The following is a 1,136,160-nucleotide window of genomic DNA, read 5'->3' as shown; positions in this document are numbered from 1 at the left end:
CAAGCTAAATAGGTTGTGCTTTTTGTCTTACAATGTATAGCTTGTTTTCCCAGCCTTAAATGTTCCTTATGGCTCTTTTCTGGATCCTGTCTAATTTTATTGTCTTTCATGGACATTGAGAACTGGACGTGATATGCCAGAAGCAATCACACTAATGCCAAATGCAGAGGTTATGTAATATCCCTATTTATACATCTGAAACCAGCATATTTGCCATTTTGCTTGTGCTGCTGCACTGAGAAGTCATATTTGCTTGATTATCGATCACAGTCAATCCTATGGCACAGTTAGCTGCCGGATAAATACACCCTACATTCTTTATTCCTAAGCATACACCTTATATTCTTTTTTGTTGAAATATGTACTATTTGTTTGAGACAAGGCAGTTAAGCTGTCCAGATCCTGGAACTGGATTCTCTATTATTTACTACTCTCCCTACCTCCATGTCTTTTGCAAATTTTACCAATGACAATTTTGTATTTTCTTCCAAATGGCTGGTAAACATAGTGTAGAGCCAAGCAGTGGTGTCTGCACAGTTCTAGTAGACACACCGTAATGTACTTCCACATTTATAGTATGCCTAGAGATCTGTCTGCTTTCTCATATGAGTTGGTGGGGTGGTCAACAGCAGACTGTGTATGGTATCCTGTCTTGTGTTTTATCTGATAAAATAGATTTGCTAAACATTCAGTGTGAATTTTTTTCTGAATTTTCAATATTTTGAAAACTGAATTGCCTTTTTTTTTTTTAATTTTTTTTATTTTATCACTTCACTATAGCAGAAAATTCTTGTTTTCAAAAAGGAAAAAAAGCAATCAAAACCACTGGGGTAATTGCTTTGTGTGCTTTTTTTTTTCAACACTTCTTTCAATGCTTGTGGAAAAGAGCAGTGGGATCTCCACTCCAAAGCATCTGCGTGCATCAGCTGGCACACATTAGTAAATGTCAGCTCTGAAATGCTTTCAGAATCAGTTAAAAAACATATGAAGCAACCTGTCAAGCTGTCACAGATGAGGCAGATTGAATGGCAACCCATCAAGGATCTGGGTACTGGGGTTTGTTTAAGAGCGAATGAGATTAAGACTTCTTCACGCACTCACTCCCTCACTTCCCCCAGCATTAGGCTCCCAAGCTGTCAACCTCGGTCCCCAGCAGGGAGGTCACTGCCGATCCAGTACGGTTGGGCAGAAAGTCATGTAGGCTCCTGCTGTGCTGCTGCTGGCAGTTACCTCCTTAGGTGTCACTGGCTAAGGATGCTGGGCATCCCCCGGCACTCACCTCCACTCAGCTCTCTGATCTCCAGGATCTTCCCCCAATTCCAGGATGTTTCCTTCAGTCAGGATCTTCACCTGCTCTTTTCCAGGCCCTGGCTTTCCCAACCTGAATAGTCTGTGTGCAGAAGCAGGATGTGTAATCAGCCTCTTAAGTGGTCTCATGTCCCTTCATCAATTGGAGCATTCAGGCCGTGCCACCTGTGTTTAGACCAGGTGTTATCAACATTTACAACTGTCCCTCATGCCAGTTGCAACTAGCAAGTAGCAGGCTTCTGCTTGGGAGTGTAAAGTTGAGTTTTGGACACCTACTTGCATACACACATGCATCTAATTATCTGCTGCCAGCTAGCATTCACAGCTAAGCTATTTTTTCATCCATGGCACAAGCAAGATTGTTTTTGTGATTCAGAAGTACTGTCATGACTCATAGGCCCTTTTGATATGCAAGTACAAGGCTTTAAATAGTACACTGTGACAGAAAGACAGAGCAGGCAAAGTGGCTTGTCTCCTTTGAGAATCTTGGTCCCTGGTAAGTCACACTCATTCACTTTAAGTGTTAAACTGCTGTATTTTTGTAGTTTTTTGGATTAGCTACAACAAAGAGAAAAAAATCTAAGCCTTTTTAAGAGGCAGTTAGTTTATGCAAATCAAATGGGCTCCTGTTTCTCAGTTCTCCACACAGTCAAGAGCTACAGAAAACAGCCAAGGCACCTGCAACGGATTCTCAGTGAGTCCTTCATCGTCTGGGGGAAGAGCAGCTTTGTCGTACCGCCTTGTCAGTGCAAGAGAAATGAATGTCTGGAATACAGGCAAGTACCAGCCAAAAGTACTGTTTCTGCTCCGGCTGTCTTATTTGAAAATGAGGACTTCTACTCTTTGACTCTACAGCCACAGTAGTTTTGATGTGTCCCTACCCTGCAGCTCCCAAGGCAGACACCAGCAGAAAGACCTGCTGGGCTGAGGGAGAAGAAAAGAAACTCCCATACATTCCCAGGAGAAGTTCTGTAACTCCCACAGTATCAGCACTAATTTCTAGTTTTGTTCTTAAAATGGATGTTAGAGAAAATACTTCACTCTACTTTTTGCTTTTTAACTGTTTTTTTCGAGATATTTAGGTAAAACATCAGCTGCTAAAAAGCGAGAGTGAGACAAAGAGCTCATAGCTGTTTTGCAGCAACTATATGCCTCCCAAGAAGCCTCCCAAGGGCACATACATGACATCACAGGTCATGTATGTGTATCATTCTTCAGTGGAGACTCTGGTAGATGGATTCCAGGATAAAGTCAGAGAGATTTCAAAGCTATAATGTAACTGGACTCCGGTATTGCAGCAATGGTTCACGAGAAGGAGAACCGTCTTCACCATGTGGAAGTGGATTGCCAATATCCAGGGAGAATCCCAAGTAGCTACTGATAACTAGTTAGTGGTCTGGGATCAAGAGATGTGTGGTAAATTCTGGTTTTCTAGGCAACACATAGTATGTTTCAGAGGCATTTGCACAGCATAGCCAGTGTGCCAGGGGACACTGAGAGACTAAAGAAGTTAGCTGTGTTTGGACTATTCCAGAGCCATGTGCTAGCAAACCCTAGAGCACTTTAAACAGGAATTACTATGCTCCAGTAATGCCAGATCTGGTGTGTCACACCAGAGGAATCATGCAGAAATGTAAAATAGTTTCATGAGCCTCTCAGCTACCCCTGTTGATCACTCCATACAAGTGGTGGTCCTCCCCAGACTCTGACCTCAAAGTATGCTTTATTGTTGCGGAAGTTAGGTCCTATGTACATTTGGGAATCTTGAAGCATGCTGGAGCTGGCTGATCTGAAATAATGAGTAATGATTTTGAAATGATTACTGTTATACCTCCTGATTTTACCTTAGCTATGTAACTGCAAAATTGATTTTTTAAAATGTATTCACTTTTAATGAAGGTTGACCTGCACGGGGAGCCTAATTTGCATCATTGACTGCACAGCTGAACAGTGAAGTTGGAACCGAAAAAGCCAGGCTACATTGCCACAGGCAAACTACAAAAGAAGTGGTCAGTTGAGGATGTTTTTAATCACAAAACAAAACTGGGTGTTACATTTGTCTGTACTTTTGGCAGTAAAATAGAGTAGAAATACACGATTTTGTGTGTATTAAACCTTTCTTTTATTACTAATAGGGACCCATTTATTTCTCCAGAGAGAAGATTCATAAGGAATGTTTATATTGTGAAACAACCTTGTACAGTGAAGAAGTTAACCAGAAAAGCCACCTTGTACTTCACTTTCTAGGCAACTTAATTGAACTAGTTTTGAGATTGAGCAGATAGATACCTTTTCTAATAACCTGTAATGGTTAAAGATTAAGCAACTGATTAGCTGAAGATTATGTTAACACTAACAGCAACCTCAGTTCACATGCCTTAAACAAAAATAGCAACACCCACCAGTATTCGTTAACTCCTCACCAATGAATACTTTCATTCACTTCCCACATGCAGCCACCCACTCTTTTCATAACTCATTCCTTTAAATCATGCTCAGATGCACCAGATTAAATACAGTCTTGAGGTTTTTTAAGAGTGATAACACATTATATACTTTCACAGTGAAAGTGTGTCTGCTAACAAAATATACAGTTTCACAGGGGGTGTAGCCAAGCTTGCACATGCAAGTCTAATTAGTGCTTTTGGGCCTGTTTTTTTCCCTATTTTCTGATTTAAACTTCTGAAATTATAGTTTTCACTTAGCAACAATTCTTTTTCTTGTCCCTGCCCAATCTCCACTGAGTGCTTGCTTTCGCCTCCAAAAAAGAGAGAGTTTTAATAGCTTTCTGCTTAACAGACTGCCAACTGAAGTATAAAAAGTTACAGAGAGGTGGTTTCAGTGTGGAGGATGTGAAACAGCTTACTATACTAGCCCTGTGACTCCTGTCACTAAAGTATTTTGTTAAAGGACTTATGAGGTTTCTACGTAAAAACTTGAAAGTTTAGTTTTACCTCAGCAAGTGAGTTCAAGGACTGTGTAGGGAGACAAAACTGAGGTCACCCTGCCCCTTATGATGGAGTGGCCTCCGCAATTAGTTGTTCTTTCAGCTAGTTCTTTCAGCTAATAAGTTGTTCTTTCATAATCACTGTTCCCTTGGACTCAAAAGCTACAGCAGCTTCTTCCATGTCAAAATCTGGCTTCAGATCACATGCCTGTTCCCTAAGCCATTTCCAGGCCTTAATTACAACACTCTGTGGTTGGATGAAATTTAGATTAAGAATCTGGGTTTTCAGTAACTTGAGGGCAAGAAGGGAAGGGAGAAGAGAAAAAGCTCTTCACTTCTTTCACATCCAAGCTAAATGCTTCATTTCCCACTCGAAGTTCCATCTCACTTCTACAGATGCTGTCCTAGTTTCGGCTGGGATGGAGTTAATTTGCTTCCTAGTAGCTTGTATGGCGTTCTGCTTTGGGTTCAGTATGAGAAGAACATGGATGTTGATAAAACATGGATGTGTTCAGTTGTTGCTAAGTAGTGTTTAGACTAAGTGAAGGATTTTTCAGCTTCTCATGCCCAGCCAGCAAGAAGGCTGGAGGGGCACAAGAAGTTGGTATGGGACACAGCCAGGACAGCTGACCCAAACTGGCCAAAGGGATATTCCATACCATGTGACGTCATGGCCAGTATATAAACTGGGGGGAGTTGGGCAGGGAGGGATCGCTGCTTGGGAACAAACTGGGCATTGGTCAGCAGCTGGTGAGCAACTGCATTGTGCATCACTTGTTTTGTATATTCCAATCCTTTTATTATTATTATTGTCATTTTATTGCTGTTATTACTATCATTATTAGCTTCTTCCTTTCTGTTCTACTAAGCTGTTCTTATCTTAACCCACAAGTTTTACTTTTTTTCCGATTCTCTCCCCCATCCCACTGGGTGGGGGGGAAGTGAGTGAGCAGCTGCATGGTGCTTAGTTGCTGGCTGGGGTTAAACCATGACAGATGCATAGGTAGATATTTGAGCAACTGACTGATTTTATATTTGAAAGACAGTGCTTGAGAGATTAGGGACTGCTTTCTGCATTAGGAAATCTCGCTAGAATTACTGAGTATGTCATGTGTGTTTCCATACCATTCTTCTACTTCACACTAACATAATTTTTGGTGTGTTTTTTATTTAGCTAGCTATTTGGGAGGTATGATTAAATTTTAATTTCAGTTCTTAATAATGGGGAATGTTAGTCCTTCTCTTATATCAGTTCATAAAAAGAGATAATTTTCATGGCTATACTGAATTTTCCTTCCAACGACCCTCAGTGTTGCATATATACTAGACTGACACTCACAGGCCACCTTGCCTCATAGATCGGTGCTTAATGGAGCTGAGCTGACTCCCACCAGTTGAAAACGAGGCCTTGTATTTCCAATCAATCATCCTGAAGACTCACCGAACACTAAAGGATGCACATATATTCAAGAATCTAAAATATCATTTTAGTTCTTTCCTTTTGGATCTTTGTCTTCCTTAACAAACCAATGTGTTTTATTGAATCATGATGTTGCAGCTTTTATTCAATATAAAGAAATAATGGGAAAGCACTTTGCCTTTTACTGTCTGTAACTATATGGAAATGAGAGTGGCTAGTGCTGCTACTAGGATGGCACATATTGACTATTCCATAGAATGATCATTCATTGTATCCAGGGAAACTCAGTAGAAAGTAGCAAAAGAGACATTCTGCATAATATGAACCCTAAGCGTTCATACATTATGCAAGTATTTCATCAGCCTACATAACACTGCCTGCATACAAAAGTATAAAAAGCAGCAAAAAGTAAAAGAACCTTTCTGTTGAATAAAAAAAAGAGTCAGGTGATCTTCTGTGTAGTCTTGGGAGTTACAAGAAGTTAGCATTGCTTCATACTTTCCAACCATCTAACCTCTAATAAGAGTAAGCATTTCACAGCAGAAGTAAACATTATATAGCTCCATTTGTGTTTACTTCAGTAGAACTCCTTGTTTATTTCTGCACAATGTAAATTCCTCAGATTAAGAGTTTTACTGAGAATCTTTCTCCTGCAGCAACAAATACAATCGAGGAGAGATGCTATAAGGCAATAAAAGCATTTGGTACTGGCATGAAATCATCTCAGTGCAGTGTTCGCTGGTGCTCAGGCAGTCACCATTTCAATGGAGCCATGACTAGTTAATCCCAATGGCTTAGTCTTCTCTCCTTCCCATTTTTAATAGTATTGATTGCTTCAATCAAAGATCATGACTTCAAGAGAGACAGCTCCAGAACCTGCTCTTTTCATTAGTGTCAGCTGTACTGAGGACTGCAGGCAGAAGAGCTCCAGGACTCTTGCTGCAAAGAAGGCACAAAATAGGGGTGAACATTGATATTTCACCAAATGAAGGGCTTCTCTCCTTGCATCAGAGCCCATACGAACCAACCTCTCCTACACCACTGTTTTTGAGCTGTTCACCTGCTGAATTACTTTGAAAAGCTGAGCTGACTCTGCTGTGTGTTTGCAAGGCTGGCTTAGGCATATGTTGGTAACTGGTTAAGCCAGTAGGACTCGATACATGAAAGTTATGACCCTTTCAATCACTGCTCCCACCAAGGCACATTTCAATTATTGCACTGTGTTTGAAGTAGCACAATTCATGTCATTATTAAGGAACAGACAGAGGGATTAACTCATAAAGTTAGGAACCTTGTCATACTGCACAGTCAATGAAAAATTGCAGTTAAGTGCTTAAAGACAGATACTTGCCATTGTCTGTTACATCCTAGGGTAGCTTTGTACTTATTTTAAACTGGAAACAGTAAGCTTCTTCCTAATATATCTACAGTTAACATCATCCCAGGCTAAATTCTGTAATCATTTAAAGATTTATTATATTTATGGTAATATAGCAGCAGGAAGGACCTCCTCAGCCACTGAGATCAGCCATCTGATAACACCTCACAAAGTCCCATAAATCAATGCAATATCAATTTGCATCTTAAAGCTAGCCGGGATTTCTGTCCTGGCTCTTGTGAGGTGGTAGCTGTTCCAGACTCTCTTTTCTGTAATGGAAAGGATTTGTCTAGCCTAAATGTATTTATGGGTATCTCATAGGTCAGATGAGAAAGGTCTCTTAGTTTATGGATGAAGTAAAATACAGATAAAAATATATTCTTTCCATGCACCAGCAGGTTTGGAAGCAGACTGATTCCTGTTAAGGGTCAGTTATGATTTAGGGTTTTTTTCTGTTTGTGCAACACTAAAACTGTAGTTAGGTGTCCCAGCTATTATTACTGCTTGCTTTCTACAGGTTTCCAAATTTAAACATTTCTATCAAAACTCACACATTTTTTATTTGCTTTAATTTTTATGAAGGGAACAGTAACAGAGATCTGAATGCTTCCAAAACATGGTATCAGGATACAGAGACTCTGTAATTCTAGGCTTTTAATAGCATGTATTACTCCCTGAAGGAAGCATGGTGTAGGAAGGGTTTTTTGGCCTCAGCCTCCATGATTATGGATGCCATATACTGTCAGCACTTGAGAGGCTACAGTCAAGGGCAGACTAGGGGAGCTTTCATTGCTACTGGTCCTGTGGTGAAGAAATAGATTCATGAACTGTAAAATAACCATGGCAGCTCAGTACTGCCTATGTGTGTGGTGTATTTATTCATCTTAGCTTTTGTTCGTAGGCAATATGTGTTTTCCTAAAGCTTTATTAAATAAATGACTTCTATGTGCTGGAAGAAAACATATTTCACTATTTTTTTCTAAGTTTGCTGTTTACTGAAGCACTAAGAGGCTAGATGAAAGCAGATAAGGCTTGTAAGGATGAAAAGGGCAGCATAATTTCAGATCATGCATTCAGAGACTGCACTAAGTCTGTTTTATGCTGCTGCCCTCAGAGGCACAGTGCTGTGGCTGCAGATGTGCGATGGGCTTTCCATCTGTTTTATCCTTCTGGTTTGTTCAGGGGCCAAAGGCACATAACCAGGTTCTACTTTTATTTGTTTAACAGCCAAAACAAAAAATAGTTACAGCTGCTAACATAATAAACAAACATAGATGCAGAGTGGACATAAAGGCATTTTGTTTGACCAGCAGTGTGTGTCCCCATGACACTGATGACTGAATAAAAGCTGAGATTAACTAGTCAGATTTAAATAAATAGTTCTCACAAGGACATATAAATAATCCCCTAAGGAAATGTTACCAAAGCTCCCAAAAGATTTCCATTTTCTGCATATGCACAAATCCATCATTTCAGATTCAGGCAGTTCAAACAGAGGTTGTGGTCTGAAGAGCTGCTCAGTGGTCTGGCTTTGCAGTTTATAGCTTTCAGGTTCAAGGCAGCAATGCCCTTCTTTCAATAGGTAGCAGTGGTTATCAGTCCATAACAAACTCTTTCATGGTTTATTCTTATTTATACATCACACTAACCAGAAGCTTGAACGAGAAATGGGGAAGGGGCTGAGAAAGTACATAATGGACAGAATGGAGTTGAAATCCCCTTTATAAATGTAGTGGCTGTGCCCATGTTAATCAGTAGAGACAATCTCATCCCATGGTGCTTCTGCTGAGTAGACTCCCATCCTGCTCCAAGTACCAGGATCTCCAGAGTGGTCTAAGGCTCATACCTCCTGAGGAACAGTTGTGCACAGCACATCTGCAGTGTAAGCCCATTGTCAAAATCTGCCCCAGCTGTGGTTGCAATGATAGCCCAGTTTTGTAAATACTCAGCAGGCAGTCTATCTTTTCCTGAAATAAAGCAGCTCAGTCTGCTGCACCAGCCTTGAAGTTATTATGCCTGGCCCCCTCAGATGTAGGATGATGCCTTTAGCACTGCTGTTTGCTTTGGCTGACCTGTGCCTGTGCTCCTTTCGATCAAAGCATCAACCGTGTCTTTTGCCAATTCCAAGCTGAACATGGATACCTGACTTTCTTCTCAGATATTTTTTAACTGCTGTGTTGGTCATTGAAACTGAAGATGAAAACAGAGGACATACAGAAGAATGGTGAAAAAGTAGGCAACTCTTACTTGCAGGACTGGGTACTTTTGCTCCTGTGGGAAAGAGTGCAGTCTCATTGTAGTCATATGTTTGAGTTAATGCCTAGGCTGCAGTGGTACTGCACGATTTAGGGTAAAACATGATGCGCTGTCCTTCAAGGAAGACCATTACTCAATAGTTTCACTATCTAGGCCTGGTTACTTTGTATAAATGATGCAGGCTTTACCAGAGATTAGACCCTTGAAGAAGGAACTAAAGGCTGATAAAAAGGAAACATCCTGCCCCAAAAGGCACCAAAGGCTGGATGGCTGCCAAAGAAGTATGAACTGGGGGAAAGGTAAAAGTGGCAGGGGGAGATTGCAACCTCCGACCCAATTTAAGACCTGAAAGTCTTATCCCCACACACACAGTCCTTGAGCATGCGCTGTAGAATACAAGAACACTGTACGTCAAATTCGGAGCAGAGAAAACCTTAGCCCAATAGAGATGGTGGCAGATAAGCAACTACCAATAATGATTTTGGGGAAGGACTTTGGAAACTAAGTGGGTGAATCTAAAAGTGTATAAATTGCTTGCTTGTTTAACTGTAGGGTATGCTAGCTTTGTGGAATTACCACCTAGCACCCTCCTTTGCGCAAATATGAAGTAAGTAATGTCTCTCGGGTGTGAGTGATTGTTGGCCCGTTGCACACAAGGTGACGAATCTGCTTTTCAGACAACATCATGACTGGGGCTTTTGCATTTAACATGGTAGTTAAAATCCTAACCATGGGACGGGGCATTTCTCAGAACATGGAAGCTGCAGACAACCTGTTAAGATGATGGGATCTTAGGAAATTCAGGTTGGAAGGGACCTCAGGAATGTCCAACTGTCTGCTTAAAGCAGGGACACCAGTGAGATCAGATTTTATCAGGGTTTCACCCAGCTGGGGCATGAACCTCCCCACAGGCTGGAGATGGACCAACCTCCCTGAGCCCTGGCTTCACCGCTGGGCCAGCCCTTGTCCCACAGCCTCTCCTTGCAGGGTAAAAGCTCCAGCCCCATCATCTCAGTGGCCTCCCCTCACTTCTCACCAGTTTGTCAGCATCATTCCTGGGTTAGGGACACAAACTGGAGGCAGTACCTAGGTGGGGGCTGTCAGGTGCTGAGTAGAGGGGACAGTCCCTGCCCTCCCCTGGCTCTCTGTGCCGTGTCCTGCTCACACCAGCCTCCAGCCAGCATCCAACCCATCAGCTGCCACGCTGTGAGCCCACTACCCAACCAAGTCCTCACTCGTCAATGTGTCCTCCCTCCCAGACCACAATGTCACAGCCCAGGATATTGGGGGAGACAGTGCCAAAAGCCTGGCTAAAGCGGAGGTAGGTGGCATCCGCTGCTTTCCTCTTGTCCCCATGATTTTGTCACAGAAGGCAGTCAGGTGGGTCAGGCACGATTTACCCTTGGTAAATCCTTGCTGACTGCTCCTCGTTGCTGTCTTCTCCCTGCTGTGCCCAGACGTGGGCTTCAGGAGGTCTCACTCCTTGCTTTTACCCAGGACTGACTGGAGGCCAGCTGGCCTATGGTTGCTCAGGGTGGCTTTTCCCTTTTTTGAAGGCAGGTGTGACACTTGCCTTTCTGCAGTTGTTGTGGACTGTCACAACCTGTGCTGGACAGACCAGGGAGGGGTTGTGGTGAGTTCAAAATTCCCTTGGGCTAAATTAAGGTGAAGTGACACCAAACTATCAGTTAAACGTTTTATTTATGGCAGAAGCACCTAAACCTGGAAGGCGTAATAGTAGGTGGCATGGTTTCTACTGAAACGTCTACAAAGGTACGGATGGGAAAGAGAAGAAAAAAGAGAGGAAAACAAGAAAAGGAAAGAGAGAGAAATAACACCACCCTTGGATCCTGCGATGAAGTTAACAGTCAATGACGCTGACAGTCATGGTAATCCTCTGGGCGTGTGCAGGAATCCTTGTGTCAGCATCTTTTATAGCCCAATTCCCACCTTTTCTCACGTCAATCACACCCCTCTTGGTTTTCTGTGCACTGCCCCTAAGGACTTATGTAACTCTTGATTTTCTGCACAGGCACCATTGGGGGGTGATGGTTGCAAAGGGTCCCTCGGGTGGCCGTGACCCCCTTCCTCAAATAAATGTTCTCTGACCTCTGGCCATACATGGCAAGCTCCCCCGCTCAGCATGCCCGCACCCAGAACCGCGCATCCTCTGGCACAGCATGCCCTCCTCCTGCCCTGTTGCTGCCAACCGGCTTCTCACCTGCAGATTCCCCCATTGTTACGCAGGGCTCACCCTGCCATAATGTTTGAGACATTAACTCTTTTAGTCCCTCACACCATGCCATGGCTCAGACATTGTCTATATAATCTTCATCCAGGGTGGTGATTGAGGGAGAGAACATGTACAAAACTTCAAACACTACAAAACTTCAAACAGTACAGAACAGTATAAAACTTTGAACAGTACAACAATATAAAACTTTAAACAATGCTATAGGGTTACTGTGATGCTTCAAGGTCTTTGGCCATCATGATTCATGCATACTGGACAGAAGGAGAGAAGAGACAAGAAAGAGAAGAGATGACACGGGTAATCACACAGTGAGTAATAGCTATGCCAATCAAAACATGAAACCAATAACCAGTGTTAGTCCTATTTTTATTAACCATGCCCCCCTTCCCATGAGTCCCAGGGATTGTAGGATGGTTTGTAACCAAGAGCTCAGGGTCCACCCATCAAACCAGTCTTTCGACTGCATTGCTCGGAAAAGCTTTCCGGTCTGCTTCGACACCTCTTTCATCTTCTTCCATGCTTCCTCTATGGTGGTAGTTGTGTTATGTGTGGTGATGCAACATTCTCCGTTGGTAAGATTTAACATTCCACGTACTCCTTGCTCTTTTAACAGTAACATATCTAAAGCTAGTCTATTTTGTAAAGCCATTTTAGACACCTGTTGGATTTGTATATTCCTTTCCCTGAAGGCATAATTGGTCTAATTGCTTAAGACATGTACTTGCCAGGTCAGGTTTTCTAACACAAATTGGTGTCTTTTGAGGGTCACATACAGGGTAAATATATTTTCTAACATTAGACATGTTGTCATGCCCCAGGTATATTAGTAGGGGATTTGGACTCTATTCACTGCCAATTCAGGTTGTGCCTTAGGTCCCTCACTTTCTTGACCCTTCTGTGTTGCAGGGACATTGAGAATTGGAACACCTTGGAAGGGCATATTGTAGGAACTCCCACTCCACACCATAATCTGGCATGTTGTCTTATGTTAAGATGGGAATATAATTTTCCATTAGAGCACCCCCATAATGTCCCTTGTGGGGCAGGTTACCATGCTGTACAACATTGGTATATCATCTCTGGGTATCCAGGTACCCTGTAGTTCACCATCCCACATCCTTCGGTGTTCTGGACCATGGCTTATGGGAATACTGCACCTAATTGCAGTTCCTCCCATTCTCCAGGTCCTGTTACACCTCTTGTCTGAATTTCGGAAGCCCGGGAAGGGTATCCCCAGCAAGTACACATATCTCATATGAGGGTTTGGAGTTCAGGAATATACCATGTTTTAGTGGGATTTCCTGTGCCAGTGGTACAATTCAGGATTGTGGTACAGTTCATTAACAGGGAGTTTCCTGGGCAGGGAGTCTCAACATATTTCTCATCAACGGGTTTATCGGGATCAGTGACTCCATACGTTACACGTTTGATAGACCAGGTCCACTCATATCTGGTTCTATTAATTTTACCATATTCTTGGCCTGGGTGATATGGAATCTGTATACACCACATAGGGGACCACTTAACTGTATAATGGTGTTCAAAAGGTTCCGTTTCAGGAGGTGGAGGCCAACAGGGGATTTGGGTACACGATATTCTGTGGGGGTTCATACAGTGAGTCCAGCCTCACCACTTTCCTGACAGGTTATGTATGTTTATCAATAGGAGAAGGAGATATTGGCAATTTAAACGGGGCCTCCAACTTAGGGAGTACTGGATTATTCTCCTTCCATCTCTTACATATGTTGTTCCAAAGATCACTCCAATTTGCTGGAAGAGGAAATACCAGGTTACTCATATTCCATCTATTGCATGTTTTATTCCAAAGGTCAGTCCAATTTATTGGGGAATTTGATAAAATGCATCTCAGTTCACCCTCCAGACCCCATTGAAATAAAAAGCATTGTTAATTTGACTCTCAAATGGAGCTTTCACCCTGCCCCAAGTACAATTGGTGATACAATTATTAATGGCCATATGCGGTTTTCTTTCCAACGGCTTGTAGAGGTTAAGGTTAATCATAGAAAAGCCAATACCTTCTCCTGAAGGAGATTGGGACACAGATTCCTTGGTTAGTATGGTTCCAGATACACACAAAACCCTGCATTAGTTCCCAGGCAAGATTTGGAGACTTGTTTCCTCTTCCCTTACCAAGGATGGCAAGGGTGAGGAAGAGTGTTTTCCAAAGCATTGTGCATGGTTATAACATACAAAAACAATAAAGAAAACTATACAAATGAGGCAAACAATCACTAAGGGTAACAATATAAACATAGGGTTCATGAAGGCTCCTGTGATGACCTGCAGATACACAGAACAAGGACAAAGCAGGTTTTTAAAAGGTAGTACAATCCATCTAGTATTGATTTGGTGATATCTTCCATGGGCGTTGGTGGCTATCCAGGCATAAAGGCATTCAGCAGAGTTTTTAGGATTAAGGGTACTTCCCATACTGTTGGTAAGTAAGTCTACCAAACAGGTTGTCCAGGATAGTGGAGTGGTTTTACCGAATCCTTTGTTTCCCTCTTCCCCGGGAGTGGGGGGGGGGGGGACAAAATGCGGTGAGCCTGGGACATCCATTTACTGCCCAGCGACTGTTCACCTTCGCTAAGGCATCAGGGAGCCCTGCAGTCCATCTGGAATCATGGGGCCTAAGGATATGCTTTAGCAACCCATTTGTCCTCTCCACTATCCCATTAGCTTGAGGCTAGCAGGGGGTGTGCAATACCCATTGTATTCCTTCATCCTTTGCCCATTCCTGCATTACTACCACCCCGGCAGGAAAGTGGCTACCGTTGTCTGATTGGATCAGCTGGGGTTTAGGCAGATAACTAAACCATAGCTTCAATCCTTTCACTGTGTTGTCCGCAGTTGCTCTTGCAACAGCTGCCACTTGGATAAGTCCCAATACCACGTCCAACCCGACAAGAACATATTGCTTCCCATCTTGACTTCTTGAAGGGTCCTGTATAATCAATTTGCCAAGTCTCCCAGAGTCCCTTCCTGTCTCGTAGGTGGAGAGGGGGTTCTTTTAAAGGATGTCTTTCTAGCTGGGTCTGGCACTGACTACAAGCAGCAATGATCGTATTACACAGTTCCCAAGTAACAGGCCAACCTCTGCCACCAGCTTCTTTGAAAAGATGTCTAAACACTGAATGACCACGCTTCACATGCAAACATTATAAGAGGTGTCTCCATTTTTCCTCTTCAGCTCCTGCCGCCATCCTAGCTAAGTGAGTTAGTGAGTCTACCTGATTACTCCAGATGTATGCTGGGTGATTCCCCCCTTGGTGTGCAGCTACCCATCCCACCAAGAAAGTTACCTGTTTAGCAATACTCAAAATCTCCTCCCATTTTTCTCTTTGCCACACAGGTACCTTGTTAACCTCCCACTCATTCTATGCCCAGAAGGGGAGTCACTCAGTGCAGCCTTTAAACACTGCATACGAATCTGTATAAATGAGGACTGGTTCTCTGTTCTCAGCTTCCCTTTTTATCACACTCCAAACTGCTATCAACTCACCTACCTGGGCACTTCCCTCACCTACTGTTACAATTCAGTCCACTGAATCAACATGCAGGGCTACTACTTGGTACTTCCAGATCTTTCCCTCTCTTTTAGAAGATGCATTGGTGAACCACACATTTTTTTTAGATGAGATTCAAATGGAGAGGCAGATTTTATATACAAGGAAGGAAGTTCTTGAGTTAGTTGGTTGTCAGGCGGTTATTGTATTTGGAGTGGTTTAGGTGCTCCCTCTATTTGGCATGTGTGACAATAATGATCTAGCTGCACATACAATTTCCTTACGGTTTCTTGCTGTGCGACTCCTATAGGGGGTAGGGTTCCAACCAATATTGGTTTTAAACCTTAAAAGGCTCTCTCAGGATAACTGGTTGTTGCCGTATAACTTTTTCCACCTCTTGCAAATCTATGTTGACCACAAAGAGGCCCTTTTCCCAAACTGTGTATTGTTTCTCTGCATCTTTAAAGCTACGTGAATAGAATCCGATAGGCCAAGTCAGGCCTTCGGGTCCGCACTGCCACATATGTACTGATAGCCCATGGATTGCAAAACCCTGTTCAATGCAGAGTGGGTCTGTTGGATGAATTGGCCCCAAGGCCTGATATACCCCAGCTTCAAAAAAATTAGCAATTTTAAGGCTTCTTCATGGACCAGGGTCCAATCCCAAGATACCCTTTTGCATATTAGATCATACAGGGGTCAGGCTATGATAGAGAAGTCGGGGATGTGTTTCCACCAAAACACCAACAGGCCTAAGGCATGTTGGAGTTCTTTCTTATTTGCAGGCATTTTCACTAGTTCAAGGGTGGTCAAGGTTTCAGGGGGAATGCACACTGTCCCACCCCTCTACCAGCTGCCCAGGAACTTGACTTCTGAAGAGCGGAGCTGTACCATGTCTGCCAGAATCTGGAGCTCTAAACTCTCCAGGTGAGTAATTATTTTCATTTGGATCTGTCCTACTACAGGGCCGCCAATCAATATATCATCAATATGTTGATATACCTTAACTCCCTCCTCTGGAGTAATCCAGGCTAGCTCCTGTGCCAGTGCATAGTAAGCAATGGTTAGTGAGTGGCAATATCACTGAGGAAGACATGTAATATTAGATGTATCCCTTCCCAGCTAAAAGCAAAGTGATCCCTATCCGCTTCCTGCAAGGGGACCATAAAAAACATGTCTTTCATGTCAATCGTTGCTAGGATCTGGTGGGCTCGTTCTTGTATTGTTCCAATCAGCTCAGCCATGTTAGGCACCACAGCTCCTAAAAGGGACCTGTATTAGCATTCAAGCACCGATAGTTGATTGTTAACCACCATTTTCCATTTGGTTTGCAGTCTGGCCACACTGGAGAATTATGAGGGGAGTGGGTTGGGACAATTATTCCCTATTCCCATAGCTCAGTTATTACAGGGGAAATCCCCTCTCTTGCCCCTAATGGCAAGGCATAAGGTTTCACATTGACTGTTTTTGAAGGTGGGAGTGCAGGCACCAACTGCAAAAGCCTCACTGAAGCCTTAGGGAGTCTGAACTTCCATTCCCTCCCCTTGGAGTCTATCCGTGCTCTCCCTTTCAATAAGTCGAGCCCCAGAATGTTTGTTGTTAAGGTCCCCAGTATCATAATGACCTCTGTTACAGTCTTGTCTCCAGGCAACAAGCACTAAACTCAAGCTGTTGGCTGCGGCTGAGAGTTTCCAAATACATCAGTTACCCAATCTGTTTCTGGTCAACAGCTATGCCTTTGTGGTTGGCAACATCCTGTCAAAGTGCTGACATTTGAGACCCAGTATCTACCAAAAATGTGACTGAGGTCTTAAAGGGGCAGAGGGGAAAGTTAATTAACAGGTCCCATTTATCTCTTTCTGTGAGCCTTCTCAAATGGACCCACTGGCCGTCCCCCGGCTCACTTGCTGGGGATGGTGGAGGGGTTTTCCTGACTTGGGGATGTCCAAATCAATCAATTCAGCCTCCTAAGGAGCAGACAAGGTTATGTTTCTGGCTTCCTGGGATAAGGGAGAAAGGTCTATAAAGTTTGAGGGAGATAGGGCTGCTTTTCTTTTGTCCCAGCCTTTCTTTACCAGACCTTCCAGGTTGGGAGTTGGCAAGCCATCCGTCACCTCCCTGGGGATTCCCTTTGAGATACCCTCTGTCCACAGTGTATATCTTCTATTATCGGGAGGCCATGTTGGCTTCGTCAGAGGAAGGGGTCAAAAATTGTATGCGGATCTAGCTTTTGTTTCTCCATTCCCTTCCACCTTAAGGTCCACTTTGGATTTTGTCTCTCCCTGACCGGTGAAACCCATCCATCTCCCATAATTAATCAACTCCTGTGCTACTTCTCCCCATGTCATCTCCGGAGGCGCCTCCCCTTCTTCAGGATTGGGTGCTCTTAAGTGATCTTGTAATTGCACCGCATATAATTTCAAGGCATTGAGCAGTCCCCTTATAAGAGGATGCAGCCTTTTGGGGTCTGCCACATATTGCATGGGGGAGGGCTGTTGCAGAACCAGGAATCGATCATGCATCAACTGGAGACATGTGGCTTTTTGTACGTTCTCTAAAATGTGACCCGCCGTAGGCACTTTAATTGAGAAAGGGTCTCCCCTTTCCATAGGATCCAGTCCACACACCCAATATGCTGCTCTTTGGGTCAGGGACCAGGGCTCTTTATCGTCATTCATAGTTAGAAAAACCCCTGATCTCCAATATGCTCTTGCCTTGTCCACGCTTAGCAGGATACAGTTGCCCCCAGTAAGGGATACTCTCCACACATACTCAGTTTCTGTTTCTCAGGGTCCCCGGGAATATTTTTGCTGAATTTTAGCCAAATCAGTGGGGGAATAGGGGACAATATAGGTGGTAACTTGTTGGGCTCCTCCTTGACCACAGTCTCAGTCTTAATCAAAGGTTGCACCATGGGTTCCCCCCTCCCAAGAGAAAATACTTCCCTTATATGTCCTAGGTCTTCAAAAGTGTATGATTTTGATTCCTTTCCCGCATCAGTCTGCATCCACATTTTCTACACCAATCAAGGAGCGGGTTTCATTGCTCCGTTAATAGCCTTTCCAGCTCCAAAGCCTCTGTCAAAGCAGTATGTAGTCTCTGGTTAGTCACTTGCTCGGTGGTGAGTTGATCAGAGAGGCTCCTTGTCTCATTTTCCAACTGCTCCTCCAAAGCCTTCACTAAATCTTGAAGGGATTTTATCATCTCCCCTTCTCCTTGTTGGGCCACACCTTTGTCCCGTTGTGCTGCTGTTGTCCAAAAAACGGATTCGCCACCTGGTGTGCAACGGGCAAATAGTCACTCACACAGGAGAGACATTATTTACTTCATATTTGCGCAAAGGAGGGTGTGGGAGCAGCTCAGAACACCTGGCATTTGTTTTCAAGAATGACCTTCCCTTTCCCACAAAGGGAACTTTTGATAGCAAGGGTTTGGGAAAGAGTCAGGGAGCATTTACAAATGCGAAAAACTTTGGCCTTTGGTGTATCAGAAAATTTAATTATGACATGGAGATTTATTTATGCTGCGCTGGTGCATTTACAGCCGGCAGTGAAAATCATACCAATACAGCCTGATACTGCTTTTGAGGAGACAGTCTGTAAGCAGGCCGCTAATGAGCAGGATTCTAATTCTGATAATAATTCTTTTTTATCAGGCAGGGTGGACTCTGAAAAAGAGCCGGATTTATATCCCTCATTATCTCCACCACGGCCTGCACTAACACCGTTAATGCACACACCCCACCGGCAGGCAGGCAGCGGGCGGGCAGCAGGGGCTCTGCGGGGTCACCGACCCTCACCACCGCATACACGTCCCCGCCGCCCCGCCGCTGCCTCCCGCCGCTTTCGCACCCGCTTCACCGCTGCCGCCTGCCGCGGCCGCCGCACCTTCACCATCGCTGCCTCCCGCGGCCTCTGCGTCCGCCATGGCCGCCGCTGTGCTGCCGCCGTCCCCTACCCACCCACCCCAATCGCCTGGTGCTCCCTCTCCAGGGTTTGCAGTACTTAAAACAGAACCTGGCTTTGCTGCACTGCCTGTATCTCCTTCTCCTGCTAATCCCTCTAGTTCTGTGCCTCTGTCTAATCCTGTGGCTCCTGCTTTACAGCAGTGCGGAGAAAACATTATAGTGCCTTCAGCTCCGCCTTTACCAGACTTTGATACTAAATGTGACAATTCACTTAATGATTTGGGAAAAAATACACATAGCTTGATGCAACGCTGTCGAGAAAAAGCTCTACGGCGAGGTGATACCATGTTCACTTTTCCTGTTATATACAAACCCCATACTCCACCACAGCATGATGGTTTACCTTATGAAATGATAAAAGAATTACGGAAATCAATTCGTGAAAATGGGTTACACAATTCATTTACAATGGGACTAGTGGAAGCAATTGAAGGAACTTATACTATGACTCCTTGGGACTGGAAATTGCTTATGAAAACGGTGTTGACTTCTGCTCAGTATTCTGTATGGCAATTAGAATACAATGATTTGTCAGTGAAACAAATTAGGGACAACTTGAAATCAGGGATAGCTATAGATCAAAACATGTTATGAGGAACAGGCCCTTACATTACACCTCAGGCACAAGCAGCTTTGCCAAAACAAGTTTTCGATCAAGCTACTCATATTGCAATCATGGCTATACGATGTGTACCCGAAACTGGGCAAAGTACCACTTCATTTGCCTCTATACGACAGGGCTCTCAGAAACCTTATGTATCTTTTACTGATTGCCTTCAAGCCACGATAACACGGCAGGTAGAAAATCAGGAAGCTGCAAAAGCATTATTATTTCAATTGGCTTATGAGAATGCAAATACAGACTGTCAGGCTGCACTGAAATCAGTTAAAGGAAGAGCTACTGACATTGGGCAGTGTATTAAGATATGTCAAAATATAGGGACAGAAACTCATAGAGCTAACATGTTAGCTGCTGCACTGTCACAGCAACTAAATGTTAATCAAGTTACTGTGAAATGTTTTGAGTGTGGAAAATTGGGACATATGGCTAAGCAATGTCCTAAACGACAAAAATCCAAACGTGATAAACCTGTAAATCACTTCTGCCCTCATTGTAGTAAAGGATATCATTGGGCGAATCAACAGAAATCGAGATTTGACAAAGAAGGTAATCTCTTCCAGGGAAACTACAGGAGGGGTGCGAGACCCGGTGCCCCGCAAACCAACAGGGTCTGGAATTCAGTGGAGGCACCACTAACCGATGGGACTGCTACACAAACAGGCAGCACGCAAGAACCATCTATGATGACCTCCAGCCCGCAACTACAGGGAGTGCCGGGCTGGATTTGGCAACAGCAGCCGACCTCTCAATAAAAGAACAGAGAATTTATATTGTGGGGACTGCAATATTCGGACCTTTGCCTGATGGCATGTTAGGATTAATAATTGGATGATCTAGTGCTACGACACAGGGAGTAATTGTATACCCTGGAGTTATTGATTCACATTATCAAGGGGAAATTATAATCATGCTAGCTTCAATGCAAATTCCATGTATAATTCCGGCAAACACAAAAATAGCTCAATTAATATTGCTTCCTTGTTGGGTACCTCAAACCATGCAAAATAATCGAGGCGATGGTAGCTTTGATAGCACTGGGAGTCCTTTTGTATTGTGGTCACAGGAAATAACACAGCAACAGCCGATTTTAAAATTGCAAATTGAGGGTAGATGGTTTTGGGGATTGCTAGATACCGGAGCAGACGTTTCTATAATATCAAAAAAGGACTGGCCAACTTCGTGGCCATTGCAAATAGTTCTTTCTACAATTGTTGGTATAGGAGGCACTCGACAGCCCATGCGAAGTGCCAAACTTTTGTCAGTAAAGGGGCCTGAGAAGCATGAAGCATGGATTCAGCCTTATGTACTTGATTCATCTGTAAATTTGTGGGGCAGAGATTTATTGAAACAATGGCACATTACCCTAACCACAGTCAATTCAAATTTATCCTAAGGGTCACTGATGTAAAACCCCTGCTCAAACTTATGTGGCTAACCTCTGCGCCTGTTTGGGTCGATCAGTGGCCGTTAAAAGGGGGCAAATTGATACAAGCACATAAATTAATTCAAAAGCAGTTGCAGCAAGGACACATTGTCACTTCAGCTAGTCCATGGAATACACTGATTTTTGTTATTCCAAAAAAGTCAGGAAAATGGAGATTACAGGATTTACGAGCGATAAATGCAGTGTTACAACCTATGGGGATTACCCAGCCGGGAATGCCAAATCCTGCAATGATCTCTAAAGAGTGGGAATTACAAGTAATTGATTTAAAAGACTGCTTCTTCACGATTCCTTTACATCCTGATGATTGTGCACATTTTGCCTTTTCAGTGCCTAGTGTAAATAACGCCGAGCCTATGCAGCGTTATCAGTGGACAGTGCTACCTCAGGGCATGATGAATAGTCCTGCTCTGTGTCAGATAGTAGTTGCTGCGGCTATTCAATCGAGCCGAGATGCATTTCCAAATGCTATAATATATCATTATATAGATGATATTTTAATTGCAACAGAAACAACACAGTATTTGGAAAGTGTTGTGCAACATCTTGTAAATTCTTTGCATACCTTTGCACTTCAAATTGCTACAGAAAAAATTCAGAAGATGCCGCCCTGGAAATATTTAGGGTGGATTCTTACAGAAAGAACAGTACAGCCTCAATCATTAAAGTTGCAGACAGATATACGAACTCTGAACGATGCTCAAAAATTATTAGGAACAATAAACTGGGTACGACCCATGTTAGGTATAACCACAGAGGAGTTAAGTAATCTCTTTAACATTCTGAGAGGTGATCCTGATTTAACATCACCACGAATTTTAACTCCAGCTGCCAAGGAAGAGTTAAATTTAGTTTCACAAAAGATATCTACATTACAAGCCTATAGAAGGGACTTAACTTTACCTGTTGATGTGTATGTCATACAAGGTCCAAAACAACCTCTTGCTATTATAGGGCAACATGATAAAGTCGCTCAGAAAATTTTATATTTGCAATGGGTGTTTCTCTCTAACACTTTAAAGAAAACTATTACACAGCCTTTAGAAATGATTGTGACTGTGGTACAAAAAGCACGGTCATGTATTCAGTGTCTCATCGGTTTTGATCCAGATACCTTGTATCTTCCTTTTTCAAAACAAGATTTTGATTACCTTTTTGTTCAATCACAATCACTGCAAATCGCATTGGCCGACTTCGCAAACAAAATTTCTTTCTCACTGCCTAAATGTAAGTTACTGCAAAACCTTCACACATTAAACATCAAACCACAGACAATAGTATCAGATACTCCTATTGTTAATGCTCATTTTGTAGATGGCTCTGGAAAAACTGGACAAGGTGTAGTTGCCTGGCTAGATAATGGACTATGGCACACATCTGTTGTTCTGTTACAAGGTTCCACACAGCGTGTGGAATTACAGGCTGTTTTACATGCTTTAGCTTTATTTCCATCGGAACCACTCAATATTGTTTCTGATTCAGAATATGTCGTACGTGTTGTACAGCGATTACCAGGATCTTACTTAAAGGAGATAAATGATGAAGACTTATTCAACAACTTTTTGGAATTGCAAACTCTTTTAAATAAAAGAGCTTATCCTTTGTTTATTTGTCACATTAGGTCGCACACTGTGCTGCCAGGACCTTTGACTAAAGGCAATGCCATGGCTGACTCTTTTACTGTTGGCACAGTGCAATTCCACTCTGCTGTAGCCTCTCATTCCTTTTTTCACCAAAATGCTGCAGCATTGCAAAAGATGTTTAATTTGACAAAAGCACAGGCTAAAGATACAATTTGTTCTTGTCCAGATTGTCAAAGAGTTGCTTCTGATGCAGTGAGCATTGGAGTTAACCCACATGGTTTACACTCTAATGCCATTTGGCAAAGTGATGTTACACATGTATCTGCCTTCGGCTCCTTGAAATTTGTGCATGTTTCTATTGATACCTTTTCCTCTTATATTTGTGCTACTGCTTATTCTGGAGAAAGGGCACGTGATGTTCAACGACATGGTCAGAATGCTTTGCAATTATGGGGGTTCCTCAAACCATTAAAACTGACAACGGTCCAGGGTATGTAGCTAAATCTACTCAATTATTTTTGCAACAGTGGCAGGTATCCCATGTGACAGGAATTCCACATTCACCTACTGGACAAGCAATAATTGAGTGTGCGCATCATGCTTTAAAGTCCATGTTGCATAAACAAAAAAGGGGGAATATGCCACCACAAGAACAGCTAGATAATGCTGTTTACTTTGAATTTTTTAAATCGCTCACCAGACTTAATGGCCAGCACAGTGATAGATAGGCATTTTAAAACTCCTGATTCTATTTCACACAGACCTAAAGTACTGTATAAAGATCCTTTTAGTGGACCTGGTTGGAATGGACCTGTGGAACTAATCACCTGGGGGCAAGGGTATGCTTGTGTTCTTCTTCCCACAGGAACCAAGTGGATTCCAGCTAAACACGTGAAGCCATATCATGACCTGGCGAAACCACTCGGACAACCAAATCCCACAGATCAAGACTCTAAATTTGAAGGAGAAGAGACAAATGAGGAGGAAGCAGCACATCAAGAATGAAAAAGCTATCACACAGGGACATTTGAAGAGAATGCAAAAACAAGCTAGGGTGATGATGCAACGTGTATCCTACTCCAAAGAATACCTTTTTTTAGCATACCTGGCAATAGTGGCCAGCAACAGTATTGTAAGAATTCTGATCTTTTTTCTTTGTGGGGTCACTGTGGCTCAGGTGCAGCATTTTTATTGGGCCCATGGAGGTGTTATAACGGTGACTATATAAAAAACCATTCCTTGTACAAGTTTGAACCTGACACAGAATCACAAAGATTTGGTGATGATATGTACTTCACATCCTTATGTTTTTGTAGCAGCTCAATTTCTAGATATCGCTTTACATAACCATGCTTTTGAAACTAATCTGAATTAACCTTGGTATTTTAGCTGGTTTACTCATAAGAATATATCTGAATTAAGTCTTACAGTAATCATGCCAATATGATGTCATGCTGAATTGTGGATCCCTGTAAATATGACCAAATCATGGGAAAGGGGATAAGGGTTAAGTCAAATATCAAGGCTTTTAAAGCGGACAATTAGTCACCCAAAACAATTTATAGGATGGCTCATTGCCTTTATGATATCAGCTATCATTATTGCAGCTACTGCCACCGTTGCTACCACGGCGCTTGTGAAATCCATTCAGACTGCTCACACAGTAGCTAATATATTAAAAAATGTTACATCTGAAATGAATACCCAGGTACAAATTGATCAACAATACTAGCATGATTGGACTCTTTAGAAGCAGTGGTAACTTGGCTTGGACTGTATTGGGTTTGTGTGGCAAGGTTTTGGTAGCGGGGGGTTACAGGGGTAGCTTCTGTGGGGGCTGCTGGAGGTTTTCCCCTGTATCTGACAGAGCCAATGACAGCTGGCTCTAAGACGGACCTGCTGCTGGCCGAAGTGGAGCTGATCAGTGATAGTGGTAGCACCTCTGTGCACTAAAAAAAAAAAAAAAAAGGAGAGAGAGAGGAAGAGACAGAAAAAAATAATAAAAACAAACAGCTGGAGAGGGGGAAGAGAAATGCGGTTGTGGAACACACAGAAATGGCAGCTGAAGAGTGAGAACATGTAAGAGAAATAACCCCGCAGACACCAAGGTCAGTGAAGAAGGAGGGGGAGGAGATGCTTCAGGCACCGGAGCAGAGATTCCTCTGCAGCCCGTGGGGAAGACCATGGTGAGACAGGCTGTCCCCCTGCAGCCCAGGGAGGTCCACAGTGGAGCAGATATCCACGTGCAGTCCGTGGAGGACCCCATGCCAGAGCAGGTGGGTGCCCGAAGGAGGCTGTGACTCCGTGGGAAGCCTGCGCTGGAGCAGGATCCTGGCAGGACCTGCAGAACTGTGGAGAGAGAAGCCCACAGAGCAGGTTTTCTGGCAGGACCTATGACCCCGTGGGGGACCCACGCTGGAGCAGTGTGCTCCTGAAGGACTGCACGCCGCAGAAAGGACCCATGCTGAAGATCTTCATGGAGGACTGTCTCCCGTGGGAGAGATCCCATGCTGGAACAGGGGAAGAGTGTGATGAGTGCTGCCACTGAGGAGGATGAAGTGACAGAGATAATGTGTGATGAACTGACCGCAAGCCTCATTTCCCGTTCCCCTGTCCAGCTGTGGAGGAGAGAGTGATAGAATAGCTATGGTGGGTGCCTGGTGTCCAGCCAGGATCAACCCATCACATAGAGATAGACAGACTGCATTATAAAAATAGAATGAAATTACATTGCGATTGGGAATTTCAAAAACAAGGGCTCTGTGTAACTCCTTGTCCTGGGTTCAGCTGGGATAGAGTTAATTTTTACAGGAACCTGGGAGGTGGGGGGAGGGCATAGCCAGGGCAGCTGACCTGAACTAGCCAAGGAGCTATTCCATACCATGTCACATCATGCTCAGTATATAAATGGGGAGCGGGCCGGGGGGAGGGCTCGGGACTTTCGGTGGCGGAGCATCGGGTTCCGGGCGGTGAGCAGTTGCACTGTGCATCACTCTTTTTGTATATTCTTTCATTAGTACCGTTGTTGTTGTTGTAACCTTTTTTTTTGTGTTGTCCCAGTAAACTGCCCTTATCTCAACCCTTGAGGTTCCAGGTTTTTTTTTTCTTTTCTCTCCTCCGTCTCCTCCCTATCCCACCGGAGGGGGGCGGGAGGAGTGAGCGAGCGGCTGCGTGGTCCTTTGTTACCGGCTGGGCTGAAACCACGACACTCCTTTACAAGGGAATGAAAGTGTATGTGATTGGAATTAGGTGAAGGCGCATTTGCAAGGTGCATTTGCTACTAATATTGCAGGACAGATCTAAAGCCTTGCACAGATATTACAAGATCAAATGGGAAATATACAAAATTAGCAGAATAAGGTGTTTTTCAAAGAATTCTCTAATGGTGTTAAATGCTTAAATCCAAAAACATAGTTTGAAGGTTTAAATTTGTGTATCTGAATTTGTATCGCTATTGGAGGGTTATTAATCATTTGTGTGTTTTCAGCAATCAGAATCATCTGAGGAGCAGTACAAGGATTGTGTTGGTTCGAAGCTAAAGTCCTCGCTGCCTTCCTTGTGAATCTGATGTTCCTAAACAAAAAACGGGGAGATGTGGGAGCAGCTCGGAACACCCGGCATTTGTTTTCAAGAATGACCGTTAGAATTTGTTGTGCTGCATGTTTGCCAAGCCTTTGAAGAACTAGTTTCACAAGGTCAGGTTGGAGGATGGCCTTGTGTAGGCCTGGGAAGATGTGGCTGAAGACAGTCACGAGTATGTCTATGGAACGTTTTTATCTTTAACTGTTCTGAGGACTGGCAAACATCCCAGCTGGGCCAGATATGCGCTCCTGTGTTAGTAGTATTGGCTGTATGCCGTTAGTACTTTCTAGATCTTTGTTGAAACATATATAAGTTGGATTCTTTTGTGAAATAAAGGGAATCTTGCACAGAGAGCTTGAGCGCTTGATTGAGTCTCCGCAGAGGGTGCTAGGTGGTAATTCCACAAAGCTAGCATACCCTACAGTTAAACAAGCAAGCAATTTATACACTTTTAGATTCACCCACTTAGTTTCCAAAGTCCTTCCCCAAAATCATTATTGGTAGTCGCTTATCTGCCACCATCTCTATTGGGCTAAGGTTTTCTCTGCTCCGAATTTGACGTACAGTGTTCTTGTATTCTACAGTGCATGCTCAAGGAGTGTGTGTGGGGATAAGACTTTCAGGTCTTAAATTGGGTCGGAGGTTGCAATCTCCCCCTGCCACTTTTACCTTTCCCCCAGTTCATACTTCTTTGGCAGCCATCCAGCCTTTGGTGCCTTTTGGGGCAGGATGTTTCCTTTTTATCAGCCTTTAGTTCCTTCTTCAAGGGTCTAATCTCTGGTAAAGCCTGCATCATTTATACAAAGTAACCAGGCCTAGATAGTGAAACTATTGAGTAATGGTCTTCCTTGAAGGACAGCGCATCATGTTTTACCCTAAATTGTGCAGTATCACCACAGTTAGTTAGGCCATAACTCAAATATATGACTACACTGCCAACACAGCGGCTCCTAAAACCACACAAACCAATGCCTTCCCTTTTCCCTGCTTCAACCTTCATTCCTTAGCCAAAATGAGAATTCTGTCTGCTACAGCTTGCAGATCATGCTAATTTTTATGGGCCCAGCTCATACCAGGGGGAGAGGGCTGGGCATTGTAGCCCTCTAATCTCTCCAGGAGAGGGGTACAATCTATGGTCAGACCTCCCAAGGGGGCTATAATTAACACATAATTACAGAGATCAGATCCCTTTATTAGTTCTTTGAAGACTATCTCCCTTTGTGTATGACTCCTCTCAGAGAGGGGCCACAGTAAAGTCCGGGTCCCTGTGATCACTTTAGTGACACTGAAGGAATCCTGCCGACTATGCCAAAAATGTCACAACCCATCCTGGACACACGAGGGAGGGGTCGTGGTAAATTCAGAATTGCCTTGGGCTAAATTAAGGTGAAGGGACACCAAACGATCGGTTAAATGTTTTATTTATGGCAGAAGCAACCTAAACCTGGAAGGCATAATAGTAGGCAGCATGGTTTCTATTGAAACGTCTACAAAGGTACGGATGAGCAAGAGAAGAAAAAAGAGAGGAAAACACGAAAAGGAAAGAGAGAGATATCACCACCATTGAATCCCGCAATAAAGTTAACAGTCGATAACTCTGACAGTGCTGGTAATCCTCCAGTGACGGGTGATGGGCACTGTGAGAGACTGAAAAACTTAATGTCTCAAACATTGCAGTGGGGCAAGTTCTGCATAATGGCAAACTCTGCATAACAACAAACCCTGCATAGCAAGGAGCCAAAGGGAGGCCATGCAGTATGGGAGGGTGCGCAGTTCCCTCTTCTGACATGCTGAGTGGGGCAGCTCACTGTGCAGGGCCAAAGGTCAAAGAAGGGTCTTACCTGCAGGGAGGGAGAAGTTACTCCCAAACAACCCCCAAGCCCACTGACCCATTTCCCAAAGGTTCTGGAAGCACAAACACTTGACACCTAATTAGCCGAATGAGTTCAAGTGCATCCCTGAAGGAAGGGCAAGGAGATGATAAAAGGACACAAACTGAAGCCCCACCTGCGTATGCCCTCCAGAACCAGACCCTTAAGCTTACAAGACCAACGCTGGACCCAGGACTGGTGAAATCTTTCTCTTTTCTCTCTCTCTCTGTCATTCGTTTTTCCCATAATCCCTACACCTCATGCCTTTAGACATAAACTGCTGACCAAGTCTGGGACTAGGAGTGGATCCAGCCGCCCCTGGGCTCCTCTCTGAGGAGTCTAGAAAGCAAGGGGGTCTGCTCTGGACCTCATGACTCAGCAGGAGGGATCTCCTTATTGTCTTCCCTGAACTGATCCCCAAATAAGCAAGACTTGTAGTATATGTGTGGTGACAAATGATTAGCATGTGTTACAAAGGTTATTGACGTAGTTTCATGCCAATTCTTGTTGTGAGTGAATAAAAGTTGAGTTTTGTGAGTTAAAGGGTCCTGGTGTTGTTTCACCTTAATCCTGACCTAGGAATTGGCGAACCTGAGTTGTTGTCCTAAGAAATTGGCATGTGACATTTTAATTGGCATCATGGACAGGATTCCCTGAGTCAAGGAGGATCTGATGGGAATACCGATGATCCACCTGATTTACAGGCAGGGAGAGTTGGGAAGTGACTTTGCTATTGACTGGGAGAAGTCCAAGCACTGGCAAGCCATGGCTGCCTGGGAAATGCCGGACCTTGACTGCTTTCCCCTTTCTGAAAAACTGGATGAATATAAAGCATGTCCGACCCCACTGGGGATGATATGGGCTCACAATATTTGGCATGATCCTAAATCGGTGGCAGAAAGCATTATGGTATTAGCAAAAGAGCAAAAATGGAGACCGGGAAAAGGAAAGGCAATGGCATATGGGGTGTTGGGAGCCGCTCTAATGGCAGCCCAAAAACATAGGAGTGTAAACAAATCTGCTGAGAAAGAAAACATAAAATCTCTCCAAGACTTGGTGATAGAGCTGCAAAATCAATTGGTGGAACAAACGGCTGGAAGGAAAAGAGCAGAGACCGTGTTAGATGTGGAATGCAAGGCAAATCACGAACTTTGTACCGATCTGTGTGACTTACTAGATAGGGAGAAAATTCTGTGTGAGGCGCTTAAGGACCAGAGCCGAGCTAGCAACTCTGATTCCAGAAGTGAGTCTGGTTTTCTGTCCCTAGCAAAGAGAGATGAACAAGAGTCCCAAAACCCAAAAAAACTTTACCCTTTAAAATGTTTGGAAGAGTGTTGGAAAACCTTACCTCTTAAGGAAGGTAAAGCAGTATTATGCCCTTTGATAAAAACTGAGATAACAGATGCTGGGGAGGAAGATGAAGAGACTGTGCTAAAACAGATACCGTACTCAGCCTTGGACTTGTCTAAGTTCCAGGAAAAGTTTAGCCTCTTAGTGAAGGAGAATGAGACTGAATACGTCTGGAGGGTATCGCTGACAGGGGGTGACCAAATCATGCTATTGGAGGACAAAGCCTAAGGATATTGGGACCTGGGTTTTTTTCTCACAGTAGATCACCCTAGAGAACCCTGGTCACTGACCCAAAGGGCAACTTATTGGGCAGGAGGTTTAAACCCTCTGAAAGAGGAGATCTGATCAGTATTGATACCCCCAATATTGATCACTTAACTGAAAGTATCCAAAAAACCACCTGTATCCAACTTATGCATCATAGATGATTAATCCGGAGAGAGTCATCCCCGATGCTATTAGTAGCCGATCCCAACTAAATGACCCCGCTTGTAAGGGGCTTGCCAGTCTCCCTAAAATTATATGCAATTCAGTTGCAAGACCAAGTAAGGGACGCCCTGACTCCACAAGCAGGAAATCCTGCATGCCGAGAACAGGCAGAGCCCTAACCTCGGGGAGGCCGCCCAGGAATTAATTAATGATGGAAGGAGAATGGGAGTAATTGGAGGAACTGGTGAACAACGGGCAGTGGTACAGAGAATAGAACCAAGAGAACAACCACCCCACCTGAGAAATCAGGGAGTCAGGAGGAATTTATTATGGGCTGAAGGAATTGAGAGGGGAATTCCCTGAGATTTAATGGAGGGGATGCCCACCATGGCACTGGAGAAGCTTGTCTGCACATGGAAGGGAAAGCAGGGAATACCCTCAAAAGAAGGACCACCTACTTGAGATATTACTAGGGCAGAACCTAAAGCGAGCCTGCAGAAAAAAACTCCCTCAGCCCCAGAGGGAGATGTAATTGACCTGAAGTTGGGAAATGAGATGCGCTGTCCCCAGCAAGTGAGCTGGGGGATGGTGGGTGGGTCTATATAAGCAGGCTCACAGAAAACAACCAAGGGGATTTAATGGTTACTTTCCCCCTTGGTCCCCTTAAAACGCCCGTCACCTTCTTAGTAGGTACCGGGGCTCAAATGTCAGCACTTCGACAAGATGTTGCCGACCACAAAGGCATAGCTGCTGACAAGAAACAGATATGGGTAACCGATGTATTTGGAACCTCTCAGCCCCAGGCAACTGCTCAAGTTAAGTGCTGGTTGCCAGGAGATGAGACTGCAACAGAAACTATAATGATATTGGGACCACTACCAACTAACATTTTGGGACTAGATTTGCTGCAAGGATGAGCCTGGATAGACTCGAGAGGAAGAGAGTGGGTGTTTGGTCTCCCCACCGTGTCTGTACAACTATTACAGCCTGCACCTGAACTACCCCTTTCTAATATTGTTAATGTCAAACCTCACCCGCTCCCCTCAGGGGTGAGAGAAGGGATCACTTCAGTGATAGCTGAATTACAGGAGCAAGGAATAGTTGTCCCCACACACTCACCTTGTAATTCCCTGGTGTGGCCAGTCCACAAACCCAACAGAAATTGGCGCTTGACCATTGACTATTGATGCCTGAATGCCAACACAGGCCCCTTGACAGCTGCGGTGCCTAACATAGCTGAGCTAATTGCGACCACACAAGAACAAGCCCATCAAATTTTAGCAACTATCAACGTAAAAGATATGTTCTCTATGGTCCCTTTGCAGGAAGCAGACTGAGACCGCTTTGCTTTTACATAGGAAGGCGTGCAATTCACTTTTATTTTTCTCCCCCAGGGGTATCGGCACTCACCAGCAATGGCTTATTATGCATTGGCTCAAGAGCTTGCCAAACTCACTCCTGCAGAAGGGGTTGAGGTATACCAGTGTATTGATGATGTATTGATTGGTGGCCCTGATATCAAAGTAGTGGGACAGACCCAAGCAGAGATAATTACTCAGAAGAATTAGGACTCCAAATTCCAGATGAAAAGATACAACTCCCATCTTGCGAGGCAAAGTTCCTGGGTATCTGGTGGAGGGGAGGAACAGTGTGCATTCCCCCCAAAACCTTAACTACCCTCGAATGGGTTAAAATGCCTGGAAATAAGAGGGAACTACAACACGCCCTACATTTGCTAGTATTCTGGAGGAAACATATTCCCAATTTCTCTATCATAGCCCGGCCCCTCTATGACTTAACACGCAAAAGGGCTGCTTGGGACAGGACCCCCATTCACGAGGAAGCTCTGAAGCTGTTAATCTGTGGGGTCTTAGGGCCAATACACCCAACAGATCCACTCCACATCGAGTGGGGTTTTGCATTTCATGGACTGTCCATACATATGTGGCAATGCGGACCAGAGGATCCAACATCACCTATCGGGTTTTACTCCTGCAGTTTCCACTAACCTGGACAACCTGTTCTGGTAGATTTACCTACTGTAGGGGAAGTACCTATGACATTGAAAACCCCTTTGAACTTGTATGCATGGATAGCAACCGATGCACATGGAAAAGGCCACCGAATCCACAGGTGATGGATAATACCCTTGTTTTAATCTATGAACCGCTTTATATTTGTACTTTGTAGAACCAAAGAGAAACAGAGAAAGACTGTGAGGGACCCACGTTAGTCCTGACTATATTAATTGTTATTTGTCGTATCAGTTTATTGTTATTTGCAATTTTTGTCTGTTATTATAGGGAAAAGATTCTCCAGATTTAGCTTGGAATTTGATTCAAGGTTTTATGCACCTCTGGAATGACACCAATCAAGGTGTTTGTATAGCATTACCAAAATCTGTCGACGAAGGAGTTCAGTTTGGCCTCATTAATCTAAACATCACCAATCTTGTGAAAAGGAGTCTTGTCTCTGGTAATACTTTATGTAAACCAAACTACTCCTGGAACAATGCTTCTGGGGGACCTTTCATGGCTCTAAAACTGCCCTCTGACAATTCAAAGATTTATCTTCTACCCTGAGGAAGAAGCCTTGAATCTCATGATTTATGGAAAAGTGAATGTTGGGAATGGAAAAATGGGTGGAACCGAAGTAGTGCTTGTAATTTTACTGGGGAAAAATGTTATTGGGAATCTTGAAGCATATGGATTTTTTTTTTCTTAGGAGACACCAATTTGTCCTGGAAAATATAATGTGGCAAATGCATGTTTTATCCAACTGGACACATTATGCATTTGGAGAACTTAACACCCAAGTTCAACAAGTGTCAAAAATGATCCTTTGAAGCAGATTAGTATTGGATACATTGTTGTTAATAGAACATGGGTTATGTGGGATGTTGAATCTAACTGATGGGGAATGTTGTATCACCATCCATAATGTCTCCACTTCAACTGAAGAAGCCCGAGCCAAGACGAGAAAGGTTACAGACAAGACTGGAGAACTTTTCCAAGCAATGCAACCAAGAGACTGGTGTAACAGAGGATCATTGCTGACCTCTTTCCTAATGTCCATGGGACTCACGGGGTGGGGAAAATAGCTTGTTAACATTGGACTCATGTTGTTATGCAGATTTTTGTTCTTAATGCTTGGCCTTGCAATTGTAAGATGTATGACTACCCACTTGCTTTCCTCTACTTCTTCTCTTTCTGTCCTTCTGTCTGATACGTGAAGATTACTACCGTGGAGGAAGAAGATCTCTACAACTCAGTCCAGTCAAATGTTTGAGCCACAGGGTGGTGCGAGAGAGTGAAAGAGTTAGTGTCTCAAACATTGCAGTGGGGCAAGTTCTGCATGATGGCAAACTCTGTATAACAAACTCTGCATAGCAAGGAACCGAACCTCAGGTGAGAGGTTGGTCAGAAACAGGGCACAGAGGGTGTGCTGGAGGGTGCGCAGTTCCCTCTTCTGATATGCTGAGTGGAGCAGCCCACCATGGCCAAAGATCAAATAATGATCATGCCTGCAGGGAGGGAGAAGTTACTCCCCAAACAACCCCCAAGCCCACTGACCCATTTCCCAAAGGTTCTGGAAGCACAAACAGCACATGACACCTAATTAGCCGAATGAGTTCAAGTGCATCCCTGAAGGAAGGGCAAGGAGATGATAAAAGGACACAAACTGAAGCCCCACCTGCGCACGCCCTCTGGAACCAGACCCCTTGGCTGGCAGGACCAACGCTGGACCCAGGACTGGTGAAATCTTTCTCTTTTCTCTCTCTCTCTGTCTCTCTTTTTTTCCCATAATCCCTACACCTCATGCCTTTAGACATAAACTGCTGACCATGTCTGGGACTAGGAGTGGATCCAGCCACCCCTGGGCTCCTCTCTGAGACGGAGTCTAGAAAGCAAGGGGGTCTGCTCTGAACCTTGTGACTCAACAGCAATTGATCCCCAGATAAGCAAGGCTTGTAATATATGTTTGGTGACATATGGTTAGCATGTGTTACACAGGTTATTGACGTAGTTTCATGCCAATTCTTGTTGTGAGTGAATAAAAGTTGAGTTTTGTGAGTTAAAGGATCCCTGATGTCATTTCCCCTTAATCCTGACCTAGGAATTGGCAAACCTGAGTCATCATCCTGAGAAACTGGGATGTGACAGACGCAAGCAGGACTCCTCCTGTTGGCATCTTTTATAGCCCAGTTCCCACTTTTTCTCACGTCAATCACGCCCCTCTTGGTTTTCTGTGCACTGCCCCTAAGGACTTATGTAACTCTTGATTTTCTGCACAGGCACCATTGGGGGGTGATGGTTGCAAAGGGTCCCTCGGGTGGCCGTGACCCCCTTCCTCAAATAAATGTTCTCTGACCTCTGGCCATACATGGCGAGCTCCCCCGCTCAGCATGCCCGCACCCAGAACCGCGCATCCTCTGGCACAGCATGCCCTCCTCCTGCCCTGTTGCTGCCAACCGGCTTCTCACCTGCAGATCCCCCCATTGTTACGCAGGGCTCACCCTGCCATAATGTTTGAGACATTAATTCTTTTAGTCTCTCACAGGGACCTCCCTGATCTCCACAACCTTTGAGACCTGATGGAGAGTGGCTGCACAAGGGCATCAGCTACCTCCCGCAGCACCCTGGGGTGCATCCTGACAGGTCCTAGGAACATGCATGAGTTGAGTGCTCCTGCGTGATCCTTGACTCAGCCATCATCCCTAGCTGGTAGCTCCTCTCCTTGAGCCCCATCACTAAGCACAGAGGCCTGGCAGACATTGCTGGTGATGACAAAGAAGGTGGTGATGACTGGTCTTATCTGTGTCTGCTGTCACTAAACCATAGAATCATAGAATCATTTAGGTTGGAAAAGACCTTCAAGATCATCAAGTCCAACCATCAACCATGCCCACTAAACCATGTCCCAACGTGCCTTGGCTACACGCTTTTTGAATACCTCCAGGGATGGTGACTCAACCACTTCTCTGGGCAGCCTGTTCCAAAAATCACCCACCCTGTCCTGCAATGTGCCCACATTTTCCTTGGCCAGCCTTTTTTGAATAATGTAGCAGTAGAAGTTCTTGCTGCCCTTCACATCCCTTGTAAATCTCAGCTCCAGCTGTATTTTGCCTTCCATGACACTGTCTCTACATCCCTGGGCAGTGTTTCTTGATTCCTCCTGTGTATCCAGTCCTTGTGCCCTCCTGTACACTGCCTTTTCGTGTTGGAGCTGTGCCATGACTTTCTTGCTTTGCCAAGCTGGCCTCCAGATACGTCTCCTTGTTTTCCTGAGGATGGACCATTCTTGCACTTGGACAATGTTATCCCTAAAGGCCAACCAGCTTTGCTGGGGTCCTTTCACCTTCAGAGCTGCCTCCTATGAGATCCCACCTACAAGTCCTTTGAATAAGGCAAAGTTTTTGTGCTTCAAGTCCAGGGTCTGTGAGCTGATGATCACCTTCCCTTATATGGAAAAAATGTGCTATTCATTTTAGACATGCTTGAGCCCTTTTTAAAGGCTGGACCAGTGATTGTAACTCCAAAAGAATGTCATCTTCAAAACACTTAGCAGTTTTCTGTTCCTGGAAGGAAAGAAGAACACAATCTGTTTCTAAAGAATTATTTTTTGTTTGTTCATTTTTCCTATAAAACCACACCAATTTTCAATTAAAAGCATGAGAAAGGAGAACAGCTATGCAGAACATTAAACATTATCACTACGTAAACTCAAACTGGAAAATATATGTGCGTGCATTTGTCCTCCACCAAGAACTTTCTGTGAAACAAACAATCAACTAAATTCCTATTATCTCAGCTGAGTTTGTCTAGGAAATAAATGTGTGCTTCACGCTTTCTGCAGTGTTTGAAGTGATATAGCAGTTGGTTAGGTAGTACTAATTTCCCAGAACTGAGTAAGGCACATTGAATACAGATAATTTGTCAGCATGACATTTCTGACATTATTCTCCCTCATTTTATTTTAACACAGAAGAGGGTTGCATTTTCTACTTTATTGCTGAGCATACAAATGTAAATATAATCATTGAATCACTTGGTATTTTTATTTTTTTATCTATATGCACATGACAGGAGTTGCCCCATCACATGGAGTTCACTAGACGTACAGGAGTTGAAAAAGACAGTCATCTGAAAAGGGCGATTTTCCTAGAATGTTTCTTTACTGAGCATGACTTGAGGTAAAACAGGCAAAATTTCTTAATTCATAAGCTTTATATAAACTTAATTTGGAATGACACTGAAAATTTTGCACAGGGCAAGGCTGAGAATTCAAATAATATACATTTTGGTTTTTGGTTTTGTTTGGTTGTGTTTTTTTTTTTAAAGGGACAGTGCTGTGTGGCCATTCACAATGCGTGTTTTACACTTTCCATCATGAAGCCGTACATGCCAAAGATCCATCCATCCATCCATCCATCCATCCATCCATCCCATCATGTCAGATTCTGTTTCTCTTCCTTGATCCAGAGCTCATGTGTCCAGATATCTGTATACTACTCCTGCTGCTTGGAGATCAAGCAAAAAGTCTTTTTTTTCCGATTCTAGCAAATACCTTTGAGAAGTGGCACCTCTCCCCTGTCCAGAGTTTTAGGAATAGGAATGCTCTTACAGCAATTGGCATTTGGCTTGTTTAGGGTAGAGATGGCAGAAATGGGTTCTTTCCACAGCAGCTCAGAGCAGCTAACAAGGTCACAGAGTTGTCACACTGTGTAGCCCTGCAGCACAGTATTGCCATTGCTAGTTACAGGCCTTATGCTTTGCACTGAATTTGCAGGGCCTCAGGGCTGAGGCTTGTCAGGCTTGTGCTGTCTAAACTAGTTTTGACCTGCAGCTTTGTTTTACTTGGCTTAGCTGTGAAAGCAATTTCTCTCACTGACTGGGTGCTAATGATCAATCTGTTTTACTTGTGTGTAGTACAACCATATTCTTAGATAGATAGCACTAACAAGCAGTTATTCTATGCAGAATGGGATATTTACACCTCTGACATAATGATGTAACACAGAGAAGACCAAGTCTGGTGCAGCAGCAGAGGCCTGAAGAAGCAGAGATGCACGATATGGCACAGAGGAGTACAGGCATGGGGTGATGAGAGGTTGGGCACAGGCTTGGCACTGGAGAGAGACCCCACAGCTATAAACAACTCTCCTGTGATCAGTTAAAGAAATGCAGACCCAGAGCCGGCCAGAACTGGTTTTAGAGGTAACAAAGAGAAAAAATAAATGGCAACTAACATATGCAGTGGGCACCATATATAGTAAATTTGGATGTAGCGTGACGCTACAGACCACTGAAGAGGAAGGTGTGAAAAAAAAATCATGTTAGCAAATGTATACAAGTGGCCTCAAGTGGGTGCTGGGGAGAGAAAGAAGAAACCAGCAACCTGCAGCATCAACATGATTTTCCTCCCAAAGCACCCAGGGGGCCGACAGCTTCTGGTATTGTCCTTTTTAGGAGTCCAAAGCCACTGACTTTAAGATGCAGGGGAACAATGGGAAGGTGAGCATAACACCAGGAAAAAGGGGATAGGAACTATAGAATGTGTGTGTTTCAACTTTAATTTTATTATTACTGAGACTTTTCATACAGAAGTAATTCAACTGCCATATTATTCTTTCATTTTCTGTAATAATTAGATCCTTTTTTTCTGGCTTTACTTGTATATAAAATATGATTCCTCTCTCCCATAAATGAAATTTTAAGCATAATGCTGCACCAGCTCCCAGGGCACAGAGAACTGAGACATCACAGAGGGACAGGGTGCTGGTTGCAGCAGGGGCGCAGCAGACCCTGGGGTCTTTGCTGAAGGCAGTGCTGCAATGGTGGTGATGGGGTTGGTGGTGATGGGGTCTGTGGTGATGTCCCTGACAGGGGCCAGAGTGACGAGCCACCACACGTCAGCAGCCTCCAGCCAGTCATAAGGTAACTTTTGACCTTCTTCAGTTTTTGGAAGCACTGTCAGAAAAAGTCCTAATAAATCAGAAGGTTTGCTGTACAAGACCAAGTTGTAAGTACAGTCTTATTATTCAGAAAAAGCTACAGTTAGACCAATTGGACTGATTACCAGCACTTCTGATACCAGCATTTTTAAAGTCATCTGCAAGGTTAAATTGTAATAACAATGTAACCATTGTAATCATGATAGTGTTTAATATTCTATTAGTTCTGTGAAGGATTTGAATACTAGCATGCATAACACTGGAAAATAAATATGTAAGGGCAGCTAAAACAAGCTGCAAAAAACAATATTTGTGGGAGGGAGGTTTGTTCCTCAGATATTCCCTGTGGTAATATTTATCTTGGGTCCCTGGTGTATTAAAGCATAAAGACCATTGTGAGGACATAAACAACGGGCTGATATAGCGGTTAACCACCTGTTGTGTAATTTGTATTTTGGTGGTGTTGCAACTAATATTATTAGGTGTCTGTGGATGGCTGTGATGGGAGCAGGCAAACCTCAAAACTTCCAACATTTTTTTATTTATGTTCAACAACTAAGCAATCTGTTAGCAGCTAAAAATCATTCATTAATCACATGTATTAGTCAGGCCTCATGTATACCATACCAGATGTCTGATGCTCCTTTTCTAGCTCTGATGTTCACAGTCTTGGTTGGCTTTAGGTCTGTGAGGCCATGATGGCCAGGATCAAGGCCTCTTTGATGAAAGAAAAGAGAAACAAAGTTGGCTGGTTTGGCCCAAAGAATTATTTCCTCCTTTTGTAGATTAAAACCAGTCCATTGTGGCCCTTCCAGACAGGTCTTATGGGTTTGCCAGAAGGGTGTTACACATTAGGTGGCCGTTATCTGGTTCCTTCTGATAGTTGCACACTGGATGTCATTGCCTTAGTTCTCCTGTTTTTAAGCAACTATACCAAGCACACAAACCTTACAAAAACTATAAGTTCTTGCTCTGCATCAGTCAGTCTTTTGACATGCGTGGCTGCAAGGCAAACAGAACAAAGTCACTGACAGGTCTTGGTTCTGTAAGAGAGGCTAGTGTTTCCATTTCATTAATAAAGCATGTTAAGCCATGCATAGTTTTCAGCTGCAGTAAGGCTATGACTTAAAAGAATTTCAAACAAGTCCAGATCCAACCTCAGAAAAAATACAGCTTTGTCTAATTTGGAGCTTATTTGATGGTCAAGATATTCCACAGAAAGGGAAAGAATAAAGGCCCTCTGTCCCACCAAAAACGTCCCCCCCGAAATCTCCCACACCCTAGATTCAGAAGAATTTGGTGAAACATTAGATAGAACGGAAACATGAAGAGTGTGCAACTAGAATCTAGCTCATGTTTTCTGTGTTCACATCTTTTTTCTCTGACTCATCCCTTTAAGTATATTCTCATTAACCAGCCATGCATGTTTAGTAGAGAAAAAAATACTCTCATTAATTCAAAGACTAGTGTAATTTTTAAATTTTTTTTAACACAAATTTTGTCTTTGTAGCTCAAGGAGTGTGGTAAAAAAATAAAGTTTCCACTTCTTAGAAAAAGGTATTATTATACTTCTCAAAAATTACTTCAGCTTTGTTCAAATGGAACAGCAAGACTTCAGTAAAACACATATTTGGTTTCCACACAAAAGGACTGGAACAGGCTAGAGGATTTAAAATGTTAAGCACTTTAACATTTTTTTAAATTATAGGAATTTGTTTAGATGTCTTTTGACAGGTAGCATACAACGGAAATTATAAATAGTATTTATGTCATTTATTACAATGTATTTGTGAATTGCAAGGACTAAACCAACATTGTCACCTCCAAAGCAATATGCATTATAAACCAAAACAAGGAAATGACTTTTCAGACAAATGGCCTCTCTCACCTGGTGACTTAAATTCTGTTAAAGCTCAGTGATGAGTGCTTCAGGGGAAAGCTTAGTCAGTCAAGAAGTGAACCATCAGGCAGCAGCAAGTGTTTGAAGAGATTATCCTCAGCTTGGGGCTGGTAGGGTTTGTCATACTCCCCAAAGAATGAGCTCAGTTTATATCCTTTATTTTTATCCCAGCTCGTGCATCTCCAGTTTTACTCCACACCAGTCTTGGGCATAGGCAAGGACAGGTGGTCACCTAGCCTCACCCACTTTCGCTGCCTGCCCACCAAAACCAGCACTGTGTTCACAACAAACATGGGGAAGCAAGGAGAACTCTTCTCCTTCTTTATCCTGACTGGCCTCCAAAACCACAATGACCTCCCCACCGTCCTTTCTTCCACTGCTACAAAATTCAGTTTACATTGGCCAACAATGAAGGAAGGATAATTTGTTGTGTTCCTGTTACTTAGAACAACAAAATACAATTTTTATCAAGTCCAGATAATCTCTGTATTTCTGCAAGCATTGTGTGGGGTTCACCACTCCTTCAGGAAAAGATCTTGTAGCTAGCAGCACCCTTCCTCTGTTTCTCATCCTCCACCAAAATGCAGTAATATGGCACTCTGTCCACCTCTGGTGTTAATCCAGTCACAGCCCTATGGAGACAAACCATTCCAGTTTTAAAAGAAAATCTGGATTACAGCAACAGGCAGCCTCAACTTCCATTTTGCAGTCACAGTCCAGCAGATATTTAAAATGCAAGCTCCCTCCTTGGCTGAGACTTTGTTCAAGGAAGTATAGTTGAGTGAATTTTTGTCCTTTTTAAAAAAGGCTGTACAGAAACTGCTTGACGAAATGTGTTGTACAGATATACAACAAAATCACTATAGGACCTCTGTTCCAACCTTGTCCTCAAGGTTTTTTTCTTACCTTTCAGAATAATTGTATAGCAAAGGTTGTTAAAGACCAGGAGGCTTCTTTGCAAAATGATTTTGGAAAATGGTGTCATGACAATCTGATAATTCAGTTTCTTCTTTCTGACAAGGCTTTCTGAGATAAGAGAGATTTTCAGATCAGCCAACTGCAACTGAAAAAATAAGAGTATGTTTGGTGTTGAGTATAAAAGCAATTTTATGCAAAAGCCCTTCTTTACACTTCCAAGAGGTATGCAATTCATAGAAGCAAGGAAAAATAAAAGGAAGATACTTTCCCACAGGCTGACCTCAGCTGTCATAATGATCCTAGACCAGCTAACCAGGTAGCACGGTTGCTGCTTTAATTTTGTTAAAAGTGTCACGTGAAGTTATGTATCTGAGTGCACTTCCTGTAAACAGAGCTTTTCACTAGCAGATGTCCCTTTATTGTAAGGACCATTTACAGACATATATATTAAAGGTAATCAAGGTCATCTATACATGAGATATAGCACTCTTTATACTTTTGTAATGGGGCAAAAGAAGTGGAGATCAGTCCGTGATCTTTTGTGGAGTGAACATGCACAGTCCACACTGATGTGCACACTGTAAACCTCAGAAGTACAAAAAAAGAACTTTTAGGGGATTAATTGTCAGTGTTAGGCATGATTCCTCACTGGACAAGCAAACCCAGTATGCACCTCCAAGTGAAGCGAGATGGTTCCCCTTGCTGGGGAGAGGTTGCTGGGGGTGGTTGTTGGTGGTAGCAGAGCTGTGCCTCGATCAGGCTGGGCTGTGAGGGGCCAAATGTCCGCGTCCTGCCTCCCTCTGGGCATCACCTCTCTCCTGGCTTTCCCAAGCTGGACTTCCCAGCACATTGGTGATCCTGGAAATGCTTCTTGGGTCAGGTACAAACCTGCTGAGCACCAGCCGACCCCATGTTTCAGAAGTGAGCTGGACAGCTTGAATGGGTGCACCAGTGAGCTTCATGTGTTGAGGAACCAGCACACCCTGGGCTCCCCAGTCATATGTGTGCTTTTGAAAGTCTCATCTTGCATGTGGAGAACGTCCTTTGGACTTCTTCTGCAGCTTTTTTCCAGTTTGCCATCAGAATTGCCATGTAGATATGAGATTAGAGATAATCTGCTGCATGATACAATGACTGAAGTTTGAAGTGCAGATGAATTATAAGAAGCTTTGCTATTAGCATCACGTTATGGAGCAGTGGAGTTATTTTGGCAAGGTAATTCCTTTTGCAGGGTGAGGGAGGGAGTAAAGCTATGAGAAATGACAATTTCAGAGTCTGTGCAGAAATTAAACTTTTGCAGTCACCATGGTTACTTTCTTCTAAGACAGAAACAGGGAGGGAATACATAATTTATTTCTTGAAACTGGCCTGCCCCACTGAAACTATATTGCATTCCAGGTTGGCCCCACTTCAGTAAAACTGTTCAAAGGAATGGGCCTGCACTAGATGTGAAACACCACTGGCATTAACTAGAGTGTTCCTGCATGTTGCAAACACTAGTCCTAAAAGAGAGGAACTGATAGCAGGGGCAAACAAAAATGAACTGACCAAGTCAAGGCTTTTTTTTTTTTTTTAAGGTGGCACAAAAATAGATTTTATTTTTTTTAGAAGGTGAAATTAGATTCCAGTTGATTGTCTGCACAAGGCCAAGACGACTATTTACACTTTTAAATCAAGTTGTTTGTCATGCATGGAATGTTTCCTAGGCCTTCTGTATCGATGTGATGTTCTTGTAGCTGTCTTCTGTATCAGAAAAAAAATTGCTAGTAAGGAAGTTAGTGTCTGAAAATTAAAATTAAGATAATATTAATGAAAACAGTTCTGTTTTTGTTAATTTTTAGCTACTAGCCAAAAGAAGGACTTTCTTTCTGTCTTCTTGGCCACTTGCTTAAATTCTCATCAACTCACTTCTAATTAGGAAGGAAAAGAGCTGGTAGTTCTGGGAGAGGATTTTTCTTCCACCTTTATTCTGCTTGAATGTAGGAAATTCTTCAACTCTGATTCTTCAATAGCTGCTTAATTAACTGGGAAATACCTATCTAAAAATTAAATCTTCACTGAAAGTTTCAGCCAACTCATGCAAGCAGCAGTAACTCCATATTGTAGTTGCATCATCAGCCTATGTATGTGCCGTTTGGGTACCTTGCCATTATAAATGTGGCACGCACTTAATACTAAACAACGTTGTCACCTTGCTATGTATTTTCTTACTTAACTAAGAAACAATCTAGAGAGAGGAACACAGTTTTCTTTTACTATTTCCTATCTGATCAACTATGTTAGACAAGCAATTTAATGCTAGACCATGTTGGCAATAGGCAGGGTCTGGCTGCACAAAATGACACAAGGCTAAAAATGTAAGTCCAGGTCTGTAGAGAGACATATTATCTTTTATTAGAAATTTTTATTAAAATTCATCAAATGACCAATACAAATGTCTGTCATTTGATACAAAGTCCTCCTGTTACATCTTATTTTATGTAAACCAGCAAGAGCTTGCAGAGAGAAATGATTTTCCTATGTTACATTCAATTCATAATGCATCTCTTTACAAAACACAACTTGCTCTATCTTCATGCACTTAAGGTAACAACATTTTGTTCCATATGCAGTTTACTTATGTGATGGCCTGTGCCCTTTACTGCAGTGCCATTTGCAACACAAGAAAAACTGTGGATCAATTTCAAATATTCCTTGAAAAAAATCTGCTTTCAACATTTAATAGAGACCTTGCCACTGCCTTATCCATTTTAAAAAGCACTAGGAATATGCCTACTTAGAATATCTGATAGGACACTATTAGATTTATTCTGTGATAACAAATATTATTTTTACATCATTTCATTATTAATAATTTTATTAGTACATTTGATATTAATACTAGCACTAAATCAGAACTGCATTGTGAAAGCTGTAGCTTTCATGTGAATTTTCATTTCATGCTTTTGATTTGGCCTTTAATTATAAATGCTTGCATCATAATTCATGGTACAAACATGATGACATCATCAGTTATGATTGGGACGGAACACCTGATTTTGACACTTTTATGATTTCCATTAAGTAAAGGAAGAGCTCTTGACAGCTGAGCATTGCTGGTGTAACTAATGCAGTCACCACATTTACTGCAGTCAAGGCAAGTGATTCATGAGCTGAATTGTGAACAAAAATGAACTTTTTGCCTGCTATATCTCCCCTACAAAGTCAAACAATAAAAAAATGTAACATTTGTTTTAAGCAAGTCTTAGACTTTACCTATAATAGTTCAACTGTAAATACTTTTCAACAGAGAACAGCACTGATGCCCACCTCCACTGTGATGTTATAAATATAGAAATACTGTTCTGCTGTTACCATAGAAATTGTTTAAGATCACAACAAAAGATTATTGGTGAATGTAGGGAAGATTTAACTGATGCTGTTAAATTTCATCTATGCTGCTCTCAGTGCACAAAATACCTTCAGAAGCAAAAAAAAAGTCAAGCCTCTGTCCATAGAGAGTGTCCTAACAGGGGACCTAGGGATTGTCATGACAATGTAAAGTTGTGTAGACTGTGGCCATTGGATAGCACATGGGGGTGTGAGGAAGTCTGGTCAGCAACAGGAGGGATGTCCTCCCTTTTGGAAATCTTTGGTGCTGCCACTCCCCGAGAAAGGGCTAGAAAAGCAAAAGCATAGCTGGAAAGGGCTAGAAAAACAGAAGCATGGCTGATAGCCACCTCATCCACAAGTCTTACACCATTGGAAGATGGGTCCTTCAGCTCAACTTCCCTGACATTTGGGTCAGAGAATTTGCTTCAGGGATGAACAGGAATTACATTAGTTTGTTGGGTTGGGAAGAGTTTTACCTCAAAATCTACCTCATTTGAGAGTTGAGACCTCCTCTAGAACAATAACCTTTCCACCGAGAAAACTTCACATCAGATATATATACTGATATAACAGCTTTTCAAAGTAGTTTCTGTGTGACCAGTTTGGATAAACAAGGTTGTTACTATTTGTGAGCAAATACCCTTGTGAATCATCACATTATAGTAAGACTCCACCTGCCCATGAGGTCTTCTCAGCAGAAGCAAGTTTTGTTCTAAGTATCTACAACTGCATAAGGCTTCATAGTCAAAATCACCATTAGAACAATAGAAATTTAAAAATGCCAGCTCCAGAGACCGCTAGATTTAGTAGCAAAACTCCTATTGATTTTTATACAGTCTGGGTTTGACCCAAGATAAACAATTCCATAATTCTCAGAAAACCCTTCAGTACTTCCAGAACAAAAATCTTATGCAGTGCTGCTCTGTGAAGTACTATGCAGACCTTTAATACTAACTAAAACAATATGCTGGTGTGGATTTGAATGCTCTTTTGCACGTGGCTAACTGCCAGAGACCACCGCTCAGAGTAAGAAATGAATTGTGAAAGGAATAAAAAAGGAGCCCTGTTTTCAGCAGTGGCCAGTAAGTAGTTTCCAGATTTCTATTCCCAAGTACTTATGATTCTAATTTGTCCTGCTCATGACCACCCTCATATTTGAACTTCTCCAGAGCACACACATACGTGAAGTGATCCAGGAACCTCCAAAAGAGGAAAAGACAAACTACCTGCTCTCCACAAACTCAGATGTCACTCTTTTATTCCAAATAACCAAATCCTAAACATCTAGCACCTTATAGGTACTTTTTTCCAGAGTCTTCAAATACCTGACTAATGAAGAAGACATTGATTTTTTTTTAAATACAGGTTAAGATCTTTCTTTCAAGAAAAGAGTTGCTTATCATACATTTTACCCTTTAGTGAATACGGCAACTAACTTCTAGTGAAAGGCTAACATTTTGTCAGAGTGATGCATATGGATCTCAATGTGTATGCTCATAAATTTTCTTACAAATTTGTTCAGTCTGTGCCTAAAAAGGTCTGTATTAACAATTTTACAATAATTTACATTTTTGGCACTCAGACCTGGGATTGCTGTAACACTGAGACAATTCAGAAGGCAAACTCAGTATATAAATGTACTGGGTCTGGCTGGGACGGGGTTGACTTTCTCCACAGCAGCCCATACGGTGCCACGCTTTTCAGTTGTGACCAAAACTGTGTTGACAGCACACCCGTGTTTTGGCTGTTGCTGGACAGTGTGCTCACACAGAGTACACGCTCTTTCTCTTTCACACTCTGCCCCCATCAAGAAGTAAGCCAGGGGTGGGCAAAAGGCTGGGAGGGGACACAGCCAGGACAGCTGACCCGAACTGTCCAAAGGGATACCCCATACCATATGGTGTCAAGCTCAGCAATAAAAGCTGAGGGAAAGGAGAAGGGGGGACGTTTGACGGCATTTGTCTTCTCAAGTAACTGTTACACATGACAAAGCCCTGCTCTCCAAGGAGCAGCTAAACATCTGCCTGCCCATGGGAAGTGGTGAGTGATTTCCTCTTTCTGCTTTGCTTGCGTGTGCAGATTTTACTGTCTCTGTTAAGCTGTCATTATCTCGATCCACAAGTCTCGTTGCCTTCCTTCTGCCTTCTGCCATGCTGCTGAGGAGGGGAGCAAGCTAGCAGCTGTGGGCTCTTAGCCAAGGCTGGCCCACCACGGTAAATGAGTGGGTGCCTGTTGAGGTGGAATTCAACACAGGAAGCCAAACTAACTCTTTTTCATCCGCTCATGTTCTCGGCTAACTGAAGAGTAAAAATTTCATTGGCCCTGACACACACCTACTTTGAGGCCCTGTCAACTAGCAGCTCAGAGGTGCTCCTGAGAAGCTGCTGCTGAAAAAAGTGTTCTGGGTGAAATGTCATTTGGTGGCAACATTTTTCATTTTCAGGCTTCTTTCTCTCTCAGCCACTCTACACCAGTTTTCCAAGACTTCTGAGGAAATTCACAAACTGAGCTTAATGTATCAATGTGTAATTGTTTCTTTGGTGTGATTGATACCTGGTTTGTGCAGTGCTGCGGTTTTTTAATTTGCATGACGTGGGGCCAGAGTACTGAATGAGCATGTTAGCACTGAAAATTCAGTATTTGCCTACTTCTGGTATTGCAGCTGCAGGTGTGGAGGCCAGGCTGGGAAGCACAGCCTTTTAAGCTTTCCCTAAAAGCAGACTCCAGATTAAAAGCAGAATTCCCAGCTCAGGTGTCTGCCATTGATCCCAGCCTCCTCTCCGGAGCAGCTTGCTGGATGTGTGTAGATCACCAGGTCGCAGCTCGCTGGACAGATCAGAGAGAGCCGCATCCCTGTGAGACAAAATCTGCCCAGCCAGCTCCGGGGTGTGAAAGCAAAACACCTTCGAGATACCCAGCCTGGAGGCCTGAGATCGCTGGTGGGTTTTAAAGCCATCATCACCACGCAGTATGAAGCCAACGTCCAAGCCAACTTTTTCACTTTGTTACAGTGACACCTGGTGTCCTAAGGGAGCTCTTTCGAGAGAGAAACGTGAGGACGTCAGTCAAAGCAGCACGAGAAAGGCTGGCATCTTTGCTCAACCATTCGCCGTAAGGCACCGGCAAGCAAATGTGCCGATTTTTGGACACAAGGTTTTTTTCAGCACTGTTTTCTTTGTTCCACATTCTTTAAGTAAAAAAATGAACTAGCGCCCTTTTTTTTTTTTTTTTTTTTGATTCTTAGTCTATATGAGGTTGTATCTTTCATTTGTACATTGTGTGTAGAAGTCAGATGGTGGGCAGCAAAATCAGATGGGTAAGGCACTGGAGTAGGATGTAAGAGTTTTGGGTTCTGCTGCTAGTCTCTTGCTGACCTTCTAGCTCCTGTGACCTCATGCATCTACCCTAATTGATTTATGCAGTATGCTCTGTAACAGCAACTGCTGCACAGATCTGGGGCCCTTCTCTATAATGGAGTAGCAAAGCACTGCTATGAATCAAAACACACAAAAAATCTCCAACCCTCAGTCAAAATAAGTCAAACATGAAGTCCAGTGGACACCCTTGATGTTGCATCTGTTAGGGAAGAGGTATTTAGCCACTGATATAGTTTACTGAAGATCAGTAAATGAAGTTTCCTTGTAACACTACTTACCTTTAGGAAAAAGTACAGCATTCCCAGTTGCAGAATAACACGACTTGGCGGTCTTGTTAAAGCAGTAGCTTTGTGTGGAACAGAGCTATGCGCGATAATGTAACTAATGGTAAACATAGCTTTAATATGAAAAAAACCCTCATCAAAAAGCCCATCAAATTACAGAGGTAAAGTGGTGATAAGTCTGTATTTTGTCACTGAAGATCTAGCTTCAGTTCCAGGAACAGGATTCTTAATCTGAATTATACTTTTTAGGTAACTTCCGTTTAGGCCCCAGGAGAACAAGTACATTACTGAATAGTTACTGTCCATTACTAAGTTTCATTTAAATTACAAGGGGGCAATAGACACTAACTTGTTGTCAGGCTAATTATTGTAAAGTTGTAGCTTTACTATTGGGATTAATTTCCATGCACATTACAGTGACAGCTGGAGACTGTGAAGATGAAGAGAGGCAGTTGCAGGCTGTGTGAACCTCTGTATTTCCATACTCACAAGCTCGGTGCCGTGTTTATTTTGGCTAGAAGCTTTTTCTTCTCCCCCCAAATGGCATTTTGGACAGACCTGGCTTGGGCACCCTGCCTGACACCTTCAGATATTTGGCAGAGACCCTTCTCTCCATTTAAAGACTAGAGGCATATACACTACCCTCCCTTTTGAGCCGCACACTCTGTTCTCATTAATGGCAAGCAGGAACAATGTGCATAACAATGCACACTTTCAGTTCCAGCCTCTATAGTAGAGAGGGGTCTGGACTGCCACATGCACGGAGTGGCAGGCGACAAGAATGCCCAAGGGCATGCACTTCTGCAGTGCGCTGGGTGAGTGCTATTGTGCCTTTTTTGTCACAGCCAGTCAGCCGCTAACGTGATTTTTGGAAGTAACATAGACAGCCATCGTCTTCATTTGACATCCACAGACCTTAGAGAGAAGTTCAGTCATGAGGATGTGAAAGGAGGAACTAGTTGAATGTGGTGATCCAAAACTTCTTTCTTGATGCAGAGAGATCATAATGTCAGGACTACTTACACCCAAATGCGACCCAAGCTAATATAAAAAATGGAAAGAGTAGAAAACTTTCTGCTGAAACACAGTAAAAACAATAGCTCTGAAGTTCCAGTCAATGCATAGTTTTGAGATGGCTTAATCCTTCATGTAACACTTTCCTAAAATAGGAAGATTTTGGCATAACAGGATCAGTCTTTCTAGACATTTATGCCAAATTCCTCATGGTCTTTTCAGAGCATAGGATTACAATTTTATAACATAAAGAATATATGATGTCTTTTCTCCAAATAATGCAGGTACAAGCTTGTTCTGTTCTGGTAAGTTCCGTCACTAACTTATTACAAGAAAGACTGAGCCACTACTGAAGAGTTATTATCATTTGAGCATGAGATATTAGCCATTCCCAGAGAAAGACTTTTAAAATCTCTGTCATGTAAGCAGTAGTAAATCTGCTGTTCCTAAAGGAATAGATGTAGTCTGATTTTATGGGTTTTCTTTTTCCTTGGAAATGGAAGGTTTGGGATTATTCCGCATTTCTGTACTATAATAAAAAATACCCTAGGGCCCTTTTATCCTTTTCCTCAATACCTGCAGCTTCATTTCATTTTATGTACATCTCACAAACATCACCACTTCGAAGCAAGCAGTTTGTTTTATGGTTCTGGTGTCAGAACTGGGAACTCCTACTGGGTGGCTGCTACTGGGAATAACCCAGAGTGATCTATTGTTGCTGTCAGTCAGAGGCTATATCAGCTCTCATTCAAGCTAGCAAATTCTATCATGCAGAACCACACTGTGGCACAAAGATAGAAAATAACCCAAAAAGGAATAAAATAGTCAGGAGGCTGAGTAAGGTCTATGAGAAAAAAAAAAACAAAACTGTTACACATGTAGCTTGCAATTACTGATTTAATAAATGCTACAAGTTTCACTGCTGCTACATATACTAATATGTAAACTATGGATACTCTTTACAGAATTTTTTTACACATTATGTCACCCTTGCTCACACAGGATTTAGGAAACAGCATGCCAAGTGCAAGGACCATAGCTGTGACAAACTTCAGACTCAGAAATGCAAGCTGTCCTAAAGAGAGATTTCAAGTGAGTGCTGCCATTCAGGAACATGCATAATCCATATTTTTTTTGTACAAAAACATGGTCTCCTACGTTGCAGTTTTAAGAAAAATATTACAATATTTGGTACTGCTTTCAAAGCGCTTTTAGTTAGGAGACTACACCAGACCCTTTTAATTTGGGTTTCTAAAGCTGTATCAAAGGCAAATGCAAGTACAAATGCTACACATACCTGAAATTCAGGTCAAATCTTAATGTGTTGGATGTGGTCTTCAGCCTCTGTTTTCAGATCCTCAAATTCAGGCTTCTTATTGATGACTGAATTATGAGTCCTATCCCTATTATTACAAATAGTTGTTTTCTCACTGACTTCAGCAGAAGAAAAGATAACTCCCATATGATTTCATCTTAACTATTTTAGAGGCTCCAACAGGAAAATCTGCTACCTGAAATACGCCAAATATTTCTAGTCTGTTACAGGTGATTTGTCTGAGAATGTGTTAGCAGTCCCTAGACAGAGCTACCTCACTTCAAATACCAGTGTATTTTCAACTGTTTTGAGGTTTAGGAACCCTACTTTATACACGCACTGTATGTGATGAGAGCATGTATGTATGCAGAGCACATACTTTCTTTTTCATATACAGCTCTGTTTTTTAATAGCTTTCAGATAAAAGGTAGGCAGCAGAATGAAGTAAATCAGATGCTGACAGTGTGCATGTCTCTCCATGCTACTTAGAAACCTTTCTACATTTACTCCGTAAGTCAGCCTGATGTTTCCTATAAGCAGGGGTAGTTCTGCATTTTCTACCAGCATCTGTTTACTTGTGAGAACTCCTGAACAAAGAAAACACATATAATTGTAGGGCTAGAGGGTTACAAGGTGGCTCACATTTGATTACCTGCTATATTTTCCTCTCTTTTCCTTACTAATGCTATGATTTGCATCTCAGCATCCAATTACATGCCCATTATAGGGAGAAAACAAGCCACCCTTTTCCTAATTAACCAATAGTCCTGTAAACCTTCAGAGGCTGTTATTATTTTAGTACTTTAGAGGAATATATATTAATCAGTAGCTAAGTCAAGAATGGAAGAGCCCAGCCCATGCAAAACCATAAGTAAATCATTGGGCAATGTTTTTTGTACCGCCTGATACTTCAAAACATTTGATGATAGGATGTCTCAGAGATGCCTGCAAACTTTGACAGAGAAGATCATTATGGAATTATGCTAGAAGGCAGCTCTGTGTCCATACCGGACTCTCCTCATACTGCAATGAATCCAGATTGTCCTAACAAATCCTTATATATAGGAATTCAGTTTTCTGGAAACCTGTACAAGTCAACAATGACAAGTTCTGACAGCTCAAGCCTATGATAAACATTTCCCCTTGTGAAGTAAGAATCATCTTGCGCGCCTGCCTTACACATACTGACAGTCCATTATCTAATTAATTACTGTCAGTGTTGAGTCACAGTAAATGAGAATTGGTAACACTCCTAAGGACAATCAGTTAACAGGAATCCAACTGTGTCAGCAGCATCACTGCATCACCTTTATCCTTCGGATGACTAATTATTAGCATCTACCATTCTCTTCTTCAGTAACGTACTCATTAAAGACCCACAAGGTTCAGTTAAATTCCTGAAACCCCCGATCAGTCACCCTAGGTAGATCGTTTAAACTGCATCTCAATACCCTGCAGGCATGGTGGTACTATTATTTCCCCTCTTCTGAAGTTTAGAAACACAAATTCATTATTCTTTAAAAACTCTAAAGATTCTTCCTCTTATGCAACTACCCTAAAGATTTTCTCAGAAATCTCTTTGATGACTTTTGATCTCCTTCCTTTTTTATTTTCCCATCTATATATGAATTTACTGAGGAGCGGTCCTGCCCCTGCAGAATCTTCTGTTCAACAAGTTCTTCACAAAAAACCCCACCTTAAAATTCAGAACTATTACTTAACTGTCTTAGAAAAATAGTATCTTACTGTAATTCCAAATATGTTCTAACTTCAGTCAAAATTAAACAAAACTAAAATTGTTCCTTTTATTGCTGTTAGAGGTGTCTTCAGTAAAATACAAATTCCTTTTTCCTGTAATAGCAAATGTGCCCAGACTCCAAATTAGCAATTGTGCAAGCTGACTCACAACCACCATCGTACATGGTTTTAGTTGCAGCAATCATTTCAGCAGTGTATGTTTTAACTGCAGTCATGACTAAAGGACAGAACACTTGCCAGAACTAAAAGCTGTCTTCAGAGAGGTTGGACTAACACCAGCCAGCCACCACTGCAGCTGTGCTTGCTCACAGCAGTTTCATCAACTGTAGTATCAACTGCCCACCTGAACTCCAAACAGAGCATTAGTTGTGTGACATGAAGACGCTAACTTCAGAGAACTTTCACTAACATTTGTGTTTTGTTGCTACACGTTGCTCATCTGTGTGGCACTGCTCTTCCCCAGCACTGACAGCTTGTGTCACCACTTTGAGAGCCCTTCCCCTGATTTTCTCATTATACAGCTCCTGCCAGTTCCATGACATGTTTTCCTATCATTTCAGGATTTCCTCTCACCTTTGGGCAAAGGGCTAGGCCATTACCTAATTTTTCCAAGTGGAAGAACATTTCCCATACGTATGTAATTTTCAAAAGCCAAGTTCACTTTTGATGACACTCATGGTTTCCCCTTCAGAGACCCTTCCTGAAGCTAACTCCAGATTACTTATTAACTCTCTCTACCCCACCAACACAGTGTTCTGCAGTGTGTAGGGGGGATATTCCTTGTCCACTCTGTCTTTATCAACGCTAGTGGGCAGGACAACAGGCAATGTCACACTAAGTCAGACATCGCTGCTGTCCTGTTGGGAGGACTTATCTGTCAACGCCAACATGACCTTCAGACCAATTTCCAGTCACTTCTAAACACAGCAGACAACCTCCTTTTCTGTCACTAAGCACCTCTTGGTGCTTTGCAGCTTCACTGACTTTTCCAAGACAAACCATTTCCCTTCTACAATTTTAAACTTCTGAATTTCTTGTTTTGTATTAGTTGCAGTTAAGTGAAAAAAACAGTATGTTTAATCACAAGACTAGTGGTTTAGCTTACAAACAACGTATTTATAGAGTGGGTGGAGAAAGAAGATGGGTTGTTTGGGTCATCAGTCCTAGTCCTTTATGACTGCAAACAACTATGTAATAAGAATATCACCCAAACACTCAGTAAACTTTAGACTTTGTCTCAGTGAAAAGCCACAAAAGTCACAATGCATCATGGGAACAGAGAAGACCAGTAGAATGTTTTTCAATAGTTTACTGCTAGTGGTTATCACAAAATACTTAGCAAAAATCTACCTGTGCAAAAGATGTAGATGGGACAGAAAAATTAAAATAACCTTAGGGAATCAAATTATTCAACAACACAAGGGCAGCACAGAAAAGGAAAAACAAAAAAGAAAAAAAAGAAAAAACAAGCAGATTACTAGTCCTTAAAGACCATTACAAAAGCATGTTTTAGATATTAAGATACAAACTTAGAAATAGTTTAGAAAAGTTGAAAGGGTGTTATAATGTACAATACAAAAGTGAAAGACATATCTAAATAAATGATAGTAAAAGAAAAAGCTCATTCTTAAGGCCTTATGTGTAGTGACAAGCACCTACACAGTTAAGAAAAAACAGTAAGAGCTCACTCTTCCATGACTGATTACAAGAATTTTGCTGTTGCCTGTTACTGTCGATACTAAAGTTGTCCTTTAAATCAGAAGTTTCTAGGCTATTGAGAGCTGCATGTCTTAGTACTCCACATCCTGGTAACTAGATTTTCTTTAAAGTTAAGGTCAAGTACAGCAGCCCCAGGGTAGCTATCTCCACCCAAAGGATAAAGTTTCAGTATTTCCCCCACTGGGGGTAGGGGTGTATCTGTATGTAATAATCCCAGAGCTGAAGTCCCTCACAATTCACTTGAAGAAGGTAGTTCGGGAATCAAATTTTTTGATGCCCACTACTGCAAATCAGGCAGAACACTAAAGCAGATGTGTAGCTGTTATGCAGTTAGTAAAAACGGCATAGTATATTGTCATAGGTTAAACCATTTAATTACTAGGAAGTACTTCTTCAGCTTTATTTATAGAGGTAGCAGACAGTACAGAAGAAATCAAACCATCCTGAGTCCCATAAAAGATAGTTAACTGCAAATTCAGTTAAGTTCTTCCTAGAGCTTAAATCTACATTGAAATAACCCCCAGAAAGAACTGCAAGTAGGAAGAGAGTAACTATATAAGCATCACTACACTACAGAAGTGTTTTCGCATCTGAGCAAACTACATTAGATCTTCAGTCAAAGGAAAAGGAAGTGACACCTGTTACAAGAATCTAAAACGTCTTCAGTTTTTTTCTTTTAAAAACATTGGGAATAACAAGGTCACAAATTTGTAATGTGTAATTCTATATGGTAAATAAGCATTAACTGCTCATGAACTGTATTGGTGATGGCATTTAGGCCCTCTTTTTTCACACAGAAAAGAAACAACAGGCATAAGGGTAATTAACATTTGGTATTTTGTCCCTGTTTGTAAACTCACTGACAGAAGTTGCAAATTCTTCCTTCAGCAAACTGTTGGTTTAGCTCTTCCTTTTTATGACAAGACTCTGTATTTATTCTAGACTTTCATGTAGCTTTCCAAGTGGCAATACAACAGTCGCATAATATTGAATTTGGAACAATTAGAAAAAGGGGCTTTACTCCAGAGAAGCAGGAAGTTGTTACATGTATGCAAGAAGTAACTATGCTTAAAGACTCAATTTCTGAATCTTTCCACAAGCAATTCTGCTCTTAATACAAAAAAATATTTATTTATACAAAACCCCGCAAAAGCTTCATAATACATAGTGCCAACATTTATATGCAAGGACCTTAGGTGTCAAAACACATTTTCAGAGCAGTTTAAGGCAAACATTGGTTCACCACTTTTGAATACGTGTAGTCTCTCATATAAACTCAACCTTTTAGATCTCTGTCCTTTCAAAATTCATACTTTTAAATCGTTCTTCAAGCACATCAGAATCTTCACCACTGTCTGTACTACTGACATTTGTATCAAAATCCAGCCCATCCTCCAATCCACTGCTCTCTTGGCTGTTTTTAGTAGTCACACTCTGAGTTCTGTCTTGTCCTTTATCAATCCTGCAGAAGGAAAGAGGATGTTATCACCACCCACGTTTGGAATTTATTTTGCTTTTAAACAAGAATGCGATGGAAGGTAGAATATTCTACCAGGGATGGAAGGGGGTAGGAGGTGGGGAGGAGGAGGAGATGGACAATAACCTAAAGTTAATTTCATGTTGAATAGGAAAGATATAAAACATAGTAAAGGAAAAAGGGTCTGTGAAGAAAAAAGAAAAAAAAAAATGAACAGTTTGACCAACTAGGCAACTGCTGGCCAGTTGTCACAAACTAGTAAATTAATGCAGGATGCTCGATAAAGAAAGAACTCTAGTAAAAGAATAAAAGACCTAAAAGCCTGCTAAATATATTGCAGTAACTTTGCTCAATATCAGCCCTTGTTTAGTTTTTCTGTTCACTAGTAACTGAATCATCAAATGACAGACAAAATTCAAACAGTAAATTGACTTATGCATATTTTAATGGTGCTCTATACCGAAATCCATTTTGAAGTGCTTTGTTCCTAAGGAAGATATGCAATTTATCCTTCAGTATTAAAATAAAACGTCTTATCCAAGACTTTTTTTGGTCCAGCCCCACTAACATCACCAGGCATTTTACCCCTAGTTTCAGCAGAAGAAAGGGTAATGACTCCTACTGATTTCTGTCAGGATTATTCAGAATATGGCATAAAGTACAGCTTCTTGACAGTTTCCAAACAAGCTCTACTAAAAGGGAAAGAAACAGTGCAGTACTGAAACTATGTAACCTACGAGCTACTTACGGAATTACTATTTCTTCTTCTTTTCCACATTTAGCACAAACTTCTAGTTTACCAGCACATGGTCGACAAATAATATGGTAAGGATCTTTTACAGTCTTCTGGAGACACTTCACACTGTGAAGAGAAAGAAAACATGATTAAAAAAATATTTGTGGACAGGTATTAAACATTCTGTGTTCAAAGACAATATAGACATACTCTTCAAAAGAGGAACAACATGTTATAGGCCAGTTTCATATGAAACAACTGGTGTTTTAACAAGCAGCACTTTCAAAATCATTGCCTGTCTTCCCTCTCCTTTAAGTTTTTCAGGAAGGATTATTAAAACAAGAACTGAAGAAGAAACTTAAACTCATGGATTTTTATATTTGAAGTGACAAAAGAAACTTTTCCATTCATTTCAGTAGGTAGTTTTACTTTAAAAGCTACATAACTTCTTCTGGTTTAATGATAAAAGCAAATAAGAATATGGTATAAAAAGGTGCATGCACTTTACAAATAAAAAACTGTCAATTCAAACACTACAATGTCTTCCTCCTGAACTTCTCAAGAGTACAAACAAAGCCAGTGCTGGACTTTGCTTTCTATGAACACAAACCTGCATGGAACTGTATTCTGAACAAACCCAACCTAATTATGTAGAGGTTTCTGGCTATTCTTTTTCAAGATATGATAAAACTCTGTAGATTAATTCATTTATAAAATGCTATGGCTCAACATTTGGCTGGTATTTCTAAAGCCTTGTACTTTTGGAGAACAGAACCGGAACTATATATCCCACATAATGCAGCTGTCCTAAAAGTCATTCCTTCTTGGTTCCTCAGGCACTCAAAAGTCTGTCAGGAAAGATTTAACATACAGTTCTGAACAGTGGATTTGCAGACTTGGCTAAAACAGGCTGAAGAAAAATACCAGGTGTTTTTGCATGCCTTGTAAGGAGAGATGCACTAACTAGCATCTAGCGAAACAGAATCTTTACTTGCTTTCTCAAATCCCATTCTTAAGCGCTATCACCTTCTCCCTACTCTCTTCATCTAGACTCTGCTGAGCTTTCATTATTAGGATATGCATAGCCAATTCGTTAAGAAGCTGTAATATCACAAAAATTGCTGTAGGACACATTTGACAAAAGCAAAGTCTAAACTGCCTAGTGTTCCTGGTCTTCCCTCTCCCCCAGGAAAAATCTACAGTTAGATGTCACTGGAAATACCCACTTAGTTTTTTGGTTTTTTTTTTTTTTTTTTCTTTCTTCTATGTTCAATTGCATTAGTATTAAAAAAAGTCTACAGCTCTTCCCACCCATGTCACATCAAACAGGGGTACTATCAATGCAAGGTTGATAAGACTTTTTTTTTCTTTAAATAGTTTAATTTGTAATAATTAAGTACTTGAAATAAAAGTAAAGTAGGGATAACTTGTAGTTGTACTAACAATCATAATTTTGAAGATGTTAAAAAACTAGAAATAAGTTCAGGTACAGAGAAGTCCTCCATTCCCATTGTCTGTGACGTGAAGAATTCCTTTTTTTTTCCATATATTCACATTTTTAATGTCTATAATGTGTTTACTTTGCCTGGAAGCTTCACCCATTAAAAATCTTCATAGTCATGTCCCTTCAGAACAGCAGCCCACTCAGCCATTTTACTGCTGTAGGAGGCTGGGCTAGAAACCACCACCTGTAGAGTTAGAACGGTCTGCAGCCCAATTTACTTGTTCAAAAATATGATGAAAAAGATCACATATTCTGTCATAAACAGCTGCCCCACACTGCCACTTTTTCTATTTCCAATGCTCCTCTGATTTACAAGCTTTTTTTCCTTTGTGGGCAGGCAGAGAAGAAGCAAAAGAACCAGATCCACCACATGATTTGTTACAGCTCATTACTTTTAAACAGGATGCACATAGTCATTTGAGAAAGAGTTAAAAAAAGGCAAATCCCAACTTCACCTGTGGTGAACAGAACCCAGAATGTTTACTTTGAGAACCAGTAAGACTTCTACCTAAGCAAATTTTTTTTTTTTTTACATGAAAGGGTGAAATTGTTTACTAAAACCCAAATATTTGTTGCATATGGTTTCATATTAGAAAGTAAAACTTCTCACAAGTGGCGGATATAGTACGAACAAACATTCCTTCCCTTTCAACCTACTGAAAACCAAAATAAAATACACCATCATTCAGGGAACTGCACACATACATTTACATAACCTCTTCAAGCAGTTCATAAGTATTTCAGAAGTATGTAACTGAGAACAACCCAGAGATGCAGAACAAACTACTGTGACAAACGTGGCTATATCATACACCACAGCCCAGCTGTAGTTCTTTGAGTTCAACATTTCACTGTTGAAACACTGGCTGTGTCTGCAGCCATAGAGGTAAGGACCTCTGCAGCTGAGCAAGTAAGAAGGAAGCAGAGAGTATCCACTTCCGAAAATTAACGTATCACAAACCTATAAATATTTTTTACGATATTTAACACCTTTGTTATGTACTTATCCAAAAACACCTAGTACAGAACTGTATGCAAACAATGCTAAACATTTAATATACAAAAAGAGAGAACATGCTAAGAGGTAAGGAAATGCATGTATTGCAAACATTTTGTAGGAATTGAGGCCTCAGTAATGCTGACAGCAGTGTTGCTGGTAAGTTTTGATGTGACACAAAATTAAAGCCTTCCTCTCCTCATTTCTCTAACAACAGATTTTCATAGCAGAAAATCACGTTACAACTGGTTCATGTTTGACTTTTTGTTCAGGAGGACACACTGACAGTTTTGTAAACTTCTAGGTCCACAACTCAAACATTTTAACAGCGAAAAGAGAAGCAGTTGCTTTACCATTGTGTTTTCTTTTCAAAAGTTTAAGATAAAAGACTAATGAATTAGAAAACTAACATTGCATATATATTGCCATTGCAGACTCCACATTTGAAGGATGTCATATAGCAGCAGCTACTATTTGTGAGTTTCCAAAACTAGAATATTTTCCAAAAAGTTCACAAACTACATTATCACTGAATAACACAAAGTACCTACTCACCATTTTTTAGGTTTTGATAGTAGTTTGTACTTGCTGAATTTTACCCGCCACTCCAAGATACCTTTGCAATGCTGACACACTCCATCATGAAGCTTAGCATTTATTTTCTGGATAAATAAATAAAAATTAAAATAAGTATACACTGAAGATTTGCTACTTTTATGAGCATAATCTTGCTTAGAAAGCATTTCCACCCATCATGTGATTAATACAGTATTTAGAAAGATATTTGTTTGATATTAACATAAGCATTTAATATACATTTATTGCTAGTAATTTTCTTCAGTGGAAAGAGTGCTGAGGTAGTCTTTTACTTCGAGGTAGTCTTCATTCTTATTATAATAATTTTAATATTGTTAGTACTAGTACTTATTTATTATATTTTATTATTTTATCTCTAGACATTTTACAAAACAGATAAGTAGAAATGAACCCTGAAATACACAGGTTTTGTCCAAAAAAGACAACTCGCAAGACTTAACATTTAATTTCTTACTGTTCAAGCTACCATTATACTACATACTTTACGTAAGTAGGTTCAGGATTTTTCCTTAGATCACAGTAAAGTAGAGTCCACACATTATTTGCAGTCAAACCATTCAGAGTCTCTTTCATTGTAAATTTCCTTTATGAAAAAGTAATACATTTTTGCTCCCAAGTATCTAAGATAAAATCCTCAAAATGGTCATTTTAACTACAGCATATTTTCAAGACAATGCAAAGTTTACCTTAAGATCTTCAACAACATTTCGTGTTTAGTTTGCTGAGGAATACGAAATGTCAACTGGCCAGTACTATTTGCACAAGAGAAGTTATTCTGAGATGGGAAGTTGTAGCAAACCACAGTTACCTCAAATAACAAGCAACATACACTTGTACATTCAACCTACTTTTATTTCTTCTCTATCTAAAAATGCCAGCAGTAACTTTATCTATCATATGGTTGTGTGTATTCATTCAGAGCTTTAAAAATAGAAATTTCATGATAAAAAAAATGCATAGCCAAAAAAAAATTCTACTGTGCCTTTTTTAAGGCAGCTTAAAAATGGCTACCATACCAAAATTACATGATTGACCTGCTCTAAACCACATCTGTTTCTTACAATACCTAAAAGTTCATTGGAATAGATTCTGCAGTAATTGGGATTAGAGCTTATGTTACACTTTTATAAATAAACTGAAGTTATGCTATGCATACAGTAGCTTCTGAAGTAATCTCCTGTTTTTATGAGCCACAAGAGATTCTTACTACTCCACAAAGTTCTACTTCAATACACTAGACAAAAGAACAACCCTAGCTTTAAAAATACAGTATTTTACTCTATTCCGAAAAATATATGTGGCAGAGGAAATGCTATTTACGAGTGAGACTATACTATGGGACTTGTCTTCAGTTGTTTCCATTTTTACTAAACTTCAACCATTCAGTATGAGTTTTCCCACGGTGTGGTTTACTGAAGGTGTGGTGCTTTTAGACTGGTTCGGTTAAAAGACAGTAATTTTTTTTAAAAATGAAAGAATACAGACTTGACATGTTGAAACAAACAAACAACCAACGTTTTGCACAATGCTTGGATATTGAATACAGAAAGCGGTGGTTCTCATGTCAGCTATGCATTATGAGTTAAATTTTCCAACACAAACATTTGGCTAATGTGAAGACTTTCTGAGAGAAAATCATTGGTAGATTCTCAGCAGATATCTGTAAAAGGGCTGGCAATTCAAACTGCTGTCAGCACTGACCATGTTCATTCTTTCAAAATTCATGCAATATGAAGATAAGCCTTCTGCTCAGTGCTTGACTAGCACAAAGTAAGGCTCCAAGTAGTATAGCCTGAATAAACTTCTAATAACCTGCAAATTAGCCTCAACTTCCCAGTTCCCCATCTTACTCTCCTGATTTGCATTAATTAGTAATGCAGAACGGGAGAAAGACAAAAACGCTGTAATTTGTATTCCTAGCTGTCCTTTATTGTGATCAACTATTTTTAGTATTGCTAAGGGAGAACCCAATAAACGTCAAAAGATTGCAATAGTTTAAGCTGAACACAGCTGCTTGTCTTTCCAAAGGGAGTTAGCTTCCTCGCTGAAAACTATCTCGTTTCCAATAATATGTCCTGACATCACGGCTGGGGACAGAAGCCCTGTTACTAAGTGATGCAGGGACAGGCTCAGCAATGCATAACATACTTGGAATGCAAAAGGCCATGCTCAGGACTGCATGTGGCATAAAAAGTGCAGAACAAAACAGGAACTACTTTCACCTCTCATGTGAAGGAAATCCAAAGTTTGTCAAACATGCAGCCTATTACAAATTCTGCTAAACATTTGCTATGGAACAAGGAAATATGCATAATTATTATTAATGGAGCTTTATAAAGCTCTTCCCCCTCCCAATATGCTTATCAGCTGGCTCCAGAATACACAACAATCATGCGGTGATGAATTTCTTTTTTTTGTTTTTTTTTATCAGACCAACGAAAACGCAGACCATCCCAAATTCCAAAGATGCCTTTTCATGTTACTCACAGTATAGATCTTTGCATGAAAATACCACTTCATAGCAAGGCCAAGAGACTAGTCATGTGGCATAAAGACTATATTACTCAGCCTTCTTCACCTTTGCTTCGAACAACAAAGCCCTGCATCTTATCTGATGCCCTCATCCCAAAGATTAGTCCTCCCTCTATATTAACACATTGTTTCACCACTGAAAAAGGTATTTAGAAAATAAGTAACACACAAGAAGCTCTAAAGTAAAGTAAAATAAGGTCAATGTAATGCAATTGCATGGCAACAATCACATTATCTGCATAAAGGCAATGAATCTCTATCAGAGCTGGTCTGTGTATTAAGATTACTTCTACACAGTCACCTTTGAACTGTTCCATCTTCTTGGTGTGATCAGTGACACTTCAAATATCCAGTGCAAAGATAAAGATTAAGAACATCGACCAAAATGCTGCCTAAGAGTCTTCTGACACCAAGTTAGATTGTAGCTATGGAGATCACATTTAAGTGTAACTTAAGATTCTGATTGAGGCATAAAGATGCCTGGACTTTTCAACCTAGTCACCTGTAGGACCATAAATCTTAACACAGCAACTCAAAGAAACCACCTGGTATCTGCTCAGAAGGTAACAATTGGAAGAAAGATGACAGCTTTTAAGTTCTCATTTCCTCCTTCTAACAGGCAAACATACAGCACAGTCTCTCCCTCCCCTTCAGCAATTTCCGGTATTTTTTACTCAATGTTGGCACTTCAAGTATGGGGTGGTGCAGTTAATCATTGGCTCAGCACATGTGAATATGAGAGAGACTATGACTCTACAATCCTACCAGGCTGTTGATTTAGAAAGTCAATACAGAATGATGGATTGATGTAAAGCAAGCAAGCAGGGAGATTTACAGAGTTTAACCTTGACTTGTGTTTGCCTTCTAAGTTTATTTTGCTCAGAAAAAATGACCGATATTTAAATGTTACTATCACTAAAACAAGTTGATCATTTACTGTCATTCTATACACTAAATTCAACATTTCCTTTGACCAAAAAAGAGTATCGTATCACTTTCAAAGGCAACACTGACTTCAAGAAGCAAAGCAAGCTGCCCCTAATTAAAGATTTGGATAAGCAGTTTTTTTCAGATTTTTGAAATCACCAAAGAACATGTGAAAGTAAGTTCTGCTAACAAACTGGAAGAGAAACTTTCCTGGTATTTCAGTTCCCAGTCAGAATGGGGAAGTTATTAGTTAAATCAAAGAAATCCCTCTGCTGCTTACTTTTCCTATTAATATAAATTTTTTAATATATTTCGTACATTGTTTAAACTTTCACATATTTGTACTTTTTTTCCTTTTGCCCACTTAATAGCTTGCTTTCCTTTAAGGGTACAAAAAAACCAACCACCCACACAAAGACCTGAACAAGGCTTGTCAACTTCATTATTCCCTTCCAACTTTTCTAACCAGCTTTTATGCAGGTAGTTAGCTCTCACACACAAAAAGGTGGTAGTGCTTACAGTCTGAAATTGATTTCTTGGTGTGAGAACTATTCTGACAGGTTAGTTTCTGTTTCTGTCACAGCAGCTTCTCTCTCTATTTTTTTTTTAACGCTCATTTCCCTGTTTTATTCAATAGCTCTTTCCTCTTTTCTTTTGCCATTCTTCCCTCCAAGGACAAGTGCAACTCATCCAGTGCTTACAGTATCTCTATATATTCTCCAAAGAAAATACAGTTATGCAATACAGACATACATAAACAGTCTTAAAGTATACAGTCACAAAATATTCCATGTGCATATTATATACACAGTCAGGTCAACTGCATTAATGAAACAGCATCCTCTGTACGCTCACGTAACCCAATATTAAATCATTTAACAACCCACCAAAAGCAGTTCAGAATGTATTAAACACATGCACCTACACCTACTAACTTGGCACACAAAATAATCCCTAGCTTAAGCTAGCATTAAAGCACTCAGAAGTAAGATGTAATGATGGGGTTTCAAAGAAGCCTCACTGTCTGTTTGGAAGTTTCTAATTATGTGTGAACCTATGGGTATTTTGATTTACTCTACTGAAAGCAGACTCCTACTACCAAGCACACATCAGTGGTCTACTCTGCTGTAAATTAATGCAATGTCAATGCCATGCATAATCTTCCTTGTCAGGAGCACAGGTGATACTGCCTCCAATCAACAAGGCTGAATGCAGCATTTCTGAATGACTACACTTGTCAGAAAAACAAAATTCCACAGGATCTCCAGCACATGACTACAAAGCAGTTAAGAGTAGGTCAGTGCAGACTAACAAATGTGAAACTGTGATACAAGACATCAGCTTTTCAGGGTTCTAATACACATTTCACAGCCTGAAATCAAGTCCACCAAAGAGCTTCACCTGCTCACATACTATATCAGTATTACTTCAAATTCCATTTTCTGCACAGATATTTTCTCATCTCTTTCTAAAGAGACGCACTTTTAACATTTTAACCAAAGCCTTAAAGTCTTCCTTACATCCATTTTCGTTACATATGGATGGCTACCTAAGCTAGCATTTAAGGCCCTGCCGTGTTTTATTGCTATGGACTTTAAAACACATGAAATCACAAGCTTTCTCTAAGCCCAATTCCAAATGGCCCTCCTGGAGATCAAGATGTATAGCTTCTTTCAGGTGAGTGACCATAGATTTGAAAACATGCAAGTAACCTGCAAGAGAACGTACACACTTGGAAGGACTGACAGTCAGCTCCCACCCTCTTCCCCACAAAGAACTGAACACACACGCTTGCTCTCTCCCCTCCACTGGGGTTAGGTTAGAGTCCATAATAGATGTTATGCTTGCTCCTCTTCTCCCTACGTGAAAGGTTATAACCCAGGCCTGAATGCAGTTCTGAATCCAGAATAACAGGGGTGGCTAGAGAGTAGACTTTAGCCTACCAAGCTACTCTATGTTGCCGCAAGAACAGAAACTAACCAAACTCCAACACTGTTACCTGACAATTCTAGTTGGCTACTGGTTTATCTGCATCTCCCCTCTGAGCTTGAAGTCACAACCATGTGACTCAGCATTTAAGTTCTGTATTCACCTGTTCTGTTCCTACTGCCTTCGCATAGTCTTGACCAGTGTATCCACCAAAACAAGTTATTTATCCATACAGACAGCTGAAGAAGCAGCTGACATAAACACTATGGTAAAGCTGAGGTTCAGAGTTAATAACCTCTGAAATTTAGGGAAATGTGGATTATCATCTGGGGCGTACTTAATGAGAGGAAAGAAATGGAGAAACAGATCAGTCATTTGGGTGTAAATATGAATCACTTTGTGGTTTACCATCTTATTACAATGGAGTCCTAAATGTTCTCATTGAATGTTATTTACTTTCATCTCTAGAACTACTCCAGTTTCCATGTTGACTTATGTAATATACTTTACATAAAATGTATATTCATATAACATAATGTATATTCATCAGCTCAGTGCCACAAACAGCTGTTCTGGAATATACTATGTAAAGCAAGCACCCATAAACAAATTCCAGGATTCAATAACTAACAGCACAGTGCGTCTTACCCTGTCCGGCTCTTCCTTCTTCAGTTCATCCTAGGATGCAAGCTTTCCCAGCACTGTTGTAGGCAGTTACCCAAATACAGTAAAGAGGCAGTGTATTTTGCCGCAACCAGCCTATCCCAGAGTAATGCTCTAGTAAAGACTGATCATTAGAGGAAAGACGGATCTTTCAGCATGTTCTGCAAGTAATCAGATCTATGGTCTTTAAGATTGGAAAATGGATGTTAAGGTCCCTGTCAGACAGAGAGCACAAAAACTTTCAAAAAAACACAGAACAATTGGATAATGACTGCCAGCAGGGAAAAGTCAAAAGATTATTAGATCAATTTTTTCTGCAGATACTGTTTCACTGAAAGAAGCAACAATAACACTGCAAGTAACACCTCAACTCCACCCACAGTACAACCCAAAGCTACAGTAGTTAATATTCAACATTGCTAATGCAGTGTGCAAATGCAGCAGGATAAAAACTTTAAGCTAAAAAGCATTCTGCAGCCTTTCAAGATAATATTGCATTGGACAGTGTGTAACAGTAGTCAAAGATAGGCCGAATACCTAAAAAAAAAAATAAAAAAAATTAGCAGTGATTTACAGGAGATCCACCCTCTTTCAAGCAGTGCTGTGCAGTCTTCTGATCTCCTGAGCCAGTGATCAGAAAAGGCGTTCTTCCTTTCCACCTCACTCCTGTATCAGTCCCTGCGGTCAAATTGCTACTGTTTCTTCAGTTCCCCCATCACACCTTGAACGTCTGTAGCACATCTGATCATTCAGGACTACACAGAACAGATGCAAGACTGTCATCACTGAGCATAGTCTGTATCTGAACTATGACGTTAATCACTACTTAATCTTTGTTAGTCTAACTTCTTTTCAAATTTCTCAAATAGCAGAATCAGGCCTAGTCATCATTATAAAGACACCTGTGTATCCCTTAGCACTAGAATTTGTACATGACAATATGCCAAAAGAAAAATGCATCCTTTCCGTTTACCGTGCATTATCTAATCCTGTAATAGGAAGCACCTTCTTCAAGCTTCTTCCCTGTGTTCAACCATCTCCATGAACTGGCAGGCACAGAGAGAAAAGAAATCATTAGCTTGAAACAGAAAGGAAAAAGACAGGGTCCCATATCACAGTTCATGCCCACAGTGAATCTTGGCTACATTCAAAAGCTTTTAAAAAAAAATTATTTATTTGAGTGCATGGTACTGTGTAGCCAGTTCTATATGATATAAAATATTAAAAAAGGGAAGAAAAACAGCCACGAGAGTATTAAAGTGACTACTTTACACTTTACAGTTACAAAACTGAAGTCAGAATTCAGTTTCTCTTCAAAGACTTTTATGGTAGACAAACTCTCTAGGATATTTTTGTGTGTCTGTACGTGTAGAGGCCAGACAGGAAAATACTCTCCTATCAGGGATCATGCAGTGACTCACACAATAAATAACAGTGGCGCTACCTAGAGCCCCAGGAAAGCAGCCTGTTCAACTTGCAGAACCAGTCCTACAATATCTTAAAAAAAACCAAAAAACCCACCAAACTCAAAAAAAACCCACAAAAAAACCCCCAGACCTCCCTCTTTGGTGCCATTCTTTAACTTACTACTTTCTTCTCCTCCTCTCAGTTCTTTTTGACAACCCACTCAGGTTCAGCTAGATATTGACATAACAGCAACAGCACCAGATAAGCCTCTTCTAGAATGCTCATCTTGTGTTTTGTTTTACTCAACTCTTCCAGTTTAGCTTGTAAGAGAAAACATCCCACTTTTGTGTTGATACTGCTCAGGTACGCTGCTTGGTCTTCATGCTCTCCAGCGCTGCTATTATGTTACCACAACTACAAGTATAGAGCACGTTCCAAGAATACATGGTAAACCATTATCTTTTCCTTGCTTAGAAACAAAAAGGGACAACAATGGTCTTTTGTAACAAGTGTGAAAATATCAAACCATGATAACGTGTGTAGCAAAGGCATTGATAAAACAGCTGAAGACACCTTTCTATGTAACTACTCGGAAGGGCCCTCCAAGATTTTTTTTTTTAAAGCCTTAAAGCAAACACGAGTCTTTTTTAAGTCGTCTAAAAAGTATGTAAAGTGAAACTTGATATTTATATGGCTGACGAGGGGAGTTGTTCAAAATTAATTCTCAAAACGTGAAGATGTCTGAAGGAAGTCATAGTCACAAACTGAGTAGACCAAACACCTTTCAAGAAGGCACACGGAAACACTGCAGGGAAGGTTTACTTACTGCACAAAAGTAAATGCTTTATTTCAGTCTTCCTCTTAATAATTCTTTGGCTTAACGAGGGCCTTTCGTGTCATAAATACGACTCGGGTGTCACACACCGTGTTTGCTTACGCAGCCGCCTAAGACGGGCCGGGTGACAGCTGACTGAAGCGGCTCGTTACGGATTACTCCCTTGACACCGCCGGGAACCTTTTGGACAGACCCGCGCTGTCCAGAACGGGCTAAAAACGAGGAGGTTTCTCGGCTCCCACTGCCGCAGGGCTTTGCGATCCCGCAGCTCTCCAAGACCGCCCGGCAGAAGACCGCCCCGGGACAGGCCGTCCCCTCCCAGGCGTCCGTGCGCCCAGCAGGCCGCACGGCCTCCTCTTCACGCTTTCGGCCCCAAACGCCGCCAAACCCGCTCCGCCGCCGCGTCTCCCCGCCCGCCGGCGACGCACCCGCGCCCACCGGGCAGCGAGCTGCCCTGCGCGGCCCGGCCCGGCCCGGCCCGGCGCTCTGCCGGGAGGGGAAGGCCCGCCCCGCCGCCGGGGTCCGCCCCGCCGCTCACCTTGCGGCGGGCGCTGGTGTCGTACTTGTCGTTCCTGAAGGCGCGCGCGTTCTGGTAGCGCTGGGGCCGCGTGCGCGACACGTTCCCCTTCTCCGAGCTCATCCCCCGGGCAACCGCCGCTGCCGGCGACACTTGCCCCGGAACTGCTCCGCGGCCCCTCTCCTCCCCTCCGCCCCTGCCCCGGCCACGCCGTCTCGCCATTGGCCCGGAGCCGGCGTCCGCATCCGCCCTCCGCGCACGGCGGTTCGCTGCCTCTTCCCTGCTGCCCGCCCACCCGCGTTCAGGCGGAGCCTCAGTGGCCGGAGCGGCTCTGCGGGCTGCGCCCCCATTGGTGCGCTGCGGCCGGCGGCCGGTCCCGCCCCGCCGCTGCTTCGGCCGCTCCGGCAGCCGCTCGATCCGATGCAGTCGCGAGGCGAGGCGAAGCCGCCGCCGCCGCTTCTCCTCCCGTAGGCCGCGCGTTCTCTGCCGCGGAGGGCGGCTGCGGAGCTGCGGGCGCCGACCGGGGGCCGGGGCGCTGACAGCCGCCCGCCGCCGCCGTCGCGCCGTTACTCAGCACAACCGGCACCCCTCCCCCGCCGGCCCGGCGTTCGAGCGGCGGCAGTTGGGGAAGCGCGGGGCCGCGCGCGCCGCCGCGCGGAGCGCCCGGTGCAGGTAGGGGCTCACCTCCCTTCACACACACCCCCCCCCCCCCCCCCCCACGGCAGCGCCGGAGCCGGGGCGGGCGAGTTGCGGTGATGAGGGGGGGTGGTGGGGAAGCAGCCGGGGCGGCCCCGGCTGGGCGCCAGCGGCGGGGTGGCGGCTCGAGGATCCGCCCCGCCGGCTGTGGCGGCGAGCTGACCCCTCGGCAGGCCCGGGCGTTTTCTCTCCCCTCTGCACCTGCCCCCCCGCCGCCCTTCTCCCCCCGCTCCGGGGCTGCGGCGTGGGGCGGGAGGGACGACCGCGGCAGGCACCGGCTTTTCCTCCGCGAGGGAGGCGGCAGTTCGGCTCTCCGACCCGAACCGGGCAAGGGCGGGGGGGGGGGGGGAGGTTGGCGGCGGCCGCCCCCGCCCGCCTGCCTCCCGTCTGCGGGCTCGGGGGCCTCTGCCCCGCCGCCCGGGGTTCTGCGGGCGGGCCGCGGACGCCTTTGTTCGGGAAGCGGGCGCTCCGGCTGTGGAAACGCGTGTGAAGCTCTGGCTTGTAGCGGGTCCAAACGATGCCTCCGCGCCAGTGTTGCTGACTGACTTTTGCGAAGTCCTCTTTAGGTGGGGACACCTGAAGAGTTGACTCAATTCTCGCGAGCCTGATTTAAGGTGGTACTTCAGCTTTTGCTGTTGACGACTGGGGGTGGGAGTGGCGCCGGCCTTAAAATCGCTCTCGGATATTACTAATTTAAAAGCTTAAAGTATTTGGCTAGAAGGCAGCGAGGAAAAAAAACAGAGGACTGCAGAAGCCCAGGCGGTGCCACCGGAACGCAGGCCGGCTTCAAGAGCGTTGCTGCCTGTCAGGGCTCGGCCGAGCGGTGCAGTGAAGCACCGGGCTGGCGCGGCCGCGAAGCGGGAGAGGGGTCTCCAGCGCCGGGCCGGGCTCAGGCGGCTTCAGCGGGGCACCTCCGTGGAGCCGAGTCTTGCTGGGAGCGTGCAAAACATGATGTAATCCGGCTTAATCCCGCAGTTGTCTGCCTGGGACCTTTCGCGGGTCGGTTTGATCTTCGGCCGAGGAGGGAGGGCGAGATGTTTCACTTAGCGTTCCCTGTGTTCCCTTTCTCTTTTCAGCCGTGCCGTTGGGTTTTGAGGTATACAAAGTAACCAGCAGCAGCGGGTCTCGGTGCAAGTTAAGCTTTATAAAACTACTAGAACTCGTGACACGGGTAAAGCTGTTTATTTCTTTAAAAATCGCATTAACCAAAATGAAGTTTTGGTCCCGCTGGGCTTCTCTGTTTTTATGTAGGTTTCTTTGCTCTTTGAAAACTACCTTAAAGAGTTTCTTCACGGTATTTCTTGGTGTGGCTTTTTCATTATTGGACAGACTTCCTCCGTGTTCTTTTCCGGACCTACTGTTTATTCTTTCATAATAATTCTGTTAGTTTAAGCCTTTTATATAATACTTAATCAGACACTGATGATTTTTTTTTTCCCCATTAAACATTTTGTTGCTTTAACTGTTGAAGTAGTTGGAGGATGTTCATACCCTCCTCTTCCATTTTTAATACAATGCAGATGTTGAAATAAATACGAGTGCTTCAGTAGTGGCTTGAACTTGAGTTTTCGTTGCATTGTGCTCAATGAAAAAGGGTGAGGAGAAACTACTTTAGAGTTTCTTATTTCAGCAGTATATAATGAAAAATAATGATTTAAAAAAACAAAACAAAACACCCAAACAACAACCGAACAAAAAAACCCCAACAGTTTGAATATCTTGCCTGTTACAGTTAGAGCACCACTAAAATTTACAAACCAGCAGCTGTATTTACGAGTTTGACTTTGTTCTTGTGATTAGTTCCTATGAAATAGGTAATTTGATTTAAATACACAATTGGAATAATTTATATTTAATGTAAATATAAGATTTCTAGATAAGTGTTTGTAAGTGTTGGGCTTTTGAGGCTAATACATAGTGAAGTACTCAAAGATGTGAATAAAAGGAGCCACTCTCTTGTTATGATTTGCAGAGGGAGGACAGGAATAATTGCTTACATGAAAGAGCTACATTTGTGTTATCCTAGGAATCGCAAGATAAATATTTGAGGTGTTCTTTCAGACTAGATAGACTTTCCCCCCCTCTTCTGTCAGCCTTAATGAAAAGGGTAATTGCCAAAGGCTGGATTGAAATTACTGCCTGTGGGCAGTTTTTCATTTGTCGCTTTCTATGTTACTTTTTTATTCATAAGAGAGTTAAAGAGATAAATATAATAAAATGATCTGGCCTTCCTTTTAAAAGCTATCCCAGAAGGGGTGGGTGATGCCACTTGGGTCTGTTTTATTTTTTAGCCTTTCTTGGTGCAATAGTAGGTTTAGCACTTTTTCCACAGTTTCTTCCGCAGAATTTTCCTACTTAATTTATATGAAAAATGCAGTATAATTTTAAAGGAGACAAATATTTCTCTTATTATGTTCTTTCTCTCGCTAGTAATTTTACTAGCATTAGGAGCTGTGTTTGCAGAACAGCACTGGCTTCTTTTAGTAGTACTGAAATGACATAGAAGGTGAAATAGTCATGTTGTTGGGATGTGTTGATTTCTGTGTCTGATGATGCTACTGTAATGAGCACAGAGATTTACATCATACATGCTCAGAAGGTGTTAGACTATAACTTAGGTATTCACAACATATCTTAGGCGAATGAGTCCCATTAAAGTTATTCATCTGTACTTGTGGAACTGTATGCTTAAGGTAATTTGTGGTCAGTGTTGGTTTTGCTCCAGTTTCAGTAAGAGTCCAGAAAAAGCATACATCAAGCCCATTTGTTATTAGAGTGACTTTTTTAAATGCAACTTCACTTGCGATACCTTGTTCACATTCCATGAATTATATTTTAGACTTAATAAAATAGTTGGTCTCTTAAGACTATTGATCTCTGAATCTTTTACCAAGAGTGGGTGATGCTAAATGAAGGGGGATTTGTGACTTTTCTTTTCACTTTTACCATAATAATTTCTGGCTGGATGAATCATTAGAAAATCATGTTACATGTTTTCTAACATTAAGGACACTAAAAAAACCACTAGTAGAGGGGTAGCATTAAGTTTAATCCCTCAATGAAGTATCTGAGCAGTATACCTTTTGAGGAGAGAGAATGCCTGTTTAGTTGAAGTTAAATTATGACATCTGGTGGATAACTACTAGGCTGAAATGCTGATTCAGTTGAACTTTTAAACAGTGATATCAGAATTACTCTATACACCCTGGGGACACTCTCACATCCTGGTTCCATTCCAGATCCGGAGGTTAAGAACACGCTCATGTGAATACAATGAATGACAAACCAGTTCCAGTATAATGGAAACATTGTTTGCATTTAGTTAAAGGTATCCTCCTGAGGGAGTTCAGTAGGTGTTTTGTCGGATTTGTTCAGTTAGTGATGCTAGGGAGCTGCTGTTTTGCTTGGGTCTTCCGAGTGAAGAAAGTGTTCGTTTTAAAGGAAGGAGTTGTTGCTAGCTGTGATTTAGATGGAGAACAACTATGGAATCAGAATCTTTAGTTTCAGTAGACAGTTTCCATTGGATTAAATGAGCATTATATAAAGTCTAATTACAGTCTAGTATAGGGGAGAAATAATACTTTAGCCATGGTCTTCAGCATAAGTTATTTGCCATATGTGGCAACAGCCCATTTTTAGCACATTTAAGCTATCTTGAGGCACAGTACCACCTCAGCTGATTAACTGTGGTTACTCCAGTACAGCCCTGTGTGTGAATTCCACAGGCCAGCTTCCAGTCTTCTGAAACGACTTTTACAAATAGCAAATATATTCTAAGTGAGATCATACTTGTAGTGTTGCTGGGCTGTTTATAGTTATAAATAATGTAAACTCTTGTTTTAATTCTTTCTGACAAGTGGACTGAGAAGCAAGTAAGAAATTCTGTAGTTATTGTCATATGCTGGAATAGAGTGCAATCTGCTGTTCCTGGGCAGAACAGGCTATTTATACCTCACTTTTGGACGTATGTATTCTTCTAAATTTTTCACATAAAATAATATTCCCCCCCTCCCCCAAATAAGTTGTGGCATCTAGCTTTGGCCTTCAGCTTTACTGAAAAGGTGGGAAAACTTACTCAGAAAAGATCGGTTTAATAGTGCCTGATAGAAGTGTGGTTGAATGCTGGGTCATAAGCACTTCTTGCAAAAAAAGCCTGTTGAGACATCACAGCAGTTTCTCTGAGTTGTGAACGTGAACTAAGCAAGCTGTAAGAGAAGTAAAGAAGGGAAAAAAGTATTGAGTTTTTCCTGTGCATAAAGCAGCCCAAGCCTTTTGCCAATCGCTAGACCTCTTCCATAGAGGTCTTCCACTTCTTATCCTACTTGCAGGTTAAAATTAAAATTAATGGCCAAATAACCTCACCTGACAGGGAACAGATGAGCTACTCCATATTGGAGTGACTACTTGTGCTGATTACATAAATTCATGAGGTTGTTGTTTCGTTCGCTGGCAGAAATATGGTCATTTATTGTGGATCTTCATTTGAGAGACAATCTACCTTTTTATGGGAGGTGACCAGTACACCCCTCCTGCCATCTCCTCTAAATTGGTAGTGTTGGTCACCCATATCTAAAAGCCTGTGATTTCTCTCTATTCTGAAGAAAACCAGAGTCTCAGGGTGAAAGCACTCGGCTGTAGCAGCCTTGGCAAAAAAAAAATGGGGTTTTGCGCCCTACAAAGAGGAGTAGTATTCCAAGAATGCTCATGCTGTTTATGGGACTGTCTTGCTGTGCCTGTGTTTGCTACTCTGCAAGTATACACTGTGTAACATTGTATTCAGTATGCATTCACACTCTACCACAGGGAAGAGACCATTCACGCATCCAAAATACAGGTAGCTGTTCTGTGATGTATATTCAACAGTTCTTACAGCAGTGTCCTTGAAGCTTTTCTGAAGAGAGATTTATACAGGCATGAAAACTATGCTTGTGTTACAAGTTAGAGGACAAACTTTGAAATATGATCTAAATATCACCAAGTATTATAGTTAGCAGTAAGATTTTATTGTTGGATTACCCAAGTATTTCTGAAATAACATGGGACTGTGGACATCAGAAATCAGCTTGTTTTGTTCCCATTTGTAAACTTGGATCTAGCAGTCAAAGCTGGTACATGAAACTGTAGGAGTGTTTCTGTTCGCAGTGACCTGGCAGGAACTGAGCTTGAGACCTGTAGGTAGGTTTGGGATGGAGAAGTTGTTTAAGTTGAGGTGAAATGTCAGATGCCTCAACACAAGGGAAGTAGTGTAAATGCTTATCTTAGGTGTGCTGGTTTCTAGCAGGGCTCTTAGTAGATTTCATCACTCTTCCTACCTCTGAGAAAAAGTATTGTCACAGCAAAGGATTTTTTTCCCCCTCCCTTCTTGCTGCTGTAAATTAAGATGACACAATGCCTGCTTTTCAGGGCAACTATATCTTTACCTAGCTTGCTTTAGGTGTATGTGTGTTTACTTTTTTTTTTTCCTCCCCCACTCTGTTAACCAATGCTTTGAATTGGTAGTATAGATTATATTGATTTGCCAAATATCTGTGACAGAGCATTTGGTTTGGGATGGTTTTGTTAAAGCACAGAATAAAAATAGTCATATCACTAATATAATCCCAATTCCTATGTGCAATACAGGAAACCTTAGCTAATAATTTCTTTGAAAGGTTTCAAAACATTTATGTGGATTTATGTGCTCAGCCAATATGTGGAGCAAGGAAGAGTTTGTGGCTGGATTTTAGTGTACAGATGGTCTACAGTGTTTGCTAAGCCAGCAGAAGCATCTTGGTTTGCCTTCTAAGTTTTGACCTTCATGCACCTTTCATACTGCTGAAACTGCTTGCAGGAGCGCATAACTCATGACTGCAATACATATTCTCCATATTTCGGAAACACTGTAGTGATTTTTGGCTGCAGAGGTCTGCATAGCCTTGGTATCCTGCAAATGCTGCAACATATTTTAATCATTCTTTATAATGTGTACACTTCTTTTAGTGGCTTAAGATGAGGGACTTCATTTCCTCCAAAGAAACTCCAAAACTCGTGCTTGTTCTCTCCTGGGTAATCATATTTTAGTTTTAATATCTGGCAGAGCTTTAGAGCCATCGCTTTTTTTAATAATATGCTCATTCTAAAGTAGCTAATAATATCAAATAAGCTATTATATAGAAATTCACATATATATGTTTAAATCTATGTTTGTTAAATGTTTCCACTAAAATTATGTATCATTTTCTAGAGAGTTATGTTTGTGTTTTCCATGGGTTTCTTTTTTCTTTTTTTGTGTAAGATTGTAACTAGAAACTGATACCATTCTCTCTTCCTGTTTCAGACTAGAAGATGAATAATCTTTCCTTTAGTGAACTGTGTTGCCTGTTCTGTTGTCCACCATGCCCAGGGAAAATTGCCTCCAAACTGGCATTCCTACCTCCTGATCCCACGTACACACTGATGTGCGATGAGAGTGGTAGTCGCTGGACTTTACATCTCTCAGAGCGAGCAGACTGGCAATATTCTTCTAGAGAAAAAGATGCCATTGAGTGCTTCATGACTAGAACAAGTAAAGGTAACAGGATTGCCTGTATGTTTGTGCGTTGCTCGCCTAACGCCAAGTATACTTTGCTCTTCTCACATGGAAATGCTGTTGACCTAGGTCAGATGAGTAGCTTTTACATAGGACTGGGTTCACGGATTAATTGCAACATATTCTCATATGATTATTCTGGATATGGTGCAAGTTCTGGGAAGCCAACAGAGAAGAATCTGTATGCTGACATTGATGCTGCTTGGGTGGCTCTTAGGACAAGGTAAGACATTAGTTGCCAATTTTCTTTTACAGCGTGCTTTTCAAATGGTTGTACTTAATCTGCATTGGTAGTTTAAACAGAAATGCTGTATTTTAGGATTAATTGATTCATATCCAAGCTGACTGGTGGTGCATTATGCTGAAGGCTTTGTCAGTATTGAGCAAGATCAGTATATAGTCCTGATATACTAGAAAAATTGAAATGGGGTGAAATTTAATAAGGTATGTTTCAGTCTTGAATGATTAGAAGATAATCCTTATTGTCACAGTTTGAGATCTTCTAGCTGGAGATCTCAGAAGATAGGAAGAACCTGTAATAATTGATTCCCCAGTAACTGAGCCACTGGTGTGATGTGGGTGAGAAAATGCAGGTTGTTTTTTCAGATAATTTCATCAACTACTTTTTTTGTAGGGAGGGGCAATGGAAAAGCTGCTATAAGAGAACATGGTGAGACTCTGTTTGGACTTCTGTGTGGTGTTCAGACCACCTTTGTTTCAGAATTCAGACCAGCAGATACAGCATTTCCAAAGATAGCTTTCTATATAAAACAAGAAGATGTTTTTATCTTTGCAAAATATGATGTGTGGGAAAGGTTGTAATTGATCTGTGTAAATACATTATGGTGGGAACAAAAACTAGGAATTTGAACCAGTGGTGTTATCTCAAATAGATTAAAACTGGACAAGGGAAAAAAAAAACCAAATTGGAAGGATGTTGTTTCAACAATTTCTGTGTTCTAAGCCTCTGGTTTTAGGGAGATAAAATAGTAAGATGAAAGACTCTGGAGGCATTCTCTGATACAGGTAAGAATCCTAGGCACCAAGTAAACACAGTACTGAATACCCATTTCTTAAATTTGGAAGCATTTTTCACCGTGGTTTGTTCCATTTAGAGCAATATTGTTGTGTTACAAGTACCCAAACTACAAAAGGATTATTTTTTGAAATACTTTGCGATCATAAGAATATATGTTCACCAAAACCCCTCCCATCACATTGTGTATTTTGCACCAAAAATCTGTGAAAAACTGAATTTAATATAGAGCAGCATGTTATGGTTTGATCATTGCAACTTGAGCATACTGTTTAATGATATAATATCAGGGATGTGACTTAGTGTAAGGCCATGTGTAAAGACTCTTTAAATCCTGGAGCCTGGTAGTTGTTGCAGTGAATTTAGAACTTGATCAATGTAATATTAACTATTTTCCTATTTCTTTGGAGTGGATTATCATTTTTTCAGTGTTTTAAATACACATTGTCTTGCGGGTTTTTTTACATTATAACAAAGGTGTGATACTTCTTTTTAAAGCAGCATACTTTATTCATACTAAAGTAGGGGGAACGCTTATTATCATAAACCTCATACAACCGCAGGGGACAGGTATTCAGCCTCACGTGTCCAAAACCATGTGTACCATGTTGTTAGATTAGGTTTTGGCATTTCTTCTGATTACAGTAGAAAGCTGAGATATAACTAGACATCCGTTCTGTAAGCCAAGAGCTGCAACAGGTGCACTGGTGACTGTGATTTGTAGTTGACTGGTGATCTGGAAGATAGCCATTTGGTGAAATACCCAGTGACATTGACCAAAAACATAATATGGTTTGTGAACAAAGTGGAAGACAGCCTCAATTCTTTAAATGTACCAGAAAATGGAAGAGAACTAGATGGTGAAACTTAATCATTTGTTTATGTCAGTTTACAGGCTCAGTTTTATGAACTAATTTGTAATTATTGTCTCTTCCTCCCCCTGATGAATTTCTGATTGAAAACTTAAAAGAAAATGTGACCGCAACTTGAATTCTCACCTCCATTCTTGAACAATGCATGGTTTATCTTCCCTAGTCAAATAGGATTGTTCATTATAATATCATATCTGAACATGCCCTTTGCTGAACAGACATTGTTGGGGGGAACTCTAAATACATACTACATCTATCTGCTTTTCCCTCTTCCATTCACGAATGACCTCAGCTCAGTTCCATTTGCTGTCTGCATTTATTTTTTTTGTGTCAAAAGCTCCTTTAGAAATACATAATTCTGTAGAGCTTGGATTGGTCTGCCCAAATTGTGGATTTCACGAACTGAATTTTTTCCGTTGCTTAAAAAGTGGTTGGTATTACTAGTTTCCACTGTGGTACTTTCAGCAGCTTTCCAATTGGCAGACCTGGTCTTGTCCTTGTATCAGAATGCTGAATGTAGCAGGGAGAAGCTGAGTACATGACTCTGGATATACTGGCTCACACACTTTGGTTACCAGTGTATGGTATTCTCTTGAGCCCTGAGACAGTGCTAAGCTGTGTTTAAATACTTGATGAATATCTGGACCAAAACGGAGCCTTTGAGCAGTTGCTCCAGCATTGATTCACTTTTCTAGCATAGCCTGTTCGTCAGTTTTACACTGGCACCATCATTAACATTTTATAGTGTAAGTATTCTGCAAAAACAAATTCATTCAGTGGATTGTTTGCAGGATAGATGTAAGTATAGCTCTAACTCCTTTGAAATGCATGTTGATGGAAGGAGAGAAGAAAGGGATCCTAGACTTTTAAACTGTGCCTCACGGTTTGTGATGGGACAAAGAGAAGAATGGAGAAATTACCTGTGTTGGAGGTTGATCACAGCCACCCACAGCTCCCTGCATGCCTTGTTCTGAGAAATGGTATCACAGAACCCAGCATTAAAAGGTGTTTCTGGGGTAATTGAAATGCCTATGTGGACTTCATTCTACAGTCAACACAGCTGCTTGTGGTAGAGATGTGTTAGCGTGTTAAGTTTTGTATCTTGGAACGACAGTCCAGATGGTCATCTGCAAATTGGCACAACTGTCCAGTGGGGACTGGACACTTGGGGTGAAATAGTCTGGAACTGGTACTGAGGGTGATGGTGAGGTTGGTCCAACACCACTTTCTTAAAAGTGGTTATTGTAAGGGTGTGTGAATATTATCATTCATGTAAATGAATACAGAAAGCTGATTTGGCAGCAGATGAGAAGAGGTAAACAGCAGATGCAGATTCTGAATTATGTCCCTATTCTTTAACTGCTTTGAGTATTTTAATAGGAAGCAGTGGCTGTCCATGTGGATGCTGACTGTGGAAGAAGGCAAGGTGATTCGCTGCCATCATGTTTGGGAAAGTTGCACATTATTGCATATTCATGTGCATGGGACTACATAAAAGCTGCAAGTGAGGACATTCTTTTTTCTGTCTGTCATAGCTACAAAGTGTTGAAATGCCAGTAGTCATTTTGGGATACGCCTATTTTCTGCTGCGCTGGTCTCTGAAGGACTTTGATGACACCCTAGCAAGGGTGGAAAGGTTTAACCAGCCCCAGGCAAATGCAGGGCAAGTGGTGCTCATTCAGAAACCTGAAGACTTGTTGGAGTTGCCTCATGACTAGATCTACCTTTAAGAAGCCAAAGAGCCTTTTCATTGTTGCTTATCATGGACTGTATAATAATTGAAAAATTGAAGGGTAGATCTCACCATCAGCCTGGTATGTCAAAGTGGACTGCATGTCCATAATTTGAACATCCAAATATAGGAATAATATCAAATCTATTTGGATATTGGCTGAAAGTGTTCTTTTGAGAATTCACAAATTAGGGGTTTTTTTTTCATTCAAAGCCGGGGGGGGGGGCGGTGCTAGAAGATAAGGTGCCTTAACTTTGAATATTTGGAGAGAAATTGAGCTTTACTTAAATTGGTAGGGAAAAGTAGCTCAATTTATCCATGAAGAGAAATCTTGCCAATAAAACAAATGTACCAGTAGCATTGTAAGGTTTAGAAAATGCTAAACCGTCACGAGAGGCAGAGGAGGTGCAGTTCGTTGATTACGACATTTGTGGTCAATGGACTTGCCTCTCATAAAACATAGTTCCCTTTTATTCTAGTGTGGCAGGTTGACCCTGGCTGGACGCCAGGTGCCCACCAAAGCTGTTCTATCACTCCCCCCTCCTGAGCTGGACAGGGGAGAGAAAATATAACAAAGGGCTTGTAGGTTGAGATAAGGACAGGAGAGATCACTCACCAATCACCGTCATGGACAAAACAGATTCAGCTTGGGGAAAATTAACTCAATTTATTGCCAATCAACCGGAGTAGGGTAATGAGAAATGAAACCAAATCTCAGAACACCTTCCCTCCACCCCTCCCAGGCACAGCTTCACTCCTGGATTCTCTACCTACCCCCCGCAGCGGTGCATGGGCTCAGGGAATGGGGGTTATGGTCAGTTCATCACACATTATCTCTGCTGTTTCATCCTCCTCAGGGGCAGGACTCATCACACTCTTCCCCTGCTCAAGCGTGAGCTCCTCTCTCCACAGATCCGCAGGTCCTGCCAGGACCCTGCTCCAGCACAGTCTTCCCATGGGGTCACAGCCTCCTTCAGGCACCCACGTGCTCCGGCGTGGGGTCCTCCACGGGCTGCAGGTGGATATCTGCTCCACTGTGGACCTCCATGGGCCGCAGGGGGACAGCCTGCCTCACCATGGTCTTCCCCACGGGCTGCAAGGGGAATCTCTGCTCTGGTGCCTGGAGCACCTCCTCCCCTTCCTTCTTCACTGACCTGGGGGTCTGCAGGGCTGTTTCTCTCACGTATTCTCACTCCTCTCTCTGGCTGTGGTTTCTGTGTGCCCTGCAACTTTTTTTCCTTCTTATATATGTTATCACAGAGGCACTACCACTATCGCTGATGGGCTCGGCCTTGGCCAGCAGCGGGTCCATCTGAGAGCCGGCTGGCATTGGCTCTGTCGGACACAGGGGAAGCTTCCAGCAGCTTCTCACAGAAGCCACCCTTGTAACCCCCCCACCCCAAACCTTGCCACACAAAGCCAATACATCTAGCAATGATACATGTTGTATACACAAGAAGGGGAATGTGCATCTGAGTTGAGGAAGAGCTGTACGCTCATGAATTTTATTCATGGCCTGGAATGTTGATAGTTAAAGGTGTGGAGGATGTTCATGCCCTTCATGTTCTGCAATTTGCAGCTGTAATTTCATGTGTTATGTGCATGGTGACAAAAGGTTCTGAAATGTGCATTGAAAATTCCCTCAGGATGTTCCCCCTTGTTCCATGTGCCTCAAGCACTGCTGTCAGTTAAATGCGTGTGTTGCAACAGCTTCACAAACAGCAGCCTCACTAGAGCATCTATTGCACCTCTTCATTAGTGTGAGCCTGAGAGATACTATTGAAAATGTACCCTTATAAGGTTTATCTTACTGATACTTTATTTTATTATTGTAAAGTGAGCAAGTCTTCTAGATTAACAGCAGTAGTTCAGAAGGAAAAAGATAAATTGCTTTCTGTCTCCCTTAGGTATATCAAGGGCAAAATGGCAGGTACTCACTCGTAAGAGCCTGGAAGTATAGTATGGTAATTTCAGCTGGTATTTGATTGTTAAAGGGAACTGAAGCTTAAAAAAAAAAACCAAACCAAAACCCACTCGTTACAGCCAGACATGCATTTTGTACTTTGCATATTGCACATCATGGTAATGTGATGTATATCCAATGAAAGTATATAATATGATGAATATCCAATGTAAGTGATGTATATCCAATTAAAGTGTTCAAGGTAAGGTCAGACAGGGCTCTGAGCAACCTGGTGAGTGAAAGAGGTCCCTGCCTGTGGCAGGGGCTGGACTAGATCATCTTCCAACCCAGACTGTTCTATGATTCTATGAAAAGAAAAAAAAGGAGGGAGGGGCGGAAAAGAGGTGGACTGCCACTAAGATAAGCGTTTAGTAAAGGTCTTGTTACAGAGACAGAAATATAAAGGAAACAGTGAAAGAGTTTGTGCTACAGCACATTGTAAAAGTTTGTCACAAAGGGAAAAAAATATTTCATTGCTGTTTAGCAGTTCTTCTTTTCCTGCCAGAAGCTGAGAAGATCAGGCAGGAGTGTTCAGGGTTGCGTCTTTGACAAGAGAACAGCTATCATCTGATCAGCATATGTAGGCTCACAGAAGAGCATACTGGCTTTGCTAATCGCCCTGTGTTAGCTTGGGCCCTGATTCTAGGGAGTGGGCTGATGTTACAGTTACAACAATTTATTGGCTTGCTCCTTCCTTTAACCCACCAGTGGCACGTCATTTCTTGCCTGGCCCTGAAGACAGCCAGCACAAAGGAGCAGAAAAGTAGTTGCTCCCCTTCTCCCAGAAGAGATTAGTTTAGTTTCCTAAACTAGTTGGTGAAGCCCAATGAAGGGCAACATGTCACTGAAGATGCAAACAGGAAAGTGGTTCTCTCCTGTTCTGTAATAGCTTAGCTTTGTAGTGACATTAACCTGTACCTTTAGTGTGGTGATAGGGCAGAAGTTTGTGAGTGCTCAGGCACTCTGTGTGGATGCTAGCAAGCTTATGTCAACAGACGTATGTTTAGTTCTAAGTAAAAACTGCTCTTCAAGTTCCATGTGCTTTCCAGGCATGTAGCCCTTAGGTGCATGAACATAAAGGATGAATCAGCTGTTAAAAAGAATTGAAATCTCAGTTGCTGTGGGAAGGTGAAAAATGTTGTGGGCAGCCTTTGAACTCCGGAAAGTATCTATCTAAATTTCATGCCAGATTCAGTCCAGAATAACTTGTCCCTGAGGAAGAGCGCTTTCTCTGAGAAGGTACATCTATGCACAGCTACTTTTAAGATTTTTGTACCAAGGTCCTTTCTGGTGATTATGGCTTAAAAAAACCAAAACAAAACACATAAACCTCCCCCATTACCAGGACCAACAAACTGAAGGCCTGTGTATTCTGATACAAGTTATCTAAGATTACTTGTGTAGACAGTAGTGTTTACATTACTCCTATAATCAACATAATGAGCTTTCAAAGATATCAACAGTTTTTACAGCATGTCTTTGAGCTCTTGTCACCAGAACAGCTACTTACTGCACATGGCTCTGTCACATTCCCTTTCCTCAGGATGGCCTGTAATTCTAAGGGACTAATTAAGAGAACAATATTACTGCCACTTTTTCTTGATCTGACACTTCCTCATTTGGGAGACCAGGTGTGTAGTCAACTAATGATTTTCTACCAAACTTCTTGGCTTTTACCTGGAGTTTACAGGACTGTCAAAAGGAGGAGTAGACACATTTTATGACTATGGAACTTACCAAAAGTTATCTTTTCAAGAATTCTTCCATTATAGATTGGGAAGTGATACTTCTGGGAGAGAGGCACTGAGGGACAGTTGGGCTCTTCCTTTTTCCCAAACTTCTCAGAAGCCTGTTAAAGAGGAGAGGGGAGACTGGAGACAGACACAGCAGATGCTATTCTTTGGTTTGCAAGCTTCTTGTTTTGGGGTTTTGGTTTTTGCCTTTTTTTTTTTTCCTTTGTCCAAGCCAGAATATTCAAAAGTCTGCTTTGAATCACCATTTCTGGTGATTGGCCTCGCTATTTCAGTTTCCAGACTGCAAAACAAATAGTTTCTGGTGAGTGCTGTGAAGGCAATCTGTTTGGCTGTGGTGGAGAAAGGATTACTTTAATCCAAATATAGTAAATGCTTTTCTTGGATTGCTTCTTTTAGCCAATCTTTAGCTATCTTTAGGCTGAAGGATTTGGATTAAAAAAAAGGGGGAAGAATAATGAGAAGAGGAGAATATATGCTCCAAAATGTACTTCTAAGTTTTGCTTTAAATTTCTGTGCAATGGCCTGCATCTTGTAAAACTCAATACCTGAGGAAATGTGAATGTGATAATTTGCTAGGTTTTTTATTTGAAAACTATGTTATGTCATAATTTGCTGTGCAAACTCCATGCCATACTAATGATGCAAAGTGTCGGGTATTAATTTAAACTTTGTTCAAATTATATGAAAGGGATAGAAGGCCATACTGTACTTTCAGAATGGATAAATGTGATTTGACTTATTCTGAATTGGGAGATTAGTTGTAAAAGGATAGGTGCTGGGCTGCTGTCAGGTGTTTCAGAAGAGATACAGAAATAGTGAAGACCTTACATTTGTTTCAGTTTCAAAGCTTTAATTCGTAGTATTTTTGTGTGTTGGAATTTTGAGAAAATCTTTGTTAATCAGAATGTTTGAATTTTTTTATTCTCTGAGAACCGTTGTGAGGTGGAGGGCTTGCCTGTAGTTCCAGGCTGATGATTGAGTCTTAGTGTTTTAGAACTCTTAATTTGATTATGATCCTAGAAACTTCCTAGGAAATGCTGATAGTAATTAAGTAGTGATGATACAGATAGATTCTATGAATGTATCTGTGCTGATACTTTTACTGCTTTTATGTTTCACTCTAGCAGAACACAATTTAAAATAAATAGATGAATAGTTAAATAGACAATGTTAGCTGTGTATAGTGGACTTTAGCCCCAATTTAGAGAGCTTATTGGGGTGTCTAATGAGGTCTGCTAGTGATACTTACATTTCAGTAATACTTAAATGTGATTTTGTTTTTCTTGCCATCTTCCTAGATTTTTTTTTTTAAGTTAACTGTTTATTATGTACCGATGTTACACACAGGACATATTTTCTGGCTTATTGAAAATTACTTGTGAGTTTTGGGGTTTTGTTGGTTGGTAATTTAAATGTCTTGGTACATGTGAAACATCTTTTTTCCTAATGTTCCTGATTTTGAGGCTTTTGGACTTTACTGATTTTAGTATATAGTGACCTATACAGTTATTTAGCCATATTTATAAAATACTGGACAATTTTTCATTACTGCTGTTTCGCTGGCTTTACTGGAGGTATGCAAAATGTACTAATTTGGTAACTCCTTTGTGGGTATGGGTGTTGTTACCTAGCTTTGACAGGAAAGATGCATTCATTTATTGTTGAAGAGGTAATGGTTGCACTTTACTTTAACTGTAAATAGTTGATTGTCAGTCCTTTTAGGATTATAGTCATAGTCAGTTGGCAAACATTACACTTGCCTCATGCTGTTCCATATTGGTGTTAGGCTAGTCTGCTCTAACTTGGAAAGCTGAACAAGTTTCTGATAATACATGAGAACAATGTTTGATTTCTTTTTTTTTTTGGTTTTTTGTAATGCAATGCAGTATCTCCTCCTATGTAAGGTACTTCCTTTCCCACATAAGTTAAACAAAGGTACTCAGATAAATATAATTTGCAGTCTGAACCTGTACTAAGAGTACTTTGTTGGTATAGATCAGTGTATCAGCAGCTCACTTCTGCCATGGGCACAGTTCTTGCCAGCATAACATTCTGTTTAGAGGCTTTTCCACTGTTACTTGGGAGCCAGCTGCTCTTTGTATCCACAGTAATGCAAAAACATGTTAGATCTGACTTGTGTAAGTGTTAACTAGATGTTTCATGACTCTTTTGTTTACCTCAGTTAATTACAGGAAAAAAAATGAGTGTTTTCAACTTACTAGGAGGGAGACTTAATTTTGTAATGCTTATTGGGCTGTCTTAATTGTGGGTTAGGCTGGGTATTCCCTGTGCTAGCTTGCATGTCAAACCAACCATGATAAGAAAGAAGAATCTTAGCTACTACATAGAGTGCATAATATTCAGACCACTGTCTGTGTGGGCATGCTTTAGGTCCCACTAAATTGCTGAGCAATGTTACCAGCTTGCAGTTTTTATCAGGTATCAGAAGAGTGAAGCCAACCAAATTTTTGCAGATTTGACTATGCTCTACTTGATAACCGTAGAGCTAGGAAGGGTCTAATCAGTGTTCTGTTGTAGGTCCACTAGAGCTACCAGTAAAGGCGTTCAGCCAGTATACAAGTCACAACTGCATTCACAAATCCATATTTTAAAAAAACCAAACATATTTCAGTATCATTCAGGCTTAAGGCAAAAAAATTACTGCAAATACAGAGTAAATAATTGTCCCTTTAAGTCAGGTGTGTTATAGAATATACTTGCTTGTTCTTCTAACAGCTCCTGTTTCATAGTTTATACTCTTCAGGAAATTTTTGTCTTCAGAAATGCTTTTTTTGCCTTGCTGTGTAGTTGCAGTTTTGTCTGGTTCTCTTTATATACCAGTTTTGTTAACATATTTAATTTTCTAGGTACGGAATCCGCCCTGAAAATGTGATTATATATGGCCAGAGTATAGGAACAGTACCATCTGTGGATCTTGCTGCTAGGTATGAAAGTGCTGCTGTAATTCTTCATTCTCCACTGACCTCAGGAATGCGAGTAGCTTTTCCTGATACAAAGAAGACCTATTGCTTTGATGCATTCCCAAAGTAAGTTGTAGGATTTTTTTATTCTACATACATTTTTCTCTATTACAGAAGTTTTAGACAAGGGAAACAAGTAATACAGCAAATTCTCTAAAATTTCTTTCAAAGGTTTAAAAAAACAGTTGGAGAAAAATCAGAGTGAATAACAACAATGAGGAACATTTGATTTGAAGGAGTTTATAGAACTTTGTAAATCTAGGTTTTTCACATCTCTAATCATTTCAGTGGGTCTGGAATGTTAATGTGAAATCTATTAAAGAAGTGATTAGTTTTCCTATATGTAACCCCTAATACCACTAATTCTAACAAGCAGTTCTAGTCCAATGACTTGTTAATCTGGGTAACTGAACAAAGTCTTTTGTGTATTTCTGAAAGTAGCAAAGGCTGGAAAACTAAGTAGACCTTTAACTGAAGAAAATTTGTCATGTATTTCAGAACTGTGCCACTAGTTGGCCCTTACAAACTGGTACACTTGTCTCAAAGAATTGTATTTTGAGCATCTAACTTCAAAGACTTTTTTTCCTCAAAGATGGTCAAACTTTAAATGCTAAAATTCTTTCACTTCTGACAAGCACTTTTTTACTGAAAAACTCTGAAGTAATATTTTCATCACTCCAGTGACTTTGATTTTTTTTTTTTTAAGTGAATGTGGTAATGAATACCACTTTTAGATGGATTGCTTTGTTATCCAATCCTAATAGTTTCCAGTAGTTTTTTTTCCTTTCTGTGTGGCTTTACATGCACTACTGTAATGGCTTCCAGGGTGTTGATAAGATCTAATTTTCTAATGATTTAAACAACTTCAGAGTTAAATTGTTAAAACTACAATGTGTAATTAAAAAGTGAAATTAACAGTCTGGTCCTTGAAAAAGATTTAATAAAGCTCACTGTGTTCATAGATACAATCTTTTTCTTACAGCATTGACAAAATTTCTAAAATAACATCTCCTGTGTTAATAATCCATGGGACTGAAGATGAAGTAATTGACTTTTCACATGGCCTAGCATTATTTGAGCGTTGCCAGAGACCTGTAGAACCACTGTGGGTAGAAGGAGCAGGCCATAATGATGTGGAACTCTATGGACAGTACCTTGAAAGGTTAAAACAGTTTGTGTCACAGGAACTGGTGAACTTGTAATTTTCTTTGTATATTTACATGCTTTTGCATTTCACTGCGGAACTGCACACCTTGATAAATACATAACATAAAACCTGAAAGTTGTGTTTTCAAATCATCCTGGTTGCCTTCATTAAATGTACAGGTAATGATTTGTCAACATAATTAATGAAGGTTTTAATGCCAGTATTATAAACTGGAATTACATGATCATGCAGTCAAGCTTGGAAGTTCATATTACTTTGTGTGAGGTTTTTCTTTTCTTAGATGTACAAAAAAAAAATCACAAGGAGTACTGTATGAAATTTTAATTATATAAAGTCAAATGCTGTAAAAGTTGCCAAATGCTTTAGCATATCAAAAACAAGTTTATAAATATTTTTTAAACATCTCAAAATGTACTGTGACTTACTCTGTTGCACAGGTGTAAATTAAAAACCAGACTTCTAAGCAGTTGTTCTGTAAAAATGTAATAGCCATGAAATCTGAGCAAATACTAACGTATCTAATAAGAATAGACAGTCACTGGAAATGACCCATGCCCTGTTATAGGGGGATGGAGTCAAAATAGATCTGTTTTTCCATATTTTTCATATCTTTTGTGCTTAGTTTACTTTAGTTCTTTTGTTCTTGTGTTGCCCCTTACCTTTCAGGTCAAACAAATTTACCCACTCATCTTCTCAGCAGTCCTAATCTTGCCAAAATAATGCCACAAGTTATCATTGTTGTAACGTAAATATCACTCACATGATTACTACTTAGGCCACTAAGTACTTCTTTGAAATCGGTAAGACTTTTAGAACCTAGACGGCTTTGTGGACAACCTAGTTATAAGCATTGATTGCATAGAGATGCAATATTTCATCAAAAGAACCTGGAAGTTCATCCAACTCTGTAATAAACAATTTGCAAGTTTGCAGTTATCTGATCAGGCTCTACTTTTGGATGTTTAGTGTAAAAGCTTGTTGGTTTTTTTGAGTATTGTATGGAAATTTTATTACTCACGCCTGGGTGGGGTGGGGGGAGGGGCAAGAAAAGAATGTTGACATTTTTCTATTAACTCATAGTAAAATAAACTTTGTAAGCTGCCTTTCCCTTGAATGCATTTTGCGTGAATAAAACTGAAAAATAAACTTAATTATATGTAGCCTATTTGTAAACAAAGTAATATTCCAACAATACACACTGTGCTTCTAATTTAAAGGCCTTATGTAGTTTAATTGTTCTGCTTGTTTTTTGTGATTGAGACTATTGTATACTTAAATGTAACTTCAAGTATTGTGAAAACTTTGATTAAGATGTGTTGATTAACAGTAAACAATATTCCATAAACTTGCTGTTCTTCCTTTGTTTTTTTAAAAGAAATAGCAACGGTTGCTTGCGATATCAAAAAATAAGCAACTCCCCATTTACTCTATGAAATCTGAGAACTAAAGCAGTAACCCATTGTTACCAATTGTTGGCACATTTCTTTATCAGCAGCTAAGCTACTGTTCTGATCACCCTTCCATCCCCATGCCTTATCTTACTTCTTTCTGCTGTTCAGCATACAGGTTTTCTGCTGCAGAGCTACTTATAAACATTCTTCTGTAATGAATTCAAATTTAGCTTTCTTTGAAATCATCAGTGACATCTTGCCTTGTGCTCTTTGGTTTGGTAAATGAATAGAAAGAAATTTGAATTTGTTCTCCAGCAATTGGGTTCTTGTTTGTCTTTGTGATCAAGTATGCTTCAGTGTGTTCTGAACTTCAGAGTAGTATTCAGGCACAATAATATTAGACTTGAAGATTTTCATCCTAATCCAAGATTTTGCAACTGGAAGTGTGCTTAAATAGATATGTAACTCAGCTTTATTACATCATACTGTATACACAGTTTGATTTAATTTTCTTACTACCTTCCAGCCACTATCTCTGATTTAGATGGAAATTGTTACCATTAGGTATTTAAGTGCTTTCTTTGTGATGAATGAAGTCCGTTTTGAGTGTCCTCTTCAGAAATTCACAAATAAAGAATGCAGAACTGCAGCGGTAAGTGATACAGACTGGCTGATAGTACTGCACATGGCAGGCAAATGATCAACTGTCATCACAAGAACTATCAGATTGTGCTAGGGAATATTATGGCACCCTGTAATTGAAAAGACAGAAAAGGTGGCATAGCGGTTTTGCTGCTTTTGTTTGTGTTTTGTTGAAGCAGAACAAAAGGCCTGACTAACAGAGTTTTGTCTTCAGCAGATGCAGCTGTGCTGGATTACACTGGTGAGTAAGGGTTCTGATCTCTTTGGGACCACTTATGCATGGTTAATTATTGCCAGTTTGTTCTGATTTGTATTTTACACCTAGATTTTTCAGATTAGTTGTTTGTTGAAGGAATTAAAATTGGTTTTAGGAACAGCCTAACTTGTGTTAAGAATCATATTATGGCAACAGACTTGTTACTGACATAAAGCAACTCTGAACTATTGGAGCTGGGAGGAAAACATTTGACGTGGTTGTCTTGTCCTTAAATCATCATTTTGGTGAATTTGACAATGGGCTGTTGTTTTATGTTATAAATGCAATTGTCTCATGATAAATAAGAGTTGATTCAGCATTCATTAACAAGACAATATCTGTATTTTAGGGAAAAAGAAAAGAGCATTTTATGAACCACGTGGTCTGATTCCTTCTTTTTTTTTTTCTTTGAGACAAATATTTGATAGTAAACTGTCTTTTTCAGTTCTGGAAACCTTGGCAAATCAACTTTAAAATGAACTTCATTTATGTAAAATATGAGATCACCTTCTGAAGGTGGGGTCTTTTGGAACATGTTTTGCTGTCTTACATTCCTACACACATTAATGTGTACATTAAAAAAAAAAAAACCACCACCTCCCTCCTCTCTACTGTCTGCTTGTGGCAGCAAAGAATTCTAGTGTATGTTCAATTACCTACTCTTATTGACTGATTTCAAACTTGCTTTTCTTTTTCAAGCTTTTTTTTTAGTGAAAAAAAATTTGCATGTTTACTCTTGGGCTCTTTTAATTGGATGACATTGTGCAGCAGGGCTAGCTACTTGGTACCTTTTACTATGGAATATTCCAGGTCCTACAGATACAAATTCTTCTCACTATACAGTAGGCATTGTTAATATATTAAAGAAAAAAATGACAAAAATAGCATTTCTGAACCAGTGGAAAAAGCATCCTGTGTAAGTAGGGGTCTGATCACTTGAAAGCAGCTTTGCAGAAAAAGAGTTGGGCACCCTGCTGGACAAAAAGCCAACCATGAGCCAGCAGTGCAACCTTACGGCAAAGACAACCAACAGCATCCTGGGCTGCATTAAGCAGAGACTTGCCAGCAGGTCAAGGGAGGTGGTCGTTCCCATCCACTCACCACTGCGAGCGGAGGCACATCTGGAGTGCTGAGTCCAGTTCTGGGCTCTCCAGTCTAAGGAAGACATGGATGTACTGGAGCAAGTCCAGTGCAGGGCCACTGCTACGATTGAAGGACTGGAGCATCTGTCATAGGAAGAGAGATTGAGAGAGCTGGGGCTGTTCAGCCTGGAGAAGAAAAGGTTTGGGAGGATCTTTCACCATGTGTGTGAGTATCTGATGGAAGAAGGGAGTGGAGAGAGCTAGACTTTCCCCAGTAGTGCCCACTGAGAGGACAAGAGGCAATGTGCACACACTGAAAGACAGGAAATCTAATCTGAATACCAGAAAACAACTTTTTTTTTTCTGTGAGGGTGGTCAAACACTGGAACCAACTGTGGAGGTGCCATCTTTACAGATATTCAGAACCCAGCTGAGCACAGCCCTGAGGAACCTGCTGTAGCTGACCCTGCTCTGAGTACAAGAGTTGGACTAGATGATCTCAAGGGGTCCCTTTCAACCTCAGCCATTCTGTGGTTTTGTGAATTATGGCATGCAAATCCTTTAGATGGTTACCACTACACATATTTTTGTGCCATCACTGTACACCAGCTCAGAAGTGGAGACTATTGAGTTACAAGAATTATCTTAATTTAGTGCTCCCTACTTTTGATGGGTTATTTTTCAGCAACAGAAAGCAACAAAAAGTCTGCTACGGAAAAAGCTCTTTATCTCTTCATCCTGAGACTATCACTGTTCGATGTGCTGTTGCTGAGACTGACTGTAATACCAAAATTTATACCTCAGGCAGTGTCATCAGAGAACATATTGCTACCCTACTACAAAAGGAAGATTGAAAAGCTAGATGTAAAGTATAGGTATGTTATCCTGAAAAGAGAAAAAGTACCTGAAAGATGTCTTAAACATTCTCAAAAGTGGGAATGTTGCATTCACAACTATTATCCTATGTGCTTGGCAAGCAGCAGAGGAGACTGAATGGAGATAGGGTTAGTTTGGGTTGTTTTAATAAAATTAGTTAATAAAGCTTGTTCTACTTCACTTGAATAGTGTTTGTAAAACAAAAATGAGATGTTGTTTATATTGTCATTGGGCAGGGGGGTTCATGAGCTACTAACTGTGCATCAGGCTTGCTCCCCTTCACTTAAACAGTTCACATAACATTTGACTGTTTCCAATTGTTAAAAGTTAGTGTGAAAACCCATTGAGCTTAAGTAGCACCAGATTGAAATTTCAGCATGAAATAGTCTTAGAATGCTAACATATGGAACTTCTTAACCAATTTGTGTTGAGAGAATACTAATTGTAAAACAGCCATAGAAAGAAACAATGTTTCCCTGTGAAGAAATTCCATTGTATAATGATAATAATAAATACTATAGTATACTTTCTTCCTTTTTTTTTTTTTTTTTTTTTATTTTTCATGTAAGACCTCTTGATCTTTCTGTGAAAGGAGGTAAAATTCTGGTGTATTTCTAATAAAATGGCAAGGAAAATGCTTGAGGACTAAGAGGATAGTGTAAAAGAAATGTTCTTAAAAACTGATTATTCTGCCACCGAGGAAGGGGACAACCTTAAAAAAAGTATCTCAGCATCAACTTTTCCCTAGAGGTATTAGTAAGGTATCTTAGTCTGATAATATATTTCAAAATAAATAGAAAACCTCAAAAGGGTTTTGTCGCCTAGAAGAGGTTTTGTGGTTGGTACATGAGGCATTATACAAATGGTTGTAACTTTAATGTTTCATTTTCAAATTTTTTTTGCTTACAGAGGGCACATAGTTTTCTAAGCTTCAGCACTGAAGAGAAGACATGGAGGAGATATTACTGAAAATGAAATAGTCAATTTACCTTCCTATTATGCTAGAAGCTATGCGCATCTCAAGTAGGTAGCTGTGCCTTGTCTCCTCCTAGAGCATAGGGTATACCTGTATGAATGGCATCAGGCTTTCATACTGGGACATTTTTTTCTTTCAATACCACAAAGCCACAAATGTTTTTGCCCTAAGTTTTCTTCTGGAGTCAGGTAAGTAGTGGATTTACTGTGTTGTTCTAAAACAGAATTATACCAGGTATCCAAATAAGACTGAAGCTAGAACAGCATTTTAAGTAATCTGATCAGTAACTCATCTAGTACCTCGAAGACATGTGACGGCAGTGCAAATCTTTCTCAAGCATATTAAGCATTGCAAAGGTCCTTGGTTGGGCAAGTCACCTCCTTTTAAAGATCACAGTCTAAGTACACTTTAAATGTAAAAGAGTTGTAGGCCATCCTAAGGAGAGCAAGGAGATTGTGGACTCAAAATCACCAGCAGCTTTGTTAGAGCATTACTGATTTGGAGTTACATATGTTGCATTGTGATTTTGCCCCAGATCTTGATTAAAATAAGTTTGCTAGGTCCATTTGCTAGATGCTGCACAGTACTTGGAACAGAACTGCGCTGGTCACTGGTTTGAAATGGCTTCCCAGGATGGTGCTATTTTGTTATGTTAATGGCAATGTTTTTATTCCTTAGAAGCATACTGACAAAAGATTTGGGTAATAAAACCTAAGTGCTGACAAGAGGCATTGTGGTTTTCAGACCTTTCTGCTACCCAAGATGACATGTGATGGTGCTAAATATATAGTTTACTTCTTTATTTAGTATTTGGCCAACTCTTGTAGTATGCTGTACAAAGAAGGGCAAAGTATTGCATGGTTTACTTACCAGAATTTCGTTTGCATTGTAATATCAGTTATAGTTAGCAACAAGCTTGAATAAAAGCCGCTACTTGTCAGAGGTTTTGTGGCCACTCAAGTGGTGTAACACAGACCTTATGCTTGTAGCCAGAACAGGAGGATAGACGAAGAATACAGTCTTGAAAAGTTGTATGAATTCCTGTTCTGCTGTAGTGGTAGAACCCAGCACTCCCAGTTTGCCCATCATAGCATGTGTGTAATAGATAACCTGTTATTTATGATTCCTAAACAAAAAGAATTGGAGTCATTCTAAAAGTTAGGATGGTATGTAGGCTGTATTTTATGTGTTTCTCTGTAGTCACAAAGGCTAATGGGTTCTGTTTTAAGTGAAAGTTGAGATTCACTTGTCAGTAGGTAGAGCTCATCAGAGACATGAAATATCATAAGGCGTGATAAAAGCATGAGGACTGGCAAATCTGAATGTGCAGTCCTGGAGGCATCTCCAGAATAATGCAGATAAGGTAAATGTTAAATCTAAGCCATGATAATTTCAGATTGTGCTGTTACAATGCATTATTGTTATGCTAGGTTTTCACTTAGTAACAGCAAGGAGATGCATTTTACATAAGGCATTGTTCATGAATAACAAAAGCACATTGTATTTGTCCATGACACTCTGATCTGTGACATTTATGCTTGCTTTCTACAGAAATTTTCATGAACAGATTTGTTTATATGGATGTTTGGGGAATAGTTACTCTAAAAAAAACCAATCATATATGAACAAGAGTGTTCATATGTGAACAAAGTATTGTGATTCATTTCTGGTGATTTTCTTCATCAGTGTTCAACAGCTGTTCTGGGTCAATTTGTCTCTCCCTTTCTGTGTGGTATGTGAGGACTTGGCCACCCATGAGAATGTATGTGTTTACCTGTAATTTTGTTGTTCTTTTATTTAAAATTTATCACTTGTTCTGAACTGTAATTAGTACTGTGTGACTTCAGTGAACAATTGGATTTTATAAATAACCAGGAATCATTAAGGTATAGGTGTGTGTTTAAGTATTTGATTAATATTTTTAAATATACACATTTTCATATATCACTGTCAGTGCACAGAAGACTCTGTTAGATATAAAGCTGTTGTATAATTGTATAGTTTCTTTGGAATCAATTGTGTGATCATTTATGGTAGCCAAGGATTTGATTCTTATTCATAGTGAATGATTTAACTGGCTGCAGTGCTTTTCTGTGCTTCCTTTTTATAGTTCATACGGTTGTTTTCCTGTTACATAGGTCTAATTAAAGAAGCAATGTAGTTATGATAATGGGAGCTGATCCACTCCATTAGGTTTCCATGAAACATACAGATGTCTGTTTCCACATCTAAATTTTACATTATTGCGGCTTTCTGCACTATGTAGACTGCATGTAGAGCAACAGCATATGGGTGCACAATAAAGTTTTTACTTAAGCAAACGAATGAATTTCTTATATGTCAGTTTTTCTGCAATAACCCTGTGACCTTACTCACAATAAATGCAGGATTACTTATGCTTCTTTCCTTGAATTGTATCTCACTTACACATGGGTCAGAACATGCAAACAAATTAGCAACTAATGCACAGTAAATGCTTTCCTTGCAGTAAATTCTCTTAAAAAGTGCCCAAGTGTGTCAGATAAGTTGTCCATCTGTCCCAGTATTCTGTCTGCAACAGTGATAGTTGGAGATGCTATTTAGGAAGAGCTTGCAGACCTGGGTACTCTCAGTTGTCAGATCTTCTCATATTCCACTGGCATCCTAAATTACAGAACTAGAAATGTTAAAGGGTACATCTAAACCTATGCCCTGTAATACCTGTTTATCTTTTGTATGCAAATTTGTTTATCCCCTTTTTGAACTTCTTGATACTGTTGTTCCATGGCTACAAATCCAAGAATTTAATTACTCACGCTAAAAGAATTATTTTCTTTTTTCTGTTTTAAATCCGTCTCCTAAAAATTTCACTCCTATATGAGTGTCCTCCATTTTGTGTTTGCAGCATTTGGTGAACAGTTCTGCCATCATCTTATGTGTCTTATCCATCTTACCCCTAGCGGATTTCACTCCATTTTTCTTTGTAAAGCAGGTGCTCCATCTCCTTAATCATATTAGTTCTCCTCTGCTATGTCCTGTTCGAGAAGCACTAATAAGAGTGCACTGGAACTCTGCACAAAGGAACTGCATTACTGAAACCATGTGCACATGCTTTCAAATAATCTGATAAAGAAGGAAGACCCAAAGCATATAAATACACAATTTTAGCACGTTATACATTTAGGATCAATACTTCTATAGACATATTTTTATTTACTTTTGAGACCATTAGAAAAGGAGATGACATTTATGGAATGTGGGTGCTGATACAGTTCTGCAATAGAATCATTCAGAAAAAACGTTGGAAGGAAGTATGTCAGAAAAGGAAAACATTCTCTCCAAAGCACCTAGATTTTTTTAACACAGTTAAAGCAGTAGAACCATGTATCGGCATATATTTTGAGGACTAATTTAAATATTAATCTTTAACTTGTTAGTAAAGGTATCTGATATGTACTGTAATACTTTCACATGATATTTTTGACCAAAGGTGTGCATATACATTGATAATTCCTGTAGTGACCCTTTCTTTTAATTCTACGAATTTTTCTAAGAAAAAAAAGAACATTAAGTGCCTTAGTATCTACATTAATATTTTTTGGCTTATGCTTCACTGTAACTGATAACTTCTTATGCCATTGTGTATGTTGAAACATGTAGGGTAATTACTTTCTGAAAATTGCAGCAGCAGGGAAACAACTCAATAAATAGTCTCAGAGTTCAAAGGCTTTTGAACACAAAGTTGCATGTTGCCAGGCATCGTATTGTAATGACTGCTGCTGTTAACAATACTGGAATTGAAGTAATGTGCTCTGGTGTGTAAACGCCACCTGCGAATAGAGGAAGTCTTTCCTTGAGTTTAGATTGTCTTGTTCTTTAGCTATGGCTCTCAGATGCACACACGCCCCTTTCTCGCTGCAGATTCTTACCTGCTCCCTTTTTTCACCATTGCACGCTGTCTAGCTGTCCCTGCGCTAGTCTCAGTGCTTCACAAGCCAGTACATCCTGCCAGAAATCTTCCAACCGGCTGCCAGAAGCGGATGAGGCTCCACTCACTGCATGCCGTATTCTGCATTTCAGTGGCGTAGAGGACCTCAGACAGGAAGGGACTTGTTGCAGCAAATGGTCAGCTATTCCTGCTTTCATAAGGGAAGGTTTGTTGCCAAGGGAAGCGGTAGCCGGAAGGCTAGAGGAAGCAGAACACTACAAAGGCATGTCTGTACTCCCAAGTATTTCTCTTCCGTCTTGTTACAGGAAAAGAAAATAACAGGAAAGAGAGGATGTAGAAAATATAAAGTCCCACTGGGTAAAAAGAAAAAAGATTAAGGTTGGGGGTGGGGGGGAAGGAAATAGGCAATGGGAAGGCCCAAAGATGGGTCTGCAAATCAGATAAAAGGGGCTTGTGGTTATGAAGAGGAGGGCAAAAAAAGTAGAATGATACAGAAAAAGGGGATATGCTGGGAGGATGGAGAGATTATGACAGAACTAAGCAAAATGAGAAAAAGGAAAAATGAGAAGAAAAAGACAAAAGGAGCTAAGAGCTTTTGGCTTTATAAAATAAAACATTTTGAAACAAAAATGTAACTAATCCAGATGGGAGTGGAGAACTTAATAGATGGAGAAGTGCCAAATATAATGAAAAACAGAGGGGAAGAAGAAAAATGGAAAAATAAAAGGAAGTGGAAGGGGGGGGTGTGGGAAACACCCTACAAATTTACTTCTTTTTTTCCAATTCCTGTGTTTTGCCATATGTCCTTGGAGAATCAGTTTTTCTGATAAAAGAATTTTAAGTGTAATGATGGCACATCCTCTACTTTTATTTGTTGATACCATTTACTGTACCAGTGGGCTAGGCCAGGGGTTTCCAAATGTTTTTTGATCACACACCTCTATCAGTAAAACATTTTTGAGCACACACCCCTAATAGATTTATATTTATTTATTTATAAATTATATATATGTACTATTGTACTAATATATTATGTACATTATAAAACATATACAAAAATAGAAATTTAAAAAAGGATGAGATAAAGATGAAACAAACACTATTTAAAAAATATTTTATTTATTAATGGTAAAAAACATATTCCTGCACCCCAGTGGATTGTCTTGCACACACCCTGGGGTGTACTACCCCCCCCCCCCCCCCAACCACACACACTGGGTTAGACCCTGGCGCAATGTCTAAAGCTTCGTCATGAGCTCTCTCCAAAACTATTGCTGACATTTCTGATGGCCTTGGTGATATCACAAGGTGCAGAGCTGTCTTGGCTCTTTGTAGCAGTGGAATCTAAGTGTTTCCAGTACTGCACAGGAACAAGTCCTGATATAGCTAGTTAGTACAGTAAAAATCAAATAGATGGTTATTCAGTCTCGCCACAGTTGAATTTTCTAGGTTCTTGTCACCTTATTTTTACCAGCTACAAGGACGAAAATTACAGTTTTCAAAAAAATTCACATCTTACTGAAGGCAGTGGCCATGTCTTTAGAAGTTTCTTGTCCTGCTGTAACCAAATTAGAACTAAAAGTGTTTGCTAAAGACATTGAGAATTTTATTCTCTTCAAAGTCTTTTTTTTTTTCCCCTAAGCTTCTTCTCAAAGTAGGATCAGTAAACTAAAGTGAGTTGTGTAAGTCTGACTTAGACCTGCAATCATGCTTTCAGCTGCACAGATAAGATTAGACTAACTGTGTCAGGGGTAACTTTATTTACATGTGTTGACTCTTAATTTTCGAATGTATTTAATGTACCGTATTAATGTGACATTCAAAACTTCAGTAATAAATCATACCGGGCATTCTTGAGAAGGGTAAGTCTGCAAACACCTGCCTTCGTTTTGTCATCTTCCCATGTGCTTTCCTGTGGAAATTCATATAACAAAGGTTATGGGAAGGTAACAGCTGTAAGAAGATAAGCAGAGACTTCTATTTAAATAATATTTCTTTATTTCTGTTTAACAACATATACATTTAATGTTTATAAAATTCATTTTCGTAGGCCTCGAAACAGCAATTTCAAGCGGTAACAAAAGGCAAATGTTGATAGTGAAACAAAAGCATGCTACAACAATGGATTATTTGAAGGTATTTTTAGATTAGATTACAACTGAACGTTTTCTACCTTTCTTTATGCCCTCTGCTAACATATACCTGAATTACCAGATGTTAATATATTTAACATGCTAGGCTGAAGAATCTTTGTTACAGGCAGATTAGCTGATACAGTCTTCAGCTCAATGGAAAGACTCTCTGAGTGCTGTAAGAATGTAGGAATTTACGCCAGCAAGAAAATTGGCAAATGATTACCCTCTTTAGATGAATTTATACTTATGTTTCAAATATATACTTGCAGTATAGTGTTTTTTTCTGACTTCCTTGTCATTTTACATGTTTTCTTGAAAGAGTCCATCAATACTATTGACCTTCCTTGTTAATGACTTAAGGACCAGAATGGGTAGATCCCCAAAAGATGTGTTTAATCTTTCTGGGCTTGGCCTTTCTGCTTAGAATATTGAATAAGACAGTAATTGTTACAAAACAGACATCAGTTTGCATAGAAATGGACTGAGAAGATTGCTTGTCTTCAGCATGCTTCCCCACAATGGCATCAGGCAATTCCTCTGAGCTTTGTTTTTAACTCACTTTATAAACACAAATCCATCATTATTTTCATCTGCTGGGGTACGGGTTGAAGTTGACTCAAAGATAAAAGGGTCTGTATCCTGTTAGCTGTCTGCTCCCCTTTAAGTACTATTTAATGACTGTACTGTTTGTGAGACAATACTGGCAGAATGATAGGAAGACAATAGTGCATTGTGAAATAGCAATGATATTATCAATAAGATAATTTAAAAAAAAAAAATCCTATAGAGCTGTGTGTAGATAGTGTGTCTGGGATTTAGTTCCAAATAGAATGCATTCTGTAAAGTTTTATAAGAGATCTGTTTCCCTGAGGATGTTTATGAGTCTTTTCAACAAGGAAGAACTAGTGAACTCAAGCCCAGCCCAATCCGGTATATTAAAAACATATGTTGGACCACAACAAGTCCTGAGTTCATCCCTCTGCCTCAAGACAAACTAACCCAAGCCTGGTCCTTTTGATTTACCTCCTGCGTTTTGAACCTGCAAAGGGCAAACAAGAGATATTGCCAAGCTCTAGCTTCAAAACAGAAGCTAAAAATACTTCATTTTTAAAAGAAAGCTTAGATTCTGATGTAACCATAGCATTCTAGAGAGAATAGAGAGTCTAGAGACTGAAAGGCAAATATTTAATTAAACTTCAAGCTAATGAAAGAGGCATGGGAGCTGACAACACCAGAAATGCTTGTTTGCACTTTTCTTTATGTGCTGCTACTTGCAGGACCAATTCTGAGATTCTGCATGCTGGGCCTTGAGGGGCCAAGGACAGGTGCCTAAGGTTGTAACTGATGGGTACCTTGGGGTGTGTGACAGGGGAGATAACAGCTTTGGCCTCTGTAGTTCTACGACTTCTCCAAGTTAAGGCCATTTGTAATCCAGAGGGGATTTCAGTGCTGCCACTGGAAGACCAAATATGTTGCTAAGTGTCAGCCAGACATCAGATGTAGTGGTCTCATGCTTTAGATTTGCCTGGTCCATAGTAAGATGCAGCTTTTCCATTTCTAGTATTATCTGAATGTTTAAAAGAGCCTTAAGCTATGAGGAACTTCGTCCTAAGCTTCTGTTCCTTCCAGTTCCTGTGCAAAGTCTAGGAATCATCATCTTTTCCAGGGCTGTCTTATTCTTTGGCCATGTTCAAGTCCAAGGGAAACAAAAATGGCCTTCACCTGACAGTTCTGTTCAGATGTTAAATATTTCTCTAACTTAAGTTCTAGCTTAAGAGTAGTCCAAAGAAAGGAACAGGCTTCCTGTGAAATTTCAGGTGTTGTCAACTGCATATGAAAAAGTCAGCATTTTACTGACAAAGTAAGAAAGAGAAAGCTTGTAGCTGTCTGCCTTCCTCATTGAGGAAACATTTGAAAATTTGGCTAGTGAAAGGGACATCGTTTATACCAGGATGGAAGTAAAATTCTTTTAAAGGGAGGAAGAAACTTCGTTCTCCAGGCAAGCAATTTCAGATAGCAACTATCTGTTCCACTCCAGGTTTGAATTGGAATATGGCACTAACCAACAGTGATGGGGAGTTATCAGCCATACTAACATTTTTTTTCCAATCCCAAGTATAGCAATTACTAATATTTCCCTTTAAAATGTGATTACTGAGCTTCAGGATTAGCACCCATGAGACATATGGGAGCCATTCACATCTCATGCCTTTTGTTGTACCAATCAGCAATCTCTGTCATTAAGTTCATACGCAGTCCGTATTTTGAAACTTAATTGTAGAGCTGCAGGATTTCCAAGGCAGATATTAAGATTGCCTGAATATATTTGTGTAGTATCTCACAAGAAACTCAAAGACACTGAATTGTAAATTCATCAAATAAAATAACATCCCTACTAGTCATTCGCTAGTCATTACTAGCGAATAATCCTTTAGACTTGTATCTAGTAACTTGTCACTGAGTATTTGCTATACAGGATACATGGATCAGGTAGTGTTGCTTCAAATTTAACGATATTCTATGAGAAAAGATCTGAAATAACAGTATGCAAAGACATTTGTGTCCATTATCTCATTTTAATTCATTATCTCTACATCAAGTCAATGTTTTGCATTGAGGAGGATGTTTTAAAAGTGATTTCTGTACTGTCTGGCTTTCAGACAATTTATGATTTATTGTCACATTTCTGTGATACTGAAAATGTGTTCTCTTTCCCTGGTTACTTGTGACAGATAATACAAATAGTGAAGCCGACTAGAGGTAAGCTGTTATCAAAAGTGCAAAATAAACAGGGAAAAGCCTTTTTAAAATTCTTTGAATTCAAATGACACACCACAAAGATGAAGCTACTATATAATTGTGGTGGGTTGATCTTGGCTGGCCGGCAGTGCCCACCCAGCCACTCTCTCACTCCCCCTCCTTAACAGGATGGATGAGAAAAAATATGATGAAAGGCTCGTGGGTCAAGAAAAGGACAGGGAGATCACCCAGCAATTAACCATCACTGGCAAAACAGACTCAGCTTGGGGAAACAAATTTGATTTATTGCCAATGAAATCGGAGTAGGATATTGAGAAATAAAACCAAATCTTAAAAACACCTTCCCCTCACCAATCCCTTCTTCCCAGGCTCAACTTCACTCCCGAATTCTCTACCCCCTCCTCCCTAGCAGTGCAGAGGGACAGGGAATGGGGGTTGTGGTCAGTTCATCACATGTTGTTTTTGCTGCTCCTTCCTCCTCACACTCTTCCTCTGCTCCAGCATGGGGTCCCTCCCATGGGAGACAGTTCTCCATGAACTTCTCCAACATGAGTCCTTCCCATGGGCTGCAGTTCTTCACAAACTGCTCCAGCATGGGTCCCTTCCGTGGGCTGCAGTCCTTCAGGCCCAGACTGCTCCAGCGTGGGTCCCCTGCGGGGTCACAAGTCCTGCCAGCAAACCTGCTCCAGCATGGGCTTCTCTCTCCACGGGTCCACAGGTCCTGCCAGAAGCCTGCTCCAGCATGGGCTTCCCACAGGGTCACAGCCTCCTTCGGGCATCCACCTGCTCTGTCGTGGGGTCCTCCACGGGCTGCAGGTGGATATCTGCTCCACCGTGGACCTCCACGGGCTGCAGGGGGACAGCCTGCCTCACTATGGTCTTCATTACCACGGGCTGCAGGGGAATCTCTGCTCTGGTGCCTGGAGCACCTCCTCCCCCTCCTTCTTCACTGACCTGGGGGTCTGCAGGGCTGTTTCTCTTAACATGTTATCATTCCTCTCTGTGGCTGCAGTTTCTGTGCCGCCACAACTTTTTTTCCTTCTTAAATCTGTTCTCCCAGAGGCACTACCACTGTCACTGATGGGCTCGGCCTTGGCCAGCGGCGGTTACAACTTGGAGCTGGGTGGCCTTGGCTCTGTTGGACATGGGGGAAGCTTCCGGCAGCTTCTCACAGAAGCCACACCTGCAGCCCCCACCCCCTAAATAAAACCCTTGCCACACAAAGCCAATACAATAATTTACACATAGGATTTGTTTTATATCTCCTGAAAGGTGTATGAGTTGAAACAGTAATGTCAAAAGTGTTAGATGTTGGATAACTGAAATTAAGTAAAATAACAAATGTCCCGATAATCTCTATAACTGTGTAATAAACAATTCTTTGTGCATAGCAAAAGATTGGATCTAAAAGCATCTGTAGCTTTGGGAAACAACACTATCCCACTCCTTGCCTTTTTGGTTAGCAGGACTGTGAATGTCTAAGGGTTTTTGTTCCAATTGCTGAACACTTCAAGGAGAGTACACAAATTTTCCCAATCTCAGACAGCTTCTTGTTCTGACCACTCCTGCTCAAGAACACCTCCTTTTCTGAAACTGTAAGTAGCTCTCATCATATGCATTTAACTATTTGTTTACCAAGTTCAACTCTTGACTCCTTTGTTCTTAATACCTTATGATTAGAGCATGAATCTTATTCATGTACAGGTGGAGGTTTAGTCCAAAGCCTGCATGAAGCTCATCTCTGCAGCAGAGGCCAATGGGAAGTTGCTGCATTGCTTAGGCCTCGCCTGAGTTTTAGTCTGAACCCATGGAAAGCTTTAATCATTGTATTAGCTCAGCACCATTGGTGATTCCTTATGCTTGTAAACAATGTAAATATATGGTAGGAAACACCATGCTTCATGGAAAATGTTGGCCAAATGAGTCTTGTAGACAGGCTGTGTGCTACATAAAGCCAGCAGGACCCTTTCTGTTCAATGTCTGTTCCTGTGCAGTAAAGGCTTGGTTGTGTCGGGGTTTTTGTAGACCTCCAACCGTAGCATTGTTTTTCCCAGGGCTTGGTTTAAATTACAGCGAAGTTTTTCATCTCCGTAAAGTCTGTGCCCTGTCTAATTCAGACATGGAGAAAATGACTTTGATAGATCTTATGCTATCTGTATGCTCAGCTTGACGTTTCAGCTGAGAATTCATTGTCTAAGAAAACTTTGCTGTCTGAGTTTTGGACATATTACATACAAACATGAAGTACGTTCCTCGCTGTAGTCTTTTTTTTTTTTTTTTTGGTCCTCTTGCTCCATGCAGCTTGCTCCATGGAATTTTGTGGAGGTAGGACTTAACAATAAGATGTTGGTGTCAGTCCAACACGTACATCTGGCTTGCTTAGTAAATGTGCTTCTACTGCAATAAAATAGGCAATAGGGGAAGGGAGTGGAACGAAAAAGCAAAAGAGAAACAATAGGCTGGTAGCAAGAGAACTTGAAGGAAATTTAAGGGGTCAGCAGAAAACTTTCCTGATCTAGTGGTATCTAGCCTTGAGCGTATAAAGAATGGCAAGCTTACACCGAGAACACTGTCTTGCCTTGAGCATGTTATATACTTTATTAGGTATTTTTCCTGTTTTTTTCCCCCCTCATTGTTTATCTAAAATTAAATGACAGCATTTGAGAAGACAACAGGGAAGTGATGTTCTATTTTCTTAAAAGATCTGTTGTGTTTTAAAGGTTATCATTTTTGTATTGTTCATATTTTGTAACTGACACAGAACAGGAGCATGCAATTAATCTGAAGGGCAGTTCCTCCTTAAAAACTTCTTGATCTGATTGTGGTAGCATATGGCACTTACAAGTTGTTGGGAAATCTTAAGTAAAGTTTATGAACAAGTTTATAAAGTTTATGGGCTCTGAACAGTTACTGCTCAGAAATAAGGTCTTGGCATTACAATTAATACTACTAAGCAAATATTGGCTCAATATTCAGTGGTGGCTGACAAAGAAAGAAGGCTTTAGAGATGGTTTGGGAGAGAAGAGAAGAGAAGAGAAGAGAAGAGAAGAGAAGAGAAGAGAAGAGAAGAGAAGAGAGAAGAGAAAGCAGATTTTTTAATCCAGGGTGCCCATATTCTGGAGCCTACTGCAATTCTGGTTCTGTCATCTTTAAAAAACGGTGCAGCAAAATTGGCAAAAGAACAGTAAAGATGGCGAGATATGAAACAGCTTCCATGTAAGGGACAAAGAAATATATTTTGTTAATATGTTTAGATTGGAAAAGAGAAGATTGGAAGAATGTGATGGAGTGGCATGGAGAAGGTGAATAAGGAATGACTGTTTCTTTCAACTTAAGAACTAGGGGTATTGTATGAAATGAGTAAGTGGAAGCTCCAAACCCAACAGAAAGAGGTACTTCTTCTTACAAGAAGCAGTTATGCTGCAAAACTCGTCACAGGATGCCATGGATGCTAGGAACTTATGTGAGTTCAGAAAGCAACAGATTATTTTAACAGAAGCTGGTAAAAAGAAGTATATCAATGGTGACACAGAGCTGCAAATCGTTGGAAGATGGGGAAGTAGTCCACCAAGTGCTGATGTATGTTTACTTAACATTTTTTTTTATACTCGTGTCATCTCTTGTCATCAGCTACTGATGGAAACAGGCTACTTTAATAGATGAATGTCTGCTCTGGTATAAGGATTCCTATTTTAATACCACTTTATGTTTTTTTAAAGAAACAGATCTGCAAAGCCAGTAATGGTCACTGTGCTTTCACCTCAAGCTCTTGTTTTAGGAACTCACTTTGAAAAAGTGACATGATTTTTAGGATTATTAAGTATCTCAACCTGAACTTCCAGTTGTTTAAGGTGATACATGTTCTGCAGCACTGCAAATGCACCTCTGAGAATCAAAGGATTCATTTCTGATGGGCAAACAAATACTTCTTGTTTTTACATTTGGCTGTCATTCATATGAGACACTTCAATTCCTGTTTTTGTAAAAAACAAAAGGTCAGGATGATATCCTATGCAGGGAACCCAGCAGATAACTTTTCCTGTAACAGTGATTAGCCTTTGTATTTGTTCTTTCCCAAAAGGAAGAAGGTTCAGTCAGCCATTTGGTGACACACTGTGTTGACAGAGAACTGAAAATTTACTGGAAACAACCCCCTTCAGTTTAACGTATGCATATGATTGCTTTGGTACAAAACAAGGTAAGCAACATAACTGCCTTATTCTACACTATTACTTAAAAGTGTGTCATATGTTTTTTCACTGAATTTTAGAGAAGTTTTTAAAAGAGTATGATTTTGAGGACGATGGTCTGAATGTGTCTCAGAGTTGAGAGCCCAAAGTTTTGTACAAAGATTTGCATTAGCAAATCATCTTGTGCAAGAAATGTGTCTTGCAGTGTTTGATGGAAAGTTCTGTTCCAAACTTGGATTTAATGCCACAGAAATAAATGTTACCTTGGAGTCCTAAGGTTGTAATTTACCTGTTACATTTTCAAAAAGACATAAAAAGTATTCCTACCTGTGTATGTTCTTGGAAGAAGTGAGTTACCAGCAAATACAGGTTTTCAGCACTTTTCACATCTGTTTTTGGCAACAATCTAGAAGCATTATAGCTTTGTTCTTTTTCCAGAGGTATTTATTAATGCTTTTTAATTATGTAATATTCCTGAACAGTTCTACTTGTGAAAATATTTATATTGTCTCTTCAATCAGATATGTAATAAATAACCATAAAAGCAAAGCACTTAAAATGCATTTCTCTACAGTGGAAGTCAGACTCCCTGTCTTTTTCCAAGATTAAAACAACACAATTTTGTAATGTATCTGGCTTACTTGTATATATCTGCTAATGTGAATACAGATCAGAAATCTGTGGTTTAAGCTCCGCTCTTCTTGTAAATTTCATAGAGTCTTAACCAAAATCATGCTCTGTTAAGATAAAAATAAAGAGCAAAAAATTCAGGACATAAATTTGTTGCATAGAACTATTATGTGCATAATTTTAAAGCAATTGCACCAAGCACATGAGGTGAAACACAAATGATCATAGCTATTTCAAATAGTCTCAACTAAAGTCTGGCAAGCAATTTGTAGGAAATTATGTTTTTAACAATTTTTAGTCTGCCTTATGGATTGTGGGATGTCTCACAATCTGTTGTATATCAAAAATTTCTGACAGATGTGTAAAGGTCTGTAGACTGTGGCTTTTCACTTACGAGCACAGCACTCCAAACTCAACTCTCACGGGATTGACTAGCCTAATAGTTTATGTGGTTACATATTGTTTATGTTTCTTAACCAAACAAGCAAATAGGACCAATAGTCCTTATGGTTATGCTTCTGGTAACTCATTTAGCAGTTTCCATCAATATTTCCATTAAATGCAAGCCAAATTTACTATTACAGTTTGCTAGTAAAATTGGCATAAATGTCAATCCAATTCATATTAAAATAAATGTTGAAGTGACTTGGAAGGTGGACACCACTCAAGGGAAGCCTTCCCAAGGAAAAAGTATTTAAATACAGAGGACAATCACAATCACATGTTTTTAATAATATTGAACTAAAATGTAAACACAGTGAGGAAATATCTGTGTTTCTTAATGTGAGTGGATGGATTGGTTTGGTAGGGAATTGTGACTTTTATTCCGATGATATTAAAAATTAATGCAATATGAATTTGTTGCGTTTTGTCTTTCATCGAACTGCACTTTAGGAGAAGTATAAAAGGCAAAACACAGCTTCCTTGTACCCATATTTGCAGGGGATGGGGGGTGTTCTTTTTTTTCTTTTTCCTTTTGTCTCAGTTATCTGCTCCCCTTCATGCTTTCCATCTATGTATATCTGGTTCCTCACAGTTACCCCATTCTCATTTGCTCATTGTATTTATTTTCAACTATTCTTTTAGAAACCAAATTTATGAATCCTCCTTTCAACCTTCAGTGCAGCATATACTCCCTTTATTAACAGGAATTTTGAAATTATTTTGCTGATTCACTGTCAGTGACTAATTACAGAGGAGAAAATCTAAAAGGCACTAAAAATTTATCAGTTTTTGGTGTTGGGTTTCAGCGATTTCTCATCTTTATATGACTAGAATCTTGAAATTCTGACATGTTTCTCTGCTGTAAAATTTTTGGTAACAGCCAAAGTGAGGGGGGAGAATGAAAGGTAGGATTTGGGCAGAACTCAGTAACGGGTCATTAGAGGAAGCTTTAGGGAAGTTGGTGAAATCCTTGAAGCACCCAGAGCAGTCTTGAGGCCACATGTCTCCTGTCAGCATCGCTGATTTAAAAGACTTTTTGTGTAAGATAGGTAAGGACTGAACCCAGACTTCTGAACTCTTGAGTGAATGCATTTGCCACATAACACAGGGTTTTGTTGTTTGCTTTTAATGTTTTTAATTTCAGTAATAATAAATTAATTCTCTAACAACTTTTTTCACACTTTTTCGTAGACTCACAAAAAGCAAATGAGTTGTATGTGGTTTTGTTTTGACATGCATAAAGAAAAAGGCATGATCCTTTAATGGGCAAGGGAAGACAGTACACTGAAACTGTTCCCTACTAAAACCTGGTTACAAGTTCTCTCCACACTTCCCCCGTATGCATTTCAAACTCTTGTCTTCTGCCTTAAACTGTTCTTATATTTTGTTAACTGCTGTTAACTTTGGTTGAAGCACAGTATGTCAAAGTAGGAACAGGCTTTTACCAAGAGCAAATCTCCCCTCAGCCTAGGCAGCCTTTGCATTATTTCAGGAATTTAACTTTTTTTTGCCACTTGGTGTGTTAGACTCCCAGAGAGGTAACTAAAAATCCATGTGTGTAGTATGATAATTTAAAACACAGCTACTATATGGAAAAGGTATTACCACAGACTACCTGGGACATATGCCAGAAAGGCTTAAATAAGGAAAGAAATAGACCAACAGTAAGATTTTCTAAATTGCAAGGATCTGGATGGGAATTCAGAGAATAGGACATAATGATATACTTACCACTGTCCCCCCTGTCTCCTAGTACCTCTTTTTGTTAAGAACGACAAAAGTTGGCTTCCTTCTCACTTATTTTGAAATAATCATCAGCCCATAGTGACTGCATCAATGACCTCTTTCAAACCTATCTTTTGCTATTTTTAAATTTTGGGTTATACATTCAGCCAAGGTTTTGTCTGCTTAAACCTGAAGCAGTATGACGAAAGAAGTCATACCAGATGGAGATGTGATGCTTTAGTGCACCATTTGGGTTTGATTCAGAGATTTCAAATACTCAGGTAATCGTAAAGTCCAATCTTTCTCATACTTACTGGGTTTAGGGATTGTTTTATTCAAATGTATCCATCACTTTAAAAAATTATAGTTGTTGGGTGATAATTCCATTCTATAAGAGATCTAGTGTTTATACAGCTGCCAGGTACTTGTGATTTGCCTAAGACTGACAAATGTGCATTGTGTGTGTTGTCTAAAACACACACACACACGCACACACACACACACATATGCATACCTTTATAATACAATATATTTAGCTTCAGACTACTTAAAGTATGTAGAAGTGTTTCTACTTTATGCCCCCATACAGTAGTACCAGCAAGCAAACATCTAGCAAGGTATCACTGAAATGAGGTCTTTGCAGGCTTGCGACTGGGAATGTTGATAAGCAGCCTGTGTTTCTTCATTCTGTATACAAGTATATAAAAAGAAAATACTTTCTGTTCCTGGACTCCTATCTTTCCAGAGCGTAAGCAGTGCTTTGTGTTAATGAAAAACAAAAGAGTAACACAAGAGTAAAATTTCAAGAGTTACACATTTGAAGAGTTTAGTTCTATTACTTAATGAGAACAGAAAACATATCCATCTGGCAAAATCACCTTTACAGATATTTCTTGTGGAAGTGCTGCATTAAGTGAAAATAATTTCTCAAAGGAGAGGAAAGGCTTAACCCTGAATAATTTACGGAGTACAGGGATTTCCACAAATTAAACTGCATGAACGTTTTGTTACAATTGGCATTCCTGAGGAATAATTCAGCATTATTTTTTATACGGGATTATATGATGTAGGATCATTGAAAGAGTGTTTTGATGTTAAAAAAACAACTTTCAGAAGGTCAGACGCATACTAAAAACAGTGCATACAGTAAAAACAGTACACCTACTACTTATCTGCTACAGTTTCACTGTACATGAATACAATTTGCCCATCCAGACAACTGAATTAATAATTGGGCATGCGTGTTCCATGGACAAACATAATATTACTAGTGTAAAATGGATGTCCAGTGCCATGCTGATTTTTTTTTTTTTTAAACTGGGCATTTTTTTCAGCTGAAAAGTTTGAATTTCACATTCAACAACGGTAAACTACCTTCAATTTGATTTCAGCCAAAGTCATTGGCAAATGTAAATATTCAGTTTGCATGTGCATTTGTCAAAATGAGGCAAAGATTTACAATCACACGTGTTAGAAGGATTGTGCTCCTGGGCATTCAAAAAAAATTAAGCTAAAGAAGGAATAGAAACACAGAGCCGTGATCAAAGTGAAGACGAAACAGCCTTATTCATACACCTAAGGGCTTCCTTCACTGTGGTTTAGTGAGAAGGGCAAGTTAGGAACTGTCTCAACCCCTTTTGTGTCTATACAGACAAATCTCTGTCTTAAGTATTACTCTAAATCTCAGTCCTGAAAACTATGGCCTGAAGCTCAAGTTGTGCAGTGGAGCTGCAGTCACAGTCACTGCTTGAGTTAGCGCAGCTGCTCATTCCATCATGGTCCCTGCATTCGGAAACTGCTGTTTTGCAGTGTGGTGGTTTGCAGTTGTACCACCCTGAACGCTGCAGTCCTACTGATACAGTGCAAGCGAAGGATCCTCGTGTAATCTCCAAGATTTCAGACTAATTGAAATTGATTTGCAGTTTATTATTTAGTCACTAGATGTCTCCATGTGCTGTAAGCAAACAGAGTCTACGCTTACCGGTAAACAAAGAAGAAATCCCTAGAACTAAAGTTACGTGGGGCAGTGTTTATAGGAATATAAATGAGTTATCACTTCGTTTCCAGCTGTCTGGAATTTTCCCAAAGAAATAATTCTGTTGGAAAACTGGCTGTATTTCCCGAACCATTTCACTGAAAGCATCTCGAATCTGATAAGGGCGCTTTTTTTTTTTTTTTGCAATGAGTTTGGCCCAACCTCGATGCACTGGAAACGGTGGGAGGTCCCAAACTTAAGAGAAGCCCGTTGTCAGATCTACATCAAAGCTGACAGCCTGGGAGGGTGAGGTGCCCTGGAGCTGTGTGTCCCCAGCAAAGGTAAGTCCTGGAACTTCACAGTCCCGCTGAGTTTCTAAACCAGATCGACGTACTTTGCTGTGGAACAGCTGCAGGGTCTGGCTCCTTAAAATTCAGAACATTTTTGGGTTTAGTTTGATTTTACTGGAAATCAGACTTTAAAAAAAATCCCAGAAAGCGGAATCAGATTTTCCTCCCAGGTCAGAGGCTGCCCGGGCTACGACTCTGGTAAGTAACCGTATTCTCTATTCCCTTTCAGCCCAGTGAGCCTCGATGTAATGATAATCGCCTCGTACCTTTCTGCTTTTTACTCGTGTTGCCTCTGACGCAGTTTGCTTGTCTGTCCCCGCTGCCGTTGCGGAGACGGCACGTTGTGTCCGTCTCCCCGGGGGCTCCGTTACCTGCTCCCCCACGTACACGCGGACCTCTTGTACCTCCCCTGGCAGCAGCCGTGCGCTTCTGTTGTGGATTTTTTATTTATTTTTTATTTTTAAATCGGACACGGGCATCTAACGCTGTCTTTGGTATTTCAGCGGTAATTCAGCTTTTTTCCACCTCGCCCGGAAGAGAGCCGTGGGTCAGGGCCGGGGTGCAAAGTGCCCCCACGCCTCCTCCCTCCCCCAGCCCCAGCCCCGGGTGCTGCAGGAGGCGGCGCCCGGTCCCTTCCCTGTGGGCAGAAGGGCCGGGGCTGCTGCCGTCCCGCCGGGCCGGGCCGGGCCGGGCCGGGCCGGGCCGGGCCGGGCCGGGCCGGGCCGGGCCGGGCCGGGCCGGGCCGGGCCGGACCATGCAGCTCCACGTCCGGGCCGGGCAGCGCGGCGCCAGCCGGAGCAAGGAGCGGAGCGGAGCGAGGCGGGGCGGTCCCGGCTGGGGGCGGGGCGGGCGGTCCCGCTCCTCCTCCGGCGCGGGGGCGTGGGGTGGCGGCGGGGCGCAGCCGCCTCCTTTCGGGGCCGGGGATCGTCGCCCCGGGGCGGGGGGGGGGGGGTGGGTGTGTGTGGGCTGCGGCCGCTGCCAATTGCGTAAGGGCGGCAGCCGGGGCGGGGAGCGGCGGGAGGTGGCGAGAAGCCGGGTGGCTTCCCGCCGTGTCCGGGGCGGGGAACGCCATGCCGCCGCCCTGAGCGCGCCGCCGCGCCGGGCCCAGGTGAGTGCGCGCCCGGCCGGGGACGGCGGCGGGGCGGGACGGGACGGGGCTGCCGGCGCGGGCGAGCCGCCGGGGAGCGGGCCGGCCTGCCGCGGCTGCCCGGCCGGCCGCTGCGGCACCGGCCTCTTTTGTTCCCGGGGCCGGAGGGAGGGGAGGGGAGGAGGAGGGGAGGAGGAGAGGAGAGGAGAGGAGGGAGCGGGGACGGCGGCGGCGGCCGCAGGCGGCGGGGCGGGGAGGGCCGGGCCGGCGGCGGGCGCAGCCGCGGCTGCTCGGAGCCGCCTGCTCCGCCCGGGGCCGTGCGAGCGCGTCCGGGGGCTGGGCGCGGAAGCGCCGTGTGTCTGTCCGTGTGTCCCCGGCGTGTGTCCGTCCCCGGTGCCTCCCGCCTGGCCGGCAGGTGCGGGCTCCGCGCCCCTCCGCGGGGTCCGGTGGCAGGTGCCGCGGCGGGGTCGTGCTGGCAGGGTTTCGTCGCTTTTGTGAGCGCTCCTGGCCAGATGCTCCCGGAATCACGCTGGGGAGCGAGGCTAGGCTCAGACCGTTGCCCCGGCAGTGACTCCGCTAGTCCGGACCTGTCCTGGTAGGCACCCCCGCGTGCCTGGGTTATTAGGGATTGCCTTTCCTGTGCCTGATAACCAGCAGCCTACTTTACTTGCCCAGAGGCATGGAAAAAACAGAGTGGGAGCTGCGTATCTCGACCCTTCTAATAAAAGAGAGTGTGTGGTGAAGAATGCGCTACCTTTGTGCTACATTGCAGCTTGGATGAGGGGTGTGTGCTGAAGATACTGCCCTTGTTTGTATTTTAAAAGTGAATTAGCGGCACGGATTCTTTAAAGGGGAAGAGATTTTTGTATTCCCGAGTAGCTATAAAAATGAAGTAGTGCCTGGGGCTCCACAAAGACGGTGCAATAAGAAGATGAAGCAGTACTTCACATTTTTTGAGTGGCATCAGTCAAGTTTTGATGAATCACAGAACAAGATTTGTAACAGCTTATCTACATTACTGATGTGAAATGGCCCATGGGTAGCAGTAGGGAGGAGGGGAGGTTCATCTTTGTTCTTAGGAGTCAGTAGCTCTCGGAGGTGCTTTGTCTACGTGGATCCTGTGCAGTGCCTGCACGAATGTGAAGTCTTCTGCCAGATCACGTTTGTTGGGCCTGCTCCTCTTGCTCTCTCCCTACTAATACAGCATCCAGCGGAGTATATGCCAGGGGCTGGAGCTGGGCAAAGTGTCCAGAAGAATAACAGTTTTATGTAAAGCGCAAGTAATGCTTGCAGCTACAAAAGAATTCAGGATGAAAAAGAAGAAAAAGGGGGGAGGGAGACAAGAGGACTGCTGTGAGGTCCTTGGTAAAGTGAGATTGCAGAAGTGACCTCTGAAATTTAGCATCTGATCTGAATGGTAGGCGTGGTGTATGCTGTTTTGAGATGCGGATAGATATGTTTTTCAGTGCCGAATTGTAGGGTTTTTTAAGTATGAACATTAACACTTTAGCCCCACAGTATTTTGTGGGGAAAGTGGTGGTGAGGGTTGGCTGGAAGCTTTTAACCTGTTCATCAGACTTCCTGCTTAATTGGTGGAGACACTAAGCAGTAGAGGATGGTGACCCCTGTGTGGAAAAACTGTTGTTTTCAGCAGGCCCTGTAAAATCTACTAAAGGTTTCCCAGCTGTAACTGATCCCATGACTGGAAGAGTTACCATTTGGTGGCACAGTTCACGTTTCTTCCCAGTTGACAAATGAGGGGGTCGGGCAGGGGAACAAAAAGGTTGTTTTTCCTCTAAGGCGTGAATATAAAGATAGGTATGGGACAAGGAGATCTACTAGTCCTAGAAGCCTGAAGAACAAACTGTGGGACTTCCTCAGTTATTTTACAGCTTCATTTTTTTTTTTAATTTTTTTTTTTTAATTCTCAGTTGATACATATTTGAATAACTTGGACTTGAAGGGAGGTTAGGGGGTTTTATTTCCTTGAGTAATGATAGGGTGCAGTGGGACAGGTGCTTTTCAGTCTGATTTAAATACTTGAAAACAACATTCTTATTGCCAAATAGATGCCTACATACCTCGGACAATCTGGACTAGAAACATTGTTTAATTACAGATAACTTATTAATTTGCTTTTAATACCAAGCACAGTCATTAACTTCCTTTATCATGTGTCCAGTACATGCAGAAAAATCTTTAATAAACAGTTTTAGCATACTATTTTTGTGCATTTTCAGGTAAGCCAGTTCAGCTTCTTGCTGTGGAAGTCTTGTTTGCAGAAAATGAGCAGTGTTCTGCAGGTCGTTATTTTTCCTCCATGTGAGGAAAGAAAGATGGGTATTAGAAATGTCAAGGATGTTACTCAGTGACTCATTTATGTTCATGTTACCTGTTGAGTATGAGGAGCCCTTTGCTTTTTTCCCCCTGGGAAGGCACTGACCTGCCTCTCTGCTAGAGTCAGAGCTCCACGTCCTGTTTGTTCTGCCTTGCACAGGAGCTGGGGCGGAGGGGGAACCTGTTCCCCAGTGTTTGCTGGTGCCTGATGCTACACTACAGCCTCCACAGCTGTAGAGGAACACCCCTGTTACCCCCACCCACAGCTAAAGGTGCTCCTCAGCTGACGGGCCACATCATGCATCTCTGCAAGGAAGCTTGTTCCACAGTGCTTGCGGCGACTCTGTTCTTCACCTTCTGCGTGCTTGCACCAGTGATTTAAACACTGCTGATGGAAATTAGTGGGGAAAATATAGTCCAGTAAATCTCACTTTCTGTAGGAGCATAGTCTGAAGTACACCGGTAAAGTTCATTCTTTGCATTAGCAAGGCAGTTCTATAAAATCACCTGAAGTATACATCAAAACATGATTAAAATCTGTATTGTAAATTACACTTTCTTGTTTGGAATCCAATCATGATTAGACTTGATCCATTCTCAGCTTATTTTAACTAAAAAGTATTTAACTACTGACTTAACGGAGATGTTTTTGGCAAGACAAATGGGAGTGAATTGTTTGTAGATGTGGGTGTAGAAACGTACAGAAATATTTTCTTGGAATAGTAATACTGAGAAAGGAAGTGGTAAGGGAGTAGAAAACTACATACCTTGAAGAAAGATGTGAGGGAGAGAAGTGATGTATTTGCCAATTTGGAAAGGAAATACTGAAGACATTAAAGAGTGCATACTTTAGAACTTGTAACTGATTTTATTCCTTTGTTGTGAAGTAGGTTAACAAAAGAGAATGTACAAGTAGCTTTTCTATCTTTTTGGTGCATGGGATTAAGGAAAAAAAAACCAACAACCTAACAACACGAAAGAGTAGTGCAGTCATGCAAAATGACTAGCTATACCTGGCAGGATATTGCAGGGCTTGGCTGTTGGGTGCAAAGTTCTTGGAGTTTCCTAGAAAGGAATTTACCACAGTAATCCAAAATATGAATGGAGCCACTAGCTCAGCAGAATGCATTACTTAATGGTGGATTAGAAGGTTTTGTTTTGCTTTTTGAAGACTTGCTTCTGTTTTGAGATATCCCAAATATGCTGTTTGTGATTTTTATAAAAGGGAAATGATGGAAGATGTTTTTTTCTTTTCTAAAATTGTGCAAGAGTTTTATGCCGTGTAAGTTAAATCACTGTATGTTATTCACCAGGCTTTCGACTCGCATAGTTCTGTGATTCCTGTGATACCTTAGGGCCATTGGGGATGTTGGCATTCATACAGTCAAGTTATCCTGCGTTAGCTTAGCTGTAGAAACTTTTCACAAGACTCTTACTTTTAAGGCTTTCTGCTCTCACTGTTTTTGCTGGTATGTGCCCTGCCGTTCTGCTGGAGGCTACCGATCCTACAGCAAAATGAAAACTGCTCCTATGTTTCAGCTACTGTGTGTTGGTCCAGCACGTTAATTTAGGCCATCAGGTAAAGGTGTATTTTGTGCTGATAATGTCAACAGACAATTGCAGTGGCTGAGCTGAGGGGGGATTTGGCCCTTAAAGGAGGTGGTGATTTTTGGAAAAGTGGCAGCAGAAGACAACAGCTAAAAGAGATCTTAAAGCACAGTAGAAGAATGGCCACATCCTATCAGACAAAGTGTCCATCCAGACCATTACCCAGTGTCTGACAGTGATGAGTAATAGATGTCTGGTAAAGAGACTACATAGTGATACTTCTGCTTCCAGCCTCCAACAGCCTACAGTTCAAGGACTTCCTAAGCTGGAGGCAGTATTATTTATGCAACAATCCTCTACTGACTTCTGTTCTGTGACCTTGTTGCTGTTTGAACCTACATAAATTCTTGAAGTCCATAGCATCCAGCACTGAGTCAAGTTCAGAAACCTCTTTATGTCTGCTTTTTTTTTTTTTTCCCTTGGAAGAGACATGAACAGTCATTTGCATTCTCAGCACTACTTCTGACTGTATGGACCTGTGTCATATATCCTCTCTGTTAGAAATCCTTATCCAGGATGAAGAATCCTTTAGGGGTTCAAACACCTAAGAGTTGCTGATGTCACAGCTGTTTGCTCAGTGGATATGAATTGGAGCCCTTAGCTTAATTATCTTTTAATGCAAACTCATTTAACTTGGCTCATGCAAATGAAAGACAACTCTAAAAGAATGTAGGTGTGCAGCTAGCAACTCAGCTTCTCAGGCAGCATTGCTTTCTTTGTGGCTGATTGACAGCTAAAAACTGTAGAGACAATCCTTCAAGTAAGCAGAATAAGGGGTGGCGTATTATTTACTGAAATTTGAGTTGGACTGAAAAAAGTTATAAGGATTTGAGGGCTTTACCTGAGAGGAAAACCAGGATAGGTAAAAAGAACCACGATGAAGAAGAAAGAAATGCATATACTGATATGGAAGAGAGTATGTTATGCTACTGATTTGTGCTTTAAATATAATTTAAATATGACAAACTACTGATTATTACGTGATTCTATCAATACACTCAGGAGTTTCTTGGAGTATTTATGCTTATGCCTGTTGACTAAAGCTAAATATGGGATCTGACTCTTGCCCACTGTCTGTTACATTCTGTACTGTCATATATGCTTATAATCTATGAGATCTCTTCTTATTTAGTAAGAAGAAAAGAGGTATCTAATCTCGCCTTCCTCCTCTTGAATGGATTGCAGGCCAGATCTCTGTTTCATCAGTGATTCAAGGTAGTGCCAGAACTGAACTTCAGTTCTCCGAAGTGTGTTACCATTAAGTGAGTCCTAAGCTGTAGCTGTTTTGGATGGGATTTGTGTTCTTCTAGGGACTGCATCTGTAGGTACCACTTCTTCTTATCATCAATATGAGAAGTAGTTTAAAAAATTTTTTTTCCTGTTTTTATTCTTTTTTTTCCCTACCATCTTCTTCAGCTTCTCTAAGATGAATGCTGCAAATCCGTTATTTTCACGTGGAAGCTGTTGACTTAAACAGAGCTATTTATTTGGTTAAAAGTAGGCTTGTACTCAGATGCACTGCTGATCTGAGGGAGACCACAGTGTTCTGTAAACTAACCCTCACAATGTCCCTGTGAGGCTAGTGACCATTTTTTTTCTCATGTTACAGGCTTGGGGCCCAAACAAGCTGTGACTCATGCAGCAAACTAATGGCAGATGCGTGATGAAAATGCAAGTTTCCACTCTTGATCTCTTATGCAAGTTATTAAATCTTTCGTTTCTGCAAATGAGAGAAACAGTAAAAATTATTCCATTTGTGTTGCCTATTTCAGCACACGTGCTGCATTTCCTGGTGTGCTCTCTTGGATCCTCTGTACTTAAGTCATTGGTCACTTCACCTGTATGCAAAGAAACAAATGGTGTCTGAATAATTTCCTCAAGCAGAACATGCTATTGTTTTAACAATGAATGAAAACCAGAATAGAGTTCCACAATTTCTTAAGTGACTTATAAAGAATAACTGTGTCAAAAAGAAACAAAGGGGAAAAAATTTGAAGTCACGGAAAGTGTCAGGCATCATTGTAGATACACAGACAACAGTTGGATACTGTGGCTTCTGGCTTATGTTTCTTTATTTCAATGGGCAAGATCCAAAGATGTTACAAACATATTAGAGCAGACTGAAAATAGCAGTGTCTTGAGGTCAGTTCAGAACACTTGAATGCTTGCAGGATAATGTTTGGTGTCCAGGAATTGGAAAAGACCAACATGTCCCTGCAGTTTCTGCAGTAAGCCACATCTCTGCAGAAGAACTATGAAAATACCTAAATTTTGTACATGAACTTTCTGAAAAGTTGGATTTTTTCATCTGCTGCATCAAATGCTTTCCTGACAATTATGTAAGTGAAACCAAGGGACCACTGCAGAGCTCATTCACACAAACTGTGGGTGAAGGACAAAAGCCCAGTTGTCACTGGAGAGGGGAAACATGTTCCTTGTGGAAAACCCCACTTTGCTTGTGATCTTTCAGCCTCATCCTTAATGGAGATCTACCAAATGCCTTCAGAAGAGGCTAGGAACTAAATTCATGGCTCTCCAGTATGCTGGAAGCCATGAACCCGAGAGTGGGTTTGCTTGACGTGCTGTTATTTCATACTTGTTCCCACAGACAAACTTATATTACACAGACTACAAATTACCCATCTTCTCTTGGGAAGCAATCTTCTCACCATCTTCTCCCCTCCCACCCCAGTGTCCTTTCTAATCCATAGATAATAACTATATTGTTTCATATATTGCCTAAACATATGTAATTAAACTTCCCCTACTTCTATATAAGTTTGAAATTTGCTTCTGACCTGGAGAGAGACTTGTGTGCTCAAAAGATTTCATTAGACCAGCTGATGAAGATTACTTCTACCTACAGACCTTGTTTTATACTGTAAATATTATGCATGCTTGCGCTTCTGTCTCTTGATCTGTGGTACTTTGCAAAGACTTGTTTTAGGAAATGTGGTCCTCAGCTCAAGTAGTTTCCACTGGTTGTGTATCATGCAATTTCATGCGTTTTCTGTGTGCCAAAAAATTCAGTAAAAATTAATAGTTGCTACACAGGAAATTCAGAAAATCTGGTGCAGTATAACTTATTTTGGACAAAGTTTTATAATTCTCACTGTGTTTGTATCTCTCTCACTGACTGTTGCTGTTTGTCCTCTGATTTTCTTCTGAAACTGCTGGGCAAGGTGGTGGCATGCACCAAACAGCATATGTGATGGAATATGTCTAGAGTTTTTACACTTTTTTTAAGTCAGCTGGGATTTTTTAGGCTGTTATAAACATTGTTGTGATTTCCAACAGTTATTTAACGGTGTTAATGTGGTTTACTGTGCACATATTCTTTCCAACTTTTGCACGCGTGGGTGGAAAAGTAGGTTCCTACAAACATGCTGTCTATTATCATAGTGAATAGGTATAATTTCGAAACAAGGTAGTGGAAGAAAATGTAGAACCAGACAGGAAAGCATGTGGGCACCCCATGTGTCCACTGGGAACCATTAATTTTCTTAATGGTGAGGTTAAGATTTGTTGAACTGGGGACTTCTAAGGCACTTTAAACGTTGTCCTGAAGTTAGTATCTCCGCTGTAGTTGACCAGCTTGGAGGCTTGTGAAGGTGTGCATGTCATACTTAAGGAGTTTGCTTTACACTACTTTCTGCTCAGTAACTGTAGCTACTTAGGAGCTTTTAATACTGACTTCTTGTCCCTTTCCCTTGTCTTTTGGGTTTCTCACTGCCCTTTGATCTCATACCAGACAAGTGCCTGTGCCAGGAAAGCAGCAGTAGCCAATGTGGTGCTGTATTGCATGGGGAAATATTTTTCTTGATGTGTGTGGTTTTCCCCCACCCTTCCTCAGTCTTTTCCTTACTGGCAATTATGTACTCTGAGATTAAATGGTGTGGTAATAGGTCAGCACTACGGCTGGTGGTGTTTGATAACCCAGAGCAACAGAAGTAGGGTTTCTTCTAGTATCTCTTGTTTTATTTTTAAGACCTCTGAACTATGCATCCTTAAAATATGCTTTAAGGGAAGCATTAATTTCTTTGCACTGTATGGAAGTAAGCATATTTTGTTTACAAAGTTTTGAGAAGGTGCAAGGGTGCAGGAATTTTCTGGTGCATTTGACATGTTTTGTTATACTAAGCATTTGACAGGGGAAAAATGTGAAAGATCTTGGTATATTTCTCGTGTTTTGGGTGGTGTCAGGTGATGTTTTGAATTGCCTCATGAAAGAATCTGATTCCTTTCCAGGAAACCAGCCCCAAACTGAGTAACAGATAAGCATGCTGCTTGCTTATGAGCACACGCTTGCATCTCAGGAGGTTCAGGTGTTATCCCTTGGTTGTACAGTGCATGTGTGTTTTTAGTTTCTGCCAGTATGGAACAATGTGGGCTTGTATGAGTGGGTAGTAGTGGCGCAAGTTAAAAGTGATGAAGGAGTACGTGAGGAGACTGGAGATGTTCAGCTTGTTAGTGACTCATTGCTGTCTGCCTGCTGGGGTTTGCTGTCCACGCAGCTCAGATGCTCTGTTGGCAGAGGCAGACTTGCAGGTAATCACTGTTTTTACTTAGATGCTGTGCAAAATAAACTTTGTTTTTTTAAGGTGGTTTAAGCTGAGTTGGCTGATGTGATGAGTATGAGAAGTACTTGCTTGCTTATGTTGCAGGAAGGGGTGCATAAGCAGAAATCTGAATTGTGTGGAGTAGCCCTGCTCTTGCAAAAGAGTAAGATGCAAGTAGTGTAGCCTTCCCAGACAGGTGGTAACAAGTACATAGTGGGCTGAAGCATCTGAGGTGCTCTAGCTGAATCCATGTGTTGGAAGCATCCCTGGTGCTGGTGGGCTGGAAGCACATACTTACATGTGGCCCTGACTAAAAGCTGTGGTGAATAATGGATTTGAAAATACTGCATAATATCCTGTTGAAGGCTGAAGGGCGAGAAATTAGGGAATACTCACATAGCAGCCTGCCTGAATGACATGGTAAATAACAGATTTGTACAGATTGAATGCTGTATGACTCTGTTAGGTAAGGTAATTGGTTGTATATTGTGCAAGAACTTGACTTTTACTGAAATTACTCTGAAGAAATCTGCAAAGTAAAGTACAATTATAAAAGTGGTGGTGTTCTTGTCTAGCACTGCACCATCAGGAGGAAGAGATGCCCAGATCATGAGCTCTTTTAGGAGACCTCATACTTCTGTGGGTTTAGGAGATCCTGGTGACTGGAGCCAGTCTTCTCTGTTGTTTTTAGCTGCAAATGTTCTCTTGGGGTCTTTGATCTCAGCTTTTTTGCCTTTTTAAAGGAACACAGTATAGGCACAGGTCAAAGGGAAATGGCAAACCTTGGGTGGAGAAAGAAAAAGCGTTACATGGAAAAATTCAGGTGCATGGGAACTTACAAGGAAATGTGGTACTTAAATAGTTAAACAGATTTCCACCCCACCCCCCCACCTCCCGCATGTTACTCAAACTATATTTGTGCAACCAAATAACCGCACTCTCTAGGGCATAACTGGCCATATAGCCAATTACTACACTTACATTTGCATGGTGCTATCTGAAGACTTACACAGAGTGGAAATAAACAAGTCAATAATTTCAATCAGATTAGCAATGTGTCTTAATTTTAAAGAAAAGCCAGTGGTTGCTCCACAGGATAGAAAAAATCCTTCTTTCAGCCAGAGAATTTCAAATAACACAGGAGGAGGGAAGGAAGTATTGAAATTGTTACTCCTGTTGTAATGGAAAACTATATAGTAAATCTTTTGAATGTGCTAAGTATCTCCGTATGGCTTTGTTTCATTATTTTTATTTTGTAATGGGTAAGACAGTGGTTCTGCAGTCTCTTTTCCACCTGTCCTTGGGGTGACTTGTGTTTGTGCTTGAGTGGGACAGTTGGAAAACTTTTACAGTTTGCAAAACAAGGCTTGCAAACAATGCTTTGTACAAAACAAAATATGCCTCAAATATGACACAAGTGTTTTTGATGTCTGTTGTAATGAATGACTTTTTTCTTTAAAGGTCTAACAGTACTTTGAGGCCTTAGTAGGCAAAATTGTGGTAAAATTATTTTGTAAAAGAAAGTTAACTTTTGCTTAACCATTGTGGATTTAGTTGATGTAGCTGAGCAATTAACAAACTTACTAACTCTTCATATCACATTACAATGAACACTCTGTAGTCATTTTGTCAGTGTGATAGATCAATGCCGTATCTAAAAACTTTTTAACCAAGTTTAAGGAGTTGGGGGTCCAAACCATAAAAAAAAGTCAATGCTGGATCAGATTTCTTTGAATTTTCAGTCAAAAAGATACTGAAGTATTTGTTTCAGCTAGACAAACTGCCTTTGGATTAGTTGAAAAGCTTCTCTACTCAGCTTTTAACACCACTTCTAAAACATAGAAATGATTGAGTTTTCACTGCTGAAAGATGACTAGTTGATTGTAAAAGCACATGTGGTGAAATCAAGCTGTTGTGCAGTGCTCATAACACATTGGGCAGTTAAGTCTGAGAGCAGAGGATTAGATTTGGGAAATAGTTTTTTAAAGAACAGAAAGGAGAATGGTGAAAATCAGTTTGCTACAACGAACAGGTGCGAGAAACTGCTGGAGGACTTGGCATAATTTTTGCACTCTGGGATGGCTACTCCAGTTAATATTTCAGTGCCTTTATCGTCATTGTGCATACATCTGGAGATGCATTGTCTCCCATGAAACGGTAATCCAGCCTGTTCAATAATAGCAACTCTTGCCTTGAAACAGTGGAGTATCAGATTTTGCGGCGTGCAAGACAAAAGGCTCCTTTGCTACTTCTCAGAATAAGATTACAGTTGTCACGTTTCTCCTTCACCAGTGTGCCTGGCACTTCAGAGTATAGCTCAGACTTCCCTTTGTTAATGGAAGAGAAAGAGGATCTTTATGCTATTCTGTTATGGGTAGTTTTTTATTTTAGTAATTCATCTGCTATTTAATACACATGACTTCTGCCTAAATCCCCTTCAGGATTTAGTTTAGAAAGTTAGGTTTCAGTTAACTGAAACTTGAGCAGCCTTCTCAAAAAATCCATCCCAAAGAAATTTTAATAAAAAAAAAAATAAATAAAATCATGCCAGCTTGGTGAATACTCCATACGATACAACACAGTTGACCAGAAAGCCTGAGAAAATGGTCAAATGCAGTTTTGCATCTCTTAAAGGAAACCAGAAAAGCATGGTGGGTTAGAACTGTTGGTGAGGACAGGCCAGGCAGTAATGTTTTTGGTAAGCTTTCCTCATTGGTTGCTTCAGAAAAAGGTGGAAACAATACTAATAACTGAAATAAAAGTAGCACTCGCTTCTGGGTGATAGGTGCAGAGATCTGGAGCAGTCATGTTGCTTCCAGGCTTTGTGTCCAAACCCAGGCATCTCAGCAACAAGAAAAAACATGAGGTTTGCTGAACAAGATGCAGATGACTTTCTTACAGGACCATTCCTGATGCATCTTTACTAGCAACCAAATCTTGCTGTGAGTAAATTGAGAGTTTGTGGGTTCTATATGCCTCAGCTAATTAAAAGTGTTGACTAAGTTGCATCAGTGTGAACGTAAATAAAGTAGTGTTTGGTAGTTTACATATTAAATTTAAATGCTTTTTACTGCTTCCAGTGTGGGAGGAAGTCTTGTCTCTTTCAGCTTCTTTTCCATATAGGAAAACAATGAGGAGTTTGTTCAGCCTCTGCAGTGCAGAAGAAATACATTTAGGCATTCTTTGCATAACTGTGGGGAAGAAGGGGTTGCTAGCTTTCTCATTGTTCAGGTCGTTTCTTAATCACATAATAGAAGTTAACTGTGAAAACACTCTGTGAAAAATACCTAGTGGAACTGCAAAGAAATAGTCTGTGCTGTACTGTGTTCCCGTACCAGATGCTTTTGAGTTTAATTTTGTTGAAGATATATATACAGTATTGTTTCAAGCTGTTACACCATGGCAAATGACCAGTAGCAACTGAGTGACTGATACTTTGTACATAGCCACAGTTTCAGTGGCTCTTCTTCTTAAGAAGGCATGTGGCTTAAAATTGCATTTTCGTTTGTTTGTTTCTTTTTTTCTTTTATGCATTGTACTCTGTATTCTGAAAGCCTGTTATTTTTTCCCTGTCTGTGTCCGTGTTCCAGTGACTTTATAACATGCAAGACACTGATGCCAGGGGGAGCTCCCCTGCTTTCCTCCGGCCTCAGAACGGGAGCAGTCACAGGTCTTCTGGGTACATCCCGGGGAGAATTGCCCCTCTCCGTCCCCCGCCACCTTTGCAGAGCCATGCTGCAGCTGAATTTACCTCTGCGAGACAAGAAGCCCGGACAAGACTCCCATCCTTACCAGTGGATCAGCACCGCCGCCAGGCAGAAGCCAACAGGCACAAAAATACTCTCATTTGCTTTGCCATTTCTAGCCTTTCACTTTTTGTTGCACTGGGGATTTTTTTGGGAATAGCTTCAAAATATGCTCCAGATGGTAAGTTCTTTTGCAAACAAGATCATCCTAGAGTTACGGTCCCTGGGAACCCAATTGAATAATTCAGCATCAGGATTTGTGTTAAAAGTTAAATGCAAAAATAGAACGCTTACTGCAGTTTTAACATGGAGGCAAGCAGTGTGTGGGCACTAAGATTGGCTCTTTTTTCTGTTATCAGTGTCATTTTTATGTTTTTACTGTGAATGATTTGATTTACTTACATGAAGCAAAAAGGCATAGCAGTAAATAAAGACTACTGGTGAGAGGGAAAGAAGCATGAATGTTGTATAAGTGTAATTATTTTTGTCTGCAGAAGAAGCTGTCTGGTATGCTCACAAATTGCAGACAAAATTAAATCCTGTCTGTTTAAGCAGTAACTAAGGAAAGTAGTAGAACAATGTTCGAGTAAAATAATTTTAAAATTTGCAAGAATTTATACCGACAGTATGTGTTTGCTTTGTTTCTACACAAATTGGGCAGGGACCTTTTCGATCTATTAGCGCTGATTTTTTTTAGCTCATCTTAGAAAACTGGGCAACTTTCATGGAATTTGGAAAATGTCTCAAATGTGTCCGTGGTTATAAAGCATAAACAGGTGATGTGATTAACTGCTGATTGCTGAGTATACATCCCTCTGGCCAAATACTGCTAGGAGTTGCTGTAAGGTGCAGTTGCTAAAGGTTGTTAGTATAGTTTGGAGCATGGGTTGGTGTTTTGTTTTGGTTTTTTTGAGGCAGAAGTCAGGTTTCTAAAAGCTAAACAGGGTTTTGAATTGAAACTGTTGGCTGTTGTAACACAGCAGACTTAGACTCCTCAGTGGCTTTTGGCAGTAAGTCAAAAGATTCAGTTTCCAAAGTCAGTGCAACACAGGCTAAATAAACTAGATAATCAACTGAAGATTTCAGATGACAGTGCAAAATGAATGCACACATCTGACCGGAGCACTCTTGGTGGTGGCTTGCTGAGATTTCTTCTTGGGTGATGTCACTGAGTTTTCCTAATAATAATGAAGGAAAACAAATAAACAAAAAAAACCTGAGGGAGTAATAAATGGAAAGTTACTGCTATGTTGCGATCCAGATCACTGGTAACGGGTACATATCTGCAGTAAGTACTTTGGTTACAGCCAAGTTCAAGAGAAGGCTGAACGGTGACTGAGGGAGTTGACTCTGAGAAGTACTTTGCAGGGGGGAAAAACCTTTCTGCTTTGATACCAAGATTTTAACTTCTAATTAACTAAAAGTTGTAGATTTTGATGATGGTTTTAGTAGAAGTATGGTGTTATCGTGTGCTGTGGGATACATAAAATAATATGCTTTATGCTTTAAAAGCCAGTAATGTGAAGGAGATGGCCTGCCTTTTTTAAAAATGTTAAGTGGTTTTGGAATGGTTTTGCTTCATCTGCCGTAGCTCATTCCAGAGGCATTCAGTTGTGTGGATTTATTGCACTGAATGCATGGTCAGCACGTGGTTGATGGATCACTGCGGATACTGAGGATGTTGCAGGAAGAGTTGCTGTGATTTAGTAGACAGGCTTTTTTTTTGTCTACAGTAATGACTTACATAAGGGCTAAGGAGTAACCTAAGGTTGTGACTGCTTTCCTTCAACATCCCACTGCTTCTCGATGGAAGTCCAGGCCAGTTTTCAGTACTAATTGTTGCATTGTGTCTTTCTGAAGTTCCCTTCCATTATCCTTTAAAAAAATGAACATGCACCCATAGAATCCTTTGGAAACCCTCTGTGGTGGTTTAAGCCCAGCTGGCAACAAAACACCATGAGGCCACTTGCTCACTCCCTCCTCCCCCCTGGTGGGTTGGGAAGGAGAAAATATAAAGAAAAGCTCGTGAGTTGGCACAAGGACAGGGAGGGATCACTCACCACTTATGGTCACAGGCAAAAGACAGGCTCAACTTGAGGAAAAAACAAAATCAATTTAACTTACTACCAATCAAATCAAAAGAAGGATAATGAGAAGTAAAACCAAATCTTAAAACACCTGCCCCCACCTCTCCTTCCTTCCCAGCTCAGCTTCACTCCCTGTTTTCTATAAACCCCCCCTTCCCCCCCCCCAGCAGTGCAGGTGGACGGGGAATGGGGGTTGGGGTCAGTTCATCACATGTTGTCTCTGCTGCTCCTTCCTCCTCAGGGGGAGGACTCATCACTCTTCCCCTGCTCCAGTGTGGGTCCCTTCCCATAGGAGACAGTCCTTCACAAACTTCTCCAACACTGAGTCCTTCCCATGGGCTGCAGTCCTTCAGGCACAGACTGCTCCAGCGCGGGCTTTCCCATGAAGTCATGGCCATCTTGGGGGCATCCCCCTGCTCCGGTGTGGGGTCCTCCCCGGGCTGCAGGTGGGCACCTGCTCCCCCGCTCACCTCCATGGGCTGGGGGGGACAGCCTGCCGTCTCACCACGGGCTGCAGGGGCATCCCCTCCGCCGGTGCTCCTCCTCCCCTCCTTCTGCACTGGCCTCGGTGTCTGCAGAGGGGTTCCTCTCACATTCTGATCCCCCTACTCACTGCAGGTTCCCTGTCTTAAATCTGTTCTACCAGAGGCGCTGCCACCGTCGCTGATGGGCTCGGCCTGGGCCAGAGGTGGGTCTGACTTGGAGCTGGGGAAGCTTCTAGCAGCTTCTCACAGGAGCCACCCCTGCAGCCCCTCCCTCACTACCAAAACCCCACCACACAAACCCGGTACACCCTGATGCAAGAGAAACTCCTACAGGCACCAAGGAAAGTCTGGCCGAAATTTTAATCTTGCAGTATTGTTGCAGCAACTCCCCCAAAGTTTCCTGACAGGCTGGAAGGTTAATATGCTCAGCTCCAACCTAGCACATGTGGTACTGCAGCCAAGGATACCAGTTCCAGCTAGGTGTGTTCTTCTTAAGGGCTAATTGGAAATCCATATTGTCAGTACTTGTAATGGCTGTTTAAAAGGCAGTGAAGGGAATGTGAGACTTAGTAGTAATTGTGTGTAAATCCTAAACCTCCAGCATACCTTCCCCAAAGGGAAAATGATACTTGTCTGCATTTCTGTTCCTGCCTGTCAGCTGGTTTCTTTTTTCCTCCTTGCTTTTATCTTCCTGTCATCATCTTTTTTTCTAAGGAGTCCTGAACACTGGAGTGCAGGGAGAGCACTGGAAATGTGATTTCCTTCCCCATTTCCAGGGGCTTGTGCTGCAGGGACAGGATGACAAGTTGGGGAGGTTTTCAGGGAAAAGTTCTGCTTGGCCTTTGCAGCTCTTGGCTGGAGCTTGCCCAGGGTAAACAGGATCCTCAGAAAATTCAGCTGCCAAACTGTGATAAACTTCTGCTGAGCATGATATAACACTGATAACTTTTTCCCAGAGGCCTTAAAAAAACTCTAGACTTGGTGGCTAAGCAGGTAGAAAGCAAGTATTTAACTACATATTGAGAACTGTTTCCTGCCTTTTCTCCTGCCAAATTTCATATCCTTGCTCCAGCACATGGAAGGTTCTAGAATTATTTTTTTTTTTTGGCAGGGTGGGTTTTTGTGAGGTGGTTCCCCCCACACACCACCATTTGCAAAAACATCACTTCCTCCCCCCTTCTCAATTAGAAGCAACTAAACCTGAAGGAGAGCTGACCCATTTTTATAAAAATGCTCTGAAGCAGAGGCTTGACTTGAAAAATTTTCAACATGGGTGGTTAAATTTGGCAAGGCCATAGCTACCTAACGTTTTCTAGTCTGTGTTTCTGTTTTCATTTAACCTTAACTGTAGAGGCAATGACTGGTCTGTAAAATCTAATCGGTAATTTTGGAGGTAACATATGGTGCAGTACTAAATATTTGATGTTTCCCTGCACCCCACTGCAATTGCTAAGGGAGAATTTCAAAATACTTTTGCTGGGCACATCTGATCTGCTTGCCAAAAAGTTGATTCACTGTGCTTCAGAAGCATGATTGCAATACAGGAGTGTCTGCTTCTGATGCTGATGGCTTCCTTGCTGGATTGTAATGTACAATAGATTTAATTTTTTTTTTTGAGTTATTGTGCTATCCCTCTTCTTTCTGACTCAACATTAAAGCTTACAGTTATTAGATCTTCTGTGAATCATGCTAAGCAGAAATCATCAGGTTGCTGACTCATGATTTCCTCACATTGCCCTTTGCTACCAGCCAGGAAATATGTGTTTCTTCACACAGTGCTTTTGTGTGTGTGGTGTCTGCAGGAAGGGGTTTAGTGACTCTGCATGAGTCAGGCAATAGGCTTGCATTTATCTGGTGAGTGCTCAGCAGTCTTGCTGATCGCAATGCTTCTTGCTTTTTGGCTTTCCCTCAGGTGTTGAATTTCATTTCCTAAATGCTGTCTTCTTAGGATCGCTCCAAAATATTTTCTTTTGTTTTCATTTTTATATTACTACTTGGATGCCTTTTGCCCTTATGCAGTTCTGCTGTTTTTTTCCCACTGGTAGTCAAATCTTGGTTTATGTGGGTTTCCTGAGTTGGAAAGGATTTGAATTGTGGAGAGTAACACCAAAGGAAAAACACTTCTGTCAGCAAAACTAAGGCTGGCTTGTGTTAAACTTCTGGATAGGTTTTAACTTTCTTTAGGTTTTGCAAGAATGGGTTATTGCTAATAGCTTTTTAGCCCCAAAGTTGCATTGCAGATGTGTGGGTGTTTTTCTCCAGAAGGTAAGATGTGAAAAGGCTATTTGGACTGTTACTCTCAGTTGGGCTGCTAACCTGTTTATTTTGGCATCTTTCTGGTTGTCTTTTGCTTAAGAAAAATATTTTCAGTCTGACTTTACTTTTGGTAAGAAAATCCAAGGAATATACTTCCCTTTTCTGTTTTTGTAGCATGTCTATGCTGCTGCATTACTCAGCTGCTTGATGTGCTGAAGATGTGTGTGTTGTAAATACTACATTGCTGTAACTTCATCTGAAATCACACAACCCTGTCACTTCTTGCTGGTGTTTCTCCTTTTCTGGCCTCGTAGTATGGTGTTATTGCCTGTGTAGAGCCTGACCTTCAGCAGGGTTTCAGCAAGGATTGCATCTGTCTCTGCTCTTGTGTGGTTTGTAGCCTGATATATAAGCTGACTTCCTAAGGAGTACAAACTGTGAATTTAGACCCAGATATCTTGTCTCCCAGGAAACTGCTCAAACCAGTAAGGCTTTATACTAAATATACTAAGGATGTCTTGTCCCTCTTTATTCCTTACCTGCAAACCTACACTGAAAGAAGTGATTTGAATGCTTAAAAGCAAGAAAGGATCAGCCTTTCTCACCCAGGGAGAGACCTTGAGGGCGGTGAGATATTTAGATGCTTTACAACCATGTTAGTTGGCCTAGGTAGCTGGCCTAGGACATCCAGTGCTCGGTGTGACTGCTGTGGATCTGAGTGCTTCCCACTTACCTTTCCTCATCTACTGCAGTTGATACAGAAAATCTCAAAAAAATCAGATGGGGTTTGAAAGTATGTATTGTCAACAGTGTATGTTGACAGTTCAGTCTGTGATCATCAGTAGTTTAATTCAGTATAAGAATGCCTTCCTGCCCTTGAGAGTTTAGCCACCTTTCAGGTATCTTTTTGGCTGCTTGAATGAATACAAACAGTAGAATCAGTGGCTGCAGTATTGTAATTACAGATGAAGGTGGGAATCCTTTGTGGGTGACTGACTCTGCCTTGCTCGTGTTCATCCTAATGCTGCCTTGATTGATGATGCTTGTTTTTTTAAAAGCTGAATTTCACATTGTATTGCAGAGAATTGTCCCGATCAGAATCCTCGTCTTAAAAACTGGAGCCCTGGAAAAGATCCTGAAAAGAGAGTTTTTGTCAAAAAAGGGGATTTGTTTCGTCTGAACTCAGACGCTACAGTACACTCTATAGTTATACAGGATGGAGGTATGAAATGGCAAGATGAACATCATGCTTCAGTTTACTGTATAGTTTTTACTTCTGTGATTGCATGAAAAATGTGTTGGAATTTTATGTTGCAGCTTATTGACCAGTTCCCCTGCTTTTGCTTTTCAGCCTGCTACCAGGCCAGGAATATCATTAAAAAGATGAATGAACACTGCAGAGTCTTTTCAGTGGAGCATTAATGTGGTTTTCTGTAGGATATAGTAAAACAAGACTTGTGTAGTAGCCTTCCTTGTACAAGATCTGATTGTCTTCTGATAATGGCAGAAAAAATTAGGAATAAACCGACCACAGTCTTAGAAAGAGAAATCACAATTGGTAGGAATTACTTTCCCAAATATTCTTAAACATATATGACAGCATAACAGCTTAATTAATGGGTGTGGAAAATAAATCCGTAATTCATCTGTTGTTCTTATTTAAGAACTTGAGTCTTTGAGTCTATCTGAATTCTGCTTTGATGTACAGAAATATATTTTTTCCTTTAGGGTTACTTGTTTTTGGTGATGATAAAGAAGGTTCTAAAAATATTACCTTGAGAACTCGATTTATCCTGATAAAGGATGGTGGAATGCTTCATGTTGGAGCAGAGAAATGCCGCTATAAATCCAAAGCAACTATTATTTTGTATGGAAAGTCAAACGAAGGTGCTGATATGCCAGAATTTGGCAAAAAATTTATTGGCGTGGGCCCTGAAGGAACGCTGGAGTTGCATGGGCACCAGAAGTTATCATGGACTCTTCTGTCAAAGACTATGTATTTCTCAGGGCTGGCCTATGGTCATTATACATTTAAAAAGAATTTTTCCCGAGGACTAAATGTGAGAGTGATCGATCAGGACACAGCAGAGATTTTGGAAGTGCTGAAGTTTGATACACATGAATTTTCAGAAGAAAGCTTGAAGCTCCAGAACTTACTGAAAAATGGAAGTCCTGGTCGCATTGTTGCTATTGCTGTAGGAGATTCAGCTGCTAAAAATCTACTGGAGGAAACCAGAGTGACTATTCAAAATCTTCTGGGAAGTAAGTTTGTCAGAGGATTGAGTTACAGGTAAATAATTTATTTTCCCTTTTATGCTGAGTAAAGATTATATACAGATTCTGCTGCCTTTGGAGAATTCATTAAACTTTGACAGTGTCTGTTCTTAAAGTCTTCAGAGGATTCTCGGTGTTGTATGTAGTACTGCAGTAGTAGTATTCAGTGCGCAGTATTTTGATAGTGCAGAGACTGATAGTTACAGGTATCAGTGTGGTAGACTTTATTACGTACTTGTAATTGCCCTCTTCACTGTTCTTTACAGAAGTTAAAACTGGGTGCAGTGAGGAATTTTTTTTCTCATTCAAACACACAGATAGAAACCAGTTGCTAGGTGAGGCTTTTAATGCATATGACTTTGTCTGGAGGAGCAAGGAATGCCAAGCTAGAAACTTGAGTACAGGGAAGGGATGCTAATCCTGTATATCAAGCAATGTCTTATTCATACCTGTGCATTGTTGAGATGAAAGTACATTACCCCTCCACTGATTTTGCAAGGGAACTGGCCTTTAAAAATATTTTGTTACTGAAGTACACTTGCAAGGTGTTTCTGTATCTTTTGACCATTCTTTTCAGTTGGTCAGAGTTTGGATGGTGGACAGTAGAAGAGGTATAATAGGAATTACTAAAGCAGGAAACTTCAACTGCTGAGCCATGCATTTAGTAGTGGCAAATGACTTTTTGCAGTGCATGTTCTGAACTTGGCTTTGTGCTGCACAGGGTTAGCAATACAAGTGAAAGGGATACCAAGTCTCCTAACCTGTTTCTATTTTCCAAGAAATCGGTCGTTTAGTTTTTCCATTCTATTCTTACCCCTCGCTATCCCCCCAGCATCTGGATTCCAGTTAGTTTCCTCCCTCTGCTTTGGCAGGGGCGGGCTGGGGCGTCAGTCAGGATGGCATGTTCTGACCTCAGTTCCCATCAGGAGCACATTTGTGTCAGAGGCTGTGTAAGCATGTGGTCATGGGATGGCAAGTGCTTGCAGCACTCCCTCTGAAGCAGTTCGGTCAGGAGTGCTGAGAACTGGATGTCCTGTAATAGGTACCGCCTCCTGAAAGCAGGGAAGCCCATGTGGTGGTTGTTCAGGTCATTGGCCTGGCCTGGAGGTGTGGATTTCTCGTGTTCGTCTCTGCCCATGACCTCCATGCCGGTTTGTCTGAAATGAAGAACTTCTTCAGCTTGCGGCTGGGAAGAAGCAGCCTTTCTTCCTTCTCTGCTGAACTGATTCTTGTCTGTTTACATTAGTCGGTAGAGGCCCTGTAAGCACATAAAATTGTCTTGTTCTGCTGTGGAAGGCAGGCAAGAAGCTCTCCCTGAGGGCTTACTGAGGAAAAGCAGGGTTGTTTTGTTAAACCTGTAAAGCTAGTGAAGGAGACTTCAGCATGGAGGTGAATAACTCCGTTACATCCCTCTCCCCTTCTGCGTCTTTCTGCAAAACAGCATGCATTAAAGTACCTTGATATTTATTTTAAATGTTCGTCTGTGAAATGTTCAGCTTGTTTGCTGCTGCTGCTGAAAAGCTGGCCCACTATGTACTATTCCTATGAACAGACTAACACTAAACAGTTTCATTTGGCCTTTTAATCCCAATCAGTAAGAACATCGTGAGGGGACTGAAATAAAGGCAACTGGATTGAAGGTGGTTTTAATATCTGCCTTTGAACCAATCATTAGCAACAGACTACAGTCCAGCTAGCTGACACTGTTTTCATTTGGTGTGAATGATTCAACTCTAATGATGCAAAGTTGTTCGGCTTTTTAATAGATGATCTCGACTGCTTCCTTTGCACACGTAATTATGGCATTACAGAGCAGTACAGGGCAGCAAAATAGTCTTGTTTTTTGAACTTGGTGGTAGCTTTCTGTGGCATGTGGTTTGTTTTTCATTTCCAAAAACTTGGATGCATTGAGCAGAACTGTAGGAAGGGGGAAGTACATCCAGGACAGTTTCCTGCTCTACTCCGGTGCTCAGCCAAGTAGGTGTCCAGCTGAGGGACAGCACTAGCAAGGGGGAAAAGCAAAAATCCTTGGTCTCAGCCTTCAAAAACATTGGTGATCCCTCGTGCAAAGGTTGTGTAGCAGTATGCCATTCCTTTTCTGGGCCTGAGCATCTTGAAAGATTCAAAAGGTATTGCCCGTCCAGTACAGTGATCACCAGCGGCTGGTGCCGGCAGTGTCCATCCCTCCCGGCCCGATGCACACGCGGTCTCCTGGGACTCCTGACCACCGCTCCGGGACGCTGCTTGCCGCGGTGCCGTGATGGCAGCGGGCTGCGGCAGGAATGCTGGCACTGGCTCCTAGTCGTCCTGTGCCCTGGTAAAGCTGCTTGGAAGTAGGATCCTGTATCGCGTCTGTTGCTCATCTCTTGCGATTTGCCTTTGGAAAAAGTGTATCTTGTTGGATGTTGCACCAAAAATGTATCTGAAAGTCTTCTCTATTAAGAGGTCTTGTATTTGCCAGTTTGTATATAGGACATCCAATTATTTTAAACTATGTTTCGTTTCAATGAGGTATGCCCATTTTTCTTCTGCATTTTGAAGCTGCATTTTAAAATTAATTTCGAAGATCAGGCAAAAGAATTATTTATGACTTCTGTGCTCCTTGTCTTGTCCTTTACCTGTTTGTGAAGAATTTGTTAAGGACCATTATATTTAAACATTTACTTTTGTTTTTCACAGGCAAGCCTGGGCTTTCGTTGGTGTCATAGGTGGTGGAAATTCTTCCTGTAACGAATCAGTGAGAAACTATGAAAATCACAGCACTGGTGGGAAAGCTCTTGCTCAGAAAGAGTTTTTCACAGTGGATGGTCAGAAGTTTGTTGTGAGAGCTTACAGTGAATGGAATGATGGTAGGGAAGCATTTTGTGAAACGTGCAGTTGGGGAAGAAGTAAAAAATATTGTATATGCTTTTTTTCACTAGAACTGTTGGTTGCAATTTAGATTTCTGAGTGCTGCTCCAAGTTTTTTGTTTTTTCTATGGATGAAGTATGAGGACACAGTTCTCTAGTACAACCTGTTTTCTCAGTCTGTTTGTATACAGTATGTGAACAGCATAACCCTGACAGTCTTCATTTTTAGTATATTTAGATAGAGATAAGGGGTCTTACAAAAGGCTGAAACAGACTTTTTCCTTTTCTATTAGTAATTTGTCAGTCATGTGTATTTTAAATGTAAGCATCCAAGCTGGTGATTATGATCCTAAAAAGAAAGCTTGGTAGAAGCTAAGAGAAATGTCTTATTCTTGTTACAATCTTCTGTTGCTGTTTGATGCCAAACTTTAGGCAGCTTTTCTCATACCAAGTTGAATCTGTGGTATAAAGAGCCTGGAAGACCTACCACTTATTTGCTTTTATCCTTTATTTGTTTTTATATTTAAGGTATCTTTGATCTGAGTTTTGCTTTTTATGCCCAGTCAACTTTTTCTGTTTGTAGAATTACTAAGCAATATTGTATTTGCCTCGGAAGAATTTTTTTAAGGTAGCTGGATATTTATTTATTAATTGAGCTATTTGATACTACTCCTTTACTGTTCATTACAGCCCATGAAAGTGTATAGACTTATTTAAAAAAAAAAATTCCACCAGAATCATCTTTTACTTGCTGGTACTGTAGAGTTAGGGTCAAGAGTAAGCAAGAGTTGCTGAACTTGTGCAAATCCATCACAAGGCAGTGAAATAGCATGTGTGTGTAATTTAGCCTGCCAAATTGTTTTATTAGTTGTGAATAAAAAGGAAAGTCCCCCTGCTTTGTTTTGCCAGGTCCTTGATTACATCTGTAGAGTTTTAAATGGTGGAAAAATGTCACTTGAAACAAGTAGAGGTAGCTGGACCTACAAATTGTTGCCATATGATATTAGTTTAAAAAAAAAAAAAAAAGCATACATTTTTTTTTTTCCTGTCACTGTTAGTTCCATCTTTTCTGTTTGTTTTATTTGAGATCCACCAAATAAGCAAGCCGTAATGGTATCTCACACTGGCAAGTTTCAGAGCAGAATTGTACTTTAGAGGGCTTTGGAGCTTGTGAAATCTCATACATTTCTTATTTGTATCGTCTTGGAGATAGTTTCATATAAAGGTGAATATAATCTTATATTGTGTTTACTTTTTTTTTTGTTTAAATTAGGTGTCCCAATTTCAGGCTTCCAGGTGGAAGCAATAGGTGGAGTCATACTGAATCTTCTGGACGATGTTAGTAGTTGGGAGCCTGGAGACCGGATTGTGGTCGCAAGCACAGACTATTCAATGTATCAGACAGAGGAATTCACCCTCCTTCCCTGCCCAGAGTGTACCAAGCATCAGGTCAAAGTCAGAGGTATGAGAGCAGTCAACACGTGAAGAATTTGTGTGAAATATGTATACATGGTAGTACACCCTGGACAGTCCCTTTCAGTGGGAGCAGTAAAGAACAGCCTGTTCACCCATCTCTGTATTGCTTTGTTGCTGTATACAGGAATGTGTGCTTATCTTTGCTATAAAATTGCTCTGTGTCATGTCAGGTCTGCCTCACAGCTTACCATCCTGACTTTCCTTTCTCCTTTCTTCCCAGGCTTATTGAATGCTTTTGGTTTTTTCCAAGAGGATTATGCTTGTTCTCCTTTCTTGGCTCCTTTCTGTCTTTTCACTAGTTCTCTTTATACGTGCTTGAATGGCTGTTGTGGTGATTACCATTTCCTTTTCCTTTAGTGCCCTTTCCATCTTTTGAAGTGTTATCATTATACCTTTTTCTGTTGTTATTAAAAAAAGGAGAAAGGAAAAAAAAAAGCGCGATGAAAAAAGAAAATGGCAATCTTCGAACCTGTCTCTTCTTTTTTTTTTTTTTTTTTCCTTTTCCTCAGTTCCCCCTCCACCCCCCACCAGCAAAATGATTATGAAATAAGTGGCACTTTCAAGCATCTGCTCACACAGGATATCCCTGAGTAGTTGCAATCTGTTTTTCCTTTGGGCGTGATGTGCGCAAAATGGTCATGCGTGTTGTTGTCCGTTTCCTTTTTTTATTATCTGAGTCATTCTGCTCGACTTCAGAAGAGCCTCCTGTGGGACTGGCTCCCTGGTTCTGCCGGCGTCTGTGTTTTCTTTCTGCCGCTCTGTGCCAGCACCCTCCTGCCTGGTGGTTCACCAGCCTCAGACCTTGAGCTTCCCCTCTTGCTCCCTTCTGGTGGGCTGCAGTGTCCATTTGTAGCACAACCTAACTAGTGTTATTTTGCAGTGTTTGCAGCAGCTGATTGGTGCTCTTGAGGATCTGGTTTTGTGCCATTCACCTCTGTACTCTGTATGAGACTTCCTCTTCTTCAAACCACTCTTCTCTTTCTCCGTTCTCAGAAGTTTTCTGTGAACGCCCTCAAACTTTCCTGTTCCCCCGTTTCTTGACTGCCAGTTTGTACGTCCACTTTGCAGTGCAGTTTGCATCCCACAGCATTCGTTAGCATGGGTCAGATATGTTTTACTGCATTGTGAAGTCCCAGTTACGGAAAAAGTGTATCTAAGTTCACCTTATTATACATCAGAGAATACCAAGGTGGGTGAAGCTGCAGAGATGACTTAGTGCCGTTGAGCATGACACTTCCTGGGCTTTGTTCTTAAATGTCTCACGCTATGTATGTTACTGAGCACAGTATTTCAAAGAGCAAGCTTAATGTGAAGGCTGCAGTATGAAGTTTAAGAAGGTTTTTGTCACCACTGAATAGTGTATGTGCAAGCTCTGTTTCATCTCGGAAATCATGTACTGTGAAAAAGCAGCTCTTTTTAAAGGATTAAAAAAAAAAATTTATTTATTTACAATATGGCGTAGAATAAAAAATCTTGGCTTTTTTTTTTGGAAAATAAATGCCATCTGAACTATATATATATATATATATACACATACCTTCTAAAGATGTTGAAGGAGATGAACTGGCCCATTTTGTTGTTGTTTTTTTCCACCCCCAGTATCAAGTTTCCTTTGTCATAGTAACAGGTACTGTTTAAAAAATCCCCAAACCACCCTATATATTTGTTCCACAAAGAATGAATTTTCTGTGGAATGGCAAACTTGACATGCTGAAGAACTCACCATCTTTTGAAATTATTTCTTGTATTTTTTGCTAGGTTTTTAGCTATTTTGGCCCCTTGTAGTAGGAAAACTAAAAAGTATTGTTTTGTAGGAGGCCTAGTTGCTCTTCTTCACTTGATCTATGCATGCTAGTCAAATATAGGGAAAAACTATAAGTAAGCCTTCAAGCAGAGGAGCCCAGTCCCATTTACAGATATCTGTTGTCTTTTTAAATCCTCAACAGCAGGTACAGAGTTAATACCAGTCTTGGTTCTGCTTCATATTGCGGTAATGACCAGTTTAGGCTTGTATCCTTTTGTAAGCTTTGAAGGGACAGTCACAGTCTGTATTCAGGGAATCAATAAGTTGGGGGGGGGATATTTTTAAAAAATAAATGCATAAATACATTTTTTTGAGGCTTACAGGACCAGATAATTTTCTCAGTTTGTACAGACAAATAAATTGATTGTTTCTTTGAAGAACTGTGTAAAAACAGAGTATCTTGTTTTCCCTAATTTTAGTTTGTGTCTTCAGAATAGCTATCTGGGAAACAGCAAATTTAGTTAGGAAAGCAAATCCTTTTTTCTTTCAGAGGGGGATGAATACAGTATTTTCTAAAGGTGTTTTGGCCTCATTTTCAGTTCTAATTTTTCTTCAGAACAGATCAAGCAGTCAGCGTCTTTTTGCTTTTAAAGGAAATCTGCATCTATGTTTCATTAAAAGTTTTCTACATACATTGGATTAATTTAAACTTTTCTTTCTTCTTTACCCATTCTGTTCACAGACTATTGGACTGAAATAAGATGCACTTGCAAATAAAATGTTGGGGTTTGTTTAGGACTAGTTGTCTTACAAAAATGATAAATACGTAGACAGCACTTTGTTTTAGAAGGAAACGTGGAGTAGCATGCTTGACTTACCATCCTGCAAGATGCTTAGCTATCACTTGAGTCATCCGCAGTCTGGAAGGGGGGAATTTTCTTGGTGTTAGCTGGGTTAATGTTTATTGTCTAACAATTGCCTGCTTTTTGTGTGCCTTGGCATAAGAAAAGCTAAGAGCTTACAGCATGTTAAGGTATCAGAATGCATGGGTTTTGTTGCTACAATTAGTTTGCTTCTATAAAATAAGTTGAGTTTGTTTTTAATCAATAAAAACTCTTTTTTTTTTTTTAATTTTTTTTCCTCCTCCCCTTCAAAACTGGACAGAAAATCCTCAGTTTCCTCATGTAGGAGAAGTTATTGATGGAGTGGACATGAGGGCAGAAGTCGGAGTTCTTACGAGGAACATCTTAATCAAGGGGGAGACAGAAAATAGCTGCTATCGTGAAAAGGAGTGTCAGTTCTTCAATTATGATACATTTGGTGGACATATCAAGGTCTGAAAAACATTTTAAAGTAGCTTTCTGTCATGTAGAGGCATATTGAGGACAAAACAATTAATGCTAAACTTGGAGGGATTTGAAAACTTAAAGAATGTCAATTCATACAGTTGCTTTGCGTAGAAATGACTTCGTTCTCGTCTTTCCCGCAATTAGATTTAACTCATCAAGACTTAGTCTGCAGAATTGGAGGAAGGGATATCAATGCCTGAAATGTATAGAAGTATCCAGCACACATTGCAATGTTGTATGGCAGAGATTAAACCTTACAAGTGACGTCCATGTATGTGCACCCTGTAATATTACAGAATAAAGTTTGATCTCCCTTTTCTCTGTCTTCCCTCCTTTCACTGCCTTTCTCCCTTCCCAAGTGATAAGTATTGAATCCTAGAGATCTGCCTCATCTGAAATTGGGCACTAGAGAGGCATGGAGAGGAAAGAAACTGAGTTGGACCATGGTGGTTTTTTATTTATATTTTTTTAAAATTTGAAAGCACTAAGGTGATGTAGAGGAAACTGCTTCTAATTTCTTGTATTACCGTAAATATAAAGAAAACTGAGGGAAAGTAATATTATAGAAACTAATAATTAAACTCGTATTCACTTACGTTTTTACATGAAAGGATTGAACAGCAGTGTATCAGCTCTTCACTGATGCTGCAGAAGTTTGAGGCCTTGTATTTTAAATGCAAATGTATTTGTGCTCATTATGTGCTGGTCACAGTTTAAGTCTCTCTAGTATATTTGGATGCAGATTTTAATTTTACAGTAGTGAACATAATGGTGGGAAAGAAAAGATGCCCTTTCCCTACTGTGTGGCAGCTTTTGTTTTGTGGAAGAGAAGTAGGTGGGCTCAAGATACTCTTTTGTGTTTAAGATAATGTAATGAAAGAAGATAATGACAAGCTGTGCATCTTGCAAAGCGTGACCTTGATTGCCACAATAGCGCAAATACAGCAGACCCCTCAGATGTCTGGAAGATATAACAGAAAACAAACATTTTGAGTCATCAAAGTTGTTAAACGGTTCCCAGGAGACTGTTCAGAGTAGCTGTGTCTGCTGCCAAACCTAGACTTCAGCACTAAAACCATTTTCAGCTTATGTTAATCTTGCGTGCTCAAGCAGAGGGAGCCTAGGCACTAGCAAATGTTAATGGCCTCAGGGGTTTTGATCATCCTGGATTTTCTACTGGTCACTGGGACAGTAGCATAAAGGAGGCTTAGTGGCAGTGAGGAGAGGTGTTAGTTTGTATTTTTATGACTGCATTAGTGCTTTCAAATGTTAAGAGTTGGAGATCTCAGGGATGCCTGGTTTTGACCATCCCTCTGTATTTTAGGCATACAAATCTTAGGAGTGCAATTAGAGGAGGGGAAAAAAAAGTTCATATTACTAATTTCCCTAGAGGACAAAGTACATAATGAAAAAGGTTATTGATAAATACACAGTACAGATAAGTTAATGAAATAACAAAAAAGGTTTTTTTCTCAGCTTAGCTCCTTACAGTTTAGGTGTTGCAGTTGCTTTCCGTTTTCATAGCAGGTTAGGTGGAAGAAAATGCTTCTGCTTTTGTGTGATACTGGTACAGCCCCATGATGTTTTTACTTTGTATTAAGTAGTGTTACTGTGAAGTTACATGATTCTGAAGGCAGTTTCCTATCTTCCTAAATAAAGAAGCTCCTCTGGAGTGCTGTGTCCCGTTTTGTATTCCCATTGCAAAGATGTAGATGCACTGGGGTGTGCCCAGTGGAGGTGGTGTGTGGGAGTATGTGATGATGAGTGAGGAGCAGCTGAGAGAAGAAGGCTTGTTTGGTGTGGGGAAGGTGAAGAGGCAAGATTTTGTTGCTGTCTTCAGGCACTGGGGAGGGTTCAGAGAAGCCAGAGCAGTTCTTGGATGTGCATGGTGATAGGACAAGAGGCAATGGGACCAAGCTTCAACAAGGCAAATTCTGCTTAGATGCCAGGAAAATGAAAGGAAAGAACCAATAGACATTACATGAGCATCTCTGTGGCTGGAGATATTCCTTGGGCAACATGCTGAGCAGCTGTCTTTAAGCTGACCCTGTGCTGAGCTGGCAATTGGACCAGCTATCTCAACAGGTTACTTTGAATCTGTATTATTCTGTGATTTTTATTCAACTAAGCCTGTCCCAGGTGGGCTGCACTGGTACATCTTCAGTATAGATGGGCCGTGACATAGGTGACTTCTGTTTATTTGGACAGTACATGGTTATATGTAAAGAATATTTAATGTGCCAGCTGGTAAAGACCAAACAGTAAAGTGTGGGAACGTGTCTGGTGAAAATTACTTTGGTTTAGCCACATGGAGATTTAGCTTTTACACTTACTTATGAATACTGTTTTGTAAGGCGGGATATAGAGCAAAACATTATCAATTGTTCTAACTTTTACTGTGTTGGCCTATGGTAACTGTACATCTAACTTCTGTACCTCTGGTATAGATGATGTATTAACTTAGATTTCCATTGGTTAAAAAACAAATAGTTCATTATTCATTCTGAACTTCTCATAATATTTTTTAGATTTTGAAGAATTTTACATCTGTTCATCTCTCCTATGTGGAATTGAAGCAAATGGGCCAGCAGCAGATTGGAAGTTACCCTGTTCACTTTCACCTTTGTGGGGATGTGGATGAAAAAGGAGGTTATAGTTTTAAGACTTACCTGGAAGGGCTTTCCATTCATCACTGTTTTTCCAGATGTGTGACTGTTCATGCAACTAATGGCTTGCTGGTAGGTGCAAGGAGAGTAAAACATACCGTGTTGAAATAAATGTTATAAAGAGCATTTAGGGCAAAAATAGTCTCCTCCCTTCTTCAAGTTTAATGCTCAGCAGTGTTTTTTCATTGCAAGAAATAAATGAACAAGTGCAAACACTAACTTGTTTTTAACAGATCTCACCATTCTGTTTTTGCAGAATCTTCCAGGCAGCTAAGCTCTCCAGACATAGTAGTGTGTTTGTAAGGGATAAATAAAACTGTATGCTTGAATCAACTAAACTGCTGATACTGAAGCTTCACTCTGCAGCTGTGCCAAGACAGTAAAACTAGATGGTACTTGTCAAATAAATCTCAGTTAATGCTATTGCTACTGACATAATGAACTTGTATTTCTGCAGATAAAGGACACTATTGGCTATGACACACTAGGTCACTGTTTCTTCACAGAAGATGGCATCGAGCAGAGGAATACTTTGTTCCACAACCTTGGGCTAGTCACGAAACCAGGCACTCTTCTTCCTACAGATAGAAACAGCACCATGTGTATTGGTATTAGGGATAAAGTGTATGGAAGTTATGTCCCAGTGCCAGCAACAGACTGCATGTGAGTATTTCATGGTGAAAAAGTAAAACCAAACCAGCTGCAGCAGTTAAACTGCTGATGTTCTCTTGACAATACACAGATGGGAACATTTTTATGTATAATTTAATAAATGCAGACACCTTAAATGTACTTCCCATAGTATTGGCATTAAAAAAAAAAAAAGAGTTAGTGTTTAGTCTTTTACTAAAGAGAAAAAATAAGTTGTTTTGTAGGAAGATTGTTGTTTCTTGTGGTACTTTTTTTAAGGCCGCATCTTTACTTCTCTGTAAAGGCATGCACATTCTCAGATTGTCACTGCTAGTTTTTCTGCATACTACTAATCTTTTGTAGAAGCTTATTAAAACAGTTTATTATTGCATGGAGTATCTGAACAACATTAAATAAAATACTGTGCATTGAACTAAAAGAAGAAGCATTTTTGACTTCTAAATGTGGAAAGGGTTGTGATTTTTATTTCATATGTGAAGTAGTGACTTCAGACATCAACTTAGCTTTTTCTCATGTGCTTGTTGTGAAGGGGAGATATTTCTGTAGGTGCTAGCGCTTTTCCATAACAACTTCTTTCTGAATAATGTTTCAGGGCAGTTTCGACATTCTGGATTTCTCATCCCAACAATCATCTTATAAATAATGCAGCAGCAGGTTCACAGGTGAGGTGTATGGATGTAATTCAACACAAACCATTCATGCCACTGGTATTTGTAAAATCTGTAACATTTACACTGCCAAAAATACATACTTTTTTCTTTGTTATATATGAATATGTTCTTTTGGCAGCATGTTGGCATTACAAGTGCAGGGTTTGTCTAGGTGTGCATTTAAGAGATGCCAAAAATCTTTGTTCTGGCTGGAACAGAGGAGATCTCTTCCTCTTTATAGTTAATAGACCTGACAACAGTGTCAATGTGTGTATGTAGAAATAAATCCTTTTATTTCCAAAGAACTAGTGCATTTCATATTAAAGCTTTTGTATTTTCTGTAGGTTGTCATGAGCTTACTGTGTACTGCTTTGCAAAATTTGTCTTCATAGCTATAGTCATAGGAATGAAAAATTACTACAAAAAAATGTTCGTTGTATAAGAAACAACTAAAACACTTTTATTGTCAGTAGTTAGTCATTTGCTTCCTATCAGTTACTGCTGATATTTTTTTTACTTGATGTGAACCTTGTATTAGTGCAAATCTCTTGTCAAACAGCTGCTTGTGAAGTAAAGCTGAACTACTCAGTACGTGTTGTGGAGGAGGGGGCTGGAGTCTGTTCTACATTGGATGAGAGGCTGAGATGTGCATGGTTTTGAGTGGATTTTTCCGAAGAGATCAGTGGGAATGGGAAACAGGAAAGATTTTTGTTGTTGTTGCAAAGGCTCCAGTGCTGGAAGTAGAATATGAGTGTGTGTCAGTGTATTCTTAGGCACATAATAAACTGTTATTAATAGAACAGGATTCAAAATATTTAAATGGGTTGAAATATCTAGAGTATAAAAAAAATTTAGAAAATTTTGTTCTGCCTTTTGTGTGGTCTGACTTTTTTTTTTTTTTTTTTTTGATGAAGTTTTCTAGGTGACTGTCTACTGCTAGGAAGGGTCTGGACACAGTTATCGAACCAATTCTTCTCTTCCCAATGCAATGTCTTTCCATTTTGCCTGCTTTATATAATACTCCTTTACCTTGTTTTAGCATTGCAGGCTAAGTTAAAGGAAGCGGATTCCTTGATCTGGTGTTTAAAACCTGCAAGGTCTCTTTCTGCCTCTGTAGTGTATCCCAGTAAATGACACTTCATTCTGTTACTGGAATGTGTATGGTCAGAGCAAGCATTTGTGCATGTTATGAAGTTTTGCCACTCTGATATACCTCCCTTGCATGCATGTAAACACATCAGTATAAAGGGACTACAGCTTACTATGTTTCAGAAGGAGAATACTTCAACTTTGTTGATACAAACTCTGCACTGTAGAGCTTTTGCTGGTATAAACTATAACAATTCATAAACAAATAAAATAATTCCACTGCCCCTCCCCCCCAGCTCCTTCATTACACAATGAAGCCTTTTGTAAGGGTGTATCAAGCAATAGATGTTTCTTTTGTTTGAGCTGTATATGAGAAGGGGGAAAAAAAACCTTTTTCATTTTTCTGAATGCTTGCAAGTGCTTAAGGAGCTTTTAAGTTTATTAAACTTTTTTCCATGCATCAGGATGTGTTTTGGCTAAAAATTACTTGAGTCTGCCAAGCAGAGAGCTGTATTTAATTATATGTGAAGTAAGATTTTGGCATTTTTATTAATGGAACATCCACATTTGCTTTGGAATTGTTAATCACCAGAAATGTCAAAGTGTGTCATCATTACGGATGGGAATATGTTACTGAGAAGCAGAATTTCCAGGACTGTTTGGAAAATGAGTATGTTCTCAGAATGAAATGCATGAAATCTTTTAAGCCAGAGTGAACTGGCTTTATCCACATTTCTTGAACAGGAGGATGATGGCTATTTTTCATGAGATGGAACACTCAGTGTGCAGTTGTTTCTTTAGCTACTGTTTAACCCTTTAATATGCCTTATGCAATAATTTTTTTTTTTATTTTACAGACCCACAGAGCGTGTGGTCAGGCAAAATTTTTCACATTTGTAGGTATCTGGTATGCAGGTGCTGTCATAGTGCCACCTCTTGTGAACCCAGATGTGGTTGAAAGGGGAACTTTTGGGGGTCTCATTTAGCAGATAAATCCAGCTTCTTTAAGAGGAGCGATGTTGAAGAAGTGGAGAAAATGAACAGATGCTGAAATTATTACTGCATATTATTGGCACAGTGCTCTGAACTGGCCAGACTTCTTGGTGTGCTTTTTTCCCTTCTGAAAGCTCTTGTGGGTTTTTTGGCTGTGTCATTAAATTCTGATGTGAGCAGAGATGAACAAACCTTAGTCGGACTGTAAGAGTAAGGAGGAGAGGAAGGATTTTGAGTATTTTACTGTAAATGACATGATTTAGTAGTAAACAAAGGAAAATCCAGTGTGTGTGATGAAATATAACTGAAATGCGAAAATTATATTAACTCTGACACTTTTCTGGTTTGAAATATTAGAGGATCTTAAATGTGTAGTGTTTCATGGCTTCACTGAGAAGGAAAACACTTTTTAGTGTATATTATTAACTACATTATAGCCTTATTTGCAAACTTCTACTTTCTCACTGGGCAGTTATTTGGAGACTTTATTTTGAAAAATGTATTCCATTGTGCACGGTTGGTTTGGGCTGTGTTCTTACTCACTTTCTTACTTAAAATATCCAAGTTCAACTTAGCATACACTTACTTTGTGATTAGATACATGAGCACTGATGGTAGTATCAGACTCACTTATAAGTAATGTCATTCTCTCCTTACTTGCAGGATGCTGGAATATGGTATTTGTTCCACAGGGTTGCTACAGGAGATTCTCATAGTTTAGCCATTGAAACCAAGTCAGAGCTTACACCCCTAGGAATCTTCTATAATAACAGGGTTCATTCTAATTTTAAGGTAAGGTATTATCTGAGTAAAAGAAAGTGAAGTTCTTTATTTGTAACTACTCTATTTTAGGACTTGTCTGTTTACATTTTAAGCTGGTTGGGTGATGGATTCATGCTGTGTTCAAACTGCGTGATTCTATCTAGTATTGTAGAATGGTCTATAATCAGCGTGTGTATAGTTTCTTGCTACATTTTGAGTATTCACTGTGTTCAATATCCTCATAAGGCATAAACAACTAAAATCAATTAATACCTCTAGTGAAATACATTTTCTCAGAAGTAGCATTTCACATGCTACTCTTTTACTGCTGGCATTGTTTTATACTCTGAAGAAAGCTGAGCCTTGAAGCATCAAGTTTATTACAGTTGTGATTCATGTAATAGCTTCCTCGAATAGCTGTGACTTGTTTTCCTGAGTCTCTAAGGTGCAGTAACTCAGGTGTTTGCACATGGTGGCACAGTCTCTGCTAGAGATTAAGCTTCCAGGTTGCCTTCAGGAGCCCAGCCGTTGGCAGCAGGTTTTTTTGTTAGAGGCTTCTCACCCTAGATGCAGGCATTCAGTATTGTTTTATTAATGTGACTTTATCTTTTCCACATTCAGCTAAGTGAAATTAAGTCCTTAAATTAATGATTTCATTTGAAATCTAGCTGCTTTGTGTCTCTCTGTATGCATGTGTATGTATGTGTGTGTGTATATATGTGTGTGTGTGTGTGTATATAAAATACAATGACATTTACAAAGCCACTTAATAGTTATTTGTGTTTGAAATTTACCTAATAAAGTTCAGGATCACTATTGCATTGTTTTTTACCATGTGAAACTGATTTTACTTGACAGTTGGGTGTCTGGGGTACCAAGAAATGATGCACTGTTTTATAGAAATTGTGTTAGTGGTGTGTTTGGAACTCTAGGGCATTTGTTCAGATTGGGATTAAAACATACTGAATACAAAAGCACATTGTAAAGAAAAAAGTGTTTCAGCTGGGTGGCTTGTATTACCTTTAAACAAGGGTAGCAGTTTGTGTGCTAAAATTCCGTGTTAAAAGAGCAAATTCCAGTAGCAGGTCTGAGGATCTGCTCATGTAGGAGCACTCAATTGTAATCATAATTTGGATCGGAGGTGAAAGTAGCTGCAGGTATTTGTGTATGTAATTCAGACTAAATAACACAAATGCTTCCTTCTGCTTGTATTTTCTCAAATAAATTATTTCATACTGCATTATTGAGTTTCAAGTTGATAATTGCTTGGGCAAAAATCAGCTTCAATGGTGAAGGTCATTTAGTTTTAAAGTGAAATACACAGCATTTTTCACAGTGGTATTTATTTCTTTTAATTTTTTTCCATTTGTGAGAATATTTTGAATTCAACACAAGATTGGCTTGCAGATTTTCCAGAACAGCATCTGGAAATAAGTGTAAAACCTCAAATAGTTAGATGTTGTGAAAGAAATCTGAAATTACTTTAATGATTTTCCATTACTTTTTTTTTTTAAACCCAGGCAATTCTTTTCCTCTGCCCAAATTATCATAGACAGATGCTATTTTTCCCTTAGACAATATGTCAATTAAGGCCAAACTGGAAGTTCTTACAGTTTCTAATACATATGCTGATTGCAGTGTAAAGTTTAACTTTTAGAAATTTAATGTTTACTCTATCTTTAGGTTTGGATGGTATGAATTTTCTTTCCTTGCTTGTTTCAGGCTGGTTTGTTCATTGATAAGGGTGTTAAAACAACTAATGCTAGCGTTGATGATCCCAGAGAATATCTTTGTTTGGACAACAATGCAAGGTAAAGGATATTGTCTTTCAAGTGAGTGAAAAATGTCAAAGTTTTGAGATAGCTCTTACATTCACGTGAGGAAAAACATTTTTAAAACAATGTAATTGTTTATAAATAATAACTAAACAATAAGTACATATATATTCTTTTCTCTCATTTGTTCATCCGTTTTGGGAAAAACAGCATGGTGTGCCTTAAAAGAGTTGTCTGTTTCTTCTGAGCCCTTACTTAGGGTAGTTTTCAGCCTCTTAGAAGACATCATTTTAAACATGCTCTACTGTCATGCTTGAAGCTTCTGGAATTGCTGCTAAAAGTAGAGTCTTACTTTAAAATCTGCTCCTCTGATTTATGACTTGGTTTTAAATAGTTTTTAGAAAAAGGCTTTTAGCAGAGCTAAGTAATACTTCCACTTGCCTTTCTTACTGCTGAGTGCTTCCTGCTGTACCTTCTAGACTTGGAGATCATAGCTCAGTGGTACAGTTTTACTGAAGGCTATTTGCAGAGATAGTACAATCAAACACATTTTCTTTAGTTTACAAAGTGAGAGAAAATAACAGAGAGTCTAGGAAAATTCCAGGTTATACTGTGCCTGGTTAGTCTTGTCCTGAACTTCAAATAAAATAGCCTGAGATAGTGGTCAAATGTCAATATTGGATAACTGTATCTGTCAACATTTTATTGTGACAAATAATTATTAAGACAGAAATATAGTTTGTAATATTATCTTTATTTCTGATTGACCTGTGTTTAGGATGAGGATAGTTAAGTGATAGTTGCAGATGCAGAGAGGAAGTTCCCAGTTTTGGTGATACTTTGGTGATACTTGATACTTCATGATTTGGAAATGAACTTGCTAGTTTGAACTTTTGACAGAAAGCCCATATAACCCTTGTGGATTACCTCAGTGATAAGAGGTAGTCAAGAGGAACATATGAGGGAGTAGAACATATCCTGTAGTGTGTTGACAGGGCATCAACACAGGATGCAAGAAACTCAGTGCATGAGACGGGGTTCCTGTTTCACAGCAGCCAAAGAAGTAACAAGGCACTCTGTAACTACATGAAGCCACTAATCATTGTACATGGAACCAAACTGGAGGGGTTTAAATGTTAATTGAGGAGCCTGAGACTGTCAAAAACAAACATTCACCCATTCTCCCCTTCCTCCCCTGGGGTAGGTAGGGCAGATCCAAATTAGAGAACAAGGTCATCAGTTTAAGGGGCATATATATCTTCACCTGCTCAAGATGCATTTTTGTAATATTTTTTTAATCTACTATTTTTTCTTTGCGATCTTGGGGATAATCAAGTGAAAGCTTCCACTAGTCTTTAATTAGGCTGTCTAAAATAGATTCCAGCCATAACTTATCATACGAGACCATCTTGGTAGCAATGCAGAGTGTCTGGGTTGGAATAGAAAAATATCTCAGGTGTGCTCAAAGAAGGAGCACCCCGCAACATCAGAAGAGTTTGAAAGATTTGAAGGAGCAGGTAGACAAACCTCCAGCCTTTTTTGTATAGTGCACATCCACCCTGTGTATCCTTCCAAGGAGCTTTAATTCCCTCCATCAAACTTTCACATTAATGCTGCAATACAAGTGGGGAGGGAATACTTTGGGGAGGGCAAAAAGAAAAAGCAAGGGGATAAAAGGAGGTGAGATGCAGCTAAAGAAACTCAGGGAGATTGAGCAAAAAGCCTGTGAGAGTTACTGGAAAAGAGAAGTTTTATGTTCCTGCTTCATCATACCCTGAAAACAGTTTTCTAGAAATGGAGAGCTAGAGATGCACCTGGTTTTGGCTTCTGTCATTCCAAACATGAAGCAGAGTGGATTTTGCCCATCAGGTTTGACCATGAGCATTTATCTTTCAGCCTCTCTTAGCCCAACATATATGATACATGTAAAACAAACAGTATTCTTATATTGAGTGTTTGGGTTTTTGTCTGTCCCAGGTTTCGACCTCATCAAGATGCAGACCCTGAAAAGCCCCGAGTTGCTGCCCTGATTGACAGATTAATCTCTTTCAAAAACAATGATCATGGGGCCTGGGTCAGGGGAGGGGATATCCTCATTCAAAACTCTGGGTAGGTATCCAGAAGCAAACAGCTGCATGTTGTTAAGAATTTTCCCATGAAGCTTTGTTTATGAAAGTGCATTACAACAGGGTTATAAAAGAAGATTGTTGCCTAACTCGGGGAACTTCTCGATAGCTTGAACTGTTTTCACACCATCCTACTACTTTAAATGAAACAAGTTTATATGTGATTAGATGAGAACCTGCCTTAAATAGCAAAAAGAAACTATGTAATAAAAAGAAGTCTAAAAGTTGGTAGAGACAGTAAATTTGTACTGAGGTATCTATGGTTTCCCTGAAGTTCTCATGTTCCTGCTTAAAATACATAGAAAATTACTTGATTTTTTTTTTTAACAGCAACATTTTAATAAGAGTTAAGTGTGTGGTGGTTCTAAATTCCATTAATAGAAAAATTCAGGCTTTCTTCAGTGCATAGCAGGATGTGCTCTTACAGTAGCTCATTGTAGGATAATCCAGAAAACATGTCTGAAGCTTTGAACTTTCTTTTAGGTTTGCAGACAATGGAATAGGTTTGACATTTGCTAGGTGAGTACTTTATGTTAATCACTTCTGGGTTTTTTTTCTTGCCTAGAAGCTTAGAAAATAATATCCAACTATTAAATTAATAGGTATACTTTCATAAGGCTTTAGTTTCATTTTTGGGCCCCTTTCTATTTCCAGTGGTGCGGATAATATTATAAAGGCTCTAGACTGACACAGCTGCCAAACCTTGCACTTTAATTCAACCTGTGCTTGGTTTACACCACGATTTGCTGCCTTTTCACCAGAAGGGTTATGTTTATCCAGGTATTTTTGGCATTGTATGATTCCTTAGGCAGTTTCAATTTTCTACCTGAACAGCTGAAAGTAAATAATGGAAAAGAAACGGTATGAACATTTAGAGGGGGCAGAGTTTCTTTCTACTAAGAAAGAATCAAGTAACTTTAGTAAGCCAAATTGCTGCCATTTATGTTATGACAGACTGGTTCTAGGATTGCAAAAGTGGGCTGTAAAAGAAAGAGTGCTGCACTACAAAGAGAGGGAGAAAATTTAATGCTCAGCTCTTTGCTGGCATTTCGAACAGCCTATAATACTGTTAATGGTTAAACTTATTGTTCTATATATTGTAAATGAAGTATAGACTGCTCTGCTTTAGGAGGACTGTTACAGAAGTAAAAGTAGGACTATGCCTCGGTGGGTTCATCTGCTGGAGAGTCTTGGCTAAAAGCTTATCTCTGACATTGTTTTGATAGTGATGGGAGCTTCCCAAATGATGAAGGTGCCAGCCAGGAAGTATCTGAGTCGCTGTTCATAGGTGAGAGCAAGAATTATGGGTTTCCAGGTGGCCAAAATAAATACGCGGGAACTGGAGGAATAGACAGCAAGGCACGCACTCTGCCTAGAAATCGGTAAGTATGTTATGAGTGAAGGAAGTAGAAATGATACAAGAAAAACGTTCTCTGTATCAGATGTAAACACTCTTCTTGCTTGAGCTGTGAGAGATTAGGACTCTATTGAAGGTGATACTCTTTTTAACACTGTGTGTGAAGCTGTGTCACTCACCTTTTGGTGCATCAGTTTTCATCTGATGCTACCACAGGTCACTTTTCTGTAGAGGTTTAAGTTATCCTACTTTAATGAAACCTTAGTCTTCAACATTTGGGCCTGAAGGAAAAAGAAAAAGCTTTCAGGTGAAGGATTTCAGGGGTCAGTTTAGGACTAGAGACTAGAGTCTGTGACAAATCCCAATCTATGACCATGATCCTTTTCTTTTCGCTCTGGCTTGCTGTGATGCTAGTTTAACATAGTGCTAAGTCCTAGTCTTGCCACGGAATAGGAAAGAAGGGTGAGGTAGGTCTAAGCCACCCTGGTTTTTTGCTGCTTAGCCATTTAGAGGGAAGAAGTTAATGTGGCAGTGATATATGAGGTATTCAGTCTAGTTGAGCAGAATCACAGAACAGTTGAAGTTGGAAGGGACCTCTGGAGGTCATCTTGTCCAACTCCCCTGCTCAAGCAGGGCCACCTAAAGCTGGTTGTGCAGGACTATGTTCAGGCAGCTTTAGAATATCTCCAAGGATGGAGACTCCACAACGTCCCTGGGTAACCTGTCCCAGTGCTCAGTCACCTTCACAGTGAAAAGGTTTCTCCTTACGTTTAGGAGGAACCTCCTCTTTTTCAACTTGTGCCCATTGCCTCTGGTCCTGTCACTGGGCACCGCTGGAAACAGCCTGGCTCCATCTTCTTTGCACCCTCCCTTCAGAGATCCCTGTACATTGATGAGATTCCTGCCTGAGCCTTCTCTGCTCTAGGCTGAACAGTCTGAGGTCTCCCAATGTTTCCTCCTATGGGAGGTGGTCCAGTCACTCAGTCATCTTTGTGGCCTGTCACTGGACTCTCGCCAATAGCTTCACGTCTGTCTTGTATGGGGGACAAGCACTCTAGGTGTGGCTTCACGGGTGCTGAATACATGGGATGAATACACCTCGATCTGTTGGCATCACTTCTCCCAGTGCAGCCCAGGATACCATTTGCCTCTCTGCGGCAAGGGCACATTGTTGGCTTATGCTCAACTTGGTTTCCACCAGGACCCATATGTCCTTTTTACTGGCACTTAGGGTTGTTCCTCCCTAGGTACATGACTTTGCAGTCCACCATGTTGAACTTCATGAGGTTCCCATCTGCCTTTTTCTCCAGTCTGTTGAGGTCTATCTGGATGGCAGCACAACCCTTTGGTATATCAGCTATTCCTTGCAGTTTTATGGCCTCTGTAAACTTACTGAGAGTATACTCAGACCCATCGTCCAGCTCACTAATAAGGATGTTGAACAAGACTGGGCCCAGTGTTGACCCTTGGGGTGTACCACTAGTTACTGGTCTCCAAGCAGATTTCATGCCACCACCCTCTGGGCCCAGCCATTCAGCTACTTTTCAGTCCACCTCACTGTCCTTTCATCCAACCCATACTTCATGAGGATGCTACAGGGGACAGTGTCAAAAACCTTACTGAAGTTTAGATAGACCATGTTCACTGTTCTCTCCTCAGCTACCAGGCCAGTTGTTTCATCACAGAAGTTTATCAAGTTGGTCAAACTTGACTGCTCCTTGGTGAATCCATGCTGATTACTCCTGATGACTTTCTTGTTCTTCATGTGCCTTGAAATGGTTTTCAGGATTAGCTGCTCCATCACCTTCCAGGAGATCAATCTGAGGCTTGAGGTTCCTTCTTGAAGTGACATTTGTTTTCTTCCAGTCTACGGGCATTTCTTCAGTTGCCATGATCAATCAAAGAGCAAGTGGTATTATTCTCCTGCTGTATTTCTCATATTGGGAACGGGGCACATTTGTGAATGAACAGTGAAACAGGAAAATTCTAACAGGAAAACTCAGAAGAGTGAGGGATTTTTTGACTCATTAGATAAGTGCAGAAAAAAGATTTCCTTTACTAGGATCTAACGTGCAAGTCATTCTCTTAATGTTGCTTTCGTGATTCCTCTGAGAGAAGATGTATTTATGACACAGATTCAGGCTTATCATGGGTTTTGTTACAGGATGCTACAAATATTTGCTTGCATTAACAGGACATTTCCGATCAGAGGCTTTCAAATTTATGATGGACCAATTCACCTTACCAAGTGCACCTTCAAAAACTTTGTGCCAACTCCAGACAGATTTACCAGTGCAGTTGGATTCTTGATGAAAAATCCATGGCAGATGACACCAAAAAACAACATTTCTCTTGTGAAGTTTGGTCCAAACGTAAGTTTATTACAAGTTTTCTGTTATTCTTGCAAATGCCTTTCTTTTCTTCTTGCTGTATTTAAAATAAACATCCAAGGGCCCTAGGTCATCTTTTCCACACATCCCTATTCCAGAGTTTCTGTCTTGGTTGGAAGTCACCCAAGGTCTATCCTTTGTCTCCCAAGCAAAAAAAAAATACCAAAGGAGATGTAGGATATATTGCAATAATGATCTATTTCATGGCTAATGGTAAAACTGAAAGGAGATTTTTATAAGGTTCAGTATATCTTTAGTAATGAATTTTCAGTTGCAAATACTAACACTGTTCAGAAGCAAGAGCTGGCCTCAGCCTATTACTAAAAATCACAATGTCTCTTTTGCAAGATTCCACAATCCTTGCCATAAGTTTTTTAATCAACTTTGTCTAATTCCTGTGTTTCTGCAGGTGTGCAAGTGTTAGTCTGTGCTTTGCCTGGGGAAAAAAAATAAATATTTTAATTGTTGTTGCCAGGTTTCTTTGAAGGCCTTCTTTGGAAAACCTGGTCCCTGGTTTGATGAAGGGGATCTGGATGGTGACAAGAACTCAATATTCCATGATCTGGATGGTTCAGTGACTGACTACAAGGATACCTACGTGGGCAGAATGGATAACTACTTGATTCAACACCCCAAATGCATTAATATTACAGAATGGAGTGGAGTGGTTTGCAGTGGGACCTATGCGCAGGCTAGTACTCTTGTAGCTTTCTGTTTGGGGCACGTCTATAATATGAACAATTTATGAGGGCAGGGGGAGTGTAAGAACTACAAAGTTACCTATCTTTGGATTTAAAAATTCTTTGACATTTTAGAAAATAGTTCTATGCATATTACACTTTTCAGCCAGTTGTGTGTATTGTGTTCCCTTCAGCATACACACTGGGAGTACAGTATTAGGTGCTGCAAGGTAAAACCAAATGTGCATGCATGCCAGGAGTTCCATGTTGCAGCCCCACCTGCTAGAAAATTTTTGTGTTGGAGATGTTTTCTTCCATTGGAGTGCTCTCTGTCTTTTTTTCACAGAGTGGGTTTTAGGAGGCGCTTTTTTTTTTTTTCAGTGGAGATGTTAAATACCAACTCCTGAATACAAGTCTCATACAGGTCTGATTCCCATTCTGGTTCCTGTTCAAAATGAGTTTGGCCAAGTACCATAGCTGATTCTATATATATTTTTTTCCCCTCCCTCCCCTTTTTTTGTCTGTAAAATGGGCAAAATCTACAATAAGTTTCTCAAATAGGGCTCTTCTTCAGGAGATATTTGTGTATTGCTTAACTCAGAACATCAAGTTGCAGTGTTTTCACTAATAATGTACTGATTATTCTTCACTATTTCATTTCCTTTTGTACAGTGTCCAAATCTTTCCTCTTTCTTTTCGTCCTCCTTAATATCATATAGGTTTATGTCCAAACCTGGAATGGACAGAATCTTTCCATGACTATTGTACGAGATGAGTACCCAGCCAATCCCATGGTTCTTCGAGGTATTAATCAGAGAGCTGTCTTTCAACAATACCAGCCAGTAGTGATGCTCCAAAAGGGCTACACAATACATTGGAATGGAAAAGCTCCAAATGTCACCTACCTTTATCTCATTAACTTCAACAAGTATGTTTACTTTCTTTGATGTCATTGATCCATAAGGCAATACTGAAGTAATGTCCTGCAGAATTAGCATGCATGAGAGTTTGCAACCATCAGTAAGATGAGATCTTGGGTTGGTTTTTTTCATAATTACAAATAATAAAGTAGGAAAAACAAGAGATTATGCAATAGACCTGCACCTAAAGTAAGCTTGTGTCCAGTAGTGTCTTTAAGGAAGATCCTTCAGAGAAGAAAATTTACAAGTAGTGAAGTTGAGCAGAATTGGAGTTGAGTAGTTCAGCATACTTGATTTTGTTGTCGGATAAACTTAGTAAATATAGTATAAAAAGTATAAAATCAAACATATCCTGAGAGTATCAAAGTTACTATAACATTTAATGAAACACTTTGTGAAGGGAAGAAAGATCTTCTGGTTGAGGGTTTGGGAGCTTTTTGTGTTCCTGTTAATTGTTTTTTGAGTGATCTGTTTGCTGTGTATTGTCATCTAAACTGTTCCTACAGCAAATCATACGCTTTATTTTTTTTTTCAGGAATGACTGGATTCGTGTTGGTCTTTGTTATCAACCAAATACAGATTTTGCTATAGTACTGGAAACCTTTCAAAGGCGGTCATCTGCTCTGTCCAGCAAGGTAGAGCGCTACATGCCTGTATCTTCAATGATGGAGCTTGAAAAGAATCGATCAGACAAGAAGTTCTACTTTGACAACAGTACCGGGTAACTCCTTGTAACTTGACCCTATTGGAAGGTGTTTAATCTTAAAATGTCCAGTTCGATAGTGTTAAAAACTGATTGAGACACCTGCATAAGAGGAAATCTGTTGTGAAGGAGCCCAAAGCCTATTTGAAAGAATACTTGGTGTGACTTTGAATCTCCAAAATACAGTGGTTGTCATTGAAATACTTTTCCAAGAGCGTCACAGTTGCCACAGATATTTCCTACCCCATGCCTGGGGAAAATGTGGTACAGAATCATAGCATCATAGAATTGTTTAGGTTGGAAAAAGCCTTTGAGATCATCAAGTCCAACCATCAACCCAACACCACCATGCCCACTAAACCATGTACTGAAGTGCCCTGTCTATGTGTTTTCTGAACACCTCCAGGGATGGTGACACCACCACTTCCCTGGACAGCCTGTTCCAATGCCTGACAACCCTTTCAGTAAAGAAATTTTTCCTAATATCCAATCGAAACCTCCCCTGGCGCAACCTGAGGCCATTTCCTCTCATCCTATCACTAGTTACTTGATAGAAGAGACCAGCACCCACCTCACTACAACCTCCTTTCAGGTAGCTGTAGAGAGCGATAAGGTCTCCCCTCAGCTTCCTTTTCTCCAGGCTGAACAACCCCAATTCCCTCGGCTGTTCCTCATCAGACTTGTGCTCCAGGCCCCTCACCAGCTTCGTTGCCCTTCTCTGGACATGCTCCAGCACCTCAGTGTCTTTCCTGTAGTGAGGGGCCCAAAACTGAACACAGTATTTGAGATGCGGCCTCACCAGTGCCGAGTACAGGGTGATGATCACCCGCCCGCTCCTGCTGGCCACACTGTTTCTGATACAGGCCGGGGTGCTATTGGCCTTCTTGGCCACCTGGGCACTCTGGTGGCTCATGTTCAGCCAGCTGTTGACAAATACCACCAGGTCTTTTTCTGGCGGACAGCTTTCCAGCCACTCTTCCCCAAGCTTGTAGCATTGCATGGAGTTGTTGTGACCCAAGTGCAGGACACTTGGCTGTGTTGAACCTTGTACAACTGGCCTTGGCCCATCGATCCAGCCTGTCTGGATCCCTCTGTAAAGCCTTCCTACCCTCGAGCAGATCAACCCTCCCTCCCAACTTGGTGTCATCCGCAAGCTTGCAGGAAGTAACCTCTAAGTCCTCAAACAAAATTTAAACTGAAATTTAACTGAAATGTTAAACTGAAAATCCTAGAAATTTCCAAGAAGTTGTCTGTTCCAAGAACATTTTAAGAATATATTTCTGAAAATCCTAATCTGTTTTCAGCCTTCTTGAAAGTACTTAAAAGACCTAGTCTGTCTTTCTTTCAAAAGTACTTCTGACAGAGGCCACTGAGATCCTTCTGAGAGGTTTAAGATACGGTCAACTTTGAGTAAAACAAGTCCTACATACATCACTTGTGTGTACTGCAAATGTTGATCTTTAATTTATAGTTTTTTCTCTTACTTATGTTGTTCTCTTATCAGCTACTTTGTAATACTGTCTGCAGGTGAATGTAGCTTTTGAAAAGATTTATGTTTCTTTTGTCTAAGAGCTACAGTGATAACAGTCAAATATATAACAGAAGAATTACCAATCTCTGTGTGCTGTGAACATTAATGACCACTACCCCCTAAATTGCATTTCCAGGCATTTGCAACAGTGCAACTGCAGTGCCCTGTGCTGGTGGCCGAAGCTGAATATCAGTTACTGCTGGGTATCTGCAAAGATCTGTGATCAAAGAAAACATTTATGCTCTGCAGTTTGGGTTTTGTTTCCTGCAAGCCGCTGATTTGAGGAGTGGCTCTTCTTTTCAAAGCATATGCATTCATAATGATGTCCCCTTTAATTGTTGGGAATTTCAGATATGCCAGTAGATACTTCCTAACTCTAGTAAACTCTAAATATTTTGAAAAAGTTTGAACAATAGTGCAGAAGTGAATACTGTAGTTTCTCTGCTTCTGAAAATCATGAAATACAGCTGTTTTTAAGGTTTAACATAAATATCTATCTTTCCAGCAATTGATCTAGATTCTTTTTCCCCCCCTTTTGTGTAGATTACTGTTTTTATTTCTTCAAGCCAAATATAATAGGGATGGTCACAGTTATTGCTCATCTCAGGGATGTGAAAGGATCAAGATTGTGACCAAAGATTCAGCAAAAGGCATCAGTAACTGCATGGCAAAAGCTTACCCAAAGTACTACCAAGGACCAACCGTCATAAAGCGGATGCCAGTAAAAACTACTGTACCATGTACAAAATGCGGCACAACTCAGGTAAAATAAAATAAGCAAAAACGTTCATGAACTGTATACTCGGGGTTGCTGTCTCCTAGCTTTCAAGTAGAATTTCAGTCTTTCTGTCCAGAATGCTGCACCTACCAGTTTGCAATAGTCACATTGTTAATCTCCTGTACGCTAGAAGGCAGGGAGTCCCTTGTAGCACAAAGGTTTCAGGTTTTGTTCTTTGAAAAATACTGCTTCACCTCTGACTCGTGAGTGCTACAGAAAAGGGACATAGTTAGATCTGATGTCTTCTGCTACGGTATTATCTGTACTCCATGTAGGATCACTTTGCTGCAGAGATCTATATGCTATTGGCCAAACTTCTCTCTTCTTTTTTGGGTCTTTGCTTATTAGCATGAACTTGAAATTGCATTATCCATTTTAGCTATACAAGCTGAGAAAAATTCTGAAAGCAAGGAGGAAAATAAAAGGAATATACTTCATGATATTTATTAGCATTGCTAGTACCGTAAATAATGCCACTGACAAATGGATGCATTTGCTATGGAGCATGGGCGACCTCTTGTAAATTGACTGGCATGATAGAGTGTTTAAGATGCATGGATATGTGTATTTAACATGTTTCATTTGATATCCAGATGGTATTCACCAGTGATCCTCACAAAAACTACCTCCTTGTGCAGATTAATTCAACTGGTAAAAAAGAGTTAAGCAGAGGTCAGCAAGCATTTATTTCTGTAAGTATTCTTTAGGGTTTTCTTCTATCTTTCTCTTTAGCAGTTTGTATTACACCAGTTATACAACTCTACACAATGCTGACCTCACTTTTCTTTACTTGAATGAAAAGAGTTGGTTTATAGTTTAAAAACCAAACAGTCAAAAAGCTGATGTTTTAACCACAGAAAACGAGGCTTCAAAGCTCCATTTTGTTTTTAAATCCTTCCCTTCTGGAGAGAAAATTGTACTAGTAAGGGAGAGTGTGAAATCTTCAGATCTGGATGGATATACATTTACTGATGGCTGCTTTTGGAAAAAAAAAAATACAAACCAAGAAAAACCCCAACCAAACAACCTGTTAGTTAAATCCATGTTGTTGAAACTGGTTTTGTGCTAACAGATTGGTGAGTTAATGGTATGAGTTATTCAAGCCATTAAGCTTTACTAAACTCCTTCAAAATAGCAATTACTTGAGAATCCATAGAGATTTTTGTATTTGTTCTGATGCAGGCCTGATAAGCCTAGTGATGTGATACTGTATAAAAAAGTAGTTTACTTCAACTTTTCTGTTTGGATGCTGAAGGAGACTTGCACATGCTGCTGAAATAGCATTTGCAGACAACCTCATACCACAAAGCTTAAAGTCTGTATGTGGCTTACATTCTGCAATGTCAGTGCGTTAGCTTGGTTGAAATAATAAAACTGTTGAGTTATTTGAACAAATGGTACAAGAGCAGTGTAACCTAGCAGCTGCAAACTTCTATGGGAATGTGTGTGCCACATCAAAAGCAGTAAGAGTGCTCTGCAGGAAGAAACTGGGCTGGAACTGGGCTGCTGCAGAGACAGATTAACTGTATTATTGCCAAAAAGTGCAGGTGGTTCAGTATCTGTGTTTTACCTTCCCAAAGCAGGAGCAATGAGGTAGTAAGTCACCTGAAATGTATGATCTCCCCGTAGAAGCCAGGGACTGGAGGCTCCCATGCAATTTCAGAAGTCCCACTGAACGCCTCCCCTCAAGGCAGAAAATAAAAAGGTGCTAGGGAGAAGCAAGTATTTGTAAGGAAATTAATACACCACTGTGTCTAAACTAGGTGAAGATTAACACTGAGTGGAGCAGAATCGCTGTTGGATTCATACTAACTTTAAGAAAGAAAAAGTTCTTTTCTCTTTTTCTGCTCCCATTTAGGTCAATGACACTATGTTTTCCTTCAAGGATAATGGTATACTTATTGTTGTAGTTGATGCCTGCATCGGCACAGTGTCGGGAAACAGATTATTTTCTGGAGTAGACATTAAGCATGTAGATGGGTATTTAACATCTGGAATTCCACAAAGGTACGTGTAATGACCATTTATTTCCAGTATGTTGTGTGAGCTGTAGCTCTGCTCTCTAACAAGGATTTAAACGGTACCTATACATGAGCACTGAAAGTGAGCAAAACATACATCTAAGTTGAGGGGAAAGGAGAAACATAGGAGCATTTTAACAGACAATTTAGCCTTATTTGAGAAAACAAAGCAACTCAAATTTTGAACACTTAAAATTTTCCACTGTTGCCTTTCACCTCAAAAAGATACTTTTTTTTTTAACTAAACTTCATGTAATAACACTTCTTTGTTTAAAACAAGAATAACTTTTTGTTTAATAAGGTCACTTAAGGACACTGACAAGAACTATGTGACAAGGTACCATACTGTTCTTCCCCCTATCTAGGGAGAAAATTTATCATTAAAGAAAGATTAAAAGTTACTGTTAGAAAAATCAGCATTCTAACATTATAATTTTGGATCAATATCTAAACTTGATTTTTTGATACAAAATATTAAACTATATTTAAATAACACTTTCCAATGATTTTGAAGTTAAATTTAAAAAAATTTAAAAGAAAAATTCTAGGTGGGTGCTTTTCCAGGTACTGCTTTCAGAGAGGGTTAACTGCTTCCATGTCATGAAATGACATGCCAAGAGTACTCTTAAGCAAGTGGACTGTGAGGCCAACTAGCTGAAAAAGCATGTAGCAGAATATTAAGAAAACTTTGTGTTTATAACAGCTGCTGTCTCTGCACCATTTCTGCTGCAGGTCTATTGTTCTACTGAGCACAAGAGGTGATGTAGCAATTCCTAATAATTTATCAGAAGCCTTAATGTCCCTGGGGACAGCCAAACCGCCTTATCTTCAGAGCAACGGTTGGTGGAATTTTTGCACATTTCTTTGACACCGCCTTGGTCTGTGTGTTTATGTTGGCATGATGGGTTTCTCATGGGGTGTGTGAAAAGGATGCAGCTGGCGGAGGATGGTTGCCAGTTTGCACTGGTGTGGGCTGCTGCGTTTCAGCCCTTGCTGAGACGAGGGGTAGGCGGCCCTTCAGCAGCTGGGGCAGAAAACCCTTCCTGTTGCCCCAAAGGGTGTTGTGTGAAGCTTGTTGCAAGCAGAGAAGTGACTAGCAGTTCTTCGTGCTTGTGGATTACAGAAAAAGAGCCCCGGGCTTTTTTCCCCAAAGCCTGTATTTTGTGACTTACCCAGCGAATCTATTTTTAAACAATGTCCTGTGTAAGGCTACTATTTCTTGTTCTAACCAAATTTGAAGGTAGAGATGAGAAGCTGTCAGTGTTTTGAGGGATGATCACTTTATAGTCCACATGGGGTAGCTCTAGTCCGTTCAGGGCCTTGGCACAAGTTCTGTCTGAGAAAGCAGGTTTTGTAACTGTCCGGATAGCTGTGTTCTCAAATTAAGATTTTAGAGTATTTAATACCGAATATTGAAAAAAGAAATTGCAAATCAGTATTTCCTTGCGAGGTGCATGTGAAGCTGAGAGTGGATTAATGTCCTGAATAATCTGGGGGGAGAATTTCAGAGAGGCGTGCCATTCCCTTCCCAACCAGTCCTGTGTTGTGCTTGGACGGGCTTGGCTGGTTTGGTAACACTGAGCTGTTTTTGTCACAGGAAGCCTGGCCTTTCTGGGCTTCAGAGGAAGCTTTAAGCCATCCTGGATTAAGCTGTTTACTGGTCCTGCTGGGCATGGGCTTGTTCAGATAGAAAAGTATATCCCTTTACAACTGGAAGAGTATGGCTGTGCCAGAGCAATCAAAAGCCGACGGAAAGACTTCGAGCTTCTGAAGAAGGCTACACAATCTCATTAAAGACTAAGATGTACATAAAAGCTGGGGCAAAAAAAATGTGAACTAACTTATTTTTTAATTTATGGCATTTTAAACTATATTGTTATCCAAGTAAATCATGTTATTGTCTGACAGATGTTTGCCAGCATTGACCGCTTGAATGCCAATCTGTGCACCTTCTAGTTGTACAAAATATTAAAGAATTTATTAGTATTTGTATAAACAGGTTTCAGAGATTTTTCAGATGTTGGTATTTACTGTAAACAAGTTCCTTCTGTTTAATACTCCTTTTGTATGTAAGAGGGTGTTCATAAAAGCCTTAAATTTTTGGTAGCAGGTGTTGGGGTGCATCTTGGATTACTTGAAAGATTAACATTAAAGTCTCCATAAACAGCTTGAATTGGTCATAACTTATGCATTTTCCCTCAGCTGTTAGGTGTTTTCCTGAGGGTTTATTTAGCAGTCAGCTCAGTAACATTCTCAATCTGCTTTCTAATGTGTTAAAAACCAGTTTCCCTACACATGCAGCAGACTCAAGCGGTTTTAACTGCAGTAAAATTTTTGCTTTGCTGTATGAAAGGTGGAGAGATGGGATTCAAAGAACCAGCCCGGGGCTGGGTAAGGATTGTGTACCATCTAATAGAGTTTAACAAGGCTATGTGTACCAGCATGGCATACAGAGCAGAAAATTACCACCGTTCTTTGGCGTCACTGTTTACTATTCACCCCTAAATATACAGGTGTCTGTAAGAGTTACTTCAGTTAACAGTCTGGGTGTTGAGGCTGCAGTCTTGTGTACAGCTTGACTTCAGCTTTTTCTTTTAAAGCTTTTAGCCAGAAAGGCAAAGCTGAGATTGTTATTTTCAATCTGTAATGAAATTAGGCTTCTACTGTTGCAGTGATTTTTTTTTTTTTTAATGTTTGTTTTTTTTTTTTTCTTAAGGCTATCCCAGCTTTAAGTGAATGGAAAGTGCTCTCAGTTCATTCAGGCATGTTGTATCTTTTGCCTTAACTTTGATTCTTTTAATATACTCATGTTGCTAGTTCTTATTGATTTTATGTTGGGTCTGTTTGATTTCTTTTGGTTTTGTTGTAAGTATCTTTTGCACACTTTCTGCAGATGGCGTGAAAATAATTTAGAAGAACTGAGGCACACCAGCCCTTTTTCAGGATCCTAGTCTTTGAAATTAAATTTCAGAGACTGTAAAGATGCATTTCATAATAGGGAACAATAGGTGCCATAGAGCTAAAATGTAACCATAGTTCTAATAAAACTGACATAGTTCCTTCTTCTTGTATATGTTCTCATTCATTCTAGCTGGTATAATATGTCTATCATTCAGAGATGCATTGTGCTTTGAATTCAAAATGGAGTGGCTGTTGGAAATGAACTATATGCCTGTCTTCTCCAAAGAAGTTGAAAAACTGTGGGGATTTTTTTTGTGCTTTAAAGGAGAGGCGGCACAGTAGCAGACCTATTATTCTGTTCAAATAAATATGCTACCTCAGTGCTACAATTAAACTGCCTGGTCTAGTGTAGTTTCCTAAGTGGGAGGGGAAAGGAGCACAACACAAGAGATGAAGTTAACAAATAGATAACTGATGTTAATTTTATGTAAAACCAAGCCAAATGGATGATTGTGTATTTTGCAGTTGTTTTTATGCACAGTTCTCTTATAATGTTAAAAAAAAAAAAAAAGGCATTTTGTTAGGGGGAAATGTGGTAAATCTTTAAGACTAGCTATGATGTTGGTGTTGCTAATGCAGGGCAATGTGATTTAAATGCTCTGAGTGCAGTAGTGATAGTGTTTGGGGATTAAAGTGGTTTTAAGACTTCCTCTGTTCTGTGGGTCATGCTCAGCAGAGAAATACCAATGAGGTAGTGACCTACAGGCTTGTGAAGTTGGCCATTATTTATGAGGTTCTGCTGTTCTAAGCCATCTTGTAAAAATTGTACTTGGAAGTGTAAAGGGTATTCTGATGTGGGGCTTACTGATGGACAATTGGATGTGAAGTTGAAGTGTTGTCTTTTGTGTAAATTTAAACACTTGATAAATAGCATAAATAAATTTTTACATCTGACAAGGCAATAAAATCTTGGGTCTCTTCTGTTCTTGTATCGAGTAATTTTGTAATGTGTGTTATGTGAATGCTAGAAACTATTTTATTTCAAACACCAATAGACTTGTGAAGTTTATGGAGCATATCCTACCCTCCATTCAGAGACAAGTTAGGAAAGGAAAGGAGACACTAATGGTGACTGAAGTTATGGGCCCGTCTCCAACGTCTGTCATCTTAAAGTCTGTCTGAGCTGCTGAGTGTAGAGTCATTTCAGCTTGGTGGGGGCCAGTGCAGTGTTGTTACCTACTCAGGGGCATCTTACCCACATCTGTAACTACTTGGTGGGGGAGTAAAGAAGATAGAGGCTGGCTATTCTCAATAGTGCCCAGTGGCACAGGGCAAGAGGCAGTGGGCACGCATTGAAATGCAGGCAATTCCACATAAACAGAAGAAAAACTTAGGTCAAGCACTGGAACTGATTGCCAGAGAGGCTGCAGAGTCTTCTTCTGTGGAGGAGCATCTGTAGCTGACCCTGTTTTGAGACACATCGTGTCCTGGGGCCATCTCCAGAGGTGGCTGCCAGCCTGGGTGCCACTGTGGTTGTGTGCAGTTAAAATTACCAAAGTATATAGCCTCTCTTTTCCAAGCACTCCAGCTGCTGCAGCCTGCAAGGTCTGAGCCATGCACTTTTCACCTCATGCCTGAAACGCAGTGAGATCTTAAAAATGAGGCATCTCTGCCACAAACCTAGTCCAAAAGGCATTGTAATTGCCTCTTCATGGTCAGGCTTTGTGTACAAATAGATTGATTTCCATTCCTTGCTCAAATGGTACCATTCTGCAGTAAAAAATTTAAAAACTCACCAGGCTAGAGAAAGGAAGGCAAGTTTAAAGCTTTAATGTAATGTGTTAGAGCTTTTTAAGGCACATCTGGGCTCATGTTCTTACTCCACAGGTTGTTTTTGCATTTTATTTTTTAATTGTTATAATGTTTTAAAAACAACAACAAAGAAACAACAAGAGAATAAATCAACTACTTGGAGCAGGGATCAGATTAAGTGTACTATGAATAAGGCACTCTCTCTGGCTAAAGGCACTACTGAAAATCCACTGTATGAGGGGTTGGAGACCCATCTCTAAAGAGCTGGGATGATGGCAAAGACATGCTTTAGGAAAAGCTAGACTTAATTCTGCATATTGTGGGACTGCAGTGACAGCTGAGGCCCTGGATAACTTCTGACCCCGGACATTAAACTAAGTTTTATGGTTCAGGGCAAGTCCTGTGATTTCCTCTGCTTTCCCTCAACTCCTTTTAACATTATGTAGGAAGGATGTACATCTGAGGATAGTCACTAAGTTCTGATTGAAAAGCCCAGTCCACCAGGTTTGATGACAGCTGTATCATATGGTGCAGTGGTCAATGAAGGTCAAAAGGGTATGTCACAGCTATATTTAAGAGGATCCTGGTGTCATCCTAGTGTCCAAACATCTATGAAGTGCAAAGAAAAGCAGTAAATTCTGAACTTTGAAATTGCATTTATGTGAGCTTTTCCCAGCAATTACTTTTCCACACTAGCAGTTATGGGAAGATTCTGTCCTTCCTAGAGTTCACAAGCATATTTTTTTCTAATGCCTTCTTTTTTTCCCGTGTCTTGTGCTATTTAAAATTCTAAAATAATACTCAGTTTTGAAGTATATGTCGTGGTTTAACCCCAGCCAGCAACTAAACACCACGCAGCCGCTCACTCACTCCCCCCCACCCAGTGGGATGGGGGAGAAAATTGGGAAAAGAAGCAAAACCGGTGGGTTGAGATAAGAACAGTTTAATAGAACAGAAAAGAAGAAACTAATAATGATAACACTAATAAAATGACAACAGCAATAATGAAAGGATTGGAATGTACAAATGATGTGCAGTGCAATTGCTCACCACCCGCCGACTGACACCCAGCCAGTCTCTGAGCGGTGATTCCCTGCCCCCACTTCCCAGTTCCTATACTAGATGTGACGTCACATGGTATGGAATACCCCGTTGGCCAGTTTGGGTCAGGTGCCCTGGCTGTGTCCTGTGCCAACTTCTTGTGCCCCTCCAGCTTTCTCGCTGGCTGGGCATGAGAAGCTGAAAAATCCTTGACATTAGTCTAAACACTACTGAGCAACAACTGAAGACATCAGTGTTACCAACATTCTTCACATACTGAACTCAAAACATAGCACTGTACCAGCTACTAGGAAGACAGTTAACTCTATCCCAGCTGAAACCAGGCCACCTTTGGCTTGAGGGAATTTATGAGCTTTTTAATTATATGGCCTGGGAGTACTAAAATTTTGCATATTAAATTGTATTAACAATTGTAACTTGCTAAAAAGAAAAAGGCTTGTCTGGCCATTGACTTGGATGACTGGGAATGATGGGATTGGCAAGTCATAGAAGTCCACCGCTCCTTTTTCATGTGATGAAACTGAAAAATAAAGAGATTTTGGATACAATAGGAGCAATTTTGGGAGAGAGCATTCTGGGGATCTCCTGAGATCAGCCTAGCCTTTTCTGATATGTCACCTTGTGCCTGCTCTTGTGTCCTTCCCTTAACCCATACTGAATAAATTCGGAGAGATTTGTGCTTTTCTTGAAAGGTTTGTGGTTTTTGTGTTTGGTGTAGTAGTGAGAAATTGTCTTGGTTAGATCACAGAGAAATTTCAAAGTAATCAGTCTCTAAAAACTTTGTCCTTAAAGGCCAACTTTTTCACTTTTCTGATTTCTATTGTATTTAAAAATACAAAGCAGACTTAATTGCTGTGCCTGGGAGGCAAATTCTTTGTTACATCTTTGTCCAAGTTGAATGGGGTGACAGCTGAATATCCTGATTTATAATTTTTTTTCTGAGGAAATGTTCTTAGAATATGCAATGGCCTGTCTTAATATATAATTTATTCTAAATGGAACATAAAGTGGTATTTTAAGATTATTTTATTGTGTGCAACTTTATAAGTAGTAATGCTGTACTAGAACTGCTATAGACAATTATAAACACAACTATCTTTCCTGTGAAGCATTTCCAGTGATGTTTTCAGCGGATACACAAGGATCAGTTCAGGGTATGTTTTGTGTAATTGGTAGCTTTTAGGGATGGATCTCAGATGATAACGTGTCTTTTTAGTATCTATGAGGTTCTTCAGCAGAAGATGGTTTACTCCATCTGCAGGGTGTGAACTATGATCTAATAGTTTTCTTCCATCTCTGGTGCAAATGACTGGCACATGTTCTCAGTAATAACAGACAACACCACAGTTATCTGTGGTCTCATTTCTATTTCTGAGAAATGATTCTATGATGAGCATCACTCAGTAGCATATATTGCACATTCCTGCTTTTTAATAGTTTTATGGCAGCATGTTCTGGGTTAAATTTTTCTTTTTAATATTCCTGTATTGATAACAGATTTTTCTGTCCTTCACAGCAATGAAGTGCAAAGTATTAGAAGATATGAGTATGTATACTCACATGAATCATAGCAGCATGCACATTTGCCATTGGGTTCCTTCTGCTAGCTAGCAGACAAATGTGAGTTCATGTCAGGTGTTAATAGTTGGACATGGAAGAAAACAAATGAAGGTTCAAGAAAAATTTGTTAGCTGTCTCTTTTCCCTATAAGCCATATACACCTTTCTCTTTTTGCTTTGTAGGGACAGGGTTCTCCTCACCACTTCCCTTTCAGTCTGTAAGGGCTGTGATGCTGCTCTGGTTAAGTATTTTGTTGCCATAGAATTTTCCATTTCTGATATTCCCAATGTTTTGCTGCCTGTGGATTTTTCTGAGTAATTGTCCAACCTTCTTCTCCATTAACTCTATTTCCAAAGCATCTCAGGGAGTGAGTTGGACCCACCCTTTTAGTTTACCCAGGCTGACTTGAGTTTCAAAATGTAATCTGTTTTAACAAAGTCATTAGCCAAAATACACTTCTTCTGTTAAATTCTCTTGTCCCGTGACACATTGTAGCAACATGTTCAAGATCAGATAGATGCATGGAAATACCTTTTGCAAATAAGCATCAGGTGTGAGGACACTGCCCGTGTCAAACTGAAGGGATTAACAGCACAGAACTTGTGTGAAAATGTTGATCTCCACTGCCTGTTTTTGTGTGCAGTGTTTCTTGCTGAGCATTAAACAGGCCCTTTGTAATCTGGGAGTCAGGGTGGGTTTGAATTCTTCCATAGCTGTCTTGTTGAATGAGCCAGATTAAATGCTTTATGCTCCAGAGTATAGATTAGAATGAGTACCAATGTGAAACTTACAAATGTTGATATCCACTCTTTATAGGAATATTTGGCTGGTTTTTTTCATATGATACTTCAGTTTCATTACTTTCACACTTAAGTCACTGTGCACTCTTCCCTCCCCCTTCCCCCCCCACCCCAGGCAGTCCTACACAAACTCCATGACATCATTGTTAATAGTGACATACAAGCCAGTTTCTAAAATGAAGCTAATAGATTAAGTTCACACTAATAAGCACATGCCTAGCAGTTACTGATTATACAAGATGTAAATCAGGGTCTTAAGTGAACTGCTGTTTCTAGATTTATATGTGTTTAAGATATGAGTGTGTAAATAACTGTATTAATATATTCCCCAAAGTATATCCTAAAATTACAAAAATATTTTTGTGTGTGAACAGTTCCCCTCTTTGCCTGTGAAAGCCTGGTGTTCAGGATCTATGAAAGGGTAAATAACATTGCAAATTGCCAGCAATCTATACTGAAGTTGTTAAGGAAGGTTGTTGCTGGAGGGCCCCAGGACACAAAGTCTCAACACAGAGCTTAATAGGGAAGCAAATGCTCTGTTACCAGCACAGTGTGTTCTAAGTTTGAGTCAAAGTCACGTTTTCCCTCTCACAGGTGGCTATACATACACTAAAACCAATATGTGAACCCATATCTATAGTTAATCAAATTCTGATACAGCACTTAAAAGACTCAAAGACTGTGTCTTGCTTGTAAACATTAAGAATTCTCAGAAATGTTACACAAAAGTAATAAAGTTGAACAGAGACATGCCATTTGTTAGAGTATACCGGTGATGTGAAAGTACAAAGGAAGTTGACATTTCTTATTAAGCAGAGACACAACAATATAGATGCAGGCAAATCCTTGATTTCTAAAGATAGTCATTACCATTGACATCTTTGTAGTTTTTTGAAGTTATCATCCCATAAATGGTTAACCTGTGAATAATCAGCTACATGAGCTTAAGGTCATAGGAACAAGTGTTTGAATGTAAGTGTGGTTTTTTGTTCATGAGAATTGTTGCAGAAGTAATGTGGCAACTTCTACCTAAAGAGTGTTTAATTCTGCTTTTCATTTTGTAGTCTGTTAACTCTTGCTTTAACTTCTACTTCTTGCAAACTAAGTTTGTATATTGGATCTGTAAAGCTCCTCCTTACACAATTAATGAACCCAACTACATGCAGAGGAGCCATCAGTGAGATTTTTGAGACAACAAAACCCAACAAAACTCTTTCCCAATGTAACAGGGGGTAGGGAGGAGTGTGAGTTTTTTGTGTGTTCACCGACTCTTTTGCAGATTTGTCTGCATCTTCCCTAGCATTGATACCTTTGCAGCAGCATGGCTTATTTTTCATGTGAGACAGATAAGATGCATGGATACAATTGTACCTCTTTTTTTGGAAGATGGGAAGCCAATTATACTGGTATCAAGAAAATGCAGTCCATATGTACATATGTAATGCGTTAGCAATGGGGTACGCAGATCACCAGGGCTGGTTTTGAAATCCAAGGCAGTAATTATATATATATAAACAGTTTAATTTCCAGCCAAGTAGCCAAAGCTCATCCAGAAAGCTTCTTTCATTGGGTGTGTAGAGACTGTCCCAGAGAAAATGTGGAGGGATCACACATCACCCAGAAAGAGAGCTAATTCATCATGCAAGAGGACAAGTTTAGGAAAGAAACGTCTGTACATGCTGGTATGATTTTTCTTTTTCAGATAAAGTTTGTCACAAACAGGAATGGGTTCCTGTGCAGGAAATGGCTCTTCTGTAAAAGTGGACAGGGAACAGAGTGTATTAGGCCAAGGCAGTGGCAGAGCAAACAAAACAAGTACAGCAGCTACTGATTTCCTTCCTCTGTCATGCCACAGCACAATTCATTGCAGAGCTGTAGAGAAGCAATTACTCCAGCTTTCAACGCAGTTGTCACCTCTGATTCAGATAGAGAGTAATGCATGCTCTCATCCTAAGAGATACTTAGATCAAAAGGTACTAGCTATGGAAAAACAAATGCAGACAGCTGAATATATTTGCTATCAGAATAAATTTCCCTGAGATATTACCAGAAAAAGGGAAGTTCTCCTGTAAAGGAAATTGTTCAAGAAAACATTAGCAGGAGGCTTTACAGTGCTTCAGCTGAAGGAAGTTACATTTTTGTACCTCCAGTTAGCTAACGCTCATGAAGCAAGAAGCGCTATGATTTTACAAGCACTGCCAACAGATGCAGAAAAAGCCCTTCCATGCATATTGTGGTCTCGCACTCAGAGTAAACATACGTAAGCTCCCACAAGAGAAGCAGAGGTGTCACACCTGCCTGGCCAGAGCCAGCAGCCAGTGTGAGAAAGGATGTGGCTGAGCAGCTCAGAAATAAAAGAGAATCTGTAGCCAAATATTTGAAACATTTTGGAGTGAGGCTTCTTGAAGCACAACTTTTCTTGAGCCTTTCAGGAGCATTAACTACTACAGGGTGTGTCAGACCCTGGGAGGCTTGTGCTTATTTGCCAAAGGTGGTTTTGGTGTGTCTCAGTTACAGCCTGTAATGGTGAGCTGATGGGAGCCAGGCCAGGAGCAGCAGTCACTTGCTGGGGTGTTTGCAGCTCCAGTGTGCTTGGGCCCAGAAGAGGCAGTGCCATATGGCAGGGATCTTGTATTGCTTTACTACCTGGCACCTGTCCAGCAGATATTGCATCCTCTTAACAAGATCTCCCCGTCAGGCAAAGCAACAAAGAAAGGCTTGCCATCACATTAACTGATTAAGGTGAATAATAAAAAGGGGGTCACTTTAATTAATGGGTTAATGTGAGCCTCTAAATTGAAATCTCAATGGAGGGAATTAGAATAACCTCTGGGTGAACTTAGTTGGAGCTATCTGCTGCGCTTCGCATTAAGAAACATAAAGTGTGGGCTGTTGTGAGCACAGATGAAAGAGTATCTTGGGTGGGAGCACTGGGGAAATAAAGAAAGGATTAAAAGAGACAACACAAATTACTGAAGAAGGGATTTTTCTTGCCTCTTAGCTCCCACTCCATCTTGAGCATTAAATTCCAGATGTTCCCCACTGAAAATCTCCAACAGATGTCCATCTTCAAACAAAAACCTGTGAGTAGGCTGTTGAGTAAAATCTGAGGCTGTCTCTCAGCATGACTGAGGATCATGGTTTAATCAACCAGTAAACATTCTCAGATAGCTCTGCCATAGCTCTTTTGCCATTTTACATTGTAATTAAAAATACAACAACAAAACCTGAGAAGAAGTTACCTCGAATAAAATACAGCAACAGTGCATTGGAGACTAGGAGAAATTGAACTCAGTTGGGAGGTAGGAGTCTGGTTTTCTTAGCTAGATTTTTTTTCTTTTAAACCTATGCTCCCATCAAAGTAACAGCATGGCAATAAAGATACCTTCAGTCTTTCAATATCAGATTTAAAGGTACAGATGGAGACAGAGGACGGCAACTGCATTGGGCTATTTGGTGCCAGCCGATAATTGCAATAGCAGCCTGCTCAAAAAATGCTGTAGCAGACCCTGCAGAGTTGTTTATTCCTAACTCACTGCCTATATATCTTCTTTAAACACTGTGCAGGGGCTCAGACCCCATGTATTTCCTGGCACAGCATATCAGAAGGGGCCATTTCCACCTCTGTCATCTGAGTCCTTTCTTCCTTGCCTGTTCCAGAGTTCTTCCTCCCCAATCAGTTTTTCTCCAGATGTCGAATGTCTAAAGCTCATTAGTCAACATTACTACAGCCTTAAACATCCATTAGATGTTCTTCTCTCTCCTGTTCTTAGTCATCATGGTTTTCCACACCCATTAAGAAAAAAGGCAGTCAGCAAAATGATATTTATTATTAACCCTTCCTCTTCCAATGGAAGGGTGAGGTTAAACGCTAACTCAGTATGGATACAATCTAGAGAACATTGACAAAAATCAAGTTTTTGGACTTTCTACTGTGTATTGTGAAAGACTGTCACCAGTTTACCATTTTCTTCCTCTATCTATGTAAGAGAAAGACATTTCCACTAGCGTTTATCTCTGCATCAGTAATGTCAGCAATGCTTTCTGAGTTTTTTGTCTTGAGCCATGCTGCATAGTTTACCTAGCAGAGCAACAAAGCTGGAATCAAAATGGTTCCCAACTACATTACTGTGAAGGGAAAGCCTAAGGTCCCAAATAGCATTTCAAAACTGTTTTTATCATTTATATGTTGAATAGGAATTATGTTATTCTTATGCCAGTTTTTTGGTTTGTTTTTTTTAACATTGTTTATTTTTTCATTTAGGGCTTTATATTTCAGCAGAGGGCACTGTGACCTTACTTAGAACTCAATCTGTTAATTGGGCCACTTGAGCATGGGAAAAAATTATACCATTTTTCCTCAGCATCAGTCCTTAAATCACAGAATTTTATATGCAGGATTTACTTATTCTCCATTTTAATCACTGTCTCATGATTGTGGCTAAAAGACTGGAAGTAAATAAGAAAAACCACTTCATGGAATTAATATATTTAAAAAAACCCTCTCCTTACTTTTCTATAGGGGACAATTAGCTGAATAAAGGCTTGGACTTTTTTCCTCTAGGGTGACACAGTTTCCCACACTACAACCCCAGTTGTAGGCATTTTAACAAAGACTTTACAGCAGCTGCTATACCAGAGGATAACAAAAAAAACCCCTCAAAACTCCCAGGTCTCACTGATGTGTACAAGTCACTGAAGCACAACCTGCTGTTCTGTGCATTACCACCCACAAAGGGCAAAAGCACCAAACCCACCTCCACTGCAATTAAACCTGGGGGAGGCTGGGACAGACTGTAAGATTGACATCCCTGCTTTCCTCTGGGAGCTGAGCCTGTGCTGCAAGCCTCAGCCAGCCACTGGCTTCCTTTTGGGCTCAGCTCTTGCATTTTTGCACCAGCACATTGGCTTCTGAGGCTTGTTTTAAATCTCAACCTCTGAGTAGGTAGGCACCAGAAATTCACTGAAATGAGGAAGAAGTGAGGAAAGAAGAAGGAGGAAGAGGGTCTCTGCCTCCTGTCTCCCCACCAGGCTGGGGCGTCCAGCGTTAACACGGCTTGCTCTGCTGTGGAACATTTCATGATGAGCATCTCACAGCTACGACGGGACGTGCAGTTAGGAGCAGCAGAGGTAGCATGAGGTGGTGCCCTGTGGTGGGGTGAGGCCGTTAGCAGTGCCCGCTGCCAGTCAGCAGTGTGCCCTTCCTTGAACCAGAGATATACCAACCACCGCCTCTCTGGTGTTGTGGGGCTGGCTGCGTGGTTGTCCCCACTTTGACAAATGGTGTGAGCTGAACAACTACTGTGTGAATAGGAAGCAAAGGTGTTGCTGCCAGTTGCACTTTTACTGATGTGATTTATTCAGCTGCTGCACAGAAAATGCCAGTAAAAGGGTAGTAATAGAAAGAGATCTTTCACGTGAGGCAGTTTAGATAACTGATAATATGCCCTAAAAGATAAATCAGTCATTCTTTCAGGGGTGGGTGTGTGTATTTGTAGCTATTAACAATGAAAAGATGAAGTCAGAAGAAAGAAAAGAGACTAATATAGGCTAGTAAACCCATCCTTTAAATTTTCTGCATTGAGTGGATTCTATCCAAAACTTTCAGCTGCTATTTTATCCAAAGGTGGTATTTGTATTCCTCATAGATCATACATAACTTGGCAGGAGGTGCAATGGTTGCTTTGAGCTTCCCAGCCAGGAAAGCTTATTTAAGATATCTCCATTTGGTTTTGATGGTAGCATATGTCTGAGGAAAAACAATTTGTTTTCTAAGAATGACCCACTTCTTTCCTTCCCTCTCTGGGATTAAACATGCTGGTTTTGCAAAGCAGAAATATAAGCACCACTGAATTGTGCTTTAGATTGCAGGATTATAGTCCTGGGTACTAAGGGGTGCTGTGATGCTAGACACCTATTATCTTCTGTGACCTGTGACCTGCTCCGTATAGTTGACCAGCTGGTGTTGGTTGTGATCCATTTACACACTCCTTGTACCAAAAGACCTCTGGGAACGTGAGGCTCCTTGTGGTTTACAGACATCTAATGCCAATGCTGGAAACAGGTAACACAAAAAGGGGATTTTCCTGTGGGCAACATGGTAGAGTGCTGCCGTGCTGGAGTCAAATGTCCTGAGAGTTATTTTGAGCCCCATGGGCATGCAACATACTCGACAAGCACAATAGTTATGCATCATCTGTAGCCAAAAGTTTGTGGCAAAATTGCCCACCACCTTGTTGACAAGCTGTCCTACTAGATGCTGTCAGCAGGATCCCTCTAATGAGACAACTATTTCTTCACAATGCATTAAATAACAGATCTACCTGCACATAAAAGCTATATGCCACACAACAGTGACCTCTAGCTAATTATTGTTCCTGTTCCACCCACTGCACCCACAGGAAGAGTTGCAGCAGTTCAATTTCTCTGACCTTCTCTATGTCTTTGATTTTTGGGTGAACTTGACAGCTGAAGCTAATAGAGATGCACTGTGACAATGTGAAAACAATTTCTTGGGTTTTGCTTCTGTTTTTCATTTGACATGTTACCACTCTTGCTGCTTTCAGAAGATTGATGGGTTTCACTGCATAGCTCCATTTGCCTGGTACAGTCCCCTGCTGCCCCCCCAGCAATAACCTCTGTGGCCACTCTGGACAGGATGGCAAAATCAAGCAACTTCAAAACTATACTGACCCCAGCATTGGTTCGTGATTCTAAATGATGCAGTTCCCATCACATCCAAAAGCCTCTCTGCTGTGTCTTGTGAGTCTGTAGGTAGTGCTGGTTCCTAAGAAAGCAGTCTTGCCTCTGTACCCTGAACACTTACAATATAACTGCCACTTAATCTTTCAATTATTTTTTGTCTTGTGAAATATACAAAGAAATACTACCTACCACACTGCCTTTTACTTGCCACCCCCAGGCCTGTATAAAATGGGAGGCATGGAAAATAAGGTTAGATGTTTAACTCTTTAAGGAAGTTTTAAATGATTTAACATTATGGTGAGAAGAAAGAGGAAAAAAGAAACACTGTGCACCTGTACTGGCTTGAAAAGGAACAGGTGATGACAACAGTGATGAGAACAAACCATGGCATGACTGGCATAAACCCTTCCCTTCACGTCAAGATGGAATATACATAACCAAGGTGTCATTTTTATCTATGAATTTCTCAAAAAAAAAAAAAATTTTCACTTGAGTTCTAATAATTTGTAGCAAATCCATTGCAACAGAAACAAGTTAGAAGTCCAGTCTGCCAGTGCAAAGAGCATTTCGGTCATTTAAGATCATCACCTTGCATTTGTTGTAGGTTCAATTGCAAATTGCACCCATGAAAGCACAGCCATGCCCCGTCAAGCTTCAGCAGTTGCAGAAAAAACTGATTTTGGTGTAATGGCATTTCACGGAGGTGTGTCTGAGAGGAGGAAGTGGTGTAAGAGGGGAACAAGAGTGAAGATGAGCGGCTGTGGTGCAGAGCAGGTGCTGGAGACATGGGAAACACGTGCACGAGGTTGGGTGGCCCCACCAGCTGCAGGAGTGGTCAGGAGGCCACAAGCAGGAGCTGGGGGAAACACAGCATTGCTCACAGTGGCCATGGGCAACTGGAGCTGGCGGTGGAGCTGGCTCTCCCAGGGCCAGAGCAGGGGGTCCAGGTGCCCCTGAGGCAGGAGCACCCCGTGTCCGACCAGATACCCATGAGACCTCCCCTCAGCTGCACGCTTGTTGCACACTTCTGCTGTGGCCATTGGCCAACAAAGGAGCGGTGAGCTCCCACGGGGCAGAAGAGAGGGCGAGAAGACTACAGTGGGGATGTCAGGAAAGGGAAAGATGGTCTGGTTCATCATTAGCTCCTCATCAGCTCCGCTGCCACGTCTCTTCATTTCCTTACATACTCCTCCTGCAAAGGCAGCATCTCTCCCAGTGTCCATATCAATTACACGAATTATGCTGATGACTCTGAATATACTCATTAATTTAAACCATCAATCCTATTTGATTCTTTCCTTGCAAAAGGTTTAAATGGCTCCTTCAGGGCTTAATGTTCTTCCCTTTACAAATATTGCAGACTCTGTGATCATGGTTTGGTTTTGATTTAAAAGTAATGCAAGGGTGTTATTAGATTGTGATTATTTATTTTGTAATTACTTTTGCCTAATTTAGATCTGATAGCGGTGAAAGTGATTCCCCTCACACTCAACATTGGCTGTGGTATCTCATTACAATTTGTGCACAAATCCAGCAATTCTTGCTGATTTCTTTCTGGTCTCCCCCTTCTCCCAATCACTAATACAGTTCTGCAGATTTTTGATTAGCTCACTCAGCAGTATTTCTCGTAACAGATTTTTGTAACATCAACTGCTGTGTACACACACGGAGTCTAGCTATTAGAAACTCTCTGGATGACAACACATACATTTCATGTTGTAATATAAAGGGAGCTAGCTGAAAATTGGATACCTGTTTTCTGAATGCTGAGATGCTAGCAAATGTTTCCAGGCGCTGGATGTTGTGATTTAATGTGACTTAATTCTCCGAGCAGAGGTTTGCTTCTCATAGTCTAAGCAGGGTACAAGGCAATCAAGGCTTTATGCAAATTTGTTGAATAGGAGCACTGGTTAAAGAGAAGCGTCTTCTCTGTGCTGAGGCTTGGAAACTTTGACCTGAAGAGTGGCATGGTAAGGAGAGTAAAGTCTTGAGTCAGCCCAACAGCAGCTGCTTACAAAAGTATGTCCTTCAAACCCACTAGTTTACACTCTAAGCACATGTTTAACCCAGCAGGCAACACTGTATTATAAACGCTCTCAAACACAGTTTAGAGCCAAGAGCAGCAGACTATGTTTACCTCAAGACCTAGCTTTGTTACGCTGCAATGCTGATGGCATGAAGGTCTCCAGGCATATTCACATAGAATCACACAACATCTCAAGTTAGAGAGGACCATAAGGATCAAGCCCAACTCCCTGCTCCTCACAGGACTACCTAAAACTAAACCATATGACTAAGACTGTTGTCCAGATGCTCCTTGAACACTGACAGGCTTGGTGCCGTGACCACTTCCCTGGGGAGACCGTTCCAGTGACCCTGTTTAGTACTACCAGGATCTGATGAAGTGATGGCATTTTGAAAAAGCCTTTCTGTGGGAAAGGCATCCATTTTGGCATGTGCTGCTTTGTAACAACTCTATTTCTCAATTAGGTGTTCTTGCTTTGCAATTGCTGGTTTTATATTGCAGCAAGAGTTTTGATGGTTGCTTTTACCAGGTGAGAACTCTTAGAGACGTAGTTATTACAATACAAATATTTTTAAACATGTTATTTTCTGCAGGCAAGAGATACTGTTCAGATACTGAGATATTGTCCCCAAGACAGAGTAAAAATGGGTGCAAATGGATAGATCTTTAACAATACAAATACTTGCGAGATCCTGGAGGTAACTTTGGCTCTTAGTGCTCACATGCAGCATGCACTACAGCTGCTCTTTTAGGCCCTCATTTGCTCAAGTTAAAGTATCATCAAATTAATGAAATTAATCTCCCTTTCGTGGGAGATAATTACATGAAAGGTTTTGTATCCAAACTCTCATTTCTTCCTCTTGTTGGTGCAGAAAGCTTTTATCTGTTTAGCTCAATCCTCATTTATCACATATCATATTGACGAGGAAACTTCCTTTCCTGAAAAATAAACTTTTCTGTCACATAGCTCTGTGTCAAGTAAATGAATCTCAAATGGAGATTTTGGGGAAAAAATGTTTTGAAGCAAGATTTATTTTTTCATCAAATAGCTTCAAGCTATTCAAGTTAACCATGCATGTCACAATTCAACTGCCCCTGTTTATGTTGGACTTCCTAAGTAATTGGATTTTTCTTATCACGATTTAGTTCTGGGGAATTTACAGAGCAAATAATTTTTCCTTTTTTCCTTCTTTGTTTTGATTCTTGTCTCTGTAGTATTTATCTTTTTTGTTGTTGTTGTTGTTCCTTTCTCCTTGTTTTGCAAAAGTTACCTAGACACAAAACAGACTTGTACAAAAAGAGTGCGTTCTATGCCTAAAAGCAGACCTACAGGCAAAAGTGCTGGATTGAAATTGTGCAGGTATTTGCAATAGATAAGTATTGCGAAGGAGTGGCATCAGTAGCCCACCTGGACTAGCATTCTGCTAATCCGCTAATCTAATTTATTCAGCCGCAGAATTGATGGAAGCCCCTGCTTTGATCCTTGAATAAGAAAAGGGAGATGAGGCTCAAACCAGAAGCAGTTTATCGGCTGAGCACCCTTTGTTCCTCACTGATTTCCATGGATGCCAGAGGCAGACAGCCCTGTGGGTTTTAATGGCAGTGGCCCCATAACTGCCCCCTTTTCCCTCTGACACTGGTGCTGCTTTGCTGCTCCGCACCTGGGGCTTTCTTGTCTGCAACCCCACAGCCGCTTTCTGCTCACAGATCCGTACCCTTTCACCCAGGCTGCGGGGACATTGTTTCCCAGAGCCGCTGGTGCAGTATTTTTCCCACGGTGTTCCCACGCCGCTGTTGATACGCTGTCGGCCTTGCACATGCCCACTCCCATGCGGTTGTTACGGCAGGCTCTCATGGGAAGTGGTTGCCAATGGCATAAGATTCATTCCCCCCTTTCCCTACCCTGCAGCTGCAGCTCTGGTTTTCATTTGGAGACACAGTAATGTGCCTGCACAAAGCTCAGCAGCCAGCCAGGCGTGAAGCACTGGCCCACACCAGAGCATGCTCCTGCCAGCGGTAACAGCATAAGCACCAACAGCCAGCAGGGACTTCAGGCAGGTCCTGATGAAAACCTGTAGTGTTAATATGGGACAGTGTTTTGAGGTATATCATCTGCTGAATGAAAAAGGACACCTACACCTGGGAGGATTTTCCTCTGAGGACACCCCATCACTTTCTTCTCTCTCCCGCCCCGCCTTTGCAAATTGTGTAATTTTTCTCTGTAAGTAACTTTTGACTATTAGAGTTGATAAATGTCACCAGCTACAGACCCCGCTCACAAATCTTTGTGCCTGGGAATCTGTCCCAACACATTTTGTGCAACAACTTTCTCCCACTGCTGTGAATTGTGAAGACCATTTTTGTGAGAGGCCTTACTTAAACTTTGTAAGAGTTTATATATATATATATTTGTACGGCATGCTTAGCAGTCCTGAGCCTGGAAAAGAAATAAAGGGTTTTGAAACAAAATAAGCCACATGCATCAGAAAGCTGTCATATTCAAACTCATTACCTAAATGACATGCTGGGCTGCTGCCACCAATGGCTAGATTTAACATGATAGCCTTGTGTTAAAGCTTCTGCTCTCTGTCCTATCAGGGACCACAGGTACAGCTATCTTATCCACTCCTTCCTGCTCCTGTCTACCTCTCAGAGTGCTTCAGTGAAGAAGGAGCAAAGAGATTATTCAACATTCCATTAATGGCCTGACTGAAAAATAGAGATTTTCCTTTATGCCTTCCAGTAAATATTCCAATATATTTTTCTCTGATGATTATCTGCTCTTCCCTCTCCTCACCGACTACATGCAAACAAGAAAACTGTGCTCCCTGTAAGCCTTTTGCTCTAGTGTGAAGCCTGTTTTGGCATAATCATTTTTCCTGTGAGTTGGCATATCACACATTCATAAATCAGCCTTAAGAAAACACAAACTAATGAACTTCAGGATGTTCTGTAATGGTGCATGCCAGCATCTTGTAAGAAAAACATTTGATGTCAAATGCAAAAATACTGGTGAAGATATGGTTCTTTCATGATTCTGTCAGTTTGTGAAGACCTGTGCAAAAGTGAAATGTTTTGATTGATGAAGGTCGTGCTCACATGGGCCCACTGAAAAAATTTGCACATGTAGTTGTGATGCAGCACCTACCACATTTGCCAACTGTTAAAGAAGTTTCACTGTTTTCACAGTTGAAGTTCATGCCTGACTTTAGGGCTTTTTTGCTCGCTCCAACATATGTAGACATGTTAGAAAGGCAGACAAGTTTAGGGTAAAAGGGACCTCCAGTCCTTGTATATGCTGTAAGTCTCACTGAAGTCTTCTTGGCTTTAAGAGAAGGGTAAAGAAACATCTTAGTGCTGTCTACAAACACTTAATGGCCCAGTTGGAGAAATTCCCTTTAGATATTAGGAAAAATCTTTTCTGTAAGGGTGGTCTGGGGTCAAGTTGTGTGGACGGTTCATGGTATCTCCACCCTTGAAGCTGTTACAGATGTGATAAGCCTTGAGCAAGCTGCTCAAACCAGCCCTGACTGAGCAGAGATTTGGACTAGAGATCTCCTGGGTTCCCTCCAGCCTTCCAACTTCTATCCTGTAATCATATCAGCCCTCTGTTTCCTCTTCTTTTTACCACACTGAACCAACACTCTTCCTTCCACCCCTCCTTGTATGCCAGGTGCTCCTGCCCTGTAACCACATCAGTGACCTCCACTGCTCATTTATGGACATCTCCCTCATGCCGGGGAGCCCCAGGCTCCCTTCCCTCAACCTGATGCCTGCATTCCTGCTAATGCTGCCCAGTATGTGCTGGGCCTGTACTGGAGCAATTAATCTCAATACCACTTAGATATCTCCCAGGATGCAAAACATGCAGTGCTTTTATTTGTACTAGTGAAACTCTTTGCTATTCAATAATAAAAATGGTAATTCTGGTTTGAATTTTGGAAGGCTCATCTTAATTTTTCTTGGTTGGAGTATAACAGCCTGGTTTTATATAAATGAAAAAATACACACACACAGACACACAGGGCACACACACACACATATATGTCTGACTGTTCAGTCTTCTTCCCTCAAGTACAAACATATGCCTTAAAAGTATTGCAGGTGCAGCTATGGAAACCCCTTGAAAACTTGGCATCTTGTGCTGAAATTATTGAACTATCATTCTAGATAATCTGAACATGTCTATATTGCAGAATACTTAAACTATACAGCTCAACACAGTCTTCTGGCTCAGTCTTATACCTATTTTAGAAGCCGATAATATAATTTGAGATCTTGTGTGAAGACAGCAGAGTAGCATATGCATGACAGTCTCCATTTGGCCTAATCTTAAACTAGACTTAAAACTTTACCTCAGCAAAAACAGTAGGACCATGTATTCAAGGATGGAAGTAGAAGTCAAAATTTTGCAAATTATTTTTTCTAATAGTTTTTAAATAGCAAGAATTGCTACCTTGCACGTGACTTTTAGAACATTTCACTGAATGAAGTGATCAGATGAGATTTGTAGGTATTATTAACTCTTATGTGGACCCACGCCTTGGCTATGTGGTATAAGGTTGAAGTATAAATATGAAATCAGAGTTATATTAGCAGTCTAATTCCTCTATGGATAAACTTTCTTTATTTGCTTTGGTTTATTTTTCTCTCTCTTTGAAAGAAATTCAACACCATCTGGAAAGCTGCATGCACTATTTCACCATTAGCATCCACTGTCTTGTTTTTGTTTTACTGTAATATGCTGATAATTGCAGTTGCATCATATGCACAAAAAAGTTTTGGTTTCCTGAAGATATCAACTGTAAGAAAGTAAATAGTGGAAATGGTACAGCCAGAGTAGTCTAGATATGTGAGTGAGGCAAAGCTTGTGGAGAACAAAAAGGTGTTTGCTGTCTTTCAGGAAAGCATTGGTTACCTGGAGAGTAAAAGTTCTCTTCCTCCAGAGGTACTCTTCGAATAGGAAATCATGTAATTTCATTTGTATTTCTTTAAGAAACAGTGTCCCCTGTGTTTTGCTACCTGGTAAATTCTGTCTAGGCTATGAGGATTTTAAATAGAATGTTCTTTTCTGGTTTTATTTTATTTTATTTTATTTTATTTTATTTTATTTTTTACTTTCATTTAATTTATTTTTAATTTAATGTAGTTTAATTTTACCTTTAATGTTAACCATGGTGCTTTCCTTTTGTCTCAAGGTATGAGTTAACTAATTTTAGGTCTGAAGCAGGTAGCCTTGCCTACTCAGCGCCTTCATGGGGGCTTTCCTAGCTGCTCATCTCTCTGTCCCCACCTGAATCCTTATTTTCCCATTGCTCTGTTTGGTCCAGCTCCTTCTCCTGTCTCTGGCAGCAACCCTCCATGGTCCCCCTAACCCGTCATCCCAGTCCACATCTCATCCCTGCTGAGCTGGACCCTGTTCTTGCACCTGCCTGGGACCATGGCCCCAGGCCCTCGGCATGTCTCCTCTGGAGGGGATGGGAGGTCCTGCAGCGCAGTCTGCACCCCTTCACACTGCACCACCTCCCTCCCATCACTTTGCTCACACCCTCTAATGATGGTTTGCTTTCTGCATGGCTCCAGAGATTTGGTCTGGCTTCCTAGTCTGGGCTTTCCACCTGGCATGCTTAGTGAGTTTTCTTACTTCAACTTTTTAGCTCTGCTTTGATGTTACAGTAGCCATCTTAAGTAATTTTGTGGGTGGCAGGAGAAAGGTTCTATGATTGCTGTGGAAAAAAAAAGTGGCAGTTTGAAAATAAATTTAGTATAAAATAGAAACATCCTAAGAGAAATGTCTGATACACTTCTCTATGCATTAAAACATTTCTGGATTTACAGTATTTTTACACAGAATATTCTGCGGCAGATCCTTATTGCAGCTCCAACTGTTTGTCCTCTTCTGTCAGCTGATTTTTGATGCAAAACACCTGTGTTTTCATCAGCATCATTTAGTTTTCTCTTTTGTGGCTTTATTTTGTATTAGCTACAGTGCCAGAAACATCCTCTAGCCTGTGACTAGACTCTGGAGAAGGCTGAACTGCTTCCAAACTGTAATTAGACCTCACTCCTCTTTAATCATTTAATCAGAAGAACTCACAAATGTAGAAGAAATGGTGTAAATATTTCTATGCATAACATGGTCATGAAACAGCTGATCTCTCATTGTGCTAGTTTATTCTCAGATTTTCACTACTAGAGGGTACAAACATGAGAGAAATACAGCATGGAACTCTCAGAGGCCACAGATTCTGACATGCTGTTAAATAAATGACAGTGATCTTCATAACCTTTATTAGTATATATGCAGAGTGAATCAGATACCTTCTGCTCAATCACAGACTGTCTTTTCCAAGTCCTCTATAGCCATAAAATATTTCTGCAGTGGGAGGGAAGGTTCTTAAAAATGTACAAAACTGATTGATGTGGTACAGAAACAGGTAGGTACCCATAATTAGTGTACAGAATTATGTTTGAGATGTTATTAAGTAGTTATGAAGGACTCATTCCCTTCTTGTTAAATGCTTGCTTAGACAGACTGAGTAGCAGCTTAATTTGTTAATGAATCCATTATCAACTAGGTCATTCCTTCTATCTCCAAATATTAATTTGAAGCTTAAATGAAAAAACTGCATTAATATTTTGGCAATAAGTGTCCTCTCATTTCTAAGATTGAGAAACATTGCCCTAAGAACAGGTGAGCAATAAGACATCTGCGTTCTGGGATTTCTTGAGCGATGCTCCCCCCTAATGCAAGCCCCTCTGGAAGCTTTCACCGTCCTGCACACTGGTGGTGGGTTAGGACAGCTGCTCTGCTTGTCTCAGCCATGGATCGTATCCTCCTTCTGCCACTGAACAGCAACCTGTAGAATTTGAAAATGCTGTGATATCTTTCTGTAGGTCTGGATAAAAGAGCCTGTATGTGAGCGCCATTGAAAAATAACATGCCATCTAGCTGGCTCCTTAAATCTCGGTCCAGACTTGTCTCTGGTTGAAGGATAAATTTTAAATGTGTTATCAAAACAAGATGAGAAGTGCTTTGCAAATGAATTTCTGATTTTAAAAGAATGGAAAAAAGTGAAAGGTTGTGAGTGACTCATGTTGCCTATCTAAGGGATTTTTATTTCCTGCCAGTTACATAGTTGGCAAAATGAAATATGTGAGCCATACAAAGGTCTGGCTCTGTTCAGAAGTGACAACAGAAGTTACCTTTCCAGGGTAAAAGGAGAGAGCACCCCAGGTAGGTTTTCTTGGCCAACACTAGCTATTATGTTTTTAATCTTTTAATATGCACATTTTGTTTGAAGAATTTAAAATTACTTTATAAAGAAACACTACTCCCATGCTAGTGCTGGGAACAAAAATCATTCCTATAGTCACAAAATGCATCAGTAGTAGAGTCCTTAGTGTAGTTAGGTCTTGTGCACCTCTTCTCCAGTTGAAAGCACTGACAACTTAAGGAAGTCCTGTTTTTAAGAAAAATATTAGCTTAACTGAAATTCAGAACTGCCTTAAGCAATTCCATATTTTTTAAAAATTATTTTAAAAAATATTCCCTAGTTCCCTTTATACAAGGTAAAATTCCCAGTACAAAGTGAAGCACCCATTTTTTCTCACCTGCCAAACAGCTCAAGGCACCAACCATTTTCAGTCTCTTTTTGAAAGTGTTTTGTGTGGTGAATCATCCACAAGACTACCAGGTTGATCATTTTTATTACCTAATTTATTACTTTGATTATTTTGTTTGCTTACTCTGATAATACCAAAATCAACTATTGTTCAGACAAGCCTTGGTGATAGGTGAAGGAAAGTTTATATATGAAGTTGGGATACAGAGTGCAAGCGATTGCTATGCATGTTATATAAATAATTGGTTCAGCTCTCTTATTTCTATGGGGAACAGGTTGTGCAATAAATGCCCTTTAATACTCAAGTACATGAAATACAGTCGAAGTATGTTGGTTTAGTTTCTACAATATGGGTACTCTGTTCTGCATGTTTACAAATGTACCAAACATAACAATCTTTAGGACTTAAAAATTACATATCTTATTTACAGTTCTGTACCCAAATAACTAACTCTTAATCCACCCTTTCTACATGTGTAATTATTATTCCCCTTCACTTAACTGATGGAGAACTGGAAGCAAAGAAGTAAGTGTGTAATGATTTTCTCCATAAAACACAAACTTAGGTTTGTTGCAGGCTGAGGATGGGACTTCTGAATCCCTGACCCTGGGCTGCTCTTCAGCAGCACATGCTGTCCCGTGTCTCCAGACAAGTTCTTCTGCAATAATTGAAACTCATAGACCAGAATACTGTTCTGAGGACAGGACTAGCAGTTTCACGCAACGTGCACAGATGGCATTGCCTTCCCATATGGCAATACGAATGATGGTTGAAGAAACAGTTCAGCTGACATTAGCTATGAAAGAAGCCAGGCCCTCTGGCTGCGGAGGGTGGTTGGTGCCTTGCAGCAGTGAACCCCAGCTCTTTGATCTTTCACACTCACCCGTGGCTCTGAGCGCAACCAACCTTGGGCAAGGCTCCTAGGAAAACAGAGGGAATGCATATCGGCTGGTCTACACACGGATTTGGGGATATGTTTATGTTGATTTAGAAAGGTTTGTAGCTCTTTGACTTGCATCAGTAAATTTATATTACCATCATGTGGCTTTCCAACACGATGGGTGATTGTTAAGATTCTCTGTTGGAAAATAAAATACGGAACATTGGCTAGCTAAAGAATTCCTCCTGCCTGCTGTTCTTCTGTTTGCCTAAGATTGCTGCAACTTTTTATGAAAAGGGACACACCTTTAAAGTAAATCTCAGCTGGAATATTTTTACTAACCTTAAAGAAAGGAAGGGACAGGGTGGCAGCCTGAAGTTTTCACTGAAATTAACACAGGTGCAAGCACGTGTTAAGGGAAAGGCAGTTTAAGGCCATGTGCGGAAGAAGCACTCTGCATTTAATCAATCTATCAGTTTCTTCCATGGAGGTCAGAAAAAAGACTCAAAAATGCATTTTTCTTTGCCATACTTCTGTATTTTTTTAATAAGGAGAACTTGCAGGCTAGAACAATACAAAGGTTTTGTTGTTTAGATAGCTAAGGAAATTGGCAAAGCTTAAAGATGATCCAAAATTATCAGCATTCCCCAGCTGTCAGCCAGCAGGGCAGGTAAAATAACCAAATGTCAATAATGCAGTGCTGGTTTTTAAAACCATAATAAAGCCTTGATCTTTCAGTACATCTGTTATGCATTTTCTGTGTCATCTCAAAGTGTTCAGTGTAGGATAGAGAGCTATCTCCCTCCTGGTGAAGAATGAACACTAGGCAGAGATTGTGAGATGGCACGCTGAAGTGGCTTGACAACCTCAAGCCAAAGACACAGGGATGGGGAAAGGCGTATGTGAATATTGATATGATTTTCTTTGAACTTGAGATATTAAATTGTCAAGCTGGGATGCAATCTAAGTGTAAAAAAACCCCCTAAATCCTTCTCACTTCTCTGTCAACAACATCACCAACACCTTTGCAACCCCCAGGAAGACTGGTGGGTTATACCTTTTATAAAATTGTGTTACTGTAAAAAAACCAACCAAACAAACAAAAAAACCCCCAACAAAATCATTGCTTGTATTCATTCAAGATTAAATGCGAGGATATCTCCTGTTTAATTTTGAACCTCTCCAAAACTTAGTTGCAATTCTAAGTCTCACTTCTCTGCTCAGCCTTTTCTCCATAAAAGCCTGTCCAGCTGGCACTTTCCGTTCTTTTAAACTAGGGAAGTTTCAGTTTTTGCCACGTCTTCAATGTGCAACTATGCTACCTCATCTGAACACTCAACCCCATTTTTCTCTGTGTAGTTACCCTGAGCAGGAAGCTGGAAAAATTGTAATATTTTTAACTTTGGAAATAAAATTAATTTCAGCTCGATTATTTTATAGTTACCTTTTTTGCCAAGCTTTAGATGTCATAAGATAGCATCTTTTGGCTCAGAGGCTGGCCAGGCCTTGCCTTCAAGACTTATCTGCTTTTAGAACAGCAAAGATAAAAGAAGAGAAGAGGATATTCATAACATCTAAATTAATTTCTGCTTTGCTGATGGGTAATTTAAATCTTGTGCTCTCCTGTGACAGGGGTTTTGCTTTTTTTTTTCATTGTAGATATGAGCTATATGCCATTTGCAAAGTCTCAGCTAGGTGTGTCTGTTAGAAACAGAGATTTGATATGAAAGTAGGTGTTTCTGGACAGAAACTGTTTGTGTTTCAGCTTTGTGGCTCCATAGAGGAGCCTATGTCACATCTTAAAGCTATCATCTTAAATGAAAGGTATTTATTCTGTTTAACCTATAAAATTAAAATTTTTCTTTGTTATTTTCACTAGTAGTTGAAATTGCCAACTATCCCTGTAACATTTAACTCATAAAAACATCTTTCTGTATGCAATCATACTTTATACAGCATCAAATGACTTTTACCTGCATTAGGTTAATCTTATGTTTCTTGTGTCTTTTTTAACATTTATGAGTGTTCCTAGAACAGTGTCTGCCATGTGGAAAGTACTGCTGAATTTTAGGCTTGCCAGAGAAAGTAGTTTTGACCTAATTCAATCATAACAGGGTTGCAGTGTATGACTTTCAGTCACACACTACCTCTGATGAACTTCAGAACTCGGCTGTATGGTGGAGAAAGTGAAATTTATATATTAAAACTTCCCAAGAGTAACAGGCAAAGCCAAAAGCCCTTGTCTTTTTTATCTCTGGAGGCCTGAAGGAAAAACTGGCATTCCAGAATCATCAATACAGTTCACCATGGGGGCAAGAAACCGTGATGTGGACAAACAGTGTGCAACAGCTTTCACTTGCCTCCCTTTACCCACATGGTGTCTTCCAGCAAGCATAAGGGTCCTGCAGAAATTCTCCTTGTGACTATAACTGTGTTTCCAGCTCCTGCTCTACTATGGCCCAGCAGTCTGCAAACACTGAAGTGGCTGCAGACACTTGGCTGTCTTCGTACAGGAGCCATTTTTTCCCATCTTTTATATTTCTTAGCTGGAAAAGATCTTTGCCTTTTTTTTTTCTGTTTTGTTTTTGTTTTCAAATGTGTCGAGAGTTGATGTGATTGGTTATAATTCATAAATTAAGCAGAGCTGCAAATCATACCTATGGGTTGGAAGTGTTAAATACAGCTTTGCGTAAATATCAGAGACTCCTTACGGGGAGCTGACTTTTGATGTTCGACTGAGCAGAAATGGTCACAAGAGATTCCAAAGTGCAAGCAGTTTACTGAAGGAAACACAGCATGTTAAATGTTAAACAAAGAAGTTAGGCAGAAAATACACAATCAAACGGGAACTGTTAATAAGAATAGCCAAACTGCAGACAAGATACAAGTATTACAGCAGAATCAAATCCGAGGGAACAGGTGGGCTTGTGCTAATCCCAGAGTTTTGGGTATGCTTGCATTTCATCTGTGCACTGCAGTGGGGCTGTTCAGTAATTACTGCCAATATTGTGATACTGATGAATACTGTAATCCCAAACAGGCCCAACATGTCAGTGGTATATAAAGGGTTGCCAGCTCCCCTCCCAAGGTTGTTATGCTATGCTGTGTTTGATCTTTTGGGCAGAGAAGATGATAGCTACAAAACCTCTGTCTTTAGAATCCAGGAGTGTGAAATCTTCAACAGCTACACGGGAAAACTTGTTACTCTCAAGGCGCTCCTGCAGCTAATGAATATACATAGAGAGGAAGAAAAAAAAAGACAGAAAAGAGGCAGACCTGGCAAGTGTTTTATTTGCAGTAAATAAGAAAATCTTCACAATTTTGTTTTAGTGTCACCATGAGCAGAAAAATGTGGCAAACTACAAGTCCAGTTTGAGATGAGGAGAAAGAGCCCCAAACCGATTATTTCAGACACCAGTCAGAACAAAGTGGGTTTACACTATTACCTATGGGTCCTGCTCAGCTTCAGTTAAAATAATAGATGTCATTTTTCAATGCAAAAATATTTTTTTTCAAAATATACTCTGACTTTTCCTCTTCTGTTGACCTTGTTTCTTACAAAAACTGTCTTGAATGCTCCTTTCCTGCACATCTTTATGTTCCTACTAGACTTTGAGGGAGAGAGTTTAACTTTCAGATGAAAGTGGCTTCTTGATTTTTCCACCATCCATATATCCAGAAGGTAACACATTTTCCCTCTGGGGAGGAAAAAAGTATGCAAAGAAATATGAAGACTGCTATTAGCATAATCTTTTTAGATTAGAGCAGACAAAGTCTGTCAGTACAATCACTTCACAAGACTGTAATACATCCAGTGAGTCCTTCCCTTTGAAAATGCTCAGTATGGACTCTGGGCTTGGCAGAACTTAATCTGGAGGCACAAACCCTTCTCTGAATGCCCCTCCCCAAGATAGCATGCAATTTCACCAGTTTAGACATCTCCAACTGTGAAACTGTATATTTGCCGCTTAATCTGAAAAGGGCTCAGCAGCTTCTGGTAGGATCCTTCTGTGCTGCTGCTTCATGTCTTTATCATGTGTTTAGCACCTCTGCTTCTTCACGGGTAACATTTTCTGACCCCTTTGGTTATCCCTGTTCACACCTGTCCTTGCTTCCTGTGGCTGGGTGATGTTTACATCCTGAAACTTTATTTTCTGTCCTCTCCCCTCTGACTCCCACTAGTCTGCACTCACATTGGCCTTCTCTTGCCTTTGGATGTGCCCAGTCTCTGTCAGGCTGTGGTAACAAATCCAGGTAACAGGCATTCCTGTAATTAATCAGTCTGCATGGTCCTCCCAGTGCTGAGGAAGAAACAGGGGGGTTAGTTTATACTGCAGCAGTAAATTCATTGAGCTATTTCCTTGGAAACTAGGGGGCAGGAAGCAAGGAAGGCGGATGAGGTAGTGGTGGCAGGTTAAGCTCGCGGGGGGCAATTCACAGATTTGCATTTTATCTCTGAGGTTCCAGTGATTCCTTCTTCATATGAACTATCAGATGGGATTAAAAAGAGATAGGATAAATAATGCATGGTGTTATTGGCTGAAAATATATTGCTAAAATTCACTTCAAACAGCATACTCTATTATACTGTTAGATTTTCAGAGCTCTTCCATTAGTGCACATTTAAACATGTAATATTTTCCAATTAAATGTGTTGGTAGGAATTATTCATTTTAATAATTAAAGCATTTCCAGAGCTCCCTGAAGAGTGTTACCATGGAGGATTGGACCCTCTGCTGGGAACACTCACAGCATGCTAGTGTACAGTATAGGCCAGCTGCTTAATGTCAGTCGTGCAGAAGCATGAAATCCAATCCTGAGGCACATTAGCGCTGGTTGCATGTATCTGTCCCTTCTGTGGCTGTGTCAAAGTTAGTTTTTTGAGGTAGCTTTTGAATTCTGGGGCTTATGGAGCCTGCTGCTTGAGCACCCTGAGACAGGCTGCAAAGCTGCCTGTCTCCCATTGCACATTATGGTGATGGCTTCCTCATATCTTTGGTCCTCTTAGCTTGTTCATCAAGGACAAAAGTTAACGCTTTTATGCTCCGATTATTTGCCTTGTCTGTCTTTTGGAAGACTGCTAGTCCAGACCATTGACAAGCTGGCATTGCCCCTCCTTCCACTAACCCACGTCCTTGGCATGGTCCTCTTCTTTAACGATCAGAAATTAAAGACATCTGCTCCTTGTGGATATTGAAAATCCCATGGCACACTCTGGAGAGGAGGGTTTGATGTGGCATCCTTGGCCAATATTCCACTTTCCCACTGCCATGCAGTGCATTGGCTGGCTACCAGTTGGCTTGTGTGGCTGTCACCTCCCACTAGAGATGGCTGATGCTCTGTGTCTTTGTGTGGGCACATGAAATGAGACAGACAGACTGCAAAGTGCTTTAGAGACAAGAGGTATGATACCAAATTAAGCTTCACTACCATCAGAAGATGTCCAGTCCATATTCAAAGATGCAACCCCCAGACTAAGTTGAACAAAAGGAAACCTGGCCAACAAGTGAGTCACAGGGGCCATGTATCCTTCCAACATCATAAAACTGTTTCTGTTTTTATTTGGTGTAAATAAAGAAGGAAGAGGAGCAGGGAACTGGTTAAGATGCTCTGTTCTTCCAGGCAAGCAGAGAAACCTGAGGGAAGATAATTTTTTTCTTTTAGCTAAGCCAAACAATTAAACCAATAAAATAATTTAAAAGAGGCAAAGTGCCACAGGAACAGCTGTCAACAAAATAATTTTATTGTTATTACAGATCTCCTTGCACTACATATTTCCTTATCTACAGAAAGAGAAATTGGATCAGTTAGCAGTACTGATACCTCTTAAAAATGTGACAACAATCCAGACCTCCTACATTGTCCTAGTGAATCAATATGCTGTGAAATATTCAAAGGTTTTCTTGATCTGATTTTCAATGTTTATTTCATACCCTTATATCCTTGGAATGCTTACAAATAAAATTCACAGTTTGTGTTCTTCGGGCTGTGATTTGGAGATGTATGAAAGTTTATCAACAGTTTGTGGGGAAATATCAAAGCTAAAATATTTCTGAATAAGTTGGCTTAAAGAAATTCCTTGGCTTTGAAAAAATCCTTAGAAAAAGAGTTCTGAAACCAGCATAACCCGACTGGCAAGAACTGAGAGAATTTTTCATCTTGAAAATATCAACTAATTATATAAAACAAGCTGAAATCTAGACAAAACATTCAGGGCAATAGTTTAGCCATTCCATTAACAACCAGAAACCAAAGTCTTGCCTGAATTTGGAATAGACTCTTTTGAGAGGCTTGGAAGTTCACAACAGACAGGAAGATAATTTCCTGCCTGCATATAATACTTAGTAGCATACATTTTTATTCACTTGAGGGGGGGGAGAAATGTCTTTCTGCTAGAAAGAACTTCCTTTCAAGGACAAATAAATTTCATTGGTCCTTCTTTTCTGATGCCTCTTTTTTTCCCTGGAGAGTCAAAATATGGAGTTAGATGAACTGCTTACTGGTGGGATTTGGAATGCTAAACTACCTTCTCCTGTATTATAACTGATCACTTAGGTGCACACATTATGTGGGTAGAAGTGTGATTATTTGTTTTTGTATCTAACCAGAGCCACTGGGATATATGGGTTATTCTACAGTCAGTACTAGCTTCAAATCTTGCCCTATTTGTGCCCCAAAGCTGGCTGACAGGAGTTAGCAGTGTGCCGCTGCAGCAGGCAAGGCAAATCAAATCCTGGGCTGCATCCTCAGGGGCATTACTAGCAGAGACAGAGATGTGATCATCCCACTCTACTCAGCAATTGTCAGGCTGCACCTGGAGTACCGGGTTCAGTGCTGGTCCCCACTATTCAAGAAAGACTGGAGAAGGTCAAAGGAGACCTATGAAGATGATCAGAGCACTGGAGAACCTGCCCTTTGAGGAAAGATTGAAGGAGTTAGTTCTCTTCTCCCTGGAGAAGAGAAGGCTTGGGGGACCACATCACAGTAATCCAGTACTTAAAGGGTGAATACAAAGAGGATGGAGGCTCTCTGTTCACAAGGAGCCACATGGAGAAGGCAAGGGGCAACTGGTACAAGTGGCACTGGGAGAAGTTTCATCTCGACATAAGAAAGACATTTTTCACAGTGAGAACAATCAATCACTGGGACAAGCTCCCCAGGGACATAGTAGAGTCCCCATCACTGGAGGTTTTCAAGATGCAACTGGACAGGGTGCTCGATGATCTCATCTAGGCTCCCTTTCCCACAAAAGGTTGGATCAGATGATCTTTCAAGGTCCCTTCCCACCTGGACTGTTGTGTGATTCCATGATTCCACAGTACCAGAGAAACCTTAAACAGTCAAAAAAATTTGTTTAGATAAATCCACTCATTTTTTTGTTTATTTTATATGTATCAAGCTCACAACTTCCTCTAGAATGTTATCTTTTCTTTAAATCATTCCAAAGTTACTTGAGTGTGCAGAAATAAAAATAAGTTTTATAATCAGCCTGATGTCTGTGAGACACCAAATGCAGCTAGACTCATTTACTCAACATCTTCACTAACGGTAGCCTGCATCGGGCTCTGGATCTGCTCCTCTGTAGCCTGAATAAGTGCGGTCTGTACCTGATCCTCTCTTGAATGTTTCTTTGCCAAAGAAGTGACTGTCCATAATTTTACATAAAAAGGTGCGTTTACCTGCATTTCATTATCACTTGGTAACCTTACGAAACTGACTCTGGGAAGTGTTGGCAATTAATTCTTCATGTTCTTTGTGTTCCTTAACTTATCACTGGCATTATCTGATGAAAACAGATTGAGCTTAGTAGCATTGAACTAAGTAACAGACTGTAAAACTGGCTTAAAATAATTCTAATTTAGAATTATTTCTATTGCTAAAATGACATTGCACTCACAGGTGAGAGTAGTGCAAGCAGCTCATGTCACTTATATGTTGCAGCTTTAGCCCTGAACACTGATTTGCACAATTGATTTCCATCTTCTCAGTGACTTGTCTAGCTGTGCAGTTTGTAGCAGGAAGCTCATTCAAGACACATCTGTTAAACTGTGATGGAACTGGAACAAGCAAGTCAAACTAGGGGTAAAAAGAAGCAATCGCTTTGTAAGTTTTATAAGAGATAATCCATGAAGCTGTTTTACTTGTTTGATCTTCTCTGCTTTTACACCCTGAATGCTGCAGCCTGCTTCAGACCTGCCTCTTACAACAACATTTCACACTGATGCCTCCAAACTGATGAAGCAAGGCCACAGATGCTTGGTCGTCTTGTCAGCCTCTTTTCTAATGAGTGAGCACGAAAGTGGCCCCATGACAGAAGAGTCCAGACTAACATCACTTAGGCAGCCAAGTGTTGCTAAAAAGTGTGGTACAGGAGAAGAAAAGAGAGACATAAATGGCCCTGGCCAGTGGGCAGCTCAGAGCTGACTAGCTGAGTAAAACACAGCGGCGATCTCCTAGCCATGGCTGGAAACCAGAGCAGGATAACTAACCGTTGCCTTCTTCACAGTCCAGGGGTTTACTTCTGATACACCTCACAGACCAAGATGGTTAAATCTAAAATCAGATCCTCATCCGTCCGTTTTAATGAGGAGCCCCTGCTGCGATTTCCCCAGCTGTCAGCATATGATCTTCTGGCACCGCATCCTCCCCCTGTGCCTGTCATGGCCACGGTCTACTTCTCCCAGCTAAACATGCTCTAGGCTGTCCCCGCAGCTGGGACAGGAGGGATTTCAGTGCCTCTTGGCTCAGACATCAGCAGGTTAGATTGGAAAGGCTGACAAGGTTAATAACCCTCCAACCTCTACCTGGGAAGACCTAACTGTTTGAGAAGTTGCTCCTGATCCTCTGAAGTTCACAGCACAGCATATAAAGGCAAACCAGCACTAGTTTCACTGCTTCTGCCTTAATCCATCATAGCATAAACTACAGCCATAGGGCCATTTCTGATCCCATAGGAACTCCCTATATCTAGCACTGCTTTTGTAAGCCCAAAGCTTGCAAATGCTGTTGGTTTATAGTTAATTCTTCAGGCACATGAAGGTGCATAGACTGTGACTAGACAAACATAGACAGTAAACATGCTTAGCAGCTGATAACAAACTCAAATATTTGGCAAAACTATGTATGTCCCTACAAACATTGTGCTTATCTGAGTTTCTCCACCACTCTTGGAGATAGGTTAGAGTCCCCTGTGGAGTCCAGGATGTCCAGGATCCCCAGTCCTACAAGGGGTTTCTTCATGAAGGTGAGGAGTCTTAGTTTCTCTCTTTACCTCCTCCACTTTCCAGTAATTTTCTTTCTGCAATCAGTCACACAATTAAAAAAGAGCTCTGTACTGGGTAAGCACCTTTCTTCCTCAATTCATTATGACTTCCTAGCTTATAAGACTGATATTAGTACCTCAAGCTTTGCCTAACTTAAAAAAAAAAAAAAAAAAATCATTATTTTGGACACCACTTTTTCTTCAGGGTCTACCTGTCCTGTTTTCGCGAGATTCACCTCAGTGGGAGCCTTTCAAAAGCGTGAGTCTGCACAGTCACAGCTTGTGTGAATGCCCTTGCGTGGGAGAAGTTAAAGGTGAGAAGTTTGCGTTCTGACCGAAACAAACTTAAGGACCTACTGCATCAAACAGAAGTTCTGAGCAGTCCAGTAAGAGACCCTTAATGCCACTGCACACTTCTTTCATTCTCTTTCACAATCAGAAAGATGACAGTGGCACCATTTGTTGGCCAGTAAGGACACCAAATACCTTTGAAAGTATTAATACTTTCAGGTGGGGGAAATGGAGAGAAGGGAGACAACTGCTCACACTAACCAAGAAAACTTGGCCTGCTTGCCAGCTTTGAGTCTCAAGCAAAAAACCTCTGAAGTTTGTGAAGTTTGGCTGTGAAGGCTTTGAACTGTGTTGTCAGGTGGCTGCCAGAGCTGGTTTGGGAGGTGAGAGGAGCAAGCAAGAGGTGTTTGTCCAATTAGAGAGCTGAAACACATTTTTATAATGCCCTTCTCTTCCTGGTATCTTCCCTGTAGCCAACGAGATAAGTAGACTATATATAGCCTTTACTTACACCTTTCCCCAACTTTGCAGTTCAGATCTGACCTGTTTCTTCTCCACTCACCTCCCGCTCCACCCACCTCCAACTGGCTACCAATCTGTGACATTTTTTGCTCATTTGTTACAGTTGTGCAGGCTGGCCCTGCTGTGCATGGAAAAACAAACTGGCTCATTTCCTCTCTGCCTTTCTACCCCATATGCACAGCATCAACACGGGGCTCTCTCAAACTATATTACTATAGCAACTGGTCTCAGATGTCTCTCAGATCTATTGTTTCAGCAAAAGCATTCAATACTGTATAAAAGGTTTTCAGCTGGATGTATTAATCTTTTCCACTTGACCTTATTGCCAGTTTTGCTCCTGAAAAAAAAAAAAAGTTCAGAATTAGAGAATCAATAAAGTCATTGGGCACCTGGTAACAACCACAAGATAAATATATCAATAAACAATAAAAAAAGAATTAGCATCTTTTACTTTCAAATTCTTACTTCAGGTGAGATGTTTCACTTCCATTTTCAGTGTTCAAAAATCAAACAAATTCTAGCAAACCTTTTCAAAGCAACATTTCATTGGCAATAATTGTACAAGCTATGACAAAGATGACTCAGGTTTAAGAATTCAGCTTGGTTTTTTTATTCCGAGTCAGCTACTCAGCCTAATCTTATGGATATTTAGTTATGTGATTATGATGAATGATTCTTTGAGCACATGAGGATTAAGCAAAACCATGTGTTTGTAGATCCAAGTCTAATATGTGATTTTGGAAAAATCTTTCTTAATGCGCTTATTGTAAATCAAATGCTTCTGACTGTAGTTGAGTATCTAATAAGATTATTTCAAGCTTTTGCACTCATGGCAGTGGTGGCTCCAAGGCTTTTTAGCTGGTGAAGGTCTCAAAAGAAAATGTCGTAGTAGACTTGAATGTATGTATGCACATTTACGTACCAAGCAGAGTTTTAAGAGAACAGTGTTGTACAACACAAGAACAGCATAGGTTTGTAAAAATGGTAGTGTAAAGCAGCTTGTAACTTACTCCTATATACACAAGGAGTCAATCATCATCCTGGCAAGCTCAAGAATAGGAGCAAAGTCCACAGAGAAATACTGTGTATGTCTATGGCTGCTTGAAAAGGGTCATAAATAATTAAAAAAACATATGGAGGGAGGTACGTTACATGCCATCTCCTTGTCATATGTTACCTCTGTTGTGTTATGCTGCCACTGCATGTCACTCCTAAGACAGCTGCAGTGAACTATTTTAGCAAGGTTTATGAAGTTCTGGTGGAGTTACCCTGCTGCTTGCAAGGAAAAAGCCACCCTCATTAAAAGCAAAATAATTTTGATTTCTACACAAGAGCAACTATTCATTGTATTATGTTGTTATAATTTAAATCTAGAGAAGACCTAATGGCAGTCTATGCTTTGTTTCTGGAGTTTACCGTGTCACTTTCTTTCACATTAAATTTCAGTGGCTACACTACAGTTTGGCCATTCTCATTATTATTTTGTGTTTTATACTCCAAACCAAACAATTTAAAACTCATCCCACCAAAAAAATGAAGTGTAAAACCAACCTTCTAAAAACCCTAAAATGTTTTAAAATTTTTCACTGCACTACATACATACAAGAGAAAACTATTTCTTAAATAGTAACATGTTCACAAAATGTTTGAAACCCAGTGTAAGAGACTGTAAGAGACTGTGTTGGACTATATTTGTCTCGACTTTGCTGACCATTTGCCAGCCTCAGCATCCTGTTACTGACACCCAGACATTGCTGCATAACTGAAGGAGAAGAACATCATAAATAACACAATTCATTTTCCTCCATTGCCACAACTTAGAAAACTTTAAGTTGTAAAGAGCAAGCATTTTGACAGGACAACTAAATTCTTAGCATTCATTGATTTTAGACATATTTAGGGTGGTAGAGGCAATCTACGTTTTTACATCGTAAGTTTCTAAGCTTGTACTGTAGCTTTACATCTAATGAAAAAATCTTCATTATTTAGTTTTTCTTACCAATCCTCCTATCTTTTGTTTTAAAATAAACTAGATTGTAGTTGTTCTTCTCTCCAGGATGAAATCTGGAGAAAGGTCTGACTCACACCTGCTGTTTTATCCGCATGTTATCTTAGCTGTCAAAACCTTCATTGGAAGCAAATAATATGAGTGAGTTGAAGAGGATAAAGGCCCTTGTATCTTTCCAAGATAATGTCTTTCATTCCTTTCTTTTTTGCTCAAAAATAATGTGATTTAGAAATTTTTTACTTTTTACTGTAAAAAAGTAAAAGTGTCTGCAAATAGAGAAAAAATGAAGGATTTGACTTTCTTAACATTTGACCAAAAAAAAAAAAAAAAGATGGCAATGTAGTTGAAATGCAGAAAAAGTCTGGATGTTTGGTATCTGGAATAAATTTTTTTTCATAGCTGGCATACAGTTTGGCATGAAAACTCTCTCTATATGGTACATGTCAGACCTCAGTTCAAAGCCCTCTACACATTGAACAGCAAAATACCCCAAAACAGCACTGCCTAAAGCTAGTCAGTAAGAAAATACCAATATAAACAAGGACTTCCATTAGAGCTTCCAGATGTTACACTCAAGGATGCAGAGAGTTGTCTACACATGCTCCAGAAGAAATTCTTGAATGGACCTGGTCCTGGTATCCTGTTTTTTCAAGGCAAAAAAATAAGACTAACTTAAAGATGCAGAAAGTAGTGCTTGGGTCTCGATGTATGTAATAGTGTCTAGAATTTCCTTAAAACCAGAGGGCACTGGTTCAGCTCCTTTCTTTGCTGTGGAGATCCGCACGTGGAAATCCACCTGTGTATGAATGGATGCTGCCTGCTGGGGTGGGCAGACCAGTGGTAGGCGCCTGTAGGAACCCAGGGACAGGCAAGAGGAGCTGGGAGCCTTACATCCCACTGGGAATAGCCTCAGGAAATGTTCAAGGTCTGCTGGGACCAGGGATAGTCTGCAAGAACAGGCCTTACGCAGGGAGCAGGCAACAAGACTGTCTCCTGCAAGGAAGGAACTCTGCTCCCCATTTCGGAGATTCCTAACATTTTTGGTCATTAAGTAGCCATTGGACAACAAATGCATGTTGTAGCATATATAACAAGCCTTTATGTGGGGATCAGAACCTGTACACCCTCCAGGACACTTGAGCTCCCTGTTGCACTGGTGTACCATCCTTGGTTTCTCTCAGTCCCACATGAATCTTGACTCATGCATCGCAATGACACAGTTGGGGTGACTGCTGTGAGGGAAGTTTTAGATCCTCTGGAGCAGAAGAAGGAACCAAATTTGGCTTTGTCACGTAACAGGTGACCCTGCTAATTGATGGATCTGTTTTCCTCCTTGCCAGCCCTTGGTGACCACTTTAAATGCGAGCACGTTTGTCAGTGTGTTCTGAACAGACAAAGGTCTTGCTAAAAGGTATTTATATACAGTCCGAGGTATAGCTTGCCTAACAGGGAGCATTGCTAAGGAAGCTAAGGCAGGAATGCTTCTGGCTGAATATCACAGTCAGGCCTATGCATGAAACCTGTACCTGAGGTTCTTGTAGCTTCCTAGTATCTAGAAGGCTTTAAGGCTAAAATAAAAATGGAGTCATTTAAGGAACTTTGTCAAGTTTTAGAGAGTTGCAGAGAAAAGAATCACAGGTCTGAGTTTACTGAGTCACTGAACTTCGTCATATTTGATAAACTAAAATTTAAAAAAATCACATATAATTTATGGTAAAAATTCTCATCCTTATTATTGTTTCTGCTCAGAGTATTATTTTTTACTTCACCAGTAAGTTGTTCAATATTCTGAGACTTGTCCAAAGTCACACTGAGGAAAGCTTTAGTAACACAATACAACTTTGTTCTTCTTCTGCTAATAGTAACTTGAAGTTTCTTAAAGCTCCTTTGCCTGCTTACAAAGAGGTGAAACAATCTGATGAGCATGCTGCTTTTGAGGGCAATAAGCAATACTTGAAAGCAGAGCTCAGGCTGTAGGGGTGCTTTGTCTGGTAGCCTGTGACCCTCAAGATGTTAGAAAACAGCATCTTCTCAGTCCCCATGCGACATGGGCAAAGCTGATTCACTACAGCCTTTATTTATTCAGCCATAAATAAGTAAAGTGAATTGTTAAGTAACCACCAACTGTTTTATTGTAGTTTGCCATTAGTGTGAAAGGTTTGCCAATTTATGCATCTAGCAAGTAATGATACCTACTAGGAAAAGGGGAAGCCTTTCTCCCAAGGGAAAACTCCTATCCCTTCCTGAATTCAACATGACTCCATAAACAGCAGAAAAATAATCTATAAATAGACCCAATGAACCATGTGCCACAATGCCTTTCACACCAGCTTTAGTAATCATGACCAGTGTCATTCATAGATTGTTTTAAGAACCAGCTGGGATAATTATCACTTGGCTTTGAATCCAGCATTAGTACTAGAATTAGGAAATTGATCATTTTATCTCAGGTGATAGGTGGCAAAACTTCCTTCCTCCCCAGGTATCGATTGCCTCCACAGTTGAAAAAACACCAGAGCTTACTGCAAGAGACAGCATGAGGTGTACAGTGATGAGTCTTCCTTTGTGCTCCCCAGCTCAACAGGCAGCAATGTCAGAGGAGAGGAGATCAGCTAAAGCCAGTGACAGGAACCTGCGGCAATAACAACATGCAAGAACTCTTAAACTGCTGTGAGGGCTGACTCTTCTCCCTCCACCCCTGCTTTTTCCGCCTCCCTGCTGTAGAAATGCACCAGCGTTGCACTCTGCTGATAGACTTGAACCTGTCGCATCTCCTACATCTCCCAGAATGAGGGAAAGGCAGCTGGATTCATAGCAGTTCATCTGCAGAGAGTTGGCTGCCCAAATGAAGAATAAACAGGCGAATTTGGTGAGTTTCCCATTCTATTTAAATGTATTGAAATGAAGTAAGACTTTTGTTGGTGGCGATTTTTTTAAAAAGTTAATTTCAGATATTGGGATTGCTCTTTCCTAAGTCTGTGGAGGCTGTCATGGCTGGGAAATTCTGGAAAGGAAATTTACTTTAATAGCTCACTTTGAGATCAGGTGCACTGTGGAGTAGAATGACTGCAAAGCCACAACTGCCTGAAAATATCAATCTTCCTGGCTGATGCAGCATCAGGGTACCGGAGATGTTGTATCTTACAGTGATAAGCTGTTTCCAGATTTGTTGTTCCAGGAAAGGCAAACAAAATGATGAATGCAGAAAGGTTTCAAATCTCTTAAATAAATTGACACTGTCCATGGAAGGAAAAAGATGAAGTTCGAAACTACCACACAGTTTAATGTAATATAACTTTGTTAATTAATTCATAATGCTTAAATAATAAATACAAAATAAACAAAAGTTACATTTTTTAAGCTATGAAAGAACATTAGTGTCTTGCCTTCTCTATCCTGATTGTTGAATGTTTAATTCACGTACACAGAGTGTATACACAGAGTGCGCGCCGTTTTGGTCTTTGCTACGTGTAGAATTTTTCTACTTTTTCAGTAACATTTGTTGTATGGTATAGGAAGTATCCAGTAGACAAAATGACAGCTTGCTTCTGCACCCTGTTCTGTAAGCAATATGCAAATGCCTTTCAAGGGCCGATACTTAACTCTGTTGAGAACTTTGAACAAGTGATATTGGTTTTGGATACGAGTGACATGTTTTCATTTGGGATTTTGCTTTGTTACTGCTTTGGACCTCAAAGTTTAATAGTCTAAAGACACTAATTTGTTTTATGTGCAATAATTATTTTTATGTAATTTAGGTGATAAAATCATAGACATTTTCTTGCTCTGTGAAATGTATTTTAAATGTAACATATTCATGTATGACTAAAACTATACAAATAAAAGGAATTTTCCCACAGAAGGCTAATTTGGAAAGGGTTTCCAACTATGGTAAGTGATCTTAGTACTTCTTAAAAGATAGACTGTGATTTGGTTTGTCTTGCTTCCTGTGCTTTCCATACTATGACTTTAACAGAACTCTTGGTTTAGAGGCTCTGCTGAGTGAGGTAAGTGCTGAAAGCTGTTGCCTGACAGTGGCGTTACAGGTGGGGGCAGAAGGAGCCATCTTTGCACAGAGTAGGGGCTGGACAAGAGGAAAAAAAATATTATATGGAACTACCATCACAGTCCTCTGGCACAGGAGGGCGAGGACCTGCATTTTAGGTTTGTGGCTCGCTGTAGACATTCAGGTTCTTTTATTGACAGCATTAAGACCTGTCTATAGATGGCTGGATATTATAACATTCTCATTATTGGGAGAAGGGACAGATGAAATGTAAAATAAATTCTCTGGGTCTTTTCCACTTCTATATCAGGTTTTAGAGCACAAATATTTTGAGAAGCAAGTGGAGGGAGTACCATGTCTGACACTGTGTGCAGTGTCAGAGGCAGAGATGTAGAGTCTCTCACATTATAAAGCATACCAAGGGAGCTGAAGACATCCAGGAGTATTTCCCCAGCAAGTGAAAAGCATGAGAGCTTAGTTACTGCTTCTGAAGGATTCTTAAAAATACGTGTTGTTTATGTTGTTCGCTACACTGCTCTAAGTCTCTTTGAAAAATATATGGGGAGAAAGACTTGGGGAGAACTCAGGACTGGACCATGAAATGGTCTGTAGTCTCTGGATCCCAAACATACTTCTGTAGTAGCTTAAAATTATATATAAAATGTATTTTAAGCATCTTATTTTTTTGTAGTTCAATGATAGAAGAGAACTATTTTTCTAATCTCACTCCCTCCATGCAATTATAAACATACAAGTACCCTTTGAAGGTTGCTGGCTTTTCATAATGTTGTCTTGTGGAGATCTTCTGATATGCTTTTTGTATATTTTTGTACTTTCCTCTTTTAATGCAAAGAGTTGCACAAACCCAAGGTATCTGGAGATTTTTAAGGTCCTCTTCCTGCTGATCTCAGTACCGTATTGTTCTCCACAGCAATACTAACTGTTATGTCACAAATGGTGAAGGGGGCAATAATCAACAGGAGATTATCACTAAAAAAATAAACATAAGTTCACATGAGAACAAAATAATACTAAAAAAGGAGGAGAAAATTAAAAAACAATGTTGTCCGATAGCAGGAATTCTTCTGAAGGGTGAGATTCCTTTCCGAAAGGCATCAGTACATTTTAAAATGACTAGGAATGTAATTTAGAAGATTTCATATATCATAAAGATTAAAGGACTAATTGTTTGCATGTTTTGCTTCTAGACATTGAAAATGAAAGTTCAGCTGTGCAATGGCATGGTCCCCATGTTGTTTTTTTATCGCAAAAAGAGCAGATGTAGTCACTACCTGTACTACTATATTTTTGAAGATCAGTAGTACAGTACAACATTAGTCTGAACATTAGCAACCCAATCTTCATGCATACACACAGAAACATATTGAAAACTACTGTTGTTGTTTAAAGTGTATGTCTTGGAAAAAGCCCCCCTGACGGTATTGTAACAATATTGGCTGAGAATACCATTTAAAGACTGTTGTTGCATGACATCTCTTCTCCAAGAAGATGAAATGTCAAGGTTGGCCAGGGAGGACGAAGTTTCCCTAGGTGGCTCTGGAAAAGCCTTCCTGTGACCAGCAAAAAAGAGCAAAGAAGCATAGGGTTTTCAGCATCATGCATCTTTGAAGTAGCTTTCCACTGAGTGAATGAAGAGCTTTGGTCTCTTAGAGTCTGATTCTGTTGGTGTCCTCCAGCTCCATCCCTGTCCCAGACTCACCAGCTCACATCAGTGGGTGAAGGTTCTGCTTCAGGACAGCACCCAGCATGGTACCTGAAGAAGCACGTTTTCAGAACAGTCAGGCCAAAAATCACGTGTGAATTAGACATCACAACAATTTCCATTCACAGATTTCAGACGGATGGGTGCCTTTCTGAATCAGTACCAGACGGATCATTTTCCAGACTGTGGGCATAGCAGCCCACTTGCTTGCAGTGATTGTTAACACTGCCATTTACTATCCATCTGGGTATCAATCTGCTCTATTTTCTGACACTGAGCTCTGCTGGCCAAAGGATTGCCTCCCTGCTTTCGGAGTGCTCCAGAGGTTGGTGCTGTTGCTGATGAGGTCTGCTGCATGGATCTTCAGTGCATACCATATCATATCTCACTGGAAAATAAATGCTCTACCAACAGGCTGATTCATTGCCTAGGCAGGAGACGTAATATGCTGGTGTCTGGGTCAGCAGAAGTTTATTATAACTGAAAACCAGCTGTGGTGATGGGTATGTGTGTGTGGCATGGGGGTTGTTAGTTGTCTTGAAAAGCAGGTGTGAAGTCTTCATGGCATGCAATAGCTTCTCCTCACTTTTGCCAGGAATGGCTGGTTGCTGATGGCATTGCTGCTTGAGCAAAACTGTGCTCACAGAATCAGTTCGAGAGTTACATTTATAGTGCTGATCATGAATTTGCTTTCGTGTGATCATTAATTATCTTCAGTATGAATAGCACACAGAGTCACAGGGGAGAACATAAACACTTTGGAAGACACTGGTCTGAAAGAAAGAAGGGAAGCAGCCTTCATGGAGGGCCAGGGGCCAGGTGTTTTGTCTGAAGCTAAGGCAGATGCAGGTGAATTTGGTTTGCCTTAAATGAGCCCTTCTCTTAAAAGATCATGTGCATGGAAGGCTTGAAATATATTTTGGGGACTGGATACTTTCTATGGAAGAAATGCATATTTGCTAAGTTTTTCTGATAAAATTCAAGTAAAAAACATCCTCTAGTTATCATTTTAAATAGGATGGGTTCTCTTGTGACAGATGGTTACTCTACCATGATTTCAGGTGTGCTACATGAACACGGTGATGGTGTCCTGCTGAACTGGAGACTGCATCCAAGTTTGAGGAGTTAGAGACAGTTAGAGCAAACGGTTCTAGAGATGAAGTTGCAAAGCTTTTCCCTCTCTAAATAAATAAAATTTCTACAGTGCAGTATCTCTTAATGAGTTCAAAATGAAGAACTGAAGTGTCTAACATGCAAATCATTCCTTTCTTTTTTCTCATGTTGTTCTCCTTAATTTCTTACAGCAAAATGTTTAAGATTCCCACAAACATCGAAAGAGGTTATAAGGTTAATGAGGCTGTTGTCTAATTACACTGCCAGGCCTTTGATTCCTGATGCTAGTGATGCTGAGGCTTTCCTGAAGACAGGGCTTTTTTTGGCTGGTGCTTGCAAATAGTTACAATCGTGACATGTACCGTGTGAACTGTGAGCATCCAGGGAGCTGAGCTGCCAGGCTTGCCCTGAACCTCCACCGCACTCTAGGCTGCAGGACAGAGTCACAGCTAGCTCAGATGTTCATGATCTGGCTTTGCCCTCTGGTGGTCCCCTCTCGAAAAATTCCCTGGGCTCGAGAGAGGAAAAGGCTTCAGAGGCTCAAAAGATCTGAGGAAATGGCAGGCTTGTGTGATGAATGTAATAGTAAAGATTAAAAGAAGAGAAGGTCTTGCAGACGTCAAGACTGCAGAGGCCAAGGAGGATGCCGAGGAAGAGTTTGAGACAGGAACGTTCAGTGCACCTCCATCCAGGCAAGCCTAACAAGAAGGAGTTTTGCTAACATGTGGTTCCTCACTGCTCCGAGCAATGCTTTGACATGACCAATGCTTACAACTGAAAAAAACAAACACTGGTTTATTAAAGCTTAGTTCCTTACCTGGTTATGAGGACATACTCCAAGGAGACCCTCCTGTATCTCAGTAATAGGGAGAACTTTTGGGAACTGGGAACTTTATCAGAGGCATCCTCTCACAGGCCTTCAGAAAGCTGCCAGTAACACTAAGGGACTTTCATAAAGTGTGGCTGGCCTTTCATTTAACAGGCAGAAGCATTCTGAGGGGAGGCAATTGCTTGATTTTTACCACCTGGGCAGTTTATGTGCTGGCAGTCTTACATGTGTGGGAATAAAACCTCTGCTTCTCCACTTGAAAAAGTAACTAGCAGCTATTTATTAGCCTTTAAGGGAGAGAAATGCTCATCTGAGAATATGCTTGAGATGTAAATCAGGTGCCAAGCAGCAACTAGAATAAAGAATGGTGTGTTGCATTTTGAGAAGAATGGCTGTCACAGGTAATATCAAAAAAATGTGCACAATTTGAATGTCTAGATGTAGCTTTATTTGATGTTTTTGCTGCTTTTCATGCTACTTTAAATGAGTGAGCAAAGAGGTGAATCTTTTTCAGAGAAAATGTGGGGTCTTTTTCTCCTTAATAAAAGATCTTTTCATTTGGAGGAAAAAAGTTCAGAATAGTCATTGTTATATCTAGTCATATAAAAAGGCAAACCAGATCCTCCCTTTTTACTTGTTTTAGCATTCACAAGCAGAAAGCTGCCAGTTAAATGAAAATCAATGTCCTTACAGTGGATATGCAAATTTAGGGCTAATCTGTTCAATAATTCATTGTGGAAAGATCACACAGGGAAACAGCTACTGATAAATGACTAAATAAAGTCTGGCGCATGGCACGAGAGTATGTATTTGGCCAGGAATCCCAGTAGGACAATTTTACGTCACTTTCTGAAATAGCCTGGGTATAGGAGACAGACGATGGGTCTTAGTCTTGTCATGCTTGGACATCGTATTTGTCATATCCTTTAACATGTCTAACTGATCTCTCAGTTTGGGTAGTCGTTACATATATCTTTCAAAGAAAAGAGCAATAAAATAATCGTTCCTACCATCCATATGACCACATGGTCCATAAACCTCCCTTCTTGCAAGCACTTGTTTTCTCTCCTGTGTTCTGGATCCCGACTTTAATTATTTAAGCCTTGTAAAGCACTGTGCTCTGTGGAAATGGACAGTACAGTTTTGTTAGTCTGTTTCACCTGAAACTGCTCCAAGCATCCCTACAATAAGAAAATGTTGTCCTGTGAAAGATGTCAAAGCACGAATAAAAAGCCAAAAGCCAAAATGCTCTGGAAAGCATTCCCCTCACACAGATCAGCTGCTTGTTGTTTTTACACCAGTGATGACAAGTTTCTGGGTACCCAACATGATGCTGTCCATTCCATTGTAGCAGGGTCCTAGAGATATTTTGTACCCATGGTAGGAGAAGGAATAATTGAAAAACTGAAATATACATATTTGTGAATATTTTTAAGTCAAATAAGATCTTTCTTGTTCTCCACTTCAATTTTGCTGGTTTCCTCTTTAGAAACAAAAGAAAAATTACTTCTCTTCTATCCCAGTGTAAAGGATCCACATTGTAATTGGTTCTGATTCCAACATTCAAATTTTTGTCATTCCATTTTAGTAAACAGTTTTTTTTCTTAACAAAACCATGCCTGTATTGCCCTGAAATAAACCATTACTAGAGAAATAATGCATATTATCAGAGCTGCTATATCAGTTATCATCTATATTTTTGGCAAAAATTGTTTGCACACTTAAATGTTAAAATTTTCAGGTTTATTAAATTAAAAAACTGCACAAAAGGGTAACTGACTTCTTTAGATAGTCCATTCAAAACATAGCCTCTATTGTTTTCAGTCAATTAAATTCTAAATGCTACTCACTTTAAAAACATGCTTTTCCCAGTTGTTGAAGACGAATAAGCAATGCACTTCTCATTCTTTTTCTTTTTATCTTCCTTAAACTTTTATGTTTTTATACAGGTATTTTTCTCCTTAAAAGGATAAAGGAGTATGAAGATGATCAGTAACTGCATGAATCTAGGCTTCCAAAACAGACACTAACTCTGGATTTCTAAAGTTAGGTGGTAGGAATATCACATATTCTATACTACATGGAGCACTAGCTTTGTTAGCTACTGTTTATGCAATTCACTTTAAAATAAAAAAATAGCTGTTTCTAATGACTCTTTGATAGCACTTCAGTTTTCTCAGTAGGTGTCTTTAAAACCTGTATTAACAGTAGAGAGCTTTGTGAGTATTGACAAGAAAGACTTTCCATGTCTAGTGTACAGCATCTAAAACCACGTAGAAATACTTGTGAAAAAGCTGACAAATGGGTAAATGAGACAAAATGGAATAAGTAGAAAATAAGAAAAGATGGAATAAAGATATGAATTGGTAATAAGCTGTTCACATTTTGATGCCTGAGCTGTTGGAGGGATTCAAGAATTAAAATGTGGTGAAAATTGTAGTAAGGAAAATGGCTTTGACAGGCATTTGAGTAGATGTGGGCAAGAAGGTGGGGAAGAAAGAAAATTGAGACTGACAGTGAGACCTGCAAGACCCAGGCAAAGAGACACAAGGCAGCCTTCTGCACTGTTTGGGTACCAACAGCTTCTGCAAACACTTAGGTAATTGTGATTTGGGTTGGAAGGCCAAGTTTCATTCCCTCCCTTCTGCTGCAAATGCCTGCACCTTCTGTCTGACTGTAAAATCCCTTGCCTTTTTCTTTAGCCCTCTACTTCTTCCCACTTATGCTGGTTGCTGTACAAAATAGGCAGGAATAATAAATTCTGTAGTAGAGTCACTTAAGCTTACTGACCATTTCCATATTATAGTTTAAATCAACATCCAGCATATTTTTCCAAAGTATCCAAATTAAGAAGAAATATCATCACAGTTCCTTGCTATTGAAACATACTTGCTGAAGATTTGACAAGCATATTATGGCTCAGCTGTTTGATCACAGACAATTGTAATGAGATTATGGGTTGGCATTTATGTCGCGCGTAATGGCAATCTGATCACTAAATCTGTCTCCGAGAATCTGATGTAAAGTGTTATCAGGCTTCTTAGATATCCTAACACATGTAAATCTTTTTGTCCTGATACGACTCTTATTTTGTGCAGCTTACCCATTTATATCCTACCTCTAATGTAGGGTATAAAAAAATCTAGTCTATGAAGTATTACCAGTGTTCTGGACAACTCTGAACCTTTAACTTCAGGATACTTCTGCTAATCAAAGATTTTACTAATTCAAAATGGTCACATGAGCAACCTGGAAAAGACTTTGGCCTGATATAAGCCTGTTGATTACAATAGTTTAGCCATATTTCAGTTTGAGATGGCTTCAGTCCAACATAAGACTGCATGGATGATAATATTGAGAAGATTATTTACAGTTCCTAAACAGGAAATGTCCTAAACAGGAAAGGCTGACACAGAACTCAGTTAGTCACACTAGCTTACTTAAGTACCGTAAACTCTTCATATTTTGTACTTTGGGAATTTTTCTTTTAATGTCAATATCATGCCCTTAAAAACAATCCTTTCAGTTTGAAACCAAAGAGCAGTAGAACAGCCTAAATTTATTTTTGGTGACTTGGGAGTAGGGACAAAATTGTAACTGAGGAATACTCCACCAAGGAGTGGATAACTAGCTCTAGGGGTGTCTGAACCTGCACGTCTGACTGGTTTGGCTACATAGCCATATTGCTCCTGGGCCTGTGGAGACTTGGCTCTCCCCAAGCCCACTTTCCTGCCAAAACTGGCCAAGACCTGTGTTCCAGATGCCCAAGGACCAGACAGGTCTCATTCAGTTAGTCCTCAAAGTAGTCCTCACGCAGACTTGTATGATTAAAGCCTTCCCAAAATATATTGTTCTTGAGTAAATTTTCTTATGAGATGTGATCACTAAAGAAGGGGTTGCTCTGCTCAGCACCACCAGTCATGGCTGGAGTGTTTGCTCTGCCCAGGCTGACATGGCTCGTGGCTTGAGCACCACCTGTGACCCCTGGGAGAGCCCCACTCAATGATCTGGAGGTTGGTTTGAGCAGGGACAAGCCCTGCCTCTTCTTTACAGCTGTGGCCCTGTGCAGAGGGAAGGGCTGGGTTCATAGGGTGCAGGATGTCCTCAGGTGGGTTTTCCCTCCTACCTGAGTGCCTTATCTTAGAGATCTCTGTGCTTTCCTGCATGATGTTTTATCCACAGTTCCACAGTTCTCTGCCTCCATATAGAGGTGCACAATTTTTTTGCATATTTTCTCTTTAATATCCTGGTACAAACTGTTTTATGATCAGGGAACCAACTCTGCCTTCAAGCAGAATGTGTTCAATAAAACAAAGCTGGCTCTTTCAAATGCATGTGCTATGCGCTGTCTTCATCTTACTTGTAATAACCTAAAAAACCTAGCAGGTGCAATACTGCTATTAGCTTCATAAAATCCTTGTCACAGAGGCTCTGGCGTACATTCTGAATTAGACACCTAAGTGGATTTTAGAGCATTAAGCCTTTTGTAACTCATTAACCTGTTAAACAAATCCCAGATGCAATAGAGCAACTTTCGACAAATCTAAGCTATTTCCTCTTCAGGCAAAATGAAGATCTAAAAATCATACACTTTTGAGTTTGTGAATTTGGGGAAGAGACAATTCTCTTTGTTAATGTTAAGGATTCTGTGAACTACATCAAATTGTGATGTAGTATTAATGTGTTATGATGCGAGCATAGCTGTTTGTGTGTCTACAAAGTATGTAGATGACAATAACACGTAAATCCCCTTTGGCATGGACCGAAATCTAGTAATCAAAACAGAGGATGAAAAATAAGTGTATGGCTAGGCAACGTATTATCCACTACTCTATGCTTTAATTAGAGCTAACTATTCAAACTGGAAAGTTTCAGCTGTGGTGCCATAAACCTACATCATAATAATAATAAACCTAGCCATATTAAATTTCCCAATCTCTATGGCAATGAGCTCTGTGATTTAAACTGTAAGCATTCAATTGCTTGTAGGTAAGTAAAGCACAATAAAATACAGGGAAATGCTGTTAAAAGAAACTTTTTCCTGTAGGTATTGGGATTTTCTTTCATAACTTCTACAGTGAGTGCAATTGTAAAGAATAGCAAGAGAGCTTATTTAACTCTGTGATTTAAGAGGGACAGACTTTGGTCCTTCATACAATTTGCTGTAGCATTTGGGCAAGGTTTTTAGAATTTTAGTCAAAGTTTCTCCATCTTCCTACTGAACAACCATCTTGCAGGCAGATTGCTTTCCAAGTTGTATTACCAGAAGAAGTTTGGTTAAGAGAGTTTGGACCTAAGCTCAATTTATGTTGCATAATGCACCAAAAAGTACTTGCATCTTTTCTGGTATGGCTTTTTTTTCCAAACCAGAAATTTAGACATTCTCAAAACTGAACATTTGGGGATAAAGAACTTTCTTGTAAATTGACACTGGGCATGTAATTTATATAGCAGGTTTTCTGCCCTCATGCTGATGAATAACAAAGAGAATGTAGTTGTGCAATTTCTTTTTGCTTTAAAACAAACGTGGCTTTGGAAAATATTTACATACCTTACTGCTATCTGTTAAACTTGTCTGGAACTTGTGGGTTTGGCTGGGGTTTTTTCCTCCCCTTTTCTCCTTTTCAGCTCCCAACAAGCAGCAGTAAGCTCGTCAGTGGTGGTTAATAGAGCAATGTTACTGCTGCTTTTGCAGAGCCCAGATGAAACCAACAATCTTGCAGCATGCTCCAGCAGTCAAATTTTCCTCTTTCTGACATCCTGCTGGCAGAAGGGAACTGCAAGTGACTCTTTCACATCAGAAATGAAGAAAAAAAGGTGGAAAGGTTTGCCTTGATTTTGTGATTTGAAATGGTAGAAACAGATGTTAAGGTGAAAGGTCTTCTCTCCTACCTGCAGCCACCACCCCAAAAGCATGTGGTGTTTCACATGAGTTACTGGGTCAGGCTTAACGCATTAATGTGGCTGACTCCCTGAGCAATTCCTAGGAGTGGAGAGGATGTGGGTGTCATGGAAACAGCAATTGTCCAGGGATGGCAGGGAGTTCAGAGCACCAGTAGAACCATCTACAGGTGTATCCATCTACAGATCTTAATGCAGGTAAGGGTTTATATAGAGGCATCTGTTTCATTAACCATTGTGATAATCAGTACCATTTTAATATTACATGGCTAATTCATGTAATTCATATTACATTATTTTGAAATGACAAAACGAGTGTTAAATCACTATATATCATCTGTAACAACTGTTAAGTATACCACCTAGAATATGAATACCACATACATGCAAAATCCAGGAAGAAGATACCACAAAAATATCATTTTGTCTAATAGATAGGATGACTTTTTTCTCAGTTTTCTCCTACTTTGTTAGAGTTATTCTGCCAATGTGGAAAGGAAAGCTATGTCTGGAGCCTTTCACCAGCTCCTCATCCTCCAGCAGTCTCACACAGCATTGATCAGTCAACACAACTTCTGTCCTTGCTTTCCTGTGTAGAGTCTCTCGGGTCACTTCTTCTCATAGCACTAAGCTTCATGCAGTTGCCTTACAGAAACAGACAAAATGATACATTTATTTTTATTTTCTAGATGACTCTATATTAATGCTAGCATTGAGGCAGAGATAGAAATGAAGACGAAATGTACTTTTCTAACAGAACTGTGTGCTGTTATTGGGAGCTTTCTTCAGGCTGGAAGTGCCCATTCCCCACCCTGAGGGACAGCTGCCTCATCCACCACCTAGGAGCACTGGGGTAGCAGGGCATCACCTGCTCACCCTTCACCTTGGTAGAAAGCAGGCAACAGGGTTTAGCAGAGAAGGTGTAACAGAAAACAGGACTTTCAGATGGTAGAGCTGACTTTATCCCTTTCTCCCTGGGGGAGATGAAGCTTTCGGGCACCTGCAAGTGGGTGCAGCTTGTCTCTGCCGTGCTGCAATTTCATACACTGAGAATTGGAATTGAGAAGGAAAAAGGCTGTGGGGGATCTGCCTGTCCCTCTGCACCCCTACCCTCAACTCGCTTCTTTGCTCTTTAGAGCCCAATCTTGGTACATGAGGATGAAGTAAGCAAAGAAGTGGGGAACAGCAAAAAGTTGATTAAATAGTTGTCAGGTAACTTTTAGTAAATTCTTACCCTGTGTGCCGCCCAGGGACCTCTCACTAAAGAAAAATATATATAAAATGAGTTCATTATAATCAGAGGTTCAAGTAGGCAAAGTTCTAGCACAGGAAAGGGTTTGGCCCATTGGTGATTTTCTGCCCAGAATCAAAGTACATGTATTCTTAAAAGGTAAAAAAAAAAAAAAAAAAAGGTGTTCAGTAGCTAAAGACCCTTTTGCCAAATACATATCATGTCACTCATTTGTACCATAGATACTTACAGAACGTTGACTCCCTGCTCCCGGACTTGTTAGGATGGTATGTCATTAATGTAGTTCCTCTCCTGCTTCTATTCCCTTCTTCTGAGAGCTGTCCATTTGCTGCTGATTGGAGATAATGGGGAGAGAGACTTGCATTTTCCACTGACACATATTTCCTGGATCATTATTCTCTTTGTTAGCAACAGTTCTATTTCTCATTTAATGACCCAATTCATTGTTTACTTTCCAGGCACCCTTGCTTAGGAAGAAACCTTGTGGGTGTGTTATGTGCTCTAGTCTTTCTTAGATCCAGTATTTTTGTTAACTTCTCACTTAGCACAGAGTTTAATCTGCTCATCAAAACAGTGAATAACTAGAGTTCCCTCTCCTTTTCCCAGGAGAGGTAAGGAGAGGGGAAGAGGCATCCTCTGGCATGAAAAGGAAGAACATCTTGCCTCTGTTACAGGCTGGCAGATCTGTGGTTGACAGGTTTCCATTTACTGTCACGTACTTTAAGAATCACAAAGAAAATCACTGCTATAACATCAAAGGCCTGACTGAGCCCAGAAATGCTGGGGTGGCCCTCTAGAAAAACTTGTCCTGTCTGTCCCTGTAACACAGCACTGAATCTCAAAGTACCTGTCTACATGTGCCATACATCATGGCCCTCAATGCTTCACATCAAAGAGTTGATCCTGGCATTTGTGCCTCCATAGCTGCTGTCAGGCATTTGAGTTGTGGTTACTGTCAGCTGGTGTGTGCTTACAGGCAATCATCTGATGTGTCCTAGTCTCTTTGTGGGCTTAGCCTGGCCCATGGTAAGAGAGGTTAAAGCTGAATCAAATTGCCTTATATTTATCATACCCTGTAGCTGGGCATACAGGCACTTACTAGAAGCCAGCTTCATTAACTATGACAAACAGATCACGTGCTGAAATTCAGCCTAAGAACGTGCCCCGAGGAGGTAAATTGGGACTTAGTTTCTTGATTTCCTTCCACAGTGAATTCTGGTTTCTGCTGCTGCGGTTTGAAAAGATATGGAATTACTAGAATCTTGCTTAAAAAAAGCAGGCAACGTTTCCAGTGTAAAGACATTGGCATATTGCATCCTTCTACTCTCTTACTTGAATGGCCTTACAAATAACATTTTTGTTGTTCAGTGAAGTAGCCAGTATCTCTTTTAAGTTCTGGAGCTCTGGGCTCCCTTGTGTAAATCTAACATTAAACCATTGTTCACTTCTATTCAAACTGTGCAGCAGCGCACTAACCGATGTTTTATTGAAGGGATACTAAAATACCCATTTGGCCTTTTTGTCCAAAGGCACTAGCTGTGATTCCCCTTTTCTATGTAGTATATCACTGTTAATTTGCCAGTTGACTGTATCCTTCCCCTCTGTGTTCTGAGTGCAAAGAAATCACAGTTCTGCACTGGGTGTATGTCACGATGTACAAGACAGTTATCTTTGCTATCATTTAATTCTTGTGTCTTCTGAACACTCTTTTAAGCTAGGTATTACATATGGTTCTCCTCACCTGAAACTGCAAGTTTACCCTGTTACAACACAACCTTTTTAGACCCTTTGCTTCATTCTTTTGCTCCTGCCCTAATTACTGTAATATCCACATTTAACTTGCATGCAAGGTTATATGATCAGCCACATAATTTTCTTTTTAGTCTTTCAACAGTTATAAGATTGGGCCTGTCTGACTGTGTGCATGAGAATAATCTGTGCTGGAGGTCTAGAAAATATAATTGTATGTAGTTGCTATGGTAAAGCTCTTACTAATGAAAAGTTGGGGGGAGGGGTTGTAAAAACTGTCATTTTTTCCAGAGTTCGTCTTTTTGGATGAAGGGACTCTTCAGGTTAGGATTTGCTCAGCTATTTGAATTATCTGGATTTTTTATATTCTAAATCAATTTTAATGTTGTGGGACAAGTCAATATATACATTTAATGCTAGTGAATATAACTTACCTACATTTTTCAACATCCTTGTTTTCATGCCAATGGAAGGAGAACTGTCTCAGTAAACTCAGTACAGCTGCTGCTCAGTTTCCCCAACACATCTTTTTCAGCCTTTTTTTTTCCTGAAAGGTGCTCACTGGCAAGAGAGATGGGATGTAGCTTTTCATGTCTTATGCACCACCATGAGGAAAACAGTTCACCAGAGGGTCATTAAATTTTCAAGATTTGCAACATGGAAAGATAATCTTTAAAAGCAACCGGTTTGGAAAGAGACCAGCCTGAAACAGCTTCATTCCCCTGAAGGCTGATCCAGGTGTAAATGTCCCCTACAGAAGGTGGCCCAAGGAAGGCAGCAACACTCAATGCAACCCTGTGAGAAACTTTTCTCTCAACCAGGAAATATCAAAGCAGACACAGTGGATTTTTTCCTTAAATGTGGTGTTCATCTCTGTGGCAACTGGCATTGTCATACTGTATTTTCCTGAAGATGCTAAGGGAGTTTCTTAGGTAATCTTAGTCATACTAAGATTCCCCCTTGCCTCTGTGTTTCTCGGTGGGTAAAAGCTCTTAGTTTCTTCCAGGAAGGATTTCTGTCCTCCAGCTCCTAACCCTGGATGATAGGTAGGGAGGGCACTGATGACATAAATGTTACTTTCTGCTTTAAATCAAGACAAGATTTATTTCACCCCCTTTCCTGTTGAAGTCCTTGCAAATGAAGGCAGACATCTTACAAGAGCAAAGCATTAAGTATGCAAAATCTTGGGGGATTTAAATAGGAAATTGAGATTTTGTGTTCTGTGTGTCTAAAAAAATGTTTGAGTAATGAACAAAAAATATTGACTGGAGCTGTGCTGAAGGCTTCCAAATGAGAAGGATTAAGTACCCATGTCTTAAATTAGAATAGCTCAGTCATTGCAAGACATTTCCCATGTTGAGTACAATTTAAGCCTGGCCTGAAAAGTTGTACGTTTGAGGCCCATTCCTACCACCTTAGAGAATGCCCCTTGCCGATGTCAGTCACACCCTGCACTCCCACTAGAGGCTTAACTTCAACCAGCCCCTGATGTAGAAATGAAGGTCCTGCACTGGAGAACCTTCCTGTAGTCACAGAAATGTGAGACTAGAAGAGATCTGGGCCATAAAAATCTCATAATTTGTTCTTGCAGGCAGCTTGTTCTATGTCATTTCAGAATAGGTCCCGGAGAGTTTAAGCAACAAAATACTTCTATGTAAATGACCTGCTTTCCAGACAAGCAAATTTGTGTGTGGGATGTCCTAGCCACAACCTCTCTTTGCTCCAGCAAGGGATTGCAGGAATTATATCCTTTATATTAAACTTGCTGAAAAGAGAAGCCAGAAGTTAGTCTGACTAGAAGACACGATATGGTGCCTCTTACTGTGGCATTTGACCTCTAAAGTGGCTTTGGGAAAGTGTGGGAAATTTTCACATTTACCAGAGCGAGTTAATCTTAGCAGCCACACTGCCTCATTTTGCACCAGTAAACAGGCTCTGCAGAAGAAACATAGCACAAGTCATCAGGGCTGGATTTTTTTCACCACTTGTTTTTCAGCTGTGAGCCTAAAGATGCCAATACGTATGCAATTTCTGTTTAGTTTAGCTCTTTTGATCATTCTTTTTTTTTCCCTTTCTGTACCTGCGGGAAGGATAATCTCAGTTAGAAACAGTAAAAGTAAGAAGGCAGTACTCTAATAGGAATCAATCTGTGCAAACACAAAGGAAAAATACATGTCTTCTGGTCTCTTTATTCCATATGATATTTATTAGTTGTGGAGAATACTGGTGTGAGTCTTTGCATGGGTGGTTATATTACACAGAACTTCTTGAATACTCTGTCATCCTGTATTTTCCTTTTGTGTGTGTATCTTTCCACTTTTTTTCTTTCCTTTTGGACTGAAGTCAGTAAACTGTCTTCACGCTATATTGGTGAAGTTAATTTTCTACTGAATTAACTAATAAAAATAAAAAGATTGTATTTGTTGCAGAACAAGGAGGAACACAACAGTCTTGAAATGATTAAAAAAGCTCATAAATCCAATTTTAACACTCCTGAGAGCAGCTGGTACTTCATCCCTACATACCTTCTGCACATTGAACAGCTGTAGAAGACACCTGGAGATTTGTCAATTTTGGAATATCTTTGCCTGCACAACAAACATTGGCTCAGATATACTTTGGTTCATATCAAGATCTCCAGTACGTTCAATAACACAGAAACCTCCCATAACACTTAGTCATAAAAGTCTTAAATTTCTCCTATTTTTTGCATGTCTTGCAATTCCAACCAGGTTTACGTACTTCTAAAAAATGCCTCGTATTAGTAAGCCACCCTCAACTGATACCAATAAATATGTAGAGTACAGAGTTTTTTGCATTACTCCTTCAGCATACTTAAGGATGCCACAAGGAATCATTGCAGTCTGCATGAAGAGACTGTCTTCCGCATGTCCAGCATACCAACATCATTCATGTTGCTTTTTGTGAAATGGCAGTCTTGTTCTCAGTACTTTTATTTTACTGTTGTTTTACCTGAGATCCCAGGCTTCTCTGATGTAAGGCACCTTCTTCTTTCACTGGAGTGAAAAAACATTTTTTGCTCCTGTGGTTTAGGCCTTGACTCCTGGTGAAGTTATTCTTGTGAGCGATGATGTCCAAATGTTCTTGGTGCAAACCTCTTCATGCCCTCCACTGGGGCACAGTGAGTCTGTCCTTACTTCAGTTCACTTGTTCCTTTCTGTTTAAAACATCTAGGGATGCAGAATGTACTACTCTCTTTTTTTAATTTTCTACACACTCCCCCCCTTTCTTTTTCCAGTATAACTCTTCAGAGGTTTCTTGGTTTGGAAAAGTTTATGGAAACTGCTTCAAAACTCCTTCCTTCTTCAAAACAAAAATGGAACATATTCATGTTCAAGATAAATGAGAATTTTAGTGTAAGCAATTTAGATTTTTTTTCTTTAACTTCCAAAATGCAGTGGGAGCCATTAAGTTAAGAAAATATTGCTAGACTGTGGGTTTTACATTAAATGAATTATGTAGTGCTTGACACATTGACAGAGAATTTAGGAAGTAGGCTTTCCAATGTGTCTAGGAAAATATCTCCTGAACTTTAGCCTAGAAGCATGTCAAAAGGTTTTGATTTATTACTGTAATATGTCTGAATTAGATTTTTAAATTATTTCTTCTGAAAGTTATAAACAAAACCTATTTTATGCATAGTCTTTAAATAGCTTAGCATTTCTGGATACTGAGTCTGCTGCAGCAGCACAACCAGAAAAATAATGTGTTTGAATGACTTTGTTTTGCTTAAGTATATAGAACAAATGTTTTCACAGAAAATAACCTGGGGTTTTGTGTTTGGTTTTTTTTTACTTTTTGAGGCCTTCAGCAGGCTCTCAGATCATCGTCATAATTTGTTATATGGGGAGTGCTGGGGACCAGAAGAGGTCAAACTAAGCTATTTGCTTTTCATGCTACCATTACTTCCTGGAATTGCTCATCTGCAGGATCATAAACAGATGTTATGCATAACAAAAGCAGGTGGCTAATTAAAAAAATACTGTAGAAGGTGTTAGGGAGCTATGCAAATCAATGCAGTATTAAGAATCTGTTAATTTTTTTTTTTTTTGCCTGATGTCCAATTAATGCATACTTTTTATTGGTAAATTTTTATTTGTACTTAGAAGGATCATTCAGTAAAATTAAAATCAGGCTTATGACCCTGGAACAAGGGATTTTTCAAAAATAACATCTGCGATATGTATTCCAGCATCAGTGCATGCCGGCATGGCCTGACCACAACCTCTCCTCCTTATTTTGGCAAGAAATTGCAGGAATTATGCCCTGTATATCCCCACAACCTCTATAATTACAATGGACTGGTATACTGGCCATGCACTGGATGTGTAGGGCTACTAAACTACCAGTAACACAGTATTAATCAGCAATACCTGTAATTAATTTTCACTTGTATCTATTGATGCATATGTACACAATCTTTTTGGTCATTAATAATTTCAGAAACCTCTAATATCCCTTTCAGAACAAATATCCATTTCACTTCCCTTCTTTTATGATGGGAATTCTGGGGAATACAAGACTCCTTAAAGTCTAAAAAAGATCATTTTCCTCACCCCTACCCACCATGTCTTTATGACAGCTCTTCTCTGGCATACCCTTTTTCTCCTTGTCTCATGTAAGATCCTTTTGACTTGTCTTCTTTTTTCTTTTGGTTTATCTTCCTTTCTTTCTTTTATCTCCCCATCTTTTCCCCCATCCCCCCAAGCTCACTATTTTCTCAAAAAACTAAGCTAAAATAGCATTGTCTTCCTGAATTTTGTCACACCACCCCCACCCCACCACACACACACAGCCCTTCTTGTTACAGTAGACTTAATACAAGATCAGACCTAAAAGAACTCAGCCTCACTGTAATCCCTTTAAATGATCAGCACCTGTTTATAACATCTGAATGTTTATAATAAGTTCTCCTGAGATGTTACTGGTTCTGGTGTCTTTTTTGAAAAAGAATAACCTAGGTAATGAATTTTATTTGCTATATTTTTTACTCTGATACTCTCTGGAAGAAAACCCTCACACTGTACGTTTATAGCTCCATACCTGTAAAAGCAAAGAGTTGCTATGAAGTGTGGCCATGCTCCCATTATTCGACCCTCTACCAGAAGCTCTTGCTCCAGCTTCATTTTATGTACATTGAACCAGATCCTTACACTGCTATGGACCGCTCATTTTAAACACTGAAATTACTTGGCTGAGTGAGGTAAGTTACAGCATAAAGAAAGACGACTCTTTTTTTAGTCTCTAAAGTGAAGGACTGTGGCGCAGATTCTGTCCCCTCTGTCTTGTTGCTTCTAATCCAAATCTCCAGCTGGCTCCAGGGACTTTTGGACTCTGAGCAATACTTTCTCATTGTCAACCAATCTTTAAGATTTATGCATACATGTTGCAGGAAAAGTAGTGCAATATAACTCAGAGTGAAAGCCTTTGGGAGGAAAATGTCATACTTGTTTATAAAATCTTTAAGCAAGTTGGTTTTATGCATTCACACTTGTTCTTTCATGGTCTTCATGCACTCGCTCATTCACTCACACATGCACATACTCACAAGCACCAAGATATATGTGTCCAAGTGAACATGCAGATGTTTCCATTCATACCTACTGCATTCATACACCAACTTTAATATTTCTGTTAAAAACCTCTACAGCATCAAAAGGTGAAGTATTTGGAAAAAAAAAGTCTGGAATACTTTGCTTAACTGTCTTTCTTTTGTATAGTCTATATCTTAAAAATAGGTAAAAAATCGTACATCTACATTTCAGTGTAACAAATATGTCTGCTGTAAAATCAAAGCCACTTCAGTAGAAAAGAAGAAGGTGATAGCAATCATTCTTTTGTCGATATAAATCATCAGTCATTTTGAGTATCACATTAAATGACATAGCAATACCAAATCTGGGAAAGAATTAATCTGCTAAAAGAACTTGGGGTACCATGGTACCTGGTAATATTTCCAGAATTCACAAGTTACAGTTGGAGTTAAAAAGATATCTATCACTAGTTATGGAAAATATCTTGTATAGGCTAATGAGATAAAGCATAAGAAGTCCATTGTTTTATTTTTCATCCCAGTCCTAAGAAAATCTTCTATCTACTTGCTTAAGACTAAGAAAAATCTTTTTACTTGAAAGACTAACAACTTTTGACTGCAGTGTTAACGCTTCATAGTTTAAGGCCTACATATAGAATATTAATTGGAAGCAGCCCCTGTAGGTCCTTTCCCCACTTTGAAGTGTGCATAAAATACTGTTTTCTTCTACTGATTAGTTAAATTCCCTCAAAGTGCTATAAGCAGAGGAATTAATACAATAATGTTAGTGGTTCTATTTTGCAAAAGTTTGTAAGGGTTCAAGTGCTTATCTGTTTACACATGTATATAGTTTATACACATGAATATAGTTTATATAGTTTACACATGTATATACTCCAGAGGTAAACTCATTCAAGCCCAGCAAATAATTTTTGTATTCTGGGACTGTATCTAATAACACTACTACAGAATACACTGTATAGGACTAGCTTGCTCATCTAAAATGTTGGTGGTGTGAAAATCAAACCTTTAATAGCTGGCATTTACATACTTCCTGTGGCAGTACTTATGTATTCAGCAGCACTTCCTGAAGCAAACGTGTAGCTTCAACAAAAATCACTGGCAGTTCTACTGACTTTGAAGTTCAATATGGGTCCAAGTGCTTTGCTGCATTAAGATCTTAATTTTATTTTGAAGAAAGTATTATGATGTTCAACTCAATAAAAGTCATAGTCTTTATGTATGTGAATAATACATAAATTATTAAGTTCCCAATTGCCAGGTGTCAGAAGTAAAAATTAGATTAAAAGATCACTAAATTCCTCTTATATAAATTTAATGGCTAATGCTGGCTGGACCATTTCAATATTGATCCTCTTCACAGCTTCTCTTCTGTAAGGACTGATGCATGGTAGCAAGATGAAGCAGTTCTGGGGTCACTGCCATTCCATCTTGGCCTTAAGTCTGGCAGAGGGGCTAGAAGAATTAAGGCAAACCAACAGTGATGGATAAAGATTATGATGATTTTATCTAGAAAGGGGAATTACTAACTTTTGTGGGTGAGACAGACCAGTTCTATCTATCAGATAAACATAGACATCATTCAAGCTGTGGACCCATCAGTGTTAGGAGGTTTTCTGTGAAAAATGGCAGCATGGTGGCTCTCACAAGGAATTATCTTTTAGAAATAAAGTGAGGAAAAAAATCTTACAGGTTTACCAAGCTTTCCAGAACTTTTGCACTGAATGCCTATACTCTTTCCTTAAATAAATAAAAAGGGCATTTCAGAGGCCACAGAGCTGCTGTCCACTGTACAGGAATATCTGATAAATTAATTAAAAAATATTGTCCCTTTCTGTTTCCCTGGAAGCTTTTCTTCTTTACTTGCAAATTGTTTTCGGGGGGGGGGGGGGCGGGTTCATCCCCTGCTACTTAAGCGTTTGTATGACAGATTCCTATAGAGAGAACAGATCAGTGAATTAGTTATGATTTGGGGCATTAATAGTCTAACAGGGAAATGGAGATGGAAAATCAGAGCAAGGACTCAATTTTTTCTGATCTGAATGGATTTATCTTGACATCCCTTCTATTCCCCTCAGTGTTTCAGTGTTTTATCCCTGACAGCCAACCGTATAGTCAATGAAGCTCCTTTACTCGCAATTTAAGTCACAAATACTTCAGCAATCCAAAATTGTCACAGGATGGAGTCCAGTGTTGTCACTTGTTTAAGGCTAATATGTGTCCCAAAACTTTGCACACATTTACTAATATGTAATTACTATAGTGGGGTGTAAAAGCAAAAGAGATAAACTTGCACAGGAATGTCTTAGTTTGCTATAATTTTTTAATTGAGAGGAATTAATTGAAAGATTGCATGTAGCAGTAGGATGAAAACTACTCCTGACAGATGCAAAAGCTATTTTTTTTCTATCTTTCATGTTGGGCATATGCTAAACTAGTATACCTGTTTTTTAGTGAACAATAAGGAGCCATTAAAATATATGCTGAGGAAAACCACTCCATTTTTAAATACTGACCTAAGTTTTTAAAGCCATGTAACAGTACTGAGATTATTCTAACTATACTGTTGTGCCTTACTTGGTGACTGAAGGGCTAAATACTGTGGACTTGTATTAGCACAAAATTGTTGTTTAAGGCTAGCATTGTCATTCATGCTGGATTGTGAAAATGTGATTTAATAAAATGACTGTGTAAAGATAAATTGTAGTTCTCAAAGTAAGTGCAGTTTTTGAAACTGTAACTCCCCTTATTCTCTTCAAGTTTTACACGGATGAAGAAAAGTTACTGATAGCTGTATCCAACAATATAGCCCAACCTGTGATGCAGACCAGGGTACTTAGCAGATATTTGTAACCAGGTCTTTATAACTGCTAATGGAATGCTTTTATCAGTGTCTTCTTTGTTTCATCTCTTGCTATATTGATTTCTTTATTTGTCTCCATTAATTGACAGTTGCATATTTTTAACAAAAGCATAAATATTGTGAGAATGACATGGTGTTTCCTAAGCACTTGATATTTTGACACCATGGGTCCCAAGAGGAACATTGCTTCCAAATTTTTATATATCTTGAACTGTTAGAGCTCCTCTCCTGAAGGCAGAATGAGCATCTGTGCTTTCTCTGTAGAGTAACTTTACAAAACATTGTTCACTTCTCACGTTACAGGCAAGTTTCACGGTCTAGGCACAAATATGTTGTGTCGTCAAATGTTCTCTTTATCCTGTATTACCAAGTGCTAAATGTGCCTTGAAATGAATATTCAATTTAACATTTCTGTAAAAAATAGGCTAAATTCCAAGTTGAGCAATTCTTTGTTTTGTTCTGAATTTGCTGCCTGTGTTTTGCATAAGATAAACAACAGTCTTAGCAAAAATACTGTACAGTATTTGTTCTTGCTGGCTGCTCTCTAAGGTATTATAAATGTTTCTGACAATGTTGTTGTGGAGACTGTGACCTTTTGAAGTGAACAGACGGGAGAAAGAAAAACTGAACGTAATTAAAACTTAAAAGTTGAAAGTTTGATCTTCCAGTCTGTGCTCAAAATGACTTCCCTCTGTAGTGGAAGTTCAGCTTGAATAAACACTACACTAAGGGCTTCTAAGAAACCATAAGAATTGTGCCTTTGTTTGTCCTGTCATACTTTAATGAGGTGTCCAGGCATGTTTTAGAAAGAGATATCATTATAATCACCAGTATTTTTCTATACTGCTTCTTCCAGTAGTGAGCCAAAAACCAAACTGTCTGTTTGTAGTGTCCACCTGTCTAAACACTCCAAGGCGAGAATGATCAGGTGGCTAGGGCATCAGACAGAATTAAGAGGATACAAGTTAACATCACCTGGTTCAGTTTTAAAGTTGGTGTGACAAACAGGAGGTCACTTTAACTCTGTTTTTCAGACATAAATCGCCAACAGTTCTTTTCTCTTTAGTCCACTATGCTACGATGATGACTCAGGTAAACATAAGGATATAAAGTTCATTTTCTAGTGATCCAGTGTAACAAAGCTCTACCTTCACATCTTTCACATTGCGTGGAAGAAAAAAATAAAACTGTTTTAAACCAATGCTTAGTTTGTTTTGAAATAAGAAGCCTGTTCTTATTTAGATTATAGGGGTTTTTTTCTGTCAATGACACAAGCAGTATTTAAGGTAAAAGATTTCATCTATAACCTTCAAAACACAGAGACTGCTGTAGCTTTGTGCTTTAGAAAATAAATTTTACTGTGGTAATTACCAAGAATTTCAACAGAGATATCTTTATTACCTAAATTCTAATATTTCAGACATTTTGGTGGCCCAGTCAGAGTATGAATTCTAAGCGAGTTTCAGGTCTGGTTTTGTTGCCTGACCTATTGGAAAAGTGAATTATAATCTTCATTCATTGTGCAAGCAGTTAAGACTGGTCACTTTTTCTTTCAAAATCAAAGCTGTGTTGTGTTGGAGTCCTACCTCTCTCAGAGGGTGTTATGGCTGAACTAAACAAGCATTTGTAAGTATCCACCAAAGAATATTGGTATTGGCTTTGATTTATCTGTCTCCACAAAATTGGAAGGTATAAAAAAAGAAAAAAAAATAACTGTGTTAGGCAATACAAACAATAAGCAGCAACTGTAGTACAGAATTTCTGAAAAAGACTCCTGCAGGCTTTGATTCTGGTGTATTTAACTCTCCTAATCAAAGCTCTATAAACTGGAGAATGGAAAAAGTCTTCCATAATGCAGGTGATAAAAAGCAGACGTGTATGACCCACTCCTAGCAGCAGATACATGAAAGAAACTATAATATTGTTCCCATTTTAAGAGAAGTTAATAATTTACATCAGCTCTTGGATTATTATTTTTTCTTTTTCTGAAGAAGGAGGAAACTTTGTAAGGAATTGCTTTTTTCTAAAAGAAAAAAAAAAAGTTTGGCAGAGAACTTCTTTGCCTTTGAAAACCTGTATTTTTATGTTATGACCCACACTTTGAAAGGAGAATTCACAGACAACCTTTCTGCCCCTCTGCAATTTTGTAATATCCTTGAAGTAATTACTTCCATGAAAAGCTAATCAAAGAAAATATATAAACTTTGTTTATGTCTTTTCAAGGAGTTGGCAGAGTTTATGAAATAGTTGCATAATTTTGTGGAGCTTGAGGTAGTCATGAAAGGCCTGGGAATGAAAGCCCTGCAGATATTTCATACTTGTGATCTACTTGTGATGTAAGATCTTACAAAATGTTTGTACTGTAAAATAAAAAAGGATTTTCCTTTGTCGAACTTCATGACGCTTCTACCAGCTTATTTCTCCAACCTGTCCAGATCCCTATGAATAGCAGCACTGCCTTCCCCTCAGGTATCTACTACTTTCCCCCAATGTGGTATCATTTATGAACTTGCTGAGACCAGACTCCATCTCTGTCATTAAAAAGATTAAACAGTATTGATAGTATTGATCCTGGAAGGATGCTACTAGTAACCAGCCACCAGTTGGACTTTGTACGGTACTTTATGCTGATCATAACCCTTTGAGCCTAATGGTTCAGCAGTTTGTCGTCCATCTTATTATCCACTAATACAGTCCATATCTTAGCAGTTTTGCTAGAAGGGTGCTATGGGAAACCATATAAAAGGCTTTCCTGTAGTCAAGCTATGCAACATCCACTGCTCTTCCCCCGTCCCCAGAGTCAGTTCTCTCATCACAAAAGGCAATCAGGTCAGTGAGGCTTGATTCCTCTATGGTAGAAGTATGCTAGCTATTCCTAACCATCACCTTGTTCTGCGTGATCCTGGAAATGGCTTTCAGGAGTATTTGCTCCATACTTTCCCGGGGATTGAGGTTAAATTCACTAGTCTGCAGCACCCCAGGTCTTCTTCACATCTCCTGAATACGGGTATGATGTTTGACTTTTTTTTTCCCCTGTCATCAGAAGCCTCCCCTGATTGCCATGACGCTTCAAAGGTGATTGAGAGTGGCCTCACATATTGACATCAGCCAGCTCTCCCAGCACCCTTGGATGCACCCCATGAAGTCCCATGGACTGGTGCGTGTCCAGTGGATTAAGCATGCCTTTACTGTGGGCAGTACCTCACTCTTACAGACTCTGCTATACGTGCATCTTAACTTCTGTAATTCTGCAATGAAAGACAGAAAACAAGAACAAATAAGCAAAGAGTTTTCTCCACTTCCAAATGTATGAATGTCACCACACATTCTTAATTATTAATCCATAGTGCATTTTTATTTCAACAAAGCTATTTCAGCTAAATTATTTCCCAAATCTTTCTGACAATAACTTTAAATATTTATAATATTAACCTTGTTTATAGTTAGGTTTTAGAGGGAAAGCACAACTAAGGAAATTACTACGAAGTAGAACTAGACACTTTAACTGGCATCCTTCCTTCATTTTAAGGAAGGTAGCCAAAGAAAACAGGCCATCTGTCCTCCTCTGGTTTCACCACCCAGCTTTTGAACCTATTGACCAGTTTCACCCAACTGGAAAAAAAAAATGGCAAAAGTCTGATTGATAGTTAGTTAAATTCCCATAAACCTCACAAAACAAACAAAAAATTGTGCTTATATTAAGTAGAGAGATACAAATAAGCAGTAAGAAATCAGAGATTTTACACTGGCCAGCTGGGTGCTGACAAGCTATCCGTGTTCACCTAGCCGCAGGTAAGTCGAAACATGTTCATTGCACAAGGAGCCTGCCACAGATTAGAGTAGCTAGTAATAGGTTTGTCACTTCACCTGAACATAGAGCAACTTAATAGATAATAACAAATTGCTCCTCTTTGGTCTTTCGTAATGTCATAAAAACAAAATTAAACATTCTATAGACTTCTGCCCCAAACTGCCCAGCACTATTTTCCGTATGGACTTTATTTTTCCACTCTTTTTGCATTTGTTTGTGGTAGTTTAGGTCTGTGCTAACCTTTGATCTGCTCAAGTTTCTGCTTGCTTGGTTGTAGTACACAACACATTGTATACCAGACCCCAGGTAATAGGCCTATTATGTCTGATGATGACTAGCAGAAACTTGCAAGCTTATTTGTGAAGTTGCTGAAGCAGCTGAAAAATAGATGTTACATCCTAGGGTAAGCACAATCAATACCCAAATTATTTCCAATGACTGTATGTTATAAAGAGTTAGTTTTAAGAGGTAACAAAGTATACAAATGCTGTGTTTTGGAATATTGCTCCACTGAAAGATTAAAATCCTCTCATATCTTCAAAAGTGAGTGTCTTTTCACAGTTGCTTTCATAATTCATACACATATATAGAATAATTAGTTACAAGTGTTTTCTACGTGTACAGATTCTGAGGATAAATGAAGGGACCAAACTCATCCCAGACTTTGTTTCCGTTAACATCAAAGACCGGATGAAGCATTTGCCATTCACTGGGAAAAGCCCACTTCTCCTCTCTCCCAGTCTTAGTCTCTTTCCAGTTTCTACTTCCCTCTCCATGGACCTAGGATGCAATTTCAGCAGTGGCACCATAGCCTGCATCTACGTTACACTCATGTCATCTTGGTGCTGCTCGCTGCTGCGTCTTGGCTTCATTTTCCGTCAGAGAACATGGAGGGGAGAGCCTGCTCTTTAGGGCCTCTTGCTCCTCAACTGCTTCCAGGAGGTAGGCAGTCTTCTCATGGCAGGCACAATCAACTGAGAAACTCCTACACCTGTAGCTCCCAGGATAACATCCGGGCAAATTGCATTCCTCTGCCCTCCAGCAGACTCATAAGCACTCACCAGAAGCAACAGCATGATCTTTTCTCTCATGAGTCTGAGGGAAAAGCAGAACTAATTTCAAGCCCCTGTCCCAAAAGTCAGTTGCCTGTGCCCTACAACATCATAGCAATGATAGACCTGCAAAGATGACAGTCCCAAGGAGGACTCTCAATACCCCTGGCAACACCATGCTGCTGTGATAGCAATCTCACTCTGCCTAAAGCAGATACATATATATAAACAAACACAAATCCATTCTTCACTAAAAGGAAGGGGACACCAAAAACTGTTCTCAGAAACGCAGCAAGGAATAGTACATATTTACACACTGTTTATGATTGCTTTTCTTTTTTACTTCTTATATCCCAAGTACATCACAACTGTGAAATATGCACAGGGCCTTCATTCTCAGGCCTTTGATCATGACAGAGGGATCCATGGCTACAGAGGGTGGAAGCAAGGACAGTTAGCCTGGGAGGAATACAGAGAAATTGCCTGAGCAGCTAGGGATCAAGTCAGGAAAGCTAAAGCCTTGATAGAATTACAGCTGGCCAGGGACATCAAGGGCAACAAGAAAAGCTTCTACAGGTAGATAAAAGGATGATAAAAAGTGATAAAAGGAAGACTAGGGAAAATGTGGGCCCTCTCCAGAAGGAAACAGGAGACCTGGTTACCCAGGAAATGGAGAAGGCTGAGCTACTCTTTGAGTTTTTTGCCTCAGTCTTCACCGGCAAGTGCTCCAGCCACACCGCCCAAGTCACAGAAGGCAAAGGCAGGGACTGGGAGAATGAAGAACGGCCCACTGTAAGAGAAGATCAGGTTTGAAATCAACTGAGGAACCTGAAAGTGCACAAGTCCATGGGACCTGATGAGATGCATCCACGGATCCTGGTGGATGAATTGGCTAAGCCACTATCCATTATATCTGAGAAGTCATGGCAGTTGGGGGAAGTTCCTACTGACTGGAAAATGGGAAGCATAACCCCCATTTTTAAAAAGGGAAAAAAGGAAGACCTGGGGAACTACAGGCCAGAGTCAGTCTCACCTCTGTGCCTGGCAAGATCATGGAGCGGATCCTCCTGGAATCTATGCTAAGGCACATGGAAAATAAGTAGGTGATTGGTGACAGCCAACATGGCTTCACTAAGAGCAAATCACGCTTGACAAATTTGGTGGCCTTCTACAATGGAGTTACAGCATTGGTGGATAAGGGAAGAGCAACTGACATCACCTACCTGGACTTGTGCAAAGCATTTGACACTGTCCCACAAGACATCCTTGTCTCTAAATTGGAGAGACCTGGATTTGACAGATGGACCAACCGGTGGATAAGGAACTGGCTGGATGGTCGTATCCAAAGAGTTGCAGTCAATGGCTTGATGTTCCAGTGGAAACCAGTGACAAGTGGTGTTCCTCAGGGGTTGGTATTGGGACCGGTGCTGTTTAACATCCTTGTCAGGAACATGGACAGTGGGATTGAGTGCAGCCTAAGCAAGTCTGCTGACGACACCAAGCAATGTGGTGTGGTTGACACACTGGAGGGAAGGGATGCTGTCCAGAGGGACCTTGAGGCTTGAGAGGTGGGCCCGTGAGAACTTCATGAAGTTCAACAAGGCCAAGTGCAAGGTCCTGCACATGGGTCGGGGCAATCCCAAGCACAAATACAGGCTGGGTGATGAGTGGATTGAGAGGAGCCCTGTGGAGAAGGACATGGGGGTATTGGTTGACAAGAAGCTCAACATGATCCCCCAGTGTGCTCTTGCAGCCCAGAAAGCCAACCGTATTCTGGGCTGCATCAAATGAAGCATGACCAGCAGGTCGAAGGAGGTGATTCTCCTCCTCTACTCCACTCTCGTGAGACACCACCTGGAGTACTGCGTTCAGCTCTCGGGCCTCCAACATAAGAAGGACACAGACCTGTTGGATTGAGTCCAGAGGAGGGCCATGAAGATGGTCAGAGGGCTGGAGCACCTTTCCTATGAGGACAGACTGAGAGAGTTGGGGTTGTTCAGCCTGGAGAAGGCTCCAGGGAGACCTTATAGCAGCCTTCCAGTACCTAAAGCGGGCCTACAAGAAAGCCAGAGAGGGACTTTTTACAAGGGCACGTAGTGATAGGACAAGGGGTGATGGCTTTAAACTGAAAGAGGGTAGGTTTAGGTTAGACATAAGGGAGAAGTTCTTTACTGTGAGGGTGGTGAGACACTGGCACAGGTTGACCAGAGCAGTTGTGGATGCCCCATCCCTGGAAGTGTTCAAGGCCAGGTTGGATGGGGCTTTGAGCAACCTGGTCTAGTGGAAGGTGTCCCTGCCCATGGCAGGGGGGGTTGGAACTAGATGCTTTTTAAGGTCGCTTCCGACCCAAACCATTCTATGATTCTATGACATCCTTTCCAGATTCAATGCCAGTTGGTCACTGGCTTTCTTAATGTCATCCCTGTGTGCTAGGACAATAACTCTGTATTCCTCCTAGACTACCTGTCCCAGCTTTCACCTTCTGTATACTTTTACATTTGAGTTTTGCCCGGATCTCCTTGTTCATCCACGTAGGCCTCCTGGTCTTTTTGCCCGACTTCCTTGTTCATTGGGATGGACCGCTCTTGAGCTTGGACGAGGTGATCCTTGAATATCAGCCATCTCTCTTGGACCCCTCTTTGCTTAAGGTCCTTATCCTATGGGACTCTTTCAAGTATATCCATGGAGAGGTCAAAGTCTGCTTATGCCTGGCTGTGGTGTTCCTCCAGCAGATAACTGGGGTGGTTGAAGCTCCCCTGTGAGGACCAGGGCCTGTAAATGTGAGGCTACATCTAGATGTCTGTAGAAGGCCTCAGCCACACGACTGATGAGAAGAGACTGGGAGAATAATAGGTTTGTTCAGACTTAAGGACAGAGCCTACAGGGAGTCTTAGTTGTTGCCTCCAACTGCTGAATGGGAAGGTGTAGAGAAGATGGAGCCAGTCTGTCCTTGAAGGTGTATGGTGAAGCGAGAAGTGGAAACAAACGCAAGTGGGAACATGAGAAATTCCAATCAGCTTTAAGGAAAAGCTTTTTCACTGAGACCATGCTTAAGCACTGAAACGTTGCCCAGAGAAGCTACGAAATCTTCAGTTCTGGGTTTTTTCGAGATCTGACTGGACAAAGCCCCGAGCAAGCTGATCTAAGTGGAACTCCTTTAAGCAGAGGGTTGGACCAGGTGACTTCCAGTGGCCCCTAACAACATAAGTTACTCCATAGCTTCTGTCTTGCTAATGCAAAGTGAAATGAAAACATTTCATAGGCCCTGAATGACTGCTTCCACACCTCTGCGTAGTTCAAACTTGTCCCAAACAGTTCAGTGGGTCTTGGACTCTGTTAGGCTAGAAGATTTAAACCAAGCAAATGCAGCCCTGTCACCACCTACTGACATGCCTTCTTGTAATTCTTGATAAATACTTGAACGTACTTATAAACGACTGTGAAGAACAAACATGTAGGTGGAATGAGAAAGGCTGAAATAAGGATATCAGGCTACTGTATACATAACATGTGGTCATGTCCTTCTCTGCTCAAGATGAAAATACTTTCTTGCCAGGCAGAGTATGCCTGATTAAAGCTGTAAGAGCAATGTTTACAAGCGTACAAGGAATAAACATATGGTGTGTATAATATAAATATTAGGAACCAATCCTGTGTAGGTGGTTATTAAACATACATGTTGCATTAAATCCTGTCAGACCATGTAACAAATTGAAACTTACTGTTATAATGGTTTATACAAAAGGTGACTGGCACTTAGATCGTCAGGTTCAGGTGAATTGTGGACTGAAATAAGAAGAAAGCAACTGTTTTCTGTGCTGAAACTTCAGCCTTAACATCTGAAAAGAAACAATATTTTCACATCTATTGACATGTGAATTGCTTTTCACAAAATTTGACCTTCTGATGTTACTCAAATGACTGTGTTGTGTATTAGACTTACTGAAGCTTAAATTGCTCTTGGCTATGATTTTGTTCTATTTTAGTTTGAAGTTTAAGAACATTTAGTTTAGTTTAAGAACATTTCCTTGCTTTTCGGTTGTATCTTACATGGTACTGTGAGCTGAATAAGTAGTCTGTGTAACTGTCTGTGTAACTAAAGTGGTGAAGGCAGCAAACTTCATATTCCAGCTGCCAAAGCTGGAATATGAAGACTATTGACAAATCAGTAAGACTACTGACAAAACAGTAGCACAAATACTTTTGTATCCTGTCCATGAATTCCTTTAGAGATTCTTATTCCCCACCCTCCCAACAAGACTCCTTAAGAGCACGTCTTCTGGGTTTTATGTAATCTGAGTTTTTAAAAACTAACTTGCTTACACGTTTTTGTGGGATTTGAAAATCATTAGATTCCTCTAATGGGTAATTAAACACTGGTGTTGGGAAATTTGATAGTTATGACTAGCAGATAGAGGAGACATCAGAGGAGTTGATCTATAGAAGTCATTAAAAATGGTACAGCTAATTGACTTAATCACCAAAGCTGACCAAATGCTGAAGTGCCTCAGTGGGGAATAAATGAAGCTAAAAGCAGTCATGAGAATAGTTCACCCAAATAAAGTAACTTGCTATAGTTACAGGTGTTGGAAGGAAAAGACCCTGCAGATAATGTCTATCTCCACTGAAAGGAAGGTACTCAATCAGCCTGGAGTCTGATTAGGGGTGTGGAGGGCATTAGACTACCTAATGCCATAACAAAATCCTTAGACATTAGCTTCCAATCTATATTTAATAGAGAATTTAACATGTTCTTTGGAAAGTCTGACCCATCTTTCTTGCTTATTATTACAGCATTAGGTACACTGTGAGGAAAACATATCCTTTCATAAATCATTTTAAGTACTGTGGTTATAACTAGAATAATGTTATTCATTACAATGTCATATCATCTTTTTAAAATAAAAAGTTCAACTACTCGAGAGAGCAGTATACATTTGACTTTTTCAGTAAAACTGTCTTCTAAGAAATCTTTATAAGAAGGGTTAAATCGTAAGTACAAGTCAATGGTTTAATGCCTGCAAAACACTCACTGTATTTTTAATGATCCCTGAAAAAGTGTCTATCTAGATTTTTTTTTTTTTTTACATGGCTCTGTAGAACAAGATGAAATGTTTACCTTGTAATGCTGTTGCCTGAGCTTGTACACCAACACGCTGACTAGTCATCTTGTTAGTTCAGCCGTGGGGACTTGAGCATCCTCTCACCTCGTTAAGAAAAATCAGCAGTGAGCTTGGAGAGCAGAGGAGAGGCAGCTTTCCTCTGTGGCACCGCACCAGTGCCCTGTGCTCAGCACGCACAGCTGATGAACCTCATGTGCCTGTTCCTGAAGTGCCTGGTAGGGCATATTGAATCCCGGATCGTGACCAGGGCCACAGGACACCCTTCCAGTAGTAGCAGGGAGACTGTTAATTCCAGAGATGCTGCCCGTTGAATTTAAGACAGACAAGCAGGCCCCCCAAAGGTGTGCCCTACCAACAGGTACCATGCCGCCTTTTGCTTCTGACTTGGTGTTTCCCTCCTCCTAAGTGTAAACGGGAGGGAAAAATGCCGGACTTAATGTGGAAGCTGCGCACCTGTAAGCAGGGTTGGACTTTAAGGACCATGTTTTATTATGGGGAAACTACTAATTTAGTTCCGTAGAACTACTGATGTAGCCTAATGAGAAGCCTCCTGGCAAGATTTTGGCAAGATCTAGACACCGAAGTGAACAGGTATTGTGACCTGCCACCTTTGAGCACAGCATAGCTACCTGCCCTTTTCACTTACCGTGCCGGTTCCCCAGTTCACGCCCGGCACCTTCTTCGGCTCGCGCCCGAGATTAAACCCCTAATTTTGCTGTGGGACATGACAAGCTTTAATTGCCACCAAGCACACCACGCTTGCCCCGTCACCCCCCCGCCCCGGGCGGGTGTCCCCCACCACCCCTCCCGCAACCGGGCGCCCCTCCCTCCTCCCCTCCCCACCCCGCTCACCGCCCCCGCGGAACACGCGCCGCCCCCCCCCCCCCCCCCCCGCCGTCACGGGGGCTCCCCCCGGGCAGTCACCGCCCCGCCCCAGCCCGCCTCCCCTGCCCCCCCCGCCGCCCCCCGCGGTGTCTCGGCAGCATCGTTAAAACTAGGGGCGGCGCGGAGAGGCGCGGGGCGAGCAGCGGGGCCCGGCGGCGCCGCGGGCCATGGGGCAGAGGCGGCGGAGCCCCGGGGCGGCGGAGCGGGGCTGTGGCGCCGAGGGGGCGGCGGGCGGCGGCCGCGGGCGGCTGGCGGAGTCCTGGCGGCGGCTGAGCTCCCGGCGCGGCTCCGCCAAGCGCGGCGGACCCTCCGCGCCCGCGCCGCCGGTGAGTGCCCGCGACCGGCACCGCGACCGCGACCGGGACCGGGGCTCCTCCGTCCGGGCACCGCGTGGATCCGGGTGCCGGGTGGGGGTGGTGTTAAGAAACCTGTTGCACTCCGGGAGGAAGAATCCCCCTTCCTTTGCGCTGCGTCTGACTTTGCAGCTGCAGCAGGTGCACGTCTCCGGTTTTGCCGTCGGTCTGTGTGCGTGTGTGCCCGTGTGTGTTTCGCGGCGACGCTGCGGGCGGCGGCGGGGAGAGCAGCGGCGCGGCTCCCGGAGCCGGCTGTGGCCGCAGCGAAGTCGCGACGTGAGCCCTGTGCTTGCGTTGTGCAGCTGAGAGGGAGGTGGCAGATACGGAAAGCCAAAGATTCGAAGGCAGGTGGACTGAAAACATGCGCATGGGAACCAGAGGTTTTCTTCTTGGGAAGGTGTCTTGCTTGGTGGTGTGTCTGCCTTCAGCCAGCTCGGTGGGATGTGTCAGTCTTTGAGGTGGATGGACAGACATCTTGATGAAGATGCACACCACAGCATAGGTGGCATGTCAGGAAAATGAGCATCTTGGCAAGATATACGCGGAAACTGAGGGATCAAACTGAGTATTCAAGTAGAAGAAATGAGTGACATTTATTAGAGTGCTTGGCGGCCTTTTTCCTCAGGATCAGAACCCTAGTGCAAGGTGCTGAACAAACATGTACAAACAAAGATTTTGGATGAACTGCTCACTGTCCAAGTACAACCTCAGTCCTCGTGAGCTTAGAAACGATGTTGTGTGTTCTTACCAAAAGCTGACTCACTGAGGTCTGGGCTGATACGCCTTCTTCAACAGATCAAATGTATTGTTTCAAAAAGAGGCATAAATTTATAAGCTTTTGAGCCGGGGGGAAGATGCCCACAGGTTGAATGCCAATTGGGGAAATAACATAAGGGTGAAGAGACCTACGGTAGAAAGGATGCCATGGCAACAAGAAAGCATCAGAGAAACTAACAATATTCTCTTATGGAGGGGGAAGAGCATTGCATTCATCCGTACCACACTGTAGATTAAGATACTGTAATTGAGGGTTTGGGTTTTTTTCAGAAATCACTAGCTTCTCTTTGCAGTAGGTGCCTTAAATTTAATTCCCAGGTAAGGGTTCTATCACCAGAACTCATCAGAAAAATGCACAATGCAGTTGAGGATTGGGGGTTTTTTGTAGGGCTTGTTGAGTTTCTGTTGTTCTAAACAAAGTGGTTCTTGTGCCTTACAGCAGAAATGAATTCTTACTCTAGGCAGAAGCCTGAATGAGATTCAGATTGCAAGCGTTTGGCCAGAATTGAAAGTCTGTATTAGTCTTTGATTTTTTCTTTACATTTCCAGAATCTTTCTGAATGGATGAGCAACTTCGTCCTGTTTTCTTCTCTAAAGCAGTACTAAAGTGGTGTATTTATACTAGTGGATTTACATTATGCTTAAACTACTAAATTCCATAAATTGCAGGACAGACGGGAATGGTTGATTCTCAATGTTTTTGTTTGTTTGTTTGTTTTAGTTTGTGTTAGTTTTTTTATAAAACACTTTTTTGTAAATGGGTAGCTATTAGGTTTTGTTTTCTTCATTTACACACTTCTCTTTTTTTATAAGGGACCATCGGATTTCTGAAATCACATTTCGCTAAGGATAATTCAATTGGGATCATTTTCCAAAGCAACACTAGAACATACTAATCCTTAAGACATTTCACACCACCACCTTTCTTCTCCTTCTCCCTTGCCCCCAAACAATCCCTGAAAAAAAGTGTAAGATTTAAACCCTTTTAGTATTAGCATTATAGCCTCCCCGCCAGCCTGGCCTCCCTGATTGTGTTTTTCTTGTAGTAACTTCTATTTGCTTGGCACAGTTTACTTTTTAAAGGTTGTCACTGGTCTGAGGAGGACTTTTGGGGGGTCAGTGCTGAAGTAGGAGGCTGGCACAAGTGACACTGTGCACGGGTATTTTTTTGCTTTTGGTTCTTCCCTAATCTTGTCTTAATACCAGTAAGGGCTATAAAGGTATGGGGTCTCAGATGATTTCTGTGCCTTTTTAACTAAGAAAGGCTAGTTTTGGTCGGTGTTGTTAATCATCTGGAAACTAGCCAGGATACATGGACTTGCTTTCTTTCGCTCCTTAAGCAGGCTAGGATAACAGCGTTTTGTAATGTGCCTTACGGGAAAGGCTGCTACTGTGTGCAGGCAGTTTTGGATAGGTGAAAGGTGGTGTGGGTAATCCTTCAGCACCTTCTTGAAAACTTAGAATATCACTTCTTTAGAGCAGTCTCTGGGGTTTAACCTCTGTGACAAACTTAACTCTTTAAAATTGAGGTTTATTCAAAAGAAAATGTAGAGTAACCTGGGTGGTGTGTGTGTGTTTGTTTTGCATAAAGGTTTTCATCTGAGTTTCTTGCAAAGCCATTTAGGTAGGTGTCCTTGTTGTGCAAGAAAAGGAAAATTCTGTATTTTGAGGAACTAATTTCCTCCCTATTAAGGCTTGCTTTAGATTTTATGTCAAATGCAGAAGTTTTAAATTAGTAATTGCACATTGTGGTTAGTAGTGAGAATAGCTATGTTATTTCTCTGCATCCTTCTCATCAGGTACTGTCTACCAATATCTGAATTTTCTAACCTTCCTTTTCTTCATGATTGTAGAAATTGCTGATCCTAATGCTCCACCGTTATTCAATGAAAAATTAACAAGTAATAATCCTAAAAGGTGACTTTTGTTTTATTTCTTTGTTAATTTCCGAAGAATAATTTGTACTCTTATTTCTTCACCAAAACAGTTTTTTTATTTTATTTAGCTTGTTTTGATATTAGTCCTTGAGTGATAGGAAGGGAGTTGTTTTATTGGCAGGAGCTGAGGAAGAGAAGGATCTTTGAGATAGAAAAGGGTTGCAAGAGATAACACTGGCTAGATCACACATGTGGCTGCCTCTAAACAATCTCTAACTTCAAAGCTGTTATCTTTTTTTATGGTGTACTGACCCCAGTTACATTTTGAGTAAGGGGGTTACGTATTGAGGAACTAAAGTACAGCTATTGCTTTGGAAATGAAGCTTTTTCTGCTGTTTTCCTCTCTCCATCATATGCTTGTGTAACTCTGGTAACGGAAAGCTGAGTGGACCCCTCCTGCTCAAATTGATGGAAGTTTTGCCATTCAAAACAAGAAGTCGTGTTTTGGATCATGTTAAATTTCTGCACATAAAGAGGAACGTAGTGCTTCTTTCTACCAAGATCTTGAGTGTCATTTGTACTTATGGCCTCTGAATTATGTGAGTTTTTCAAGCCGTTTTAACCAGGGGCTGGACAGTATAGTGTTCCAGTTCAGTAAAAAAGGAGCTAAATGGCTATTCTGCTGTACAGTTTCTGATTACAGCAACTCTTTTTCTTTATTGTTCAAAGATAATAGGTTTTTCTTATTGTTTTTGAGCTGAATTTTCCCACAGGATATTTACAGTAGCTCAGAAACACAATCACAAGTGAGAAATGTACAAACACATGAAATATAACTTTTCTATTTTGCTGTGGCATCAGTGAAATTACAACTGTGAACCAGGTCGTTCGTCCTGTCCTGGAGACTGAAAATCAGATGGACTGAGTACAAATGCACTGAATACAAAAGATTGGCAGGGAGAAATCAGCTACCTTACGGCAGACCTGAGCTATAGTTACACGTGTATGTGGTTGCGGAACAGTATATGTATAGTAGCTGTCACCCAGTGAGTGAAGAGCTGGATTTCAGAGTGACTTGTGGAGCAGATTAGGGGGCCTCGAACAAAACCTAGCTTGCCCTCTGAGTTCCACATTTGTGAATTTAAGAAATCAGTTGCCATTTTCTCTTTCTCACTTATTGTGGGAAAAACATCTTTGCCAAGAGGCTGGCCAGCCTGGTGAGGAGACTTAAACTGGGAGTGACATGGGAGAGAGATTACAGCTGAGAGTTAAGTGAGAAAATGGTGGGGCGAGGGCAGAAAGCAAAAGTGCAGGGTAGGGGTAACAAGGCAGAGCTCTGGCATGTTAAAACAGGACAAAAGGACACCCACCTGCAGGGTGTGTGCACAGCTGTGCACTGCCTGGGAGTTGAGCAGGAGGAACGAGAGCTCAGCATGTGGTCATAGAGCTGCAGCATCGCTGGGATGCCGGTGACGTGGCACAGCTCATGTGGCTGGAGTGCTGTGATGGATGGAGATGAGCCCTTCAGCAGAGACAGGCAGACCAGAGGAGGAAGGGGACTGCCCTTCATGTGAAGGAGCAGCTCAGATGTGTGGGGGCTCAGGTCCGGCTAACAGCTTGTGGGTCAGGGTCAGAGGAGAGGTTGCTAAGCGTGACACTGTGGTAGGATGTGTTACAGACAACTGACCAAAGTAAGGAAGTAGATGAAGCTTTCTCTGAAAAATCTGAAGAAGACTTTGTGTCACAGACCCTCATCCTCAATGGGAACTTTAATGTGTCAGGACAGTAGCCATCCAGGAGGGTGTCAAGGATAACTTCTTGTTATCGAATGGTTCTCCAGTCCTCGTACAGCACACCGTGCAGACTCTGACCGTAGAAAGGCTGACCCATTTTGCTCATTCAAGCTATTACAGGATTTTCTTCCAAGGAGACAACTCTATTTGTCTTTTCTGCTGGTGTCGTGGTTTAGGCCCAGCGGGCAACTAAGCACCACGTGGCCGCTTGCTCACTCCTCCCTGCCACAGTGGGATGGAGAGGAGAATTTGAAGAAAAAGGTAAAAACTCATGGGTTGAGATAGGGACAATTTAATAGGACAACACAATGAGAGAAGGAATAATAATGCTGCTAATAAAAGAATATACGAAGCGAGTGATGCACAATGCAGTTGCTCACCACTCAGAATCTGATGTCCAGCCTGTTCCTATCCCACAATCCCTCCTCCCCATGGGCAGCTCCCCCAGTTTATATGCTAAGCATGACATCATAGGGTATCGAATATCCCCTTGGCTAGTTTGGGTCACATCTCCTGGCTGTGCCCCCTCCCAGATCCTTGTGAAAATTAATTCTATCCCAGCTGAACCCAGGACATAATCCGCCCCTTATTCTATACCATCTATGTCATGCCCAGATCCTACACTTTCCAATTAATCACCACCAGTTTTCCTGTCTTTTATATACGTATATATATGCACACACACACACACACACACAGAGATATCATTCCTGCAGTCTATGGGCCATCTCTCTAACGTGTCCATTGAGTTCATTTAATCCATGACTTTGGGGCTCCATCTGTCATAACAGTCTTTCAGGGCAGGCGAGATGGTGTGTGGTGTTGGATTGTTGCATGCTGCATCCAGAGCTTGCAGCTGTTGTGTTTGGTGTAGCCCATGCCCATGGTTGGGGTTGAAGTTGTCAGTCTTGAGGAAGTTGCTGGGTGCCAGTTGCTGAAGCCAGTTCAAGTTCCATCACTGCTGCACTTTGCTTGGTTTCATGAAAGTCCATCCTTCATTGATTTGGGTGATTCTTACTGTAATACCATTGATATGGCATATCACAACTGTAGTAGTGATGCCATACAGTGGCAGGGTTATTTAGTAATTAACATCATACAATTTAATTCACTGGCTATTCTCACCCAAAATCAAATCCCCTTGAGGTAGACAACAGACTTCGCCATCCTTCTGCATCACCAACCAAGTACACCCAGGTCCTTGAGCAAAAGCAGTCCTGCGGATGGGTTTGTCTTTGCCTGAGGCAGGACTAACCCAGACTGTCTTTCTTGCCTGACATATTCTTCATGTGCACTACGGGGACTTCATCCCCTTCTACGGTATGTGGAAGTTTTAATTGGGCAGGGCCAGCTTGATTGACAGATCCTCTAGGGTTGACTAACTGGCTGGCTTTTGCTAAATGTGTATCCCAATGTTTGAAGGTCCCACCCCGCATTGCTCTCAGTGTAGTCTTTAACAGTCCATTGTATCGTTCAATTTTCCCGGAGCCTGGTGCATGATCGGGGATGTGATATACCCAATCAATGCCATGCTCTTTAGCTCAGGTGTCTGAGGTTGTTTCAGAAATGAGTCCCTTTGTCTGACACAATTCTTTCTGGGGTACCATGTCACTGTAAGACTTGTTTTTCAAGGCCCAGGACAGTGTTCCGGGTGGTGGCATGGGGCATGGGATATGTGTCCAGCTATCTGGTGGTTGCTTCCACCGTTGTAAGCACATGGTGCTTGCCTTGGCAGGTTTGTGGGAGTATTATATAGTCAATCTGCTAGGCCTCCCCATATTTATATTTCAGCCATCATGCTCCATACCACAGGGTCTTTAACCACTTGGCTTGCTTAATTCCAGCACATTTTTCACAATCATGGATAACCTGTGTGACAGAATCCACGGTCAAGTCCAACCCTCAGTCATGAGCCCATCTATATGTTGCATCTCTTCCTTGATGGCCTGAGGTGTCATGGGCCCACCTAACTATAAATAATTCACCCTTACGTTTCCAGTCCAGATGCACCTGAGACACTTCAATCTTGGCAGCCTGATCTACCTGTTAGTTGTTTTGATGTTCTTCAGTGGCCTGACTCTTGGGTATGTGGGCATCTATGTGACGTACTTTTACCACTAGCTTCTCTAGCTGGGCAGCAATATCTTGCCACAGCGCGGCAGCCCAGATGGGTTTGCCTCTGCGCTGCCAGTTGCTCTGCTTCCATTGCTGTAACCACCCCCACAGGGCATTTGCCACCATCCATGAGTCAGTACAGAGACAGAGCACTGGCCACTTTTCTCTTTCAGCGATGTCTAACGCTAACTGGATGGCTTTCACCTCTGCAAACTGACTCGATTCACCTTCTCCTTCAGCAGTTTCTGCGACTTGTCATGTAGGACTCCATACAGCAGCCTTCCACCTCCAGCACTTCCCCACAATGTGACAGGACCCATCAGTGAACAGGGCATATTGCCTCTCATTTTCTGGCAGTTTATTATAAGTGGGGCCTCTTCAGCACACGTCACCTCCTCCTCTGGCAATATTCCAAAATTTTTGCCTTCTGGCCAGTCCGTGATCACTTCCAAAATTCCTGGTCAGCTGGGGTTTCCTATGCGAGCTCGTTGTGTGATCAGCGCGACCCACTTACTCCACGTGGCATCAGTTGCGTGATGTGTAGAGGAGACCGTCCCTTTGAGCATCCAGCCCAGCACAGGCAGTCCGGGTGCTAAGAGGAGCTGTGCTTCAGTACCAACCACATCTGAGGAAGCTCGTACTCCTTCATATGCTGCCAATATCTCTTTTTCAGTTGCGGTATAGCGAGCCTCGGATCCTCTGTATCCCCGACTCCAAAAACCCAGGGCTTGGCCTCAGGTCTCCCGCAGTGCTTTCTGCCAGAGGCTCCAGGTAGGGCCATTCTCCCCGGCTGCAGTGTAGAGCACATTTTTAACATTTTGTCCTGCCCTGTCCTAGCCCTGGCCCAAGGGCTACTGCATGAACAATCTCCCGTTTAATTTGTTCCAAGGCTTGTTGTTGCTCAGGGCCTACCATTTAAAATTGTTCTTCTTCTGAGTCATTTGATAGAAAGGGCTTACAATTGGACTGCAATTTGGAATATGCATCCTCCAAAACCCCACAATGCCTAAGAAAGCCTGTGTTTCACTTTTGCTAGTCAGTGGAGACATAGCTGCTATTTTGTTGATCGCAACCTTTGGGATCTGATGATGCCTGTCTTGCCATTTTATTCCTAAAAACTGGGTCTCCTGTGCAGGTCCCTTGACCTTACTTCGTTTTATGTCAAAACCGGCCTTCAGAAGGATTTGGATTATTTTCTTCCCTTTCTTAAAAACTTCTTCTGCTGTGTTGCCTCGTATGATGAGGTCATCAATGTATTACAGGTGTTCTGGAGCTTCACCCTGTTCCAGTGCAGCCTGGATCAGTCCATGGCAAATGGTGGGGCTGTGTTTCCACCCCTGGGGTGGTCGATTCCAGGTGTACTGGACACCCCTCCAAGTGAAAGCAAACTGTGGCCGGCACTCTGCTGCCAAAGGGATTGAGAAAAATGCATTAACAGTATCAGTTGTGGTGTACCACTTGGCTGCCTTCGACTCCCATTCATATCGAAGTTCTAGCACGTCCGGCACAGCAGCGCTCAGCGGTGGCGTGACTTCATTCAGGCCACGATAATCTACTGTTAGTCTCCACTCTCCATTAGATTTTCGCACTGGCCATATGGGACTATTAAAGGGTGAGTGAGTTTTGCTCATCATCCCTTGGCTCTCCAGTTGACGAATCAACTTATGGGTGGGACTCAGGGAGGCTCGATTGGTGCAATATTGCTGCAGGTGCACTGTTGTGGTAGCAATTGGCATCTGTTGTTCTTAAACACTCAGCAACCCCACAACAGAAGGGTCCTCAGAGAGACTGGGCAAGGTGGATAGCTGTTCAATTTCCTCCATCTCGAAGGCCCACCGGTACCCTTTTGGGTCCTTGAAATACCCTCTCCTGAGATAGTCTGTGCCAAGTATGCATGGGGCCTCTAGGCCAGTCACAATGGGGTGTTTCTGCCACTCATTCCCAGTTAAGACTCCAGCTTCCAGTACAGTTAGCTGTTCGGATCTCCCTGTCACTCCAGAAATAGAGATGGGTTCTGCCCCTTTACAACTTAATGGCATTAGGGTACATTGTGCACCGGTCGGCACTAGAGCCTTATACTCCTCCTGTGGGTCTGATGTGCCAGGCCATCGGATCCACACAGTCCAGTAAACCTGGTTGTCCCTCTCCTCCACCCGGCTGGAGGCAGGGCACCTCTAATCCTGGTCATAGTATTCATTACTCACTTTTTGTAAGCAGGAATCAGAAGTCCCTTCTAGAGGATCAGAAGTGAGATCAGCCCTTCTACGCTGTCTGGGGAACTGCCTGCTGGAAACTGGAGCAGCATTTTTCCTGGAGGAATCCCCTTTTGTGATTGTTTTTCCTTCCAACTCACATACCAATGTCTCTAGGGTTGAGGTGGGTTTTCCATCTCACTCCCTCATGTCCTCCCTGTGGTCATGGAGGTAAAACCACAGGGTACCCTGTTGTGTGTACCTTCTATCTTCTTTCTCAAGGAGAGGAATGCTTACTGCTAATAGCTGAGATACAGGCCCATACAGGTGGGAGGCACAACTTATCCTTCAATCAGGAACTCTCGGGACAGTTCCTTGGCTAGCACGTCTGGCAGTTTTTCCACAGCTGAGACACAGGCCTGTAGGGAGGAAGAGAGACTTCCTTCATATTGCCAGAGTTGGACAGCCACTTCATCCACTGTCTGTCCCTTGCCACCTTTCCGGGACATTACTGCCAATGAGTTGGCATATGACAGTGATGCATTTTGTAGAAACTTCCTCCACATGGGTTGTGTGCATTGGACTTCATCAGGATCTGTGGGTAACTGCTCATTATCTGGATCATTATAAATTAGCATGGCTAATTCCCTCAGGTACTGGATACCTCTCTCTGTGGTGGTCCACTTGCCTGGATGACATGTAACACCTTCCTTGAAGGGGTACCTTTCATTCATGCCTGACAGAAGTTGCCTCCAGAGGCTGAGGGCTTGTGTCTTTTTTCCAATTGCCTTGTCAATGCCCCCTTCCCTAGACAGGAATCCCAGCTGCTTGGCTTCCCTACCCTCTAATTCCAAGCTACTGGCCCCATTATCCCAGTATCGGAGCAGCCAGGTAACAATGTGCTCGCCTGGGTGGCAGCTGGAATCCTTTCACATACCCTGCAGCTCACCCAGGGATAGGGATCGGTTGATTATCTCTGGTTCTGCCTCTTCCTCTTGTTCTCGTGATCACCCTGGTTCATCTTCATCCCTCGCTAAGTGAACTGATTTCTCCATGTATTTCTTCTTCTGTATGGGGGTGACTGATACCAGCACAGGTTGATTCTCTGGTTCAGCTGCAGTGCCTGTCATGGAGATTAGAGTAGCTGCGGTGCTTGTCGGTCTGTTTTCCCTCCCTTCCCCCTGAGGGTGCTGTATAATATTGAGCAGTGTTTGGCAGATACTGGCCAGGGCCCAGCACAGTGCAGTAAGCTGTGCCTCTTTGGAATAGCCACAGCATTTTCCTTTCAAATATTCCATCACTTTATCAGGGTCCTGTAGTTGTTCAGGAGTGAAGCTCCAAACCGTTGGAGGTGAAAAGTTCTCTAGATACCTGCCCATGTTCACCCACATGCCATGCCACCCATGACTATCCAGCCTTGGGGCAGATCTCTGGGTGGTATTCTTAAAAAAAAAATTTGTAACCCTAAACAAGACCTGAAACACATTCAGGAGACAGAGCAATAATAGCATGCTGGCTTGAACATCCCAAGGATATTAAAAATTCACAAAAGTTGTCGTAATTAGCTTGAAGAAGAAAAGGAAGCTGAAAGAGCAGGAGAAGGTATCCCCTGTTGTCTTCCCCATAGACTGGGTGCAATTACTAATAAATTCTGAGAGCAGCTGCCTGAGGTACAGGCATGACAACAGTGCTGCATACAAATACCACCTTAACCTTATGACCAGTGATGTAATCATATCATAAGTTGATATTACCCAGTACAGCAAAATGATAGTCCTGATCCCTCTCCCAGAGCTGATAAATATTGCTGCAGAGAATACATAGTGCATATATAAGGATTTACATAATGCCACCATGTGAACAAATAAGCCAACATTGTGACCAGTGACTATTTAACTAGTATAAGAAATGCTTATAACAAATTTGTTTTGACAGACTCTGGTCAGATCTGTCTTTATCTCAACCCTTCAGGCCCCACGTTGGGCGCCAAAAAGGACTGTCATGGTTTAACCCCAGCTGGCAACTAAGCAACATGTGGCTGCTCTCTCACTCCTCCCATGGTGGAATGAGGGAGATAATTGGAAGGGTCAAAATGAGAAAACTCATGAGTTGAGATAAGGATAATTTAATAGGACAACACAAGGAGAGAAGGAATAATAATAACAGTAATACTAATAAAAGGATATAAGAAGCGAGTGATGTACAATGCAATTGCTCACCACCTGGAACCCGATGCCCAGCCTGTTCCCATGCTGTGATCCCTCCTCTCCCTTGGCCAGCTTCCTCAGTTTATATACTGAGCATGACATGGTATGGAGTATCCCCTTGGCTAGTTAGGGTCAGCTATGCTGGCTGTGCTTGCTCCCAGCTTCTTCTGAAAATTAACTCTATTCCAGCTGAACCCAGGACAGCTGGCAAGCAGAAACAATGTTCTCATGAGAACTTCTTCCTGCACTTTTAGATGAAGGCAAGGCAGTGCAGGTGGTGTGATTGCTGGTGACAAGTGGGAGCTGCCCACAGGGTCCTCTCTTAAAATTAGTTGCCCGAGTTTGTCCTGTGGCCAAGGAATTTGTGCAGCACAGCACAGCCTGAAGGCCAAGTCATATGTGCATTGCAGCAGAGCATGGGCCAGGGTGTACTCAGGGATCATGCAGGAGCACTCAACTCACACATGTCCCTGGGACCTGTCAGGGGGCACCCCAAGGTGCTGAGGAAGGTAGCTGATGTCCTTGTGCAGCTGCTCTCCATCAGCTCATGGAGATCGGGAGGTCCCCAACAACTGGAGAAAGGCAAATGTCACACCTGCCTTCACAAAAGGGCAAAAGCCACCCTGAGGAACCACAGGCCAGCTGGTCTCCCGTCAGTCCCGGGTAAAAGCAAGGAGTGAGACCTCCTGAAGCCCACATCCGGGCACAGCAGGGAGAAGACAGCAACAGGGAGCAGTCAGCAAGGATTTACCAAGGGTAAATCATGCCTGACCCATCTGACTGCCTTCTGCGACAAAATCATGGGGACAAGAGGAGAGCAGCGGATGCCACCTACCTCCGCTCTAGCCAGGCTTTCGGCACTGTCTCCCCCAATATTCTTGTACCTGGGCTCTGACATTATGGTCTGGGAGGGAGGACACATTGATGGGTGAGGACCCATTTGGATGATGGGCTCACAGGGTGGTGTTTTGGGTCGGGTGCTGCCTAGAGGCCAGTGTCAAGCAGGGTCCCTCAGGGTCTGTTCAGCATCTCCACCAGTGACACAGAGGAGGGGATGGGGGTCAGTGCAGCCCTGGGGAGGGGCAGCTCTGGGGCATGGCCCTGGGCGCTGGTGGGCAGTGAGCTGAGCCGGGGCCACCCATGTGCCCGGGCAACAATGAGGGCCAGCGGTGCCTGTGGTGGTGTGAGCAGGACATGGCCCGAGAGCCAGGGGAGGGCAGGGACTGTGCCCTCTGCTTGGTCCTTGTCACACCCTGTCTAGGTACCGCCTCCAGTTGGGGTCCCCAACACACAAACAACACTGACAAACTGGTGGGAGGTGAGGGGAGGCCACCGAGACGGTGGGGCTGGAGCCCTTGCCCTGTGAGGAGAGGCTGCAGGACCAGCGCTGGTTCAGCTGGAAGAAGCAATGGCTTTGGGGGCACCCAACAGCATCCCTGGCACTGATGGGAGGGCATGGAGGAGATGGAGCCGGGGTCTTCACAGTGCTGTGTGGTGGGAGGGTGAGAGGCAGCAGCACAGGTGAAACATGGGAAACTCAGGCTGGAGATAAGAAGCCTTCTCCCCAGGAGGACAGCCCAGCGGTGGAGCCAGGACCTGGGGAGGTGCACTGTCTCCATCCTTGGAGGTTTCATGCCCTGACTGGGTGAAGGCCTGAGCAGCCTGGTCTGACCCCCCAACTCAGCCAGCTCCCGACAGGGGCTGGGACTGGAGACCTCCCTAGATCCTTGCCAGCCTGAGTTACCCTGGGATTGTGTAAATCAACATTAAAAAGTTCTTTGAGAATTAATTTACAAGATGCACAATAGCACACCTAGTAACTCTTGTCTATAATCTCAATAACATCTTGAAAACTTAGAAGTCTACCAACAGTGGTTATCAGAAGCGAAAACACACTTCTTAAGAAAAACAAAAATAGTAGTTCTAGCCGGGGCAGGGACTGGTAAAATAATCTGATAATATTGTGAAATGGAAAGTAACACTTTGCCTGGCCATTCTCCCTCCTGCAGGGAGGGTGCACCCCTCTCCCCTGCAGACCCCCTGCCCAGCCCCAGCTCCTTGCTGCCTCCTCCGGCTAGAGCAGTTAGCTCACAGGAGCTATCTAAAGGCAGGTGTCTGTTACATTTGAATGTAATACTTTTCTGATGATTTCATTGTCCAGAAAGTGTAGCAATAAAAGATCCAGTAAAATTGGAAACCAGAAATCTCTGTCAGCAGGGTGACTGGCAGCTGAGGCGAGGGCTTGGGTGGATGAAGCCTATGAGAGGTACTTGCGCAGGTTGCAGGTCACACGTTGTGCTGCTGTAGGACTCACATTATCAGACGAGTTGTAATGAATTTTACTTCTGATCTGTTTTTACCATCTTTGAAGAAAATATTTGTTTTTATCATGAATTTTTTAAAGTTCTTGGTAGTTGAAGAGAGCATAACTAATTCTCTGCACAAATACTTTGTCATGTATGACAAATCAGACATTTTGTCTAGCTTTTATTTAACTGCTCTTTTTTCTTCATTTTGGCATCTATAAAATGGGTTTTTAAACTATTATAAAGTGGAGTGTTTTGGGGTTTTTTTAGTTTGTTTCTGTGGATGAACAACACTTTTTCTGACTGCTTATTTGGATAGATTAATAACAAAGCCAAGAACGATGGATATTTATACTTCAGATTAAATGCAGTTTCCTGCACCAAAACGTGAGGTTGCTTTGTTAAGAATCTGTCCTGAATGTATTGTCTCATGTGTCCCTGCAGTGGGCTTCCAGTGAGGAAACCTGTCAAGAAACTTCTTATAATAGACCAGTCCTATATACTTGTCTGGACAGCCATCTTGAGTTTGCTCTTTTACCAGTGTGAAAAAAAAAAAATTATATTCTGTGCATTACTTCTTTGGTGCATGTGTGGATTAGTCTGTTAAGTAGTGTGACAGCTGGATTTTTAAAAGTTAATAATTCAATATGATTTTAGGGATCATGTTTTTATCATAACTGTCCCGAGGAAAATGTTTTTGCCTGCCTGTAACCATTCTTATGGTTCTCTGTTGTGTGGACTGAGTTCTGTATGATACTGGAAAAACATCCATAATCCTCCATTATTAGTATGAAGTGACATTGAAATTGCTACATTTTGTGCTGAAGGGAAAGTTTCAGACTTTGGATTTAAATAATTCTGGAAGATGCTTATATTAGGCAATCCTCAGAAGTCCCCTCCATGTAAATTATTCTATGACTGTAGCTTTTGAGAGTAGTACTCTGTACCTGGTAGAGCAGAGTTTGGCGTAACTGACTGCAGTCATATGTGATGCAAGTCACTGCAGAGCTAGGATGTGATTTTTAGCACAGAAGATGAGAAAAACAGGAAAAAAACCCCTAAACCCAAACAAAGAGGGAAACAAATTCTCATTAAAATGATAAAATAGAACAATAGTTCCATTTCTACAATTCTCATCTGTTTGTCTCCTCTGAAAAGGCATCAGGGGTTATTATATTGAAGACATTGTGTCTAAGAAAATACCAAGGACTGAAGTTACCTTGCTGTTTTTCTTTCTTTCTTGTGGAGATAATAATAATTATTTATTAATGTACAGCCTATTCTGTATCTGAAATCAAAGTACATGTATTTCAAAAGGAGGTGCAAGTTTAATTAGAATGATAGTGTCAAACAATGGGCAGAATTTAAAAATTATTAATAATTGGGAATTTCTGACTTTATCTCATTTGCTTCTTTGGGGCCTGATAATTTTTAAGTGGTGGCTGGCCTTCCTTTTTAATAAAAGATTAATTTCAAACTGAATACCCAGAATCAACAGAAATCTTTTAAAATCTTGAGCACTTCTAATTGTATGCTGTGGATAAACTGGTAGTCTGTGAGTGGGTGATGTAGAGATACTGTCGTCCCTGACCATCCCGCAAAAAGCCAAAACAGGCCCCTGAAGGCTTGCTTTCCTATAGGACCTTTTATCTATTGTCCATTCTGCAAACTTCCTCAGGTCTTGCCTGAAAATACTGGATTTCATTAAAAAGACAAAAAAGTTTTAAATTACAAACAATAATTTAGGAGTAAGGAAAAGGAAACCAAGTGATGTGGGGAGATAAGAAATCCCTAGACCTCTGACTAGGACCATGAAAACTTGTATTTAGATTAGGAGGCACTTTTACCTTCCACAGTGTCTTTTGCAGGTGAGATCTCTGTGGTTTTTTGATCTGTGTGGTATTTTTTTTTTAATATTTTTTTTCACCATAGGAAGCAACTACTTCACTTCAACAATCCTGTCACATTTCAAAGTGAAAATATTGAAAAAAAAGTCTTGTTCTTTTCGAGTACAAGTAGTTTTTTTCTGTTCTTATGTTCTTTTGGCTTTTAGAGAACGTATTTGCTTTAATGACATAATGGAAGTGTTGTGTAAAGAATACACCAAGTAGGCGATGTCCTGTTGCAACTTTTTGAAGTTTGCAGTGAATTGCAGAGAAACTGTCTTGTTAGAAAACCCTGTGAATCACAGCGACTGCAGAGGTGCAAGGAGAAAAAAATAAAATATCATTTCTAAGTAAACAAGCAAATTAAAACTGTCTGTACTTATTGCCAGACTTTCAGTGCTTGCTCTCTGGAAATAAAGTGCAATGAGAAAAAGTATCTGATGGTAATGTGCTAATTTATCGCAGCTATTTATTCTGTCTTTAGTTCTCATTATTCCCCCTGAATGGTAATAACATGATATTTACTGTCACTATTTTTTCAGCATTTTACTCATATATTTAATTATCTTGTTATGAACACACATCAGATGATAGTTTTTATATTTAGTGGCTGAGCTGAGTTGGTTTATAGACCAGGTCAGGAAAAATTTAGATCTTATGAAGATAGGTGAAGCTTCAGTGATGTCAGAGTATTTATGCTCAATCCTATTATACATTTAAGATCAAGAATAAATGAATGGAGAAATATGTATGTATATATTTATATGTATATATGTTTCTCAACTTACTGGAAAATGATTTCCAAATCTAAAACCAAGAAAGGCAGAGGAAGTTCCTGGGAGCAGATGTCTGTGTTAGGCTTTACAAATGGTACCCTATTTCAAGTCACTCATGACATTAATGTTGAAATATTGTTCTATCCATAGAAGGAGCATTAGCAGTGTTAACTAAGGGTTGAATTGCACAAGCTCCTTCTTTGTAGTTATCATCATCTGCACATTTAAAAAAATTAAAGACCCAGTTTGCATTGACTGACAGGTCTTACGCATCCATGTACATGCTCTGAAAATTCAGCTATGGAACAATAAAGTCTGTGAACTTCATGCTCTTTTGGGGGGGGTTGCTTTCAAAGCTATGAAAACTAAAGGCTAAAGGTGGACCTTCTTTATGAACAAGCAGAGGTGACTGTAATAATTCTGTGGACCTAATAGCCTAGTATTGCCATTCTCTGACTCCAAGTATAGACGTCCATTAGTATTCCTTGCTCCTCCAGAATGTGTCCTTATGCTGACCTACAGAATATTCTGGCACAGGGCTCTTAGGTTCATGTTGGGTTGTTATTCTTTTGAGTGAATAAGGTCATTTGGGAAGGTGAAGATAGGTCCTTGTACCCACCCTGATACCTTCTTCACTGGACTAGGTGGTGTGCTGAAGATGCTAATAAGATCTTCTCTCTATTTTAAGAGTAGAACTAAGGAGAATCTAGCCTGGAATGTTGCAATTACTTTCTTGTTGGAAAAGCTGAAGCAGACTGTAATAGGTTTCAGTATTTGCTCTCATTTTTTCTTTTTGTTTTGAAGACAGTTATTATGGAGGGCCCAAATCTGCAGTAACTACTTCTTCAACGTAAGCCAACCTTTGTTGTTAAAGGATTCCCGGGCACCAGAAGTTCTTCACGGTCAGGTGTGCTCTAGGGAATTGTATTAGTGGTTCGTCAAGAGAAGGGGATACAAAAAAAGGGAATGAAACAGAAAAGGAAATGTGGCCACTGTGCATGACTGGATGACTTAGAATTTCCAAAGGATCTAGTGCGAAGCTTTGGGTCTCAAAACATTGTCAAAAAGTTGTCATAGTCAATGAGCAAGTCTGTAGTAATATCAAAAGTTGTGAATGAAGCTTGGAGACAAGCGGAAAGCTATGAGGCCACAAGGCAGGCATGAGAGAAAGGTTTTAATGAGCTTAGCAGTGAAGGTAGATGCAGTGAGGTCCACCTCACAAAGGTGAGCATATTTGTTCTCCCACTCTATCAAAATTGTGACAGGGCTGGATTTGATTCAATGTAACTGTTCTGGAGATGATGACCTTTGGATTTTAGATGTGCATCTTGGTTTGAAGAAAATATTTCCCTTTGGATTTTAGATGTGCATCTTGGTTTGAAGAAAATATTTCCCTTATGTTTAGGTTATTTTAATACCTAAAAAAGCTAATATTAAAAGACAGTTATCAATCATTTACAGTGGCAACGGAAGAACACAGATATTGTGTTGCATGAAAACACAATTTAATCAGAAATCAAGCTTTCAGCCTGTGTGGACCAGGACTACAAAGGCTCAAATTCATTCCTGACACAATGCATTTGAAGATGGTGGAACGTGCCCTCATGCTGAGCGTATAAAACCTTTAAATACAAGAATGTAAAAGTCTAGGGATACAAGAAAGCTTTTAAAAGGTCACAGTCTTAAAATTAATTCATACAAGTCATTAAGAAGGCAAGCCCCTTAGTTATGATTGTTCTCTGTCAGTAGATTTGACAACCTTACTAAAACTCACTGATGGTTATTTCTCTGAGGTACTGAGAGGGCAAAGATGTCCTATTTCATACTGTTGCATCAATTGAATTATGATGCAAGTAGAGCAGTAATGATTTGTCCCTGTGTCAGTGCTGGAGTGTGACTGTATAGATGCCAGTTCACATTCCAAATAGGGTGGCACTACTCAGCCTGCAGAATGAGTTGGTGAAAATCTAAGCTGAGTAACTATGTAAATGCAGAATACAATATGTGGATCGTAATGTACAACGTTCTTAAATGATGGTGCAGTAGAAAGCAGTGGTTTCATTAACTGAGACACAGTGCTATTGATCACGTGACTTTTCTGCAGTAGTTAACAGAGGGTACAAACAGCAAAATACTGAAATTACTCACAGAAGGATATTACTCAAAACCTAATCAATGAATGTCCTTCTGTTACTATTAATAGTTTCTCAAATAAGGGATTAATTTTGAGTCAGTAAAGAAGCACACTTATGATTTTGGTTCATCAAGTGGTTTTCTCATTGTTATGAACAAGATGCTTCTAGGCTACAGAGATGCTGGTTTGGATTTTGTTTCAGTACAGACGCAAGTTCCTCACTGCACACCAAATAAACAATGGCTGTGAGATATAAATTAAGCATAAGTCTCTACTTGCGTCTCTGTAATCTAATGACTGCTGCATTGCAGTCTGGTTGTGGTACCTCAATGGGAAAGCCATGGCAAAGTGGCAACTGTACAAAAGTGTCTGTTAAAGCAGAAATTTGCCTTAGCTATTTCTTCTGTTTTTTAAAAGGGGAAAAGGGTAACAAGCAACATCCTCACTGGTACGTACTGTTGGAGGGGTTTCTCATTTGAAGAGAAACTTTGAACCCTTTAAAGATCCCTATGTGCTATGAGTTAATTTGGCTTAAGAAAAAATGCAGTTTACCCAGCTTCTGTAGATTGCTCTTTGCACTCACCAAAATATCCTTATGCTTCTCTTTGCCCATCATAAACACCTCTTTGTCCCACTTTTCCTGTTTCATCAGGTGTGGGACTGTCTAAACCTCCCCCAGTCCAGTCTCCCTTTTTAGGAGTTAATTGTATCTAAAGATGTCAGATTTTTCTTGGAAGTCAGCGGTTTATCTGTGTGTGTCTTCCCTGGACTGTCCTTTTTGCGTGTGTTAACTGTTCTGTTCTTTCCCTCAGAGACTTTCTGCAACACTGCGACTACCATCTCTGTGCATATTTTTCTCTTCCCACTCCAATTTTTATATATATATATATGTGTGTGTGTGTGTGTGTGTGTGTGTGTGTATATATGTAAAGTCTTTTTGAAAGTTGAGTCATAGGGATGTGTTTATATTGCACTATTTTTGGAGAATGAGCAGAAGTATTATTATACTGAAAAGCATTGGTGGGCTCATCCCACCTTTTCATTGGGTGTTAGATCTACAGACAAGTACAGGATGCTTGAAGTGATGATTCTGCACCGCGGTTGATTCCGTATCTCCTACCCACTATTTTTCTTTTGGTTCCCACAGCCTTTCCTCCTTTGTTTTGTCTTCTAAGAAACAGCAGTGTAGTTAATGTTATGATGCCCAGACTGTTACCTGACTCAGAAAGAGTCAGGTGAGTTGGAGCATGGGCTGGAGCTTAAGAGTTGTCTCAGACCCAGCCTGCTACAGTTGAAACGGCTAGTAAAAATATCTGGTACTCCTGTAGATAGTCAGGGGTCTTGTGACATGAAACAAAGCACTTAATGTTGAAACTAGAGGCAAGGCTTAACAAAGGTGCCTGTCCAAATATGGGTGTCTGTTTGGCTTTTTCTTTTTCTTTTTCTCTTTAAACTTCTGGGAAAGGTTAAAAGAATATCATGGCAAATTTGTATAAGGACATTTCCTAGACCATTTTCTGATACCTGGACAGAGACTGAGATAGTCTTTGATAGACTTAGTCTTGTAACTCATTTTATTTAATGTTATGATTTTGAGGGTAATCTTTAGTCTCATGCTTCAAATATCAGGTATATGCCATTTGCATGAAGGTTAAAATATTTTTAATTTCCTGGAGGCAGTGACTCTAAAAAAAAATGAAAACATGCCATGTTATAAGAGTATTTTTCTTCACTTAATAATATGGCACTAGAAAACTATAGCTAATTGTGGCCTCTGTGCTAATGACCTTGCTGAGTATGATGTTGTCATCATAGGCAGCTAGGGAGATCACAGTTTATTGGTAGCGGTTGGGGTGTGTGTTCCACTAACAGCTGCATATCTCATTGCAGAATGTGTCCTGATGGAAGGAACGCTTCAAGTCAAATTAAGAAAGTTGAAGTTATTTCACTTTTCCAGTAATCTGACTAGATGAGATGCCAATACCTTTATAATCAGATCTAGTACACTGGGAATAGGGTCTCAAATTCATTGTGTGAAAATCCATAAGCATTTTCTTAATTCAATTTATTAATGCCAGAACTTCAGCTGCTGTAATTGCCAGGCCTCTGGATTTTGATGTTCCCCTTAACTAGAAATCACTGTTTTGCTGTCAGATAGGGAAGGAGGTGATAAGTCTCAAATTTTATGAGGAAAATCAGCTGTTAAAATGTTGATTCTGCTGGAATCAACTGTTGTACTGCTAGTGTGATACATGTGTATTCATGCACACAACATTCTTAACATTGGTGTTAAAGGGCTGGCAATAGCTACACAGCTGATTCAGTGCCTGATGAAGTGGATATGGAAAGCATAGCTAACACTTATCTGGGCACTGTAAATAAGTCCTCCACTTGCCTCCACCTGCCCTTGTTCAGTGGGCTTTGTTGATTTTTCTGGTATTTTCTAGATATCCCACAGCTGTATTTCCAAATGTACTGTTGAGTGTTCAGAAATCCAGGTATGTCTGGTGTACATGTGCAGGTAAGAAATCTAGCACATACACAGTACATCTGATATGTCTAGAAAACAAGAGTTTGCAAAGCTGGCTTGTGCACGTGTGGTATGTCTGACTTCTGATGCACTTGGACTGCTCTGGGCTTGCACACATGCGGTATATAATGCATCAACTGTTTTCTTCTGAAAAATTCACAGTCCAGGACAGGACTTTGTCACAAAAGCTGTAGCTGAATTAATGAATTAACTAAGGAACTAATCCACATAGAGGATTCCCAGATTTCTACATAGAAGAGTTTGTCCTAAACACAGTCCCCCGTATTACTGTGGTTTTAAAGCAGACTCTTCTATCATGGTGTGGCATTGGCAAAGCCTTACTACTTTAAGAAATGGAATATGATCTTTATAGATTATCCAGAGTTAGTTGTCAGTTTGGGTGGAATTTTTTTCAAAAGGAAGCCGTAGAGGTGAAAGAGCAAGGCTTCATTTTGAGATGAGCTTGTGTACAAATACAACTATTTTTTAAAATTTTATTTTAGATAACTGTATAAGACCTCTGCATTTCATAAAATACGAGTATTGCACAGTTGAAAAAAGTGCTACTATGACTTTCTCATACATGCAAGCAATGAAGTAAAATGTTTTCACAGGTGCAGTAGGGAACCTAGTGAATTTCTAAGTGTACTTGGACAAGATAATAGTATATTTATGTGGAATTTAAAGGAAAAAGGAAGAAAAATCTAAACTTTGTTCAAAAACTTACTGTGTTTTGTTCTTGACATTTTCACCTCTGATGGATACAATTGCTTTTCACATTTAAATAAAATCTTTGTGTAGTTATCAGCATACTTTTAGACACGGATGTTGTCCATCTTCTTACATAGAGAGAACCAAGTGCATACACTTCCCAGGATATTGGAGAAATACTCAAAATACCTGAAATACAGATAAATGGTAATGTCACAAAGGTATGTGTTTGAAAGTGTTTTAAGACAATATGCTAAGTAACCTGGCATAGCAGTGATTTGCAAATAATTAAGAAATATATGGAGGTCAAATTGTGTCCTGGTAGTAAGAAATTCTTTCATCACACAGTGTCTTTCAAAACTGAACATCTTCTTTGTTTATATCAGAATTATGCCACTAAGAAACCTCTGTTATGACTGATGATGTTTAAGAATCAACAGTGCTGAAGTCTGGAAAGATATAGTTCTCACTGAAGAAGGAACCTTTTGTTCTTTCCCAAACTGAATTTTAAGTAGCGACTTGGTATATTAAGAAATACATCCTATTGTTTACTCTCAAACTCCTGGAGGCCTGATGGTGATATGGAAGAAATAGGACATTTTAAAAGTCTCTTCCAAAAAACAAAGAGTTTTTTTAAGCCCTGTTGCAGTGATGTAGGCAACCTGAGCCTGTTCTTTTGATTTCTTAAGACTTGCTCTGAGAGATAAGAGTTACAGTCATAATTTCAGTTAGTTTAAAGATCAAGACAAGCACCATTCACTATTTTCAAGTTGCTTTTAGAATGTTTTTGTGCAGATGACCATTTGCTTTTTCTTTGTCTGCTTCAGCATGGTACCAGGAATGTGAGAGGTCCGAAGTTCTGGCCTAATCATTTGCCTTGTGTCAGTGCAAGAGAAGTCAGAATTGAATTGCTAAATTGTTACCTCCACAGTAGTAAGATGAAACTGGGAAAGGGAATAATCATCGGAGTATATTTTAAAACATAAAAATCCAAAGAGGATTTTTGTGGAGTTCTTAAACAGTCAGTACATTTGAAGTGTGTAGATGTTTGTTGTGGTTTAACCCCAGCTGGCAACTAAGCACCACGCAGCTGCTCACTCACTTCCTCCCACCAAGTGGGATGGGTGAGAAAGTAAGAAAAAACGTAAAAGTTGTAGGTGGAGATAAAGACAGTTTAATAGGAGAGAAATTAAGAAAATAATAATAATGTTGATGATGATGATAATAATAGCAATACAACAACAATAATAAAAGAATTAGAATATACAAAAGAAGTGATGCACGATGCAATTGCTCGCTACTCACTGACCACCCAGTTAGTTCCTGAGCAGCAATCTGCCCCTCCTGGCCAGCTCCCCCCAGTTTATATACTGGGCATGACGTCACATGGTGTGGAATACCACTTTGGCCAGTTTGCGTCAGCTGCCCTGGCTGTGTCCCCTCCCAACTTCTTGTGCCCCTCCAGCCTTCTTGCTGGCTGGGCATGAGAAGCTGAAATATCCTTGACTTAGTATAAACACTACTTAGCAACAACTGAAAACATCAGTGTTATCAATATTATTCTCGTACTAAATCCAAAACATAACACTATACCAGCTACTAGGAAGACAATTAACTCTATCTCAGCTGAAACCAGGACAATGGTACAGAAGTATATAGGACTCCATTAAAAAGAAGTGCTTAAATAAAAAGTCTCTCTTGATATATACTGTTGTTAGTATTTCATTTGTAGCCTTAGAAGTATTTATTACAGAATTCTCCATCAGCAAATGCCTGGAAGCTGTCAGCGAATGCCAACAACAGAAGGAAAAAAAAATCCAATAAATCTGTTCTGAACATACAGTTAGGTCTGCCCTTTAAAAAAAAGTACTATAGCTTTTGGGAGAGAAAAGAAACATAAAAAATTAATCTTTTTGAAGGGCATGTCTCATCACCATTCTTTTGTCTCTGAACAAAGAGGACTGAAATTTTTGTTTAACATCTTCATGCTTAGGCTTGACATATTGTGGGATGTGTCTGGAGAACATTAGCAATAAAATATTGAAAACTTTCATTACTGTTGTAGAGAAACACACAGTTTAGACATGTATAAATGTGTACAGCCTACAGTCTACCTATTGCAGCAAGTGGATTTAGAAACAAAAATTTTATAGTAAAAAAAGGACTCAATGCATTAAGTCAAATATTTAGACTCTTCAATTCTGAATCAGAGTTCTTTATTTTAGAATGAATCTTACTTAAGTGTGTGCAGTGCAAAAGTGTAAATCTGATTGCTTTTGCATATCACATAGAAATTTCCATTCAAGTGTAATTCCATTTGACAGTATCACATGAGAACTGATTAACAAGCATAGACATACAAGGTTAGGTTACAGCCTTGTCATGGTTTAACCCCAGCCAGCAACTAAGCACCACACAGCTGCTCACTCACTCCCCCCCACCCAGTGGGATGGGGGAGAAAATCGGGAAAAAAGTAAAACTCATGGGTTGAGATAAGAGCAGTTTAATAGAACAGAAAGGAAGAAACTAATAATGATAGTAATAACAATAATAAAATGACAATAATAATAATAATAAAAGGATTGGAATATGCAAAACAAGTGATGCACAATGCAATTGCTCATCACCCACTGACCAACGCCCTGTTAGTTCACAAGCAGTGATCTGCCCCGCCCTCCCACCAACTCCCCCCAGTTTATATACTTGACATGACATCACATGGTATGGAATACCACTTTGGCCAGTTTGGGTCAGCTGTCCTGGCTGTGTCCCCTCCCAACTTCTTGTGCCCTCCAGCCTTCTTGCTGGCTGGGCATGAGAAGCTGAAATATCCTTGACTTAGTCTAAACACTGCTTAGCAACAACTGAAAACATCAGTATGTTAGCAACATATACTCATACTGAACCCAAAACATAACATTATACCAGCTACTAGGAAGAAAATTAACTCCATCGCAGATGAAACCAGGACAAGCCTGTAGTAATAAATCATTTTGTTTCAGCCTTGTTGGAGAAAACATTCTGCCTGCAAGTAAGTCTTGAACAGAGCCCTCAGAAAGAGGACAGAAGCTCAAGATGGTCTGGCTAATCTGCATGGTGGAACAAGTATTAGTCTTCTGGGTTTCAAGGGACCCCATGTGCAGAATACAATTTCAAAGGCTTTTGCCTATCATTTTTTCTGAATGGTTTGCTCTTAAGAGTACTTGACAGGTGCTGGAGTTCCACAGAGCTTCATTATGTTTTCTACTAGGCTGGAGGTTGTTTTCTCAGATGATAATGACTGATTTCATGAAGTTCTGTGTGTGGCCATGGCAACTTTTGATTTAACGTGAATAGCATGGGCTATTGCTTGTGTGCTGTCATCTTCACAAAGTCTTCCTGCCATGACACTTGAAGAATTCTGATTCTTCTTTAGTTGCATACTTAGTGTGATACTACAAGTTAGTTGCTTGCTTTTGCTCAACCAGGATGGTATATGAAAGTGAAGTGTAAGACTGGTATGTTGGTGACCAGGCAATTCATAATATGACCTAAACACTCAGAAGACAGAAATCCAAAAATTACTTGCCATTTCTGGATTTGGTTATACTTTATTTTCTAATATAGTTATACTATGTGACTATACAGTCTACATTGTATAAAACTTCCCTTTGTCATATATACTAATCCTGGCATCGTGTTAGGCATGTGTATCCTTGAATGCCTGGAGCTGTTCTAGATATCCCAAGAGAACGAGGGCTGATGCACAGGAGTGTGAGAGAAATGCAGTCTAGACTTCTCACTTGGTCTTGGGTGCATCCAATAACAATCTAGAGGTAACTTACTTCTTAGAAAATTTCTTATCATTTCCCAGTTCACATATAACTGTGCAATCAAGCTTTTGCAAATTTGTAGCTGTTTGTCCTTTTAACAGCTACTCTGTGATTCAGCTTAGGCTCAAAAGCTCACTTGCACAAGCATGTTTCGGCCTGTTTGGAAGCTTAATTGAATGCCTGTTATGATTATAGATGTCCTTCAGAAGCCTGCTAGAGGAGATCAGCTACTGAGAGCTTGTTTAATGTGGACAAATCCTGAACTAATTCCAGTGTTGACTTGTATAAGAAAAAGCTATAGTTTTATGAAGGTGTTAACAGAAATATTGCTGACTTGATTTCAGTTCCTGTGAAAACAAAAATTTTAAGCAATATGGTTTTTTTCCCATTTTTAACATTTGAGACTGGCATCGCCTCTTTCCTTGTCAAAACTTAAGTTCCACAGTTCAAATATGAAATCAAAGGGGACCGGCTTTCATTCTGAAGGCTGTTTATGCCCTTATGCTTGTTGGCCCAGTGGTCTGCCTTGAAACCAACAGGGGACCAGCATTCATTGGAAGCATGGAAGGTATCTTCTGCATTGCTCTATCTACTTCCTGCCTTGAAACCAACAGGGGACCAGCATTCATTGGAAGCATGGAAGGTGTCTTCTGCATTGCTCTATCTACTTCCTCCTTATTTTAAGTACTACATTATGACCATTCCTTAAGTGTATTGATAATCACTTTAAAAGCAGCTCAGTATTTTGCTTGAAGTGGTTAGCAATTATTATCCTCAGTTCTAGTCTAAATTTATTCATGGCCTTGTTGACCTATTCTTGTTTCAATGTCAGCCTTTAGATGAGATAAGGTTTATCCTGTTGGTGTTATCAGTAAGTGACAGCTGGAAGTTAATTTAGCTCTCCTCTTCAAACATCTTTCTCCCTCAACAGCCCTTCTCTGTGCTTACTCTACAAGAAGCAAATCTTTTTTTCTTTTTGTTAAACATAAATGGTTAAAGACTACAGGTTACTGCTACAGAATTCCAAAATTAATTTATCTCCTGGAAGTGTATTTCCTGATACATCCTAGGACTTGGTCGCATATAGTCTTACCATGTAATCCCCCTTGTCATTTAACAACTGTTGAGTGTATGATCTTGCCTTTTGTACTATGAAATGATCTTGCTTCTGTTGGCTTACGTGGATAAGTCATCCAGGTATTTGTGTGTGTGTCTAGTGGTGCTTTCCAAAAATTCTGTCATTGACAAGTGTGACTGCTGTTACTGGAACAGTTTTTTACGTTAAGGCAAATAATGAAGCTGTGGAATAAGACTGGCCTCCAGAATGATAGCAGAGGAAATATGCTGCTAACCTCCCTCTTTGTCTGATGCATTTTTATTCTTAACCACCCTTTCATGTGGTTGTTTTGACTTTCTTTAACAATTTAATTCTCCTGTAGCTTATCTAATCTCTTGCTATGTGGCAGCATATCAAATGTTTTATTACAGTCAAAAGAGATAAAATTTACTACACTTCCCCTTCGTTCAGAAATCTGGCTCTTTTTATCTAAGGAGGCTGTTTGGTCCATCTGACATGCTCTGTTTTTGCCAAATTTCCTCAAATTTTTGGTCCTAAACATGATGGAAACAACCTGTGCAACTGTATAGAAAAGGCAGGGAGGTTTTTTGTTGTTTTTTTTTTCTTGGTTTTGGGGAGGAGGGTTTGGGAGGCCCAGGGGAGCAAATATGTGGACTAATACACTAACAGCTAACAGCACTGCTGATGGAGTTTAGTCCTGCACTTAAAAGGATGAGAAGTGTAACTTTATTAAAGGAAAGAACCAGGGAGACCAAAACAAGAATGAAGTATGGCATTTATGTTCTTCAAGCAGCGTTTTGATTGCCATTTGCATTAAAGTGTCTACAGACTCCCACATATGTGTATCTTTTCTCTTAAGTCTTCTGCTTCCACTGAAACAAGTTATAATTAAAAAGTAGTCTTGAAACCTGACATATATTTGGCTTGAATAAACAGTGACATTACATAAAATGCCAGACTTTTTGTAAAGGCAGACACTGTCATTTGTGATACAAGTTTGACAACTTAGTTGAATCTTCGTACTGAAACAAAGGCAGTAAGTACTGAATATATTTGACAAATAAATTCTGCTAGCAGAATTTGTCTTCTGGGGAGATCGTGCTTTGTGTTCTCCTCTCTGTGTATGTGAGGGCTCCTGGAAAGATAGCAGTGTCATTCTCGTCAGGGAGACAGAAACGAAGTTTGTAGTGGGAGAAGATGAAAGAGCCCAAATTGGAAGAGCTGAACCTTTCGTGTGGCAAAGGAGGTCTATGTGCACGAGGTAAACAGAGGAGTCTTGCAAGAGGATTATGACAATGCATGAATAACATCAAATGTAAAGTATATGGCCAAGGCCTTGATATGTTGATCTGAACAACATGGACCCACCTTGAAATGAATTGTGTGATGTGATTTAGATGCTGCAGAGGACACTGTGTGATACCTTTGAGGGACCACTGTATATCCCTAAAGCCATTTCCACAGACCAGTCACTCACAGCTGACAGTAATTTTTTTAAAAGTTTTAGTGCTAACCAGGAGCCCTAGACTTACCAGAGGTGTGTAATTTTTTTTTTGCTCTGTGTCCTGATAAGAAGGTTGGGCACATCAGAATTGTGTAGCCAGATGCAATCTGTTTTAGCCATAGTTCCTCTTCCTTACTGAAGAGTGATAACCATTTGAAGGTAACTTATATTTTATTTTTATGTGATGCTTCAAAGTCTCCATAAAAAGGCAAGGAATGTCCAAATGACAAGTATAAAAATCAGTTAGTCTGTTTGTACTCCATATACGCATGGCAAACAGTATAATTTACAGGTTTTGCCCTCACTAAAACTACCTTGTATTGCCAGAGGGGAGAAAGCAAAGGAACGACTTCACTGCTGTTGACTGGGCAGGACATTGCACATACCTGTGCAGCTCTTGCAGCTGGTGGTAGGACCTTCCATTTCAGGAAATTGCCTAGTTGAGCTCTTGCTGAAGTTAAACCAAAATTTTTTCCAGGTTCTATTCCCTGAGTGGAATATAGTCTAGATCTTTGCTTCCTCATGGTCACCCCAGCCATACTGATAACAATCACAGATAAAAACTACAGTTTGTACGATTGCATTATTTTCCCTGTTTCTTGCAGATGTTTGCCCTTATGCTGCTGTCATAAATTTCCTCATTAGGGCTCAAGTTCTCTTTTCTAACCAAGAGTACAGTAATGATTTTGACCACTGTGTAGAAACACTTCTACAAAACTTCTACATGAGGATTTTTAAACTAAGCAGGCTTTAACAGAAAAGCTTGTCAGAGGTTATTCTCTCTCTGACTTTTTCACTGCATTGTTACCACTGTATCATTTGTGGAAGATTGGTGAGCAAAATTCTTTCAGAAAAATATCTAACCCAAACTATTTATCTTAAAACCTTTCTCCCTCTTACATCTTTTCCTTAGCCTAGCAATATGCTCTTCCAAAGGGCATTTCATACTTTTAATGAAACAGTAAATAGAATTGAACTGATTTAATGGATGGAATGAGCAAAGGGCTGAAACAGTATGAAGTAGTGCATGAAAGTGTAATCTAATCAAGCTGAGAAAAGACTAAGATTCTTGTTTCAAAAGCTTCTATGCTTACTAAAGGCCTACTTACTGTACAGGAGCTTTTAAAAATTTATATTACAATTGTAATTGTGATGCATGTGCATTGTGTTTTGTTATACACATCAAGCTACTGTATAATTCGGAGTAAAGATTTCAAAGGTTAGGGCACTCCCAATGTTGCCTAAGCTTCCTTTCTGCACCTACTTACAGTCATAAAATGTAGTCAATAAAAAATTACTATATAATTAAGTATTGTTGCATACTTAGCTTTAATGTTTGTGCTAGAAAGTAAATCTGTTGCACAGTGTTTTGTGCAAGAGTGTTTAGAAGCAGTGTTGCTAAACTGCTTATAAACAATACGGTAGCACTGTTCTCCAGAGCAGAAGATCCCTGCTGAGGACTAATACAAGGAGAAAGCTCATCAGTGCATTATGTGGTTTAATTTAACCATCTGTATTACCTTGGCATTAGAAGTAATGTTTATCTGACTTTACAGCTGATTTCAGGAAGCTCAGCTGCCAAGATGCAAAGTTTAAAGTAATCAGTAGGAAGGCAAAATAATCCTCTAGATAAGGAATGAAGAGCAAAGTCTGGGAAAACATTCTTCCAATCCTGTCACAAAATAAAGTTGATGTTCCAACACTGGAAAATATCAAAGGCAATTCAAGTATTGTTTTTTAAAAATGATCCAGTTACTCCTACTACACAATCCTTTGAAAATAACTTCTGAAAACTAGTTGCACCTGTGTATTTACAGAAAAAACCAACAAACCAAAACAATGAAGAAACATAGCTGACGGTTAAAGCTATAGTATAGAAAGAAGTATAGACTAGGCTACCTTGCGTGGGCAGTTTCTCCAAGGAGCGAAGTGGTGGTGGTGTAACAATGTTGTGGTAATATTGCAGCTATTTTGAAGAATATGGGAGAGGAGGTGGGGTTTTGTGGTGTTTTCTTGTCTTACCCCCAATTATTAAATACCAACTTTGCTTTCTGGAGTATGAGAGTATGCGTTATTTATGTAACAGAGTGGGCAAAAATTCAAAAGATTTAAAAGGCTGACACCCTTCCAGGAAAAGATGAGAATCCTGACATGGAGCAGACGCCTTGATTAATTTTTTCCTACAAAACTGTAGACTTCATTGATTGAAGTTTTTAAACCTTATACAGTTTGGCAGTAGTGGTGATTTGGCATACATCTTACAGGTCTGTGGGTTTGTTTTTTTTCCAGGGCTTAATCTTTATATCCATAAAGGGATATCAATAATGCACACACGTATCCACTCATTCCAAAAAAAGCATTTTAGAAATATATTCATAGGTTGCATATATGATATGGATTACTTAACCATATCAAAGCCAAGGGGAAGAGGCTTAGTTATTTGCATTTCCTGCATCGTGCATTCTTCCTTGTGATTTCCTCAGCCGGATCAGATCAGCCAGAGTCCTTGGGATCGTTAGTCCTCCACTCAGCACATGGCAAGACGGAAATGACGGCATGATTTTCAGCACTATAGCTCACAATCACAGATGTGTTTAGACAGTCCTGTCTGTCATTTGTACTTATGTGAACAGATTGGGCCCCTGAAAGTTTCTGCACTTCGTTCTGCAAGCTGGCACTCCAGAAGCCAAACCCTTCTTCATAAATGGATGTGCTGTTTTCCCCATGAAGAATTTGTTGGAGGGTTACTCTGAGCTGTGCCGCAGTGACCTGTGCTTGAGCATGGGCTTCCGCTGCTGACAGCTCAGGAATCTCGGAAGGTATTAATGGAGATAACAGGCCCCTTTGAGCATTTTTTATGAACTTGTTCTACTTATGGCATAATGAGATTCTGTTCCTAGTCTTTTCTGCTGTGTCACATCTTAAACCACAGGACTCGCAATAAGGGTGGGGAAGACAGGCGTTGTTTTAGGCTAATACAACTAGACTAGAGCTGTTTTCTTGCCTGAAGAAGAAGTTCTCTGTTCACTGACTGTTTTTTATAGCTTCTACATAATGGAAATTAGATTTTGAGAGCATTCCCTAGACTTGGTATGAGAAATTGTGTCATTTTAAAGCCAGAATTTTTCATCTTGTGGGGAGCTAGATAAACTCCTTGAATAAATTGGGCTGCTCTTGAGGCCCCAGCCAACTTCACTGTGACTTAAGCTTTCAGAATACTGAACTTCTCTTTCTAATATGCTCCATAATTAAGAGTTTGCAGAAGGACCCTCAAAAGATTTATCTAGAAACACTACATCAATTTATACCAAGTTAGCCTTTCTTACAGTGTACATAGGTGTAAAATGGAGGAATCTCTTTCTACCTTTATATAAAGTATAAAATTGGAGCTGACAAGAAACAATGGCTGGGTACCATCTTGTGCTTATTGTAGCTCTTTAATTTTAGTATTCTTACTGAATACTATGGGGCCAGCTTGCTCTCATAAGAAGTCAACATTTCCCTGGGCCAAAGTTTCATCTTATTCTAGAACTCTTTGACCGAATACAGCCCCTGACTTAGTTTGTGGAAGCTGATTCAGTGAAATGGCTAAGGAAACAATTTTGGTTCCTTTTCATCAAAAAGTAATGATGAAATGGCAACAAAGTCATCGTGAGAGATCCCACAGCCGCAGTGGTGTTGAAACTGGCAGGCAGCTCTGGGGATTGCTCAGTCCAACCCTTGGCTCAGAGCAGGGTCAGCTGCAGCAGGTTGCTTAGAACCATGCCCATTTAATTCTGAATATCTCCAAGGACAGACACACCACAATACTTCTCTGGGCAAGTTGTGCCAGTGCATAACCACCATCACAACTGAAAAGATTTTTCCTTCTTTTTAAGTGGGATTTCCTGTATTTCAATGTATGCCCATTGCCTCTTGCCCTGTCACTGAGAACCGCTGAGAAGAGCCTTGCTCCCTATTCTTTTCTTTCCCCATCAGGTATTTATATTCTATACATGGATAAGATCCCCCTGAGCTTTCTCTCCTTCAGACCCAGCCTTCTCAGCGTTTCCTCATATGACACATGCTCTAAGCCTTTCACCATCTTCATGGCCCTTCGCTGGACTCTCTTCAGTGGCTCCATGTCTCTCCTGTAGGGGGGAGCCCAGAAATGGACACAGCACTCCAGATGTGGCCTCACCAGTGCTGAGTAGAGGCAAAGGATCACCTCCCTTCACTTGCTGGCAATGGTCTTCCTAGTGCACTCAGGATGCCCTTGGTCTTTGCTGCAACAGCACGTTGCTGACTGTTGGTCAGCTTTGTTGTCCACCACGACCCCTGGGCCTTTTCTGACAAGACACATTTGCATTGGTCAGACCCCAGCCTGTACTGGAGCCTGGAGTTGTTCCTCCCCAGGGACGGGACTTGGCATTTGCCTTTGTTGAACTAAATAAGGTTCCTGTCAACCCATTTCTCCAGCCTGTCAAGGTCCCTCTGAATGGCAGCACACCCATTTGGTCTGTCAGCTGCTGCTCCCATGTTTGTGTCATCTGCAAATCTAATGACAAACAGGTCTATGCAGAAAAACCTATTTGTCTTGCTGGAAATTACTGTATGAAGACAACTTTATTTGCTTTTTCAAAATGCTTCAAAACTTTTCTATTTATGATGTTCCTAATCTGATTCTGCGAATTGATTTTGTCAGTATCTTCAGCTCTGGCTGTTGGATGCTATTGCATTCCATGCTGAGAAGGACAAATCCTCCTTCCACTGTCAGCTAAGAAGTCTTTGAATATATAATTGAAATGGTCAATTAACATCTGAAATTGCTAATGATATTTGGAGGATCCAGGAGACTGATTGTCTGATCAGATCTGCCTGATATCAGATCTGCCTCATAACTGAGCTCTCAGAGACTATAGGTTACAGGTTAGGAAGGAGGTATGACCTCTGTGGTCAGTAGCATGCCAGTGTGTTGCCTTCTTTCTGGGATTTGCTTGCTTGTTAAAATGTATCAAGCTGCATGAAATAGCTAGACTTTTTTTCCTTGAAACAGGTCTTCATTCACAATTACGTGGAATGAAAACATTTGATATGAATGTGATTTGAATACTTTTTTTTTTTTAAGTAAACAGTGGAACAACCCTTAATCATCTGTAAGATACACAATAAAATGAAATAAAAAAGGAAGGGAACATTTGCTTGTGGTACATCTTTAAATGTATTCAAATATGTGGTTTTGCACAATGGATATTCTGGTTTTTTTATATTGCTCATGCAAGAGGAAATGAGGAAAAATGAGTAAACATATCTTGCAATAGTTTACACTAGAAGAGTATGTTGGAATTCAGTTTGAGAGGTTTTTAATAAAATGTTTCTTAGTGGCCTGTATTTCTTCTTAGGAGTCGAAGTCTGCAACTCTTCATTTCAAATTAGCAATTCTAAACCAATTCAAATAACTTGCTGTGAAATGCTGTTGGAAATGCTTGGGATGTGCTTCAGGAAGTCTTTAGGTTACATCCTTCCTTTCTGTTCAAGATGAGAGCTATTGTATTATGAGTTTTCATTCTTTGAAAATCAAAGTGAGATTCTAACACTTGGTGATTCTAATTCCTGGTGAGGAAGAGAAAATAATATACTGGGTTGAATAGCATTATTTTACACAAGTGTATGTGAAATTAGTCTAGGCAATTTTAAAGTAAATCCTGCTATTTAAATTACCTTTTTGTTGTGTTGATCTTTGATTTCAGGATTCTTTCAAAGCTAAACGAAAATGCCTGAAAACCTCCAGCTAGTTTTATGATCAGTGTTTGCCTGCCTGCACAGCATGGCATTTTAATTACAGACACTTTGCAAATTCACTATAAAATGAAGTAGGATTTTACATATAACCAGTACTGCAGAACTGATGTTAGCTTTCCAACAAAGCAGGCCCGTCTGGTCTCTGGCCATCGCTGTGTGCTGCAGCCAGTCTGCAGCGAAGGCTGTTACTGAAGTTACAATCTAGCTGAAGGCCAGCATAACTCTACTGCTGGATAACAGCACCCCCCTCCAAGGGGGACCCCCAAGGGAGCACCGCAACCTTCACCCCTTCCCTGTGTTCTCCTGCTCTTCAGACATCTTTGAGGAAACATCTCAACTTCATAGGGAGCGTCGCTATGCAACTCCTGAGAAATCTGGGGAATGAAAAAATAAACAAAATGTCTTAATGAGCCCAAACAAAATGTACTAAACTGCAAGTATTTCTTGAAGCTTTCTGTTTATCAGCAGGTATTGGCAACTTGTGACTTCAAATATTTAGCCCCGTATTTAGGACATATTTAAGTATTGTTGTTTGACTTTGTTGATAGCTCTTCAGTACACAGGGTAAAAATGGCGAAAGCTTCCAGCTGTGAGTATTGGAACAAAGGAAGGAGAAATACAGCAGTGCAAGCAGGGTGAAGGTTAGATACTGTAATAGGCAGGAGCTTGTAGCCCAGCTGTATGTCTGCGCTGTAAGGGAGAGAGGAGGAATTGGGAAAAATAAAATTGTGGCTGTATGGAGTTGCAGGTAACCACTTAGTGGGTGAAGGAAAGTTTCTCAAGTTTAAAAATTACAGTTGTAGAATCTTTTTTTTTTTTTTTTTTCCTCTGGCAATATACAGATGTCATTGTTGCAAAGATTTTTTTAGTGGAAGATCTGAGATATGCATGGACTCCATGGTCATGTGTGATCCTGACTTGAGATAAGTTAGAATTGCAAATGTGATTCCAAAATAATCATTGCAGTGCCCTTTCTATCTAGCAAAAGGGTCAAGATATTTGTATTATAATCCCCCAAAGAACATTATTGTCATGAAGTTAGTCATGAAATTACGTCTCTGGCTTTAGAAGCAGTACTCAGAATTACAAGCAATTCACTGGAATCTGTGGGGAGGGGGGGGAGAAGAATAACTTTCAAATCCATTGCTGTTTTATGCAGCATATTTTTCATAAAGGTAAAAGCAAATATTTTTCTAGTAGTGTTATGGTTGTATTATGATGTTTAAGATAACTTTTTTATACCCTGTAAACCAGATACACTTACCTTTAGGAGGTACCTGTTTTATTCTGCTTTTATAAAGACATTATTGCAAGACAAAATTACAATGTCGGTGAAGATGTTATACATTTTAATGAAATAAGCCTAATGCTGCAGAACATGTAAATCATTGCAAAGTGTATGTAAATTGAGAGAACCATTTGCAGCCTACCAAATTTCCCCTCAAAATTAAGCAAATGGGTCAGTGAAGATGATGGACAGGTTTTCTGTGCGTTAATGAAGTGGAGAAAGTAAAAAGTGGCAAATGTGTTCTTCCGTAATACAATAAAGGTGGCTGGTGCCATCTTCTGGAGATGGCAATGATGATTCAGAGCACCTAGGATTCTAGACTGAAAAACATGGGGGTTTTAAATGCAGTTCAGAACGTTTCAAACAAAAAACGTATTAGCTACAAAGCATGGAGAGAAGACATTGTGCAGCTCAGTAGCACTTGCTCTATCTGGGACATTTAGGGTGCTTTTCCACTGCTGGTTTTCTATTTTTTGGCAGCCCTGACTCAAGATATCTAGAAGTGTTCATCTCTTTTTCACACAAAACAATCTGGTGTAAGTTATCTAACATTTTACACTAAATGCCTGGGGTTCTTAATTTTTCCTTTGTACATGTATCAGTGCTGTGGTGCCAGAGCAGTGGCCTAGGCTAGTTTTCCTGGGAGCATCCTAGCCATAGAGCTGTTGGTGTGTAGAAGTGTGTGCGTGAAAAGCCATATGGGACCAGGACCCCTTCTGCTCTGTGAGATCACCGGCAGGTTTTGTTGTTCCTGGCTAGTTCTGCTTTCACTGCTGTTGGACAGCTGCCCATTTGCTCAACTGTATCCTCAGTCAGCAAATTTGTTCAAGGGAAATGATGCCACATTTTCCTTTAAAAAAACCATGTCCTGATCCATATTTAAATGCTGCAGTTTATTAATCTTTCTTTCATTCTGTCACTTCTTTGACAGCTGAGAGGGAGCTTGTCTGCACAGTACAGTTGTGAACCTTTTGTAACAGGGTCATGTTACTTCTGTAATTCAGGCCTGCTACTTGCGTAAAAGGGTTTAGAAAACAAAGCAAAACAAACACCACAAAACAACAGAGAAAGACTGTAGAGAATGTGGCTCTAAATCTTGGGTTTTTTTACAATCAGAGTGGAAGACTAGTAATTTTCTAGTCTTATTTCAGGCTTCACTGTTTAATTAAGCCTAATTTTTCAAAGTTACTGCTTTCTTACAATTTAATGATCCTATCTTCACTTCTCACAGTGGTTTTGAGAGGCAGACCTTAGGGTCTTGATGGGGAAGCTACTGTGCTTGGCTTTTAGAGGAGGTACAGAGTGACAGGTGATGATGCAACTTCAAAGCATGGTAACTAGCAGAGAATGTTTATTTTGGTTTATGTGCAAGTGCTGCACAGAAATGCACCCAATGGTTAATACCGAAGTAAAATAATAGATGGACGCATGGTTTTTTTCTAGAGAGCATTAGCCACCTAGATGCTTGTGTGGGTTTGGGTTTGGTTTTTTTTTTTTCTATTTCAAATTAATATGTAGCAGAGAAAATCAATTGTCTGCTTGCTGTCTTCCCTTCAGTGTTGCTGTGGTAGGATACTGCTGTGTTGTGTTGGTTACTAGAAAGCTATTTAAATATGGCCCAGAATATCTTACACAAGTTACAACAGGGATCCCACAATTACTCTTTTATTTTGTAATACGCTAGTATGTGACTGGTAATGTGAAGATAGTTGTTGCTAATCACTTTTCTAAGCACAGTGGCGTATCTTTTTTCCCCCTAGAATACTGTGTGGGTACCCTGTCCTTAATCTGGTCTTCTCGGCTTATGTTAATGGTTGCATAGAGCAGTATAGCTGAAAACCCCCATGTTCATTGTTAATAAAAGCATAAAAGTCCCAGTAATACAGCTCAACTACACATAGCTTGGTGACACTGTATCATCTCCCATAATGTAGGCTGATTCAGCTGTAGGGTGCTGAATGAAAGTTAAATGCACCTAATATTATTTCATTTAAAACCGTGTTCATATTTATTTGTCACTTTCTCAAAGGGTATTTTTTCTTCAGGTGTCACTGTTATTCCTGAAAGATTGTATTATGCAATGATGTAGAAATTAAGTAAAAGGCATTGGATAAAAACACTTCCAATTTAAATACATGGGAAAAAAAAATTGCTGTTCTAATGTGAAACACGGAGAAGTAGAAAATAAAACTTATTACTGGTATGTTGAATATGGAGAAGAAAAGTTCAGATGTCATCCATGGTTGAGCAAAATTCAGAGAAACTATTAATTAAAAAATCCCCAACCAACCCTCAGTTATAATTTAATATTCTCAAGGGAACACCAGGATGGCTGAGGTCACTTTTAAAATATAAATTCTATCAATTTGAAGAAGAAACATATCATTAGCACAGAAAAATGTCTCAGTCTTGTAAAGTGCTGAGTACCTCCTGATGTTTGCTTAGGATCAGCTTCAGTAAGAGATGATGTTGTGTATACGTGTACATATATACATATATATCATTTTTGCAGTGTGAAGCCCGTATGGAAAGCCATTTATAAGTGACATTAAACACATACAGGCTGAGGAATGTGGAAGAAATACCCTCCTAAGAAGTGCTGAGCATGTTCAACCTCCAGTGGGTAGATTTTATAAAACTGGATTGCACTTTAATGTTTAATGCTACAGGTGGTTGAAGATAATATAAATAATATTGAGGTGGTTGAAAACAGCATATCCTTTTGGCAATATGAAGGAGAGGTGAAAAGGCCGTTTCTTTCCTTTGTTTTCTGAGGGAGAGATGAGACCCCAAAGTGCTCATTGACTGTAATGTTATCGTGTGCTCAGATAGTAATGACTCTGTAAACTAATTTGTGTGAGATTGTGGTATAATCAGAAATATAATCATATATGATTAAATGACTATAGTATAATTCAAAGCTACTGAAAGCTCAACAGTGTATGAGGAAAATATGAAAAATTACTTTGCTTAATGATTGCTTTGCCAGCTGCTACAAATCCTCTGTATGCAAGATACTTTCACGTCAGATGACAAGTCCAAGTTGCTTCATTGTCTGTTGATAAGTATATATGCATAGAGGAGTGTCTCCTCTGTGCAGCCATACCAGGAAGTTGTTCTAATTGCTCTCTGAAAACTTTCCATTAAAAGACATCATTAATTGTATAGTCAGAATATACTGAAGTATTTTTCTGGTAAATAGTGCTTGTGTAATACAGTACAATTATATAAAAATATACATGCACACAATATATATTTATTAAAAGCACACAACTTTCCTGCATATTTAAATTGCTTAAGCTAGTTTTTTCTTTTTATTTGCATCTTCAGAGAAAAATATCACATTCTTCTGAAAATATATATTCAGTTTAATTATAAATGTAGTAATTACAGTGTTTAATTCTCAGCAGCATTTGGTGTTTTATTTAAGAATACTTGCAACTGGGAAATTGGTCCTACTGCTCATCAGTAAAAACTGTTCATTTTATTTATTTGCCCCAGTGCAGTCTGCTTAGGTTAAAATAACAGGTTAATTCTTTATTGTGGCAATCTGACATTCTGGGGAGGCTTTGTGCATCATGTCATCAGTTTGTTTCTCAGGTCTGTAACATGAGAAGTTTACTTATTGCACATGCTAATTCTGGTCTTTTCCTCAGAAATACTGCCAAATTTTTTGCCTATTGCTTTCAGCAGTTCATCTTCTGTCTTTCGTTACCCTCACCCTTCTGACTTGCTCAGATTGCAGATCATTCCTGTTTTACTGTTCAAATGTAGTTTAACTGCTTAAAGAGTTTTGTTTGATAATATTTGTCACTATTCCTTTTTAATTAAATTAAGCACCTTCAATGTCATGCACAAGTTTTTCTAATTTACTGTCTCACTTGGTTACTTTCTATCATCCTTGCTCTGGCCTCTTTACATCATTAATGAGGATTTAACAAGCTGTTTCTGTTTTCCCCACAAATGTTTCCCTGCCTCTGTCTATGACAACAATATGTTAAATGTTCTTCCTAAGTTAGTTTAGCAGGATAGTCTTCAAGCTTTCAGACTTAACTGTAGTCTTTTCTCCATCTGGATCCTTTTAAATACATAGAAATCAATGCCTACTTTTATTGATTTAGTTAACGTGGCTCTTTCTTTTATTCTACCATTTCTCAGATTTTTCTCTGAGCATATGTTCTGTGGGGAAGGACAAATTAACCCTCTAGTATTTGTACAATATTTGGTACTCTGGAGTTTTAAAAATAAATATGTGCTTGGCAGTGCCCGCACATACAAGAGAAATCTGGCACCGAGCACCTACAGTTTGATTAAATCAATTTTTTATTTTGCCCTAAAGTATGCAGGGACATGAGGCACATAAAAATGGAAGTAATATAGTCAGGATATAATACTGACAGTCACTAAGTTAGCAATGCTGCCCTCAAGCAAGTGTTGCAACAGACGTGTGTTTAAAGTCATACTTTTACAAAGACAGTTTCTTGTCATAAAACTCTGGTTGAAAATCGTGAGTACATCCATTAAAACTATGAGAGTAATCCATGGAGTTGTTATAGCTGTCTAACAGAGATCACTGTTGAATCAAAAAAGCTGAAATGGATGAATATTTTTTTTTTTTTTTAGCTTTTCTGATTTCACTTTCAAATAGTATTTTGGGCATGTAGGAGTAGATATTCTAATATGAATGCTACATGTAGAATATTTTATTGATTTCTAGATTAGTTCTACTTTGGGGAAGGTCTTTAGGTCTGAGAAAAATAGACAATACTGAGGATGGGACTTTTTAATTAATTTCCAGCATCTTTGTAATACTAAAAGAAGTTAAGAATTCCCTTGTAGGAGAGGAAATCCCTGCTCTGTCAGAGGCTGCAGCTCATGTTCCTGCATCAAAGCAGCACATCGGGATATGGTCAACAGGATTCAAGACCAAGAGAAAATGCAGATGCTGTCTTGGGTTGGCCTAGGTTCATGAAGTATGTATGTTGTCAACTACTGCAGATGGTGGGCCAAGCTCAGAAAAGCTAAGATGAAGTGGACTTTATGAACAGACAGGGAAATTTAGTATTTCAAAGGCCACACTCTGGAGTGTTTAAAAATTAATTCTCAAAGATTACGCAATATCATTTCATATTTCAAATTTATCTTTTTCTTTTAATGTCCTTTGCTTTTTAGCAGGAGCAGAGTATCTGAATTCCATGATGAATCTTCATTCTTGTGGCATATGTCATTTCAATTGGAAATATTGACACAGCAAATATGCACAACTCGAAAACAGTTAGAGCAAAAATATCTATTAAATATCTTGAAAGTCGACAGTAGTTTTCATTCCTATATAACACAAGTTGCCACATCTCAATGAAAGTAGCAGAAAGAGAACTTCCTGATGCTCTTTTGTTAGCTTTTGGTCATTTATGCTCCAGTAGCCCCTGAGTGTAATAATAATCAGAAAAAAACCCCAAAACTCAGTAGAACAAATGTGGGAGAAAAAAGCTGATGCACAGGAAAAAAAAAAGATAATTTTAATACAGACATCTGTGTGGTGCATGTTTAAGTGATGAAGCCAGTGAAAGGGAAGCACCTATTTTCAGTGATGTTTTTGCAAAGGTAGGATATAGTTGAGAATGGGCCATCTAATTACTAGAACAGGACTGAATACTGTTCAGTAGTTAAGGTAAAAACAAGTAGCATCTTCCAGCAGGGGAAAAATAACAGGTTTGTTTTTGATCTTTTAGCCCTAAAATATGAACAGATAAGTTGCAATCAAGAAACGTGTTGGGTTTTGTACTGCTTATCAACACATTTGTTAAAATCAGTGGTGACTTTAATAAATACATTCAGGTGATGTGCATATTCTTAGATTAAAAGAGTGTTCAGTAAGTCATGAGCTTTTTGAAAGCTAATATGGGGCTAATTGTAAGATGAAGATAGGAGTGAAAGATCATTTCTATGAACTTTCTTGTCATGTCTAGCATAGGAAATATGCTAGGAAGTGCTCCCTTAGGCACTGATGGGTATTTAACCTACTGTTTAAATGTCACTGCTTGGCTGATGGTCTTGTTGCTTCCCCTCCTTAAAGGCAGGAGCAGTGTCTGTTCGTAGCTCTAGGAGCAATAATTAACATTAATTGGTGAGTCATATAACATTCTGCTGCAAGAAATAAAAGAGAGACTTATCTCTTCTGCCGCTTGAATTCTCACTCTCTAAGTATTTCCAAAGTTAATCTTTCTAATAGATCAGTGCAAGCACCCCTGTCCTGTTAATGCAGATTTTAGCTAAATTTTGTGAATCTCCATGAATCTCCAAGAAGCCTTTGTTACCATGAAGAAGTACTTTTCCTGTTCTCACCCATCTAGCACACCTCTGGCACAGCAGAGGGGAACCTTCACTGAACAACCACTTACGCAGGAGGTAATTTGAGACGATTGTGAGAGTCCACGCTGGTTTACAAGTGTATGACTATTATCCCAAAGTTATTGGAAGGTTTAACCTTTCATGTATGTTTAAGAACCTTTTTTTCCTCTGGCTGAAGTGTTATGAAGGTGTAGTGGATTGCAGCAGCATATTCAAAGTCCTGATTAATTAAGACTATTTAAAAGGAAAAATTGTGACTGTTGGCTAAATTCATGTTACAAAACTGTCCTACAGATATTGTGTCTTCTGCATGTCCAAGTTTTTAATCAGTCTCTATGTAACAACTCAGTTTTGTTATTTTTTACTTCTCAGGTGATACCATAATTTAATTGCAATTACAAGCATCTACTTAGAATCTGCTATCCCTACTTTCCCTACTTCTAAAAAATTACTTGTGTTCCTGCCATCTCTTTGCTATATTTCTGCTATGTCTAGTCTTAGTTACATAAAAATCTCTATAACTTTTAAAAAATTGAAGATAGTTATCCTTTTGATTGCTGTTACTTCTCAAATACGTTGCTTTTGATGTACCAGTACATTTGACTTAGTGAATTCTTAAAATAGTCTTGCATCACAGGCAGAAGGGAACAAAAATGAGGAATTATGTAAACAAAGGACGTGCTAGGCTGCAGATTAGGCTAGCATGCTCTTAATTAGCTCTATTAAAAACTGTTGTGAAGGCCTTCTGAAAGAAAACGCTGACCTATGTAGACTGAGATAACCTATGCAGTTGATCTAGTTTTTTCCTCTCCTATACGACACACGCTTGCAGGACAGTAGAAGTTTGTGGAGACAGTGCTCTTCTCAGCAGTGACTTTCCAGTATCTGAAACTTGGTGGATGTTTGCTGCTTCAGATATGTGTAACACGGATGGGGTATGTCATTCCTTGCTTAACTGAGCCGGATGGCTGTGGAGCTTTCTGACTGCTTCAGACTTCTGTGTACTTCCTCCTGTAATCTGTCACCAGTCTCCAGCTTCACTTGGCAGTGGCAAACAGCTGACATTTTTCTCTCTTTGTGCAAAACTTGTCAAAAGTAGGTGACATTACTGTTAAGATGTAAACCGACAGTCCTGAAGTTAGACTTTTTCAGGGAAGAGATTTTATGTGCTAATCTAAACTTTGAAGCTAAAAGAATAAAAATTTAATTTTGTTACTACCAGCAAAAAAAGCTGGATGCACTGTTTTGGTCAAGGGGGGAACAGCAAAGGGAGCTGTATCAATGAAGCTGGATTTTGAAGTCACAGGAATTTAATTCACTTCTCCCTTTCTTCCCCTTGTTTCTTTGGTGAGTAAAAATAACTATTTGAAAACTTCTGACCCTGACAGTCTTGGGTACAAGTAGAGCCTAAACACTGAGAACTAATACATATATTTGTCCTCCTTCCCATATAATGGGGTTTTATGTAACAAAAGATAGGTAAAATGGGCTGTATTTGGCATCTTGAGAATGTCTTTGGCTCTCTCTGGTGTTTTCTATACTCACTCATAGTTATTGAGTAAGTTATTCCTGATATACAGCTGATCACAAGCTTTTTTTTTTCCCCACAAAAATCATCCGTTAGCAGATGTCTTCCTTATTTGTGTATCTCCATTTTATTTGTTTTTGCATGAACAAACAAATGCACAATTACACAGACATCTAAAAGATATATTGTAAAAATGAAATCTTGTAATATTTGGGTTCTTTTGTGGCTCAGATCTTTTCTATAATAAGAAATAGTTTGATGTGTCAGAGCAGTGGTCCCTCTGTCTCAGTAGCCTGTTTCTGTCAGTGGCAGTAGAAACGGCTGGTTAGAGAGAAACCACAAGCATAGCCATACTCTCCAGTGTCATCAAGTGCATCTTTTGCATCCATAGCTGTCACGATTTTGTAAGCCCCAGGTGTGCTCTCCTCAGCTTTCTCCTTTCTAAACAGAGCAGTCTGACCCTCTTCCATCTCTCCTAATAGGGCAGCAATTCTGTCCCCTTGATCAGTCGCTTTTTTCTGAACCTTTTCTGACTCTGCTATCACTCTTCTTGAGATTCAAAGACTGGAATTGCATGCAGTACTCAAGATAAGAGCAAAGTGTGTTTTTTTAGTGACAAAAATAATGTTTCATTTCTGTTCTGGTCAGCTGTTCTGACCAGCTGAAGGTCACGTTTACATGTCTATTGCTGAAAGTCATTAGCAATATTTTTACTAAGAACCACTGTCAAAGGTTGGTTCCACCTCCACCTGAGACTGGATGATAAACATTGCTTCTTTTTGTGGGACATGTGCTTCTATATTTTTTTTTTAAAAGCCCCTGAAAGAAGAGTGAAATTATTAGCTCAATGAGGGATGTGTATCTCCATGGAAAAAAAATGTTCTATTTCATCAGGCCCAATATTGCCCAGAAGAAATGAAAATGAAAACTACAAAATGACCTGCTATTTCAGTTGTCTCAGTAAAAGCATGGCTCAGCTAGCAGAGCAGTTCATGCGTTTGCTCAGGAGAGTGGGAGAAGTCTCTAACTTTACTGAACTCTGTCATTCAGTGCCTGTAATATCTGTACTTTAAAATCTTGTTTTACAAAAAAAGCAAAATGCTCTTTGCCTGGTCTCTGAATGTCGTCATCTGTTTCTTTATGAGCATGATGGAGCTCCAGAAGGTGAGGGCTGATTTTAGGGCATTGAGCCCACAATTGAATACAGTTGTATACTAAAAGCTATTGTGTACAGCATACTAAAATGGGATTTAAAAGGGCTTAGAATTATCTTTGCTTTTTCTACATTGCAAGTAGAATTGATGGAAGTACATTTTTAGTGAAGAAGGAGATAAACTTGCATTTCTATAGTCTGATTTCTAGAAATACTCTCATAATACAATATATGTTATTATGGAATTATATTAGGTTTATGTGAAATGCACTCTGGGTTTCAGTAACATTTAAACTTCAAAATAATTGTTTTTTTCCAACATTTAATTGTGTTCTACACTGCCAGATTTTTTTCTCCGAAAGATTTCTCAAATGAAATATGACACCACTCACTGATACTGTGATCTTTCTGCAAGTCAAGCATGAGGCATTTTTTGAACAGATAAATACTGTTTTTAAATACGAAGCTTAAAATGATTCACATCTGTGAAAAATCTTTTAATTGAGTGGTCTACTCCTATTTTATACTATGCAGAACATTCTGGGGGCTTATCACAGTAAGAGGGGATAGTGATTGAATTTTAGAGAAAAAAAGCATATTGAAAAGAAGAATGAGCAAAAATAGACAATTTAGGATACAAATTAAGACAGCAAACCTATTGGTGATGGATTGTGAAGACAGAGTGGCAGTATTTCCCTACATTTTGCATCCTGAAAATACTGTTCTAGTATATAGGGTTTTTTCTTTTTAAGAATTTTGATGAAAAACAATTCCTCAGAAGGAATTTTGGTAATGTTTTAATCACTGTATTATTTTCTTATCAGAGATTTAAAAAAAAAAACAAAACAACTCCAAACTTAGATTTTTCTGGGACATGCCTTATGCCACAAATGTGTGGACTAAGAAATCTGTATTTTGTCACTTGCACACTCCTTATAACAAGGAGTTGAGCTTTATTCTAAAGCATGCAACTTACTGGAAAGAACTGTTTAACCCCTGTAAGCATATATAAATTTATTGAGACTAATAGACCTGTAAATTTATTAAGACTAAGAGACCTGTGAGGTGGCACATGTTTAGTGATGCTAAAAGTAAGTTTTTGTAATGAAGTAGTCATTGTTTGAGACTTTTAGTGACTTGAGTATCTTGAGTTGCCTGTTGGTTTTCTTAGTGCAGCTGATAGAGTGGGAAGGGTGATACAGGATGTGCTGCCCTGGGACTTCATGTCCGTTTCTTGGCACGTGTTGTAAAGAACCAGCATGAACAGGAAAAAATCATGGCAAGCCAGGGGAATTAAAGGCCTGTGCAAGAAAGGGGGGAGGTGTGGCTTCCCAAAGAAAACATAAAACTGCAGGAAACAAGCATGAAAGTGGTGGTCATAGTTACGGCAGTGGTGTCTTCTGATTGTCACTCAGTTCTTCTGAAAGGTGCCATGGCCTGACACTGCCTGCAGCTAGCAGTGCTTGGCAAGAAGCACCCCTGTCTCTCCCAAGACCATATGTATTTGTCTTAGGAATGCCCCTTAAGTTTTTAAACAAGTGTTGGCTGTTTTATTGCAGCTCTCATGCTTACATACCTTTCCTGTCCTTTGTCATGGCTGTGATGTAAAGAATTAAAAACACAGGGTTTAATTCTTCCTCAGTAATTTTGTAGATATCTAGGTAGAAGAAACTTGACTATGACTCCCCAGGCAACCTGATCTAGCCTTAAAGCTAGCCTTGCTTTGAGCGGGAGGTTGGACTGGGTGGTCAGTGTCTTCAAACCTAAATGAAATATGGGTTATATCATTCCATAAGCCGTATAACTAAGTAATTTGAAAGAGGTCAGACTGTCCAAAATTGTGTTCTGCATACAAGAAAAAGCAAGAACTTGGATCTTAAGAGCACTTTAGAATTTGTGTCTGAATTCACCAGAAGAAGGTGGTGAAATCCAGTCATCTAATTTAAAGTTGCAAAGGAATTTTGTAGAAGCCCACAGCTGGAGAAGGTCATATACAAAACAAGCTGGCAAGTGTATGTGTCCATGTGTGCATGTGTGTGTGTGTGTGTGTGTGTGTGTGTGTGTTCAATTTCTAGCTCTAGAGTTACTTTCAGTATGCTCTTGTATTATATGTATGTAAGACAAGAGTAAATTACTGATACTGTATCATGCTAGTTTTTCTTATATTATCTTGTGGCTTGCCGAGAGAGAGGAAACTCCTGCTGCTAATATTTGCCTGTGTTACAGTGGCTTAGAGCAGTCATTGTTTATGTAAGTAAGCGTTAATACTTTGATAGCTCTCTCTAATAGAATTTGGCTTATAAAAATATCATTAGTTTGGACTAAATGAGAGCTAGACTGTTAACTCTTTGTAAATTTATAATTAAGTGCTTGATCAGTATTAAATGTTAAAACATTAAGAGATGTATTTGGTCTATCACATTCTGTTAATTATTTAAACTGTGATCTATTAATCTAAGTATCAATATCCTACCTAGAGACTGACTGTTCTGGAAGTTTGTCTAGTCAAATAGACAGATAGATACAATCTAATATCATCTGAAAAATTGAATTTGGATGGTTTGGGACTCTAAATACACTTGCCATGAACTTATTCTATTAGCAGCAATTGGTGTAGCTAAATTTTCACATTATCTTTCTGGGATAAAATAGGGTTTTGTCCCTCTGGGTACAGTTGATTATTTGTTCAATACATGCCTTGCTTTCTTGTCTTAGTATTCTGAAGATGTAGAATAGTCACGTAGTAACTATTTCTACCAGTTCTATTTCTAGGTTCTGCTTTTTTTTTTTGAGATGAAGTTTATCTGTAGATAGGTACATCTACAACTTTAGGTGGAGTAGGCAAGAGACTGGCTGAAGCTCAGGGGATATGTCTACAGGAAAAAAGATGTTTGAAGGCCTGTCTGTGCTCTAGACTTCACTCAGGTAAGGAGACCAATGGACCTCCTTGACTTGACCTCCTCCTCCTGTTCCAGGTCAGAAGTCCTGAACTCCCCGTGCTGGTACCTCACTGGTCTATTGTTAGCTCTAGAGTATCGTAACTACAACTTGTCACTTCTAGCACAATTTTATGTGCTTCCCTTGTACTGTTTTGTAGTATGGACTCAACTGCTGAGCAGAACAGCAAGTTCAACTGACCAGTCTGAACTTCCAGCAGACAGGTCCCATGTAGAGTATCTGGCTACATAGGAACTATAAGTCCTGTAGGATAGGAATTGGTCTTAACCAAGCAACCAGCCAGCCAGCCAGTTTAACCAACCAAATTCATCTTAATATTGTCTGTGTCTTTATTTTGTCAGAAAGGTGGTTGTCTTGGCATCTTGTTGAAGCTTGTGTTTTATAGACAAATGCTGGGATATATGGGATCACGAAACCTTCTATTCTAACTCTTTAGTTTGAGGTCCAAACTTACTAAACTCGGATGCTTAATTGCACATTAAATGCAAAAAGAGGCTGTAATGATGATTTGTTTTAAAATCAGCTAATTTTCAGGATGTTCAGAGTGTGTCTGTGTGTGTGTAAACTGTATAATCTCCTGTTGTGTGCATTATAAATTATTATGTAAAAAGCAAAAAAGATTGATATAAACTCATTCAGATCTGAACAAGATGAAGTTCAATTGCTTTCAATGGTGCAAATCAGCAAGTGAGTGAAAAACAAGTGTCCAAGGCTTTTACAAATACAGATTTATACACTCCAGAGTCAAGCTGCTATTCTGCTCTCTCTGGACAGGAGCTCTCCCTTAATGAAGGCCTCTTGGGCGTGGAACGAATAGAGTAGTTATGTGGCAGTGTTGAATTATTATGAAAAACCCCAAACAGTAATACTTGATGGATAAATATTTTTTTGATATCAAAAAACTGTTTGCATGTTTGCAAGAAATTACCACAACCAATTTCTTTATCCTGTGTCTCAAGATGCTACTTGTGCTCTGCAGTGGAGGGAAGAGGTGATATATGGGTGGCAGGCTTCAATGTATTAGGAGGAAGGGAAAGGGATACAGGGATGCCCTGTGTGAACCTTTGAAGTATCCACATCCTCCCATCCTATAACAAGACAAAGGGATATAGATCTTATCCTAAATTCTTGCAGAATTTTGGGGAGAGGCTTTGTATGGGATTTAGAGTAATTTAGAGTAATTTTAGAGAAAGACAAACCAAGTTAACATGCTTTATTACAGCAGAATTGTATGTCTGCAAAAGAGGCAGTGAGGTCTTATGAAGGATGAGACCTAACTGTCAACAGTAAAATCTTATTGTATTGGCTTATTCCAGGGCAGTCTAGCAGATTCATCTTTAAAAGAGCAACTTTACAGTAAGGTGTTGTCTTATTAGCTAAGATTATGGGTTACATGCTGATAACCAGACAAAAAGTTTCTTTTGTGCAGTGAAAGAAACACTTGTCTGTGCTGGAAGAAAAATGTGTATGGGGTTTTCTTCTCAGTCTTCTTGGTTGTGTAGTGTAATGATTCCTTTGAAGTCCAAAATGTTTTGTTTTCTGGATGACAGCTGTTTCTATAGCAGCTGGTAGTGATATTGTAAATGTTTTGTGCTAGATTTTCTGATGTAGAATCAGACACATATGCAGAAATCCTCCCCCCACTGAACCGAATTGAAAGTTCAGTTCAAATTAAATTTATCATTCATAATCTTAAATTATAGAAACACTTAATTCTGACAGCCTTTAAACATTCTTTGTTTTCATGTGGCTTTTAAAAAAATATCACATAACCCCCCAAATGAAGGAAAATTTTTCATTTTGGGTTAAATAAAGGATTTCTGGTAAATGGAAGGCATACTGTTTGTACTTCACCACTCAACTCTCAGGCAATTCAGGGGTCAATGACAGACCTGTGAAATCTGTTACCTTCAACATATTTTGTCTCATACTTTGTCCAAAGCAGTCACGAATGTGACTATTATCTATCCATCTATTATCTATCCATACTTACATGACTTTACTCACTTCCTGCTGAATTCACTTCTTTCTTTTCATTTTTTCAAAGAAATAATGTAGTCCCATGATGTGCAAGTTAAGTCTGAGGAAAATGCAGAATTTGTCTTCATCTGAAGTCAATAACGGATAACAGAATTAATACCTTGTGGGAAGTCAGTTGAGGAAGAGATACATGCTCACCTAAGCAGTGTTTTGAATTCTTTCTCCAGAATCTGTGTTTTGAGATGCAGGGTTAATTAGAACTGTATGAAGAGCATGTAGTGGAACATCCTGAAATCAATTAGTATTTCAGTAATGGGTTATGAAGCAGGAAATGTTAAAAATGGATGCTTTTCACACCTGTGAAGTGCCGCAGAGTGCAGAATACTGAAGACTAATAATTCAAAAGTGAGCTGAAGAGCTGTGAAAATTAATGTGCCCGCATAGTATATGCCCATAGCATAGAGGTAAGCCTTTAGGATATTCATTGCTGTGATGATAAGCATTCGAAAACACACAAAACCTGACTATTTCAGTTGTTTTTTAAAAAATGCAAAAGACCTAATTAACTGAGTTAAAAATCAGTGTACTGTATTTACAGTGAATTCGTATTGTTCACAGCCTGTGGCTGCTGAAGGGATGATGTCTAGCTGTGAAGACTAAATCAAGAAGCCTGAGAACTATTTCAATAAAATGAGTCTTCAACTTCATTGGAAGCACACCAGATTGCACTTTGCTACCCTAGAGCCACTGAGGTCTTTAAGTTTATTTAAAAAGTGAATTTCTTGTAAAGTCCATATAGCTGCATAACATTCAAACAAAACACTTCCTGATGGTAGTTAATACTGAGTTACAGCACATAAACACTCATGAAGGAACATTAACTCCAGGGTGATAATTTGCTATAATTTAAGTCTCCAGTCTTTGTAAATAAGCAAATTAGTCTTTCTTGAGAAACCTCATTTCTTTATCATCCATGTAAATTTTGTATGCAAATATCTGCAAGCTAAAAGCAGCTGGACAATTACCTTTTTAATCTCATACATAAATGCTTGGTGTTGTGCTACAGATGGTGCATTTGTCATGTGGTAAACAAATGCCAGTGTGATTAGGGTTTTACAAACTTTAGAAAACTTCTGTTTTGTGGTAAATATGTTGATAATGCTGTTAATGTTCTTTCTAGCTGCATTTAAAGTTAAGTCTGAGGCAGATCCCACTACATTGCTGTATTCTGCAAGACTGGTAGAGTGAGGTAAGTGCTGCTAGGCCATGGTGCCATTGCACACTGCATGCTCCGTCTTACAGCTGGAAAGAAGGGGACCCTTACTGCACTTGATGCAACGCTTAGGGCTGCAAATAGAGTAGGATTTGAGAAATTACATTATCAAGATCCAATGTATTGTTGGACTCTCATTCACAGACTGGAGAGGGGACTGCTGTCCTTGCAAACTTTGTTTTACCTCTATTTAACTGTAACTTGTGGGCCAGTCCCAAAGTGAGAATAGTGTTGATGGGATAGGTTCTAGAGCTTAAAATAAATATTAACAGGTTTTCCCTATATAAGTATTTCATGTGTTTTGAGTACAGTTTTTCTGTCCTACCTAGAGTAGTAGTCCACATACTTTCCAGCTTCTGGTTTTGATTTTTCCTTACACTTCAGCAAAGAGATGATACGATGATCAGATTGAAGTGCTCAAGTCAGACAAAAGGGCAACAATATCAATATTAATTCTATACATCAAGAAAAATGGAAGTAAAGTTTTGAATGATATGTTTGAAATGGATTTTTCCACAATATAGAAAATCTTGAACGTGAGAAGCCATTAATTTGTTAGAAGTTCTTATTTAATGTAATAATTATCCAGATACCAAACTTTTACTGTGTTTTGAGTTGGCTTCAAATTTTTTCTTCCTTACTGTTTGCTCTTGTGGTTGTTTTGTGGAATTCAATGTTTTCAGAAGAGAAGGAGAGTGATTTTCTAAGTATTTTATGATTTTAAATTCTCCCTTGACTCCAGATTGCATAATTCATATAATTCGAAAGAAAGTGAAATCCCTGCTCTAAAGGAGTATAACCTAAAGTGTAAATTTCTTGTATTTGAGTAATTCTTTGATACAAATTTGAAACTAGAGATTACATTGTGAAAAGTGCAAATGTGTGTGTCTTTTTGGTAAATTGCATAAAATTTTCATTTGGAGAATTTTAATTTCTACTAATATAACTGATGTGTGCCTTCATTATATTCATTGCCATTGTTGTGGATTGACATCCTTATAATGTACTGAATAATTAGGCTTTGAATCACAAATTACCAGTATTCGAGAGAGTACTTTTTACAGTAATGTTTTTTAGTAGTTTTAGCTGAAAACTTCAAGCAATATTTTCCCTACAAAGCATCTTTTAGATAGAAGATTTACCCTCTTAATCATTCTGGTAATGTATTCCTTAGATAATCTCTTGTAGAATGCTTTGACAATGTACATATATTCCGTGGCTATCTGCCCTTAGGGGTGTAGACTCTTACAGTCCATAAATAAAAACCAAACAACCCTGCTACCCCCAAAACAACTTTTCCTGATAGCCAGACTATCCATTCATAGGCTGACTCAATTTATTTTCCTGTGTAATACGTACTACTAAAGACATGGTTTTGTATACATAATCCACATTGTAATGAAATCCAAATTACTGAGATCATTTTGCACTGAAAGTGCAATTATCTAATCTTCTAATTGTCATTTTGTCAGAAGATTGGTGGGTGTAAATATGACTCAGCATTTTGGGATTGTGTTTTACTGGTTTCTAGTATCATTCTAGATCATGTTTGACCAAACTTGATGCATGAACTTCTGATGTGCAGAGATGTATATACGCGCACCCTTAATTGTTGACAGTGGAAACAACAGCATGTATTTGGCCTGACATCTCTGCTTGCTTTAGTTGATCGTAATATTACTATGTTATTAACCTGAGAGTTTATACTGAAGTTGAATACCAAAGATTTAAATAGAAGAAAATGTATCACCATGTGAAGGTGCACCAGGGTGAGCTGGAGCCAAATGCTGTCATCCTGTGGATAAAAATAGCTGGGTTAAAGATGCTGGCCTTTCCTGAGTCTTCACATTATCACCACTACAAGCTGTCACCTAAAGCGACTGTAATTCTAAACTATACTGTCCCATCCCCACAACAATTTTAATAAGAAATAGTCAAAAAAGAGATTGTGCTAATGCTTCTCTTTTTTACAGAATGTTTTATTCTGGTTAATTTTCTATATATGTAATCCTCACAAAAGAGTTCTACACGCTGAAACTCAGTAAAGGTTGGGTGAAGTGCCACCACATTATATCTGTTACTAATGTCAAAACTTTCTTTTGTTGCATCTAGTTTGTAATCCTGAGCAAAATGGATTGAGTTCAGGGGTGTTCTGTCATCTTAATACTGACTGCCCCTACAAATGCATACTCAGACTAGAGATTACTGTTTATATATGTCTTCTATCATGGACCTGTGATGACCTTAAATAAATTATACATGAAATTATACATATACTGTCAAATGTATCTAAGGACAAAATGAAACGCTTTCATGCCCTGGTGACTTACACAGAGATGGTTTGTGTTTACACACAGAGGAGCCAGACCTGTCTTTCCACAGAATGTATTTTTGAGCTCCCAGATTCTCTGCCTTCTTTCCGACTTTAAGCTGGTCAGGGATAAGAGGAAAGGCAGCATTTGAGTGGCCCTTTTTCTTTGGAAGAAAATGAAATGTGAAGGAACTAGGCTGTTACATTCCTCTGGAAACTGGGAAAAAACTGACACTTGGTAGACATACCTAGGAAAGGATGGGAAATCTCATTTTGGACAGCTTCTCTCTGTCCACCTGATGTCTCACATGGTGACAAGGAGAGGTCAGTCTCATAAATTGCACAGTGATTATTGCTATCATTAGGTACTGTGGCAAATTCTTGTTGCAAAAGTTGTTGGAGAGCTCAGAGGTTAACTATTGAAAAAGTGTCAGGAGAATATAACTAACTTTTCCTTTTCAAAAAGAGGTACAACTTTCTTAACTCCAGCAATTTGTATACAGTCTTTTGTAAATCTTGATATATGAAAATTATTTATGCTTTGGGAATGTTTTTCTTTTGGCTGATTAATGGTGCAAATTTTAAGTACTTCAGAGGCTTGATGAGCATGTTAAATACTAGAGCAACCCCCTTAAGTCCTAGCCATTCCTTATGCTGCTGTGGAGCATTACATCTTGTGCTTCAGGATCTAGTAACCTCCATATACATCTGTTCTTGGTGTGCTTGTGGACACTGTTCTTGCTTTTACTGTTGCAGTGACTGTATTGTATCTCCTTCCCACACCTTGTTTCAATGTATAATCCTTCAAGATTATGTAATGAACACACACGTGCCCTTTTCTTGAAATCTTGAAAAGGATGTTTATTTGGTCTTTTTTTCATGCTGAGCATCTCAGAGATTCATTTTAATGCAGCCCTCTCTTTGTTTAGACTTCTTTTTTTTTTACTTTAATTTCTGTTTTACCTATGCCATGCCATTTTACTGTAAAATGCAACTGTAAAATTATATATTTATTTATACATTTCCAACTGGGGACACAATCTTAAGGGCCTTTCCTTCAGGTGGAGAATTTTAATAGAAATTAATTTATTCCTCTGAGCTGAGCCATCATGCAGGGTGCAGTTAGGCGTCTTGGCCCACTGGTTCATCATCCGTTAGATTTCTGAAAATCTGTTTGTGCTAATGTCTTGCTTTCTTGAATAAGTCCTATTATCTTCTTTACATGTTGTGTACTGCTTTAAAATAAGAAGTTAGTCAACATAATTTTTTCTGGTGCTGTAATTCAGTTTATAAGCCTTTGAAAAAAAAATTTAGATTTCAAGATGTTTGCAATAAAACCCTTTTTAAAATCTTTGTAGTCAACTTACCTGTGTCTAGTATATTTTTCTACAAGTGGTAAAAACTTAAATGATTGAATGCTAATAATTTGGTAGGAATGATGTATACACTCAGAGTTAGCCTGATATTTTTATGTGTGTAAATATTTTATGATTAAGTTGCCATCTCTCTTGATATATGATGATATAAGATGATAATGTCATCTTAAGGGAAAAAATGTGTTGTGTATTTAAATGGATAGGCTATATAGACTGAAAATTGGAAGAAAAATGTATCTTTGGCTTGGTGCTGAAATGCACCCACTTAGAAAATACAGACTCGAGCTAATATATTTCACTTTTATCTTAAAAAGAAGTCATTGAGTGAGGTACTTAAATTCAAGTATGTGCATTTCCCTGTGAGCCACAACACCTGTATTGACACTCACCTACTTTGCAGGGTACAACAGCTTCAGTGGGGTTTTCACAGTGCCCCACTCCAGAGGTTTCTAGACAGAAAAGGTTCTTCCGACATAGGTTCAGGTCCCATTGGTTTTCCTGTCCCCTTGTGCCGTTACATAGCAATACAGTTTCAGCTCCACTGGGGTGAGCACTTCTCTCCACTGTGGTTTAGAGCAGAGCAGCTCATGGCCAGCTCCAGGCTGGTATTGAGGGTAGGTTCATTTGTATGCCACTTTATGACCATGACAAATGCCCTTCAGAAATCACTTTTTCCTATGGTGTTTCTTTCCAATGCTGACATATTGAGGAGGTTTGTAGATCACGCACTTGGGACCCTGGCAGGTTTTTAACTGTTCCCCACTGTGTTGTAACTGAGGGAGCTGTATTCGTAGGGCACACGGCTGTCAAATTTTGTAGTCAGTTGAAATCTTGTCTCTTTTTTATGTAGCTCATCTCTACTGAGTCAATCAGAACTAGCCACACAATGCTTCCCCTGCTGCCAGTTGCACAGAGTGTGCAATAATCCGTGAAATAACTGTTGTGTTAAAGTTAGTAATTTAAAACCAAAAATGCATCCAGCTGATGTAGATCTTCTCCCCCTTTGTCCTGCATCATAAACATTTGAGAGGTCACATACATATCAGAATGGAAATGAGAGATTTAAATAATTTCTGTTTAGAATTGCTCAACATCTTTGAGAACTTAAAAAGATTTCCAAACCAGAAAAGGGAATTTAGATGGGTTGTGATACAAATTTTGGTTTTGTAAGGTAAAATGTACTTGTTTCCTAAATAGATTTACTGAGGGAATGTGTTGTTTTTCAGTAAGCTTTACTCTTATCAGAAACAAAAGAAAAGACTCATCTTACCTTGTACTTCCAGCCTAAGATAGGATTATTTAGCTGATATGGTATGATTACGTTTTATGCATTTGATACTTCTGATGTGCTATAAGTGGTTTCTCCTAGAACATAGGCTTATCCATATCTATTCCTCAGTCAATAATTGCTGTTGATGATCTGAGAAAATCCAGCTGTGATTTTAAGGAGTGTAATGCCCTTCCCTCTTGTCTCTTTTCAGCTAACAAATTTAAAACTTTTAGCTGGGTTTGGTTCTTGAGATGTCAGATTAAGTTCCACATTGATGACAACTAGGTATTACAGCCTGAAGAGGGGTTAGGGAAAACAAATTGTACAAGGCCAGGAGAGACACTGAATGAGCAGAAAATAATCTTGTTTCAAAGAGCTCACTCTAGTTCCTGGATGGGATTTGCTGGTTTAAGTATCATCCATAAAGTCTGAAGCTAGTGGAGCTGAGGAGTTACAGGTATATTAAAACTGCATGAGTACTAAATGAAGAGAAAATCCAAACTCTTTTATCAATGTGTAATAGAATTAAACATCCTGAAATGTATGCTGCAGCATCATTTTTCTCCAATTACATGTTACAGTTTGTAGAAACCCTTCATGAAAAATGAAAAAAAGTGGGTTTTGAGCTGATTTCTGTCTAGTATTGAATAGCTGAAGGAAACAAAACATGGAGAGAATTTGTAAAATCAGAAGAATTTTATTTCCTTAAGGTAGATTCTTGTGAATATAAGGTAGATTCTTGTAAATATATTAGTATAGCAAGAGTTATTACCCAGCATGTAAGGTTGGGATATACACACCAGTTAAGTTTTCATTTGGGACCACCAAAGCTAGACCTATAAACCTTTGTCTCAAGATAAATAACGAAGCCCTATTTGAGGCAGAGGATTCATTAGCTACATATGGACTAATAATTAACAAGGAGGAAATAGATATCTAGAAACAAACAGAAAAAACCTTACAGTATTTCTAGTCATAAAAAATCATACTTTAATTATAAATTAACGCAATATTCTCTTTGTGAGCTTACAGACACACTAACAGAATAACTCTGAGAGCAGTAACCTCATTCATTTAGCTCTTGAAACATAGATAGCATTATTTAGGAATTTTACAGCTAGAGAGAATCTTTTAGCAAACAAATTAAACTTGTTAAATATTAAAAAGAAGAAAGTCTTTGAATGATTATTATATAGTCACCATGGAGGCAGATACGATTTGCTACCTCTACGTGGCAGAATTGGAAGAATTAAGGATTTATTGGACAGAACAGTCAAGTGCATGCAAACATACTTTGGAAGAGGTACCAGAACCCTTCCAGCCCAGATCAGAGGTTTAGAGAACTGTGCTCGTTCCTGCTGTCTTCAAATAAAGTCATTCTTTGTATATAAGCAAAAGTAAAAAGCCTGTGGATCAAAACAACTTAGCTGTTCATATTCCTAGAACTTATCTCTGTCATCATTCCCCTTTTCCTTTTCTTTTTTTTTTTTTTGTTTGTGATGAGTTCTGCAGTGCTGACAATGTAATCCACTCTGAAGATTTTTGCAGACTTAGATAGATTTAGGTAATCTTTCAGCAAATTAATTGTTTTAAGCTAATAAATTTGAACTAACCACAATATAGCAGTTTTACAATATGGCTGCATTTGATGGAGTTTAATTATAATTGCATCTTGAGAGCTACAGCTGCTGTATTTCATATATTAATAGAAATTATGAGGAACTAATTAATAGAAGTATACTCACAGGTGGAAACTTATATATAAACAGAAAAGCCTTTCTGATGTGTCACAGCTTCTCTTCCAAGAATAGCACTCCACAAACATTTTGAATGATGAACAAAATTTTCAGCAATCGTATCTGGATAATAATTTATTTTTTTATTTATTTTTTTTTTATTCTCTGAGGGACATGGCTTGGGAACATGAGTGCTAAATTTTATGAGAGGAGGAATTTCTTCTTACATATTGCATAGTACTGTCTGGATTGAGGTAGCATGAAGAGAGATAACAAAACAAGAAAGAGTAATTTTACCAAACAATAATGTAATTTTTATTATTTGAAGGGAAAATAGAGATGTTGTAATATTTACCTCCAAGAGCTAAATTTTTTAGTTAAAATTGCCAATCATCAAGATACAAATGAGTAAGTTGAAGATGCTGCTTTACTATGTTTTCGTCTTGATGACGTGCTAGCCTCTGGTGTGACTCCCAGCTATTTGCATTAACCTGAGACATTTACACAGCCACATGCACCATCTATTCCACTTGGTGAAGCATCTGTCACTCCCTGAGCTCATCTGTCACTCATCTGTCACTCACACTATTTTCTAGTGTAAACTAGAAAGTAGGATTTGTTATGTTTCAATATCAGGGAATGTGCAATCACAGTGTAGAGCAACCAGCAGGCACAGCAGTCTAAATGTGCCTAACAGCGCTCTCAAGTGTTTTCCTCTGAGACCTCTGCACATATATACCATACTATTTTCATCCCCTCTTGTTGTTTCAGACTTGCAAATGATCTGAATTAGTATTCCTGTGACCCCAGTGGTGTCACTGTTTTTGCTTTCTGGTTTTGAAACTACGTAGCAGTGGGCTGGTGCTAAGACTCTCTCTCATAGTTACAGCCATATATGAACACAAGAGAGTCTTAATGAAATGAATAATTTCCACTGTTAATACCAAAAATAAATTGAAACTGTGCAAAGTTGAGTCTAAATATCCGCAGAGCAATTGTGGGATTGAGTTGCCTGGATGAATTTACATGGAGAAGATAAAGGATTGACATAACTGATCAACTTGGAGTCTACTGGTTGTTAAACAGGATGGCATTTCCTGCCACCTGTGTCAGATGAACACCCCATTTTAGCATGGGCTTCACTGAGATGGGTTTGAGTTCAGAACCCTGGATATCTGCCGTAATATGGTTCTTTCTACCCTGAACCACCATGGTCAAACTCAGCAAGAGTATGGGGACTGATGGCTCTTACCTAGGAGAGAAACCAGCTTCAGTAAATGGCCGCATTTCTTGGAAGAACAATTGACGCTTTTCAAACTCAAGTAATGGACTCATCTTACACTGGAAATACTAGATTGATGCCTTGGTTAGGAAGAATATTTTAATTGGTTCAAAGCCTGTAATAATAGTTCTGTCTTCAACTGATAAGTTAATAAATATGATTCTTATTTTGTCTACACTCTACTTTTTCCTTCCATACTAGATTACTGTAAAAGCAGCAGATAAATAAAAGTGGGAAAATGCAAACCATTGGCTTAGAATATGTGGATAAGCTGGCATTTTTAAACTGAATTTTTATCTCAGAAAAGAAGTATGTGTTGCAAATTACATCCAAAATCTGTGTTATCACAAATGACGTTTACTGACATCTTACAGCTTTATTTAGGTGTTCTGCAACTGATGTAACAATAGACTTCTGACAGATGCTGGTTTGCCTTAAAGCCCAATTGGCTATATAACCCATCAGTAACTGCACTAGTAGGAAACAGCAAAAGAACATTTCACCTGCACTGAAACTAGCTTAATTTCTGGAATGGCTTGTTATCATCCGCCCGTCTTGAAGGCTAAGAACAGTTGCTTGTCACAGTGGTCCATGAAGGTCTATGAAATAAAATAAAATGCAGAATCTTTTCCATTTCATATTCAGGCATAAGGAGCCTGGGCATGTAATTTAGGCCCCCAAACTTGACGGGATGTGAGTATCCTTCATTGTGTCCCAACAAGTCTCTCTGGTACTCAGACTTCTGTCTCTACTGCTTTTTACAGGCAAATGTAATGAAACAGTGGGACAAGTCAGCACTGTACTCTCATAGGTATACAGGTCACACAGGTACTAGGTGGCTTACTGAGTGGTGAATGCACAAGGATTTAAACATTATTCTGCCTATTGGTGTTGGGGGTGTTGACCATTTCTTTTGTTGCCTGGATTTGGAAATTTGATAACCTATGTAACTTAAATTTCTACATCTTCAGATATTAAAGCAGAAGCAGTCCAAAATCTGTTGTTTATGGGCCCCATCTACAGATATGCTTTAGGCGTGCATACTTTGTGCAAAATGAAATTCATAATGCTGTAGATGTACTGATTTTGTCATAAATGATAATTTTAGTTGTCTGGGAAAATCTCAGGGTGAAGTAGTACCATTTTCTATGGGACTGTGTCCTCTAAGGGTGAAAAATGGTGATGATGTATATTACAATCAAGTGAGGGAGAAAGCATATTATCTAATGTATGTACTTCTTAGCCAGCTGCCTGAAGGTACATGGATGCATTTTCCTTTGATAGTTTTGTATTTATTACTTGTATAAGCAATTACTGTGACTATGACTGAAAGACGTTTATTTCCCTACTTTTTTTCAGTTTATTTCTTCATGCATTTCAGAGAACAGCACAGTATAACAACAGCCACACTTCTTCATTTAATTTCCACTTGTCCAAGAGCATCTAGTCTAAAAAGCATAAAAGTAAAGTCAAGACACTGCAAGCACTGGTGTGTACTGTGAGGAAGAAAACGGGGAAAAGCATGCAGTTGCTTTATGCTGCATGCCTCTCCTAAAACTCTTGTAACAGCAGTCAGGGATAACCAAAGCATCATGAATGTGTCCAACCTTAGCCTTACCCTGTATCTCTCTCTCTCTCTCTCCCCCCCCCCCCCCCCCCCCAAGCAATTCTATTGGAAGTTAGCAATTAGTAAGATAACAGTTTTCAAAGTTACTTATTTAAAACGACAAAGTTCTGTGGGTTTTGGTACGTTAGAGCAGATAAGCAGTACATGATTGACTTTAACTTTTGGCTGAATGGCTTGGTCAGTGTTTATGGCACAGACGAAGTAAGACTTGGAATTTAACCACAGATTTCAGTGCAAAGAATTTATCTTCACCCATTCCTTGAAGACACATTGTAATGGAAATTAGGAAAAACTCTTTCCTGGGGATATCTCAAGATAAATAGAAGCAGTTGACTGGACTTCAAATCCCAAGGAATCAATTATCTCACCACAATGTGAAACCCTATTGCCCCTTCCTGCTTAATCTCAGTGGATATTTTAAATTGCAACTTTGCTATTTTGTTTTTGGCCCTTTTTGTGCCTCACTTGTCACTTGTTAGTTCCATTCGCAGAGCACAGCAATACCATTAGTGTCAAAGAACTCTGTTCCTTTGGTTGCTGAAGTAAATTAGTTTGCAGTCAAAGCTAGAGCGTGACACCTAACCTCTGTTAAAGCCTTAGCTGAAATAAAGAGGAATTTTACTGAAATCTTGAGATTAGACCATATATGTAGTGCAAAACGTATTTAATCTACAGCCATCAAATAAGGCATTTTGTTTTTAATGACATGACAGATTACTAATGTGCTGTGAGATTTGTATTATGATGTGTAAGAGGTGCTTATTGGCTAGAAGCTTGTTGCTCATTAGTAAATATTTTCATTATCAATTGAATCTAGATGATATGTTATTACAGTTCTGTTTTTATTTCCTTGAATATTGTGTGCAGGCACTTGCTGCGCATCTGCTTCCTTTCTGATGAAAACATAATTATGTGTTACTCAGCAAATATCTAGAGTATAAGAAAAGCATGACAAATGACTAGACAGTTAGTATTCCAGCATTTTGAATTATGTATTCCCAGGCAGCAATGGCAGAAGATATCTTAAAGACATCTTATTAAAATTTCAGGTGAAACCTAGCCAATGGTCTGAACACTTACAATAACATGAGAGAAATTGCACGGGGTGCTTGACCTTAATCAAGCTCTGCATGTTTATTTGCATTTTGAGTGTGGAAATGCAGTATATTTTTCTCAACAGAATATATGTTTTCAGGTTTTAGACATCTATCAACAAATGTCACCTCACTGTAGCAGGTGTTTCTACTTAACTAGAACAACTTTTTATTAGGATAGGGACAGAAGAGTTTTCAGTTTTCTCTATTACAGACCTAAAGGTAATAGTGTTTTCTAGAAGGATGGTAGAATATTGCATAATTGCTGACATCTAGCTGCCTTTTTTCCCCAGGTGTGGAGTTAAAGAGTTGCTGATTTGCATAAGAGCTGTGGGGTAATTATAATCAGAGAATTATAGAATGGTTTGGGTTGGAAGGGACCTTTAAAGCTCATCTAGTCCAACCCCCCTGCCATGGCCAGGGACATCCATCTTTCACTAGGTCGGGTTGCTCAAAGCCCTGTCCAGCCTGACCTTGAAGACTTCCAGGGATGGGGCATCCACAACTTTTCTGGGCAACCTGTTCCAGTGTCTCACCACCCTCATCATAAAAAAAGTCTTCCATATGTCCAATCTAAATCTACCACCCCTCAGTTTAAAGCTGTTTCCCCTTGTCCTGTCACTACAGGCCTCGGTAAATGTCTTTGTCTTTCTTTTAAGCCACCTTTATATACTGATATGCCACTGTATGTCTCCTCAGAGCTTTCTCTTCTCGAGGCTGAACAATCCCAACTCTCTCAGTCTGTCCTCGTAGGAGAGGTGTTCCAGCCCTCTGATAATTTTCATGGCCCTCCTCTGGACCTGCTCTAACAGGTCCATGTCTTTCTTGCACTAGGGACTCCAGAGCTGGATGCAGTACTCCAGGTGGCGTCTCACGACGGCAGAGTAGAGGGGGAGAATCACTTCTCTCAACCTGCTGGCCATGCTTTTTTTTTTTTGTTGTTGGTTGTTTGTTTGTGCAGCTCAGGATACGGCTAGCTTTCTGGGCTGCAAATGCACATTGCTGGGTCATATCTGATTTTTCATCTACCAGTACCCCCAAGTCCTTCTCTGCAGGGCTGCTCTCAATCCATTCATTCGCCAGTCTGTATGGATACTGGTGATTACTCTGACCCAGGTGCAGGACCTTGCACTTAGCCTTGTTGAACTTCATGAGGGTCACATGGGCCCTCTTTTCAAACCTGTCAAAGTCCCTCCAATGGCATCCCTTTCCTCAAGCTTATCAACTGCACCACTCAGCTTGATGTCATCCGCAAACTTGCTGAAGGTGCACTCAATCCCATTGTCAATGTAACTGATGAAGATATTAAAAAGTATTTGTCCCAGTATGAACCCTTGAGGGATGCCACTCATTACTGGTTTCCATTTGCACATTGAGCCACTGACTGTAACTCTTTGCATGCTGCCACCCAGCCAGTTCCTTACACATCTAATAGTCCATCCGTCATATCCATATCTCTCCAATTTAGCAGCAAGAATGTTGTGTGGGACCATGTTAGAGGCCCTACAGAAGTCCAGGTAGATGATAGCAGTTGCTCTTCCCTTGTCCACTGATGCAGTCACTCCATTGTAGAAGGCAATTAGGTTAGTCAGGCACAGTTTGCCCTTGGTGAAGCCATGTTGACTTTCTCTAATCACCTCCATCTTCCATATGTTTCAACATATCTTACAGCAGGATCTGTTCCATGATCTTACCAGGCCTTGAGGAGAGTCTGACTAGTCAGTAGTTCTGAGGGTCCTTCTTTTTACCCTTTTTAAAAATAGGTGCAATACTCCTTTTTCTCCAGCCACTTGGGACTTTGTCTGACTGCTATGACTTTTCAAATACGATAGAGAGTGGCTTAGCAACTAAATCTGCCAGTTCACTCAGAACCCTGAGATGCATCTGATCAAGTCCTATGGACTTATGTATGTTCAGGTTCTTCAGGTCTTGAACCTGATCTTCTCCTATGATGGAGGGACTTCATTCTCCCGGTCCCTCCCTTGAGGTACAGGGGCTTGAGACATGTGGTGAGAGATTGCAAATGAAAACTGAGGCAAGAAGATTGTTGAGTACCTCAGCCTTCTCCATGTCAGTTGTCACCAGATTTCCTGTCTTACTTAATCAGGGGGATAACATTTTCTTTAGTCTTCCTTTTCTGGCCAACATACCTGTAGAAACCCTTATTACTCTTAATGCACATGAGATTATTTCTCTGTACTCTTACTTGCAAGTGACCATTTGCCAGGCAGATATAAAAAGAATATAAACACTCTGTTAGAATCCCTTTGTTTGAAAATCTTAGGGCAGGATGCTCGAAAGAGTTAGTATCAGGTTTTCTTACTAATAATTTGGATTTTCTTATCATATAACACACTTCAATATACATTTCAACAATAATGCAATAATTTCCAGTGAAAAGTGAAGATATGTTAGCTTGCCTTCTACATATATGGATGAAAAAATTCACCACAGATATCAAAGATGAATCAGCACAGACTTCTTAGCTGTCTTTGAAGACATACATCAAGTAATGGGATCCCTTTGCATGCTGTCACTCTAACAGTCACTGGGAAAGACTTATTCTGACAGTTTCACAGCAATAGCTGTGTTTTAGAGTGCAGCAAGAGAAATACTTTAAGTGTTTGTGCTCTAAGTGTAAGGGATTCTCAGACATGAGAACTGACTTGACTTTCCTTTTACTAGCAGACATTATAAAACTCCCCTTATATTATTAAATCCTTTAGACAATTTTTTTTTTTTCTGGTTTTGCTGCTTCTTCTCCAAGAAGCAATGGTGAATGGATGTGGTATGTGAAGTATGTGGTGATTTTACTGCCTTTGAGGACATCATCTTTGTTCTGCTGTGTCATCCCTGTGAGAGGTTAATCATCCCTAAGCTAAGTGTTTAACAAATAATTTTATTTAAGAAAATATTTTTGTAAGTTTTGTGGGATGGGGTGTTATTTTTTTAACAACACTGATATGCTTTAAAAAGTTCTTATTTGTTATGCACTAGATTTTATCTTACATTGCTCTCTGGACATGATCATTTGGTAGTGCTGTAATTAAACAAAAGGGTTAAGAATGGAAAGTCTGCTCCTGTTGTGAAGGCTTTTAGGTTGGTTTTGGGTCATGCAGTCTTAAATAAAGATAATCATGAACAGAATTTGATTCCTTTTACTTTTTCTCTAATTAGCTAAAATCTTTGTTGTTATATTTGTAAAGTTTAACATTTAATATTGTGATAGTAACAGTAATAATGATTAGTGATGGACAAATGAAGAGCATAGATAAGTACTGGTCATCTGTTAGTAAGCTAATACTCAGAATTACCCACTAGTGCACTAGAATAATTCCCTTGAATTAACTAGTCAGACATTAGCATTAAGTGGTGATCCCAGTTAATTTAAGAAATATTCTTCTAATTATTATTAGAAAAAAACTTTCAAATCCAAAAGAAATAATCCACTTTCTTCTGCACACTATTGCCTACCAGAGATACACGAGCTCACTTTATTATCTGGTTCTCAAAATAAAGTCTGACTATATTATAGTAAAATTCAGTTCGTTGGTGATGTGCTATTGTTTCCAGCCAGTAAAAACCTGGATTTAACTGAAGAAAAGATGAAAATGTTTCCCAGAGGCATTTGAAAATTTGTGTTGTTTTTCTGTGTATTGCATAACTTTAGTATTTGTCGTGGTTTAAGCCCAGATGGTAACAAAGCACCACAAGGCCACTCGCTTGCTCCTCCCCCCCTGGCCCTGGTGGGATGAGGAGAAAATATAAAGAAAGGCTCATGGGTAGAGACAAGGACAGGGAGGGATCACTCACCACTTATGGTCATGGGCAAAGGACAGGCTCAACTTGGGGAAGAAACAAAATCCGTTTACTTTACTCCCAATCCAATCAAAGCAAGGATAACGAGAAGTAAAACCAAACCTTAGAACACCTTCCCCCTGCCCCTCCCTCCTTCCCAGCTCAACTCCACTCCCGGTTTTCTCTACCTCCTCCCCTGGCAGCGCAGGGGGATGGGGAACGGGGGTTGGGGTCAGTTCATCACACGTTGTCTCTGCTGCTCCTTCCTCCTCAGGGGCAGGACTCCTCACTCTTCCCCTGCTCCACCGTGGGTCCCTCCCATGGGAGACAGTTCTCCACAAACTGCTCCAGTGTGGGTCCTTCCCATGGGCTGCAGTCCTTCAGGCACAGACTGCTCCAGCACAGGCTTTCCCATGGAGTTCATGGCATCCCCCTGCTCCGGCGTGGGCTGCTCTCTCCCCAGGCTGCAGGTGGGCATCTGCTCCCCCGCTCCCTTCCATGGGCTGGAGGGGGACAGCCTGCCGTCCCACCACGGGCTGCAGGGGCATCCCCTCCGCCGGCGTTCCTCCTCCCCTCCTTCCTCACTGACCTTGGTGTCTGCAGAGGGGTTCCTCTCACATTCCAATCCCCCTACTCACTGCAGGTTCCCCTTCTTAAATCTGTTCTCCCAGAAGCGCTACCACTGTCCTGGATGGGCTCGGCCTGGGCCAGAGGCGGGTCCCACTTGGAGCCAGGGAAGCTTCTAGAAGCTTCTCACAGGAGCCACCCCTGTGGCCCCCTCCCCCACTGCCAAAGACCCTGCCACACAGACCCAAAACAATATTGCACATAACTGTGTGTTGCTTCTTCAGGAATGATGACAAAAATGTACAGTGCCTGTTTGCCTCTTTGGTTTTTTAAAATTTAATTTAATTATTTTATTTGTTATCTTTGCATATACTGACAGATCTAAAAATCACTTCAGCAGTGAAATTGTTTTGGAACTGGAAAACCTTTTGGTCATACTTAGTGGTGTGACAAACCCGAAACTATAGGATCCAGGATGAAAAAGATGATGCTTTTCTCTTTCCTCGTGCTGTGTCACAGAGTAGCACCATTAAATGAGACAAGTCCTGCTCAAAGCCTGGGGTAGAAAACAGAACATTTTAAAGTGGTTAGGGAGAAAATTCTGAGCATCTAGTCTGTTCATTTAGGTTTGGGGTTTAATGCTTTTCTGAAGTAAAGTGATAGGCAGAGTTGTATGCTAAGGCACATCTGAAATAAGAAGCTATACCATGGACTGACATGATCTGAAGTTACCAGGTTTAAGACCAAGGTGAAGTACAGTTTTTCACTGTTTTTATCTAGTTCTGTTCTTAAAAACTCAGCTGAAAACATTACAATAGTAGAAAATAACTGCATTTTTCTTCATCACAAGAACAGGTTTTACAGCTGTTCTAACTTCTGATTCCCTCCCAGAATTATTTGGGAAACCTGCCCCAACTGGTGAGTGAATTAAGGGAAGGACAAGGCAGTTTCGAGAGTCAGATTTGGGGTTTGGTTTTGTTTGGTTGTTTTTTTGTTGTTTTTGTGGGGCTGGTTTAGTCTTTTAAAATGAAGATTTTATCACATATTTCCTTTACTGATCCAGAATCCCTTTATTCAGCTTATGTTTTAATTACAATTCTCTCATGGTAGCAGTTAAATAAGACTTCTATCTGTTGTCCTTAAAAAATATTTTTTTTCCGTGAGAAAGTCCTCATGAACTTTTACAAATGGCACTTGGAAAAGACATTTGCTTTCTCCAAAAAGAAATTGACAATAACAACAAAAAAATCAGAGTAATGACAAGGAATTTTGTGTGTGTAGTGATTTCATATATCTAACAAGGAAGTTGAATGCCCTGTTTGGCATAAATATTCCTTATATGGGGACTGTAGAGCTGTTTGTAACTTAATGTCATTATAAACAGCTCTTCCAAAGCTTGATGCTTCACTGTTTACACAGGAGGGTGACTGTGGCAGCTGATGAGAATCTAACTGGTAATGCTCTTCTTTTATATATTTTGGAACCAAAAAATGGTTTAGTTTGGGCATGATATGGTCCAAGCTCCCATTCAAATTTGGGTCAATTCTGAAAGTTGGATGGAATTACTCGTGGCTGTGGAGTTTATGCTCAACAGCTTCATTTCCAAGCAAAATATTAATATCCTCATATTAAATTAATTCTAAAATGGTGGTATTAGAGGAACCTGAGATACTACATAGCATTGTGTGAGAATAATGACATGAACACAAATAAATAAATGTTTCATCTTAGTGTGGTCTTATAGTAAGACTTGGATGATTGGATTTCATGAGGATTACTGATATGGATGCTCAATGAGGGAAAGAGGCTGTATAAGCTATGAAAGTTGCTGCTTATCTGCAGTTCCTTTTTAAAGTTCTGTAACTATGTTGCAATTTTATGGCCAGGAGAGAAAACCTGCAATAATATGTTTTGTGATTACTATGTATCAGATTTTTATTTTATGACAGACCAATTGTATCAGGTGCGATTAGAGACTGATCTACCCTGGAGAATATTTGGAGAGAATAAAAGGACACATAAAGCCTATAAGGACAATTCCTCATTGTGCTTTCTAGACTCCAATTGTTTGCAGCTTAGGAATTTCTTTATATGTATAATAATTTAGGGAATTTGTATAGAATATTTCTGAATTTTAGTGTTAAATATGAGTTTTCTATATGCATCTCTGCTAGACTTAAAGTTCCACTTGTATGTGCAATTTGATTGTGTTTGTGTTATTCTTGTACTTCATAATGGCAATAAAATCCCTCCATTTTTAATGGAGTTTTTTGAAGTAGGTGTTTAAATCTGTATTATCTTTTTTAAAAAATTATTTTTTAAGAAAGAACTCTTTTAATTAGTATTAGTCTCTTCTAATATGTTTTGGTAGGTATGTATCCATCATTACTTTGCTGAGATGTTCAAAACCTCTCTTGACAGAAGGGAAAGGAGTAAATGCCAGGAGCTGTTGCATTCATGAGACTGTTTTTACTATCTTAAGCTGCAAGGAACTGGCCTCTGTATGTGAGGCAAGATCTGCCTCTTTGAATGTACACTGGCTGCCAAGTACCCCAAAATAGTGATGAATTAACCTGAAAGCTATTGTGTCTTCTGGGCTCTTGATTTCATTTTTGTGTTTGAAGTGGTGGTGTTCTTGAATAAATTTACATGTTTTATGTGGAACACTCTTGTACCCTGAAGAAATTCAACCCATAAACCAATACGCTTCAGAGAATTTTGATCACAAATGAGATGTTTAGTGGGCTTCAGAGAGGAATGAGTTTCCAGCAAGCTTGGACATTCAGTATTTTGATGTCCTTATAATGTCTGGAAAGTGCCCACTGGGATAAGCAAAGTTTGAGACATGATTCTGTCATTTTCATTTCATTTGATTGACAGCTGTTCTTTTTTTTTTTTTTTTTTGGTTATGTTATGCTTTAGTATAACTGGATACTGCACATTTTCCTTCTGAATTAGGGAATTGGATGTACATTTCCACCGCATGTGCTAGCAAAACAATCCTTGTAGTAATGTTTGCAATGAATATAGGGCAGGGGGGCAGGAGAAGCTGCATTTGCTGAAGGCTTCCATGATGCTGCTTTCTGTATCTGCCTCAGGAAGCTTGTTCTTGATGCTTTTCCCTTTCCAGCCATTTCTGTGCCCTCTGTGTTTTAGTAACTGCTTGCTTGGAGTTTCTCTTCTCTGACTCCATACTAAACTTCCCTGTCTATTCTGGTACTTAAGAACTGGCCCATCTGCATTGGTATGTTCATCACCAAACTTCAAAATCAGCGCAATTTGTCTGCTTGGGCTGTCAGCCACCTTCAGCCCAGGAGGCCTTGTGCCTCTCCTGGCTTGCTTTCCAGAGCTCTGACCCATCTTCATACACCTGATGACTCTCAAAACATTTTGTCTGTATGACCTTTTTCTCCCCAGGTGACTACCATGGGTCCCCACCTCTGCTGCCTCTCTCAGAAACTGTTTGAAAACAGTAAGTTCCTTTCCATGCCTGCATTTTAGTAAATCTCTCCCCAGAGCTTACAACTTTGACCACTAGCACAAAGAGACAGAAGTGTTTTCTTAAAAATAGCCTTGTAAATCACCCCATTGGTTTTTCCTTCACTTTACAGTAGGCAAAACTTATTTCTGTAATATTCAGCTGTCCTTTTCTGAACTCTCAAAATTTATTTCACCCTTCAAGAGATCTTCCTTCCTGTACCTACCATGAAACTCACATCATTTGACCTCTAGAGACAGTTTAGGATTAAGTAATCCCAGCTGCAGTGCAGTTGTAACTTTTTCATGGCATGATGTTGTGTCTGGGATGCAGTACATTGAATCAAAACCCTGGCACTAGCACTATGCAATCTCATTCTTTTTTTCCTTTATATGATGATTTAGACTCTTCCAATGATATTTCTGGACACATTTTCTTATGTAAGCATACCAACTGCTTTTTAACAGTTCATAAAGAAAATGTTTGGTTTTTTAAAAATGTAGAAATTGTTTTTAAAGGCTGTATAAAACTGATTGAGGAACCAGTTTCTTCATCTTTTTTATGAAAATGGGCTACAGAGTTTTACGAGTTTCTTTTGTGGTTGAATTACTTCCTCAAGAAGGTGTCTATCCAAGAAAAAAAGTTCTTTCTTAAAAATTTAAGACATGCAGTGCATACTTGTTCTAACTCTCTTACTGACAGCTAAGAATTATACTGCAGCCAGAATATTTTAAATTTCCTTTTCTGTTTTAAAACAACAGGAGAGCACCTTTCATATAGAACATTGATTTTCTATTGGAGTCATAGCAAGAAACTTGTGGGATTCTGTTTATGACTCGAGTGTTTCCAAGCAGATTCTAATCTGTGAATGTAGTGCATTTTGTATGTTGTTAATTTGCCTTTATCATGAATGGAGCTAGAGACATCTAGTGGTAATTCTACAGAGCTGAAACTTGCGCTTATCAATTACCAAAATAGCACTGCAAACAGCATATGCAAAATACCATAATATCAAAATTAGCATTGACAAAATAACTAGGATTTTTACTTTTGTTGTGAATGAACGGATTTATTCCATTCTGTATTGGGTCTGGCTAAGATGGAGTTAATACTCCCCATAGCAGGGAATAATGAAAAGTTGCAGATTTTTTTGACTTACCTTGAAAATAACTGGATGTGCAGACATTACCTCAGGTCTCAAACAGCACACGTGTTAATTTCTTCATTTTATTTCCAGCAATACAATACAAATCACTTCACAGAAGAAAATAATCATGTATTAATAACTTACCAAACGTGTCAGCTGCATGCACATTCATGTTGCGAGTCAGTGTAACCTGCTTTTGCCTTAGCAGTGCTCATGTTCATGGTCCTCTCCTGGCCACTTCAGGGCAGACTGTATCATAAGAGTCCCACTGCACACATCTTCATTTTCTCCCCATGACTGAGGGAATGTCTGTAAAGACAGGTTTTGTAATCTGTCTGCTAGAATAAAGCCATTTATTTCCTGAAATGCTTGGAACTTCTGCTTTATCCAACCATTACCAGTCATAATGCTGCAAGGAAAACCTGTACTCCCAGTCATTTTGCAAAGTGATCAGCTCCTCTTTGGCATTGCCATATATATCAACTCTTAAGAGAAATAATGTGATTCCTGTAGTATAGACAACTGTGGGTCATAAGTACTCAGAAATTATTTTCATGAGTTTGACTAACCAAAAATGTAGTTTTCTGTGCTTTCAAAGTCTCTGTGTATGTAAGATAGTTGCAGACAAGATGCATGTACTATCTTCAGCTGGACAGTGGCTGGAGAGGAGGCGACAAGCATGAATTGTTTAAGGGGAAATTATGTTTGGGTATTAGTAAAAGACCTTTGCCATGAAAACAATTAAACACTGGAATAGGTTGCTGTCACCTCAGCCAACTCTCCACGTGGCAATTAGAAAGCCACTGGGTGTGGTAGGACAGATGGGAACATTTTGGCAACAAAATCCATGTTTATTTGTAGGGCAGCTCTGACTATTAAAAATGCCCACATAAGTGCTTCCTTTTAGTGTACCTGTTGGCACTACTGCTTCATTTCTAAAGTATCTTAGCACATAAAGGGCTGCTTTGTGAGATTAAAGATAGGTCTTTATCCAAGTTTTGCAAACAAGGAAAAGTGAATCGCGGCCTTCAGGTGGTGGCTTGTAGTTCTGTGATTCTGGTTAACTTTAACTGTCATCCAGAAATTGTCTCTGTTTTACACTAGTATAAAAAAAATCAAGGAACACTGGACTTCCTATGAAGTGCTGAGACAGCTCTCCCTGATGATGGAGAGGAAAGAGTATTGTCCTTTGTTTTGCTAGAATGAAAACCGGCCAATTAAATTCTGCTTTGCTCATTGTCCTTTTCCCACTTTTTTGGTCCAAGATAATACTACTTGCCCTTTAATTCCTTAGAACTCTGTAATTTTTGGGAAAAAAAAACCCACCAAAATTAAGGGCCCCTTTGTGAATTTAGAGATACTATCAGCTCGCTTTCTTGTATCTACTACTTGGACATGCTAATCCAAATGAAAGAGATACAATTTCTCTTTTGCAGTTCAAATGTTCATTACCTTACAACCTTCCACTGTGAGATTTCCTTCCACTAACAGGGAATATTCTAGAGAGAAATAGTAATTTTCCTGCTGCTTACATTAATTTCTTAATCATAACCTTAACCAACTCTGTTCAGCATCAGTCCTTCATTAGCAATCTTACTGTATTGCTGAAGATTCTTGTGACTTCATTACTATCAACAGTGTTTTGCCATTTTTTTAGGAACTGGTGGCTGCTAGCTTATGGCTTCCCAGCTCAAAAGCAGGTCTGATATAAAGACTGCTGACAAGATCAGATGCTGAAGCTGGATCTAGTAATACGTTTGCTTTTATAACCAGCCAGCGAAACCACCAAGAATGAAAAATACTGCTTGGTGGCGCTTCCTCAGCAGGCACATTTCTTTATGTGATTTAGTATGACTGTTTCACTAGGTAGGCAACAATGCATAAAACTTTTTTTTTTTTAAGAGAAAAAAACCATGGTATTATCTGAAATTTGATGGTGCCTATGGCAACACAGTGGTCTGCACATTTTGAACGATCTGTTGCTGTCTACTGTGTTTTCTAGCTGAAGAGTTTAATAGTAATCCAGTTATAAAATGGACATGGGAGCTGCTGGGCACATATGACCCGGAGTTCTTCTGGTGTTCAATTTGATAACCAAAATTTTATCTGTTTTCCTGCACATCTATCGTCAGCTGCAGAAATTCCATACAGACTTACAGATGTTTGTTATTTTTTAATGATCAGCTTAGCAATATTGCCTATTTACTGAATTCTCTCCTGTATTTTTATTTTCTCAGTTCCCTGGAAAGCTGCCCTGTGCTTAGAAGAGTAATATTTTCTGTCTTGCAACCCTCATGAATAGTTGCTTATAACTAGTGAGACATGGAAAGTTTTTATTACCTCTCTCAACCTTCTAGAAGTCTTTGGGTATATGCCATTTGGCATGGTGTATCCATGTATCAGTTTGTCTGGACAGCCCTTCTCTTCATTGATGAACTGGATGTATTTCCTTCAATTAGCTTCTCAGTAACCTTCCTTAACTGACAATATAAACCTTTGTGAAGACATTGACCTTACAGAGCCTTCTTATTTCCAGTGTTTTCTGTAAAATACCTTCTTTGTTTCAGCACAACATTTATTTGAATTCCAGCTTTTGCTCTTTAATTTTATTCAACTTTGGGGTTGCTATTTTCTGGAGTTTGAGGACTAGTTTTTTCCTGAGACTTCAAAAATTTCTACAGGGAGGCTACAGATGAAAATCCAGAAAGAAAATCCAGGCCCTAAGGATACTGCTGTAATCCACTTGTTCATTCCTTGCTTTGCTTCTAGTTATTACATTGTGGTTTATCTTTGATAGAATCTATTGTCAGAGAATGTTCTCACATCAATACTACTATACTCTGATCCAATTGCCTCTTTACGGTGTCATTAAAATATGATTTTAACATTTGGGTTTAAATTATATTCTTCTATGGTAAGCTATAATTAGCACTAAGATTTAAGTGATTTACAAGGCTTAAAACAAAAAGAAAAAAAATGTTCTGCTGCAAAAGGGTGGGTTTATTTCTTCAATTTTTGTGCAGATGGTGCAACAGATGTCTGCTGTCAATAACTTCTAAACTTGTAATTCTGCTTTGAAGTTTTTTACATATGTAGATAAATATGCAAACAGCTTTGCAATTTTTTGGCACAACTTGTATTAGGGAAGGACACTAATTATACAGGAAAGGTGAAAGCTGCTTTATGTTTATAAATTATTTTTGCTGCTACTTTACATCTCACTGACTAATTTAGTAGAAGTAGAGTCAGCTTGCCTGAAACATCACTGGAAGGTTGAATGCCATGGCAAAATATTCCGGGAACATTTTAAAACCAGTCTGACAAAGCTTTCTTCAGAGATTGGAAAAGACTGTTTTCCATTCACCAAACAGGTTCCCCATGATGTGATTTTTGCCATCTGATGTGGTGGTGCAGCTCAGACTGGAGCTCCAAATTCCAAATATATTTCAATTTGTTCTTTTTCATAAATGACTAGTTCTGGTAAATATAGTTCAGTTTTGCACATCCTGTAGGTTGGATAAATCTTATTTAGTAAATCAGTATGGTTCCCTGTAGGCGTTATGGTACCTGTGTTGGCAGGTGGGACTTCCCACGTGCGTCCTTTGTGCCGGAGGAGGTGGGCACCCGTCAGCAGCCCAGTAGAGATCCATCTGCTGTCTATACCCTAGCCCTGTCAGCCCTGTGCAACCCTGCAACCAGGGGGATAGCATACCCCCCAAACATAAACACAAATACTTTCACCTTAAAAATACTTTATTTAGTTAAAATCACAATTGTTCAGCTTTCTTCTAGGCCTAGATTCTCAAAAAATTTGTTGTGCATGAGCTTGCCTAAGCACAGGTGGTGCCACTGAACTTGAAGATTACTTAGACATTTAAAGGTAGGTGTCTGGATTTGTAAATTTTTGTAAGTTCAGAACTAACCCTTTTTTGCTAAACTGTTTTCTTTTTTGGTATTTCATTAGTGATTTTTATAGCACGAATGTGACTCTTGCCTCCAGAATTTACTCTCTACATGTAGAACAATCTCAACAAGTAAGTGTAGGGGAAAAAGCCTACAGGTCAATACAGAAGGCTTCAGGATCCTGTGAGAGCATCACTGGGTAGGGTATGAGACTGCTTCTTTGGTGCTTTAAGAGAAAGCATTGTGGAAGTCACAGGAGACAATAGTATAAAGGACACAGTAGTGAAGGGAATAGGTGGTGAATGACTATGAAACTGGAGACAAGTATTTAGCAAATGGGAGCAAAAAGAGTAGTTGTAAGGTCAAAGCTGCATGCTCCAAAAAAAAGAATACTTGAACAACATTTCAAACATAATCAAGCCAACAATCCAGTCAGTAAGTAAATACATCTTTCTTCGTTTGATGAAGCTTTGGTAAATTGCTGATGTTACTTGTAAGCTGTTCTTAAACTAGAAGTGTAAGACATATGGAAATTTTCATTACTATCAGGTCTCTTCTTATTTGACAATAAACTAGAGCTGTCCAGAGGACAGTGATTTTATTTGATGAAACTTTACCATTTTCTTCAAGTAAGAAACGCCAAAGTATGAATTGGTGACTGAAGAATTTTTCACTTTCTTCGTAGATGACATTTGTAGAATCTGTTTCAATCATTATCATTATGTATATGTAAAGAAAAAGTATTTTCCCAAAAAGAGATTGAAATTTTTTCCTGATTTTTCCTCTTCTTTTTTCTTATTTCTTTTTTTAATTTTCTCTGCTTTCTCCAGCATAATGCTTTGGAAATGCTGCAGGTGTTGTATAAAGGATCTCAACTTTGAAAATTAAGTCATCCCTTTTTAAAAAAATAAAATTCTTTGTAACTCTACAATAAATAAAAGCTTTAGAAGTGGATATATGTTTCAGGAGTTGGCACAAGTTTGCATATGAAGCTGTATTGAAGAGTTATGCAGACAAATGCTTTGATGTTATGCTAAAGATGAAAATAAGAAAAAAATCAATTACAATATAAGCATATAAAGATGTCAGAAAAGACCTTCTCTTTCCTTTGAATTTACTCTTACAAAGAGACAATGCTGCCCTGCATTGTCATAAAATTATATGCTGAAAGAAGATATTTCTTCACATTTTTCCATGAAAAATTATTGAAGTAAATTGGGAAGATGCAGAAATTTCTATGCTATGTCATTATTACCTTTTTAAGCCGTGGTACCATGTGTACTCATTGTCTCTACAACTAATCTTTGAAAATTTTTCTTGAAACATTGGTTCTGAAAAAATGTGCATCTGACTATATATGGGTAATAAACAGAGAAAATTTCATTCTTCATAAAGGTAATAATGCCTAGACTGTAATACCTTCTTGTTAGCATCATTAGTTAAGAGCATTTTTTGCTAGGGATGCTACCCAAACACAAAGCTGCCCTGTGAGATAGATATATATATATGTATGTTAAAAATATGAATTGTAGTTGGACTTGGGACACTGCTGCCCAGGCACATAATTTGTTCTTAATATTTCAAAGTGCATTTCTGATCTTCACCTTCCTGCCTGGTTACATTCTAAGTGAAGTCACTAGTAAAAAGACTTTTTCTTGAAGTATACCTTACCATCTGTCAGTAATTGTCTGGTGAATCTTCTGAAAACTGTGTATATTTGCAAATGATTTTCAAGCCAAAACAACTCACAGTGCATTATTTTATTTATTGATGTTCTACCATGCACCTTACTCAGTATATAGTGTCAGTTCTTTGCGTGCAGTAATACTTTTACTGATTTCAGCAGATTTTTGCCAACTCATCCTACTTTATAAACTGTTTTATTGTATGTGCATAATGAAAAACAGTCACATTAACTTTTGTATGTGATTTTTTTTTTTTTTAGTTAGCAAAGCATTTTTATATGCTTTTCCCAGCATGATTCCTATCTATCTCTGTTTTTTTTTTTCAAAGGGAAGGTTTAGTCAGATATTTTTCATCTTCCAAGAAATCTTTTAAAGCTGGGGTGTCCTTCCTCTTAGATAAGCATAGTTACAAAGAGAAATAAATGATCCTAAAATGGAGGAGGAGCTTTTTTGCATAGTGGTATGTAATGCTCAGAAAGTTTTAAACGTAGTATCTTCAGAAGACCACAGTTGTACATACTAAATACTGTAATGTCTTTCATCATTCATAAGCAGGATGATATGACCAGAGATACTCCTTTCCTTAGCAGGTGGATTCCCTTAAGTGGATGCAATTGTAGTTGCTACTGGGGAGCTCCTGTGGCTGAGCCTTCCTGGTTGAAGCTCAGAGGTGGGGTGATACTCAAGTCAGTGCTCCCAGAAATTAATTTCTAAAGGAATAAGAGACATGACAAAGGGAGATTTAATTTGCAGGTCTCTGACAACCTTGGTAAATCTAGGCCATAAAAAAAAGAAAAATGTTGAAGTGAGACATTTCAGGAAAACATACAAATAAAAAGTAGGGAAAGAAGGAAACAAAACCAGGAGGACCTTCTGGAGGAGGTGTTTGCTATATACTCAACTTTTCACTGCTCTGTTAGTGGACCTACAACTAGTCAAGAAATTGAACTTTTAGTCTCACAATGTGCATGAGTCCTACCAGTATTAATATTTTTTTCTAATAGAGTAGACTTACAAGCAGTTATGCTCAAAGTTAATAAAGTCACATGCTAAAATAAGTTTGATAGAGGATCTGCGAGTCAGCAGGAGACCTCCTGTGTTAAGCTGCGTAAATGATACTTTCCCTTGTGGACTTTGCAGATACAATGTGGTAATGAACTTGGGGTACAGCTCCTAGGAAGGCTTCTCCAGAAACTAGATTTTTCTTTCCCCAAATGGCTCAAAATGTTTCTGCATTTTAAGAGAAAACTTTTAATTTAGCATAGTTTCAGTATTTCTGTGACATACCACAAGAACCTCATTACCTGCCCATGCAAAACCTACAAATCAAGAAATTGCACTGTTGTGTCCTTACCAAACATGATGTCAGATAAACTTTTTCTGGAACTTCATGTTCCATCATGCCACCTATTTCCAGACATTAGATGTCCATGTTGTTTATTTTAAGTTTTAGGGAAGAGAATAATATCCAGGAGTAATCAGAACTGATTTTTCTGTAGTTTGCTGTGGGTCGCAGGGACTGTGTACAAATGCTTAGGAACTGCTTGTGCTGATATGCAGTACATTTCAAAAATAAGTTGCAATTTTTCTTTTTCTTCAGAACATATTTAAAGTAGATCGTATTTATATTGTTTTTGAATGGATGGTTAATACTAACTTTTATGAAGCACATATACTTTTTAAAAATCAGTACTATGCCTAGTTTAATGGCATGCAAGCTGGGGGGGGTGGTGGTGTCATTTTTTTCAAGTGTATTGTATAAAGAAGAGAAATGTTCAGAAATCTTCTGACCCAAGTTCTGTCAAAACCTGCTGATTTCTTGAGTGAAACATTTTTGGAAACATTGATTTTGATATGCTGCTATTGAAATATAATCTGTTTTCCAAGAGAAAGCCGCTTTGCAGCATGTGTGTCTGGTTGACTCAGGGATAGCAGTATTTGAGCAACCGTCTTGACATAATCACACCTCATTGAATGTTCTGGAGTTGGTGGCTCCATCATTTTCATTTTCTTGACCTGTGACCTCTCCCAGCTGCAGAATCAAACTCTAAAGTCCTCGAAGCTCCCGGAGAGCTGCAAAATCTTGAGAATTGCTTCTCAGCCATCATCTTTAGGTTTTGTTTGCAGTGTGTTTGCAGTGATGGCTTTGAGGATACTTTGTTGAAAAGTTTTGTGACACTTGAAGCAGCAGGCAGGGAAACTTGCTGTTCTCCTGCTGGTCTCTCCCACTACTTTCTCCCTTCCTTATCCAATTTGGAAACTCCCCCCACCCACAATGGTGCTGTGACTAAGGACACTAAAGAAAACTTCTGACTGTGAAGTGTTCAGCCCATTCTGAAACCTTTTCAGAGCAGTGGCTAAGAAAAAGAAGGTAAAACCTCCCTCAGTCCTACACTGAAGGTGCTGGTTCCCAGTTCTCATTCTTACAGTGACTGTTTAACACTGATCTCATCTGTTTTATCTGCATCATTCCCACTGGTTATGTGTCAGTATGCTCGTCGCAGTTACTGTATATTAATAGTATGTAAAATTCCACATAAGGCCCAAATCAACGAGTGCATTCAGGGAGGATTTTTTTAGAAAGTAGTTTATACAGGTATGCCACTTAAAGAAAAGAGAAGGAGCCTTTCCCACACGAGGGTCAATAGAGGAATGGATGGGAGCGATCTCTTTGCAAGAGAGGCTTTGGGTACTTGTCATTGAGGTTTTAGAGATGTTGAGCAGGCAATGCAGTGGGAACCATCCCAAATGTGCCCATACGTAGACGAGTCAACCATTCTACCATGTCAGTTGAGAACGATACCAAGTCCCCATCAAAGCAATACGCAGCATGACATTACTATTTCTATTTTTTAATGCACATGTATTTGTAGGCCTATCTTCATCTTAGATACAGTCATTTTTATTATTTTCTTCAGCAGAAATAGGCTTAAAATTGAGATTTATGCCCACACAGAAAACCAATCTGATGGAAGAGTGATAGACTTTCCCTGGGCACCTCTGTTAGCAGAAAATGTTAAATGAAAAATTAAAAGGTTTGAAATTTTGTTTTTATCTCCTATTACACTGAAATCAGGGTGTAAAGAAGGTGAAAGGAGGACCCACTTGAAATAAAACAAAGCACTGAAATGCTTTTTTGTGTGTGTCTGAGTGAAATAAATGGTTAGGATAAATATATGTAAAATTGAAAGCTGCTTTTGTTCATAAATGTTAGTAGATACATGGATTTAAAGAAGTTGTAACAAGCTGTTTCAACATATGAGCAAAATCTAATGTTTCATACCTATATATTTTAGTTGCACTAAATTATGCAGAGTAAATCTAAATTCATTTTAAGTGCATATATAATTACTTACAATGTAAGACTAACAGTAAGTGGCAGAGTATTGGACAATTCAGGTATCAGAACATTTAAAAGCTAGAATGTGAATTGAATACTGTAGAGAATATATTTAGCTTTGCAGTAAAGACACAACCTAAACTTTTGACAGCAGAACACAACAGTAATACAGCTGGCCAAAAATTTCAAAGAATAATGTTAAAAAGGAAAAACATGTTGGAGTATATATTACATAATACTGTGTCACCAGTACTTATAGTGAATTTTTTTTAAAGTGCAGTCCTTGAGATACTCTGATTTTAAAAATATTTTAATTAATTTTAATTTTAAAAATTTAATTAATTTTCCTGTCAGAGAATTAATAATCTTTGACTTTATGAAAGTGAAGATAATTTATCTTTTTGCACTCTACATAATCCGACTGAAATCATGAACAGAAAGTATTTTATTTATTGCACTGTACAGAGCAATTTATAGCAGTTGAATGTAGTATAGTCAAGCACAAAAATATGTAGGCTTAATGCAGGGTAACAGTCATAAAAATAAAAGATCATATGCTTCTACTAAGAATGCCAATACCTTTCTGCCTACCTACCTACTTTGCTAAATCTTAGGAGGAGGTAGTCACAGGTCATAACTGCAGCAACTGTTTTCATCCATTTAAAATGGCAGTAATAGTTGAGACACAAACACCCATGGAAAGTATATTTTATGGCTAGGAAGGCTAGCTACAGAGAATAACCTTTATTTCTGGACAGCACTACTTATTTTATTTTATCACTGAAGAAAAAATCCTTATGCCAAGAGATGGAGAAATTGAAAATACACTTTTGCCTAGTGCTAAAAATAAGTTGCACAACAACCACCTTATTATTACACAACCGCCACCTTATTATGAAGTTTTAAGATCCCAAAGCCATTATTTTAAATTTTCTTTTTTATTTCTTTAAGCACTTCTTGTAAGAGAAATATGAACAGAGAGGCATGGAGACTTTACTGATAATCATCCAACAAATACATGTGATTGTAGGATAGGATCATAGGATAATTAAGATTGACAGTGACTTCAGGAGTCCTCCGCCTCCAGTCCAACCGCCAGCTCAAACCATATAAGGCAAACCTATCTTAAGGTGTAGTCCAATATAAGAATAAGCTAAGGCTTGGAAACATTTCTTCCTCTCCTTTTTTGGAAGAAGAAGAAAACTCCTTCATTAGGTTTAGAAAATGCTTCAGAAGCATAATCAGCACTTAGCTTTTACTAGTTATTTTGAATGATATTAATAATTCTTACCTACGAATAGCAAGAAATATAATCAGTGCTTAAAAACAAAGTGTATGTTACTGAATGGCTGTATTGAAGATCTTCTTTGTTTGCTATTACAGTTCTAATTGTTGAGCATACTAGGAAATGACAGTATTCCTCTACTCAAGATTAAAAAAAGGCATTGGTGAATGAGTCTTCTCATACAATGCTTGCATTGTTTTCCCTGTGTCTTACTAATCTTTTTATGTTACTTAAGAAACATATTACCAAATACAGAATAAGCAATTAGTAGAAACTAAAAGAAGGAAGAGTTCTTAACTGCTTGTATACAGATTTCTTTCTTTATAGCCAGAGGAACTTTTTGAAGAATTTCCTAGGAGTGGAAATACAAGGAGCAACAATACTTTTTCCTGAAGGTAAAAAAGTATGTCCATGTTACTAAGTGACTCTTTTCCTTTTGCAGTCTGCATTATTTATTGGTTTTAGTACACCCATCCAAACAGGAGTTGAATCACAAAACTATATGCTGTTAAAAATGAAGAAGTTTATTTATTAGAATTACATTAATTAATTCCATTCTGTGTTAAATTCAGTTAACTATATTTGTAGGGATATTTCTGCATGTCTAAGAATCATACAAATTTTTGAAAATGAACCCTTCTGCCATAAACATTGATCTTTTTTTGTCCCTGGATTATTCCCACTATTTCAATAACTTTCAACAACTTTTTTCCTTTTACCAACTTCTTATTACCTTCCACAAAGATACTTTCATTTGTGCAATGATGTCCCCTGTTAGATCTTGAGCATCTGCTGATAAGTAAACAGTTAAGTTCCTGTGAAAGACATATGGTAAAACCAAGCAAGCAACAACCATTTGATGCCTGACCATACTGGATTTCTGATTGGTTGGTGGTGGGCTTTTGGGGAAGTGGAAATTAGAGATGGATTGTGTGGGTTGTTTGTTTGTTTGTTTGTTTGTTTTCCACAAGACCCTTATTGTAGTTGCCTCTCATTCCCTCTTTCTCTCCTGTTCCCCCACCCAACAGAAGCCATGGGCTGAAAACAGGTCCCTGGATTTCTCTTTTTATTCTGGCTGGGAAACAGCCTGTATGCCATTAGCCAAGTGCGTCACTTGTCTGCTTTTGCATTTTTTTAAATCTTTTTTGTGTCTCATTCAGTATAAATGTAGAGATAATGTATTTCATTTCTGTTGTCCTAAATTTTTACAGTGAGGTTGTACCATTTCTTAGCTTGAAGAATTAGCATCAGAAAATGCACCTAGGTTTCCTGCAAGATTTGGCATGTACAAAACTCCAAATGTCTGACTCATATGACTATTCTGTAAATAATATTTATCCGGGTACAATACAACTTTTTGTTGCACCAGCAGCTTCTAAGGTGATGTTTCTAAGTATTAATCTCTTTTATGTGCTTGTGTCCTGTAAGGTTGAGGTTGAAGGATAACTTAGACTGCTTAAGAACTGCTAACTCTTTTTTTATAGTTGGCAGAGGCCATGCTCAAGAAAATAGGTTTACTGAGATGAGGGAAGTGAATATAGAAGACTTTTTATTTTTTCTGAACAACTATGACAGAATAGTGCTGAGAGTAGGAAAAATGAAAACACTGAAAAATACCTGAATCTTTAATGCCATCACAATTCACTCAACACAACATGGTCTTGATTGAGTAACCAGTATTGCATTAAGATGTATGGTTTCAGACTCTACTTTTTTGTAAGTGCAACTTTTTTGTAAGTGCTAGTTCTGTTAACTTCTATTAACTTCTGCAGCAACTTTTTTTTTTTTTAATATTTCAGGATACTGACATTAGCAATTCAATTTCCTGTAAAACTAAAAAAGTGTGTAAGGATCAGTTCAGCAGCAACTAAAACAACATTACCAGAGAAGTAGCTATTTAGCAACAATGCACAGTAGCTTAGGAAATGTAGAAGAAAATTTGACTAAGGCTATTCAAAATACTGATTCTTCCTTTAAAAGTGAATTCACTGGTTGCAGTTGCATGGATTACTGTATTGCCTGCAACATACACACGTTACTGTATTGCATAGAAATCTATAACATTTTGTCAAACATCCACTGGTATTTTAGTCATCGTCCTCATTTTGGCTGGGATAGAGTTAATTTTCTTTCTAGTAGCTGGTATAGTGTTATGTTTTGGATTTAGTATAAGAATAATGTTGATAACACAGTGATGTTTTCAGTTGTTGCTCAGTAGTGTTTAGACTATCATCTGAAGGATTTTCCAGCTTCTCGTGCCCAGCCAGCAAGAAGACTGGAGGGGCACAAGAAGCTGGGAGGGGACACAACCAAGACAGCTGACCCAAACTGGCCAAAGGGGTATTCCATACCATGTGACGTCACGTCCAGTATATAAACTGAGGGGAGTTGTCCTGGGGGGATCACTGCTCGGGAACTACCTGGGCATTAGTTGATGAGTGGTGAGCAATTGCATTGTGCATCACTTGTTTTGTGTATTCCAATCCTTTTATTATTATTATTATTATTATTATCATCATCATCATCATCATCATCATCATCATTATAATTATTTTCTTCCTTTTCTGTCCTATTAAACTGTCTTTATCTCAACCCATGAGTTTTACTTTTTTTTTTCTATTCTTTCCCCCATCCCGGTGTTGGGGCAGGGAGAAGCGGCTGCATGGTGTTTAGTTGCCAGCTGGGGTTAAACCATGAAGTCATAAAATTGAACATTCAAATATTCATTCAATTAGTATCTCTCTTCAAGATCTTATGATCATATGATAAAAATAATCTTTTAGTGGATCCTGAAAAACATATCTATGTTAAAAGTGATTTTTCAAAATCCTTTCCTTCCATGTAATGCAAATGCTTTTATTCTGATTCCTAAACATTTGTAACACTGTCTCTTAATACACTGGTGAAATAGCATTAATCTTCATAAAGGTATTATATAGTGCAAATAATTTCTTTCTCATTTTTGGTCCACATATAAAAACTTAAGCACCGCTTGACACTATGTAGTTCTGTTCTTTTAAAAAGTTGAAGTTGTAAATAGAAGATAGATCCTTCAGGCTACTTTCCCATGTTAGTCACTCATGAGAATTTTTTGTGTGTGTGTCTTAAAGGTTTTTTTATTCTGCTGTTGCTTTTAAAACTTTTCAGCAACATAATTACCAATTACTTTCAATACCCAAGATACTTTTTCCAAAGAATCACAAGATGAATGATTACTGTGAATAATATTTTGCAGAAAAAGCAGTAATACTGAATGAAAAAACAGTGGAATTGGGGCATAACCTTCTCCAGCTTTTGCATAAGGAAAATTCAAAGTCAGCTTTTTCTTAATTCATACTGAAGTAATATGCACACTCAATTTGCATATGAGAGACGGGTGGGTGTTACATGTTAGGCAGAAAGAACAATTTGTTCTGTTATCATGCAAATTGAATTTTGCTTTTTGTCAAAATGCTTCACAACCAGATTTTATCTGCCTATTCTAAGTCTTGGTAAGCAAAAAATACACCCACTCTCTGCTAAACTTTTCCCAAGATTTTTAGGATATTTACCCCCTCACATACTCTGCCCTTTCTAATGCATTGTCTGTGTGTTGCACTTTGTGGCAAAAATATCTTTGCCTGGTAATGAATTGTGGATAGCTGGATAACAACACTAAGTAGTGGAAGATTTTAAGAAGGCACCTAATATTTACTTAAGGAAAATTATACAGGTATTACAATTTACTGTATGGGAATATATTTAGAACTATCAGTAGTACTGAATGATTCTTACTATATCAATTTTCTTGGTATTTTAACTTCCAAATTCACAACTACAGAAATGAAATTAAGCTTCTTCATCTGGTAAATACATTTAATGTACTTTGACTCTCAAACTGGAGTTCAGGAGTGGAGCTAGTCAGAACAACTTTGGAAATATTTTGCCATTTTTACATTTTCCCCTGAAAACAACAATGCATCACATTCTGGTAAAATTAACATTTGGAGTGAAAAGGATTGGAAAAATAGTCCTGATGATGCCCAGTTTAACGTGTTTAAATGTCCCAGTTTAACAGTTTAATGTAACAAGTTTAGAAACTATTTTTTATATAAAACTATTTTTTTAATAAGGTATTTTTTCATAGAAAAGTGGGAGTTTTTCTTAGTGAATAGTTTGCAGTAAATTAACTCAGAGTTACCCTGTGCACTCTCTGGGCTGAGTTAGAGGATGGACTCAAGAGTATAGACTAATCTGTATAGTTCTTTGGAAAAAATAAAGTACACTTGATTTGATGTAAAAAACCCAAACAAAGTGACGAACCCAAATGTGACAACATTAGTTTGTCATACTACTATGACTTTAAATTCTAAGAAAAATTTCTCTAAATTAATACCACCTAGGCTTGAACATTTCTTTAAATAAAAAGATAAATAGTTCAATATAAAGAACAGTCACCTCTGCTGCCTTTACAGTGTTTCTCAATACAGTCAGGAAACAATATGGCACAGCTGATGTTCAGATAACTATCTTATTTACATATAGTTTGACCTTTTATTAATAAATGTTGCTCTGACAGACTGGGGCAACTTCCACACTCAAAGACTGGCCCACACAAATGCTTTTAGATGATGGATGGGGTCTGGCATCAAGTTGCTTTAGCAATCTTTTAATGCATTTAACGTGTTTAATATAGCTAAGAATTTTTTACCTGTGAAATCATGCTGCAGGGTGCACTTCCAGTTAGATACACAGATTCTTAAGTCCTGTAATTAAGCATTTATATTAAAGATGACCCCCTTACAAAAGGACTGTATTTTTATAGGACTGTTATTCTACAATAGTGATTGATTTATTTGAATAATACAGGTTCAAAATTCCTATAATACTAGTTGTATAGAACTCTGTGTGTTTAAGCTAGCTAAAGTTTAATTAAACAAAAACCTGTTACTGTAATGGAGCCATTGTTTGACACAGGTAGTTAGGGGTGGCCAAACAGTATATCCTAACTGTATGACATGCTGTGTTTGTGTTAAAAACTACATCCCCCCCCCCCCCCCCGCTTTTTTCATCCTCCCCACCCCTGCTACTCTTTTGTTCTTACTCTGATCTTTTTCTCCATTGTTTTTTGGGTTTTGGTTGTTTGGGGGTTTTTTTCTGTATTTCCTGCATTTATTATATATTCAGTTTGTCCTAGGCTAAATTCAAATGGAAAAAATCTGTGCATGTGTATGAGTACTATTCTTTCAGAGTGAACATCAATGACTGATTGGTTATCTGTTATTCTCCAGTCTGTTTATCTTATTATTATTTTTTAACAAGAAAATGTTCTTACTCCTATGCTTTTACAAGCTTACACCTAAGGCTGGAACTGCATGACTCCTCCAGGACTTGGTTCATAAATCAACTGCTGTTGTTTCCATCTCACATATTTCAAAATGAGATTCAGTGCACCTGCAGAGCTGAAGTCTGGGTCTTTTCAGCACTGGGTCATTGGGGACTGCTGCCAGTGATGCCACATCTCTGAGCAAGAAAGTATAGCCTTCCTTATTACAATTTACTTCTTTATTTGCACAGCACTTCAGCCACGTAATGTCTTGAACCAACACTATAATTCTTACTGATGTTAAACCAGATGTTCAGTTCAGAGATGTAGTGGTTGATACATGTACATAATTTGTACAAAATATAAAAAACCTAAAAGCAAACACAGAAGCTAGCACTTTCTTCTTCAGTTAATATTTATCTTAACTGAATAATGCTTTTCAGAGTACCTTGGTACTTGACTAAAGATTTTTCAAAATGTGAGCCCTCATTCTTTGTTTCTCTAGGATGAGTATCTGCAAGGTCTTTTTTGTATTGGCATACAATGTAATTCATATTGATATTTGTCACATGAAGTAACGGAGATCTAGGTCCTGTCTCCTGATGGAGCTTTTTAAAAGTTTTTTTTCTCCTTTCCCTCCTTTGCATCTGGGGAGCTTTCTTTGAGCATGGTATTCTTGGAATCTGCAATACCTGCATTGCATTAATTCAGCCTGATCTCTTCCCTTTTAAGGCTTTTTTCAGAAACCAGAGTCAAAGATATGCAACAGAAGAAATAATATGCAAGAAATAATATGAAAAAGCTGCCCCCAGTTACTGAATTCATATTTTAATATAATCGATTGCAAGCGATGTACAATGGCTGTTTCAAACTTCATTTATGAGACTACTCACTCTTATTAATACAACAAAATTGTGATGAGTGTCCAGCTATATTGCTATGTTGGATGGGAAAATAATATGACTCTGCAGAAGTGTAATTTATCCAATATACCAATCCATAGAGTATTTTTAATAGGGATTCTAAAGCCTCCTGTAACTTGCATTCTACAATAATGCTTTTGGTTTAAAATCCATAGGATTCACAAACCAAGTAAGTTACCTTTAAATGGCTTGTATGACACTTAGCTTTACAAGCAATACTAATTTAAAAGCCATTGGGATAATAGAAGTGTATTCATAATTTCTTCATTATTTTTGCTTTAAAATAATTTTTGTAAGTAATAGATATTCAGAATTACTAATAATAGTGGATGATGTGCTATGCCATGTTTTTAAATAAAAAAGAAATGATACAACAGAATTAGCAAGATGTATTTTAAGTCATACGGTCGATTAACTTGTATTTGAGTTAAATTTAAAAGTAACATTATTAAAACATTATTTTTCAGTTGTTTTTGAAACTTGTTCTACCGATTCGATATCTTACACCGCTAGATGTCATTGTAGTTGAATCCTACTCCCAGTTTTATGTTAACTCCGTGCTGCCTTCAGCCACTGGATGGCATCTTTTAATTGTTTTCAAGTACAAGGCTTTTTAATAAACTGATTTACCCAAAGCAGATTATTTTGAATGCTTCATTTAATGCTTCAGTGCCTCTAAAAGCCTATGTTCTCTTTGCAGACAAAAACTTATATGGATGTCTGAATTTTAGATCTTTAATGGAGTCTGGAAAGATAATACTCAAAAGAGAACTGGGAAGATGTACATTTCAGTAGTTGTACAATAGTCTTGCTTGAGGAGTGCTGCAGTTTCTGTGAGGGTTAGGGACATTGTGGTCTGAAGAATTCTTTCGGCCTCATCAGAGAAATTTCAGGTTTATTGAAAAGAGCATGCAGTGTACTGTGCTTAGTATGGTGTTGAAAAGCATCTGTATACTTGCTTATTTGGCATTTACCTAGCATAGTAAGTGTAATAAAACTTCTTTTAGTACTTGGACAGGTAAGAAGGCTTAGGCTCTTATACAAGTATAACCTTTCAGCAACACAAGTGTTTCATAAACCATTGAGAGTTTGGTTTTGTTGAAGTGTCTAGGGTTTTTCCAGGGTGGGTCTCATTTTTTTTCCTTCACTTGTCTTCACTTCCCTGATCTCCTGCAAGCTCACCTCTGGCCTGGCACCAACAAGCTGACCAGGGTAGCAAGACTCCAAAGCCTCGCTCCCACGGCCCCAGCTGCCCGGAGAGATGAGATCTCTTGCCTCCAGCTCTGGGTGGGACATTTTGGCCTATCTGCATGGGTAGGTGTGCCGTCAGTGCCAAATGTGAGTCACCTGCAGTGAGAGATGGTTGGCGTCCTTGGCATCTGCAAGCAAAGCCCGTCTGTGCGAAGGGTGGGGAGGGAGGCTATGCTATCTCCTTCCTCCCTCGAGAGGCAGCAAGGCGTCTTCCTCCCTTGCCCTGGTTTCCCTGCTAATCTATGCTGCTAGCTTGTGTGTTTGGCCGTAAATTAAGCCTATGCATAGCTGGATGGAGATTTGTCACATTGCACAATGGATCCTTCCTGGGCATCTTGTGCTGCAGGGGCAGCTTTACAAGTGCTTCTGCTTCCCCAAAATTGGAGGCAGATGGCCATTGGGGCTCCTCTTGGAGACCCATGAGCACAGGCCATTACGCTAATGGGCTGTGACTCCCAACAAAGGTGTACAAGAGGGGTGTGCACTGCTTTTATCTCAAAGCTCAGCTCTGCTTGCAGAGCTATTTTTATAATACACTCTTGTTAAAATACCATTTTATTGGTTGTTTAATATTACATCAGAGCAATTTTAAAGCCCATTGAGATAGGAGAAGATAGTGCTTAGGTCTTCACACAGATTTTAACAAGCCCCGTGGGCTGCAGTACTAAATTCAGTATAGCTATTTTAAATTAAAAGTCACAGAATCTATTGGTTATACCTCTGTATTTACTTCATGTACCTGCAGGGGAGTGCAAAGACCTCTTCCTCCAAAGAAGGAAGTTCAACTTATCACTTGCCTTCACATATACATTTTTCTAAGTGTACTTTTAAAATGTCTCCATGATATTAAGAAATTTCATCTCCAGTGTGAAATTAATCTTCCTGTGAAGTTCATGTTGATATCTACTAAAGGTGGGTGTTTGTCCTAATTAAGTAATAGTGTAAAAAGTGTCATATGCACTTTGCTTTTGGAGACCTTTCTTACATACAAAATGAATTAATAGAAGCAGGGATAAAGCTTACAGACTGCTGTAAATTGGCACAGGTCTGTATTCCATTAGCTTTTTTACACTTGAGTAAGCCCAAAACACTTGATGTTTTTTAGCCTACATTGTTGTGTCAAGTGTCTTCAGGTCTACCTGTATGTGTGGTGCATTAAGCTAGCCAGGGCTCCAAAATTCAAAAATAACTGGAAAAAAACCCCACCCTATCTTTGTGGGCTGGAAGTCTAGTGTAAGACATTGGTGGCTGATCACCTGCCTTTGAAAAACAAAGCAAAGCAAACTCCTTTTGGCTACTTAGTAAGATATACTTTAACCCATGATCACACCCCTGGTTCTGGAAACCAGGTATTTTTTCCACAGAGTAATCACTACCTTGACTTCCTTTGCCTAAGAGTTAAAGTGCAACCTATTCTGCAATGATTTGCCTGTTACATCTAGAAGCACAGGAATGCAGTTCACCTTAATTATTGACAAGAACACATCAGTATACTTAATGGGAGAGGTATGAAACTGTCAAGTGCATCCCTTCACGTTTGAACAGCAAACATAATTGGGAATACCTGAGGAAACCAGAGGAATATTATGAAGCCTCAGTGGAACACTTTCAAGTAAAAAAGTTTCAATAAATTGAGTGCATTAATTAATGAAAGGTTAAACGAGCAGACTGCATCAGCAGTTCAGTCACTGATCATTATAGTCATAATGATAAAATTACAGTGACTTAATCCAATAATTTATACAGTGTAGTATCTACAGCACTTCCAATTTACAAATAACGGAACAAGAGTTTGCTAATCCAATCTCATATTAAATCTAAAGTGATTTACTTTATTTCAGGCTGTTTGCTGTCTTCATTGTGAAGCATTTTGTACCATGACCTGGCAATTTTCTCTGTGGAGGGAAGGACTCCTTAACTTTTCTTCCTGTGTTCCATTTTTTCATGCCCACTAGCTGCCCCTCCAGCGCCAGCTGTGGCTTCTATCCCTGCTCATGGACCTCTCTGCAGCAATAGTCACAAGTAGTGTTGCACTGGGCAATCACCAAGAATTACCCTGCTGAATCTTCTAGTTCTTGTTCTCCTGTTCCTCCTGGCTGCATTGCTGTTGCACCCGAGGACACTGTTCCCATTGTGGGAGGTACTGTGTACAGCAAAGAGCCTTTGCTGCGAAGTCCAAGGTGTTCCTGTTTGTTTCTTTGACATTACCAAGGTGCCTTTAGAGTCATATAAGCTCTCAATAACAAACTCTTTTTCTACTGCTGATGACTCTTCAGCACAGGTAATTTCAGCTAGGTAATTTCAGCCTGCTGTTTTTTCTGTTCCTTCCCGTATTTCTAAAATGCTTGTTTGTACCCAATAAAATTGTCTATATTTGTTTCACTGCCAATTTTAGATGGTAGGTTTCTTTTTTGGAGATTGAATTAAGATTTCAGGAAGAAATGCTGACTTTCCAAATAAAGTCAGAAGGGGCCAGAATTTTACCTGTTCTGCTTTATTTTTACTAGCTAGTAAAAAAACTGTTAAGCACAATGGAAAAATAACACTTTTGTTGAGACAGAGGTTTCAGTCAGTGAATTGAACTTACTCCATATTTGAATTGTCTGTGAAAGTCCATTTCCTGGTGTACATATACTTTTTTTTTTTCCCAGCTATTCTGCAACTGCTCTACTATTTTGCCATAAAGAGAAATACAGAGGTCATATGTGAGGGAAAAGACCGGCTATATTTAAAATCTGGGGGTTTAAAAGATGGGCTTAGCCTTCCTGAACTCTCCTGCTTTCTAAGAGTTTTGAGGAAATTTTAAGGATGTAAAGCATACTCTTACTCCTTCAGGAAACCTTTAGATAAACTGAATTCCCATCCACTTTGCAGGATTAGGAAGCATAAGGATTTTTAATACAATCTGACAATGGAAAGTATGAATCATAGGAAGTATATAAATAAAAATGAACACTTCAGTTTTCATTGAGAAGTTAATTAAGAGCTCCATATGAAAAAAGGAAAAAGAAAAGAAATATGGCTCAACCCATTGTGTAAGACGTGATGTTTAAAGGTCAGAAAAATAGCTTTATTGCAGTAAGTTTTTATGTGTAGTCCCTGCTTTCAATTGTTATCATGCTGTTTGATGTGCCTCACACAGGACTGCAGCAAATCAGTGTCTTTATGAACCCAGTGTGTTGCCATACTGAATTATACTCTAGAAAGCAGTGGATGTAGGGAGCTTTCAAGCAGCCTTTACTGTTCTGCCATGTTCTCAAGCACTAATTCATAACAAGACACCATGAATGTATTCCATCAAATTTGATTTTATCATGCTCAAACATGTTTGCTGTTATAACCTTGAAGTGTTTCTTCATGTCAGTCGTAACTGACAGGTGCTGTCATGTTAAAACAGAACCAAAAATACTTTTGCTAAACAAATAGGACACACAAAACCAGTTCTGCCAGATTTTTAACAGTATCTGTGATATATAAAGATCCAACTATTGCTGTAAGTTATGTAGGAATGATTACTTATTGTTTTCTACTGCCTTTCAGAGGAAAAAAATCCATGATCTTTATCTGCTAACTAATAATTGAGAAACTAGGGAATTAAGTTCTCTTTAAAATATGCAGAGAGGAAAGTGTATCATTTGCATTAGTCTTTCATGTCTACTATGACTTAAATATTAAGCGACAACATGATGGTAAAAAAACCCAAACAAGCCACACTGAGAAACTGATTGCAGTTTATTCATTCAGCTAGGTTGTGCTCCATATATCAGAAGGTCTTTTTAAAGAGAAAGACATTGAAACATACTCAGATGAGTATCTTGCTAGGCAATTCTTTTACTACATTTGTAGACTTCCTCTGTTTAATGACTTACTCTGTTTTAAATTCACTGAAAGCATCTTTACACAAAATCTGCATAAGTTAAGCTATAGGAGTCTTAAACTTGCTGGCCATTAAGAGAGTGCCTGTTTGCAGAAAGGTGTTTCCTCTCTGAAATCAAAAGGCTTTCTTAGATGCATACATTGTCTGACTGCATTTATGTTTTTAGGACCAGGGCCTAAAAGTGTAAGCTAAGCAGCCTGGGTCAGCATTGTTACTTTATAGTAATGACTGTCACGTATTGAAGGGCTTTGTGTGACAGTGCTTAGGGTCAGAAAAGCACAATCCCTCTTCCAAAGATCTTTTAGCTTAATATGTAAGGCCTGGCTTTAGTGCACCTTATAGTTCTGTAGTGAACCTTACAGGTGCCTTGAGCTGGTTGTTTTTTTACAGGATTCTTTTGCAAGCATTGGCTGCCTTCTTTTTAGGAATTTCATATATTTGATGCATTCCTGACATGTATAGACTTTTTTGCCACATAAATACATTTTGTTGCAATACTGAAAAGGTGATGTTTGTATGACGCTTCAAGGATGTGTGCTGAAGCTTTGCTTCAGTATTGGCAACTGTCACGATTTGTGGGTAAATGCTTTCAAAACCAGTGACGGAATTTACTTCATACAGACTGTTTTGAATAGTTGCTCTCATGAGGTTGGGGAAATGTCTGTTTCCATTGAGCACTTAGCTTTCTGATTCCTTAATTTAACTGCAGTGCAGGTTTTATGCATTTATAATGCAGTTAAAAATAGAGGAGCAAGAACTAATGTTGTAAGAGTGATATATGCATGCAAACACTGTACCATCTCAACTAAGAACTAAAATAACATGTCAAAAATAGGTATTGTTTCTTGTGGAGGACTTTCCCCCCCCATGCTAGAATATAGAGTGACATTAAAGACCAGAGAGATGCTATACCATGCTGTCATGTCAGAAAGCTCAATCCAGCCACTCCTCAAAGAGGAAAGTTAGGAGGTGATTTGATCCGTGTCAGCACACACTTGGTAAAATGACATTATATTCTAACAGGCAAGAATACCAGGAGTCGTGGATGGAAGACAGCAAGTTTTAATCTAAAAAAAGCACATTCTCGCAACAACCACAGCACTGTCCATTGCAAAAGATAAGAGTTGCTAGAAGCTACAGTTTGCTGGCAATTTTTCAACCAGAATTAGGGTTTTGTCATATATGGATTTCCATGCAGCGCTGATCCATTCATGAAAGTGCTGCTGTTTATCCACATGGGAAATTCAATTGAATGACCCTTTCTGACATTTATAGACCCAGTATGAGTCTATCTGCACAGCAAGGTATTTGTGCAATGCTTGTTGATTTCATTTAGTTGCACTTAAACTGACTATCATTGCCCACTTTTCCCTCTAGATGGGATTCAACTTTATTTGCCAAGATGTTTATTCACTGGCATGACTTGTTTACTTCTCATGTTTTTATGGGAGTTCATAAGCAATAGGTTTGTGTTGAGGAAAGCCACTGTACCCATGATGCAGTAGGACCAGACCCTGCTATGTACTGAGAGAGGCTGAGCACTACTTCTGCTGTGAGTATCACATTCACATTCAACACTGGGAGGATAGTCAGGTGTCTTGTGTTGCATGAAAACCCACATCAACCCACAGGGCAGAGAATTGGTGAAAGAGTTTGTAGAGCAACAGTCAAGCACCTGTAGACACACTTTTAGCTGGAACAATTGCCTTTACAGATACTGTTACTCAAGACGTCTTATGCTTTCATGGATAGAAAATATAATTTTACAAGGCAATAAAAATACTCATTTTTTAGAAACCCAGCCTGAATGCATTTTTTAAAAATATGTGGATGGAGACAAATTCTAAGCTAAACAAAAGATAATCCTCAGTGATTTCAGCACCATTTGTTTAGAAGAAACAATATGGGTAGTGTAAGAATTTGAGTTTGAATGGATACTATTGCAATGTAAGACATCTTTAAGCTACTCAGAAATTCCCTTCTGTATTAGTTTTCTGGATCTTTATCATTAGGATTGTACTGGGCATTTATTTTAATAATGCATATTTTGTGCGTGGTTGTCATGTTGTTCATAAATATTTATGGACAAGTTTTTGCTGTAGTACAGATCGAAAATTGTTCAGACTTGCAGGTGAAATTTTGGGAGTTGAGCCAATATGTGAAGGGATTCTAAGTGGATGTTTTGATGTGCAATTAAGGGTAGAAAGACACTTGCGATTCCGATTTTATTTTCAGGAAGGTTCTGATTTTATTTTCATTTTTATTTTCTGAACCTTAGAGAAGATCAGGGCTGAAGAAAACTACAACAGATAACTTATGGGAAATATAAAATTGTAATGGATGTGTCCAAGTTGCATGAAACAATTCAGCTTAGTTGTTAAATATGCTACTGCATTTGCTGAGAAAACTGCATTTTCCTGGCCCTTTTCAGTGGCTAAAGTAATCTACCAGCATTATTTATTTATGTGCAAGAATGACAGAATCATCCTATTAGCAATTCCAAACTACAGGAAAGCATTTTTTTGAAAAATAAACTCATGCTTCTCCTCAAGTTTCATAAATACTTAAGGGATGTGGCTAGTTTAATGAACTCATTATCTGTTTTGGCTCATGCTTTTACTTTTGCATTTTTTAAAGAATATTTACTGCAACTTTTCACTCTGAAGATACTGGAAACTATTTTTATTAAGGCAAAAAAAAGAGAAAAAAACATATATTCCACCCTTCCCCAAATATTTTGCATGTGGAAATTTGTCTCCTCATGCATAATGCACTGAGTTTCTGGTTACTAAAAGATGAACTATGGAGGATTTGCCTAAGTTTTCTAAAAGCACAAACTCTTTGCATACCTCCAACACCTTGCAATAAGCTGGATTTATATAAGCATCTGTATTCTAGTCAGAAGTTTTATGTCTCCTTTAGCTACTGAAACTTGTTAATTCTTTTTCAGTTGCCACTAAGATTTTATTTTCAGAACAGTTATGTAATTCAAACCCAAGAAATTGATACATTGTGAGATCTTAGAATTGAATTTACTGATGCAAAGTATTGGTGACTGAAATGCTAAATGAATACTGTTTCTGTGTAGTGTGTATGTTTAACACATACTGATTGTTCTCAACTTGAAAATTGTTAGTGTTCTCATATGGCAAATTATTGTCAAGGTTATTCCAAGTATAATATGATATCAGGATTTTTCTGTTGCTCGTAATCAGAAAAGCGGAAATGCGGAAGTGGTTTGGAAGATTTGGGGATTCAAGCTCCTGTACAAAATACTGAATTTCTTATCTTTCCTATTGCTACACTTCTTGCCAACATGAACTGCTCTATGACTATCATAAAGCACTTTGTTAAAGAACCATACAATTTTTATTAATTTCATGCGGCTTATGTGTGGAAAAAATGGGCATGTTACTAGGGGCTAGGTGAACAGGGAAACGTCTCTCAAAGTATTTTAAGATTCTTCATAACTGTGTCTGACAGTGCATCATGATTTGTCTTTCTGTTTTTCTTTTTGCAGTAATATATTTGATGCTTGCATCTATTGCGGGAATGAGATGATGCTGAGTAGGCTATTAATGTTTTATAAATTAGTTTTAAAAAAATCACACTCATGCTTTTCTAGCACTCTCTGGATCCCTCTGATGGCATGCTGTTCCGAAATTTTATTGGAGATTAAAGTACTGGCGGTGTGAGTGAGAAAAAGGCTGTGGAGTTAAAAAAGAAAAACAAACACCCAAACATCCCTTTTACATCACATAAATTAAATTCATTTTTCATATTGTTCTGCCAGTCATTATAAAATTATTTTTATTGTCTTTTCAGCTAGAACACTAGGGCAATATTAGTTATCTAGGAGAAAATTGAGAAAATATAAGAAGAACTGTATAGAAGCTTTTTTATAATAGAATTAATTTCATCTCAGACTTTAGGTAGAGCACATCAGTAAAGCCTGATTTCCCCAGCGTGATTTCTGTATAGTCCTTAAACACATTTCTCTCTCAACTCCTAAGATAACATAGGACTAGTGTGATACAGTGACCCTGTCCAGTGATCATATTTGGGGGTATTAAGGTTCTGATTTAATGCTACTTTACTGACTTAATGGTGCTATATGAGATGTACATCTTTTTCAGTGGAAGAAGGGAAATGATGCAATGCAGAGATGTATCCCATCTACAGTCTTCACAGAAACATGGTACACTCTGAACTTTGCTCCACAGAGTTTCTCTCATGAATCAAGAAACTCTGCCAGGATCTTAGTGGGTAGATGCATACTCCTTTATTATACATTCAACTGATTTACAGATGTACCCCATTTTGACATCAGCTTAGGAAATCTTTTGCTTCACGTTTCTAAGAGAATTACTGGAGACAAAGATTGCATTCACAGCCAGCCATGAGTTTCCACTTGGTGGGTGTTTGCTTTTGTGCCAGCAGGATGTTTGTGGCACTCTACAAATCAATTTTGAATGACAGACCACTGAGTGAAGGAACTTGGTAGTCTCAAAATAAAGTGATGCTTTGTCTAAGGAAAAGCTGAGCATGGGATGAATGTGGTGTGAGCATCTGTATGTACTCCCCAAGTATCACTGTTACCAGGATAGTCAGAACATTTCAGGTCACTTTTGCATTCTATTTGCAAATTAAATAAAAGGTGAAATAAATACAAGCAGCTTACTAGAAAAAGTCTATGATAGTGGAGAAGAGCTGAGAAGCTCCTAAGCAAGAATTGGAACAATATTCTTGTCTCCATGTTATTTGGATGGATACAATTAGACTGTTCACCTGTCTTTCTCCTGATGTACAATAATACTTTGAGCTAGAAAATGTGTTCTTGATACTCTGGAGAGTGTTCAGAGATCCAAAAAATCATGGTGTGGCCGGATTCCCTCTTCAGATCACTGCAAAGCTACCTTTTTTGGAGGAGTACATTTCATGGATAATTGTCCTTATTGTAAACTTAGGATGAACTTTTGTAATCCTTTTGATCCACGTACCCATGGGTTGCTACCACAAGTGATTACAGTATAATGTTTTAAGTAAGTAAGAAAATACTGCACTGAAAGCTGCAGTTTTGCAATTAGAACTGCTGTTATCCATCCTCTTGTCTTAAATGAAGCAGTACTAAATCTTGTTATTGATCTTTATGTTGAAAACAAAATCTCTTTTTTTTTCTCTACTAATTTTTCCCCACTTTCGTTTATACATGAATTTGAGTTTCAAAGTTTAGTGACTCATTATGAATCAATTTTGCTAGCGATCTCAAACTTATTTGGATTGTACATAACTGGCTCTTTCCATCTCTAATGAATTGTTCTTCTCCGCTACAGTGACCAATTCTGTATGGCAGGAAGGATGGGCTTTAATGCAGTGCTGACATAGAAAACTAAAACAGGACTATGAGCTTTCCTCTCTGCAGTGAGCTCTGAGAGTGTAAAGATTAATTGTGCCCTGTCTTCTGGATCACAATGGGATTTAGTCTTCCTGGCAGGCAAGCGGACTTGATAGGAGAATTAACAATATATGGGAATGGGGGCTTCAGTATTATGCCTTGTTTTGCTTCTTTCTTTTTGCATTTCCTGACTTTCTTCCCCACTTGTTTGGTTTTCTTTCTATTTCTTTTTTTTTGCAGCTTTATGTCAGTATGACCTTTCCTAGCTTTCTGCTCTTAGTTTGTTGTGTTTGTATTAAGTTATGCCTAAAATCATCCTTCATAGATCTTGATGTTAGCCATTCAAATACATTCCAACAGGTTGTTATTTCTACCTTCTGTCATGAATGGAGTGATGCACTTCACTTGTAAGAAAGAAGTAGCAGTACGTTTATTGATATAAAACAGCAATTTAACAAAGCTTGATAATAAATGCAACAGTGATTTAACAAGATTTGATGGCAAGGTACACTTGATAATTTACGGCATAGAGGACAGGGTCAGACAAAACTGTCAGGGAGACCCTCCGGTTGAGTCGCAAGGTTCAGAATGGACCCCCTTGTCAGAGAGGAGTCTAGGTGCGCCTGGATCCAGACTCAGTTCCAGACTTGTTCAACTGTTTATGTCTGAAGGATTATATGTGCACAATCGATCCTTGATATCACTTAGCTAAGATTTCAAAGTTTCAGCGTGCTTATTTCCAATTCACTTACCAAGTATCTGATGCCATAAAGATTCTCTCAACCTTGAGGAGTAACCTTGAGAGGTGTCCCTACTCGAGGGGAGATCCTGGCGTGCAGCCTGCTGTCATGCAGGAGAGGTCAACGGGCCCTGGGCTGTTGACTATTTATGGAGTAAGATAATTAACTTACAGTTGTATTTATATACTTTCTTAGTTTCTTCCAAATTTGGCTTGCATTGACCAGGTATGGTTAGGTGGGTGCATTGTTCAAATTAGCCCTTGGATATTTTATTGTTGTCTGTCTCCCCTGAATCCTCTTTGAGCTAGGTGCAGCCATCATGACCAAACGCATCTATTATAATCACCACTGGTGGTTATCGCTTGATCAGGATTATGGGAAATACAGGTCAGGTTTTTGGGGGGTGGGGAGAGCACACTGCCACACCCTGCCCCACCCAAAACCCCAGAAATTGAAGTGAAATGTATTGAAGTTATAATGATGAGTGAAAATATGAAGTGAATGAGTGAAATAATAAAGTGAAGTTGGAAAAAAAAATATTATTTCTTGGAAAAAGGGAAACCTAAAGTATTAGTGGGACAACCACAGTTAGATCAGGTACCATGGAAGAGGAGAGCTGTAAGGAGTTATTTCAAGAATGCAATAAAGAAGCTTTAGAGTTGTTAGGGACAAGATGCATCCATTTTTGCAAGGCAGCATAGAAGAAAAAACTGTCCAAAAAATTATTAAATGGGGAATGAAGTCTAGTGTCTTGATTTAGGCAGATCAACAGATCAAAGTGTGGTAAGTTTATGCATTAGGCACTGATTGCCTGTGAGGTGACCAGCACACAAGAAGCAGAAGGTTTCACTATGGTAGAGATAATCTACCCTCCCACTAGACATTCAAAATACTAGTACCTCCTCTTTAATTTCTTTTAAGACTCAGAAGCACAGTTCTGTGGCATTTTACTTGTTTATCAAAACCGAGAGTTTCTCTGAAGGGTTTAATAGTAACATTGAACCCCGTTTTTACTAAATATATTTTGCTATATCTACTGAAAATAATGTATATTATGTAGCCTATATTTTTGCTGTCACATAAAAATCTTTTATCATTCCTGAGTGCAAAGCTGATATATAGGTTGTAAAAAGGGACGTGTGTTGCATTCATATTCTAACTTTTCAGGTCAGGTGCAGCTAACAGGTAAATAAATAGTATAGATTTCTTTTGATTTTACCCAATATTGTATAAAATCTCAGCTCCCATAAAGGTTGTGAAATGAGCTGAAAAATGGTATCTGAAGTGTAAAAGATCAGGAAAAAATTATTACTTTAAAGAGATCGAGTTAGTGGGCTCTGTAAAAAAAAGAAAAAGAAAAAAAGAAGCTAGTAAGAAGTAAAATATTGGCAGACATATTTCTTCCTAAAAAGATCATTCTGAAGCAAAACTGAGCAGATTTAGACTTTTGAGCCTTAGCTTTTTGGGCATGGATGGAAGTGGTTAACCCCCTCACTGTGGAAGAGGTGGTGCTGTCATGAGCATAACAATGTTATGCTGTGTTTAAGGTACTACTAAGGGATGGGAGGGTGCCAGGGTCTGAAAGCCTTGTTGGTGTGAGAAAGGCAAAGCTAGTCTTGAGCTGGAGGTAGTTGAAGCAAATGAAGTTGTGGAAGCCAAACTTCAAGCTCCCAAGTTCCAGACTGACTTGTGATGGACAGTGGGTGTGGTGGTGTCTTTGCCAAAGGATGTGTTGGCTAGAAATTTCCATAGAGTCAAGGAGAGATGAGAGAGAATAGTGGAATAAAATATTTAAAGAGGGCATGTTAAATAATCTCCAGCTCAGAAGACTGCTGAACTCAACAGCAAAAAGAGCATGGAAAGATACTTATGGGAAAGGCCATAAATGCTGACTTTTCCTGGGGTCTCCAAATCTCCCAATGAGAAAAGAATGTTGGGCTAAATAGTGTGAGTCAGCACGGCTATTTTTAGGGAGGTGTATAGGTTTAGGGAAGCAGAAGTCTGAAACTCTCAGCCCCACTGCTGCGTAAGGTTGCTTGTAATGTTGTATGCTAGAGACTTTCCAGTCCCAAATTCTTTGTCCTTTATTAAAGAATATATGCAATGTTTCATTTACAGATTATTGCTGTCTGCTCTTGCAAGCTCCCTCAAGATGCTACGAAGCTTCTCATGTCTCTTCTGCTCTATGCAAAGACTTATGTTGTATTCCTTGTTTGGGGTTTTAAAATCTGCCACCTATACTCCTATGATCAGAAAATTTGACTGAAGGTGCTTGAGTGTTTTGAGACAGTGAGGGGTCCAAAGGAGAGGGAGAAAGTGAGCTGTAATGACAGAGAGGTGAAGAGGTTAGAGGACACTGTAGTGGAAATAGCAAGGAAGACAGGAAACAATACTGTAACATGCTTGAAGTTATTTGCCTTTTGCTCTTCTAGTAGGACTCTGAAGAGCCTACAAATTGGTTAGACTTTCCAAATGAAAGTGATAAAGAAATGAAAAGCTGTTAAAAAAAGAAGAAAATAACAGGGAATAAAGGTGCTGAATGTCTGCAATTGCCAGTTCACTTAGGACTTGTTATTCTTGTTTGTAGAGGTGTTCTGAAATATTTTTTTAATTCAAGGAACTTCTTCAGGTAAGACCCCTCTGCCAGTAGTTATGAAGGATGCCTGCCCTTCATTAGTATAAAATGTGAAATTCCTCAGTTTGCTTTATTTTCAGGTTTGGTTTTCTCACATGTGTTCAGCTATGTTTTCTCTAAGAAAGGGAAAGGGACAACGACTCTGATGAAGGACTATGTAAGGCTAAAATACTGGGCACAGTAAGAATAGGCTCAACTTTTAAATTCAGTTGCTCATGATGTAGCTTTACCAGTGACTCTGTTATAAGGGACGCATTTTGTAAATTACCTGTCTGATACAGATTCAAGTCAAACAGGTCTCCCTCTTAGTGGGTTATGGATAATGTAGGAAGCAGCAGACATTTTTACTGTCTTGACAAGTATTTCATATGCTAAAAGCTTTTCTTTGCTAATGAAACCTCTCTGTATTTTAGTCTTCTGTTATTTCTGACCATTATGTCTCCCTTCTCCTTTCTGATCCCTGAGTAATAATCTTTGCATTATAGCAAAGTTGCCCTGCATTTACAGTCCTCCTAGGAGAGCCTTTGGAGCTTCCTATTTTTAATGTTTAAAAAATATATAGTAGCGTCTGAGTATTGTCATTTCCGTTATAAGTCATGGGAGACATATCAGACAGCTGTGTTTACACATTCAAATTGCAGTTTAAAGTCTGAGACTTAAGGTAATCCTTCTCATCTAATCAGATACTTATTCCAGCAAGAATGAAAACCGTAGAACTGTTTACTTGTTATCATTATTATTTCAGTAGGTATATCTACAGCAATAAAGTAGGTTAGGAATTTTTTGATGAAATATCTTTTGGGCAGACTGAAAATTTTCAGTTAATTTAAACCAAGACTGAATTTTGGTTTGACTACACTAGGTTCAAGAAAACATTTTTCATAAATGGCTGCTTTAGTCAAAGGAAAAGTAGAGATCTGAAACCCCAGAGCTGTCAATGGTCAGCTAATGGCTGAAGTGTTCACTGTAGATGCACGAGATCAAGCCGATGTTTCTGTTTTGCCTGATTTACTGCAGGATCTTGAGATTGCATTTTCAGCTTTGCAGATTGCTGTTCTGGTCAACAGAGTATAATGATAGCCTAGTATCAGCCTTTTACTGTCTTGATGAATATTTCACAATTAACCAAAGAGGAAACACTCCAAACAGAGATAATGACAGGAGTTAAGGGAAGAAGAAAATCACAATAACTAACTCACTATAGGCAAGGGACAATCAGCTGGTATCTGAAAGACCGAAGTAAATATCTTTTCAATAATTTTGACGAAAATACTGAAATGTTTTGATCCTGTCTTGATATGGAATCCAAATGGGCTTTTCTTTGTGTTTCATTTTAGTGGATTTTTTTTTTTTGTCTGGATCCTGATAGCCTATAGTACAACTTTTATTTTAGCTAGCCATTGAAATACAGTATTAATGTATATATTTAATGGGATACTTTAACAGATGTAAGATATCCCTCAGTTTTCACGTTGACTGAACGATGCATTTATGGTGAATGATTGTTACTGGTACTTTCAGCCCCTTAAAATACGTCTCAGTATTGATGTACAACTTCATTGGATAGATTGTAGTGACCCTATTATATAGCTACAGTATTTTGAATAATAAATCCTTTGTCCGGTGGCTCACAGGTTGATTCTTAAATAGTGTGATAACGAGTAATGAGAGATTAAAGGATAAATACAGAATTTTGAATTAATTTTATGCTGTGCACTATCCACCTTCCTTTGTGTCCTTCCACGTAAAAGGTGTGAATTAAAAAAAAGTGGAAATAATGTGTCTTAAGATGCAAAAACATTTTGTTTAACATGTCCACTTTCCTAACCTGCTTTTTTCAAATAATAGAAAAAAATAAAATGCATCAATTTTTGTAAGCAATTTTCACAACCAAGAAACAACTAGTCAGCAGGTGTTTGAGAAGTAACCAAAATCTAGGATATGCTTAGGGTTGAGAAAAAAAATTTTTTGCATGTATCTCTCCCTCCTTTTGTTATTGCTCTCCCATGAAATTTTAATTCAGGCTGCTCCTATGTCTCATACTCCCTCCATCCCACCTCACACCTAGAGGAGGTGACAACCAGATAATGCTTTCTGCTTCAGAAGTTTAGCTGGTTATATTTTATTTTGCCAAAACCCAAATATTGAAAGCAAATATTGATAAATGATGGGGAAAAAAAAAAAGATGCCTATTGGTTTGCCCTAAGGATTTTTTTTTTTAACTATATAATATTTTCTGAATAACATAATTTGAAATGGTTTTACTCTGTTGTTTTTTCAGCCTAAACCAAAAACGTAAACCAGGAAAAAGCAGTTAGGCATGCACAGGTTAGAATTTTGAGAGACCTTTCCAAGAATTTAATGTCAAAATTGCTCTTAAGTTCAATTACTAAACTCATCCAAGAAATATATAATTAATGTATTCCTAGAAGTTTGTCCTTAAACTGCATTTGTTCAAAAGAAGTAAGAAGAGCAGCAGCAGCAGGAGCAGCCCTGGATTTCAGAGCAAATAAACCAAGCACAAGGAAGCTGCTTGCAGCCTTATTTTCAAATATGCTGAATATACAGCTGCAGCTCCTAGTGCTTTAGAGCCTGGATGTGAGGTTGCAGCTGAAAATCAGGCTGTAAATGAACTCCAGAACCAAAAGGGCAAATAGTGTTCACAAACTCTTATTTTCTGTTTTAGCAGGCATTGATATTGTTCTACTAATTTTTTAACATACTGCTTTAATTAACAGTTTTTCCTGAGGCCTCCTGTTCAAGTACTTATTTTTGCTACATTTACATTGACAGAAGGTAATGTTTTTCTCAAGCTGAAGTAGAAAAGGCTACTGTGCATAAGTAGCAAATGTCTTTCTCAAGTGTCAAAAACAAACCCCCAAGTGCTAGGGATGTGTGAAAGATGTTTCTTTTTATCAGCTCAGACTAAGCATGTCACTAGTTTCACAGTGAAGCAGGGCACTGTGGAAAAGGATGCACTTCTAGTAGACATGAAGTCAGACAGAAGCTTTCAGTAATTGCAAATGATATTTATATAATTTTGAGCTTAACACAACAGAGCTTGGGGATATAGCTGATGCATGCAGGTTAAGTGGACATGTTAATTGAATATTATTACCTGTTTTCCAGGAAAACACATCTGATCTGAGGCTATACTAGCATCAGTCAGGTTCAAGTGTTTTCAAAATACTTGGTGTTAATAGCATCCTGTCACCCAAAAGGAATTATTCTCAGTTTGATAAGGACCCAGCTAAGACAAGGTTTGAAGATAGTTATAAAAAAAAGTAACTACTCATTTCCATGTAAGAGACACTCTTACTTTAAGCATGAAGAACCAAGTCCTAAGCACTTGGAGCATCTCAGGTAAAAACCTATTTGGAGTTGGCTTAGACTATATAGGATAAATAATCTCTCCTTCACCTAGTAATAATCTATTACTCAGAGGTCTTGTAAAAAATTTGGCTTTTAAATTATTCTTTGCCTAGATTTCTCAAACACAGCACTAGGATGGAAGTATTATTAAGGTACTGTTCAGAGTTTAACAACAAGAAAAATCTTTCAAGTAAACACATGGATTTTCAGGTTAAGGTGATGTGAATGGAGAGCATGGGGAACTACCACACACTTAGAGAAGTCTGGATGTTGTGGTGCCTCATACTAAAAAGCTACTGCTGAAATCAGATTTCTTTGTGATGATGCTAGTTTAATTTATACTTGCATAAAAGTTGTTGAAGAACTGGAATCACTGATGGGTGTTCATGAATATATCTTGAGTGCAATGAAATTGGTGTCATGCTTTTGAAATAGTGCATGCAAATGTCATGGAAGTAGTAGAGAACTACTGAGACTTGCTTAATCCAGAGTAGTGATGGAAAGGGTAAAACCGTCCAGTATGACCCAAGAGACAAGTTCATTGCCAGCTAAACCATAACAGAGTTTAGCTTGCACTGGATGGTCTTCCACAGATGGAAAGCCCTGCCAGCAGCCAGAAGGCAATTCCTTTTTGGTTTATACGGTAGAGAAAGTTATTTCAGATTTGCAGAGTACAGAATGAAGCAGAGGCAGCAAAAAATTCTTCAAATATTCCTTGTTAGTATTAAGTAAACTGATTTAATTTCATGCTAAATTGCAATGGAATATGAATAGCACTCCAAGATGATGTATCTGTGATCTATCAAGCAGTTACAAGTACACAATTAGTGCTCTGCAGTTATTTGGACACTACTAGTTTCCAGTGACATTGATGGGTCATATGCTGCTTTCGTAAGGATTGGCAAAACCACCATTTTTCAGAGGTTTCCCTTTCTGAGTTCTTGCTGGAGTTGTATTTCAATCTGGCAGATCTTTTGAACTTTCTGTTTGTAACTTGACATATGTTTCTAGTAAAATAACTACTGACAGTGTATCTGTTTTCTGACCAAAATGATTCTCAGCACCTTTTAGTTCTGTAGAGTTCGTGTGGTAATGGAAGAAAGCCCTCAACCAGTTTGTAAGGTAGCTAGACTTGGAAAAAATTGTGATTGTGAGAGGCCAAATAAAAGAAAAAAGTTCCTGGATTTTTTTTTTTTTTAAGTTACTGCCTAGGTTTTCAGAAAAATCATCTTTTTATTTACAAACAAGAAGGTTTAATATGAGAGTCTTTAAAGGAACACATATTTGAAACAATGGCACTTTTTCATTAACTTTTCATACTGTAACTGTGTCCACGAAGCACTGTGACTATGACAGTAGTGATGATGGGAAAACTGCATAGGTTGTGAAATATACTGAAATATGGAATCCAGGTTGCACTATAGAGTAACATATGTCAAAAATATTTCTAGAGGGACCTGAGAAAAGTGTAATCTAAACTTTGAGAAAAGCATAGGTTAGTTTTAGATAACGGCACTGCTTAAGACCACATAGATATAAAAAATAGTGAATTAATTCTAGGGATTTCAATTCTAAATTTTCATTGGGTGCCTTGATTTGTGTGCCAGTCATAAATTAACATGTTATAATCTCTGAAGTAATTCAGGATTCAGGAATGAATATAGATTGCTGCAAAGTAGTTGATTAAATTAGGAAAGTGGAACTTGCTAACTGTGCAGCAAACACCAAAACTCACATGTATTCACCATGAAGCCCCTAAAGAAGGAAAAAGGCATGTTCATAGATGTAGCATACAAAACCAATCATTTAAAAAAAACCCACAAAAACAAACCAAGAAAGCACGTGGAAAATATCTGGAGTTTTTTGAGGGCTGCACAGAACTCATTCTTGGGACCAACCACCTCAGTGGTGTTGTTGCAGCAAACACTTGAGAGACATTGTAAGAGATTCATGAAGTTTCATAAATGTCTCATAGGAAAAAAGCTCAGCATACCATTGCAGGCATTAGAAGCAGGAAAAAAGGTACAACACTAGGTCATCTAGGCTAACTACGTTTTTATTAACTTCCTTGTGAGACTACCCATATTTTGATGTAATTCACTGTCCAAGTGTCCACTTGATAATTAGTGAGTTTTTACATTTTTAAACCTCATCACATTTCTCCTGGTTAATTTGAATTTATTTCTAAAAAAGTCTTGCTTATGTTTTATGCCTCTTTCACCCCCCAAAAAAGAAAACAACCCAGCAACCAAATAGTCTTTCTCAGACAAGTATACATATTGAAGTTTCAATTCTGTTATCATTGAATAAGGGGAGATTAAACAAGTTGATCAGGAGAGATTAAAGGACTTTATATAGAACAGTGTGTGGATTTGCGTTATCACATTGGAGCTCAAACTCTTCAAAGTTACTGCATGTTCTTATGTGAAATACAAGACCAAAATAAAAGAGTGAAATCATAGCTTTCCCAGTAGTGCACAAGACCTTTAAAGCAGTCATCATGCAGGCAGCAGGAACTTTCACTCATGGAGATATTGATTTTCCCTTAAGATCCATAAATGTTTGATCACACGAATAGAATTCATTTTCATTTCAAACCTGAATGACACCTGCTCATGGCTGTAATCTGGCTACTTTCCATGCTGCTGCGGCATCTCTGAGCTGCCAGTCCATTTCCAAACCAGTGAGGGAGAAATGGTTCGGCCGCAAGAAAACTCCATAAAGCTGGAGGCTCCTGACACACTGCATGTAATCCAGGACAGACAGGTCAAGCTTTGAATTACAGCACAGACACAGGAAATCTACCCACAGGAAATTATTATTCATTCGTGTAGTAGTAGTAGTAGTAGTAGTATCAAGGGAAGCTCATTAGGAATCTGGGTCGGTTGTCGTAGGAACAGTATGCGTAACGATTTTTAGAAGATAGAAAACACTTTAAATCATATCAAAGGAAGATGAGCTTAGTGATACGTGATATGAGGGCTGCTTATTGGTTGCATCCCTGTTTTCCAGGGTGTTTTCAAAGAGAATTTAGGAACTATGCTTTCCTCTACTCTGCCAGAGAATACCAGGGTAAGAAGTAAAGGGATAGAATAAGGAAGTACAGAGAAGACTTCTGTGTGGGAGCCACACATCTCAGTAAAGGTGCCTGGCACTCAGGTGGAATGGAAAAAAATGCTGAAATGTTTTTGGAGGCACTGGGGCTACTTCAGCGCCTATTTAGCATAGTACCATGTTTTTCCTTCTTGCTGGTCCACTTGTTGCATTTAGAGACCCACCTGGCTGGTTTTCAAAGGTCTGAATAACACATGCTGCCAAGTCCAAAATGAAATGGAAAAATGCCCTGAGTGAAAGATGGGTACAGTTTAAAACCTTCATCTAATTTGGAAGTCTCCCCAAAATGTCATGGCATTGGGTGCTGGGATCTTTTACTCTGCAGGAAAATGGCCCTAGTAGCAGTAGTCAACAGCTGGTTCTGATGCTATTGTGCTTAGGTGGGTTTTCAGTTCAAACTAAGAAGGGTAAGTGAAATGGCATTATAAATACTTTAGGAATTTATCTCTAATAAAGCATATTTGTATAACAATCTGAACAATAAGCTTTTGAATATAAGTGAGGTTAAAAAATGGAGACAGAGTGGATCAAAGTACTTGTGTCTAAGAGGGCAGTCAAAAATTTCTGAAGGCTAAGCTGAATGTCTGGTGAGAGACTAACTCTGGTTCAGACTGGGATAAAACATCCAGTGAGAGGCCTTTGTTAAGAAAAACAAACAAACAAACAAACAAAAAATAACCCACAGCATTTTACCAAGCAGGTCCTTTGACATGTTTCAAAGCATGGACTGGTCGTGTCTGCTTGATACTGTATGTGCTATAGAGTGCTACAAGCCAAAATCTGAATGAGAGCTCAGTTGGACACCACAATAGCAGTACATGAAAACAGACAGACTGAGTCAATCATGGCCTTTGGGCAAGTCAAGCTCATTTGGAAACAGATGCAAGAACTTAAATGGATTATATCACTTTTGGGATTTGGTGGCACCAGCAGGCTCTGCACAGCGTATAGAAAGAGCACAGTATGGTTAAAGTCATCATCAACATCTCTGCCACCTCTCTGGTTTAGGAAGAGACCAGAGACAACATTGAATTATGAACTGTGCAAGGAGACTTGTGCCAAAATCAACCATCACCTGAGACTGCTGCTCTGAAAAACTGACTGTGGGAGGCAATCCTGATGCATGGGTTTTGAGAATTGGAAAAAACATCATTAGGTGAACTTTACCAAAAGGGATTAAAATAAAAAAAAAGTGTGTTAATATACCAAATTAGATGATGAGGTATTATTTAGGGATTTTTTTCCCATTATTATTATTTAAGGATGGAGCAGTGTTTAGAAGAAAGTGACTATAAAGCATGTATAGATGGCAAGCTGCTAATCTGAATGTTATTAGCAACTTCTGTTATATTTTGAGGTTAGTTACATAGAAGGAAGGAACACAGGGAAATATAAAAATCCTCTTTACAGGCCTTTTGTATGGAATTATTTTCCCTTTGTTAATTGCCTGGTACATTTCCCTCGAACATTGCGATTTGCCATCTGCCCCTGCATAATGTGCCTGCTTGTTGCTGTCTTTAAATAGTCACATTTCCTACAGGTTCTTATCCCAGCGAGCTTCAGAAATGCAGAATCAGGGTTTACTTACAAGCCCATTGGGAGAAACTTTAGCAGAAGATATCATACGACAATAAACCAAGTACTTATAGGCTAAATTACATTCTTTCCTTGCAAAGTATGACAAGGCAAAGAATTGTATGTAAAAGTTGCTTTATTTCATGTGGTCTTTTTTCCCCTCTGACTTCTGACCCTTTGAATAACAATGAATGCTGCACAGAGCACAAATCTGTGGAAACTAATCAAGCCTATGCTCTGGGCAGCCACAGGAACAGATGAGAAAGCCATTGAAAAATTGCTAGCATTTCTACACTTCAAAAGTTCAGGCTAAAGGTGATGTGAACTAGAAATGTATATTATTTAGAAGACAGATTTTCATTGTGCTTTTATGATTAATTAGAACACACTATTGCAGCTTTTCTGCTCTGCTTGTGCTAAACTGAAAGCTAGAAGTACTTAAGTATTACAATATTTTTGTTACATATAAAAGCTGTGTCATTACTAATAATATAATTTTGTAGCATATGAACTATCTTTTTCTAAGGTATAATTTGCAATTCCTCTGTAAACTCTAATCCAGGTGAATTATACTTTTGGGTAAAAAGCCCCAATGCATTTATTAAAATTTTCTTGTAAAGATGTAATGTATCTTAACACAGTCTCTGAAAGCTTTCAGTCTCAGGTCTTTTTTGTTTCTAGTGATCTTTATACCCAGAAGAACTGTCTTCCACAAACATTATATTACAATATGATAGGTAGATACAGAGAGCTGTGGATTTTAAAATGTACATAGGCATTATCAATACTATATAGGGCAGGAGTTTGCATGACTTGCCTACTGTTAGGTAGTGGCAAGCATCTAATTTATGTGTGGGGAAAACCTCAAAAAAACTATTTTTCCCGTGCTAGAAAACACACCTTTCTTTCCTCATTGACCATAGAAAGAACCAGGGTGACTAGCTGAGATGTGGTGCCCAGCTGATGTTATTGTTAATGTCCCATTCTTACTTACTTTCTTAACTTAATTTTTATGTAAGTTGCCGCTTTGTTGCTTTGTTATCTATCCCTCAGCTGAAAACAGTGTCTAGGACAGCATTAGGGAGAAATACAGTATACTTCTGCCCTGTTGTTACTCTCACTGCTGCTACTTGTGCTGCTAACAGAAAGAAGATACTGGATTACATGGAACAATATATGAACTACTGTGGCCATTCATAAATAGGTGGTCTTGCCTACTAAGTTTGTTTTTTCCTATTTTTAACCTTTCTTTTTTTAGCCTGGGCATTCTGTAATCATCTGTTTTGTAAATATTTTCTAAAGGTGAATTTTCAAATAGTGAAAAATGTTTGGCAGTCATTATTTATTTATGTGGTACAACCTTGGTAGTGGGAACACTTAAAATGAAATGTTTTTAGTGATATATTTCTGACATAACATCAGTATCATTTCTTCATCCTATAGTTCTAATATAAATTGCTCTTAATGTCTGCACTTTGCTATAATCCCTTTGAGTTTTTAGCCAGTGCCACCATGCCAGTGTGTACAAAATGTATACATTTTAATAAAATTTATTAGAAAAAGAGTAGCAAGGAGCTTTAAAACCCACCCTGCCTTTATTTTCTGATATCTGTGAGATTTTCAAGCCCTCCCAGATTAATTCTCTACCTAGGTTAGAGAGATATGTATTTGTTAAACAATAATATTGTCATGTTTGTGGTAGTTTCTCATTAGACACTCCTTTAGTGCCATGTTTACTGCATCAGAGTAATGTAAGATATTCTGGGATGTTATTTCTCCCTGTCAGTATATGTAACCAATATTAAGGATCCTTCTACATCTTAACTAAGATCTTTAAGGGGTACAACTCCATTGCCTTTTGTTTACTTTTACAGTTCTACTTGGCAGGACATTGTTAACTTCTTTATCCTCTGAATTATTCATTTCCTACCTGTTATTGGATTGTTGGATTTTTTTACAACAAAAAGTAACAGAAAAATATTTTTAAAGTATAGGAAGTGTAACTAAATCTAGAAAAACCAGACACTCACAGGCATCTGCAGTATCTGAAATGAAATGTAGACAGAGGAACTGAGAATTTTGAATAACCAGCTTTAACGAGATCTTCAACTTGTTGCTGAAATGAATGTTTCCCTGAAACTACTATCTTACAAATTTTTCAGTGGCCAGCTAGACTAGGTTGAGTCAAGAAGAGGAGAAAAACATGTAAGTTGTAGAGAGACAGGGCTGATTCTCTGCTTTTCATGATCCAAGACGGAGCCTCCTACTCATTCCACATAAATTAAATTTCCTAACCAGACATAAACTTTTTGCTCCTAAATGAGCCATAGTGGTTGTAATTGTTTACAAGAAAAGGAAACTTGGTAGCTTTCCCAAATCTGTGTTTTGATTTGTGATAAATGTATTTGTTTTTTACTGTGACAACCCTTAGTAGGCTTCAGTGTCCTGGTAAAATGGTGCTGTTAATGCCTTTTCTCTGACATTCTCTAAAAATAATTTGCTTGTCCTTTGCTACCTGCATACATGATCTGAATCATGTTGGTGTGAATTGTGACTGCATCTTGTCTTAGCCATGTGATTGGCCTTTTGATGTCCTCCAAAGTTTGCCAGCTTAGCTCTCACTGTTCATCTTCCGAAAAAGACTCCAACACACCAGGAAACACAACACAAACACTGAACAGCAGAGTTAAAGAGCAGCCCTGCAGATGTGTGCTCTGGCAAAATGCCAGTTCAGGACAAAGTACCTGTACCCAGAAGTCTGTCTGTCTGTAGTTTTCAAGGCAAAAACTCTTGTGAGAGGTAACTCCCTCTTACAAGAACAGCAACACTGGTGGGAAAAAATGGTCAGTCCTTTAGGCACATTTCGTAGACACATGACTTCACCTACATTCTTTTTGACATGCCATTAGTCTCAGAAATCTCCTAAAGGATATTCATTTAGGGTAGGTGGCTATACTGTACTCAGAGGAACATGTGTTATGTCTACTACACTGTCACTTTGCTCCATCTTGGTTTGGGCCACGAGAGTCAGGCAAACTGAAGACAAAGGCAGCAGTGGAGCTTAGCGCCGATACTTCTGCTAGGGTTGCAATATTGCTAGTCTCTGTTCTGAAGGCTGGTGGTAAGTACCTAAGTCTTTATAAAAGTCCCACATATTAAGTGATACATAGCTGCTTGCAGTAAACCTAAGTTTGCAGCCTAAGTTATCCCACTAAGGAGCCAGGGGTTGTGGTGTGTTCATGTTACACAGAAGGAAGAGTGCAGTCGTTGCGTTAATGATTTTTAAGTTGCTGCTAGAAGCAGGTCAACCTTCTGATTTATCTATGAACACATTGGATGTGCTAGTAAAAAAATACATTATCTTCCGCCTTCTTATCTCAATACTGCTATCCCCAGTTGATTGTAGCTTATTACATGCAGATATAAAGTGAGTGTACTTATGAAATTCAATGCTCAGTCACTCGCATTGTTCTCACTCTGCAGTTTTTCTGGCAATTTGCATGAAAAGTCAGACTCAGTTGTAAAAGGTGAGTGGAAGAAGGTGTCAGTTTTAATTTTTAATTAAAAAACCCCTAAATGGTGCTGAAAGCTGAGAATGGCTTAAAATTGCATTGTTTCTAATGAAAGATGGCAATTTTATATATAATTCAAAATATTTTCTGTAACTTTGTTGCTGACTGATGCTATGTTACCATACAGCAATACTAAATTCTGGTAGAAAGTAATTACATTTTATGGTGTATATGAACAGCCATAGCTTAGATCCCTCTAAATTACATGACCAAAGTTATTTTAATGAAACTGCATATTCTAGCCTTCATTGGCACCTATCTCTTGCTCTCAGAAGAAGCAGCTAATAAATACATGAAGTATATAAAGCATAAGGAAGTGCAAATATTTTTACTTAGGATCAGATTCAGCTGTTAACTCCTCCTAAGGCTGCAGTATATGGTGTTCATAGTGGGCTTAGCTATGTATGATAGATTTTCTACTAGATTTGTATTCCTCCATCAGGAACTATGCTTTTCTGCCAGACTTTTATTCTGCCTTGGAGAAGAATTTATGCACAGCTGCTTGCTGATAAACTTTTCTCCATTAGAAGCTATTTTCTTGGTACTGATCCTTCCTCACATTCCCTAAGTCTCCACACCTCCTGTTAAAGCATTAAAGAGCCTAACAAAGTGGTATACAAAAAGTCATTGCCAAACAGTCGAAGCAGCTACAAATAACCTTCAATCTAACCAGCAAAGCCATGAAAAATTAATCTCTAAGCCAAAGAACATCTAGCCTCACTACTCCTCTCTTTAAAGGGATTCAGCACAGAATGTGCACCAGAAATCTAACTTCATTCCCCTCCTTAAAAGGTGCTTGTTCATGAGTCCTTGCATTTTTAGGTGCACACCTTTACTTTCACAGCACAAGTTGTTAATCCAAACTGGGTACGTAGAATGAAAATGCATGAGGAAAGGAGGAAAATTTGAACTGGCAGGTTCTGAGGAAGACTCTTTGACATAAGCCAGATGTGGTAAAATGCCTCCAATGTGCAGGATGGTAATAAGGGTATATTGTTGGTGACTTACTCCTTTGTTTTTTCACTTTCAGTGTCTTGCAACAAGGTATACATAGACACCTGTCTGTTCCTAGAGTAACATATCATTTATTAATACTTGCATTGTATAACAAATTATATCACACACTACGCCCAGCCGCTGACAGCTCCTCTGGTGTGTGCTTCTGGTGGTGAATGCTTTTATAGCTGCTCCAGAAGGAACAGGGTTGTGGTGTTTTCATGTTTGCTTGCTATTTTAGCTGCCTGTCAAAACTTTTTGAAAGAGCCCTTGCAAGAAATGGGAGAAATGAGCTTTTTATCTTGGGCAGTTACAGTATGACTTCATGAGATAAAGCTATTACTGTCACCTTGGACACTGTCCTTGCTATATTTAAAAGCCTTGCCTCAGATGTTGGAGATCTTCAAAAAATTGTAGCAATTCTGTTGCCTGGAAAGTTAGAGGAAAGCTAAACACGGTCACTGTTTATTGTAGAGTCATGTGCATGGAAAAAAGTGCGTTTATTGTATAGACCAAGAAGCTCTGTGATTAAAAATGCTCTTGGGGATTTGTGCTCCTTTAAGCAATATCACATGAAACATGGGCTGCAGATGCATCATTTATCATTGTTGTTTCTAAACAAACAGACAGGATGAGACAATACTGTGCTTCAGACATGACTTAAATTTTGCTACCTCAGTATTTTTTTTAGAGTAATAATGAATATAGCTGAAGCAACAGATACGGTGTCGGAAAAACAGGCTGGACATTTTGTGAGAGAATTCTTGCAAGAGTATTTTAACTGCCTGCTAAAACACCTCTTTTAAAATGAGGGGAAAACCCATCAGCATAAACAGCTTATGTCATGGTATTGTGTAGATGTAGTGTAATTTGTTAATCTTTTTCATAGCTTGCTGAATAATTTTATTTGGAAGGCTAATTCAACATGGTCAGGGACTTGGGCTATTGCAGTTCAAGCCATGCCAACACAGGCTTCAGTGAGTTGACATGTGCAGATGTTCCCACTGCATAGCCTAATGGGACTACTCATATGCCTTGCACTACTTGTGCACAACTATTTGCAGAATGGGGGCTTTTATCTGCCCCTCAGCATACTTAGGCATTCAGACCACTATGGTTTCAATTTAATGAGTGCTTCCACTTCCCTTTAAATGCTGAAGAGAAATGGGTGCAGCTAAAAATTAATTTCTACTGCCTAGACATGAATACTGTAGACAACTCACTGTTCCTCACAGAAGAAATGTTGAGGGTTTGTTTCTCTTTTTTGTTTTCTTTAACAATAAATGAAGATAAAATATTTTATCATTATTCTAAGTATTATTATAATTTTATTTTTACAGTCCTCTCATGCCTTCTTCAGTGTTCATTTAACAATCGTTCATCCAGTGATTAAAAAAATGAACTTTGAACTGTATAGAATTCAACAATACTCTAAAGTTCACTATTCATGGACATTTCTGCATATCCTTTCCATATGACATGCTAGGCTAATGTAATCCTCCTACAATACTTAAGAAATTGTCAAATAAGCATTTCATTAAATAGATCAGTGAGTCCTCTTGGTTAAAACCATAGACTTAGGCCTAAATCCTTCTCATGGTGTGAGATTCTGCATGGAGTGACAGGATGGTTTGATTGTAACAGAAACAGTATTCTTGAATCATACGAAAGTCTGAGATAGTAATTTATTGCTCAAAATTAAAATAAAAAATGGTTGTTTTAGTTTTCTTTGAAAAAGAAATAGTAAAACTTTGAATCTTCTAGAAATCTTTATCGTGTGTTTTAAGTTTTCATTTTAATGATTTTTTTATATTTTTCTTTTAATTGTTCTAATTTGTGGTTATTTTGTTATTGTTTTACAATACACCAGTGAAAGTAGCACATTTTATGACAGGTATTATATTCTGACTTTACATAAGGCATATTAAAACTCAGAATTACTGCTTTATTGATGACCTTAATGCTCATGTACCATGATATATTAAAAAATGAAAACAATTTAATAACAGCATTTAGTGGGAAAGGATACCTTAAAATTTTGCTGATGTTGAATTCTAAGTAACGTTTCCACTTTTTAAACTTTTTTGCAGAAAAAAAAATTAATTAAATAATACAATACAGAAAAAACAGCTTAACAGAAGACAAAGTTCTGAGGTTGATTTTTTTATTTAAATGATGTGATTGGTTTATAATGCATGCTACAAAAAGGGGAAAGGTTTTCTAAGCAGTACAATAGAGTCTGGGGTTTGTATAAAGGTTTCATACTTCACAAAAGACGTAGTTACTAACTTGATGTGTAGGGTACCCTTTCTGCCAGTTTTTGTCTGTTTAGAAACAATTTAGGTTGCCAATATAGCATATGCTTTAGCATGCTTAGTAATATGCTTTGTGCTAGGCATGGTTGTGTTTTATGGTTTCTTGGTGGATTTTTTTAATGAAGCTAAGCTGTGTAACACCACTGCTTGATGCTCTCATATATGCATTCTTAAAATGTCTCCTTCACCATGGAATAATACTGGTGTTTGTGCAGCCTTTTTCCAGCATGAGCTTTCAAATTATACTATAAGTACTGATTAATTAACCTTTATGTGCAGAAGGGCATCACACTGGGAAGTTAGATCCTGGGAAGGATCAAAGAGCCACAGAGATGATAAACCCTTTGAGTGTCACACAGCCGATTCCAGAAGCTAAATGCTGAACACAGGGTATTCTGCTTTTGAATGCTGCAAGTGTGCTGTGAAGGGCTGTGCAAAAATGAGTGGCTTTTAAAGCAGATCACTTAAACAACTGTTGTTTTAATTTATCTTTATCTTCATGTTCATCTTCCTTTCTTCAGTGAAGAAGAGAAAGAAATGTAGAAGGTGGGGGGAGCTAGCAGGGATGTATTTGCGTGCTGTATGAGGAGAAATTTCAGAAAATTAGTGTGATGAGGCTTGTAGCACAGAGCCACAGATATCAGCAACAGGATTGGATGTCAAGTTGTGACCTCCCTGAGTCTGTCCCCCGCCCCGTAAACCTGCTCGTGTTTCAATACGCCCATGCAGCTTGTTGCTTTTCCCTGCTTCCTTATGCTTCTTGTCTACTGTTTCAGCTTCTACCAAGTTCTAAAGCTGATAATGAACTCCAAGCACATCACTCTTGAAAAAAATTAACAAGAAAGAATTTAAGCATTTGGATGATCTGTTTTCTTTGTTTCCTATCTCTTGTCTTTCTCATAAACACATGACTCTGCAGTCATATCTGAAAGAACTGACGGTGGGGCGGTATGAAAGGTAGAGAACTGCTTGCACGTGAGGAAGAATGTTGGGAAAATTGGGTAAATCTCTTTTGGTTGTGGCTGGTCATAAGATGCTGCTCAGCAGGAATTTGAGAAGCAGGGCCACAGGGAAGGAATTCCTTTTAAGTACAAAGAATGACAACAGTAGAGAAGGTGCCCTATGGAAGTTGTGCTATGATTGGATATTTGGTGAAGATTTACCCTGAGGAAATAAAGAGATTTTATTAGAGAAGAAAAATTCATTTGCAGAGGTTTCTTGGTGTTTATTTGTATTGTGTCAGTCGTCCAAATTATATTACGATAAAAAGAAGCCAAACTGACCCAATGAAGTCATGAGATAAGAAAAATGTTTTGGAAAACAATGTGATTTGTTAAAAATATGAAGAAAATATTTTAATATTTCCAAAAGTCTCTGTATTCTCTTTCTGTGTTCTTCATCTTTTCAATCTGTTCTGGATATAACATTTAATTTTATAATTTGTTTTCTAAATATCTTGGGTAAGCCTTTCTATAAAATTAATCATTCAAATTAGGACTCCCTGTCATATTTGTTGTTGGGTGCTCTTGCCCAGTAACACCCTCTTGAAACGTTTAGCATCAGCAAGGCATTAATTCTTACTAGCACTTCCTTTAAATAAATCTCTTGATGGTGTACTTGTAGCTATTTGTTTCGTCATGTAGGACACTAAATTCAGCTTTGTGCGTAATCCAATTTAACAGTACCTATAATGAGCCTAATGTAGTCGCAGATTGAAATAGATACCTTTCTATGACTTCATTCAGTTCTCGGCCAGAATAAATCTCTGGAAAGAATTCAAAAACACAGGCAAATCAAAAAGTCATTCATCTTATATGCATTATTGCTTAAGCTGAAATATATGTGGAAGGAAAGAAGAACACAATGTGTTTGCAATTACTTGATATTATAAATGCTAAGGAAAATATTTTTGTTCAATTTTCCATGTGCTAGAGATGCTGTAGTCATGATGGTCTAAGAAATAAAGCTCTGTAGGAGAAAAGCAATGTATTTAATTAGATAAGTTTTTTTTTCCTTTGGAGGAGCAAAGTTCCCTGATGAGATGAAAGGATTCTAAGTTTGAAGACTTATCATCTAATTTTTCTGAAACAGTGTACAGTTAGTTGAGTGAAAAAGATAGCACCTTTCCCTATATCCTTTCTTAGTTTTTCATTAGTCTGTGTTTTTTCATTTGTCAATGTGTTTTGATCTATAGCTAATACACACACAGTTTGTTTAGAGATAATTATTGATAACATTCAGAATTCATGCATTCAAGCATGAACAACCGATTTTTTTAGCAAAACACAAAATGGCAATATTCTGGGGGCAGGTTGGAGGGGGGTAGTGCAGATTGTCAGTCTGCATTGATTGTCAGTCAATGAAACAATAACTCTTGTTGAATGTCTGCTTCAAAAATTAATGTTAAAACATACCTACTTATACTCACCTGATTTCAACAAACAAGTGAACAGAAGTTTGGCCACAGGAACCAAAGTCAGAAAATGTTTATTTGTTTGATTTACAGTCATTCTGATTAAAAATCTCTGTCTGAAGGGCAATTTCAATGTGTTACTGAGGAGATGGCTGAGGAATATCACAATTTTAAGCCTAGTCTAGTAGTGAAATATTTTCAGTTGGTTCAGAGGTGTAGCCTTTATTTGTACAGAAACATTTGAGAAGTAAAAGGTAGTGACTTAATATCTGAGATACATTTGATCCATTTGATGCTCGTCATTTGATGAACAATAGTGTCCCTGGTGAATACTCACTTTCACTTCTCTGTGGCCATTTCTTAGCCAAGCAGTCAGGTTGTCTGATACAGTATTAGCCATGGGAAGTTACTGAGAGTGGATAACACCATTGTTGCATTGACAGTAATCCTCCTTAATTTCAGCATTCAGAGAGAAATACCACTACATTAGAGCTGTTAGTAACTGTGGATAATAATAGATACATATCTAACTATGCAGTTAAAACTGAAAACATCCGATAAACTATATTTAGCATCACAAGCATACTATAATCTCCAAAATAAAGGTAGAAGATAATGTTTAAATCCCCAAATCCAATATCCTCTTCTGTTCATAAATAAAAGATGTCAGAACAATAATTTCAATCAATATTGAATTCTAACACAGTTGGGGAATGCTAGAAAGCATATGGGTTATGCTCTGAAAAATAATATGCAAAGCTGCTTATCTCTTGCCTCAGAATTTGAAGTGTTTCCCTCTGCAGGGACTCCGCTTGCTCTCTCCAGATCAGGAGGGCTTTCTTGCAGATGTCTGCAGTACCAGTGTGGAGAAACAAACTAAGAAAATTTCATTGGGATTATGGTATTCTTACAGAAACACAAACAATGCCAAAATGTATTTTTAGCTCTTCAAAATATCACTGTTAAACTTCATTAGGGAATAATAACAGTAGCCTGTGTTTATCCCAGGTAAATCTTGCATAATCCGCAAGGTATTGTGCATGTTGCAAACCATGGAAATGCACTGAATGTTTCCTGATGTCTGTTTCCAATCTATCTCCACAGAAAGAAGAGTAGGACAACCTCAGGCATTTAAATTAGGGACTAAGCAAAACAGGGAGGCAAAAAGAGGCTTAGAGAAGGCAAGAAAATCAGATGGTATAGATAGAGATTCATTATGGATGATTGAACGTTCTAAATAATTTCAGCTGTGAACAGATTTCAGTGCCATCTGACACCTACAGTAATAGTTCTCCCTCTATATAAAAAATGTGGAAGTGCATTTACTTCTAGCTCCAGCAGATGAAATCACTGCAGTTAGGCTGATATTGCATTGCTCACAATGATTTTTTTTCTTTCTAACCAAGTATGTTTATTTAGCTTTAAAAACTATTTTTCCCCTGCAGAAAAGAACACCTGCATTATTCAGCTTCATACTTTAAGATTAAATGCATCAGGTTTTATTTACAGCAAAGCATTAGGGGGACTTTTTGTGTTATTAGAATTTCTTCCATGTATTCTGTCAGCATAAAAGTATGTACATCTGTGTTTCAAGCAAATGTGGTACCTGGTACCTCAGAGTAAGCCCATGACTTCATACAAAGATTAGAGGGAAAAAATTTATTCACCTTCTTACTGGGATGGTAAGACACCTTATAAAAGGCTGTACAAAATGTACAGAAGACTTGGTGTTTGTTGTTCTCCTTTTACATCTAAATCTATTAAAATTGTAAAGCATTTGTTATGACATGAGTGTAATTTTTTCCAAAATGTTTATACAAATAATTTAATTTTGAGAAAAATAATGTCAAATATGAAATATAAAGCATTCAAATATGTTTTTCTTCCACACAAGGAGTTATTCCCACATAGCTGAAATAATGCATGCAAACAACAGTTTTCATGAAGTTTAAATAAAAAAAAATGCCTGAGGAAACTTATGTAGGATCCTGGTTAGCTTACTCAGTATTTAGACCTAAGAGATTATTAGATGGCCATATAAATAAGTATATTGCTCAAGTGCATTCTTCACTGCCTACCACCAGTATAACATGGCCAGTTTTGGCTGGGAGGAAGCCCTGTACCTGGTATTGTTGTACAATACAACTTTTCATTTTGGAATTTTATTATAATTCTGTGGAGCCTACCTATGTTGCTTCCTCTCTTTATTCTTTTTCTTACCTTTATATTACCAGACTGTTTAATCAATTTTGTTGTTTATCTGATGGTGGTGGGGAAATATTAGGCTTTGACTTTTGTTTTTAGTGAGGCAAGTAGAGAGTAGAGCCTTCTTTACAGTCGTCTTCATATAAGAAGACATTCCACTGTAATTTGGGCATTAAGTCCTATAGCTTCATAAAAGGAAAATAGAGCAAAATAAGAGTGCAGAGAGAACAGAAAATATAACAACAGAGAAATCTTGAGATGGGTATCAGAGAGCTGCATGTGCCTCTTACTACTTTGTCATACTGTAGATAGTTATAAGTAGTACATACATTTTTCACTGAGCAGAGCTTGGAAACCACAGAGACACACAATATAAAGTTTTTCAGAACAGACAGTAAAATGTTATTTCTAGCTGGAATAAACCAGAAGTGTTAACAGTTGCAGAAATAAAATTCTTTTGTGCTATGGGATCTATTAATCTTTTACTTTTTTCCTCTTGCAAATTCAGGTTCAACTTACGACAGCAATACAAGAGAGAGAAGGAGGTATCTTTAAAAATCTAATTATCAGTATGGCATCTATTGTAGAAATGACAAGATTGTCACATTGTTAGAAGGAAATCCATGTATAATGTTCAAGTATAAGCAGCTTATTGCAAAAGTTATGTTCACAAGACATAATGGAAAAACATGAACAGCTAAAGAGTGTCAGCTTTAAAAACTGAAGCATGGATTGCTCTAGGATGCTGTTACCATTCTCCCAGGCTGCTTTGTCTTCCCAGTGTCAGTTTGGGTTTCAAGCTCATGCTGCAGCACTCTTCCCTATCCACCAGGGAATGCAGACAATGCTTGAGATGGATTGGAACTGCCTTGCTGAGGCTGGCAGAGAGCTGTCAAGTTGGAAGTTGGCAAAATGCTGCAAGGTGCCCTGAGGAAAAGCACTCATCCACAGCCTTTCTTTTTGAACCGACTGCTGCCATATTTCTATCCCACCACTCCCATGAAAACAGGGTCCAATGTACAGGAATTGCAGTGGGGTTTACATTTGTGTTGTGCTTACGTGCGACTTTTACCTAAATAATTATGGTAGCCCTAATGTCTGCCCACTGTACCGTTAAAATCTGAAACAGTGGCTTGTACTTTTCTTATTGGTAAGCAGAGAGTCTCAGCGAAACGTGGAGTGTCATGCCAGGATAGCTTCTAAAAATCATCCAGTGACTGCCTTCTGTTCACTGGTGTCAATTTGTAAATCTTCTGTTGTGCAAAGAGATCTCTTTATCCTTTATGTAGACTGCAGCAACACAATGTGTGGGCAGTGCAATGTTCCCTGACTTCAGAAGTTAGTGTTTGGGTTCTAGTGTGAGCCAGTATTGGTAAGATGTCACTAATTAAAGTGAAAATTTAAGCTTCTCAAAGGCTGTAGAGAAAACTCATGACCTCTGGTTCAGCCTTGTTTCTCTTATATACCCTGTTCACGTCTAACAAAAGTTCTTACTCCTTTCAGGAACATTCCTTCCCACATGTTATGCAGGAACAAAAGTAGCAATAAGCTACCTCGCACTGATTTTGCAAGGTATTGATTTAAACAATAAACCTAATGAGGTCCTATCTTTCTGTGGGCGAAAATGCCAGAAGTCATGCCAGTGGGACTCTGGGGTCATTTTTACTACCATACTAGTAAATTACGTAGCCACTCCCTACTCTTTCAAGATGCAGAGGCAAATTTACCATGGCATGCTTCACTGGGAGAAAGGAGCACAGAGCCTTCCTCTCTAGGTAGGGTTTTGTCACAAATAGTCTGTACAACTGCAGTCCAGAATGGCCAAGAGATGTTTCCCCCAGTCCTACCTTGGAGTCGGTCATGCAGGCTTTGGGATAGTCCAGAATCCTTTGTGAGTCCTTTGGCTTCATCAGTTAGCATCTGCTCTGAAGGGCACCAGCAGAAGTCTGGTTTTTTATCAGTGTCTCCAATTGACTAAGGGACTAACCAATGATTAGTGTTTGTATTGAGGATGTTTTCTTAAGATAATGAAATAATCCTTTATAAAATAGACTTTGTGCCAAAATACTATCTTCTATCCATCCTTTTAATCATCCATGTATTCTATCAAGCTTGTGAGCAGTTTTCGTAATCAGGGAAATAAAATTCATGTTTCACAGGGCTCAACATCTGAAGGACCTTAAGTAAATACCTTGCTATATCCTGAAATCTGAATGTTCTTCTTTATGGATATTTGCAATGTGTTTTTACTTCTGTTTTTCAGAGTAACTCAGGTGTTTCAAGAGCCACAAGGGTGACACTGCTTAAGTCAGCCTTTTAGCCATGGCAGTCTGTCTCCAAAGGAAAGAAAGTTAAACATATCAATTATTAAATGCTTTCAGATAGATTCTTCTTAAAAAATTTAAAGGAAATGTAGGTGGTCTAGACCTGGCAAAATAAGAAATGGCCTTCAAACAAAATGCTAGCTGAACTAGAAACAGAGAGAAAATTTTCCTTATATGAAGGAATTTCAAAGGAGAGTGTTGATTTCTTCACACCTTGCTAGAAAAAATTGTATTTCTATATAGCTGCAGGTAATCTATATAGACAAAAGTCTATATAGATGTCTATCAAAGACAAAGTTAAACAAATGAAGTGAATCATTGTTGCAGAATAAAACTGTTTAAAGCTATCTTCTGAAGCCCTCTTAGGCTGCTTTATCAATGTAAATAATGAGGTCATAAAATCAACCAATGCAGTGTTCTTCCCTTCTAATTTTTTGTTTGTGCGCCATTTCTCTGGCAGTGTTATTAGATATTCTGCGGGCTGCCTCAGCCCCAGAGATCAGGAGAGAAAGACAACAGAAGTGCTCTCAGATTTCAGTTTCATGTTAGTGTTCCTAAATTATTTTATTCCCTTCTATTCAGGCACCAAAAAAAAAAAAGGAAAAAACAAAGTAGACACCAAATAGAATTCTATTAAATTATGATGCAAGTTCATTTTCTGTTACTAAGCACAAATGAAAATAGAATAAGGGCTGAGCCTACTAGCATTTCTTTGTTCTTCATTTGTGTGTGATGTGCCAGAATTAGGCTAGGTTTTTAACAAAGAATAAGAAAACATTCCTGTTATATCTTTCAGATGGCCAATGAAAAGGAAATGATGGAGTGGTGAGGCTTGCATACAACTTGCTGTTTTCCCTTTTTAAAAATTTCTTTTGATTCACTTATTTTGACAACTCTTGCTCGAGGGCAAGGATATAAATGCCCAAAAGAGAGATAAAATGGCTTGTTAATTACACTTTTGGAGCTGAAATATGAAATGATACAGTATGGATTCAAAATAGTGAAGATTCTAAGTGGTAGATTCCCAGTGATCCAATTTTCTCAAATACAATTTCTTTTGTAGACATTTTCATTGCACAATGTCAGACACCTTTCAGATGTCAGTCTATTACCCGCTTAGTTTCCCTTTTACTTGTACTGTATTTATATTATTCACTTTCTCGGGCATTGATTTGTAGAACAAGAATAATTTTGTAGAAAAAAGCAAATGAATAGATGAATCCAATGACACTTTTCTCATGCTTGCATATGCAAATGCTAATTAATACTTTATAAGTCATATCCAGTGAAGCCTGACATCTCCAATGGGTTGGAAAATCCTGCCACTCACTTTGTGAGTTTGGGAGGGGAGGATTCTAATGGGAAAGATCCAGTTTAGCAAGCTTACACATTCAATGTGCAACTATGCCTTCAAGAGTTAAAAGGAACAAAGTGCCTGTGCACTTCTTACAGAGATGTTAAATACCTGAGAATCTGTACACCAGCTTTTCACCCTTTGAAAAACCCAGCCTACACAATTAGTACTATGCTCGCTTTTCAAAGAACTGTTAGCACACATTCTATCTAATTTCATTAATTTTATTCACGTCTATTTGCAACATTTGCTAGATAGAAAATTCAGTCGTTTATGTGAGTATACAAAACGTTGAAAATACTATTAATTGGATACTGAAATGTTTCAAACAGTTAAGTTTTTCTTCAGTCCTTGCACTTGTCCATACTACTAACCAGCATGAATTAGTGAAACATGTTTGGCATGAATGCATGTATCAAAAAATCAAACTTCCTAGGGGCATTTCCAGTTTGTTTTAATGGATATAAAGTATATATATCTCTCCACAGGCCATATATATAAAACAAACTCTCTCTGAACCTTTCTAGTTGTTGCTTCTGTGGAACTTGTAAAGCATATGCACAATAAATTCCTTCCTTCCATTGTGAAGGCTTACAGGCCTATATTTATATGAATAAAGCTATTTTTGTGCTAGTGCAACGCCAGTGTTGCTGTAATAACTACCAGTCTAACGGAAACAGCGAATAAGGAGTGTCTGGACAGCACTCTTAGTCATATGATTTAGTTTTAGGTAGTCCTGTGAGGAGCAAGGAGTTGGACTCAATGATCCTTATGGGTCCCTTCCAACTTGAGATATTGTACAATTCTATAATTCAATGAATATACCAATGTGAGGTGCAGAATTATGTGGGAGAAGGGAACATTTTTCTTGGTTCAGGCATGCTTGTTACTTCCCACAAGTAACTTCTGTGTCTCTATTTCTCTTCACTGTGTCAATGCCAAACTAGGAGGAAGAAGCTGAGGAGAAGCTGTAGGATAGTGCAGCAGTTTGTGGTCATCCTGTGGCATCCAATTCACCCCGTGCTGTGTGACATACTTATTGCTGTGTAGCTATGCAGTTTGTGCACACACACACACACACACAAGCGCATGTAAATAACATCAGACAAGATACCATGAAGTCTTAACAAGGTTTGCCTTGCTAAAGTAGCAGTGCTTCCATCTTACTGCAGGTCAGGTAGCCATTAGTCTCAAGACTTAAAAAGCTTTCAAGTCCTGTAACACAGGCTTAAAAGGTGTCTTCAGCTGCCTTACACATCTGACAGTGTCAATGCAGCTGCAGTACGTTTGGATGGCCAATGATTCAGAAACTGCAGAAGGCAAAATACTCCATCAAATAAAGGAGTTACAGACCTCTGATAGTAGAGGACCAGACTTAATGACCCAAAAGGTCATTTCTGGGTTGGTATGATGTGCTCCTGTTATGAAGGCAAAGATCCCTTTCTGTAGCACATCCTGCCAGCAGCTCTCTTTATGAAGTGGTAAAGAAATACAAAGGTTTCTGCAAATGGTAGCTATGGTAATATGGCATGGAGAAGGAAGCATTCTCTTAAGTAGTGAAGTATAAAGCTATTTTAGGTTTTGGGGGTCACAGTCTTAAAGCCCACCCAGGTAGCAGTAGGAGACTCCTGGAGATCACAGGACAAAGATGGTGTATGCTGTCTCTCAGAGACATACTGCCAGCAATAAGTATTCCCATATTCTGTACTGTTTTAAGCTCCTCAGTAGATGCAGTCTGTATTGCTTCCTCTGATCTGAAGAGTCTTTTAAAAGCCACAATTTTACTAGCAGGTTTGGATGCAAATATTCACGTTACCATGCTTCTTTCAGAATTATTTTAGTTCTAATTTATATTCTGTTAATAATGACATGTTTTACAGTGTTTATTTTTAACAAGTCAGTGCTATGATAATTGTCTAGGTGTTGGACCAAGGAGAGCGAGGCCTTACACGTACAAATGGTGTTATGTTGTGCAACATGTCGTCTATAAATTGTAACTCCCCAAAGAAATGGAGTATAGCACACAAATGTTAGAAGCTTGATTATTACCATATTGACTCATCAAATTAAGACAGATTTCACAAGCTGCTGAAGGAGACCTGGGCAAACTGAAAATGTGCTTTCCTTCCAAACTGCAAATATAGAGGGATATATAATTATAGATGCTCTGAACTGTGTTGCTCCTTCTAAGTCTTTTCTAATGCCTATTGAAATAAAAGGGAGTACTCCCCCAGCTTCAACAAGCTTTAGGTTTGGCCTTTGGTTATCTTCTTTTTGGTTGTGTTCTGAAATGATGTAATCATCAGCTGTGGGATGTAGGGTAAGATGCTGTAAATTCTTCTTAATTGCATTTTAAAAAAGAAAATAGTTTCTTCTGCAGAACTTCCTTTTCACTAGATATCTCATAATTAGTAACAAATTATCTCTGCTTTTGCAGTGTTTTATTTAGATTCCATTTTTAGTTTAAATTAACCTTTTCAAATGTTTGTGATGCTGAAAGTTAATATACATGTGCTGCACGACATTTACTATAAAGACGTATCTTTTTCTTTACAGTTTTTCCCCACTTTTTTACAGAGTTCAGGCTTTTCCATGTTATTCATTCAAAGTTATTAAACCTCACAGTAAGGCTTTTTAGGTATCTCCACAACAACCGACCTCTTGGCCAAGTCATTGGGATTGCATAAGTATTTTTAAGGACTCTATTCTGGAGGGTGCTGCTGATACAGAAAGGCTAGATGAGTTCAGTGGGAGACTGGACAATGCTCACAGAACAGAAGCTACCTTCAGGTTTGCTAAGGACTTACAAACCACCTCAAATCCAGGAAGCTGTAAATGTATGGGTGCTAGGACACCATCACCCCTCACCATTGTATGTGTGCATTTGCCCTATTCTTACACTCTTCCATAGGCACTGCCTTTAGCAAGTGTTGGAGACTGGATACTTTGGTCTGACTGTCTTTCTGTTCTGATGTTCATGTCTGTATGCACATCAATGTGATCTCCACACAATCTGTAATGCCAATCTTTGATTTTGTAAAAAAATCCCACTTTTCAGTTGTCATCCTTTAAATTTGACACACTCTGTATCACACTAGTCTCAGAGTGTTGTAGAGTTTGTAGAGCGCATGTTCACACTGGTGTTATTTAAAGATGCCTGCTCAAGATATGGAGTAGGAAGATAGTGCATAATCAAGCTGATTATTTAGCATAGTCATATTATTTTGATACTTTAAATGGCTTCTATCAATGAACATATTGCAACATTAATTAATTGGACAATTTGTCTTTCAGATGTGACAGCAGGGTGGAGTTATGGAAAAAAAATTATGTCAGAAAAATTGAGAAAAGAAAAAAAAACTTATGCCTGAGTGACATTTCTCTGAATTATATCGGGTTGTCTGAAAGTTTTAACACAGGGCTGTGCTGACATACAATTTGTACTGAGTACAAATGGAAAGAATGTGAGTAAACATTTTTACAGATATCATATGATTTTCATAAAAGATAGGAAGAGTTATTCCAGTACATTCATGTATTGTAGTTAATTTTTCTTAGTGGTCTTCTAATCAGACACCACTTACTTTCCTTCCATAGCAATCTCATATGTGTTGCACGTTCTTCTCTTTTAAATCTGTTTCATTGTGTTATTCACAAATAATCTTGTGATAAGAAGAGAATAAAAGGGAGAAAACCAAGCAGCAACAGTGCAAAGAGTACAAAAATGCTGAGAAAGTTGCTCAGTAAATACATCATCCTTGTTTTAAATCAATTTCTCTGGCAAGAGTAGTCCTAAAATGGTACAACCTTCTTTTCTGTCTGAAAGATTTAAATCTTACTTGGCTATCAAGGTGATATCAGAAATTTTTCTCAAACTAAGGTAAGTTCCTCTAAAGCTTGGTTATTGAACACTTCAGAGAAAAAGCTCCACCAGTTGTCTGTTAGATATAATCCTTTCTTAGTGAGAAATTGCTTTTACATTTATTTTAATAAGTTGCTAATTGCAAGAAGGCAGTTAAAGGAAAAGTTAGAGTACATAAATGATGTAACAAAGGTGCGTTACGATTCAGCAAGGAAAAACCTACTTTTTAAGAAGTATCCACCTCCCTAAGGTTGCCTGACTGTGGTAGCTGTCACACTCATGGCAGAAATTTCCCAAGCTTGCTGTTAATGCAACTTGCAAATAAAATTTAATGCCACTGGCCACTGCAAATCTTAGAACTTTACTGTAACACTGACACTTGAGATGTTTTTACTACTACACAGTGTTGTTTAGTCTGCTGGTATAGGTGCCACAGTTTCCCATTGTTTGTAGTCTGTAATGGAATTGTAACCTACAGTTCCATCAAACAGTGGAAGAGAAGGACTTGGAAAATTTAATTCCCTCTGTAAGCAAAAAGCTCTTAAGCTTCCTTCATTTTTGTTCTTTTAAATCAGCATACTGCTTGGTGGGTTTTTTTGCTTAAATATTGATATGGCTAGAAAATTCTAGACCTTTTAAAGGCAAGTTGGTACAACAGTCAAGGTTATGCATCCCGAAATGTTTGTTTATAAGGGTTATCATATCATGGCTAATAACAGCCTCTTCTATGTCAGTCCCATGGTCCACCCACGCCATTTGTCTATCATCTCTGACATTGGCCATTAGGGAAGACTGAGAACAGGACAACCATACAGTGAAAGTTATTAAGGACACTCTCCAGCATCCAGCATTTTGGCACAAAGCCATTCAGACCTAGAGGTATTCCCTCTGTATTTAACAGATGTAGATGGACTTTTTCTTTCCCCCAAAAATTTCTTCTGATATCCTAGTGACTTCTATGTATCTGTGATGTCCTGGGATGAAGCATTCCACACTAAATACAGGCTATGCAGAGGAGCAGGTTTTTTGTTTATTTTGTACCAGCTAGTTTTCTTTAATGTCTCTTAGTTCTTGTAAAAAAAACCAAAAAACTGAACAATTGTTTCCTGTTCACTTTTGCTATTCCATTTGCAATTTTATGTCTTTCTATCATACCTGTTCTGCTTATCTCTTTCTCATGGTAATGACTCCTTGTCAGCTTAATCATTCGAATTTATACTTACAATTATCAATGTCACCTTCCTCAGAACTTTTCCAGTCTGTATACTGTTTTAAGATGAAGAATCAAACCCTATGCAATGGTGAAGGTGAAATGTGCTACGGATTTATATAGTAGAAAATATCTGTGCTGTTAAGCTTTTTCCTTTCCTAATAAATCCTAGCATCTGAATTGCTTTTTTTTCTCTCTGCTGAGCTCTGAGATTATATTCTCAGGGAACTATCTATTATAGTCCTGAAATCTCATTTTTAAGTAGTAAAAGCCACCTCAGAGACTATTATTAGGTATATAAAATTAGTATTGGTGTTTATTTGCATGCATTACTTTGTCAGTATGAAAGTTCATCATTTTACCAGTAATTCAGTCTTGGAAGGTTTTTCTGCCTTTCTTCATGTTAGGGCATCATCTTTAATTTTGCTGCCTAATAGCACATACCAGTAAATTTTGTCACTCACTATTTTTCACTTTTATAGGGCATTCATAAATCTGGTGAATACCATGAGACCAAAACATACTGTGGAACTTTGCTGACCTTTAGTGCAAAAACTTGCCTTTCAACTCAGTTCTTTGTTTCCAGTAGTGTTTAGCTGCTAGTTTTCCATTTAAGCTTTCCTGGTTTAGTTTCTTTAAGGGTTTGTAGTACAAAACCTCTCTAAAGTGCCTTTTGAAAACTCAGATAAGCTGTATCAACCCCACCTTCTTTGTCCATGTGCATATCAAATATCTTGAAGAAATCTTTTGTTTGCAAGGAAAGTCCTTTCTTCAGAAAACTGTGTTGATGGTTTTACTGTATCTGTGTTTCCACTTATTCTGTTCTAAAGTAGTTTGTCTCACAAATGTGTGAGGCTTTCTGGCCTTTTCTTCCCTGAATCTTTTCCTGAACCCTGTAAAATTTTTACCATCAGATTTGACGCCTTCAAATTTTTCTGATGTCATGCAGTTTCAAGCCAGATGAACTTAAGTTGAATGTAATCTGTCTGTAGTGTTATATTATTGTTCATTTTGTTAATGCATTTTCTATTTCATTTGACTTCACTTTAAAGCAGAGGGAATTCCTCAGAAAGGATTCCAACATGAGAAATCTCCTTCTGCTGTCCATGGTGAACACAGCTATGAAAAATTTGTTTGCTTTCTGTTATAACCTTACCTTCTCTGGGAGATCTTTTATGTTCTGTCAGTCTCTATTTGAGAAGCACTTGCAGAGGGTATAAACATATATATATACACACATATATGCATATTTAAGCACATTAAGGAGGAGGAAGTGTGCCAGGGAGTTTGTAAAGCCAGCAGACTTCCTCCTCCTTAATGTGCTTAAATATGCATATACATATATATATGGCGGGGGGGGGGGGTATGTTTATACCCTCTGCAAGTGCTTCTCAAATTCTCTTTTTGGTGGCTGGTGGTTTTAACCTGCCAGAGCTTGTAATCTTTTTTATTACACTTCCTTAAACATGACTTTGGCTTTTTAAAGATGCCTTCTTATTTCTAACATCGTCTTTTATCCTGTAGTGCCATATAGACTTTATTTCGGTCTGCCTAAAATCTTTCTGGGCAGGTGCTAGGCATTTGACCCAAGTTGCTAATAAATACTTTCTGTGCTGTCTTCAAACATTTTTCTCTTTTACTTGTTCTTCATTGCTTCTTTTTAGAGAGTTTCCTCTATAAAGCATGACCATAATGAAGTTGTTGGCTTTTTTTACCTCAATCAAAGTGTACTTTTGACACCTTTGGGAAGCTTTTCAGTAGAAACATTTTGAATAATGTCCTGTGTGCTACTCAGGATAGCTGTTTCTCTCCCAGGTTCCCTCTATAATTCTGCCTCAGCATTAGGATTTGTTTTTGTAAGGACTGAATCTAATTAGAGGTAGTCACAGTCTTCTGTTGTTACCATGTTTCTTGCCCTCCCAGACACACTGATCTCCCTAAACAAGTCACAGTCACTGTTCCTATCTTGGTAAGACAATAATAAGATTGTATATGCAAAAAGTTACTTTGCTTATCTTAATTTTACAGAGATAGAATTAATGTTGCCATCACAATTTATTTCACTTGCAATAATTTAAAATCTAAATCTAAAAAATTAGATTTCAGGACATAATTGGTTCCATCTATCCAGATATCAATGATCCACTAAGCCAAAATAGGCCATAGTTGGGAAATTTAAGTAGGCTCAAAATTCTACTTTTAGCACATTTCTTGTATTCCTATTTATGAAACATTAAATACACATTACTATTTAAACATGTCTTCAGTAGTATTTTATTACTGGTTAATAGCTCACATGCTGAAATATATGTACCTGCCGGTCATTTATCTTATGGGTAAACAACACAGAGAAATGCTTGTAAAGGTCACTGTATTGAAATGGTGACAGACCACAGCATTCATTCTGCTGGTTCTGTGCTTTTCTCCTGAACAGCATGTTCACAGTGGAGTCTGACTTTGCTTCACATGTTCCCATTCTTCTGCACAGCGATACAGCAAAACTAGTTCAGCCATTGCCGCTAATTTACCACATAAGGATCTTGCATTTTGCTGCTGGTGATCACTTCTGGTTAATGTAAGAATCATACCCCTCCTCACATCCATGAATTTCTCAGCTGTTAAGTCCTTACCTGTAAAATACAACTGAGAGATAAAATGGAGGTGTGAATCTAGCAAGGTGAAGGCATCTTGTGAGTGGGCACATACTGCTAATGCAGACAGCTGGATTACAGAGGCAAAGTCACTTCAGAGGACATGCTCTAATAGTTACGCCAGACATGGGCTATACTAATACAGCGAGTGGTGTGTGGGAATGAGTTTTGCTGAGAGGAGGTACAGCTTATGTGCCAGGAGTGGTCTGTAACTCCCAAGGAGCTGCAGAGCCAAATGATAATCATTCCAAAACTGTTTAGTTCTTAGGTAGCTATTTCAGTATGAACAGCTGTTCCTTGTTTGAAAACATGAAACACCATATATAAGGCAAACCCCCACTTTTTATGAAACACCCTCAGTGACTATTTGAGAGTAGCAAACAAAAGAAGCTCCACAATGATAATCAGTCAGTTAGGGCTCAGATGTGAATAAAATCATCAATATTATTTTTCACTATATATATTTTTAATGAACTAGTGCTTAATTGTAATGTTAAATTTATAGGCTCCCACTTAGACTTATTTACCCTAATTCCTCTCCTCAGAAAATTCAAAATGCATATAATCCTCACTGGTCTTTATTACCTGATCACTATTTAATAAACCATAGCGATCTCTGATATTAAAAACTCTGAAAGGTCTTAGTGTGGCTGCATTGATCCTTTTTTAATCCAGGTCTGCCAGGAGAGTGGTTTGTAGACCTAGTGTGTAAGGCATAAGCAGAAGTTCTACTGTGTGGCTATTTATACATTTCACAGCAATCTCTTAAGAGTGTTGCTGCCTTCACCATTCCTGTCCTGGGTAAGTATTTGCATGCTCTTTACCTCCCAGTTATAATGCACTATGGAAAAGGATTTATTTACTGGATTCATTTCCTTTCCTTATCTGTTGCATACAGTTGCTGCGCAAAGCTAACCAGTCATTCATATCCTATGGATAAGTCTATCTTTCAGTGAAAGGGGATGTGAGATGATGAAATAGGGCTTTAAAAGAATTTTAAATCGACATTGCCAAATTTTGTAATTTTTCAGGATGAAAAACATTGTATAAACATAAATTTACAGTCAGTAAAGAGCCACTGTCAATTAAAAATTCTACCATCCTTTTTTTTCCTAAAGAGGCCGTTTAAGTACCTAGAGTTGCTGTTGTCATGGTTTAACCCCAGCCAGCAACTAAGCACCATGCAGCCGCTCACTCACTTCCCCCCACCCAGTGGGATGGGGGAGAGAATTGGAAAAAAATGTGGGTTGAGATAAGAACAGTTTAATAGAACAGAAAGGAAGTAACTAATAATGATAATAATAACAATACTAAAATGACAATAATAATAATAATAACAACAATAATAATAATAATAATAATAGGACTGGAATATACAAAACAAGTGATGCACAATGCAATTGCTCACCACTCGCCAACCAATGCCCAGTTAGTTCCCAAACAGCGATCCCTCCCAGCCCCACTCCCCCCAGTTTCTATACTAGATGTGATGTCACGTGGTATGGAATACCCCTTTGGCCAATTTGGGTCAGCTGCCCTGGCAGTGTCCTGTGCCAACTTCTTGTGCCCCTCCAGCCTTCTTGCTGGCTGGGCATGAGAAACTGAAAAATCCTTGACTTTTAGTCTAAACATTACTTGGCAACAACTGAAAACATCAGTGTGTTATCAACATTCTTCTCATACTGAACCCAAAACATAACACTATACCAGCTACTAGGAAGAAAATTAACTCTATCCCAGCTGAAACCAGGACAGCTGTAAACCAAACCTAACCAAACCAAGCCAAGCCAAGTCAAGCCAAACCAAACGCAAAAATGTTCTTATGTAAAACACTTACTTCATGAGTAGAAATGGACTTTGTAAAGTCTACCAGTTACAAAACATGGGTTTAGTTTGTAAAACAAGAACAACCAGGGCTTCGCTGGTGTGAATATACCTGACTGTATCTCATCTTAGAACTTATGGTCCTGTAATGGCAAGAGGCACACTACTCCAGGACTCAGATATCATTGCTGTGAGCCAAGGAGTATTTGTTTGTCTCCAAACGTTCATCCACAGACTCTGAGGGTGTGAAAAGACTTAGCTCTTCTCTGAATAAACTGTCAGCTTCATAAATAGGAATAGATTTGTTCTTCAAGACTGGAGCATGTACCTCTTCCTGATCAGGAAGAAGTAGTTGGCGCCTCCTTCAAAAATGGGAAGAAGCCTCATGTTCACAGGCCTTGGTCCTCATGAGAGACTTGGATCACACTGATATCTGCTGGAGGGGCAGCACAGCAAGCACGAGTGATCCAGGAGGTTTCTGTAGTGCTTTGATGACAACTTGATGACAGAATTAATCAAGGAGCCAAAGAGCTCCCCTCTTTATGAAGAGCTCCCCTCTTTGTGAAGAGCTCCATTCTGCTGAACCTCATACTTACAAACAAGGAAAGACTGGTCAAGGATGTGAAGGTCAGGGTCAACCATGGCTGCAGTGACCATGAGATCATGGAGTTCAGGATCCCAAGAGAAGTGGAAAAAGCAAAAAGCAGGATCACAACCCCGGGCTTCAGGAGCACACAGTTTGCCCTCTTCAGGGACCTGCTTGGAAGATTCCTATGGGAAATGGTCTTGGAGGGAAGAAGGGTACAGGAGAGCGGATTGATTTTCAAGGTGATCCACCCCCACGATCAAGAATGGTCTGCTCCTGACAAGCTGCAAATCAAGCAGGAGGCCTACATGGATAAACAAGTTGCTCCTGACAAAACTAGAGCATAAAAAAGAAGTGCACAAGAGGTAGAAGTAGGGTCAGGTGGCCCAGGAGGAATTCAGAGACACATTCTGAGCATGCAGGGATGGGGATGGGGTTAAGAAAGCCAAAGTCCACTTGGAGTTGAATCTGGTGAAGAAACTGAAGGGTAACAAAAAAGACTTTTATGGGTATATCAGCAAAAAATAAAGAATAGGAAAGGTGTGGGCCCATTGGTGAATGGGGCAGGGAACCTGGTGGCACAGGACTTGGGGAAAAACAATGCACTTGGTGCTCCTTTGCTTTAGTTTTTGCTGGTAAGACTTGCTTTCGGGAACCCAAGGCCACGGAGACCAGTGGGAAGGTCCAGAGGAAGGAAGATTTACCTTAGTGGAGAAGGATCAGGGAGCATTTAAACAGATTTGACACACACAAGTCCATGGGCACTGATGGAATGCACCTGCAAGTGCTGAGGGAGTTGGCTGATACAATTGTGAGACTTATGTGGATGCAGCCCTGGGTAACCTGCTGACCCTGCTCTGTGCCTGTGTTAAGTATGCAATACTCAGGTGTTCTAGGTGCACTCAATTCCTGCTTAGTCATAACAGTGAGTGAGCATTTTGGAGGATTAATTGTTCATTAAAAAAATCATGATTTTGAAGAGGGTTTGGGGTTTTTTTTTCCCATTATTGGCTGATCAAATGATCAAATAACTTGACCAGTTGATCAAATAGACATAGGAAATTTTTCTTTGAAGTATTAATCAATGGCTTTTAAATTTTTCTTTTTGTCAATTCTAATTATATTACTTTCATATTGTTCCTGAAATGTGTGCTTAATGATATCCCCAAAGTAGCTGTATGATTTAGCAATATTCTATTTGGTTTCATGAAAGGTATCCCAAATGCTTAAAAACACAAGCTAATGAGTACAATGCTATGCCTGAAAAAGGTCTTTTTTCCTTCTCTAATTACAGTCACTTAGTGGCATTTCAAGTAGAGCCAGATGTAACTTCACTGAGTTCGTCTTTCCAACTCAGATGAACATGGAAAAGCGGCACCAAGGCAGAAGACTAGGCTCTGAAATTTGTATTAATAACACTTATTTCCACTTTACATTTTGTTGTGGCCAGCCCTTGTCATGTGACATTGTTCAAGCTTGCTTCATAAGAACTGTTACACAGGAACCATAATTTAAAGTGGTCTTTGAAAAAGTGTAACACTCAAGGTAATTTTTTCTTGTTACTAAAGCAGTGCAAAAGAAAGCTCTTCATTTGGTGTGTAGAGGGTAACTGTAGACAGGAGATATAATCGTAACTTCATGGTATCTAAATGTTGAAACAAGACACTGATTTTCCACTCCTCCATGTACCATTGCTTGACATTCTCTTTAACCAACACCAGAGGAAACCCATCAAATAAGCTTGCTTAATAGTTTCAGTTAATGCATTTAAATTGCACAGAATTTTATGTAGCATCACACTTGCATGGCATGGCATCTGTTCTAGGTTTTAACCCGCATAAGTGTTTACACATGATGGCCTTTGAGCCATTGCTATCAGCCCAAAACCAATATATGTCGAATGTGCTGGTTGATGGGCATATGTTAGGTAATATGTCTAATGGGCCACAAATTAATTTTCATGGATAAACATTGGATATCAAAGGAGTAGATTGTTTACCCAGTTGTGCTAAACCTACCATCTAAAATATGAAGAATAAAAGTTGCATAAACATGTTCTAAAATTTTCCTGCCTTTCTATATGTTTTTCGTACAGGCTCCTTAGGAAGGATGACCGTTTCATTGTAGGTACATGTGTCTAGTTCAGCCAAGTTGGGGCAGAACAGGACATAGGACTCTTGAGATTGTCTCTTTGCACATGTATGAAGTAGCAGCATTCTCAAGACTTTTAGTTAAAATGCAGTATCATTCTCTGGTAAACCAGTCACTCAAGTGCCTTCTGTTATACACCGTGGGAGCTATTACATATTTGCACATTACAAAATTTCAGGAGAGATTAGTAATGCTGATGGCTCTTGATTGAGGGATTTCATTTCTGCTGCACATTTTCTGCTGTTCCATGGAGAACTGAAAGAAGCTGAAGGCAGACTCAAGTTTGTACTATATTAGTTAAGTTGGAAAGTGTTGAGTAGTGTCAATAAATGACATTTCATTAAATAAAATGTAGTAACTGTAGGCTGTAGAAACTAATGTACTGTAATATGCCAAGAAAAAGAAATTCAGTGAATGTTTTATATGTTTATAATGATGTTTTGGTACAGAATCCTTCCCATAAAAGTAGTATCTTTGCCTATTTAAGGCTCTTACAGTACTACTGTTGCATGAATTGCATGAACTGTGACCACAAATATTTACACAGGTGACTAAAATTACGTTTCGCTTATCCAGAAAATTAGTCCTCAGGTTGCCTTAACGCAGCTAGATAAAAGAGCAAAGGGGCTACCAAGACCCCTTGGTTTTTATGTTGCATATCGAGGCCATTGTTCCAGATAAGAAGAGGGAGCCATAGAGTTATATTTCCCACCCATCAGAAAATGAGGGAGGAGACAACAGGCCACAAAAGGACATAGTTGAGCAGCTGGGGACACATGCAGGGTAAATGTCCCTCTCACCTGCTGGTTCTGCTTCAGGAGCATGGGCTAAAAGCTCATGCCATCCCAGTATCAGCCTAACCTCTGTTATTTTTCTGTGGTCATAAGAGAAGTTTACAAAGCATGGCTCATGGCTGGGTTGCAGTCCTTGTATTCTGTGTATGGGGCTTACAGAGGAACATTGTGTTGCTGCATTTTATGGAGGTGTTGAATTTCACTTCAATCTTGTTGGGCAGCCCTCAGCTAGGTACCTCTCCACTGGGGATCCCCATGAACAGAATCCCCAAAGCCCCAGTGTGGGTCTAGAAATAATGAATACACCCAGTGCCAGGCTGCATGGCAGTGTGTCACCCAAGCATTGCATCACTGATATCAAGAACTTTTTCTCTCAATAGAGAGTTCAAGGGAAGACTCTGTTATGAGCTGGTCTGCTTTTTTGCTTTCCTGGCTCGCAGTCTAAAGCAGTGGGCTCTGCTCAGAACAATTTTCATAGAGGCTGTATGTGTTGTTAACAGCACTTGAATTCTTAGCTGCATATTAAACAGTATTGAAATTTTTGTATATCTCTCTTCCCTCAAAGTCTCTTTCCAAGGTAGATAATACTTTTGTTTGACAGCAAAATGTTAGGGAAGTCACTGATACTCATTTTGGAAAATCTCATGAAGTATCTTCTCGCTGTTTCCATTTTGTACTTGGAAATTGCCTACTGTGTTAATCTATTATAAATAATATACTAAGCCTCTCAAGTCACATGCCAAAAGGAAGTATGTGTAAGAGAAATGCAATTTTAGTAACGCTCAGTATAGTGGAAGCAGGCCCTTTTCCCTAGGTAAGAGAGAAAAAAAAATAGGTTGCCTGTGCCCAAAGCAGTCCAGATGGAATCCCAGTAGGCAGCATACTAGTGTAAATGGAAGGAGTTTTATTTATTTCAGGCTATGTATGCTTCACATTTCTGTTATGTTTCTTTGCTTTCCCAACTATGGCATGCTAATATTCAATTACTAAGTCTTCAGGGATTTTTTTAATTTCCAGTGTGCTTTGTCACAAAGAGCTTCTACATTCTCCTTGTATTAGAAATATGTTTACTTTATGACAAGACTGCACAATGCTTTTGTTTTCCTGTATGCTTCAATATAGTTGAAATATTACATATTATGCCAAATAAAATGCCTTAGGTAGCAAACCATCTTATCTTGTTACATTCTTTAAAGCAATTTATGTAAGCTGTGCTGTAACAACTTTCTGGAGCTCAAAATATAAATCTAGGTTGTCATGGATACACGCATGAGAAGGCTTTCTTTGTAAATATGTTATGAGTCTGACAGTTTATTTTTAGTACATAAAAGTAGATTTTTTTTTTTTTTACAAGATGTAGTATATAACTAGTGTCATTATTGGTTACTCTGATTGCACTTAAATACGATTTCTTTTTCTTTCTGTTCATCATCTCACAATATTTTTTAAACATTGAGGTTTATGTGGATGCCAAAATGGCTGATGAGAGCCCTGGGCTTTTCTCTCACCTGTTTGACCCTTCTTTGTACCAAGTATGCCTGAAGTGAAATTTGTATATTGCTTACCACCAGTTAGAAAGTTAGGCTTTTTTATCTAGCACACAGCCCAACAGTGCTTTCGGGTCTGAAGGTATTTCAGCTGGCATTTTTCTCTCCCAGTAGTTAAACTGGATACAGTAATTATAACATGTAGCTGGATAAGCTAAATAATTCATGGACCTTTCAAGTCTGTAGATACCTTGTGGTATCATATGTTCTATTTTGCTCCCCCTCCTCTGCTACATCAGTAGTGCAAAAGGCAATGCCCTAGTATGTGATTTTCTATTAGTGGTGATTATAAAACAGAAAGTTAGAAACCTGTGATAAAAACTGATAAACCTGTGATAAAAAAAAAAAATTAGGGAAATAAATTGCTGAGAATAGTTCACATTAATAAAATAAAAGCATACTAAACAAATGATGCTTTTAACACTTTTGATCTGTAGATTTTTATAGAACACCAAACAGAGGAGATGCTAGTTTAGAGCACTCAAACTGGATGTGTCTTGATAGAAAATAAAACAAAATAAAACAAAGCAAATCTTCAAAGAGTATAAATGGAGGATTTCCATAGAATAAGCACAAAAAATTAACAATTATTTAGAAAATCACATTTCTTCCAAGAGTACATAAATGTTAATCTCCTGCTTGCTGCATGAACTGTGGTGGAAAACCAGATTGTATTTAGAATTTCTGCAGTTCTTTTCATGGAAACATTATGTTAACTAAAAATCTATGAAAAATACCATATATGAAAATATACTCCCAAGAGCTGACTTGTTTGAAGTTTGTATCAAACATCAATTAATTTTGAAAAACAGGTATCAAAGGAGTTGATGCAAATACTTGTACTGAAGTTCATTATTATTTTCCAGAAGGCTTTTCTCCCCCAAATTTCTAACTTGCTTATATTTTTCCAGCTTCAATAGTCAGTTTTCAGTTTTTTCTCCTCTGAATTAGCTCAACAGCTGTAGTAAAATATACATAAATCATACCTATAGATGCTCTGTTCCATTAAGAATCAGAAAGTCTTTTTTATGAGTCTGAAAAATAATTCATGACTTGTGTCCTAAATATAACAGATACTTTATACGTTACACAATAGAGGCATAAAGTCTAGTGCCAACAAACCGGGAAGAATCTGTTTGCTTGCCTTCTGGGACTAAGGCATAAATCACAAAGCCAAAATTTCTGACCTAGCATATTAAGAAAGTGATAAAAACATGAAAGAGAGGGTGAAATCACATAGTCCTGGAGAGAATCTGTCATTTGTTAAGGTTGCCAGCATTACCATTGTTTGATGAAACAGAACATGGGATTACTACATTAGGAAATTGCTGTCTCTCAAATTTATTGTCAGGTTCTAGTGGTAGAGAAAGGGCCTAAAATACAATATACAAGTACTGTCTTTGCTTGTGACTTGAAAATCTTACTAATAAGGATTCATAAGTAGGAGTAGAATTAGTAGAATTGTACAAAACATGAGAGTCTGTCCTGGTTTCAGCTGGGATACAGTTAACTGTCTTCCTAGTAGCTGGTACGGTGCTATGTTTTGAGTTCAGTATGCGAAGAACGTTGATAACACACTGATGTTTTCAGTTGTTGCTCAGTAGTGTTTAGACTAAAGTCAAGGATTTTTCAGCTTCTCATGCCCAGCCAGCGAGAAAGCTGGAGGGGCACAAGAAGTTGGCACAGGACACAGCCAGGGCACCTGACCCAAACTGGCCAATGGTGTATTCCATACCATGTGACGTCCCATCCAGTATAGGAACGGGGAAGTGGGGGGCAGGGATTCACCGCTCGGGGACTGGCTGGGTGTTGGTTGGTGGGTGGTGAGCAATTGCACTGCGCATCATTTGTACATTCCAATCCTTTCATTATTACTGTTGTCATTTTATTAGTGTTATCATTATCATTATTAGTTTCTTCTTTTCTGTTCTATTAAACCGTTCTTATCTCAACCCAGGGTTTTGCTTCTTTTCCTGATTTTCTCCCCCATCCCACTGGGTGGGGGGGAAGTGAGTGAGCGGCTGCGTGGTGTTTAGTTGCTGGCTGGGGTTAAAGCAATTTAAAAATAAAAGTGCTTTAAATATAACTATGCTATGCCTGTTGGGTGTTACAAGACAGTCTAGAATGAGGACATTAACCTGACAAAGACTTGCTAGGTATGCCAAAAAAGCTCCTCCAGAAAAGCCTTCCAGCAGCTCTATATTGCCAGTGGGATCTGTCCATTTAGTGTTGGTACGAGTGATTACAGTTTCGTAGTAGTGATAGGGGAGCCATGACCACAGTGCAGTGTTACAAAATGCATGCTTAAAGGCTATTGCAGAGACCAATTGCATAACTCAGTGACACTTTTAAGAAAAATAATCCTCTTTCCTTTTCTTTTGCTCTTTTCCTGCTCCTGCGGATTCTGCTGTTGCTACGTCTGAATAGTTACATGTATTCTCTTTGGAGATGTGGAAAAGTATGGGCAGCTTGTCTACTTAAATAAATGAGTAGTTAGTCTGTCATGAGTATTAGTACAGTTGTGCTCTACCAAAAAAGATAGATTCTTCTGCAGTGCAGTTTTATATTCCAGTTCCACTCTGCTGTCTGGTTTAAGAGTTTAGACCTGCTTGAATAGGGGAGTATTGTTGCTACTCCCTTAGTATGAGAGTTCACAAACAAATATTTTAAAATATTAAATATTAATAAAATATTAAAATTTAATACCCCCCCGAAGTAATACAGTTTGGGCAGGCATTTTTGGAGTATGAGTGATGCCTTTTCAAATGGACTGATTTAATTAATCTATAAACTGTGAAACATATGTGATATAATTTAAAAATAACTATGAGGATTTAGTTTCTGATTTCCTAATTTCCTTTTGAGCAAGGAACTAAACTATGCTTTGCATCTGAGCAGGAAAAAGGGTTTAAATCATATAAAACAACAACAACAGAAGTGATTTAAAAAAGACAAGCAGAGTTTTTTCTGTCTTTCCAAGAAAAAAATTACTGGAAAATGTTTCCTCCTGATGAGCAATTTTCTTCAGTAATTTCCCAGGTATCTACAGTCACAGGACTTCAGAAATATATAATTTACATGCAATATCAGAATCCAGTAAAAAATTGCCTGTAGTATAAGACACTATGAGATGAGGTCATTTCTAATGGTGGTATATGTGCTTGGTAGGTTTGAGTCTTCTGTCAGAGCTTGCATTTTTAATAAGTCAGTGCAGACCATTTCTCTAATTTCTACAGGCATCTGCCTTGGTGCCTTCGAACAGCATCCCCAGGAAGTGGTTAGGCAAGTGCAAACTGAGACTACAGTTTGATACAATTGATGCTTTTTTTACTGTTGCCCTCATCTGGCACTTTGCATGTCACCCATCTGTTGTGTCTGGGTAGGAAACTAGATTACTGTCTCTGGAGGGCATTAACTACTTTTCCTACAGCTTTGATCAGTGATCAGTTTAAAAGGCTCCAAACTTTTATTTTGTCCCCAGTGTGCCACTGAATGCAAATACATAATAAATACAATAGACACTATGGAAAACACCCGTATCGCACCATCCGGATTTTGTTGCTGTCCAGATGTGCCCATAATTGTCCCAGTGAAAATGTAGGTGTAAAATTGCAGCTGTTTGTGAGCCCAGGATATAACAAGAAAGTATGTGGACTTGGTATGTGACTTTAAAAATAAAATGAAATAAAACCTGTAAAGTGCTAAAAATAGACTTGATTAAGGTGGTCACTTTGCAAGTGTATTTTAAAGTAGACCACAGGAGTCATTTATACGTATTTGAAAAGAAAAGTGTGGTTTTGAATAATACTTTTTGTTGCACAACTTCGTCCAGCTTTTGCCTTTTGTTTAATTTCATGAAGACCCCAATCTTACACTTTTCCTTGTGTTATTCTTTAAAATAAAACCAGATATTGCTCAGGGGATGCAGAGGATCAGCAGCTCTGTCAGTTATCTTCCCATTGACTGGTAGAAGACTGCTGCTCAAAATGTGAGAGGAAAAAATACTTACAACTCTTGTGCAAGCTTTATTTTCCACTGAGTCTGAAACTTCTGTGAAGGATTTCCTAATAAAAATTCAAGTATAAAGTTAGTTAATTCGTAGCACCTGTGTAACAAACATAATTTTAGCTCTTTAGCAAGGACTTTTTGCTGTTAGTTGCCAGCACTACACTGGTTTGTGTTAAATTGATTTGACAACCTTCCTGCAGCTGCTTCTGTGGTGCTGCCTGCTGTGTCTATTTGTTCTGGGCCTTCAGTCACTGGGGTGTTTCCTCGCAAGTGTGAGGCTGCCCTAATATGGTCTTTTCAGTTTTGGCGAGTGAACCATTCACTAGCAGACACCCTTCACCATAAGCACTTGGTGGCCAGATTAGTTCCTTAAACTGATAAAATACTGGTACACAGCTAACTGAGCAGCTGGGGAAAGTACTAAAAGCAGCGCAGGATTAGCTGTCTGCACTGATGTGTGCTGAAGGTGATAAAAATCTGGTGGAAGGGAATTGTCAGGAAAGAATCGTGGGAGAGAATCAGAAGGGTAAAAGGGAGAAAACTCATGGGTTGAGATAAAGACAGTTTAATAGGTAAAGCAAAAGCCGTGCGCAGAAACAAAACAAAACAAAACAAGGAATTCATTCACCACTTCCTACCGGAAGGCAGGTGTTCAGCCGTCTCCAGGAAAGCAGAGCTCCATCACATGTGATGGTTAGTCGGGAAGACAAACGCCATCACTCTCAATGTCCCCCCCTTCCTTCTACTTCCCCCAGCTTTATATGCTGAGCATGACGTCATATGGTCTGGAATATCCCTTTGGTCAGCTGGGGTCAGCTGTCCCAGCTGTGTCCCCTTGCAGCCTCTTGTGCCCCCCAGCCTCCTCACTGGTGGGGTGGGGTGAGAAGCAGGAAAGACCTTGACTCTGTGTAAGCACTGCTCAGCAATAATGAAAACATCCCTGTATTATCAACATGGTTTTCAGCACAAATCCAAAACATAGCCCGATACTAGCTACTATGAAGAAAATTATCCCAGCCCAAACCAGCACACTCAGTTAAGTTGATATCTGAGCTGCAACCGATAGAGAAAATGAGGTTACAAGTCAAAACTGAGAAAGCATTATCACGAAGTTAAAGAGTGCAGGTAAGAACATGATGGCTAAGATGGAGAGAAACTTTTAGCATAAACAGAAATCTGAATGTTTGAGCAGCCTAATTTCTGTTGTATGCCGTAGAGGTTACAGAACTAACAGCCTGCCTACACTTGAAAGTCAATTTAAATTAAGATAGATTTTAATTTAAAATGCAGTATTTGTCTCTAAGTAACAATCAAACATGGACATTTCTAGTCCCAAAATAAAAGTATTATATGCCTATGTGTTTTAATCCCTTTCAAAGATAAACCCTAAAAGGCTGCAAACTGCGATTAAAGAGGAATGTGTGGAGAAATACACCATTCAAGGATACTGCTTCAACAGTTAAGGGCAGGCAGATTTACAAGTACCCAGAGAGCAACTGAAGATAAAATGGTGCAAATTATCAGGACTTTCTGCCAGTAGCTGCAGAAGTGAAACCACAAGTAAATGGTGAAGGCTGCTTGTGACATACCTGCTCAAACTTCCATTTTCTGTATGTATAGTCTGACTTTAAGCCTGCACCTCCACTTGGTTATTTTGGAACTGCGAACAATCTAACAGGGTCTCTAGGCAAATACCTGACAAAGAAGCATTGGGTGTATCTGCACTGCCCAGATCACTTGCTGTCTCACAAAACCACTTCCCCTGGTTCTCTGCAGTAGCTGTGTGCTGTGGTACCCCCGAGATCTCTTGTGGTAGCCCTGCTAGGTGCTTTCCCAGGCAAAAGCCAGACGCAGATCAGTTAAAGGTGACCTCAGGGTGGTAGTGAGTAGGCATATAAAATATTTTAATCATATTTGATAGTCATCACACACCTATAAAACTTAAGATAACAGAAGGAATACCCTTTATTCTGGCTTTTCAGTCAGTTGCCAAAAGCCATAACTTATGGCTACATACAATATCATTTATGTATGTGCTTGAAACCGTCTACAGAATTGCCTGCATCTAGGACAAATTATTTAATTAACATTTAATAAGCATATAGACATTACATTAATATGCGTGTCTGTGTCTAGGGGAGAGGGAGTAATGGATATGAGCATGTGGCAGAAGACATGTGAAATACCTTAGCAAAGATAATAGCAGGAGAAGCTACCTCAGGCATGCTGTGAATAGAAAAGATGCAAGACCAGTGGAGAAATTTTATAAATTAATTATCAGTTGAGTTAAGCTTCAAGAAAATCTGGGTCCATTAAGATGTTATGGCAGGCATAAAATTAAGCATAGTTTATCCAAACTTGTAACATATACTTATCTTTCTATTCTCTGAATTTTTGCAAGAAATCACATAAAATGAAGGTAAATTAATTGAAATACGAGTGTGTTCAAAAAAATGCTATTGCTGTTGTAAATATAGGCTTCTGTTCATTGATGTACTCTTCAATATTGTTTAGCTTACAGACCTGTGAAGTGACTGGGTAGTAAGATGACTGATACTTCTTGACTATACCTGTGAAATGTTTTGTTAGCCCTGACTTTTAAATAAGAGCTTCTGAATTACTTTTTTTTCTATTGCCATCCCGCCATTTCCTTCACAAACCTAGGAGATGGCCAAACGGTGTTATGAGAGCTACCACCTCTGCTTCAGCCTGCCTCTGTAGTAATCCCATGATGAGCAGTGCAAGCAAAGGGGCACAAAGGTAGCTCTATTTTCTCTGGTATTTGCTACCCCACTGGGCAGTGCAAGCCCTTGGGGAAGCAGGAAAGGTGTCCCAAGAGCAAGGAAGCCTTGGTAAAGTGGCCCTATAGCTGCACCGTGGGGAAGATGTATCTTTCTTCTCACATCTGTTGATGTATACGGGAAAAACAGGTGTGCTATCATGGGATGATTGTCCCCAGTTAGGCAGCACAAAAGAGGTTGCTTTCTACAATGCTGACCAATACATCTTTGTGGTTTCCTTGTCCTGCCCTTTCTGCTTTTCATTTACTCAGCGTCTCTTATTTCATAAAGGAATTGTTAACTGGGCAGGATCGGAGAGCAGTGGCTGGGTTTGTACTCCATAATACCTTTTTGTTAAATGTTTGCTGTCAGGTTCAAAATGTTGGACATTACTGGTGTGCTGAGAGTCATCTGGATGTTAATAGGCATCTCAGCAATTTTTCATTCTGTAGCATTCCCAGAGGTGTTAAAGTTTACTGTATCAGAGCTTTCTAAGTGTAGGATGATTATCACATTAGATGGCAGGAATCTACAAAGAGGTGTTCTTAAAAATGCTTTCCATGAACAGGTTTAAGAAGAATAGAAATCTCTCTGTATTGCAGGAAGCAATGGAATTTCTCTTCTATTTGCTATGCCTTCCTGTGGTATCAAAGGTGGTCCTTGGCAAGAGACAAAGAACTAGATGTGAATACTGATGGTGCAGTGAGTATGCTTCAGGGACGAAGTGTTTTAATATGAAAGTGGCAGCTCTGTCTTTTAGCTTTAGTAAAGCAGGAACTTAAATCCTAGTGGGATTGCCACATCTTTGCATCTCCTAATAGGCCTCAGATTGTAGAAGAGCTGAGCTGAGCTCTTGATTTTTCCAGCAGGATAGAATAAGAGATTAAAATGCTGATTTTTTCACTGAAGTGATAAAAAGCCCCACAAACCAAACAAAAAAATCTCACTAATCTTTCACTGTATTTTTTAACCATTGTTGTCAGCATCTCTTTAAAAAAATCTTTTCAGAATTTTGCTTCTTTGCTTCCTAACCCTTCACCATTTACACTTACCAAAACTTAATAAGACAAAGAAATCTCCTTGCTTGACTTTTCTCAAATATATGCACAAGAGCCTCAAAATCACTGCAGTATTGCTTATGGGTAAGAGACATACATTAAAGTTAAAATGAATTAAAATGAAGGCCAAGCAGGGATTATACGATCTATCCAAAGGCACCCAAGGATTTTGTGGTGGAAGTGAAGCTCCCATGTCATGGTAATGCCCCATCTGTCAGAGCTTCCTTGCTGCCACTGACAGAAGTTAGTATTCTTGCGCTCACTTTCTGCAAATACAAATGACTAGGCGAGGCACAAGGCCATGGAAAACAGGCCTGTGAAAGAAGGTTGGTGTGTATTCAACCCTGCAGCACATAACAGCTCTTGTCCCTAAGGTCCTGTTTGCAGAAGAAGGCAATGATAGAGCTCATCTCAAAGACAGGAAGCTCTGTGGAAGCTAGAAGATACATTGGGCTCACTATTTTTAGTTTATTAAAGCTGTCTGTTATGTTTCCTTATTGTCTTCAGCTCTCCAGCCTCCTCTGAGATTTGTTACTCCACTCATTGAAAAGAAGGGCAGCATGCTATGATTCCTCTGTCTTCTTTGTCCCTAGCACATAGGGTGAACATTTTGGTTTATGGCAGATGCTTAATACAAAACAGATGTGAAAGGGTCAAGGTAATGATGAGTCTGGTACCTTCCCAAGGAACTCTTTCCAGATCTTCAAGGGTAAAGAAAAGTTATCAGCATGGCTTGGGGGGTGGGGGACAGGGGAAAGGCATGATCTTGGGAGTGTTGGGAGTCCTTGTTTCTGATTTGTTTTAATCTTTTACTTTCTTTTTACTATGAACCCTAAGAGCTTAATCATTGTGTATTATTACCTTTGTAACAGACCAAAATTATCATGTCGCACATGTTTTAAGGTGCATGCTATTTAAAGTCAGAATTATTTTTCTCTACCTACTTAATTTTGCTTCTTTAATGGAGCCTTAGAAAAGTAGTTTCAGAAAATCTTATTTATTTACTCACGTTCCATTTCACTATCAACAGCAAGGGGTTTTTTTCCTCCTTTTATAACACAAATACATTCAGAGCTCAAGCAAGAAAGCATTTAAATATGTATAATTTAAACTAGCTGCCCAGTCATAACCAGAATTCATCTGCACAAATTTTGTCACAAGGGAATCTCCTGGTGTTCTACCCGTTCTGTTCCACAGACAACCGATGATCTCATCTCTGCACCTTTGAAGTTTTATAATTTTGCCATGTACAGTGGGGCGGAACATGTGAGAGAGCTCTTCTGGTGCGTAGTCAGCCTTGTACTGTGTTCTGGGACATTATATTCTGGGCAGAAGAATTTTTTTTCCAACACTGAGGTTGAATAAGAACACTTATACAATTCTTGAGAGGGTACAGTGAGGAGGAGCTGCTGGTATGCATATATTCAAAAGAAGCAGAAAGGTACTGGGCTTCAACCTCAATGCACACGGTCTCCTTCTACATGGACCACAAGATACAGGCTTTGGAGAATATAAAAGTATGTACAAGGGCAAGACTTCCTTTGGACAAGAAGACTGGGTGTCATGAAATGGAGTAGTTTGGACTGCTTAAAGAATCACCTTCAAGGGTATTAGCGAAAATTATTTAATAGGAGTTTATACAAGTGTGACTTCACAGAATTTGATGGCAAGGTTCACTCTATTACTTAATACATGGATGAAATGTACACAGGAAAATTAAGTTAGAATCAAACTAAAATCATGTATACAGAGACCATAGTTGCAATAAGGTAAAAAAGAAACATACAAAGGAAAATTGAGTTAGAATTGATTTCTTGTGATTTGTACAGAGATCAGGAATGTAAAAAGGTAGGGGAGACCCTCCTGTTGAGTCACGAGGTTCAGAGAAGACCCCCTTGCTTTCTAAACTCCTGTCGGAGCTTAAGTGCGGCTGGATCAACTCCTAGTCCCAGACTTGGGCAACAGTTTATGTGTAAAGGGGTTATAATAGCAGCCTGAGATTTATTCACAGTTGAATAAAATTCATGACAGTGACTTATGTATAGATTAATATACTTGCTATAGATATTCAGGTTAGTACACACACACATGCACAAAGACACTAAGAGATATACATATAAGCAAGTAAAAGAGGTACACCTGTTAAAAACTCCCCTCGAGTTCAATGAAACTATTCATGTCAAATGGTTCGGCATCCTTCTCAATGGGCGTAGGGTTGAGCCTCAAGGAGCAAAGAGTATCAGCCCAGGTCCTATCAGCTTTTGGCGGCAGACCTCCGATATTCGCAAACTGAAGAGTTTGCGAGCTCTGAGAGGCATCCCACTCAGAGTGAGATGCTGGCTGCAGCCCACTGCAGTCCAGGAGAGCTCAAAGGGTCTCACTTAGTACCGCTGTTTATGGGTTCAGGAGATGATTGGCTTTACTCATCAGCAAATTACTGGGATTCCAGTAGCACTGGTACCATTTCACATGCGTCATGATTCAGATAAGGAAGGCTCAAATGCTGTCAGAGAATGACTTAAAACTCAGATACGGGATGGTCCAAGGCTGTCAAGAGAGGACTGAGATCTGTCTCAAGGTTGTCAGGAAATGACTAATTATCCCTACTCCCGTAGCCAGCCTCCGCCAGGCAACAGGAGTCTTTAGTACGGTCAGTGCAGCTCCCTGTGTTAGCCACGCAAGAGTTCCTGGTATGGTCAAGGGACGCTTAACCGCCCAACTCATTACACTTATGCTAAGGCCTAGCGAGACTTCCCGAGTTTGTAGATCGGCTCAGAGAGAGGGGGAAATGCACCACCACACTGGGGCGTAAACACCAATCCTTACCCTCCTCTACTGGGTTAACTTCAGTGTTTTTAGGATCCTCTGTTTACCTTGGAGGATCTGATGGTACTGACTGAGGTACTGAGTTTCTCTATTCTCCCCAGAGTTGTCTGTCCTTAAACAAACTTTAAAAAGCAAACCAGAAGTATTGTTTCATGTTAGAGAGTTTTAGATTTGCGACCCTACTGCAAACCATTATAGACAGTAATATGTAAACCAGGCAGATTAGGATAGCCTCATGGAAACAATATTCTTCATCTCTTTCCCCTCATTTGGAGAATTTTTCAGCTTTTGCTGATGAATGTAGACACAATAATAAGAATAAATCATAAATAGAGGAGAAAAATATGTGCACTATGGTGATTAAAAGGAAATACGAAAATAGCAGATCAGTGAAATCTAGCCAAGTAAATTGAACGTGTGTCTTCTAACCTGAGTTAGGAGAGATTTGAACTTTACTGAGAGGTGGCTGTTTTCCTCCATAATCTCAGTAAAAAACTGGTCATTGCTGGCAAAATGAAAAATTCCCATTGCTTTATAGAATGCTTGCTTTTGCACTTTCTAACTAACTCTTCCCTCATGTAATAATCTTCATCCCCTCCAAAAAAATAGCGGGGGGGGGGGGAGGTATTTCTCCTTTAGCTGGAGATCTGGCATGAAGAGTATCTTCATTGGCTGGGAAAGCCAGTTACTGCCCCCAATGGAAACACGCTTTGCTACACTTGAATTGCCCCGGCACTACTACTTCATGTGTTTGCATGCCTTTAAAAGAATTATTGTGCACATAGACTTAATACTAACAAAATGAGCTGAATTCTGAACTTGATTTGGGTTCCATCCCCCCCGAATGTGCATGTTAACACTCATACTCTTACCTTACAGCTTCTAACCGCTGCCCCTTGCCGCCAGCGCACCCAAACTGTGCCATATCAGTGAAACTATGCTTTCTAGGTCCATTGTATCAAGAGTGAATTAATTTTTTCCCCTCTCGATCTTCGCTGTCTGAGCACTGGCCCCTCCCCTCATGCCGGCTCCCCTCTCCTCGCAACGCTTTGGGAAAGAAAGTGCAAGTACCCCTCCGCTTGTTTTATTTAACTTGTCTCCTTTCTGCCCTGGTTTTCGCCCAGGGAAGCGGAGGAGCGGGGCGGATAGCTCCGCTTGCCCGGGCGAGGCTAACCTGGCTGTTCTCCGAGGAGGGCAAGAGGGAGAGAGCCGGAGCTGCAGGAGCAGGAGCCGGAGCAGGAGCAGAAGCAGCAGCAGGAGGAGCAGCAGCAGGAGCAGGAGGAGCAGGAGCAGCAGCAGGAGCAGCAGCAGGAGCAGCAGCAGCAGCAGCTCCCACTGCAGCCTCTTTTTTTATGCGGGCTGCCCCTTTCCGCGCAGCCAGTGCAGCCTGCCCTCGGCAGCGGGCTGATCGCCTCCCTTCAGCCACATTTGGTATGCATGAGCACTGCCGTTCCCACGCAGAGGGCCGCTTTCTTAAGGAGGCTCGGCGGCTGGAGCCGCGCCGCCCGCCCAGCCCAGCCCTCTGCCCGCGCCGGGCCAGTCCTGCCCTGCGGCACGGCGGGCGCGGCGGGCGGGATGCGCGTGGGGCGCCCGCGCCCCGGCGGGCGGTGTCGGCGGTAGGCGCTGCCAGGTCTGCGGCCGGTCGCCCCGTGGGATTTGGCGGAGGGTCATGAATCAGACCGATGCTCCCCGGCCACTCAACTGGACCATCCGGAAGCTGTGCCATGCCGCCTTCCTCCCCTCCGTCCGGCTTCTGAAGGTACGGTGGCGGGACTGCGGCGGGAAGCGGCGGCGGCGGCGGCTGCCGCTCGGCACCTGCCCCTCGGCACCTGCCCGGGCGCGCCGAGGCGCTGTTGCTGGAAAGTCGATTCGGAAATAGTCCCGGCTTTACTATTGATTAGGTCCCCTGCTGCCGTGGGAGCCCCTTGCGAGCACCTGGAGGTGCCACGGCCGCGTGTCTGCGCTCCGGTTCGGCACGTTCAGCTGTAGAGAAGGGTCTGCGAGGGGGCTGGAAGGGGAGCGAGGGGTGGTGGATGTCACCCGTGCTTCTATTCGCCTTCTCTTGGAAAAAGCAAGCTGTGAACTTCTAGGCGTGAAGAAGGCGTCGGTTTCCACGGTGCGTTCCTTTGTGAGCAGCCCTCTGCTCTCTGTTCTTTGGGCTTACCTAGTCCCCAGGAAACAAACACCCGAAGGTCCAGTACTACTCGGACCGGACCAACTGGCGAGTGGAACAGTATGTGAGCGGACAAAGGTTGGCTGGGTTCGTTGGACGCTGTCGATGGGAACAGGGTCAGTTTAAAGGACTGGCAGTGCAGACAGCATCAGTGAAACTTTCCGATGATGATTTTTTGTTTGTTTGTTTGTTTGTTTAAATGGAGCGGCACGCTTTTGAAGGTGTTTTTAAATGTCCTTCCCTAGGAGATAATTATTAACTATTTGAAAAAATTACCTGGGATTATAGGCAGTGGAGGGCTCTTAATCTCGGCACGCAGATTACCACTACTACTGCGTCTCCCACTGAAGCCGGTTTAGAGGCATCCGTAACTGGAAAACAAAATACCTTGAATCAACTTTTTGACCAAAAAAAGGTTATGTTAAAAGTCTTCTTTGTTCTTGGAACTTCTTAATCAGATTATACAATGAAAATCTAAACAGTATAGTCAGGTCCCTTCAGGCTTCTGCACCTGTAATACGTTTTACACAAAGCTGGATTCATGACACTAATCATCTCAGTTTATTTTAGTACTTGATAGTTTGGCTTTGAAATTAATAGGCAGCAAGGTAAAACATGGCTACCCTAACAGTGTATTAGAAGGTAATGTTTGATACAACCATTTGATTTTGTGTGGGTAGCTTTGAAATTAGGTCAGTCCTCACTAATGTAACACACTTGAACAGTAGCGTAGTGTATGATAGTGCACTTAGCAGACATATATTGCATGTAGAGTTATTATATGTATGATGCACATGTGACCATACTGTGTTTCTTAACAGGTATTTGTCACATCCTCACAGGAAGGGGCTACCCTAGAAAAATGTTTCTGTTTCCAAACCAGATTTATGGCTTCTAGGAGGTACATTGTGAGCAGCTCCAAAGAACAGAAGAAAGATAAAACTTAGATTGCTGAAAAACCAAAATGCAACTAAATACAGAACAAATCAGAAAGTGGTGTTGATTCTCTCACAAAGGCTTCCCCACCACCACCCCAGAAGCACACATTAGAATATCCGTATTCTACAAGCTAGATACATTTAGGAAAACATAATTTTCCTGAGGTGTGAGAACTCAGATGGGGGGAATTTTAATATCATTCTCAGTATCAGGAAAAAAAAAAAAAGTCTGCAATTATTTCTTTTTTGGCAGGCAAATGTTGCCCCCTGTGTATGGCTTCTCTTCACTGCACATTTTAAGGGTGAACGTTGCAATTAATTATTAAAAAAGCTGACTAACAATGATTTTCTGAAGCTACAGCTATAACCTTTTAGGGCCAGATAGGGAGCGAACCCTGCAGAGTTAACAAGAGCAGGGCAAATAACCAGAGATAAGCAACCTCTGCACGGAGGGGTGTGTGAGGTGTGGGAGAGACCACAGCAAAGGAGGTGAGACTCTGGCACCTTCCTGTGCTGATGAGCAGAGCTGGTTGATGGGAGAAGGAAATGCGTATATCAGCATCTTCAAGGCTCCCAATCAGCTTAAAATTTTCCTTCCAATATATACTTCTTATCTTTGTCTTTTATTTTTTAACATGTTCAAAGCAAGTGATTCACATAAGAGCAGTGTCCCATTGTCCTAATTCCCCGAAAGGTAATATAGGCAACCTGGAGGTATTCTGCTGTCATGAAGAGCTATTAAGGAAAGAGTGTGATAACAGCAGCATTAAATTACCAGATGAGCAGTATAAATATTTTCCTGTTTTTCCTCAGGGAATTTGAAAATTTTTCTGTATACAAATTCACACATCAGAAGGGTATCTGTATTCTTTTATCTTTTGTGTCTTTCTCCAAAAAATAAAGAAGAAATCCTTTTTTTTTTTTTTTTCTAAATGAAGGGTGCTCCTGTAAATCCACAAACATTGGACAGGCAAGTGCAATAATCTAGGCTCATTTTTTAATTGCCCAGTTTCCAAATGGATTAAATGGTCTTAAGGGCTAATGCAATATTGTTTCTCAGGAGACATCCAGTAGACCCCTTTTTATACAGCCTTTCTGTGCAGAGAATGCCCTCAATAACAGAATAAACTTTGCAACAACTGATATGTAATGGCACATTTTTATTATCTGCTTTATCTATGGTTGCCAAACTCTATTTCAATGTACACTGTAGCTTTATTAAGAGTAAGAGAATATAAAGTATCGCTGCGTCTTTGTCATTTCCATGCTTTATTTTAGTCTACCAGAACAAAACAACTAAATTACACCATTAAGTTCAAGGATACACCTTTGCCTTTGCCTGAACTTGTAAGAATGAGAGATAGCAGAGATTTCCTGTTTTACACATGAAAAAATCACTGTGGCATGACCTGGACCTTGGTAATAAACAGAATGAACTTTTTAATTAATTCCATATCTTCTCAATGAGAAGTTTAAAGTTCTTATCCTGTGGATATAATTTTAAGTGTAGCATCACTGCTTTCACACTGATGGATCTACATAAACATTGGAATCTAGGACTTGGATGGACACCTCTCACTTTGTATTACTCACTAACAAATCTACAGGATTCTCTTGAAATGACTGGTTATAAATAAATAATAAAAGGTGTTACTCCACAGGTAGGCTATGCTCTTATTCCATTCTGTTGAAATGGTGTGCAGCGGTCAGTTGCCTGAACTGACATTTGATACGGCTTTGGCCACAGTGGTCTCATTTGATTTAAGTAAACTAGGATCATTTGCAGATACCGTGCAGCTTTGTTCCCTCTGCTTTTCTTCCAGGCGTGTGTTCCTGTTCTAACTCACTTCACTAATACCCTCATGTTTAGGTATGGTTTTATAATCCTATTTTCTCAGTTTTTCATTTTCTAACAGGCACATAGAGTACTAGGAGCTGTATTTGAAGTACAAATTGAAACAAATTATTGGAGAACATTTTTATTACTTGTGTCATCAGCTCATCCTTCACAGCTCCCATTTTTCCCCCCTAATAAATATTTCCTGTAGTATGTTCCACGCTGGTACTTTTTGTAGTTGTTTCAATATGCTTAAACACACGCTAACGCACTGTCTAATGCCTTCCCATCTGAAGTAAGAGGATTAAGAAGTGCCTTGAGGGTGCAGAGAGGGTGGCTTTGTGCAGAGTGGGGAACTGTCATTCTCCTGAGACAGTCAGGTTAGTTTCCAGAAGTGGGTTTCCAGCAGTGACTTGTCCAGCTTCTGTTTCTCTACCTGAGTTCTGAAGCTTGTTTCTTTGTATGTTTGGCCAAGGTCTTCTTACCTTGATACTTTTTAATTTCTTTTAAGGAAGGGCTAATATTAGTGGCAAGGAGTCCTGATCCACTTTCTGCCATTGTGTATGTAAGAGCTATTGTTCCAGTTGCAGAAAGCTCTCTTAGACACACTTCTTTTTGTTTTGCGGTGGAAGAGAGTTTCTGAGTCTCCACATGTCAGAAGAAGAGATTGCCTCCCAGGAAAGGAAGCCAAGTCCAAATGGCACAATTTAGAGAAAACAGACATTTTAGAACAATGTTCTATGGTCTTAAAAAATTAATGACTGACATCATACTAAACACTTCACTCAGAGGACCCTGTGCCGTCGGAGTGACTACAGATGTTGAACTTCTGCTTGGGACAGGTATGATACATGCCATGGGACCAAGGAATGAGCAATATACTAAAAAAAACAACTGAACTGAGAGTAGACAGAGGACTGAAAAATAAAAGGTCTCTAATGTGCAATAAGCGTGACACCACAGATTTAGAGACATGCATATGTAGAAGTACTGTACTAAACTTTTGGAAAGCAATAAATTACCCAGTCTGTTTTTTCTTAATAAGACTACTAAAATTTTTTTATAATGAATTTGAATTGCATGTCAGTAAGTAGACTTGGAAGGCAGAAACTTTGGAAGGGCCAGAGGAGGGGAAACAGAGTGAGTCAGAAGAAACGCTGGAGAAAATGTTTTGGCTCATTTTTCCCAGCATACGACTGAGTGAAAATGCCTGCTCAGCTCTACCAAAAAAATACACAGAACATTTACCTAACCTGGGCAACATCCTAATCTAGTTCCAGGAACTCCCGGAAACTTAAAGAGATCAGACACTAAATTTCTTACCAAACGAGAAACTAGATGTTATTTTTGCTAATTATTTTTATTTGATTGCCCTACCAAGAATGCAAAAGGTAACCCAAGAGAAAACTAAAAAGCTAAAAAATGGTTCATTAGAATGAGACACAGTCTTTTAAGTGTGACAATATATACACATGAAATTCTGGCTGGGCTGAAATAAGTGAAATAAAAGTGTGGACAATATTTCTCCTGCTACAGCAAGTCTGGTTATATCCATAAAAAAGGTTTCTACAGGAATAAAGACTGGGAAACATGTGGCAGGCTTCATTAAGGCACATGGTGAAATACCGCACTGTTCAACAGCTTAAATCAGCTAAAATCTCATTGCTATTTGATTACCAAATGCAACTTTATTTCAGGATACTTTTAAAAAATCTCATTTGGTAAACTAAATGAAAAATTTTCTTCTCCACAATGGTGGAAGAATGAAATATGTTCTTCATAAAACAATAAGTATTTATGCTTCTGAACCCTCTACTGTGAGAAAAAGTGACTGTAAGAGAGAAGAAAGCTATATCTTTTGGAGCTGATTTTATTCCTCACTTGGATTTGAAAAAAAGGTTATTGGACTGATAGAATAGTCCTATAACTCAGGGAAGATACTTCTGATAAATAATTTTTAAAATTACTTGTAAGTGGATTTGTGTGCTATAATCATGAGATAGTAATGTTAGATTGTGTTATGGTCTTCAGAAATGGAAGTGTAAGCTTTTTATGCTATTTTGTTCACTATCAGTGAGAAAATGAGGAGAAATCTAGACACAAAGACAGTCAAAATGTGTAGAGTTTTTTCTCTTAGCAAGTCTTTTCATGTCCAGTTGGCAGTGGGGTCTTCTGGTTTTTCACTGTTTAATAGTTAAGAATTGATTCTGATTATTATTTTAGTTGATTTACCATACCCACCTTTCAAACTGCAATAAAATGAGAGGGCAGGTTTACTAAGTCTGGATTGAAAAAATGAGATACTTGAAACAAATCCTAATGCATACTGTTATCATTAGTGAGCTGGCGCACTAAATGTTTCTGGAAGTAATATGCACATTACCGACAGTAAAATGAGGGTAGTAATTTACCTGTGCCTGCACTCAGCTGCTTACTGACTTAAATTGTAGTAACGAACGAGCCACCGCTATGATTCCTTCAGGAGGGTCTGATGCATTCTGGGAAATGATGACAGTTCAGCCCATAAGATAAGACTGGTTAGAACACAGGCATGTAGAAAATACCAGTCAATGTAACTATTTTCTTGTAAATAGGCTAATAGAGAAAGTAGTCACACCTGTTGGTATGGTGGTGTCGTGGTTTAACCCCAGTCAGCAACTAAACACCACGCAGCTGCTCACTCACTCCCCCCCACCCAGTGGGATGGGGGAGAAAATTGGGAAAAGAAGCAAAACCCGTGGGTTGAGATAAGAACGGTTTAATAGAACAGAAAAGAAGAAACTAATAATGATAATGATAACACTAATAAAATGACAACAGCAATAATGAAAGGATTGGAATGTACAAATGATGCGCAGTGCAATTGCTTGCCACCCGCCAACCGACACCCAGCCAGTCCCCCCGAGTGGCGATTCCCCACCCCCCACTCCCCCGTTCCTATACTAGATGTGACGTCACATGGTATGGAATACCCCGTTGGCCAGTTTGGGTCAGGTGCCCTGGCTGTGTCCTGTGCTAACTTCTTGTGCCCCTCCAGCTTTCTCGCTGGCTGGGCATGAGAAGCTGAAAAATCCTTGACTTTAGTCTAAACACTACTGAGCAACAACTGAAAACATCAGTGTTATCAACATTCTTCGCATACTGAACTCAAAACATAGCACTGTACCAGCTACTAGGAAGACAGTTAACTCTATCCCAGCTGAAACCAGGACAGGTGGGATGCTGTATATGGTATGAACGACAGGTGAGTTTTAAGAGTGCATATAAGTTCTGTTTAGAGAGAAATTATTTGATAAACAAACTTCTGTTTTCCTGCCAGAGAGGTCATAGTTGTGTCTATTACAGTTGTAATAGATGTCGCATGGTTTTGATTCGAATTCACAGATTTTCTGGGTGCATTATTTGTTTAGCAGCCCAAAAGCCATGTTACCAGCGAAGAGAAAGATTCTGCTTTCTGTTGCATGTTCTGCTCCTGTGCCATCAGTTTCATTATTTAGGGATGGCAGGAAAGAGACCTGGCTAGGGTACTGCTGTGTCTTTGCAGTCTCCTGCTTTATCATCAAGAAAGTAATTTAACACCCCAAATCAGGGTAGCAACATGTGTCGCAATGTAGCTTCATGGCACCTTTGCACAGGTATGCTTGCATTACTGCTGCTCAACTGTTAGCTGTGCCTCTAGTACTTTACTTTTTATAACGAAGTAACAGCAGCGTGGTGAAGACATTTTGCAGCTGGGGTTGAAGAACTGCTAATATGCCTTTGCGGAGTTGCAAATTCCCAAAAGCTGCTTATTTCTTGAAGTCATGCTTCTCACCAACGGTGAGATGAGCTTATCCTTCTCACATGGCAACTGGGCGTGTTCACGTGTAAGGAGTTTCTGACAGATTATGTCAGTTCATTTCTTCTGAAAGTGAAGGAAATGGGGAAGCTAATAATGATTTTTCCTTTTTTATACACAGAAGCAGTCACTTTGTGAGGTTAATTCTTTGGTGCAGTGTACATTTTTAATGTGATCTAAGGTGAATCAGAGCTTGTTAGCAGTTTCCTTATTGACTGAATCTTTTCCATGAATATGACTCAGGTTGGTGACCACTGGCTTGGAAGTGGTGTAGCAGCAAATCAGTCTCCACAACAAGAAATATTATCCCAATTAAGAAAAAAGAAAGGGAGAGATCAAAACAAAAAGCCTAGCAGTAGAAGTCATGTTTCCATGCGATAGCCTACATGTAAAAGAGATTAGACATTAGACACATCAGTGCCATTTTGAAGGAGGAGGCTGTAGGCTGCTAATTTCAGGTGGAGGGAAAAATGGTTTTGACTTTCAGGTTGGGAAAGGCTGTGTGAATGCAAAGTTTCTTCTTTTAAACCAGGGAATTTTAGAAAAAAAATGGCTTTTCTTTCTAGGTATGTCACCACCATGTGAGTGCTTTTCAAAAAGAAGTGATAGAAAAGGTAATATTAAATTTTCAGTCTTGATGCAGCAGCTAAGATACAAAAATACCTGGTTGTTTTAAAGTAAGGATCCTGCAATGGCTACAGGTTTTTATCCTCTTGCACGTCAATATTATTTTGCAGCGTTTTTCCTAAGTCCAGCTGTTTCATTAGTGTCTTTACCTTCGTCTTAGAAAATAACGTGGGGTTTTGCCGCCTTCTATGCAGCATGGCCAGCGGGCTACAGTGATGGAGGTGAGGTATCAGAGAAGTCATCCAGGTTTGTCCACATTTCCTGCACACAGAAGGACTTGGCTCATAAATGATCTCTGCTTCCCATAAGGCTCAGTCTTTTCAGATTTGAATACTTACAGGAGGTAGCAAGTGGCTTCAACTCCCACTGGCTTTTGCAAGAATTGATAATATATGAAACACCTATCAGAAAGTACATGCAAGTTTCCTAATTTGTGACTGCACGAGAGATGCTTTATGGTCTCGTTTCCAGAGAAATTAAAAAAAAAAAAAAAAGGCATTTTTTATGTATATTAACAGACTAGAAAAACATTAAGGCTGGTTCTGAACAGACACTTGTTTTAAAAATAATTGTAAAATGCTACTAAGTACAGAAGTCATCCAAGCAAGAGGCTATAAATACAATGATGCTTAATGTGTTAGTGGAATCCTGTATTAACAGCACAAAATTTTAATGTTGTTCTGCAATACTGTTCCTTATGTTTGAAAGTGTGCTATGTGAAAAATTCAGAGCACAGGACCATAAAGTGAAGCTGAGTGGTTTTATTCCACCTGAATTGCTAACAAGACTATGCTACAGTGTAAAAAGGAATGCCCTTGGGGCTCTCTGGAAATTTTTGTCAAAGCTGGTAATAAAGCATGAAATAAAATCACTTCATCGAAAATATCTTTCATCCCCCAAATAATATGATGACATGAAACAGTCTGACAAAGCGCTTTTAGCAGTGTCAAGGAAGATACTGGAGAAGATGTCAGGATTCTTATAATGTAATTAAAACAATCATCAGGCTGATTTTACATTAGTGAGAAGGTGATTGAGTGAACATTGTGTTGAACATTGTCTTTCAGTTGCCTTTTTCTTCACCTGTTGTTAATAGATGCAGAGGGCAGATGTAGTAACTTACTAAGCCATCATAATTAAGAATTTAAGGACGATGCATCACATTATTTTGTTATGGACAGATGCCATTTTTTGAACTTTATGGTTTATTGAATCAGCATGGCATGTTGCTGCCGGATCTGTTGTAATGCAGTATCACACCTCAGTTTCCCAGTGTGATGGCTCGATGTGCATCTTTGCATACAGCTAGAAAGAGAGACTAAAACTACAACTGGGTAAACTAATTACAGGATACCTTGAGGACTTCCCAGACTGACTTTTCTATGATTGTATGTTGAATTTTCTAAGTTTTCTGAATTGCAGAAGGCATTTTCCAAATACATTCTTGTTCAACTTTTGGGTTTGGTACAAATTACTAGGTGGTGTCTTATGCAGGAGGCTGTATTTGATGAACAGTGTTTCTGGCTGCAAATTCTGTGTTATCACATTAAAACTGTGAAGATCTGCACAACATAGCCATAGTACTACTGCTTTTCTCAGTTTTTTTTCCTACATTTCTGCACACCTCCCGGCTGGCCCTTTTCCTGAACTGCATCACTCAAAGCAGTCTTCTCACATTTAGCCTGTACTCACAGAAGCAATAGTGGTGCCAGGTTACGATGGCAATAATGATAACAAATAATTTGCTACATGCAGTCCAATGACTGAGCCATCCAAGGAAGGGATCAACTCCCTGTGCCTGAAGGACAGGTAGATCAGGCATTAAGATTGCCCAAAATGCTCATTAAGAAGAGCACGGCAGTAGGTAAAGGTAACCCTTTGGTTTTGGATGTGATGGCTGTAATTTTTGTATTGTCTTTGATATATCTGGTTGCAAAGTAATACTGCTTGGAAGCAAAATACTTTTTAAAATTATTGAGTTCAAATCCAACTTTGTCTTAAAAAAGAATATATTGATTTTTTAGAGCTCCTACACTTACCTTCTCCTGTGAGAACAGGGTAAATTGGGATACATTGTGAAAAGAGACCCCCAAGAGTTGTTTACTCTATCCTGTCACTAGCAGGACTACTTCAATATGCATAATTTCTTACAGGTGTTTGTCTAAGTTCCTAAAGCCATAACCCTCATAGGCAACCTTTTACAGTGACCCTATCTGTGCCATTGGAAATATTTTTCTGTGGTGTCTGCCTGGGTCTTTCCTGCTGCACTTGAAGTCTATGATTTCTTGTTTTGCCCACTATGAGCAGAAGGGACAGATGTGCTTAAAAATTCTTGTGTTGTGTTTGGAAATTGGCAAGTTTAATAGATCTGCTCATGACATATGGCTCTTTGTCATCTTCCAACATGGATTATTAGATTATTTATTCCACTGATTCCTCCACAGAAGTTAGACTGAGATTCCCTTGCTGCTTGCTTTTTTCTTTCTTTCTCTAGCCTTCAGGTGTCTTACTGGAAAGGCCAGCAGGGACATGAGGGAATTCTACTCAATCTTCCATGCTAATCCTAGCTCTGTAAACTGGGGAAGGGTTGATAAGGAAACAGAAGGTATCACAACCCTCCTTCATTTCTGTCTCCTGAAGAGACTAAATAACATTTCTCTTAAATTGCCTACAAAGTCTTTCTGATTTAACTGACTTTACAAGAACGTGAGGTGACTAACAACTATCAGTCTTCAGGGAGAGCTTTGCGGGGGCACAATCACTTTCCGTTTGCATGGTAAAAATATTCTTTCTATTTCTTTGCATAGTAATAAAACCAGTGCTTTTTTAATGGTCGCATTAGCAAAGAAATTTTAAAACTTAATGTGAGGGACAGCAGCACAGTACTTACTAAGACACTGATCTTCAAGCATATATGCTACCTTTATTACATACAAATGAGGAAATTTAATGTTTCTGTGCATTTCTCTGGAATAAAAAGGTGATTTTGATCCTTATAACACAAATTTAGGGTGGGGGAGGGAGAACAAGAAAGGTTTTCAGAGATATCCTAGTGGGAAATTAAATGTGATCAGGTTATTTTATCTTGATATATGTGATTATTTAAGAATAATTTAAAGATAAAGATCTATCAAGCCAAAAATATCCTGTGCAGTTTCTTATTAATGGTAACTGTGGGAGCTTTTGCTTATTCACAATGGGAATAGTAAATTTTTCAGAGGATTGCTTCCCCTTAGAAGCTTCAGACTGCTATTACTAACATTCATTACTAACACCCAAGGATGAGGTTTTTTCTTTTGGTTACTTTTATTTCTTAAGTAGTGCAAATTTCCAGTTTTATTTAATGTTCAAAAATTCCCCAGTGTTACTAAGATGTCCCATGAGGAAATGGATGTCTGCAGAGTTAGAACAAATGAGAAGAACTACTTGTCCACCCAATATTGCAGTCTGCCAGGGATGTGACTACAATAGGAGGTCTTTAAGTACTGAAACTGAGCAAACTGTTTGCATCAAATTATCTGACAAATGTAGCATCTCAGTGCCATGAAATGTGTTAGCACAGATAGTTTTCATTAATTTATTTAGGTCTCATCTGAAATCAAGTTGAATCAATGGAGACACTTGCACAGATTTTTACGGGGCGTGACCCTTATTTGCCAGATCACAGAGCTTGAAGCTTTAAGCAGAAACACTGCAATAGTCCAGGATATGTATAATGTACATTATGTTATTTTGATTCAAGACTGGGCACGTGTTCAGGTATCTCTGCTGCAAATAGTTGTGTGCATAACTGATGCTGCAAATTTTTTCCATATCAAATCCCAAGTCTACTCTCCCCTTAAAGTAAATGAGGAGGGCAAAAAGCTGAAGTAAACTACTTAATATGATTAAATAAATATGAGTAGCTGCGGAGAAGTGTGTGGAACATTTATTAATTAAATTGATTAGCAGCAAAACATAGAAAAAAACGCTTTTTAATTTTCTTTGAGCAATGAGGATATGCTCACTATCCATGGCAGTTCTAGCCCTCGTTTGCATTGACGCAATCACAAAATGACATTTTATTACACTTAAACCACATTAATGGTGGAGTGTTTTCTCCTAGTGCTTTAGAATTGCATAGTGAAGTATTCTACTTTAGCTCATCTTGTGGAATATGCTTTATTTGAGTACCAGTGTGATCACTTAACATGACATTGCTTCAAGCCTTGATAACTGGATTCTTCGTGATAGTCATCCCAACCCTAATTCTACTCTTACCACTTGTTAGTAAATGCTCATTTTGAAAGGCAGAGGTCATTTCATGTCAGAAAGCATTTCTCCCCAATGGTGGTTTAAGCTTGGCTCATGTGGCAGTTGGACCCCAGTTCTGGGACACACTCTCTTCCTTGGCCTTAGCCAAAGCAAGGTTAATACTGCAACACCATCTGAACTAGGTTGGCATGTGTCTCTTCTCCCATATAATTTCTTCCTCATGTCAAAAGGCCATTGCATGCACTGGATGTATATGTATAGTCTAGAAAAAGGTCTCTTGCAAATGAAAAATCTGAGTTTGGAAGCATCTGTTATGTATCATAAAGAGCAAAACTAGCATTAACATCCTCAAAGTTGCTTTTTATGTCTTATTTTTGTGTACTCAGAATTAATATCCCTTGACTCTAGATTGATTTTTCAGAAACCGCTGAGGGAACATTCTCTGGAAATAACTGTCCCAATACAACCAGAACAACCCATTATCTTGTTTCCTGAAGCTGGAGAACTCAAAATTGCTAAGATGAAGGACTTACAATGTGTCTCTATCAAACCTGCTCCATTACAATTTTAGCTTTTTCTGGATTTCCTGTTCTGTGCTTCTGTGATGCAATAGGCTATGACTGAATTTCATGTCGAGGTCTTCCTCAGATACTCAAATTAGCTGTCATTAAAACACTTGCTTCCTGCTGTGGGTGCTTTCAACTTTTCACTGAAGGCCACAGGCAGCATAACATAATGCACTTGTTTCGGTGCAAAAAAGAAAGATTCAGTAAGGAATGAGATACCCATAATTAATTCAGGTAGTTGATATGTGATCTGAATACTCTGTGAATACATAAATGCTAAAACACATCATGCTTAAAGCAGCAATTATTATTACATCCCACTTGTTTGGATTACGTACATATTAGTAGATCTCTGCTCATACTAGATTTTTTTCAAATTCCATTCATAAAAATGATTTGTTTAAAAATGAAAAATTGAAGTAAGATAGCAACAGAAGTGATTCATCTCCTCTATTTGTGAGACCACATCTGAGTGCTGTGTCCAGTTCTGGGCTCCACAGAACAAGAAGCATATGGACATGTTGGAGTGAGTGTGGTGGAGGCCACTAAACTGGTCAGGGAGTTTTGCACATGACATGCAAGAGAGAGCTGGGTTTGTTCAACCACAGGAAGGGAAGGTGGAGGAAAAATCCTATTTCTGACTTTCTATACCTAAAAGCAGGGTACAGAGGAGATGAAGCCAGAGGTTTTTCATAGATGCAGAGTGTCAGGACAAGGGTAATGGAAACAAGTCACCATAAGGGTGTTTAGGCACTGAAAGAGGTTGTCTGGAGAGGCTGTAGAGTTTCTGTCATTGGAGATGCTTGAAATTGAGCTGTATGGAGCCTGAGCAGTCTGATCTAACTGGAGCTGTTTCACGAATTGTGTTTACCTGATTTGATATAGTTTGCAAAATGGAGCAAAGACTGTTAATCTTCAAAGCAAATGTCCTTGGTTTTGCAGGTGTCTCTTCTGTTTTAAATGTGAGCAGAGATATATTTTTAAACACTTCCTTAAGCTGTGCAGAACAGTACTGCAGCTGCTAGGCTGTTATCACAGGAGCTTCTTGAATTCAGGAGTTGTCAGAAGAGTCTTCTGATGTTACTCTCAATGCTTGGTGACAGCAGTATATCAAGGGTGAAAGGTGACAAACTTTGTATGTATTCTATGGAAGTGGAACAGAGTGCTTTCTAGGTACACATTACATTGCAATTATGTTCTGTAGTTGGTTTTGCTGTAGCAGCTTTGCAGCTGAGTGTCTCACAAATTTGTTTGGAAGGCTGATTGTATCACAATTGTAGAAACTGATTTACAGCAACAGGCAGCTTTCAGAAAGTTGAGACAGCCATTGTGTCTCTGACTCTTAGTGTGCTAGCGGATGAGCTAGCAATTTATATCAGCTACATGCTGTCAAGCTGTTTGTTATCTGTGACCTACTTCATTTCAAACTGAATATTTACTTGTTTATGCACAGTTATGCACAGTGGGGCTATCAGTCATTTCTTTGGCAGGACTTGTTTTGATAAGTCTTTATGAATAGGGCTAGGTACCACTGACAGCTATGGTGGAGGAAGCATCCCAAAACATCCTGAAGCAGGGTTTTGTCTTCAGGCGCTGGCTATCTCCTTCCCAGAGAGATGCACAAGGATCCTGATTTTCAGTTAACGATGAGGTTGTGCTGCTCCAACCATGCCCACAAGGATGATAGGAAAATGGTGTGCAGGATGAGGAAGGACAAAGTGTCTGGGGTCTCCTGTGTTATGGATACCCTTTGGATGATCTTGCTATCTACAGCAGAGGCAGTCGTTGATGTGGGGTACGGCTGGGTAGAAACTGGGGCCTTCTGGGCAAACTGAGAGGCCACAAAGTTGTGGAAGCCAAGTCTGACAGAGGCCTCAGCCTCTGGGGCAGGTTAGCCCTGGTCATCTCAACAGGAATGGCCTCAGTTAGCCCTAAGCTGCAGTGGGCTCACTGCCCCACACTCAGTTTCCACAGAGAGCTTCATGATTTGTATGGTAAACCATGGCCATGGACACAAAGCCACAGTCTCCAGAGAACTACTCCAGGGCTGTGCATGAGGATTTGCAGACAGGGATTGCTTTGGGGGCAGGAGGTGTTACAGAAACTTGAAGGAATGTGACCTGCGTCTGTCCAAACCCTGAGAAGCTGGAGAAAAGAGGTCACAGAGGAGGACTGCATGGAAAGATGGTTTCAGGCTCGGCAGGGCAATCAGAGCTCAAGGCCTTGGACAAACACTCGCATGGGGATGCAATAGTGATCGAAATTAAATTATTTTTTTTTTTTTTTTTTTAAGGAGGTGGGAAGAACAGAGAGACCACTGAGAGGGGCTGTGGAAGACTTTCCAGTCCCACTTGAATCAATGGGTCATTCTGAGTGTTTGCTTTGTAAAAGAACTTAAAGCAATCTAGTAAACTAAATGTTTCATTAATTCCCTGCTATCTTTCCCATTTTCTTTAGATAAGCAACTTAAACACCATTATTTGTACAGGTTTATTGTAGATGTACACTCAGTTGAAGCATGTTTTGGTAAAAAAAGCTTTTTAAAATCTGAATTGTATTTTACAAAGAATTTTCACTTAGAATAAATATATAGTAGAATACTGTTTATAAATAAATATTCCCACTTGCAGAGTATGCTGATATGACCAAATTTTCAGGGTAAACCACTAAACAGCCATCAGACTATGGCTTTTTCTCAAGAAACTGCGCCGTATTAGAAGCATTGATACTAATATGGAAGGTAAAAGCAAAAGTTTTTCTACTTTAGTGAAAATACAGGTTCAGGATTTTCCCTGCACTCTCAACCTCACTGTTCTTTTTCAAAGGAAAATGTGTATGATATCTTTCTGAAAATCTTAAGAATTGTTCCTTCAGTATTGGTATTGGGGCTGATACCCATTAGTTGCTGTTTGTAGGGCAGGCCTTTCTTTTTCTGATTGTTACATGTTCCATCGCCTGAAATAGTTTTCTCTTAAGCCTACTATATATTAATAAACCAGTGCTTGTGGAGGAATCACTCAACTCTAGGTGAGCTCGATGTATTCATATATATGCTCATACATGTCCTCATAGTCGTAGTGCTAGCTATGACTTTGCATCTTAGAATGATTGTGGGTACAGTTTGAAGAAGGCTATTTCATGTATGAGATCAAAAGTATAGCTGTTAGTCTTGTCTTATAAGGAAAATAAAATCTGTATCCACCAAAGGCATGTTTGCACAGCAGAGGGAACAAGAAGTCTTCAGAAGTCTCCACCCTGTTCATAGCTCTGTATTGAGATACTGAAACTCAAACCTTCTGACTCAAGATGGTTTCAGATGCTCTGGAAGAATTATCTCCCTTTCCTCTTCCTTCTGTGTTCCCAGGAATTGTCAGAGGCTGTTTTCCTTTCTTCTCCTCTCCTTGAAAGATAAGCTAGTGACTGTACCCGAAAGCGAAGTATCAACTGACAGTTCTTCTGAAGGATCCGTGAGGATCCTTTCTGAAGTACTGTAGTAGCAACACCTGCATGTCTTTCCAAAGCTAGAAGATCTAGTCAGATAATTCCACTTCTGAAGCATGGAAGATTAATCACCTGTTAAGGTTATGCAGCTATATCCAGCCAGATGACATGTGAGTTATTCACCAGTTATTCACTGGGCCTTGGGCATCCATGACGCTTTGAGCGCTGCTGTTTCTTCCCTTTGGCATATGAAAAAGGGTTTTGTGAGGATTGGAAGTGCTTTAATTAGAACTAATTCAGCTAAATATAGAGATCTACGATATACTTAAGGTCAGATCATATGATTTCTTTTCCAAATGGCTTTGAATTCTTTAAAAATATTAAAAATGGATCTCTTTTTGTAAAAAAAAAACATTTTCTCGACAGGAGCTGGAAACAAAAACTCATTGCAGTGAATCAGAAGGATGGTTTCCTCCTCCGTATTTGCATGACAACAGATTTAGAGAAATATTGTTTTTCTTAGTAAATATATGGTCTGTTGAATGACAAAATATAGCAGTTCTAGAACAATTAAAGTAAAATAAAATTATTAGATTTTTAAGTTACTGTTTGGCTCATTCAGTGTGTTTAAATATGATGTGCTCTATAGTCATTATTTCCATTGACAACTAGATGCCTAAGAAACATCATATTCACTTCAATATTTTACAAACCCATGTTTGGATTTGTACTCAGGAAAAGTAGTAGGACCCCAGAACAGTTCCTTCTCAGTTTGTGATGCTTTCACATTATATGAGCCAACATATTTAAGACTGATTAATTGACCAAGAAATCTTCAAAGAGAACTCAAAGGAAGAAAGAAGGTAGCATTAATGATTCAATAGGTGATTCTTTGGGTTGTGAGCCAGTGAGCTGAACGAATACTTCAATATAGTGTTAGATGGACTGTATAGCTTTTTTTGATGGAACGTAAAAAATAAGCTTCAACTCGTTCATGTACCCACAGTTACGTCTCGGGCAAATTTACTCTTTTGCATATTACCTATATAATTTGGGGTGGGCATGTATTTGTCAGCTTTGAATGACCTGTATTTCATTGGTAAGAAAGTTTACCTAATCATCTGCATATTCCAGCCCAGACCTAATGCTTTCTTGTGACAGAACACATGGTTTGCACAGATAATTTGTTCTTTGTTCAGGGTTTTTAAAATTTATTTATTTTTTTTAACCTTCACAGTGAAAGGTGGTAAATGTAAGTAACTGTCTCCAAGGCCATGCAGAAGGAAGATATAAATAAAGTATTTATGAGGTATGAATCTCTAGCTAAGAAAATGAAGAGTTTCTGAGGTAGCTACCTTACAATTTTTTTTTTAAATGTGAAAATTAGGTACATACTAATGAAACCTTTATTAAATTAAAATTGTCATGGGAATGTAAGAGCAATAATAATAATAATATTCTGCCTGTTCTTAATCTTTGCAGCAATCGCACAATGACACATGTAACTGAGCTGAATAAAATAAGATGCCGTGTTTTCCATACCCAGTATCTGTGCATAAACAAACAAATGAAAAGCAGTCTAAACAAAATGAACTTAACTTAAACTCTAATTTTGTCCTAATCTTGTAACTGCTGCAAGCAATTACCTCTTAAAGGAAACAGAATTAAGAGAAAACCTTGTAACACTCTTCAGAATAACTTTTTATTAGGAAATGGTTACACTACCCCAATAAACATATTAATAACTGGATATTGAGTACTCGTCTCTTTGTCTTACCTCCAAGTCCTGAGGGACTTCACTGAGGTACATAGACAGACAGCATGGAGACTTGTTGTATCAGAGAACATAACATTGTTCTAAGTTGCAACCTTGGCTGGTTTTGGCTCAAGTGGTAGCATGTCATCTTTGTCTATTTTATGGTCCTTGCAGCTTTCCAGTCTGGATCCATGTAATTGCAAAACAGAAATTAGGTGAAATTAAGCCCAGAATTCTGTCTCTATCCTCTTGTAGACTCTGGGTTACCTCTACCTATGAAACAAACATTTTGCTCTGGTGCTGGAATATGAAGCTATAAAATGAACTATGTTGTAAAAAAATGAATGGTGATTTGAAAATAAACTCCAAGGACAGTTTCAAGGCTAACACCAAAGTAGGTAATTTAAAAAAAAAATAGATAATGCAATGCATAACAAGTTATATATTGATTGCTTTTCTTTGTGCCTGTATACATAACACAAATGATAGTATTTACTCAAAAATATAAAACAACAATGCATTTCTTAAAAAGCAGATAGTGATAACAACAGAATAAACTAAACAAACCAAAACACCTGGTAGTACCTAAGTTTGGCACATATTTGAATTCTTTTAATTAATTCATGCACTTCAAAAGATTTTTATCCAAATTAAGTATACCCCGTCATTTGCTGTAAATGATGATGTCTGCTTCAGAATGCTGAAGTATAAGGATTGCAGACAAAAATTAAGGTAAAATAGTAAGCCTGCAAGAGAAGAGATTAGAAGGGTGATGCTGAATTAAATATGATACCTCTATAAATACCACGGCATACGTTCTTCATATGGTAAATCTACACTGCACATTCAAATTTACTCTATTCATATGGTAATCTATCATACCCAGATTTTCCAGCTGCAGAATAGGAAATGTTTCCCAAGCTGCAAGATTGATTTTTACAAAGTAGATTCAGCTTTCATTTCTTATTGTGAGATTGATTATTTTTGCTTGATGTAGGTCATTTGTATAAGTATGTACAGTATTTTTGTTACTTATTCAGTTGTCTGAATTTTCATAAGGTAATAATGTACCAACAAAAATCATGAAGATGTTCATTTTTTTTCTCCTTTGTGTATTAGTCTACAAATTTCACTTGTTTGTGATACATTGCTGTGGAGATAAGGAAGCTGTCTTTATTCAGAGTACTATTGTTAGTCTGATGCATTTGTATGCTATCTTCAAACATGTCTGCATCTGGCAATATTCCAGATCAAAATCATAAATTCTGTGGAGATGATCAGAGAAGGTGCTTGTACAGACTACACTAAGGCCACACTCAAATGGCACTAATTTTTCAGTCCCTGTACCTGGATTATACACAGTTCTGCTAAGATGTAGTGTCTTATTTTATAGAATTTATGTGATCTATTCTTGTGTATTTATATGCAAATAATTTATGACCAACTGAAAACTGTCACTTTGAGCTACTAGTGAAAAATGTCTCTCTCATGAGTCTGCTATGCATTATTTTACAGGAAATGTGGTATCATATTTCCTTAGTGGATTTCCAACATTCTTATCTGTTTGGTGCGTTAAAGTATATATAGCATTGAATTCACTTCAGTTGTGATTGTTACTTGGGTGTTGAAAGTAGCAAAGACAAAAAGGCTTCCATGAACCTTTCATGATGTGAAACTCAATTTTTGAGAGTGATACAATTTTTTTTGGTTCTCTTTTGAATAAGTCTAGTCCAAATATAGTGCTACTGATCTCAACTGGCAAGGTTTGTAGGTCTTTGGTTATTCATGCACTTCGTTTGTAAGATACATGCTTCTGCTCAAATCAGTTGGCAGCCCCAGCTGTGTTAATTGCACACTGTTCTGGAGGCTGGCAATGATTCCAGCTCATTGGGTTGCATATAGCATATGAAGACACAGTTGACTTCTTTATTAACACCTTATGGACCATCATGAGACATCCCTTGAAGAAACTCATTTTTGTTTGATTGTCTTGCCTAAAACACCACAATGTGAAGATTTATGACATCCGTTGACAGCTGACTTCTGCCTTTGTTACAAGAATGCAAATCTCTGCAAATCCACAAATTTCTATTGTACAGGACATTTGCTTTTGTGTGGAATGGTTTACTTTTATAGAGCATCTTTTCCATCTGGATGACTTGTCTTTTCAGGTTACATGCACTTTGTTGCACATTCACAGTTTGCATTTTTTCCCTGTAATGCCTGTAAATCAGGCATTCCTGGTTGTCTGCTGTGTAACATGAGAGCTTAAGGGAGATTTTTGTCCGTGGCATGACATCATAGTTTATTTGCAATAGAAATGTAGTTATTTGTTCAGATCATCATTTGTCTGTGAGACTTACTTCTTTTGGCTTTGATTTCCAAGTATTAATATTCAACTACTTAACCAGCATTAGGTTGTTTTGTAGACATATGTTGGATATGATGAGCTGCATTTGAGTATAAAATGTTTGACTGCTTCTTCTGCACATGGAGTGTATATTCTGTTTATCTTTTCTGGCACTTTTTTTTTTCTTTTGATATTCTTCTAGCATGTAGCTTTTTGTTGTTACAGTCCTCAGTAGACCTGAACAGAAAAGAATTTCCTTATCCTGCCAGAAGCATTGAGATTTCATAAATTCTTTCCTACTCCAGAATAAAACCTGAGAGTGCTACCCCTTCCCTTGGTGACTCCTGAGACATATAGGAAACCTCAGTTCAAAAGGTCGTCTAGTCAGTAATAAAGTATTATATCATCTTTCTTTATTGTGTATTCCAATAAGTAACTACTGGTAAATTCCTGCAGATTGTCCAGGTGGGGTGTTAGTAAATTGTCTTTTATTTAATTAAGTAATTTTTTCTTCATTATAATTAAAACATGATGCATTTTTAGGATAAATTTTCTTTTTATTTAAAAATAATTTATTTTATTTATTTATTTATTTTAAATTATATAATTCACTGAGCAGTTTAAACATCTGTGCTGGTTTGGGCTGGGATAGAGATAATTTTATTCATAGTAGCTAGCATGGGATTGTGTTTTGGATTTGTGCTGAAAACCATGTTGATAATACAGGGATGTTTTCATTATTGCGGAGCAGTGATTACACAGAGTCAGGCCTTTTCTGCTTCTCACCCCACCCCACCAGCAAGGAGGCTGGGGGGCACAAGAGGCTGCAAGGGGACACAGCTGGGACAGCTGACCCCAGCTGACCAAAGGGATATTCCAGACCATATGACGTCATGCTCAGCATATAAAGCTGGGGGAAGTAGAAGGAAGGGGGGGACGTTGAGAGTGATGGCGTTTGTCTTCCTGACTAACCATCACATGTGATGGAGCTCTGCTTTCCTGGAGATGGCTGAACACCTGCCTTCCGGTAGGAAGTGGTGAATGAATTCCTTGTTTTGCTTTGCTTGTACTCAGGGCTTTTGCTTTACCTATTAAACTCTCTTTATCTCAGCCCACGAGTTTTCTCAATTTTACCCCTCTGATTCTCTCCCCATCCCACTGTGAGGGACGTGAGTGAGCAGCTGCATGGTGCTTGGTTGCTGGCTGGGATTAAACCACGACACCATCAGTTAGGAAAAAAGCACCATAAAATATTAAATACTTCGAATGCCTTTTTTTTTTTTTTCAATTTGAGATTAATTTATATTTCCAGAACTACTTCCCTTTTAGGGGATCTTTAGCAATTTGCAAAAACTAAATTAAATTTTCATTTATTAAATGCAAATTAAGAATTACTAAATTATGGTAAGTCAGTACTTTAGGGCCCAGTTCAGCTTAGGCAGAGCAGAGAGACCAGGCCACAGGAATTTGCAGGCATATTACTCAAGCCTTGTACGTGACATAGGCTGCTTATTTTTTCTGTCACACAGATTCTGTGCCCACTCTCATCTTGATCAGCATTTGTTTCCTATTCCACAAAGAGCAAAGGAACAAAACATTCAATGTCACCTGAAGAGGATTTAGTTGATTCTTTCAGATCAGATAACTGTATTTTCAACCTCTATGGAGAAACAACTTTTTAAATTAGGGACTATCTTATTTCCTTTTTTTTTTTTAATCCCCTCACAAGTGCTCTACATCTAGCCCTACCTGCTCTTCTGTTTTGAAACTGGTATCTGAGAATGTCTCCCAGATGCCCGTGACAACTTATTTTGTAGCACTGAGCCAGCAGCTTCTCTCAGTCTTTAAAAAGGACAATGCATTTTGTTTGTATGTCTCTCCAACGGATCAACAGGATGTCTTTTGCAAGAATAAAAGGGAAAATGACAGAAGTAGATTTTGGAAGATGGTAGGATTTGGTTCAAAGCCCAGTGATTTATGTTTGAAAAAATACATAATATAGCTCATTCCCCTTTTCCAGCTTTCCTTTATAATAACACCTGACTTTAAGCCAGATCATTTGAATCTGGGAAAAGCTAATGGCTGTTGAAAGGGGAGGACCCTTCCTGCTTCTTCAATGCCATCTGCTTTTTCCCCACCAGCTCTCTTTTGCCAGTATCAGCATTCATGTGGCCACATCTTGAGCAGGGTAGCAACAGATCCAGCTCAGAAAGATCGCCACTTTTATCAGCACAAGGGGAAGCAATGGGAGTGAGCTACTTGGGACAAGAGAAAAGTGTGATCATCCTTTTGGGATTTTTGCTAGAATAAAGTAGCAAAGTAACCACAGCTTTAACGGATGTCTTTTCATGGCAGACTATTCAGATTTCTTTTGAAAGCATATTTGTTCAGTACAGTGAGTGCTTGATACTAGCTCCTTCCTTCCTTCATATGATCCTTTGCACTTCAGGTTTTTTTCTGTTTCTGCAGGCATCGGTGAAAATCACATGCTTTCTCTCTACCAAGGATGCAAATTCAGTCTGCATTATTAGCATTTTGGATACCCTGTATATGATCATTTCCCTTTAGTGGCAAAGCAGCCCAGTATATTCTTGCTTTCTCCTCCCTCCTTACCACTATACTCATATTAGCACTGAAATACTCTGGGCGATGCATTTGCAATGAATTATTGCATTTCTTGAGCCTTTAAGTTCTTCTGGCTGTGCGCGACATGCCTTAGATTACCACCAGCAGCATGCAATAATTTCCAGCCAAATTTATTCTTTTCATGTCTTATTATCTAAATGAGTTATATTCCATTGACTGTATACATAATTGTCTAAGAAACTATTTCATGATCCGTGCCTGAAAATTTCTGTATTCTAATAATGTGCATTTTGATTTGGGGCTTTTTTACTCCTTAGCTTTCTTCCTGAGCAGCAGCAGTCAGAAGTGATGTTGACGGGGTCAGTGGGCACATTGCTATGGTTGCCCTTATTTGTTCATTGTGTCAGTACTACTCATCAGTCCCTGTTTTTTTAAGTTTTGACCTGACTTTTAGATGCTTCTCAAAACATAAACCCTAATAGGCCAGATTGTTCACTGTCTCACATCAGTCTTGCACAGCTAGCAAGTCAAAAACACTTGGTGTTGGTATTTGTATACAGTGCAGCTCCATGACCAATACATTTAAACAACTGAATTTTAAACCAGTGAATTTTTGCACAAGATTTCTTTTGACCTTTCTTCTTTCAACTGTTTTTATTTACTTTGAGTACAAAAGGTGGGTGGATACATATACATATATACTGTGCAGTTTGCCTATATGCAAGTTCAATACGTAAATGCAATTCATTCTCTATGTGTTTTATCAGTAGTGAAAATGTCATTGCCAAGAAAACTAAGACTGGATAAGCAATGAAAAACAGATGCTTCTCTCTCTCCTTAAATCATCTTAAGGATCAACAGCAGTGCTGGTATACACAAGTAAGCATATGGCAGATGTTACCATGATTTTGTTAGAGCAGTTAATACTAAGACATCACTGTCTTAAAAGGTCCTGGACACAAATAATTGTTTCAAAGAGAAAGAAATAGAAAGACAGGTGTATCTACAATAATGGCTTTATTTCCATATGGTTTGCAGTGAATTTTGTTTTCTTTCAGATAGGAGTTTTTACCTTTGATACTATTCCCTTCTTTCTCTTCTATACTCAGTAAATCTTCTTGTTTAAAAAACAAAGACACTCTTCACTAAATCTATATGAATTTGCACAAGCCATTTACAAATACTGGTAAATATTTCTTCACTGTGCTGCTGCAATACATGGCATTTTATCTTTCTGTGCCCTTTTTGAAAAAGTATAGCCTAAGGACCTGAGGCCCCTAAACAAACCTGAAGGTGATCAGTGCGTTTTTCTATATTCTCACAGGAGCAGGGAAATTACAGTGTAGCCCAGTGTTAGAAAGTACGGACAAGGAGATAGATTACTCCTCTGTGTCCATGAGTAAGCTACCTAGTCAGAAGGAAGTATAAGTGTGCAGGCACAATTTTCTGTGTGGTGCTAGCAAAATAAGAATTCTGTAAATCCTGAATTCTTGGTAGGAAAGATGCTAGCCACTGGCAAATGCTTCTTTTTTTCCCAAGAAAGGAGCATTTGGAGCCCTCCTTACTCCATTTCTGACCTTGAGGAGTGAGGGGAGAGATCTCTGTCTGAAAAAACTCAAAGTCCTGGGGAAGAGAGGGAGTGATTAAGGACAGTCTTGCAGTTCATACCCAGGAATGCCACAAAGCTGAATACTTTGGGAATTCTGTAAGTTTTGAAGGCTGGGTTTTGCAGGCAGACATCCAGATGCAGTTCTGCATGCTAGCTGTGTTTTTTTAAACACTGACATGGTAAAAATGCATGAAGACTACAACTCAGCAGGATGTTGTTGTGACAGGCATTGTACAAATATAATACACGAATGAGGCTAAAATTATTGCAGTGAAAGCATCAAGAAAGAAACAGAGAGATCAATGCAGAAATTGGGTGTTTGTATAACCCATACCACAAGCTGTGTCACAGAGCAGCACAGCGAAACCCTGCTGCTTCCCCTACTTTGTTGAAAGAGTTGGTGATTTCTGGCTCTCTGGGGGAGCTGTACTTGGTTACTATGAAACTTGGAACCAGCTGTAGAGCTGATTCACTTGAAAGTACCATAGCAAGGGTTTGTCACAAAATAAGGACATTATACCTTAATTTTAATATCTTGCAATGCTTAAACTGTATTTTAATGCTCAGTGTATTAGTACGGGTCCAGCTTTAACAGTTGTTACTGTTACTGTGTTGTTACATGTTATGAAAATATTTATTAAAATATTTTGTTTAGTATCTGTTGTGTCCAGTTATGCTGTCTCTATATATTTTAAATCCTGTGAGGGACAGCTTCTTTGTAAGTTCATGATCTTGATGGTCTTGAAGTCAATTTATCCTATTACCTACAGAGAGATTTCCTCTTCCACAGGATAGTAATAATTTTAGGCTCTCTGCCAAGTTATTTGTCTTCTTTTCAGAATATAGATTTTTTTCTGCTGAACTAACTTCTCTTGTAACTATGGTGTATCTACAGACAGTGGGAAGAAAGAAAAATGTTCTCAGAACAGTCTGGTATTTGAACTTGTTGAGTCTGTGTTCTCCAATCTTTCCTGGTGAAGGCTCTTTTCTTTGAATCCTGTCAAACTTCCTATAATGTTGATGTTTACGGGAGTTTGACATCTCATGTTAGGCAGTCTCATGTGAATAGTCTTTTTTGATAAGAAAGTGTAATATCTTTTCTATTGCCATCTTTCACAAGTAGCTACTCTTTCTTGTAAGTGGATGAGCAAGTTACAGAAGTGCTAGATGGCAGAAGAAAGACTTGTGCCTCAGGGAGGATATAACCTGGAAGTAAACGAAATAGTGGTGTGTTTCACCTACTGGACGATAGAATTATTGTGTGTCTTTTCTGAGAAGAAAAAAGTGTTGATTTGGTATTTAATATGTTCAAGTCTTTATCAATTTGTAGCACTGACTTTGAAAAGTAAATACAGTGTTAGCGTATACAGGTGTTATCACTGAATGTCATTGTGTTACCTGATGAGAACAGCCCAAGTATTTTGAATATTTGGATATCAGCTTATCAAACAACTAGAAACCAAGATTTGAAGATCTTTTGTTTTGTGTGTGCAGAATATGTAGAACCAGATTTAAAATACAGCTTAGATGAATTATACTGAAAGAAGTGTACCCAAATTATGATATTATTTTTTGGTTGAATAGGTAGTTAATGGCTCCATTTCCAATAATTATTCCTTTGAGATCAAATGAGGCTAGAATAGTTTTCATAGATCTCAGCTATAATGAAAACCATGCAAAATATCCATTGTAATAAACTGATATCTCATTTAAAAGGTCATCTATCTCTTTCTGCATGGCAAAAAGGCTGTAGCCAGTAGTCCTTAAGGAAAAATCATCTCTCCCCTCCCCCCAAATTTGACAGTACTTATTTATATCTATCGAGTTGCTCAGATCTCATGTATGTTTATAACAAATCAGAGATGAAATGGTTATCCTTCACATACATGTACTATGTAGTAACAATATAAACGAGCATAAACCAGTCATAATCTACCCATGTCAAATTCAAACATAGCAAGCAGCTGTGCTTCAACTGTAGCTTCAAACATAGCAAGCAGCAAAACCCTCAAAATATCAGCATTGTCCCCAAAAAGCATTATCAGTGAGTTAAAAGCACTGGGAACCTCTGCAACAGTCTGCAGAGATTCACCAGGGTTGGCTGGAAGCAAATTTTTGTTTTCCTCCATTGAAATGCTATTGGCTTCACCAGATACAAGAAAGAAGGTAAAGCAAACTGAGAGCAGTTTCCTTCCTCTGAGGCTTCTCTCTCCATTGTCATTGCTCTAGTTAAATAACAAAACATAGTACTATAGTCTCAGAGTGGCAAAGTCTGGGTTATCTAGACAACTTTCTGCTACTATTATTTACTGTGATTCCACATCATTCTTATATATGTGGAGATTTTATCATTGTTGCACGTATCAGGACCTCTGTTTGCATGTTTGGTGAAGCGGCATCCTTTTTAACACTGGTCTTAGAACTGAACTGCGACTTTCTCTAGGGAGATGTCTAAGAGTACCTGTAAATTTATTATAAAGGAAGTCCTTGCTTTCTAGTTTCATGGTATAAAATGAAGGTTTCTCAGAACTACATTCAATTTTGAAAGTCATGAAAAGGATAAAAAATATACTACTCTTGTTAAAAAGTAGCATATTATGACATCTTTTTGGCACCTACAGCTTACCTATTACAACACATTAATTTGACAACACTAGCACTATGTCAAGAATTTGAGGCAAATTTCCTACAAATATAAGTATGAGTTTATTCCAGGAGTCAGCTAAGTATTTTACTGTTCATATACTTACAGGTCCATGAAGTGGTATTTTAATATATGCTCTTTAATTAGCATTTTGAGCAGCACACAGTTTCCAGCAATATTGAAGTTATTATTTTATTAGCATTTTTTAAGACAGTCTTTCTGGTGATAGTTTGGCTTGAAGCCAGAGCAAAAGGACTTCCTGAGAATAGAGGTTGTATTACCTACATTGCTGTATTTCTTCAGTGATGATGCTGGTTATTTGTGGTCAGGGAAGACATGCACATGGCTATCTTTTGAGCTACTTTATAAATACAAAATTTGGTTTAAAAGAGAAATTTCAGTTTAAGTGTATGAACATGAAAACTGACTCTCTACCAGAACACCTTTGTTTTTGTGGAAATGAAGAAAAATTATAAAAAAAAAAAAAAACAAACCAACAGTGCATAACTAGTTTTCAGAATAAAAAAGGGATTGCTTCTCATTTTCTACTGCAAGAGAACTGCAATTTTTAGATAGGTCACAAGTCTTCTAATTTTTATTTATTTATTTAAATTACTGTGTGCTAGAAAGAGATAAAGGAAAAAGAGTCATTGATAAGATACCAAATAGCTGAATAAAAACTTCACATGGAGTTTTGTTAACAGGAGGGTGTTTCGGGCCAAAGCAAATGCTAGTCTCATGATTATTCAAAGGTCTCTCTCAATTATTCTTGCTGTATCTGTTCCACATTGCATAGAAGTCATCATTATTGAACCAGGACTTAGAGCTCTTACTTGTAAAGGTGGCTTACTGCCGTATCCATCTACGGATATGTCAGGAGCTGAGATGGTCGCAGAGAGGAAGGCAGGCAGCTTCCAGAAAAGTCATGTGCAATCTACTAGTTATACTATATAGAAATCTTCCGTAAACTGAAAATCCCCTCTTCCCTATTGGTCATCTTCCCTAACCTATCCATTTTTCCCATATATGAACCACTGCCACTGTAGTAGTGAAGAATGCTGATTGTTGAGGAAAGAAGCTATTTAAATGGAAAATAAAGGAAAACTCCACTCATTATATGCCATGAATTATTCCTTCTGTATGCACAAATCTTTCTGTTTCCATCTATCAAAAGAAACTATTTTTATTTAAGTGACTTGTATCCTGTATTATAAATCTGCCTGCTCATTAAACTCAGGCAGAATTACAGTGGAATTTAATACAGCAGTAGCTATTAATAATCCTCAAAATTTAGCCCTTAGTATTATCCCAGCTAATGCCTACCAGACAGAATAATGATATTTTTACAATATTAAAAAGTTGTAAAACATTATCTCAGTGCTATTCATTCTAAGAACCTCATCTGTGAAATATCCAGAGTCTTTCCACCCCTGTTCTGCTCAAACGTGTGTTCACATCTTCCATGAAGATGTGAAGAATGATAGGATTTTGCAAACACAACCAGATACAGTGTGCTGTACTGTGAACAGCTGTACTAAATCCAGGAGGTCTAGGGTTTCAGTGGAGCCAAAAGCCAGACTACAGCTGTTAAGACCATAAATGATCAAACTTGTCATTGGAATTGTTTCACTTTGTACAAATATTCATTTGCTGTGGTATGTTAGGGTGACAGGAACAGTGTTTAAGTAAGGATGCCAAAAGACAGACCCTGACATCTCTTTCTGACTTAGATGGGAGGTACCTTTGCTCTTCTGAAAAAGTCTTGGGTTAAAAAAAAAGAATGAAGTTATGAAATCTGGGACCATCAAAAGAAGACAGCATGCAAGTGGTAAGGAAAAAAAAAGTCAAGGATTATATTTAAAAGGAGGAGTTGAGGGGAAACTGCAGGAAAGGCAAGGCATTGGAATCCAAGTGAAAGACCTAAGCAGCCTTTTGTCTCTGTCATGGGTACAGGGAAGAAAAAGTAAACATGTAAGTCAGTATTGTGAGGAGAACATATTGACCATTAGCTCTCTTCCAGCTGTAGAAGAAGTTCCAAGGAAAGCTAGGCTAAAAATTCCTTTAAAGGTCTGGTTTTTGAAGCTTCCTTGGTCCTCTATTATAGAAATTCTTGCTTCCCCTCCTGCTTCCCTTTCCTTCACTCAAAATCTAATGAGGATTTCATTTCTCACAGAATTTAATAAAGGTAGTGCCTGTTATAAATATGTATATTAGAGAAAGTTAGGGTACTTTATAAAAATTACAGGCACAGAAATCTTGGTGATTTGGTTCCCAACTGGAAAAAAAAAAAAAAAGTAATAAATATTTCAAAGACACATAGAAACAGGAAAGATAGTATAAATGTTAGTTTCATGAGAGAAAATTAAATCCAGAGCCAATGTATAAAAAGCAGATGGAATTAGAAATGAACAATGCACTGCATTCATACAGTGAACTTCGTGTAAATGTATGCATCTCTCATGATCTGTCATAGCATGCAAAGCATATAGCAGCTGGCAATCCTGGAACACATCCCTTAGTCAGCCCACCTCATTTCTGCTGATCTCACCCATATCATCTTCTTCTTTTTTTTTTTTTTAATTTTTTTTTTTGAGGGGGGGAAGACAAGCTGTGTTGTGTAAATATTTTACAATGTTTCATTCTCATTCTTTCATGGCATTCTGAATAACACATACAAAGATTCTGTGCATCTTCACAAAATACACTTTGTACCTTCATTCCTTTCCTCTGTCTCCAAAAATCTTTCTCTTCAGACAAAATCTTCTGTCTCATTTATCATCATGGACTCCAAAAAGAATATATCTTGTGTACAGAACGCTTCAGAGAGAGAGGCTCTCACAAGTGTTATGACATTTGAAATATTGCTTGAAATATCAATTTCCATTAAAAAAATGCAATACTAAGCACTAATTGACTTACAGGCCAGACTGTGGCTTGAAGGCTGCAGGTTGTGCATATATATGTGCGTGAGATGGCTTGATAGCTTATTGCTACCTGGTGTCCTTGGTGGACTCTCCAGTAGTATTCTTCCCCTCACACCAAATGCACATGCACTGGAGTAACACCTCCATCTCAGCTGCTGAAAGGGTGCTGCCTTCTGGAAGACCAGCTTTGCTTAGCTGCTCCGGGAGGGAGAGGACATTGCCCTATTTTAAACTCCTTTTTTTCACTTTTGGGGAAACTGGTACCTTATCCACTAGGATGCAATTGTTGTTTATAACTTACGGTATTTATTCAGCCAGCAGCACAGGCTGAATACCCCTTGCACAGGATTTGAGGGAAGTGAAAGAACTGTGTATATCATCTCCTTTTATGCATCTGCAAGAGCCAGGCTCAACTGGATTACAACATCTCTGAAGCATAGAGTACCCAGAGGATTGCTAGTGCTGCAGGTAGCAACTCATCAATGACAATTTTTGTACACATTTCCAGGAATGACTGTTTAGGGTATAAATATCTTGGAGAGTTGTTCATAAATGTCCTACATTTTCCTTTCTTTCATTTTTCTAAAATATGTGGCCCAGCTGTTTGCAAAGTGTATCATGCTGAAAGTTTGGAGCAGGGAGTGAAAGTACAGTACAAATGTCCTAAACAGACTTGGGCATAAAGAGGCTTAAGTTTCTGAGATCTCTTAAGCTGATGATGTTAATCCTATGTGTTTGGTAACGCTAATGTATAGTTTCTCTTCCTGTGAGCACAGTTTGTGTTTGTGAAATTTTTCCTAAATATTGAAATGTATTGTGAGTCTGAAAAGAGAAAGAGAGGTACAATTTGTTACGCGTTAAGGTAGTCTAAAGTGTCATAAAGCAAAAACATGTTCCAAACAGCATCCTCTCTCTGACAGTGACTAATGCTTCCTCCTTTATACAAATGCTCAAAGTATCCTATAGAAGATATTTATGGAAAAGTTTCAGCTTTACCCTGAGCAGTAAATGTTTGGCATATTTGCAGAAGCATAAGCGTGGGCATGCAATCCCATCTAATGTAACTGTGAACAGTAGCAATATTTTGAATTATGTCTAATCCTAATTTAGTTCCTATTTTCCATATTATGTGGAAGTAAATCCTTTTGGTTGATTATTCCCCAAGTTAGTTTCCTTTTACTGGATTTAAATTTCACCGAATATCCCTGTGTTTTTCCAGTTTTCACTTACAATTCATGATCTTCAGAAGCATTTATCTTAATCTCCTCTTCAAAACAAATAGTTCTAATGTTCAGTCCTTCATATACAAAATATGTCTTTTCCATGCTTAGTTCATCAGGTATACCATAATCGGGTATTTTAGCATACAGTGAGAACCCTAAATGAAACTGAAACAGTGAGCCACCTGTGTTGAAACTGCATCCTTAAAGTCATCCTTCACTATCCAGCCAACACAACTACTTTTCTTTATAGAATTAACTAATCTTCTCATGCATGTTCATCTGAGTAACTAGGATTTCTTACAAAGCTAGCTGGTTTTTTTTTGGGGGGGGGGGGTTGATTTATAGCTGTGCTGTACTTTGGTAATGATGCAGATTTGCTCCAGATACAGTTCAGCAATTCTTCTACCGTCTAGCTGAAGGTAGGACTCAAGTCATCCCTTACTGAGGTGAGTAGATTGATCTTTAGTAAGTTTTACTTATGAAAGTTACCTCTGTGACCACTGTTTCTTCCGCACGAGAGGTTTTAGAGCCAGATCCACAAAGTTCTTGCAACAAGGCTGCAAAATGCAGCCAAACCACTTATGAAGTGTCATTGCTCCTTCCTGCACATGCACTTAGATGAGTGAAATGTGTTATGCATAAAGTGTTTCTGTGTATTTACTTGTAAAACGGGGACCCTTCTTTTCTCTCCCCTAGTGTGGGCCACCATCAGAAGTAGTGGGGAGGTACTTTCTGGCTTGGAAACACAGGAGACACATGTTTCCCTCCCTTCTCTGCCTGCCAGGGCAATTGCATTTGCATGATTTCCCTGAGCTCCCTACCAGCAGCTCCTACTCCAATTTCATCTTGCAGTCAACAGCCTTCTCCTCCTCGGGGAGTGTAGCCCTGGCAGCAGGGGCTGCTCAGAGGAGATAGGCACGTGTCTCTGTCCTGTCCCCAGCTGGCTCTGGGGGCCCTGGAGACCCCACTGCTGGCTCCCCCACTGCTGCCAGAGCAAAAGGCAGGCAGTAGCTGCCAGCACAGCTGCCCTCTGTTCCCAGGAGAGACACCCTTCCAATGGGACTCCTGAGCGCACATCTTGCCAACGCTGTTAGTCAGGACCCAATTTTTTCATAACGCTCTCTCCCCCACACTTTTAAAAATAAATAATAATTTAAAAATCCAACTGTGTGTGTGTAACATTGTGGATGTAGCTGTTTGAGGTGGATGTTCAAATAACATCTGCCCCCCCCCAGTCAGTGTTTCTGTTTTGTTTATCTTCTGTCAGGGTAGCCCACGAGGACATTAGCAGAGACAGTGCTGGAGACACAGCTCTTAAGCCTGTCACTTTCTGTGTCAGTGGAAGCTACATTGAAGGGACTTGTCAGAGGAGAGCTAGCTCTGCGAATTAGTTTGTAACAGTTGGCTGCTTCAGAGAAAGGGAATTTTCTTCATTGCCAGATCCCACCTCATCAATATTGTATTGCTTTCGCTCTCCCTGGGTAGCCAGAGTAAGCATAGTACATCTCTGCCCATTTGCACAGCACATCAGAGAGCTTTAGTGTCATTATACTGCCTAGAATGGAAGTGGCATTAAAAAGGCTTTAGAAAGTGGTTCTCCTGTATCTTTTTAATGTTCTTGCACTGGAAGGAATGATTGCAATTAGTAATAGATAACATTAAGTGGAAAGTAAGAACTAATTTGCTTCTTTCCCCTGAAATAAATTAAAGGGGTTTTGTGTCTGAAAGAAGAACCATATGCAATTGAAATAACTGCAAAAGCTTACAAAATTTAAGTACTTCTCAATTATATTTTAATACCTTGTGGGTCGTTCAAGTATGCTCACTATATGAATAAAATAATATGTTTTGCCTATAGTTTATGTATATGTTTTGTTTGCTGCGTGTGGTAGTATCTTTTTACATGTAGATGAAGCACGTATTTAACAACTTGTTTCACATCTGTACACCACAGCTGTTTTTAGACCAGAAGAGAGAGCAGATCTTGTGTCTCTCTGGATTACTAGTTTCTATGACAGCAGAAATGGAGATAATGAATTTGGAGGATCTGGGTTTCTTTTAAAATTTGCTTTTGTAGTCCCTTCCAAAACTGCTGTGTTTTACTGCAAGGGGTAGGTGGCAATGACCTCTATGGAATTATGTAGAAGAAGAAAGGAAATCAAAGCTGATGATTACCTTAAGAGATTATTCAGATTCTCTGTCCTTATTAACAAAGCAGCAGTTCATGTAATCTATCTGAAATATTCTATACATTTTCAGCACCTGAATTATTTTAAATAGTACTCTAGGGATTGGAAAAGATGATGTTGATTGGATATTATTCTTTAATCCTACCACTGACTAAGGACACAGAGGAGAAAAAATATCACTCTTTGTCCGTCCTCTTAGGCATTTCTCTCTCTCTCTCTCTTTTTTTTTTTTTTTTTTTTTTAGCTACAATGTATTTGCTTGTGTTTAAATACAGTGGAATGTTGCTGTCATGGGAAACCTGGAAACTGTGTCTGATTCAGCTTGCATTTCCCTTGCTTTGAGCATGCTCTTCCTCCTTTAAACAGGCTACTATATAGTGTTATTGGCTGCTTCTTGCTTCTTTACAAAACTTAGTCCTGGTACCAAGACAAGGAATGTAACTGTTAGTCTTTAGAAATCATGTGAAAGAAAGCAAACAACCAGGTCAATACAGTTATGAATCTTAAAAAATGGAATTATGCACAATTGGGAGTACAGTTAACCATTTGAACCAAATTGATATTTGTAACATATCTTGCATAAGGAAACAAATTATTTTTGTGATTATAGATTATGTTTATTCTAATATGTGTATCTTCATATGGCAGATAACTTTCAAGACTTTCACCTTTAAAACAGGGCAAAATACTGAACAGAAATAATGTTACCACCTCAAAGTCCAGTGTATGTTTGCACAAAAGTCTCCACATTTTTCACTTATATGTGCTGGTCTAGCTAATTGTATTAGTCTTCTCTACAGATTTTGCCTTTCAGGATTATTTTTTTTTCCAGGAAGTAAAAACTTGGATTGCCTGTGGTTAGTGTTGCTCCAGAACCATCTGGATGGCTGAGCCAGGCCCATGCAGCACTAACCATGCCCTCCCAACCTTACTGCTGTTGCTGTAGGCGTGCTGGCTTGTGCCTAGTGCATGGGAGGGACATGTCCCCATTCCTGTTCTGGAAGAGCCAGAGAGCAAATTTCTGCCTCCCTCAAGCTTCTTCTGTGCACTGTGCATGCATGGGTTTCAAACTGTCTGGTGACAAACACCCTGAATGTCAGACATGTAGCAGGTCTTTTCCCTTCATCTGTTTCCAGTGCTATTTGGAGAAAGTCCACCAATATTTGAATTGCTGCCTTCTTCCAAGGCCACAGACTTTTTTCTTTTCATCTGTCTGGATGCATGTGTGTGAGGAAGGTTATCTCTACCTAACATCTGGAACATAATGAGAAAGATGTTCTTCACTGTTGTAGACATCTGGAGGTCATCTGGTCCAGCCTTCTGATAAGCAAGACAAATTTCAAAGTTAGGTCAGATTGCTCAGCTGAGTTGTGAAAATATTCAAAGATGGATATACTGCAACCTGCTTGGGCAGCCTATCCCAGTATGGACTACCCCAACAAGACTTTTTACCTATGGGCATTTGGCATTGTGCTTATTGCAACTTGCAACCACTGTCTCTTGTCCCTTCACTGTGTCACTGAGCAAACTTGGACACCATCTTTTCTACAAGTCCCTTTATGTAGTGGAATTCAGCAATTATCTCCCACCCTTAACTTTCTCTAGCCTGAATAAACCAATTCCCTTATCTGCTCTTCATATGTCATATGCTCCTGTAATGAGCTTTTTGTCTTCCTCCTTACACTGAAATTACCTCAGTGATGCAGATTAATGTGAATCCCTTGTTACTACTGTTTTAGCTAGCAAAAGCAAAACTGTCATAAGGAAACATCCTTTACATAACCAGTAATAATTCAGATTCTAAAAAGAAAAAACCTGACCCTTTTGTTTTCTTCATTTTCCTTACAGTTTTCAGCTTGTGTCGTCTTCATTATGGCTATATGTAGTTGCCATCTCTGACCACCCAGCTTCATAAGGTCTATCACCATATCATTCAGTCTTGTTCTACCTGTGATACTTGTGTCACCTAAAATCCCCACAGAATCCGGCTGAATGTCTGGCACAGAAAAAAGACGTGAGCAGCTTCTGTGGATCAACATCCCCTAAGGCTTCTTCTCTTGAGCACAGGAGTAATGGCAGAGCCTTCTGGATCAGTTTATTGGTACAACTACTATTTACTGTATTCTTTACAGTTTTCATAATGATCCAGTGCCAAATCTGCCTAAGGCAATGACCTGGCTCACCTTTGAATTGTGAGTAGCCTACACATACAGTCACTCATGGAAGTGTGTTAACTGTAATTAATAAGGCACTCGTACTGAGTGGACCATACAGAAATCTACCAAAAAGCTTACATCCAACTTCATTTAATTGACTTTGAATTTGGACAAAGGAAACCAGGCCAAGAACAGCCAGCTGCTCCTTACGATATACATGTAAGTACTGTCCTGAGCTTTCAACTTTTTATCAGTTTCTAGAGCATATGGAAGGAAAAGTGGTGTTTCTGTGGATTTCATCATTTTCCCAGGTTATAAACACTCTTACAAGGTAGCCACCAGTGAAGCATTTTATTGCTAGATTGTAATTTATAGCAGTGAGAAGAACAAAAAGAAAAATACTGGGAGCAGCAGCTTCTGTCTCAAATTCAGTTTGGAGCATTACAGAACTTCCCCTACTTCCCCCAACAGCCAAGTTCTGCCCAGCTTCTTCCTGTCTGATTTCCTCGCTCATTGTACTTATAAGTCAGTTTTAAACAAAATTAATAGCCTTTGAATGTGGGGTGGGTGTGTGTAAGTATTATGCCATATAAAACATGGTATTTCTGTATGCGTGTGTGTATATGTATATATACATATATATAAAAAACATTGCAACAAGCAGACTGCATTAGTGGCTGGGTATGGAACATAGCAAAGTACCAAACACAATTTTCTTGCTTTCCTTATCTTTCCCTTACCTCCCATGACCCAGAAAGCTGCAGAAGTCACTTAGGGCTAGGTGTACCAACACAAAGCACCATGGTTTGGCTGCTTGTCTAATTTGTCTTAAAGTAGCATTGAATAAAATACCTTCATCCCCAAGCTACAGTCAGTCTCTCTCTCTCATGCTTGTGCATACACAAATTTGTTGATCACATTGGTCATAATCACAGTCCCAACCAGAACTGTTGAATTCATTATTCCACCCATAAAGAAAAAAACCCAAGCTTTTGGATTTTGGAGGTTTCTCCCACTAGACTCAGTTGTCCAGGATGACTTAGCTGCCTATACAAAATTTGTGACAGCAGAAATTCAGTTCAATGTCTATGCCTAACAGAGATGCTGTTCCTTCTTGAATTTGCAAACAGTGGTAGAAAAAAAGGAGGATTTTTTTCACATTGGCTGGCCACATGACATTTGTCGTATTTTTTAACTCTGAAAGAAGGTGCTCTTATGGCAAAAAAATGGAGCATAAAGACTTGAGCTGTGTCTAAGTTGATTTTTTATTAGCTTTTCAGCTGAAATGATCTAGCTCAATAGACTTAATGCAGTTGAAAATGAACCATTTCCCTGTTCTAAACAAGATCTTAAATATGAACCAAAAGTATCACAATAAAGTACTGAAAGTTGTTGTTCTCCTAGTAAACATTAACAGCTGAACTTACTTCCTTCTATAATGCTGTTTAAAACCAGAGAAGGGGAAAAATTCCTTTAATAGATGATAGATATTTTTCCAGTGATGAATCAGGAGAACATATATTGTTTATTTGCCAAGCATGAACAATGTAGTCAATGTTGCATAAGGCATAAAAGCAGTCTGTGCCTCAAAGAACATTTTAATCTGACAACAAAGATGTTGAGTAGGCAAAACATGCCAGGGTCCCCAGCAGTAGATAATTGGTATTTTTAGTCAAATTTGTAATTAATATAATTTATTCATTGTTTCTGGGCTCAGTTGAAAAGGTGTTGACTAAATACTCACTGAGACAAGAGTCCATTTACTAAGCTATATGAAAACATACTTAATATGAGAAGTGGTTAGTGTAATTTCATCTGGTGTCAAGCAGATCAATGAGTGACTGAACTAATTCTTTGAAATTACTTGCTTTACTCAAAGCACAAGATAATTCTTTGTACATGAAGAGGGAATGGTATTCCCTACTGGAAACAGCAATTGTATTGAATGTGAGCTGTTGCTGTTACAGATTTCAGCCGTACCTTCTTGCTACTACTTTCCCTTTCCCTGCACTCCATGGGACTAACAATATTCAGTATCTGAAGTCAAGGGGACTACCTGTAGGCTTCCTGTGGATACAGATGTTTGGGATATGAATCCAGAACATAAGAGGTGAGCTGCCTTCTCTTGAGCTGCATTCTCTTGAGCTGTATTCTCTGTGCACAGCAAACAGCAGCTCGCTCTCTACCTGCCTTGAAAATCTAGGCTCTGTCAGGCAGAGGTGCAGAGCCCTTGCAGCTGCACTCAAGGGAAAAGAATGTTTTAAATAGCAAAGCTCTCTCCATGATGTGAAGTGTTCTAAAAATACCCGTAGTGTTTGCTCATTTGGGTGCCCGAAATTAGAATGTATGTTGGCATGAATCTGTCTCTGGCAGACAGAGAATGCAACTGCTGATTTCACAAGTCTTGTGAAAATATCTGTGAAGCTCTCAGACATCAGCAAAGATAGATGCAAAAAATCATTAGCATAGCCTGTTTCTCCATTTATAGTCTTATGCAAGAGAGGAGAAAATGGGTATCTACTGATTTTCCTAAACAGTTCTTGTACATACAACTCAAAAATAGCTCTGGGCTAAAAGGCTGAATTTCCCTGTAACTGGAATTTACTGAGGATTATTTTTAAAATTCCATTACAGTTTTTTGATAAAAAATTACTCATTGTATTTTCCTACTGATGTACTGAAAGTTATCCTCAGCTGCAGGTGTAAAAATGTCCTATGTCTTTCTCTCTTGAAACTTCTGGGACTCTAAGGATTAGGAGTGAGAGAAGTAGCTTCAGAAAGAGACTGAAAACCCGCAGCAAGTAGTGGCTGACAGGGCTGGGGCAGAGCCTCTGAAATGATAGCAAGGTGCTGCCAGTGCAGCTTCCCAGTGCTTGCGCTGAGAGAATGGGGTGGTGGAGGGGGACCTGGATTACCACTTCAGATTAAAAAAAAATCAGAAATAGTAAGAGTATCAGGAAGCCGGACTGGGTTATATCCACCCCACCAAGACTAAGAAAAAATTTTTTTACATATATGTGAGTACTATTCTGGGTTCTCATCTTCCTCTCCTAGCCAGGACTCATGCCACAGTGATACTGCCGTGATGGTGGGAGAGTTTAAGTTTCATCCAGTGTGAAAGAGGCAGCACTGTGGTAGTGCAAACACGTGAGTGATTGGTATTGAGTGGGATGATAACCATGTGCATACGTCTTATCGTGAATGCATGAAACTTGATGGATCCCGTATTGGCCACTGGATTTTGTAACGTAATACAGGAGTTCACCTGCAGGACAAGTAAATTATTCTGTTTCAGTAGTGGAAATGCAGCCTCCTTATTGCCATGCCAGAATCCTGGCATTCTCCACGTGGGAAAGGGGGAGTGCTTAATATGCTAATGATGTGTACTTCGTTTCCAATTTTATTCTTTTTGTAGCTTCTTATGATGAAGATGATTGTAATAATGAATTTTTCCTTTGAGTAAAATGTTGCTCTTGGCAGGTTTTTATTTGATATTTTTAAATGATTGGTGTTCTTTGGAGTAAAAGAAAACAGGAAAAGTAGAGAGACAAATTTAATGCCGTGTAGAGAAACCAACATGGGCTTTTTCTTCCTGAACATAAGAGATACTACAAATTACCCTTCAGAAATAACAAAAATATCTTCCAAAAGGGACTTTTAAAATAAGAAATATCTTTGCTTAAACATTGTGCAGTTTACTTGAAGTACTTCGCTTCATGTGAAGCCATTCTTCATTACATTCTTGATAGGATTAAAATCAGCTGTAAGCAACAGTATTATTTAATTAATTAGATTTTATTTTAAGAGCTGAACTAACATAGTTTTGGTTGGAAAGCCAACACTTGTGAATTAAAGTCTTTATACATCCTGTGATCCTGCTGCTTTTCCAATTCTGTTTTCATGCCTACTACTAGCATCAAGTAAATAAGCATAAACATAAAATCAATATAGCCTGTTTAGAAGCTGGCAGTGAAAAATATATAATTCGCTAAATACAAATGTACTTGTGTGTAGAACCAGCAAATGTATTTTAAATCTCCTCCAATAGCCATTACAGTAATTTCTGAATCCAGCTTAGCAGTTCTGTTCATGTCACTTGTCATTTTATTGCTTGCATTTTAACACAGTGAGGAGCTTTCTGACGATCTGTTTATGACTTTTTTATTTCCTCAATGGGTAGGTGTGTAATATTTATTTAAATGAAATTTCATGGTGCCAACCACAACCATTAAATTTTTGAAGTGCAACATATGGCAAATTCCAGCTTCTGCTCAGAGATGGGAGGTACAGTGAACAACATTAGCAAATAGAAGATGGCACATATGCAGGTATTTTTATTTATGATAGACAGTTATCCAACACAAACTTTGGTTTCAGTTAGAAGGACATGAGCAGTATTTAGCACTCAGATTCCCTTTATTTCAATAAAGTAGTGTATTTATATGGAACAGATACGGTGTCTTCAGAACTGACACACAAGTTTAATGGAAAGCTGTGGTGTGTCCAGTGCAGAAGCCACACGGAAAGTTTGGGGTTGATGCATCTCTAAACCATCCTTGTGTCTGAGTAATCTGCTTGACACTGCAGCAGAGGCATAAACCAACAAGGTTTGGAGCCAGTTTGGAGTAATCCTAATGGTTTCTATAGGTATAACTGTGTCAAGGTATCTCGTGCTGCAGATCTACAAGGAAAGGGAAATGGGATGAGTGCTTTGGAATGCTTGATTTGACTGTTGGCATTGGCTCAGGAAATTAGAACTAGAGGCAAATAATTAATCTCAGGGTTGAGGACTGGGCCCTGAGCATCACGTCACAAATCAGGCTGGTCAGCAACCTCAGTCCCTCTGCAGGCAATCAGAAAAGGCAAATATTTTTCCAGCTAGTTTGTTTTTCCCTTTCTGTTCTCCAAGTGGGTTTGCTCCCTCTCTGTTCAAAAACCAGTCAGATGGAGGCAGTTTACTTCTGTGTATGTATTAGTCATCATGTTGCAAAGACTCTTCTTGTTTGTGCCTTGTTTGGCAATGTTTTTCAAGTTCTCCACTTGTTGGGATCCTGTAGGAGCTAGGAAACACAGAAGAAGGCAGTAAACGCACCATCTGTGGCAGTACCCTGCAGACCCTACTGTTTCTTCCTTCATAGATCATAAGGAATTGTTCTTTGGTTTGCTTTTTCTGTTATTGTTGCTTCCAGTGTTGAATTAGTGAGCAAACCTCATTGCCCAGGAGTTTGAATCTCACTGCCATAATTTACATGTGTTCTCAATGGAAACATGCCATTATAGTAAGTCTCTGCTGTTCAGTGCTTTGGCTGATTTTAGGAAAAACAAGCTGTTCAAACTGTTAGTGATAAACAGACCATTCAACCACTTGGTGCTTTTGCGTACATATATTTTTATAGGTAAGATATTTGCATGTATCGAGTGCAATGAAGGTACTAGGTAAGGCAATGTCAGCCAGCAGACTGCTTACTAATGTTGCATAGGAAATGCTCAATAAGCAGTCAGTTTAGACGCATAATAGGATTTCTGTTCTTTGAGAGAAGAGGAAGTGAGTAAAGAGGAAATGGAGAAGTTCAAATTACTGAGCTTTTGATTCACAGAGTAAGACCAGTGTGGGTAGGATATATTAATGCTTTCATTTCAGGTCCAGCTTTGAGACATTGCTGTCAGAAAAATAGGGCTGGTAGTATTTTGGAAAGAAAATTCAATAAAATTTTCTCTTGAAATGAGAAATACAAGGTAACACACTGTTATATTATGGCTTTGGTATTTCTGTATATTGGGTCAGCCACAAAAGGAATAGTCAGTTCCACCTGTTTCACTTAACCTCTGGCTTCCTGCCAGAGGTTAAGTTTTCACGGTTGTAGTTGCAATGAGTTTGATCACTTACCCTACACAAGGTTACTGATGGACTGGGATGTTTAACCCAGCCATTGTCACAGTTGAATGATACTTGCAGTGCGTTTGCTAGGAAAGACTTGGTCATATTTTAGGCCATTGTTACTGTTAACTGCACTTTGTTCAACCTGTTTGCTATAAGCAGGAAGTAAGAGAAGATACTGTCCAAGGACAATGTTGACTCTTTGGGAAGGTACTACCAGCATTAGAGTTTTGTCTTTATAGCTGGTACATCTGTTAATGCTCCTAAATGACCTGTGAGATTTCAACATAAAGAACAACAGTTAAGCAGTTGTGGCTTCACGTCCATTCTTTTTGCTTATTGATAATAAGGCTTTTCTTGCGTGCAGGAAGCAGGAAGTGGGAAGCTCTGTGATTCTAACAGACTACTGCTGCTGAAGTTAATTTGTCCATAAATGTCTGCAGTACCTTCAAAAACCTTTTCCATTTTACAATATCAAAGCTAAGGCTGAGAGAAAGCCAGAGGAGAAAGTTGTCTTCATGGACATTTTCCAGAGCCAGATCAGGCCCTATGATGAGTTGCTCCCACAGCAGTTGCTGGCACGTAGATCACTGCCATACACACACACTGACACACAGAATAGGCTCCCCTCACCCAGGGGAAGAGTTAGAAATGGGGTTTAATGAGAAGACAAGGCACGCTGCACTGATGAGGCACAGTACACATCAGCGGAGTGTACTGACCAGCCCTGTTTGCACATGAATGGTCCCTTTTATCCCCTTTTTTGTCTGTGCTTATGCCTCCTCCATGCTCATTCCTCCTCAAACCACCATGATCCCTCCTGGTTCTTCCCCTGAACATCCCATAATAAGTCTAGTACAAGCACAAAAGGCTCTTCCCAGCAAAATGAGCCCCATGGCTCTGTTGGCCATAGCCCTGTGGTCTATGTGAGGATGCAGGCTCAGTGGGCCCCAGCCAGGATCGCTACTGGTGCTGGCTGCTCTCCTGCTGTCACTCAGGGAGCCCAGCCAGTGGCTCCTGGAGGCGTGACCAGGGATCTCCACCTGCTCTTCCCTTGCCCTCTTTGTGTTTGTGGAGACCAGCCTCTAATAGCATAGCCCAACAACAAGGAGAAAGGAAATCTGGATTCTTTAGAAAAAGTCAATTCCATGCAACACCCGGATCAATAATGGACAACTAGCATGCAAGGTGCTCTAAAAATGTTGTGAGAACTAGGGCTTGAAGTAGCAAGGAGGAAAGAGCGATGTAGTTCCTGATACTGGAAGGCAGAAGTGGACTGGCTCCTGGTTAGGGATCACCTGCTGCTGATTAGCAATCCTTGGCTTTCCTGAAACAGAGGTCCCCTTCCTCATGTCACCTCATGTTACTATGGGAAGTCACTCTAGAAAATTTCTCAGAGAAGTTCTCCAATATTTCATAAGAAGACCTAGGTAAATCTCAAAACATTCTATATTGGCATTGTGACTGTTAGGTTTTCAACACAATCCAATGAAGTGACTGAAATAAAATGATGTCAAAGTGAGAAAATTGAATATGATACAGATTTTGATTTTCAATACTCTTTTCCATCAGATCTAAAAAAATTAGCATAATTCCATAAAACATTTTACTTCTAACTGTAAATATTTACACTTCTTAAAACTGGGAATCTCTTCTGTCCAAAACTGTATGTTATTTATAACATAGTACGGTATAATATAATGCAATATAATACCATATTATTATAAAAATTATATTTATTTTCTTGATTATGTATGTATTGGTCAGTATTTTCACAGTGCTTCTCAGCCCCAGATCTACTGTTTTATTAGTTCTTGGCACCTCCTAGCGATAAAAAGAGAGTGGTTTCATTTTACTGGTGTTTTGCAGGTTGGGAAACTGAGACAAAATCCAGGAATAACTTAAGTGAGATTATTCAGGGATTTGCTGGCAGAGCAGCAGTTTCAGCCTCCAGTCATCTCTCTGAAGGTCCAGCCATTCTGCATCTTGGATACAGTGATAGGAACCCCCCAAATTTCCAGTTGCCAGAAACACACTGTTAATGTAACCAGGTTTAAGTCAAGAGTGACATCCAGTGGTCAGACCCATGTTATTTCCAAGGCTCTCTTTTCATTCCTCTGGCCAAGCACCAGTAATTTAAGAATAAACTAGATTAATTTAGCCCCTCCTTTTTTTTTCTGAGCATCTTCTGTGGAAAGACAGATTTTGAAAAATGTGCACTGCTCAAAAAAATGTTCAATGGATTAGGTCCATGAATCCATTTTGTCATGAGGACTTCTTTAAAATTCCTTGGTTGCAATTATTGCTTTGTCTCTGCTGATCATAATTTATAGATTGTATTTTTGGATTGATGGTCAAAGCCTCACAGTGCTAAGACCCTTTTACTGGATGTCTCAGACCTGCTGAAAGCTTGCAGAATGAGATGGGTGAGTGTGTGTCTGTGCGTCTTTTTGTGCATAGTCCAGTACTCCTACTGATCTTTGTCTCTGACGCTTCACTTTTTCCATTTTATTATACACTTTGGGAGCAAAAAATTCACCTAGAGAAGACTGAAACATGTGACCAGAAGTGACCACATACGTCAATAAATCCACTTTGCTGTGGGCAAGCATTCTGTCTAATCCCTTTCAAGAATGCCTCACAGAACGGGCAGCCACAAAGAAAGAAGAGAAATATAGTTATGTCAGACAGGCTTTTTACTCCTCTAGATATCATTAGATACTTCTGCTTTCTTTTACTCAGATCCAGTCATTGGCATGTGTATCTCCTAAGATCTCAGTGTTTTTCCCTTATCAGAATGAGAAAATCTCCACAGATCACATACATAGCAAAACAAGTTCATCAAATAATGCTAAAATCAGGCAGGTGTGGGGGGACACACTACATGGCAGGTGACGGGACTTAGGATAAATGCTGTGTTACACATTGATAGTAATCTTTTATCTCTAGGGAGCAAACTGATGACTGAAAATGTATATGGTAAGAGAGGAAAGTGTTATAGAAGTAAAAAATAGGGATTCTGGTATTTTTAGAGCAAGACTAAAGCTGGCATTAACCCTCCCAATGGAATATCACCAACCTGTGTATTTGAAAAGAAGTTCTACGTGCTTTTTTCTTTCATTCTAAATATGAGTTACACTTCACACTTTTTTATTCTATACCACAGTTGCTAATAAGTGTGTAAATTATTGCCTGTTACCAGGCTGACCCCACAAACTCAACTGATAAGTATTCCTGTTACAAAAAGTATTGGGCAAGTTAATAATTCACTTAGTTTCTAATCAATTAACATGAGGTCAGTCAATGAACCATGTCTGGACTAAAAGATAACTGAGCCATATGCTTTAAATGGGCTATTTTATTTTAGCAATTAAGTACCTGGGCTGAAGTGGAATTACATTTCAGAGAGGTGACATGAGTGTGTTTATTTAGCCCACACTGCCTTTTGTTGAGCTGTACTTTTATATTATATTCTATCTCACAATGAATTGCAAACCAGAATCTTCTTTCTTAGGAATAAAAAAACAAAACAAAGCATTGGTACTGAAGTAATAAGGTATTTTGTCTGTAGAAAAATTATTTTGAATTTTTTTATTATTATTATTAGAAAAGAGCTCTTCTAATGGAATTGCCATATCAATTTGTATTAAGATAGAGGTATCTCTATTTAAAACATTACTTTATTTAAAAACATACTGTTTCAATTAGGTATATGGAAAGGCATTCTGCTAGGTAACACTAGCAGATAAATATAATAAATTTAATTTTTACAGTAGTAGTGAAGTCAAACTCTTCATAAAAGCAGAGGCCTAAGCTTGGATATCCAAGTTACTAAACGTACCTAAATTCATACTCAGAGGGTGCAGTTAAGGGATTTGTTTAGTTTATTTTTGTTTCTTATAGTTTGGGGGGGGGGGGGTGTTGGTTGTTGCACATTTTAAGAATTTGTTTCAACTTAATTCAAAGTAATTTATTTTTGTTGATCTTCAGAACAGCTGGAGGGGTAATTTGCCTTTCCTGCTTTGGGTGAGTTGCCTTTTTAGAGAGGCAAGCACTGGCTAGGGTAAATGCATTTTGAATTTTATATTTGTATACCTATTGGTTTATTAATTTTTTTAGTGTTTTCTGCTGGATCACAATGGTGATAATAAAAATTACTGCCTTATGTATGGGTGCATTAAAACATTTGATCCATTTTTCTAGGCATGCTTTAGCAGTTATTTCCTTTTACATGCATGCCTAGAAAAATCAGTGGCCTTGTTTTCAAAGGGGACTAATGCCCTCAGGAAAGTACTTTATGACAAAAACAGCAGACTAAAATTGTTTTTTGTAAGTTAAAAAACATCACATGGTATGCACTGATTATTATTTCTGGCTGCAAAACCCAATCTAGTCTTCAAGACTAAAATTTTTTGCTCATTGCATTTTGTGGCAAAATAGTCATGTTTCATGTAAGGTAGTAATAATGTAAGCCTAATAACTGCAATGACAGAAATGTAGTGTTGCATGCGATATTCTGTGATCAAAGAGAACCTTTTATCCCCCAAAATGTCAGGGCATTTCACAAACTAGGTATGTACTGAGGCTATATTCATCACTGAAAGGGGAAGATACACATCATCTGTCATTACTAGCACATATCAAAAGCCAACTCACCAAAACTAGGCAAAACACGCAGGCCCTAGTCACTGAGGGTGGTGGCAGAAAGTTACCTTGAGTGGCATGTTGCAATGCGGTTGCAAAGAGAGGAAGAAAGTGGTGATATTTGACTTAGGAGTGCTAAGTAAATTCTCCTTTGTAGTAAAAATATAATACAGATTTTTAATATTTGGGATGAGTAGATACAGGATGTCATGTGAAAATTTTTTGTCTGGTGAGACTGCAGAACTTGCTATGATTAATGAAAGTAAAGCAATGAATTATGTACAGCGTGAACTCAGCATTCCACAGACTGAATATCATGCATTGAAAATCACTGGGATATATTCAAAGCCTTCCTTTCCAGAGCTGACATTATCTTTCACCATTGATCAGAGAGGCTTAAAAATTCAAACTGAAACACACATAAATAATTGCACACACCTCCTTGGTGAACAAGTTGTTCTTGCTTTCACAGACAGCAATCCAGGCAAAGCTTATATTTTAAGGTACCCCTCACTTGACTTGGTATCGCAGAATCAAGGACAGAAGGCAAAGTGTAACTGTGTGGACATGCAATGTTTCCCTTCCTGCTCCTGAAAGTCCTTGTGTAGGTTCAGCGTTCCACTTTTTTTGTTCAAGCCTCAACAGGACAGAACATCCCCCTCCCTATTAGCTTATTCACTCCCTCACTAGTTCCATGTTTGCCTGCCTGGAGTCCTCGTGCAACTGTCTTCTCCAATACATTTCTAGTAAAGGTTAACTTTACAGTTAATTTTACTTCTCCAGTGACATTCTAGTCTCCCTTCTGCTTCCCAAACCATACTCCAGTGGCTTAACAGAGATAGCTATAATATGCTATTTCCTTTTCTTTATTATATGCCTGAAAGTGGTTTGGGTTGTGTTTGTGGGAGGAACTGCTCTCACTAGTGTAGAGATGCTGGTTTCTTAAGGCTCAAATCAGTTAAGTCATGAGTTTATATAAAAGTGGAGGAGGGGGAAAGGGGTGACTGCATGTTGGGTCAGCTTACGTTGTACAACTAGCTGCCTCCTGTATAATGTACAGGAACTGTCCGGGTGAGATCCTTCAAGGGACTTTGAGGCAACTGGCACTCTGCACTATGCAATCATACTTGCATGCATTGCACCTTACAATAGGAATTTAGCAAGGAGATATAAAATAATCACCCATTTATTTGGAGCATAATGAAATATTGTTATAATCTAGCTGTATCGGGTTTGCGTGGCAAGGTTTTGGTAGCAGGGGTGTTACAGGGGCGGCTTCTGTGAGAGGATGCCAGAAGCTTCCCCCATGTCCAATAGAGCCAAGGCCAGCCAGCTCTAAGATGGACCCGCTGCCAGCCAAGGCCGAGCCCATCAGTGACAGTGGTAGTGCCTCTGGGATAACAGATTTAAGAAGGGGAAAAACTGCTGCAGAACAGCAGCTGAAAGAAAGGAGTGAGAACATGTAAGAGAAACAACTCTTGCAGACCCCAAGGTCACTGAAGAAGGAGGGGGAGGAGGTGCTCCAGGCACGTGAGCAGAGATTCCCCTGCAGCCCGTGGGGAAGACCATGGTGAGGCAGGCTGTCCCCCTGCAGCCCATGGAGGTCCACAGTGGAGCAGATATCCACCTGCAGCCCATGGAGGACCCCATGCCAGAGCAGGTGGGTGCCCGAAGGAGGCTGTGAGCCCGTGGGAAGCCTGTGCTGGAGCAGGCTCCTGGCAGGACCTGGGACCCCATGGAGAGAGGAGCCCACGCTAGAGCAGGTTTGCTGGCAGGACTTGTGACCCCATGGAAGGACCCCACGCTGGAGCAGGGGAAGAGTGATGAGTCCTGCCCCTGAGGAGGATGGAGTGGCAGAGACAACGAGTGATGAACTGACCCCAACCCCCATTCCCCGTCCCCCTGCGCTGCTGGAGGGAGGAGGTAGAGAGAAACGGGAGTGGAGTTGAGCCGGGAAGGAGGGAGAGGTGGGGGAAGGTGTTTTTAAGACTTGGTTTTATTTCTCATTACCATGCTCTGATTTGATTGGCAATAAATTAAATTAATTTTCCCCAAGCTTTTTTGCCCATGATGGTAATTGGTGAGTGATCTTCTTGTCCTTATCTTGACCCATGAGCTCTTTGTTATATTTTCTCTCCCCTGTCCAGCTGAGGAGGAGAGTGATAGAGCAGCTTTGGTGGGCACCTGGCATCCAGCCAGGGTCAACCCACCACACTAGCAAAGAAGAAAAACAGTGCACCTGTTCCTGACACATTCCTGGTATTATGTTGCTGAAAGCCTTGGATAGATGCCTACTCTTCTCCCAAGCAGAAGTTAATTCTTTTTAGTCTGGGCTTATGTTAACATAACTGGAGATAAGAAAGCCAATCACTGCATTTGCTAATTAGTTCCTCCATACAATTAAAGGAGAATCAAATTTTAGGAGCATAATTAGTTGTTAAATAAACAAACACAGTTCCATTCTTAAATAGTTAATAAGGGTTAGTATTAGCTTTCAGAAAATCAGAGGTATGGTTTTGAGGTTTCTTAGTTACCTTATCCCTCAAATACGCATATGTCAGTCATATTTTGTGTAGACAGATGAACAATGAAGGCAGAGAAGAGGCATAATCAAAGATTGTAGTTCTTGTGACATAGAGAACGAACTAGAGACAGTGCATAGTTTTGTCCCACTCATTAATTTGATGTAATTGGTTACAACGAATTAAAGAAAACTCACTACAATAGCGTCTTCCATCTATAATGACTTATTCAATGTGGTAAGTGTGCATCCACCTTTTAAAAAAATTACCAGTTTTCAAGGAAAGTCTTATCACAGTTATCAAAAGACTTCCAACAGTTCTGTTGTAAAATTATTTCCTTTCCTAAATAGTATTTCTACTGTAAATCTCTGAGTAACATCAAGAGGGTAAGCAGTGCTTAGTCAAATTGAAAATTAAGAGATGTGATTGGTACTGAAAAGAAGATTAGTCTGGTGATATTGCAGATGTCTGAAGTGTTGCATTTCATGTACAGAAAAATAAATGACCTCTCTTGCTTCTGGTTTAATCATTTTAGTTCCATCTGAAATAACACTATGTTATTTGCTCTGGTGATACTACGCTGACCTTATTGTGCCTCCTATTATTTACCAGTTTTATTTTAGCTCTAGTACTGGACATTAGCACAGAACATGGTTTCTCTGGACATAGGTAGCTCATCAGTGAATACAAATCAGTGTGACTCTATTGAAGTTGATCTGATCCTGCTTTACTCTTCTCAGAATCAGTTTTACACTGGCAATCTTAGAGTTTTATCACAAGCAGTAGGCAGTCTCCCAAGGTCCTGTAACCTCATGAACTCTCTGATATCACAATATCAAAGCAAGAACACACCATGGAATGATTACACCATTACTGGCTAATGTTTTACCCTTCTCAGTTGTGGTCAGGCTTATCTCATCCTTTCATGTGAGCACAAGGCCTCTTTGATATCTCTTCCATATTTGTAACCCATCAGTGCACAGATGTGCAACTACTGAAGCTAGATGCAAATAAGTACTGAGATGCTTGTTAAAGCAGGAGCAAAAATGCAATACTAAAGGAAAAAGTAAAGAATACAGAATGAAGTTAAATAGATCAGTTCAGGCACAGAGAAGCACATATTGTATATGAAAGCCACTTTTTCCTTTCTCTTTTAAAATAATTACGAAGATATCTGTAAGGCACTTTTGTGTAAAATAAGTTGGAAATTTTAATGTTTCAGTTTTAAAACATTTTCACTTGAGCTTACAGGTAAAGTGATCATGTTTTAATGGGGGAACTATTTCGTATTTCCTTTGTCCCAATTAATTTTAATTTTATTCAAAACATTCCTTAACAAAATTTGTTCTATGGAATATAAAAATAAGAGTAATAAATACATTCTAAATTAACGTGAGCAAGAAAAAGTTTCAACTTTTATCCATATACAAATCAGGGTATGCATGTGATACTTTTTTAAATTGCACTCCTATGACTAGTACAGACTGATTTGTTGTTGTTTTCCATGTATCATACAATATGTACAGCTGTGTGCACAGACATATATATGAATATTCCTTTACACATTTAAGAAAAACTCAGAAAGTATTTATATGACTTGTCACCTCTCCTGCCTTGTCCTCATTTTGGCTGGGATAGAGTTAATTTTCTTCTTAGTAGCTGATACAGTGCTGTGTTTGGGATTTAGCATGACAGTAATGTTGACAACACACTGATGTTTTAGTTGTTGCTAGGGATCACTCAACCTAAGTTCAGGATTTCTCAGTTTCCCATGCTCTGCCAGCAAGCAGGTGCACAAGAAGCTGAGAGGGAGCATAGCCAGGAGACCTGACCCAAACTAGCCAAAGGGATATTCCATACCATAGAACGTTATGTTCAGTATATAAACTGGGGGGAGTTGGCTGGGAGGGGCGAATCACTGCTTGGGCATCTGTCAGCGGGTGGTGAGCAATTGCATTGTGCATCACTTCTCTTCTCTTGCATTTTGGTTTTGGTTGGTTGGGGTTTTTTTAAATTATATTCCTTTTCATTACTATTCTTATTATATTTTATTATTATTATTGTTAGTATTACATTTTATTTTACTTTAGTTACTAAATTGTTCTTATCTCAACCCACAAGTTTTACTTTTTTTCTCGATTGCCCTCCCCATCCCACTGGGAGTGGGGAGGAGTGAGTGAGCGGCTGCATGGTGCCTGGGTGCTGGCTAGACTTAAACCAGGACATGCCTCAGCATTTGTAATTTAGATAATTAACTAATTACATTAATTTTACTTGTCCCCTCATGAAGATTAATCATTCCTAACATTTGAAACTGAATAATAATGTTTAACTAAAAATTATGCTTTCTGTTGTCATCATTTCATTCAGTTTATCAGTTATTTAAATGCTTTGCTTGATGTTTGAGGAAATCCAACATTTTAGTAATGAATAAAGTACTGTTGCTCAGTTTATGCAGATACATTATTTTAGTGAGAATTGTTTGAAAAAATTGCTTTCAGTTTTTGATCTGTATAGGTTTACATACGGAAGCTATTTTTGTGCTAATACCTGAAGTATGGGCCAGCTCTTTTTGAGGCTTTTTCAACATTGCAGGTGAGATATCGATGAGATATTTGATTCTTACACTGATCCCCTTAAAATAAGTCATAAGATTAGCCCCAGCTGGAGGAGGAAAGTTCTCATCCCTGTCCGTGGGTGACCACCAGCTGGCAGCAACAGCAGTGAGTATCAACTTCCAGCCTGCCTGGCTTTCAAACTGGAGGAAGAAATGAGCCAGCCCTGGCTTTGTGACCCCGAAGGCTTGATTTGAGGGTGCTGTGATTGACAGTCAAAGCTGTTCATAATTTGAATGAGGGACTAATTAGTACCAAATCCAAGCACTGATCCAGGGCTAACACATCGTATGATCACACCTGTAATGGTACAGCTTCTGGTGGCACTGAAGCAGAATTCAAAGCACATCAGTGACGTTGTTGAAGCTGTTTCCCCTCTAATTTAAAATGTTTTATTTGGCAGAGTTTTCAGATTCTTCAGGCTATTTTATGTATAAATTCTTGCAGTAGGGTTGTCGCCTACTGCATCAGAACCCACTGATAGTGCCAAATTTCTGGTGCATATATTTTATTTTGCTAAAAGCACCAAAGTTATTTCTTACAGAAGCGATGGATTTGTATTTTATGCTTTCAAGAGTACTGGCTGTCCTTAACCAGCTCACTGATGAGTTGAATGACATGAGTGAGAAGTTTTGAACCGATAAGAAGTTTTGAACCAAGAACAAAGTTGTTAGTTGACTCAGAAAAGTACTGATATAGCTTCTGTTAGATGCATTACCTGAAATGTCTGTAGCACGTATATAAATGGCTTGTTACTTTGGCGAGAAAAAGTGTTGTCCTTACAGTGATTGTTAGAGTGCCTGCATGGAAACCAACAGCAGACATCTCAGCTGAAGAGCCCTCTTCTCTATGTATTTTTTTTCCTTTCTTTCTTTCCAGAATATTTTTGGATTACAGAAGCATTTTGAATGTGTGTGTATTGATGGATCTTTAGAAATCTGTGTGTTACCATTTTCGTTACTTTCTGAGGTGTGAAGGAAGCTTAATCCTTTCTGGAAACAATTTTGTGATGCAGTCTGGAGATATCATCATCCTAATAGTACAGTCTGTTTAGCAAATACCATGTTGGCAAATTAAGGTGTTCTTGAAAAGCTACAGTGCTAGACAGGAAGCTGCACTTGCAGAAACAAATAAAAATGAGAACATGAGGCTATTCACCCACCTCACCACTAATTCACTCTCTGTGATTTGTCTTCTATCATCTGCCCCTTGTTTTCTGTTCAGTTTTCTGAACTCCTCTTTTTTACTGAAGAGGGCATCTGTAAGAAATCAGTGACCCTCCTTCAAAAAAACCCTCTAGCTATTTCTTAGCTATTCTTAGCTTATTCTTAGCTATTTTGGACCTCAGAACTAATTATTACCAGGTGGAAAGGCTTTTAGGAGTAGTTCAAGTCCAAGCCTCTCTTGGACTTCAATAGATACTTCAACATGAGGACATCACACTTAAGGGACTGGACACTGTCCTGCAGCTTACAGTGTGTTGTAGCAACTTCTCCAGATGAAATAGACAAAGAAACTCTAAGCAATAAGATGATATGCAAAACTGAGTTAGAGCTAAAAAACTGTGTTTGCACATCACAGTCCATGAATCCCAGTAAGTTGAAAAAGAAAATGAGACCTTTGTGCAGAAAGCTTGTGGGCAAAGACACAACTGGCATCAAGATCTCTTGATTTCTGCTTCAGTGTGATAATTGGCAGAGCTATAAAACCTTTGAATGTCTGCAGAAAGGATGTTCTGTGTGAGAATGATAAGCAGCAGTAGATGCAAAAGGAAAATATATTAAAAGTAGGGCAACTCTAAAATTATTTTCTTCTATATACCCCTCAAGCTTATGGTAGACAGCAGTTTAAAGGGTCAGTCACCAGCATCTTCCACAGCAGTGTGTTTTAGATACTTTGCTTAGAGACATTGATGGTCTCTTTCATTAAATTATCATTTTATTCATCTTTTAACTCATCCATCTTTAATTAATTCCTTTAGCACACTGTATCAATGTGTTTCACAGTTTAAATAATACTCTAGCTGAAAGAGATTTTTTGTTTTTACACTTGCAGCAAAATACTTAATTTCTAACTGCTTTTATGAGAAATAGGGAATTACATTCCCTGGGCCCTCTCAACTGTATTTATAATAAGTTTTTTAGAATCATAGAATCATAGAATCATTTCGGTTGGAAAAGACCTTCAAGATCATCGAGTCCAACCATCAACCATGCCCACTAAACCATGTCCTGAAGTACCCCGTCTACTCACTTTTTGAATACCTCCAGGGATGGTGACTCAACCACTTCCCTGGGCAGCCTATTCCAATGTCTGACAACCCTCTCAGTAAAAAGTTTTTCCTAATGTCTAACCTAAATGTCCCTTGCCGCAACTTGAGGCCATAAATTTTTTATCTTATTTTCTGTCCCTTCCCCCCTTTATTTGTCTCAGGTGGAAATGCCTTGTCCCTTACACTATGTAGTACTATAAAAGTATTTCATACCTGTAATCATCTTTGTTGTCATTCTCTATTTTTTCTTAATTATCCTATATCCTTCTTAAAATCAACTAACTAGAGCTATATAACTTATTATGTTTTGTTCTCAAATCCTTTCCCAATAATTTGTAAGGTTCTGTTTGACTTTCTGATGACGCTTGGTGCTGAAATGATATTTTCCAGGAATTATCCATGACAATTTCAAGATCTTTTCCTAAAGGGAATGGCTGAGTCAGAAGCCATACTTGTGCTTTTCCCCTTGGTGTTACTGTGTACTTTCTGTATTACATTTACCATTTTATGGCCAATTTATTCAGTGTTATGGGAAGTCTGTATTTCCTAGTTGCCGTTAGGAATTGTGTTCTAAATAATTCTGTGTTGTATAGCATCCCCTTTTCAGGTCATTTTCCAGTATGCTAAACTGTTCACAGTGCCTGTAACCTTTCCCATATTGTGATGTCTGCTTCATGGCTCAGCACTGCTGAATGTGGAGGGTGTCTTCCATCACACGACATCTTTGTTTCCTTAGGAGGCTTTGCAACAGACTTTTTACAACTACCTACAATATTCCTAGACACTATAAGCTCACCCACCTGCTCATTGAATCTGTCACAGAACTCCACCATATTTTGGAGACATTTTTATCTACAAAGCTGTATTGACTTCTCTCCGATACCGTTCCTTTATCCTTTTGCTTTCTGTATTTCATCATTATAGTTTCTACTAGTTGCTTTGGTAGAGATCCCAAACACACCAGTCTGACTTTTTCATATCATTTCCAGATGTGATTTTGCAACCTTCTGTTGATAAAACCTTGCCGACTGCCCTAGGCCAGGATTTTACTCAGTGGTCATTAGGTCAGAGAGGCTGAAGGTACCAATTAATAACATTTCAGAAATACATTCAGATATGGTATGTGTGAGATGTTTGTTTCAGTAAACTAATGATTGATGATTTCTCTCCTTTGGCCGTCTTAGCTGTCAGTTCTGTTTCATGAATTATTGTTACACCAAATGCCACAGTAGCCAACAACTGACACTCTGCACCTGCTTCTCAATCTGACACATGGATGTTTGAGATTAAAAAAAAAATATGAAGAACAAGTTCAAATTAGAATGTTCCCTGGTTTTTTAGTATCAGCAATATTTTGCATTGAAACATTTGGCTCATGAACAGACAGGAGATAACGTAAAGATAAGAGCATTCCCAGAAGGTTAGAATACAACTTGTTAATGAAGGAAGCAGCAGTATGCGTGTTATGTGGGATTATCTTTAAATATTACCATAACAAAGTTCAAAGGCTTTGCAGAAATTCAGTTAATCTTCCTTAAATTACTTTGCAGTTCTAGGTGTTTGATAATAACACCCACAGCATGTCAAATGCTTACTGTAAATGCACAACCAACTTTTCAGCTATAGATACTGCAGATTTTATTTGCAGTTAGGAAAGTTCTCAAATACATTTCTTCAAAACTATGAATAATATTTTGTTTTCATGGCATTTGTCTACATGTGTGTATTTCGCACTTACTAGTAGCAAATATACAAAGTGAGTGGCTGCATCTTCTTCAATTAATTTTAGCAGGAACAGAGCCAGGTCCTGAAATTGGAAGGCATCATCCCTGATTTTAGGTAAAACTTGAAAATTTTGTTCCTTATGTTTGTGGGCAGAAGACTGAAGAATGCTTGTCAAATCTATAATCTTCTCAGTATCAGGACCAAGGCTTTTCTCAGAGAAGGATTATTAACTTTACAATGTGCTGCAGTTAACACTTACGAATTATACTGTGGCCCTTCTCAATTTGACTAACTAACAGGGGATGTTGGGTTGTCTCCATGATGTCTGACAACTAATTCTAGAGAATGCTTTTCTTTAGGAAGACTTACAGAGAGCAAAAGGGAGTGTACATATCACAGGAGAGGGCTGTTAAGTGGTTGTCCTGTTCTTTGGAAGTAACTCCTGTTATGACATCTTATATAATCAGCATAGATTTCTACATAGAAAATAGCGTTTTACAAAAATCCAGAATAACTTTAATTCTTATAAATATAGAAGCTAACTATTTATCTGTTAATTTTATTTCAGACAATACTTGATAAACATTCTGATTTCAGGTTTATCTTGTAGTAGCTTGTTTTACATTTTTATAATGATTTTTAAGAGACCTTGTTCTTACATCTGTCTCAATTTAAGGTATAGTACTCCTTTGCTTCTTTGCACTCTTACTCTCAAGAATCACCTACTGTAGTATAGTTTACTCTGTTGCTACATGAATCCAAAATTCAAGATGTGTAGGACTGTCTGCTACAGCTTATGGGGCCACTGTGTTATGGTGGTGCTTCCGTTTCTGTACTGGCTTCTAAATGCTTTAATGATAGAGCTTAAATGTAGAAAGCCCTAACTGTTTTTGAGCCCTGGGTCCTAGAAAACAACCTGTCTCTTCACGTGATCCCAATGCAGTTTCAGTCAGTATAGAGATGGATCAATTTCCACTTCTCATTTGAAAGAAAAGAATAAAGGGTCAGTGCCTCCAAGGTCTCTGAGTTTACACTGCTTCCAGGGGACTTCAGGTATAAAAACTGTCAAGGCACTTCAGCAAAAGTTATCCTTTCTCCCTTACTGGTGCAAGCATTATTTGAGGTGGCTCAGTTGCATCAGATGTCTAACTGATACAATTTTATCCTGTTCTCAGCTCAAGCCTTTAACATCACATCTGACAGTAGGTATCAAGCCTAGTTCAGCACTCTTTATGAGATCAGTCAGGCCAAACCATCTATGGGAAGATTCTTTGTAGCTGGGGAGTGGGGATTTTGTGCTCTGGCCTGACAGGTGGGTATGTGGCTCTCCCTTTGGACATGCACGAAGTAACGAATCTAACCTGTATTAGGTCAGATAGAGATGGGAGACGGAGCATATGTCTAGAATATAGCAAGCTCTGTATGGGGCAGCCCTTTCCAGCAGTGGAGAGTTGCTGTTCGATCTTTTGCTTCTGATCAACCCATACATTTGCAGCTCAGCAGAAGAGTCCTCAGATCTCCTAGCCTATTGAGGCACGACTTTCCCTTGAAGTATGCAAATGAATAGTTATATACAGGAAATTCATTTAGGCATTCACAATAATTTATTAACATCCAGATTGCAAAATTCATGCTTTCAATCCTACAGCGCGTACAATCTTTCCCAGCAGAACATATTTAGTTAACTAGACTGAAGATATTTTTCTAGGTGGAAGTAATAACAACCCCTTACCTTTTAGCAAATAAATTTTTAATAGGAGCACAGCATATAGTGACACAATGTGTTAGTGCATTCACGTCTCATCTGAGAAGATGAGAGTTTGTAGTTCAGACCATTGAACAAAATGAATTTAGGGAGTGTTACCTTTATCTTAAGTCAGTTGCTAGGTTTGAGTGTTTCATAGTATTTCAAGGACATTTCAAGAGGTGATTCAAGGCAGATGCTCAGTGCAGCTTTAGTTATTTAGGTAATTAGCTTACTTCTTACAAGGACTGAGGATGCGATGATGGAAGACTGTGCCCTTTCAACACCCATTTATGTCATAAAACCAACAGAGAGCAGTAAATAAATCTGAAGTTCTAGCAATGTTTGCCAAAGGAAAACCTTAAGATTGGTACCAGAAATTGCAATTCATGTGGCCTGGCAACCTTCCTATATAAACTTACATAGCACCCACCTGTACTGCTTTTGGTGTCAGAAATGATTGACTTTTCCATCACTTATATGAACAATTAATTCTTTTACAGAACACAAGTGAATTTCAGATTTCTTCCCAAATACTTTCATGTAATATGTACTGGAAGATTTATGATAAATTTTGCAAGATATTAAACCAGTAACTCCATTTGTTTACAGACAGAGACTTCAGAGGTAAATTCAGATCATTCTAACGTTATCTTCAGGGGATCATGTCAAGGCTCACGTCTTGCCTAATGTTATGAATGTAGAGATAGTATTTGAATGGTTTTATGCACCCTTTAATATATGTATGTGAATAACGATTGAAATAATCAGAGGTATAATCTGTGTCGTTATGCCAAAAAAACCCCCAAAAACCTGTAATGGCACATCTCATATAGCTCTGCTTTTAGAAAAGCATATAGAAATGTAGAGCTGTGCCAAATACTACCAATTTTATTGATGACATTAAATTTTATTGGAAGCTGTTGATCAGCATATGTTTTTACTTGGACTTGTCTAAATTTTTTTTGCAATTATTATTTTGTTTAAATTTTCTCCAGACCTAGCACGAAAGTTTTGAAATTCAAGTTTGATACAGAATCAGTCATCACCATAGTTCATTAATTCTCTCTGTCTTTAGTGTCTGGCACGGAACACAGCTTATATATATAGGAGTTAATTTACATTTCTTTCTGTTGATAGAGGATAATTTTACTTAACCATCATATTTAATTTATTGTGAAAGTACATGAGTTTTTATTGTTTGATCTCCAGCTGTAACAGACAAGCTCATTGACTGTTTCAATACAATTCAGATCCAAAGCCAAAGTTTCAGTGCAGCTGCAATACTACTGCTGAACACTTCTCCATCATTAATAATTCTCTTTTATTTTGAACTCATTTGTTTAAGAAAATACTGATAATAAACTGACCTTGCTGATGAACAGTCTGGTGATAAATGAACAGAATAGATACATTTTACTGCCAGAGACATTGAATCTGTTATCAACAAATTAATTGAAAGGTGGTAAACCCAAAGAAAATAGGAAGTGATTCCCAGAAGTCCCTGCGATGGCATAGAGCTTGGCTGTTCCCATCACTGTGCTGCCAAAGAATATTATGTTTTGAACTGTAAATAGGTAAATTGTATCTTGAGCTTTGATATGGTATGTGGACTCACCGCCCTAGTTTAGAATACTTAAAACTTTACAAACCATATACCAGCTTCAGAAAATCTTACCTGACTTCTCTTTGTTTTACGCTTTTCCATGAACTTGTCAGAAGAGAATATGCTAAAATTGCTGTTTGTGAAGTCCATGTGCTGTGTATAAGTGAGATCTGTTATACAGGGAAGTGTTTTGAAAAACAGTAAATTTAAAAGCTGTGGAGCATTTAAAGAAAATTAAGAATTATAGCCCAAACCTCACTAGTTCTTTGTAGACCTGTAAAACAGTAAGTGCTGTTTTGCTTTATTTGTCCTTGGATACTTTGAAAGCACTTTATAGATTACTTCCTTGGGGGGGAAGAGTGGAGAGCCAGGTATAAAGGCCTGTGTAAAGCCAGAGAGACAATGCTACAGTATTTCTCTGGGAATTAACAGAGAGTAAAAACAGCCAAAGATTAATCTGATAACAATGTCCTTAGAGTCTATGTAACTTAAACATATCATCAAAGTAGATTTTTCAAAAGTACAAAAAGGTAGGAATTTTTTATTTATTTATTTATTTTTAATAAATTGCACACAGGTAAAGATAGGAAGAATATTCTGTAGAAGATACAGAGTATGCAGCATGGGTGATATACTTTCTGGGTAAACCAGAGAACCTCTTTTCCTTACATTTTCTAAGGGCTTAAAGCTTTATAGATCTATACCCTCAGAATTCAGTGCTGTAGCTTTCACCTATCCCAGAAGTTCCATTAAAATCTAATGATGTGAACAAGTAATGTGATATCTATCCATGAAAAAATGCTAAACGTTTTTTTAAAAGGTAAGTCTTATGGTGGGTGGTCTGATAAAGTGCAATTAGGTAAAAAATACCAGTAAATGTATATGTCTTGATTGTACCAGTACAGTGACTGAGCTTCTACAAAAATATGACACCTAAATAGGTAATTGTTCATGTGAATGCATATTCACTGAACTAAAGGAGATTTATTTGCATAGATAACATGACTCATGTACACATGTCCATGAAAGTGTAAATAGGAAACAACAATACTATCATGCAGAAAGATTTAATGTAACACTTCTGACCACTTTCTAAGTAGAAAGATCTCTCCTTCAGTCGCGTGGAAGACTTTTACACTTTATCACAGCAAATCGTTCCCTCAGTAATGAAAACTACCAACTCCAAAAAAGAACTTATCTTATTAAAATAGTTACATTCTAAAATTTCATAAAGTATGAGATATTTCTTACTTTCTCAGCATCTCTGTTTGAGCCCACTAAATATACGGAGGTTTCTCTGAATATTAAGTATCACCTTCTTGCTAGCTAGAACTGAAATATCTGTGACATTGAGGCAGGCATTACCTTTACAATAAATTATTTAAGACCTTGAATTCTGTTATAACGTATACTGGAATTTGAAATTTTCTGGATAATATGAGTCATGTTCAGAGATTATATAAAGTCATGTGAACATAGTATTTTTAGTCCAAAATACTTTGGCTGTGGAAGAAAACCCCAAACATTTTTTTTAGACCTATCTTGCTCTCTGTTCTTTCTTCCAGTCTCAGTACTTTTGCTGACTTTTCTTACAGTATGCTTTCTGCTTGTGTGAAGACCATTTACACAAGCATTGCCCTGTGCTAACCGTAATTCACTTATGGTTCTTCCATGTTGTTGAAATGAAGTTGAAAATCAAAGAAACCAGTAGTAGATCAAAGTTTTTGGAAATATATATTTTGCTGGAGTGTAGGTAATGACTTGTAACTGCTGTTGCATAAAATGAGCTGGCTTGTTCAAGTTTCTCCTAAAGTCAGCATTGGTAAGCAACATATAAACCATTACTTTAGATTTTCATGTCCCATGGATTGATTTGGAAACATTTTGAAAAATTGACAGAGTTAATTAAAAAGAACTTATTTTGTCTTTATGAAATACTGACAGAAAGCCCAGCAAACATCTTTCCAAATTGTCACCAGGATCTGTCCAAACAGTATGATAAATGTCAAGTTTCAATCAAAAGTAAATGATTCTGTCCTGTAGAGACAGTAACTGAGCTGATGAGATTCATGTTATTTTATATGCCATGTACAGACAGGCTCAGGGAGTAAGTAGCTATTGTGGATATTTAAAATGGCCAGAAATTCTGGCTAACTGCTCTTCCCATTTTAATGTAAGAGTGTCTACCTGGCATGTTCATTTTTAAGGATGGTAGAGTAGAATTTCAAACTTTGTATCTTAAGTTTTACATACCTAAGGGTTTTCTTGAAAGAGCACAGAAGCTCTTTTGTCCTGCTTTGAATGTACTCATATGCTTTTAGATGTCTTTGCAAGTTTAGGTTTACCCATTCTCTTCTCTTGCAAGATTCATTTTTTGCCCACTTGGAGTAAACTCTGGCATCATTCTCACTTACTTCCACTATAAAACATGTCTGACAACTGAACTGACACCTCCAAACAAATTTCACACACTGTAGGTAGAGCTTGCTAGCCTTCTATGACCTGTAGTTTAGGAGTCGGATTTTGGTGGTGCTATCTGCACAGAGTAGGACTGAGAAATTGAAAAGTCAGGTTTCTTTCAATATTTATAACTTTTCTGCCTAGCAGCAGTGATGAATAAAGGTCCTTTGCAGATCCAATTTTTAGGTAGATTGGTTATCTTACAAACTGAACTGTTCTCTTCTAGAACACTTTTTTCCAGTAAGACTGCCTGGAAGATGTTAATATTGAACTAATAGAAGTTGCAAGGAGGCTGTGTGTTACTTATATAGGGTGCATAGAATCATAGAATGGTTTGGGTTGGAAAGGACCTTCAAAGATCATCTAGTCCAACCCACCTGCTATGGACAGGGACATCTTTCACTAGATCAAGTTGAAGATATGAAGAATAACTCTTTTTCTCTGCCTGTGCTAAAGTTAATGTCCTGTAATCTCTGGTTATTCCAAATGAAAAATTATAAACATAGGACTATGATAAAGAGAGGTTGCCTTTCAAAATGTTAGTATTTATAAATATAATTAAAATCCATGCAAATTCTGTGATACCTAGAGAACTTAGATCCACAGAAATCTTTTCCAGCCACTACTGTCCCGTGCATCCCTCCGTACAGGATCATACCCAGGGCAGTGTTTGTCAAGTGTGGAGCTAAATGTCTCTAGTGACCATTGTTGCATCTGTTTCCCTGTGCAGCTTTTAGGATGTTCTCTGAAAATCTTGCTTTGAGTTGCTAAGTTTGATCTTGTTATGAATAGTCTGAAAAAAAGCCCTGCATTTTGAGCTTTCTTCAGTATGTTGGCATATCTGCATGTGTTCTGACTCACTCCAAACTGTGATGCTGACAGATCATCACTCGTTTTAGCTTTTCAGGTACCAGTCATGTCAGTATAATTTTTTTCATGATGAAAACCTGAACTGTTTGACTTTCATGATAAAAAAAAAGATATGTACTTCAATAATGATGAACCATTTTAGATTACACTTTACTTTTCATACTTGTTTGCTATTTGGGATTGACAATATTTTACTTGGACAGACTGGAAACAATGAACAAAATGGCTGCCATGTCGAGGAAAGAAATGTAATAGTTTTATGTTTAGAAAATAAGTAGCATCAGACTTTTCAAGCTATGTGTGCAAAAATACTCTGAAAACAATACAGGAATGTGAGAAGAGCAAGGGGAATGTAACCTACCAGCCCTATCTTCACATGAAAAGAAATCATGTTATTCACAGAAGAAATCAAAACAGTTAAGTAATTTTACTAATGCTGTTCTTAAATCTGTGTATGTGCCAAAAACGCTTTGAAGCTTTCAATGTAGACTATAGGTGCAGGGTTTAACTGAACATTCAAGCTCAGAGAAGGTCATTGTGGGTTGGATATGTCCACTCTTTTATTAATAAACACCTTTCTGAAACAGAGGAGAGATTTGGAGGTAACCAGGTCAACCTCTTGGAGTTGTTCAGATAACTTTCAGCACTTATTTTCTTCTGCTCTGACTGTGGGAAAAGTTGGAGATGGTTACTGTGGTACTCTAGGACTTATTCTGGGAGATCAGGTGGATGTTATTAACCAAATAAAGAGGCTTTTTCAAAAAGAGGGGAAACAAAGAGGGATTGCTTAGAGGTGACTTGCTGGCTGGTGATTCCAAGATTTAAGGGAAATGTTCTTTTCTGTATGTTTGTGGTTGCTTCTTCCTGCTGAAAGCTGGGGGGTAACATCTGGGAAGTGGTCCTAAAAACTTAATATAGCCTTACAGTTACCTCTTTTTTGCATATTTCTCAGGAAAAACAGAAAGGAAGTAGAAATGTTCTGAATTTCCTTTGTGATGCCTAATGATGCCTCTCCAGTAGTAGACCTGAACCTTTTGGAGAGAACCTCACGATCATCCCCATTTACCATGGTTGACCCCATCCTAGAAGGATCTCAGAGAACACCATAACAATTTCTTTCACGTGAAACTAAACAGGAAAGTGCATGACAGGAGTATGCATGTTGTGCTTCAACTTCTACTGGCCATTCACTCCGTGGGAGAAGACTAGGTCAAGTTCAAAGTTAAACCCTCCTAAAAACATAAGTTGTGGACCCTCAGCACCTTTTCACTTGACTGATCTTCTCCTATGGGCTAATACTTGCTATTGTAGACATTGCCTAACTTTACTAGCTGCACAAATTTCAGGACTCATACTAAAGCAAGTTACTTAGAAATTAAGAAATTATCTTAATATAAATTAATAATATCCTTAATATTGTTTCTTAAACAAACATAATACCACTAGAAATCATAAAACTTATACTAAAACAAATAACATTCCTCACAAATGCTTTTTTAAAGAAATGTTGATTCTACTCTGTTCTTCCCTCTGATTTTGCTCATTCAGAGGTGTCTGTAAATTCTTCCAGAATGCAGATTTTTTCAACTTTTGGTCCATGCATAAAAACAATGCAAGCTTCTGGACACATTGAGATTAGCAGGAAGAATGGAACATTTTCAGCTCTGCCAATACAGCACATGCAGCCCAGATAACTATAATTGAAAGTCATTAAAGTCTGAAGGTCTTGAGCCAGCAAGCATAAAACTAGTAACTTTGCCATATTCTAATGATTGCAGAATTGATTTTCCTTCTTTTTTTTTAAGATGAAACCCAGTACACTCTGCAGTCACCTTCCATGGAAAGCACGGGTGCATGCCACTTCTGAAAATCAGGTATTAAGTGTACATCTGATGGCAAGAATCCTGCCCCATCATCTTATATTGCATCTGTTCTGGCACAAGTCAAGACCTGACTGACAAGAGGTTTGATAAATCACCCTCCAGTCCCCAGTAGGGCACTGTAGATGTTTATGCTTGCATTGTCTGTATTACACTTCTGACAGCTGGGGTTAGAGATCACTCTTGAAAGTTGTCATGCCCTTTTTTTGCCATGAAAAAGAAACTTACTCAAGCTCTGTCTCCCTTTTTCCACTCTTTGTTGTAGTAGATGGTGTTCAGTCTATTTTTACCATTATCCACTTAACTCTGGCCCTTGAGACATCTGATTGAAAAGACAATGACAATGCGAAGAGAGATAGCTACTGATGATAAAAAGTAAACGGATCATTTTGCCACTCCATCACTGATTTTCAAATCTCTAATACTTGGAAGCCTTTTGGGATCCCCTCTGGAACACTTCCCACCACAGTGCATTTCTTGAGGGAGGGAAATGGGGTAATTCTGTTAAAAGAGCTGTCAGTTTGATAGAGGGGAAACAGACATTGTATATGTAATGAAGGTATAAACTATTTTGGCACAAAATTGTAGCACTTTCAGAATAGTCTACATTTTGTGCAATTGTAAGCCTCTGAGGAGTGCTTTTTAATGCTTTATTGTTGTTAGATAACTTTGAGTTGTTTTGAGAGAGGGATATCTGCATTTTGAGGTAACCCCATTTTGTTTCTTTAATTTTTCTCTCCCTGTGGACATTTGTTCCATTATTGGAACAGCATCATTTAAACAAGTGTTTCTGCAAGCATTAAAACCAGTTTCCCAGATTTGCTGGTCTTTGGTGACTGACTTTGGTGTTTAAAATGAGGGAAAAATTTAATTCAAACTTTTCCTGTTTTGGGGGCATTCTTTGTCTTTTTTCCTTCTTCCACATGGACCCACTGTGCCACATAATATATATGCTGCTTCTGCATTTTTCCTACAGTTGCCAACATCTATGGGGTCACTTCTTTCTTCCCTACAGGCTATTTTAGGACTTTGCTTCTCTATGACCTCTTTTATCCTGACCAGTTTGGATAAACTCGGTGAGCTGGGTCAAAAGTTGTGGATGTAGGGAACAGAAAATGACTATGTAAGTCTAGAAGCGAAGCTAAAAATAGGAAAAACACTTGCCTGACTTGCTTTACTTTCCAGTCTCTGGCAGGCCTGGGTCTGAAACTAATGGAAATTTTGTAATGAGACAATTCAGGAGTTTTTAACAAAATCCACTCAGCAGTAAGTCACATACCAGTTGCAGGTCTATTGAAATGCTTTCTGCCACATTTCCATTAGGAATTTCATCATATTTTTGCATTTGAGGCCCTGGAGACAAGAAAGATGCTGAGAAATACTGAATTTCCCACAGGAATGCAGAACATCTTACATCTGAGATGGTGACCAGGTTTAGGCAAAATTTATTTTGGCTCCATGTCCATACTGGAGACCATTGTAAAATTAATGGTTATTGACTTCATGTACTCTGTATCTGAATTTTACTGAGGTTATGATATTGAACCCTGTACCTTATGCTGAGCTTAGAAACCAGTTTCAGAGTCAACAGGATCTGAGGATTTGGCAAAAAAAAATAGATAAAGAGAAGGGAAAGTCATTACGATGACAGATTCTGGGACTGAGAGTTCCTGTGAGATAAAGTTAGATCTAAAGGGTAGCCACACAGTCAAATGAAATTGTTGCCTCAAACAAATATATGCATAGCTAAATATATGCCTTGAGGACATACAAAAATAAAATTGAAAATGAAGACACAGTTCTAAGCCTGTGGAAAAGGAGAATCAGTAATGCAGTTGTTTTGGGTGAATGGTTAAAGTCCAGGCAATACCCTAGCAAATGAAAAACTAAACTCTCTTAAAATAAACTCAAGTACTCAATCAAGGTATCTGTCAGCCTCCTGAAACAGAGAAATTGGAGTTTGCAGGTCAGTCAAGGTATCTGTCAGCCTCCTGAAACAGAGAAATTGGAGTTTGCAGGATGGAAGGATGGAGGACACTGAATCCCATTTGTTCTTTGTCAATGGATGCAAATGAAGTTTTCCTACCACCTTGGGTCTTAATGTCTTATTCAGGTGGCAGTAAGGCATTCAGGAGTGCTCTTTGCTTCCTTCAGTATCTCTGCCAGCAATTATCCTGTTTGCAAGTATTCTTGTATGCATTCGACCAAAAAGTGAGCAAGAGAGACCAAATTCGGTGGTTACAGTGAATCCACCTAGAAGATGAGTGTCTGACTGCAGCGAACACCTATGTGTCTGAGAATACAAGGTTAACAAGAGCCTAGAGTACCTGATCCCATAGTACCCTAGGACTAATAAATAACAAATTTAGATTCAAATTTCCTTAGGCTGGGGAGGGAATTGAAGTTGGGTTGTTCATTTAGAGAAGTGAAGTGGCTTTACATCTGTCATCTCCTTCTCTACAATTTGAAATAAAGACTCGATGTAGACTTTGATAAAACAGAGCAAGGGAACAAAATTTACCAGTTTTCTTGCTAACTCCATGGATGCTCCCAAGAGTCATTGCCTTCAGAACAGCAGCTGGATGTTCATTGTGCTGAATCAAGTATAATGAGAATAGAAACTGTATGTACTGCTCTAGCAATTCCTCTGGGAACACCCTTGAGACATTCTCAGCCCAGTAATCTCTTGCAGAAGGAATGAAATTGAATCTGTCAGTTCTGTTTACATACTTATGAAAAGAGGCTTTAATTGTTGCTTGATTAGATTAACATTTTACTTACAGTACTTACATGCACAGAATTTCAGGTTATCTGTACTCTAAAAGAAAAATTCTCACTTACTCAGTGGTGGAATGCGTTAATACCTACCTGACATTTACTTTCCCCTACTCCTTTTGTAGTCTTTTACTGTTCATTCAGTGTACATTACCTGGTGAATTATTTTCAAGGAACAATACCTTGTGAAGGGCTACGTTGTATTTGGTTAGCAGGGTATACTATAAATGATGATAATTTCCTGGAAACTTCTGTAATATTTGGTGTTAGTACCTTGAAGTAATGCTTCTGGTAAAATTGATGGTGTAAAACAGTGTTGGTTAAACTGAAACCAAGCCTGTTCTGCCTGCAGTGTAGCTGTTAATTACAGCATTGCATACACCATGCCATCAGAAAAACTCTTTCTTTCAAATCAACTTTTGTGAACCCATTTAAATTTAATTGCTACAGAAATTGTAACTGTAGGTGGATGCTTAAGGAAATAGCAGAAGCCAGATTTTTTTTTTTTTTATTCTAGTGCATGTAGTATGTTGTAGAGATTTGCCTGTTGCAGGATTAATTTTATTTTTAAGGGGCTTATAATTCTTTTATAAAAATGAGCTTGGTGTTGAAGATGGGCCAGACCAATTCTACTACTGAGAAAATTCTTTATGAAGCTGAACTAAGATGATTCATTATGTGCCTTAAATAAAAGGTCAGTATTGCAAATTCAGTGAAATGGCAACAAGTCTTCACTTTGCCATACAAAATCCTTGAGTCCCATACTGGAAGTTTCACAGATGTCTGCAACTTGGTTGAAAGAACATCTGAAGAGAGACACTTTTGCAAAGTCCTGCTTTGAAAAGTTGGTGTTCTATGCTTGTATTTTTAATTCTAGAAAAACGAACAATAGCAAAGCACTCAAATAGAAAGAACAGTGTCACTACAAGACACTAATTCATTTAGCTCCAGGCAAAAAGCATTTCAACAGAAGACGGGGTTTTAAGCAAATGTTATATTTAATTCATACCTTTGGTTGTGCTCCTAAGTCCCAGTTTCCTTTCCCTGACAACAGTGTAAATTAAGAATGACTTGACTGAAATCCACTGAGTTTCACAGACACAAATAAAAGAAAATCTGACTGGATAATGATTATTCATAATAAATAAGTTTAATACATAAGCTATTAAAGCTGATTAAAAGTGGAAGCTGTAAAAGGATATTTTTGCAAATAATTACTGCATTTTTAATTCAAAAAGAAGACATTAAATAGTCTTACTGTTGTTTTTTTTTTTCTTCTTCCCCATCTTGTCATTGAAGGAAGAAAAACAAGGAATGAAAAAGGGCTAGCAAAAGAGAGAATCAGAATTCAAAATAATTCGCTTCTTTCTTCTGAAGTCTGAGGAAGAAATTTCCCCTACTGATACTGTTGGGTTTTTTCTGTTTTCAGTGAAAGGCTGTTGATGCTTGTATTTAGTTCCAATAAGGGCTACTAGTCACGATGGATGAACTGTTCTCAATTCATCTGCGCTGGCCCATCTTTCTGTTTTTCCTTGCCAGGCAGTTTCTCAAGGTATCCACTTGTGAGTTTGTAAGACACAAATGCATATGGATGATACTGTTTACATACTCTCTGTGAAATGTATATACCAATGCACATATTAGAAATTTAGAATTGAATGCAAGTAGCTTATTTTTAGTATACATGTAGCCTCTAAGAAAAGCATTACTGGGCATTATTGTACGTAAACATTTTTATCTACCTAATGTATCCCAAAATTGTTCCCAGATTTGCACTGTGGATTTACATGTCAGAAGTATTTGTAAATTTCTGAGAATCTAAGTGAATAGATTTAAAAGAATTAGCCATCATATAATCTTGGTCTGAATGTTTCTTTTTGCAATTGGAAGGATGGGTTTAAAGTATTTTGGGAGGACAGGGAAATGGGAAGAAATATGTATTTAAAAACTATAAGGAAGGATTGCACATGATGTTTTAAGTATCCTGAGGAAAAAATTATGAAACTTCACAAATATTATTTACCTACCAATATAAAATATGAAACTTCACAAATATTATTTAACTACCAGTATAAAATAACTGAATACTATTTAGCTAAGTGGATAAAGCTTACGAGAGAGAGGAATGAAACATTATGATTAAGACTGTGTATAGGAGAGTCATCAAGAAAGAGAAATACAAGTTTTGGACATTATCTGTGACTTTTCTGTTACCGTCTTTTGCAACAGTGCTTGTGAGACAATACTCATTGAATTTTATTTGCTGTTGTCTTGTATCCACGTCTCTTCATTTGAGTACAAAAGTGGAAGTAAAAACTACAAAATCAGATCACCAGTATGTTGTACTAGCTTTCCATTTGCAAAAGTAACTACATGAAATGTTAGGCAACTGACGGATTCCCTCTTTGTTTTTGAAAGGATATGCTGCTGGTCTGGCAGGAGGGGGAGAAGAAGAGGGACTTGTTGTCTGTTTTGGACAAGGACCATTCCCTGAAGTCATGTTCAACACGTACTATTTAAATCCAGAATCTAGAAAAAAGTTAATTCACCTTTCTCATCTCTAGAGCATTTATTTTCTTTTGATGAACTCTTCTGCAGTGGGCTAGAGGGAAGAGAAGGCTCGGAGTGTCTTCACTGGTGGGATTCATTAGTAGGATGACTTTTCCAAGTTTGGTAGGTGGCAGGAACATTGTGACATTCTGTCTTAACACTGGAAGAAAAGTCCTGTGTTCCTCTTCATGTGTGGGAAGTGACTGTATTACTATAAATTTATTTTAGACAAACTAAGGAGAAAAATTGCAGTTTCTTAGAGGGAAAGGAGCATGGTGTGATGTGCTGTGTCACACTTCTGTGCCATGTTGTCATCCACTCCCCAGAGGACTCCCGTAACTGCCCTGCCTTGCCAGCATGACAAGAGGTTCTCTATTTAAGGATGCTGTGGGTAGGAATGAGAGCAAGACCTCTTTACATGCTTACATCTTTATAATACTCTTCAGGAAGTATAATTTGGAAAAATAGAAATCCAGGAAGGATGCAAGCAGTCTCCAAAGTTTTCTTTAACTAACTGATGAACTGAAAGGACATCAGAAGTTCAGCATTCATTCTGAAAGCTAACTTTCCTTGCTTTCTCTTTGAGATTTGATTTCAATTCTGTTAGAAGAGGTTTATCTACTGGATTAGATTGCAGAGCCAAAACTTCCCAGTGTTGTATTACATGCACACATAGAAAGGAAATGGAAAGATGTTGAATTCAAGACTTTTGTTTTCATAAACACTGCAGTGCAAGCCAAAACAGTGATTTTTTTTTTTTTTTCCCTATGAAGCTGTAAAAATGTATTTTTTGAACTTTGATGAATTTGAAAAATCCATCAAATGTCTCTTTGTAAGTCAGGGACAGTGAGTTTCTGTAATTACCCACAAGGACTCACTACATGAAAGGTCTCTGTTTTTCCTAACCATAGTAATAGGCCTGTCAGACAACTGCAAAATGTGGCAACCACTGGTGTCTTGAGCTCTTGGCCATCCAAATTTGAAACAATATCAACCCAAAATAATACCTATTTGAGATAATACAACCCCTAGAAACTTTGTAAAGGTGTATAACACACTTTGTAAAGGGATAGTGATGCCCTCTGAAAAATATTTTCTAAACTCTAGGCTTGATGCTTTCAAGTTCTGCACATATGTCTGTGGTTGTACATGAATGCAGAAATAAAGATGTCTCAAACAACTTGAAGTTCAAGACATCTTCTTCAGATGCTTTGGCATCAAAGTTGTCCAGGAAGATCTGCTGCACAAATCCAATTAGAGAAATGTTGTTAAAAAACCATAATATATAATATATATTTTGAAGAATTCTTAAGTTTTGAGAGGGTCTCTTGATATATTTCTTAATCAGTCAATGCTTGTTTTCTGCTGGTATGTTTATACAAAAGTGAGTCTATATAAACATGCCCAGCACTTTTTACAAGAAACTTCGTGAATCCTATTTTATTTTTTGGAAGAATGTCTGCATATATGTATCCTTAAAAAAAAAGGCACAATTTTATGTAATGGTATATATTTATATATAATACATGCTCTTATGTTCTTGAAAAAATGGTACAGAGAGAAAAAATACCTGAGATGAAAATCTGATAGCTCACAAAGCACTGAAGTTGCACAGCAGCCAAGACATAATGTAGTCTCCAATTCACCCCAATGGTATCACATGAATCACAGAATGGTTGAGGTTGGAAGGGATCTCTGGAGATCATCTGGTGCAATGCCCCTGCTCAGTGAGGGCCATATCCAGCTGGCTTTTGAATATCTCTAAAGAGGATGACTCTATAACTTCCCTGGACATCCTGTTATAGTGCTCGGTCACCCTCACAGTAAAGAAGTGTTTCCCGGTGTTCGGAGGGAAGCTTCTGTGTTTCAGTTTGTTCCCATTGCCTATTGTCACTGGGCACCACCTGGCTCCATCTTCTTTACACCCTCCCTTCAGGCATTTTATATACATTAATAAGATCCTCCCTGAGCCTTCTCTTCTCCAGGCTAAATAGTCACAGCTCTCTCAGTCTTTCCTCACAGGAGAGATGCTCCAGTCCACCATCTTAGTGGCCCTTCACTGAACTCTCTTCAGTGTGTCCATGTCTCTCTTGTACTAGGGAGACCAGAACTAGACACAGGACTCCAGGTGTGACCTCACCAGTGCTGAGTAGAGGGGAAGGATCACCTCCCTCGACCTGCTGGCAACACTCCTCCTTATGCAGCACAGGATACCATTAGCTTTTGTTACTGCAATGGCACATTGCTAGTTCATGTTCAACTTGATGTCCCCCAGGACACCCTGGGACATTTTCTGCAAAGCTACTTTCCAGCTGGTTAACCCCCAGCCTCTGCTGGTGCCTGGGGTTATTCTTCCCCAGGTGCAGGACTTGGCACTTCCCCTTGTTGAACTGCATGAAGTTCCTGTCTGCTCCTTTCTCAAGCCTGTTGAGGTCACTCTGGGCGGCAGAACAACCCTCTGGTGTATCAAGCACTCCTCCCATTTTTGTACTGTCTACAAATTTTCTGGGGGCACACTTGGTCCCATTATCTTAGTGGCCCCTCACTGGACTCTCTCCAGTATGTTCTTGTCTCTCTTGTACTGTACTGAGGAGCTCAGAACTGGACACAGGACTCCAGGTGTGTCCTCACCAGTGCTGAGTAGAGAGGAGGGATCACTTCTCTTGACCTGCTGGCAAGACACTCCAAATGCAGCCCAAGATATCATTAGTCTTCTTTGCAGCAAGGGCATATTGTAGGCTCATGGTCAGCTTGGTTTCCACCAGCACCCTCAGGGCCTTTTCTATAAAGCTCCTTCCCAGCATATACTGGTGCATGGTGTAGTGTGTAGGACTTGGTACTTCTCTTTGCTGAACTTCATAAGCTTCTGTCAGCCCATTTCTCCAGCCTGTCAGAGTCCATCTGGATAGCAGCATGACCATCTGGTGTATCAGTCACTCCTCCCAGTTTTGTGTCATCATCAAACTTGCTGAGGGTATACTCAGCCCCATCATCCAGATCATTAATGAGGATGTTGAGCAGGACTGGACACAGTATTGATCGTGGGGTACACCACTAGTTACTGACCTACAACTAGACTTCATGCCGCTGATCACCACACTCTAGGCCCAGCCATTCAGTCAATTTTCAATCCACCTCACTGGATTGCTCCTCTGCTCCTCCAGCCCGTACTTCATCAGTTTCTCTATGAGGATCTTATCGGAGACAGCTTCGGAAGCCTTACTGAAATCTAGCTAGGCAATATCCACTGCTCTCCCCGCATCTGCCAGGCCAGTCATTTCATGAGAGAAGTGTATTAAGTTGGTCAAGCATGACTTCCCCTTGGTGAGTCATGTTGGCTACTCCTGATCATCTTCATGTCCTTAATGTGCCTGGAAATGGCTTCCAGGATTAGCTGCTCCATCACCTCCCCAGGGACTGAGGTGAGGCGAGGCTGACCAGCCTATTCTTCCCCGGCCAGATCTCCTTCTTGCCCTTCCTGTAAATAGGAGTGATATTTGCTTTTCTCAGGTACTTCTCCCAATGACCATGATTGATCAAAGATTATTGAGAGTGGCCTCAACAAGGACATCAACCGGCTCCCTTAGCATTCGTGAGTGCATCCCATCAGTGCCCATGGACTTATGTGTGACCACTTTGCTTAAGCATTTATTCGCTGACCTGATCCTCTTCCACCAAAGGCATCTCTCCGTTTCTCCAGATTTTCACCCTTGTCTCTTGGACCTGGGAAGCCTGAAGGCCGGTCTTGCTAGTAAAGACTGAGATGAAGTAGGTATTCAGTACCTTAGCCTTTTCCATGTCCTGTGTCACCAGGGCACCTGCCTCATTCAGCAATGGGCCCACATTTTCCCAAGCCTTCCGAGTCACCTATGTACTTATAGGATCCTTGCTTGTTGCCTTTGACTTCTGTCATGGTTTAACCCCAGCCATCAACTAAGCACCACGCACTCACCCAGTGGGATGGGGGAGAGAATCAGAAAAAAGAAGTAAAAGTCGTGGGTTGAGATAAAAACACTTTAACAGAACAGAGAAGAATAAAATGATAATAACAATAATAAAATGACAATAATAATAATAATAAAAGGATTGGAATATACAAGTGATACACAATGCAATTGCTCACCACTCACTGACCAATGCCCAGTTAGTTCCCGAGCAGTGATCTCTCCCAGGCCAACTCCCCCCAGTTTAGATACTGGGCATGACATCACATGGTATGGAATACCCCATTAGCCGGTTTGGGTCAGCTGCCCTGGCTGTGTACCCTCCCAACTTCTTGTGCCCCTCCAGCCTTCTTGCTGGCTGGGCACGACAAGCTGAAAAATCCTTGACTTAGTATAACCACAGCTTAACAACAAGTGAAAACATCAGTGTGTTATCAACATTCTTCTCATACTGAACCCAAAACATAACACTATACCAGCTACTAAGAAGACAATTAACTCTCTCCCAGCCAAAACCAGGACAACATCCCATCCCAGTTACAGCTGAGTTTTGGCTTTCCTAACCTCATCTCTGGATGCTCAGGTGATGTCTCTGCATTCCTCCCAGAATGTCTCCATACACTTTAAATAGCTGTTTCCCCGTGCCTATTCTTTATTTGTCCATATGGAGACTATGAAGAATAACGCAAACCTGACTAAAACACAGCCTCTCTGTATCATGAATACTGACTCAGTGGTGAGTGGAACACCCCCTCCTTCATGCTGTAAATTTTCTGCCATCTGCAACACATAGATGGCACTTCAAATGTATTTACATATTCTTGCAGAATACAGTAACCCTCAAAAATATGTTATTAGGTGTACATATTAAAAAGGTGGTTAACTGGTTGCTCTTAATTTCTGTATTTTGGTACATTTGATTTAGATACCCAAGAGAACAGAAAGTGATTTTAGTATGGATTTGAGCTTATTTGAGCTTTCACATCAGTGAAAGACTATTGCACAGTGTTGTACCATCAGGATGATATGTGAGATGATGTATTTTGACACTCCTGTTTCTCTCAGAAATAACTGATGTTGCTTTCTCGAGGGGGAGCATACACTGCTCTGCATCAGTATTTTTGTATGTCTTGATGTACTTATTTTAAGTGGCAGTCTGCTCACCAGTCCTCTGGTGGTAGGTCACATGTTTACTCTGAGATTACAGATAGTTCATTTATGTCTGGCCTTTTAATTGTTTTCATGCAGTCTGTATAACTGTTTTTCTCCTTCATGTCACTGTCAGCAGTGTAGACCATTTTATTATTTGATACTCTACCCAAAACATGCAGAAGGTGCTGGAACCATATTAGGAACTGATTTGGAAAGAAAATCACTGTGATGCAGGAATGTATACTGAGTTTATGATAGGAAAATATGATATCAGAAGGCTTTATCCTGAAGAAGTAAAATGGTAGCCATAAAATGTTCTTTAAATTATGCTCTGATGTATATTGTAGCATTTTTTATAAGACAGGTTGTAACTCTCACAGTGGTTGTGCTCAATTTGTTTAATAATCAGACAGCTCTAGTAGCAGAAGGTTTTTATTTTTAATTTAAAAAACATGTGCTTGGGGCACAAGTCTCAGTCAGTCCAGGGATCTGGTCATAATTACTTAGGAAGTCTTTTACAGAAAGACAGCAGTAATTCCAGACTATTTGACAAGCAGGTTTCACTGAAGCAACATGCATTTATGTAATGCACTGTGTCTTGTCATGGTTCTGGAGAGCCGTTTACTACCAATTGTAAACTGCTTTGCAGGGGTTCCTGTTATGGGCAGTCGTAGTCATAGCAGAGGACTGCATGGTGTTTAGACCAGGTCTGTGATTTACTCATCATGACAGGTGATCCCATTACTCACAAGGCTAGAACAAATACCAGACCGCCTCTCTACTGACTCCCTCCATGTGCTGCTCTTCTTGGCTCATTTATTAGGAAATACTTCTGGGCTGCCACAGACATCATTCTTCTAGACTGTCTCTTTACAGGGTGGCCTTTTCAAAGCAGAAGAGAAGGCTTCACTGGGATGGAAGCTGCAGAAAGCAAGTGTTAGAGTTGTGTATTTTGATAGGCTTAGGTGGGGTTTTCTTCCATCAGTTTGTAAAAGGATAACTAGGACTTCTCTGATCTTGTAGGTGTAAATAAGACCTTAGGTTTAACTGCTTGCTGGTTCATGTTTCACCTCTGAATCTGTCCTCTCTTGTTCTGGTTCTTTTCTTTGAGATTATATTGTATTTATCATATTCTAATTCAGTTTCCACTAAAGTATCAAATGTAAAGATATGGTGAAATAAGACTGAAACTTGACCTTTGCGCGGCACCTGAATTCCGGTAGAACTCAACCTGCTGTTTCTCCTGCCTGTCCTCTTCCGCTGTCTTGCCTGAGATAAGTCAGTGTCATTTTCACAGAGGTAGCATTACTGTGAATGTGAATATTGTTGGCTCTGAACAAGAAATGGTGATGTTAAATACTGATTTGTGGCAGGCTGGTATCTTGATGAAAAGCACACTCCCAGAATTCAAAGAAAAATCTCATCATCATCAAAGGTTCAGGCTGTAAGTTCCAGGCTCTATCAGGGAAAAGTGTTTATATTCAAGGACTGATGTGGACAGCTGTACCTGTTACTAAAGAACTGTGATGCCATAAAATGAAGTCTGTCTTTATGTACTTTTGGCTGTAGGTCTGCCCACAAAAAAATATTTATAAGGAATAGCTGATGACTGACTTTTCTGCAAAAATTAGTGAGCAATTATAGCTGACAGTAAACAGGCAATTCCAGACTGTCAGATCTCTGCTTGGGTATTTTCAGTGCTGGAGTGTGCTGCTGCCTGTTTCTTTAGTTGTCCTTTTCCATATATGACTGTGGTTGAGGCACTGTTTCACTTGTGGTGGCATCTCCTCCTGCTCTTTTGGGGAATATGAGAGATAATCCAGCATCACCCTACTACCAATTTCTAGATTGAAAGGACTGAATTAACTTGCTGAAATCTCAGCTATGGTAGTCTGCTTCCTCAGGAAGACTGGACACATAATTCTCTCTTCTTTTAAAATTTCATGAACATCACTGCAGATAGCGCTCTGGGCACTGTTGCAGTCTGATTATCTCAGAGCTTTCTGAATTTTCCATCCGTCTGCTTAACTTTATGATGCACCAAATTCTTGATCTAAACCAAAAGTTGTGTTTGAGGTCTGTTTGCTTTATTTCTTTACAAGCTGTTGAAACATCTTTAGCGTTTGTGTACATTTGGTAATTACTCTACTTTCTGTCCTGCTTCTGTAATATCTGTAAGTATACCAGATGTGAGATGTGCTTTTAGAGGAGGTGTGTAAAAAAAGCTTCTGTTTCTGGAATGCTCAGCGCATGCGTGGCCTGCTAGACTCATTGGCCCTCGCATGTGTGCTGTTGGTGTCATTAGCAGATTGCATATTTTAAGTCCCAAGAAGCACTAACCAGGGAGTGAAAACATTGTACGTGACAAACTTTAAACGTTATGCCCTAATTTCTCTGTGATGGATTATCTTGCTTTTCCAGCATTGGATGAGAGGGTAGAACTAGCTCTAGAACTCAAACAGCGTATGTTTTGAAGCACTCACAATCCTTTTATATCATGTGTATTTTTTTGTTCTATTTTAAGTTCCCAGCGGCCTTTACTCTCTAACCCCCACTCAAGTTTTGTCTGTGCTTAAATGTGGAGGTAAATCTCCTACTGAGCAGCATGTCTTCATGAGATCTTTCTAAATCAACAAAGAAATGATGGAAAACAGGGAATACGATATAAAAGAGAAGTTAATGATTTTTGTTGCATCTGTTTTTCTGGTGATGAGTCAGGAGCAATTAAGTGAGAGATCAGAATGTCCCAGAGCACAAAAAACCTGATATTAGTATGAGCAATCTTTTACTGAACTTTTTCAGGTAAAATTTTCATTTTTCTTCCTTAAACATCTGAAGATTCCTTTAATCAATACACACTTCATTTTTCTTTATAAAGAATGTAATACTCAAAGGGATAGAGGGGCATGGTGGGAGGGACAAAATTCCAGCCTGTACTTACTGAGGATAAAGATGTATTTCTAGTTAACAGAGTGTGAGGTTTTTCTCTCCGATGATATTTGGGGCTGCTTATTGACTTTGACCTCAAAACAATTTTTCTCCCCTATGTTAGTGTAAGAGATACCAGGACTGAATCCCGTCAGCTAATAATAAGAAAAAAATGCAGAATTGTGACCTCTAGGGAAGGACAGTTTTGATAGTTGGTGGAGGATTGCTTGGTTTGGGGTTTTTTTCTTGGTTGTTTTGGGTTTTGATTTTTTTCTTTTTATGAAGTGATATAGCAGGCAGAAATTGCCAAACTTGAAGTCATTCAGGAAAAGGAGGCTTGAAATACAGGATAGAGGAGAGTGGCTCCTTCAGCTTAAAAAACAAATGTTTGGGAAAGTACCTGTAAATGTAGTTGAATAAACAGGGGAAAGGATGAACTACTCAATCCAGCAATAGTTATGGCTATTGACAGAGAAACAAATGGTATAAAAGCAGACCAATAATAAATGTATGTTAGGAGGGGGGAAAAAGTTCCCTGACCTTGCCAGCAGCAATATTGTGAAACAGCCTTACAATGAGAATTGTAGATGTGAAAGACCATGCTCGTCTAAGGACACATCCCATTGTACAGTAAGGGGATTATGTGATATGATGTCTGTGATAGGTATACAGGGCCTAGGAACAACTGGATGCTTCAGTCACCGAGTCCTGTTCCCTGTTGTGTCAGCAAACACATGCATCACTGGGTTACTGGAGATATTCACTGGTTTATCCTCAAATGGCCAGAAAAGGATCAGATGGGTTTTTGGATTCCCTTCTCAAACATGCAGGAAATGATACTGGCCAGTTTGCTTAAAGCTGGCTGCTGAGGCTTTTCCAAGCATTGATCGTAACCAGATGTGCAGTTTTGAAGGGGCTCCACTAATTAGGCTGTGACTCCTTCAGCAACCAGCTGGTCTGCAAAGCCAGCCAGCAGTTTTCTAGATCACTGTTTCCCAAGGTAGTCAGAAAAGTGTTAGTTCTTGGAGTAGCTGTAGTTAGACCTTTTTAGAGGGGAGGGAATTTTGTTTATTTGTTTTTACTTTGTGATCAATGAGTTTGTGTAGCAAGAGTAAGAATTCATAATTCTTAAATAGTTTTGTCTGAATGACTTTGGATCAGTGCTCTGCAATCCCTTGGGAACAATTTTGTTTAATTGGATTGAAGATGACACCAAATGCCTGCAGCTCCCTCCATGCTGTAGTCAAGAGTCCTTATTACTCAGTTACATGCTTTTACATTCATTTTCTGTTAACTCTTCTTCTTCCATCCACCACACATCTGCCTCCACTCATTTCTGCATTTTTTTCAAGAGCTTCTGATATTCTGCTTGGAATTTCTCTTGCAGATTTGTGGTCTTAAAATCCATTTCTTTTATAGTTGACTTTTCTTCAGTTCGATTGTATATCTTCATGGTAGGTCACCATTTTAACTGTACAAACTAAGGCAGTCTGTTTAATCAAATTTCAGTCTTAAAAACTAAGGCATCTACAGCCATGAAGATTTTACATACTCCATCGACAGGTTTAGTGAATGTCTCCCTCTATGGGCTCTGCTGACAGGGCAAGTAGTAGCCTGCTAATTACTGATTTTTGTGGCTTGAAGGTTTGGGGCTTGGCTTAGTTCCACTTGTTGGCTGCAATGTCTGTGTACTCAGTTCATCACAATTCTTTTTTTTTCCTCCTTTAAGGTATAAGTATTTCTCATTGCCAAATGCATAAATTTGGACTGAAAATAGTAAAAATATGGTTGTCTGTTTTCCATGAATACCTATAAAAATCTTGTGTTGTAGTCATGTGTCTTCTCTTTTTTTATAACACCCTGGACAAAAAAAAAAAATCACAACACTTGCATAAGTTTGAAAAAGTGTCTTTGCTTTTGAGCATTAACCTTTTAATTCACTCTTTGTGCTCCAGTTTTTGCATTTACACCAAAATAAGAGATCCTTGAAGTCTCTTACAACATAGCTGGGTATTCTTTGGGCTTTTTTAGTTTTAAATCTTTTTCTTATAGCTGCATCTCTTCTAAGGCTTTTTCTGCACCATTCTTCATTTAGCAAATGTCATCAGGCTAGACAGTCAGAAATCGAAATAATCTGTGACATTGCTAAGATATTACACAATCCTGTTTAGCCTTGCTCCTCTTGTTTTTTTCCATTCCTGTCATCCTCTGCTTCTTGTATGTGTGCATGGGCTATTTAAACTGCATTCTCAGAGGGGGAAATCTCTTCTTTATTCATAAGGCTCCTTGTGTTTTGCTGGTGCTATGTAAGCTTTACATAGTACCAATATCTAGCCATGATAAAAATCTGCTGTAGTGAATATGAAAAATAACTTTAGAAATAAAAATTCTAACTTTTTTTTTTCTTTACAGTGCATTCTGCTTTTATTCCACTTTACCCATTGACCAAAGAGGAAATTGTTTTGGTGTCTATAATACCACAAAAGATCCCTAATGGAATTGCATAAGCAAGTGTATGTCTTTAAAAGACTTGTTTACAGAAATTCCTAACCATAAGCATACACTAAAGTTCATTCTTTGAATAAATTCAGAGAATTTATCAGTTATGTGGAGTCTAAAATTAAATTGAAAGTGATCAAAACAGAGAGGTAAAAAAGAGTTCTTGTATCTCATGAGGTCTAGCTAGGATGTTTTAAAGCATGTATGCTATCTCATATACAGAAAAAAAAAAAAAAAATTACTTTTTTGCTATTCATGGAAATTTCTTTTTCTCCTGCTAGTTGTGATCTGTAGATAATCTTGTTCCTTACTCTTATCCTTACTCCTTAATATGTAATTTTTTCATTCTTTTCTTAAGCAAAACATGTTTTGAAGACCAGTTCAACAAGTGCCAGCTTACCTGACATTTTCTGAGCTTGTATCTAGAAATTGCCTTATATTCACCTTTGGATCCTCTCCATTCCCATAACTCCTCTGTCCTTAAACAAAAGACAGTGGAAATTCTCTGTCAAACTTCCTCACACATCTTTCCAGTGATTTTATCTAAATAATTCATCTATGAGCATCCAATAGCCTAATCAGATACCTTTGCAAAATCTCCCCCTTTGATTGACCTCATGTGATATACATGTTCCTCCTAATATAAACGTAACATTTTCATTTGAAGTCTACCCATAATCACAAAAGGCCCATGTCAGGCACTTTCTCATGTTCCCTGAGAAGTGGCTTCAGGTGATACTCTTTCTAAAGCACACCCAATTTTGCACTTTGCTTTCTGCAGTCTCAATTTAGGGGCCAATGATACAGTACTTTTGAACAATATTCAAAAGATCCTTTTTTTGCAGTATCTTTACTTTAGCAGTAGGTCGCACTGGTTTTCCCTGTTTTACTGCTGAAAGTAGATTGATGTGCCATTAAAAGCAGCTGAATAATTTACATGCACTAATAATGTATAAGCCAGGCAGCCATCTTAGGGAGAACTCTGAAACAGGAGAGAGATGGCATATACAACAAAATACTGCTTTTTCACAGGGAAAAAACAAACAAACAAAGAAAACCACCACAACAACAAAACAAACAAACAAACCCCAGAATTTCACACATTTGTAGAGAACAATAAGCCGCACATTCCCAGTGCAGTCTATTACAGATCACACGGATAATCTCAAACTGGCTGTTCTCTCCCTGCACTCACAGCCATGCTCTTCCAAAAGTAAAATACAGATATGCACATCTAATCAGAACACAGCTTTTAAGACTGTAGTATTATTAAAAAAAAATTCCCTTTGATGACAGTTCACACCAATAAAATAGGTTTCAAGAAAGAAATAGGTACATTGATGTCCTGTCAGATGAGTAAGTGATTTTTTTTGTTTAAATAGTGCACAATTGGCTACTTTCTGGTCTTATATAATAAAATGATCCACTGCTTCCTAGTAATTCTTGTATCAGAAGTAGGAGGCAAGTTTGCTTTTTAGATTATTTTGAAGGCCAGACTTCTATTGTGTTGAATCTAATATCCAAAACTTTAATTTTGTTTGAATGAATTTTCACAAAAGGCATTATCTGATCAGAGTCTGTTTCAAACTCTGCTTCTACACTTTATTTCTATGGCAATATTGATAATTAATTAGTTACTGTTGGAAACCTGACAGGGAAGAAACTAAGGAATTTATGCAGTTTCTTTTTCAATTGTGCCACCTATTACTGTGCTACCTAGTAAAATTGCAATTAAATATAATTTGAAGAGTTCATCACATTGTAAATTTTGACCGAGTCCTCTAGCAGTTTATTTGTGACAAATTGTTTCTTTGTTCAAATGATTCTATTTTTAACCAAACGTTCTTCTGTTAACATGTCTGTTCTGTTAGCATATGAAAGACCAATGTGTAGAGTTGAAAAATGTTATGAGGGAAGGTAATTTACTTTTTTTAAGCAACCTAAGTGTGGGAAAATATTCTAGTATCTCAGCCTATTAGCAGACATATCTTCTCCATTCCAGCCACTGCATATTGTACAGGCTTGTGGCTAAATGCCAGGGCGAGCTGTAGTGCTCACAGAGAGCTTGCAACACCTGAATGACATTTTGGCCTTGCTGAAGCAAGGACCAACTTGTTGGAAGCTGAGACATCACAGGACATCTGCATGTAGAGTTTGCATGGGGTTTTGAGGTGGCAGCAAAGTTAGAGAGGGGATATTTTGAAAATCAGCTGGTTCTTGGCATCTCCGTGCATTTACAGGAAGCCTACAGGAAGAAACATATGTGCACAGCCTGCACAAGAGCCATGTCATACAGACTGTCCTTCGTGAGCTTGGGAGCTCTTGTGTCTACAGGCAGCTGGCATGGAACCAAAGGAAATTAGCTGTGGCTAGTGTTATATAAGCAAATCCTTAAATAGGTTGCAACTCCTGCAGTGGCTCCTGCTTTCTTCTGGCTGGTCACGTTGTTAACAGGGGAAAGGAAGTGTTGCCAGAACATCTCTGGATCGTGTTAGAGCTGAATTCAGAGGCAAGAGGCTCCAGAGAGCAGCCGTTTATCAGAGGGAGCCGAGTAGTCCCCTGCTCCCTCTTCTGGCTGCTGCATTGAACGTTATTCCTAAAAATCAGGCCACCACTGCTTATTTAAGATGAGAAATCATTATGTGCAAGACGAAGCATACATCTGTTAACAACTCCCAAAAGTATTTCTGTCAAGAATCATCAAACTTCCGTATTTTACAAATGCTGTTTTTCTTACCAGCCTTAAGCAACTAGTGATACGAAGCCTTCAAGTATAAAGAATCAAATGCTGGAGAATCTTTTACAGACTTTTTACACCATTTACTTAGAGAATCCCGCTTTGCCTTTTTTGGGGGCTCACATGATTTTTGATGTAAAATATACAGACTTCATGTATCATTTTGGTTTCTGTTCTTGAGTATTTGGTAACATTTCTGTATTCCTGTTAAGTGTTATGTTGAAAATTGTTTTCTGAATTTCTTCTACATTCCTGAGTCATTTAGAATTCCAGATGAATGTGGCAGCTCAAATATGCATCAGGGTAATGAACCTTTCCGTGATGATTTGATGTCAAACCTGTTAGTTTAAGCCTTTGGGATGCTAATTAGTGGGGCCAACTAACATAAACAAGCAAAGGTTTTGTGGCTTTTCCTTACTGTGCCATCTGAGAGGGGACATAAGACAGCAAATGAAGAGAGCAGGGAGGCTGAAAAATTGTAAAAGAATATGAAGGAATAGGAACCCCTGTTTGGAATATAGCCTTTTACGACATGCACAAAATCAGTGGTGTTCATCCAATTTAACATAATCACTCTGGATGTTTGTGTACATGAAAGTGAATCCATAAAGCCTCAGGGTGTTTCAAAGAGGAAGATAGAAGGTACTGACAAAGCCAAATATAGAAGTTGGTTGAGGAGAGCTGAGATCAGGAAATAGTATTCCAGTTCTTCAGCAGAGTTTGCACTGCTTCTAGTATTTTGACATCACCATTACTCTGAATAGTCAGGTCCTTCTTGTGGCCCAGTGAGAGATGGACATATGTATACCATATACAGACCACTCTGATCCCTTTTTTGCTATAGTTTTCAAGCTTTGGGTCTTTCACCCTTACCCCACAACCTGCTCAGGTTAGCATATTATACAGCATATATCCTTTTGTCTTTCTAATTATATTTTCTAGAAAATAGCATATCTACACTTCACTTTTCATTAACTTCAGCTGTTAAAACTACTGAGAAATCAGCAGACAAAACTGCAGTATATTGTCTTAACCAATTCTGGTATCAAAAGTAAGGAAGTTTTGATTTTTTCACTGAAAGGAATTATCCCAAATACATTAAACTGATAGATATGGATCTAAGTATGGACTCTAAAAGAAATTTGCCAGGATAGTTACTGCACAAAAGCACTTTGGAAAACTAAAATCTGTGATATAGAAAATAGTTTCTATTATTAAATTTGAACACTGTGTGAACTATAGATTGTTAAAGACTATCAAACCTCCAAAGAACTGACAGATAAGTCAATATTAAGAAATATTTAGTATACATCAGTCATTTAGAATTTGGGGATTATTCATGAACATATTTAACAATGCTGATGACAATATACCCAGGAAAAATCAATGCAGCAGAGTTTAAAAAGAAAGCTGCTATCACAGGCATTTATCGATATAGTACAGATGTAAGTGGGATGCACTTAGAAACAAATGGAACAGACAATACCTCACTGAAGATGAGGAATTGTTAGTGGTTTTACTGCAAGCCTCTAATCTTAATTCAAAAGACTTATTTAGAGCATCTGAGGCTGTTGGTAATTAAGTATATTTAATATTTAATTGTAAATAAAGTCTTTTGTGTGTAGAAATTAAACACATTTTATCACATCCACAAACAGTATGCAAAGGACATAGTATGTACAATATTAATGAAAAATGAACATTAAAGATTTAGCTTTCCCAGTGATAAATGTACTTCTAAGAAAAGCTGGGGGAAGTGGCATGATTTCAGCAAAATAGACTGCCTTCTATAGAAGGAAAAAGGAAAGTTATGAACAAAAAATTCTATGGAGAAAAATAAAAGCAAATCAAAAAGATCAGTACAATCAAAAATGGTCATTTCCCTCCAAAATGACTGTTTTCTCCAAGATTTAGAGATACAGTTACTTGTCTAAGGGCTCTTCAATAGTTTGTTTAAATTTTTTTCGTGATAAACACTACATAATGTAAGATCTTGTACTGAATAAGCAAGTGTTTAAAAGTCAATATTTAAAAGCATACTGCATTGTATTAAGCTGATGAAATTTAATTAACTCAAATGAAAGCATCATTAATTTCATCAAAAATTTTTCTAAAAAAAATGTTTACATTGAACATCATTTATTATTATTGTTATTTTTCTGAGCAGAATAAAGAAAAAAACTGACTTTGTATCAAGGAAATTATTCCATTGGACTTGAGATGACATATGTTATTGCTGGCAATAGAAAGGCAAAGCAAAGTAAAGGCTGGGACCACCCTTCTTGCCTGTCTGGTTGTTGGATTATTTATTCAGGACACGGGAAACAGAAGTCAACATTGGTTTAGTTTGTCTAAATAATTAAGTGCTTCTTGGAGTCAGAAGTGTAACTCTGGTGTCCCATTACTATCCCCCTTGAAAACTGTCCAATGTTTCAGAAAGCCATTCTGTTTGTTATTATTATCTGTTTCAGCAGGTCAAATTTTATACCAGAGAAATAGGTGCATTTGCTATTCGGTGTATTTTATTTGAGGGATAGAGGAACGAGAACTTTTTTCCAAAATTTTAGTCCCACTTTGCATCCATGACTAACGAAGTACTAAATACTAAGGGCAAGAGGAAAGATACTGGACTGCTGGTGAAAGTACTCTCTGGGCATTAGCAGCACTGGATTCCCCTTCTCTGCATCAGCGAATGTTTGCATATGCAGAGAGGAGTCCTGTCAGCCAGAAAGGATGGGAGAACACTGCTCCTAAACACGCTGGTGGTTAGCAGTCCTTCTCTGGAAGGTGGGAAATGTAATTCACCAAATTCACCTGCAGCCTACATTTCCGTTTTTGAGTAAATATCATGATCAGACTCAAAAGTTGCTGAAAAATCACTTTTGCTATAGAACAGTATTAATAATGTTTCAATATCTGTTCTTCTCTGTATCTACCACCATGTCTTGCTTTTTTGTTGTTTTTGGGAAGGCTTTCTTTTAAGCATCCTAGCCCTTCATTCCATGAAGAATGTGTTGATCGTATTAATTATTTTATGGTCTATTTTTATTTTAGCAGGGGTTTTAAGTGTATGTTAATATTTATTTTTCTAGACATATACAAAATCACCACAGGGACATATACAGTGTATTGAAAATTTTCTTAATTACAGAAGTATTTTATAATATGTTAATTCAAAATTATTGTAGCCCTAAGTTAGCCAGGGAATTAGCTAAGTCATTAATTATTGGTTAGCTAACACTGAAAATCACAGATAACTAGTGGATCAGTACAGAATAATGCTATGTGAGGTTTCCTTAGGTGTAATCCCCCCTTACACCAAAAGACTAAGCAGATTTAAGTGTCTTATCCCAGAATATATTCTGTTTACTCAGAGTTCACTTCAGTGAAAATATAAAGAAAAAAGAAAATTCAAAACTGAATTTATTATTCTTCAGATATTCTATTTTAAATATAAATGTTTTTAAACTGTATTATACAGAAGTCTATGAACCTGTCTACTGCAATTGGTTTTGCAATCTTGCCTCAGACTCATTAGCAGCATAGCAGGGGTTTGGATTCTGAATTCTGTATCTCTGCCATCCAGTCACAATAACAATGATATGATAAATTCCATGTATCTGCAAACTGCAAGAGCAGTTGGTGAAGTAATATTGACTCACTTGCAACTCCTTTTTCACAAAATGCTCCTTTATAGGGTAATTCTGTCTTGTAAGGAGAGTTCCCACTTTGTCTTGTAGAAGTCTTTATTGAAGAAGTTAATCTTGTCCTGAAATTATTTGGAAAATGTAGTTACTAAAGTGCATGCTTTAGATGATTTTATATCTGTAATCTTGTTTGTCCAGAAAAAAAAATTTCCTTTCAATTTTTTCAAGGTTTACACACACACCACACACTTTCTGACAAATCACTATTATAACAGCCTATGCTTCTTTGTCAGAAATATTGATCTACTTATTTCTCCTGCACTATACTTTCACATGGATGGAGTTCCATAATACAGGTTTCACATGTATGCTCATTTCTGACTTAGAAATTTCATATGCACTTTTCTGTTTCTGTGTAACTGCACCTGTGCAACGTGCAGTGGAAGCTGTAACATGGGGCATGCAAAGGAACAACTGCTTTACTTACTCTTTTAATGGAAGTGTCTTCCATTACCCCTAATTCTGGCAAAACTTCTGGTTCACTTTCCTAATGTAGAAAAGCTTGCACTCCTTAAAATTCAGAATCACACACTTGGAACTAGTGTGATAGAGCTTGTCTCATTCTTAACTGGTTGGCTGCACGGAGTGCTGTGGGCACCTGTCTCTCAGTCAGTGTGCGTGCAGATCAAGTACTACATTCTGGCAAAGAAGGGTTTCTGCCTGGATATAAGAAATCTTCATTCCTGTTTCCCTACAACGATTTTTATCCCTATCCTAACATCTTCATATTATAATTCCATAAGAGGTTAAGTAAATTCTGAAATACCTTTCATTAAAAAAAAATGTATTTGCATTAGTGTTACAAGTGTACTTGTGGTGGGTTGACCTTGGCTGGACAGCAGGTGCCCACCAAAGCCACTCTATCACTCCCCTTCCTCAGCTGGACAGGGGGAGAAAAAATACAATGAAAGGCTCAAGGGTCAAGATAAGGACAGGGGGAGATATCACTCAGCAATTACCATCACGGGCAAAACAGACTCAACTAAGGGAAATTAATTTAATTTATTACCAATCAAATCAGATTAGGGTAATAAGAAATAAAACCAGATCTTAAAACACCTTCCCCCTACCACTCCCTTCTTCCTAGGCAGAACTTCACTCCCAAATTGTCTACCTCCTCCCCCTGAGCAGCACAGGGGGACAGGGAATGGGGGTTGCAGGCAGTTCATCACACGTTGTCTCTGCTGCTCCTTCCTCCTCGCACTCTTCCCCTGCTCTAGTGTGGGGTCCCTCCCACTGGAGACAGTCGTCCATGAACTTCTCCAATGTAAGTCCTTCCCACAGGCTGCAGTCCTTCATGAACTGCTCCAGTGTGTGTCATTTCCACATGTCCTTTCCACAGGGTGCAGTCCTTCAGGCACAGACTACTCCAGCGTGGGTCCCTCATGGGGTCACAAGTCCTGCCAGAAAACCCGCTCCAGCGTGGGCTCCTCCCTCCATGGGGTCATGGGTCCTGCCAGGAGCCTGCTCCAGCACAGGCTTCCCACAGGGTCACAGCCTCCTTCGGGCATCCACCTGCTCCGGCGTGGGGTCCTCCACGGACTGCAGGTGGATATCTGCTCCACCGTGGAGCTCCATGGACTGCAGGGGGACAGCCTGCCTCACCATGGTCTTCATCACCATGGGCTGCAGGGGAATCTCTGCTCCGGCGCCTGGAGCACCTCCTCCCCCTCCTTCTTCACTGACCTTGGTTTCTGCAGGGCTGTTTCTCTCAACATGTTCTCTCTCCGGCTGCAGTTTCTGTTGCACAGCAATTTTTTTCCCCTTCTTAAATATGTTATCCCAGAGGTGCTACCACTGTCACTGATGGGCTTGGTCTTGGCCAGTGGCAGGTCCATCTTGGAGCTGGCCGGCCTTGGCTCTATTGGACATGGGGGAAGCTTGTGGTGTCTTCTCACAGAAGCCACCCCATCAGCCCTGCCGCTACAGAAGCCTTGCCACAGAAACCCAGTACAGTATTGCTGAATTATTTTGTTTTCCCAAATGCATTTTTTAGTTTCTCAAGTATTATTCAAATATTGATCACTACCATGGTGCTTAGTTTATGTTTGTACCTGGTATAGGTTGTTGTTTGTATGGAAGTAAAATTGAAAATTTTGAATTGATAATTTTTATATTAAGTTTTGGTATTGCAGCTGCTGTAGGACCTAGTTTCTGGGATGCAGTTGGAACTTCTCTGTGTATAGTCAGTATAGGAAAGCTCAAAATCAGGCCTTAATGTGTAAGCATGAAAAACCTGTAAAATTTTTGTGCAGTAATATTTCTTTGCAGATTTTGAAAATTAGTTATAAATCTGGTTCTGTAGAAAAATACTAAAGGCAGCAAATACATCATTTCAACAGAGAAACACGTCATAGATAGCTGAGTGGTGGTTTGTATAGAAAGGTTTGAAGAAAGAGTAGGCAACTTTTGTGTTGGTTAGATTGCAAGGGGAGAACACTGAAAGAAAAGGAAGAGCTGTATCAGTTGTCAGGAGGTAGACACAGAATTTTTTTCTTTCCAGAAAAAACCTATGTCATACTCTACCAATCTTCAAATGCTAAGAGTTTTCCCCGGGAACAGACCAGCTATATAAGATGTTAAATCTGAGACAGGAAGGGACATAGATTGAAAGTGATGCATCATTGAAAAAAATCACCAACTTGTAGCATAGAACTGTCTTAGAAACAAGCTTAGTGTGTTTCAGTAAGTTCAGGATGCAAGAGTCTAGTCCAGCTACCATAAGCAGGATCATGCAACACCCCTCAATGCTATAAAATCATGTTTTGACTTACTATCCCACCTTCAGAGCACAGCAGTTTTGATGCTTTCTGAGAAAAATCCAGTGTGTTGTCTGCAATGAAGCATCAAGGGAGAGAGTGCAAGAAAATAATAAGCACTGGGCAAATGCTCTTGGGTGTCTCTCATACGTGGCTGGGTGGAATATTATTCTTTTGGGGGCAGAGAATTGCAGAATGGCTGTTGTTTCTTCTCAAAAATTCTGGCAAGAGCAGAGTATGATTAGGTAACAAATTAAAGTCTTTCTGTTGTGAGCATGCAGAAATCCCGATCAGTTACAGGTTATCCTTGAATTAGAGTAAGCAGTCCTGTGTAGCATGGCCAAACTACAGGTCCTTATCCAGAAGTAACTGTTGGCAAGAAGCAAGCTCATTTCTACTTATCAAGTATGTTGCTTTATTTCACTGTTTAAAATCTCAAATTTTTCTGGTATACTAACTGCTTTAATTACCAAACAACTACCACAAATGTACGATCATAAATATAAAAACAAGTCTTTGAATGCCTTTGAATCTGTCATGTAGTTTCAGTGGCTTTCTGTGTCTTGTTCTGCCGTATATTTTCTTTGTAAATTATGTATCTCATTACTCTGCAGAAAAATATTTCTAGTTTGAAAAATAAGCAAGGCAAATAAGTATTTTTGCTGGAAAAATGATAACCATGTGTTATACTCCAGTTATACCACCTGGCCTATAGATATTTTAGTGGTAAGTATTAGAAGGTTAATACCTTGATCAGTGATCACTCACCCTCCAATAACCTATTCAGGTTTTGGCCAGATTAATTTTTGTTCTGGCATCTCTGCTGCCATTGAAATCAGTACTGACAGTTTGATTTAACTGGAAGGAGTCTTTTGATTATTTAGGAGAACGTAGTGGGAACAAGCCAGATGCAGAAGAAATGCAGCACATAAAAAAGAAAAAAAGAAGAAAAAAAAAGAAAATTACGTAATTCTCCAGGTACCTCACAAAACAGACACAGCCAAGCTTATGTAACTCAAAGACTTTCTTCTGTTGGCAAAAGGTTGCACAGTTATTTAAAATTCACCAACTTCTAAACCAGCATTTCCCTTTTTATACTATTTTGTGGCAAGTCCCCCTTCTATTTTTAGCATCTGAAAGTGGTGTTTGAGTATTTTTTGCAACAGCTGTGTTTTGTTAAGGTAGAGGTGAATTTCCCTTTAGGTCAAATAGTGCCTAAAACTGGAATATGTTTATCAGAAGGTTCCTACAGAAAATCTACTAAGTGTCATCAATGTGTACAAGCACATATTTTGATGTGCCGTAGCCATCAAAAAGCTACAGTTTCTGGGCTTGGTACTGAGTTTCAATTCCATGTATGTCACTGAGGTGAGAGCTGAATGCATTGAATGAGGTACAGGTCTGAATCTTTTTATTGCATGCTATATAATGTAGGTAGTGATTCAGTTAGTAAAAAGCTAACAGTGTTTTCTCAGGCCACTTTTAACAAAAATGCCTGTCTGAGCTGTGATATAAACAGACATAAATTAATAAATGCTGTTACCTCCAGGATAACAGGCAAAAAAGCACTTAAACTTAAAAAATTGGGGGAAAAAATTGTATGAGAGTGGATAGGAAGTAAATATAGTAGATAATGTGAATTGCATATTTCAGAATGAAAGCTCACTAGGCAAATCATGGCATTAAAGGGTCTGAGCTTTCCTTTAACTAGTACTGAGTTAATAAAAATTGTATTGATCTAGCTGTGTGTTGGAAAACTGACGAAACAAGATGCCATACTGAAAGGAAGCAAGATACAATTTTAAAGTAATCCAGGTAAGATGGTTCTGCATGAAAGAGAAGAGAATTCTTTTATTTGGCTTCATCTTCTGCTGTGCTACCTCAGTAAGCAAAAACAACGTCCAAACTGAAGCTTAAGAAATATGAACTACTGTACATATTTGCTGTGCTCTGAGCAAGAGTTCACTTGAGCAAGGGGAAATAAATGTTTTCAGAAACAGTCTAGAAAACTGAAGCTGGTTCTTCTCCTCATGCTTTATGTGAAGTCTATTGAAGTCCTAAAAAGAATCACATTGACTTGAATTGCTTTAATTCCTGCCTTTACTGTTCAGATGGTCTGGTACATACAGAAAACCAACTGCAGTTAGCCTGGGTTCTGGGTAGTCTCTCCATGGGAAGTTAACCATAGAAATCCTGCTGTAATGATAGAGTAGTTTTAGCAACAAAGCTGGCTTAAAAATAACATAACAGTGGATGCTGGACCATGAAATGTGGTAAAGAACAGTTTTGGAGTATAAGGAAGTATCTTAACGTGGTGCTGGTGCTGAATATCTCATGGTTCAACCATGGCCTCATAATAACTGCTTGGTAAAATCTGTGAAACTGTTTAAAAATTAAATGAATGCAGTAGAAAAGTTAACCTGTCCTGCTTTCTGCATAAGCAGAAGCACCATTGCTCTGAGTCTAACTTGATTATTAGACATCTCTGGAAAACATCTGCTGTGTTTCAGTCATGTTAAAACACTAAGGCTTCTTTTATCAGAGTCTGCAATAGTAGGCTTAGATGTACGGCATATTGTATACTGCTATTATTAGGACTTTCAATGGATTCTGACATACACAGTCATCATATATTCTTTGATCATCTACAGCATTTGGGAAGCTGCCCTAGTGTACCACTTTCTTTTTTCTTTTTTTTTTTAACTTTCCTCTAGCAATTTTCCTTTCCTCATGTAGGGTAAATTTCTCTACTTAAAATCATCACTGGAGTTGGAGAAAAATTTGGAATTTGCATTCTAGGAAAGCTTCAATACTTAAACATTTTAGAGAGTCTGTGGTCTCCAAAGAAGCAGAAAAACCATGAAAGTCTCAGGAGGAAAAGGAACTGAAAAGTTTGGTTTAGAATTCATGTGAAATATAAAGAAACCAAAACAATTGTGTTTTTTTAAATTTTCACATTCTTACTTTCTTGGACCCAGCTCAAATAAGGATTTTGTGCCTTCCAGGTGTCAATTTTGATACACCTAAAGTATGTATTGCAGTTTAGGCATCCAGTTCAAGTCCAAGTAGCTGAAGAACTAAATTGGGAGTGAGAAGAAAGATCTACTCTGAATCACAGATTACCCTTTCTTTATAATATCAAATGTTCTTGGGTAGGTGGAATTCAGAACTATTACTTTCAGCTGTGCTGAACCCCCTAGAGTTGTTTTTGAAGACTGGTTTCTCAATCAGCTGAACTAATTTTCTTTAAACTGTTCTATTTACCTCAAGAAGCAATTTTTTTTTTTTTTTTTATGAAAATGTATTTATGATTTGCTGGGAGAGCTTGCCTCATGCAATCAAAAGGAATTGCTTGAATTTTCCTGTCCTCACTGTTCAAAGATGTAGTATGTCCTTGCCCCAGCTAAGGGTGATTTTCCTTCCACTGTAATTCCTATTGTTCTCAGCAGGAAAAAATGCTTCTTTGTATTTTCTCATTGCTCAGTGAGACTACGTTATTTTAGAAAAGTGTGTCTTACTTGTAAGACCCTGATAGAATCTATGCAGTTTGTGCCTGCTTTTTAGTCTTGCTAGGTATATATGCCAAAAAACATTTTATTCTTTCTCTAGTGCTTTTTTAGTGTTTGACAGCTCATAGTGTTCTAGTAAATGCCTAGTGATATCTGACACTGCTGTTTTCACAATGTATTTCTTAAATATAGCATAGTCAGATTACCTTTGGAAAATATTTGGTAATTTGTTTATGACTGTAAACATCCACTGACTTCTACAATTTAAGAAAAATCTGCATTCATAGGGGGAGTTCTGCCTGGCAGCCTTGAGCATTGTTTCTCAAACAATTAGAAAGTGTGAAATCCCTTCATGAAGCTGCATGCATAAACAAGGAGGCAGGCCTGTTCTGGAAGTCAAAGTGACTTGCACACAGTTTTATTATAAAATCCAATACTAGCACTGTAGTGCCATCTGCTGAAAAGTAGTGAGGACCCACTGGTACGTGAGTAGAGTTTTCCAAATGCCTCTTTCTATCTTGGATGGCAAATTCTCACTTCCCTCATACTTCTCTCCTTATCTACAATTATCACTATCATTTTGTCTTAACTTTTATTTTTCTTCTTATACTGAATCTCATCAGGCTTGTCAATAATAAAACCATTTCTGCTGCAGTGTTGTCACTTCTGTGGTGTTTATATAGTAAAGCCAGGAAAGTTAAGACAGGGACTAAAAATATTTCATATTAATCAGCCAGAAAAGTTTTTCCGTAACTTCATTGTGCTCTGAGATCCCAAACACAGATTTAGAAGGAAATGAACAATGTAAATTACGGGTGGTTTCTGTTTTTAGGATCCCTAGTTTTGTTGTCTAATACCACCACTGTGGGTTTCTTGCTTGGGTTGGTTTGGTTGTGGGGTTTTTTTGTCTATGCTACATGAAAGCACTACCTCAAACAAAAGGTCTGTATCCAGTTTTTGCATAATCAGGTTTTGCTACCCATTTCTTTGCAACTGGCCTCAGCTACCTCTCCTCCAAACAATATAGCTACAGCCTGAAAGGAGAGCACACAATGCAACATCAGGAATGGTGGAGCAAGTCTGGGTATGGGCTCTGCCCTTCTGACAGAGCAGGGGCTGCCGTCCTCCCTTTGAATAGCCTCTTTGTCAGGGAGGTGGCAAAAACCATTACCAGTGGATGTTGGGTGGCATAGCTCTAACGGTGTCTCTAAGGCATGATTTTTAGCGGATTCCCAAAACTTAATGATAGCTTCGGTCCTGTGGGAGCAGCTTTGGGTCTCATTTACTCAGAGCTTCGAAAGCCGTTTTAGCAAAGGGATTCCTGGCATTGTTCTCACTTGTCGTGACACCTGACATGATACTCTTTTCAACAAGATAGCTTTTTCTTAATCAGTAGCTAGAAAAGTGCTGAAAGTAGACTTTAGGTTGATGAATAATGTTGTCAATGGCTGCAGAGAAACAGAGTAAAGAGAAGTATGTGCTTATAACAAAATGCTGGGTGATATATTTAAATACTAATGAGGGAAACTGAAGGTCTTAAGAGATACGAAAAGGCAGTGCTTTTGCTACTCATAACATGACACTCTTAATCTCCGGTTAGTCATAGTGGTTTGTTTCCGTCTGTATCAGTTCAAATAAATACACATGTAAGGAAAACAGCACCACAAGTCACTGTCAAAGAGGAACATAAGGCTAGAAGTTTCACTTTACTGGGAAAAATACCTTTATGCCTCTTTGATAACAGAAATTAAACCAATAGATTTTCAAGACTTTTACATCTGTAAACTTTTTTGATTAAATGTAATAGTGTCAAAGCAGAGGATAAATCATAGCAAGAACATTAGTATAGAACGCAATAAAATATAAAAAGCATCCAAAATGACAGTAGCGGTTACAAGTCTGATGGCCAAATACGTGTCTTCTAGGGCCAGAAAACAATGTTCTATCTATTTTGCTGTAATAATAATACTCATTTGAAGGTAGAAATTCTCCTTCAGTATATGGGCAACGAGCAAGATCATTGATAAAACATACTCGTCTCTTCTAAGGGTCTGAATGAAGACTAGAGGCACAGTGGTACAGAAAGTCACAAACAACAGAAAGTAATTATAAAGCTGGATCAATAACTGTAGTGGAGATGGTTCCCTTGCGGTACTTTTTATACATGCTGATGCCTTATGGAAGGGCACATTCCATGTGAAACAGACTCAGCCTCTTTGTCAAAGGTGCCTTTATGGCTCAGTTTGACTGAGAATCATGTTCTGATTTCATAGTAGTTTGCAAGTTCCAGATCTTGGTTTTAATCTGTTTTGTACTGGGAGAAATATATTTTGTTTCCATAAACATAGTAAGCAGATGCTTGCATCAACCCTAGTCATGAAGGTCGTGGTTCCTGTGGTAAGCAGTGCATGTTCACGTCCTTTCCCTCTCTGATTTGAGAGACAGGAGGTAATGAAGGCAGAGAAAGCTGTGGGCCTTCCTCTCACCCATCCCTTGGTGAATTCACGTCAGGTCAGCCAGATTCCAGGTCACCTTTTTGTACTGTTACTTGCAAAGCTGGAGATTTCTTCTCACACTTTGCCAGCAAAAGTTGCCAAATATATCCATGAACCATTATAGCATTGTCTCAAAATATTTTGCCAGAATGACATGGCTAATTTTAATGGCTATGTCAGCAGATGGTCACTGTCATTTATTTTGTTTTCAGAGCCTAGTATTTTTGTGGTGCTGGTTAAAATGGCTTGCCTGCTGTTCAGTTGTTTGCATTGGAATAATACTTCATTTTGCTGCTCAGGGATCCATAAAAATGAATCGTTGGAAAGAATTTGTGTCACATCAATAGGGTCCTTATGTAAACTCCCAAAGTTTTTCTAACTCAGCCTTCTCAAGCAAAGTGGTAAGCCCAGCTTACTAACTTGGTCACTAACAACTTAATAAACAACTAAGAAAAAGGAACAGTCCAAAAATCCAAACTTGATATGCTACATATCCCATTCAGCTGGAATTGATTAAACAATAAATTTAATCTAATTAAATTACCATCCAATTAATAAAGAAAAAAATGGTTCCATCAGAGAAGAGACTGTCCTTTTTAGCTTCAGACCCTAATATTAGGGTGGCCAAGTTTACAAAATGCCCTCCCACTACTCAAGAGCCATAATTTTAACAGCAGTTGAAAAGGGCTTAGGTGAGAGTGGTAATACTTGATGGGTCAAAATGTTTATTTGTATGAAGATGTCATGACCAGTTTTGGTAAAATACATTTAGAAACTTTTCTAGCTAACTACTAATGTTTGATCCTTGCTTACTTTGTATGCAGATACATATACTTTGCTTAGTAAACTTACCAAGTCCATTTTCTGAGCATTCAGCTGGTGAAGAATTTTTTATGACATTTTCTTAATGAGAAAAGTGCTTGCTCATAACTGGTAAATGATGTGACTGCTTTCTAGAAGCAAGACATATACGGAGTTGTTCTTTCTGTGTTTTTTCAGTTGCCATCCTTATGTGGCTTCACTTTTCAGGCACATTATGCTTGTGACTTTAAAATCCATGTTGTGCTACATGGTCAGTAAGGGACCTCTGTGTCCTGACATTGAGTATGGATAACTTCAAAATAAAGGGAAACAAGGGTTGTTCATTTCAATTTCATAGGTATTTTCTAATTTCGGTTTTTAGTTTCTTTTCAAGTTTTAAATTTTAGTTTGCTATGACCTGTGAACTTCTTATATCAGTTCCATTTTGTTTTCTTCTCCTTTTAGTCAGCCATTTCTGATGTCTGTAAGAATGCGTATTTTGCTCAGGAAAGAACAGTGCTGCTAAGTATTTGCAGCAAAATATGTAACATAAAAATTACTATTGGCACTGTTAGCTGTGGAAATAAAACAGCTGAGATTAGAAATATATTTGTTAATTAATGATTTTGCTTACAAGATGGCTCAAATATTTTCATCTGGCCACTATAATCAGAAGCAAAATACTTGATTATGTTCTGAAATACATTTCAGGTTTGAGATGCTTGTGTTTATTTGTGTGTTTAGAGAAGCATTTGGATTGATTTTCTTCTAAAAACATGTGATTTCTTATGGACACACACAGCTTTATGTCTCTAGCAACCTTGTGTACTTGTCCTCCAGAAAATAATTTAGTCCTCAGTAGCAATATAGGTAACTTGAGATGTCTGTTGTGAAGGAGAGGTGTTTGATACAGGTAAAGAAATTTTGCTGGAACTAAAATAAAATTTACATGCTGTGCATCTCAAATCTGAAATGTGTTGCCAAGTGAGATCTACCTATCCCAACTGAATAAAAATAGCTGTGATAGAGTGACAATAAATACATTGTTAATTATGAAATTTTATTAATTTACTGAATGTTGCTGTATCATCAGTTGTTCAAAAAATAATTTAATTTAAGAGAGTAATAAAACTAGAATTGACTTAAACTTTTTAAGATGGTCAAGAAAACAATTAACATAAACAGATGTGCATACATACTGTTCTACACATTTTAATTAAAATACTGTACACAGAATTAAATCTGGGACACTGAGTAGGAAAAGGCAAAAGTTTTAAAATTATTTTTGTATTTGGCTTCTGTTTGTCTGTCTGTTTGAATAGGCAATTTAAAATAACTAAAGAAAATGTTGCATCATCATGGGACTACTGAGCAGGGAGATCTTCCTGAGATATGTCTCTACTAGAGCTATATCTACATTAGAAAGTAATGTGGTACACTATTGCAATTGGTGCTGAGATCCTGCATGAATGTGACATGCACTTTGGACACTTTACTTCAGCCACACTTTAGACATGCAGGTACTGCTTTGGCCCTGGGACATCGAACAATCAACAGTGGGTTCAAAGCTTTCAGATGTAGAGCAGCATAGCTGAAACCTTTTGCCAAGAGCCAGTGCCTTGACTTTGCTACTCTTGATGAAATTTTGGGAGGTTGCTTATATCCATCTGTGTTCAAGAAAGTTGCCATCACACTGGTGGGGAAACCTTGGAACTCTTGGACTGTGCAAGTCAATGGCTAGCAAGTTCAGGGTGGTCTGAAGGTAAGAACATGGCTATTGTTATGCAGGCCTTGGGAGAGCACCAAGGAAAATCTAGGGACATCTCTGCTGCCTGTGCTGGAAGTACTCGTGATGCCTGTGTTGTTCTTTAACAACTGTGTTGTTCTTTCTGTGTTTGCTGGCTTTAAAAGAGGATGCTGACACCTCCTCTCTGTGCAGGATCATCTGGAGAATGTGGCTGCCCACCTATGTTATGGCAATACTACATGATCCAACTGCGCCTTTGGTTTGTGAGTGAATACCCAAACCATGGTGTGCTTATACCAAAAGGTCTGTTCAAGATAGCTACAGCAGGGGCATATCTCCAGAGTGTGGCTACTGTCCCAGATCATCAGTTCAGTGATCTTCCTTTTCTTGAATTTTGTTGGTCATTTATCCTCTTCTTGCATGGTATTGCCACCAGATTACCTGCTATCAGAGAAGCCTGAGACCTTTTGACACCTGTTTATGAACTTTGTTGTTTCCTTGGGGCCACAGACTGCATCAAGCTGTATCTTTTAGGAGGCCAAAGGGACTGATATTGCCATCACAAAAATATTAGGAAAAGAAAAATCAATAAAAACAATAGGATGGCAATAGATGAGTTGTGGGGATGGCAAGAGAAGGTAGACTAGGCACGTAAAGCAGGAGAATTGACATATTTGTACATTCCTGAGACCCTGGCCTTACAAGGGCCTTGAGATGGTATAGATAATCATATGAAATATGAAATAACCGGTGCAGTATGGGTTGTTACACATACACAAAGCAATGCTACCTGTTTGTTGTGGCAGTGGATGGTTTAAAGACCGTCTGTTGGCACACCCACTGTGTATTATGTCCTGGGGGACTTCATGATGGTACAGCCCACTCATCAGCCCTGTGTCCCCACTTCAGGATGGCACGCATTCAGAAACCACAGAGAAAAGGTCTTCCCATTTAGTTTCTTCCAAAAGGAATCTAATTCATACCCACTGAAACTTGTTCACAAGCCAAACTAGTGAGGGAAGTAATATAGGGATTCACTTCAGAAACTCACTACCAGTCTAAATGCTAATGTTGTCACAGTGTATGTCTCAAAATAAGGAAACTTCTGCTGTCTTTTGTGTTTGATTAGTGACTTTTGAGAAGAAGAGAATGTTTGATTGGGGGTTTGTTTGTAAAGCTAGCCTTGAATAATGCAAATTTCGAGAAAAATCAACAATGTATTTTTAAATTTAATAATCAGATGGTGTTTTATAGCCATTTTCCACACTAAAAGAGGCTGGAGGCTGGCTGGTTTTTAGTGAAAGCTAAAATAAAATGTGGCATTGGTAGGATTTCAAATGAATTGATGAGGGTACTCTTCCATTGGCATCATGAGGCCCCAAAGGCTGTCTCGGTTGAAAATGGTAACAGTATGGGAGGAAAGTTATTTTTCCAGCTGTCATACTCTTAATATTCTTGCTTATGAACTCAGAGATCCAATATTGTTATTCATCCATCGGTAATGTACTGAAATCATGTTATTTAATATTTGTATTTTGCTTTTCATCTCCAGAAAAAGGCTATGTTTTGCAGTCTCAATGAGGAAGTAGAAAAGAGCTATTGTAAAGGAGAAATTGCATTTCCCCTCTTGTCTGCCCTGGAAGATACTGCTTTTTTAATACTCAGACAAAGGAAGAATAGGGATGCTATGACTGGGAATTGACCCATATTTAAATTCATCAGGGTAAACTTACATGAAAATGTGTGGTACTTAGCATAGTGGATCTCCACCGCTCTACTGGTAATGCAGCTGTTTAGTGGTGTAGAAGGTGCTTGGTTAAATAAACAGAAATTCAGAATTTAAATTCTGCTTTAGCAGAATTGTCTCCTCTTTGCTAAAAAATATATAATTATTAATGACTTGCATTCTTCAAAACTGAGTATTACAAATTCCTCATACATCTTTCTGGCAGTGAGATAAAAGTTATAACTATTAGCAACATAAAATCCACAGCTGAACTCCTTTATGCTTTCTGCAGAATGTTTGATGGGGTTTTATTTTTGCCTGATGTAGTCTCTAAATTGTCTTATACTTTGGAAAAGTGGATACGAACAGTTCCACTCATGGCTGTCTTGTGAAAGTTCAGGACTCATTATTTTAAATAACTGAAAGTAAGATGACATCCTGTAATTTGAGAGAAAAGGGAAAGACTATCACTGAGCAGAGTAGTGATCAGAACCCACCTCTCGTTTAGGCTCTGGGATACCCTTCTCCAGACCCCCCCCCCCTTTTTTTTAGATGGTGCTGATTTGTCACGTACATATAAAGACTGTAATCCCCACAACCAAACTTGTCAGTCATTCTCTACCATAATAATGTGCTGAGATTTTAAAAAGTCTGGTGATGAGTAGAATCTCATTTAAGCAACAAAGAAAACTCAGATAATTGTTTCAAGTGCAGAGCTCTGCTACACTGCAGACTATATCCAAGTCCTCCACATTGTCCAGGTTCAGTGACCTAGAAACAAGAACTCCAGTACTAACAGAGAAACTTGAAATGTCAGGAGTTTCTATATAGGGAATGCAAGGGAGTAATGGCATAGAGCTTTTCACATGTAGCTTGACACTTACATTTTGCTTCCTTTAAAGGATGTCCAGCAAAAAAATTTTTTTTTTTTTTTTAATTCTCTCTAAGGAGTCATCTAGTAAGGAGCAGCTTTATAAGGGCAAACTGAAAGAAGGTATTAAAGTACAGTAAATGGGCAGTTTTGAGGTTTCTTATGTAATAATATACATTTCTCTGTTTTAATGCCCCAGGCTTAAAGCTGGCTTTTATTCCCAGTAAGCATTGGAAGAGAAAGCTTATGAAAATTGCTGACCTGTAGTTCAGATGTCTTGACTCTACATATTTGCATGCTGTAATAAAAAGGCTGATTCAACTCATGCTGATGCATCCAAGCTAGCTATCTGCTAATATGAGTGCTGAAGTTAAACCAGCACAAAGGTTAGCATGCTTTAGGGCTTGAGTGTTTTGTCAGGCTCAGTTTTGCAGCTCACGCTTTACTTTGGTTATAGTGACTACGTGACTATTAATATCTGAGTTTGCAAACTTGAATCTTGCTTTGTACTTCTGCCTGCTGTCAGGCATTTGGCTGTGGTAACACCATACCCCTAAAATGATTCATGGTGGAGTACCCTTACACTCCTGACAACCACTGCCCGTACCTCAGTCAAAGCATTGTCCCTATATTGCTCCTTCCACCACAATCCAACAGTGAACATTTCTTCCTTGCAAAGAACCACCATGGATATGTTTCTGAGGCTGTAATGAGTGCCAAAGCCTACAGGCTGCTCTTTATTCCAAGACATTTGGTCTTGCAGAGTTTTCTGCATCATGTCAGGATGATTTCTTGCTTTATCCAGAGAGGTGGTGGCATACAATCAGTGATGTCTGCAAAAGGATACAGTGAGGTGCATTGTGGATACTCAGCACGTCCACCAGAATAATCATGGGCTCAAAGAAAAGAAAGATAAAGGAAAAGAAAAAAAATAACTACATGTCCTGAAGTCTTCTTTAAATTATAACTGTTCTTACTGTGCTACACAGTTTTCTTCACATCGACAGATGAGAAGCTCTGTTTACTAGAGTAACCATTGCCTGTGATGGCATAGAAGAGCTCTTATCACCCTGTAAACTGTATCACACCTTTATCACATCAGCAGTTATATCTATGCAAATCAGTGACAGTCACCACAAAGCCTGAATGTTCCACACACCCTATGCAACTGACCCAGGCTGATGAAATAGAGACACTTTGCAGAGTAAGCACCAGTGAACCAAAATTAAGGAAAAACATTTGCTTTTTATGGAATCACAGACTAGGAAAGGTTGGAAGGGACCTCTGGACATCTTAAGGTCTTTTATAGTATAAGAGAGCTGAGCTAATTAGGAATCCAAGGCCAAACTGTGGGATAAATGAGGGCCAGTTAGAAATAAACTGTATGGATGGATGAGACTGAGTGTTTATGGGGGTGAATGTCTGTAACAACCAACAATTGTCAGACATACAGAGACTGGCAAGAAAGCAAGGTGCAATCAAAAGAAATTGAAGAAGCTGAGATATATCTGAGAGAGGCTTTGGGAGACAGATTTGTGGCTCAAAACAGGCTATGGCTGTTAGCAAAGAAGTCAGATTACAAGCTAACATTTTTATAATAGAGCATCAGTGGAAATAGGTGGAAACTGAGTTCTAATATTAATTTTGGTGCTGCCAGTGCAACCTTGTCTTCCCACTACTGCACCTTTGCTTGAGTTTCCGCTTACTCACTGTCTAGACTAGTCTGAGCTTTGAGTTCCCGTATTTCTATGTGAAGTGCCAGCAACAACTGGATTCTGAGTTCAGATGGTGGTCCTATGACTTAGTGCAATATAAATTATTAATAATTCAATTAATATTGCATAACTAAATTCATACGCTTTAGACACTATGCTTCCTGTCTATGAGGCTTTCAAGTAATAGTATCCCCAGCTTACTGAAAAACAAATGGAAGCAGGGAGACAAGCTGGTTTGCTCAGTGTAGCATAAGAAATCAGTCAACAAAACTGGTTCCCAGCACTATTATGTGAGTGGCAAGTGGCATAGATGTGCTTTTCAGAAGGTACTGCTTCTTGTATGTTCCCTCCTTGACAAGGCTGCTTTAATTTTGATACAGTCTAAAAAGAGCTACAAAAGTTTCTTCTCCTTTTTTTCTACTCTTCTACTTTGTTGATTCTTAAATTATTCATTACTTTCAGGTGGAAAATAGTACCTGTAGGACCAAATATCACTGAACCAATGTCATAGACCATCTTCTGCTTTCACGACTATATTATAGATGATGATGATGACTAGAGTGTTACTTGTTTTAAAGTATGATTTGAAAAGTACACAGTTAAAGCAAAATAAAACAGCTCTTATGAGTTTTTTTCTTCCACAATTTCTCATATTTGGGTGTCAGTTTCAGAACTAAAGGAAAATTACTGTAGATGATACAAGGTATTATTATTAACCACCTTATTTTTATCACTCCAAATTCCAAATGCTATTTGCAAACTGTTATGTTTGTTTGGCTCTTATCATTGCAGAGACCAAGTAAGGAAGGCACTGAATAGTTTCATGCCACTAGGGTTTATTAGATGCTTTCCTAAACTGTTATTTATGATGCATGTATGTTTTGCTGTTATCTACTGATGTGTCTATAAATGGAATCTGCAAATTGAAAGTACAAAGGAAGGTGAAGCATTCTCAGCTCACTAAGCACACTGGCAGGGAAGGAGAGAAGGAGTAAGAGTCAGGTATATATGAAATCCTCATATACAGTTTTCAGTTTGTTTTTTTTTTAAAAAAGTAGTATATTGATTAGGCAACAAAGGCAGTACTATTTTATATACGAGATGGACACAATCTTAATTTTTTCCAGTGCTGTGGCCATGGTCTTCAGAATGCTGCTGATTATTGAAGCAGCAATTACTCATAATTTTCAACACTAAAGCAGGAAATTACAGATTCACTCAATATAACAGTGCCAGTGTTTCAATAGCAACTAATGATAGACTTTGTTCACTTAGCAAATTCAAGAAATGAAAGATATTTCAAGGGAACAATTTTGTGATTTTTTCCATGAGAAAGGATTTATAGAGCAAAGATGGGGAATGCATTTGTGCTATACAGTATGACTTCAGGTTGTGAAAATCTAATAAAACCAACTACAGCTTAAAACTTGATAATATTTTCCCCATCTGCAGTTTAAATAATGGCTTTTATCATTTGGGGGGTGTTTTTTCGGAAAATGATTAGTCTTGAAGGAGATTCCAGTGTCTGTACCAAAATGGTACCACAAACTTAAAGATTGGGTGGGGGAAATCTTTCCTTGGTTTCCAGTTGCTCCTTCTACTTTTATACTCTTTTGGCTGATAGAAGCCATTCAGTTTCCACTTTCTTCAACTTATGATGGTGTGACAGGAGGGCACTTTGCTGGTGATGAAGTAAGAGAGGTTATTTGTAAGGGTGAAAGTGCTTGCAGACCTGACAATGTTTGTTAGGTGTCAAATCATGAATGATTTGCAGAAGTGTCAATGATACACTACTACCAGAAAGTAAACTTCCTGTGAATAAAACGGTCTGGAAACAGATGGTGAAATTGCCACTGAACAGCCAAGGAAATTCTTCCAGAAAGCTACTGGATTTTTTTGTTGGTGGTGGTTTTTTTAATATAGCCTGTAAAAAAATCTTGAGTGTTTTTTTTCAATAGCATCAGTTCTGGGTCTTCTGTCTCTTTGCCAAAATAAATCCAGAGGCAAAGTTTTTGTTTGAAGATAGTCCACTAAACCACTATCATCATCTGTCAAATATGTCCTCCAGATATATTTTGATACCATCTAGGAATTAGTTGAGGTTGGAGAAAGAGTTTACAGTAATTGATACTTATTCTTTGTAAAAAGTGAGATTTATATTGTAGTTCTTGCTGTATGTGTATTTATCTCAGGATAAAAAGTAGGTAATGGTAAAGAAAAGATATCTAAACTACTGTTAACCACAGAGATACATGTGGGGTGGGACTTACTGAAATGATGGGAACAACCCCATTTAGTATTTGTCTTTGTTGTTGCCGCCATTAAATCCTATGTTTCAAGCTAACAGTGAGTTACGAATTACAGAGTCTGTGGCAGCAAGCTGCTGAACTTCCGGAAGACTCAAACCTCTAGCCCTTTCAGTAGTCCAGACTGCTGGAAATACAGATTTTTGCCTTTGCTAAGGATGAGCAAAAGTGTCTTCGGTGGTTCCTAGTAACTAGGAAATTACTTTTGCAGTTAAAGGAGCGTGCAGTGTCTTTTATATTCTTTGGATAAGGAACGCACTACAAAGCATAAACTGATAATGAAGACACATCCTTTAGTCAGTCTAAAGAGTGGGCCAAACCCTTTTCTGGTGAGCCTCCTGGCTGCAGGTGAAACTTCTGGAACTGCAGTTCTGGCAGACCGGTATTGACCAAGTCTGGAACTGAGGGCAAGATGGTCCCTGCCTGCGGGAAGCAGGTAAGCAGCCATAGATGTTGTCCCACAAGCGGGGTTCCGTACCCACTGTGCAGTAAGCCAATCATACACACAGAGCTGAAATATTTATTTATTTCATGTCTGTGCAGAGACAGGTGCCAGGTTAGTAAAAAGACGCCTAAATTTACATTCTTTGGTTAGTAGTTACCCTCTCATCTACTATTGGCCAGTTATATTTAAATTAGCCTGGCTTGCTATGTAAATTAACACACATGATCCTTGCAGGTGGTGGTGAGGGGCAAGTTCTTCCAGCCTGGAATTGAGTTAGAAGTCGTGATCTCGGCCTGCCACCTTTACCTTTCCCCCTGTTCATGCTGCTTTGGCAATTGTCCGGCCTTCGGGGCCTTCTGGGGCAGGATGTTTCCTTAGTTCCCTCTTCAAGGGCATAGTCATTGGCAAAGCCTGCATCGTTTATACAAAGTAATCAGGCTTGCATAGTGAAGCTATCGAGTTATGGTCCTTCTTAAAGGACAGTGCATCATGTTTAACCCTGAATTGAGCAGTATCACCACAGCTAGGCAGTAGCTTCAACATATGACTAGAGACCAGTTGCTTTGAGGTGCCAGTCCAAGCTGGGGGGGGGGGGGGGGGAGGTGATGCTGAGCTGAGCTGAGCTGAGATAAAAGGAGGAGGGCAGTTTATCTTCCCAGCTAAGAGCAGCAGTGGGAGTGGAGCTATCTGGGGGTTGTTTTCATGATTAATTTTGCCAAAGGGAACCACCCTGCCTCAAGCATGGCAGGCTAGCAGCCTAATTGTATTAAGACTATAAATAGACTGGAACTGAGGAGGATATTCTAAATTTTGAGTGATGGATGTAGTTTAATAATCAGAGTATGCTAATAATTCAACACAACATAATACAAATGGTGATGCCACAATTTGTGTTTACAAAACGTGTTTAAACTACTTTAAGTTACCCTATCTTACTACAGTCTTATTTCTTCAAGTAAAGCCTTCTACAAGATACTTTTGAAAGTAAGATGCCTTTACAAGTGTATCTGCTTTTTATGCAGTATATGCACTTCATTACATGTATTTGACATAGTGTATTTGCTGGGTTGCATCAAACCCAATAGCTATCTTTGTGCATATCCCTTAAGAGATCAAGGACTACTTGTCCATGGAAATTCTGCTTGACAAACAAGTGACAGTTACCTTTTGAATTTGAAGATTTTTTTGTAATTGATCATCTTCGTTAATGCAGTACTCCTCTACTGCAGTGCAATAGAAACTGTCACAAATATAGCACTGCCCTGTGCCTAAATGAGGTCTGCCTCCCCAGTCATGTTAGGTAGGCATAAAGATTCTGAATGCATCTGCACCATTGTCGTGGTTTAACCCCAGCCAGCAATGAAGCATCATGCGGCCGCTTGCTCACTCCCCCCCCCCCCCAGTGGGATGCGGAGGAGAATCAGGGAAGAAAGTAAAACTCATGGGTTGAGATAAGAACACTTTAATAACTAAACTAAACTAAACTATAATAACAACAATAATAACAATAATACAAATATAATAACAATAATAATAATTGTAATGAAAAGGAATATAACAAAAAAGAGATCAATTAGACCCAAGAGAAGACAAGTGATGCACAATGCAATTGCTCACCACCTGCTGACAGATGCCAGAGCAGTGATCTGCCCCTCCCAGCCAACACCTCCCAGTTTATATACTGAGCATGACATTCTATGGTATGGAATATCCCTTTGGCTAGTTCGGGTCAGCTCTCCTGGCTGTGCTCCGTCCCAGCTTCTTGTGCACCTGCTCACTGGCAGAGCATGGGAAACTGAGAAATCCTGAACTTAGGACAAGCACTACTTAGCAACAACTAAAATGTCAGTGTCTTAGCAACATTATTCTCACACTAAATCCCAAACACAGCACTGTATCAGCTACTAAGAAGAAAATTAACTCTATCCCAGCCAAAACCAGGACAGTGAGTTAGGAGGCTTCACTGAATATCTAATAGGTCAGAAACCAAAGCTTTAGCTAATGACTGGCATGGAGGATGGTGGTACACCATGAGTGCTGAATAAGACTATGACTTGAGCAGCAAGCCAGCTCTATGTCGTCGCTAACCCACAAGGATTCTTTTGCCTCCAAGCTTCCTTTCAGGATTCTCAACTTTCAGGATTCTCAACTTTCATATGAACCTCTTTGCTCTTCCACATTGAAATCATTAGGCCAGAGGTATTTAAATATGCTGTGATTCTATCACATGTGAAGGGCTATAAAGAATATCATCTGCCAGAGATGCTGCCTCAGCTATCAACAGCTTCCAACATACGCCATGGAAAGCAAGCATACATACAAGCACGGCTATGCAGGCCTGGGTTGGAAGTCCATAATAACATCAGACCAACACTGATGATATGAAATGACAGGAGAGCCAAACCAGCAAAAAGAACAGTGTTCATGTATGACAGTAATGGAGTGTTACTCTGGAAAGCGAGCTACCTTCTTACAAACATACCTCCCTCCTTGCATATGTTTTTGTGGAGGAGAACATACCTTCCTTAAAGCAGAGCGGTTATGGCGTGATGTTAGTAACTACTAGTTTTTAACAGTAGATATTTCCTAAGGTGATAAATATAGACCTTGGTATCTTTAACCTTCAGTCCTGACACAGGCAAGACTCTTACCAGTGACTGTGTGACTGTGTAGTTAAACATGAATAAGGATTTTTGGATTAGGCAGCGAACAGAATCAACTATTTGAAGCATATGAAGGAAGTGGAGTGTTTCTCCTATAACATGTAAAAGAAGGTGAATAAGTTTGCTGCATTATTAGGGCTTCTTTAACCAACAGTCTTCCAACTGCCTTTCTTGGCCTCCTTTGGCCACTTTACAGGTTTTAACTTTGCACACATGAAAACAGATAGCAAACCAAGGGTCTGTTTTTCTCAGCAAAAAGCTAAAGGACTGAATGCATCTTGTGCTCTGGTTGTTTCTCTTTTACATTCTGTTGGTGAAGGAGTTGTACGTCCAATAAGTTTAAAATCCATGGCTGGAGTAACTTGGTGCATAAGAGCTTGTGCTCAGTGTTTCAGTCGGAAGCCAAGATTCATGAACAATCTTTAAAGACTCTTATTAGGTCAATCTAATTCTCCTGCATGAAAGGACAATCCTTCTAGGTGAGGACATTTCCAAATCGGATAAATCATTTTCTGAAAAATATGTCTGTGCTCGTTATTACTAAAATTTCAGTTATTCTGAAAACTATTTTCTGTCTTATCTTTAAGCAGAGAAAGGACATCTTTAAAAGCACCCTTAAAGAAAATTTGTGTTTAGTACTATTCAGCTAATTTTTTCCATTAGTTTTACATAACATTTGTCCTGTCTCTTTCCTTTTTCTGTTCTATAAAATTTAAAATAAATCAGACATAATGTGCTGTCTGTTCCATTACAGTGTATAACCAAAATGTTCAGAATTGCAAATTAGATATTTGCACTGGATATTTACATTCATCCTTTGCTATTCCCCATAATTTGTCAGCATTTTAATAAAGCTGGATGCTCTGATTATTTTCCCTGAGATACTGTTTCAGGCTCCCTGCTTATTTAGGAAGGGGAAGAGCTGAAAACTATTTTGGTAGTCAGATTTATTTGATGCAATTGTGTAATACTTCTTATCCATCACAGTTTGTCTTTAATTGCTGCCAGGCTTACAGTCTGACAAACCATAGGTTTGCTCTGCTTTTGCTGGCAAGGTAGCTCTTTCCATCTGCAGTATTTGACTGTTCCATTGTGGAGATAGAAACTGAACAGTGTATTTCCATGGGAAAATTACTGTGATGCAGTTGTTCTTCCAGCTTTTACCAGGGATGGTGTTTCAAGTAGAGTTGGAGGGGTTCGGCTAGATTAATCCCCTTCAGAAAAAATCTTCTGTTTTGGTCAACATAATTACAATCTTTAACAATGAACAATTAGAGGATCTAAGCTCAGTAGTCAAATAAGGCTTAGAGTGATCCAGCATTATGCAAGTGAACCAAATTCAGCCTTCAAAGCATACATATCACCCACTTAAACAAAGCACCCACAGGTATACCTGTGGGAGCTAGTCATACATTAGAGGACAGAAGCTGACCATTTGGTGTTCAACTCGATCAACTGATTAGAGTGCCAATTTACAGGTTGACAGAGCAAGTTAGAAAAGAGCGGAACAGATGCAGAATGAGAAGAGTGAGAAGAGGAGCTAGGTAGTGCAACCTAATAAAAGCAAGTAAAGGGAAAGCAAGAGAGACACTGAAAATTATCCAGGTAAAGATGAAGCACGATCTATTATTACAGGGAGGGGAATGAATGAAAACCAGGATGAGGGAAAAATGTTAATAAAAAATACATTAAAGAGAAGGCTAACTTGAGAAGGCTACTTTATAATAAAGTATATCAAGCAGTATTCCAGTCCAGTTTCTCTAAACTGCAGAACCATGTGGTCAGTGGGGAATCACCAAAGCATTGGTATTTTTCAGGCTTGTGGCTGGGCAAGTTGGTGTAGGGTCAGATTTAGATTTTGTAGCAATGCTTTGGCAGATCTGTTCTGGAAGAGCTAAAGTAAGGATGCCTATTTGTTTCCCTATGTGTCTTACTTTTTCACTTTTTATTACAGTTTAATTGTTCAGTATAAATAATAGTTTTCCTATGGCATTAAATTATCCTGCTGTCTAGGAAAAGTACTTGTTTCCCTCCTTTCAAATGATGTATTTGTCTCTTGTTAAAACTAATTAGTGCATTTTAAAAGCTGAAAGAATTTATGAAATCCAAGACTGTATTTATAGTATTGTTTAATGACTCTGGCAGACTGAGGCCTTAATTCAGGAAAGCATCTCTATTTGGAAAAGTATTTAGGTAAAATTCATGGTATTGTTGAAGCTTAGATTTAAGAAAATATGACTATCGAATTTCAGTATGTATACAAATGCTCTGCCGAATCGAGGCCTAAGAAACAGGCTGTGAGAACTGTCTTTGACTAAACAGAAATTTTTTTTACTTTTAAAGGAGAAACTACAAGCCCATGTGTTCTGCCAAAGATGAGACAAGAAAGCAATCTGTATGTCTGGCATATGGAATAGCAGTCCCCCCACGTCTTCTGCATTTTCACTGGAGATGAAAGCTTGTCTCAACAGGGAGACTCCAACCCAGTGTTTGTGTGATGACTTAGCTGTGTCACATGGGGAGAAGTCAGAGCTGAAATCCTAGTTCCATAGCACATGGAGTGGCTACAACACCTATGTATTTCAGTGGGAATGGAGATCATTCAGCATTTTCCAGTCCAGGATCTCTAGGATAACAAAAGCAATGACCCTCCAACTAATCTCCAGTATTATTTAGTGTTTACATCAATATTACATGCTGCATAAATTTGACTCTTACATTTTATGAGCTTCATAATTACTGCTAGTGGACTATAGCAAAATTCACTTAATGTTCTCACTTTCAGATACACAGAGCTTTCTGAAGTCTGCGCCAGAGATAATTAAAGAATGGTACAAATGACAGTCTCTGAGGCTTTGAAAATATCTGTGGGAAATAAGCTGTTCAGTTGTTCTTTACTGCCATAATGTATTAGAAGTGACATTACTAAAAATGGGCTCATCTTTCTGGTCCAATAGACCAATTGAGGCATTCACATTTTGCAACCCATGATTGCACAATTGTTGGCATCACTTCTCCCTTTAGAGTGGCTTTGTAGAAAGCCCTATAATATTATGTGAAGCTTTTTAATATCTGTGTTTCACAAGGAAAACACCTGTGAAGATGTTGAGAGTGAGTAAGAAGGTTAAGTTAAGGGATGTACATGTATTTGAGACATACAAAAAGAAGTAATTTTGACACGCTGCTTACTCTAACCAAGTTAAAGGCAAAATTGCAGTTGGTGAAAAAGAGATCAGCAGCAAAAATAATATCACTGACTTCTAGAGGTCTTGATTTGAGTTTGGCTTAATGATTGTTACTTAGATGTCTAAAATTATCCTTCTGGAGTGACTGTTTGTTTACATTTTGCTGCTTAAGATCTTTTCCTCTTATTAGCTGTTTTGAAGGCAATCATTTAGCAAAAAGAGATCCCTGGTTCACTAAGACACTTAAGCATTTAAAATAGCCCTACATTCAGAAATTCTGCATGTTCCTTTTAGCTATCATAGTATTGATTAAAAAGAAAGCTGCTGGCATCCTATATCTGCATGCACAGTACCAAAACTATCTTTGCAAGGCTGACCAATTCCGTACTTCCAAGCTAGTTATACATCTGTTTGATCAATATCTATCTATCATAATCCAATTAGGTTTTCTAGAAGTGTACTCCATAGTCTCCATTAATTATTATATTTTGCAGCTTTTAAAAAGAAAATCTATTATCTTCATTAGAGTTTTTCAATTGCTGGCTGATTTTTTTCCTATTTCCTCTTAATTTTTCTTTAACACAATCACAATGTCTCACAATAATTTGCTTCATTTATGGCAGAGTTTATTTTAAATAATCTTGTGATATAGGGAGAGGAACATGAGTGTAAAAGATAAAAATGTTTACAACATAATCTCCACTATTTGCCTAACTTACCTAGTCCTTGTTTCTGATGTAGTTCAAGATGGAGGTTCCTGTTCACCTGTTGGGCAATAGTATTAGTCATTTTGTCAGTGGTAAACTGTAACTCAGATCTCCACTGAAGCTAGAAAAGCAGCAAACATGAGTTTTGCACTCATGACAATTTATTTCACAAGCCTGAAGTTGGGACTATATACATTAGATAAAGAATCCTGCTGTCAGTGAATTTTAAACAAAATTGCTAATATTATTTCTCAGCTTAAATTCTAACTTCCTTCTTTTTCTCAAAAGGCCAGTGCTCCCACCTAGAATAAGTTTTTAAGTTTTGTGGTGAAAATTTCAACTATCAGCAGAACAGTCTTAAAAGTCACACAATTTTTTTTCAGTGTGTAAGTAAGACTGTTAAAATAAGATAAATAGCAGGACTGTGTTATGCAACCTGTAGTGAGTCCATGAGGCACTGGTGATAAAATGGAGACAAGTTAATTGCAATACATTACTGAAATTATTCATACATAACTCTGTAAAAACATCACTAAACCAGACTTTTCCTGTAAGGGATGCATTTGTTATGATTTCAGATGAGATCTTGAAGTAGCAGATCATGTCACTGTAATTGCATTAGTGTCAGTTTTTTCAGAAATGATTTGCAGTACAGTTCATTTGTAGTAAAAGAAATTGATGTGTCCTGTGGCTTATTTGATAAATTACTATAGGATGGAGGAGACTGGTGGAGGGAAATAGGGGGAAGCAAAAAGGACTTGGTATCTATTAAAGTCTTATGTGCTATTATATTAATCTCAATGCACAGTATAAGTCAACTGAACCCATTTATCTAAATTTGCATAGCTGAGCAGAAATATCAGGGATGGACAAAGCATAATCATTTCACAAATTTGCTAAACAAATGTAGACTGTATGAGGTCAGATTATATTACTCCATTTGCACAAAGACATCAGATACCTTCCTTTTCCAATATGGGAGGTACTCTACCCTCAGGTTGGGTCCTGTGACCAGCAGGTCCCTGTTGGGCATGGCACAACAGGGCACAACAGGGCACAACTGTCTGCCATGCACTTACATGTTGTGTGGAATCGAGAAGTGGGAAAAAGGACAGAAACCACGCTGCACAACTTGAAAAAAACTCTTCCTTCTTCTCCCTTAACCCTAGCAATGTGCTGAATTAGCTGTATCAACTGCAGAATCTTTACTACAACATACTGATTCTCCACAAATTTTCTGTGTGAAGTCTGGCTTTCTAAAGGACCAGCACAGAAGGAAGTCTTTGGACAACTTTTTTTTTTACTTTTTTTATTTGTTGTTGCTGGCTGCTTTTTATATGCTGCTTTTAAAATGTTAAGGGAAACAAAGCTAATTTTAAGAATACAGATGTGATTTCCAGAAAACTCAGTAGTGGATTTGGAATTTGTTGATTGTAGCAGAAACATATACTTACAAAAAGCTGAACTAAAACTTCAGAGATAAAGCATCCCAAATATTTTGCTGCTTGAAATATTGTACCATGTTCAGGAGAGGATTCATGTTTATTTTTCATCATCCTAAACCAACAAAGTTGATTTCAGTTCCAGAAATGGTTACAGACACATGGTGTTCAAGTTGCCCTCTTGCAGGGTTTTCCCCTATTCCCCTTGGATCTTTGTGGCAATGTGTTGAAAGTGTGCTAATGTGTTTACTGCACACCCTGGAAGTGAGATTCCAGCAATTATGGAACACAGGGCCAGCCTTGACACACGTAGAGTCCCAGGGGGAAAAGGCATTTACGCCATTATTAAATAAGCAATAAAGGTCTAAAAATAACCTTGAGTTTTCTCCCTTGACACAAATACAACGAGGTCATTAATTTCTGACTGCAGTTAGAATAAATGCATACAGCCTTTTTTTCTTTCTTCTTTTTTTTTTTTTTTTTGTTCCCCCCAAGCACATTACCTGAAAGGCACTACATAAAGACTGCATAAACCATTCATGTTGTAACTAGGGCCTGGAATATTTAATACAGCAGGAAGACCATTGTAGATTTGGTTACAAAGAAAATTAATTTTGCAAGATATTAAGCCTGTCTGGGCAAACAGTTGTCTCTTGTGCGTTTTGGATCAAATTCACCTTTGATGTAAGCATACACATCTCACTTCAGTCAACAGAGATTGAAACTGAATTTGACTCACTATGTTTAGATCCAGATGCCAGTCATTTATACATTTAGTCACAAAAGAAAACCTGTGATTGAAGACTGAGGATAGCTTTTCAGTCTTTTGATAGATGCTAATTACAAAGCTGTGCTTGTTTTGGAAACTGGCGCTAGCAGTTTCCTCTCCATGTTTTCTAATTATCAGTGAACTGATGTCTAACGTTTTTTAAACTTTTCATATTGTGCTTAGATTCAAATCATTATATGAAACATTTTTAAAATGCAGTGAAATGGATAACTAGTACAACAGAAAAATATTAGCTGTTTAACATAGTTGAGGCTATTGCCTGAAGCTGTCACGACTTACTTATTACTAAGTATAAATTTCATATTTAGTTTCAAGCTTAAAGAAACTGAAATACGTCTGAAATCAAGAAATGGTAGACTCCTGCCTTCCTTGTGCATTGAAATCTGTGACAATTAGTGTTTTGGGAATGCAAAGTTGGATCATCTATGGTTAAATATGTATGCAATAAATATGCAAAACCCAAAATATTTCATGATGTTCACAAGCATACCGTGTGCTGCCATATAGGTAATGCTCTGGCAACCATTTCCTACTAGGAAAGCCCTTCTCAGGCTTTTAACTAAACATTTGTTGGTGGGAATGAGGTCAGTGATAGATTTTTCTATGTTTGGAGATGCTACATGCCTTGAAGACTTTATACTAAATATCTCATCACCTTCCATGCCACTCATACCTGTACTGTCGCCTTTTACACTCCTTCAAAATCACAGGATCATAGATACTTACTTAAAATAGTACTTCTCAAGCTGTGGGTTATAGTCTTGAAAAAGTTGTGGAGACTTCAGTGAAGGTCATGTTGGTCTAAGTCTTAAGTCCTTTTAGATATAAAATTAATGAACTTTTATGTTGACTTACTGGTATCAGCAGTTGAGCTCCTCCAAGGACAATAATAAAAAGCTACAAAATTGGCTGCAAATGCTTGAGATAGCTAGGGAATGGATAGCTACCTTTAATTTCTGACAGCAGCTAAACTCTGTAATGCAGAGTTATGTATCAACACCTGCAGATAGTAATCACAGCCTTGATCTTCCTCCTCTCTATGCCGCAAACACCCCATATAAATTATAACCACAGATCCTCAGCCTGCTGAAGTCGATAACAAGGTATTCTCCCTGATAACAGAATCAACTAATTCTATTAAACAGCAACAGCCCTTACAGAGGTATGCAAAATGTGCTTTCTGAATATTGACAGAATATTTCAGCGTGAAACAGCGTACTTTGTATTAACAAGCCCAGCTCATCAAAATTTTTAAATTTACATCAGAATCAAGATTCTTCAGTTTTGAAAATGTGGGGTGGGGTGTATATTTTCTTTTTCTTTTTTTTTTAAATAATGTATGGGTTTTTTTCTGAGGGAATAAATCCCTAAGTGTCTAATTACTAATAAAATCCCATTCAGTAATGACAAAGGTAAACAAGTATGGTAGGGAGATTCTTCTCCAAATCTGTCATATTTGGTACTTTCATGGTTTGCTTTTTGCATTCATTTCCATTAAGGAGAATCAGGTAGACTATGCTTAATTTTAAGACTCAGGCATCCTGGTATCTGAGACTTGTACTGAACATTGGTAGGTTTGTATCTACACAGAGAAGGTTAAGTTACAAAGCCTAAGTATTTAAAAATCTGCAAGTTACTGGATTCAAGGACAGTGTAACTACAGATAAAACTTAGAAGTGGTAAATCTTAAATGAATGATAGCAGAGTTGATTTATAATTATGGAGTGAGGGCATAGGCATTTAATCATGTCTTGCCTTTGAAAAGGTTCAGATTAAACAAAACTCTGTCACACTACTGGGGGAATTGTTCTTTCTCCATTGTTGCAGTGAGAGATAAGTTGAATTTATGGGTAATAATAAGACATAAATCTGCATAAAGCTTGCTTTAAAGTATACCATGGGACACACGGTTTGTTATTAAAAAACTCATAGCTGATCTTATTTTTTTCCTATACTGACACAGGGAAAATGCTTAACAAAAATATAAATGAGCTTCCAGATCTTCGCTGACTCAGTTTGGAAAGCTCACAACAGTGGCAAAAGGTAGCCAGCATTAGGTAACTTTCTGGTTGCAGCTGAGAAAGAAATGAGGCATTTAGGAAAGAGAATCAATTCCAAAGGCAGCTGCCAAAGAGAGGGTGGAAGTAGGTTTCATGGTTGTGATGTTCACTGTCCTCTGCAGCACAGAATTATTCCCACTGAAACAGCAGCTATGGAGTGTATGGGAACTGGTGACCCAGGATTTCCTGAGGAAAGATTTAAAAGAAAATAACAGGATTTTTTGCTTTGCTTTCCAGAGATGAGCTCCATCCCACCTTAGCAGAAAGATATTCTGGGGGATGCTCTGCTTTTGTGCTTTGAGCCAAAAGATTTTCCCATGGAAGATCCCTCTGGCACATTTACTGATTTGTCTCTTTTTCAGGTATTGGAAACAGGGCATTTTCTAAGTCATACATATGTGTATAGGGCCACCATTCAGTTTAGCCCAGAACTCTCATAAGTAACACCTATTTTGTACTAACAGAACTAACCTTTTCTCAAGCTGCTGTCACAGGGAAAGTCTGCTTGATGGTGATCTCCAAAAATGCCAGTACTGGATCCTTCCCTTGTTTTGGTGTCTTCAGCTCTGTTAGCTAATATGTTAATATTACAATATGTGCTTTGCGGTAAAAACTTCAAGACATCACCAAAAAGATAAACTGAGAACACATTGTTCTTATTGCAAATGTTATGTTACAGAACAACAAGTCTGTTGCATGTATCTCTTTGTAAAATATCCTCCTTTCCTCTTTGTTTCTCTATACTTTCCCACAACATTTGAATGGCTTTTACAGTTGAAGTCTGACACTAATGAGGAAGCTGTAGGGGAAATAGAGTAATAACACCTTGAATTAAATATTCAGAAACTTCAGATATATTGTGATAGTTTTCAAATCCTGTGACATCCTTTCATTTTTTATTCTGTGTTGTGGTTATTTAACTTTTGCAATTTTTTTCCCCTGTAAAAAGTAGTTTTCGTATCTTTTATCTAGCTAGCTGTCTGCATAAGAATGTAATGTAACAAGCCAGGTGATCCTGTGAGTATTGCTAGACATTTAGAGCAAAAAGCAGCTCTGCTCTGAGCCTGTAGCTTCCTGGTTTTAAACTTACTGAAGTCCTGTGACTGTGGAGATCTTAAGGTTTTGGTTTGTATGATATAAACATAAGAAATCCAAGTTTATAACATAGAATCCAGCTATCTGTGTAGAAAAGAAAGGCTGAAATGAAGAAAACTGTGAACTATTCTTCCAAAGCATCGTAGCTGCTATTTTACATACTCTTCATGTGGATAAGCAAAATGTCCAGCAGCATTCAGACTCTTAAAAAATGCAATTTAGTGAAAAGACACACATAAAATTCCAGAGTCTTGATGAAGTGACTTCACAAGAGGATAACCCAGAGATGAGCATTTGTCATAAGCAGAGCTTGTGCTTCTTTTCAAGCATATGTGTCTGATTTGAGCTTCATTCATTCTGTAAATCTGTGGTCTTCAGCAGGTTGCATAAGATGAGCCACTACACTCATTTTTAGTTGTAATATGTCCTGTAGCAGATCGTCTTCTGGAGATGAAGTAGCAGACATATTAGGGCTGTTAACTCCACTTTACTATATATGAGTATTATCTGGAGAGACCCAAGGAAGCTCCATTAGAAAGCACTAAATTCAATAACCAAAGCCTGATACGTAATAGCATTTCCAGCATTGAGATAAAATCACACAAGTTCAGGGCCAAATTAACCTCTGCATTTCATTGATGCTATATGTTTTCAGTGGCTTTGCATGTCAGAAACTAAAAGTAAAGTTTGGCCAAATGCGGTCCTTACCTAATGTTATTTCAAAAGATGAAACTAAAATTTGGATACTCCTAAGTTCCCCTCTGAAATTTGCTTAAGTCATCTCTACTACAATGTTTATTTCCTGCTCTACTGTCTGGCTAAAAATAGTGCAAAATGTCATTAATTCCTAGTACAAATTTTTTATTATTATTTTTAGTTATACTTGGTGTGAAGTGTCTCATTTATGGAATATAGACTAAACTGTTCTTAGAGTAAATAATGAACCTCTGTGCTGGTAAACCTACCTTGCCATAACAAGGTTACTTATTTCAAATTATTTTGGCTATGGGAAACATAACAGTACAACAGCAGCAATAGTAATAAATTAAGTGTACTTATTAATTTTTTCTCCAAGCTGGTAATGAACAGCTTTCACCTTAACCAGAATCCTTCTGTGCTGCAGCCAGTATGGTTGTATAGACTATATATCTGTTGTATGCAGCCACCACCGCAACTTTATTCCACTCTTACAAGTTTGCAAAGCTAGCTAGAGCTCTGCGTTGAAAAAGCAATCAGAGGTATCCCTCTGTGACTCTGACCTGAGCCTTTCCTCACTGTGCCTTTTACTTTATCAGGAATTCTTCAGCTGGGCAAAAACAGGAGTCATTTTTTTACCACATCTCTCTCATAGAAACAGAGGTATTTTTCCAGGTGTTTTAGATACTGTTGCTTTTGGTGAGTTATTTTCTTTCTCTTAATCCTCTTTTCCAAGTCCTGCTAAGGATTAGTTTTTATCTTTAAACAAAGCATTTCCAGTGTAAATCAGTCACAGACTAAAACAGACAGTATATTAAAATTCACATGACCTATTATTTTTAATTGAGACCTAAATTATCATTCCCTGAGAAGTCAACAGTGAAAAATAATGGGGCAGACATCTTCATTTAGAATCTAAGATTTTCTAAATAATCCTTTAATAAATTAGTCTTCAGTGACTCAGTGACACTCAATGAGTCACTGACTGCGGTGGGTACAAGATTATTCCTTAAATTTTTGTAATCTTTCTTAATATTGCTGTTCAACTGAGAATAAAGTAGTCAGATAAAAAAACTATTTACAGAAACCCTTAGGAAAACAATTAAATTTAAAATAAGAATTAAAGATGTTCCAGCACATTTTTTTTTCTGTTTTTTCTTTCCTAATGACAGAAAACAGTGCCAGATTTTAGTCATACATTTTGTAAGACATTCTTAGTGGTGGCCTTAATTTATTCCTTTTAAAAATTAAATCAATCCAAGAAAGTGCTAGTGTGGTCAACTTAGTTTCTGTTTGCTGAACCATAAGCAGCTCTGTAAATTAGAAAACTGTCAGTTTAAAACATGAAAACTAAAAGCTCTATAGCAATTGTCACTATCAGTAGCCCAATGGAAAAGGTAATCATTTCATTCAGTGTTATTTTTTTGTGTAAGAGAACAACAAATTAAAACAACTAATCCACTTCACTGAACGATATTTAGCAGAGCTCAGAGGCTTCAATTAACCACAGTTTAATAAAGGTACTAATCTGTATTAAATGAAATCTTTCAAGGGCTCACATTGAAACAATGCATAAGTAGTAATCAGCAAGTCCTGATAGAGGGGCCTGCTGGGGCAAATAGCTGGAATGTGCTGTGTGATCAAATTCCAGGGGATTTAAACCCAACAAAAAAAGAGAAATTACACAAGCCTTTTTTAAGTAAAATGTGTTTGGTTTTTTTTTCCCTGTCACTAGATTTTAATATCCAGCATATTCAAAACTGCATATTCTAAAAACAAATTACATTAAAATCCTTATTTCAAAGACAAGTCAAAACAAGAAAGTAATATAAAGCTGCTTACATGCCCTCTCCATGAATGACCCCTGTCATACAACTTCGCAAATAGTAAGACTACGCTCCTCAACTAGTTTTTTTCCATCTCTGTACTATGAGTATTCACTAAACTCAGAAGCTCTAATTAGCTGCAATTTGTGTGTTTAATTCCTTCCAGAATCCTCTGGAACATTGCAAGCTGCACTCAACATACAGTGCTGGAGAGCAGCAGTGATTTTTATCCTCAGTCGTATGTACATTTGTGTGTATGTAGAACTGAACAACCTTGTAGATTTCAAGATGATTAATATTAGCACTGTATTGTCTTTTAACAGACAATATCTGATTTGTATTAATGTAATGAAAGGGCCCTACCATCTTGCTTTCCAAAGTAGTTTCAGCACAAGGAATAAGGGTCTTCAGGCATGATTGTGTTCTGATTTCTGCCACTGCAGATCTTAGTGCAAGTCTCATAGCAGGCAAAAGTGAAAAACATCTTAACAAAACAAAACCCCCAAAAACAATTGAAGTGCCTAATAGAAATGTTCACATCAACCACACTGCGTCTAGGGACTGCAGTTCCAATTTTGTGATCAGTGGATGAACAGACTGCCTCGTTTGGCCAGTCTTGTCTGACCCCTCAGCAACACTGAACTCCACCTTAGTCTTTGTGGGGTGACAGGGTGGAAATTTTATTTCCCATACAAGTGGTGTTAATGTTTTACGCTATATGGTCTAAGCTATGTCTTACATCACAACTCCACTTTCTCTCCTATACCTTTCCAAGTAAAAACAGCCATGTGTGACTACCCGGACTGAGCAGCTGATAGCACAAGTCATAGCAACACTTATTTCCTTGAGCCTACAGCTTGCAACTGAGGTCAAGAGTGGTTTAAGGAAGTCATTTAGTCTTTATGAGGGAGAAGGAAGAGGGATTGACTAGTCTATGTAAAAAATTTCAATACTTCTTAGAAAGTTGTTCCACAAAACGTGTTTATTCACGTGAAAATATTTCACTAGGTACTGGAGGAAAAAACAGAGGATAAGATCTACCAAAAGTAGAGACAGCTCTGTTCTTGCTGTCTTCATGTTCAGATGCCTTCACCGTGGCTTGCCAGGCTGTTTTCTGTAACGGTGCAAAAGTTGTAAGCTTAATTCTCTGCAGGGGGCTATCATCCACCAACAGCCCTTATCACAACTATTCATTTCAAATTTGGGGGGAGAAAGAGATACAGGGCCCAATCGCAGAGGGTGAGATTATTGGGTGATGAAGGTTTACAACATTTTGCCCATGAGTCAGTCTCTTTCCAAGGCTTCACCTAGTGTATTCATACTTGCTGTTTATTTCTGGATTGGTGTAAGGGAGATTCCCCCACCCCAATTGTGTTTTATGCTTCAGGAGATAGACATATGTATATACACACGTGTATATATACAGTTGCAAGAATATTGCATGTAAGGAACCATGCAATGGAAGTATCATTTTCTTGGTGAGACCAGTTCTGGCGGCTGGTACAGGAAACTAGTACACAGAGTCAGCTCACTGTTGTAGCTAAAAGCACAAGGAAGTATGGTAGAAATATGAAAGCATGGGGCTTGTTTTCCTCATTGCTAGGCTCCAGTCCTTCAAATTTTCCAAAGTCATGACACTGTGGGTTGCCCACAAAGAAGAATTTGCAGGATTTGAGATTTAATGAGGCCCACCCAGTTTAACTATAACATTGTAATCCTAATATTAATTCAAGGATTAGAAACGAGACTGTAGGACTGGCTTAATAGTCTTGTTAAGTCAAAACCAGAATAAGCTGAAAGAAGGCCTTTCAGTAAAACTTTCAAACATCAAGCAAAGCTAAATCCATAAATTAAAATAGGATGGAAAACCCAGTGAAATATTTGCTATTATATATAATGTAGGTCACAATTATGTGTTGATACACATCATGGTTAATAAGATTAAATTCTGGTATAGATCACCCTTAAAGTTATATATTACACAAGAATTTAAAATTAAAATCCTGCTTGAGTTTTTGTATCATGTCTTTGCTTGAGGAATTCAGCAGATCGAACCAAGTTTCAAACTTCCTGAGACTAAGGTACTAGCTGATTTTTTTTTCAACAGTCCTTTTAAAGTAAGACCCTCTGTTCAGAACAAGAAACACTAGAAGCACCTACTTAATTTATATTTCCTGTGATTTTCTTCTTTTCTTGGTCTGTGATTTAATAAGAAATTCTGTCTCAAAGCTATTCTTTTCCTTCTACTTTGACCCTGAAGAAAAGTCATGAAACTTTATAACATCGTATTTGGTGATTGTTCATTTGTTATTAAAGAATACTATGTGTTTACTTCTGTTTAAGCCACATGGTTAGGACGAAACATCAGGGAGAAAACAAGAATAATGGACTCATGTGTGCAAAAAGAAAAAAAAGCCTGCTAAGACTTTTAGTACACGCATCTTGGAAAAAAATGTGTGTGCTTTTACAGTCATACTTGAGTCACAGAACAGTTGGAACTATATGACAAAAATATCTTGCATCATGCACTTATCTACTATTGGGCTCAAAATTTAAGTGATAGAATTATGCAGTTTTTAATTTTATCCGTGTGAAATTTTTCAGAACGTTATAGGGGTCTTCTATTAAATAGTCTGACTGCTTTCATCTGAAAAGGGGGAAGAGTTAGCACTAGTCACAGTGATCTTTATTTTAATTGAAGTTGGATCAGTATAGACTGTTGACAGAAAGAAGGAAAAAAACAATGTTTTATTGCCAACGGGAGTAAAGGAGCAGTGATCAACACTGGAGAATACAACCTGGATGAAAAATATTGCAGTGTGACAAAGGTCTTCAAGTTCTCAAGTGTAGTTATGATTCTAACTGAGTCAAAAATACTAGAAAGGTAATGAAAATTCCTTGGCGTAAAAAAAATAATGCCTTGTCTCTTGACCCTGACAGATATTTGCATGACATGGAATTCTTATGGGCTAAATAAGATCAGAAAACTATAAATATGCTGCTAGTTTTTGCATGACTGATTTTTGCATTGATGCAGCAATATAGGTCACAAAATAATATGTGATCTGAACATTTTTTTAAAAAATATTGAATTACATAGTGCTATAAACATTTGGTGAAGAAATATACCTAAGAACAGAGGTACGAAATCTTTGTAGTTGTACAAGGGACTGTCTAACTATTTCAGATTTGCTGAACTATGACATTCTAAATATGCTGCTTGCATCATTACACAATTAACACGCTTCCTCCGTGACAGCACTGTATGTTCAAAGCATAAGCAAAGTGCATAAAAACAGTTTCTTGTACTGTTCACAATATCTGAATCAGGGTTTATCTGACAGTGTTTCAAATTGATCATTCACTCCAACGGCTTCATAAATGCTCATATTCCCTGATGTTTTCAACTTCTTCACACAGTTATGCAAATGTGTTGTAGGCATTCCAATAAAACCATGTTTTTATAAGGAAAAATTATCTAGAAGGTATTACTACAATCCTGATTAATTCAGGAATTTAATCAAGTTATACTTCAGTTGTGTTTTTCTCATTCATTTATTCCTGGACTGAAACATTGCATTAGGTGGACAATTGAAACTTGGGTATTGTTTTTCAGGAAAATCAAATGTCAACAATCTCTGGGTACTTAACAGGAAAAAAAAAAGCTAACTATACAGCTAAACCTAGATTATACTAATGCCAAAATATTATAATGCCAAAATCCCCAGGAAATAAAATACTGTAATGCCAAACTTTGTAGAAGTGTTTCTAAAAGAAATTTAACTGTTACTGCAGGGAGCAAGTTTCCATTCTCAGAAACAGGTTTGTAAGAGCCACACTTCAGATTTGCTATGTGTTTGATAAGCAACTGGCCACAAGATGTTTTTAATGAATAAAAGATTTTTCTGCCTCCTGCCCTCCCTAACAACAAAAGCCACTAAGGGTTGCATGGGAGAAGATCTATCAAGAAACATAGGACTTTCTCTGATATTTTCCATTGCATTGTGAGAGACAAGGCAGAGAAGAATGGTCTGCACTGGGAGGAGAGGAATAGCTGTTTGTGCAGTGTTATGGAAGGATCCAGACCTTCCAAATTGGGGTTTTGGAGGAAAGAGCTGCCACTCTCCTGGCTGTAGGAGTCACTGTGGAGGCTGGAGGGCTGCTCTTTCTTCCCTGCCCACCTCAGTGGTGCTTCCAGCTTCTTCCTGGAAGTGCGTCTTCTCGCTTTGCTGTGACCAGACACAGGCAGGTACATGCAACAAAAGTGAAAAGAAAGCATTTACCTTTTGTAATGCATTATATGTCTGAATGCTTTCCCGTTCCCACATAGTGCAAATGTCAAAGTAATAGCTGTGACTTGGATGTAAGTTCTTAAGCCTAAAATCCTGTCTTTACTTCCTCCATCCACTTTCATGTTTGGTGAAAGGCAACTGTGAGTCAATGTCAAAATATCCATTTTGACCTAATCTGCTGAGAAGTATTTTCCTTAGTTCTATTTGACATCAGTGTCAAGGCTTGCTAGCATTTTATTTGGTTTGGTTTCCAGTGGTATGTCACTGGCATCATTTATTAAACTCTTCCCTTTATGGAAGAGTTACCTAAAGTAGTACATTTGGTTTCAGATCAACATTATCACTGAAATCAAAGTACACAACAGATCACATAATAAAAACAGACATCTGAAACAAAAAAAAATATTGGAACTGTTCTTTATAATGCCATTTGAGTGGCAAATTAGAGAGAACAATATTGTTGTAACTTCATTCAGAATATGTCCACCATCTCTTCACAAGTTGTATATAAAGAAGCTAATGTTGAAAGCACTGTTGTCAATGCCACAATTTGGCTATCAGACCCTAAATGATACATGAGGCTTGACACATGCCTAAAATGTATCTCTCTGTTATTTGATGTTTCCTAGGGCAGAAATCAGTAAAATCTGGTTCATAAAGTACTGGTAAAAGAAAAGTAAGAAATGCAGGTTGTAGGACAGAAAATGAAATAGCTACATACATATAGGATCTGTGCACTTTAGTACCCATATTTTGTTCAATAAAGTTGACAAAAGTGGTCTGCAAGGGTACCCCCCCCTACCTTCCAGCACAGTCTGCACACACTGATGAATCTGACACAAAGGGAGTTACAAGAATAGCTCAGACATCATGGTTGACATTTTACCAAAATCTGGGAACCAAGTTCTCCATCTGGCATGGTGTGTTTACAGCCTGGAACCCATGTTTTAGTCCCATGTTTTGGTGTGGTTAGTGCTCTAAATGGTTTCCAATACCAGTGCTAATTGTGGATTTCCGTGCATGGTGGGTGCAGTGATCATCTGTTTTCTGTACAGGACTTTGTGTGATATCCAGGAAAATCTTTTAAAAAGTTAATAACCTCTGTTGGTAATACCTCATCACAGTGGAGGACATGCCTTGCAGCTGTGCTGTAAACATAAATTCCATAGGTTCTGCCATATTGTTCTCCAGACTAGAGCGGGATTAAGCTAGTGCCAGAGTTCAGTGAATTAGAGTAAACCACGGTTTGTTGACGATTGCTGTCCCATGATAATGGTTTCTCAGAAAGTCTGTGCTGAGTGTTGTAGTCATTTCAGCCCTCTGGGGATGTCTGCTGTGCACTAGAGCTTTGGAGTCTTAATGTGATTCAAGCAGTGTGTTTTCTGTCTCTTTCCCACGCCCGTCTCTGGTGTCTGTTCATATACCTAAAGACTTTCTTTTTTTTTAACCAGAACTGGACATAAAAGGTGAAGGAACTACAAAATTGCTTTCATGTTGACAGGTTCATCATGCCAGATTTCCCATAAAAAGAAGCTATATTAATAAGTGTTGTGGCTCTTGAAAATTTTGGCCAGTTTTTCTTTCTTAGTGAAAGTGATTGATGCAAGTCTTCTGTGCTATCTTTGGACTGTTACAATGCCCTGTCTTGTGAACTAGTCATCTATAATTACTGCTCCCACATTCTTCTGTCCCCCTCCATCCCAATAGTGATCACTTGATTTGACAGCAGTTTGCAATTTTATATAACGAATTAAGAAAATCTTCACAAAATGGTCTCTTTATGAGGCTGTTAACAGAGACATTTGGAAAAATAGGCATGAAACTTGCATTATTAGTGAAAAAAGGGGGGAGAAAAGACATGCCTATTTAGGGGAATCATCTACTATAGGCAAGTTTCTTTCAATTTATGCTTTGGAATTCCAATGCAATTTTGTATCTCACCAGTTTCTAGTTACTTCTTAATGTGTTAAATATTTTGATCTGCCCTTACGTATCCTGAAATGTATCTTTTGCAGTTTCTTTCCTTGCAGAAGTCTCTGCCCCGCTACTTCTGCAGTGAAGATCCAGTACTCCACACAGTTGTACTTTAAGACAGAAATGAGAAACTTGGACAGGCGGTCCCAGTTTATGTCTAACCAGCTTAAATATCTCAAAAAATGTCACATTAGTCCAGCACATCTCATAGCAAACTTACAGGCCTGGCTTTGTTTTGTCTTTAAAATGCAGGCCATATAAATAAATTTCCACTGGAGAATTAAAACACATGAGTATCAACCTGAAATATTTCCATAATATTTTATCCCTCCTTCATATGAGATGTTCGTATGTCAGATTGGGCTACATACAAAGAATAGGCATATTTAGAATTTTTTCTGAGCCTATAAAAAACTACAGCCATGAAGACTTGACAGAAAGAATACGTTTCCAGGTCTCTATTGGTTGCAGCTGAAGTCAACTTAAAATTATTAGTCCAAAGAGATAATAAGTTTTAGACTGCGTTCTTAAATCTCCCTACCTGATTTGAAACTGGTTTAATTTTTTCTAAGTTAATAATGCAAATTCCACTTGACCCTATCTGCTTAATGATGTGACATAATCAGAAATCATAACATGTTTCATTCCAATATATGCAACTTGGGCACTATGATTATCAGCAGTGCTGTTAGTTTATTCCATATCAAACAACTGACCTCATCAGATTCGAATAATAAGCGCTCATATATTCAAAATCACATAGTTCCAAAATGCCAACAAAAAAAAGAATTAAGAATTTCCCCTTATGACACAGAAAACCTAAACATCACAGCTACACCAGACTGTGCTGCCAGGGTGAGAGATGCTTCTCCCTGGACTTTTTTGTCCTGTGTCTATTTGGTAACAGTGTTTGTGCAGGGAGCAGGGGTGGCTGTTCCTTCTGCCAGGAGCCCAACTGGTACTCCCTCTTGCTATGCCAAGCAAAACAGAAGAGGGGAGTTATCAACAGGACAGTGTAGAGGAGGCAGCATCGTGCTTGCACTTGGTTTGGTGAATGAAGGTAGTTTCAAACAGGATGACACATAGGAGGTACTTAGATGCAAGGAGTCTCCAGGAGAAGAGAAGGGGCAAGATGGTGAAGAAGCACAGATGAGTGTAGAGAGGGAAAAGGATGTTGCCCTGCCCAAAAGAAACATCCTCTGGTGTTTTGCCTTCTGGGTGTTTCAGTGGGCAGACTGAATTTTTCCTTTCTTCAGCTATGGGAGGCTTCCTTTCTTTTGCATCTGAGAAAATGATGAGTTTGGCTCAGCAGAAGAAGAGGAAGACAAAAGAGCTGTTCAGCAGTGTTGTCTCATCTCTTATAACTGCCTCTTCTCTTGTTCCATTTCTCCAAAACAGTGTCTGGAGGAAGGCTAGAGGGTGGTAAAACCAGGACCTCAACCAAGGCATTCTAGCAAAGGATGCCTGTGGGGCTGCATTACACAGGGGGCTCAAGAGGGACTTGTGAATAACTGCAGGGCTGGAAGATGAGATGAAATGTGAACAGTGGCGTATAATTGGTCCATTTGAATGTTTAGGCTTGGGGAACATCTGTAATCCCCATTCCTTCAGGCCCTTTCATACAATTATGTACACTTTAATTTTCATTGCTTCATCAACTCAGCACCTACACAGTGGCTAGTAAAACCACCTCATTCTAATGAAAGAACAGACAATGTTATAGCTGTCATACATTCGTGGGGTAGAGTGAGCACTTTAGAAATCAAGTAGTTCAGACCAAAACTAGATTCAGTGCAAAACTCCTACATGTGCATTTTAACCTCACAATTTTTTATTAGAGAGCAATGAGATCTGTCTTATTGTGAAGGTTATTTTCTTTCCTTAATTTGAGGAGTCAGGAATAATTTTACACTTTTTTAGAAGCCAAAAACAGGTTGACTGGTTTAAAAGATAAATAGTCTGCCAGCGCTGAATGGCAGAAAAACATTTCCTGTATATTCTACTTTCTAGTTATGTATGTGCACCTATAGACTTCTGTGATACCATGTTTCATTATGATTTGCTAAGCTACATTTGACATAAATTAGAACTTCATATAGGTGTACTGCTGTTCTGTCAGATTTTGATTAAAACAGCTTGATTTTTATGGCAGTTCTTTATGATTAGTATTATAAATTCTTTACTATGCTGGAGTGAAATATTGGGGTTATGCTAGATACTTCTGTGAAATCATTACCACAGTGGCCAGCTGTGGTGGTCAAGAAAACCAAATCAATTTTATATAGGAATTATTAGGAAAGGAATAGATACCAAAACAGTGAATGTCTGCTTGTCACAATAACAATCTGTAGTTCACCTTGGGTGCACAGTTCTGGTTCTTCCCAGAAGGAAGGATAAAATTAACTGGAAATGTTTGGAGAAGGGCAGCAAGGATGATAAAAGGTAACAAATGGTTTCTGTGTGTGGAAATACTTGGTAAATGGTTAATCTGGGAAAAAAAAAATATTAAGAATGTATCTTGAAAACCATGACTAGTATGAAGAGGATGGACAGGAACTGACTGTTCACTGCCTCTCAGTAATAAATATCATGGGAAAGTATGAGAAGTCACATTCAAAACAAACAGAAGGAACTGATTCCCCTTCCAGCAGGGAGAAGGATGATAAGGATGCTGAAAGTTTGCATGAAATCAGCAGGCAAGTTTGTGGAGGAAAGCCCACGGAGGGTTACAGAACACGTAGAAATCACAGCAATGCAGAAAGTCCATGAGCAGAAAATAGTTGCTAGCTGGGAAACTATTAGGAAAAAGCATTACATATATTTGACATGTTTTCCCTTTTCTCTAGCACCTATTTATGGCACTTGTAGAGACAGAGTAGTGGGCTAGATGAACCCATCATCTGATCAAGTAGGGCTTTCTTGATCAAAAAGGTTTATTTACTTATTCAAACAACTTTAACCTCACAGCAGATTTGGTGAAATCATAAATATTTCTCTAAAGAAACATCATGAATGAAGTCAATAGGCTTAATTCTTCCCTTTATATGCCAGTACCCATAAGAAGGAAATAGGGGAACTTTTTGAAATTGTTCTTTACAATATATCCTTTACTTTAATAAGTTTTTCTTTAAAATTTTCCCCTTCACTTCTGCTGATTTTGAGGGAGTCTGTAGGAGCCTGGATGTCTACACTAATTCTTGGATCTAATTGTTCTCCCTGGTTCTTTTTGAAATGTCTGTTAATCTTTCCAGTTAATTTATCAATAGCATGGATAATAATGACTGGTCACATATGCTTGGTCTATATAATGTTCTGAAAATATATAAAGCATAAATACAAATTTGCATAGCAGCATTAAGAGAGACATAAAATTTTCATTTCCATTACCTTGCAGTAAGAAAAATGTCAGATATAATGCTTAAAATCATAAAGTATTGAGTGAAAAGTTCCTGATTATGTTTAAATGACTCTATTTCTTCTATGTACAGTATAAAATTTACATCTAGTAAACAATGCTAACAGATAAATTCTGTAACATACTGTAGTAATAAATGACTGCATTCTATGCCCTCCTACTCTGTAGTGAATACATCTTGATTTTCAAGACAATTCAACATTGTTCTTGGGACAACTCTGATGATAAAGTGGTTGGGAAATCAGTTAGAAAAGAACAAAATGTACAGAAGTACAGCTCTAATGGGTAAAGGCCTGATGGCCCGTCTCTACGATGCTACCGGTAATAAACACCTGTTAGAAAATGAAACATTTTGGGATAGTCTAATGATCCCTACGTTAATGTCCAGACAGGTCAATTCCTAATGCTTCAAGCAAGAAATAAAAGTGCTTATAATGCTTATAACCAGGCAACGGTGAAAGGAAGGGTAGAAATTTGGCTTGAGCACACCTAGTAATTGAGGTTATATAGAAGCATTGCCATCCTTTGTACTAATCTAGCTATAGAAGTTTACAGATGCAGGGTCTTTACTCAGAGACAGTGGGATTTGCAAAAGTGCCCATTTGATTGAGGCACACTAATCGCATCAGCTTGCAATAGCACTGATGCGGTTCAGTCACCAGATGCTCCTGCAAATCCTAGCTGTAATTTGCTTCAGTAATACTCCATTGCCTGTCCAGCTTCTCTGCCCCACTGCAAGGTAGAGAAAGGCTTTTTAACAACACTTCTCTTGCCTCAATGAAACCTGTCTTATAACCTGGTTACTTGTTGGAGATAAATAAAGTTGGGAAGCAGAGGGTTAGAACTGCCTCAGTCCTGCTCTGCCACTGAAATTGCAGGTTTCTACAGTTGTCACTCTTGGTGCTCTTTTTAAAATAATGTTTATTCAGAGGTCAGCAGTTGTTAAGCATCCCAGCTACATAGCATGTTAAAGTTTGACAGAATTTATCTTCCTGAAAAATTTCTATTCTTGATTAATTTCTTATATTTGCTGTCCTCTTTTATGAGGAGTCAGTACTGCTAACTGCTGTTTGAAAGTTCGTTTCATTAACAGTGAGCTGGGTTGAAAATTTAAATAATGTGTATGTTTGTAACATTAAATGTGCAGCATTCACTTCTCTGAAAGCACTATTTTGCAGTTGCACAATGTTGAAAAAAACAGCTCTCTGCTTATTTGCTGTTTCTTATTACTCCTCAAAATACAGAAGTATCTATGGTACTGGTAATTTCATTGCCAGAGACTTATAACATTAATGCATCTTTAAATGAACTATGGCAAAGACAGTTATAATTTCCTGCAGCATCAGTGGTATATGCCAACTCTACCTAAGTCTCTATCTATAAAACATCCTTCACACTGCCACCAGGTAACATATGTGAATGAGTATAACCGTTGTTGCTTGTGTTGATTTCTTAAGACAAAAGGTGTGGCTTCTGCCCCAGGTTACTTTGCAAGCTGAAACCTGAATGCAGGAACAATCTCCAGAATCTTGTCAAGGCCAAGTACTGAAGTTTCACTTCAAAGTCAGATTTGGATTTTTACTCAATTATCTCAATCATGTGAAATCTTTCCTTTCCTCCCCTCACTCTTTCTCCACCCTCTCAACCAAACCAAATTCCCTTGTGTTAAAATGCCAGCAGACTTTTCCTGCTGACTCCTCAGTCATATACTTTACCTCATTGAGCTGTTTACCAGCTGCTCTCTTGACCCTGCAACTTTCTCTACCTTCGCTGTTCACCACAGACCACCTTTGGTCTGTTCCTGTGCTAAAGAGATCTCAAGATGTGCACATGGTCTCTGTTGCTCTGAACTGTGTGGTAGAGAAATCTCACAGGTCGTAGCTTTGCTGGAACAGAGTGTGTATATATATGCATACAGAGTGTGTATATGTACATACTTCATATATACATTACATACAAAATACATGTATGTATTTTACACAAAAAACTCAGGGAACTAAGAGAGAAAAAAATATCTCATGGATTAGCCAGTCTAGCAGACGCTTCTCAACATGTGTATAAGAAGTTTAGAACTTGATGCATATGCTCAGCCTTGCCCATCCTGGGCCCATCAAAGCTAATGTACATGCAGAATAGTTTAGTGCTTGTGTATTCATCAGTGCCAAGGGTGGACAGAATGTTTTCCATGCATTAAATGCAGGCTTATTGAAAAGTAAAGGAGGGTATGCATGCATATGTAGAAGTAGAGAGAAATTAATCCAAACTTGGCAGGGGGGAGGAAGAGTAAAAGTATTTTATACTTGGAAAACACTTGAAGTAAGTAATTGAACACATATAATTGCTATGTACTAAAAAAATCTAAGTGTTGTTCATATCAAAAGGTTGTTCTTCAGTGTTGATATCAAGAGGGTACAGTAAAGAAGTAGTCCCCAAATTTGTAAACATTCAAGTTGTGTTTTATGTTACTAACTTTTAATTAAGCTGAAAACAATGCAGCTGCTTGTCTGTGAAAGACAAAGGTTTATGTTTATGACTTTCTGAAAAGTTACATTCACTACAGTACAGCAACTGTGGTGAGAAAGAGTGAAAAACTCCAGCTTCTCTGGAAAAGTGCCATTGTTGATTAATTGCAACATATTTCAACTGTGTATAGATTTCTCACAGTTACCCAATAAACACACTGGTTTCATTCTTCGGAGACTAACAATCTCTCTTGTGAGCTCAGGTTCATTCCAGTTTAGTACACTGTTTCTTTTAAAGGATTTGTTTTCCGGGGTTGAACTTAAGAACTCAGAGCACCCTATCACACTTTCACAAGCTCTCTCTCTAATGAGGAAAGAAGAGGGAGGAAAAAAAGCTTGTCAAGGCTTGTGCCAGTTAAATCCAAGCTCTCAGGGGATTTGTTTTTCTTTTGGCGTCAGATTAGATGTTCAAACCAAGCGGTATTGTGGGGCTGCGGTTGAGTGTCCACCAAACCCTTAATGAGGCTAATCCCACAGCAGCATATTCCAAGCAGCTAATGGGTGCAAGGGCTTCGTTGACTCTCACATCTCTGCGCTGCGGATGGACCGAGTGCCTTGTTCGGGGGGCGGTCGCAAACGTGTTATTAGTGATGACCAGCAGCAGGGAAACACGGACAGCATAGTTTGCTCTGGGACAGACTAAAACGCCAAGTTTGATGCTCAGGTAAAGAAGAAGGAGAAAAAATGTTCTTGGTGGGATTTTGCAGCTAGGTTGATAAAGAGGGAGACTTAACCTGGAAATCTAAGCTATGAGTAAACTAAATCCAAGGATAAGTATGGCATGTACTTTAGGAATTCACTGTGGACTTCACATTGTCTTATGAATTAATACTGAAGGAGTAATTATGAAATAAGAGAAGAGAAGATAAGCTTCTTGCTCTATTATTCCTGAAAATACTTTGCTATACTTTTCTAAACTTTTTACTACTTTATTAATTCACATTATAAAGAAGACTTTAATGCAGACTGTTTTGTTATGAATGTGTTGATTTCCTCAAGTTATTCTAATTTTGTTATGAAGACTCTATGGCAAGTAACATAATTTATTATAACTCTGAACCCTGTATTTGATTGCAAATCATCTCTGTCACAGAAGGATAACTGGCACAGGGCAGTGAAAACAGATGTTTTTACTTTGGAAGGACAAGGAATTATGAAATGAGTAAATAGTGTATTGTGGCATTATGACTCTGTTGGGTAGGATAGTATATTGTTTGAGATCTAAAAGCTGGGAAGTCTTTTTTCCTGATGTGAATAAAGGACTTTTTAAATCAGACTATTATTTTTTCAATATTACATTTGAAGAAGTATGATGAAAATTCAAATGCAAATTTTTATATTTAACGCAGCTGGGTTTCTTTTCTACTTGCAAAGACAGTATGAAAAAGAGTAGGAAAACAAATTTTAGATGTCAGTTTCTTGGTGTTTGAAAGCCTGCTTGTATACCTAAAGAAAAATTTTTCAGTGAAGTACTTGTTCTGGCACCTTTTTCTATTGGATCTTGAGGTTTAGAGAAATTGAATTAGTGGCCATCTCCAGAAAAGACACATTAGGTCTATGTAGTAAGTGAATTCACCAAGGTAAATTGTTTGCAGAAGAGTATGCAAAATTTATGAAATTTAATGAAGGATATTTTTAAGGAGTCTTGGCAACATGAATGATAATCATATGCTATGTAAGCTCTGGAATAGGAGCTGGTTTTGGATGCCAGGAAGAAAAGTTGGTTTATAAAATCTTTTCATGCTTTCTAGAGAAGATAAAGGGTATTGCAGGCATGTATTTAGTGGTAAAGCAAGCAAGCATGAAGATAAAACTGGCATTATTCTATAAGTGCTCCTTTTTTGTCAAAAATTTACTATATATATATACACGACAAAGGGGATTTATAAATCTGCAGCTTTGTATCAGTGTGCGTCTTCTTAAGGCAATATGGAAAGCTTGTGTACTATTGGAGGTTGAAGGGGAGAAATTTCAAGCATGTGAGGTCCATACAGTAAAGTATGTAATTTCAAATGTTAGCATTGCAATACATGAATAATAATTGTAACTTCCTTTCTTTCTCTACAAAACTCAACAAAAAGAAAAACCCTAATTTTCCCACCTAGTGTAGCTTCAAAAGTACTGCAGTAAAAGGATCGAATGAAGTTTGTAAAGTTCACTCTGGATGCCTTGACAGTTCTAGAAAGTTAGTTTATAAAAAGCCTTTCTTTGCCTGAAAAGACTACTAAATTGAGAAATTATTCAAGATGCACTAGACTTCTAAGCTGATTTGACTGTATAATATACAATGTTGTGATGATGATGGTAAGTATTATTATTATTATTGCCTGCATCATAGGCTTGTAAGCATTTAGAAGTTATAATATATTAGAACTTCAAGGTAGTCCATCCTATGTAAAGTAAAACTTTTTTTTAGATTTTCAGAATTAGTATTTAACTGTCCTTTGCTTAAACATGAAACAAACCTTGCCCCACATTCTGTAATATATCAACTGTTTGCTACAGTAAGTACAGTACAGTAAGTACTTACTACAGTAAGTAAAAGTTTTAATGCTTTTAATAGACTTTTCTTTTTCCTGACTGTAAAAGTCATGTTAGGGTGTCTGCCACTCCTACAAAATATGAAGTCTAGCAGATTTTTCAAATAAAAATGCAAGTAGAGCAAAGATAAATTATTGTAACATGAGTGACCACTAGATCCAATAAGTTATTATCTTCTGTGAAAAAGGCAAAAGAATAACTTTTTATGTACTGAGAGTGATAAGTAATGAATGTAGCTAGAAATTCTTATTATGGTATTTTATGCTAGTAACATTCATTGACTCCAAGAAATTTCCCCAGTTCACAATGATTTTCAAAAGTCCCAGAAACACAGCTTTCTGGGTTTAAACATGAAAAACAGGATGCAGACTGAGTTGACAAAAAGCTAACATTAGATAGTTAGTAAGGTAACATTAGTTAGTAAAGGTAATACTTAGATAGGTTACTATCTAACCTCACATAGTAAGAGGTAACTTTAGTCAGTTAGGTAATGTTATAAAGACATTTTTGTATTTTCTCTTTTTATAGAGGTAAGATGCTCAGATTTCCTTTCAGTTATCTAAAGCTCATTTTGCATTATTTAACTCTCAGGTAACTTTTTCATAGTTCACAGTTTATTGTTCTGTCTATGCTGTGCAATTAAATAGGTAATTTTAATATTTAAATACATTTTATAAAATTTTTCTGTTTGAAATTAATTTTTAAAGGAAAGTTTCAACTCATCTCCTTATTAAATGAAAAAATTGAATTCTTTCTGGGGGAGTCTTTTAGAGAGCTTCCTAGAATTCGTATTATATGGAGTGAGGACTGTCTAGATAATTAAAAGGATTTCAGAGCTCTGAAAGTCTGTTGTTTTTTTCCTTTCCTACCCATCTATCTTTCTTTTAAAAAAGGTCTCTTGTGTATCTGAAAATTAAGACTACGCTGATGGAAGTTACTTGTTTTCCTGTGAATACGTGGGGGAAGATCTTGAATGTTATGAACAGGCATAGTTTCATTGAACTCAGTCAGTTTTAGAGGTTACATCAGCTAGTGATCTGACCCTTAATGTATCAGAGTTTTTTGTGTCTCATTTCAGAAACAGATCTTCCTTCTTTTTTTTTTCGTTAAGATGCCCACATATGAAACTGTATTTTCTGTCTCCATGTTAAACAGCACTTTCAGTACTTATATTAAAAAGTGCATTGGAATCACGGTGTTGTAAGTTTTATGGTGAGATTTTTTTTTCTAGTTTCTGAGATTATTTTTCTTTAATTAGAGCTGACTTAGTTGTATCACTAAAATAGAAATAGGGGTTTTTAAGTATTTTTAATGAATAGGTGTGTTTTTTCTCTCCATGCAGAAAGCTTTAGAGTTTGAATTAATTCTTCTCCGGTGATTCCTGCTATGAGAATACAGGTGACAGCATCAAAGTCATCTGGCTAGTGAATATGAACATAATCTTAAGAGCTTGTGTTGGGTGCTTAGCTGTAGAAGGGAACCATAGTTCTAATGGAAAATGCTTTTTGCAAAATGTGCGCTGCGTATCTGCAAAGTCAGTGAAGTTTTCTTTTGTGTTTGAAGTTTCTCTTCAGTTGTACTGTAAGTTGTGTTTAATAAGCAAATAGAGCTCACGGCATTTCCTTTCTCTTTTTTAGGCACAGAAATCATGGATAGAAAGAGCATTTTACAAGAGAGAATGTGTTCATATCATACCCAGCACCAAAGACCCCCATAGGTAATTGCATACTACTTGTATGAAAAATGAAAGTCAATTACAAGAAAATGTCTATATATGTGTGTGCATACATATGTATATGGATATAAATAGTTTGTAAGGACTTATTTGATCAGAAGGTGGTTGAATTATATCTGGAGTGGTGGATTCCTCTAGGCACTATTTGTTTACAATTCAAAACTTACTTCATCCAAAAAAAAAGATAAATCAAAAGTGGATCAGCATCGATGTTTAAGTTCCTTATCTCTTTAGTTCAATATTCAGTGCCTTGAATATTTACCTAAACTGGATGCATGATACACAATACTGTCAAAAGAAAATAATTGCAGTGAACTACCAATTTAAAATATGTGCTAGTCCATGCAAAAGCTGATTATTTAGCCTGATGTCATCTGAAAACAGTAGAAAATGTTCTTTAAGTTCATTTTGTACATATTTAGAACAAAGCATGATTTTCTTAAAATACAGGAGAGTCCAAAGTAAACAAGATCATAGAAAGAAAAGGTTATATCTGTACTGTGTTGCTTCCACAAGTAGAGGCTTCAGATAGCAGGAAACTGGTCAGCAGAGTTGAAAAGGGTTTTTTTGGAAGATTTGTAGGCTATTTAGGATTGTTCCCCTGTTTGGTTTATGTATGCACATGACTCAAGTTTTCCATTTGTTTAATGTCATAGGTGTTGCTGTGGACGTCTAATAGGACAACATGTTGGACTGACTCCAAGCATCTCCATTATTCAGAATGAGAAAAATGAAAGCAGGCTCACTCGCAATGACATCCAGTCGGAGAAGTGGTCCATCAGCAAGCACACGCAGCTCAGCCCGACGGACGCTTTTGGAACCATTGAGTTCCAAGGAGGAGGCCACTCCAATAAAGCCATGGTAACCATGTTTTTCTCTTAGATAAATAATGCTGCTAGCTCAAAAAAGGCATTCACAAAGAATGAACAACATTCTTTCTTAACTTCATTTTAAAGTATTATTTAGTGTAAGACCGTAACATATGTTTTTATGTATCATGTCCCAAAGAATTGGTGAACATAATTAACTGTAAAAGCTGGAGTGCAGTGTAAGAGGGGCTACCTTTATGAAGACTGAAGACATGCTAAAGTGCTGCTATCTCAATTTACTTCCAGTGGCTAGCCATCCCTCTTTTTCTGAATAACTTTAGAATTCAACTGTGGTATCCAATTGCTGAGTGTGTGTGCAGGTCTGACAAATTTGAAATATACCAACTTTCTTTTAATATTCCTCCAGACATATATCAGAGGATAGACCAGTTAGACTTATTGGTTCATCATTCAATGAAACAAGAGGCCCAGTGAGTGTCTAAGCTAGGAACTGGGAAATCCCTATTCTGCTACAGATTTCCTTGAGCAAGTCACTTAACCATAATACAATGCTATGGAGCAATACCAAAGTATATTAATCAGAAGGCATTGCTCCACTAAGTTGGAGAGGTGTTTCCAGCACACACACTAACCCATGCATGTATTTCTTCTATGTGGCATTACATGAAAGGAAGAATCTCTCTGGCTCTATCTAAACTGCAGAACCTGGGACTTTGGGAATGAAAGATGAGTATGTACCTAGCACATTGCAGCCAAGACACTGCTTTGGGCAGCAGTGAAGGCAGAAGGAGGACTCCTGGGTGCTCTGCAGAATAACCTGCCCAGCAACCCAGTACCATCTTCTTTGCCTGAATTCTTCCCAACAGGTTTCTCAGATCTGTCATGGTACTAGATGGATTAGAGACAATGAAGAGCTCAGGTACTATGCTAGCAAGAGCCAGATATTTTCCTCAGATGGATACATAGGTGCTGGAGATGGAATGATTACTTGAGAGGATGGTTCCGTTCACCCAGATGGATGTCTTCTTTTGGCAGAAACCAGAAGATGCTGTTGCACCAAGAAACCGATAGAAAATTAGGTCATTTCTCTGAGAGTATCACAGATGCCTTGTGTTCAGTTGATAACCAGTCACCTAAAAATCTGCAAGACCATTGCTGGAGAGAGACTCTGATTCAGTAAATAACATTTGTTTGGTGTGAATAAATTGACACCTCCTTCAGCACTGAAATGAACCAAACCGTGCTGTTGGTATCTTCACAAGGAGTGGGAACAAATCAGAATGCTTTTCACCAAAACTGAGAAAGATTCAAGAGATATAGTAACCATCATGTTATTAACCATATATGGATATTTTGCATTAAATCTGTCTTTATGAGAAAGGGTAATCAGTACAGCTTTTTGACTGATGTCCTTGGAGATCACTATAAAGCAATAAATGGCCCTGCCCAGACAAGAAGTAATCTTGGGCAGCCCAAGAAATGATGAAGGGTTTAGGGAAGCTGTTGATACCAATTTCTTTAAAGGAATTCTGGTATTTGTTGGTGTTCTGGTGTGTTGGCACAGTGCCATAAGAGAACAGGAGATGCTCTGAGGTATATGCTGTGTGCTCAAAGAAATATACTTGAAGTGGAACTGTGGAGATAAAATTGGAAGTCAAGATGAAGGAAAGAAAAATCCTGTCACACAGTGCAGTCAGGAATGAAATCATGAAGGGTTTAGAAAAAAGAAGACAAAAAGGGGTTAAAAATCTGAGAGAACTAAATAACAAGTGAAAATTTAGGGATGAATACAGGCAAAACATTTATTGCTGGAAAAATTCTAGATTTGTTTTGACAGTACTAGAATCGGGAGGGTAGTTGTATCTGCCATCTATTTGTTGTCATTAAACCCCACCCAAAACATGGGAACAACCAAATTCTTCATGAATTAAATAAGTCTATAAAAGCTCCAGAAATTCAGTCATCCCACTAGTGGGAGAAGTGCTTCAAATTAAACAATTCACTAAGTATCTCTTTAATGGTTGTCCTGCTTTGTTACCACCAATGAGAAAAACATCTTTCATATGACAAATAAGGAAGTTTGCATAACCAGTAATCGTGCATTTTTTTAAATGGAAACAAAATTAAGAGCTTTGTTATACTATGGTGCGTTTGTCACTGAAAACAGTATGAAGGTGTCCTCATGGTCACATTTCCAGCCCCAAATGTTGTTTTACGGTTTGTTTGTTGTTTGTTCTTTTCTAAAAATATGCTGCTTAGTTATTTTCTAGCTACTGGATGAGAAATATCACTATAGCATACAAGCTGATTTTTGCTGGCAATCACGGTAGGTTAATATCATGCCTATTGGCTAATAGAATAACCCTATAAAGCAGCAAGATATAGCAAGCTGACCAGCATCAAGGAAAGCCTCAGTGGAAGAATTGAGCATAAAATTCACCACCTGTTCCTTACTTTATATATTGAAATGGACGCCCACTCATGAATATTATTAAGCAGGGGAAACACAGAATGGAGTAGTATTATCTGGGTCTGCACTAACAGCAAAACGGGTAAATTTTTCTGAATCAGGCTACAAGGAATGAGATGGGGTTTATTAATGGAAACCGTAACCTTAGATTTATAATTGGGGAAACTGGTAGTTAATTAATGGAACAGATTAGTGCATGTAAGACTGACAGATAATTATTTCCTCCATTGGAAGTAACATAATTAGATTTTAATAATATATATACAAATTTGCTAGTAAATGTATGTATACTTTGCATGCATATTTGCAAGTTACAAGTGCAGTGATATAATATTATATCAGTTGCCACCAGACAATTAACAGTGGCATCTTTAGCTGTGGAAATGAAAATTACACTGATATTACAATAGAACACGTGGATTTGGAAAAAAACAGAAAAGATTATGTAGGTTTACGCATTGCCAATAGAACTGACTGTGCCATTAATTTCATTTCCATAGCTACGTAGAATAAAAATTCTCAAACAGCATGAATTTTGCTAATACCATTGAGTTGTTAAAGTATCTTCAGTGGGTCTACACTAAACTACTTAAATCAATAATGTGAACAGCTGAAGGTGCAGCAGATTGTATAGAAACATATAGCCAAGATTAGAACAGATAGGTTAACAAGATCAGTTACTAAAGAGGCCTTTTTTTCAGTCTTCATGTAACCACAGATGATCCTGCACGACTGTGGTTTTTAGATCTCTATCTATCATGTTTTCTTTACAAGTGGCTCATCTTGTTAATGTTTAAGAAACACATTGAACAGTTTTGCTGTTCACATTTACACTGTTTTTATGGCAGCTTTTCAATTTTGACAACTGTAAAAAAAAATACGTAAACTTTATTAAGAGCTTTTGCAATAAATCAGTGGATTAAAAAAAGGTAGGAAAATTAATAAAATGTGATCTGTTTATATCAGTTGGCTTTTAGTAGTTTAAGAAATAACATGGATGAGTTCATGTAACTATATACTGGCAATTTATTACCCTAACTATAAGAACAATTATGAAACTAATGTGAGTGATTCCATTCGAATTATGAGCAATATTCTGAACAATTTCAAAATAGATTCTTGTCATTAGTGGACCAATTAAGCCAATCTTGCTGTGATGCATTTTGCACTGAACTCATGACCAAACTAAACCAATATTTTTAATTTACTATCTGCCTTTCCGCACACAAAAAAAGCCCTTAACATTCTTTCATTAATTGGTGTGCCTGGATTCCATATCAACCTTTTTTAAAAGACCACTCTTCACAACATTGAAATTGCTTTGATCATGGTTTTTCAAGCTTAGGTGGAAAATGGCTGTTTGAAAAGCTTTAGTGAATTAAATACATTCCTCCTAATTGAGTGCATCCAATGATACATTTAATATGCACAATAAAAAGCTAACATGTTTGCAGCTGTAGATGAAATAAAGTTTACTTCAGTGTTTTAAGCTTACCGTTTCTTATGGTGCGTGGAAACATGAAAGAACATCAATAGAATTCCAATGTACACAACCAGTTTCTTAGACTTTCTAAAATTCAGATCCTCAAAACATCATACTTTATTGAGGATATTTGTAAATCAGCCATATAAAAAGGTATCTTTCTGCTTTTAAAATATATTGAGTTTTATCAAAACTATGTAAAAAGGATCTTAAAAGCCATCAGTGCTTTTGAGGGAAAAGAGACTTAATCCTGTAATTTGCATAAACCATGAAAAAGGCAGCAAACATTGTTTTTGTTATAGTAAATTAATACTTAAAGAACATTTACAGAATTTAAAAGATGGTGTCCTACATGGAGAAAAAGGGGAAATAACACAGAACAACATCTATTCAAAGCCCATTAAAATCAATGAGCGTCCTTCCACTGTTTAACAGAACTGGGATGATGTGTTAAGATGTTAAGAAGAATAATAACTTACAAGGAACCCGTCCGGTTTCAGTCTAAGTGACAGTTTTTCTGTTTAATTTAGTGAGAATTATATCAGGCCTATTTTGTATGTGAAAATCACACTTTGAGGGAATCAGTCTTTACCTTGAAGAAGTGTCTGCAGTGACGGAATATTATTTAAGGTAGGTGAAATAGCCACCCAGTACCTGCATGCATCAAAGAGAACTAAAGGAGCAACTTTAGACTGAAGATCACAAACTGTTCTCTGAAGAGATTTTCTTTGAAGACATACAACAAAATTCTGAATCTTTCTATTTTATTCACTGAGACTCTCATCTGCAGTCATTCACCACATACTTTAAAGAGACAGCTGTGCTTGAGTAACAGATTAGTAATTTTACCACTTAGGAACTTTGACTTTTGCCCTAGGAGATTGGAGTCCAACTTGCAAGCATCTGTTTGTTTGACTGATGATGGGCACAGTTATTTTTCAGGAAACCACTTGATAAAAAGGTGAAACAACTATTGGTGTCAAATGGCATCCTTGCTGACTACTTCTGTGCTAGTTTAGGGATCAGATGGGCATGACAGCTTGAACCTGATGATTTACCATTTCACAGTGTTATGCTGATGTCAGTCAGGTCAGTCCGTGGGTTTTTTGGTTCAAAACTGTACTTTTGCTTCCTATCTTGCCCTGGTCTGCTGACAGATAACAACTGAAGTCTTGCATCCTATCCATACCCCACTCCATAAAGAAGGGATTAAATCATTTGCCATTAGAACTGATCATTTCTACAGCTGACAGATACACCAGACATAGAATTTCAGGGTAACAGAGCAGTGGTTTAGCTTAGATTTACATTTAAATTTGAAATCTGCCTCTGGAGGCTATAGCAAAAGAATTCAGGAATAGCAGAAATACTCATTAAGATTCTAAACAAAAACTGAAAAGGCTGAATATTCTGCTACAAGATTGAAAGAAATGAATTTTTAATATGAACAAAAATGGCCTTATAAGTGTTTATTCATAATTTAATGCATACTTTGAAAGTGATGACAAAAGAATTCTCTTGTACTTACTAGTTAACATGTTAAGTAATGGCAAAAGAGTAATCCCAAGCATATCAAACTGAAAATGGCCTCTGTAAGAGCAAAAATGAATCAGACAGTCAAAAAAATTAAGGTCTATGCACAGAAGAAAAATCATGTTTGTTGCCATTGCCCTGCTCAAAAAACTTCTAAACCAGTAAAGCTTATCCATGATGATTTAAATTTTAATTTATGTGAAAAAAACTTTCAGATTTATTTTCGCTTACATTTCCTCTTTATAAAGCAAAATGAATTCTTATCATAGAGGGGATTTGCCTGCAGTATAAAGAACAAGCAGTTGTTTGTAATAAAAGTTGTCTACTTTTCAAATAAATGTAAGAAAATATTTCTTCTTTGTGATTCACTATTTAGATTTATATTTATTGAAATTCAGAGGTCTTAGTGGATAAGAAAATGAAAGAGATTTTTGCCAGTTAATACATAGGCTTAAGAAGATAGTGAAGTCACACATTCTGGGGTATAAAACAATGCTAAAGAATAAAAAAAATGGTCACTGGCTGAATTAGATAATACATATCTAATGTCATTTCTGCCTTCATCTTAATATCATCCTGGATGATGCAGTGGCCTCTGTTTTCAACAAGTTCGTATGGCCATTACTAATATGAATTAATTATCTTCTTAAAACTCCCAGTCCTTCTTCACCAAAAACCAGAGTAAGGTACCAGTGATCCCAAAACATAATCTCCATAGTTTGACCAGCAGAGGATTCATATAGGCCCCTTGAAGGATGTTGTCTATCTATTAGTGCCTGTGGTGTTAACAAGGCATTGCCCTTTGCAACCTCAGCTCTCTCTAAGGGCAGAGCAAAGGGAATAAGGATCAATCTCCTTACAACCCCTCTGATGTCTTAAAACTTTGACAGCCCTCGAATTCTAATCAAAATTATTAGCTTCACCATCTGGTGAGTGGGATCAGGTGCCATGCAAGATTTTCTCAGCACTGATACAGAAAATTGAATGGGTAGCTACTGAGAATGCAGTTCTTGTATGTATAAGCTCAAGGGTACATTATGCTCTTGTCAGACATGAATATTGTATGTTCTTTGTCCATTAGCTGTTATGAATTTGCCTGGCTGCTGCAGAGAACATTACTGATGCACTGGAGTGAATGTGCATTCCAAAGTTCTTGCTCAGCTTTCAGTTTGGCTGTGACCCCTTGCTTTCCTGTAACTATTTGCCCAAATGGACTTCTGCTTCCGGAAATGTTAAGAATAGTTGTTCACTGTGCAACAACCCATTCTTGCAAAGAAACCTGTCTATTAGCAATTTCTTCTGGAAAAAGTCCTCATTTCTTGCTCAACTAGAAAGAAGTCCACTTTACTGTCATATGATTTACTAAAAAAGAACAACATTTTGGCAAGAAATACTGATTAGACATGTTAAAAAGGGACAAAATTATTACATAGTATATGTGGATATTATACTACCTGGTATGTTACAATAAATAAGTTAGAACTAGGCATTCCTCTGACTGAAAGCAAGGGACCCTGTGTTATACACCTGATGGCTGTGCTGACAACCTGTCAAGGGAAAGCCTGCTGAAGTAACTCTATATGCGTTGGTTCAATCAGAAGTTTGATAGATAACTGGCTTTCTATAACCTGTTTTATTCAGTTAAGAAGGTCCTTCCAGATCTTACCAGCTATAGAAAGAATTTTATCCTCTTACGGCCCGTTTCTGCTATGCAACTAGAATTCAAAAAAGTATCATCTGCCCTGTCACGGGCTTTGTGAAACCCTTCATACATCAGCAACAGAAAGAGCAGGAGAAACAGCCTAGAGAGCCAGGCTTGTCAGAAAGGGACAGGTATGTGTATGACATGGTAGTGCTGTAGAAATTTTGAAGACAGTTGTTATCTTTGAGCACACGCAGATGGGCATGACCTCCCTTGGGGCAAAATGCTGCAGATGTAGCACAGAAGAGCCAAGAGCTGGAAGTGTGTAAATGAGTTTCAAAGCACTTTTAGGGTCTTGTGCCCTGTTAGGCAAATTCATGAATCTATACAAATCAGTCTGTAAGTTATTCGTTCATGTGAAAAGTACCTGCTTAGTAGCCTTGCTCAGTTTAAGCTTATGTGTGCTTGCACAACCGAGCTTGTTTCTGTTAGTCCTACCTTTTGAGAGTTTGATTTTATTAACTTGAAAATAAGATACAAGTGAGCGCACAGTTGTGAGTGACTACCTAGGTCATCTTTGGCAGACCACTTAAATTTTTCTCCAGTTTTTGCAGCCATAGAGTAAAGACATTTATCTTTCAAGCCTTGCTAAGCATATTGAAACAATTAATGACTTAATGTCCTAAATAAAGGAAAATTGCCCAGCCTGTGAATTGCAAGTGTTCCATTATTCCTAGTTTCCTAGTTTTCTAACTTTCAAAAAATCATCAAGTTAGCAATTAGTTAGTGCTTTTGTCATAAAGGTTGCCTTTTTTCAGTGATCTATTGGGCATAGATCGTATGTATTAGGAACCAGTGAGTATAACCAATCTTTTTTTCTCTACTACTGCTCTTATTTCTGCAGTATGTACGTGTGTCTTTTGACACAAAGCCTGACCTTCTTCTGCATCTGATGACCAAAGAGTGGCAGCTTGAGCTCCCTAAACTTCTCATCTCTGTGCACGGGGGCCTTCAGAATTTTGAACTTCAGCCAAAACTCAAGCAAGTCTTTGGAAAAGGCCTCATTAAGGCTGCTATGACAACTGGAGCGTGGATATTCACTGGAGGAGTAAACACAGGTAACAGCAATTGAAATGAAAGCACAGTGGCATCTAGGAGATTTCATCACAGAAAAAAAATTAGGACTGATGAGATTAAGAAGCCACTCCATGTTTTATTTTATTAGTGTTGGCTGTACTATGTGCAAACAAGAAAATGCCAAGTTCATACCAGCCTGGCAGCTACCAGGGAATAAAAGATTTGCTAAAGCATGAAAAGCACACTGGGGAGCTGAAAATAAAGCCTCCTCTGAGGCAATTATATTAGTATATTGCCAGTGAAGACTTTATAAGATCAACACTAAGCTACAGGGAGGGACTACTAACCAGAAACCGAAGTCAAACTCTTATTACATAAAATGGAAAACATTTTCATCCAGAAAAGACCTTTATTTTATCTTATAAGATGATCTGAAGTATGAAAGGAAAAACGTTTCTGTTTTGTGGACATGGTGGTAAACTTTATTGTGAATAAGTGTCACTTTTTCCTTTCTTGTAGACAGCTTGACCTAATTTTTTTCTATTACCCCTGCAGCAAGAGCAATAACATTGCCATTTCTATTCGAAGTTCAGAACATCTAGAACACACCATATGGGTTTCCTAATGACCCAAGATAACAGCTGGCCCAGCTCTGCTGGGAGATGGCATGTAGGTTTTGGGAATAAGCTGCAAAACATAGTTCTCCAGATAAAAAATGTTGGGCAGTGGCTTCCCAGTTACCCTTCCTGAATGAGGCAGAAAGGAGGAGACAGTCAGGGGAAAGTCAAAGAGTTCTGCTAGAGATAAATGCAAAAAGCTTTAACCTAGGACATGTACTTGTAAATTCTTACATCACTGTCATTTGCTGCAGTAACAAAGCTATAATTTATTACTCTAGTAATCCCACAGAGTGTGTCCTCTTACTGTTTATGGAGAACTTTGTAATCACTCTATCATGCATTAATTTTAGTGCATTGTGGATCAAATCCTACATATTTGAATATGAATGCTTAATAGGAGTCTTAGACTTTTTAGTTTCCAGAGCACATCAAATTTAAAACAATATTCAATTTTATCACAGCAGCAATATAAATAGCAAAGAAGAGGCATAGCTTCTGGAGTGTTAGATAAATAGACAGACTCACATGTATGTAATATCCCCCACATCTCTGCAGATCAAGGAAAAAAAATCAGGTTAAATGTTGACCTGTGTACTGTGATGATAATAGTTACGTTATTTGCCAGATACTTTTGTAGTGACGATGGCAAAGACAGATATAAATTTTAAGTTAAAAGCACATTAGAAAACTGTAGATATTGTACACTCATTGCAGTGGATTACCACAGGAACTGTAGGAATCAAACTACAGAAATTTTGTAAAGAAGGACTGACTATAACATTTGCATTTGGTAAGTGCATGGCTGCTTCATACCAGTTTTCAAATCATCATAGTTACAAATGCCAAAACAATACAAATGAACCAGGAAAGTCAACATAATTACTGTTGAAAAGGATTTTTTTTCCTGCATCAAAAAATTACCTAGACAAAACAATGAAGTTCATGTTGCTGTGTATTATTTTAAAAACATAATCCAGAAGCAGTTCTGCATTATCAGTTAACTCTCATTGCTGTTTTGATTTCTGGAGCAAAGCAGTTGATTGCTCCAGGGCTAGGTTTTCAAACTGTGTAGATGAAAATTAAGTGTCTTATCTCTATGTGAAATTGTACAAATTGAGAATTTCTGAGTACAGTCTGTTCTGTTGATGATGGATTTTTAAATCAGACTTCTCTTAAGGAAAAGTATAATTGAAAAATCCTGAAATACCGCTGTTGGATTGAGAATCAGTGATGTGACAAGGATGATGCATACCTGGCTATAACCATGACTGTTAAATGACTTAAACAAGTTGTTCTGAATATTCATGTCATGCTGAAAGTTGATTATTCTACATAACAGAAGTTTTTGCAGTCTGGATGGATTTACCGCTTTGAATCCTTTGGGTTGCTGGATCACAGCTTAATTCATAGCTGATTGCAGGTACAGGGGTTTTTTTTCATTTTCCACCACAGGAAGGAAATTAGACTCCAAGACTCAGAGGATTTGTTAGGTTGTGGGGGTTTTTCTTACATGGTTCATTTACAGTGCAGAAAAACTATGGCTAAAATCACATCTATTGTGTGACTGTTGCAATTCCAATCCAGTCATCTTGAAATTGTGGATTCTGAACAAGAAGCAAACACAGAAACTGAGTAACAGATAACAACCACAGTAAATCCACAGGTCTGCTTCAGTGCAGCCACATCATAAAAAGTTATTGATACACAGGTAAAGAAACTATTTTATGAAAAGGAGGGAGGAATGGCACTTGTCCTCTGCACAGAGATCCACAGAAACATGGATAAAGCTGGCCTAAAGCATACAAGGAGCGTTACCAGAAAGCACGTGGAAGAGAGCTGGGGAGCAGTCATTCTCTCTGTACTAATTTCTGTTTTCTCACTGATCCCCAGCGGGTTTTCTAATATTCTGCTGGAAGCTATCTCAGGTGACTGAATTTGTTCAGAAAGAATGGTAGAATATCTCACCACAGAGTAGTGTAATGATGTTTTCACATTGCTGTCCTTTATTCAGACAGAAGGGAACATTTGTGTGCAAGCTACACTTTTGGGGGGACTTGGTGGGGCAGTAATTCCTGTGCTTCTTTCTATGCTTGGGAAGGATACAAATGCTTGCATGCACATATGTTTGTGAATACAAGTGCAGATAAACAAGTTACAGTCAGCTGTCAACATTTCCATTCTTATTTCTAGAGCTGTATAGTTTTTTTTCTTGCTACTTAATATTTTTTAAATTTCATAAAATGGACTTACAGTATTACTGTAATAATAATAATAGGAATATATTCATAGCTGTACTTAATTGTAGGTATATGCATAGGTGTTCCCTAAAAAAGAATTCTATACTAAATCCATACCATAATGAATAAAAAGGACATAATTATGAATTTCTATTTTATGCTGTTTCTTTCCCAGGAGTCATTCGGCATGTTGGAGATGCACTGAAAGATCACGCCTCAAAATCTCGAGGGAAGATCTGCACCATCGGTATAGCTCCCTGGGGGATTGTGGAAAATCAAGAGGATCTGATTGGCAAAGATGTAAGCCCTATATAGACATAGATCAACTCCAATTTATATAAATATTCCGGTTATTTTTCCTTTCCTCTCCATCCCTCACTTAACAATTCCTCATAGAACTAATGTCTGCAGCAAAGAATCAATACATACACAGGATTTCCATTATGGTTGATAGCAGTTTTGACAGGGCAACCATATAAATTCCTGCACTGTACGTTCCTTAAAAATAAATGATAAAGAAATTTCATTAAATGCTAGTTTCATCCTTAGAACACTATGAACCCTGAAAAGTGCCTAAGAAAACACTGATTGCAAAGCTTGAAGTCTGGTTTATTTTGAAACAATACTATGATGCATTGCTTAAATTCAGAATTGCAGACTGTCCCCCTTATAATACATTCCATCCTATATGTTTTTATTACTGCAACTGTGAAGAGTCTTATAAGTGTATTGGACATGAGATCAGACCTCAAAGAATCATTGCTTCAGTCACCTTCTGAAGGGCAGAGTAGGTGTCTCTTGTATTCTTTCATATCACTCTTCTCTTTTAAACCTATACTGTCACTCAGAAAGATTAAACCCCCAATTTTAAATACATGAATAGTTTACTTACACTGGTTATGTGTTACCTGAAGTTTTTTGTGAGCCCTTTTTTTACCTCACCTCTGGTCCACACCCAAGCAATCTGCCTGAGAATCAGCTAGCTTTGAGTAGAGAAGAGATATAGTCTTCATTCTGCCTAATGAACATTTTTCTTGCCTACATTACTCTAAACTATTCTTCTCTGTATGTTTGTCCATTAGCAAGTTGGGGAGGGGAAGAAGATTCAATTATCAGTTAGGTCAGAAGGAATTACAATGAGTATGAAGAAATCGATCCAACTGGAATTCATTGCAATTCACTATTAACGTATAGCCATTAGGGGGAATTGTACTAGCATGGGGTTTTGTACTCTAATACCACCAGCACTTGTATAATAGAGTTACCAATACATACAAACAAGCAGGATGGGACTCTGCAGCAGTAATTCTGAGCCACTAATGAACTCTTCTGAGATGCACTGTATAAGGTGACTAGCAGAAACAGCTAATCACAAAGACAAGGTGCGTCTTGCTAAAGAAGTGTAATGTACACTTCAATTTCAAATATGTAGTCTTTACGGACAGTGCATGCAGTTCTGGAAGCGTTCTAAGAAGAAAGCAGGCAAGAAAGGACATCAAATTAGTCATGAATTTTGAGCCGTCGTTATTCCTGAATTAGTTATTTCCACCTGTTGGAAACTTACCTACCTCTGTTCTCAGCTAGTCACCACCTGTTAAAGAGGCTCTGGAGCCTTCTTCCCCAGAAAGAGCTAAAGAAAGAAGTTGGTTTCCGAGCTGTTCCAGCTAACTGGAACAGCCCTCCCTGATTTCTTATTTCTTTAAGAGACTTTTTCCTCTAAATATGCTTCAAATTTAACAGGAAACCAAGAAGTTGTATGTTAATTTTAAAAAAAAGCTTGCTGGTATATCAAAAAAGGTTAATACTTAGTCTGATCATAAGACAGAAAGTGACAAAAGTTTAAAAAACAGTAAAGACAGCAAATTTGTGTAAAGTCTTCCTTTAATGCAGCCACAGTTATATCACTAAGATTACAATTACAGGGTCATCACTAAGGACAAATAGTTCCCAAATGTATCTGTGACAGACAAAATTGAAACTTTTCTTCCAAACCTCCTGGCCCCTAATATTTTCATAAAATGATTGGTCAATGGCATGATGCAATGGTGAAGCACTTAGGTTTTATCCATCTCTAATGCACATGTAATGATACTGCTTTATGCTTACCGATATTGAATTTCATATTCCATTTTATTGCCTAGTGAGGCTGCTTTATGAAGACTTTCTTTAACTCTTCATAGTCCACTGAAATATCTGTAAGCTTTTCACACTCTCATTAACCCCAAATCCCTTACAACTGTAGTAGGCCACTTATATCACTAAATCATCTTAGTAACACTCAGTCTTTGCAAAATTAACTTTTCCTTCTTACTGTTTTCAATCCCTTCCCCTCAGCTTTCCCCAGTTACTAATCCCTCAAAGGACTTTCCCTCTTACCCAATGTGTGCAGTTTCTTTAGAATCATTTGGTGAGGAAGCTTTTTGAAAATCAAAGCGTTGTATTGACTGGCTCATTAGAGGTGAATGCTGTGAAATGAACCAAGAAGGGGAAATATAAATAGTACCATAAGCATGTAAAATGCATCATCATTAAGCAAGAAACAAAGGCCACAAAGGATTATGCGGGAGGGGGAAAGTCAACCAATAGTAAAAGGCCTGTTGAACTCCGGCATCAATGTGGCTTTATGCCTATATGCACTATGTCTAGTTAAATTATGATCAGAACTGAGGAGTTGTCAAAACATACCCTTCCAGCACCAAATGGATACAGAAAATTGTCTCAGTCATCGCATTTGGGGAGGGGGGGGAGAGGAGGGGAGTTATTGCCATTGCACATGCCCCAGTGCATGTTGCCTCCCTGTGCCTTGTGGTAAGTCTGGCGTGCTCAGCAGAGCTGTGCGTCTTCCAATGCTCCAGCCCTTGCTTGGCCTGTATGGATCTTGAAGTCATAGCCGAAGTGTTTTATTACATTTACCAGTCCATCCAAATCAGTCAGCTCTTGGGAATACAAAGGGCTTTCCTCAGACCCATAATGAGAACTGGCCAAGTTAAGAAAATTATTACTGTTGTTTGCTATTTGTTATACTGTGATGGTTAAAGATCCCTAAGAGACTTGTCTCACTCCAGTACTGTAAAAGCAATATAGCAGAAAATAGTGCCCCTCTTAACACACTTAGATTCTATTTTAAAAACAAAGTGTACAAGGGAAGGGTAGTTAGTTGCCTTATGTCCAATTTTCTGACAGAAGACTGAGAAAGTAAGGTGGCTTACTCAGTCTTGTAAAAAACTCGGATTATAAACAAGTTTCTCCTACATACAGAGCCATTCTTCTTTTTAAAAGAGTGCCCTTTCTGAGCCTTTGGAGCATGCATGTCTTTCCATTTGGAGACTGTTCAGTCCTCAATTGGGTTTAATTCTTAGTCACCTCAGTAGGAACAGTGCCTGGATTACAAAGAGAATACTGATTTTAGTACTTGCCTTTTGCTCAATGAAATCATTCAAATAAGTTTCATTTTTAGTCCAAAGAAGCTAGTATTTGAGACTTAAATCAAAATATGGTTTTATTGTGTGACCCAGTGAAAAGGACGTTTCCAGCATACTGTGATACGTCGTTGATCAGTCAAGATGCTGTAGTATATAACCAAATAACTTAAATAGAATTCTTTTTAGTAATGAAAGTTATAAGGGGGGGGGGGGGGGGGGGAAACACTTTTTTACTGAACTAATTGAAACTAAAATAGAGCTTCTGTGCTGCTGTGCTGAATCACTACAAAACCCATGACACCCACTCTTCCATGCCTGCTATAAAAATCCTTCCATATGTGGATCCAGCAGGTTGACTTAAGGAGAAATTCCTAAATTCTCTCCAAATTTCTTGGGTTTTATTTGTCTCCCTTAGAGTACTGTTACAGCCGTGGATTATAGTCTGTTTCCCTCCCTGTGTTACTTCTTTGATCTTTCAGTTACGCTCAACAACTAGAGTATGGCAAAACTGAAGCTCAGCAGAAATTTTGGAAAAAGTAAAATACTCATTCTTTTTAACAAGGCTTTAGTCAGTAAAAAGGAGGCAATAGTGGTCGGCTTTTATCATTTAATGCAGCAGAATGCACAACCCAAAACATACGCCAACTTTGTAGACTTGTGCATAAACAGATAAAAGTGCTACATAAAAGCAAAATATATTATCAGAAGGAAAACTACTTTCTCACAGCAAATTTATATCTATATAATAAAAGTATATTTATTATACAAATATAGATAACATTATATATACTATAATATATAATATAATATTTTTATATATCATATATGTTATATATTTTTTTAGTCTTTATATATATATACCCCTTTCGTGGACTCTGTGTTCCAGAATAAATTACATTTTTTACTTCCTAGAACTCAAATGTTGAAAGCACAATTGTTGCAGTTGTAGATGTTCTTTATGGACTTCACTAATAACAGATACCTGTTCTTTTGTACTGCTCAGAATATTCAGAAAAAATAAATTTTATAAAACTGAAGCAATGAATATACTGCTAGTTGAAACCTACTCTCCTATGCAGCTGAAATCATAAAAACAAGGAGCAAATATTTTCCCATTTTATATAAAAGCTAAATTTGTATGGTACTAAACATAAGTTGAATACAAACATCCTTAGATACTTCTTTTGTTAAAAAATAATGCCTGGCTTTGTCAGTCTGTTTCTAGATAATGCTTCTGATCTATTAAAGACTGCAGTTTCAGAGTAACCAATTTTTATATTAGTGCAGTTGCTGAATTTTATAACTATAACTGAAGGTAACAACATGTCATCAACAAAGTTTTCTCCAGGATACTCAAATGGTACTCACAGCAGAGCTCTTCAGTCTTGCTCTACCTGCTCAGTTATATCTTCAGCTTTTTTCAGTGTTGATTTGGATGGTGGAACAGGGAGGAAATTTAAAAGCTGGAAGGTTGTATGCACTTTGGAGGGCAGGGTCACAACAGAGAGGTTAGAAGTCAGCCTGTCATGGAGCGGGTGCTAGCATGAACTTCCCAAAATCCCTGGACAATAACAGACTAGACAACTTCTTCAGGAAAGTTGGGGACCTTCCATGTTTTAATGGGTCACCAGGTAGTCATTAATATTTAACAATTCAATTACATCATAACTCAGTGCTGTTTCAGAAGGATGAGTATTATGCTGAAATTTAGTACCAGGACTGATATATGACCTTGGGAATCATTCATTGTTATGGCACGGGGCACACATGAGGCCAATGTCTAGTTATAAGACAAGTCAAGGAAGAGCAAACAGGAGGTGCAGAAAACATAACCAATGAGGAAAGCTTACAGCTTAAAGAACTGGAATTGTTTGCTATATATTACAGCTGAACTAACTGAGAAAGGCTTATTTTCATCAACACACCAAGTCCTGCCCACTCTCTTCTCCCTGATCCCATCAGTAAATGCTTTGTTATAAAGGACTTCGCTCTGTCAGTACAAAGTCCCTTTCATTTTCAGAATACCACCTACCTCCCTGTGATTGCCAAAGATTATCCAAACCAGAAAAACTGTGCATTCAAGAATTAGCTTTGCCTTAGAATTAGGGTCTCCTTACCATTCATGTATATGAAAAAAAATCATATAGCGGTCAAGCTTGATAGGTATGTGGCCAGAACTCAGCACTTTAAACCACGGTCTTTAAAACATGTTCTGGTGAGTATTGTCAGAAAGACCAGCATTCATATTACCTGCTCTGTGTGTGTATACCAGACAACAGGTACATCAGATTGTCAAGATGGGCTACATGTTTCCTTTTCATTCTTTCATAGTAATCTGAAAAATGTTAGCTTATAGCATGAGACTACTTCCTTCTGTCTCTCATACTTCTTTGTTTTGACAGCGTCAGAAAGATTATGTTTTGATTTAATTGTTTTCTGCAGGTTTCAGAAAAACGATAAAAGTTACAAATCTCAGGCAACTAATTAGTAAGTGTATATTACCTTATTGTCGTTGGATTTGTTGTTACCAATTTTGACTTGGGTTTGGTAGATACTTTGCAGTTATCATTCCAGAAGTATGTTATTCTTTGAGAATAAATTGAATTGCTAGGGGGAAAAAAATTACAAATAACCATCAATAGTTCACAAGTTTGTTTCACTGTAACTTTTATCCAGTGTCAAAGTATCAGACCCCCCTTGCAGGCTGCATCAGGAAATAATTATTACTCTAAGGAAAGGCATAAGGAAAAGAGATTCAGCTCTCTTATCGCTAACTACAAGGTGGGAAGCATGCCTGGGGCAAAGCTGGGGACTGGCATATTTGTAGCATATATGGAGAATTTGGACCATGATGCTTCCAGGATCCTTTAAATTAAACCAGCAACTACTCTATTCCCTGGTGTACCCCAGTGAGGCTGCAGAGAAGGCTTAATTTGAACAACAGCTACTACTTTTTGAGAAGCAAAGCACGCATCTCTTTCTTTCTCCTGCGCTACTCTGAACACAGTAGGTTTATTGTAAGTTCTTTCACCTTTCACCTAGCCTTCACCTAGACTGCTCAGGTCCATGTGTTGGATCACATGGCACATGCATGCTCATTGTCCATGGTGAGTTACCCTGAGCGATTTTTCTAGTGCTGTCCCTACGCTGAGTGTCATATGCCCACAGGGAATGTAAACAGAGTGTAACAGTGCTTTTAATTCAAGCTTGCTGCCACCTCAGGATGCAAAGGCAACTAACTGCTCTGGTTAGCCCACCACCTCGCCTATTGACAGAATGCCCTCAGCCCGTGCAGCCTTAGTACTGCTTCACAGCATGGCTGCTGTCGCATTCATTAACCTATATTTAGAGGGGTTGTCTTGAGCATAAGTGCTTCCTTTCAACTCTGCAGAGGAAGATGCGAGACGACATTATTCCCTCTTCTCAATGCAGAAGGAGGATAAGAAAACATTGCAGTCAAAGTTTCCCCAACCTTTTAACTTGCCTGTAAAATGTAAGGGATTGAAAAGAACAGAGGAATGGGAAGTGTAAGAGTGAGAAATTGAAAATCTGCTAAGCGTTGTGTAAAAGCAATTCACCTCAAGGAAATAGCCTCAAAGCCTAGGATTTTCCTGCCTTCCTGAAGATTTTGCTTATCCTTTAATCAGGAAAAGAGTCTGACTGTGTGGTTTGTGCAATTTATTATTTTAAAAAAGTATTTCAGCTGTTGAACTGTGCATGCTGTGAACAGCTCAATTGAAAATAATTTTATTCTCATTTTCACATCTATAAAATTTATTAATCATAAGATTCACCTTGTAGCTAAACAGCAGACACAGAATGAAAGGGAAGACTTCTAAACTGCCCTGCAGCAGCATTACTAAGTCAATGTGTGGAGGCTTTGGTGCTGCAACTTATTAGAACTGCAGATCAAGCTGTCACCATTACACAGTTTTGAGCTGTGGCTCTCAGGGACAAAGCACAAGCTGTCAGCAGAATTGCATGCGCAGCAGCTCGTAGTCATACAATGAAAGGGCAGCTCAAGTCATTACTCTTCTATCAGATCTTGCTGGCCTGTGCTTGCTATGTATTAAGAGGTGGGGCAAGTACCAGTTTAAAATACCTGTAACTGTTTTAGTTTGATTTTATTTGATTCTTAGGCATGTGAGGAAGAACCTTCTTTTTCTTTCTGACTGTGGCATGGGACGCATGGTTTCTGTGTCTGTAGAAGCTAGTTAATGAACATGTTCTAGCAGTATATTGCTGTTTGTTAAGCTATATGTGCTGGTAGAATAAATGTTTTATGAATGGGGCACCAAAAGAAACAGTACAAGAGAAACTTGAGCCAAAGCTGTCACCTATTCTCACAGTGGAGTGCACTGCCTTGCTGCTGGCCAGCTGCCCTCTTGGTCTTCTCAGACCTATTTCCTCCCTTTTGCAGGATGAACAGCTTACAGAAGTAGGCTCTGTGTGACAGCTTATAATAGCAAAAGAAGTCAGTGGCTTTCCCCTTGCCATCCAAGGGTTCACCAAAGTGCTGCAAGCATTCACAAGTGAAAATAATAGAGAGAGATATCTCTGGCCAAAGTATTACCAACACATATTATTTATAAAGAATTACATCTCAGTTAGAGAGCTCTTTAGACTAAAAAAAAGGGGAGCGAAGCCTAGGAAGAAATTAATAAGTTAATATATTTCTGTCTGCAAGTATTTTTGCCAAAACTTGAGTGTACACTTTTGTGCATTAAAAAGCAGAAGATCTTGTTAGATTTCCAAAGTGAACAGTGCCAGAGCTGTGAAGAAAATTCCTTGCAGATGAACTATAGCCCAGCTGAGTTTTGTAAGTCATTTCAGCATTTCTTCAGCTAGGACTTCATTTTACAAATTTTCAGGAGTTTTGTCTTTCCAAAAAGACAAGACATATGTAAACAATACAGTGAATAATATTTCTAGGAATTGTCTTTGAATGATCAGCCAGGATCCCTTGACACAGCACAAATTCTTTTGCCACATCAGTGCAGTCTTAGATATGTCACTGGAGACCCACCGAAGTAGCTGACAGCCAAATGTGGCCCAGTGCTATTATTTGGTCTGTCTGGAGGCTATGAGTCAGATAACTGCAACAATTTACTCTGCAGAAGAGTTTCTCCTGACAAAAACAAATCAGCTGAAGTGTAGCAAACTCCCCATTGAATGGAAACTTTCTAAAGCTGTTGTGAACACAAGCAACTGCCTTTGTACTATGCTAAGAATGGGCCAACAGTTTTTTCCAAGGAAACTGTAAATGTGGTGTAATATCATGTGTGTGTGTGTGTGTGTGTGTGTGTAGTCACACAGACCTTTGGAGGACTGACTGTTAGATGGACTTAACACTGAAACAGTGGCCATTGATGCTGCTGAAACAGATTACCATGGAAAACCCTTTAAGCAGTGTCTGCGTCTAAAAGGTCAGTGTTTGCAAAAGGTGGCCACAAGAGGTGGTTTAAATGCTAAGATTATTTTGTAATTTACACATAGAACACAGCAGTGCTCGAGTGCAATACTTCAAAAAGTTTTGATTTTTTTCTTTCATATCATCTTGTCAGCTGGTATCTTATAACTGATTCAAAGGGTCTTTTCTGTTTAGTACTTTTTTTTCCTCTGTCTCTAAAATGCAGGTGGTCCGACCATACCAGACGATGTCCAATCCCATGAGTAAGTTGACAGTGCTCAACAGTATGCATTCTCATTTTATTTTGGCTGACAATGGCACTACTGGTAAATATGGAGCAGAGGTGAAACTTCGTAGACAGCTGGAAAAGCACATTTCACTTCAGAAGATAAATACAAGTGAGTAACATTTTGCTTGGTTTTTCTTATAATTGCAATATATCAAAGACACTATGAGTTTAAATAGGCAATAAGATCTGTATATTTTGGGGAGTAGTTCTACTGTCTAAAATGGTGAGCATGAGCTAATAAAAGCAAATAATGGTGAACAAAGATAATAAAATTTGACTTGGGGTAAGGGTACAGGACAAAGAGCTGAATTTGTTTCTGATAAGGTTCGAACAATATTTGTCAAGGCTCTTCAGGTTCAAGTCTTTGGTACCCCCATCTCCTTAAAACTGCATACAGTTCTGGTCCCCTTTGTTCTGTAAAGAATACAGTGGAGTTAGTAAAGGTAGAGGAAAGGGTGACAAAAAGTAAGGGAGACCTTTTTATGATAAAGACTTTGCAGGTTGGAAGAGAGATGACTGAGGTGTATAGAAGTATATAAAATCCTGCATGGTTGCAGGAAAGATGACTGAACAAGTCAAGCAGTCCCAGAGCCATTGATATTTAGAGGCAGAGAGAGTATCCCATAGAAGTGTTACTACATGTTTGCGCTATGTTTATTAGTTTTTCCTAGGCCGCTGTCATTAGCCACAGCCAGAGGCAGAATATGAGGTTAGATGGTCCTTTCACCTCATCTTTTACAATCATGATGATACATTCCACATCATGATCAGACTAAAGCCCCAGTTTTTCCCTCAAAGTTATAATTTTTTTTTCTTTTATAATCATGTACCACTTTCCTATGTAAAATGAAAAGCAAATAGTCACCTAAGTAAGCTTGGATAAAATAAAAGATGATATTTCAGTATGACTGTTTCTGTAGTGTACAGATGCTTAATTTAGATGGGGTGTTAATTTCTTTCTAGATATTTTGGATTTTTTTTTTCTTCTGTTTACAATAATTTATTTTTTAGAAACTTGGTGCTATCAAAAGAAAAAAGGATCAGCTCTAGAAATTGAACCTAGCCCATATATAGGGAAGAAATCTTCCTTTGGACATTAGCCAGGCAGGAATTCTTTTAGTCTCACAAACAAACCTCAGTGTTGTACCTGCATAAGCTACCTTTAGGAATAAAAACAGAACTCTTTTCAAAAGTGCTCATATGCCCAGCCTTTCTGCTGACAACTGTCTATAAACATGCAATTTTGAGGCCAGGAACAGTGACAGTTTTTGTGATATAGACACTTGAAACTGGAATGAGACTAGGAAACACATTTAAGCTCTCAGACATCAGATGATAATGAATTACAGGCAGGCCCGATGGGGTGAACATAAACTAGCGTGTTGGTCGTGCTTGATAAAGCTTTCTATATGATGAGTATAGTCTGTGCTTAAATTAAAGTGGTGTGCTACTTATACTTTTCAACACCAATGCGTGAACTACATGTACTGCAGGCTTATTGTTTTTACAGTATCAGAGTATATATTGCTTTTTCTCAGAGACCAGTGTGTAGGTATGCACAAATGTGGTGCATCCTAAGCAGTGTGTGCATGCCTATGTGTTTCCTTAGCAGATGGAGATAGTACGATATAATCCTAGGTTGATGTCCTGGTTTCAGCTGGGATAGTTAGTTGTCTTCCTAATAGCTGGTATAGTGCTATGTTTTTGGTATGAGAAGAATGTTGATAACACTGATGTTTTCAGTTGTTGCTAAGTAATGTTTAGTCTAAAGTCAAGTTTTTCAGCTTCTCATGCCCAGCCAGCAAGAAGGCTGGAGGGGCACAAAAAGTTGGGAGGGGACACAGCCAGGACAGCTCACCCAAACTGGCCAAAGGGGTATTCCATACCATGTGATGTTACATCGCCGCTTGGAGACTAAATAGGCATCAATCAGCGGGTGGTGAGCAATTGCATTGTGCATCACTTGTATATTCCAATCCTTTTATTATTACTATTGTCATTTTATTAGTATTATTATTATTAGTTTCTTCTGTTCTATTAAACCGTTCTTATCTTAACCCATGAGTTTTACTTCTTTTCCTGATTCTCTCCCCCATCCCCCTGAGGGGGGCGGGGGGCAGGGGAAGTGAGTGAGCGGCTGCATGGTGCTTAGCTGCTGCCTGGGGTTAAACCACAACAGTTGACCAGCAACAAAAATCCACATTTGAGAATGACATATGGTGTAAGCAAATTGTAGAAAACTGTGCCATAAATAATAATTATTTTGAGGACTTTTATAAGAAAAATGTGAGCTTTTGCAGTTTACAGCACAACATTGCGTTGGGGAAATCTTTGTGTCAAAAACTTAATCTCTTTAGAGAGATTTAACTTAATTCAGGTTTGGACAAGAGGTTTATCTGTTGAAAAGTGATTGACAGATGAACCTCCAAACTGTGGTGGTTCAAGTCACATGCTTGCCTGACCTCTTCAAACACCTACAAAAAATGAAGGATTTCTCTTCTTTGGTTTCTCTCTGCAGACCCTGCCCCACCACCCAGGAGCATGTATCTTCCTTTTCCCTTTTCTCTGTGACAGAGTACCTCTATCATTTCACCTCTCCCTCCCAAATCTCTCTTTCTCTTATAAACACAAAAGCACTTGGGTCTCACAACATTTCTTCAAAACAGAAATGTGAGAGAACTGTTAAGAAGGAAGTTGCTGGTAAGATTTGTACGTCTTGGTCCAGTGACATCCCGAATGTTTCTGCCACATTTTGTTTTCCTTTGTTTAAAAGAAGGTGACTGAGTCCTACCCAGCCTCTAGTTAATAGAAAGGTAACCATATGGATGAGAGAAGGACCACCTGCCTTGTTGGGTCAGCCAAACAGATGGCCACTTTCCGATGCCTTTCCTTACCCTCATTCCTAGCATAACACTGGAGTTCCTTGGCCCTGTACATGCAGGGACACTGTTGCAAAGGGATCGTCATCCAAAGAGGCGTGTGTGCAGCCATGCATATGTGTCCTTACTTACCATTTTCCAGTAGTAAGCATGTGGAGTGGGGAAAAACGCTGACAGCATCAGACTTTTGTTTGCTGTAGAGTCAGGAAAAGGTACAATTTCTAGTTAATCACCAAACAAAAGAGCAGAGGGCTAGAAAACAGAACAGATTTAGGAACTAATAAACAGTTGGTAACTTCGTTTTTCACAGCCTGTCCCTGGACAATAGTGCTGAAAGCAGATTTATTCTTATTTTTAAGCCTGCCTGGCATTTACATGCTTGACTTGTCATTTCTTCTTATTTACTTTGCTTAAACTGTATCTTTCTCCAGAGCAGTGATAGCTCTCCTGGATGTTTGGGATCACACACTATTCACAAAGGAAAACTTCGAGCTTGCGCTCACCTATTAAAGACACAGAAAATGGTATTCTCTTCAAATAGATTAGGACAGTGGCAGTCTCTTTTATAAAATTTAAGATTAAATCAGGTTGTTTAAGTACGCCAGATAATTCTGAAAGACTCAGCTGTTTTTGTTCCTAATACAGCATCACTCTCAGTCATTCAACAGTATGTAATTTCCTGAATGAATGTTCTATTAAATAATAATAATAAAGAGCTTGCCTTAAGCCCCTATGAAGACTAGAGAAAAGATTTCATTGAATATGCTGTTTCCACTTTACCTCTTTAGCTTTTACCACTTCCATAGGTCTTATTTTGTCCACAGCAAATATTCAGGAATTAAAAAGTGCTTTCCAGGCAAGCAGAGGTACAGCTGCGTTTGTGGGTCAGTCTGAGGCTGCAGGTTCAGGACAGAGTCACTCAGTTGTGCATTTAGCTTGAGGTCAATTTGATGCTTGAATGCTCAGGACTGGTCTTTCTTATTTTCACAAATGAAGACTATTTTAACACAGCCCAGCAACCATCTCTTGCAGTAAGCTACAAGTTGTCTCAAACTCTTAAAGTTTCAAAGTGTATCATTTTGTGGTAAGAAATGTTGACAGTAAGATGAACTTTTCTAAAACTGTTTCAAGATCAAAAGGAAATATTGAAGGTGATCTGATTGGAAATGTTTCTGGTTTCCAATTCACACAAACATTTGAGTCCTAGACCTTTTGCAGGAATTTAAAGGCAGGGAGATCACCTTAAGATGTGCTCTGGAAGGAAGGAAAAATATCTTTGTGACCATCTCTGCCATATGATTTAGTTGTACAGCATTGCATGGATAATTTGACAGCTCATGTAAAAATTTTTACACTGAAATGTGGAGTTAAATCAATTTTAGTTCATCCTATTCCAGAAATATTGCATTAATGAGCAGAAAGTTTTCATGACAAATGTACTGAGATTTTAAATGCAATAAAATCTCCCAGCTCAAAAGGTGCAATTTTTCAGAGATACAGTAAGTGGACTGCAGCTGTGCTTCCAGCTATGATGCTGCACTTATACTGTTTCTTGTCATGCAGGGATCTGCAGCACGTCAGGCTGACATAATTCACTGCTGCCAGTTTACTGATTTCTGATTCACTGCTTCTGGAAGGGCTCATAATACTAAACTCTGTCTCACTGCCTTGAACGCAAGAGGGTTCACAGCTATTTGTAGACTGATAGGTCTCATATGGGCTGGAACAGACTGCTGAAGGCTCCCAGTCTGAGTATCCTCTCAAAGTGGACTATTGTCAATGCTAGCTAAGCTTGTCCATAGCTTTGTTTAGCCAAGTCTGAAAACCTCCAATAATTGATATTCAACCATCTATATGGGCTCCAGCAAAATGTTTGGAAACTTTCCCCACCATCAGTGTCTGATCTGGACCTGCTATTTGTGGCTATTTTCCCTTCACAGGGCCTGGCCCTAGTAAGAAGAGTACAGCTCTAACACCTCTTTAACACTCCTGCAGATAGTTGTAGGCAGGTATTAGATTACTCCTTAGACTTCTTTTCAAAAGATTAAACAAGGTCTGCTGTTTCAAACTCTCCTCTTCAGACGTATGCTCTAGGCTACTATATAGCTTAACTGTTTTTCTCTGTATGCTCACCAGTTTCTTCTTATCATCCTTGAACTGGACAGCCCAAAGCTGAATACAGTACTTCAGATGCAGCCCCACTAGTGATGAACAGAGTGGGGGTGGGATAAAAACTCACACCTGAGACACTCCTTTAACATAGAACAAGGGCATGGTTTGCCTTATGTGCACTGAGAGCATGCTGTTGGATCACATTCAGATTGACATCAACAGGTCCGTGACATAAGGATCTAGTTACCTGATTAGAACAAAAGCTGCAAGTTTTATTCTGAACAGTCAAGTAATTTACCTTGTTGGAATCCTTTTCCAAGAATGAACACAGAAAAATTGCAATTTATGTGGGATTTTTCATGTTTGGACTTCATTTTCAAAAAATCACACAATTTCTTATTGTCTTTGAGCCCTGAAATAACTTTCAGTTTAAAAAAAATGTGGCCTAATTGACTATCTTTATAAGGATAACTAAAAGTCATTAGGCATTCATCTTCAAGAGATAGTCTGCCATGATATTGTAGACCTAGCATTTAATCATTCTTTTTCTAAAATTCTTGTGCATCCCTCAAGCTCCTCTCATCTACAGTATTCCCTGATTAAAGTCATTCTAAAGACTTATGTTTCTACACACAATTTTATTCAGAAGGAATAGGGATCAACATATCCTCTAAAATGTTGAGAATTTCTTTTCTTTTCTAGAATCCCATACACAATACATTTCCTCCTCCCTCTGATGCCTGGGAAGTCTTCTTCACATTGTAGATTTTTTGTCCCCTTTGCAGCTGCTTTTTCCCAAATATTGTATACTTACACCTTCTTTCCAATGAGTCACAATAATGCAAAGAAATGTTTAAGAAGAAACTGTTTAAAATAAAAGAGGTAGAACAATTTTCACCAGAAAACTGGTATTGGCATTGAATTAGAAATTTTATGATCCTGCAAGACATGAAAGTGCAGCTAGTCTTTTTTTTCCCATCCTGGGAAAATAGTAGTGGCCAGTAGAGAAAGAGAACTTTATCTATCACCAAACAGATTACGTAATCTATAAACAGAGAAAGGAAAGAAATGAAGCATCTAATTACTATAGATGACCTATTGAGAATTCTCCAATTATGACATTCCTAGACGCTAACAAAGCATTTCTGTGAAGTGTGCTGGAATGGCCTGGTCATTTGCTAAGATGTACATCATTACCACTTCTGCAGAACATTGCTGAGTAACACAATAGGTACAACAGTCTTGCCTCAAACCAGAAACACAAAAGAAATCTGTCTACAAAACGTGCGTTGGAAGTTACAAGTCGTAAAATATTCATTCCTGCCCCTCCACAGATGGTTAGATTAGAATAATTGCCAATGTAGTAACTCAGCTGATAGGTCTAATCTGAGGACTGTTAATCAGTTTCAGGCAGTCACTTCAATAGATTGACATGCTGTGGGTTTCACCCATTTTGTCATTAGCCAGAACAATGCTTTCTCATTAACAAGTGTGGTCTAGAATTACTTCATATTATATAAAAATACCCTTTACCAGTACTTACAGAATCTTCAAAAATCCTACCTAAAGTTTCCCCCTTTTGGCTGAGCACTCATGTTTGCATTTTTACAATATGCAGTTCATTCCTCCTGTTTGCATCAAGGCCTTCAGTTCATGGCATATAGTTGTTCCTATTAACTGAATTGTTACTACTAACTTAAATATTCTCAAATCCTTAAAGAGTTTATAGCATGATTGCCAAGCACTTCCATCACAAATGCCTATGTTCTTTCATATGAATGATCTTACTGGAGCAGTGGAGAAAGACAAGGGTACAAATTATTTACATACATAAGATGATCGCATGTAGCTTGTATAAAAGTTTTTAATTTGAATTTAAAAGGTTGTGAATTAATTAGGAATGTTGTAAGTTTTTCTTCAGAAGAACATGTATCATTATCTGTCAGCAGCATCAGAATCTGGACACGACACAACACGACATGACGCGATGCATAGCATAGCATGCACTTACAGCATGTTCTTCTGTGTGCATAGCTATTTTAGGAAACATGCAATCATTTTCTTTGTCTTGCATGCATCAGCACATATATATCAGTAATATAATTTGTGTTTGGCATGTGTTAGAAAGGAGTAATGTGCTTTCAGTAGCAGTTAGAAGGGCAGAATAAGCTTTTGTGTGATACCTGCAAATCTGACAAATGGCCCTGAAAACATATTTATCATGTGCTAATGACATTTTTATTTTAAATCCAGACATCTTTCTTATATTGAAAGCTTCATCTACCAAAAGATTTAAGTCTTGGTCAGAATACTGCCAGAATTTTCTGTTCTCTGCAACTATCTGACAGAAATTTTACATCCTCAAAATTTGCTTTGGAAATAGGTGAAGTCCAACCAGCAAGGCAGTGGTATTCAAATTGGGGTTAACAGATGGATTAAAATGTAAAAAGATCTAATGTTTGCTCTAGTGATTTAAAAAGGCTCATTTACTTGTCAGCTTGGACTACTTAGATTTCTGCCATTTTATAGGATGAGACATAACCTCAGAAGGAAAGAGTAGTGATGAGGCAAAAGGACTTCACTATCATGAGGAATGAAGATAACAAGGATATATAATGTCACCTAGACAGCAGGAGTCCAGCCTTTGCTGATGGGGGGGAAGACATTTTTCACTATGAAATCTCTTTATTCTTCATAAAACTAGCTACCAGCTTCTTCTTCAGGAATAGTTATGCAAAAAAAAACAAAGCCCTTTTTGAGATTTTTAACAATTCTTTTTCCAGAAGGCCCAAAAATAAGATAAAAATGAGGATATGTAACCAAAGACATACTTGAAACCAGAATGTTAAGCCAGAAGACATACAGGCAATGCATGTTTAATTGCAATTAGACACCTTCAAAAAATCTGAATGTTTTGAGTAGTTTGGTTTATTTTGTATCTTTTATAAACTTCTTTAAAAAACACAATCTTTAGCCTTTTTGAAGCTTACAGATCCAGAAAATGGACAAAATTATTTCTTCTTCAAAGCCAAATGTGGGCTACAGATCAAAAGGCATTCATCTGCATGCAGCTGGCCACCCTTCTGGAATAGGCAGACTGTGTCACAAGGCTTTGAAGAACAAGGTGTACATTTATGTTAAAGCTAAATGACCATCTATGTTAAAGTTGCCACAACAGATGTATATAGTGAGCCTCAACACTACTTTTCATCTCCCACTCTGTGCTGCAGCACTAACATCTTAAGTGCTATCTACATTGTGCTTCATCTTCTGTGCACCGTGTGAAAACAATAGAAATAAATACTTATTCTGTACTGCAGTTTTATTGAGGGCTGGCGCTTTGTCCTCTTTCCTAGAAACTTTAGAGATCTCATTCTTTTGGTTTTTATTTCCCTCAAAAAAGGGGGAAAAAAACCCAACAAACCTCTGTGTATTTTGCCCAAGAATCATTCTGCACTGCTCAGTCATTTCCACAAACTGAAGCATGTTGGTATATCTTAGAAAGATTACCACACCGAATCCTTAGGTGGTATAGGTCCACCTTGTGATACTCTTACTCTTCTTCTGATTAGTACGTTACTGGAAGAATTGTCTCCTAGACCACATAGGGCTTCATATGGAATATTAGTATTCATTATCAATCTGCCCTTGTTCTTATTTTAAAAATGCTGTTTGGTGCTGAAGGTTTGCTCTACCTCTATGGTATGCTTTTTGAAAACAAACAGACCACAGGCATTGGTACCTGTGTCCTTGTATTTAATCTTTCTTCTTTATAGAGTTGGTGAATATAGTTGAGTTTTGGTAGGCCTATGAGAAAAAGTTACCTTTGAGTAAGGAATTGATGGATAAAGTCAGGTGATTTGATTGGGTAGAGAAGGCAATTTGGACAGGGTAATATGTCGACAATATCTGTTCATGTGACCCGTGGACTTCCCTTTGTCATCCTATGCCTGAGAATATATGAAGGGGGCTGGGAAGGCAAAGGGACGTTCAACTGTCATCACTGGCATCTTCTCTGACCATTGCACCATCATCAAATGCATTGGAATTCTCATTTGTTTCAGATTTTTCCTTCATATTCTGTGCAGCCCTAGATGCATTTTCATAACTACGTAGCTGGGAAGATGTAGGTAGGCTTCCTTCTAGGAGAGGAAGCCTGCTGCAGGTTTGACTCCTGTGAAATCTAAGTAAAACTCAGAACAGTTTGAAGCTTGACTCATTTCAGATTTTGTAAGAGATCAAAACTTGTGCCTTTTTCATCAAAAGCATCATGATATTGGTGGATCAGACACTGGAGACAAAAATATCATCTCAGAAAGGGCTGAGAAAGCACACGCAGATTAAAAATTGTTCTTGAAGCACAGATAAATACACAGTTGATTGAATGCAAGTGGATCCATAAATTCCTCTCCTGGACTTGACTTTCAACAGATAAGTTTATTGAAAACATATGTGTTTTAATATGATTGATATACAAGAAAAAAAACACAGGTCATTTCAGCTCTATAATGTTTGGACATTTTAGGTTTATTGAATTTACTATAAAAATCAGAGCAAAGCCATAAAACTAACAAACAGAGATCATTTTAGGGTCAATCCTTTTTAGCAAAATTTCTGCTGTTCTGTGTCTCACCTGTTGTTGTTTTCTAGAACAGGTGAGAAAGGAGGGATGATTTTCTGAGATAATATAGTGTCCAATATGTTGACAAATATGCAATATATAACAAGGAAAAGCTCCTCAATATGTAATTTGAGGCAGTGTAAAAGTCGGTTATGTTACTGTGATAACTTTCTAAACTGCTGGCTACAATATGTGGTACCGCTCACATCCAAAGGGAACCAGGGAAAGTACCAAGCAAATTTAGACAGAACATGAAAATTACTGAAATTGTAGTTGCTTCTGAGTCTTTTAGGCCGTTACCTACAGCTGATGAGCTCCAAGAAGAGCGAAACCAGTTAGGTCCTGTAGTACTGGCCTAATAAACAGTTGACTTCTAGGACAGATAGGCTAAGTTTTGACTGAAATCCATAAAGGTTCTTGTGTGCATGTCTTTGAACTTGAAGTGCCAGCCTTGACCAATATATTGCCATCCTGTAGAAAGTAACTAAGTGGGCTGTTACTGGTTTGTGAGGCTCACAAACCCCAGGCTTTAGTCTTACATAGACTCTTCCCGTGTCTTGCCTGTTCTGAGGACTCTCTAAACTTTGTCCTTTTGCAAAGACAGGTATGAAAAGCAAAAGAAGGTATCACAAATTTTTCATCATTTTTTTCTTGTTACCATTCTTGATGTCCTTTGGAGAAGTTTTTAGGATCAGTCCAATATTAAATGAAGATATGGTCCATGTGTCAGGTCCACAGATTTGTCTGTCAATGCCACATCTGTTAGGATGGCAGATACATCACTAGCTAGATTTAGACAGGTAAGGAAGGAGCACTGAACAAATAAAAATGAGAGTGAAAGTACTGAGATGAAGCAGAAGAGAAAGCAGAAGAGGCTGAGACAAATGAAATGCAATCATACTCTTAGTAAAGAGGAGAATTAAAAATAGAGGAGATAAAAGAGACTTATGGATTAAACACAAGGAGACAGAGAGGAAGTGAAGGTGTTATTGGGATACCAAAAAGGAAACTAGAAAGATGAGAAAGCAGAATGGAAGTGACCACAACAACGGGAACAAAGAGAATGAATGCAAACTACAAAGGAAGCAATAAAGCTGAACAAAATAAAATTTATAGTAGTAATTTTAAAATGTGGTTGGGAAGCACGAAGAAGAAAAAGGAATTATAGCAAAGGAGATTCGATGAGCCTATGGCAGAAGAAAAGTCAAAAAATAAATTGAAAAGCAAAAATAAGTCCAGTGGTTGTGAGCTTTCCTTTATTAGTAGTGGTTCTGTGTCATTCTGTTACACATAATCCATTAGTTCTGTGAATTTGAGAAAGACAGCAAATATTCTTAGAATATGTTTTATTGGCTTACCAAGTCACTTTGATTTCTCTAGACATAGGGCATGTAATAAGCCTCCAAACAAGTGGAAGTTCCACTTAATTTATGAAAATAGAAAACTGTTAGAGTTGTTCAGAAGAGGATAGAATGAGTTTGGGCTGCTTTTTTTTTTTTAATGTGTAAGTTTCTTTGGTCATATTACTGAACAGTCCTTTCAAGGATTACAATATCTGTCTCATCTTTGCTATATCTGGAATAAGTAGTAACTGGTTCTGCTCTGGGGAAGGTGCTGGAGATAAGGGGTGAGGAAAAGGGAGAGCTGACTGTAAGAAGTGCGGCTATGTGAAATTGAGTTTCAACCAGTGGTGGCATCTAGGATATGTTCCTGTCTCTCTGGGTAGTAAGAGCCAGCATCCCTCTCCATCATCCTGTGAAGGCAAGCTACATTCCCTTTTTTCCAGTCATGTTCACTTAGTAGTTAATAATGTAATTGTTCTGATGGTAAGCATACTGTGGCTGTGATTTGCAGAGCTGGGGGAAGCAAATCTATTGCGTGTGCAGGTGATCTTATCTATTTGATACTGATATTGATATTTTAGCCAAAATTGTCTCATACACATCAGGAGGTGTTTCTAAAAGGGCCTGAAGGCTGAAAACAATAGCCTGAAAAAAACCAAGCTGTAATGTTATTTCAGCGTAACCTAATAGGAAGGATCTGGATTATTTCAGGATGTTCTCTGTTATGACTTAGCCTTTCTGAGCTAGTTGGGACTTGGGACCATAGGCAGTACTACATAGATGTCCAGAGGTGAAGCAGACACATTTGTGTGGGCAAACTTTTTAAAGACTGTTGTAAATCCAATACCATTTTAAATCTATGTAAGTAGCACTTACCCTGTGGTTAGACACACTCTATTAACCGAAGAGCAGTATCTGTTGACTCTGTATTACTGTAAGGCAAATATTAGTTCAGAAACTTAAAATTACTTTCCTCAAACTTTTAAGCTCATGGTGGGTGGACTTTCACTTATTAAAATTCCAGAGCATATTTAATTGTTTATCCGTTCTGTCTAAGTACTTCTCACTGGGATATCCAAGTGCCAGGCAAACACTTGGACCAAAATGCTTCTGAAAGCCACAGATTTTATGTGGTGTGTTTCTTTCAGCCTTTGCTGATGCAACATGTTACTGCATACTCTGTTAGCCTCATGAAATATAGCAATGGCCTGGAATTTTGGCTTTTAAAACAGACTTCTTGAGCTAAGGACTTTCTTTGGTTTTCTTTAAGTTCCCAGAACCCCCAAGTTCCAACTTGAGTTTCAAGACACCATAAGCCTCAAACTCTGCAAAAAACTCAGAAAGAAATGCTATTTTGCCCTGTTACAAATATGAATGATTAATGCTTATTAGTTGATTTCCACTCAAAAATCATAGTTCATCTCACCTATTTAGGTTAAAACTAAGATCAGATTTGATCAAAATGTAGTTCAAAACTGTCAGAGCTTGTAAGGACATGAGCATTTTTGTTGAGCTTCACAACACTTTATCAGTCTTCCATTGACAGTTAAATGGGGTTTTCCACTAAATGCCACAGATAAACAATCCTTGGATTAGAAAGTCCTGAACTGTAACCTCATCTTTTGAATAAATAACCTTTACCTGGTAACCACATCATCTGTTTGATGCAGTTAAGGATTTGATACACTGGCACTTGCTTTTGGATTAGAGGCCCACATGTGCAGGGTAGTTCTGGTGTTTCTATTCCTGGTTAGTAGAATTACATGTATAAATTTGTAATTTCATGAAATTTTTATTCATTTTTCATTTTGATTTAGTAAATATTTATCCACATGGTATTCAAATGCAGCGTAGTTTTGTTTCAATTGTTACATATCCAAAATATCTGTAACAATCAAAGAAAACCAAACCAAGATATACCCGTTAGAATTTACCAAATTAAAGTGAGTATCAAGATACCTGTTGGTAATAGAGTTATAGTAAATGTGTTGAGTGCCTTTGTGTTAAGATTAAATAAACCTCTGAACCCAAGTTTTACTTCAAGACCAAGGTGCTAAAAACTTGTATTTATGAATTTTCTTGCCATTTTAAAAATGTGTATCTACAAAGTTTCTTGTTTTGATCATCACATCATACAGTTCTGTTTGAATGTAGATGAGGGATATCATGTCTGTAAGGGGAGGGATGATTACGTTCAGTATGCTAAAAGAAATCTTATTCTTACTTGTTTTACCATGCTGGCCATTTGCCTTTACATTTATCGTTACAGTCAACTAACACTTCAGCCAGCTATCCACCACAGTCTGAGCCCTTAAATGATAGATTAGGCTGCAACCAGGGGTGTGATTGGGTCATACCTCAGAGCAACACAAGTACTTGCTGGCTACAAGAGCAGCAATCTGTCAGGGAAGAGAGGGGGACCAGCACAGGGCTTGTGAAACAACCCTGGAGCTCTGGTAGTTTTTAACACTAGAGGTACGGATAGCACAAAGTTCCTGAAGTCGTATGTGCAAAGGAAGCTGTGGTGCGGATTAACAGGCACTTAGTTAAAAGAGAAAAGGTCAGAGAGAATTTTTTCTTAATATCTTTGGAAAAACCTGGTGATTCATTCCTTATAATAAAGGAGCATTTTCTATCAGCTGGAACAACATTAAAAAAAAAAAACACCCACCCCTAAAATTTTCTCCATAAAGCAGACTAGGAAGGCAGGAAAATCTGGAAGAAACAGAGGTCCTCTTTATGTAAATTGTATGTGACAGGAAAAGTTTAAAATTATCTAGCTTTGCATGCAAATTAATTTTACTTCTGCACGTGAAAGGATATAAAGGCTTCACTTTCAGGAAACCTATGGGGCATTTGTGCTAAAGAACCTGTGCAAAATGGTCTATATACATGCCTTTGAGTGCACTGTGCAGCTGCAAACACTTGCAGGCACACTAACTTGTATATACCTGTTATTTTATATTTTTAGACATCTATTTTATGACTGTATTTGTCAACCACTAAGAGAGCATTGAATTTACCCCTTACAAAAGCCATTGTCCTAAAAGAATTTTGCAGGTAGAAAGGTAGCTGTTGCCCAAAAATGGTAGAACTTTTGCAGGACATACACAAGTTAGAGGCCTGAAACAAATCTAAAGCCTGTTATAGCAGCTTTCTACTGCTAAAAGTCCATTATCTCATTATATCAGATAAGCACGTGACAACCTGTGATGTGATGGCCAATGGAGAAACCTGCTAATTTATGTATCCCACCATCCACAGTACATCTAGGTCCAGGAAAGTTTAGTAACCTGTGGACCTGCAGGGTGGTGCTGTGCAAAACTATAGAGGCCCCTTGATCATGCAAATATACCTGCTTGTTTCCACACTGCACAGATGAACAGTGTGTGCCTCATTAAGAAAAGACTTTGAGATGTCAGACTGACTGCACATGCACTGTGTGTAGGTTTGTGGCAGCTTGCCATCCTCACCCTTTGGACAGTTTGGACTCACTGGCTATGTCCACAGTGACTCTGTCTTATGTGCACTGTAAGCCTTAAGTTCTTCCACTGCATCCAGCTTCTGGAGAACTTGCTCTACAGCTGCACCTTGTGTGGGAGACAAGACATAGATTTCCAGCTGTATGCCACTTCTGTGCCAACTGGTGTGCACTAACTCCTCCAGTGGGACAGCCATGGGCTCCAGCATCCCAAACAAATCCAAATAATTACCAAATTCTTCAGCCAAAATTTCCAGGTAGAAAAGGAAAATTAATGTAGGGGAACCCACACCAACACGTCTGACCTGATGAAGGAGCAAAGGTCGTCAGCAGGAAATCAGCTCAGATGCACCTACCACCACCCAGTGTTAAGATGCAGAAATTAAGAGACATTTCTGTCAGGGATAGTGAACAAGAGCCTCTCAGCTTTATTTGCACTGATCTCAGGAGTCAACTTAGAAATAGTACACAACATACTGATATGTCCCGGTTACTTTTATAAGCACATTTAAAAACATGAGTAGTAAACACATTTTATAGTAAATAAGGCATTTTATTCACTTGTTGGTCTATAAAAAAAAGCGTAACTCATGTTTAGCTCTTCATAAAAAGAATTAGTAATTATTTATAAGACAGTTATAGATTATTTATAAATATACTCATAGTATAAAATATTCATGTTTTTCCAAGAACCGGGAAAACAAAGTAGGGCTTCTGCAAAGCATGGTAGATTTTTTAAAATCCCTTTTCACGCAGCACAGACCTTATGCAGTTTTTCATTGCTTCCATTTCCAAATTCATTCATTTCTAGTTTATTGTTTTAACTTACATATTGATGCAGTACTGCTGTGTCAAGGGGAAAATGGGATTACTTTTCTGTATAGTAACATTAAAGCCTACAAGTTGCCACTGGTGCACATCAGGACAAATGTTCTGGTATGTACATACCTTCCTGGAATCACAATTGCCGGAAAGTCTCTCACAGGCTCTGTTGCTGGCCACAAAGGCAATAACACAGTAATGAAGCTTTAAGTTGACTGTATAAATCTTTCGTAGAATATTGCAGTCTAATTTACAATATTGCACCAACAATATCCACAATAGCTGACACTATGAAACACTGAGCAATCTAGTCTACGCTGCAAAAATCTATGCTTATTGAAATGCTCCAAATACAAGTTATTGTTTTAGAAATTAAGATAGTGATGAGCCTCAGAGAACTGATTTTAACTCTGAGGTCTTTGGTACTATTTCTTCTTCTTTTTTGGATGAATCATTATTTAAAATGAAAATAAAACCACTGTTTTGTCTGTATTCTATTGGTTAAGTCAGGAGAGACTACATGTCTTTTCGCATTTATAGTGGGAACGCTGACTTCAGTATGTGAGATGGAGACCTCATTAAATGAGAAATAGTAATATGCAAGTTTGTATGAGATGTTTCACACATACCTGCTCTTGAATACAAGCTGAATATTTCCTTTGAAAATCTGAGAAAAAAAGTATCTCTGGCTTATGAACTATTTTCAATAACACAGAATAAAAATTCTGAGACCATTCTTAAGTAGGAAGACCTTTGATTTTGGGATCAGACCTTTACCATCTTGAAACATAGGTGTAGTTAACCAAGTGACAAACCTCACAGTGATAACACAATAGTCAGCATTCCCAGCTATTCTCAAATCCGCAGATATACTGCTAGATAAGGTTTCTCCGTCTTCCAAAAGGAAAACGAAAGAGATCTGCTGAAACCAAAGCTTATCCTAGAAATGCTGAAAAAACAATAAACTGAGTAAATTTAAAAATAAAACCTCAATGTAACTATCAGATGGATGGAAAACACCATAATTTTTTAGGTTTTAGGATGAGTCTTTCTCTACAGAGAATATAAAAAAAACTGAGTAACATGTCATTTTCTGCCTTCTAAGAAACTGAAAAGGTATCTAGATCTTTGAGAATGAATTGGTCTTTTTCTATGTTTGGAAAACAACACCAGTGATTGAGAGTCTTTCCTGATAGTAATAATAATAATGCATTGTCCTGTACTGAGAAGGGTTATCTGCAATTTCAGAATGGACAACATTTCAGTGGAGTGTATTACTGCTACTCTCTTCCCAGTTAATAAAATGTGAAATACACAGTTTCTAAGGTTGTATACTTCTAGAGTACTTAGTGAATACACCAGTGTTGTTGGAGATAGCCCTGCAAGATGAGTGCTCTGCTTAGTTTGGCCAAGACTAGGGCAATTTTGTGGTAAATTCCACAAAAAACATGAAGGGAAAACTTCTACCTTGTTGATTTATGGGACTGTCCCTTTTAATGCATGGCACAAAGTTCCCAGCTTCTGGATGTGTGCTAGGAGACAGCAACCCCGGTACTGTAGTCCAGTTTTTCATCAGCATGGTTTTGTTTCTGTATTGCCTCCTTTCTGACAATCTCAAGCAAGAAACTTGATGACCTTGGCTTTATAAGGAATGTATTACCTTCAGATTTAGCATCTCACCTCCCAGCCTGACTTTCTTCTGAATGGAGTGGCTGAAACAAGAGGCTCCCTGTGGATATATCAGGCACCTCCAGCCCCTTCTTTGCAAACTATTGTATAATGTGCATGTGCAAGCTGAAATAATGCTTTTGCAGAGAATTCCTGACTCTTGCATTTCTAAGGAGATACAGAGATCTAGAATGAAAAATATTTTGATTACCGGTTAAAGAGAAGTCCATCAGCTACCTTTTTCCCAAAGTCAGAGGTTCTGTCTTATTGGCATCACATGCCAATATTTTTCAAATTGGTCCGGTGTTACAGTAAAATGAGGCATGGTCAGTTCTCAGTTTCATAGATGGAAAATTGTTAGCAAATGCAGTGTTAATATCTCATCAGGAATAGTCAGTCAATGTCTTCCTACCCGCTGAAATTTTTCCACAGACCCTCTGCATTCATTTCCAAATTCCTAATATTTAGTGACAAATATGCATCCAGGATTTTTTGTATCAAACCATGTAAAAGTTTAATTCAAATCTGCTCTGTGTTTTGCCTGAGAGTTATTGAGATGTAGATTTCGCTGGTATAAGTAGCTAAGCTTTTATTCTGAAATAAATATAATGTCACAAATAATTTAAATGTGATTGGGAACATCATAGAAAACTGAGAATGTGATAATTCCCACTTACCTTCTTTTTCAAATTTTAAGATACTCAAGCAGACATGACTTTTTTTCCCCATGTCTATGGGCTTCCTTTCACACACTGTGGATATCATCACTGCTCATAAATTAATAATCACAAATCTGGAAAAGCTCATAACATTAGGATTCAGATAACGGTAGTCTAGAGAGCTGTCCTTAAAGCCAGAAGTGGTTATATCCTGAAGAAGTATCAACAAAGTATTATTAACTGATTTTAAAATATTATATCTAATTCTAGAAATGTACTTTCTAATTTTCCCTCCAAACTAAAGAAACAATATATTTTTCCAAACCAAAATTATTTATGGAGAACAATGAAAATTACAAAGAAAAAAATTCTATTTGCTGAAACTCAGGGAGGATTTCCGAAAGGAAAATGAGATGTAGAAATCAAGTTTGTATTTTAAATCTTTTCTGCTTCACAAGAAAATCTACCAGAATAATGGAAAGAGTTGCATTTCAATCTCGAACTTAATCATATATGATAAATTAAGGTTCACATGAGCTTTTTTTTTTAAAACTCAAGGCTACAAAGTTTCATTGAAGAGTGGATTTGGAGAGAAGTTGTTTTGTTTTACTAGCCTCAAATTAGAGGATTGTTTTCATGCTGGATGTGTTTCCACAGAATCAGGGAAGAGAAAAAATGCCATCTGGTTAACAACAGTGAAACATAACAGGAACACTTGCAGAGAACTGTTATATGCCATGCAACTGGTGTGACTATAGTAGTTTAAAAAAATTTTAAAAAAAGTAAAAGAAAAGAATGCAAGAGGAATTTTAAAAATGCTTTCAAATGGCCAATTCATTGGCCCAAAAGGGCAAAAATAGTTCAGCTGTATAGACTAACCATCATTATTTGTATTATTAGAATTACATAGCTGATCAATATCCAGCAGAACACACCGAGACCGAAAAAACTTCCAGTAGACTGAAGGAACCTGCTTTAGGAACAGTTTGACATACATAAAGTGGCTGCATCTATAATGATTTTTGAGTGTCACTCCAAACTCAGAAAGTTTTTCCCTTTTAGTCTTACTAGAAGGCTGTGAAGACTTCACTCCTCTGATAGCCAGAAATCTTCTGAACTCCATCTAAAACTATTGACGGCCAATGTGCTGTATGTCATGGGGATATTCAGACATACTGTCTTTCACCCTTCCATTTGCTAAGGTAGATGAGCCAAACTCATCAAATCTTGTCTCATAAGATGGGGTCTTGATTCCCCATATACTCCTTTTGGCTTTTTCCTCCATTTGTTCCAGTTTGTTCTTTTTGAACATGGGTGAGCATAGCTGCAGACAGTAGCTGTGGAATTTCATGAGTGGCTTGCACAATGGCACAGATGTGCCCATATTTCCTACTGAAAATGCTTTGCTGGGTGTATTCCAGGGTCATACCTGCCTTCTTCATAGCCTTTCTACACCAAAGACTCAGTTGTCCTGTGATTAGCTGGATCACACTTTTCTTTTTTCTAGTATTTCCTCCTAATAAGTTCCCAGTTTACAGCAGAATTTATTAATCACCAAGTAAATGACTTTGCATCTTGCAGTGTGAACTTTCTCCATTTCTATTACTCAATCCTTAATGTTATCCAGACCCAATTTGACTCATTACTCAGAACGCTGCTGAATATTATTTTATTAGCAGATGTCAGTACCAGCTCTACTTCTTGTTTTGCAGCCATTAATAATAATGATAGGATCAGGGTAAGTTCTTCAAGAAACTCCATTAGTACTACAGTTCTGTATACAACTCTACTCATTAGTTAATCATAAACTTTCAAATCTGTGCACTTATATTCACCTTTGCTAACAATTTCATATATGGCATTTAGCAAATACTTTACAAAAGACCACCATCAGCCATCAGGCTTTTAAACACACCACTGGGGGGAGGGGTGTCCATAATGAAATAAAATGGGCCCTACCAGTCAGTTTCCCGAGGAAAATACTACACTGCCAAAGAGGAATGCTGATATAAGATTTCAGCCAGCTGTGGGCTTCCTAGTCAGAGTTCATTTTAGATCTGCTCTGTGATCAGTCTTTTGAGCAAGGAGGACTGAAACAAAAACAGTGAAGGGAAATCTTTATTCAACTACCACAGCAGAACTAAAAATGCTAGAAGGATTGGCTATACAGTGTAGTATAAAGAAAAGCTACACAACAAGCAGCAAGTACTGATAGAAAGTTCAAAAGACTTGATAACATTACATTAGCCAGATCACAGAAACTAAGTGATAAAATATCTCCTTCCAATTCTGCATTAAAATTTTAACTGATGAGAGTCTCAGCCACCATGTGATTATGTTGGGAAGTATCATAAAGAAAAATATTCTGCACCAAGAATTTCATTTTCATTCATCTTCTGATAGCAATTGTCTTACCAAAAAAAAAAAATATTCTTGTACTAGACATAACTATAAACAACATTTCTTTCATCACCTAGTTGCAAAGGAAAACCTGGGCAGACTTGTGACGTGAGGTTCTCTGCTGCATGCTCAACTGCAACCAGTTGTATCGTATTACATGTATTGATATAGGAATAAAATCGTATTATCTATAAGATTCTCAGAAAAAATGGGATTTTATTGCTAATATCTAGAATGGACTTTTAAGGGATGCAATTTTAAGCATGATTAAAATGAATGTAGGTAAACAACGCAAATTTGCCAAACAAAATTCATCTTTAGCTTAAATCCCTTAAAATTAATGGAAGTACATGTGGGACAGGTTAACCCATCAGACTTATAATGCACTCTTCTTAAGCAAAGTTCTTAATTTTCCTCTCTCATTTAACTCCATTCCCCAAAACTGCTTTTCTGCTAAGACCTTTGAAAAAGAACTTAACCACCAAAAGAACTTAATGATTAGGTAGAGCAGCAATTCAGGGAAGTCCTTAATATTAATAAAAAATTTAATGAGTGAGCTCTGTGAAAATCATCTTGTTCATCACCTTGTCATATTCTACCCTTCTTACTCTCTTTCATTAGCCTGAATTTTATAACTCTGCTTATAATTTTCTTAACATAAATAAATACTATGCACTTTACTTAAGTCATGTATTAAAAGAGCCACAAACTGACAGTAGATACAGCCATAACAAAGCATGATGAATGTCTCTCCAGGAAATACAATGTTTGCTTGTGAAGTGGTTCAGGAAGTGCTTACAATATTTTGCTGTTGTATATAAGAGCTGGGTTTTTTTCTTTTTTAAAGAACAGTTCACTTCATTTTTTGACAGTAATTCAAATCCTTAAAAATTTTTGTGACTATCAAAATTCATTTGATTTGTGAATGTTTCTAGAAGGTCTAACCAGATCTAATGTTCTAGTCTCATAGGCTTACCTTTGGTTCTGTGGACTGAACGCCCTCTGAATAGAAACCTGAGGCAGTCATGTCAAAACTTGTTGTTGCCTGCCCTCATGCAACTTTTCCCAACCCAGATATTAACAGTTTTGGGGCACTCTTTTTATTTTTCAGTGAAACATCAAAATTTTGTGCAGAATGCATATAGTTTTTCTTAGGAAAAGCTAGTTTAAAAGGAAATTTTTTTTCTTTTCACAAAACAATGCTAATAGAAAATATTCGACTAGTTCTACTGCCTGAATCCTTTTGAATGTCCCAGTCTCAACTGGTCAAGAAGTGACAACCATAAAAGCTTTTTCAGTCATGTTAACACCAGCCTGGTGTCAGGTTGCCTTTCTCTAAATCCATAAGACTTTACTGGCAAAGTCTGTGCTACAACTTTTGCAGAGGGCTCCCATCTACTTGTACCACAAGTATTGAAAATGAAGATGTCCCTCCTCTGGTTCAGCACTAGTTCAGCTTGCTCTGGAGCAATGTCCCCAGTGTGAGGTCTGCAAATCAAGGAATATGCTGCAAAATTTGGAGATAATTCAGGGAAAAACTGTGAGACTGACTAGAATTGGAAAACAAGTATTGCATTGACTCATAAGAGAATATGTTTGGTTTATCAAAGAGAAGGTTAAAGGGCTGTCCAGAGGCAACCTTAAAATGCATCTAATACAGCAACAAAAATATCAAAGGGGCTATTTTAAAACAGCAAGCAAAGCTACTGGAAGACCCAATGACTGAAAACTGACACCATGCAAAATCTAGATTACAAGCAAGCTACAAAGTCATGTCTCTGAACATGTTAGGAAGAATTGTGGTAGCTTCTCCATGCTTTCAAACCAAGATTTTATCTTTTAAAAAATTCATGGTCTGTTTCAACCATAATTATTGTATTTAAAACAGAAGACAATTCTAGAAAATCCTGGTTTATGCAGTGGAACCAACAAGATGACTACACGTGTCCCTTCTGTCCTTAAAATCTATGATTTTCCAAATGCCATTTTCTCTAACATAACACTGTACAGTCACAATGCAGTAATTTCAGTCTAATTTTTTTTTTCTGTCTTCTGTTATGTTTTGTTTCCTTTGCTGGCTTTGCAATTTTTTGTTCCTTTTCTTTTTTGTTTGGGTTTTTTTGTTTGTTTCTTCCTTTTACTCCAGGAATTGGTCAAGGGGTTCCAGTGGTGGCCCTCATTGTGGAAGGAGGTCCCAATGTTATCTCCATCGTTCTGGAGTACCTGCGAGACACTCCTCCTGTTCCTGTTGTGATATGCGATGGCAGTGGCCGGGCATCTGACATCCTTGCCTTTGGTCACAAATACTCTGAAGAAGGAGGGTAAGTCATTTCCTAGTGTGTGTTCTTTCTCCATCCACAGGTTCAATTTGGTGGTAAGAGAGAGACCAGGAAATTATTAGCAATACACTGCAAAAGCAATACCTTCCTCACATGGCTGTTTCCATCATCTGTACAGGTGAAATATTGAATACATCCAGAACACAAAAAAGGGGAGAGTTAAAGCAACACTAAGGAAAGTCTACAGAATAAAACAGTGGTGTAGAAACTGTATCATATGGTTACTTGCCATGACATGTTAATACCTTGACAAGTACAATGTATGGTATCTTGCAGTTGCAGGTCAAGGGATTCAGTCAAAGGGCGTGGGGAATTATTTTCACTGGCTTAGGTATGCTATGTCATTATAATATAGTGTACTGCTGTCTTCAGGTTTCATTTAGCCCTATATGTTCATATAAGCTAGTTTGTATTCACCTTGCTTATTGGGCATGATTCTGCACACCTATATTCACACATGACTGCTGGTGCACTGATCTGTTTGCACTGTCCCCCCTTTCTCTGCAGACTCGAGGTGAGGCAGGGATAGTATTTAACTTTTATTATAGAACATTCAAGTGTGGCTTTGTTGATTCAGGCTGTAAGCATGCTTTGCAAGTTCCAAAGCACATATTATTACTGAATGCCCAAATCTTTAATGTTCTTTGTTCTTCTTTACCCCCAAAAGATATTTAAACAACCATAGAATCACAGAACAGTTGAGGTTGGAAGGGACTTCTAGAAATCATCTGGTCCAACACCCCTGCTCAAGCAGGGCCACCTACAGCCGGTTGCCCAGGATCATGTCCAGATGGCTTTTGAATATCTCCAAGGATGGAAACTCTACAAGCTCTCTGGGCAAACTCTGCCAGTGCTCAGTTACCTACGCAGTAAAAAAGTATTTCCTGATGTTCAGAGGGAACCTCCTGTGTTTCAGCTTGTGCCCACTGCCACTAGCCCTGCCACTGGACACCACTGAAGAGAGTCTGGCCCCATCTTCTTTACACCCTTCCTTCAGATATTTATATACATTGATGAGAACCTCTCTGAGCCTTCTCTTCTCCAGGCTGAACAGTCCCAGCTCCCTCAGCCTTTCCTCATACATGAGGTGATCCAGTCCCTTCAACATCTTAGTGGCCCATCGCTGAATGCTCTCCAGTATGTCCATGTCTCTTTTGTACTGGGGAACCCAGAACTGGACACAGGACTCCAGGTGTGACCTCCCCAGTGCTGAGGAGAGAAGGATCACCTGCCTCAACCTGCTGGCAGTGCTCTTCCTAATGCAGCCCAGGATAGCATTAGTACTTTGTTGTTGCAGTGGCACATTGCTGGCTCATGTTCAGCTTGGTGTCCACCAGGACCCCCAGGTCCTTTTCTGCCAAGCATCTTTCCTGCTGGGATGCTCTTAGGATGTACTGATACATGGGTTTGTTCCTCCCCAGGTGCAGGACTTTGCATTTCCCCTTGTTGAACTTCACAAAGTTCCTGTCAGCCCATTTCTCCAGCCTGTCAAGGTCCATCTGCCAAGGTCCATCTGCCAGAGGGCAGCACAACCCGCTGGCATATCAGCCACTCCTCCCAGTTTTATATCATCAGCAAACTTGCAGCGGGTACACTCAGCCCCATCTTCCAGATCATTAATGAGGATGTTGAGCAGGACTGGATCCAGTATTGGTCCCTGGAATACACCACTAGTTGCTGGCCTCCAACTAGACTTCATACTGCTAATCACAACCCTCTGGGTCCAGCCATTCATCCAGTTTTCAATTCACCTCACTGTCTGCTCCTCCAGCCCATACTTCAACACCTTCTGTGAGGATCTTATGGGAGACAGTGTCAAAGGCCTCACTGAAGTCTACCTAGAAAATATCCACTGCTTGCTCCTCATCTACCAAACCTGTTATTTCATCACAGACAGTGATCAGATTATCAAGGACGACTTTTCCTTGGTGAATCCATGGTGACGACTCCTGATCAACTTCATGTGCCTGGATATGGTTTCCTGGATTAGCTGCTCCATCACCTCCCCAGGGATCAAGGGGAGGTTGACCAGCCTGCATTTCCCTGGGTTCTCCTTCTTGCTCTTCTTGAAGATCCTGTGACCACTGTTTTTCTCTTGTCCTCATGCAGTTCTTCCAGTTGTCATGATTGTTTAAAGATTATGGGGTGGCCTGGCAATGATATCACCCAGCTCCCTCAGCATTTGTGAGTCCATCCCATCAGGGTCCATGGACTTATGTATGTCTGGTTCGTTTCAGTATTCCTTGACCTGATCCTCTTCTACCAAGGGTATGACTTCCTTCCTCCAGAATTTCCCCCCTGGTCTCTGGGGCCTGGAATTGAAGAAGGCACTCAGTTCTTTGGCCATTTCCATGTCCTATGTCACCAGGTCCTCTGCCCCATTCATTGAGCCTGTAGGAGGTGATACTTGAATATTAACCAGCTTTCCTGGGCCCCTCTTCCCTCTGGGTCTTACCCTGTAGGCCTCATCCAAGCACCAAGCAGATCCCCAAAGAAGCTAAAGTCTGCTCTCCTGGAGTTCAGGGCTGTGATCTTGCTTTTTGCCTTCTCCTTCCTCTCAGAATCTTGAACTCCACCAACCTCTGGTCACTGCAGCCAAGGCTGCCTTTGACCTTCACATCCCCATTGAGTCCCTCTTTGTTGGTGCATATGAGGTCCAGCAGAGCACCTCTCATTGGCTGCTCTGTCACTTGGGTCAGGAAGTTCTTGTCAATGCACTCCAGGAACCTCCAGGATTGCTTATACCCTGCTGTGTTGCCCCTCCAGCACATACATCAGTGGTGTTGATTCTCCATAAGGATGAGGGCCTGTGAACATGAGGCTGCTCCTAGCTGTCTGTGGAGGGCCTCATCCACTTGTTCTTCCTGGTCATGCAGCCTATAGCAGACACCTAGTACAATGTCACTCTTACCTGTCTTCTCTTTAAGCCTAACTCATAAACTCTCAGTTGGCTCATCATCCATCCCCAGGCAGAGCTCCATGCACTCCAGCTGTTCTCACACAAAGGGCAACTCCAACTCCTCATCTTCCCAGCCTGTCTTTCCTAAGAGCTTGCATCCCACTGTTGCAACACGTCCAGTCATGGGAGCCACCCACCATGTTTCTGTGATCCCAACAAGATTGTAGCCCTACAACTGCACACAGATCTAACTCATTATGTTTATTTCCCATACTGTGCACATTAGTATACAGGCACTTTAGAGAGGCACCCCGCCATACTGATTTCCCAGAAAGGGCTTTGGGGATTTCTCCATAACGGTGCCCTGTAAGCACTTTCTTGCTTCCATAAAAATGGTGGAGGTGAACTCGCTTAAGCCCCTTTTTGTTGATTTTGTGATCCCTTCCCATCATGTCACTCCTGGCTCTTTGCTCATCAGCCCTGTGTATCACAGTCTTACAGGGCTGCTGGTGACTCTCTCTCCCTCCCCCAGCATTCCTATTTTAAAGGCTTTCTTACCAGGTCAGCCATTTCAGCAAAGGTAACTTTGCCCTGCTTAGCGAGGTTGATCCCATCTCTCACAAGCAGACAGTGATCTGCAAACATGGTCCCATATCCATAGAACGCTGTCACCAGCACCAGCTCTTCAGCCAGCTACTGACCTGTATTATCAGTGTCCTTCTCCCCACACCCTTTCCTCTGACTAGCAAGATTGAGGTGAAAACACCACCTGGGCTCCTTGGTCTTGCATGGGTTAGGGTCAGGTGATGTAGATCCTTTCCTTGAAGGCACATGTGGCTCCTCTTCAACTTTGAGAGCAGTAAACCTATTTTGTAGTTGTAAGCTACAGGTGGGGCAGGAGCCTTACTCTTGGTGTCAGCAGTCACCAGCTTTCGTCCTTTGCCTTCTCCAGAGGTTACACTTAAATACTAGGTGTGTACACTGCCTGCACCTCTATTGCAGTTGGGGTCCAGGGTTCTTCAACCTGTTGCATCTCAGAGAAGATCCTGTCTACCTCCTTTCCATCTTCTCTGATGCCGTGTAACCCGCTCACTTCCTTCCATAACTACTATGTTTGGTGGCATAGCTCCTTCAAGACAGCAGACCTACAGGAAAGAAGGCCATCTCTCTTGGCATCAAAGATAAACCCTTCAGCTTGGGACTTGGAGAACTGCATCCACCACCCAGAGCTCCACCTGCATCCAAGCTTCTGCTCTGGCAGGAGCAGCTACTCCAGCACCTGCCACAAAAATTACCCTATGGCATGTCACCACCATACCCAAGACTTTTTACACTGGAAAAAATTCAGCTGAGGCCACCTTCTTTACACCCTCTTGCACAAGCTGCTGCATCTGTTGGCTGTAGTCTTGGCCTGGTTCTTGTATAGGCCTCTCTCATGCACCTGCTAATGGGTGCTTGACCCTCCCTAATAAGGGGTCGGTTGCAAATAAGGTTACAGGTACCCTGGGTCAAGGGCTGTTCATCATGCTCATTAGAAAATGCTGGAGCTTTCTCAGGCCCATAACCTGGCTGCCCTTACCTCATCCTTAGGCACCCTCAGAAGGTTTCCAGGTGTTCTCAATGATTGTGGACCTTGTCCCCAGAAGCTCCCAAGCAGAACCCATAGTCTGCTGCTCGGAGTAGGAAATAACAAATAAGGGAGGATTTAATAATTTGAGAACAAAACATAAAAGTGGAACCAAAACCCCCTCAGAGTCTTATAACTAAGAGCTATTTCATGCTTTTTGTCTAAGTAGCTGCAGTAATCTTCCCATCAGGATTCACTGGGAAGGGACTCTTGTGTGTGTGTTAGAATATGCGAAGATACATATTCACACCTACAACAGAGTTATGCAAATAATAAAACATAAATCTATCAACATTGAGCTCTAGAACAATCACTATTATGTTTTTTAAAAATAAATGTAATCATGAACTTGCTCAACCTAAAACTCCTACTGGGGATAAGATAGTTTTCCACAAATACTTAAATCCAGTTTATATTCAGGTTCATACATAGTCCAGTGCTGCATCTGGGATAGATCTGAATGTGCCAGGTTTCATCTGAATCTTTGAGAAGTTGTTTCTCTGGTTTTAGTGATCTCACTGTTAACACATTTAACATAACCATACTCAAACATGGTTTATCCCTTTGTTTGCTATGTACCTATACAGTTTCCATCTATTTTGTCTGTGTTCTGATGACATAATGAAAAAGAATACAGCAGAAGAGAATAAATGCAGTTTATTTCAATATATAAAGGGGGCTTATAAGAAAGATAAAGAGAGATTTTTTACAAGGGCCTGTAGTGACAGAACAAGGGGCAATGGTTTTAAATTGAAAGAGGATAGCTTTAGTTGGGCGTAAGGAAGAAATTCTTCATGATAAGGGTGGTAAGACACTGGAACAGGTTGTCCAGAGAAGCTGTGGATGCCCCATCCCTGGAAGTGTTCAATGCCAAGTTGGATGGGATTTTGAGCAACCTGACCTTGTGAAAGATGTCCCTGCCCACGGCAAGGGGTTGGACTAGATGATCTTTAAATCTCCTTTCCAACCAAAACCATTCTATGATTCCATGATTCTATTTCATCATCACAAACTCCAGCGTGTAAGAAAGGCCAGTGATAGAATCACTAGAGGCAGAACAAGCAAGTCATTTCTTGCCTGCAACTCTCAAGTCTGGCTTTGTGAAATCTATTGCTCTCCCTTTCTATGGGTCTTCTTTCTGTGGTGGTGCCATTCCAGGTGGTGCCTGCAATATTATCAAATAGCATAATTTTTTTTCGGGGTTTTTTTTTTTCCTGTTCACCTTGCACTAAATAGAATGCACAAACTGAATTTTGTAAAGCTAGCTAGTGGGAATTTCTGTTTGTTCACCCTGCTTCAGAAAACATCAGTCTAAAATGCAATGATATTTTGAAGAATACCACAAGTCAAACAACAATATTATTTATATTCATAAAAATATTTTAGCCAAATACATTAGACTTCAGATACAAATTGGGTACTTTTCACCCTCTGTAACCTACTTTTGAATAGTACTTAGCAATATGAGGAGAATACTGAACGATTGGCACATTAACAGTTCAGCTACTAGCTTTTTATTTTGGATGGAATCTAAGTAGGTTATACAAAACTGTGTCTATTAGATTTTAAATCAATGTAGCACATCCAAATTGCATGCAGAATTTAATTCTGCAGTCCACTGTGCAATCAGACTGTAAAGTTAAAAACCTATTTTAATTCTGGCTGCTGGCTGTGAATCAGGGTCTTCGCCAAGACACAGCATATCTTCCAACTGCTATGCACTGGATATCTGATCTGAATAATTCAAAAACCACATCATTCATGGCAGCAACAGACTCAGCACTTGCATGTTGGTATTATCAAGCTGTTTTTTCAGTGTCTTAAATTCTCACTCATTGCAGACCAATATGGATTCATTTTCTACATATAAGAATGTGTGGATATGTGTACTTAGCACTGATGTGATTTTTTAAGTTTATTTGGAAGTTTGTTTCCAGGGGGAAAAGAACTATATTTGGAGGTGAATGAGGACAAAATATAGCTCTCTGCTTGCGTTTCGATCAGTGTGGTGCCAATCCATCCTCTCAGAGACATCCTTAAGAATGTTGGACAATTGTGTATCTGCCCAACAGGTCCTTTTGTATTGGGTTTCACAGAATTGTGATGTGCCTGCCTTCCCTCCTCATTATTTATTCTTCCTAATTGATTTCACATAGTAGAAAAAGGAATGATTTTTTATATTAATCAAGGTGCAGTACCCCTTTGCAGTGTCAATGTATGTGCATCCTTGAAAAGACAAGAGACAAGAAGCTCGAATCTTCCTTGTTTTAAGGCCTGATTATAGGCTTTCCTCATGAAAGGAAAGTCCATACCTGGACTTATGCAAAGCATTTGACACTGTCCCACACGACATCCTTGTCTCTAAACTGGAGAGACATGGATTTGACGGATGGACCACTCAGTGGATAAGGAATTGGCCGGATGGTCCACACTCAAAGAGTTGTGCTCAACAGCTCGATGTTCAAGTGGAAACCAGTGACAAGTGTCATTCCTCAGGGGCCAGTATTGGGACCAGCACTGTTTAACATCTTTGTCGGCGACATGGACAGTGGGATTGAACGCACCCTCAGCAAGTTTGCCAATGACACCCAGCTGTGTGGTGCAGTTGACACGCTGGAGAGAAGGGATGCCATCCAGAGGGACCTTGAGGCTTGAGAGGTGGGCCCGTGAGAACCTCATGAAGTTCAACAAGGCCAAGTGCAAGGTCCTGCACATGGGTTAGGGCAATCCCAAGCGCAAACACAGACTGGGCGGAGAATGGATTAAGAGCAGCCCTGAGGAGAAGGACTTGCGGGTGTTGGTTGTCAAGAAGCTCAACATGATACAGCTATGTGTGCTTGCAGCCCAGAAGGCCAACCGTATCCTGGGCTGCATCAAAAGAAGCATGGCCAGCACGTTGAGAGAGGTGATTCTGCCCCTCTACTCTGCTCTTCTGAGACCCCACTGGAGTACTGCATTCAGCTCTGGGACCCCCAACATAAGAAGGCTGTGGACCTGTTGGAGCGAGTCCAGAGGAGGGTCATGAAGATGATCAGAGGGCTGGAGCACCTCTCCTATGAGGACTGGCTGAGACGGTTGGGGTTATTCAGCCTGCAGAAGAGAAGACACCAAGGAGACCTTATAGCAGCTTTCCAGTACCTAAAGGAGGCCTACAAGAAAGCTGGAGAGGGACTTCTTACAAGGGCATGTAGTGATAGGACAAGGAGTAATGGCTTTAAACTGAAAGAGGGTAGGTTTATATTAGGTGTAAGGAAGAAGTTATGCACTGTGAGGGTGGTGAGGCACGGGGACAGGCTGCCCAGAGAGGTTGTAGATGCTCCATCCCTGCAAGTGTTTAAGGCCAGGTTGGATGGGGAAGGTCAGAAGGAATGGTGAAGCATACTTTGAAGTAAAGATGTCATTGGAGGTAAATCATTTTCGAGGCCTCAGTATCTCATCCATCTCATTGAAGTTCCAGGGGGAAGGCAAGGCAGATGTGCAGCTTCCCACTGAGCTGAGGTTTCAGCATTACGAGTATCAGATATGCAGGATTAATGCAGGTAGTTTTTTTTAAGTGTGCCATAACTTTAATATCAGGGACTACATATTACCTTGGTCTGAAAAGTTTTGAACAGAGCGTTAAGAATGTACAAGGTGCCTACCTTTCGCTACAATCAAATAAAATTCTCAGTAGTAAGCTGAGTAAGTTCCCCGTACCTTTTATGTCTTAATGACAAACAGGCTATGTACACAGGACAATCTAAATGAGAAGGTGGTTTAAATATAACCTTCCCGATGTGGTAAACTGGAAGAATTATTTGGCTGCTCATCACTGTTGGCGCTAATTTAAAGGTCAGGTTCTCCAGGCTCTGAAACACTTAATTGCTCATTTCCTTTAAAAGTTGAAAATGTGTTGAACAGCATTAAGGGGTAAGAATATGAGATCGATCATAAACACCCAAATCTAGTCCCTACTAAGCCCTAAGTGAATATCCTAGTTGTTAAAAACTCCCCTCCATATAAAGCCAAAGTATTTTTGACTGTATAATCAAGGATGCCTTCTCATTTCATTGTCTTGCATAAAAGCACAAACTGGAAGTAAAACTGTAAAATGCAACTATTTATAGGATCATTCAGTAGTTTTTAATCCTCAGAGATTTTTTTTAATTAAATGCTGAATTTAAAATGAGAAAAATGAAACACTAGGTTAAAACTATGTCACTTTTTAGACAAATATTTCCTTACAGAATGAGAAATTACTTGCAATATTTGAATGCAGTCTCCAAGCTGAGTTTATTATAGCATATTAACTACTCCATCAGTTCTACTCCTGCAAGCTTGAGACCCTTAAGGAATTCAATTCAATGCCATAAAAATTTACTTCTTGCCTAGTGTTCACAAGGAAACATAAAACATTCTTTGTGCTTTAAATGGCCACCCTCACATGAGAATCATTAAAGATTGCCTTTGGATTGATCTGTCTCTGCATCCACTGTGGCATAGATTTTTGGCTTCATAACTGAAGTATATTACTTAAATTGCTTTTTTTCTAATAGGGAAAGTATAGGGATTTTTTACTTCGAGCAAAAGGGATCATAATGTAGGTATGATGTGGGTCTTTTGATCATGGGTACTATCACATCTGAATTATTTTGTAAGATTGTTTTCAGATTGCATATTTTGACATCATTACTTTTCTCTTGTAACAACGTACTTTGGAAATCAAAAGCTGGATAGAAGGTCATTTCTTTGTTGAAATACAACCATCTCTCTTTTGGTGATGGGGCAACCATTTAATAAACATAGTCAGGGAAAAATGGTGCAGAAGAACAACCACCAGTGAAGAGCTGCAAGTAAAGCTGATTTCTCATAAAAGCACCCAGAAATCACCCCTGTTTGAATAGAACAAAGGAATAATTACATTTATTTTCTGTCTTTTCTCATAACAATTCTATGCAAAATGTGTGGATTTTAAAAGTACGAGAAATTCAGTCAGTCCCACCGAGTTGCACAACTGTGTCTTATTTGTAATTCCAACAGAAGAAAATACCAGCAGAGCCTCTGGTCATGTTTCTTACATATGGTGTGATTGTCTCAAGTGCAAAGCATAATTAAAACATAAAATCCCCTAAGCTTCCCATAAAGGAGGACAAGGAATAGTTTTCACATCACACTGATATTTTATGGTTATATTTTCTTCATCCTGAATAAAAAGAATAATTAAAAAAAAAAAGAGTTCACAAATTAAAAGTTAGAAACAGATTATGTGCAGTTCATTGGAGTGTTTCATTTAGAGAATTTCAAAGCATTTTTATGTTTAAAAAAATCTATATTGAATCTGCATTTTGAAATTGGGTTAGAGCATAATATTTGTAAATTTCTAGTACATCGTACAACACCAGTACTAAAAATCTCTGGAGAAAAAAAGATGAAATAATTTAGGGAACTGGCTATGGGCCAGATCTTTCAAATACTCTCCAACGTTCACTACAAAATCATAGGCCATGAGTTTGAAAGACTGTAATGTTATTAAGTGGAATGTCTATTATGTCCTCAAATATTAGGCATGACTTCAAAAAAAATTTCTTTCTGAGGAGCAAGGATGTCAAACTGCTGTAATCTTTCTCTTCTGCATTGGCCAAAGCAATGAAGGGAGTTCTGCTCTGCTGTTTAATCTTCCAGCATATCTTGGACAGAAATAGCATGTCACTTTACTTTGTCAATTCAGTGTTTTCAAGTGGCCTCTCCTGATGGATACAAGACATCTTTCTCCCTTTTTCCCATAGTAAGGCCATACAGGTCAGTTCTGATAATCTGATGCATCAAGACTAATGTTGGCATCTTCTTAAAAAAAAAAAATTACTCTTAGCAACAATTATGAGTAGATTTGTTTTCTGAAACTAAATGTAGATTTATATAGTTCTACTTTAGATGCCAGATTTTGGACAGTAGGTATCTAAATTCCATCAGTAATCTAGCTCCTCTGAAGGAAAAAAAAGTTGGATACCTGGACTAGTAGGAAAACGAGCTTATCTTAGGTATTTAGGGAATGAAAGAACAGGTTTGAACTATCTGAGGAATTGTCATTTTGTTAAATTGTCGTTTTGTAGGACATTTCATTTAGGCAGGAGCGAGTTACCTGCTGTATTGCTTCCATGGCAAATTAAGTGGAAGTCAGGGAATCATGCCATCAAAATGCCCCAAACAGGACTTTATTGGTATGTTGCAAAATATTTTCTGAACTGAAGCCTAGCAGAAAGTTGATAAAAATACTATCTTCATCTGGCACTATTCAGTTTTCATAGGGTGGGAGTATGCTGACTCTGAAGGAAGTCATAATCACAAAGTTTCAGTCTGGTAAAGTGGGCAGTTTTATGCCTATGGAGGTTCATTCACATGAGGTTCACAATTCAGGACAGAGGCTGCTGAATATCGTGTTCCCAAGTTAGTGGCCGAGAATCTCCTGTGTTCTAGGTTATAACTCTAATCACAAGACTCAAGGAGCCATCTCTTTTCCCCAAAATCTAAAATTAGGAATCTGTGATTTCAAAAAATGTGTGCTAAAGTTGTATGTGTAACAAATGCGTTTGTCTTTGCATAGTGGATAAATCATCATTCCACCTGCAAGTCCCACTTATTTTGCTCACAGCAGTCTGTGAAGTTACTTATTTTACATGCATTGGATTTGGTGTATGCATCATAGATTTAGCCTTTAATTGCCTGGCACAGTCTGTATTTGTCCCAGCTGGGTTACACAATTGGGAACTTTGATCTGATACCTTCTAACATTTATAGATTCCTAAAGAGTAAATCTGGTATGTCTTGATATGACTGATTTCAGTTCACACAAAGCTTAGCTCGGTTATGATTACTTTATGAGGGAGCTTGCTATTACTGTTTCTATTTCTGATTACAATCACTTCAAGTTTTTAATCTCACAAAGACATTGAACAGGCTTGCTGTAGAATTGCAGACCAATGAGATGTTAAAAAAAAAGTACTTAGACTAGAAAACTGCATAAATCAAATTATGACAACAGGAAGTTTCTGAGCAGTGGTGCTTCAACAGATGTGTACCCCTGTAGTTAGGGAACCACTTCTTGATACTTTAAAAAAAAAAAAACCTCCATATCTTTCACATGGAGTGTGCTTTACATGCTGTTTGAACTTATGATATGATATGCTTTCTGATAGCTTTAATTCAGGAAAGGAAAGTGATGGCTGCTTACAAAGCCTCGGGACTTAATTCTGCTTTCACTCAATGCTTACAAAAGCAAATTTCTCATGCTTTCTGTGTGTGTTAGCCTGAGAGAGAGCCAATTTCTGAAATGAAATTTCAGGTTTGGATACTACAGGTTTTTTAAGGAAAATTAAATTATGGTGAGAAAACAGGATGGTTTTCATCCCAGGATCTTTGGAAATGTTTTCTGAAGTTCTGTAATTTCAGATTCTTCCAATTCCATGTATTTTTTCATAAGTGTCATATACTTTTCATACTGTTTCATGCACTTCACTTTCATGTATCATTTCCAAAGGAAATTAGAGCTTTATTTAAATCTTAGATTCTCCAGTTGATGTTTTTAGGAAACTTGTTCTTGGTGATTAACCCCTTTTTTCATTCTTAGTTTGAAGGATGGAAAATTGCATAGTTCTGAACCACTTATATTTACGGTGATAGCACCATTTTGTTAAGAACAGCCTTCCTGATTAAATCAAATTTCCAACTGATATTTTTTCAAAGACCCTAAAAAATGGGCTTCAGAATTTCTATCGTATATGACCTACTAATCTGCAACTCAAAGTATGTTGGTGCTCTTCAGGGTGTCAGCCTTTCCAAGTTGATTCTCTTTACCATGGAGTGAATCTACATTTCTGCCTGTGCTCTGACATTTTGTTCCATGTTCCCATGTGCTTGCACCATCCTTGCTTCTATACAGGAGGTCAGGTAATTTTTTTTATAATCCTCTGCTGTCAGCTCTCATTGCTGCCCACCAAGAGGGCTGGAGGTTTTAACTCATCGTATGTTGCCTTTTTGTGAGGGAAGCAAGTCACAATGCAGGGAAGGAGTGCTTACACAGTGAGTGAGCAGTAAGTGCAGTGTTGTCACCTCTCCAGTATCCCAGGAAAAAGTACATCTGGGGCCATACTGCTCCTCGATGAAAAGAGGAAGTGCAGAGGTAGACTCTCCATTCAAGAGGAGTCTGTAATAAAGTAGAAGACAACAGGAGGAGCCAGGCATAGAAAGAACAGAGATCCACAGTGTGGTCTAAAACCCCATGTAAACTCATTTTAATCCAAACACATTGACATATGCCTTACAAGCTTCTTTGTGAAGTGGAAGTCCTACACAACAGGGATATTTACAATCAAAGTCAAATTTAGAGTAGAGAACATATGCACTCCATATGTCAGGCCTTCTATATTCTCCTATGCACCTCTATACTTCTTTCCCATTCCCATTCATTGTCTCTTCTAAAGACATGTTTGCTGTAGGTATAAAGACTAGATAGTTACATCGTATTTGAAATTCAATTGCATAATTAATATCCTGCAGTCTCATTTGGGCTTCCTTACTGCAGAGAAGTACAGGCAACTTTAAACAATAGTGTGAAATAAACAGGGGTTTGGTCATTGTTCTCCCAAAGCAGCTGCCATAAGCTAACAATGACTTAGATACTGTGCTGCTTCTGATAATTCTTTGCAGTTGCTGCAGGGCTAAATCTTGTTTATCTTCTGTCATAAAATGAGTCATGAAGATTCTCTGATTTTCATTCCCCAGATGATCAACAATGACTTATCATGTAAAACATTCTGACTCAGCTAATTTAAAACACTCAGTTACAATTTTTAAGTGAGAAAACTGGTATAGTGTAGAAGCTTTCATACATCAAAAGATACATGTTCTAAATTAGAGCCCACTGTTTTGTAAGACATTAAGAACAGCAATGTTTCATCCAGAACAGTCTTGAGGAATAGGCTTCTTGATATCAAGGGGTAAGGTTCAGGTACTAATATTCCATGTAATATTACTATTTATTTCTGCTGTTGGGACACTTTTTGCAAGTACTAACATTAACACAGAGGAGGAATATAAAAATGGTTACTATTTAAACTCCTGGAAGATCAGTATGAACAAAAGCAAAATGGTTTCTTCAGGTGGACTTAGAAACAGAGAATTTTTTTCGTTTGTTTTCTTGCCTGGTCCTGTGCAGCATCCATAAGGTGAGTTGAAACTGTTGGGATATTCTAGCTAAAATCAAAAAAACTGACAACACAAATGCTCCCAATTTCATAAAATGAACCATGAGTTGAATTCTGCTAACTCACTGATAGGAAGAGGCCTTCATTTCACCTAGAAATGTGGGTCTCCCTCAAATCCAGACTGCCAATGCAGTTCTTGTTTTTGTTACGAAATCCCACAGAGCTGATGGTTTGAATGACCTTCTGTCATGCAGTATGTGGGAACTGAAATAAAAACTTTGGAGATGAGGGACCCCAACATGATCAATGTGTTTTTCTAGAACAGTGTTTTTCAATTTGTCTGTGATGGTTTCAGCAATTCATGTCCTTCAAACCTGTCCAAAATAACCTGCAGTGATTTGTTGTCTAGCTCATTTGTTTGACCCTTGGCTGAAGTTGGAATGTTCCCTCAAGTCTGTTTTTCTACTTTATTGTTTCTTTTTGAATTTCAGACTTATCAATGAGTCTTTGAGGGACCAGTTGCTGGTTACCATACAGAAGACTTTCACATATACCCGAACCCAGGCACAGCACCTCTTCATTATCCTCATGGAGTGCATGAAGAAGAAGGAGCTGGTAAGTTCACACTTCCGTTAGAGGCAAAGAGAGAGCTCAATGCGTTGTTTTGATCAAGTCTTTCAGGTCCTTGTTGAATGATTTCACAAATCTGATCACTGTGATCCAGACTCTAAAAGGATATTGTATCATGCTGACTTTTGTTTGCTCTAATCTATATTTTCTCATTTAAAGTGATTAATCCAACAGATCTGTTCCCTTTGTAAATTCCTCTACATTTCCTTTGACAGGACAAAATCCAGCTAGTAGAGTATGGATATTACTACTTTTCAGCCATCCTCAGGCATATCATGATTAAAATTCCACCTCATTCAACTACAGAAAACCTCAGAAGAAAGCGTAATTGTTTATCTGTCACTTGGATCATATTTTAAAGATGCTGTAGAGTTGCACAAGGATCACTAGGACTATTATTTTATTGTGAAGATGTGTGACAGGAAAAGAAAACAGCTTGTCCCCAAGGCTTCTATTCTGCAGTGGCAATGCTGTCCCTTTAACAGATACTTATACTTGATTGAAGAACACAAGATCATTCAACAATTTCTTGGAGCTCCATGAGGCTGCTTTTGCAGAAGCATTTTTGAAGCAAAATCACATTGTAAAAAACTTGGGATTCAATTCCAGGGATTTTTATTTCTTAAAAACTGACGGAATAGACATGCTTCCATTTTGTAACTTAATCTTTCTTCTAAGCTTTGTTTTCGGTTCATCTTGCAGCTTCCTGGAATTCCAAGCTGATAGCAGTCTGCAACACTTTGTGTAGAGTAACACTCAAGAGGAAAGATTGACTCAGTTGTTTTACAGAATTTTCATTTTCTGAAACTGTTTGAGGTTTTTGTGACTTCGTCCTCTGCAGTGCCTTTTAATTTTAGTTGAAAATATGGCACACAGTAATTAATACCACTGGAGGGGAACGGGGAAAAATGGTTAGGAAGTGTTAAAAAAAAGGCTGCCTTTCTAGACAGAGCTGTGCAAAATGGAAGATATTTCTTTGTATGGTTTAACTTGCCAAAAGTGCAGTGTTCTCTTCAGTAACCAGCAGTTCATGCATCCATCAAAAAGTGGTCAGCCTTCCTCATGCATAACTAATCATTTACATGTACCACAATCACCTGGCATGTACCTTGGACAATGGCAGAGAGAAGAGGATCCCAAGGACAACTTTTCAGGGAAGACATGGCAGCAGATCCACTATGCCGTTGCAATGTAGGTTGTTGATGGAACTGGACGTACAGCAGTCCCTGCTGCCTTCTTCCTCCCACAATCAGAATTCAAACTGTTTAGCAGACTTTAAACACCCTTAGCTATTCACAAGCAGTCAGTGTAGCCCATAAGGTATAGACTAGTCATGCCTTCCCTAGGTGAACTACATCAAGATAGAGTTCTTTCTTCTTTTTCTTTTTTTTTCCTCCAAAATCTCCTTTGTATTAAAGACTCTCAGAGAAATATATCGTGCTACAGAAATACTTTTCATATCCATTTATGATTGTCATGATGCACCATGACCTCCACAGCGCTTGAGTTTGCTTTACATGTGTAGTACATGTGTGCCTCAGTCTACCTTAATGTTGAATTTGCTGTAACATTTCTTATCAATGATTAGCAGAGAGAACCTCCTTAGGGAAACAGCATTAATTCTTTTATGCCCGTTTCTGTTAATGTAATAATAAAGTAATAGTAATAGTAATAATATGTATATATAGGACCTACTTGTGAACCAGTGTTCTGCATGCAAACATAAAAAACATACTTAATTATAGAAAATGGAAGAAAGGAATGAGGAAGAGAGGGGAAAGAGAGGGAGAACAAAAGGGAGGGAGCAAGGGGGAGGCAGGAAGGCAGAAAGGTAGGAAGGAACAAAGAATACAAACTAGAGGTAGATGTTGAATTATCAAGACTGGAAAAATGCAATTTTGGATTGTTCCAGACATCTAAATCCAGAACTGGAAGAAACTCTGCTACTGCAAAGTTAACTGTGAAGCTTTTGTCTGCAGTATTCACATCAAGATTTTTATTCCAAGCAAGACTGTGCATTTGTTACAAGTTTCTTTGCAAACGTGTAACCTCTGTCACCACTGACATTCTTTACCTGCACATCTTGTGAAGAGCTATTAGCCAGGAGATAGTTTGCCAAAATTAGGTGTTCTGAATTTGAATTTGTAACACTAACCCAACCATATATAAAAAGAATACATTAAAACAATTGTTTCTCTTTGGTACCTCAGTTGTACTGAGAGTGTTAATTTTAACAGTGGTATACTAGAAAGATTTTATGTCTGAGGTGTGGTTGCTAGGCTAATGGTGTCCTTTAAGACTCATAACCTTGTACATGAATGTAAAAGAAAGGTGATACTCATAATGATGAAGATAGCATTACCAGAGGAGATGAATGACCTTGGAGGTGTGAAGCATTCCGAGGAGCGAGTGGTGACTTCACTGGTTCTACAAAGCCAGATGTTCCATATTTCTATATCTGTCCCACCTCTTGTCCTTCCTCAGGCTTGACCTTCTGATCTAGTTGTGCATAAGACAAAACAGCTGATGAACTGACTTCATCATTAGTCTGATCTCTCCTCTCCCTAAAGAAACAAATAAAAGGAAAATGCAAAAGATTGTCTCAGAGAAATCATCAGCAGCCAAATTTATCATGCCTGTTTTCCCTAAGTTCGTGCTCAGTGTGCCTGACTGTCTGACTTAGTGGCTGCTGAATTCATAGGGAACAAAGTAGACAGTGTAAGAGAGGCTTGTCATATTACAGTGTGCAGCTAAACAATTACGTGCAAACAGGCAGGAAGATGCTCTTCTAGTAAAGTACATAAATGCAGATGAATCACAGATGTGGAGAGAGAAAATAAAATGCAAGTTAATCTCTTGAAAGGAATAAAAAGCTATATTTTAAATAATTTTTCCTACTCTACCTACTTAGAATGTGTAAAAAGACTGGCATTTCTTTTATAAATTTGACATAAGTGTGGTGGCCAGGGAAAAAGCATAATCATAACAAAGATTATTCCCCTCACAGAACACCAGATTTTTCAAGTTCTGACATTTTGGACTTCACTCTTAAAGAATGGTCTGTGAATTGTATGCCCAGGGACCATCATTATTATGGTGTGCAATGTTCCATTTATTTGATAAAGTGTAAGTTCATTTGTTGAATAAAATCTGAGTACACAAGCTGGATAATAAGGTGAGACCATAGCAGAGGAAAGATCTAAGTCTGTTAGGTTTGCAAGACAGAGTAAATTCCACTTCTCAATTTAATGAGTGGTTTTTATTAAATCATAAGCTTAGCTGTGTTGATACTGCAAGCATCAGACTTTATATTCAGAAATGTATTTGGACTAAGGTGCTTAATGAGGTCTATGTATAAAAAGCCATTTAAAATTAAGTAGACTATATAGGTCTGTATATATAACTGTAGATTACAAGGGTAGGAGAGTGTTTTGTATATAATTCATGGTGAGTCTCTACTGTCATATTTACCTAGAATTCTTTAAAAAAGTTTATGCTAAGAAGTTCCTAAAATAGGACCATGAAGGCCCACCAAAGCTAAGTGGGCAGGAGGCAGTATTGTAAAGTCCAGTCCACACTTCTTTTCAAAAAGCACCATGAACATTTTTTCTACATGTTCTCATCTCCTGCATGCAGCTCATGAGAAGCTAAAACAGCCCATTTGATTATACCTTGCCTGCCAGTAAAAAAAAAAAAGAAATTGAGGGGGAATTTAAGAAAAGAAAGAATTTTTTGCTTAGGACATTTGCATTCCATATCAATTAGTCCAAAGCTACAATAAGATGGAATTCCATAAATGGAAAAAAAAAAAAAAAGATAAGTAGAATGAGGCAGTCTTCAAGGATGTTTTTTGATCTTTCATTCTTTTGTGGCTACCTCGCTGATCTCAGAATACAAAGAGCAGGTGAGGGCACTGCCTGAGGACTCATTCTGGCAGGGATAATTCCTACTGGAGCCCCAGCTTGGCCCGAGAGTCAAGTGGCAGCAAGGAAGGGAATCCCTCAGATAGCAGGCTAGGAGAGTTCACTTCAGATAGTCACTAAAAACACGTTGTGTTGGGTTACAGTTCAGAAATCTGCTTCCAACTCTGCAAAGGAGTATTTATTTCTGTCTCAGTAAATAAATTAACCTTATTATTTTCCCTGAAAGACAGTAATTTTAGTGTTTGAGTTTTCTGACAAATACAGGCTGCTCCATTCTTTTAGGAGTACTTAATCATTTCACAGCTTAGACTGTCATGTTGCAGGAGTGCTTTGTTCACAAATCACAATGTGAATTTCTCAGAAGCCAGGATGCCTTTTCCAACAAGCTGTGTGGATCCATCTGTGGAGCTTCATTGGGCAGGCACTGGGAAAGGCCACTTTGGCAAGCCAGAAAGTTCCATGTCCCTGAAAACAGCCACACCTTGTTGCAGTGAGATACATTTGTCATAAAACTAATGCTTGCAAAATTGTGCTTTGAGAGTGAATAGGCCTAATCTTATATCCATTTAATAGAAAAGGCATTTGCCATGAATCAGGATAGGTCCAGTCTGAGTACCTTACTAATCAAAAAATGGCACATTAACACCCACAATAAAGACTGTGTACTGCCTGCTGGTTAAGTTTGTTTTCTTATTACTACCATAACCATTTTCTGCTAGATTTGTTTCCTTGAATATTTGAAGGTTCAGTTACTACAATAAGCAAACCATTAGTGCCACTGCCTACTGCTGCATTACAAGAAGGGTTTGCAGGACAAAGAGCGTATGGATGGTGGGCACAGGTTTGTGTGCATCCATGAATTCCTGGAACTCATTTCCACATGGAGACAACAGATACAATTTAATCAGTTTCTTGCTAAAAGAGAAACATTAAAATCCCATCTCTATCTCATGTCAGTGAGTAATGGATATTTTTTACTTGCCTCTCCTTTTCTTTGTTATTCCTGTATGGTCGCTGTGACAAACATAATGGCTGCTTGGGCATAGTGTTCTACATTGTGTGTTTTTCTTTCAAACAGACGGATCCCAATTGTCTAGAAAAGCACAGTGCATGAGCAGGCTGTGTTGCAAGGCTAACATTCATACATCAATATTATCTTACTAATGCAGGGCTTTGACTCAGCTTATTGGTTACTTACCCAAAGTACTGGGAAGCTGTTGAGTGATTTAGCAGTTTCTTTCTATTTGGACTATGATTAAGACTTATTCCTCCTCAGTGGTTTCAGTTTTGTCTGACTGAAAAGGCTGGAGCAAACCTGTCCATGTTTCTGGAAGAGTTTATACTGGTAAGAGCTTGTCTTGATCATATACTGGCTGCAAAAAACATAGTGCTTTTCAGCTGGATGTGCAGGATCAGTGAATTTGTATGCTAATTAAACACCATCTGCAACAGTTTATTAGCATACACATAGATATATTCTGAATTAAATATTAGCTAAATCAGATGGACTTTTAAGAATTTACCAGCATATTGTCACTTCATTTGTTTGGCCCTTCCCAAAGATTATAAAGTTCATTCAGATCCATTTTTTAAAAGAAATTTGGCTTCAAAAACAAATAAATTATTTCAGCTAAGTGCTGATGGAATCTTTTTTATAGAGGAGGCAGAAGAGGGCTTGGTGACTTCTCAAGCAGTAAAAATCAACTGTAGTTCCTGCAGAAGTATAGTTGCTGTGAACAGCCTGTAATTTGGCAGTAGAGATCTGGTGCAGGAAAGCATCATGTAACTACTGGCCTGCTGGCTGCTGAAACAACTTGTCTCTCCCTTGGAAACACTCTGTGAGATTTCCAGCATAAAGTGTACAGATGCTAATTAGTCCTCTGCGTCCAAATGAAGGTACCAGTCCTCTTCAGCAGTGACTGTAGCAAGTCTCCTAATTTTTTCATGAAGGTTAAATCTCCTACCCAGTCAATGCAAATCAATAGGATTAGTCTAGAACGTAGGCCCTACCTTTGTAAGTAAGCATTAAGATGATGATTACAGGGTAGTTTTAAATTCTGCAAACTTCATTTGATTTCTTTTGCTGAAGAGATAAAACCATATTTGGTTTTCTTCTGCTGCTAAGAAGTCAGATGAAGTTAGCTGGGCTTTGCCACTGACTCCATAGAGAATGAGATCTAATCCTTAAAACTGGGGTTTTCATTTCAGTAATTCAGAGAACAAGTTCCACAAGCAAAGCAGCTATATACATTACGGAGGAAAAAAAAAAAAAAAAAAGAAAAGAAAAGAAGAGAAAAGAAAAGACAAAGGCAGCTGTTGTATTACACTGAAGCCCTGAAAAGCTTTTGATCCTACCAGCTGCTTTTCAACTGCTGTCAGATGAGGTAGGGCTTCTGCTAACAAAGCACAAGAATGTCAGACCTACCATTGAAGCAAAAGTGTGCAATTTAGGCAGTTATTTGGTCCATCCTGAACCTCTGCTGTGCCATCTTCAGCAGAAGTCTGTAAAGACCAACATTTCTTTTGTTGCTTACATTCAGTAAGTAGACATTTTCTGTTTTATTTGGTTCATGCTGCCGCACAATTATCGCAGATGGAGTCACCTAGTAGATACTAATGCAACTTGCTACAAATCTCTTCTCTTCCTACATATTCTGTGATTAAAATTGCAGCTACAGGTATTAAATTTAGAATGTTTCTTTTCCCTCTAAAAATATAAACTTGTGAAAATATCCATTACCCCACTTACACTATTAACAAGTAATTCTGGGAAATGCACACTGAATCGTTATACAGCTCTGCAATTGTCCCAGTAATGAAAGTGAAGGCAAAACAGTCCTGTGTGGTACAGCAACTTCCACATTAGATAATACAGACCAATTTTTGCAATCCAGGGAATTGGAAGTGTTCAATGCCATTTATAAACTCCACAACACTGTTCAGAACCCTTTCTTAGTCCCTGGCTCTTTTGTGTCTTGGGAGTTGTAATTTCTTTTGCCTTTCTTAGAAAATATACTTACTCTTTCTGTGGCTTCAGATGGGGCATTGAGACCTATTAATTACTGCTATAATGTCTTAGTCATAGACAAGGAGCTTACTGTATGAGATGCAGGTTCTGTGTAGATACACCAGTAACTGCAAATTTACAGTCTTATAGGAATACCTTACACTAAGTGAGCTGCCTTTTCCACGTATTACCTACTCAGTCTCACCGCAAACCAGCTAGGACACTAATGGTTTGTGGCTGGTTTTGCTGTTTGGTTTCTGTCTGTTATCATGATGTTGTTAACCTAAATACAGAATAGGCATATGCCTGCATCATCTATAGCAAAGCAACCTGGGATCCATGTACTGTCAGACTATTTGAAAATATGTTGCAAAGCCAAACTAGAAATTGAAGTTTAAGATGGAGCAAGAGTCTCCAATACTGTTGCCACCCAACCAAGTCACCATACTTCCTTTTAAGGTCAGCATTTTCAGTTCGGATTAGAAGACATACGTGTGCACGTAAGTCCTGCAGACAGCATCGTTTAGGGCAATGACTTGCAAGGCATAATTTTTCAGTATATACAGCAGTGGGAATGACCAAACTGAATTGTTCTTCTCTTAAAGTAACAGAATATTAGGTCTATCCACCTCAGTGATGAGGTTTTTACATCACTCTTGGCTTTGCTATTAAACTTTGCCTTGAAAAAAATTCAGGTTTACATTGCTTAGTATCCATGAGCAAGAGATGGTTACAGGTTAGATTATCTCACTAGAAGCCCAGAATGACATTAGCTTGCTTGGCTGTTTTTCACAGAAATTGTCCTACCCAGGACTGTTAGTTTAGCAGGAGAGCAGAGACATTGCAGATCCAAGGTTAGGTGCCAAAAGGAGCCTATTTATTCAAGAGTAAAACTGTCTAAGACTGTGATTTGCTGACAGTTCTTAGTTTCCCAGAATGAGCTAACAGGGCTTGTGTGGGGACACCCACTCACATAAAGACCAGAAATAACTGAGACTCTAAATATAAAACAAAGCTCAAACGTTATGCACACAGGTCTTACTCAGAAGGTCAGACACACACATAGAAGTTGACTCTAACCCCTCTAGTCCATGGTATGGGTGCCTGCTCATCTGTCAGAAGAAGAGAGCTTTCTGGAAGAAATACCCATTTGATGGGGTTACATGGCAGCTAAAATCTCCTTTAAAAGCATTTTATTCAGGCTTCTCCTCAGTATGTGCTGGAACCCATACATGATTCTTATATCATCAGTGGATCAATGTTTGTGGATAATAGCTGCTTTGGGACCAGTGGGGTTAATAAACTCCTGTATATTAGGTTTCAATTGGTCTTAACTCCTATTACTTGGGATTCAGATGTCAGAGCCTTCCAGGTGATAAAACTTCATTATTTCATTCACTGTACTACTCGTGTCCCTTTCTACCTATTTAAGTCACCTTCTGTTTTCAGAAGAAAATCTATACAGGTAGTGTCTTGTCAATACTTCCAAGAACCCCCTCTACAGTAGAAGAGATGGAGGAAGTGAACTACATCACATTTACTCCACATTTCTTTCCTGAATCAGAGTGATGGAAGAGCTCGGATTACAGCAATGTTTGAATGAAAATGCTTATCTCATCACCCAAAACCATTTCTCTCTTTGTGGCTGTTCTTAACCAGTTCCAAGTCTACATAGAAACACATTTATGTTTATCATCACAGTCTGTTGATGTGCACAGCTCAGTGATTTGAAGGACATCATCTAAATTCTATTCCCTTGCTTATATGCTTTGTGACTTACAATTTATATTTACTCATGTTTCTTCAACTTTAAAATCAGGACTGGAATTTCACTGCCTGAATAGAGTCATAAATGGCTTAATGCAGCAACAGCATGAAACCTGTTGTATAAGGGAAAAGGATTGTTTTCAGTGTTATTACTACCAAAACTTGGGTTTGGTCGTTTATTCCATGGGAAAATATGCATATTCCATTCCAAAATGTTGACAGTGCTGTAAGGCTTAAAAAGTATGAGTACATTATAAAATATAAAGTTTTTTACATGGGACAGAGCTGTGAGATTTCCGTAGCCTTTTCTCTTCAGTCATTAAGGGGTTGACACAGCTGCCTCAGTCTGGAACAAAAGCTACCAATTACAGCAGAAGCCAAACATTTGCAGTAATTTCTGTCAAATTATTTTCTGTGCACCTAGATGGCTCCTCAGTTGCAGAATTCCTGCCTTTCTTATAAGCACTGATTTTTTTGTTTGTTCGCTGATTCTTACCAGACAATGAGTCTGTGGCAAATTATTGAATCAAAGAAAAATGTGAAGTGTTGCGGTGCTGCCACAGTACAAAAGGAGATGTAAAATTTAAAAACTTTACAACCAACATTCAAACTTCTGCCTTCATATCTGCTCCCTCTTATTTACTCATTTGGAATTCTCTTTCTTACTCCTCAGAATAGCAGACCACCTAATTTAGGTTTTCCCTAAACATAATTCTGTGTAATCTTTCTATTCCCGAATTTCCTCTTATTTGGCCATCCCCTTTCTTCTGCAGTATTATCCATTGACTCACCTGCTCACTTTGATCTTTGTTATGCCTGTACATCAAGCAGCTTTTCCCCTGAGTTAAACAGGATTATTCATTGCAAGAAAAAAGGAAATGCTTTCCATCTTATCAGAACCATTTTGAGGCTTTGCATAACTGACCTCCTTTAATGTTTTGTTTTATCAAACTCTCATTTTTCTTTTCAGGGTAATTTTCGTCTGAAATATTCAGGTAGGCCTAGCTAAATTATAAATGTCAACATGTACTCTGGAAGGAATTGCCTATTTTGCTGGACCAACATGTGCTCTCAAATAGGAGAGCTTCAGGTTGTATTCGCAATTGCATCTGCTTTCTTGTAGAAAAGGGAGATGTTTTTTCTGACTTATGTAACTGAGATGCATACAAACAATTAGTGTGTCTGTCAGAGGTGAGATTTAAAGACATTAAAATATTTTCTGGAGATAGCAGGAAAAAAAATCATTTTGAATGAATTTTAAATCATCGTATATTTTCTCCTGACGTCATAGTAAAATGATGGTGAGAAACAACTCCATCTCTAAAAGCATGAATAATTGGCAGCATTCTTAAGATGCTATGAATACAGTATGTAAAGGGAGCACTCCTGGCTGCTTTCTCTGGTACCTTTCATCACTGGTACCTTGTTTTTTTCCTCTGTCTTCAGCTATCCATGGTCTAGTCAGCAGGCACTGTCAATCTGAGGTGCAGAGAATTATTTTTCTTCTTCATCTCTCATCTCCTTCATGACAGAGGGTAAAACGCCTTTCTGTGCAGGTGTGCACTGCATTCTCCCTGCTGATTTGGTGGTATTTCCTCTCTCTCCAAACAAATATAAGCTAAAAATCTGAATATATTTCAGCTCACTCTTCATAGTCTGAAGTGGTTGAGGTTAACCTTACTGTAAAAAAAGAAATGTTCACATGTAATAGAATAATTTAGAAATATTAAGTACAGCCTGGTGCTGCATCACTATTCAAATTCAATCCTGGGCCCTTATACTGGCCTTAAACAGAAGAAGCTCTTCCATCTCTGTGGAGTTTTCAGAGTAAGTCCTAGAAAAAGTTGTGTGGTGGGAGGGAAGGACTCACTTTTTGGTTAGAAAAAGCATTAAAAGAGGAACTGAATATGCTGGTAGTTGGGAAGAATTGTTATGTCCCCTGATTAATTTCACTGTTTTAAACTATTTCAGAACAGGTTTTTTACATTAATACCCATCCTATGACCTGGCAAATTTGCAGTTAATGATGGCTGTGGCTGCTGGCCCTACCTATTGCTCTTGCTTCTCATTCTAGCGGTAGAAACAACTTCATCCGTGTAGTGTACAAGGCTGTTCACAGCTACAGTAGTAGCTCATACTGATGAAGATTTATCATTTATATATCCAGCTATGCCTGAATATGATAAACTGTGACACAGCTGTGCTGACTTAGAGAGGACTTTATAAAGCAAAACAAACAAATTTTGATGTCAAGGAATTTCCTGCAGGTCTACGTGACTTCCTCATCAGGGGACGAGCACTGCTTCTGTCTGTCTTCTGCACAAGTCCTACCCTCTCCACACACAATAGGTCTGCTTCACCGAGATTAGTAAAGGGCAGAAATAGGAACAGTTATTGAAGAACTGGGCAAGGGAACAAGTTGTAAGAATACCGAAATTTTATGATTAGAACCCATTACAACTCCTTACAACCTGTCCTTGCCCTCCTAAGTATCTCAGTGCTCCTGCCACTTCAGGGGTTGTCTTACCTATGAATTAATTTGCTTTCTGTTTGACCACACCTTTTCTCCTCAGCATCTATTTGACATATCCTCTTCTTAGCTGGTCCTCTGATTTGGCAGCTGCCATTAAGGAGACCGCATGTACACATCTGCATATGGACAGCTGTGATTTGTATTTCTAAGGTAACCCAGCATTTACATGCATAGAGAACTTGGGAAATCCTAAGTGGCCATGTAACATCTGTGTCTCTCAGTGTGTGAATAATTTCTGAAAGTCTGTTTGGTATTCACTGCTCTCAGGTAAGACAGTATAACCTGACTTTGCCTATAGAAGTGCAATGCAGTATCAGTGTGAAGGCAGGAAAACAACAGAATGCATCATATTAGGTTAAACAGACCCTGCTGAACCAGAAACTATGTAGAGGAAAGAGAAAGGGAAACAAAAAGTAATCTGTCAAACAAGAATGGAGCCGGTGCTAAACAGAAAGCAGAGCTGTTTTAAAATGAGTGCTTTTGATAGGGTCTAAGGTCAGATAATCTCTTTCCCCTGCTCCCCACCACCTTGCTTTCTATCCTGCTGCTTTTTTTTCTTTTCTCCATCTCTTTGGGTTTTTATTTGCTTTCTACTTGCTCTGCCTGAAAACTAGGTTTCTACCCTGCTGGACTGTAATTATTGCTGGCAAGTGTAACAGTGTGCTGCAATCATTGTGCTTGCAGAGAAGGTCTGTTTTGGCTCAGTGATTTCCTAGCGCATTTTCCTAGGAAGCATTAGGACACAGCTAGGTTTTTTTCCTGGAAGTTAATCCTGTTCACATTAGGATATTTCAGTAAAATTGCCATGATGTAGAGGGAAGACCTTTCCAGTCTGGGGGGGCCAGGCCCCAAGTGTCTTTTCCTGCTTTTAAGGGCAAACCTCCTGCATTTCACTCAGGCAGGTTTTGTGGAGGCAAATGAGAGGTACCTTTGTGACACAAGGGTTTGACTGGTGGGTCCCAATCACCTCCTCCTGACAGGAGCCCAACAGAGCTGGTGGTCCTTGCCCAGCTGCCCCCAGAATTGGAAGTAGTTGCTATCATCTACTGTATTTTGCAAGTAGATCACTATGGGCATATCAAAAGAAATCCAGACATTAGAGTTACATTTAGCAAGAATCTGGATGCCTGTTAACACCAGTTTTGCAGTTTGTGCAGTTGGTGCAACCTTTATTGGTGACTCAGAGGCATTTTTGCTTGTCTGTTTCAGGTGTGTTTTCATCTGAAGATTTAGCTTGCACTCCAGTGCAGTGCAATGCAGTTATATTTGTAAAGAAGAGAAGTATATTTTAAAAAAGCTTGCTGTTGGAAGTCATAGTTTTTCACTGAGGTGCCTCAGGCAATTACTTGAAAAAGTCATTTCAAGCCAATAAATAGTGTGAACACTGAGGAAAGAAAAGAGGAAATTGAAAAAAGACCAACCTAAAAATACCCAAGGTAGTGGCAGAGGAACAGAAAAAACTGTTCTTTTAAAATAATTGAGTTTAACATCAACAATTGAAACTGCCAGCTACAAAGAAGTAATAATGTGGCCCAAATCCCTGGGAGAAAAAAAGAGTACTTGATTTTTGGATTTTTTTCTTCTTCAAACGTAAATCGGTTTTTGGCTCAAAAGAAATAGCTGAGTAGGGCAAATGGTAGTTTTTCTCTCTAACAGAATTTCGTTATGCTCAGAAAAATAGTAAACCATTCTATAGATACAGTTTGAATCAGATCAGCATAAAGAATATTTCTCAGTTTAAACTAATCTTCCCTTTTTCACAGCAACCCAAAAGAATGGCTAGTGGTAGTCTGGCTAACACTGCAACTCTTACCCCTTGTTTTCTTTTGAGAGGGTAAGCAAGTCTTAAGCATGTATTACTTTTTAACCCCAACTTCTTGGGGTTTATTTTTTTATAATTACATATCCTGGGTGTCATATGCATACCTTACTAGGTTGGTTTTTTTCCTTTTATTTTTTCACTGACGTTGTACAGAGGCTAGGACTCAACAATAGGATTAAACATGACTACAGTAGGTCTTTTAAAAGGTGAATGGCTCTTAGGCACTGTCTCTTCATTTAAAGACGACTCTTTTTTTCTTAGTAATGAGTTATTAAGTGGGTTTCTAAGTCTTTAATTTACTGTTATTTTTGTATCTCAGTGGCAGACATTCATCCAGCAAGAGGTAGCTGGGAATAGACTTTACTGACCTAGATATTTTCCTTTAGCACAGCAGTTCTATATACATCAGTGCACTAGCATCTGTAGCCTATTTTAAAAGCGCTCTAGTCAATGTCCTATTTTAACAGCACTGATGCATTGTTTCTCCGTTCTCTGCAGTGATTTACCCACCAGAGTACCTGTAAATGGCAACTAGCAAGATGTCAGATACATTAATGATTCTTGAAACTATATAAGTATATTGCAAACATAAAATTCTCACCTGTTAATTGGGGGAAAGAAATCACCAGAAGAACAGGTCTCCAGCAGGACAGACAGATAGGGTTTTTGAGACCTAGAGATATTGAACATTTTGAAGTGTAAAGTCTGCATAAATACTTTAGGATGTGTCCCTATTTCCTCACACCTCTGACTAAAAAAATTAAAGGATGCTGGAAAAACTACAAAGACGTTATAAGTAAAGAAGTAAATCCACAGTTTATGAACAATTGCTGTCTCCTCATAACTGTACTCATAAAATGCAGAAACAAAATTCATGCTTTCTTTCTGGAAAGATCAAGGGAGTCTTTAGCACAAGGCACTAGGATCTCATCCAACACCAAATTGTATGGTTTTCTGCCTCTCTCAGTGCTTTACAAAGCTTGTTTATATTCTCTTTTTATCCACATTTAAATGTGACAGAAAAACAGAAAGGGGCCACATTTGGGGATGCATTTCCAGCGGAAGTTGTGAAAAAAAGCAGGGTGAATGTGCAGCCCTCTTCATTAAAGAATCATTCAAGCACATCAGCAGCCTAACATAAAGCTGTATTGGATAAGCAATACAGGTCTGCTCAACGTGCTCAGGTTCCTCACAGGCTGCTAGTCTGGGACTCAAAACATAGCAGCAGTATTCCTCCAGTCCCGCTGCCTTGTCCCTGGATCATAAATGGTTACTGAAGGAGCGCAAAAGCTGCAGCTATGTGGTTTGATAATGATCTGGCTTTGCCAGGTAAAGTAGAAGTGATGATGATACAAATGGTTCAGCAGCCAACATGCTGCAGCTTTAAGCCTCATCTTCCAAAATTCATTCTGCAGAGCCATGTGCGCTGAAATATTTTTATTTAGCCATTTAAAAGAAAATGTCACTATACTCAAATACCTCTGACACCCAATCATGAAAGCAACCAACACATCTGGCAAAGATACAAGGTGAACAAGTTATACCTGAAGAATCCTACAGATCAGGACTAAGATTTTAGCAACAGAGATAAAGATTTTATCAACAATGTGACAAAGTTGGCTTCTCACCTAATTACACTGCAGTCCTATTATAAAACCTCCTCTTTGTGAATGAACAAAAACATTGGTCAAGGTTTAGGGCAATAGTGGAAAGAAGAAACAATATCTTCCCAAAACCATGGGAAACCATGACAGGGCAAAGACCTGCCTATGAGGTCCAGATTGATAAAAGCTGTTTCACCAAGTTGGGAGGCAACAGTTCAAAGGATCACTAGCTGTGAAAAGTTTCTCTAACAAACCTGCATGAGTAAGTGTAGTAAGGTGCTGCAAGTTATGCAAAATCATCTTCAGGACCTGTGACAGGAGAGTGTCTCAGGAGAAGAGTCAGAGATCACTCAGACAGATCTGATCTAGTAGTTAGTTTATTGAGTGCTAAGCAGTAAATTTGGGTATGTAAAATATTTAAGTAAGGACAGATGGATTGGCGGTCAATACTCTACTATTTACTACACTTAAAGTTAGTAAGGGATACAAAGATTGTCGCGTAAGCTTATTATACATATCTTAAATGTTATGTTCTTGCTAGAAATGTCACTTACCAACCCATCAATGCCTGGTGTCAGGTAAGGGATCTCTCAGTCTCGAGGGGTAATCCTGAGAGGCATCCCTACTCAAGGGGAGATCACTGCCACGCAGCCAGCTGCTGTGGAGGGAGACCTCAACGGACCCTGATGGCTGCAGATATTTATAGTGTAAAGTCATATTTTCTGCCGTGTTAATGCAGTTTCAGCCGCTTATCAGCCCAGTCTCCAGCCAAACTGGGTTTTGGCGGTTTGGTGCCAAGTTCTCAGTGATAGCCTCACACAATAGGATTAACTTCAGTTGGGCCTACTTGCTGAACATCTGCCTGGACCAAAGTTCAGTTAGCTCAAACAGGAGGAGTGCATCTGTCACAGAGGGAAAGCAGCAATGGATAGTTACAGTTAACCTAAACCATAAGGAGAGGCTGAGCATATCTGTTTACCAACTTAAAAGATGTTGTGCATTCAGAACAGGCACAAGTCCACAGTATCAGCTGAGTCTTTGAGCTACTAAACTTGCAGCAGTTTGAAATGGAGTATGATATTTTGCTTTGGTTCTGTCTAAAATTCTAGTTCAGTCTCAGGCATGACCCCCAAAATGATAATAATTGTGGTATGAGTCTGAGCACTCTTTCCATTTCCATCTTCTTTCCCAAATATTTATCTTCTTTTTCTTTAGTTTACTACTTGAATTACACTAGACCTCTTAAAACTAATAATAAAGTAACAGTTACTGTGGAAATACAGCTTTTTTTATTCTAATGTAACTAAATTACAAGTTGTATTTTATTTTGAATATAGCAGCAATTTGTTCTGCTGAAGTGGGTTTATTTTTCTGAGGTATGCAAGGAAGAGGGATGAAAGAGAGGTTGGAAATTTAGGGTTAACTGTGGCCCAACACATGCAAAGTGCTTCCCTTAGTTTTCCTGTGGTGACAAGCTGTTCAGTGCTTGCAATTTATATGATGCCTTTTAATTAAGCTGGGAGTTCACTGAGCATGTGTTTAGTTTGAGATGTACTTCATTCTTCTGCTGAACTGTTGTTCAGTATTTTCAGTCCCCAATGTGCAGACTGCTTCATCTTTGGCATTAAAGAAGAAGGGCATTTTGCTGGGTGGTGGTGTCACCAAGCCCAGTGATGCAAAGAAGACATCTGCTTGCCAGGCTGTCACACTTCCCTTTAGGGCTACTGAGATGCCTGTGGCTGCAGAAATTGCGTAGGAAATTGCAAAGTGTTGTGAGGATGTTATGATCAGACTGTTATGTGGCAATACTGTATTCACCCACTTATTGTCAGCACCTGCAGGGCTACCCATGAGAAGGGAGATGTCCCTCTTTCCCACTGGGTAAGGGAGGAAGGCTTTCTCTTCCTTCTGCCTTCTCATCTGCCTGCTTGTCTGCTAACCTCTGTGGCACAGTTTGTCGTCTGTGGCATGGGAAGCACATCATGAGCATGTACAGTAGAGGGGCTGATCTCATCAGCTCACATTTTTATTGTGTTTTGAGATGAAATGTACATAGAAATATGTATTTCTACCCACATTACCTGTGCGCTACAGATCAGAGGAGCAGATTGCCTGTCCTGCAGGGAAAGCTTCCTTGCCAGTCATTGAAGAGATAAGAAAAACATTAGGAAAAACACCTTTACCAAGAGGGTGTTCAAACCCTGGAGCAGGCTTCCTAGAGAGGTCATTGATGCCCCATGCTTGTCAGTGTTTAAGAGGCATTTGACAATGCTCTTAATAATATGCTTTAACTTTTGGTCAGCCCTGAAGTGGTCAGGCAGTTGGAAGAGGTGATCGTTGTAGGTCCCTTACAACTGGAAGTATTCTGTTCTGTTCTATTCTATTCTATTCTATTCTATTCTATTCTATTCTATTCTATTCTATTCTAAAACTTGCGGTATAGGGATAGACTTCAATTGGTTTGCCAGAAACATCTGTAGATGCCAGGGGGAGAGAAAATAGATGGTAAAAATAACTTTTGCAGCATTTATGCTTTGTCTGAGGACCACTTTGAAGGGTCAAACTAAGTCTAATTTGAAAACAGTCTACTTTAACTGGGGAGGACACCTAACATAAATGCTTTCTCACATTAGTTGTTTTAAGCATTATCTAAATCAATTGACTAATTGAGCTAAGCCAGTTTCCTATTACTTCATCCAGTCTGCCTTTTCAGTCTCTAGCATGCTGTACTACTGTTAGTGATACCAAAGTCTCTTACCTCCCTTTAAACCCCCCAGAGCTCTAGGGTCAAGTGAAAGTAGAATAGGTGCTACAGGAGGACTGCGCTGGATTTCTTGGGATACACTCTGCAGGGCTATTTCAGCTGGCAAACTGAAGCTTGTCATCAAAGTGTTGTCTTAGTCTTGACTACTTTATATATCTCCCTTCCCCATCATGGTACACTGTTCTTTGTGCCCTGGTGTTTGCTGATCTCTATCCCAGATGCTGTTGCAGTTCAGTGGTGCTGTATGAGTACGAATCTAGGAATGTGGGGACAACATATGCTGCTGAATATGAGTGTAAAATATGTTTACATAATTCCTAATGAAAGATACCACTTAATTAAAAAAAAAAAAATAAGGTAGGCTGTACTGGCAAAAGGAAAAAGAAAAACAGATAACAGGTATTCATATCAAAATTATGACATAGGTTTCATTAGTAAAGGAAAGGCACTAATAAAAAGCTGCAGTCTCAGTTGCTTCACAAGAAGCAGAGGCCGAAGAGCAGCTATTTCCATGGCAACAAAAGGAGCGAGGGGATTTACACTTCTATATGTTTCAGTACAGTCTTAACCAAGAGTGAAACTGGCTTGAAAGAACAGCCCCACCATATTAATTCTTATTCTTTATGAATTCTGTATCTCACCTCACTGCCTCAAAGCTTATATCTTATAGTGATAGGTCACTGACAACACATAGCTAAAGATGTTTCTGGACCTGTTAGAAGCCTAATTCTTAGATTATTTATCTAACTTTCTGCTGTATAAAATCACGAGTTTGAATAGGTTGCTAATTTCAGTTGAAAATATTTATTCAGTGCCATATGCCATAAATTAGGTTCACAGCGTATAACACACCTAATTCCTCCTACTAATGTATTGGGAACACTAAATCTAATGTTACTCTAATACAAGAACGTTCCTTCATCTCTAATCTCACCCTGTAAGTATCACTGAAGACTTTTGTTCCATATGCTCATTAAAACAATTTCTATCTTTAGCAAATTTCATCTCACAAAAAATACTGCGTGTTAATCCTATCTAATAAGCTTAAAATAAAATGTGTAAAGTAAGATCATCTTGCAGCCATCAGGATGTTTTGAGATCCAAATTGTGCTGTCCTGATGCAGTTTCTCTTTAGAAAATTTATCCTGCTTTAAATAATGGTATTGTCTTTTAACATTTCAGATCACAGTATTTCGCATGGGATCAGAAGGACACCAAGATATTGATTTAGCTATCCTGACAGCATTACTAAAAGGTAATGGAGTTTCACTCCACAGTGAGTCTGTATCAATCCAAATGGATTAACTCTGTGTCTCTGCTGTGCTGAAACCTGCATTTATTGACAATATCTACTGTATCAAGATGGTAAATTTATACCATGAAATTGAAGTATACTTTTTGCTCTAACTGCTTTATACAAATCAGCTCTTTCTTTAATGTTTAAATAGCTACTGTTTTTCCTTTCTGAATTTTTATTCTCCACCCACAATCGCTAATGCATCACAAGAAACATCAGTGGTGAGACCCCCCACTGGTTACTTGAGAAGATTAGTACTCACAAGAAGACAGCCAAATATCTTCTCAGACTTAGATTGCCTTTGTGGCTAGTAGAACATCCAGAAGGAGGTTATCTCCCTTTAGATAAAACTGGCACTATTGTCAAAGTAAAATGTTATCTGTAGTCATTCTGTAGTGATGACTTCAGCAAGGCCTTTGACACTGTCTCTCATGGCATACTCCTTGAGAAACTGGCGTCTCGTGGCCTGGATAAGTGCACTCTTCACTGGGTGAAAAACTGGCTGGATGGCCGAGCCCAGAGGGTAGTGGTGAATGGGGTGAAATCCAGTTGGCGGCAGGTCACAAGTGGTGTTCCCCAGGCCTCAGTGTTGGGGCCCGTTCTGTTTAATATCTTTATTGATGATTTGGATGAGGGGATTGAGTGCACCCTCAGCAAGTTTGCAGGTGACACCAAGTTGGGAGGCAGGGTCGATCTGCTTGAGGGTAGGGAGGCTCTACAAAGAGATCTGGACAGGCTGGATCGATGGGCTGAGGCCAACCGTATGAAGTTCAACAAAGCCAAGTGCCGGGTCCTGCACTTCGGTCACGGCAACCCCATGCAGCGCTACAGGCTTGGGGAAGAGTGGCTGGAAAGCTGCCCGGCAGAGAAAGACCTGGGGGTGCTGCTTGGCAGCTGGCTGAATATGAGCCAGCAGTGTGCCCAGGTGGCCAAGAAGGCCAACGGCATCCTGGTCTGTATCAGAAATAGTGTGGCCAGCAGGAGCAGGGAGGTGATTGTTCCCCTGTACTCGGCACTGGTGAGGCCGCACCTCGAGTACTGTGTTCAGTTTTGGGCCCCTCACTACAGGAAAGACATGGAGGTGCTGGAGCATGTTCAGAGGAGGGCAACCAAGTTGGTGAGGGGCCTGGAGCACAAGTCTTGTGAGGAGCAGCTGAGGGATCTGGGGCTGTTCAGTCTAGAAAAGAGGAGGCTGAGGGGAGACCTTATCACTCTCTGCAACTACCTGAAAGGGGGTTGTAGTGAGGTGGGTGTTGGTCTCTTCTGTCAGGTGGCTGGAGATAGGACAAGAGGAAATGGCCTCAAGTTGAGGCAAGGGAGATTTAGGTTAGATATTAGGAAAAATTTTTTTACTGAGAGGGTTGTCAAACATTGGAATGTGGTTGAGTCACCATCCCTGGAGATATTCAAAAAGCGAGTGGACAGGGTACTCCAGGACATGGTTTAGGGGGCATGGTTAATGGTTGGACTCAATGATCTTGAAGGTCTTTTCCAACTGAAATGATTCTATGATTCTATGATTCTATGATTCTAGGAAAGTCTGGTAACTGCGTGGGATTCCTTCCAGCCTCTACTGACAGAGCTAGGAACTCAACTATTGGGGTGGTAGGGGTTTTAATCTTAAATTTCACAGGTCACTAAATCTTTCTAAGCCATTACATGTTACACTTACACTCTTAAAAGATTGTCTTACAATAAATCTGCTGTTGCTACTGCTCATTATAAACCCTGATCTTGCAGACACACCATTTATCTTGGCTCCCTTCAAAATATGATATTATCAGGTAATTTAATATCTGCTTGCAAATACAGAAACAGGTGGGACTTTAAAGGCTCTGAAGCACTTGTACTTACCCAGTGAAGGATTACTTACCTAAGCAAGGGCTGGGAGGTTCTAACACTCCATTTATATGGTATTTCCTCAAATGGAATTTTCACAAATTGCATATATCAATCACTATGGTCATCTTGCTGCTGTCTGGACTGTTTTGTGCTATTTAGTACAGGCCATACTGATTTTAAAAACAGAGAATAAGACATACAAAACTATTTTAAACAGCAATCAGAGAAACATTAGGGAATGGACTTCCAAAGGTGACTGGGGAAAGTTATGCTTCATGAGGCTCTTCAGCAGTTGTCATCATGCTATTGTCACCCCTACATCTGAATAAGAGGGTACCTAATGCCATGTGGCATGAATTTGAGTCATAACAAAAAAATTAATAGATTTACTGGGTATTCAAAAGGTAATGGGAATTATTCTTGCTTGTTCCAGGGCTCAGTTTTCTTCTCAGTTTCTTCCTGTGCAGGCTCAAAGGGTTGGATGAAGAAGAAAGAGGCCTGAGAAACTTTCACCTAACCAAAAGTGCAAAATAATATTTTACCTTTTACACAATTATTAATCCCATTTCAAAAATGTTACTTCAAACATTTAAAACAAAAGTCTGAACAGGAGGAGTAAACAAGCACTAGCCAGTTCAAAACTATGATTGCAAGCTGATAGCTACCAGCCAAGGAATAAGCTGGAATTATTTTGCTCCAGTAGCTTCTGTTTCTTTAGGCTTCTGTAGTATTGCTTTCTCCACTTCTTCTGCTCAGTTCGATCAAGATACCAGTTGTTTGTCCTGCAGGTAACATGACTATTTTGCTGCTACCCTGAGGTAACAAGTTTAGCCATCTGCATAATTATGTCAAGGCATTTTGGACGTCTTCACAGAGAAGCAATATAAATCAAGGTGAAGAAAGGAAAAGGAAATTAATTCAAAGTAAGGAACGAGAATTACATCCATCACCAAATTCCTCTTTTCTATCCTTAGGATATATTTTAACTGCAGATTTCATTTTTATCTTAAATATAACTGGATCATTCATTATCCTCAGTGTAAAGTGTATTCTCTTCACATTTGTTCTTAAGACAATCACTGAAACTACTGCTCTTGGTTTCTATTAGTAAGATACATATTGCCTTAAAGTTGTGATTCCACTTTTTCTAGGTATATTTTTGCAAGGTCTGAATCCTAACATAGATCACTGGAGTCTTTTACCACCTTGAAAGCTGCCTCTTGGAAGCTGAAGAAAATAAATCATAGGCCTTGGAGGGATTGTCTTCTGTTTGAAAAGTTCTTTTGCAGTATTTACATGAGCAACTGTACAATGTTTGCAGTCTGGGTATACAAGTAGTCTTCTCTGATCTGGAATATCCATTTTGCAAGTGCCTAATTGGTCCTGTCATCTCCTTCGTAAAATAAAATTACCTTCCTTCTTCGTAATAGTAGTGCAAGACATTGTAGTGAACTTCTCTTAGCTCAGAAGATGCCTGGATCTGTGTAAGTGATTATCTGACATCTCGTTTCATGTTTGCCTGACAATCTTGATTTGGTAATCTGCTGATGGCAGCAGCACTTGTGTCTTGCTCAAGAGCCAGAGGAACTAAAACTTAACACCTCATCCTCCCTACTCCTCAGGAGTTTCTGATTATGAAGGTGCTCAATGAAGATTAGATTTATCAGATGCCTCTTGTTCATCTGAGCTCTCTGATCACAGGGAATGAAAGTCCACATAACTTTTTAATCAATGTGTGCAAAGATGAGATCTCTTGTCTTAGGCAAGTCAGTTGTCCTTATTCATACCATGTCTTTGTACAAAGGTTCTGGCCCACCCTGAAAGAAATACTGCCTTTCTGTAAATATACCCCATCAGACTGATGGATACTTGGGTTTTTCATCAAATCAAGAAATCTAAGGTAGCAATGCTGAACGACTCACCAATTGATTTACTAGTAAGCAGATCTGAAGACTGTCTGGATTATCTTGACATTCTTAAATTTAGATTCAGGAATTAATCTCTTTCACCTCTTCAGCACTGTGTGAAAAGGGAGCAGAGAAAAGTATGAAACTGGTGAGTGATTATTGGTTACTTTTTCTCAGTCTTACTGACAAGGATTTTGTAGTTCTTGCTCTCCAGTATTCAAGACACATACCAACTAATTACCAATCCCACCCTGGTGTGAGTGATTTGTTCAGGGAGTAGGAGGAGGGCAAGGACTGGGAAACACGAAGTATCATTCCCTGCTTGCTGTGTAAAATCTGCGATGAGCTAGTCTCTTTTTAAACATACATCAGGCACACTGCCAATGCAGGAACTCTCCTGGACGGGATATTCCACAAGCCCCAAACCCTGCACTGAATATCAGAGATTATTTCTTTGTTTGTTTTCATGAGTCACTTGTTTAATCTTGTCAGCAGAGCTATCTTTCTTGGAAGTGGTCTCCAATAAACTAGGGAATGGCATCCAAACTGGTTATCAATTTACATTGCAAGGATGTCACAACAGCATATGGCTTGTGAATTCCTTTTTTTTTTTAATTTTGAGAGACATGCAAATGTGAGAAGTAAGTTTCCAATTGCATGAATTTGTAGCAAGTAAATTTATTGATACAGTTTAACTGTTTCTGCTCTCTTAACTTGAACAGTTGGAACTCAAACAGTAATGGATTTTGTCCTTTTGCAGCTGCTAATTGAGCAGAAGGCATATGACAGGGAAGTTAAAGACAACATATGGAGATTTTCTAAAATATAATTGTTTTGAAGTGGCGTCAAAGATCCTAGTTCACGAAACTGTTGCAATGTCTGGAGCGTACTAGCAGCACCAGCCATGTTTCAGCTGGTGCTCCAGAAGCCTTCACAGTGCAATTGTTAGCATTGGGAAAGAGGTGCTGTGTGATATATGCATGTTGTAATATTACTGCCATGTAACCCTCTGAGATAAACCTTGTTAGGCTAATGCAGATCTGATGTCTCTGCATACTTTCCAGCCTGTGAATAAGTCATGATTCATGCTCACTGAACAGACATCATGTAGTGTCAGATGGTCCTGGAAGCCAGTGTGATGGTCTGCCAACCATGAAATCACTGACACAGAAGAATTTCAGAATTAGGCCGTATATCTGGTTACTGCCCTTATAGTTGTTGTTGCTATCAGCTTTGTTATTGTCAGTTGATTTGCTAAATGCCAGGAAGATGCTTGTAGCAAATGCAGTGGAAACACAGCCTTTTCACCAAAGAGCTGCTGAAACAGAAGACAACATAGGACCTGCTGAGATGCAGAGCAGAAAGTTATTTTGGATTGCTATTTTCCCTAATCTAATTCTTTTCTTTAAATGATGATTCAGATAGGATGCTGACATGCTTAGAAGAGCTGTGGAAATGAGTCTCCAACAACAATTTCTGTCTAGATAGATCAGGTTTGTGTCATTTCAGCTTTCCAGATTCCTGAGCACTAAGTATCATAGACTATCCCAGAGAATTCTTTAGAGGTTTACATTGATCACAGTAAAATTTAGCCAGTATATAAAAGCCCATAGTCTATCTCTTCAGTAATCTGGGATCCTGCAAGGGCACAACACTCATTGTCTGATGTGTACCATGGCTCACCTAGGATAGAGAGTCAAGTTTATGGTCCCAGACTTTATCATCAAGGAGTATTGCATTTTTGGTCCAAGATATTGGATAGACCATCTGACTTTTTACCAGAAGAATCTATGCAAGATATCCAAACACTCCTGGATGGCTGCCTAAAAGCATAAAGTTAACGTCTGCAGGAACTAACAGCTGTCCCAGATCTCCTTCTTGTTCATTCAATTTCATACCATCCTTGCATTGTCCTCTATACCCAGCAATACCTATACTGAAATAAAATACTGCCAAATCAATGCATTGCATCCCAAATGCAACTTTTCTTCTAGAAGCAGATGAAAGAAAGGAATAGTCCCACTGCAGACATTAGTCATATTGTCTTAAAACATTCTTTTGAGGAACATATCTCATACTCAGCCAGACACCAGGATACTAAGTAAATATCGCATAGACATTAGTCATATTGCCTAAAACACTATCTAAAGCAGTAAATATGCTACGTTAATTAAAATAATACAACACAACTAAGCAGCAAATCTGTTCATGAGACAAGGTGAAAGAGAAATATAGGGAGAGGAGATGCTAATTTCTCACCACTGACAGTGTTAAGGGCCTAAGAAGTGGTTCCAGTGTGATCCCTGTATTGAGTTGATCAGAGCTGTAGGTTATTAACTTTACCTTATTTTTTGATTTCCCAAATATCCTTTGGCTTTGATTTGGGTACATTGCAGTGACGCTCACAAGTCGGATGAGTCCTCAGAAAGATCACTTTTTGGATTCTTCTTACTGACTCAAATCCATGCTCTGTGGCACCAAATGCAATCAAGGAAATGGTTGAAAGGAGATGGTATCTTAAGAAAGCCCACCTCACATTTGTTTTAGGGAGTTTTTCTTACATTAGTGGAATTACTTTTGCTTCTTAGAACTGGACAGAATACCTCCTGAAATAGCCTGAATACTTTCTTTTTCATTTGAGTCAAAAGCCATCAGTCCATCCTGGAATAAAATTGATTAAATGGCATCCGCAGTCCATATGTTGCTCTGTACAAACTTTTATAGCTTTTCTTTTCCTTCTCCTCTTGTGTAACACCAGCGTAATCCACATTCACCTGAAAACCACATAGGGAAGACAGGAAAGAGGATAAGGGTGCAAGGGCTTTCCAGCAACAAACCTCACTCTGGGACTAGCCATCCCACTGTGTGCATCAGAGTCCCAGCATGCAGACTTGTAGTGCCCAGTCTACACCCTAGCTGCTGCACTCGTTTGGACCTGAAGTACAAAAACCCCTTGAGAAACCATACATTTCCTTCAACCGCCACTTGTCTGCAGTGCTCTGCAAGACAGTGAAATGAACCGTTACGGTAACAAGCACTGAGAAGAGTATCATCTCCAGGACTGCACATGGACCCACAGGAAAACTTGTCCACTGCTGACAGCCTTAAACACCATGGCGGGAGTTGGGAAGGACAGAGGTTGGACCATGGCTTGCTTTCCCCTTTGCTCAGTATTTGGAGCGTGCTCGATAAGCATGAGCAAAGAAGACAATTCTGATGAACTGCTGGGCTTGGGGGCTTTTCTGGAAATGCAGCCACCACCTCGTGCCCCATGCCAGTTGCTGTTTCACATGATCAATGCACCAGAAGGTCCTGTATTCATCCAGCAGCCAGGTCATTCCAAAACATGAAAAGGCCCAGGAATACTAGGTCACTTGACAGAAACTGGAGAAGACTCCTTGCTAGGGGTCAGAAGGTGTTCACCTGGAGCCTCTATGATTTGGCTTGAGTTTTGGCTGAAGTGGGGGGCAGTCAAAGTAACCCACTTCCTTCCCCAAGTCCATCTGATCCACTCTTGATGCAAAATGGTTTCTATCCCAGCTGAACCCCTGGCTACCCAGACTGTAGGCTGCAGTCAGTTTAGGAAAATCAGGCGGTGGAGCTCCCCCATCACATGTGCAAAACGGTGCCAGGCTGCAGGATTGCCATCACTGCCCCTGGGTTTGGAAGTTCAACCATGTACCTCCTCCTCCTTCACTCACGAGACGGCTTGCCCGAGCACCTGCCGAAGATCTCGCTTCTCCTGCAGGCACATGGATGGGAAGGAGGAGATCCAATGACATTTTGAGAGGATCTGTTGTTTGCTTCAGAAAGGGGGAAAACATTATTTGCTCTCAGTACTTAATTTACACTGTCATACCCACCATGGGTATTTTTTGTTCTGTTTTTATAAATAAAACTGTAACAGCATTTTTGCCCTTCCCGAAGGTAAATATTTTCTGTTCTTGAATGTTGCAGGTTGGTTGTGTAAGAAAGTCAGAAAAGTTCAGATGTCATTGGCATCCCCCATGAGGTGTCTTGTGAGAGCTTTTGTCTGTGTTGTAGTATATAGCAATGAGAAACAGTGTCTTATGCAAAGGGGTGTTCCTGGTACTTCTTAGTCACAGAAAGGTCTTTTACTGTTTTCATTGTTTTTTCTTCTTTTCTTCATTTCTTTCTATCATGCTGCTCCTGCATCACCTACCTTTTTTATCAGAGCTCATTTCTGCAATAAAATGAAAGTGATCTGCATGATCTACAGTCCACCATCTCCCAAATAATTGCTGTAGATATTGCCAAGTATTTGGCAAAGTTTCATGGCAGTGAACTGACTGCAAAGTTAAGAGTTATAAAATTAAACTGTAGGCTAAGCTTCCCAAAGGTCTGCTGAACTGATCCTTCACAGAGAATTGCAGCAGCCAGTTTGTTACACTTCATGTTTTCTGTGCCTCCAATTTCAGAGTCCACTTTCAACTGGAACAGTGCGTGATTTTGAATAGTACTGAAATGGAGACAGAAATGCATTGAAGTAATGAAAATCTCTTGTTTGTCCTCGCTCCATGATATCAGTATAAGAATTGATAAAGACCAGAAAACAGTGGAGGTATGAGGCCTTTAAAAAATGAGCCTTTATACAATCACCTAATTACTGCAAGCAGCTATGTAGTTGAAAGTTGAAGGGCTCTTTATTTATTTGGTTGATCAGTTCTTTTGGGCCAATTCTCCCTGTGACACTGAAGAACAAATACCGTTTTATTATTACAAATCAGCTAATAACCATTAAATCCTTAGTGAAATATTAAAAAGGCACAGCAGGGCAGGAATGTCCCTCTGCATCCATTAAAAATACAGAGAAAAACATAGCCCCCTTTCCAAAAAAACAACTGCAGACCTATCTTACCATCTGCATAGTTTCTTATTCAATTTGAATATATTATACCTTGACACCAGCTTTATAGCATGCTTTGTTACGTGAATATTGCATATGTGAAGGGAAATTCGTCCCACCAAGACCCCTCAGTACAAATAGGTAGAGGAGAAATTCCTTTTCTTGTACAGTATCCCCACCTTATCAGGTGGGAATGCATAGAAGATGTGCATAAAATGCATGACTATTGAAATCGGTGGGGTCTGTGTGAGTTGAGCCTGTTTGTAATTGCTAGATGTACATGTGTGTGTATGTGTGCGCTCGTGCGCATATGTGTGTGTGTATTCCTGCAGCTGGATCAGTATCCCTCCTGGCTTCTGCTCCTGCTTCCTGTACAAGAGGAGGGAAACCAGTTCACCCCAATCTGCCAATACCATGTGTACCTACTGTATTTCTCAAGGGGGATGTGAGGAAATGGTTAATGTTTACAAGACAATCTGAGAATGATGGATTCAGATTTGAGAACCGCTATTTTATTACAGAGGCAATGGAAGGTTTGGTTTTGTTTCAATATGAGATCAGTGGCAGAAATGACATGTGGACATCTGTGAGACTTTTGACAAAGAGGAATTACCATGGTGGTCTGTTGACTGAGTCTAAAGTATGTCTTGTTTCTTTTTCCTCCTCCTCCTGTCCCTGCACCCCTGTCTGTATACACAGGAGCTAACGCATCTGCTCCCGACCAGCTGAGCCTAGCATTAGCCTGGAACAGAGTAGACATCGCCCGCAGTCAGATCTTTATTTACGGGCAACAGTGGCCGGTACAGTATATATACAGCATCTTCTACTGAAAACACTTTAAACCCTACACAACATTAAATCCGTTCTGTTGGCGGCGGTGGTTTTAAGAGAGTTTAAAATATACTGAGTCATGCTCCCAGCCAAACACAAAGTTCCCATTCACAGCTACTGCAGGCAAGCACGGTTACAGAGGTGTTAGTATGTTCTCTTGTTCAAGGAAATGGTGACATCTAGCGATGCTTTAACACTGAGAGACCACACCTTTAAAAAAACGGGAAGCAGCGTTTCTATGCTATCAAGCAATGATTCTGCAAGCTGAGAAAAACAAGTATCTATTAACAGCCATGTTGCAATGTTAGGCTATAAATTAAAGGAAAGGCAAAACTTCTTTTTGCTCTTCAAGCAATATACTTTTATATACAATACTGAATTTGATGATGATCAGACATCAAAAACATGCTACACAAATGTTGGAGGTCATCAAGTGGACCACGAGAGCCGATCAGCAATGTTACTACAGAAGTCCTGTGGCTCCAGACCTGAGCTGGTGTTAATTTCTTGCCCAGTGCTGCTCTGCATCAACCTGCCTGCTTCACTTCTGCCCCATCCTATGCTCCAGCTGCCAACTGTGGGGACAGGCTCCCTGGCCAACACCATTCCCCTGTGGGGCACAGTGGGCAGAACTTCTCTGCAGGAGTGGGAGGGCTGTAAATAGAGAAGTTATTGAATGCTGTGTGAGGCAGAGGAGCAGTAGTCAGTTCCCAGCTTGTGGTGCAGTTTTTACAGTGGTGTAAGGCACCCAGAAAAAACCAGAAGGTCTCTGTCCCTGTAGCTCCTTAAAGCCCACCATATCTTCGTTTGGAAGGTTTAATTGGATCACAATATTCATTACTGTGACACTTGATTTGTCACTGTCATGATAATTTCATGTGCTATCATTACATGAGCATTTACAACTCCCCGTGGAAAAATTATAACAGAAGCAAAAGCTTCTGTTTAAATATGCTTGCTTTAAATGTAGTTTCTGGAGCTTGCTGCCCCTTAAAGCTAGTTTCACAAATCCTTGCATTCTCAGTTATGAAGTGAACAGGACTATACTTTATCTTGTCTTCAATACTGGGCATAAGTATGCATCAAAACATAGGAGGGTTTTTAATGGTACAAAGCTGTCCTTATGGTTATTGCTCCATCACCACATTATAGCAAAAATTTGCATAAATGCTGCAAGCTGCAATCATTTTGCAAGCTAAAAGCTGGAAGTATGAGATTATTTCTCATCCTTCTAACTCTCCCCAGCCTGCAAGAGATAGAAAAGGAGAGATTTTTGTGTAAGAAGACTTCTTGCATTTGGCCCTTCAAAAAAATGCTAATTGTGAAGCTATTTCTGCTTCCTGGGTGTCAAAGTTTCCCTTAGTTTCCACACCACGAACAGAGGAAAAAGCTAGTAAAGGCAGAGTTAAAGTGAGTGTGTGTATACATAACAAATATACCCAATATAAATAAAATGTTTGTCAGGAGAACAAGACATAAAGATAATAATGAAATGGTGAATGGTGTGGAGGTGTGGTCACCAGTTACCTGGGTTCCAGTTCCTTGGTCCTAATCTGGATTTCCTAGAGTATGTTAACATTCTGACACTCATTTTTTAAATGCTGCCCTGAATCAGAGAAACTGATATAGACTAAAACTGTGATTATCCCATTCTAAGCTTAGAAGAGCAACCCTCAGAATTTTGTCAGGATTCACCTGCTTATGCCAGGGTGACTGGACCAGCCAGATACAGCCTGTGATGCCTAGGAACAACCTGAATTAATCGCTTGCTTTGCAGGTGGGCTCCCTTGAGCAAGCAATGCTGGATGCACTGGTGTTGGACAGAGTGGATTTTGTGAAATTACTCATAGAAAATGGAGTAAGCATGCATCGTTTTCTCACCATCTCCCGGCTAGAGGAATTGTACAATACGGTAGGGCCAACCTAAGGCAAATTTTCTATCTCTATATTCATTGTTCTAGCTTCCACTCATATTACAATGACATGACGATGCACAAGGCACCAACACCTGCTGTGGAGATTTGGAAGTCCACATTGTCTCTTAGCTTTGTCTCTTATGTAATGGAACACACTGTGTCTTGCCCACCTAATCTGCTGTACAGATTTTGTAAAACATGCATTAAGCCCCACACAGTGCCAGCTGATTTCTGGTCATTGTAATTCCAATATGATAGACCTGAGATTTAGACAGATGGCACTGTCTGGAAGACAGTAACTGGCAAGTTAGGACCTGTAGGATTGTGATACATGACTTCTGACAGTATAAGCCCTCACAGTTTCAGAAAAATCTTGCAACTGTTAATCAAACTCAGCCACTAGAAAACAAATAGAAGCAAACTTCTTCGGATAATATTCTGAATTTAAAGGTGAAATCTGATGATTTCAGGAGGCCTGTTACAGTGAAGCGCTTTCCCCATGTTCTTACCAAATGTTCCAAAAAATGATAGTTTTGACTTTTAAAAGCCTGTTTGCAAATTCTATATCTTTGCTTTTAAAATGAACATAAAACTGCACAGGTTCAAATTGCTTCCAAGTTCTCAACTGCAAAACATTCACATCATTATTGCCTACTGAGATAAACAAGTAAGTTCAAATTGCTTAAGTGGTATGGAAAAAATCTTAAAGCATTGTCTAGTTCTTAGGATTGCTAGTTCTGTCTGTTGGAGAGAGGTTGTGACATAGTGCATAGCCCTTTTCAAAAAAGGGGGGTTTTGCCAGTACTTTTCAAAGCCCAGCTGCCATACTGGGCTGTTATCCAGAGATGTTTCACACTGATGGTGACCAGAATTCAGTCTTTCAAAAATATCGGATATGAAAAGAATTCATTAAATTTGTGCAAAATATAGAGGAACAGGTATCCATGCCACCCTTGAGACAGATTCCCATCTGATCTTTGATGGGCTTAAACTTTGCCTATCAACTAGCATCTATGTATTAAGAACAGGCTTTCTTGATAAGCATTGTAGTGCTTGTACCAAAGCCAGTTTTTACAGGGAGTAAGTCTGAGGAAAGTCTTCAGTTCTACAGCTAAAAGAAGGCCTTTTTGAACAAATTTATTGTACACTATAAAAATCACCATAAATTATTCATACAAGAGTTCCAAAAGACCCAGACTATGAAATGCCTGAACTACCAATTATGATATATGACCTAATGCATCCATGATAGCCTTAGCACCAACAAAAATACAAGGCCAGTTAAAAAGTACCAAATTTCAACATAAGCCCTGAGAGTGACCTGGGAAGCTACAAACCAGTGAATCTGACTTCTGCCATGGCAAATTTGTAAAAGTACAACAAAGAATAGGATTAATACACAAGGGATCAATTTTATGTCAAGAAAGAGTTTACCCAGCTTCTGTAGGAAAATGTTAAGCCTTAGAAATCTATTACCGTTTCTGAATTCAACAGGCAGGAGAATAAGGATGTTGCACTTGGTCTGCCTGTTTTTGCAAAACCTGTTTGACAATATTTGAAAACCTCAAAGGTTATTAAAGAAATTTAGCTGTCATGGCATAGAAGATAAAGGGCACTTGTGGTTTAAAAACTACTTGAAAGATAGAAAACAGAGAGTCGGAATACATGGTCTGTTCTCACCACAAAAGGACATTATGACCAGGGTCATCCAAGACCCTGTCCTGGGACCACTGCTGTTCAGCCCGTTTAGAGGTGATCTGAAAAATAGTAACTACAGAAGGGACAATGTTTGCAGGTGATTTAGCATCACTCAGGGTAGGCAAATCTGAAGCACCATATGAAGAATCACAGGAAAGTCTCATCATGCTCAGTGATGGGGTTACATAAAATTAAGTGTTAGCAAGTGCAGAGCAATGTATATATGGAGACACTGACTCTGCACATATACAGTGGTCTCATCTATCATCAGTTACAGCCAAGGACACCTCCCATAAAAGTCTCTTAAAATATCAGCAACAGTCAAAAACACAACAGAAAAGAAAGTACTTCTCCACATAACATATAATTGAAATTGTGGGAGTCTGCTGCAGAATGTTTTGCGTGTGTCGCGGTTTAACCCCAGCCAGCAGCTAAGCACCACGCAGCCGCTCACTCACTCCCCCCCCACCCAGTGGGATGGGGGAGAAAATCAGGAAGAGAAGTAAAACTTGTGGGTTGAGATAAGAACAGTTTAATAGAACAGAAAAGAAGAAAATAATAATGATAATGATAACACTAATAAAATGACAACAGCAATAATAAAAGGATTGGAATGTACAAGTGATGCGCAGTGCAATTGCTCACCACCCACCAACCAACACCCAGATAGTCCCCAAGCGGCGATTCCCTGCCCCCACTCCCCAGTTCCTATACTAGATGTGACGTCACATGGTATGGAATACACCGTTGGCCAGTTTGGGTCAGGTGCCCTGGCTGTGTCCTGTGCCAACTTCTCGTGCCCCTCCAGCTTTCTCGCTGGCTGGGCATGAGAAGCTGAAAAATCCTTGACTTTAGTCTAAACACTACTTAGCAACAACTGAAAACATCAGTGTTATCAACATTCTTCCATACTGAACTCAAAACATAGCACTGTACCAGCTACTAGGAAGACAGTTAACTCTATCCCAGCTGAAACCAGGACAGCATGTCAGGTGGAGTCAAAAGAAGATTGGACAAAATCACAGACAGCATGCTGGTAGTGGCTTTCAGGTGAGACAGCCTAGATGCAATGTCAGGTTCAGGGCCTCTCTGAGCCACCAACAGAGGAAGTGGAGATCCTTACTTCAGGAAGGGTGACACTTAAGCAGCTCTTTTATCTTCCACTCTCTCCCAGAGGCTGTGCATATTGTGCTGGGCTCCTGCTTTGCCTAAGCCAGGAGCCTAATCTGGTATATAGGACCTTAGTTTTCACCCAGTAGGCAGTTCCTGTGGTTTTCTTACTGAAGGGTTTTGTACAAAAGAGAAGTCAGGTGAAATAATGCTCTTGTAATTGATTTTTTTTTTTTATTGATAACACTGTACAATTGAAGTGCTGTCAGTTGCCTGATTTTTAAACTTCTAACGTGAGAAAGCAATTTCAGCATTTACATCTTGCAGGTCTTTGAACAATGCAAAACTATTTTATTCTTCTTTATTTGTTCTTTGCAGAGACATGGACCATCCAACACTCTGTATCATCTAGTCAGGGATGTCAAAAAGGTAAGAGTCCAATAGACGGTAGGTTGGAGATAATGCTATGATTGCTTTTTGGAGCTAGATACAATCTCTGTTTTGCATGAGCTTTCAGTCAAAGCCTTCTCCTTCCCCTGCCATTACAGAATGTCCTGTTTGTATGTACCGAATATGAACTTTCTGCATACAAAGCACAAGTAGCAAGTTATTTGGCTTGCTTTCTCTGTGGTTTTAGATGCCTGGGTAATAGTGCTTCTGCTAGCATATTGTAGGCTCTTACATACCATGTGGATTTATGCTGTTATCTGTATTTTTCCATACCTGCAACTACTGTCAAAGCTAATTTCCATGTTGTTAGTTTACTTCTGAGCCTGTAAAATAGCCCTTATCCTTGTGCTGGATCCTCATTTGGTGAAACAGTTCCTCGTTCTGTGTTGTGTGGTATATTGTCGCCATCTTCCTCAGCAGAAATATACAAAAAGTAGTGCAACTTTCCCCTGCCCCCTTATGAAGTTAATTTCGAGTATCTTGATTATAAAGAGCCATTAGGAGGGCAAGACAGAAACACAGAAAGGTATAGTGACAGGAAGGAGATAACAAATGCCTTTAGGAATGTGTTCAGGATTAGAAGAGTTAACAGGAGCAGCAATGAATGAAAATCCTTTATCCTCTAAATATATGGATGAAGTAAGGAGATTGAGTCTGCAACTGACCTCATTAGCTTGAATATTCTCCGAAAGCATGTGCAGATTGCAACCTTGCACATTATGTAAGTCAGACCTCAAGGGCAGCGTACTTGAGAAAGGAGATTTCTGTACATGGGAGTAGATAGAAAACTGAAAAAGAAATGGAGATTTTTTTGTATGAGCACAGGTTTTGCTGGTTTCTTCTGTCACTGACAGCTGAGCAGAACCAAAGGCAACTAGGGGAGAGCAGTGGCAATCCTTGATATATCATCTTTCTGTTAAATAATGCTACAGAATAACCAATAGTTATGTTTAGGGAGGTTCTGGTGGTTTTCTTTGGTTAGTGTGTTATGTGGCATCATCATTGTTCAATTATATATAGTACATTAAGTGACCATTGCAAAGCGTGACATGCGTACAGAAGAAACTGAAACTGTTCTTATGCACAAATCCCCTTGGATGGAGCAGAGTAAAGCTAGAATGCATTTAGTCTGGCTACTTTTCTTGAAGCCCAAGTTACCAGGATATATTTTTTACTAAATATGCATGTATTTATGTGCCTATAAGGGTTTGAAACAAACATCATCTGTCTTCTTACTTTAAAATATATTCCTTTTCAAACTCCTTCTTTTCCCCAGTATCACCTTTCCAAGCCGTCCTTCAAAGGCATTGCAGTTTGTATGTTGAATGACTAAATAATATAAATATCTTTTCCTGAGTCCCTAACAAAAGATGTATTTTTAAAGGAGCTCTTGAAAAAAAGGCATCAAAATAGGCAAAGATGATCAGTACTCATAGGTGTATATTGATAGACATTGGCATAAGCAACTTACACTATATTTAATTACATTATTTGTTAAATGTTATGAGGTGGTCATTTTTCCATAAATTCATCTTTCTTTCCTCTGTCCATATCTAAAGTCTCTAGTAATTCCCACTACATGAAGTCAATGTGTACTCTTATTAGAATATAGTTAAGGGCTTTAAAAACAAACAGCCTGGTGCAGTCCTCTAGCACCTTAATCAGAAAACTGCACCTCTGGGGCTGTATTTCTCATCTTGTCAGTGATGAGGAATGACTGTGCTTCACTCTCAGAACAATGACAGCTCACCATAGCCCTGCAATCTGAGCAGATCCCCTACCAGTCAACCAAGCTGTAAATCAGTCAGCAGATGTGACAACAGTTTAAATGGAAACACCTCCTTGGAAATAACTTCTTCATGGACAACACTGTTTGACAGTTAAGTGGCCCACTGTGCATGAAAACCAGACCACACTGCTGATGCTAGGTTTTTGAGTTTATATGTATTTTGAGGCCACATACCTAACCTCTCAGATTTAATTACAGTATCACAAAATATAAATACAAAAAACACAGTATGTCACCTTAAGACAACAGTTAAGGGATATGCATACTCTGTGCTTTTTATGCATACCTCCCAGTTTTAAAACCTGCGCTATTTACAAGGGTGTATGCTATAAAAAGTTATTTACATCTGCATCATTGTGAATTCTCAAACAGAAAATGGATGCTTACAAATCATAGAAGCATTATTTAATTTACTACTATTGTATTACATAGCTGTATAAATCACTGGGAGGGGTTTTTTGTTTGAAAGACCACCCTGCCTGCTTAACAAAGGAAAGAATTTGAACAACAGAAGTCACATTACCACATCCTGTTTGTGGCGGCTTACAGACACACATGTGTGCACACACACGGGTGCACAAACATTGAAGACAACAATTTATTTTCTCTTCAAATTTCCAAATATCACTCTGAAGACTGTTAGCCTGGGCAGAATATTGTAAAGGCCTGGAGACACAGTCTTAAAGAATTTACAGTAATCAGAGTGCACTTAAGTTCTGTATATATTAACAAGACAAAGCACTTCTTAATGACTCTCTGCTTTAGAGACAACCATGCTCATCTCTCTTTTCAATCCTCTCCATTCCATAACTACATACGGGGACAAATCTGCCTTCATCATTTGCATGATGGCCTTTTTGACATCTCCTGAGAAGCGCACAGAATTTGACATACAGGGTCGACTTGCTTCCCTAAACCGTCGACTTGCTTCCCTAAACCGTACAAACCGATGCATCCAGTCTAAGCAGGAAGAAACAGTGGCCATGCTTGACATCCTGTCTGTAAGTGGAAGTTGCCCTCTACAGGTTATTTTTTAAAAAATCCTTCCTTGGCTCAACTAGCTAATGAAGATCAGTGGAAATCAGCAGATTAATTTTTTCTTTAATCCAAAAATTGTATATAATCAATATATCTTAATCCCACTCTGGGGTGATACAAGTTTTCAAAGGTCTTTATTTTGGACTGCCAATGTATGTTTACATTTCCAGAGAACTAATAAGCAATATACAGAATTTTGAAACTATTATTTTTTCCTCAGCATGCAACATCAGAGGCTTGGTACCTGTTGAATATAAAAATGCACATGAAGTGAAAAAATACTATAATTGATTAGCTACAGTTTACAGTTGAAGTTTCTTCAGGAAAAGAATAATGCATTAGCACTGAAGACTTGTCCCAACATTAGAAGGTTATTTGATTATTAACTGAGCTACCTATCATACCTGAAAGTCAAACCTTCTCCTCTGTCATTCCTGACCACCTTGGTTGTACTAGAATTAGCCCATCCAAATTTTTGCTGTTCTTGGAGTGGTTCTGGCCCACTTGCACCACTGTGCTTCATTTACAAGCAGACTCACCACTACCAGGGTAGTTCAAGGTGTCTGCTGATATAGCAAGTGCTTTGGCAGATGTGTAGCTCCCCTCACAAGGATGGTCCACTTGGCTTTACTAGGGCTGATCACTTTGGAAAAGTAACTGTGTGTTAAGTGTGGAGCCATACATATGTTTATGTCTATAAAATGTGTATTTCTGCTGTGAATTTGTGATTTTTCTTTAGTAAAGTGTTTCAGTATTATCTGGGAGGTTTAGATGCATCTTTTATTAAAGCTACTCTAATGGAAATTTTTTATCTAAATCCCTTTATGAAATCTTAGAAATCAGAAGAACTATATCAAGAAACTCACTCTTTCTGACACATGCAGCACCCTGATGCCTGTTCTGCTTTCTTAATTGCTCAATTATTTTTTGCCACTTAATAATATCAAAGCATTCAGTGTTAGTGTCTTACATTAAGACAGCAGGAGTCTGTTGAAGAACTACAACTCTGTCTTGTAGCTACAACTCCCACTTCTGCCAGTGCCTTCATCCTTGTCCTAGTAAAACTGTCATTGCCTTAAGCATTCTGGAGAGAGAAGAACATTTGGGGGAAAAACCAAACAAACAAACAAAACTTAGCAGGATTTAATTTTTAGATTTACGTTATTTTTCTTTAAACAGTTCAGAATAAAAATGACCAGGTTCAAATAAACTAAGCTAATATGCATTCCTGCAAACGATAGTGATTCCCCCGCCCATCAGATTGGCTAAGAGCAGGAAGAGTGCAAAAGTATATGCTAAGGGACATTACTGAAAGACAATTGGCAGCTCACCTTTTGCCACTAAATTTTCTTCATCTTCTGTCCCTTTGAATCCCAGCCCATTCCTAGGCATGGTACACCACAGCACTACCTCCCTCTCTCCTTCCTCAACCTTTCAGCACACTGTTTGTACTGTGGTGAGCAGGGAGGGAAATTTTCTGGCTGAAGTAGAAGAAGAAGGAGGATCTTTGCATCCATTTCATCTCTTCTGCAGAACCAGTTGCCTTCTGTTCTCCATTAGTGTTTCTCTGCTCTGAATCTAATAAGCACATCTGCAGAGAAGCCAGACAGGTATCTGCAGACGCAGATATTTCCAGCCAGACATGGTGGTCATAAAATTGTTCCATGTGAATTACTAACCTTCTTTGGATGACCACATAAAAAGAGCTACCGGCTAACAGTAATCTGTGCTGTACATCATTATAGAAAATGTGATTATTTTATTACAGTACACTGAAAAAATTTGAAGCTAACAATTACAATTTCCTGGTCCTTCTGCAATGTTGACTATACAAGTTAATTTTTTACTAGAGTAATTTTCTCTTTTTCTTGCAGTTCACGAAAGGGTTATTTACCTCTCTTTCCACCTTTAGTTTGTAGTCCCACCTCTTGCACAATGACATACAGGACAGAGACGGTTCTGTAAATCTGCAGGGTTCTTAATGAGATCCCTAGATCTGGGTGACCTATTCACAATTTGCTGAATCATGCCTTCTTTTCTGGTAGGGAACTGCTCACTGAACCATAAACTGTTATCCGAACAATTCAGAGGCAGTGATTTAGAGAAGGAGGCAAACTTTCATTTGGGGCATTCCCTTCCCCTTAGCCCTTTCCTCCTGTAAAGGAATCAGAGTTTTCCTTGTGGAGTCCCCAGGGGGGAATAGAAGAACAGAAGAGCAGATGTGCCCACGCTGGGGTTTTGTTCTTCCATCGCCAGAGACCCCCAAGAACATTTCACCAGCACATCCATGAGACCAGCCCACCCTGAAGTTCTGGCCTGCTAGGTGTCACATCAGACTTACTGCTACTGGACAATAGAAGTGCCCAGTTAACTCAAAGGCAGACTCAGATTCATACGCAGTAAGAGACAATCAGTTACTGAGATCTTTCTTCATAGCTTTGCAAGCCGTAAGTATTGGAGAACTCATACCCTTAGTGTTGCCATTTTCAGGCTTGACAGTGAAGAGGAGAAAGATATGTGCAAGGGAGTTCACAAAGTGAGGGCAGTAAGATGTGGATGTATTTATCATTCTTTTCCCTTCAAAATAAAAGGTGCATGCTGAAGACATTGTGTATATACATTATATTTAACAAAGGATAAGAAAGGAAAAGAAACGGAAGAGCAAGAATGCAGATGTCTTTTCCAGGATCCTGCTAATGACCCTTGCCAAAAGCACAGTTCACCTCTTGGGAGACAATCTCCCTGGCACTGCCAGCAACGAGGTAGCAAGATTACTGTGCTTAGAGGGGCTTTCAGTAAAATATGTTGGGATTTCAAGGAAGGACCATCTAGGAAAATTGCTAGGCCTCTAGTTTTTCTTCTTGAACAAAACTCCAAAGAATTAGCCACAGATATTTTGTTTATTAAAACTTTCATACATACAGATGCTTTCCTCATACTAGGTGTGGAATTTCAGCAAAGATATGTGTTTATTTGTACATAACCCCAAGAACAAATGCCAACAGACTCTCCTTGCCTCTAGTAACCAGCAATAACAATAACACATGCACTGCCTAAGTGCTCTAGAGTAGACAACACAGCTCTTTTCCCCCCTGCCCTTCCTTTCCTGGAACATGGGAAGGAAACACTGCAGGATGGGAAAATCACATGCAGGAGCTGGTTCCATGTGAACAAATGATATTGCATGATGTCACTTCACCATGCCTTGGCAGTGCAGATGAGGCAGTCCAAAGAGATGCCAGCAGAGACGTGAGATGCCAGGATGAGAGTTGTGGGGGACAGATAGTGCAGAAAAGGTGCTATCTTGCAGGACTAGAGTCCAGCAACTGTGCCTGACCTTTCAAGTGTGCTGATCCTCGTGCTTTTTGTTCTGCAGTCGTGTTCCTTGTTTCCTCAGCTGAAGAATATGAGTACTGTGTACTGACATTATCTTCTGTTACTTCCAACAAGTTCTTCACCTTCTTATTTAACTTATGTCTTCTTTCCAAGCGAGAATATCCAGGTTTCGGTTGGATCTATTTTAAGGTGAATTAATTAACCAGCATAATAATACATTCCTGTTTTTAACTATTTAATTTGTTTTATTCTAACATCATTATAAAGTGTATTTAACAATGCCAGTAATAAGCATTTCCTCCTCTCCCACCATCCTCCTTATTTTCTTTGCAGGGAAACTTACCTCCTGATTATCGCATAAGTCTGATTGATATTGGATTGGTCATAGAGTACCTGATGGGAGGAGCATATCGCTGCAATTACACCCGAAAGCGGTTCAGAACACTGTACCACAATTTATTTGGGCCCAAGAGGGTAAGGAGCAAGTTATTTGCCATCTGAATGACTGCACCCGCTGGCAGGGCTTGCCATAGCTTCTTAGATGGTTCCACACTGGGGGGATCCACATGCACACACTATTCAGTCTACAGATTCATTTCCATTCTGTACCCAGCAGCTATTTCACCATAACACACCACAATCCAGCCACTGATACAAGCTACAATTTTTATCAATTTAATGAAAAAATTATTGGGTTCTGCTGCCCTGGTGAGACCAGGACATAAAACAGTCTCCTCTGGCTCTACAATCTGTAATTAGACAAGTCTCTTGACCTGTACCAATAATACCATAAGTACCTGAGTTAGACTTGAAAAAAATTGTGTTTTGATAGACGCATTTCCTATCTCATGGTTCATCTTCTTCATTGTGGCCTGAAGGTATCAGGGCAAAGAAATCCATAACTCAAAATTGGCTTTGGCTGGGTGTGGCTCCAGCAGAGTCAGTGGGCTCATGGCAAAACCACCGTTCAGTATTTTTGTGGTTTCCATGTTTGATAGATTACAATTCTATTAATCCAAAGTAAGTTTACTACCTTCCCAAAACAAAAGATATTTATTGACATCCATAATGCCACCAACCCAATCCAGTGTGAAGAAAAATCAGCTCAACGGCTCCCAATAAGATTTGTAGTTCATTCTTTGCCTATTTTTACCTCGCGTTTTCATTTCCTGTCTCAGTTCAGATTTTAGCAATACACACCATTGAATATTGTTCTAAGTGGCTATAAAGAGCAACAGCTCTGTGAAATGATTACAGCCAAACACCTGAAATGGGTTTGTTTGTTTCTCTACACTTTCTTTCTTCACTTTTGAGAGGAAAGGTAGTAATTGTAGCTGCTGGGAGACACTTTCTTCTCTTAGTCACTCAATCAAGAAAAGCGTTTGAGTAGCTATTTCACAGATACTGAACCAACATACAGAGTGGGTCCACAGCAGTCAAAAAAAGTGTGCCAGGGGAATGGCCAAAATACTGATGTACTCCAGAGAAATCCATTCATGCCTTAGCAGTAATTCCTCTCTCTTTTCCACTAGCACAGCCACAAACCAGCTGCAATTTGTACCTGAATCCAAATGTATGCCTTCTGTTGTATGTTTTGGTGAAATAGGGTCAAACTCAAGGTTGAATTAAATATAAATGTGTAATTATTTGATTGATGTATATATGTATATTATATTACATTACATTGCATTACATCTATATTACCTATATTATATACTCTATGTTAGATACTCTACATTATATGTTATACATCACATGTTACATACTTACACATGTATGTATGTGTAGAAATATAGTTGTGATTATTCATCACCATTCTGGGAGAAATAACATTTTTCTAACTTTTTTGTACAGCCAAAAGCCCTGAAACTGTTGGGAATGGAGGTAGGCAACCTGTGATAAATCTTAATGTCTCTTCCTTTTTTGACAAATATAAGCTCTATCAAGATAAAGTTTAAATCACTGTAATGAAGGGACCAATAGTTGTTTTCAAGTTTTCTATGAGAAATGTGCAACACAAATTGTATTTTTCATCCAGATGACTTGTTTACACAAGGGCCAAATTAAGAAACATTTCTTAATAAAACTCCAGCGGAGAGAAAAGAAGGCTCTGCCGCCTCTATGCATCATTTTTCTTTTCATGAAGATTAAACAAAATGTTTCAGTCTGTCAGACCAAACAGAATTTCAGTCAGATAACTATATAACTTTAAAATGTGTCAGAGAAATTAAGCAGTTGCAGAGAATGATGTGGAAATCTTTACAAAGGCCAAATTTCTATATCAGTTTTGTTAACACTTTTGGCTACCCCAATGCTTCAAGGAGATAGTATTATTTTCTTGTTTGTTTATTTTATACAACAACTTTCATTATGCTGTCCACAGATGCAGCACAGAATAGGTCAGCTCATGTGGTAAAAGCAGTAGGCTAAAATGGGAAGGAAACTAAAGGTGATAGAAACAACAAAGAGATGGAGAAAGAAGGGATAAACAAGGGATACAAAGGCACAATGGGAGTGAAAAAAGGATATTCCTACTCTTGTGAGAAGATGAAGGGAGAAAACACAAGAATAAGCAGAGAGGGAGTCTTCAGCTGACCAGAACATCCCCTGGATATGTACTTTCTGGAGGTGGAATGAGGCAGATGCATTCCAACAGATGTTATATTTGGAGTGAACTCTTAGCTTTATTTTAATGGTGGCTTTTCCAAACTTATTCTGGATATTGTGTGATTGTGCTCTATGTTCTTAGGGAGAAAGAACAGTTCAGAGTGATAGTCCAAAGCTCTTTTTCCCTGTGTTTAGGTATGGGGTTACTGACTTCTTAATTACAGTGCATGGACCAATACCTTTTTCATCATTTTTCTATGTTAAATATTTTGTCCAAAAAAGATGAAGGGTCTGACCTGCAGGGAATGTGTTTGATATCTCAGGTACTGACTCCAATGCATTGTGTGAATTGATTCAGTTCCTGCACTGGTGAAAAAAATTTCTCTACAATTCTCACAGGATGATGTTCCTTTGCGGCGAGGGAGGAAAACAACAAAAAAAAGAGAAGAGGAAGTTGATATTGATTTGGATGACCCTGAGATCAATCATTTCCCTTTCCCGTTCCATGAGCTGATGGTGTGGGCTGTGCTGATGAAGCGTCAGAAGATGGCCCTCTTCTTTTGGCAGCATGGGGAAGAGGCTATGGCTAAAGCACTGGTGGCCTGTAAACTCTGCAAAGCCATGGCCCACGAAGCATCAGAAAATGACATGGTGGATGACATATCCCAAGAGCTGAACCATAATTCCAGGTGAATTTTCTTTCATGTACACTTTCCTGGGTTAAAAAAAAAAAAAAAAAGGAGAGAGGCTGCTGAACCTCCCTGAAATTTGCTTATCCGTACCTCACTTTCATTTCTAACTTATTGGGAAAATGCAGTCCCTTTAAAGTCTAAATAACTTTTAAACAATCTGTCTGCCAGAGAAGCAGAGCTGTTAGCAGTATAACTTCTGAAATAAGAAGGTGTCAAGAAGGCAATGGAATATCTATATTGTCTACGTGTTCCCCCTGAGGCCTCAAGAGTCAGGCTGCAACCTTTCTCTGTGCTTTTTCAAGACATTCTGTTCATCCCAAGCAGAACAATTGTTGAAATCCTTACGAACATAATATTCAGGCAGTAGTTTTAATTAGCAAGAACTTATGCTTAGGTGAGCAAGCCAAGATACTAGATTCCATAATAATCTTTCTTGATGTTAAAAGTCTGAGACACAGAATTTTAAAAAGGGTATTGGACATTCATTGTTCCAGGAGACTTGACCATGAAGCCATGGGCAAACAGCACAGAAGCAATCCTCTAAGCTGCAGATAACCAGAGGATTTCAACTAGAAAATGTCAGGGGGGTGGGCAGGCAGGTGGGAGCAGACAGCTGGTAGCTGTGGGTGCTCATCAGTGCTAAGTCGGGGCACTTATTTATATGCCTACCATTAGCCACTCACATTTGAAAATGTGGGTTTCCATATGTACAGTCAACATCACGATTTGCATGATGGAAGGTGATGCACCCCCTTGCAGAGACTGTCAGTTGCAGAGGGGTGTTTTCTGCAGCAGGCTGCTTGGGCTAGTGGGAATGAACGAATATCCCTCTGTTGCAGGGACTTCGGACAGTTGGCGGTGGAACTGTTGGACCAGTCATACAAGCAGGATGAGCAACTGGCAATGAAACTGCTGACCTACGAGCTGAAGAACTGGAGCAACGCCACATGCCTGCAGCTTGCAGTGGCAGCCAAGCACAGGGACTTCATTGCTCATACTTGCAGCCAAATGCTGCTCACAGACATGTGGATGGGTCGTCTGCGGATGCGTAAAAATTCTGGCCTAAAGGTCAGCACTGTTTTAAAATAAAATTAACAGTCAGAGAAGTTCTAATAGATGGTGACGGGGCTTACAATAAATCAGTAATAACTAGCTCAGTTAACCATATTTCAGGTGCTTATTTGTAGTGACATTAAGCAGGGTATATTCTTCCTGTGTTCAGTTTTTCAGCAGGGAGTTTATCACAAACCCAAGTTCAAAGGACGTTACTTAGTTTTTTCACCACCTTTCTCAAAGCCTCCTCTGGCATCAGTGAGACTTAGCAGAATAAGAATTGAGCCAGGAGATTAGTATGTCACCCTGCCTGGATACTTGAGGAGTTAGACAAGGTTTTTAAAGATAAATAAAGAAAAAGGATGTGTAAGTGAATTAACCGCTAGTGAAAGGTGCTGATCCGACAAACTTCCCCAGAACTGGTCACAGCAAGCAGTACCAATTTTCTTGCAATCCCCTGCCAATATTCCTGATGACTGACCTGAAGGGACCACCTTAGAGGATCTAGAGGACAATTCAATTTTCTACAATTAGCAAAACTGCTAACAGAGCAAGGTGAATTCTGGGAGGTGAATGTGTGTCCGTGGGCTTGCATCTTTCACCTTCAACAAAGTACCCACCAGTCAGTACATAACCAGGAACTGCCTTTTCCAGATGACTGAGAAATATTTTCAGTGAAGGGATTCTCTCTCCTGCATTAATCATGTGCGTGAAAAGTCATTAACTGCTCAGTTGTTTTGCTGTGTGAAAAGATGTTCACTAAGAGCGAGAACACTTATGGGTATGTGTATCGGTATTGTACTGGGTCTCATCCAGTGACAGTGATGAATGAGAATAAGTGGCTGATAGCATTGTCATCATCCTCCTGCAGGAGCTGTGTGTAAATATTGTTCAGCTTACAGATAGAAAGCATTCTCACATTTGGAGACATCTTTACTACCTATTTTTCTGACTCAACTCACAGGCCCATCGCCCTTCAGAGGGACTCCTGCCTTGTTCACTGCTTGGCTTTGCAAATAGTCAACCTGAGTAGACTGGGATCAGTGCAGCAACTCATTTCCCACTGCATGCTTTCTTCTTTGCAGCATGTATCTCTTAAGCCATAAAACAGACCTTTCTTTCACAATGAATAACTGAAGGTAACAGACTCTGTTTCCCTTCAGCTTCTTGTAACATCAGGGCTTCACAAGCATCCTTTACTCAGTTTCTCATTTGTGTTTTATTTCACTGAAGCTCATTAGCAGGGCCTGTTTAAAGCTAAAGCAGGCTACAAGCTACAGGAGCAAGAGGCAGCATGGCAAAGAAATAAATTTGCAAGCATGAGTCATGGATTATTTCCCATGAACAATTTTCTCCCATTGAAACTGGCAAATAGCAAGAAGGCTGAATGTAGTTCTTTAGAGTCTTGCTGGGGATGTATAGCACCAATGGGAGGGGGAGAGGAAATTGTTAATCCTGCCTGTCCTTAAAAATAGCCTCTCTGGGAAGCCGGGTCTGCCCGTAACCCCCTCTCCCTGGATACATCCTTTTGCAACAAGCTGAGTGCAGGAGCAGTGCAGGCAGCCTGATGCTCAGCTCTTCTCAGGCTGGGCACAGTGTTCATATACACTAACTTCTCCTGACTGCGGTACTTCGGATGGTTTCAACAGCAACACATGCTGCTGTCAATATGAGCACAAGCAGTCACCCTCCCTGACCTGCCAACAAGCTAACTATCTGGTTTCATTGTCACTTGGGGAGAGATTTATAACAAAATCATCTTCCATGAGATTACAGCAAAACCAGGAAAAGCTACTGTTCTTGTGAATACAGACAGGCCACTTCTTTTTGTATTATTATGATATCTCTTCAGTTATACTACTGAGTTAACCCCAAGCATCGTTCATTGCATATATCCACACAAGGTAATTTTAATGGTTTCTGCACTGCCACATCATAAGAGAGGGAAGGCAGAAAAGAAAGAGTTGGCATTAATGTGAACATTACACAGCTGCCAGGTTACTGAACCAAAATCTAAGGGAACCACATAACTGAGCACATCAGCATTTGCTATTGCGGTCTTTGCCTTATCTCCTCAGATCCACACACTCATGCCTTGACTACCTGGGTGCATTAAGTATGGACACAGAGAGCGTGAGACCTATTAACCCTATCTGTAGAAATTAATACTGCTTCTCTGTCACTTACACTGATATTGTCTATTATGTAAAATGCAGAAATTTGCAGGTCTGAACACCCCCATGGTCCCACCTGCCATTGACCTTATGTAATAGTTTGTAAATATATTTTGGTAGGTAATAATACCCATCTGGTGAGCAAGCAGATGAAATATTCAAGAGAGGCAAATAGCCATGACACTCACAGCAATACTAGTGGAAGTTACGTGCTTTGTTTCACTACAGAACTCTGATAACATTACCCCAAGTGACAAATACTCTATTGTGATAGAAACTCACATGCATGCATATCTTTCTTTCCCTAAATGTCCTGAGGGAGTTGTTCCATTTGATAATAAGTAACCATCATGACTGTAATCTGTTTACTGTGATGGTTATTGTTATTATTATTGCTTTAGGTAATTCTAGGAATTCTACTTCCTCCTTCAATCCTCAGCTTGGAGTTCAAGAACAAGGATGATATGCCTTACATGTCTCAGGCCAATGAGATCCATCTTCAAGAGAAGGAGCCAGAGGAACCAGAGAAGCCAGTGAAAGAAAAAGAGGAGGAAGACATGGAACTCACTGTAAGTGCCGACCATAAATCACCAGCCTCAGTGCTGTCAATTTGTTATTCCCACCTCTGTGGGCATTGCAGGCTGTCTAATGGCTAAATTTAACAGATGATAGGATACCACTCTTTACACACCCCTCTCCTCAGTGAGACTAAGACCAGACAACTTGGCATCATTGTGTCTCGATGTTGCAGCAGTGCATGGTGATGCCGAAGCATCATGTTGTGATGTAATATCCTCATATTTTGATTCAATTTGATGCCACGATGTCTGAAATAAATTGATGAGATTTCAGAATTGAATGCACTCAGCCATGATAGATGAGTGGGCCTCTCTCTCTGGTAGAAAAGAAGCTCACTAAATCTTCCTTTGAGTGGAAATGCCCAAAGATTCATAGAAGCTAGAGATTTTTTTTTTCTTTTGGTTAACCTATTTAAAGGGCAAGTAAGTGTCCAAACAGGCAAGAAAAATGATGAACAATGTTTTTTGAAATTATTTATGAATTTGTGGTCATTGCTTCTCACACATACACACATGCAGTTTTTAATCCACTGAAGACATTAGCAAGCAGCTAGACAGCTCAGCCCTTGCTAAGAGCTTCTGCAGCTCAGCAGAATTGTGTAAAGAAGGACTTGTCTGTATTAGTAACATAGCCTTAGAGAAATAATTTGCACCACAAAAAGAATCAAATAGCTAAAGCTCTGAAAACTATACAAGTCACTTAATTCCAGTCTCTTGTTCTCAGACTTGTCTGACATTTTTTAATTTGGGAAATTATCATATGAGCTATCAGACCTGTCTTAGCTTAATTTGGCTTGCTTTGGTTTGGATTTGATTGTGGTGTCTTTGAAAGGCTTAAAACTCAACCCCAGTTGGTCAAGGTCAGGATAGAGGCATAGAAGTAAAAGGGATTTTCCTGGTAAATTTTAAAAAAAAAAAAAAAAACCAGACTGTTTCCCACAGGCAAACAGCAGGAGCTGCCCACAGGACCCCGTCTGCAGGCAGGCAGAAGGACCTGCTTACAGGACCCAATATGCAGGCAAGCCGAAGGAGCATCCCACAAGACTCACCTACAGGACCCGTTTGCAGGCAAGAACCTGGCCGTTGGGAAGGACCAGAAGCCAGAATAGCAGCAATGGGCCATTCTCTGCTCATTAGCTATGAATTGTAATGTACTATTCCTGGCTTCTGATCCACTTATGAAGTGCCTGTTCAAATCAAATAAGCACTTTGCAAGCTGCCTTTTTCTGGGCAATGGGGAGAAATTTGGGGAGGAAGTCATTTCCATCTCTCTGCAGTTATCCCAGCTCCTGGTTTCTTGTCTACAATACTGTGCTTCCTTTTTACCTTCTGAATCCTGCTACAAGGAAGTGATGTGTGAACTGGATCTGCTTTTTCAGATGAGTTCTTAGATGTTCCCTCCCTTCTCCCTTCCATGTGCTGACAGTCTATTGCTCTTTCCTGTCATTGACTCTGCCCTTAACTCCTTCAAATTTGATGCATCATTCTAGTGAAGTTTCAGACACTTACAGCCTTTTCTGTCAAATAAGAACTGTTTCTGTGAAGTCCAGCAAGTTTAGAAACAATAACTTTGGTACACTACTGCTGACTTAATATTTCTGCATATAATATATACTGTGCTTTAGGACTTCTAACACAGCTTCTTCATTCAGGTGCCCTTCAGTGGTGAGGAGAGATCATTTGCTAGCAAAGACACCTTTGCTTATATTTCTGTGGTTAGATGCCATAGCCAGTTATATTTAGTCACCTTCAGGCACCATGTCAGGGAGAGTGCTCCTGCCTGACGTTTTAAATATAGGAAAATACTTTAGATTGAAGTTTTATGCTTTCCAGCCTTAGTCAAATGGTGTGGCATAAGTTAGGCCAGGCCTCTTCTCCACTGCCGAGAGGATGCCTGCAAGACTGTTCGGGAAGTGCCTTTGTTAAGTTTCCCTTTAGTCACATTTATATTAAGGATACATTATTCATAGTTCACTGAGCTTAATAATCAATTGTGATGTGATATCACAAATGTTTAATCAATTGCTGAACTCTGGCTCAATAGATCGGTCACTCACCCTAACCATAGCTTGCGACTATTGTATTCAGAATGACCTGCGTATTTTTCTCCACATTTTTTCCTTTCAGGCCAAATGAATAAATTACTACAGTTTTCTCTAATTCATTTACTTAATTGGCACATGATTGTTTAAAATATTTTCAAAATTTTTCCATTGTTTGTGTTTCTGAGCTTTGTTCAGCTTACAGCTTAAACAAACAAAATTGATAAACTAAAAATAATTTTGGTCACCTCAAAAGTAAATTTCTGGCAAACAATGTATCATCCAAACAATCTGCCTAACTCTATTTCTAATCATTCCCAGTGAATACTTCTCAAGTCTCTGTATTCCTATAATATTATGCCCGTATGCATTTTTATAAAAGTACTGCTAAGATAAAGAGATCACATCTAGTCAAGGTCTGTTCATTGATTTCTTATGAAGTCTTGTGTGTCCTGCACAGCTAAGCTCAAGTGACTAATGATAGGCCAGGAGAGCCAGTTTCTTCCTCTGGGCAACCCCACGCATTCTCACATCCTCTGAAAAAAGAAAAAGGAGGGTAATAGTCGTAGGCGACTCCCTCTTAAGGGGGACAGAGGGCGCAATATGCAGACCTGACCCATCCCACAGAGAAGTCTGCTGCCTCCCTGGGGCCCGGGTAAAAGACACTACCAAGAAACTCCCTGGTCTGGTTCAGACCTCTGATTATTACCCATTGCTGGTTGTGCAGGTTGGCAGTGATGAGATTGCAGAGAGGAATCCAAAGGCAATCAAAAGGGATTTCAGGGCACCGGGACGATTAGTAGAAAGATCGGGAGCACAGGTAGTGTTTTCCTCAATCCCTTCAGTGGCAGGGAAATACACTGAAAGGAACAGGAAAACACACCTGATTAATACATGGCTCAGAGGCTGGTGCCATAGGTGGAATTTTGGGTTTTTTGATCATGGGGAGGCTTACACAGCACCAGGCTTGCTAGTGACAGATGGTGTCCAGCTATCTCAAAGGGGTAAAAGAATCCTTGCTCATGAGATGGCAGGGCTCATAGAAAGGGCTTTAAACTAGGTTCGAAGGGAGTAAGGGATAAAACTAGGTGCACCAGAGATGAGCCTGGGGGCTGCGTGCCGATGTTAGGGGTGGATTCGATGACCCAGCTCAAATGCATCTATGCCAACGCACGCAGCATGGGCAATAAACAGGAGGAGCTGGAAGCCATTGTGCAGCAGGATAGATATGACTTAGTCACCATCACGGAAACATGGTGGGATGAATCCCATGACTGGAGTGCTGCAATGGATGGCTACAAGCTCTTCAGAAGGGATAGGCAAGGTAGAAGAGATGGTGGGGTGGCTCTCCAATTTAGGGAAAGTTTTGACTGTACAGAGCTACACGATTCTGATGACAAGGTGGAGCGCTTATGGGAGAGGATGAGAGGGAAAGCCAATAAGACAGATATTGTGCTGGGAGTCTGTTACAGACTGCCCGACCAGGTTGAAGAGATGGATGAATCGTTCTACAAGCAGCTGGCAGTAGTCTCAGAATCGTGTGCCCTTGTACTTGTGGGGGACTTTAACTTTCCAGACATCTGCTGGAAATACAACACAGCAGTGAGTAAACAATCTAGGAAGTTCCTGGAGTGTGTGGAAGATAACTTCTTGACACAGCTGGTGGGTGAGCCAACCAGGGGAGGAGCCTTACTAGATCTGTTGTTTACAAACAGGGAAGGATTGGTGGGAGGTGTGATGGTCGGAGGCCATCTTGGGCTTAGTGACCATGAAATGATAGAATTTTCAATTCTTGGTGAGGCAAAGAAGGTGGTCAGCAAAACCACCACTATGGACTTCCGGAGGGCTAACTTTGGCGTCTTCAAGGCACTGGTTGAGAGAGTCCCTTGGGAGACGGTCCTGAAGTGCAAAGGGGTCCAGGAGGGATGGACATTCTTTAAAAAGGAAATCTCAATGGCTCAGGACCAGGCTATTCCCATGTGCCGCAAGTCGAACCGCCGAGGAAAACAACTGGCCTGGCTGAATGGGGAGCTTTTGCTAGGACTTAAGAAAAAAAGGAGAGTTTATCATCTCTGGAGGAAAGGGCAGGCAACTTGGGAGGAGTACAGGTATCTTGTTAGATCATACAGAGAGAAAATTAGAAAGGCGAAAGCTCAGCTAGAACTAAATCTGGCCACTATCGTAAGGGACAACAAAAAATGTTTTTACAAATATGTTAACAGTAAAAAGAATCCCAAGGAGAATATCTTTCCTTTAATGGATACAGAAGGGAACGTAGCAACCAGAGATGAGGAAAAGGCCGAGGTACTTAATGCCTTCTTTGCCTCAGTCTTTAATAGTGAGTCCAGTCATCCTCAGGGTACTCCACCCCATGAGCTGGAAGGTAAGGATGAAAAGCATAACATACCCCCCTTAATCCAGGAGGAATTAGTTAGGGACCTGCTACGCCATCTGGACACTCACAAATCTATGGGACCTGATGGGATCCATCCAAGAGTACTGAGGGAACTGGCAGAGGTCCTTGCCAAGCCACTCTCCATCATCTATCAGCGTTCCTGGTCAACAGGGGAGGTCCCAGAGGACTGGAGGCTTGCCAATGTGACTCCCATTTATAAGAAGGGTCGGAGGGAGGATCCAGGGAACTACAGGCCTGTCAGCCTGACCTCGGTACCAGGGAAGATTATGGAATGATTTGTCTTGAAAGCACTCACATGGCAACTCCAGGATAGGAGGGGGATCAGGCCCAGTCAGCATGGGTTTACGAAAGGCAGGTCCTGCTTGACCAACCTGATCTGCTTCTATGACCAGGTGACCTACCTAGTGGATGAGGGAAAGGCTGTGGATGTTATTTTCCTAGACTTCAACAAGGCCTTTGACACTGTGTCTCATGGCATACTCCTTGAGAAGCTGGCGTCTCGTGGCCTGGATAAGTGCACTATTCACTGGGTGAAAAACTGGCTGGATGGCCGAGCCCAGAGGGTTGTGGTGAATGGGGTGAAATCCCGTTGGCGGCAGGTCACAAGTGGTGTTCCCCAGGCCTCGGTGTTGGGGCCCGTTCTGTTTAATATCTTTATTGATGATTTGGATGAGGGGATTGAGTGCACCCTCAGCAAGTTTGCAGGCGACACCAAGTTGGGAGGCAGGGTTGATCTGCTTGAGGGTAGGGAGGCTCTACAAAGAGATCTGGACAGGCTGGATCGATGGGCTGAGGCCAATCGTATGAAGTTCAACAAAGCCAAGTGCCGGGTCCTGCACTTCGGTCACGGCAACTCCACGCAGCGCTACAGGCTTGGGGAAGAGTGGCTGGAAAGCTGCCCAGCAGAGAAAGACCTGGGGGTGCTGCTTGGCAGCCGGCTGAATATGAGCCAGCAGTGTGCCCAGGTGGCCAAGAAGGCCAACAGCATCCTGGTCTGTATCAGGAACAGTGTGGCCAGCAGGAGCAGGGAGGTGGTTGTTCCCCTGTACTGGGCACTGGTGAGGCCGCACCTCGAGTACTGTGTTCAGTTTTGGGCCCCTCACTACAGGAAAGACATGGAGGTGCTGGAGCATGTTCAGAGGAGGGCAACCAAGTTGGTGAGGGGCCTGGAGCACAAGTCTTGTGAGGAGCAGCTGAGGGATCTGGGGCTGTTCAGTCTAGAAAAGAGGAGGCTGAGGGGAGACCTTATCACTCTCTGCAATTACCTGAAAGGGGGTTGTAGTGAGGTGGGTGCTGGTCTCTTCTGTCAGGTGGCTGGAGATAGGACAAGAGGAAATGGCCTCAAGTTGAGGCAAGGGAGATTTAGGTTAGATATTAGGAAAAATTTTTTTACTGAGAGGGTTGTCAAACATTGGAATGTGGTTGAGTCACCATCCCTGGAGATATTCAAAAAGCGAGTGGACAGGGTACTCCAGGACATGGTTTAGGGGGCATGGTTAATGGTTGGACTCAATGATCTTGAAGGTCTTTTCCAACTGAAATGATTCTATGATTCTATGACTTCCCTTGGGCAGAGTAGATAACGTACAGGGCCACAGTGATTTTTTTTGTGTTATTTTACACCTTATTTGCACCAAATAATATGATCACAGACTACAGCAGCAGTGAAGTAAGTCTCCACATGGGTGCATCTGCATGCAAGTATGTATTTGGTTTATGTTCCTCTCAAAGGATCTGGTGGGTAGCTGAACATTTGGATATACTATAAAGATATAGTGTTTATTCACTGTAAACTACTTGTTACTCACACCTGCTTTTAACTTTATAACAGATATATGTGAGTGCTGGGCACACATTTCTTTAACACCTAGATGCTAAGCAACAGACTTTCCTTGTAGCAGCTACTCACAAAAACATGCCTGAATACTGCTCTCATCACCACTCCCTCAGCACCAAGGAATTTACCACAATTTATGCATGAAGCTGCCAGTCATTAATCCTAAATATTAGGCATAGAGGAGTAGGAGGAGTAGAAGGGCACTAAAGTCTAAAGGCCAGGGACATTTTTTTATTTGTACAATGTCCTGATCGGGGCCTTAATTAGTTGCTGACTTTTAGGTCAGTCAGAAACCCTCGCTGTCTACCCTTCTCCCAAAATAACACTGACTGTGGAAGCCATAACTAGAAACATCCTTATCCCTATCCAGTGCCTTATTGTTTGGGTATTAGAGTTCCCCAGTAAATGGTCTTATTTCAGAACACAGAGTAACTCATCTAAGTCCTTTAGAAGATGTTTCAGTTGATTTGCTCATTTTGTTCTAATTTTCCACATCAAACAGGAAGTTTGGACTTCCGTGGGCATCACTAAGAGTCTGAGTTAGGACTTTTCAGCAGCAGCAAAGCTAGCTGTGTTGGCCTCTGGGCTCACATTATCTCACGTGTAATATGTACACATAGCCTTTTCTCCATGGCAAGAACTAACCAAATAGTATACCGCTAAAAATACAGTTCTTAAGATGGCAAAGGTTGAAGACTAGTGTCCTCATGCCCCTGGCCCATCTCACCCACCCTGCTAGGGGACAGTTCTCGCAGCATTTCACATGCCAGCAGCAAGGCACCTCTTCAGCTCATCTGGAAAACAGCAGTGGGAGACACTGTGGGAGGTCATAAGGCAGAAGTGCTGGCCCTCTTCATGGGGAGGGTTTTCCCTCTGTTTCTCCAAGGGTTTTGGAAACCTCGCTTACTGCCACTACACACCTGCCCTGGCACTCTCCATGTCCTTCGCTATACTCAGCAGCCAGGATGACTGAGCTCCCAGTACTTTAGGCCTGCTCCTCTGTATTCACCTTAAAGAACCACTGAGCACATGCAAAACCCATTTTTACACACCTGTAACTCAAAGGCGTTAAACATTTTTTCCTACCAGTATTTCAATGCAGAGAACGGTAACCCTAGAACTACCATGGAGGTAGCATTTCTATACATAGTGTAGAATGCAGTGGGGTATGCAGAGAGAGGTATAGTACATCCACCCAGCTATGTACCATTTCCACAGCAGTTCTGTGTGAATAGGGGGTAAGTCTATATGTAGCATGTAGATGTCACTAGGGATAAAATTTGAAGCGCCTATGGTCATTCTAGCAGGACTGAAATTCCTGTTATTTAATTATAAAACAGATAAATATATTACAGGATCATTAGCCTATATTAATGCAAAAATGCACAACCCAAAACTGTCCTGGTTCCCTATCAGTGGATGGTCCTCAATTACATAAAACAAAATCTGGCCAAAAAAAAAAAAAAAACCAAACAGAATCCTGATTAGAAACTCCATGTAAAAACTGTGCGCACATCAATCCCCTCAGGCTAAAATGATGCAGTTGTACTGTACTTCACAATGTAGTTGAGCTGCTGTCGGGCTTACCTTGCATGACTCATGGTGAATCATGGACAAAATTGTGTATTAGAGAAAGAGATGCCGCCCACGCAGAGCAGCGTCTTGAGTTATTCCCACACTATTGCTTCCCCCTCCAAGTGAAAACACATTTGTTCACATTCGGCATTGCAGCTATTCTGTCAACACAGTCACTTAGGTTATTTCTGTATGTTTCTAATGGGGAGGCTTTTCAATTTGTTAATACTGTGATATAATTAACAGTCAGGGACATCAGGTTAAATCTAATCCCCAGCCATCTCAGACCAATTCCCCATCTGTAGCATGGGGGAGGGGAGAGGTTAGTATTATATGATACAATTAATTCAAAAATAATTATAACAGGATAAAATTACAGCATCATTATCAACAAGAAGGCAACAGCAAACAGGAAGTCGGCATCCATGAGCTAAAGCATAAATCCAGGTACTGAAAGAGCATTATCCTAAAAACATCCACAACTCACTGATTCCAGTGAGAGCTAGGGGTGTCTCAGAATTAGCAAATTTATAAAATTGTGAAGGTTTTAAACTCTGTAAAATAATCCCTTTCACTAAAGCACGGCACTGTTCATTTGTTAAAGCTGCCAGCATTCATTTTCGCTCTGCTGCACAGTTCTTGAGCACCAGAGGACAGCAGAGACAAAGTCTTGGGAAAAGCTACAGAAAACTCTGTAGCACCAGATGGCAGCTTTCTCTAAAACAGTGTCAGGAGGTAGAGAGAAGCAAAGAAATTAGTACCTTCTTGGCTATAGTTTTCCCAAAGCATTCAGATCATATTCCACTTTCTTTCCCAAATAAACAACCCCTGATATAGATCAGGGAATCGCTCTGGTTTTTTTAGACTTCAGGTAACGATACCTGGGATTCTGTGAAGGTTGTGTAATCTCTGCTACTATAGCTATATTCAGTAAATCTCATGTTCTTGCAGACTACCTGCTCATCTAACAAGAGCCCTTCTCTCTGCTTAACAGCCGCTTCATCTTTTTCCTTTTTTATGAATTTTTTTATGGAATTTTAAGGGGTTTTATGTGCTCTGTGAGAATCAACAGCAGGTATATTTAATTTTTTAATATGCATTGTTTCATCTACATTTATGGCAGTGAACTTAGAAATCTGCAGGCATAAAAAGGTAAAGGAAATAGGTAACTTCATCAAAGCAGGCTACAGTTTTAAGAGGATCTCAGCAGGTTAATTTCAGTGCAGTATACTTGTGTCCCAAATCTTTGTTCTGTTTTATTAAAAACATGCAGGGCAACATCTGTGCATAGTCAAATTCAAGAATATAAGGGACCATGTGAAAAGTAATAATACCAGAGGAAAAAAACTAGCTGCGTAAAAGAAATGAAAGAGAAATATTACACAGGAGCCATCTAGGACCATACATGGTCCTAATAAAGTTACAAATATCTATACTGACTGAAAGAAAAAAAAATTTGGTCATCAGTTTATCATTACAAATTACTGTTTTGCAGGACCAAAGACCTATATGAATAGCTCCACATGAGGCCTAGAAAAAAGAAGAAAAGGAACGATTGTGATTTTCACTTTTAAATATATGAGAAGTGCATCTCCTGTTCCTGCAGGGCACTAGAACCGGATCAAATAGCTCACCTGAAGCTGATTTGTTAAGTATTTGCTGAACAACCTGTTGAATCAGAGAGCACATAGATAGATAAATGAAGGACCTCTTTATTGAGAGACAGCATGTCTGGCATCTAATTGTTCTATTTAGGGACTTAGTTTTCCATGTTTTTAAGTTGCAGATGAGAACAACGTTACCTTCAGGGTTGGTGAAAGTTTGCTTCGGTTAACATAAAAGTACGAAAATGCTTTGACCTACTTGTAGAAAAACATAGAAGCATTTAAATACAGGCATCATTGTGCAATCCCTGCATACTTAGCTAGGACAGTTGTATCTCAATTCTTGCAATTGCTTTCATGCGCAGGAGTGCTACAATCTATAGGTGCTGCCACAAACTAAATAGCAAGAACTTGCTCAGGGCACAGTGACCTAAAACCCATTCTTAGTCTCCTATTCACAAAAGAATTGTTTCAGAAAGAACATTTAACAGATCGCACCGTACTCATACAAAGGAACACTTTCTTTTAAGCATCAACTTCAGTGAATATATAGTTTAGTCACTCCTTCCACCTCTCTGCCACTGACCATGAAGTTAAGAGTAAACAAAATAATACCATCTTTTGCCTGTTAGGTTTGCACTGATAGCTGAGAACTTCTTAAGTATGTGTTCCTGGAGCTCAGTGTCGCTCTTCAGTGAGTCTGAATTGCAATGGTAACAGTGAGATCACGCCTAACAGAGGCAGTGCATGAGCAGTCTGGAACTTCATTATGGAAGAAGCTACAGTCATGTAGAAGGATCTTTCAATCCAAGGCCTTAATGCTGCAGTGAACTCTACTAGTCAGTCCTCTACATCCATGTGAAGTTCACTGCGGGATCATCGCCGGTGACAGATCCGGTGATCAACATAAAAAGAGTCACTGGCTTCTTTGCTTCCAGTCCAGCAACTGCCAACGCATCGTTCCCCTTGTTGTTCTCTCTCAGTCTCTGCCTTAAGAACTTCTCTTTATTTAAACCCAAAACTTAACTGTTTTCTGTCTGCGTCTGTTTATTGTACAGAACCACAACCACAAAAAGCTGTTGTCAGGTAAAAATTTTGCTGTCCATACAGCAAAAAGAAGAAATGTTCTCTACATCTCATTTTTCATTCACTAGTCAAGGATTTCACACTGGTGCTGACAGTTGCTGCCAAAGCATTGCTTTTTTGGTTTACACAGAATTAAACAGCAGCTTCCCTGCAAAAAAAGATAATCTGAGAACAAAATATTTTACACCTAGCTATGGTCACCTGGTTTTGTCTAAAAATCAGGAAATCAGAGTTTTGAATAGTTTCCTTTTGAAATTTCAAAAAATAGCTTAATTTGTCTTTCACAAAGAAAGAAACACAAAAATGTCCTTTCTTGTAGGCAATGCTGGGACGAGGTAATGGAGAGTCCTCAAGAAAGAAAGAGGAAGAGGAAGTTCAGAGCAGGCACAGACTGATCCCTGTTGGAAGAAAGATTTATGAGTTCTACAATGCTCCCATTGTTAAATTTTGGTTTTACACAGTAAGAAACCTTTCCTGTTATATTACTACCGTTTGGACAAATATTGAGATTGGATTAAGGTCATCTTGTGTGTTTCATTGAAAGTCTGCATCTGCGTGCATTGGAGGGCTTACCTGTAAATAGTTTAATAAAAATCTTTTGTGGAAGTCAGCTAGCACTTGCAAACCCGTCTAAGACTTTTAAAGACTACTATTTGATTCAGGAAGTTAATGGTTAAAATCTGAATGACTGTGTATGTTTTTCTTCAAATGCAACAATAAGCAGCAGTTTGCTGCAGTCAGTGCTCCCAAGGAATTCGCTGTAGGAGAATTCCCAATAGGAGAGCTCCCAATAGTAAGCCCAATGGGAGGCTGGGCTGAATCAGGATATCGAATTGTATCATAATTAATGAAAATAAGAAGCAGATAGAGCACATCTTTTCTTAGAACATTTTTTCTTTGTTCTGACTAGTCTGCAGAGTGTCTCTCAGAGAAAGTGTTTGTGTAAGTACCCACAAGATAACATTTTTCAGGGATGAATTATGCCAAATCAGTATAATATTCTTGTGTTTTAAAGAAACAGACCTTGCAGGTGGAGCAGAAAAAAACATTATGTCATATATTTTTACTTAAGTAAGACAGTGTCAAAAACTTTACAGGGTATTCTCACAGATAAATTAATAACTGCTATATTAAAGTTACTATGTGGATACAAAGCTTTTTGCAATTAGTCCTCAAGAGTAGATATTAATTATTCACTATCAAGCTGGTGGCAGAGATTAGAAAGGATTCCATTCGGGTTTCTCCTACATCAGGTGTTATCTGATATTTTCATTCAAAACTGGCATGATGGAGGAGAGATTAGTTATTAAATTTGCAAATTGCACTAGAACGTAGAAGGATGAGATCAAAAAGTAAAACGAACACAGAAAGTAATCCTTTCAGTCTCCTTGGCTGGAAAATTCTATCCCAGTTCAGCTTCTGCATCATGTGACAAGTATGGACTCGTCTGAAGGACACAAAAAAGAACAAGAAAAATGTCTCAAGAGGTCTGTAAAACATAACTTAACAGGAAGGATTTAAGGAAGTGAGGTTGTTTTCTCTGGAAGAAAGAAGTCTGCAGAAGGAATGTAATAGTCTTCAAATAGGTGTAAGTAGCTGCAGAGAGGAACAAAATGGAATGATCTCCAAATCCTTGCTGAATAGGACAGGAAGTAATGGTTTAAATTGCAGCAATGCAGTTCCAGGTAAGATGTTAGGAAACAGTTTCTAACTGCTCTCAAAAGTACTGTCATAAACTGTGTAAGGAGATGGTAGATTTTCCATTATTAGTCTTATCTTATCAAAACATATGTCCACTATGGTACACTGTAATTAATCCTGCCTCAGCACCATGGAATTGGCCAGATGATTTCAGGTGTTCCCTCCCAGTTACATTTTCCATCATTCTGCTGAATGCACAGCAAATCACAAAGAACACATACTTCTGTAGATGACTTCTTATAAGAAAAATGCCTTGCTGAGATCCAGGCAATACGTCTACAGACACCACGAGCAGCTCACATGAGCAGAGACTAAACTGTGGTGGACAGCTTATGCAGGCAAATAGCTCCAGCTTGGCAACTTGAAGTAACTACTTGCTGAACTGTGTGGCGATTGAACATTAATCAGGCTGATGAGTCTAGAAACTGCTCATCAGCAGCCTAGTCTCATTATCAATTGCAGTATGTATTATGCACAACCAGAAAAGTCTTTACACTGTAAACAGAAAGAAGCATCCTGGCTCTCCCTGTTAGTTCAATTCTGAAATGGGAGAAAAAGATCAATATTGCATTTCCATTTAGACCTGTTCCTACAGTTTTATGTCCTGAGGCAGGTCTCAGTCAAGGTCATTTATTAAAGCTGGATCTTGGCTACACTGAACTTGAAGAGCAAATTAAGGTGGTTTCTGGCTGCAGTGCTTCACCAGTTGGGTACATTGAGAAGCTCCTGGAAACTAAAAGCAAAACAACTTGCAGATGGGGGTTAAAATTGAACAGCCTACCACACTTTTTACAAGCACATAGGCAGAAATATTAATCATAGATTTCAAAAGAAATCCTCCAAATTTTACATTCCACACTCCAAAATGCGAGAAAAGTGACTATACTTATGGCTATTGTATGCCATTTAAAATAATTTTGATTATTCTGTATCTACCTATCTGCTATTACTCTATAGCTATATCCACCTTCATTCTTAAAATACACAAGAGTGGGTTGAATATGGGGATGTTAGAGTAAGTAACATTTTGGCTCAGCAGACAAGCCAAAATAAACAGCTTTTTCTCAACAAAAAAAATTTAGCTTTTCTCTCTGGACATGCAGTAGTTTCAAATATCAACTACTCTGTTCTGTTTTGTGGCTGTTGCATTGAAAACCATGACTCAAAGGTTTCATCTCACAGATTGCTTGAGGAGAAGATGGCCTTCTCCTTTTAACTACTGGCTTTAGGCTGAGATGCTAGCGGGATATAAGAGGCCACATTTCTACCTGTTCTGAGAAGGAACAGCTGCAGAGGGAATTGAACCCTGAGTAGGAGTCATCTTCTTCTAAACATCAAAATAGCTTTGCCCTAAGTTTTGCATTTTGGGACCACTTCACTTTATGATCATTTAATTATTGCAATGAGTGAGGAAAGGGGAGGGTAGTCTCCCTCTTGAAGCACTCTCCTGCTGGTACAATTTCCAGGTTTGTCCCATGCCGTAATAAGTATTTGAGTATTTTCTACAGAATGGGTCAGCATCCATAGGAGGGCAGGGAGAAACCCACCCTAGAAACTTCTTAGCAGGTATTCCTCTCCTTCATTTCTCCAGGTACTGCCCTCAAGGGTGAAAATGGCAGCCCCTGGCTCTTTGTCAAGCCATGTAAAAGAGAGAAAAAGAGGGTTCAGCTACTTTTGTAGTAGCACTTTCAAAGAACCTTGACTACCAGCATGGGCAGCTGTACTGAGGTTTGAACACAGTATGGGATCAGGACATCCTCCTGGAAGGCAGGAGCAAATTATAGGTCTGGGAAGGGAGAAGAAGGGTGTCACTCACTACCTGAAGGGCTTGTTTCTTGGGTTAAAGTGTTGCAGTTTCAGCATCATTTTATTCTTAAAGAAAGAGGCTTTTTTTCTTTTTTTTTTTTGCCAAGCAAAAATTTTCAGCAATTTTCAGTAAATTTAAATTGTCAAAAAAAACCCAAAACAAACCTAAACCCAAAAAACCCAACACTTCAAAAGAAAACCAAGAAGAAGCAAAAACCCCTAGTTACACTGAGGGTCTTGCACTTTCTGTCACCTTTGTAACCTTAATGTCCCTATTCTTTTGCCATACTAACTGCAAATGCTCATCAAAGGCTGCTGAGTCAGATGAAATTAATAAGATTTGCTGATAATTAATAATCAATAAGATCTAAGAGGAGATGTGTTAGGTGACAGTATCACCTGTCTTTTTGCACTGTAGTAGAAGGTGTTATTTCAGCTAGGGAGGTGTGCATCCAGTTCTGCCTGCCCAGACAGAGTTTCTGCTGACTCAGCTGGCATCCTAGATGCTGACCTAAGTCAATATTGCTCTCTATTTCCTTTAGGAGTGTTAAGGGAAGACTAGTCTCTAGACCTGAGCATTGCAATCCACCATCATGCACAAATGAGATCATTTCCTCCTCTGTTTTATGTAGACAAGAAGCAGTGGTTCAACTGGCTGTCTTCTCCGTACTGATAGTTACGGCCAATGTAAAGAATTCTCTCGAGTGTCCTTCAAACCAGCAAATGGAAGAAAAGCCAGAACCCTGTGGCTTTTACACAGAGCAGAAGTTATGTTCTCTTACAAATACAACAGGACTATAAATCCTGTTCTGTGAGATGCTGAACACTGAAATAATCCTGCCCAAAAGTCTCAAGCCCCTCTGTGGTTGTTTCATCGTAAGTCTGACACCAAGTACACAATAGTTGTGAGTAACATGGAGTTGAGACAGAAAAACTGTATTGAAATACAGATGTATGGAATAAGCTTTCTGCCACAACGACTAAAATGTTCATGCACAGAACTGAATCATCTTTTCTCTGATTTAAATTTGGCTTAACATGCATTTTCTTGTAGGGCTGCTATTTGAAAGGCAAAGTAGACAGGGAGTTGGATTCTGGACACCACAGACCCCCGCCACAGCCATTCGCCCTTGCTGCAGCCCATGCTCCAGTGTGACACTCGGGATTCTCTGTTTTATGAACTTGATGATGCAATTGCCTGTCTTGTCTTTTTTTGACTGACCATTTCATTACATTCAGCATGTAGAAAGAAAGGAAAAAGAAACTAAAAATGTAATCCATACTTTCCACTGTATCAAAAATTAGACCAGAAGGTAGATGTATTAGAGAAGGAAAAGCCAACCAGTTATACATAAAAACTTGCAAAAAATATAAGGCAAATGAATGCATGGCTATGCCTGGCTACTTGCTGCCGCAATGTGAGTAGGAGTAGCAGTGTTTTGGGGAGGAATCATAGGATAGGTTAAGTCAGTACTATGCTTGGTAGGAAGACCTCTAGCAACACCTCGGACCTTCTGGGCTCCAGGCAAGGACTGTGCAAAAAGTATTTGGAATGCCAGAGTCAGCCTAGGCTAGGTGAACAGGGAGAAAAAGCACAGAGGAGGGATGTTAGAGGAGTAAAGGGTGTTAGAAGCAGATAAGGGAGAAATCTTCACCCAGGTAACTTACTTTGGTCATTGGCATAGTGGTATCAGAGCTCCCGTCACTGTGGGATGATCCAGGGGGACTGCATTAACACAATTTTGTTGGGGAGGCAGACATAGTTGGAGGAGAGGATGGGTGTGCATGTATTTTGCAGATTCCACACTGTATGTGATTTAATATGAGCTTTTTCAGACAACCCAGAACACTGTCTGTTTGTTCTTCTGTCTGTTTAATTCTGGTTACAGTGAAATTAGGAATATCAAATCATACCCAAGAAACTGGCTCAGTCATATAGATATAGCGACTGTTGATACTCATTTTGTTTCTTTACAGCTGGCATATATAGGCTACTTGATGCTCTTCAATTATATAGTGTTAGTGAAGATGGATCGCTGGCCATCTACACAGGAGTGGATTGTCATCTCATACATTTTCACTCTGGGAATAGAGAAGATGAGAGAGGTAAAATCACCCCAACCAAGAAAGACAGAATAAAAAAGAAATAAGTGTGGGTTTTTTCATTTTAATATCTGTTTTTATTATTTGTCTTAGGACAATTTTTTATGAATGGGCTTATCATAAAATTGCTTGTTCTTTGCAGAAAAGCAGATGGATTGTTAGAAACACAGCATGAAAAAAATCTTTCTTCCTCCATTTTGAAGTCACGAATCTCTCTCTTTCTCGTTCTCCCACGGAATTTCTCTGTTCAGATTTCTATGATGCACGTTTAATAGCATTCACAAGTATGGGGCGGTCTTCTGACATATCTTAAAGTTTGGCTATATTCCTTGAAATGTGGCTCAGAAACTGAAGTATTTTTCAGGGAGAGGAAAAGGAGGTACACTATAACAGAATGGACAAGGAGACATGGTGATAGCATGACAACCGAGAAGCCTATGTTTGAATCCCCACCCTACCCCAAATAGAGTTCATTCAAAATTTACAGCTGTTCTGTCTGTCCAAGTATCTCCTGCAAAGGCTTTAAATAAAACCAGCCATAACTGGGGGAAAATTTAGATCCACATTGAATACTGCAGCACATTTCTAACAGGATTTCCCCCTTTTAATCTTGAAAATTTTTGCTGATTATGTCAAGCAATAGCATGCATCTCCCTAAAGATGCTAAAGCAGACACGTAGAGCAAAGACAGAGCATTTAAGGTGGCACACGGTCTATAGGCAGAGTGATCTGCCATCCCCTGCATCTCATGGTCTCTCCTACTTGCAGCTACTGCTGTGCCCTTTTCACTTGGCCAAATGCACTTTTATTCCACAATGACACCAGAGGCCAAATTCAGCCATGATGTGAGTGGGTGTGAGTCCCGTTGACCTCAGCTGAAACAGCACATTTGTACCCCTGGGCTGAATTTGTTACCATCTACATTCGTATTTTCTGCAGCACATGCTTTTGAGGACTAGACTAAAAATGGTCTTGCAACAGTCACTTAGATTTCAAAGGCAGATTTCAAACACTGTATGGTAAACTCTACATTATAAATAAAAAGAACAGAGGAAAAGATACTACTTGTGGGGCCTATAATGAGTGTAGTTCAATAACCAAAAGAAAAAGGAGAACAGTGGCAGTAGCCACATGAGGACTCTGCAACACTGGTGGAGACAAAGCACCGCTGGCTTAGTAGGTGGGAAGCTGTTGGCAGGAATTGTGTGCGCCATTTTTGTCTAATCATTCACCCCAAGTTGTCCTTTCCACAACAGTTTATCAAGAACATTTGTCGTAATGGATTTCTAAGCAGATGTTGGAGATTGTTCACAGAAGAGGAGACTAAAATTCATTCTGAAAATGAATTATAAGGAAATTATAAGAATGGCGTTCATCTTTTTAAGGAACTGTATGAGTCTGCTCAAATGTTCGCAGGCTAAATATAGAAAATTAAAACAAACAGCTTATTAACTCACTAAAAGCTAGGAATTATTCATAGAAATCACTTGAGGAATAGTTTCAACAGTAATTCAGGAAAACAATCAAGTCTCCCAAACTATCTTGCAAATAGAATGATGATAAATTTATAAGGTAAGATTAATTATTTTTGTGAATTATATCCTCAGCTGTAGAACTTAATTTCCACAACGGGTCCAAGTAGTAGCTAGTATCTCTGTGGATTAAATGCTAAATCCAGATCTTTATGCTTATTAATCATTTATTGACAGTTTGATACACATTTTAGAATAATTTTCTTTAAATTTACAGCTTCTTTAAATGTGAATTTTCCGGTGAGATATCCTTTTATATTTCTCCTTCTATTCCAAGACTCTAAGTAGGGTCAATAAATTTGAAAACAAAAAGGTAAACGTATATTTCTTCTGATTTCGTGGGGATTTTAGAGCAAGAGGGGTTTTCGTCCTTTTAAGTATCTTGCACATAGATACAGGCTAAGAATGGCTGAAATAGAAGATTTCACAAAAAAATCAGAGAGTACATGAGATATTTATATGATAGGAGTCTATCAGCTTTGCTTTCAGCCTGTGTGGCATGTATCTGTTTACTATAGATTTCTTCAAGCTTAAATTAAGACAGCTCAGCTCCTTTCCTCTCCATGTCCTCTGTCCTTCAGATATTGATGTCAGAGCCCGGGAAACTGTTACAGAAAGTAAAAGTTTGGCTCCAGGAGTACTGGAACGTTACTGATCTCATAGCTATCCTCCTGTTCTCCGTCGGGATGGTGCTCCGTCTGCAAGATCTGCCACTCCGGAGCGATGGCCGAGTGATATACTGTGTTAACATCATTTACTGGTATATACGGTTATTAGACATCTTTGGAGTAAACAAGTATTTAGGACCATACGTTATGATGATTGGGAAAATGGTAAGAGAAGTTGATGTACTTGTTCTATGTTTTACCAGCATGTTCTTCACTCAATGTCTTCAGCCAATGATATCACTGCAGGTTTATCTGTATTTTTTTTACACATTAGCATTTTCATGTAAGCTAGAAATCAGTGCCTTATTGAATCAAAACCTCAGCATAGACCCCCAAAATTGAGGATTAGACTCTCCCTGTTCTGTTAGATGATGTATTGCTTGTCTTTCTCTGAGATCTCTCTTCAGCAGCAAAGCCATCCATCCTACACCTCTTTGCCCCATTTGCAGAAAATACAAAGGATGCTAATACTCAACTAGTTGTAAAGGAGGTAGTTTGTTATGGTAAAAAAAAATGTGTTTGGTACCTTGAGACTCTCAAAGAAAGTATGTTGTAATAGGCATGGTATGTTCAAAACTATAATGGTTATGATTAAGACTGTGACCTTTTTATAGTTTGCTCCATATCGATATGTTCTTCCATCTTTCCTGTTTGGGTGTGTCCTTGCGAGATGAGAAATCCATTTGCATAACTGCAGCTTCTGTCCCCTGGCCACATCACATGTACGCAACATGGCAGGAGTATGAATAGTTTATGTAATAGTAAATGCATACAGGAGGCATGCATAGCCAGACCATCTATATCATGCACAGTCATCCCTAGGAGTTGCACCTGCTTGCTCCAGGCTGCAATGGGCTCCCTTGTGTATTTTTGTTTAAATCACATGTCCATCTACCTCCTTGGGCTCTGTCTTTTTCATTTCATGGTCTTGCAAGTACCATTCAGTACTATGGAGAACAGCAAGCTTGTTGTACATATTTCTCCAGAGTAAGCCCATCACAGCTATTGAGTTCCTCAACAGACCAGATTTAACACCTGAGGTTTTATCCTGAGCTTCTATTGTGAGTAAGTTTTAGACTCAGGAGGAAAAAGATTACTCTTTCCACCTTTCCAATGTTAAGGAACTTTCTCTTCACCTGCTTCTACATTGTATCCAACAAAATAGCTGTAATAGGTTTTACCTCTGGGCACGGCAAACAAATATGCAAGTGAAATTAAGAAAGGGGCAGGAACGGGCTTGAGCAGTTTAAAAGCAATGGGCTAAAGTGAAGGTGAAGATAGGAGAAGGAAGCTGAATGGCCAAGTTTATTATTATCTACTAATTTCAGTAACAGGATATGCTTATTATAACGTGCTTGTCTGATCTCTGCACAGTGATAGACTTACTCCCCTTTTATTCGGGAATGAAATGAAATCACTGTGGCATGTCAAGAGAGTCAGAGGTATATCAGTTCCCTTACTGTGTGGGAATGTCTACATTTTCTTAGCTTCTCTGCAAATAAAAAGGGGGAAATGGAGCCAGCTTGTTTATAAAACTGCAGGTTTATACCAACAGTTCCTCATTTTATCACTTTTTTGAATAAGTGACTAATGAGTTTTTCAGAATGATTGAAAAGGCCATTGCCATATTAAAATAGCAATTGTAATTTGATTCTACAGGCCAAAGGGCCTGATACAATGCCCATTAGAGTCAGTGGAAACTCACCCATGTATTTCACTGGATTTCAGACAAGCTACTGAGGTTTTAGAAAGCTACCCAAGTAAAGGAGGGAAAAGCTAATACGCAGCTTGAATAGAGAATAGAACTGAAAATTTTATTTCTCGCAACATGACGTCAAACCTGTGTGATTCCTGATCAAAAACACTGGAAGCATTTAAGAAATTGTCTTAATTTGCCACGAAATATTCATTGTTTATTTGCTTGCATGACATTTTAAAATAGGTGTTATATTACATCATACCATGTTCTATATTTCTACCTGAAACAAAGTTTCATTGGAAAAGAAAGGAGGAACCAGGTTTCATCTCAAATTCCTTCCCTAAAAGCAGTAAGAACTAAATGTAATTATGCAGCTTTTCCATTTCAGGATGCTCTCTGAGGTACAATGATCTAGAATTCCTCTTCAATCAGGTTTTCTTGAGAGATTAATGCTCGGAATAACATAGGAATGTTGGTGATTTACTTATCTGTTTTTTAATTCGTTAGGCATTTATTTTCCTCTCTCATGTCTCCAGGTGGTTTTTTTTCCTTTCCCGCATTTTTTATCAACCTCAAGATAAAAAGATTTTGGTTTCCCCTGTTTTTTTTTCACTTGTCCCCAGTTCCTTCTTTGCAGCTTCTTGAGTGTCTCCTACTAGAGCCCTGCCCTACAGGTGTCTTCGAGATACAGCCCCTCTCTCAGTAAATATGAGAATATCCTTTTCTGTTTGCTCCTCTGTATCCCTCTCTTTTCTCTGTTAGATATTTTCCCAGTGTTACTTTGACCTCTGGTCTCTCTCCTTGTGCTTTAAAACTGAAGAACCCCCGCAGCAGTGCCAGATCCATGTGCTGCAAATGGATCTCTTCCTCCAGCTCTTCTTATGAGCAACCCTGCTCTTGAGCTGCAGCAGGTCCCCCATGGAGCGATAAGGCAACCAGGTGAGGTGCAGGTTAGTTGCATGCCTGCCTTGCAGGGAAGGCAAAATGTAGCTGAGCCAGAAAATACAGAGACTGAAGGGATTAAAACTCACAGGTTTAGAGGAGTTTTGGGTTGAGTTTTGGCCAGAGACAAAAGTTACATCCAAAGCTGTGAAAAACAGCTCTGTTGTAAAAAGCCTTAAAACTAAAGACCTATAAGTAAACCTGTAACTAAAGGTTTTAAAGGGATCTTACCAGGGACTTTACAGGACTCCCATGTTTTTTCACATTCATTTTGGGTTATAAAGCGTCTCTGCTCTACCTGCTTGATGCCCATTGCTCTGCTCTCTGGAGGGTCTTTTCTAGAACAGCTCCTCTTCTAATCTTCAGCCTCTCTGCAGCACCTCTTAGGATTGCTGTCCCACTTTTTCCAGGAACATTTTAAATGGGTAGGCACTGTTTGCAAGCACTAATTAAACTTGTGCATATGCTAATCAGGCCTTCAACAATGGAGAAGAATTGAGCTGAGTGCCTGTGTTACGTTCTTTTTTTTTTTTTTTAAATATGTCCTTTGTCATACTCCCCCTCCAACCTGATTTCTAGTCCAGCCAGTATCACAGCTTTCCTTTCTCACTGGTTACCACCATGGTGTCCCTTATGTTGCAGTAACAGGCTGTTCTGCCACACGTTACTCCTTATGTTAGATGCAGCCTCCTTCCTTTGCTCCACGACAATGACTACCACTGAATAAAATAATCGATGTCAGCCCTTTTTTTTTTGGTACAGTTGCCACTAGCTGCCTATAAACAATACATCATCTCGTGACCTTTGCCCAGACCAGGCTGCTCATTCCAGTGAACCTATATTCTTGTTCAGGCAACTGGTGCGACCGGATGGTATCTTGTATTTTCAAGCATATTCATAACATTTAAATTGTTCTTAAAAGCAACACTAGGTAAAACCAAGGACACAATAATACTGCTTCACTTCTTTGAAAATGAAAATTGTTATGCATAAAACTGAGAATGGCTTTTCAAAATTTGATTTTGAAAATTCTGTTTCTAAGCTTTGCAAACTTTTTTGCAGCATATGATAGTAGGAATATGGACAAATACACTCCTCTAATTCTTGTCCCTTCTCTCTCTCTTTTCCTGTCATTACATTCAGATGATAGACATGATGTACTTTGTCATCATCATGTTGGTGGTTCTGATGAGCTTTGGTGTCGCAAGACAGGCTATTCTCTTTCCCAATGAGGAGCCTTCGTGGAAGCTGGCGAAAAACATTTTTTACATGCCTTATTGGATGATCTATGGGGAGGTGTTTGCAGACCAGATAGACCGTAAGCAAGTTTATGATTCTCATACTACAAAGCCAGGTATCCAACTTTGATCAGAAGATGTCCTATTAGATCATGTGTGTATGCTCAATAAATGGCTCAGGATAGAGGAACTTCTTCATCACAGAGAATGGTCACAAAAATATTTTTTCAGCTAATATTGGGGTGTCAGTTTCAGAACATGCTTCTGGCATCACTTCACAATTATTTAACCAGAAATCTGTAATGTTAAATTACCTTGCATATAAAGAACGTTTTAAATGGTTCCTTTTTACCAGTTGGGTGACAAGGATACCCTCCCAGGTATCCACCATGAGTTCGCTGATACAATTGGGACATGAAAAGTCACTTCTTTTTTTCTCATCAATTGGTTTGATTTTAGACCTAAATACTTTTTACCTAACTTCATACTGAGCATCAGGTCCAATCATACTGGGTTAGACTTTCAGCTCCTGCACTTCATGAGGATCTAATCCAATGTGTTTTCTTTTCTCTGTTACCTACTGACTGCCACCACCTTTATGCTAAACCATGTGATGCAATTCTTTGGAGACAGTAGATCCATTATTAGAATTTTGCTTTATTTATTTATTGGAAGGCAAGACTGTGCTCACATCAGTGCAAACAGAATGAAAGCCAGTATTTCGTATACTCTCTCCTCAGGATTCATTTGGCTGGTGATCAGGAAAATGCCAGTCTTCTATTTAAATTAAACCTCCTGGTGCTACCTGGTGTATTATGCCAAAGGAGAGGGGTGATCATGTGAAATGATGTGGTAGATGAACAAGCTAAGAATCACAAACAATGTATCTTTAGCAAATACTAACATGCAACTGATTTTCATCATTCCTACTTAAATATGTGTAAGCCTTGGCAGCATTTATAAGTGAGTATCTTTTCCAGTGGCAGATGGCCTCCATTAAAGCTCTGTTTAGGATATTCCTTTTTATCCTATGTACCACCTTAGGAAAGGGCAGTGTTTTCATAATTTATCTTCTGCTTTTTCAGTACTGACCAAGTTTGAATGGAAAAAAGGTGTTGATTTTTCCTGAGCTGGTTAAGGGAATAAATTTATCTATATCACCAAAAATGCACCCAACTTAACAGAGTTTCAGATGGACAGAAGTATATGTATCACATGGCAGATATTTCAGCAGTTCCATGTTCATTTCTTCTTCCTGGTTAGCACAGAATCATTACTGTGGGTGCAGATGAAACCTCTTTTTTATGTTTACTTCTCTACTTTGTTTTCAGAGGCAGGATGGCATGTAAGGAAATAAAGGAAATACCTAAAATCACAAAGCTTCTCACTGAATTTAGCTTTTTACCTGATTTCCTCATTTTTATCCTTTTTCCTTTTCTTTTCTTTTTAAAAATTCATTTCATTCCAAAGGCATAATAGCTGGGGGTATAATACTTCATCTTACTCCAGAAGCATAAGAGAGGGATAAAGGTTTATCCCATTAAACTATGACTTCCTTCCACAAGCAGAATTCTGTCTGTCCCTCTACAAATGGCCATTTATTGATATTGTACTAAGTAACTACCATACTGCAACAAACATGGCAATTGGCTGAATAAAAAGTTCCTGGTATTTTTTTTAATGAAGTGCTGATTATAGTTTAGAACCTGAAACCTGAGAAACTAAAATGTCTTTGAATGAAGCATGGTTTTTAAGTGTGAAAAGAGGGTGGCAGGCTCCATAGCCTTGCATAAGGATTTGGTCATAGTCTTGTGTGTTATTCAGAAGCCCAACATTTAAACCTTGCAAAAAGATGCAGCATAATTACTTCTGAGGCTTAGGAAAAGCAAAATTCCTGATGGTTTCAACTCCAGCTGTAAGTGTAGACATGTTGTTGTTCTGCCTAGGTCAAGGAAACTAGGAGTTGCAGCAAAAGTGGTCATGCCAAAATGAAAAGCAGCACCTAGTTCCTCCTTCCTGAAAGACAGATGATGCAGGGAATTAGAATCTGCCACTCTTTCAGCACACAATATGTGCAATACATCACGTCTGTCTGAAGCTTGGTTGTCTCAAAAATGTTACCTCTGGAATAGACTGGGAGCACAAGCAAATGTTTAGTGATGTTGTTATACAATCAAAATTACCTGATTGGCACCCAAAAGGTTTTACTAATATACTTACATTTTTTCACTATTTGGAAATTTGTTGTTATGTATATTTTCCAAGTTGTTCTAAGCTAAATCAGCCGCTGTATTCATGTTAGAGTACTACAGTATTTGTACTTTCTCAAATAAGATAAACATGTTCTAAAATTGTTATGCTACATCTAAACTGCAATTGGACTTTATTGCTTGGAGCAGATTTTTTTATTAGTATTATTTTAGAATACGAAAAGGGTTTCTTTGTGGTTTTCTTTATTTTTGGTGTTTAATATTGCTGTTATTTGCAAGCTTAGGATTCAGCAAAAGTGCTGATCTTGGAAGCGCATATACATCTGATCCACACTCCTAGAGATTAACCTAGTGTCTGGGAAATGTACAAAATAGTATGCTACTCTAAAATTTCTAACTTACTTTTCTTTTCTTTTTTTCATTTTCTGTCGATTTGTGAAGCATGTCATTAAGGCTGACCAGATACAATGTCTGGATCCATCTCATCAGCTGGCAGCCTGTCCATCCAGTGGATCTATTCTGATTTTTATCTCAACACACTGCACTGTTAAAACACTAGCTAAATGCCTCACTCTAAAATAATGCATATCATATACATTTACATTTTTTACCCATAATTTCTGTATTCATTTCATTAACATATGTTAACTGGAGTGTGCATTAGTGTCCTGTTGGCATGTGATCTCATCTTCAACTCAAAAGTGGGGACAGAATTGTATCCTCACTTCTGGGAGTATGAATACACTATTCAGTGGTGTCGTTTATTATCAGTGATGAACATAAATACTACAATCCTACAAATAACTGACTATCAACCAATTGTAAAGGGGGGGGGAAGCAGAGTAAATCTTTCAGAACTGTGTTCAAATTTTCAGGTAAATTCAACGAAAAGAGCAAAACCAGACTCAAAGTAGTTGCGCTCAGGCTGACAGTTCATCACAGCCATGTTAGCTGGGGGAGGAAGGGAGATCCAGGTCAGGGAAACAGTGATGGTATATGCAACAGTCTTACTTTTAGGCTGCCTTTCCTAACCCAGCTGAGCCTTGTGCTGGTCGACGGGATCCATGGGGCAGCAGCCAGCCACTTAGCTGCTTTAGTGAATGCCTGTCCGGAAGGAAACCTACAAATGCTGTGAAATCTCTCCCTCAGTTCACCTCACTTACTTTGGCACTATTGCTGGCAATTTTAGCCAAAAAATTCACAACACAGTTGTCACATGCAAAGCTATCTGTCCTTCCAGAATACTATGGATACAGAAGTATATAAGAAATACTGAAGAGGAAAGGATTATTCAGGGAGTGAGTTTGCTTGGTAAAAAATGTAGATAGATGACATAAATGGCAACTTGAGAAATGGCAATCACCTGTAAAAAATTAGCAGCAGACCTCACATTTTCCTATATTCAGAAAGCAAGGCAACAGAGAGTGCTGTTAGCCAACACGGGTTTGGGTTTTTTGGTTTGGGCTGTTTTTCAGATTTGCCTGGTGTCTCACATGTCAGATTTGCATCTGGATTTTCTTTCCAGCTGACAGTATTTCAAGTGCCATTTGGAATCTGAAGATCAGTCTGAGTTATGTTTGTTCCGTGTGCCTACTCCCTTATTGGAAAAACCTACATAGTTTAAGAGAAAAAGATGAGGCCTCCTTCTCTTTCACTCGTACTGGAGGAATGCCAAGTAACCAGAATGCAGTGGTTTCAGAAGATGAGAGATGATTATACACAGGGTTTAACTATCCAATGAACTTAAGAGGAAAATATAATTACTACAAAAGACTTTTTAAAAATTCTTTACATTTCTTAGTCTGCTAGATTAATTTATTTTTTAAAGTTCTTGAAGGTTTCTTAGTATAAATGAAAATTTTATACTAAATTCTATACAATCTTACAGGTTTCATGCTTTTCATGTGTCTGTAGGAGCTTCCTGTAAGGGCTGTCATTTGCATGGATCATTCTGGAATTTGAACAAACAGAGCAGCTTTGCACAAAACAGAATAAATCATACTTGTGTTTTCTTTTGCCCTTTTTTTCCCTTTTTTTTTCCTGTATTGCAGATCTGCAGCACAGACAATATTTTTAGCATTGTTAGACAAAGGCAGGGGATAAAATTGTGCACAGCCTAAACACCATTTTGAAAGTCTCTCTGGCCTGAGTTGCAGTAGTGTTCCCCTTCCTAGCACTCCTCTGAGGTTATAGTTTGGGTTCTGTTTGGTTGGATACTTTTAATGGGCGCAGAGACGGGGGGAGGAGAGAGAAAGAACTAGGGAGAACAAGAAAAATACAGGGATTTACTATGAATTATGATTAAAATACCAGCAGATTGGAGAGACACTTCAAAGTCATTATTTATGTGGCTGAGGGCAAGAAGCAACATGTAAGGTCACAATGCTGTAGTTAAAGCAACTTTTTTGAAGTAATGAGACACTGTTCAGTTCCCTGGATGTTTCTGCTGATGAACAAAGCAGCGGTGTGAGATTCAGAGTTCCCAGAGTTCAGTATTTTCTCTGTCAGTGAAGAAGTGGACAGCCCAAGGCAGCTCGCTTAGCCTTTTCTCAATATTTACCAGGCTGGCAAGCTGGTAACATTGCTTAGACATTTCATTAAAAAATTATAAAATGCTTTCACATCCTTTAGGTTAAGTGCAGATCAAAATTGTAAGGTACCTATATGCTCATAAACAGGGTGATGAAAGTGCATTTAAAATGTCCAGACTTGAATTTAAAAAAAAGATGGGTTGGTTTGTTCGTTAATATGCACTTATTCGTTTCCTTATTCTTTAGAATTGTGATCATATGAACCCATTCCACAGTTTCTTGTGATTTTAAACAAATCAACTTGTATTGTGAAAGTGGTATCCATTTTTATATAAGAAGTTTTCATCAAAGGCAAAAGCTATTTTGTAACAAAGCTGTTCAGCTATGCACTTTCCTCTCTCCACTATTTCCCACAACTACTTTGGAAGGATGCAGCTGGGGGAAAAGTCATGACACAGAAATTTGCGAACGTTGTTTCCCAAGCTCTCTACCCGATACACAGTAAAAATGAGCAGTGCCCATGTCATGACAGTAATTACAGCAGGGAAACAAATTCTTCCCGAGTTCTGCTGCTGCTTTAGGCCTGGAACACACAGAAGCATGGGTTACTGCTGTTTGCTTTGTAGCTATTCGCTGGCCAGGAAAGAGGAAGGGTTAGGTATGTAGCAGGAAAGGCGCATACAGGAAACTGTAAACGGGAGCCAGGAAGGAAAAATAAGCATGGGAGGAGATTGGGAAAAAGGAAACAAGAGATGCAAAAAATATGTACATCCACAGATGTCAGAATGCAATATTTGAAAGCTGAGTGAAGTTGCATGTAATTGAAATTAAAACTCCAGCCATTTATTATTTTCTAAAGCCTGAGTTCAGGACTTACTTAATGTCTGACCTTTATCCAATGGCCTGTAGGTATCAGACTGATTGGGTTTTTCAGTTACCTGAAATAGGCATATAGTTATACTAACAGAATTTGCTTCAGCAAAACATTTCACTAGAATTAAGTACTTTCTGTGTTCTTTGTTAAAGCAAGTCTGTAATGTAAAAAGATGAGTATGTTTTCATACATGTTAAAATTGTGCTTTGAAAAACTTTGTTATCGTGGTGTGTTACTGCACATACTACAAAAATTACTGTATTTCTCCAAACATAATTAAAATGGTCAAACCATGTTACACATGAAAGGCAGGTGCGGTTCCCTCAGGGACAAGGCACAATACTCAGCAAGTGAAAGCTTTGGCTTTAGGTAAAGCGTAGCGTTACAACAGTGGGAGCCCCAGGACACCGACACTGATCAAATGGGGACCCGACACAGTGGAGCCCTGCTCGGGAGTGAAGCTCAAGGGAAAGCACCACAGGGGTGGATAATAAGACTTGCACTGCTTAACATATCATGCATATGCACTGTCCTGTTACATTCATTAGCAAACTCGCTGATGTAATGGAGATGCTGTTGTCCGAATTCTGGGATCTGCAGCTGGCCTTCACGTTGGTGCCCCTGTGGGGGTATGTGCAGGTGAGGGGAAAGTGAACTACCCCAGCTTACTGTAACAAGGAGATAAGACGTGCCTGGGACTCGACATACTCAGATGGGAGAGGTGAACTGTCCTGGGTTACCATAACAAAGTCTTCTCAAAGCCTACAAACAGAATTCTGATTTCTTAAATGTAAACAAGTACTTCATTATCTAAAAATAATACCATTGCTAGTTTTAGCCTCCTGCCAGAGTCCTCTGTCTTTTTTCACACAGAGAAATTTCTGTTTCTGGTTTCCTGGGAGTAACTATTTTAAACAAAGAGTTTATTTAGTAGTGGAAAAAAAATCCTTTAAAATTAATGTTACAGTTTAAAGATGAAGAAGATGTGCAGTGGAACACAGGCTTCTGCATTTTGGACACACATCATACATTTTCTCATGCAGATGAAGATGGGAAGATTAAGTGGTGGCTTAGTTCTCTGTAAAGTAAGGCATGAGTTTAGTATTCCCTTGTTATTTAAAAACTGTTCCCGCAACAGATTGTGCAAAGAGAAAAACATCTGCAAACCTTCAGGACAAGCTGAACATGTATGCACGTATAGAATAGACTATGGAAACTTGTCTTTTTAGGAAGTCTAAGTTGGCCGTCACTGTGTGGCATAAACCAACAGGGATGCATTAATGGTATTCTAAATACTCTATTGTAGGCAAATAAAGCTGGATAAATAATTTTTGGTCTTGGTAGTTGTCAAAGCTGATCTTTTTTTAGATTAAATTATCTTTTTTTTAACAGAAAAAATGCGATAATAAAACCGTAACCAGACTTTGAGCTGAGTTTTTTTATCTCATTGATCTGAGGGTTAAAATATGCTTTTCACCAATTTCTCTCATTGCTACAAAAGACATTATTTCTTCTGTTCTTCAGCACACAAAAGGACAACAGGTTTCATCAACAGATAGCATGATTGTTTTGTTACTGGTGAAATCATGATGGGTTTCAGTACTGTGCTGTGTTGGACTTTGTAGCTCTGAATCAACATGTGAGCAAGTTAATGTTTCCACACAAACAGAAATGTAAGTCTCACATTGAGTGCTGGTACCAAGAGGTATTGAATGTCCCAGTTGCTGCTGGGTGAAGGTTGAGTGCACATAGCCCCGCACTCACAGCAGCTCACAGATGGCATTTTGAATGTATAAATGAAACCACTGCTTGGATCAGTGCGGGAAGCATGAAATCCACACTAACTTAAAACGATCTGCAAGGTGATGCTTTCTGAGAAATAAAGAATTGCGTACACTCAGCCTGTTCCACTAATAAAATGTATTTTTGGTTTTTGTAAGTAGCAAGGACTAGTGACACCATGAGTCCAGACACAACAGAGCTGCTTGTAAAAGTAGTATTGCTTGTATTTGGCTTTGCCATTTCTTTTTCTGTGAGTTGAATATTTTGGGAGAGTTCTTTTTTGAAGTTGATATATCATGTATTCTTCTGCCCCGTATGGCTATGATATTTCTATATGTAATAGCCTAACAGTTATATGTAGTGGCCAAAATCAAGTACCCAAATCACACATAATACCATATGATTACCAGTAGAGACAACCACAGTTGAATCCCCTGCTCTGTGAACCAAATTCAGAAGGGCCTTTTTGAGAAGAATAGTTTTTATTGGAAATCATGGATTTGTTGACAGAGGGTGAAATTTTACAAAACATACGGCATTGGCAAACTTTGTTTTCTGTGAAGTCAGTGGGAAACTCACTGATACAAGCAGGAATGAGCCAGTGCTGAGCACTTTGAAAATTCCTCAAACTTTGTTGGGGATGAGGGGAAGCTAGCTGTAGTGCTGCACAAAATTTACTAAGATGGTTTGTATATGTAAGCTGCTGCTTCAGTTATTTTCTTGAAGAGCTCATTACAGAGGTACTTAAGACCACTAGGATTGAGGCTAGAAAGACAAAAACTGACCCATGCTTGCAAATGTAGATCACCCACCACAGCACATGAAGGCATGTAAAAAAATAAGCAAGGAAAACTATTTCACAGTGTTTTCTCTCCCCTTGCTTCAGTTCTACAACATTAATACTGGGAACGTTTTTGTTCCAAAGCATTTGGGGAAGAAACAGGTGGCAACTCTGCTGCCTACATGTCTCTTTACCTGGTACAGTAAAGACTTGATAATCTCCCCCACTGTTTCTAGGCATGCAGTCAAAAGTCCTTAATAGCAGAGGGTCATTATGAGTATGTCCTAGAGGGGCTTGGGGCAGTGCAATGCACAGCAATAAATGTCTACTCTTTAATTTACTTTCATTTACTTCTTTTTCCTTATGCTATTTATCACATCCCTCTCCATCAATCAAAAAAGACCAAGCTTTCACCATTAAAAAAAAAAATACATAAGCTTTTTTGCAGGATTAAACATTGTGATCGTTTTATTTGCACAGCCGCTAATTACTACCAGAACAGCATGATATTTTAGCTGTATGCAACCAGGCAGCTTACTCACAACAGGCATGTCTCCTGCAATTTCTGAGGGGAATATCTTGATATTCATGGCAAATACCACACAATAACAAGAACTGCAGCTTGTAAAATCTGTGATAGCAAGTGCAGATTTCTTGGGGGGAGCATCAATGCCACTGTTATTTGGAAGATATTGTTTTGGCAGGCAGGCCTTTATAAATATTTAAATATTTATGTAAAAAGCAATGAAAAAATAAGATTCATTCCCATTTTGCCTTGTTTTGCATTTTTGTTCCCAGCTCCTTGTGGTCAAAATGAAACCAGAGAAGATGGCAAAATAATCCAGCTACCTCCCTGCAAGACAGGAGCATGGATTGTTCCTGCCATCATGGCCTGTTACCTCTTGGTTGCAAACATCCTTTTGGTGAACCTCCTCATTGCTGTTTTCAAGTGAGTGACACATTGCAAATTATGGACTTGGTGGGGATGGACATTATACACAGCCTAAGAAGGCTGCTAAGCTGAAGACTTTGGCTGAGACCCATTTTCAGAGGATGTGAGGGTGAGAGGGAAAGAGGCATTAGCTTGTCTCCAGGGAATGAAGGAAATGCCAAGTTCTTCACATTGTCTCATTTCCAAGGAGAGACACCCAATGGGAATCAGGGAAGAGAAGCCAAAAATATATAAAGTTCAGTTGTGGCATCATTCACTCCCGATATGGAAAACAAGAATAAAAATACTTTCCTGTCTTGTTGGATTGTTGTAAGAATCAGAGCAGATGTACACAGTAGTAAGATACTTTGAAATGGCTGACTGCAACTGTGCTTTGCTGAAGCATGAACTTATTAATTTCTTTTGTTCTTCTTTTTTGCGACAAGGAAACATTTGCCACTTTTAGTGAAATGTGTCTAATTAAGGTGTTGTCATATTATCTTCAGCAAAGTACCCAAAACCATTTCAATCTGATGTTATTTTCCTTTTCTTGCCTTCTAGCAATACATTTTTTGAAGTCAAATCCATATCCAACCAAGTATGGAAGTTTCAAAGATATCAGCTGATCATGACATTTCATGAAAGACCTGTTCTCCCACCGCCTCTGATCATTTTCAGCCATATGACTATGATATTCCAACACCTCTGCTGCAGATGGCGGAAGCATGAAAGCGACCCAGATGAGAGAGACTATGGATTAAGTAAGCCTTAGACAATTTACAGAGTGGGACTTTCCAATGCCCTTGGTAATATCTAGTGTTTGACATGAATGAAGGCTAAGTCCAGCACCTTGGTAACATTTCCAACAGAGACCTACTTTTAACTGCAAAAATCTTACCAGAATCATTTAGTTTCACCTGCACTGCCCAACCCTTAGTTTTCCTCAGAGCATTAATGGGAAAAGCATTAATGCCTATGTTTTTCTGGGATTTTGGGGGGTTGTTCCTGCCTTTGTTCCTTTAAAGCAAGGGGGTTTGTTTTGCTGTTGCTAGAGGTCTATTATTGCTGAAAATTCTTCTTACAGTCCATCGCACTTCCAGATCTCAGTTTTATTTCTGAAAATACAAGAGCATTCCTACTTTTTGAGCAAACAGCACACACTTGCCCCCAACGCACTTTTTGCCTAGATAAGCTGAAAGATGGTGAGAAGTAATTATTTTGTAGATACATGTTCTCTCCTTGACACTGACTCAAACTGGAGGAGTAGTTTCTCCAGACGCTTTTAATACAAACTCCCATAAGCAAGATGGAAAACCTGCCAGATTATTTTGATAACATTTTCTCTCCTCTTCCCTATCTAGTTCTTCAAAGTAGGAGATCTCCACCTCCCCCAGTGTATATGCCAGAGGCGGGGAGCTAAGGGATGTGCATCTCTCCCCAACATTAGCCCATGCCACAGCCCACTCCTCTGTGAGGAGGGAGCTGGAGCCATGTGGTGGCACTGGAAATGGAAGTGCAACCTGTCTGCTCTCCTCCCACTCACATCACACTGCCTGCCACAGCCTTTGCTGCTGCCTGCAGATATCAGCTCTTGCCATGTCAGATAGACCCTCTGTACTCTCAGACTCTTTTCCTAGCAGTCTGCTAATTTGAGTGTATTTGTATTAGGTTACAGGTGGGCTTTGGCTCCCACCATCTCTCCAGGACCTGTCCAACAGCTGTGTTTAGATCTCATGCAATCAAAACACATTCATGTTTGCTCAGCATTTGCCCGCTTAAGTGTTTCTGTCTCCAGAATCATATATAATTGAAGCCACTAATTTGGTAATTAGCTGCATCTATCTGCTTTCATACCAAAGTGCCAGGTAAATTCGAAGCCTGCTTTTGAAAGTTTAGCCCATGAATTCCACAATAAGAAGAATGTAGTTAATTTCACATGTTAATTGTGGGCACATATTTAGCTAACGGTCACAAGACCATTCCAGGTGCCTTTAGAAGGCCTTGAACAGAATAAACAAGAAGACAAAAAAAGAAAGATGCCAATTAGAAGAACACAGGTGCGCATTCCACGATAAAGGGAACTTGGCACGAAGAACCTCAATTCGGCAGTTTATCTTGACCAGTTAGACTGAGACAAGTTTCGCATGTTTTAGTTAGTATAACCAATTACGTCTTATGTTTATGCGTGTGTACAGTGTTGATATAACCAAACATTAAGTGTAACTAGGCGCGTGGACAACATGTGAATAATGTGTGTAACCAATAGTAAAATAGCTAAACGCATGTACAGATGTAACCAATGTATAAAATGATGTCTGATGCTCTAGTAAAGGGTCTTCAACTATGATCATATTGATCTGTCGTTGAGTCCATTATTATGCTCCCGCAGTTAATCTTTCCCAAATTCACATTTTTCCATTGTTTCCACAGAACTTTTTATAACTGAGGATGAATTGAAAAAAGTCCATGATTTTGAAGAGCAGTGCATAGAAGAATATTTTAGAGAAAAGGATGACAGATTCAATTCCTCCAATGACGAAAGAATCCGTGTCACTTCAGAAAGGTGCACTTTTTTTGTTTGTTCTCTCATAAGTTGATCTGGAAATGTGTTTCTGTTGCCGTTCTCACCCTTCTTTTCTTTTTCTTGAAAAGGGAAACATTTGAGGTATTTTTTTAATAATTCTTAACTAAAAAGTAGAGTGATAAAAGGTGGTGAATTTCTTTTCTCTGTTTTTCTTTTTTGCTATAGTAAATGTTCCTCAAAGTTTTGAAAATGTGAATCTTTTAACCAGTTGTATTAGAACACAACTGATGTAGTGAGAAACATAAATTATTCTTGCCTTTCAGTTCTTAAAGCAGAACTTTAGGGCACAAGTGGTCAGAACACAATGGGAGAGTACATGAGAGTTCCTCAATGAAAATTATGGCTTTAGCCCTGACCTTCTAGACATTCAGATAAAGAGCGAGCCCTGTTGCAGGATGGCCTTGCTAGGTAAGCTAGTTTCATTGACAGCAACAGGGATCTTGCCATTAATTTAAAAGGAACTAGACATTTCACCTACAGCAATGAAATGCACAGAGGACAAAGGTAATACATTAATTTAGTGGAAGTTGCCACTTTTCAAATTCATCAGTTCTAAAAATTCATAAATCTGTTCATCTGCTGTGGTGCTTATATGCTTTCAACACACCGCAGCTGAGCAACAAAGTTTTGAGGACAGAGTTTGTTGTTTGATTCTTAGCACTGTTACCAATAAATATTTTAGGGCAATATCCTGTCAGATATTCATAAAACTTATGAATCACTGAATACTCCATTCCCTGAATACTCCACTTTAATTTGAATAACAGAGGTCAGGTGAGTTGTTATTGTAATCAATTACACAGATACAACGCTCTTCTCCTTATACATAATCTTCTAGCACTGCCCCTCATGCAGCTATGACTAAAATATGTTTTCTGTAGGCAAGGAAACACACTTTTAATTTGGCTTTGAAACAAATCTATCCCAGAGCAGGATTAGCAGATATGATACCCTTTACTCATCTGCATTACTGAAAACAGCACTCCTAAAACACGTATTGTAGAAAAGGATATTAGAGGGGAAGTGTGGTAAGGCATGGAATGGCTTCCTCGTAAAGAATGGCCAAGTAATCTAGCTCTACTTGGTCTGGAAGAGACAAATGGGGAATTAAATGATAGAGGTCTGTATAATTATGAGTGCAAGAAAAGGGTGAGTAGAAATCAGTTGTTTGCTGTTTCTCCCATAACAAGATATAGGGGAGCAACAGATTAATCTAGCAGGAGCCCAGGTTCAAAACAAACAAAAATAGATTATTTTTTCATGCAGTAAGTAGTGGAACAGAGCAAATTCTTGAAAGCTGATGAGGTATGAAACAAGCTGATGATGTCAGCTAAAAGTCTACATGGTTTCAAACAGAGACTAGACAAGTTTATGGAAGGGACTGCTAAATACATAGAGATCATATTGAGCCCATGAATTTCCTGAGCAGAAAATGTCTAGAGACTGGAGAATATAAGGGGGGAAGAATTACATATGCTTCAAATTAAGATAGTGGGCTAATTCAATCTGTGGTCCAACTGAGTACTGGTTTTTCTTGTGTTCTCATAGTCCAGTGGTCAGAGAACTAACCTGAAAATCATAGATGCAGGTTCAAATCTCTGTTCAGGCATAGCTTTCCTTTTGGTAGCCAAGGAAAGAAGAGGTGTGTTTGAAGCCTCTGTAAATAAGAAGTAATCCAGCTGAGACCTCCCCTACATTAGACTTGTGCTCTAAGTCCTTGGAAATGAATCTATAACAGTCTGCCTTTGTACACTTTGCTAGCCCTGTTTTATAGGAAAAGAGCCCTTATCTCTATTTTAAATGAATGGCTTAAAGCACCTCATTCCAGAAGAGTTCACAATTATGAATCCTAAATGAAGACAAGTACCTGACCCCCACAGAGAAATAGTTCTTAAAAATCCATTTACCGTAGCCAATAGTGTACTGTGGAAACCAGCTGTGTAAGGGAGACCCAGGTACAATCCTATAGGGTACAGAGGCCACTCCTGGACCCAAGCACACTACTAGGACTTGCAGCAAGGAAATCACAGGTGAATGCAGTTCTCATTTCATAATATCTCTTCTCTCCTTGACAAACCAACTGCAATGCTCTACCACAGAAGGCAAGTGCAAATACTTCAAAGATCTGAGAAATACTTTAAAGATGTTTGAGGAATCAGGGCTATGTAGGTATCTTAAATAACACGTTTTACAAACTGGATGCCCAAGTCTGTCATTTTGCCTGCCAGTTATGGACAGGAAAGTATCCCTTGAAGTGTTCTTAAACAGCAAAATTCTTTTTCCTAACCTGTGGAACATTCAAATATTTAAAATCCAGATTTGCACTTTATGGTTTCTATATACAGATGTCTTTGTACGATTAACAAGATGTAAAGCAAAGAAAACAGAGAAGATGCAGGACTATGAAGTTTGTCTTCCAGTGTAGTAGTAGACCAAGTACGTTAGCATGTAGTAGTAGACCAAGCACAATACCTACATTATAGCCATGAGATATCAGCTTAACCCAATTAACTCAGCTTTACATAGTGTAAAATTGAACCAGAAAGCCCTGCAAATATCAGTGAAGTTCCCCCTGAAGACAGTCCATTTGCAGGAAGCTGAGAATGCTGTAAGGCTCAAGAAGGAAGGGCTGGGACAAGCCTGCTCACTGCCTTCCCTCTCCTCCATGCATCTGTGATACGCTCACCTCTTGCTTGAGCAGCTCCTACTTGCAGCTGCATTTATCAGAGTGCTCCAGGTCCTGCTTGGAGGAAGAACAGCTGCACACCATAGGTGCAAAGCACAGTACACCTGGAAGGAGGGAGTCGGGGGCTAGCACTGGAAGGAAAACCAGAGATGGGAACCGAGTCTTGCTTTGAGGTTCAGTCTAGGTGGGTCCCAGAAGCAGATAAGGAGCTCAGGAAAACAAAAGAACAAGAAATCCTGTTTCTTGCTGCATTGACCTGGGTGTAAATGAATGATTTCAGCTAAGCGGTCAGTGGCTGTGCTGGGTCAGGACCACAGCGTCTTGTCTGACTCACCTACAACAAGCCGCAGTTTATACCATCACCTTGGAATAGTCCACCCTGACATCCTGTGGGGCCTGTCTTGGTTCAGCAATCACCTCACTTGTAACAAAGAACACCACAGAGGTGTCCAGATCTGGTGTCACCACACAGAATCTCTCCTTTACCTGATCCTTTCACATTCAGAAATTAAAAGCATGAAACGACACTTAATGTTTGTCCTTCCCTCACCCCAGGTACTAAGTACCTTGAAGGTGTAGCTCACTAGCTAGGATCTCACACAGGCACATGGAAGTAGCAGCAGGTTAGTGACACACATCAGAGGAAGTGATTGACTAAGCGGAAAAATACAAAGCAGTACAAAGCTGTAAGGTGTTTCCCTTAACTGCATTTACTAGGCAAATCTTGGTGAATCTCCTGGAGACCCGTAAGGAAAGCAAAGTTGGACAAATTCACTTCATTGAATCACTACTTTTCCTGGAGAGCCTTCCTTTCCAATCACTATGAAACTTTCAGCGGCACATTTTGACCAGCACAGAGACATGCGTAATATGATCAAAAAAGACTGCACTACTTTTCTTGATCTGGCATGAAGCCACTAAAGCAATCTCTTCAGTAGGCATTTTTTCCACCTGGACAGGTTTCGACCCTTTCAAACCCCATGCAAAACCTCTTGTTGATTCCAAACGGAGCAGGGTCACATCCTAGCAATATTTAAAGAGCAGATAAGCTGGTTGGAGTAGATCTTATTATGTCATCCTTGGTACTATATGGTGTCCATTACTACAGCACCTTAATGCTTTATAGTCTGCAGTGCAATTGCACTAACAGCATCCATGTGAATGAAGACATAGTTATTATCTTGATTTCACAGATGGCAGGCTGAAGTGCACAGAAATAGGTTTAGGTTGGTAAAAGGGCCACTACTGAGCCTACCAGATCCGGCCACACGTGCAGAGTGACATTAGGAAAGGTCTGTGAATCCAGTGGCAAATCTGTGGTCACAAGGAGTTAAGTGGTCTTAGGCTCCAGATGGGAACACAGCCAGGACAAGCCAACGTCCTTAGCCTGCAGAAACCACCACACCTGGGAAAACTGGCTGGCCGCTTGCATCAGCAATGCTTTATCAAAAGATGTCAGGCAAAGTACCAGTAGCCTGTTACAGGCCTGGGAACTGCTACATTTTATTTAAATAAAACCATTCCCCAGTTGCCTATAACAAGCAGGGTGGATGCCCCTGTAAGTGACTTTCAGTGTCTATAGTCTTTCTGGCAGTTGAAAAGGATTTTGAAGTATAAATGATGCCTTAAAAAAGGACATAGGTCCACAAAAGGAGTTGTGAACCTAATTCTAGCATTCAATTAAGAGGCCTACTTCTAAAAAGAGTGCCTTACTCTCATTAAATCATTACTTCAATTAAAATATTGATGAACAGATATGCAAAGGTTAAAAATAAATATAATCAAAATGAGTGCCAGCAAAAGCCATCATCTCCCAAATCATAATTAAAAAGGCTTATCACAGGTAATATAAAATCTTTGCCAGGTTCCCAGTTCTGACCTTTTATTTTTTTCCTGGTTACTGAATATTGTCCTCAGTCAACGTTTGTTTCACTGTTAGAAAGTTTTGAGATTCAGCAGAACACACTTGATGCACATTTTACACGTAGCTGCCTCCTTTTCTGTTCTCATTCCCATCTGCTAGGATGGCTTGGCACCTTCTCATACGCTGGATAAATCTTGCTGTAAGGAAAAGCACAGGTGCAATGGAGGCATCATGCATGGATATTGTGATATTTGCCAAAAGGTATCTCCAATGCAGATAGGAAAAAATCCAAAGCAAAACTTGGGCATTCTTATCTTGAAATAGTGTTTTCATTCAAAACTGTTCCTGAAGGAAATACAGGTCTAGCTGTCTATTCACTGAGTGCAAGATCATCCAACAATATGGGAAAATAGAAAATTTCACTTATTAAAACATTTTAAGGACTAGGTTTTGACTGTATTTCTCCAGAACATATCCTCTTCTGTCCACAGTGTTTGGCTGATATGATTTTATCATGTTTATAGTAGGATTACTCACAGACCATGGTGCTGTTCTGTGTGATGAATGATTGCAGAACTGAGCATCAAATTAATGTAAGAGAATATCACTAATTAAAATAATAATATTTGTTAAAAAATCTGGGAGTGGCCATATGCAATATATATTTTAAAAGGTGACTATTCAGCTAATAGCTTTGGGTTTGGAGATCATCATCACTCAAGCTTTCTTTTTGTGAATAAAATTATATAGCCAGGGCCCATCCAGTGTAAATACATGTATGTACTTCTCAGTTATCTATGCGCATCTCTGGTTACCCCTGGTTTCTGAAGCCAGACTGCACTATCCCTATCTTGTTGAGTTTCTATATAAATTTCCTACTACTATCAATGCAATCAATCACATCTGTGATTACTTCCATAGCAACCAACAAACCATATAACTCAAAATTGTCTCTTCATCTTGGCCAGCAATACCACCAGTGTTAGACTCTCTGCCTCTGGCAGTAGCTAATAGATCATATTCAGCGAAGGCAGGACAAATACATGAAGGTATGACTCTAGGTTCCTCCTGGGATGCATTAGTTGTGTTCATTAGCATTGCTTAGCCCTCACATGAATGCAGGATGCAAAACTAATCTCACTATAGACAGTTCTGCTAACATTCCAGATACAAATATGTAACGAAGTGCAATAATTCAACTGGCTATGTTTGTATTAAACATTATTTCACTTGTGTACATCTCTCAAAGCAAGAAAAAAAAAGAAAAAAAAATATCTAAGACTATCCAGTTAGCTTCACAGAATGTTATAAATTCATTCCAGTTCTTGGGTAACTGTTGCTGGGGTGAATTTTTTTTGTTGGTTGTAATCTAAGCACCCTCAAGTAAAATCCAGGAGATTTCTCAAATTGTTCCATATGTCTGACAGCCCTAAAATTGTGATGTTATATCTGTTCATGATCTTGGAGCAGTTGTTACAAAATATGAATGTGTGACGAGGCACTCAATTATTAGCTGATAAAAATTTCAAAAGTATAATTATTTTTATAAAATAGCAGTTCAGATAACTAATAACATGAGGGAAAATTTAACAGCTTCCCATATAAACTGCTCACTCACTATGGAATTATATCCTGTGCTTGCAATAATATTAATCTGTTTTGTTGGAGAAGTTGGTAAAACTAGAGGTAGACTGGTGCCTAAATGATAAGAAGATGAGTAGAATGAGATTCTTTGAAACTGCTGGTTCATTTCTTAGCAGTGACTACTTGTTCATTCATCTATTGAAATCTGATGACTGCGATACAGTTACTGCTTCACATTTGATTTGCTGTGTTTGTGCTCTCAAAACTCATGATCTTCAACAGAAAAAGCCCATATTTCACAAGAATGTGAGACTTGCTGTAGGGAGTGGTGTCACACTCCTCCCTCTCCTCTCTTGTACGGGCAGGTCGCTGTTGCTCATCACCACAAGCTAGTCAGACCTCAGTGTTTCACCAGCTAACGTTCTGTGCACTAATTAACAAGGCATTAATGCTGCCCAATACTCATTCACTGCTAAAATCTGGTTTCCTTCTGGGCAAGTAAGAGTGTTTATGGTGTTGCCAGTTCCAGTTCACTTGTCCTGTTGGAAATTCAATTAGCAGTATTAGATGATGATATTTATCTCACCAGAAATCCTGGCTATGATTGACAGGGCACCTATTAGCTTCTGAGCATGAATTGCACTAACAGGCAGAGAGCAAGAGACTTGTGAAGAGAAAAGTGTGGAAATCCTGCCATTTGGTGTTTGTCACTTCTCTGTTCATTTTTCAGTGTCTACAGGAATGGGGAAAACCAGAACTATAACCTTAAAAATCAGACAAATGTAGCTATATAAATGTGTTGCTTTTAATACTTCTTTGGCAGATAATGGAGGTCCCTGCTCTACCCTTGGGACTACAACTAGAGAAAAAAATTATGATAAGAAATTTCATATCTGCTAAAGGCAATTTCATTGTGTAAAATTAGAGGACTCCATGTAAATCCTTCAGTAGAGATGTTGTAGAAGCCAGAAAACTGAAATGGTTGAAAGCCACAGGCATAAATTAGTACACAATTCACCTTAAAGTCAAAAACATTTTAAAATGAGACAGAACAGTGTAGAACAGAAATACTGAAGTTTAAATTAGGATCACACATTCAATTATTACCTATTAATACCTTAATATAACTTTTTATTTATATATATAATGATAGGTAGCTAATAAATAACTTTAAAATCCATCATTTCAATCCCTAAACTATTACACAGACTACCCAAAGCACAATCACAGTAATGGAGCAATCTTAGTGTGTGTACCCTATCGTAGGCTGTATTTGGTTTGATCAGTGTTCTCCTCCCTGCAGTTTTTATGCATACTTTACTTGATAATACCTACATCAATACAATAGCCGATACATTTTTTTTTCTATGTATGTGAGCTAAAAATTAATCAGAGGACAAAGAGACTTTCTCCTTAGGTCCACATAGCACTAGCTGGTGTAAATCTGGGGCGAACACCGGAAGAAAAAATGGGATGTTACCCACCTTCTATGGCATATTGACCATTTTCATTACTTCATTTAGTTCTGCAGTTAACTGTGGTGGTCCTGCCTGTGGCACAACTGGGGACAATGTCATGTGGTGTCTGCTCTAAGCGTTATTCATTCATAACAATCTAATTAGAAGTTTTGTCAGCAGAAAGGCAGCAAATCATAGTAACATTTCTGTAATAACCCCTGTCCCTGGGATAGGGCACCCCCAAAACCCCCTCTATGTTATGCAGCAGACACCCCTGGTTTAACCCACTGGAGCAGTTTCATGAGCAAGTAGTATTTGTTTGCTAAACCTCTTTTAGCAGGGTTTTGAAGCAGATGAGGTGGTATAGACTGGCTTTGAATTTTAAGGCCTCTTTGTTCCCATTTGTTTTGGTGACCTATTAGGTGAACACCACTGCTTTGTAGAAATTAACCTGTTTAATTCTTCCCTTTTTAAGGGTAGAGAACATGGCCATGCGACTGGAAGAAGTAAATGAGCGAGAGCACTGCATGAAGGCCTCTCTGCAGACCGTTGACATCAGGCTTGCTCAGCTGGAAGATATGATGGGACGAATGGTGACCGCCTTAGAAAAACTGACCGGCATAGAGAGAGGTGAGACAACCAAGATACGATCCAGGACTTCATCTGACTGTACTGATGCAGCCTACATTGTGAGGCAGAGTAGCTTCAATAGTCAGGAAGGAAATACTTACAAGCTTCAAGAGAGCATAGATCCCACAGGAGAGGAGTCCATGTCCCCAACTTCTCCTACAATCACACCCCGCATGCGAAGCCACTCTTTCTATGCAACAAATATGAAGGACAAGTGTGGGCTGGAAAAGTTTGAAAGCATTTTTAAGGAAAGATCTCCAAGCCTGCATCGGGCTATCAGTTCCCACTCGATAGCAAAAGAAGGAAAGGTTCCTTTAGCCCCCACCAGCACGTTGTCAATTGCCCCAGACTCCAGAAGGCCTTCATCTTGTATAGACATCTACGTTTCTGCCATGGATGAGATGCACTCTGACACAGAGCCTCTCGACAGCTCCATAAATATTCTTGGTACCGGAGATGCAGCTCTGCAGGCTCACATAGCCTCTTCCATTTTAGCTAACAGTGCATACGTTAGCAGTACACCTGGTGAAAAAATTTCTGGCAGGAGTCTTGATTACGAGGAAACCTCTGGAATAGAAACAAGAGCATTTTCTTCAGACTATTCACAAATCACAGATTGCCAAATCCCCTGGGATTCAGACCCTCCCTTGTATCACACTTTAGAGCGATCTAAAAGCAGTCGTTATCTGGCTACAACTCCATTTATTCTGGAGGAAACGCCAATTGTGAAATCTCACAGTTTTATGTTCTCTCCATCTCGAAGTTACTTCAGCAGTCTTGGTGTCCCAGTCAAAACAGCAGAGTACACAAGTATTACAGACTGCATAGACACGAGGTGTGTGAGCGCTCCCCAGGCCATCGCAGAGAGGGCCAGTTTCCCTGGAAGTCTTGGGGGAAAAGTGGAGGACTTGGGATGCTGCCACCCAGAGAGAGAAGCTGAACTAAGCCACCCAAGCTCTGATCATGAGGATGTTGAGTCCAAAGACAAGAAGGGGATCCTGTTACCTCCTCAAGACGGCAATGCTACAAGAACTCTGGCCAACAGCATCCCACTTCCAAAAATAGAGCGGGCCAACAGCTACTCTGCGGAGGAGTCCAACACGTTGTATGCGCAGCACACACGGAAGAGCTACTCTATCAGTGACAAACTTGACAGACAGCGAAACACAACAGGCCTGCGAAACCCCTTCCAGAGGAGTAAGTCTTCAAGGCCAGAGAGCAGAGGGGACAACCTGTCCATGAGGAGACTGTCAAGAACGGGAGCCTTCCGCAGCTTTGAAAGCAAGCACAGCTAGGCCTAGACAAAGCTCACCAGCAGTCTAAGGGTCATCTGCTCTCCAGTCCATTTTTCTTAGCAGAATTAAAAAAAAAAACTCACGTCACCCCTTGTCAACTCCAGTTGGCATTAGCCACCGGTCAAGGGAGCACATTGTCAGTCTCAGCATGGCCCACTGAGTTACTGCATCTTGACCCAGTTGACATTTGCACTTAAGGAAAAAGGGAGGGATGAAAGCTTTGCAAAGACTTCAGTAAACAACAGGAATAACAAGCCCCCTTTATGAAGTCACAAGAAAAAAATGAGTAGGTTCAGAAATCTGCCTTTTATTAGAAGGCATCCTAAGATCTTTGATCATTATTCAAGTTTTTAGGATGCAGGAATTAACTGGCAAAAAGAGATGTACAAATTAGATGTTCTAAACTTCAATCACGACTTCTTTTTCATCTGTTTCACTGTTGTGATGACTGATGAAAAGCATTTGTTATTTCTGTAGGAACTGGCAGCAAACAAACCTAAAGTCTCCCAAATCCCTTGCATCCCACACTTGTGGAAATGAAGAAAGATGAACAAGATAACAACCACAACGTTCACTTGTCTTTTTTTGTATCAGCTTCTAGTGCCACAAAAAGTTTATATTTTCAAGAGCAGAAAGAGAAATGAAATGCCTTTTGTACTGCAAAACAGTAAATGGAGGAAGAATTTATGTTAAAATATCAGGTGATTTCCTGTATAAAACAGGCATTCTAGATTCTAGCACAGCTGAGCACGCTCAGGATGAATGTAATTAAAAGTGGAATAGTATATATTTATTTTTTTACCACATTTGTCAACAATATGTTGTCTCACTAAATCAAAGGATGTGATGGAACAGTAAGAACAGGGTAATGAGAGCAGAGCACAGTAATATTGTCAGGTTCTCACTGCTCCATGTCATTACGTATACAAACTGGGGAGATTTATCCACCAGGCTGCTACCAGGGTCTTCTTGCTGTTCCACTTCAGCTGCCAATTTTTCACATCATTCCCTCACCTAAAAATATACACCTTTTTTTTTTTTCCATGAGGACATGGCCGTATTTGAACATTTCAAAATATACAAGATTTATCAAGCAGTCTGAATCCAGATTAATGCAATTAATTAGACTGAAGTTGCTTAAGGGAAAGTGTTCTTGGCAGAGGACTGGAAAACACTAAAAAGTACATGTGCTTTCAAGGTAAGTTAACCAAAGTGAAACTGCAGGTTTCTGTAAACAGCAAAAGCCATCGGTTGCGACTAGGCTTCCACCGTTCAGCAGCATATCTCACAATGTGCATTTTAGTAGGAGAAAGTATATCTGAACGGTAGTGCAGTCACAGGCTTTGGTTGAAGACAGTCATAACTCCACTGACCCCACCCATGTTCCAAGGGTCCACAATGTCAACCAGAGTTTCAAACTTCTCATGAGAAGATATCACAGTGGTCACAGGTAGAAGGGTATGCAGAAGATAGGAAAAGGGTGGAGAAGTATAAACTGCAACTGGATCAAAATTTCACATCCTTTATGAAGGCACAACTTTAAAGCTTGTAAAGATTTGAAGCTAGTGCTATTAAAAATTAAAACGTCTCTACAATGACCAACACCTGTGTAGAACCAGCTCCTTTTTGTTATCAAAAATGAACACATGCGAGTGGGGTACATACTTCCCATTATTTAAATGGGAATTATCTTCCAAATCTCTAAGGCAGCTTTGAAAATGCAGGCTGACGTTTTCTCACTGGGATCTCACCCTGGGAGACTCTGAGCACTGTACGAGAGCTAAGTCTGAAAGGCAACAAACCCAGACATAAAAATTATCATCAGCCTCAAGAAAAGAGGCAAAGAAGGTGAAAACATTTAGGTACTGAGTCACTACGTGGGAAAGTTCAGGAAATAAAGAAATGCAGCATGGGGACTTTAAGCACAATGTGTTTCATACTTCCTGGACCAACGTGTTCCTTGCTTTCTTCTATTTGATCAGGCTTTCAATGAGCTAAATTCCACCAAGACACCGTGTTTATGCAATTGCCTTGCAGTCCATGTGCAGCGTTACGGTCACATGGCAACACCGAGAAAGGTCAAAAACCTTTCTGTGCATTATGAAGCATGCTTGTGACAGGCTGATTGTTGAACAATAGCAAAACGCCCAGGGGCAAAGGAACTGGTGTTTAACAATCTGCTTCAAATGTGCCAACTTTTGTTAGCAGCCTTTTCCTAAGGCTTCTCCAAATCTATCTATCCTTGGTGAGTAGAGGGGGATATTCTCACTTTGTTTTCTTTGCTACTTTTAAGAATGTCTGCTAAAACTGTTCGTGGACTCTTCCACCTTCACCATATTACTGGCCTGCTCTAGAGGAACTTCAGATTCATTAGAAATTCCTCAACAGCGCTTAGTGAATTAAGGCATAGGGCTGTCCTCTGGGGTAGATTTCATTGCTTAGTTTGTCAGGGTAAAGGAATTTGCCAAACCCAGAAGCTGTATAAATGTTTAGAATACAGCACTTTATTGATCTGGAGCACACATTCCAGGTAAAATGAAACAGGACACTTTATTTACCTCTTAAAATTTGCCATTATATATAAAATGTAAATTCAGATGTTAAAAGTGTGATTGCAAGATGTCAGAACACTACTTTTCCTGAATGTTTCCCATTTATTCTACAATGTGGTGTCTATAGAATATATTATGATGGATGTTAGATTATTTTATCTTCACTTGTTTTTTACACATTGCATCAAACTGCTCCGTTTTGAATTTGATGGTAAAACACCCATTCCTTGCAATGGGACCAGATTTCCCACTCCTGATATTATGACCATTTAGTGAGAGTAGAAGTTTTATCATCCATCATCATGTAGCTATAGCATGTGCCATATGACATATTCTGTATCAAAGGATAGCTTATGAAATATATATACACACATATATACATATCTCCCATATATAAACCAGTATAGTTGTGACATGTGGTAATATTAGTGAACGTTACAGGACAGTTTTAATATCACATTATAAGGTCTTGTTTGTAAATCTGTAACATTCAATAAAATAGCACATGTTGCATCAAGCATTAAGTTCCACTATCCAATTATTAGCTTACATATGGAATATGCATTTCTGGTCACAGTGTGTAAGTATGGTATGTTTCACACATTTCTCTGTATAGCTCCACATAAATGTCTGTATGAGCTGATGTATAAACCTCTAATGAGCCACTGTGGGCTGTGACAGGTGAGTTGTGATAGTGTGAAAGATGAACTGGCATGTTATGCAAAAGATTATAAGATAAATGAACTTTAATAATATTTTGAAACTCAACTGAACTTAGCTGTTTGTTTACATATGCTGGCCGACTGAGGAAGCGGTGTACAGTATTTTATAAATATTTTCCTATAGTAATCTGTTCTGTTGTTTCCAGTTTAAGTGACGCTATTCTACAGTTGGGGTATACACTTGTCCTAGGTATTGGATTATAGCACATTATTGTTTCACAATAACAGTGTGATATGACTGAAGTAGTTTCTCTTCCTTACAGTCCAGTCTTTTTTTGTGTCAGTGAAAATGCATGCATTGTTCCATGAGTTTCTTTGGACTACTATGAAATGTAACATTTTGCTATTGCCTGCCTGTAAAGATGAATCCAGTTAGGAATGAATTCAAGCTTTTGGATGTTTACATTATTTCCATTATGTTTGATCTTTAGCAAAGTAAGTGATTTTTTTATTATTTTTAAATGACAATTGTATTTTATGAAATTGAAATATTCAACACAAAATGCAAACCTACAGCAGTGCTCAGACATTTGGCTCTCTCTTTTTTTGGAAGAGATAAGGTGCTACATTATTGTTCTTAGCACAAGTGCCAGTTAACAAATGGCAGTGAGGGGATAATTTGAAAATACAATGAAAAACCAAAACATCCATTCATCCACATAAGGAAATCCCTCTGGGTTCCAGATATAGATTGCTTTTTTTCATTTTCCATTTATAGATTTTTTGGTAAAAAAACTGATTTGTACCTTTTGTGGAATGGATAGCCTTTTGTCAGGGGATAAATATCTTAGTTAGGTATATTTTTTGTATGAGAAGATAATGATTTGTTTCTTAGAAACTGTCAGTGCATGGAAAATGCAGCTACACAAATAACTGCTAAAAAAAAGTGCTGGTAGCAGCACACAGCCTTAGTCCAATGACTGCAGTCAGAGCAAACAAGCATCTGTCCTGAGAGCAGAAGTTATCAAAGGTATTAGCTTAGAGTGAGCCAGTGAAACAAAATTCTCTGTAAACTCATGGTGCAAATTTTCAAAACAAGCATAAATGTCTTGTTATGTTGCTCAGGTTATATACATAAGAGGATCTGATCATCACCAGAAGGGAAAATGTGAGCTGGTCATTCCTGGATTTCCCTAGGAATACTTAAGTAGTTGTGATGTCTCTCCCCTACTTAAAAATAATAGTATATTTGCATTTTTGCACAAATATGCACCATTGTTTCAACAGAGGCCACATTCTCAGTTCTGTTAAAAGATAGCAGGTATACATCATCTTCTTCAAAAGAAAGGGGTAAGCTTCCTAGCATCAATTTTCCTTCATGCACCTCAAACAACAGCACAGTCCAAACCGGGCAGAAGTGAAGCGTTGGGGGTGTCTGCTTACCTAATGAAACCCCTCATTCCTCTAGATGGTATTCACTGGCCTTGCCACACATTGGCATAAAAGCAGTAGTGTTGAATGTGGAAGGAGTGAGTTTCTGCCCCACAGTGAGTTATCCTGCTTCATAGCCAGTCACAGGGTGAACACTACAGGTCACACAGGCTTCTCTTCTCCGAGACTGACTACGATTATGGTCTTACTGATGCTGGTGCAAATCTGCAGAAAATCCACTGATTTTAGTGGAGTACTCTGACTTTTGTCAGAGGATGGATTTATTCTGCATTTCTAACTGTGTATTACTTTGAGTCATGGCACACATTATCCTAAATCATCATCAAGTGGGAAGTCTAATGACTGAGCCATTGAGCCAGACTGGTTGTGAAACAGCCTCTGACCTTTTAATTTTTGCTGTATGCTTTCAGATCTCTTGTAGAGCCACACAGTACTTATTTCAAAAAGCTATTAGGAAGAAATGTTTGATTATGAAATTGCTGCTGTTTCTGCTGCAGGGAAGTGATAACTCTTGTTTATTTTAGTATTTGGTAGGGAGGGGGAAGGGACAGAAGTGGGAATTGGCTGTGAAATACAATTTTATGCCTGCACAAGAGTAAATTGCATTAAAGTTATATCCTTCTTCCACCACTGCAGTTGTTGTACATGAGGAGAGTCTATATGCTGCTACTGCTGTCTGGAACAGTGTTTGCAATATACTATACTAATAGCTATTTAGTCATTTATTATTTGGGCTATCATTTGTAAGTGTATAACAATCATTTATAAAGGGAGAAAAATGATTAAAATGTCATTTTAAACAAATTCCTACTAATATGAAGCTTTTCAAGTATGATTTGTCTAAATGTATATCACTAGGGAAAACGGTCCTTTCTAAAGGTCTACTGGATTCACAATGCACTTTTAGACTGTGTTTAGATACGTAATAAAAAGCAGAAGTTGGCAATTACTACAGTAGAACTTTCTGAAATTTCTGTAACAATTGTTTTGCAATAAAAAAAGAGATGTAGTTCAAAACATCTGTTCTTACCGGAGCATTTATTTATGGTCATTCGCTTTCAAAGCAATAAAGCAATTATGCTATGGCAGCTGCTTTTCTCTAAGGTCTCTCACTGCTCTAGTTCTAACTTTACAGCTTTAAAGAAAACCAAAGGGTTTACACTATTGTGCACAGACATTTTGAATATTGTAAATTATTACCACCTCTGAGATCAGGTGTGATTCAGGTGTCCCTTATTCTTGCCAATGTCAGATCCCAGTTTGAACCACAACAGACATACTTGTTGGTGTGTTAATTTAAAAGGAGAGAATAGTTTCTTTTATTTGTAGCTACCATTTCAGCAAGGGGGGAAACATAAGCATTGATTGCAAATGTTCTCTAAATTGCTTCCACATAGACTGGAAGAATCATGCTCCTTTGTGTGGCAGTGTCCCCAGATGGGTGGCATTGCTGGCTCTTGTAGCTAAAGAAGGTTCATTAAAAACAAAGGGCACCAACTAATGCTCTAGTACCTATGACCTCCTCTGAACTGGTATCTTACCTTCCTCAAGAAAGAAGTCATTGTCTATTCATGCAGCTACAACCAGCTCTGATACTTCCTCACAAAAATGCTGAAAAAAAGGCACTGACTCAAAATAAGCCAAGGTCAGGAGCTGCTGCCTCCACAAATCAGCCTTCTCTGAGATAATAACATCTTTTAGCTAAATGCAAAAGAAACACAGGAAAAAAATATCCAATTGAATAAGAAAGACATCAGATACTCAGAACAGTTCTGCACAGATCAGTCACACTTCAGGAGAGGAATGATTTAGAGAGGTGTTTTTTATTTCAGATTTCTGAGAAGAAAATGTTAAATTCCTTAATCAGATTTTATCTAATCCATTCTTAGGGGCTGCCATTCAGTGAAGACTATGGGAGCTTTGAAGCTTTAAAAAAAGAATTAAAAAAAAAAAATCCATGTCAGACAGTTGTCATTATGCTTCTTTCCAGGTAACACTGTATTTCTGGTCTCCCTGGGATTTTTCACAGTTAACAAACTTCACCTAAACTCAGCCAGTTAGTAAGTGCTGGAAAAAAGCAACATCACCAGCCTTGATTTTCATTCCCATGAGCTGCAATCTTGTAGCCTTTAGGGCAGTGGTCTAGTCTCTTTTAATCTCATTAATGCATAATGGCAAAGAACTCCATTTAACGTTGACCATGGCAGCCAACCCTGATTCATTATCCCATGGCTGAATACAGCAAGAACTTACAGTTACGGTAACACTCACTGTCTTTGCCTATCAAGCTCGAATTTCACCCTGTTTATATTTGTGGAACAACATAAAACTTATAAAACCCCAGGATTTCATTATTTTGAAATTTTCAAATAACTGATTGCAGGCATAAACATTGTATATTTGGATTATACTGTTGGGGGGCAATAATGACAAGCATTATCTGAGAGAAGGTTACTGCAGTGTGTTTATGTGATATGACAATAGTAGCCCATGAACAGTTACAGTCATCCCACTGCAGATGATACAGGCTACTGTTGTAGAGAACTATGGGTGGAAAAAGAACACCTATGAGAGGAACTGCCTTTGTTAGTCTAGATTTCAAAACAAGAAGTTCGACAGCTGTACAGACAGTTGGAGAGACTGAAATGCTCCTACCACCTTCTAAAACTTAACTTTTTTTGCTACACCTTTCCTCACTTAAATGCGTAGCCAAATGTTAAAGAGTCACATGCACACCACTGAATCAGCCTGTGGAGGTGATAGAATTGTCCTCACAAAATATTCCAGTGTTTTTTGTTCACAGTGAGCAAGATGAGAATTTTTTAACAACCTTGGAAAAATAATATATCAAGGCTCTCAGGACATTACTGAAAATGTTAACACATGATCTTGTTTTTTCCTTTATTTGAAAGATGACAAAAAATTCAACTACCAATCTAGCATGTCACTATTCACTAAGGAAAATCTTTAAACTAAAATTGCGTCTTTAGCAAAAAATCAATCTTCAGGAAACATCCGTAAAATCTGAGCAGATTGCCTTCACCTCCACCCCAGTTCAGCTATGTCAGAGAGGAGCAGCAGCCACTGTGGGAAGTACACAGCAATGCAGGGACATTCCCTTTCCTCACTGTGCAGAGGCATAGCTAGGGCCTACATTACCACCACAGCCCTTTAAACATTTATCTGAAACTTTTGTATACTTATTTGCTTTCTCAATAAGTCTAGAAAGTAAACTAAGCCTACCTTAGTCCAAACATAATCTCTTCTAAAATGTCTGGGTATTTTCAGGCAATAAGGCACTATGGACATTTACGGAGAAACAAGTTCTCCTTAACAGTAGCTGATCCTACTCACTGACCACTGATGATGATAAAAAATTTCAACCGTCTCCATTTTGTTTAAGATGATGGAGGAAACGGTAATTTGCAGCACCTCTGCAGTTTCAGAGTGGGGCCCTAGCCCTAGGGTAAGTTGGGCTGTCCTTACTCTAGCTCTGTGTAAGGCACGCATCAATTTGCCCACACCGGCATCAGGGATGAGTGAAGCCATACTCTTGGGGGATGGACAGGTCCACTAGGTCTATTAACTTCAGCTTTGAGTTGGCAGGAGAAAATGGCACAGCCGATAGAGGGAGGAAGGAAGGACATGGGCAGTTGATCACCAGTTTAGTCAAGACAGGCTTGACAGTAACGTTGGGGACAGAATTATCTGTATCCCCATTCTCTTGTGTTCATTCCTTCCTGAGATGTGGTGGAACTATGTCAGCACCTGTGCTATAACATATAGTTCTACCCTAGGTAAGTCCAAACAATACATTGCAGTCCAAGATACAGATCAAGGGTGGGATTGCAAAAAATCCTGAGTTCTTTAGGCTTACAAACCCCATAGTAAAATAATATATAAATAAGTAAAATAAAGTGCAGATCCTTATATACTTAAGCAACATACACAAGAGATTTTAGCGGCATGTTGGAGTATTCATCTCAAGTAATCACTGGAGCACAAAGCTGATCCCTGAGTCTCCCCTCTGCAAGACAAGCACAGGAAGCTGCTGTCTTTAAACCCATAATTTCTTCCCCTTGTCTCCAAGAAAGTGCACACATTCATGTCCTGCAGATAAGGCAAAGCAGATAAGGAGCTAATTTATGGATCCAAACAAGGTTTAATGTGAGGCAGACACTATAGGTTCAGTTTTGCTGAGAACTTAGTCCTGGGTGCACCAGGAAGTTAGGTACAAAGTTTTTAAGTTCAGAAGAAGTTGCACAAAATAATTGTACATTAAAACATATTAACAGAAGACTACTAACATGAGTTGCTGTTCTGTTGAAACTTAGCACTGGAATTTCTCTTTTAAATAAGCATTTTCCAAAAGATATACTACAATACAATACAAAATAATGCACAGTATGCATTATTTGTTAAAACTGTTCTGATAATGCTTTCATGTGTAAGAAAGGACCAAGAACTTTACCTTGCCTCTACTAAAAGGGAGACATTTAATAACTGCTCTTTTCTATTCTGGTGGAATTAACCCTACAATCAAAATGTCTTAATAGAAGTTACAATCTAAGATAATTGAGGGAAACCACTTGTTCTTTGCACTGGATGCTGAGATAGACAGGTACAGAAACTAGCAACACGCTTAACCCAGGGAAGGCTGGGCTTATATGGTGCTGTACAAGTTCTGGTTCCCACACCCCTGTGTCCATGGGACTCCCCTCCTTTCCAGATACATTCAGAGTCAATCACTGTGCCTCACAATGTGACATTAAGGGCAGAGCTGGCTGACCTGCCAGGTTAGTACAAAGCAATCAGAACCTCTCTACCATACTGAGCAGATCCTAGGATCCCAGTTACATTTTTGGTAACATGGGACATTAAGTACTGCCATCTGTGAATTTAGGTGACCTCCTGATTTGAAAGGGGGGTGTCACTTAGCCCTACCTATACCTGAAGTTCTTTATGCTGAAAGCCAGAGGCATTCAAAAGCTGAATGGAGGAGGGATACTGGAAAACACGTGTTCTGCACTGTAGGGAAACCCAGGATTTCAAACCTTTCCCCTTGGGCGCCTGTCCTCCCGCCGGCGAGGGTGAGGCTCAGCCCCCGCAGGCGGGCGATGCTCGGGCTGCACTTGCGTGGCGTGGGGAGCTCTGCCTCCAGCCTGAGCTGCCGCCGCCCGCGCCCTGCACCCCCCGGACCGTTTGCTCTCCCTTGCACATCGTTACGCCGGTTTTATGACATGATGTCATTCTTGTCAAAGTGGCCGCTGGATGTCACTGTTTCATCTCCGAGAGACAGCCACACAGACACACGTCACCGGCCCGAAATGAGGGAACTGGGGTCCTTAAGGACAAAAAAGCCAGAGCTACCCAGCCTGCCCCGGGACAGTGGTTTGAAGCATCCCTTATTGAAAGAACAGGTGATACAGGAGCACCAGGCAGGCCCCCTGCTATAACAGAGGTGACACTGCAGCCCTGAGATTGATGACTGAACCACAGTGAATCTTGGTTGAGATATACTAGCAATTAAGGATCATGAACACCAGCAGGCTGAGGTGGGAAGCCCTCTGAAGTAAATTCTTGGGACTCTAGATAGACTTTAGACTCTCAGGTGGATAGACCTATCACTACGTAAAGCAAGAGGCTTTGGAGGAAAAAGTGGAGTGCCTGATCTATTTGCATTACCCATGATCATCACAATTTTTCTAACTCCAGGATGAAAGGTATTGCATAAATAACATAACTGCTTATGTGGAAACCACCTTCAATTTGAAACTTAATTATATATGGGAATGGTAATATTATTTTCTCCATAGGGAAACATCATGAAATCTTGAACATGTTTTAATTGTTCAGAATTTTGCTGAACATTGCAGTCTTTAAGGCTGAAATTTTCTGGGCTGATTCCCGGTTGGAGGTAAGTGTAACCAGGGAAACCAAATGAAAGTTTTGTCCATGCTAAAATCATAATAATAATACTCATATTTGAATTTTACATGCATACACTAACATAAATGAGCAGAAATTTTTTTATTTTAGCAGCTAAAACCCATGGAGATTTCATAGAATCATAGAATATCTCGAGTTGGAGAGGAGCCATAAGGATCATCGAGTCCACACATGGTACACACAAAGAACTGATGAGGACTTACTTACACCTGCAGCACTGGTATATGGTAGGTCATTTTTGGACCACCTATCAAAAGTAGAAACAGGAGGTTTCTCACTCCAGTCCTTTATTAAATTATCTCCCATAACAGAAATCTGCGTAGCAGATACACGGGTTTCCAACTTGCTGGTGAATCTTCCTGCTTGCAGGCTGCAGTTGAGCATTCGAAGTTTGGAAGCACTAGACTAAGAGTAGGTCCTACAACCTTGATTTGTTGCTCTGGAGTGCAAGATGTAAAAATTTCACACAGTTGTACACCAGCCAAGCCACAAAACCCTCACCAGCAAAGGCCTGCCCTGGCTTTAAACTGGGCCTGGGCACAGAAAGCCTGAAAAGCAAAAGGTTGTCTGTATGAAAAGTTTTTTTCCATCAAGGGACTTTGGGACATCTGCTGAGACAGGGAGCCACAGAAGATGTTTACTGACCATGCACTAGGCAACTGACATCTATCTTGCACTGTGGCGCACAGTCACACACTGTCCTTGGGGCTTGTTAATTAGAAAACAACATTTTTGAAGAACAACAAGGTGATACGATAATTGTGTCCTTCTCATTCTCTGACTTTTTGGTACCACTCTCTTGCGTGCTATAGGGCTGAGCACTTGGGGTGGATGGAATTCAGTGGGAGCTGCTCTCTGAGCAACTCAGGAGGACTACAAAGATGTCATGAGGTTATGCAGGGAGAAAATACCAAAACTCCTGAGAAAGCAGACCCTTAATCAGGACTTAAATCTCCCAACAGGGCATTTCTCTGCCCGTCCTTCTGCTCCCATCAGAGAAAGTGTGTTTATACTATATCCACCCTTCAGGACCAAGAACCCTTCTTTTTACAATATTCATCCAGGACATAGAAAAATTGGGTACAATCCCTCCTCTAAGTCAAATTTGTCTAGGTCAAATCCCTCTCTCCCACCTCCCCAGAGAGCAACTAATCACTTTTCCATCTGTGAGTATTCTTGGGCAAACCACTCTCAGTCAGGAGACTGTCTGAAGCTGTTCATTGAGCCAGAGCGCTCCAAAGTCCAGAGCAAAGCTATGCTAAGGCATTCCCCTGGTGCAGTTTGAAGAGTCTGAGACAGAGAAGAGATTGTAAAATGTGGGAAATCTTTCAAAGTTCAGAGTGCTTTTTATACGCTGTATAATAGAAGGGGACACCAATGACATAACCAGCTGTTTCTCCTGCTCCCTGTTTTATTACACATGTTCTGAGTTGGCCTATTTTAAGCCTCTTGGGCTTGGAAAGCAAAAGAAAAAGGCAGAGGGGGAAAAACCTGTTTAATGATTCCTTAACGGACTTCATATATCAGCCAAGCTCCTGGCTGTCTGGGAAAATCATGCATAGAAGGTACTGAGTACGTCTCCCCCAAGAGACTTTGGGAAAACACAGGCATTTATGAACTTTAGGCACCTACTGCATTAGGCAACAGCTAGGCAGATTTATCGATCTATCTAACTTGTGTGCATAGATGTTTCAAATGGCGATGATAGTACATTGTTTTGAAGATCCAGTGCTAAATCACACTCTCCTTCAGTTCCATGTCTGCCAACAGAAGCATTGCACAGGAGAAAGGACTGAAAATGGTGAAGATTAGTATTAAAGATTTTAATCCCCTACTGTGGCAATACCACACCTTCAACCAGTCTATTAATCTGGAATTTGGGAGGGGTCTTCTGCTACTATCTTTCTATTCATATCTATTTAATGCAGTGCAAAAGCTGAACCACAGGAAAACTTGACTACTGCATCCACCCAAGCAGCTGAGCTATCACAAGACTCCCAGGTTTGTTTCTCTCATGGCTCTGAGCAGCACAGGACCACCATGCAATACATCTGCTTCTGCATCCAGAAAAAAAGAAGACTGCCCAGGACTGCAAAGAAATCCTGGCAATTCCTAGCTGCCAGTCTATTCTTCTGAAACCTTTATAGGCAGGCCTAAGTCTAGCTCACTCCATTTTACAGCAGGGAGTTGGATAGCCTAAAAGATGTCAGCTCCTCTGCTTCACATTTAGAGGCTTCCTCAAATATAAATTAGTCAAAGCAGAGAACCAACTGTCAAAGCTCTTCTACTCAATACGCTTTCATGTCTTTCTCCTTTTGCAATCAAAATATTAAAAAATAGCAGTAAATGAACATTCAGGAACATTAAGCAAGCAACACCTGTTACGCTGCTGTGAACAAGTTCATGTTCCCACTGTGGTGAATAGAACAGCCACAGCTAAATGGAAATGGGAGCAGAACATGTGCATTCATGCCAGGAGTCACTTAGCACTATGGATATACAAATAACAAATAAATTTCACTGAAAGTGGCCACCTGACAGGTACACAGAGATCAAAATCAATCTAATCAAAATCAATCACTACCTAAATAAAACTTTCATAAATAAACTTGTCACAAACAATTGCCTTCACATACAATTGCCTTCACATAGCAAAAGAAACAACAGTATTTGTGCTTTCTGAACAGAGTATCAAAAATGGAAATGGAAGTAGAAACAGATACTCTGAAGACCAAAGTCTCACCTTGGTTAAGCTCAAACTGGTCAACTGTCTGCTCCATTGAAGCAACCAAGTTACTCAAATTGGGCACTTAAGTAACTAGCAGCAAAACTCAGCACAACAAATTAAATCAACCTGACCAGCAGTGCACAGTGTGACCAGTGATGTTGGCTCTCTGTTCCAAATAAAGGAGCATCTAAACTCACATGAGTAAGAGCTGCCTCAAATTTTTCTTAACAGGATGTATCAACCTTACTTTTCTTATGGCTTTCTACAAAAAACTCATTTCAGCCCACTTCTCATATATGCTGGTGGTTCATAAACCGTGTGGGCTGCAATGATTCATCAGAATTCAGACAGTAGCTACATACAAGGCTTTATCTTCTTTCAATAAGGCAGGCCAACTTAACAGCCCTGAACTTCCGTGTAAAAGCTATTGTTAGAGTATCAGTGCAAAACATTGCCCAGCTGCCAGCACTACAGTCCCAGTAATGGGGCTGAAAGAAAAGGATTTATAATTATCTTTTATTCCAGTTATAGCTGCACAGTACAGGCATATATTTCTGTTACTGCCATTATTATTGATAGCCACATTTCCAAAGCTAACATCAGTCTCCTAAGGCCCACCTGTGCCCACGAATGATAGCGATTCATAGCTGATGATTAGTCAGAGCTGTAATCAATGAAAAGTTAAGGGTAAAAGTCCCTTCACTCCCCCTTTCAGTCAGCATTTTCAAGTGATTTCCCCAGCCAAATCTTGGAAATAAAAGAACTAGAACATTTACCTGTTGACCAGCCCACTGCTGCCACACATACACAGATGGTACAATAAGCCAAACAGCAACTCATGAGGCCAACATGGATGTGCAGGGTGAACTCTGCTAGCCAGCTGCCACCTTTTCTCCTGGCAGCTTGAGATGACACAGGAGATGAGGGGGTGGAGGGTCTCTGATTAGGCAGCCTTTAGGTGAAATTGCAGCTGTAGCTAAGCACTGTACAACACTAGAATAATTTCAGCTCAGTATAGCAATGCTTAGAAACAAGAGCCATAACTATCCACTTAAGACATGTTCCAGCCACCCAGCTCCCAGCAAGGAACGGTTCAGTCATCCCAGAGTAATGGCTCACTGGCTATGCAGGGAGTAGTGCATGGCACAGAGACACTAAGGTGCTGTAGGGTGCAAGAAGACTTTTGTTATGGTAACCCAGGACAGTTCACCTCTCCCATCTGAGTATGTCGAGTCCCAGGCACGTCTTATCTCCTTGTTACAGTAAGCTGGGGTAGTTCACTTTCCCCTCACCTGCACATACCCCCACAGGGGCACCAACGTGAAGGCCAGCTGCAGATCCCAGAATTCGGACAACAGCATCTCCATTACATCAGCGAGTTTGCTAATGAATGTAACAGGACAGTGCATATGCATGATATGTTAAGCAGTGCAAGTCTTATTATCCACCCCTGTGGTGCTTTCCCTTGAGCTTCACTCCCGAGCAGGGCTCCACTGTGTCGGGTCCCCATTTGATCAGTGTCGGTGTCCTGGGGCTCCCACTGTTGTAACGCTACGCTTTACCTAAAGCCAAAGCTTTCACTTGCTGAGTATTGTGCCTTGTCCCTGAGGGATCCGCACCTGCCTTTTGCTCATAGCAGGTGCGATTAAGCAAGCTGGGGGGCTTCAACAGGTGAGTCTCTGAGGAGTTCACAGGCCATTTGCTATAAGCTGTATGATCACTGCTGTCCTAAATGAGGGCATAACATAAACTACCATTCTCTTTCCGTGGGGAAGTGCCTCTGAGAAAAAAAGAGCAGCTTCCAAACCCAAGGCCCAGAGGCAGAAATGCATATCTGTCACAGAAGGGCTAAGCACTTGCTAAGGAGGATGCTTTAATAAGCACCCTAAACTTGTAGGTATACCCTGAGATTAGAGCTTTTAGCTGTGATTAGAGTCCCATTGCTTCAGTTACCTATCTTTGGGTCACAGGCAATCTTTGCAGCTCGTTTCTTACCATGCTGTTGATTAAGATGCATTCATTTGTTCCAGAGCCACTAACATGAACCACCACTTGTAGTCCACCACAGGGCCTCAGTAAGCCGATTGTCGATTGCCTTTCTTGGCACAGATTTACTTGGATTTTGGTGCACAGAAGGAGCACAGTTGTGTTGAGTGTTTCATAGGCCATTAACAATGTTGTAACTGTTGTCATCTGCACCGGTATCTGGTATGGGTATGGTCATGTGAGTTTTTTGAGCTTTGTACCTTTTTCTGTACAGATGGTGGATTATGAACACCAGCTGAAAGGGTCATACCACTCTCAGATCTCACCATTCTTCTCTGCAACTTTCCATCTTCATGTTAGAAAAACATTCTACAGTGCACTCAACCTGGACCTCCTCCCTCTCCCCTAAAATTATTGACATGTTCATGCATTTCTGTGGGCTTCTTACCTGCATTTGTACACACCCCTCCCCCCACCCAAAAAAAACCCAAAAGTTAAATAGTGTGATAAAATTGATCCTACAGCTTGAAAACTTTGACTTTATTTTTCTAAAAAAGCAATGGAAAATGGGCAAATAACTAAAACACAGGAAGAGCAATGTCCTACAAGTAAATAAAAAATTCTCAAGTAAGCTTTGCATGATTATAACTTTTGAGGTAATTTTTGGCCAATATTTTTTATTAACACAGTAATTTATTTTTATGAAGTTCACCTCTGTTAGCAAACCGTACATGGACTAGTATTATTTTTTTCAGAATCACTCTCTGTTTGAACGATCTGTCAAATATCTGCAAAATGCTTGCTTACTTAATTTTTTACTATTTGCAAGCAGCTCGTTCTCTCTGACCAGATAATAAAAGAACAGGACATTTTAGATTCTCTGACAAACTGGAGTATATCCAAATCCTTTTCTGGGAAATTAATTCTTGCACTTATGAATTTGAAGCATGTTTTGTAAAAGAATCTGCAACTAGCACTTGAAACTGCTGCTTCAATTAAGGCTTCAGGGAGAATCCACTTCTAACAAAATACACAGGCTTTTAGGTGGCAGGAGAAAGCCAGTCTTCTCCCCACTCAGGTCTAGGAAATCAGAAGTTAATATTTCTACTTCTATTTAATTAGACTGTGACTCAGGATCAGATATTTGAAGCTGTTTAGCACCTAATTCTTCATGGGTAGTTTAACATGAAAATACTCTAAAAGCTGAGCTTTCCTCCTTCAGCCAAATAGTCTTTTTGTAATTGAGTTATTGAGGTTATTCAAAAGGGTCACAGACTCAGCCACAGTAAGTTACTCAAACTGTAAACAGATATTTATTGACATTCTTCAGCTATCTGTCTAGCTCACTATGGGATCAGCACAATAAGCCTGTTTTAATACAAGCAGTTCAATGGTTCCTACACAGCCTTCAAGTCTTTCAAAACTGTGAGCAGTATAATGAACACTAGACTTTCTTTCATTGTATTTTGAAGGTATAGGGAACTCTAGTTACAACCTTCAGTTTCTCTGTATCCTACATTAAAAAGCATTACTAAAGTTGCAAGGCCCTAAAAAGTTAACAATCAAAAGGTTATCTATGCATTCCCTTTCTGCACAAAATAGATGTATTTACATATTCAAATACTATTCCCTCTCCCCCCCACCACCTACCCATAGGATTGGTTTAAATTAATAAGCAGCTATGCTGTTTTCTCATCAGTCCCGACACATCTTTCTCAGACTGCTCTTGGAGATCAACTTGTAATTTCATTATAACTTTTTCTGTGATAGTCATTGTTAAAATATCAAGTGGTTTTGCATATTTATGAATTAATTTATTTCCACAACAACTTTGACATGATTAAGTGATGATAATCTCAGTTTACAAAAGGGTCTGTAATTGTGGAAACCCAATTTGAAAAACTTGTCATCCAAACTTCTAGCATATTTTACACTGAATGTTATCCATTTCAGGTATTCTTGGTGGCTTTTTCTACAGCTGTAAACATATATTGCCTTTGCAAATGGCCTCAGGTCAGGTGTCTGGAAAAAGAGGGAGATTTGGTGACTGAAAATTTTAATTGAAATGACTTAACCAAAACCATCAGTGCTTTGCGGCAGAAACAGGGACAGACCCCAGTCCTTCAGAGAAAGACTTCTCCATCAGATTTTCTTTCTTTTTCCTGGAATCCCCTGTCTCATTCATGACCACTGACTGCAAGTTTTCCACAGGGAGGTACTTTGTGACAGAAAATGTCCTTTTAGAAAAATCAAATATTTTTTAGGACGTAGAAGAACTACAGAAGCAAAACCAGTCCTTCTTCAACAGCCCACCCAAAACCAGACAATTTTCCTCCCTGTCTGAGCATGCTGACATCTGTCTGCTCAGCTGCCATGGCTGAGATCCGCCCCCTCCAGCCTTCTTCACCTGCTCATGAGCCAGGCAGGGGAAGGGAGGCTTCACAGTCCCCTGTCTAATGGCACCAGGGCTGGAAGGGCCTTGTCATCATCAGTTTGTGCCTGTGTCAAATTAAGTGTCAAAATTAAACTCAGGCATCCAGGAAGCCAAAACTATATTTCTGTTCCCTGATAACTAAATTATTCTTACAAAAAAAAAAAAAAAAGAAAAAGAAAAAAATCTAATACCCATTTGAGAAGAAAATTTTCTAAAAAAACCACACCAAAATCCAAATGCATTTTTCCCCACATGAGGGCTTGTTAGATACTAAGCAACTTTTTTCTGACTTCGGAAAGAAATGAAATCTGACTCCTGCAGACAAAAGCCTCCTTTGCTGCAACACCTCTTACTCACCCCCAAAGCAATTCCACCCTGCGCACAGACTAAGGCAAAATCCTGTGGATGGTATATAAAAATATAATCAAAGACTGCTGACCACACAGACCTCAGGGGTCTAACTGAGGTGATATGGGCACCTCCGGGTGTAGCCTTTCTCAACTTGTGAATGTGCAACTTCGGAAGATTAATATGAATAGTTTGGGACACCTATATTATTTGCATTTTTCTTAAAGGAAGAAAACAAGCCACCCACTCACCCCTGCCAGATATTCCTCTTGTGTAATCATACTGGACCATAGCAGAGATGGAGCTTGCAGCATTGCAGCTTTGTGCTTGAATTAAAGGAGTGACTGGTGTCACCTCCAGGAGGGGGTGCCAGGCCTTCTCCTTTCACAAGCAGCCACAGACAGGCTACCAGCTCACCACCACCAGTCCCCCCATGGCTGCCCTTGCCCAGCTCCCAGCCCCACCTCTCTCCTCCACTGCACACCGTTCACCCTTGTCCCTACATCCTGCCTCTAGGACATCAAGGAAGTCCGGGCAGCTGCAAGATGGTCCTCTGAGCAGTAGTTCTGTTTCCAAGTCTCAAGCAATTTGCTTCAGTTGCTAGAAAGTGAAGGCTCTCCATGTTGCCAAAAACATGAAAGGGAATACGCCTAAAAGGTCTCTTTCTTACCTTTAACTTCGCATCAGTTACATTTCACTTCTCTTCAGCAGTACTAATCCTGGCTTACCCTCAGATAAAAAGAGACCAGAATTAGGCCAGTGTTTTAATTTGTGTGATATACAGACTCTAAAAGGAGATCAACAACTCAAAGTCTAGTTTTTGAACAACAGGAATTAATTTTGAAGACTTTCAGTAGCTCCTGAGTGCCTCTCACTCCTGCACTGCTGTGAAAGACCCACATAAAAGCCAACACACTACTCTGAGGGAAAAGTCAAAGGGAAATTAATCTAGATGCTACACCTAACACAGAAATGTTAACAAAGCAATGCAGCTGCTGTTGCAACTGAAAGAACCTTGTCTTTTATCTGCAGCAATATGGAAAACTATGTCAGAAAGAAAAATCTGACTTTCAAGTTGATTGTGACCTCTTTAATTTATGACCTGGTTTTAAAATTATAGCCTGTCCTGAAAGCATCTGGTCTTATCCGTCAGCACAACTGGGGGCTGCATTCTTCTCTGGTTACTGCTGTACAAAATTATAAACTTCTGTAGGAAGCACCACAGTGGATAGGGAGAGAGTTTAACTCCAGACCTTCTAACCAAGCCATAACCTAGCAAACTCCAAAATCCAAATGGCCACAGTGGACAACAACCCATTGGACTGAGTCACCTTTGCCTCACTGCTGATGCAGACTCTCAGCCATGACCAACAATCAGAAGAGAGAAACATACGTTGTGGATATAACTGCACAGACATGACTGCCATCCTCTCCTCTAGGGAACACATTTGTTCACTATTTCTCCAGTCAGCCTCCCTCATATGCTGCTTTTCATGCCTGGGAAGGACTCCCAAGGGTTCTCATTACTCTACCAGAAGTCCTTTAAAGTCCTGTGCAAGGCTCAATGCCTACAGAAAACTCATCGGTCAGGTTGCTGATGGGGTGGTCTGGTGCTGTCGAGTTGCTTCCTTCTACTTGTCTCGCTGTTTCCTACGCTCCCTTATAACATAGGCTTGTAAAATTCAAGTCATTTCTTAGCCGGTACCTACACAGCAGCCGGCACAGTGAGGTCCTTCTCCTTACCTTGGGCTCCTCGCCTCTGTGCTGACACAAGCACGGAGTAGCTACAGCATCACTGCTTCACCCAGCGAGGTGGCTGTGAGCAGCAAGAGCCTGGGATGCAGCTGAGTCTCTCCCCCAAGAGGACTCTGCAGGCAGCGCAAGCCCATGCAGTGTTTATTATCCACAATTGGGGCAAATGACGTGGTATCTTATTTTTGTCTTCGTGTGGTATTTGAAATTGACAGGGATTTGACCTGGTATCTTATTTTTGTCTTCGTGTGGTATTTGAAATTGACAGGGATTCCTCTTGTCCCTGTTTGTCAGCTCTCAGAGGAATTTAGTACAAACGGTCCAGTTCAAGCGGTACTGGAGAAACCCGGGAGTTTAAAAAAGCGGCTTTGGCAGCAACACAAAAAAGAATACCCAAATGTATCAAAGTTAGGCATAAATCCATTAAGCATCCTGTTCTTTTTCAAGCGTACTTTGTCACTTGCTCTGTTTACTGAGTATATCTGGTTCATAAAAGAGCTTTGTCTATTGTAGGGCATGACTATTGCAGAGGTCTTAATGACTCTTCTTTGTTGTTGGAAAAAAACACAAAATTTGTTTCATTTTCAGGGACAAGCATCCTTTTATCTGCAACTGCAAATGATTATAAAGTTATTGGACTGCACTACATAGCAGGAGAAAAATGGCCAGTTAGTCTTCTGCCTTCCATTCACAGCTTTTGTGAGGCTGCCATAAAAATGTCCTCAAAAAACGTGGTGGTACCTTCCACCTAGTCTCACTGTAAAGGAATGATACAAATCTAGTAGCCAGACTTGTAAACTATTACTACTTTAACATCTGGCTTGGCCAAACTAATTCTAAAATATATTAAAACTTCTCCTGTGTGATCTATAGCCAAAAGAGATTTTGATAAAAAAAAAATAGTTCCAGGTGGTTGGAACATGATTTTTTACATATATGACTTTGCTAAATAAGTCAAAGATTGTAATCACCCATAGTCAAACATCTTTAGTTCAAAGTTCACGCAATGCTACAGATACACGGCAGTGCTTGTAAGAATTCATAAGCTGACTAACTCACGGCCAGAGATTTCAAAACCAGGCATCTAAATTCACATTCAGACATTTGAGCGAGTTCCCTGATTTCCAACACCTGCTGCACCACCACCACTAGCAGCTCCTACCGGTTCTGCTGCACCCTCTTCTCAGGATGAAGAACTCCTCACAAGAAAATTCTGCCCTGCCAGACTTGTTAAGTCTGGTTTCACATACATTTCACAGAATATACGTTATATATTCAACAAATCTGGCAGAGATTAGAAGTGCCCCTATAGTCATATCCAGGAGTTCAAAAAAAACAATGATAAATGTATTCAGATGAAAACACTTGTGTCAGAAAATCTGCCAAGAAAATGTTACTTAATAGGGGGTTTTAGAGTACAGTTTGCACTTTTCAGGCCATCAGTGATAGCAAGAGAAGCCTACTTAGATGTTTCATCACAAAATTCTAAGCTAATGTAACTTTTAAATACAAATACAACCATTCTAAAATAGGGTTACAAGCTCTGATGCTTTAGTAGTACTGATCTGTCACTGTAAACATACATAACAGTTTGAAAATCAATAAATGTATGAGTCAAGAAATTCAACACAAAAGTTCAGAAAAACAGCCTTTGCTCTGATACATACTCTGCTACCTTCATCACTGAGTACACAAGTATCCCTAAAATACTCATGTATTCTCAAATCACAGATTACATTCCCAATATGAGTCATATCTTCTGCATGTGAAAAAGCTACCCAAAAGTAGGCCCACCTCCAACTTGTCTCCTTTTAAACAAGCAAAAATCAAAGTACTCTTTCTTGGCAACCAGATCTGTCAGGAGATGACTGTCCTCAGCCTCTAGTGACTTCCCCATCCTACCAGAAACTTCCATAGCCATTCCCACATATAGCCACAGGTCTGCAAAACCCATCCACAACACACCATTGCAATACATCCTAAGATGGGATGTTTGCCTTCCCACTCCAGACTAGAAAGATATTTTGTTTAATTCATTTACCCTTTTCAATGAGCTCCCACCACTTCCATCCAAGTAAATGAAAGCTGTTGAACCAGAAAGAGGGAGAAATCAAAGTTCATCAAACTGCCAAACTCAAAGCCAGCCTCGCAGATTTCTGAACTGGATCCCAAACCAGACATGCATTTTCTAAGTTAGTAGCTAGCAACATCCCACAAAAGTAGGTATTCTTTCAGCATTTTGAGCTTAAAGGTTCAAATAACACGAGTACAACCTTCGATCTCAAATCTTACAAAACCAGTCCACAAGCTTGGAGTGCAGTAGAATCCAGGTTCCCTCTGGAGTCTCTAACCTTTAGCTTCTAACACAGGCACTAAACCCAGTTCCAAATGTATTTGGGGATCAGAACTTGAACCCTACTTTTGTTTCTGTTCTCCAACTGTAACTTGGCCATGGGTACATTTGTGCATCATGCTTCCTCGGAGTGAAATGCCGTAATGCTGCTCAGCCTCCTGATGCAAGTGTGCTACTTATTCAAATGACAGATCACAAAAGAAGTTTGTCTGTCTTCTGGAAAAAAAGGAGAAGACTTCAGCCAGACCTATATGCTGTCATTAAGGCTAAAGATCTTATGCTAAAGCTAAGGCCTAGGGATGACTGTAGGGAATGGATGCAAGAGCTGGAACAGTTCTGAATAAGCAACAGTAACGAGGATTAGTGAACCATTCTGACAGGTTAATTACACCAGAAGCTTTCATAAAGTCATCACCTATAGTCTCTCAAAAAACACATAGTGAGAGAGAGAGAGATGCAGCTCTTCTACACCTATATATAGAATATGTGTGTGCACATATATGTATGTGTATACGCATATATATTTAACATCTTAATACACTTTTTGTGGTTCCAATGCATACAATCCCTGTTACAGAAATAAAATTTCTTACTGTCATGTATTCGGGGAACTTGTTTCTTTGGTTCTTCCACACAAAACTCAAGGTGGAGAGGGAAGAGCTGTAGATAGCTATCAATGCCTCACTTGTCCCTACAGCAGACAAGGTTTCAAAGGATGGAAAAGCCAGGAGAAGGGGTGGAGAACACCATTATTGATGAAAGTGCTGGACCCCCACCAGGAAGGAGGCAGGAGATCACAGACCAGACCTATGCTGGGGGAGGAAGGACACAGCGCTCTCATCTTCAGGTTGCATCAAAGGAGACCGCACTGTGCACTTCTCTAGCATTTCCAGCATCTGAGTTCACCCTGACCACAATGCCTCTGTCTGGGGACTGCTGACAATATACAGCTGCTTCCTCCCCAGATGCAGATGAAAGCCTCACTTCTGAAACAGAAAAGAATTATGACCTTTTCATTATTTTACATCTGTGGACCTGCAGATAGAAACAGGAGGCAAGATCAGGCATTGATCATCTACCCTTTTCTGCAAATCTCACTCCTGTCTGGTTATTTTTTATTTATGCTGTAATACATGGAAGGCAGCATCGCCCTCTCCCTCCCTCACCGATCTGGAGAGCATCAGTTGTCATCATGATAATGAAGACTAACTCGCAAGTCATTGCCTACCCTGCGAGCTCTACCTCCAACAGGGCAGAGAGCAATGCAACCACTGAAGAGGTGCTCAGCCCACCCGGCTGGAGGCCCTGCCACTGGAAAAACAGCTTGTTGTAAGCCATCATTATCAACTGAGCTGATAACTCCCTCTGCCTTGTACAGTAACCTTAGTCCATGGTAGACACTGGGGCTATTCTCTTTTTGTGCCAACTTAGTAATGCACAGTCCCAAAAACAACTGAAAATGGAGAAAATAAAGTTGTGTGCAACTTCCAGCGTGGAAGGGAACTTTACAAAATTGCTGGAAATAGTTACACCATTTCCCATTATTGCCCAATAAAGTGGTACTGAAAGAAAATCATTCAGAATGAGATCTTCCACACTGCTGCATGCAGCAAGCCCAGAGCTATTGGAGACCTACAATCCACTCCCATAGGTGCACAAAGAAAATGGCAAACTGCTAGAAAGGATTATTCTAAAAAATTTGAGACTTCTGCTGCCCATGGAAAAAAATTCACTTGGAGAAGGAACATTTTCTTTGTAAGATCCAGGTGCCACATCACCCTAATGAATAAGACTAAGTCCTCTGAATTTGAACAGCTATCAGATGGAGTAATTAGGGATTAAATTAGTTTGTGGTGTAGCCAGTGGTCAGGCCAAAGCAAAATTATTGTGACAAATGATTCTCTGAAGAACATTAGATCTTTGCAGGGTTTGTGGAAATTGAGATTCTAAGGGGAAGGCATTAGTGAGTGTTGGTAAAACTGAGCCTGTACAGTTATATGTGCACAGAAGAACATGAAGGCAGAGCAGAGGAGTAAAGAAATGTGCCATCTCCTTGCACAGATGTGAAAGCAATCTCTCTGATGAAAAAAAAAAAAAAAAAGCTTATTGCAAATGGCAGGAATACCATGAACCTAATAAAACAACTGTTTTGCAAGGGCATAACCCTATTTTCAAAAACAACAAAGAAGCACACAAAATAAATTAAAATGTAAATAAATCCCAAAATACAGTTACATATATGTAGCTAGAGGGCAAGTCATGAAGTAAAAACATGTCATTCCTAATGATACAAAAAGAGAATTCTGTGTCAGAGTAAAAGCTGAACTTCCTGGAGACCGGTGGCTCCAAACACAACATTACCACAGTCACGATCTAGACGGACACACATCACGTAATTTTAGAATGGAAATCCCAGCTTGTTTCACACAGTGGTGTAAAAAGCTGCAAAAAACCCTAAACTCTCAGTCTTCGTGCCAAGTCTGCAGCTCTGTTACCACACACTGCCCTGCTCTGCAATGCATGGAGAACGAGGAAGCTTTCATAAAAGCCAGGAAGCTGTGTTAGGAGCCAGGCAAGTAAGATTAATTAGAAAACACTGAAAAGACAGGTGTGTCTTAAACCATGCCTTTTTGTCCAGGGCTTAGATTCAATACTGCCTAGTACTAGAAACCCAAATTTACGGCCTGCAGGCCAGTGTGTCTCATCAAAGAGCCTTATCCAGCCCACAGAGTCATTCCAAGCAGGAATGCATGCATAAGATAGGAAAAAAGGCTGTCCCACCTCTGTTCACCATACCTCTAGCTCCTCTCTACCCCACACCCTGTGGTCTGTGGGCTCAGTCAGATTACTGACCCAATCCAGTAGAATAACAACCCAGAGAAGACCACTTTTCAGAAAGATCAACTCCCTGGTCCAAATCAGCTGCACAGATGCTAGAGCAGGAGTTCGTGCACATTCAGAGGAGGGAGAACAAGGCTGTTGTTTTTTTGGAACGTCCAGGACGCAGCTCAGGTTCAAGTGACCACTGGCACAAAAAGCCCAAACGACTTCCTGGAGCACTGTGCTTCTGGAGTACCTGCAGACTTGACCTATCCGCCTCCCCATGAATTTACCATGCTCTGCTGCTCAGGTTATGGTAACTGTCCGTAATCCTGGCCCACAGCCTACAAAAAGTAGCTTATCCCTTTTTCTCAGAAAGGAAGCCACTTTGGATTGCTTTTGGATGGGTCTTACATAGTTATGGCACAGCAGCCTTGCAAAGCATGTGGAAAGAGGACTAAAGTAGCTCTCAAGGGCTGTGGATAAGATAAAGCGCACAAGGCTGTGAAACAGACACATCAACTGGTAAGAAGCAGGGGTCAGTGCAGTGCTAGGTGCCAAAAGGCTGGGCAGCTACCAGATAAAGGACAAAAACCAGAGGGAGAAGAGTACCAATGGGACATGGGACAAGGACAAGGGATATCTTGTGGTGCAAAGAGAACAAGGAAAACAGATGTGTCCCAACAAGGGACTGGACTGGAAGTCCCCTTCTCTAGCAGGCAAGGAACACGTGAGGCAGGGCCAGCAGGCACTCCCCACCCACGCATAGCCCTGTGGCCTGTAACAAGGCTACACAGCCCCCAGCGTCTTAACCCACCCCGGTGTCCCTCCTCTCTGCCTACCCTCCTCCCAATCCATGGGGTACTTCAGCTCCCAGTGCACTGCTGGGGACCAGCTGGCAAAGGGCACAAATCAGACCAAAAGGGTGCTGCATGTCCACCCCCTTTTGGACCAAGGCCTGGAGCAAGTGCTACCTGAGAGGTTGCTCTTGCACTGTCTGGACGCATCTGCCAGGAGGCAACCTGCACAATTTTTAAAGGGGGCATGGTATAACCTTCCTCATGGAAGGGAATGAACTCCAGAGTGAGAGTGGTGGATCCGTTTTCTGCACATTTTCACATTTGAGAAGCAAAAGTCTTATCTTATATTTGGGACAATACAGTAGTAAAACAAGGGAGAAAAGGTTCTTGCTCACTGGAGGTGAACCACAGACTACAAGAGGGTGCAACATTTAGCTATTGAACAGGCTGCAAAACATATTCTTGAAGGATTTGATGAGGTGCTTAATGGACTGGAACACACCAAGGATATAACACATCGTAGTGATATAAATCCTAGTTTGCTACCTAAAAAATACATGCAGATGGCATCCAGTCAGCACTGAGAAATAAATTAGAAGTCAATTAAACTGGACTGGCTGGTGAGATTAGCTACTGTGAAGAATACAAAGACATTGAGTGAGTGGGTTAACCCTATGATCTCCATAATGAAACAAAATTAGAGAGAGGCAGAAAGTCTTTCAAAAGCTGTGAACGTGTGAGGTTTGCATGAAATATAGGAAATTATACAAAAGAGCTACCAAAATCTGCAGAGATTCCTGATCCATTTTGATCCAAGATTGGCACAGAACTGATTGCACTGAACAAGGAAAACGCCTAAGTGTGCTGCTAATCCAGACGCTTCTTTTAATAAAGCTTTTACAGAGAGAACCCATAGTAATGCAGTGCCAAGGAATGTGCCAGTGATGCCAAGGCACCTGTGTTCCCAAGCCTGCTGACGTGTTTACCTGCTGCAGGCTGAAACTGCTTGATCTGTTCCTCAACACCTTTCACGGGGTGTTTTGGTCCTGACAGCCCCACGCTGCCTTGCCTGAGAACTGCAACACAGTGGCATAAAAATTCTGAGAGCCACCAGCTCTGAAGACATACTCTTAAAAAAAAAAAAAAAGCTGGTGCAGTGAGGTGTTCGTCAAACCTTTGGCCTTTTCTTTCTCAGGTGGGGTCAGCGGCACTTTTAGTTTCCTTTGGGAAAGGAACTGAAGTGTAACGTTCAGGGCGGGGGGGGGGAGACAAAAGGAACAGTACTTGTTTAACAATGACAGGCAAAGAAACAACAGTGCCATAAATCTATTTCTGTAAAGCAGGTTTGCCGTGTCTTTTTCTCCATCTTTTCTCAAAGTATGTTTGTTTAGGGATGCTGAGCACAGTTTTTTGTTTGCCCCCCCCCCTTTTTTTTAACCCCCAAAAAACAACCAACGACCCCAACCCAACCCACCCTAAGCACTTACGATGAAGGGAACCCTTTGGGAACTTCCTTTCCTCCACCCCTCCCGCTTTTCTTACGCTCCGTCTCTCTCCCCGCCCACCCGGGCTGTATCTGCGCGCTCCCCGGAGCAACCCGGGCTGGGGAAGTTCAGTCCCAGTTCAGGGGCGGGCTGGGAACATACTGTACTCGGCACGGCAGTCAGGGAGGCTGTAAAACACCCTCTACAACGTGATCGTAGCAGCGGCAGCAGGGAGCGGGGAGGGCGGCAGCGTCCGAGCTGCCCGCAGCGCGCCCGGCGTGGGGCCGCTCCCGCGTCCCGCACACCGGCGTGCCCCAGCTCCGCCGAGCCTCCCCCTTCCCCACCTACCGTGTGAACACCGAGACTTTCCCCCCCCTCACTTTAAAACGGGGGGTGGGGGGGTGTCCTTTCCTTCTCCACCCCCACCCCCCCAGGCGAGTTTAATTATAGCAAAAGTTACTTCCAAGGAAACGATCCTGCCCTTCCCGCTTCCCTGTTCCCTCCGGGCCAGGGACTGGAGAAAGTGGGTTTGGGTGTCACCAGCAGCCTGAACTCAGAGACCGCAGCCTGGATCCATCACTGACTTCGCCCTCCCCCGGCCCCCCCTGCACAGAGCTGCGGGTTTCACTGGAGCCAACCAAGCCCTGCTATATCTTTCATGGGGCAAGAGCCCATGTGTGTCGTCAGGCCTCCTCCCCGGGAATGCAAAGTGTGGCCTGCTAATCTCGCAACCCATTAGCTATTTAAAAGGATCAATAATGGGAAAGTATACATTTTGGGCTGGATTTGCCAAGCGGCGGCTGCCATGGGAGTAGTAAAGGAGGGTATTGATTGAAGGGATGTTTTCAGCTATGTGTGGATGTCCTCTGCTGACCTGTATATGTAAATTACAGTGATTCATTACTTCAGCAGTCACTGGATCTTCTTATGCTTTAAATACAGAAAAGTGAGACTTGTACTATACTCTCATCATCTAATCTGGCTTTTTTTCCTGTTTCTGAAGAAATGCAGAGAACTGCAAAAGCCACAAGCCTTCCACATATATAAGAGCACTGAGGCTGATTCTTGCATGATAACCTGTAATGAAACCTGGGTACGAAAAAAGTATGAGTTCTTACAAAAAAAAAAAGAACTCAACACTAACAAACCCCAACTATTCTCTTCTGACAGTTGGTTCCTAGCGTAAGGGAATGTCAACAAAATGAAAGCAAAGGTCACCAGAGTGAAGGCTGAGAGGGAGGAAAGGCCATGAAGCAGGAATGCTGCTTGTCTTTAATAATGGAGATAATAATTGGAGGCTAAAGGTGCCTGATAGGGGAACGCAGGCAGGAGTCGGGAGTCTGCAGAGAGAGACACAGCCCAGGCCACTGTGTCATGGGGATCCCTGTACGGAAGCAGGCTCAGGCAATGCGTAGTACCACGCTGCAGGCTGGCAGCTGCAGGGCACAGGGACACTTTCCAAGGTGTGTGTTGAAAAGTTTGTGGTACTTACTGTCTTTTCGATCTTACCGTGCCTGCCTGTAAGCAGCTTCCTTGTTGGCTAGTTAATGGAGCGTGCTGGCAGACAAAGTTATCTCCAGCTTTACCTTAGACTTACCAGTCATTGGCAGGTTAAAAAAAAGCAAACATTACTCATTCCTAGTATTTCCTTCTCTAACAAAAATACATCTCTGGCCCAAACACGTTATTTCTTCATTCCTCTCCTCCAGGACTGAACTTCTGGCTCGTTGGTGCATGAGCTTCAGAAAGGGTGGAGAGAAACTTTGAAATGAATCATGAAATTTACAGCCAAAAGAAAATACACAAAGTCCAACTGCATAGCTCAAATGTTGGCTTTCTCGTTGAGTGAACAGGCCTCGGCCATTGTTACCATTTTATTGTATGTGCATTATTTTTCCATTGTGCTGTTTTTATAACTGCAGTGCTGGAAGCTGAAAACAACTGGATTCCCACAGAGTCAGATAGGAGATTGCAAGGAAACCGAGAGTTTACTATTTTCTACAAAACTGTGCAGAATTTTTGTATAACTTCCAGTACACGTTCCTTCCATTTTTTTGTATGTTTGTTCCATGTTTCATCTGACATCATCATTTATTTTAAACTGTCAACCTTTTTCCCCCTCACTGACTGTCATCTGTCTCCACCAATTTCTGCAAATATACAAAAAGACTTTGATCATTTTAAGATGGAAAAATATTCCTCCTCAACTCATCAGTGCTTCCCTCCTTAACTGAATGGATTAAAGTCTCTATGCATATTGCCAATGCATTAGTATCCAATTATTCATAATTAATTTCTGGGTGTAACTATGTTTTTATTTCAGCTTCAAAGGAATTATTTCACAAGGCTTTTTTCTGTATCTTTTATTTTTTGTAGTTAATATGCTGCCCCAATTCTACAGGCAGTGGTGAAATGCAAAGAGGGTTTTCTAAACATTTATGTATTGGCAAAAAAATGTGGTGAACATGAAAGACAAGCACTTACTCTTAAAATGCTTTCAGTTGTTGCTTTCACATAAGATAAATTTAGAGACCGATACCTACCATACTATAGCAAACCTTCTACATCACATATGTGTGTGCACACAACACACACGCAGAGACACATATTTTCCTTGAACATGCATGGTGACTAGAATAGCTTTTGCAGTGCTGCAAACAGAAAACAAATTTATGGCCTATGGAAGATCAACAAGGTCTCTTTATCCACATTCTTTTTTCAACCAGAAGTATCACTATTTAAAACTTAACAGGAAGCAGCCTATACCTCTCAGGGAGGATTTTGTGAGTCTCTGTGTTTCATCAGTTTCATCTTCTAATTCTGGCTTTTAATTCCAATGGTTCCCAAAACATTTGATATGCTACATGCTGTACTGTTGTTTCCTTAAATCCTAATGCTGAGCTTTGAAGACACAGGCAAAGCTGTTGCATAATTAGCACTCACCCTGAAATGCAGCTGAAAGAATTTGCCAGGCTAGAAACTGCAAGGTGCTAATATATATGTGTAGCTAAACAATGCTATTACAAAGGGGAAAGGCGATGATAGCACAGCATAGTAAACGAAAGGGAATGTAAGAGGCTGAATCACAGAGAATGCTGAAAGTGAGCAAGGGTGTTTGAACTTGTTGTGGCTTGAAACAGCAGATTAGTGGAGAAACTCAAGAGCGAACTGAATTGTTCAGAAGTATGCTTGCACTATCATGTGTTGAATGGACTGGGGCTGGAGAAAAGGGGCAAGAAAGGAGAAAAATGTGGTGGTTGCCCACAAAGCAACATTAGGACTTGTGTCAAAGCATTAGCAATAAAAGCAAATGTTGAGATTGGAGAATGCCCATTCCTTTCCTCTGAGAGGTGAGGCCAAACATTTCAACTTGCCTTTCATCCAGCAAAAGAGAAGAGGAAGAATACCTTCTTCTCAAGCATCTTAACTTATCTGTGTCATTTCCAGACTTCCATCTATAACGCTTTGTTTAAACAGTTTATTCTTGAAGAGTTTCCTTTCCTGATGGTGGGGTATAATCCTCCATTTTCCCTATGACATGACTGAGCTCGCAGACACAAGATCTCTTCTTTTGGCAGTCTGTTACTATAGAGACAAATTAAAAGAAGCACGTACATCTATCATGTCACAGTGCTACAGAACACCCCCTGGTGCCAACAGCAGAACAAAGGAAAGGTATAGCTGGTGTTCTCCCCAGCATAGATATATGTGGTTATAGCAGGTACTCCAAAACAAGAATAACCTTTATCGATCTGCGTTTTCCAATGGGACTAGATGCAGCCACAATGGTGAAGGGGGACGCTGTGCAATGGTACAGCCTTTAAAGATGAAAATCAGTCACAATCTAAATGGTGGGGAGGACTGTACAGATGCACAGGTACTGTCTGGTAGCACAAGAACGTGCGCTGTACTACTCGGTGCTAATAAGGGGGTTGAGTTAGGTTTAAAGTCCCCTTAAAACCATAGCTTGGCTGATTCTTTCTCTCATGATATCCATGCTGAGCTAATAAGGTATTAATAAGCAGTTTGCTGAGATCCTTTAGCCTTCTCTATCAGTAAATCTGCCTTCTCACCCACTATTTTTTTTTTTCCCTATTATGAACTAATGGTTTCTCAGAACAACTATGTCTCTTCCTCTTGGAATACGAATGCTGAAGAATAAGTCTTGAGCAATTGATGTTAACTTATTATGATCTTTTTTTACTTTAATGTTCATACTGCAGACAGGAAGGACATATCTGACAAGCTTCCTGCAATGGGGTCAGTAAGCATATCCAAATACTAATCCACTCTGATATTGTCAGGGGCAATGACTTATTACAGGGTGAACCTGCTACCTCTCACCAAATCCACAGCCCTTGGTGGCACTGAGTGGTAGAAGAAAGTCTGTCTTGATTTCTCTGTGAGTGACTGAACAGCCCCAAGTGATCCATGTTTTTGTATTAAATCAGAACAGGGGTCAACAGGCTTCTCTCTCCCAGCACCACAGAGTAAAAGGTCTAAATATGAGGGCACAGGGAAATAAAGTGTCCATCTTAGTGTCAGCTCAGATTAAGAAAGAATGATAGACCACAGTTTAGCCACCCACATAAAATTATATTCACTGCAACTTGCACTTCTTATATCCTAGTAAGAAATTACAAAAAGACCAATTACACCAAAAGAATATGATGTAGAGTACAACGCATGCTCAGAGACATATTTCAGTTTGCCTTCTCCTCTGTGTTTATTTATTTTTGTGCACAGGGAGATACCCTGGCCTAGACACTACTCTTGCTCAGCAATTGCCTTGATCCTTAAAAGCTGTAGGAATTTGTTCAGCCACATGCTAAAAACATGGTAGGAGTTAGCTTTGATTTCTTCTCTTTTGTTTAGGGAGATTCATTCTTAGCATGTGCCTGCCACGGGAGTAAAAGTAAGCACATGAATGCTGCCACAGCAGCTACAAACTCCCCTTGCTGTTTTGCAGTGACTGTGCCAGAACAGTTTGCAGTCAAAGATTTATGAATAGTGGAGTATGGAGGCATGCACACATACACACACGTGTGTGCTTGTATGTGTATGTCTGTGTACACATGCAGAAATATGATATGCAGGTCAGAAATACTAAGCTGTTTTTAACCCTCCTGTTAGCACCACCTCGTCACATACAGTCCCAACCATATAAATGCATGGCATTCCCACTTCCTCACCTTTCCTGCTACAGACTGGGGCTGTGTCTGCCCCAACAGAAAGAAAATGGCAATTACCAGTCTTCTTCCTGTATATTATAAAGCATGCAGAGAAATAGTATGTATACTCTTCTTTTTTTTTTTTTTTACTTTTTTTAGTAGGTATTGTGAAGAGAGTCATCTGGAATATTCACACAAATCAAATTCCTTTTGTAGTTTTCACACAAGCCCAATTGCTTGGGATTTGTCTAACTGGCTAGTTTCCATAACCTTGCAATATTTCCCAGCCATCATGTCAAAAGGTTTTCCTCCATAAGATGCCATAGCTGCATATGGACATAAGTCGGGCACAAGTTCAAAATCCATCAAATTTAAGATTTACTGAAGGAATAAGATATTCTGGTCATATAGAAGAAAAAAAATTAAATCATTTAATTGAGAAGTGAAATAGAATTATTTGACTATAGGAAACAGCTCTAAATCTTCTGATGAGGCACGCTATATTTGGTCTGTTTGGACATACAGGAAGCTTGCCAGCTACATTGCCTGCAGATACCCAGGCTGTTACCAATAAAACTTCAGTCATTTCAGTTGGGAGATGGTAGTGAGAGGAGTACCTTGTAATTAAGCTTTTTTTTTTTTCTCTTAGGTTTCTGCAACATATAGGCCAAACACAGCACTTCCTGCACAACTGAAAGCAAAAGGGGTTAAGAGTATGTGAGATTTTTAGGCTCTCTGCCACATATTAAAAACAAACTCTACAGACATACAGTTATGTGAAAAGTTTATGTATTTTACAAGCATAGTAACCATATACAAATAGCCAAAATATTTGGTGGCTTAGGTCTTAGGTCACAACCACTTTATCTCACTTATTTATAATATAATAAATCCTATTGTTTATCATTTCCAGCCGTGTTGAGTAAGCAGCAATAGAGAACAGGGTTTCTGTTCATCAGCCAACATCCACACATAAAGTGTGGATGAAACAAAGATAAAGTACTAATTAGTTTGTATTTCCTTTTTCAAATATAAATCCTTTGCTAGAGAAGAGCAATGCTTTCGAACAGTTGTAACACTTGTTTCACAGTAACAAATGGCAGTTTATAGACCTTGCTGTCAGCACAAAGCTTTGTGCATATCAAACACCCCAGTCTTCTTCAGCAGCTGTGAAAACTCGTCCTCAGGTCTGGTTTCACAGTCTCATCAAAAGCTTCATTATTAGGCTGCTATCTTAAAAAAGGAGTGGTAGAATGAAGCGGCATGGATGTACACACACCAGGCTGTAGGCATGGAAAACATGGTGGGGGTGGGGGGGAGCATCAGAAATTTGGGAGTTAAAAAGTAGCTCTCTCCCCTACCAAAAGCAGACCAGCAGTGCTGCAGAACCGGCCCTATGCAGATGTCAGAAAAGAGGAGTGTTAAAACAACTTCAACTTTAAAAACACATACATGTTTTTAATAAAAAGCATTCTCTAGCAATACCTGTTTGACCAGATCTCATCAGCTGAGTCACGATGGGTCTGACCAGCAGTCAGACAAAAGAGTTCCAGAGAATAAGGAGATGCTTCAGAAAAATAAATAAGTCAAAAGGTAGCATTGTTCCACATTGGTCAGAATGAAACTGGTGGGAATTAGAAATTATAGAGTTAGGAAATGCTGTTCAGCTGTCATTGCAGAGAAACTCATGTCCGTATGAGGTAGCTAAAAAGTTGCCATTGTACTTTTCAGAAAGAAAGGTTGGAAGTTGAAATCTCCTGTTCAAATTCCAACATAAATAATTACACTCTGGATATTTCTGCAGCTTCATAAAAAGCATTCCTCAGTTCTTGCCCTACATTTTTGTGCTGTTTGAGAATTGACTTTTCTTCATTCCTGTGAGGAAGTAGTTCCTTTCAGAAAAGGATGAAATGATGATTCCCATGCCTTGCTCTTCAAATATTTGGAGATTCCTCAGGCGGGCACAATACAGAATGAATATCATGATCATCTGCTAACTCTCTTGGCACTCCAAGATGAAGTTACCCGGTCTTAAGTATCTGTTTACCTGGGTTGCCTGTCAGAGACCCAGGGGATGCTGGACTGTAAAGATCTTTATTTTCCAAATGCAAATTGCAAATAGCTTTGGGTCAGGGATACAACACATACTGACAAATTTTTTGGCACCACCTATATAAAATAAGTTGGCAGTGCATACTCAAACCCTATTAGCCACTAGGCAGATTCCTCCTGCTTTCTCATAGTTCTTTCTTTTACTGAGTTTTGTTAGAAAATAAAAATGTCTGCTTGAAACAGCAGAAGACTGACTCTTTTAATAATTCCATAAATCATCCACTTACCAGGAACAGTATTGTGGATGTAACAGAGTTCATCTGGAGGGTTACTTCACTTTCAAAGACCATCTCTAGATCACCAGAAAAAAAGTAACTTGTTAGAAACTGAAGTTCACTGTCTGCTGACACTCCAAGACACTGTACCTTTTCAAAAAGAAAAAAGAGAACTGATACTAAATAGCTGTATCAGTTTTTAAGGTTCCATTAATTGCTTATTTTGATAGGTCAGTTAGCATCAGTCACTGAAGCAAAACGTTGTTTCAAAAGTACATTAATTTATGGTAGTTATGTGCCTATCTAACCTCTTCCAAAAAGTGTAAGACTTCATCTTCTTATTGATTCCAATCAGAATGCCCTAGTGACTAACTGAATACCTCAGGGGATTAATTTGGAGAAGTAGGCCCTGTTTTACATTTGTCATAGGAGATTTTTTCACTATACACTGTTTGTGAAAAACAACAACAACAAACCCGAGAGTGATGTTTTTTGTTTGTATCATCTAAAAATAAATTGTACTGCATGTCCGTTATGCAATACTGAAAAAAGGATGATAACGTGAGATACTCGGCATCTTAAGTCTATTCTAAGTATTGTCTTGTGTTTTTACAAAGCTACAAATCATTCTGGACAGCAGTGAAAACATCAGCCACACACAGAACTTAGTAGGACAAACAGCTCAAGTCCATGGAAAGATATCAAGTTATCAACAGACATTGTGACTACAGAAAAGCTGCTCAGGGATGTATATGCCAGCTTTTAAGAGAATTCTTGAGTGAGACGTTCACAAAGGGGGGACATTAACCACTGCTCTGAGGCTGTGCATTCCTGCATGCCGAAAGAAGCTGGAGGGCACTCTATGTGTAATTTAGATCTCCACTACCATAATCCAGATAAGGCAGGTAGTGTTTGCAATTGTTCCAGTATTCACCACTCATGCAAAGAGAAATATTGGCTTGAACTGGTATGATACTTTGTCAGAGTGTTTCTACACCTTTTACATTCTTGGAAGACAGATTACTCCACAATGAAATAATATGAAATAATAAATGTGGCAAACACTTTGAAACTATCTAACTGAGAACAAAGGTTATAATGACAACTGAAAGTTGTGGGTTTTTTTTAAATCATCTTTATGAGAACAGTGGATTGCAATCCCAAAAAGCCCAAGGTTTGTATCTCAATAGAGTAAGTAATATGAAGTAAAGATACTACACAATCTTCTATACACAAGCTTCTCAATGGCAACTGTGTGCACTCTCAGGGTCTGTAACAACTAGTGAAGATAAAATGCAATTTACATCTGCTGGAAAGAATGAACTCTTTCTGTATTCTTGCTAATCTCAATACCTATTCCATGAAGTGCATTTATTTTATAAGCTGAGAGGGGAAGAAGATAATTAGGGAAATTCCAACAAGTACCTTCAGCAACCTGAGAAACAGATAAAATTAGCTCTCATATGGTGTCCTTATTGGCACCTGCTGAGCATATTGTTCTCTGTGGATCTTCACTGGTACAACAGATTGAAAGTCAGCAAAGGCTTATACGTAAAAAAGGAAGAAAAGTCTTTGTGTTGGTCTTCTTTACAGGTACAGTAAAAAAGATGGGAATTATGAGTTCCTGCTCCTTTTTTTTTTTTTTCTCACTTTGGAAATAGTGGCTGCAGTAGAACAACATAGGCAGTGAAATCAACAGCTGTGATTCTTCACATGCACAGGGAGTAGGCTTCCCAAAGTTGTATGTACATGTAAATCTACATAAATGCACATTTAATCACTTTTCCTGCCTTTCATAGTTGGGTGACTCCTGGGAGGAAAAATCAAGATGTACTCATTTCTGCAGAAATACCAAGACTTCTTTTGTTATCACGTAATAGCCAATGCTGCTTTAGGAGAAATAGAGTAGTAAATATTTACTTGCTTGATGAAATGAATGCTGAAATTCTCAAAACAGCTGCTGGTGTAAACATCAACAGGTAAATTGAATTTCCGTTCACAGTCTCACACAAAATACGGCATGATGGTTATTAAGAGGAACAGCATAGTCTATTAATGTTATTTCTATGGGTAAATGTTTACTGAAGTTGACCTTCATTATTTGATCTTATATTGAATTCTAAGCAGGACAAGTTGTGGGTCTGAACAAAGCTCTTGGCAGATTCAGCGTCATGGGCAATAAGCTCCTTGTACGTGTAACTACTGGGTGGAGCTAAACAACCATTGTGTACCACAAAGTACCACTTGCTGTATGCAGATGACTACTTAATTAGCAAGCTAGGTCATTTAGATTAATGTTTATAAAGAAGTTTATGTGCAATGCTGGCAGCAGCCAAGTGCTAATTTTATTATAATTCTGTTCTTACAAATAGTGGAAGCGTACTTAAATGTCTTTGGGCTTTAGGATGCTGGAATCCAAACTAGACAGGCAAAATGTATGTTTGCATTACAGGTCGTTAGAAAACATTTGATATTTTCAATTTGTGTAACTGCTTCTGGCTGGTGTGACTTGTCCAGGAACATACTAAATATAACTGGACTTCTGATTCACATACATTTGTGAGGGGAGGTTCTCAGCCAGAGTAAAGCTGGAACATAAAAAGCAGAGTTTTCCAGGTTCTGCTAAGTCAGGTGAAGGGACCTTCATGCAATAGACAAAATCAAGAAAGCCTAAATAATAGACTTGTTCTGTCTCTCCGCAACTCCTTCAAAGAATAAGAAAGGATATTTCTTACTAGCTTTGTATTTGCAGCAGCAATAGTTGCTCCTTGAACAGTGTTAGTGAGACAATAACTTTTCACAGAGAAAGTTGGTTTAGAAGACAAAGCTAGCCGCGATGCTAGAAGTACTGTCTGATTCATCCTGCAAAGTTCTCTTGCAGCTGTCTCGTTAAGGTGCTTCATTTGAAAATTAAACCTCTGCAGCTGTTACACAAAGTTAAACTATTTGGTTTTGAATGTCAGCACCATTATTTGTATAGTCTAAGGCCACCAGGAACTTCGTGTTTTCACCGGTACAGCCTTTCTAAGATTTGTTCTTTGTGTATCTTGAAGAAGAGGTAGACAAATTGGTTTAGAGTCAGCTAGACCCACCCAACATTGGCCTGGCTACTCGTCTGAGTGACAAAACTTACCTGAAATGCCTAATAGTGCATTGCTAATCTTGAAGTCCAACACTGACCTCACTGAGCTCTGAACCTGCAGCAAGACGTGTCATTTGTCTGATTCAGCGTTGGTATTTGTAACACAAAAAAAGTAGCACTCACCTAAATGCTATGAGTACTAATTACTGTTGTCACTAGGTTTCAAACAAGTGAAATATGTATAAATAGCTGCACAGATATATAAATAGCTGCATTAAAAAGAAGGAATACACATTCATAAGAGAATCACATCCTTCCCCAGTTTCTCGCTTCAGAAATCAAGCACCTTTTAGATCATCTGGTTGTCCAAGTCCTTGGACATAGAATTAAATTCAGCTAACTGACATCTTGGTTAATCTTCTTCCCTTTCTCCTTACAGTTTTTTCTCTACATACTGAATTATGCAAGTCTGCAATGCCAACATGCATGATGATCCACCATGGTAAAGCCACACACAAAAAGTACACAATTGAACATGGAGCCTGCATTACATTTGTGTCAGCAGAGATCCTCCGCTATTACAGGCACCAGTATTTCGGAAGATTAGGTGGAAATTATTTGGGAGCTGTAAGGGGGGTAAAAAAAAAGAAAAAGATATCTCTGGTGCAGATAGCGATATAACTGCCGTGACAGCTTTCTCACTCCTGAACCTTTGCGTTGGCAGGAATCTGCTTTGCCCATTACTGAGGGAACGGTGAGAAGTCTCATGCTATGTATGCAACAATATCTGTGTGCTCTTCATGGAGGTGTGGGGGTCAGAGCTCTGAGGTGGGCACTTGAGGTTCCATACTCAGTGGGAGAGAAGAGCTGGGTAACTCAGGCTATGCCATGCAACCTTGCTCCAGCACTGCCCATGCTCTCTCTTTGCTGCAAGGGCACACTGCTGGCTTGTGTTCGACTTGGTGTCCACCAGGACCCCCAGCCTCTTACTGCAAAGTTGCTTTCCAGATACTTATTTTGTCTGCAAAGAATTTTTGCTGATGAAGAATTAAACTTCCCAAGGAAAACTCTCACAACTGAACTGCGTAATGCCACCAGCAGTGGCTATTACAACATTATTGTAAATTTAGTTGCCAGTACTCTTGGAGTTACAGCATCCAGCATGGCTTCCCAGCACTATAGTTGAGAAAGCTACAAAGCCAGCCTGTGCTAATGCTTCAGGACTCCCACCGCTAGGGGATTTGCAGGAGTAGCAACACAGTGGTGGGAGATTGCAAAAGATCCTTGTTTCCTGAGGAGAATCGTCCAGGGAGAAAAACACAGATATCTTCAATTTCAGCTAGAACACTAGGAAAGTCTAATGTAAAGTCAGACAACAGGCACTCCGTCCCCCTCCAACACCTCTTGTTTCTGATGAAAAACACCATTAAAGAGGAGGGAAAGGAGATAAATTTCTGCACGCCACTGGAAACCAAATACTGTATTGGAAAACATATGAAAAATAACTTTGACCTTCAGGATATACAACACAAGCATTCCCCAAGTTGTTCTCCTGCTTCTAGCCCTCCCTAAAACCTTCTTGTCAGGAGCTGTTGTCATGCAGAAAATCTTGAATGATTAAGATAAAGGAGAATAACCTGCTATATTAGCTTTGCAGAAAATGAACACTTTCAGCAACTGTGCATGCACTGGGTCCAGGAGCCGTGGTGAAATGCGAGGGGTCTTGACACAGTGGTAGAGGACAGCTGTTGCATTACTGCAGCAGCAAGGTGACTCCTCACCTCTTGGTATTGTCTCAGTTTTGGTGGTGGGTTGATGTGGTACGGCCTCAATTTTTCTGATGGGTTAATGTGATTAACTCAGTTCTGGCGAGGGGTTAATGTGACACGGTCTCAGTTCTGGCGAGGGGTCGACGTGACATCATCTCAGTTTGAAGGCCGTTCAGTGATGGGTTCGGGCGGCTCGAGCAACGGAAACTCCAAACCCATTCCGGTGCCCCTGCAGAGAAATGCCACCTTTTCCCAAAATAAATCCACCGCGCCCAGCAAAGGAAGCCACAAACGCATAGAGGTACAGAGGCCAGGAGCTTCCCGGTTTTAGGAAGTGGGATAAAGCGGGGGGGGACGGGGACGACACCAGCGGGTGGGCAGGGCACCGCCGGCTCCGGGGCCAGCGGGCCGGCAGGCCGAAAGGAGGCGGACATGTTAGCGGAGGCGGCCGCCCTGGCTGCAGCACGGCGGGGGCGGGCGGGCGGGCGTAAGATGGAGGCGGCGGGCGGGCGGGCGCGGCGGCGGAGGGCATCCGAGGTGAAGCGGGGCGGGGCCAGCGGCGGGCATGTCCGTCCCCCTCCCGGGGAGGACGAGGAGGAGGAGGAGGAGGAGGAGGAGCAGGAGGATGGGCTGTGGCTGGAGTTGGGGCCGGGGGCTCTCCGCCGCGCACGCATAGGGGCGGCCACTCCTCTATTAATAACCCGCAGCAGCCCGGCCCGGTGGTTGTAATACCCGTTCCCCGCCCCCCCTTCCCCCCCCCCCCAAAACTTTTACGCACCCCCCACCCCTAAACTGTGCTCCCGCAGGCTGCCAAACCCGGCGCCCCCGGCTCCCCGCCTGCGGTCTGATGCTACGCTTCTGCCACCCCCCCCCCCAAAACAAACAAACAAAATAATAATTAAACATATATCTTGTATATTTTTACTTAAATATATATGTATTGTATTTATTATATATGTGTACGTAATAGACATATGTGTATATATGTAATAATGTATCTACAATAGGTATATATTTAATGTATATAATACATAAAAATATAGAAAGATATGTGTATATATTTAGATAAATATTATATATTATGTGTCATGTGTTATATGTTATATATTACATATATATTACATATATACTTATTTTATATACATACATCTAAATTGTATCTATGTATAAAATAATATAATTTTCATATATATATATATATATATATATAGGTGGCAGTAGCCGCGGCGAGCGTTCAGAAGGATGACGCCGCGGGCTTGCAGGGGCCTCCCCGCGGTGCAAAAAAAAAAAAAAAAAAATACTCATAATGAAAAAAAAAAAAACCAAACCACCCCCCCCAAACAAACAAACAAACAAAAACCCGATAAAATAAAATGCACGGAGAAGAAAACAGCCGCAAAGCCCCTGGTGCGCGTTGTCACCGCGGCAGCGGGTGCGGAGGCCGGGGGGGGGGGGGGCGGCGGGGTGCGGGGGGGGGTGGTTGTTTCCACGCGGCTCACGTGGGTCGGTCGCGGGCGGGGCCGGGGGGGTCGGGGGGAGGCGGTCCCGGCACCCCCGATCTAGGGCAGTTTGTTCAACTGCGGTAACGGGAGCTCGATGTTCCCGCAGCGCGGGGATTTCTGAGAACTGGGGCTGTGTCCTCAGATGAACCCGGCTGCCTGCTTTCCCCTGCCTGCACCGGAGCCTTAAAGAGGCGATGTCGACCAAAAGGTGGGACCACCCCTTGCCGGCGCCGCACGTACGCCTGCAGCCCGCAGTGCGGAGCGGGGCTGCGGGCAGCTCGGGGAGGAGGGGGGTGCGGGCAGCGCTGCCCGGCCACCCCTCCGACCGGAGTCGGAGAGGTCCCGGGTCTCCAGCTCCGGTCGGAGGGGTCGAGCTGAGGTCTGTGACCGACCATCTCCATCCCACCATCTCCATCCTCGAAGACCTTCATGCCTTCCTTGAAAGCACATGGACTGCGCTTCAGCTCGTTGCGTTTCCATCCCTCTCCTTCTTCTTTTTTTTTTTTTCCCACCTGTATCGCGGCACCCCTTCCCCACGACAGCCTTCCACAGAGCTGCCACGAACTGGCTCTTGCTGTCGCATCAGTGTTAATTAGGAAGTTGCAAAGGCCTTGCACACAAAGGCGCTCAACAAACTCACCTGATGACTCTGCGCTCCCTGACGGAAATGACAAAACCTATTTTCACCTGCTATAGCGGTACAAATCCTGAGAATGCAGGCACTGGGATGTTTTTTCTGGATCAGTTTATGAAAAGAGTGTGAACCATTGAGTCAAGTGGAATCCCATCCTTTAAACCTAGCCATAAACTGAAGCTGATCCCCCATCCACATTCCCCATGTGCGTTAGGTGCTGGCTCTGCCACCAGTTCGTTTTCACTTGGGTGTCTTCGCTGCAGGAGAAGGTAGACGTTCCCAAATTAACTTTAGTCTAGCTTTCTACTTTTGAACTTGAGACTCACACACCCATACGCGCACTGAAGGATGGTGTCTGATGCAGGCTGTAAAATCCATCTGGGATCCTGGGTGTATACTCAAGCAGCTAGCCCACGCTGAGTTCAATGCTGCCATGGCTACACCACTACCAGTACCCAAACCGAGTTTAAATCCAGATCCCTGATGCCCACGTGGGCTGTAATTTCATTGAGGCATAGACATCCTCTGGGTAGTTACCACCTGTGGAGGTAAACCCCAGGAGGGAGGAGTTGTCCTTCTTTCTGAGGTTCAGGATCAGCAGAATTTGTCACAGTTAAGGACATGAGCTGCAATTCAGGAGATGCTAGAAGGAGCTCAAGAGCGAGACCCGCGATCAATCCCGCTGTGCAGAATATGGACAGAATTAGACCACAAGAAGCTAAAGGGTACGAATGGAGAAGCACTAGATCTCCAAGTAGCAAGTGGTTTGCCACACTGAGTAATAAACAGGAAGGGAACGCCTTCCCCAATACAGCTCTGTATCCACAGCACTTGTTTGTAAAGAAAGTTGAATTTGAGACGCTAATCCTCATACTCCTGGATTTTGAAGCCAGAAGTGTCTTCTGTCAGTAGCCTTCTACTGCTTAGCTGGTTTTAAAATGGAAGGCCAGTTTGCTAGTGTAAAAACTAGTTTCAGCATACTTGCTGCGTCTTGCAAGCCTCTATATGGCAACCAGCTGTGCTGACTCCTGTTTTCCCCTTCTGATCTACAAAAGCCAAATTACTGTTACCTCAGGTGGCTTTATAAAGCAACTGTTTGTCTGCTCTGTGTGTTCAGTGACTGAGATGGATTTCTTCAAAAGGTTAAAACACTTCCTTCCTACTGTACCAGGCTTCGCAATGGATAGTTGCTGTTGTCTGATGGAAGAGGCTGCCATATTTCCCTGATGATATATGCGGACAATCTGGGCAACACATAGGTATAAAAGATACCACGTATGTGTAAAATACTTTACAACGTGTTCATAATTATATGACTGCTGAATTACCATTCTGTAATGCTCCCAGAATATCAATCACTTAACGGATCTTCAGCATGGCCACAGGCTTTAAGAACACAGGTCAGCAAACAGGCCATTTATCTTGGCATTTAATTTCAGCCATTTCTAACCATTGATCAGTACTCAGCATCTTGTCAAATCATATGGAGCTTATGCCACACGTAGTTTCAAGGGCCCTGGAGAATGAAAAAAGTCAAAGCATAAACTGGAGTAACGCTTGGAGCCTCTGGCCTTCAAAATACTAGCAAATATTAATAGAGAAGCAGGATGGATTTCTTTATTTTGTCTTGGCAGGAAGACAGCGTCAGAGAAGAAACTTCTGTGCTCTGTAGAAGAGCCCACGGAAGGCAACTGAACAAGGTTTGAAGCAGAACAACCAACTCCTGCCGGCACTTATGCGCCCACTTTCTCCTCAAAAGAAAGTCTCTTCAGTCACAGTGGCACTAAAGGTCATTTACACAGAGAGGCTTTTGGAGCACAAAAACTTGAGGGCTCCCACAGATCGCAGGTCTCTCCAAGCACGCCTGCCATGCGCTTGCATGTCATCTTCATCCTCCAGAAAAAGGGTCCAGTGTTTTAGGCACAGGGTCAGAGTGCAGGAGATTTGCGAGGTGTGGAGAACAGGAGAGCTGGCCTTGTTTTTACTCTAGAAAACTTATGCTTTTGAAAACAGAAGACATTTTTGAAAGCCTCAAAGATAGTAAATAGCTATTCTTCCTCCGCAGCCTCCCTTCTCTCAGAGAACCTGTGTGCATCACTCAGGTAAGAAAAGCGTAAGCGCCGCGGGAAGGATGGCCTTCTCCTTCACGTGCACAGAAACACACAGACTTGTCCTCCCTCTCCTTCTCCGCAGGCGCTTGAATCTCACTTCTCATTTCCCTCTTTGCCACTTCCCCCGGCAATGTCTCCCTGCCCTCCCCTCAAACATGAGCCCCCAGCTGTGACCTAAGCCCCCACCGTGCCTTTCTCATTTGCCTGGGGGTCACCGTCTTCCTTGCTTACGCCCCCCCGTAAATGCTCCTGTGTGTGCGTCTTTCCTCTGGCTCAGAGAACAAGCAGATGCCTCAAAAACACCCACTGACAAACCTCCTCCTCGACAACAGCGGAGTAGCTGCCCCTGGGAAGGGGCGGCCAGATGTGCTATGTTCCTGTACCTGGGGACCATGGAGGGGGAGGCAAACATCTGCCCACCAAGAGCTGCTTTGGAGCTGTAAACAGCGGGTTGAATTTGGACTGCAGGCTTTGGCAAGCGAGTGCCATTTGGTGACGAAGGCGCCCAAGGTGTCAGGGCTATATCAAAGTGCTGTAGTGGTTTTAAGCTATTATCTCTACAAGCTACGATAATCATCCTTGATTAGCCTAGGTACTGTAAAAAATTAGCTTTGCTGTGAATTAAAAATTGAGCTATGGATTAAATGGTTGCTCTGCAACCAAATCAAAATGTTATCATCATCACAGTCAAATCCAAGTTACAGCCCCTATCATCTGGATCATCTGGAGACAAAGGAGTTTGCAAACACAATCCCGTTCCCCAGCATGTTTGTGCTGTTGTTCAGAAAGTAGCCACGGTCATTTTGATACTGTCTCCAAGTATAAAATTCCACTGGCATCACTTCATAAGTGTCGTTTGGACCTAATTAGTTTGGAGTCTTGGAGCTTTGGACTGCTACATACATCAAAATGAAAGGTGTTATTTTGTCTTTAATAGGCAATGTATTCTTGGAGGCATACAGGAATTCTTTTGAAAGCTCAGTATGCTTCCTCATTATGGAGATGGCCACAGATTATTTTCTAGCCTTTAAACTATCTGCCAAGAGTTATCTCAAATCAAAAAAACCTAGCAAACAAAAAAAAGTTTGGGATTTTTTTTCTTGGTTTTTTTTCTAACACCGCCCTCTCTGAACTGTACAAATTAATGTAAGAGGTATGTAACGGAGGATTTGTTAATGTGATGATTAGCCTTGAATTAGTCAAGTCATCTTCTGAGAAGCAACTTCCGTGTCACTGAAAGGTGGGTGATGACATCTCCTAGCGGGAACTTTGGATCGTGGCAGCCAAAGAAGTTCTGAAAGTGCTGTGCAAAAAGCTGACGAACGGGCAACTTGAAGCTACATCCCGCACACCCAGATTAATGAACCAGGGTGGCAGCTTTCTGTGGAAAATGCTATTGCCCCTCTGAAGGGATGAGAAAGTTGCAGCCACAGGTACGAAAAAGCTGTATTTATCAACAGTGTTAGCAGTACAGGAACGACAACCCGTTCTGTTCCTCCTTCCCATCAGATCTGGAGACTACGGCCTCCTTTTCTGCCTGATGGCTTGTAAGGACTGGAGGCCAATGGTCAGCTGGGGAAAAATGCTCAGAGAACAGGGAGAAAGTTACTTTCATCCCTTGATGGCTGCCTCACTAGGTATTTGTGCTCTATTTGTGTTTTCTATTTATCTTCATCACCCTACAGATGATCCAGTTACAGATGGAGCCACTAGTTCGTTTGGGTTGTTGAGTGGGGTTTTTTTCCCCAGCTATGATATGCAGTATTGTTTCAGCCTTATACCAATTATCCATGGCAAAGGATTATCATTGCCCGAGGTCATACCTAGAGATTTAGTGTGCTAGCGTACAAAATGGCTGACAGCTACTCATCTTTATTTCCTGCAGGAAGAGAGCAACACGGACTCATTTCTGCAGCCGCTTCCCCACCATTTCCACATTCAGTTAAAGAGACTGATAGCAATCCATAAAGCTCTTTACTGTTTGGGCGCTGTCTGGTTTTGCAAGGAAGGATGGGCTGCTGCTGAGGACAGGGAGGTTCAGTTAGGGATGCTGGGCTGCCGCGGCTCAGCCTTGTCGGGCTGCGGCTCACGAAAGGAGAGTGAAACTCCTCAGTCCCACAGGAGTGTGCTTCCCCAGCTGTACGACAGTGTCCGAGGCACCCTGGTTCTACTTCGGCTAACGCTGGGTACAGGCCTATGTACGTTATTCCAACGGCCGAGTCCTTCCCCGTTACGCTCCCTCCTGACGCTCGCAAAACAGCAAAATGTGCAAACTAACGTACCATGCATCTCAGTGCTGCCCGTTTATGAGTGATGGCAACGTCTTTCCCTTTTGTTAAATGGTGCTTCATCCAGAAAATAAAATAAGTTTTTGCTCTCCTCCCACAGCGTGCAGGTCAGCTAACCTTCGCAACACCTCTGTACCTTCGCTGGAGCAAGAAGTGGGGGGGCGGGAGATACGTTATTTGGGTGGAGATGGTGGGTTTTCTGGGTTCGTTTGAGCTGGGTGGTGGGGAAATGTCTCGAACCTGCCATAGCTCTCTGCTCGCTAACCGGCCCGCGCCGGCAGCGCAGCGGCACGAGCTCTCTGTGAGGAAACGCAACGTTCCTCCGGTGGTGGCTACCACAGGGGCAGGCGGGCTCTCCGGTCACGGCTGCCCACCGAACGGCGGCCCTGTCGGCGGGACCGCGGTTGGGGGGGGGCTGGAGGGTCTCCCTCTGCACCCCCCCCCCCCCCCGTTTTCACCGAACGTGAGGAAACTGTGTGTCTCGGCGATGACGTTGCGACGATGAAATCTATAACGGCACCCGGTTTCTCCGGGGGGGGGGGGGGGGGCGCTTCGCAGGGCCGCCGGGCTCCCCCTTCCCGCACAGGGCCGGTCCTCCCGCCGTCTGCCCGCAGGGCCCGGGGAGCCCCGTTCCGAGGCCGGGCGGGCACCGTCGTCCCGCGGGACAGGGGCGCCGGTTCCGGTTCGCGCCTCCCTCGGTCACCGAAACACCGCTCGGGAGGGGCCTTCCCGAGCCGCCCCACCCGCCGGGCTCGGGCTCCGGCTCGGGCTCTGGCTCCTGCTCCGGCACCGGCTCCGGCTCCAGCAGGGACACGCGCTGCCCCTCCGCTCCCCGCGCAGCTGTGGGCGGGCCGGGGCGGGTCGCGGGCGCCCGCCGCGTTTGCAAGTGTTGCGCACCCGTCGGAACCTCGCGCTGATTGGCGGGGGCCTCGCCAGTGACATCAGCCGGCTCACTTTCCATTGGCCGGCCGGTTGCTGGGACCGTAGGGCTTCCAGGGAGGCACTTAACCCGCTCGGCGCCGCGCGGCCGCGCGGCCCCGCCGCCCCGGCCCGCCCCTGCCCCGCCGGCCCGCGGCGGCGGCGGCCGCCGAGGAGCGGAGGCGGCCGGCGGGGCGGTGCGCCCCCGGGGGCGGGGCGGGGCGGGGCGGTGCGTCGGCCCGCCCCCGCCCCGCTCCGGCGGCGCCCTTTTAAGCGGGCGCGGCGGGGCGCCCGGAGTAGCACGCGGCCTGGGGAGGGAGCGCGGGGATTGGCGAGGCGGCCGCCCGGAGGACACACCCCCCCTGGAAAAGGAGCGCTGTGAGTGGCGGGGGGAGAAGGTAAACAGAGCCGGCCGGCCCTGCCCGCTGACCAATCGGGGGGGCGGGAGGGGGGTCCGAAACTGACGTGATGGGACTCGGCGCGGCCGTCCCCGGGCAGGAGCACGCGGGCGGCGCGCGGCGTGGGGGGCGCGGCGGCGGCGCGGCGGGCGGTCTCCTCTCCCCCGGCCCCCGCGCCGGACCCGGGCCGGCCGCGCGGGCGGCGGGCGGCGCTCCCCCCCGCCGGCTGCGCGCCGCCCCCGGGGGGCGGCGGTGAGGGACCTGCCCGGCGCCCCGCTATTTATCTCCCCCCCCCCGCCCCCCCCCGCCCCCTTCTCTTCCCCGCCGCCGCTCTTCCCCGCGCCGCAGAGATCCCGCGCCACGGGCGGGCCATGGCTGGCGGCGGCGCGGCCGGCCCGGCGGGCGCGCACTGAGGGTGCCCAGAGCCCCCCGCCGTCGGGGCGCGGCCGCACCATGTCGGCCGTCGCCTACGTGGACTTCGTGGCGGCGCAGTGCCTGGTCTCCATCTCTAACCGCTCCGCCGTGCCCGAGGCAGCGCGGCTGAAGATGCCCGGCGAAGGGGAGGCGGCCCGGGAGCTGCGCGACCCCCGCGACGCCTGGAAGGACTACTGCGCTCTGCTGGCCATCGCCAAGAGCCTGCTGGAGCTGAACAAGTACCGGCCGCTGCCCGCCCCCTCCGTCTGCAGCGACAGCGTGGAGAGCCCCGACGAGGACGCGGCCTCCGACAGCGACGCGGCCACCGAGCCGGGCTCCAGCCCGCCCCGCAGCCCGCCGCCGGGGCCGCCCCCCCGCCTGCGCGCCGCCGGGGCCGCCCCCAAGGGGAAGCTGGCGGCCGAGAAGCGGCACAAGTGCCCCTACAGCGGCTGCGGCAAGGTCTACGGCAAGTCATCCCACCTCAAGGCGCACTACCGTGTGCACACAGGTCAGCGGCGGCGGCGGCGGGAGCCGAGGCGGGGGGAGGCGGGAGGGAGCGAGCGCTTGTCCTCGGGTGAACCCGGCCGGCGGCGCGCCCGGCGGCGCCGCGCGCCTCTGCCGCCCTGCCTTTCCGCTTTGGGGTTGGTTTTTTCTTTTTTTTTTTTTTTTTTTTCCGCTTTCTCCTTAAACACTCCCCCCCGCCCCCCTCCCCGCTTTTTTTTTTGTTTTTTCCCCACCCTCCCTCCCCCCTTTTCTTCCTCCCCCCTTTTCTTCCTCCCCCCTTTTCTTCCTCCCCCCTTTTCTTCCTCCCCCCTTTTCTTCCTCCCCCCTTTTCTTCCTCCCCCCTTTTCTTCCTCCCCCCTTTTCTTCCTCTCCCTTCCCTCCCCGCCGCGGTGCCGCACTGGCGGCCCGGGTCCGGCGGGAGCGGGCAGCCGCCCCGGGCGGGGCTGCGGCAGCGCCTCCCGCCGCGCCCGGCCTGCTGCCCGCCCGGCCGGGAGCCCGCCCGGCCCCCGCCGGCAGCGCGGGGCGGGCGGCAGCTGCCGGCCGCCGGGGAGCGGAGTGAACTTCGGCGTGGCCGGCCGGGGCGGCCGCGCCGGGGGACGCCGAGCCCCCCTCGGGGCATCGGTGCGGTAAACCGCCGGGAATCGCGTCTTCCGCCCCGTGGTGAAGGCGGGCGAGCGCCTTGCACCGGGGCAGGACGTGGCACGTATTCCCCGACGGAGCCAGGGCCAGGACAGCCCGCCGCTGCTCCTGCCCGCCACTGCTCCTGCCCTCGGAACCCGCGTTCCGCTCCCCCCGCCGCGCGGCCGGCGTTTGCGGAGCCTTCTCCGAGCTCTGCTGCGTGGCGGGGGAGCCGGGCGGCCCGGGGCCGGGGTGGCGGAGCGCGGCGGAGCCGGGGGTGGGCGGAGGCGCCCGCCTCGCAGCGCGGCGAGCCGCACCTCCGGGTTTTGCTGGCACGCCCCCCCCGCCCCAGCCCCCCGGCAGCCGAAGGACCCGAGGGGCCGGAGGGGCAAACTTGCGATGGTCGTCCCCTAAAAAACCGGCGTCGGCCCCAGGCAGGGGCTGCCGGTGGAGCAGACCGCCGCCGGGGAGCCGGCTGACGCTCTAAGCCGTGCCAGCGCTGCCCCCGGCGCGGCTCCTCCGGCCGGGGGAGATGCGGGCGCCCTCCGCAGGTGACCGGCCCCTGCGCCGCCCAGCTTGTCCCTGGCCGTATCGGTTATCGCGACCCAGCTTCGGCGTGGGCCACGGGGGCTTCATTCATAAGGCTGCCCGCGCCCCGGCCCCGGCCCTCGCCCGGGCGCTTCGGAGGGTGGGGCAACATGGAAACCTACGGATGAAAAATATCTGCTGCCGCAATTGGCATTTCCTCCGGCTCTGCCTAAGCGCTAAGGGGACAGCAACGGCAGACTTTTCTGTTTGTCTGTGTGTTTTTAAGCCCCCTAGTGCAAGCGGCTGAATAAAAAAGCTTGTGCGTGTCTGAGTTGCAGTTGGGGTCACGGCGCAGTATGCGGGGCTGCTTAAAAATTGCTCTAAATTAAAGGGTTGTGCGCAAGCACGGGAAGGAGTGGGTCAAAGGAGACGAACGCTGCCAACACTTAATTTCAAGTGCTTCGCATCTGTTGATGGCAGTTCTTTTCTGGATTTTGTCTGTTGGCAGTGACGGTAAGTGGTGAAGTACAAAACGAGTTTATCACCCAAGGAATGTACCACAAGGCATTGCTGTAGTGTTTAAGGTAGCCTGGGTAGGGCACAGCCACACCTGAGCTCCAGCTAAGCTTCTGTTGCTCTGGCTTGCTTGTGTGCCTAGGTGTACATGCTCTGTAGAGGAGGAGACCCGGCGCTGGTTGCCTACCTGTGCCCTGCTGGCAGATCTGCTGGGCATTTAGCTCGAGAGATCGGGGGGGGGGAGGAGGATTACTGGATGTGGCTCAGCCGTGAGCTCTGTCGTTGGACAGTTAAGACTGTCTCTGTGAGCCGGGAAAGAGGATGGTCAGTGGTGACCCTGTACTGACCTCAGGACCGGTGCCAAGGATTGTTGTGTTACCGGCTCAAAGACTGCAGCTCTGATGCTTTTTTGGAGGCCAAATGTAACTGATGCCTTGCAAAATGTTGGCTGATAAGTGACAAAGAAAATGCATTAGCATCATTTCCACTTAATACCCCATGCTCAGAGATCCACCCCGATATGGGAACGAAAATAGACATCGACTGGGATAGCGTTCTGGGTGATGACATGTAAATTAATGTACTGTACGACCCACACGGGTTGCTGTAAGCAGTAGTGTTATAATAAGTACCTCCTGAAGTGGCGTGAGGTTTAGCATGTGCTGCTCACAAGTGGGTGGCCTTAGCTCCAAGTATGAGAAGTTTGACTCAGACGTGCTGATGTACCGTCACGGTAGTTCTGTGTGATTAAAACCACTACAGACATCTAGCAGTAATGAACTTTCAGAGCTTCCTAATGTGAACAGTTAATTGTAGGTAGCTGAAATGCTAAACGATACTGCCGATGTTAATTATTTTTATAGATGGCAGAACAATTCCTTAGCAACAGTGGGATTCAGTGGGACCTCTGGAGTTATTCATAACTGCGTATTGCAGAGCGTTAATGTTCCCTCCTTAGTACCGTTTCCTTTCCTTTCTTTTTTCCCCAGGTAATTTCTCTGTCATATATCTGAGCCCCTTGAATTGCTTTCATCTACCTGCCATTTTTCATCGGGCCACCAACTGGGTTTCTTACTGCTGTGTAGCCTTTAGTGGAAGTAGGCACGCAGCCACCAGTAGAAGCTTCCTGGTCTTAAATTTTTAATATAAAATCCCAGTCTCTCTATCTTGTAAAATGGATTTCCACTCACACCCGTGAGCTTGCTTGTAGCCACAGCTCTCTTTACTCACAGATACTAACCAAGCAAATTGGAAAGCTCTGAATACTGCTCTGTGTAATGTGTAATGGTGGGAACCTAAAAACTTACCAGGTCGTCTGGTAAGCTAATGCAAAGCAAGAAATGAAATACCAACTAAAGGTAGAAGAGTAGAAGACCAGAACCTTGATGCTCAGAGGTTAGAGGTCTGTATCTTATTAATGATTCTTTAAACTTGTTAGTTCAAAGGCATTCCGTATTTCAGAGACTAAAAATATCTGTATAACTGCTTGAAGTTTGGACCTTTGATGATGACTCTAGTTCAATTTCCAGAAGACCCAAAATAGCTATCCATCAGAAATTGTCTTCTGCGATGATCTTAACCGAAAAAGGTCAGCGAGTGTCATTGCGCATCCTACTTGTGCAAACAGCCCCCTTGCTTGTGCTGCCAATCCCACTGAACTCAGCCTGACTTAGTAGATTAGGATTTGTGGGAGGAAGCCAAGGAAGTCTGAACTCTGCCCCTTCCTGGGGGGATAGTCCTTTCATTCCTCGCCAGGCCCCTGGTGTTTCTGCGATACAATCAGGCCCTTCTTCATTCTGTCATGTATGTGTACCTACATTGAAAACATATTAACTTGCAAAGGCCCAGGGATACAAGGAGAAGTGTATCACTGAAACTGAGCTATTGCCTCCCCTGTCCCTTCACTACCATCCAAAAGTAACTTGGCATTTATTGTTTAAGCTCTGGTGTCTTGAGCAGGAAGAGCGTTACAGGTAAGGTTGTTCTGCGTGAGCTGTTTCCAGTAGCATCTCTGAGGTGCATGGCACTTGGTGTAGGAGAGAAAAGACTGCTTTATCCCCGAAGGCTCGCAAGCCAAAAGCTGTTTGTCGGGAAGGCAGGCGGAGGGATAGCTGTACAACATGACCACAACTTAGGTTTCGCCATCCCTTGTGGGATGGTGTTGTGGGAGTATAGGACAGACAAATGCTGGTGAAGTTTGGCGGTGGCAGGAGAGATTGAGTGGTGTGTCTGCTTGGGATTCTTGAGCATTGAGATGGCATGACCAAGTCTTGAACACTTTCCCTTCAGAGTGTAGAAGGCAGCCCAGAAGCATTGGCAAGACACACACGAGACCAGAGCCCTGGAAGTGGTGCAGTGGTCAGGAGAAGGCGAGGGACTCAGCTGACCAAGCAAGTGACAAGCAACAGCAGCTATGCAGGGAGTTACTTTGAAAATGCACAGGCTTCTCTAAATAGGTAGTTTTAGAGATTTGATTATGGCTGGTAATGCGTAGGGTTATTGCTAGCCTCAAAGATGCTGTGGGGTGGGGGGAGCAGCTTAACAGAGAGGGATGTGCAGGCTGGGGGGTTTCCAGGGAAAGTAAAGGCATATGCGAGTAAACAAGCAATCTCAGTCAGAAGGCCTGGGCCGGGAGTGTGGATCAAAGGGCAAGATACCGATGGGGAGAAGGAGAGAAACTGGTGGAAGAAACAAACTTTAAGAAATGTGCGCTTGCTATGATGGTGTGAATACAAGCCAGTTAAAGGGCATGTGGCCACTGAGAGCAGATCCTCCTGGTCAGGAAAGAGGGACAGAGAAGGTACTGTAAAGCTAGTTTGTGAGGTGCCTCCTCCTACAGGACCTGTAGGAGTTTACTTGCCTGGGGAGGCAAATCCCAGATGCTTCTCAACACGTGGTGCTGCAGATCAATGGGAAGTTCATGTCTGTATCAGGTACCCTGAATTAAGAGGTTAGACACTGTGATGGGTTGACCCTGGCTGGATGCCAGGTGCCCACCAAAGCTGCTCTATCACTCTCCTCCTCAGCTGGACAGGGGAGAGAAGATATAACAAAAGGCTCATGGATCGAGATAAGGACAGGGAGAGATTACTCATCCAATTACTCTCATGGGCAAAACAGACTCAACTTAGGGAAAATTGATTTATTGCCAGTCAACCAGAGTAGGGTAATGAGAAGTAAAACAAAATCTTAAAACACTTCCCCCCCACCCCTCCCTTCTTCCTGGGTACAGCTTCACTCCTGAATTCTCTACCTACCCCCCACAGCAGCACAGGGGGACAGGGAATGGGGATTGTGGTCGGTTCATCACACGTTGTCTCTGCTGCTTCATCCTCTTCAGGGGCAGGACTCATCACACTCTTCCCCTGCTCCAGCGTGGGGTCCTCCACGGGCTGCAGGTGGATATCTGCTCCGCCGTGGACCTCCCTGGGCTGCAGGGGGACAGCCTGCCTCACCATGGTCTTCCCCACGGGCTGCAGGGGAATCTCTGCTCCGGCGCCTGGAGCACCTCCTCCCCCTCCTTCTTCACTGACCTGGGGGTCTGCAGGGCTGTTTCTCCTGCATATTCTCATTCCTCTCTTTCGGCTGCTGTTCTGCAGCAGTTTTTTTTCCCTTTCTTAAATATGTTATCCCAGAGGTGCTACCACTGTTGCCAATGGGCTTGGCCTTGGCCAGCAGCAGGTCTGTCTTGGAGCCAGCTGGCCTTGGCTCTATTGGACATGGGGGAAGCCTCTGGCATCTTCTCACAGAAGCCACCCACCCCTGTTGCCCCCCCAGTACCAAAACCTTGCCACACAAACCTAATACAGACACACAAAAACCAAATGGGTGAGAAGTTCTCCCTCTTCAGCTAGGCTTTTCAGCCAACTGTATCCTTGTGTAGACCGGGTCCGAACAATACCAGGAGTTTTGTTACATTAGGCAGCTGCTGCAGCCTTGAGCTCTCCTGGCATTTGGCTCTCACCGGTGTTTGGTAGCAGGGCTGTAGGCAGAGGCGTGGACCTGTAGGTTGGCGGTCTGCACAGTGAAGCTGAGGAGCATTTCTGGTGGAAAGGAAAGATAAGTGCTGCAGCTGCCTAGTACTGCAATCTAGATACCACAGCGTTGATCCAGCCCCCGCATCAGTTTGGTTTTGACTGTGCTGCTTTGTTTTTTGTGTTCTAGATTATCACTAGCTCAACAGACTGTACAGATGTTGATATGTTGACAAGCCTCTGGTCACCGGGAGCTTTTTTGGGTATTTTGTGGGAGTATAATCTGAAATTTAGCATTTTAAGCCCCTCTTATCCAGCTTATGTGATGTTATTTTGCCAGATCCTTTAGAGTAAGACTGAAGAGCAGAAAATGGAGCCAGCAGGACATTTTTTCCTAAATTCAGACCTCCATCTGAAACACCTGTTCTCAAGGGTTAATGCAAATGTGCAAATTGCTGGAGTTCTAATGAGCATGTTTCCAGGTCTGGGAGAAGCACGATCATACTGACTGGAAGCCTTGCCAGCTGAGTAAGGTAGGCAAAAGTCCTCCAGATTAAGTTCAATTTTGCCTGACTCCTTGTTTTCTTTTTTTTTCTCCTAAAAAATAAAAACTTTAAGCAGGTGTATGTGTCACAGTGGGAAAGCACTCCAGAAAGGTTTGTATGTTAATTGAGTCAACGTAAAGAAGTGCACATGTAGGACAGAACCAGTGAGCAGCCATCACCCATAAGAGTGTGACTCCTGTTTCTAGATGGATGTATTGAAAATACAGCTTTACCGAGTTCCTGCACACTGTTGTGCTGTGGCACTGAAGACTGTGTGGTGGGTGTCACCTGCTCTTGCTAGCTTTTGTGTCTTGCAGCCCCAGCTGTTAGGATCCCTGCAGGAATGATCGTTCCCCTTCGTCAGCTGCTGTGCTGTTGGGCAGCTGGCTGCCACTTGTGGCTTTGCACAGCTCCCAGACCTGCAGCTGGAAGAGCAGGGAGGGGCCAAGTTAAGATGGAACAGCTAGAGTCTGAGGTAATGATGGCAAAGCACACTTCAGATACTGTTTACTTTTGGTAGCATAGTTCACCATCTATATTCAAGTAACGATGACTGTGAATAGCCTGAGAGCACTCTATAAATACCTTAAACTTGAGGGAAGAGTCTGCTGAAATGCTGTCTAATAAATTCGTAGTGAAATAACAAAAGCTGTATTATCTTTCTGAATGCACATAAAATTGCATTCGTCCTTCCCCTGTCAAAGCTGTTTCCCCTTAGCGAGCATTTAATCATTCAGACAGGGCAGGAGTTTAAACCCAGTGCTCTTCGATCCCAGGTAAGTGCCCTAAGCATCAGGCTAGGAGTCAGTCTCTCTCCACTGCTTGGTTAATATTTAAGTATTACTGCAAAACGGAGGAAGTTCAAATGGAGATAAGATAGGAAAGGAGAAGAGGTAGGAACTTGTCCCATGTACTCAAGAGTGTACTGCTGAGGGCACTCCTGTCAGCTATGAAAGTGTAGATTTAACTCTCTGGTGAGGTTTGGAGGGGTCTCTCCCAGGTAGCTTCCTTGTCTGATATATATGTATATATTTATAAAAGGAGGCACAGTCCCTCAAAGAAAGCCTTTTGTAAGGCAGGCAGGGAGGGTTGTGATGTTGTGATCTGGCACAGAAGCTGTAAGGATATCCCTTGCATCTGATGCTGTGTCACCAGGGGGTAACAGCAAGACTGGGTCTTGCTGGGATTTAGGCTCTCAGCAGTGGTCGGTTTTCGCAGGTGGTTTTGCATCTGGTCTTTTGAAAGAGACTGAAACACCTGCATGTGCAAGCAGCTGTTGAGTGGTGGTTTTGAGGATGTCAGAGCAGTCTAAATAGTTGCTGAAAGCAGCATTTTAACACCTGAATTATCCTCTGGTTTTTAGTCCTCGGTGCTGGCAGAATAAACCCCTTGCTGCATCCCATCCATCTGTTGCCTATCCCGTAGGCAGTGTCTGTTTGATCTGTTGCCAGACCGGATGGCCACAGATTAGGTGTTGCAGAAACCCTTGGTTTAGGCACATGGTACCTAGCATCCTCACCGCTGATCTCGCTCTGTGCTGTTTCGCAGTGGCATCTGTACTTTGTGGTTGCCACGTGTTTTAATGATCTGGTTTTGGAATATCTCGGAAGAGGAAAAAGGCTGTTTGAAAGGCCTCTGGTCTCTCTGCCCTGAAGTGGATGCAGAGATGTCTGTAAGATCCATCTTCACCAGAGTATCTTGCGTGTGGACACTAAGACAAAATCCAGTGTCCCACAGGAAATTGCTCATTCAGGGTGTGTGGGGCAAGGACCGCACTGGGGGGGAAAAGTGAGAGACCTCTGAGATAGCAGCTATTCTGCAGCAAGGAAGATAGCCTGCCTTTTTTTTTTTTTTTGCCTCTTGCAATAAGCTGGACCATGTTCTTGACATCCACATGTAGAACCTGTCGTACTTCATGAGACACTCAAGAGTGGTGGCTGAGTGGGATCACAGGAAAAAAAAAAAAAAGAAATGCTTATCAGTGTCATCTCTAAGTCCAGGATTGTGGTTCAGGACCAGTTATTCCTAGAGTACGAAGATTTCTCTGGAAATTTCAAGCTCCAGCAGCCACAGAGGTACAGGAGGATCTTGGAAGATGAAGGTGGGGATTAGATTCTCTCATCTGAACTATAAAGAGCTGGTTATGCCCATCCTGTTTTACTAAGTAGTTTTGCTCTCGCCTGGTGGCAAGGGGTTTTGCTCTTCGGGCTTTCTGTATTTGTGTGCTTTCCCTTCTCCCTCTTTCCCGTCAGCTGCTTCAGGTTTCTGGCAGGAGGGGTCAGCCTTGCTGCAGTCCAGCCCAGCTGGGCTGCGGGGTAGGTGCCGCAGGCAGGGTGGACGTCCCTGGAGCAGGAGTTAACTGGCTAGCTGTGCCATGTCAGCAGCTGGGCAGAGTGTGGGAGCTACGTGCAGACACCACATCCCAGAAGACAAACGCTGAACCATTTTTCAGTTTTGATACTCAAGATAGTTGCTGCTATGAATACTAGGCAGCACAGTCCTACCATGCACTTGGTGGTCTCATCTTTAATAACATAGGTCAGTCAGGGGTGTCTAATGAGGTATCCATTCACGCAGCTGTAGCTACAGTCCATTTGGCTTTCTAGTTAATGTGTGAAGCAGCGTCATTAGCATCATTTGATGGCAGACTGTTGTGTGTTAGCTAGTACTGATGCCAGACTCTGGACTCATGGCTGTATCCAACCTCACTTCTGTGAAGACAGTGTGAGCCTAGCAAACTGTTCATCTTGGCCAGACTTTCGTCCAAACCAACAGCAACCTCTGAGTATCTTCTGTAAAGCCAGTGCTCAAGCAATTTTAGTAATTAACCTGAAAGTTCATTCCACTACAGAAGTTCAGTGTGCTCCAGGCCTAGTGCATGTCCTGTTACACACCAAGAAATTGCCAAAGTGTGTGATCATAAACTTTGTCTTCAGCTTTTTCAAACACAGTCTTCCCCCGCCCAGAAAAAAAAGTGACTCAGAACTTCTCTATCCCGTGTTTGTCCAAACAAATTCATCTTTGTTAAAGCCACCACAAACTGCAGCTCCTAACTTCGGTCATCCACATCTAAAGCAGCAATTTGTAGTGAGGAAAGAGATGATGAATCGGGATACTAGTACTACCTGTGCCATTAACGAGTCTGCTAATGCCCACTCTGTATTCTTTTTCAGAAACCCTTGCTGCACAAGACTACAATGTGGGAAAATCCAGAATGTCCCAGGATAGGGCAAAAAAGCTAAGTAATTTACTGTCTATTCAGAATAAAATGGAAATGGAGTAAAATAAAGTGGACCTGCCTCAGGTCACACAAAGCAGCTTGGATACTGAGTTTAAACTCACAGAGAAAGAAGAAACTAACCATTTGTGGTAGAGGGTGAGGAGAAGGAACAGGGAGAAAAGGTCAGGTGAAGCAAGAGAGCAAAGATTGAAAGGACGTGCAATGGCCTTTATATCCATATGGGATTTACAGCAAGCCAGGGCTGCAGGAGTTCTTCAGACTCCAGAGAAGACCTGTGAAGAGCCACCATTAGCTTGTGCTCAGCACAAACTGTATCTCCCACTACATTCCTGGTGGCACACAGGAAAAAGAATGGGAATTCTGCAGATGCAGCTAGTCCTATAACCTGTAAATCAGTTTCTGTTTCACTTGTTACTTCTGTAAGCTGCCCTGGATATATGTATATCTTTTTAAAGAAAATTATTTACATCTTGTATCTCTTGTGTTCAGATCCTATCACACATATTTTTAAGGTATTGTGATACACCATTGGCCATTCCTTCATCTCTTGATGGAAATCCCATCTAAGGCATGTCTTAAAACGTAAGTAGCATACTGACGCCAAAGGAAACAGTCTGTAATAGTACCCTGTTTTGATGGTTCATTCTGCTCGTTTTAAGCTTTAGCATTACTACTCCCAAAACTAAAGGGGAAAAATCATATGGAAAAAGTGTTTCTTGACTGAGACATGATACAGAAATCCACTCTCTCCAGATGGAGGCAGCACTAGCTTGCTTTGCAGCTCAGTGGGTCATTGTAGCCGGGCTGCATAGAGTTGCCAGACCTATTTGCTCGGTGGACTGACTCTTCCACAAATACCTCTGCTGCTTTCAAAAAGTGTGTCAAATGCAACCAGCAAATCTAGTGACCAGCTTTGCTGAATGGACAATCGTCACATGTCATCCAGCATCTGTACCTTGCCTTAGAAGCCTCCTGGACGCACACTGCACCCCTCCTCTGCACCTACTAAGTCTGTTGTGGAAGCACCGTCCCTCTGGGCTGGCGTCATCCGTTGTTACAGCTTTGTGACTGAGGGGAGCAGCAGATCTTCAGGCTCGGAGACAACCCCTGAGGGCCTGGAAAAGCTTCCCCCCCCTCCCTTGTCTCTCTGCTCTGAGAAGTCTGGAGTTTCATGTGCCCTGGTGCCGGGGATTATGCCTGGCCTACTTTCATATACGTGCTTCCAAAGTGGCTGTGACAGCCTCCGTGGGCTTGTATTGCTGAGGCGGTGAAGCTGTTCTCTGCTACTGTACCTGGGGGCTCGGTGGTGGGCGGCAGGTGCCGCTGGTAGCTCTGGTACGTCCGAGGGAGCGCAGCCGCTCATCTCCAGCAGTGGTCTCTGCTGCATTTGCCATCCCGGTACACGGCGGCTCTTCCCGCCAGTAGCAGGGCATGCCTCTGCCATGCCAGGCTCCCCGTGGCCTCCAGCACACTCCCTGCACCAAGCTCCAGGCTGGTTCCCTGGGGAGCGCAGTGCCAAACATACACAAGGGATCCTGACCGAACCCTGCCTTTCCCCAAAGCTCTGTGGTTACGCTGCATAACCTAAAAGCACTTTCCCCTGGCAGGTGAAATGGGAGCGTGGGGTAGCCATGGTGGAGGTCGCGTGACTCCCATCGCGTTTCTGAGGGAATTCCAGTAACCAGGCTCTATTTTGTCTTCCTGTCCGCAATTCTGGGAAGCAGGGACAGGGGGAAGCCCAGTTTCTTGAGGGCTACTTAGGGCCAGATTCAAGATGATGCTTTTAGGCAGCCGGGCTGGATACTACTGCGCCTAAGATGTAGGTGCTGCACCCCAAAGACTGTGATCCTTGTTTTCCAGCCTAGGCACCTGGTCTCCCTGTAGTACAGTTAGGCACTTATGTGGGCTGAAGAGCTGTCCTGAGGTAGAGGTTTGGAAATACGGCTTCTGGGGGTGGGGCCGGATGCTTGAGCTGCTCCCACTGCTCTGGGGCGTAAGTGCCTGACATAGAGCCATATACTAGGTGCCTCCACACATGCAAGATACATAGCACTTCTCCCACGTTCCCGGGGGGGAGCTAGAAGGCTGTTCTGCACCTCCCACTGCTGCCTGCTTCTGGGAGCTGTGACAGAAACCGTGAGATAGATAGCAAAAGAGCAGCGCAAGTGAAATGCTTGCTTCAGATGCCGAGGGTGGGCGCCGGGCAGGGCAAAGCCAGGGGAGGATGGTGGGCACTGATGCAAGTGCTCTGTGCAGCTTATGGTGCTGCTCAGCCATGTAGCTGCAGTTGTGGCCTTCATGCCTGTGTAAGCCTATGTACTGTTTTAATTAATTTCTTTTAAGCAGGCGATGGTTGTTCAGAAGGACTTCCAACCATGTCTAAAAGCATACAGCAGGGAGCCAAGAAACCTGTTTATAAAAAAAAAAATAGCCCCGGGTCAGGATGGCTGGCAGCTGTGCCTCCACTGAGCTCGGGCACCAGGCTGGACTGGCTCCCTCTGCATCCTTCTCCCCTCACCGAGGACCAGCATCACTGCGAGGTGAGGAGGGAGAGCGCAGGGGAAGCAGCCGTGCTGTGGCTGCCCGAGAGGCTGCTGTAACCTGCGTGGTCCTGCCTGTCTGGCTGCGGTTCTACTGCACGCTGATCAGTCTGGGATGGAGCAGCCGCCTGTCCGGGAGCACCGTATAGTTAGGAGCCTAAACTGCGAAAATGGCTGCATTATTTAAAAGAGGCTCACTAGGGCTTTCAGGGCCCGTGGTGTAGCCTGTGGTGTAGCTACATCTCGACGTACTTGGTCTGTCCTCAACCTCCTTGGTCTTTTGGATGCTACCAGTCACATCCCCCAGCGCCCTTTCTTCTCTATACAGCTCTGCCGCGCTTTCTGCTGCTGGTTTTCCTCCTGGTGTCTGAGCTGTTTATTCAAGGCTTTATTTAGCCTTTTGTTACTGCTGTTGTGTCTGGAGGGGACTCCAGGGCACACTTTCTTGTAAATGACTCCTCTTTTTACAGTCCGTAAGTGTAAAGCGAGCTCACCTGTTGTGCCGATCTTCACAGTACCAAGAAATACTGGAGTTCTTGAGTTTCTTTCCAACTCTTTGAAGCTGGAAAACTCCTGGGATAGTTTTTATGTTTCATGGTTGACTATAAATAGCTGTCACATAGCTGTCATTTATATTCCCTGCAGGAGACTTAAGAAAGGGAATTGAGGCATCAAACTGCAACGGTGCATGATTTCTGTGACTCAAAGCTTTTGTGTGGACTTAAATGCCTTTGATTTCCATCTGTGCCGTGGACTAGGGTCAGCCTTGCCGGTCAGGAGGTGTTGGGTCTGTGCCCGTAGGCAAAGCCTGTGCAACCCGCAGAGGTGAGCTGCAGGGATGCGGTGTGCCAGGAAGATTACAGTAAGTGCTGTTCAATCCTTACACCCTTGTTTTTAAAAGCAAAGGTGCGGTGTGGTTTAGGTGAAGATGTCTGGTTTGGTTCTTCACTATCATAGCAAACGTTTATACTGATAGAGCTGTGAATAATGAAGTAGTTTTTCTGTCTTCAAACCAGCCATCTAAGCGGCTGAGGAGAGAGCTATACTCTGTGGAGCAGCTTGGATTTCTAGGGGAAGAGAGGAGAGGGGGGCATGGGACTTCTCCCTGCAGCAAAGCGGTTTTACTCTATGTGTTTGCAGCCCCAAGGCTGCACCGCTCTCCCCAGTCCCTCCCCGCTCAGTTCTCCCCCAGCTGGAATGACTTGTCCTAGGTGAGAGATTTTTTTTGGCTTCTTTTATAATGGTTACAAATTATTTTATTCAGCAGAATGGAAGTGTCAGAGGAATAATACTGGCACTCCGTTCCCAAACCGCCGTAGTGAGCCCGACGTGAAAAATGTACAGGCACAGGCAGAGCTCATCTGTTGTTTTGACAGTCTTCGGGGTCATGCAAGGTTCTGCACCGGAGTGCGAGTTTCCTGTGGTTGGAGGGGGTTTTGGCTTCTGCTAGAGGTGAGACTGAAACCTGATGAAGCGAGTCATCAACAACTCCGCAGATGCTGGCACCACGGCAGGAAACAAAAGCAGCTTTTTCCCCTCAGCAGCATGTTCCCTGGCTCCTCGGCAAAGATGGTACGTGCCGGCCTGCATTACCCCTGCCCCCCTAAATCTCTTCTCATCGTTTCCTCCCCGCAGGCGAGCGACCATTCCCCTGCACATGGCCTGACTGCCTTAAAAAGTTCTCCCGCTCCGATGAGCTCACCCGGCACTACCGAACCCACACCGGCGAGAAACAGTTTCGGTGCCCCCTCTGCGAGAAGCGGTTCATGCGGAGCGACCACCTGACGAAGCACGCCCGCCGCCACACCGAGTTTCACCCCAGCATGATCAAGCGATCCAGAAAGTGCAGCTCCAGCAGCTCCTTGTGAAGGCAGGGCTGGCCTGGGGAGGGGAGCGGGGGAGAGGCGAGCTGCGGCGAGGATGCAGGCAGCGGTGCTGGTTGCCCTCGCCGTCTGAAAGCACACATAGCCAACATTTAAAAAAAAAAAAATTTAAAATAAAAAGTATTCCATGCCCCTCTCCCCGTACTCCACCTCCCCACCCTGCGCTGGGAAGAGCGGTCTGGAGCAAGTGGGCTGCGGGGTGAGAGGAGGGAAGGGATGGCCAGCAAGAGGAGGTGGTCACCTCTGATGTAAAGCATTGATGCTGGTGTACATACGTCTGACTGCCATGGTCTGGCCTATGCCACCACAGTAGCGTGACCCCAAGGTCTTTGTGATTGCCGTGTCATGAACGTGTTTCGTTGAACAGTGTAATGCTGCTTGTATTTAGAGTTTGTCAAGTAAAACCGCTTTCCAAGTCACATAAATAACTCTCAGATAGAAACTCCATAGCACATTGTAGAAGTGGGTTTACTTCTGTCTTGGAACTATCCTGCATTTAAAAAGACTGTTAAGAGAAACATTACGTATGTTACTAATAGCGTCTGATTGATATACTGAGATAAGGTGAATTTATACTCAAGAAGGCCCATTAAGTAAAAGGGTCTTTTTATCTTTTCTTTGTATTAACTATACTTTTGAATACAAGCTGCACTTTTCCAGTAAAAACATGTATAATTCAAGAAGATACTTAAAGCAAAAAACCCCCACAACAGCTCAGTCATTTTCTGACCATATGTGTATTTAGCTCTGTTATTCACTTTTACCTGGAAAAATACAAATCAGCCTAGATAATGTGGTGGGGGTGTGGGAGCAGAAGCATATGTCTCTCAGTTGATCCTATACTTTTAATCTGTCAATAAATACAGTACTGTACTATAGAAATGCCACTAACAGTGCTTTATTCTGCTGTGTTTTGTTTGAATGGATGCATAACAGCAGCTACCATCTTTATAAACTGCTGCTTTTTTAAAGGCTTTTTCTCTTCCTACACTTGCCTTAAAGATTTATTGTTTTCATACCCTTGCCTAACTCCTGCGGCATCCTATGGGAGTTGTGTGTGCTTACAGAGAGAGTAGACCTTTGCTTAAGAGCACTCTGCTAATGGAAACAGCTGAAGTTACTGTAAGGAGCACTTTGGAAGGGCTCCTGTATCTCTTGATCGCTGTTTCTGTAGAGTATGGGGGAAAACCATGAGCTAATTGGAAATACAGCACGGAGGGTGTGTTGCAATACTCCTTATGACATAAGCTTCTCTTGGTACTTTGTGTTGTACCTGTATCATGCATGGCACATCGAACACTGATAAAGGCAATATTACTTTTATTTTTAAAATATTTTATGCTCTTTAAGACGAGCAAAACAATCACTGAAGGAAAGCTTTAAGTCGTGGTCATTAGCTGAGTATTTCTTTTTTTATGTTAAAAGCATGAACTGTAAGAGGTTATTGGTGATTTTTTTTTTTTCCCTCCCCAGCTGCATAAAGGGGGGAGAATTCTGTTTACACGTTATATTTTGCAGAAACATTCTTCTCCTGTTCAGTTTTTACCCCTTCCTCCAGAAGAGGAACGGGAGGTGCAGCCCTACTATAGAGATTTAGGGCCAAATTCATCTCATGAGTAATCACACTGAAACCCAAAGTGTTTCCACTGCAGATGAATTTAGGTCATCTTGTAAAATTCTGTACATAAAAAAATCTTGTTAGTACACCTGCAATTACAGTATCTTACTGTTTTACCTGATAAAAAGCTTGCTTCCTAGAAATGAAAATAAAAAAATTAGAGAGTTTTAGAGTGTTTTCTTCTACGGTTGTATTAGTCTTTCAGCATTAGAAATCAGTTTGCATATAGTGTTTTTACCTGTGTAGTTCATGATAAATTCCGTCTATGTGAAGAGAACTGCTTTTAAGGCATTGGGGATATTGAGCAGTCTGTGGAATAAAAAGGGATGTGTTTTCTTCAGTGAAGACATCAGGAAACCAAACACACTTTCTACCTCTGTTTCAGCTTTTTGAAACATTTATTTAGAAACCAAACTTTTAATTTCTGGTGTCCAAATTGAGTCGTAGAGACATACGTTCTTCCTAATAAAAATAGGTAGCCTTGGTGTTTCTTTTGATCTAGAAATATAGAAAGTGTTCTCCTTACCAGTACTATTAATGCTGCCTTGTTGAGTAGGGTCAGGGCCACGTGTAGCCTGGTGAGATTCAAAGGCACATGCACATTCATCTTCATTCTTCTCTTTGAAGAGCACGCAAAATTTTGAGTCTGTCCTGCAGTCTGGATTGTTGCCATTTTGTAGGACAAACACAGCACTTGGAGAATTAGGGCCTGATCCTGTGAAATACAAGACACCCTCACATCCTATCAACCACAATGCAAAGCCACAGCTGATAAGCAGCTCCTAAATCAGTACGTAGATGTTTTGGTCACTTAGCTACCAGGATTAACCTATACATAGAAGTCAACGGCCAGATTTATGGTTTCCATCTTGTGTATTTGGGGTAGAATGCACATTTAAGGAAACGTCATTCCTGCAAAGGCTGAAAGAACGAATAGGCAGGGGGTCCTTTGGTCCATGGGACAATGGGATGTACAGGCACATGTGATCATTGCATGTGACAAGATCCTGTTTCTGAAAAAAACCCTTCCTAAATGGTAACCCATTTGCTGTAACATATGCTGTATTTCAGCACTGGACAGATGGGATTAATGTGATCATTAACCACTAAGAGAATACATTGGGAATAATCGGGTTTGGAGATTTTGTTTTATTGTTTTGTTCATTTGGGGTTTGGGTTTTTTTTCTTTTGGTAAAAGCAAACAATGGCTCTAACGCATATAACAAACTGCAGGTTAGTTCTTTGCATCTTGAAGGTAAGTTTTGAAGAGTGTTGCAAGTGTTGGAAAAGAAAAGGAATATCAGGTTCTCTAATACCGTATGTATTTGTACTATTTTGGAAATACTTAATAGTGCTGCAGTTAGGACAGCTCCTCTCCTTGGTTAAGAAAGTCCTTTACTATGGAGAAGTCATGGCTTTAAAGGTATAGCTATATAACATATTTTGGTTTTGAACAGTTTTTCATGACCTGTATTACAGATCCTTTTCAGTTTGCAGATGGACTTAGCCCAGCATACACCAGACTGGACACATACTTCAAAATGCTGTTTTACAGAGTAGTGTGATCTGTAACACTGTAAAGTACCAACTTCCAACAGTTCAATCAGTTTTATTTTTGTACAGTATTCGTATCCTTTATAAATTATTTTGCTGTCCTGTTTTTTAAATCACATGAAATTGTAAAAAAAAGAAAAGGAAAAAAAAAGTAGGCATAGATGTTTTTGTACATATGTATATATATTGTCCAAATAAAGAAAAAAGGAATTAAAAAAAAAAGTTGTTTTGAATGGTGGGAGTCAAGCAGTGGTCATGTAAACCAGTCTGAATGATTATGAAGAAAATACTGCTGCACACGATGAAATCTATGAGTTGAGTGGTGTATGAACCAGCTTCAAAGGTCTTGGCGTTGCTAGTCATTATTTAGCCTGGGTCTTGTTTCTCTACTTTTCCTGGGTGTTTTCACAGGTATTCCTTCTGCTGCTACTGCAGGGAGACAGAGACACAACTTGCAGTGGGGTAAATGTGTCCCCTCACCAGCATGCTCCAGCTCCAAGGAAGTCTCTCTCCTGTTGCTCAGTGGCTTTTGAGCTCAGACTGGTGCTGTCCCTCAAGCTAGTGATGCTTCACCCTGCACAGCCACACTGCTGCCTTGAGATTTCCATGGGTTTGGAGGGATTGCTGGCATAAGGAGAAAAAAACCATCCGCTCAGCCTCTGAAGGAGGGAAAGGCAAGGAAACCCATGCCAAAAAGCTCACTGACATTTACCATCCGTGACATTACGGTTGCTGAAAGCAACTACTTACACGAGCTAACTTAACCTGGTACATGGGAATGGTGCTAGGGTGTGACTGCAAGATAAGATCCCGGACTGAAAGGAACGTGTAATCCTCCAGCAATGCAGGCAGAGATGGAGGGGTAGAAGTGTGCCGTCTGCATCAAGAACAAAACTTGTAAGCAGCATCCAAATTTGATGCTGAGTTGGAGTTTTCTGCCGTCTGGTAGGATGGCCAAAGGACAGATACAACAAACTCAGCATAGAGTTTTCTTTTTTTAGCTTGTCATTGATTTTATGAATAAGGGACACAGGGCTGTGGCATTGGCCTCACTCCCGTGCGATCCCATCATAAAGGACTTTCCATAAATTTATCATTCTTCACCTTAAACCCTTTAATATTTGTCTTTAGTGCTCTAATTGGAACAGCTATCAAAATCTTCCTAGTGTATAGAAAGCCTTAGCCTTAGGAGGATGTTTCCAGCCATTGAGATCTAATACACTCTGCAGAATAGTCTTGCCAGGAGTGATGTAAATTTTGGCTGGAATAGGTATGACATGTGAAGACTGGGTGCATCTCAGTGGATGCTGGCAGCCTTCAACAGTGACATGGGGCGGTGTGACCCTGAACACAGAACAACTGATTCAGAGAGCACAATTTCTACAAGGTGAATTTTCATTTCTTCTGTCTGCTGAGGACAGAAGAAAGGAAACATGCCATAAAATGACATAAAAGTCTAGTTAAATGCCTGCAGCATGGTTCAGAAAGCCGCATGCAAGGGTGGCTTTCTGAACCTGCCTGCTAGGGTGACTAGAATGACTTTCACCTCCATGGGAGTCTAAAACAATCTTGTTCTGCACTCACTTCAGGGCTAAGTAGTGAGTGAGGTTTCCCTTCTGCATCAGAGCTCCGTAACAACCGCTACATTCTCAATGGCTTTTGCTTTGGAAACAAAATCTCTTCCAGGTTGAGCACTTCACACCCCCCAGCCACACCTGACAAATTACATCAACAATAAATTAACACAAAGTCACAATTTTCAAACAATGTACTTACCCAAGTCCTCTTTAAGGGACTGCCTTAAAGCAGGGGGGAAGCTTTCCCAATGGCAAGAATTCTGCAGCTACCATGCTTTCAGTGCCATGCTCTCCTCAACTGAGAAAATCCCTGTCCCCTAAAATACCTCCTCAAACACTTCCATGGGTATTACAGAAATCTTCCCATTTCAAAAAGGGGAGGTCTTGACTGGCATCAGTTCTAATCCTTAATAGACACTTGTCTCTCTGTTATTACACACTGCATTTTTCCAGTTCATGTATCTCTGTATGGAGCTCATGTGTGCCTTTCGGGATGAGAGACAGTAGATTCCCTATTGCTTTCAGCTTGTATTTTTGAAGTTGCTACGACCGTTACTGTTTTTTACTGGCTTGTGGCCCACAGTTGAAAACTGATAGACAACCTATTGCTTTTCATATCAAAAGCCATCAGTCTCAGTTTTGGTATTGTCTGTTGCCTCTTAGGCCATGTAATGCTGATCAAAGCAACACCTGGATGTCTGCACAGCTGAACACAAGGTACAAAGAAGTGGAGCTTGTAAACCACAGGACTAGGAGAAAGAATCACTGCGTAGATAAGGACAGCTTACCATCCCAAGATCCAAGGAAGCCCTATGGGAATTCAGAATGCATGGAGAAAGAAACGAAAAAGCACAGACAATATCAGAGCCCTCCTGACATTGTGCTAAAAAGGTGTACAGGAAAGCCTTGGGCTCTCTAAATGGTCTTTTCTTCCTCTTCTGGCTAATGGGCAGAGGCCAGAAAGACAGCAGCAGACATTTCAGGAGACGTAGGTGTAGGTTACATCAGAGCTCCCTGGAGAGAGCTTGTATAGTGGTTTGGGCTCTTCTGCTGTTAACCATTGCTTCAGTGGCCTTGAATAATGTTTCCAAGTAGAAAAGACTTTTGAGAGCCTATGAAAAGCCATGCATAACTGCTCTGTCAAAAAACACAAGGCCAGGGAAAACCACAATTGTGTTATTAGTCTGTGCAATGCTGTTGGTAAATCACTGCCTTTGTTTTACTGGATTACAGAAAGACAATCCAGCCCTTACCTAGAGGCTGAGCTACATTCAGCTCTTATGTCCAATGAACCCTTTTTTTCAGGGATGTAATTTTTTAACTGAAACATTTCAAGGGGGACAAGCTCACTGTAAACTCCTTCAAACTGAAATAAAGGAGATTCTCCCAATATAACTCACTCCAATAATTTTTCATGAGCCTACTGATTTCTGACATACTGGTGCTTGAGGAACTGCATACACGCTGAAGGCTGTACCACTTTAATTATACTGGCATCAAACCAGTATATTTTATACAGCAAAGTGTATTTTAAATACTACAAAAGTTCTGACCAAAAAAAATCCTTCATGAACAGCAAAATTGGGCTCAGAAGCAGACAAAAAGTGGATCCAGGTTCCTCAGCCACTGGGCCCATGGAAAACTGCAACATTAGTGGCTTTTCACATGAACAGATCTGTCAGCATTGTTGCAGCAGTGCAGAGTGGTGCTGATACTGTTGGTGGTGTCTGAGAGCAAGTCCCTTTGCACTCCTTGTGCCATTCATCTGCTTTGGATTTAATCTGTGCTTGTAATTCTTCGGGAAACCAACAACAAAAAAACCCCAACCAACCAAAAAAACCTTTGTTGTCCATGAAAAAGCTATTACATAACCCAAACTGAGGTAAATCAGTGTTCGTGGATTGCAGTCAAAATCAAGCTGCGTAATGTTGACAGTCTACAGCTTTGGTTATAAACTGGAGAAGGGGGAATCGGAGTCTTTGGCCTTTGAAATTACATGATCCCGATTACCTTAAAGCATGTATTCACTTTGAGCCATCCATATTGCATGTTACCTGTGCCATCTTCTGCTCCCTGTTCTTTTCCAAGCCTCCTTGATACCTTCTGCCACCATCTTCTCAGTTATCATCTGTTCCCTCCTCCTTGCTTCTAACAAAAAGAGCTTTGCCCACTATGGTGCATGGCTCCCTATCCCCATGAATTTTGTCATTCCTTTCCAGCTTACTTGCCATGTTCTCATCTCCATGCTTCCCAAAGAGGTTTTCAGTCTGTGAGCAGATGCCTTGCTCTTCTGTGAATACACACTGGGCCTATTTGCCAAGATTTCATGTAGCTCCAGGTGCAATAGTTGATACAAATAATTAGCAATACTAAACTCTAGCTAGTGGCATGCATAATGTCATGTTTTGAGACTAACATACACTGTTGTGGGTTAACCCCAGGCAGCAGCTCAGCCCCAGACAGCCACTCACTCACTCTCCCCCAGTGGGATGGGTCAGAAAATCAGAAGGGTAAAAGTGGGAAAACGCCCGGGTTGAGATAAAGACAGTTTAATAGCTAAAGCAAAAGCCATGTGCACAAGCAAGGCAAAACAAGGAATTTGTTCACTACTTCCCACCAGCAGGCAGGTGTTCAGCCATTTCTCCAGAAAAGCAGGGCTCCACCACCACACATAGCAGTTACTTGGGAAGACATAACTCCAAATGTCCCCCCCTTCCTCCTTCCTCCCCCAGCTTTTACTGCTGAGCATGATGTCATATGACATGGAATACCCCTTTGGTCAGTTGGGGTCAGCTATGTCCCCTCCCAGCGGGTAAACTTCTTGTGCTGGTGGGCAGTGTGAGAAACAGGAAAGGACTTGATGCTGTGCAGGCACTGCTCAGCAATAGCTAAAGCATCTCGTATGTTACCAACGGTGTTCTAGCCACAACCCCAAAACATAGCCCCATACAAACTACTATGAAGAAAACTAACTCTATCCCAGCCCAAACCAGTACAACTGTCAAAAAAACATTGGCTTAGTGGGGGTAATAGATCAACAGGAGGAAGACTGGACAACTGGGGAATTACTTTCAGAGCGACTAGGGAGCAGAAGAATAGTGGAGAAAAGCTGGTGGAATTTGGTGGAAAGCACAGAGATGGAACGACTGGCAGGGGACTGCACCACTGGGAAAGAGCTGAGCCACAGGAAAGGATGTCAGCAGGTAGGCTGCTACAGTGCTGGTTATCACCTCTTTCACCTTCTGCCTCTGCTGTTGCTACTTGCCGTTATTTTTCTGTGCTTTCCCTGCTGGCTTTCAACACTGCCACAGTGGTGCCTGAAAAGCTTTCAATGGCTAAACACATCTGGTCCCTGCACTCACCTCTCCTCTCCCTGTTTAACAGCTCAGCCTTGTCAATGGCTAAAGTTAGCACTGAAGTAAAATGAAGAATAGTAACTACTAAATCACCCCCTGCATACAAAACACTGCCTTTCATCCACACTGTCCTAATATGCAAAGGACAGCTGGATCACTGAGCCTCATAGAAGCGTGGCTTTTGGCAAGCCTAGTCTGTGGGTCCAACAGCAGAGAAACATTCCTGTGATTTTCAGACGTTCAGGCTGGGACAGGGGGAGGATTTTTCTTGGAGCGGAGGTGGATTTAATTCCCTTTCCCATCTCCTTCCTCTCCAAATTATGATGTACTGAATCCTGGTTTTATTCTTAATTAGCAAGGTGCTGGGGAAAAAAAAATGCTTCTGTAACAAAAAGTTCTAGGAAAATTTATTTTGGACATTGTGTTTCAGTGAGTCAGAACTGAAGAGAGTAATTCTGGCTCAGAGTTATTTGCAGTGAAGCTAGAGTGCCAAGGTTCCCCCTCGCTTCCCGTGATGTAGCTCTCCTGCCAGACACCTCCCATCAGATATTGTGCCAATCAAATCAGAAGAAACTACAGCGTACCTTTCAAGAAGCAGGCCAAATAAAGACAAGAGTGAGGACAGGGAAATGATGCGTGCAACATCAAAACACCTTCCATAAAATGACAATACATCTTGATGCAGAGTTACTAGGTATTGCTGAGCCAACATAGCCCTTCTCAGCGTGGTGCTCCTTTCCCAGCACAGGTGGTGCTGAAGGTTGTGGGGTGCAGTGACAAGAAAAGGAATTATGCACTGTGTGGGACCATCCCTTAGGCAACCCCTGGGGACAGCCTGTTCAGCTTAGCTGAACACTAACTTAGGTGAACACTGAGCATCTTGAATTATGGACCTCCTTCTCACATCCTTCCCTCCCTCAGGTAAACCCCACTATCCAAAGCCTAAGCATGGACAGCATAGACAGCATCAGACAACATGTTAATGTTATGCAAGTGTTTGTAAAATAGAATGACAGATTTCACATCTTACATATCTGCTCTAACACTTTGCTTTCAAGAAGACACCATGGAATGGCATGGGAATTGGACAAGGAGGATGAAAATTAAGGCCTATTAGTAAGAGATGTTCAGAAAATTAAGCAGCCTTGCAGTGCAAGGGAACAAGCAGGTAACTGCAGGCTCATGGAAGAAACCCAAGTCAGTTTCCACAATCCATAGGAAACAGTGTTTGAATATCATCCAGAAGCTTCTAGAAAGTAAGCATCAGCCAGAGAGCTTAGTAACAAGAGGGGGCATCTTGGCATGAACCATACACAAGAGCCTCCAGTAGCGTTTAAGTAAAATTTGCCATCAGGCCTGGAGCAGGTGCCTATCCTGGCCTCTAAAGAGCACCTACCACACTTTTCAGTAAGCATCCTGCAGCCCAGACCAGCTCTGTGTGTTTCATCAACTCTCACTAACTCCAAAGCCTGGAGAATAGATGTTCCCAGTCAGCGACAGCCTTAACAGGCCTCATTTATTTTACTTCTAATAAAAGTCCAAGTTTCATGTAAGCATGTCGAAAGCACTGTAGCTGTGCAAGGGTCCCCCTCATTCTAATTTGCTGCTTCATCCAGCCAAGCAATCACTCCTAGTTAACAATAATGTACATGCACCAGTGCGATTTACAGTCACAAAATACAGTTAAAGGTGATTTATAAGTGCTTGTCAGTATTTGGTTTCTCAAGATCTTTTTATGTCTCACAGCAAGTCACAATTTCCATGCTGCTTCTCTCTGTCTCAATACATGAGCAGACACAGATGTTTGTCAGAACTGCAGATGGTGGTGGAAGAGGATCTTTGCCATAGTCTTCAGCTGGTCTAAACAACAGGGAAAAGTACCTATTTTTGGAGAAAGCTCAATTTATACTTCAGCTGTCAGGACTATTTAGGGTCTTTCCACTTCTACATTTTTGAGAGGTCCTGCCTAGTCAGCAGGAAAAGTTGGATACTACATGTATATTTAACCTAAACTCCCCCTTTTCACCCCCTGCTCAAAGTTACAGTGAAATTCATTCCACGGGTTTTTATAGCCAGAATCCCCGAGGAGCTGAATAGAAGTAGCAAAGCATGAGGAACAGCAAGAAAGCTGGCAGCACGGAAGGGGCCTATATGCGGGTAAGGAATGCTAAATAACACTGTAGCTACACTGAGCAACTCGGTGTGGATTTTGATGACTGAATAGACTATCCAGTTCAAAAGACCTCCTTTTAAGCCAGAAGGTCTCTGTATGTGGACAGGATGCACCTGTCACACAAATTAGCAGGTTACTAATGGGAATGTGTGTGGGAGGCACACAGTCATGTTGTATACCCCATCTGCAAATAGCAATGGCTGCTTTTATATATCAAGTTTGTTTCACGGTTCCTTTTTTGAAGGCTTTAGCTAGCAGAGCTGCTGGATAGTGAGGCTCTGTAGATCAGAAACATGACAGTGGTACGGTTTTGCAGCTCATTACACTGTCTGGGGTAAGTTAATATGAATGACAGTGTCATATTAAGATTGTAGCCAGACAGGTCGAAATCAGGACCTCTGGTCAATAGTTGACAGACCTCCAAGGAAAAAGCAAACACCCACAAGGCCATCATTCTCTTCACTTGTGCAGTGTGGCAGGCACGTATCCAGAAGACGTAATTTTTGAGATGGGATCTGACGTGCCATCCTCTTGCAATAAGTCAGACTTACATTTCATACCTCAGCCTGAAACATGAGAAAGGAATTGAACTCTAGGAAGAAATCCCATGACATTCTAAGATGACAGCATTAAGAATAGCTAGTCAGTGTTGTCTAGCCACAGAAAAACTCAGTCCTGACACATGTTCATGTAAGTAGTTTCACTTATTTAGACACTGAACACAAACTGCACTTTTCAGATAGTGATCCTCAGAAACTAAACAGAATGTGTTTCCATTCAATTAAAAAAAAATTAAGCATAAAGAACCCAAGTATTTTGAAGATCAAAGAACACATTTAAAACCCAGATCTTGCAATAGCGTGGGCAGATAAGCCTGAAGCCTCAATTAGTCGAGGACACTCTCCTGGCCCACTCAATCCTGGAACTACAGCCCAAGTTTCCACTCTTTTAGTTCTTCTGTCAAATATTTGCGTATGGACGCTAATCCTCACAGAACTTATTCCAGGAACTCATTTCACAGTCAGACAGACCTCCATTGATCAACAGCGGCCTGCAATATAAGAATGTGTAGTTCTCTATTCCCTTAAAGGCTCATCTATTCAAAACAAGAATTACAGTACTTAACTTCTAATACCCGAAACCTTTCAGATCCTAGCTTAATTCTGCAGTGGGTTATTTTATTTCTAACATTCTAACATAAAAAGCCTGACACTATCAATTCTATTGGCTAAGTTCATTGACAGGATGCTGCTAAGAAAAACTCCCACTCAAAATCAATCGGACACAAAATTTTCTGTAAAATTCTATTGAAGGCTACTCCTCCTGTGAAAACAAGGATACTGCGTATTTTCAGATGGTGTCCTGGGACTCAATCACTTTTACATACATTTTACATACCTATCAGTTTCCATTTCTTTACAAATCATACTCTTCACAATTCAGTATTAATTTTTTTTATAGTTAACTAAATAACTGGCGCTTTATTTTAGGTATTCAGTATTCTGTTGAGAACATCTACTTTCAAATGCTTAACAGCCATGGCCAAAATCCCACCAATGAATTTTATGGCTATCTGTTGAAAATCCACTGCATATACAATCACTCCAGTGCAGCTGAACCCTTGTAAAAAGCTGTCATGACCCGGGCTGGATAGACCATGGAGTCGTGTTAAATTCGGAATTACCTCGGGCTAAATTAAGGTGAAACGACACCAATTAAACGTTTTATTCGTGGCAGAAGCAACCTGAACTTGAGAGGCCTTAACAGTAGGTGCGCCGGTTTCTCACAACAGGAATTGGCATGGAACTGCCTCAGTAACCTGTGGTAATCATACACATCAGTTCAGGGAAGACAATAAGGAGATCCCTCCCGCTGAGTCACAAGGTTCAGAGTGGACCCCCTTGCTTTCTAGACTCCTTCTCAGAGAGGAGCCCAGGGGTGGCTGGATCCGCTCCTACTCCCAGGCTTGGTCAGCTGTTTTATGTCTTAAAGGGATGAGGTCTGGGGGTTATGGAAAAGGAAAGAGAAAGGGAGAACAAGACAGAGACAAAAAGGAAAAGAGAAAGATTTCACTGGCCCTGGGTCCAGCGTTGGTCCCATCAGCCAAGGGGTCCCGTTCCGCAGAGGGCACGCACCTGGGGCTTCAGCTTGTGTCCTTTTATCATCTCCTAGCCCCTACTTCGGATGGGCACTAGAACTCATTAGGCTAATTAGGTGTCATGCATGGTTTGTGAGCCTTTGGGCTTGGGGGTCGATTGGGGGGGTAACTTCCCCTTCCCTGCAGACCTGAGCTGCCCTGCCCAGCATGTCAGAACAGCAGGTCAGAACAGGGAGCTGTGCACCCTCCGGCAGGACCTCCCCCTCCTGCTGCTGATGTCCAGTGCTGATGGGCTTCTTTTCACCTGTGGTTCCTTGCTGTGCAGGGTTTGTTGTTATGCAGAGTTCTTCGTTAAGCAGAACTTGCCCCACCACAATGTTTGAGACATTAACTCTTTCAGTCTCTCACAAAAGCCTCCTGATTTTAACTTACATGTGAAATCAGCAGGACTATTTATCACCAAAAAACATATCAAGTTTCACTTGAAAAAAAAAACCAACAGAAAGTTATATATTGCTTAGTTTTACTTCTGCAAGCTAACTAGTTCATTGTTTCAAAAAAACCTGGCTCTTTGTCAGTCTCCTTGCTGAGAGAGACTTGCTAGAAAAATAAAGACCTTATCCTTCCAGGAATAGAGAATGGAACATTAGCTCAAAAATAATAAATAACAATAATAAAGTATATTACTCTAACAATAACATATTCTTTATATTAACTTCAGGTATATTTTCACAAAAACCCCAAAACCCCCAAGCACAGCTACTTACAAACCATTCCCTTCCTACACATCATCTTCTTCATTCATTCTAAAAGTTTCCATTTCAATAGGAAAAGTTTGGAGAACATGCATAACTGTGTTAGGGGAACACTATTTACCAGAAGCAAATTCCAGTTTTTGGAAAAACAAACACAAACAAACCAACCCCGCCGACACAGAAGTAGTCCAATATAACCTAGAAGCATTAACTGTACTTCTGATGCTACATTACTGACAAAACAGCAAAATACAAGAAAATTCCATTTTATTTAGAACTACTACTGAGAAAAAGTAGGCTCTTTGGTGAAAGAGGCCACTTTGAAACATCTGAAACAAAATAATGTGCTTCAAATCTGTTACACTTTTATACCTTTTAAGAACCAAAGTTCTTAATCATCAATTTTTTGCAGGTTCTCATCCTTCACAATTTCTGAAGTCTTGAAAGCCAGATGTTCTAAAAAGTTCTAGAAAACCATTATATATTTTTTATATATATAAATATACGTATGTATCACTGTTCATCCATCCTTCCAAGTCGCCGCCGCCGCCTACAGAAAGACTTTAAGTTCCATTTGTTTGCCTCCAACATAAAAGGTCCATTGTAGACAAACAACACCGTCATCTTGTCATTGTAAGTGAGATTCTGCAGGAGCTGGTGAAAAACACAAAAACCAAAGTCAAAATAGCTAGAAGACATGTTCCCCATTATCTAAAAAAGGTGAAGGAGGTCTGCATAAAGCCTTAGATCTCAAAAGGTCAATATAGCAGGATTATAACCTTTTTGACAGATGATGCGTATTTATTCCTAGAAATTCCCCAAAGACACTCCTCATTCTTCAGGCAATTTCCATGCTTCACTATTCCTACTACAAGAAAATGTTCATATCTAATCTGTATCTTCTTGTTGCAAATGAGGTCATTACTCTTTTGCCATATCCACAATGGGCAGAGAGTATTGGCTGTTTTTCTTTTTTGCCAGGGGAGGGCAGGAGGTGGAGTTAACTTGGGCACAATTATTACATCTCTCTTCAGCCTCGTGCTCCTCTGAACTAAGCAATTTCCATTAGCGGAAACTCAAAACTGTCAAAATTTCTTAAAAGTTGCACTGCTGTCTTCTGGAGTAACTCCAGCCACTGTACTACTTTTCCAAAGTGTAACAGCCAAAACCGGACACTTACCATAGTCCATATCTTGTCAGGCGCAAGCCCAGCAGACTGATACATGTCATGGAAGCTGTAGGGTTATCTGCAGTGCTCAGGATGACTTTTAGCAATTTACTTGCAACTGACATTCAACTTGTCACCCAGAGTAAGTTCTCTCTCCCCAGTCATTTTGGCATTTATGCCTTTGACCAGATGCTGCTGTTGATTTTTCACACTTAAATACCAAGTCCTATGCTTGTTCTGTGCTGAAATGCATCCTGTTTTCAAATAAAGTTACCTAATCTAAGATTGTTTTGAATTCTAATCTTGCTCTACAGCAAAGAAGCATTCACTCCCAACATGGTGATTATTTGCATATTTAATAAATATAATCTGTTTCAGCATAGATTAATATTGAAAATACTGATTTTTCAAACCCAAGACTCATCTACTCATTCTGACAGTGAATCACAACTATTCAGAATACAATTTTCCTAATCAACTCTACTGCATATTAATCTATATCCCTTCCCCTCTGTAGCTTGCTTAAAAATACAGCTGGGAAAAGTGTCAACATACTGAAAAAAAACCATGGTAACAGTTTTTCCTGTATCCACTGGATACATACACAGAACTTAGCTTAGTATGACAATTTGTCATACTGTCTAGTATGTGATTACATACTTGCTTTATAGTAAGTGATGACATATAGTGTAGGCTCAGGAACTGCAGGTGAGCCGCTGGCACAGCAGAGTCTGGCTCTCTCCTCAGCCTGCTCTGTACTGCCTTTTAATTACCCTCTGATGCAGCCCACTCAAACCATCTCATTGGCTAAAACCTTTACATGAAGTGCTACCTCAATAATGTCCTTTGTAGTAGGCCATTACAACTTCACCGTGTCAACTGTGGTGACCACCTACTTGCAGTTGAGCAGGGAGCGGGGGAGAGAGAGAGAAGAAGAAAGAAATACCTTCAGCCACCTCTTCGTAACGCCTTCTCTCGCTGCTGAAAGTGGTGCAACACATTCCTTAAATGGAGGGGTTTTTTTTTACGCCTCTGAAATTTCTTACTTCTGCTGTCTCATTTTTACTCTGATTTTTCTGGTTAGCTCTGCACGCTCAATTTTCTGCCTTCTCTATTCTTAGTATTTGACAATGAGCTCAGCTTCTAAAACAGACTCTGAACCCTAGACTATCATCTTCTACAGTTCCTCATATGTGGGAAGTATTATAGTTAGTAGAGCTATCTCTATCCTTTCAACATCCAAACCGCTCTCCTGTTTCTTGAAGTAGGAGAGAGCACAGAAAGGCAGATCCAATGAGAGAAATTGCAAGAAGACAAAAGGGGACAGATAACACACAGAACAAAAATGAAGTAATGTGGACAGGAAATGACCAAACTGTGTGGAGGTAAGTAGACTGCAAGATCAGAAGGAACAACATGCATCACTGTCCTCCTATTTTCAGTCAGGTAAACGCTGTAGGTGGCTTTTCTCAGGTCCTTCAACTGCTATTTGCAGAAAAGAGTAGCACACACCAGCCAGATTTTCTAAAATACAGTGAAGTATGGGATGCAGGAGAACTGGTATCTTAATAAAAAGCATACAGCCCGTTACTGAATACTTGCCTTCTTGGTCTACAAGTAACCTTTCTTGGTTCAACCTGTCTTGGATCAAGTTGAACATAACATTAGTCTGTGTTAAAGGCGCAGGTGAACAGCCACCCTACTTACTAGTCCTTTCAAGCCACAGCATCACATCACTGTGTCACCTAGTAAGTCAGTTATAATTTTTTTTATTTTAACAGAAGAGCACAATTAAGCACTGGTCATTCTTCACTGAAAAGCCCTCTTTAAGACATTCTCCATGGAGTGTAGCACTGACCTTTCCTGAGCTTCTAAGTCTCAGATTATTACTTGAATAGTTTTCCCCCATTAATATGGGACTCCTCTAGTTCTTTTGACATCAGCAGCACTAGCCTGTTCCAGTATCATTATCCGACTTGTTTGGAAGTTGGTCTCTGCTACAATCCCAATTCTGTGTGAGCTAGAGGCATTACATTTGACAGGTTTGTTACATGGTATCCCTATGCACTGGTAGTTAACTTGTGATACTTCCACAGAGGCCACAATTCCAGAATATGTTTAGGAAAAGATGAGCCTTGGTGTAAGTTGTCTGAATTCCTGCCAGGACTGTCCTTAAAATGGACAAATTCTCTCACAGTAATATTAAGTATAATTATTTAAGTTCTTAGGTAAACCAGAGACAGGTTGTACAGTGTATACAGGATTATTATCACACAAAACTCAACTCTCCTACACATTAAACTTTCAATTTCATTTTATGCCACATACCTTTGGTGTAATAAAGAAGTACTGAGATGTGCTTTCTTTACAAGCAGTTTTCACAACCATTTCAAAAACTCTTCTCTCGTTCATTGGATCCATTCCCTAAAAGAAAAAAGAAAAAAAAAGTACGTTCTCTCCGCTATATCATAAGCATCTGTATAGTAAGAGGTTATATACTGCACTATTGATCCTCACCTGATTTATTTCATCTACAACCCTGAAAGGACATCTGTTGAGTTCCTGTAGAGCCATCAGGTACAACATAGTGGAAACACTTTTCTCACCTCCACTCTGATGATATGGAGTCAATTCACGAAGTTCAGTGCTACGGTGGAATTTGACTCTAATGCGAATCCCGTACTTATCGTACTCCTCCTATAAAAGCCAGTATCTGTTAAATTCAGTTTCTCTGTACTACAACTTATTTGATAATGACATGCAAATTAAAGGAAAATTATGTCAAGTGTTCTACAGGGGTCTACAAACTACTCAGGTTCAACTTAAGATATTAATTCAGTTTCATATATTTTCCTTAACTCTGATCTATTCTTGTTAGATGGGAGAATTTTCAATACCACTCCCTCCCCACGACAATGACTTGTTAATTTCTGAATCCCTGGTAAGAAAGACTTCATACATATCAAGAACACTGACAAGAAAAAAAGTTCTTGGCTAGGAAAAGGGAAGCAGTGTCCCTATAAATTCCATTCATCGGAAAAAATGCATTATGGTACAAGATGCCATCAACTTGAACAGTGGGGTGATAGGGTGTGCGTGTGTGTAGGTTAAGACCCCATCTGAACCTCTTCAAGCGCAAGCAGTCTAATAAAATCCTTCACTTTTCCTCCACTAGAAGATTGAGATACAAAACCCCTACAAAATCCAAGACAACAATTTGCCTTTCATACTCAGTCAGGAAAACCACACGTGACGATTCCAACCCTGGCCTTTTCTTTAACAGAAAACCGACACTTGTCAGCAGTCTGAGTCAATGATGTATAGGTGTGGGAACAACAGATGTGGTTCAAAAGAAGGCCCATGCAAAGAAATACATTCATGATTCGCGGAAGAAAAGAAATCTTTGGAGTACTTGCTAGTATTTCTGAAGTTCAGGTAAACTCAGTGCAGGGATGGGAATGCAATCCCCAGTGCAGAAAGCCCACGCTGATTGCTTACCGTTTGGTCTACATAAAACACAATCTTTATATGCGCCTAACAAGTTAATGAGAGCTACAGGGAAGATTCAAAAGTTTAAGGAATCCGAGTTCCAAGAGGTCTATCCGTATTCACTGTGGAAGCATAAATCCTGTACTTGGAGGTCATCGACTCATGTTCTTCTGATAACACAATTGTAATGCTTAGGGTAAAACAAAGGAGTGGAGGTGATTCCTGATGGTTACTCACAGAATACTTCTAGATTTAGAAAGGATAGTTGTGGCAAAGAGACAATGAGAAGCCCATCCCATAGAAGCTGGCACATGCCAGTTTGGTTCAGATTGCCACATACCACAGTCATCAAAAAGCATATGAACCTGGGTGACCTGGCAGAGCAGAGTCCCACTGGAGGGCTGGCTTTTATGAAGAACAAGGTCTAGAAGCCACCATGAAGTAAATAAGCCATACCATCTTAAAGTCTTAAAACTGCCTTAAGGAACTTCAAGTCTGTGGGAATAATTTTCAGCTTCTTTGCTACCTTCAGGTCTTGCTTTGGGAAGAGTAATGTACATACCAAATAGCATCTAACACTGGAGAGGATCTATCAAATCCTCTCAAATCAGCTAATGTGCTAAATCAGAAGAACAAGCCATCTTTTGGTGTTCCTGGTGTTTTACTACACCTGCAGGCAGACAAACATCCTCAGGACTGGAAAGTGCAAGGTCTTACACTGGTATTTACTTTCATGTACTACAAACCTCTGGTGCTTCTGGTGTACCAGTATTATAGAAACATGAACTGTGAATCCTTGAGGCTGAGGCAAATGCATACACACTTTAGGAAAGAATGAAGGTGACCTGACGTAGTTATAAACTCACATTTGCTAAGTGCCAACTTTTTCCAATTTTGATGACCGTCACCATTCTCACCCTCGATGTTTTCCCTGCTGGCAACAGGTTGGCACTTTCAAAGATAAACTGAAGACCTGCCTTGAGAAGGAGTGTTATATGACCATGACAGACACACCAGAACAAAGCAATGCTTAATGCAACTAAAACTATTTGCAAGCTGATTTTGGTTACCATTTCATTCTCCCCCACTATGGAAGAAATTTCTTCTTTGGCATTTAATGCAGCTTATCAGAAGAATAATTAGCTTCTTGGATTTGCAGATTGTAGTTTGATAGCCATGCCTCAATCAGGAACCTAAGAAGGAAAATCATGGGGCATGCTTTCAAAACAAATGAATGTTGCTGCACTGACCTTTCTGGAAGTGGTATTTTGCTAAGGGGAGCTAATAAGACATTATCCTAGTCAGTGAAGATAACAGCACCATAGCTTAGATGAACTTTCTCCATTTTAGTAGGATTTGGTACTTGATTGTCAGGATCAATCTCAACAGACCCACTAGTCTGGTTGCTTATGACCAGGAATACTTAGCATAGCGGAGTGAAAAAATACCCTTAAGTTCACAATTTAGTTCCTGTTTCTTCTCTAACAGATACTTGCAGAGCTTTTACTAAACTCTTTGGAAAGGGATGGAGCTGTGCGACATCAAGAACACAACGACTTCATGTAAGGAGAAATAAACAGGACCTAAGGCCTCTAAGCCCACTGTACTTTCAGATGCATTGGCACAGACTGAAACTAGGCTTGGAGAAGTGTACAAGCTACAATCTGGCAAAACCTCCAGTAAAAAAGACCCACCCTCCAGCACAGCCGCAATGGCATCAGAAAGTCAGGCCTTTGTTGCCTGACTACTGGGAATGCCAGTTCATGTAACTGACAGATATTCCAGGACCTGTCAAGAATGATGCTCAAAACTCCCTGTGGGGAATCGAGGAAGGTGAGGGTTATCACTACTAGCACTCTGAATTCTGGTTACCAAGTGCTACCAAGGAAAGTTAGAACATTCACCAAGGTTTCTGCTAGGATGTCAAGGAAGAACCTAGTGAAGTGTTTCATACAGTAGGTACTATCACCAAGGACACCATCAGATCTCACGGTTCCTGCAGGGCAGGCTAACAGAGGCTTGAACTTCACTGTCACAGGAATATTTCTAACAAAGATAATTCTGCCTCAAGTGTCTCTCTTTTGATAGCTGCAGGTCAGGGCAAAATAGTCTCCTGCAGAGAAGAAGGGTAAGGAATCCCAGCTCTGGAACAGACCATTCACCTCTCTGTATTACAGGCATTGATTGCTTGACAAGAAAGTTTTAGTCATTGGCCCAGTACCACTAGCTAATCTCTTAAACTATTTGTGACATCTTTGCAAGAGAAAAGCAAGACCTTCCAAAGAACATATTCGGAAAGACAGTTCAGACTTCCTTTGCTTTTAAATTGCTTTACTGTTTTTCTGTGTACTCTCTCACAACTTACTATTAAATAAAAGATAGTACTTGTGTAATATAGATCCGATTCTGTAGGGAGCTATCAAAAGAACTGAAAAGTCCATGTTTTAATGTCCTAGTGTTTTATAATACTAGTTTCTATGTAAACCTTTTAATGCAGTTCATATAAAGAGCCTTGTCAGTCACTATTCTGCCCCTGATAATAACTACCACTTCAAATACTTTAAGAAAAGCTGCTTGAGTAATTTACAACAGCAAAATAATGTTTAAAGTGTCAACTTCCACTATTATGGAATCTATGCACTACATATGAGAGTCTTAAAATCATCATTACAGAGATCAATTTAAAACAAAATACCTAATTTCTCTTCAGCCCATTGCACTGAGTATTTCTCCCCAAGGTACTATTGATGCTTTAAACTCTTCATCAGAGGTAAAAACCTGCCTATAAATGTTACTGAGGGCATAACAGGCTGGGCCAAATGATCGCTACTTCCAAAACAGACAAAATGCCAGCAGACTTGAGTAGCAACTACATGTAGAACCAACTCAATACAATACAATAATAGTAGATTTAGATTTATCATCTAAATGATAATAGAATAGCACAAATTAGCTAAAAATGGAGAATTCAATCACTAACTTAATAAATCTGAGTTACAGCTAAAGTAAATAAAATGCTTCTAACCGAGCCCTGTAAGTTGGAAAAAGCTTCCAAAAGTCAGTGAGTTGAAGTCCTATGCATCTGGACAAAGACTCATTTTCCTTTAATCAGACTGATAAGTCAGTTCTAGCACAAAAAAAGTGTGTTCATCAGTAAAAGTTCAGGGTTTCTTTTAAAAGAACATCTTTCCTACAATCCAAATGGCAACTTGCAATTTTTTCTCTAGCAATATACAAGCAAAAGATGATGCACGAAAATGTTATTCTTCCGTATGAAAAATAAATCATACCTCATTTTCCACATGAAGATCAACTTCACCAACACACTGCATAGAACTAAAGAAATTACTGAACTTCCCATTAATTTGCTCAATCAGCTTTTTCAAGGGGTTTAGCCACCTTTCTTTGACCTAGAAGAAGACATATCCATGTAAAACCATTTTTAATAACTGAATTTTCCTTTAGAGATAGCTTTTAGATTCAAAAATATCATAATTACAGAAGCTAACAGCTCAGTTTACACTCAAGACAACTTGGAATGTTACTCTCTATTTCTGTATATACATTCTATTCTAATAAAGACATACTGCTATGATACAGAAGTCATAATTTCAGCTATTACCTGTGAAATGTTTTGCTTATAGTTATCCAATTCCTTTTTCTTTTCCTCTAGATATTCTGTCAACTGCTGTATTTCTTCTATCTGCTTATTGTATTCTTCAACAACCTGCCATAATAAAAAAACACCAAGCAGTCAACAAAATGTTTGCCAATTCTGACCTTGACTGTAAAAATACCACACTGCACTGATTCTGTTCAAACACAATTATATAGATTATTGCACTGGACACTGAACAAGACACCTTCCTAGCTGTAAAGCAAAGAACTGGATAGCATTGCTTATTTCAGGATACTGCAACTTTTGGTTTTTTTTAAAGGCACAGAACACACTGTTCTTTCAGAAGAACCTACTTAAAATTCTAATAGATGCAGAATCTGGCATTTACAGCACATTGTTCCTGCTGTCTAGCTTCTTATACTAAGAGATCTAGCACAGAGTGGGAAGTGAATACAATACGGGTGGAGGGGGAGGAATGGAGGGCGGAGGGAAAGCAGTGAACATACCGAAGCATTCAGGCCTGTGAAACAGGAGGCCCTGGTTTTCTCTTCATTCAGAAAAGCATCAATTTCCTCCAACGTGGTAGGAAGAGCCTGAAAAGCCTACAAGAGAAAGGATGCACATGTTACACAGCAATGTTAATGAAGGACTCAAGTTCGCTAAAAAGAAATTGAATAAGCCATAAAATATTCTACTACTATTAATCAGGATGTCACACATTCAAAATTTAACACAGGAAGATTCCCTCACAAACTGTTCTGGACAAAAAAGGCTGGAAGTGCTACTACATAACAAAGACTCACAATTAATTGCTCCTTAGTTGCCTACCTTGTGCAGGTACGGATGCTCACAGACTTGGTATAAGCCAGGGGCTATGCTAGTTAAGCCATGCAAATACTTCTAGAGGCTGGGAAGACCTCCAGGTAAGTAGGCTGGCCCAGATTTCAGTTCTTTTGCGTTGCTCCATCAGAGCAAGATGCTAGAAAAATATGGCCTCTAATTATTTCTATGAACAAAAGACTATGGATTATAATTGAAATTTCAGATCAAATTTTCACTCCTCTGTGCATAAAACAAAGTGATATAGGATATCCCAGCACTATTTAAAGGTGCTTTAAAAGGTTAAGTGACAATATATGAGTCAACAGTAACAGAAGTACACATGATCCTTTACTGGTAGCCTTCTAATAAAAAATATGTAATATTCTTTGCTGGAGAAGTTAGAATGGTGTACATCATCCGAAATTTAAGAGATATGTGGAGATTTGTTTTTGTACATACAGTTTGAAATTCTTTTGGAAGACGTTGATCCGGACTGAGTTTGCAGACCTGTTGAGCTTTTTTCAGCAATTCCTTGCAGTTCTCTGTAAGAAGTCGCTTCCTCTCATCCAGTTCACAAAATCGTTGCTGTGAGAAAAGATATTAAAGATATTAAAATACACTTTTTTTTTTTTTAACTTTATTATAAATTTCCAGAGGTGACACTAGCACACTGGCAACAAACAACACCCGAATCAGGGAATGTAGGTGAAATCAGACTGCTTAAAGATCGAAAAATCTTTGTTTCAACACACAGAACTCATTCTGCCTCTCTGCTCAGAGTCAACAGATGCCAAAGTAAACTGATCAAAAGCCTGTTTTTGTAATATAGCTAAATTTATTTTCTCTCAACTAGAGGACTGTGCATGTAGATTCAATATATGCCTCAAAATAGGCTATTTTACAGGAAATCCCCTATAAGCCAAAACACAACTACTGTGAGCCTTCTTTTTAGCTCCCATTTAACTGTATTTATCTGCTTAGGAGAACATGGTGGACATGATGTACACCAAATGGTATTTTAGCTGAAATTTTACAGAGTAAACATAATTACACTATCAGAAGTACTTCCTTTGCTGTTTCATATCCTACCTCTCTAATACAGCCAGCAAAATACAAAATGGAAACACACATGATTTTTAAACTAGTGCTGAAAAATAAGTGAAAAGCAGGTACCATTTCTGGTTTTGAACAGTGGTCTCAAGGCTAAACTCTTTGGAACTTACTACAGGTAAGTGGCCAGCCCAGCCCTGTGACTTTCACAATACAATGTTACCACAACAGTAGTTAAAATACAATACACAAAATATGATACCTTCATGAAACACTAAGCTAAAGATTATCTCAAATAAGCATTGTTCAGGCAAAAAACTTGGGAAGCCTTAAGTGTCTCCTCCCCTCTGTCCCCAGAAATCTCACTCACCTATCTCTACACGCATGGTCCCTACCACAGGTCTGCTGCTTCCAAATGCTGAGCTGACAGTGCTTGGGAGTAACTGCTTGCTGCTGTCTCCCGGCTCAGGTAAGCACCCAACTGCAGATAGCTGGGAACTGCCAACCACTTAGAAGTGAAAAGGAGTATACCAAGATACTGGAGCTTTTAATCCAAGTTATTTTACTACACATCTGCTCAGTGATTACACATGCAATATATCATTCTAACAGACAGTTACACCATGGGAATACACTGTTTTCATTTCTTTTAGAGGCACAAAATTCTAACTCAAAATCCATACACACAGTATTTTGCTTCAGAACTTTCTTCTGACAGTTTGGGAAGTTTAATTATGTTCCTATATTTGGGAGAGCTTTATCTTCTCAATTTTTGTTGTTGTGTATTTCAGTTAAATATGGGAGCCCTCCAGTGGCACAAAAATTTTGAAGTGTTCATTTGGAGATTATACAGTTAGATAAATGTTTGTTCTACATTTTTAAAATACAGGACACAGACAAAAAAAAAAAAGGACTTTTTTAGATTTTATTTTATTCCCCCCCCCCTCCACTTCATAAAGTCTATTGTAGAGAAGGAGGGAAATGTCACATGGGGGCAAGAAGGACTGGCATTACAGCTATACAGATAAAACAGCAGTAAGTGGAGGATGGCCCTCCTTTTGGTTACAGCCAAGATCTTATGTCATTCTGAATTAGCACAACTAAAACTGTACACCACAATGCTTATGTTGCATTACGTATCTGCATATGCCCTGTAATACATTCAATAAACAATTTTTTAGGAACATTTTAGAAAGTTCTAAATTAAAACTGGACTGTATTTTGGATCCGAGAAATTTAAAAGCCAACTGGCTTCACCTGAAATATGTTTGACCTCATGATAATGAAGGCAAAAGATCCAGCGAAAGCAACACACCCGTACTTTTTTATACAACAAACACGAATTTTATACTTATGCGTTTGACCATTTCCAGAGCCAAAGTCAATTCTGAATCATCTGAAGTGGGGAATCTCAGCTCTCAATGGTACATAAAGCTGAAAACCTGCAGAGCTGCATGAAGCAGGATTTTAAGCTGATCTCTAGGCACTGAAAATCTGAAATAGATTCAACGTTGAATATGCCTGACCCAAGCCTAAGGCAAGTGAAATTCTTCAGGGTGTGAAAAGGAAAATACATGTTTGGGCAGAGGAAAACCTCAGCATTCAGCAGGAAGACTGGGAAGCAATAGACTTTTGATGTGGTTATGAAGCATGTACTAGAATAAATGCACTGACAGTTCAACAACAAGGTTAAGTCTCAATTTTCATTCAGCTTTACCAGTTGATTGTCATGGCCGCAGGCTAAATAAAAGTTAGATAAATATAAATATATGATAATACACAAGTTTTGACTCCTTCTCCCTCCTATATATTCAAAATTGCATGGCAATGTTAAGGTTCCTGTTGATTTCCTGAAGATGCCTCAATAAAACCATCTAGATAAAAAAGTAACTCTAAGTAGAAGGAAATTACTGTTCTGAACACAGATGCTACCATGAAAAATCATAGCCTAGACAGAGCTTTAAAATCGTTTCAGCCAACAGCATAAGAACCAACTTGGAAAGAGCTTTATCTGGGAAAGTTCCGTACTAGTGCGGGGCTGCAATTACAGCTTCCTGAAAGGCATCTACCAAACAGCAGAAACCATTTATATTCTATATGCACAAGCAGTTTGTATTCTGTTGTGGTCATCAGTATTGCAACTGGTTTTGTGCAAAATAAGAAGCTGGTTAAAGAAAATACAGTTACCAGTAGCCAATGTTTTCTCATGAATTAGTGTTTGCATGCATGCTTGGTGACAGCATTTAATTATTTGAAATTTGGAAATTTATACATAAAAAAACAATCTGCATTTTCTTAAAACTTAGCTTAAGGAGCAAATGCTATGGTGTACATACTGAGTATTAATATCAATTATTTAAACAAATTTACACCAAATGAACCTGAAAATTAACAAGCTATCAAAGCAAGACAATTAGGCAAGACTCTTTGAAACAACCATCATAAACATGCAGGCAACTGTGCCAATTATCTAATGAGCAGATGGGGCTAACAATCCTCCCTAATGTTCAGTATGGGTCACAAACACATTTGCTTCTTAGGCTCATTAAATAAATTAAATACAAGGAGTTGTCAAAATAACAGTAAGGTTCCCACTTGAACTGCAATGACAAAACACAAATCCCAGAAATCTGTTGTTGCTAGCTTGACTTGTTCGAAAACATGTACTTTTTGGCCTTTCCACCTAAGCAGTTAAAAAAACCCTACACCGTAAAGCAACAAACATGCTGCTGTCTCCACAGTATCCCAGTGCCAAGACCTCACAAAAGGAACATATGTGATCTTCTCTTAGATGGACTAAGTGGGGTTTGTGTTTGCTTCAAATCTTAATCAGATACTTACTCAGGTATTATAAAAACTCAAGCTTGCTTGACAAATAAACACCATGAGTAAGCACTAAGTATTAACAAAGTTTTGCAGCTTCTTTGGCTGATACCCACCATTCCGATTTTAACGAATGCATCACAACTTGCACATGACCCACAAAAATGTCTGATGATTAAACAGAGAATTAATGGTCCCATAATTGTAACATTTAGGCTCCAATTTAGTTCATGACACAGCTTTTGTACAACATACTTATTTCTATTCCTGTTTGGCTTCCTCCTTTTTCAGGTTTATTTATTTTATAAAAACAGGCACCAACTGTTTGCAAGACTTCCTCGAGGTGTTGCAATGGCATCCTCACAGGCAGCTTTGGAGCAAGACTACCTTAACACAGTACTGCTGTAGAAAAAAATTTATCACAGCCAAAGCCACTAAGAAGTTAGAGGGAAGGGCCAATTTAAAGATACTATGTCAAATTACACTTAGAGATGAAGCTGAGAAATACTGAGTCTTCCCCATGAAAGTGCATCTCTTAAGGCTGAAAATAAGAAATAACACTGAGTGTACAACATACATCATTCATGGGGCAATACAGGAAAGAGGACTTCTAAAAAAACAGGCTAAAGACTTAATTCAAAGATTCAACATGCAGTAGTATATGGGGAAGCGTGGCTTTGGACTTCCATGTACATGAAAACTTAAGATGCACTTGAATACTCAGAATAGTTTTCCTCTGGAGCAGTTAGACTTCTCAAAATTCTAATCACTGGGATTACTGATTTTACGGGTTTTTTTCTGTTTTAATGTTCCTAGAACCAACCAGCCAAAATACAAGCTCTGATATGATTCCCTCTACTTCTGTGGTTGAATGTACCCCAGTAATGACTAATAGGACCTCAGCTGACGCAAACACGTCTTCACTACGGAAGGAAGCAATTTTTGTTTAACCAAGAATTATCAGAACATTTAGCTTACAAGTCCTCTCTACTGATCTGATCAGACATCTACCTATGCACCAGCCCAAGCTACTCTATAAATGATGACAAAGGTGGGGACAGAGAGAACTAAAAACATTAAATAAATTTCCCAGTGATGATACACACTACTCACATGAGGTTCACAGCTTTGTAATACATTCTTACTCCTTACTGAGCTCCAGCAATGAAGCGATTTGCACTGGATTTTGATAAAGTCTGAATAACAGCTGCATCATGTGAGAGAACTGATGAAATAGTGATTTTCCAAGTATCACGCTGGACTTGCCTCTGTCTTCAAGTTACTTTTTGCTCCTTTTAGGAGGTTCTCCTCTTCCTAATTTTCTGCAAGTGATGACACCTATAACCTCAAGTGGTTTTCTGAGTACATACCAAGGCCATTCTTTCTGGAAGCGCATATCCATCCAAAATAACTATCACCTACCTTTTGAACTGCTTTCCAATTTAACAGCACTTTTTTTTTTTTGTGGATCAGATTGAATTAGCAGTAGGTTATAGTTAACCTAACTCTTGCAAGATAAGGAAAAAACTTCCCATCCTCTACTTCGACAGTTTTTTCCCTAGTACATCGAAAGACCGTACTACTACACAAATACAAAAATTGAGTTCTATGCACCAATCCATGAGAGGTCACAGCATCCTCTGCTCTTTGAAAAGAGTACTTGTCTTTGGAACTAATCCCTCTAAGACAGCCTTTTAACCTGAACACAGCATAGCTTCCTAATATGATCAATACAATGACCATTTATCCTCCTTTCTGTCCCCCAAAAAAGGCATTTAATTACAGTAGGAGGAAATAAGCTATGAAAGAAAGGTAAAACAGCTCTGCTCTACTCTGACACAGTACTTTCTGGTTCATCTTGAGCTTACATCTCCCATGTGGGTTGGGGCTATTTGTCTGTGACAGACTCAGAAGAAAAACAATACTTCCAAATAACAGCTAGCCTTTTTACACACACTATGCATTATAATAAAAAGATCCAGAACATGATGACTGTTCAGCACATTTTCACAGACGCTTAGCTGTCTTAATTGAGGAAGGCAAAGCTCCTATTCAGCTTTAAATGAAGAGGCTGAAGTCAAACTACAGAAATCAAGACTAAATATTTAGTAGTATCAATATCCATTTCTAAACCAGACACAGAAGTATCCTTTTCTACACCATAAAGGCTTCCACAGAAGAAGTTTTCATAGTAGATATCCCAGTATTCATAGCAATGGTTACCTCTGCAGCTCTCAGCTGTACGCTTCCTTCATTACACTCTGATTCTAGTCTGTTCTTCTCAGCAGCCACTGTAGTGCTCTGAAGGACCAAATCTGCTTTGAGGATGTTCAGTGATATGCAATTCTACATAGGAAAACAGAAAAATGTTATTTTTTTCCAGAAGAGACTCAAAACTGATATAATGACTATCAGGCTTTAGAAACTATCCATTTTTTAGTCATAGCACACCATCTCACACTGTGTTCAGCTCTTCAACACTGCTGTCTGTCAAACAAAATGAAGAAGAAAGGTGACTTACTGGTGACCCAAACTCTTCAAGATGTATAGTCCCCATGTACTTTTAATCTGTAAGCATACACATATCACTTGCAACCAAACAATTTTACACCAGAAAAGCACATTCTCTTTCCCTACAGCATATACTCGTGTGTGAAATGTGAGAAAAGACAAAGCCATCTGAATTCTTTCTTGGAAACAGAATGAAACAGGTAGATTTTGGTGGACTTCTTAAGTCACACACAGAGATGGAAAAAGGCCAAAAAATAAACACATAAGATATATGCCTCTCTCACTGACAATGCAACATGACTGACCGGATGTACAGTGACTCTGGTGTCTTGTGTCTTAACTGGAACAGCATATGACAACAGAAGGAGGCTCTATTTTGGAAGTTTCGTAACAGGCTTTAGTGATCCCCAGAACCTGGTTTGACAACTTTGACATTAAAGTGGTTGCTTCTTTAAGTGAATCAGCCTCAGGAATGGTCTTGAGGCTTCAAAATTGGCAATATATTCTTGACTGTGCAAAGCCTAGCTTCAAACCTCAAATTATGGGGCACTGAGAACACCAGTTTACCTTTTTTTTTTTTTTGTGATGGTCATATAAATACAAATGAATCCTCTCTCTTAATGAAAGGGAGGACAAGGTTCCAACTGTAGACCTAGTGGACCTACGGGATGAAGTTTTGAGATCATAACAGTGAGCCAAGGTCTGAGATCTTTACTATTGTCATTTCAACACAAAGTTTCTACAGTGTCAACTTGGACATACAAATAAGTTTATTTGTTTCCAACCCACTTAAACAGTTTTAAAACAATTATTAGAGAAGTAAACTGAAAAAAAAAAGTCATAACGAAAGGAGATGAAAAATGGAAAGAGTTAAGATTATTCAAAGACAACAGCACAAAGAGAACTACGTGCAAAAGCAGTGCCAGAATCTGAAACAGTGGAACAAAGCTGGTTCTGTCAAGTGGTTGTAAAGTATTGATGTGTACTAGGTTATGTGCCAGGTACGCTCTGCCTTGTGTATTTGTGTAAATATACATGCAGCCTGTCACTCTAGTTAACTGTTCTACACAAGCCCCAGAACTCTTAAAAAAGTAGATCATATTGCCACCACACAAACACATACAAATCCTATACATGTTTTAAATTTCCTTTTGTGGCAGAAGTGAATATGTCTGAAACATATGACTACCTAAGTTTTTATCACTTTAATAGCCTACAGCTAGTATAAGTACAAAACATATTGAAGAAAGTACATAGACTGCCATGAACTTGGATGCATTCACGAAGTTTTGTTTCGGGATGACCAGAAATGTATGGATTTCAACAATTTTGATAAAACATATAACGAAACATCCTTCTTGTATCTGACTGTCTTCCTCTCTTCAGTATGTACTAGCATATATTTCCTACAGCACACAAAGTGTGAAAATTAAGCTGATACATAACTGAAATAAATCCCTTTTGTAATCAATAACTATTTAAGGCAAATACTATCCATCCCCCCCTACACCCCTGGTATACTGAGAAATAGACAGTATGTGTCAAATCTGTTTTCCTATGCTAGGTGAAAAAGAGATTAAGACACTCCTTCAGGCAGGTCATACAGCAGTCAGTAAACAACTTTGGCTGCACTTTACAACAGCAACACACTTGGACAGTTTACACGGTGGGAAATGGGCATCAAATACAAAAATCAAAAGCATATTCTAGAAATTCCTGTTTTAAATACAGAGCATTTGCACAAGTTTTGAGAAGAGTTACTTTTCAGTACTGTTATTACCTGCACAAGTTCTGTAAAGTAATCTACAGCCTAAGCAACCCTTTTAAGATGGCAGGTGTCTTCTGCCATTCTTTGGCATTTTCAAAATTGCTTTGGCTAATTGACCAAAAGGTGATGTCTGAAACACTCCAACTGTTGCAGTCCATGCCTACCAACAAACAGAAACAGCCCACCCATTTGGAGTGTTTTTTTCTTTGTTATATAAATACCAGCAACTGAAATGTACTGAAATCAGGCTCACTTCAAAGGTAGTACCCAATTCTTCCCAGGGGTAAGCAAGAACACATTTCAACATTAGTAAGGCATGGCAAAGGAACAACATACATGCTCAAAGTGGTTGCAAGAACGACACCATTTCTTGATGAGTGCAAAAGCACAAGCAGACTCCCTTGGAACCAAAAGTAACTGTTTCTTGTTTCTTAGTTATTAAAAAAAAACCCTAAGAAAATTCACCTTGTGGCAGCTCCCATTATTAGGGCTTACAGGCTAAGCTAAAGCAACAATTAAGTCCAGACTGTTTTCTTCTTTTTTGAGTTAAAGAAAACCTCATGACATTGGAGCCTGAGAGTTGAGTACCTCTCCCATCCTAGCCCTCTTCCACAAACACGGATCCTTACAGTTTCAGGCCAATTTTTCACATGACTAACGACTACTTTTTTTTTTTTTCCCCAATAAAACAACAAAAACAAAGGGTGAATATGAACTAGGCTGGAAGGAACAGTTCATAGAATTATGTGCTGTTCTGAAAATGTACAGGCTGAAATGGTTACAGAGTTCATTCCCAGTTCATTCCTGTATTTACTGAATGAGACCATGGGTTGTAAGACTTCAGTCGCTGAGAGTCTAAATCAATGCAAGCAAATGATCTACAAATCAAATCAACGACAGATGAACAAGTTCAAGTTCATAAAAGCTTCAAAAGATGTTTACCCTGAAGCAAGTTAGCTCATAAACATTTACAGTAACACATCCAAATATTGCATACCTCCTACTTAAGTTACAAGAACTGGACTTTTCACAATAGTGGAACCACACAAGTTAAAAATACATACCTTTATGTGATGCATTAGTTCAGTAACAAGCCTTGCTTTTTGGGTATTTATTTCTTTGATCTTTACATTTGCCTGTTGATATTCGTCCTCTAGGCTGATAGCATCTTCTTCCAGCTGTCTTAAACTATGGGGGGGGAATCAATATTTGATTAATTTTGATTAGAAATAAACTGTACAAAAATTCTTAATCTTGGTGATGAACCAATAGTTAGCAAGAATAGGAATTTGTATACTTAAACATTCCGGACATTAGAGGCATTCCCAATCTATGCACTTTAAACCTAAGAAATTCAAAAGACAAAGAATCCATAATTAAAGAAACTTTCATTTTGGCTACTAAGAGCACCACTCCGCAACCATACTCCTTTACTGCTGTACATTTCAGATTTAAAAAAAAAAAAAAAAAAAAATCAGTGTAAGAATTGACATTTTTCTTCTGCTGCTAGTTCCATGCAACAATACAACATAGGAGAGTTCAGCAGGTTTGCTTAACTCTTTTTATGTGTACTAGTAAAAAAACTTGTGTCCTCAACCTTCATATGAAATAATCATGATGTTTAGTGAGCTGCAAAGCATTTGGAGATCTTCAAAAACGGCCAAACAGGCCAAGAGGATGATCCAGGAAACTAGAAACCAACAATTCTTACTTTGACCCCTGGGAAAATTGTGGAGCAAGTCCCCTCAGAAAATAATTCTAGGGGCATAAGGGAAAAGGTGATAACATTTACCAAGGTACATCATACTTGATGAACCTAATCATAAAACAACTGGATGACAGGAGATCAAGTGGTTGCCATTTACCTCAAGCTCACCTGCACACCCAAAAAGGAGAGACAATAGCAAGTGGGGGAAGCCCAAATAATAGCCTACCCCAGCCACCCCCAGGCCCATCACAGGAGCCATCAGCCCATGAAATGCCCATCTCCACAAGCCCAGAGGGGCACAGGGGCACACTAGCAGGCGGGAACTCAAATTAAGCATGCAGAGGAAGGGACACCCTGTCCCAGGACAGCCTCAGCATCAGTGTCCAGGTGTGAAACCCAACAAGGTAAGTCACCACCACAGCTCCCTCTGGACTGAGGAGTGCTGTTCCCTGGGGGTATAGGAGACATTATGGGATACAGCAGAAAAGCATTTTGTGACTGCGCAGGACTTACTATTGGATATTCAGGAGAGAAAACAAATGCAGGGAAAGGGAGGGATCTAGATGACTTGGAGAGGAACAAGTGTGGGAAAATGGAGGGATATGGGGATAAAAGGGACAATTACATGTAAACAGCTGGCTGGTCATTATGGTTGTCCAGCCATGCCCAGTTGGCACACTCTCTTCTTACTCAATTCCATTTTTCACTTTTTTCCTAGGTGAGGGACTCTATTCAGCATTCATGTGTGTGTATGGGAGTCTGAGTGTAAGCAGCTATAGTCAGATCACAAGTCAGAGGACAGGGCCTGCCAGTCTGTGGTGCCAGCAACTGGAGACCAGAGTGAGTACACTTAAGTGACAGCCACTGGAGTGGGACCACAGGTCAGAGGCCAAGTGTCCATGGTGCCAGCATCTGGTACAAGTGCAGGTACATGTTTGATCCCTAGCCAAGACCAAGCCAGACTAGCTGGCAAGTAGGTAAAGTGGCCTGGGAGCCAAGGGGGTATGTGTGTCACTAATGGTGAGACCACAGGAAGAGATGGCTATTGGAGGGACCAGGGTAGTCCAGCCTGGCTGCCAGAAACCATGAGATCTGCTGTCTCTAGGGGTAAGACCTGCTGGCATGTGTATGTATTTAAGGGTAAGATGACAGGGGTACTGGCTACTGGGGGGGGTCTAGGGGAGTCATGGCTACGTCTGCACATTTGTATGCCTGTGTGTCTCTGAAGGCAAGACCACAGAGTTAACTACTGGGAGACCAGGGACTCCCAGCCAGTTCTGCATGTGCAAGCACATGCGTGAGTGAGGCAGCCTGTACAGGTAACAGGAGCAGGGCTGCAGCCTCAGTGGTTTGCATATCCAAGTACCAGCAAATGGGGAGACTGAGGTCCAGCAGCAGCTACTGTGTAGACTCAGTGTCTGGACCCAGCTGCTGATGGGATCCACATTGCCCCTATATATACATAGGTTTCACTAAGGGAGCCCCATCCCCTAGGAAGCGTAGGAACATGATGAGGGCACTGGTGCTGTGTTTGTCCAATTGCCCTGTGTGTCCATCTGCGCTGTATATGAATATGTACATAGGTGCTGTTTAGACATGTTCACACAGAGCACATCTACTGGGTAGACAGGCCCAGCTTCACTACTGGTTGCACTTGGGAGCATTAAGTTGCATCAGCCCCACCTTCCTCTCAGGCTGCTGGATCCACACCCATTCCCCTAACTTTCTCAATGCTGTCTCCCACAATATTGTTGTACTCAAGTTGGAAGACTGCAGTCTGGATGGATGGAAGACTACACAGGTAAAAAAAAACGTGGTTGGATGGTCAGGCTCAGAGGGTCATGGTTAGTCTGTTGTATTCTGCCTGGAGGCCAGTATCAAGTGGGGTCCCACAGGATTAAGTTCTGGGACGTGTCCTGTTTAACATCCCCGCCAGTGACACTGAGGAGCAGACAGAGGGCATTCTCAAGTTTTCAGACTACACTAAACTGGGGGGTGCAACAGGCCTGCTGTTCTGAGGGGTCTGCTGAGGCTGGAGGAGGGTGTCCACAGAAGACTCATGAGATTCAGCAGTAACATATGCTGAGTTCTGCCCTTGGGAAGAAAGTGGCTCTGGCAGTGATACAGGCTTGGGAGAAGGATACTGCCTGCCGAGAAGCTCTGCAGGGAATGACCTGAGGTATTGGTGGACAATGAGCTGAGCATAAGCCATCAGTGCACCCTGGCAGCAACAAGGTCCCCCAGCATCCTTGGCTGTATGAATGGAAGCACAGGCAGGTAGAGAGTGATTCTTCCTCTTTGTTCAGCACTGCACCCAGTTGTGCCTCCTGCGCCAAACATCAACAAACTAGAACAAACTTGGAAAGCAAATAAGATGGTCAGGGGCTACAGCACAGGCCCCGCAAGGACAGGATGAGGGTGCTCAGCTTGCTCACCCTAGACAAGAGAGAGCTTCAGGACACCTAATAGCAAGCCCCCATTATTCTTCCCACAAGGAAGCCACTGACAGGATGAAACCAGGCTCTTATAAGAGGTGCATAGTAGAAGGATGACAGACAGTGGACATAAGTTGAAACAAGAAAAATCCAGACTAGATGTCAGTAGAAACCTTTTCCCCATAAGGACAGTCCAACCGTGGAACAGGATGTCCAAACAAGTTGTGCAATCTCCATGGAGACTTTCAAGATGCAGTGGGATACAGCCCTGAAAACCTGGTCTGAATTCAGTGTTGACCTTGCTCGGAGAACATGGCTGGACTACAGACTACATGAAGTCCCTTCCAACCTAAGTGATTCTGTCACTGTGTATTACTTTCAAAATTATATCTAGCTTTATTCAGATAGTCATATCAATTAGAAACATGAATATTTGAAAATAGTTATAGTCACTGCAAGGATTATTTATATAATTTCTATCTCTACACAAAGATACTAATTTTTTTGTATAATGTGGATAACAGCCTTGTCTGTAGTTGTGTTAGGATTCTTACCCCTATTCAAAATTAAGAGAGTGTAATTATTTTTTCAAAGGGAAGGATTTAATCAATATTTGTTTAGGTAAAGGGTCCACCTCCTGCCTTCAAACTGTATTCTGTATTCTAGTAAAACACCATGACAATACATGTATCCCTAATGAGAAACCTGAGAGCAATACTTGGCTTTGGGGCTAAGCTCACATCCACACTGTTTAAAGCTGCTTCTTTTCAGGCAACCTGGACACTTGAGACTATACAGCAGTTGATTCTGGTCCCTCTAACATCCCTGAAGCCCTATTTTTCTTTTTTTTTTTCCCCTCTCAACACTCTTTTCAGTTTAATGTACCATAAGTAATGCAGAAGTGACTGAGCAGCTGCATGGTGCTTAGTTGCTGGCTGGGGTTAAACCACAACACATGCCCAGGTTCTCCGCTATGACAAAGCAGTAAGAGAAGAACTAATTGCAGAGGCCCACAAAACCAGAAAATACATTAAGACAAATGCTGTGGACAGTCAGGGTCCAACTCAACCCCTGACATGCTTACTTAGTACCATTTACGTCCATTATGGTATTAACTAGATAAGTGCTACCAAGACAGAAGACGATGGTAATATTTGAGTAAATGAGTGCAATGACCTCTCACTGGAATCCCACAAATTTTTTACATTGTCACATCGTTTCTCAATTACTGTCTTAATCTCCATTTCTAAACACCTTCTTTGTCTTGATTATCACCTGTGTCTGATGCTCAACTACTGGTTGCTTTGTAAGTGTAAAAGCACACTGCAGTAAGAGGAAGCTGAAATACCTTTGTTACTAAAATTGTTCAAGTTTTATAGATAATATGGCTTGTTTCCTACCTATCATACTTCACACCAATTTTTGATTCCAACTGTCTCCTCCTGTTTCCTCTCTCTAAAAGCTCCTTCTTCTGTTGCCTGAGCTCGTTGTCTCTGTGTTCCAGATGTTTCTGTCTCTCAAACAATGTAGTCAAATGCATATCCAATGACTTTAGTGTGTTATTAATGTCCTGAAATAAAAGAAAACACACCACTAGCATTATTACTGCAAACATACCATACTAACGCATGCAAGTAGGCTATGCTTATTGCACAATAAAATGGGTAGTAGTTCACATCATATGCAGCACAGAAATAAATTCCTACCCGTTGCTCGTTTTCCAACTGCCTTCTTTCATCTGTGTCCACTGAACTCGTGAGGAACTGTGCTTCCCTCAGGGATGTGTTAGTAGAGAAGGTTAAGTTTGTATAAGCAGATACTTTAACAATGTATTTTTCTTCTGCTGTGTATATTTGCCTAAGTTTGGTTTCTTGTATGACCTAAAAACCACACAAAAATATTAATCTGACAAAAGCATTACTTAAGGCAATGTTTTTCAGAACAAGGAATAAACTAGCTAAAATCCACAGTAAAGAACTTCAGCTTATGCAAGACTCTGACTTGTTAACAAGCCCTTGCAAAAAGATGATGCTAAGTTTAATGCATCATTATACTTATAATTCAGACCGGTCAGCAAAGAACTGTTAAAATACTGTCAAACAGAGTATGTTACCATCACCAGTTAAACAAGTTCTGATTATTCTGATATTACAGATAGACGCTGGAAAAGCCTGTTAACATTTGTACTGCATCATGAACGAGGATTGTACTTGCTGTAGATGCATAACATGCAAATGCAGCCTGTGTACCAAAGAACCAAAAGTGCTTAAGAAATTAACAGATGAAACCATAAGGTGAGCTGTAATGCATAAACTTCAGTGAACCAAATGTATCTGTAGGAAAAAAAGAGGCATAAAAATACTACAGTTACTATTTTTAAATGACTTATATCAAAAAGGATATTACAAATAACCAAAGATTTACCATAATGCAAGGTAGAATAGTACTTCAAAAGGATATAAAATGTTCAGTAAATGAGGAACAGCAAAAAACCTCCACAGGACAATGTAAATTTGACTAAAGATTTTTTCAGTTTACATACACAGCACCAGCAATATTGTTGATTTCATTCCTGGACACTGAAAACCATGTTTACTTCACTTTACAGCTCAGACTGTGGCTGATGACATTTCCATCCTAGTCCTCCTTCCACATGCTCAGCTCTATGAAACAGGTCTCCTTTAAAAGTAAAGATTTCTCTGGCATGTGTGAAACAAAATGTTGCAAACAATGCATCTCTCAATGAAAAATAATAAAAACAAAGAAAAAAACTTTACACAACTGAACTGAGAAAGTGCCATGTGCAACACATTCATAATAGTGGCTCATCTTTGCCCCTAGACCAGTGATTTTTCACTTGCTGCCCACAGAGCTCTGGAAAGGAGGGAGTACCTAAGGAGTAATTCTGACTGGTTTACAAAAAATGTAACTCAAAGACCTATTATATAGGTAATCTGCTTCATCAGGCAATAACAAAGTGGTGAAGGAATTGCAGTTTAAAGACAAAAATTCTTAGAAAAAACATTAAGAGAAGAGCTTTTCATCTAGGACTCCCTCCACTTTTACTTTCCTCTTCCTCATTCTTAAGAGCCTCAGAAACATAGAAAATAGGAAGGAACAACAGCTATCCCAATAAAACAGGAATTGTTCTCAATTCACAGAGCCTGTTCCCCAAGTTTCTCAAAAAAGCAATTCTTACGGTTCTCAGAGAGCCCAAAGTACTCTTCCAAATTCAAAGAAGAGTTCCCTCTCTGTACAAGATAGACAACAGCTGTCCAGCATAGACAGAAAAGTGAAAAAGGATTTAAGTTGAAAATTGTCATGTGTGTTACCCATCATAATCCAGCAATGATAGGCTTGCAAAAACCCATGAAAGACTAAGGTAGGAAGGTTACTGCTAGTGGGAGCTCTTAGCCTATTTCTAAGAATCCAAAAGGTTTATATACTATTTATCACATCAATTCTGACTGAAGCTATACAGCTGTATTTGCCAGAAACTGAACATCTTAACGTATTTAAAAAAAAAAAAAGCAGCTTCTAATTGTTGCTTTAAGCATGACAGGTCAGCATTGTCATGTACTATTAACTGTTTGATTAAAATTTTGCCCAGAATATCTCGGGCGCTTAAAGTAGAAGTTATTATAATAAAACAACTTCATATAACTGACTTGGAACAGTATGCAGGTGAAAGATACATTTAACTTTCTGTGAAGTACTGCACTAGACTGACTGGATTTGTTAAAATGTCTTGCAATATGTTTGTGTATAATGAACGGTTCTCACTTCTAAAGGCCAAATAAAAGGCTAAAGCAATTTTTTGCTTTCTCCACATGAACTTGCCAAAGAATTTCTGAAATAAAACTCAGGTGTGTTTGTGGAATTTAGGCCATCTCACCCTTTCAATCATGTTTCTGGTCTTCTCTGTTCCCACAGGTACATCATGAACATGGTACTGGGAGCAAAGATAACTCATCACAGGATGAGGAGCATCAAATAACTCTCGTAAATATGAGAAAAATCCGTATCGGCTGAAGAGGAGAAAAAAACCATGCATCAGAAATAAAATTTGGCAGGTAAGCAAGCTGAAGTTACTGAAGAGTCAGAAACAAACCCTGCTAACCCAGAACAAACTTGACGAAAATTTTATTTGCATAGAAAATTCTAATATATAGCAACAACACCAAAACATTGTATTTGAAACCTTTTCCCACTGATATAATGTGATACATACTGCAGTTCTTCAATAGGTCTCGAAGGGAGGCTTTCAGCACATGATTCAGCAGGTGCACATACAGCATTCACTCTTAGTTTCTGATGATCACGCATCTAAATATAGATTATTTGGTAAAAAAGAGCAGAAAAATTCACTAGATGAAAATCAAGTATTTATTCTTGGTTCACAGAATTAGAATTATTTTAAACTGACAAGCTCTGGAGAAACCCCCAAAAATCCACTCTGGCTCAGGCATGACTGAGTTCTCTAAAAGCCAAGCTCAGGTAATGTCTCTCCATGAAAACACCATTCATTAGAGAAAATAAAAGCAAAGAAAGAAATCCAGAGCCAGGTGCTCATCTAAATAGCGGAGCTGGATGTAACAAGAAAGCCCCCTCTTTCAGGCTGTATGGCTACTTTGCACAGATAATGGCAGACCACTGGCTACAGAGACTCTGAAAAGCCTGATGCTAACAGGGCAGAAAAGATTGAGGATACAAATTAAAGATCAGTTTAGCTGGTTAAAGCAGCCTTGCACTGGGTTCCACAACCATAGAGGCAAGATAAGCTCCCAGAACCTCAGATATCACCACTACTGTTCACGTATATAAAACTTAGTAGCTTCTGTGAAGGGCAGATACATCTTCAAAAATTGCAGGAGAGTTTGTCATTAATCACACTATTCTGTGGACAGTAGTTGGGAAGCATTATGACAGTTAATGCCATACCCTGTGGCTTTTTCCTCCTGCATCATCTGTCTGACTCTCAAAGGGAACAATCTCATTATCTCTCCAGGGAACAGCAGTATTAAGAAAATATAAGCTTGATTTGCTGCTCGGACTACTGTGTTCTCACAAAAGATGCCCTCTCGCCTCTTCGGTCAGGAGGCACTGGAAAAGCTCAGTACTAAATTTGTAGCTTCCTGCTCTTGCCATTTTCTTGTACACAGTATTTTCTCCTCAGTGATTGTCAATGAAGACAAAAGTTATTCCTAAAAAGAAATATTTTCTTAATATTCCTGCATCCCTTCAGTTGGTCTAGGCGTTAAAAAAATCTTACTCCGAAGAAAACCTTTGAATACTTTGTATTAGCTATTGTGCTGATCTTGCCAATCTGAACTTAATAAATACAGACTTACTTGGTAGACTCCAAAGTTTAGGGCTCCTACATCAGTATTTAATCAATTTTTAAAATTGGTGCCTACTTGCCTCCACAAGAAAGTTTTCCATATCTTCTTGACTCTCAAAAACAAAAGCCCTCATGTCATTGGATGAAATGTGATTTTCAACATATTTAGCATGTCTATTGTCTTTCATATTGATCTGATAAAGAAAGGTAGTGAGAAAGTGACTTAATACAAGTGGGCTTAACACACACCCCAAAAAAACATTTTAAGCATTCAGATGATATCCTCCATTTAATGAAAACAATGTTTAAATGTCTTTAGAGCCATATTCCCTGCCTTTCTGCAACCAATTATCTTGGGATGAAACCTACAGTAACTCACATGTCATTGTGTTTAGTTTTTAGCCATCCATAACCTTTCACAGTATTCCTGGAGCTATTACTGTCTCTACCATACCACCTCCTCCTCTTCTGCTCCACCCTAGCCTTACAATTGCAACCACCACCATCTCATGTCTAATGGCTCTGCTCCAGTACTACTAAAGGTATCTCACTGTTTATAAACAATTGACCTAAGGAATCAAAATCAGAAAATGCCACACTCCACGAATTATTCATATGCAGTTCCCTTTGATTTGGACACAGTGAGTATCACTGAATACAAGTACAGAATTGTGAAGCCCTAGAAAGACAGAGATTCACAGATTCATTGAATTCTCTTTGAATTCCTAAAAAAAAAAAAAAAATCCACGTTTAAGATCGATGAAGCTTTTCATATGCGAATGAAATGTTAATGTCAGAATTCTTCAGTAACTTTCGCTAGTAATGAGACATTATGTCACCATATGTGACATACAAAGGCAAAACTACACATACCTACACAGTTTAATAACCTCAAGTTAGCCAAAGGCTGGGTACACTTACCAGCAATTTGAGAGCCAGAATTTATAAGTACGTGAGACTAACTTACATTCTATCAAAGAAAACAAATTCAGACATTAGTGGATGTTACAGAGGTTAATGAGGCCTTAAAGTAAAAGCAAAGGCATCCCGTCGAGGCATTTGTAAAATGGGCTAGATGTGGGCTTCTGGGAAGAATTGGAAGTTCTGGTAATAACAAGATATACTTGGTATTTATACTAAACAAAAGGAATTTTGAACAGTTGTAGCACAAAAAGTAAGAATTGGTATACAAATATTCAACATTCAACTAATTTAAATTGTAGCAATACACTATTAAAATAAGCTTGCAATTCTGAAAAGAAAGAGGAGTGCACTGGAGTTTTTCATCCTCTTCACATTACATGGAGCACATATTGCAAGAGGCTGGGATAATGGTGGAGGAATGCACTAGAAAACCAATAGTCTCTTTGAAAATTTAGCCCTGCTATTCCTAGCCAGTACAGTGTCCGTCAAACCAAAACACAAAACAAAACTAGGGATAGATTAGGTGTTTCTATGTCTGTAGCTGGCTGTGCAAAGCAAACCACAAAAACATCTGGGGATCACAGTGACATGTTGTAACAGTTGCTGAGCAGGTTGTGCTATAAGGGGAGGTATTCAATTGTAACTACCACTGCTTTTTTAAGCAGCAAATAAGAAGTACTTAATTCTAAATAATTGGATGTACTTTAGAGGAAATCTGCAATGGGCACCTTAATAAAGGACTGCTCCTTGAGGAGGGAAGGTGAAGGAACCACCCCATTTTACTCAATGTTGATTATTACTACATTGCCTACAGAATTAAAATTACAAATAGTTCACCATGCTAATGTATCCTGCGTGTAACTGGCAGCTCATTTCAAGATGTGTGTAGAAAGTCTTAAAGTCATTCTCTAAGTCTTGCAAGGCAAAAATAAACTAAACGTTAACTGGTTAGAGTAACATGCAAGTAAATTTTCTTACTTCAAGCATCATGGGTTCACAAACTTTTTTTTTAAACTTGTCTTTGTTGTTTCTTAGCCACGTAAGAGCAGAGTGTGTGTCTCGGAATTTCCCTTTAAGATTCTCTTCCTTCATATTCATTATATTATTAAGTTGTCCAAGGCGATCAGTTATTCCTGTAATTTAAGACAGTTTTGTAAATAGAGACCATAGCAAGTACACACTAGTATTTTCCACTATTTATTGACTATGCTACTCCAGCAATAAGGCTGTTAGATTATAAGAATTAAGGGTTTCTCTTCCCACGATCAAGATACTGCTTATTCAAAAGAAATCTTAAGGACTATTAAAACTTAAAAATCTGAAATAAAACGAAGACTTACCCAAAGGATAACAAAATGCGGTAGTGCAGTAAAAACACAGGAATTTAGTCCTAAAATACCTCTCTTCAATACTTCTACTACCTTTGTATTTAAAACAAAAAACATCCCAAGAGGAAAGAGGTAGTGGGACTAGCAACATGAAATCTGAGTGTTATTTCACGCTTGCAGATAACACAATGTGTGACAATAGACTGTGTGCAAAAGCATTTGCTATTCAGGAGAAACAGAGTTTGAATACTTTCTGTGTTTCTCAAGGTAAACATAGTGTCTCCTTCCCTAGGTCACTTGGTCTCTCTATACCTCAGTTTCTTCTTGGATTCTATGACAAGTTAAGTGCCAGTCAGACAGGTACATGCAAATGTACTACACTCATCAAGGAATATATACAACCTTACCCATCAAGCTAATTTTTAAATTTTGTTTCTTAGAAAGAACTAATTGTAAATCCTAGGCTAGTATAAAGAAATTTACTATAACTAAGGTTAGCTCAAGTTCATCTAGAAAAGACAAAAGCAGCATCAGTAGCTAATATACTGCCAAAGAGATAATTTTAAACACTGCATCTTCAAAGCAAACTGCTTTTGCTTCAGGTTTTTTTTTGTATCCTGCTAACAATATACACCTTCATTTAATAACAGAAAAAAAATGAAACTGGCAAAGCAGTCTCCTTACCCAGAGATCTGAGGAAACTAATTTTTTGGAACGCTAGTTTTAAGGTCAACTGCCACTTTTGAATCTTCTTGTTCTTTCTATTCTGAAAGCAGTTTCTGTTACTTTTAATAAAACTGATAACAGACAAAAGGACTGCTACACATGTAAGATACACATGAGGTAAACATTTGAGGTCTCAAATTATTTCACTACTATGACGCTTGAGGTAAACAGCTCAAATTATTTCACTACAGCAGGACAACAAGCAGATTCCATACAAACAGTCATAAAAAAAGAAAAAAACCCCAACAAACAAAAACCCAAGTAACTTACTTTTCTCTTCCCTCTTTTGGTTCATTTTCTCTGCTGTTAGATCACTGATATCACTATCAATATTTGCCCTTTCTTCTTGCAATTTTTTCAGCTCATTATTAACAGCATCAGTTTGTGGCTGAAGATCTGCAGAGACTGCCATTGTACTGAGCTCATTCTTCCACTCCTCTATCATCTTCTGAGTGTTGTGTATTTTCACTTGTCTGTCCATTTCTTCATCTTTTTTCATTCTCAAAGCTTGATGAACTTCCTCAACCTAAGAATTTTGAGGTATTTCCAACATTAAAGGAGTTTAGTATAAAAAAACCTGTGACAAATAACCAGGATATCTGTGCAACTGCTATTAAATGCTGATGTAACAATGGACTAAAACCGTAAGAGTCTGTTAGAATTCCAATATCCCTATGACAGTTGAAGAACTGGCAAGATTTTGTTAAGATTTAGGAACATTTAAGCAAAAATACAATCAAGCCTTTAAATAAAATTTTGAAGTTCCTTTATTTTTACAAAAGCAGAAGCTTAAAGCTTAAGAGCTTCCTTAACACATTTAAAAGTTAGTCTAAGATTGCATAAAACCTATACCACAAACACAATGTGCAACATTGACTCTGCACCCTTATATATTTAATTTATACACTTCTTTACCAAGTGCTTAGGTGAAGTTCTGTAACTGTTTTACAACATACCTCTGCGTTTTCTTTTTTAAAAATGCTGGACATATACACTTAACAGAAGCAATAACCCTAGAGCCTCTCTCAGAGTATGTGAGGGCATGTTTAATGCTGAGTCCATTAGCGTAATACAGAGGCTGTAGCTTTTAAAGGAAAGCCTGTAATATATAGTATATATACACATTGTCTATTCCTAAGTTTGTTGCATCAAGGTAACTGATTTTATGTAGCATACACTTGTCCCTTAGTAATACCTGTTTGACTAACAGGCATTTTAAAGATTCATTGTGTACTGCAACGAGTGAGGTGTGCAGGCACTTGCAGCCTCTTCAGAGAAATTTCCCTCTCTGCTAAATGACGAGAAGACAAAAAAACCCCCCATATCTGTGTTTTACTGCAGAATTTAAGTAGCAGCATTCCGCCTGAACGCAGCATATACTATAGCTAGTACTGAATTAATAAATTAGCAAAAAACCACCAAAAAAGTCACAAATATCAAGACTCTTACTTGTTTATCTTTCATCTCCAAAGCATCTTGTTTCTGTTTACATTTCTGAGAAATGTCTTTAATTTCAGCTGCCTGCATACAATGAAATATTTCAATTAGATAGTAATAAATTCAGTTATATTTGTAACAAGCAGTCATATTTTAAAGACCATTCTGTATATGCATAACTTAAGCATTTATTCCACGTTACTGACAAAGTCATACTCACCAGCTTCTTATTATTCTTACTTGTATCTGTAACATGTTTATTTTCAGCAATTTGTGAAGAACTGAATAATGGCATATGAACTGTTCACAACCATTCAGCTATAGATCTGCAAATCCAGGCATGACAGACAGAGGAAGTCTCCTAACCTAATCTAAAATTAGAATAACTCCATCCCTGATTTCAATAAAAATGTTACATTCAGATCCTTGCACTTACAAAATGTTCTCACCTCTTTTTCCAAACTGACTTTGCCAAGGAAAGCTTATACTTAGAGCAAGAAAGGCATAAGTTCCTAGGCACAGGACAGCCAAAACAGAATTTGTCAAAATCATCCTGCCTCTGAAGTGCATTGTGCTAAAGCTATATTCTAGGCAGCTGAGCTTGACAACTCTTCGGCTCATGTGTAGGCACCCTTGTCTACTCTTTCTCTATCCTTCTCAGCTTCTACAGAGTTGTAGAATAATATAGGTCAGAAGGGACTTCTGGGCATCACCCAGTCCAATACCTTGCTCAAAGCAGGTCTCACTAAGTCAGGTTGCCCAGGCACTTGCACAGGTGAGTCCTGAACACAGTGGAATTGTACTATGCTTTCTCTACAAAATTACTTCCGCCTTTCCTGAACCCTCAAGGCTGGAAACAGTGCAAGCAGAATACTGGAAGACTGCAGAAGGACGGAAGGACTGTAAATAAATTCCAGTGCAGACATGGAAACAAACACACACAGCACTCTCCCTGGAAGAAATGTCTTCCTACGAACTGAGTTACACTGAAAACGCTAAGATGCATCAAGAACGGAGAAAATAAAACTACGCAGGATCTTTTCCCTCCCACAACCTGACAGATGCACAAAAACTTAAGACCCTGACTCTACAGCTGTTTGCATGAAGGCAACTTGGAACAATACATCTTGGTCTCACAGTTGACTGCTACGCAGTACTGATTCTGTGATGCTCTCTCCAAAGACCTCAGGCAGGCACTCTGAAGCGGAAGCTCTCTCCCAGGAAACTAATGCAAAATATTCACAAAACCATTCTGAAGGCTCTGAAAATCAGGACACTAGTAAGTAGCTGGAATTCAATTTTTCAATTATCATTACATTTTCAGTTGTTATATTTATATATACCTACCATACAGAACAGATTAAAAACTGTAATTGTCTTTATGGTTTTCAAGGTACAACCACAACACACTGCTTTATATTGCCAAATATTGCTAAAAAAATTGCATTGTACAGTCCACTCTGTTCAAATGCCTTTGAAGAGCCTAAAGCGGAAACTATTCTAGGCTTCTCTCACACAATTTCATCAACCGCTTCCTACAAAATGGGCCAATTTCTTTTCTTCAGAATCTACACATCTTACACACCCAAAGCACAAAACTTTACTAGGAATTCTTAGTCTAACCAAATCCTTAAAAGGGTTTAAACACAGAGAGAGACAAGAGAAATAGTTATGCAGTGTCTCCATACATTAATTTCTTCCCAGATTTAGCTCTGCCTTTACTTCCAGTCCAGCTCCTTCCAGGCAAAATCTGTAACACCTTTCCTGGCTTTTTACCAACAAAGTGCAAACAAGATATAATGAAGAGGTGGTTTATCTCTGTTCTCACATACATATCCTCAAGCCAAGAGCAAGATCTCAAGAAGCAGTCAGGATTACAGTTATTTGATAATGGATATAAGCCTGGACCAAAGGGCCTGAAGACAATTATGTTCCCTCCAGGTCTGTGTGTCCAAAATAGGGAGGACTTAAAATGCCTTCCCTTACCACCAAATTGAAATTTGACTTGAAAAAAACAACTTTTGGGCCAAAAATACAGTTATACTGTTTTTATAATTAATCAAACTTCTGCTGGCTTACAGCATAATGGTGTGAAGTGCTCACCAAATGCTTGCATCTATAAAGATAAAATTCTAAGTTACAATAAATTCAAGCAGTATCTACAAAAAAGTGAAGAACTAATGAAGAAGGAGCAATTTAAGCAATTTTAAGGTATGGTACTTAAAAGCCTTGAGGCTTTGCCTTAGGTCAAAACTATCTCCTGACAGTGCAAGCAGCACTGATTCTCCTTTAAAAAAACGTCATTTTCACAGCCCAACTAAGAAGGTATGTGGGAGGGAAATGGATTTCAGTACCCAAAAAAGAGCTACTGTCAAAAGTTCAAAAAGTAGCAATACATTTCTAACATCTTGTTAACTTGCCTGATGTCATACAAATTATTCATGCCGTAACCAGCTATATAATATATTCCCTTAAGCCTTCTTCCACAATTTTGGACTCTATGGGGGCTGGGCTTCTTCAAGACGGAATATTAATCATTCAAATTAGACTTGGACATATCATTTAACATCAGAACCAAAACTCAGGTTTGAAAATGTCTTATAATATTATATAAAACATAGTACCAGCTACACATTACCATCAAAATAGTGGTAAATAATCACTGGAAAGCAGAATTAGAATATCTCAGTAAGTCTTACATTTTCTAAATTATTTATTTCAATTATTATTACAATTCTAAATTATTTATTTCAAATGTAGCAGCCTTCCTTCTTCCCATCTTTTTGGCTTCTGGAATATTGTAGAACAAAATGCACCTAATTCATTCTCTGGGCCCAAATTAAACACCACTTCAGCATACAGCTAACCTTGCGAACGTTTAATGTGTGAAAGCCTTACTCCACAAGTTTAGATTGAGCAGAAAAACATGTGGATTTGAGATTGAGTCGATCAGCTAGTACATTCCTCCAATTTTTCTTTCACAGTTCTGTAGCAAATAGCCTATGTTGAGCATGTCAACCTGCAAGTTGAAACTAAAATGCTCATTGTTTTGCCCTAGGTTTCCCATACAAACAGAGTATAACTCATATAAAGAAGATAACCTTTACAGAATATAGCATAATACTTCTAAGATTTGTGATAGCAGTGGTTCAGTAGAATTTTTTCCTGTTTGAAAAAATATATTAGGATAACATTAATAAAAATGAAAGATATGAGTAAAACCTAGCAAGATAATACCAAGTGGTGAAAACTAAGCTTAGCAGTTCACAAGCATAAAGGCACTTACTGTATTATGAAAATTAATTTCAAACTTCCAGCTGTTAACTTTCCTCTAAGGAAGTACACTTACTCTTAAACAACAAAAGAACCCAACCACACCCAAAAAAGCCCACTTCAATAGAACTGCAACATTTTTAAACATTTAGGTATTTTTAATCACAGCATAATAAACTCTTGCAGTACTGTGGAGCACAAAATTAAAAGGATACATTTAGTAAAGGTCTTTCTTAATAATAATAATAATAATAATAATAACAACAACAACAACAACAACAACAATAATAATAATAATAATGTACTTGGGTGTAGTATTGTCTGGTACAGTTTATATCACAACAAAAACAGAAGTGGTGTGAACAAGTGTCTGTCGTTTTAGTTTGTCTGGTCTTTCTGGTTTGTTTGTGGGGTTGGTTTTTTTTGGGGGGGGGGGGGTTGGTCTTTGTTTGTTTAAAGAAAGCACACGGACAGTGTATTAGCTCACAGTGCACTAAATGCCACTGAAGTTTCACACCCTGATTCTACAAGATGCTTCATGACAGCAGTCCTCTACAGATGTCACACGTGTCTCCACAGCAAGTCCTTTGATCTGATCAGTCATCTTCAAAGAGAACTCACTGCAGCAAACATTCTCATGTTATCATTTAACTTTGGTTATCCATTAAAAATTTGTGCAGCCTATGCATACAATGACTTACACAGCCTGAATAGTCCATGATAGTTAAAATCCTGCAGAGAATTACAGTACTTTCCTATTTGTAATACAGAAATAGTAATTTCCCATATCTCCAGAGAGTGAGCAGCTATTAAAAAAACAGTTAGTAAGCTGTAAGGCATAGGTAGGTTTACCATTAAATTCTCATATGCATAAAAGTATTCACAGCTGATGGAGGGTTACCATCTAATGAAAAAATTATACCCTACTTATGGAATTAGGTTAAATATTAGAGGAACGCTTTCAGGCTAGAAAAGTTGTAATTTAACTTAACTTAACCACCCAAACTGGCTACATTTTAAGAAGATAAACAGAGCATCCACAAACCCAAACTACAGAACAGATGAACACAGGCAACTAATTCAAGGTAAGGATTTAACTCAGGGAAACTGTAACATTATATCCCTGAAGATTTTGAAGGTTCTGTGACGAGAATATAAAATTTGTGTGCTCTTATAATACCAAGAGAATGGACTTTCGGAGTTGCTACTGAAGGTTTACTAAGAAACGTATTCCTTGAGTTTTACTGCTTTTAAAGGAACAGAGACATGGAGAAGGCAGTGAGAACCAAGGGCACCAGTACTTCAGAAAAACTTGTTCTGAAACCCATCATTATGGCACATCAGAAGAGATTATTGCTTTACACTTTACAAAACTGAACACAGACCACCTGAAATATTACATACGTTAGCTGAGAACTTAAAACACCTACCTTATCTCTGATTTTCATATCCAGATTCTTAAAATATTCTTCAGTTTCTTGGATTTTTTTTTTCACTGGGAACTGCATTTCTTTCAGATTCTTCAGTTCTTCCTTGGCTTGGTCTCGGCTTTGTTTCACTTCCTCATGCTGCTGACGAACATTTTCATATTCCTTGGAGGAATTGAAAGTAAAATAATTAAAGATTTTCATCTTCTATTCTGGTATTTTATACTGCCCTAACATTTTATTTAATTGTACATCAGTCTTAGGAGAAAAATATCATTCAGAAGCTAGTATTAGAGCAACTACTTAAGTAATCCTCCTGTTACTAGTCACTGTGACTAGGAGATGTAGGGATCATTCAGTCCCCAGTGAACAAGAACACACATTTAATAGTTCTTAAATAATATCCAATTCAAGTAGCAGAAGAAATGACCAATTTGTCTGCAATTACCTTGCTTCTAAATCCATCTGGGATCGGTGTGGAAAAAGTAATTCTTTAGCCCCTTCTGTCCATAGTTTGGGCACTTCTTAGGCAGAAGACCCCAAGCTAAGGAGCAAGTCACCACAGAAAACTTCAGGAGAAAGAAAAGGAAGGAGCTGGACAGATCATCAGAGCCAGTAACAGACATAACCCTGAAGTAAACCAAGGAGAGAGACAGAGCGGAACAGAATTTTGGAAAACAAACAAAAACCCCAACATACACCACGAATACCAGCTATCTAGGGAGCTGCACTGGAGATGCATCCCTGAGAAGAAAGAGATGGTAAGCAGTGTGGTGACCAAGAACCTCCACTTCAAGAAGGTGGGAATGTGGGGGAGAACGTAGGCTGAAGGACTGATTACTAGTGAACTTTTGTGTGTTATGCTCTCTGGAGAAAAAACAAACAAACAAACAAACAAACAAACAAAGACACATACCCCCCAACCCCCAACCAAAAAAAACCCAACCAAAAAAAACCCCAAACCCCCCAAAAAACCAAACCCAAACAAACAAACAAAAAAACCCCCGAACCAAACAAATGGAAAAAAAAAAGAAAAAAGAACATGACATTCTATGATTGTTAAGGGTTCATGAGAAAAAAAGATACTCAGAGGACCAGGAGGACAAGTAGATACATGTACGTGGGGGTCCAGAGGAAGAGAAAGCTGTTGGATTTGGCAGGCATTAAAGCAAGCCCCTGGTTTAGAGCATATGCCTGGATTATTCCAAGCTTTGGAGCATTAAAAAAATAATAAACAAAGATAGCCTGCAACCTCTATCTGTAAAAGCTAACTTTGCTTTATCTGCTACCACTTTTTCCTACTTAGTTAATTACCCTGCTTGTAAACCACACATGATTAATCACAAATAAATCAACTTAGGGTATTAAATCCAAATTCTTTCTTCATAGTACCTTTTTCATAAAGCTAAAAAGTATTTAAGAAAGTTGCTGTAATTCTATGATGTGGAGTACAATCAGTAGTCACCATTACAAAGTTACGCAAGCAAAGCAATTATACTTCCATTCCACTTAGCTGATAGAATAAGCTTAAAATTTAGCTCTGCTCTAAATAAGGTATTATATTTTAAGGTTGAAGCAAATGCACATACAATTACACCTCATTTCTTCAGACACAAAGTACAGGCAAGTTTCCCCAGAAATTCTCATGAAACGGTTTTTATACAGCAAATCCCTTTAACCCTTCAAGACACTTTGGTAACCTTTAAGCAAATAACCTTGATGCTTGTAATTATGCACTTAGCTTCCAAAGGATTTCAGCCCTCCCAAGAGATATTTGTGCCTGAACTATATAACAAATCTTTTCTCAGTTGTGAATGGAAGAGGAGGAAAAGAAGAATGGACACGGCTTGGTCTAAACACATTTTCAGAAGTATGTGTTTTCAGGACATTTGCAGCAGGAGGAACTGCACCTCCTGCTGCTATACTACCTTAAAACAGTATACCTTAGTGTATACCGTACTACCTTAAGCTTAAGCTGGGAGGGGTAAGAAACCCCTTTTCTTTAAGGCCCTACAAAAGAAGGACTATCTATGTCAAAAAAACTGTAGCTCCTTAAATCTGCTCACTGATTGTAATGACACGATCATTTGATGGAAGTCCCATTAAAGTACACACAAGATCATAAAATGTCCCTTAAATCCTTGAGTCCAAATCTTTAATGTTGTAGTCCTAGGATCCATTTTATGGAATTCAAAACAGATGCTGAAAAGCCTATTAGACACAGACATATATAAAAGTGGTGTATAATTCTCCACATACAGAAGCAGCTGGCACTGACTAGAAAAAACACTTGACTAGAGAAGTGTTCCTCAGGTGAAAAGCAGTGGAGTCTTCAGAATAAAAACGCAGTTCTACAGTGGTCAAATAGTAAACCAAGTTCAGCAGTAGACTTCCTGTTTGCCACTAGGATCGAGAGATAATCTAGTGTCACATTTCAGTTGACTTGTTTTCAGGCTGCCTGTCTTCTCCATTTCATAACATACTGCAGTGTTTATACATCTGCCTCCTGGCTGATTTGAAGGCTGACCTAGCTATTCTGTTTTGTTACAGAGGCAATTCTAAAGAGATAGGTATGTTTGGTCTACAAGTAGAAACCTACCTTTTGGGGAGGATTGTGGAGGGGGAAGATGCACAGAAGGAAGAGTAAACTCCGGTACTACTCTCAACTTTGGTGAACCCAATTTTAAGACATCAAAAATGTTTATTCTTAGGATTAAATAGTGCTAGAACAGATGACAAAGAAATATGCCCTTGTAAGAGAATGTGTTTCTTCTCTTAGAGAGAGCTTGATATTTGCGATATAGGAGAATACCAAAAGATCTATCCGAAGGATTTGACAAACCACAAAATAGCAATGATCTTACACACTGAAGATCACAATGGAACGTGAAATTTTGTTGCAGCCTGTAAATCAAATATCTTCTACGTAGTAAAAAAATTATGTTGATGACTCTTGACTTCAACTGTAGATTATCCACAGGCAACTGACTTCTGGTAAACAATCTGGTACACACTACTTATTCTGTACTACAAATCAGAACTTCACACAGGTGTCAAAACACACTGTTGTTTCTACGGATTCAGTGGCCAAAAAGTTAAATTTCTCACAATTGAGTGCACCCACCAAAAGTATTTAATACACTCTGCAATGCAAACTGCCTAGAAGACAGCAGTGAAAGAGTATGGTGTGAAGAACTCTGTCTAAATTTGCTTAAGAAACGTGTAACTAACAGCAACGTTCTCAAACTTATGGAAGGCAACTTAACTGACAGCAGGTAAGATTCCTAACTTAGTTTCCCTCCCACAAGTTTCTGACCAGCCTTCAGAGTTCTGTATCTGCAAATATTTTATAGTAGAGAACAATCAGTATCAGTCTACATTAACTACGCAAGACCTACACCTCTCCTAATAAAGTAACTCTCTCTTCTTGTTTATTAAACCAGGCTAATGCACATGTAGTAGGAAAAACCTGCATCATTCAGCAAGTGCGGAAGTCCAATCCTAATGGCACAGAGCGTACAGCCCACCTCCTTCGCACCTACCACCATCCATTTATTTCAAATACTGCTCCTATACCCCTCTGTGCTGCTAGCACAGAGGTGTGAAGGCAGTGATGGTACATGCCCTGAATCTAGTTGCTCTTCAGGATACAAGGGACATAAAGTTCTTTGTATACCCATGTGAGGCTTTGTTATCTGCAAAATTGCAACAAAATACCTTGCAAAAGTTTTCTGCATCCTCCACAAATATTACATGTAAGTTTTCATAAGTTGTGTATCCGTATTTCATGAATTCTGTAATGCTTGCAAACAAGGCAAACAATGTATTGCTTCAATATAGTAAAATCCACGTCAGCTTAAACTGTTTAGACTAATTTAATCTGATTGACCATTCAACATTAAACTAAACTACAATCATCAGTGCTGTTCAGAAAGTCCTGTTTTGCTTTGTATAAATGACCTGTCCTTGACTCTAGACTCTTCTAAATTTGTTTAAAATTTCCATCTCTCCAAATGCCAACATTTTTGAGATTGGCAACCTATATTCACCATGATTTATGTCATGCACACCAAACCTCAATTAATAAATAAAATTAGCAAAGGGGGAAGGCAACCTGTAAAAAAAAAAAAAACCAACAACAAACTTGTTCTGTAGAAGAAAAAAGTTACAGCTGGAAGAAGCAATTGGAACTGGCTAGGCACTTGAATTAAGCCAGTTGTGTCAGCAAGGAATAAAAGGAGTACTGCTCTTGGCCCATATTGCTGGCTTTCCTAAATGGGCAGTATCTAAGTTACTTCTTCAGCAACTTCTTCAGCTGAGCTACATAGGCAAGCAAACCTCTGATCAAAGCTAGGCCAAGAACAGTATTTCAAGACCTGGCCTGTTTGCACCAAGCAACTGTAATGATGTTCAAGTTACTCTGGTCAAACTTCTTTTAAAGAAACTTTTGGCATATTTCTAATATTTCAGTATCAGGAAAAATGGGTTGGGTAAGAAAAAAACTGAAAAGAAAATAAAAACTTACCACCCAAGGCCTTTTCCTCTCAAGCATCTCAATTAAGTCTAGATGGCGCTTGCGCTCATGGTATCTCTCAACATCTTGCTTGTATCGTTCAACCCTCTGTCTCATTTTCTCCAAAGAGTTAGTTTTGTCTCTGAACAAGTTCTGTAAGAATATAAATTTTCATGTTTTACAGTATCTACTTTGTGAAAACACTTTTCAGAAATAGTCCACACCTCAACTGTACATTAAGCAGAAATCTAACACTAGGGAGGTCATTTTAGTACAGTAGTAGAGGGGAACAACCCAACTACGAATAGTTGTACAGCTTTTTCAAGTATGTTTATCACATAGTTTCTGTGAAAACAAATCTAATTTAAACGGAAATCTTAATCTGAAGAAAATACTTTAATTTTTAAAAATACATTTCCTCAGGAAGTTATTGCCTACACCTCAAGCCTCTATTAATCTAGACATTTCTAAACCACTATAACTGGGTTTGATAAATACAAGGAGCAAAAATGCTTGTGAAGTATCTTGCAGAGATCTCTAACAGAAACATTAAGGTTGGTATTTGAATGTAGTGTGTGTGAGTGGAAATGCATGCGTGCGCACAAGCACAAGAAGAAACAGCAGAACAAAGGAGTAAAAGAATGGCCTGTTTGGCTAATGACAGACACTGTTCCCATAACACTGTTCCCAAGACACTATTCCCAGCAAGGGACACATTATTTCTGCAAAGATTACTAAGCCTGCGCTCTGGTAACATCACAGTACAACTAAGTGTAAGGGAAAGACCCTGCGTCCTAAAAGCACAATGGCAACAAGGTTGCAGCTTATTGCATACACTATCCCTTTTCCTCTTTGTTAATATTCCAAACCAGAAAAAACAGGTAGCAGGCAACAACTTGTCCATAATTTATGGAAGTTGAAGTCAGGAAGATTAAAGCAAAAGACCACCCTGTAACAGCTGATGACTTGTAAAAGATCTGTCCAGAAAAGATGTTACCAGTCAAGAATCCCAAAGAAGTTACAAGTACTTGACAACAGGCATCCCTTGTCCTCTGCATCCAGACCGCTTGCTCATGTGTCTTCATGATAATGAGCATGTGGGTGTCAGAGTGAATGAATTCTGAGAAGGGTAAAATCAACTTACTGCAGACTTTGTAAATAAAGATCACCACCTAATTCTCTAAGATCTCACATTAAATTTTATTATGCTAATTTCCCTATAGTCACTGCTCTCTCTAATGTGCTTGTTTACCTCCAGTTCTCTTTCCTTTTCCCTAAAGTTTTTCAGTTCACAGTGAAATTGGTACATTTCTGGAGGACCGACAGATTTTTCAGTGGCTTCAAGCAACTCAATCTTACTCAGTTTTGCAAATTCTCCAACTCTGTCCTACAAAATAAAAAAAGTTACAGAAATACAGTATTAGTTAGAACAGTGCAATACAGTAATACTGGATTTAAATACCGCAACTTCTCGTGACTATCACCTGACTTACAGTTCTATGCCAGATAGCTCTGGCACAGTTAAGCATAGGATGATCATCTTGTAGCAACCAAACCCTCCTAAACATTTGTAAGATTTGATATATGGTTTTCTTGGAGCTGTTCCGGAATGATTCAAGCTTAAACCTTAGCTGTTCTTGGCTGCTTGGCAGCTTTTGAGGGTAGCCGTTGAGGACATGGATTGGTTCATTATTTTTGAATTGGCTATCGTTCTTCTGAACAAGACAGTTTAGTACAATTAAAGCTTTTATTCCACTGTATTCTTAATATTGGTTCTCAGGCTGCTGAGGCTACACCTTCCCAGTATAAATACTATGATCAACTAAAAAATTAAGCAATGTAGAAGATAATATTAAGGCTGGCAGCCAAGGGCATCAGGAAGCATTGCTGCTGTCCAAGGCAGCAGAAGAGCTCAAAACTCACCGAGGCGATCAGCTCCAGTGCCGGCACGTTCCGCAGCGGAGCATGGGATCATGGCGTACAGGGGGGTGTCTTGAGCAGGGGAAACCCCCAGAGAGCAAGGAGACCTGCCAGCTCTCAGGAGGGAGAGCTGCTGATGAGGCGTGGGGGGGGCCAGGACTAACGGCCATCGCCCCCAACTCCCACCAAGGGCAGCCCACCACCAGAGCAGGTGAACAGGGCCTGGCCCAGCAGCTGGCGCAGGAGGGCGCCTCGTCAAAGGAGGGCATTCCACCGGACGAGTGGAGAGGCTTGAAGTCCACACAACCCAGCAGCCAGGCACCGTTCTGTGACCACCTGCGCAGGCCACGGGCACCCATCCTACCTGACCCTCAAGGCGGAATGGTGGGCACTCACCCGACAGCAAAGGCTGCAGCTCTGGCTGGGGGGTCTGCACCATCTACCCCAGTGGTGGCTGATGCCTCAACCCAGACGGAGCTGCTGGAGGGAGAGGCTGCAGTGCAGACCTCAGACTGCAGGAAGTGCCTAGACCTTTCTCCTGGGGCAGGGACAGGCAGCAGACCTGCCTGCAAAAGGTGTACCCACGTGGAGGACCTCCTGCAGCAGGTGGCTAAGCTGCAGTAGGCAGTGAGAAGGCTGTGTAACATTAGGGAGGCTCAGAAGGGCTTAGATAGCTGGTTCCAAGTGCAGTCTGCAGGGGACCCACAGCCCACGGCCAAACAGCCAAAAACTCCCCCACCAGCACACACACAGAAGGGAGGGGGGCCAATAATGCACAAGAAGGGAAGCCTGCAACGGCAAAGACCAGCAGGAGGAAGGGACTTCTACTGAAGCCTGAGATGCCCTTGCAGAACCCCTTCACCGCTCTGCAGACTGAAGAGGAAAGACCCATCACATCAGGAGAGACGTTGGAGCTGAGTAAGGCAGACCGATCTGCTCCCCGTGTAACAACCAGCACAATTAAGAAAAGGCGACGGGTGATAGTAGTAGGCGACTCTCTTGTGAGAGGTACAAAGGCACCCATCTGCCAACCCGACGCACTCTCTAGAGGGGTGTGCTGCTTACCGGCGGCTCCTATCAGGGATGTCACCGAGAGACTACGAAGCCTCCTACAGTACACCGACTACTATCGGCTGCTGTTGTTTCACGTGGGCACCAGTGATACAGCTAGGAACCGTCTGAGGAGTATCAAGGATTACAGAGCCCTGGGAGCAGCCGTAAGGGACTCTGGAGCACAGGTAGTTTTTTCCTCCATCCTCCCAGTCAAAGGGCAGGGGTTTGAAAGGGCCAGTCAAATCTAGTGAATCAACAAATGGTTATGGGACTGGTGCCACAGCCAGGGGTTCAGCTACTTAGACCATAAGACTCACTTTGAGAAACCTGGTCTACTGGGGGCTCCAGAGGGGGTCCATCTGCCAGAGAAGGAGAAGAGCATCTTCAGCCATAGGTTTGCCAAGCTGGTGGAGGGCTTTAAACTAAAGTTGCCAGGGGAGGGGAACTCAATCCATCCCACTCCTACCAGTTTGACACCAGTGCCAGCAATAGATGCCCAGAGACTGGAGAGGGATCACACGTCAGCAGTAGAGCACCTGAAGAGCAGCACAAAGAAATTCCAGCCACTCCAGCAAGTCAGCTTCATCGGGGGCCCAACTTAAATGCCTCTATGCAAACGCACATAGCATGGCAAATAAATAAGAGGAGTTAGAGGCATGCACACACATGCAGGACTATGATCTTACTGGTATCATGGAGACCTGGTGGGATGGCTCTATGACTGGAGTGTTGGAATGGAAGGATACAGGCTCTTTAGGAAGGACAGGCAGGGGAGACAAGGAGGGGGTGTTACTCTCTGTCAATGACCAGCCGGAGTGCATGGAGTTCTGCCTGGGGATGGACAAGGAGCCAACAGAGAGCTTATGGGTCAGGACTAAAGGGAGGGCAGGGACAGGTGACATTATTGTGGGGGTCTGCTACAGGCCACCCGACCAGGAAGACCAAGCAGATGAACATAGACACATAGGAGCAGCCTCACGTTCATAAGGTCTGGTCCTCATGGGAGACCTCAACCACCCCAATATCCGTTGGAGGGACAACACAGCAGGGCATAAGCAATCCAGGAGGTTCCTGGAATGCATTGATGATAACTTCCTTCTCCAAGTGATGGAGGAGCCAACAAGGAGAGGTGCTATGCTGGACCTTGTTCTCACCAACAAGGAGGGGCTGGTAGGGAATGTGAAGCTGAAGGGCAGCCTTAGCTGCAGTGACCATGAAATAGGAGAGTACAAGATCCTTAGGGCAGCGAGAAGGGCATGCAGCAAGCTTACTACCCTGGACTTCAGGAGGCTAGACTTTTGCCTCTTCAGGGACCTGCCCGGTAGAGTACCATGGGATAAAGCCCTGGAGGGAAGAGGGGCCCAAGAAACCTGGTTAATATTCAAGGATCACTTCCTGCAAGCTCAGGAGTGATGCATCTCAACAAAGAGGAAGTCACGCAAAAAGCACCAGGAGGCCTGCATGGATGAACAAGGAGCTCCTGGACAAACTCAAACACAAAAAGGAAGCCTACAGAGGGTGGAAGCAAGGACAGGTAGCCTGGGAGGAATACAGAGAAATTGCCTGAGCAGCCAGGGATCAGGTTAGGAAAGCTAAAGCCCTGATAGAATTACAGCTGGCCAGGGATGTTAAGGGCAACAAGAAAAGCTTCTACAGGTAGACAGAAGCACGATAAAAAGTGATAAAAGGAAGACTAGGAAAAATGTGGGCCCTCTCCAGAAGGAAACGGGAGACCTGGACCTCCAGGAAATGGAGAAGGCTGAGCTACTCTTTGACTTTTTTGCCTCAGTCTTCACTGGCAAGTGCTCCAGCCACACCGCCCAAGTCACAGAACGCAAAGGCAGGGACTGGGAGAATGAAGAACAGCCCACTGTAAGAGATCAGGTTTGAAACCATCTGAGGAACCTGAAAGTGCACAAGTCCATGGGACCTGATGAGATGCACCCATGGATCCTGGTGGATGAAGTGGCTAAGCCACTATGCATTATATTTGAGAAGTCATTGCAGTTGAGGGAAGTTCCCACTGACTGGAAAAGGGGAAACATAACCCCCATTTTTAAAAAGGGAAAAAAAGAAGACCTGGGGAACTACAGGCCAGGCAGTCTCACTTCTGTGCCCAGCAAGATCATGGAACAGATCCTCCTGAAAACTATGCTAAGTCACATGGAAAATAAGGAGGTGATTGGTGACAGCCACCATGGCTTCATTAAGGGCAAATCGTGCCCCACAAATCTGGTGGCCTTTTATGATGGGGTTACAGCATTGGTGGGTAAAGAAAGAGCAACTGACGACATCTACCTGGACTTGTGCAAAGCATGTGACACTGTCCTGCATGACATCCTTATCTCTAAATTAGAGAGACATGGATTTGACGGATGGACCAATCGGTGGATAAGGAATTGGCTGGATGGTCGCACTCAAAGAGTTGCGGTCAATGGCTTGATGTCCAAGTGGAGAGTAGTGATGACTGGCGTTGCTCAGGGGTCAGTATTGGGACTGGTGCCATTTTAACATCTTTGTCAGCAACATGGACAGCGGGATTGAGTGCACCCTCAGCAAGTTTGCTGACGACACCAAGCTCTGTGGTGCGGTCGACATGCTGGAGGGAAGGGATGCCATCCAGAGGGACCTTGACAGGCTTGAGCCGCGGGCCCGTGTCAACCTCATGAAGTTCAACAAGGCCAAGTGCAAGGTCCTGCACATGGGTCAGGGCAATACCAAGCATAAATACAGGCTGGGTGGAGAATGGGTTGAGAGCAGCCCTGAGGAAAAGAACTTGGGGGTGTTGGTTGACAAGAAGCTCACATGATCCAGCAATGTGCGCTTGCAGCCCAGAAAGCCAACCGCATCCCGGGCTGCATCAAAAGAAGTGTGACCAGCAGGTCAAGGGAGGTGATTCTCCCCCTCTACTCTGCTCTCATCAAGATCCCACCTGGAGTACTGCATTCAGCTCTGGGGCCCCCAAAATAAGAAGGACATGGACCTGTTGGAACAAGTCCAGAGGAGGGCCATGAAGATGATCAGAGGGCTGGGGCACCGTTCCTATGAGGACAGGCTGAGAGAGTTGGGGTTGTTCAGCTTGGAGAAGAGAAGGCTCCAGGGAAACCTTATAGCAGTCAGCAGTCTTCCAGTACATAAAGGGGGCCTACAAGAAAGCTGGAGGGGGACTTTTTACAAGGGCATGTAGTGATACGACAAGGGGTGATGGCTTTAAACTGAAAGAGGGTAGGTTTAGATTAGATGTAAGGAAGAAGTTCTTTACTGTGAGGGTGGTGAGGCACTGGCACAGGTTGCCCGGAGAGGCTGTGGATGCCCCATCCCTGGAAGTGTTCAAGGCCAGGTTGGATGGGGCTTTGAGCAACCTGGTCTAGTGGAAGGTGTCCCTGCCTATGGCGGGGGGGGTTGGAACTAGATGATCTTTAAGGTCCCTTCCAACCCAAACCATCGCATGATTCTGTGAAAACCAAGACTGGAGTGAAAGGTATGCTTGCCATTGCTACAGTGGCAGAGAGCAAATAAATGAAAACTTTCAACACAGTAATATTCACTGAACTGACATTTATGTACTAAAGAAAAAAAAGCTGTTTTAAATACAAAAGTTATGTTGGCAGAGTATGCAGAAAGTTCTACTTTAAACAAATATTGTGATTATGTAAATGAAAAAAAATCCAAACAACCCAGAATATTTGTTTCCTCATTATTAGCTTTCTAAATTCTAGTGTTTTTCAGCATGCTTTCTTGAATGCACTTCTCCTTGAATAGAACAATAAACCCATGGTTGGCTAGGCTCTGGTAACGTTTCCTTTTACTGCCACCCCTTACGATCCATGTGAACTGGGAAGGTCTTAGTAAGGAACCCGCCATAACTTTTTTTTAAGGTGCAATTGTGAGGCAACTTAGTTATCTGCACAGAAATCCCGACATAGCTGAGCATGGATTCAGATATGGAAACTGCTTGTAGTATTTGTTAATCTTCTCTCTCCTTTAGGATGTATTTTCCGTCAGGATGATTTTACTCTTACGTAATTTGATCTTAAGTATTTTTAACTCCTACACTACATTCAAGAATCTGTTGAGCCACAGACATTACCAAAAAGGCTCTACTAGCAATCTCTGCTGCAACTGTAGAGTCATTTAGTAGGACTGCTTTTTGCTTTTTGGAGAAAGAAATCCAGACAACTCTTCCCCTTCTATAAGATCTCAAGATCTTATAAAAATTTCCCTGCAGATTTTTTGTTTAAGAACATCCCTACAGCAGCACAGACAAGACAGAGAGATACCACTGCTAGTGCTGCTACTCAAACACCAACATGGGGAACATCAGCAGCTTTCCTTTCAGTGTCAGCTGACAGCATGTACAAAACTGTCACACAGTGCCTCCTTTCTTTCAGCATCACACCAGTATGGCTACCTCATCCCTCTTCATTCTTTGTGCTGTCCTGTTAAATCGCTGAAGTGCTACAAAAGCTACGCAGCAACAAAACACTCTCAAAACACAGCACTCCATTTGTAGCCACTGCCTTTCAAAATTCCTTCATACCTGAGGAAGAAACTGGCACAAATTGTCCACCTGGATGTTTAAGGCTGCAATCTGCTCTTCTACTGTTTTCAGGGTTGTTGGTTTTCTGTTGATAAACCATGTTGATGTGTTGTTCACCACTTGAATCTCACGTGTGATAATGATGTTGTCAGGTGTCTTAGCCCTGATCAATAAAAAGATGTGTCTACACTTTTGAGAATATACAAAGGTTACCAAGTGCCAAAATATGTTAAGAGTTACGGTATTAAAACTTTTAACATAAATTAACTGCACAGTAGCAGCACATTCACATTTTATGCTTCAGAAAATGTCCAGTACTTCAGTGATGAATTAATCTCACATGGAAAACATCAAGAATATCTGCAAATCTTAACTCAGAGGAAGTTATTTATATAAATGACATACTCGTGCTGAATGTGGGGGCTGGAACCAGATGATCTTTAAGGTCCCTTCCAACTCAAACCATTCTATGGCTCTATATATGAACCATTTAAAAGTTGTTACAGATGAGAATAGTTTACATAAAAGTGTACTTTTTTATATGACATTTATAGTAAGTTTTAAAATCTGTATGCAGGAGGTGCACAGTAACACTATGCCTTTAAAGTAAAAAATATTAGTGTACAGAACTACATCTATAGTGTATATACATATATACTTTCTATTTGGGATTAAAAATAGTATCGTACAGTATGAAAAATACTAATTTGTTTTCATTTTCTGCTTTTAAAGAACAGCAAGGATGCATCAGTTGGCCACTTAGTTCTCTAGCTCAATACTTACCTTCAAAAATTTAGTCTGGTTAAGATGCATCAATAATAAATGAGCAATGAGACAGTCATAAACTCTTGAAATTTTGGTCACCATTTTGATTCAGAAATTGTCTAGTGTCTGTTCAGTCAGCATATTGTTAAACATGGAGGATAAGGGCTCATAACAGTTTGGAGTCTGTGTACCTCAGGAGACTTAAGAATAGAGGTCAAAGTAGAAGTGAGTAATTCAACAGCTTCCAGTGTTTGCAATAAATGCCATAGGGATATGAGCCTACTTCTTGAAGACTGTATGATTATTTCCTCACAAGTATCCACTACCTTATTTTAATATACCAGAATCCCTTCAAAAGACCTACAAAGCCATGCTCCTTTCTTTCATCAAATTAAGGACTTCTTAGTACTATAACTCTTGATTTTAGTTACAATCCAACAGCCAAATTCAATCAAGAGAGTGCATGCTTATAGAACTCAAATTTTAAAATTTCTGTCAAAAAGCAATCTTCTGCATCATTGGTCTCTCACCCTAGATGTTGCATTTAAATATCTTCTACCAATTAGACAAAGAACTGAATTACATTGCAACCACTACAGTAAAAATGCTAAGTCTTCACATACTGCAAGTCTCTCTTCAGACTTTCAAGTAGCATCGGGATGTATCTATGTTGAAACAATCACACCATCTACCTGAAAGACATCCTACCTCCTGACCCATTGCCTGGCCACTCTCCAAAGAATGTCTTGCTTGATCACTCCCATAAGAACAAAAGTGCATAAGATTTTTTCAAAGACCTGTTCCAGTATATCTTTTTTCCTTAACACAATCTTTTTATACAACCTGGTCAGGGTGGCCAACTGTTATACAAATTAACTTAGGCTCTGAATCAGTTGATTAGTTCTATGTTATATTTAGCTCAGGACAACAGATCAGGTCAAGGCTTATCAAAACCACCTATGCTGTTGCAGCTTCATGTTAAGATCTCCACAAAACCCACGCATTTAGGAACTCTACTAGGACAGTCACTCTTTAGTTGGCAAAAAAAAAACACTTATAGGAAGCATGTAATATTGCCCTGTGACCACAAGTTACTGATGGAATTTTACAGAGCAAGTCCAAATGACTTTCAGTTGCTCTGTTTTGCAAAAGCTTACCTAGAAGACTGCATTAGCTGGAATTAGTCGGATCTACTTTTTTTTTTTCTTCTTTTGTTTCAGTATGTGATGTTTTCAGTAAGAATGTGGAGGACCCCCTCATATCAGCATTATAAGTATAAGAAAGTGAAGGCAGAACATTTGGTTTTAAAATTTAAGACTTTTTTTTTTTTTATTATCTTTAGAAATAATTTCCAACCACTACGTCATGATGGTTGTACTGACTCTATCAGAATCATCTGAACCTTAAATGTAATCAAGTGATAAAACACACCATATACATCAATCTTTATCTATATATTCTTTGTACATCGAAACAAGGTAAAATGCTTCAGAAAGCGAAACAAAGACCAGCCATCACTGCTTATTTCTTGCATGGTAATTATTTAACCTTAAAATTTTGAAGTCTGGGTAAAAAAAAAAAGAAAAAAGTAAATCACCAGCTTAAAGACAGACCTCTGTACACCAGATTTTTTTTCACAACTTTATGAATGACTGTGTGGGGAAATAATCTAATTAAAAATGCATGAGGAAATACATTTTATTACTTACAGTTCAACTTCTACTACACCTTTCAAGCACCCCTGCTTTACGAAGAGACCAACCTACAAAATTAATTATAGAAGTTATTACTGCAAAATAACAGTGTATTAAAATGTAATCTCTTACAAAAATATCTATTTGCATAATAGAGTTGCTGTAATGGGATATTTTATTGAAAACTCACAATTAAAAACTAAAATTTATTTTGGATAAGTATTACTTAAAAATAAAGGAAGACACTATTATCTTCCTCATCAACTAGCAGCATTAGAACTTCCTCCACAAGTTAACAATTTCTGGTCAATTTCAACCTTCAAAACTGAACAAATTATAACCAACAGATCCACAGAGACAAGAATTTCTCATGAATTCAGGGAACAAAGGCAATACAAATGAAAGACATTGCCAAATATCTGTACTAATAGAACTGCAAATTCTAACAGTATAAAAATACATAAACATGAAAACCCAATAAAAATACCAACATACAGTGCTGCCATGCAGTCAATTTCCATACTTATATTTGCTCAAGACTGAGCTGCAACCAGAGAATATGTACAAACATTTAGGTATCCAGATTCAGTGCTCCAAAGGTTTACTGAAATATATTCCATCCAACCAGAATATCCAAGAAAGCAAGGGCAAAACTTAAAAATTTGACAATACAAACTTCCTATTGTAATGTCAACACATGATCTCTTGGGATCAAAAAATGAAAATAATAGTAGAACAACCCAAAACAATCCAACTTCCATTTAAATCAAAGATCAATGGCTCCATGCTTTTAGATAAATTCTCAGACACACTAAGGATATATGTTATTTCTACAGGTTCTGTACACTTGGAAATTTAAGTTAGACTTTTTTTTTTTTTTCCTCCTTCAGTTGGTATTTCTGATCAAATGTTATTTATGCATTAGGTGGCATTTCCGTTCCCCACTATGGAGGCTTAGACATCTTCAAATATAACCTCTAGTCTGCTCAGGTTCCAGTACAATTTAGGTGCTTCCATTCCATAATTCAGCCAAGACAAGTAGTTAAGTAAGACAAAACCCCTTTGGTAAAAGCCTTCATCTCTGGACCAGGTTATTCTACAATTTGGACACCTTTTTATAAAAATAAAGCAAATCAAGGAAGACAGTCTTTTTCCCCCTCCTCTGCTGAGCAGGGCTTTTAATGAAATTCAGATTAAACATGAAAAATACGAAAGTTCATAGTTACCTTATCAGCTCGCCCTATGAAAGAAGGTTTTCCAGCCAGTCCCAGGCAGATAGCACAAACAATGCTTGACTTTCCTGTTCCATTAGCACCTACAATCATGTTCAGGTTGGGTCCTGGACGTACTTCACACGTGTCATATGTTCTGAAAATCACAGTAATTTTTTGAACCTTACAAACAGTATGTCACCTTAAAAAAAATTTACTTGCTTAAAAACACTTTATGATTATGTTAAATGAGACAGATAATTTTATCAAATCTAGACTCAATCCTCCAATACTGTTTTGTAAGAAAATGTCAGAGTGAAAACTAACACTACAATAGAACACTGTGGAATACATTCCTACCAGCCAGAGTACTTAGAACAACTTTCTTCATAACAAATGGTTATAAAGAATGAAATCCAACCACATAATGACAATTTTTATTGACCTTAGTAGGAAATCATATTATTTTACATATTTAAAAAAAAAAAAAAAGAAAGAAAATTGACTGAATTCAGTCAAGTCTGTTACATTTAATTCCAGCTGCACCGCAGTCACAGAAGGAGATTCCACTCATCTAACCTGTACAATGTACTTGGGTCTTAAGCTCTGCAAGAATTCTGTGGAACTCCGTATTGGTACATCACTGCAGTAGCTTTCTTGAGTTACAACAACCTAAAACGTTAGCCTGTTATCACTGATTTTTTTTTAAATTGTATTAGACATCTTTCATCATGTGCATCCAGCATGCCTAGTGCAATAGCAACTACAGAAAGTGACCAAGCCCCAGCATGCAAATTCAAGACAAACAACTAATGTTGGTATGATCAGTAAGATCCCAAATTCGTAATGAACTTCACCATTTGATGTTCTGTTCCCGCACTGTACCAAACACACAGAGGGAAACTGAGACACTAACACCAAGGAAGAAACAGAAAGCAGTTAATGGTAACACAGTAACATAATCCACGTACTTCTGGAAGAGAAGGTATTTGAACCCTTGATGCTGAGGCTTAAACTACTATATTTGAAGCTTCATTTAGATCTGTAGCGTGACCCGTGAACTACGCTACTCAGAACTGTTTTCAAGGCTGACATGGAGCTATCAGCATACCAGTCACAAGAAAATGGCCTGAAAACTTCTACTAGCAACTGCAGACAGAACAGTATTCCCAATACAGAGAGGCTGGAGAAAGCACATACAAAAGATAACACCAAGGCCAGTCCTTGCTGCCCTGTGAACATCTCCTGCACTCTCCCCTCCTCCACTGCTTGACAATCAGCTAACTGGGAGAAAAAAATGCATGCAGAAGCTGACATGGACAACAGGAACCACCACCTTAGGGGATGAAGGGCCGACACGACCACCACTGGGGAACGCAGCCCCACGGAAGCGACACTGCACTAGGAACCTACAGGATTCGTAATCCACAAAGCAGGTCCTCCCCGCTCTCAGCGAGGCATCACCTTCCGAGGAAAAAACGTTTCACACACTCCGTCTTCCAACCCCAACTCGCCTCGGTATCCAAGGCCTTAATAATGCCCCCTGTTAACCGAGCGTGACTCCTCGCTCCGTGCACCACGGCGGAGAACGACAGCGGCGAGCGCGTCCCTGCCTCGCCAGCCCGCTGCTCCAGGTCTGGCCTTCCTGTCTTAACTGCCAGCTCCCGAGCCCCGCACCCACTTTAAAACGGGACTGAGAGGGGGAAGGAAGCCGAAGCCGCCCAAGCGAGCCACCGACCTCTGAGGCGGCAAGGAGTTCACGGCCAATGGCCGCCGCTCGGCCGCCGCTACCTGGGAGGAGAAAGCGCCCACCGCTCACTCACAGAAAGTTCTCCATTAAGACCCTGACGATGGAGCCCTCGACGAATTGGGGGCGCGCCGCAGAGCTCCTCACCGCCCGCTGGCTGCCGCCGTCGTCGAGCTGACAGGCGCCCAGACTCCATTTCCCCGCCGCCGCCATCTTCCCCCCCCTCAACCCCCCGGCAGCGAGGACGTGCCCGCGCCTCGCTCTCATTGGCGGGAGGGAAACGGCGGGCAGGTGAGGAGCGCGCTCATTGGCAGACGGGGCGGGACTAAATCGCGATGAAGCTTTGTATTGGCTTGCAGCCTGTCGTGCTGGTGCCCATTGGTCGGAGGAGAGCGGGGTGCTGAGGGGGCCCGGGAAAGAAGCTTGGGGCGTTGCTTTTGGTTCCAGAGAAGGAGGGGGGAGGCGGCGGGCCCTGGCCGTGCTCCCCAGTGCTGAGGCAGCCGCGCGGCCTGAGGCGTAGCTTTGGCCCCTCCTGGCCGGCGGGAGAGATCCCTTCCCGCCTCGTGGGCCCGGAGCTCCCGGTCGGTGCTGCGGCGGGAGGGCGGCGACTCCCGGCCGGCGTGCCCCGCGGTGGGGTGGCGCGGGCCGTGAAGGGCCGGGCGCTGCGCGGAGGGAAGGTGCCAATGCCTGCGCCGGGCCCCCGCAGGCGGCCTCCCACCCGTGCTCACCCCTCGGAAGAGGGGCGACCGGCACCGGGGACCGTCTTTAGTGTGCTTCCCGGAGGCCGCTGCCCGGAGCGGGGTGGGAGGGGGTTGGGCAGGCCTCGGGGCTGCGGGCCCCGGCCCCTTCGGCTGTCACCGCCAGCTGCCGGCCTTTCCCCGGCGGCGGGGCAGCGTAACGCGGCGCGGGAGAGTGGTGGTGGCGGCTTTCCCACGAGGTGGCAGCACAGGCGAGCAGTTGGGCGGCCAGTGCTTCGGAGGTATCCCCCTTCCGTACTGGGGACAGGCTTGGGTTCCGGGCGAGCGAACTCTGCTTTCATACTCCAGCACCTGTCTGGGTTTGCTTACTTTTTCTTAATTTTTGGCAAAGCAACAGAAAAAAACATTTTTTACATGTGTTACTTCAGAGATCAGGACGTCTGTAGGAAGGATAGGTGTCCTTCAGAAGTGATCCTAGAGGAATGCGTGTATGTGAGATTTTGGCACCTTGACTGCAGGGCCATCACCAGTGGTGTTGCAGGTGCCTTACTTTTGCCACATGCTTTTATCTTTTCTCTCTTCCTGCTGCAGCACAAGGCCTCATAACTAGCCAAAGCTTTTATGAGGGACCAGGGGGCTGATTAAGACTGCTGAAAGACAGAGAAAAACTGCTTGTGCTTAAGTGGAACTAGGTGAAGGAATTGACATGTAACTAGAGTGATTTGTCCTATAAAGTTTACAAGTTTTTCCAGTATGAACCAGATACTTGGCATGTGGAGGCTTGCAAGGCCACTTGTACCTAAGCAGCTGTATCTGTAATACCCTGCAAAGACCAAGACTGCCATGGTAAAGACAACAGTATCTTTGGGTGGGGATGTAGCAGAATTGGGATCAACAAGAAAAAATTTAAGGCAGGTTGCCTCTTTGAGGGTAATTTAGGTAGATGAAGAGAGGTACAAGGGCAGTGAAAAGGTTGTTCCAGATACAGGGAAAAAATGGGGAAAGAAAGATTAAGAACCATTAAAGAATGAAAGGGACTTCTGCTCCAACAGTATTGAGTGCAGATGCCCACACATAGTAATGAAGGTGACCTGCATGTCCAAGCCCACCAGGACATCAGGCAGCTGCTTTGGATAACCCACTGAACTCTCTACCAGGTCCAGGTCCAGGAGACCTGGTGCAGAATGATAAAGAAGCATAGAAATGAACCCTAGTACTATGTGGTATGGAGGGGAAAGAATAATGAAATTGAAAGTATGTCATTCATATGATTTGTGAGAATAGCTTTGTAATGGCTGCGTAATAGAGTGCGAAATCGTATCATTGTAAATTAGTAACACTGGTGTGTCTATTAGTTAATTAGAATATTACTTGATTTATTAGTTGGTAATGTTTTATTTGATCAATAAAAATTGTAGTCTCTGAAATCAGTTATGTCTCAAGCTTGCAGACCAAAAGGGTAGAGTTAGACTCATTAAGTAACCAACCAAAAGAGAAGGAGGTGGTAGATTAAGAAACCATTTCAACATATTCCCACTACAGACTGCTGAAGAGATCCATTTTCCCCAGAATTTGTCAGGAGCATTTTCCAGGATCTGGTGAGTATGGATGCTGATAAGAGCTGGAAAAAAGGAGATGGCGAAGGCTGCAAAGTAGGCCAGGCTTGGACCAGGAGGAGTTCTTGAAAGAAGAGAGGGAGGTTGTAAAAGCTAATACAGAACATAAGAGCAGCAAGATGTAACATAGTACTATAGCAGTGAGCAAAGGAACATAGCAGGGTATGCAGTTGGCAAAGAGACCAAAATGCTGATATTCAGAAAAACCATATGCACAGAAAGGTGCAGGAGGTGGACAGGAGAACAACAGAGGAGGGATGGGAAGAAAACAGCAAGGTTAATACAGATCAAACTTAGGTAAAGGAGTATTGAAAGTTTATTCATTCATACTTGAGCAACTAAGAAACTTGAAATCACAAACTGAAATGTTTTTCCAAAGTAAATGTTAAAATTAAGTAAATTTCACATTTGACACTGTCCTAGTTTCAGCTGGGATAGAGTTAACTGTCTTCCTAGTAGCTGGTACGGTGCTATGTTTTGAGTTCAGTATGTGAAGAATGTTGATAACACCGATGTCTTCAGTTGTTGCTCAGTAGTGTTTAGACTAATGTCAAGGTTTTTTCAGCTTCTCATGCCCAGCCAGCGAGAAAGCTGGAGGGGCACAAGAAGTTGGCACAGGACACAGCCAGGGCACCTGACCCAAACTGGCCAACGGTGTATTCCATACCATGTGACGTCCCATCTAGTATAGGAACGGGGAAGTGGGGGTGGGGAATCGCCGCTCGGGGACTGACTGGGTGTCGGTCGGCGGGTGGTGAGCAATTGCACTGCGCATCATTTGTACATTCCAATCCTTTCATTATTGCTGTTGTCATTTTATTAGTGTTATCATTATCATTATTAGTTTCTTCTTTTCTGTTCTATTAAACCGTTCTTATCTCAACCCGCGGGTTTTGCTTCTTTTTCCCGATTTTCTCCCCCATCCCACCGGGTGGGGGGGAAGTGAGTGAGCGGCTGCATGGTGCTTAGTTGCTGGCTGGGGTTAAACCACGACAGACACCTAGTGTTTTGTTTGAGGTAGGACGAGACTGATGTTTTCTCTTTGACAAAATGTGAGGGTTAGAACCTCTTGACTCTGTCATGTTGCAGGAAAAGTGTGCTCTCTTCAGCCTTTTACCTTATACAGCGGTCCTTTCAGAGCAGTGGGTCTCTCGAGTGTGGGCAGTCACACTTGTGAGCTGTGTTCAGATCGAGGTAGATAAAATGCCAGGTCTTTTAGTGCTCATCTTGTGCTGTCTTAGTGAAGCTTCATGACTGTAAAGTTGGATTTCTGTTAGGTTTATTTTGGTGTGACACAATAGTCAGCCAGAATACAGTTTCATTTGCATTAGCATAAAGCTAGAATAACAATGATATTTTATGTTGTTATTCTGGTTTTCCATTAGTGTAACTAACTGAGATCTGATTTGGCCCTCTTTTTGGAAATTAATAAGCATAATGACAAAATGTCAACTAATGGAAAATATTTAAAGAATAAAGAGTATTAAACAAGAGGGCAGTAAAAGGGCTTTTCTTCTGATGCCAGGACAAGTTCAGTCCCACTCCAGCACAAAGCTGTATTTAGAGCAATCAAATACAAGCGTGTAAGTGTTTGGGGTGTTACAGCTGCTTTTGAAGGTTTCTTTTTAATTTCCATTTTATGGACTGTGCCACAGCTGGGATCAAAGCAATTACTTGTAGGTTCTCCAGTAGCTTTTGAAGAAATTTTCAGACAGTAAACAGGCCTAGTACAGCATGCCTCAGAACTGTGCTTTGCCCTGCTGTGGTCCCTGTACAGCTACTGCAGCAGTGAGAAAGGAACAAATAGTAAATAAAAATTGATCCAGGGCAGAAGTTAGTTGCACAGGGAGTTTCCTATCTGGACAGAGCTGATGGAATGTTTTTTATCTCACCATAAAACTGAAGTTTGCCAGTGGAGAAATCTTAATGCACCTTCCCTAGTTTTCAGATGTTTTGCAGCCATTCTTTCAATAGTCTGTGAATTTCCTATTCTATAAACCGATATTCAGCAGGCACTAAAGTAATTTAAAGCCTCCTTTGAAATTCTCCTTCTGTTCTTTAATTCCTGCAGGAAGAAATGGGTGTAAAGGTGCTGTTGTTCCCTACTGAAGGAAGAACTTAGGCTTTTTTTGCAGTCAGCACAGTGCTACATGCCCTATGGATAAATACTACCCTCAGCGAACTGACAAAATCATTGCACTGGTGAGGTGCCTAGAGAACGCTCAGTGAGAGCGAAATAGAGTACTTTGCTTATGTTCTTATTAATAATTTGATCTGAATGTTGATACCAAAGCATACGCTTTACAGATAGTGACTCTTAGGCAACAGCCCATTGTTTCTGGTTGCTTTCATTTTCAGAATAATAGCAAGAGTGATGTGTTCAGAACCAGCTGCCAATGGGGACTGTAGGTAGCTAGGATAGACAGTTAAGATGTCAATTCCTTTTTGCTCTTCCTCAATTTCTAGGAAATAATAAACTGCTTCCATCTGTGTGGTCAAACAAACATGTTAGTACTGAATGTATTTAACTGAACAAGCTCTTCAATTGTTTGTGTCATCAAAATGAAAACTTACTAAAGATGCAAGTGGCTAGATTGTCCCAGGTACTGTTGATCCTTATACACCATTAGGAGAAATGTGTACTTGTTCTGAAAGGAGAAGAGGCTATTCCCCCTTTTCAGGGCTCACATCCTGCAGCAACATCTTGAATGTGGTGGCTGTTAAGAATAATTTCTATGGGTCAATACAGGAACTTCTTGCAGCAGATCAGATGATTGCTTTTTGTCAGCTATCTTAGGTGATGTGACCCACACATTTCATTCTCTTCATACACAAAATACTGAATTCAGGCTACTATATTAGGTTCAGTTGTTTCTCATTACACCAGTCACTATAAAGTCTAGAGCAGAACAATAAGATGATTTTCAAAGTTACATTTTATTAGGAAGTTATCATAATTTCAAAACAAAACCTTACACACAAACACATAAAATCTTAAAAATTAACAAGTTTCCTATTAATATAAATGCAAGGCATCTGTAGTTGGGTAAAGTGTAAGTACATTCCTTGTGAGTGTACAAATTGATTAAAAAAAATCCCCAAGACTTGTAAGCCAGAAAACATACAGCTTTGAAGCATTTCATTTAATACAGTCCAAAATGTCAGCAGCTTACACTGAATTATGCTGGAACTCTAAAAGTGAGTTTGTTATTGGCAAGGATGACAAATATATTTGTTATAGTAAATGAATACAAAACCACAAAAAATTGCCAGCAGAGTGTTAAGAGTTTCCCAGAGAGATTTGTCAAGAATAATTGCACTTAACCTGTAGGCTATTACTAGTAGCTAATACTATTTTCTTTATTATTTCAAAATATTTATAATTTCCTTAACAAAAATCCATTCTGTACCCAACACAAAACATTCACTGAATGCAGATTTAAGATAACACAATATTGGATTTTAATTGTGCACCCTTACTTTCCTCTTTTTAACTATATACCAGAAAGGTTAAAAAAAAAAAAAAAAAAAAAAGAAAGCATTAAAATGACTGCTCTGTGCAAAATGGGAAGCCTTTATATAATAACTGATATATCATGCAAAAGAGAAAAAAAAACAGTCTAAGAAGCCCTGAGTCAATAATTTCATTGCAAAGGCAAGGAACATGAGTGCTCTGAGTTCTTCCTATATATCGGTGCATATTCAAACCAGTCCAGTATTTACTTAAAAAATATTTTAAAATAGGCAGTTTGTGCAGTTTCTCACACACAAATCTTCTACGCACTTCATTCCTTTCAGCAGACTGTATTTAATACTCAATTTCGTTTAAGCTGTCAGGATAGCCTGATGAGAATTGAATTTCTTCCACTTCTAGAATACAAAGAAGGGGGAAATACTGTAATTATTTGTATTTTTACCATACAAAAGAATGCATAAGACAGAATGTAATTACCATGCTGGATTTAAATGGGACCACCACAGCATCTTTACTAGTCCAGATTCTGAGCATGGTCTCGCATCTTATTAGAACACAAAAATTCTGCACTAACCAAGCAGCATGATACTAAATTCAGATCCATTCAGTGGGGATTCAAGCGAAGAAGTTATCACCTACCTCATTACTAAAAGCACTGTGAATTGCTAGGCTTAAACTTACCTAAACAGGGTCCTGCCTGGAACAGAATATCATCAATAGCAGTGTCACTTCTCATTGACACACCACGGATTGCCTCAAAAATAATCTGTAAAGGTAAGACACAGCTTTTCATGAATCCCACAGGAGGAAGGACTGAAAAAATATAATACCCATGCAGTCTATTCAAGGATCTAGTGTGTCTTGAAAGCCTGCTTCTTGGAAAGAAACTTCTATGCTCCATCAGTGGACGGATTGCCCTGGTCAGAGAATTTGGGTGTGTGCTATGCCAAAGGAAGCAAATCTGTTCTCACAATTTGTTAAGAAATTGCTGTGTGTTATAGACCACCGATAAGTTTTCTCTAGTGATGTGACATTTCTATCTTGTTTTTCAGCCCAAATGTGTCGCAGTGTGTTGCCCATATGCAAGCAAGACTTGAGGGGGAAAAAAAGCATTACAATATTATGTTATGGTCTTACTGATGAAGCTAAACTTGCTTTTCAGTAAAAGGTATCCCCCCCACCCCACCCCAATTAATTTTCAGGCTCTTAAGGCACACAACAGCTTTCGTGAGTGATCTGTGCAGTTTTGTGCCCAGTGCTGTTTCAGTCAATAGCAATTTCAGCTTCCTCTTTGACAGAGAAACTAAAGCAGGCTTTATCTCTGGCAATATTGAAATGATGGCACTGTTGAAACCAAAGGCAGAGTTCTGGCTTTGCATCATTCCTTGCCTTTGGTGCCACCTTAGAAAGACTATCCTGCAAGAAGCAGCCGTTTTATCACAGCTTAGTGGTTATGTCAAATCTAGACAGGGCTTTAGACAGCTGAAGGAAAAGAAATTGCACAAGTGATCTAAATAAAAATTACCACTACTGACAAGAAATGATGGGAAAACAGCATTTAAATACTTTTTTTAAAATTTTGAATTAATGAACTATTTTCATACTTGCAACCTATTAATGTCTTCAATAATTCCCTCCCTACCTTCATTTGTAAGAAATTACATGTTACTTCAGCTTGTTCAGGTGTCCATTCAATGCTCTCTACATTTTAACATTTTAATTTTTTTTTTATACAACCCAAAACGTGGATTCTAGCACATAGTTCAGTTCAATATTCCATTTTGACTGCTTTCTGTTTGTTTTTTCTTACCTGGTAGTTTCTATCGCTTTCATATTCTATCAGTCCCCTTAACCATGAGATGCTTTGTTCCCCTGTCCTCCTCCACAAAGGAATCTCTTCATCATCACCTTCCTTTTTTAGATAAACACTTAATAATCCAGTCCCAGCTCCATACATGTGATAGAAAAATGTCAAGCACTGTTTTCCAGTTCCTCTTAGTGATCTTGAAACTAGGTATGCTCTCTGTCCGTAGACCATGTTGGATGCCTCTATATACATGTAGTATCCTTAAAAAGATATACAAGCAAATATTAGCAAAGTAGAATACATTCTCTCAGCATGTTCATTATGGTCAACATGCTCATTATATAAAAAACTATGATTGAAACTATTTTGATACAGATATTTATGCTGTAGACTCTTGTATTTGTGAACTATAATATTTGTGATATTGTAATAATTTTGTAGTATAATAATGGTAATATTTGTGAATGCTAATATAAGAACACTTAAAAACTTGTTTATATCTGATGAAATACATAGCAACAGAAAGGAATACAAAATCACAGCTGTTCATAAACCAGGAATGCACTCTGACATTGGTCCATTAGTTGGAATTCAGAGACAGCTGCATGTACATCTGAGGGTACAGTTTATGCAATGTTTGGAGCTGACGCTATTAACAAAGCAAATGAATTGAAATACCTCTTTTAAATCACATATGACATCAACAATATTTTTCTTTCTGTGATCAAGACGTGAAGACACAAGTGAGGAAAACTAGACTCTCTAGAATCCATGAATGAATGAAAGATTGTCATGAACTCTAATCTGTGGAAAAATTAGTCATTAATTGGTGGCAGGCAAATTACACATCCCCCCACCCCCAATCCATCATTCCATTATTTCCAGTTGGAGGAAACTGAGGTGTGTCAGAAGACTGAGGAGCATCCCCACCTCATCCCGTCTGCTGCTGCATGTGGCAGCTGTTCTGTGGCTTGAGATGATGTACACTCTGCCAGCAGGCAGCAAACTCAGATTTTGCAGCAGCTCTTCATGCAGTCCCACTGCTCCCTTTTTGTGGTGTTGGAGAAAACAAGTTGCCCTTCTGCCACCACAAGTCCTGGCACTGAGATCGCCCTCAGGGGGAGAGGGGATTCCTAATGATCAGTGAGGCAGGAGAAAAGCTGACAGTGGAAAGAGCAGCCAGTGGATGCTCAGAGTGTCCCTCATGATACCCAGAATCCTATTATCTACACAAACCCATGCTGAAGACATCCCTTCTGACCTGGGTTGTAGTTTGGTGGTGAGCAGCAGTAGAGAAAAAAGGTGAAAAGGAAAATTATGTACAGCTGTAGGTCTGTAAAGAAAAGATAATTTCATACAGTGTGTTGGAGAATTCCCAAGGCTACTTACATGAAACTTAGTGCAAGCCATTGCGGGAATTTTGATGTTCACAATGCTTAAACGTTCCTTGAGTTACAAATCAAAGCCTACAGCTCATACTACAGTTTAATAAAATAACCTGCCTTTAGTTCTAAGGCCTGAATCATATTATAAACTTGTTGGAAAGACTAGATCAGCTCTTGGTTTTGTGAATTCAAATCTATGCATTTCTCAGCACATCTTGCTGCAAAGAGATGTGTGAAATAAGGAATAAACATTGTTGTCAGAGGCCAGGCTTAAAAGATTCTCTTGCTTCACCAGTTCTAAAGTTGAGCCATCAGCCTCAGATCTCAGAATCAGAAGCCTCAGATATTAGTGATCTACATAAACTGAAAATAGGTCTAAAGACAGTTTCTGCCTTAGAGATCAAGAAAATTGTGCTAACAGCCCATTCCTGTTCTTGAGTAAGAAACTCTTAAGTGTTGCTTCTACTATAAGGAGATGGTTATTGTCCTTGGAAACACAAGAGCTGGGACATATAGAGTATTTGAAAGAGGAAGAATAAAATATATTGTCTAGGGAATAACTGGGGGGAGGGGGGAAGGCATCAAAACAAGCTGAATGTTAAATCCTTTTATGGAGTTGAGTTTGGTTACCTACCAAAACAACCAGCAACTTTAATGTGATGTAGTCCTTTTGGATTATATTTTGTAGAAAAAGAACGGTCCGCCAGACAATACAGAGATGGTGTACAGATGCTTCTCCAAGAGTCTCACCCACATTTCAAAATAAAAATTCTCAAATGAACTTTAAAAACCGTTAGGAAAAATTCTCACTTATTTTAAAGCTGGTGGTCACATGTCTAGTTGATGCAGAAGAACTGGAGAGCATGGGTAACAAAGACTTACAGACAGTACGTCATCTAATTCACTCTAATGTCATCTAATTTTTAAATTGAAAAGGGACAAGAATTTCAATATTCCCCTTTGAAAGTCATTCCACAGTACAAAGGTATCATTATTGGGAAAATGTTCTTGATTTGTAGATAGCCTACGTTTTCCAGTTAGATAACTTAGCCAATAGTTCTGGTCAGAATATGGTCAGATTTGTAAGTAATGTTTCTAGGTTTTATTTCATAACACGTAAGAGAAGTTTTAAGCTTTAAAACTTACTTATCTCTGAAGGCTATTCATGTTTCTACCCAGAATCAGTACTGTTTAGAATTAACAATGGAAGAATATAATTTCATGGTGATCTGAAATTTCAAGCCAAAGAGAAACATTCCCATCTGCATTCTCAATTCCACAAGTAGGATATTGGCCATACAGTCCCCCACACCATGAATTTACGTCTCTCTAGTCAATTTCCATACCTTGCTGAAGATGCAGCTATTACAGAAATTTTACCAGGAGATAGGGAAGGGAAATTTTGCTGAACATGCACAAAGACATCTTTTTAGATAAAGAGATCAGAAACAAGACAAAACATTTGTTATTTTATTAACTAGAAGCATTTGTTATTTTGTTAACTAGAAACAAAAGGGTTTTCCAGAGTCACTTGAATTAAGTTTGCATAGAGCAAGACTTCATATGCACAGCTGAAATAACTATGCTTGATGATGCTTAATGTGGTTTACACTCAATCACAGCTGACAGAATAATAATAGCTTTTGGTGAGCCTTTTGAGGAGGCCAACTGCTTTTGTAATCCAGTTAAAATTTTTAACAGACTGGATAGATGGCTACTGTGAATAAGCCAGCTTGTCTGCAGCTGACTTTATAACTTGTTGAATGAATGCCAGCCACTGTGAAGGAGGGCAAATCCAAAGGCCCCAAAAGCCTTCTTAGACCTATGTAAGCATTTAAAGTTCACAAGCCTTAGGGCAGTTTCATCCATTATACTAAGTCAGTGGAGTTGTTACTGAGGTCCTCTGCAGGAACATGAGCACCCAACGCAGTGATGCACTTCGTCATTTCCAAAAGTCAACAGGTACTGCCCCTGGTGTGGGGGCAATTCTGATGCAGTTTTCTGTGCGCTCGCTCATGCTAATGGGGGCCCCTCTTGCCTAAATACTTTATATTACACCAACGAGGTTATGGAGGAGATTTTCAAGATAAAAGGTCTGTGGGACCTCTTTTATTATCCATGTTTTCTTCTAAGTTTGAACAGGAAGGTGTTTATGCAAGAAGAGATCCCAACCACTTGTTTGCCTTTTAGTTTCACAGAATATTCCCATAACCTAGGGGTTTGGAAGAAGGCTTTTCCATGGGGTTTGGAGAGTCATTGTATTGGGTTTGTGTGGTAAGGTTTTGGTAGCGGCAGGGTTACAGGGGTGGCTTCTGGGAGAAGACACCAGAAACTTCCCCATGTCTGACAGAGCCAAGGCCAGCTGGCTCCAAGATGGACCTGCCGCCAGCCAAGGCCGAGCCCATCAGCGATAGTGGTAGTGCCTCTGGGATAACATATTTAAGAAGGGGAAAAAAAAGTTGCTGCAGCACAGAAACTGCAGCTGGAGAGAGGAGTGAGAATGTGTAAGAGAAACAGCCCTGCAGACCCCCAGGTCAGTGAAGAAGGAGGGGGAGGAGGTGCTCCAGGCACCAGAGCAGAGATTCCCCTGCAGCCCGTGGGGAAGACCATGGTGAGGCAGGCTGTCCCCCTGCAGCCCAGGGAGGTCCACGGTGGAGCAGATATCCACCTGCAGCCTGTGGAGGACCCCACACCAGAGCAGGTGGGTGCCTGAAGGAGGCTGTGACCCCATGGGAAGACTGTGCTGGAGCAGGGTCCTGGCAGGACCTGTGGACCCGTGGAGAGAGGAGCCCATGCTGGAGCAGGTTTTCTGTCAGGCATCATGACCTCATGGGGGACCCACGCTGGAGCAGTTTGTGTCTGAAGGACTGCACCCCATGGAAGGGACCCACGCTGGAGCAGTTCATGAAGAACTGCAGCCCGTGGGAAGGACCCACGTTGGAGAGTTCTTGGAGAACTGTCTCCCGTGGGAGGACCCCACGCTGGAGCAGGGGAAGAATGTGATGAGTCCTGCCCCTGAGGAGGATGAAGTGGCAGAGACAACGTGTGATGAACTGACCACAACCTCCATTCCCCGTCCCCCTGTGCCGCTGGGGTGGGGTGGGGGGTAGGTAGAGAACCCAGGAGTTAAGCTGTGCCTGGGAAGAAGGGAGGGGTGGAGGGAAGGTGTTTTGAGATTTGGTTTTATTTCTTATTACCCTACTCTGCTTGACTGGCAATAAATTAAGTTAATTTTCCCCAAGTTGAGTCTGTTTTGCCCATGGTGGTAATTGGTGAGTGATCTCCCTGTCCTTATCTCGACCCACAAGCCCTTTGTTATATTTTCTCTCCCCTGTCCAGCTGAGGGGAGGGGGAGTGATAGAATGGCTTTGGTGAGCACCTGCTGTCCAGCCAGGGTTTACCCACCACAGTCAACCTGTCCTTTTTTCTCCCAAAGGAAAGGTCTACTTTAGGACACAAAGACCGAATTACCCACTTGGTCTGCAGGTAATTCAGATTAAACATCACATTCTCAAAACCATCTGTGGGTCCCTAAGAAACGTGTTTACTTCGTTTGATTAATAACTGTTCTGAAGAGAAAAGTAAAAACTTGGTCTGTGTTCTAGGTTATCATTTCAAAGTACTTTTTATTAACTATCGATCTCTGTTCTGGAAGTTCAATGTGGAGCTTAACTCACCTACCCCAGTAGTGTGGTCTCCTTTCGGTCCGGTGTAAGAAGTGGGAGTTGGACCCCTCCTTCTGTGCCAACTCCCACGACCTCTCTTCTTCTGGGTAAACACACACTCATCTTTTTCAAAAGTACACTCTCCAGGATTGGGCAGCAATAGATCTGTAAGGAGAGGACACTGTTTAAAACTGCAAATATATTAGACAGGTACAGGGAGAGATTACACAAGGTATGTATTGCATTCACTCACCTGCTGAAACCACATATCTATCTAGCAATACTTACAGTAGTCATAAGGTTATAAAAGCTAGCTTCAAACTGATGTACAAAATTTAATTTCATTTTCTTCACAGCTTTGGGGAAATCTGTGCCCTAGTCTGGCTCACTAACATATGCTAATATTCTTTAAAGCATCTCGTGCAGTTTATTATCTCATCATAGCTCTTACTCTGTCCACAATGGGCTCTACCAGTGTAATTTTCTCCACTACTGTGGCACCCCAAGCAGTTTAATGAGCTCCGGCATGTACAACATGCATATTAAATGAGTATTGTCAAAGATTGGCATTTCTGTAATCTGAAATCAAACGCCACATTTAGCTCTCCTATGTTGCCTTGGCACCATATTCTAATACTGCATACAACAGACCACAGAGCTGCAATTACTAGAGTATTTTCATTATTTCAGTTCTATTAGATGATGCAGAAGACAAAAGGTTGACAATTCAGCTGCTTGCCAGGAAGCTTCTGTCAGCTCTTCTGCTATAATCTGAATCTGTAGTTCAGAAGGAGACACTCTGAGCTGCTTTCACCTTTTGAAAAGGAGGAAGCCTTGTTGCCTCACATACTCTGGGGCATTTTTCGAGCATTTTTTTGCTGCCGTCAGTGACAAGTCCCAGTATGACTATATACCAAAGTGTCAGTTCTGCACCTTTGGTTCCTTTTCAAATTACTTAGGAACTACAGAAAGGCAAAACAGACAATTGTTGGAAATACTTTAGAAAAATGGCATCTTGTTTTATACGTGTGACTTCTCTCTGTTCTGTAATGGTTAGCTGCCTGAATGCATGAAATCCAATCAAAAGAGGTCATTAAATAGTTATTATTACATGGAAATATAAATGGTACGGTAGATCAGCCTCATCACCATTTCAAAGGCATGGCTTTATTCTGAAGAAGAATGGGTTTATAGATTGTGCCCATCTCATAAGAATGGTTTCTAAATTAGGATACAATCATTGCATTGTCAAACCTCAAAAAGCCCCAGAAGAAGGAGTTTGGGTGAGTTCGGAGAGGTTAGCCTGTGCATGTCAGAGCGTAAAGTCTCAGTCAAAAACATTCAGTTCCTCTCACTACAGGAGAGAGAGTTAGACTCATTAGTCTTCATCACAGAACTGCAACTCCGATAAGGGATTGTGTCTTTGCCTTGCACAACTGTACTTCTGGACTTAAAAGAATAATGCTGTGTTTTGAAAATACTGCTTTTCGGTCCATTTCTGGTTTCCTAAAAGCCATTTGAAAACTACTTTCCCCTCACCTGGACTGTTTTGGTTTTTTTAAATTGTAGTTCCCCAAAAGGAATGCTCATCTATATACAACTGCACTGGAGTCAGTGGAGTTAATTAGGAGTTAGCTGGTTCTGCTGTGAACAAAAACTGGCCCTTGCTGTATGTATGCTACTGCAAAGATAGAATTTATGCAATATTTATTGGAAAGAGAAAAGAAAAGAAACCACGGTGGGATGAAGGCAGCTGTAGGATGGGCTTGGAAAATGAAGGTATGCGATGAACTCTTACTAAAAAGGGTAGGAGCTGTTGGACGACAAATATACATGGTCTTACCAGCAGCCTGGCAGCTTCCCAGGCTGAATGATATATCATCCAGTGCTACAAGTCCACAGTCCCAGAAGCTTTTACACCAGCTGACAAAGACAACCTGCAATACATGAAGGAAGTTTCAAGTATCTAACAAAAGCCAGCACTGTTAAGTGTATGGAAATTTAGATTTTTCCACATGCGCTAATAATTTTGACGTCTATAGAACAGAAATGATGAATCCACTTTGTTTTGGCACATATTAACACTGCCAGTGACTGAAATTTCAAATCCAGTGGGTTTTAGATGTATGTTTTCATTCAATAGCAAGTGTTTTCTCACTTTTATAGGCAAATGATGTATCTCAGTATGTAGTTTCCATTTTATTAGGAGAGCGTGTATTTTTTAGTGTATGAGAAAACATGACTCACTGAGGTTGTGGTTTTTCCCCCCCAAAAACCAACATGAACAGCTCAAATGTCCTCAGCTATCTTATCCTTACAACCAGGAGGTTTTATCCATGGAAAAATAAATTTGAACGAGTAATGCAGAGTGATAGCCAAGAGAAATGGCTGTGGCAAAAAAAACGAAGAACAATAGAGATGAGATGAAACTACTGCATAAAATGGAATTATTCAGAAATGACACAAGGCCGTGATATCACAGAGCAGGAGGCTAGAAATGCTAAGCATCATTCACAGTGTTCATCTGGGTTTACGAAGATAAGAATAGCTTCCAAGATGTTTTATTTGACTACACATTAATTCTGCCATAGAAAATACAAGTCACTCATGAGATGACAAAATAAAATGTAAAGAAACTGTAAGAATCCCAGCTGCCTTTCTCCCAAGGCTGACAGAGGTATGTTCGAATTACAGAAGACACAGTAAGGTTTATTTTGTGAAAATACTGCTGGCAGTTTTCTTTGCCTAACTACTGCAAACTATCTGTCTGACCATTGGGGTTATGACCAAAATTTGGGAGGAGCTTTTCAAAACAATTCCTTTGTGATGAGGTCTGAGCTAGTGACCAGAGACGGATGAGTGCCACTTCTAACAGTTTAGTATTCTGGAACAACTGTAAACACCTCAGTTACATATTTGAGGTTAAATGCTGACTGACAGTTTCATGTGGATACAAAAAGGTTGTTAAAAGTCGTGCATGCATTATTTAATATGTCCTCTTTTAACAGGCTCGGTAACATCTTCAATATGGTCATTATACTGGATTTTGCTAGATTGCTTTGCTACGTAGTATTTTTTTACCCATCTGCTTATAAAACAGCCTGAGATGTAACTACACTTAAACCTTTGAGGAATGTATGGGTTATGCTGCTCAAGATGGAGCAATTTTCAAAACCATTTTCCATTCAGTGCTACCAATCCTGGTAATAGTGATTATCTGTCTTGTAAACTGTTACAGGTATGGACTTGAGGAGTGCCCCTGCACAGCGTGCACAACTGCTCAGTGTATCGTGGCCAAAAACTGGCCTTTTTTTTTTTCCTGTAGAGCTGCTCTCTTAGCCTTAAGGCTTAACAGGACAAAAATTGTTTCCTACTTTGTAAGTTCATTCTCAAGAAACAGGCACAATCTATTAAAAAATGGTAGCATCTCTTGGAATAAAGCATACAATAAATACTGATGTTGGGTGGACGTCATTCACCAGACTTTTAATAAATGCATTCTGGTGAACATTTGTAATAAACTAAAGACATATTATAGTCCTAAACCCAAGAATCTTCAGAAAACCACACATGAAAGGGTGAGGTCAGTCCTCGTTTTGTGAAACAACATTTCCACACTGTGGAATCATGTTGTAAGTCATGTTTTCCTATTGACATCACTGGGAGCAGGATCAAGTTCTTTATTCTTAAATTGCAATAATTTGTTCCATACAAGGTATGTAATTACCCACTGGATCCTGCAGAAAGCCCTCTATTTCAAAAGCATCGCAACAATAACTCTTGGTCTCTCAAAGGCCACTGAACCAGTCGCCTTTGTACAGTCAAAGGATTGATCTGTTTCGGTGACACTTGCAAACTTGTTCAGCTTTGTCATCTGTAGCTTTAGCATTACTAATTCTCCACTTGCTTTTTGTGGCATTGAGTGACATGCTGCCATGAGCAGCCTTTATAATTGCATGGGCATGGGGGAGCTTGTGCTTGGGAATTTGGAGTTTCCAGTATTAGCTACAGCAAATGTACTGAAATAGTTCATTGTCCCCTTGGCTTATTTTGTTGCTATATTCTTGATTTAGTTTTAAGCAACGGGGTAGAAGATATTTTTATTCACAGGTCAAATTTATTCACTCTTCTTTTTGTCCTAAATGTCCCTTTTTTGTCATGAAGGGACATCTTTGACTATTTGAACTTTACCTACCAAAATTGTATCAATTTGGATTTACTCAGCTACTCATCACCCTATGTCAGCTCTCTGAATCCTTTCTACAGTCTCGATAGGACTAATCTCATGATGCTTTACATTTGTTCTTGTTTTGAATTAAAGTATTTCCTAGGTCAATTCTTCCAAAAGAAATTTTTATGAAGTTATCTCATGCTTTGGAGAAGAGAATAGGGCAATCTTTCTGCTCAGCTCACACCTTCTTCATAAAACATGACAGATGAACAACATACTAATTGTTTTAAACTAGGTAACAAATCTTCCTGGACTTGCATGCTATCTTGGAGGCTAAATTAAAACCATTATCAAATGCAGGCAGTTGTTGCCTGTGTTACTGAAAAATAAAACATATTTTCCTCTCATGTCTCTTTTTGTTCCAATAACAGGACACAGCCAGGGCATTAGTTTCCTTCCAAACCATTGCCCTGATTTCTGGAAGCTGGTTTGTTTCTTTTCCAGTGCTTAATCAATGTTCCTGGCCTGCAGTCTCAAAGTATCAATAATCAGTTCTTAGCATTTATCCTGGATTATATCAGTAATGAGCAACACCAAAGGAGAACAGCTGGTAGAGCAAGCAGGGTTTGACTTCTCCCAGGACACGCTGTTGGGTTGTGCTGCAGACACTGAGTGAAGTAGAAGGGACTTCTCATCCTTAGCACTCTGCATCTCTACAAATGAGTTAAAATGCATGCATATGAAGTTTACCTGCTTTTGGAGGAGAAAAAAGAGTAGGACATGCAGTAGCGTACCTCCAGTGTAAGGAAGAACTAATAGGGAAACTTGTAAAAGGAGGTCTGGAGGAAGCTGGACTGAGAACAGGAGACAAGGAGAGAAGATGCCCCCAGATCCCTGTGGATTCTGTGTATTTTCTTTCCTACTTGTTTATCCCAGAAAGTATAGCTCTTGCTCAATTAGAGAGCCAGACCAACTAAACAAAAGAAAAACTGTGACAGCAGCCAGATCTGGTGACTTAAAAGCAAGCTATGCCTCTGCAGCAAAGTAATTCACCCAATTCCATCCTAGTGAATATTCCTAGGTTTAAACTACATACTGTATATTGGTGTAGACACAAAACTCAGTCTGTTGCTTACACACGCATATTTTGGTTCAATGTCTTAAAGGAGAAAGGCAGTTATAGTGGAGTTTGAGGTGGGTTTTTTGTGAGAAGCAACTGCTGTAGCTTCCATACAGTGACATAAAACTCAGTATTATGAAATCCAAAAGTAATTCCAGCACCAGAAACAAAAGTGTGACATGACACAAAGAAGCAGTCAAGATGTTTTCACAAAACCGGGAGCCTGACTTTTCAGTCAGTTACACTAGTACACAGCCATATAAGCGGGTAAGCCAGTGACTCATCACCAGCACAGGGAATGGGAGGACCACTCTGATTGTCCCAGGGCTATTCAATACAAATGTTATCAGTGTAGACCAAATTACTTTTATCTAGCTTAATTAAACTACATTTTAAATGGCTTGGTTTTCTTTGTCTTAAACAGTCAGAAACTCATTTATCAAGAATCCAAGTAAGCTATTAAGCCAAAATTAGAATGCCTGCAAGCTTCTGTCATTTAAAATAAAATGATTTAAAATGGCACTTGCCAGGCAAGTTCAATTTCTTGCCATGTAAATACAATGAGCTTCTGCAGGAAAAATAACGGATTATGAAATCTTCTACATAGATAATTGGATAACATTGGTAATAAGCTTGTGACATTTGAACAAATATTTTTTAAAATCTTTCCTGTCCAAGGGTAAATGGGTTGCAGAAACAAACAATGAAAGAGAAACATAAAGTTAACAGAACAACCTAGGGCCACAGGCTGTTAATGCTACAACTGTACTCACTGGATTGCACGGTCTAGTAGAGAATACTGCCTGTACAGAAATGTATACAGGACACCGATATCCTCAGCTGTCCCCCAGGGCCCTCCTAGATTTCCAGAAATCTGCTATTATGGCTCTATCTTCTTTTCAGTGAAACAGTTTCCTTAGTTCTTTTTATAAGAGGGAAAGGTTCTTGCCTTTAGACTTAGGAGACTTGTCAGATGATGTGGCATTGTAATATCACAATATTAAGTACCCAGAACAAAAACTGAGCAAAAAAAGGAAGTGTCAGTTAAATATCACAGATACCAAAATGAGGTATGTAATATTTCATGCAAGATATCTCCTTGCTTAGCTACTGTGAAGATGCAGGCCACTTAAGTCATACTTTCTAACCTGAATAAATTTTAGTTTCCAGTATGTTGTTTCCATAACAGTATATCAAACACCACAAGACAGTGGCGTTCACATTTTGCAAGCACTAATCCTACTATTTTCAGACCCTAACCTTCTTATTGTAAATTGGCATTTCCAGTGGCTGTTCTTTAAGAAGTTTCTTGCTTTAGAGGTGAGAGATGGAAGGACAGAAGGGCCATACTATAAAACTGCAGCCCATTCCAACCTCTTTAGGTTGCATACCTTATCGTGGGAAGACTGATCAAGGGTCACGTCAGAACAGTACCAAAAAGCTCCTTTATTTGACACAAGTGAGGGTTTTTCAGAGGAGGAGGAGGGGATGAGGACTAGGACGTCTCCTCTCCTCCACTTGGTATTTGAGTGGAGAACTGTGTCGTTTATACTTGTTCACAGGGATCTAGGACGTCATCATATATCCAAGATTGCTTTAGTCATTTACCTATGACTTCAGTGGGCAAGCAGGAGACACAAATTTCTCAGCAGCAAAGACAAATGCTAGAATAATTTAATATTGAGCATCATCACAGTGATGATGTGAGAACAAAGGTCCAAAGACACTCCTACCAAGCCCTAGGAAGGCAGGGGGGTAATAATGGATGTTTAGGGACAGCAGTACAAGAAACAAATCAACCATAAAGCTATTTGTGCCATTATATTTTGTTCAGCCCCCAGAGAGTTGAAGAACTTGCTGAACTGGAGGTCACACCTGTACCACTGTGTTTATGGTCACTGTGAGGTCTGTTTTCCATGAATTTGCCTAATCCCTTTTTAAATGGATGTATACTATTAGCTTCCACAGCATCCTGCAGCAAAGGATTTCAGTGTTTAGTCATTCCCAAGAAAGTCCTCCCTTTTGTTTGTTTTAAAACGTGTAAATATTGAAGTGCAACACTCAGTCATTTGATTCTGCTTTCTCACAACTGCAACTAAAATTAGTTACAGAGGATGGGTGAAAACAAACAGAGGAACTCAAGGAGAGTGAGGAAAAAAAAAATCAGAGAGGAAGAAAAGTACATTGAAAGAATTAAAACCCAAGAAATGCTGCCACAACGACTCTGATGGAAGTAGGGTGGGCTGTTACGATGTCAGCTACCTTTCTGAGGATTTGTTTTTGAACCCCAGGGAGGTATTCAAGCACTACAGTGCTAGGTAACATTGCAAAAACTTGCATGAATGGATAAACAACATCAAATGTTTGCTTTTGAAAACCTGAGCTTCAGAATGGTGAACCAAATCTAGCAGAAATGAACAGAATGGATGTAAATAGACCCAACTGCACTCAAACCTTCATTTTAATCTAGGCATTTGAACTTTCCTGTGAAGTTGCATAAAAGAAATACCTTTCCATGGCAGCATATACACACAAACACACACAGAGTATCAAAATGCAGATACTTGCTCCACGGTGCATGTGAGCATCTCCAGGTTACATATGGCATATGTGAATTTTTCTTTCTTTTCTTTTAGCTCTGACATTTTTCTGCCATGTATTGGCCTGCAAGATCAGTTTCAGTACATTCAATCAGATCAAAAGACTCCACATATTTCAGACTCAGATTTTTATGCTGCCCTTTAAGAGGCTTATAGAACAAAGCATGAAGGGTTTCATTTATTTTTAAAAATGTTAGGAGGGTTTTTTTTTATTTCTACCTTCCCACATTTATTCCCCAGGCACTACAGAGTATAAAAACAATACTGTATGTGTATAGGATCATAGGTACTTACACTATCTAAAAGAGAGAGTGCCTAAAGTACAAATTGAGAAATCAGGATTTTAAGTTTCCTGCCTTCTTGCTAGCATTATATAGCATATGTATTTGCAGTATGTACACATATATACATATATATCTATATGTATAAACATTTATGACTTGCTTAGCTGGATCATACCCACCTAACCTTTTCAACATGGTATTTTCAAAGTGTCATATTAAAGCCTGTTGGCCAGCTTCATGTTTCCTGCTCATAGAACTCAAGCCAACAATCCATGCCAGACTGCAGTTAGCTAATTGAAAAAGAACTTGCAAAAACCATTACACAAACCAAGAGATGAAAATCTGAGCCTTTTTATTGTCCTGATGCAAACAAGTATGTTACCAAAATTAAAACACATCAGACAGATTTTGTATTGTTTTCAAAGCCTTGGGAGTAGGATTCATAGTAGAAGAAAGATGAAGGACATAGGTAATCAGGTATTTTAGAACAATTGTTTTCCGGCTGCAAAATCGTTATGACCTTCGGGACTCCCTGGCCAAAGCAGCATTACAACTGCCTTACTGACTTCACTAGCCATTAAGGAACTGGCAGGAGACTGTTTACTGTTTCCACAGGCACTGACCCTATCTACAAGTACACCGAGTAACCAAGAAGTTGATCAGCCAAACTACTGTGCATGCCTACAACTTCTTATCATCCAAGTCTAGACATAATGCATCTCAGAAAACAATATGATGGGCACATCAGCCACCACATCTGTATTAGAGGAAAGGTGGTAGCCCTACCTTATTTTGAGACCACCTCACTCCATTAAAAAACTGGTTTTCACTTGCTTGTAACATTGCCAAGATGCAATGATTTCAGCTCAGACTTTCCATGCTGGGTCCTTGCTTCAGGCTTGTTTTGGAAGACTTAAGCCAAAACAGTTCCATCATTTCCGAGAACAAGGCTAGGAAAAAAGGTTTTATTTTGCCCCTATTTAAAAAATTCTTTGAAAAGCTTGGGCACTCCTAGGCTTTGGAGTCAGAACATGAAAAGTGTCAGGGTTTGGTCTTTGTGCCAGAACTGTGCTTTCTGTCAAGTCATTAGTTTTTGAAAACCTAAAATTTGTAAGAACTCAGACAAGCAGGGCAAACAGTCTGGGACATGGACAGGATTATAGGGAAAAAAATTGGACTGTCCAGAGCTGAGGAGTAAGATAGGGAATGGGGCGGGGGGGATGACAGGGAAGGGAGGGGGTGTGCAGAATTGCTGCCTACAGGGCAGGATAGAGAAGACAAAGATGCATCAGTGAGGAGGCAAAAGACACAAGGACAGGTTGGAGGAGACAGGACAAGAAAGGTCAAGCTTCAGCGAGGTTGTTTCTCTCATGTTTCTTTATACTGCCTCTCCCTCCAGAGACTGAAGTGTAATCCCTGACTTGCTGGTTCCCACCACTCCTTGCTGTCAGGCGAAACATGCTCTGATGCACCTCTATCTCTGGCCTACAATGAAGACAGCTGCTGAAATGAGTGTTCCTTGTCAGCTATTTCACTAGGTCCTAGGCAGACATATCTTTACAGATAACTAACCTAAGTGTTTATACAATGCTTTATACACAGTGCTCCTTTATTTCCTTCTGTTGGCTTGGAAAAGAAGAAACAAATAAAATAAAGCACTAAAGGACCTTTTAAATTATTAAGGTTGAAGAGTTGGGCATGAGATTGCACGGAAAAGCCAGAATTGGGTTCACTGTTCAACTTCATTCAAGCCTGCCTGTGAATATTACAAGCAGACATCTGGTAACTACACCAGTTTTTCACCCTTGCCTTATGGCAAGCAGACACACACTTAAACTTTGGCATCATTTGTCTTTCACATGCTACCTTCTCAGCTGTAAACATATCTTGATATACTTTTCCATAATAACATGCTTCAGGACTTCACCCGTTGTCTTCCATCTACTATTTGTCTAAGGAAAACTTTATAAACTGATGATGTATATACACAGCCATCGTGAAAACCATAAAAACGTTATACAAAGTTCAGCACATTATAGCTTGCGCATGATTTATTATGTACCAATGGCTTCTATTACATATGCAAAACTGAAAATTAATCCCTACTCTAAACCTAATTTAATTTTCCAATCCAGGAAAAAAGACAGTGTGAGAGAATAGGTTTAAAACAAGGGTAAGGTAGAACTTCACACCCCACCTCACCGCCAAATACATAGTTATTTGGCTAAGGGGCGTTTGAATTATGATATGCTGAACACATGCCAAGTTCTCTAAAGCTCAATAAATCTCACTTTTTGTGATACTTGAGAAATGCCTCCTCAACAGAATCATTTTGCAACTTGTTTCCATGGGAAAGAAGGCTTTCCCATCACAAGACCTGAAGGACCCACTGAAGGGTTTTGAGAATTGCCAGAGGCCAACAAACCCTCCTGCTGCAGAGCACAGGGTTTCTTCCCTGCTGCAGACCTTCGGGCTCAGAAGCAGTGAGGATATTCCCTTGACTTCTTTATTTTCCTCTGTGCTGCTTTCCCCATCTGTTACTGCCTACAGACAGACTGGTAACTACAGACATGAAAGCTGCAATTCATGAAAAGATTTCCATCCCAGGCAAGCTTCTTCACAAGTGTTTTAGATATACTAATTTCTAGGAAAACATAAAAATAGTTCCTCATAAATTCATATTGGAAAAGATTTTCCATGTAAATGTCAGATGCTAAAAAATCTGCCACCTACAAGGCTGTAAACCATTTTTAACAGTCATGCTCAGCTGTCATCACTACTCATACAGTGTATTACGTTACACAAGCTACTGAACCTTTTTGGAATTAATAAAGAAATACGTAAACAGGAGATGGCAAAAGTATGTTATAAGCTTGCCTTTTTAACCAATACCTTTTCATGATTTAAAAAAAAGAGAAAAATACTTTTCTGCAAGTATTTTGGGATGATAATATGAGAGACTTTTCTATCATGCACTTGCTGGGCAGTAATAAAATTATTTTTTCTATATCAGTTGAAAGGGAATTAGAAATTCTGTTATGTTTAATGCATTAAAAAACATACATAAAAATCACATCAATTTTTTAAGGTATCAGATCTCCGAGAGAAAACACTAGCCAACAATTAGGACTGAAATTCTCAGCGTAAATTTCCCTTTTAACACCGTTAGGCAACTTTTTTTCTGGTCAATTTTTTCTTTTACAGGGTATTTACTTCAAAGAAAACCACTTTTTTTTTTTTTCCAGAAAAGTTAAACTCAATAACTACTGCCATTTGAAAAATTACTTTATAGTGGGGAAAATGCTTAAGATGTTTGTCTGTAATTTAGAAATACTTGAGTTACAAGACAAGCTTTCATTCATATGTTCACAGTACTACTGCACTCTGAAAAAAAGCTGGATTTATCTCAGTGTCATGAGGTAGCGATCCATCTGGTCCTCCTTAGATGACCCACAGATAGTGAAAACCCATTACAGCAATCAGGATAACTGCAGAAGTAGCACCTACACAAATTTGTGTAAAAGTCAGTCCTTGTGAAAAGAGTGGAGCTGAGGAATAACAGCAGCTTGAGGACTTACTCAAGAGGTGATGTGAAATATTTTGTTATTCTTATTAACTTGCTGAGATAATGAAGTGACCTGTCCAACCAGACATTGCAAATACTTCAAGTCCATTCCTCTAATTACACTGACTTCTGGTTTTGTATTTTAACCCAGTGGTTGAGTTTAGGAAAATAGGATCAGCTCCCCATTTTGACCAGAACTTACCCGTACTGACTTCTTAGATTAATTAAAATCTGTAACTGAGTACAGTGATGAGAATCACGTAGGAAACAAACAAACAAAAAAGACTGAACGTGGAGCCTGCTGAGAAACCAAAACACAACCAGCTCTCATTAGAGCTCCTCAAGTGAAATCTCCACAAATAGTGCGACTACAGTTGAGGACACCAGAGCAACACTGCCCCATTTCTGGTAGGAAGCCCCTTTATCAGGGCTCCCATGGGAGCCAGGCTCTGAAGAAATACTCCACTCCCCACTGTACTGCCTGGGGAACTCTATTTCACTTTGCAGGTATAACTCACTTAGGATTACAGATAACAAAGAACTTTGGGAGGAGAAGGCAAGGAAAATCTCCATCCAGAATTCAGCAGATTTGAAGAGCTGGCTCTTACCTTGCAAGGCATAGGCTTTTTGAAGGAGATTTCAGCTTGAGTCCAAACTCCCTTTGGAGAGTCCAAGACAGACCAGATTTTCTCTTGAACAACATGATTCTCCTCAAAGATATAAACAGCAAGAGTGCCACTCATTTTGAAAAACCCATATAAGGCATAATAAAAACGCAGACAAAACTGCAAGTTTCCTGGCAGGGTCGGGCCATACAGACGTCCAAGGTACCCAGGCTGTGATGTAAACTTTGTGTTCGCCAACAAGTAATAACCTGCAAGACAGTGCAATTATTGAGTACTTCTAATACACAGTTAGCACAGCTGATTTGCTATTAAAGCAGCTTCCATTATTGCATCAGGCTTTGGTTATAAAAACAGTTGCTACTGGCAGGAAACAGATTATCACACTCTGTTTGAAAGGAAACAAGAATTTTTCTAAAAGCATCCCAGCTACTTCAAGCTAAACTGGCACATGGCTAAGTTACCAGAAATAAGCACTTTTCAAATTTACAGTGAAAAATTCTCTGGCCTGCTGGCCTCACTGGAAACCTGGTACCACTCCAAGACTGAAGAATGAAGGATGGGGCACAAGGCCTATTATTGCCTGCATCAAGTGTAAAGAGGTGAGAGTTTTGCACATATGATTAAGAACCATGAATACTCTACACAGAGATGTGTGAGTTTCAGAATTTATTATCAGGCCTTTCACTACGTGGCTTCACTACACAACATTTCACATTTTTCCCTTAAAAATACCAACTATTGTAATCCTGGAAGAGCTAAGAGCCCACCATTCCTCTGTATTAAAAGCAATGTGTTAAGCTACTATTGTATTTGCTTGCATATTTTTGTGGAATCTTCCCTTCAGTGACTACAGATCAGTATAGTGAAGATGATAGTCTGATTTACGGCCTTGAGTGACTATTCAATAGGTGACTTTCCCCCTTTACATGTGGGGAGGCACAGCCAGAGTCCCAGATAGGACAGAACAGTGTACACTGATTTTTAATGGCAGGGAGTTGCAGTGAGGCAATCTAAACAGTGTGCTGATGACATTATTTAACAGAGTGAACAATGATACAACAGGTTAACCTTTATATCCAGTTTGACTCTTCTAGTGAAAAGGAATTTTGATTTACCAAATCCCGTAGTGTGATCTCCTGCTCTATACACATTACGCTTCACTTTCACTCTGCTCCATCCTGGGCCATCTTTGTGATCCTGGTAAAAATTACACAGATCTTCCTCAAAATTGCAGCCTGCCTCAGCAGGATTGAAAGGAGGTCCTAAAAGACAGATGCATATGTTCTGTTAGGAAGAGCACATTATAATAAGCATAGGTATTTGAAGCACAAGGATGCCAAAAAATACTCTATTTCATCTTTCTTTGCATTACAGAAGATAAGCATGTGCAAAGATATTACGCATACATTCTGCAAAGTCACAATGATATCAAACTATCAATTTTCTATAGCAAGTGGGCGTTACTTTCTTACATTTTTGCTAGAGCTGGGAGGAAACCTCCTTCACAGTCCCTATAAAATATAAATAAGCTACAGATATTAAGAGAAGATTCCTCCTTCAGGACATAATGCACAAAGACATTCATATGATTTGTTTTCACCCTCCTCCTTCATTCAAAAGATATTTGGACAAAATAAGCATGAGTGTGCGTATGTGCACACATGGGTGTGATATTTTCATTTCAGTTTCCAAGGGGATAACCTTCTAACATCAACATTTAATATTCTTTTAAAGAACACTTTTTAAAAAACCCTTTTGTAGTCATGTATAACGTGTGTGCACATGCATGCCGTAAGTGTGTAAGTCAAATAGCTTTCGGTTCATGTACCGCCTCATGGCTACTGACCTCTGGAGCTATGCCTCACTCATTTTAGCACTGCAGCAAAGAAAGCTGAATTATTTATAGTGAAGTTGATTAAAAGCTAAGCTAAGCTCCCCAGCCCTGCTGATGGCTCCCTCTTGACCTGCGATGTGGAATTCATGGGTCAGGATTTGCTTTAGTCTGAAAAAATCCTGCTGGTGAATGGGTGCTTTTAAGTAAAACATTTCTACTTCTTCAAAGCCTCATCAGTTACTCATACCAGGTGCTGGGGGAAGGAGGGGCACAACCCAAAGCCATCATGCAATTTTTGGCTATGTCAGGAGTCAGGACCCTGTGAGCATCACTCTACGGCAGCATGCACGACCCTTCTGCATGGAGGCTAAGAGGGGCTTCCTGGCAACGGCAGGGATGCAGGTGATCAGCTTCAGGAGAAGGAAAATCTTGGCATTGGAGAGATGCCTGTGGTCTTTTCAGCCTCAAATAAGCCAGATCTAAGCACTGCCCGTGTCTCTTTCTCTGCCTACAGAGAAAAAGGAGGCAGCCCTGGCCTCCCTCCACTGCTTTCCTAGCTAAAGCAAACACAGTTGGAGCAATACCAGGTCCATGCAGCATTAATGATTCACCCTTTAGTGAGAAAGTTTAATACTCTGGTACCTTTTCCCTCAGTTTGGCTAACATTGAGACCTTTGTTGACACAAACTTCCAGAAAAATAAGGAAAAAACTTAATGCTGTTATATACACTGCTGTGGCTGACTATAAGAATGAAGATCTCTTGCCTTTTAACATCTCTACACAAAACAACTGAAGACGGAAATAGGACATAAGTCTGAAGGATTAACCAGCTTTGTTGTAGTTCAACAAAATATAAAGCAAATGATTGGCATTCATTTCTCAACAGAAAAAAAACCCTGAAACTTCAAAATCAGAGTTAGTAGGCAAAGCTCTAGCTGAACCTATCAAATTTACTGGTCAGAGTAGATCTGAACATGGGCCATGGTAGCAAGACTAAATCAAGGTTAGGGCAGAAAATACTATAAAATTTATCCCATACCTCAACACATATAAGCCATCTGAAAATTAAAATGGAAAACACAGATGAGCACACAGCTCCATTCCATGGCGTACTGCAAACATAACTCAGGACTTTTGTTGCAAAACAAAGCAAAACCAGAACAGGCATTGAGGAGTTAATGAAACTACTAGATTTACTCAGCCAAGAGTCATGGATTAGTAACATATCTGGAATCTACCTCCTATTGATACTTGAGCAGTGCAGGTAAAGCTAGCAGAGAATCCAAGCAGATACAAAAGGGCAAAAACTCTCTTTCTCCTTGATCACTTCAAAACATTAGCCAAAAATTCAAACCTGAGACTAAAAGAATGGATGGACTCAGTGGGAAACCACTAATCTACTTTTGCCTATGGCTTAGTGTTATAGTAAAACCCAAGCAACCAGTACACAGCTATTTAAAAGGCTGCATTCACAAATGATGAAGTCCTTTGTCCCAAGTGCCTCTACAGCAGAGGTCACGTGGATTCAGCTGACTTCTGCTGCTGTGAAAACCTAACAAAATCCTGACAGACACGCCACTCTGAGATGAATAATACCTCCTGGAAGAGTGAAGACAGGAAAGTAAGGCTCCTGTTTTGGCTCTGAAGAACACCTCAGGGCATGTGGCACGGAAGAAGATATTCCCTACATTGGCAATAATGAAAAGCCCAGGACATTTTCTTCCTCATACCATTACACCTGGGGAAATCCCCCTCCCTTTCCATGGCAGGCCTGCAAGTGGTAACTTGTTCAAAAGCTGGGGTGATGTAAATAAAGCATTCAGTCCAGTGCTCCCGTTGCAGATCCCTGGGGCAAGGTCTTTGGAGAGGAAGCATTAAGGACTGGTTTCTGGATCAAACAAATGGCATTAGTGTTTATCTGCTGTTTTGTTGCCAGGAGGAAGAGGAGCCCAATTGTGCTGGTCCGAGGAGAAGGTAGCATCTGCACATCACTACCAAATATTCCAAGTACTGACAGATGGTTCAGAGGGGCAAAGCAAAGAGGGAAAACAAGGAAGGTAAATAGCAATAAGAACTCATACCTGTCTGATTGCTGCAGTAAACCGGAGAGAAAGAAATGTCATCAAGGGCAACATAACCTCCCTTGGCACTATTGAAAGCAACTTCAAATATTACCTGGAAATTATAATTGTTTGTTATTCATCTACCATATACACAACAATAATTTTGGTACACATCTTCATATTACAAAATTCTGATCAGATGTCCCAGACAGACTCCAGGGCACCTCAGATAGCACTGCAGGTGTTAAGACAAATTAAATTATATCACTTATTAGGGATATACATCAGAGCCTGACCCTGGCACCAGATCTTTGCCCACTCAAGGTCAAGGGAAAATCAAGGGGAACATAGCTCTTCTGCTGCTTTATGAAGCATCAGTTTTAAAGATGCAGTAAGGCTACTGTCATGATACCTTACAAAGTCAGTATTCAGGGTCATCAGTCTGTATTGACTAGAACTCCAAAGCTGCCTAATTATTACTGTATCTAGAATCTAGCTGGATCAAGAGCTAAAACCAAACTGTATGGATTACTCTGCTGTTACAATATTAATTTTTACTGTTTTCTCTAAACATCCTCAGACACTGAAACCCATGCTTTGGCATCAGCTGGCAGGGAAGATATCCTTTAAAAATTTAATTAAGGTAAGAACCAAAAAGCTATTGCTGTGTTTTGTTTACCACAAAAATCAAACAATGTTTGTACTTAGCCATTCCCAGTGGACATCACTTCCTCAAGTAAGTGGAGGACAGTCTATAACTCTTGAGGAAGTGTCTTAAAATTTCTCTTAAAAGTAACAAAGCTCTGAGTTACAGGAAAACTTTGAGAAAAGGTCTGAATCACAAGGCAACCCCAGGGACAAAACAAGGATATAAGGACAGATGCTTCCAGAGCGAGATCCTGTTCAGTGAAAGCAATGCCTGTGATGTCTCGCCTAGGGATGGGAGCCAAACTAGGAGAGCTGTGAAAGAATCCCAAGCGATCTCCTTTAGCCAGATGAAACAAAGAGGAAGACCTTCTTGAAGCAACAGAAGAAATTATATGAAAGGTTTAATCTTATTTCTATAAAGCGATCTCTAAAATAGTGACTCTGTTGGATTACATAAAAATTCCTGGAACAGAATAAAGGCCCATCTAGCCCAGTGTCTTCTTTCCAACAGAGGTCACCTGCAGAAAGAACTTAAGACAATGACAAGTTATCAGTTCTTCCTCCCTCACATTGCATTCCTGATGGATTCTTTCTTTCCCATTAATTTGTCTAATAGGTTTTTTAACTGATCAGAATAATGGTATCCACAGTATGCTGTGGAATCGAGTTCTACAGTTATGTGATGTAGGAAAAAATTGTCCCTTTGTTTTATTTTAAAACAGATACCTGGTAATTAAGAATTTGGAACAGCAACATAAACTATGAGAAAAAGGGAACGGTTAATCTTTTCTGTGTCATTCACGATTTTTATGAACCTCTACCATATTCTACTTCAGTCACTTTTTCTACAGGCTGAAAAGTGTTATTTCATTAACATAACTTCTCCATACTTTTGATTATCCCCATCTCCCTTTTGTAGTTCTAGGATATTCTTTTTTAACTGAAAGGGTTGGAGCTGCATACTCTGCTGAACACAGGGTTACCCTGTGCATTCATCCAGTGGTACAACATCCTCTGTTTTGCTATTTATTCCAGTATAGTTTCCAACATTCCAGATGGTTTTATGAATGCCACTAAGAACTGAGAGGATATTTTCACAAAACTAACCACAGTAATGCCAAGCTCATTAATTAATTTCCATCTATAGTGCTAGGACTGTTTTTTCCCTTGCATGTTACTTTATAAATAAGTAATTCACTTTTACTTATCATTCAGTATTATGAGACCTTATCAGACCTAATCTCCTTTCCCATACCATTTTAAGTCTGACAATTCAAGTGGATGACTTGGTCAATGACTTTACAGAGTATAAAAGGACTATGTAACATCTGATGAAAATTAGCTTTACCCCTAATAATTCCTGAAAATCTGCAGGCTTACAGTGAATTAAAAAAAATAACTTATGTGGAGTTAAAGCAAGTAGAATGAAAGCTGATTTATTTGTAATCCTAGTATTAGAAGTATATATATATATAGGTATAAAGTGTGTGTGTATATATATATAAAAATCACATATATATGTATAAAATATATATCATATATTTGTATACATGTAAGTATATATGTGTATATACAATATATAAACACTGTTTATTTCAATCTTCTGATATTTATATATGTATTATATATAAGAATATGTATTTTACATATATATAAAGATACAATGTATATATGCATGTATGTATATATACTATACATACACACACACATTTTTATACATATGTATGTGTGTGTATGTATCTTTTTTAATACATACATATATATATATAAAATGTATATTCTAAGATTTGGCATTTTTTTCAGTAAACACTAAGGAATAAAGCATTCAATTTCTTTCTGATACTCTTGAAATTAATTATAGTAACCATAGGAGCTGATTTTCACACCTAAGGACTACTGTACTACTAGGACCCAAGTTTGGACTCTTATCTTGTGAAAGCACAGAAAGACTGAATTGCAGGGTTGTACAAGGTAGAGAATAGAGCTCGAATATTTTTAAAATTTTTATTCTGTAGTGGGAGGCATGCATTATTTTATGGTACTCAGCATCCTCAAAAATGGATCATCGAGTCACAGAAATATGGGACTGAGAGAGCATCAACATTATTTAGTAGGAACTGAAAGACCTCACATTTGTAGGACTCTACAACCTCCCAAGGTATTCTGATCAAGCACTTCACCACCTGACTTGATCTTTGCTGAAAATCAAGCACCAGTATGGAAGGTGGTACCTCCCTGACACTTATACAGTGGGCAAAGGAAACAACAGATCACCAGCATCTTTATAACCATCTTTCAGATACTGGACAGCCACTGCCATGTTCCTGACTTAGCCTGAGTCAGCACTGTTGTCTGATGCAACCTGAAGTCGTAGCTGGACTGTACAGGAACGATTGCTTTACCTCCATGGGGTATGGCGCATTGAAGTCAACTTCTGCCAGCGCCCAGTCCGCGCTCAGTGCACTGTCTGTTTTCCAGATCTCTTCATAAAAGCCACTCGTGTCTCTCAAGTAAACGGTAAAAACAATGCTACTCTCCTGCTTAAGTTGATAATAAAAAGATAAGCAGCCAGACATTGGGGCTGTGGTCTTCGGTGAGATTAGCTGGGCCACTTCCTGAAAATGTTTGACGTAAATAGAGTCCACATACATGTAGTGACCTAAAAGTATAAAAGAAACTTGGTATAAGGACAGTCATTAATGAACACCACTTACAAGAAGTATCAGGAGATGGGCAGGGACTAGACATGTATCTCTACAACAAGGACAACAATGGTTGATTCCTAGGAAATTTTAGGAATTCTAAGAGATTTTTTTTTTTCCCCTTTCCTCCTATGTACAACCCAAGTTGTTTGGCTAAGATACCACTGGCAAAAACAGTCAGTCTCAGCTCTTTCTTAAGTCTTTACTCAAGACCTTTATATTCAAGAAAGTAAAAACTCTCTGAATTTTGAGAGCCATTCATAAATGGAAAAATGTGTTACAACTGAGTGAATACCCTGCCTCCCAACAGCTCAGTATAGTATTTAGTCTTTTTCCAAGTGCAACTTTTACTGAGGCAACCCAAATAAATGAACAAGACTGTAAATAAGCCGTGTGTTTCCTCACATTTTCCTCACATGAACACTCAGCAGTTCATTTAATATATCAAATGAATTGGCAAATAACCTTTATTCTGCACATTTCATTGTTTGTATAATTCTGCTTGGTCTATCTAGGATTTGGTTTCTAAATGTTTTATCTTTACTGAATAGACTGGGTTTTTGTAAAATCCTTAAAAAAGACTTTTGGGAGATGTTAATAAACAGAAAAATGCATTACAGATGAGTAGACTCCCTCCCCCTCAACAGCCAGTATGACCTGCAGGATTTTCAAAGGGTACAGCTTCTCAGACTTCGATTTTGGGAGAGCTATCTCGATTTAAATGGGACACATCCACCTGCATGGATATGCTGTGCATGTGTAGTTTTTCTTCTTCTACAGTTCCAGAAACACAGCATCAAACAGTATCAGTTGATGAACGGAAAAATGGTTCTTCACAAGTAGAAAACTTAGAGGAGAATGAAGTGTCAAACTGACAGACTACTTCAGCATGGACACTGCAAACTGTGCCATTAGGTTTGTATCTACACCACTACGTTAATTAGCCAATAGTGTTCTCAAACATGGAGATGTCACTTCTTGCTTCACTCCAGTGGAAGGAGGGGAAAGGGCTTGCTTGGCTGTAGTCTCCTCCAGCCTGCCCACTGCCGGGGGACTGGTGACTCTTCAGCGGTACTTGCCTGAAAAGTTCTGGGCTTCATTTTTGCTTTGCAGTTCTACCACACTTCATTGCTTAATTATGATCTCCTTAGCTGATGCACCTTTGTAGCACAATTCTTGCAAAAAGAAGGCTCTTCTGTGACTTTTGGCTTCTTGGGGTCTTCTCAGTCAATGGGCAGCAGTGAGGGTTTGGTGTGAAAAAGAAACACTGTGGCTACAAGAAAACAGATCCCTCCCAGTTGGTGATGTTTCCTATCACATACAGTACTTTATTTAATAGGTAGAGCCACTGTCTGCTGTTGAAGTTGTGGTGAATTAAACTTCCATCAAAATTTCACCAGCATTTAGGTGCCGTGGGGTGATGCAGGGCTGGACTGACACTCTGCACTCAACTCACACAATTGTGAAATAAATAAAAAGACACAGCAGTGTGAGTTAAGGAAAGAGGATCAACCCTGCTTTTCATGACACAATTCCCTGCACCATCACAAGCGTCACGTTGTCTGAGACGCACAGTGTGCTGCAGCAGCCAGATCTCCTGACCATCACCTGCTGTGATACTTCATGCAACACTACATCAAAGGCTAAGCTATCCCCCAACCCTTCTCTATGACTATGTAAAACGTTCTCCTCTCAACAAGGTGGCCAGGACAAGTATTTCACACATGGAAGGTGCTGAAAATCCTCTAAGTCTTTACAGCATTCTGCCTCCAACGGACTGTATTAACAGCACCACATTTGACTGAAACAAACAAAACTCCGAAACTGTGCAATTTAACCTGAGATTCTCCAAACATGTTTCAATCCCTTAGCTTTCCTACTCAACTTTCCTAATAGCCACTGGAAGGAAAACCCCTGCCATATGTACAGAGCAGCAGTACAAGATTTTAAAGCTTACTGTGGCCCATACTTTCAGAATCCACAGAAAGATCAATTTTCACCCTCTCTGTCCAAAATTTTATCCTTATTTTGAGTAATTTTGAAGCATAGCATAACAACTTTATTATAGAGCTTACAGGAAACTTCGTGTGAACTTCTGAAAATTCCCCCCATCTTTTTCTAATCCCTTTTTTCACATAAGTAATTCTTACCCCACCCAGTGCCAGGAGAAAAGAAACAACTCACATCATAATTTGCAGTATAAGAGTCACACGTGGATCAGAGACTCAAATTTTCCACTATAGTTCTGTTCTACATTTGTTGCTTACCCAGTTCACTGTTAAGTGTGTGGTCTTTGGGCAGGATAGACTGAGAATTGCGAATGTTCCCTCCACCAACAAACCAGTTGACATTGGGGTTCCAGCGGTTCACAAAGCCACAAAGATGATTTTCTTCAAAGTCACATTCTGCAATTGCAGACATCACCAGCTGAGTGCACACATTTCATTACAGAAACTGGAAGAGAAGCTGTGGCTAAGCACTGGCATTGTTTTACATATGGCAGTGCAGATAACACCTGTATTTATAAAACTGGAAGCATCAATTAACAGCTTATAATAAATGGAAGCAAACTTAGCCACAATTTTTGATCAATTTCTGATAAAATTTTCCTTTCTATCCTGTTCGGTCCACTCTATCTTTTCATTATTTGGCAATATAGGGCTGCTGTAATTTAGAATCAAATAAAATTAATGTAAAATATACCACTTTGTAGTATTCAATAGTCAGAGCAGAACTTCCACTTATAAATCAGGCATGGCTAGAAGTGAAGCAGGAGTAGTGTTTCATAGCAGTAATGAGACTGCTGTGTTTCCTTCACAGAGTCCAAGTATTGTGACACTTCGGTTGGACTCCACCAGAACTCCCTAGAAATGCAAAGGTCTCCCAGCCACTGAAATTTTTGAACTTCATTAGCTGTTTTTGGCAAATGTCATGAGCAAATAGCTGTAAGTGTAAATACCAACAGAGTTTTGACTCTGCAGCCTGGAAGATGTCACTGTAAGGAAACATGAGCAGGCAGACAGCAGAAATAATGTCACAGCTGTTACTTTTAATATTTGCAGCCATCTAGTTTTGTGAAAATATAACACTTGTTCCTGCTTGAACAATAAATAGCTTTAGAATGAATTATTGTATGTGAAATGGCTACATATATCCCAGAGATGGGTGAATAAAAACACATATTAGTGTGTGCAACCTTAGCTTAAAAAATATCTATATCGAATATGGCAGCCTACTTCTCAATGAGGAAAAAGCCATTGTCTTTCTTCTAAACTCAGACCTTTAATTTAGTTTTAAAACTTCCAACAAGGCATTTCTTTCTCTGCAGAGAATATGAGAGCTGAGCAGACAGTACTTACCAATACAATATCCAGGAGTTATTTTAATTTCAAAAACTGCTATACTGGCAGATTTATCTTGTCTCATTTCACCTTCCAGTACAATCTGCAGAATATAAACCAAACTGTGAATTTCAGGGTTTCAGTATTTCCGTTATCACCCTGGACATTCAAACAGGATAAACAGGAGAACAAATTAAATATATGTGGGGGGCTCATCACCCTTACAATCAGGAGAGGTGCTTTTGCTGGAAGAGCGTGGCAGAATGCATTAAAGATGGAGTCAGTGCCCTTCCTCGAGCACATGAGGCACACTGAAGGACAGTGAGGCAAGGCCAAAAAATCCCACACTTCACATAAGAGTACAGGTCTCCAGATTCCTCAGCTGTGGCTATACAGGATGTTATCATGAAGGACGCGATGTGGCGGGGTTTGGATAGAAGTACCCAGCTTCCGACTCCTCCCAGAAGGACGCAGAGGACAGGGAGGAAGGAGGGCAGCTGCAGACCCGGAATCTGGGAGGTCCCGTATCTGCTACGGGATGCCAGCAGCCCCGTGGGGCTGCCGTGAGGAGCGGTACCCTCGCCGCACGGCTCAGCCGGCCGCCCCTTCCCGTGGGCCGTGCCACACGTTTCCTGGGAAGAGCACCGACTGCCTGGCTCAGGGCAGCTCAGCATACTGATTTTAGGGACAGAGGGGTCGACTGACTCACACCCTGCCAGCCCTAGAGGTGAAAGCCAAGAATAGGGCCCGAAAAGCGGTCCGCGTGCACCAGAAAGCCTGTGGCATCTTCCAAAAGCAGGCTTACCTTGTACTTCTTTGTGCTGTTTGTTAAATCTAAGCTAGCTATGAGCCAGCTGTCTGAAGGCTCCTCGGCTGACCACAGCAAACGATCAAAGCTCTCTCCTTCCTGCCTCAGGTACAGGTTGAGCCTGGCAGGATCAGGTGAAGTCTCTGAAGTCGTTGCTATCTGATAAATCAGTCTGACACAGCTCCACTCCTCAGAGTACAGCTCAGGGCTGGACAGCACTGCTTTCTCACCCTCATAAGATGTATCCACAGAAATGTAATGTCCTGGGAACAGACACGCATCAGAATAACAGATGTCAGAGGCTTTGCTTTTGCATTCCTGGATAAAAGTACTTATTTATCAAGGACTAGTTGTTCTGGGGCTAGGTCAGGAGATTCAGACCGCCACTCATTCGTTAAGCAAGCCATTAAACCTTTTGATATCCCACCATACCCACACAAACATCACTTCACTTGTCTCGCAGCATTTTTAATGACAATTTTTAAATTATTTTAAATCTTCAGAGAAAGATGTTATATCAGTGTAAAGCAGATTATTAAGTAAGTATTGCCCTCCAGAACTGATAGCCGTGGACAGACAATTTGATTGACAAGATAATTTACACAGGCAGGAATATGCTGCAGGACTATTTAGTTGTTTTACAGATCAGAACTTTCTAACTTCATTTCTACACTTTAAATTTTAAAACAATACATAAAAAACACATCACAGCCAAAAACTTCTGAAGCATTTCTGGTTTCAAAGATGACGACTAGAAAGACACTCGTAAGTAGTAAAACTAACATGTACAAATCTGCTGATTCAAAAAAGTGCTAAATGTAAAGCTACATTTAAACACACCAGCACTCTCAATGGGATTATTTCAAAATTACTCTCTGGACAGATATTTTAGGAACAGGGCCTAAAACATAACCTTCTCTACAAAAACAAAAGAAAGGATGCGATGACAAGCTAAAAATGCACAAGGAGGCAAAAAAAACCAAACAAAAGCCAAAGGAACAATATGGAGAAAAAGGAGGCATCAATAAATAAATCACAGCAAAACAGAAGCCTGGTCCTAGAGACTTTACTAACACATCAAAACTAAGATCAGCAGAGTAAAATGGGATACGGGAGTCACAGAAACCTGGAATGCAATGACAGAAACAAGTAAAACAGACAGACAAAGAAAATTTAAAAACCAAACCAAAACGAAACAACAGAACAACAAAACAAGCTAGGGCATCCATGTCTGAAATATCATCCCATAGATGATCTGGAAAATGATCTTCCTTACCTAGTGGCAATATACATCAGACAAAACCCATTCCTGATACTGATTCTCAGCAGCTAGGCTGCAAGCAAGAGTTGGAAGAGCTATCAGGGACTGTGCCAAGTCAGTCCTTCACCCAGCAGCACATCACACCTATCCTCTTTAGCCCCCCCAGAGCATACATTTTTTCTTCTTTAACCTCGTTTCACTTGACCGCAGAGCCTGTTCTCAGTTTCCACACATATGTAAGCACTTGCTTAACTTGACATACTCTCCCCTCCCAAATCCTGCCTGAACCCTCCAACTCTACCAAGCCACCCTGGGGCTGCTTCCTAGGAGCTCTCCTATTGCCCTTTCACAAGTATTCTCTCCAATGCGAACAACATCACCTGCATGGACAGTCACTGGCTCCCCAAAGCAAAGAGCAGGTACAGATCTTGTCTATGAGGTTCCCAAAGTCCTCTCCCATACCCTACCTCCGGCAAGATGCCAGGAGCAGGCAGCAGCTCTGACAACACCTGATTCCTTGGACAGCGCATGTTACAGCATCCCACTGCATCTGCTCCCTCTCCCACCTGCAGACACTGTGCACAGCAACCCATTTGTACTGTACATTTTTGTTTAACAGATGTAAGATAAATGGTTGCTGCTTGCTAAGGGGGTAGATGCAGCCCTAAGCAGTGTAAGGGGCTGTGTAAAGACAGAAAAGCTGCATTTTCTTTCCCTTTTTAGGGAATGGAATTTTTTTTGCCTCTTACCGTAATTTCTCTTTATATCTACTGTGTCTGGTTTTAGTCTCTTGAAGGAATATAAAAAATCACTGGTTAAGTACAAGTAACTTGTTACTGCAGCAGCATATGAAAGAAAAATAAACACAGGAATAAATATTTTAAAATAGGCACCTAATGCGCCTGCCAAATACTTAATCTGCCACTTTGTAAAATGTGAGCGCATAAAACATCCATTTGCAAACTGGTATCAAGTTAGTTCACAAGAGTTAGCAGGCACAGCCTTTTTTTGCTGGCATGTTCTAGTCCAAGTTATGCATGTTTTTTCACATGCATGGAGGGTAGAAGGAAATCACCAAGGCTCTATCACAAGTTGAATGCTTCTCACACATTTGTTTTTAACTTATGTAAGTGGCAATATCCAGTTCAGGTGAATAATCTGTGGGTTTAGGCTAGTCTGAATTTGGATCATTTTGCTTACAAAGAAACCTACAATTCAGAATCCATGCCTGGCAATTTCAGTGTAGATTTCAGCCCTATTTCTCTCTGCAATTCATGAGAAACCTCACAGGAAACTGAGCCTTCTTATAATATTCGGGGGTTTTTTTGATTTTGGTTTTTTTTTTTTTTCAGAAATAAATTAGTGTCAACATAGGAAAACACATTCACATGAAGACCTCAAATTACCAGCTATGAGGCTTAAATGACCGCCTGGCTTTAAGACTTAATTACAAGTAGATTAAGGTTCTTCTACAAAAACAGTGATTTAAAAGAAAACCTCTTAGATGTTCCAGTTGGGATGATTATGTTACTACAAACTTGACTCTGCGTTCTCTGTTTGCTGTACACTTGCTCTCATTTGGTCTGATTCCCCACTGATATAACAGCAAAGATCATGAACTCTCTTTTTAATTGGGGTTTTTGGGGGTTGCTTTTTTAATAATTTGACCTATTTGTTGAGTCTCCAGAAACAGAGTGTTCTCACCCCAAACCCGCTAGTCATTTTAGCATGTTCTGGAAGTTTAAATGTGTGATTGGCTCCACTAAAATCAATGGGAGCACTGATAGAGAGCTTTATGTGTAAGTTTAAATGCTTTGCTAATCAGGATCAGGGAGCCTGGCACTTTGCAGTATCGAGCACAGAAAATGCTAATGTTAAACTTCTTTCAAATGAATGCTGGCATTGACTAAATGGCCTTTATACTAAACTGTATTTCAGTAATAGCAACGACATGTGCTATTGCGGCAGAAAGGAAGGTCTCACAATGCAGACCTCAAGGACTGACACAGAGTAATTGTTAGAGCAAATCAATGCGAGGAGAGGGTTCCTTGGAGTAAAGAAGCAGACAACTTTCCACACTTGTTTGTGGGAGTAAACAGAAGGATATTTAGCAGTCTGTGGAGAATCTGATGAATGCACAGTGCTGTAGCCTGAAATCTCTCATTAAAAATACAACATACAGCTTCACTTCGCAGCATGCCACACCATTTTTTTTCCTCAAAATGCTCCTCATCTTCCAAATGCCAATAGCACTTAATTTATAGCAGTCATTCAGAAGTTATCAAGAGAGGGCTACTCCTCAGAATCACAGGAAAGCAAAAGAGAGGTAGTCACAAAATGCTAGGAAAAGCCTGATGACAGAAACACAAGCATACAATTTCTGGCAATCACTTGCTCAGGGGGTAGATGCAGCCTCAAACAGTGTAAGGGGCTGTGCAAATACAGGAATGCTGCACTCGCTTTCCACTTTTAGGGAATGGCATGGTTTTTTGCCATTATGGTGAAGGCACCATACAAGCTTCTTCACAGACAACAAAAGCCAGGGACTGCTAACTACTTTTGATTACTAATAGCAGTTCCCTGGTGAAGGCAAACACCTACAGCCAGGGGAAGAGATGTGAGAAAGGGGACTCTCAGATGTATTTACTACTCAGTCTGGAAAGTAATGAACTTTTTACCCACATTCCTATAATGACTTTTTACCTACTGTGTAACTTCACTGTCATCTCCTTGACAGCTGAATCAAACTGTACAGGACCAAGCATGTGTTCATTTTACATTCCTCCACTTCCAAGTAAAATATTGAGCCCAGGGGGGATTAGGACCCAGTGTTTCAAACCTATCCCTCCTCAATGCAACTATGCATTGTGGCCGTAAAACTCACAAAACGAGACCCTTAAAATCTGCCTGTGTGCATGTCTCTCATTTTGCTGCTCTAATAAGCAGTTCCATACACAGTCTCTCTCAATTACAGTTGGTGATACATTGACTCTATGAGTCATTCACCCAAATTTTCCAAATCTATATTTAATTTTTTTTATTCACTTACCACATAGGCATGAATACATCAGTCAGCAGTAATTGTATCAATGGCTTAGGGAAAGGGGGGGTTGAGATCAGCAATACTACTTTTTCCCCAAAAGAGTGCAGAAGCTACACTGATTGCTTTCTCTGTACATAACACAAGATAAAATGCCAGACACTAGCTAATAAATTAAACCAAATTCCATTGACAAAATGAAGAAAAAGCAACTGGGATAACTAAAATCACCAGTTAGCTTTTCAATGATATATTTCCTCTGTAAAAATTTAGAAGGGTAACCACAGACATGTTAGACCCTTTGTAGGGTTTATATCAGACACAGCTGTTCACTAAGTTCAGCAACAGTGCAGCTTTACAAAAAAACCTGCATATAAGCAGTAAACTCCAAGAGAAACAGTATTAAGGAAATATGAAGCAGAAAAAGTTTGGGAATTTACATTTGATTAGGCATTCAATTATACGGAAAATTTGTGAGAAATGTCTTAAAGTTGCCAGTTATATTTGTATTTTCTCTGTACTTCCCATACAGAAACAGGAAAGAATATTACCAGGGTTTCTTAGGACAAAAATTGATCTACTGATGCCTTGTCTGGAATCTCAGTGTCTGGATTTCGGGCCATGGCTTTAGGGGTTTGTTTTTGAAATATTGTACTGCCAAAAAAAAAAAAAAAAAGGCAGCCAAGCAGTTCATTTTTTAGGACATATTAAGCCTTCTCACATCTCCAGGAAAAGTTAGTTAAAAATATTAATGATACAGCCAGTGAGACATCATTTTGCAAATGAAGTTTGCACATGGAGGCTATCCCTGTGTACAAACAAGGTTTAGATGAAGGTTCAGAGTTTGTGTTAAGAACACAGAAACTCTACCAGCTACCTCATATGAGATTTTGGGTGAACCTAGGAGAAGGCTTGTGGCATGGGATAGGAAAGCTTCAGACTCACCACTCCACTTTTCATTCAATTTCTTTTCAGTAGAAAGCAAACTTTTCAACTAAAGTGGACATTTTTTGCTAATAATTTGTCTTGAAAAACAGAACTGTGTGGATCAATGTTAAAATTGTCCTACCTATGAAAAGTTGAGGTTTTCTGAAGAAAATTCTTCTTCTAATCAGGAACAGTCACCATGCATTTTGGTAAGGCTTTTTGGAGGGATGAGGAAGAGTTGGAGCGTGAGGTGGGTTTTTTCCAAATTTTTTTAGGCAGTGTCTTGGAAGAGCAAAAAAATTGCACAAGCAAGTGACTTTTGAATTGGAGGGAAAAGTTTTGCCCTACAATTCCATGAAGAAAGTAAAAGATAGCCCCAAACTGATCAAACACACAAAAGCCTGCACAAATATTTCAGCTGGGCCTGCAATATTGTGCTGGGATTAGAAAATCACCTTGAACTGCAACTATAGTGGCGATTTTTAACGAGAAGTCAAACAAATGCAGTTTGGAATACTTTAAGTAATCTTCGACCTACAAGCAGAGTGCTGTTATCGGAGCCGGAGGTCTTTGCAGCAAGTTTTGCTCCATGTAGCCTTAAAAGCTAGGCAGCATCATGGTAGTGGGCACCGAGCCTGAGCCCCAGCTCCCTGTGCGAGATACTGTGGTGCAGCTCCCAGCTGGCTGCAGGCTTCCCCTTGCTGCCCTCGCCTGCCTGCCACAGGGCAGGTCCCCTCTGGGCAGCCTTGGCCACAGGGTCACCAAACCTGACGCGCATCAAGAGCCATCAAGAGCCACCAAGACCTCTTGTGCGAGCAAGGTCTCTCAGTAGCAGCAGTACATCCCAGGCAGCTGGAGAAAGCATCGCCTCTTGCCACCACTGCTGGCCTTGAGGAGGAGGTCTGTCCATCACCCAGGCCCCTGGGGGGTCTGCCCCATGCCCCCCTCACCAGCCTGATCTGGCAGACAGGGAAGTGCAGCAACAGTGGTCCACCCTTGCGAGAGCTGGTGTTGAACACTTCCCCTTGGCCCCCGGGAGACCTGGGGCAGCAGGTTCTCCCCCGGACGGACAGATGCATGCACAACGTGCACGGGGCTGAGCAACAAAGCCTGGCCATGTTACTCGGTAGAAGGTAGAGACTCGGTCCGAAAACATCCAGGGTGGTGCCGTGATTAAAGCTACTTGAGCCCACAGGCCATAACTGGTGTTTTCATTCCCATCAAGCTGCAGATGACTTTATTTCTGGTAAGCCGTTAGATTCACACCAGAAGAACTGCACAGTACACACTAGGACCAATTAGTCTTGTCATCATAGGAAAAAACTTTTTGGTCTTCAAACCTCCTTGTCTCCTCTGTGGTTTCTTAAAAGCAGCTCTGTGAAAATAGCTGAGGGATGGAGAAGCAGGAGGTGCTCTGTGCTTGTCTGCAGTGACTGACATGCACTGCTACTGTCAAGGCTCTTCCTCCTTTTGCATGTCTACAGGGGCACCTCAAGCCTAAAGCTGTCACCTTTCTGCAGCAAAAGCCTGTGGTGCTGCCTGGCCGCTGCCAGCCGCCCAAACCCCCCTCACTGCCCAGGCAGGGAGGGCACCTGAGGACCCCACTAAATCTGCCCCTGTGCTACTCAGCTTCTTCAGGGGGAACAATGGGGTTTCCAGGCAACTTTCCCAAAGCTGAGTAATATTTATTGAAAACAAAAGCATTTTGTAGAAAAGGACAGCCTCAGGCGATGAACACACAGGCAGTTCATCCAGGCAGTCAGGCACCTTCCCTCTGCTGGATGGACAGCCCTGGCAACAGGAGCTCCCCCAGCAGCTTTCTCTCTTACGCTCACCTTACTTCACAAACAGAGTCTCCCTTCAGGGACTGAGATTTATCATTTGACCCTTTGCCGTGGCCACCAGACCGGGCCAGAGGGCTCACGTTTCCCAACATAGGGGATGGATCTTCAAAGGCTCCTTTCCCAGCGGAGGGCTTGGATTAACTACCAGCTCCACCTCCTGCCCTGTCCTTCGCTCCCCGAGAAAGTTCAGAAATACAGCTGCTAGCAAGCTTGTCAAAAGCCACAGAAGTCGTACAATTAGCCCCAAAACACCCTGTGACTGCGGCATCTGGTCACAGCTACTAGCACACTGGCAAAGCCTTCCAGCCTCGAGCCGTCTGCATGCCTGTGGAAGTCTTGCAAAGGTCCAGCTTGCGCTGCTGTTTTCTGTTTCTGATTTAGAGGAGTTGCTCCACCGCACTGGGGACACTTGAACTTGTAAGAGCTTTTTGGCAACAACCAGGTCCTCTCCTTCCTCTCCCTCTGGAAGTCCCAAGATCCTTACATCAGGCACCAATTACCCCAGATCTTCTGTTTGTTCCAAACACAAGCATGTGGGTTTGTTTTCTTTCACAATGACCTCACAGATTTTTGTACACTTTGCAAGTTTTCTTTCTGCTTTTTCCAACCAACCCATCAGTCCCAGTGAGATGTTGTTCAGACTACTCAGTTCTCCTTTTCACACTGTTCATTACATAATTTTGACAACTTTTTATCTGCTGACACAAAGGCTGCCAGGTTCTTCTCTGTTATCTCTGGTTTTCCTTGCAATAGCTCTTTCAAAAAGCCATCTCTGTCATTTCTATTAGCTGCTGTACTTGAGCAGGGCATAGGTAAGATTTGGAGACACAAGATTCTCTGTTGTGAATTTCTGAATCGGAAATCATTCAGAAAAGCCTTTTCTTTATTCTTTGGCATCCTAAATCAGTTTCCATTGTCCCCTATGCACAGGGAATATTACAGATAAAAAACAGATAAAGTAGAAATCATCAGGCATCCATTTGTTCACAGTGCTCATCTCTTTCATCACTAGCTTTATCCCTTTGCTAAATCATGTTTCCACCAGGATCAAGCACACAGGCAAAAGCACTGTGATAGCTCTTCCAGCACAGCTGCTTGTCCTGGCAGAGTGCAACACTGGGCTGTCCTCCTTCAGTAAAAGAATATGAAATTTCACTCTTAGAGTATTCACTTGTATTATGTTGTCTATTTACTTTGTTCACTGCTCCTTCCATTTACTTCTGCAGATGAACATGATGTGATGTGGTGGAGTATGCCTGTAACATACTATGAGCTCTGCTTTGTATTTGTGCTGAGCACGTCTCAGCTGGCCCAAGGCAAACCTACCCATCCGCAGTCTACACAGCTTTGGCACTTTTTCGAAGAAAAATCCATCAGATTTGCAACCCCGTCCAAACAGTTGGCCCACACCCCACAGGGAAACCAACACATGGAAGTTGGTGAGCCAGACCATAAGACCCGGGACTTCTTGTGTTTTAAGAGGGCGGGTTTCTGGGCCATGCTTCTCCTCGGACCAGAGTGACAAGCACAACCATGGGGAGTAAGAGTTTGAGAAGAAAGAGATACTCCAACCCAAGCAACCTCCGATTTGATTGCCTCATGTCAGGATTTCCATTAATCTGGAAGATCATGCTTTTGCGCTTCAAAAGCAAAGACTTCTTGGTTGAGAAACTTCCTTGGTATGCTCCAAAGGGGTTAAACTAAAAGCCCATGTTGCTCACCGTCTAAGCAAAATTCTGAAGCAAACCTGCACTCAGCCAGGGAAGTGGGAAGACTCTGCTCACAGCAAGCAGTGGCCCCAGGAGGGAGAGGACACGTGAGCCTCAGAGCCGGCGTGAGCAGGAACAAAAGTCTGCCCAGCAAGACTTGGCTTAGGTGCACGAGGGAGCAGGGTCATGGTGTGCAGGGGGGTCCTGGGCCAGGCTGCAACACTGCCCTTGGGGGAAGAAAAAAACCTCAACCGGTAGCCTTCTGGAGTGCATCTGCAAACCACAGGGGTGCACGCAGTGAAAGATTATAAATGCAAAACTTTTCTACTGCATGGATCTGCTCTCTCTGCATCTGCCAAATCACTTAGCCTACTGCATTACCCTGAAAACCAGCACATCTGCCTAAATGCTTGTCTGTCTCTCCCAGCTACATCAGATCAACTAATAATATGTAACCTTTGCCCACAAGCCTTGTCCCTCTAAGGAAAGTTATAAATGTGCTTGGCCTACATAAATTACACTTACTCTGATACTCACCTGGGCCCTAGGTCCTACACAGACTGAAAAAATACTTGAAATATTTATTTGGTTTCACTGGCTTCAGAAATTGAACTCCTGTGAGTTCAGTTTACTGCTTTCCGTAAGCTTGGTGGTTTTATCCTCTTTTTTTATACCACGGTTGCTAGGATGACTGGCAGGCTCATGGTGGGCTGGTCAGTGATCTCTCATCACAAGATACGAGCTGCTAACAGACAAAGTACATATTTATATCTATGTCCTGAAATAGCTGGCCACAGAAAGTGCTTACAGGTGAGCTAGTCAGATCCTGACGGGTGCTAGTAGTAATGTGGTAGAAGGTCACCTGAGGGAGTCAGCCTAGTCACACCATCAGTTTCCACAAGCTGTTGGAGGTCACTGTCTAGTAACTAGTTTATTATCCGCTTCTGCTGTGGCAGCTCGTTAGCTGCTGCTGTGTTTACTCAATGGCCGCTCTCAAGTAATCCACTCTAAGCAAGAAAGCAGCCACAGTGACTCATCTTCTGCCCCAGCAAGCTTCATCCTGGACCAGGAACATGCAATGGTGAAGATTCAGCATCTGCAACCACAAAACCTGCAGCCAAGGAACACATCTATTGATGTTGAACATCACAACCACCAGGACCATGGCTAATGTTTCCTGGAGCTCTGCAAAACTGCATCCAGCAGTTAGCCACTTCAAAGGTCAACACTGGCAGCTTCAATTTACTAGGGATGCTTCTAGGCTTGCAGTCCTGTACATCATTCCTACCTGGCATGCGGCTGGTAGCAACTGAGGATGTGTATGAGTGTGTACACACAGACTGAGCCAAAATCCACAAAATTGGAGAATGCGGTTTTTCAAGGATTTATCAAAACAGCCCCAAGTTAGATAACTGTAATATCCAGAACATCTCACATTTTAGGGGAATGGAAAGTAGTTGTACATTTAATCCTGAAATCTACATTTGCCATCTGAGCTTTAAGTATAACCTGTTGTACTGTCACATTCATTAGGTATTGAATGCCCTATGTTCAGAGATATTTGCCAAATGATTTTTCATTCAAGTATAATGCATCCAGCTTCCTGTCTCTTCCCTTTATGCAGAAAGTACACTTCAAATTATACATATGGTAGAGTGCATCCATCAGAAGTTGAGCACAGGGGCTCTGGTCATAACGCTACTCCTGCAAGGGAGCTCCTTTCAGCAGACGTTCAATGATCGACTTCTGGCTGAGTACCCTTAAACAGAAACTGTTAAAACTGGCAAAATTAAACAAGAGGTTAATTTCACAGCCCAGGAAGCCTGGAATTCAACCTATCAAGACAACTTTGAGCTTTGTTTTTTCTTCTTCAATTGTTACTCTCTATCCCTTTTTGTTGAGTGGACAATTTTAAAAATACAAAATGCTACAAATCAAAAGGCAGGAATGAAAGCTTGTTCTGTTTTTTTCCCAGAAACTTGCATGTACTTATTAACCCCAGACTGACTTTCCAGTTTTTACAGGGATTACAGAAAATTGCACATTGATAAATTTACCACTGGTCTCAAAATTTAGAAGATCCCAAAGTATTTTACAGGATGCTGTGGGCCTCTGTGGGGAGGGGCTGATGCCCGGTGGCTCCCTCCCCTCTGCCTCAGTAGTTGCAGTCTCTAGTACCACTGGAAGGAGATTCAGCTGCAGAGCTTCAGCTCCAAGCAAGACATTTGGACTACGCAAAATTTCGTTTGTAAGGATCACTTGTTATCAAAAGCAAAAGACACCTCCTTGTGCAAACTTCAGTCTAAGGAAACAGGAAGAAATGGATGTCAATGAATGTTATGAATGTTTAGGCATTTAGGAGATTTAGGGACCAGTATTTTGCTTTCTACAAGGTATCTAATTGCTGTCTGTAATCAACAGAGTTTTGATACATTGTAGCTTCCCCAGGCTTTGTGTTTTAATTAAAACAGCCAGTCAAATTCTTCTTTGGGACTGAGTCCAAGTCAGGGAACCACATTATACATCTGAATTCATTCAGGCCATTGGATGTCACCCAGAATATGCACAGGGCTCTGCCATCTGTCTGGCCCCGTCCAGTCTTCATGTGTCTGTCACGCCGTGGTGGCCTCTCTGCTTCCCCTCGCTAGGCAATGGTCAACAAACAAATTCCTTCAGGCTGCCCCTTCACATGCTCCCCAGCTGCCCAGGGACACTTGTCATTGCAGATGTTCAGACTTTATGCTTAACACAGGCCCCAAATGTTTCAATTTTTTTCTAGATAACTTTGAAAGTCAAAAGCTAGTGAAAGTTCTGGCAAATTTTAGCACTTACTGCAACGTCATTCCAGTGAATATCCAGTATTATTCCCAGGCATTTGCTTGCAAGGGCATTTAGCATACCCTGGTTGAGCTGTAAGACACATTTATCAAGACAGAAACAGCGCTTGAGATATAAACTGGTCATTGGAAAAAATCTGTCAATCTGACCCTGCCAGTTCATGACACTGTTTCCTTCAGGATATCCTCACTGACTCCCATTTCACTGCCAAAGTAAGTAAAACCCTGTCAAAACTTTCCAAAGTAATAGAGGTTTTGGGCACTCATTAGATTTACTTTTTTTCCTCCCTAACAGATTATTAAGGCTGTTAGGCCTCATTCTACCTACTTTACATCCTAAATATCCTAGGTGATCACATGGAAGTTAATGAAGTTTAGGTAAATCCGTAAAACACCATTTAGATTAACTTACCTTAGTGCACTTGGGCTGCCAAATCTCACCGGGCACTTAACACTACCCACAGGTAACGGTTCCCTTGCAAATGTGTGCCCTGATTTATTGCTCGGAATGTAATCAAAGGACCCCCAAAGGCCCCAGCAGATCCAACCCCGCGTCCTCCCAGCTGGCTGTTAGTACCCAACAGTGGTTACAGATGGATGCTCACGGAAGAATTAAGTGTAAAACAAGCACATTGAGATCCTCCTCCCTGTGCCCTCCCAGTCCCTGCTGCCATTTTTCAGCGCGGAGGACTGCCTGAGCTGGTTGTGGTTATCAACTGTGTCAACAGATGAGCCCAACTGAGCAGCATGTGCCTCATACTTATTCTAAATAAAAAGAAACTATGCAGAAAATAAACCCTGCAGAAATAACTTTGCTCTATCTGCCAAGCTTTGTGTGGTCTTTCTAAAAACAATCCGTGTCCAGTTTTTCTGAGAAAGCCTTTTAGTGCCATATTATTTGCCATGAAGTACAGTTCAGAAGTTATTTGAGACACGGCAAATGCTGGAACGCTCAAAGGTGTTACCAAAGTTCATACAGTGTCAACGAACACGTTGAGCACTGGTCCCAACACATTTTCTGTGTGTTTACAGCTTCCCCAGGAACAGTGAATTCTCTAACGGAAAAGTATTTTCTGCAAACATGCAGCCTTTGGGGGGAAATCGGAGCCAGGAGCTCGCGCCGAGCGCACGGGAGCGCTCCCACACGCCGCCCTCCCAGCTCGGCAGCGCCGGCTGGAGTCCTGGCGTGCCTGGCTGGCCACTGGCAGTGACTCACTGCTTTGTTTCTGGTGTCAAGAGATGGATTTTTCAAGTCTCAAATTGTCCCAGCAGCTGATTTCACCAGTTTTGCCTGTTACCCTGCAGAGTCAGAAACTTGTGCTGCCTGCAGAGAAAGCTTGTTGTTTACGGAAGAAATTTGCAGTTGTACTCGCCCAAGAAGTATCAGTGGGCATCTTTGGGATTACAGAGGCAATTAAGTCCATATTAAATGTTAACAAGTGATTAGACTAGCTCCACAAGCTTTATTTTGGGTTCAAATCTCACACATATGCTGCCCATCTTTTAAAAGTGAAGGTGTAGTATTGTCTTTTCCAGCCTCTGCTCCAAGCTATAAACTCAAATAGCATTGACAGCTGCTCCACAACTCACACACACGAGATATTTGCCATGAAACATGTTACCAGTGCAACTTTCTGACATGGTCCCCAGCCTCTCCCTTTACTGTGGAGCAGGAGAAAGACCCATTTCCACAGCACAGAGAGGGTGAAACTCCCAGAGCTGCTGCTCCTCCTCCACACCTCAAAAGCTGAGAGTAAACTAGGCCACAAGAGTAGCTTCTTGCCAAGTTTTATCTTGGAAAACAAGCAAAATATTTATGACTGTTGGGAACTTGGAAAAAAAAGAGACAACTTTTCAATGCATGATACTGAAATAACCCAAAGTTTTGAGCCAGTATTCCTATAACTACAGTGCTCTGAGGGAGGAAAACATAAGGTCTCACACACCAGTCTTCAAAAGTCTGATCTCTAATGCTACTAAGAAGCTGATCCAAGCCGACCTAGTATACGACAACCATCTAAGGCCAAAAATCTTCACATTCAAAATTTAGGAAAATGTAATTTCACAAGATCACTGCAAACCAGAACTTTGCTATATAGATTTTATTTTTTCGTTTAAAAAAGAAAAATACTAACGAAGGGGGGTATCAATAGAATACATCGTGCAAATACGTAAATAAATTTTCTGTATATTTTTAAGAAGCAAAAAAGCACACAATGCTTTAGAGAGCAAGGGATACAGCATGCAACACAAAGAAAGCAACCAAACAGGGATATTCATATATGTGGTTATTTCCTCGTTTTTAAAAAAGTGCTCTATTTTATTTTCTTTTCCACAGGGTTTTTTTATCCATGCTGGCTTTTTAAAAATCTGCTTTAAAAAACAAATCAAAGCCTGCAATTTCTTTTACATTTTGCAAATAAAGGAATTGTTTCTTTGTCATGCTTCCGACTCTTGAGGCAAAGTATAGGAGCATTAACGGTCAGGAAACTGGCCTCAAGAAATGCCCGTGGTTGTCCTTGCAACCCTCTGGGGAGGAAAATGGCTCTGTTTCCCAGCTGTTCTCAGACCCATGAACCAAGCTGTTTCAGGAGAATATAGGCTGATTCCAGCAGTGGAAGCATACAACGAATTTTAAACCTGCTTTCCTCCTTTACATCTCTGTGCCACGTGCAGCCCAGTCAGGAGAAGATTAAACCCACAGAGCCTTACTGAAAACAGACCTAACTGGGTAGCTCAACCTCTGCTCAGCTATTTCATGAGAGAACAAACCTGAGTTACTTCTTTGTATCTCCCTCCGTAAGTAATTCAGTAGTATATGAGGGCTTAAATTCTGCATCAGATATGAAAGTGGAAAGAAAATGATATCAACTAAAAGTTTGTTTAATCATGGCCTGAGGGATTGCCAATGGACCATTGGATAGAAATTATAAGCACAAGCTAAATTATCTCTTATATTAAGCAAAACCTGTGGCTGCCTGCCAGATGATGAAAAATAACTATATGGTAGAGGCCCGCAGATGGGCAGGTCAGTGACAGGCAGAAGGCTGGCAGCTACCAAAACCTGCTGCACCTAACATTTGTTCTTTGGCATGGAGGAAATCTGTCACAAGAAGCAGCTGGCAACCTTACTGGGACAGGAAAGGAGTCCTCCGGTGCAGGATCTGAGGCAGACATGTGCATTCCCTACTGACTAATTTTCGTGGTTAAAACTGATGAAGACACTCCCCATCACGCACTCACCTACAGAACACCGTGCACAGGCTTGCTATTGCTGGTGTGACCCACACACTGCACAAATGCGCTGTCTTTTGTCAGGCTCATTACCTGCTTTACTCATTTGCTCAATCTCCAGGACATCCAAAATCCCTAACATCAGAATTTCCTTCTGGGCACATTTTCCCTCTGCAATTTATATCCTTTCTTTTCAGGGAAGAAGTGTACATAGACATTTGATGGGACAATGAAATAGTTTAGTAAGTCTTTCTTATTGAAAAGCAACTGTGGTCCACTTTTTCAAGATGCTTACCCTTCTGGTGGGAGTTCCTGGTTATATCAAAACAAATGTGAGATAAACCAAACTCGGCACACTTTGACAGTGTCCGGTTAACATTATTATTTATTCTGCAGAAGCAATGATGAAGGAGATTCCCATTGTAGCACCATGGCTTGAATTCAGCCTCAGGGGGCCTTTTAATAAACATTAATTGAAAAGGGAAAGCATACTTTCTGCTCCAGAAGACCTGAAACTTTGCATTCAGTTTGTATATGGTCATATTGTGTCTTAGTACAAGTGTTGCCATAGAATTACCACATATGGAAACCTGGGCAACAGATCATGCAAACAGACATAACCCTAATAATGAAGTATGTGAACAAACAGAAAGCAAATTCCAATGCAACCAAACTGTACTCATCAGACAGACCTGTTGTAGTATATTTCTATACCAGCTATGAAAGAAACATGGTAGCATAGCTGAATATAAAAAAGAGGTTCAATAAAATTCAGAGCCTGGTCAAGATGAGTCAAATATTTATTATGATATTCAAAACTACCAGCCATTTGTTAACCTCAGAAAATTGTCAGATATTGATAACAATCTTTGATATGAGGGATATGGATTTGATGGATGGATGACTCAATGGATAAGGAATTGGCCAGATGCCCACATCCAAAGAGTTACAGTCAACAGCTCAATGTCCAAATGGAAAACAGTAATGAGTGGTATCCCTCAAGGGTCCACACCGGGATCAATACTACTTAATATCTTCGTCAATGACATAGACAGTGGGATTGAGTGCGCCTTCAGCAAATTTGCAGATGACACCAAGGTAAGTGGTGCCATTGATTCACGTGAGGGAAGGGATGCCATTCAGAGGGACCTTGACAGGCTTGAGAGGTGGGCCTGTGCAAACCTCATGAAGTCCAACAAGGTCAAGTGCAAGGTCCTGCACTGGGGTCAGGGCAACCCCCAGTATCAGTACAGACTGGGGGATGAATGGATTGAGAGCAGCCCTGCAGAGAAGGACTTGGGGGTACTAGTGGATGAAAAGATGGACCTGAGCCGGCAATGTGCGCTCGCAGCCCAGAAAGCCAACCCTATCCTGGGCTGCATCAAAAGAAGCATGGCCAGCAAGTCAAGGGAGCTGTTTCTGCCCCTCTACTCCACTCTGGTGAGAGCCCACCTAGAGTACTGTGTCCAGTTCTGGGTCCCCAGCACAAGAATGACATGGACCTGTTGGAGCAAGTCCAGAGGAGGGCCATGAAAATGATCAGAGAGGGCTGGAGCACCTCTCCTACGAGGACAGACTGAGAGAGTTGGGGTTGTTCAGCCTGGAGAAGAGAAGGTTCCAGGGACACCTTATTGCAGCCTTTCAATATATAAGGGGGTCTTATAAGAAAGATGGAGAGAGACTTTTTACCAGGGCCTCCAGTGACAGGACAAGGAGCAGTGGTTTTAAACTGAAAGAGGGTAGATTTAGGTTGGACATAAGGAAGAAACTTTTTATGATGAGGGTGGTGAGACACTGGAACAGGTTGCCCAGAGAGGCTGTGGATGCCCCATACCTGGAAATGTTCAAGGTCAGGTTGGATGGGGCTTTGAGCAACCTAATCTAGTGAAAGATGTCCCGGCCCATGGCAGGTGGGGTGGAACTAGATGATCTTTGAAGATTCGTTCCAACCCAAAGCATTCTACAATTCTATGATATTAAATATGAATGCAATTGTGGAATAAGTTGGTGGGATAGGAGGATAAAGCAATTAGTACAGAGTACTTCATTACAGTTGGTATTTCAAAATCAATTAATTTAATCAATATTAGTTGAAAACTAAAAATATGTCATCACTGAAGATAACAGCAAAGTCAATTATTTGGACTAATACCTTTGTAATCAGTTTGATTTAAATCTGACCACGGAATAAGTTAATGTGCTCACTTCCAGAATAACAGCCTGAAGCTGAACAACCCGTCTAATGCTCGTTTCTGATGCTTACTGAAGTTGTCACAGAGCAGGTCCATCTTCCCTCACAGCTTATTGCTCTTTGGTTATGGGTGCTTGCAGACATGTTGCTGACATGAAGCTGTTATTATCAGCTACAGATGATGGGCAGCAGAAGCAGTTGGGATAGAGGGCTCGGTATTTCCTAGTTTTTATAATTCTGTCAGCTTTCTGGGAAAATTTTAAGGTTTGTTGTTTGACAATTCACCTCCATGAAATGTTGGAAGAGCTAAAGAGGTTGAAAAGCAGAGCCACGACTCCAGGTTAAGGATAAAAATTCCATGGTACATATCAATTCCTATTTGACCTGGACTCCTTCAACAGCTCTCTCTTAACAGATTTACTGTGGTCTAACCATCTAGTGCCTTCATGACTTGAGACTTGAGTGACAATCTCTGTCACTCTAGACTCTCATCCATGTCCTTGCAGGGCTGTATTTCTTGTAGCCTTCAGGTAGTTCTGTGGCTAACAGTGACTACAGGAGCACTAACAGAAACCCTGCAGCAGACTTCCCCTGTACATCATGCATCCTCCTCGGCAACATGTCAGTAGAGTCACCAGTAAAATGTACAGACCCACTGTGCACGTACAGCCTGCAAACATCTCTCTCCAGAAGACCTTACAGGCTGCCTTCTTCTATCAGGCTAGAGCGATGCATTATTATAAGGACCCTTCAGACTGCCACCCTTCCCTCTCAGGGAATTTCCTGCAGTACAATACAGGTCATACACACCAGGATGGTACAATCACCAAATTAGAAAAGGCCTCAAGAGGGAGGTTTAGCTAGTATGGATGTCCAGCAGGAAACAATTCCACTTTCCAGCAAGTTTCAAAGATTAAGTATTTTTTTCTCTTTTCACAGAATCATTTGAATATTTTCAAACCATGGACTAATATTGAAACTTCTACTGCTCCAGGCTTCAATTGGAGCTTCTCCTTTCTCTCTCACTTTCTCTATCTCTCTCGAGTAGCAAACAGAGATACCTAAGCCAACAAGTGGGTGCCACATGCAATCTTGCAGTAAGCAGCTAAGTTATTTATTTCTCTTAAGAATAGTGGACTAACTTGCAGGTTGACTAAAGGTATAGCAGTGAAATTCCCTTCTAGATGCATAACTAACAGAAAACACAAAATGGTCTACCAAAAAGAAACAGCACAAAAGCTAAGCAACTCTGGAAAGGCTAACTAACATAAAAAGATCTAGCTGACCCAGCACAGGAAAAAATTATTGGAGTCCTCTGCTAGTAAGGGGTGATTGATCACGTAACTCTATTTTTGGCTTCAACATCCACCAGCTGTGAAGTGTACTCCAAATTAATGAGTGCTTTTTCATATAAAAACAAACACTGCTTACAGCTCTTTGCTTTTTACCTGTATGTTGTGGTCTAAACTGCACATACCACTCATCTTATTTCCATATATGACAACTTAACTGTGCAAAGTTCTCTATTCTTTTTCAAACAAACTACAGTTACTGCCCTAATAACTCTCCAGTTTGACACTTAGTTTAAAATAAGCACTGGAAGTGGCTATATTTAGAGAACAATCTGGTATTGGTATATATCCTCTCATGTTTCCACTTAAGCACACAAGAATATTCTTGGCCACAAAGAAATCCCTCTGCAAAAGGCCTTCTAAGAATTAAAATGCAAAGCAATGACTATATAGGAACTAGTAAAGATTCATGTGTTTGAACTCCTCCTGTTTGTTACTAAACTTCAACTAATCTTATACAAAGTAACAGCGTAGATTAGCATTGCCTAGCTATATGTATGCATATTTAAAATATTACAGATCACCCTACTTGAAATGCTATAAGCAACAGCTTAAAATGAAGAATTCATAAAACTACATGTAAGTTTTCAAGGATATATATGAAGATGTTAATAACTGGTTTGCTGACAGTAAGTACTGTGAAGCTGAATATGCAACTGCAGATGCAGATGCTAAGCATACCAGTGTACTGACAGAGACTTGTAAGCAGACTTTATTCTGCATACTGACAGATTTTATCATTGTTTGTGCCCTGGATGTTATCATGTCTCCAAGGCACATCTCTAAGGGAAAAAAATCAAGTAAATCCAGTTTTCTTAAACATATTTATTGTTGCTATATTGGACACACTTTTAAAATCCAGGTACCAGGATGCTTGTATTTGCAGTTTTCATTTGTGTATGTGTATGTACTCTAGCACTCTAGGCAGCCTTTACTTTCCTTTATGAGAACTTAGGAATTTAAACAATCACAAATTAGTTTACACTTAAGAAACATTGATCTTCTGATTACTGGGAAGGCTCTGAATTTGTTCACAGCTATGGGAGTATACTGCTGCTCAAAGCCTGAGCCATACTAAAAGCTCCTCATTTTCTTGCTGCCTGTATTGAGTAAATTTTCTACTGAGCTTTTAAGGATGGCACCGAACTGTAGGGCTCTATAACAGAAAATTACTCACTGTAGAGTAGAGGCAAGATATAAAACCAACAGCATTATCCCAGCTCTGCTACAGATTCTCACTGTTGTTCTGCCATAATCATACAGGACAAAATTGGCTATCACCTGATGCTTGGGTACTCATGATTTTCCTGGGATAAAAAAGGTCTCAGCAAGATTGTGAAGCATGGTGTGACACATGGAAACATGTCTCCAAGTCTCTGGTCTTCTGGTTCCAGCCCCTGCTTAAAGCTTGTAAGTTTTTGTGACTGCTTGCCACAAGCGTGTACATGTTTAAGGCAGGAAATACACTTCTCTGTACACTAGGCACCTAGCATATGGGGGAAGGAGAGAAGAAGGGATTTGCTAAAAGCAGACAAAAGTAATAAATACTGGTAAAGAACTGCAAGTCAGCTTGGCGATACATGGCTTGGGGTAATTAAGGCCTCTATTTCCCAAACAGATGCAAGGCAGACAGCACAGACATCTAGGTCTGTTTCATCAATTGCCTGAACCTATTCTGATGAGCTGAGTGCAACTCAGAGTCCATATCCATTCATTTGTCCACCTCCCTGCTGACTCCACTAAACAATGATGCCAATTACTGTCAACTCTGTTGTATGGCCTTAAATGAACTCAACTCACTTTGGCTAAACATCTGTGAGATGGTACTTTCAGTCAACGACATTCATTTGCAGAATGATCTGCCAAGGGTGATTAGCTGGAGCAGAACTATTTTGCTAAAGTTTCTTCGGGATAACAACCATGTGTAACACAGCACATACCAAAGACAGTAAGTCTTCAAATGGAAACTACTAAAAAAGTAGGAAATTATGAGGAACAGACCCTTTTGCAAAATGCATCAGTGTGCTATGCCTTAACTTATCTGTTTCCCATGAAGTCTTGCAGCCATAAGCATTAGAAAACCTTAGCTACATGATAATCAAGCCCCCAAAATACCAGTAAGGAACAAGTTCTCCATATCCTGTTAACAATAATTAAGAGATCCTTTATCTAACAGGGGACCTACAACTAACTCCCATTTCTTCTCTTGAATGAGGGTGCAGAGATTTCATCTATACATACACATAAATGGACTCAGACATGTATACATACATGTGACTACTCTGTTTGATTCTTACCTTAAAAAGTACCAGAAATTCTCATGTTCTTCATTGCGGGTAGAGATCTCTCTGAAAGACCACTGCAGTAGGGCTTTTCTTAGCTTTCAGTCAAAAACATGAAGATACCACAGAATCACAGGATGGTTGAGGTTGGAAGAGACCTCTGGAGGTCTTCTGGTCCAACCCTTTTGCTCAAGCAGAGCCACCTAGAACCAGCCGCCCAGGACCATGTCCAGATGGCTTTTGAATAGCTCCAAGGATGGAGACTCCACCACCTCCCAGCCACCCTCACAGTGAAAAAGTGTTTCTTGATGTTCAGAGGGAACCTCCTGTGTTTCAGTTTGTGCCTGTTGCCTCTGGTCTTGTCACTGGGCACCAATGAAAAGAGCTTGGCTCCGTCCTCTTTGCACCCTCCTTTCAGGTATTTATATTTATTTATACAAGATCCCACTCGAGCCTTCTTTTCTCCAGGCTGAACAGTCCCGGCTCTTGCAGCCTTTCCTCATAGGAGAGATGCTCCAGTCTCTTCATCATCTTCATGAGACTTCATTGGGCTCTTTCCAGTATGTCCATATGTCTCTCATACTGGGGAGGCCAGAACTGGACACAGAACTCCAGAGAGGGTTTAACTAGTGCTGAACAGAGGGGAAGGATCACCTCTCTTGACCTGCTGGCAACACTCCTCCTAATGCAGCCCAGGACACCATTAGCCACCTTTGCCACAAGGGCACATTGCTGGCTCATGTTCAACGTGGTACCCACCAGGACCCCCAGGTCCTTTTCTGCCAAGCTGCTTTCTAAATAGGCAGCTCCCAGCGTACGTTCTGGCACAGGGTTGTTCTTCCCCAGGTGCAGGACTTTGCACTTCTCCTTGTTGAACTTCATGAGGTTCCTGACAGCCCATTTCTCCAGCCTGCTGACGTATCTCTGGAGGCCAGCATGACCCTCCCATGCATCAGTCACCCCTCTCAGTTTTGTATCATCATTAAACTTGCTGAGGGTATCCTCCACCCCATCATCCAGGTCATTAATAAGGATGTTGAACAGGATCGGACCCAGTATTGACCCCTAGGGTACACCACTAGTGACTGGCCTCCAACCAGACTATGTTACAGCGATCACCACCCTCAGGTCTGGGCCCAACCATTCAGCCAGTTTTCAATCCTCACCTCACCTCTGCTCATCCAGCCCATACTTCATCAGCTTTTCTACAAGGATCTTACAGGTATAGAAAGTCAAACAAACAAAAAAACCCAAACAGAACTTCCAGGCATGTGAAATGTAAATAGGTGCTAAAAGTATTGAAAATGTTTCAAATTAAGACTAGAAGTACTCTTTCCTTGTTCTTCAGCTTCTTATTGCTTATAATGCTACAGCCTCAGCAGCTAAGTTTCCAGTTAGTTCTCCAGCAAGAGAAGCCTAGACTTTGTATTTCTAAACTGATCTCAGCTAAGGTGCCTTTAAGCACTAAAGAGGCAAGAGACAAATTAATTTTTTCCCCTTTCAAAACAGTTTTTAAGTACGCCTTTGGGCATTTCTACTGTCCACCTGCAGCACACATGCAGTGAGAAAGCAGCCATGCCACAGGACAGCTCTACTCCTGTACCACCCACACCGTGGCTGCAACTCATGTTGCCTTCCCCATGAGCAACATGAGTTGCCTTGCCTTCCCAGAGCAGCTACACCTCAAAGAATATAGTCTTGCAAATATCAATAGTAATAAAACCAATAATAATAATAATAATGATAGTAATAATAATAACTGTTGCCTCAGAAAGATTTTTAAATACAGAACACATTGGTTAAGCTCATTAGTTCTGACCTCCTTTATGAGAGGGGACATGCCCCTTTCTTCAAAGGAAAATAAAACAGATTTTCCTATTGTATTTCCCTCCATTCAGATTTTCTAGATGAAGTCCTTAACACCCAACACTCTTTAACTCAGAACTGACTTTGCCTTACAGCTACCTAAGAGTATATGAGGCTAGCCTGGATTCTCATAGCCAGGCACCAACCTCATTATCTAACCCTGGAATGAAGAGACAGCCAATCAAATGATGTTTGCATCCTTTCTGTATTTCACAGTTCCCTATTCCAGACAGAGTACTTATCCCACCTGCTGACACCAGCCTTCTTCACGGAGCTTCTCAAGCCATGTTCATGATAGTTACTGAAAAGCAAAAAAACGTGCTCCAGGCTGGAAGAAACATGGTTCAGCAAACGTAAAACAGGTCTATGAAAGGAGATATATTTTCATTGCAAGATCTACAAATGAATCACTGAGTGACATTGGACAATTTAGTTTACCCATCTATACATCAGCTGAGGATTTCTACCGCAAGTAAAAAGTGCTTTGTGGAGCACTTAGAGCTTTACTGAAGGAAAGTGTTTGCATAGTTAATCTAAACTTTGCTCTTAGATACAGTGCATGAAAACATGATCTTTAATGTTATTATCAGAAAAAAGGGAAATCTTCTACTTATTCAGAGAGCAGGTAGGACTGTCTGGCTTCCTTACCCTCCAGGTATGACTTTTTGCCACAAATGGATCTGCTCCAAAGCTGAATGCAATAGCATTTCCCTAGACACCACTGTCACACAGAAGCCTACTTCGACCTTTATTCAACCATGAGTGCTAGACAAGGCACCAGTCTTACAGTAGTAATTAATTGATTGTTATGATGTAACACCAAAAAAAAAGAGAATCTGAAAAATGGAGAATTACTTCCTTCGATAACTTTGCATCTCACTATGGTTTTGTATACAACAGCTATAATCTGCCCTTCCATTTCTGTAGCTCTTCCTGCATTTTTTATAAGAAATACAGTTTGTGGCCCAGCAAATCTGAAGAAACTCATTAAGTCATAACAGAGCCTCCTTAAGTATTTTAATGGTTTGCTGCTTGAAAACTGAAGACTCTATTTCCTAAAAGACTTTGGCTGATATTTCAAATGGAAATCTAATTACCATGATTCATGGATATTTTCATACTAGGACTTGCAAGGCTTTCAGAACAGAGCAAAGTGTTAGTAACATGAAGCTGATACTTTATCAGAGAATGCATCTATTTAAAACAACCTTCAAAGTACACCAACACAATTACTCAGACTACTGGAGTTGTCTAATATACTGACCTCGGGCCACGTTTGTCAAAAGAAAATGCATTGGAGGAACAGCCATATAGTGTGTAAGAAACACTCTGTTAATCAAAGAGCATTTATAAAGTGATGGGCACTATACTGTTCTGTAAAATTGTAGGAATCTTTGGCTAGATTATCGTATGAAGGACTATAATAATCAGACTTGAATTTCTGGCTGCCTAGGACCACAGGGAAGGACGGGCCAAAAGATGCTTACTCTTTCAAATGGGGGTAATAAAATATGTTCAAATGATATAAAGGCTTCCAAGCAATAAAAGCATTGTATGAAGTTACATGGATGCCTATGCTGGCTTTTTATCTGGCCTTCTGTAACATTACTGCTACAAAGTAATATTAAGACAGTAAAAACTGAAAGATTAAAGGAAAATATCTCCTTTTTTTTAAAGCATATTTTCTTCAGATGTAACAGTAGGAGGTTTAACCCCATTTGATAAGTTTAATCAGTCAACTAATTACAGTGTTGCCTGTACTGCTCTTGCACATGGTGGCTGGGTATGAAAAATCTCGGAAGGTAGTATAATGGAAGAACCACAAAAAAAAGGGGGAACACAAGACAACTAATTGTAACTGGTTTTGGCTTATTTTTTCAATAAGCTTTCAAAGATTTCCACTTGATAGCATCCTATATAATAAGACTATTAGGGCATTTTCAGTCTGATTCTATTACAACTCTGAACAGTCTGTACCATATGCAAGGTGAACAAGTCTTTTTTATTAGTAGAAATGCTTCTGAAGTGTCCGTGGTTACCATTCAGCACAAGCACAAGCTTATTTTTCCTCACTACAGGTCTTGACCCACATTAGATCTCAACCGAAATTTATACTCAAAATTGACAGTGTTGAAAACACCATTCCTTCCCTCCAAAAAAATGAACTGGCAAATGATTGGCTCTCCCCTTCATTTTCAAAATGCTTGTACTTGTAGTGTAATAAGCATAATGACCACAAAGTACTGCCTGTCAGCAGTTTTACTTATACAAAAACTCACACCATGCATGCACCCTGAAATTCCTAAAAAGAAACTTTAATTCGATTCATTTAAGTCTTTCATTTTTTCAGAAAACTGAAAATATTTCTAGCTGTTTTCAGCAAGTGATTTTGCATGTTTGTACTTGTATTTTAGCAAACTTTGACAATATTTGCAAGGTCAGTATTCGTCCTGTTTATAACAGAAGCTGAAAACGTATTATTTAACCTCCTATTAATGGAGAAGATAACAGTACAAAGCTAGACTGATTTACTAATCCTGGGCCCTACCCACCTCCATCACAGCCAGCCACAGCAGCTGGGATTTCAGGCAGGAAGCCATACCTCACCCTCCAGCTTTCGACTGAGACATGCCCAGATCCCTGCAGCCTTTCCAGCAGACTCTGGGAATACAGTCACCTTGTGTACATGTGCAAGCTGCAGTGGTGTGACCATAGTCTCTCTGGGTAGGCTGTGCAACCAACACGCGCAGTTGCATCGTAAATTAAAGCTAGCCCAGGTTATGTCCCAATTAAGCTGAAGGCTCATATTGAGTGGCTGCTACACAGATGCCCAGATAGTTTTTCATGTAAACATGCAGCATTTTGAAATGTGAGGCTGCAATATAATTTTTACTAAGTGTGGTTTACAGTGCTGTATCAGTGGTAGAGAATCATACAAGTTGCTTCACCCTACTAATGAGTAACAAACCTTGTTACCTGGAGGGAATCAGTTTTTTTCTAGGTTACATGCAAGTTACTTGTTCGACTGAGGTGATTTGGCCTCCATCACCACTCTCAAACACCCTTTTGCCCTCCTACAGCTTTTAATTTTTTTTTCAAATTCTAGCGGCAAATTATCTACTTTCAGTTGCTTTCATGCAAAACAAAGTCCAGCCTATTGTCAGGAGTTGCAGGTATATTCGGTAAAAATGAATTTCATAACAGCCGTCGTCCCTCTCTTGTGGCCAGCCTCCATGGCTCAGTGTAAAATACACTAAAATAGCTTGTTGACTCTCTAAGCACTGAATCACTAACAGCTGTATGTGAAAATACAGTTCTGAGAATGTTACTGTCCTGTGGAGGAGAGGAATGCTTTGAAACTCATCTCTCACGCAGTGACTCACCGATAACAATTTAGGATTCCTTTGTTCTCCTGCTGCAAATGGAAAGCCAAGACTTATCAAAAGTGTCATGCACAGGCAGCTGCTGCTGAGGCCCTCCATGAACATAAAGTGCTCTTGGCCGTCTTTGCACAAGACCTGCCTCTGAAGATGAGCAAAAAGTATGCTAATAACTGTAATTTGGGCATAGTTCAATAAAAATGCTATTGCCTAGAAGCCTAGGACAGAAGTTATACCTGAGCAAGCAAAAATGTCAGATTTCCTACTGGTATCAGCAAGACAAGGGAGAGGCTGGAGCAAGGCGGAATGCTACTCACACATGGTACTATTAAGTTGCTGGTGACAGACTGAACAAGAAAATAGCAAGAATAAATGAGCTGCTAACACAAGAGTAGTGGCTCAGTAGCCAAAGTGGAGTGTACAGGAGAAATGGTACCAGAGGTGAAGGAGAAATAAGAAGAGCACAAAAGTCTAAGTGTACCAGAACTATGTGAGAGTCAGCCTTTTTTTTTTTTTTTTCCCCTGGGAGTGATTAGGAAGGACAGCTGTCACTCCAAATTATGCAATTATTTTGACCAGGAAGACAAACATTTTAATTATCAGGTCAAGGCAAAATAGACCATGTGCCACTTTTAATGGCTTCTCAATTCCATCAAATGGCATTCGGTGCAGAGATGTCCAGACTACAGGTTTGGGAGACCCAAACCAATACGCTCTTATGGCAGGGTGGATTTGTCAGCTGAAAACCTTGCCAGCAAGCGAGCATTGTGGTATGCCGGCCTGGTTCTGCTGCAGGTAGGTACAAGCCGGTGCAAGTCTCCGTGAATTACCCTCTATTTTGCTCCCGATTACACAGTTATCACAAACATGTGAGACCACTTGTCTCATCTTAGGGTTGTACAAAGCCAGCAATGTTATACCTTTTTTACATTTTCAAATTGCTTACTTTCCTATGTACAGGAAGTACTGCAGTTAGATGGAAAAAAACCTGAGACTACAGATGTGCCAATCTATCTGCCAGTAGGTTTGTAACTGAGCACAACACAGCACACGTCAGATATGAACTGCGCTTGCTGTGCAACAAAATTTAGGATCACCAGTGATTACCTGTTTCATACTCTGCATATTACAACCAAATGATGTGGCATTCAAGATGAGAGCGCTGAGGTCAAAAGAGGTCAGTTTTAAGTCATATGGCACAGCTATAAATACAATCTATTTAAATGGTATGCAGGCCAGGTTTAGATTTAAGATTCCTTACGCTGCTGCTCTCACGCCTGACTTATCTGATGGCCTGGGATGGCTGTCCTGTCTCTTGAAATTATCTTCCATCTTAAAACCATTTGAAAGTATAGCTATATGATAAGTATGTCCCAAAAGACAGACTTCAGTTTCCTGACTCTGTTGTTAGTGATGTTGCTTGCTTACCTCCTCACCATAACCTGTTACCTGACCTTGAGTGTACCACAGAAACAGAGTCTTGGACTAATGCAGCAAAAAGTAGGCATGTTTTAAGGAGAAGACTATTTTTAGATATATTGTAATTTATTACATCACTCTTCTGAATGAAATCTATTTCTTTTTAAGGATGAGTCTCCCTCAGAATACTGCAGAAAGAGAAAACATTATTAAAGAACTCTGAAATGCATACTATTAAAATATATCCCAGTAGACATGAGATTTGAAGTAATACACCCTTGCAGAATTTTAGAAGGAAAGCAACACACAGGAAAATATGCATTTAAAGGTGCCAATGATCATATGAGAGCCAGATGCACATGGCTGTATCAACTACCACTTACAGCTTTAGCAGTTCAGTGCCACATAGCTCATTATAGAAGATCAACATGGAAAGTTGCTTGACATCACTCCACAGAAGAGCAAAGGTGATAAGGAGACAAGTGTACAAAACCCATTGCCACTACCACTAAAATAGCTTCAAGTCCACTGCAACTGGCAGTGCACGGGCACATTTAACAATGATCACTTGCTTTTTGGAGCACATTGCTAATATAAATAACCTCTCTTCCCTGTAGCTTGCAGGGGTAGTAAGACAAATTTCTTATCTAATGCTTAAATCCAGGCAAGCAGATACAGCACAGCAAACTCCATTAGTGCAAATTTGAGCTGACAGCCCAAATACACATTATTTGTAGCTCTATTAAACTGGTCTTTGTTAAAATGAAGGGAGATTGAGAACAAAACATACCCACAGGCACACAAAATGCTGTACAGATATTCTTGGCAAAAATGTAAACATTGTCCCGAGTCACAGAAAAGACGTGCCATAGTTATTGTGTCTAATGAAATTTATCTATAATAATGCTATGAGCAGGATGTTCTTACAGTCATGTTATGGCTGCCTCTGTGCTGGAGAGGGCTGGGAGGAAAGCTAAAAATGCCAAAATCCAACCCCGCAGAATGGCTGCAACTGACGTAAGGCTGTGTTTCCTACTGCCATTTCAAGTGGGTCTACATGGCTTTATTTGTTACGCTACTCAGGATTACTGCCTATTACATACAGCATCTTCCTTTGTTTTAAAGTTTGTTTTACACTTACAAAGCACGTGTCCTCTGAAATAAATGCACAATTTGGTTAAACAAAATCTCAAGATTATTTGATGAAATCCTATCATACAAAGTTTGACAGTATGTATTAGAATTAACCAGGTCCTTCCCTTGCAACACATACACTGCTGACACAGAAGTAAATTCTTGTGGAAACTGGCCATTATAGACCTGCGAAGCTTTCTGCCCCAACTTAGCTGGGCATAAACTCATGCTAAATATACCTGTTGGTGTTAGTGGTAAGCAACATGGTATTCAAGCTCCTCAACTATCTCTAAATACCACAGTAGTGATGAATATAGATCTGCTTTCCGAATTTCTCATCCATTAGTTGGGTCCAAGGAGTTTGATCTTTGTCTTATATTCTGTACCTGGATTTTTTAAAATAAATTATCTGTTCAGAGGCATCACGAATGCAAAAATATTTATGGGAGCATGCCTACACCTCTGAGTTAAAATAGACCATTGACAAATTGGTTTATGTGCACTAGCAAATCACTTAAAGCTTGAAGATCTTATGACTGGTCCATTGATCACACACAAATTCATCTGTTGCTCATCAGATTTCAGAACCAGGATTACGTGATGAAGCCCTTTTCCTGAGCAACAACATTGCTGTGTTTCCTGTGTAGCTGGTATCCTACAAACACCCACTTCATAAAGCACATCACATTTGCATGGGATTTCCCAGCTTACACTGAAAACAGAACTGGCACATTAGGAAACATGCTGCCTCAAGCATGATGCTGTATTTACCCAGCCTGGGCCATGACGTCAGCTGGGTGCGCTTCTCAGCCACAGGTAAGCTCGCAAGAAATTTACATCCTCAGCTGTTTCTGTATTTTACATTTTTCTTTGCATGGTGTTTGTCTGCTAAAAATCATCGCAATTCTAAAATGCAAAGACTGAGTTAGCCGATGACTGACTCAAAAAGCTGACAGTTAAAAAGAGCACCTTGACGTTTATAATTGAAAGTCCTACTCCTGAATTCAGAGCCATGTGAGAGAGCTTGAGGCTTACAGAGGGTTTCAGTGAAGCAGAAGTTTATGGGAGCACAGGTCCACTGCACAGTTATTACAGTAAAACGACTGATTTATTTCTTGTGTAGCTGATATCCTACAAACACCCGCTTCATTAGGGCCTGATTTGCCAGTCTTGAGTAAAGCAGTGAAGAGTGAAACAGCTATCTGTTTCAGCATTGACTATTCTGGTTTGATCTTCCTTTTGCACTTGACAATAGTTTTACTGATATTTTGAACACACAAAAAAAATCTCTTATTCCAGAACTAACAGAATACTCAAGGGAAGCCAGAGACATTTTAAAAAGCAGTTGGACCTTAGAAACCTATTGGTTTAAGTGGGAATGCATAGCTGTAAACAAAAGCAAAATTTAGCCTCACACTTCCTTTCTGTGCCTGGCCCTTCAGAAGATATTGGCTTCCGTAGCAACCAGGCAAAAAACTTTCAAGTATGGAGTGGAAATTTCTGGGCAGGATTTTAGTTATATTCAAATCATCTTGACAGTCTGGCACAACACCACACTACTGAGAGATTTATAAGATGAAAGAACTTGCACTGCAAGTCAGATAATCCCTGTAAGAGATTTGCTGTATATAACTCTATATTACAAATCATATTTTAAAATAATAAAACAATTTTGAAGCAATGCAAGAAGTGGAACAATTCAAAGCTAAGCCACCACTCCCATCCTTCACCTCTCCACTGTCTCAGTAAATCACCACATGTACATACAGTGACCTGCAAATACCAGGGTCCAGCGCTGCGAAAAGGAACATGGTTTTACTAGACGAAAGACTAAAAGAGCATCTAAGGAAGACTGGCTTTGCACACCTGCTACACAGATTTGGATGAACTATTTTCAACTAGATTTAGTTATGATTCTATGAATGTATTTCTGAGGAGGCTAATACCTTGTGTGCCAAATGTTCACACGGAACGACTTACAGTGATTAAATTACAGACTGCAGAAAAAAGGTTTATAATGGAAATGCTGACAGAACTATGCCTATTAAGAGAGCTGGTATACCACATATTCTCCCAGAGTATAAGTTTAGTTATATATCTCCAAAAAACAAGATCTACAATGACAGAAGCTGTGTAGCCACTGGTATGCTTATGGTCACATAGAAAAATCAAACTACAACAACAAAAACAGTGTTCTGTGGGCCAAAAAAAAAGGTAGGCTGCTGCTGATCCAAATCTCTGATCAAATTTCCCAGTTTCTTGAAGCACTGTGGCATGGATGTGCACAACGTGATGCACATCCATTTCTGCAGGTATTAACTCCCAGCATCTCACAGTCCCTTGGACCTGAATCAATACCACTACCATGTGGCTCCCCGTTAATCACAAGGAGGAAGTGCTCCTTCCAAGACAGGTGGCTTAAAAGGGCATGATGTTAAGAGGCATAGCTGGGAAAGCAGAGATGGTTACTAAATTTCCACCAGTATCTTCAAAACATGCGGGAAAATCTATGTATATTTAAATTAAAAAAAAGAAGAAGAGAAAAAGCAATTATTTTAATCATGACATCCTCACAGCCTTTTCTAAGTTAGCATTCTTTATACATTCTCAAACCCTAATGATTAATCTAAAAATGAACAATTCAGGTGACTTTGCATATGTGAGAACTGGGTATCAATCAGGAAAAAAAAAAAAAGCTTCATTATCAATGAAGTGACAAGTGGAATGACAAAACTGGACTAGCCACCTTTGAACGGAGCACTGATGAGGGGTAGTGAGGGGTGTCTATTTCTGTCTGTACTCACCTCTGGATTATTCTGGGCACCTCTTTTAGAGCTTAAAAACTTTGAAAACTCATAGTCCCTTTTACTGTGTGAGCACAACTTTCACTTTATGAATGACGTTGTGGCCAAACATAACCAAAACTAAATTATTTTATTACCCAGTTATAACCATATTGTATTTATTTTTGTTTAGGCTTTGGTTTGTTCATATTGATTCTGTCAAAAACGGGAGCCTACACTAAAAACTTACCAAGTAAGAGTTACAGTTGCATGGAAACTCTGTACAGTGAATGGATTTTGTACCCTCTTCCAATGACAGTCAGTCTCAGTAAAGTCTAATACAACTTATGAAAAACTAAGAGCCTATGTTTTTCGTGTTGAACTGTAGATACCACAAACTGGAGAAAAGTCTTCACTGAACATGTTGTAAGGATACTCTTCACAAAGATCGTCTCCTGCCCTGAAAATGCATGCACCCCTAGAGTACAGCCCAAAATATATTTAGAAAAAACAACAGTGCAGCTTAATGGGAATTTGACAGGTGTGTTTCTTCTAGGAAGAGGACAAGTTACCTACAGCAGGTTTGATAAAAGTCACCTTTTCCCAGCAAAAAGTGAAAGAAACAGGAGGGCGGTTTCCGAGGCTTCCTGCAGAAACCTGCGGCGAGACCCGTGCCTGGGGGCTGCGGAGGGGAAACGGACGCCTCCCCGCAGCCCCTGCAGACCGATCAGCTGTCAGGGGACTGACACCCGGAGACCGAAACTGCGCACGGGAGGGATCCGACGGCGGCTGTCTGCCCAGGAAAGCGGAGCAGCGCGGCACCCCGGCACGCCGCCCGGCCGAGCGCTGCGCGCCGCCACCGCGGCCGCGGGCTGCGGCAGCGCCCGGGGGGCAGCGGCAGCGGCAGCGCCCGGGGGCGGGGGGGGCGGCAGCACGCCCGGGGGGCAGCAGCGCTCTTACCTTCCCCGTGCAGTGCCCAGGGCAGATGCGCGTAGTCCCACTCGTAGCCACAGGCGCTGTCCTCAAAGGCGCACGACCCGGGGGAGAGCAAGGCCGCCCCGGCGAGCCGCAGAGCTGCAAGGAGAAAGCCAGCCCCCGGTCACGGCCCCGCCGGCCCGGGGGCCGCGGCCGACCCCGCAGCAGCGCCCACCCCGCGCCCCGGGCGGGCGGGGGGCGTCGCGGCGCGTCCCCCGCCGCCGCCGCCGCCGCCGCTTACCGTGCGCGGCGAGGAGGCAGAGCCGCAGCATCTTCCGCGCCGGGGGAGCCGGGGCTGGCGGCGGCGGGGCGGGCGGGCGCGGCGGCCGGGAGCGCGGGGGCGCGGCCGCGCCGAGCCCGGGGCGGCGGCGGCGGCGGGGGCGGCGGGGCTGAGCGCGGCCCCTCGGCACCCCGGCGGGGCGCAGGGAGGCGAGCCGCGGCCGCGGGAGGGCAGGGGAGGGGCGGGGAGGGCCTGCGGGCACCACCGGTGGGCGGCCCGTCCCACCCCCCGAGTCGGAGCGGGGTCGGCCCCGGACGGGACGGCTGGGACTGGAGCGTCCTCGGGGGTGGGGGTGCCGCCGCCCCTGCGGGCAGCCCGCTGAAGTGCCTCACCCCCCCTCACGGTAAAAACGTGCTTTCTAAAGTTTAAGTGGCTTTTCCTGCGGTGCAGCTTGTGCCCAGCGCCTCGCTCCCGTCGCTGGGTACCGCTAGAAGAGCCAGGCTCCCTCTCACGCGCTCCCCCGTCAGGTATTCGTAGCCATTGGTGAGATGCCCACTCACACACACCTGCAGAAGACGAAGCGGCTCCCGGCCCGCCACAGCCTGCCCTGCCGTCCTTCTCTGCCACAAAACCTGCCATAGCGGAGGGCCATGGCAGGGTACCCTCGCTCTTTTAGGTAAGAAAGGTGCAGGAGCTGCTGGGGTGCTCCGAGGGCTGTAGTTCATAGGATTACAAGATAACTCGGGAGGGGACCACAGGAGGTCTCCACTCCAAGCCCTGCCTGAAGCAAAGCCAGCTCTGGGCTCAGACCAGGCTGCTCAGGACCATATCCACTTGGGACTTGATAACTTCCAAGGCTGGAGATGGCACAAGCTGTCCGGGCCCCGGCTCCACTGCTGGGCTGTCCTTGTGGGGAAAACGTTTCCTCCTTAGAGACACTCTGAATTTCTGCTGTTTCAGCTGTGCTGCTGCCTCTCACCCTCCCGCCATGCATGCCTGTGAAGAGCCCGACTGCGTCTCCTCCATCCCCTCCTGTCCCTACCACGGCCGCTGTTGGGTGTCCCCAGTCGCCCCTCTTCCTGGCTGAACCAGCCCCGGTCCTGCAGCCTCTCCTTGCAGGATGAGAGCTCCAGCCCCACCGTCTCCATGGCCTCCCCTCACCTCCCACCAGTTTGTCAGTGTCATTCCTGTACTCGGAACCCAAACTGGAGGCAGCACCCAGGCAGGGGACAGTCCCTGCCCTCCCCTGGCCCTTGGGGCCGTGCCCTGCTCACACCACCCCAGGCACCGCTGGCCCTCATTGCTGCCCAGACACATGGATGGCACACAGATGGCTCCAGTTCAGTTCACTGCCCACCAGTGCCCAGGGCTGTCCCCCAGAGCTGCACCCCAGCACCCCCAGCCCCAGCCTGCACTTCTGCAGGGCCCTGCCTTCCAGCTGCTGGGCTCAACATCTCCCTTTGTTGAATTTCCTGAGTTCCATGTTGGCCCCTGTCTATGTTGCCCTCAATGGTAGTCCTGCCACAGCGTATCTACTGGTCCACACATCTGGTATCATCTGGAAACTTGACACGCGTGCCCTTTGTTCCCTCTTCTGGGTCTGGCTAAGCCCATGTAACATAGTCTAAAGCCCTCTACCCTCCCTATTCAATGGTTTTGCATTCATCTTGTCTTGCTTGCTTCAGTAGTTGTTGTGCAACACAGTTTCCCATTGAAATGTCTGGGAAAACCTAGCTGTCCAGAGGATTCCTCAGTCTATCCCAAGGTAAATTCACTTCAGCCATGCTTTTGAATCATCACATAAACTAATCAGGTACAGTGAGAAATTTGAACAATTCACTTCCTGAAAACATCCTTCAAAATTACAAGAGGATGTAGCATGTCAGAACCTTTTTGGTGGACTACTCCAATACCACTTTCTACCAATCCACAGGCTCCAGGGAAACAGGAATGAGCATCAATCCATAGAGACCTGCATTTCAACAAAAAAAAAGTTTTAATTCATGCCAACTAAACTCTTCTTAGTTATAACGTGTAGGCATATTTCCTAATTTTCTCAGAGTCTGTAGTAAGATTTGCTTCTCATGGAAATGGGTATGCTAAGTACAATCACTGGCTTCAATAATACATCATTTGGTAAGGCTATGTCAGGCAAGTACTAAGAATAGTGCAGAACAGCTACATAGGGTTTTTCTTCAGCCTTTGTAAGCAAATGAGTTGTTTGCACAGCAGCCCACACAGGCTGTTTCAGTTATTTGGCCTTTATTTTTCATAATGTTAGCAAATTTTGGCATACATCAAAATCCTTAACAGGTTTCTAAGCAAAGTCACTTGAAGCCAGGAAAAGATCTCTTACGGTCACTGAGTTTTTAAATTCCTGAATAACTGTGATGTAACCTATTAAGATACTTTACATATTACCATTCCTGAATCCCATGTAGCATCTAGAAGTTTTCCCCTTAAATCGACATAGGCACTGCATCTAGTCAACTGTGCTAACAGCCCTGGCAATATCTTGTGTGATCGCTCCAGCCCTCACCCATTTCACATTTTGCCCGTGAAGATTTTTAGCTGACAGACTTTATTGTGTTTGGGGGAGAGGAGGTTTATAATATCCTATTAGCCAGGTACATGATCTGCATCTTCAATAATGACTCCCAAATGTATTTGATTTGGAAGGCGTTAGTTTTGTACCTAGAAGAATAGACTCTGTATTCTTATGGGGAGGACGTGCTTGCTAGCTTTGGGGAACAAAACAGTGAATGGTTTATAGAAGGTCCTGTAACCTGCATAAAGTTATTCAATATTTTTCTTTTATTCCTTGTGCATAAATGACAGGTCCTTAATTTCAGCCACTCCATTGTAGGAGGACTAGAGTGGCACCTACCTTGGAGATACCCATTGGCAATTTAATTTTTAATTTGCAATTCTTTCAATTTCCCCCAAAACATACTAATATTTGGATCTCTCATTCATGCATTTGCACAGTGACATTCCCAGGTTTCTTGCTCAGATAGTTAGATTACACAAAATTTGCTGCATAGTTCACTTTCCGAAAACTCCTTATTCCCTTTCCTTCCCTGTAGGAGCTAGTATACTGGCAGTGCCCTGTACTTGTTGTGTTCACAATACTTCTGTAGTACAGAATTTACAGCTGTTTGTTTAGCTTTTGCCTCAGAGCCAAAAATCATAGAATCACAGAATCATGCGATGGTTTGGGTTGGAAGGGACCTTAAAGATCATCTAGTTCCAACCCCCCCCCTGCCATAGGCAGGGACACCTTCCACTAGACCAGGTTGCTCAAAGCCCCATCCAACCTGGCCTTGAACACTTCCAGGGATGGGGCATCCACAGCCTCTCCGGGCAACCTGTGCCAGTGCCTCACCACCCTCACAGTAAAGAACTTCTTCCTTACATCTAATCTAAACCTACCCTCTTTCAGTTTAAAGCCATCACCCTTTGTCGTATCACTACATGCCCTTGTAAAAAGTCCCCCTCCAGCTTTCTTGTAGGCCCCCTTTATGTACTGGAAGACTGCTGACTGCTATAAGGTTTCCCTGGAGCCTTCTCTTCTCCAGGCTGAACAACCCCAACTCTCTCAGCCTGTCCTCATAGGAACGGTGCTCCAAACCCCTGATCATCTTCATGGCCCTCCTCTGGACTCGTTCCAACAGGTCCATGTCCTTCTTATTTTGGGGGCCCCAGAGCTGAATGCAGTACTCCAGGTGGGATCTTGATGAGAGCAGAGTAGAGGGGGAGAATCACCTCCCTCGACCTGCTGGTCACACTTCTTTTGATGCAGCCCAGGATGCGGTTGGCTTTCTGGGCTGCAAGCGCACATTGCTGGATCATGTGAGCTTCTTGTCAACCAACATTCCCAAGTTCTTTTACTCAGGGCTGCTCTCAACCCATTCTCCACCCAGCCTGTATTTATGCTTGGGATTGCCCTGACCCATGTGCAGGACCTTGCACTTGGCCTTGTTGAACCTCATGAAGTTGACACGGGCCCGCGGCTCAAGCCTGTCAAGGTCCCTCTGGATGGCATCCCTTCCCTCCAGCATGTCGACCGCACCACAGAGCTTGGTGTCGTCAGCAAACTTGCTGAGGGTGCACTCAATCCCGCTGTCCATGTTGCCGACAAAGATGTTAAAATGGCACCAGTCCCAATACTGACCCCTGAGCAACGCCAATCGTCACGACTCTCCACTTGGACATCAAGCTGTTGACTGCAACTCTTTGAGTGCGACCATCCAGCCAATTCCTTATCCACCGATTGGTCCATCCATCAAATTCATGTCTCTCCAATTTAGAGACAAGGATGTCATGTAGGACAGTGTCAAATGCTTTCTAAACCTTCGATCATACTCCTCTACCAGCATCCCAGGTGGATGAAAACAGCACGTATGCAAACCTTAGCATCCATAATAAAATCAGGAAGTTATTATTTTTTCCAGTGAATCACTTCCCACATGCAGCCTGTGGAAATGGTCTGTCCAGAAACAGTTTCTGAATGTCCACAAATACATTCTCTGCTTTTCCTAAGGACACATGCCAGGCCTCTCTGGATACATCAGGCAAAGAAAATACGTGGCAAAAACTCCCTCCAGATCATTTCTTCTCAGGTAGTGAAAAAACTTCCTCCTCTTAGAAACTCATTCAATTTATATAGGTCTTTAATGAAACTAGTGGTCTTGACCAGCACAGGTACCCTCATTCTGGTGGGTTTTTTTTTCAGTTTCACCTGTGGTTTCCAGAACAGGGAGCCTGCCAGCCCCTCTTTGAGTTTCTGCGCCAGGGAAAGTTGAAGAGTATAAACATCCCAGAAGAGAGGGCTCCCTCAGCTCTGCTCTGAACTCTGTCGAAAGCTGTATTATCTCCTTGACAAAATCTTCCTCTGCTGCCAGGGTTCCCCATTCCATCTCCTCCTGCAAGGAATGTCCTGCCCTGGTGAGATCCAAGACTTGGCTTATTTTTAACTCACTTTATGCCCTGCTTTTACTACAAGTTTTATATTTTCAGGTTTGTTTTTATACATCACAGACTCCTTGGGTAGTTTCTTGCAGAGTGTTCTGTATCACACTCCAGTCACGAGCTGGACTCTTCTCAGGGATTTAAGTAAACCCAAAATGCAAAACTGGCCCTTCAGCTACAAGCTAGTCATAAACTCTATGGGTCTTTTATCTTCTTTTGCATTCTCTGTTTAAAAACATAGCATTCCCATAATTCATATTTTATGGAGTGCAGAATAACACAGCTTGTTAGAGACTTTAAGTGCTTCAGAACCAGCTTCTTCAGAAATAAGGTCAGCTTTCCTTTTCTTGCAGGGTTCTGTTTCTCATGCATGTACAATTAAGCACACTTGTCCGTGTTTTCAGGGAATGCCCTCTTTCCTATGGCTTCTACCTGGTTCCATCTCTACTCCTTAGTTTAATTTATTCCTGATATTCTAGACCAAAGATCCTGGTAGGATGCAAAAACTCCTTATGGTGCCATGCCTTCAGCCTTCTGTGAATTAGATTCTTTTTTTGAAAAAGAAGTCCAGATCGAGATAGGCCTGAAGCTGCCAGCTTTTGCAGTTACCTCCCCAAAAGTTGAAATGGTGCCTGTGTAACATCTTCCCCCAACTTTTGCAGCTGTGCCTTTGTCTGCCCTGCCTTCCCATCTCTGTTGCAGTGTGAACAAAGCCCACACAAATACACAAAGTCAGTGTCAAGGAGGTTATAGATTTAAAAAAAAAAAAAAAAAAAAAAAAAGGAGCTCACTACAACCTTTACCAGCTGGCTAGCAAAAATAGGCAGGTTCTCATCAGAATCTTCTTCAGAATCAAGTCTGTTGGACTACAGTAAAATGGTTGCTTGCTCAGAAATATGACAAATCCAAAAAATAAACTGTCAGCTAAAGTTTTTTTCTCTTTTTGATGGAAGTACCGTGTTGCTTTAGTCTCCTCAGATTTTTACTCTCTGTTATGGCTGCCAGTTGTGTAACAACCATATTTCTCTTGAGATGACCAAAGCAGACTCCTATTGCTGAAGAAGAAACAAACAAAACCTCACACACTGCATGCCGTTATATTTCATTATAATGCAGTGACAGATTCAAAATAACTCTTTGAGTGATGTACACAGAAACTCCAGACTTGAAGTAAGAGAATCAAAAGGAAATACCTTGCCTTCTCCTAAAACTATTTTAATTTCTCTTCCTTTGTGCCAATACTGTGGCTGCAAGTTTCCTTTAATTGGTCAGTTAAGACTATATCTCTCAGCCATAACCACTCCCAGTGCTACAGAGAAGATCCATTCCCTAGCTTTGACCATCACACACCTCTTTTCCCATCCCTCCGTTATCTCTCCTCTCCCATCCTATTAAACACAAGCTGCTTGCTTTCACTTTCTAAGCCTTTCACGACCTCCATTTCCCTGGCTGGTTCTCCCTCAGCATCGACATCAGCTTCTACTCACTTCGATCCTCTCACATATAAGAAGCTCTCCATAATTATCCACATAGTTTCTTCCTCATTCTGCTTCAGGTTCCTCCTTAAAGGTAGTTTCTTCATGTTTTGTTGCTTGTTTTTTTTTTCCTGTGAGATCTGTAAAAGACAACAACATGGAAACTGGTGTACTGTGTTCAACATAAGTTATGCAGGATTGTTTCATTATATTTACTGTCTGGCTGGCTCTTTTTATCCACTGTCCCTTTTCATAGGCAGAAAACTTTTGGGAGAGGCAAGGATTACTTCTATTTCTGGTTTTGTACAGGGCCCAGTTTAATAGAGGTACTTTGGTTCCCAATTGCTATGGTAACACAAACAAGAAGAAATAACAATGAAATCAGGATCACTTCATTTGTTACATTGCAAATTCTGAAATTCTGCGTTATCTGTCTGTCCAGGCTGCAGACACAGCATACTTGCCAGATCTGACTTGTGGCATACAATAACATTTAAAATACAGACTTTCATTTTAAGAGCATTCTGGTGCCTCCTCAGTAAGAAGACTTTACCCAGGATTTATCTAGTCAAAGCCATACACGCTTATGATTTAGGTTTCTCTTCCAGTCCAAACTCTCATAGCTAAAATCCTCAGAGACTTGAATGATCTCATTTCAGAACATATCTGCTGTGAAGTATTTTTGACAGCTGGCTGACTAATATCTCTACTCAATCTTTTAGAATAAATGGATTTATTCCTGTTTCAAAGAGTGACAAACTCTTGGCAGGTCTTTTAGCCAAACTTTCTGAAGCAAGATATGTGCACCTGACATTAATTAATTTCAATACCAAGGCAGCTGATTAGCTAAATGTCTCCAGCAGCTTTGAAAAATACCCGTTTTTACACAATATGTACATACAGAATCGAATCTAGTGCATTATACAGTATACACCGCTTTTGAAGAGCTGATGGCCCAAATAGCCAACTAATACTGGTGACTCACCAATATAAGCACTCGCTAAGAACAGCTGAAGTGGCTAATGTCCTCAGTTGTTTTCCTTACTGGTCTTCAACATGTTGCAGCTCTTAGCAGGGATGGCTTAGCTGCACATGCAGCGGCTCCTCAGCCACCAAAGTTTACAGCTCTGTGTGCTAAACGGATTATTAAACTGGCAATTCCAGGTTGCTGTAATCTGTCAGGAGCCAGGGAAGTAACAAGAGAGGTGTGTAATGGCAGAGGTGTGTGTCAGTGAGATGTTCTGAAGGGCAAAGGGAAAAGGTGAGCAGAAATGTAAATAGTGGTTAATATTTGGAAGGTAGAGGGAAATGCAATAGATGCAGAGTTTGTGGAGAGATTTGAGAAAACATTTAAAATAATGAGAGCAATGGTTAGGGCAGATGCTTTTTGAAGTGTAATTTAGATTTGCAGATTAATTTAGAGGAATTGGAGGAGGATGATAAGGAATTTCTGCAAGCTTAGGAAAGCCAAGTTGTGACAGACAAACTGAGTCAAAATCCAGGCAAGGGTCTTGAGACAGTAAATATTAAAATGACATAAAAATTCCTGAAACTGATGTAAAACCTCAGAGTGGCCCAGGAGACTGTCTTCCAAGAAATGTGTAGAAGAGGTAGAAGAGAACAGAACATTTTCCTTAATAATGAATTTGTAGAAGCAGTTTGCACCTTACTAACTCACATTTCCTGAAATCTCACCCTGTCCTTTCCTGCTGCTAAATTAATTATGCTGTCCTCTTCATGTCAGGGAGTAATGTAATCACACATATGTTAACCAGGCTACCTCACAAGGGAAAACAAATGTCATTAAACATTATATATGAGTTTTTGAGGAGTACAAAAGCCTTCTACAGATGGCAGAGTTTAATTCTGTAGGCACTTCCCCAGTTCATTCCTAACCAACCAGGAAATGAGTAAGTCACATTTGTGCTTGTTGCCTTTTAAGACAGGGAATGCAGAGGTCCAGGATAAGGCAGAAGGCCAATTACATCTCTTGTTAAATCCTATTATTAAGTGAACTTGCTTTAAGGACAAAGTTGATCCACAGCCCACAATTTGCCTTACATTAATTTGACTCCTTTCATGTTTCCAGATTAACTGCAACACCAGAGAAGCAGAAGAGCAATGATTAAAGTCTGAGCTTTTCCAGATTCTCTGCACTCCTAGCTACAGATACTCTCCTCTCCAGTGTTTGTTTTGAAATCCTGGAAAATACACTTTGTAAAAAGATCTCACTGCATGCCCAGGCACATCCAAACTTTCCACTTGTTCTCAGACATTGGACACCAGTACTCTTAGCTGGAAAAGGACATCAGGGCTGGACAAGGAAATGAGTTCTTGTAGCACAGTTCATATTTCAGTCTCATCATATACGTGTGTTAATGTTATTATTTTATGCCTTATGCTTTAATGGTACTATAATCATGTGTGACATTTTACAAGGCTAATTAGGCAGAAATCCTGGCATCTGTTTTATTTTATATTTATCTTCAATACAAAAAATACCAATAATTTGAGCTGAGGTCATCTAATCAGATTAACTTTGCGTTGGCATATCCATAGTTCTTATGTCCTTTGCCCATTGTCTCCAGTACTTCACAATACCAACTGATTCTTCTCTTGCTTATGAGACAGTTTCTGCAGCTGCTGTCTTCTCCATTCTCTGGAAGTATGTCATGCTGTAGGAATACTTCCATTGGCTTTCACTGGGCTTCTCACAGAGCAATGTACAAGTCCACATAAGAGTCTAGAACTGTCTTTCAGAGGACATGAGTACATTACATCACAGAGTGACCTTAACAGAGCAATGTAGTCATATTGGGTTCAGTTTTGGTATCTGGCTTTATTGCAGCCCTTGCACACAATGCTTCTGTTGCTCCCAGGGACTTAGTCCTGGTTAGACCCTATGGGCTAAACTCTGTCATAAATCAAGCAGAAAATGCTTAAAGTTCTTTCTTCTTCTCTATGAAGGTACTACACTACAAAATGCAGTAAAGTGAATAAGGACTCCCCTTTTGTGTTGCTAACCAAGAGGTGGCATGTAACAGTGAGAGCAAATAAAAGGAGTATACATACTCCTGTCTTTTTTCAAAGTTTTCTGAGGGATTTGATTCCTAAGAGAAAACCAGAGAGAAGCTGGGTAGAAAGTACTAGCAGCCAGTGACTGTGCCGGCCATTTCTGCTCCCATATGGCTTACGTGCCATTTCGGGGGCGGGGGGCAAGAGAAGAAATGCACCCATGGGATGAGCAGGAAAAGGTCCTGACAGTTTTATTTGATTTTTCTGATTGCTATCACGTTGCACTGTTAGTAGCAAACTGCAACTGCCAGCTGAAGCAGTGGGGAAAGGTCCTACTGCTGCCATCTCTGGCATGAGCCACATGTGCATGTCAACATAGCAGGTACATCTGTGTGCTTTTTAGAATGGCTCAGAGAGGAAATATTTTCACGTTCTGTTGAACTGGTTCTGTATAACGTTTTGGAAGGCTCTGCTCTGAACAGCCTGGTATGGTTTAATACTAACAGAGTACATGTGTTTGGCATGTTGTCCCTGCATACTGTGACTTGATTTAGTATATTTACTCTTCCATGCACTGAAGTTGCTTCTGGTGATTGATGCCCTGAAAACCTCATATGGAGACCGTGGAGCTCTCTGGTATTTCTGGTTTGCTGAGGGTTGGTGACTGATCTTAAGAGGCACCTGAATTTATTAATGGAAATTGCAGTCGGTCCAGTGCCAATTCATCTGCTGGGACTCAGGAAAGGGAACCATGCTGCGGCTGAGCTTGGTGAGATCAGCCAGTACTGATGGTGCTCATACAGAGCCATGACAACAGACGGGAGGGGTTTAGTCTGTTTTACATGTGGAGTCAGCATCTGCTGTATATATGTAAAATCAGTACTGCTGTACTTCCAGATAAAAGTTTAGTTAGTGGCTGAACTGAGCAATCTTTAAAAAAAAATTTTTTAACAATTCTGCAATGTGCACGCTGCTCATAGTAGGGAAAAGACCAGGTGGCCGATCTCAGAAAAGGTGAAGCTGGGCATGAAGTCACGGCTCAGTAAAGCTGACTCTGTGAGTGACAACATGTAAAGGAGTTTCCTCGCATAAAACCAAGCTACATCACCTGTGCTTTGCCAGCAAGAGTCAGAAGCCATCACAAGAGAAGACCTGGCTTCACAAGGCAAAGTGGAGGCCTTCTGTGGTGGAACTCCTGAGGTGCTCTGCTAAAGATAAGTAGTTATGAAATGAACTTGGAGAGAAGAAGAAGGAAATATTAATATTTGATATTTTTGTCTTTTGGCCTCAGTATTCAAAGAGGTTTTGGTTCCTGGACAATACCACAGAATTACTTTAAGGTTCAGGTATTATACTGAGTATTTCAGCTACTCAGGTGAGAACAATAATAAGCACTTCAATTAAAGCTGTACTTTAATTACTGAATGTTAGTCATATCTAGACAAAAAAACCAAGCCCTGCTGCTGTACCTGAAGATATGGGTTTAAATGTATACAAATTTAGAATAGGGGCTACTTGCAAAAATAGAGTCTAAATATTAATTTCAACACAAGTACATTTTTCATTTAAAGTGGGATTTAAAGTACACTGAAACAAGATGTGCTGGAGCAGGCATTTATATAATGATTGAAAGTGTAACTCTAACTAGTAAATGGCAAATTTTTCCTATGAAGACAAAATTCCAGCAAAGTCTGGCTCAGGGTAATGATGGTTTCATCACCCATTTCCAACTGGCTGGGTTTGATATCCACACTGGTGAAGCATAGCATGAGGGTTAGAGTTCAGGAAGCAAGGATCCTCAGGGTTGGAGTAACATTGAAATCCTGCTCTACACAGAGAGGTAGATGGAGGTGGGCTCAGGGTTGAGTGGTAGGTCATCATACATTTTGAACTGGGGAGGTTTATCATCTACTCTGCAGAAGGGTAGGGTTAGGGTTGAGTTTAGGGCTGGGAAATCAAAGACCTCAGAGCTGAAATGCCAGCAACACCCTGCTCAGCCCAGAGACCTGGGATGGCAGCTGGGCTCAGGACAGGGCTGTAGCTCAGTGGACATCTGGAATCAAGAACGGGTCTTCTCTCCTGCAAGGAAAGCTGGGTTGTAAAGGTAGGGGCTAGATTAGTTAGCTGAGTGCCACCATATGATCCTTGGAGCAATGTGTAATTGACAAAAACAAACTGTTCTTTCCAGTATAGGCTACCTGTATTCTACTATACATTTTAGCATTTATACATTTTTAGAAAAGTATTATTTTGTTTAAACAATATTCAAATGCCATTATCATATTTGGATGTTACAGAATAAATCAGGCAAGAGAAAATTTTGTAAAAAATTTTGTAACAATCCAGAAAGAACAAAACACTGTGGACAGTATTCTCTGCTAATTTGTACCAGATGCTACACTATAGGTGTAAAAGCAAACATAATTAGGCCTATTAAAAGCAAAATAACATCACTGCTCATTTATAAATAACTCTTACTTGTAGGCATGAACAAACAAAAAAGCCATCAACAATTGCAGAAAACCTTTTCTATGGATGATGTCCCTTTTCCTTATTGGTTCTGTGCCCGTAACAATCTGTTTTTAAGATTTCTTTGAGATACCAGCTGCAGAAGAAGCAGGGGAATGCCCAGCTGTTCAAAAGCAACTTCACCGTCCAGAGGACTGCATAATGAAAAAAATTAGGGTTGCCATGGCAAAATATTATTTGTGTACAAATAAATGCCCTGCGGTCAGTTTCTCCCTCAGATGACAGTACTTTTGCAGAACTTGGAAGAAAACAGAAGAGAAAGCCAAATATGAGGAGATGTGCAGAGATGGAAAATGGAGAAAAAGGAAGTGAGACAGAAGAAAAGGAAGATTAGTTCAGTTCTGTTTAAAACTATTAGCCACTATTTTGTAGGACTGCGTGAAGTGGATGTGTATGTGCCCTATATTGCTGTAAAGTAGCTTTCCAGGGATGGCTTCCTAAGACTGGCACTAGGTTAATAAACCTCCCTGGCAGGGGCAAAATAACTGCTCAAAACAGTGCAGAAATTCTGCAGAGGAGGGTTGCTCTCTTTCAGGGAGGCCTCCAGGACTAGTTCAGCTGTGTCAGGAGCTTTTCTGTCTCCTGAGTGAGCAAAGAACTGGCAGACACCGTGTCAGTATTGTATCCTTGGGCTTTGGAGTCCTACAGCTGGAAGTTACTGCACTCACCAGGCTGCTGGGCTAGGATTTTGTTGGGCTTGAAGTCATGTAGTAATCCATCTCTTAGCTGGGTATCTTCTCCTGCCTTTGTCAGAGCTTTCTCTTTGCCAGCATTGGCACCATCTCTTCTTTTGAAACATGTTGAATAGAGCAAGGATATATATATAAAAAGGAAAGACACGTTCACAGCAACGGCAGTACCAGCTGCAACATCAAATAGTAAGCATATGAGATTAAAAAACAAAACAAAACAACCACCACCCCAAAACCAAGAAAGCTGACATACATATGGCACTTTTGCCTGAAGGGGCTATGACTGAAGTTTTACAAATTCATATCAAAGTGAAGAATACTCTACCTGACTGCAAAGGAAATCAGGATACTCGCTCATGCTGGAGATTGCCGATTACCACAAAAAGTACAGCTTCACTTTTAGAAGCCTTACAAATGAGGCAGCTCCAGCTGCTCCCCGTTTTTCAGTTTGACACATACCGTAAATATACAGACCACAAGATAAATATATTTGTAAAGCTGTACAGGCAGGTATTGCCACAGGGTTCCCCCCCAGCCTGTTCATGTTAAATGCCAGCATTTCAACAGATTGCATACAACAAAGAAAGATTTCTGTAATGTATCACTTACTTTGATTACAGGTCATAACTTGTTACTTACCTGAAGAAAAACTTGAATGGCAGCTCCACAGTGTTCCTGCACTTGATCCTGCCATTAGCCTTGTTTCACAGGCATAACTGGCCTTTTGTTTTCCTGTTACACCGATTTGTTTTGATCTGTGAATTTTGTGGCACTCAAGCAGTGTTGAAAGTCTTTAAGGTGGCAGTTATTGCAATGGTATGAGAAAGGAAATTGTTGGAAGAAGAAAGGAGAGGGATGAAAGAGGTGGTTGTTTATTGTTTGGAATCATCCATTTCATTCCTCAGCAAGAAGAAAGCATACTAATGGACACAGACGTTTATATTTTTAATGTTGTTTAAACATTTAAGGGGTTTTGTATCCCAATTTTACACTTCAGTCTAGTTCTTCCTGATTTACCCTGCAGTTGGTGCGAGGAGAGTGAGGCTTCCCAACCTGAAATGTTATGTAGCCCGAGTTAAGGGAGTATAGGATCCAAATAAAGGACATAAATGCCTTAAACCTCAGAGGTACAGAAAACCCCCTGTATATTCTGGTCTTTAAAAGCCAAGTTCCATGAAACAGACAGCACCACTTTGTCATTCTCGATTCACTTTCCAACCAAAAGCCTTACCAATTTGAAAATCTGCGAAGGCAAAAAATGTATTCCTCAGGTTAAAATATTTGTTCCCCAGGAATTATTAGGGGCAACTGTTGGACGTTATGAATTGTCCCTGCTTGGCAGAAGAATGACTGAGTCACACTGATCATCTCTAAACAAAAAAGGAAAGCCAAAAAAAAAGAGTAAATCCAGAAATTTCAGAGGTTCTTCTTCCTGTTTTTAAAGCTAGCAAACAGATGAGGCTATTTCTTCTAAAGTTTTTCACTTAGACAAAAAAAGAAAAGCCAAAATTACACCCCTTCTTGTGGTTGTGGTTTGCACTGTCAGCTGGTTTGATCAATGCCTGCAAACAATTTGTGTATGCACACTGGGCATCTCACACCAGGCCAAAATGATCAGATGTGCAAGTAGTGGTCTTTGCACCAAACATTGCACTTCATGGTAAACAAACAGGTTTCAGCTGCCAAAAAAATGACAGATCTGTGACTTCCTTGCAACCATGTAGAGACAAAAGCAGTGAGTGGGCATGACAGTAGTTGGCAAGGCCCAAGGGGGAAAATGACTAATAATTAATGACACTGGGTATGAGGTTGCCACAACAATGTGCTGTTGTGGATGGAGTCCTATGACTGGCTTACAAAATACAGGCATTTCTCTTTGAGTTGTGTTCTCATCTGGTTAGGAGTATTCCATTTTTAGTTCTAGCATCATGACAAGATGAGTTAATAACTAGTTAATAACTAGTTAATAACTAGCAAGCTGACAGATCCCCCATTTCTATCAGTTTCTAGACATTGATTGTTACTTGATCTTCTTCTGAGACATGCTGTAAGTCTCACTAAACTTTGTGCCTCATCTGGCAGGCACAGTAGTACCTTAACAGCCTCTTTGTGTTGTTTCCCCAGTATCACCCCCAAGGCCAAAGCTCACAGACAGATTTATGGTTATGATCTACCAATTTCTGTAGCCAGCTAGGGAACAAACGAGAGTAAGTGATGAGATACTCAGTTACAGGTGGATCAATGAGACTTGGTCTTCTGCAGATCTCCAGAGCAGGGTTCCCACCCAGATTTGACATCTACCCCATGACATAGCAACAATTTCATCAACTTCTCCAGACTGACTCTGAACCATCTACTGCTCATCAGTGCTCCCTTTTTTCCAAGCCCTGGGGCACTTACTTCTTTGTCCAGAACTAGTGGTATGAAAAGTGAGAGCTGGGCTCTGTCTAGCTTGTCTAATAAGCCCTTTTGGGGAGATCACTACATTTCAGTTTTAAGTTATCTTAAAAGAATACATCATGCCTGACTTTTGTTTTGGTGACAGTTGGAAAAAGTAGGGAGAAAGAAAACTCCACCCTTGCTCATGAGACATCTGTGAGCCCAGGCAGCATTGCAGCGCCTCGAGAACCTATCCCACTATGGTGAGCTGAGATGCCCCAAAGGGATGGTGACATAGAGGCATGACACATGATCATGACACAGAGAGTCAGACTGTCTCCCATGTGGAGCAGAGAGCTAGTCACTGTGGGTAAAGGAATATGCTGCGCTGCTCTTGGGAGGTGGAGGAAACAGCATGCGTCTGTGTTCACCAGGCATATTTACGAGGCATTTTGAACACTTATGTGGTTTTACTTTATATATGGGTCACTGATGTCATAAGATTGCAAGGAACAGCTAGACTGAAGGAAAACTGTTAGAAAAAAGGAGGAATATGAAGTAATAGGATGGGGAGGGAGGTCTGCTGGTAGAGGACAGCATGGGGGACAGAAGAGGAAGATGAGACTGGCTGCAGGAGCAAAGAAATCCAAGCAGGTACTGCAGCTATTTTTCATGAGGTAGAATCATATGTAGCAGCCTCATTTTCCCTTGTTATATTAATCGGCACATTGTAATGTTTGCAAAGAAACAGACTGGCTTTTGAACAAATATGAAAATTAAGATAGCTCTGCCCTGATGGAAAAGATGCAGCTTGCAAGAGAAACTTGCGCCACAACAGTAGCCACTGTGAACAAAAGCAGATGGAGAATAATCCTGATCAGCATGTTTCCTACATACAACCAACAGAAGTTCAACTATCTTAGACAGCCACAGAGGCTATTTAACAATGCCAAGTTTTAAAAATCAACAGACCTTGGTTATTTCTGTAATGCAATAACTTGATGTTTACAGCCACTTAATCCACACAAGCTTTTGCAAGCGACCTCACCTGCCAATTCAGTATATTTGCTATTGTGCTTTATTGTTCCCTTTTCTGCTACTCTGCTAATTTTAGATTTCATATCGCTATGCTTTTCACTTGAAGACTTGTCTTATATATTTCATAATATAGTATGATACCACTTCAGATTTCTAAATGGCAGTTACAGACATCTCCATAATGTAAAAATCAGTTTATAAAAATCTGAGTGATTAGAACTCTCTTTCACTGAAGACCCTAGGAAGGAGGTATACACAGAACCACAGAATCACAGACTGGTTGAGGTTGGAAGGGACCTCTGGAGGTCAGCTGGTCCAAGCCCCCTGCTCAGTCAGGGCCACCTACAGCCAGTTGCCCAGGACCTTTTCTGTGAAGCTGCTTTCTAGCTGGACAGCCCCCAGCATGTACGGGTGCATGGGGTTGTGCCTCCCCAGGTACAGAATTTTGTACTTCTCCTTGTTGAACTTCATGAGGTTAAACACCACAAAATACATGATGAAACAAAATACATTTTGTTAATTCCTCTTCAGTAAACCTCCCAAATACAGAAGCTAGGAAGGAAGCTAGCTTCTAAAGAATTAATTTGCCTGCTCTATTTTTAACATGTACAGCTGAGGGCAAATCCCGTGCAGAAGAATCATTAGGTATAAACATTTGATACACTTTAAGACTATATAATATGCAGTTCTATGGGAACAAGATGGGCAAGTAGAGATTTTTCCTTCTTACTAGACCAACTGTTATAGCTGAAAAAAATTAAATTTTAATTGTCCTGCCTGTGTCCATAGACCACCACAGCTACAGCACTGTTTCCTTTTCTCTGGATCATCTTTTGGCTACAGCATTAGAATAGCCATTAGTGCAAGGGCTATTGGCACTTTCACATTTCAGGGATTCCTACTGCTATTGTCTTTGGCTTTGTTTACCATGAACTGACAAGTTGCATCTGGGATTTTAAGATCTGAACAGCCTCCAGATCACAAATATGGTAGTTAAAAAGTAAAATCCCCCGAACCTTGTTAACACTGCAAAATTTTAGTAAAAACTCACACAGCAAACAGTATTTTCATCTGCTCAGTAGTGAACTGAACTCACTATCAGAGGAGCAGACTGTGGCTATTTTTTATAGGAGATTCCTTAAACATAGAGTACCTTTAATACAGTTACTAAATTCTTGTGATCTGGAAAACATATCACTTATCTCAAAGTAGTTTCAGAGGCAGGCATAGCATTCTGATTATTGTTGCAGGCATATCTGTGAAACTGAAAACACTTAACACTTTGTTACTTTGGTATGCAACTAAACGTAATTTATTTTCAAACTGTTTAGGGGGCTTGGTGCCTCTGTATCCAGTTATCTCTGCGTTATCGTCTCTAGGACGGTAAAGTTACCCACTGCTAGAGAAAGTGGTGTGACACTTGTGATTGATACTCTTATTTCTACTTTACATATCCATTTAAAAGGTTATATCAATAACCTCTTTGTATTTCACAGTTACTTTTCAAAAAATTAAATGAATTCTTTACTAGGTTCAAATAAATACTTTTTTAGTTAAGTTTACCTTTACAGGCAACTATTTTCGTTCGCACTGATGAAAACAAAGATCATTACAAATTTAGGAGGGCCTAATTCTTCATGGATACTAATTTATATGCAGACAACACTGTGGATTTGGGGCAAACCACTGGCCATTTTGCTTTAATAAACACACCAGGACTTTATTTATTCTTGCTTACACCAGCCAGCTGAACAGTCACTGAAGTGAAATAGAAAGACAAAAATCACGACCTGAGCAAGGACCGCAGAAGCTGACTCATAAGAAATTAGCAATTGCCACATAATACAGGGATAGAAAACGTGACACAGGGCCTGTGTTTGTATCAAGCTCTGAAGACACTGCATTTTCCTTCCCTCAAATGAGACATTTTCTAGTCATGAGCTGACTATGCATTGTGATTTTCTACTAGGTTACGTGTAAACATATTAAAGGAGCCACTGTGGTGGTTATTCACCATAGTAGTAGGCTCTGTAAACACTTGCAGACTTTGAGTCATAATGAGTGCAGAATCTGTAGAATCAGAGATAAAATGTCCATTATCCCAAAGTAAGGAGTGAGTTAAAATAAAAGTGAACCGTATTTAAAGGTATAATGCCATGCAAAGATGCTGACAAGTCTGAGCTGAGCTGAAAAGATCATGGCCAGTTTAGTACTTAGCATGGATGTGGCAGCAATAAAGTAAAATGGTTATTAAAAGCTACAGTGCATATGCAAAGTGAGTGTATTTCTATTGAGACAAGCTATGTCATTTTGAAGAAGCCAGAAATTCGATGGAAAAGACATGCAAATCTATGCCAAAAAGGTATGCCACAATCAACAAAGTCTTCCTGCTTGGAGTCCTCAGATTCAGTCCTGCCAGGAGCTTTTCATTATTACTGCAGACAGCTTCTCATAAAACATGAGTGTGAAAGCAGCAGCTGTTCCTTTCTGCAGACATGTGGGGAAATGTGGTACCAATCAGAAAATAATATCATTTTTGTATGAAAGTCATTATGCACAAAACATAACAAAATTCTTCATTGTGCTCAAGAACAATAATTTGTGCTCAAGAATTACCTGTGCTAGTTTTCTTCAAATAGAGGAGTTCCCAAACAACCACCAGAAGTGGAGAATTCTGTGGGCAGAAGTGAAAGCATCTGGTTTTAAAGACAGCCATATAGTAAACAAGTCTTCACAAATTTGTGTAAATATAAATCACATATAGATCCTAATTCTGATCTCCAGGATACTTGTGAAAACTAGGAGAAAGCCTCCCCAAGCCAGTGGAACTACATTCATGAGGAAGTTCAATTTAAGAAGAAAATACAAGTACAATGGTGTAAACCAGCTGGTGACCATCAGGCCTGTTGAATTCAGACCACAAACTCATTAAGGCAGGAACTGCTTCTTTGTTTGTGGCTGGTGTCTTATTCCTTAATTGCCAGTGTTACTACCAAATGAGAGTAAAATGGAAAACTTTGATTTTTGCTAATTTAAAGCAGAACTAGAACTACATGAATTTGTTAGAATTGGAAACTAAAGTTTGACATGCATAAATAACAGAAACCCTATTACACCATGTCAAGCGCTACTCATGTTTGACTTTGCTATGTTCACGCATTGTGTTCAATACTAACATTTTACGCAATAATCTCCTGCTTTTAAAAAAAGAATTAGCCATTCATGTTTCTCTGTGTACAGTTCAATGAAGATTCAAAACCTCTTGATGAAAGTAGATGAGAAAAACACCAGTGTTGCAACAAACATACTTCTGAAAATGTTGGCACAGGCAGAATTAAGTAGTCAGCCTACTTCAGTCTGTCTCACAGTGATGTATTTTCCTGGTTTTGTTTGTAATATTCTCTGAATATTATTAACTAAATCTTTCCACTGATGGTTCCAGTGTGCCAAAACAACACACTGAATGTTGTAAATAGAAAATTAACATAGTAAAAGGCCAGAGAATAATACACTGTTAATACCTAGTTAATTTCTATAATAGACATAAGCAGGAAAAAGTAAAAAGACAAAACAAAACATAATCAGACTTTGATTTCAAAAAACTGCACTTAATGACTCAGCTATGCTCCCACTGAAGGAAGAAATAGACTTTCTCTTGATACTAAAGTAAACAGGCAAAGGACTTCAGTCACCTAGAGATGCTGCAAACTGAAAAGATGTGTATCCTTGAAGACTATGTGGGAAACAAAGAGAACATTACATTTTATTCTACTTTGTTCACTGCTCTTTGACACTAGAAATAGAAAGGTAGTCTCAATAACACCAAAAAGCTTCAGTCAGCCACTAGAACATCCAAACACAGTAATAAAGATGCTTATTAATTTTTTTCTCTGGCATCTGGTGGAGGTGATACTGAAAAGGCAGCAAAACCCAGAGGTCCTAACATAGATAACCTGTGCTTAAAAAGCATGCTCTGAGCAGCATGGTTGGGAATTGTCTCCAGGAAAGATGCAAAGGACGAATAGGGAATGAATCCATAATGCTTATGAAAGACATCTTACCTCAGCTCACTCTCAACATGACAGCAGAGGTTGAAGAGTTCTAGTTTCAGAACAGAAACAATCCAGTGTTTCTTAAATGAATTATTGTGTGAATAGGTTATTTTCTTTACATCAGTGTGCATTTTTTTCCTAAACAGGTTTGAGATTCAAATTTTCTAGTATACCTTAACAACCCCTGTAGCACTAGATTAAAAATTCTCCTTTCTCTTTCAACGGTATATAGATTCACATTCACATTCTGAGTATCACTTCAGCTGTAGGCAAAACAGCTGCTACTTCACTGGGATGCAAACTTAAATCCAGTTCTTGTTCCTATACACGCAGTTTAAGTTTTCTTTGTGACTGAAGGATGCACACAAGAGGCAGTGGATCAAATTCTAGTCTCATCCAATCAGGCATAAAAGATAGCAAACCCCCATGAAATCAAACCAGGCAGAATAACATACAAAAGAAGCCAGGTCTTCTAGGCAGGAGCACTAATCCACCCACAAAACAGCCTCACACGTTTTTTTCTTTGCCTTCCAATCAGTTTGTGTACAGCTGTGACAGCCATTTACCATTTCTGCCACTGCTTATCCTCAGGGCAACCATTTATTGTACAAAGAGCCTCTGCCCTCCTCCACCATCACCAGCTGCAACTGTGGATCTCCAACCACCCCACAGTATTCAACTGGGTTCTTGGCAAACTGCCCTCCCCCCTAGAAGTGGTGTCCCAAAGGCTGAATTTTGATTTGCATTTGACAAGCATTCCTGTGTTAAAAGAATTTGCAGGGTGTTCACAGCTGAGGGCAACTTGCACACAAACTAGTCATTTGGAGTCAGTGACTACGCCAGCTTCAGACGTAGATTTAACGTTGTGGGTTTTACAAGCCTTTGAAGCTAACCCCAGAACAATTGTCAGCATTTATAGTGGTGATTTCTAACATGCCACTGGGGATTGCTTCATAATCAGAAAGAAAAGAAAAAGAACCACAAAAGTAAAAGTCCTGCCAGAAAAGAAGTAGACCGAATCAGACAGATGGTTAATATTAACTGAAAGGGCATCCAGATTTGTGATTTTCTTTTTCCTTAACAGCAATATCAACAAACAAGTTAAGAAAGCTCATAATATTTCTTCAATTAACCATTCAAACTCTTGGTCTACTTGTATTGCATAGGCAATGGGCACCATCAGCTCTGTCTGCCATACCGACAGGGCAAGTGGAGATAGGTGGAGATCTCACACTGTTCCAGAGACTTCTCCTTTTTAACTAAGTAGCCTTTTTTTTGTCCACTAAGAACACAGGTAACCCATGTTCTCTGTCTTTGATCATTTTTCAGATGCAGAGTATTAACCTTGTATCAGAGGATATGGATTATCTGTTCCTCTGTAATTTAAATACAGCCGCACAAGAAAAGGAGCAAAGGGGTCCAGGCAGTAACTGAAACAGCTGTTGCAGTATTAAGAGAAACTGGTGAACCCTTTTGTGACAGAGTATATCCTGGGAGATAACAGCAAAAGGACTATTTTTCTACTCCAACTAAAAAGTGAAGAGAACAAATAGAAGGAGGATTCAACTACAGACCTGACTGTCTCCTATAATTATGGTATAAAAATAGGGATGTTGTTCTCTCCGGCAGCCCAGAGACTGATCAAGGATGTTACTCTATCCACCTACTTAGGGTCAGACCAAGGCAGAGCTACACAAGACCTGCGTCTAAACTTAGTAAGACGTCTGCCACAGCAGTGATTGCATCTGCAGTCCCTGGCACCTGCTTCAGGGAGAGACCCACAGCCTGGAGGTCAGCCTGGTGAGGAATGGCTTTTATCCAGCCTGCACGGGGCCAGCAGCTTACAGAACAGCATGGCTGTGCCCACACTCCGTGGCCGTCAACCTGAGCCTGCTCCGCACTGTCCTTGTGATCCCGATCATAGTTGCTATTTTTTGGTGGCAAGCTATGCAGAAAACCAAAAGGCATAGTGCACACCCTGCCACTGCAGTATTACTGCAACATCACGCTAATGATGTGTTTTCCCTGTCCTAGCACAGGGCATAAAGGCATGCACTGACCTCCTGGGATTGCATGTGGTGAGAGAAGCCACAGATGGTGCAATGTGTATTTGTTCTGCCTACTTGTAAAGATCTTGGGATTGAAATACCCTGCCAGCTCTGCCCAAGTTTCCCTTGCCCTCAGAGCAAACTAGCACATGTACATCCTGAACAATGAACCACAGGATAAGGTCCTTGCAGCAAAGCAGGCATTACAATATACTGTCAGAATATTTGCTCCCATACACTCTCCAATGGTAGAGGAAATGATGTCAAAGAAGTTCATCTAGGTGCTCTTTTTTCTCCCATACCAGTCCACTCTGTAACTAGGTCCCCAAGAGTATTTTTTCTTCTTGATGCTCAAGTCTCCACTCAAAACCTAGAGTTTGTGGCCACTAGGCGGTTATCTCCAGGGCTGAGAGCCATGTGTCTTTCTTCTTGGGTGGCTTCCACAGTTGGATACTATAATCAGGATCAATTATGGATTTATTTCCTACAAAGAACAGCCACTTCTCATGGTTTACTCTGCCTCTTGGGCCAGTGCATGAGACATTTTAGATTCCTGTGTCCCAGACAGAAAAGAAATTCTTGCAAAAGAAATAGGAGAAGTTTTAGCAGACAGGATTTCTTGGAAATAATTCTTCCTACATATAGTAGGCCACAATTCGGGCAAAATGTGTCATTAGAAAGTTATTACTAAGTCATGAGAAACCCTCTGAAAATATGAGGGCAATCTGTGTGAAAACCTTCTGAAACATCTGAAGATAACATTTAAACATCAGACAAAAGAAGTACATAGATGAACCAAAGAAGAAAGAGGGAGCAAACCCTAGCTTTTTCATACATGAAGCTTTGTCTATGCAGCAAATGGGGATTCAGGCTCCTACAGTCCAAACCAGTGAAGCATCCTGGAAGATGCAGCTTCATAAAATACCACTTTGCTGGAGCCACACAGTCTTCTCTAGGAAACAGCCCCATGTGCCCATAGAGTGCCTGGGAGTGTGGAGCTGCCAGGGCTCCAGCCTCAGCTGGGCAGGGGGACGTGCTGCTGGGCAGGGGGACATGCTGCAGGCCCATGGCACAACAGACAGAGGAGTGCCTTCTGCTGAATTTCGTGAACAAAACCTGAATTGTCAATGTACACCAAAAGAACAGGTCCATGCTGAATGGTCCTTTGCTGTAAGAACACCTCACCCACATAAACAATCGCTCTGGCAAAACAAAGGTAGCCAGGCTTCAACACTTCTTCTTTCCTACTCAGATGCAGACTCAATAGTTCTGCTCTATTTTACACGCCATGAAGGGTACAATCCCAGTATAACTGCAGTATGCTGCTTATGCTGTGCGCTGCAGTCAAGCCGGCTCCCATACAAGGGCCTATGGAGCTCTTTGTGCATGGAGCAGTAGGAAAAGGTGTGTCTCCTCAGTCAGCACCCCAAGAGAAACATCAGGGCCTTGCTGAGTCAGCAGTCACAATAATCACCAGGAGAGATATTCCAGCCCTATCACTCTAATTGATGCAGCTGTTAAGACTATCAGATATCAGTATTTTGAATGTTTTATTTGTCACTATTGCCAGATGTCAAAGTAATTATTAACACAGATGCTAGTAGTATCAAAGATGCCTGCTGTGAGGTTATGGTGACCCATATAAAAAGTGTCGGTTCACATTCCTGCAGTCTGGAACTTCAGATGAGTCCTATTAGCAGATAAATCGTACATTTAGTAAGTGTTTATTTGTTTATAATTGTACTTGCAGCTCCAGCTGACTTATCTGCAAGACCTTGAAAAAGTCAGGCATGACCCAGTAAATGAGAACAATGAAGAGGCTTTTACAGACATAATACGCTTCAAGATGAAAAAACATTTTTAATGCTTTCTCCTTTGTTACAGTTTCCCCAGCAAATTAAAAACTATTCTTCAGTTGTTTAAAAATAGGTTACTGAAGTAACAACCACTTTCCTTCAACTCCTCTTGAATTATGGGGAAAAGCAATGGGGAAACACAAAGAAGGGGGTAAATCTTTCACTATTGATTTGTTTTGGTCTGCACCTTTTGCACTGTGTAACAAAAATGTGGCTTAATAAGTCTAGCATACCCCCTTGAGTGAAAAGGTTTTGTTTTCAAAGCACAATTCTTTCTAGAGTAAAAGGTAACTAACAGGATTGGAATTTGCTATCCCCAAGATGCCCAGATTGGACAAACTCAGTTTACAAAGAAAAAAATGTGTTTTGCTGCCTACCTACCTCATACACCTGCGTGGGTTCTCTGTTTTGTGTGCCATTGCCACAAATATTTTAATTTCAATTGTTGATGAAACATGAAACAGGATGAGTCCAGTGGAACAGAACAGAGTGGGGATAATGGAAACGGAGATGGCTTTGAGACCTTCTCTCTGCCTACATCTCTTCTGGAAGAGCTGTTCTGCATGGGCTGTCAGCATAACCAGGACACAGGGATGTCCAGGGATAAAAGCCCTTCTCTGTTAGCTGCAAGGAGTAAGGAACAGAGTAGGAGATACAATAACAGTTCTAGTTTGAAACATATTTTGTGTCCTCTTAGCTATGTTTTGAGTGGTTAAACTGCCATTATTATTTCCCAGTTTAATAGGAATTCTTCCAACTCCTCATGTTCATTAGCATAAGAGAGCAAAATAAATGTTAAAACAGATTATGAGTACTTGTTTCTACAGTTTAAATAAATAACCTGTCTTATTTTCAGTGTTTATTTTTAGTGAAAACTACAGCTAGGATAAGTATTTACTTGTAACATTTTTTCCACTTTTCTAACTTTAAAAAAGGTCATAGCAAAATACATAACTTATAGGTCTAAAATGAGAATTGGCTCTGCTTGTTTATCCAAATGTAGAACTTGTCCTCCATATGCGAATAGCTTGGATAAAACAGTAATTTCTTAAAAGTATTGTCATCACTTGTATATAGGAAGAGACAGAGCTAAATTTTAGTTAAAGAAAGCTTATAATTTTAGCAATACACTTCCTTTTTGCACTTTCTTGGTCCTGTTTAAAAATTCTCCTTTCACACTCCTCCAATTTGAATAGCTATTCTCTTTGGACTTTTTCTGAGCTGAAACACAAAAATTGTTTGATTTCATTCCGAAGCCACTGAAAATTTACCGACAACTGTAAGCTTTCTCCTAAAACTCTGCAAGTTTTTTCTCATAGGGAAAAAGGAGAAAAGTAAAAAGAGTGAGTGGGGTCAGCAGAAGTACTGAAAATTTAAAATAGTGAGAATGGTAAACTGAAGTTCTAAATGAAAAAAAAAAGAGATTAAGTGTCCAAATAATAGTTGAAATTAATTTTTCTTTTGAAATTTCTCTACCAACAAAATGAAAAATCAAGTTACAATCATTATTGTCTCATGGAAAAAGCCAAAGTCAACACCACGACACTTTTCTGAGGTATATTGGTAAACAATGTATTGGAGAAAGAAACAATTTATGTACCTATTTGTGTACCTACTATGAAATGCCTCATCCTACACAAAAGTTTGTGTATTTTTTCTGTTAAATTACCCGGTCTAATTAGAGACATGATTTCTATATATACTTCGTCTCCTGTCTGTCCTCAGATCACCACAGCTAAACCAACACTATCATTAAAAGAGCAATCATTCTCTTAAATATACTATTTTCTGCAGCTATGACACTCTTCAGCTATGAATTGCTGAAATTAACATTTAAGTTAAGAGTTTCAGAAGCACTTGTCATGACCTACAACTGATCCCGTTGAAGCCTTTATTTGAGATCCATTGATTTTAAAGGAAGAAAAACAAGGCCAGTACTAAAAACCTTCACATACCTTGGCCTTTTGTACCTAACTCCCATTGAAATCAAATGCCTACAGAAGAGTTAGGCAGGTAGTAACTTTCAGGTGTACCTGATTAGTTATGATCTTTCTTCCTGCTGCTCTATGTCACTGCTGAGCAAAGAGTGTGTAAGATCTCTCTCTCAAGTGGGCATTCATCTTTTTGTGAGAGAATATTTTACAAGAACAGAAACATCAGCTATCTCTCCTGGTGTGTTTGATTTGTCACTATGAATTACGAGTGGCAGTTCTGTTACTAGGATGCTCCAACAGGATTAGGACATCACATCTGTGTTTGTGAAGGAAGAAAAGGAGGGATAGGAAAATGAGAAATGCACATGATTTTCCTGCCCCTTCTACTTGACATACATAATAGGCACTATGCAGACTCACCTTTACACACTTTCTCTTTTTCTGTACTGTTTGCAAAGTAGACTTTAACAAGCTTAAAACCTAACAAAATTATCTGAAAAAACAGGATAAAGCCTTGCAAATACAGTCTTTGTCAGGACATGAATCTATTGCAATTGTAACCCAACAAGAGCCATCTACGAAAACAAGAAAGGCTTATTACATAGGGCCCCAAAACAGCCTCTGAGAAACCTAAAATCTGAGTCCAGATGTAGCTTTGCTTCCAAGACCCACAGAATGTTTTTTTGTCCTGTTTTCTCCCCTTTCTAGATCCATCTCCAAATAAAAAGGTAAAGGGAATATATAACAGTATCCTGTAGGTAAGAGTTTATTTTCCAGGTGAGCCCATAGCAAATACATGACAGTTAAGACTCTTTGGTTTCCTGAGGTGGTCATTTCTTCTTGAGAAGCACCTGGAGGTATACAACAGTTCAGTATCTCTCCAAGCTAACTTACCAAGACTTTTCTTCTACATCAAGCTGTTGTGGAGCAATCTTTGCAAGTTTTTTGTAAATGCCTTGTTTAGTCTCCAAGAAGTTGTCGACAGAAGCTGTTTACACATCTTATCACAACCTCTCATTGATCTATGAAAAATAATGGATAGTTCAAACACTATTGGTTTTGCTTATCCACAGAAACTGCAAAAGAAGTATGAAAATAAGTAAGGATGAAGCAAAAAGTGTTCCATTGTTCCATTGTTGTTTTATTTTTTCTTCCAGTAACAAATTTTTTTAATAACAAGGCTAGTTCTAAAACACAGTAAATACCATGGGAGGACATATGCCATGCACAGATTTACCAGATATGACTAACACTGTGTTTAATTTAACTATATGAAATCCCAAACAAATTAATACTAAAAAGATGTTGAAAATGAAATGTTACTCTGTTTTTTTGCTAGGTTCATAAGCAATGGAAGGAAATATTTCATACATAGGGTATTTTTGATGGTACCTGGACAGACAATATGCAGCAGCAGGAATTATTAAAAATATTCCACTTAAAATGTTACGCTTTTTTTGTGGAAACTTAAGCCAATTAAGTTTCCATGTTTGGAAGAGCTCCAGTAATTCGACATAATCACGTTTAGAGTTCTCTAGGTTTCATGAGTGCATTGCTGCACGGTGGCTTCAGACACAAAATACTGCAATGAAAAAAGAATAAGAGGACATTAAAACTGCTTTTAAATCTCCAGATATATAAAAAAAATCACGTTCTACCTTATTCCAGTTATTAATGGCAGAATCATTTCTCTTCTTTCAGGTTTCAATTGTAGGGAAAGAAACCAACTAATGAACAGCAAAATAAAGTGTTTATATGAAAATCCCCAAGGAAAATGTACAATTTGTAACTCAGAGTGGCCAATCTTTGGGATGGGGGCTATAGTTATTTTAATTCTATAGAATTGAGCTTAAGCCATCTGTATATTAAAAATACTAAAACCACTGAGATAATACCTTCCTAAAAAGTCCTGAAAAGAGTCCTGCTGAGTGCAAGACAAGATAGATTTTATGGTTTATCACCTTGACTCAATAGTTAGGCATCTCCATTTGGTTCTGAGATGAGACAGTGGAGGAAAAAAAAGGAAACTTATCTGGCTTTGGTTACAAAACTGGTTCTATGATGTTATAGTGATTACAGCACTAAAAAAACCAACCAAACAAACAAATAAAAAAAACCCAAACAAATGAATCCCTGAGAGATTAAAAGAACCAAAAGCAAGATGACTAAATAGTTTCAAAAAAATGCATTTTGAAAATTCTTTCCTAATAAGCCAGGGATTGTGGCTGCCTGCAGCTGAAGAAACCTAATAAGACATGTTCTTGCTGGCTTTTACAGATGGATGGGGCCATGCATAATCCAGACTCAAGGGTATCCATTTAGGTAAACATAGTGACCATTCATGGGTTTTGTAACATTTTCTACATTTTTCTAAAGTGTTCTAATGATCAGGACATTCAAGACTGACTACCTTCTAATTAACAAGAACATGAAATTTTTACAGCAGCCAAATGAGAACAAATTTTATTTATGTCTCCACATACTTAGCTAAGATAAATCTTTGTATCTCTGTTGACTTCAGTTAAATTACTTGTATGGCATTTGAAAACACTCTATCAATATGTCATAATAGTTTTAAGACATAGCCATCAATACTCTTATCAGCTATACATCTCTCAAATTTATGTCAGTGGTCTAAACATAATTGTCAAAGGAATCTTGAACTGATTTGGTGTTTAACTGTGATATGAATTGATTCAACTCCTCAGTTCAGCTCCTACCTTGAAATTCTGAAAGGAGATTTACAAAAAGGGCTGAAAATTAAATTCTACTAAAGTTGTAGTGGAAGCAGACACAGAATACTAGCGAAAGTAAAAAAGTAAGGCTATGCCATTTATAGCATGCATCCAAGACAATTTCTGACAAATCTTAAACCTTCTGACACCTCCTTTATAAATCACATGCAGCTTTAATGTCAAACTTGAAGTTTATTAGATGCAGAGGAATCTAGTACATAGACTTATGCAACAAACAAAGTCTTTTAAAACTTTCATAACACCTTCTTTGACCACTCCAGTTTTTGCCCACAGGGAGAAGAGTATGAGAAAGTGAAATATTTCTGTCTGTATAAATTTTTCGTCTTGTTTCAAAGAATCTAACTCAATAGTTTGATTAACTATTAAGTAGGTATTCTTTATTGGCAGCGCTGGGTGCACAGGGGATCACTCCACCTATCGTGCACACTGTTGGGCCTAATTGTGCAGGTTAAGTACATGTTCTACATACATATTCACTAGATTTCCAAGAAATATTATACATATTCATTAGTTTTTGGGAAACTATTAGCATATGCAAATGTCCTTTACACAGGTCTCTGGTGGTCTTCAGGAGTCCTCTGGTGGTCTTCCATAGTCTTCCTCACTTATCCGCTACTTGACCCTCCTCAGGTGATTCTGTGCAGTATGGTCCTTTACAAGTTTTGATACATCTTATCCTAAAGAATGCACATTAGTCCCTAAAAAAAATGCTTGTTAGTGCTCTTGTTATCTAAGTTTTCATTAGTGATGTAAAACCATATGGCTAGTTTAAGCTAAATTATCTACAAAGACGAGAACAAAGGCAGGAGTTCTTATCTTTTCCGGCCCTATCTATTCAAGCAAGGCCTCTGCTTGTGCCTTCTCAACAAGATCGTAAATTCGTCAAACATTTAATTAAGTTTTGTGATTGCTCATGGCTCCCTCTTGCTCATCACTCCCTCTGTTTGACATATCAGTCCTTGACAAGTACCAGTCTCTGACAGGCTTAATCCTTGACACACCAGTCCTTGGTATGTAAAGTTACAGAGAGATAATCAAGACGAGCTAGATCATTAAGCAATAGGCAGTTTGTTCTCTATATTAATCTCTCATCATGGAGAACATACAATCACTCAGGTTGGAAGGGATGTCAGAAGTCCAGCCTCCAGCTCAAAGCAGGGTCAGTACTGAATTCAGATCAGAATGCTCTAGACTTTGTTTAGTTAGGTTTTTAAAACCTCCTGAGAGGAAGATAGCACAACCGCTCTTGGAAACATGTTCTGCTACTTTATTATCCCCCATAGTGACTTTTTCCCTTATATCCTGTTAGAAACTTCCCTGTTTTAATTTATGATCACTGTCTCCTGCTGTGCATCTCAGCAAAGAGTGTGGCTTTGTCTTCTCAGTAACCTCCTTCTCAGCATTGGAAGGCTGCCATTCTGTCCCCAAAAGCCATCTCTTCTCCAAGCTGAACAAACCCATCTCCCTCATCCCCTCCTCTCAGAGTCTGTGCTCCAGCCCCTGACCATCTTGGTGGCCCTTGCTGTATTCAGGTTCATCAACATCTTTCTTTGTTATGCTAGGGGCTCAAAACTGAATGCAGTTGTCTCACAGACTCTAGAGGAGACATCATATAAAATGCAATATACCTTAAGTTCAGTTGATCAAATGCCCCTCAAGGATCATGGGGCTCCCCCTTTCTGCCATTTTTACAGTCATGACAATCAAGAGAGAAAGCTGCAGAATTATCTAGAGCTGTCAAAGTTAGTAATTGTGAGGGACTGAAAGAGTTAATGCCTCAAACATTGTGGTGGGGCAGGTTCTGCTTAACGAAGAACTCTGCATAACAACGAGCCCTGCCTAGCAAGGAACCCCAGGTGAAAAGAAGCCCATCAGCACAGACCGCCAACAGGAGGGGGAGGGTGTGCTAGACGGTGCACAGCTCCCTGTTCTGGCGTGCTCAACAGGGCAAGTCACCGTGCACGGCAAAAGACCACGTCTGCAGGGAAGGGGAAGTTACTCCCCAAACCACTCCCAAGCCCACGGACCTATTTCCCAAAGGCTACCTAGTTAGCTTAATGAGTTCTAGTGCCCACCGAAGGAGGGGCAAGGAGATGATAAAAGGACACAAACTGAAGCCCCAGGTACGTGCGCTCTCCGGAATGGGACCCCTCGGCTGGTGGGACCAACGCTGGACCCAGGGCCAGTGAAATCTTTCTCTTTTCTCTTCCTTTTTGTCTCTGTCTTGTTCTCCCTTTCTCCTTCCTTTTCCATAACCCCCAGATCTCATTCCTTTAGACATCAACCGCTGACCAAGTCTGAGATCAAGAGTAGATCCAGCCGCCCCTGGGCTCCTCTCTGAGAAGGAGTCTAGAAAGCAAGGGGGTCCGCTCTGAACCTCATGACTCAGCGGGAGGGATCTCCTTATTGTCTTCCCTGAACTGATCCCCAAATAAGCAAGGCTTGTAGTATATGTTTGGTGACATATGGTTAGCACGTGTTATATGGTTTACTGATGTAGTTCTATGCCAATTCTTGTTGTGAGCAAGTAAAAGTTGAGTTTTGTGAGTTAAAGGATCCCTGCTGTTGTTTCACCTTAATCCTGACCTGGGAATTGGTGAACCTGAGTCATTGTCCTGAGAAATTGGGACGTGACATTTTAGCTGGCATCACGAACAGGATTCCCTGAGTCGAGGAGGATCAGACAGGAATACCGACAATCCACCCAATTTACTGGAGGAGAGAGTTGGGAAGTGACTTCTCAGCCATTGGCCGGGAGAGGTCCAAGCAGCGGCAAGCCATGGCTGCTCAGGAAATGCTGGAGCTTGACTGCTTTCCCCTTCTGAAAAATTGGAGGAATATAAGGCGTGTCCCACCCCACCAGGGATGACATGGGCTCACAATAATTGGCATGACCCTAAATCAGTGGCAGAAATAATTACAGTGTTGGCAAAAGAGCAAGAACAGAGACTGGGAAAAGGAAAGGCAATAGTATGGAGAGTGTTGGGAGCCACTCTAATGGCAATCCAACAATACAGGAGTGTAAGCAAATCAGCAATAGCATGTGGAGTGTTGGGAGCCATTCTAATGGCAGCCCAATGGTATAGGAGTGTAAGTAAATCTGCTGAAAGCATGAAATCTCTCCAAGACTTGGTGAGGGAGCTACAAAATCAATTGGTGGAAGAAAGGGCTAGAAGGATAAGAGCAGAGACCCTGTTAGATGTGGAATGCAAGGTAAATCACCAACTTCAAACTGACCTGTTTGACTTACAAGATAGGGAGATGTCGTGGTTTAACCCCAGCCAGCAACTAAACACCACGCAGCCGCTCACTCACTCCCCCCCACCCAGTGGGATGGGGGAGAAAATCGGGAAAAGAAGCAAAACCCGTGGGTTGAGATAAGAACGGTTTAATAGAACAGAAAAGAAGAAACTAATAATGATAATGATAACACTAATAAAATGACAACAGCAATAATGAAAGGATTGGAATGTACAAATGATGTGCAGTGCAATTGCTCACCACCCGCCGACCGACACCCAGCCAGTCCCTGAGTGGCGAATCCCTGCCCCCCACTTCCCCATTCCTATACTGGATGGGACGTCACATGGTATGGAATACACCGTTGGCCAGTTTGGGTCAGGTGCCCTGGCTGTGTCCTGTGCCAACTTCTTGTGCCCCTCCAGCTTTCTCACTGGCTGAGCATGAGAAGCTGAAAAATCCTTGACATTAGTCTAAACACTACTTAGCAACAACTGAAAACATCAGTGTTATCAACATTCTTCGCTCTGAACTCAAAACACAGCACTGTACCAGCTACTAGGAAGACAGTTAACTCTATCCCAGCTGAAACCAGGACAGGAGAAAATACTGTGTGAAGCACTTAAGGACTGGAGCGGAGCTAGCGACTCCAATTCCGAAAGTGAGTCTGGTTTTCCATCCCTAGCAAAGAAAGGAAACCTTGGTCACTGACCCAAAGGGCAGCTTATTGAGTGGGAGGTTTAGACCCTCTAGAAAAAGGAGATCCAATCAGTATTGATACCTCCAATATTGATCACTTAACTGAAAGCATCCAAAAAACCGCCTGTATCCACCTTATGCATCATAGATGATTAATCCGGAGGGAGTCATCCCCGATGCTGTTGGTAGCTAATAAAATTCACTTGTAAGACCGGTTAGGGGACACCCTGACTCTGCAAGCAGGAAACCCTGCCAGGCTGACAACGGGCAGAACCTAACCTGGGGGGAGGTCACCCAGGAATTAATTGATTATGGAAGGAGAATGGGAGTCAGGAGGAATTTATTATGCACTGAAGGAATTAAGAGGGGAATTCCCCGAGATTTAATGGAGGGGATACCTGCCATGGCACTGGAGAAGCTTGTCCATGTGTGGAAAGGAAAGGGGGAAATACCCCCAAAAGAAGGACCAGCTACTCAAGTTAAGTGCTGGTTGCCAGGAGATGAGACTGCAGTAGAAACTATAATGATATTGGGACTAGATTTGCTGCAAGGATGAGCCTGGATAGACTCGAGAGGAAGAGAGTGGGTGTTTGGTCTCCCCACCATGTCTGTACAACTATTACAGCCTGCACCTGAACTACCCCTTTCTAATATTGTTAATGTCAAACCTCACCTGCTCCCCTCAGAGGTGAGAGAAGGGATCACTTCGGTGATAGCTGAATTACGGGAGCAAGGAATAGTTGTCCCCACACACTCACCTTGTAATTCCCTGGTGTGGCCAGTCCACAAACCCAACAGAAAGTGGCGACTGACCATTGACTATTGATGCCTGAATGCCAACACGGGCCCCTTGACAGCTGCAGTGCCTAACATAGCTGAGCTAATTGTGACCACGCAAGAACAAGCCCATCAAATTTTAGCAGCTATCCATGTAAAAGATATGTTCTCTATGGTCCCTTTGCAGGAAGCAGACAGAGACTGCTTTGCTTTTACATAGGAAGGCGTGCAATTCACTTTTATTTTTCTCCCCCAGGGATATCGGCACTCACCAGCAATGCCTCATTATGCATTGGCTCAAGAGCTCGCCAAACTCACTCCTGCAGAAGGGGTTAAGGTATACCAGTGTATTGATGATGTATTGATTGGTGGCCCTGATATCAAAGTAGTGGGACAGACCCAAGCAGAGATAATTACTCAGAAGAATTCGGACTCCAAATTCCAGATGAAAAGATACAACTCCCATCTTGCAAAGCAAAGTTCCTGGGTATCTGGTGGAGGGGAGGAACAGTGTGCATTTCCCCCGAAACCTTAACTATCCTCAAACAGGTTAAAATGCCTGGAAATAAGAGGGAACTACAACATGCCCTAGGTTTGCTAGTATTCTGGAGGAAACATATTCCCAATTTCTCTATCATAGTCCGGCCCCTCTATGACTTAACACGCAAAAGAGCTGCTTGGGACTGGACCCCCATTCACGAGGAAGCTCTGAAGCTGTTAATCTTTGAGGCTGGGGTATATCAGGCCTTAGGGCCAATACACCCGACAGATCCACTCCACATCGAGTGGGGTTTTGCAATTCACGGACTGTCCATACATATGTGGCAATGCAGACCAGAGGGTCCAACCCGACCTATCGGGTTTTACTCGTGCAGTTTCAAAGATGCAGAAAAATGGTATTCAGTTTGGGAAAAAGGCCTCTTTGTAGTTAGCCTAGCTTTGCAGGATAACGGGAGCTACTTTACTGCTGGGTTGGTCCAAAAGTGGGTACACAAGGAAGAAATACAGTGGGTTTTCCGCACCCCATACTACCCTCAAGCAAATGGGATAGTAGAGCGTACTAATGGACTTCTAAAACAAGCCCCAAAACCCCACAAACTGGGATGGCCGCAACAAGTGCCAGACGTGGTCATGAAAGTAAATAGCCACTGCTGGGTGAATGGATGTCCTAGAATGACTGCATTTTGCCCAAAGCCCCCCTCCCTACTTCCAGGAAGAGGAGATAAGAAAGATCCAATACACCCACTCCACTATCCTGGACCACCTGTTCTGGTAGATTTACCCACTGTAGGGGAAGTATCTGTATGTGTGAATAGCAACCAATGCACACGGAAAAGACCACGAAATCCTCATGCGATGGATAATACCCTCGTTTTAATCTATGTATGCTTTACATTTGCACTTTGTAGAACCAAGGAGAAAGATGGCAAGGGATGCATGTTAGTCCTGATATATTAACTGTTATTTGTGTTATCAGTTTATTGTTATTTGTAATTTTTGTCTGTTATTATAGAGAAAGATGCTTTGGGGAGCCTTCTCCCTCATCCTTTCCACTGGAGGACAGGGAAAAGATTCTCCAGATTTAGCTTGGAATTTGATTCAAGGTTTTATGCACCTCTGGAATGACACCAGTCCAGGGGTTTGTACAAAGGAATTAAATTAGGCCTCATTAATATGTATATCACCAACCTTGTGGGGAAAAAAAAAAAACCAAAACCAAAAAACCCACCAAAACCAAACCCCAACAAAAAAAACTCAAACCACAAAAAACTCTCTCTGACAATTCAAAGATTTATCTTCCCTGAGGAGGAAACCTTGAATCTTGTGGTGGTGGTGTTAAAAGAACATGGGATATATGGGATGTTAAATCTCACCAATGGAGAATGCTGTCTCACCATATACAATGCAACTACCTCCTTAGAAGTGATACTGAAAAGCCGGTCAAAGAAACTCTCTAAGACTCGTTTTGGAGTTTTAGAAAGCAGGCATTCTTCATTGCAGCACTGGATGCACAGGGGATAACTCTACCTAGTGTGCATACCACAGCTTTAGCACAAACAGGTTATATAGACTAACTAATTACATATTAATCAGATTAGTATACATATACATAAAAATGATTATAACTGATTATCATAGTACTGCTTACATCTGATCATGCACAATGAAGAATTCATTTGAGTGGAAGGGCTGCTTTTATGACCACCGACCCATTTGAGATTCTGTTGGCTGTCCTTGAAGTCTTTGTTCTTGTCCTTGTTCTTTGATCTTGAAGCTTAAGGCAGTTTCAATCACGTGGTCAGTTTCAACATTGTTCTCACCTAGCGTACAGGAACATCTAGTCATAAGAGCAAAGAACTGCAAAACTTACAAGTAACTACCTCTACTAGTTAATTGCTTGGCTATACTTCTGTCTATTATTTCAACCATAGTGTTAGTATAAGATTTCTAATAATTATTTACCAAATCTCACTTTTACAGTCACCTAGCAGTAAACCAGTTTCCACGGCTGGTACAAAATATTAAAATCATCAAAATATTTAGACATACCATATAGAATGTATGGAAATATGCTATCAGAAGAAGCGCGAAAGAAGATGAGAGAAGTTACAGGCAAGACTGGAGAACGTTCCTAAGCGATGCAACCAAGAGATTGACTTAATGGAGGATCATTGCTGACCTCTCTCCTAATGTCCTTGGGACTCATGGAGTGGGGAAAATGACTTGTTAGCATTGGACACGTTATGTGGATTTTTTGTTCTTAATGCTTGGCTGTGAAATTGTTCACTGTATGATTACCCTTGCCATCCCTTCTCTCTCTTCTCTCTTCTCCCCCTCTTCTGTCTGTTAAGTTAAGTTTTATATGTTATCTCTCTCCTTTGTCTCTCTTTTCTTTACATCTAAATCACCAGCCTGGGATAAGACTACAGAGAATATCATATAGACAATGTTTCAGCCATGGGGTGGTGTGAGACACTGAAAGAGTTAATGTCTCAAAAATTGTGGTGGGGCAAGTTCTGCTTAACGACTAACTCTGCATAGCAAGGAGCCACAGGTGAAAAGTCGATCAGCACAGATCAGCACTGGACATCAGCAGCAGGACAGGGAAGTTGTGCCAGAGGGTGCGCAGCTCCCTGTTCTGGTGTGCTCAACAGGGCAAGTCACCGTGAAGGGAAGGGGAAGTTACTCTCCAAATGACCCCCAAGCCCAAAGACTCACAAACCACTCATGACACCTAATTAGCCTCATGCCCACCCAAAGGAGGGGAAAGGATGATAAAAGGACACAAACTGAAGCCCCACATGTGCAAGCCCACCAGAACCGGACCCTTGGCTGACTGAACCAACACTGGACCCAGGACGGGTGAAATCTTTCTCTTTTCTCTCTCTCTCTTTCTCTTTTTTTCCTGTAATCCCTACACCTCATCCCTTTAGACATAAAACCGCTGACCAAGTCTGGGACTAAGAGCAGATCCAGCCACCCCTGGGCTCCTCTCTGAGAAGGAGTCTAGAAAGCAAGGGGGTCTGCTCTGAACCTCGTGACTCAGTGGGAGGGATCTCCTTATTGTCTTCCCTGAACTGATCCCCAAATTAGCCAGACCTGTAGTATATGTTCGGTGATGTAGGGCTAGCACATATTACACAGTTTACTGACATAGTTTCATGCCAATTTTTGTTGTAAGCATACCAATTTTTGTGGTGAGCATGCCAATTCTTGTTGTGAGCTAATAAAAGTTGAGTTTTCTGGGTTAAAGGATTCCTGGTGTCATTCCACCTTAATCCTGACCTGGGAATCAGTAAACCTGAGTCATCATCCTGAGAAATTGGGACGGGACAGGTGCACGTTATTTCCTGCATTCAGGGAAGGTTGTTGCTGAACACTTAATATGTATCTGTCACAAGGTATTGCTCCTTCTGCCACAGCTAAAAATGGTACAAAAATCAGCAAAACAAAGTAAGTACTGTCTTCAGCATGTGTTAGCCTATTTATTACTTAAATATTTCTTTGCTTTACAACAATCCCTCTTCCCAGTTGATATATATAGAAAACTTTTACCTTAAAACACACAGATTAAATTTTAACCATATTTGTATCATATAATGCTATGCATATTTTCAGGCCATATACCATTCTCATCCACATCAGGTCCCCTTCATCAGCATGGCTTTATGTCAGGGGTTGAAGGTCTGGATTGATCAGGGGAAAATTCTGAAAATGAAGTCCTTCAAACTTTGGATTGAAGGGGCTGTTTCAGTTCATCATGATACAAACCATAATTTCAGAGGTCCAGTTCAGAGTTCTATAATGCACACAGAGATAAATACTCATTATGCTGTCAGAAATACCACATTGGAAGTTTTCTTTCATTAAGCATGGACTTCTGGAACTCTTCAATATAACTTCTTTATATTCCATAATGATAAAGGGCTGAGAAAGATAAGCTTGATATATGATGATCCAAGTCTGCAAGAAAGCAGAAGAAAACTCACACACTTATCTTCTGGTGAAGCAATCCAAAATGTGGTGGAGTTTTTATGGCAAATGCTGTATTATTTACCTCTAGAACCATTCTTCGTCATTTTATCGCCTTTCCTGAAAAAGAGGATCTACACTTCTTTACAAAGAATGCTGGAGAAATGGGCTGACAAGAACCTCATGAAGTTCAACAAGAAGTTCACAGTCCTGCACCTGCGGAGGCACAACCCCATGCACCAGTACATGCTGGGGGCTGCCCAGCTAGAAAGCAGCTTCACAGAAAAGGACCGGGGGGGGGCTGTCCCAGCGGATACTGAATTGACCGCAGCCAGCAACGCGCCCTTGTGGCAAGAAAAAAGCCAACATCATCCTGGGCTGCATTAGGAGGAGTGCTGCCAGCAGCTGGAGGGAGGTGAGCCTTCCCTCCACCTCAGCACTGGTGAGGCCACACCTGGAGTGCTGGGTCCAGTTCTAGGCTCCCCAGTGCAAGTGAGACATGGACACACTGGAGAGAGTCCAGGAATGGGCCACAGAGATGAGGAAGGGACTGGAGCATCTCTCCTGCGAGGAAAGGCCGAGAGAGCTGGGACTATTAAGTCTGGAGAAGAGAAGGCTCGGTGAGGGATCTCATCAATTTATATAAATACCTGAAGGGAGGGTGCAAAGAGGGCAGAGCCAGGCTCTTTTCAGTGGTGCCTGCTGACAGGGCAAGAGGCAATGGGCAGAAACTGAGACACAGGAGGTTCCCTCTGAGCACAAGGAAACACTTTTCACTGTGAGGGTGTCTGAGCACTGGCACAGGTTTCCCAGGGAAGTTGTGGAGTCTCCCTCCTGGGAGATACTCAAAAGCTGTCTGGACATGGTCCTGGGCAACTGGCTGTAGGTGGCCCTGGTTGAGCAGGGGGTTGGACCAGCTGACCTCCAGAGGTCCCTTCCAACCTCAAGCAGTCTGTGATTCTGTGAATAGCAGCGAGCAGCTAACTGTCAGGCCATGAGCTCAAAAATAAAAGTTTCTGTAGTCAAGAAAGCATGGGGAGTTCATTTTAGCCATAGTGCGATGGTGACTATGCTACTTTCTGCAATGGTGTGAACTAAATTTTCCAGCGGAAGGTTCTAGAACATGCAACGGTACCACAACAGCCCCTAAAATGCATGCTATAGCCCACCCCTTTGTCATTCATTGCACCCTTCTCACCTTCTCACACTAGTGTGGCTGCTGTGAGTGCACTGTTCTGGGCCACTCCTCCACAACTACGCATGGCTTTTTACCCACAGTGCTTCTCCTTCCCAAAGATCCAGCTCAATATTACACACCAAAATCGGTTGTTACTTCAAGTGAAGAGCACCTGGGAACAGTGGCAGACTCAGGCCTACTCTGTATGGAATTCATCACTGTTAACTGAAAACTCTCCTGTGTTTCAGGCACTGATGAGTATTCCCTAACAAACATACAGTTCCTAAACATATAGGGAAAGCAGTATTTCAAATACCATCTTCATCACCGCTTCATCCATCAGTAAATAAGCCTACAATCAAAGCTATTTGGTGCAGAAAAATATGCAATAAGTTATTTCAATACAGGAGAGGCACTGGGCAATATGCAAAATACTGCTTATTTTTCTGCCTCTTTGTTTTTAAGACTAGGATTGAAACATCATCTCGTATTGTAAATCAACGGGTAGTATTCTAGAGAACATTCTCATTAAAAGGAGTGTATTATAGCCACAGCATTTTCTTCCCACAGCCACATAGAGGAAATCCATCTATCTACAACCAGAGCTTCAAGCCAAGGTAGGTCAAGTCTCTAAAGGCATCAGCAATAAGGTTTTGTTGCACCCCCTAGTGTCTGAGGGCAGGCTTCTGTATGTTAAAAAGTGATTATCTTGTAATTGTTCTTGTCTTTACATCAAATCATCTTCCAGCAGCCACAGCCAAACTCAGGATATTAAAATAAAATATGTGAAGTGCAAGTGCTTTTTACCATAAAAGCCTTTTCATGCTTCACTTTTTTCTTCAGACTGTACTAAAATAGCATTTAGTACTTTCACTGCAGGACCAAAGCCTTGAGTGACTGCTTCTGAAAATAAGCACAGATGAGTTACTCCAAAAACCACAACCGCATAATACTGTTAACTCCAAGTCCAAAAAGGTTTGAAAAATGAGGTTAGGGGCTAATATAAATCAGTCTTCTACAATTCCAGTAAGAGCTGCTGTTCCAGCGGAACATAGCACATGGTTTCTTCCTTTTCACATTTAGAAATGGCAGCATATTACCGGGATTTAACAAAGAAGGAATGCAGGAAATGCCAAACATCAGAAATTTATGTGCTACCTCTGTTTGCACAAGGCTTGAGAAACTTTTAATCTCTGCCTTCTGCAATAAGTATTAAATGTGCTTTCTACGAGTCAGATGATTCAATATGAAATGGGGCTTTGTCAGCCCTACCCAAGAAGTGAAGTCAAACCAACTGTGCTACCACCTCAGTTAATGATGAAACAAAACAAAAGAACTGCTCCATTGCATTTTACCACCACTTATATATTCAAACATATTTTCCTAGCACTCAGGAGCAGTAAGGTGTTTGATAAGAAGTTCTGCCATGAAGAACACCACTGTATTAATTTAATCAAGTGATAGTAAATGTTTCAAATTTATAATCTTAAATAAGAATAACATAATTCCATGATGTTATGGTTTAAACACTTGTCTTCAGTAAAGAATGACAGTGCTGCTAGATCAGTAGAGAGTGGTTTTAAGCTCATAATTGTCCAGTATTTTAAGCAGTCGTTTACAGCATTTTTTTGAAGTGTGAAACCTTTTCACAACAAGTAGCAGTGGCTGTGCTTTATGTTCATGTTACACAGGTTCAGTGCAACATAGAATGTGACACTTCGGAAAGCTCTTGCACCTACTGCACATTTACCGATATTCTTCATATTTACTATATTACTATTCTATGTGACAGCTGTAACATTTAGATAAACATAAACAAACTCAAACATATTAAGTCATACTACTACAAAATAAGAGACAGGTCAGGCCCTGTTCTCACATGTAGCTGAATTCAAGTTTGCATCCATGTGAGTGTAAATGGAGTTGGGTTTCTGAAGAGAAGTTGGAGAAAGGGTTATAAAATGCCGCACATAGCTGATGTAAAACTGTAACCTGTTCTCCTTGATTCTATTCTAAAGAGTGCTTTTCAGTTTTGGGTTTTTTTGTAGAAAACGCTTCAGAAATTGTCCAAGCCTGACATTTCTTGTGTTAACATACTTCAGCCATAAGAATGTTTCTAAAAATAAAAACATCACCACATAATATACCTTTGTAGGCAACTGAATAAAAATGATAGCTAGTTTATTTAAAGATGCTTAGCAAGAACTGCAAAATGCACAGTTGATATAGAATCAAAACATCTTTAACTTTAGACTTGGTCTGCTGAAGTAGTTTGGTTTCATTATTAAAAAGGTGTCTCATAGAACTGTACCAGCTTTTGACCCTTAATTCACTCAGTTTAGGAGATCACAGAGTAACTCAGAACAAAAAAACCCAGGAGATACTCTCAGGGGTTGTTGTCTTGGAAACTGCAGCACAGACAACTACAGTTTCTTGGAGAAGGAGTCCTATACAAATACTTTTGTTCAACTAATTGTTTAGCATAAATGCATTTTATTTCTCTCCATACTATGTCATATGACTAGAGAGGTCTGCTTAGCCAGCATAGAGCAATGTAGACTTACTCCTCATTTTGCCTTAATGGCATTCCTATGTGCCAGCAGATCTGACCCAGAAAATGTACATCCATGTCTGCTATATTTGAAAAACCTTATTTGTTTTCCGTACACATCACATGATTATTCACAGACTGAATCTATCTTTAGTCTTTTATATAAAGAGGAAAAGCCACTTAGTTTAATGGAAGTGAATTTGCATCTAACCTTCTCAATGGAAAGTGCACATTTAAATGTTATGTTTGCTGAACAAACCAAACCTAAAGGCCATGAAGATGCATGTTTCATTAATCAAAGTTACAAGCAGGTCTCACAGATATGTGCACTTAAATTTCTGAACTATAGGAAAGGAGAAGGCCCAATTACTTACCCCCCTGTATTTCCTTGTATCAAATAAGGCCAGCATAAATTCCTTGAATCCAAAGGAATCTCATTTATATCCTAGTCTTTGGGATCAGCCTCTTGCTGCCAAGGCAAGGCAAGGAGAAAGGAAAAAAAAAATACAACTTGCATTTTTGGAAAGCCAGAATGAGCCATTCCACAGATTGAGGACCAAGGTTAAAAACTAATCTTATATATAACACTATTGCCCTACTATCTCTCTGCTACCACCTTCAGTTCAGATGATGTTTGCAGTTGCATTTCATTGCACTTGAGAGATGACAAATAAGATTTATGTCTCCCCTTCAGAGTAAACAAAACACCTACTGACAAACAGGATTTTGTGCATTAAAGAATAAGTAAGGTCAAATCTGTTTCCTAATCACTAAACACTGAACTAAACAGCAACAAAACTATCCGAGACGTACGCAGCTATAGCCTATTTCCAGAACTATCGTAACTCCTCTTTACCTACATTAACGTGCACCTAGCTGAGTTCTTCCGTAGCAATAACCTTTAAACATTCTCCAGATTAACAACTACCCTCTCCTATTCACCACCTCAAAGCTACTTTATCTTAATAAGAGGTATTTGGAATTTGAGTCATCAACAGCACTACAAAAGCATAACTGAAAAAGATGCAAACTGAAACAGCAACTGCAGATACCAAACAGGCAGACATATTCCAAGAATCCCTCTATTTGCTTCCCAGCCTTTAAAAGAAAGGTGAGACTTCATCCATTCATCATACCATGGGTCCATAAGTATTTTGCCATCAACTTCACTAAAAATGTAATTTCACCACTTACAGTACAGAGGAACAAACAAGTCCCCAATTCAAAGTAAACTTCCATCGTGATATGATCTCCTTGTTTCTAGCAATCCATGTTACTATCTGCATAATGCAGTGTGGCATTTTAAGTTACAAGTACCAGGACTGAGTATCGCAGGATCTGAAGGCTTCAGAGGTGACAGCTGTTATTCTCAGTAGCCCTCTGCTTACAGGTGGTTTTACATTATCTAGCATGATTGAACTAATTGAGGCTTGGATGCGTCACCCTTAAATAAAATTGTTCACTTCCATCAAGTCAGTATATTTTGAAAAGTTTGGAGGGTAACCATAGCCCAGGAGGGGCGAATGAGGGAGGATTAAAAAAAAATCCTGGAATAAGCCTGATCCACAAGTATTTATTTCATATATAACATAGTTTTCCTCCATGCTTCAGCATTATCTGACTTCTGAGAGCTGTAGATTCACAAGTTGAAGCGTTGATATTAAAAAAAAAGATCTTTTACTTAGGATAGATGGTACACACACACCTCTCAATCTGCTTGGTAACTGCAGTGGAGGTCAAATTCCACTTAAAAATTGGAATTATTTGGGACATCTTATTAGAACAGTTCAAGAAGCCAAATCAAATGAAATATTCTACATTTTAAAGACCACATTTGGAGTACACTGTGTCCAGTCTTGCACTCCCCCGAACAAGAAAGACACTGACATACTGGAGAGTCTGGGGAGGTCACCAAGGTAGTCACGGTGTAGAACACATATGTGTGAGCAGAGGCTGTGTGTATCATTGTCACCTGAATATATGCCCAAACCTACAAAGAGAATGCAAAAGCAGAGGGCTGAGTCCCAAAAGTATTTATTATTCTGAGTAAGGAGTGTTTAAAAAGTGCCATAAAAAGAAGCCTTGTGTCAACTCTCCCTAATAAGAGCAGATAAAAATCCCCACTCACTTTTTTCATTCAGTCACCTGATTTCTACCTGTTAAGAGCAGAGCTTTTCTATTGAAAGCAGAGCAGCAGCCCAGATCATCTGTGATACTTAACCTTGGGGAGTCACATCAGTCACTTGTATTAAAAACACACATGCTCTAAAATATTAATCTTAAATGCTCTCTTCTCCAAACTTACATAACTTTACTGCTGACTGATATGTCACAATGAGTCAGCTACTTTTAGTGTAATGACATACGTAATTCAGAAACTCCTGAACATGAGCATCAAAAATCACAGTGAGAGACAACAACTTATGCTTCACATTTTATCTAATTCACATATCTCTTCTGTATACAGGAGAACCCGAAATTCTCTTATACAACATTCGTTTGAAAATAAGAGCACAGCTATTTGTATTTTCAAAAAAGTGTATTTAACAAAGGTAGGAGTGAGGAACTCAGCTGCATGAGGAGCCTCATCTTTAATTCTGTGCATTTTATGACATTGCAACTGACCTAGCAAATATCAATAACATTAATTAGATGTCACTCCTTCCTCCCCTAGACAGGTAAACAGGTAAAACTATCAAACTGCTAATTAATGATCCATTCCTTTTTTTCTTTTTAAACAGCTTTGACAAAAAACCCAAAACACTGCAAGAGCTTTTCACAGTGGGAAGGATGCGAGACAACTTTCCTAATCCCTTGGGCAAAGAAGGACTGTTTGTTTGCCCATCAAAATTTATATGCATAGGTACACACACTGATGTAGCAAAAAGGGAGGAAAAGTCAGGACTGGAGGATGATGCAAAACTGCACATTTCAGAAAATATGTGCAGCTGAAGACTGGCAGAATCCGGTAACTGACATAGCTCAATGGTATAGCCTTAGTTGTTCCTCCTATCCAATACTGAACTACTAAACCTCCTGGAAAAGAAAAATGAGAGACTACACCTCATCCAGCTAGAGATGACAAAGAATTTGTACGAGTTCAAGGGAAGACTCTAGGGTTTCTTAATGAGATCTTCTGAGGGTTACTAACAAAACAGACTACAGTCTTTTGACTTCCCTGGAGCCGAGGAATAGTCAGAGGCTAAGAGAGTACTCTAACAGGGGAAGAAGACAGAGGAGAGTATCACAGGCACAAGCTCCTTTTAGTCCTCCCTAGGTATCCATCTGTGGCCTCTGATCAGTGACAGACTCCTGGAGCCAGACAGTCTCTTGGTCTGAACCAGCAGAGTTACTCCTATGTCTTGATTTTTAGCTATGTAGGCAAAAACCTGATTGTCTCATCTTTGGGGAGACTGAAGTAACTCAGGTTTGTGCTCACTACCCATATTAACAACTCCAGCTCCATGGAAGAGGTAGAACTGGTAAACAATTTCAGAGAAGAGTTGATCTCATCATGGCTATACGTTAACTGCTGGAGGAGGGTACTGGTTCATCAACAGTATTTCTAAGATAAAAATAGCACCACAGCTTCCCAGCACACACTCCAGAGACATTAATCACCTGCAGAATCCCAGCTTAATCAGCAGCATGACCTTGGTCAACACAGCAATGCAACCACCTTGTCATGTTTCAGGGACAGGGCTGTAGCATGTGTTCTTCCTTTTTTAAGCACAACAGGAGAAAAAAAAAAAGAAAAAGAGAAGAGAAACTGACAGGTATATTCCAAGTGTCCTAATATACAACAACTCTAGTCATTAATCACAATCTTGATCTCTAAAGCATGAGTTTGCATTAAGTTTCATGTTACTGCTCAGCCTTTCCACATCTCTATTCTTTATATTTGGAATGCAATGACTAAGAATATTCTCACAGAATTTTCGTTTTACTAAAGCCAGAAAAAATAGGCTTAACATTGCTTTCAACATCTGCAGGCCTTGGGCATCAGCAAGGGCTTCTGGAAAACTGTTCTGGTCTCTGTCATTATTAATTGAGCAGAACTCATCCACAGGAGATATTTCAAGCAAGAAACACAGCTTGCCTTCTTCTTAGCAGCAGGGCTCCCTAGGTAACTCTAAGAGCATTGAGACATTAAAATAAGGATAGGAATAGAAAACCATTAGAAGAAAATAAAGCAGCGCATTATGTTCAGAAAGGCAGAGAAGTTCTCACTTGTAGTACCTAGTATTTCAGAAATGTTTTAACAAGCAAGGTTCCTGGTCATGTAGAGAAACTTGACATTGTAAGTTAATAAAAATAGTTGTCTACATACTATTCGGCCAAATTGTCATTAAAAAGCAGTAACAACTAAATTTTACATACAGTCAGAGTACAGATATTTTTCCCTGCCAGGGTAACTGCCTATGACGTGAAACACTGTTGTTCAAACAAAGATACAAGGCCAGAATGCAATGCCAGACAATGCTAAGAAACAGAAAGATGAAAGCTATGCTGTATACTTAATGCTTCTCCATAATGTTTGAGGATAATACACTAGGCTGCACTGTCCCGTGAATGTATAATTTTTGTATACATGAAAAATGACAGGTGTCCTTAGTTAGCCAGGGTTTTTTAATTGTATTTGCTTCTGGCAACATTTCAACTGTGTATTAAAGAAATGAATCATATGTATCTGTGACTTCTTGAAAGTTTGGACTCAGAGTACAGCACTATTTTAAACACTACGCAAAAGTACAGACTTATTTTGAAGCAAGATGCTTTCTACCTGAAAAAAACCCCAACCAAAACCCAAGCAACATTATTTTTTAATTAGAACTCTTTATTTAATTTGACAACCAGGCTTGATTTCTTATCTGTTTAATGAGTGATGAGCTAATAAGGTTGTTATACTTGCACAAAAAATTTTATGTGCTAGTAATTCTCCATTCTAATAGCTAAACAAGTACTTTAAAATTACTTTATATATGGTGTGAATGAATTGGAAACAAGTCTGTTTTCTTAGTTTTTTGCTCATTGCTTGAGGAACTACTAGTTGAAAAGTTTTAAAATATGCAGAGCTACCAAGAGAGTGTACATTTTACATATGTAACTCCTCAAGTTCACTTACCTTATTTTACATGCATGCAAAACAAACTGTAAGATTTATATTGGAAGTGGCAGTTCATTTTTGCACACATTTACAGAAGTTTTGCCAGCAAATTTCAGATCTTTTCATTTTATTGGAGCCTACCATTACAAGCACTGCTAGTCTCCTAGCAAAGACAGAATGACACCTTACATACTTGTAGCACACACTTAACCTTGGATTTTCATTTTGAACTGTGTTACATGAGAATAAGTGAGATGAAACTGCTTATACTCTAACTAAGGAGCATTGTTTACCTCCATGGACATATAATTTCAGTGGATGCTAAATGATTCCTATTATCTAGAAAGTTTTGAATATAGAATTATCTCAACACAAGAACTGTAAGAAACCACAAGTACTAGTATGAGCCAAGAAAGATTTAAGAGATAATATTTAAGGGGTAGATTAAGCAGGGCAAAGTATCTGAATGCTTACTTGGGAGATCGAAGAAAAAAGGTGTTTCCTTTGAAATATAAGAGTGAGACTCCTTATCTATCCAGTTCTCTGAATGCTTACTTCCTCCCACCCATTTACCATTAAGCAGGACTGAGACTGGAAAAAACAGCCTAGGGTGAGGAAGAAATTGAGGAAGTAGGTAGATGGACAGCCAGTACCAGTTTGGACTAACAGAACACATTCAGTAGCACTGGGGTAGGCTAGCATTAGGCTTTGTGGGTAAGGCAAGGATTCAGACGACAAATAGTTAACACACAAATTCAGGAGAAGACCAGTTAAACTAATTGTTGCTGTTACCATCATTCACTGGGTTATGACAATTTGTGGTTCAACTAAGAGATGTAAGACATGATCATCACAAGAAGACAAGGAATGGTAAAAAGGCGATGAGATAAACTGAGACCTTGCAACCAGCACGAGTCACCAGGATGTTACAAATGCTGCTGTCAGTTTGCCTCACATCTTGAGATCAGTGGCAGCAATTAAAGGCTAAGACTAGAACTACTGTTTGGGTTTATATGATGAGGGGTAGTTGCACTGGCCCAGAGAAAACTCAGATTAGAACTGAGTTATGGGCTGTGCTACAAGAAGCCTGTGAACTAGCTATTTTCAATTCCAGCTGTAACATAAGCGAGGGGTAACAGCAAAGGAATTCAGAAGGTGTTGCCATTCTGCTATTACAGTGGGAGTACCTTTGGGAGCACAGGGCATGAAGCTAAATTTAAATGTGGTGTGGTGGGCTGTTGCAAAATTGGAGCTAAGAAGGCGGCCCATATGTGGATTTAGGTCTGGCAGTCATTTCAAAGCAATGAGCTAAAGAAAAAGAGGGTCAAGAAAATCCGGTAGAGTAACAGGGAGACTAGCAGAGACTTTGGGGGAAAAAAAAAACCCAACAACAAACCAACAAGCCCAAACAACCCCCAAACAACAACAAAAAAATCACTGGTCTAAAGCTGCAAACAGCCGTACTTCACTTCATCCTATACAGAAAGCAAGTTTTTGTACAAGACCAGTTACATTTGAGTAACTCAAGTCCCCCGATCTGACAAGTCCCTGTTACAAAGCACAGCGAGGGACTCTCCCTTGCGGGACCCAAGGAGGCTCCTGCCTGGGCTACACTTCTCAGCATGCTACCCCCCACCCAGCTCCGCAGGCGTAATTGGCATTAAAAGTAGCAAAAACTTACCTTCCCCTTAAAACTGCTGGGCTAAAGCTATAATAACACTCCATTATAAGATCTCTAGAGCAGAATGCTACCATTTATTATTGAATGCTCACTTTTCAGAAGTGAATACTGCTTTAAAAACACATGGACATGTTTTAACTATGTTAATATACAGTTTGCTCCACTTACAACTACCAAGGCGACAGTTTTAAGCGGTCATGTGGTTTCAGCACATCCATCAGCCTTTATGGATGGCTGAATTCAGCCGCCCAATTATGCTTCTTTGCAATTACAGTCAAGTCCCAAATGGATGTTGATATTCTTTAATTCTTGAGCTTTTAGTAAAAAAACAGTTAACATTTATAGAGAAAAGAATGGATTACGTACCAATACATTTCAAACTTTTGTTAACTTCTTTTTTCCCCCAAATTGTTTATGTTCTCATTTTATTAAAATGAAACTTAAACTGAATATAACTAACTGAAGAATCTGCAACCTTAGTGATGACACTAACTTTTGCCATTCTCAATACAGCAAAAAAGATGCAGTCATGCAGTCTCTGTACAAGCAATTACAGGATTCCTTGTATTATTTTTCTAGCTTTATACTTAAATACTGTACAAATATGCTAATATGCTATATATTAATATATGCTAATATATGAAGGGCTAACCCATCCTTCGTGTTCACCTTTTTCAATGTAAAAGACATAAACAGTATCTTAGGATTTTTTTTATACTAGACCAAGATAAAAGGTTAAGCCTTTACTAAATGAAAATTAACTTAGTTTTTCTACTACCTAACAAGGTTTTAAATTTAATTTTATGATTTGTAAATGTATGTAAATCTACGCAGGTTTCCTGAAACAGTCCGAAAACTCATCAACGGACATACTTTCAGAGCCACTGTGGACTGCACTTAATTCAGCAACACACATACTCACTTCCAAGCCGGTCAGCACAGTTATCACAACACCAGACCTATAAGGCATGGGCATTTGCCGATCTATTGGTATCTACTTCAGCTGGTAACAAATAACAAACCTGCTGCATGTAATAGTGTTTGTACCAAAGTTTATAATAATAGTAGAGTTACATTAGCGGAGTACATTGCAGAAACCTAGAACAAAAAAGAAAATGAAGATGACTTGAAATTGAAAACATAATTTTAAAATATTAAGATAAATGGACCTCAGCAAAAATCTTTTAATTAGTTGCATTTTTTAAAATACATACACAAGATTATACCTTTGATTTATAACACATAAGAGAAATAACTTATCACACAAAGAATGTGCATATCACTTTAATCATAAAATAGTTTCGAACTTTCAAAAACATAGTCCTCAAAATTGAATGGTAACACAGCTTGTGTACATATAAATATTATACACAAATATAAAATTAAGAATATATTAGCAAGCTTATTAAAACACCTGGTTTTCCAATTTGTAGTGTTTCCATTAATACAGATTATCACCTCCTTCCTCCTCTCCCTGCACTGAGAGTAAGTGTTAAACAACTATATCCTCCTACAGAACCAAGCACTATCATTAGTAATTATGGTAAGCAGAAATCTGGAGGTGTTAGATGGCAGAATGGATGAAGTAGCACAAATTATTTTGTATTCCTGAAGCATTCTGCTCCACCATGACCTCATTTTATGCCTCCAAACACTGCTCAAATATTTTCTCCATTATGTCATCAATATAGACAGTGCATTTCTTCTTCCTTAAGTACCAGAGTCCATCTTCCAGATTCCATGTGGCATATTCTACAATATCTATTATGAAGTTGAAGTGGGAGAAAAATATTTCATGAATAAGAAAATCCATTCAATTACATACTAGATCATTGTAAACAGTTAATTTTTTTACTTTGCTTTTGCAATCCTTACCTAGCCGTCCATTACACACACATTGACATCAGTAAGGAATTTGTTCCTTATCCTTTCAGTTTCCACGTGAAGGATACAAGGGTTTTTGATTTAAATCAGTCAGGAATCAAGCTGCCATCATTGACTCACTTACTTGTTTGTATCGCAAGACTGCTGTGAAGAAGCATGAGTTAAAAAATGTAAATAAACACCAAAAGGAAATCGAGTGGTCACAGAATTCCATTCTCTGCCATCCTTATACTAAATGAAAATTAATGCTATTATATATAAAACCAATGCTCTTACAGGTAAGGAAATACTCTTGAGACTGACCTCTGTCCTTCCCTAGAAAATGAGAAAGCATTCTCAAAAGTAATAGGAACGGACCACCTAGGGAAATTTCTTTTCTGTAGGTAACAGATACATAATTCTTAGATTATTTATGGTGTATTTTCTGCAGTTTATTCTTATGCCCTCTGTGAAATTTAACAAAAGAATATTTTCTAAATAACTTACTATAACTACCCCAAAATTACAGCAAGTATGCTTGGCTGACAACTCAATAATCACTCCCCAAAGCTACTGTACACTAGCATGTGCAATATTAATACCAAAGCCTGCCTTACAAGCTTTGACAACGTGTGTAAGTACCTAAGGTATGCAATTTAAATAAATTTTATTATGCTATTTCAATGAGAATAGCAATTTAATATTCAGTCCTCTTCAAAAGGCAGGCATGCTGTCATACACAGCATATTGTCAGTTAATTTCACTATTCTAAATAACTACTTCTGCAACTTGTAAGCACATTAGTAGTTTGGTAACAATTTTCAGTACTTTCAGAACAGAAGTTTGCATTGTTATGACTGATTTTCACTTGTACCCAATACTAAAACTAAAACAACCCCAAACCAAAAATTAAGACTTTTAATCCATTGAGTAATTTTCGCATGATTAACAACATTTTAAAGGTGTTTCTTTTAGGTCTAATTGACCAAAACCTCTTTACGGAATTCAAACCTCATGTATAGCTGGAAATATTTCATTCACTGTGTCACCTGACTAAAGATAAATTTGCTGCTTTCAACAAATTTGAAACAAACCTGTACATGAACAAATGGCAAGGGACAAAGCGAGAAGGCAGAGAGCCTGAAAAGCTAAGCTGTCAACTACATAAAGCTGGCTTATTCCTTTTGGGCAAGGCAAACGGGCATAAATTAAAAATTCTAGGCTATGCTGAACATAACAATCAAAGCTATTTTGAAAAAACGATTTGGATTTGTCAGCCAAAAATATCTCCCAGTGCCTACCTGGAGTTGTACTACCTTTCCTCATATTTGTATTTTTACTTATTTGACATCCAGAATGCATCAGCTTGCTTCAATAATTTCAGACACCATACATCATAAAACAGTGTCTGTACAGTCTCTATGGTGAATGAAAACCTGGGACAGCACAGACATATAACTCAGTTACCTGAAACCAGCATTATTTAGCCTAATTTTTTCCACCTAATATATGGGTTATTAAGAAGGCCCCATAAAACCTCCTGTATCTAAATAGTTTTCTAATTTGGAGTTTAACACACTGAACCTTCAAATAAATCTGTGGAGGCCCAGATTTGTGAAAGACTACAATCTTCTAATGTAACAATCACATTTCAAGAGCCATATGACTGTACGGGCTCTCATCTTCTCCTTACTTATACAAAAAAATTTACTGAGTTGAAGCCCAAACCAGAATTAAAGCATCATTCATTTTCTCCACAAATGCAACAGAGTAGACCAATTCTTCAGTACTTTCAAGATGGTATTTTAGACCTACTGCATGCTATTACACCCTCTTTTTTCTGGGCATGCACTGGAGTAAAAAGAACTACTGAAAAGAAAAAAAAAACTACATGAATTCAACATCTACACAGTTATTGTAATAAATTACTTTCTCAGAATCCTAAAAAAGTTTTGGCAAGTACACTGTGCTAGAGCCAACTGGAGCTGTTAACGCAATGCATGCTGCCTATCTTTTGCTTGCAAAGGCATTCAGTCCAGAATTCTGCAGTTATGGTGGCTTGCCATCTGACAGCACCAAGAGATCCTCACTTAGGCTATCTACCTAAATTAGTCTTATAACAAAGTAGCCTCCAGAAGGTAATATTATAAGGGTGAAAAAAAGAAAGTCACAGGAACTGGGAATGCAGGAAATCCTGGATTCTAGTTCCAGGGTATGTGCTCTACATAACCTCCAATCAGAGGAGTATGAATCTAAACTTGCACTCAGAGTAAGTGAAAACAAATAAAGCATCCATGTAGAAAAATAATAGCTGCAAGGCTAAAGAGACAGTCATAAACACCTAAAAATATTATTTCAGGGAATATATTGGGAAAAAAAACCATAAAAAAGCAAGAAGTTACCTTTCGGCAGTCAGGCTGAAGAGGTTTCCAACACATCCTCTTCAGCTTTTAACACTGAGCTTCCATTAATGTCTTGTTTCACTTGGGATTCTTTGCAGGCATCACCTCCGTGGTTTTTTATTTGTTGTATCCATCCAAAGAAATCCGATTAAATTTAACTACCGAAAAGGCAAGCGCCAACATGAAACACATCTCTGCTTTAAGGTTAGTTTACTTACAAATCCAGCAAAAAACTGGCAACTTCAGCATGTGAGAACACATTCAGTGTTTCTCTAAGGGACACCCACCTTTCTACTCGTTCTTTTACACATATCCCCGACTGAGCCGTTCCTCTCTCCAGACCCTTTCTCCTCCTTTTTTTTTTCCTGAAGAGAACATACAGCGGGTCTACCAGCCCTTCTCGGTGGTGGTGACGGTAACAACGGAGCGGATGATGATGACCCTGTAAGCTTTCAAATGAGAGGCAGCTAAATTACGCACCGTTAACGCTTTGTGAAACAACTCGTTTCGGAATAAATTTCCGGATGACAGCCAAATACAGCACTTACGGTTCAGAATTACAATCGGCCCTTCACATTCGGCCTGCAGGTAACCGCACCCGACCCTCCTCAGAAGTCAGGGGAAGCTACACGCGCGCGCCTACCTTTCAAAGCTGCGCGGCTGAACGCCCAGGCCGAATAATTAACTAAAATAACGGAGCTACAAACTGCCAGGCGAGAAACCGCCCCACGCCCGCTCCGCCCCGCCGCCCGCCCGTTTCCCGCGGCTCCCCGCGGGCCGCTGACCCGGAAGCGCTTTGCCCGCCCGGCGCGGCGCGGCCCGGCGCGGCGGGTCCGGCTGCGGAGGTGGGCGATGGCCGAGTCGCCGGAGGAGGTGGCGGTGCTGGTGCAGCGGGTGGTGAAGGACATTCGCAACGCCTTCCAGCGGAACCCCCACATGTGAGTGGGGCGGGGGACGGCGGTGGCGGCCGGGGCCGGGCCGGGAGCGCTGCCCGCCCTCAGCCCCATGCGTGCTCCTCGGCCGGCGGCGGCGGCGGCCCCGCTCCCTCGGCTCCGGGCGGGCGGGGGCGCGGCGGTGCCCGTCAGGGCCGGGTGCCGGGCCCAAGGTCACGCCGTGAGGGGCCGTGGGGACCCGCCGGGTTCCCCCAGCCGGCGCGGGGGCTGCGGGGCGCGCCAGCCTGCCGGCGGGAGGGCGGGCGCCGGTCGGCTGCTCTGGCACCTCCGCTTCGCCGGGGCAGGTCGCTGGTGCCGCGTGTCTTCCGTGCTCTCCGCCTGCCTCGGCTTCTTCTGGATAACGCCGCGTACCTGCGCCGGGACGCCCCTGCTGCCCGGGGGGGGGGCCCTGCTGCCCGGGGGGGGGGGCCCTGCTGCCCGGCGAGGGGGCCCTGCTGCCCGGCGAGGGGGCCCTGCTGCCCGGCGAGGGGGCCCTGCTGCCCGGGGGCCCCGCGGCTGCTTCGTCAGCCCGGCGGCAAAACCAGCCCCCTCAGTAAAAAGCACTCGATTATGGGAATCGGCGAGGACTCTGAAACCTGGCAGCGATGAATACCTTTTTTTTTTTTTTTTTTTTGAAGACAAGTTCTTGAGCGAGCTCTACTTGAAATTGAGGTTTGGCAACGTTGAACTGGTAGCGTAGTCGAGGTGGGACTGACCTTTGCCTGCGGGTGGGTCGGGCGTGCCGAGCCCCGCTGAAGGCAGCCGGGTCTGCCCGTGTCCGAGGCAGAGCCGCAGCGCTGGTGGAAGCAGAGCTCAGGGCTGAAGCCCGCTGAATTGCACCCTCGCACGAACGGCGCGGTTCGATGAACGCCGCCTTCGCGTCCGTACCTGTTCGTAGAGAGGCCCTCGCTTCTCATTGTGTGTTGTTTTGAAGGAGACAAACGGAGTGACTCTGTAAATACGAGCTGCAGTTATTGCTGTCGTGCGAGAATCGGGTTTATCTAACAATCCGGGGGTCAGGTGGCCTGTGTTTTATTTTCAGTTCCACTGCTGGCCAGCTCTGAGACGCTGGTTTAGGTACCTCCTGTATTTCCATTTCCTTCCCCATCCTTTGTTGTTTTAAGACACAGGCTGTTTAGGGAAGCGTCTTTCTATCTGTTTATGTAAACTCCATGTTGGTTATGGCAAATGATAGCACATAATGGATAACAACTTCATAACATAAGAACGGTGTATTTGTGTCGGTCAGAAACGCTGCAGTCTCTGAGGTGGTGGCCTATTAATCTGTTCCAGAAAATGGTATGCTAAACAACTACGTAGGAAAATTTTACAGGCGCTTAATGTATCCCTTTGCTTAAAAGAGACGATTAGAATGAATACCCACATGTTTCTATAGATGTAGTAAGCAACTTGGGTGGGTGGCCAGGTTTTAAAATACAGCATATGGATGCTGTCTAAAAAAGAACTGCATTTTGCCATGAAGCTTCATTTTTAGGTTGTGAGGCATAATGTGCTGTAAACAGCCAGTATTTGTGAATGAATGTTCTGATTCTTCTTAGTTCCTACTCGTTCGCCGGAATTGTTTATTGGTAGCAAACTATGAGCTTGTGTTTTTGAAGAATATGCTGCTGTTGCCATTTTATATCGTAGATGCAATCTCAGAGGTGAAAGTAGGCTACAAGAGTTGTGCGCTTTGAGACTGATGCGCTGTGTCATGCTTTGAGTGAGAAAGCACAAACTACTGCTAGTTTACCCCCTAAAGTAGAAAAAGCAGCAATTCGGTCTGCTAGATTTCTGACCTGCAGTACTTGAAATGGGACTGTGCATGGCCAGTGTAGACTGTAGGCCCTTTGCTACGATGCCTCTCTGCCTTTAGAGCACCAGGTTGCAGCCATGCTGGCCAGACATTTTCATGTAACTCGGAGACATCTTGTCTTCCTGCTGGTGGTCAAGACAGTCGTAAGCAGCTGCAGTCCCTGACAGATGTTGTCCTCTTGAATTGAGCAGCCTGTTCGTGTCACAGATCCAGGTTTGAATTCTTTTACATGGCATCTGCCTGGCTCCACTGAAAATAAGGGATCTGCCACGTGCATGATGTTCCTTTTCACATCTCATACTTTTATCCCCTACTCATCTCTCTTCCAGCATTTGTTGTCCCTTGTTTTTCACTGTTCACTTTCCCCCTTTGCATCTGTCAGAATGGGTGTTTTGTTCTGGTAGGTTCACAGTTTTGTAGGTTTTAAAGGGGGTGTTGTCTCTGGTCAACACTAAAAAGCATGTAAAAATACAGTTTTAGACTAAGTAGAATGTTGGATTGTTGTTTCTCTTTCTTTGCTTTAAATTAAATTTGCAGCAAGACTTCATCCTTTTAAGATGAACTTACTTCTAACTAATTATACAACACAAAATTCTTTTTGCCTTGTCTGCCTGATAGCTACACTTTCTTCAGCCAGATAACTGTGTCGGCATGCTTGCTTTCAATTTTGTAAGGCTATGAAATTTACTGGAAGATATTCTTACCTGGTCTTATAAGCATAGGTCATGATAAAGTCATATACTTGAGCTATCCCCCTGGAACTGAACGGATCGCCAACAGTGAGCAGATCAATGTATAGTTTCTTTCTGAACTTTGCTGTTATTTTGCATGTGAAGTCAAACAGAAATAGACTCACTTGTCAGAAAAGTACATGAATTTGATGGGTGCAATTGGAAGGATGAACTCTCAGATGGTAGCCTAGCATTTGTGTACAAAATCTGAGGATACCATTTATGGTTTGCCAAGAATCGTTTCTGTCACTGTAGCTCAGATAATTTTTTGTCTCAATTCATCACAGTCTTAATGTAGGAAAACCACCACAGTTCATTTTGTTAGACACGAAACTCTGAATCAAGGTTTTTCCTGGTGCGACGGCAAATTTCTCTGCAGGGGATTTAGAAAGAAACATATTTCCTTAAGTCTTTACTGTAGCTGAGTATGAAATTTTTCTTGCCAATGTTCTTTTTGTTAGATTGTTTAATACCTTTGTGGAGCATCGGTACTTCCAAATATACCATTAGTAAGTAAAAATAATTTGTTTGTAATAGTTAGTGAGAGGGGTCATCAGTGCAGAACTTTGTTATTGCAGCAGTTTCCAATCAAGTGGAGATTAATGTGAGAGCAAACAAAAGGAAACTCCTAAAGAGTGAAAGTGTCATATTTATAGCTTCTTTAGAAGCAAATATTGGCTAGAAGTACTTTGGATTTCAGTAATATATTACTGGTCTTTCATTTATGAAAGATTTTAGTTGTACCACTAAGATAATGGCCAATCATAATGTGCAAATTCATTTATTATCTGAAATTCTAAGAGAGAATCGTGTGTATATGACACACTGCATGATAAGGAAAAAAAAAGTTTCAACTCTTGGATTTAGGCACCCTCTTCCTTACCTTTCGAATGTTGTAAATTTGTTAGCCATGTAGTCATTTCGTGAGACTTATTTTAATGTAAAAATAGATACTTTTCAAGTGTCCATGCTCTGGATTGTCTTCCAGTATTAAAAGCTTTACTCAGCTACGTAGGTCCAGTCTTTATTGTCAGGAGAATCATAGTTGCATCTTATCCACTGATTGTGCCTCGTTCAGATATCCCAGCCATTATTTAATATCCTCTGTCTAATTCTGTGGGGAGAGATTGGGTTATTTTAAAGATGATCTTCCAGAAAAAAATAAGAGAAGGAATCTTCTCACGGGCTACCCAAAGCTGAAGACCCATCACGGTAGCATCATAAGAAATGCCTCCTTCCCTAGCAGTACTGTGGTATTGCGATTATGTGAAAGAAGGAACTTTTTTGTATCATCATGGTTTTAAAAGTTTAAAGTAGGTTGGCTAGGGCTTATTTGGGGAGGGGCATTGAATGGCTGAGTCAACAGACTGGGACTCTTGAAGCAGGTCCTGCAGCGGCTTCTCAGTACTGTTCTGCCACAGCTGAGGTTTGCACTGTGGACCAGGTCTGGATTGTGCAGCTCCACGGTCTCCCAGGTCTCATTTTGCACATCTTCTTCGGCCTCAGCACGGGCTGAAGAAGCTCTGTAACAGCTGCAGACTTCATGACAACCCAGCTAAAAATCTTCCACTAAGTTCTGGCCGCTTCCACGGTGTATTTTAGGAGTGTGAACTAGCGTGTTATCCTGTAAATACAGAGATAATTCATGCAGTTTTTGGAATCTGGTGGTGCTTGCTTTGAGGAAAATAAAAGTAAAAGCACCAAATAACTCCTAAAGTTCAAGAGACAGTATCAGAAAACTGGGATAAGGAGAGAAATTAAATCTTACTTTCATAGTAGGTGGTGCTTCTGGTAGTACAAAATATCGACAAACAGCAGCCCTCAATTGGCGTCTCCTTCAGGACTGTGAGCAGCTTGCACCTGTCGACCTAAATGGAAGCATCCTCCATCCTGCAATGAGTTTGGGCAATCCTGTCAGGAACAGGCACTTCTGTCACGTTGCCAGGGGCGGTTTGCACAAGATGAAGGGTACTTCAGTCACTTCATTTTACAAGCACTAATTCAGTGGTGCCTGCTTACGAGTCTTGCTGCAGAAGCTTTCTTTGGGTACATGATAGAGCAGAGGCAGTGTCTCTTCGGCTGACACACCTGCCCTGTTACTTACTCCTTCTGCAGATCGAGGGACCTTCAGGAGCAGAAATAGATGGTGGTTTGAATGAATTGTTTTGGCTGTGAGGTAGGCGCCCCATCTTAGATAAATCTGCCCTCCTGGTATTTTGCATTGTGAATTCTGTTCCTTTTCAGGAGCTGAATGCAACATGTGATTTCTGAACCACACGGATCATCAAAAACAATACCAAGGTGTTGGAGACAACACTTCTACCAAATGACAAGTCCTGGTTTGCATCTTAGTAAAAACTGAGTAGTTAACAGATAAACCATTTTTTTTGTTGCACTGTATCGTGGTGAATTTCATTATGCAGTGGTCTAGTCCTCTGCCAATTTTGTGTTCTGGAGTTGGGGTGTTTCAGGCTGACTTGTCAGCTCTGTGCAAAAAACCCTACCTGTGTGTCATTTTGGTATGTTTAAAGCAGTGTTGTGAAACTTACCTCACCTTACCTCAACTTTTGTATTTGGTAAGAAGTGAAGGTGTGGATGAATGGTTTGGGTTGTTTTTTTTTTCTTTCTCTCCTTGCTGTTTACCTTTGGTATACTGTTTGTAAGCAACAGCTGGTAAATTCTTTTGGTAATTCACTGAGTTAATTAGCAAAGCTGTGGGTGACTGCATCTTCATTGCAGGTGGGAACCTGTATGCAAGGCCAGGCAAAGTTTGGCCAAGGACTGAGTTTAACATTCATAAAAGAAAGGAGCCAGCAGTAAGTACAAACTTCAGGCTATAAGGTACCATGTTGAAAGAAGCAGACTGGAATGTCATTTTAGGTCTAATCTGACTAGCTTCTTGAAGAGCTTAACTTGTGTTGAGTGGAGCAGCAGAGATGAGGATCTTGCTTTGATACCCATTGCTTGCAGTTCATGGGGTAGGAAAACGCCTGTTTTCCTCTCTCAGATGACCAGGGATCTGTAAGGGACCTGGGTATGTGTTTGGAGACAGAGCCAAGTGATTTGTAAATATCTTACCTTGAGTTACTTGTGCTCTTTGTGGCTTGTGATGTATGGAAGATTAAATCTGCTTTCTGAACAAGCAGATACATTCTTAAACAAGGACATGGCGTCACTCTTGATTACTTTCGTATTAATCCAGTGAGGACACAGAACTAAATCGGTACACTCAGATTGTCCAGTAAGAAAATTAGGTTAAGATAATTGAATTGCGGTTGTGGGGCTGACACTTGGAGTGTATCTGTAGACCTTGTATTGAGAAAATTTAAGGTGGAGAATTTGCTTTCTATCTGAGATCACAAGAAATTTTTTTTTTCCTGACTAAGATCTGAGGATGTCCCTCCTCAGCAGCAAAATTTTCCACTAAACAGGAGTTGGTGGAGAAATCATGCATAATGGAAATATAAAATAATGTTGCTTTCTGTCCAAACGAGTGTGAATGCTTGACAACCTGTGTTTGTTTTTAAGAATCTGTTAAAGCTGCACTTCCAACATCCCTACACACTAGAGAAAGCTGAGGAAAAAGTAAAATATGATATGGCCCTTTCAAACTAAACAGCTGAGTCTCTTCTGCTTTGTTTGCTGGTATGAATCTTTGTGGCCATCACTGTTTTTTTTTTTTTTTTTTAAAGCCTTGATTAAAGCCTCTCACACAAAGTTGCTGTATAATCAGACCGGCATCTGTGTCTCAAATCTTCCCCCTGTTCAGCAGACTGCCTTGCATAGGAGAAGGGAAAATGGGACATGTGGAAAAGTACATGTGGAGGTGCGCATGCTGTCTGTGTGACTTTCTTTTGCCTGATCTTTGGTTTCAAAGCACCTCGTCATGCTGCTGCAGGGCGCACTTGGGTACATTTCGGTCAGTCAGGTGCCTCTACTGGTTAACATGTTTTGATTCACTTGCAGTAGCAGTTACAGCTCCATCACATCTCCAGCACAAAGCCAGGGGTACTTGTGTTAATGCAGCTGAGTTAAAATGCTTAGGTGATAATCTAAAAATACAAATAAAGGGGCCTTCCTCATTTAGGATCTTTGGGAAAATCTTATAAAACTTTTCCTTTTATCTTAAGATTGAGAAGAGCCAGAATCACCAAAAGGAATCTTCCTTTTGAACTCATTCTGGCTCGTCTAATCATGGCTATTACTTCCATAGTCTTCAGCAAGTCTTAAAATATTTCTGGTTTTCTATCACTACAGCATTGGGGAGCTAATACAAAATTTTGTAGTGGCTCTTAACTCAAAACCACAACTGGCTTTTATATTATGTCTAAATAAATTGTGCAGAGGTAAAATACATTTACTTTTTTTGCTCAACTTAAATCTTTATTCATGCCTTAAAACATGTTTGAATCATTCATTTGCCAAGTTAATATCCTGTGTAAGTTTTGCAGAGGATAGCTTTCTGAAAATGTATTTTACCCTACCTGCAGTCCGGCAAGAATCAAGAAGGTGAGTTGAGGATAATGAGTACAGATTTTGGTAAAAACAGGGAAAAAAGTGATGGACTAACTGGGTGGGAAGCATTGCCAGTCTGCTCTATTGAGAAGAATAATTGGAATCTACTGGAAATAAGTTTAATTATTTCTTTCTGGTTTTTTAAGAGATGAAATTGGATTAATACCCTGCCCTGAAGCCAGGTATAACCGGAGCCCTATCATCCTGGTAGAAAACAAGCTTGGTGTGGAAAGCTGGTGTGTCAAGTTTCTTTTGCCATATGTCCACAATAAACTTGTCCTCTACAGACAAAGAAGACAATGGCTGAACAAAGATGGTAAGTTACCCATTTGGAGAATAGTATCTTATGTGATTCTTGATGCACATTTTTTATTTCATAGAACCATAGAATCATTTAGGTTGGAAAAAACCTTTAAGATCAAGTCCCACTGTAAACTTAACACTGCCAAGTCCACCACTAAACCATATCCCTAAGCATCACATCTACATGTCTTTTAAAATACCTCCAGAGATGATCGCTCAACCACTTCCCTGGGCAGCCTGTTCCAATGCTTGACAACCTTTTTGGTGAAAAAATTTTTCCTAATATCCAATCTAAACCTCCCCTGGCACACACAACTTGAGGCCATTTCTTCTCGTCCTATCGCTTGTTACTTGGGAGAAGAGACGAACACCCACCTCACTACAGCCTCCTTTCAGGTAGTTGTAGAGAGCAATAAGGTCTCCCCTCAGCCTCCTTTTCTCCAGGCTGAAGAACCCCAGTTCCCTCATCTGCTCCTCATAAGACTTGTGCTCCAGGCCCCTCACTAGCTTCGTTGCCCTTCTCTGGACACGCTCCAGCACCTCAATGTCTTTCTTGTAGTGAGGGGCCCAAAACTGAACACAGTACTTGAGGTGCGGCCTCACCAGTGCCGAGTACAGGGGGACGATCACTTCTCTTGTCCTGGTGGCCATGCTATTTCTGATAAAGGCCAGGATGCTGTTGGCCTTCTTGGCCACCTGCGCACACTGCTGGCTCCTATTCAGCCAGGCGTTGACCAATCCCCGCAGGTCTTTTTCCGCCGGGCAGCTTTCCAGCCACTCTTGCCTAAGCCTGTAGCATTGCATGGGGTTGTTGTGAGCCAAGTGCAGGACCCGGCACTTGGCCTTGTTGAACCTCATACAATTGGCCTTGGCCCATCAATCCAGCCTGTCCAGATCCCTCTGTAGAACCTGCCTTCCCTCAAGCAGATCAACACTCCCGCCCAACTTGGTGTTGTCTGCAAACTTACTGAGGGTGCATATTTTAGTCTATGTTGTCTATTTTGAATTGTTAAGGAATTATAAACAGATGTGACATGGGAGATATTTGACTGCTTACAAAGTGTCCTATTCTGTTCAGAGCAATAATGAAAAAGGGTAACTGTAGTTTAAGAAACTAATTTTTTTGTTCATGGTTTCAGGTCTCTTCTAAATAGCAGTCAGCATAAAAAATATTCCTACTCTAGACTTATCTCAGTGTCTTATTTCTGGTGTTTATTCTTTTTTTTTTTTTTTGAGGCTTCCTTCTAGTATCTTCTACCTGCTGCGGCATTTTTCACATTTTTGTGTCCCAGCAAGAGGGATATCTTTTCTGTTGAAGAATACCTCGTGACTATTCACAGAGTTTAGACCTTTGGTGTCTCACATGCACCTGGGTTTCAGTTTGGGCCTGTTACCATATTTTAATTTTTTTCTGTTTGCGTGAAACTAACCTAATCCATAAAACACTGGCTGTGTCCATTGTGCTTTAAAATGACTGTCTCGGACTGTCTTCCCCTCCTGGAATGCACCCAATAGCCACTATTCATTGGGTTGTTGTCATGGTTTAAGCCCAGCAGGCAATAAAGCACCAGAGGCTGCTTGCTCACTCCTCCCTCCTACCTTCCGCTCCCTGGTGGCATGAGGAGGAGAAGATATAAAGAAAAGCTTATGGGTCAAGACAAGAACAGGGAGGGATCACTCACCCAGTATGGTCACGGGCAAAAAAACCCAGACGCGGGGAAAAAACAAAATCAATTTAATTTACTACGAATCAAATCAAAACAGGATAATAAGAAATAAAACCAAATCTTAAAACACCTTCTCCCCACCCCTCCTTCCTTCCCAGCTCAACTCCACTCCCGGTTTTTCTCTACCTCCTCCCTCCAGCAGTGCAGTGGGACAGGGAACACGGGTTGGGGTCAGTTCATCACACGTTGTCTCTGCCGCTCCTTCCTCCTCAGGGGGAGAACTCCTCACTCTTCCCCTGCTCCAGTGTGGGGACCCTCCCATGGAGACAGTTCTCCACGAACTTCTCCAGTGCGAGTCCTTCCCACGGGTTGCAGTCCTTCACAGACTGCTCCAGTGTGGGTCTGTCGTGGTTTAACCCCAGCCAGCCTAACCTAAGCACCACGCAGCCGCTCACTCACTTCCCCCCTACCCAGTGGGATGGGGGAGGGAATCGGAAAAAAAAGTAAAACTCGTGGGTTGAGATAAGAACAATTTAATAGAACCTTGAGGCACACGTCAGACTTCCCCATCTTTTCGCATCACCCACCAAGTGCACCCAGGTCCTTGAGCAAAAGCCATTCCACGAATGGGGTTACCTCTGCCTGAGGCAGGACTAAACCAGACTGTCTTCCCTAACGTATTTTTAATGTACACTACAGGGGCTTTATCCCCTTCTACAGTACGTAAAAGTTCTGACTGGGCAGGGCCATCCTTATTGGCAGATCCTCTGGTGTTGACTAACCAAGTGGCTTTTGCTAAATGTGTATCCCAATGTTTGAAGGTCCCAGCCCCCATTGCTCTCAATGTAGTCTTTAACAGTCCATTGTATTGTTCAGTTTTCCAGGAGGCTGGTGCATGATAGGGGATGTGATATACCCACTCAATGCCATGCTCCTTGGCCCAGGTGTGTATAAGGTTGTTTTGGAAATGAGTCCCATTGTCTGACCCAATTCTTTCTGGGGTGCCATGTCACCACAAGGCTTGCTTTTCAAGGCCTGGGATAGTGTTCTGGGTGGTGGCTTGGGGCATGGGATATGTTTCCAGCCACCCGGTGGTTGCTTCCACCATTCTAAACACATGGCGCTTGCCTTGGCAAGTTTGTGGGTGTGTGATATAGTCAATCTGCCAGGCTTCCCCATATTTATATTTCAGCCATCACACTCCGTACCATGGGGGCTTCAACCGCTTTGCTTGCTTAATTGCAGCACGTTTCACATTCATGGATAACTTGTGCAATAGTATCCATGGGCAAGTCCACCCCATCTATATGTTGCATCTCTTCCCTGGTGGCCTGAGGTGTCATGGGCCCATCGAGCCATGAATAGCTTGCTCTTATGTTGCCAGTCCAGGTCCACCTGAGCCACTTCAATCTTGGAAGCCTGATCCACCTGCTGGTTGTTTTGATGTTCTTCAGTGACACGACTCTTGGGTACATGAGCATCTACGTGACGTACTTTTACCACTAGCTTCTCTATCCGAACAGCAATATCTTGCCACCGTGCAGCAGCCCAGATGGGATTGCCTCTGCACTGCCAGTTGCTCTGCTTCCATTGCTGTAACCACCCCCACAGGGCATTTGCCACCATCCATGAGTCAGTATAGAGACAGAGCACTGGCCACTTCTCTCTTTCAGCAATGTCTAATGCTAACCGGATGGCTTTCACCTCTGCAAACTGACTCGATTCACCTTCTCCTTCAGCAGTTTCTGCGACTTGTCGTGTAGGACTCTATACAGCAGCCTTCCACCTCCGATGTTTTCCCACAATGTGACAGGACCCATCATTGAACAGGGCATATTGCCTCTCATTTTCTAACAGTTTATTATACAGTGGGGCCTCCTCAGCACGCGTCATGTCCGCCTCTGGCAACATTCCAAAATTTTTGCCTTCTGGCCAGTCTGTGATCACTTCCAAAATTCCTGGGCGACTGGGATTTCCTATGTGAGCTCATTGTGTGATCAGCGTGACCCACTTACTCCATGTGGCATCAGTTGCGTGATGTGTAGAGGAGACCCTCCCTTTGAGCATCCAGCCCAGCACAGGCAGTCCGGGTGCTAAGAGGAGCTGTGCTTCAGTACCAACCACATCTGAGGCAGCTCGAACTCCTTCATATGCTGCCAATATCTCTTTTTCAGTGGATTATAATGAGCCTTGGATCCTCTGTATCCTCGATTCCAAAACCCCAGAGGTTGGCCTTGGGTCTCCCCAGGTGCTTTCTGCCAGAGGTTCCAGGTAGGGCCATTCTCCCCGGCTGCAGTATAGAGCACATTTTTAACATTTTGTCCTGCCCAGACTGGCCCAAGGGCTACTGCATGAACAATCTCCTGTTTAATTTGTTCAAAGGCTTGTCGTTGCTCAGGGTCCCATTTAAAATCATTCTTCTTCCAGGTTTCTTGATAGAAAGGGTTTATAATGCTTACAATTGGACTGTAATTTGGAATATGCATTCTCCAAAACCCCACAACACCTAAGAAGGCCTGTGTTTCCTTTTTATTAGTTAGTGAAGACATAGCTGCTATTTTGTTGATCACATCCATTGGGATCTGATGACACCTGTCTCGCCATTTTATTCCTAAAAACTGGATCTCCTGTGCAGGTCCCTTGACCTTACTTTTTGTGGCAAAACCAGCTTTCAGAAGGATTTGGTTTATTTTCTTCCCTTTCTCGAAGACTTCTTCTGCTGTGTCGCCCCATATGATGATGTCATCAACGCATTGCAGGTGTTCCGGAGCTTCACCCTTTTCCAATGCAGTCTGAATCAGTCCATGGCAAATGGTGGGGCTGTGTTTCCACCCCTGGGGCAGTCAATTCCAAGTGTACTGGATGCCTCTCCAGTGAAAGCAAATTGTGGCCAGCACTCTGCTGCCAGAAGGATTGAGAAAATGCATTAGCAATGTCAGTTGTGGCGTACTGCTTGGCTGCCTTTGATTCTAGTTCGTATTGGAGGTCTAGCACATCCGGCATGGCAGCACTCAGCTTCATGTAACTTCAGTAACTTCATTCAGGCTACGACAGTCAACTGTTAGTGTCCACTCCCCATTAGACTTTCGCACTGGCCATATGGGACTATTAAAGGGTGAGCGAGTTTTGCTGATCACTCCTTGGCTCTCCAGTTGGCGAATCAACTTGTGAATAGGAACCAGGGAGTCTTAGTTGGTGTGATATTGCTGCTGGTGGACCGTTGTGGTAGCAATTGGCACTTGTTGTTTTTCAACCCTCAGCAACCCCACAATCGAAGGGTCTTGAGAGAGACCAGGCAGGGTAGACAGCTGCTTAATTCCCTCCATCTCCAAGGCAGCTATTCCAAAAGCCCATTGATACCCCTTTGGATCCTTAAAATACCCTCTCCTCAGATAGTCTATGCCAAGGATGCACAGGGCCTCTGGCCCAGTCACAATAGGGTGTTTCTGCCATTCACTCCCAGTTAGGCTTACTTCACCTTCCAATACAGTTAGCTCTTGTGATCCCCCTGTCACCGCAGGAATACAGATGGGTTCTGCCACTTCATAGCTTGATGGCATTAGAGTACCACTGTGCACTGGTGTCTACTAAAGCCTTGTACTTTTGTGGGTCTAACGTGCCAGGCCATCGAATCCACAAAGTCCAATAGACTGGTTATCCCTTTCCTCCACCGGGCTGGAGGCAGGGCCCCTCTAAATCTGGTCAGAGTGTCCATTACCCACTTCTTGTGAAGTTGACTCAAAAGCCCCTTCAAGAGGATCAGAAATAAGATCAGCCCTTCTACTCTGTTTGGAAACTGGAGTGGCATTTTTCCTGGGAAAATTCCGTGTTGTGGTGCTTTTTCCTCGCAACTGACCTACCCATGCATCTAGAACCGAGGTAGGTTTTCCATCAGATTTCCTCATATCCCCTCTGTGGTCAGATAGGTAGAATCACAGGGCACCTCGTGGTGTGTTCCTTCTATATTCTCTCTCTGGCAGAGGAACGCACACTCCTAATAGCTGAGACATTGGTCCTTACAGATGAGGAGTAGGACATATCCTCTTTGATTTGCTGGACATCCTGGGACAGCTTCTCCACAGCCATGATGCAGGCTTGTACGGAGGAGGTAAGATTTTCTTCGCATTGCCGGAGTTGCTGAGTGATTTCATCCACCGTTGGTGCCTCTTTGTCTTTCCAGGTCATTACTGCCAGTGTGTTGGCATAGGACGATGGTGCGCTCCATACAAACTTCCGCCACATGGGTCATGTGCATTGGACCTTGTCTGGATCTTTAGGCGATTGTGTGTTATCTGAGTCACAATAAATCATCTCTAGCACGGCTAATTCCCTCAGGTATTGGATACCTCTCTCCATGGTGGTCCACTTGCTTGATTGACATACAATATCATCCTGAAAAGGGTACCTTTCCCTCACACTTGAGAGGAGTCGCCTCCAGAGGCTGAGGGCTGGTGCCCCTTTTCCAATTGCCTTGTCAATGCCACCTTCCCTGGCAAGCGATCCCAGCTGCTTGGCTTCCCTACCTTCTAATTCCAGGCTACTAGCCCCACTACCCCAGCATCAGAGCACCCAGGTGATAATGTGCTCACCTATACGATGGCCAAAATCTTTTCACATATCCCACAGCTCACTCAAGGATAGGGATCGGGTGATTACCTCTGGTTCTGCCTCTTCCTCCTGTTCCCGTGATGACCCTGGTTCACCTTCATCCTTCGCTAACTGAACTGGTTTTTTTGTATATTTGTTCTTCTGTACAGGGGCAACTGATACTGATGCGGGGTTGGAGTGGCCACAGTGCCTGTCACCTTGTTAGATCCAAGGTCCTTCTCTTCCCCTTGAGGATACTGAGTGGTATTAAACAGGGTTCGACAGGCATGGGCCAGGACGCAGCACATTGCAGTGAGTTGTGTCTCCCTGGAATTGTCAGGGTGATGACAGCATACTGTTTCCAAATGTTCTGCTAGTTTTTCAGGATTCTGCACTTGTTCAAGGGTGAAGTTCCAAAATACTGGAGGTGTTTTGGAACACCACCCTAGGCATTTGCCCATACTACCCCACACACCCTGCCACTTGTAATTATCCAGCCTTGGGGCAGACCTCTGGGTGATCTTCTTCAATAGTTGTTTAACCTTAAACAAGAGCTGAACCACATTCAGGAATATGCTAGTTCCTAGCAATAGGACCATACTGTTCTCAATATCCCAAGGGTATTCAAATTTTCCAAAATTCTCGAACGCCATTGTAACTAGACTGGGGAAGAAAGGTGTCTCACCCATAGATTGGCTCTCTGAGGAAGAAGGGTGAATGGTGTAATTATTAATAGCTTCCCAGAGATGGCTCCCGAAGTATAGAAGTGACAACAATGCTGAATGCAAAAACCGGATTAGTTCTGCAACCGGTAATTTTATCATACCATAAGCCAATATTACACAATACATCAAAGCGAAAACCTTAATCCACCTCCCACGGATGATAAGCAGCAGCACAGGGACTACATACAGCAATTGAGGTGATACATAACAGAACTCTAAAAACAAGTGCCACAACTCTAAGAACTCATAAGTCAAAACAGTGACCAGTGACTATTAGACCAATGTAATAAATGCTTGTAACAAATTCATTTTAACAAGCTCTGGTTAGGCTTGTCGTTGTCTCAACCCTTCGTGCCCCACGGTGGGCGCCAAAAGGACTGTCGTGGTTTAGCCCCAGCCAGCAACTAAGCACCACACAGCTGCTCACTCGCTTCCTTCCACCCAGTGGGATGGGGGAGGGCATCAGAAAAAGAGGTAAAACTTGGGTTGAGATAAGAACAATTTAGTAGAACAGAAAAGAAGAAACTAATAATGATAATAGTAACACTAATAAAATTACAATAGTAGTAATAAAAGGATTGGAATATGCAAGTGATGCACAATTCAATTGCTCACCACCCGCCGACCGACACCCAGTCAGTCCCCAAGCGGCGATGCCCCCCAGCCCCACTCCCCCCAGTTCCTATACTAGATGTGATGTCACATGGTATGGAATACCCCGTTGGCCACTTCGGGTCAGCTGCCCTGGCTGTGTCCCCTTCTTGCTGGCTGGGCATGAGAAGCTGAAAAATCCTTCACTTTACTTAGCAACAACTGAAAACATCAATGTTATCAACGATCTTCTCATACCAAACTCAAAAACATAGCACTGTACCAGCTACTAGGAAGACAACTAACTCTATCCCAGCTGAAACCAGGACAGGGTCCCTTCCACGGGCTGCAGTCCTTCAGGCACAGACTGCTCCAGTGTGGGCTTTCCCACGGAGTCACGGCCATCTTTGGGGGCATCCCCCTGCTCCAGTGTGGGCTTCTCCCCAGGCTGCAGGTGGGCACCTGCTCCCCCGCTCCCCTCCAGGGGCCGGGGGGGGACAGCCTGCCGTCTCACCACGGGCTGCAGGGGCATCCCCTCCTCCGGTGCTCCTCCTCCCCTCCTTCTGCACTGACCTCGGTGTCTGCAGAGGGGTTCCTCTCACATTCTGATCCCCCTACTCACTGCAGGTTCCCCGTCTTAAATCTGTTCTCCCAGAGGTGCTGCCACCGTCACTGATGGGCTTGGCCTGGGCCAGAGGCGGGTCCGACTTGGAGCCGGGGAAGCTTCTAGCAGCTTCTCACAGGAACCACCCCTGCAGCCCCCTCTCCTGCTACCAAAACCCACCACACAAACCCAAAACAGTTGTGTTGACTGTAACTATAGCTACGGCAATCTCCCTGGTTGCTTGATGAACTGGAGTTAAATAATTATGTTTTAAATAGTGGGATGCTAGCAGACATCTGAGGCAGACTGTAGCATCTAGTCATCACATAACTAACATGCTGTACTATGTTGAATAGATAGGTTTTGAGAGTAGGTCTGTGTAGATCAAGGAAAGAGGTGTGGTTAGTAACATCTCTTTCTTGATACAACTGCCATTTGCTTTTCTCTTTAAATTTTTAGTACTATAGTCTGTTTCACTTTTAAGTGCGTGAAGCCAGCTGTACACTTACCCTCATTAAAGTGTAGGGTAAGGGATGGTCAGATGGTGTTAGCCGAGTCCATAAACATGCATTTGCGCTTCTTTTGTGTTCAGGGATGATATGGAGAAAGAAGATTGAGGTCTTTAGTGAATCTTAGCAAGTGAGCATTGTTAAGGCAATGAATGTTGCCTAGTTTTATTTGCCTGAGGGCAGGGTCTAGACTTATTAAACAGACTTTGATTCCTTATTACCAAGACATGGATCTATAATGCAAGCATTTTGCAAAGAGTAGCATTAAATGGCAGAGAAGGTTTGCAATGTGAGCATGAAGGTGCTTGCCTTCTAGTGGATGGGGAGAGGTTGTACATAGGAACTTTTTACCTCTTTGCAAGCCAGATCATGGTAAAGAGGAACCCATTCCACTGGCAACATACAGTTTTCCAGTGCTGGCAGTGTACCTTGGATGGTGTTAGAGTTACAAAGCACTGGCTTGACACTTGGAGTTAATTCTCCATTCAGAAGAGTAGCTTAAGAAAGTTGAAGTATTTTCATGTGTTGTTGAGTATGGCTGACCTGTTGATTATCTGTATTTTATTTTTATCTAACAGATTTTGTGTGTGTGTGTGTTCCCCCCAAACAGGTTGATGTCATGTCATTATGTGATTATCTAGGAAGAGTGTTTTGTGGACTTTGTAAATTTTACATTGCCCTTTATTTTTTATTTTCCCATAATTTATTTTCTTTAATATTCTCTCTCATTACAGACATCTTTAAAAAACTTTTATTCCTAGGGGATGTGTATTTCTAACATAAGTAACTTCCATTTCTTACCTGGTCTCTGTGGTTTATGGTTGGACCTAGTAAGACCTGGATCTTTTTGATAGCTGCCACCAAGTTGCTGCTGATGCATTCAGTTCTGATAGAAACCAGTGACTGTGATCTGATTGCAAATTCAGAATTCATAATGCATCAATTATAAAATTTAATAAGAAGAGCTTTAATATAAGGAATATAAATTATGTTGACTCTGACATATAGCCAGAAACAAATTCTAGCATTTAAAGAGATGAACCTGCTAGCACAGGCAGTCTTAGCAAGACCAATGGTTCTCATTGCAGTGTTTTTTGCAGGTCTGAGGTAGGAGTTTGTGAGGTGTATTTTGATCATGTTGCAGATCTTCTGCAGGGAGACTTCATTTCCGTCTCAAGTGTTATGGAAAAGTCCTCCCATAGAAATTGCCACACAGGCAAAAACTTGTTTCAAGCCAAAACACAAACCACTGAGATTTGTGTCACTCTTGCATTGGGAGGCAGCGGACTGCTGACAGCTGTTTGCTAAAAGGCAGCTGGATGCTAACGTGCTGGCACCCCTGCTCCATTCACACCGGTCCAGGCGCTTTGTTGTGTTGACACTGTGGCACATGCCTATTCCGCCAGGATGGTACGATGCGCTGATCGCTTGAAGAGTGTCTCTGCTTCCCTCCCAGATGAAGCATTGCAGAACCCTTCCACTCAAAATGCAGACTGTAAACCGGTGTTGGTAAATCTGGAGTGGCATGAAGTTTAGATGACTGCCAATTTGTTGGGACTTGTTTAGTTTTCTTCCTTTGAAAACAAAACTCCATTCTCCTTTGTTTCTTCAATTACAAAAGTCCATTTAAAATGTGTGAGGAGAGGTGATCTACAGTGTTTTCATGTCTATTGATATTTTGTGTCACTACTGTAAAACATGATCAGGACCTCCATGTTAATAACCTGTTTGTAAAGTCAGGTACAGCTTATACAGTTTAGTATGTTTTACCATAATTGAGTTTCACATTTGATAGGAAATTTTAGCAGAAACTGAACTGCAGTGGTGGAGGGAATGAAGGCAGAAGTCTTTCCCAGGTGGACTCACAGAATTGTGTCTAATGTGGCATAAGTAAGCATAATCTATCAAGAGATGTTACATTTTCTGTATGTTTGAAATATCTTCAAGGCTTTTCCTCCAAATTCCTTTTTGTAGACAAAAGTGCATGCTTGGATTTTGGCAAGGTAGTTGTTCTGAATATAGTGAAGGTATAGATTTGTTTATTACTGCTACAAAAACTCAATTGCATGTTCTATTGATCCTTGTAATAAACAGTAGTTTCAAATGTAGTCTTACAACTCAACAAGTAAAGAGTTGTTACCTCTTTTGTGTTGTTTGAATTACTGTAAGCCATTTTAAATAGAACAGAGAAGAAAACCAGCATGCTGATTCAAGTGTCTGCTTTTAGATGTGGTGTCTGCTATTTTTCTAGCAGGATCCTGGAAGAAGGAAGTGCTTTATACTCAGTCATTGATACCTTACTGTGACAGATGTTTAATTCAGTTATGGTGTCTTTTGGATACTTGGAATCCAGAATCATGACTACTTCTCTTATTGCTATTGTTCCAGTTTAGAAATTCTAATTTTACAATATGTTTTTGTCCTTTCTCCAGTATTTTTTTAATTTATGAATGCATATTATTTGTATTATCACAATATAGTTTTCTGATATTGTTACAAACTTTTCTTTTTATGCAAAGTATTGTTGTACATACTCCCAGAATATCCTGACTTCCCATAAATCTGTGTTTCTGCTTTTACAACACTCTTCTGAAAAGCACATCTTAGTGCAATAAACTTATAAAAATAAAAATCTGGATACAGCCATATTTAAAAAGAAAATGAACTAAAAACAATGTCATATTTGTCCTTTTGCAGCTGGGGAGACTTTCAAGTACAAAAGGACATGTATGTTGTGAGCACCTATGATGCTATAGTTTGCTTAAAATGTATCCAGCAGAAAGTACTTTTAAATTGTAAATAAAAGACATTAATTTTTGTTACTGACACAGAGGGAGCTAGCAGGCAACTACTGTCATTGTGTGCCAGATCTGTCATAAGACTTTCTATTGAAAAGTGGCTCAAAGGTTACTAAAATTGTGTCATTTGACATCTCTGGCTCAGAATCCACACTTCATGAAATCTTCATCTGTTACGTATTGCACAAAGCATCAAAGAACGTCAACATGAAAGAACTGGGTATTGCTTTGAGATTTTCCTTTTGTCTGCTTCTTTCCTTTGATAATGTTCAGGATACAGTGAACCTCTGTAACGGGAAAACAGACAACATGGTAGACAAGCTTCTCTTCAAATTGCGCTTGATTTGGTGCTATTCCAGACCTTTGACATTACCAGAATAGTCATGTTAACTGGAAATCATGACTTAGTAGGATAAACAAACTATATTGTTCTAAGTGGAGTCATGTAGACTATGAAAAGTTTCTAAAACGTATTCAAAAGACTGAACTAGGCTGTAATAAGCTTTTGCTTAACATGTCTTGTCAACCATATCATATACAGTGGTAGTACCTAATAATTACTAAAACCGTTATTCTATTTAGAAAATCCAACACTCAAAAATTCAGAATTTTTTATGACTTGGTTCAGAACTGCCTCTAATCCTGTTTTTTGTTGCAGCATTTTGCTGCGTCTCTACTTTTATCCTGCACTGCACAGTTTAATTTACCTTTCCCTCCTATAGCAAACACGTTTCCCACCTGTAGCAAATGAAGAAGTCCTGCAGACATCTGTTCTATTGCACAGTCCTGTTGCATCGATACTTACCATGGTTGAGCATTGGAGCCTTCAGATGCAGCCTACTGACCTCTCGGCAAAGTGATAAGCAGCTGAAAATAAAGTTCACCATGGGAAGTGTCCATCAACCTAGATTTGGTGTGCTGAACTCTGCATAATATGTTTCAAAAATTATACTAAGCCAGCAATTTGCTGGCAGTCCAGATTAAATACAACTTAAAGCAAGTTTAAAATACATGTGACTCTTTTGTCTAGGGGAGAAACTAGTATTACAGTTTTTTGTGTTTTGGATTTTGTGGGTTTGGGGGTAGAGGGGGTTGTTGTTTGTTTGTTTTTGTAAATAACCACCAGTTGGAGGGAAAGTTGGCTGGATGGGGTAAAAATGCAATTAAACGAACAAAGGTATTTAGCCTTGCTTTGTGTTAGCAACAAAACTGGCAATTCCTGATATTATTTTTTTTTTCTTTGAAGAAACTCTCAGTTGCCATGTAGTAGGTACTGTGAATTTGATGTAAAAAAGATATATGTTACCTTGGAGGAGTTGTTATTAGCTCTTAGCCTATTGCATTTTGAAAGGCAATTTTTGTGTATTGTTTATGATACAAGGTAATAGCAGCAGAATAATCAGAGCACTTAATTACTTATATTTGTGATATGTAAAATTGAGAGATTTTAAAAATACAGAATAACTACTGATATTTTGAGAAGGTAGAATGGAAAATTAAACAAAACAATGACAGCTCACAATTTTAACTATAGATCCTTATAAAACTGATATTTTGTTAAATGTTGCCAATGAAGTTTTTGAATGTAAATTGAAACATTAGCCAGCAAAACACTTAGTAGGTGTTTAATTTTACATATGTGAGTAATCCTGGATATTTCAATTGGGCAATTCATCTGTCTAAAATTAAATAGGCGTTGAAGTACTTTGCTGGTTCAGGGATTGGATAAGTCAAAGAAAAAGCTTTGTACGCTTAGGCAGCAAATTAGAAAGCTTTGCACATATGAGAAATATTCATTCCCTGGCAACAAAGAGGGGTTTAAAAGGAAATCTTTCATTAAAGGAGAAAAAAAATCTCAACTAAAACTCATGAAAATGGAAAGTTAAGTTAGTGCCTTGAGATAATTTAAAAAATATCACCGTAACAGCTTAGTGCACTGAAGAATTCTGCCCCACCTCCTTCCCCCCCACATTACATGATGGAATAACATGTTCCCATAAGCGGGAACATCATGGGAAGCACCAGATTACTTGTTGGACATAAATGAACGAGCAGTCATACAGTAATATACAAAAGTACTCCACTTTTTTGACCCACTTAAGTATTAACTTCTCTCAAAGTCTTGGTTCAAAGATACACGAAGCCATGTTCCTTTGCATTTTGAATTAATGTGCTCCATTATTGTTGCATTTCATCAGTGACTTTTTAAAATTTCATTTTGCAGTCATACTAACTGCACTGACCAGAGATGTAGTTCCATGAGAACACCCTCTTTTTCCTTTTCCTTTTCCTTTTCCTTTTTTTCCTTAAAAAGTAATAAAGTGCCTCTTATTTGCTGGAAATCACCTGGAGTACAATCTGTTTAGTATGTTAAATGCAGGGTGATTAGGAGAGAATGTAGCTCAACTTTCTTGGCAGTAAAAGCCTGGATAGTCAACTTCAGTTTTGAAGCAAATTTCTTCTTACTCAATTGCAAAATTACCATGTAATTTAAGAACTGTGTTTGTGGGACAGGTTAACTGATCTGACGCTGTGTCTCCTGAGAGCAGAGTTTTAAGGGAGCCAACATGGTGATAGTCCTTAGTATCTCAAGCTTAAGTGGAGATGCCTCTTGAATCCCTGCTGTTACCCTGGTGGGACTCAAAACTGCTCAAATGGTGCAGTGGACTGCAAAGGGATAGGTTACCATGAAATTACTCTTCCATTCTCAGCAACTGTATACCTCAGTCTTGTTTTTACGACATTGTTAAAAATAAGTGTAATACATAAATCTACAGTCTGTCCAGTGCTTAAATGCAGGGATACAAACAAATGTTCTGTTTGTTCTTTTTTTAGTGAATTGGTCTTAAAACCTCAGTCTGAAGGAAGGCTGTCACTTCAGAATATATTTGAAGTGTTTTCTGTGCAGTTAGCAGTTATTTTGCGATCCTGATTCATCGTCATGGTGTTTCATATTCCTAGCTACAGGTTTTTTATAGTATGTGTATTTTTTGTAATGGTATGGTATATGGCAGCCACCTGCAGCTCAGACTTTTACTGAAATAGTAGGGTATATTTTTAATGGTACTATCTTATTTAAAAATTGTTGGATTTTGTTTGAAGAATTCTCTGTTTATGCTATATATAGTGTGTCTGCAATTTAAATCACTAAATACTCACAGATTCTATGTAATGGCTGTCCCTTGCTGAGGGCATACTGTATGTTTGTTTATAGCAGTACAGACAGAGGTCAGAAACTTCCAGCTGCAAACTTCTCAGATGTAGGTTGTTAGGAAGACAGAAGTCCATTATTTTAAATAGTGAAAAGGGAGGATATGGCAGATTTTGCTCCCTCTTAAATTAAGCTAGCCTTTCTTCTGGAATGAGACAGAGCAGTGTTTTACAGAGGTGGGGGCGTCCATAGGTACAGCAGCCCATGGAGGAGAGAGTTTAAGGAAGGACAGGGAGTGCAGAGTGAATGCTGCTGTGTGTGAATCGTTACTAATTTTTGTTTCTCTTGTTCAATCATTTTAGAGCTGATAGATATCACATGTACCTTGTTGCTGCTGAACCCTGACTTCACCACTGCTTGGAACGTAAGGTATGTTGCACTCAGCAAATGACATCAGAAAGACCTGAGCCTTATGTTTGAGTCAGCTGTAAGCTTTGTTTTAAGTGGTAATTAGTGACACAGCAACAGCTTTTCAGCTGAAGGAATGTTAAAAATCTCTTCTATCCTGTATGCCTTGCAGATAGTTTCAGACTGCCTTTTTTTTTTTTTTTTTTTTTATATTGGTAGTGCAGGCTGAAGATTACACTGCTGCATGTGAAGGCACATGTTTGGCTCACATTTTGAGGGGATAGAAGTCCCGTTGAACTGTCACTCCTCTTCCCTTCTGTCAGTTAAGGAAGGCCGTTTGTAACCTTTAGATGGGCATATCCTTTTTGCTGAATCACGTAGTACCCAACTGATGCCTGCTGCCTTCACTGTTTTCATTTTACCCCTCTTTGAATATTATACGTGAGTCCTTTTGAGATAACAGTTCAATTTGCTGCCATTACCGGTGCAGCTCATCAAAGCTGAATAGATACATTGCAAGAGAAGGGGAGGAAAGTGGCCATCCTTTATTCCAGACACATTCTCCTCCACCCTGCTCCTTTCTTGTACCTGTTGGGATTATCTGTCTTCACCATTGGTCATGCTGCAGCACCTGACCAGGAGGTATGATGGAGGAGGAGCAGAAATTTACCTCCTTGCTCTTAATGGAGCCCACAAGCAACAGTTCTTTAGAACCCTGTAATCTGATAATTTTTGTGTAAATCTCAGAGGTGGAGGAATACTCTCTTTCTGCTGCCTAGGTAAGACTGGTGACAGTCTTAAAGGAATAGTTTTAGAAGGGCCAGAGGGCTGACAGAAAATTACGTTAGGGTCTAGGAGGACTCCCATTAAAAATAGGACTTTTGCAGTTAAGATGCATTACTGCAGTAGGAAAAATTAACAAAATGACCTGGAAAGATGATGGCTGCGGGTAGCTGTCAGCCCTAGATATGCCAAATTCAGCTTTTGGGTTTTTTTGTTTTTTTTCTTTCACTGCTGGTGTAGTTCTGAAGGATTCTGCTGTGATCTGTATCTTTCTAGCATCTCAGGTCTAAGAAAGGTGGATGAAAGTGATAGCAAAGGGCTTACTGTCATGAAAATGTAAGGCTTGAGTAGCTTTCAAGTGATAAAATGGAATTAGAAGCATGTATAAGTACTAGAGCTACTACAGTAATGTAGTCTTGTGGTACTTAAAACTGATTACAGGGTTTTGGTTTAGGTTTTGTGGAATATTTTTAATGCAAATGTATCCATTCTTATTAGTCTAGCTTTTTTTCTGCCTGACAGCTGAAGGAGTTTGGTCTTACGTGCATGAGAGGAGGAGTAGTTCAAAGTTGTAATTGGAATTAAAAATGTTCAGGAATATGGATGAGGATTGTTTTCACTTTTATGACATATATGGTTTACCAAAGCATACAAATTACTACATAAGGTGGCGTTGCTCCCCAAATTCTTGGCCAGTGACCTGATTGGCAGTCTGTCTTTGAAGCTTCATTTAGCATTCAGAGAGAAGCTGTTATACCAACCAGTCAGTAGCTGTGGAGTTTACGGCTGAGCCTGCTCTAGGCAAGGGACTGCATTGGTGAATCTGACCCTACGTTGTTTTAGGCTGCTGCTGGGAGTTCGCTCTTTTGAAGGGTAGGAACTTAACTGGCCCAACATTTCAGTTTCTTTTTTATTCTGTGAAATTCCTACTTCAGTAAATGACAGGTCAGGCTAGCCAGACGTATGGCATATACAGTCACAGAGTAGAGGACAGACTGTTCTGTACAGATGCTGAATGTAAATCCTTTTCTGAGCTAGTATAAGGTGGGAACTAATTGTGTGGGACTTGCACTTGGCTTGCAGAACTTGATGGATCTGCCGTGGGATGATTGTTTCCATCTTGCTCAGAGGATGTTTGTTGTGCCAAATTCATCTTAGTTTCTCCACACACAAATTCACTGCTTTATTTTAAGGGGGAAGAGCGTCACAGACTCTAAGTAGCCTAGAAAATAAAAATAAAAAGTGTAATAGTTAGTTACTGAATAGCAGCCCTGCACGTAGAGTGTTTCCTGTAGAATTTAATGACCCTTCCATTTTAGGCTGGGATAATCCCTTTTTCCTATGTTCAGTTCTCTCTTGAGAGCTTCAGAGATAGTGGTTGACTCAATAGCAATGAATTTGGAGATACAGAGAGTTGTTCGAGAGTAGGAAAAGGAAATCTCTTCCTTGGAAAGGAGACGGGACTTGACAGAGCAAGAAGACTGGAGTGGCGGTGTGGAAGGCTAATGAGTATTTCAGCTCAGCTGACAATCATAGAAGGTTGTATCTGGTTAATGAAACACAGGAGAACATAAAACTTCAAATGTGTTAACCGCTAAGAAGAGATAGGTAATCTGTCTTGACTTTGTAGCTATTCTAAACAATTGTAATATGCCTGCATAGGTTTGTCTTTTATTTATTTATTTTAATTAGAAGTGACTGGGAAGCTACAGAAGGGCAGGGACTATAACCTAAACCATGAGAACTGTGTTGTGTAGGAAGGCATGCTAAAGAATAGGAGATGTGTCGCTTCTTAGAACTCAGAGGGAAATCCCTGTTATACTAAATGGGCAACAGGACATCCCCAGTTGTTAATCATAATTTCAGTTATCCTGTGTTTTTAGTAGTTGAAAAAACTTCCAAGTTAAAATGACCAAAATCTTTATGTAAGTGATTGTAAAGGAATTGTCATAGGTGTTTTTGTTCTTGCTGATATACTTGCTGGCAGGTACAATTGATCAAAAGTCAAAAGACATTAGATAACAAGACGCTCTGAAAAGTCAAATGTTTTCCTGTCAGATATCAATGTCTTCAAAGGTGTCAGCAAAAACATAAGGCACGTCAAAATCATTTCATATTATCTTTCATGGGAGCTAGAGTTTTGAAGGCTGAAAAGTTATCTATGGTCCACATGACAGAAAAGTGAGCTAGAAATTATATATCCAAGTTGGATGTTTGCTGAAAGAGCTTGGAAAAGGTTTATTTGGGAGTGTATGATACTTTAGTCATACTTGTGATTGAAGTCCCTTAGTTGTGAATGGGAGGGTCTGTCATCTGAAAAATCTATGAAGCTAAAAACTGCTTTTCTACTACAGCAGTGAATCTTGTCTGTAATGTTCCTCAACTTTGCAAAAGAGTAAATTTACTTTACAGTTAATGCTTGAATACAGAAAGAGCGATTTCTTCACCAAGAGTTTAGGTTTTGGGAGGTAGGTGGCCTGGTAATCTAAATCTTTGTTACATATGTACGTGCATTTGTTTTGAGTGTTAGACTGATCTAGACTGCTTTTTCATTGTCCATGTGGTAAGTGATTTTTACCAAAATGTCACCTTTTGCATTGCAGTAATAGGGCAATTATTCCACCTGTTCTAGTGTTGACATTCCCTGAATCTTTCTCTTGTCTGCTTTGCAAAAGTCAATGCACTGGCACGAAACAGTCTGCTCAGTCTGCCACTCCTGGATGGTATACCTGGATTTCCTGTTGAGCACCTTGCTGAAAGCATCCAATCTGAAACGTGCTGGAACTTGATTCAGATAAAAGCAAATGTCCTGGTAGCTAAGTTTCTGATCTCTGCAGACAGTATCAGGAGCAAAATTTCCTTAAGGATTTATTCAACTGTTGATTCAGTAGCAAAAGAAGGGTCTAGGCTAGTGCCTAGATGTATACATCTCACCATTTTCCTTGAATTTGAAATAATATGTTGCTCACTGTTAGTGTTGCCACCATTAGCTTCTGACTGTGGGTATACAGTTCAGTTAAAGCAACACAAAGCCAATATACCAGGTGAGTCAGTTTTCTACTGAAAACTTCCAAAACAGACAAAATGACGGTAAGTGCTCACACTAAAGGAATATGTCAATTTTTTTGTGAGAGTTGGGCCATAACTTTAAAGCCACATTACGTGTTCTGTGTTAGACTGCAGAGAATTTTCACCTTCTTACTGCATAGCAGCTTTTTTCAGAGTGTATTTCCTTCCTGTCCCCTTCTCCCTGCCCCCCCCCCTTTTTTTTTGTCAGAAAATTGATCATCTGCTCTTCACCTAGTAGTGCTCCTCTTGCTGAACCTGGTGCCATGCATATCATTATGATGAACCATAAATTATGAAAAAACCCAACCCACAACCCCCCCAAAACCAAACAAACAAAAAAATCCCCACAACTCAAAACAAAAAACCCACACCAAAACACGAAACCCACGCCAAAATTGGTTCTATCTACTTCTTGCACTCTCAGTTTTTAAATGTGACTTCTGGAGGTTCTGGAAAATGCATGTTTCCTGTCTGCAACTGGTACCTTTGGAACTTACTGTATCTTTACTTCAAAGCCACTGTCTACTAGATCGGAGAATAAGATATGGAGACTAATGTCCTGGGAGTAACTGGTGATGGGGCGATGTCTACAAATACATTCAGGACAGACAGTGAGTTATAAAGCTAGAAAGAAGAATAGGGTGTGGGGCAGGGAATTCTGTGCAAAAAAGGCAAGAAAGATAAATATGGACTTTTACTTTGCTCTGTCTGTGTTGGTGGTACTCTGGGAAGGGTTATGGTGGATGAACATTAAATTTTGTTAGGGCAAATTCTTTTATTTTTTTGAACCAAAAGCTGTTTTACACATAAGTAAATTCAGCGATTTCAGACCTTGTTGTTTGAGAAACATTCTACACACACAGAGTATTTCCTACTTCCTTCTAAATTCAGGGATCCTTGATACTGTATCTTGAGCCATATTTAAAAACTAAAAGTAAGTGAGGGGGGGGAAGGCTGTGTGGAAGAGTAACTGTATTTTCAGATGTACGGAATGATCTAAGGGCTTAATTTCAAGAAGGAATGTTTAGTTGTATGTATAAGCCCATTGGCAGCCCTTGTGTCAAAGAAAAAAACAACAAAAAAATGCTGCTTGTGTTAATTAAGATGCTTTTAAGACTGTGCAGATAAAAGCAACATTATTCTCAACAGGCATTACGTATAGCCAAAACTCCTTGGCTTTCTGATTAGTAACAGAAAATGTGATGGAGAGCCACACTCAGATATAGTTGACTCAGTGATTTTTGGGTAGGTTTGGGAACCGATGGGTTGTATGTGTTCAGATTAAGATAAAGTTCTTTGATCTGCATTTATTTTATTGGGCCTGGTTGAATAGGGTGCACATATATATAGCAAAGTGGAATGGGTTAATCCACGAAAGGCTTTTTAAACTTTTGTATTTTGACAGTGAAGTTCTACTATGATACAAAGAAAATGCCATGCTATTTGTTATTGGGATTTGTGTTCTGTTTTCAGGTTACTTCTTTTATTCATACAACTGTATTTTATCTTTTGTAGGAAAGAATTAATACTGTCTGGCACTTTAAATCCACTTAAAGATTTGCATCTTGGAAAACTCGCATTAACCAAGTTTCCAAAGAGTCCAGAAACATGGATTCATAGGTTTGTTTCCCTTGCCTTCTGTTGCCTCCCCAAACTTAAACTTTTTTCCTAGGGTTTTTTTTTCCTGTGCTTGGGTTAAGGAGAGCCATAGATAAAGGAGGACATCTAGAAATGCAGCAGATTCTTTGAGCCAATCATTGTAAAATACTGTGCTTTGGCTTTTGAAGATACCTGCCTATATTTTATACTTAGAACTAAAATCATATGCACCTTTTTTTCTGCATATTTTTAAATAACATTTGGAGGTGGGATAAATTTTCCTAAAGGTTTATCATGTCTAGCAGCACCTAAAATTCTCAGCCTGAGAATTCAGATTCCATCAATAGTAAGTATTTGAGCATTGTGGGTTTCTCTGTTTTTCCCTCCTCCAACTTACTATGATATTGCTTGTCTACAGGCATTTCAGAAAGGCAAGAATCTGTAAAAGCTAATCTTTATAACCAAAGTTGGGTTCTTTTCCATTCCAATATCGGTCTTTTTGGTTTCGTGAATTTATTTGTATCATTTTTAACTTAAGCAATGTCATTAAGTCACCACTACTAAATATTAAAATAACAGAGCACATTTTTGGAAAAGATAACCCCAGAATTACTCAAATGCACAAAGCTAACCATCTCAGTCATGACTGAGTGTACATAAAATGCTTGTAGCACAGCCAAGTGAAGTATAAATCCATTGCTCAACTTTGGTTAAAAAAAAAATAAAAATCTTGGTATGTGTGTGATTTTCTTCATTATGTATTTTTCACAGGGTAACTCATCCTTTTATAGACAGCCTTAAAGAGATTTGAATGTAACACATTAGAAAGCAGTTCACAATGCTTGCATTTTCACGTGTCCAGCATTAGGACAACTGTAAAGCTGATACCCCATTAGGGGACTCATACTATCAAAAACATAAGTAAAGCTTCAGTTGTACTGATAATACATGAATTTTTGGAAGAAGGAGTTGTTGATAAACTCTTCTTTGTGAGTGCATGGCCTTAAGGTTCTCAAAGTTAACCTAGAATGTAATACATGGAATATTCCTAGGCGTTTCTTAACTTATAAGCAGCTAATTAATTTCTGTTAATTTCTTTCTTAGTAGCATTGATATAGCAACAACACTGATGAATTTCTGCAGAGTTGGTTTTTAATTTTGTTGTTCTTCAACTGCTTTTCGTCATCTCCATGCTACTCACTCATGCTGCTTGATTGTTTTGTTTGAAGCAAAAGAGTATGTAGAAATAATGGGAAAAAATCTTGCAGTTTGTCATGGTTTAGCCTTTCCTACACGGTAGCTAACACTGGAAAACTGTGATTTTTTGCATGTAAGTAGAGCTGAACCTGGTGCCATCCATATGATTATGGTGAGCTATACATTTTTATTAAATTAGTCAGGATGGTAGGTTCTTAATATTTATTTACATCTTAGAAATCATAAAAAATTCTCTCTGTAATGTCTATGCAATCTTAAATTAGGAGTATTTTAATAGTGTTATAATTTGTTGTTCTTTCTTGTATTTGCCTAAAACAGAAAAGTGTATTTGAGGATGATTGTACAAATGTTTGGCTTGGATTTGGATGTGCTGACCATGATTGATGTTAGAAAAGATCTGCAAAAATTTTCTTTCTGCATCAGCGTAGTGATTAATCTTGTGTTTTCTGTTCCCCCATGACACCAAATTTCAGAGAGAAGTGCAAAAAAATAGATTGGGCAATTATAAAATTCAGTAGAACAATCTCCAAATATTTTTTTTCTTACACATGGCAGATACACTCACTAAAGATATCAAAATACCTCTCATACACTTTGCCATATGGCCTTTTGCTATATGTTTTGGGGGTTTCATAGAAACATACATTCGGTGACAGAAGAAATTGAATTTCTTTTCTCCAAATTTATTGGAGAAAATGTTCTCTTAAAAGCCTCTGAAATATTACCATGATATTCAACAGGTACCAAAAATACATTTTAAATCTTCTGAGGCTGTGCTTGTCTTTCTTTCCTCCCATGCCAAAAGTCTAGAAGGTAGCTCAGATTTCATTTTATAATTTTTTTTCTTTTGTTGTAGCCACAGAAACTATAAAATCTGTATTTTTTCATAAGCTCCTGTATATAAAATTTATCTGAATTAATGATTTTATAAAAAATCCTCATTTTAAGAAACTGAAATAATTTTAGGATCAAAATAATTTGTCTTTTTATGGTTTTACTCAGAAGTTAATGAAATAATACTTATCTTTTGTTAAAGGAATGACTCTCTACTCATTTAGCTTTCATGCCTAGACATTTTTAGAATTTCCAGTTTATTGCAAATCTGCTGATTGAAGTGAAGAAGTACTAGATGGTGATGTTTGGATCAAAGACATTTTTAAAAAGCAAAAATTAAGTATTCAAAATTACTACCTTTCATAAAATAAAGTTACACAACAGTCAAAGAGCATGGTTTGTTTGGCTGTACATCTTTAGTTAAAACAAATGTTACATAGGAAGGCAGTGTATGAATGCTGGCTTCAATCCACTGCTTATGATTTCTGCTGAGAAATGCAGTCAGGTTAAGAATTGCATTCTTATAATGACCTTTCATATTGTCTTCCAATAGTTTAAATCTATTTTTAAAATAACTAAGAGAAAAAGACACAGTGTAAATAAAAAATACCAGTGAAAAAGAATATTCTAAATGTTTTCAAATGAGAGAAAAAGCAGATGGATTACCAGATTTTTTTTTTAACAGTGGTTGGCTTATCTATTTTTTATTTTTATATGTATATATGCAATTTTATATATGAATTGCAAAATAGATTTCTCTTTTTAAAGATTTTTTTATTATTATTTTATTTTTATTGATTTCTCTTAACCATGAGTGACACCTGAAAAGTAGCTATTAATTGGTTTTGGAACTAATGTGAGCCAGTACAAAAGAGAAGAACCTCTGTGTTGCAGACTGGAGGGTGTCCAGCTTTCCAGAGCATTCCACATGGGCCCATTGCAGTTCTCTTGACACATGCAGCTGCGTGGAAGTCTACACATCTGTGATCCCTTTTTGTAGGACCCTTTTGTGTAGGGTCTGCAGATGTACATTTTCTGCAGCATTGAGGACACCTCTCAAAATACTCATCTAAAAATGCTACTAAAATACTACTAAAAGTCAGTCCAAAGTAAAATTAAAGACATGTAGGAATCTGTGCTTATCTCAGTCACTTCAAATCAAATACGTATAACTCGCAGTAAAAACATTTGTTTTGGTTATATGTATAGCCCTTGAGACTGTAAGTCTTTTGCACTTTATTTCTGCTGGTGATGTACAGAAACTTAATTTGGCTTGCTGTGTGCAGTACTGACAAATGTAAAAAATACTCACAAAGCACAGTTAAATTTTTTTTACTTGATCACTTTTTCCTGTCTCATTTTGGATGCTTTATTTTAGTGCTATACAAGTCTGAAATAGGAGCTCATTAGAAATCTCATGCAGACAGTTCTTGCATTTTTTTTCATGAATTTGCTGTTTCCTTCTGTTTTCTTTTAGTATGCTGTAAGTAGCCATGACCACTTACACTGTGCGAACGAACAAATACAATAGACTTAAATTATTTTGGAGTGTGATCATAAAGTCGTAGCTTTCAGTATGGGAAGAGTTCAGATGGTTATGTTTACTACTTACTCATCATCTAGTTACAGTGTAGTTCAGATAATTGAAATAACAGAAAGGTTTCATTGATTTATATAAATGAAAAAACATTTTTTTTCTCTTAAAATTGCTCTCTCAACATTAACACTGTACATCGTTTAACCAGACGATGGGTGCTGCAACAACTAATTCAGGAAAACTCCTTGCCCGGTCTTGTGACTAAAGGAAACTTGGGAGCAGCACCTGTGGAGAGAATTCACCGACTAGTGCAGGAGGAAATGAATGTCTGCTCTGAAGCTGCTGGGAGATATCCAAGCAACTACAATGCCTGGTCCCATCGCATCTGGGTTTTACAGCATTTGGGAAAGCTGACTGTCAAGGTATAACACAATAGCAAATAAAGTCTTAAATTTCCTTGTCTAAAAAAAAATAAAAAATACTGGTTTGCCAAGCGGAGCCTATGACATGGATGGAGAGTGTCATATTAAGTTAGCACAGGTAGCTAAGAATGCTTTAAAAAAACAGGCAAAATATTGCAATGAGTATGTTTTGCATTTTTCTTGCCAGTGTAGGCAGGTTCTGCTCAGCAGAAAGAACAGATTTTTTTCTTGCCCATATACAAAGTTCTGTGTGTCTGTTGGTACTCAGTATTAATGAAATTGTGGCAGGAGGATAGATGGGACTGTGTGAGCTGAAATAAAGAAGGGACAACTGAAGATAATTCTTCTAGCACTAATCTGGAAATTCCTCATAGAGAAAAAGATAATACATGACAGATACTATTTTGATAATGTAATGTGATATCTTGTTTTGATACCTTTATTCAGCTTATCTGTGGTTTCAGAATATAAGACAGCAGGAATTTCAGAGAAAACATAGTAGTGCTTGTAACTAATTTCTTCAGCTCCAACAGTATCTTTTGACAGCATTTAAACTGGGGGGTTGATCAAGCTATTTCAGCTCCAACAGGGACATCTTATGCAGTGGCGAATATTTCAGATGACATGGTAGTATCTAAAACATCAAGACCTGCAGCAAGTTGAATTCGTTATTGTGACATGGTCTAAAATTATATAGGCAGGTTTTTAATACTGTGGTTTCTAAGCTGTTAGGTGAATTCCTTGTGAATATTAGGCTGATACAGTGACACATCACTCACACTTTTAATGGCAGCTGCTGCATTTTGCCATCCTGTAAATACATAGGGGAGTGAGGGAGGAATTTAGTGGAGGTTGTTGAGTCAGCATAGCTATTATTTGTATGTCTTATGGGCCAGCTACTGCTAGCAATGGATGTTGTTTACTGATGTTTCCTGTTGTCACCTGAGAAACTCTAAAAATAGCTGTATCAGATTGGTAGTAAATAGCAAGTATGCTCCACACTCCATGAGGGAGACAGACTCATCTGCCTAGCAAGTTTGTATGAAAAGATAGTTATGGAAAACTCGGAAGAATTACAGAATTGGGATAGATTAGAGTTTAGAAGTTAGGGTCAGAGGTCTATATTAATAGGAAACAGGGACTTTCACTTAAGTCATTAATAGCTGTATTAAAAAGGGGGGAAAAGTTAGCACTGTTAATTAAAACTCGAGTTATTTTATGCTTTAGTTGACAGTAGTTTGAGGATCAGGATAACACCCTGAGTGCTGTTTGCACTTGCTATTCCTTACTAATTTAAATAAACAAAGAATTGCACTGTGATAGAAATATCTTCTCAGAGCTGGAATTGTTCTGGTGGGTTTGTTCATTGGCAGTTATCAATGCTTTGTATGACAAGTCACAAGCATGCCTGTGAAGGAAGTGTTTTAAATTTGTTCATTCACTCCCAAGTCCATTTGCCAGTTCCCCTACGGGTCTTCTTTTTAGGCTGATTACTAAGGAAGTGATAGTTTTCTCTAGTTTTGTCCAACTGGCTTTCGCTACCTCTGGCAAAATTTCACTGGTGCTGCTGTTCCTTGAGCAGTGTGTTTAATCCATTGGGAAATCTCCATGTTGACTCTAGGCTTTTTTCATGACACCACCAATGCATCTCTTCAAATGGCCTAGCAAAAGGCGTTTGGGATACAGGAAAATTAGGAAAACGTGTGGAACATGAAAGATATCAGGAATCATAAAATCTGAGTCTAGGTGACTTTAAAGGCAGAATTAGAAAGTGATTATTCACAAGATGTCATATGAGGAAAAAAGCAAATACAAAGAAGGACAGGGAGAAAGCAGACATTAGAGATTTTCACAAAAATATACAGGTTGTTTTCTTGCTGGATGTCTCATTTTGTACCTTCAGCAATTTGTGTGTTTGATTATCTGAAAAGAATGGTCAATTTCACTGAGATGTAAGACTGGAACTTTGCTGCAAAAATTAGCAGATAAAACAGTCACTGTGATTTTCCAGCCATTTAGTTCTTGCAAGGGTGCCTCAAATTAGAGTACCCTGTATCATTTAGGGCCACATTTCTGCAATAGTACAAACTTTGCCTGTAGTTTGAGGCAGTTTGTATTATGGTGTACAAGGAAAGAGAGGCCAGAAACATGATGTGTATGTTGTATTATCATTGAAATAAGACTTCTCAAAACAGGTTTATCATTTATGAAACTGGCCTGCTTTGGAGGATTTGAGGGGGTAGTTTGGTAGCGTTTGGGGTTTTTTCCTATGTTTTGGTAATCCTAATGCTTCTGCAGACTGAATCTCAGTTCAAAATCTGGGAAAAAGATACAAATTACTAGAGGAAAAAGTTTTGGCCGTGTAGGAAGATCTTCTCACAGAATATAGATGTTTCTTCTTTCTTACAAGAGACAGTGAAAAACATTATCTTGTTTGAATATAGAAATTTCAATTTGTTTTTCCTGCAGAATTTGAACCACATTAGGAAGTTTACATAGTGTTTGAATAGTGTTCATTAATGTCAACTAAGGATTTGTAAAGAAGAGATTGTTCCAAACCAATCTAATCTTTCTGGTATTGGAGTACTTGCCTCAGAAAAAGACAAGAAAGCTTGACTTCGGCTTTCTCATGTGACAGTACAATTAGGTAATGGGGGAGAAACATGGGCTCCAGACACCTACTAATAAGTGGGTGCATAATTAGTTAGAGAACCAGAGTAAGAGGGTAGTATCAGTATAGTCTGTTAAAATTCATACCTATCATGATGCTTCAGAGAAATCATGCTGGTACAAAAATAGGATGTAGTTCAGCAAGGATGGACAAACTTTTTTGTTTGCTTTAGATAGGAATACTCAACTTCATAATTAAAGGATGGAGAGTGACTGATCAGGCCCTGCAATAAAAAACCAAGCAAAGAAACAAGTGGTGGGGTGGTTGTCATGAGGCAACACCTTTCTTGTTTGATGCCCAGAAGACAGAAGTATGTTCATAAGACACAAAGTAATTCTTCCTTTAGACATCCCCAGTAAGGCCTTGGCTTTTTCTTAGATGACTGGACCTCCAAAGGTACCTGTCTTTTGTGTGAGTGGACATTGCCATATTTAATCTGGTTATCCTTAGAAGTTTTTTCCCCAGATACAGTTTCTTTTCATTTCCCCAGTGTCCCTGACCAGGGAGGAAGTTTTGGGCTGCAGTTTATGGTGGTAAGCACTTAAAAAAGCCAGCACAGGGTCAGGGAGGGTAGTAAGAGGGAGTGCAGACCCAGAAGTCGAGGCAAAGGTCACCGAGTGCATACGTCCTATTCTGGAGCAGGATGCCAGTTCCATGGTACTCGGCCCACCACTGAAGGTAGAAGAGGACCCTTTGTGAGAGGTTGTCAAGAGTGGGGAGGGAGGCGTTTTCATATCATTTTGTCTTTGCTTCACAGAAGAATGGCAAAGGGCTTGTGCTGTTCAGTGTGGAAATGGAGAAAACTGGCGTGGTAAGAAAGAACCTCCGTTGGAATTCAAATGTTACCTGGCCTTTTGTTTTACCTCCAGTTGTTTGAAGCATCTTCCACTGTTACTCTGAGGTTCCTAGGGGAGATGCTTTGTTTTTTGTAGATCTCAAGAGGTTTAATGGCAATCTTCTGTCTTGCTTTTCTGAAAGAGGTTTTCTAGTTCAGGTAAGGAGTGTTGCTGGGAATCGTTCTGTTTGCTTTCTGCAGGGAGTTAAAATGCATAATTACAACATTCCCCGGTAACATTGTAGCTTATAAACATGTCAGGTAAATGAATTGGATTATTCTGAGATCGAAGTTGGACATAATGTGTGTAGTATCAGTTCCAGCTGAATAAACACTGGTCTGATATTTATGATGTCACCCTTGAGCCTTGTGTTGGTTTTAGTAGGCTTTTAAATTTTAATGTTCAGAAATTTAAAATAGTAAGCTCAATTGTGCTGAGGAGAGAGAAGCTGATCTTGTGGTTTAAAGTGCAGAACTGGAGGTGGGGAGTTTTAGCCCCCTTAAGAATCCGGGGAGGCAGGGGGCTGTTATTTAATAGTGCCCTTCAGTTTGCTGATACATAAAAGGAAGACGATGCTGGTATCTCTTGTCAAGATCTAAAAAAGCATGTTGAGTATCTTGGGTATCTACATCAAATGCTTACATTGTTTGTATTTGCTCTAATATCTTTTAGAACAGATACACCACAAAAAAGGTATATAACTAGCACATTTCCATAGTTTTCTCTGTGGGAGGCTGTGCCTCTTATGCTGCAGGACAAGAAAGAAAGACTTGTGCTTATGAAAGTTGCTTTGCATCAGCTGGTCCTGTTAAGTAACATAGGTGGCTTAGAAAAAGAGATTAAAAGCAAGAATATATCAGTAAGGTTATATTCAAAGTCTTTAGAAGTAAACAAAAAAGGTAGTTTTGATCTGTTTGGAGAGTTAAAACTCCAGAGGAGGAGCAATGTGAGGAAAGAGGTTTAAAGCCTTTAAAAAAATACAACCATTAGTTCTAACAGAGAAAGTAAAGTAAAAGAAGCTTTGCCCAGTAGCCAAACTCACCCGTCTTCCCAGAAATAAATTTTGAAGGTTTAAAAACATTCAGAATTCAGAGAAAATTTGTAGGTGCCAGCAGTGTTAGAAATACAGCTGCAGTTATCAATGTTAAGTATTTACCGCAGTTATTGTGAAAGCCTTTCTGGGAGTTCACCTATTACCAAGTCAAGCAACTGAACTATGGACAAATAATTTTGTATTCCACAGGCTCTAGGACTTGGAACATAATGTTAGTGGTTGACACTCTTTCCTGGAAAATGAAAGTGTAAATTACTTTAAATCCTCTTTTTTCTTTTTTTTTTAAGCAACTCACCCACCCTCTGACATCCATAATGCACTAAGCAAAAATTAAAATACATCTAATGAATATCCATGTAGTTTGGTGTACCCTCTACCTCTGCCTCCAATAGTCTTTATTCCTAACCATTTTGAGATTCTTAAACCACTGCTTATTTCTCATCGTAAGTGGTTTGGGCTTTTTTCCCCTCACCCTGTGGGAAGGTTTCTGAGAGACCTACCTTTTCAGAGTTTGGAAGAAGTATAATTTCTTTTGTGCAGGGATGCCTGCACACAGTGGAAAAGGCTCAGTGATTATTTCATTTTTCGGTTTATGTTCTTAAACCACTATCACAGTGGCTGAAATCCCCAGAGGAGAGGATTACCTTAATACAGAAACAGTGGTGGTAAATTCCTCCTTTATACAGGTTGATAACTGTTTCTGCTTTTTGTTTCAGGTTCTCCTCGATGAGCTTTCATCCACTAAATACTGGGTATCCATGCATGTCTCAGACCATAGTGGATTTCATTACCGCCAGTTCTTACTCAAGTCCTTGATAGGCAGAACTGTGACTGACAATAATGTACTGGTACAAAATCAAATCATAAATGAGCAAAACCCTAGCCTCCAAAAGGAGGAGGAGAGTGCAGGGGCAGAAGCTGCCTGTGCAGAGGAGCAGAGCGTGGATCTCCCCCGCCATTTAGAGGAAGAATTCGAGCTCTGCACTGAACTGATTGACAGTTACCCAGGGCATGAAACCTTGTGGTGTCATAGGTAAGAGAACTTGGTCAAAAAAGCATCCTTCTTATTTGTGGATTGTTCTTTCCCTGACGTTTCCAGAGAAATTGTTCTGATTTTAAAAGTTACCACTCAATAAAAAATTTCTGAGCTACCATGTCTTAAACCTTTGGAAAACATTCAAGACCATAATCAGAGCTATTGAATGGAATCTTTGATTTGGCTTAAGTATCTTGTTGATGTAAGCTCTACTTGTCCCTATAGTTTGAGCAAGAGACACAAGATAGTGTTAATCGGCCTCTTCACACTTAAAATGTTTAAAGGGCAAAAGATGAGCAAAAGATAGGCAAAAGATGGGTCAGCTGCAGAAAACCTCTGGTGTATACGTATGTACATACATACCAGCTGGGTGTATGTGCCTGCAGATTTGCCAAAGTAACACTGAGCCCTTTTTTGTAGAGTGTGAGCAGTGACAGCAGATTTTCTGTCTGTTTGTGGGGGAATCTGGTGGGATGGCAAATGAACTGAAGCAGTTCAGCAGGAACAGCAGATTATTTTCAGTGCATGACTTTTTTTTTCTTTTCTTTTTTTTCTTCCTTCCTTTTCCTCTGAAGAAGGTGTGTGTTCTACCTTCAGCACCACCTAAGCAGCAAAATTCCTCTTCTGAGTGCAGTGGTATCATCTGTGGACAGCAGTGATGAAACTCTGAATAATTCCCACCACAGTCCTGCAACAAGTCCCATGGCACAAGCTATGGATGTTGATGGTTTGAATGAATCTAGCAGCAAACAAGGTTATACCCAAGAAACAAAACGCCTGAAGCGTGCTCCTATGCAGGACTCTTTTGGTCCAGAAGTGGAATACCGGTTCATTGATAAAGTATTATCAACTTGTAGGGATGCGGACCAAGCCAGGTTTGCTACTGCTTATAGGAAATGGTTAGTTACTTTTTTAGGTCAGTGAAGGAAGAGTTTAAAGCCTTCAGGGTTCTTTTAGTGCAATATTCTCTTTTTAGACACAAATGCATGTCTTGGTTGCAAGTGTTAGCTAACCATGTGTTTCTCACTCTTTTAATGGTCAGTCCTAAAGTTCATATTAGATTAGAAGTCTCTCACTTTATTTATTGAAGAACTGGCATACCTTTGTATTAAGCAAATGCAGTTTGTTTAATCTTTTTAAGAAATCACTTTGTCAGCTTCCTACCATGCCATTTTCTTATTTTCTAACTTCTGCATTAAGGTGGACTCTGAATCATTTGGCTTAAAAAAAAAAAAAAAAGGAAAAAAGTCTCAAATGCTTTTGAGACAGCATGTCTGGAAGAAGAATAGGAGGATCTGTCAGTATCAACTAAACCTGTTTCCAGGTTGCTCCTCTTTACTATAGTGGCATCTTGCTGATACATTATTGGATTCAGACTATATTCGGTGAGTGCTATTACTTTTGTATTAGCAACCTTTCGTAGAACACCAGACTGCAGTGTTTCTTTCTCAAGGCTCCAACACTGTTTTCCAATACCTTTTACTATTATAACTATTCTACTATTGTAACTGGATTTTTGCTTGCTTATTAGTTGTCACATGAATTTGATAGGAATGTCTGTGAAGTTGAAATCCTGAAAAGCAGATAGAGGAAAATGTGACACAAAATAGTTCAAACACACATTCACGCTTACACTTACATTCAATGCTATGTTTGGAAATACTTTTCTTAGAACAGACTGCTTTACCTTCATTTCCTACTTGGTATTTATTTATTTTATCTCAACAATCCAGAATTAATGGCACTTGATACACATTTCTGGATGTATTATGTATACTGCAGAATCTCAGCCTGCTAAACCACACATTGGTAACTTGTACTTAACCAAGACCATACAAGTCCACTAGATGATGGGAGTAAAAACTCTTCTGACTGGTCACTGAGACTATACAATTCAAAAAAAAGACAGCAGGAGGGAGCTATCTCTTCACTTTTGTTCTTTTGCAGAGCTTCAGTCTTTGAGGTTTTTTTTGACTCTTCCTTAAAAGCACTTCTCCAACCATACATCTCTGTTTACATTAACTGTAAATTTTAAGGGAATTTGAAACACATTTCTACTCCAGTGAAATTAAACATGAATGGTTTATTTTGTCATTTCCTTAGAACTTGTCTATATAAGGGATTTTTTACACTAATGGAATTATGCTGGTCCAAAGACCCAGGGGAGAAACATTGTACAAGTGTAGAAATTTGTACAATGGCAACATCGCCTATGTTCCAAACAGACTATTCACTGAGGGGATTAGATTTTCAGGCTAGAGCCTTTGCCAAAATTGCTTTATGTTTCTCCTGCCCAAAGTGCCTCCTGACTGTGATAAGATTCAAGCTGCTGTTTCTGTTGGGCAGAGAGCGCAACAATGAGGGAGAAAAAAAACAGGTAGCCTGCTCGAAGGTATAATTTGGAAGGAAAAAAGGCACTCGAAACATGCAGAATTCCAACAGTTCTAAATAATTTGATGGATGAGGGTTACTCTTGCATTTCAAAATGAAAATAGACCACCTCTAGTCTTAGAGAGTATGTTCGTAACTCATTTCAGGCCCAGAGTAGCTAACAGAGACATTTATAAATGTACACTCTTCTGTTTACAGTATCTAGGTAAGACTGACTTAGGCTTTAGCATCTCCATGGCAAACCTTTGTCTTAGTGGGTATCCACACCTGCCTCTGTATAGCTAGGAATGACTTACATGCCTGTTTGTTTTGAGGTACTCAGGGATGTTGTCTTGGTTGATGGTTTTGGTTGCAGAAGAATGTAATCAATGTGTGAAGGAGGTGTGGGAATGGCTTGAGAGGATAATTTTGTCATAAGATTCTGTCTCTGTTGACCACTGACAAATGGGTAGGTTCAGGTACAAACCGGAGTCTGAACCTAAGTTCTTAACTCAGGCAAGAACTTTTAGCCATCCCAGAGGACTTGATGCTTTTTGATTATGAAAGTTACATTAAAGCATGTGTAGAAGCCTGGGTCAGCTTGATTAACAATATCCCACTAATGAGTAGTATGAACCTGGAAAGTATGAAGTCAGCTGGCAATGTATTAAGGATTATGTTCTTGGTCCTGGATTACTTAGTAATGTAGTTATGTGTTCTGTTTACCGTGACAAAAATTACCTGTTCATGAGAAAAATAGTAGTGGCAGGAGCAGACTGGGAAGTGGGAGCATGATAAGAAGTAGTTCTTGAACTGTGGAAGGGAAGACATGCTCTCTTCTTGCATTGGAATGACTTGAGGTTTTTAGAGGAAAAAATTTATATTAGAATCTGGCTTGAAACCCATTATGTATTTCTTCCAGACTATAATCTGAAGTCTTAGTTGGCTTTCTTAGAGCTATATCGTGGAAGTACTGTGCTATTGAATTTGACAATCTTTCCATCATGAGCACTTAAGATCAAACAGCTGCCCTCATATACAGGTGTACAGTTCCTATTCATGTCAGCACGAGTTATGCATGCTTGTAGGAAGACAAGATTTGGTCCTATGTAGCTGAACAGAGTTGCATTGTATTTTCATACCTGGAAAATGTTCTGAGAGATCTGATTAAAGATAATGCTGATATTTTTATTACTTTTACAAAACACTGATGGCTGTAGTATGACTCTTAAGTGCGGGTTTTTAAAGCCTACACAATAAAAGTGAAATTGAAACAAGTCATATCTTCTGCTTTGAAAGAAATGCAAACAATAAGCTGTCTAAATGGAGCTTTAGTTTTTTCATGGTAACAATATAAATTACATGAAAGAAGAAAATACATAACTAAATTACTTCAAGCTGTCAATGTCCTGAAGCGTCTTACATGAAATAATTGAAGAGATGCTTCCAACAAATTGCATTAAGCTTACAACTGTGTGATGTTCTGGCACTATGATCTTTGAAACATACCTGTCTAACCATTCAGTATCACTGCAGAGGCCCATGTGGGCACTGCTTGAAGAAAAGAAAAGTGGCTTCAGGCCATTGGTAGTTAACATGCATAAAGGTTACCAAGTACAGCTACTTTAGGTTATGTATTTCAGTTGTTTTGTGTGTCAGAGGTTTATAATGTAGTCAGTGAACATTCTTGCAGAGAAAATGTCCAACAGAAGCTGTAGAATACAAGGCTCTCACTCTGAAGTTCCTTCAAATATAAGATCAAACTTTGTAAATGTCTTCATATAAAGTTCAGCATCTTTACTGATTTTATCTTCTGCTATAGTATGTGTCATTTGAATTTATACAAATTCTTTTTGTTCACTGGATTAGTCTTTGCAGAAATTTCTTTGTGCTAGAAACAAAGGGTTTTGAGGAACAAAAGTAATTTGAAACTACAGAAATTAGAATAGAAGGAATCACATTTTTAAGGGGTTGAAGTCTCTGCTGCTAAATACATTAACTGTTATTTCATTGGCATTTGGTTTATCGTGTGTTATAGTCACTGGAGCAACACGTGCAGCATTAATGACAGCTACAATGTACAAAAAACTTGTATAAAGTTGTTATTGGAATGCATTGCTATAGCTGCTCTGATTAATATTCGTTAATCTACTCATGCCTGCTTATTAAGTGTTTTATTGACTTCTTACATATTCTTTAAACAATCAAATCCTTGTGTCATTTAAATAGGGGGAAAAGTAAATTGTCAGTTTATGCTGTTTGATTAATTACCTTATATAGAACTTGTTTTAAGACAAGCAGGGTGGTAATATAGTGAGAAAGCTTAGATTCAGTCTTAAATCAAAATTTCTGGCATTTCCAGTTTTGTGTTAGTGCTGCTTAATTAGAATGTGTAGCTAGTCTTTATGAACAGGAGTGAGTTTTTTCTGAAGTAGATAATTAATGAATCTTTAAAACAGTACTGTATAATATTGATGACCAGAAACAAAGGGGTTTGGAAAGGCTCGTCTGCATAGCTGGACTTAACAAGCATACTTTTTCAGAATAACATATAATAGAATGCACAAAATGTGACTACCAGAGAATAATTTAAGTGGTGAGTCTTCAGAGACTTGATGATTGAATTTTTGGACAAGGTTGGTTGCTTAGTTTTGTTTTGCCTTCTGTGAGGAAAGAATGTTCCTTAGTTTTTTTTAATTTAATAGGAAGTGAAAAGTTGCACTTACAGCATGGGGAAAAAAAATCCCTCAACTCCTGAGCTGTATCTTCTAGAGCAATTTTGGAAAAAGCAGTAAAGTGTAGATGTGACTTTTAAATGCATGCTTATCCTGTACTCATTTGGTGATGAGATGTCTTTACAATTAGATCTTACTGGTTTATTAATGTCAGATATAAAGGAAAGAGGGTAACTCACCTATTCTCAAATGCACTTAACATTCAAGTTAGTTTCAAAGGAAGTTCAGTGTCCCTGTCTAAGATAATTTTCCTTCTTTTTTTTCCCTATGTGCTGAGGTGTGTTTCCTTCCCAACCTCTTCTCTGTTCTTCCAACCAGCAAAGAAGAATGTAGCAAAGCATTGGTGAGGTGGCCTCTTTTCATGTTTGGATAACTCTGACTACCTCCCAAAAAGTGCTCTGATTGATGTCCTGAAGTGGAGTTCATCAGGCTCAATTTTTTCAGAACCTCATGCTAGGCCTACATCCTCTTTCAGAGGTGAAATGCAAGAGCTTTATCTATGAAGCCATCTAGTTTCCCCAGGAGAGTTTAAAGGAGAAAAGAAAAAAAAAACCATCTTGTAGTTAAAGTTGGGAAAACTAGAATTAGCATAAACTTTCATTAGTCTTTTCCTCTGAAGAGGCAATGTATTGCTGAAAAATGGAGGAAATATGTGCTTCCAAGAAATTCCTTGTAGACAGCTTATGCTTTTGAATTATAGACCTGACACTTTCTAATGGCTTTTACGTAGTGTGTAATGTTACTTCTCAGGGCATAGTCTATTGTAGTGAATTAGGGTACATTTTTACAGTTTATAATTATTGATTTTAAGAAAAACCCATAAATACTAAACACGTAATAACTGGCTTTTAATTTTTTTTTTGTCTAGCATAGCATTTTGTATCTACCCACAAGCTAATGCTGTTCCTAATGATTCACACTAGACCTTACCATGTCATCTGCATCATATTGTTATTCTGTATCTTAAATTGCTGTTGCAGTCTTGCAGGAAGCTCCTGACATTTTCTGGGTTTCTTCTCTGGGTTCCATAGTACTATTCAGTAGGATATTCAGTAGTATCTCACAAAGACATATGTTGTTGTCGTGGTTTAACCCCAGCCGGTAACTAAGCACCACGCAGCCGCTCACTCACTCCCCGCCACCCAGTGGGATGGGGGAGGGAATCGGAAAAAAAAGTAAAACTCGTGGGTTGAGATAAGAACAGTTTAATAGAACAGAAAGGAAGAAACTAATAATTATAACAATAATAAAATGACAATACTAAGAAAAGGATTGGAATATACAAAACAAGTGATGCACAATGCAATTGCTCACCACCCGCCGACTGATGCCCAGTTAGTTCCCGAGCAGCGATCTGCACCCCCTGGCCAACTCCCCCCAGTTCATATACTGGGCATGATGTCATATGGTATGGAATACCCCTTTGGCCAGTTTGGGTCAGCTGCCCTGGCTGTGTCCCCTCCCAATTTCTTGTGCCCCTCCAGCCTTCTTGCTGGCTGGGCATGAGAAGCTGAAAAATCTTGACTTAGTCTAAACACTACTTAGCAACAACTGAAAACATCGGTGTGTTACCAACATTATTCTCATACTAAATCCAAAACATAACACTATACCAGCTACTAGAAAGAGAATTAACTCCATTCCAGCTGAAACCAGGACAGTTGTAATGATGGGGAAGCTTTTTACAGTATCTGTGTTGATGCACTGTGTATCTTAGATTTATTTTTTTAAAAAACTTTTGTTAGGAGTCTGAGTACTAGAATTGCAAAAGCTTTTAGTCATTGATAGCTGGCAGGCGGTTGTGTACAGTACAACTATTCTGAAGACCAGAACTCTTAACTGAAGTCTAGTTTATTAAGCATCTTCATCTGCACCATCTGGAAGCTGCTGTTAATCCTACTGTATAGATGGAGGTGGGGAGAACCCACAGTGAAGTGCATATTTTCTTCACAGGACACTTTCTGAACAGAATATAATTATGGTAAAACAAAGAGCTTTTCTTGGATGAGGTATTCCTGTATGTTCATTGTAAATAAAGTTATGAAATTGGTATGTTATTAATACGGTAAGATTTCCTGGATGGCTGCATAGAATGAATAGATGAATGGTTTTTTTTTAACAGAGTATTACCTGTTAGTGAAAAATCACATAAATGATACAAGGTACCAGAACTTGTTTTTACAAGACAAAATATATTTATACCTACTGTGTTCGTTCCCTTTTGTTCCAGTTTTTCTTTTTTGAAGTGGCTACATTTAAAACCGGGTAGTCATCTTGAAAAGGTTTGGGAATGTCATCTTTAATTTCATATAATAGAAATATCTGTCTTAAATGGTTTTAAGTAGCATTAAGATCCAATGTAGTGACACCACTACAGTATTCAAGTTAGCCGTTACACACTGATTTTGTAACACAGTCATGTCCATTAAAGCACTATTCTGTGTAGGGCAAAATGTTTCTTTTATCATGATACATGAAAAAATATTTAATTCTCACAGCTTTCTTATTAGGGGGAAATACAGTCGGTTTTAAACATAATATTTTGCAATATTTTTTCTATGAAAAGTTCTCAGATACACAGTTGTGACCATTGTAAATTTTATGTAGATTTCCAATGCAGATAAATTAGATAAATGGTAAATTTTGTAGCAGAAATAATAAAATGATGATAGGACATTAAGACACTGGAAAGTAATCTGATAAGTGACCAGTGTTCTACAGGATAGTCAGTGTAAAGCATTAAGTTTGTTCTTCACTGGTCTGACTTTGTCATAGGATGAATTCTTTTCAGAAGGGGATTGTTTTTTTTTTTCATTAGTAGCTTATCTGTGAATAAATTATCTGTATTTATGCTCCCATAATAAGTGTGCATGTATACATGGGTGGATGGATGGCAGAACTATAGTTATGTAATGTCCTGTGAAAAAGGCAAATATCTCCCACATACAGCTATTTTTATATAACAGTGGTGATCTGCGAACAGAACTCTTCCGTGGAAGATGACCTGTCCTAAGTCTTAATCTAGCAGGATCATTGCCAATGTCAGGGTTTTTCCTGAAAGCAGTGAGATCTCTTGCTTCCCCTCTCTGGTTTAGTCTGCTCTACTTTCATGATACTTGGGCAAATGTGTGCATACACAAACCAAATTATTCGCGGTGGTGTTTATTCCAGGTGCTTGTAGGGAGTGTTTGAGATGGTGAAAGAGTTTGTAAGGTCTTGCAAGCTGGGAGAACCGGGAATTGCTCAGCCAGTGTCCTACCTGGGGTATACCTTTCAGGGGTCTTCCAGGAAGGAACACACAGGCATATTTTGTATGAAGCGCTTCAGCATCACAGGAGACTGGGGAAAGTACATCGGACAGAAACTAGCAACTGAAATCGATATTTGAATACAAAACCCAAGTAGTCTTTTTGGTACTTTATTTTCAATATTTTTCTCATGTTCTTTTTATAAAAATGAATCACATTTAAAAAAGATTTTCAAAGTTACTCATCATTTTGAATGCCTTCTGATTTTGAATTACTGGATTTGAGAGCTCTCCTTAAAGGGCTCAGTTTTATTGGAAAAAGCTAGCACCTTTTCTCTCTCCTCCTAGACAATGTGATTCATTCCAACTGTTCTAAAATGAGCACCTGCAATCACAGGGCATTACTGAAAATATTGTTCATCTTAAATGCAAAACTTAAAAAAGCAAGGACATGTTCTGCTCATGCAGGTTTTTGTGGGTTTTTTTTCATTTTCTCTTACTAGCTGCTAGGACAGAAGGCAGAAAGAATATGTAAGGAAACCCTGAGTACATATGTACAATCTTGGTTTACTTCATTTGGGGGTTCATTAAATCAGAAAGCTTAGTATGAGCAAGTAATAAACCCTCCAGGGTCCTTGTACAGAAATAATTTGCAAGATCTAGTTGTTAGTTTGTTTCCGATCCGAGTGCTTGATTTTTACATCTGTTGAAATGAGTGGCAAAATTCCCACTGACTTCACTGACATAGGATCAGGCCATGCTGCAGAGAGGATATCAGCCACTACATGGTAGCTTTGACATATTTAGTGTGATGCATTGTGACTTCTTTGTCTTTCGCAAATGGTCATATTTATGGCTTCAAGGAAAAAACCAGTTAGGGTAGTGTCTATTCATTAGCACTGTGACTGAGGAGAAACTGTTAAGGTTGTAGAATATTATAGGTTTAAAAGGGCAGCTAGAGAGAAACATGGGTAGTATGAGGTATCAATAGCTAAGAAAGCTTCCTTTTTTCCTCTCTTCCCCTCCTCTTTTCCCTTCCCCTCTTCCTCTCCCTTCTCTCCCCACCCCCACATCCCCACCCCCCACTTTTTCCCCCCCTTTTCTAGTTGAAAAAAGTTTCATACAATATATTAGTTTCGGAAGTATTGCATATCAATAGCATATAGGTCAATGCCTGAGTTTTATGCAAGGTATTTAGAGACAGATGGTAAGCTTTTAAGTGCCATGTCATAATTGATGCAATACTGAGGGGAGAAAGTCTTAATAAATAGTGAATGGCTTAAGTGTTGCAGTTCTCCAAGCGTGCTATATACATTTATGCTGCAAGAATAAACTGCACGTTTGTCACCCTGTCATCTCACGAATGCTTATAACTAGGTAACAGCTAATTTCCTTTTTAAAATGCATCTACTTAATTTTGATTTGAGATGTTCTACACTTATGTGTTGTTATCTAGTACTAGGTCATTTCCTCCACACTTTAATCCATCTTCAGTGTAACCTAGCCAAGTATAGATTTTCATGGTTATAAATCTAGTTTTGCTGTGAAGGGAAGTTGAAATTCTGCCATATAAAAAGTTCCGTTTTCTGATGTCTAGTTAGAAACATAGGAGGGCATCCTAGCACTGCTTTCCAGTTGTACACACTGAATTTTACTTTGTTTATCTTAAATATTTTGTATTGCATGTTAATTAAATTTTTACATATCCTAGTAGTACAAAAAAAAAAAAAAAAAAAGCACCCCTGCAGTCCTAACTATTCTATGCAGATGTCTTCCAAAATTTACAGGTACAATTTTAGTGGTGGTGGTTGGTAAATGGATTTTTGTTTTTCACTTATTTATCAGCAGACTTGTTTTTATATGTATTGGTGACAGAATGGACTAAGCACAGCTGTAAGTTATTGTATTTCTGTAGAAAACGGAAAATAGTGTAAAATTGTTTTTGTTAAATGTTGGTAGTTTTTAAATAAACTTTTCATCTCCTAAAAAATTCTTGTTTTCTGTGACAACATATTTACCCTGGACTTCCGTTTCATTGTTTACCAACAGATACTCTTCCTAATTATTGCTAGTCTCTTTTCCATGATAAGCTTCTTTTAACAGGAACTGTGTCTTCTCTTGTGAATTTAGGTGATGGCAGCAGAATTATTTTTGGTCTATTTAAACATCAATAGTTAAGACTTTTTCCAATGCATTCCTACATCTTTTGTTCAAGCTTAGTTTATGAAAGGATGGAGATGAACAGCAGCTCTTCCATATAAGAAGTTTCATTCTGGCAACGGACAGCTTGCTGTACTGTCTAGAGTTGCAGAACTTGGACAGCTGAATGATGCTCATGTTTCTGTAACTTCTTTAAGTTTCAGCATGATGTTCAGTGGCATGCTTGCCTTTTTTAAAATCAGGAATCGACTGGAATAGCTTATGCCAGTCTTTCCAGGGTCCATACAATTTCTGTGCTGTTGTAATTGAAGGGAAAACATTTTACGGATCTTAAAAGCAGGTAACTGCCCTCTTACGTTCAAAAAATATACTTTGCTTGATTCATATTAAAGATAGATGTGGTACAGAAGCATGGTACTTCAATCCCAGTTGATTGCCTTTAGAACATAAATTTTGCTGTATAAATTTTATGAGACTACCTGAAGAAGAATCCTCGGGTGATCCCTAATCTGAACTGGATGAAAAGATGTATTGTTTCTGTAAACTTTCTAATTATGCAGATACATATGCATTAACACCTGGATCCACAATGTTGAGGTTTTAGATCTGCAGTTAAGCTCCTCAAATTGCACCCTACTTCATGTATAGTTTTGTGGTTTCTTTTATCAAAAATTGTTCATCGTTTATCAAAAATGACTTACATGTTAAGGTATCTTTCATAGACTTGAGTTAATGCTGCAGGAAATTTGCTTCAAGTCCTTGTATATCAGGACAATCAATAGCTCTCTCAAGAGCTTTCATTCCAGGCTGTTACCCAAATAATTCTGAGGTTCATACAATTTAAATAAAAATTAATAATATATTAATTTATTAAATATTAATATAAATGAATATTAAATTATTAACAGAATGTGTGGTTGGGCTTGTTTATCTAAGCAATGGCTACATTAGGATATTTCAGTATAGCAGCATATATAAAAATTCTTCAAATAAAGTTAGTTGTGTATTTTAGATATTTTACAGGGCATGACTGGAATTGTAGGTCCAATAATTCTCAAGTTTACTTAAATGTTTCTTGGATTGTCTTGTCATCCTGGTATCTTGTTCATCAGATACACATGCAAAGTAATGAGCTAACAACACATATGAAAAGAAATGGAAAATATGATGTGTCTGCATGGTCATTCTTTTCTGCTTGCACTTTGTAATACTGATTTGTTCTCTGGTACAGGGCTTCAAATCTCCCACTGTTTTCCATTTCCAATAAACATAAATGTTCTCCAGCTACTAAAAAGAATATGAAGACTTCTAGAAGTCCTTTGCTGGATGCCAGAAGGCAGTGGTGGCATTGTCTGGTTTTTCAGAGGTATGGAGCATCTGGCTGTTGCCCTGCAGTCTGTTTGGGGTTGCTACACCTTTGAAAAGCAAGCCATGGATTTACCGCTTCCTTTGTAACTGAACACCTTTAAGAACTTTCTGCAGTATCTGGTAAAGAAGTAAAAAAAGAAAGGAAGTGGAAATGTTATGTCAAGAAATATCTCAGTAGAGAGGGGTAAGCTGGTGGAAAACAGCGTGAAATAAAGCACAACAGAAGCAGTTTTTTCATTCAGTCTTGCCATTACCTACATGAGATGTAACTGATGTGCAGACATGTTGACAAGCTAGGAAGGCAGTGTCTAGGGGAAGAAGACAGGCTTTTGAGGGCAAGCATGTTTCAATATTTGAAGTGGAGCACTTGCAAGGGAAGTTTTCTATTTTACTGTGTGACAGATTTTTTTATTTTTCTTGCATATATTCTGAACTCTGACATACCCTGTAGTATCAGTATTTCTTTTGCCAAAGTAACATTTTCTGGTGGCTTACAGCTCAAAAGGCAAGGTGGGATAACAAACATTTTTAGCTGCAGAACCCATGGGATTTCAAAGGTCTTGCTTTCTTTCTCCATATAAGCCTGCTTGTTTAAACAGAATTATTAATCTGCCTGGCACCTCCATATGATTGGAAAAAGTGACCTCATCGAAGGTGCACTTAGTGGTTTCCATGGCAATCGGTGACTACCAAGTGGAGTCAAACAGAAGGCAGGAAGAGAAAGATCAGTCCAGCCATTTATTATCATTATCCAGCCTACAGCTAAAAGCATATATCTTTAATTAAACATGTACAGGCATAAAAGCAAACTAAAACTTCAAGGCATCCCAGTTGTATAGTGTCACTTCAGGTTAGCATATCCGTGTATGCATGTTTAGCTGTATGGCAGATGACTGTGTTTTTAGCCAGGGAGATTTATCAGAGCTGCAAACAATCAGTGGAGCCATGAAAATTCAGTAGCCACAGATAATCTGTTGACCTTAATTTCTTTCCTTGTTGGGGTGGCTTCACTACTGAAGGGCAATATGGCTTTTTCTGAGGAAAAGGGAAATAGGAACCTTCCTCTCTGTGCAAACTGCTGTCTTTACAATGTACTGTCTGGCCCCATTTTGCAGGTGACTGGCCCCTTTTTTACCCCTTGCTGCCTACCCCTGCTTTGTTCCTCCCTGTCCCCACTCCTGCACATTCCTTCTTCAGTCTGCACAACTCCACCGAACCCCTTGGGCATGCCGGACCCTCAGGTTTGTATCCCTGTCAGTTGCAACTTTCCAATTTGCCTGTGGTTTCTTAATAACCCAGCAATCAGTGTGACTGATGAGGTCTGTTTCTTGCCTTTGTTCATCTGTTGTGTTTGTGCCTCTGTGTGTTCTTGTTTATGGCTTCTCCCTTTACTTATTATCCCCTTCAGTATTGAAAAGGTCCTTGACCAGATACGCTTAAGGGAGCAGAGGCTCCATCCTTCTACACACCCTTGCACAAGCAAGTTTACCTCTTTTCAGGGAAGTTGAAAACCTTGCTTCAGTGTAGTTTATCCTATCCCGTGACAGCTTTATTCTTTACTTTCTGAGGCCTTTTCAGTTCCACTGGAAATGTAAAAGCTTTCAAAAAGGAATAGATTTATTGGTTCCTACAGTCCCAGCAAACACAGCCTATTCAGTTTAGCAGTGCTTGACTTGAATTAATGCAGAAATTAAAATATGCTTCCAGCTGTTCCATCTGTGGTTGCACCATCTTACAAGGAAAACTGCGACTACTGCTCTAATTGGGGAATCGGAGAGAAGAGTGGGTGGCAGAAGTGCAAAGTAGTTTCTTAGGGAACTAGAATGGAGGTGGAAAGGCAACAACATGAGATATAAATAGACCAATTCCCTTTCTGTCTTACAAGACTTGGGGTTTTCTCAGTCAGCAGTAGGTCTTCAATTATAACAGCCCAAATCTTGTGTGAGAAGGAGAACAAGCTTGCATTAATGAAGCGAATGCCACCACCTGTGAAAAACAGGAATGCAGACTTAAAATGCTTATTGGTACACAGCAGGGCAAAGCTGGCTGCACTGAGTCATATTGAGGAACTGGAAAATGAACTGGGGAAATGTCAGTTCTTTGCTCTCACTGCTAACAGTACTAATCACTGCGAATTTACCAGCACATGGGTGAAACTGTCAGATCACCTGGGGGATCTAGTAGAAAGTAGCAGTGAACAACGTGTTGATGACACTGGACATTGAGGAGAGAGAAAGGAAGGTACGCATCTCCATCCGTCTCTAAGCAGAGGTTTCCATAAGGCAAGCAGAAACACAAAGCATATTTTCCCTTAAACCTGGAGGGCAAAGGAGGGGATGAGGAGAAGCCTACTGAATTATTTACGCCTTTATGTCACACTGAATGTAAGATGGACTCACTATCCCAAAGGAGAGTAATCACATGGCATGAGAAACCTGCTTTACCACTGCAGGGAACGGGCCAAGGGACCTGCTTGTCAGAAGATCTCAAGCCTGATCTGTCCCTTTTGTGAAGGATAAAAGCTACTTTACGCTGGATTCTGGGATTCTGGCTAGGTCAGTGAAGTTGAGCCTTCCTTACACCTTCCTGTATGGTAACTAATTTGCAAGATACTGTCATACTTCTTTTTCTCTCCCTTTGTTATTTTCTGGACCAGTGAATATGGTTTTTGCCTCTTTCTTCTGTAGAGCCAAAGGTTCAACAGTAGGAATAAGGAGTATGTCCTCATTGGGACAAAGAAGGTAACTGTTTGAATGTGGTATGTGGTAGTTAAATGTGCTAAGCAGTATGCTGTGGCATAAAACAGGAGTGATTTGTTATTGTTGTTGTTTGCGTTTTGATGAATCTGTAGGAGGACAGGCTTTCATCTGGCCTTTTGTGTTTAGCACCTGGCTGCTGTGACTTTCATTCTGAAGAGTTTAAGTCATGTCACATGTTGTGAAAGAGCTTGTTAGTTATACTAAAGCAGATTATTAATGACCAAAGGTAATGGAAAGAAAGGAAACAAAGCTATTTGGTCCTACAGGTGTTGATTGTCAGAGTGCCAGCACTTAATAGTGTTTTGACAGTCGACATTGCCATGGCTGGCATCTCTATCCTCAGGGAGTCTACAGTCTGTTTATTTCACATTGGAATGAATGGGATTTTGATATTGATATTTGATGTATAGGATTTGATATTTTGTTTCAGGACAAAGAACCTAGCTATTAGTGCTTTAATTCCATTATTTTGTAGTTTTCTCAGTTTTCCTAGGAAATAAAGCAATACTGCTCATGCTGTATACATAGGTTATTAACACAGTGAAGCTAAAGACTGAAGCTGAGAAAAATAATGATTAATTTTGATCCTGCTTTGAAAAACCTGAGGCCTTTTTACACAGAGCACTTAATGATATACATCACATTTTACATAGCCCTGCTAACATTCAGCACAAAATTCCTTTTCAGTGGCAGTGTTCTGCATTGCTCAGCACGCCGCAGGTCCTACTAGGGACCCAAAACCCAAGGAATACTCAGTGTGCATATATTTAACAAAATGCAAATTGGTTAACGCACTGTTGCACAAGCATTCTGTGGAGGAGTCATCTGGGACGCAGCTCTCTAGTCTGGCTCTTAGCTTCCACAAATCATTGGTCATGCACTCAAAGGAGATAAATTCAGTCTGTGTGGAAATTTTTTATTCCAGTTTGAGTGATCTTTGTATTCCTATGTTTTCCAATAATATAAGAACATATGTACATGTATATATAGTTTTTGTGATTTCAGTTTCTAAATTCCACAAAAACAGTAGATGGAAAGTGCTTAGATTAGTGAGTAGTAGGCATAATTTTTACTAAGACTCCAATGTTGTAACTGCAGCAAAGAATCCATGGCATTTTTGTGGTATACTACATACGAACCACAGTATTCAGTCTTAGTATTGATACTTTTTGTGTGATCATATTGCATATAGAAAAAACTTTTAATAGGTTAACTGTTTCAACTCCTACCTACCAGTTTGCTTCAGAAACTGCTAGCGAAATTCATTTCTGCACATACTGTTTTCACAGCAGCCTTTACTCAGGAAGGTCTCTTGACACCAGAAGTTCTGATTTCAAACACCATTTCCCTTTTCATGTCATTAGTTACATTGTAACAGTTAAGATGCAAACAGTTTATAAATACCAGAGTCTTGCTATGTGTTAATTATCTATTAAGCATATATAGAAGCATATTATTTTCAATGTAGATCAATATAAAGAAATAATACTATAAATCAATAAAAACAAGCTTCATTTTAATAGAAGTCAATCTAAAAAAAAGTCCTTCTTTCCTTCTTCACTCTTCAAATTATTCTTATGGTGACACATTGTGAAACCATGACAACAAAAAAAATCACAAGAGAGGTCTGAAATAGCAGACTACCTTGAGCTAAAATTAAGCTAAGGAAAATGAAGAGAGTACACATAACCGTAATAGTTGGCTATACCTTTACAGCAAGACTAAAATTTTTCTAAAGGAACTGTGGTGTCAATACTTTAAATTTGTCTATACTGGTTTGAAAGCACGTCTGTCTTCTGTAACTCTCCTAAGAGGCACAAAAATGTAGATCTAGGATCTTCTCTTCCTCCCGTCTTCCTTGTGAAAAAATGTTGATATGTGAACATATATTTGTATACCTATGTACATATTTTGAGCACAGATGGAATTTCCTCACCAAAGTAATCAAAGATCCCATTTCTTTAGCAAAAGCCATAAGGCTGCCTTTCACCTTAACTTGGTTCATATGCTAATGCCAGAACATTTCTCAACTAGCCATCCACTGACACCTTTCACTCACTTGTACAACCCACTCTTTTCACCTCTCCAAATGACAGTCATCCTTAAACCTGACCCAGCAATCTTGCTTTGCAAGAGGGAAAAATGTCAGTGGAGAGAAACTGTGCATGAAATACATCATCCTTCAAATCTATTGGACTTTACATCTCATTTGTCGCTGCCATCTACCATTTGGTGACTAGTGTTTATGCATATTCCCCCATTAAGTGAAGGTTTTCCAAATGGAGGGTATAAAAGCACCTTTCTATATTGAACATAACAGACGTATCTGAACTTGATCTAAACAAGAAGACCTCATCCTCGGCTAATTTACTTTGACAAGGAGGATGGTCCATTTTCAGCATACAGGGTAACACACTTAACATTTAGAAATTGATTTATCTCTATACTTCACCATCACCTTAAAAAACATGTTATAACAGACTTCAGATACATTAATAGCTCTTATAATTTGAATGAAGGCAAATATTAGCATAAACACAAGTCTAGACAGACCATTGGTTTTCATTTAGTCTGTTCCTTCTGTCTCTCAGAGAACATGAAGACTATTTCAATTTTCCACAAGGCTTTATTATCTAACTCTACTCATCATTAAACCCCACAAATATCCCTGACTTCTTCTATGACAGCTTCTCTTGTGTTGGGTCTGCTAACTCGTATATTTCAATTGCTTCATATTTCAGTAAAAACTGTTGACTTTTTTATTCTTATATTTGCTCCTGTGGTCTGAATGCAGGCCCCCACCTGGATGATTTCCTCACTGATTTGGATTAAGTTAGGCTGGCTTGGGTTTTTGGTTTTGTTTTTATGTATTCACTGAGCTTTGGAGAAGACACTGACTCCTTCAGACTTACATTACATTTCGCCGATCAGCAAGGTACGGGTATCACAAGTTATCATGAGACTGACACTTGAAAAGGGATCACAGACGGTTAGCGGCCACTTTAAAATGAAAAAAAGAAGAAGAAAAAAAAAGTCAGTTTCACTGGCACTTCTCTTTCAAACAGTGTTTAAAGGAGCACTTCCAGTCCTGCCAGGCCGTGTGGGGAGGCCTAAGATGTAAATAGCTGCAAAGTGCTCAAACAGCAGGTGTGCTACGGTGTGATATACTTTTTGCATGGGACAGCTACCACTGTGACATTCGTGCACTTCAAAGAAGAAAAGGTAAAAGATCATGCCTGATGTCTGTCACGAGCTTCACCTTGAAAAAATAAGACTAGTGATGCATTCTGAAAGCCCCCACGTGCAAGTGATTTGCTGGATGCCTTAGATCACTAGCAGGAGGGAGTTTGTGATCCTCTGGGGATCCTTCACTGGGAGTATCTCCTTTCGCTCTCTCTTGGACTCCTCGGGGCTACCGGTGGAAGTGCCTCAGCTGAGGTTCTTCCCACTTGCTGAAGTTCAAAAGCAAAGCTATCATGAAGCATACCGGTGTCAAGTCATTAATTTAAAAACTGAAATTGCAGGCAGGAGGCTATGGATTAAAAAATTGGAGCTGAGCCTAACTCTTGCCCAGTTTTGCCAGACAGCTGGGCTGATGCCATGACTGGCTTCTATGGCATTGCATGCAATGCTTGAAGTACTTGACTCCAGGAACCAGTCCACCAGTGAGGGCACCATTTGGCTTGGTGCTGAAGTGACAAAAAATCCCCATCAAGAAAAAAAAAATAATACAGTCACCTGATTAATGATAGAGTTGTTCAGGTTTTTTCCACATTCTGTAGAGCAAGCATTCCTACTGTCCGTGCTCCCTGCAAGTGTCTTTGGCAAGGGGCTTCGCCTACCTCACCAACAGATGGAATGGGCACTGACCCTGCCAAGTCCTACGCTTCTCTCAACCTTGCAAACCGCATGCCACTGCTGCCTTCTCCAAATTAGGCTTTAAACTCGCTCACATCCCTCTCCCTCGGACACCGCAGAAACTGTGCTGTAGTGGAAAGACAAAATGGAGGTGAAGCTATCAGCACTGCTAGAAGACACACAGTCCACAATGTCTCTTTTAACTTTTTTCCCCTGTATAGATTAATCTGAACTGCAGGTTGGGACTCTGCAGAGTTGCTGTTAGTGAAGGTCATTTGGGTGGACTGACAATGTCCTATCTCCATCTGCTGCGAGGTCTTAGATAGGGAGCAGCAAGGTAGCATTGAATTGTCCCATCCACTGTGTAGATCTCACAAGCAGGTAAATTAATGTATAAAACCAGCAGTGGAGCCATTTGGTGCACTTTGGCAGTGAGCTGGCAGAGATTCTGTGGGAAGTAATTCAGGTCTGAAAAGAAAGGCCTGGAAAATGGGAAGTCAAAGAAATAAAAGTGACATTGAAATGTCCTTGCTAATAAGGTTAACACAAAAGATATTCAGAAAGAAAATGCTTGTGTTACAGGAGGTTTTGGTGAAGGCAAAGGGAAGTCATTTTCAGCAAGACCTTATTTCTTATCTCTTGCCTGAAAAATGCCTTTGTACCTCACAGCCACATGGAGACAATCGTAATGCCTGTGGTTGTCCAGGAGTCCCAAACTTCCACTCTTGGTTCCAGCAGCTACGAACAATCTGGATGCTGCCGACAGGTCAGCCCCTCAAAATCCCATGTATGGAGGTAGCTGAGGAGGAGTGCAAAGTAAGGTAAATCAACTCAGTCTCCTCCAGGCTCCCTGTGCTCCCTTTCCCACTGTTCGCATGTGCTGGCTCCTGTAACCTACTAAAGGCCTATCAGGGTAAAACTACCAGTGCAGCTGGCATATTTAATTTATCCTTTTTATTCCTCCTGAGAAGTTCCTGATGTGTAAGTTTTGCTAGAGAGTCCCCTGTACACCTGTACGAAAAACATTAAAAATCCCAGTTGGGTGTACGAGTGCAAGATACTCTTTCTGAATTCATTGGCTTCAGTAAATATCACATTCTGTTCAAGGCTGCTCTGAGAAGAAAAAGCCGAAGCAGTATGAAGCAGGTATTTCACATAGATAAATTCTTCAATCTAATTTTAAAGTAAGGTGCTTTATACTTAGTACACAAATACTCCTTCTGACTTGTACCTGGAAAATACATTTTATTTTCCATCACTGTGGGTGTTAAAAGTCCTAGGGTGTTCATGTCATAGTCTGAATGTATATTATAATCCATAATACAAAGGAGGTTTTCTCAAGTTGTCTTTAAACTGTTACAGCTTTTCAGAAGAATATACAGTTTTGGTTTATTCAACAGTCTTATATAAAGAACCACTATCAGCCTTATTGCTTATCTCTTGCTTATGTCTCAAAAAACTGTAAAAACAGTATGAAAAGTGACTGATTCACTAGTGAAGGGGAAGAGTGAAGCAAAATTATCTACAGTGTGTAAAAAAGGGGACAGTAAATTGAGAGTGACCTTCAAGTAGAATATACTCCTTTAGCAAATTTCCAAACTTTCAAAATTGCCTACTTCAATGTGTTGTTGCTAAATTCCTCAAATATACCACTTATCATGATATTATTCATATGGCTGATTCATGACTGATTATTTGTTCCCTTTTATTATACCTCAAGCTTTCAGAATTTGTTCATATCTTCGGGATTTTATTTATTTTGTGATTAAGTCTATTGCTGAGTATTCTGGAGGGCACAGCAGTTTTACTGTATTATACCCTGAAGAGCTTTCTCCTTGCCAGCTGTCTATTTAAGGCCTGTTCATAGATGAGGCTGCATTCTTTATAATTTAAATGAATTAAATATTTAGTATATGGCCCTGTCATGTCCCAATTTCTCAGGATGACGACTTAAGTCCACCAATTCCCAGGTCAGGATTAAGGTGAAATGACACCAGGGATCCTTTAACTCACAAAACTCAACTTTTATTTGCTCACAACAAGAATTGGCATGGAACTACATCAGCAAACCCTATAACACGTGCTAACTGAATGTCACCAAACATATACTACAAGCCTTGCTTGTTTGGGGATCAGTTCAGTGAAGACAATAAGGAGATCCCTCCCATTGAGTCACAAGGTTCAGAGCAGACCCCCTTGCTTTCTAGACTCCTTCTCAGAGAGGAGCCCAGGGGTGGCTGGATCCACTCCTAGTCCCAGGCTTGGTCAGCGGTTTTATGTCTTAAAGGGATGAGGTGTGGGGATTATGGGGAAAAAAAGAGGGACAGAGAGAGAGACAGAGAGAGAAAAGAGAAAGATTTCACTGGCCCTGGGTCCGGTGTTTGCCCCACCAGCTGAGGGGTCCAGTTCCGGAGAGCGCATGCACCTGGGGCTTCAGTTTGTGTCCTTTTATCATCTCCTTGCCCCTCCTTTGGCCGGGCACTCAAACTCATTAAGTTCATTAGGTGTCATGCACAGTTTGTGCTTTCAGAACCTCCAGGAAATGGGTCGGTGGGCTTGGGGGTCATTTGGGAGTAACTTCTCCCTCCCTGCAGGCATGATCATTGTTTCATCTTTGGCCATGCATGGCAAGCTGCCCTGCTCAGCACGTCCGCACATGGAACTGCACAACGTCCACATGCCCTCCCATCCTGTTACATTGCTGCTGACCGGCTTCTCACCTGTGGTTCCTCGTCATTAGGCAGAATTTGCCCCACCACAACATTTGAGACACTAACTCTTTCAGTCTCTCACACCACCCCCTGGATCAAACATTTGACTAGACTGAGTTATTGTAGAGATCTTCTTCCACAGTAGTAATCTTCACATATCTGACAGGAGAGAAAGAGAAGAAATAGAGGAAAGCAAGCGGGTAATCATACATCGCACAATTGCAAGACCAAGCATTAAGAACAAAAATCCACATAACAACATGAGTCCAATGTTAACAAGCCATTTTCCCCACCCTGTGAGTCCCAAGAACATTAGGAGACAGGTCAGCAACGATCCTCCATTACACTGGTGTCTTGGTTGCATCGCTTGGAAAAGTTCTCCACTCTTGTCTGTAACTTCTCTCATCTTGGCTCAGGCTTCTTCAACTGAAGTGGAGGCATTATGGGTGGTGATACAACATTCCCCATCATTTAGATTCAACATCCCACATACCCCATGTTCTTTTAACAACAACATATCCAGTGCTAATCTGTTTTGTAAATTCATTTTTGAAACCTGTTGAATCTGTAAATTCATTTCCCTGACAAATTGGTGTCTTTTGAGGGTCACATATGGGGTAAATATATTTTCCATCACCAGAGATGTTGTCATGCCCCAGGTATAATAATTGGGTACTCGGACTCTTTGCACCATGCACTCAGATTGCACCTTGGGGCCATCAGCATCCCGGCACTTTCGACTCTGTAGGGATGTCAAGTAACTAAACACCTTGTGTGGACACATTGTTGGAATATCAGTTCCACACTTTAGATCTGCATGTCATTGGATATTTAGATGGTAATACATTTTGCCACCTGAACAACTCCAGAGGGTGCCATAAGGGGCTGGGTATTGGGGATTTTAACATGCATCCTTATCTTTAGGCTTATACAGACTGGTAGCTAAACCAGACGTGGGATATCCCCAACAGGCACACATACCTCTCATGAGGGTTCTTATTTCCTGGACAAACCAAGTTTCCAATGGATTACCTGCACCACTGGTACAATTTAATTGGGTCGTACACTTAAAAAGAGGAGATGTATCTTTTTTGGGTATCCTTTCAAAATCCTCTTTGTCCCACTGCCATTCTCAGACCCACTGATCCAGGTTGGTTTTTGGGGGGATTTCAATACGCCATGAAAGTTTAGATTCTATGTGGTAATCAAGTTCAAATGGGGTTATTATTCGTGTTGGTGATGGCCATCAGGGGACCCAAGTATACTTGGTATGGCTAGGTGCTATCGCCTTTGAACATCTATTTCTTGGGTGGACCATTCTTCATTTATGCCTGTGTCCCTTAAAAAATTCTATATGCCTCGAGATTCCCGATAGCATTTTTCCCCAGTAAAATTACAAGCACTACTTGGGTTTCACCCATTTTGCTATTCCCAACATTCCCTTTTCCATAAGTCATGAGATTCAAGGTTTCCTCCTCGGGGAAGAAGATAAACCTTTGAATTGTCAGAGGGAGTTTTTAGAGCCATGAAAGGTCCCCTGGAAGCACTGTTCCAGGAGCAATTTGGTTTACATAAAGTATTGCCAGAGACAAGACGACTTTTCACGAGACTGGTGATGTTTAGGTTAATGAGGCCAAACTGAATTCCTTTGTCCACAGATTTCGGTAATGCTATACAAACACCTTGACCGGTGTCATTCAAGAGGTGCATAAAACCTTGAATCAAATTCCAAGCTAAATCTGGAGAATCTCTTCCCTGTCCTCCAGTGGAAAGGATGAGAGAGAAGGCTCCCCAAAGCATCTTTCCCTATAATAACAGTCAAAAATTACAAATAACAATAAACCAATAACACAAATAACAATTAATATAGTTAGGACCAACATGGGTCCCTTGCCATTGTATGATTATTTCAGCTTCCTGCAAAGCTAAGCTAACTACAAAGAGGCCTTTTTCCCAAACTGAATACCATTTTTCTGCATCTTTGAAACTGCACGAGTAAAACCCGATAGGTCGGGTTGGACCCTCTGGTCTGCATTGCCACATATGTATGGACAGTCCGTGAACTGCAAAACCCCACTCAATGTGGAGTGGATCTGTCGGGTGTATTGGCCCTAAGGCCTGATATACCCCAGCCTCAAAGATTAACAGCTTCAGAGCTTCCTCGTGAATGGGGGTCCAGTCCCAAGCAGCTCTTTTGCATGTTAAGTCATAGAGGGGCCGGACTATGATAGAGAAATTGGGAATATGTTTCCTCCAGAATACTAGCAAACCTAGGGCATGTTGTAGTTCCCTCTTATTTCCAGGCATTTTAACCTGTTTGAGGATAGTTAAGGTTTCGGGGGAAATGCACACTGTTCCTCCCCTCCACCAGATACCCAGGAACTTTGCTTTGCAAGATGGGAGTTGTATCTTTTCATCTGGAATTTGGAGTCCGAATTCTTCTGAGTAATTATCTCTGCTTGGGTCTGTCCCACTACTTTGATATCAGGGCCACCAATCAATACATCATCAATACACTGGTATACCTTAACCCCTTCTGCAGGAGTGAGTTTGGCGAGCTCTTGAGCCAATGCATAATGAGGCATTGCTGGTGAGTGCCGATATCCCTGGGGGAGAAAAATAAAAGTGAATTGCACGCCTTCCTATGTAAAAGCAAAGCAGTCTCTGTCTGCTTCCTGCAAAGGGACCATAGAGAACATAACTTTTACATCGATAGCTGCTAAAATTTGATGGGCTTGTTCTTGCGTGGTCACAATTAGCTCAGCTATGTTAGGCACCGCAGCTGTCAAGGGGCCCGTGTTGGCATTCAGGCATCAATAGTCAATGGTCAGTCGCCACTTTCTGTTGGGTTTGTGGACTGCCACACCAGGGAATTACAAGGTGAGTGTGTGGGGACAACTATTCCTTGCTCCCGTAATTCAGCTATCACCGAAGTGATCCCTTCTCTCACCCCTGAGGGGAGCAGGTGAGGTTTGACATTAACAATATTAGAAAGGGGTAGTTCAGGTGCAGGCTGTAATAGTTGTACAGACATGGTGGGGAGACCAAACACCCACTCTCTTCCTCTCGAGTCTATCCAGGCTCATCCTTGCAGCAAATCTAGTCCCAAAATGTTAGTTGGTAGTGGTCCCAATATCATTATAGTTTCTGTCACAGTCTCATCTCCTGGCAACCAGCACTTAACTCGAGCAGTTGCCTGGGGCTGAGAGGTTCCAAATACATTGGTTACCCATATCTGTTTCTTGTCAGCAACTATGCCTTTGTGGTTGGCAACTTCTTGTCGAAGTGCTGACATTTGAGCCCTGGTACCTACTAAGAAGGTGATGGGCGTTTTAAGGGGACCAAGAGGGAAAGTAACCATTAAATCCCCTTGGTTGTTTTCTGTGAGCCTCCTTATATAGACCCACCCACCATCCCCCAGCTCACTTGCTGGGGACAGTGCATCTCGTTTCCCAGCTTCAGGTTGATTACATCTCCCTCTGGGGCTGAGGGAGTGTTTTTCTGCAGTCTCGCTTTAGGTTCTGCCCTAGTAATATCTCGAGTAGGTGGTCCTTCTTTTGAGGGTATTCCCTGCTTTCCCTTCCATGTGCAGACAAGCTTCTCCAGTGCCATGGTGGGCATCCCCTCCATTAAATCTCAGGGAATTCCCCTCTCAATTCCTTCGGCCCATAATAAATTCCTCCTGACTCCCTGATTTCTCAGGCAGGGTGGTTGTTTTCTTGGTTCTATTCTCTGTACCACTGCCTGTTGTTCACCAGTTCTTCCAATTACTCCCACTCTCCTTCCATCATTAATTAATTCCTGGGCGACCTCCCCCAGGTTAGGGCTCTGCCTGTCCTTGACCTGGCAGGATTTCCTGCTTGCAGAGTCAGGGCATCCCTTAATTGGTCTTGCAACTGAATTGCATATAATTTTAGGGAGACTGGCAAGCCCCTTACAAGCGGGGTCATTCAGTTGGGATCGGCTACCAACAGCATCGGGGATGACTCTCTCTGGATTAATCATCTATGATGCATAAGTTGGATACAGGTGGTTTTTTGGATGCTTTCAGTTAAGTGATCAATATTGGGGGTATCAATACTGATTGGATCTCCTCTTTCTAGAGGGTCTAAACCTCCTGCCCAATAAGCCACCCTTTCAGTCAGTGACCAGGGTTCTCTAGGGTCATCTACTGTGAGAAAAACCCCCGGCCCCCAATATACTTGGGCTTCATCCTCTGATAGCATGATTCCATTGCTCCCTGTCAGCAAGACCCTCTGCATTTATTCAGTCTCAGTCTCCTTTGCCAAGCAACTAAACTTTTCCTGCAACTTAGACAAGTCCAAGGCTGAGTACAGTATCTGTTTTACCACAGTCTCTTCATCTTCCTCCCCAGCATCTGTTATCTTGGTTTTTATCAAAGGGTGCAATACCACTTTACCTTCCTTAAGAGATAAGATTTTCCTATAATCTTCCAAACCTTTTAAAGGGTAAAGTGATTTGGGCTTTTGGGACTCTCGTTTTTCTCTCTTTGCTAGGGACAGAAAACCAGACTCGCTTTCAGAATCGGAGTCACTAGCTCGCCTCCAGTCCTTAAGCGCCTCACACAGTATTTTCTCTCTGTCTAGTAAGTCACACAGGTCGGTACAAAGTTGGTGATTCGCATTGTGTTCCACACCTAACAGGGTCTCTGCTCTTTCCCTTCCAGCCCTTTCTTCCACCAACTGATTTTGCAGCTGCCTCACTAAGTCTTGGAGAGATTTTATGCTTTCTTCCTCAGCAGATTTGCTTACACTCCTATGTTTTTGAGCTGCCATTAGAGCAGCTCCCAACACTTCACATACCATTGCCTTTCCTTTTCCCGGTCTCTGTTTTTGCTCTTTTGCTAATACCATAATCCTTTGTGCCACTGATTTAGGATCATGCCAAATACTGTGAGCCCATATCATCCCCTGTAGGGTATGACTTGCTTTATATTCTTCCTGTTTTTCAGAAGGGGGAAAGCAGTCAAGGTCCGGCATTTCCTGAGCAGCCATGGCTTGCCACTGCTTGAACTTCTCCCAGCCAATACCAGAGAAGTCACTTCCCAACTCTCCCTGCCTGTAAATCGGGTGGATTGTTGGTATTCCTGCCGGGTCCTCCTTGACTCAGGGAATCTTGTCCATGATGGCAATTAAAATGTCACGTCCCACTTTCTCAAGACAATGACTCAGGATCGCCAATTCCCGGGTCAGGATTAAGGTGAAATGACACCAGGGATCCTTTAACTCACAAAACTCAACTTTTATTCACTCACATCAAGAATTGGCATGGAACTACATCAGTAAACCATATAACACGTGCTAACCATATGTCACCAAACATATACTACAAGCCTTGCTTGTTTGGGGATCAGTTCAGTGAAGACAATAAGGAGATTCCTCCCGATAAGTCAGGAGGTTCAGAGTGGACCCCCCTTGCTCACTACACTCCTTCTCAGAGAGGAGCTCAGGGGTGGCTGGATCCACTCCTAGTCCCAGACTTGGTCAGCGGTTGATGTCTTGAAGGGATGAGGTGTGGGGATTACAGGGGGCTTGCGGTCATTTGGGACTAACTTCTTTCTCCCGGCAGGTATGACTGTTCTTTGACATCCAGCCATGCATGGCGAGCTGTCCCGCTCAGCGTGCCCGCACACGGAACTGCGCATCCTCTGCATGCCCTCCCGTCCCGTCCCGTTGCTGCTGCCCATCTTCTCACCTGCGGATCCCCCCTGTTGTTACACAGGGCTTGCCCAGCCACAATGTTTGAGACATTAACTCTTTCAGTCCCTCACAGGGACCTCAGGCAAAGTAAATGCTTCAAAGCATAACTAGTAATATACTGTCCCCTCAGATCGTTTTAACATTAGAAAAGGGACAACCTGTTTTTATAAGCTATGGGTGGGCAGTCTACAATAATTGCAACCCAAAAGAAGTGAAGTTTTCTATTCTAATATAAGAGATGTCTGCTCCAAGGCTTGGCCAATGGGATGATGGGAATCATCAGAAAATAAGATCTGCAGAAATCTGCACTGAACTTTTTGGGAGCAATGAGTGCTTGAAACAGCACTAGGAGACATCAAAGGGTGTTGAATCCCTGTCAATCAGAGGCTATCTTGCTGGCATGTCATAAGACATAATCAAAGAAAAGGGAGAAGAAGCATTTACAGAATAAAGCCTTTGAGATCTTCCTGTACTACCTTAAAGACTACACCCATTCAAGTGATAAAGCAAATGCAAGGCACCCATCCTCCTTGTGCACTTGTCTAGTGTGCGGGAGTGCTTGAAGATATGTTAAGGTTTCATTCCCTCACATGGGAAATCACTTTATGAAGGAAAATGCCTGCGGAACTTAAGGTTTTTTTGTGCTGCTAATGAGTTACAGACAGGATGCAGATGCACACGGTGAAATTTTAGAGATATGTTACATGGGAAGTGGGAATAGTTGACAATACTAGTGACTTCTAGGCTTGAAAACCATAGATCTGACACTGTACTCCTGACTTAGCTATGTCAGACCAAGCTAACCAAGAATATAAGCTGGTTGAGTCTAGGAGATATTATTCATTAGACTGCCTTCCTTCAGTTCATTGGTCCACTATCAGAATTTGAAAACATTTCCATTTCTGAAAGCCACCTACTTCAGTACCAACAAGCTCCTCTGAAACAGCCCACACTCTTCCAGCAACAGGTAATTCACACACCACTAGAGTCAGAGATTAATGCTTTTTGACATATGAAAGCTGTAATCCCAAGCTTTCAGACAGTAAAAAGCATTCATTTCTGTCCCTCGTGGATCTTGAGCTATCTGACCTCAAAACTATGTCAAGCTTGCACTGGTCTTTTCAGCCTGCAAGAGCTGTTTTGCCTTTGGCCCAAGGCTGAAAGTAACAAGTCACAAACCTAAGATCATTGCAATGTCCAATTCCTGAAAATACATACAAACTGACTAGATTAGTAGACTAATGTAGTAAAAAATGTCTGAGCTGCTACTGGCAAGGCTTTTATCTAGGCTAATGGGTATATAAATAGAGGTGGAATGTAGACATGCTGAATCCAACAAATGTACTTTACAGACCATAGGTTTTTTTTCCCTGAAAAGAGAAACCTTCAGCATAACTTCTTCCCCTTTGAAGTATCCAGGCCCAGCTAACAAGATGTCCATATGGAACCTGGGCCAGCCTTTTCCCTGTGAGACAGATGCTTTGCCGATACTCACACAGCAGCTTGTGCCAAATGACCCTAAAATATTAGAAGAACAAAGGCAGACTGTGGTGTTGTGGAGCAGATTCAGATCAGATTTCAGCAGATTAGAAACCCCATATGACTCTGTCCACGAAGCCCAGAGGAGCTCTGTGTTTACGCAGGAACCAAGGGGAACGAGGGCTCTAAAATCCAACAATTTCTGTCTGCCTTTCTACCTTCACAGCAGGGCTGAGCAGCAAGTGTAATCACAAGCCATCTGTGAGGCAGCAAAGCTGGTCTCAGCTGGTGCAGGACTTCTGGGAAGAAAGGCCCGTTTACACCCATTTTCCCCTACAGTAAAAATGTCTTGGTCACTGGGGGGGTTCTGAGCCCTAAAAGCCATTGACACATGGGACGATGCAAATGTTTGTCTTTAAACTGAAATATGGGGTGGGGCAGTGGGGGTCTGTATACAATGAAAAATTGGTTCAGTGTAAATAGCACCATTTACATAGCACAAGAGTGTCTGAATATGCCAGAAGCTGGCTGATTTGCATTTGTTACAGATTACCACAATGACTTGGAAAACTGTCACCCTCACAAGGCTATCATTTAATGTCCAGCAGATTGCATAGGTTCATCCACAGCATTACTTCATTTTATAGATGTTACAGATTTGTCTGTGTGCTTTTGACACTAGTTTTTCAGTCAGGTTTTATTTGCTGTATTTAAATGTGAACTGGTCGGTTTTAAAAGGGCAGTTTACATTTGTCCAGGGGGTTAATTTCATATAAGTGTGGTTTTACAAAACTCAAAATTGTTTCTACATTTTCAGAAAGAGCTAGAACAAAACTGTGTCACATAAATGAAAGCTTTACCTTGAAAACAAACAGACCACAATTTCCAGCATTTTAATTGCAAAACTTGAAAGACAAAAACATTGACTAAATAATGATGATCAGATTGAAAACATGTAAGAGCCTGAAGGTCAGTGCTAATGCAGCATACTAACACTGTTGTGTTAGCAGTAGCATCTCTTCAGGTTCACACACAACTAGCTTTGCCCTAGAAGACCTGTCACAATGAGCTGTGAAACAAATGGGGTAAAGTGGAGCTCTGGAAGAAAAATGCATTTAGGATGTGGAACTTTTCTTGGATATAGTTTAGCAGTCATGAAGACTGCTATTATTAGTCTTTCGAAATTTTAAGAACGTAACAGAATAAGGTAGGTCGGGAGGGACCTCTAGAGGTCATCTGGTCAAATCTCCCTCTTAAAGCAGGGCAAATTTAGATCATGGTCAGGCCTAACAACTGCTTCATTATTTTGAGAAGGAGGACAGGAAGAAGGAATTTAGTCAGAAGTGTTTTATCTAATGTAACTATGCAAGAATCAATAGCTTTGGAAGTCTTTCACATGCATTCTGTACACCCTGAATTGTGGTAGCCTGGGGCCATACCAGAGCCCTGTATCCAGGCCATAGAAAAGAAGGGAACCGAGATCTCCTCCAGGTTTTGTTATTTTTGCTACAAAAGTTATCTGGTTGGAAGATGTCTCCAGGATAGGAAAGACAAACATCAATGAATAAAAACTATTAGCAAGGGAGGAAAAAAAAAAAAACCCAGACGTGTTGCAATGTATTAAAAATAGAAGAAAGGATTTTGGTAGCAGTTGTCTAAGCAACAAAAGTCACTCCTATTTTCTTAATGTCTTCCTTCTTTTTCAACAGTATTTTTTTCATACTCTCATTTTCAGAGTCTTCATCTGCAGAGTACTGCAGCATTTTTGCTAGGATATAAAAGTACAGCTGTGCTTACAGAGTGTCTGAACCATATCATAATAGGGGAATGGGTGCTACGCTATTACCAAGAAGGAGAAAGTCTCTTTCAGGTACGTTTTTGGGAGGGGAAGAACAGAATTATGTTCCAAACCAACACCACGTTATGATAGTAATTAATTACAAGCCTTTATATATGCAGATTATTTATGACAGTTTGCAGTGGGGTATGCTTAAACACTTCACAGATGTTTTTTGCACTCTCTGAAGAGACAAATTCGCAATACTGTCAAAATGTACCAATTTAGGTTGCAAATACTACAATTTTGCATTAGTTTCTAGGCTTCTTAAAGTCTCCTACCCCCTTTTAAATGGAAAACTGATTAGATAATCAATCTGGCTGTGGAAAAAAAAAAAAAGTGTATTTCTTCCGATAGATTATTTTGGTTATGAGTGTCCAGCCATATTGATTCAAGTACCATAAAATGCAAGACACTGTCTCGAGGAATCTAGGATTTTGCTCGTACGTGTGGAATCCCCGAGGCAGCGCAGTACGGGGAGCAGCGGCTCGGAGGAGCGGTTACAGGATGCAATAGCTGTTGTAGCCTGGGCTACGGATGCAACGCAAGGACTAACGCTTTGTTCACATGTGCGAACGAACACGGGAGCCAAGTAGTCGTCTTTCCGGAAAGAGGCACCGCTAAGAACTTTACCGCGGGGAAATAAGCCTCCACGAAGGCTGCTCGCACGCTGCGGTCAGGCGTGCGGCACCAGGGTCTTCCTGGCAGCTGCGCTGAGCGCCTCGGCAGGGGCCGCCTCCACCCCGCCCGAAAACCGGCGCTCCCCGCCGCCGGGCACCCTGCGGGGAGGGGGCGGGGGGGGGGAGCGAGCCGCCCCGCAGCCCGCGGCGGCAGCTCGGGGCTTCGGCCGCCTCCGCCCCGTTACCCCTCGCCCGCCGCTCCCGGGCCCTGCTCCGGCTCCCCGCGGCCTAGGGTGAGGGGAGGGCGGGGGGGCGGCGGAGGCAGCGGCGCGGGGCGGGCAGGCGCGCTCTGACGTGAGGAGGGCGGCGCGGCAGGAGGGGCCGGGCCGGGCGGCGCTGGCGGCGGCGGCGGCAGGAGGAGGAGGAGGAGGAGGAAGAGGAAGATGGTGGCTGCGGGAGGAACAGCCGGCTGCCGGGCGTTCCGCCCTGCGCTGCGCTGCCATCCGCGCCGGAGCCGCCCTGCCTGCTGAGGAGGAGGCGGTGGCGCGGACCCGCACCAGGTGCGGAGGGGCCGCGGCCGGGAGCGGGAGTTGGGGGCGTCCGTCCGGGTCCGATCCCCGCCCCCCCCCCCCCCCCCCCCGCGGTGTGGGTGCCGGGGAGGCCGGCGGGCCCGCGGGCGGGCGGGCGGCGCGGGGTGGGTCCCCGGCCCGGGGGGAGGCGGCCGGCCCGCTCCCGCCCTCGCGGCGCCTCCCGGCAGCGGCGGGCTGCGGCGGGCGGGGGGCGGCGGGCTGCGGCGCCCGCCGTGCGCCTGCAGGGGTGTGCGCCCATCCCCGGGCCAGCGGGGCAGCTCCGCACCTGCCGCGGGCCGCGGGGAGCGGCGTCGGCACCTGCAGGAACGCCTCGGTTCCAGGCTCCGGCGGGCGATGACGTGCTTTCGCTTATTTTGTCTGTTTAATTATTTTATTTGATGTCGGTGGGGTGTAACGCTGCGTGGAGCTGTGCATACCCTTAATGCACTGGTTTGCTGGTTTTGATTTTTTTTTTTTTTTTTTTTGCCACCCCGCACCTTTTCTGTGGTGAAAAGGGAAAGGAGAGATGGGGGGGATGTGGAGATTCCGCAGTCGCCGATCGAGTGGTCGCTGTCGCAGCAGGACGGGGAGCAAAGCCCTCTCCTGCAGGAGGTGCTGCCGGGCTCTCTGGCCGCGTCCCGGTTTGCCGGAGGGAACCCAACGGGGCCTGGGTCTTCCCATCCTCTCCGTGGGGTGCAGCGAGTTGCCTGTTCTGCTCTTCGTCCCTGGGCTGGGGGGGGGAGGTGACATCTGCTACTATCAGGTACTGGTTTCAGGAAAGGGAAGGCGTCTTCACCTTTTCTTCCTGGAAAAGCAGTTTGATACAACAATTGCCTAAATCGCAGTTGCAGTCAGCGCAGCTGTAGGTGATGCATCTGCTTTCTGGAAAGATCAGTGTTAACAGGAGCAATTTACCAAGACTTGTTTTATTGCCATCATCGATAAATCCGCCTTTTAAGAGAGACAGGAACGTGGGCCTAGGCTGGAAAACTACCACATCTTTTGCTTTCCCCTGTCATAGCTTTTTTGGGCTGTGGAATTGCAGTTTGCTTTAGAGAGCGTGTTGCAGATCTGGCTGTTTTCATAGCTGCTGAGGAACTAGAAAGCAGAGATGTTTGCCTGACTCTGCATATATTAAGAGTGAGCTAATGTGGGTGTAGGGCAGGTCGGACATGTAGCATTTTTCTTGTCTTTTGGCATGTGTCATGTTACACCAGCTGATGAGAGTACACCCAGGTGGCTACAGTTTTGCATCTGCTCTGTGACTGTGGCCTGTGGGGTCCCAACCAACTTGCTCTGGAAAATATTCCAATCACAGTACTCCAGGTTCTGCTGCATTGCTGTTAAAATCTGGACTGGCTGCACCTGCCTTTGCAGCCCGTGGCTGGAACAAGCACGTGATACCTGATTTTCCCAAACACTGACGGTGACATAGAAAGTGCTTATTCTCTAGATGCTATGTTTTAGTGGTACGCAGATAGCCAAAAGTGAGGTACATGTTTACCTTTTGCTCTGTTTGGGTGGGGTGGGGTGTAGATTGCCCAGAAACACTGTTTGGGAGTGAAGGAGAACAGTTACCATTGAATTCTGTGAATTCATGTGTATTTATACTGAAAAATTAAGTGTCCAGCAAATAATAATGGAAGACCACAGGCAACTCTGCAAAAGCAGAAAATTTAGCGTTCTAATGCACCTTGGGACGGACTTTCTGGATGTCTAGTGAGTGAAATGTAAACCTGAGTGAAAGACAGCTTACCTTCCTTGGAAGATGTGACCTGAGATTGAGAGATCTATGAGCTTTTAGGCCAAACTGATTTCTACAAAGTAATGGCAGTTCAAGGTTGGCTGTGTAGTATGAATCATACAATTCATTTGTCTAAGTTTTCCTGGACGTTTCCAGTTGTAGCTTGAAGCGATACTTTTATCTTACATTAATGCGTTGTCCTTGCTTAAAATAGAAAGTTTTCTGGCTAGTATGCTGTATTCTAACAGATGCAAGGCCAGCCTTTTGGAAGGCTATTAAAATAAAGGTATTCACAGATGAGCCCTTTGGTTATAAAATGTAAGAATGGTGGGAAGGTGATTTGGTACATGTAGCTAGATAGAAAAGATAGGTTTGGTGTGTTGGAGAGGAGGGAGAGACACCAAAGCTTTTTCATGTAACTCTTTTTGGTTCCTTAATATAAAATCCTTTTCACAATTTCTTAAGTTAATAATTTAATTCTCAATCATTTGTTTATAAGTCTTCAGTTCCTTACATGTTGGGAAGAGTGGAAATGCATTCCAAAGTTTTTATTTGTTAAAACTGTCTTCATGTGTTTAAACCATAGGAAGTAATGCTTTGGAAGAAATTTTGTGATGCTGAATGTGGTGGCATGGTGGATGCCAGAGGTGAAAATCTTGGTGTAGACCATCGTGCCCATATTCTTGCGGGCCAGAGAAAGTGAGTGTGGATTTTTGGAGATAAGCCCGAACATCTTGTTTGCTCTATGTGGATGAAAAGCTCCATAATGCTTTGAAATCAGGGACTACTAATTTTGAGGCTAAAGTTTGTGCCATCTGTCTAATAAGCAACGCTAACCAGAAACCTGAATTCTTTGCATATGAGATTTGAATAGTTTTTAATTGGACCAGGAACTGGCTTCTGACTTCTTTGATACCATTTTAAGCCACAGTCATATTCAATGCTTACTTTCTTAAACTTAAAAAGCCTGAAATATGAGGATTACATGGATCTTTGAAACGTAGGTAACGTAGCCGGCATTAGAGCTGACATGAAAGACATGCGGGTACAAAGAAATTGAATCTCCTGTTCAGCTGCTTATTTTGTGTTTTTAACAGGCCAGCGTGGGTAGTCATTTGCGGTGGTGTTGTTTTTCGGCTTTAGGTTGTCTTAGTGTGCAGTAGTGTTTATGGCAAACAAAATCAGGAAAAACAAATAGTAAATCCAGAAAAGGTGGCTGGGAAAATACACAGTACATTGGTTCTGTGGTGTTACTGCATATATGTGAGTTCAGGGTTAGTATCCAAAACTAATGATCACATTAAAAAAAAAAAATTATAAAATAAATTTCAGAGTCATCAAATAGACAAAACGAAGGAAAAAAAATCAAACAGAGAGCTAAAACTTTTAACTTGCATCTCATGGCCTAGATACTTCAGACCAGATTCAGCATTTTTTCTCTGGGCCCATGAATTGTCTGCTATTGTTTGTAGCTGTTCTGGATTTATATGAGATTATGAATTAGAAGAATCAGACCATTTCCCTTATGCTCAAAAAAAAAAAAATTTAAAAAAAAATTAGAGGTGCTTCAGATAGTTTAATACATGTTGTCCATAGGCAGTGCAGCTTGATTAATTGAAGCTTAACTTTGAACAAGATCCTATTACCGTAGGTTTAAGTGAAGCCTTTATGTTCCAATAATGCATTTTTAAATGTGTTTTTCTCGTTTCACAGAAGGTGAAGATTCCTGCTTAATGAGAGATCTAGCAAACAACCCTCTGCTCATTTATTTCTAATAGACTGCATGTAATACATGTTGGATAGGGGTGAAAGGTTTCTGAAAAACAGATTGATTGTTTTTGCTTCATAGTATTGATTGATTTGATAAGCCAGCTGCTGAGAGCAGTGTGATAGTATTTTTCTGTTTCCCTTCCATGAGGCTGTGTTCTTCTAAAAAGGCTGCATGTTTGTTGCTTTACCGAAGGGGCCTAGGGAAACATCTTTATTTGCTGCTTTCACATATGCGGGCAAATAATTATGATAATACCTGTCCTAATTCTGAAGAAGTAAGTACAGGAGCAGCATAATGGGTACATGACAACTATGGATGGCAGAGGACTTAGCTGAGGATACTCTAGGACCATAGGATGGTGTTTTTCCACTAGACCCTTTCTGCTGGAGAGGGTCCACCTTGACATAGGAGGAGGAGTGGGAATGGGAGTGCAAATCTGTTTCCAAGGAGCCAATAGGGAGATGCCGCTGGGAAAGTGGCATCTCGCCTGGTCCATTGTGTTGTCCTTACAGGATCATGTCCTACAAGGTGTTTGCCGTGCTGTGTTCTGTCCGATTGCAAATACTTACTGGGAGAAGTTTCCATCATCCAATAAGCCTGTATAAGCAACTGTTTGTCGATAAGCAGTGGGGTTTTCTGCATCATCAAGGAAAGTAGTGAAGGAAATGGATTAGAAGTATTTAAAACAATAAGTAGTCTAGGTGAGGTAGACCACACTAGGAGCCTCTGTTTTTCCCATTGCCTAGTGAAAGGAGGAGGAGACGTTCTGCGATGTTTAACCAATTATTTCAGAATGTTTAAAAAATTCAGAGTGTTTAAATTTTTTTTTTCTTAGACATGTACCCTTCCCCCATGCTGTCCAAGATGTTCTTGGATTATCTGTTTGGTCTGTCAAATCTTGCTCATAAGCCAGCGATTAAGCATTACTTACTTATTTCTTTTTAACGAGCACTTCAATAAAAATTACTCTCCATAAGAAGATGACTGCCTTGTCACCCATCTCAGGAAAATGTGAGCGTAAGGAGTGAGAGACTTCATTAGAAGTCTGTGGGTGAGTGTGACAGATGAGCAGCACATCTTTGGAATTTGGGCTGAAGCCTTTTAGTGGTGGTTTCTTTTTTCAACTAATTAAACTCTTCTGAACCTCCTTGGCACCCTTTTTGTTTATCAAGAGCATCCCTGCTGAATTTGATATTCAAGCTTTCAACTCTAAAAGATGAGAACAGATCAAGAAAACACCAGGACAGCAGAGCTATGGAGTCTACAAAACTTGGCCATCTGCTACCAAGATCGACTGAGAAACTACCCTACATTAACTCACTATTGCTTTATTTTCTCCATGCTGGGGATGTGTATCAGGGTAAGGACTGCCTTTCTGTATATGTGTGGTTGAGGTATAGGTTCGATAACTAGGAGATACAAGTTTGGTGCCCTGTATTGGTCTGATTCCTAACATATACTTAGGTTTTATTTGTGGGTTGGTTTGTTTGTTTGTTTATTTATTTATTTATTCTGATATATGAGTTGCAATTCTTGCCAACAGTGTTACTGTTACCATGTATTTACATAGTGTCTATTCTGATGGTACTTTGATCATGTTTGAAATCTTGGTGCTTTGGAAATCTTAAATATAACTCTTCTTTAGACTAAATAAATTTAAATTAGAAAAACATATTTAAAAGAACAACTGAGAGTAATATCTAAAAAGGCTCCTGCCAGAGCAGGGTGAGGAGGTGGGTAAGGGTAAAAGCTCTTGCTCTAGGTCTTCCCCAGGCTAAGGTCAGCTTTAACTGACACTCTCAAGTGCAAAGAACAGGCAAACCCAGTAGCTTTCTCTATGTTGGATGTCTTGGGTGAATTTTGGGAGGGTGGGTACTGCCTCCACTGTTGGAAGAGGAAATTGGTACATTCTGTGTGATGTGTGTGGGGAGCTGAGGACTTTTTTGTTATCTTTTCTTAACAGCTTTCTCACATGAGCTTTTTTATGATCACAGAGTAACTTGAGTTGGAGAAGATCCCTAAACGCCATCTGATCTGAGCTCTGCTCAAATTGGGTGACTAAGGCGAGAGCTGTACATGCCATGTGTGTACCTCTTGGCTTAACTAAAGCGTGAAGCTCTGAAGCCGAAGCGATGCGCCTCTCATGGGTTTCAAACACGGGAGCGTGCAGAAGGTTTAGCTTACCACCCCGGTGGGATGGGGCACGGCTGCTGGAGGCAAGCCTTCCTCCGACCTGGCCTCCTCCTCTGCCGGCCGAGCCGCCATGGAGAGAGCTGCTCGCTCTGCCTCTGCCGTTGGGGCAACGGGAGTGTTGGGGTGAAGAGCGTCTACTGTGTGAGGAGAACGGTGATTACCTCCTGATGGGTGCTGGTTTTTAAGTCTGTCTTACTATAGTCATTCCACCCAGGAAAGGGCTGAAATATGGGGGTGTGTGCTGTATTAGCTTATCCAGTGACCTGATAATTTTTTTCTTTTTTTTTTTAAATTGGATTTTTAAGATGATCAAAATGGAGAAAAGTAATATCTAAAAGTTTCAAAAACATTTTTTTGTGTTAAATTATGTTGCAACAGTTTAAAAATTAGAGTACTATTTTTTTAAAATGAAAGATTTATTAAGCAGCATTCTTACTAACTATACGCTGTGCAGTTACCTTTTACCTAATGAAGAAAATCTGCCCCAGTAACTTTGTGGTGAGCTGACAGAAGCTTGTATTAAATAAAAGAGTCAGTGTAAAACCAGTCTGTAGCTTTGTAACTCCATTGCAGTTTCAGTGGATATTTTACATACCCTTTCCATGAACTTCATGTGTATTTCTGATATCCACAGCTATTGTACCTTTTGTCTCAGAGTGATAAATAGGGATGAACTCAGGGTTCTGCTCTCATGCAAGAATTATCTTCCTTTGCTGATAAATGATTAATGCAATCCACTTATGAGATTGCCATGACATCATTCAGATTTTGGCATGCTTAATTTTATTTCATAACAATGAGAAGATCCCAAAGTCCTTGAAAGCTTCTTCGTGCAGGACCATGCTAGGGATGCGAGGAGTGTGGGAAAGACGTTTGAGCTCGATGCCTTCTTGGCAAGGAGTTGGGCATCGGACCACGGGGACAGCGCCATACTTCATAACATTGGCTCTGCATTAGCTTCAACATCCAGGCTTTAGACTTTGAACTACAGCCTTATGATTATTAGACTGATTGCTTAGCCCTAGCTTAAAGTCTTGTCCAAATCCAGCAGTTTTAATGGGTTGTATTTTGAGTGCGGTACCCTTTGGGCCACATCGATTTTGGAATCAGCAGTTTTAGTTGCAGTTAAAGTCGAGTTAGGGACTTAACACACTCTCACTTATCTTTTTATTTCTTTACCTAAGAAAACTGTAAAGTCTGAATGTCTTTATTTTAGCTTAGGTCAAGCTGCTTTTGAATGCAAATTTAAAGGTAATTAACACATCTATATTTTAGGAGTTACACAAATTTAATGCTTCGATATACAATACATTGAAACATGTTCTGGATTCAAATCTAACTACTTTGTTAAAAAGAACTGGTATTTCTAGTTAGATACTGAATTGATTATTTCTGGTTTTGGAGCCAATATAGCCCAGCTTCTTGAACAAAATTTTTGTCTCAAGGAAAGCCAAATAAGTAAGCTGGAAGGAGAAGAGAAGAATAGATTGATTAGGATGTCTATAAGCTGCATGTATCACTGCTTATTTTAGATAAAAAGTAGTCTCAGTAGTGCATCAGGTAACTCTTTGCATTACGTTGGTTATCACCTGATGTCTTCTGCCGCACTGGTTAGGAGAGTGCCTGTATCACTGGGATCCAGTTAGCTGTCGTTGACCAGGAATAACAAAATATTTCCTACAGGAGATCTGGTTCTCTGTCAGACTCCCTTGGAATAAATTACCCCCTGATAGCCAATAGAAGCATTTTGAACTGAATGGCAGTGTGGAAATACAGTTGCATGGAAAGTAAATATTAAAAGCACAATCCTAGCTTTTATACACTTAATATTCATATAGTCATTTTTCAAAAAAGTAATAAGTTCTCTACTCCAAAAATGATTGCCTTTTGGTGAGTCTCTAGGAATTAAAACTGCAATGAACAGCCTTTTTTGTACAGAGCAAAGGCAATTTTTATATGTCAAATTTCTGGTATGCAAATTCATATTTTATTGAAGATGCTTTTTCTTCGGCATATTTATCCATGAAGATAATGACTTCTTAGGTAGAGGTCCAAAGATTTTTTTTTTTTTTTTTCCTTCCAGTATATAACTGTGTTGAAACCTGGGCAGTTCACAATTCAGTTTTGATATGCAGTGTTTAACTGTGTGTTATGGTCGTGTAAGCAGTGGAATCCACAGGCGCGGCGGTGCAGGTTTATATACATACACTAGATACACTCTGGATAACAGAACAGCACAAACAACAATAAGGTAAGAGTTCCTTTTTTATTAAGAAACAGTACTTTGTTTATTTGGAAAAGGAAGACTTTTTCAGCTGCCTGTACAAAAGCCTTGTGTTTTCAAATGGCAGAGTGTGTACAACAGTGACTTTAGGGCCATCGGACATTGGAAACACTGAGGGATATGTACTGTACTTCTGTAGGTGTCTTACACGTGGAACCAGAGGGTGAAATTACAGGGAAGGAATTCAGAGGGTGGGGTTGAATAATTCAGGGCTTCTTGTGATGCGAGGAAGAGGAAGATATTTTTTCAGTCAGTTAAAACACTTTTTAACTCAGTCTGAAGGTTTAGTAATCATATGAACTGCGAAGTCTTAATGACAGTACACAAAAAAGCTGTTATTCTTCCATTTTTATTATATTCTGTGTCACGGTTATTGATGGTTAGTGTGTTAAAAAATCAGACGCACACCCCTTGAAGACTAACCTCTTCCAACTAGGTGCACATCTACTGTCACTTTATTTACTCTGCCTGTTGAAGACTTTCCCTCTCTCCAGTGTATGACAGGAATCCTGCGGCTTCCTGGCCTTTTGCAATATCTCACACAGTTATTATGGCATAGTAGCGTTCAAACCTTGGTGGCATCTTTTTTGTGTTGGCGTTTCAGATGTAGCGAGGTGGTGAATAGTGGGCATACCTGATAATCCAGATAAAACTCACTGCTTTAGTGCCTTTGAGAAGAATCCAATGAAGTCTTCGCGTGGATTTTGTTGGTCTTCACCTGGCACCTGTGGGGGTTCATGCTAGGGAGAGAGGACACGTTTGCAAATACAAAGTCATCAAATCTTTCAAGTATGAAGTGGCATGCTGTGAAGTCACCTATAATTATTCATGCTTAGTTTGAACAGCATGGGAGACCTGGCTGGAATGCCGTTGGGTTTTAGGAAGGAAGACTCTGCTTGCAGAGGAGAGTTGTTCAATGTGAGGCAGTGGTCTGTCACTGCGGCTTCACTGGAAACCCACCCATTTTGCCCTGGTGCCAGCTGATGAGGAAGAGGCCTCGCACCACTCTTGTGGTCGGTCTGTCCAGTGGCAGCAGTCTACAGGTGACATGTGTGTGTAAGGGGGTGAATATGGGAAAGGGAGGAGTCTAGTTAATTATTTTTTTTTTTCCCCTAAGAAGACAAACTGGGATGTTGAAAATGCAAAAAAGTATCGGTCACCTGTTAAGGCAGGGTCAGGGGAGCTTTTCTGAGGTCGGTGGCAGGAGTGGGTTGTTTAGGAAAAAATCAAACTTGCCTGAGACTTTTCAGTTTTATATCATTCTGTGTTCACCCTGGTCAAACTAGCCCTTCCCGAAGCCTTGCAAGCACTGTGGCAGTACAGCTTTGTGAATGGTTTCAAGATCAAGACCAAATTTTACCATTAGTTTTGACTACAGTAATTGGAGCAGTGCTTACACAGAGGACTTTCCATGTTGGCACCTGTCATTGCTCTTTAAAAGTTACATCCTGTTTGGAGGAGAGGAGTGAGGAAGGGAAGAGACTTTGTGTAATTGGAACATCCATCTGGTACACTTTGATGACACAGCATGTTAGTGAGTTATCTCATACTTGCTGTAACCAAGCCAATGCCAAATACATAACAAGCACTTAGCACACAGTACAAAAAGCACCTGCTGTTGTACCTGAATGTTATATATTCAGACTGTTACAATTTCTGAAGTCTGTTTATTCTCGTGCGCTCGTTTAACTGAATCTTTTGAAGACACCCTAAGATCCCACGACCACAGCTGTTTAAGAAGAATGTTCATGAAATTCAACATTTTTTTACAAAGAGGAAGGAATCCCCCTGAAGATCCCAAGCCTGTTTTTATTATCCAAAGAGCAAATCTTCTGGCTGCAGTCCTGTCTAAAGAGAAAATGTATGGATCAACATGTTAAGCTTCAGGGGTGCAAATCTGGAAGCCATTTGCTCTGAGGAGAGACTAATGCCTTAGAAGTTTAGTCTTTTGTTCTGTTGCTCATCAGCTGTGATACTCTTTCCCCACAGGCAGTGGTTTCTGAATTCTCTTTTAGTTGCTCCCAGATCTGTTCTTGCTAATGTTTGTAGCTTACCAAGTACTGACACAGAGAGCTGATGAGATTTTTGACACTTTCACTTGTGAGGAGGTATTTGAGTGTCAGAAGCAAACATGGAGTGAAAATATACCAATGTCAATTTGCATTTTATGAGATGGTGGTGGTATTGTTGCCAGTTTTTGTCTGGGGACTCAGGATCATAGCAGTGATTTTATTTCTATTTCCAGGATTATCTTTATGATCTCAGATTCTTCAGTCTCAGCCCCAGGTACCTCAGAGGAAACCTTCCTGTGTGCTAGTTATAATTTTCTTTTTCCTGTCCCTAAGTGTAGCACATGAAAATTGAATTCCTTCTTGTAAGGCATAGCATTGTCATCCGTTGGCTTCATCTGTGTGTGCACAGCACTTGTGACAAGGTCTGGAAGGTAATCTCACGTACACATTTTATTTTGCATCTGGTGAGTATCTGTTCTAGTTTTGCTGTGGGTACTTTGTATTTTAAATGCCTTTGGATTGTATGTGGTGAGGATTTAATCCTCTTCTTTTTTCTCTTTCCTCCCATCTGTATCTGGCTTGTAAGTTACATCATCATGTTTTCCACTTGTTCTTCTTTGTCCTGAGGAGGCTAATTCTTCTACTTCTAAATGTGGCCCCATTCATGAATTCCCAGGACATGTGACATAATCCCCAAGAAAATGCAATGATGTAATAGTGGATTTTTGTCTGCAAGGAATCGAGGTTAGAAAAAATGCCTTTGCAAGGGATCTGATCAACCTGTGGAAGACACATGGGGAGAGAGTTGAGCGAGTTCGTGTCTGGGTGTGCATTTAATCTAGAAACATATGTTTCAGAAAAAAATAACTTTATCTCTTGGGAATTATAGGACAATCATGGACTGAGTTAATGGGAAAACCTTAGAGCTTAAAAATTGGCAGATGCTTCACCATTGTGATAGAAACAGCTTCACAGTCCACAGTTTGGAGCCAGCAGCCCACAGCATCTAAATAAATCTTTGTCTCTTCATGCTGAAGACTTGGCAGTGAGTTGTTACCATTCTGCATAGCTCTGATAATCCAGAGTCAGGGAAAGTCTTTCCATTTTCTGTGGCCTAGTGAATTTACAGTCAAAGAAATAAATTTTTGTCAATTTTACATTTGTGTTTTTATTAATGCTGAATATATGAATAAGGCTGCTTCTGATTTTTTTCTACCACACTAATACAGATACTCAGTGAATTACAAAGACAGAAGACCTTGTGACGGGCATGGACAGTTTCTCTTGTCATCTGCATATCAAGTACATGGCACTTCTGTAGTGTTCGGTTAGCAAAGGAAGTTACCCATTGTTGCTGCTGTGATCATACACTGCTTTATATGAGGGTTTGTATGGTTTTATTGATTAATTAGGGACTAATGTATTCCTGGATAGCAGAAGCAAACTTTCTCCACTTTACTTGGTGTCGTGGTTTCAGCCCAGCCGGTAACAAAGCACCACGCAGCCGCTCGCTCACTCCTCCCGCCCCCCTCCGGTGGGATAGGGAGGAGACGGAGGAGAGAAAAGAAAAAAAAACCCTGGAACCTCGAGGGTTGAGACAAGGGCAGTTTACTGGGACAACACAAAAAAAAGGTTACAACAACAACGGTACTAATGAAAGAATATACAAAAAAAGTGATGCACAGTGCAACTGCTTACCACCTGGAACCCGATGCTCCGCCACCGAAAGTCCCGAGCCCTCCCCCCGGCCCGCTCCCCATTTATATACTGAGCATGATGTGACATGGTATGGAATAGCTCCTTGGCTAGTTCAGGTCGGCTGCCCCGGCTATGCCCCCCCCACCTCCGAGGTTCCTGAAAAAATTAACTCTATCCCAGCTGAACCCAGGACATTATCCACCCCTTATTCTATACCATCTACATCATGCCCAGATCTTACATTTTCCAATCAACTACTACCACTTTCCTTGTCTTTTATATATATATATATATATGTATATGGACACCCCCCCCCCCCCCCAAATAGTATTCCCTTAGTCGATGGGCTATCTCTCCAATGTGTCCATCAATTTTATTTAGTCCATGACTTTGGGGCTCCATCTGTTGTAACAGTTCTTCAGGATAAGAGAGATGGTGTGAGGTGTTAGGTTGTTGTATGCTGCCTTTGGAACTTGTGGCTGGTACATTTGGTGCAACCCACACCCTTGGCCTGCAGGTCGAAGAGGCTGATCTCGAGGAAATTGCTGGGCACCAGTTCAAGTTCTATCACTGTTGTACTTGGCTCAGTCTCAAAGTCCATCCTTCAGTCATTTGGGTAATTCTTACAGTAATACCCTTGATATGGCATATAGACACTATAGATACAATGACATACATTGGCAGGTTATTTAGCAGTTAAATATCATACAGCCTAATTCACTGGCTATTCTCTCCCAAAATCAAATCTCCCTGAGGTACACATCGAACTTCCCCATCCTTCTGCATCACCCACCAGGTGTACCCAGGTCCCTGAGCAAAAACAACCCCTTGGATGGGTTTGTCTCTGCTTGAGGGGGGACTAACCCAGACTGCCTTTCCTAACACACTTCTCATGCACACTACAGGGACTTTATCCCCTTCTACAGTATGTGGAAGTCTTGGTTGGGCAGGGCCAGCCCGATTGGCAGATCCTCTAGTATTAACTAACCAGGTGGCTTTTGCTAAATGTGTACCCCAATGTTTGAAAGTTCCACCCCCCATTGCTCTCAATGTAGTTTTCAGCAGTCCATTGTATCGTTCGATTTTTCCGGAGGCTGGTGCGTGATAAGGGATGTGATATACCCACTCAATGCCATGTTCTTTGGCCCAGGCGTCTATGAGGTTGTTTCGGAAGTGAGTCCCGTTGTCCGACTCGATTCTTTCTGGGGTGCCGTGTCGCCATAGAACTTTCTCTTCAAGGCCCAGGACAGTGTTCTGGGCAGTGGCGTGGGACACAGGATATGTTTCCAGCCATCCAGTGGTTGCTTCCACCATTGTAAGCACATGGCACTTGCCTTGGCGGGTTCGTGGGAGTGTGATATAGTCAATCTGCCAGGCCTCCCACTGTTTATATTTCAGCCATCGCCCTCCACACGACAGGGGTTTTAACTGCTTGGCTTGCTTAATTGCAGCACATGTTTCACATTCATGGATAACCTGCGCAATAGTGTCCATGGTCAAGTCCACCCCTCGATCACGAGCCCGTCTATATGTTGCATCTTTTCCCTGATGGCCCGAGGTATCATGGGCCCACTGAGCCATAAACAGCTCACCCCTATGTTGCCAGTCCAGGTCCACCTGAGACACTTCAATCTTGGAAGCCTGATCTGCCTGCTGGTTGTTTTGATGTTCTTCAGTGGCCCGACTCTTGGGTACATGAGCATCTACGTGACGTACTTTTACCACTAGCTTCTCTATCCGAACAGCAATATCTTGCCACAGTGCGGCCGCCCAGATGGGTTTACATCTGCACTGCCAGTTGCTCTTCTTCCATTGCTGTAGCCACCCCCACAGGGCATTTGCCACCATCCATGAGTCAGTATAGAGATAGAACACTGGCCACTTCTCTCTTTCAGCAATGTCTAACGCTAACTGGATGGCTTTCACTTCTGCAAACTGACTCGATTCACCTTCTCCTTCAGCAGTTTCTGCGACTAGTCGTGTAGGAACTCCATACAGCAGCCTTCCACCTCCGATGTTTTCCCACAATGCGACAGGACCCATCGGTGAACAGGGCATATTGCCTCTCATTTTCTGGCAGTTTATTATACAGCAGGGCCTCTTCAGCCCATGTCACCTCCTCCTCTGGCGACATTCCAAAATCTTTGCCTTCTGGCCAGTCCGTGATCACTTCCACAATTCCTGGGCAACTGGGGTTTCCTATGCGAGCTCGTTGTGTGATCAGTGCGGCCCACTTACTCCACGTGGCATCAGTTGCATGATGCGTAGAGGAGACCCTCCCTTTGAACATCCAGCCCAGCACTGGCAGTCGGGGTGCTAAGAGGAGCTGTGCTTCAGTACCAACCACTTCTGAGGCGGCTCGAACTCCTTCATATGCTGCCAATATCTCTTTTTCAGTTGGAGTATAGCGAGCCTCGGATCCTCTGTATCCCCGACTCCAAAACCCCAGGGGTCGGCCTTGGGTCTCCCCAGGTGCTTTCTGCCAGAGGCTCCAGGTAGGGCCATTTTCCCCAGCTGCACTATAGAGCACATTTTTAACATCTTGTCCTGCCTGGACTGGCCCAAGGGCTACTGCATGAACAATCTCCCGCTTAATTTGTTCAAAGGCTTGTCGTTGCTCAGGCCCCCATTTAAAATCATTCTTCTTCCGGGTAACTTGGTAGAGAGGACTTACAATTGGACTGTAATTTGGAATATGCATTCTCCAAAAACCCACAACACCTAAGAAAGCCTGTGTTTCCTTTTTATTAGTCAGTGGGGACATAGCTGCTATTTTGTTGATCACATCCATAGGGATGTGACGACGCCCGTCTTGCCATTTTACTCCTAAGAACTGGATCTCCTGTGCAGGTCCCTTGACCTTACTTTCTTTTATGGCAAAACCAGCCTTCAAAAGGATTTGGATTATTTTCTTCCCTTTCTCAAAGACTTCTTCTGCCATGTTGCCCCATACAATGATGTCATCAATTTATTGCAGGTGTTCTGGAGCTTCACCTTTTTCCAGTGCAGCCTGGATCAGTCCATGGCAAATAGTGGGGCTGTGTTTCCACCCCTGGGGCAGTCGATTCCAGGTGTACTGGACGCCCCTCCAAGTGAAAGCAAACTGTGGCCTGCACTCCGCTGCCAAAGGAATGAAGAAAAATGCATTAGCAATGTCAGTTGTGGCATACCACTTAGCTGCCTTTGATTCCAGTTCAAATTGAAGCTCTAACATATCTGGCACAGCAGCGCTCAGCGGTGGCGTGACTTCATTCAGCCCATGATAATCTACTGTTAGTCTCCATTCCCCATTAGATTTCTGCACGGGCCATATGGGACTATTAAAAGGTGAGTGAGTCTTGCTGATCACTCCTTGGCTCTCCAATTGGCAAATCAGCTTATGGATGGGGATCAGGGAATCTCGGTTGGTGCGATATTGCCGCCGGTGCACCGTCGTGGTAGCAATTGGCACGTGTTGTTCTTCAACCTTCAGCAACCCCACAACCGAAGGGTCTTGAGAGAGACCAGGCAGGGTAGACAGCTGTTGAATCTCCTCCGTCTCCAATGCAGCTATACCAAAGGCCCAACGGTACCCTTTTGGGTCCTTGAAATACCCCCTCCTGAGATAATCTATACCAAGGATGCATGGGGCCTCTGGGCCAGTTGCAATGGGGTGTTTATGCCACTCATTCCCGGTTAGACTCATTTCAGCTTCCAGTACGGTTAGCTCTTGGGATCCCCCTGTCACACCAGAGATACAGATGGGTTCTGCCCCTTTATAACTTGATGGCATTAGGGTGCATTGTGCACCAGTGTCTACTAGAGCCTTATATTCCTGTGGGTCGGATGTGCCAGGCCATCGAATCCACACTGTCCAGTAGACTCGGTTGTCCCTCTCCTCCACCTGGCTGGAGGCAGGGCCCCTCTAATCCTGGTTAGAATATCCGTTACTCACTTTTTGCACACGTGAATCAGAAGTCCCTTCAAGAGGATCAGAAATGGCATCAGCCCATTTACTGCATCTGGGGGACTGCTCACGGGAAACTGGAGCAGCAGCTTTCCAAGAAGAATCCTCTTTTCTGGTTGCTTTTTCTCGCAACTCCTGTACCCGTGCATCCAGGACTGAGGTAGGTTTTCCATCCCACTTCCTCATGTCCTCTCCATGGTCACGCAGGTAAAACCACAGGTTAGCCCGCCGTGTGTACTTTCTCTCTCCTCTCTCTTGGGCAGAGGAGTGCTTACTCCCAATAGCTGCGATGCGGGCCTGTACAGGTGGGGAGGAGGACATATCCACTTTGAATTGCTGGAACTCTCGGGACAATTCCTCTACAGCTGAGACACAGGCCCGTAGGGAGGAAGAGAGACTTCCTTCGTATTGCCGGAGTTGGACAGCCAATTCATCCACCGTTTGTCCATAGCCTTCTTTCCAGGACATTACTGCCAATGAGTTGGCATAGTTTGGTGGTGCACTTCGTAGAAACTTCCGCCACATCGGTGTGCATTGGACTTCATCTGGATCTGTGGGTGACTGCGCATTTTCTGGATCATTATAAATCACCTCCAGCACAGCTAATTCCCTCAGGTACTGGATACCTCTTCATGGTGGTCCACTTGCCTTGGTGACATGTAACTTCATCCTTGAAGGGGTCTCTTTCCTTTACACCTAACAGAAGTCGCCTCCAGAGGCTGAGGACTTGTGTTTTTCTCCCAATCGCCTTGTCGATGCCCCCTTCCCTAGACAGAGATCCCAACTGCTTGGCTTCCTTACCCTCTAATTCCACACTACTAGCCCCATTATCCCAGCATCGGAGCAGCCAGGTAACAATGTGCTCACCTGGGTGGCGGCTAAAATCTTTTCGCATGTCACGCAACTCACTCAGGGATAGAGATCGGGTAATTATTTCAGGTTCTGCCTCTTCCTCCTGTTCTCACGATGACCCTGGTTCATCTTCATCTCTCACTAAGCGAACTGATTTCTTTGTGTGTTTCTTTTTCTGTACAGGGGCGACTGATACTGGCACAGGTTGGTTCTCTGGTTTAGCTGCAGTATCTGTCACCGGGGTTGGGGTAGCCACACTGCCTGTTGCTGGGGTAGGGGTAGCCACGCTGCCTGTTGACGGGGTAGGGGTAGCCACGGTGCCTGTTGTCAGGGTAGGCTTAGCCACACTGCCTGTTGTCGGGGTAGGGGTAGCCACGGTGCCTGTTGTCCTGTTTTTCATCTTTTCCCCCTTTTCCCCCTGAGGGTGCCGCCTAATATCAAGCAGTGTTTGGTAGATACTGGCCAGGGCCCAGCACAGTGCAGCGAGTTGTACGTCTTTGGAATAGCCACAGCATTTTTCTTTCAAATATTCTACCACTTCATGAGGGTTCTGTAGTTGTTCGGGAGTGAACTTCCAAGCCACTGGAGGTGAGAAGTTCTCTAGATACCTGCCCATATCCTCCCACATGCCGTGCCACCCATGAATATCCAGCTTTGGGGCAGATCTCTGGGTGCTACTCTTAAAGAGCCTTTTTGTAGCCCTAAGCAGACCTGAAACATATTCAGGAGGCATAGCACTAACAGCACACTGGCTTGCGCATCCCAAGGATATTCAAAATTCTCAAAAGCTGTTGTAATTAGTCGGAAGGAGAGAAGGGAGGCAAACGGACGGGGGGAAGTATTCCCCCCCCAACTTCCCCATGGAGTGAGTGTAATAACCAATAAAATCCGATAGAAGGTGCCCGAAGTATGGAAATGATATCACTGCCTCATACAGATACCAGCTTAACCTCATGACCAGTGATGTAATCATTTCACAAGTCGACATTGCCCAGTACAGCAAAATGATAATCCCAATCACTCTCCCAGAGGTGAGAAACGTGACTACAGGCAATACATAGAGCACATAAGAACTTACAAAACGCCACCATGTAAACAAATGAATCAACATTGTGACTAACATCTATTTATCTAATATAAGAAATGCGTATGACAAATTTGTTTCAACACGCTCTGGCCAGATCTGTCGTTATCTCAACACTTCCTGCCCCACGTTGGGCGCCAAAAAGGAGTGTCGTGGTTTCAGCCCAGCCGGTAACAAAGGACCACGCAGCCGCTCGCTCACTCCTCCCGCCCCCCTCCGGTGGGATAGGGAGGAGACGGAGGAGAGAAAAGAAAAAAAAAACCTGGAACCTCAAGGGTTGAGATAAGGGCAGTTTACTGGGACAACACAAAAAAAAAGGTTACAACAACAACAACGGTACTAATGAAAGAATATACAAAAAGAGTGATGCACAGTGCAACTGCTCACCACCCGGAACCCGATGCTCCGCCACCGAAAGTCCCGAGCCCTCCCCCCGGCCCGCTCCCCATTTATATACTGAGCATGATGTGACATGGTATGGAATAGCTCCTTGGCTAGTTCAGGTCGGCTGCCCCGGCTATGCCCCCCCCACCTCCGAGGTTCCTGAAAAAATTAACTCTATCCCAGCTGAACCCAGGACACTTGGTAAACCTTATGCTGTCAAGAAAAGAATTACAGTAATTTTGAGCAGGAATTGGGTTATTAGTCTACCCCGTGAAAATTACATTTTGTTTCTACAGCAATAAAACAAAATAATAAAACAAAAATAAAAACCAAAAATTTTTTTGTTTTGTTCAACTCTTTGAATTGAGACATGACAGAAGTCCAAAGTTAGTGGTTTTTAATGTCTCTTGTGAGAAAAAGATTTCACTCTGCCAATTTTTGACCTATTGAAGAGAGACAGCAAGGAATACAGGGACTGAGTTAAGGGTAATGTTAGAATCTTAATAGCAAGTTTCCAGTGTTGGAGCTTAACTTGCCATTAAAGCTCTTTGCTTTGAAAGAACTTACAAACTTTTGATCTCTGCCTTAGTTGTGTGTCTCTTACAATGTGTGTGGCTTGTCTTGAAATAAATAACACAAGGATGTTCAAAGGGTAGGAGTGATTCTTAAAAATTGGAGAGGACTGAAATGTTATCTCCCTTTTGTTAATAAAGGGGAATAATCGTATCTCCTAACTGAAAAGCCCTGGCAGAAGCAGCAGGAAGCAAAGCTGTGTACGGTAAGGAGGACTTAACTGTGAATGATGGGGTGAGATACAGAAAGGAGAACTAAGTGTTGGGAAAAACATCTCAACACTAAGGTCTACTATACTGTGAAGTAGTCTCACAGCGAGTAAGGGAAGATACATTTTTAGAGAGGTGAATACTCAGTGGTGCAAGGGCTTCAACAAGGTCTTTGGGAGACCTTATCACTCTCTGCAACTACCTGAAAGGAGGTTGTAGTGAGGTGGGTACCGGTCTCTTCTATCAAGTAACTAGTGATAGGACGAGAGGAAATGGCCTCAAGTTGCACCAGGAGAGGTTTAGATTGGATATTAGAAAAAATTTCTTTACTGAAAGTGTTGTCAGGCATTGGAACAGGCTGCCCAGGGAAGTGGTGGAGTGACCATCCCTGGAGGTGTTCAAAAAATGCGTAGATGTGGCACTTCAGGGCATGGTGGTGTTGGGTTGACAATTGGACTCAATGATCTTAAAGGTCTTTTCCAACCTAAACGATTCTATGATTCTATGCTGTAGGGAGAAATCCTCAACTTGTATAACCTCTTTCTGAGGGATTTTGACATGGCTTTGCTTTCCACAATCCGGGGTGACTTCATCCTTGAAACTGATATAAGCAGATTTTCTTTTCTTCTTTTGTTTGTTTGTTGGTCACCAGATGTAGTTTTCTGATACTGTTTTTTTCCAGGAGAACAACCATATGGTGATGTGGTAAATTATTTTCCATTTTACTTTTGCCCTTGAAGCAGCATTCCATGACTCTTTAGGTGGTCAACTGCTTTAGGTTGATATTTAAAGTTTTGTTAAAATATAGTAAAGGTTAGAAATTAACAGTAGTGTGTTTGATCCTTGCAAAAGAAGATCACAAGTTATTGGTGAGTCAGTTTCACCTGTCTCACAGGTGATCATAGCATAATTGCATATGGTCATGCTTTGTAGTAATTTTTTCATTCCTTTGCAATTGAGTGGAATGCTTCTGACAAGTGCGCCCTGTACCAATGGTCCATCTTTTATGTAATTCCAGACATTACCACAATTTGTGCTACTTGCCTTTCCTCCTTAAAAAATACAGGGAAAGTAAAATCTGTAGAAAAATCAACTTAAATTGTAAGGATCAGATAGACGCACAGTCAGTGGCAGAGGGAGCGCAGTACAGGTGCTGGGTAAAAAGAGATTAAGAGAAAAATGGCTGTAAAAGTACCCTCAATGAAATAATGTCCAGTGTGGGAAGGGGGTTAGTTAATTTTTTTGAAAGTGGTAAACCAGAACAATGCTTGGGAGTTAAAGATGTTGGAAAAAATAATTCTAAGTGTTAGGAGAAACTGTGATAATGCTGGGTTAACTGAAACACTGCTAGGGAGTATCTTTGGAAATGATTTATAGGGTTTGGGAGTTAATATAGATCAACAAAGAGGTTTTTAGGTCCTGATTGTAAGATTTTCCTTCCAGGGAGAGTATCATTTCTAGCTGAGGTGTCTTTGGCTGCCACAGCTGGCTATCAAAAGAAGGTGCAGGGTGTTTGTACACAAACTGTTTTTGCTGGAAAGATGAAGTAGATACTATAATTGTAAGATGCTTTGAGCTATTTGACAATATCTCTCCTTGCTTCTCCGCAGGAGGTTCAAGCAGTACCACTGTAGCCCTGAGGATTCTCATTGTTGTTTCTCTCCAAATCTTGTTTCCCGTGCTCGTAAAATCTGGCATTGTGGCAAATGCTTGTTAGTAATTGAAGACTGATTAACATTATTTCTGTAGACTGTTGCTGTCTCTGTAATCATCCTGAATATCATGATGTTCTTTATCATATATCCACATTTACACATTTTACCCATCACTGTAATACCTGCAGCATGCAAAGCAGGCAGTGCTGCCTGTTGAGCAATCACAACCCGTACTCTCACAGGACCAAGAGACAATAATTAGGCATCAAGCCTGACTCCATTGAGTGGTGAGGTTTTGATTGCAAATGATATAGTTGCAATTGTCTAGGACTGGTGGTGTGGCTTCAGTGCTACTCAGAATTGAGAATATTATTGTACAGCAAGTCATTGAATTAGCTGATTCCTTGGATGTGTTTTGCTTGCAAGTATTTAATGGTCTAGCAGGTTGTACATACTGTTTCTCCCTCCCTTCCTCCCTCAACTTTTTTGCTGAGGAAGAGGCTAAGTTTTGAGTCAGAGCTGAAAAACTGTACAATCTCCAGTAAAGCAGCTTCTATAAGAGGTATAGAGCAGATACTGATACATTTTATCTTTTTCCTGCTTTTGAAAGCTTTGTGAAATCCATTAATTTGCCAGACCTTTACAGCTCTTTAGAACTGGAACAAAGGTGAAGTAGGGTGGAGAAGGTAGTGTGGTTCCCATAGCCATGTGCTGCACATGGGTGGCTCGCTCCGGTGAGGTGACCCAGAAGACCACTGCAGCGATGGTTTCTGATGTGGAAGCCTGTTAGTGAAACAGAGAAGTTACTTGCTGGGCTGGTGGTCTGCCTGTCAGTTGTGCTTCATCACTGCTGCACTTTTCCTGTGTTGTGTTAGTAGTTTGAGGAGTTTGAAGACACAGTGTAGCTTTGAGGAGTTTGAAGGCGCACCAGAAAGTCTGTCAGGGAACTGCCAACATTTGGTTTTGTTTTTTGTTTCTAAGTTTGATAATAAATTGCTGATGTTGTTATTGTTGTTGTGTATGTAACCCAGATCAGAAGTCATTGAGAGAGTGGTGGGATGGTCGAGCAGCTCAGGTGCAGAGTTTGTGACTTCCAGGGACCTACTAAGGTTTAGAATAACATTATCTTTTCAATAAATACAAAACATGTCATTAAAAGACTACTGCCTGATTCCTAGGGCTTGTTATTAAGGCAATTCACAATCTTTCATGACTTTTGGCTAAATTTGCTGAAGCTTGTGCAAAGGTTTAACTTGTATGTGTATCATGTGGAAAGTGCTACAAATACCTGGAAATGAAAAGTATTTCCAAGTGCCCTTCTACTTGTTTCTTTCTATGTAGAGCAACCAAAAAAAAAAAAAAATTAAGGTGACATATCCACTTTGATGTAGTAAGGGGAGTAAGGGTAGAAGTAATTAATTGATAATCCTCTCTATGTGTGGGAGATGACCTTTTTTGTTTAAAGTAGCACTTAGATTCTTTTAATAGTAGTTATTATGTTGCGTGCTTCTGTTTACATTTTCACTAACTGCTTGCTCTAGAATAGCTCCTAGAAGTACCCCACAGAGATGAGCACGCTGGCATTTTCTGAGCAATGAATAGGCTAGCAGACCATGGCATTGTGGAAGCCCTGGACAGCAGCCGAGGTTATGCTTTTGAGCTGTGACATCCAAAATCTCTGAGGTGGAAATTAGTGAAAGTGGAGGGTATTATCAACAGCATTATTTCTGAGTTTAACTGTATTTTCCCTAAGTGGGATCTTCTTCCTGGGGATCCCAGGATTGCAAATCCTTGGGAATTTGAAAAAGTACAGGAGTAAGAAATAGAAAATATTAGTCTCAAAGATCTGACTTAGCAGGTCTCACTGATCTGCTTCTAGCATAACTAGCTAAGTCCCAATGATTTTCAGTTGCTCCAGGAATTTAGAAGAAACAATATTTTTAATGAAGAAAAAACAGTCCAGAGGCATCTGATTTAAATCTCTGCAGCTCTGCTATAATCCTGGCAGTGACACAAAGCTGTATACAATTTTGTGGAGTTACATTTATTTAGAATAAACTGGAGGTCTATCCTTAGTATTTAATCCGTGAGATTGTTACTGTCAAAGGCTTACTTGGGAACTGAGCTGAGGTGGCACTGAGGTGTTGTGGACATCTCTGGAGGATATGCTTATATTCTATTTAGAAGCAATTTTGCTACATAAATTTCCACATTTCTTTTTTTTTTTTTTTGGTACTGTTCGCAAACAAAATCTGTTTAACTCTTTTTTTTGTCTCATTGTAAGCTGTATACCATACTCTTGTCACACTTGCACTCTTTTAAATTCAGAATGGCTCAGTTGATTAATGGCTTTTTCAACTTTCTGATGAGCTCAGAAGTGAAGATAACTCTTTAAAATTTTGTACACTTGATTGTGCCTGGGGAAAAAATACACCCAAAGAAATCTGTAAGAGAACAAACATGCTGAAGAAGTAGACTGTTTCCTAAATAGTGCTCTTATCCAAATCTTTCTTCAGGCAAAATGACTTTATTACTCTTCTGTCTCTTTTCCTCATGTTGGGAGTTTTGATTCTGTTCTTGCTGGAAGAATTTTCTTCTTTGGCTTTGGTTTTCTTCTCTCTTTTTTTTGTTTGTTTGTTTTTGTTAGGAGATCTATTGGGCAATATAGTAAAACCAAACAAACAAAATGCACCACCAACAAAAAAATCCACACCCCAAACCCAGAAACTTGTCAGTTTGGACTCTGGGCAGCTGTTTTAAGGCAACTTTGGTGTTAAAAAGGCATTTTTTATTATGAGCTACTAAAAAATGTTCTCCTCTAAAGTACAAGTTTATGAAGCTTGAGGGAATAATAAAAAAAAAATTGTTCCCTAGCTGGATCATATTTATGGGAATGTAGATAGTGCAAAAAAAGTATTCTAAATCAATAGTTATATAGTAGTTTCCACATGAAAGACTGAGGTGTTTTAAATTGCCTGCCTTTAACAACGTGGATGCATTTCTTTAGATGATCTACAGAAACTTCCAAAAGCTTTTAATTATTGTTTTGTTTGTTTATTTCTAAGTTTCCACACAATTTAGTCAGTGGTTTTGGCATTAAAAAGCATTGTGAGAGTTTCTCGTGCAGGATTCTTCATTTGTCCACGGCGACAGAATGTAAAGATTAAGTCAAAAGCCAGGAATGTAATCCTGCATAAGCTTCTGGGATGGAAGAGGCACTATTTAGCCTTGTTTTCTGGCTATATTTTTAACTTCTTGGAACTATTAGGTGGATGGTCAAATGCCCTTTCAAGGAATTGCCACCACTAGATCTGCATTTCTGTATTTGAGAGGTGCTTTTGCACAGTTACTCCTGTGCTTAATCTTTTGTTCTGTCATAGTTTGTCCTTATTTGATGGTCTTGTCAGAGCCCAGTGAAGTTCAATAGGCAGGCTGCAAAATTTAGAAGTCGTCAGTCCTGGAGTAAAGCCAAGCAGGAGCATCATTTATCAAAGAAATGATTGCTGAGCAGGTGGATTCTGTACATTGGGAAGGGGCTAAACTTTTGAGTAGTATGATGGTTGGATGTTTTTATAGAAACTCTTATATTAGACCTGCAGTTGATAAGGTTACAACAGACAGACAGAGTATCTTCCCTTGTATGACTTGTAACTGCATTGCATACCTCCTCCACTGCCCTGGCATCAGCACCTGGCACGTGAAGGTGAGACACCTTCTGATCCCTGCTACACTGGTGTAAAACTGTGTCAGCTCCAGGTGTTTGAAAATTTAAAGCCTTTTCAGTTTCTTGTAGAATTCAAAGCAGCAGGCTGTCTGGACTACTCGCCTTCACAATACAGTTAGTTTATGTTTGGAGATGATTGAAAGTGAGTTTAGGAAACCTGGCACAAGAGTTTTCACAAGAGCTAGCACAGCTTTTCTCAGGGAATGGGCACAATCCCTTCCCCCTGCTCCTGCCAGAGACCAAATGGCCTTTCTATGTCCTGTGCATGTCCCACGTAGAACCCTTGTGTGGCTCTTGAATATAGCTTCCTCATGGCGTTTCCCCTGGGATTTTGGGGTGTTTTGTAATCTGTAGCAGGTTTATTGTGTAGCATCATGGAGAATCTGGGGAAGGGATGGGCAGGTCTTCTGGCTGGCATCAGAGCCACCCTAGAAGTGACAGGTGGGTGCAAGGTTTTAAGCATGGACGTGAAAGTGCTGCTGTGGGGAAGAGCTTCCGTGAGAGGATCTGGGGGGAGGGTCTGGTCCGAAGCCAGGACTGGTTAAATGAAGAGCATTGGGGATCTGCGTGATGTGCTAAAGACAGCCACAGGACTGCGATTCCCTCGGTACTTTAGAGAAGAAAACCTGTAAGGAATTACACAAGCGCAAGGACCCATGAAACCTGATTTTCATAAGACTGGTAAAGACTTCAAAAGTCTGCCTTTCTTCTACTGCTCTGTTGCGTTCTTGTCCCATTCCCTATATCCTTACTACACATCTCCCAGGAAAGCCAGGAAATTGGTCAAGAAGCAGAAGAGGGTGAGGATACCGTCAAGCTGAAGACCTGCTGAACTGCTGGCCTGGTCGTGCACACAGGTCAGTCTGCCAGCCACTGACCGGACTTCCACTCACCTTTGCCTACTGGGAGGATGAACTGGGATTGCCCATGAAGCTTAAAGGAAGTCCATTATCTTTAAGACTCTTAGAAAATAAATTTAAAATTGGCCAGTGGCTAAAAAGTTAAGGATGAGAAATAAAGAAATGTTTAATCACTTTAAAGTATTGTTTGTGGATTATCAGCCTAATAAAAGAGCCTACCTTCCAGGCTGTTTAATCATAGGGGTTTTTTTTTCAGTGTGATATTATGCATACGTTGTAAATCTTATAAGCTTGTGTGGTTCTTTGTTTTCTTTTTGGTAAATGGTAATTGAAAATCAGCAACATAATATATTAATTCTTTAATGAAGCTTTGATTTTTGCCTATGCATTTTTGTTTGAGTATTATCAACTTGTATGAAAACATTATGAGTACTTCATATATGTGATAGCCTCTCTACAAAACTGCTCACATGTAGATAAAATAACATTCATCTGTTTTTTATTTTGTAAGAATTTCTTTCTCGGTTGTGGCTTTGGTGAACACTTGGTGTTTGTGAGGGTTCTCTATGGGTCTTTGAAGAGTTGATGCTATATGAAGTGTAGAATTTGGATTCATGTATCTAAAAACAGATTTTAAATGTTTGGCTTTTAAAAAAGAACATTTCTTTTGTAATTCTGAATACACTATGTACCAGACCACGACTACTTCTTTTTCCTTTTTAATTCCTTTTTTCTTTCTCACAGCCACTTGAGTTATGATTAATTGAATAAACAATTACTGAAGTAGATTATTAGAAACCTTATATAGCTTTTCTTAGTTTCAGCACTTGTCATTTTGCAGTTGCAGTGATCTTTCATAAAAAGATCATGCAATTAATAGTAATATTTTTATTTGCACAAACAACTTTTTACAAATGAATGAAATACAGGAAAGTATTTTCTGTTACTTTAGAGGAAATATAGAACTTTGTGATAACCAGACTTCTGCATTTTTAAAGTATCTTCCTTTGACATTTTTCAGTAAACATTCGAAATAATTTTGAATCCCTGCCATCAGTAGTAGTTGTGCCACTGCTGCTGTCCAGTGAAAAACAGTGGGTTATGGAGAGGAAAACTCATTAGGTAGAAGTAGGTTTGCTAGACAGTAGGCTGATTTCGTGTATAACCTTTTCAGTGCCATGAAACAGAATTTAAGGCATCGATATTAATGTATTAGCATAGCTTAGTGAAAAGGGTGGCATTTAGACTTCTTTTTTGTATTTTGTTTTCTATCTTGGATATTATTGTCTGAATTGACAGATGAAAATACAGTGGACATTTTTTATTCTCGGCAGTATGATGATTACTGGGTGTGTCTCTTGCCAGCATTTTTATCCACCTTACAAAAATAAGCCAGCACAATTTCTCCATAGTTATCCTTTTCCTACAATACCGTGGTGGTTTTGCTCTGTATGTCTGATTACTGAGCTAGACTGTGAAAGAGCTCTACCATATCGGAAAGTGCGCAGTTGCTATGGAGGCTATTGACTTTGGTAGGGGGTTGGTGGTTTGTTGGGGTTTGGGGGGGGGGGGGGGGATGGTGTATGAGTTTAATGCTAAACTTGAGATTGAATACTAAGCTTGTTTGGATCTCAGAAGATTTGAATTTCTTTAATTTTCTAGCCTGTGCTTTGATCTTCTACTCAATTTCCCATTATTCTTTCCCAGACAATAAATTTTCATTCAGAAGTTAAATGCTATTAATTCCACTTAAGCAGGAGACACAAGAGTGCCAAACAATAGTCCCACTCCATTTTTGTAGGAACAGATAATGATCTGCCTTCAAAAGTATACCACCTTCTGTTGGTGTTAGTGTTGCAATTTCTGTTTGATTTGAAGAATGACTTGCTGGTTTCTTCGATGCCTCTTTCAGAGGATGCTGTTCAGAATTGTTCGTGAAGGAGGTGGTACTTCATTACATCTCAGAAGTCAGGAATGCCCTTTGATGGTATCATACACGAGTGCCTCGCTAAGTACTGGCATTTTTACTGCTGGAATGCAGAATCAGCTATGTGTGCTATGGCGGGATTTACTGGCTGAACCTGAACAGAGGCATTTTGTTCCTGTTTTCTCACATCTTTCATGGGTGAAAACTTGTTGGTTAGTGGCAGAAGAAGGGATTTTTAGCCCGCTGCTTGTTATTATAAATCAGTGTTTGTTCTGTGAAGTGCCTATGTACTAAAATAATGGGATCTCTGTGTATTGTTATAGTGAAAAAGCGATTCAGTCTGTAGGAGTTTTAAAACAGGATGCATCACATTCTATCACATTTAGCATTGTGCAAAAATGGGCCTTACATTGACATGACATGGTGCTTTCAGAGGTTGTGAACTGTGGAACAAGGTTAAGTAGCTTAAGGAGATGTGTGTGTTCTTTGTCGATGCTGAATCAAGAGATTTACTTTGAAAAGCAGGTTAAAGATGCAAGAAAGAATCTAACCATAGTAAGTTACTCTTTTTAAAAGAATTTTAAAGGTTGATTTTATTAATCTGTTGCCTTCTACATTTTTAATTCCAATTCCTGAGGGAGAATTGTTCAAAGACTATGACTGTTTTGATGATTGATTATTTTGGCAATGTTTTAAATTTTTTTTTCCTCTGGTAAGTGTGAGGTACAAAGGTATCCTTGTCCTACAAGTCAAGTCAATAATTTTTGGGTGGTTTTTTTTTTTTTTAAATTTTATATTTAGTATTTTTCTTCTCTTTGCAAAAGGTTTCCTGATACGCTTCTGGTCTAGATTTATTTATTTGTTTCAGTGGCAGTGGGAAGAGGCTGGGTGAATTCCACTTGGTGCTTCCTCTGAGATTCGTTTTGATCTTGGCCATAAGACGTATTGTGCAAACCCCAGAGAGGAATCTAGTAACTCGTTGTTGAAATGGAAACCTGCATCAAGGTGGATTTTGCAGGATTTTGTCAGTAGTACTCAACATTTTCTTTAGAGGTGTGAAAACTAGAGTAGAGAGATGGCAGTCTCGGGGACCCAGCAGGGTGTTGGGAGGACAGAAAAACAATCACCATGAGTCTTCAGAGAGGAAAGGCAGAGGGAGATGCTCTTCAGCAGAGACCAGAGCAAGGTGCATGGTACTGCGGTGAGGGAGCAGCTGGCTAAGTAGCAGGTCTGCAGAAACCTCTGTGGGGGTTGCAGCTAATGACAGCGTAAGATGGATTGTCAGTGACGTTACTGAAAGGCAGTTGTTCTACTGAGAGATCAGGAATATAGCCTTAGGAGAGGCACGAAGGATGCTTGGTGAGGGCCCAGATGGTGTATCCTGTTTGGCATGCTGTGTTGGAAAGAGCTGGAGAGAGTGCTGGAAGTCTATAGGTGGACTGGCAAGACCATGCAGAGTGAATCCCCACTGTCAAGTGGGGATTGTTTAGGCCAAAGAGGAGAGGGTCCGTACAGGGCACTGAAAATAGCTGCGGTAAAGAGGTGGCGGGCAATCTGTGCTTGGTTTGGCAGGACTGGGTATAACTGATCAGCTTCCACCGAAATGGTGAAGAGTTCCCAGATGAGATCTTCGAAAAACTTTACCGACAGTAAAAATATTGAAATACTCAAATCTGACCAAGTAACCATGGATGCTTGAAGGCCTTTGAGATTGGGTAAATACACATATCAGAAATGTCATCAGTGTCACTGATGCTGAACTTCGGGGACAGGGACATTGATATGATTGTGTCAGGCAGCATCTCAAGATATGACTCAGTGATTGCAGAGTTTGGTATGCTGTCACATAACTGTGTGGTTTGATTGTTTTTGTAGACATGGGTAAAATCAATCCACTGGACGAGGTTTAAACATGCCCCCTCTTTTTTTTTTTTTCCCCCAACTTGGTATTATAAAGAGGTAGAGAAATTTGCACAAACCTCCATTTTCCTTTTTTCTCACAGCAGTACCCTTGCTGGTTAGTTCCAGCCAAATTTGGAAGAAGAGTAGAGACGTAAAAAATAAATAAAGCCATTCATTTTTAATTAAACTGATGATCAGATAATGGGAAAATGTATTGACTTTCTCCTCTGAGAAGATGACATTTATATATAAATTTGGCAGTTGCCAGTTGACTAGGCAGTTGTGTGTATTGGACAACCATTGCTTGTGTAGCTCTGGACTCATTGTAGATTGTTCTATTTCTTGTCTGATCAGGATTTCTTCAGGTGTTAGAATTAACTTTGTTAAAATAATAACAGAAAGTGGTTTAGAACACAAAGAATAAGGATCTGAGCTTCTTTTGAGTCGTCTGAGCAACAGAATTGTTTTAATTTATGAAGCAGTAATCCCAAGTGTTCATGGGAGGAACATCACAATAGTCATATCATTTTATGACTACCTTTATAGCTCTTGACTCCATCTGTTATTTTTTCCTTTGTACTGCTTAGATTTCATATGTAATCTGTAGCAGGCAAGATAAGAACCATGGATGTGTTTGAAAGAATACCAATGGCTTTGTCAAAACTGTAACCAGTGATTTCCAATTTATAATTTAGATGCTGAGCTGAAATCTTATGACATATACCCAGGAGGCATCTGAAAAGGGGGTCTGTTTACAGTTCATGATTTTAAGTGAGGGCTGTAAACCCAATGTAATGGCTGCTTGTTTACTAGTGTTTTAAACCTGTTAATTTGTATTCTATATTGAATGCTAGCTGTCTCCCATGTTACTTAGAAGTTGTAACACATCTGAGCATCCTCTTTATATGGGTAATCTGTAAGTGGAGTGAAAGGAGTCAGGCTTTCTTGCTTTTTAAGTAGATGTGAAACCCCAGAAGGCCCAGATCAGCTGAGCCTCTCTCTATCAGAATCTGAAGCCTCTACACTCATCTGTACATGCGAAGTATTTTCATCTGACATGGATACTGTGTGGTTGGTAGTCTGACAAGAAGCTTTAATTTATGGTGGAGCATGGATTAGGTTAGGATGCATTTACTTTGTAAGCTGTGGTTATGGCTTGTTTCCTCCCTGTTTCCTTTGAATGCAAGTTCTGTGTTGCAATTTGAAAGGAGAATAGATGTTTGCAAATTAATAATGTCAAAGCCACAACTGAAGCCTAGAGTAATCAGTTCTGCAGGATGATGTTGCTGTTGCTCAATTTTCCTGGGTGTTTTCTCTAAACCCAGCTCTGCTCTCTCTTTTTGCTTCCTGAGTGATTCTACATTAGGGAAAATGTCCAAGATAATTCCTAGAGGAAATGAAGAAATTTGAAGGAGATGGGTTTGGTGCAAAATACTGTCATATCTCAAAGTAATTGAGAATAGCAATATAATTCAGTTCATGTCACAAATAGAACAGTATGCCTGAGAGAACACAAATGGAAATTGCTTATGCAGGAAGGGAGAGTGAACTGCAATATGTTGGGAACTATTTTGCAAATATAATCCACAAATCCATTCTGCTCAGATTCTTGTGCTATGCCTCTCTCTGTAGTATTACAGAGGGCCTCAGTATAAATGAATGGGTAATATAATTAGTTTATCTCAGCATTTCTGCGTGTTGAATTTCAATCCAGATTGTACCTTGGCACATCTTCCTGTGTGGTGTGGTATAAAGTTTATAGAGCTTTAAGAGGGAATGGTATGGTTAAATTTATGAAAGTGTTTCAAATTGAAGTTAAGTTTCTTTTACCATACAAAAGCAAAACAATATGTCAAACCAAAATAAAGTAAATGAGTGCTAAAAATGAGCAATCAGGAATTATTCTGGTTCAAATACAATGTTTTCCATCTTTTTTTAGTTTTGGGTGGTTAGTGACTACACAGAAGTCATTTATACTATCTGTGTTCCAGAAAACAAGTTTTAATCTGGAAGGATTTGCACAGCTGTTCTATTGTCTTTGAAAGGTCACGTGGATTGGGAAAGTCCCTCTCAAATTGAGGAAGGCAAATGTTGCACCCATCTTCAGAAGAAAACATCAGTCATGGAAACTACAGTGTGACTAGACTCACTTCTGTCCCTGGAAAATGTTGGAGCGAGTCCTGTTGGAACACATTTCTGGGCACGTGAGGGAGGAGGCAGTCGTCAGGAGCAGTCAGCATGGATTGACAAAGGGTAGCTCATGCCTGACCCAACTGATTGTTTTCTGTGATAAAATGACCAGGTTTGCAGACAATGAGAGAGCAGTGGATGTTACTTACCTTGACTCTAGCAAGGTTTTGACCCTGTCTCCTACAATATTCTTGTATCCAACTGGGCCATTACAGTCTGGGAGGGAGGGCAACCAGATGGGAAAAAACCTGTTTGGATGGTTGGGCTCAGAGGTTATGGTTAATGGGTCATGTGCTGTCTAGAGGCCAATATCAAGAGGGGTATAAGAGATGTGTGTCCTGGGATGTGCTGCGTTCAACATCTCTCTCAGTGACCCAGAGGAGAGTACAAAAGGCACTCTTAGAAATTTTAGCAAACGACACCATACTGGGGGGACAAGTCGATATGTTGGAGGGCAGGGCTGCTGTTCAGAGGAACTGAACAACAGGGACCTGATGAAATTTTAAAAGGACAAAGACTGAGCCCTGCTCCAGGGGTGGCAGAGCCCCTGGCAATGATACAAGATTGGACAAAAGGAGGCAGAGAGCAGCTCTGCAGAGACCATGAACTACTGTGTGCCAGTGTGGTGCGTTTGACCTTGGCTGGCTGCCAACTGCCCATCCAGTTGCTCTTGCATTCCCCCTCCTCAACAGGACAGGGGAGGAAAATAGGATGAAAAAGCTTGTGGGTTGAGGTAAAGAATAGGAAAATCACTTACAAATTACTGTCACGGGCAAAACAGACTTGACTTGGGGAAAATGAATTTAATTTATTACCAATTTAAAATGGAGTAGGATGGTGAGAAACAAAGACAAAACTAAACCGCTTTTCCCCTACCCTCTTTTTGCTAGGCTCAGCTTCACTCCTTTATTCGTGACTCCTCTACCTTTTCCCTACCCTGTACAGTGCAGGAGGATGGGGAATGGTGGCATCTGTGGTCAGTCCATAACATCTCCTCTCTGCTGCTACTTCCTCCTCACACTGTTCTCCTGGTCCAGCATAGGGTCCCTCCCATGTGATACAGTCCTTCATGAATTGCTCTGTTACATGACATAGGGCAGCCCCTGGTCTCTTCTCACACAGGCCAGCCCTGCAGCCCCCCTGCTAACAAAACCTTGCCATGTAAACCCAATACAGCCAGTCACAGCCACTTCCAGCCAGGTCTAAAACTCATGAAAACAACCTGCTGTGCGCCAAAACCTCAGCCAGTCAGTGGAGCACGTGGCATTGGTGCTTAGGCTTACTTAAGAGAGTGGCTGCTGGAATGGAGGAGAAACGGAGGAGGTATGTGGCTGGAGGTGCACTGTTGGAAGGAGATGACCCACGCTGGACCAACGTCACTCCCAAGGGACTGCAGCTCCCAAGTAACCCAGGCTGGGGCAAGTTGCCCCAAGAGATCACAGGTCTTGGAGGACCCACGTCATGGCAGAGACACCCCTGACAGACTGCAGCCCATGGAGGAACTCAAGCTGGAGCGGAGAAAGTGAGTTAGAAGCAAGCAGCAGTGGAGGAAGACAAGTAGGAAGCAAGGAGCAGCAGAAAGAAACCACACAGCACTGGCTCCAACCTCGTGCATTTCCTGTTGCTTGACCATAGGAATTGGGAGGGACTAAGTGTAACATGAAAACAAGAGAAGTTGAGACCGGGAAGGGGTAGGAAGAGGTGTTGGACTGAAGTTGAGCCTGCAGAAGGGAGAGGAAGAGTGTTTCCCTAAGTGTTTAATTATGTTTTTTTCTCAATACCCAAATCAGTAATCAGAAGTTTGTGTTAATTGGCAATGGGTGAAATGAAGTAAAATTCCCTGAGTAAGCTTGTTTTGCCTGCAACAGTGCCATAGCTGTTGTGTGATGCAACTGCTGAAAATCCAGTTTGTGATATGCCTTTTATTAGTTGCATGCTGTGAAAATGTTGATCAGTTAAACGATGGTCAGTTAAATGTAAGCTATATACAGCTACACTGCATTACTGCAGCATTTTTGCAAAAATCTCCCAAAACTGCATTAATTAAAAAAAAGCCCACAAGGATAGTTCTACTGTGTTAGTAAAGTCCATTATCCAAGTGTCCTGTTTCTAGCCATGAATGCTTGGGAAAAAGTATAAAACCAGAGAGAGCGTGTTGTGATGGTTTCTCAACCTCACAGCATTTCAAGAACTTCCTCATTCAGAAGTACAGAGTTATCTTTCCAAAACAAGAGGAGAGGGAAACTTACATAGAATTACCATGCTACAACAATTTCATGTGTTTTCACCAGTTTCTGATGTCTCAGGTCATATCTTACATAAAATTGGGGTGTTTTAAGAACAGTTAGGGTGGACGGTTTTTTGTTGCTTCCACTAGAGCTCCCATTTGAAAGGTGCTGCAGAACCAACTTGTTATTTCCTGTCTAGATTTTATTTATGCCTGTTTGTCCTTTTGCCAACATTATCCTTCAGTTTAAAAAGGTTGGGGTTTTTTACTTCCAACTTCTCAGAGTTTTATTTTGTTAAGATCAAGTTTGGCTCTTCTAGACTCTTCTTGTAAGGAACTAGAAAGCTTGTCCTAATTATATCCTTGTGCATTGCCTCTGTGCCTGCTTGTTGTTTCTGACTCTGAGATTCCAGCTGAAGTCTGAATGAGGTCTTTTGGTTTGGTTGTGAGTTTGGTTTGCTGCTTGAATTCTGATCTGGAATCCTGGGAACTACAAACAGAAGCAATCCTGGGCTACACAGTCCGAGAGCGCCCTCTGTATTGAATATATGTACCTATTTCCCTTTGGCTAATACGTGAGGGAGTGTATTTACTGCCCTCTTGGCCCATGAAGGTATGTTTACAGCATTTAAAAATGATGCCTAGTTCTCAAGCAGTAAATCTTAAGATGCATTAGTCTAGAGGGCATTAGAAGTATTTTAAAATATGCAAAAAACAAGCAGTCTAAATGATGAAATCAATGCAATTAGATATTTCATTCCTCTGAATTGTATCTGTACCTTGATTATCCTGGCCTTATAGGTCCTTACAGGTTTTCACATTTCATTAATTTTTTTTCAAATTCTATACTCCTCTTTGTGTCTAGTAACATTTATCTGAAATTTAAACTTTGAACTTTGGGGGTTTTTGTTCAATGCTGAACTTGTACATAAAATATACAACAGAATGGCAGAACAACACTTGCATTCAGAAGAACAGTCCTCAATGTATTTCTGAAGTTAGAGCCTAGGAGAAGAAAGCAAGAAACTTTGACAGCGTTTTTCACAATGCTGTATTTAAGCTGCTTCACATTAAAAGTATTTCAGACTAAACTCTGGTATTAAAGTACCTTTTCAGTCATCCCAGGACACATCTGAAAAGTATGTTGTGGGGGCATACTTAAAATAATCTGAAGAAAAATTAGTATTTGTTTTTGCTAATGTGTTTGTATTTGCCTTGTGTAGAGCTAGACACTCTGCATCGTAAGGTTCATGCCTTGTTGGACTCTTGAATCAAAGGGAGGACTACAAGAACAGACCCTTAGGTGCATACATGGAGATTTGCTTCTTTGTAGCATGGGCTGTGAGGTCCACTTGCATGACTGATGTCATTGGGGGTGGAGTTTGCAGATTGAGTTTATTTTGTCACTCAGCTGCATTTGAGAAATGTGAAGTGGATAGCCTTGACCTTGTGAGCTTTTCCATACAGCATGGTTGTCTATACACTGGACTCATTCAGCCTGCTAGTGTGCTTGCAACTTTTGATCCTAGATAGTTAAAATATAAGTTGTTTTCTGTATCTCCATGCACATTCAGCTCTGCGGCTGTCTGCTGAGAAAGCAAACATGTGGATGACAACCTGTTGTTTGTACCTTGAATAGTCGTATGCCATCACTGGGGACAGTGCACAAGTTTGCCTTGTGAAATAGTCTGTGTTTCAGGAAGCCAACTGGTATGCTGCCCACTATGGTTCCACCAAAGTCCGGTCACTTGGGATTACATAGTTAGCTGGAAGCTGGGACTGTTATCTGTAATTACCATTTGGAAGGAAAGATCTGATCCTTTTTTCCAGGAACAAAGTCTCTTAAGCTTGCCTCCCGCACTGTCCATAGAATTAGAAAATAAATTGCTTAAAGCAGGTGACGTTAATCCCTGATAAAATTCAACAAAGTTGAATTGGGCCATTATTTGAGGCCAGTGGCTGTGAGATTATAGGTTTTTAAATCCTATGTCTTGAAAACTCTGTAGTCTTTTTCGATGGGTTGTACGGTGATATTGTTAATGCAAAACTTATGTTTGGAAGGTTTTTCAGCTTTTTCTCTTTGTCACACCACTCTGCTGAGTTGAGTGGGCTTAATAAAATGCCATTATTGAATTCTACCAGAAGCAGGATTTGCCATTTTCATGTCATTTTTTCAAGCAGTTTTTTTAAAGGAAAAAGAACGGGGATTTTAAATATTTTATAGCAGGTGACAAAGCCTCCAGCCACTCCTAGAGCTCTCATTGAAGCCACTGGCAGTTTTCCTTGCAAAGTAGTTTCAAGATTAGATAGGCAGCATACGTGGATTAAGGGGATCAGTCTGTGTCTTGGCCTGTGAGCCTTCTGAGGATAATCTGGATCTGCCCTGCAGTGGGAGTGGAACTGCCTTGCTGTGAAACTGCTGAATTGCTCTCTGCCGTTAGAAGTGCTTCCCATAGTACATAGACATGTTTACAAGGAATCTGACCTCTTCCTGGTGCCCATTCACTTCAGCAAAGCTACAGCAAATAGGACTGACTGCCCAAGCAGTTCTAAACCATATAAACTCAGAAAGTCTATACTTTTGCTGACAAATTTAGCCTCAATTTAAAACAAAAAGCTATACCACTTCACCTTGCCACCAGCTATTTAATACTTAGAGGACCTTATGATCTTGCATCATGAAGAGTAACTCAGCTCACTCCATTTGTGACACCTCTTCACAGTCTTATAAGCATACCTGATTTGAAGTGCTACCCAGTTTGATTGAAATAAAGTGAAATAATCCTATTCCTAACCTCCTGCATTTCTGTCAGGGTGCACAGAGAATTTGGTGATAAATTTTAGTTAAATTCACAGTCCCTATTTATAGATATTTAAATCTCAGTCAGCTGCAGTATGCCTGATTTAACTTGCAGTGAAAAATTCACATCACATATAATTAATGTGCTTGAGATATGTTTGATTTAATTACTGTTGTTGCATGCACTTATGTACCAAGTACACATTTCTCATAAATTCTCCCAGATGATTATCTGCAGGAGATTTGTTTCAGGATGTCATCGTTTCTGTATTTATAAAATGAGTGTTTAAGTAGACTGGCCTTCTTTTAAGCTTTATTTTTGTCCCTGCTACAAAAATAAAATAGATGAAGGAAAAAGCGTGTAACTGTTCCCTATGCTTATAGAAATTGTATTTCAAAAGAATTGTTTCTCTTCCTCTTCCTGACTGTATTTCATGTTGCCAGTGCTGTGTCATTTTAGGACTCCTTGCTGATGCAAATTGTCCTTTCCACTTTCAGAATTCACTACAAATAAGCACTGATTAATTTTCACTGCAGTCTAGTAGCATGATAAATTTTTGTGTCATGCTATTTGCTTGTTATAGATAGGGAAACTAAAGGAGAGATTTTATGTGACTTGCCCACTGTCAGGAAGGGATTAGATAGAAATCAGTATGTTCTTGGAGCATCCCTTTCTGTCTCAGTACAAAAATAATTAAAATATTACAAACTTGGAGCAGTGGCACAAAGTTTATCATAGAAATTCCTTAAGCATTGCAGCTACCTATTTCTTTGTTACTCTTAATGGAGAAAATTGGACTCTTACAATGTTTCTTCAAAAACACTTTTCTAGTGGTGATTGGTAGAAATACTCCATATTTGTTAATACTGTTTTTATTTAATAATTTTTTAACCTATAATAATATAAATCAAACTGATTTTGATTTAGCTTGGTAGGAATACAGTGCACTGCTGGCATATCGGGTTTATAGAGCAGGTACAGTCTTGTCTGTATCTGCTTTAATACTACACTCTTAGAGGAAAATTGATCATGCCGGTTCCGGCAGCCTGAGGGAGGTGAGGCTGCTGCTCCGTGGCTCCGTGTCCATCCAGTAGCAAGGCTGAGCCTGTGTTCCCAGTGGACACATGCACACAGCACACGTGAACACCACACGTATACATATACACACAGCCTGATCAGATGGACACACAGAGCACTCACACAAGCACAGACAGCACCAGGGGCCTCATCCTGCTCCTCTCTCTTGCAGGGAAGGACTCCATATATATACATGTGGAAAATGTGGATCCTGTCAGCAGCTGGAGTCACTCAGTCTGCCCTGTAGCTGCCCCTAGGTCCTAGTTGCTGGCATCAGGGTGTATGAGCCCTGGAGGCCGCAGCCCTGCTCCAGTTGCTGGTACTGACCATGTGTGGTGGGTTGACCCTGGCTGGATGCCAGGTGCCCACCAAAGCTGTTCTATCACTCCCCCTCCTCAGCTGGACAGGGGAGAGAAAATATAACAAAGAGCTTGTGGGTCGAGATAAGGACGGGAGAGATCACTCACCAATTACTGTCACGGGCAAAACAGACTCAGCTTGGGGAAAATTAACTTAATTTATTGCCAGTCAAGCAGAGTAGGGTAATGAGAAATAAAACCAAATCTCAGAACACCTTCCCTCCACCCCTCCCTTCTTCCCGGGCACAAATTCACTCCTGGATTCTCTACCAACTCCCCCCAGTGGCACAGGGGGACGGGGAATGGGGTTTACGGTCAGTTCATCACACATTATTTTCTGCTGCTTCATCCTCCTCAGGGGGAGGACTCATCACACTCTTTCCCTGCTCCAGCGTGGGGTCCCTCCCACGGGAGATAGTCCTCCACGAACTTCTCCAACATGGGTCCTTCCTACGGGCTGCAGTTCTTCACGAACTGCTCCAGCATGGGTCCTTTCCATGGCGTGCAGTCCTTCAGGAGCACACTGCTCCAGCGTGGGTCCCCCATGGGGTCACAAGTCCTGCCAGAAAACCTGCTCCGTGGGGTCCTCTCTCTACAGATCCGCAGGTCCTGCCAGGAGCCTGCTCCAGCGTGGGGTTCCCGTGGGGTCACAGCCTCCTTTGGGAACCCACCTGCTCTGGCGTGGGGTCCTCCCTGGGCTGCAGGTGGATATCTCCTCCACCGTGGACCTCCATGGGCTGCAGGGGGACAGCCTGCCTCACCATGGTCTTCACCACAGGCTGCAGGGGAATCTCTGCTCTGGCGCCTGGAGCATCTCCTCCCCCTCCTTCTTCACTGACCTTGGTGTCTGCAGGGTTGTTTCACTCACATATTCTCACTCCACTCTCCGGCTGCCGTTTTCTGTCTGTGCCAACTTTTTTTTCCCTTCTTAAAAATGTTATCCCAGAGGCACTACCACTATCGCTGATGGGCTCGGCCTTGGCCGGCGGCGGGTCTGTCTCAGAGCCGCCTGGTGTTGGCTCTCTCAAACACAGGGGAAGCTTCCAGCAGCTTCTTACAGAAGCCACCCCTGTAACCCCCCCCCCCCCCGCTACCAAAACCTTGCCACACAAAGCCAATACACCATGTCACTTGCACGCCTGTACACACAAACACACAGAGAGTTGACTAAGACTCCCTTGGTCCCGTAGCTCATCCCACTGTGCTCTTGCCCTTGGAGATGCACAGGATCTCTCTCACCCAGGGCTGGCTGTTAGAGGCCCCTCTGCCCCAGCTCCCAGGCCCCTTCTCCTGCTCATCAGCTTGTCTGGCTTCATCTTTGCTCGCGATCACACACTCACTTCCACATGCTGCAGTGCTGGCGCCACGGACTCACGGGGCCCTCCAGCTGGTGGTCTGGCTCTAGTTGCTGCACCCAGACCCCCAGACACACATGAACATCAAGTAGACAGTCCCTCACACAGGAATGAGTTAGAAAGGCATTTGACAAGTAAATAGGGCAGACTGTGCTGGTCAGGCACAGGGCACGGCCAGACAAGCATACCCGGCCGCCCACTATTCACATGCAGCCAGCCCTTTTTATCCCCTTACTCCTCTATCTTCCCACACTCATTCCTCATCAAATCACCTAAATCCATCCCTTTTCCTGTCTTTGGTTCTTCCCCTAAACTTCCTGTAATGAGTCCTGTGCAATCCCCAAATGCTCTTCCCCTTCATTCCATCATGTGTCTCACATCCCCGGATGGCAGCCTCACTTAGTCCAAGAGGTGATCCAGAGGGCTGCTCCTGATGGATTAATGATGATCTTGGTGGGTTTCACAGCTGGACATGGGGGCTGAGGCTGTCCTGGGTCAGGTTTGGCAGGGGCCCAGACAGGATGATCCTTCCTTAGGAGTTTGTAGTTTGGGTTCCTGTCTGCAATTGTGTGCCCGTGTGCTCCTCTGGGCTTGTGGAGATGGGCCTCTGATGGGCTGATGGCTCCTGGGGGTAGCTGGGGCAGGGTATTATTTGAGCTTCACCCCTGCCGTTGTCTCTCTGTGCTGCTTTGTGGGGGAGATTTTATCACATAACCTCACTGATACATCCTGTAAGAAAGTCAGAAATAATTGCTATGTAGATACATTTCTGTTACTGCTACGGCTTGACACTCCCCCTGTTAGAATGGAGACTTGAGCGCTCCTTAGCTGATATGAGCTGTTAAGATGTTTATTGATTAATGAACACTCTAAGAGGAAATACGTAGAGCAGCAATAGTCTATGCAAAATAATCTATACTCTATGCAATCAAATATACCAATTTACAATTTTATAATGATACAGAATGCAGAGTCTAAGGAATCACGTATGTGATTACTACTAAAGTACAGTTTTCTAACTACTGAGGTGTAAATCTATTTCCTGCCTCCACCCCCCACCTGCCCCCAAATCTTAAGAAGATACACCTGATGGAGAGTCCAGCATGTCATCCAAGGGGATTTCCTCCAGCCTCCTCATGGACTTGAATCGGCATGTCAGCATTACTACTATCTGTAGATGTCCACACACCTACCATTGGAAGACGTACCTTCCTTTTCCTCCATTCAGTTTGGCATTTTATTCTCTATTTGGTGTTTTATTCTCCATTTTTTTCTGAGTTTGGGCCCAGCTCTTCATTAGCCTTGCACCTCCATGTCTCTGCCAAAGCTGTTCCCAAGTAAACTGCCCTCTTGTTACTTTTTTGACATTGGTCCCAGTTTTGCTACATCCATACCCAGATTTCATATTTCATAGTTATACAGGCAATGTAAGCCTTATGTAGTGTCGTCGACCGGATTGCCTCAGTGTGAGTGGCTTGGCAGCCCAAAATTCACCTATTATTACCAACTTAGAGTGTTTGGATTTGGTTAACATTTTTCAATTACTAGGTCTTACTATTCTGTTTTAGCCCTAGATCTCTACCTAGATCAAATTCATCATGATCAGGTTCTTACTGTATGTGCTGGAGCACATGCGAGAGTAGCAGGGTAACTTGGTTTTCACACTTCTGCTGTGGGCTGTCATGGTTCCTTACTAGGGCCTTCGCTATTGTGAGGCCTTGTGCTCCAGTTCGACTTCTTACTCAAAATTTCCTTTACACAGTATCCATTTCTTACTGAAGCCTTTCTGTTTAATTTACTTGGAAATAAATGAGTACCTTGGTGAAAGACACAGAGCTGAATCTCTTGATTTTCTCACCTTAAAGAAGCCTATAAATGTTTTAATAAGCAAGAAAAGCTTACTGCTGTGAAATCTGCATATCACTGAGTGGAAGTATAGGGCCAGGAGGTTTTCCAGACATGAATCTTAATTCATTTCTCTGTATGTAGGTAGGATGAATCACTTAAATCATCCTTCATTGGATATTTTTCTAATCTCTTCTTAGGTCTCCAGATAAGGAGACAAGAGTTTCCACAGCCTCCAAAAGTAATCAGTTTTAAAACTTCATTATCCTTTAAAGTTACAACTGTATGTTTGTTTTGTTTGTTTGCTTTTTTTGGTTTGGGGGTTGTTTTTGTTGTAGTTTCTTTGTTCCCTAAAATCTGATCTCAGTAATTTTAGTTGCCTTTTTAGGCTGGCTGTTTTTTTTTTCCCAGGGGACTAAACAAACTAATTTCCTTCAGTCTTTTCTCAGAGGCTTTGTATTCTAAGCATCTTGTAATTATTTGTTCTTCTCTGGTGCCTCTCCCACGTCCATTGTCGTCTTCCTGTCACACTCAGAATCCTGCTGTTCTTACAATGCTAAACTTCATTGTTTTGTGATTGCGACACAATTATCTATCACATCTCAATTTTCAACACTAATTCCTCCATATTTAGTCAGAATAAAATGCCCTTTCCTGGTAACCTTCTCAACTTTCTTAAGCAACAAAGATCCTTGCATACTTCTAGTAACTGTGTTGCATCTCTTTCTCACCCACTGCCTGAGTTAATCCTTGTATTTTACCATCATAGGCTGTCTTGGGTAGTTGAGATATCTAGCTAAGAAAAAATGTCTGTATTTGCTTCAAAATTTGAGAATCTGTTTCACCTATAATATTGCTTTTGTTGTTTTCTACCCTGCCTTTCATCTTAACTTCAGTCCACTCTTATCTTTTCTTAAATTTCAGAATAAATGCACTACTCCTGAAGTACAACAGAGAACCTTGTTACTCTTCTCTACTTGCCATGGTTGTCCTTCATGAACAAGCTGTCACCTTCTGTGTTACTATTCCAGTTGGTTTTAGTTGTCCCACAGAGTTTAATGGTGCCAGGTAGGACATACTGCAGAACTTCTCAGATGGTTTGGTATTTTGGGCATTTGTGTGGACATCATTGGTGTTTAGGGAACTGTCTTTTGACATTCTCTCTTTGTTTTTTCCACAATCCTATTGCAATTTCCAACTGCTTCCTAGAGTCTAGTTCTAAGACAAAGTTACTGTTGTCTTAATCTGTAAGGGCTTTTCCCATTAGTTCCCTCAAAAACTAGTATAATGCCTTTTTGCTGTTGCTGAGCTAGTATTCTGAACAGCTCTTCTACCTCTGCAGTTCTGGGCCATCCTTCATTTGCCAAACAGGCGCTCTCAGTCCAGAAAATTAAAATGCTTCTGTTGATGCTGTTTGTGCAGCCATGTGTTCACTTCCAATTATGCACCTGCCCCTACTTGGGTCTTTACACCTGACTAGGGGATTGAAGAGGGAGCCACCTGTGTCTTCTGACTACTTCAGCAGTCTCCTAGAAACTAAATATTTCTGATCTGTTATAGCCATATCTGGCAATGTCATTAGTACCAGGTGACTAGGTAGCATAGGGCAGGAGGGTCCGCAAAGGCGACAGTAGAAAGGTAATTAAACTCCTTGAAGCTAATAGTCTTTTAATATTATGGAACAGAATGCTACAGGTTTGTTTGGAAGCCTGTACTCTCTTAAAGTCATGCAGTATTTAAGCTTCCTAAATCGCTTTTGAAAATGAGCCTTAGGCAGTGGCATTCACATGGGTGCTTCTGAATATGTCTGTGGTCGCCATCCGTATTTCAGAGCGTGAGTGCAGAGGAAATTCTGTTACCTTAATGTCCTCAGTCTGTGCTCTGCAGATTATTTGGGTGGTCGCTGTGGTTTCTTTTTTTGTCCACCTGCTTGAATTGCAGAGACCTGAGACACTTTTCTGCTATGAGGTATTTGCAGACTGAATAACATGCAGGGGTCTGTCAATCTATTTGGTGCAAGAGTTACTAGCATGTTACTCTGAGATGTCCTAGAAACCATATTTTACTAACTGAAGCTTTCTGGAAGTGCCTTGGTTGGTTGGTTGGTTTTGTTGTTTGTTTTTCCTCTTGCTGAAATAATGTGTAGTCACAGAATAATTACCTCTTGTTGTTTAAAGAAATGCAGAAACATAGAACTGCTTAGGAATGGATTTGAAGGAGAAGCTGATTTCCACTTGCAAACTGGGTAACATTTATTTCTGAAAATTTAGTATACTGACTTAACTTCAGTGCACCAGATACCACATACTGGAATAAGGACAAGTATGTGGGTTTTAGTCAAGCAGATTGTTAGTTTGGTCCAGTTGCATGAATATATCAATGATTTGCAAGTTGCACCAGTGATTCTTTACACTGTTAATGAAAAGACACTAAAAATGTAACAACTTATATGAAAATAATTCTTAATAAGCATGTTGGCATTTACAAACTGCAAATTGGTCTGTAAAAGGAATTATTGTTACAACAACAGTCAGATATAATACATTATTTAGTTTAATTGAGATGCTGTTGAATAGTTCATCAGATTTGGACATCAGCTTGGCATTTTGTATAACCTGACGTTCCTTACAAGAAAAGCTGAACTAAAGTTAGGATTTTGGACTTCTGTGGAATTCTATGCCTAGCTCCAGAGGATGTCAAGAAACTTTAGTCAGTAGTCAGCACGTTAACTTTAGCTTGAGTGTAAACTCTTAGTTTTATCAGTATTAACTTCCTGGGACAAAAATAACATCTTTGGTATTCTCAGTAATGCAGTCTATTTTTAAAAAATCCTATCAGTAAGGAATTGGTAAGTGTCTAAATTGCTGATTATGTCTGTTTTTAGCACAGTATATGATGCCTACAGTTTAGCAGTTTACTTAACTGATGTAAAGCATTGCAATTTTCATAGAAGGAAAGGATAAATCTGGGCTTAAAATTATTTAATTTTGAATTCTGAAAGTTCTTTCTGACCTTTTGACTTCTTTTTGTCATTGTGTTAAGGTAATATCATATGTTGCCATCTGGGCAGCTGAAGGTCACTAGTACAATAGAGCAGCCCCAAAAGATTTTGAGAGTACTAAAGATCATGGTATTTGTGTTTTGCGGCATAAAAAAATCTGGAGAAACTTTCTATTAGAAAAAACGCAAGGGAATTCTGCATGGAAATACTCCCACCTATGATAAAATGGCCTGGAAGACAGAATGGTCATGAAACTTGCAAGAACCACAGGAGTTCGTGGCTGCTCATCTCTGCTGCTTTTGAATATATTATAGTAAGAAGGCACAACAGCTTTACCCTTTCATAGTCCTACATTGGGTAGAAAGGTGTCACACTTTGAGTCTTGTGACAGAAACTGTCTTCAGAGCTGAAAGTATACAGAAGTATAAGCAAACCGTATTCCATTTATAAGACAAGACTTAGCCCTCAGAAAAACAGAGTATAGATAAGGATTTTGAAGATTTAAATCACTGATGTGTCTGTTGTATAATAAGATAGGTGAGGTGATTTCAGAGGGTTTTTTAAAAATTCATCCTTACAGTGGAGTCTGTAAAATGGGCTCTTCAGTGCCAAGCTAGCTGGACGATTGAAAAAAATCAACAACACACCTCTCAAATCTCAATTCTGTTGATATTTTTGTATCATTTTTACAAATACCACCTGTGTTTCGTTGTACTGAAAGAACATCTAAGGGGAAAAAAGATCTTTTTAATATTTTCCCTACCCTACCACCTTCCTATAATTTTAAGTCATTTACCTGTTAGCAGTCTCTAATCTAGATATATGTTTTCTTCTGCATTGAACAGGGTTGTGAAGGCTTGAGAACACTGCAGAGAAGAGCCTGGTTACCTACTCATGTGAAGTTGGTTCTCCCCATATCTGTATTGAATTAAAGAGGGTTGAATGCATGTTAATACTTTTTTCTTAATAATTTTTTTCTTTCAGTGAGCATGTGGTGGGTTGACCTTGGCTGGCTACCAACCCCCCTGCCCCAAACTCACTCTCACTCCCCCTCCTCAACAGGACAGTGGGGAGAAAATAAGATGGAGAAGCTTGTAAGTTGAGATAAAGAGATCAGTTGCCAATTGCTGTCATGGGCAAAACAGACTTGACTTGGGGAAAATTAATTTATTGCCAGTTGAAATAGAGTTGCATGGTGAGAAACAAAGGCAAAAACTAAAAACACTTTCCCTGCCCTCCGCTGTCGCTTCTTCCCAGGCTCAGCTTCACTCCTTCATTTCTGACTCTTCTGCTGCCCCCCGTGAGTGGCACAGGGGCATGTGGAATGGGGGTCGTGGTCAGTCCATAATGGCTCCTCTGCCGCTCCTTCCTCCTCACGCTGTTCCCCTGCTCCAGTGTGGGCTCCCTCCCACGGGCTGCAGTCCTTCATGAACTGCTCCAGCGTGGGTCCTTCCCACAGAGTATAGTCCTTCAGGAACGGACTGCTCCAACGTTGGTCTCCCACAGGCCGCAGCTCCTGCCAGCAAATCTGCTCCTGCGTGGGCTCCTCTCCACGGGCCGCAGGGGAATCTCTGCTCCGGCGCCTGGAGCACCCCCTCCCCTCCTTCTCCACTGACCTAGGCGCCTGCAGGGCTGTCTCTCACGCATTTTTCCTGGCTCCTCTCTGCCCGGCTGGCATTTTTTTCCCTTTCCTACACCGGCTTTCCCGGAGGCGCCGCCCCCTCTCCACCTGCCGTGTGTGGGCTGGTTGGAGCCGGCTGGAACCGGCTGTGTCCGGCACGGGGCAGCCCCGGCCTCCCCTCACAGGGGCCGCCCCTGCAGGCCCCGCTGCCAGCCAGGGCCTGGGCACTGCACCTGGAACAGAGCAACTGCAGTGGTTACCTCAGGGGGGGGAAAGTGAGGTGGTTTCTTCTTCCTAAGTTATGAGTCAGATTTGGCAAGTGTTTGTACTGGGAAGCTTAGAGCCTAGAAGCAGTTATGGCAGCACGTAGCTGAAGAGTTGTGGGTAGCCTCGGGTTCGCTTAGGGGACGCGGGGTGGGTGGTTTTGGGGTTTGCCAGGAAGAGAGCAGTGCAGCTGCCTGCGACGCCGGGCAGGGGCTTTTTGTGCGGTGACAGGAGAGATGCAGGCCTTGGGACAGCAAGGGTAGAAAGTGTGATTTATTGAAAAAAATACAACAAAAACCTCACCTTGGTAGGAAATCTGGGGAAGCTAATGTGCTTGCAGATGGTCCTTTGATGCCATCATCAGAATGCCTAGGTTTGTGGTTGGCAATGCCCCTATGCCAGCTGGTGCTGCAGGTGTCAGTCCGGACATGGACTTCTTCTGTCCCCACTGCCTGGCTAAGCTGTTGCAGAAGGGAGCCATCTTTCCCCATATGTGTACACGTATAGGAATAATTACCAGGCATATGACCAAAATAATTATTTGGGGGTGGGGGGGGAGGAACAGAAGTAGTTTGTTTCCACATCTCTTTAATACTGTTATTTTGACGAGTTCAGATTCCTCTGGGCAAAACAGGCAGCAAAGCGTTAGAGCCACAGCTGCATTTTCTAAAATGCAGGAATGGGTCTGAGGTGAGGAAAACCTGGGTGGTGATGCTACAGAGCCTGAGACTGGGAAAGTTGACCCTTCTGACACCTACAGAGAATGTGTGGGGATGGGTTTTAGCTGCATTTGCCATGGCTGAGAGCCAAGGCAGGCATCGGATTGTCACTGCTCGGCAGCCTTCGGCTGCTGTGTTTTGTAGTCACACTAATGCTGTTGTTCCCTGTGTGGTCCCAACCAACACCCTCTTGCTTATTTTCCTTTAATGTTTTCCAGTGGTTTAGTTCTTTGCAGTAGGTATGGGTTATCAATCTTGAGCTTGTTGACTCTGCGGTTGACTCTGCTTTGTTGTGCCTTGAGTTTGACTGGTGGGTTTGCTGATTTTTTGTCATTTTTTGTAATATTCAGATTTCCTGGATGAGCCCTTTAAAATGATTGTTTGCATGCTGACACTCCTATAAGCTGAAAAATAAATCTGTATTTCAACTTCTCAACATGTTTGGTTACCTGAATTATGATTGTTATTGTTGTTCCCAAACCAGGTGGAATTAAATGTCATAGTAGAAAGAATTAATTAGGTTTTTTTGGAACCTTTAGGAGGGAAAGGGATTTTCTGTGTTCTTTTTTATAATGTAGCAGTTTTTCTATCACTACAGTGATTTTTGTCTGTTAGGCTAGGTTTATCTATTTTGTATATTCTCTCAACTTTGCTACAGCACGTAATTGCGTAAGATGTGTCTTGCTTTGCAGTGCAACACGATGCTCATGTTCGTTCTGATGTGCTTGGAATCGTATGCAGAATTGGGAATCTTGCTTTGCTGCTATTATTTAGGTCCATTTCTATACTTGATAAAAGATTTGAGGTCATAGTTTATCTGCACAGTTTTCTATTGCTGACTTTTTTCTAGCTTTCAGTGTTTCCATTTATGGTTACACACTGTCTCCTTGAGAAAATAACCAGCCTAATATGTGCTAATTTGTGTTTTCGATGACTTTGCGCACCAGTGTAACTGATGCAGAATGTTTGCTGCTTGCTTCCAGACTGTCTGATTTAAATACTTGGTATTTGTATTATATACTCTGGCATTATACCCGGGGGTGCAAAAACCTATTGCCAGACTCTCCAGTCCAGTTTGAGCTATGCGAGGAAAAGCTATTTTTACCCTTTGGTTTTTTTGTAACCTGCTTTTAAGAGGAAGGTTTTGAATGCTTGCCTCCGCCTTAGAGCTTGGTGGGGGTGTGTTTACTTCCGTAGTATTTCTCATGTTTGTGGCTGTGCATAGCTTACAGTTAAATATGCTGGGTTTGCAAAGACATGCCCAGAGAGCAGCATGGCCGGGCATCATGAGATTCCTCTCCGTGTGAATGTTAAAGGTTTTATGATGATGGAGTTTGTCCCTCTGTTGCATCTTTGCTCTGTAAAATCCCTAGTTGGAAAGTTTGCAGGAAAATCTGAACGGTCTGTTCCACGTCAGTGGAACTGCTTTTGAGGATCAAATGATGTCATGTCCTGACTCCATTCCCACTCTCTGATCCATAGTGTCCTGCAACTTTTCCTGTATATGTTAGAATGTCGATCTCATTGGATTAAAGTAACCTTCTGATGTCAAATGGTTTGACCAGTGCCTTCCAAACACCTGTTATGCACTTGTCTTTTGGTTTGTACATTTACCTTCCAGCCTGATCTGAGGTTTGCATGTGTATGCTTTGATTACTGTAGATTGGACTCACTGCTTATCTCCACTTTGAGGCTAATAAGCTCTTACAGTATGTGAAGTGGTTGCCATATGGATATTTGAACCAAATTTCATACTGAGCTTTACAATAGCTGAATGTTAGTAAGCCAAAGAGTGAAAAATTTAATTTTATATGAAACATCTTATTTTCTTTGTTACTGGAGACAATTCTGAAAATACGACTCAAAAGGGAATAGGTCACATAAATTTTGAAATTTAGTTTTTCTTTTGATAAATATAATTCTACAAACAAATTACATCAGGTATGTCTGTATTTGCAAGGATCATTCCTACATATTAGCAGAAATTACAGGCAAATCTTGTGTTGGCTGTTCCTAGTCTGAATACAGATTCATACATTGCTCTATTTATTCCTGAAAGAGTTTTACACATTTAACAATCTCTCTTGTGATGCAGCTAGCTATAAAAAATATGTTTCCAGTGGATGGAAAAGCTAATCTGCAGGCTTGAAAAGAGGGCTTTTGTCTGGGATAGAGATATAGAAGCTACATCTTCATCATTGAGCATAGTTTTAGCTGATTTTTTATAGAATCATAGAATTTGGGGTTGGAAGGGGCCTTTAAAGATAATGTAGTCCAAGCCCCCATGTTGTCACAAGGATCATATAACCTGGGGACTTGGCCTGTGGACAGTGTTACCTTGTTCATACTGCCAGATGACACACTACTGTAATCTTGATTGACAAAAAGTGAGATCTGCTTAGCTTAAAGCAGCTATCTGTGTGCATTTCTCAGTTCAAAACCACACACAGAAGAGAAAAAGCATTCGAACACTGCTTTAAAAAAGTAAGTGCTATTAAAAAAGACATGCATCTTTGTCAAATCTTAAGTAATATTGAAACAAAACACTGTCGTTAGCCCTAATCTGCTTCATGGACAAGTCTTTTCTGCTTGTACCTCTTCTGTTTGTTTGTGGGTTTTTTTCTTGAATGTTTGGTCTTTTTGCAAAGCTACTTGGGATAACTTGTGTGGCAAAGTATTTTGCTTTTAAGCATTCATCTAGTGTGGATGTTTTTCTTTTGCAAAGGTGCAGGCTGTTTTTTGATATCCTGTTAGATTATTTTGGTAGGACCTGAAGTGGAATTTCTGACTCATCTTCATGCAAGAAGTACCACAGTAAGAGTAAGAGATGCAGAAGTTGAAACTGACAGGAAAACATTTTTGAACATGAAATGTTTTTCAAAATCCATTTGCGTCCATCAGTGATTGTTAAGCCAGAATATCTCTGGCAGGTAAAAGAGGAATGAGTTTTGAGAAGGAGTTTTGAGTGACATAGTTTCATCTCATGGCAAAACATCACAAATTATTTCAATTTCTGCACAGTGAGCCATGCTCCTTCATTCTGCCTAAAGATATGTGTGTGTGTGTGTGTGTGTGTGAGAGTGTGTGTGAGAGTGACAGAGCAACTGGTACAGTTGGTTCAGAGGTGAATTTTGTCTGTTGGACATTACTGCATTTCCTTAGTTTTATGGTTCCTTGAAGCAGTTTTCTTCCAGTGGTTCAGAGGTAAATTTACTTACAGAAGTGCAGTGTTGAGAGGTGTTAGATCAGACCCTTTTGGCAAATTACAATGCCTTATTAAGGCTTGTAGGTGTTTTTTTGAGAATTGCCCCAAGGCTGCTCTGAAGGCCATAATTTTGTGCTGGTACAGGTGGAAGAGTCATTAGACTGTGCTGCAGCCTCATCTTGCCAGCAGCATTAGTCATCTTAGGGATTAGTATGAGTACACTTAGGAGCCTGTAAACAAACCAATACGTAGACAGAGTTGCTCTAGAATTACAGGATGAATTTGGGGGGGGCTGTAATATGTAGAAGGTCAGGCAAGATGGTTTACTGGTACACTTGGTCCTAAGAAAATACCTGTGTGCATGCATTCAGACTAGTGCTTACCTTTCAGAAATGACAGCATAAGAGTATTAACTCAGAAAGCTGTTTTGTTCTTCAAGTAGTGAAAAGTGCCTTCTTGACCATAACTAAAGTGTTATATTGGTACAAGTGGTGCACTGTACTTTTGTACCCTGTGTGTTTGCATGGCAAGTTTTTGGCAGCAGGAGGCTACAGGGGTGGCTTCTGTGAGAAGATACCAGAAGCTTCCCCCATGTCCGACAGAGCCAATGACAGCTGGCTCCAAGACGGACTTGCTGCTGGCCAAGGCCGAGCCCATCAGCAATGGTGGTAGCGCCTCTGGGATAACAGATTTAAGAAAGGGAAAAAACAGCTGCTGCACAACAGCAGCCAGAGAGGAGTGGGAATACGTGAGAGGAACAGCTCTGCAGACACCAAGGTCAGTGAAGAAGGAGGGGGAGGAGGTGCTCCAGGTGCCGGAGCAGAGATTCCCCTGCAGCCCGTGGTGAAGACCGTGGTGAGGCAGGCTGTCCTCCTGCAGCCCATGGAGGTCCACGGTGGAGGAGATATTCACCTGCAGCCTGTGGAGGACCCCACGCTGGAGCAGGTGAATGCCCGAAGGAGGCTGTGACCCCATGGGAAGCCCATGCTGGAGCAGGCTCCTGGCAGGACCTGTGGAACCGTGGAGAGAGGAGCCCACACAGGAGCAGGTTTTCTGGCAGGACTTGTGACCCCGTGGGGGACCCACGCTGGAGCAGTCTGTGCCTGAAGGACTGCACCCTATGGAAGGGACCCACACTGGAGCAGTTTGTGAAGAGCTGTAGCCCGTAGGAAGGACCCATGTTGGAGAAGTTCATGGAGGACTGTCTCCCGTGGGAGCGACCCCACGCTGGAGCAAGGGAAGAGTGTGAGGAGGAAGGAGCGGCAGAGACAACATGTGATGAACTGATGGCAACCCCCATTCCCCGTCCCCCTGCACTGCACGGGGAGGAGGAGGTAGAGAATTTGGGAGTGAAGTTGAGCCTAGGAAGAAGGGAGGGGTGGGGGGAAAGTGTTTTTAAGATTTGGTTTTATTTCTCATTACTCTACTCTGATTTGATTGGCAACAAATTAATTTTCCCCAAGCTGTGCCTTTTTTGCCCTTGATGGTAGTTGGTGAGTGATCTTTTTGTCCTTATCTTGACCCAAGAGCTTTTTGTTACATTTTCTCTCCCCTATCCAGCTGAGGAGGGGGAGTGATAGAGCGGCTTTGGTGGGCACCTGGCATCCGGCCAGGATCAACCCACCACACCCTGGTAGTAAAAGAAGAATCCATTAATATCATCTTCAAATGTGGTTACATGGAAGTTACATTCTTTTGGTTAGGAAACATTGCATGGGAACAAAGATACTGGAGGCGTAGTTTCACTTAACAATTCCAGTCTAAAATAGCAGTCATTCAGAAGTCTGTTTTTAACTGAATTATGGTAATGCGATTCTTGGAAATTTTTCAGTGCCAACAGATTAATCGTAGCAAATGTCTAATGATCCCGTGATATGAAATTCACAATATATTTAGGAGTAAAAAATGGAGTTTCTAAATACCCTTTAAAGAGGTTAGATGCCAATTTTCCCTCTTTTTTTCACCCCAAGACTTCTTATTTTTCTTTATACCTTATATAGTTTTGTTATGATTCTTAATGCATTTGAAAAAAATATTTTTAAAGGCAAAAATACCAGGACACTTGCAAAGAAAGTGAAAGCAAAACATAGCCCTGGGTTTAATAATAAGCAAGTGTCATTGACTCTTATGTCTTACTTATTTTTGCAAGATTAAGGAGTCCAAACACTAATGTGAAGAGTAAAGAAGAATTTAAATTAAACAATCAAAATATACACCACTGGCAAGGTTTTAAAACTGAATGCCAGATCTTCAGCTAGATTACTTGCAACTATTTGAATGAGAGATAATTGCAGAAGGCACTATTGTGAAGCAAGTCTTGCCTTCTTAATATACCCTGTGTCTTGTATTCCCCTTCTTTTCTGCTGCCTCTCCACCCTCCCTTCTTGCCTTAAGTTCTTCTGTCTCCTGGTCCTCTGGATGTTTTTTCCCAAGCTCATGTTTGCTCTTATTACATGAACAAATGAGCATTTTGTTGGTAAGGTCAATTCTGATCTTTCAGCTGCACCAAGTTGTCATAGTAATGTATATCTAGCTTGAACATAATGGAAAAATTCTTCCTTGTAAGGCTAGTGCAAAATCAGAACAGGTTGCCCAGAGAGATGGTGGAGTAACCCATCTGCAGAGGGTTTTGAGGTTTGGCCAGGCAAAGCCATGACCAACACGGTCTGGTATTGGCATTAGTTCCACTTTGAGGAGCTGGTTGGTCTGGATGATCTCCAGTGGTCACTTCCAATCAACATTCTTCTGACTCTGTGAGTTTGTAAGAACCATCTGAGTGTGCAAGCTGGTACCAGAATATACTGGTTTCTCAAATATTTCATCTGTGTCCATAATGGTTTTGTCTTTCCTTTTCTTTATCTTCCCTGTCCCACTAGTGTAAAAGCATCAGAGAGAAAATATTCCCATGTGATTAAAAGAGTGAACATAAGTTAGAAATTATTAATGATATCATCAAACAAATGTTTCTGTGGAACTGCTCTGGGGCTGCCCCTGACTTAGCTGCAGCCTGAGCGAATCTGTAGGACAAAATGTTTGGTAGCAAGGACCTAATGTACAGCCTTACGCACATTTGAGGAGTTTTACTATCATGTTGTCTCTGGACTGGCCCTGTGCCTGAATGCTCACCAGTAGATTGAACACATTAGGTGCACTCCTGGACCTCTCTTCTGCCAGCTGATTGTTTGAAAGAAATCCATTATGTGATCTCCAAGTCTGCTCGGCAGTGTGCCCTGAAGTGCAGTGTGTGGGGACCATCAGAAGTTGCCCTCCAAAAGTGTACTTTGGATTCAAACTAAAACACAAATGTAGATGACTCACTCTGAGAAACTGGCTCTGACAAGTGTAGAAGGCAATCTATTTACTCTTGCAAGCTGCAGATATTGGGTTTAGTGCTCCTCCCTTCCCCTTCTCTTCCTCTCCCTTCCCTTTTTTCCAAAGTTTTTTCCCCTATAATTGGTAAGAGTCAGAAGTTCAGAGACTTTCAGAAAAGCTAAAACCCCAGTCGTAGGTCTGAAAGAGCATACAGTGTTTTCCCAGGACTGACAGATTTTTTTAATGGTGTGCTTGCTTTAATCAAATTTTTTAAACATTACTTCAGTTTGTAGTGACTCACTTTTAGTTCCAGAGCTTGGATGTTGTGTATTTGAGCTCAGGATCTGCACGAGTAACTGTCTGCAGAAACTGGCCATTTCAAAAGTCTTGAAACTTGACCATTCTAAATTCCAACTGTTGACCGGTTGCTTTTGTACATAAAAATTGTTCTATTCAGGTAACTGATTTAACATCTTTAGAAGGGTGTGGCAGAAGAGCCTTTTGGACTCTTTAGTTTTCAATAGCTGTTATAACAATGCCAGAGTCCCACAAGACTGTAAGGAAGTTTACGTTGTGCTAATATTTTAAACAGTAAAGTGAATGACTGGGTACTTGTAGCGTGCCAGTTTAACATCAGTCCTATGTAAGATAATGGAATGGATGTTGTGGGTTGACAAACTTGGAAAATTGCAGGTCTTTCTAAATGGTTTATGCTGCAGTTCAAGCAAGCAAAAGCTTACGGGGTCATAATGGTTTGTGCTTTTTAAGAGGTCAGATTTACTGATCACCGTGGGTTTTCACAACTTTTATAGAGCTAAAAGCTTTACTTGTCCAGAGAAGTCCATGTAAATTAATACCAACAGTAGCCATCTGCCTGACTGATTTGAAACACAGTGTCGAATTCTGTAATAAAGTGGTAATTGTAATATAATCCTGTAGCAACCTGCAGAGCCGTGAGAAATATATAATTTCTTTATTACTTTCATCACTTTTTAAATCCACTTCCATATTTAAAGCTAATTCAGTGGCTTCCTACCTTCATTTTAAAGCATGTTGCCATGAGAGAGATCACATCCTCAGTACTTTTTGTCCTGAATTTAAGAAATTAAAACCAAAATGTGCTGTCGTATAGCAAAGAAATGGGAAATTTGTATGTGCGTGCTTATAAGGTCACTTATACAAAGGTCAGGTATTTGAAGAGAGGTCCAAACCATTCCTTTCCCTGATGGATAGCAGAGACCAGACCAGCATGACTTTTAATTTCAGTAAAATACCACTAGAGAATTGAGCCTTAAATACCACACTTAAGCTTGGATGTCAGAAATGAAAGACGTTCTATTGTAGGAGGGGTGATCCTTCCTTGTAAAGGAATAATAAGATAAAGCAGAATAACTTTAAATATACCATTCCCTGGCATTATAGAATCCTTCTTGTCTAGGTTTTATGGAACACTTAAGAGGCATCTTATTTTCTCTTTGTGAAAAATAATAAAGAAAAATAATTAGGGCTTCCATTTTCTGGAGAAAAAGGGTCATGACTGTCTTTGAAATACATTGCCTTAATAATAACTTCTGAGGAGAAGTGAAAGGAGCCATTGACTCTCAGACTGTCTTCAAGCAAAAAGAGAAAAATGTTAACAGATGAATATCTAAATATTTCAATTAGTTCAAGTATTGAAACATTTCAGGATAGTACTGTTCTTCCTGTAAGTTTATTCATGTGAAATGTATTCTACCTTACAGCTGCCCTTTTAGTTGCTGCTTTTCTCTGCTATAATTCCACTAATTGGACATGTTAGTAATGTAAAAAGATTTGATAAGGTTAAGAATGCATAATAAAATATTTTAAATGGAATATACTCTTCTACTAAAATCTTAGTATTGCTATATAAAAAGAGAAGATGGAGTAACCTACTTTTACAGAAATGTGAGCCATCTAAAGTTTTTTTAAAGTCAGTTCTGTTTGGAAGGGAGACAAAAGCACTGGGGGGGCACGGGGAACAAATAATTTAAAAAAGAAAACAACTGCCACCCTACATGTGTTTAGAACAACTTTTATTTATGTTCTGTTTCACTTATGACTGCATCTTTAAATGCTGTTACACTATATCCTTTTTTCCCATTGTCTGCATTTATTACTTGGACTGGTTTGCTTGGAGGTTCTAGCTGTAAAGGTTGTATAGGGATGTGAAAAGTGTGTTTGGGTGACTACCCTCAATTTTCTTTGTTTTCTTCTGAACTCTATCCTGTGTAATTGTGTTCTGGTAAGTTTTTTTTCTTGGTGGATAGAGACTGGCAAGTGTATGGAAGGCTTTGTGGTTTTGACAGAATCCATCTGGTTTTGATTTTCGTGATCTGCCAACAGTGTGTGATCTGGTTAACTTGATTAGCATCAACCGATTTATTTATTTTTTCCTTAGCATGATGCGACCCCTGTGGCTGTAACCAGGCATCACTCCCATCTCCCTTGCTCAGACTAATTTCTGAGCAAGCTGCTGTTTGATAGACAGATCTGAGGACCCTGAGCTGTGGACAGTGCAATTACTAATACTCTTCAAGTTCTGTTCTGAGCTGTAGATGTGGGGAAATGCCAGCCTTCATTAGGGTTTAATTATGTCTGGGGAACAGATTTCATGTGTAGTCGCCTTGGAGCAGCCAGTTCCACTAACAGAAATGTGCTTGTGCTGAAAAGTAGGTCTCAGTCAAGACCTTCCTCAGTGCAGAGAAAAGAAAGTGATGTTGATGTTGTCCCTGTTTGAATAACTAACCCTTTCCTCATCAGCTCTGGGGAGAAGCACAGGGTGTATCTTGCTTCCTAAGTCACTGAAGGTGGAGAAATTCTTGATGTTTCAGGCTAGAAAAAACTTTGCTGTTGGGGAGCCTGGAACAGGCAGACAGGTCTGGTGAGGCCAGTCAAATGCAGGTAGGTGCTGATCTAGCCAGAAAGGCCTCTTGCAGCTGAAAATCTGGTGTGTAGTTCCTAATGGTGCATCTACTCTGTGCTGACAAGTGGCCGCAGCATTTCAGAAAGGTCATAACAGTGGAAAATGTGCTTGAGAATTTTTTCTGTAATCACTCAGGTCAATGCTTGGGAAGTAAATGTAAGACATCCTTCCATGTGGTTTTGGAGAGGAGCTTGGAGCTGTCTTTACAGCATAGCACTGTAACACTGTTGCAGATCTGTGAGAAAATGCAAGTGGCAGATCAGTTTTCCTTCAAGCCTTTGGAAACTCTTGAGCTGGTCTGTGCAGCTTTGGGTTTTTTTAATGTGGACTGAATCAGCAGCTTGTCCTTGAAATAGAAGAAGTAAAAGGATCTGCAGGTGTTATTAGAACTTGGTGGTTGGAGATTGGGCTTACTATGTGGGCTAAAATGGCAACAGAAAATACAGTAGAAGAGAAAGCTGTCCATGTAGGGGGGAGAAAAAAGTTAATTTTAACCTCCTGTAACCTACGTCTATGCATTCCTACTTCCTCCCTCCTCCTTTGCATCTGTTGTTTTGTTCCATAGGGTTTTTTTCTTGTGATTTTTTTTTTTTCCTGAGAATTAAAGTTATATAGATACAAGCTCAAATCTGTTGAAGTAGCATTTAATACCAGGAATATTGCAGCTTGAAACCAGTAAAATTTTCCTTTTTTTTGTTTTGGTTTTTGTTTTTGTTTTTGTAACTGTAAGTTTTCAGCTGTGACTATACCTGTAAATGAAATCTCTTGTTAGTGGGATTTCACTGTTTCTTCACGAGGTTTTGATAGCCTGCAGCACTTACATACTCTTGCTTACCTAATTTCTGTGAATGTTAGCAGATGTGGGCTGTGATGTCTCGCCGTCACTCAGAAAGAAGAGACAAACTAGCTAATACTTAAAACCTTTTCAATAATGTAATCCAGGCATACATCAGGTCCTTGAAAAGGAGCTTATGATATGGCATCTATAAAGTGTTAATGCAGTTGTTTTGAATGGTGAGAAGCGGATGGAAAAGAGCTGATATGCCCACCATAATCAAATACTTTGGAATTTTAGTTAATTCATCTCTCCATCTTTCTCATTCTTTCCCAGTCTGAATAACATCTCCACATCTTACATATTGCCTTTTTCAAGCCTTTCTAGAAAAAGTAATTGTCAAAAAATGTGTAGTAAAGTGTAAGTCTAATTGAAATAACAATTGAAGTAAGAGCTGTCAGTTTTGAGGCTTTTATTTTGCTAGGATGAAGGCAGCAGGGGTGGGGAGGGATTGTAAAATCTAGTGTTTTCAGTAGCTAGGTGTTACAGTTGCCAGGCAGTAGTATATTTTTAACTACATGTTATACTATGAAAGGTAAGCAAGTTCTGTACGCCATCTATCCCACCTTTCCAGCTTAACTTGGGTATAGCTCCTCTGAAACTTCTGAAATAAAATGAATTAAAGGAGGATCAGGTCTCTTACTTCTGTGCTGTCTGAGCCGTGATTGCTTTTCATGAGGGAGTATCCTTAGCTTGAAGCTGGCAGGTAATAATGAGCACCTCAGAACAAATCATTTTACTGATCATATGACAAAATCTAGGAAGTTACTGGGGTTTCAGCACTATTTCTGTACTGTTTCAGTGAGTTGATCATGTACTTTTGGATTTGGGCTTGGGAGGATAGGAAACAGATTTTTGGATCAAGATGTGTTGCTCAGTTGTCTTGCTAACTACGAGATTTGTTACAGATGCATTTAGAAAGCAAAAAAGTTATTGCTTAGGTGTCCTAGAGGCTCTTTTTCCCTTCATATTTGTACTATACTGCTACTTTAGCCTTTTTTCTTTGAAACAGTCTCTCTTGGAAACAGTATTCTGCAACTGGTTGCTCTCAGCTGAAGGAAGCTAATTAGACTAACAGACTAACTAGCTGAACTTTACTGTCATTTAACTTGGTTTTCCTGAAAGCTGCATATTTGCTGAAGAGCCTTCTCTCACATTGTAGCAGACCCTTCTTTTCTTGAAGTGGTCTCAACACTATCCAAATGTTTCTGTATGCCTGACACAACCTGTGGCTTGATTGCATTAAAGAATTCAAAAATCTAGAGTTTAACTCATTTGAAAAGTTTGCTTTCTATAACAAAATTGATAAGCTTGATTTTCCCTTCACGGTATCATTTCAAGTTATTAAATCAGGAGGACTAAGTGACTCAAAACTTTCAACAGATGCAGTGTTCTCAGTCTTGATTCTTGGCTGATAGGTCTTGTGTCTCGCTTATATCAAAGATATGTTGCATCAAGACTGTGCCACACTGATGAAGAATACAGCTGAGTAAGATTGTCTCAACAAGAAAGGTTGGGTGAAATCTTTGTGTGTAGGCAGAGGAGGAAAACCCAAGGGCTTTTTGGACATACTAGTTCTTACTCTCTCTGTGAGTGAAGCTTGAGGCATTCTTACTTGCCCTGAAGATAGCCATGCCCTGCAGCTTACTCGGTCATATTTTTTAGCTCTGTCTACAGTTGTTCTGTATTACACTATTAATGGCATCTGAAAGGAGATGGAAAGGGTATTGGGCTTGCTCGGTCGATTTGGTTTGATTTGTTGGGGTTATTTTGTAGCATCGGTCTAATCCCTCTTTGTTTAAATAGAGAGAAAAACATAGTTTTCATTGCTATAAAAATGTCGCTAGTGTGAAGATAACATCAACTACATTCAGAATTCATCACTGGAGAGTCAGCATTTCCCACTGTGCTCTCTGAGACAGTTCTGCCCTTTTACACAGAGAAAAAATGGTAAATTACAAACAACCATATGCTCAGATTTAGTAAAGATTCATTTTTTATAATTGTACCTATAACAGAGATTGATGCTAGTCTCACATTGTAATACTGACCTTAAATGTTGTTGTGCTTTGACATTGCTTATATACTATTTAAATTTCTCTTTCTTCTTTGGAAATGGGTTTTATTAGTAACAACAAATTAAATACCAGAGTAACAATTCCAGTGGTCAAAATTTTAAATTATCTGACCACTAATTAAAGATGCAATCCATAGTACACCCAGGAATAAAACCAGCAGTAACCTGTCAGAGAATCACAGCAGAGTGAAAGAGAACCCCAAACTTCCTTATTTTAGCTGTTATAGGACTTTTACATATGATGTTTAATCATTCTGGTTGGTGGGCGCAGTCATATTTATTCTCTCAACCAATTACAATCTGGGATTTGTGATTTATTTTTTTTAAGCATCTTTGGTCTAATGTGTCTAGTTGTTGTACTTTACTGCAGAGGTCGTCTGTGGATCCTTGTCAAGATTTTTCTCTACTGCTTTTGGTTCATCTCTTCTGTTTGAGCCATAATATCAGCTAACCTTCCTCTGGCAGCAGATGGATGGCTTCAGATACTGCCAGAGTCCCTTGCCTCTGTTTCTTGGGTAGGCAGGACTTCAGTGTTAAAAGGTGGTGGGAAGGCTCTGTTCCTTTTCTGATCGAAGCACACTCTCTCCAGTGCCCTAAAGCATGATGAGATCTGGCCTGCCTGCATTGAAGATTACTGAATGGTGTTTCTCGCTCAAGTTTAAATTTTAGTTTTGAATAAGATGGGAATTGGAAGGAGAGAAAAGTGAAATGGTTTTTGAGAGCTCATTAACTCTGGTACTGTTAGATCTGCTTACTGTTAACAAAAGTTTGGGGTTCTTTTATGTCAGGTGCAGGGTTCTCTCAGGTCCCCTTTCTTTTCATGGGGGCAGGCATGGGCCTGGAGGAAGGAGGCCCATGAGCAGGAAATGAAGGAGCTGTTGGGTTTTTTTTTTATCCTGTGTCTGTTAGGTTGGCTTCATCATTGACTGCATACTGGTCATCAGCTCTTCAGCGTGCTCACGTTCAATGGAACAGGAAACTGATTTTTTTTTTTTTTCCAGATGTTCAGTTTAATAATTAGGATGCCTACAGCTAATTATTACTTTAAAAAAAAAATTCTCATTAATTGAAGTCTTGCAAAATGCTGCTTCTTACCTGTTTTAAACCTGTATTAAAAACAGGTGGAGGTGATTTGCATAGGCAGTAAATAACTTCTGTTTCCAATAAGCTGTTAAATTTGTGAATACAATAAGTTATCTTTTTACTCCTAAAGTACTTTTCAAATCTTATGAAAAGTTGTAAAGACATTTATCAGATAAATTGTCATTTTTTTAAACTGGTCATCTATAGTTTCACCAGTTTATGTGCTGCAGTAGATGAAATGGGAATGTGCTTTTGAAGACTTGCAGCAAGGGTGAAGTTGTGTTGTCAAAACAAGTTGAAAAACAGAAGTAGGTACATAGAATTAAAAAATGGAGAGTTAAAAATGCTGTTGAGCAAAACCATGGTATGGTCCTAGTACTCTGTTATCTGTTATCAGGGGAATAATGACATTTCCAGACTCCACAAGAGAGTTGTGTGGCTTGTTCAGGTTTCTTTAGTTATGATGGCAATTCAATTTAAATAGATATTTAGGAGATAATGTAAACAATTTTTAAATTGGAAGTAGACATATTAATTCCCTGTAATCACAGGGTTAGTCTGAGATGATGTGTTTTAGGAATTCTGCTGCTGACACATGTTCACCCTTTCCACCACAGAATTTTATACCCTGGTGAGAGCCAAAGAAGATTTAGAAACAGTGGGAAACTGAAATCTGATGTATAATTTGCCTTTGAGTTACTCAGGTGCACACTACAGCTTGATCCAATTCAATTCCGTTCCAGCATGGCTTGTGTACTCTGTTCCATTATTGTTTGCTGATGTTAATACATGTTTAATTGTGTTATATATGAGGAACTTTATAACTACTCATATCTAAACAATAGATGTAATTATGTCTTCCCAAGAATTTGTAGGTTTTGTTTATTTTTCTGCTGCAGACTTAAATCCCGTGATGGTCCTGTTCTAGTAGCTCAGTGGTTCTTTGGTCATAAATTTATGGTTTTGTGTTTTTTTCATCTGTTGTGCCCAGAATTTGACTTCTTGTGTGCTTTCAGTTGTGGGGAAACCTGAATGGTAAGCCACTGAGTCTTGTGTCACAGTGCTCAATCTTTGGCTAGTTGTAGTTCTCTTGTTAGGCTCAGGACTTCTTTTAGGTGCCATGGCCAAGCTGATGTTGTAATCATGGGGTACAGCTCTCTTTTATTTTAGTAACAGTATTTCCTTACTTTTTGTTAGGAATCTGTGTAGTCTTTTAGGCTAGTTGTGGTCAGAAAAGACTGATACAGGCAGAAGCTACCCCCTTTTGAAATTTACATACCTTACTAGAAAACAAAGGCTTTTCTGTTGAACACTGAATAGTATGTGTTTTAAACTTTGCCCCTGCTGTGTTCAGCAGCAGACCTGGGACTCAGAAATGGAAGCTTCCAGGGTTATTATGAACAAAATTGGAGTAAAAGACTTTGCAGAAAGTACTAAAGGCAAATTATAGTGTTGAAATTAATGTGTTTAACTTGTTTAAAATATTACAATGATACAAGATTCCACAAGCACTTGTAGAAAATTTTGTGTGCAGAGCAATATTGTGCATGCAGCTTTTCTGCTTTATGATTACAATATTATGAGCGTTCATAGTTGTTCAGCGTCATCGGTATGAACCAATGTGTGTATGTGTGTGCATGTGGTGGGGTGTTAATGTCACTTTCCAGGTGCTGCTTTCACTGACTGGCAAGAAACATACCTTTCTCAGCTTTTTTTGTTTAAAGCTGTTTTGGATGTGCTCACCTAGCACGTGGCAGCAGAAGCAATCGGGTTTCCCAAGCAGGTTGCTGTTCAGAAAAGAGAGAGTTGTCTAACACAGAAGAGGTGGGGAATTCTCTCTAAGGGGGCATTGCATATGCTGTTAAATTCTCAGCCATTTTATACCATAGGCCCTCTTAAAAAAAAAAGAGAAGATTTTGAAGATGTGCCTCAATGACATATGTTTGCTAAAAGACTGTTGGTTTTTGAAAGGTAGCTTGTATTCATATGTCTTGTTGAGATAACTGTATCTGTACAAGTGAAACATTGGTGTATTGCTGGAGTCTGGAAAAACATAGGTGCTTTGTGAAATTTCTCAGAGAACGTGCCAAGACAACTTGCGCTTGGGCTGGGATGCCTTTGCAAATTCAGTCAGAGGTCTCTCTGCTTCTAGTGTGACTGGGAGTTATGGGTAAATATGTTCAAAGAATAGTTATTTTTTATGGAAGACATGGGTAGATATGTCCAAAGTTTTTTAGGGAAGACAAAACTGTTTTTGCTTACACGTTCAACTGGCATACTAACTTTCCTCTTGCAAAAGTTCTGCAAAATATCGAGAAACCAGTTATGCTTCTTATAAATGACAAGGTTAATTCAAAAAATATGTGTATGTAAATATCCCTTGCAATGATACAGGCTGGGGCTGATGGGGCCAAGGAGCAGCTCTGGGGCACTGTCCCAGGCAGCAAAAAAAAGGGACAGTGGCAGCTGGGGCAGTGTGAGCAGGACACAGCCCTGAAAGCCAGGGGAAGGCAGGGACTGTCCCCCCTGCTCAGGGCCTGCCAGACCCCACCCACCTGGGTACTGCCTCAGCTTTGGATGCCTGATACAAGAATGACACTGATAAACTGGTGGGAGGTGAGGGGAGGCCACTGAGACAGTGGGGCTGGAGCCCTTGTCCGGCAAGGAGAGGCTGCAGGACTGGGGCTTGTTTAGCTGTGAGGAGGGATGGCTTCATGGTCACCCAACAACAGACCAGGGGGTGGAGGAGATGCAGCTGGGCTCTTCACAGTAGTGTACGGTGGGAGGGTGGGTTAGAGACAGCTGGTACATGCTGAAACAGGGGAAATTCAGACGGACTATAAGGAAGAAATGTTTTCCCTACAAGGACAGCCCAGCAGTGGAGCCAGGGCCCAGAGAGCTTGTGCCATCTGCAGCCTTGGAGGGTATCAAGTCCCAACCGGATAAGGTCCTGAGCAGGGCTTGGAGTGGTGACCTCCTGTGGTCCCTTCCTAACTGACTTATCCAGTTATCCTATATGTGACAAAACCAGTATGGATGTGTGTGTGTGTAGGTGTAGTCTTGGTTCCAGATGTCACACAGCTTTGTTTTGAGACAGTAACTGTAGCACACAGGCTTATTGAGAGTGTGATCTTTTATTCCAAAAAGTCAGGATTAGACAGTGGAAATACAATTCACAGTGCTCTTACAAAGTAAACTCTAAAAGGCATATTTGGAATAATAAATGAAGAGCTTCATTTCTGCCTGCATGCACAAGAAAGCAAACAATTATACATCTGGACTTGGGAAACAAACAACAAACCAAATTGGAATCTGAACACTCGCGTTTTCACCTTTTCTTATTGCATGTCTTTTCCTGAGTAACACTGGGCATGGATGTTGTGGTCTTGCTCTGAGATGATAGTATGCCCTGTGGTGATGTTTTTAATACTTCTTTTTTTAATATAAAGTAGCAGAGAAAAATCCTTAGACTTCCAGCTTTTTCTTTATGTTGCTTGAGAAATATGTGGAGATGTTTAATTTTTTTACAGGCAAGAATGTAGGTTAACCTTCAGCAAAGACCTGGTTGCAGTAGTAATCAACCTCTGATTTCTCTGTTTTGGAGACAGATTCATCCATCAAGTCCTGAGTGCAAAGCTAAGAGTGCTTACAAAGCACTTTCCCACATATATTTGATTACTGGAGCACAGCTGCCCTTCTGGGTAATTAATGTGAGAGCATAATATCTTTCAGATGGGTGCTGTGCCTTTATTTCCAAGGTCAAATGACCTCTCTTGCTTATATTCTCTTCTGTCTATGGCATTTTATGTAGGTTATTGATTTTTGTTTGCTTGCTGGAAATAAAGTGCTTCTTGAAGGCCTGGTGAAAAAAATCAGGTGGACCTTATATTTGCTTGAGGGAATTGCTACTAAGAATAAAAAAATGTGGTTTTTAGTAGTCTTCCAGCTACCATGTATGAAAAGGGATTTAGCCCCCAACCTTAATAGGTGGTTCTTTAAATTACTGTCCTAAAGACTGATTGTTAAACAGTCAGATAAATGTACTTGACTTAGAAGCTTACTTTTCATTGAAGGTCATTGAGGCTTAGGTAACCTAAGGGTATTTGTTCAGATCTACAATTATATGAAGTAAATTTATCTTCTTTTCTAACAATTAAAATGTCTCTTTTTTTTTAAATTTGAAAATAATACTTTATTGTTTGCAAAATTAAAAAGTGAAATTAAATTGAAATTATTGGAGGAAAAGCAAACAGAAGAGGACTTTTTCAGTAAAAAGCTTTAAGTAAAGCTTAAAGTTTCCTCCTCATCCCCTCAAAACACACAACCTTGAAAATTTCAGGATATCAATATTTGAAATTAACCTGAGGTCATTCTTCAAATGAGGGCAATTTCACAAGTGGAACTTTGGAAACTTTCAGTTTGCAAAAGGAAAATGTTGGGGGTCTCAGGTGGTTTTTAGCAATATTTTATATGGTTTATAATCTCTGTAACTTGTTTCTCACAGCTAGACATGTCAGCAATGCTGTCTGTCCATAGTATGCATTATGTTGTGAGCCTGTATTAAGACTTCTAAAAGAGGATCACATATTTTCAGATATTATCAGAATTTTTGTTGTTGTAAATACAGTGGCATTTGATACCTTATTTGACTTGAGGTAAAGGTAGTCTTCATGCAGCTGAATTTTGCCTTCTTTTCTAACTTGACATAATTCAGTTAAAGGTGTGGCAGGATACACGTGATAAAGATTTCAGAAAGCTGGTCATCATCCTGTGTTTATGTGTAACTATTTCTTTCTACTTGTACTGCCCTTTTTCTGTGGGTGATGAGTGACACTTAGGTGTGAGTCAGGGGCTACTTTGAGTGCAACAGATTTAAGGTAGAATTTTTAAACAGTCCTCTCTTTTAGCCTAATTCGGCCTATGTGTAAAGCAATGGAAATTTTATAACTGACTTCAATGGAAGCAGGAAATCCTGCTTGGGAAGGACTTTTCAAAGGGCTGTTATGCCTTGGCATCTTCACCCTTCTTTTTGTGGGCTTAAAATGGAAAGCTCTCCAGTACCGTTGTTCTTGTTTACTTCAATAATATGTCATATGTTGCAGGGAGGAGAGTGTTTGGTTTGTTAGTTCTGGCACACACCTGCATACACACCTGTATTCTGACCATTCTTTCCTGATGTCTTGGAAGTCTTAGCTGGAAAAGACCTTACCTTGTCACTGAAGGCTTCTTACTAACATACCTTCTTTAGCTGGAAAAACAAACTGATTTTTTTCATAGTTATTTTGAAAAAGGAGTAGTTTGTGTAGAACTTCTTTATCTGTTCAGTTAATGTGATTTATTAGCTATTATTTTACAACTGCATTTTTTATATACTGTATGATATACATTTTTCTCCCTTGTGATGAGGGTGGGAAAGGCAAGTCTTAGAGCTTAAACACAGCATGCTAGATTTGTAAAAGCTATGTGTGAACTTTTTCTGAAAATGAATAGATCTGTCTGGAACAAGGGCCAAGATGTATTTTGTTGCCTTTTTTTTCTAAGGACTCCTAAGTTTTAAAGGCTAAAAGATTACATGTGACAAAGACAAGGAGTGTTTGGTGAGCTGGAAGGTGCACCCACTAGATTTGCCATGGAAGTATAGCACAAATAACTCCCACCTAGCCTTGCCTCACTGTCAGCTTTTCTCATAGAGGGCAACTGAAATTACTGTTGCTTTCTCATCACAGAAAGTTATTCCCACTACACTTTTGCACAGAGCTCATTTAATCAGCGAAGTGTCACCTGAGCCTCCTTGCCTCAATTCAGTCAATTTGGCTCAAGTTCTATTTTACATTCATGTTAGTTTTTTTAATTGGTAATTGACACATGCTTTTATAGATCCTTCAAGTTAGAAGTCTTCCAGCAGGGACCATTTCTTACAGTACTTACCAATAAGTCACAGGCTAGAGCTGTATTTTACTTATGTATATATGGTTTGACTTAGGGACCTAACAGGACATAAGATGTCCTTTTTATGACACTACATTTTTAAAACATAGGACAAAGTTCAAAATAGCTGAAGCTGCTACATAAAAAATGAAACCTTCTGAGCTAGATAGGCCTGTTTGCTCTATGAAACTTGTAGAAGCTAATCTCTATTCTTACGGAGTTTACTTGTCTCTGTAGCCTGCATATTTATTATTATTGGCAGACCTCTCTAGTAATTTTATCATCTTTTGAGATTTTTACTCAAAGTCAGCAAGGCTAAGATGCCTCACTAGTCTCAGTGTGGTCATGGTTATGAATATTAGTAATGTCTTAATGTTTTAGGAAAGATGTTTGGTGCAGAAGCCATCTTAAGTGATTATAGATACGTATTACCTTACCATGAAGGTAACTATGTTGTATCTAGCTGTCATGTGCTTCTCTAGGGAAAAGGAACAGGTGCTTCAGATACCCTGAGAGTGCATTTCTATTTCTGATGATTTTTTTTAAGGGCATAGGGTGACTAGCTCAGCTTGAAGTACCATACTGAAGAAGTGTAGTATGCATAGCTGTCATGTATCTGAGCAATTGCAGGCTCCTGTGATGGGACTGAATCTCTCATTTTACATTACAGCATCCTTCCTTTGCACCAAGTTAGTGAGCTGTAGGGAGAGCGGTGGAGCAAAGGTGGAATATTTCTGTCATATCTCTACCATGGATGAGCCCCTGGCAAAAGTTACCTGTTCTAACATGCACCTGCCAACATCATCAAAATGCCACAGCAGTCCATAGAAACATCTCCAAGGAGTTGCTTGGAAATGATTCTTCCACAAAGAATTTGTCCATAGAAGTGAGAAGTGCAGTCTGCAAAGGGATCATTGTTGATTGTTGCTGTTGGAGATCATTTGCATGGGAGGTCATACTGTTGTGCTGGCTATCATCCAACTTCAGAGCTGATGAAGTCAAATGTTTGTCTGCTGGGGAAGGGTGCCTTCTGTTGCTTCTGTTTATTGACTCCACTTTTTTTTAAGAGTAACGTCAGAGGTTTTTTTTATTTCTTTCCAGCTGTGATAGACAAAATGTCAATAGAATAAGTGACCTACCCACCAGAACTTGCCATGAACCATTTGGTTGGACCGCCTGAGGGGGAGGTAAGTGAAGAGCCAGCAAAAGGAGCAGTGAACGAGTCAGTGGAGGCTGACCTGGAGCACTCAGAGGTGGAAGAGGAACAGCGGTATGCAACTCACTACTCAATGCATACAAACAGCAGCCAAGGGGGCCTGTCTGGGCAGGAGGAGGAAGGGATGTTAGCTCGGTCAGCCAGCACTGAGAGTGGTTTCCACAATCACACGGATACTGCAGAAGGGGATGTGATAGCCACAGTGGAGGACACTTATGACACAGAGAGAGTTCAGGAAAATGAGGATGAGAGCGCATATGCGGTGCAGTATAGGCCTGAGTCTGAGGAGTACACGGAGAATGCCGAGGCTGAGCATGGCGAGGCCATTCATAATCGAACATTGCCCAATCATTTACATTTCCATTCCATCGAACACGAGGAAGCCATGAATGCAGCCTACTCAGGTTATGTCTACACACATCGGCTCTTCCACCGAGGAGAGGATGAACAGTATGCTGAGCCTTATGCTGACTACGGACTGCAGGAACATGTGTATGAGGAGATAGGAGATACACCAGACCTCGATGTTAGGGAGGGGATCCAACAGTATGAGCGGGAGAGGGAGGAAGACGACAATTACCGCAAGGAGGCACTTGGTGCCCGCCTTCACCATTATGATGAACGGTCTGATGGAGAGTCTGACAGCCCTGAGAAGGAGGCAGAGTTTGCACCCTACCCAAGAATGGATAGTTACGAACAAGAGGAGGACATTGATCAGATTGTAGCAGAGGTGAAGCAGAGCATGAGCTCCCAGAGCTTAGACAAGGCAGCTGAAGACATGCCAGAGGCGGAGCAGAGTTTGGAGCATGGTCATGCTCTTGCCGGTGGTGGGCATGAAAGTAATGGCCAGCTCCCAGCTGGTTCTCGAGTTACATCCAGCTCAGGAGAATCTGTACAGAGGTACAGCAAGGAAAAGAGAGATGCAATTTCACTGGCCATCAAGGATATTAAAGAGGCTATTGAGGAAGTGAAGACAAGGACCATCCGTTCTCCTTATACCCCTGATGAACCTAAGGAGCCTATCTGGGTCATGAGGCAGGACATCAGTCCAACCAGGGACTCTGACGACCAGAGGCCACTAGATGGAGATGTGAGTATACAAAGCTTTCAGCTCTCAGGTTATGTATGTTTCGTTCCTTTGTGGCATACGTGGCAGTGAAGGCGGGTGCATTGTGTTCTTGTTCTGTGACTCATCCTTCAGTAAAGTAGTGCTGTGTGTGTTTTCAATTTGTACTCCAGAGAGCATGTAAGAGGTAAGCATGTGCATTATCAGTGGGCCAAATTTTTCTTTATGAAGCACTGCTGACCCCAGTTATACTGTACAAGAATTTGTCACATAAAGCTCTTCACTTGTTTTTTCTGAAACAAATGCTGTTATATTTTTTACTGCCATGGGGTATTTTAGAATAGCTACCGAACACTTTGTTTTCTATTATCTGTTCTTGTGTGTTTCTGTTAATTCTGGGTTTCTAAGTTTCATTTTCTGTCATATAACAATCCTAACAGTTCCATCAGAAATCTGTTAATATTCTTTATGGTGGTATCATAGATCACATTCATATTCCAGAAAAGTTGCAGGTTTTTTGTCCACTTGCAGGCTCTAGAAATGTGTTACGAACCTCAGTATATTACATTATGACTGCAAAGTGTATTCACTCTCTAGCAACCTAAGTATTGAAGGCCATCATTCACATTTACAGCATCAGCATTTCTGAAATTCTGTACTTTTGGCATGAGGCTTAGCTTGGATTAGAATCAGTTCCCAGTTTGTGGTTCCAGCTGCTTGTGTGATAATCTTTACTTGAAGCTTTATGGGGTTTCTGCATTTCTAATAAAATAAACTCATAAACAACTGTTAACTGCATTAAATTTATGCCTGATACAAAAAGAACTGGTAGGCTAAATTTACTGGCCAAAAATAGTTTATCATATGGACCCATGCTATTACTTCAAGGATAACTGCACTGCAAACATCTGCTCCATCCTCTTTATTGCTGTGGAATCTTTTTTGTAACCTTTGGTTTTTTGGAAGAACACCAAAAATAGAACTTTTTGTGTGTTGTCTGGTGTTTCAAGCTGAATTACTGTAATGTTCTAGGAATGCATCAGAACTAGCCAAAACACCTCAAGCTCTGCAAAGGGAACTCACATGGTGAAAAAAGATCATATGCCATGTAGACCTATGACAGGCTTCTGATTTTTTTTATCTGCCTTCAGAACGATTACAAATGGGAAGAGATTTTTGGAGCATGGTGTTTGAGTTGCTGAAAAAACATGCAAGCTGATTGAGACATGTAGCTTCCAGATTTTATTTTCCCTTGAAAACTGTTGGAAACACACAGTGATGAGTATGTTTGGGTGGGTTTTTTGTTTCTTCATAGTTTCATTGAAGCTTTTTTTTTTTAAATCTATATTGCAAAAATTACGGAGTTGATTAGCAGTCAAGTGGAGGGCTAAAGCAATCTGCCCATCTACATGGGAAAACAATTATTTTTAACTTCTTTAAAAATTTCCAAAAACTGTAATTATTTCTCTCCCCTTTTTCAAATAGATCACATTACTCTTTTGCTCTACATTTTGTTCACCATATTGTCTATGTATTGGCATTGTCTGGGAGGATCAGAGAACTTCCTTTTGCTCCTGATTGTCTGATTGTAACACCTAGTAACATGATGGTCTCAGTGACATTAGGCTGGGGATCCTGAGACCACTAAGTCCTTCATGAAGGTGCTCTAGCTGCTCTCCAAAATCTTGCTGCACCTTGCAGGATTTAACTTTTCTAAGGTATGCTGGTAGGACTCAGCCTGGTATGTTCATATAGTAAAGAAAACAGGTGTTTCCGTTGGGCTGTATTTACATTAGGTATTGAAGTACATAGCTGTTGCTGTTTTCTACCAAAAGTTAATTTCTCATTCAAGATTTTTCATAGCCTGTCAGATAAGAACCTGACTGAGATTTTCAGTGCTGGCTGTAATCAAAACAGTGATGTATAACGACAGTTAGTATAGCTCAGTGCAAAGATAAATGATGGTTGTAGATGTACAGACAGTCTGTGTTCTTGGAAAGAGGAAGTAAATTAAGCAAATAGTTTAGAAGATCTGTAGCAGATAGAGGGGAATAGAAAAAAGGGACTTGTGGCTGGGTAGGAATTTTGTTTTTCACTGAAGATGAGATATATATTTGTTTTATTGGATCCTTTAATTCAGATGCCAACCCATGAACGGTCTGCTTTCTTTAACAAAGCATTCCTAGAATTGCTTGGCAGTAAATTGGGCAAAATCAGGTTGTGTTGACTAAGTGACCATGAGTGATCAGTTGTAATAAAAATATAGCTGAAGCCCATTAATCTAAATGTAGATTTTTCTTCTGTCTCCCTTGAGAAAGAAAAAAGTTCTCAGGAGCTTTTCAGTGTAACTCGTATATGCCAGAGATGTTATTCAGTTTGATTTGTAACATTGGCCTTGAAATAAGAAGGAATTACATAAAGAGAGTGTTTTACCTTCAGGCAGACACCCTTTTCTTCCCCCAGAAGTATCAAGGAGTTGCAGATAAGTGATGCAGACTGGATACTTTTATTACCTTCAGTTATTTTGCAGATCTACTTTGAAAATTGTCCTCACGTTGTTTTTTGACAAAACTTTGCTTTTAGAGATAGAACTTACTTGAAAATATTTGTAATCATTTTGTGTTGTTAATCATATGATATTGAAACTGGTAAGACCTCTTTAGATCCAAATAGCAGTCACTTTTTATTTAGCTAGGAGCTCTCCATGAGAAACCAATGAAGCCAGGGAGTCAGAAGAATGATTTGCAGTTGAGACTCATTAAATACAACAACCTCTTTTGCCTTTTTTCACAAGAAAGCAACTGTTACTCCTCAGTGCTGAGTATTTGGATGATACATTCGCAGCAGAATGTTGAGTAGAATACCAGTTGGAAGCGTCCAGAGTCTATTTTGAGAAGCTAACAATCCAGAAACATTCAGGCAGCCTGCAGCTGGGTATAGTTTGGGACTGTTAGGAAGGACATGCAATGACCATGATGGTAAGAAAGCTACAGATCACTGTATCTGTTTGTTTTTAAGATGCCCTGTTTCCAGGTTTATTCACAGTTTAATCTACCAGGAGTTTCAGTCATTCCTATGTATTTCTCCTCAAAAGAAATGTTTGGTAGGTGATGAAAAAAGAAAATTGCTCACAGCGCATGGACAATTCTACTGTAGTAAACTCTGGTAGTTCTGTGATGTAGGAGGCAGGTAGCAGACTTCTGTGAATAAATAAATAGCATACCGAAGTACCTGCTTAATATTTAACAATGGAGAGCATTTGCTGTCATGTGCCTTGTGCACCCTGGTTTAGTGATGCATGCTTTCACTTGAATAAGAGATGATCTGGACATCTAGTTTGTGGGGAAGGTAGTTGTACTTCTGTATTTGATAAAAGCTGAAAAATTCTCTCAGTGTCCTTTGAATAAATCCAGTAAGATTTTTTTTTGAAGTTTGCCACACATATGAGGTATGAACAGTTGACATATATTTCCAAAATCTGTTTATCAAAAAACTTTTTAAATCAAAGCAAACCATCACTTGGATATGGCCTCGTGAGGATATCTTTTTCAAATATAATAGCAGCTAGAGCTGCACAACTGCAAGAAATGTGACATCAGGAAACTGACCTATGATGGAAGAGACTGTGGAACTGCAGTTAGGTTGTGTTTTCTGAGTGTGAATTGGGAGAGAATCTGTTCACATCATACTAATTAATGTTCATAGCTGGAGACCAGCATGGAGCTTATGATACGCAGTTGTCTTAGTGGTGGAGGGGGATACCCTTTAGGAAAAGGTGTTCTTCTAGATGCACACAGTTATTTCACTGGAAGGGAGGGCCCATATCCCATTTAAGTAGCTCTTGCCCATCATTCTTCTCTGTCAGATTCTCCACCAGAAACCTGCTGTGAATGTGCCTAGCTAAGCACAGAAATAGTGGTGTTTAAAGGTCTAAATAGAAGACATATGCAGTGGATGGATCTGGACTTAAGGATGAACACATGTTCAAGTGGAAAAGGGAATAGTTTTTTGTAGTAGGTATCTCAGAATATAATTAAATATTCTGCTGTATAAACTGTATGGAAATTCTAAAACAGTATCTCTAAAATGTCATTGAGCTTTGAGAATAGTGGCTTGCTTAGTTGTGGAAGTACAGAGATCTGCTGAGAAAAGCACTAAAAGGCACAAAAGCTCAAGCAGATTTTTTTTTTTGGCTGCAATTTAAAGACCATTTCTGTCCTCTCATGTCCAGAGAAGAGAAGCAGGCTGCCTATTTTGCTTCAGCCATAATCAGGAGAAAACAGTGGTTTGGAGGGAGAAATTCTGCATTTCAGAACTAAATACCTTGATCTTTTTCTGAGATCCATTCAGTTATCTGTGGGGTTATAGATCTGAAAGCCAAGTTTTGTTGACCTGCAGGGCATGGTTTGTTGCTGCATGCCAAGACTCGGTTTTGCAAAGTCCTTTCATCAGTGTTCACAGTCTCAGTTCCTCTACAGACACTTGAGGTGGTGCCATGTTAGAATAAACCCTAATATAAAGTAAAACCAGGTACATGGGTGGTTTGGATTTGTGAAGTAGAAATTCAGAGCTGAAGACAATCCTTTCAGGTAGAACAGAACTGAGCTGCATTGTTTTGCTGCTTTGTTCTTTTTAGTTACATATATTTTATTTCACCCTTTGAGTTCTCAGTTGCAGGATTTTCTCAATTCTGGTAACTCCAGAAGTGAGGTGTTTTCATGGAGATGAATTTGCTTCACTTTTTCCACAGCTGGAGTAATGTGATATTAACAAGGCAATAGAGAAGTCTGTTTTCAATAATTAATCAGGTTTCAGTCATAGATGAACTAAGGGGGGGAAAAAAGAGAAAGAAAAGAAATGAAATAAAGATGAGTTTATATTGAGAGGATATTGTTTTCTTTTTCTGAGCAGACCTTTTAAAACTGTTGGTTGAGCACACAGAATACAGGTCATCTTTCCATCATCGATGCGAGACCACAGTCTTAAAATTATATGGAAAAAAAATGCCCCAAAAGCCCCAAACCAAAAATCATTAAAAAAAAAACAAACAAAAAGCATTTTAATATCTAGATGGTGATTCATCAATCACACAGAAGAAAGCTTAAATTTATCAATTAGTCTGCTTGAAGACAAACACTCTCCAAATGAGTTACGGGCTTTTAAATTACAGTGAGCACTGGATACATAACCCCTTGAATTATTTTATTTTGGTTTATTATGTTTTTTAATTATTGAAAGATGAAAGCCATTTTAAGTAATTTTTCTGTGCTGTTGAAAACTAGAACAGCACTTGTTACAGTTAAAGTCTTTTGAAAACACAGGAGGGATCCACACTAGTTTTTTCAGACTGACACATGAAGCTGCATTCGAACTACAAGTTCAAGTGAAAGTACAGCTAAGGAAGTCCATACTTGAGAAAGAGCCAACACTGAACCAGCTTCCAGGAGCCTGGCTGTGCTGGCAGCTTTCCATCTAGCACGTGTGCTGCTGGACAGACCCTACCCGCATAGCATGTGTGTGTGATCTGATGGAGTCAGTCCATACAGCCTAAGATTTTGTTCAAAGAGAAGTTACCAGCTCACAAAGTGTGACTGTGGTACTACGTGGTTACCGTTACTGACTCATGTGGCCAACAGACTCTTTGAAATGGGCAAAATAAAAGGCCATCTTGCCCTAACAGGCTCAGTTATTTTTATTGTTTGCTCACTTGGACTTTTGTGTATGATCTAGACCTTTATGTATTCTTAGGTATATTTTTAATTTGTGTTTGAGACATAGTAATATAAGAGTAACAGGTGTGGGTCTTTCTTCAAAGACTTTGACAGAGGTACACAGTTACTGCTTAAGTCAAAATCTCTATTTTTATAACTTCAATGAATTTTACTAAAGAATTACAACTCGGAGTTGTGCAGACACTCATGGACAGTGCGTTTGTTTTAAAAAAACTAGTTTATTCAGAGCTTTTGCATAGTGTAACACGTGTGGACAGTCAGATCTCTCAAGTGGGATTGTGAATCATTGTCTAGATGGTGGCAAGTGGCTGGAGGCTCTGTCCTTGCAGGACATCACCAGCTAGATCAGGGGAGATTCCCCAAACTAAGACTCCCCAAATTGCATTCTCAGGTCTTACATACAGCTGGTCGGTGATCCTACATGACCACTCTTGCACGTGTGATCCATTCCTATGGTTTACCTTAAGCTACACACAAAACACTTCCTACGTTAACTGCGTACGTAAGGCTGTCATACATGACCTTATCTGCATCTGCAGGAATAGTTTCTGTTACTACTGGCAAGTATCTTATCCACGTACTGTTTGGTCATTTTTGCAGCAGATACTGCGTGGGGGAGCTGTTGGGTCAGGCAGAGACCCTACCCAGGATGGTAGTTAGCACCCTGAAGCGATGAACTGTGCCTCTCACTTGTCATATGCACAGGAGGAGCCTGCTGGGGGAATCTCTGAGGCTGCCTGAAATTCCTGTATGGAGAGGTTCTACAGCGATTAGTCAAATGTGTTGTTCTGAAGTGAACAGTTCAATCAGTTACCTCGTCTCAAGGCAACTGGTTGTATCATCTGTGCACCAGTTGGCAGGGGGCAGGTCCTGGACCACCCAGCAAACTGATGGGTAAGCGCACTGGGTATGTGCAGAGGCAGTTACACCACAGGTACAATCACACCCCAACTACAGTACAAACTTAAGTTTCATCCTTATGTCACATTTTAAATTAAATTGCATAGATTGTGCCACAGTATGCTCGTATGTGTACAATAGTTCTGAGTTGTTTTATTTTTTCAAACTGTCCATCTTTAACACTATAGTTAAAGCAAATTTAAACAACAATGACCAATAATGATGATTAGTTATATTGTAAGGAAATTTAGCTTTCAGCTCTGTTCTTTACGGGTACTTTATGCCATCTAAAAGCTATGAACATATGCTGATGGTCTCAGTCTATGTTTTAGCGAATAGAATTCGCAAATCACAGTAGATACTCTGCCACAACATAGTTATGCTAAAACCTAAGAGACTTACTGCCATAGTTGTGCTGTACTGGGTGGTGCTTGTGACTATACTTGCATGTTGGACCTGAATATTTCATAGTGCTTTGACCTTTACCTAATGTATACGGGTACCTCTCAGAAGACTTTTTATCACTAAAATCAAATGAATTGAAAAGCCTTGCTTTATCCAGTTGTTTCCTCTGCACTGATGTACAAGAAGACTATATTTGCCATTCCTCTGCCAAGAAGCCTGTAGGTGGACATTAGTGTCATACAAGTAATTGCCTTTTGTTTAAGTGAATCTTGCATTGCTGAAGTATTTGTTGATTTCATCCCCTCTGTCCTAGCCTTGTATGTGATGATGTGACCCGCTAGGTTATACTCTTTTCAGATAAGCTGCTGCTAAAAGCAGGTAGAACAACACTGCTTTTATAAAAGCAAGAGCAGGTGATTGTATTTGAAGATGTTTCAGTGACAGTTATGTTTGTCTTCATGAGCTACTCATTAGCCATCTGGGTTGACCTGGATAGGTTAGATGCAACACAATCCTCTCCTGTTACAAGTTCTGTTACTAAATCCCTCTGCACAGTAGCAAGGAAGGTTTCTCAGGTGGAGTGGGTTGCATGTTACTGAGAGTCAAACACCACCAAAATTGAGATGGAGAATTTTTGGATGTACCAGGTTGAGTATCGTAAGAAAAATGTAAGTAGATATTCAAGAGGAGAAATGGTGTAACTAGTACTTTTTTATTGCTGCACGTAAGAAAACACTTTGTAATTCCATTGATGGACATTTCTACGTATTAACAGCATGTTTCACGTGAAATTACTATGTTTGTTCTGATAGCATTTTTGTTAGGCTTCTAAAACTTGTTTTGTTAAGAGGCAACGAAGCAGTCACTAAGCATTTATTTTAGACTTCAGTTGTAATGTTTTGAGCAGCTATGCAAGTTGTCTGTCCACTATGATGTATCAAAATATTTCTTGTTATTGCTGTGACTGCATTCTTTCCTTGTGCATTGTGTATGGTACCTCTAAAAATGCATTTTGAGGTAGAAGAGAACCGAGTGTTTATTCTGCAAAGACAACTTTTTTATACAAATGTTTTTGGGGACAGCTGTCATGTCAGGTCATATAGCAAACTTTGTAGGATGTTTGGTAGTTTTGGGGTTGGGGTTTTTTTCCCAGAAAAATTTGAGCAGACATTCAAAGAGAGCACATGGAAAGCTGTGTGATCATTTTGATGGTTGCTTAATTCTGATGCTTTGTAGATTAAAAAAGCTGAGTAAATGTATTTGTAGAGCTACTGGAGTAACTTAATACATTTTAAATAGTGCAAAATTTCATGTCAGCGACCAACTGGTTTAAATGGAATCATTTATTGTTATAGCTTTAGTGTGTGAATATGAGAGCTTTCAGGCATTTTAAAGAACAACTTTTTTTTTTTTGTGGAACCATTTGATGCTAAAATATGATATACTTTACTTTGTTTCTTTGTTTACTATTTAAAGCTCAATCATACAATATCCTGTTGTCATTATTAGGTTGATAGTATTGTGCGCCTTTTATATTTAATACCAGTACAGAAATACTATGTAACTATTGGGAATGTGAGCACTGTAAGGATGCTTCCTTAAGTAAAGAGGAGTTGCCATTTGTGCAGTGAATCACGGTGGCACTGTAACTCTGGTAGTTACACAGCAAGTCAGGGGAGCCTGTATGTCTTGTACAGCCCCTGCATGAAGACTGGCAGTGTAATGAGTGATCCTTCAGTCGGTCGGTGCAAGCAGATGCTAGCATTCTAGGGACCATTTCACAGCTGCATCTCCTTTTGACCTGCAGTTGTAATTCAAAATATAGGGAGATGCAAGGACTGCCAGGAGATATCTATATAAGGAGTTGCTTCTTAACTCTTTGGAAGCCTTTATTAGTTAACTATAATTCTAATATTTAGTAATTATCCAAGATAGACCTTTTAAAGGAATGAGGGTAAAGTGAAAGAGGAGGAGAAGGGAGTTTTATTTTCTTGTTTGTTCCATATCTGTGAAGCTAAGCTTGCAAAACTTAGATTTTTGTGCACACTATTTCATAGAATTCAGTGTTTCAGCTGGAGTGGAGGCATAGCAGGAGGGCACTCCTAGATTGCAGCTGCTGCCAGCTCAGAGCACTGGAAGTGTAGCCCTTTTCTGGTATGACTCATTGGCTTAGAGAAAAGCCATGTCAAGTAATTGTTTATAAAACCAGAAGAATAGTATTTGACTGTTTCGCTATCAGTGATGAACTGTTGAGCTGGCAAAGCTAGGGCTGAACTCCCTATGTCAAAGGAGAGTGTAGAATGCCAGGGCTGCTGGGCTAAACACCCAGCTTGCATAGCTAAATGCTAAACCTTCCTTTGAAGAATCACATTTTGGTATGCGCACTGACATGTTTTGCAGGTATCTCCTTAAGATCCGCCTTTAAAAATGCCTGCTGGGTTGAAGCTTTGTACTGTCTCTCATTTTGGTCACCTTCATTAATTCCACACTCTGTATTCTTGTGTTATACCTCCATACCAGTCCCCCCTGCTCTGGACTTTAGATACCTCGCTACAGCTTTTTAGTGTCACCAGCATTCATTATGAATTGCCTATGATGAGGATATCCTTTCTCAGTGCATTCTTTCCCTTTACCAAGATACTTGCTGACAGATCATATAGATCTAGATTTTCCATCATACTGCTTTTCTATGCGGTTCCCTTTGTTTTTCTGCTATTACATTCTTGATGACCATGAATGACTAGGACGTGATTGGAAAGACAGTTTCTCCACTCAGTTCTTTATGGTGAGGGGAGAAGAATAAGGAAATTTGATCTAGTGAGCATTTATAGTACTGAGATAATAGCATAAACTGTGAAATATTTTCCAAGTTTGTGCTGTATCTAGGATGAGGAATCATAGTCCTTGATTCCACTGGTATTGACTAGTCCTTCAGTATATTTGTAAGTCCTTGAATACATTAGTATTACTCTGTACAATTTATAAAAGTTGTTTTCTAAGATGATGGAATAACATTTATGGACAACCACTGCAGTCTACCTCTGCTCAGATTATATTAGTTTAGCACTTCATGTTAATTATACCTGAGAGCATGTGTGCTTATGGGGAAATTGCAGTCTTTTCTTTACTCTCCCCGATTTGACAACGAAGTAATCTTTAGCTGAATCCCTGTGTTCTGGTCATGATCAATTCCCCTGTCTCCCATCGCAGCTTACTTCTCAGTGGATTTATCTTTTCTTTCTTAGAATGTCAGAGCTTAGGACATCGGTCTGCATTGCCTGCAGCCTTCAGTAAGCTCACAGTCATTTGCCTGCATGCAATCGGCATGTACTTGTGCAACTGAAATTCCTGTAACTGCAGCTTAGTTGAATGCTGACAGTAAGTGTAAGTAGTTGGCCCAATACCAATATCAGACAATCCTCCATTCACCTTGCAAAAATACAGTTTTATTGACACTTTTTGACTGAGTATTGCTTGCCACTGAGTACAGCTTTTTATTTTTCCAACTGTTTAATTTCATACATTACTGACAAGTAAACACAAGTGTTTTTTAAAAGATTTAGCTGTTCAGAATAAGTCCACTGAGATATTGATATGTGATTATTATGATAAAAAGCAAGAGTTATAACATTTTAAAAGTGTTCGTCTTGGTTCTTCCTTTTTTTTTCCCCCCTCTCATCTTTTATTTCTACTGCCAAATTAGAGGAAAATATAAAAGAAGAATTTCTACATTGGTCACTCAGATTATTATTTAATTTTCTTGCCATGTCTAGTCTCCATCTCCAGATTCCTCTTCACCTCGGGGTGCTGAATCGTCAAGTAGGCAACATCACCAGGATGTCTGCAGTACAGCAGAGGCCTCCACTAATAAAGAGGTAGAGTGAAATCTTTTTAAAAGCCACAGTCTTGTTCATGCTGCTTACACCTTCTTATTTTCCTTGCCTTCTTGTACCTGTGCAATCCCTTCTCTTCTTCCAAAATTGCAACACGCTTGAAAAGCTGATTTGTAGCTCCTTTCCCTTATGCTTGCCTGTCTGTCTGACTGAATTTCTAATATACTTAAGACTGTTTATCATGGCATTTCTGACTCTGTGTTCAGCTGCCACTAAATTTATTTAACAGGCTGGGAGGTACTGATTTACCAAACAGCCAACATCACTTCTGTATTAGAGGCAAAAGGAAGAAGCCCTTTTCTTTTTTCCATGCAGAATGTCTTTCTGCAAAGAAAAGGATGTTTCTCAGCCAGATGAAGAAGCTTGCTAAAATGAAATTAATTAGGTAGTAATTTATGCTGCTTAATATTTTGTCATTGTAGAAACTGACCTGCCAGTGATTCACAGTCAGAATTTAGTTCCTGACCACAGGCTCCTCAAAATAAAGCTAAATACTTACTTTTTTTTTCCACTTTTTTTTTTCTCAGCTGGCACCTTTTTACACTGCAGTAGTTCCACCAACACAAAATGAGAAGTGTGAGTAGAACTTCTCGCAGTGTGAAAAGAAAATCATTTGGCATAAAAAATATTTGGATTAGTATAGAATGGCTGTCTCTCTAAACAGAAAAATCTGCAAATATTTGGTTTATTTGCTTTTTGTTTTTTAAACTTAAAAAAAATCTAGAAACTGTAGTCTAACAAGATACCATATTGTTACTGATAGCAATGCATGAGTTATCTTCCACAATGAAAAACACTGATCTACTGTAACTGGAAATACTGATTAAAATTAAATACTAATTAGTAATCCATTCTTTCTTTTTTTCTTTTGTTATTATCAAGGGATAAAAGAGCTTGTAACATTTATGTATTGTGCCAGTCTGTATTTGCATTTAGAAAATAATGAAAGGTTTCAAAAGACTTAAGAAACTCATAATTTCTCATGTGCTAAAGCTGTCAACAATAGATTGTGCCATTAAATTTTCATCTGCTATTTTGTTAGCTTGTTAAAGCCTTTAGCTTTCTTCGGTACAGATTTTGTCAATTCATATATATCCTAGCTTTTAGCAGGTTTTAGATGTTGATAAACTTACCCAAAGGAAGAAACCAAACAAGATGCTGCTTATTTCAGTTTTTAGGATGTGCTTACACATAGTGTCAGAGGTGGTAAACCGGGTTTCACAGTAGGATGTGTCAGGCTGTTTGTTTCCCTCGGATGAGCAATAATGCTTGCTTTAGTGCTTCCAGTGCAAGAACAAGAGTGATAAAGCAGCCTCATAATTTTTTGGAATTACTTTTAGGTCTTAGTAAAACCTTTTTTAAAATACAGATTTTTGTAATACTGGATGGCAACAAGATTAACAAGAGTAATGAAACATTAATGACCTTGATATTTCATTATTCATGGATAAGTAAAATGAAAAGGTGTAGGTTTCCTCTTATTGGTAACTTTACCTGTTATTTTACTATTCCTGTGGTCTCAGCAGAATGTCTTTCAACCTGAGTAATGAACAAAAAACCTTAATTTTGTGTGTGAATTTTTGCAATAAAAGCATATATGACAGTTTACACCACTCTGTCCTGAAAAGAAGTTGCATTGGCTAGTCAGATTGCTGAATAGTTGCCAAATCTGTAATTACAGACTTTGTTCACTCTTTTTTAAAAAAAATAAAAGTACTTTGGACAGGGCATATATATGCCTGAGCTGTCTCTGGTGTGTAGGGAATTTGTTGTTTAGGCCTGTCAGAGTCCAGTGGTTGAATCTCCCCCTTAGCCCTACACCAGCAGCAATTACAAACAATTGTTGAAGTCTGTATGGGTAGGGGGTCCAGTAAAAACATTCAGCTGAAGAGGTGAAAGAGCCACAGATCTGAAAAGGCATGTCAGTGTCCTCACAGCAGCTTAAATGCTTTGGCAGTGGGAGATCATTTTTTATTGACGCTTTATGTATGCTAGTACAATCTCTGATGGAGAGCTTTCTTGATTTTGCAGTACAGCTTAGTCATTTTCATAGGGAACAGCAAGTACTTAAAGGCTGTGCAGGCTCTGCTGTCTGTGTCACACACCTTTTGTTTTTGTTTCATGACTTTTATTTTACAGCAAGATGAGCATCATTGGTTAAAAAATATTATTTGTTACATCCATTTTCTATTTGTTACAATGGAAAAGACTCCTTGGGGTTAGTCACTTGACCTGTCTCATAACTGTGACCTTCCTAGTTGTCGTGGTTTAACCCCAGCCAGCAACTAAGCACCATGCAGCCGCTCACTCACTCCCCCCCCTCAGTGGGATGGGGGAGAAAATCAGGAAAAAAGAAGTAAAACTCGTGGGTTCGGATAAGAACTGTTTAATAGAACAGAAAAGAAGAAACTAATAATGTTAATGATAACACTAATAAAATGACAACAGCAATAATGAAAGGATTGGAATGTACAAATGATGCGCAGTGCAATTGCTCACCACCCGCCGACCGACACCCAGCCAGTCCCTGAGCGGTGATTCCCAGCCCCCACTCCCCAGTTCCTATACTAGATGAGACGTCACACGGTATGGAATACCCCGTTGGCCAGTTTGGGTCAGGTGCCCTGGCTGTGTCCTGTGCCAACTTCTTGTGCCCCTACAGCTTTCTCGCTGGCTTGGCACAAGAAGCTGAAAGATCCTTGACTTTAGACTAAACACTACTTAGCAACAACTGAAAACATCAGTGTTATCAACAGTCTTCGCATACTGAACTCAAAACATAGCACCATACCAGCTACTAGGAAGACAACTAACTCTATCCCAGCTGAAACCAGGACACTAGTTTATCTCGTTTTTTCCACTAATACACAGAACCTAGTAAGTTGCCTGTCATAAAGGAAAATAATTTGGAATATATTTCGATGTATATTGTCTGGAAATATGCTGGAAATTGTCTAAGAAATTATGCATTATTCTGATCATATATAGATTTTCTTTTAATAAAACTGTATTAAGCAGTCATTGGAGGAGTTACTGCTAATAAAATCAGTTGTAGATTCATTAAAATTTTTTAATCCTTGGACTATCCAAAATTCTTATCTGCAACACATATGATAGCAGGAGATATTTCAATATACCTATTACCATCTATATATTGACACACAGAATTTTCTTTGGTAAATTCTGCTATGTCATTTACGTTCTTGATTGTAACAAAATGGTGAGTCTTACTCACTGAAAGTTGTAGCTTTCAGGTGTTTGAAGTGTTAGCCACAGAGTCTTCACATAAAATTGCAGTTGGAAGTTAGGTCTTACTTTAGACTGTATTTACATGTGCAAGCCAGGATTTTTTTTATTTATTCACCTTTTACGTAATTGAATCTACCAGATGTGGTTTTGTACTTGATACAGTGCAAATGTAGCTGGTGGTAAGGTGTTAGTGAATTCAGTTACCCCACAGAATACAGGTTGCTACCTAACCTGTTAACATTTAGAAAGCGTTTTGTAGGCTGTATTAATGTAAGGGATACATCTAAGAAGAGTACTAATGAATAACAGAATTTGGTTAATAAATAACAGAATTTTGTTAATGAATAACTGACTGGGCTGATGGTTTCAGTCATGAATAATAACAGTATAGCGTAATTTTATATACTCCTGCATGGGGGTTTTTTTGTAGTTGGAAGATCCAGTGTCTTTGAGATGTGATATATTTTCCTGCATAATTCTTGATTAGTAGAACTAGAACACCTATTGGTAGACAATTAATATGCTATTGAACACCAACAGGTAACGGAAAACTGGACCTAGCACTTTGCCTGATAGATAAAACCACAAATGGAATACATTGAATTTAACTCTAGTAGGTGCTTAGAGTTTGAAAATACTAAATATAATAATAAATCTTAATAAGTGATGATCTTCTTTTGCTAATAACTATTATTTACTTTTTTATTTTTTTGGCATGGAGAAATTTTTAATGCATATTTGTGCATGCTCTGTTTTGTATGAAATCCTTTTTGTCTTAATTACAGTCCAGAAAAAGCTTGGCTTCATTTCCAACCTATGTTGAAGGTAAGATAGTTCTACAATTTCTAAATGTTTTTTCGTATCCAAAATTGCCAGTATTTATAATGTATAAAGTTTTATTTTTATTTGTTGAATGGAAAAGCTGCTAGGGTTAGGTATACTGATTTAGATTAAATTGTGTCCAAACTGGAACCTGAGCTAAGTCCTACTATGCTCTTTCAGAAGTTCAGAAACATGGAACTTTTATTTTTTTAGTGTTTCATTCAAAGTTTCTGTGTCAGTTCTGCTGCTTTTTTATCAGTATCACTTAAAACACTACTAATTTTTTAATTATATTTACACTACACATGTGAATGTGTGTGAACAAGGAAAATAGGCTAGGCAAGAAGACTGTAGTGCTCTCTCCAGCACTGATTTCAATTGGCAGGCTCAAGCCAATCTCAGTTGGATTAATTAGCAGAATTGAATTAATTGGATTAATTGGCAGGCCTGCCAGAGGAAATCTGCACTGCTTTACAGCTACTTGTCCTTTAATTAAATAGTGCTTTCTGTCTTAGAGTTAAGGTTGCACTTGTGCCAGTGCTGAATTTATTCAGAACAATGTGAAAAAGCAAGTTACCTGCTACATGAACTGCTGTTACTTTTTGTATGAGTCTGCATCCTGTGTATACAGGAAGACTGCATGCTGTAAAACACAGTTATTTTGTTATGAGAGCATGACAGAAGCAGAAAATTTGAAGTTTCATTTGCTTTTTTTCCCTGACAACAGTTGTACTGTATGCTTGTTGAAATGCCAGAAATACAGTTAATATGATACATCATTTGGACTGTCTTGGAACTCCTTGGATTGCTTTACAGTGTGCTGTGTTTAAACGATTATGTAATCATTCTCTTTAGACTACAAATTGATCATTGGTTTAGTCTTCAGTATATGAGCTGCATATTTTGGAGTCTGTGGCCAGAATGTCAACTAATGTAAATTTCATATATTGTTTTGAAACCAGCTGAGCTTTGGAATTTTGCAGCAATGAAGGGTCTCTCTTAGAATTGAAATTCATCTCCTAGTGGTAGCCCTGTCTATCAAGGTCTATCTTAAATAATCCTCCCTTCCTTAAAAAAAAAATAATTGTAAACTAAAATTTTCTTAGATCTTGGTCCAGTGCAAAATTCCTTAAAAATAAAAATTTTCCATTTTATGCACTAGCAGTTCAAGGAAAACTTGCTAGCACCTATGGTACACTTTCACTCAGATAAGAATTTCATTGTCAGTAGTAATAAATGGAGGGGGTCTTACAAAAAGCAGTGCTGTCTGTGTGTTCAGCTCTGATGAAAATAGAGCACATACTTTTTTTGGTTTTAATATGCTTCCCTCTGGGAGTCTTAACTACACCTTTGTCAGTCTATATTTATGTTTTGTGTGTTCTGACCAGAAATTGTACTATAAAGGAGGTTGCACCCTTTATAGTGAAGAGGTGGAAGTGGCGAAAAGGCCTTGACATGTAGACTAACAAATAGCAACACTTCAAATGCTGTATGGTTTCAGGACTGGAAGAGTGTGCAAATATGTAGTACTTCCAGATGCATAAATTTCCCTAAGGAAAAAATTCCATCTCTTGAGTCATGTACTTGAAAGTGACTTGTTAATTTTGAGAGTTTTCCGGATACATAGTATCTGAACAAATTCTGCACACTGGAGATGAGCATCTTAAAATTACTAGTCATAAATTTTCATGTTTAAAGAAACTATAAAGGAGGCAAGCTTGCTCATAAGATTCAGTGTGACATTTGTCTCCAGCTCTGTCTTTTGTTGTTTTAATCTTAATAATGACTTGCATTTCTCTGGGGCCAAAGTTACTCATGCTCATTCTGAGGGGTTGTTAATCTCTTGTGTTATAATTAGAACAACATTGGTATTCTGAGTAATGTTAAACTTTAGGCCACATCACCTTATATCTCAAGATACCCCTTGAAATAATAAAACCTCCATTCTGATATTGTAGGGGTTTTGCTTTATTATTAGAGGAAAAAAAGGCAAACCTAAAACCAGTTTATTATTTTGGTCATAAAATGTGGACATTTTTACCATTAGCATTCTTCAAGATGATTTGCATTTTCACTTGTCTTGAACATCAATTGTTTTTCCTTACTTGTAAGAAAACAAGAAGCTGCTTAGGTTAACCAGCCCCCCTTTTGGATCATGACAATTTTAACATGTAGCAAGGTGTTAAAATAGAACATTTTTACATACACAATTTTTAGATGGAATCATCAAACACCAAAACACCTACAGATCATAAATGCTGCTTTGTAAGGATTTGCATTGTTAGGCACTGACCACTTCACCACCTTCTAACTTTCCCCAAAAGTTGATGGGCGTCAGATCATGAAGAATCTATGGCACTAAGAGAATTGTTTTGCCATTAGGAGACCCCGTGCTCTATGTATTTAACAACATTTTTATTTAACTCTGTCCTTTACCTCAATATCCTTGTTGAGACTAAGAGTGATTTTTAAAGGTCTATGGCATAAAAGTACTTTGCTTAATTGGGCAATCAGTCTTCTTGGTAAGGGGAGATGTGTTGTACCTGTAAAGCATTCCCAGGGAGGTTCCTCTGCCTGTTGTACTAACTGCAGCTAACACACAAGTGAGCAAGTGGCTGATGGCTGTTATTAAATTGCACCCTTCCTCTTTCTGTTTGTGACTGTTGGTCTTAGAATTGCAAGGCTGGTTTTGGTGGGTGAGGGGCAAGCTGCGTAACTGTGTCTGTCCCTTTATAACAGTGAACACTCACAGAGATTATTTTGCTCCAGGGTGATCCCTGCTCACAAAAGAATGAGTTATTGTGAGAGACAAGCTGGATTAAGAATTACAGCTTTTGCTGGAGAGATGTTGTATTGGGTTTGTGTGGCAAGGTTTTGGTAGCGGGAGGGGTTACAGGGGTGGCTTCTGTGAGAAGATACCAGAAGCTTCCCTCATGTCCGACAGAGCCAATGCCAGCCGGCTCCAAGACAGACTCACCGCTGGCCAAGGCTGAGCCCTTCAGCGACGGTGGTAGCAGCTCTGGGATAACATATTTAAGAAGGGGAAAAAACAACTGCTGTATAACAGCAGCCAGAGGAGTGGAGTGAGAATATGTGAGTGAAACAACTCTGCAGTCACCAAGGTCAGTGAAGAAGGAGGGGGCGGAGGTGCTCCAGGTGCCGGAGCAGAGATTCCCCTGCAGCCCGTGGTGAAGACCATGGTGAGGCAGGCTGTCTCCCTGCAGCCCATGGAGGTCCGCGGTGGAGGAGATATCCACCTGCAGCCCGCGGAGGACCGCACGCTGGAGCAGGTGGATGCCCGAAGGAGGCTGTGACCCCATGGGAAGCCTGCACTGGAGCAGGCTCCTGGCAGGACCTGTGGAACCGTGGAGAGAGGAGCCCACACTGGAGCAGGTTTTCTGGCAGGACTTGTGACCCCGTGGGGGACCCACGCTGGAGCAGTCTGTGCCTGGAGGACTGCACCCCATGCAAAGGGCACGTGGAAAGGACACACACTGGAGCAGTCTGTGCCTGAAGGACTGCACCCTATGGAAGGGACCCACACTGGAGCAGTTTGTGAAGAGCTGTAGCCCGTAGGAAGGACCCATGTTGGAGAAGTTCATGGAGGACTGTCTCCCGTGGGAGGGACCACACACTGCAGCAGGGGCAGAGTGATGAGTCCTCCCCCTGAGGAGGAAGGAGCGGCAGAGACAACATGTGGTGAACTGACCGCAACCCCCATTCCCTGTCCCCCTGCTTTGCTGGTGGGGGGAGGTAGAGAAAATCAGGAGTGCAGTTAAGCCCAGGAAGAAGGGAGGGGTGGGGGGAAAGTGTTTTTAAGGTTTGGTTTTATTTCTTATTACCCTCCTCTGATTTGATTGGTAATAAATTAAACAAATTTACCCAAGTCAAGTCTGTTTTGCCCATGACGGTAATTAGTTGAGTGATCTCTCTCTGTCCTTATCTTGACCCGCAAGCCTTTCATTATATTTTCTCTCCCCTGTCTAGTTGAGGCAGGGGAGTGATAGAGCAGCTTTGGTGGGCACCTGATGTCCAGCCAGGGTCAACCCACCACACATGTTGAGAGCATTTGCTTGGTGTTTTGTACCTTTGAATGTACTGTTTGCCATATCATCATGCTAAACTGAAGTATTTTAGAGGAGGATTTGCAGCCATCAGGTGCAGGCTCAAGTTGTCAGACTGTTGCTGTTTTTCTGTGGTTCAGCGTTATTTTCTCCAGTGATTGCTTTCCTGTGTTACAGTTCCTGGACCTTGTGATCCTGAAGACTTAATCGATGGAATCATTTTTGCTGCCAATTACCTTGGCTCAACTCAACTCCTTTCTGATAAAACTCCCTCCAAGAATGTGAGAATGATGCAGGCTCAGGAAGCTGTCAGCAGGATCAAGGTGAGGAATAATTCCACCTCCTTCTCATACGGGTGCCTTAAGGTTGCAGATTTGAACTTCTTACGTATGCAGAAGTTTTTTTCATGTGGAGTTATCTGTGGTTTCAGAAAGGTTAAGTGCCTCTTCTTTCTTTCTGCAAAATAAATCACATGTTTAATGCTGCTTTTGGAACGTGACTGATAAGGAAAATTTACCAGATCATTTTAAGTCCCTATAGTAATACTTGTGCTGTGTACTCTAAGCCAGAATCTGAAGTGAGCGGTGATCTAAGTTGTATATTACCTGGGTGTTGAGGGAAAACAGGTTTAGGGTATAACTAGTAAGTACTGCAGCTGCCTCTGGCTTGGCACTTGATAGAACTGGTACTGTGGTAACGTCTGCAGTTATTTTTGACCCTCCTGTGGATAGTACTTTCTCCACCACATAACAGCTATAAGCTGATTTAAAAAGAAAAAGAAAAGCCTGTGACAGTACAGAGATGTATGGAAAAAAATAATTTGTCCTAGAATCTGGTATGTTTACTTTGTTTGTTTGGAAAACAGAAATGCCCACCGATTTCTGTACGGGCCATGACAAGTAATGGACATGCTGCTGTATTGTAAGTTATAATGATGACATTGTCAACTGAAATTAAGGTGTGTGGATGAAGTATTGCACGGTTGTAGAGGATGCTGCAATATTCCTGCTACCCATACATGACTGGGTGGAAGGCACACAGCTTCGTCTTCTGCTAATTCAGCTAACCAACACAATCTCATATAAAAGTTTTCCTTAGTTTAATATTTGTGTGTTCTTTTTTTGTATAGTTTATTTTGGCTTCCAACTCAGACTTTGTGTGCAATTGTATAAAAGAGAGAGAAAGAGAGACAGCATGTTATTAGCAAGGCCTATAGCACTGTCTATTAAGGTCGGCTGATGCTTCCTACTATTATTATTCCTTCCAATGTTTTGCGTGCCAGGTGTTCAGTTTGGTCTGTGTATGAAACTTTCACAGGGAAGCTCCAACTAGAACCATCGAGACACTTCCAGAAATTGTAATTTTGCTGATGTTCAAATACTTAAGTTCTTAAAACCTTGTCTCTGAAAATCACTAACACACTAGTATTTTAGAGGAGGCAGGGATGTAGCCTTCCTGTTACAGATAAGTCATCTTCTGCCATCTCTGTAAAGGTTTCCACAAACTTAACTACTGAACCTTTTGAAAAAGAATGATTTATCTGTGTTCAGTGGAGACTCTGAATTCAGTGACACTTTTAAAAAAGATTTTTCACTCAGCTTTCTCAACCGTGGCAGGTCATGGTGGGTTCTTCCCAAAGCTACAGTGGGGGCTTTCCCTTTACAGTCTACTTCTTTTGTGCTCTGGGTGCAAGTAAGGCTGCGCCTCTCTGTTCAGTAGTCCCTGTGTGTTCTTTCCTGATGCTTGACCACATGTTAGAAAAGTAGTCTGATTTGAATGCCCAGGAAACTAAAGGTAAGATAGAGAAGGGAGAGAAATAAGGGCTTCAGTGAGGCTGGATCTAGGAGGGATGCATCAGTGGAGGTTGATAGGAAAGATTAGCATCAGCTGTCATAGGAAACTGGTATCAGGAGTTGAACTTGAACCTGGGGCTGGGCAGGAAGTTTGTAACTAGGAGGTAAAGCTTGTGTGGCAGTACACAATAGACAAAGATTGAAGGGACATGCCACAGAAAACTGGAACAGAATTGATTCAAAGCAGGCCTGTGAGGTATAAGAGTGTAGAATCTTTCTCTGATACTAAATGTATTTTGTAGAAATTAATTAACAAAATAAAGGTCTTTCTGAGGGTTCTGTTATGCCTCAGCCCTGCTGTGCCTCAAAACAGAAGAAATCTCTTTAGCTCATTCCACTCATAAAACCCATAATTTATATATCTGTATAAATCAGCAGGCATGCATAGTCTTGGCTATAGTAAATTTGTCTCGGGATGGAGGCCCAAGTAGTTACATTGTTGATCTGGTAAAACCCTAGCTGGTGTGTGCATAATTTTCTGAAACTATAAGTGTATTTCAGAAAATTGTTGGCTTACTGCATGGCACACAATACCATTGTACACTTTGACAGTTAACTGCTTTTCTGCTTCTAGGTGAATCTCAGGCAATGTAAGTATTCCTCCCTGCACCTTAGGGTCTTTGGTTTATTAGTCTTGGGTTTGCCTGGGTTTGTTGCTGATTGCCATTAAAGCTAAATTTTTTAGTGAGAAATTCATTATGACAGATAGACTTCCTGCTGCCAGATTTATCACTGCATAAGTAGCCCAAATGTGTAAAATATTGCTCGCACAATGACTATGATACTTGTGCCCTACTCATTGCTGTTTACAGACTGTTAGGTGTTGCACATGAAACATTTCTCTGTAGTTAAAACAAAGGTTATGAATCAAGAATAAGCTTTTAAAAATTTGCAGACTTGAAGAACATTAAAAAGGGGGGAAGAGATTTGTTTAAGCCCCACTGTGTACACATACCTCCCATATGAATGTGTTCCTTTTTAATTTAATAGTCCCTATAATGCTTCCTTTTAGCAAAGCCTTCAGACCACATATTCATTAATTTAGAATACAAATAGATTTTGAAAACAATTCTGCATGCTGTTTCTTTAAACAAGTATCTCTTCAGTTAAAAGTACAAGAGTTGGGGGTTTTCTTGCTTGGGCTCTCATCTCTGTGAAGTCCAGCCAAGTTAAAACAGATACATTGCTTTGAAGGCATTCATCAATCATAGTTCTCTCATATTTTCACAGGAGGTACTTTTAGTAATAGAAAATGAGTTTCACCATTTTCGGACTGTAGTCTCATTTCTTCAGATAACACAGAAAGAACTATCTTTTCACATTTTACTTGGAGTTGATCCATAATACTTGTAACAGTAAAAAAGTTGATGTTCATGATTACAATTCACAGCTGATCTGTGCTGTTACGTTTCACATGTGAACTAACAATTAACTTTCATTTTTATTTTTCATCAGCAGATTTAAGCTGTGTGGCAAGTTTGAACATTTTTAGATAACAACTGATTTAATTACTGAATGTAATTAAGATAGAAACCATATGTGGAAATAGTTTAATATTCTGCACGTTCTGTTTACTCAGTGTCATCTGGGTGTTCACAGAGTTGCAGTACATTTTTTGTAGAGGTTAAATAGGTTGAGTATATTTAAGGCATCCCTGTAGCAAAAGTGGAAGCTTGCTGGTTTTTAACAATTTGTAATTTTGGAAATTGCTACTAGATACATAGTTACACTTCATTTACCTTCAATGAAAAGCCTGAACTCTGTATATTTTTTAAAAAATAATATTTTGTTTAGACAAGGTAGTTTCTGTTTTTTCTAAGAATATAGAAAGAATCTTTTGATCTAAATTACCAAAATAACGTGGTGATAAAGAGGATTTGTCTGATAAAGTGTCTTGCATAGAATTATCCTAATCTGGTTTTTTTTTCTCCTATGACATTTCTGTGCAGTGTTAAATCACTTATTAAAATTGGTTGTTCCATATCATTACCTTAATTTTATGAAATATTTGAAAGTCATTCATCAAAAAATTAAAATACTATTAAGACCAGATGCTTCCATTGCAAGAGCATAATTTTCAATAAATTGAACGATAGTGCATTTTGATTAATCTTTGATCCTGCATCGTAAACCTCTAGCTCAAGGGAGTTTTTCCCCCCTTTTTCTTCTTTTTGGCCTGTGCTTTTCTTCTTTTGTGAGGTTGATCATTCTGTAAAGTTTGGGGAGGGGGGGAATTTGTCTGAAGGGGAGCTTGATTTTGGAAAGCAATTTAAATGCTCTATCTCATGAGTGCCTCCCCCTTGCCCAGTGTATAGCAGGCAGCTGTTATTCAAGATGTGTATATTATTTCTCAGTACCAATGTAAATTAATAGTAATGTAATGAAGAGTCTGCAGCATGAGGCAGTTTTAATTGCTTTTGCAATAGTTTGCAATCACCAGGCTATCAAATATTGCTTAGTTTGAAAAAGGTGACTAAAAGCTAGTGTGAGAATGTTTATATTTTTAAATAAGCAGTACGGTCTAAAGTTTCAGTTGCTGCTTTTAGATTTGCTTAGACGAAACCTGACAGATTAAGTTGTGAGCATCAGTGTAAAACATTTGATATGTCTTGTGATTCAAGCCTCCTGTTTGTTCTTCATGAAAGTAGTTAGCTAAGAGGCTGTTACTATTGGAAGTAAAAGGATATCTGCCAGCCTGGTGAGTATTGCATTTCTTCAGTAAGCAGGTCCGTTAAGTTCAGTTCACCTTGGTTTGAATTAATGATTGCAAGACTGTAAGAATGGTGTTTATTTGTGTTGTTATTATTGCCACAGTAGTAGCACATAAGGAATCAGTTTGTTGCAACAGGTTGATATATGTCTAGATGTAATCAGTTAAACTACTTGGTGACAAGACACCTATTTTCAGGTGTTTGGGGAACTGAAGTACATGCTCCACTGCCTTCTTGAAAAAATGTGGTAGTATGGACATATCTTTGTGCAGGTGTCACAGGAAAACCTGTTGTCCAGGTATGCAATGCTAACATTGGTATGGGTATATTTGCACAGAAGGAGGAGAAAATGGAGGTGAAAGTTATTGTCTGTCATTTTGTTTTTCCAGGAAAAAGTAGCATAGTTTTAGGGAGGTCATTTTTTGAACATTGTTTAAGCAGTCTCTCACCTTTTACACTGGTGTTGCTTCAAAAGAAGTAACATCATGGTTTACACTGCTGTAAATGAGGGGATGCTCTGGTTTTTTTCCTTAAAAAAAACCCCAAGAAACCAACCCACAAAAAACCCCTCTTGTTTGTTGCAAGTAACATTTTCAATGGAAAAAAAATCCTTTTGTGTTCTTCCTGACTCTTTTGTTGCGGTTTCTTTTCATTTTTTAAAGTAATTGTGCTAAACATGAAATTTTAACATTTTTTTATGCCAAAAAGAAAAGAAGGAAATGAATCTAAGCAGGGACTAATTTAGAATAGCTAGTAGTCTGTGAGCTCTGGCATTAGCATGCAGATTCCTGCTTGACTTGGAGTCTCTGTAAGTTCTTCTCTAACTATTCTCCTGTCTCTGTTTGTTCCATGCTAAGCAGATGGCCCAGAAATTAGCCAAAAGCAGGAAGAAGGTGCAGTACAAACTCCATCAGCTTGATGTTATGCCTGTTCTTTTGTTTTCTGGGAGGGTTTTTTGCCTTTCTTTTTATTTTGTGTTTTTATTTTCTGCATCCAGCAAGGTTTTTTTAGATTTATTTCTCAGCCACCATACAAGTTGACATTTCTCAGAAATTCGTTGCCGGATTGGCCATTTTTTGTTGCTTATCATTAGCCATTTCATGTTAGAAATAGAGTAAAGATTGGATTTATCAAATGGTTACAGGCAGTGCCCAAAATGCATACTAAAGAAACAGGACTGACGTGGCAAAGGTTTTAACTCAGTAAAATGATAGATTAAAATTAAGTCTTTTTTATTTTTTTATCTTTCTATATGAGTGCTTTGTTTGAGTCATATATGTGTCAAATTGCTGGATGCAAAAAAGAAATAAGTTTATGTATATACACACAGTAATATGCTGAGATTGACTCAATAATAAGTTTTGTTTATGGACTTTTAAAGTGTTTTTTAACAAATCTAATTTTTTTAAAAATTACAAGCTTTCTGTTAACGAAATAGGACTTCCAAAGTGGGTTAGTGCTTGAATAGTATGTTGTCTGACTGTGAAGGTCTTCTTACCAGAACTGCATTGTGAATAGCTTAAACTGTACCCACCTGTGGTACAGGTTTTTCCATTGGTCTTGGCAGTCACTGTTAGGCCATATAGAAATTCCTCAGGCAAGAAATGCTGTTAGGCCTTTCTATGGCTTATGTGAAAAACCTTCTTTAAAGTGGGATTCATAGTGTGGAGAAAATGGGAGAATCATTTTGATTTTCATGAAATCTTTATATAGTTCATGTTGCAGTCAGGTATAATTTTACTGAATCAGGAAAAATATCAGGGAAGCTTTTATTGGGTTAACAATTTTTCAGAGACTATCCAATTCACTTTCACATATATGTATATAGTTTCCATATCTTTGTGTTTATCTTTACCTTCTGCAGTCTAATACTCTATCTTGCATTGCTGTTCTGGTGACTGTGTCTTAGTGCGCCCCTGTTCGTGAGTTAACATTATTAGTAAGTAAGGTACCTAATTTGTTTGTTTGACTCTAAGCCATTTATTTGCAGGCTCCAGAAGGTGAATCTCAACCCATGACTGAAGTGGACCTCTTCATTTCTACACAGAGAATAAAAGTACTGAATGCAGACACACAGGTATAGACAAAGATGCCTTTGTCAGTATTGTGGTAGTAGGCTACTGAAATACACTTTCACCTACCTGCCAAAATTTGTCCTTCAAAAAGTGCTGGCTCTTTTATTTCCCTCCAGGATTTCCTTGTAAGAAATCCATGCTCAAGAACCGTGTCATTCATGCAATTACTCTGGTGTGTCTGACTAGAAATGATTAGAATTTGCAGGTAAACTGATTGCAGTCAGCTCATTTCTTATGAGCCACGATGCATCAAGTATTGATTGTGCCCAGAGTAGCCCAAAATGTTTGGTTGTGGTAATTCGAAGTTCATAGTCCTTTGCACATACATGGCCAGCATATTCAGGTTCTGATACTGAGGTCTTTATGTGCTTTTCCTCAGAAAACACAGTTTTAACTTGTAAAACTTGCTCTTTGCTTTACTTTTGGAAAGTGGAGCTCTTGTTTCTATTGGCATCTCCCCTCATGCATGACAGGTATTACAGACTTTGTGTAACAAAGGTCTTATATTGCCATTTGTTTGTTTTCATAATACTAGGTGTGCAATAAGAACTTCATTGAAACAGCTGCTCATGTTGTTTTTTTGTATTCCCCAGGAAACCATGATGGATCATCCCCTGCGGACCATTTCTTACATTGCAGATATAGGAAATATAGTTGTTTTGATGGCTCGTAGGCGAATGCCACGGTCTAACTCCCAGGATAATATAGAAGCATCTCATCCTTCCCAAGATGGAAAGAGACAGTACAAAATGATTTGCCATGTCTTTGAGTCTGAGGATGTAAGGAATTATTCTGTTTTGTAATTTTCTAGGGGTGGAAATGTAAACACATTTTGGTAGGCTTGAAGTCCATTGCAAGTGGTCCTGTTTGTTCTTTAACTGCAACCAAATATTTCATCTAAGCAGAGGAACTTGCCTTCTGTTTGCATGTTTGGACCCGACATTTTACTCACAAAACTGGTGTTTATAGAAATTCTTCCCATTTTTAAGCTCCTTCAATGCCTTCCAGTAAGAAGGAGAAGAGGGTCCAGTTGCCACAGCTTACGAATACCGGCTCAGATTCTGCATGTGAATGTGAAAGTCTATCAGAGATCCTTATTTTCCTAGGGAAATTCTAATCCCAAGTCTTGCATCAAGGATCAATCATTGATATATACTAAAAAGGTGGTTGGGTTTTGGGGGGGGGGGGGGGGTGGTTGAGGAGGAGAAGGGGGAGGAGGAGACTTGTGTTGGGGAATAGTTGCTGACATCATGTCAAAAAGCCAGCAAAGAAAGTTGGTAATTCTGGCAATCCCAAAGTATGCTGAATAGAGACACAGCTGAGTAAATTTTAGTCTATGGCGCAGGTTACTAAGTTACCTTATATGGGACTTGATATCCTGTGTTCACAATCAATGTGCATAATTTACTGATTTTATGCACTTTTTAAAGCTCAGTAAACTGAAAGGTAAAATCAAACATACCAGATTGAAGTGGGTAGATATGTAGTTGTCAGGATCATAATCAAGTTAGCCCTAATAATTTCGGAAAATAAAAAATCTCAGTTCTAAGCCCTCTAAATAGCAGAGTATCACTTAAGACAAGTAAGGTGAAAATATCAGTTTCTTATAAAATACTCATATGTATTCCACTCCACAGTGTATCAGCAAGGGCTCTGAGATGGGAAGGTTTTCTTGAATAAGCAGCTGATTTTATGTAACGAAGAATCTGTTCTAAACCCATGTCTGGTTAAATTATCTGGTTGCAGGTGAATGTACATATATGACCCACTGCTGAGGTTAAAAACTAAGGACAAGAGCACTGATAGAAGTAATCCACTACCCAAATTTTGACAGAAAGCATAAAAAATTGTGGATGTTTTTTCCCCCAAAACCCATGTAAGCCAGTTTTGCAAAGCCTTTCAAGAAACTGGTGCGAAAATGGAAAGAGTAGCAAATGTTTTTTTGGCTTAATATCACTTCATACGCTGCCCGCTTTGATGCCGCTGCTTCTGTATTTCTTGTCACAAGTTTGGACTCTGCTAGCTCTCTTACTAGCCAGTTGAAAAAGCAAAAACCAAACTGTCACATGCCAGAGGCTGGGTCTTATTTTCCTTCAGCATGTGGTGGTCTGACTAAGATCCAGACCTCCTGGATTGTTTCCCAGGCTGCTATTAATACTTTGGCTAGCTGGAATCTATGCTTCCTTTTGGGGATCACTGATGTTACTTTCTGTGGTTTGTTTGGATCAGCCCATCTTTGTGTCAGATGTGATCCTCTCTGTGTCACTAGATATTGGCCTGGAAGGTATAGGCCTGTAGATCCAATAAAAGCATTGCTCAGTGATGTGAAAATATGCTGAGAAATTGCAGGAGATTATATATCAGCTCTCCTTTGTCATAGTTGTTAGTTCACAAAAAGCTTGCAAAATTTATCTCAAATACCCAAATGACTAAGAAGGAGAATGGAAACAGTGTAGCACCTGTTAGCAGCAAGGAGATGGCAGCTTCAAAGATCTTGTACATCCAGTGGAGTAGTACAGCCTGTTTGTATCATAAAACTCATGTATGTATCATTGTCACCTTTTCTTCTTCTGGAAATTTACTCAGTAACTGACACAGAAGCTGTAAGCCCTCAAGCGGGTGTTGGCCAGAATGTGTCTCTGCTTGGAAAAGTCATTATCTAAGGAGCACAGCACCAGATTTTCAACTGTAGAGCTGGATCTTCAAATGAGCTGAACTGTAGTGATGTGTCCAAATGCTGTATGTCTAAATGGGAGTTGATCTTTAACTGGAGAGAAGATACATGTGTATGAATGTAAAGTCTGCATTTAACTCCTCACTTAGGTTACTGAGCTATGGAGGTGTAGTTTTCCCATTTTCTTGCTGTCCTGTTCTTGCTGTCAAAACCAGGTTGATCCAAGCATTGGTAAAATACTGACAGTTGAGATATTGGCCTTTTCAGCACCAGCAATCATGCTATTCTCAGCAGCAGCTTTAGTGCTACCTTGAGTTGTTTTAAGATACAATCAACTTGTTATTTCAGGGTTGGGAACCTTTCCTTTGTTAGGGACCAAACTGGACTTCAAGTGCAGCTGGTAGGCTGTATAAAAATACACCTCAGCAGTATTAATTCACCTCCAGCACTCCCCCAGGCCTACCTTGTCAGCTGTGGAGCTCTCCTCTTCTCTCCCTTCTCCACAGCCAGCACTGTGCTCCAAGGGACTGTTTCAGCACACATCATGGCCAACTCCTGTGCACTACACAGTGCTTACTGCATGTGTCACTGCAATTATGTACAGCACTACTCTGCACCATGCTGTGCTGCTTTCCTCTCCTGTCCGTGACCTCTCTTATAGTAACTATGATCACTGCCTCAAAGGGAGGCATCCCTCTGGTCTGTTTCCAGCTGCATCCCCCACCTTGCATGATGCAGAGCTTTCCCCATGTCTGCCTTGCACCCAGTTTCTGCCCCATTGCTGCAGATGTAGAACACCTTATGGTGGGAGCAATGCATTGTACTGAGTGGCACATTTGGTGGCTTTAGGTGTAGAGAAGGCTATGGGAAGCTGCAGGTGCAAAAGGGTACACACAAAGGACAGGCTGAGAAGGAAAGAGGCAGGGAACTGGCAGAGTCATGGAAGTTGGAGGGAGTGAAACAAGAAATGTAGGGGAGAAAGGTTGATGGAGGTAGCAGGGTGGAGAAGGAGATGGGTGTGACCATTTCCAGTCACTTCAAGGCCTGGATCCAGTCACCAGTTGCTACCCTTTTCCTGTTTCATCTGAGACTGAGGTAGGAGCAGCCAATATAGACATGATGGTTTTAAGGGAGGGTGAGAAAAGGAGGAAACAGTCTCTTAAATGTGGTTGTGTGTTTTCTAGTAGACATTTTCATTTTCACTGCTGGCTTGTCAGAGAATGGCATTGCCTCTGCTAGGAGGGAGAGCCATCTAGGAGCTGCACATGTGGGAACAGTTGTAGGTGCGAGCTACAGTCACTGCAACGGGTATACCTTTACATTTATATTAGCAGTTCTTACCTGTGAAAGGATGGCTTTATTTGTATTTCTCATTTATAATTGCTTACCAAGGTGGATTCATGGCACAGGTGAATGTGTTGACGTTTTGTGGGTCTTTTAAATTAATTTTCAATGCACAAGTATTTTTTAAACTGGATTGCGGTAACTTGTAGGTTCATCGACGTGATGATCCATTTTGCAGTGTGATTGTAACAGAGAAAGTGTCAGTGGACAAGTCCATCAGAATGTTTCACTTTTTTCTTTTGTCTTCTCTGGGAACTGCTACAGGCACAGCTGATTGCACAGTCCATAGGTCAAGCATTTAGTGTGGCCTACCAGGAATTTCTGAGGGCAAATGGAATCAACCCAGAAGACCTTAGCCAGAAGGAATATAGTGACTTGCTCAATACCCAGGACATGTACAATGATGATCTGATTCACTTCTCCAAATCTGAAAACTGCAAAGATGTACGTCTCTTTTTTTTCCATAACAGCATTAAGCTGCTCTGTACCAGTTGCAGGCCCATGCTGGCAGAAATCAGAAAACCATTAATACTTCCTGTAAATGACCTCAGTGAGTCTAGAATGTTCTCCCAAGTAGGACACCCTGTCATCTGTTCTGTTTCAAAGGCAAACAGTGAACGCCAAATTTATCAGCAGTGAAGTGATTTACCATCTGTTTGTGTTCTTTTCACCAAACAGTTTTCAAACATGTTTGAAAATGAATTTAAAACAGATTAACAGATTAGTACAATTTAACAGATTACAATAAACACTATAAAATTTATAAAGGCACAGGTGTTTGTGAAAATGGCTGATTCCAGACTTTAAAGAATTATATTTGCTGAAAGGATTTGCAGCTTGGTTAATAAGATGAATCAGTGCACCACTGGAACACACAGATAGTGGTTTTCCAGTCCTCAGTCATAAACTCTTGCAATCTCTTCCTGTTTACCTTTGTCCGCCAAAGCCCATGGCACCAGGGTTTCTTCCACTCCAATTTCCTCTGCTGATGTGCAGAAATACGTTGTGAGGAGTATTTCACACTAAGCGAAATCTATATTATGTAGTGCTGATTATTTCATGTTTGAATACAAATGAAACATAGTAAAATGTGTACTCTATTTTGGTTTGCCTTTGAATTAGGAAGGCAGGTTGCAAATAAGGAGGGGTATATGTTTGTTGGTTATATGAATGTTTTGGCGGGGGGCAGGGAGAGGGTGGTGGTGTTAGTTCCATACATGTGAAGAAGCTTTTTTTTTTTGAAACTTTTTCTTATGATACAGGTTTACATTGAAAAGCAAAAGGGAGAAATCCTAGGTGTAGTAATTGTGGAGTCTGGCTGGGGATCCATTTTGCCTACAGTTATCATAGCCAACATGATGCATGGAGGACCAGCAGAGAAGTCTGGAAAACTGAACATAGGGGACCAGATCATGTCAATCAATGGGACCAGTTTGGTTGGTTTACCACTCTCAACATGTCAGAGCATTATAAAGGTACGGAGGATGTTTCTGGAAATTACACATTTTAAAAATGTTACATAGTAGGTGAGCAGAAAGTAGAATTCTTAAGTAAATTCTTACCAAATGTTTGTATAGCACTTTCCAATTCATCATTTTTAAACTACAGTGGGAATTATGCTACACCAATTTTCTGACTCCCAGAAAGTGAGCTGTGCCATTTACCCTGTATCGACAAGGACTCTGTGCAGAACTTCACTCTACAAGAGAATATTTTGTTCAGAAGGAAGATATTACCAGATATACACTTAAAATTTTATGTGACAAATGGAGGCACAGGTACCTCATATTGTCCTAGGCCATATTAGCTGTTTAAATGCCTCCTAGTATCTGGCTGAAATAGAGCTGATGCTTTTGTTGTTGTTGTTTATAACTATTTTTAAAACATTTAAACTTTGAATTAAAATCCTCTGTAGAAACTTTGCCCGAGTTATTTGAAAGTATGATGCTTCTCTTCACTTGGCTAGATGGGATATTATAATTAGAAGAGCTTTCTTCTGGTTGTCAGGAAAGTATGTGACTGCAAAAAGCATGCAGGTCAACTGGAACTGAACAGTGACTGGGGTAGCTGTAGCATACAAGGGAGTAAGTATTTAAACATCAAAGTTTCAAGAGCTGGAAAGATGCATTACTAGGGAATGTTTGAGGTGAAGCTATATGGACTTTGTTATTTATTGAAATAACGCCACGGAGCTCCTGTAGATCATAACATGTAGACACGTAGTGTAATGCTGGTGGTGTACTATACAGAAATTCTTCTCTGATTTCTAGGAATATGCCTGTTAAACTTACTTATTTGTTTAGGCAACTTTCTGGTAACAAGTTGTATATGTAATATGTTTTTTTGCATGTTGTACTTTTTTAAATTGCAAAGTAAATTTTGCATTCACAAAGTAAATATAGAAAATTTTAAAAATTTACAAAGTAAACTTTTATTTTTTGTCCATGGATTAGTTTCTTAATACTTGAACTAAGATTTGCTATAAAGATTTCCCATTCTGGTTTCCAAAAATGTTAATGCTGAATTCTGATGAGTAATAGATGCATACGTCACTGAACCAGCCATTTTAGATTCAGTGAATAGAAATGATAGCCTGGAAGTGTAGCATACTAAAAACATGGCAAAAACAGTCTTAGATTTGTGAAGGAAGGAAAAAAAAAATCATATTAAGTATCTTTGTGCCACCTTCAGTGGAACAAAACTCCCTGCAAATTTAGGCTTTTTGTGTTAGCTATACTTGTTTCCTATCCCACATCAGTTTTATTTCTAAATCTGATGCGTTACACTTCTGTGATTCAGAGCCTTTTCAGGTAGAGTTTCGTTGTGCTTATCTGTACTTTCTCAAAACAGAAACAACCAGCTTTGCTGTTTCCAGCTTCTGCAGACCTTTCTCTTCCTCACTGATACTGCTGTTGCCATAGTAACTGCTAGCCATTTATTTTGTCTTTCTAAAGAGAAGACAGTCTGTATGTTTGCAGGTCTTCATAACCATACATCTGGAGCTGTTCATATAGTGCTTCTGATAACACATATATATACCACTGCATGATCTAAGCACATATTTAGATGTGGCAGAAATATCTCAGGATTTCAGATTTCTTTAGCATGCTGTAAAGACTCGTATGAAAAGATGAGAATATTGTGTAGATAAGAAGAATATCTTGCAAGCACTTCAGATAAGATAATTTCAGTATTATGGATGTAATCTCTGCTACTAATTGACCATAACCCAATCGGAAACTGACAAAGTTCAGAAGCTTTCCATATGTGGTGGTTATTCCCTAATTGTATTACGCTACTTGTATCTTTTTCAGAAGCATCTGGTGCTGGCTACTATCAGAAGCAGACTCAGGGACTAGATAAGCAAATAAGTTGATCAAATGATGCAATTGTTTTGTTGCCAGTCAGCATATATTACCAGTCTGCATAATACTGGAAATTAGCCACTTTTGAAATATATGTGCTTTCTGTCAAATTAGAAGATTATTTGTTGGTGTACACGTTACTTTTTTTTTTCAAGGAACACATATAAATAACTTGCACATTCGTCAGGGAAGTAAAAGCACAATGATATCAACTCTGTTGAGGGCATTTAACCTAAGTGAACTCAGATAACTGAAGGTAAACACCTAAATTCCTCATAGAAATGTGCATCTCCAGTACTCTGCATGATTCCTACCCTGCTGGATTTAGAACGCTGAGGCAAAAGCCCCTCAGACTTTTGAGTAAATATCGTACCCACAGCTTAGTACAGGTTGATTAGTCCCTGTCTTCTACAATGTGTGTTTTGTGAAGACCTTTGTATAGAAGATGAATGGCCCTTGAGCATGTATGGTGTGCTGCTAACTCCTCCAGAGTGCAGGAGTCCATAGACATGCAAGAGATGGAGTTCAAACCTTCTTTCTGCTGAGAGTGGAGTAGAGGCAGTTTCCACAGCCATGTGCTTTGTCATTTTACGTTCACATGCCCCTTCTCTTGGAGCCACTTTCAATAATGAGCCAAGCTGAGCTCAGCACTGTGTGGAAGTGATGGCAGCTGTTTCCCATGTGATGATTGTATCCAGTTTAAGGCACTGACAAGAAAACAGACTCTAAGGCAGTTCGCCCTGGCAGGATGTCAGTCTAGTTATTCAAGTCACTGCTGAAGCTGGAGTTTAGCTCAACAGAATCAGCAGCAGTAAACTGGATACAAAGACTTCAGTGTATTACCTTAGCTATAGTAGGAATTATTTTTCAGAATTAACCTTTCGAAGTCAGTGTCAGACACCTGTTAGTTGCAGTGGGATCCAGATTTCAACTGTACATATAAAAGGAATTCTGAAGTAGGTACTGGAATTGGTAGATGTTGTATTAAGTAAGGTGGAAGTTGCTGTATTCTTTATAAAGCATTTCTTTCTTGATGTGGATTTTATTTATGTATTTATTTATGGCTAATCCTTTGTGTGAATGAAGTGTTTCAGAAAAGTACCTTATCAATCTCTAAGAGCTCTGAATACTTGAAGTTGTACAAGGGGTCAGATTGCAGTTATCTGCGTTTTTACATTTGAGTTTTCGTCAAGCCATACAATCACAGAGTCTCGGAAGCTGGCAGTCACTGCAGAAGCTGATCCAGACCAACACTTTGGTTTAAAGTACAGCAGGTTGTTTAGGGCAGTAACTACGAGGGTTTCAATAACTCCAGGGTTGGATCCACACTCCACAACCTCTCTGGGTAATCTGTTCCAGTGTTTTACCACCCTGACAGTAAAAATAAATTTTCCTCCTTCAGTTTTCTTCTGGTAACAAGGAGTTAATGATGAATGTGATGTAACTCTTTTAGAAGAGAGGAAGAAGGGGAATTAGGAGCACTGCTTATAGAAGCATGCTATGAGCAGGACCTGCCGTTTGCTTGACAGAATTTAATATATCCCATTAGGGAAGCTACTTATTTGTAACTATCTTAGCTACTTATTTAAAATTTTATTTCCCATCCACAGTCATTGGCTTTTTTGTTGAGCTGCATAGACCTGTTCAATATTCTTTTTATACATGGTTTGTGTTATCAAATGAAGAAATAGCAGACAGGAAGCTAGGTTTTTTAAAACAACTGTGTCAGCTTCTTGGCAAGAAAAATTTGGTATTTTGGTATTTTATCACTCATTTCACTACATATTCTGATGCTTGTGTCTGGCATTCAGTGATCAGATTCTCTTACAATGCATACAAAGAGCTGTTTATTCAGAGCTGTTCCCATGTCAATATTTTAATGCTCTCTCCCCCCCCAGTGCTTATATTAAATGTTTCACTCTGTCTTTGGCAGCATTTTTCATGGTGATTTCTTTTCACAGGGTTTGAAAAACCAGGCCCGGGTTAAACTGAACATAGTTAGGTGTCCTCCAGTAACCACAGTCTTGATCAGGAGACCGGACCTCAGATATCAGTTGGGCTTCAGTGTGCAGAATGGGATTGTAAGTAACTTCCACACTCTCTGGTTAAGCTTTAGCATACATGAAACTTCTTATCCATTTGTGGGTAAGTTTCACTGTGGGAAGAGGGAAGCTGCCATTTTCTCCCTTACAGCAAGCAGGACTTTGCACATGTGTTAAGTCTAAGATATGAAAGCTGAGTTAATCAGAGTCATTTTTTGTCTTTGACTCTACTTACTTCACAAATTCAGAGTCAGCCAGAGGAACAGAAAAGCTGTGTTAGGTTAGAAAAACAAAAATCTGTAGCAAAGGCTGCTTTCAGTCTGCATCATTCATGTCTCTAACCAAACCATTGCATGATCTCAAAAGAAAAAGACTGTCCTTGATCCTCTTTTGTTGTAAGGCATCTGCATCCTGAACATTGTTAAACTGTGGTCCTTCATACACTCTTCAATTTCCAAACCACAGCACATGTGAAGTACAACACAAATAGCCCTTTCTGACAGTTTGTTCTGCTCTTGGAAGAGAATATCCAGTAGTTATTTGTCACTAACAAATTCTGCTTTGAATTGGTGATTGATTACATTTTAGAATTTGTTGCAAGCCTCTGTGTTTAAATGCTGATTTACAGGTTCCAGGCAAAAATGGGTAATCTAAAGTCTCTGTTCCTTATCCAGACCCTGATAAATTTGTCCTTTCCCTTCCAGATCTGTAGCCTTATGAGAGGAGGTATAGCAGAGCGAGGAGGTGTGCGTGTCGGCCATCGGATCATTGAAATCAATGGACAGAGTGTTGTAGCAACACCCCATGAGAAAATTGTTCACATTCTCTCAAATGCTGTTGGTGAGGTAAGAGCAGACAATGTGTCTAGGCAATATAACATAGTTCATGGCTGTTACCTGTAACAACTCGTGGAAACCAGTCACAAGTGGTGTCCCTCAAGGGACCATACTGGGACCAATACTTTTTAATATCTTCATCAATGACATAGACAGTAGGATTGAGTGCACCTTCAGCAAGTTTGCAGATGACACCAAGCTGAGTGGTGCAGTTGATCAGCTTGAGGAAAGGGATGCCATTAGAGGGACTTTGACAGGCTTGAGGAGTAGGCCCATGTGAACCTCATAAAGTTGAACAAGGCTAAGTGCAAGGTCCCGCACCTGGGCCAGGGCAATCTCCGGCATCAGTACAGACTGGGGGATGAAGGGATTGAGAGCAGCCCTGCAGAGAAGGACTAGGGCGTACTGGTGGATGAAAAATTGGTCATGAGCCAGCAGTGTTCACTCACAGCCCAGAAAGCCAACCGCATCCTGGGCTGCATCAAAAGAAGCATGGCCAGCAGGTCAAGGGAGGTGATTCTGCCCCTCTACTCTGCTCTGGTGAGACCCCACCTGGAGTACTGTGTCCAGTTCTGGGTCCTCAGCACAAGAATGACATGAACCTGCTGGAGCAAGTCCAGAGGAGGGCCGTGAAAATGATCAGAGAGGGCTGGAGCACCTCTCCTACGAGGACAGACTGAGAGAGTTGGGGTTGTTCAGCTTGGAGAAGAGAAGGTTCCAGGGACACCTTATTGCAGCCTTTCAATATATAAGAGGGATCTTATAAGAAAGATGGAGAGAGACTTTTTACCAGGGCCTGTAGTGACAGGACAATGGGCAGTGGTTTTAAACTGAGAGGGTAGATTTAGATTGGACATAAGGAAGAAATTTTTTATGATGAGGCTGGTGAGACACTGGAACAGGTTGCCCAGAGAGGTTTTGGTTGCTCCATCCCTGAAAGTGTTTGAAGTCAGGTTGGACAGGGCTTTGAGCAACGTGATCTAGTGAAAGATGTCCCTGCCTGTGGCAGGGTGGTTTGGACTAGATGGTCTTCAAAGGTCCGTTCCAACTCAAACTGTTCCATAATTCTGTGATTCTCCTTCTATTAGCCTGTTGCTATTCAAATCTAAAAAGTGGAAGTGAGAGCAAGCCAGCACACCGTTTCTTGTATTATTTACCCGTAGTTCTCCTATGTTTTAGAAGAACCCTAATCTGAAAATATGAAGTGTGCACAACTTTAGATGGTTCATTGATACTAAACATACTGTTTCATAAAGTCACCACCTGCAATACTTTAATAAGGGTATGAAAATTCTCAGGTTTTACCTTTCCCTTCTGTCCTGTATGACCTTAGCTAGTTCCTTCGCCAATGCTTTGTTGTAGTATGCATATTAGGAACATCGATTAACTTGCCATATTTCCTCTAGATTCATATGAAGACTATGCCAGCTGCCATGTACAGGCTGTTGACTGCGCAAGAGCAACCAGTTTACATCTAAAGCCGACACCTCACCATCACAATGTGCATGGAGGATGTTTTTCCTCACCAGTGCTTGTCTCTCTAGTGCTGCATTTCTGTGTCTGAAGAGACATTTCTTTCTCTCTCTCTCTCCTTCACAGACACAAACACGTTGTCTTTCTCTCCTCCCTCCCTTTTTCCTTTTCTCCCTACTATTTTCCTGTATTTTGGGAAGGGACAAAATACATCTATGGGACTCTTTCAGTTGCATCTTTTTACAAGTGAAACTACATGCACTTCCACATGCAAAACAGGAAAATATCAGCAGCATTATTCACAGCAGGACTGACAAAGAAGATTGACTCTGCTTCATGCTACATAAACAGTTTTATTTTTGTAGCTGTAATTTGACAAACTGAGTAAGTTAAATGTTGCTGAATGAAAGATGTCTTTACCAAACAGATAAAACTATAGGGTGCAAAGTGTTCTCTTGGATATCCTGCATGTGACTTTGCTTTTCTTGCCCTATTTTCCCACAGGCACTGAACTCAGTATTAAAAGTTTATGTCTGTAGGGAAAGTAGAATACCAAAAGGATAGTTTTGCCCTCAGGAAGAATTACCTGCTTATGAAAACTCAGTAAATGCTGCTGTTGTAAAATGGTCTGTCCAAATACACACCTTTCAATTCCCCTCTTGTCATCAGTTCTTCATGGTAATAGGACCCCAAAAGGTACTCTGTGAGTTGCTGAAACATGTTACACTTGCATTACTTACGCTAAGTAATTCGGGAGGCATTTTTTACAGCTGCCTCCCCCTCTCTGCCCCAGGTTTCTAATTCTTTGTTTTCTTCTACTTTGTTTTTAAATGCAACATGTCTTTTATAGTCCCTTGCCTGTTTTAGAGGTTAAAGAAGGGGGGGAAGATCTTTAAATATCTACAAGAGAAATAGTGAGGGGCTTTCCTGAATAGCTACACTTTTTCTAGGCTCTTTATTCTGAATTTGGTGCACACAGCCATGTGTGCCGATGTATATAGACATTTTTAAAATTGTGCTTGCTATTTATGAAGTTTGAATATAAGAGATCTACAGACTATTCTAAGTAATTTTGTTCTCTGAGCCAGTTTTAACATATATTTTTGTCCAAAGACCTGTCTAATTTTATTGATTTTTTCTTTAGTTCATGATATAGATAACAGTGGGAGGGATGAGGTGGGAATAAACTTATTTATTTTGTTATGTAATTTAACTTGTGATTTTTTTTCCATATGTATGGCACTTAAAGGAGATATGCGTGTACTATATGCACTTGTATGAAGATGATAAACTGTAGGGATGTGTGAAATCTAGGATTTGATTGGCCTCTAACTTGCATGCTAGACACAGAAGGGGAAGAAGGGCCTGGGTTGGTTGGGGTTTTTTTAAGGGGTGGGGTGGGCGGGAGAAGCAGTGGTTTTTCTTCCTAGTGAGAGGAAAATTCTCCATTCTCTGTAGTTACTTTTTATCAGGACTGTATACTGATGTTTATGCTGAAATTGAACCATGCATTTAGTCCAGGCTAATACATTGGTTTCTTTTAAAGAAACAGTTTTTGCTGTGTTTTATTGTGATAGAAAGGCTCAGTGAGATCAAAACAAGAGCAGGCCCCACACAGCCACTCACTACTTCTGCTTTGCAAATATGCTGTTGGTCATAGTCTCTTGTTTCTCAATTATTGTGGGGTGGACTGTGCAACGTAAGTGTTGTTTGCAGTCCCATAATGATACCTAGACATTACTATGGAGATTCATGGAAGTGGATGTGTGTGTGTGTACATGCATATGCACACTTGGTGCAAACACTGCTGAAAGCCATTCAGCTCTCTTGCCAGAGGTCCATTTTTGGCTTTCAGAAATCATGGATATCCATGGGCTGATCAGAGGTAGAGAATAAACTTTGTATTTCAGTGGGCAGTAGATACATAAGGGAGATAATGAAGTGGTGCATAAACTATTGTAGTAAGTGAATATGTTTTAGTGTTGAGATTAATGTATGATGACTTGATTTTACTTGTTGTTATATAATTTAATCCACATCTCCACAATAGCAGATTGCACAAGAGAGTGGTTTTAGTATTCCAGGTTAGTACTTACCTCTGCTACCTGACTGATGCAACTAGATAGTGAATAACTTGTGGGTATATTGTTTAACTGTAGACATCTGGTTTATGATCATTTGAACTTTTTTCCAGAACTTTCCATATATATAGTAATATATGTAAATATGCTATATAACCATGTACAATTTAGAAGATTATATACAGTGCAGCCTTTCCATAAGTTGCCTGAGGAAACTTGGTGAACTCTTGAAGACACAGTTATCATGCTTCTGGTTCCTGCTATGTTTACATCTTCAGCTTCACTTGTTTCTGTGGTTCTGGCCGGCTCATGTGGTGGGGTCTTTAACTCACTTCACTGGGAAATGATGATGACCTGAACATGCAAATGTATTTAGAGATGAAACAACTGTTTCTTTGAAAATCTTGCAGCCAAGATTCTGTAAAGTTATGGCACTTGAGTGCTTGAACAGTTTATGGTAAATATGTGCTTAACATTAAGCAAGTGAATGCTCATAGGATCAGAGTCTAGCAGAATATCTCAGTTTTTCCAATTACAGTGTATGCGTAAGATTTCCAAACTGGGAGGTCCATAGCATGCGCACACTTCTGATAACAGTCTTGTAAACAATACCATTTTACTTTGTAAAGGGAGTTTCAAGAAAAAGGAGCTTGAAAGGGCAAGCTGGCAGTTCTCTAGACTGTTCCAGCAGTTAGTTAGATTAGATATGTGATTTTTTAACAGATTCAAAGGAACAAACTGCTGGTTTACATTCCTTCTTCAGTGACAGGCCTGAATTCTTTTTCATCCTTGCTGCTTCATACAGTCTAATTAACTCTTCAGTGTTTACATTAAGGATGAAACATCCCTTATATTCTTTTTATTGGCAAGTTTCACACGTTTGTTTTGAATCTTGTTCGAATTTGAGACTCAGTTGGGATTTCCAGGTTTGCTTGCTTTCCTTGTTTTCTAAATGAAATGTGTTTCTGAAGACAGCAATGTGGTTGAGATCTCTTGTACATATTTAGCGCAGTACCTAGACTATGAAGTTGTACTATTGTTCTGTAAAGAGGGTGAATAGAAATTATTGTAAAGCGTTGGGAAAAGTATAGTATTGTATTTGTAACAATATTGTTCTTTGTAAACATTTAATGATCTCTATATATAAATATAAATATATATATAAATATATGTGAGCCTGGAATGTTGATACTGCACATCTACTGAATGTAATTCCTCTGATGTTTTTTGCCACAGGTATCTGACCTCTGTAATGAAGCTGCAGTGGTTTGATTTGGGCAGGGGGGGAGGGGGGAGGGGAGTGGGCTTTTTGGTTTGGGTGGGGCAGGGTGGGGGGTTTCTGGCCAGCTGTTCTGTTGTGATGTATTTACTGTGCTACATTCCTTTATTTAACAGAGCGCTAATGTCTGTAAGATTTGCAACAATAAAATACAAAACAAAAATACCTCATACAAGACTGAGAGTTTGCTCATACTGATCTGGGGGTTGGCTTGCCAATACTGAATGCATGAATGCTTGGAAGGTGTCTGAACTTCTCTTTTGCCACATAGTCTGGAGTAATACTATATTTGTTTCTGCAGATGTGAACCAATACTATTAACTTTATTTTTAAAACAGCATTATTTTCAGGTAATAAATGACACTAGTGCTCCTAAACGAAGCTCATTCCTTATCTAAGGTTGCATCCCAGTTTTTACGATGTGAAATGTCACCATGTTTGTATCTTCAAAAAATATGTTATTTCAAGATGCCTTTTATGTGACAGAAGTATTATTCCATTGTCTGAAAAACTTTAAATATGCTTTTTTCATGAATAAGGCCTTGCTAAAAGTTCTTTACACTTACTGTCATTTCTGAAAGCACTGTTTTTCTTCAAAGGTCATCAGCACGGTTTATTCTTAAAGACCTAATACCATTTGAATAAATAAAAAGTAGGATTGCAATATGCCTGTCCTTAGAATAAATCCTGGAACTGCCTGTGCTAAGGTTAAAAAATATTTGTATAATGAGAGGTGGATTATGAAAAACATGATGGTGTTTGAAAATCAACCAGCAAAAGCCAACAAAGGAGCATTTCTTCAGGTGAGGTTTCATAGGATTTTCTGAGCTTCATAGGTTGTCAAGAGTACTTTGAAACTACAGAAATGAAAACAAATGCCACAGCTGATTCAGAACAAATGCGGGCCTTCAGCCACTGAGTAGCTATTCCTAACATGAAGTACAAATATTGCCAATGTGTGAGAATTAAGTATTTCACCTTATTTGCTTAAATGACAGATTGGAGAAATTGTCAGTCTCTGGTAAATAGTGCAGCAGACAGGCTGAGCTTGCTTTCTGTGTTTCCCTGCATGCCACCTTCCATCCTCCAGTTTATTACTGTTCTCATCAAAGCTTTACATTCCGATTTCTATATCACAAACTTTTTCTGCATTTCAGTGGATAAACCTAAGTCTGACTTTTCCTGTGGCAGTACAGATACAAATCTCACAGATTTGCCATCTTCACAGGGGACATTTTGCTTGCCCTCACCTCCAGTGCTTTAATGGTTGGCACCCACACTGGAAGGACGAGCAGACCCCACCCCGGTTCCAGCACCCCGTATTGCGTCGCAGGCTGGGGAGATGGTGCTGATACTCCTTGGGGAATGACAGTGCCTGTGATTTAAATAAATATTCAGTGCAGGAGCATACAGTAGCAATCCTGACCTGAAGGACATTGTACCTGGAGGAGTCGGCGATCCACATGTCAGTTAACTTGACTAGGCCCAGGCCCATGCTGTGCTGCTCTGTGCTGCACGTACAGTGTGGCCTTCAGGGATATCCCTCAGCCACAACATAAATTCAGCTGGTGGATGATAAAGAGAGGAGCCTGCAGACAGTCCCCGCTTGGTATTGGTGGTGACACCACTTGTGTGTCCTTGCTTTTGTCTACAAGTGCAGCAGTAAGTTCTCATGTGAACATCCTTTTTGTTTGACAGTAGAAGTGATGGAGCTGTTTTCTTTCAAGAAAATTTTGTAATACCTCAAATCACTGAACAGTGATTTCATTGGCCTCCACAATGAAGTGTGACTGTAGGTTGCAAGTTGTATATAATAGTCATAGCTCATTAGGGAAATCGTTAGCTATTGATGCACTTGGTGTACAGGAATAAGATGTATATATACGTTTAGCAAACAGAATTATGTATAGAAGGACATTATCGATGAACCCGTGTGCTGACTTTTTTGAGGAAGGGCAGCAGCAATTCTTAGGAAGCCAAAGAATTTTAACAGCATGTTAATTGAGATGCTTCTCAGACCTAGTGCAAAATAAGTAACTGCAGCACGTATGGGAAGGGAGCTGTTCTTCATTCTTAAAGAGGTTAATTGTTGCTTTAAATGTCAATCCTACCTACTTCCATTTCTGTAAAATGCTCTAGAAGGGACTTTCTTTTCCGTTTCCAGTACAATGTTTTTGGATACCCTCATTTTCTCTGCCACTGACCACCTGGCATGACTGCTTTCCTAGAAGTCTCTCCTCCCTTGAAACCTAGTGTCTATTTTAAATGTTTGTATTCTAGCTCAGCCAGGCAACATACCTATAATTTATGCTAATTCTCATGCTTTCACAGCAGCAATTTTGTGCTGAATTTTTCCCCACTGGATGATTTTACCAATGAGCAAATTAAGATGGCAGAAAAATGTCTCTCTGAATCCTAAGCAATTGGCTGACAGGTTTGTGCCCTCTCCCCCCACCACTGCATCATTGCTGATAGTCTGCATGCACATCTGTACAGGGATAGGGGGAACACGGGAAAGACGTAAGAATGACTTTCAGAGAAGTAAGCTGAAATGAGGTACAGTTTTTTCCACTTTAAGTCCATCTTTCATGCTTATCCTTATGATAAGCATCCACTAACCACTTCTTAACCACTGATGCTTCTTCCTACTGTCTTTACCCCATCGCAGCCTGTGTGCACTCTGCCTTTCCTCCCTGTTTCACCCCATACACATACACAGACACAGAAGCCTCTTCCATGGATTCTGTGAATCTCCCCACTGAGTGAGGAGATGTGTACCCTGCTTCTTCTCCAGAAAGGCACCTTCAGGCAAGACCATGAAAGTTCAGGAGATGTACTCTAGCAGCAGAGGGAAGAGAAACAGTATGACAGAGTGCACCAAGTTGTGTGTTGTCCGCCCCCCCAGGTTCTAGAATGAGAAGGTCTGGGACTAAGAGGGCAGGGTCTCACCCACTAATAAATTCCCTTTGCCCTAACTCGTGGCTTTTCCATTGGGTGAGAGTTGCAGGAGAAGTGGTGAAGTCATCTGTGGTTGAGAGAGTACTGTTGATGAAGGGGTACTTTTTCATTAGTTCTGAAGGATGCCTGGACAGGAAATGAGACTGCATTTGCAAATAGGAAAGGGTATAAGAAGTTTATCTTTTTAATGTATGATAGCTTATAAAGCTGGTAGTTTAAAAAAAAAAAAAAAAAAAGCTGCTGGTGGGGGAGTGGTTCTGATGATGAAAGAGATTTGCATAATCTCTTCCTTGACAGATAAACCCCGCCCTTTAGTAAATGAAGATGATTCTTCTGTTGCTACAAGCTGCATTGTCACTGGAACTGTGGTGATTAAAACAGTTCCACTAGACACCTTGTAGCTCTTGAAATCTTTGCATGCTTTAAACTTACTGAAATAGCATTGTGTGGTGTGTCCTTTACATTATCTCTTGCTGAGAGTCTAATTATGACTAAGAAAAACTGGCTATGGTACTGTGTCTCTCAGTGCCTGAAGATAATTAAATTAAAACTTGCTACACTGTTTGGGTATATGGGTAACTCATTTTTTTTGAAACTTGCCATGTTGCTGTTCTAATGCCCATAGAAAAAACTTAAGTTTTTGGAAGACGACTTGGAAGACGACTCTGTGAGAGCATTATTTTGCAACAAATTTGCTTCCTATCTAGAAAGTATTTCATCTTTTCTGGATCAGTGTACCCCAGTCAGAGAGATGTGTGGGGCGGGCCATAAATTCATGGCAGTGAAAGTGCAGTATTAGGTTGTAGTGGCTGAAAAGGCTGGGTGCTAGTGGACAAAACAGAGTCCTGAATGATAGATAATCCTTGCAGTTAGCAAGGACCTGCCTGTCCAGTCCATAGCCAGTAAGGTTGTCAAGTCCCTGGTGCAGAATAGAGCAAGAAATATGTCTCCAAGAAATATGGGAATTCCATTATTTTTTACACACTGATTCAGCTACAGACTTTGCAGGCATGTGTCCTGGTTTCAGCTGGGATAGAGTTAATTTTTCTTCCTAGTGGCTAGTATAGTGTTATGTTTTGGGTTCAGTATGAGAAGAATGTTGATAACACACCGATGTTTTCAGTTGCTGCTAAGCAGTGTTTATACTAAGTCAGTCAAGGATTTTTCAGCTTCTTGTGCCCAGCCAGCAAGAAGGCTGGAGGGGCACAAGAAGTTGGGAGGGGACACAGCCAGGGCACCTGACCCAAACTGGCCAAAGGAATATTCCATACCATATGACATCATGCCCATTATATAAACTGGGGGGGGAGTTGGGGGTGGGGGGCAGATCGCTGCTCGGGAACTAACTGGGCATCGGTTGGCAGGTGGTGAGCAATTGCATTGTGCATCACTAGTTTTGTATATGCCAATCCTTTTATTAGTATTGTCATTTTATTATTGTTATCATTATTGGTTTCTTCCTTTCTGCTCTATTAAACTGTTCTTATCTCAACCCACCAGTTTTACCTTTTTTTTTTCCGATTCTCTCCCTCATCCCACTGGGTGGGGGGAAACGAGTGAGCGGGTGTGTGGTGCTTAGTTGCTGGCTGGGTTTAAACCACGACAGCATGTTACATGAGGTACACAGAGAACAGATATGCTTGTACCCCGACATAAAGTGCCTTGGCTTGTGCGTTCTCCATATGAAGTGAGACTGGTTACTGTTAGCGCACCCTCGTCATAGACCTGGCTGTCGGCTCTCTGAAACACTCCTCTGGGACAGGGAACAGATCTTGTTACGGATGCACACATAACCAAATCCAACAGGTGTTAAAACTCAGCTTTAGTCTTCAGTAAAAGTTAGTTAGAAGTCCGGTAACATTTTATAAAACCACAGGCTCAATGATGTAAAGAGAATTAATACTACATGGCCGACTTAAGAATCCCCAAGATTTACAGTGATGGCTCAAAAGGTGCATATCACTCATCTAAAAGCTGAGGGCTCTCTCCATCGAGGAGTTACCTCGGGCGGTGCCCCAGCCCGAGGGGGAGTCCCTGACTGCAGTGATTCCAACATGTCCTCCGGCAGGACCCTATTTATACCCCTGTTGAATCTGACAGGTGGTCATTTAATCCCTATTGTCCAGGAAGGTCACCTCAGTGTACCTGGTGCTTCTCAACTGGCCAGTTCAAATTTCAACCTGCGGCCTCCAGGGTTTAGGGTTTTTTTTTTTTCCCTCCCCTTCTCCCTGCCTGGAGAAGTTTTGTTTCCTGCTGGTGGGATGGTGGGGATGGGGGACTGTACTGCCACACAATCCACCCTGTGACCACAGTCATGATTCAACTGGTTTCCTTGGAGTGGTGGTACAGTCACCTCTTGCCTCCAAAGTTAAAAGGGGGTGCAGTCTGATGAATTTGACGCTCATTGTGAGCCATCATTCCCTTCTGGTCTAGAATTAAAAAGTGGAATAACCAGTGTATGGACAGGTTTTAAGGGTGTATACTTACTCGTTAATACAGGCTTCACTACCAAGCGTTTGATAGAATCAATATAGATTACAGTAATCATAACAACAAGCATTATTAGAGAAGGCTAGTCGCCCACCTCGTGAAAGAAAATCCGAACATATCAAAACTTTTCCCAACCAGTTGGTCCCTGGTGCAGAAGCAATTGCCTCCGAGTCTCTTGCCATATTCTCTCATTGATTTAGTCTTGAAGCCACATCGACACATTTGGAGTGAACACAGCAGTTGTCCATTGACATGTTCAAAACTTTACATATACCCTTCTCTTTCTTTGGCATCTAATCCAATACAGCCCACTTTTGATAGTCATTTTACCAATATGTTGTAACCGATTGTTTGAGAGTCCCCAAATTGTTAGATGTAGCATTGGCTAAGGTTGATAGCTGTAAACTCAGTTCTAGAGTGCTCTGTCGGTATTTTCTTGGGTATCATACATAGTCACCCCTATGGAATTTCAGGGCATGATGTAGTACTGTTCCAACTCCACTCCGTGATCTCATGAGCTAGTTGGAGGGTATAGTCACATCTGGTGACCAACTACAAACAACATGAGTATAACCTCCTCTCCCATATAATCTGAAACTCCAGCTATAATCATTGCATTGCTCCCATGTGAGCTCGAGGGCTCATGATACTGATGTCCGTCATTTTTGCCACAACATTATCATCCAGATCTTCACCACCCATGCCTGCCACCATCATCACTGCCAGTAGAAGCACTGGAATGGCTTGTTTCTTCATTGCCCTAAAAGAAAGCACAAACTAGGCCTCTGTCTTAAAACTGGGTCACAGGGTTAGAAGGCTGGGATTATCCACCGGGCACTGATGTGGTGAGTCTTTCCACTGCCATGAGATGGTCTCAGAGGACCGATGTAATCAACCTGCCATGTGCTGCAAAAAGCCTTGCCTTGTCTGATATGCTGGGCCAGAGCTTGGTTTGGGTGATTAGGCTTAAGCCTTATTCAGCACTGCGGGCAAGCTGTAAGAATTGCTTCACAGGTTTTCATTGATGCTGGCCAACCCCAAGATTGGCATTCATAATAGAGATCTGCTTTCCCTGAGTGGCCTCATTTGATATGCAACCATTCTGCTAGTCTATCCCAATCTTCCTTCTCACTGGTGACTGTCCTGATTTGGGCCAGGTGGTCCACCTGCTGATTCCATTTCACAGCTGGGGTTCCATCCCAAGCATGTCCCTTCACCCATCCCACCTTTAAAGGTTGGGATCTCCCTATTGCCAGGAGACGTTGCCAGTCCTCTGTCCTCCACACTTTCGCGTGACCTACTTCCCACTTACTAGATTCCCACTGACATACCCACTCTGTAGCACCCTTAAAGGTTGTGTAAGAGTCAGTATAGATGATGGTAGCACCATTCTCTACGGCCAGTAATAAAGCCCATAGTTCTCCTACTTGTGCACTACCTCCACCCTCTTCCTCGACTTTCTTCCCAGTACCAGTTTCCAATGCTACTGCTTTATATTGCCATTTTGATCCCACTCGATGGGCAGATGCATCAGTGAACCACACTCCCTGCACATCTGGGCCTACCACGAATTCAGGTGCCTGCTCAACTGGAGAAGGTTTATACGGTTGACCCAGCAAGGTTGGGTCAGGGTTTACAGGTTGCTGTAGTTTGAAAACCTTAGTCAAACCCTCCTTTAGTGGGAGCAATTGGCTTATTCCTTCTAGATATGCATACCATTTCCTAACTATGGCCTTTTGGGCTACTCCCTCTGGAGGAGGTGACCCACTGAGGATGGAATTTAAGAGAGGGAGAGAAGCCTGTACTATAACATCCTGTGAGGTACGCAGCTTTTCAGCCTCTAACTGCTCTAGTGAGGAAAAGAATCCTCTTCTCCCAACCTGAATATCGTCGCTCAGTCTCTCTGAATGCAGTGGAAGAGAATAATAATGGTCTAGCTGGTCCCTGTGGCCCCTTTTAAAACACGCCACAGTATGAGGCACATTCAGCAAATCCCATTCCACCCTTAATGGATCTCATGGGTGCAATGGACCTAGTCTCTGATAAGCCTTAAGCTCATCTTTCAGAGTGTTAAGGGCTTCCGTATGTTGCAAAGTCCAATCCCATTTCCTATTATTTCAGAGCAAGTCATAGAAAGGGTGGGCAATCACTGAAAACCCTGGTATATGTTTTCTCCAGTAGCCCAAAGTACCTAACAGCTGTTGTAATTCGGTTTTATTGCCTGGAGTCTGTCCCTTTTCAATAGCTGATAGAGTATTGTCAGGTACCACAACTGCTCCAGCTATCCACCGTGCCCCCAGGAATTTGACTTCTTGTCCTGGACCTCGACATTTAGAAGATGGAATGTCTAGCCCATTTTTGACTAACGGATTCCAGATGGCCTCAGCCACTTGCCCTACCTGTTCCTTGCTGTCCCCAGAGAAGCCTGTAGTAACATGAAGGTGAGTATTATACAGAAAAGTTGATGACTGAATATGTATTTTTTTGTATCTTTTCCTCTGGTGGAACAGCGGCTGTTGCCACATTGTTTCTCTTAGTGTCTGTTAAAGCATGACCTGCTAAAAAACGCATCTCGTTTTGTGCCCGTCGCTAAGGTTACAGCTTAGCTGGGTAATAACTTGATTGATAGGTTTTATAAATAATTGTGGCACTCATCCTGGAGTAATTACCTGGTCACTTAGAAATTAAGTGCTATGGTAAGCAGATAATTTATTGAGATCAGGTTTTTTTCTCTCCTGTTATGTGAAGCACTGTCCAATGGCTGATAAGTTTAGCTCAGCTTAGTCCTGTTCCACTGGGATAATGAGCAATTAACTGAATTGTGATCAAGTCTCCCGAAGCATAAGCTTACGTTGCATCCTGACTTGGAGCCCAGGGACCTTTGCAGACTTTTCTTCTAGTAGGGTTGCAGGGAGTTTATATAGAGAGTGTGACAGCAAGGTAAAAGCTGTCAAGAGCTGCTGGAAGTACAGTTTGCAATGACGGGATATGCATAATCTTCCTCTTCCACAGTTCTGGAAGGGCAATGGTTAACTGGGAAAAGGAAGCTAACTCAGAAGATCTGAAAGAACTCCCACTTACGATGATGCATGTAAGAAGAAGAGTTGGAGTTTTAAACATGATAGAATTGCAAAATATGTAACATAGCTGAGATAAAAGCCAGCATAATGAAGCAGTGTGTTCTTGTGGTGTTTTCTTCTCCAAGACAAAACCCCTCAATTTTTACTTGCTATGCTCTTACTTCCGAGAGCAAAATGTACCAATATGCCAATGCTCCAGCAAACTCAATACCCCTATGTATTTCGTCTACTAGACAGGAAAAATAAAACATCCATTCTGGTATAGAGATAAGCATTTTCTTTTACTAAAGTTATCATCTTTAGTCAGTCAAGCCATACTGCACAGTTTCAACTTCTGAACAAGCTTAATTAAAACTCAGTTTGAAGCTTTTTGGTTTTCAGTGGGAAAGCCGTTTAATAATTTTTAAATGAAACTTTATTGTTAAAATAGCAGCAGGAACATTTAGCCATCCTGATGAGACACAGAAGGATACAACTAGCATTGCAAATAAAATTTGTGTACCTGATACCAGCCTCTGGAAATACTTAGGGTGTTCCACGTTAGCAGCAAACATCTAGAACACAGCTTAGCAAACTATCTGCAGTCAACAGCTTGAGCCAACTGGTGTATACATTCGTTCGTTAGCCAGAGGGTGTCAGCTCCTGGGTCACTGTGGCCTAGTGGTTAAGACTGCCAAAACAATGCTGGGTAGTCACCTGCGCGTCTGTAGAGGATTTGAGAAGGCTGCGTAGGTGATTCCAGCACAGATGGCAACTGGTACATTGCAAGCACCTCTACTAGGAAGCAAACTGCTATATGCCAGAAAAAAAAAAAAAAAAAAGATCAGTGGACCTACAGTAACATAGACCAGATGAACACAGGCATTGACACTGGCCCTGTTCTCCAATGCAATATAAAGTGCACGTGTGCCTTGTCTCACCCCAGTAAACCAAGGCATGGAGCCATTCTGCCATCTTTCTTGTAAGCTGAGTAAAAAAAGCAAATCCATTCTGAGTGGTGATAAACTAGAGATGCAAGAGGACAGTACTCTATCACAAACAGACCAGTTGCACCTGAGAGCCAAATAAAAGCCAGCTTGCAATCTCATTAATAGGCGTTGAGGAACCAGCTTCCCCTTAGGAGTCTGAGCATGAGGGTATAAAAAAAATGGATTGTCAACACACTCTTCCACCCACTTGTCAGAGATTATTTTCCTGTGCAGCATGTATGTATGACAGAAGTACTCTACTGAGGAATAAGCAGAAACCAGCTCAAAGACAGAAACCAGCTCAAAATACAGTTTCCCTGACAACACCAGCAAGACTTCGAAGCCATTCATGCTCTCCTGTCTGGATCCTCCTCTGCTAGCTAACCTTCATCTGCGGTGAAAGTATTCAGGTCACCACAGCTCTCCAGATACAGCAATCCAGGATGCTGTCTGAAAGGTAACACACGGGTACACAATGACATGGCTTGCTCAGCAGATGCCATCATCTTTAAAAGGAAAAACAAAAATGTAAATCAGATTTGTTTTCACGCTTTTGTTCCATCACAATAGTTTCTTACCCAATTAGAAAGAAGCTAGTTGTAGTGTTGTCTGTTATTTTTAAAGAATAATAAAAAAAGCTAAGACTAAAATTGGTATTTGTCAAGGAGACATGGGAAAAGCAAACTCATTTGGGAAACTGAGTGAGTGTTGTCTTTTTTTTTTTAAAAAAAAAAACCTGCACAAAAATTAGCTCACCCCAAACCATGGCATGTCAGGTATTGCTTAATAAGAGTTTAAATGTTGCTTCCTGCAGAAGCCACTGGACTGTAATAACCTTCAGGCCAGTGTCATAAATTAAATTCTCACACGGAATTTTTTTCCAGCTGTTTCTGTCAAATTTGTTGAGGCTTTTGTTGCCTGTAGGCTGCAGTGGGAAATCTCACTTTATCTGCAGAGCCTAAATTACGATCTTTGATGTGTTTTGCATGAGAACTCAAACCAAAACCAGTTGTCACAGCAAATCACTTGTACTGTGCATGAATCAACTCATCTATCCAAATGGTCTGTGAGCCACCAAAACATTTGTTTGATGAAGTCTGTAATGTCTGAAACTTCTGAATATTCATTCCATTAATATAAGCACATATTTTCTACTTTCTGCTTTTTTTCCCTTAGTACTAGGCCTTATTTTTATCCTGGGAGCCAATCAAAAAAAGTTGCTTCTAGTGGGTTTGCATAAAAATGTCCTTGTCAGCCTCCATTCCTTCCAGTTTATAATACTAAATACTTTATAACATCTCTTCCCTCTCCCCTGCCATGCTCAGTATAAACACTGTCATGTTATTTACAGTTTGTGATTCTACCACAGAAGACCATCTCCTTCAGCTTTTAAATACACACATATTCAGTCTTCTGAAAACCTTCCTGGCTGTGTGGCTGGTAGAGAAAGAGACATTATAGCTGCACAGCCTCTTGCACACTCCCTAAATAAAACTAAAGTACTGAAGGAAGCTAAATGGGTTCAGAAACTTCGACACACAAAGCAGAGTGGCAAATGTAAACCTATACTCCCAAACCAAGGCCAGCGGGTTTCCACATCACCTGACAAAGACAAGTAATAAAACTACCTGCTCAAAGAAGGTGGCACTGGTGATAGCTTCTGCCATATGTTTCTCATCTGATTTTAGAAGAGACTTGGTATTTTCCACCAATTCACGTGTGTCAAGGCTCATGCTGCCAGATGACTGCTTTAGGTTCTGTGCCACAAGCTGTTTAATGTATGTGTAAACCTTGTTGTCTATCAAACACTGGATTTCAAAGCCTGTCACAGCCAAAGCTCGTGGTCTCAAACTCTTCTGCAAGATGACAGTGCAGAGTTCTAGTTTTAATTTAGCCTGCGTTGCAGCTTCACAGCTGAGCACTGCCCCTGGAGAAAAAGATCAAAGCAAACAATCCTCTTGGTTCACAGTACTGTTGTACAACAAGTGTCCCGAGATTTCAATCCTGACTCAGTGATGATGCAGTGCAGAGTTTAACCACGTAAAACTTAACAGTCTGGCATGGTCAGGGTGGCACACAAGGCTCACTCTGTATTGGATTTACACTAGAGAAAATACCTATAAAATAGAGTCATACATGACTATGTTTTAGTGCATATCACATGTCAAAGGGTGTAGAGGGACATTTCTGGGAAAGCTATTTGCCATTTTGTGTACATTGGTTCCTTTCTTTTTTTCTTCTTTTCTGAACAGACCTGAAATGAGCATTGAGTGTTAATGTTAACATACAGTTATATAAAGCAGGTTAAGCAAAGCTTGAAGGATTCTATGAGCTCTCCTACACTTTTTGTAACTTTCAGTTATTACCAGTCAAGAGGGCTAGTTACAAAACATCTGAAAATAATTGCTTGTCAAGCTGGAAGCTAGTAATACTACAAAGTGGAAATACAAGGGAAAAAAAAAAAAACAACCAAAACCGCAACATTCAAAATTACCTTGCAAGGACTAAGCAAGGAGCAAGAGGGAATTAATTCCACTGCCTTTGGTCTAAATAACAATCACAAATTTTTGGTCCTGTTAAAAAAAATAAATAAGAGCACCTACAGGTTGTTCCAGAAGAACTTTAATGTTGGCTTTACGCCAAACACCACAATACCAGGAGGAGATGCAAAACTTCCCAGTAAGAAGAGCACTAACTAACTTGAAGAAACTTCAGTTGTTCTGTTGTAGCTGAGTTCCCTTCCTGCAGCACTCGTGTATTTAACTCTCAGGTCCAGTGCTGAACAGACCTAACCTCAGTTACACCGAGCCTAAAGCACCCAAATGCTTCTGACTGATGGAGTCTCTCTACAGCAGAAATGCTCCACTCTGCTTTCATAGCTATGAACAGGCTCTGTGTCATGCAACTATTGCTTCAGCAGCAGATTCTCTCGGGTGCTGTGGTGGAAGTTGATAGGAGGAAAAACAAAACACACGATGTAGCAGAGACGTAAAAACATTCCACAAAATACTAAGTGTAATCCAGATAGGCACACTCCCAATACTCAAAAGAAATGGTTGTTACTAACATGCCCCCTCCCTGCTTACATTTTGTGAGTGCTAATACGTATCAGCAGCTACTATGGGGATTCCAATATCCTCTAATAAAAACTGCAAGACTCTTGACTAGTAGATTAAGACAGTCACCAGAATCAAGGACTCTGCAGTCACACTAGCAGTTTTCCCACAGCAACTGAACTGGATCACTGACACCAAAGCAGCTGTGACAGACGTCATCGGCTTTCCACTGTGCGTTTATGGTGTTGAGTTTGGGGGTTTTTTGATGCTAAGAGAAGTGAGAAAAGGGGTACAAATTTATAGGCTAATACCAAATACCCAAGCTAACTTTGCTTTAAATTGCTCACATTGACAACTGCCCTTGCAAGCTTTTAGATGCCGTTGTACAAATACACTGAGAAATCATATGTGCTCCCTCCTCCTCATCTTCCACCATCCATCCCTCCTCCCCAAACTAGCAATGACTGCTACAGACCCTGTTCTTAAATGTGAAAGCCTAAAGAGCAGCAAGACTAAGGTGTTGGGTGGAGAAGATTTGGCAAAGCAGAAGACTGCTGTAATGTAGGTAGGTACTCTTTTGGTAGACAGTAGCTGATTTCTGCAGGTACTAGGTTCGAGGTACTAACCTTCTGACAAATGTTCTTTAAAGGACTCATTACATAAGCACTGATAGAGAAAATCAAGTCACCTTGAAGAAACCAGTAGCATAGCTCAGAGTCACTTTCCAACCATTTCCACAACTGATTGAAGGCTCTCCTGCTCACTCCTGCAGGCACCAGGCTTGCATTTGAAGGTGAAAGGCTCACTATGCTGGAAGACTCAGGAATTTCTTCACCTGAGTAATCAGGAATAGTAAAGGTGAAGAAGTAGTCAGAATAAAGCAGATCTGTACAAGCCATTATTAGAGATTATTACCTTTTTTTTTTTTTTGTGCTGCCCCCACAAATCTGTAATGATTGGAGACAAAAGCCTAGAGCTGCATGTATGTGTGCATATACCCACACTCACCAGTAATAGTGGTCTAAAGCCTGCTTAAACGTTTGCAGAAACATGTTCAGCCTTATGCAACTGGAGCAGAAAAAAACCCCAAAACCAAAAACAACCCAACCCCCCCCCCCCCAGCTTTGCCTAGTATAAACCTCAACTTAAACTACCTGATCAAAGGGAAAGGTACTACAGCTTTCTTAAAGAGAAAACTAAATTTCACAGGTCCTGAAATCCGCCTGCATATAAGTAGGTGTACAGCATATGGTCACAGAGGTCAGTCACTGTTTGCAATCAGGTAGCTTGTAAATCAGTCACCAGTTCCTATAGGGGAATTAAAATTCTTGTTTCATGAGGTTCTTTATTAAAAATAAAGATTTTCCTGAATTCTTGTGATATGTTGATTCTTTCCAATTAATCAACATTCCTCCTTTTCCTTAGGGTGAAATTATATTCCGTGATTCCCACAATTGCGTTTTAGTGAACAGGACAGGACGACGCCATGTGTTTTTCACCAAGCCTGGTTCTGTATCTCCATCTGATGGCACCTGGCATATTACAGAAAATAATGTTCTTGCTCATGCAAGAGCAAAAAACCAAATTAATGTAAACAGTCTTATTCAGAACATGGCAAATGTTTGTGCTGCCACTCTAACAGAAATGTGTCAGTGACTGGAGCGTTCAAGAAAATTAAGGCTTGGATGGTATGTACTTGTTGAGCATAGCACCTTATCTCCTACACAAATGCAACCTGGCATCTCTAAAGAGAAGAAACAGTGACACAACCTATATAAAGCAGATACCAGCCTGGGAAGTCAGGACGTAGGACCCAGCAACAAAGCATGGTGGACCAAGAATGAGGCAGGATTAGAGAATCTATCACCAATATAAACTTTTTAATACCAGTGGAGTTGTGCTAGCAGTCAGTCCTTGATCTACAGTGCTGCTGGTATGTTGGAGAAGTTGGGGTTTTTTTTAATTACTAAACAGATGAATGAACCAATTTCATGATCTTATGATAATTCTTCATAATATTAATGTTACAGATGTCAGAGAGATAACTGGCTTAAGCCGATGTGTACTGGAAAGTCATATATCTACTATGTGATGATATAGACCAGCTGCCAAGCATCCCCAGCCATCAGTAGAAGGTTGTATGTCTTCCCACCACAGACAGCAGGGAAAGTCCCATTTTGCTTGACAGGAGTGCTTTTGAAGTCAGTAAAACCATTTTAGCTGACACAGAGAAGCTTACAGTTCCTCCTGCAGCTGGCAGCCAGGACCCCCCCAGGTTCTGCTGGCAGAGTAGTGCATAGTTTTCACTTCTGTCAGGAGCCGCACTTGGTTAATCAGTCCTGATGATGCCAAGGGAATCACAGCATCATACACAAATGCCCTGCCACGACAGACTACCAGCATAAACTGAAAGTTCAGCTTTTACTTATAGACTCTTATTCTACATCAGCTGAGACAGCCCATGGAGTTACTCTGCCACAATTCCAACATATCCCTTCATTTTGTATTACCCTCCTGCTGTGGTTTAAGCCCAGTAGGCAGCTCAGCCCCACACAGCTGCTCACTCACTCCCCTCCAGGGGGATGGGGAGGAGAACTGGAAGGGCAAAAGTGAGAGAACTGGTGGGTTACGATAAAGACTGTTTAATGGCAGGGGGCGAGGGAGAACAACAAAACAAACCAAAGAAAAACAAGTGATGCAAAAACAATCGCTCACCACCAGCTGACTGATGCCCAGCAATGCAACCCTGGAAAACTCCCCCCAAGTCTTTATTGTTGAGCATGACGTTATATGGCATGGAATATCTCTTTGTCCAGTTTGGGTCAGCTGTCCCAGCTGCGTCCCCTCCCAGCCTCTTGCCCATGCCCAGCCTACAAGCTGTGGAGGTGGGCAGAGTAAGAGATGGAGCAAGCCTCAATGCTGCACAAGCACTGCTTAGCAAGAGCTAAAACATTGGTGTGTTACGAACACTGTTTTGGTCACAAATCCAAAACAGCACCATATGGGCTGCTATGAAGAAAATTAACTCCATCCCTGCTAGACCCAGTACACCTCCCCCAAAAAACCAAAGGAAGAGATACTGTTCAGCATATTTCCTTTTCTTAAATTCATTGCCCCTAGGAAGCCTTGGCATCTAGAAGAAGCAGCGTTAATTCTCTTTATTAAGATGCTCACTTTCTTCTTTATTGGAGTTTAACAGCCAGGCTGAGATTTAAATGTCTCTTTACAGGCCTTTTTATTTAAAAAAAAAAAACCAAACAAAACCCCCCCAAACCCCAAAAACAGAGGAAAAAAAAAAGATGGACAAACCAGTTAAAAAGATGGGGAGGAGGGTACAATTTATCATGTGCTTGGCTCTGCCTGCTTGCAAAGGAAGTTTTTAAATACAAACAGTACCTCAAACAATGCTTCATCATAGCTTTTTTTAAAAAAAACCCCACACTTTCCTGACACTCCTTCACAACAGTTGCATTTTCTACAGTATTCTTTTCCTGTTTTCCATTCTCATAACTTTAAGCAGTCACCATGCAGACTTATGTTTGATATCCTATTTTCATTTGTGCTCAAAGTGCCCAGAGAAAGCAACAGCAGTTTTATCAATACGAAGTTGTCCTGGGTTTGTGTGGCAAGGTTTTGGGGGGGAGGGTGGGTTACAGGGGTGGCTTCTGTGAGAAGATACCAGAAGCTTCCCCCATGTCTGACAGAGCCAATACCAGGCGGCTCTAAGATGGACCTGCTGCTGGCCAAGGCCAAGCCCATCAGCGATAGCGGTAGCACCTCTGTGATAACATATTTAAGAAGGGAAAAACTTGCAGGGCACACAGAAACTGCAGCCAGAGAGAGGAGTGAGAACATGTAAGAGAAAAAGCCCTGCAGACACCAAGGTCAATGAAGAAGGAGGGGGAGGAGGTGCTCCAGGTGCTGGAGCAGAGATTCCCCTGCAGCCTGTGGGGAAGACCATGGTGAGGCAGGCTGCCCTCCTGCAGCCCATGGAGGTCCACAGTGGAGCAGATATCCACCTGCAGCCCATGGAAGACCCCATGCTGAAGCAGGTAGGTGCCCGAAGCGGGCTGTGACCCCATGGGAAGCCTGCACTGGAGCAGGCTGCTGGCAGGACCTGCAGATCTGTGGAGAGAGGAGCCCACGCTGGAGCAGGTTGTGCCTGAAGGACTGCACCCCATGGAAGGCACCCATGCTGGAGCAGTTTGTGAAGAACTGCAGCCCGTGGGAAGGACCCACGTTGGAGAAGTTCGTGGAGGACTGTCTCCCGTGGGAGGGACCCCATGCTGGAGCAGGGGAAGAGTGTGATGAGTCCTGCCCCTGAGGAGGATGAAGCGGCAGAGACAACGTGTGATGAACTGATCCCAACCCCCGCCGCCGGCAGGGGTAGGTAGAGAATCCAGGAGTGAAGCTGTGCCCAGGAAGAAGGGAGGAGTGGAGGGAAGGTGTTTTGAGATTTGGTTTTATTTCTCATTACCCTACTCTGCTTGACTAGCAATAAATTAAGTTAATTTTCCCCAGGTTGAGTCTGTTTTGCCCGTGACAGTAATTGAGTGATCTCTCCTGTCCTTATCTCGACCCACAAGCCCTTTGTTATATTTTCTCTCCCCTGTCCAGCTGAGGCAGGGGGGAGTGATAGAACAGCTTTGGTGGGCACCTGGCATCCAGCCAGGGTCAACCCACCACAGAAGTCCTTGAGAACTAAACTTTTTGCTGCACCTCTTCTGAATTTCTTTCTGGTTGTCACAACTGATGAGATATCAGAGGCATTCAAGTGCTTGTTTTCAGAGGTTTCAGGTAGCCTGCCAGAGTGTAAGGTACACGTAGTCTAGTTATGTCCTGTACCAGTATGCAGAAACTATTTAGTAATTTTTCCAGCACAGGCTGAATAATAAACTAATTCCCACATTCAGCTCAACACAGTACAGTATTATTTTATCCCTTTCCTATCTTCATCAGCAACAAAATGTCAACAAGCACCATCACATACACAAAACAAATGGAAGCACTGGAGCTGGACATCATTTCTTAAAACATATGGACACAGAGTCAACAACTAACTTGTAAATTACTAAGAAGGAAATATGTCTTTCTTTTTGTATCTTAAGAGCAAACAACTTTTTATATATTTTAAACATTAATCCCTTTTCCTACTGCCCAAACCAATCACAATTCTGTATGTCTGGCTTGCAATAGGGTGGCTGTCTTTCAAAGAAATAATAATGCTACTGCTACATTAAGTCATCTGGTTTGGGTAGAATGGTTCTAGAACAAATTTTAAAATGTACGTCTTACCTTGAGAGGCTTGCCTGTGACTCACTTCCCCCAAATCAACAACTTCCATGACACTTACTTGTAGCGCACCTTCCTGGAATAAAATAGAAAAGTTGAAAAATCACAAGCCACCATCTTTTTTCTGGTACTTTCTAAGAACTGCAACATCCACCTTGGAAAGTGAACATTTTTGCTGAACTGCACAGTGAATATGTGACATGTGTTTAATTCCACCGCAAAACCAAGACTAGTGAGTGTCTATAATTAATGTTCTTCATCCAGGTCAGCCAGTTTTATCCTGCTGAATATTTTCGGGGAAAAAGCACCTGCCTTCTGAAAACACCAGTGAAAAGGGATCAGTGAGCATGGCAAAACCCTGACCTAGTCCCATGGAGGAGGAGTACAGGTGTGGAAGGGAGGTAAAGCAAGGAAGCAGCACAGGGGTCCTCTGGAATAACCTCAACAGGGGTGCTCCACAGTGTATTTTGCTTCTTTTCCCATGCCCAGACAGGGTTTTCCAACTGGGGAAAACTTTTCAACTCTAAAGGTAAGTGATTAGCTAAAATCTTCAGTGAAATTTACAGCAAGCCACGTTTGTAACCAAACATATTCTCCTGCTATTATGAAATGAAAAGATACCTGACTTACATTTACTGTGCCTCAATGCAACCTTACTTTATAGTGGAAAAACAAGTTACCCTTTAAACTCCTGTGGGCCATACCTGCTCAGAGCTGTTCTGTCTCTGCACAGCTTCATAAGGAGGAGGTGGGTCCTGAGGGCAGAACTCCTCGGTGCCATTGATTCGTGACCTGTAAATATGGGGCAACAGAATCACATTAGAGGCAAGCATCCTGCAACAAACAACACTGAGCGACTCTGTCGGTACAGCTTTCCATCTGCAGAAAAACATCACCTCTACCAAACTCCACTGGCTTTCCCGTGCCCGCTCAGATTTTTGGATCTCAGCTACAGCTAATGAACTCGCCAAGAGCTGCAAGAGATTATCCCAGAAGACGGCAGCAAATTGCTCCTTAGGAGGTGCTTCTCCAATGTGTTCACCAGAGCTTCAAACATCTTTGGGCAGTACTGTGCGTAGGAACGCATTCCAGTTTTACTTCACAGAGACTCAGTTTTGTTTCAAGAGATTCAAATACAGGTCGTCACTCAAAATGCGACAGCCTAGCTCTAATTTTTGTGAACTACTAAATTCTTAATTATAACTGAAATTCAAGATACTTCTGATCTCATGTTTTATGTTCACATACAGCTGCACAGAAAAAGGCAGACTCAAACTGAAGGCTATTTTTGTGATGATGCTTGACTAAGAACATTATAGTTGATAAGTTCACGAAGGCTTGTACGAGGCAAACATACCTCATGGTTAATCTTATTTCTCAGTTTTCAAAGAGCTCTTTGAAACCTTAAAGACAGCAGAAATCCCAAAGACATTCTGCTGTATCATCTTCCTCTTAGGAGGTAGAAGGAAGGAAGAAATCAGAACAGTGCCTGGAGAAACTCCTTTTGGTAAATGCTGATTTTTATAACATAAGTTTACATTACCCCGTTAACACTGGAACAAAGTGCAGTAGTCAACAGCAGCGCTGCCAAGGGGACCTTCCCCAAAGAATCTTCAGAGAAGTCTGTGACCCAAAGTGTCTCAGTTTTTCTCTGCTTTTTATTACATTTTAAATTGCTGATTTGGTACTGAGCAGGAACCTCAAGCAATACACGAGTCCACGGGTTTTGCTCCCTGGACCCATGTCAGTCTTAGAGATAACACTAGTGGATGCAATCTATCTACGAAGAAATGTTACACAAGAGCCAAGTCCTTCCTCCCTGAGTTTAGGGCTTCTCTGCACACTGGCTGGAAGGAACAAAGATGACTGTGGCAATTATTTTCTTGCAAGCTGAAAGGAAAGGGCAGAGTGAATGGAAATGCCTACAGAAGGCTGCTTAGAGAGGAAAAGAATAAAACTTCCAAAAAAGAGAACTGGGGAGCACTTTTGTGAAAGGCTCCTGTCAAGGTAATGGAGGTAATGCATGGAGAAATTTGAGGAAAAGAAAGAAAAGATTGTGATAACTGGTCATTGCTTTTTAATCTTAAAAATGGGGGAAATACAACATGTTAAAATAGTTTTTAATTTCAGCCTATTTCATCTGCCCCTAAAAGCTTCAGAATAATTTTGGAGTACGATGGAGACTGATGCTCCATTGACATTACTTCTTCACATTTTTCCAGTACATTCATGCTGAGCTTACATTCAATGTAGGTCACAAAATGATATACTTCTTTGTCCTGGTTTCAGCTGGGATAGAGTTAATTGTCTTCCTAGTAGCTGGTATAGTGCTATGTATTTGAGTTAGGTATGAGAATAATGTTGATAACACACTGATGTTTTCAGTTGTTGCTCAGTAGTGTTTAGACTAAAGTCAAGGATTTTTCAGCTTCTCATGCCCAGCCAGCGAGAAAGCTGGAGGGGCACAAGAAGCTGGGAAGGGACACAGCCAGGACAGCTGACCCAAACTGGCCAAAGGGGTATTCCATACCGTGTGATGTCACATCTAGTATACAAACTGGGGGGAGTGGGGGAGGGGAATTCCTGCTCAGGGACTGGCTGGGTGTCGGTCGGCGGGTGGTGAGCAATTGCACTGTGCATCACTTGTATATTCCAATCCTTTCATTATTACTATTGTCATTTTATTATTGTTATCATTATTATTTTCTTCTTTTCTTGTTCTATTAAACCGTTCTTATCTCAAGCCACAAGTTTTACTTCTTTTCCCGATTCTCTCCCCCATCCCACTGGGGCAGGTGGGGGCAGGGAAGTGAGTAAGCAGCTGCGTGGTCCTTAGTTGCTGGCTGGAGTTAAACCACGACATTCTTGAACCTTAGTTTTGGTTTTGAACATGCCTGATCTGGCCTACCCAGCTCACTCACACCTCGAAAATTAATGTTGCATCCAAGAATTATATCATGTTAAAACTTACTACAGAACATGCAACTAGAAAAGTGTTCCCTTAAGTCCCTTAATATAAAAGTCATTTCCAGGATGTGCACATTTGTCAATCTGTTCTTTATTTCTTAATTTCCACTCTCTCTTTTTACATAAGCAAGGCGAATTCTTGTGTTAATCAAAAAGCCAGCGGCTTCTTGAAGTGATGATACAGGAAGGTAGGGAGTAGGAGTCAAAGCTTTTTCAGGAAACCCCACTGCTGAGAGACCACTCCAGACCATGGGGAGGCTTTGTACCGCTGCTGGTAATCAGGACACTGAAGGGGGAAGGTGCATCCTTGGCCACCTCTCACCCACCTTCTGCACTCATACCTCAGCTGAACAACAGCATCAGGGCTTTGGCCTCCCAGAAACTTCAGTGTTCAATAGCAGGAACATGTTCAGTGGTTAAGAAACAAATGTCAGCAGCATATGGGTCCAGTTTGAGACACATACTAAATTTGAGAATACATGACTTGGATAAGCAGATTTGCACTTTGGCAAATGTCTCTAGTCCCCAAATGGTACTTTAAACTGGACTGGGGTAGATTTCTAGACCCCAGGCGATTGGTTTGGTGCTTCACATAGATCGCCTACTCCCTTAAATTCACATATTTTATTCTTCACATGGGAACTCAGCTGTTACTGTTAATGTTGTTGTGCCAATCCTGAAAAATAACTCAACTGCTATTCCCTTATTTTTGAAATATCAAGATTAGAGTTAGGAGTTGACCAGATATTTGTAGTGCTAGTTTGTTTTGTCTACCACTAAATAAGACAAATATAAAAGTTTTCCCATGAACAAATGAACAAAGCAATTAATTGGCTTTGCTAGCAGTGCCTCTGGCTCTGCAATTTAAAATGTGGAGGAGAACAGCTACCCATTCCAAACATGTCCTTGGCACATGTTTTGATCACCACAGTGTTTCCTTTCTCAAAGGGATGTATCTGTTTTGGAGTCGCCCCAGGTGCACCTTGCAGATGGTGGCTCACTGCCTTGGATGCAGTTCCTGTCACCCCCACCTTTTGCACAAAGGTTTTGGATGCGGGGTCTGTGGGAGCTCGGCACGGAAGGCAAAGTCATGGACACAGCATGGTGTTCAGTGTACAGACCAGGCAGGGAGGGGAGGGAGAAGTGTGAGGAGGCTGACTGAGAAAAGGCCAGGTCCCATCTCTGCTGGACACCCTGGATCCAGCCTGGGGTGAGTCATATTTCCTCATCTGCCAAGAATGGAAATCAAGTCTGTCTGTTGCTTTAACTTCTGCACTGCTGCATAACTACCCTGACCACCTTGAAACAAGTAGTCTGACTTCAAAAGGATGTCACCATCACTTAAATGTTATTATCAACAAGTTTTAATGCAGTCACAGGCAAGGTAGCTACCCAGTATTAGACCGCAGAAGCCTTAAATATTGTTCAGCGGCCCCTACTGTGCTGAAAATAGACAAAGAGAAATACTGCTTCTGGGGATAGCCATCTAGAACAGCACATCAGACAAAGAACGACAGCCCCATTTTAAAGCAGGGGAACTGTGGCAAGCGTAGTTCAATAAATACCTCATCTTCCAAAGAGATCATTATGCACACCATTCTGTTCTCATAACTAGCTTGAGCCAAGACTCACATAGGAGGATTTTAGTAATGTTTGGAATTCAGCCCCAGTCCTTGGATGTTTTAGATCACTTTTTCATTCTAAAATCTATTCCTGTGCCATGTTACCATTTTCTAGGTAATCCCAGGATCTGTAATTACCTCTGCAAGGACCACAGAGTCTTGAAAGTCATGCACACTATTCCTGATGAAACAGTGAAATAAACTAAACAGTCCTGCACGCTGCAAAAAGCAGGAGTTATAAACAAGAGTAGAGTGATAGAGTCTGCCTGAGCATCATGATATTTTATGTTTAAATGTTATATCTTCATAGCAGAATAATGCAGCCCCTCCTGAGTCATAAACTAATGTCGTTAATGTTTACATGCTCCTCTTAGCACCCCGACTGCCAGTGCTGGGCTCGATGTTCAAAGGGAGGGTCTCCTCTACACATCATGCGACTGATGCCACGTGGAATAAGTGGATTGCACTGATCACACAATGGGCTCGCATAGGAAACCCCAGCCAGCAACTAAGCACCACGCAGCCACTCACTCACTCCCCCCCCCCCCCCAGTGGGATGGGGGAGAAAATTGGGAAAAGAAGTAAAACTCGTGGGTTGAGATAAGAACGGTTTAATAGAACAGAAAAGAAGAAACTAATAATGATAATGATAACACTAATAAAATGACAACAGCAGTAATAAAAGGATTGGAATGTACAAATGATGCACAGTGCAATTGCTCACCACCCGCCGACCGACACCCAGCCAGTCCCTGAGCAGGAATTCCCCTCCCCCACTCCCCCCAGTTCCTATACTAGATGTGACATCACATGGTATGGAATACCCTGTTGGCCAGTTTGGGTCAGGTGCCCTGGCTGTGTCCTGTGCCAACTTCTTGTGCCCCTCCAGCTTTCTCGCTGGCTGGGCTTGAGAAGCTGAAAAATCCTTGACTTTAGTCTAAACACTACTGAGCAACAACTGAAAACATCAGTGTTACCAACATTCTTCTCATACTGAACTCAAAACATAGCACCATAGCAGCTACTAGGAAGACAGTTAACTCTATCCCAGCTGAGACCAGGACACTAATAAACAAAGCTAACCTGCAAGTTACTGTGAAGAGTGTATAACCACCTGCAGAATGAAGGATAACAAAACCCACAAGTCACCACTGAATTGCAAGAAATATAGATACTAGTAAATCCCAGTACAGCAAAATAACAGAATTGATGCTTAATGGACAAGCTAGACAATTTTTTCCCCTATTCTTCAAAACAACATAACCCCCTGCCCCAAATTTACATTTTAATGTTTCATAATACTAATTGTACCAAAGAAGGCAGCTTTCTGCAACACAAAGATTTTCTGCACGTTTTCTCTTACTCACAAGAAAATTCATACAGCTATTATTTTATCCACCTCCAGATCCTTCTTCCCTCATCTTTGTAGAAATAAATTAAAAATAAAGGGGGGGGAAGGGGAAGAGATTACAGTGACTTGTGACTATCCTCCTTTTCTTTCTGATACATGAGCTCATCCTCCCACTTTCACTCTCACAACTCCTCCATCCTGCAGCTGCCACTGCAGAGAAGCCCAGCAGTAACACCAGGTGCAAACCCTGCCTGACCACTCACACCCAAGCACTGAGATAAGGGTAGTGATCATCTGGCCTGGCAGTACAATCAAAACATACCCTTCAGTCAGCACTAATTGCCAAAGAGGGAGAAGGGGATCACTCCAGCAGGACGGTCTGCGGTGTGGGGCTCTCTCGCACAAGCCTTGCCAAGAGGTTGCGCCTGGCTTTCTGTCACTGCCCTGACCTGCTCCTGACAGCGTGGTACAAGTGTTCAGCCACGTCAAGTTGCGGTATTTCTCTTACCCAGAAACAGTTCCTGCAGAATCTAAAGTGAAAACCACAAAATTATAAACCTCGACCACACTGTATTTACTCTGCCTCCTAACTCAACAGTTTTTTCCCCTAAAGTCACCAATCTTTTTCAGTTAATAACAGAGAAAATGGTCTTAAAAAAAAAAAAAAAGAAAAAAAAAGAGATTATGCAGTGTTTCCAAAGTCACTAAAAGAAAGCAGTAGAGTGTAGAGGTTTACCTGCAAGTCGTTCGTGGAGTACAAGGATAAAAAGTTGCAAAATAGGGCGGAGGTGTCACAGGTGGATCATCAGGATCCAAAACGTGACCTTGGTCTTCAACCTGAGATTCATCCTAATCAAATGAAACTTCTGTTAAAAACCTTCTGAGATATAAAAAATTGCTGAACTGTGTAATTTAGTAATACTGTTAGTACCACTGTTTATAGCAGGCAATGCCTTGCACTCACTTACAGGGCAGGATCTTCCTGTTGCAAAAACGAGTAAGTAACACAGGGCAGCTGCTATCAAGCAAACTGTGGTGGTGACAGCATTCAAGGCACAAAGAGCAAAGAGAACTTTCTGAAAAACATGAAAATTATGGAAATAAAAAAATTTAATAAAGGTATTTGTAAATGTCAAAATAATAATAATAATAATAAACTAAAACAAAAACAAACACAGAAAACACAAGGATGACCATGACAATTACTTAGAAACATATGTGATGAAGTCTTCAGGACAGGTAATCTCCAAGACTGGAGTAATTGTTTTGCCCTATTGTGTGTCCTGACAGAGAGATCCAGAAGGATTTAATACTCCTCAGATGTGATTTATAGTCCATGTCACTATCAACTATTCATCCAAGAATTATAACCTTCCTCTTAACTTTTCTGTGGGAAAACCACATGTAAGATAATCACCATTAAAGGAATGTTAAAGCACTTTTATATTTGAAGATGATGCTGTTTAGAGGTTGTATTTTAGCAGTTTGTAAGCCAAGAAAGGCTGAGAAGATCAAAAGACCAGTGAAGGCATCAGATCATTAGCTAAAATTTATACAATATTACACCATGCAATCTTGTCTGAATTCAGCAGTAGTTTTGGTTGCATAAAACACCGGAAGGACAAGAACTGCATATTGAATCAGCAATGCACTGGTCAAAACCCAGAGGTGATAAAAAAAACCTGTTACAGAACCATAAAGAGCTTCTGACCAGTGTGGAAGACCAGAAAAATAACAGAATTTTTCACAGCAAACACAGCAGTCACCTCAGCACTGCACTGTTGCACAAGTGTGGACATTATCAAAGCAGTCATGTTAAGCAGCGTGCACAGCATACCTTGAGAAAAAAGTGAGCGGCACTGCACGGCCTCAGATGGTATAGCTTCAGCGCAGTCTCTTCTATACATTCAGTGACATTGAAATCTTCACAGCAGTAACAAACCCTCTTTTCACCTATATCCACCTTTAAAAGCACAAAACTCCACTTTTTAATTTATTAGCTGTTTTATGCAACATTTTTACCTGCATAATATAGAGCCTATATGTTAAACTATACCTCTGACCACAAAGCAGACTGGAAATACAGGCTCGTAAAATGAAATTTGTACAGTTTGCTATGCCAATGATTCATACATTATAAAGCTATATTATGCATACTTCCTATTTGAAAGGAAGCATTACTGATAAGCTCAAGACATTAACCCTTAAACTCCTTCAAGCCTTTACGCACAATCATCTTTATCACCAAGTGACCCTGTATCCTTCAATTTCAATTATTCCACAGTTTCTAGTTCATAAATAGATATTCTTCTACTTCTTATGACAGCCATTTGAGAAAAATCTTTTGTGTTCAGTCCTTTCTTGTGCAGATTGCTTCTTCCTCAAGTAGAAGTGTTCTGAAAAGCTAGTATGACTTGATTTACCTTAATTTTTTCCTCACAGTTCTTCCTGTGAGGTATCAACACAAATTGTCCTCACCAGGTGAGGCAAACCAGGAAAAATAATCTCACCCACAGATTATACTGACTGAACTTTTTGTAGGTAGCTCACGGGTACCCACAGAGGTCCTTTTCAACAGTTTATCTTTGTCACATTACTATAAAAATCCTTTATGCTAGTTCTTAAATGACTATGATGTTAAAATCAGTGTATAATGCTGGCAAGAGGGATTTTCTAAAGATATAATTGGGATTCCCTCCTACATGGCCCCACAAAATTGTCTAGAAAGCCTTACACCAAATCAACTGTGTCTTCAGACCCTGAAGACAGAGGCCAGCTCTCAATGTAGTAAACCAAAACCACTTCTGGACTAAGTAGGCTCTTCTAATGAAGAGTAAAACCTTTCAAAACATATCCATTTGGGGGCTTCAGCTTTAGGAACTGAGCACCTTACGAAGACTCCAACTCAAATGAACCAAGTTTAGGTTTAGTGTTTAGGAACACAGACGATAAAAATCCTGTTGTGGATTTCAGTGAGTGTCTTCACAATTTGAACTGAATCAAGGCCTGAAACAGAGAGTTTTCTTTGTTCTCCCACCACGCTGTAGCTGCGTTACTTGCATCTCTACATTAGCACATGCTGTGATCCCAGCACAGCAAGCTTACGTGGCACGCCATGAAGAAATACATGTAAATCAGTATGTCTGCTCACCAAATCGCATTTGGGTACACTGGACACAAACCGAATGCCTTGACAGCTTAATACAAATCCAGCCAGGTTCAGCAGAACAGAGATGATAGACAGCAGACTAAATAGGTTAGCCTGGAACAGTAAAACAAAGTTAACAGCAGTGAGAACAGGATCATGAACCTGACTCAAGCAACCTATAGCAGTGCAAATCCCACTCCCAAACTGAAGCTGGGAATGACACTCCCCTTATTTTTAAAACTCCGTGTGACTTCAGTGCCCCAGGGTCTTATCTTAACCCAGTAGATGGTTCCTCCAAACACCTTTATCTTCTCTCTCTCTCTTTATTCTGCACTAGTTGTGCAGTAATAAAATATATGCAACTATTGAAAAGTACAGGCAGCTAAAGGTTTTTCTGGAGCTCAAAGTATGATTTGCAAGCTGTCCGACTTCCACTATACGTTATATCCTTCCACAGAGTTTACCTCTCAACACATTTAGATCAGTAAGAAACCTGAAGAGGAAACATCTTAAGACTACATTCATTCTGCACAGAATTTCCGAAGCTATTTATGAAAAATATTTGTCCCAGTACAGTGAGGACAGAGACACTTAAGGGACTTTGGTTATATGATTTTATCCTGGCTGGCTTTTATCCTCCTGGCTACTAAAACCAGAACACCTCCATTCACAAACTGGACAACATCTTCAGTTTTATAAACCATCTGTAAGACCAGCAATGGCAGGAGTAATAGAGTACTTCAAAAAGGACAAGCAGAAGCAGTGGATAAAATGAAGTCCTACTTTCACATATGCCCTTACGATCTGCAATCTGTGCTTACATGAGACTTGGGATATGAATTTTAAACACGTGTAAGAACTTTTCCTGTCCCAATTCATACATACAAAATTTTTCTGTACTTCAGGAGAGAGTACTATGGGTAAGACTACTACTTCAGAGACAAATAACAGATTCCTCTCCTGACATGTTTAAATTTTAAGCGCTCAATCCTACAAACCAAGTATTAGGTCTTTAATGTCCAAAACAATCCGTGTTAAGAACAATCTGCTCACTCAGATTCTTTTGTATCAAAATGGCCTAAATTAAAAATCCAGGAGATGACAAAAACCTGAGGAAGAGAAGGAAGTCATCAGGGACACAGGATCAGTTCTCCTCCAGATAGCTTTGCAGCAGATCCAGCAACAAGGACTTCCTAAACATGCACAAAGATGGCAATTGCTTTCCAAATCAATTTAGCTGACATACTATGGCAACCTACCTAGGAAGCTGGACCAAAATTAAACCAGAGCTGTTGCACAAATTATGATCCTGTTTACTGAGGTTCAGGGAAAAAATAATCACCCCTGAATGGACAAGAGCCAAAGAGCACTACTGGGCAAGCTCATTCCTTAAATTACAACATCTCATTACTAGTAGGCTTTACAGAAGCTTGACCGTAACATTATCACAGAAGGTAGGTTTTAAAAACCTACTAATTAAAGTAGCTATTAGTACTTCTCTGAAGAGGATTGGGACTATTTTGTGTTCGACGTACTGAGAACAATCAATATTAAGAGGAACAGTATTTTCTCCCAGTTTTATAAATATCATAAAACCACAGATAAGAGGTCTTTAATGTTAGTAAGCCCTTCGAGTGCAGTTGTTTTTCTGTACAAACACAGAATTTAACCATTTTTTTAAAACTAACTCCTTGCTCAGCACTCAAATGAACCAATACCATTTCTTATGCTTTTATCTAGATTATGTCAGATACCCTTTTGATTAAAACTACTTTGAGAAAAAGAAAATTGGTAGACACAGTTATTTCGTACAAAGAAAGCTTTTCATCTGTGTTCAACACAGGGCACTGTCAACTAGAAATTAGTCGGTTTTGTAAGTGAAATAGAAGCTGTTTCAACATAAAACACCTTTATAGTACAAATCTCAAGAAACAATATTGAGGAAAACAAGAAGTACATTTGTCCTTTTTCAAATGATGAAAAAATGGAGGTCCTGAACAAAGAAGTTACTTGGCCAAAGTAATAAGTCAAGAAAGATTTAAAAAAAAAAGGGGGGGGGGGGGGAGGGGGACCAATGACAAATTCACATATAAGTTTTCTTGTTTGGTACAGAACCTGCAATAGAAACAATCCAGTATACAGCTAATACAGCTATATAAACAGTTATATATAAAATCCAGACTCCTAATGTAATGGTCTACAAAATCTTGAATAAAAATCACACAGATTTTTTCTAAAGAAACCTGTTAAAATCAAAGAAGAAAAAGGAAGGAAAGGAACATTATTATAAACATGTAAAATAAGGATGATAATTTCTACATTTATGTTCTAATAAATTCTACCATACAAAATGTAATCTTGATCTGTTTTTTATTATACGTATAGTCTATTTTTGACTGCATAACCTAATATTCAGCCAATCCCACTGAAGAGGTGAAAGATAAAAATTATTCTTCTACATACAATCTAAACCACTACTATGATCTGAAACATAACCACAACATTTGCTACTACATATGCCATAGTGTACAAGAGAATATATTGTACTTTAGTGTTGAGAGAAAAAAATGCTTTGTCTTTCTGCTCCATCACTGGTCAGCATTTTCACAGCATCACTGAGGTTGGAAGGGACCTCTTGAGACCATCTAGTCCAATACCCTGCTCAAGCAGGGTCATCTACAGCAGGCTGCTGAAGACCACGTCCAGTTGGTTTTGATCACTACTCCTCTGGGTAACCTACACCGGTTTTTGACCATCCTTACAGTAAAAAAGTTGTCTTTTGTGTTCAGATGGAATTTCCTATATTTTCAGTTGTGCCCATAACCTCTTGTCCTGTCAGCAGGCACTACTGAGAAAGGTCTAGCTCCCTCTTCTTCATTCCCTCCCATCAGCTATGGAGGTGGAGAAGGTCCCCCCTGAGTCTTCCCTTCTCCAGGCTGAGCAGTCCCAGCTTTCTCAGCCTCTCCTCAGAGGAGAGATGTTCCAGTGCTTTCATCATCTTTGTGGCCCTTCACTGGACTTGCTCCAGTGTGTCCAGATTTCTCTTGCACTGGGGAGCCCAGAACTGGACCCAGCACTCCAGGTCTGGCCTCACCAGTGCAAGGAGAAGGGAAGGATCACCTCCCTCCACCTGCTCGCAAGTCTCTGCCTAATGCAGCCCGGGACACCATCAGCCTTCTTTGCCACACGAGCACTTTGCGGTCTCATGATCAGCTTGCTCTTCACCAGGATCCCCAGGCTCTCTGCAGAGCTGCTTTCCAGCTAGTTGTTCCCCAGTGTGTACTCGTGCCTGGGGTCATTTCTCTGCACGGGTAGGACTTTGCATTTCCCCTTGTTGAACTTCATGAGATTTCTCTCAGCCCGTTTCTCCAGCCTGTCCAGGTCCCTCCGAATAGCAACATTTGGTATATTGGCCATTCCTCCCAGTTTTATATCACCTGCGAACTTGTCGAGAGCGCACTCGGTCCCATTGTACAGATCATTCATTAGGATATTAAGCAGTATTGGCCCCAGTATCCACACCCAGGCCACAACACTGCTGGCTGGCCTCTGGCTGGGCTTTGTGCCACTGATCACAACCCTCTGGACCTGGTTGTTCAGCCAGTTTTCAATCCACCTCACAGTCCACCTATCTAACATGTACTCTGTCAGCTTATTTTATAAGCTATATTCTCCTGCAGATGCAAATTTAAACACCTTCTCCATCACTACTCAGCTACAAGTAAAAACAGGTGTTCTAGTTTATGCCAATGAAAGAAGATCCCACCCACAGGTAAACCAGGAGAAAAGTACTCCTCAACTTAGAATAAACAGGCAAAGGCAAACGTGCTATTTTAAAAGCCAAACCAGAGGTAACTAGTCTTAACTGCAGTGACAAAAATGAAACCAACTCAAATTATGGCTTCAGTTTGGCTCACAGCCCTCATCTTCCAAGCATTAGCTACACATGGACTGTGAACAGATGCAGAAAGTCTTGAACATTTACATGAATTAAACTATAGGAAAGCAAAGTGTATTCTAATGTTAGACACAGTATTTGCTAATGTCTTGCACAGATGATCTCTTCCAGGTAAAAAATCATCATGCACTTTGAGGACTCCACAGCAGCATAAACTTGCATGATAAGGTTCTGACCCTATCATTCATTCTGCATGGGTAGACTGCTTGTTGTCCGGCTGCTGTTGCCATTGAAGCTAACATCTAATGCCGGAGAGGAATTGCTTTCACTTCAATATGCACACACACGACTGATGTCTAAGCAGGCACTCAAAAATAATGAACGAAAAACATTTGCACCACAATCGTCAACTCTTACATCTGTTTACATCCTACATATATACTTTATGAATATCTTTCTAGGAAAAGGCAAGTCAATGTATTAATTTTCCATATACACAGCAGCAATAGCAATAATTAAGAAATAATTATGGGACCTTACTAATTTTCTATCAGTCGTGAGAGCTATTTATTGTACCATATGGAGACCTGTCAACAAAAAAAGCCACAGAGAAGTAAAATACAGACTAATTAATTTAATAAAAAAGTCACATGCTTCAAATGCAGCATTAAAACACCCCATATGAATGAGAGAAAAGCTTTTTCAGCATAAAAATAGGTTATTGAAAAAAATCAGAAGAGACCTGACTTTGACCTGATAATAAAGGCTAAAAGCCTTTCTAAAGGCTTTTCACAGTCCTACAAATAAAAGCATATTTCTTTTTATTTGTTTAGACTGACTGTAAAACCTTTGTATGAATACCATTTATTAACTTAATGGTGGAGACCTCCATGTGAGCCAAGATGTTAACATCAAGCTATTTTACCTCTAAAATCCAGACAAACAGGCAGTACTACAGTAATTCTCACCAAAGTCAAATGACTTTGCTTAATTTGAAGCACATGGATAGGAAGAGATCTTGGGGCGGGGGGGGGTAGGGTCATGATATGCAGCTTCTCTTCACAGTGCTTTATATTGCTACTAGCAAGGCTAAAATTTAAGAACGTCACTTCACTAGCACCAGAACTAAGTATTTTGGTCTAAACTTTATATTTTGGTTAAATCTATACAAATTAGTCGAGGTGCAGATATCAAGAAGGCAGTAGCTAGCCCTAAAAATCTTTATTTTAAAGCTGCTGGGACATATTTTTCTTCTGATAAAAATTTTCAATTAAATAAAAGGTTTACTACATATTTATTCTTCAAAAATTTTCAAGGTTTTAAATTAATACTTGAATTCCATAACCTTTTCTGTTTTCCAATGAAGATCTGTAAATCTTTGTCATAAATCCAAAAATATTAACACTTCTGAATTAAAAAAAAAGATGTTTCTAACAAAAGTTTCAAATCCTTATGTCACCACACTGTAAAACATGAGAAATATCCAGACTGAATTGACTCATGCTGAACATGCGACTTGGACTTTTCTGAGTCAAACCCCACAAACCTTTACATGAAAACTGACGACGTGTATGAAGACACAAGCTGGCACACTAGCTAACAGTGGAACCATAAAGCCAGAATCGCATTCACCCAGCCAGCATCTGCTCTGTTATTTTCTTGATCCCATGCATCTGCATGTACCGAACCACTCCCCAGCACTTGCACTTGCCGCAGTTACACTCTTACCCAGCGTAACAGCCTGGTGTCTTCCTGCATGCTTGCACTCCTGTCATGTTTCGTGCGATCACAGCTAAATCTTCTGTTTAGCAGCAGAACCCAAGCACCAAGCAGCCACCAGAGATATGCTTAACTTGAAGTCATTGTTACAATTGGTGGAAAAAAAAAAAAACCAACCCACAACCAGAAAGCCTCCTAAAAACCACACTCTACAGGATTGCAACTAATTTGTGCATGACTGGAAAGGAAAGGATGCTTCACTGGCAGCATGCTTCTGCATTCAGCAAAGCACGTATGGCTCCAGGCAACACCTGCAAATACAACATAAACTCACAGTGCGTGGGGTAGTCCAAACCAGTATACCAGTAAGGACAGAGGCTAATATAGCAAGCATGGCCTATCAAAGATGCGAATTGCATTCAGTGCACATGCAATCAAATGAACAATGCAAAATTGATATACCTTCTGAAAGAAGTTAGGTTCCTTTAGTTAAAAATAAGATTTAAAGCCCTATGAAAGGAAGGAGTTTAGGAGCAGAGGTGGAAGGAACCAGCTTCTATACAAGTAGAGAGTAATATTGAGCCCAGAATGCTTGAGACTCAATACCCAAACAATATGGGCCGGGGGGGGCGAGTTTCCCTTTCCCCATTAAATACATTCAGAGAGGCATGCCCAGGAGCTTCTTCTCTGGAAGAAAAATCAGCTTCTGAGCCTAAGTGTTACAAGCTGACTTCCAAAGCTGACTGACAACTGATACCCTGTTGAACGGAACAAGTCTCAGACATCTCAAAGCCTGATTCCTGAGCCAAGACTTCTCAGCAGCTGTACTGATGAAGGCCAAGCCTCCCCTGCAAGAATGTCCTTCAAAAGATATAATTTGATTTTGCCTTGCAAGACCCTGTCTCTGGGACCTGTTATTTGCCTAGTATCTTCCCATGCTGCAAAACAGCCAGGGTGGCAAAACCCAACAAATGTGGCTCTCAAGACCTGTTAGCAAATAAAATTTTCACAGCCACCCCTCTTCAAGACTGGTTTCCTCTCACAGGTGGTGCAAGTAAAGGTCCCCTACAGCTGTAACTAATGGGTTTCCCTTCCTTTCTGCCCTCTGGGGGAAAAACATGAGCAGCCCTCTCTGCCTTCAGCACTGCAGCCCATCCCTAGCTCTTTTCTCATGACATCGCAGCGCTGCACTTTCTCCAAGTGCCAGCAGCACCAGAGCCTTGCTGTCACGGGGAAAAAAACAGTTGGGTTGTTTTTCCTCATGACCAGGCCTCGGACTGAAGTGGCGGCCATAGGGCAGGCTGACCGTTCTCAAAGAAACGAACCCAGGCAGTGAGAAATCATCACCTAAAGGGGGAAGATGGAAAGAAACGTTTTATGACTCCAGATACCACCCATTTACTGTAAGGGCTAGACTGCTGCCATGCAAAGGAGCTGGCAGGCAAACGGGTGTACTGCAGCAAGTTTCAGAGAGAAAATCCTGAACCCTGAAATCCTGAATCAGAGTAGCAAACAGGTTTCTTTTAGAAAGAACTAGTATTTTTAAAGGGGGCAAAGATAAATGTGAATTGCATTATAAAATTCCTTAAGTGCCACAAACTGACAATCAAAAATAAGAATAAGATAATACAGGAACCCACAAGAAACAGCATTACCATGTCCTTAAGCATAAACCCTACCACAAACGGCTCTGAGGACCAGCACCTGCTCATGGACAAATGGACAAATTCTCATCAATCACTGTAATTCTGTTCAAGACCCAGCTCTGGGAAGGAGAGAGGGCTAAATGATGGAGGTCAACCATCTACCCTTAACTACAGGGTACTACAGCTGAGAGCTTTTAGTACACACAATGATAAATCAAAATCTAGATAGAATTATCCAACTTGGCCTGAAAACAAAGCAATTTGGGGGGGTTAGATGCATATAAAGAATTCTGGGGGCATTTGCACAATGTGAAGAAATTATGAAACTGAGTGACTGAAAAGAGCTCTGCATAAAAAGAAAGATGAGAAGAGGCCCTTCCTTATGAACAGGACAGCACTTCTAGATTGAGACATAACTATATATGAAAAAGAATAACGACCACTTAATCCCACAAACTTTAACTGTTGAGCACAGTCCAAAGTCTCTGCATAAAGATAACTAAATGCTGACATAAGCTGCTGCAACATAAAACATGGTAATTGATATCACTCCTCAGATTTCTGGCATGGCTCTAGCACAGGTACCTAACATGCTAACTATTTGGGTTCAATAGCAATCTTAGAAAGCCACCTTCATGTGCAATCAATCCCTTCCACAAAGCTCACTTGCTGCATAAAGGCATTTCTAGACCTAGCACCTGCTTGAGTTAAGGGCTGTCAGGGAGACAGCTGTGCATCTCTGCTTCCTTCACAGCAGGGAGGTGGCTCTGGCCAGGCAAGGGGAAAAGGAATTCAGTCCAAAAGTCAGTACAGAGGAATCCATTAGAAATGTATTTACAAGAAATAAGTGCAAAGGGTCTTGCATAAGGAGAAAAAAGGGGAGGGCAGTCACAGCTGGAAAAGGGATATGTTTTAGCTCCGCATACATTTTATAGTTTCAGTTGTGAATGTCATAACTCTTAAGCCATGGCTGTCTAAGGAGTCTCATTGCTTAGGTATTTAGGAAACTTGCTTTTACAACTCATACAAGTCCTCATAACTCCCAAGAGAAAATATTATTAGAGCGTAAATATATTGGAAATATAGTCCAAAATTAATATGCTCACAGAAACTAACAATCTGTCCTTGACAGACTATAGCTAGTTCAATGCATTATATCCTTAGCCTCACAAAATGTTTAATGCTGATTTCCTTTTTTGCACAGAGAACAGAATAGAATATTTCAGTTGGAAGGGACCTACAACAACCATCCAGTCCAACTGCCTGAACACTTCAGGGCTGACCAAAAGCTAAAGTATATTATTAAAAGCGTTGTCCAAATGCCTCTTAAACACTGACAGCCATGGGCACCAACCACCTCTCTAGGAAGCCTGTTCCGGTGTTTGACCACCCTCTCAGTAAAGAAATGTTTCCCTATGTCAAGTCTGATCTAATCTGGCTTTCAAAAATCAGATCTCTATAAAATACACATGCAAATAAGAAAAAAAAATACAGGTTCATAGAATCACATAGTCACAGAATAACTGTGGCTGCAAGGGAGCTCAGGAAGACTCTAGTGTATCCTCCTGCTCAAAGCAGGGTCAGCTATGAGATCATAGCAGGCTGCTCAGGGCTTTAATTGGTCTTATCTCAAAAACTTCCCCCTCCACTGCACAACATCCCTGGGCAATCTGCTCCAGCACTTGACTGTCCTAAAGACAATCTGATATAAATGAAAGAAGATCAGGAAGAGTTTTGTGCTTTATTATTTAAATAAAACTAGGAAAGGCCCATAAAGTTTATGCAAAGGGAAATATGAAAGAGTGAAAGAGCAACAACAGACAAAAGGAAACTACAGCAATAACATGCTATAGAAACAGCACAGAACATAGGCAATATTGAAACAGGGAGGACTGCACAAGTCTCAGGCATTTTGAGACAGATGGCATTTACATTTATTTTCATGAAAATAGGGTCCTTCCAGATCGGGAGCCTCAGACACCAAGCTCCTCTTTCTACCCACAGAACTGGTAAAAAACTTGCTTTGCTCTGCCTGTGCTAACCAATGCACGACTGAGAAACAGCAATTCATCCCCAGCTCATACATCTGATCACTCCTCACTGATGACCATGTGGATCCCAAAGAAGTGCTGCATGAAAATAAAACAACTGCTTTGGCCCAGAAAAGGTCTTCAGAAGTGACAGCAAGGCAAAAAAAAAACCAACAAAAAAAACCCTGAACAACCCAAACAAAAACCCACTTCAAAACCTTTTTTTCAAATCCAAACTCTGAGACATTGAAAGCCACACAGCTTCAGATTTCACTTACAAACAGAAACAGCTTACACACCCCACACATCAATTTACTTCTCTCAGAGCAATGTAATGTCAACTGTATTTGAAACAGTGGCGCTGGATACTTAGGGTAAGACAGCAATACTTAGGTTAGCTCTCAAACCTGCCATCAGACACTAAAACACGACAACCAAGCTAAGCTTTAAAACCAACTCCCCTGTTTAAGCTTAAGCAGCAGTGCCTCAGAGAGCTAAATTATTTATACTAAACCAGCACTTTCTTACACCTACACAAACACAAAAAGTGTTCTGTAAACAACATCAACAGTTCCTCCAGACATGGTCCACTCTTGCCCTTAATAAGGACTCTATCCACGCAGGAAAGAATACAGCCTTTCACAGGCTTTGAGTCCTCTTTCAATAATTATGATTCTACAGTTTAAAAAAGGAGATTCAACAATATATTCTATCTTTTCAAGAAGAAAGAAGTGTTTGGGTTTTGTGGGTGGGGGTTTGGGGGTTTTTTTCTTGTTTTTTTACCAATTACTATTAAATCAGGATCATCTTCTGATAATTGCCTTACAACAAGTTTTAATCCATACTTACCAAAAGCACTAAGGGCTTCTTCCATGTCAGTAAGCCTAGGATTCCAGATATGATTACCTAAAACATCAAAAAAACATAGCATCACCAAGAAGTGAATAACTGTTCACAAAATGCCATTTACATGGTATTTAGCACTGCTCTGGTGAAAGGTACTTTGCAACACTACAACAATGCTGGGAAGATAGGAAGTGCACTTTAAAGTAGAGACTAAGAGCCTGTGCTGATGTCGTTATTCACTCCTAAGAGCATCCTGTGAAATAACACAACCAAATTTTAATCTGCTGTTTTCTTATTTTTTCCTCCCAGAAAATGTGTATGGGGACAAGAATTTATGCCAGCAACTCCGACCTCAACAACTGCCTAAAAAATTATTTTCAGCCAACGGAGTACTAGTTTTCTAGCAACGTGGCTAAGCAAATCTAAAAACTGGCTATTTCTTCTCCACCTTTCTTCACCGCTCCATCACTTCATTAAGTGCCTGCTTCTTCCCGTGTGCTGACTCCGGCCCTCTTCTGACCGTTTCGGGGAACTAACTCCCAGAGCATGAACCCTGCCAGAAACACCGAAGAGCACCAAAACTACCTTCCTGAGCTAACTTGCTATTTAGTCGCCTGAATGCCAGTATCAGCACGAGGAAGGAAGAGAAAGTAAAAGTACTCATTCGACCAAACTTGCTGAATCACAGAACCGAACCCTATGAGTCTTTACCTTAGAAGGCAAAACAATTCAGGAAGGAGAAAGCATTGCTGTAGAACTGAAGCAAATAGCATACCCAAATACTCTCTCACAGTAAGGATGGGAACCCCACAAAGAAAGGCAAATCGTTTTTTTAGCAGGTCCCGCAAATAAGCAGGTATACTTTTAATTGGTGGAACTTTGTGACTCAGCCAGTTCAGACCAAACTCCTACCCTAAAAAGAAACAAGACGACTAGAAAACAGGAAGTTGCCCACTGGCATTTTTAATAAATCCCTTCTGTAACTTCATTCACTTGACATGATCAATCTGATCTAGCGTAATGTGCATATAAGACTTGGCCAAAAGACCTAATGATATCATCACTGGTGTAGCAAAACCACATACATAACTCTGCAGTTTCATAACAAATTATTTTTTGAATTCTCTGAGTGCAAAATAGTCATACGACTTTATAACAAAGCACACCAATACTTAGGTGAATTGCTGTTTTGCCTTAAGGACAACAAGACTTATTTCATTGTGTTTGTTAGAGCTTTAAGATACATGAAAATAAAGTCTTTCTCAGAGTCTTGCTGATCTGCACTTAAGCAGTGCATCATAATTAGCATGTTGCACCTAAAAATGAAAAAAAACCAGACACATCCGCAATTCCAGCTTTTAATTGCCTCTACCTTTCTAGGTTGCTTCGGGGCTAAAATTTTCACTCATGCAGTTGTACCTGAAAAGCATTTTTGGTAACTTCTCCAACTGAATATATTATTATTTCAGAGCTAGCATTAAAACCATAAACGACCTTCTTCATTATTAAAGAGATGGAATACTTCAATTTTACACGTGCAATTTTAGAACATTTTAAAAGCATAAGCATGGTTCTGTGTGCAGGGTTCAAAGAAAGTCTGTAGCTTACATACATCTAAACTTGTTTTAATCTAGGGTAAGCAAAAAAAAAAAAGATGAAAGATCACAAGAAAGATACCAAACATACACATTTGAACGGTCTGGGTTCCCTTCCTGCCCCCCCCCCCCCCAAAGGCTGGCTATACTTTCAGGGATGAGCATTGCATTATATACATGAATAGGAACTACTTGATCCCCAAACCACAGATCACAGAGCACATTTCCACAGGTGGTGAACAACACTGGAAACATAATTTAAACGTTTCCAGTGAAACATTTGGGATAGGCTGACGCTGTTCGCATCAGCGGCAGGGAGAGAGCATGCCAGCCACAGAACATGACTCGCTTATTGCTCGAGGGCCCACAGACTGGGCACAATCTATCTGACTATCTCTCCTACTCGTATTAACTTCTGCTTACTGCTGCCTAGCTTCTGCAATACAAACTATCACATACTCTGTATTTATAAAGGCGCAGTTTAAAGCAGGGCCCAACAGGAGATGGAACAACTTCTCTTGCTGCGCTTGAGAAAACTGTCATAAGCCCATCCACTTTTTTTCCCAGGAACGTTGCCGTTTTCTCTCTCTCTCACTAGAGTAACGGCATGCAATGCACAAAAGCAACGCACAGCATCCACACACACCACGACTTGTAGAACATCCCGTTTCTGACTGCATATGATAATTGAGTCCGGTTTTTTCAGGCTAAAACGCACACCAGGAAACAACCCCCCGATCTAGCTGTCTCTAGGTTTGTTACCCAGTTGGGGTCCATGCTGTCACCCGGCTAAAGCTGTTAGCAAATGCGCAACTGCTTATTATTCCCAAGCAAGAGAAAGCTCGCTCTCTGCTTCCACAGAAGCGGCAGCAAACGTTTGCCGGTGGCAGTCCGCAGCTCTGCCTCGGAGTTCCCGCGTACCCCGCGCCCAACGCGAGCGCTGCCCGCCCGGCCGGCGGCTTTCCCAGCACAGGCTCCGTGCCGGCCCGGACGGGCGGCGGGTCGGCCGGCGCCCGGGTTGCGGGTCGCCGGCAGTGACTTACCCAGAAGCCGACCCAGATGGAACAGGCGTTCTTCACCTGCGAGGCGGTGGTCAGCCACACCGCCCCGAAGTTCAGCACCACCAGGCAGCCGCCCAGGATGACCTGCAGGAGCCCCAGCAAGACCAGCCGCCGGACTGGCACCAGCTCGGCGCCCAGGTTCAGCACTTCGGGGCACAGGCAGCGGTGTTGCGGCGAGTCGCGGGGACAGGGGAGAGAGCGGAGGGGCGGCAGCGGCGAGGAGGCGGCGGCGGAGGGCGAGCCCGCGGCCGCCGCCGCCGCCGCTTCCGACGCCGGCCGGGGTAGCGGGGCGAGATCCGTGGCGGGGCAGCAGGGGCCCGGCTGCCCCGCCGGCGTGAACGTGGGAGGGGGAAGGGGGGGCGGCGGCGGCGGCGGCAGGGGCAGCGGCTCTCGGCGGGTGGGCGCCGGAGCCGGGCGGGTCGGGCCGGGCGGGGACGGCCCGTCGCCGCCCCTGTGCCAGCTCTCCCGGGCGCCGAAACGCCGCGGCGCTGCCCGCGCCTCGCCTTCCCTCTCCGCCGGCGGGGACGCCGTCGCGCCGTACCTGGCCGTAGCCTCCCGCTCCACCTCGGGGCAAGCGGCCGGCCGGCCGCCCCGCCGCGCCTCGGGTCCGGCAGACATGCTGGCCTGCCCGCCCGCGACCCTGCCAGGCGATGCCGGAGCTACCTCCGCCGCCAGCATCCAGCCCGCCGCAAGGTGCCTGGCCTGACCGCCGACTCCCGCCCTGCGGAGGGAGTCCCCGGCGGCAGAGCCACCCCTCCCGCCCCGCCCCGGCCCGTTCCGTTCCGGCATGGGTGTCCCTGCTGCTGCTACATGGGACCGTTGTGTACTAGTCCCGGTGGGTTTTTCCACTCCCCGTGCTAACGTCTCCCCACCCCAACTCCCTTGCCCCTTCTCCTTTGGCCACTGTCGTTACCGAGCAGTAAGCTTGAAGTTCTAAAATAACTCTTCCTGGGGGGAAGGTGGGGGAAGACACTGGTTTTCATTTCTCGTGGTTGGCTCCCTTCCCGACAACAGGAGGTGGTTGGGCAGACAGGACGATGCCTGTGCGTGGATGTGCATCTGTGCCGGTGCGCACGCACGATCCCGTGTTGTCCGAGCGAAGAGAAGGGCAGAGAAATCTCTTTACCTAGCAGAGTTCCGTTTGTTACCTTTTTTCCTCCCTGACGTTTTCCCTGGGAAAAGCTCGCCGTGACCATGGTCTGTCCTTCTCTTCCACTTGACGAGCTCCAAGGAAGGAGGCCCGGGAATTTACTTCGGCCATGCATGCTGCTCCCTCCAGCTCAGTCAAAGCAATTTTACACCTGTTGGGCTTGTCTGGATGTGACTTTAAAAAATAGAGAATCTCAGATATGAAAAATAGAGCTTTTAGTACTATAGGAAGATAAGCTGTGTTAAAGGTGTCTTTGGCACAGATGACAACACTCGCTCCTCTGCGGGGAAAGGTGCAGAGCCATCACTCGGGAAAGGATTTTGAAACTGTGTTACAATAGCACATCAGGTCTTATACAAAGAAAGGAAAAGATTCATCATCAGAGATGATGCTTTTGGAGTTACATCCTTTGTGCATCTCTGTTGATTTTCTACCTGAAGATTCAGGATTTAAAGCATGCCTTACCAAGAAAAAAATCACCTGCCACCCTGGACCACCATCTTGCAATCAAGCCCTCACAAATCAATCTTTATGCCAGGGTTTATGGAGCAGGGTTTGGAGCAATAGATTTTAACAGCTGAGACTGCATAAGAGGGCTGCCCAAGTGCTACTGCCCTCGTATATCACTGTATGCCCTTTCCAGGCTTTAACTCAGCCATTAATTTGTAAACAAGTAACTTTAACCATATGTGTGAGACTGAAGACTACCGTACACATACTAACTTACATGACACTTTCTATGATTT

General features: G+C 40.3%; 10 protein-coding genes and 2 long non-coding RNA genes across 33 annotated transcripts; 6 read left to right on the top strand and 6 right to left on the bottom strand.

Moving 5' to 3' along the window:
* Positions 1–49,636: 49,636 nt before the first annotated feature.
* Positions 49,637–67,851, bottom strand: CZH9orf85 (chromosome Z C9orf85 homolog). The gene is made up of 4 exons (XM_052777178.1): positions 67,692–67,851; positions 58,819–58,925; positions 55,775–55,888; positions 49,637–55,011 (listed from the first exon to the last, which is right to left on the bottom strand). Exons 1-4 carry the CDS (start codon positions 67,791–67,793, stop codon positions 54,834–54,836), a joined length of 501 nt encoding a protein of 166 aa, XP_052633138.1. The 5' UTR covers positions 67,794–67,851; the 3' UTR covers positions 49,637–54,833.
* Positions 67,852–68,141: 290 nt separating this feature from the next.
* On the top strand, positions 68,142–93,984 carry ABHD17B (abhydrolase domain containing 17B, depalmitoylase). 3 transcript variants are annotated; one of them, XM_052777303.1, is made up of 4 exons: positions 68,142–68,342; positions 74,683–75,157; positions 85,159–85,338; positions 86,255–93,984. In XM_052777303.1, exons 2-4 carry the CDS (start codon positions 74,691–74,693, stop codon positions 86,472–86,474), a joined length of 867 nt encoding a protein of 288 aa, XP_052633263.1. In that variant the 5' UTR covers positions 68,142–68,342; positions 74,683–74,690; the 3' UTR covers positions 86,475–93,984. The 3 variants fall into 3 exon arrangements, with proteins under 3 accessions (XP_052633263.1, XP_052633264.1, XP_052633265.1); XM_052777304.1 differs by lacking the exon at positions 68,142–68,342 and adding an exon at positions 68,960–68,980; XM_052777305.1 differs by lacking the exon at positions 68,142–68,342 and adding an exon at positions 69,516–69,537.
* A 15,759-nt stretch (positions 93,985–109,743) lies between these two features.
* CEMIP2 (cell migration inducing hyaluronidase 2) lies at positions 109,744–162,632 on the top strand. Of its 4 annotated transcripts, none has more exons than XM_052776705.1 (24): positions 109,744–109,791; positions 122,982–123,318; positions 129,047–129,187; positions 129,694–130,255; positions 132,919–133,088; positions 134,363–134,551; positions 137,474–137,643; positions 140,187–140,396; positions 140,782–140,987; positions 141,568–141,637; positions 144,371–144,499; positions 146,192–146,280; positions 148,222–148,353; positions 148,854–148,889; positions 149,597–149,752; positions 151,922–152,099; positions 152,593–152,808; positions 153,517–153,725; positions 154,253–154,438; positions 156,495–156,714; positions 157,323–157,421; positions 158,588–158,736; positions 159,483–159,589; positions 160,348–162,632. In XM_052776705.1, the coding sequence occupies exons 2-24, from the start codon at positions 122,994–122,996 to the stop codon at positions 160,542–160,544; spliced, it is 4,146 nt and encodes a 1,381-aa protein (XP_052632665.1). In that variant the 5' UTR covers positions 109,744–109,791; positions 122,982–122,993; the 3' UTR covers positions 160,545–162,632. The 4 variants fall into 4 exon arrangements, with proteins under 4 accessions (XP_052632665.1, XP_052632667.1, XP_052632664.1 ...); XM_052776707.1 differs by lacking the exon at positions 109,744–109,791 and adding an exon at positions 109,929–109,998; XM_052776704.1 differs by lacking the exon at positions 109,744–109,791 and adding an exon at positions 110,793–110,908.
* A 36,321-nt stretch (positions 162,633–198,953) lies between these two features.
* Positions 198,954–671,366, top strand: TRPM3 (transient receptor potential cation channel subfamily M member 3). 8 transcript variants are annotated; one of them, XM_052777050.1, is made up of 27 exons: positions 198,954–199,074; positions 517,851–517,930; positions 518,605–518,809; positions 526,811–527,024; positions 530,016–530,140; positions 538,899–539,070; positions 561,093–561,267; positions 575,482–575,605; positions 594,223–594,295; positions 603,653–603,753; positions 605,562–605,696; positions 608,887–608,937; positions 615,275–615,310; positions 615,455–615,595; positions 616,976–617,005; positions 618,128–618,417; positions 619,260–619,488; positions 622,049–622,216; positions 623,168–623,293; positions 633,105–633,245; positions 638,270–638,398; positions 640,509–640,760; positions 644,380–644,590; positions 653,451–653,601; positions 654,145–654,344; positions 656,014–656,146; positions 664,234–671,366. In XM_052777050.1, the coding sequence occupies exons 1-27, from the start codon at positions 199,051–199,053 to the stop codon at positions 665,681–665,683; spliced, it is 5,166 nt and encodes a 1,721-aa protein (XP_052633010.1). In that variant the 5' UTR covers positions 198,954–199,050; the 3' UTR covers positions 665,684–671,366. The 8 variants fall into 8 exon arrangements, with proteins under 8 accessions (XP_052633010.1, XP_052633007.1, XP_052633008.1 ...); XM_052777047.1 differs by lacking the exon at positions 198,954–199,074 and adding an exon at positions 232,255–232,413 and having other exon boundaries at positions 644,380–644,554; XM_052777048.1 differs by lacking the exon at positions 198,954–199,074 and adding an exon at positions 382,317–382,771.
* A 10,940-nt stretch (positions 671,367–682,306) lies between these two features.
* LOC128137295 (uncharacterized) lies at positions 682,307–684,525 on the bottom strand. Its single transcript, XR_008233656.1, has 2 exons — positions 684,465–684,525; positions 682,307–683,511 (listed from the first exon to the last, which is right to left on the bottom strand). It is a non-coding gene; the product is annotated as an uncharacterized LOC128137295 (long non-coding RNA).
* Positions 684,526–713,131: 28,606 nt separating this feature from the next.
* KLF9 (KLF transcription factor 9) lies at positions 713,132–728,954 on the top strand. 2 transcript variants are annotated; one of them, XM_052776691.1, is made up of 3 exons: positions 713,132–713,203; positions 713,739–714,125; positions 727,719–728,954. In XM_052776691.1, the coding sequence occupies exons 2-3, from the start codon at positions 713,750–713,752 to the stop codon at positions 727,949–727,951; spliced, it is 609 nt and encodes a 202-aa protein (XP_052632651.1). In that variant the 5' UTR covers positions 713,132–713,203; positions 713,739–713,749; the 3' UTR covers positions 727,952–728,954. The 2 variants fall into 2 exon arrangements, with proteins under 2 accessions (XP_052632651.1, XP_052632650.1); XM_052776690.1 differs by lacking the exon at positions 713,132–713,203 and having other exon boundaries at positions 713,344–714,125.
* A 12,393-nt stretch (positions 728,955–741,347) lies between these two features.
* On the bottom strand, positions 741,348–794,617 carry SMC5 (structural maintenance of chromosomes 5). Of its 2 annotated transcripts, XM_052777166.1 has the most exons (24): positions 794,466–794,615; positions 792,658–792,799; positions 791,447–791,499; positions 788,973–789,135; positions 782,712–782,846; positions 781,472–781,612; positions 776,950–777,111; positions 772,259–772,330; positions 771,080–771,335; positions 769,734–769,888; positions 767,912–768,025; positions 766,722–766,816; positions 766,386–766,518; positions 764,197–764,370; positions 763,891–764,060; positions 759,412–759,535; positions 756,292–756,414; positions 750,655–750,780; positions 749,880–749,975; positions 749,377–749,481; positions 749,045–749,164; positions 744,783–744,962; positions 744,594–744,689; positions 741,348–741,751 (listed from the first exon to the last, which is right to left on the bottom strand). In XM_052777166.1, exons 1-24 carry the CDS (start codon positions 794,600–794,602, stop codon positions 741,611–741,613), a joined length of 3,213 nt encoding a protein of 1,070 aa, XP_052633126.1. In that variant the 5' UTR covers positions 794,603–794,615; the 3' UTR covers positions 741,348–741,610. The 2 variants fall into 2 exon arrangements, with proteins under 2 accessions (XP_052633126.1, XP_052633125.1); XM_052777165.1 differs by lacking the exon at positions 767,912–768,025 and having other exon boundaries at positions 794,466–794,617.
* A 5,004-nt stretch (positions 794,618–799,621) lies between these two features.
* MAMDC2 (MAM domain containing 2) lies at positions 799,622–863,386 on the bottom strand. 2 transcript variants are annotated; one of them, XM_052778594.1, is made up of 14 exons: positions 863,274–863,386; positions 863,018–863,131; positions 830,796–831,061; positions 830,009–830,093; positions 828,917–829,054; positions 826,350–826,606; positions 823,318–823,411; positions 820,517–820,663; positions 819,384–819,649; positions 808,879–808,972; positions 807,048–807,200; positions 801,989–802,245; positions 800,860–800,944; positions 799,622–800,573 (listed from the first exon to the last, which is right to left on the bottom strand). In XM_052778594.1, the coding sequence occupies exons 1-14, from the start codon at positions 863,302–863,304 to the stop codon at positions 800,512–800,514; spliced, it is 2,049 nt and encodes a 682-aa protein (XP_052634554.1). In that variant the 5' UTR covers positions 863,305–863,386; the 3' UTR covers positions 799,622–800,511. The 2 variants fall into 2 exon arrangements, with proteins under 2 accessions (XP_052634554.1, XP_052634555.1); XM_052778595.1 differs by lacking the exons at positions 799,622–800,573; positions 800,860–800,944 and having other exon boundaries at positions 802,021–802,245; positions 807,052–807,200.
* Positions 863,387–913,480: 50,094 nt separating this feature from the next.
* LOC128137149 (uncharacterized) lies at positions 913,481–916,325 on the bottom strand. Of its 2 annotated transcripts, XR_008233571.1 has the most exons (3): positions 916,255–916,325; positions 915,968–916,125; positions 913,481–915,876 (listed from the first exon to the last, which is right to left on the bottom strand). It is a non-coding gene; the product is annotated as an uncharacterized LOC128137149 (long non-coding RNA). The 2 variants fall into 2 exon arrangements; XR_008233570.1 differs by having other exon boundaries at positions 915,968–916,319.
* Positions 916,326–916,759: 434 nt separating this feature from the next.
* PTAR1 (protein prenyltransferase alpha subunit repeat containing 1) lies at positions 916,760–961,681 on the top strand. Of its 4 annotated transcripts, none has more exons than XM_052777846.1 (7): positions 916,760–916,905; positions 924,108–924,277; positions 939,259–939,325; positions 944,672–944,776; positions 948,553–948,766; positions 954,044–954,360; positions 954,942–961,681. In XM_052777846.1, exons 1-7 carry the CDS (start codon positions 916,820–916,822, stop codon positions 955,285–955,287), a joined length of 1,305 nt encoding a protein of 434 aa, XP_052633806.1. In that variant the 5' UTR covers positions 916,760–916,819; the 3' UTR covers positions 955,288–961,681. The 4 variants fall into 4 exon arrangements, with proteins under 4 accessions (XP_052633806.1, XP_052633805.1, XP_052633808.1 ...); XM_052777845.1 differs by having other exon boundaries at positions 954,939–961,681; XM_052777847.1 differs by lacking the exon at positions 916,760–916,905 and adding an exon at positions 923,529–923,955 and having other exon boundaries at positions 954,939–961,681.
* A 23,955-nt stretch (positions 961,682–985,636) lies between these two features.
* APBA1 (amyloid beta precursor protein binding family A member 1) lies at positions 985,637–1,094,428 on the top strand. 3 transcript variants are annotated; one of them, XM_052777843.1, is made up of 14 exons: positions 985,637–985,787; positions 1,030,454–1,030,563; positions 1,052,559–1,053,763; positions 1,064,550–1,064,651; positions 1,068,704–1,068,743; positions 1,072,982–1,073,127; positions 1,078,229–1,078,261; positions 1,079,359–1,079,445; positions 1,080,037–1,080,222; positions 1,083,726–1,083,905; positions 1,084,724–1,084,936; positions 1,088,788–1,088,907; positions 1,089,573–1,089,713; positions 1,091,111–1,094,428. In XM_052777843.1, the coding sequence occupies exons 3-14, from the start codon at positions 1,052,612–1,052,614 to the stop codon at positions 1,091,180–1,091,182; spliced, it is 2,472 nt and encodes an 823-aa protein (XP_052633803.1). In that variant the 5' UTR covers positions 985,637–985,787; positions 1,030,454–1,030,563; positions 1,052,559–1,052,611; the 3' UTR covers positions 1,091,183–1,094,428. The 3 variants fall into 3 exon arrangements, with proteins under 3 accessions (XP_052633803.1, XP_052633802.1, XP_052633804.1); XM_052777842.1 differs by lacking the exon at positions 1,030,454–1,030,563; XM_052777844.1 differs by lacking the exons at positions 1,030,454–1,030,563; positions 1,078,229–1,078,261.
* Positions 1,094,429–1,104,120: 9,692 nt separating this feature from the next.
* ENTREP1 (endosomal transmembrane epsin interactor 1) lies at positions 1,104,121–1,135,053 on the bottom strand. Its single transcript, XM_052776587.1, is given in 13 exon segments — positions 1,104,121–1,104,403; positions 1,104,405–1,104,539; positions 1,105,662–1,105,975; positions 1,107,778–1,107,924; positions 1,112,385–1,112,457; positions 1,113,086–1,113,215; positions 1,119,058–1,119,170; positions 1,119,290–1,119,397; positions 1,120,159–1,120,284; positions 1,121,473–1,121,583; positions 1,131,612–1,131,668; positions 1,134,247–1,134,410; positions 1,134,768–1,135,053. Coding segments are annotated over 13 exon segments (1,833 nt in total). The 3' UTR covers positions 1,104,121–1,104,334.
* Positions 1,135,054–1,136,160: the final 1,107 nt, after the last annotated feature.

This window comes from Harpia harpyja, chromosome Z, assembly GCF_026419915.1.
Source record: "Harpia harpyja isolate bHarHar1 chromosome Z, bHarHar1 primary haplotype, whole genome shotgun sequence".
In the NCBI taxonomy this organism is placed as follows: Eukaryota; Metazoa; Chordata; class Aves; order Accipitriformes; family Accipitridae; genus Harpia; species Harpia harpyja.
This window is presented reverse-complemented; position numbering and strand designations above follow the sequence as displayed.

Bases quoted from the DNA above. Each gene is read 5' to 3' on its own strand.
- ABHD17B (XM_052777303.1), top strand. From the start codon at position 74,691: ATGAATAATCTTTCCTTTAGTGAACTGTGTTGCCTGTTCTGTTGTCCA. The intron at 75,158-85,158 runs GTAAGACATTAG...TTAATTTTCTAG, and splicing joins TGGGTGGCTCTTAGGACAAG to GTACGGAATCCGCCCTGAAA. The intron at 85,339-86,254 runs GTAAGTTGTAGG...TTTTTCTTACAG, and splicing joins TGCTTTGATGCATTCCCAAA to CATTGACAAAATTTCTAAAA.
- CZH9orf85 (XM_052777178.1), bottom strand. From the start codon at position 67,793: ATGAGCTCGGAGAAGGGGAACGTGTCGCGCACGCGGCCCCAGCGCTAC. The intron at 58,926-67,691 runs GTGAGCGGCGGG...TTATTTATCCAG, and splicing joins ACACCAGCGCCCGCCGCAAG to AAAATAAATGCTAAGCTTCA. The intron at 55,012-55,774 runs GTAAGTAGCTCG...TTCCTTCTGCAG, and splicing joins GAAGAAGAAATAGTAATTCC to GATTGATAAAGGACAAGACA.
- SMC5 (XM_052777166.1), bottom strand. From the start codon at position 794,602: ATGGCGGCGGCGGGGAAATGGAGTCTGGGCGCCTGTCAGCTCGACGAC. The intron at 777,112-781,471 runs GTAAGTTTTTAT...AATTCCTCCAAG, and splicing joins AGAGGAAAAGGCCTTGGGTG to GAATATGAAAATGTTCGTCA. The intron at 750,781-756,291 runs GTAACCATTGCT...CTTTTCTCACAG, and splicing joins TACAGCTGAGAGCTGCAGAG to CAACGATTTTGTGAACTGGA.
- TRPM3 (XM_052777047.1), top strand. From the start codon at position 232,255: ATGGGGCAGAGGCGGCGGAGCCCCGGGGCGGCGGAGCGGGGCTGTGGC. The intron at 517,931-518,604 runs GTAATTGCATAC...TTAATGTCATAG, and splicing joins AGCACCAAAGACCCCCATAG to GTGTTGCTGTGGACGTCTAA. The intron at 654,345-656,013 runs GTAAGCCTTAGA...TTGTTTCCACAG, and splicing joins TGAGAGAGACTATGGATTAA to AACTTTTTATAACTGAGGAT.
- KLF9 (XM_052776690.1), top strand. From the start codon at position 713,657: ATGTCGGCCGTCGCCTACGTGGACTTCGTGGCGGCGCAGTGCCTGGTC. The intron at 714,126-727,718 runs GTCAGCGGCGGC...TCCTCCCCGCAG, and splicing joins GCACTACCGTGTGCACACAG to GCGAGCGACCATTCCCCTGC.
- PTAR1 (XM_052777845.1), top strand. From the start codon at position 916,820: ATGGCCGAGTCGCCGGAGGAGGTGGCGGTGCTGGTGCAGCGGGTGGTG. The intron at 939,326-944,671 runs GTATGTTGCACT...TATCTTTTGTAG, and splicing joins ACCACTGCTTGGAACGTAAG to GAAAGAATTAATACTGTCTG. The intron at 944,777-948,552 runs GTTTGTTTCCCT...TCGTTTAACCAG, and splicing joins CCAGAAACATGGATTCATAG to ACGATGGGTGCTGCAACAAC.
- MAMDC2 (XM_052778594.1), bottom strand. From the start codon at position 863,304: ATGCTGCGGCTCTGCCTCCTCGCCGCGCACG. The intron at 802,246-807,047 runs GTGAGTTAAGCT...TATCTTTTTAAG, and splicing joins AGACCACACTACTGGGGTAG to GATACTACATGTATATAGAG. The intron at 800,945-801,988 runs GTAAGAAAAAAC...TTACCTTTACAG, and splicing joins AAAGCGATAGAAACTACCAG to ATTATTTTTGAGGCAATCCG.
- APBA1 (XM_052777842.1), top strand. From the start codon at position 1,052,612: ATGAACCATTTGGTTGGACCGCCTGAGGGGGAGGTAAGTGAAGAGCCA. The intron at 1,068,744-1,072,981 runs GTAAGATAGTTC...CCTGTGTTACAG, and splicing joins ATTTCCAACCTATGTTGAAG to TTCCTGGACCTTGTGATCCT. The intron at 1,089,714-1,091,110 runs GTAAGAGCAGAC...TATTTCCTCTAG, and splicing joins TCTCAAATGCTGTTGGTGAG to ATTCATATGAAGACTATGCC.
- CEMIP2 (XM_052776705.1), top strand. From the start codon at position 122,994: ATGCAAGACACTGATGCCAGGGGGAGCTCCCCTGCTTTCCTCCGGCCT. The intron at 152,100-152,592 runs GTAAGTTTATTA...TGTTGTTGCCAG, and splicing joins TTGTGAAGTTTGGTCCAAAC to GTTTCTTTGAAGGCCTTCTT. The intron at 159,590-160,347 runs GTTGGTGGAATT...TTTTTGTCACAG, and splicing joins GCCTTATCTTCAGAGCAACG to GAAGCCTGGCCTTTCTGGGC.